Source organism: Balaenoptera physalus (assembly GCF_965194825.1).
Source record: "Balaenoptera physalus genome assembly, chromosome: 1".
Lineage (NCBI taxonomy): Eukaryota > Metazoa > Chordata > Mammalia > Artiodactyla > Balaenopteridae > Balaenoptera > Balaenoptera physalus.
In genome coordinates, this window is record NC_138882.1 from 152,008,394 (window position 1) to 152,850,230 (window position 841,837).

Consider the following 841,837-nt stretch of genomic DNA (forward strand, 5'->3'; position numbering starts at 1 on the left):
GAGCAAGGCCTGAGGCTGAGGGCAGGGCTTGGCCTGAAACCGGACTCACGAAAGGGTAGCCTCAGGAAGAATTTCGGAGTGTTGGAGTTGTTCTGTATCCTATTGGTCGTAGTAGTTAGAAGAGTCACTGCACGCGTAAAACAAATAGGACTGTACACTGGGGGGGAGAGGGGGCGGATTTTATTACATGAATGTCTAAAACGAAAACCAAAGTTCTGTCACTAGCTCTGTGACCTTTTTTAACCTCTCTGAAACTCATTCTCGTGTTGTTTTGTGAGGATTAAACGAGGTGATAGAAACAAAGCCTTTAACACTGAATAGAAGGAATATGTATATATGTAGGTATACTGTGGATACATACAGTGGATGCTTTTTATTGGCTGATTTTGAATTTGCAGATTTTCCTGCTCACAAAAATGTGTTTGTAACCCCCAAATCAATACTAGAAGAACCCTTGAGGTGGCAGAAGATGTGAGTTGCCCCACTTGCCTGTTGGCAGCTGAGGTTAAGCAAGAACCATGCTCTGTTTGTTTCAGCTCATGCTGTAAACCAAGGTGCTTCTCATCTATTTAGTGCCACCTTATTCGCATTTTTGTGTTTTTTGTTGATGATTTCACTGTTTAAAAGTGGTCCCCAAGCATGGTGCCTGAAATGCTATCTAGTATACCTGATACAAGACGGGTGTGAGGTGCACTATGAAGAAAATACATGAACTTAGTTCAAAGATGTTATAGTGCTATTGGCTCTGAGTTCAATGTTAATATATATATGTGAATAATAAGATGTCTTTAAACAGAAACACACATAAAAGAAGGTTATGTATTGATCAGCTGACAAAAAATGCTGTGGGCAGAACCTTGGCAGGAGCCTAACCCTGTATTTCCCCTAGGAGCAATTGTTCAGTATTCACTAATTTGTGTTCACAGCAACTTTCAGAACATAAATTCCACCAAAAACTGAGAACCGACTCTGTGTGTGTGTGTGTGTGTGTGTGTGTGTGTGTGTGTGTAAAACTTCTGAGGCCCCTTCCAGTCCTAAGGGTGTGTGATAAGAGCCCCTCATAGATCTCCATGGCATAAAGCATCAAATGCTGGAAGTTCACTCCCTCAGGAAAACTTCCTATATTTGTTCCTAGCACTGGTAGAATTTAAGGCCAGATGTTCATTTAGAAGAAACTCCACTTGGCTGCTGAGGAGCCATTGGGCAGGAAGCGGAACAAGGAAGCTACACGGAAAGGCCAGGGAAAAACTTGGGGCAAGCAGCGGTGTTCTTAGACTGATCACACTATCTCTATGGGGACTGAGTAACCTGTCTCTGGGGGAAGGGACATGTTCAAATTGAGGCTGACTGGCCTCAGGGTTATTGCAGAAGACAGCCTTACCCCTGGAAGGGAAACTGAACCAAGTGGACCCTCAGTACACAGGCGATTTTTATTATTTCAAAAGGCCTTATAGAAATTTCATTATGTACATACACCATGCCACCCCCAATAAAAATCACCATAGGTTCAAAACATCCATATCCAGAGCCCACTCTCTACTGAATCAGAGCCTCTGGGAGTAAAGCCTAGGCATCAATATTTAGAAAGTTGCTCCCAGTTGATTCTAAGGAGCCTCCACTAGGCTGGGTAAAGAACTCCTGGGCTGAGAATGGGTCAACTTAGTAAAATCTTCAGGTGATCAGAGAAGGGGCAAAGAATCTCCCCTTTTCCTGCCTATCCCTAGAGTCCAGCATAAGGCTGGCACTGAAGAGGCTTTTACTAAGTGTAGAGTTGTTTCTTGAAACTCTGATTGGCTGATAAAGACAGCACTGTGATTGGTGGATAAGACAACCCAATAGAGCAAGAAGTCACAGAGTCCAGTTTAATTATTATGTAACAAATGCTGCCTGTCCCATGGATATTGGTTTCAAAAAAGGAGCCCATAGAGGTGGAGAGGGAGTAATAATAAACATTGCTATTAATGCTGAAAAGATTGGGAAAGGACACTTCCCTTCCCAATGTGGAAGACTAGATAATCCAAAAATTCTCCTGCCACAAAACACCTAGAAATGCTGCATAAAATACAACAAACTTCTTTTAAATGCATACAAGATGGAAGAGGCAAGTTTTTTCTTTTAATTTTATATCCATCTGTACTGTTTGAATGTTTTGATCTTGTGTGTATGTTACTTTTATTTTTGTCTTTACTATGTCATGTATTTATTTTAATTTTTGTCGTGTTTTGTTTTCATTTTAACTATTTATTTTTGAGTAGATAATACGTAAAGCATGAATCAAGATTCAAAAAGTACAAAAGGTCAAACTGTAAAAATTCTCCCTCCTATCCCTATTGCCAAGCTTCCAGTTCCTCTCCCCTATCCTAGAAATATTTTATTTAACTACAACCAAGTGTATATATACCCACCTAAGTAACGCTGTCCCTCTTTATAACACAAATTTTAGCATTCTTTACACACTATTCCACATCTTGATTTTTTTCATACAAAAATAGATTTTGAAGACCATATCAGAGCTTCCTGTGTTTTTTCATAACTGCATAGTATTCAATTTATAGATGTACTATAATTTATTTAACCAATCCCCTGTTGTTGGATATTAACACTGTTTCCAGTCTTTTGCTATTATAAGCAATGCTGCAATGAATAACCTTGTACATATGTCGTTTCACACCTGTGTGGGTATATCTGTAGGTTAAATTCCTAAAATTGGAATTTCATGGTAAAAAAAAAAGAGATGATTTATACTTCTGAACATATATTGCCAGTTGGCCTCAATTAAAGACATTACTATCATCATTGTGAGAGTGCTCTGCATATATCCTTTAATAACTAAAACAATAGTTTGTTAAATTCATATTATAGTCCAGAAGGGATTACTGAAGGATTTTTTGCTTAAAACCAGCAGGATTTAAAAGAAAAAAAATGTTACTACCTATGGCCATATTATTACTACCACTCTCATCCTACCTCCCTTGCTCCTTTGCTAAGCTTCCTTGGAATCCCAGAAATAATCATAATGTAGAGAGGAGGAGGTGCACCTTGTTATTTTAAAAACCAGGAACCAGATTTCCTCTTAGGAAAAGAAGTTCCTTTACTTGGTGTATTAGTTTGCGAGGGTTGCCATAACAAAGTACCACACATTGGGTAGCTTAAACAGCAGAAATTTATTTCTGCACAGTTCTGGGGGGCTAGAAGTCCAGGATGAAGGTATTGACAGGGTTGGTTTTGTCTGAGACCTTGGCCTCTCCTTGGCTTCTAAATGGCCATTTTCTCACTTTGTCTTCCTCTATACCCATCTGTGTTAAAAAATTTCTTCTTATAAGGACATCAGTCATGTTGGATTAGGGCTAACCCTAATGACCTCATTTCAACTTAATTACCTCTTTAAAGACCCTATTGCCAAATACAGTCACATTGTGAAGTACTGAGGGATAGGACTTCAACACATAAATTTGGGCGGGAGACACAATTCAGTCCATAACAGTTAGCATTAACCTCCTTAAGTATGAGATGTGAAGTCCCACAATTGCTCCCCAACCTTCTGTAAAAATCTTTCTCATGCAGCCTCGTGTCTGTGATTCTTTAAAGAGTGGCAGAATTGGAGTTGTGTCCAGTAATATGTAGAAAAGGGACAGGGAGGGATGGCCAGGTGATCCATAACCTGAATTAATTCATTGGAAGCAAGAACAGGTCACAAATGACCAGGAGTGACATAAACCCCAATTAATCTTGAGGGTCACAGAGAGGAACTTAAGAGTTTCCCACTGGACCCAGGAAGGAGGTTAGCTACCAGTTTTGTTTAAACCTTGATGGACATAGTGCTGACCTCAGCAAGCACCAGTGACTTTAAAAACAGAGAGTTTTATTTATAGATCGCCTAACTGTCCAGCCATTGGTTGGAGGCCAGGATTGTTAGTGGCTTTGGGGTCTTCAACAAGTGGAAAGTGAAAGAGGGGAGAGTGTTTGCTGAACACTATTGATCCACCCAGAATGAACTAAACAAGGCCGCTGATGATCTCTGCAAAAGCATTTTGGGTGGACAGTGGGGGCAGATGCTTGGGATTCTCATTCACAAATATTTTTGCAGTCCAGTTATTGAGCGTAAAATTGGGATGAATTGAGATGCAAATGGGAGGTGAGGTGGTGAAGTCCATGAATGTAGACACTATGACCGAATGAATAAGTGAAATAACATTTTTTAAAATGAGATAACATTTATTGAGCATATGTGTAAGCAAGATTCACACATCCCATCCAATCATTATAACACCACCACAAGGTAGTGATAAAGATTCTCTCCATCACCAAGCTCTAGCCAGTGTCCTCTGCCCTCTTCTCTACTAGGCTTCTGCCTCCCCTATAAAGACTTAAAGGAACACTAACATAGTTTCTAACAGCTCAAGGCCACATCCCTAGGATGACTCTAGCCCCACTTAAAGTGCCTCCCTGAGAAAACTCAAGGCTGCTGAAAGAATTTACTGTTTGTTTCAGCCAACACCTGAAGGTAGGGCTCCTGTCTCCCAGTCTCTGTGGGAGCCTAAGCTTGCATAAGCGCCAGTTAGCAAACCTAGAACGGTTTCGTGTGGACTAACCCCCTCCGCGCATTTTGTAAGTTTTACTTCCCCGACTGTACATAGGCCCCGCTCACCCACCTCCCTATTCCTTCATTCTCCCGGTAAAACTCCCAGTCACCTCTGTACAAATAGAAGTTGAGTTCAGTGTCACGCTGGACACTTCCCTTTTGCAATAGTATATTAACGATTAAAATCTGTTCTCACTACCTTAGTGTCCGACTTTCTTTATCTTTGACACTAGTCACTTTTATTATCCGCGCTTTACAGATTGACGCTTAGAGAGGTTGGCAGCCTTGTCCAAAATCACACAGCAGAGCTGGGCTTTCTCCTACCCAGGTCTTCCGGTCTTCAAGAGCCTCAGAGAGCCGCGCCGGGCTCTCGGCCAATAGGCGGCGCGGTTTACGAAGGCCTGGGACTGAGCGGCAAGCTTTCAGCCGGAGAGGAGTGGGTGGTGGAGGGGCCGAGAGGCACCTTCCCAGACTGGTCCGGATGCTGCGTGCCCTGACCAGCGCCCTGCGCCTTCCGAGCCCCTGGAGGCCCCGTGAGGCCCGTGGCTGCGCCGCCAATCCTGCGGCCGCAAACCGCGAGATCCAAGTGTGCGCTCTGGCGGGTCCAGACCAAGGTAAGTGCTCTGTCCTGGGGGGCCCGGGAGGCGGCTGGGGCGAGCTCTGGCCGGCTGTGCGAGGCCGGCCCGGCGCCTGACACTACTGCCGGGGCGGGACCCATGACCAGCGCGCCCACTGCCCCGGAGCAGACTGAAACTGATCTCGGAGACAGCAGTGAGCGGTCCTGAAGAGAGATCTTAGTTCCCTGCCCAGGAATTGGACCTGGGTACCTGGATGAAAACCAGGAATCCTAGCCAGTAGACCACCAGCGAGCGGTTAGAGGCTAGAAGCAAAGTGGCCCTGGCTCTTTCCCCCATTTGAAAGCAAGAATGTTTCAAGGAGGCAAAAACTGTAAAAACATGTACAAAGTTTATTATTAGAGACACAGCACAACATGGGAGCGCACACAGAGAAGCAGTTTATTTAAGTCAGAAGCTAGGCAGAAATACACAGAGAGAACGAGTATGGCCTTCCTCTCTAATGAGGAGGAACGCAGTAAAGAGCTGATTTAAATTACTTATATAGGACAGTCCTTCCAGGTCTTTGTTTACATTTGGCCAATTATCTTGTTTCTTTTCCACACCTGACCTGCCCTAGGGCCCTCCCCAACACGCGTGCGCAACTTTTTGCTAAGATTGATCCCACCAGAGGCCTGTGGGTGTATGTCCACACTTATTATGGGGTGGCGCCTCCTCCCTTTTTGACCCCCACGGAGCCTTCCCGCCCATGTGCAGACAGGGTAGTTTTCCTTGACCTCAGGAGTGGTCATCTTATCTCTTTATTCCAGCAGAGCTCAGCTTCTGCCACTAGCTTTGTCCTTGGATTGTCTGGGTGAGAACAAAGCTTCAGTTTTAGTCCACTTGACAAACACCAGCTGTCCGGCCCAGGGGCCTATCTATATCCTACCTCAAATCCCCCCTGAGAGACGTGAACCCCGAAGAAATCTTTATTGGGAGGATGAAGGGCAATGGTCTGTCTTCTGTAGCTTCTGCAGGCTGGAAAGGGGCTTGTAGACCCTACCTAGTTGGGGTCACGGAGCTCTCGCCCTATCTCACTAAGGGGTCCCAGGGCGACTTCTGTTGTTATTCCGGCAGGATCTGTTCCGAGGAGTGGCTGGAATCTCTGCGTCACCGTCATCTTGATGTGAAACTATTGTAATCTGGAAGAGACAAACTTAACAAGTAGATGAAAAAGGCAGGAGCCACAGTAAAAGAATTATTGTAACCAGAGGCCCAAGCAGGAGTAAGATCCAGGATACATTTGGTAGCATTCCTTTAACTGTGGTCCAGATATAGTCAGCACTTAGGTTACCCTGTCCAAAGGAATGAAGCCATTTAGCATGGTCATATATCTTTTGATGTTCTCTTTTATTAGCCCAGTGTGATTGATGTAGGTGTAACAGACTCAGAAGTAGTTGGAAGAGTGACAACCTGAACATTAATAGACAAAATAGATCTCATTTTTTTTTTTCCGGAGAATAAGCCTGAATTCCAGTCTAGACCTGTCACTTCGAGGAGACTTGTAGCCAGTAGGTTTTAACTTTTGATGTGGTATTAACATATAAATCAAAGCAGTTGTCACCATTAATAATTTTAGTGTTTCTCTAGGTATGAGAAGATGCAAGAATTTGGGCTTATAAAAACCCTTACCTGAAAATATCTAACTATCTGAAGGCCTGTTCTGCCAGTTTTTCCCGGAGCACAGAGTGCCTCATTCCTGATCTCCACCCTGAGCTCCTTTCAGGGGGTGTTGAAGGTCAGCAGCTGCAGCAGCTCCTGATTTAATCTTTGTAGAGGCAGATTTCAAGTGCCAGTTTCCACTTGGCAGGGCCCCTTCATGGCCATAAATTTGACCATGGTTTGGGGGGCATTTCATGTCCATTTTGTCCCACAGTGCTAGGAATGTTTATTTCCTCCGCTGATAGGCCACACAATGCGTTGTTACTGGACTAGGCCTTGTTAGTAGTAGCCAAAAGTCTCTGGACTACCTGAGACTAGTCTAGTCTCTTATGGTCCAGGAAAATATTCCCTCTTGTTGCTTTTTCCCATACCTAGAGTTACACCATTACAATCATTAATCTTATATGGGACTATCATTTTATCAGAGGCTCAGTCACATATTTGGTAATGTACGAAATAACAATTTTGATAAGGCTGCTCAGAACCAAACGGTCTCCAGTTTCTGGAGGGACCAGGAAGAAAGAAAAGAAAAATGTTTTAATTTTACCCACAGGTGTAAATTACCAAATTGTTGTAAACCATAAGTAGCTTGAGAAGAAGAGATTCTTTATATCTGAAAAACAAAGATTAAAAGCTAGCAATATGTCAGACAAAAAGTAATAAAAGAATTATAATCATATTTAGCAGTTCATTTAATCCCATGTAATTTTTGTTCTGAGTCCAGTTTTTCCATTAGTTTTGTTGACCTTGCCTGATGATTGAGGATGATAGTTACAGTGATAGTTTTAAGAAGTTTGTGAAGTTTTTGTTAAGGCTTGTATGATTTATCCAGTGAAGTGGGTGTCTTGATCACTGGAGATTGTAGAAAGTATACCGCAAGTGGAAAACACTTCTTTTTTTTTTTTTTGGCTGCATTGGGTCTTTGTTGCTGCACGTGGGCTTTCTCTAGTTGCGGCGAGCAGGGGCTACTCTTCATTGCAGTGTGTGGGCTTCTCATTGCAGTGGCTTCTCTTGTTGCGGAGCATGGGCTCAAGGCGTGCAGGCTTCAGCAGTTGCAGCACGCAAACTCAGTAGTTGCAGCATGCGGGCTCTAGGGCGTGTGGGCTTCAGTAGTTGTGGTACACAGGCTTAGCTGATCCACGGCATGTGGGATCTTCCCAGACCAGGGATCAAACCCATGTCCCCTGCATTGGCAGGTGGATTCTTAACCACTGTGCCACCAGGGAAGTCCCAGAAAACACATTTTTAATCTTTTATTTTTTTCATTGTGAGGGCATTAACCCTCCAGCCAGGGAAGGCTTTAACCCATCAAATTAAAAAATGAGGTTTGTCAGGGAGCCAGGAAAAGCCAAGTGGCCGTCTTGGATTTCCCATAGCCCTGTTTAATTTACAGTCATTGTTTATCCATTTTATTTATTTATTTTTTAATACATTTATTTTATTTTTGGCTGCGCTGGGTCTTCGTTGCTGGGTGCAGGCTTTCTCTAGTTGCAGCGAGCAGGGGCTACTATTTGTTGCTGAGCGCGGGCTTCTCATTGTGGTGGCTTCTCTTTGTTGTGGAGCAGAGGCTCTAGGCACGCAGGCTTCAGTAGTTGCGGCTCGCAGGCTCTAGAGCACAGGCTCAGTAGTTGTGGCGCACAGGCTTAGTTGCTCTGCGGCATGTGGGATCTTCCTGGACCAGGGCTCGAACCTGTGTCCCCCGCATTGGCAGCCAGATTCTTAACCACTGCACCACCAAGGAAGCCCCTGTTTATCCATTTTAAATTCTCTGACTTAGGAGTAGACCACTGCCATACTACAAGGACATCAGGATGGCAAAAGTCTGACAATGAGGGGTTAATCTTTGTAGAAGCAGAATGAACTTTATCTACATGTGCCATAATCTTCACAGATCATTGTGAAATAATATTTATTTACTTTAACAAAGTAACAAAAGATTTTAAAAACAAATATAAATCACTTAAATGCAAAGAAATTCACACAGTCTATTATCAAAAGCAGCATTCCAAGAAAACTTTGTTCTCTTTTATTTATTTATTTATTTATTTATTTTTGGCTGTGTTGGGTCTTCATTGCTGCGAGCGGGGGCTACTCTTCATTGCAGTGCACAGGCTTCTCATTGTGGTGGCTTCTCTTGTTACGGAGCACAGGCTCTAGGTGCACAGGCTTCAGTAGTTGCAGCACGCGGGCTCAGTAGTTGTGGCTCACTGGCTCTAGAGCGCAGGCTCAGTAGTTGTGGCACACAGGCTTAGTTGCTCCGCGGTATGTAGGATCTTCCTGGACCAGGGCTTGAACTCACGTCCCCTGCATTGGCAGGCAGATTCTTAACCACTGCGCCACCAGGGAAGCCCAAAACTTTGTTCTCTTAACAGAGAGAGAGAACCAAATTTCAGTCTGGTACCAGCTTACTGTTAATCACAAAATTTATTTACCTAATTAAATTTAATCTAGTCTTAATCAATCTTAACAACGTACAAAATTCTATTCTCAAAGTTCCTTTTTCACAAACCTTTTATCACCTTTTGGATCCATATTAACTTGTCCCATTTTTTCCCATCCATAAACAATCAGCTCTAAGACAAAATTACTTTCCTCTTTTATTTTTTTAACAAAAAAAAATCTCCAGTCTTTATATATTTTCTTGCTGACAACAAATATCCTACTTGCTTTACACACTGAAATGCTTCCCTTGTCACTTTAGTAGCTTTGATTACATATTATAATTTTTAACCCTTAAAAAAATCTTAACTTCTAGTGAAAACCAAGAAGAAAGCAATTGTGAACTGCTTGTCATATTGGCATTCTCTGATTAGCAAACTTAAGAGCATATTGATTGAGCATTGTTGGGTTTTGTTTGTTCGGTTGGTTGGTTTTATTTTGTTTTGTTTCTGTTTGGGGGTGGTTTTATTTGCGGGGGTGGTGCTGGGGGGTGGTGGTTGAACTTTGCATTCAGTGGTGTTACTCACACCCCGCAGTCTGCTGCTCGTTACCATCAGGGCAAGGTCCTTCTCTTGTCTTTACTTTATCCCCAGTCCAACCCCTCTAACCTTCCCTGCATTTTATGTAGCATTGTTTGTGTCCGAGTTTTAATTTACACAGAAGGCACTGTTCTAGACATCTCATATTTCTTCCTTTTTCCCACTTGATGCTAAGTTTTAAAGAGCTGCTTTGCCATATAAATCTGTTCCTTGCTCCCTGCTGTTGTATACTGCTCCCTAGTGTGCATCCCCCACTTTTGATGGACATGTAGGGGCTTCCAGTGTCCAACTACATCACTTGGTGAGAATTCTCTGGCCATGTGGGATTGCTGGTGTTAGAGAATACCCCTCACTCTCATGCTTAGTTCACTGCCAAACTGGCAATGGCGCTTGCCTTGAAATAATTATAGTTATTCTCCCAACTTTACAGATTAAGAACCTGAGGAACAGAAAGGTTAAGCAATTTGAACCAGCTCTGATTTCAAAACCTGTGTTCTCAACTATTAGGTCATCACTACCTCTTCTGGTAATTCAGTGACTCAAAACACAGACTTGTACATTAGTTAAAAAATTACCACGGGTCATAGACCTTAGGGCTCACTTGTAAAAAAGGGGAATTTTTTATCTAGAAATAACAAGCATCAGGAGATTAAGCCTCTGCCCCTGCCAGAGGGCATATAGAAGGAATGAGAAAAGGAAATCGAGGAGAAGCAGTGGAGGAGGCATGAGGAGGGGACCCACACACAGGAGAACCACCCCACCACCCCCGTTAGAAGCCACCAGTTCTGCCTTCCACTTGGCATGATGTCACCAGAGCATAGTCACATTGTGCCTGTTGTCCTTGAAAATGGGATTGTTAACCCACTCTTGGTTAACGCTTGTTAACCATTCTTCACTCTTCCTTATGGCTCTACTCCAGCTCCTTAGCTGGATGTTCAAGTTTCTCCACCACAACCTGACATTGTCACCTTATCTCTTCTACTCATGTGTTTGTTCATTTCAAGCTGTCCCACCTCAGTGTTTTGTTCTAACTATGCCCCTGACTTGGGTCCTCTTCTTTCCTCTCTACCTTTGTAAATCCTTCTGGAATTACACACACCCCCCCATTGTCCTTTTACATCCCTTGTGTCTGGACTTGTCTCATCAGTTGTTAGCTCTTTGAGAGTGAGGATTGCTAGCTGGGTCCAGCTATTAACTTTGGCAAATTCTCTTCTTTTCTGGGCCTCAGTTTCCCCTTCTATATAGTAAGGGATTGTTAAACCAATTGGTCTCTATACTACCTTCCAGTAGTTTCTATTGACTCCCACCCACATCACCTTGTGATTCAGACCATCCCATCAGATGTGACTCTAGGTCATCTGCGAAGGAAATCAAATCATCAGCCAGTGGTATGGGGGGATCTGGTAAGAGTAGAGAGGGTGCAGTGCACTACTGGGGCCCAGCAAGGGCAAGGTTCCTAGAATAGGGGCTCAGCTAAGAAGTCAGGGACCATGGCTGATTCCTCTCTATTTCTCTGGGGCCTGGCATGTGGTAGTACAAGTTGCACATTGTCAGGTGAATGAATTAAAGCCAAAGACGCCCTGTCTGGCTCCTCAGGGCTCCCAGCTTAGATTTCTCACCTCATATGGGGCCCTAGACTTTCCCCAGCTTCTGTGCATTTTCCCTGCCCACGGTACCCACAAACTATGTTTAAGCACTTGTGGGCATTATCTCTTTTAATCTTCATTACAACCTTTTTAGTATTTCTATTTACCGATTGGGAAAGTGAAGGTCAGAAGGGTAAAGTAATTTGCCCAAGGCCATGAAGCTGGTATGTGACTGAGCTGTGACTTCAGCCAAGCACCATATTTACATTCTGAAAGAGGGAGATAGAGATGAAATATGGGAGAGAGTCAGCCAGAGAAAAAGGAAAGACAGAACAGGAAAGCAAAAAGATGAGAGGAAAGTTTCTGTCAATCCCAAGACGTCATGACTGTATTAGTTTTCTATTGCCATGTAACAAATTACCACAAACTCTGTGCTTAAAATAACACACATTTATTTTCTCATAGTTTCCGTAGGTCAGAAGTCCAGGCACAATTTAGCTGGGTTCTCTGTTTCAGGGTTTTAGCAGGATGCAATCCATGAGCTGGTGGGGGCTGTGGTCTCATCACAGGCTCAACTGGGGAGAGATCTGCTTCCAAGTTCCTCACGCTGTTGACAGAATTCATCTCCTGTGGTTGTAGTACTGAAGTCCTGTTTTCTCGCTGTTGGCCAGGGGGCCACTCTCAGCTCCTAGAGGCTGACCACAGTACCTTGCCACACAACCCTCTCCACAGGTCCACTAGTTTCTCTAGTGTATGCTAGTAATATAGAGTCTTATATACATCATAACCTAATCACAGAAGTAACATCTCATTACCTTTGCCATATAATTAGACCTAATCTTACAAGTGATATTTTATGACCTTACCTGTATTTTCTTGGTTAGAAGCAATTCACAGGTCCTGTCCACATTCAAGGGAAGGGGATTGTGCAGGATGTGAACATGGGGGCCACTCTAAGGTCTGTCTGCCACAATGACCTTGGACCTAGACTGTTCTCCTCAACCCTTCTGATGTGGTTTCTCTGTATCCACCACAGTTTCCCTTCCCCAAAGTTGCAGCATTTTCTCATCTGGAGAGGATCTTTGGGACATCTGAGTTCCTCAGTGGGACCTCCAGGCCTGCTGGGCTCAAAGAACTCTATGAAGGTTTCTGGGGAGGCTAAAGAAGCCCACCTAGCCTGCATGTTACAGTTCTCTGTCCTGGACCACAGTTCTCTAACTGTGGCTGGAAACCCTGTCCCTTGAGAGCCCTGAAACTTTCATTGGCCCTTCTCCGTGTCTCAGATCAACTCACACTGAGAATGCCATCTTAATAAATCCTGCTTGTTCTTCAAAGCTAAACACCCTGAGAGAAAATAATAAGGGGGCTTTGAAGCCCAAAGGATTGGTAAACACTCCTCTAGTCCATCCTGACATTTTACAGGAGGGGAGATGGCCAAGAAGGCGTAAGAGTATTTGAGCCCCTGCCCAGAGCTGGTCTCTCTTCCCCACACCTGACCCAGATTTGGCAGATGAGTTGAGGCCAGAGTGAGGTGCAAGGGCCAGATTGTAGGGGGTCTTTGGGGTGGTATTAAGGATTTAGACTTAATTTTGATGAAAAGGGAGGGGAAGAATATGGTCAGATTTGGGTAAGAAGGATGAGTCTGACCCAGATGAGGGAACAAAAGTGGAGGGGAAAGGGGAGGCAAGACTGAGGGCAGAGGGCCAGTTGGGGGATCCATGTAATAGAAGAAAGAGCCCACCAGGTTAGTGGCTGCAGGGAGGGATGTGAGCTGATAGGTATGAGATCTAAGAGGTTGAATTGGCCGCTTGGGAGACTGAGTAAACTTCAAGGGTGAGGAAGATGGAGGCAACATGACAGAACTCTGAGTTGATATGTCATTCGCTCACCAAAGGAGCAGGAGAAAGAGTGATCATTTTTTGACATGTTGGTCTAGATGTCAAGTGGGCAGCTGGATATTCAGGCTCGGAGCTCAGAGGAGAGCTGGATGGGTGTGCAGGGCAGTCCTGGGTGTACAGGAGGTAGGCACACGGGAGGCGTGAAGGAGAAGGGGCAGATGAGCAAGTGCAGCCCTCCTGACTCTTCTGCCTTGCCTCACGCTGCTCTCCCTTTGCTCTGAACTCCACCAGTTCTGGAAGACACTAAAAGGTGGCACAATGTGCCCCCCGCCCAAAAAAAAATGCCACATTGGTATAGGGATTTTTTTTTTTTTTTGAGCTAAAGGCACTTGAAAAAAACAGCAGATGCAAGAAGGGCATTCTAATCTCCCCTTTGCTTACTGAAAACTGGAGATAAAAACTCCCATGTGAAAGATGTCCTCCCTGAACCTGGAGAAAAGAAACATTCTTCAACAGGGAGTTGAAGCCAAGAGAATTCTGTACAAACAGACAACTGTGTACAAACAGGCCTTATCTTCCTTTAGCCTCCCACATAGTTAACTCTTCCACAACTGACATTCTTTCTTCAGCCTACTATAAAAGCATGTAGGTTCTACCATTTCTGGGGGTTTTCATTTCCTTCTGAGGGCTCTCATGTTATGTAAAACTTATACAAATTTGTGTGCTTTTCTCCTCTTAATCTGTTTTATGTTGGTTTAATTCTCAGGCCCAGCCAAAAAACATTAAGAGGCCCAGCTCTACAAACCCTATAGTACCCTGCTCTGCTATACTCAGGGCCCTCATCTGTACCACTCCCTCTGTCTGAAATGGGCTTTTCCCCACCAACACACACACACACACACACACACACACACACACACACACACTTTTGCCTGGCTGACTCCTATTCGTTCCTCAGCTCTCAGGTGAAAGGTCACTTCTTCCTCTGGGAAGTCACTGCTCACCTTCTACACTAGGGGCCCCCTCTGCCCACTCTATACCGCTCACCTCCTTGTCCTTTTTCCCCCATGTTCTCAACACAAATAGTAATTACTGGTTGAATGTCTGCCTCCTCTGTTAGACTGTAAGATCTAAGAGGAGAGGGACTGGGTCTGCTCTGGCCTCTGACATCAGTGTCTGGTACAGAGGCCAGCATGTGTTAAATTCGTAATTGTACAAATGACTGAATAAAGAGATCTTGGATTGACCTTTCAGGAACTTCAACATTAAAAAATTGAGTACTCTCACAGAAAACAGACTTGTGGTTGCCAAGGGGGAGGAGGGGGAGGGGGAGGGATGGATTGGGAGTTCGGGGTAAGCAGATGCAAACTATTATATATAGAATGGATAAACAAGGTCCTACTGTATAGCACAGGGAAATATATTCAATATCCTGTGATAAAACATAATGGAAAAGAATAGGAAAAAGAATATATATACACCCACACACATATATATATATCTGAATCACTTTGCTGTACAGTAGAAATTAACACATTGTAAATCAACTATACTTCAATAATTTTTTTTAAAAATTGAGTAGTCTCTTACCTGTAGTATTTTTCCCATCATACCTCACTCTTCAAATGAAAATTTTTACCTATTCTCACCTTGCTCAAATGCTTCCATCTATGAGCTGCCATCTGTAATCCTATAGTACTTCATGTGCTTACTTTACTTATGACCTCATGTTATCATTTACTTGTATTAGGCTGTAAGCACCTTGAAGACAGGGGCTGTTACATAACTTATAACTCCCACAATTTATTATATATCATAGTTGTTCAATAGATACGTAAGGGTTTTCTTTCATAGCCAATACTTGGTTTTTATTTTCAGTCTTTTTAGTTTTAGTCGTTGTACTGGGTGCTATGCTTTTCTTAAACTCTTATTTATTTGATACTAATAAAATTAAACATCTTTTCATGTGCTTATTGGCCATTTGTATGTCTTCTTTTGTGGAGTTACCTTTTTGTAAGAGTTGGGGCTTTTTAATTGAAGTATAATTGACATATAACATATTAGTTTCAGATGTACAACAAAATTCGATATTTGTATACATTGTGAAATAATCACCACAGTAAGTCTAGTTAAGATCCATCACCACACATAGTTACATTTTTTTGTATGTGATGGGAACTGTTTTTTTTTAAGTAATTTTACTTTATTTATTTATTTTATTTTTGGCTGCATTGGGTCTTCGTTGCTGTGCACGGGCTTTCTCTCTAGTTGCGGTGAGCGGGGGCTACTCTTCGTTGCGGTGCGCGGGCTTCTCATTGCGGTGGCTTCTCTTGTTGTGGAGCATGGGCTCTAGGCATGCGGGCTTCAGTAGTTGTGGCACATGGGCTCAGTAGTTGTGGCTCGCGGGCTCTAGAGCGCAGGCTCAGTAATTGTGGCGCACGGACTTAGTTGCTCCACGGCATGTGGGATCTTCCTGGACCAGGGCTCGAACCCATGTCCCCTGCATTGGCAGGCAGATTCTTAACCACTGCGCCACCAGGGAAGTCCTGTGATGGGAACTTTTAAGATGTACTCTCTTAGCAACTTTCAAATATACAATACAGTCTTGTTAACTATAGTCACCACGCTGTACATTACATTACCAGGACTTATTTATTATAGATATATGTGGAATAAATGAATTAAGAATTTTAAAATTGGGTAGAAGAAAACCTAGAAAAGTGCAGAGGCATCATCTGAGAGGTAGGAGGAAGACCAGGAGAACGTGGGGCCACAAGGCAGATATGTTACTACACATCTGTCAAAACCCCCTGGATGTACAACACTAAGAGTGAACCCTAATGTAAACTATGGATGTTGGGTGATAATGATGTATCCATGTAGGTTAATCTTTTGTAACAAATATCCCACTCTGGTGGGGATATTAATAGTGGGGGAGACCATGCATGTGCAGTGGGCAGGGGATTTACGGGAAGTCTCCGCATTTTCCACTCCATTTTCCTGTGAACCTAAACTGCTCTGAAAAAACTAAATCTATTAAAAAAAAAAAAAAAAAAAAAAGCCAAGGCAGAAAATGTTCAAGGAAGAGCATGTGTATTGTCAGCAGAGTTAACTGCTGATGAGCCTGGGACCAGGATGGAAACATGTCGCTTGGTTAGTGATGTGGTTACATTGGTCACTTTGGTGAGAATGGTTTCTGCTGAGTGACGGGGTGGGAACTAGATTGGAGAAGGCTTAAGTGAATGGAGGCAAGAAAGTGATTAACTGAGTACGGAAAACCCTTTCAAGAAGCTTGACTGTTGTGGGTAAAAGAATATCACACGGGTAGGGCAAAGGTTATTCTCTTGCCAAAGAGGACGGAATGTGAGTGTGCTCAAGCCTCTGGATTTAGTTGCTAAATCCCTGTGACAGAGGAACCTGGTCACTTGCCCCATGAGTGTCCAATCAGTGAATTCCATGCTGCAGGACACCTTACAGGTCAAATGCCCCAGGTTCTTTAATAAATAACTTCTGGGTTTTTCCTTATTGTTATTATTATTATTATTATTATTTTTGGCTGCATCGGGTCTTAGCTGTGGCACCCGGGATCTTCATTGCGGCGCGGGCTCTTCGTTGTGGTGCACGGACTTCTCTCTAGTTGTGGCGTGAGGGTTTTCTCTCTAGTTGTGGTGCGAAGGCTCCAGGGCGTGTGGGCTCTGTAGTTTGGGGCACGCAGGCTCTCTGGTTGAGGCTCGCAAGCTCAGTAGTTGTGGCGTGCTGGCTTAGTTGCCCTGTGGCATGTGGGATCTTAGTTCCCCGACCAGGGATCGAACCCATGTCACCTGAATTGGAAGGCGGATTCTTTACCACTGGACCACCAGGGAAGTCCCAACAAACAACTTTTGAGGGAAAGACAGGACTAGAGGCAGAACCTGAGGATTTTAACAAGCTTTTAAAAGACACATCAATATTTTTGAAAATTAGCAAGTCTAAACTGTGAAGTCTAGAGATGCACATTTGTGTGATAAAACTAAAGAAATGCATGGAAGTGATCACCATAAAAGTCAAGAGAGTTGTTACTTTTGGGGGGAAGAGGGAACAATGAACGGGTCAGAGCACACGAGGAGGTTTCTGGGTGGTGATATTATTATAACTCATTCAGCTCAAGAGGAAGAAGTCCGGCTATGGAGAAAAGAATAACGGAGAGATACGTGAAATTGAAGAAGGGGTGTGTGGTATGTGTGTGTCTCACAATGGCAGAAGCAGGCAGGAACCACTGTGGCAGTCATTCTTGTCCCTCTCCCCATGTTGCTCCAAGGTTCACAAGCCCTTCTACTTCTTCTGTGAGGCAGAAAGGGCAAGAGTTATTCTCCCCATTTTATGGTTGGGAAAACTGAGGCCTGGGTGTGTGAGACTTGCCCCAAGTTACACTGCTCATCGAGGGTAGAGGCTGCCCAGATCCCAGGCCCCAGCCCAGGAGTGAGCAGGGCAGCTGGCTCACCCAAGGCTGCCCTGTCCCCTGCAGGAATCACTGAGATTTTGATGAACAGACCAAGCGCCCGCAATGCCCTGGGGAACGTCTTCGTTAGTGAGGTGAGAAAGGGTGGGCACGAGGGTGGGCTGGGGCTGGGTTGGGAGGTATCTGATGGTGTCTCCTCTGCAGCTGCTGGAAGCTCTGGCCCAGCTGCGGGAGGACCGGCAAGTGCGTGTCCTGATCTTCAGAAGTGGAGTGAAGGGTGTATTTTGTGCAGGTGGGTTTCCTTTCCAGCCCCTAGGCCATGGCTCAGCAGGGCTCCCCTCGGCCTGCAGGGCATTTGTGGGGTGTGGGGTCCTTAGGTCAGCTCCAGCACAGGACTCATTATTCCCATTTTAGAGATGTGAACTCAGCGGTAAAATTCCTTGCCTAGGGTTACACAGCTAGTAAGAATTCAGGTTGAACTTGGCCTGTCTGACCCCCAAATCCTTGTTCTTCCTGCTGCACCACGCACTGTCTGACCCTTCACTGAGGAAATGAGGAAGCTGAGTCCAAAGACGTTCACAAGGTCTGTGGCCAAGATGGGACTCTGTGCCCCTTTGCCCACCTACAAGATCTCAGTCCGTCAACAAAACTCTTCAATGTCTCTGCACCACTTGGTCCTCGCCAGGCACTTCATTTCAAAGATGAGAAGTGCCGCATCCCAGGCCCACAACAAGCAGATGAATGACAGCTGAGCTGAGCTAAGAACTGGCTCTGGGGTGGCTGTGGAGAGGGCACTGGGGAGGCGGGAAGAGGCTGTGGAAGGCTAGGGTGGGAGGAGCGTGACGCTTAGGAGTTTTCAAGGAGATTTGGCTCAGTCCCTAGGTCTCAGCTGTCCAGATCACGGTGACCAGCTCGGGGTCTGCCATGGCAGGATAAGTATGCGGACCAGTCTGCCTGACCCCACTGCCCTGGCTGAGGCCCTCCTCCTCCCCTGGCCTCTTCCTCTGGTTCCACCTCTGTCTGACCTCTTCTATCATGGTCACTTCATGCCCCTGTTAGCCCCACTCCTCACTATCCCAGCTAAGGACAGGGAAGTAGGGGGGCTGCAGGAGGTCTGAATCTGCCCCTGACTTGCTCTGGAATCCTGGGCTAGTCCCTGTCACTCTCTGGGCCTCAGTTTCCCCATCTCTCACTGAGGGGCTGGAACTAATCAAAGACTTCCAAGGGCTCTCCCAACTGACTTTCGGATAATCTAAGACTTGCGAAGATTATATTCACCCCTTACTCCCGCCTCAGGCCCCTGCCATCTGGTCTTTGATGATGCCTCCATTGTCACTACTCTCACCAAGGTCCCTGCCCACCTTCATGCCACTGGGCCCTGCACTCACTTCTCAGTTCTCACCTTAACTTGACCTCTCAGCCTCCTCGGACCCCACCAACCCCTTCTGTTAAAAAAAATAATTATACAGTGATGTATGTCAATTATTTCTCAATAAAACTGGAAAAAAATAACTAATTTTTATTTTATTACTATTTAACATATTTTTTGAATTGTCTTAAATATATATTACACAAAAATTTACATTTTAATCATTTTTAAGTGTAAAATTCAGTGGCATTAAGTACATTCACAAGGTTATTCAACAATTACCACTGTCCATTTCCAGAAAATTTTCATCATCCCAAATAAACTCTATACCCATTAAGCAATTCCTCCCCATTTGCCCAGTCCCCGGTAACCTCTGTTCTACTTTCTATCTTTACGAATTTGCCTATTCTAGGTACCTCAGACAAGTGGAATCATATATTCATCCTTTCATGTCTGGCTTATTTCACTTAGCGTAATGTCCTTCATGTTCATCCATGTTGTAGCATATTGCAGAATTTCTATCCTTTTTAAAAACGAATATTCCATTTTCTATATATGTAAATTTTATATATATATTTATTTTCCACATTTATTTTGTTTATCCATCTGTTGATAGACCTGGCTTGTTTATACCTTTAGGCTATTGTGATTAATACTGCTATGAACATTGGTGTGCAAGTATCTGTGTGAGTCCTTGCCTTCAATTCTTTGGGGTATACACTTAGGAATAGAATGGCTGGACCATACAGTAATCCTATGTTTAACTTTTTGAGGAGCCACCAAAATATTTTTCACAACAGCTGCATCATTTTACATTCCCACTAGCAATGCATCAGGGTTCTCCACATCCATGCCAACACTTTTTTTTGTTGTTGTTGTTTATAATCGCCATCCTAATGGGTGTAAAGGGGTATCTCATTGTGGTTTTTATTTGCATTTCCCTAATGACTAACGATGCTGAGCATCTTTTCCTGTGCTTACTGACTTATCGTCTTTGGAGAAATATCTATTCAAGTCCTTTGTCCTTTGTGGGTTTTGTTTTTGGTTTTGTTTTTAGTTGCAGGAAGTCTTTATATATCCTAGATATCAATTCCTCACCAGTTATATGATTTGACAATATTTTCTTCCATTCGTGGGTTGTCTTTGCTCTCCTGATAGTGTCCTTTGATGCACAAAAGTTATTGATTTTGATGAAATCCAGTCTATCTTTTTGTTGTTGTCGCAGCTCTCCTTTTTTTTGACCACCACCGCCCCCCTCCCCTGGCTTCCCTAACCGTGTTTTCCCGGTGTTTCTCTTTCCTCTCTGGCTGCTTCTCTTCAGATTTCCTTTGCTGGATCCTTTGACAGCCTGGGATGCAGTAACTGGTCATTTTCCAAGGGCTGTCACCCTTGCATCCGCAGGTGCAGACCTGAAGGAGCGGGAGCAGATGAGTGAGGCGGAGGTGGGGGTCTTTGTCCAGCGGCTCCGAGGCCTGATGAATGAGATTGGTGAGGGTCCTGGAGTGCGGAGGAGGAGGGCATCCTGGGGTCCTGCTGATCCCAGCCTCACCCCACCCACCACTCTCCTCTAAAGACAGAACAGTTTCTGTTGTGAGCTCTGTGGAGAGACAGATGATTCTGGGGGGTTGGGGGCAGGGAACAAGGAATTCTACAAGGGGGAGGGTGTGACGAGGGTTCAGAGGGCATTTCTCCCAGAGGGAGCCCTGGCTTCTCAGCCTTTGTGCCCTGCTGGTTATGACCCCCAACCCCTGTGCCCTCAGGGTGCAACCTGGCCTTTTCAGAGTCAGGTTTCACCAAGCATGCTTTCAGGCTTTGACAATGGCTGTTCTTTTGCCTGGAATATCCCTCCTTGGCCATCTGAACTTTCTACTCATCCTTTAAGACCACCAGTGCCTCCTCCTCCAGGAAGCTGTCCCTGATCCATCCTCCAAGCTTCCTTTATCAGAGCACTGATTACCTGGGTCATCACTGCCTGTTTACAGGTCTGCCTTCCCCACGTCTGATTCAGTTGTGTTCCCAGCACTCAGTATGGGGCTTGGCACACAGAATGAGAAGGGAGTGCAAAAAGGCTGGTCCCAGGGAGGCCAGCAGGAGATTACCCTGCCCATCTCCCCACTCCCGATAGCCAGCTGATCGCACAACTCTCCCCAGTGGGAAAACCAACTTCTAAGATAACATGGCTGAGGTACCAGGTAAGGTCCCCAAACCTGGGACCAATGAAGCCCTCTGTCCCAACCAGTTAGCTCCTCCCCTCCCTGAAACACTGTCCTGGTCCTGCCAGGGCCTCGCAGGCTGAGCCTTTCTTCATCTCCACAGCAGCCTTCCCTGCGCCCACCATTGCAGCTATGGATGGGTTTACCTTAGGTGGAGGCCTGGAACTGGCCCTGGCCTGTGACCTCCGAGTGGCAGGTACTGGGCACGGGGAGAGGTGGGGTAGGGTGGGGAAGGAAGAGTGAAACAGGCTAATTCTGGGGATTCTGCAGTCAGCCACTGCTCTTGGCTTTCCAAGCAGCCACAGAACTAAAGGCAAGGTGGGGGACAGGGAGTTCAGGCAGCGGCTGGTTCCCCTCCTGGTCTAGCCCGACTGCGGCAGTACCCATCCTTCTCAGAGTCAGCTGCCCTCAGCTCAGGACTGCTCCTACCAACCCCAGAGCAACTGCTAATGTGACAGCAAAAAGAACAGAGAGAGGGAAGGCTGGGGGCAAAGACTAACTGTTCAACCTTCCAGTTCTGTCCAAGCCAGCTTTTTCAATCTCGTTTTGAGCAAAGGTGAGCCGTGGGGGCAGTCTGTCACCTGCCCAGCTAATCACAAACACGCCTGGGCAAGAACACTGCCCTCTGGTTCATTGGCACCCGAAAAGGTTTGCGTTACTAGTTCAGAGAAATTGAGCTTTGAAGAGAGGAGGGAGGGGAGGATGAAGATAATCGATCACTTTTTAACCTTCCTGTCTTGGTGGTTAGGTGCGCCCTTCTTGGAGGCAATCAGAGAAAGTCTGAGTGCCATCACGGTGCTACTCTCTTCCCCTCATTGCTTTCTCCCGCCACCCAGGAAGAACATTTTTTAAAAATGTGTAACCCCAGGCATAGAGGGAGCTTATATCTACAAGATGCGTATTGAAGAGAAGGCATCAAAATACCAGGTCAGGTCACAGCCCCGGCTCTGCTTCTCACCTACCTATGTTTAGGGCAACTAACTTGCAGGGTGTGGTGGATAGGAGGGTGACCGTAAACTCCTCCCTCCCGTACTGCATGCTTCAGCTGGCCTGTGCTGAGGGAATTCAGGAGAAGCCTGTGTGGTGGGACACCTCAAGGAGGGCTTCTCAGAGGAAGCAGAACTGGGGAAAGAGGATGTGGACCGGAATACAGGAAAATTTCAGGCTGACAAAAAGCTGGGAAAAATAACTGGTGGAAGCAGGAGTCAGTGACACTCTAGGCCAAACCTGAGCTAAGCATGCGTGAGACAGAGAAGCCATTAACTTACAAATAGGTATTGTGCACCTTCTAGGAACCGCTTCCTTGTTCCAAGCCCCATTACCTCACTTGATCCTTAGCAGCTCTCTAAAGTAGGCAGAAGAGGGGTATTTGTCTTCTTCCCACCCATGAGGCTCAGAAAGAGACTTGCCTGGTGAGTAGGGGAGGTAGGATGAGTGCCTGGGCCTGCTGACTTCCAGGCTAGGGCTCTTCCAAAGGCAGCATCTGGAGGAGTCTGGCTGTGGCCACACCACGAGGGAAGTGGCTGGCTGGAGGAGTGAGCAGAGCCCACAGGCGGTATCTCTTCTCCTTGGGGATTGGCGCTGGAAGGTAGGGTGGGGGCTTCATTCTGTTTTGTTTAAGCAGCTTCCTCAGCTGTCATGGGGCTGATTGAGACCACCCGAGGACTCCTCCCAGGAGCAGGTAACTTCAACCCACGGCATCCATCCTTCTTTACCTGTTCAACTCCACTCTATCCAGCATAATTCCCTACTTTCCTCTTTTGCCCTATGTTCTGGCCTCTGCCCTGCCAACCTAACTCAGTCTGCTCTTCTGAGAGGTCTTGGCTGACTCCCAGCCTGGGCCTTCTCTGGCCTCCCACTTCCCATGCAGATTCACCACCCCTACTCCATCCTGGCAGGAGGGACTCAGAGGCTGCCTCGATGCCTGGGGGTGGCCCTGGCGAAGGAGCTCATCTTCACAGGCCGAAGATTGAGCGGGGCACAGGCCCAGGCTCTGGGGCTGGTGAACCATGCCGTGACCCAGAATGAGGAGGGCAACGCCGCCTACCACCGGGCACGAGCACTGGCCCAGGAGATCCTGCCCCAGGTTTGGTGATCGCCCAGCACAGGAAGGCCTGTGCCATAGGGGATGCACGTGTGGAGAGGCCAGGGGGCAACGGTGTCTCGTGCAGCCACATAAGATCCATTTACCCACATTTATAAAATTAACCCTCTTTGGAGTTTTAGCATCCATTCAGCCATCCAGTAAATTAAATCAGATATTAAGTTAAAATGAAAATTAAGTTCTGAGGGACTGCAATCAAATAGGCTTGAAAATCCTCAGAACAGCACTGTAGAACAAAACTTCCTGAGATGATATAAACATCCTCTACCTGTGCTGTCCACTAAGGCAGCCACTAGCCACATTTAAATTAAAATTAAAATTTTAGTTTCTCAATTACACTTGCCACATTTCAAATGCCAATAGCCACATGTGGCTATTGGCTACTGTATTGTACAGTACTGCATTAAAATGTCCCAAAATTGAAAAAGCAAGATTCTAAAGCAGATAAAGAACTATAAGCTCAACTTTCCGACCATACTACACGGTGGAAAAGTGCTTGAAATACGTGATGTAGGACATGTTAAGATCCATTAATTTTTTAAAATCCTCAAATAGCCTATGAGCATAGTCTCCCAAAAGGTTTAGAGACCCAGGGAGTAGGTTTAGGCCCTGCCTACATGTAATCTCCAAGTACCTGAGAGGCTCTGCTGGCTTCTCACTCCTCTAAGAGGACCCAGAGGGAGGTCCCAAGTTTCCGCAAAGATATGCAAGAGCTGAAATGGAGCTAGGTTTTGCTAATTTATAATACTGACTTAGCCCATACGGAGCATCTCATCCATCCGACACAATCCTAGGTACTTTAATAGTGTCCCAAAATCAACAATCCAGTTGAGCTGATTATCCCCATTGTATCTATGCTATAACAGACCCAGAAAGGTTAAGTGACCGTTCATCAAGGTCAAAGAAAGTGACTGCAATACCAGAAAGAAAAACAGTAACTGGTATTTTGGCATTAATTTTGCATAATGCAGAATATAATACAAAAACTGGTATTTTATTTTAAAGAGTGAAGAACATGTACGATTTTTTAAAAAAAACAAATAACGCATTTCAAATACAAAAAATTACAGACGTTACAAAACGAAGTTAAAATATAAGCCTATAAAAATGTTAACCATACTCTATCATTTTAATATTACTAACAGAGAAAAGTATTTGAATTAATCATGAAAAGTAAAAAAGAGGTATTTTATTTTGGAAAAAAAATACTGTCTTCCTTAAATAATCCTGCCTCTTTTTATAACTTTGAGGTCTTCTTTGAGGGCAGAGACTATAAAAAACTGATAGCAAATTTGGTTTAAAAGAAAGCATTTGTTTTGTCTTCATTTCTTCTTTTTATTGATAGTTTCATCACATATAAATGGAGAGTCCGATGCTGTTAATTTTAATGCTGTCATGTTTCTGTTATAGCTGGTCAGAAAGTCTCTGAACTAATACAAAACTCTGAATGACTCAGGATAGTAGCTAATTACACTTCCACAGAGGGGGCCTATCCAGCAAGACTTGTAGACTACAGGGCTTACCTTTTTGCATAAACTAAATAACTGGGTCTTTGAGCTTGATCTCAAGATGATTCAGGCTTCAGATTTTTCAATATATTGAAATAATGGTATTCTACTAATATAATTACTAGTATTTCAGTATTTAAAAGCAGCTTTGTATACCAAAACACGAGCATACCAAAAATTAGTACTAAAATCACTAATGCAAATGCTAGGACATTTTGATGCAACCTGAAAAACGAATCTTTAACTTCCAGCTGAGTAACTGGGTGCCAAGGATGAAAGGGTTCTTGGATGGGGTGAGCACAAGGGGGTGGTGTGGTAGATGGCTGCCCTCTAGCGGACAAACTACTAAGACTAGGTAGTCAAGTGGCTGCAGAGATTAGAGCCCAGAAAAAACTGTCAATAAACACAAGGTCCACAACTTAACACTCAGATCTTCCCTTTAAATAATAAACATACCTTATCCTTTGAATATGGATTTGGCTACGTTTTCCACTTGAACAACAAAGGGATGGAACATACTGTGGCCAGTGTGACTGACTGTTCTCATTTCCAAATAATATGAAATGATCATATTTCTAATAATTCATACACACACACAGACACACACACACCCAGTGCACCCTTGAACAACACAGGTTTGAACTGTGCAGGTTCACTTATACGTGGATTTTTTTCAGCTAAATACATACTACAGTACTACATGATCCGAGGTTGGTTGAGATCACGAATGCAGAACTCTTTATAGGGAAGGCTGGCTGTAAAGTTATGTGCAGATTTTCCACTGCATGGATGGTCGGTACCCGTAACCTCTGGGCTGTTCAAGGGTCAACTACCTATATATATGTATATGTATATACACATACACACATACATACATACATACACACTCAGAAACATAAATGTGTGTTTTCAACACAGTACAACGTAGCTATGTAGTTTTTAATTTTCTGTGATGAGAAATCAGTAGCTAAATAACATATTCATGACAAGCAAATCAAATAGAACAGAAGAATAAGAAGGACATAAAGTAAAAATCAAAAGTAGGGTGACCCTGTTTACCTGGGGCTGTCCAGGTTCAACATGGAAGTCCCATGTCCTAATAACCCTTCAGTCACTGGCAAACCGGGACAGGTGGTCACCAAAACATCGCTCAATTCCCCAATCCCTGTCCCCAGAGATGACCACTGTTAACAGTTTGCACACTCTTCCAGAAATATTCATTGTATGTACGATATAAATTATGCATATATACTCACATATCTAAATGACTCTAAATTCTTTTTAGGATGGTTTAGGGGACAAAGAACACACCTTTACAGGCTAATCCAATTCTAACAGACATTTAAAAAACATGAAATTAAAATATGCATAGAAAAGAATTCAAGCAGTATGGAAAAGTATAAAACAAAAAAGTGAAGTTCTCCATTCTCTTGACCCTTCTCCCCAAAGGCACATCATACCAACACCTTTTACACAAATGGAATAATATACACACCAGTATGCACCTTTCTTTTTTACCTACTACGTTGGAGAGTTTCCCATTTCAGCACATACTTATCAACCCCATTCTTTTAAACAGCTGCACACTTTTTCATTCATGGTATGGATGTGCCATCATTTAACCAGTACTCTAATGAGGAACATCATGCTGCTTACACCTTTATGCTCCTGAAAAATAGCTGGAGTGAATAACTTTGTACATCTTAGTGTACTTCTGGAAGTGCATCTGCAGGGTAGATGCCTACATGGAGTTACAACATGAAAGAGCATGTGCATCTAATTTGCCAGTTCTTGTCAAACTGCCTTCCCAAAGCATTGTACCAATTTACTCTCCTACCAATTATGTATGCAAATACCTGTTTCCTAAATCTCAGCTATAATGGGCATTACCAACACTTTACAATTTACCTAGTCTGAGGTGAAAAGGAGCACCTCACGGTTCTGATTTACGTTTCTTTAAAAGTAAAGCTGAGCATACCTTGCGCCTGTATTTCTTTTCTGTGAACTAACTTTTCATACTGTTGTGAATGTTAAAAAAACATTATACCAGCTTTTTGTTAAGGAAATTCTTCTGTCACAGTATCACAAATATATTTTCCCAGTTTTTGATTTTTGTCTTTTATTTGTGGTATTTTTCACAGTCTGAAGTTCTTCATTTTTATGTAGTTGCTTTTTTATTTATGGCTTCTATGCTAACAGACTTTTTAAATCATTCTTTTTCTGATAAAGTCTTACTTACAAAAACTTCAAATAATATGAATAATATAGGAGGCAAAAGCACTCCTTGCCTGGAAGTGGGGCTGGGGATGGAGTGCCAGGCCTGCTGTGGCACAAGCTAACTGGAAGCAAGGCCAGTGAGGCAAAGACGGCCACTTGGATGCTCCTGCAAAATGCCCCCTCAGGATTTCAACCCAGGCCTGTCAGACTCCAAAGCCCAAGTTCCTAATCTTGACCTTTTTTCACCCTACTGGGGGAAAACTTGCTTGCAGTGGAGGCTTGAGATGAGAGGGGTAGAGGAAGGGAGCAGCAGTGGGACAGGTGACTGGGAATCAGATCTAAGTTTCACCACTGACTCACTGGACAAATGTGGCCAAGTGCTTCACCACCCTGAGCCTCAATTAAACATGGCAACATCCTGTAAGGATGGGTAGCACCATTTGACCATTAGAGAAGTCTGTGGGTGGGAAAGTATTTGGAAAATGTCGTACATGTTGGAGGGATGGATTAAATGACAAGAACCCCAGATGGTCAGGATTGGGAGGGTCAGGGATCAGTTAGGCTTCCTCCATTACAGAAAAGGAACATCAGCTGAGAAGTAGCAGGTACTAAAACTAATGAAACTTAACACTGTCAGTAGAACAGCTGGATCTCTATGCAGACCTCTTCCCCCACCGTGGAGCTGTGTGCCCAACTATGAGCACTGATCCCCTCCTCAACCAAGCTTTTTCTTTTCCCTAGGCCCCCATTGCTGTGCGGCTGGGCAAAGTAGCCATTGACCGAGGAACAGAGGTGAGAGGGTTTTGGGTTGGAACTTGGGTCCCACTAAAGTCAGTGGGGTGGCTGGGAGGTGGTGCTTTCATGGCAAACAGATGGACAGCACAGCTGGAAAGAACTCGGGAGCTGGACTCTTCTAACAGACTTTGAGTCTGACCTCTCTCTTTGTGCCTTACTTTTATCTACCTACAAAATGAAGTTTGGCCAGGTGATATTCCAAATGACATTTTATCCTCATCTCTCTCTCTTGGAGAGAGAAGAGAATTGAGGTTCAGAAAGGGTAAGACTTATCCAGGGTCACAGAACAAGCGAGTAACAAGAACCCAGGTCTGCGTGGCTCCGAGTCCACATTCTCGGGTTTGTGTTGGTGTCAGTAACGTGGCCTCGTGGACCGGGCTCAGGTGTGGTGCCTTGGCTGCAGCTAACCCGTCCTAGACATCAACTTATTCGTTCATTCATCACACACTGAACCTAGACCTGAACTGGGACACAGAAATGAGTCAAATATGGTCACTGCCCCCAAGGTGGGGAGGGGGACAGACACAAATCACTAATAAAAGGTCACGGGTACCAAGCAGACACCCTGGAGAGGTTAGAGCTGCACTGGCCATGTGGCTACTGGCTACGGTATTGGACAGTGCTGAGTTGGAGAATGTTTTCTAGAATTGGGGCTTAGGGTGGATGAGAATTCCAAAAAATAGGGAAAAGTGTGAGGAAAAACACAGAGGTGTATAAATAAGCAACTTGACAGAACAGGACGAAGGGATGAATGAGACAACATAGCATGGAGGTTAGGGGCATGGGCTCTGGTGCTGGACCATCTGGGTTCAAAGACCTGCTTTTCCACATACTGTTGTGCCCTTAGACAAATCATTCCACCTTTCTATGCCTCAGATTTTTCAGCTGTATAGTAGGGAAAATAACGCCTGTTGCGAAAGGTACTTCTCTTAGAATAGTGCTTGTAAGTGGTAGTAATAGCAAGTACTGGGCAGTACGGGCTGGGAAGTTGCCAGGGGCCGGGTCATAAAGGCCTTAGTCCTCGGGGCAATGGGAAGCCAGCAAAGTTCACTAATAGGGGTGATAGGAGGCATGGGGAGGCGGCCAGATGGCAAGGAGGGAACACTGGCTGTGCAAGCACAGCTCAGGCACAGCCTCCTCAGCTCTACAGGCTATGTGTAATCCTCCCCACTGTTCTCACAGCCCGCATTCGTCCCAGCACTGCTTCACCACTGTTATGAATGGTATTGCCTCTCCAGGTAGGGGATTCCTTATCATCTCATCTCTCTTCATATGGGCTGGCATACAGTAAGCCTCAATAATTCTTTGCTGGAAGAATCCATAATCAGTAAGAAGTGGTGTAGGAAGTAGGGGCAAGCTGGCGCCCAGTGCTGATGGAGATGGGCAAGGTCAGGCTGATCCAGGCACAACTTCTTTCTTGCAGGTGGACATTGCATCAGGGATGGCCATTGAAGGGATATGCTATGCCCAGGTATGTGTCTGCCACCAGTCCTGCATGCTTGTAGCAGAGGCCGGGCCAGAGTGGGGGGCCTTAAGTACTATATGACCAATTCAGTAGGTTCCTCCCAACCCAGAGAGTCAGTCTTTGTGCCATTCCTTCCTCAGTTAGCCTGGCGTGATCCCAGGGGAGCCACACTGCTCCTCTCTGGGACTGTTTCCTCAGCCATCTAATGGTGGTGTATCCTGCTCTACTTGGGTGCCCAGAGAATCACAGAGGAACTTGAGAGAGAAGAATAGCAGCTTACGCGATCTCTGTACCAGTGGCTACTGTAGAGGCCAGGCTGGAGTGGGACATCAGAGCCTTGGTTTTCACCTGTAGGCTGTGTGTGTTCGATGGTGGGGCAATAAACCTGGGGCTGACCTATTTAGCCCCTCACTCCTGGGTGAGTCAAAAATATTAATCTCCAGGTTAACAAATAACGAAAATACTCCTAAACAGGGGGCCCTGGGACTTGTAGGACGTAGTGTGAACCAACTACACATCAGGATTCAAAGCCAGAGTTCTTACCACAAAGCCTAATCTATCTTCTCTACTGAGTAGCCTCATTTCAGACTGCTGCACGAGACTGTGAGCTCTCTGGAGGCATGCAAGCTGTGTGCAAAGAGAGGCTAATGTGACAGGCCTCGGGTGCTGAAGAGGCAGCCTGCCTTCCCCAGGAGACCAAGGAGCCATCGAGGCCCATACTGTTGCATGGCCCAACACCAGAGTCCAGAGGCAGTGAAAGACTTGGATTCTGTCCTTGTCATGCGTTGAACAAGCTTGAGCGAGTATTGGCCTCTGGTCCTGCTCCCACAGACTAATACCCTGTATGTTGTTTCAGAACATCCCGACCCGGGATCGGCTGGAAGGCATGGCTGCCTTCAGGGAGAAGCGGCCCCCTAGATTTGTTGGCGAGTGACTTCCTTTGAACCTTAAGCATGGGAGATGCACACCTTACAGGGCAGGGTCCAGAAGGAAAATGTGCAGCGTGCCCGCCCTCATCATTTCACCTCTCTAGGCTTCAGTTTCCTCACAAGGACAATGATCGATATAAAATGACTGGCACGGTGCCTGGCACTAAGGTGCTGACTATGCCACCTACTGCTACCTTCGTCATTCCTCACCCAGGCTAGACAATCACTGGCGTCGGGTTGGCTTTGGAGAATACCTGTCTCTCCCTAGTAGAACGGTCAACTAAGGACAAAACAGACCCCTCTGGGCCTTTATATCGCTGGCACTCAAGCCTGACCTCTGCATCTCAGTTATTAGGTGCTCACCAGAGATGACAGGAGGTTGTAAGAACCACCCCCAACTGCCCTGTTTCTTCCTCTGTACAACAGAGATAATAAGGAAACCCTGGTAGTGGTTGAATAGGCCCAGCTCTCTGCCAGTTACTCACTGTGTGCCTCAGCCTCCTCATCTATAATGAAACTGTTGGGAGGACTAAAAAAATAATAAAACACCTGATGTTCAATAAACGTGAGTTATTATTCATGTACAGTGTTCTTTTAAGAACCAGATGAAATCATGGCTGTGAAAACCTTTTGTAAACTGTAGCGTGGCAGGCAAATCTTTGATGGAGCATTAAATAGCTTTCAGGAGTACTGAGAAGGGAACTATTAACTCTGATGGACAACATGGAAGGTCAGGAAATGGGCAGGTAACACTGGAGTTGAAAGCTGAACGATCAATAGGCATTTGAGGCAAAAAAGAGGAAGCCTGAGGGGAACAGCACGAGCAAAAGTGAGCAAGATGATGACACTCAGAAATAAAGGGTGGCTGATATGCACATATGCACACTAGTCTCAGGAGCCCTCCTTCTGTGTACCAAGGCAGGGGAAGAGAGAGCCACGTGGTCATTCTCTAACTGATCTGAGCTTTCTGAGCCTATGCCTGGCCAGACTCAGAAGTCACTAAGCCATGGGCATGGACACATACCAGTAACATTGTTGACTTGCTGCTAAATACAAATGTGCCCCAAAGTTGTGCTCATCTCCTGAAAGGGAGAGTAACACAGAAGAGCCCAAGTCTTAGAATCAGCCGCAACCACATGAGCAGTATCTATCTACCCAGGAAAGTAACCTGAACTTCCTCTTTCTCATCTGTTAAATGGGGAGGATAAAACTCAACTATCGCAGAGGATTGTTGTGAATGAGACAAAACTTGGGAGAGGTGCCCAGTGTAGAACTGGACCTCGACAGGCACTATTTCCCACCCACCCTCCTCACATTAGCCTAAGCTAGTATCTGGTAACAGCATGTTCCAACATACGGAACTCAGGTCAGGAAAGTAAGACAGCCTTTTGAACCATGCAAAAGAGTGAATGAGAGAAAATACTGTGTAGTTGCAGGACTATAGAAGGAAGCAGGTTACAAATTCCTCTGATCGAGTCACCAGTGAGCAATAGTTTGAAATATGGTTTAGAATAAGAATAAGCCTCATCTGATTCCAAACGAAGGTATATAGCATTCCAGTTAAGAGTCTGGCCAGCTAACAGCACAAAAATCTAGTCCTAAAATAAGCTACTAATTCAGAAAGGAATTTATTTCTTTGAAAAATTTAAACAGATGAATGGTAAAACATGTTTTGTTAGTTGTCAATAATAAGGTGAGGAAGGACTTCATACTCTATTCCATAGAGCGGGTTTGCAGAGGACACAAACCAAAGCTTCTGATAGTTTATACTGTCGTTGAGGCTGGTTCTCAGAAAAGCGCACTATTTTTCTCATCTCCATATTAGGTAAGAGCGCCTCTTTACATCTCTGGCACAGCCCTTCCCTTTCCTCTCAGTCTTGGTCACAGTCCTAACTCGAATTAAAAATTTGAGGGATTGAGGAATTGAGATTTATAATCCCCATATAATCTTTCATCTGAACACTCTATTCTCAGTCCTAACTTTGACCATGCCCCACCAGCACACCCAATTACACACAATGTTATGCTTACTCAGTCTAATGTGTAAAGTTGGAGGAAGAAAGGTCAAAGGTAGACTATCCAAAATCATAAAAATATATTTCTCTTCCCTCCATCCAACAAGTGGAAGGTACTCTGGTATCTATTAAAAAAAATTTTTTTTCCTCCCCTCCAATAGAGGTTCTGCCTTCCAAACAATACATTTATACGCGTATGTTTCCTAGAACTTTTTCATGTACTTCTTTTCCAGTGGCTTCATATAACCAGGAATAACAACTTAGGAGATTCTTTCAAACATGAAATTTAACATAAATATCAAAGTTTCCCCATAGGTCTTTCTTTTTCCTTTCCTCTGACAAACACTCAAGAATTAAGAAATTGGCCGGGGCTAGAGAAAAGTAACTGGCATAGCTGTTCCAACACAAGCTCACAGGTCTTCACACAGAGTCCAGGGCTTGATTTTTCAAAACTGGTGAAAGGGTATTCCCAGAATGATTCCAACTTGATTTGGGATCATGGCTACCATACAAACCCAACCTTCTTATAACTTATAGAAAATCAACCAAAAAAAAAAAGGCCAAGAAGGCAGTCAACTCACAAACTCCAATGACAACTTGTTTCAATTCAATTCAACATTCAATTGGTGACAGGGCAGAAGACCTGACACTGAGCAACAGAGCACCTCTGAAGCCCCTGAGGATAAGAAGGGCATTCAGCAGAGAGGGAGTCTCTGATAATTCATGAAATGCATTCTGAAGTCACCTAGAATGGAGGCTGCAACGTGCTGTGCTTGGGGGTCTGCCTCACTGTGCTTCTGGATGTCCCACAAAAGCTGCAGTCCTCCTTCTTCGACTAACATTTTGCAGTATTTGCTGGCTGAAAGAAAATCAAGCAAAGAAACCTGATGGACAAGTTGGCATCTTAAATATTCCCAAATTACCACATTCACCATTCTGAAGAAAGAGTACAAAGTTTTAAGCCCTTTGACACAGGAATTAACAGATAAACTGTGTCAATTCAGAAGAAATATGCCAGTTAATGCTTGGTTTGTGTAATGAGATAATGGATGATTATTTTATTATGTTTACTTCTGGACAACTCTATGCTTCAAATGTCTCTAATCCTAGCTAAAAGGATATGAACATCTTTTATTACAAAAATAGTAAAAATTTCAGGTTCAGGCAATATGTTGAGCTAGACAACCTAAAAACCCCAGAGCTGGATACACTATAATCGAAAAAATTTTTAATTCATAGTTGAGTGTACAAAGTAAAGGAATTGTCCAGGAGTCAGACACAAAGAGCAAAAAGCACCTAAACCTCGTGTAACCTAACCTGTAACTATCGTGGGGCAGAAAGGGACTGTCAGTTTCAGTAATCTAGGAATTTAGATTTTAACTTAGGAAGTCAGAAGCAAAATCAGTGCATAAAGCTGGCCCCTCAAAGGGCTAGACAAGACAACGGATAAGACAATGAAACATCTGCATCTTAGCCTGGGCTCCTGGGGAGAAGTCTTTCCTGAGAATTTATAACCAGTCCCAAGTTGGTCTAGGGTTTGAATATATATTACCCTAAATGTTCTGGGAACCCTTGAGCTGAGAAATTAATATAAGAATTAGTCCAATCCCAGGGAAACCTCTAGAACACTTGACAGAAGCAAATACAAAGCTGTACTGAAGGGCTTCCCTGGTGGCGCTGTGGTTACGAATCTGCCTGCCAATGCAGGGGACACAGTTTTGAGCCCTGGTCTGGGAAGATCCCACGTGCCGCGGAGCAACTAAGCCCGTGAGCCAAAACTACTGAGCCTGCGCGTCTGGAGCCTGTGCTCCGCAACAGGAGAGGCCGCGACAGTGAGAGGCCCGCACACCGCGATGAAGAGTGTCCCCCGCTCGCCGCAACTGGAGAAAGCCCTCGCACAGAAACGAAGACTCAACACAGCCAAAAATAAATAAATAAATAAATAGATTTATTTAAAAAAAAAAAAAAAAAAAAAGCTGTACTGAAGGGACATGTCCACAACTCAGTCTGAAAGGATTCTCTTAATCAGTCCAAGAGTCTATTAGACACAGAAACAATGATCCAAAAACACATCTAAGGCAATTACCAAGAATGCAGTAAAAAGAAACAAAGACATGGAAACTTTTTTTTTTTTAATGGTTACAAAATATGTAGGACAGATTGAGAGAAGGTATAGGATACTTCTGATAGATGTTACAAGAAAGGAATAGAGAGAATAGGTGGAGGGTAATATTTTAAAACAAAATGGCTGAAAATTTTCATCAATTTTGTAAGGTATAATCATGACCTGAAACCCAGAGGCCATATAACAAAATACTGACTTGTAAAAACAATGAATAAAATCAAGACAATAAACTGGGACAGAATATTTGCAAGAGTTCCTTCAAATTAAAAAGAAAAAGACCAAAAAACAGTAAACAAAACAAAAAAAAAACAGTAAACAAAAAATGAGCAATGGAAATCAACAGACAATTCAAATATAAGACAGTTCACCTTACTTAAAATAAACGTCAACTGAGACTCTCTTTCACCTTAGATTGACAAAGATCAAAAAATTCAACTAAACCTTTTTGCAAGAATAAAAGGAAACTGGAAGCTCTCGTATATTGCTGATGGGAATGCAAACTGGTAATCAATTCTCTGGATGACAGTTTAGCAATACCTACCAAAACAAGCATTCATAACACTTTGACTCAGTAATTCTAAAAGTATTCTGCAGATTATGCTTGCAAAGTGATGTCTTTTATTTTAACAAATGGTATGCACTACGCTTGTACTAATACTGTGCTATGTACAAATGCTCGTACTATGAGCCAAGCAATGTTTAAATGCTTTGCAAATGTTACCTCATTTAATTCTCATAACAGCCCTATGAAATAGGTATTTTAATCCCCATTTTACAGATGAGGAAACTGGAGCACAGAGGGGTTCAGTAACTTGCTCAAGCTCCCACAGTTAGTAAATGGGAGCAAAGTACAAATAGTCTGATTCTGGGGTCTGTCCTCTTAATTAGCACACATGTTCATCTTTCCTAAATATATAGTATGTGTGTAAGTGAGGGTGAGAGAGAGAATGTCATTATTCATTGAACCAGTGTTTGTATTGTAATAGAAAAGAGTGGAAACAATGTTAAATAAATTGTTACATCATATAGCAAAGAAACACAGAGCAATCTAATTAATAGCGGTGATCTGGAGTCAGATCACTAGGTTAGAACCCTATCTCTGCTGGTGCAGGCTGTTTTAACTTTGGGCAAGTTACTTTACTTCTCTATGCCTCGTTTTCTCATCTGTAACAGTTATACAATAAAATGCTACCCCTTCTATCTGTTGTGAAGATTAAATAAGTTACACAAAAATAGCTTACAACACTGCTTGGCACATAGTAAATATAAATACTCAATTAAATTCTAGTTGATGTTACAGTTACTACTGTTGTAACTGAATATACTAGAGTCTATTTCAGTGCCATTCAAACTGATTGATCTGCCTCCATCTATTCATATGCCAGTACCATTTAAAGAGAAGTGTTAGAGACTTCTCTGGTGGTCCAGTGGTTAGGACCACACGCTTCCACTGCAAGGGGTGCCAGGGTTTGATCCCTGGTCTGGGAATTAAGATTCTGCACGCCACAGGCACAGCCAAAAATAAATAAATAAATAAAGAGAAGTATTAGGGCAAGCTCCTAAAAACCATTTTTCTCAGTCAGTTCTTTCCTGTTTATCCTGCCACTTTAACTTTAAAATAATTTTCAGATTCCTCAACTCTTACTCATTCACTTGAATTGTATTATATCCGTGAATTGAAAAGAATTGAGTATAGTATGTCTCACAATTATTTCAGGCTTTTAAATTATTTCCTATAGTTTTTTTTGCATATAGGCCTCAATACTTGTTAAAGCCATTTTAAGATAGCTTATGCTTTTGATAGTTAAACCTTTAGTTAATTCTAAAAGTTATCTCTTAGGTTTTTTAGTATAAAATTATAGCCTATATTTCTTTTATAATAAAAGCAAAAGTTTTCATAATAATGCTTAACAAAGAATAAAAGCCAAGGGACTTCCCTGGTGGTGCAGTGGATAAGACTCCACGCTCCCAATGCAGGGGGCCTGGGTTCGATCCCTGGTCAGGGAACTAGAGCCCACATGCATGCCACAACTAAGGAGCTGCTGAGGCACAACTAAGGAGCCCTGGAGCCACAACTAAAGAGCCCACCTGCCGCAACTAAGGATCCCACGTGCTGCAACTAAGGAGCCCACAAGCCACAACTAAGACCTGGTGCAACCAAATAAATAAATAAATATTAAAAAAAAAAAAAGAATAAAAGCCAAGAATTCCCAAGGGGAATTTAAAACAGCAAAACATGGAAAAACATTTAATCTGCCTGGGACCAACTCCTGACATCTGGCCCCCCAGCCTCCCTCAAACCATTACAAAGAGGCAAATCTATGTATTACTATAGGAAGGATAGTATTCATGATAAACTACTGAGTGAAAAACAGCAAGCTATAGGATAGTATGCACAGAATGAGCCCATTTTGTCTAAAAACATTATCCTATTCACATATAGTATATACTAACTATAGCATGTATACAGAAAAGTATCTGGAAGTATAGTTATAGTTATCAACTTATGGACAGTGCTTGCCTATGGGGAATAGGAGTGGGAGCAAACTTTCACCTTCTATATTGCCTGACAACCACCCCCAATTATAATTCTGTAGCATTTTTTATACTAATACAAATGCTTTTCAGTTTCTTTTTTAAAAGTGTTAAAATCAGGACATAGGTGAACAATTTTTCAAAATTCCATCTTGAACTTAATCCTTATACAGAAAAATAGCTGGAAAACTATTCTTTTTAATTACATACGGTTTTTACTGCAGACATGATACATGGCCCATAGTGCCCAGAGCTGAACCTCTGGTTGAGAGACGTTGCCAAGGAGTGGGAAAAATGCCTTGAAGGATCTAAATAAGTACAAAGAAGACGTTTCTTCAGAACTCAAGCTAACATCAGGGATATAATAATAATTTTCAACATCTTCCCCCCAGGGTCAATTCCTCACCAAGACAGATGTACTGCTGAGCATATAATCAGAACTAGCATTTAAGAAATTATACTCTGTGTGAGACATTATACATTCAATATCTGATTCCACCCTCAATCTTGCACACTGCCAGCCTCATTTTACAGAGGACGAAAACTGAGTCTCAGAGATTTTCTAAAAGTGATTTTCCCAATATCACAAAGAAACAGGATTTGAACACAGGCTATTTTATTCTAATATTTTATCACTGTACCATGGCTTCTACATAGTGAGTAGACTGAGGACAAGCTTTAAGAAAAGCACTACACCATCATGAAATTACCTGTAGGTCACCAATGCTGTCATCTTACAACTTGAACTTGGCCAATTCTGGATGGTTGTATACTGTACAAAAAGACAAATCAAGATTCTAGTATTGTTTCATGTCATTTATAATTACATATATATGAAACAACATAAGTTTTCAAAATATGGGGTTGATTACTCAAATTTAGGATACCTAACCTGCCAACTATCAATTAGGTAAAGCATTATATATGTAGAATATAAACAAAGTCATGTGGAAAACAATGCAATAAAAAGGGGCTCCTGTTTAATGATGGAAGATTGAGGATGCACCCACTCCTCCCCTAAATCCTATGAACAGAATGATACAAACGGTTTAAAAGAAGACAAATAGGGCTTCCCTGGTGGTGCAGTGGTTGAGAATCTGCCTGCTAATGCAGGGGACACGGGTTCGAGCCCTGGTCTGGGAAGATCTCACATGCCACAGAGCAACTAAGCCCGTGAGCCACAACTACTGAGCATGCACGTCTGGAGCCTGTGCTCTGCAACAAGAGAGGCCATGATAGTGAGAGGCCCGCGCACCGAGATGAAGAGTGGCCCCTGCTTGCCGCAACTGGAGAAAGCCCTCGCACAGAAACGAAGACCCAACACAGCCAAAAATAAATAAATTAATAATTTAAAAAAAGTGACATTCTTTAGAAAAAAAAAAAAAAAAGAAGACAAATACACATAGAAGAAAGCAGAAGAAAAATGGTAACTAATGTAATAGACCTAGCACTGGGTAAGGTTAAAAAAACAAACCATTTTGAACAGAACACCCAAGAGACTTAAAAATTTGGCAAAAGTATTACTTCAGGAAGTGAGATTAGAGGTTGGGTTGAAAATAGGAGGATTGGTTGAAAGTACCAAAGAATCAAGACTTCAAGATCTCCTCTACCACCCCTTACAAAAATTTCTGGACTGGGCAATCCCATGAACAACTGAGGTTGGGAGTACCATGCTAAAAACAGGGGGCTAAAGTGAAAAATCTAAATACTAAATGCTGAGTCTTCTTTACCCCCAACTCTCTTCCTCTAGTGGGTGTTTAGCCTGTTGGAAGCCGACCTTATAATCTTCAATCAGAAGAATAGAAATTAAGGAAGGGAGGGACGGGACTTCCCTGGTGGTGCAGTGGTTAAGAATCCGCCTGCCAATGCAGGGGACACGGGTTTAAGCCCTGGTCCGGGAAGATCCCACATGCCGCAGAGCAACTAAGCCCATGCACCACAACTACTGAGCCTGCGCTCTAGAGCCCACGAGCCACAACTACTGAGCCCGTGTGCTGCAACTACTGAAGCCCACATGCCTAGAGCCCGTGCTCCACAACAAGAGAAGCCACTGCAATGAGAAATCCGTGCACTGCAACAAAGAGAAGCCCCGGCTCGCTGCAATTTGAGAAAGCCCATGTGCAGCAACAAAGACCCAATGCAGCCAAAAAAAAGGGAAGGGAAGGAAGCAGGGAGAAAAAAGAGGAAAGAAGAAGGAGGGATGGAGGGGCGAGAGGGAGAGAAAGAAATTTCCCAGAATTGAAGGAAATGAGCTTCCAGAGCAGTAAGTAGTCAACAGAACAGATGAAAATGAACCCACATCAAGGCACATCACTGTGATTTCCAAACACTGAGGACAAAGGTCTTAAAGCTTCCAAAGAAAAATGGCACAGGACTTCTCAACAGTGATACAGAGAAATAAAAGACAATGGAGCAATGACTTAGAAATTGTGAAAATATTTCAAAACTTAACTTTTATACCTAGCCATTTGATCAACTAAATGTGAATGTAAAATAAAGGCCTTTTCAAACATAAAAGGTTTCAGATTTTCTTTTTCATACATCTCTTAGGAAGCTACTGGAGGATATGACCCAAGAGAATGAGGGAGTACACCAAAAAATAGGAAGGTACACAATCCAGGAAACAGGGAATCCAACACAAGAGAGCAAAGAGAATCTCCAGAATGACAGTAAATGAATATCCTGGGATGACAGTGGTCTAACAGATATACAAAAAAGCAAATCAGATGGAAAAAAAACAGAAGGCTTGGGAAAGTAGTCTCCAAGAAGCTGAAGTAGACAGAATGTGCTTGAATGTATTGAAAGGAGATGTATACTTGGAGTATAGGAAAGGGTGTGCATTGGGACAAAGAGAAAAAGAATCTTCATTTTCCAAAGTGGGAAAATAAATTGATAATGTCTAAAACTACAAAGTCAAGAAATAACAACATATGTTAGAGATATGGAGGTAAACACCAAAAGAAATAGCTTTAAAAAGAGCTGAGAGTGGGAAAGAGAATTAGAATAAGCCATATAAATGGTTTGCATGTATAACTTTTATAGAAGGAAAGTTATCAGAAGGAATGCAACAAAACGTTAATAGAGATTAGCTTCGGGTGGTAAGGTGTGGGTGATTTATAATGTTTTCTTTATATTTTTCTCTATCTTTCCCATTTTCTACAATGAACACATATTTCAAAAATTCTTATGACCTAGAAAAATAAGTTTTCTGCAAGAAGAGATGACTCTGGATTTTGTAAAGAGCAATGGTTCTCATACCAGATCCTGCAGAAGTGCTCTCCTCTGGAGGTCATGGGATATCCAGGGCTGTTTGTCAGATGTCAGGTGGGCTATGATGCCTGCAGCTAAATAGCTGACTTCCAATTCCTTACTATGCAGCAAGCTGCTGACATGCTTTAACACATCTTCAGTCATCAGCTTGGAAGAGAGTTCTCTGACTTCAGCTATGTTGTTCTATGGGTCAGATGGAGCAGAGAATGTCAGGGACAGGAAAGGAGGGGAGAATCAGGAATTGGTTCCTCTCCCTCTCCGACTGCTCAGCTCATATACATACAAGAACACTTAGCCCCATCCTCCTCCCTCAGATTTAGCCTAACACCTACAATCCCACCCCCTTGATGATGAGGATGATCAGTAATAACAAATCACTGAGTAAGCACTTACTAAGTGCCAGGCACTGAGCTAGAGAGACTGAAATGTCTTTTTATCTGCCTTATCTCATTTAATCTTTAATAGTCCTACAAAGAAATTCGACACTCAGCAAGACTGATTTGTCAGGTTCACACTGCTAATAACTGGTTGGACTAGAATACAAATCCAGGTCTGACTAAAAAACTTAACATTCCTGGGGGCCCACTATACGTTACATTAGCTTTAAGTTTAACAGTAACAATGAAAGGCAGGCAGTATTTTCGTTATTTTATGTACTGTGTTAGTTTTCTATGTGTGTAACAAATTAACACAAACTTGGTGGCTTAAAACAACATACATTTTTCCTCTCCCAGTTTCTGTGGGCCTCGCTTAGCTGGGTCTCACAAGCCTGTAATCAAAGGGCTGGCTGGGCTGCATTCTCATCTGGAGGCTCCAATGGGTGAGGTGTGGGTGGGGAGAATACTTCCAAGCTCACTCAGACCGTTGGCAGAATTCATTCCCCTGTGGCTGCAGGAAGGAGGGTTTCTTGCTGGAGGCCACCCTCAGCTCCCAGAAGCTGCCCATAGTTTTTTTTTGCTATGTGGGCTTCTCCCTTCTCCAACCACTCACTTCTCTAGAGTGTCTGCTAGGAAGAAGGATTTTATACATATTGTAATATAATCACAGGAGTGATATCCTATTATCTTTGCCATATTCTATTAGTTAGAAGCAAGTCACAGGTCCTGCCCAGACTCTAGGGAAGGGGGTTACACAAAGACATGAACACCAAAAAAACTATAATCACTGCGGGTTGGTCACTTAGGGTCTGTCCACTACACAGATGAAAAAACAAAGGTTTAGAGGATAAACACACAGTCAAAGCGACCACAGCGGTCACTGCTCCTTCTAAAGCAGCTTTCAGAAAAGTATACCTTATAGACTTAGTATGTTGAAAAAGGCATAAGGCACTCTGCAGAAAATTGTACTGTTCTGAGACCCACCCTGCCCCCTTTTCCCAAGACTAGCTATACCCCTCTTGTCAACAGCATGATTTCAACAGAAATTGCACTGTTTTTAGACCCCCTGCCCTTCTTCCCTGGGCCAGCTACACAATTCGTCAACAGCATGACTTCAGCATTGAGTCTATCAGATGGCAGCCCCAAACAAGAAGAGACAAGATGATAGATAGGATCCTTAGCAAAACTGAGAGGGACACCTCAGTTGAGTCCCAAGTTCCTCTTGTAATCTTGGCAGAGGCTTTTATATTAGCCTTTTCTTCCCAAGAGTCTATGGAATAAAATACTGAATGGGAGCTACAGGAGAATGTGGGTCTTCCTCATACAGAAAAAGGAAGGAAAAGGAACAACCTCCCTAACCCTCAGTATTCTGAGAGGCTCTCAAAAGGATAAAAAGTAGGATACTTCGCATTGTGTAGATCTATGAGGCTTCAATCCACCCTTCTGGCCTGATTTCCCATTGTTTTTCTTCTTCCCACCTTCTCCCAAAATTCCAGATACTCTATATTACAGTGGCCCTCAAATGATTACATTTTCTCATCCTTTCCTAGCCCAAAATGACCTTTGTTCCTTTCTTCTACTTTTCTGTACCTTCCAGGTTTCCAATACTAATCATGTATTCCTCTCTATGAAGCCTTTCACATCTGCTCTGTCCCAAGTCCTGTATGTGTTAGGGATACAAAGGGAAAGACACAGTCCCTGCTTTCAATGAGTTCATGATCTAGAATCAAAGGCTCCCACTGGACTTTGTGCCTCTTTTCCAGCACTTACCACAGTCAATCATGAATTAGAGAGGTATTTGCATACGTCTCTGACACCACCCCCCAACATTATTAGTACTACCAGCTTGCTATGTTTCATGTATCTGTGTCTTCCAAAGCACCAGCACAGCAAACTGCAGGGGCATACAGTAGTATGTCTTCGTTACTTTTTGTAAATCTTCACCTTTATCTTTAGGAAACAAAGAAATCTCTCAATAACAAATATCCTGATTGGGAGGTAGTATAAAAGTATAAACAAAGATATTTCTAAAAAATTAATTCAATTGTTAAAGAGGAAGTATAGTAAAGTGGCTAATATCAGAGGGTCTGGAGCCAGACTGCCTGAGCTTGAGTTCTGATTCTGCCTCTTACTATCTAGGTAACATAGGGTAAATGGCACTTCTGTGCCTCAGACTGAATATCTATAAAATGTAGACAACGATGTATGGGAGAGTACAGAACATAACGCAATTTCCCTATCCCTGTGTATATGCCCTTTAACAATGTGACTGCTGCTCTTCCCATCAAGGGATGGCCACCTCCTTTAATCTGGGCTTATCCATAGGCATAAGAAATACCTGGTCTTTGTCCCTAGTTCCTGACTCAGAGCTCTCAAATCCCTTGGAATTTCTGGAGTGATTGGAGCATCTTTGTTCTAATGAGGTGACTCTTGGCAGGGACCTAGATAGCTTCTGGATGGGGGCTAGATGCCAGAAAGACCAAACCTTGATTAGAAGCCTGGAACTTTCAACCCCATGCCCCCAACCTCAGCGAGAGAGGAGAGAGGCTAAAGATTGAATTAATAATCAATCATGCCACCCCCACATAAATACCCCTAAATACTGGGGTTTGGAGAATTTCTGGGTTGGTGAACACATCAAGGTGCTGGGAAGGTGGTGTATCCAGAGAGGGCATGGAAGCTCTGCACACATCTCTCCTTCCTTGCCCTACATATCTCTTCTATTTGACTGTTTCTGAGTTGTATCCTATAATAAATTGAAAATAGCAAATAAAGTGCCTTCCCCAGTTCTGTGAGCCATTCTAGCAAATTATCAACCTGAGGAGGGGGTCGTGGAAACCCCCAATTTAAAGTCAGTCAGTCAGAAGTAGGGGTGGCCTGGGCTTAACAGTTGGCAACTAAAGTGGAGGCAGACTTGTGGGACTGAGCTTTTTAACTTGTGGGATCTGATGCTAACTCTGGATAGCTAGTGGCAGAATTGAACTGAATCGAACTGTAGGACACCCAGTTGGTGTCAAACAAGTGGCAAAGTGGTTGTTGGAAAACACCCCAGGTCTCGTAACCTACTTTGACCTGTGAGACATTAGAAAATCTGATATAAGCAGAGGTTTAAGAAGCACTTGTACAGTGCACTTGCTTTCTGTTGCTGCCCAGAAACTGCCAAGTGAAGAAGCTCATGGAGACACAAGGCCCAGCTAACAACCTGCACCAATGGTCAGAGTTCAGAGTCAGGCCATCCTAGAGCATCTAGGCCTAGCTGAGCCACCAGATGACTGCAGCGACATGAGTAACTCCACAGAGACCAGCAGAAGACCTGTACAGCTGAGCTGAGTTCAAACTCTTGACCCACAGATTCATAAGTGAATAAAATGGATGCTGTTTTAAGCTGTAGTTTGTTTACAGCAATAGATGACTCATATATAATGGTATTTACTTTATAGGGATAGTGTGAAGATTAAACGAGTTAATGCATGTAAACTGCTTACAAAAGTGCCTAGCACATAGTAGGTACTACATGAGTGTGAGCTTTCTTATTTTTTTAAGTAATTAGAATTAACTCAAAACAATTCACCTTACCAAAAGACCAAGTACTTTCCTTTGTATTGTTGACTCTGAAAAAGTCTGTGAAAAGAATATACAGGTTACTTTATCATGAAGAAAAGAACTTTACAGGGACTTCCCTGGTGGTCCAGTGGGTGAGACTCCGCACTCCCAGTGCACAGGGCCCAGGTTCAATCCCTGGTCGGGGAACTAGATCCCGCATGCATGTCACAACTAAGAGTCTGCATGCCACAACTAAGAAGCCCTCATGCCGCAACTAAGAGTCTGCATGCTGCAACTAAGAAGTCCGCATGCCACAACTAAGACCAGGAGCAGCCAAAATAAATAAATTAAATAAATAAATAAATATTTTAAAAAAGGACTTTACACATAAACTCAATCCTTTCTTCCCACCTCCAAGACTTGGATGAAGATCGCCAATCCTTGATTTTCAATAAAGTGCTTGCAGGCAGCTGGAGATTCATCTGTAAGATTCCAAAGTGCTTTCAAAGTAAACAAGAAGGTGACATCATCTAAATTCTCAGTAGTCTTTTGTTTTACTATTGCTAGAAGTTCCTAAAAAACAAGAGACAGGGAGTAAGATGCCCTAGTGACTGACTCAATTCCAGTATAAGGAAAGCAATGGTTAAGAAAAGCTTTAGAATCAAACCTCGGTTCTAAACCCAAGTTCTACCACTTAATAGCTTTGTGACCCACTTTCTCTCTATAAAATGACTTACAACTATTTTTTAGGGTTTTTGTGAGGAAAAAATATTAAAGTTTATCAAGCACTTAATCTAGTTCTTGGTGCTTGTTAATAAACCTCATAGTCAAGTACATATCGGCTATTCCATTATTCACATATTGAGAATGTTTAGTCAACACCTTTTGGAAGTCAGGCACATATTCAGATAAGAGTGACAGATTAAAAAAAACAGTATATCTCAACTAAATAAAATAATTTTTAGCTTTGGTAAATGCTCTGAAGGAAACACATAAAAGCCTAAGAATTTTCTTTAGAAAAAGTGGGAGAGGGAAGATTCCATACAAAGGTAATAGGTAAAAGAGACCAAAAGAAAAAAAGGACAAGGCAGCTAAGCAAGGAATGAGGACATAAAATGGGGAGGGGAGCAGATATTCCAGGCAAAAAAAAAAAGTTTGCTGTTCTACACCACTGAGCAGGTCAGTATGGCTACAGGATAACACTAGTTTGTAGTATAATATGTCCTAATAGCTTGAAGAAACCACTGACTTATTTAACAGAGATTCCAATATACCATTTCAAATCAGAATTTTTCTAGACAAAAGTTAAGCTAGTATTCATGCTTTCTTTCAAACATACTGGACTGTCATGTGAAAGGAAAAAGACAGCCATTTCCACTTAACCAGCTAATGAAAAGATACATAAAATATAACAACGCTAAACAAACCAGATTATGTCTGTTTTCAGGAGGAATGAGACCATCTCAAATATTTTACCCAATCAGGAGAGAACATATCAAGAGAATTCACAAAAATAAAGCTGTTAGAGCCAAAAGAAGAATATGAGTGCACACCCACTGGTAGCAATCACCTAGACAGCCAATAGGGTGAGTGGCAGCAAGGGAGGGAGCAGAAAGTGAGGCTGACCTGGAAAGTAATGACAGCTGTGGTCAGGCCCATGGTTAGATGTTTAACATATTTTATCTTAATAATACTCAAAATAACTGCAAAATATTACTCCCATGTCCAATGCCAGTTTTTCAGATAAAGAACCTGAGGCGCAGAGGAGATAAGTAAATTACCTAAGGGCTATGGCTAGTTAGTGGCTGAACCTAGTTTGTTTTAATCTAAAGCCTGAACTTTTTTTTTTTGAATTTTTGAATTTTATTTTATTTATTTTTTTATACAGCAGGTTCTTATTGTCATCCATTTTATACACATCAGTGTATACATGTCAATCCCAATCACCCAATTCATCACACCCCCACCACCACCCCCCACCGCTTTCCCCCCTTGGTGTCCTTACGTTTGTTCTCTACATCTGTGTCTCAATTTCTGCCCTGCAAACCGGTTCATCTGTGCCATTTTTCTAGGTTCCACATATATGCGTTAATATACGATATTTGTTTTTCTCTTCCTGACTTACTTCACTCTGTATGACAGTCTCTAGGTCCATCCACATTAAAGCCTGATCTTTTGGTACCACTACCTAAAATGGTTTCTCCAAGAACTACAGGGCTACACTTCCCTCCGTGTTACTTTAAGTACTTGCTCTCCATATCAATATCTATCTCTCTCTACCTCTATCTATTACTGTTAGCATTCCCAGTAACTTCAGTGTTCTTCCACCACATCATCTTGGCAAAACTCCTACCTTAGTTAAACCCTACTTCATGCCCCACCTCCAAAATCTGAATATTGAAAAAGACTGTGCTCGAGTCTTACTCTTAATATCTGCCCCAAAATTTCAAAAGGGCATTCAACTGTACCTGGCAATCCTACTATATTTCTCAATGAATTCACTCCAAAGACTACTATTTCATAATTCTCACTCCCCAAATTTTAACTGCCATCTTCTTGTTCCTCTCATTTGATCAATTCATCTAAGTTTTCACTGGGAACCATAGCTATTCTTCCTAACAAAATCTAACCACCTGCTTGCCCTTGCATCAGTGTACTCTGCCTTCCTTTTCTGCTCCAATCTAAAGCCAGCATCTGGGACTTTCCTGGTGGTCCAGTGGCTAAAACTCCGCGCTCCCCATGCAGGGGGCCCGGGTTTGATCCCTGGTTAGGGAACTAGATCCTGCGTGCATGTCGCAACTAAGAAGTCCACGTGCCACACAAAGATCCAGCATGCCGCAACTAAGACCCTTTGTAGCCAAAATACATAAATAAATAAATATTTTTTAAAAACCCAATGACAAAAACTTCTCCTTTAAAAAAAAAGAAAAGAATAAATTCAACAATATAAAAATTTTAAAAAAATTATCGTGTACCAAATCATGCCATAAATAAAGTAAAAACAGACTAACAGCCAACTGGGGAAAAATTACATGCATCTTATAAACATAAAGGAATCCTATAAATTAGAAAAAAGCCAGCAACCCTAAAGAAAAACTAAAGGCCATGAACAGACAATTCACAGAAATTATAAATGACTCTTCCAAAAAAAAAGATGGCTCAAGTCTCACCTCAGAATAAGAGAAGTGCAAATAAAACAATGATGTACATTTTTTCATGATCAATGTTAGCACAATCATAATGTAGATACTGATTTATTAAAACTTGTAATATAAATTTATTGAGGGTTGGGAAAGGAGGCAATTTGTAGAGATATGTGTAGGAGAGCCAAATTCTTATTTACCATACCAGCAGAATCACGAGATAACATCTAAAACTGATAAATCTTTTTTCTCTTTTTTTTTAATTGCAGCATAGTTGCTTTACAATGTTGTGTTAGTTTCTGCTGTACAACGAAGTGAATCAGCTATATGTATACATATATCCCCTCCCTCTTGGACCTCCCTCCCACGCCACCCCCCCGCCATCCCACCCATCTAGGTCATCACAGAGCACCAAGCTGACAGCTCCCTGTGCTACACAGCAGGTTCCCACTAGCTATCTATTTTACACATGGTAGTGTATTTATGTCAATCTTAATCTCCCAATTCGTCCCACCATCCCCGTCCCCTCATGTCCACATATCTGTTCTCTATGTCTGCGTCTCTATTCCTGCCCTGGAAATAGGTCCATCTGTACCATTTTTCTAGATTCCACATATATGCTTTAATATACGATATTTGTTTTTCTCCTTCTGACTTACTTCGCTCTGTATGACAGACTGAAACCGCAATTATAAGCATTTTATTTAGAGATATGGAGAAGAAATAGCTATATGAGTACAGAATAGTTTCTTCTGGGTAGCAGGTCTTACAGATTGTTCATTTTATAAGCTTTTTAAAATGATTTAATTTTTTAAACTATGTTCACAAATTACTTTTATTGAAAAAAAAGTTATACAAGTGACAATTAACCTACCTTAACTGCCATGAAGAGCTCTTCTTTAAGTTGTGCAGTTTGCTCAGGTGAGAGCTATAAACAAACAAAAAGCCGAAAGTGAAATGTTAGACCTCCATCAAAGCTCCACCAAGACTAGGGAGAGAGAAATTTTGCACTAGCAATCACATACCTGCAGGGCTAGAATAGAGGTTATGCTCACTGCCATTGTTTGCATCTTGGGGTTTTCACGCTTACAGAGCCATCTCATAACAAATTTGGCAGCATTGAACCTAAAAAACAGTATTTTTCTCACAATAAAGTTTGTGAAACTGTACATGAGAAGTGAAGAAATCAGTTAGCCTCCCCAACAAATCTTGTTTAACAAAAATAGTCTTGGACTTATAAAGCCTCAGCTATGAAAGCAAAGAGCATTTAGCAAAAAGAAGAGAAAATCAGAAGAGGAAAAGGAGAGCATGCAAAAAAGAATGTGAGTGGGAATTCCACAGCAGTCCAGTGGTTAGGACTATGCATTTTCACTGCCAAGGGCCCAGGTTCGATCCCTTGTCAGGAACTAAGATCCCACAAGCCACGAGGCATGGCGAAAAAAGAAGAACGTGAGCAAAATGCACAAGATTCAAAGATGGACAGACCTAAAAAAGACTTATTTTTAGCACTCAGTTTCAACTATGATGGGTCTGAAAAAGGAAATAAATTCCCCAAGAGGTAGTAATTTATAATCTGAATTGCAGACAGTGCTAAAATGCCACAGCATTTAGCAAATCACTTAGCTAGACAGAATTCATGGCCCTTTATTCACGGCTTTTACTCAGCTCCAATAGATGATTGCTATATAGGAATGAAGACTTGTTGAAAAAGAGGTTCCAACTTGTCAAAAGAAAGTGAAAATACAGATTTTTTTTTTTTAATGAGGAAGACCACCTTCCCTACTGTACTTTTAAAAGTCAACTCTCATGTTAAGTACACACTTTAATTAGATTTGAGAATGGCTTAGCCTACAACCTTGCATGCATAAATCATGGGCTTTCTTCATATCAGACTGTGGCTAATTTTCCTGTTGGCAGCAACTATTATTAATGGCAACTATTATTAATGTTTTGGAACTCATGAAACTGAGAGATTACAATGGCCTCAAGAGGAACCCCTCTGGAGTCTACAGTGATGTTTTGTGTTTGTTTTTTTTTAAAAAAAGCATTATCAATAAAATAATAACAAAAAGAATGGTTAATATTTAGAACAGCCTGCACTCTTATGCTAGGCACTGTGATAAGTACCTTACAAACATCATATATCTAATCCTCATAAGAGTCACTATTTTACAAATGAGGAAACTTACGCACAAAGATAATGAAAGGGCTAGAACTTGATTCGATGTTTTACTCTCTGGCGCCCATGTTCTTACTACCCACTTCCCTAAACTGGAATCACACTTTGGGAGACAACATTTGCAAGTATAGTACTTCCGAACACCTCTGTGGAAAAATCTCAACAGAACATTCTCCCCAAACACTTTATCCCAGCCTTAATCAGACCCTTGCTAGGCTAATAACCAAAAGCCAACAGTGCTCAGAGTAACACTGGTCAACATCCCAAAATCAGATAATCCAATTTTATACTTGCCTGTCAAATGGAACATCCACAAGAATCCTGGAATTGGTTAAGGAGAGAAGGCAATTCTTCTGTAACTTAACGGAATAAAGAAAAGTAATTCTGAGCAAATGTATACTCATTCTAAATAAAGGTTCTAATTAAACATTTGGAAGGTGCTACTAATAAGCTTTTCTTATTGAGAGCTCATTGTGTATCTGGTCCTCTCCAAGTTCTTCATTTAATCTTACTATTAAACTCTGTAACATTCATCTTTGCCTAAAGAACAATCCCTTTTTTGGCAAAGAGGCAGTCTCCCTTCTCCCTGAACCCTAGAAGGATCTATGTGGAGAGTTGCCTGCCTGTGTGTCAGTCCAAATCAATTACCAGAAGTCTGGCCCATCTACTGAATGATAAATGTCCTTACCAGATCTCATAACTAATTCTGTGATAGAGCTTCTACTTTCTACCTATGATTGGTAGGGATTGAACTATGCCTTTAAAGATAGGAAAGAAAGAGAAAGGGCCTTCTAGGAAAGCTTTAGGAATAGAAAAATATAACATCTCTTTGAAAGGCCATGAGTAGGCCAGTGACATGCACTGCCATGACAGCAGTGTATGAGGCAGGGATAGCAAACCTAAAATGCCAGCAGGAACTAGGCAGTAACATAAACAAGTGAAGAAAGCAGAGTACGAAACAATAGGGCAGTGGTAGGAATTATGGCAAACTGGAGAATTCATACCCTTCTATAGGGGCAGTTGTTACTCAGCTCCAACTGATGACTGCTGGAATTAAGACTGAATTGAGAAGGATCATCCAACTTTTCAAGAGAAAGTGGAAATACAGATTTTTTTTTGAACAAGGAAAGACCACCTTCCTTGTTGTATTTTTAATAAATCGATTCCCATTTTAAGTACACACTTCAATTAGATTTGACAAATTTATAAAGATGTGTAACTAATACCATCCACCACCACCACAAGAACACAAAAAATATTTCCATCACCCCAAAGAGTTCCACTGTGCCCCCTTCCACTCAATCCCAACCCTGCAAATTCCAGCCCCAGAAAATTATACTGTCATTACAGATTAGCCTTTACTAAGATTTCACATAAGTAAAATCATACGGTATCTACTCTTTTGCGTCTGGCTTATTTTGCTCAGCATATAATGTTTTTGAGATTCATCCATGTTGTATATGTATCAGTACCTTCATTCCTTTGTATCACCAAGTAGTATTTCCTTATATGAATATATCACAATATGTTTATCTACTCACCTGCTGCTGGACATTAAGTTTTCAGTTTGGGGGGGGATTATGAATAAAGATATTATGAGCATTTGTGTATAAGTCATTATATGGGTATATGATTTCATTTCTCTAGGAGTGAAATGACTGTGTAGCATGAAAGAGGACTTTCATTTCTAACTTTCAAAGAAATTACCAGACTGTCGAACTGGTGGTTTTATCATTTTACCTTCTTAACATCAATATATGAGAATTTCAGTTTCTCTACACTCTTGTCAACACTTGGTATTGTCAGTTTTTTTATTTCAATCAATCTAGGGGGTGTGTAGTGGTATCTAGGTGTGCAGTGGTATCCAAATGTGCTTTTAATTTGCATTTCCCTGATGGCTAAAGATACTGAGCATCTTTTCATGTGCTCATTTACCATCTGCCTATCTTCTTTGGTGAAGTATCTGTTCAAATCTTTTGCCTTCTTAAAAAATTGGTTTGTTTGTCTTGTGTTACAAGACAAACAGTTCTTCACGTTCTGGATAAAAGTCCTCTGTCATATACATAAGATGAACATTTTCCCCAGCCCTGGATTACCTTTTCATTTTTTAATGTCTGTGTGTGTTTGAGCAGAAGCTTCTAATTTTGATGAATTCCAATTTATTATTTTTCTTCTATGATGTGTGCTTTTTGTATCCTAAGAAAACTTTGCCTACTCTGACATCACGTTTTCTTCTAGAAGTTTTATGGTTTTAGCTTTTATATTATTTAGACCTATAATTTAGCTTTTATATTTAGATCTATGATTCAATTCAGTTTAATTTCATACATGATGTTAAGCCTATAGGATGTGCTAAACTGTTAATAGTAGATGTTTCTGGGTAACTGGTTTCTGATCAATTTAAAAATTTTAAACCCTATTACTTATTTATATTTCTTATTTTTTCTATAACAAACATGAATTCCTTACCTATTTCTCTCTCTCCCTCCCTTCCTCCCTCCTCTCTCTCTCAGGATGAAAAATCAGAACTAAATAAAAAATATTTTTCATATATTTGTCCTCAAGTAAGAAGCACAGTCAAATATTCAAACCAAATTACCTGCTGGTAATGGGGGAAATTTTTCAGAGCCTTGAAAAGTAGACAGGTAACCTCTGACAACAGACGAACAGGCATCCCCCTGGCCAGGTCCTGGCGTGTTAAGTTGAGGGTACAAGCACTGGCTGTGAACTGCACTGGCAAATCCAATGGATGATTCCTCATTCCTATAGCCACAAGCTGAAGATGAACTTGTTTTTAGTGGCATGTGACAACATTAGCATTCTTTACACAGTCTTATTTTTGTGTTAGTTGTCAAAAATATTTGCTCATTGGGACAAAAAGTAACAGATTTTCCCCTTCCTCGGCATTTATTTTTTAGGACACCAGCAATACCTTTCAATCCAAATGTAGCCATTAACTAGCTGTGTGACTTTAGGTAACTCACTTCCTTTCTCTGGACCTCTGTTTCGTCATCTGTGACTTCACAGTCATTTATTGAGCCTCAATCCACCCAAGACATTATGATAAGCACTACAGGGGACACAACATCAATCACTTATACCCTACTCCTGAGCATAAAGCCTTATGAAAGAAATAAGGTATGTAAACAAATAACATTGTAAGGGAGTTCAAAACATGAAGCTGAAAAAAAGCACCAAAAAAGAGGTGTAAAGTGCTGCCTAAGGTGGTTATGCAGGGAACAATCATTTCTGGTATGGAAGTCAAAGGCTTCATTCAGAAAACGCATTTAGGCAGGGTCTCAGATGGGCTCTGGATAGGAGATGGAGGTAGGGGTGGAATGGAGAGGAATTACTAGGGAAGGGAAATGTGATAAGGAAAAACATAAAGTGGACAAAAAGATGGGATGAATCCACCAAGAGAAGGGGAAGAAATCTGAATTTGAAATAATCTGAAAAGTGGTAAAACCTAATATTAGGGAGTTCCCTGGTGGCCCAGTGGTTAGGATTTGGCGCTTTCACTGCTGTGACCCGGGTTCAATCCCTGGTCGGGGATCTGGGATCCCACAAGCCACACAACGCAGCCACAAACAACAAAAACACCCTAACATTAGAAAGGCAACTAGAAGACAGACTGCGTAAGACCTAGAAACAAAGGTAAAATGAAGGTGTTATACTAAGCTTAGACCACACCTGCTCTTAACATTCAGGGACAATGGTCTGCTTTGTCTATCGAATAGGGATAACCATCCTTACCCACCTCAGAGACCAGTCTGCTGATACACGCATGAACCATGATTTTATGAACTGTTAAGAGAGCAGAGCCCCTTACTTTGACATCTACATGAACTCAGACCTGGGATACACTTCTCCTATGGAAAATGTCTTTTTTCTATATTGCTAAACTGCTCTTAGGATTTCACTGGATTGCCATCATCGGCAATATAAACATGTATGAAGTAAAACAAACATGATTTTCAAAAACAAAAATCACACAGTCTTAGATACAAAAAGCACTTTTCGAACATCTAATTCAACCTCCTCCTTACAGATGGGAAACAAAGATCCACAGTTTTTTCCTTTATACAGTACCATTTTTAAGTTATGAATAAATCTAATCTCCCATGGTACAGAAATAGCCCTAGTTTTATGGAACTACAAAAAATTACAAATGATAAAAACAAGGTGACTTTAAGACTCTTCATTTTTATGTTACATTTAATTTTAAATGGTTGCAGTTTTCCTTCCCAAACCACTTAAAACTTCCAATTACATTTAAAATAAATTCATTCTTCCGTAAACCAAAGCAAAGTTGGCTTGATTGATACTGGTAATTTTACTTTATTCACAAAATAACTTTAAATGGTAGACTTGGTTACCTTCAATTATTGTTATTTTGTTCTGTTCTTATTGGGGATACTGTTGTTGTTCTCTTTCAGAAAACCGTATCTTAGATTTTAAAGAGTAAACAAATAAAACAATGTTTAGGCAAAGTGAATTCATGTTTAAAGATTAAGTCCTGTTTTAGGCAAAATAGTTCAATGCTTCTGGAATCCCCTGCTCAGACCAAATTCAAAAATTTAAATGATTCAAATTGATTCAGATGCTCAAAACAAGAGATGCTCTAGCAGTTTAAGCCTAACACCATTCTCCTCTATCTGTGAGGGCACTTTGACTCACAATAGAATAAGGCATGTAAGTTAACCGTATTCATTGTGTTTGATGAACAACTTTAATTGAACCAAATAATAAGTAGTAATAAAAACTACATTTCTGAGGTGCAGTTACCTTTAAAATAGCAGGCATGGCTACTTGCATTGAAAATGTCTCTGTGAAGAGCCTGTAGAGGGCTTCCTTCATAAAACATGACCTATTCCTGTATCGGCTCAGTGCTTCTGAAATCTGACTCATATTGGCTCCTCCGGCAACCTGGAAAACAAGGATGTTACCAATAGGTTTCACCATTCACCTTCAAGCACAGGCTTTTAGAGCGTGTCAAGTGTTTGAAACAACAGATTTTCACTTAAATGTTTTAAGAGCTTTACAATCTTGATCTCATTCAATCATAATTCTAGTAGGTAAAAGTTCTCCTCAACCTCACCTCTACATGGTGGGTCCAGAGAGGTGATGTACATTGTTAAATGTAACAAACCAGTTAAGTGGTGGGGCCAGATTCAAATACCATCTCCCTACAACTACATTACAGTTGAGACTGCAACTGAATACTAGCTAGCATGTAAATTCTTAAACAACCAATAAATAACCATGAATGTACGTCTTCTAAGTACTCATATAGAATGAATTAGACAATAAAAGACAGGGAAAAGACCACGTAAAATAACTAAGATGAAAAAGGAGTTGACCGGTTATAGAATTAATTAATTAATATTAATATAATTCTTCCTTGCTACCACTGAAGTAATAATTTCAGAAAGTCTATATATAGACTTTGGGTCTGGAGGATAATGGTATCCTCCATATCCAAACCATCAAATCAACAAAGAATGTAGATAAAACTAGATATTATGCAGTTTTCAGCATTCCTGGGTGGTGAAGAAAAAGAAGAAACTAAAGGGGTAAAATTCAGGATCCTACAAAATGAAAAGAAAAACAACCTCTTCTCCACTCCACCATGACCAGTAGTCGCATCACCCATCGAAGAAACATCACATCATTAAACTGACAGAAGAGTGCTTTTGAATTAGGAACCCTGTCAATTAAATGCCAGTAAATAAAAAGATTCAAACCAATTCCATAAAAAGCTACTGTAAGAAATTTTTAAAAAAGCAAATCTACACATTTCAGCTGAGAAAAATTCTTCCCATAAACCAACAACAAATCAGAAGAAAACTGTAACACAGCACTTTAAACTGAGTTAAATCTTCTTAATCAGCATGTTAGGATGTGAAAAAATACCTTCAACAGAAAGATGAAACAAGGAATGATTCAACTCAGGAAAAAGACAAAATCATATCAAACATAAAAATTAAATTACAAAGTACCCAAGGAAGAGTAGAGTTGAATAAATATTTAGTAAGGAGAAGAAATGCAAGAAATAAACAAGAGAAAGAAATTTTAAGAAAGAAGAAGTAAAAAGGAATCTAAGATTGAGTGCTTATATAGAAAAAAATAAAGAAGATCCAACACACATATACTTGAAGTTCCTGGGGAAGAAATGAACTAATATTTAAAACTACTACCAAGAAAAACTTCCCAGAAATAAAAAAAAGACCTAAATCAATACACTGAAATAATCCACCAGCTACCGGGGAAAACTGACCCAGATGAAGTCTGAGACATAGCAAAATATAAGGATTGAATTTAAAGATAAAGAAAAAAATCTTCAGGGCCTTCACATAAAAAGATCAAACAAATTAGAGAATTAGATTGTCATCAGACTTAACAAGCAACACACAAAGCAATGTAACAGTGGACAAGCATTTTCAAGAAATAAGGAAAAAAAAAGGTAAACAAAAGTTTATACCCATGCTTGCAACTTCTAGAGGAAGTCTGGACAGTAAATTGTGGTTCAATTCCATCAATTTCAGCTCTTACCACAATAACAGCTGTCCATGCCCCAACCCACCCCCCAGCCACCAGCACATGCTCCTAGAGCTCCCTGAACTTAGCTTGTGAGAGCCCATGTGGGAAAAAGGACCCTGCCCTCCAAATATCAGTGATCTGTGCTCTGATCACTGCTTGCTGCTTCTGATAACAGGTACAAAGAGGTGGGCAGCCACTGTTGTTGCACCCCCGCCCCACCAATTGTTCAAAGCCCCTCTCCCACCAGCTAAAGTGACTTCCAGGGGATTTAAAGGGCTGCCCCTTCATTGTTTTCTTTTTCTCCTTTTAGGAGACATTAATGACTATGACATTCAAAACAACTGCATATACAGAGAAAATTCCAAAGTGACTGCACATGCCCAGGAAAAGGCTCAAAAAAGACCTAAAAAGACCTTAAAGTTTATACTTCAGACTGATCCTCAACACAGACCCAAAATACAAAAGCAATAACAAAAGCATCAAACCCCAGAAAAGGAAAAAAACCTGATTTCCAGAGTTGCCATATTATTAGTTTCAAATGTCCAGTTTTCAACAACAAAAACAAATCATAAAGCATATTAAAAAATAGGAAAGCATAGTCCATTCAAAAGGAAAAAGAAGAAAAATCAAAAGACACAGTCCCTGGGGCTTCCCTGGTGGCGCAGTGGTTAAGAATCCACCTGCCAATGCAGGGGACACGGGTTCGATCCCTGGTCCGGGAAGATCCCACATGCCGTGGAGCAAATAAGCCCATGTGCCACAACTACTGAGCCTGCGCTCTAGAGCCCACAAGCCACAACTACTGAGCCCACGTGCCACAACTACTGAAGCCCACAAGCCTAGAGCCTGTGCTCCACAACAAGAAGCCACCACAATGAGAAGCACGCACACTGCAACAAAGAATAGCCCCCACTCGCCGCAACTAGAGAAAGCCCGCGCACAGCAACAAAGACCCAACACAGCCAAAAATAAAATAAAATTTAATTAATTAAAAAGAAAAGACACTGTCCCTGTAAAAGAACTGACAGCAGCGCTACTCAAGCAAGACTTCAAAACAACCAACTTAAAGATATTCAAAGAACTAAAGGAAAATGTAGATAAAGTCAAGAAAAAGAATGAAAAAGAAAACTGAACAGAGGTAAAAAACCTACAAGGAATCAAAAGAATTCTGGAGCTGAAAAGTACAATAACTGAAATAAAAATTCCCTAGAGGGATTCAAGGCAGATGAAAGAATCAACAAACTTGCAGATAGGACAATGGAAATTGTGTTAGAGGAACAGAAAGCAAAAAGACTGAAAACAAGGGAACAGAGCCTAAAGAACCTGTGGGATACCATTAAGCAGATCAACATACACACTGCAGGAGTCTTAGAAGAAGAGAGTTAAAGTAGCAGAGAATATTTGGAAAAATATGGCTGCAAACTTCCCAAATTTGATGAAAGACATGAATATAAACATCCAAGAAACTCAAGGAACTCCAAGCAAGATGAACTCAAGAAGACTCACAGTAAGACACATTATAATCAAACTTTCAAAGGCCAAAGACAAAGAATCTTAGAAGCAGCAAGAGAGAAGCAAATCATCACATACGAAGGATCCTCAGTAAGATTTTCTGCAGATTTCTCATCAGAAACTTTGGAAGCCAGAAGACAGTAGGCTGGTATGTTCAAAGTGTTAAAAGAAAAAAAACTGTCAACCAAGAATCCTATACCCAGCAAAACTGTGCTTCAAAAGTGAGGATGAAGCCAAGACATTTCCATATAAAGAAAAGCTGAGGAAATTCATTACCACTAAACTTGCCCAATGAAAAATGCTCAAGGAAGTCCTGCAGGGTGAAATGAAGGAACACCAGACAGTGACAAGAAGCCATATGAAGAAATAAAATCTCAATAAAGGTAAATACATGGGCAATTACAAAAGCTAGAGATATTTCTTAAATGGTCTGTAACTACACTTTTTTGTTTTCTACATGATTTAAGAAACTAATACATCTTTTAAAAAACAATTATTAATCTAAAAGCTAGTGTTATTATAACTTTGGTTTATAACTCCAAATTTTGTTTTCTACATAAGAGATGACTACATTAAAAAGAATTATTATTTTGTGCTTTGGGGCAGACAATGTATAATGATGTAATTTGGGAACATCATCAATTAAAAGGGGTGGGGACAGAGATGTAAAGGAACAGAGTTCTTGTATTTAATTGAAATTAAGCTGGTATAAATTCAAATTAGAGTGTTTTAACTTTAGTATGTTAACTATAACCCCCATGGTAACCACAAAGAAAACAGCTATGGAATATACAAAAAAGGAAATGTCAGAGATGTTTAAACCACCAAAAAAAAGAAAATGAAAAAAAGTCAGTTGAACAAAGAAAACAGTATGTAGGAAATAAGGGACAAAAAAGCTATAAAGCATATAGAAACCAAAGAGCAAAATAACTGAAGTCACTCCTAATCAGTAATTACTTCAAAGGTAAATGGATCAAACAAACTAAACCCAAAGCTGGCAGAAGGCTGGAAATAATAATTATTAAAACAGAGAGCAACGAAACAGAGAATAGAAAAATAGTAAGAAAATTGATGAAACCAAAAGTTGGTTCTTTGAACAGATCAACAAAATTGACAAATGGATGGACTAGGAAAAAAACAGACTAAGAAAAAAAGAAAGGACTCAAAATACTAAACCTGAAATGAAAATGAAGACAGAAAAATTCAATTCAATTCAACAGAAAAAAAAAACAGAATTATAAGAGTATTATGAACAATTACACCCCAATAAACTGAATAATCTAGATGAAATGGGCAAATTTCTAGATACACAAGACCTAACAAGATTAAATCATGAAGCACAGAAAACTTAAATAGGAAATTGGATCAATAATCAAAAATCTCCCAACAAAGAAAAGCCCTAGTCTGATGGGTTCACTAGTAAATTCTACAAAGTACCTAAGGAAGAATAATGCCAATCCTTTTCAAAGTTTAACAACTGGAGGGACTTCCCTGGTGGTCCAGTGGGTAAGGCTCCATGCTCCCAATGCAGGGGGCCCGGGTTCGACCCTGGTCAGGGAACTAGATCCCACATGCATGCTGCAACTAAGAGTTCACATGCCGCAACTAAGAAGTCCTCATGTCACAACTAAGAGTCCGCATGCTGCAACTACACATGCCACAAAGAAGATCCCACGTGCCGTAACTAAGACCCGACACAGCCAAAATAAATAAATAAATATGTATTAAACAAACAAACAACTGGAGAGGGAACACTTCCTAACTCATTCTACGAGGCCAGCATTACCCTGATATCAAAGCCAAAGATGCTACAAGAAAAGGAAACTAGAGATTAATACTCGTTATGAACAGAGATTCAAAAATCCTCAGCAAAATACAGCCAAACTAAATTCAGCAGCATAATAAAAGAATTATAAATCATGACCAAGTGGGATTTATTCCCAGAATGCAAGGATGGTTTAACATACCATGGTATATTAAAAATCAATGTAATATACCACATTAACAGAACGAAGGGGTAAAAACCACGTGATCATCTTATTTAATGCAGAAAAAGCATTTGACAAAATTCAACACCCTTTCATGGCAAAAACACTCAACAAACTGGGAATAGAAGAAAAGGAAGTTACCTCAACTTAATAAAAGCCATATATAAAAAACCTACAGTGAACATCATACTCAATGGTGAGAGACTGAAAGCTTTTAAGACCAGGAACAAGATAAGGATGCCCACTTACACAACTTCTACTGAACATAGTACTGGAAGTTCTAGGCAGAGCAATTAGGCAAAAAAAAAAAAAAGAAATAAAAGGCATCCGAATTGAAAAGGAAGAAGTAAAATAACCTATTTGCAGACTGTATGATCTTATATGTAGAAAACCCTGAAGATTCCAACAAAAAACAAAAAACAAAAACCCTATCTGTTAGAGCTAATAAATGAATCCAGCAAAGTTGCAGGATACACACAAAAATCAGTTGCACTTCTATACAATAGTAATGAACAATCTGAAAAGGAAATTATGAAAACAACTCTATTTACAATAATACAATAAAGTACTTTGGAATTACCAAGGAAATGAAAGACTTGTATAATTGAAAACTACAAAACACTGCTGAGAGAAATTAAAGAGGACATAAATAATGGAAACACATCCCATGATCATGGATTAGAAGACTTAAGATGTACTACCGGGTTTCCCTGGTGGCACAGTGGTTAAGAATCCACCTGCCAATGCAGGGGACATGGGTTTGAGCCCTGGTCCAGGAAGATCCCACATGCCGCGGAGCAACTAAGCCCATGCGCCACAATTACTGAGCCTGCACTCTAGAGCCCATGCTCCGCAACAAGAGAAGCCACTGCAACGAGAAGCCCACTCGCCACAACTGGAGAAAGCCTGCTCGCAGCAATGAAGACCCAACACAGCCAAAAATAAAATAAATTTATATATTAAAAAAAAAGATGTACTACCCAAAGTGATCTACACATTCATGTAATCCCTACCAAACTCCCAACGATCTTTTTTGCAGAAATACAAAAACACCTCCTAAATTTATATTGAATCCCAAGGGAGTCACACATCCTGATTTCAAAACTTACTACAAAGCTACAATAATCAAAACAGTGTGGCACTGGCATAAAGACAGACATAGAGACCAAAAGAATAAAGTAGAAAGCCCTAAAGTAATCCCTTGCATACATGGTCAGATGATTTTTCACAAGGGTGCTAAGACAGTTCAGTGGGGGAAAGGACAGTCTTTTCAAGAAATTGTGCTGAGAAAATTAAATATCCACATGTAAAAGAATGAAGTTGTGAAACCTTACTTAACACCATATTAAAAAAATTAACTCAGGGACTTCCCTGGTGGCCCAGTGGTTAAAAATCTGCCTGCCAATGCAAGGGACATGGGTTCGAGCCCTGGTCCAGGAAGATCCCACGTGTCGTGGAGCAACTAAGCCCATGCGCCACAACTACTGAGCCTGTGCTCTAGAGCCCGCAAGCCACAACTACTGAGCCCACATGCCACAACTATTGAAGCCCGCACACCTACAGCCCGTGCTCCGCAACAAGAGAAGTCACCTCAATGAGAAGCCCATGCACCACAATGAAGAGTAGCCTCCGCTCGCCGCAACTAGAGAAAGCCCACATGCAGCAACAAAGACCCAATGCAGCCAAAAAATTTTTTAAATTTATAATTTTAAAAAAATCTTACAATAAAAAAAATCAACTCAAAATGGATCAAAGACTTAAATTTATGACCTAAAACTATAAAACTCTTACAAGGAAACATGGGGCAAAATCTTCATAATATTAGGCTTGGCAGTGATTTCTTGGATATGACACCAAAGGAACAAGCAACAAAAGAAATGCAGACAAACTGAACTTCATGAAAAAAGACAACCCAGAGAATGGGAGAAAATATTTGAAAATCATATATCATAAGGAATTAATATCCAGACTACACAGAGAACTCCTATAACTCAACAACAACAAAAACCCCAAGCAACCTGATTTAAAAGTTGGCAAAGGACTTCATCAGACGTTTCTTCAAAGACATACCAGTGGTCAATAAGCTCCTTATAAAAGATGCCCAATATCACTGATCAGTATGGAAATGCAAATCAAAACTTCAAGGGATTTCTCTGGCGGCCCAGTGGTTAAGACTCCGTGCTTCCAATGCAAGGAGCGTCGGTTCGATCCCTGGTCAGGGAATTAAAATGCCTCATGCCGCACAGTACAGCCAAAAAAATAAATAAAATAAAAATTAAAAGGGTTATCCCTGTAAAAAGAAAAAAAAACTTCAATGAGATACGACCTCACATCCATTAGTATGGCTACTACTAAAAAATTTTAAATCAGGGATTTCCCTGGTGGCCCAGTGGTTAAGAATCCACCTGCCAATGCAGGGGACATGGGTTTGATCCCTGGTCTCAGAAGATCCCACGAGCCATGGAGCAACTAAGCCCGTGCGCCAAAACTACTGAGCCTGCGCTCTAGAGCCCGCGAGCCACAACTACTGAAGCCTGTGTGCCCTAGAGCCCACACTACTGAGTAGTTGTGCCACAACTACTGAGCCCACACACCACAACTACTGAAGCCCACACACTCTAGGGACCACGTGCCACAACTACTGAGCCCGCGTGCTGCAAATACTGAAGCCCACACGTCTAGAGCCCATGCTCCGCAACAAGAGAAGCCACCGCAATGAGAAGCCTGTGCACCGCAACAAATAGTAGCCCCCCGCTTGCCACAAATAGAGAGAAAGCCCGTGTGCAGCAACAAAGACCCAACCCAGCCAAAAATAAATTTAAAAAAAATTTTTTTAAAGTCTCTGCTGCTACTTACAATAGCCAGGACATGGAAGCAATCTAAGTGTCCATCGACAGATGAATGGATAAAAAAGATGTGGCACATATATACAATGCAATATTACTCAGCCATAAAAAGAAACAAAATTGAGTTATTTGTAGTGAGGTGGATGGACCAAAGTCTGTCATACTGAGTGAGGTAAGTCAGAAAGAGAAAAACAAACACTGTATGCTAACACATATATATGGAATCTAAAAAAAAAAAAAAAAAGGTTCTGGAGAACCTAGGGGCAGGACAGGAATAAAGACACAGATGTAGAGAATGGACTTGAGGACAGGGGGAGGGGGAAGGGTACGCTGGGACGAAGTGAGAGAGTGGCATGGACATATATATACTACCAAATGTAAAATAGATAGCTAGTGGGAAGCAGCCGCATAGCACAGGGAGATCAGCTCGGTGCTTTGTGTCCACCTAGAGGGGTGGGATAGGGAGGGTGGGAGGGAGATGCAAGAGGAAGGGGATATGGGGATATATGTATACATATAGCTGATTCACTTTGTTATACAGCAGAAACTAACACATCATTGTAAAGCAATTATACTCCAATAAAGATGTTTAAAAAAAATTTTTTAATGTCTCTGCTGACCTTTAAAAAATAAAAAATTTAAAATTAAAAAACAGAAAATAATATGTTGGTAAGTATGTGAAGAAAATGGAACATTTGTGCACTGTTAGTGGGAATGTAAAATTGTACAGCTGCTGTAGAAAACAGTATGGCAGTTCCTCAAAAAATTAATAGAATTACCATAAGATCTAGCAATTCCACTTCAGGGTATATACCAAAAGAATTAAAATCAGGGTCTTGGGAGTTCCCTGGTGGCCTAGTGGTTAGGATTCCGGGCTTTCACTGCTGTGGCCCAGGTTCAATCCCTGGAACTGAGATCCCTCAAGCTGTGTGGCACGGCAAAAAAAAAGAAAGGCAGGGTCTCGAAGAGATATTTGTATACCCATGCTTGTAACAACATTATTCACGATTACCAACACAGCCAAAACATGGAAGCAACCCAAGTGTACATCGATGATAAACAGACAAGCAAAATGTGGTATACACATAATGGATGTTATTCAACCTGAAAAAGGCAGTATGCCACAACATGGATGAACCCTGAGGACACTATGCAAAGTGAAACGAGCCAGTCACAAAAAGACAAGTACTGTATGATTCCACTTACATGAAGTAGTTAGAATAGTCAAAATCACAGAGACAAAAAATAGAATGGGAGTTGCCAGGGTCCCGGGAGAAGGGGTAATGGGAGTTAGTGTTTAATGGGTATAGAATTTCATCCTTACAAGATGAAAAGAGCTATGAAGATGAATGGTGGTGACGGTTGAACAAAATTATGAATGTATGTAAAACCACTGAACTATACACTTAAAAAAGATTAAAATGATAAATTTTATGTTATATGTATTTTACCATCCCCTCCCAAAAAATGGGAACATGAACTGACACAGGGTGATTTCCAAGACATACTGCTTAGTAAAAAAAGCAAAGTGCAGAGTACATATACTATGCTACCTATTGTGTAAGAAGAGGAAATTTAAAAACCTAAATATATGTACTTAGTACTTTGACTATACTCTCAGTCAAGAGGGAAAAGAAAGAACTGCAAACGTATCTTCAACTTTTTTTAGTAGGTTTGTGTTTCAAAGTAGTATAGATGTGGGACTTCCCTGGTGGTGCAGTGTTTAAGACTCCGCGCTCCAATGCAGGGGGCCCGGGTTCAATCCCTGGCCAGGGAACTAGATCCCACATGCATGCCGCAACTAAGAGTTCGCATACCACAACTAAGGAGCCGAAGACCCGCAACTAAGGAGCCCTCCTGCTGCAACTAAGACCCGGCACAACCAAATAAATAAATAAATAATGTAAAAGAAAAAAACAAGTAGTATAGGTGTAGCAACTCTGAAACTATTTTATATGTGTTGTAGGATTAAGCAAATGTGCTGACACTTTTGAGAGCCGAAGTTCTCACTGTGGAAAAGAGAGATAAAAATACAGAATGTGGAAGGGCAAAGAACAGTATGAGGATGGTCATTTGGAAATATCACTTTTAAACTTACTTCATCTATTTCTTGGCTCTGTTTGCTGAAAGGGCTTAAAAACACATCTAGTACTCAGATATTGGTTTCCTCCTAAAAGGAACCAGGGCTTCTGGGAGAAATGTCTAATTCCAAGGCCAAAAACAGAGAAGTATAAGAAGCCTAGAACATCTTAGTTTGCCAGAAAGTAAAGAAGTACTCAAAATAATAACAACAACAAAAATGGGGGCATGTAAAAACTGACACGGGAGCTCTCATTGGCCAACCTGTGACAAATTGAGCATCAAAATAATTAAGAAGAGTAATGAATTATAAATCATTGAAAACATCAGGAATCAATGAGTCCACATTGAGGATACGTTAGACTTGCTAAATGTAGAAAGGAGAGCTGGAGTTGGAAAATCACCACTTTGCAACCACTGCAGTGAAGATTGGTTCAGGTAAGAAACATCAATGATGCTATATCTAGATCAGAAAGTTTGATGAGGACCAGGATATTGGCATAGTCTTCTAATATCTTATATATTGCTTATTAGTTTCAAGAGGAAGAGTATTACCTATGTAGTGTAGAAACAATACAACAGTATATAGATAATATTTTATCTGCACCTGGATATTTTACCTAGTACCTGAACAATACTTTGACCAAGTGATGAAAAGTAACTTCACTAATGAGGGGCACTGTATGCTTCACGTTGTAATACACTTGAGAAGGACACAACATCCCTTATGTGGCATTCTGGGCAGAGATGGAAGAACCTGAATATAATTATGAGGAAGCATCAGACTAACCCAAAATGAGGAGTATTCTTCAAAAAAGCCAACAAATCAATGCTGGTCTGTATTCTTCAAAAATATCAATGTAACAAAGGACAGGAAGGACTAAGGAACTCTTCTAGTTTAAATTATAAAGAAATATGACAACTGAATGCAAAAATAATCCTGGACTAAAAGGAAAAATATTTTATAAAGGGCATTACTGGGACAATATATATAGTAGACTATATAAAAGTATTGCATCAATGCTAAATTTCCTGAAATTTGATAGCTGCACTGTGGTCATCCTTGAGACTATCCTTGCTCTCGGAAGAGACCAAGAGACTATCCTAACTCTAGGATATACAAACTAAAGTATGTTAAGGGGCAGAGGGGCATGATGTATGCAACCTACCCTCAAGAAAAAAACTGTGTGTGTGTGTGTGCACATGTGTGTACACGTGCATGTAGAGATAAAATATGAAAAAACAAATTTGGAAAAATGTTTAAAGTTAGTGATCTGCAAAGTTAAAAATTATTTCAAAATAATTTTGCAAGTACTATACATAGATCAACTGCTCAACGACCTATACATTATTAAGAATCTAAACACTGGATATATTCTAAAATGTTTTAAAGTTTTGTGATCATCCAGATGTAAGAACTGAAAGAGAAACAAAGGATAAGCCATAGTAAGGCTAAGCAGAAGACCAGATAGCTGTTGCATCACCCTCTCTCTCCAGGGCTTCTTATAGATGTCATTACAAAACAATCCTCAAGGGTTTCCCTGGTGGTGCAGTGGTTGAGTATCTGCCTGCCAATGCAGGGGACACGGGTTCGAGCCCTGGTCTGGGAAGATCCCACATGCCGCGGAGCAACTAGGCCCGTGAGCCACAATTACTGAGCCTGCGCGTCTGGAGCCTGTGCTCCGCAACAAGAGAGGTCGCGATAGTGAGAGGCCCGCGCAGCGCGATGAAGAGTGGCCCCCGCTTGCCGCAACTGGAGAAAACCCTCGCACAGAAACGAAGACCCAACACAGCCATAAATAAATAAATAAATAAAATTAAAATAAAAAAAAAAGAATAGAGATGAAATCTTAAAAAAAAAAAAAAACAACAATCCTCAAAAGGGATTCTTGCTACGCCCCACCAGTGGATCAACAAGGATTTCTTAGCAAATGAAAATGTTACATGGCTTTTAATACTAATGGCGGGTGCCCTTTCCACCCATTTTAAAGCAATTAAGTACATGTTGCCCACTCTAACATTGGGTGCAGGAAATAACACATACTTCTTCTGTTAGTTTTCACTAACACTTAATTTTATCCATTTTAATTTAAGCAAACTTTTGATTAACCCAAACAACAAAAATACTTAGTATATTTTGCATCTGATTCGAGCAATACATATTTCTCTTAAATATAAGATTTTCTGAAACACACCTTTTAAACTTACCATACCTTACACTCCACGTAAGTCTAGATTAAGATCTTTAGAGTTTCTTAGTACTAGGAAGATTATGGTCTCTCCTCTCCATCCCCACAATATCCAACACTGTATATAATGCATAATTTAAAATTTTCAAAATAAACTAAACTTACATGTATACCAGATAAAGTTTACTGAAAGAAAACTTCTCTCATTTTCTTTTGGTGTACCCACTTTGACAGTATCTTAACTACATGCATAATCTGTCTACAGAATATTCTAGCACTTGTCCAATATTACTGTATATATCAGGAGTTGATGTGTTAAAATCTTTTTTTTTTAATCACTGTGGTCTTTTGATCATTGTGACACTAAATGCCATTAATCTGAAACTGGCCTAAGTGTTCATTCATGGTAAACAATTCTCTACTATACACATTTAATCTGAAAGTTCAAATTATCTCTCTCTTTGTAGCCTAATGATGTAACTGATGGCTTCCACCTTCATTAACAAGCCAGAAAATTAAAAGGACTTTAAAATACAACAATTGCTATTTTCAAATCAAAAGAATAAAATTGTGAAAGCTAATGACTGTAAATCACTTTTCTCTCTCACCCTAGGAAAAATTACATAAGGTATAATAATTTTTTTAAAAGGGTTCTTTTAAAGTGGTGGTTCTGAACCTTGGCTGCACACTAGAATTACGTGCAAGCTTTCAAAATCTTGATGCCCAGAACAAGTCCCAGACCAATTAAATCAGAATCTCTGGGGAATGGGACACAAGCATCAGTGTATTTTAAAGCTTCCAAAGTGTTTACAATGTACAACTGAGGTAGAAAGCCACTGTTTTAAAAGAGAAATATTCTAGGACATAAATATTTAAATATATGCTGCTTTAAAAACAGCACCATGAGAGGCTATAAACATATTCCAGCAGTATTCAATACTTTTTTCTTAAGACTCTTTTAAAAATTGCTTTTTGTCATACCTTCACCAAAAATGGTGTTAGGCATATTGATCACCTGCCTTATTCATTATATTTAGCTGTTACTAGAGGTGAAAACACTAGTTTTAGAGTCACAAAGACCAGGATACAAGTCCCAGCTCTATCATTTAATACTTCTATGACTGTGGACAAGTAGCTTAACCTCCCTGAGCTTCCATTTCCTCATCCGTAAAACGGGAGGGTTAAAGTAGAAAACAATGTGCATGACATCTGGCACATAAGAGGTAATGTATAAATGGCTCTGCTTATCATTATCAAACCAGACTAGAAGACGTGGAGGCTAGGACTGTATCTTGTTTAAGGTTATATTTTCACAACCTACCACACAGTAGCTACGCAATAATTCTTAATTAAGCTCCTTAAGAATTTTTTAATCTGTCTTTGTAACCCTAATGCCTAGCACAGATTCTGATATACAACAAAAACTTTAAAATGTTTTGAACAAATGAAACAAACTTATTTCAGTAAAGAACAAACCCTCAAGTCTTGCGTTGTAGAAAAGAATTCAGAATAACCAGCATCCGTAGCCAACAGTCCCACAAATTGCATCGCAGGCCGCTGCTGTATAAACAGTTCTACAGCTTCATCAGTGATGCAACTGCCCCCAGAAATGTCCAGTGACACAATGTTAGGCAGAATATCCTTCTGCTGTAGCAAATGAAAAGCTAGATCTGACTTGAATTGCCTGTGATCAGAAATATCAAGGTGAAGCAGACATTTAAGTTCTCTAATGACTGCGAGAATCTGTGGTTTGGTCATGGTCAGGCATTTTAGATAGTGCATTGTGAGAGATCTGAGTCGATCCTTACAGGTAAGGAGTGCAGAGATGTTAGTGACCAGAGTATTAGAGATATCCAAGCTTTCCAGTCTGGGTAACTGAGAAACATTAGCCAGGTCTTCACTATGAAAACAAACACTGAAAACACTTAAGATGCGAAGACCAGTGAGCTGACCAAAGAACAACAGTCTTGAATCTTGAGGGATGCTTGTTGAGTCCAACAGGAGACATCGGAGGTTTTGCTGGATCCAGCTATTGCTGCAGAGTCCACTTAGGATGTCTGGAATTGAGAGGTCAGTGTGTACTGCAGTAGCATCCAGTTCAATGAGTTTGTGATGGCAGAAGGCTTTTATGAATGCAGCTGCAGATATTTTAGCTTTCTGAATATTGACCAGCTTCAGTTTCATTTGGTTGCCTCGGAAAATGCTTGCTGTTCTATCAGTCAGCTTGCCTATAAGAGAACCAGAACCAGCTTGTAATAACAACTAAATCTCATGCCTTTTCCAGGAGGTGTTGTGGCCAAAGAACTTTGACAGATGCTAATAATAACAACAATAATGACCTACATTCACTGCTTACTCTGTGCCAAGCACTGTTCTAAACCCTTTACTCAAATTATCTCATTTACTCTTACAATAACACCATAAAGGAACTATGATTATTACCATCTTATAGCCGAGGAAACTCAAGCTTAAAGAGGTTAAGTAACTTGCTCAAGGTCAAAATGTGTGGCAGAATCAATCAAAACCAGTGTGACTCCAGAGCCCACAGTTTCAACCACAGCAACCTTGTGCACAGAAAAAAAGAACAAAATAAAAGAGGTAGGTAAGTATAGGGTATATAATATGAAAATAGCACTAATGATTACTTTTAACCAAATTAGTGCGTGGCCTTTGGTAAGTCACTTACCTATCTAGGCCTCATTTTCCTCATCTGTAAAATGAGTGGGTTATACTAGATTTCATTTAGAAACGATTGACTAAGCATCTTCTATGTGTGAGATCCCATGTTAAGTAATAGGCACACAAGGTAATTAGACACCCGTGACCATAAAGAATTCAGTCTAGGAAGCATGTCAGGCAAATAAATTATTATAATAATGTATTATATCCAATGGTGATTCATACCAGGTATTGAATTAATACAAATGAGATTAACATCGGGGAAGGTTTTTAAGACGGAATATCAGTTTCCCAGGGTGAAGGTGAAGGGTGGAAGAACATGCCAAAGACATGGAGGCACAGAACAACAGATTTTTCAGACTGACCCTAAGTAGATCAGTGCTACTGGCCCATAGCGTACAAGGGGAAGCATGGCTGGAAATGAAAGTGGAGAGGGAGGTAAAAGGCAGATGGGGCCTGTAAACAAAGCTAGGAAACGCAGACATTTACCCTATAAACAATAATGAACAACTCAAAATTTTTAAGCAAAAAAAAAATGAATGGTCATAATTATATTTTTAGAAAGACCAATTATGTGATAATGTAAAAGAATTAGGATGGTATTTGATGGGAGTGAGATGGGGCAAGAGATTATTAATGATTTTAATGATGAGAAATGAAAGTTTAAACTGACAGAACACGGTAGCTGAATGGACTAGGGGAAAGAACTGAGGAAAAAGGTGTATAAGATGATTCACAAGTTCCCAGTTTGAGTTGGGCTATGCTACTAAGATAGGAAAAAGGAAACCCCAATATTCAAGGCTTTGAGAAGGAACTTATTACATTTATTCAACAAATATCAAGTGCTCAAGGTATGCAAAGTGCTATGCTACATGCTGAGAATGGTGAATGAGACAGACATAGCTCCTGCCATCTTGGGGTTTATGTACATCCTAGAAGGAGAACACAGATACAAAAGAATATAAAACAAGCAGAATACTACTAACATTAAAAATGTATTAAGTGTTCTAAAGGAAACAAACAAGAATATAATATAGGGGTGGGGAAAAGGAGGAGGAGGACAAGAATTTTCTGTCTCTTGGTGAGGTATGAGGAGGCAACATTTAAGCTGAGACCAAAAGGATATGAAAAGCAAAGGCAGCTGTCATTCCAGACACGAGGAGCTAAAGACCTGATATGGGAAACAGCTTGGCTTTTTCTGTGAAATGAGAGAAAACCAGTGTGGCTGAAGCACAGCTGGTGAAGGGGATACCAGCATCTGACAGGTCAGAGACAGAGGCAAGAGTCAGACCTTGCAGGCCAGGGTAAATAATTGGCATTTTATCCTAAGTACAAGGAGAAGCCTTTAAAGAGTGGCAGAGGTGTAGACAGATCTGATTAAGGTATGAGAGGACTGCTCTCTGCTGTGTGGCAGAGCTTGGCGAGGGGCAGAACTGGAGGTAAGGAAACCACTTGGGAGACCAGGGGAGAAGTAAGAGAAAGGTGTCAATGACAGGGGCTAGGAGGAAAAGAACGTTTGAGATATGTATTTTGAAGACAGAAAATGTGTCAACAGAATCAAGGGTAGAGGGAGGAGGAATGAAAAATGACTCCTAAGTCACTGAACAACTAGGAAGATTTTGAGATGGGAGGAAATGGCAGTGTAGCAGATGCTGTGATGTGACACCAGATCACATTTAGAGATAAAGGACTTACTACTTGAGCTGCTGGGAAAGCCACCAACTGACAGCCCTCATCTATGGGGACTGCATCAGCTGAAAAGAGCTGCTTCACCCATGGTCATACCACTTTCCCATGGAAACCCATAGCCCAAGACTGTGTTGGGAGGTATAAAGATCCAGCCCTCACGCCCTAATGCAACACAGATCTGAGTAGTTATTCCACCTTCAGGACTTCCCATAAGATCAGCTGAGGTCTTCTCAGTTCTACATATTTTAAATCTAAAAGACTGAAGCATAAACATTTGGAATTAATCAGCATAGAGACAGTATTTAAAACCATGGGAATGGATGACATGAGAATGTAAGAAGAAAAGGAACAAGGATCAAGTACCAAAAAGCATCTATATTTAAGATCAAATAGCAGAATGAGGAATAATAGCCATGATAATAACTAACAGTTTTTGAATGTTCTGAACATTTTAGATATACTAACTCCCTGAATCCTCATAAAACCCAACGAAGTATGTATTATTATTAGTCATACTTTACAGATGAGATGAGGCATAAGGAACTTAAGTAACTGGCCCATAGAAATGGTGGCAAACCCAAATAGTCTGGCACCAAAGCCAGAACTCTTACCCTTTCTGTACTACCCTTCAAGGGAAGCTAGACGAGCAGACAGATAAGCAGCAGCCACTGAGGTGGAAGAAAACTAAAAGAATATGATGATTCAGCAGCCCAGAGAAGAGTTATAAGATATGTTAAGAGGCATCCTGGATATGTGGTCTGGAGCTTAGAATAAAGACCTGCACTGGAAACTCTGGGAAATTCAAGAAGTGGTAGCTAAACCAAACAAAATTACCCAGGTAGTGTACAAAGTGAGAAGGGTACCCAAGACAGAAACTTGAGGAACATAAAACATTTAATGTATATTCAGAGAAACAGAGGCATACAAATGAAATTGTGGAATAGTAATCAAGGATAAAATAAAAAAACAGAAAAACAAAGTACTCTAAACCAGGAAAGTTGAGAGTAATAAACATTAAGTCATACATACAAGAACCCCTGATGATTTAATAAATCTAGGAAGGTAACAATCATCTATGGCCACCAAAAGTGAAAACTAACCAGGCAATCAGACTTTATTAACACCCTTAAGAAGTATAGGGCACTACCAAACATCAAACCTGAATCTGATCAAGCCTCTACCTCTAATTTCCAATTTATAGGAATTACAAGGATCAGAGAAACATGTCAAATCACTGCAGTCAAACAATGGTAAAGTCCAGATTGTAGGACACTTTACAAAACAAATGACCAGTTTCTTTAAGAAAAAAGAAAATAACTGGAAAATCCCAAAACGCATGGAGATTAAACAACACACTTCTAAATAACATGAGTCAAAGAAAAAATCTGAAGAGAAACTGAAAAATATTTTGAATTAAATGAAAATGAAAACACAACTTATCAAAATCTATGGGATGCAGCAAAGGCAGTGCTTAGAGGGAAAGTTATAGCCCTGAATGCATATATTAGAAAAGAAAGATCTAAAATCAATAATCTAAGTTCCCATTTTAGGAAACTAGAAAAAGAAGAACAAATTAAATTCAAAGTAAGCAGAAGAAAAGAAATAAGAATTAGAGCAGAGGGAGTAACATCAGCAACATGGCAGAGTGGAACACTACCATGGTCTCTCCCCTTCAATCTACAACCAATAAAACATCCATCCACAATGCACATATAAACAGCTCATACAACTCAATATCAAAAAAACAAACAACTCAATTTAAAAATGGGCAAAGACCTGAAAAGACATTTCTCCAAAGACATGCATATGCCCAACAGGCACATGAAAAGATGCTCAACATCCCTAATCACCAGGGAAATGCAAATCAAAACCACAATGAGATGTCACTTCATACCTGTCAGAATGGCTATCATCAAAAAGAACACAAATAACAAATGTTGGCGAGAATGTGGAGAAAAGGGAACCCTCATACGTTGTTGGGTGGGAATGTAAATTGGTACAGCTACTGTGGAAAACATCATGGATGTTTCTCAAAAAAACTGAACTACCATATGACCAGCAATTCCACTCCTGGGTATATATCTGAAGAAAAAATGAAAACACTAATCTGAAAAGATACATACATCCCAGTGTTCACAGCAGCATTATTTACAACTATCAAGACACAGAAGCAGGGCTTCCCTGGTGGCGCAGTGGTGAAGAATCCGCCTGCCAATGCAGGGGACAGGGGTTCGAGGTCTGGTCCGGGAAGATCTCACATGCTGTGGAGCAACTAAGCCCGTGCACCACAACGACTGAGCCTGCACTCTAGAGCCCACGAGCCACAACTACTGAAGCCCACATGCCTAGAGCCTGTGCTCCACAACAAGAGAAGCCACCACAATGGGAAGCCCGTGCACTGCAACAAAGAGTAGCTCCTGCTCTATGCAACCAGAGAAAGCCCATGCGCAGCAACGAACACCCAATGCAGCCAAAAATAAATAAATAAAATTAAAAAAAAAAAAAAAAGATATGGAAGCAACCGAAGTGTCCATCAACAGATGAATGGATACCAGCCTTACAACAAATGTTAAAGGAACTTCTCTAGGCGGGAAACAAAAGAGAAAAAGACCTACAAAAACAAACCCAAAATAATTAAGAAAATGGCAACAGGAACATACATAAAGATGAATGGATAAAGAAGGTGTGTATATGTATGTGTGTGTGTGTGTGTGTGTGTATATATATATATAACATTTATATTTATATATTACATTTTTATATATAATTTTTATATTTATATATTTTATATATTTATATTTATATAAAATGGAATACTACTCAGCCATAAAACAGAACAAAATTTGCCCATTTGCAGCAACATGGATGGATTCAGAAAGCATGATGCTAAGTGAAATCAGTCAGACAAAGAAAGACAAATACTGTATGATATCACTTATATGTGGAACCTAAAAAAAATACAACAAACTAGTGAATATAACAGAAAAGAAAAAGACACACAGATATAGAGAACAAACTAGTGATTACCAGTGTGTGTATGTGGGCAATAATAGAGGTAAGGGACTGGGAAGTACAAACTACTGATGTAAAAAAGGCTACAAAGATGTACTGTACAACACAGTAAATATAGCCAATATTCTGTAATAACTGTAAATGGACTATAACCTTTAAAACTTGTATACAAATTTGAAAATTAAAAAAATAAATAAAGAGGATGAATGATGGACCAAAAAAACCCTATTATCAAAATGGCAAGAAATAAGTACTGGCAAGGATGTGGGAACCCTCATACACTGTTAGTGGGAATGTAGATTGGTGCAGTCACTATGGAAAACAGTATGGAGAGTCCCACAAAATTACAAATAGAACTGCTATATAATCTAGTCATCCCACTTCTGGGTAGTTATCCAAAGAATACAAAAACATTAATTCAAAAAGATACATGTACCCCTATGGTCATTGCAGCATTGTTTACAATAACAAAGATATGGAAACAACCTAAGTGCCCATCAACAGATGAATGGATAAAGAAGATGTGGAATATATACAATGGAATACTACTCAGCCATTAAAAACAATATGAAATCTTAGCATTTCTGACAACATGGATGGACCTTGACGGTATTATGCTCAGTGAAATAAGTCAGAGAGAGACAGACAAATACTGTATGATTTCACTCTTATGTGGAATATAAACAAACAAAATATGAAAACTAAACCAAACAGAAAGAAACATGTAGATAGAAAAAACAGAGTAGTGTTTATCAGACAGGAAGAAGTTGTGGGGAGAGGGCAAAACAGGTAAAGGGGATCAACTGTATGGTGACAGAGGAAACTAAATTTTTAGTGGTGGGTACACCGTATTTCTACACAGAAGTAGAAATATATTCTGTACATGTGAAACTGATAATGTTATAAACCAATGTTACCTCAGATCAATAAAGGAAAATCAACAAAACCATAAGCTGGTTCTTTGACAAGACCAATAAAATCAGTAAGACTCGGGCTTCCCTGGTGGCGCAGTGGTTGAGAATCTGCCTGCCAATGCAGGGGACACAGGTTCGAGCCCTGGTCTGGGAGGATCCCACATGCCGCGGAGTAGCTGGGCCTGTGAGCCACAGCTACTGAGCCTGCGCGTCTGGAGCCCGTGCTCCGCAACAGGAGAGGCTGCGATAGTGAGAGGCCCGCGCACCGCGATGAAGAGTGGCCCCCACTTGCCGCAACGGAAGAAAGCCCTCTCACAGAAACGAAGACCCAACACAGCCATAAATAAATTAATTAATTAATTAATTAATTTAAAAAAAATCAGTAAGACTCTAGCCAGACTAAAATAAAGAGACAAATTACTAATATCAGAAATGAGAGAGAGGACATCACTACAGATCTCATGGACATTAAAAGGATATGATGGGCTTCCCTGGTGGTGCAGTGGTTGAGAAGCCGCCTGCAAATGCAGGGGACATGGGTTCGAGCCCTGGTCTGAGAAGATCCCACATGCCGCGGAGCAGCTAAGCCTGTGCACCACAACTACTGAGCCTGCACTCTAGGGCCCGTGTGCCTCAACTACTGGGCCCATGTGCCTCAACTACTGAGCCCGTGTGCCACAACTACTGAGCCTGCACTCTAGAGCCCATGAGCCACAACTACTGAGCCCGCATGCCACAGCTACTGAAGCCCGTGCTCTTGGAGCCCGTGCTCCACAGCAAGAGAAGCCACCACAATGAGAAGCCCATGCACCGCAACGAAGACCCAATGCAGCCAAAAATAAATAAATATATTAATTTTTTAAAAAAAGGATATGAAAGGAATACTATGAACAGCTCTATGCCCACAAGTTTGATAACCTAAATTAAATGGACCAAATCCTTGAAAGGCACAATCTACCAAAACTCACACAAAAGAAATAGACAATGTGAATGGGTCTATATCTATTAAAGAAATTGAATCAATAATTAATAACCTTCCAAAACAAAAAGCACCTGGATGGGTTCACTGGTGAATTCTACCAAACATTTAAGGAAGTAATTGTACCAGTTCTCTACAATTTCTTTCAGAGCATAGTAGCACAGGGGATACCTCCTAACTCATTCTTTGAGGCCAGCATTACCCTAACACCAGAACCACAGAGCACCTGGGACTTTCCTGGTGGAGCAGTGGATAAGACTCCACACTCCCAATGCAGGGGGCTCAGGTTCAATCCCTGGTCAGGGGACTAGATCCCACATGCATGCCGCAACTAAGAGTTTGCAAGCCACAACTAAGGAGCCTGCCTGCCGCAACTAAGACCTGGTGCAACCGAATACATAAAAAAAAATAAAAAATAAAAAACAAACCACAGAGCTACTATGAAAGAAAACTATAGACCAATATCTCTCATGAATACAGATGCAAAAATCCTCAACAACAACAAAAAAACCTCAACAAAATATTAGCATATCAAATCCAACAATGCATTTTTTCTTGGGGTTGGGGGGGCTGCATTGGGTCTTCGTTGCTGTACACGGGCTTTCTCTAGTTGCAGTGACCAGGGGCTGCTCTTCATTGCGGTGTGCAGGCTTCTCATTGCAGTGGCTTCTCTTGTTGTGGAGCACAGGCTCTAGGCACACAGGCTTCAGTAGTTGTGGCATGCGGGCTAAGTAGTTGTGGCATGCGGGCTAAGTAGTTGTGGCTCATGGGCTCTAGAGCACGGGCTCAGTAGTTGTGGCACACAGGCTTAGCTGTTCCGCAGCATGTGGGATCTTCCCAGACCAGGGCTTGAGCCCGTGTCCCCTGCATTGGCAGGCAGATTCTTAACCACCGTGCCACCAGGGAAGTCCCAACAATGTATTTTAAAAGTACATGTTAAAAAAAAAAAAAAAAGTACATGTATATACCATTTAGCATAAATAACAAAAAGGATTAAAAAACTATTTTCTATACAGAAAAACTACAAAAGATTGATGATGAAATAGGAGATTAAAACAATTATAAACCAACTAGATCTAACACAAATCCACAGAACAGCTCACCCATTAATGGCAGAATATATAGTCTTCTCAAATGCACTTGGAACATTCTCCAAAATAGAGCATATATTGGGCCAAAAAACAAATCTCAATAATTTTTTTAAAACTGAAGTAAAACAAAGTATGTTCTCAAAGTACAGTTAAATGAATTTAAAAATCAATAACAAAGAAATCTGAAATTCAGAAGTATTTGGAAATTAAACAATATATTCCTTAAAACCCAGTGGGTCAAAGAAGAAATCAAAAGGGAAAAATTAGAAAATAATTTGAGATGAATGAAAAATAAAGACAACATACAAAAACTTACAGGATGCAGCTAAAGCAGTGCTTGAAGGAAATTTATAGCTCTAATTGCATATATTTAAAAAAGAAGCTCTCAAACCAATAACCTAAATTTCTACCTTAAGACACAGGAAAAAGAAAAGCAAACCAAACACAAAATGAGCAGGAGGAAGGAAATAATAAAAATTATAATGAGAATTAATGAAATGGAGGACAGAAAAGAAAAAAAAGTAAAAAAAAAAAATCAATGAAATCAAAAGATGGCTTTTGAAAAGATCAACAAAATTGACAAAACTTAGCTCAACTGACCAAGAAAAAAAGAGAAGTCAAATTTCTAGAATGAGAACTGAAAGGGACAGAACTACTGACCTTGCAAAAATAAAATGAATTGTAAAAAAATATCATGAACAGACTGTATGCTGATAAATCAGATAATTTAAATTAAATGGGTAAGTTCACAGAATAACACAAACTACCAAAGCTACTGAAGAAGAAACAGACAATATGAATAGACCTATAACAAGTAAATAGATTGAATTCATCATCAAAAAACTATCCACAGAAAGAGGCCAAGAGGGCCTCACTGTTTAATTCTACCAAACATTTAAAGAAGAATACATACCAATTCTTCACAAACTCCTCTAACAAAAAAGAGAGAACACCTCCCAATTCATTGAGGCCAGTTTTATCCTGATGCCAAAAATCCATATAAAGAGATCACAAGAACAGAATATCACAGACCAAAATCCTTTAAAATTATGGATGCAAAAATCTTCATCAAATTACCAGCAAACTGAATCTAGTAATATACAAAAAGATTTATACAATGTGACCAAGTGAGATTTATCCCAGAAAAGCATGGATTGATTAACATCCAAAAGCAAATTAATGTAATATACCACATTAAAAGAATAAAAAACAAAACCCACGTGAACATTTCAACAAATGCAGAAAAAGCTAACACTCTCTTCCTGATGAATACATTCAACAAACTAAAATAGAAGGCAACCTCCTCAGCCTGTTAAGGGCAATTACAAAAAACCCAAAGCTAACATCATTCTTAATGGTAAAAGACTAGATGCTTTCCCCCTAAGATCAGGAAAAGAAAAGGGTGAATGTTTCAGTACTTCAACTTTGTACTGGAGGTTCTAGCTAGGGAAGTTGGACAAGAAAATCAAATAAAAGGCATCCAAATTGGAAAGGAAGAAGTAAAACTATTTCCATTTGCAGATGACATGATCTTGTATACAGAAAATTCTAAAAAATTCTTTAAACAATTAGAATGCATAAATTAATTCAGCAAGTTTCCAGGGTATATGATTAACATAAAAAATTAATTGTAGGGACTTCCCTGGTGGTCCAGAGGTTAAGACTCCATGCTTTCAATGCAGGGGGCACGGGTTTGATCCCTGGCTGGGGAACTAAGATCCTATATGCCGCACAGCACAGCCTAATAAAAATTTTAAAAATAATTTTAAAAAATCAATTGTATTTCTGTACACTAAAAATGAACAATCCAAAAATGAAATTAAGAAAGCAATTGTGTAACTGCATCAAGAATAAAATACTTAGAAATAAATTTAACAAAGATGTAAACTTATACCCATAAATTAGAAAACATTGTTGAAATAAATTAAAGATCTATTTTAAATAAATAGAAAGCTCTCCCATGCTCATGTTTTAAGGATTTCAGATTGTTAAGATGGTAAAACATTGGTGAAAATAACTAAAGATAATCTAAATAAATAGAAAGACATCATATTCATGGATCAAAAGACTTAATGCTGTTAGGATGGCAATAATCCCCAAATTGATTATACATATTTGATGCAATTCCTATTCAAATCCCAGCTGAACTGTTTGTAGAAATTGACAAGTCAATTCTCAAATTCACATGGAAATATCAGAAACCCAGAATAACCAAAACAATCCTGAAAAAGGTGAACAAAGTTGGAAGACTCACACCAATCTCAAAACTCACTACAAAGCAAACAGTAATCAAGCTACTTGGTACTGACATAAGGATAGACACATCGATCAATGGAATAGAATTGAGAGTACAAAAATAAACCCATACATCTATGGTCAACTGATTTTCAACAAGGATGCCAAGACTATTCAACACAAAAAGAACAGTCTTTTTAACAAATAGTGCTGGGACAACTGTATAGCCACATGCAAAATAATGAAGCTGGACCCTTACACCTCATGCCAAAAATTATTTCCAAATGGACCAAAGTACTAAACATAAGAGTGAAAGCAATGAAACTCTTAAAAGAAAAGATAGGTGTAAAATCTTTAGGACTTCGCAATGGCTTTGGCAATGGATTCTTAGATATGATACCAAAAGCATAAGCAACAAAAGATAAATTGGACTTCATCAAAATTAAAAACTTTTGTGAGTAAAAGGACACTATCAACAAAGTGAAAAGACAATCTATAGAAATGGGAGAAAATAACTGAAAACCATGTTTGATGAGGGACATATCTTACAACTCAATAATAAAAGACAAATAACCTAATAAGAAATAGGCAAAAAATCTGAATAGAGCTTTCTCCAAAGAGAATAAACAAATGGCCATCAAGGACATGAAAAAATGCTCAATATGATTAGCCACTAGGGAAATGCAAATCAAAATCACAATAGATGCCATTTCACATCCACCAGGATGGCTATCAGAAAGTCAGATAACAAGTTTTGGTGAGGATGTGGAGAAATTTGAACTCTTGTAACACTGCTGGTGGGAACATAAAATGGTGCAGCCACTTTGGAAAAGAGTTTGGAAGTTTCTCAAAAAGTTAAACACAGAGCTACCATTTAATCCAGCAATTCCACTCCTGGGTATACACCCAAAAGAAATAAAAACATATGCCCACACACAAATGTGTACACTAATGTTTATAGTAGCATTATTTATAATAGCCAAAATGTAAAAACAACCCAATGTTCAACTGAGAAATGAACAAAAAGGGGTATATCAATACAGTGGAATATTATGCAGCCATAAAAATTCAGTAGTGATTGATGTTACAACATGGATGAACCTTGACAATACTATGTTGAGTGAAAGAAGCCAGACACAAGAGGCCACATGTTGAATGATTCCATTTATATTAAATGTTCAGAAAAGGCAAATCCATACAGGTAGAAAGTAGATTATGACTGCTTAAAATTAAGGTGGGATGGATAAGGAGATTTTTTTTTAAGGTGATGAAAATTGACTGTGATGATGGCTGCACGAATCTGTGAATATACTAAAAAAAATAACTGAATTGTATACTTTAAATGGATGAATTATAGAGTGTGTGAATTTTATCTCAATAATGTGTTACCCCCAAAAAATTTTCATTAAGAAAAAACTGTAACATCACAAATTAAACATAGCTCTTTGAAAGCTCCACTACAACAGGAGGTAAAGGAAAAAAATTTAAAGGTTCATATTCACAAAGAAAAGAATGGGAGATGAGACTATAGCAACAGCAGGGCAAGCCTAGATGCAAGACAATTTCCATCAAGGGATCCCAGAAAGATTTGGAGAATCAACCTCCACACAAATAAAATGGGAATAACTTCTATATTTCTCACCAGGTTGTTGTGAGGAGCAAAACAGGAATTATATGTGAAAGTGCTTTGCAAATAGTAAAGTGCTATAAAAGTACACTATAAAGGAGCCTTATCATTACCTTGCCAAGTCATGACCCCAACGAATTGATCAGCTAACTCCTGAGGGAAACTCCAATGCTCCGGAAGACAAAGTGTTCCATCAGATCTTTCAGAACACAATTTCTCCAGGTTAGCAACCAGGACGTTCAGGCAGATGTTGACCAAAGAGTAGGGAGATGCCTCCTCCTAGCAAACAAACCCCCAAACAAATTTGTTAGAACACATCTATAAAAATACAACATAGGAGTGGTCATGCCATATATCAAACTACTTAATGAGGATATCTTAAGATACATTTTCCTCACTCTAATGATTTATATGTAATGAAACTACCTTATTCCAACTATTAACTGAATGGAAGACTTTTATCTGTTGTAGCTTCTGTTGTATCTTTAAAAAAAATTAAGTTCTCTCAACCCTTCACTTATCTCCTGTTCTGTGCCAGCCACTGAAAATACAGGGATGAGTAAGATATAGTTCTAATCCTTTTGGAGCTAACAGTTTAGTGTGGAATACATCCAATAAATCTGACAATTTCATACAACATAAGGGACTAATCAAGCAGAAATCACATGGCCATTCATCCAACAGAATTTACTGAATGATTACTACATGCCAGAGGATAAGAATGCCTGCCTATTCCCACCCTCATTAAGTGTTCACACTGTAAAAGGTTGCTATACCCAGGAGGCTGTAGAAGAATTAGAAATGACAGATGTAAGACATCTTCTCTAAGACACGGGCATTTGTTCATTCTACAAATATTTGAGGGACTTCCTGGTGGTCCAGTGGCTAGGACTCCATGCTCCCAATGCAGGGGCCCTGGGTTCGATCCCTGGTCAGGGAACTAGATCCCACATGCCTCAACTAAGAGTTCGCATGTTGCAACTACAGATCCCACATGCCGCAACTACGACCCAGTGCAGCCAAATAAATAAATAAATAAATAACTTTTAAAAATATATATTTGAAAGGTATGGCACTCAGACATGAAGAGAGAGTGATAAGCCAGAGATTGCATTTTTGTCAAAGGTTTCAACATGCAATACATTCACTGACCTCCACCTCACTTTTAACTGATTAAATTCCCTCCACAGTCCGAAGTATAAATTACTCCTTTACAAATATCCTCAACTCCTTGTTCCCTCTCCTCCATTACACTCTAAGACATTCTCCTGGAAGAACTTTACTATTCACCTTTTTCATGGCAACACTCAGCAGCTCATCATCTATGAAGAGGGGAAGAGGGGACTTCCCTGGTGGTCCAGTGGTAAAGAATACACCTTACAATGCAGGAGACCTGGGTTCGATCCCTGGTCAGGGAACTAAGATCCCACATGCCACGGGGCAATTAAGCCCACGCGCCACAACTACTGAGCTCGCACACCTCAACTAGAGCCCACGTATCCCAAACTACAGAGCTCACGTGCCCCAAACTACAGAGTCCACGCACCCTGGAGCCTGCAGGCCACAACTAGATAGAAGCCCGTGCACCACAATGAAAGATCCCACATGCCTCAGTGAAGACCCTGCGTGCCACAACTAAGACTCGACACAGCCAAAAATAAATAAATAAATATTTTTTTAAAAAAGAAGAGGGGAAGAGTCACACAACATAGTATGTCATGGAAAATTCATAAACATTAACTTCAAATGAGCCCTCAGTAGCTGGAAATCCTTCAAGGTCTCTTTAGACAGGGCACTTTCTCACCATGGGGCAAGAATTATTTCATGCCTTCTACTTGTTCCTCAAACCCATTTCATGCTGGTAACAGAATCTGACTCACTTCAGTGAGAAAAATGAAGACACCTCACCATCAAATTTAGTTTGGAACTGCATGCATCTTTTCCTTGGTCTCCTCTTATATGGAAAACATGTACCTCCTTGCAAAGACCAACACTTCCACGTGTGCTGGCTGGATTTCGTCCCTCCTGCCTTGGCCCCTCCTGTTATTTCTTCATTCATGCACATCTTCAAACTCTCCTTCTCAAATGGATCATTCTTTTTCTTTTTTGGCCAGGCCACACAGCTTGTGGGATCTTAGTTCCCTGAGCAGGGACTGAACCTGAGTCCAGGCAGTGAAAGCACAAAGTCCTAACCTCTGGACCACCAGGAAATTCCCATCAAATGGATCACCCTTTTTTTTTTTTTTTTAAATAAATTTATTTATTTTTGGCTACATTGGGTCTTCATTGCTGTGGTGGGCTTTCTCTAGTTGCGGTGAGCGGGGGTTTCTCTTCATTGTGGTGTGTGGGCTTCTCATTGCGGTGGTTTCTCTTGTTGCGGAGCACGGGCTCTAGGCACACGGGCCTCAGTAGTTGTGGCACGCGGGCTTCAGCAGTTGTGGCACATGGGTTCAGTAGTTGTGGCTCATGGGTTCTAGAGCACAGGCTCAGCAGTTGTGGCGCACGGGCTTAGTTTCTCTGCAGCATGTGGGATCTTCCCAGACCAGGGCTCGAACCCGTGTCCCCGGCATTGGCAGGCGGATTCTTAACCACTGTGCCACCAGGGAAGCCTCTGGATCACTCTTAACATACAATTTATGCTCTATTATTTGCCTTAAAAACAAAAGCCTTCTGTTGACCCCCACATCCTCTTCAACCACATTTCTTCAGTAAGCTTACTCTGCACGCTGTAATCACTATCCTGTTATTCATTTTTGTTTTTCTTTTAACTGCGGTATAACTTACATATAGCAAAAAAATTACTTTTTGGTGTACAGTTAGTTCAACGAGTTTTGACTGATGCATATAGTCGTGTACTACCACCATAATAAAGATATAGAACAGTTCCATGACCCAAAAAATTCTCTAGTGTCCCTTTGCAGACAATCCCTCCCACCAACCCCAAGCAACCACTTATCTTCGTTCTGTCCCCAGTGTTCTGCCTTCTCCAAAATGTCATATAAATAGAATCATTAAGTAATTGGGCCTTTTGAATCTGACATCTTTCATTTTGCATAATGCATTTAACACAGATTCATCTGTGTTGCTGCATGTTTTTGTAATTTGTTCCTTTTTATTGCTGAGAAGTATTCCACTGCAATGAATATACCACAATTTCTTTATTCACCAACTGAAGGGCATTTGGATTACTTGAAGTTTTTGACAATTTTGAATAAAGCTGCTATAACTATTCACAAAGTTTTGTGGGAACATAGTTTTCATTTTTCTTGGGTAGTTACCTAAAAATGGGATTCCTGGGTCCCTAGGATTCAACACTTCCTACGTGTTAACCATGTATTTAACTTTACATAAGAAAGTGCTAACCTGTTCTTACAATGTGGCTGTACTATTTTGCATTCCCAAAAGAACATATGAGAGTTTCAACTGCTCCAAATCCTCGCCATGTCAGAATTCATGTCAGAAAGGAGACAAGGAAGCAAAAAAATTCCCTGAAACAGTCTCAGCAGACTTCTACTTGGGTCTCATACCCAGAATTGGTTCATATGCCCATGTGAAAATGAAAATTATGCTTCGTGTGGGTAATTTCTGTAGATCTATCTTCCAGGTTACTATTTCTTTATTCTGTGGCATTTAGTTCTTTCTTCACTGTCTAATTGTATATTGTTCTTCTTTCATTTTTATTTCATCTTTTATTTCTTTAATAAATTTTATATACACTTATTTTATACTGTTTCAATAATACCATTTTCTGAAGTCTCTGGGAATCTAATTCTGTTAGTTATTGATTCTGTTGATTTTTTTTTTTAAGATTTTTTTTTTTTAATGTGGACCATTTTTAAAGTCTTTATTAAATTTGTTACAATATTGCTTCTGCTTTACGCTTTGGTTTTTTGGCTGTGAGGCATGTGGGATCTTAGCTCCCTGACCAGGGATTGAACCTGCACCCCCTGCATTGGAAGGCGAAGTCTTAACCACTGGACTGCCAGGGAAGTCCCTCTGTTGATTCTCAATCATAGAGGTTCATGTTTTATAATTTAAGATTGTGAGCTAATTTTTTTTTTTTTTTTTTTTTTTTTTAGGCCACGCATCACGGCATACAGGATCTTAGTTCCCCAACCAGGGATCGAACCCGTGCCCCCTGCATTGGGAGCGCAGAGTCTTAACCACTGGACTGCCAGGGAAGTCCATGAGCTAATCTCTAGTGAGAGTTTACTGTAGACTCCTGTGAAGCCTGGGTAGAAGATACGTCACATCAGAGAGATTATGCTAAATGCTACTTACTTAGGGGCATCACCAGGGGCCATTTTGATAATTTCTCAGCTACACATTTCCTGAACCAAGCTAGAAATGTCAGTTAAAACCCTTAGTCTGTATGAGGACAGACCTGTGATAGCAAATTTTTAGGACATATTTTTCTCACTCAAAATCCAAGCCAAAACTGACAAGCTTCCCTGTTTCCCTTTCCCATAAGCAGATTTTTTTAGACCTACCATTTCACTGAAGTATGACCAGCCTTTGTTAACCCATGTTTACATATACATATATATATATGTATATATTACAGTTCACAGTCTCCATTCAAACTTCCCACCAGCTTTTGGCAAAGGTCTAGTCTCTAATCTTTGGTTATTTTAGGGCCTGCTTACAGTGGTGATTTCCAGCTTCTTTGAATTGGGTGGGGATGTTGGGGATTTTCCTTAGTTTGCATTGGAAAGTGTTTGTTACATTTTATCCAGAATATTTCCTTTTAACACTTTATGACATTATTTGCCATATTATTGGACATGGCAGCCTCATTTTTAAAATGCAGTAAAGGGGACTTCCCTGGTGGCGCAGTGGTTAAGACTCCGTGCTCTCAATGCAGGGGGCCCGGGTTCAATCCCTGCCAGGGAACTAGATCCCACATGCATGCTGCAACTAAGAGTTCACATGCCACAACTAAGGAGCCCATGTGGTGCAACGAAAGACCCAGCACAACCAAACAAATATATTTTTTAAATACAGTAAAGATTAAATCCATATAAAAGATGTTTAGAACATATGTAAAATATTTAAATAATATAAAATATAAAACAATATAAATATTTTTAGATATGGGGATATATGTATATGTATAGCTGATCCACTTTGTTATAAAGCAGAAACTAACACACCATTGTAAAGCAATTATACTCCAATAAAGATGTTAAAAATAAATAAATAATAAAAAATAAAAAGAACTTGAACACAGTAAAAAATATATATATATAAATATTTTTAAAACATTCTTGTATTCACCACATAGCTTAAATAGAATATACCAAAGTTTTGAAGTTCCTTATACACCCTTCCCTGATGCTACTTCTCATCCCTTCACCCAGAGGTAATCATTATCCTGAATACTGTTTAGCTCTGCATGTTTTTGAACTTTATATAAATAGAATTATACTACAGTATTCTGTTACTTGTTTTTGTTTTATAAATCAGTAGCATGTTTTAGAGATTGATTTCCCACCAAGACCACTAATGACTAATGACTCTGCCTCTATAATATCTAACTACTGATTACATGATTCTAAATATTATCTATAAATCCAATGAATTCTAGATTACTACCTCCAGGTCAGATCTCTCTTTAAGCCACAGTGTTAGATAACCAGTTGTCTCCTTGACATATCCACTTAACTGTGCCACAAATACTTCAAACTCACCATGTATGAAACTGAACTTCCCCAGTCTTTCCCTACTCAGTGAACAGCATCACATCTATTCAGCTGCTTAATCTTTACTGACATTTCCTTATCCTTAATCAACATCCCACACGAGACAGACATCCAATAAGTTCGCAAATCCTGTTGGTTCTACTTGTGCCAGACATCTTCCATTTGCTACCTACCTCACACCCAGACCCAGTCCTTAATCTTCTCTACCTCTACTCTGAGGTGACTTGTGTGGAATCACTACAGATAATTTCCCCAGCTCTTCCTCTTTTAAAGTACCCTGGGCTGGCTATGTCTCCCTTATCACTCCTCTAAAATCAGTCCTCTCTCCTTGCTACTGACTAAATGTTTGCATTCTTCTGAAGTTCTTTTTTTTTAATATTTATTTATTTATTTGGCTGCAACAGGTCTTACTTATGGCATGCGGGATCTTCATTGCCGCCTGCAAGATCTTCATTACAGCATGCGGGATCTTTAGTTCCGCATGTGAGATCTTCAGTTGAGGCCAGTGGGATCTTCACTTGCGGCATGCAGGCTCTTAGTTGCAGCATGCGGGATCTAGTTCCCTGACCAGGAATTGAACCCAGGCCTCCTGCATTGGGAGCGTGGAGTCTTAACCACTGCACCATCAGGAAAGTCCCCCCAAAATTCTTATGTTGAAATCTAACCTCTAATTTGATGATGTTTGGAGGGAGGAACCTCAGGAAGTCATTAGGTCACAAGGGTGAAGCCCTCACTGAATGGAATTAGTGCCCCTGTAAGAGAGACCCCAGAGAGTTCCCTTGTCCCTTCTGCCATGTGAGAACACAGCAAAAAGATGTATATGAACCAGGAATTGGGCTCTCACCAGACACAAAATCCCCCAGCACCTTGATCTTGGACTTCCTAGCTTCCAGAACAGTGAGAAATAAATTTATGTTGTTTATAAGTCACCCAGTCTACAGTATTTTAGTTATAGCGGCCCAAATGAACTAAGATATTCCTTCTGAGAGGTCCTTTGGGCCTAGGGGTGGCAATAGCTACTGTTACTGGACATTGAGTAGTATATTATTGTGGTTTTCCATACCTGTCCCTTATCTTTGGAAGTAGTCCCTTAATTAAACTCTCATTAAATTACCCCTATTCTGAGTGTGTCATCTATTTCCTGCTGTGAGTATGACTGTTAAACCTCCCAAATAAATTTCTAGTTCATCCCCTTCTTTCTAGCTCCACTACTAATTTCTAATCCAAGTCACTATCATATCTTTCCTAGAATACTAAAAAACTCGAAATTAGTTTCTCTACTTTCACTCTTAATCCTTTTCCAATCCACCTCTACCTAGAGTTTAGACTCATCATTTCTAAAATATAAACAGTACTATATAACTCTCCTAATGAACATGTTTTAATGGGTACAAGGTAAAAAAACAAAACAAACAAAAAGCTGCATTTTATATACAACCAACAATTAATTGGAAAATTAAATTTAAAAAATTTACAATAGCATTTTTGTTTTGTTTTGATTTGATTTTTGGCCACACCATGGGGCATGCGAGATCTTAGTTCCCCGAACACGGATCAAACCCGTGCCCCCTGTGCTTGGGAGCGCAGGGTCTTAACTGCTGGACTGCCAGGGAAGTCCCTACAATAGCACTTTAAAAACCTCAGGGGGGACTTCCCCGGCGATCCAGTGGTAAAGAATCTGCCTTCTAATGCAGGGGACCAGGGTTCGATCCCTGGTCAGGGAACTAGGATCCCACCTGCTGAGGGGCAACTAAGCCCGCATGCCACAACTACTGAGCTCGAGCGTCTCAACAAGAGAGCCCGCGTGCCCCAAACTACAGAGCCCACATGCCCTGGAGTCTTCGTGCCACAACTAGAGAGAGAAAACCTGCATGCCACAACTAGAAAGAAGCCCGTGCACCGCAATGAAAGATCCCGCATGACTCAATGAAGATCGTGTGTGCTGCAACTAAGACCCAATGCAGCCAAAAATAAATAAATAATAAATCTTTAAAAAAATAAATGAACAAAAATTAAAAAACTAAAACCTCAGGGAATTCCCTGGTGGTCCAGTGATTAGGAACATGTACTTCCACTGCTGGGAGCATGAATACAATCCCTGATCAGGGAACTAAGGACCCACATGCCACAAGGCATGGTCCCCCCTAAAAAAAAAAATCTGTTTTAAAAACCTCACATATAGGCCTGACTCAGGAAGACAACAAAAATCTAAACACAATAGTATCCATAAAGTTTAGCTTACAATAAAATATGGTAAGAATCAGGAGAGAAAATAAAATTAGTCAACAGAAACAGACCCAGGGAATTCCCTGGAGGTCCAGTGGTTAGGACTCCATGCTTTCACTTTCACTGCCTAGGGTGCGGGTTCAATCCCTGGTCAGGGAACTGAGATCCCACAAGCTGCGCAATGCCAGGAAGGGAGGGAAGGAGGAAGGAACCCCGAAATAACATAATTAGCAGACAAAAACTTTAAAACAGATATTATAATTCATGGATATAGAGGAGAATATGAATATAATGAGGGAATAAATATGCAATCTCAACAGAGAAGTGCAAGATCTGAAAAAGACCCAAATGGAACTTCCAGAGTTGAAAAATACATTATTTAATGTAAACAACACATTAGATGATATTATCAACAGATTAGATACTACAAAATTAAAGATAAGTGAAGTTGAAGGTAGTGCAATAGAAACTATCTAAACTGAAACAGAAAAAGTCTGGGGGAAAAAAAAGTGGAGAAGCACAGAACCCCAAGGGACAATCTTAAGCAGTTTAATACAAATGTATAATTGAAACTCTAGAAGAGAGGAGTTACTGGGGAAGAAAAAATATTTTAAGAAATAATGGTCAAGGAGGACAATGTCCTATACTTGGAATCTATGAAATTATTTTACAGTTTAATATTTATTGAATTACACAGTTAATTCACCAGGTACAAAGAACAATAAACTTAATAGCTTTCTTTTTTAAAAAGTCAAAAAATATTGACATTAGATACAAAATATAAACCCACTGATCCCAGAAGCAAAAATGGACCCAAAGTGAAATAAACAAAAGATACCACAACATAATAAATGTCTAGAAACCAACAATAAAGAGAAAAACCTTAAGACTTGGGGAGGGGGGGAACCAGAGGTAATGTGGACACAGTTTTTAAAAAAAAAGAAGTATGACCACTGAATTTTCATCAGAAGCAATACTAGCCAGAAGACAATGAAATAACATTTTTAGGGACTTCCCTGGTGGGCCAGCAGTTAAGACTCCAGGCTCCCAATGCAGGGGGTCCAGGTTTGATCCTTGGTCAGGGAACTAGATTCCACATGCTGCAACTAAGAGTTCGAATGCCACAACTAAAGATCTCGCACGCCACAACAAAGATCCTGCATACCACAACTAAGATCCAGTGTAGCCAAATAAATAAATAAATATCAAAAAAAAAGAAAAACTAAGCGCAATGAAAATATCTTTCAGAAATAAAGGTAAAATAAAGATATTTTCAGACTTTTTTTCTTATTTCCTAATTCTTTTAAGAAATAACTGATTGATCAAAGAAAAAGTAAAAACAATATATTGTGCAATTTCTAACATGGAGAAGTAAAATGTATTATTTCAAAAGTGCAAAGTACAGGAAAGAGGGGAGAAAATGAAAATACTGTTGTAAGGTGAAGCGATATATTTAAAAGTAGACTGTGGTAAGTCAAACGTGTATATTTTAAAACCTGGAGCTGTGACTCTCAAACTTAGGACCCCTTTATACTCTTAAAAATTGTATTACATCTATCAACATTTACTGCATTAAAACTAAGAAATCTTTAAAATATGTATTAATTCATTTAGAAATAATGAAAGTTAAAAAAAAATCAAATGTTGACACAAAGAACATTTTTTTTTTTTTGGCCACACCGCGTGGCTTGCAGGATATTAGTTCCCAGACCAGGGATTGAACCCTGGCCTCAGCAGTGAAAGAACCAAGTCCTAACCACTGGACGTCCAGGGAATTCCCAAGAAAGAACATTTTTTTAAAACAGCTATATTTTCAAAAAGAATTTTTAAAAGTTTAGTGACAACGGCAGCACTGTTTTACATTTTTGCAAATTTCATTAATGTGTGGCTTAATGAAAGAGAATGCAGTCTTAGAGACCCCAGAAGTCTTGAGTCCACATTTAAAAAACTGCTATCTGAGTGACCATTAAAGAGAGTGTGGGGGGGTGGGAAAGGAGAGGAACAGAACTAGTAAGTCAACAGAAGAGATAAAATGAAACTTTAAAAATACTCAACTGAGGGAATTCCCTGGCAGTCCAGCGGTTAGGACTCCGTACTTTCATTTCTGAGGGTGCAAATTCAATCCCTGGTCGCAGAACTAAGGTCCCGCAAGCTGCGCAGCACGGCCAAAAAAAATATATGTATATACTCAATTGAAAAGAAGCCAGGCAAAGGAGAAACACAACAACAAACACATAGGACAAATAGAACACAAACAGCAACTTAAACACAACAATTTTGATAATTATATTTACTCTAATTTAAAAGGCACAGATTGTCAAACTGGATTAAAAAAGCAAGCCTGCTGTTTACAAGAGATGGGCTTTAAACAACACAGGGTTGTTTAACAAACAATAATCATAAGGACACTGGAGTAACTATGTTAATTTCAGGAAAAGAATATTATCAGAAATCAAGATGGACATTTCATAATGATAAAAGGATCACTTCATCAAGAAGACATAATTCCTAATGTATATGCACTTACTAACAACTTCAAAATTCATAAAGTAAAAACTGAAAGGATAAAAAGAAAAATCGACAATTACAGTTGGAAATTAACACTTGTCTTCAGCAACTGATAAAAACAAGTAGACGGAAAATGAATAAGAATATAGATTAACACTGGGAAATCCCTGGCAGTCCAGTGGTTAGGACTCTGCGCTTCCACTGCAGGGGGCACAGGTTGGATCCCTGGTAGGGGAACTAAGATCCTGCATGACACACTGCGTGGCCAAAAAAAAAAAAAAAGAATATAGATTAACATTCTCAATCAACTTGACCTGACATTCATAGAATACTATACCCAACTACAGAACACATACTCCTTTTAAGTGCACATGAACATACACCAAGATAGATCATATCTGAGCCATAAAACAAATCTCAGTAAATATAAATGGACTGAAATCATAGAGCATGTTTTCTGACAACAATGTATTTGCATTAAACAAAAAGATATGTGGAATATCCCCAACTATTTGGGAATTAGGCAGTACACTTCTAAATATCCTATGGGTCAAAGAAGGACTCTTAACAGTAATTATAAAATATTTTTAACAATATATCAAAATTTATGAGCATTTCCCCCATGAAGTAGATATAGTTTAAAACCTTCCCTCAGGGGGGAGGGATAAATTGGGAGTTTAGGATTGACATAACACACTACTATATTTAAAATAGATAACCAACAAGGACCTACTGTATAGCACAGGAAACTCTGCTCAATATATTCTGTAATAACCTAAAGGGGAAAAGAATTTGAAAAAGAATAGATACATGTATATGTATAATTGAATCACTTTGCTGTACACCTGAAACTAACACAACATTGTAAATCAACTATAGTCCAATATAAAATAAAAATTAAAAAAAAAAAAATCCCCCAAAGAAATTAAAGTCTCAACGGCTTCACTGGTGAATTCTGTTAAACATCTAAGGAATAAATAATACCAATATCCCACAAACTCAAAAAACTGAATAGGGAACACTTCCCAACTCATATTTTAAGGCCAACATTATCTAGATACTAAACAGATACATTTTTTTTTTTTTTTTTGCCCGTGCCGCGTGGCTTGTGGGATCTTAGTTCCTCGACCAGGGATCAAACCCGGGCCCACAGCAGTGAAAGCACAGAGTCCTAACCACTGGACCACCAGGGAATTCCCAGATAAAATATTTCTAAAGAGCAATTTCCCTCATAAACATGGACATAAATAATATTTCAAAAATATTAGCAACAGAATTCTTCAATATATAAAAATAATACATCATGACCAGGTGGTGTTTATTCCTAGAATGTAAAGTTAAATTCACAATCAATAAAATTCACCACATTAACACAATAAAGAACAAAAACATCTTATTAAATGCTGAAAAAGCATTTAACAAAATTCAACACACATTCATGATTTAAAAAAACAAAAACAAAAAAACTCAGCAAACTAGGAATAGAAGAAAAATTCCTTAATTTGACAAAGGGCATCTAACGGAAAAACCTGTAGCCAGTATCATACTAGGAGGTGAAAGATCTAGAACAATACAAAGATGTCTATTCTCACCACTTCTACATTCTACAAAAGGTCCTAGAAAATGCATTTTAAAAAAAAGAAAAGAAAAAGAACAGACTGGAAGGGAATAAGTAAAGCTGTCTTTATTTGCAGATGACAGATTGTAAAGAAAATCTTAAGAAATCTTAAAAAAACTGGAGAAAATAGGTGGCTTTAGCAAAGTTGTAGGATACAAGATCAATATACCCCCCCCAAATTATAAACTTTTAAAAAATATTTACAGTACTATCAAAAACAGGGATAAATTTAACAAAATACGTAAAAGACCTTTCCACCAAAAACTACAAAACACTGCTAAATAAAATTAAAAACAGCATAGAGAAATATATCTAAAGGAAAAGTATTCATGCACTGTACAACTTTTAAAATTAATTAAGAATAAAATCTTAACCAAAAAAACGAGTGTACATAGTACAGTATGGAACCAGACAGAAAATGGATTAGTCTGATCACTTTTCTAAAGAAAACCTTGTTTTTCAATTCCAGTCAGCGCCAACAAAAAATGTGCTTGACACACTGTGCTAGTACATACATTAAAAACGCAGCTTTTCCATTAGCTACAAACAAATTTACAAATTATTTAGGCAGCTTTTAAAAGTGAGTCCAAAAGGGTCTACAGGAATACAGGCTAGATCTTTGAAGGGCACAAAAGCCAACACGGCGTCAGCGTGTAAAGTACAACCTCAATCAGGATATTTCCTTACCCCCCCATACTAATTGTGGGTTAAGCGTTCGTTAGATTTTGAGTTTTAAGAGCGGTAGCCCTTGGGATGTTGTAGAACATGGAGTCTGACATCAGAACAACTGATGTCAGGTTCCAGATCATGAGCAAGTCAAGGAAGGGTTCTCAATTTCCCTATACACCAGTAAAATGCCTACCAAAAAATCCGAGATTACTCTAGAAATGCAATACCTGACACACAGTAGGCGCCAAATACAAACTCTTTTGGTTTGCATTTTGCTCAATTTAGTCTAACAGGCATTCCGAGGGAAAAGAGGGGGAAACAAACACGTGGAATTTAAGGAAGTTCAGTCTTCGGGGTTCCAGTTCCCCCCGCCGGGCTCAGAAGGTCTTCCTGTTAACGACCCCGGGACCGACAGGTCACAGCCTCTGGGAAGCAACAGGTCCCCAACACACGTGGGGGAACGGTCGAAGTTTGAGGCATTTGGGTGCATCATGACAAAAAGCGCCACCGTCTACTACGAGCCAAGCCTAAAGCCATGCCCAGCACTTACGTCTAAATTTACACCACCCTGCAAAATAGCTGCCGCCCTCGCAGGCACAGGTGAGCATCAGAGACCTGAGCAGGGGACTCGCCCAGGGTCACGCGGGAGGCGGGACTCATCCCGCCGCTCCTCCTCTCAGCCGCGCAGGGTCTGCTCGCTCGGCTCAAACGCTGGGACGCCCTGGGGGGAAAACTCCTCTCCGACATGCACTTCCCATAAAAGACAGAAGCCTGGCAGGGGCTCAGCCTCTTCAGACTTTACCCCCGCGTCGGTCAAACGAGCCAACAAGTGCCTCAGCACAGTCCCCGACGACTCGCCGCGCTCGCCTGGGGCCTGGCGTCCCGCCTAGGCTCGCGTTCCCCCCTCCCCCTCCCCGGTGCTCACCTGCACCACGCCGCAGCCCAGGACGTCCTTCTGAGCGTTCGGAGGGACGATGGTCCGGGGCGAGAGGCCTGGGTGCAAGAAGTGAACCATGGCGACCCCCGCCGGCTACGCGTCGAGAGGAGAGCGGCCGTCGAGCGGGGCCCTGATCCCGCGAGAGGTGGTCTCGACCGGTACCGGAAAGCAGCTGAACAGCGCCCCTCAGCTGCCCCTGCGGAAGGTTTGGGCTTTTGAAACGCTCGGCGTGGCGACGCGCACTCGCCCGCCGCAGACCCCGCCCCCAGGACGGCCTTCCCCACCCACACCGGGGCCGACCACCATTCCATGCCTTGAGGGCCCAACCGCCCTCCTTTCGCCTTCATGACGCCCCAGAGACCTACCTTAGGCCTTACGAACCACTCACCCAACTCCTACACACCGCTCTGAGACCGTCTCCCTCCAACCGACACCATAGGGCTAGGTACCACATTCCTGTCGCCTTTCAAAGGCACGGCCACCGACCAGCTCTGTGGAGTTGGGAAATAGAATATGGTGGGCCCTCCGTGTCCCCAGGGACATTGGTTTCGGGATCCATCATACTCAAATCCTCTGAGGCTTACGTACCTGATATAAAATGGTGTAGCATTTGCATATAACCTAGGCACCTCGTCCCCTATACTTCAAATCACCTCTGGAGTGCTTATACTAACTAATACAATGTAAATGCTGTGCAAATAGCTGCTGGTACTGGCAAATTCAACTTTGCTTTTTGAAATTTTATGGAATTTTTTTTCTGAACATCTTCCATAGAGGTTGAATCCAGGGATGGAGAGCCCGTGGATAAGGAGGGATGACTGTATACATTTTTTTTTTAATTATTTATTTATTTATGGCTGCGTTGGGTCCTCGTTGCTGGGCACGGGCTTTCTCTAGTTGCGGCGAGCGGGGGCTACTCTTCGTTGCAGTGCGCGGGCTTCTCATTGCGGTGGCTCCTCTTGTTGCGGAGCACCGGCTCTAGGCGCATGGGCTTCAGTAGTTGTGGCTCACAGGCTCTAGAGCACAGTCTCAGTAGTTGTGGCGCACGGGCTTAGTTGCTCCGCGGCACGAGGTATCCTCCCAGTCCAGGAATGGAACCTGTGTCCCCTGCGTTGGCAGCGCAGGCAGATTCTTAACCACTGCACCACCAGGGAAGCCCCTACATTTTGAAATATATTTTTTAAAGTCCTTTCTCCTACAAATCTGGCAACAGCACCTCTCTTATATCAGACCTCTGTTTCAACTTCTACTGACATTGGATGAATCAAATGTCAAAACCACTCCTGATCTAGTAAGTATACAAACTGAACTACTCAGCTTTCTTGTGACCTAAAAAGTATGGAGAAGACCCTTCTAACCTGCTCCAAGAAAGAAACCCTGAGAGAGAGCAGTGAGTTAGTACACTTTAGCTAATTTAAGAGAAAATATGTCTTGGAAAAGGATGGTTATTAAGAGTAGGAGGCTTGGATTTGAATCCTGCTTTGGAATGCCTGCTCAGCCACCTACTAACTTGTGAACCTTGGACAAGGTTTTTAATTTCTCTGAAGCTCAACTTCCCCATTGGTAAAATGGGATGAGAATGCCTTATCTCACAGGGTTAATATAAGGATTAAATAAGATAATGTATGTAAGGAGTTCCCTGGTGGTCTAGTGGTTAGGATTCCACGCTTTCACTGCCATGGTCCAGGTTCAATCCCTGGTAGGGGAACTGAGATCCCTCAGCTGCACGGCAAAAAAAAATAAAAATAGAAAAAAAAAGATTATGTAAAACACATGAAAATGAGTAATGGAACAAGTCCTTGATAAGTGGATTCAAATGTTAAAGTTATTTTTCAAGTTCAAATAACTGCAAAATGCTTTCCTTTCACATTTATTCTTTTATTTAATCCTCATACAAACAGAAATCCCAGGCCTTAGGTATCTCCATTTTACCCACAGAGAAACCTGAGGGATTGAACAGACAAGTTAAATTTTACCTACCTGATGAGTGGAAAACCTGGGAATCAAAATTGAGTTTTCTAAATCCAAATCCAATCAATATTCTTTTTTTAATTTAATTTTTATTTTAGTTTGGACTATAGTTGATTTACAATGTTGTGTTAGTTTCAGGTATACTTTTTTAAACTTAATTTTTATTTTATATTAGAGTACATTAAATGGACTGTTTCCTAACTTCTATCCTCAACTCTCCAACACCTCTCCCCCCAACCATACTGTCAGTTTCCTCTTTCACTGAAAAAAGAAAAGAATCAGAACATTCCAAGCTCCCACCATCACATCTACCCACCTACCAGTATAGACTCTCTGTCTTTGCATTCCCTCCTATTACTTTGAACTATTTATACCCTTATCTAAGGCCAACTCTGGACTTGTGCAATAGATCTCATCTCCTCTTGCTTAGTCAAAGACATCATCCAGCAACATCCTTTCTTTCTCCTGAATTATCATTTTTTCCCCCTCCTTCTTGGATCATTGCCACCAGCTGATATTTTTCCCATAATTAAAAAAAAACAAAAAACACTTCTTTTGACCTAATTTCCCTATTCAGGTATTGCCCTCACATCTCTTCCATCCTTTAGAGCAAAACTTATCCAAAATGTGGTCTGCACTTGCTCTCTCCAATTTTTCTCTTACCATTTTCTTTCACCTCTGCCACTCTACTAACCGTTCTTGTCAGCTTCAAAGTTGCTAAATTCAGTTGTCACTCCTCTCTCATCTTATTTGTTCAGCAGCATTTGACCCAAGTGATCATTTCTTCTTCCCCAAAATACTTCCTTCATTTGGCTTCCAGGATGCATCTTCTCCGCCTCCTCCTCCTCCTTGCCTTCTTCCTTCTTCTTTCTTTCTCTTCTCCTCCTACCTCATTGTCTGCTCCTTCTCATCCTCTTGATTTCTCATCACCCAGAGTTCTAAATCTTTGTGTACCCCCAAGACTCAGTACTTATATACCTCTTCTCTATCCATTCTCTCTTACTTGTGGTAATTTCATCTAGTTTCATAACTAAAAGAAATCTATATGCTGATATATCCCTATTTTATATGTCTATCCTGTACCTTGCTTTTGAACTTCAGACTGATACATCCAGCTGTCTATTCAACATATTCATCTGGTTATCAAAATAGCCTTCATGTGTCCAAAAGTAAACTCCTGTTGTCCTCCCCCTAACCTGCTTTTCCTGCCAGTCTTTCCTTTTTCAGTATATGACAACTCCTTCCTTTCAGTTGCTCGTGACAAAAACATTGGAAATAATTTTTAACTCCTCTTTTATTCTTATATCCCATATCCTATCTCTTAGGAAATCCTATTGACTGTGTCTTCAAAATATATCCAGAGACTCTCTATGTCTTATCTCTTCTACTGCTACCCTGGTCCAAGCCCCTGTCATAACCCACTTGGATTCTTACGATATCCTCCTATCTGGTTTCCCAGCTTCCAGCCTTGTTTCATTAAAATCTATTCTCAACATAGCAGCTAGAGTGATCACTTTAAACAATCATGTCACCCTTCTACCCAAAAGCTATCTCCAATAGCTTCCCATCTCAGGCAGAATTTAAAAATTTGTAAGGATGGTGCTCTACGAGGTTCTACATAATCTGTTCTTTCCACGCCCTTCTCTCACCTCATCTTCTGCCACTCTCTCCTTTGTTTATTCTACTCCAGCACTATTGGACTCCCTGTTACCCTCATGGATGTCTCTCTTACTTCCTTCAAGTTTTTGCTCAAATGTTGCCAAGTTTTTGCTCAGGACTTACATTAAACAGCAATCCTCACCACCATCACCACACCCTCCCCATACTTCTTGCCCCTTTTGTTCTGCTTTTATATTTAACGTTGTCATGCTATACATTTATTTTGTTTCTGTTTATCTTCTGCTCCCTCCCACTAGGAAAAAAATATGAGCCACATGAGGGCAAGGACTTTGTTATCCCCAGGCCTAAAACAGTGCCTACCTTATAGAAGGTGGTCAATAATATTTGTTGAAAAAAATACATGAAATGGCTACCTGCAAAAAATGAATTGTAGTTGTAAAAGGAAGTTTGTCTCCAAAATCAGAGGCAAGGTTGCAGTTATTCAGAGAAGGGCAAATTTTTGTGACAAACTTTGCCTCCACCTCTTCTTCCCCTAACTCCTCTATGCCCATCCGCTACTTATTCTCCAGTTTCCCACTTCAATTTAACAGTTTCTGAGGATTTAGTTCATGCTCCTAATTGACCCATTACCAGACTCATCCCTTCCAGTCTTTTACCCACCTAAAATGAGTATTCTACCTAAAACACAAATCTGATCACGTTTCTCCCCAGTTTAAAACACTTCCATGGATCCCCATTTTCCTCAGAATAAAATCCAAACGTCTTAGGATGGTTTTAGATGGTCCTTCATGATCTGGCTCCTGGTAACATCTCTAGTTTAAACCCTCAGTATTCTCATTATAACATTATGTACTGGAACTTGCCTGGTGGTCCAGTGGGTAAGACTCCACACTCCCAATGCAGGGGGCCTGGGTTTGATCCCTGGTTGGGGAACTAGATCCTGCATGCATGCCCAACTAAGAAGTCCACATGCCGCAACTAAAGATTCCGCATGCCGCAACTAAGACCCGGTGCAGCCAAAATAAATAAATAAATAATTAAAAAAAAAATTATGTACTGGGCTTCCCTGGTGGAGCAGTGGTTGAGAATCCGCCTGCCATTGCAGGGGACACGGGTTCAATCCCTGGTCTGGGAAGATCCCACATGCCACGGAGCAACTAAGCCCATGCGCCACAACTACTGAGCCCACGCACCTAGAGCCTGTGCTCTGCACCAAAGAGAAGCCACCGCAATGAGAAGCCCGCACACCACAACAAAGAGTAGCCCCCACTCGCTGCAACTAAGGAAAGCCCGCACACAGCAACAAAGACCAAATGCAGTCAAAAATAAATTAAAAAAAAAAAAAATTAGGTACTGAAATTGTTTCAGTTCTAGAAATGTACCTTTGCACATTCATTGTTGTCCATGCCACCTCCCCCTACTAAGTAATTCCTATTAATCCTTCAGATCTCATTGAGATGTCACTTCCTTTAGAGAGCCTTCACTGACATGCCCCACCCTTTTCCTGAAAACTCTGAAGACTAGGTAGGGGAAGGATAGTGCAGAAACATAGAAATTGGGAAGTTTCAAGAAATTAAACCTCTGAAATGAAATTAGAAAACCATAGTCAAGATTTCTTTAAATCATGGTTGGATTTCTTTAAGGACTTTGTAAAATTTCTTTCGCTTTGTTGGCATGAAGTATAGGGGAAAGATCATGAGCTCTGATGTCAAAAAAGCCTGAATTCAGATTCCATCTCCACCTTACCTTTGGGTAGTTACTTAACCTATGAGCCTCAGTTTCCTCTTCTGGAAAGTGAGGTAAATAAAGAATAATACCAAACTTGCAGAATTTCAAAATCTAAGAGATTTTCTAACACCCCATGTGTTATTTTTGTGTTCTCAAGTAGACAGGATGATTTCTAAGGGTCATTTGAAGCTCTGTGACTTTGAGCAAGTCTTTATCTCTTTCTGGGCATCAGAAACACAAAGACTAGCTACTAAGTCTTTGTCTTATCTATGTCTGCAGCTTTGGTTTATTTCTCCGACTGTAGTGATCAGCAGTAAAACCTGTATTATCATAGAAAGAGACTGCTTAGGAAATAAAGAAACTGGAACCACAGAGGAGTACAAATCAATGGCCCTAAAGAAAAGGTTGCCTCTATTTAGGGAGGGGCAGCCTAGAGTTCAGAGAGCTCCCTCTTGACTAGTCTCCTTCTTTACTAACTTAATTAGTAAAAGGTAACACACTGAAGTAGTGAACTTGAAGAAAGAGAAACCACTCCTGGGGAGCCAGATTAATTTAGGAAATGGTTCCCTAAGGCTGATCCAAAGACTCTTGTTGTCTTTATCACAGGTGGGCAGAAAAATGAGTAAAATAAGGACAAGTGATACATATAAAACTACATGCCTCCATTTAAAGTACTGTCCTTTAGTCTGACATTATGTCTTCCTATTTATTGGTTTTAACGATTTTTTTTTTTTTTTTTTTTTTTTTTTAGTGAACTTACTGTGAACCCTGTTGGGAGGAAAAACTCCTCTACCAACTTAGGTCCGATTGTTGGAAGTGGAAGGAGACCTGTAAATTAACTGACAACAGATAAACCGGAGAAAAATTTATTACACACGGTGGAATATCCTACATAGAGAAAGTAACTCCTCGAACAGCTATGGGGAAAGGTTTACATACTGGCTTAGTAAGACAGGGGAGTTGGTTTAGGGCTTCAAAGGATGGAAAGTTATGAGTGTTGTTTGAACAATTATTTGGAAATGTCCTGATGCCCAAGGTCAGTGCCTCTCTGATTGGAGACCTCCCTAGAAATGGGGTTTGTGGCAGCTGACTCTCCTAAAGCTCTATACTAGTCAGATAAGCCATGTTCAGATGTTTTCACATTGAAATAATCTCTATGTATATCAGTTTCATGGGTTGTTGGTCTCATTAGCCCCATTATTTTGGGGAGGAAATTTTATCCCCAAATTTGTAAAATCTTATGTTTTATTGTAGGAGCCACTACAATAATGACACTGAGGGCCAGTGAGGTTGAAAATCATAAACTTGGAAAGCTGTCAATGGTCTCCATTCTTTGAGACAGGCCAAAAGTGTGCATGGGAATGGCCTTAATGGTTAAATTGGATTTGGGATTGTCCTTAATGGTAAAATTGGTTTTTCCCCTTTATAGCACAGTGATTAAGAGCATAGATTTCAGAGTCTGACAGACCTAAGTCTCATGTGTGACTCTGAAACCTAATAACTTGTGACCTTGACAAAGTTATTTAATACCTCACAATTTCCTTATCCATAAAATGTAATGATTATCTTCTTTACAAGGCTGTTGCAAGGCTTAGTTGAAAAAATATACATTAAAAAAAAATGCTTAGCATAGTGCTTGCCTCGATGTATTTTCTGACTGCATTGGAGTGTACTGAATAACTCATGCTATTTGAAATTATAGACCCCTTACAATAGAATTTGGCTCATAATGGTAATTGACCCCAAATCCTAAACTATAGTTGATCTGTTCCTATAGGTCTTTAAAAGAGAAGACTCTAAATCCATTGCTAGTACCCACAAACAATAATGTGGTTTATTTCATGAACCAGTTTCAGAGGGCTTTTGATTATACATTTGTCTTTTAATTCAAAGACATCACTACTGAGATTGTACAAAGCAGCAAAGATTCTTGAGTGGGGATGCTGGTGTTAAAACAGTATCTAGGTTTAATCTACAAATTCCTCTACTATCTGTGTGATGTGAGGCAAGTCATTTGACCTCACTAGGCTTCCCCTCATTTGTAAAATAGGGGATAATTATCTTCCCTTACAAGATGTTTGAGGGTTAAATACAGCACTTGGCTCATTACTCATAATATATCCAGTTTCGAAGGGCTTTATTTAAGACTGAATTGATGAGACCAAGAATTAGGTAGAAAATGTGTTTGGTAACTCCTTAATCTCCACATTCAAATATGACAATCACACTCTAGGTATGTCATTGAAAATAGTTCCTTTTATAATGTGTTTTGATGTAAAGTAACAGGAGAGCTGAGGGGTTTTTTTTGTTTGTTTTTTTTGTTCTTAGCTCTTACTGCCTCATCACAGTCTAGGAGAGACACTCTTTAGTGACAGTCCTTGACTGAGTCATTGCAAGATGATTTTAAACAGCTGTCATACTGAATGCACAGGAGTAAGCCATTCATCTGCAACATCTGGCCACTGGTGTCATCTTCCCAAACCTGCTGTGAAGTCTGGCTTCTGGAAGCCAAGAGCTCAGTGTCAATACGCCCACCCTATGACTTGCTCTTTTATAGGCTGAATTTTCAGACTGCATTAGAATCTTAAATTACAAAAAGACAAAAATGATTAATGTGAGTACTCATGGTTTCTGCCATTCACCTACTCCTCTCAATTTGAGGAGTTATGCAGTTACTCAGAGCTGTGCACTGGAGTCTTATGATGCAGATTAAGAATGGGGAATAGGAGGTGGAAAGATAATCAGGAGGAAAGGAAGAAATTTAAATTTAGCCAAGAGACTGGGTTGATCTACATAATAAAAACTGTGAGAAAGGGTGGGGGAGGGGAAGAATGGAGGAAGGTTTGATTTTTTCTTTTTGAAGATAGGCTATAGACAACACAGCTCAACAACTTGTTTGGTTAAATATTGGCCAAAGGTATTTATCTTCCTGAGTATGTATGGCCCATAGTAATACCATGTTAGTATTGAGTGAATTATTGGAGACAATAAAAGGTTAAGAAAAGCTAATAATTATTATAAAAATTATAATAAAACTATTAAAAACCCTATCACTCTAACACATCTAATCTCATGTCTGTGTATTAGTGAAGCAGTAGTATTTGTAGTGACCATTCATTAACAATTCTATAGCATCTAAACACTAATGCTGCCCTACACCATCTGTAAGGATGGTCAACCTCCACTTCTGACCATCTGGTGCACATTCTTTTCTGTACCATTCATTTGATGTTTAATCACATACTGCCTAAGAGCTAAGCAATCTCATGCGATTATGCAATAGGGGGAGAGGGGACCCATTGGATTGTAAATTTGGAAATAAGAATTGTAATGCAGAGTCTGTTACTGACTTGCTGTGTGATTTGGGCAAGGTCATTTTACCTAAGACTTAGTTTCTTCAACTATAAAATGACGTTTCTGAAACTAAAGTCACTAAGAATTCTTCCTGGTCATGGGGTTCTTATACTTTGTTTTTTGGTAATCTCCCTCACTAAATGCACTTATACAATATATATTATATCAGTTAATTATCTCAATAGTTGTGTGAATGACACACAACTAGATAAGCTCTCTAGGAAGTGTTCTTGGGCTGTCTGATGGGTGCCCAGTCTGGATTAGGTATAGTCTCTGTGGCTTTATAACAAGTACCGTGGACTGGTCTGTAATACAATGTTATGTAATATTTATCTGTTTATTTGACACTTCCTCTTCTCCACAAAACTCTTAAGTTCTCTGAAGGATTTATAAATTATGCAAGTTCCAACACATAAATAGTACCTAGCATAGGTATTTAATGAAATGAATGAATGGAGTTCCAGGTCCTGCAAAAAAATTAGAAATTTCTGCAGTGAAACCACTGGCCTTTTCCAGAAAGCAACTGTTACAAATGGATGACCAAGGAATCTGAATCTTGCAGCATTAGTTTTAAATTTTAAACCAAATGCCCAGAATAAATGTAGACAAGACACACTTTACATAAAATCTGTAACATTTATTTAGGCAAAAAAAAAAAAAAAATCCCCAAAACAAAAATCTGTATACACAACATTAATACCTAAGTGATGTCCTGATTTAAAACATAGCATGATTCATGTACAGGACACTCCCATTCATCTGGCCACAGTAAGAACAGTGCCTTCAGTCCAGACAATCGACAGCCTTTGAAATGTATACACATTACACTTTCCAATGAATTTTTCATAACCTTTGAAAGGAGTTAAACTCTTCCATCAGAATTCAAGCAAAAGATAGCTTTTTCCATACTCACAAGTCAGTGAGAATTTGACAGTGGGAATTGTACAAAAGTCAGGGATTTAAAAATTTTATTCTTACAGATTATCTGAGTATAAATCTTGACATAACATCCTCCCATTTTTAAATGCTCTCAAGAATTTCCTGCTTTTATGAAAGTATGTCTCAGCTTTCATTAGCAAAGTAGCTTCTTGCTTCTAAGCTGATTAAAGTAAGCTTAAAAGAACCCAATTTGAACAATTTTCCAAATAAGTTCAAAATTAAGCACATATTATTAATGAACTACATTTATGATTTCTCATAATTTGATAAATTTGGATTTTCTAAATATTCTCGATAGCCATTCTGTCTAGCTATGAAGTTAGGTTGTGCTGTCCAAAGGAGCTTTGCTTCATCCAGAGAAATGAGAAATAGCATTGATTTTCCCATAATTTACCAAAAAAAAATTGGGGGAGGGGAGAAACAGGCAGAGAAAGTTCTCTCTTAGGCTATCAATCAGTTAACATAAGAATGTGTTAGGTTAAGATTTGGAAACCGAAGAATGCATAATTAGGAGTGTACATGTCACACAAAATCTATGAAATACTAAAAAAAGATAAAGCAATTACTCATTTAAAGCACACTCAGCAAAATGTCCTATTATACCGCTATTTTCATCACTGGATGAAGTCTGGATTTGCATTATTACTTAAATAAACAGTTCGTGAATTAATACAAAAAATGAAAAATGTGTCAATACAAAGCAAATGGTAAAATTTAAATATCCAATATCCACACAGTCATTTGAAACTGCTACAATGGATTTGAGAGGGAAACCATAAGTTTGCAAACCTCTCTGTAAGCTATCTCGGAACACTACTCTGAAGCCCTAGCCATATAAAGCCCCCAAATAAGTAACATACAGATAAAACGGCCCACGTCAGCCAACAGTATGATACTGCCTTTAACTTACACCTTCAGTTTAATAATACTGTTTATCTCAAGATAAAAGTTGCACAATAACCAAATAATGTAAACATACCATTAGAGGGCAGGAGAGGGGTGGGTTTCAACATATACAACACCGTAAGTTTATTTTCCTGGCTACTCATGACCTCTTTTCAACCTTGGGTACTGCTGCACCTTGTTCTATGGGGGGACAGGGTGGGTGTCAGGCATTTTAAAGCACTAAGCACAAACCACGGTTCATTAATCGATTCTACCCTAATTTAGCACATAATGAACTATAATAAAATATGTTTTCATCAAAATGTGCTCCAAAGGTCTAGATGATGGCCCAATACTATCCTGACCATGGCATAATTTAAAATATAGCCAAATGAAAGTGACTGGGGAGAAAAAGGGCCAACTCAAAAGGTCCCACTAGCAAGATCAACTTCCTAGGCTGGATATACAGCACTGATATTTTAAAACATGAATCCTTGGTTCTTTGGAGGCTTGCAAACAAAAGATATCATGAAATTAAATTCCCATAGTTGCTTTGTGGGATTCATCTCCACCTTGGGTAATTCACTTAAATTGACTAGTGCCACTAAACGGCATTTCTGTCCAAGGGTTAGGAGCAGCAATATTTAAGGTCAATTCCTGGATCTGTGAGTCTGATATGATTTTTTAAATTCTCAACTAAGATCAGTAACAACTGAGTCCTTGGCCAGAGAGTAAATTAACCCCTTATTACTACTTGATTTATGTTTCTTTTCAACTGCAAAAGGAAAAAATGATTTTTTAGAGTATAAAGAGAACAGCAAAACTTGATGGCAAGAATGAGATACCTTAATTATTTTTGCTTTAATTTCAGACTGTTCTTGTTTTACTCAATAATACCTACATGCATCATTATAGTTTAAAAAGTCTAATTCCATTTCCTTTTTCCTTTAGTAGATCTAAACCTTGCTGTTGCTTGTGGACTGATGTAGTGATAATTTGCAATATCTGAGCACACCAAAGATTTGAGCAATGAGTGGTTCAACCCTAGTCTAAATTGTGCTTGAAACAGCACCTCTAAGCCACTGAAGAGGTAACCCTTGAAGGCACCAAGTTCTGTTACATTCTAGTGTACAAATGCAAACGGGAGGCCTAATAGAGTCTTTCTGTAGAGACAGGCCAGTTACACCTCATAATTTCAATTTATATATATATATATATATATATATATATATACACACACACACACACATATGTATATATGTATATATACATACACATATATACCGTACTGTAGCCAGATTCAAGACCTTATAGACAATTCTGTGCCGTAATTAGATACACAATTTTAACAGCCATCCCAAGCACAGAGGCACTAAAATTTTTATGTATTTGGGATGTGCCTAATTATTTTGCTTTTAAGACTCAAAAGTATCTGGCCATTACCAGTGCTCAAAGTAGTAAATTTCAATTTAAATTTAAATATATTTGAGTCTTCATCTATCAACAAGTTATTCTGAGTAATGAAGGGATTTATTGTTTTCCATACATTTTTAGCCATTTTTGAAAACAATTTATAAAGACAAAAACCTAGGATTAGCCTAGAAGGAACATGTACTTTTGTCTTGAATAGGATACAATAGAAACTTGAAGCCAAACTTCTCAAATAGGCTTTTCCTTAACTACACAAGCTAGAAGACCTAGAAATGGTCTACATAGCTAGCGACTCCAAGCTTTTGCAGGCCATCCTATTTTCTACATTTTGCCTTAGATATTTAAAACCCAGAAAAAGGGGGAAATTTTTAAAAGAATTTTCCATTTCCTCTGAAATAGAATTAATCTGTGAAAATTTATCTCACACCTATAAAAATTCCTTAAACCGGTTAAGTCAGGATTAATGTGGTTTATAATGATTCTAAATATCTATTTTCATTTAGTTTAAGCTTTCACTCCTGTGAAGGAGTACCAAATAATTCAAGTATGACTACTGCGATAGTGGTATGAAATGTGTATGTCAAAAATGTTATCAGCATACTAATAAGCCAGCTCCTTTCTAAATAAAAGTGCTTCTGAATAATCATCATGATTTTAAACGTATTATTTAAAATCTCTATTGAAAACATTTTGGCCATCTATGAAAAAAACGCAGTCATCTAAGACTGCAGGTTAACTTTATTCACAAACTAAAATTTAAGATGGATACTCTGGTTTCTCTTCAGATCGTATAAATCTTTCGCCTTTTTTTTTTTTAAATGGAAAATAACTCTCTTGGTGACTTGCTGCCTCCCAACTGCCATTATTGATAACTGATTCTTTACTCTACTGTAACAACTCTCTTAAAGGAAAGGCAACTGTCTAAAAAATAACCCATCTCAAAATATTTCCTTTTATGCACTGCAACTAGAATCATTACATTTAACAATAGTCTAATTCTTCTTGTTTACTTTTGGCAGTGAGATGTGGATATCCTTCCCCAACATGAAAATATTAAGATACATGTAATCTGAAACAAAAGAAAATTAACTTCTGTTGTTAATTGTATTTTAAGTGAGCAGGTAATACCATGGGTAGTCTCTATTCCACTGAACAGAATGACTTTGAAATAGAGGGAAAAAAGGATGGTTTGTTTGAGCAAGAGACGATTTTTGTAAAATTCACATTTTCACAACAATATGACATAAAGAAATTCAGACAGTTAAACTCTAACGCAGAATACTGTAATATTTTATACTGTGGTGCTTGGGGAAATATTTCTAGAGAGTAACCAGCAGTCTGTGTAGGAAGCAGCAGCCCATGCCTCCAGGAATAAATATGAAGAAGAAGCTACTGCGCAATGCCTCAGGAGAGGTGGGCTCCAGAAGATTAGCCAGTCCCAGTTTAAAAACTATATACCACAAGAGCAGACCTTTTCCCAGTTCCTAAACTCTATTTTCCCTTAGTAGTTTTTCTTTTTAATATATTTTCTGCCAGCCATCCGGGCACCAGCCAGTGAGTAGCTTTCACAAGGAGAGGACTCAGATTTCCATTCTTTCACACTAAGAAGGACATCTTATAAAAGATACACAGACAGAGAATAAAGGCATTTTATACAGAAGCAATATAAAATTTACAATCGAAGCAGTGCCAGAAATCAGGTTAACAGCTTATCTGAAGCTGCAAATTGACTGAAAGGACTGTAAGGTCAGAAAAGTCTGGCCTAAGGGTCCGTGCAAACTTCCCCATAAAACTGTAGAATTTTAAGCACAGTTAAGTTCAAACACTGAAGGATGTGGAAATTTTCCTAAAAGGCAATGAAGGAAGAGACTCTTCTCATCTAATAAGTTAAAAATCACAAAACAAATCAGAGACTGTTCACATGGGCAGTACTGTACATTATCAATCCCATACTCACTTTATGACTCTTGTTGTAGAAACCCCCAAAACATCAGAGAGGGTAAGATATTCCAAGTGAACCTATCACAAAAAGAATTTCTGTGATTCAATTATCCAATTACCTATAGCTATCAATTTAGTCTGGCCTGGGGCTGCTTTTTACAGGGAGGTGGTCTTCCATGGCGTACAATGTGTTTCTCTAAGCTGTCCAGAATGGCCACAGCAATCTGTTGGACATGAGGATCAGTCTGTTCATGTTCTTTGATGTTGTATAAATGCTGCAATCCCCCTTCCTCAATCAGCATGCTGCAATACCTTGAGGCTGAAAGAAAACAGGAGAAAGAGCTTTCCTTAAAAAACTTAATTTGTTTTTTTGTGGAATAATTTTTATGTTTTGCTTAAGTTTAAGCTGTTTTGTTATTGCTCACTAACATAAGTTAGAGCCTGAAAAATATCTCTGTAATGATGTTATGCCTACACTACAAGGCCCACACATAGATCATAGATAATACACATACCATTTTATATATATATATATTATATATATAATATATTAAAAAAATCATAACCATAAGACATAGACAATCTTCTTTGACCCCAAATCATGAGTAAGATGCGTACTGTTACACTTTTATGCACTTCCTATGTTAAAAAAAAAATTTAGGGCTTCCCTGGTGGCGCAGTGGTTAAGAATCCGCCGGCCAATGCAGGGGACACGGGTTCAAGCCCTGGTCCAGGAAGATCCCACATGCCGCGAAGCAACTAAGCCTGTGCGCCACAACTACCGAGCCTGCGCTCTAGAGCCCGTGAGCCACACTACTGAGCCCACACGCCTAGAGCCCGTGCTCCACAACAAGAGAAGCCACTGCAACAAGAAGCCCACGCACCGCAACGAAGAGTAGCCCCCACTCGCTGCAACTAGAGAAAGCCTGCATGCAGCAACGAAGACCCAACGCAGCCAAAAATAAATAAATAAATAAAAATTTAATAGCAGTCATATTGTACATGCAGTATTCATTATTTTTAAATATTTCTTCCTTTTGCCTTTTTTTTACACATGCCTTTTAAAGTTTTTTTTTTAGTTTAAGTCATATTTATTAAAGTCTAATTTACACACAGTAAAACACACCTAATTTAATCTATAGTTTTATGAGTTTTGCCAAACGTACACACTTGTGTAACCACCAACACAATCAGGATATGGAATATTTTCAACAACTAAAAAGTTTCCTTGTGCACCTTTGAAGTCAGTCTCCCCTGAACCCCTCATCCCAGGTAACCACTGTTCTAATTTCTGTGATATAGACTTTTGCCTAGAACTTCATATAAATGGACAGTATGTAACCTTTTGTGTCTGTCTACTTTTGCTCAGCATGATGTTTTCGAGATGCTTCCAAGTTGTTACCTGTATGTAATCTTTTTTTGTTGTTTTAATCTGAGAAGTATTCCACTGCATTAAGTACGTCACATGTTTTAATGTTATTGTACTGATGGACATTTGTTGGATGTTCTCTCTCCCTGAGCATTTCATTACAATGACTAAAAATGCTATAATCATTCTTTCACAAGTTTTTTGGGAACTTTTCATTTCCTGGATCTTGAGAAAATACCTAAAATGATGGGCAAATGCTAAATGTATGTTTATTTATTTTTATTTATTTATTTTATTTTCGAATTTTATTTTTTTATACAGCAGGTTCTTATTAGTTGTCCATTTTATACAAATCAGTGTATACATGTCAATCCCAATCTCCCAATTCATTACATGCCTATCCCCACCACCACCACTTTCCCCCCTTGGTGTCCGTATATTTGTTCTCTACATCTGTGTCTCAATTTCTGCCCTGCAAACCGGTTCATCTGTACCATTTTTCTAGGTTCCACATACATGCATTAATATACGATATTTGTTTTTCTCTTTCTGACTTACTTCACTCTGTATGACAGTCTCTAGATCCATCCATAAATGTATGTTTAACTTTATAAGAAATCACCAAATTGTTTTCTGAAATGGTTGTATAATTTTTCATTCCCATCAGCAATGAATGAGAAAGTTGCTTCATGTCCTCATCAACACTTGTCATTATCCATCTTTCTGATTATAGGCAGCCTTCCTAGCAGGTGTAAAGTGGCTTACACCTCATTGTGGCTTTAATTTATATTTTTCTAATGACTAATGATGCTGAACTTTTTTTTTTTGCCATCATGACAGTATCTTTATTTTTTTAATTTTATTTATTTATTTTTTTGGCCACGTCCTGTGGCATGCGGGATCTTAAGTTCCCCGACCAGGGATCAAGCCCCTGCCCCCTGCAGGGGAAGTATGGAGTCTTAACAACTGGACCACCAGGGAAGTCCTGAACTTCTTTTAATGTGCTTATTGGCCGTTTGTATATTTTCTTTGAAGAAATGTCTATTTGGATCCTTTGCCAATTTTTAAACTGGGTTATTTTCCTTTTTACTATTGTGTTTATATATTCTGAAAACAAATCTCTCATCAGGTATATAATCTGCAAATATTTTCAACCATTCTGGGAGTCGTCTTTTCACTTTCTTGATGGTGTCCTTTAAAGCACAAAAGTTTTAAAATTTTTTATTAAATCCAATTAGACTAGTATTCTTTTGTCACATGCTTTTGGTGTCCTATATAAGAAATCATTGCTTAATCCAACATCATAAAGATTCATACCTATGTTTTCTTTTAAAAGTTTTATATACTTATGTATATGTAAATGTAGTTCTTATACTTAGGCCTGTAATCCATTTTTGAGTTAATTTTTGTATATGGTATGAGGTAAGGGTCAAAGTTCTTTCTTTTACATGTGCCTACTCAGTTTTCCCAGCACCATTTGTTTAAAAACCTGTTCTTTCCCCACTGAATTGTCTTGGCACGCTTGTCAAAAATCAATTAACCATAGATGCATGGTTATTTTTGGACTCTTAATTCTATTGCATTGATCTATACATCTATCCTAATGATGTTGAGCATCTTTTCATGTGCTTATTTGCCATCTGTAAATCTTTGGTGAAAAGTCTGTTCAACTCTTTTGTCCATTTTCTTGTATTGTTTTCTTATCATTAAGTTTTGAGAGTACATGGTATATTTTGAACACAAACGCTTTATCAGACATGTGATTTGAAAATTTTGACCCAGTATGTGCACTGACTTTTCATTTTCTTGACAATGTCTTTCAAAAAGCTGAAGTCCTTAAGTTTGATTTGTTCACATCCAATTTAGCAGGTTTTTCTTTTTCTTTTTTCTTTTGGCTGCTCTGTGTGGCTTGCGGGATCTTAGTTCCCCAACCAGGGATCGAACTCGACCCCCTGCAGTGGAAGTGTGGAGTCTTAACCACTGGACTTCCAGGGAAGTCCCTAGATTTTTCTTTTGTAGATCATACTTTTGTGCATATTTAAGAATTTGATCTCAACAGATGCAGAAAAAGCTTTCGACAAAATTCAACACCCATTTATGATAAAAACCCTCCAGAAAGTAGGCATAGAGGGAACTTACCTCAACATAATAAAGGCCATATATGACAAACCCACAGCCAACATCATTCTCCATGATGAAAAACTGAAACCATTTCCACTAAGATCAGGAACAAGACAAGGTTGCCCACTCTCACCACTATTATTCAACATAGTTTTGGAAGTTGTAGCCACAGCAATCAGAGAAGAAAAAGAAATAACAGGAATCCAAATCGGAAAAGAAGAAGTAAAACTGTCACTGTTTGCACATGACATGATACTATACATAGAGAATCCTAAACATGCTACCAGAAAACTACTAGAGCTAATCAATGAATTTGGTAAAGCAGCAGGATACAAAATTAATGCACAGAAATCTCTTGCATTCCTATACACTAATGATGAAAAATCTGAAAGAGAAATTAAGGAAACACTCCCATTTACCATTGCAACAAAAAGAATAAAATACCTAGGAATAAACCTACCTAAGGAGACAAAAGACCTGTATGCAGAAAACAATAAGACACTGATGAAAGAAATTAAAGATGACACAAACAGATGGAGAGATATATCATGTTCTTGGATTGGAAGAATCAACATTGTGAAAATGACTATACTACCCAAAGCATTCTACAGATTCAATGCAATCCCTATCAAACTACCAATGGCATTTTTCACAGAACTAGAACAAAAAATTGCACAATTTGTACGGAAACACAAAAGACCCCGAATAGCCAAAGCTATCTTGAGAAAGAAAAACAGAGCTGGAGGAATCAGGCTCCTGAACTTCAGACTATACTGCAAAGCCACAGTAGTCAAGACAGTATGGTACTGGCACAAAAACAGAAATATAGATCAGTAGAACAGCATAGAAAGCCCAGAGATAAACCCACACACCTATGGTCACCTTATCTTTGATAAAGGAGGCAAGAATATACACTGGAAAGAAGACAGTCTCTTCAATAAGTGGTGCTAGGAAAACTGGACAGCTACATGTAAAAGAATGAAATTAGAACACTCCCTAACACCATACACAAAAATAAACTCAAAATGGATTAAAGACATAAACGTAAGGCCAGACACTATCAAACTCTTAGAGGAAAACATAGGCAGAACGCTCTATGACATAAATCACAGCAAGATCCTTTTTGACCCACCTCCTAGAGAAATGGAAGTAAAAACAAAAATAAACAAATGGGACCTAATGAAACTTAAAAGCTTTTGCACAGCAAAGGAAACCATACACAAGACGAAAAGACAACAGTCATAATGGGAGAAAACATTTACAAACAAAGCACCTGACAAAGGGTTAATCTCCAAAATTTACAAGCAGCTCATGCAGCTCAGTATCAAAAAAACAAACAACCCAATCCAAAAATGGGCAGAAGACCTAAAGAGACATTTCTCCAAAGAAGATATACAGATTGCCAACAAACACATGAAAGAATGCTCAACATCACTAATCGTTAGAGAAATGCAAATCAAAACTACAATTAGGTATCACCTCACACCAGTCAGAATGGCTATCATCAAAAAATCTACAAACAGTAAATGCTGGAGAGGGTGTGGAGTAAAGGGAACCCTCTTGCACTGTTGGTGGCAATGTAAATTGACACAGCCACTATGGAGAACAGTATGGAGGTTCCTTAAAAAACTAAAAATAGAACTACTGTAGGACCCAGCAATCCCACTACTGGGCATATACCCTGAGAAAATCATAATTCAAAAAGAGTCATGTACCACAATGTTCATTGCAGCTCTGTTTACAATAGCCAGGACATGGAAGCAACCTAAGTGTCCATCGACAGATGAATGGATAAAGAAAATGTGGCACATATATACAATGGAATATTACTCAGCCATAAAAAGAAATGAAACTGAGTTATTTGTAGTGAGGTGGATGGACCTAGAGACTGTCATACAGAGTCAAGTAAGTCAGAAAGAAAAACAAATACCATATGCCAAGACATATATATGGAATTAAAAAAAAAAAAAAGTGGTTCTACAGAACCTAGGGGCAGGACAGGAGGATAAAGATGCAGACATAGAGAATGGACTTGAGGACATGGGGAGGAGGATGGGTAAGCTGGGACGAAGTGAGAGAGTGGCACTGACATATATACACTACCAAATGTAAAAAAGATAGCTAGTGGGAAGCAGCCACATAGCACAGGGAGATCAGCTCCATGCTTTGTGTTGTGTCCATCTAGAGGGGTGAGATAGGGAGGGTAGGAGGGAGACACAAGAGGGAGGAGATATAGGAATATATGTATATGTATAGCTGATTCACTTTGTTATAGAGCAGAAACTAACACACCATTGTAAAGCAATTACACTCCAATAAAGATGTTTAAAAAAAAAAATCTGCCTAAGACAAGGTTACAAATATTTTGTCACATTTTCTTCTAGAAACTTTTAATAGTTTTTGGTTTCGTATTTAGACTTATGATCAATTAAGAGTTAAAAATTTTTAATTATTTATTTATTTATTTTGGCTGTGCCAGGTCTTAGGTGCGGCATGCAGGATCTTTGTTGTGGCATGTGGGCTTCTTAGTTGTGGCATGTGGACTCTTAGTTGCAGCATGCATGCAGGATCTATTTCTCCAATCAGGGATCAAACCTGGGCCCCCTGCATTGGGAGCTTGGAGTCTTAGCCAATGGACCACCAGGGAAGTCCCAAGAGTTAATTTTTGTATACAAGGTATGAATCAAAGTTCTTTTTTTTTTTTTGCAGATAGAGATACACTTGATGCAGTACTGTTTGTTGAAAAGACTATTATTTCTCTATTGAATTGCTTTGAACTTACGTCAAAAACCAACCAACCATATGTGTATAGGTCTGTTTCTGTACTCTCTATTCTGGTCCTTTGAACATTCTTTGTCTATGTTTATGCCTGGACTTCCAATTGGTGTCTGAAGTGAGGGCAGTTTTGTGGGACTGAGCCCTTAACTTGTGGAATCTGACACTATCTCCAGGTAAATAGTGTCAGAATTGAACTAAATTTGTAGGACACCCAGTCAGTGTCGGCTGAGAAATGGAGAACTTTTTGGTGGGATGTGGAAAAAACACATATCAGAATTGGTGTCAGAAGTGGGATTTGCTATCCTGGTCCTGGCTTATGGAAACATGTGGTTAGGGAAGAGAAAGGATAAAAAGGTGAGGGACAAGGAACCTTTGGTTCTTGGGTGGCTACTCCATGATGTGGAGTAGCAGCTGTGCTGCAATCCGTTACTAACGGTAAAAGTTACCAATGGAATTTATTTTTGTATTTATTTATGTTTTTAAGAGTTTTGTTATATGTTTGTTTTTTTAAAAAAAATATTTATTTATTTATTTGGCTGCGCTGGGTCTTAGTTGCAGTAGGCAGGCCCTTTAGTTGCGGCATGCAAACTCCCAGTTGCAGCATGCATGTGGGATCTAGTTCCCCAACCAGGGCTCGAACCTGGGCCCCCTGCACTGGGGGCATGGAGTCTCAACCACTGCGCCACCAGGGAAGTCCCAACCAATGGAATTTAGAGATGAATTCAAACCTGACCAGCAATTGCTTTATCTAATCAAGGCAAAGATTGACAAAAGGCCAGGATTCCTTGACTTGACTCCTTACTGGGGACTTAAAGCCTTTTGCACAAGAGTGAGTAACTTAGTCAGGAAGTGGAGAAGTTCCTGGTGAAGTCCTGATGTGGGCTACAATTATAGAGTTAAAAAAAATAATGTAAGGATTGATAGGATTATGAAAGTTGGGAGTGTTTTTTAAAAAATATTTATTTATTTATTTATGTATTTATTTGGCTGCATCGAGTCTTAGTTACGGCCCATGGGCTCTAGAGCCTGCGGGCTTAGTTGCCCCGAGGCATGTGGGATCTTAGTTACCCGACCAGGGACTGAACCCACGTCCCCTGCATTGGTAGGCAGATACTTAACCACTGGATCACCAGGGAAGTCCTGAAAGTTGGAATGTTTAAACAGACTTTATGTAAAGAAGTTGTGTCTCCTTTGCCTCAATATTTTATGGAAATGAGTATTATGTCTGGCTGGGGAACACTCTCCTATCTAGTACTGTAAGATCAAAATCTGTGGATGATTACAGTTAGGAATATAAGGGTTAACAGAACTAAGGTAAAAGTCTGTAGGGGAATTGGTATGGTTGAAGAGACTTTATGTGAAGTGGTTACATTTCTTCTACCTGATGGTATTATGAGGATGAACATTTTATTGACTGGGAAATGTTTCCACTACCTAACATCATAAAACAGAAAGCATGTAAATCCACCTTTCAAGCAATGTTAATTGGACATGCTAAATGGGAACCAGTAAGATTGCCCAAGCCAATGCAATGTAGAATAGAAGCTGGAGTGCTGGCAGGGACAAATTCTCTGTGCCATAGCCCTATGTGAAGGACTGACTGGGGTTTATGGCAAAAGCCTGTGAGTGCCTACCAGAGATGATTACTGGGACTTTGGACTTGAGAATTTCCATTTGAGGGGCATTTACTACCTTGCTATTTGGCATTAATTGAAGCTAGCCTCATGACTGAAGGACAAAAAATGATCTTCAAACCTGAAATACCCAAGACGTTTTGAGTGATGTCAGAGAAACACTCTAATGGGGATGGCAGTGCCCAGAGGAGTTCCATAATAAAACGGAATTGGTTTATATAGGATCGTGCTACCTGGAGAATGCAAGGAGGAGATACTCATGAGCAGGGAGCCTCTTTCTCCCTAGTCAGTCCCTAGGACTGACTTTGGAACTGCACAAGGAGCTGCCAGATTCTATAGTCACTTGGACAGTGCCCTATAAACAGCTCTCCAACAACCAACAAACTGCTGCTTGGTTTGTGGATAGCAGTTCCAAGGTAAACAGACAACATCCTGTTTGGAAGGCCACCACTCTGATTGAAAAAGGTAAAACCAAAACAGCCCTGTGGACTGAACTGCATGCTGTGTTCTCAGCAAGGATGAAAACTTGAATAGTGGTAAAAGCCTCTGTTTGGGTTTTTTCATGGGCAGTGGCCAATGGTCTAGCTGTGTGGGTGGATACAAGGGCAATGGAAACCTGGTCATTAAGGCAGGACATATCTGTGCCCATCAGAAGAATTCTCTTCCATGTTCAGAAGCTGACTGGAACTGACAAGCAGATAGCCCAATGTGCTTGCTTGAGGTGGCCACCTGAGTCCACGAAATGAGTGGATATGGAGGAACTGCAGCAATGCAGAAATGGACTGAATCTAGACATATTCCTCTTGCATTTTGAGGCACAAAGTGCCAGAGTCAAGGAAAACGTTTTCTATCCCTACAGTGTCCAACAATGGGCAGAGAGATATCCTCCTCAGAGTAATAGTTTGATAGAGAATTGGAATGGGCAATTAAAACATTAGTTATCTAAAATCGGAGGTGGGAGGGAGGGGGGAGATATAGGCCTGAAGGGCTAGCTTTCACACCTTCACGAGTATATGTATGCTCACACTCAATATGAGTGGAGCTAAAAGAATGTCCCCACTAGGGACTTCCCTGGTGGAGCAGTGGATAAGACTCTGCACTTCCAATGCAGGGGGCCCGGGTTTGATCCCTGGTCAGGGAACTAGGTCCTACATGCATGCCACAACTAAGGAGCCCACATGCCACAACTAAGAAGCCCTGGAGCTGCAACTAAGGAGCCCACGTGCTGCAACCAAGGAGCTGGTGAGCTGCAATTAAGACCCGGCACAACTAGATAGATAGATAGATAATTTTTTAAAAAAGAATGTCCCCACTAGATATTCTCCTGTTTTTCTGGGGAACCTGGGGAAGAGGGAGTGGGAAAGGATGTTGATATGATTATGTGATTCTTGCTAAGGTAGGATACTGGTATAATGATTATACTTTCTTCTTCTTCTTCCCCATATCACAACGTTTTTTAATTCCCCTACCTGGTGCAGTGGTCACAGAACCAGGGCTGCAACTACAAATGCTGGAAGCAGGGATGATTCTTAAGCAAAACACTGTAACTATGTTGTAAAATCTTTTTGTCAGGATTCCCAAGGGCCTAATGGGTTGGGTTATGCCTTAACTCCATCTGGCAAAATTGGGAATAACACTGAATGCAACTATATTGCCTCGTGGTAAAAACAGCCCACTAGTTCTGCACCTATGTAATCTTACCCTATCTGAATGACAGGGGACTGAGGGGGAGACACTTGCTAGACTAGTATTGCTGTTGGCAATCTAGACCAACACAGTGGCCAAAATTAATGTCCCTTCCAAAGGTGGAAAAGTTTGAGTGTACATGAAGAGAAGGAGGAATAGGAGCTGAGGGTACAGGAATGAATAAATAGGCTATGTAATAAGAGAAATTCAATATGACATTAACACATCAAAAAAGGCTCAGAGCAAGAGATGATATTATCTGTTAGTTTAAGAGCAATATATGGCTTCACCCTAAGACCGCTTCTGCTTTTGGAGCCTTACAAAATCTACTAGAAGCCTGCAAACCTCAGTGGCCTTGCCCTGGGAGACATCCCACTCTGTCACCTCATTACCGTATGTCAAAAGGGGATCCTTATGAATGACAAAAGACACTCCTATCACTCAGGAAATTATAAAGGTTTGAGGAGTTCTGTGCTAGGAACCAGGAACAAAGACCAAATATAGTTCTCATTATATCTTCTGGTCTTTGATGACAGATCCCTTAAAACAAAATGATTGTAACAGTTAACAGATACTAGCATATTACTAGAGTCCCATTCAGTCATTAATCATATAAAAATGTCTCCCAGGGCAAGGGAGCATTCACCATGTTGGTGAATGCACTCACATGCCTGGATGGTGGCACAGCCTAGTTCCATGGGGACAGAAGCTCCTGTGCTCAGAATCCTTCAGAACCCTGCCCTATGTATCTCTTAATCTGGCTGCTCATCTGCATCCTTTATAATAAACTGGTAAATATAATTAAATGTTTTTCTGAGTTCTGTGAGCTGCTCTAGCAAATTAATTGAACCAGAGGAGGGGGGTCGTGGGAACCTCAGATCTACAGCTAGTCAGTCAGAAGCACAGGTACCAACATAAACTTGGGATTGGCATCTGAAGTGGGGACAGCAGTATTGTGGGATTGAGCCCTTAACCTGTGGGATCTGACACTATCTCCAGGTAGACAGTGTCAGAATTGAGTTAAATTTGTTGGACACCCAGTCAGTGTCTGCTGAGAATTAGAGAACTGCTTGATGAGGTATGGAAAAAACACACATTTGGAGCCACAAAACACCTGTCTTGATTACTGTAGCTCTATAGTATGTCTTTAAGTCAGGTAGTATAACTCCTCCAATTTTGTTCTTCGTTTTTCTAAGTTGTTTCAATATTCTAGGTCCTTTGCATTTCTGTATGAATTTTAGAATCAGCCTGTGAATTTCTCTTCTGCTAAGACTGCTAAGATTTTGAATGGGACTATATAAATCTACAATACATTTGGAGAGAATTGCCATTTTAACAACAGTAACTTCTAACTCATAAGTGCTGTCCTTCTATTTGGTTAGCCCTTCTCTAATGTCTCTCAGCAATGCTTTGTTTTTCTCAGTGTACAGGTCTTGCACATCTTTGTCAGATATATCCTTAAGTATTTCATAGTTTTTGGTAAAACTGTACATGTCATTTTTTCATTTACATTGGTTGCAGCTAATATAAAGAAGTGCAACTGATTTGTGTATATTGATCTTGTATCCTGGAACCTTGCTAAACTCACTTATTAGGTCTAGTTGCCCTCTTGTAGATTTCATGGGATTTTTCTACATAGGTATCACGTCACCTGTGAATAAAAACAGTTTTACTTCATTCTTTCCAATCTGGATGCCTTCTGTTTCTTTCCTGATCACACTGGACAGAACCTTCATTACAATGTTCAATAGCAGTGAGGTTGGACATCCTTGCCTTGTTCCTGATCTTAGAGGGGAAACAGTCACATTTAATTTTTCACTATTAATTTTGATGTTAGCTGTAGGATATCCTTAGATGCTCTTTCTGCATCTACTGAGATGATCAGATTGTTTTTCTTTCCTGGTCTGGTAATAGGATGAAACACATTGATTTTCAAATGTTAAACCAACTTTGCATTCCTGGAATAACCTCCTTGGTCCTTTTTATATACTGTTGGGTTCCATTTGTTAAAAAAAGAATTTCCTCATCTATGCTCATGAGAGATATTGTTCAGTAATTTTCTTTTCTTATGTCTTTGCCTGGTATTGATATCAGGATAATTCTGGTGTTCTTGCTTTCTAATTTTTTTTAAACCAGCTTTCTTTCAGTTTGGATATTTTCTGTTGCTGTGTATTCAATTTCACCAACCTCTTCTTATTTGTATCTACTCTTAAGCTCACCCAAATATTTTTCATGTCAAATTTTAATTTTTTTTAAACATTACTTTTCCCCTCTTAATTTCATGTTTTCTTTAAAATCTTGGATCATATCTATAAAAAAAGTTCAAATTTTTTTTCCTGCTAATTCCATCATTACTACCATTTCTGGGTCTGTTTCAATTGTCTAATTTTTCTCCTGGTTATGGGTCATATTTTTCTGCTTCATCTTTCATCTAGCAGCTCTTACCATATAACTAAACATGTTGTTGAGTGTATAGATTTTGTTGTCTGTTTTAAAAGAGTGCTTAGTTTTTCTCTGACAGTTTACTTGCAGAGCAGCTTGACCATTTCAAGACTTGCTTTTAAGCTTCACAGGGTTGCCTTAGAGAAACCTTTAATTTAGGGCTAGTTTAATCTTTTCTGGCATCTGTAGTGAATGTCCTGGGTATCAAGTTCTTTCCACTGTTTGGAATTCGACTATTTTCTAACCTGTGTAAGCTCCATGTGTTGTTCAGTTAGCAGCTCCTTGGTATTTGTTCTTTCTCAGGCCTCAGGAAGTCTCACCCTAGGCATGCACAGCCTAAGACTCAAGAAACTCCTATGAAGATTTCTGAAGTTCTTTCTTAGAACAGTGTAAGTCTCATTCACCACTGTCATTGATTTCTAATATTGCCAAGCTCATTCTGAAAGTATAAACTTAGTTCATAACTTAAGATTCTCTTACACTGTATTTTTAAAAGTCTGTGTCCTTAAAAATCAAACACAATTTAGAAATGGCTTTCCTGTGCAAGGAGAATTTCACTTGAAAAAAAAACACAGTTCTCTTTTCGGTACATACGATTCTTGCTGCAGACATGCTGCATGGCCCAAACTGCCCATAGCTGGACTCCTGGTGTTGTGAAACAGCCAAGTAATGGGAAAAATGGATTAAAGGACCTAAAAGTTCAAAAGAAAAGAATATAAGTTACATCCTATACTTAGTGTCATTTTCTAAAGCAATGCTTCCTGAGCTTTTTGCTCCAGAAATTTCATCCTGCTATTTTTAAACTATATAATATAAATGAGCTTCTATAGAACATCTTTTCTTTGTCTTAGCCATTTGATAAATGAGTATATTCAGACAAAAGTCTTGGTACAGAAGATGGAAGGCAATCAGAACAACATACTTTTTCTCAAAAGCACCTGTTGGTCTTGAAGATACACATTTGAAGACTAGTAGACTTTGGTTTGGAAACTTAGATAAGGAGAAGTTAGTTGATAACTAACCAGAACACCACCATGACGGAGCTCTAGAATTAGTCTTTCTATTTCTACAAGTTTTCTGCCCAAAAATGTATAGAACATAAGTTGGAATCAAAAGTGTTGGCAGCATCAGCATTTATAAAGTAGACAACAAAATAAATTGCAATAATAATATTTATACAGCAATCTGGAATACTTCTGGTATATTAGCAACTTATCTATCAAGTCACCTAACTGTCATAAATAGAGTTAGAATCCAGTACGCCCTTTAATAAATTATTATAAACTGTTTCCCTGAACAAATCAGGTGCTACTTCTAGTTCTCTAAATGTGTTCTCATTTTAGACCTCCTTGCATTAATACTCTTCCTAAAATCTTCTGTATCTACTTAATGATCTCTCAAAACTCAGCTCACAATCTACTTCCTCTGGAAGCTTTTTACCATTTTCCAGTGCACGTTCAGAGCATTCTATGTACATAACTAGCATAGGAGTGAATTATTTCTGATTTACAACTGGTTTCCATCACTAGACTGTAAAGTTCTTGTATGGAGGCACCATATCTTACTCATCTTTGAATTTCAAGAGCATAGAACAAGACCTTGGCACCTGTTTTCAATAAATGTAGAATGAAGGAAAGACTGATGAATGATAGGTAGCAAAATAAATTAAAAATACTTTAAAGCCAGTACGAAGATAGATGCCAAAGGGTAAAATCTACATCTAATAGGAATGATCTCTACACAAGCAAAATGACTAGATTACTGGCTTAATATTAATTATCTTGCTAGTTACCTGTATGCTACCATCTCACACTCTGGAGTTGGCCATTTCAAAATCGCTGAATGCTGAAAGACACAAAGCACACAAGAAAGGGTTACAATATTTATTTAGCATTGCATTATGAGGGTTTGACAGTCTAACCATTATGAATGTTGTTTGCATGCTTCCAAAATACACCAAATTACCCTACCAGATCGTCCAGAAGAGAATTCCTCTGGCTACGACTCAATGTCCAAGCTTGTTCTCCTCTAGATATTAAGTGGGCAATAATCCCAGCTGCAAAGTAACTGACTTCCACTTCAACACTATGTAGAAGGCTACTGATGTGGTCTATAAAATCCTTCCACATTAATTCAGAATGCAATTCTTGTACTTCGGCTATATTGTTCTGGAAAAAAAAGAAGATATAAAAATTAAAATAATATGTATAATAAATGGCTAAATGACACTGCAATGATTTAAATATGTATGGACAAAAGCAAATATTGTTGCTATGTTAGCACAGTGGGATTACAGGTGATTTTATTCCTCTCCTCCCCAAACAATAAAATAATAAAGAAACAGCAGCAAGTTCTGTTTCAGGTAAAATAGTAAACTAGATAACCTAAAAATTTCCTGCTATAAAATATCTAGAAGTGCTGGGTAAAAACTGGCAAACAAACTTTAAATATGTAACTTTTTTGGTGGGACAAAATGTAAACAGGGAATCAAACTAAAGCATAACAGGCTATCACTGGCCTGCATGGGCAAGAGAACTGGGTTTTAATAGACATGCAAGGGCAAAAGTAAGGGCCAGAGATTGGAACTAATACAAGGCAAGAACTTTCAAAGCATTACACCTCAGTAAAAGAGTGGATTGACATAGATACATAAAAAAGAAGTAATCTGGGCTCTGGCCAATTTAGGTTGTGCTTGATCTTCTCCAAAACAATCTAAGATTCAACTTATCTCACTACTCTGAAGATTAATCCTCATTTTTTAAAAAAATTTAATTAATTAATTAATTTATTTTTGGCTGTGTCAGGTTTTAGTTGCAGCACGCAGGATCTTCGTTGAGGCATGTGGGATCTTTCATTGTGGCGTACGGGCTCTTTGTTGCAGCGCCTAGGCATCTCTCTCTAGTTCTGGTGAGTGGGCTCAGCAGTTGCGGTGCACGGGCTCTCTAGTTGCGGCACGCGGGCTCCAGAGCATGTGGGCTCTGTAGCTGTGGGGTGCAGGCTCCAGAGTGCGTGGGCTCTGTAGTTTGCCGCATGCGGGCTCTCTCATTGAGGCGCGCGAGCTCAGTAGTTGTGGCGCATGGGCTTAGTTGTCCCATGGCATGTGGGATCCTAGTTCCCCGACCAGGGATCAAACCTGTATCCCATGTATTGGAAGGCAGATTCTTAACCACTGGACCACCAGGGAAGTCCCTAATCCTCATTCTTAAAACTTCATTTGATCTACTATGAAATCATAATTCTCTTCCTAACACACTGATTCCATTTCTTAGGAACCAAAAACCCTGGCCTTTTCGTTGGTAAGAAACTATTCACTCCCTAGCTTAAGTCATTCTGTAACAAATGAAAATGAAAGTTATCGTGTCCAAACGTATTCTCTGTAACGACTAACAAGTTTTCTTTTCCAATCATGGAAGAGTGAGGATGGAAGGGACAAGTGTAACTTTACTCACTACATGAATGTGTATAATCCTGTACCTTTCCATCAGCATTAGTGATAAATCAATGACTCCTATGCCCCTCTCTAATCTCACATATTCAAACAAGAAAAGGCATTTCACATTCATTTTTCTAAAATTAATTAATTAATTTATTTTTGGCTGCATTGGGTCTTCGTTGCTGCATGCAGGCTTTCTCTAGTTGCGGCGAGCAGGGGCTACTCTTCATTGTGGTGCTTGGGCTTCTCATTGTGGTGGCTTCTCTTGTTGCGGAGCATGGGCTCTAGGCACACGGGCTGCAGTAGTTGTGGCACGCGGGCTTCAGTAGTTGTGGCTCGCGGGGTCTAGAGCACAGGCTCAGTAGTTGTGGCGCACGGGCTTAGTTGCTCCGCGGCATGTGGGATCTTCCCGGACCAGGGATTGAACCTGTGTCCCCTGCATTGGCAGGCAGATTCTTATCCACTGCACCACCAGTGAAGCCCTCACATTCATTTTTTATACTCTTCCCTATTTATGTTTTTTAACACAGCATGTATCACTTTTATAGTGACAAGAAAAGGAAAGATATATATGCCTTTTAAAATAAACAAACTAAAAAATGATAGTCCTCTGTCTCCTTCAAGCTTGGGGAAGCTTGACAGAAAGAAATATAAAGACCCTCTGAGAAGGACACACCTTGTACTCAAAGCCCCACAGATGGTGATAAATTACAATTCACAATGAAAACAATCCATAATGAGTGAAATCATCAAATACAGTAGAAAATTTGACTCTCCCAAGAACCTCATGTAATATAAGATAGTATCTGATTTTAAAAAGTTAAACACACACACACGAAAATGCAAAAGACAGCACCTTTAAAACAAAAAACAACAGATAAGGAAAGATTTGGAATAGAGCATCAAAAGAATTATGGCCATTCTTTCTTGCCATAAACAAGTTACTGGAAAATCAGACAAAATATATGAGAGAACTGTTTTCAGACAGCAGACAACTAGCTATACAGGAATGTGATCCCTGAGAGAAGATATTCAAATGGGGCAGTTTCTAGATTGCTACACATATAAGGGGAACCTAAAGAGTTGGCAGTTTTGCTGAGTTGAGGAGACAGAGATCAGTCTTCAGGGTGGCCAAGGCAGCAAAAATTTGTAGAACAGAGCAATGCAGAGGAAAAAGTTCCAAAGAAAGAAAAAGAGAGAAAGACATCTGCAGAGGGATCCCCTAAAATCTTTGGCTAAGTACTGATACGGAGTGAAACTCCATGAGGCCAGGGAAAGAACCACCAGAAAGCAGTACGTGAACAAATCCCAAAGTCACGCAGGGTTAGGAATAGTTCACATTCTCACCAGCCAGAGTGAAGAGATCTCATAATAAACAAAACATTTGATAGTAGTGGGGTAACTAGGATAAAGTAGTAGGGTAAAGGCTGATCTGAAGCCACTTTAACAAAGCAAATATAGGCATACCTTGGAGATACTGTGGCTTTGATTTCAGACAACCACAATAAAGCAAATACTGCAATCAAGTGAGCCACACAAATTTCTTGGTTTCCAGTGCATAAAAAGTTATGTTTACACTATATTGTAGTCTATTAAGTGTGCAAAAGCATAATGTCTTAAAAAAAACAATGTAAATACCTTAATTAAAAAATATTTATTGCTAAAAAATTCTAACCATTATCTGAGCCCTTCAGCAAGTTACAGTAGTAACGTCAAACATCACTGATCAGAGATCACCATAACAAATATAATCATAATGAAAAATTCTGAAATGTTGCAAGAATTATCAAAATGTGACACAGAAACACAAAGTGAGTTAATGCTGTTGGAAAGATGGTGCCAACAGACTTGTTCGACAGAGTGGCCACAAACCTTCAATTTGTAAAAAAAACACAGTATTTGTGAAGTGCATAAAATGAGGTATGCCTGTAAATAAGCTTTGAATGGAACAACTTGATCTGTGAGTAGCTTAACTGAATGCCAGCACAAAGTCCAAGATTCTTTAAAGGAAAACAACAAAACTACTAATCAACAAAGTAAATTAAATTTCACAATGACTGCAGCCAATTAAAAATTACCAGGCATACAAAGAGTCAGAAAAACATGATCCTTCAACAGGAGAAAAGTCAATCAATAAAAACAGACCCAGAAATGACAGGGATAGTAGAATCAGTAGACAAGGATTTAAAAGTTATTATAGGGACTTCCCTGGTGGCACACTGGTTAAGAATCTGCCTTCCAATGCAGGGGACATGGGTTTGAGCCCTGGTCTGGGAAGATCCCACATGCCACGGAGAAACTAAACCCGTGTGCCACAACTACTGAGCCTGTGCTCTAGAGTCCACAAGCCACAACTACTGAGCCTGCATGCCACAACTACTGAAGCCCACGTGCCTAGAGCCTATGCTCCGCAACAAGAGAAGCCACAGCAATGAGAAGCCCGAGCACTGCAACAAAGAGTAGCCCCCACTCACCGCGACTAGGGAAAGCCCATGCACAGCAACGAAGACCCAACGCAGCCAAAAAAATAAAATAATTAATTAAAAAACACAGCTATTATAAATGTTATAAATATGATACGAATGAAAGAAAAATATAAGCCTGAGGAGAAAAAAAATGAAGATATAAAAAAGATCTAAATGTAACTTCTAGAAATAATATATACATGTACCTGAAATGAAAAATATACTGGATGAGATTAACAGCAGATGATATGCTGCAGGAAAAAAATAATCAGTGAACTAAAAAACAGTAACAGAAAACAGCAAAGTCAAAACACAGAAAGAAAAAAGGAAAAAAACCTGCCAAAAAAGCCAGCAGAGTACTTCTGTGACTTTTGAGACAATTTTAAGCAATCTAACATACTTGTAATTGGAGTCTTAGAAAGAGAGGAGATAAGAGAGGGTACAGAAAAATATATTTGAAGAAATAATGGCCAAAATTTTTTCAAATTTATTAAAATTATAAACCTCAAAACCCAACAGAAAAATATCCACTTGGACTTCAATAGTGAGCAAAAAGTTATCTTTTGAAAATTAAATCAAAATAAGACTTTTTCACATAAACAAAACCTAAATGAAAATTCATTGCCAGCTTACCTACACTAAAAGAAATGTTAAAAAAAAAAGAAAGAGTAGTATGAGAAATACGTGGCTAAGTATAAAAGACAAATTTCTCATTCTTAAATCTATTTAATGAAAGATTGATGAGGACTCTTGCTTCTGGCCAAGATGGACGAAAAGGGGTCAGATTTACTCTCCATTCTAAAACAACTGAAAAAACACAACATGAAACAACAGTTTTCAAGATACTAGACATTAGGTAATAAAGAACAGTGACCTTTAGAGATGGAAAACAAACAAGGTGAGATGCTGCCTTGAGAGAGTTTCCAGGCTGTGGCACAGGGATACAGAACTAAAAGCAGAGCCCAGTGGGCTCATGGAGTTGAAGAGATGGAGCTGAGAGTCCAGGGAGACGAAGGCAATTCATAGGACAGAGTACCAGAGAGAAGACAATGTACATGGAGAGAATCCGGAGAGCTGCAGGGAGTAGCACTCTATTCAGCAGAGTACTGATCAGAGCATGACTGTGAGAAAACTATTTGAGGGAAGAAAAAGAGCCATCAAAAAGATTAGAGAAAAGTTCCCAGCACTCACAAAGGGCCAGGAATAGTGCTTGTTCTCACCAACCGTTCTGGAAAAACTCTTCATTCACAGGGCATTGAGCAGAGTACTCAGGAAGGTCTTGTTTCAGTAGTACAGAATAATCAGCCCTAGCCTCAGCACTACTCTGGATCCTCCTAATATATCATAAAAGCAAGATCAGCTCCACCCTCACAAACTTCTCTGGGCACGGGCCACGGGGTGGTTCACAGGGGAGCAGGCTGAGCTGCCGGAAGGGCACCCTGGGGAAGAGGAGGGCACGAGGCATTGAGGCAGGGGAAAGTGACCAGCTGTCCTTCATTGCCAGCTAGGGATGAGCACGCGGCCGCTGCCCCACCCGGCTGCCCACGATCACTCGTCTGCAGAAATGTCAGCCACTGGCGCCCGGGGCCTGCAGGCCACCTACCACCGGGTACTTGATAAAGTGGAGCTCCTGCTGCCTGAGAAATTGAGGCCATTGTACAACCAACCGGCAGGTCCCAGAACAGTATTTCTCTGGGCTCCAATTATGAAATGGGGGTTGGTGTGTGCTGGATTGGCTGACATGGTCAGACCTACAGAAAAACTCAGCACAGCCCAATCTGCTGTTCTGATGGCTACAAGGTTTATTTGGTCAAGATACTCACTTGTAATTATTCCCAAAAACTGGAGTCTGTTTGCTGTTAATTTCTTTGTTGGGACAGCAGGAGCCTCTCAGCTCTTTCGTATTTGGAGATATAACCAAGGATTAAAAGCTAAAGCAAACAAAGAGTTCTGATCACCCTAACAACCTAGATGTGGACATAACCACTGGGACCTAGTTTGATTTATTATTCGGTTGTCAGTGAGGTGATGGTAACTGTGTTAACGTTTGTAATGCATAAAATCTAACTGTAATTGGGAGGTAGTACTTGATTCAACAGAAAAATAAAGCAAACTTTTAATAATAAAAAAAGAAGCAAGATCAAATAGGATCAAACTGTTTAAAAGTAAGTCAATTAATCCCAGAACAAAATTCAAGAATATTTAATAGGAAAATAAAAATATCCAGCATCCAACAAGGTAAAATTCACAATGTTTGGCATCCAATCAAAAACTACCTGGCATGCAAAGTGGCAGGAAAATGCAACTCTAAAGGAGGGGAATAATCAATCATTTGAAATTTACCCAGAACTAACAAGGACATTAAAATTAGCAGAGAAGGACAGTAAAACAGTTATTACAAATATATTTCATATGTTCAAAAAGTTAAGTAAAAATATGGAAGATATAAAAAAGACCCAAAATGAAGTTCTAGAGGAGAAAATGACAATGTCTAAAGATTAAAAACTACATTAGCTGGGATTAACAGCAGATTAGATACTGCAGAAGAAACAATTACTGAATTAGAAGGCATAGCAATGGAAACAATTCAAACTGAAATGTACATAGAGAATAGAACAAAGAAAAATTTAAAAGCACTAATAAGTTGTGAATTTCAAGCAGCTTAATATATGAGAAATTGAAGTCTCCAAAGGTCTCCAATGGGTTGGGGGGAAGGGGGTGCAAAACTTTTTTTTTGAAGAAATAATGGCCAAAAACTTTTCAAACTTTAAAACTATAAACCAAGAAGTTCAATGAATCCCAAACACAGGACGCATGAAGTAAATTACACTAAAATACATCATAATCAAATTACTCAGGACTGTTGTTGCTAATCCTAAATCTTAAAAGTAGCCAGAGGAAAAAATCATATAGAGGAATAAAGATAACAATGACATCAGATTTCTCACTGGAAAGATGCAAATCAGAAAAAAGGTAACAAACATCTTTAAAGTACTGTCAACCTAGAATTCTACACCTGGCAAAAAAATCTTTCAAAAATGAACGTTAATAAAGATGTTTGCAGACATACAAAAGCTGAAGAATTCATCAGCAGCAGACCCACACTACGAAATACGTTAAAGGATGTTTTTTAGGTAGAAGGAAAATGAGAGCAGTTGGAAATGTGGATCTACACAAAGGAAAGAAGAGCATCAGAAATAGTAACTATTTGGGTGAACATACAAATTTTTAAAAATTATTTAAATCTCCTTAAAAGATAACTGATACTAAAAAAAAGTTTATGTGGTTTATTACATATATAAAATAAAATGCATGACAATGATGACATAAAGGAAAGAAGAGCAGAAATGGACATCTACTATTATAAGGTTCTTATACTCTATATGAAATTATATAAAATCTCTTAAAGGGAGACTGTGATTAAAGATATACACTATAAACCCATAACAACCATTAACACAACAAATTAGAGTAATAGCTAATAAACCAAGAAAGGGGATCAAGCAGAATTATTAAAAAAATACTCAATTAAGCCTTTTTTTTAAGGCAGAAAAAGAGGAAAAAACAAAGAACAGATAGGACAAAGAGAAAACAAATACCAAGTTGATGAATTCAAATCTAACCACACCAATAATTACATTAAATGTAAATAATCCAAACAGTCCAAATAAAAAGGAGAGAGTCTCATATTGGATAAAACAGCAGGGTGCAAAGTGTATGCTGTCTATAAGAAACACACTTTAAATATAAAGACAAATATAGGTTAAAAGTAAAAGGACGGAAAAAGATAAACCATGGTAACATTATTCAAAAGAAAGCTGGAATAGCTATATTAAGGAGACAAAGGAGATTTCAAAGTAAAGAATATACCAGGTCATTTCATAATGATAAACGGGTCAATTAATTAAGAGGGCATAGGGCTTCCCTGGTGGCGCAGTGGTTGAGAATCTAATCTACCTGCCAATGCAGGGGACACGGGCTCGAGTCCTGGTCTGGGAAGACCCCACATGCCGTGGAGCGACTAGGCCCGTGAGCCACAACTACTGAGCCTATGCTTCTGGAGCCTGTGCTCCGCAACAAGAGAGGCCGCTACAGTGAGAGGCCCGCGCACCGCGATGAAGAGTGGCCCCCGCTTGCTGCAACTAGAGAAAGCCTTCACACAGAAACGAAGACCCAACACACCCATAAATAAATAAGTAAATTAATTAGTTAATTAAAAAAAAAAAAAAGAAAATCGATCATTAAAAAAGAAAAAAAAATTAAGAGGGCATAGCAATTCTGTTTATGAACCTAATAAGAGAACTTCAAAATACAGGAAGCAGAAACTGATAGAAGATGATAATTGCTAGAACAAGTAGGCAGAAAATCAGTAAGCCTGTGGTAGGCTTGAATAATATCAACCTACTAGACCCAACTGACATTTATAGAACACTCTAACAATAGCAGAATATACATTCTTATCAAGTGCACAGGGAAGACTTACCAGGATAGACCATATCCTGGGCCACACACAAGTCTCAATAAATTCAAAAGGACTCAAAACAAAGTATGTTCTCTGACCACAAAAAATTAAATTAGAATCTATATCTCAAAATAAATTGTTGAAAAAAATTCAATCACAAAGTAATGGAGAAAGATATGGAAGGAAGCACACCAAGTTGTATTAATATTAATTACCTCACAGAGATGAAAATAAAGAAATGTTGGGGACAAAACCTTAAACTTTTTAAATACATTTTGCACTGTTTCACTAGCTACAATAAGCATGTATTCTTTTCTTATTTTTTTAAAAATATTTATTTATTTGTGGCTGTGTTGGGTCTTTGTTGCTGCGCACGGGCTTTCTCTAGTTGCGGTAAGCGGGGGCTACTCTTCATTGAGGTGCACGAGCTTCTCACTGTGGTGGCTTCTCTTGTTGCAGAGCATGGGCTCTAGGCATGTGGGCTTCAGTAGTTGTGGCGTGCGGACTCTAGAGCGCAGGCCCAGTAGTTGTGGCGCACAGGCTTAGTTGCTCTGCGGCATGTGGGATCTTCCCGGACCAGGGCTCAAACCCGTGTCCCCTGCATTGGCAGGTGGATTTTTAACCAGTGCACCACCAGGGAAGTCCCCAGCATGTATTCTTCATGAAATTTTTTTAAAAAGCATTTTTTAAGCCCTATAAGATCTCTCTGAATATTTAAAATCAATTCCCTTTTTCCTTTTATAATGACTTGAGTCAAATTGTGTATCTAATAATCTACAAACCCAGAATAAAACAATCAAATACTATAATTTACTTAATACTTCTCCATTACTGGGCATTTAGGTAGTTTTACATTTTCTGCTTTATATAACTAAAACTACAGTAAATAGTCTTCCTTAAATGCCAGCCCTCAGTTTTCCCAAAAATCCATCTTTCATACTCCTGCATCTAGAAAACAAACACTAATCTATGCCTCCTGTGATCTAATCCCTCAAGAGCAGAGGTCTGCTTTGAAATGGGCTTTACCATATGGGTACTTTTCCTGTTGCAGTGATTAAAGGTGATAAAATATCTGATCTTCACCTTTGTCTAAAAATCCTAGAGGGCTCACTTTAACATATATCCAGTATATTTATGGAATATCTGATTTGTTAAACAGTTGTTTAAGCGGTAATTATCAATTACCAAACATAGAATCTAAGAACACTTGTAGGTTAGTGACATTTTTCGTGTCACATTTTTCATTTTCATTTTTTTTCTGATTATACAAGTAAAATATGCTCACAGTGAAGCTCTGTACTATACCAAAATATATTTTAAAAAGTATGTAATTTATATCTTTCCTTTTAGTGTGGTGAAAATCTTAATATGTATATATAGTTTTGTAGTCTGCTTTTTTCACTTAATTATATTATATATATTTTCTAATGTCATTAAGTGTTTACAAATAGAGTAGCATCTTTCTATGTATTACCTCATATGGAAAATAATTACAGCTTGAAATTAGCAGGAAATGCTTATATCTTACCAGAAGTCCTAGGACTTTCTGTTGAATGGATGACTCAGTTGGGAATGACTGTAAAAAGAACGAGAAACCTATAACTAAAGAACCAAATATAATAAATAAATGCTCAAATCTATCAATAAATGAATGTCAAAAACTGTAGGCTAAATTCCCATTCTAACCTCTAGAACCCTCATGAAGAGTTCCAACCCTTGATTTTCAATAAAGTGTCTGCAAGTGGTTGGAGATTCATCTGTGAGGTTCCAAAGTGCACTCAAAGTAAACTTCAAAGTAGTGTCCACTGAATTTTGATTGGTTTTCTGCTTCACTATTTGAAGAAGTTGCTGAAAGGAGGAAAATAGAATTAATTTCTAATTACTGGTAATAACAGTGACTAACAAGTCCATGAGGATTAGTTTCATGGCTTCAAACATTTCCTATAAAGGTTCTTAAAAGGACAACAAACAGCCTCTTGGATCAGACTTTTCCTTCAACAAGAAAAAAATAGAGGATTTTCATAAATACTTTTAAAATATTCTGATCATACCTATAATCTAATCGCCTGTAAATGAAATGAAAAGCAAGATGATTAAAGCTTAGGACCAACTATCTTACCCAACGGGTCACAACATATACTCATTTCAGATCCTGGGATAAAAAAGGTGGAGGGGGTGAAGAGGGAATGAATCTAATATTTACTACACATCAGCAAATCATATCCTATATCGTAATATTGTCATCCCCATTTTTCAGGAGAGGAAATTGAGTCCAAGAAATGTTAAGTAATTTGATCAGAGTCAACTTAGTAAGAGAAAGTAAGAACTGGAAGACCTAATTCTCTCTAACTCCAAGTTTTCCTTAAGAAAAAAAGAAAGGACAAACTACATACAATAGTAAGAGAATTAAAGTCTAAATTGGATTTAAACAAGATAATAGCTTTGAAATTCCATTTGTAAATTATTTCTATCATAGCTTTAACCTAAGAAATTTAAGCTTGAAAAAGAAATATTTTAAGACCTACATGGGGCATACATAATTCCATTTTTAGTTTACACTTTTGAGGGTAAAAGGGAGCTCTGCAACAACAGATACAAGTAACATTAACGAACACTATTACTTAAAGTTATGTACAATTCAGGAAAAAATTTTTAAGAAACACAAACATCTAGTTGCAATTATGTAACTTAATAGCATAGTGGCTAAGAGTGTGGCACTAGAATTGGGCTACCTGAGCTTAAATATAATCTCTGCATCTGACTAACTGTGTAACCTTGTTTGCCAATTTAACTCTGTTTCCTCATCTGTAAATTGCGGGTGATAATTAAGGGCTTAAAAAAAAAAGTTAGCTAGCATCATCATTACTACTACTATTAATTCCCGCTAATTCCTACTTAAACTAAACAACTTTCTCCCAAAGCATATGAGTGTACTACTTCCTTAATATCTTTGAGTACACCTCCTGCCAAAATTACTGAAACACACGTACAGCAATAAAAAGCCATTTTTAAAACTAAAATGTCATCCCTGAAAAGAGTAAAAATAAATAAAATCAGCATCCTTTTCTACTCATCTAACATACGTTATCGTATTTTGTGCTAGGCACTTAGCATATTCCTTCAATTAATCTTTTTTTCCTTTTTATTTAATCTTCATAACAACTGTATAAAGCATTTTATCATCCCTAAGAAAATTTAGGTGACTTGTCTTAAATCACACAGCTAGTAAGTGATAGAACTGGGAATAAGCCCAGATATATTGACTACTCCTTCCTTAATACCATCACAGCCTTTACCTCTTTTTACACTGCTTTTTTCACGCATATCACTCTTATTATTATATATTTATTAGACTGCATTACTGTATTACGACCAGGTCTACATAGCTATTTTCTCTACTATACTGTGAATTTCTTATGGGCAGGAATTATAGATATAATTCAGTGTAGATCCCTAACACCTAGTAAGGTGGTAGGTACCTGATGAGTATCCTATACATATTTACCAATGAGTGACTTACTTTCTCATTACATACATAATTTGTAAGTTATAGAAAAAGGGAGTCTCTCATTTGACTTTTCCATCTACTATTATTATTCAAACATCTCACGCCAGGATTGTAACAAGCAGCTCCTAAGTGGACTTTTTCCTTCAGTCCTCCCTAAGGCATGGTTTAAATTTATTCTCTTTAAAGCTTTTAACCTTTCACTGTTCACTACATTAAGTCCTCAACTGAAGCAAGTAAAATCATGTATCAGCTATTTACATTATCTTCTTCCCTAAAGCATCTAGCACAACCTTATGCCTAAAATAGAGACTCTACATTTTCTTCATAAATAACAAAATCACAGAATTTTAGAACTAGATAGGATCTTAAGGTTTATTCAGGCCCCAATGGTCCAGGTAATTTATCTAAATTCACAAAGTGAGTTTACAAGTTAGATCCCAGGTCATCTGACTCCTAGTTCAGGGCTCTTTCCATCTCTGTTAAGGAGTAAAGCTGCCTCAATGAAGAGAAATTAATTCACTCACTTAGAAGTAACAAAAATAATCTTTTAAAATATAAAATGTCAGAAGATACACAACACTGCCTGAAAATAATGCAAATGAAAACTGTTTAGGAGTCTGTACAGACTTACCCTGACAATGAAGAGTTCAGCACCAAGCTGTGCAGTTTGTTCTGTAGAAAGCTGCAAGCAAGCAGAAGACAAAGTAAATGTCCAAGAATTCACCAGTGTGAGTTTAATATCATTCACTGTAACAGACTCCAAAGGTCAGACTAAAATCTCTGATCAACCTGGAATTCCACAATACCGAATACAGCTTGTGTAAGTTACCTGGCTTACCAAAACCTCACTGGCACACAGATTTGGGGAAAAATAGTAACTGTCATGGGAAATAGTTTCCTACAGAAAATTATTCAACAAGAGTTCAGGCACCTTGGCAGCCAGGATGGAAATGATTGCAACTGCCATCCTTTGCATGTTTTGATCCTCATGGTTGCAGAGCCACTGCATGACAAGCTTGGCTGCTTCAAACCTGAAAACACACAGAGTTTCATGAATTAATCCTGGAGGCCCCAGGCATAGTTTCAAAGCTCCAGCTGGGAACTGATGCTACAATTTAGGTAGGTGAGAAGGAAGGGGAAAATTCCTCCTAATTGATAAGAGAATAACAAGTGCACTTAGTGTTGTGGGATGGTGTCATTAATTCTGACAACACTTTGTAAAGGAACAAGAGTTTGGAAAATATGGTCAAAAATATCTGGCATTCATCTTCTAGAATTACAACATATTTCTATTCTGTAGTGATTTCTATACTATAGCAATAATTTAAAGTATTTTCTGGGTTCCTCCCAGTACCTAGCACAATGGGAACATTCATTCATTCACTCCGAAACATTTATTGAGCTCCTGTTTTTTGCTAGATACTGTTCTTGGTGCTGGAGAGAGGGTAATGAACAAAACAGAAAATATCTCTACTCTCATTAGAGCTTACAGATAGTGGGAAGACAGATAATAAATAAATAAGTAAAATATATGGTTTGCTTAGGTACTGACATATGCTATAGAGAAAAAAAGAAAGCAAGAAAAGAGAGGATATGACATGTGGAAACTTTATTAGTCCCCAAACATGCCCATAATTATGAGGTAATATAGCCTGGTAGTTAAGAGCAGATTCCAAAGTTCTTTGAATTTTGGGGTTGGAATTCTAGCTCTATCTAATGTTAATGACAATAATAAAATAAACTATTTTATCATGTGAGGCAATGCAGTCAGGTCATTAAGAACATGATACACTTTGGAATCAGCCTGCATTCAAATATCACCTTCACCATTTACTAACTTTGGGACCCTGGGCAACTTCCTTAATCTCTCTGAACTTCAATTTTCTTGTCTGTAAAATAATATGATCTATTCCATAGGACTGCTGTATACGATATCACACATAAAGCTTAAGACTTAGTACAGAACTTGGCACATTCCAAACTTTTGATAAAGGTTAATTTTTTACTAGTATTGTCTTCCTCTGTGCCTTTATCTGTGTAGTTCCCAAAACACAAAACAATCAACTCAACCAGCTTTCATTTTCAAGGCAATATGGCATGGATATAAAAAGTAGAAGCTCTGGAGTCAGTCTGGATTTAAATCTAAATTCTGCTACTTACTATCTTATCACCTTGAGCAAGTTACTAAACTTCTCTGTGCCTCTGTTTCCTCATCTGTAAAATGAAGATTACAAGAGTAACAATTTCACAGGGCTGCTGTAAGGACTGAATAAGCATATGTAAAACACTTAGCACAGTGCCTGGTAAGTGCTTCATACATTAGTTGTTATCTTTATTATCTTAAATACCATCACTAACATGAAATCTTTAATGATCACCAAGCAGATGGAATCTTTCCCTCTTTGCTTGGGGGCCCAGTACATTCTGTCATCCTCTTCTATGAATGATTGTCTTCTATTATACTCATAATTCATTCATTCATCCATCCATCCATTAAACATCCACTTAAGTACTAAGTACTAGGGGCAAGATGAACCAATCACCGTCTCTTACCACAAAGAAGCTCAATTCTAGCAGAATGCACAGGCTACATCAAGGGCAAATGATAGCCTACCTTGAGTGATCTTAATAGCTGTGGGCCCAGCTGCCTGTTTTCTAAAGTTTTATTGGAACATAGTTATCCCCATTTGTTTATAAAGTGTCTATGGCTGCTTTGGAGGTACAACGGCAGAGTTAAGTAGGTCCAACAGAGACCCAATGGCTCACAAACCTAGAACATTTATTATCTGGCCCTTTAAGAAAAAGTTTGCCAACCCTGGGGTAGTTTATAATTTTCTTTAGGAGATTATGTCTTTTCTACCTATGACTTCATGTGATCAATACAGATGCTCAATATATTTATAAAATAAAATTAGCAATCTACATGAGATATATGTAGTTATATTTTTATCCAAACTATTTATTTCAAATAGTAAATGGAATACTTCATTGCCTCAGCCATGCCAGTTAACAGTGTACTGTTACCCAAATAAAAGTAATTCACAGTAAAATTACTGCTTGAGAAAGACATTTCTCATTAAATCATAAAGTATAAATTTCTTCTTCAAAATACCATCATTAAAAAATTATATTTTAAAATAGTAAAATGAAAAAAAAAAAACCTGTTTAGCTCCCAAATCACATCTTAGAAAACAAGGAAACCCTTTATACTTACTGGAATCCAGCTATATGGTCTCCCTTAACCTCTGCTTAAAAAGTTTCTTCTATAATTAAATATCAAATAACAATAATAATGAGGTATGATACAGAGAAAAGAACACTGGGCCTAGAAGACTTGAGTCTTTCTAGGTTAGCAGTTACTAGTCACAAAACCACGGGCAAGACACTGAATTTCTATATGCCTCAATTTCTTCAGCCCACAATATTGTGCAGATATTCTAAAAACTATAATCAATATAAATTCTTATGCAAAGGGCTATGAAAACAGGGGCCAATCTGTTATCATGAATGTCAAAGCACTAAATTAGAGAAAGTAGATTTAGCATTCTATAAGGCAACGCACAATCCCACCCACTTGACTAACTGTACACCAGGAATATCCTGAATGGTAAGAAATGGCCCAAGACATATTTCTAAAATTCCATTTTGCCCCATTTTAAGTTCTAGTGCTATCACTTGCCTGTTAAATGGAACATCTTGAAGAATTCGGTCACTGCAAAGTGAAAGGAGGCAATTCTTCTGTAACTAAAGAACCAAAGGGAGAAAAAAAATCCTGAATAAAATATTATTTTATTTTTTAAATAGAGGTAGACTCTATAAAAAAAGAAAGATTGATAAAACACCACTTATTTCTTAAAACCTTTATTCTGCCCACCTACTGTTCAAAGACTGACTTCCACTGGGCCCATATAAGTTTACTTGCACATTTTTTTTAATCTTTTCTATTACATGAGAAATAGGGTAATAAATAGGATAACTCCAGCTAATCTCCCTCCCTTCTGGTGGCCTTTGGGTGGGTCTTATTTTGTCTTCTGTTCACCTGGCTTCCAGAGTCCATGAACACCAAAGCCTAAAGTTCATCTAGTTTGGCAATTGCTCTCAATGAGGGAAGCTGGCTTTAATGACCCACTCACCTATCTGGGTTGCCATTTTTACTTGGTTTTGCACCTTTGAGTATTTTTTACTAACTTGCCAACTCACTGTTAAATTTTAAGAGTTAAAAATGTAATTCAAGCAGCATTTTTAGTTTTCATCCTGAGGACAGGACAGGTTTTGTAGTCTACCTATACTGCTAGAAATAGAAAATCCATGTCTTACTCATTTCTCTATCCCAGTACTTAAGTACTGAGTACTTGAGTACTGAACCAGTGCCTGGCTCAGAACAAAAGCTCTACGCCTATGTCTGTTTGCTGAAATTATCACTAACTCAAGGTCTAGGTGCAAGATGTTTTGTATGGCTTGCTTTATTTCCCTCAACATTTGGACTGAAATACTTTTAGGCAAGGAAAGCATTCTCTAGTTTTCTACTTCTCTATTGTCCTGCACTCAGTCACACCATAAATTTATTACTTCACAGCCTCCAAAGGCATTTGAGTTTCCAGGCTTGGTCTACTAAAATGAACTGTATGGAGGTGGGAGATGGGTAAGAGACACTAAAAGGACTAGTTGAATGGGAGTTCCCATATGCTTACCTGCTGGTGATTGGGAAAATGTTCCATGGCTTTGAGCAGCAAATGGGTCACATCAGCCAGGAGTCGCACAGGCATTCCTGCAGCAAGATCCTGCTTCGTTAAGTTAAACACACAGGCGCTTGCAGCAAGTTGCACTGGCAAATTCATAGGGTGGTTTCTCATCCCAGTAACCACAAGCTGGAAAAAAAAAATTAGCTCTTTTGATCCAACTTATAAATATAAGCTCTCTTCATATAGCAACATTACTTTGTTGATCTATAATAATTTCTAAGATGTCTTAAGTATCTTTTTCATCCTCACGTGCAGAGCCTAGGACATAGCAGTTACTCACCAATATTTAGTTCCTGTCCACCTGGTCAAGGTAGGTATCAAGTTGTTCATGTCCAGAGATTTTTCTGTAAGGCTAAAGAATCTTTTCTATTTAGGGAAAACATCTTTGTATTTCCAAGACCTAGTTCAGGGCCTATTATATGCTAAGCACTAAACAAATTCTTACTGACTTGAAGACAGTAAACCAGAAGCAAACTTCACTTTCAAATCCCAACATTCAGTTCCTTAAGAACACTGTTAAAGTTAGAGTACCATAAAATCCATTCACTTCCCTCTGGCTGACGTAACTACTTCTCTCCTTTTCCTCTCTCCTCAAATCCCCAACAAATCCTCCCCATTCCTCACTACTGGCTGAAGACCTTGCTTCCAGTTACCCTGAGAAAACTGAAGCAATCATAAAGAACTTCAGATTCTCACTTCCACATGTACCTCCTTACCAGCATATACATGTGCATATGCTGTCTTCCTGCCTGTTACCATAAATGACCTTTTGGGGCTCCTCTCTAAAGGTAATCCCTCCACTTATATGCTAGATTCTTCCCTTCTTGTCTACTCAAGGACACTGCTTCAGCTGTTCTCCCTTTTCACTCTTGTTATCAGTTTTTTATTCTGTACTGGATCATTAATATCAGCATACAAACAAGCTATTTTTTTCTCCCATCCAAAAAAAGAAAAAAAAAAAACAACACACACTTCTTCAACCAACTACCACCTTTTTCTTTGCTCTCCTTTGCAAGAATCACATTTCTCTCTGCATCATTCTCTGAATGAATGAATGAATGAATGAGTGAATATTTCAGATCAGGACTAGAGGTCTGGTCCTTTGTTACTCAGGTTCACAGTAACCAAAACCAAAAAATGATAATGCATATACCAAGTGCCAACATCCTCTGGTATGTACATAGGAGGTGACAGATGTTGGGGGTAACACCTTAGGACTTAAATGTTTGTTACTGGTTCCTTTCCAAACACCCCATTCTCAAAATCTAAGAAACTGGGAGGTTAACGCATTTCTGGCTCTGACACTAACTTTCTGTTACTTAACCTCACAGACCCTCAGGTACATAATCTGTAAAACAGGAGATAAAACTTATCTCTTGGGATTGTCGTGCCCACTAAATGAGGTATCAAATATAATATAGTCCTATACTCATTGGTTTCTAAACTGAATGTGCATAAGGATTATCTTGGGGGATTATTAAAATGCAGATTCCTGTACCTCATGAATTCCTGAGGTACTCTTAATTTTCCTTATAATTCCTGTACCCAGCCCTATTGAATCTAAATTTCTTGGAGGTTCACAAATATGCTTTTTATTTTTTTTATTTTATTTTTTTAAAGATTTAATTAATTTATTTATTTATGTATCTTTTGGCTGCGTTGGGTCTTCGTTGCTGCGCGCTGGCTTTCTCTAGTTGCAGTGAGCGGGGGCTTCTCTTGTTGCGGAGCACAGGCTCTAGGCATGCAGGCTTCAGTAGTTGTGACTCGCGGGCTCTAGAGCGCAGGCTCAGTAGTTGTGGCACACGGGCTTAGTTGCTCTGTGGCATGTGGGATCTTCCCGGACCAGGGCTCGAACCCTTGTCCCCTGCATTGGCAGGTGGATTCTTAACCACTGCACCACCAGGGAAGCCCCTTTTAAAGATTTTTTTTTTTTTATGTGGACCATTTTCAAAGTCTTTACTGAATTTGTTACAATATTGCTTCTGTTTTATGTTTTGGTTTTTTGGCCACAAGGCACGTGAGATCTTAGCTCCCCAACCAGGGATTGAACCCGCACCCACTGCATTGGAAGGCAAAGTCTCAGCCACTGGACCGCCAGGGAAGCCTCTCACGAATATGCTTCTTAAAATAAGCAGTATCCCAGACTTCTGATGGATAGAGGACCACATTCTGACAAACAATGTCCTAAGTAATCAACAAAATTAAGAATCCTCCTTTCTTGCCTTTCAAAAGCTGTCTTGGTTAAAATATCTTAATTGAGGAATAACGCAGATTAGTTACAAAAGCACAGGAGGTTCATAAATTGCATGGAAAAGTGCCTTATAAAATTCCAATATTGTATTTCTTAAAAAAGCCTATATGGAAGCAATACAGGGGTAATATACAAAGCAGTGTCCTGATTCCAGTCATATATTCCATTTTCTACTACAGCTGGTGAAAACATATCACAGTGATTATTGGTTTTAGACAGTTAAATATGAACTTAAAGGCATTTATATTGCTTAAATGAGACTACTATAAAACTTCAGTAACACTATGCAACTATCTCCTCTCATTCGCATTTATGGCTAATAACTGAAATTATACATTATCAATCCCATTATAAAAAACCAAAGACTAAATGCAAATTTTCACTAATTTTCTTCACAAAACTATCATCTATCTAGGAAGACAATTTCAAATTTCTCATATGCAGTTTCTTATTCTTACCTTTAAAATTTCTGGTTTTGTTTTTTCCATCACATGAGTCAGGCTAAAAAGGTGAAATAGAGCTTCCCGGACAAAGAATGCCCGTTCACTGTACCGCTTCAATGCTTCTGCAATCTGAGTTTCATTGGCTTCTCCAGACACCTTTGAACATAGACAGAAGATGAGTTTTTAGGATTCTTTTCAACCCTCTAACTGTCTCTATCCAAACATCATTTGTGTGGATGGCATCCAGGGTAGCTTTGCAAAGCCTGAAACAAATGGGAATGATCACTTTCCAATCCCTCCAGAAAAGTCATCCTATGGAGGTGTACATATGCTAAAGAGATGTATATTAGATAGGCTCAGACTCTACTATAAGTCTATGGGTAAAATTTTCTGTACTGTACCTAAAATAAATCTCAAGATATGTAACACTATTTATAAGGTCTTACTACCCATGATTAGGCTCCTACTGCCTCTTAAGGTAACCCTCTCCCCCTAACTCACTCACAATGTTGTAACTACAGTGGCCTTTCTTTTATTTTTTTTTATTTTTATAGCAGTGTGTACATGTCAATCCCAAACTCCCAATCTATCCCTCCCCCGCACCCTACAGTGGCCTTTCTTTCTGATTGTTCAATAAGCCAAGCTCTTTCCCAGGAAAAGGCTACTAAATATAATATCCTCTCTGAGTGAAATCTTCCTCTCTTTCTCTACCTAATTTCTATTCATCCTTCCCATTTCAAGTTAAATGACACTTCTCTAGAAAGGCCTTCTCTGACCCACCAATCTAAATCAGGTCTCCCTGAAACACCTCCTTCATAGCCATTATCATAACCCCCCTAGTAGACTGACCTATTCACCACTGTACCTCAACAGGGAGCATTGTGTGTGGCTCATAATAAGCACTCAATAAATACTTATCAAATAAATGTATTAATTAATTTTCCCAGATTTATCAAGCTCCCACTCAGCATCAAGAGGTGCTGTTCAAAAGTAAGTTTATCTAGGAATTTCCCATTTATACAGGTTAATATCCTTAAACTGTGGTTCATATACCATTGGGTAATGAAATGTATATTAACAGGAAGTGGCTTTTTAGAAAAGTAATCCAACTAATGAGTAAAAAAAGAGGGCTTCCCTGGTGGCGCAGTGGTTAAGAATCCACCTGCCAATGCAGGGGACATGGGTTCGAGCCCTGGTCTGGGAAGATCCCAAATGAGGCAGAACAACTAAGCCCGTGCACCACAACTACTGAGCCTGAGCTCTAGATCCCATGAGCCACAACTACTGAGCCTGCATGCCACAACTACTGAAGCCTGCGTGCCTACAGCCCGTGCTCCGCAACAAGAGAAGCCACTGCAATGAGAAGCCTGTGCACTGCAACGAAGAGTAGCCCCCGCTCGCCACAACTAAAGAAACCCATGCAGCCAAAAATAAATAAACAAAACTTAAAAAAAAAAAAAGAAACTTCTAGACTATCACCATGATCCCCAATGAATAACTAGGTGTTGAGTGTCAACAACTGCTAAAAATCACAGAAAGAAAAACAACCAGACATTATGTACTTCCTTAATGAAAGAGCACAACACCTGAGGGTCCTGCCAAAGGGATCAAACATGAGTTTGATTAAGTCACTAAATCCAACTACCAATTTGCAGAAAATACAAAGTCAGTGAAATATGCACTACAAGCACACAATCAAGAAAACCCAGGTTGAGGGAGACTCTACAAATCAAAGGGCTGGATTCGTTAATACACAAATTATAAGGAAAAGAAAGGGATGGAGAGGGAACTTACAAAAGATACTCAAAAGACGTATAATTTTGAAAAATGGGTAAGATTAACTAAGTGCCTAGAGGTAAACAGTTGGATGATAAACTATTTAAAAGAGCAAGGACATGATTATCATTAAAGTCTGGACAGAGATTACTTTTGTGGGGAAGGAGGGAGTTGTGATCAACTTGTAGCTGACAAGTTCTATTTATTAACCTGAGTGATGGTTTCAAGTGTGTTCATCTTATTTTCACTCATTAAGGTATACATTTGTTATTTATGGTCTTTGCCTCTGTCTTATTTTACAAAAAGGTAAAAAAACGCAAAAAACCAAAACAAAACCAAAACCCAAAACCCTGCTGTTCAGAGAGAGATAATCTTCTCATTAAGGTGGAAGACTGTCTTTTTTTGGCAGTACCATTATAAAAGGTGACACAAAAATAAACACTTTTAAAATATATTACTCAGTAACTAGGTTTTATATGAACATAGAGTATTCAGGCGGGAATATGCAGCTTTGAGGAAATGAAGGGCTGCATCATGGCTGACATTTCAAACACTGATAGAATATGCTACAAAGGTCTAATAAGAATTAGACTACAGTACAGATGTGTACCAAGTGACACAAAGGCACGTTTTGAGCATTTGTAAGATTGTAGGAATAACAGTGGAAGTTTCTTTACAAAATGCTTTTTAAACTATTTATGTATAATATACATACATAAACATTGGTCTTGACTATGTATTCACATATATAAGCAGTTATTGAATAATAAAAACTTTCCAAGTATTCAGTTCTTTTGGAATCACCCTGAACTTTTTCTTAGATTTTCTTAGATTTGGAAAGACACTGAATTATTATGTGAGATAAAAAAGATTGTATGACGGAAAACACATTAACGATAATCTTCATCAGATTTCATCAGTCCACATTTGGTTGATTCCAACAGCTTTATATTAACTTACATGAAATGTAACCTCAAGTTACCTTTAAATATAAAATTAAAGAACTTTTGTTACTGGCATGTAAATACTCTAAACCAAATTTCATTGCCTGTATGTTTATTCAGTGATCAACACTTCTCTAGCCAGTGATAAACCCTCAAATCAAGCAATCTGGCTCCTCAAACTATACGCATCTTCAATTCAATCAATTCCATATGCTAGATCAAAAAAAAAAAAAACGAACAAAACAAAACAAACAAGTGGCTGTATGCACTAGTTTCTGCAAACAATTTAAAACAGAGAAAATACCCCTAACCACTAAATTAAGCCTTATTAATATTTAATATATGGATTAAAACTAAAATGTATATTCTAAGGAAAAACTTTCTTATAGCACTCAGTATATAACTCTATTATACCATTTCTTACAATGGATTAAAGCTATTTTTAAATTGGTCTGCCTCCTCTCCACGAGACTAGAATTCCTCAAGGGCAGAGGCCCTAGCTCAGACATCTTTAAAAAGTACTTAGTGTTTTTTAAAATGGATCGACTCCTTTGCTTAAAAAAACTTATATGTACCTTCACTGGATGTTGATTACTGCAGTTTAATATAGGATTCTTAGTTCTCAAGGGAGAAGTCTAGGCTAGAGATATAAATTTAGGAGTCATCAGCATATAGGTTTAGGGCCTGGGAGATTAGGAAGAACCAATAAAGGAAATCCAGGGTGAGTCCAAAAAGTAGGGAAAAAACAAGACAAGTCTGATATCCTAGAAACTAAGTAAAAAAAAGTATTTCAAGAAGGAGGACAAGATCAACTGTGTCAAATGCCACTTTAGATCAAATAAGATGACGACTGAGAATACTGGGTTTAGCACACAACCAGTGATTCTCAGGAACTGGGAACCACAGCTTGGTAAATAACCCCAGAGTCTAGGAATGAGGCAGCCAAAAAAAATAAGAGTCCTAATTGTGGAGAAGTGGAAGGTTCAAGAAACTGATGCTTACAGACGAATAAATTGGGTAGGGAAACAGAGATGACAGAGTTGGTAATTCTGTGGTAAGAAAACCATCTGTGTTGGGACTAGAAACAGAGAGGAAAGGAAAGAACTAAGATTCTCAAATATAGGCAATGAGATGTAGTAGAAAGGACACATACCAGGCTCATCAGCTGGCTGTGACCCGTAAGAAAGCCATTCCCTCCCACTGAGGACAATACCTCCCACACAGAGTCAAGAGATCAAAATAAATAATATACATGAAAGTGGAAAAACCAAAACTTTTGTTCTTATAACCACCCACTAAGAGTACCATATAATGCCTCATAAGGAATACTGGGGAGTCACACTGTATTTCCTGCATCTTTCAATGTGGTCTAAAAAACATGTAAAGCCAAAAATGTCAACCTAAACTAGTTTAAAGCATCACAATACTAAGACAATCATTTCAGACAAGTTTTTCATCAACTTTGCTAACTTGGAAAATTCTAAAAAAGGAGACAGAGCAATCTCAGCTCTCTTCCCTTAACATGACCTATTATTTTTCAGCTCTCAAATTAGTAGTCAAACAAATAATTTAAAAGAAACATCAATTTTTTGGGCAAGAGGTACATGAAAAGATGCTCAACATTACTAATTATTAGAGAAATACAAATCAAAACTACAATGAGGTATTACCTCACACTAGTCAGAATGGGCATCATCAAAAAATCTACAAACAATAAATGCCAGAGAGGGTGTGGAGAAAAGGGAACCCTCTTGCACTGTTGGTAGGAATGTAAATTGATACAGCCACTATGGAGAACAGTATGGAGGTTCCTTAAAAAACTAAAAATAGAATTACCATATGACCCAGCAATCCCATTACTGGGCATATACCCTGAGAAAACCATTAATTCAGAAAGACACATGCACCACAATGTTCACTGCAGCACTATTTACAATAGCCAGGTCATGGAAGCAACCTAAATGCCCATCGACAGACAAATGGATAAAGAAGCTGTGGTACATACATACAATGGAATATTACTCAGCCATAAAAAGGAATGAAATTGGGTCATTTGTAGAGACGTGGATGGACCTAGAGACTGTCATACAGAGTGAAGTAAGTCAGAAAGAGAAAAACAAATATTGTATATTAACGCATATATGTGGAATCTAGAAAAATGGTACAGATGAACCTGTCTGCAAGGCAGAAATAGAGACACAGATGTAGAGAACAAACGTATGGACACCAAGGTGGGAAAGGAGGGGTGAGATGAATTGTGAGATTGGGATTGACATATATACACTAATATATATAAAACAGATAACTAATGAAAAAAAAAGAAACATCAACTTTTGTGTATAGTTGAATAAAGGGCAAAGTTCCAATGATCTCTATTTTTAAAAAATTATTTTAAAACAATGATTCTCCACTTTAGCTGCATATTACAATCACCCAAGGAGCTTTAAAAAATACTGATGCCTGGGTCCCACCTCCCTGTGGTTCTGATTTAATTGCTCAAGTTCCTCAGATGAATTTTTTTAATTAAAAATTTTTTCCAGCTTTATCAAGATATATATTATACATGCATATATCACAAATACATCATGTAAGTTTAATGTGTAAAATATGATGAGTTGATACATGTAAATATTGCAAAATGATTAGCATGATATGGTTAGTTAACACATCCTTCATCTCAAATAATTACACTCCAGGTAATTTTAATTACAGTCAAGGCTGAGAATCACTGTTTCAGTGTTTACAGAGGTGGAAACTAGATGATAGCAAATAAAGTAGGTGTTTCCTAGAGCCAAGATTTCGAAGTAATAACAGTTCCATTTGTGAAATCAAACTTGTTTCACAGAGGCATTGTGGAACACAGATGTCCTACTAGCCTCAACTGAAAAACTTAGGCTAATTCACTCTAGGGTCTGTTGGTGGTAAGAACAATCAGCAAAAATTGTACTGCTCAGGAATCACAACTATTAGAGGATCTTTGCCTTGAGAAGATTATTTAGTGTAGTGTACTAGGGACACATTCCTTTCATCCTGCAGGACACAGGTCAAGCTCACATCTTCTGGGAAATCCTTCCGAAACTCCCAGTACACAGAGATAAGAATTCTTCCCCTTTGATTTTTACAGTTCTTTACTGTCTGACCCACTTCTTAGGGAGTTAAGTAACACTAAAATAGTAATTTACATGTTTATATTTCCGTTACCAACAAGCCCTGTGCTAGAAATCTATCTTGTTCCATAACAAGTTGTATGTAAGTTCCTCAAACTTCTTGCTGCCCTGCACCTGGCTTATGTGACCTGGCGAAATCTGGCCCTGGCACCTACTTCTCCAGCCTCACTTCATCGCTCTGCAACTTCTTACTCTGGAACTCTAGCCACAGTGGCCTTCTTGCAGTTCCTTGGATGTACCATGCTCCTTCCTACCACACATCTTTTGCATATATCATTCTCGCTGCCTGGAATTTCCTCTACCAAGCTACTCATCCATAAGATCTTCACTTATTCATCAAGTCCTCAGAGAAGCCTTAAACTAAGTCGAGTCTCTCTGTTAAACATTCTCAAATGTAGTATTGTATATCTTCTAGATTCTTAGCACTATGCAGTTTAAAGCATATGTATGCATGCATATTATATGTTAATATATGTATATGAGGACTTCCCTGGTGGCTCAGTGGTTAAGAATCCGCCTGCCAATGCAGGGCACACGGGTTCGAGCCCTCGTCCAGGAAGATCCCACATGCCGCGGAGCAACTAAGCCCATGTGCCACAACCACGGAGCCTGCACTCTAGAGCCCGTGAGCCACAACTACTGAAGCCCACGCGCCTAGAGCCCATGCTCCGCAACAACAGAAGCCACCGCAATGAGAAGCCCGTGCACTGCAACGAACAGTAGCCCCCGCTTGCCACAACTAGAGAAAGCCTGCGTGCAGCAACGAAGACCCAATGCAGCCAATAAACAAATAAATGAATAAATAAATAATAAAATATTAAAAAATATGTATATGAAATATAAATATATGTATTTAAAGCATATACCCATGACATATGAAACTTCATTGTTTGACTCCCTCACTAAATTACAAGCTCCATGAGGGCAAGAGCATGCCTGTTTTGCCTCACCATCAAATCCCCACGTCCAGCACAATACAGAGTATGCACTTAATAAAATATTTATTGAATGAATAAAAAAGAATGACTCAAAATAATTTCTTACATTCTATTTTTTAAAGTCTACATTTACAAATAATCTAAGAACTGAAATGTTTTTAAATGTTTATAACTAAACTTTCCTTCTCCTTTTTTGAGATCAATAATGGTTGCACAAAAAAAGGATCCCTACTACACTGTTGGTAGGAATGTAAATTGGTGCAGTCACTATGGACAACAGTATGGAGGTTCCTTAAAATACTAAAAATAGTGTTACCATATGATCCAGCAATCTCACTCCTGGGCATATAACTGGCGAAAACTATAATTCGAAAAGATACATGCACCACAATGCTCACAGCAGCACTATTTTACAATAGCCAAGATATGGAAGCAATCTAAATGTCCATCAACAGAAGAATAGATTAAGAAGATGTAGTATATATACACGATGGAATACTACTCAGTCATAAAAAAGAAAGAAATATTGCCATTTGCAGCAACATGGATGGACCTAGAGATTATTATACTAAGTGAAGTAAGTCAGACAGACAAAGGCAAATACCATATATCACTTATATGTGGAATCTAAAATATGAGACAGGGGCTTCCCTGGTGGTGCAGTGGTTAAGAATCCAACTGTCAATGCGGGGGACACGGGTTCGAGCCCTGGTCCGGGAAGATCCCACATGCTACAGAGCAACTAAGCCCGTGCACCACAACTACTGACCCTGCACTCTAGAGCCTGCGAACCACAACTACTGAGCCCACGTGCCACAACTACTGAAGCCCACGTGCCTAGAGCCCATGCTCCCCAACAAGAGAAGCCACTGCAATGAGAAGCCCGTGCACAGCAATGAAGAGTAGCCCTCGCTTGCTGCAACTAGAGAAAGCCTGCACGCAGCAATGAAGACCCAACGCAGCCAAAAAATAAAATAAATAAAATAAATTTATTAAAAAAAATGAAGTATGAGAAAAATGAACTTATGTATAAAACAGAAACAGACTCACAGACATAGAAAACAAACTTATGGTTTTCAAAGGGGAAAGAGGGAGGGATAAATTAAGAGTTTGGGATTAGCAGATACAAACTACTATATATAAAATAGATAAACAACAAGGTCCTATTATATAACACAGGGAACTATATTCAATATCCTGTAATAAACCATAATGGAAAAGAATATGAAAAAATCACTTTGCTGTACACAAGAAACTAATACAACACTGTAAATCAACTATACTTCTATAAAAAATAAATAAAATAATGGTTGCTCAAAAAAGATACCTTGTCATTTTGGTCACAGTATTCATTTCTAGGCCATCCCTGACTCTGCCCCAGGTAGGATCAAATGATACTTCTGCTTAAGCGGTGTAGGAAGTAGGGCAAAAAAAAATGGGGCTCTGGAATTAGACAGATGTAGATCCAAATGTTGCTTCTAACTAATAGTAATCATATAATTTCTATGACTCTGTTTCTCACCTATAAAATGGAGTTAATACCTATCTATAGATACTGGCATATATAATATAAAGCACCTATAGGATACAATGTATGTTAGAAGAATACTAGTTTTCCTTAACTTGTTATAATTCTATCCTTCAAAGTCTGATTCAGATACCATCTTCCATCAAGTCTAAAATTCTCCAGCTAGAAAAAATTTCTCCTACTTTCTTACAGCAACTACACTGATCCTTGGCTTTACAGTTATAACATCACTACTACTATCGGGCTCCTTGGAGGCAAATCCTATATCTTTTTCATCTTTGAATCCCAAGCTGTACCAAGTCCAACAGATGTTTCCTAAACTGAATTTAAACCATTAGGCATGAGAAACCTTAAGAAAAGCAAAATTCTACCATTTCTACAACAGAGATCTCCTTGCAGAACTTGCTCTCCCATCAGATACTCAATTCAACAAGGAGCATCCCTAGTTTCTTTGAAGTGATCCTTTAGAAATGGTATGTTTAAGTGGTTCAAAATATCTAAACATTATCATCATGTCAACAATCATTTATCCAGGGCCTACTATATGACTTCCACTTTACATATATAATTATTAATCTTCAGAAGAATTTTGCAAGGTACGAATCATATCTATTTTATAAATAAATGTAAATTCAAAAAAGTTACATCATAGCTTGCTCTGGGTTGTGAAGCAAGTAAGCTGGGATTTTAATTAGGACCCTAACTCTAAAGCAAGCCCTGTCCACTATATAATGTCCTGTTTCATGAACATGTTCCATATGTTATTAGACATTCACCTTAATGGAGTCTTATGCAACTAAAACACTGGTCAGCCTGACAAAGGAATATATTTTTAAAGTCTAACCTTCAAATGTCCTTCGCCTGTGAGGAATTCAGAGTAGCCAGCATCAGTGGCCAGCAAACCTACAAACTGCATGCTGGGCCGTTGTTGTATAAAGGCTTCAACAGCTTTATCTGTCACATGCTTCCTCCCAGAGACATCCAGGGAGACGAGGTTGGGCAGGATGTCCTTTTGTTCTAGTAATCGAAGAGCTATGTCTGATGTAAACTGTTTATCATCTGAAATATCAAGATGATTCAGATGTCTTAGTTCCCGAACAACATCCAGTATCTGGGTAGTTGTCATTTTTAAACATTTCAAGTGATGCATGGTTAGAGACTTGAGTCGGTCTTTGCAGGCCAGCAGAGCCGTGATGTCTGTGATCGAGGTGTTAGAAATATCCAGGCTCTCTAATCTTGGCAATGAGGCAACTTCAGCCAGGTCTTCATTATAAAAGAGAACGTTGGTGATGCTTAATGCTCGAAGGCCAGAAAGCCGGCTAAAGCACCGCTCATAAGGATCTTCGAGTGAGAGAGTTAATGAGTTCAGCACTAGGCACTGGAGATTTTGCTGGATCCATTTGTTACTGCCAAGCCCACTGATAATGTCTGTAATTGTGATATCAGCATTCACACCTGTGGCATCAAGTTCCACTAACTTGTGGTGGCAGAAGGCTTTCCGGAACGCAACGGCAGAGATCTTGGCTTTGCGAATGCAAGCTCGTTTTAAGCGCATCTGGTTGCCCCTAAAAATACCTACAGTTGCATCATTCAGGAGACCTAGGAAAAAACAAGCAGCATTTTAAGTTCAAAAAACGGTTAAAGGATAGCTAAAATTGCCAAAGCACTCCCATGTAACAATATTTCATTTAATTGACATAACAATTCAGTGAGGTAAGAATATGATTATCTACAATTTATAGATGAGTAAACTGGGGTTCAAAAAAGTGGCCTTACAAGAGCACAGAAATAGCACATGGCAGAATCAGGACTGTGGTAGACACTATTGATATTTACTAACATCTGGTTCTCCTCCCCTTACTGGACACATGGACAACTACGTTTCCCAACCTACCCTTGGACTTAGATGGGGCTATGTGCCTAGATCTAGCCAATGGTATACCAGAGCCAAGTACAAAGTATCATGAAAGCAAAGAAAAGGAAATAATCCATGATGCCTGGAATCTGAAAAAGATCTTTTCATGGAAAAGGTGATCTTTGAGAAAGTCCTTCAAAGATGAAGGAAAAGTTCAAAGACGGAGAAAGAAGGTGAGGGGAATTAAAGGAAGAATAAACAGCATCAACAAAGCCTTAGAATACCTATGGCAAATCATTATGCTGTACACCTGAAACTAATATAATGTTACGTGTCAATTATATCTCAATTTAAAAAATGGAAAAAAAAAACCAGCCTTAGAGATGTGAAAGCCCAGCACACAGTTAGAAAACAACAAGCAGCTCTACACTGCTTGAACATAAGAAACAGCTACAGCTATAAGGTGTCTCCCTGGTAAAGAGAGGAAAAAGAATATAGGGGAAAACCTAGATATGAGTGAGAACATGGTACATTTCTGGAAATTTAAGTATGGAAGTGGGAAGAGACAAGAAATGAGGCTAGATCACTCTGAAAGGTGAAGAGAAGAAACCAGACCAGCTAGGGGTCTTGGGACACAAAGAACAATACGTTGGATACTGGGTTTTTTCCTTGCACCATACATCCCAGGCTTAAAGTCAAAGAAGTGGGCAATTGGGAAATACCAACAAGCACACACAAAAGTAGCTCCCCCCCAAAATCTGCTCACTCTAGCCAAAGTATCAGGAATGGGGCAGCCTAGCAAGGTGGGCAACTTTTAGACAGTAACTACTTTACTTCAGTCAAACACCAAAGAAAAAACTGTGGCCACACCCTCACCCACACCAGCAAATGCCAAGAGGGGAACCTAGACTTTCAATCTTGCTGTAACTAGTTGCCCCAGTCTCCCCACAGGGAGGTGTTACAGAAGGCTGAGTAGGGAGCCAGGACTTTCATGTCCATCTGGCAGTAATGAGGTGCTCCTCCCCCTCCGTGCTGGAGTGGTGTCAAAGGAAGCCTAGTAGAGAGTCGAGACTTCATCACTGCCCAACAGTAAGTAATGAGGTCACCTCACCCCAACATGCTGTCAGTGGAGGCCAACTGAAGAAGAGAAATGAGGTACCCATACCTCCCTCAGCTAGGGCAGTATCAGTAGAGACCTAGTGGGGAAACAGAACGCCAATCCCCTGCACAGCAATAATGAGGAGCCCCAAGTCTTGGGTGTCAACAGAAGTCAAGTGGGGAACCAGAACATTATCCCAATCTGGCAATAACAAGGCAGTGCCTCCACCTTCCACTGCTAAAGTGGTGTCAGAGACACAGACTAAAACAGTAGTCTCATAACATAATACCCAAAATGTCCCAATTTCAATAAAAATTCACTCATCATACAAAGGACCAGCAAGATCTCAAACTGAAAAAAGACAATCTATAGATATCAACACTGAAATAACACAAATGTTAAAATTATTTTATGAAGATCTTAAAGGAGCCATCAGAAAAATGCTAAAGTGTGCAATTACAAACATGCTTGAAACAAATGGAAAACAAAAAGCCTCAAAAAAGAGATAGAAGATATAAAGAAGAACCAAAGGGAGGGCTTCCCTGGTGGTGCAGTGGTTAAGAATCCGCATGTCAGTGCAGGGGACATGGGTTTGAGCCCTGGTCTGGGAAGATCCCACGTGCAGCGGAGCAACTAAGCCCTTGCGCCACAACTACTGAGCCTGAACTCTAGAGCCCATGAGCCGCAACTACTGAGCCCGCATGCCACAACTACTGAAGCCCGCACGCCCAGAGCCCGTGCTCTGCAACAAAGAGAAGCCACTGCAATGAGAAGCCCACGCACCACAACTAACAGTGGCCCCCACTCACCGCAACTAGAGAAAGCCCACGTGCAGCAACGAAGACCCAATGCAGCCAAAAATAAATAAATAAAATAAACAAAGGAAAATTTTAGAATTGAAAAATACAGTAATGGTTGGGCTAAACAACAGAACAGAAGGAACAGAGGAAAGAATCAGTGAACTAAAAGATAAAAAAATAGAAATTACCCAAACCTAAAGAACAAGAAAAAAAAATAGACTAAAAAAAAAAAAAAATTTGAATAGAGCTATTTGTCCCAGAAAGAAAGGAGAAATAGGGTAAGGTTGAAAAAGTATTTGAAGAAATAATGGCTACATACCTATCAAAATGACTGAAATAAAAAATAGTAGTAACACCAAATGCTGGCAAAATGCAGAGAAACTGGGTCAGTCTTATATTGGTAGGAGTGTAAAATGGCAAAGCCACTTTGGAAACAGTTTGGCAGTTTTTTAAAACCTAAACATGCAACTACCATAGAACCCAACAGTAGCACTCCTGGATATTTATCCCAAAGAAATTAAAATTTATGTTCACATAAGATCTGTACATGGATGATTACAGCATTATAATATTCATAATATTAGATATTATATTCACAATAGCTAATAATATTATATTCATAATAGCTAATAGTTAGATATTATATTCATAATAGCTAAATAGCATTATCATTAGGTGGTAAAATTCTTATTCTGATTCCTAGCTTTTATCCACACATTTCCTGGAAGATTTTTAGCTTTGAGACAACAGACACAATGAACAAAGATTATGACAAGAGAATCACAGAACCAAATAAGTAAAACTCTTTAGTATCAGTCTTATTTTAATAAGGATTGCCACCAATATCATTAATCCTTTGAATCGGGTAAATAAGTAAAAATTTTTTAATGTAAATAAATTATTTTTTAAAATCATTATGCTATTAGAAAAAATATATTATCAATTTTAAAAGCATTCATAGGGAATTCCCTGGCGGTCCAGTGGTTAGGACTCCACACTCTCACTGCAGGGGGCCTGGGTTTGATCCCTGGTCAGGAAACTAGGATCCCACAAGCCACGTAGCACAGCAAAAAAAAGAAAAAAAAAATTCACAGAACTTTTTTCCCATTTTATTATGAAAATTTTCAAACACACAAACATTTATCAAACAACTTTTTAAAATTGTGACAAAAATTTGTTCTTTTGCATATTAGCAGTATCCACTCCTGACTGAAGGTGCATATGATTTTTACAAAGAGATTAAATAATTCAGAACACTTTTTGGTGAAAAAGGCAGGTAATCACATTGGGGAAACACAAATGGGGGCAGCACATTGTTTCTCTGACTCTCACTTTCCTCATCTGAAGGCAGTTTGAAAAAAAGAGGTAGAAAACACATTTTGATCAAGCATATAACCTCCCCAAGACATTACTCTGGAGGACAATTATTTAGTTACATTTACTTAAAAACTACTTTCATTATTTTATCCATATAAAGCATTTGCCACAGTCCCTGGTATATAATAAACATTCAATAAATGTTAGCTGCTATTATTAACCAATAGTAGTCATATTTCAAAAGGAATCTGGCAAAGTTAAAACTTCAGTTAACATTTATTCTTTTGATTGACAAGACTAGTTATATATATAAATATTTAAATTGAGCTTGGTAAGTGTAATCATTAAATTGAGACCACAAAGAAATGTTAGGCACTGGCATGATCTCTTAAACTGTTGTGCAGCTTTGTAAGGGACCTTTAACTTTAACATGGATAATATCTATTGAAATTTACCCTAGTTCCTTTGGCAGGTTGGAAGAATTCAAAGACACTACAGACTTGAGCAGTTTAGTGAAAACCAAGGAATGTAGATGTCTTCTTCTTCCCTAAATTATTCCAAAATACCTCAATTACAGCCTTATTTCTCCCACCTTTCCTTGGAATGCATTATCTGCATTTGTGTTCGCTCTCCTTCTCTCCCTCTCTCTCTCTATCTATCTATCTATCTATCTATCTATATATATATATATATGCGCCAGATAATGGTATACACTTTTGCTGTGACTTTAAGTATACATAATAAATGTATATACTTATATTTAATAAAATATAATATTTATAAATATATTTATGTTACTGGATTGTCCAAAAAGTTCGTTTGGGTTTTTCCATAAGATGTTTTGGCCAACCCAATAGATGTGTATGTGTCTGTGTGTATATACATATTTAAAGTCACAACAAAAGTGTATACCATCATCAGGCATCTAGGAGCAGGAATACCTCTAATGTAGGTGTAGGAAGGTTGTGTGGCAGTGAAAAGAGCATAGATTTAGAATCAAACAGATCTGCGTTTGAACCACGACATTGATTAACACTGTGACTCTTAACAAGTTACATCTCTGAACCTCAGTTTCCTTACCTGTATATAAATTGGATAAAAATAGCTACGTTATAGGTTTTTGAGAAAAGTCAAATTCAAGAAAAGCATATAAAATGCCTGGCATTATTACATGCAAGAGGCAATCAATAAATGATAATTATCATTACTGCCACATTTTCATTCTATTTTATAGTTGTGGGAAAATTGTGTTTCTTACTTGTAAGAGTTTATACACCCTAAATATATAAAGGCATTATATCTCTTTCAACTTAAAACTTATATAGAGGTAACAAAAATTATCAATATACATAACCAGAATTTCACAGATAAATCTTTCATAATTTATTTTCAGAATTTGTTTTTGAAAACAGAAGTAATAAATTAGCTATGATTCCCATTTCAAAGGTCAAAAGCAGAAACTAGTTTTTCCATAGTAGTATTTATTTATTGATTTTCCTGCTGCCAAATGGTAACGTAAGGTGTTTTAGACCAGCAGACTTCTAAACTGCTATTTTGGAAGAGAAGTTATTTTTGCCCTGAGAATGGCTTCTCAAAACAACAAAACAGAAGAAACAAACAAAAAAATGATTTGCCACATTAGAAAAGAAAAATGCTTATCACAAATTATAAAGTAAGTGGCAGGATTGGCAAAAATAAATGAATTCCTTTTCCTAGAATTAGGGTTTTCTGTTATTTCTACGAAAATCATTAAATGGCCACAGTAGCACTTCAAAATCCAATGCCAATTAACAGCGCATAATTTTTGTTTCCTCTATTTATTTCATTTCTTACCATGAAAAGCCATGGTCTGAAGCAGCCGATCAGCCACCTCCTGTGGGAATACTCCAGGTTCCTGCAGACACAGTGTTCCATCTTGCCTTGCTGAGCAGAACTTCTCAAGGTGAGTAGTCAGGAAATTCAAGCAGATATCAAGTAAGGAATAAGGAGATGCCTCCTCCTTGGATCCCAGCAAGAAACAAAGGGAAAACAAAAGCCAACAAGTTAGTTTCCAGAGAAGTGGAGAACAAAATATTCATTTCCTTGTTCAGCAAGTACTTTTATTCAAATATCTATCTTGTGCTAGATACCATGTTAGGCAGTGGGAATACAACATGTGGTCTATGTTCTCAAGAAGCAGGAAAAGAGAAACATTTAAACAAATATTTACAAAAAATCTATTAAATACTAAATATAGAGGATATATTGGGTAGTCACATAAGCACATAGCAGAGTACCCTAATCAGTCATGGATGGTCAGGGAAGACCTTCAGAGGCACAGCAGATTAATCTTCCTAAATTACCAGCCCTAAATTACCCTCTACTGCTCAAAATGTCAATGGACTTCATGGGGCTGAAGACAAAAGACAGAATTCTTAGATTGTTAGAATGACGATGCCTGAGTCCCTCCAAAATCTAGCCCCAATTTACTTTCCAACTTAATCTCCCACAAAATTCCTATCCCAACCTAATAGTTCAAATATGATCAGTTTATTTGGGTAAAAGAATGTGCTATAGGTGTTATCTTCAAAAAAGAAAAAGGTTAACCCAGTTATTCCAATCTGAGGAATAAAGAACTAATCAAATAAGCACAAAGATTAAGTATAAGGGTTTTAATTACAGAAATAAACACTTTAAGTGTCCCCAACAACAATAATATAACTAAAATATAATTATAGTAGCTACCATCCGTTAGGTGCTTTCTATATGACTCTGCTGAGTGTTTAACATGAATTATCCATTATTTCATTTATTCCTCACCCCTACTTTTCAAAGCAGTGAAGGATTATCTTCATTTTTGCATAACTGAAAACTGGCTCAGAAAACTAACATCTTTCTCAGTATTCTACACACAGTTAAGTGACAAAGTGTAGCTTCAAATTAAAACCTGACTCAGGAACACAACTCTTAATCATATTATACTACACATGTGACGTTTTAATGGCTGAATAATATGCAGCCATTAAAAATTATAGTTCAGGGCTTCCCTGGTGGCGCAGTGGTTGAGAGTCTGCCTGCCAATGCAGGGGACATGGGTTCGAGCCCTGGTCTGGGAGGATCCCACATGCCGCAGAGCAACTGGGCCCGTGAGCCACAATTACTGAGCCTGCGCGTCTGGAGCCTGTGCTCCGCAACAAGAGAGGCCGCAATAGTGAGAGGCCCGCGCACAGCGATGAAGAGTGGCCCCCGCTTGCCACAACCAGAGAAAGCCCTCACACAGAAATGAAGACTCAACACAACCATAAAAATAAATAAAAAATTAATTAATTAAAAAAAAATTATAGTTCAAAGATATATTAATCAATAGAAAAATACTTATAATAAAAGGTAAGTTTTGGGCCTTCCCTGGCGGTCCAGTGGGTAAGACTCCGCACTCCCAATGCAGAGGGCCCAGGTTCAATCCCTGGTCAGGGAACTAGATCCCACATGCATGTCGCAACTAAGAGTTCACATGCCACAACTAAGGTGCCCATGAGCCGCAACTAAGAAGCTCGCCTGCTGCAACTGAGGAGCTGGCGAGCCACAACCAAGGAGCCCTGGAGCAGCTACTAAGGAGCCAGCAAGCTGCAACTAAGGAGCCTGTGAGCTGCAACTAAGGAGCCCATGAGCCACAACTAAGACCTGGAGCAACCAAATAAATAAATAAATAAATAAACAAAATTTTTTTTAAAAGGTAAGTTTTAAAAAATACATAGTTTATAGAACTTCCTCAACCTGATAAAGGTCATCCATGAAAAACCCAATTAGTATCATACTTAATGTTGAAAGTCTGAATACTTTCCCCCTAAAATCAGGAATAAGACAAAGAAATCTGCTCTCACCACTTAAATTCAACATTGTACTAAAGGTCCTAGAATTAGGCAAAAAAAAAAAAGAAAACCAAAAAGAAAGAAAAAGAAAAAAAAAGAAATAAAAAGCATACAGATTGGAAAGGAAAAGTAAAACTGTCTCTATTTGCAGGTAACATAATTTTGCAAAAGAAAATCCTAAGGAATTCACACCAAAAAAACTATCAGATCTGAAAAAGAAAAACCAAAAACAAGTTCATCATGGTTATAGGATATAAGATCAATATATAAAAATACCTATATTTCTATTCACTTACAATGAAAAATTTGAAAATGAAATTAAGGAAACAATTCCATTTAAAATAGCACTGGGACTTCCCTGGTGGCGCAGTGGTTAAGAATCCACCTGCCAAGCAGGGGACACGGGCTCGATCCCTGGCCCGGGAAGATCCCACATTCTGCAGAGCAACTAAGTCCGTGAGCCACAACTACTGAGCCTGCGCTCTAGAGCTCGCGTGCCATGACTACTGAGCCCATGTGCCACAATTACTGAAGCCCGCACACCTAGAGCCTATGTTCCCCAACAAGAGAAGCCACTGCAATGAGAAGCCTGCGCACCGCAAGAAAGAGTAGCCCCCGCTCGCCACAACTAGAGAAAGCCCGCGTGCAGCAACGAAGGCCCAATGCAGCCAAAAAATAAATAAATAAAAATTTTAAGTTATTAAAATGGTTACATACTTTACAGTTTACAAAGCGCTTTCACATTGACACATTTGATATTGTAATAACTGAGGAAGATGGACAACAAAGACATTATTTTTTAAGATGAGGAAACAGACTTCACAAAAGTTAAATGGTTGGCCCAATGAAGCAGAGACTGTGAGCTGCCAACCCTAAAACTTGTTCTTCTTTTCTTCCATGTTAATAAAACCTTTTATTTTTACCTGGGCACAGGACCACTTGTAACAAAGACTATATATCTCTGTATCCTCTGCAGCTAGGTGTAGCTAGGACACATAAGAAAAAGTTCACAGGAAGTAATTCTTCAAATTCAACTTCTGCATCACAGAACTTTGCCTATTCTGTCTTATTTCCTGTGTTCTAAGTATGAATTCTTTCTGCTTTTTCTACTCTTCATTGTACCATCTTTCTAAATGTCTAAAATTCATCACCCAGATGAAACAAGATGCCCTTTGACCTCCGTTGGTAAGTTTCAAAATGATCTATTTATTTTACAAAAGAGAAAATAAATGAAAGTTGGGTAACTATCAGAGGGGAGACATCTAAACCTTCTGAGTACATAATTTTTAGAAGTCATTTTAACAGAACAAACCCAGGTAGTAACATATGGACATTTATAATATTTAATTAATCATTCTAAAAAATTTTTTTCCAATTGATAAAATATGTCCACAAACAAAAACAGGTTTTTAGACCCCACAAATTTTTCCTTTTCAAAGAAAAAGTCCCTTTATCTCTATGTTAATTCCTATTAGTAAGCATAAGACTTTTCTAGTCAGCTGCTCTTCTATTGGGAAGTACATGTGCCTAATAGTTAATCCACCTGGGCTTTGGAGCTAGAGTGCAAATCCCAACTTTTCATTTACTAACTGTGTGACATTACACAAGTTACCTATCCTTTCTGCTCCTAAGTTTTCTCATCTTATAATGTAGATAATAATAATACCTACTTCATAAAGTTACTGTGAGGATTCAATGAGATAAAACAGGAACCAAAGAATTTAGAATAATGGCAGTGCGTCTGGAAACACAGAGCTTGTAAGGGTCAGAGGAGGCAGGATTCAAACCCAGGAAATGTAGCTCCAAGAGCTTATGCCCTTATCCACCATAATATACTACCTTTTCAACTTTATATACTAATTCTAAATATGTTATCTCACCTGATACTCAAAGGTCTGTGATGTGAACAAGGATAATCATCTCCATTTAAAGAAGAAAACAGAGACATTATATATCAAGCCAAGGACAGGACTAGAACTGTGCTCAGATTATCTGAGAGCTACTCCAAAAACTATACTGCCATCTGTGACTCTCCAAATTCCAGTACTTTAAGCTAACACAGAAGTATTGAGAGATCAGTATTTCCTATTTTAGTAGTAGTAGTAGTAGAAGGCGTGCTGCAGCTTGCAGGATCTTAGTTCCCTAACTAGCGATTGAACACGGGCCATGGCAGTGAAAGTGGCGAGTCCTAACAACTGGACTGCCAGGGAATTCCCCTTATTTTTAAACACATAGCAGCAGCACAGGAGGACTAACAAAGAAAGGATAAAGCAGAAGCTGGAATTCCGTGTCTAAACAATTCATCTCTTGGAAATTCCTGCTCAGAGAGATTTTTCCCTTCACCAATTAGGCATACCCTAGGCAAAGTAAAAACAAAGTTCCTACTAAAAAAAGCAGAAAGAAGAGAAGGTCAAGTCTGATTTCATTCGGCTCATAAGGAAATCCACACAGTTCAAAGACTAAACAATTTCTAGGAAGAACAAACAGGAAAGTTCTTTCTAATTAATTGAAATGGTTTCTACTCAATCTGGACCAACCCAGCTCTTCACTGCATAGCTTTTATCCTAACACTCCCCTAAAAAAAATTTCAAAGGCTCCATATCATCTAGAAGCACAGTTCTCATGCTGGGAACACATTCAAGGGGTTCCTAGCAGAGGTGTGCCAGGGGACTAAAGCTACAGTATTAAGTTCGCACATTTTAGAATAGCAAACACACTAGAAGCTTATTTGAGGGGATGAGAGTATGGGAGGTTGGGGGAGAGGGAATCAAGTTATGCAACCAGTAAATAACTTAAAATATTTTTGTACTGAAACAAATATATTATGTAAAAGGCAAACACTACATGAATTTTAAGATAAAACACAAGATTACCAAGAAATTCCTGTTTGTAACACTGGTTTCAAGTAATTCCCTTTTCTATCCCACAGCAAATTTAGTTACCTCTGCTGTTAGAAGTTGGAAAAACAGAGACCTAAAGAATAAAGTGTAAACAATTTAGTAAGGTATTCAAAACGTTTTACTAACTGGCTCCAACCTTCCTTTCTAGCCGCATTTTCCACTTTTCCCTTCTCCCTCCAAACATGCTACCTACTAGATACACTAAACTGAGTGTTCCCTAAAGCAACCTACTATTTACCATCACTCCCTAAGCACTGTAACAGGCACTTTCACAACTCTGAGCCTTTTTTTAGATTAGTCCTTCTATGTGGCAAAATCTCACACATCCTTCAACATTCAGTTCTGTGCATATCTTTCCTAATTTCCAGGGCAGAATTAATTTGACCCTCAGCACCTGGGTAATTAATCTGCACCATTAACTATTAGCTATTATGTACTGAATGACAGTTGTGTGGTACCAGGCACCAATCCAGCAACTTTATATATACTTGCAATCTTCCAGACAACCTTGTTTTGAACAAAGTAGGTAAACTAAGGCTCAGAAAGATTAACTTACTATGAAAGATAACACAGCCAGCAGATGGCAGAGCAAGAATAAAAATTACAAGAGTCATCATTCATGAAACACTATGTCTCAGGTCCTGGGTCAGAGCTCTTTAGATACACGAGCTCTTTCAATTTCTAGATTCTATGAATCAAGCACCATTACAATATGCATTTTAATGAGGAAACTGAGGTTTAGGTTAAATATCTTCCCCATATACACATGGCTAGCACGTTGATAAACTGGAACTCCAACTCAAAAATGAGGCCAAAGCTTATATTTTTAAGCTCTTAAGCCACTATACTATAATAATATCATAATCATAATTATTGGGCTCATTATTTGTTAACATATGCTATGTGCTATATGCAATAAACTATGCTAAGTACATTACATATATAATTTCATTTACTTCTCATTAAAATTCTGTAAGTTCTATCAGTATCCCCATTCTATGAAGATGAAGACACTGAGGCTTTAAGGGGTTTATTAATTTGCCCAAGATGATACAGCTAATAAGTGCCAGAGCCAGGATTAGACCCCAGGCAATCTGATTCTAGAGTTAAGTCTGTGCTTTTACCACTACATAAGCTGCCCTTTATATCTGACTCCAAAGCTAGTTTTCTTTTATAATTCTATGTTACACCATAGTTACTTATGACTGTATCTGTCTCCCCCACTAGACCATGATGCTGTTCAAGTTCAAGGAACATATTAACCCTTTCTGTATATCCTTAGCAGCCAAAACACTCCCTGATATTTACCTGTTAAAAGAAAAAAAGAACGAGTTCAAATTAGAATAGTGGTAAAGATACTTGTACAGAGTCACAGTATTTGTAAGAACTGGAGCAAAGATGCAAACCTAGGTCTACTGATTATGAAGTCCATATCTTTTCCACTATACTGTACCATACCTCAGGACAATTATTAGTTTGTCACTGACATAAATGCCAAAAAACAACTTGGAGACCTGTTGGTTGTTGCAGTGACTCACACATGAGGTGATAATGCTATAGATTAGGGTAGAAGCAAAGAAAATGGAAAAAAAATCAAAAGTGAAAAATAATTCGAAGGAAGAATTGACAAAATACAGTAAGTGACCAAACAGGAAATAGATGCTGATTTTTTCTGAATCCCCAGCACTTAGCACAAAGCCTGGCACTGTACTAGATACACGAGTATTCTCTGAAGGACTGACCAGCATTCATACAGCATACTTTTGACATACATTAGCTCATTTAGCCCTCACAACAGTTTTGTGGAGCTGGTATAATAGACACCATTTTGTATATGAGGATACTGGAGATCAGAAAGAACAGTGTACCCAAGTTCATCTAGTTAAAAATGTGGCAGAATTGGGCCTTTGAACCAAAGTATTTAATTCCAAATACCATGTCCTTTTTCCTATCCCATATAGGCCACTCAGATGAAGGAGGGAAAAGGGTAGAAGAAGGAAAAGTCGAGATTTAAAAAAAAACAAAACAAAACCTCCATGATTTAAAGTAGTAGTTAACCAGGGGTAAATACGTGTGTGTGTGTGTGTGTGTGTATGTGTGTGTGTGTGTGTGTGTGTAAAGAGTACAGTTAAGCACACAGGATAAAATGCTAACATTCGGGGAATTTGGGTGAATGTCTACATGAGAATTCTTCGTGTTATTTTTGCAACTTTTTATAAGTCTGAAATTGTCAAAATAAAAAGTTAGAAAATAAAAATAAAAAATGAAATAGTAATTAATACTCCCATGAGGTCACTGACAAGACTGATAAGAAGACAAGGCAAGGAATTATTTCTCCAGGGGAATTTGTTAAGGCCGTGGAGAGTCTGCCTGCTTAGGCAAGTACAGAAAAGGAACTAATAATGCTTCTGTGAGAGAATTCAGCTGAATATACAGATTAAAATATCATCCCCTACTGGTGACAGTGGAGTCATACGACTAGATAAATTCTCAGGGGAAGTGATCAGAAGCGATAACTAAGCCCTGTAATTAACTATCACATGTACAGCAGGCAGAATGACATGGTCCCTGAACAATGGCTGAAAAAATATCCTATGGAAAACAGCAAAAACACCACCAGTCTGAAAGAACAGCACAGCCCTTTATTTAATTTTTTTGGTTAACACAGTGTTTTCTAGAACAGGATATAATCCTGACATTGTGAATCATTCAAATCAAGTGTACCCAGATTAGTCCTCTCAAATACTGCTCGTCAAAGTATAAATTGGCACAATTTTTCTGGATAGAAAAGACTTAATTACAATCTTAAAAACACCCAGTCTCTGAATCCAGTACTTATTCTAAGAATTTACCAAAAAAACCCAAAAAAAACAAGAAAAGGGAAATAATCAGAGATATTAACAAAGGTATTTACACAAAGGGATTAATCAGTTTTTCTGACCCCCTCTAAAATAAACCCACATATAGAAATGTCTAAAACAGGGGGGAAATGGCAAGCAAATTATGGTATATCAACTCCATAGATAATTACATAGCAATATGTATGTTTCTAAATAACTTTTTTTTTTTTTTTTAATTTATTTGTTTATTTATTTTTGGCTGCGTTGGCTCTTCACTGCAGTGCGCAGGCTTCTCATTGCAGTGGCTTCTCTTGTTGCGGAGCGCGGGCTCTAGGCACGGGAGCTTCAGTAGTTGTGGCACGTGGGCTCTGTAGTTGTGGCTCATGGGCTCTAGAGCACAGACTCAGTAGTTGTGGCGCACGGGCTTAGTTGTTCCACAGCATGTGGGATCTTCCTGGACCAGGGATCGAACCCGTGTCCCCTGCATTGGCAGGCGGATTCTCAACCACTGTGCCACCAGGGAAGTCCCTAAATAACTTTTAAAGACAGTAAAATGCTAAGAATAAAGTTAGTCTAAGCAAAATAAAAACTGTACATGCAGCAGGATTTCACTTAAACATCTATACAGGCATAGGAAATGATATTGCCTGAAAAGTTATTTCAGAAGATTATAAAGCTACCTCTAAACTAAAAAATATGTTATGATAAATCTATAGAAAAGAGCAAGGGAAAGATTTAAAATAAAAAAGGATGGTTGACAGGACTTCCCTGGCGGTCCAGTAGTTAGAGTCCGAGCTTCCAATGCAGGGGGCATAGGTTTGGCAAGGCCCAAAAAAAAAAAAAACAAAACGGATAGTGAATACCTTGGATACCTTGGGGGTGGGTGGAAGTGGCATAGAAGAATGGGGCACACAAGGGAAAAAATGGCAGTGGTTATCCTCTATTTCTTAAGTTGGATGCTGGTCTTTAGATATTTGTTTACTATGTTCCATGGCTTACATAAATGTTTCACATAGTTTTCTAAATTATCAAATTATTAAAAATGAAAAAAAGACAAAAGTAAACATTTGTGGAAATGTAAATAAAGCTATATTCATGTTTCTGCTTTTCAAATATTACAAGATAACCAAAAATCAGTGTCAATTGAATCAATGATAGCCATACTTTTCAATAATATATGTATTCAAACTAGTAAAAACAGACATTTTTTATTAGACTCAATAAAACTATCTTAATTTTGAATGAAAACATGCGCTTGTGTATTTATATACACACATATACACACACTTTTATTTTTCCTAAATTGGCCATAATGTAACTTCTTACCACTGCTCCTATACCCTTTCCCAGTCTTACATTCTCCAGAGGTTTTACCATCTAATAATGGTGGACTGGGATGGAAAAGGAGTCTTGGCAGGGTTTTCAGGGGAAAGGCAAGGGACCAGCTATGATGTATAAAGGGAAGTAGATAGGAAATAAAAAGGGAATTTTAAGAAGCATATCTGTGAACTCCATTCTATTTTACAATGTTCAAACATCTGCAAATAAAGACTCTGAGTTACTACAAAATGACTTTTTGGCTGCAGGATTATGTTCCATGGATTATGACACTACTCTGAGACTAAACTACATGGCTCACAGCTTAAATAGTTATGCATAAGCAATTAAAGAATTTCTCCTGCTATTAAAGCTAGGTATATACACATATATCTGCTCTTCTGCTCCTGTCTTTAGATGTCACAAAGCAGAACCTTGAAGTAACAACAAAACCAAACAAAAGAAAAAAACAAATAACATTGAAGAAAAGAACAACTAAGTTGAAAGGAGGTTAGGAGAGGTCTTGAAATGACACCTCCTAGGGGAGACACAGAAGGCTTTCAAATGTTGAAGAAAAGAAAAAAAAAAGTAAGTAATAATGAGAACCTTCATCATTAAACATCTGTCTAGCACTTCAATTTATAAAGCCTTTTCAAAACAATCATTATGATTCTATGAAGTAAGGGGAAAAGAGATTATTTTTGTTGAGGAAGCTGAGGTTCAGAGAAGGAATGTTACCAGTGGTAGTCATACCTCCCCTTCTTTATATATGCTGTCCCCTCTCCTCAGAGTGCCCTTCCCCACCTGTCCTTCTATCAAATTCCTACTCACACTACAAGGGCCAGTATATATGTCCACTCTTCCATGAAGCTGTCCCTCATATCCCAAAACACAGATTTAATCACACTACATTTTGTATATAGTTCTATTACAATTTGCCACTGTATAACTTATTTGTTTAGATGGCCGTCTCCCCCTCAAGACTATGAATTCAAGGAAAGTTAGTAGTTTTCAAATGCTTTTTGTCTATGGCCCATTTAAGTGGGGCAAAAAACCTCACCGCCTACCCATCCCTCTTGGTTCCCAAGTTCCAGTGGAGAACCATATTAACAAAGAAGTATCACTACAAGGGACTTTTATAGACATCTGCTTTAACAATAAAATGAATGTTTCCTATTTGAATAACAATACATTGTCAAAGTCTAAATTTGGAAATTTTTATGTCAAAAGTTCTATTAATGCAAATTTATATCACCACACACTAGATTAATAATAAAGTTAAATCAATGATAATTCACAATTAAGATACAAAACTAGTAACAATAAAAAAAACTACTATCAACTCAAGACAACATTGCTGAGGCACTGATTACAAAGCTCTCTTCCAAGAAATTACTGGAATTCCAACAAGCTACATTTGTATTGTACATATTTAGTAGGAGCTTTGCAACACTTCCAAGTATCAGACAGACTTCTTCATAAGGAGTCTCTGAGGAATCACACATTGATACTCATTAGCTCTTACTAACCTTCTCATGGCTTTCTTTTAATCTTCCTAAATTTTAAATTTTCTTTCTTATACTCTCCTTCCTTGAAGTATTTAGTCGTCTATGCAATACTCAGCTAGAGGCATACTCAGTCACTTCCCTGTGACTTAGTTATATAATTTGTTGGTTGCTTTGTTTTATATATTTAAAAGCTTCATTCTGTGACTATATTGCCAGGGTCATGACAAAGAAGCATTTCAGCATTCTGAGCAGTGGGCTACTTATTTCTAGCAAGTGGGGAGGTGGGGGACACTGAGAACTGACTACATATTGCAATTGTAGTCTACTGTTGGAGGAGACTGGGGCTTCCACTGCTGCTGGTATGATAAAAAATGAAATAGATCCTCATAGATCAGGCATCTTTTATATCTGGGAACTAAAGTCCTCAAAAATGCATCCAATAAATTAATAGTTGAATGAATTAGTAAGTTACTAGATGGTAACTTATCTCAAAATTCATTTTATTTCTCCTCATGAAACTCCTTCAGGAAATATCTGACACAAAAAGTATTAAGATTGCCTTAATTTCTCAAGACAGACCTTGTGGACTTCAAAACTGCTGAATAATGAGGTCTCTCTTTTGCTTAATTAAAAGGAAAAATACACTTTACAGATGATGCCAGTAACAGTAGCTTACAGTGAATAAAGCAAATTCACATCCTTTATTTCATTTGATAACTTTATGAAGTAAAAAAGGAACTTTATTTCATTTGATAACTTTATGAAGTAAAAAAGGAACTTTATGAAGCAAAAGGAAGTAAAAGGAAATATATTACAAATTTCATTTTACAGTTAAGGAAGCTGAGGCACAAAAATGAAGTGATGCTTCCAGAGGCATTGTGCTTAGCAGGAAGAATACTGGACCAAGATTTGAATTCAGTGCTGTTAGACTGCAAATTACCTAGCTCTTCTGATCCTCAGTCCTGTCCTTTGTAGAATGGGGATAATATTAGTACTTATCTCATGATGCTATTGTCAGGATGAAGGGCAAAAATGTGTTTAAAGCCCCCAGCACAATGCCTAACAGAATAATTACTCAGTAAATGTCCCCTTCTCACTTAATAGTCATCATCTTGCACAAGTTATATAAATTCAAGTTTCAGACACACAGGGTAGAAGGTTCATGATTGTAAATTCTCAAGAGAGAATTTTCCCATCCAGAGACCATGTCAAGATAAATAAGTTCCTTTGTTTCCCTACACCATCAGGCAGATATTTTTTAGTCTACATTTTCACCAACGGTGCAGGCATTTTGTTAGGTGTTAGGGTCCTGGCTTTACGTAGTTGTCTCAGTTCTGACTCATATGACAGACTCAAAAATCTCATCTCCTACCTGAAAGGCTCCTAGGACTGACAGATCCTCCAATAGAAGGCAATGGCTCTGACAGTGCTCCTTTTTTTTGTAACCCTGGATGATATTTTCCTAAAGATTGGACCAGAAACCAGGTGACTACAAAGACTACAAACTTGACAATTTCAGTATTAGAAATAAATTTTTTTACTGACATCTCTCTGAAGGACTATGTAACACTGCAGTGAAAATCATGGGCTTGGGAGTCAGACTGCCTGGATTAAAATGCCAGCTCTACCACTTACAAAACAATATAACTTTAGGCATAAGTACTTAATCTCCCCATACCTCAGTTTCCTGATCTGTAAAATACAGACAATAACAGTACCTACATCACAGGATAGTTGTCAGAATTAAATAAATTTTAGGTGAAAGACACTTAGAACAGTGATTGGCGTATATTAAATGCTCAATAAATGTTAACTATTACTATACAATATAAACTCCATAGAACAAACACTATGTTTTTGTTCACTGCTGTATTCCCAGAGCCAACAATAATGCCTACTACATAGTAGGCACTACATGTTTGTTGAATGAATGAACAGTCAAGCACAAATTTATTATCAGGTGTACTTAAAATGCTTATTTGCTCCTAGAGAAAGAGACTATATGTCTAGAGAGAAATATTAAGTCCCAAGTCTAGCCTTGAAATTAAACAATGGGATTGAAAAGCAGACAAATGTCATTTGAGTTCATTTGGATATAAGAAACTTCAGATATTGGAACAATCTTTGATTCCTCATTTTAGTAGTATTCCATGGGAAATCTCTTTTTAGTTTATGGGGTTTTTTTTCCCCCTTGTATTTTTTACTACTGATTCAACCAAGTTAGACTTCCAGGAATAAACACCTAATGTAACCTTAGATTTGATCTAATCCCTTTACCTTCTCTTTCCCCAAATACAATCATTTTACGAGTGAGGAAGAAGAGGTCAAGAAGGTAGTACCAAAGGCACAGATATATTGTGCTCAAGGGTACAGATCTTTTGAATTATTTGGCATGGACTGAGGGGAATTATTTTTCTTTTTAAAAAAAACCACCAACTAGGGAATTCCTTGACGGTCCAGTGGTTAGGACTCTGCACTTCCACTGCAGGGGGCGTGGGTTGGATCCCTGGTCAGGGAAACAAGATTCCACATGCCATGTGGCGCAGCCAGAAAAAACAACAACAACCAAAAAAAACCCACCAACTACTCTTCAGAGATCCCTAGACACCAAATAAAAATGCAGGTAAGGCAAGCTCCTTGCATGTACCACTTCAAGGCTTTGGCAGTGTGGCAAATGGCTGTGTGTTAAAGGGCAAGGAGCTAGATTTCTATCTAAAAAAGATCAAGGCCTGCAAAGGTAAATAAATCCCCTTCCCTTCCATCTTAGCTCATGTAATAAAGCTATTCTAAGAAACAAAACAAAAATTCAGGTCAGTAATCACTGAGCAGATGAGCAGATCATAGGAATCAACAACTCAAAGATACACTTTAGCATTATTTTCCTCTAAACTACTAGCATTAGTTTTGAAATATAATATGGTAAACAGAGAAGCTCAGTTAATAATGAAAAGAGCACTGGGCTTGCAGTCAGTCCTGGCTCTGCTACTTAGTAGCTGTGTGTCCTTAGGCAAATAAATTAACTTCTCAGTTTTCTTATCTGTAAAACCAATGCTAAACCTCTACCTCGACTACCTCACAAAATGGCAGTGAAGAATAAATGGGATGTGTATGAACGTGTCTTTAAAATACTAAAGTACCATGGAAATATTAACATAATTGAATGAAGGGTTTCTGGTGTGAAAAATTGGGTAATATATTAATGGAGTTTACACAAAATTAAAACCTATAAAAGCAGCTTGGGACTTCCCTGGTGGTGCAGTGGTTAAGAATCCGCCTGCCAATGCAGGGGACATGGGTTCGAGCCCTGGGCCGGGAAGATCCCACATGCCCCCGGATCAACTAAGCCCGTGTGCCACAACTACTGAGCCTGCACTCTAGAGCCCGCGAGCCACAACTACTGAGCCCATGTGCCACAACTACTGAAGCCCGTGCACCTAGAGCCTGTGCTCCATAGCAAGAGAAGCCACTGCAATGAAATGCCCGAGCACCGCAACGAAGAGTAGCCCCCGCTCACCACAATTAGAGAAAGCCTGCGCGCAGCAACAAAGACCCAACGCAACGAACACCCAATGCAGCCAAAAATAAAAAAAATAAATTTATAAAGAAGAAAGAAAAAAAAAAGCGGCATGCCCTGATTCCATAGTACTATAGGTAATAGAATATATCTACTTTACTAAAATATTTACCTTTAACATGCTAGAATCTTACTACATTTTTTTAAGAGGTGGAAGGGATCACAGAGAGGATTTAATACAACCTTTTCACTTTAGAGATTTAAAAATGGAGGCACAGAGAGGTAAAACGATTTGCCATAGGTTAAAAGGCCTATGAAAAGAATATAACTGATATTACATAACTAAGAACATTGAAACTTTTTAAAAATGCCCTTAGAAAAGGAGAATATGACATTGAACAGGCATTAAGATGCTTTTGAGAGCTAAGAAAAGTGTTTATACGAGGGAGAACAGGAGATAGGAAAAAAGAAAAAAGATCTTTATACAGAGCTAATAAAATGTTTAAATAATTAACCACCCCTCTACATTTACCAGTCACTGATTCTTTACTATCTGTATTTAAATATTCTGTTCTCCGGAAGGATACCTCCACAAATTATAGACAAATAATTTGCAAATTTTTATACAAAGGGATATTGCTTTGCAATTCATCTTGAAATCACTTGGCTTCTTCCCCAACTCTTTCTGATGAACTCTTCTGGACAGAAATGTTTATCCTAGGTCAAAAGTATCACTTAATGCTAGTAAGAGAAACTAGTCTGATCCAAAATTTCTTACCCATCAAAACTCTTTTTCCCCTCAGGGGACCTGTACAGAGTGTTCACCTTTTTTTCCCCTTTTTCATGATTCACATCTCAGTTAACATCACCTTATGCACTTCTCTACAAAATACACACATTCTTTCATTGAACAAATATTTATTTACTTACTGTGTCTCATGCATGATGCCATGTGCTTAAGACATGAAGCTGAAAAAATACAACTCTGTTCTTACCCTCAGAGACCTCATAATCTGGAGAGAGAGCCAGCCTCCTTAACAAAAATACCACCACCACCACCGGCTAACTGCTGTAACCAAAGCACATACAATGTACAGGGGAGGCAAACAAGAAAGGAGGAACCCAAGGTTGCCTGAGGGTAAATGAAGGCTTCACAAGGAGGTAGAGTTTAAGGGGACACCTGAAGGTTAAATAATCAAGAAGGGCACAGCATTCTAGGATAAAGGAACAGTGTAAGCAAATCTAGAGGCACGATAAACAGCATGTGTGCTCAGTATTACTGAGCAGGAAATGCAACGACTTTTTCTCATAAAATGATTAGCTCATTAAAGAATTAGATCTTAAGAATCCTAGTATACTATGTAAAACTATTTGCTGAGCCCCCACTATGTGTTAGATGCTGCCAAGTACACAGGATACAGATCTTTGTAGACCCATTGCTGGCCGTATGTACAGCTGCCACCTGAGTTGCACAGTACAATCCATGTGGCTGCAGCAGCGCTATAAGACCACTATAAACTAGCGGGGCCTAAACTGTAGGTTCCTTAAGCATAGTGAAGAGTCCACAAATTTACATGCATACCATGTATGCTCTGTCCACAATAATATCTTGAAATGTACACTTTCAGTGCACAGTAGATGCTGTTAGAATTAAGAGTGCAGTATCACTTTAAAATAATACTTAATTTCTACCAGCCTTTTGGTTTTTTCCCCCAATTGATGTATTCTAAAAGCATATTCCCGTCATGTGTCTCAAGCTTTTCAATGTTAAAAAGGTATCTAAATGCTAAACACAGAATGCCACCAACATCTGATACTCTCCAAATGCTTTGTAGAAAGACGATTTGGCAATACGGATCAAGAACCATAAAATTATATACACCCTTTGACATATTCAATAAATATGAATTACTTTTATAATGGAAACAATAGTACAAATATTTTAAATGCCTGAATTCAGTTTAGATTCCTACAGTCTCATAGAGCACAGGGAAGGTGTTTGAAATAGCACAGACTTAGGGGTTGGACAAACCTGTGCTTGAATCCTGTTCTGTCACTTATTAGGTATATGACTATAGGAAAGTTACCTGATTTCTCAAAGCCTCAGTTTTCTTAACTGTTCAATGAGAAAGCATCATCAACCTCATGGAACTGTAAAGATTAATTAGTACATCATCTGATACATTGTGTGCTCACTAAATGTTTGAGATCATGCTCTCTAAAATAAAGGTCCCAGCATTCAAGAATTTTGTTTTGGGCTTCCCCGGTGGCACAGTGGTTAAGAATCTGCCTGCCAACACAGGGGACACGAGTTCGATCCCTGGACCGGGAAGATCCCACACACCGTGGAGCAACTAAGCCCATGCGCCACAACTACTGAGCCTGCGCTCCGGAGCCCGCATGCCACAACTACTGAAGCCCGTGCGCCTAGAGCCTGTGCTCCGCAACAAGAGAAGTCACCACAATGAGAAGGCCGCACACCACAACGAAGAGTAGCCCCCGCTCGCCGCAACTAGAGACAGCTCGTGCACAGCAACGAAGACCTAACATAGCCAAAAATAAAAAAACAAAAACAAAAAAAAGTTCTGTAAAAAGAAAAAGAATTTTGTTTTAACATTATTTTCCCATTTTAATTATTAGCATTAAAAATGTCTTTTATTCTATTGCAGATAATGACTATTTCTGCTACTTATTGGTTATATGTTTTTAAGGGTTAGCTTTAGAATCTATGCAAAAAGTAGTGTTCTAGCCAGCATTTCCTAATTCATGGATGATTCAATCATTAAATTCAACATTGATATCTATTTCATTTTGTATAGTTAAAAATATTTTTTAATTGAAGTATAGCTGATTTACAATGTTGTACCAATCTCTGCTGTACAGCAAAGTAACTCAGTTATACACATGTAAACATCGATTTGTGTATTTCTGACCATCTAATAAAATAATTATTTAAATTTTTCTCCTGTAAAAACAGAATAGTTGAGAGTATCCAAAAATTTATCCACTGAACGTGTGAATTAGTGGAAATGAGAAAACTGACTCATCATATTATAGTCACGCAGTTGTTATAACTTCATCTGAACACAGAACAACACAGTAATTTTAAATTATTTTTATTCTTAGAATGAACTGTTGGTTAAAGACAGGAAACACAAGCTGCACTGATGATGAAATAAGAGTTAATGAGTGCATTTATCTTCTCAGGATTCTTAAATGGTACATCAAGATATCTCAGTATTTTTTTCAAGTATTAAAAAAAGAAATGTGATGATAGTTATATCCAACCTGGATTTTCAATATTAGAAATAAACTATCCATACCACCAATGTTTTATTTGTGGAGACAAGCTTGCAAGCAACAGCCTAGAACCATTCTTTTTGTCATTTAGAAACAAAACAGAAAAATTATAAAAACCTACTGATTTTTATTGATCCACCTCCTAGAGTAATGAAAATAAAAACAAAAATAAACAAATGGGACCTAATTAAACTTAAAAGCTTTTGCACAGCAAAGGAAACCATAAACAAAACAAAAAGACAACCCACAGAATGGGAGAAAATATTTGCAAATGAAGCAACTGACAAGGGATTAATCTCCAAAATATACAAACAGCTCATGCAGCTCAATATCAAAAAAACAAACAACCCAATCAAAAAATGGGCAGAAGATCTAAACAGACATTTCTCCAAACAAGACATACAGACAACCAAAAAGCACATGAAAAGATGCTCAACATGTCTAATTATTAAAGAAATGCAAATCAAAACTACAATGAGGTATCACCTCACACCAGTCAGAATGACCATCATCAAAAAATCTACAAACAATAAATGCTGGAGAGGGTGTGGAGAAAAGGGAACCCTCCTACACTGTTGGTGGGAATGTAAATTGGTGCAGCCACTATGGAGAACAGTATGGAGGTTCCTTAAAAAACTAAAAATAGAGTTGCCATATGATCCAGCAATTCCACTCCTGGGCATATATCCAGAGAAAACCATAATTCAAAAAGATACATGCACCCCAATGTTCATTGCAGCACTATTTACAATAGCCAGAACATGGAAGCAACCTAAATGTCCACTGACGAAGGAATGGATAAAGAAGATGTGGTACATATATAAAATGGAATATTACTTAGCCGTAAAAAAGAATGAAATAATGTCATCTGCAGCAACATGGATGGACCTAGAGATTGTCATACTGAGTGAAGTAAGTCAGACAGAGAAAGACAAATATCGTATAATATCGCTTATAAGTAGAATCTTAAAAAACGGTACAAATGAAATTATTTACAAAAGAGAAATAGAGTCATAGCTGTAGAAAACAAACTTATGGTTACTAAGGGGGAAGCAGGGTAGGGGGTTGGGAGATTGGTGTTGACATATACACACTACTATATATAAAATAGATAACTAATAAGGACCTACTGTATAGCACAGGGAACTCTACTCAATACTCTGTAATGACCTATATGGGAAAAGAATTTTAAAAAGAGTGGATACATGTATGTATAACTGATTCACTTTGTTGTACACCAGAAACTAACACAACATTGTAAGTCAACTATAGTCCAATAAAAATTAATTTTAAAAAAACCCACTGATTTTTAAAGTACAAAAAGAGCAAGAATTCCTAATTTAAGGTTAAAAAGTCATTCTTATCTATTTTGATGCCCTAAGCATAATTAATTTCAATCTACACTGTAATAGATATTCATTTAAAAATATGCTTTATCTTATGTTAATGTGTCATTTGTTGAACAGTAATGGCTGAAATTTGTTTTAAGGTATTTTGTTCAGTATATTATTAAATAACCTATATATATAATTCAAAAATAAAATATATACATTAAATACATAAATATTAAAATTACTCCTTTCTCATATCACACAAAAACTATTTTAAAAAATTAAATAAGGTTGGGAAGTGCTAATTCTCCCTCTATATGACCTAACACATGACCTTTGGGAGACTTAACTGTTTGTAAATTAAGGACTTTGGTATGGTAAATTTACCTTGTTTTCATATTCTCATAAATCCCTAAAGGCAGCATATATGAAAACCGAGGCCCAGAGAGCGAAATTGCAAAGCTGTTAGTGATTCTATAACTCCTTAGTAATGCCTCTGTGGAAAATTCACTTAGACAAAAAGTGGTGTGCCAGATCTTCCTATTTCATTTCCCTATACTCTCCTTCCTCCAATTTAAATCATCACCACCACCACCACAAGGTTAGGGTGAAAGTTCACGCACTTCCTTTTCACCCAGACTAGTGCAACAGCTCTTGCCACTCCAAATCATGTTTCATATTGATTTGGAGTGATCATCCTCAAAATCTCTTATGATAATTCCTTCACATCTTTCAAGGTACCCAAGGTTTTTACAATGAGGCCCAAACTCCTGAGCCTATGATTCAAGGTCCTCCATAATTTGACCCTAGGCTCACCTAGTCTTGCATCCTATCACACCCTTAATGCTAGAATCATACATTTCCCTGCATACATCCTTCAGTTTCAGCTTCTATGCTCAAGCTAGTTCCTTTGCCAAGAATGGCTTTCCTTTCCAAACTCTTACCCAATAAAATCCAGAAGTTAAAACTCCAATTCAAATGTCCCTTCTCAACAAAGCCTCCCTGACTTTTTCTGATCCTCCCCAAAGTCATCCATCCATTCAACAAATATTTATTAAGCACTTATTGTGCACCAGGCACTATGTAGGTGTTAAAGGTACAATATGAGCCAAACAAACACGGTCTCTACCTTCAAAGAGCTAATACTTACCTCATTGGGTTGCTATGAGGATTAAATGAGATAAAATATGTAAAGCACTTAAAACAGGGCCTATACACAGTCATGTTCAATAAATATTAGCTATTAGTGTTGCTCCCTAACCATACTATTTAAAATAGTTGCCATACACAAATAGATGTCACTTTATACCTTACCCTGATTCGTTTCTTCTTAGCATTTATAACTATTCTCATTATACATTTGTTTACTGTCTATCTTCCTTACCCCAAGGGACCATGTCTTTTTTTTTAAACCACTGTAACCACAATGCCTAGAACATTACCTGGCCCTCAGAAGCTAGTCAAAAGCCACTTCTGTATCAATGATTTTTATGGTCTGGGGGTAGAGACAGACATTAACCGAAAAGTCATAGCAAGAAATACAAAATTACAATTGATGTGTACTCTATGAAAGAGAGTTACATAATGGAGGTGTGACTTAGGGTTGTTTGGGAGTTTTTTCTGATGAGTAGGCAGGGCAGTTGGGGTTTCCCTGACTTCCTTGAGCTGAGAACTCCTGGATATGCAGGGTTAACAGGCAAGAGAGAGTACTATCACAGGTCATTCACATGTGCTATTTGTTCTATCTAGTTTTCCACAACACAACTCCTGTAATTTAATCCTTTACGTTTCTTCCTGAAAGTAGGATCCTTTGGGAAGCCATCCCTAACTATTCAAAACACAACATAACAATGAAAATTTTGAAAAATATAAAATACGAAGCTTTATAATAATGTTTGGTTGTATTTATTGAGTGCCTACTACACCTGTTACACAGGGAAATTTTTTAAAGTAGCCTCTACGAATAATTCCTAGCTCATAATAAGCTAATATTTTGCCTTCTCTTCACCTCTCCCATACATATACTTTTACACTGTGTGTATGTGTTTTAACAAGTAAGGAAAAATCCAGTTAGTTGGAGACAAAGTCTAAACCATAACCATGTCTAATGTCTTTCTAGTCTCATTTCCTACTACACATCCTCATTCCCGCATTCTTCATGTCACATAATGGTAATCCTGCCACCTACAATACATCCTAATTACTTTCTACTCACATGCACAACAAAGCATTCTTCCCCTACCCAAAATGATCTATATAAATCCTATTCACCTTTCAGGTCCAGCTCAAACGGCAATTTTGGATCCTAAGTACCCAAAAAGGAGTTCATAACTCCCTCTGTACTCATACATTCATTCTCAGTGGGAAGGCTAACACTTCCAAAAATCTAGCCATTTGGTGTATTTGATGGGACAGCTCTTTATTCTGAAAAGAAGATCATCACATCTTACTAAATTTCCTTTTTGCATCAAAAATAAGATTCTCAAACTCACTCTTTCTGTGTAGTCCACTAGTTGCCTCAGATTTCAGTTCAAGATTATATTTGTCAGATAGGAAAATGAGACCATAAAATGAAATCATTCAAGCACCTACTTGGCCTGGGCACTGGTAACAGCAGGAGTTAAGTAAGGCATAGTCACTGCCTAGAAGAACTCACATTTCAGGGGAAGAAACAGGTTAACATACAATGACAGTGTGATGAGTTGTGAATGTGAAGGGTTGTTGTGGAGGCAGACACGAGAATGACAACCTAAAAATGCAGAGTCAGTGAGTTAGGGAAAGTTCACCGATTAAATAACTTTATAATAAACCACTTTCCAAAAAAGCAGATGGGGAAAAAACAGAAATTAACTAACCTCCTAGGAGAACATAATTATCAGGACTTCGTTTTGACTAGAATGTCTTATTCCTCCCAGAGATCAAAATTTAGATTGCTGCATATAATGGAGCAATGGGTTCATTAAATGAACTGCAAACCATGTGTAACCCAACTCAATGAAAAACCCACTGAAGCTTCAAACAGGCACGAGAAACAGGAAGGAGAGAGAAAATTTGCAAATGTAAGCCTCTCCCAACTAAAAGCAGAGAGGGCAAAACAAATGAAGATAATACAAGGTATTAAAGAGACTGTCACAATCTGACTGCCAAGCTGATTTTCGGTCTCCAGATGCTCTGGTCTCTGCCTCCAAACAAAAACCATTTGTTCTGAGTAATAGTAAAGCTTGTAAATAAATATTTTTAAATTTCCCAAACTGTACCTCCACACTAAAAGATACTCAAAAAAAAACATTCATTTTAAAACATTTTAAGTTATTTCTGTCAAAAGGCTAGATATCTCATAAGGCCATAGTATGCATGCCGGCCCTCACCCCAAGCCTCACTCCATCACTCCAAAACACACTATCACTCAGGTTTTGCACTGACATTAGGTAATAAGGCTTGCAGGCTCTCTCCAACACCTCCAATCTCCCTCTTCCCTCTACAAAAAAGAAAAGGAAGAAGAAAGCCTGCGACCCCCTATCTGCCCGCCCTACAGCTCCAGGGAAGCAATCGTCCTCAAATTGTTCCTGCTTAGACCCTTGAATCCCGTAGAAGGAAATGGGGACAGCTGTGAGAGCGGGGAAGAGAGGACATCCGATAAGGGGGAGAGGAAATGTGGATGGTGGAGGACGAAAAGGAGAAAGGATACAGAGAGGAGAGGGCAGTGGAAATAAAATGGTGAAAGGGGGTAAGAAGCGAGAGCAAAGAGCAGGAGCGAAAAAGAGGGAGGAAAAAGAAGGACGGCGCAGACTTCCCGAGAGAACAAGGCAAAATGGTAGAGGAGAAAAGGAAGGTCGGGTTAAAGGACGAGGAGGAATAGGCAAAGGGGAACGCGAAAGAAGCTGTCACTGGGGGTGATTTAAAAAAAGGATGTCACCGAGTGGAGAGAGATTAAGGGAGAGGAGGGTTGTCACCCCAGTAGGTGGCCGGGGACCAAGGGGAAGAAGGAGTCGGTCACCGAGGGGGAGGTAACAAGGTGGGGAGGTAAAGGCAGGAGCAGACGGGGTATCAGAGCTGGAGAGGGCAGGGCCGCGGGGGCCAGGGTGGCTGGCGGCTGCGGCTCAGGCAGGCCTCGCTCCCTCACCATGGCTGCGCCGGCCTGGTCCTCGGGCATGCAGCCTCTGTCCTGGGTTCCGCGGCGGGCCGGGCCTGAGCCCGCCCCCAGGCTGAACCTGCGCGGGGGCTCCAGGAGGCTCCGACGAACGGTGGCTCCGGGCTTAGCCCAGGCCTCGGCCTCCCTGCTTCACAAGCTGGAAGGACAGCAGCCGCAGCCGCAGCCCGACCCGGAGCGCAGACTCCGCCCCTGAGGCCCCGCCCTCGCCCGCCAGCCGGGGCTTGGCCCCGCCTCCTCTATCTCACTGCGCAGACTCGGCGGAGGAGTCCCAACAATAACCCCCACCAGCTGCCCCGCCCCCGATTTCTGGCTTCTCCCCCTCCCAAGCCCTTAAAGGAGACACACTTACTCAAATAACTAGAGCTTATAAACAAGAGCTTTAAATATACGACGTAAAAAAAATATATATATATATACGACGTAACAGGAGATTAGAGCTGTCACTCCTTTCGGTCACCTATAGACCCCCGTGCTCTGGTTCATTGTCATTCATTCTTATTGTCATAATTCTTGGTGATTTCAGTTGTTTTAGATGATTCCTCCAATGCCCTAACTTCTCAGGTTCCTCTCCTCTAGGGATCACCCTTGCCTCAGCCTCTCATTTCCTTGCTCATACTTTAGGTCTTCACATTTCCAGTAACTGTAACTCCTCTATAATCTCAGTTTTAATCACCCAACTCTCCCACCTCAACCTCCTTCCTTTCTAGCTCACTTCCTCTAATACCCAACTCCAAAAATTCTTCAACTCCACCAAGACTCAGAATCCTACTACCTTTTCACTATTCTTCACACTATCCTATGTCCTCATTTCCTTTCATGAACAGCTTAGCTTCTATGTCCATTATGAAAATCAGTCCTAGGTATTCACCTTCATTTCTCCAGTCCTTCTTTCCTTTCCCTGTACTCACCTGAGGAAACTGTAATCCTGTAGCAAAAGGGGGTAGAGTGGAGAAAAATGCAAAATCATACTCACTGGCCTCCACCTACATTTGATATCATTATCATCAAATAAGCCCTTAATGCTTGACTATCCTACTACATTTCTCCAGTTTCATCACTCCCCTACCCCACTAGATAACTATTTCATATCTCTCTCTTCAAACTTCCAATACTTCTTTTTTTAAAAAATAAATTTATCTATTTTATTTATTTTTGGTTGCGTTGGGTCTTCGTTGCAGTGCGCAGGCTTTTCTCTGCGGTGGCTTCTCTTGTTGCAGAACACGGGCTCTAGGCACGCAGGCTTCAGTAGTCGTGACACGTGGGCTCAGTAGTTGTGGCTTGCGGGCTCTAGAGCACAGGCTCAGTAGTTGCGGTGCACAGGCTTAGTTGCTCCGTGGCATGTGGGATCTTCCCATACCAGCGCTGGAACCCGTGTACTCAGCATTGGCAGGCAGATTCTTAACCACTGCACCACCAGGGAAGCCCCCAATACTTCTCACTTACCTGATGATTTCGCTTCCCGTTTACTGTGAAATGAAGCAAACAAAAGAGAACGTCTATAAGTTCCCACCACCACTACCACCACCACAACTTGCAACCTACCTATAACTCTGCTCTGCTTGTAACTCTGCTCCTATACTCTGCCTTCCTTTCCTTACTACAAACGAACTATTTGCCTTTTAGCTAAGGTCAAACCCTCCTCAATTCTTCTCAAACTATCTGTGCAAAAGGACTTGTTTTCTCCCCGCAATTAGCCATAAACCTATATTTTTGTAAAATGCAATAAAAATTACTAGAAAATTAAATTTAAAAAGACATACAAAATGCAAGCCCAAGTATAGATATAGATATAGATATAGTTTTTTTACCCTCCTAACCATTCTTAAGTGTACAGTTCAGTGGCATTAACTACATTCACATTGTTGTGCTACCATAACCACCATCCAGCTCCAGAGCTCTTGTCATCCTGCAAAACTGAAACTCTGTATCTATTAAACAATAACTCCTCATTCCCTCCTCCCCCCAGATCCTGACAACAACCATTCTATAATACTTTCTGTCTCTATGAATTTGACTACTCCAGTCAGATTTTTTGTTTTTTATTAGATCCAATAGACATAAAATTTTTCTGTCAAATTGCTATAAAAGTTTCTGAATATTTACTCTTGATTTCTGTCACAAACTGGTGACAAACTTTTGTGGACCATCACTAGTATACAGGTCATACTTTGAGTAGCACAGTGCTAGGTTCCTACCATTTCACTTTCTCAAAGACACCTATCCAGCAATTCTCCTCTCTTCTACGTCATGATATTTCAGTTTTTCTTTCCCATTGGCATACCAAAATGAATGTATTTCTTCCATCTTAAAACAAAACAAAACCTCTCTTGACTGAGCTTGACCCTTCAGCCCCCATTTCTCTGCTCTTTTTTTACAGCAAAATGTCTCACAAAGGTGGTCTGTACTGTAGTTGATGTCTTCACTTCCTTTTTCCCATTTCCTGTGGAACCCTGTCCAGTTGAGCTTTCCCCTCACCACTCCACTGAAATGCTCTTGTCAAGGTCAGCAGTGATGTCCATTTACTCACAATGATCAGTAATCAGTGTTACTTGACCTACCAAGAGCACTAGACACAGCTTATCAATTCCTCCTCCTTGCCTACTATGACACTCCACTGCCCTGGTTCTTCTTCTGTCTTACTGGCTGCTCTTGGTCTCTCCACATTTCTCTGACCTCTAAATACTGCAGTGCCAGGAATTCCCTGGTGATCTGGTGGTTAAGACTCTGTGCTTCCACTGCAGGGGGCACGGGTCAGGGGAACTAAGATCTCTCAGTGCAGCCAAAAAAAGAAAAAAACACTAAATACTGCAGTGCCCCAGGGCTCAATACTTTGACCTCTTACCTTTTCCATTTATACTCACTCCTTAATGATTTTATCCTATCACATTACTTTAAATACGATCTATGTAATGACAATTCCCCAAATTACACCTCTACTCCAGACCTCTCTTCTGAATTTCAGACTTATATATCCAACTGCCAACTTGTGAACATCCCCGTTTGTATGTCTAATAGATTTTTATTATTCCTAGTAGCCATTCAATAGAGTTCCCCTCAAGTCTACTGGCCATGAATAAACCAGCAAATAGCAAAGGGGATAAGACCACTAATATTAGCTTAGACCAATAATGATTTACTGTCTGTGTCCGATCTGAGAATCACCTCCGCTGAGGACCTGGTGGTAGTGGAGGAAAATCACCATAAAAAAATCAGGACTCTGCCATCAAGAAAGAATGGAGACACAGTTGACCTGTAATCAATGAAATAGAATAGAAAGGCCAAAAATACATCCAAATATACATGAGAATTTTGTATAATAAAGGTATCAAATCAGTAAAAAATGTGGCATTACATTTGGTGTTAGAATAACTGGATAGCCAGTTATTCTAGAAAAATTTAACGAGGATCTACACATCACACTGTTCACCAAGAGAAATTTCAAATACATCAAAGATTTAAATGTTAAAAAAAAAAAAAAAAACTTCTTGAAGGAACCATGGGAGTTTCTATAATCTCAAAGTGAGGAAGGTCTTTTAAAGTACAAAACAAAACTTAGATGCTATAAAAGACTGATAAATTCAACTATGTGGAAATAAAAAATATCTGTCATGCAAAAGCCACCATAAGAAGAGTCAGATGAAAATGACTATACATATATATATATATATTTGCATTTTGTTTCATAGGAAAATGGGTAATTGTCATATTTATAAACAGAGTTGAAATCTCTAAGAACAAAAATCCACAGGGAAAAAGTGCAAAAGACATGAACTAATAGTTCACAGAAAAAGAAATAGCAATGGCTCTTAAACGCTCACTCTTACCCAAGATAAGAGAAATGCAAATTAGAATTTCTTTGAAATACTATTTTTTACCTGTCAGATTGACAAGGATTTGTAAGACTGATAAGACACTGTGTGGTGGTGGTTTTAACAGGTAGTCTCACATTTTGTTGGTGGGAGTGTAAATTTGAACAACTTTTATGGAGGACAGTTCGGAGGTGGTATTTATCAAATTTTTAAATGTACATTCCCTTTGACCCAGCAATTCTACTTCTAAAAAAAATTGTTTTTTAGAATGTTTAAGTCACAAGGACTTTTTTTTTTATTATTAATTTAAAATTTTTTTTATTTATTTATTTTTCGCAGTGAGGCATATAGGATCTTACTTCCCCTACCAGGGATCCAACCCGTGCCCCCTGCAGTGGAAGTGCAGAGTCCTAACCACTGGACTGCCAGGGAATTCCCTCTACTTCTAAAAATTTAGTCTACACATATGCTGAAGCATATGTACAAGTTTTGTTTGTAATAGCAAAAGAGTGGAAACAACTTAAATGTTTATTCATAAACATTGAGTTTATTAATAAACTGGTTAAATACAGTAATAGTATATTCCTACAAAGCTTACTCTGCAGCCATAAAAAAGAACAAGAAAGTTTTTGATATAGAATGATCTTCAAGATCTATTGTTAAGTGAAAAAGCAAGGTCCTAACCAATGTATATTGCATACTATTTTTCCTGTAAGAAGTGGTGGTAGTAATATGTATTCATGATTGCTTGTATATGCAGAAAATATCCCTGGAAGAATTTAACAGAAACTGACATCCTTGATTGTCTGATTGCTGCTAGGGAGGACAAGTGGACGGCAAGACACAGGTAGAAGAGAGACTCTTCATAGACTAGCCTTTCGTATCTTATGATTTTCTTAATCATGAGAATGTGTTACCTATTCTAAAAGTAAATAAATAAAATTTAAAAGACTTAGAGCTGCTTATTTATTTTACAATTAAAACAATTTTTTTACAATGAGGAATGACTTTATCAATGTTAATTTTAAGAGATTCTGTACAATCTTTTATTATTGTCGAGTTAATCAGAACTAGATCAGTAGTTACTCATCATGTTTGGTGAATATAATCAACCTCCTTTGGCAAACAGAGTTTATAACTAAGTGAACAAACATCATCTTCTACAACAGACGTAGTTTCCTATAACAACTCGTAATCTCAAGATTACAAATCAAGAGTCTTTGGAACTATCAAAATAAACCTTTTGATATTATTGGGAAGGTCTGTTCCTTTTATAAACATAGAAATTCAATTTCATGGGAAAAGATTCAGACTAAGTATAGCTTTAACTTAAATTCAGTGATAAATGGCACATAATTAAACACTATTCTTTCCTCTTATCTATGTAAACAGAAGTTAATAGTTAATTCAGTGAGTGCTTCACCCTCTCAAAAACACTTGTATCCTTTAAAAATTCCTGCTATTGAAGCTTGTGGCCTTTGGTCTCTGACTATAATCAAGGCTGAATCTAAGGTATTCAGGGTTTATGATAATTTGTTTCTCTAGAAAGTCAATTGTTTACAGAATTTGGAAGATTCCTTTATTCTTAAATGATAACTGTAATTATTATTATGAGGAGAATATCAATTTTGCTCTAGAAGGCAAAGGTAGAGGCAAAGAGAGGATGGGAAACTATTGGAAGGTAGATTTTTAGCTCAAAAAAGGGAAGAACATTCTAAGAGCAAGAACTGTCTCACATGGAATGGGCTGTGTACTTGTGAGGCAGTAAACTCTCAGTCACCAGAGGTGTACAAAAAGGGGCTAAGAGACAAAATATTGCGGATATAATAGACGGGAGTTCTATAATGAGTTTTAAAGTGGATTTCATGATTGTTCAGTTTCCTCCTAATTCTGAAAGTCAGTGGTTCAAGAAAGTTAAATGGGAAACGACAAAAGCAAAGAATAGGAATTTCATTACAACTCACTTATTTCCAAGGCAGTATTTCCTGTTATTTTTAATAGTCAGTGCCCTGAATCTTTAAGGGAGGGGACCATTCTAAAGGTCTACTGCCTTTTGTACTACTCCGTTGGATAATGAAAAAGACTCCCAGTTAGAAATAAACAAGTTCCTCCTTAACAATATGGGAGAAAACAAACTTATTGGGTATGATGAAATTTCAGCTGGTTACTCCTGAGCATGAGGTGCTGAGCTCCATTCCAACCACTCATCAGAACCCAAGACTCAGGGCAGAAGTTTCCAATAAGCATTATCTATTAAGAGAAATCCACCCTAGTTGGTGGGCTGGCTATTCTCTGTGTAGAGCTAGGCTGTAGCAAAGGGATTTTTTTCAAACTGAAAGTAGCAATCCAAATATTAACTCTAGCAATCTCTTAAAAAGTCACAGCAGTGTTTTAGAAAGCAGTTTATCAGCCAGCCTCACATTCAAGCCTCACAACAATCCCCTGGGGCTGGTAAAAGCGGTGACTATCTCATTTGATAGGTGAGAAAACACAGGCTCAGAGATAGGAAACCTCACAAGTCAGCCATGTAAGAACTAATTCTGACCCCAGAGCTCATTCCACTACCTCAGAGCCTTGGAAAGAATTGGAATTTCTGGGCTTCTCTGGTGGCGCAGTGGTTGAGAATCTGCCTGCTAATGCAGGGGACACGGGTTCGAGCCCTGGTCTGGGAAGATCCCACATGCCGCGGAGCAACTGGGCCCGTGAGCCACAACTACTGAGCCTGCAATAAGAGAGGCCACGATAGTGAGAGGCCCGCGCACCGCGATGAAGAGTGGCCCCTGCTTGCCGCAACTAGAGAAAGCCCTCACACAGAAACGAAGACCCAACACAGCCAAAAATAAATAAATAAATACATAAAAATTAAAAAAAAAAGAATTGGAATTTCTCTCTAGGACAGGAAGGACCTGGTGAACAGGAGGTCTTTCTAATGTGGAATTAATTTTCTATTAGAATCCATTGTAAACTTTAGTGTCTATTAGAATCAGCTGGAGCACTTGTTAAAGTAGTTTGCTATGTGTCTCCCCCAGAGTTTCTGATCCATTAGGTCTGGGTTGGGGCTCAAGATTTTGCATCACTAGCATGTTCCCAGGAGATGCTGATGATACTGGTCCAGGAAGACACTGGGAAAGTCACTCTCCCACTCTATCCTTCCTTCCTAGTATCTTCTGTCAGATGCCAGAAGGCAAATGAGGGTTATTTGAGGAGAAAAACAGAATGATTTTATAGCTCTCTCTGTGCTGCTGAGACACAAGTGTACGCTCAGGATAAGACTGAGGAACACTATGCCAGAAGTCAGAAGGGTTGATTTCCAGTCCTTGGCTCTGACACCGGGGAGATGGGATTTGATACCTTTATCAAATCCCAGTTTATCATTTCATTTGGAACCCTGAAATGCTGAGGCCTTGGGCAAATCTTTCCTCTCTCTGGGGCTCAATGTGATCATCTGTAAAATGTCCTGAGGGGGTACATGGTCAGGAAGGGTGACCTCCCAGGTCGCTCTACCAGTTCTAACATTCTGGCTCCGAACTTATCCAGCCAGAGTCTTGATTTCCCTAGATACCTATGCCTCCAGGGTGGACAAAGAGTAGGTAGTATTTAATGGGCCACAGGAACTCTGAAAAATTAGAATGTACATGAGAAATCCTCTTCACATGATGCTCCAAGCCCTCATGGGGGAACTGGTGAGCATTTCTGACTGTGGAATCAGAAATTATGTCTCCAGAGAAGAGAAATGTGGGTGAAAAATCAATTAAGTATTTCTTGTCTTGTCTTAATTAAAAAGGAACAATGAACAGAGAAAGGAAAGACTCCTCTTGGATATCCCACTGATATCTCATAGCCTCAGGCTCAAAGATTAATTCCCTATCTTTCCCAAAATCTTATTCCCCTTCTTGTGCTCCCTATATCAGGAGCAGATGCTCACAAATGAGTTTTTAAGAGTGATCTGGGAGTCATCCTGGACACCTTCCTCTCCTTCACCCCTTGCAACCAAGCAATCACCCAAATTCCACCAATTTAGCTCCTACGGGGCCATATGTAAATTATCAATTTATTCTTCAATGAATATTGAGGCTTTGTAAGGCCCTTCCCAGACCAAGAATTCCATGGGTGATTTCTCAAACCTGTTCCCACATCCTTGATATCCCTATCACAAGTGCTATGTGGTTCTCATCCCTGACTTCACTTCAGAATCACCTAGGAGGGTTTCAAAACTATAAGGCCTTTGCTTACCACCTAAATAATCTGATTTAACTGGATTGGGATGGGTCTCCAGAACAGGAGACTTTTTTTTTTTAAGACTTTTTTTGTTTAGGGAAGTTTTAGATTGACAGCAAAATTGAGAGAAAAGTACAGAGATTTCACAAATACCCACTGCCTCTGCATATGCATGGCCTCACCAATGATCAAATCCCACACCAGAGTGGTACATTTGTTATAACTGATGAACCTACATTGACACATCATAATCACTAAAAGTCCATCGTTTATATTAGAATTTCACTCTTGGTGCTGTACATTCTATGGGTTTGGACAATTGTATAATTAGATGTATGGACCCTTATAGTATTATACAGAGTAGTTTCATTGTCCTAAAAGTCCTCTGTGCTCTGTCTGTTTATCCCTCCCTCTCCTCAACCCCTGACAACCACATATCTTTTTACTCTCTCCACAGTTTTGTTGGAGAAACTGTCTCCAGAATGTTGTATAGTTGGAATCATACAGTATATATAGCCTTTTAAGGTTGGCTTCTTTTACTTGATGAAAATGATAAGTATTTACATTTCCTCCATGCCTTTTCATGACTTAATGGCTCATTTCTTTTAATGCTAAGTAATGTTCCATTGCCTGGATACACCACAAAACTGGAGTTTTGAATGTTAAGCACCCCAGGGGATCCTAAGGTAAAGCTAATTCTAGATTTTATCCTTTGGTACTCTCCAGAAGAATTTTGAGAAACTATGGTCCTCCTCACACATTTTTAATTTGACATCTACATTTTTATTATTAGTTTAATTATTGCTTACTGAACACTCTTGCTTTGCTGTCCTGGGACTCTCCATCAGAAGCCCTGTATATTCAAATCATCCTTTCAATGATGCTCCAGACATTTTTACTCCTAGGGCAATACTCTCATAGCAATAGTCAAGATAGTTCAGTGGCATTTCTTTCCTTTGAAGATGAGAGAATAGCTATTGTGAAAGAGGAGAAATAAAAAGCACATTATCAGGCAGATTAGTTTTAGAAAAGAATGTACACATAAAAGTTGGGGATGTAGGAATTATTTATGCTTGTGTGGCCCCTGGAAAGTCTTCATGAATCTCCAGGGGTGTAGATTCCCCTGTTTGAAGTCTGCTGCTTAGGCCATTTCAGTAGCCTCACTGGTCACTCTGCCACCAGTCTTTTTTTTTTTTTCTATAATTCACATGCCATAAAACTTACCCATTTTTTATACAACTCAGTGGCTTTTAGTATATTCAAAAACTTGTACAACCATCACCACTAATTCCAGAGACCTGCACTCAATAGCAGTCATTCCGCATTCCTTCCTACCCCCAACCCCTGGCAACCACTAATCTATATCTCTAGGGACTTGGTTATTCTGGACATTTCATATAAATGGAATCATATGATATGTGGCTCTTTTGTCTGGCTCCTTCCTCTTTTTTTTTTTTTTATTATTTATTTATATTTATTTTTGGCTGTGTTGGGTCTTCGTTTCTGTGCGAGGGCTTTCTCCAGTTGAGGCGAGCGGGGGCCACTCTTCATCGCGGTGCGCGGGCCTCTCACTGTCGCGGCCTCTCCCGTTGCGGAGCACAGGCTCCAGACGCGCAGGCTCAGTAGTTGTGGCTCACGGGCCCAGTCGCTCCGCGGCATGTGGGATCTTCCCAGACCAGGGCTCGAACCCGTGTCCCCTGCATTGGCAGGCAGATTCTTAACCACTGCGCCACCAGGGAAGCCCTGGCTCCTTCCTCTTAACATTATGTTTTCAAGGTTTATCTATGTTGTAGCATGTATCAGAACTTCATTCCCTTTTATGGCTGAATAGTATTCTATTACGTATTCCATATGGGTGTAGCATATTTTGTTTATCTATTCATCAGCTGATGGACATTTGGATTGTTTCCACTTTTTGGCTATTATGAATAATGCTGCTATAAAACTGTATGTAGGGGCTTCCCTGGTGGCGCAGTGGTTAAGAATCCGCCTGCCAATGCAGGGGACACGGGTTCGAGCCCTGGCCTGGGGAAGATCCCACATCCCACATGTCGCAGAGCAACTAAGCCCATGCGCCACAACTACTGAGCCTGTGCTCTAGAGCTCGCGTGCCACAACTACTGAGCCCACATGCCACAACTACTGAAGCCTGTGCGCCTAGAGCCCGTGCTCTGCAACAAGAGAAGCCACTGCAATGAGAAGCCCACGCACTGCAATGAAGAGTAGCCCCCGCTTGCTGCAACCAGAGAAAGCCCACACACAGCAATGAAGACCCAACGCAGCCAAAAATAAAAATAAATAAATAAATAAATAAATTTAAAAGAAAAAAGAAACTGTATGTAAAAGTTTTTATGTGAATGTATGTCTTCATTTCTCGAGTATATAACTAGGAGTAGAATTGCTGAGTCATATGGTAACTCTGTATTTAACTTTTGATGATCTGCCAAACTGTCTTCCAAAGCAGCTGCGCCATTTTACATTCCTACCAGCAATGTGTAAGGGCTGCAAATTCTCCACATCCTTGCCAACACTTGTTGTTGTTCATCTTTTTTCATTACAGGCATCCCAGTGTGTGAAATTGTATCCATTGTGGTTTAATTTGCATTTCTCTGATGACTACTGATATTGAGTATCTTTTCATGTGCTTAAAAGCTGTCTCTAGTCTTAAACCTCTAATTTAACCCCCTTTTGCTACCAAGATTATCTTTTAAACCATATTATACTCTTGTTTAGAACTTGAGTCAGTGGCTCTACATCACCTATAAGATAAGGGTTAAATTCCTTAATTTGTCAAGTGAGGCACTTCCCCATCTGGCTTCTGCCTATGTCTTGGCACTACCATTTCGTGTCTCCTACTCTGTTTTAACCATACTGAACTACTTGTAGTTCTTGGAATATAGAGTGCTATTTCAAGCCCCTATGCATTTGTTCATAGCACTCCCTCTGCCAAGAAACCCCTTCTTGCTTTCTTCAAATATGTTTTCCACTTGCCCTTTGATACTAGATTCATGTGTCTCCTCCTCCTCCGAAAAGCCTTTCCTGATTGCTGTGTCCATAATTAAGTTACATGTCCTTTACGAGCTTCCCCCCACAGCAGTGCTATACTGAGATGGTCTCTTTTGTTTGCCTTCCTAATTTAGTTGTGAGTTCCTTGAGAGCATTGACTGGATTCAATTTGTCTCTGTCTTCAGGGTCTGACTGGAGGAATTAATTTCATGGGATCTTCATGTCCCTCAAATGCCCTCTGGCTGAAGTGCTAAGAACTTGTTCCAGTTCCTCAGGAGAAGGCAAAGCCACCTTACCTTTAGGGCATCTTAAAATAGCCCAGACTGTTCATACAGAAAACCTTCTTCCAATCTCAGGAGTATGTAACAGTTTAAAGATAAGACATTTTTTAAAAGAGTAATAAGGTAATATTGTACCTCAGTATTAATCCGTTTTATGCTATCTCATCAACTACAGGTACTGGATTACTTTGCTTATTGTCATTGTTTCTTATGTACTATTATGGGCCAGACACCTTCACTCTCACACAATTATCTTACTGAAGAGGCAAATAGAGTACAATACTTGTTAAGAGCACAGACTCTGGAGCAAGCCAATATGCCTTGGTTTTACTCCTGGCTCCATACTTACTAGCTGTATGACCTTGGATAAGTTATGTGACATTTCTGTGTCTCAGTTTATTTATTTATAAAGTTTGCATGAAAGTTGTACTTACCTCATAGAGTTCCAGATTCATTGAGTTACTATATATGTGTATATATACATACATATATATAATATGCCGTAATGTATATGTATTAGAATAGGACTTGGCATGATATGTGTTATATAAGTATTAACTATTATTATAAAATCTTCCTGCCAATTCTGCAAGCTAGATATTATTATTCCTATTTTACAGTGAGGAAACTGAAGCTTAGACGAGTGAATTTCCCCAGGTTATAGAACTAACTTGCTTCCCGGGTCTGGTAACTGATCCAGATATCATACTTTAGGTGCACATTTTCTTGTCTTTAACCTTTCTGCCACTCTCTGCCAGGGCAGGGTAGGAGAAAGGAAAAAGTGGCAGCTAGTTTGGAACAGTCACTCCAGTCAGACTGCTGGGGCCTGTCTCCACTGTATCTTTCTGTAGCGGTCATTTGTCCATGTCTTTCTACTCATGCATCTACCATGGACATGGGGGGGTGGGTGGTGGTGGTCAAATTCCACTTCCCCAGGCATCCCTGCCTGTCATTTACTATTCGCTGTCTTAGCCCTTTTCTAGGAGGTCATATGCATGTAAATAATTTATTCTTTAACAAATATTAAATAATGAGACTTTGCAAAGCCCTTCTTAAACCTGGAATTCTGTGGGTGGCAAATCTCCTGACTAATGATAACTCTTTTACTCTCCATTCTGGAGAGTGGATAATGTACCCAGTAAATATCTCTCCTTTGTATCATGTCATATGCTGGACACTGAGGACACAGAAATAAATAAGACCTAGACCCTGTCCTCAAGGTGCTCAAGTCTTTGGGGGGAAAAGGTAAACAACAGCAAAAGACTATGATCAGTACTCATAAAAAGAAGCATGGCACCTACCAGAGCACAGCAGAGGCATCTAGCCCATTTGAGGGGTGAGAGCAGGCTTCCTAGAAGAGGTACAACTTAACCTGGTCTTTGAAAGACAAATAAGAATTACCTAAATTAAGAGGGGGGAAAAAAGTACTCTGGGTATAGAGAAACATGCATGCAAAGGCACTGGAGCATGAAACCAGATGACATGTTTAGGGTCTACAAATCGTTTGGGATGAGGCAAAAAGAGTATGTATGGGAGGCGAAGAGGCAAAGCTGGCAATGCAGGCTGGGCCAGATTACACCAGGGCTTGTGGGCAAAGGTAAGGAACTTATACTTCATCTTTAATGCTATGCGACATTTGGTTATAACTCTCTCCCTGCACATCTGGTTTTTTTTGAGAGCATTTGGTTATGTTTAGAAGTCCAGAACAATTTACCCATTCATTCATTTATTCACTTATCAACATGTACTGAGCACCTACTTGTATCAGTTCGTATGTAGAGACAGGAGGCCTCAGGAATTGACTTTTGGGACACAGCTTGAAATCTTGTGAGCGTGTGTATTTTTTATTGTATTTATTTATTTTTGTAAAGTAAATAATTTTATTCTGTACATTTACTTTTTTATTTTACTTTTCTAATTGAAGTAAGTATAGTTGATTTACAATGTTGTGTTAGTTTCTGGTGTACAGCAAAGTGATTCAGTTATACATATATATACATATTCTTTTTCATATTCTTTTCCATTATGGTTTATTATAGGATATTGAATATAGTTCCCTGTGCTATACAGTAGGACCTTGCTGTTTATCTATTTTTATATATAATAGTTTATGTCTGCAAATCCCAAACTCCCGATTTATCCCTCCCCCACCCCCTTTCCCCTTTGGGCACTGTAAATTTTTCTATGTCTGTGAGTCTGTTTCTGTTTTGAAAATAAGTTCATTTGTGTGATATTTGATTTTTTTTTTAGGCCACGCTGCGAGACATGCAGGATCTTATTTCCCCAACCAGAGATTGAACCTGTGCCCCCTGCATTGGGAGCATGGAGTCTTAACCACTGGACTGCCAGGGAAGTCCCTTGTGTCATATTTTAGATTCCACATATAAGTGATATCATATGGTATTTGTCTTTCTGTTTCTGGCTTACTTCACTTAGTATGATAATCCATGTTGCTGCAAATGGCATTATTTCATTCTTTTTAATGGCTGAGTAATATTTCATTGTGTAAATATACTACATCTTCTTAATCCATTCAGCTGTCAGTGGACATTTAGGTTGCTTCCATGTCTTGGTTATTGTAAATAGCGTTGCAATGAACACTGGGGTGCATGTATCTTTATGAATTATAGTTTTCTCCAGATATATGCCTAGGTGTGGGATTGCTGGATCATATGGCAAATCTATTTTTAGTTTTTTAAGGAACCTCCATTCTGTTTTCCACAGTGGCTGCACCAATTTACATTCCAACCAACAGTGTAGGAGGGTTCCCTTTTCTTGTGAGCATTTAAAAAAAAAATTTATTTACTTTATTTATTTATTTTTGGCTGTGTTGGGTCTTCGTTGCTGTGCACGGGCTTTCTCTAGTTGCAGTGAGCGGGGGCTGCTCTTCATTGCGGTGTGCAGGCTTCTCATTGTGGTGGCTTCTCTTGTTGCGAAGCATGGGCTCTAGGCACTCGGGCTTCAGTAGTTGTGGCACGTGGTCTCAGTAGTTGTGGCTCGTGGGCTCTAGAGTGCAGGCTCAATAGTTGTGGCGCACATGCCCAGTTGCTCCGTGGCATGTGGGATCCTCCCAGGCCAGGGCTCGAACCCGTGTACCCTGCATTGGCAGGCGGATTCTCAACCGCTGTGCCACCAGAGAAGCCCTTGTGAGCATTTTTAGAAGGCACTAAATCTCAGCCCAGAGTTGAAATGATTTACTCTGAAACCTGATCCCTTCCCTTCCCTTGGTGTTGCAACCCGTTGGGTCACTTGGGCTTCCCTGAACATGCTGCAGTGAACCAGGTCGTGGGGCACATCGTGGGAATGACTACTATCGCAACAGCTGAACCAGTCAGCCTGGGTGGTGAATCAGTGCCTGCTGTGCTCACGCACATGGAGCCTCATGAGCGAGATGGAAAAGGAAGAGACTATCAAGTCCCTGCTGTCTGGGTTTTCACAGTCTAAAAATGCAGAAAGTTAGACCTGGAAGACACGTTAGAGATCATTAGTCATATGGGATAAATTGAGCTCTTACAAAGTGCCTGACTCTGTGTTGGGACCTGAAACCTGGTTTCCACCCTTAAGGAGCTCGCAGACTGGTAAAACAAGTAATGTAAAAATAGATAATGGCCACAGTGCTTCAGGAGGTAGAGGAGATCTCAGCTGGCTAACCATGCCCACTGTCAACCAGTGTCCTAAATAAGGACTGGGGGTGTCATAGTCTGAGCTGGTGTCAAGAGGCTGGAGAGAAGTGGGAAGGGCAGCCCACACTGAGAAAATAGCCTGAGGAGTTCAGAGCAGAGGAGCGGGGATCAGAGTGATTGGTTTGTCTAGCATCTGTGGGGAACTATTAAGTGGAGTGGTCAGCAGCAGCCAGATGAGAGGACCTTAATTGCTGAGCTAAGGATGTGGGCAATGTGGAGTCATTGGTTTCCAACGTGGGGGGTGACACAGTTAGATCTGCCTTTTAGAAAAAATCCCTCTCATTGTAGGGCTCCAGTGTACTCATCTGTAAAATGAGGGAGTTGAAGATGATCTTCAAAATCTTTTCAATGCGTATGTCCTATGAGTCTGATTTAGAGCAGTGCTTCTCAAACTTTATTGTGCATTTGAATCACCTGGGGATGTTAAAATGAAGATTCCGGTTCAGTTGGTGTGGCTGGGGCCCAAGAGTCTGCATTTCTACCAAGATCTCAAATGGTGCCAATGCTGCAGATCACACTTTCAGTATCAAGGATTAGGAGACGTTTCCAACCTATAATCTATAAATTGTAGATTATCTGATTTGAAATAGTATCTTATTTAATTTTTACAGTGTTTTAAGGTTTGCAAAGAGATATACATTTACTGCTTTCAGCAATTCTTCTTAAGAGGTACGATAAGGAGACAACACATTCACGGTTGTGTGAGACATCCTTAAAACTTAGGTACCAAAGTTAGTCTGTCTTCTTCCAGCATTGTGCTGGGGTAGGGATTGTAAGCCCCACTTTACAGATGGAGAGACTGGGGATCTGAAAAGAAAATGGATTTAGCTAAGACCAAACACTATAGAAGTGGCAGAACCGGAATTATAATTGAAGCCTCCTGACTCCTATTTCAGTGCTATTCCCAATATAATTCTATGCTTCTTCCGGCATCCACTCATTCACTCTATACAGATTTATCATACAACAACTACATTTCAGACCCATCACAACATGTTAATGTGGAAAGCATTACCTTTCAATAACTGGACCAAGTGAAATATACAAATATAGGGAGAGAGGAAGGTTTATGGAGGGTATGGCTTACTGGTGAGCCGTCAACTCTAAAGGATTATAAAAGAAACCCATTCAGACAAGAGAGATATCATTAATCTCTGACTTTTGTACATACATTTATCAAATATTTACCAAGCCCTACTCAGCACCAGGTCCTATGTTAGATTTAAAAAAAAAATTTTTTTTTAACATCTTTATTGGAGTATAATTGCTTTACAATGGTGTGTTAGTTTCTGAGAAATATGGAACGCTTCGCAAATTTCCGTGTCATCCTTGCACAAGGGCCATGCTAATCTTCTCTGTATCATTCCAATTTTAGTCTATGTGCTACCAAGGCGAGCACAGTATGTTAGATTTTGATGACACAGGCATGAATCAGACAATTCTTAGGAGTTCACAATTTAGTCTAATAGAGCACTTCACCGCTTACAAGCAATTTCTCCATCATTTATAATAGCTGCCATTTGCTGAATGCTTAACATGTGCCCATGTTGTACTAAGCTTTATACATTATTATAATTATTTTAATTAATCCTCAAAGTCTCGTTAGAATGTACATTACATGAGGTCGGAGATTTTTGTCTGTTTTGTTCACTGTTGTATCTCTAGAACCTAGAATGATTGTCACATAATAGGCACTCAAAATAATTTGGTTGAATGAATAAATAAACAACACTGTTATGTAGATAGAACCATTACCTCCATTTCCCAGATGAGTAAACTAAGGAGCATGTAGGTGAAATGCTTTGCTTGAGGACTCCCAAATAGTAACAGGCAGAACAAAGACACTTTTAGAAGAACTCATAACTGCCCGACTCCAAACCCAAGAGTCTTACCCTTTGTATACTGGTGGTTCTCACACTTTAGCATGTATCAGAATCACCTGGAGAGTTTGTTAAAACATAGATTGCTGGGCCCCAAAGTTTCTGATTCAGCAGATCTGGAGTAGGGTTGGAGAATATTCATTTCTAACAAATTTCCAGGTGATTCTGATGCTGATGGTCCAGGGATCATACTTTGAAAACCACTAAGTTACCAAACTGCCTCCCAATTTCTCATTTATTCTTAAGGTAGAGTAGAGATTAACATCCCATGGCAGAGAGGAAAATAAGGCCAGGTAAGTCCAAGGTGTTACAGCAAGTGTGGGATTCCAAGGTTAGCGTGATTCTAAAGTCCTTATCATTCTTGATAAACCTTGCTGCTTCAGATGATGCTTTACAGGCATGAGACACAGAGGAAGCCAGAGGCAGAGAAGAGTGAAGGTATTTGTTAGGAGGAGGTGAAGGTAAAGTTGGAAAGTTTACCATCCAATTTACTGTCCTGAAGGAGGGGTCTGTGGCTCTGTCATTAACTTGCTGTGTACTCTGGGCCAAACCCCTTCCTCTCTCTGGACCTCCCTCCTTCTTTTTCTCTATAAAGCAGGGCCCTCTCCAGCTTGCAGCACAGCCTGGGACCCTCAAAGACAGGCAGGGAAGTAGAGGTTGCATAAAGCCTGTCTCTGATCGCTTGTGCTGGCTCCAGGCAGGTCAAGCGGGGACTTTATGATATGCAACCACTGCTGCTGAAACGGGAGTCTGAGCAGGACTGGCACCTGTCACGGCCTTTTCCTGTGTTCAGTGGGAGAGATGCAGGGAGATCAGCTGCAGGCTAGGCCGGCACGGGCTTGGGGGGTTGACTGGCAACAGCAAGAAGAGCAGGGCGTCTCCACGGCTAGCCCATCCAATGCTGAGGGTCCCCAGGGGACCTATAGAGGACAGAACTAGTGCCCCCGGAACAACCCCAGGAAAGCGTAATCACTCTGAGCCTCCTGCCACCCTCAGTTGCATGGGCTGCTGACTGACGGCTCAGCTTAGACACCAGCGCCAATCCCAGGCCTTCAAAGTGACCTCACAGCAAATGTGATTGGTTCTCTCTCAGCACCGGGCGCGTCCTGTCAGCTCGCTGTCAACTGACCTCTGGGGGAGAACTGGCGGGTTGTGTGACCTTGAAGAAATCACTTTACTTCTCTGAACCTCGTTTATAAAATGGATATATTAATAGCTATCCTGAAATGACTCATAAGACAGTGAACATGTCCAGAAAAGACATCATCTCCATAAAATTTTCTTTTATTGTTTTCTTCTGCTTACAAAAGTAACATTATAAAAATAAAGATAGAATACAAACACTGGAAGTTCCTTGTACACTATTTCCTCCCTTTCTCCCAGCTCAAAGTTAACTATTAACAGTTCAGTGTATTTTCTCTCAGGTTTTTTTTTCTATGAATATAAAAAGATTATTTTTAAACAAAAATTAAGTTATTCTATACAACTTTTTTCTCACTTAATAATATATTTGAACATCTTTCAAGGTTGGTAGAAAAGACCTTTCTCATTTTTTTAAAATGTCTACATTGTAGTCAAAGCCCTTATCCTTGGATATTTGTTGTTTCTATTATAGCGGCAGCAGCAACAACAAAACCTGCAGCAAATTTTATTTATTTATTTGTGTAAGAATTTCTGTAGGATACATTTTTGGAAGTTGAATTTCTGGGTCAAAAGTGTAAGCACATTTTAATGACACAAAAAGCACTGGCAACAAAACCAAAAATAAACACACGGGACTACATTAAACTGAAAAGCATCTGCACAGCAAAGGAAACAGCCAACAGAATGAAAAGGCAACCTATGGAATGGGAGGGAATGTTTGCAAACCAGATATCTGATAAGGGGTTAATCTCCCGGATATGTGGGGAACTCCTACATGTCAATAGCAAAAAACTTATAACATGATTTTAAAATGAGCTAGGGACTTGAGTGGTCCCTAGCTCACAAAGATGTGCAAATGGTCGACAGGTATATGAAAAGATGCCTCAGAAGTCACTAATCATCAGGAAAATGCAAATCAGAACCACAATGAAGTATTGTGAGATATTGCCTCACACCTATTGGGATGGCTGTTATGAAAAATAACAAAAGACAATAAGTGACATCGAGGATATGGAGAAATTGGAACCCTTGAACACTGTTGATGGAAATGCAAAATGGTGCAGCCATTATGAAAAACAGCATGGAGATTCCCCCAAAATTTAAACATAGAATTATCATATGATCCAGCGTTCCCACTTCTGGGCATTTATCCAAAAGAACTGAAATCAGCCTCTTGAAGAAATATTAGCACCTCCCCATGTTCATTGCAGCACTGTTCACAGAGTTTGGTTTTGACTATTCACAGTGTCAAAGATCAAACCCTGCATACTGAATAAAACAAGGCAGAAAGATGAGTTTATTGCAAGGCTTTCAACCTGCAAGTGAGGAAACTCAAGGCTACAAGGAGCAATGAGTTCTGAGTTGCTCACAGATTAAGGAATTTTTATGGTGTAAGTGTGGAAGTTATTTGGTTTTTTTCAGCTGATTGATTGCCTAGTGGTCTTCTTTCTTATTTGCATCAAGGCAGCTGAGTCAGGTGAACAAAGTCTAGAAATAGTGTGAACAGACTTGGTGTTTGAGGATTGGGTGGTATCCTCTGCTGATTTTTGAGAAGAGCTGTAAGTTCCAGTAAGGTTAGATTAAGTTTTCCGTATGTGCTTGCTTTGACCATATCCATTTTGTCCCTGACATAAGTGACTCATTTTAGTTTGGTTCCACAACACTAACCAAGATGTGGAAACAACTTAAATGTCATTGACAGGTGAATGGATAAAGAAAGTGTTTTTTATATACATATATATATATGGGATATTACTCAGCCTTAAGAAGGAAATTCTGCAATATGCTACAACATGGATGAACTTTTTTTTTTTTTTTTAATATTTATTGACTGATTGATTGGCTGTGTCAGGTCTTAGTTGCAGCACGCAGGATCTTTCGCTGCAGCACGCAGGCTTAGTTGCCCTGCAGTATGTGGGATCTTAGTTTCCTGACCAGGAATCGAACCAGCACCCCCTGCATTGCAAGACGGATTCTCAACCAGTGGACCACCAGGGAAGTCCCAACATGGATGAACTTTGAGGACATTATGCTAAGTGAAATGAACTAGTTATAGAAAGACAAATACTGCATGATTTCACTTATATGAGGTACCTAAAATTGTCAAATTCATAGAATCTAGGAAAGGAATGATGGTTGCCAGGGGCTGGACAGAAGAGGAAACTGGGAGTTACTAATCAAGGACATAAAGTTTCAGTTAAGCAAGATTAACAAGCTCTTAGAAATCTGCTGTACAACACTGTACATTGTACACATAGTCAACGATAATATATTTCTATACTTAAAAATTTGTTAAGAGGGTAGATCTCATTTTAAGTGTCCTTAAACAAAGTAAAATTCAAACAAACAAAAATACAAAGTGACTGCAGCATTTTACATTCTGACCAGAAACATATAAGGGTTCCAGGTTTTTTCTGCATCCTCATGAACACTTGCTATTGTTTGTCTTGTTGATTACAGCCATTCTAGTAATTTTATAGTGGTATCTCATTGTGGATTTTTATTTGCATTTCCCCATGCTGGGTTTCTTTTTGCGTGCTCGTTACCTATCTATATGTCTTCTTTGGTGAAATGTCTACTCAAATACATTGCCCATTTTCTTAAATGTTATCTTCTTATTGTTGAGCTGTAGGTGTTCTCTATATGTTCTGGATACAAGTCCATTGTGGTAAAGACAGCTTGCAAATATTTTCTCCCACCCTCCCCAAAATATATAAGCACATTAAAAAAAAATTGTTTTTTTAACATTTTATTTTTATTTTTGGCTGCATTGGGTCTTCATTGCGGTGCGCAGGCTTCTCATTGCAGTGGCTTCTCTTGTTGCAGAACACGGGCTCTAGACACACGGGCTTCAGTAATTGCAGCACACAGGCTCAGTAGTCGCGGCGCACAGGCTCTAGGGAGCTAAGGCTTCAGTAGTTGTGGCTCGCGGGCTCAGTAGTTGTGGTGCACGGGCTTAATTGCTCCACGGCATGTGGGATCTTCCAGGACCGGGGATCAAACCTGTGTCTCCTGCATTGGCAGGCGGATTCTCAACCACTGCACCACCAGGGAAGTCCTATAATCACATTTTAAATGTTAATAAATATTACCAAATTGCTCTCCAAAGAGGAGGCATCAATTTATATTCCCACCAACAGCGTATGGCAATGCTGGTTTCTCAGCACCACCACAAACACAGGATGCCAATCTTTGTTAATCTGAGATGAAAACCATTGCACTGTTTTAACTTTGCCTTCCTTTAATGATTAGGAGGAGCATCTCACCATATATTTGTTGACAAGTGCTTTTGCTCTTCTAAGAATTGCATGTTCTTGTTGAAATCTTGCATTCTTCAATTTTGCATCCCTTAAGACCTAGTCATTATTAAACATCCAGGGAATGTTTGTTGAACGAATGAAGTGTAATGTTGTGAAGAATAAATGAGATAATATATCTAAAGTACTAAACTCATAATTAGTGACCAATTAATATTATTAGTTGAATCTAAGTCTGGAGTCAGGAAGTGAGAACTATAATGCCCTTGAATTCTTTCCTCTAGGATCTGGGATGGTTGCTAGGATTCCAAGAGGCCTGGTTTCTCCTGGTCCTCTCACTGTGTGTTTTAGGGTAAATCACTTAACTTCTCGGACCTTCAGTTTGTCTGCAACAGTCTACAAGCTGTATCATGCTTATCAAAAAGGGTTATTAGGTGAAAGACATAAGATTAATTTACAATAAACATATATTCATGTATCACTTGAATAATTAAAATAAATATTTTAAAAAGTAAATGCAAGCATTTATAATAGAGGGGAATAAAACTACAGAGATAAGGACAGGCCTAAAAAAAGAAGCTAGCTGCCCTTTTGATGACCTTATATTTCATTTAAAAATATGTGACCGACTTGGCCCAGCCTCTCTTCCATCTTTTCTCCAACTCTCTATCGCCCTCTACTGCTTAGGCTGTCTCATTTCAATGCAGTTCAACTCAGCAAATATGATTAAGGAAAAAGTATTACATATTTGTGGCCCAGTCCCTGACTTTAGTTATCTACATCACCCTCAACCAAGTTCTGCTCTATTTTTGGTCCTGTGTCCAGCACACAGATATAGAGCTCACAGTCTGGTTGGGACACAGACTTTCATGACTTTTGGGGCTTGACAAGAAACATTTCTAGAACAGGAATGACTCTGAGCTAGGCACTGTGCTAAGCATACTGCATACATGCAATTTTAGTCCTACTGACAGCCATCCAAGGGATCTTCTTTTTTTTTTTTAATTTATTTAATTTATTTTTGGCTGCGTTGGGTCTTCATTGCTGTGTGTGGGTTTTCTCTAATTTTGGTGAGCAGGGGCTACTCTTCGTTGCAGTGCGCAGGCTTCTCTTTGTGGTGGCTTCTCTTGTTGCGGAGCACGGGCTCTAGGCACGCGGGCTTCAGTAGTTGTGGCATGCGGGCTCAGTAGTTGTGGCACAAGGGCTTAGTTGCTCTGCGGCATGTGGGATCTTCCCCGACCAGGGCTCAAACCCATGACCCCTACATTGGCAGGTGGATTCTTAACCACTGCACCACCAGGGAAGCCCACAAGGGATCTTCATTTACAGAAGAGGAATCAGGCTCACAAATGTGATTGGGTCAAGGTCACAATTTAGTAAACATGGGACATAGACTCTGACTGAGATCTGTCTGCCCTCCAAAGCCAGTCATCCCCTACTACATTATATCAGAATAGACCAAGTGGGGTGGAACACTGAAGTCAGAGGATCTAAATCTACTCTAGGAGTGTATGGTTGTTGCATCTGGGAAGACATTACAGAGGAGAAGTTCTCTGATTTGAGAAGGGTGGTCCACGCATCAAGAGCAATAGTAAACAGGGACACAAACCTGGGACCGATCCAAAGAACAGAAAGTTGGGTGGGATATGGGGGAGGAGAGGCAGGAGATGAGGTTAGAATCAGATTGTACAGGGCTTTGGAGGCCAGCCAAAGGAAGGTGAACTCAAAATCAAAGGTCAGGGCTTCTCTATCTGAGACATGTGTACTGAGGGAATCTCCCAAGGTGATCGGGGGTTTGAGAAACCACTAGTAAATGTGGCATAGCAACTGGAATGTGTTATGCTACGAAGGATGCATTATGGAATTGAATGTAAAAACAAATGAACTTTTAAAATAAAACTGGGATTTCAAAGACACTTCCCACGTACAGTCAGCTGCTCTACAATAAGGACGTGGTTGGAAGTAGTCCACTCTCTGATGCCGTTAGGGATAGGTTAATAATGAAGCCATTTGGGAACCATTGCTATAGGTGATGGGAAACAATGGACTGAGCTCCACTGAGGGCTCTAGAGGAGGAATGGCTGGGACTCAAAGATGAATAGGAACTGACTGTCTTTGGACAGCTTTCAGTCTAGGCTTTATGGAACCAATGATTCTGAGCAGGAGAAAAAGCAAAAACCAGCTGAAGTTCCTCTCCTCCTTCCTATGTCTTTGACATGTTCCTCTTGTACCTCATTCTTTTATTTAAAAAAGATTTACGGCACAACTCTCTCACTTCCTGTGTGACCTTGGACAAGTTAACCTCTCTGTACCTCAGTTTCCTCATTGGGAGAATGGGGATAACAATAATTCCTACCCCATAGGGTCACAATGAGTGCCATGAGAATTAGTATAGTATTAGTATAAAGCTCTGCTTAGGAAAGCAGAGATGAACCAGATTTTTCATTGCACTTGTACAGACTTATGAACACTGGTTTGTCTAGCTACACCTGGCACATAGTAGGTGCTCAAAATACTTGCTGAATGAATAAACAAATGCCTTCCTACTAAACTGCAAGCTCTTTAAAGGCAGGGACCATACTTCCTAGCTGTTGTATTACTAAAACCAAGCATTTGGTGACGCACACAGAGGCGCTTAGGGAACACCGAATTAACGAATGAATGGAATAAATGACTGCAGGCAGAGAAGCATTAAGACCACAAGGCTGGCACAAAGTGCTGCAGGAAGACTGCTACCACTTTCAGGAGTGGGCTGACCAGAGGGAAAGATGGGACAGCCAAAGACTAACAGCATGAGGACAGAGGAGAGCCTAGGCTCCGGGCACGGTGCCTTCCGGACGCCCGGGTGACCGCGGACCTCGGCGGCACGCCCCTCCCAGGCCCCGCCCCTCCGCCGGCTCACGTGACCGTGGGGCGGGCGGCGTGGCCATGAGCAGACTGGCTGGGTGATATTTGGCTCGGCGAGCAAGAGCCATGGCGGGCGTGGTGGACTTCCAGGACGAGGAGCAGGTGAAGTCCTTTCTGGAGAACATGGAGGTGGAGTGCAACTACCAGTGCTACCGCGAGAAGGACCCGGACGGTGAGCGCCGCCTGCACGGCCTTAAGGACACGTGAGGGCTCGGTGCGCAGGGACGGGGGGCTGGAAGGGTCACGCGAGCGACCTCTGAGAGGATCTGGAAGGGGCCGCGGGCCGGAGACGCGGGGTCTGTAGGACGCGGACGGCTCTTTGTGTGTTGGGGAGGGGCGGGATGGGTTCCACGTGACTTGCGGGGCTCGCAGCCGGGGCTTACTCTGCCGGCGGCACCGAGCCTGGAGGCCGGGCTGGAAGGAAGAGAAGCGCGCGGGCGTTTGGAGTAGAGGGACTGGGGCTACATCAGTAAACTGATAAAACGTCCTGTCCTCGTGGAGCTTATGTTCTGGTGGGGGGTATTGGACAATAAACATAAGAAAATAAATGAGATAGTGTGTTAGAAGGTAGTAAGTGAAGTGGGAAAAAGAATTGACTGAGAGGTATCAGGAGTTCAGGAGGGCAATTTTAAATTGAGTGGTCAGGGAGAATCATTGGGAGAGTGGCATTTGAACAGTGTTGAAGAAGGTAAGGGAGAATCATGCCAGGCAGAGGTAACAGCTAGTGAAAAGGCTCTGAGGCGTGAATGTGCCCCGTGTGTTCTGGGAACATTGAGTTGACTTCAGTGTGTGGGTGGATGGTGATGTCCAGAAGGGGCCACGCAGAGCAGTCAGTATCTTTGGGTGGTTTTCTTCTTCTTACTTCATTTTTATAAAGGGGGAAAAAAAAATGGCACTGGCCCTACCTTCAAATAGCTTGCATTCTAGCTTGAAGCTGACCAACTACAGAGTTGCTCTGCAGTGTATGATGGCTTAAAAAGAACCCAGTGTTGTTCTTTGAGGGCTGGTCTATGTCCTGAGTGTAGGGAGATTTCACAGGAGTTGGAATCACTGAAGAGCAGAATGGTTGGGGAAGACTTCTGGAAGAAGTCAGGAGGGATAGGCAAGTAGTGTTGATAAAATGGAGCAGAGGAAGAGAAGAAAATGCTCTTTTGGAAGGTTGAAGTCAGAATGTAGTCAGAAATAAGATTGACGGGGACCCTGGGCCACAGTGTGTCAGACCTTTTTTTTTTTTTAACATCTTTATTGGAGTATAATTGCTTTACAATGGTGTGTTAGTTTCTGCTTTATAACAAAGTGAATCAGCTGTACATATACATATATCCCCATATCTCCTCCCTCTTGCATCTCCCTCCCACCCTCCCTATCCCACCCCTCTAGGTGGTCACAAAGCACCCAGCTGATCTCCCTGTGCTATGCGGCTGCTTCCCACTAGCTATCTATTTTACATTTGGTAATGTATATAAGTCCATGCCAGTCTCTTACTTCGTCCCAGCTCACCCTTCCCCCTCCCCGTGTCCTCAAGTCCATTCTCTACATCTGTGTCTTTATTCCTGTCCTGCCCCTAGATTCTTCAGAACCCATTTTTTTTTTCTTAGATTCCATATATATGTGTTAGTATTCGGTATTTGTTTTTCTCTTTCTGACTTACTTCACTCTGTATGACAGACTCTAGGTCCATCCACCTCACTACAAATAACTCAATTTCATTTCTTTATATGGCTGAGTAATATTCCATTGTATATATGTTCCGCATCTTCTTTATCCATTCATCTGTCCATGGACACTTAGGTTGCTTCCATGTCCTGGCTATTGTAAATAGAGCTGCAATGAACATTGTGGTACATGACTCTTTTTGAATTATGGTTTTCTCAGGGTATATGCCCAGTAGTGGGATTGCTGGGTCCTACAGTAGTTCTATTTTTAGTTTTTTAAGGAACCTCCATACTGTTCTCCATAGTGGCTGTATCAATTTACATTCCCACCAAAGTGCAAGAGGGTTCCCTTTTCTCCACACCCTCTCCAGCATTTATTGTTTGTAGATTTTTTGATGATGGCCATTCTGACTGGTGTGAGGTGATACCTCATTGTGGTTTTAATTTGCATTTCTCTAACAATTAGTGATGTTGAGCATTCTTTCATGTTTTTGTTGGCAATCTGTGTATCTTCTTTGGAGAAATGTCTATTTAGATCTTCTGCCCATTTTTGGATTGGGTTGTTTGTTTTTTTGATATTGAGCTGCATGAGGTGCTTGTAAATTTTGGAGATTAATCCTTTGTCAGTTGCTTCGTTTGCAAATATTTTCTCCCATTCTGAGGGATGTCTTTTCGTCTTGTTTATGGAGTGTGTCAGACCTTGAATGCTACGGAAAGGCATTTAGAATTTATTCTGTAGGCAGTGGAAAGCCATACATGTTTTTGTACTCTGGAGATGTACGGAGCAGTGAAGTAGGGGAGGGTGGGCATATAAGAAGGGCAGGCTGCGGCACTTCAGAAGGAGAGCCCGAGAGGAGGCTGTAGTTACTATAGCTACTTCTATATTAGTCTTCAAGATCATCATTTCTCACCTGGATTACTGAAATAGCCTTCTAACTTGGCTCTCCATTTGCACCGTCACTCCCTTAAAATCTATTCTCTACTCACAGACTGATAATTAAATTTTTATTTTGTTATTTTAAATGTTTATTAGATTTTTAAATGACAAAGTAACACATTTTTGTTACTATCAGTGTTGAAGTGTGTCTCTTCACACTTAACTTCCTCCATATTCATCCAGACACATACAAACATATATATTAGAATGACCTTTTAAAAATGCAAATCGAATCATATTGCTTCCCTTCTTAAAACCCTCCAGTGGTTTGCCATTGACTTGGAGTAAAATCCCAATTTCTTCCTATCTTCTACAAGGCCCTGTGATTGGTCCCTGCCTTCTCCTCACTTCCTGCCTCTTTCTTCCTAGATCCAGCCACATTATACCTTATTTGTGCCAAGCTTATTCCCTCTTTTGGGTCTTTTTATTTACTGTTCCTTGTGCCTGAGACTTTCTGCCTCCTTCCCATTTCATTGTCTTTAAATAGCTAGTTCATTCATGTTATTCACATCTCAGCTTACACATCGAAGTCCCCAATAAGGCCCTCCCTGATCGCCCAGTCTATGTTAACCATTCCCCCAACATGCACAACGAACTATCTTATCCTGTTTTAGTTCAGTCATATTTGTTTATTAAGGTTTGAATGCATCTTGCTAACCTATTTACTTATTTATTGTATTTCCTCCTCTACAATGTAATTTTTAGGCAGGCAAGTGACTGTATTCCCAGCAATTAAAGCAGTGTCTTGTACATTGATGCAGATAGATGCTCAAATATTTGTTGAATGAAAATGAACAAGAGATGGGTGTTATTGTGGATGAAGAAAAAGGGACAGAGGAGAGAGATGTTAAGGAGAGGCTTGCTGGGACTAGAGACTGCCAAGGAGAGGGAGTCTATTTCCAACTCCTTTGGTAGCTGCCATTTCGACTCTTTCTTCTTAATGTACCCAGCCTGGCCAAGGATTAAGGTATAGTCGTCAAAGCATCCCTTTCTTGCAGCTATGAAGACTAGCTCATGGACCTTGTTGGTTCTCAGTGTTTTACTGCTGAACTTCCTGAGAAGTTCCAAAGCTAGCAAACTTTCATTATGGAAGCCAGTGCGTCTTTGGGCCTTGCTGACAGGGAACAGAGGGCTGGTGAGTGGTGGAGGCAGTGCGGGGCCAAGGTCTCCCCAGTCTGTACATTCCTCTGTCCTAGGCTGAGGGCGGACAGTGCCATTTGTAGGAGTGGCTGAACACGACCTGCATTCTTTGTGGCGAGGTCACCTTGCCACACCTCAGGAGGAGAGAGGCTGGTCCTAAATAAAAGGCACATCTGGCCTGCCACACCTGGACCCTCCCCACTGCCCCAGACTTGAACAGCAGCTTTTGCCCTTTCCTCACAGGTTGCTATCGTCTGGTGGACTATTTGGAAGGGATCCAGAAGAATTTTGATGAGGCTGCCAAGGTGTTGAAGTTCAACTGTGAAGAGAACAAACACAGTGATAGCTGCTACAAACTGGGGGCCTATTATGTGACTGGGAAAGGTAAGGAGGGGCCTGCTTTCTTTGGTCCTTATCATTGATGGTGGTGCTGACATCACATCCTGAGGCTCATACTGAGCCCTCTTTACAGAAGGGTCCTCACAGGCATTGGGGAAGCATGTTGTAGGAAAATGTGGAGTCAAGAGTTTAGCAAAGTGATGGAGGGACGAGCACAGCCTTTCAAGTCAGGCAGACCTTAAGGAATGCTGTTTGCAAGTAGTGGGACCTTGAGCCGGTCACGTTACCTCTGTGCATCAGTTATATCACCTGTAAAATGGAGAAAAAAAATAGTACTTGCTTCATAGGGTTGTTGTGAGGATTAAATAAGGTAACGTAGGTAAAGGCATCAGCATGTGCCTGGCACAGAGGAAGGGACCAATAATTAATTCCTTTCCATCTGCTTTTCTCCTCATGACCTAATTGCAGTTGGTATTCAGTAGTGTTTAAGTTATCTATTGCTAAATAACAAATTATTCCAACAAACCTATCATTTCACATAGTTTCTGTGGGTCAGGAATTTGGGAGTGGCTGAGCTGTGTGCCCCAGGGTCTCTCAGTGAGGTTGCAGTCAAGACATTAGCCAGGGAGCCAGGGCTGTAGTCCTTTGAAGGTTAGACTGGAACCAGAGTTTCCAATCCTAAGCTGGCTCACTCACATGGCTGTTGGTGAAAGCTTCTGTTCCTTGCCAGCTGTTGTCAGGAGACCTCAGTTCCTTGTCACATGGATCTCTTCATGGGCTACCTGTATGTCCTGGAGACATGGCATCTGGCTTCCTCCAGAGTGAGTGATCCAAAGAGGGAGCAAGATGGAATCCACAGTGTCTTTTATACTATACCCTTGGAAGTCACACACTTTTCATTTGTACCCCACTCTGTTTATTAGAAATGAGTCACGAAGTTTAGCTTACACTAATTGGAGAAAACTTAAATTCCACCTGTTGAAGGAAGGAATATCAAGAATTTATGGGCTGGGACTTCCCTGGTGGCGCAGTGGTTAAGAATCCTCCTGCCAATGCAGGGGACACGGGTTCGAGCCCTGGTCCAGGAAGATCCCACATGCTGTGGAGCAACTAAGCCTTGCGCCACAACTACTGAGCCTGTGCTCTAGAGCCTGCGAGCTACAACTACTGAACCTGCATGCCACAACTACTGAACCTGCGTGCCACAACTACTGAAGCCCACACGCCTAGATCCCGTGTTCCGCAACAAGAGAAGCCACTGCAGTGAGAGGCCTGCACACCACACCGAAGAGTAGCCCCCGCTCGCTGCCACAACTAGAGAAAGCCCGTGCACAGCAATGAAGACGCAACGCAGCCAAAAATAAATTTATTTAAATAAATGAATTAAATAAATTAAAAAAAAAAGAATTTATGGGCATATTTTAAAACCACCACAAATAGGGAATATGACTTTAGACAGGCAACTCTTTTTTTGCTCACTAGAGCATGAGCTTCTTGAGGATGATCCCTTGTTCCCAGTACCCAGTGAAGCCTGGTTAGAAGGATGTTCAGTGAGAGTTTGATGAAGAGAATGTCTTTTTAAATTTCTGGAGCTGTGTGGGCTATTTCTGCCTTCACATGGGACATGGGGTCTGTGGTAGTCTCAAAGTTGAAGAAAGTTTAGCATTAATAGGAATATCAGGTTCCCTTGCTTAAGCAGAGGAGCATTTCTTTGGCCTAGTAACTCTCCTAGTATCTTTTCCTAAGGAAATAACTGGAAATGCAAATAAAGATTATATGCAAACATTCTCACCCCAGCATTATCTATCTGGCAGAATTTTATTTTCATTAATTTATAATTTATAAGTAATATATAACTGCATTATATTAATTATTTTTTTTTAAAAATCTATGTGCCAACAGTAGCAGTTTAGTTAAATAAATAATGTTACTTCCAGCAGCTGGAATGTTATTTAGTCCATTAAAAAATAATGTTTTGGGACTTCCCTCGTGGCTCAGTGGTTAAGAATCTGCCAATGCAGGAGACACAGGTTTGAGCCCTGGTCTGGGAAGATCTCACATGCCGCGGAGCAACTAAGCCTGTGCACCACAACTACTGAGCCTGTGCTCTAGAGCCTGCGAGCCACAACTACTGAGCCTGCGTGCCACAACTACTGAACCCGCACGCCTAGAGCCTGTGCTCCGCAACAAGGGAAGCCACCGCAGTGAGAAGCCCATGCACCGCAACAAAGAGTAGCCACTGCTCGCCGCAGCTAGAGAAAGCCCGTGCACAGCAATGAAGACCCAACTCAGCCAAGAATAAATAAATAAATAAATTTATTTAATAAAAAAATAATGTTTCTACATAAGCAGAACACTCTACTGACATAAATCACAGCGAGATCCTTTTTGACCCACCTCCTAAAGTAAGGGAAATAAAAGCAAAAATAAACAAATAGGACCTAATGAAAGTTAAAAGCTTTTGCACAGCAAAGGAAACCAGAAACAAGACTAAAAGACAACCCAGAATGGGAGAAAATATTTGCAAACAAAACGACCAACAAAGGATTAATCTCCAAAATACACAAGCAGCTCATGCAGCTCAATATCAAAAAAACAAACAATCCAATCCAAAAATGGGCAGAAGGCCTAAATAGACATTTCTCCAAAGAAGATATACAGATTGCCAACAAATACATGAAAAGATGCTCAACATCACTAATCATTAGAGAAATGCAAATCAAAACCACAGTGAGGTAACACCTCACACCGGTCAAAATGGCCATCATCAAAAAATCTAGAAACAACAAATGCTGGAGAGGGTGTGGAGAAAAGGGAACCGTCTTGCACTGTTGGTGGGAATGTAAATTGATACAGCCACTATGGAGAACAGTATGGAGAGTCCTTAAAAAACTAAAAATAGAACTCCCATACGACCCAGCAATCCCACTACTGGGCATATACCCTGAGAAAATCATAATTCAAAAAGAGACATGTACCATGATGTTCATTGCAGCACTGTTTACAACAGCCAGGACATGGAAGCAACCAAAATGTCCATCAACAGATGAATGGATAAAGAAGATGTGGCACATACATACAATGGAATATTACTCAGCCATAAAAGGAATGAAATTGAGTTATTTGCAGTGAGGTGGATGGACCCAGAATCTGTCATACAGAGTGAAGTAAGTCAGAGCAAAACAAATACCGTATGCTAACACATATATATGGAATCTAAAAAAGTGGTACTGATGAACCTAATGGCAGGACAGGAATAAAGACGCAGACATAGAGAACAGACTTGAGGTGGGGAAGGGGAAGCTGGGATGAAGTGAGAGAGTAGCATTGACATTTGTACACAACCAAATGTAAAATGAATGGCTAGTGGGAAGCTGCTGCATAGCACAAGGAGATCAACTTGATGCTTTGTGATGACCTAGAGGGGTGGGATAGGGAGGGTGGGAGTGAGGCTCAAGAGGGAGGGGATATGGGGATAGATGTATATGAATAGCTGATTCACTTTGTTGTACAGCAGAAACTAACACAACATTGTAAAGCAATTATACTCCAATAAAGATGTGAAAAAAGAAAAAAAAATGTTTTAAAATAATTTTTGTTGACATCAGGAAAGGTTTATGATATAATGTTCAGTGAAGAAAGCTGAAAACAAAATTACATATGATGTGAACTCAGCTATATAATACACTGTGCAAAAATAAAAATGTTCCTAGCTGTTTAGTCTCTGAATTTGTGTCTTGGTAAAGTTTTGGGTTCCTTTTGTCTTTATATCATATTTTACTACATTTTCCACAGGGACTTTGAGTTCCTTATTGAATTAAGGAGAACAAAAGAGGTTGTGGAGGTTGTGAAATTATTTTCCCTTCTCTTTGACAAACTTATATGATTAATGATTGTGCACTGAGACTTTTTTTTTCTTAAGTGCTCCTTTGTTGAGCAAATTTTTAGTATTTACTCTGTACAGTGAAGCAAAGATGGACCAGTGTGGGGGAAGAAATCTTTTTTTTTTTCACCCCCTCCCCAGGGAAGAAGTATTTATACTAATACCTGTTAATCTGGGAGAGCTTGATAAGTATCTTTATAGAGAGACATGTAAAGTACTTTGGGGGTTCAGTTCTGGGAGCATGTCATCATCAGGGGGTGCCGAGAGGAGGAGGCATTGAAAATGGTTCTTAAAGGACAGAGCAGATTTTATTTGCTGGAGGTAGAATAGAGTTATGTCTTCTCTTCAGAACAGAGAGCAGGTAAGCAGGTGAAAGAACACAGAGTGTTTAGAGAATAATACTTAATCCTCTGTTAAGCTGACATTGTTAAATAATTTCCTCGAGGTCACGTGTCGTCACAGGAGATCCCATTAGCTGATCTTTGCTCCTCAGACTCTTTTGGATTGTTGGTTAGGAGACCTTGGGCCCTGCCATGTCTAAAAGCCAATACTGTTGACCCCCCTGCCTAGTTCTGAGCCTAAGAATTTGCCCTCTGTTCTGAAAACACACCCAGTGTCCTTTCTTGACAAAGACTGGTTAATAACTCTCCTTTTATCAAGGATAGCTTGGGGCAGGGGAGAAGAGTGGGAGGTCACTTTTCATCCTGAGCACTAATTGACAGTGTGGTATCAGGCAAGGCATTTTCCTTCCCTGAGCTACAAATACCTCAATGACAAAATTGGAGTAATAAGGTCAGCTCACACCTTATTCATAGGATTTTTCTGAGCATCAAATGAACTCACATGTGACTGCTTTGTTAAATTGTAAAACATTCTGTCAGTGTGAACAGGTCTGGTTTGTGTTGGTTGCTGCAGAAGTTACCTTGGATTGGACACTTAGAGTGACCCAAGGAATATTTTGCCCAGGTGTTTTCATCAGTGAAATCAGCTTTGAACTATTTCTGTGAAGCCATTTAAATGTCTTATGAAAGGAAGTGGAAAGTAACTGATATATCTCTTTGATGAAATATTCTTAATAAAACATATGAAGATGGGTTTCTAATGGGGAGTGAAGAACACATGATTACAACATGTAAAAACAAGACCAAACTACACTGAAAAGGTAGTAGGAGGAAATACACCAAAAATTAATGGTGGTGGTCTCTAGGATGTGGCGATGAATGATAAGTTAGTGATGATAATTGCAAACAAACCTTTATCTCTAGGCAAAACCACTCCAGACTGCATATAGTTGACTGTTTACTGGAAAATTTGACTTGGAGTTCTTACAGGCATCGCAAACTTAACAAATCCAATATAGAATTCTTAATTGTTTTCTTTTTCTCCCAAATATTGCACCCCTGTTGTCTTCCAGTTTAGCAAGTGGTATTTCTCCCTACCTAGTAGCTTGTGGCCAGTTTAGCTCTAAAATATGTTTCAAATCTGTCCTGTCTCTCCCTTTCCTGCTACCATATTTATCCAAGCCACCTTCCTCTCCTGCTTCATTAATGCAGGTATCTAATCTTCTTTCCATAAGGCAACTAAAATGAACTTTTAAGGATATAAACCATGGATTCAATAAAATATATGAAGCAACTATTTTCAGACATTGGAAAATAGGCAGTGCAGTACAGTGATCCCTGAGAAAAGGGAAACACACAGGATGAGCCCCATGAATGATTGCTTTGGCTTTTTGCCTGGAGGTACTTTTCAGACTAGGCACAAAGAGGTGGAAGCCAAGTAGAGTATGATAGTCTTGCTGAACTGATGAGGCAGAGGTCAGAGTTTCTGGCCACTGAGGCTGCCAGAGTTTGCAGGACAGGATACCAGAGAAGAAGAAGCTACACAGAGAGGAGCTCCAGATAGCCACATAGGGGTGTTCTTAAGTCTTTGGCTCAGTGTTAAGCTGCACATGCATAGGAGGAGACTCTGAGAGACCTTGCAGTGAAAAGCTACCGGGGAGGTGTGAACTGAAAAGAGACTCCAGAGGTTTCACAGTGTTGGGAGTTGTTTGAATTCCACCAGCCAGAGTGGAGAGACCTTATTGAATACAGACTGCAGAAAGGTTCCAAAACTTAGAAACAAGCCTCAAAAGGATCAGGCTGATTCACCAGTGAATTAGTTACTTGCGAGAACAAAACTCAACAGTCTTTAGTAAAAGGTGAAAGATTCATGTGATCTGAAGAGAAACCAGAGCATAACAGTCTTTAAATGAATACAACAAAACCAGAGTGAACAAAGTAGCATCTACAATGTCCAGCATAAAGTAAGAAATTGCTAAACAGAAAAAAAGCAGTCAATAGAAACAAACCCAGATGTGACAGGGATGTTGGAATTAGCAGTCAAATATTTTTAAACAAGGAAAATAAATTTTTTAAAGGGTTTAAATAAAAGATGGACACAATGAATGAACAGATGGGAAATCTCATCACAGAAATTGAAACTATTAAAAAGAACCAAATGAAATCCTGCAATTGAAAAATGTAATATTTGAAATGAAAAATTCACTGGACAGGCTTAATAGCAAATTGGACACATCAGAAGGAAATAATCAGTGAATTTGAAAGATCAGTGAACTTGAAGACAGGATTGAAGATGTTATGTAAACTGAAGCACTGAGAGAGAAAAAGCAAAACAACAACAACACAGCCTCAACCTGTGGGGTTCACTATCCCTTAATCTAACATAACGTGTATTGGAGTCCAGAAAGAGAAGAGATTGGGGCAGAAAAAAGTATTTGAAGAAATAACAGTATAAAATTTCCAAATTTGATGAAAAATATCACTCCACAGATCCATGAAGCTTAGTGGATCCAAACAGGGTAACCAATGAAATCATACCTAGACACATTATTACCATTTGCTGAAAGCCAAAGGTAAAGAGAAAATCTTAAAAGCAGTCAGAGAAAAAGACACATTGTGGGGAACATTGGTGAGAATAATCACTGACTTCTCATCAGAAGTAATTAAGCCAGAAGACAAAAGAACAACATCTTTTAAATGGTGAAAGAAAAAAACTGTCAAACTTGAATTCTACTTTATTGAAAATATTTTTTTAAATGAAAATGGGGAATTCCCTGGCGGTCCAAGGGTTAGGACTCCACGCTCTCACTGCCGAGGGCCCAGGTTCAATCCCCGGTCAGGGAGCTAAATCCCACAAGCTGTGTGGCACAGCCAAAAAGATAAATAAATAAATGAAATAAATTCATTTTCAGATAAACAAAAGCTGAGTGAATGAGTCACTGGCAGACCTACACTACAAGAAAAGTTAAAAGTTTGGGTAGAAGGAAAATGATAAGGTGGACACTAGGCTCCATACAAAAGAAGAAAGCACACTGGACTATGCATGTAAATGTAAGAAGTTTTTCCTCATTTCTTAATGTCTTTAAAAAACTGAAGCAAAAATAATAGTTATATGTTATGGGGCTTACACTATATAGAAGTCAAACAAATAAATAATATATTTAGAAGTAAAACATGACAGCAGTAGTACAAAGGATAGAAATGTGGTAAATGAAAGTGTACTATTGTAAGGTTCTTACATTATACGTGAAGTGCTTAATATTAATTCTTGGTAGATTGTGATTAAGTATACATAGTATTTTCACTAGGTAAACCACTGATAAAAGAAGTATTACTAAAAAGCCAATGATGAGAATGAAATGGACTATTAGAAATATACAATTCAAAAGAATTGTAAGAAAGGGAAAAAAGGAACAAAAAGCATTTGGGACAAATGGGAAACAAATAAGGTTGTAGACTTAAACCCAGCTATATCAAAAATTGCATTAAATCTAAGTAAACACTCCAGTAAAAGGCATAGATTTATCAGGCTGGATATAAAAGCAAGACCTAATTATATACTGTTTAAATAGAAAGGTGGCAAGAATGCATTCTCAAAACTGAAAGAACTCAGAGGCTATAGAACTTATATGCTTTTCTAGAAAAAACTATCTGATAACCAGTAAGTAGGTGAATCAAGAGAAATAATTCAGGAATGGAGGAGCTCTGATGAAAAGACTGGTGATGAGCAGAATCCCACTTAGAATGAATGTTGGGCCAATTAGGGTTACTGAATAGAATGTAAATAATATAAACCTTTATGGCATAAAAATGCTACAGCATTTACTGAGCACGTATTATGTACTAGGCTCTTTGTAATAGAGAGGTAGGGAGAAGTGTGAGGTGAGAACATCCTCATGAGTCAATACTGTCTGAAATTTGGTTAAAAAACAAAACAAAATAGTAATGCTAACCTTTTAATAATCTATAACTCTAGGGGCTCATTTAGGAAATTTCTCTGTTGAAATATTCATTTGAAGTTAGTTTCTTCAGCTTCACTTCAGTTTGGTTGTCTTAACGACAAATGCAAGTAAAATCAAAGTTAAATTTTTTATTTACAAGTAGCATGTGTAATCCAGTTTTTCAAATTACACCTGATCCTTGAACAACACGGGTTTGAACTATGCAGGTCCACTTACAGGTAGATTTTTTTTCAATAATTAATACTACAGTAGTACTATACAATCCTCTGTTGGTTGAGTCTGCCGATGTGGAGGAGCCACATTTAGGGAGGGCTGACTCTTAAGTTATTCTTGGATTTTTGGCTGTGTAGAGAGTGGGTGCCCCTAACCCCCATATCATTCAAGGGTCAACTGTACTTCTGTCTAGCTGTCCATTCAGCCAGCCGACATTTAACTCGAACACATGCTATAAAGATGACTGGAATAGTGTCCTCTTAATGATAATGATGGTTATTTCTAGGTGGTATGTTTGGAGTGACTTTAAAAACTGAATGTTGAGTTACTTAAAATGTTTCTCTTTTTGAGAATGGAGATTTGAAATGTTCCATTAAAAAACAAAACAAAACAAAACAAAAAACAAAGAAAAAAGTGAGCCCTGTCACCACCTCTCCTTAAAGTGATCCATTAGCAGTTTCCCATTGCTCCTAGGATTAAGTGCAAGGTCCTTAAGGAGACCCATCAGACACTCCATGATCTGGCCCCTGCCTGCCTCTCCAGCCTCCCTTCCGTAGTGATTTCTGGGTTCTAGCCACATGGGCTCCTTTTCTCTTTGTATCCTATTCCTGCTGCCTGGAACAATTTTCTTTGCCTTTTTCTTTTCTTTTTTTTTTTTTCACTCCATATTTTATTTTCTTTTCCTTCTTTTTTCCATTATATCACAGCTCAAATGTCCCTTCTTTGGGGAAGCTTTCCTTTTTTTAAATTTAATTTAATTTTATTTTTGGCTGCGTTGGGTCTTCGTTGCTCTGCGTGGGCTTTCTCTAACTGCGGTGAGCGGGGGCTACTCTTCGTTGCTGTGTGGGGGCTGCTCCCTGCAGTGGCTTCTCTTGTTGTGGAGCACGGGCTCTAGGTGCTCGGGCTTCAGTAGTTGTGGCTCTCAGGCTCCAGAGTGCAGGCTCAGTAGTTGTGGCGCATGGGCTTAGTTGCTCCGAGGCATGTGGGATCTTCCCAGACCAGGGCTCAAACCCGTGTCCCCTGCATTGGCAGGAGGACTCTTAACCACTGCGCCACCAGGGAAGCCCCTGGGGAAGCTTTCCTTGACCTTGCCTCCTAGTTCAGAGCCCTGATACATTCTCATAGCATTCTGTACTTTTTCTCCATATGCTTGTCACACTTATAATCATACATTTACTTGTGTGCTTGTTTAATGTCTGTCTCATTAGACCACAAGATTCACAAAGGCAGGGACAGTATCTGTTCCTTAGAACCTAGCATATTAATTGGCAAATAATATACATTCAGTATATATTAAAATTAAACGTTTAATGAAGTGGTTATAAGATGCTGTGATCTTGCTGTTACCCTCAGAGGTAGATATTATCATTTCACCCTTTTTACCTGTTTAAGCTTCCTTATAAGATACCATTTGAACAGAAGATTCCATGGCTAAAGAAGCTGGAAAGTCTGTGCAGTAGGCCATCTTCTTTTCATGCTGCCTTAGCTCAAAGTATATAAACTTTATTCAGGAATTGCTCCCTGACTTTGGCCTGAGACATTCAGGTTCTGCCCTGGCTTAGGTTGACTTTTTTTTCCTTCCTCCCAGGTGGACTAACTCAGGATCTGAAAGCTGCCTCCAGCTGCTTTCTGATGGCATGTGAGAAGCCTGGAAAGAAGTCCTTGGAGGCATGCCACAACGTTGGTCTCCTGGCACATGATGGACAGGTCAATGAGGATGGCCAGCCCGATCTGGAGAGGGCCAGAGACTACTACACAAGGGCCTGTGATGGCAGCTATGCATCTAGCTGCTTCAACCTCAGTACCATGTTCCTGCAGGGTGCCCCCGGCTTTCCCAAGGACATGGGCCTGGCATGCAAATACTCAATGAAAGCCTGTGACCTAGGCCATGTCTGGGCCTGTGCCAATGCCAGCCGCATGTACAAGCTGGGGGATGGTGTCGATAAGGACGAAGCTAAGGCTGAAGAGCTAAAAAATCGGGCCCGGCAGCTGCACAAAGAGCAGCAGAAAAATGTCCAGCCTTTAACGTTTGGGTAGTGTGGCCCACCCTCCTAGGCAACAGTCAGCTTGAGGCTGGCACCTCCTATTTCTGATGCAGCCCTTGGAGGTCGACCTGCTGGAGCAGAAAGACTTGGGATTTAATATCAGTAACTCTGATTGTATAGACCCATTGCCCCAGAGTGTCACCTACTGGGATGTAGTCTGAAATGTGTATTTCAATCAGTATTCCTTTATCTGGTGTGATCCACATTTATGGGATCTTGGTTCTCAAACTCTTGCAGCTCTGTGAAACCAGTGAGCCATAGAGATTGGAGGGGTGGGCAGGAGAGACAGAGCAGGGAGTTGGAAAAATTAGCAGCCACAGGGCGTGAAAGAATCAGACATCATCATCATTATCACCATTATTTTAGTTGGGAGGGCTTAAAAAATCAGAAAGTATCTTGATTTACATAATAGCGGGTTTAAGGAGCTAAGAACAGTTAAATAGTCATGACTGCCACCCTCTGACTTAATCATTGGGTGTGGGCTTCCTTTTTGCCTTTAGAGTCAGATCTTTCAACAAATTCATAACTTTTACGTATGACGTAAAAGTTAAAGGCTGTTATGCTTCAGGGTTGCTAAAGAGGATACAACATAAGCCTTCCTTTAGTGGAGACATTCACACGGTAAAAATTAACATCCCCAGGCTACTCATCTGGCACAGCTAATAAGGTAACTTCAGCTAGGGATTTGTATGCAAGGGTTGGTGATAACGTTTTGTCCCTCAGAACTGAACCTTTTTAACTGTCCCTGTGAATAAACTATTTTGATTGATTAGTAGTTTGTGTTATTAGTGTTCGCTCCAGATTCTTGGTAAGGTAGAGATTATGTTCTTTGTGGTGGTTGTGCCTTTTAAGAATGTTTGCTTTTTCTGTTATCTTCCTTACTTGACACTAGGGGGCGAGCTTGTCATTTGCCTGCTGATGACATGATCATTATTTCTGTCATCACTTAATGTTTTCGGGCTTTCGGTTTTGCAACGTGTATTGGAGAGGATGTGGAGAAATTGAAAGCCTTATACGTTGTTGGTAGGAATGTAAAATGGTGCAGCCACTATGGAAAACAATATGGCGATTCCTCAAAAAATTAAACAGAATTACCATATGGTCTAGTAATTCTACTTCTGGGTATATATCCAAAAGAATTGATAGCAGGGTCTCCAAGAAGTATTTATACACCCATGTTCATAGCAGCATTCACAAAAGCCAAAAGGTGGAAACAGGGACTTCCCTGGTGGCGCAGTGGTTAAGAATCCACCTGCCAGTGCAGGGGACACGGGTTCGAGCCCTGGTCCGGGAAGATCCCACATGCCGCAGAGCAACTAAGCCTGCATGCCACAACTACTGAAGCCCGCGCACCTACAGCCCGTGCTCCGTAACAAGAGAAGCCACCACAATGAGAAGCCCGTGCACCACAACGAAGAGTAGCCCCTGCTTGCCGCAACTAGAGAAAGCCCGTGCGCAGCAACAAAGACCCAACGCAGCCAAAAATAAATAAAATAAATACATGTATTTTTTAAAAATGCAAAGAATAATAATATATTATCCAGCAGGGTCCAAGGCCATTTCATATCCAGGTTGCTATGGGAAGGAATAGGTTGATAAGAGCCAGCATGGTTGAGTTTCTCACTTCTGTGCAACCTTTGAGGTAAGGTTTGAAAATGGGTTTTCACATTCTGGTCTCAGCAGACAAGATCATTACTCTGTCTTCTGGCCAGCAGGCGACTATGTCCAACATTTTTCCTCCATCCCAGGCTTGAGCTGGATGGTGTAATGGGGAAGAAGTTTCATAATTGACTAGTGGTTTGTGTTCTCATTAGTGTTCTCACTAAAATCTCAGTGTAGTGCTCAGGACTGTGAGAAAGGGAATCAGGACTCCCAGAGAGAGAGGAGGAGGCTGGGGGGTCTTGAGATTTGGGTTTTGTTATACAGAGTCACTGACGGGTTTTGAGCGGGAGAATGAGATGATGACATTTGGAAATTAGATCACTGTAGTGTGGAAAATGGATTAAAGCGCCTGTGGGAGTAGGAGGAGGGTGGAGTCAAGCATGGGGTTAAAAAAAAACCAGATTTCTAGCCTGGGCACATGGATGGATAGGGGAGCCACCTGTATTGATTTGGAGCCTTTGAGATCGAGGGGAACAAAAAAACTTTTTTGAGCTGTTTGCTAATTTTTTAAAAAAATTTAGAAATACTTTACATTTTAATTTGTCAAAGTTTTATGAAATTGCTTGAAAAATTTTGTGAGAGGGAGCATGGCAGAGGGAAAAGGCCTAGACTTCAGGCCCTACAGATGTGGGCAACTCTGGCTTAGTCAAAGAATTACTAAGTGCAAGTGTTAAAGAATGAGAAAATACAAATTAAAAAATAATTTTATGTATTTAAAAAGTATTAAGTAATCACTTTGGGGGAAAAAAAAAAACTGCCTTGGCTTCCTGACATTCGTTTTGCAGTTTAAATCTCTTATTTTGAACTCTACATTGAGGTTGGTGGCACCAGACTCTTTCCAGTTCCTAGGTCTAAAGGTCTTAACCTGGGTATCAATGTGGGTTTTGCCTTTTATTGGCTGTGCCACCCTGGGCAAGTTACCCAACCTTCTGGGTCTCAATTTTGTCACCTCTCACATGGGGATAACAGTGCCTTCTACTAGGGTTGTTAAGAAGATTAAATAGTAGCTCTTATCACAGAATGATAACTGTTCCTTTAGAAAGATTTTTATGGGACCAGATTTTACAATTAGATAATTGTTTTCTCTCCAAGTGGCAATGTTTGCTTGTGAGGTAGTCTAGCTTCTAAAACAGTCTGCCTTTGCTGCCATTCTTTTCACATCCAGGGAGCTGATGGGCCTCAGCTCTCTAGGGGTGTGCAGGCATCAAACAGCTGCAGGAGGCAGGCCTGATGAGGGGCTGGGGTGGGCCCTGCCTTGCCTCCTCCCTTCTCTTGCTGCCCCAGTGGAGACAGAGTCCCTGAGAAGACTTGCACCTGCTGGGGGCCCAGAGTGGAAACTATTCCCAGCTGGTGCCCCTCCCCAGGCTTGAGGAATGGTGATTGTGTTACAGTTTATAAATCAGGCCTCCCCACTGTCTAAAGGGGAAAGGCCAAAATTCTTTCTCCAACACATGTGTCCCCACCCCCATGATACAGTCCCTCCTCTGTATTTAGCCCCATCTTGTTCCTAACAGGCTTCTGCAACAGGGAACTGCTTGTACTTTCTGCACTGCCCCCCACACCCCCCAGCCAAAAAAACAAGTAATAACAAAAACACCCAGGCTGGTTTTTTACTGCTGTGCTTTTTGTTTTGCTGGTTTCTCTGTCTGGAATGCCCTTCTACCTTTTAAGTAGAATGCCTTTCATCTTTTAAGGTTCTGGAAGCATTCCCTTCATCCCCCAGGCCAGGATAGAGGTTTTCTCTACCCACTAGTGCCCGGAGTTTCCATCTGTCACAGTGCTGATCACACTGTGTTATTTGTGTATTTATGGTCTCCACGTCCAACAAGACTCTGAGTTCCTGGAGAACAGGGACTTCAGCCTGGGTACATGCTAGGCCAACAGTGGCTGCTTGCTGAGATGAACAGCACAGAGTGGCATCTTAGCCTTCCAACCACCCCAAGACAAATCAGGCTCAGGCTCCTCTGTGCACATCCAAGAACCGGTGTAAGCTGCAGGACTGTACTGGTTTTGAAACTAACTGCTTATCAAGAAAAGCTCCTGTCTAAGCCAGAGCTGGCACATGAATGGATCGGTACTCTTTCTTGGATTCTATTCAGGAAGATGTCTTTTAAAAAAAGAATGTTTTGAAACAATGAAGGAAAAGGACCCAACACGGGGCCACCCTGGCACCCTAAAGTACATGCTCAGTAACTTAATGCCAGCAAACCAATATTAATATCCTCATGGCTAAAGAATCACAAGTCCAAGTATGCCACACCTTTCTCTTGGAATAATAAGAATATCTTTCTTGAAATTCTAAGAATTAATGGTCTTTGCTCCTCATTATAATTACTTATTTTCCTGTTTGTCTCCCTGGTTAGTCTATGAGATTCCAAAGATAGGGACCAAGAATTCTGTCCTCTTTGAAATCCTTCAAAGACTTTTTGGCCCTTAGAGCAGCGGTGACCCCCTACCCCTCAATCTCTTGGGGCACCTACTTAAAACAGAGATTCTTGGGTCCACCTAGATGTACTAAAAGAAAATCAGGATTTTTTTTTTGGCTGCACCACGTGGCTTGCGGGATCTTAGTTCCCTGACTAGGGATCAGACCCAGGCCCCCTGCAGTGGAAGTGCAGAGTCCTAACCACTGGACCACCAGGGAATTCCCAAAAATCAGGATTCTAAATAAGCAAATCCCAGGAGATTCTTAGGCACCCGCTCAAGTGGTATATAGTCTGAGCTACTTGGCATCAGGTCCCCCGCGCAGTCTGGGCTCCACAGCTTCAGCTCTTTGCACAGTAGTTCCACCAAAACATCCTGCTTTCTTGCCCTACTTGGGACAAGCCTGGCCAACTCCTAATAGCCTTCAAGACTCAGCCCAGATGTCACATCCTCCAGGAAGCCCTCCTGGATTTCCAAGGTCTGTGATGCTCTGACAGTCCTTGTGCTTCTGACTCTAGTTCTTTCCACAGGGTTTGGAATAGGCTGTAAGTGTGTCAAGCACATGGATTATGTCTGACTCATCTCTATTCCCAGGGCCTAGCTCAGGACCTCACAGATAAGGTACTAAATAAATCTCTATTGAAGGAAAGGGAAGGGAAGGGACTCTGGGAATAAATCTTATTTTCCAGTGGGTCCATTGAGCATTGAAAAGGTAGTGCTTTGGAGAAGGATCTGGATTTGAATCATTTCTCTGCCACATATAAATGTGTTACGTTACCTCTCTGAGCCTCATTTTTCTCACCTCTGAAGTAGGGATAATATTTACTTTTCAGGGCTAATGAGTGGGTTAAAGGGTTAAATGAGATAAAGTAAGTGACGTGCTTAGCTCAATGCCTGGCACATTCTAATTGTGTAATAAGTCGCTGAGGGACTCTCTTCTGGAACTAGAACTAGGCTTACTCCGTACAGCTCCAGAGAGCAAAACTAGGCCCCGTGGATGGAGGCTGCAAGGAGACAGACTTCAGTTCATAGAGGTCTGAATAGAAGGAAGAACTTTTTACTTGACAGAATGGGAAGACATGGGAAGAGGTGAACTTCCCATCATAGGGGTGTGCAAGCCGAGGGTAGATGCTCACCTGTCAGGGCTGATGCAGAGGTGACTGATTCTACATGAGGTTTGGGGTGGGGATGGGTTTGAGTGTGGTGAAAGATGGGATCCCCATGAGGCATTGCCATTTAGTGCCTCTGTAACTCATTATTCATTCAACCAACACTGAGAGTGTCCTCTCGGTTGGGCCCTAGGTTGGGCACTGGAGACATAGCTGAATCTGACAAGTTCCCCATCATTTAGGAGCTCACAGTCTAAATAATGATCATTTACTGAGCATCTACTATGTGCCAGATGCTCTCATCCTCTCAACAACCCTCTAAGGAAGTTTTATTCTCACCATTTTTCAGACAAACTGAAGCCCAGACAGAAAAAGTGGCTTGCAAAGAGACACACAAACCCAGAAAGTAGTGCAGCTGGGGTTAAAATTTAGTCCTGCCTGTCTCCTAATCCCTCTTTCCTCTGTCTAAGCCTGCTTGTCATCCAGATGTTGAAAATTCTTTTCAGTCTCTAGGAGATTCCCCAAACAGCACCCTTTTGGGCACCAAGTAGATGCTAATGAACAGTTAAAAGGCTGAGGTCAGCTTTAGGAGGACATGGTCTCCCTGCAGCACGCTCTGTGCCCCAGGGTTCTCTCCAGCCTGGGCCATGTGGAGGGCCCGGGAGAACATGCTGAGGTTAGAGCTCACTGCTCACATGACCAGCTGAGCCGCCTGGGTCAGGGCTCCTTGAGGGAACTTGAAACCCGGCTGGGTTCCATCAACTCCAAGAATAGCAGCTGACCCTACTCTCCCCAAGCCTGTGGCCTCTGATCAGGTTCCAGGAGGCCCCAGCGGACTCCGGCCATCAGTGGCAGCGAGCTGAAGCTGCTCTGGGGTGGGGTAATAACAGCCACGTTTATTAAGGGCCCACTGTGTGCAGGGCATCTCCTGGAGGAGGGGACATCCTTGGAGGAAGGTCTAGGAAGTATGGAACCCATTTTACAGATGAATATGTTGTGGCTCACAAATGTTGAGAACTTGCCCAAGGTCACAGTGAGTATGTAGCAGAGCAGGATTTGAGCCTGGTGTGCCTTTGCCAGTGACCCTGCTTCTGTGAGAAGAGAAGAGTACTCTCTAGACCCCTGAAGAGTCCTAGGCAGAGGAGACAAATGACATCAGTTTTCAAAGTGATGTTATTCCTGCAAAGTGGGGCCCATGTGCTTAGAAACACAGGATTTGAGAGGCAGCAGAGATCCCCATTCACTTGAGCCTATTTCCTCATCTATAAAATGAGAATCACACCCACATGTCAGGTGAATAAGCATAAGCATAGACTTTGGAGCCAGGCAGGATTAGAGTCCTGTCTCTGGCGTTTCCTAATGATAAGACCTTAGACAAATCACATCGCTGCCTCTCTGAGCCTGTTTCCTCATTCATTTGTTCCACAAATAGCTTTTGAGCACCTACTGTGTGCCAGGCATTGTTCTAGTAGTTGGGGATACATCAATGAAAAAAGCAGACAAAAATCACTACCCCTGTCGAGTTCATATTTTAGAGTTCTGGAAAATACCTCAGGATTGTCATGGGGATTAAATGGAGAAATGTACAGTGGTGTCATATGTCTGGTAATGTAATGGTGTCTGGCAAATAATAAGTAGTTAGTTTAATGATATGATTATTATAATGCGAACTTGCCTGGTCAGTGCTCAGTGAAAAAACATTTCATTTGATACTGAATTTAACCATTTAATTTAATAGGTAAAGAAACTGACACCAGAGAGGGCATGAAATGCCTCCAGTGGTCTAGCAAGGCAATGGTAAGTTCCCAACTCCTAGTCTGGTGTTTGTACCACCATCCACTAAACCCAGAGGGCTGTCTCTGACAAAGGGAGCCAAGGAGGGTGGAGGGAAGACTGAGACTTATAGCCAGTGAGGTTCAAGGTAGGCGTTTAACTAACTGATAGACTCCAGAGCCCAAGTGGGCTTTAACTCTCTTGGTGCCAAATTCTTCCTGTGTTTCTCAGGTGTGCCAGGAGCTTCCCAGTCCCTGCCTCCACATGCGCATATGGTAGGACGGGCTGAGGGTGGGGTGGGGCGATGAAGAGCTGAAGATGCAGGGTGCTTTCCAGGGCCAGCTTCATGGAGGTGCCACCCATGCATTTGCACAGGGCCCCATGCTCAGTTTAATGCTCTGCCGTCACCGTCTTGAAATTCTTAATAATTTTTGAACAAGGGGCCCTGCATTTTCATTTTTATTCCACTGGACCCCACACATTTTGTAGTTTATTTGTGTAGGTGCTGTGCTCTGGGGTGGGAGGCAACCGCCCCCAACCTGCTGTGGTCCTGGGACTTGTCAGAGGCTCATCAAATCCTATGGGCCAATGGCTGAGTCACCAACAGACAGGAAAGAAGCCAGACCAAGTCCCACCGTAATGGGTCTGACCTGTGACTGCAAATCTCTAAGAGGCTGTAACCGGGCAAGGGAAAGACAGGCTCTAAGGAGGCTCTGGGGGTACAACAGGAACCCACAGAGAAGAGGCATGATCTGAGGGGAGTTTCTGCTCAGTGTGAGAAGGGCTTTTCTAATAGTCAAAATATAACCCCAATATATAAAGCATACCTCAATAAAACTGTTAAAAATATAATCATAATACTGGCAGCTAACATTGATTGGGTGCTTACAATGTGCAAGGAGTTGTGCTAAGCACTCCACTGAAAACATAGAGGACAGCAGAGTGGTCGTGAACGCAGGCTCTGGAGCCATACTGCCTTCTTTCAGTCCTGGCTCCACCACTTATTAGCTGTGTGACTTGGAGCAACTTAATTGACCTCTCTGTGCCTCCGTTTCATCATCTGGAAAATGGTGATAAGAATGGTACCAACGTCCTGGCATTATTGTTATTCAATGAGTTTACAGTTTGAATTAAAAAAAAAAAAAATCCCCCCAAAAAACAAAAACAAAAACCAAAAAAAGAAGAACCTGAAAAAAAATAGATTTATATATATACACTCACACACATATATATGTATATATATGTATGTATAACTGAATCACTTTGCTGTACACCTGAAACTAACACAACATTGTAAATCAACTACAATTAACAGTAAAGGGAAAAAAGATTCAGTTTTCTAAAAAAAAAAAGTGAGTTTACATATGGAAAGCAGAACAGTGTTTGACATATACTTGTATCTAAGTGTTTGTTAGTTATTGTTTTATTTAATCTTCAAGACAATCCTGTGGTGTAGCTATTATTTAGCATTATTCCCATTTAATAGATACGTAAACTGAGCCTTAGAAAAGGTCAGTATTTGCTAATCACAGAGTTGGTAAGTGGTAGAGCTGGGATTTGGCCAGCAGTCAAGGAAGTTTCACCTTCCACCTTAGGACTTAGGTCAGACTTCATGACAATTAGCCCACTGTTTAGACCAGAGTAAGCATCTACTCTTTGTTAAATTAATCAGTTAGTCATTATTTCTTTCATCTCTGAGATGCTAAGCCTCTGGGAAATGTGTGCTCGGCTGGAGGAGGATTCAGGAACCCAGCTGTCTTGGGATTTCTTACCAATTGTTGACCTCCACATAATTAAATATCAAGTATGACCCACGCTACGCCTTCTGAATTAATTGCCTAGGTGTTCCCTCCTTTCCTCCCTATGGGCATTGCCCAAGCTCCAATCTCATTATCCCTCTGGACTCTGAACTTAGCACCACTGTATACTAACCCTGGTCTCTCACATCTGCATAGCATTTCACATTGTGCAGGCCTCTGAACAGATCCCAGCCAGCCAGGGCTACCTGCCCTAGGACCAGAGCAGACTGCATGAGAGCAGTGTGCAGTCTGGACCATGGGGGAGCTTGGTGAGTTGCTGCTCTCTGGGTGGTTATTTGGGGATCTTCTAAGGCAAGGAGTGGACTGAAAGGGGCAAGGCCCTCACCAGTGTTCACCGTCACTCACGCTTAAGATCTTGGATTCAGAACCAGTGCTCAGGGAAGATTGTCTGAAGGCAGGCAGCCCTCAGCTCCTCTGGAAGTTTAGACATTATCCCTTCGTGAAGTTCCAACTACAGAGGGCTGGGGCCCTAAAACTGGTCCCTGCCACAGAATATCTTTTTCCCAAATTGCTATCAACTTATATCGAGGATTGCTGTAGGACACACAGTGAAGTGCCACCGTATCTATATTAATAATAAGAGCAAACACTCACTCTGTGTCAGGTACTGTTCTAAGTGCTTTGTAAATATTAACTCTTTTAATTCTCACACAAACCCCATGGGATGGGTACTGTTTTTATTTAACTGACAGAAATTCAACTTTACTTGCTGTGAATAAAAAGAGAGATGGAAAGAGAAAGCCCAATAATATATTAAGTATTTCACCCACTCAGCATATGCCGCAGGATGACCGTGTCATGGGAGAGGTAAATCTGCTGTTCCTTCTGTTGGTATCAGTTCCTACATGCCCCGTACAATCCACGGTGTGTGCACATTTCACCACACTGAGTGCGATTCTAGTATTTCTTGCCCCCAAGCAAGCCAATCTCTTCATCAGAAACCTCCCCAAAGAAACAGCAACCTGTTCCATTGCTAGAGGACAAATTGGCTGTGCTGTTCAGAGATGGTTCTATACTCCTGCTTGATGGGTGATTGAAAGGCTCTCCAAGAATAATCTTGACTACACACAATTCTGTAGAACCTTAGCCCAGGTAAGCTTTGACTGACCTTTAACTCACAAATAAGGTGACCAACCAATCTCAGTGTGCCTGGGACTAAAGGGTTCCTGGGACGCGAGACTTTCAGTGCTAAAACTGAGCAAGTCCCAGGCAAACCTGGATGAGTTGGTCTTTATTGCGTAACACATCTCTGGGGCTGCGTGAGAGCCCTGTCGAGGTCATGGTCCATTCTGTCATTCTTTGTGAGGCTCTCAGGAGAAATTCTTGTCTGATCTTCAGACCAAGAATAGTTGTGTGTCTCCTGAGGAGTAAGTGCTTTGTTTTTATCTCATGTACACAGTGAACTGTGTTAAGTGAACAGCTTTCCCTTTTTGCCTTGGCTGCTGGAAGTCTTAGAGCTAAAAACGTGGGACGCAAATTTAGCTGTGCCTGTCACTATGTTCTGTACGTTTTGCATCATTCCAGGCTCCACTTTGTCCCTATTTTGTTTTTCTCAAACTTATCTTGTCCTGTCGTAAACTTAATGATCTTGTTTTACTTAAATGTCTTTCTGGATTAAGATAGGGTAAAAGTAAACAGTTCTTAATTTAGAGTCTAGACTATCTTGCCCATAGTCATTGAAAATCTGCAATGATCTGCAAAATTTATGTGTACATATATTGTTTTTCTGGGGAGAAGGAGCCATGGATTTTAATGTTTCAAAGGAGTCTGTATTCCCCAAAATATTAAGAGCCATTGGTATAAGTGAACCAAAAAACAAATAAATGCTTTAGGTCAAAGGAAGTTGGAAGGTTGAAAGTTTCAATTGTAGTACATAATGGTCTTTTAAAATGTTGGAGTGATGGTATGGAGGAATGTTGGTAGGGCAGAACATTGGAATGGCAGAGAGAGGAAGGCTGGTGGGGTGGAGTGGCCCCCCATAATGGAATGGCAAGGTGAAGGAATGTGGTGTGCTGGGATATTATTTTGTTAGAATATTAGTATTTCTGGAATGTTGGTGTGACTGGGTTCCTAGAACACCTCCTTCTAGATGTCCTGACATCCTCCTTGCTTAGTTTTACCTTAGGGTTGGGCTTCTATCTGATTCAGCCTCTATATCTTCCACATCTCCTACTCAGTGTCCTATTAAGAGCCCAGCGAAGATTGGTTGCTGGAGCCTTGTGCCAATGGGCACCAGGCTGGCCCATGGGCTTCTGTCAATTTCACACTGAGATGCCTATTCCTTTCTGACTTTGCCTGTTCTTCTTTGAGATATATCTCAAATACCTTGCAGACTCAGGACCCCAGTAGACCACCTTGTCCATTTCTCTGTCTTCAGTGCTTGTCTCAGGGCCTGCCCAGGGGGCATGCCCAGTTTATGGCTACTCTAGGGCATGCCAAGCTGCTGGCCAGTGGGCCACCTGCAGATGGGGCTCTCAGGGCTGGAGTTCAGCTTCTGGGGATGTTAGGCTGAAGGCAACTCAGGATCCTTGGAGTTGATCATGAGAAGGGGAAGCCAGGTCAGAATAAGTTGCGGGGGAGTTGAGGCTTCATTACCAGAGGAACCTGATCTAAAGGCCAAATTCAGGAGTTGGGTTAGGACAGAGACTGCTGCCCTTAAGCCTGGAGTTTAGACTGGAAATGGAGAAGGAGTTGGGGTGAGGGCTGGCTTCTTGGATGTTCTCTCCTCCTTTTCTCCATCCATTCATTCAATTAGCTAACATTTGCTGAGGCCCCTCGGTGGCAGACCATGTCGACTCCATGCCCTGGAGTTGACAGTCTGTAACGGAAGAGACCAGCACGGACACTGACAACCCAGCGTGGTGAGGGCTGCGACGTAGGGAAGTTGTAGGGGCTGTGGAAGTTCAAAAGTGTTCCTAGAGGAATGCTGTCTGAGCTGACTCTGGAATCAGGATGCAGTTGGGGGACACGTGTGTGGTGGGAAGGCAGCCTCAAGGGCCAAAGCACATGGAAATTCCCTGGCATCTAGGTGGGGGCCTCAGATCAAGGTGCTAACGATTGCAGACTGTCCAGTTCTTTGGGCCCACGAGTTTGATCTGTCCAGGTCTAATATAATTGCCTTCAGACCCCTCTCCCCAGCTATTCCAATAACTGACAAATTTAAGTCTCTTGCAATCATTTCCAACCAGGAAAAGATAATTGGCTCTAATGTCTGGAGATATTTCCTGGTTATGAGAGAACAGGATGTTCTGGAGGTGCAAAGCCTCCTACCTCCCGGCCATCCTGCTGCCATGACCTTTCTTCCTGGCCCACACCTTAGCCAGGCCCTCATCCCAACAGCTGCGTGGGCCACATATTCTCCTGCTGTCCATCTCAGTTACAGCAACTTTAAAATGAGCTCCAGAGTGGTGTGGGGAATGCTCACTAAACGGGGAGGCAAGGGAACTGCATTCAAACCCTGGCTCTTGAATGAGGCTTCATAGATGGCACTGTGTGAGGTTGGGGAGGGCACTTCCTCTCTCTAGGCCTCGGCTTTGCCATCAGTGAAAAGAGGGAAAGGATGCAAAGATTGCTAAGACCTCTTCCTGCCCTGACATTCTGTGTCTCTGTTGAATCCTGGATGTCCTGCTTTCAGCCTGCTCCTTTGAAATAAAGGCCGTGTGACAGAGCGGACTCTGGAGACAGGAGACCTAGACACGATTTGGGTTCTGACTTGCTTTGTGAGCTTGGGACAATCACTAAACCTCTCTGAGCCCCAGTTTTCTCGATTGGTAAACTGAGGTAATACCTACTTCACAGGGTTTTGTGAGGCTCCAGTGAGCTAAAAGGACTATGATGATGATGGTGGTGGTAGTGGTGACAATGAGGATGGTGATGATGATCTGTCTGCATAGCAGTCAATCTCTTGGAATAAGTTACAATTGTGCACATAGCCAGAAAGTTAGGGGACAGCTCCAGAGTCATAGGGAATATGAACAAGGTTTTAAAAGCCTTCCCCGGGACTTCCCTGGTGGTCCAGTGGGTAAGACTCTGCGCTCCCAAGGCAGGGGGCCCGGGTTCAATCCCTGGTCCGGGAACTAGATCCCGCATGCGTGCCACAACTATGACCCGGTGCAGCCAAAATAAATAAATAATAAAAAGAAAAAAAAAAATCCTTCCCATGGCTGAGCTACTACTGAGGAGGAAAGGGGGATTAATCTTTGCTAACGACCCATATCCATATTTTTTTCCCATTCCTACGAGGTGGGTGTCAGTACCCACTTAACTAGCTGGGTGACCAGTAGATAAACCCTTCAGAGACTCAGTCTCTTCATGTGTAAAGTGTAATATTACCTGATTCAAGATTGCTGACACCTGTAGTGGACATTGCCTACTTTTGGCTGCTCCGAATCTAAACACTTGGCCTACTTGGAGGAATTCCAAGCTACATGGAAGCTGAAGGGGGCAGCTGCTCTTCACCTGATCCCTGAGGGTCTGGGCTGGGCCAGGTTGGTGCCCCAGCTGGGCCTTGAATCTGGTGGGAGTTAGAGGGGTGAGGACCGTCAGAGATTACTTCAGGAGGAGGCTGCAGTGGGGACCAGGCCCCACATTGCGGTCGTGAGCAGCAAGAGGCTGTGTGGCTTGGGGTGGAGTCTGCCCTAAACAGTTCCTATGGCAGAACTTGGGCTGTGCCCAGCTGCCCCTGATGCATGTCTAGGTCTCCAGTCTCCCCATCATTTCAGTGAGCCATCCAGTAGCCTTCTGATAAAGCTCTTTTTTGCTTAGTTTTGCCAGAGATGGTTTAAATTGTTTGCAACTGAGAACCTTAACTGGTATGGAGTAAATCATGTAACATGCCAGACACAGTGCCTAGCATATAGTAAGCACTCAAAAAAACTACACACACACACACACACACACACACACACACACACACAGAAACTAAGGTTCAGAAAAGTAAAATAAGAAAATTCCCTGGCGGTCCAGTGGTTAGGACTCCACGCTTCCACTGCAGAGGGGCACGGGTTCGATCCCTGGTTGGGGAACTAAGATCCCACAAGCCACATGGCGTGGCCAAAAAAAAAAAAAACAGAAGTAAAGTAACCTGCCCGAGGTCACACAGCAAGGCTGCGGTGCTGGTATGGGACTGACCATGAACATCTTAGTAGTACAGTGTATTTATATATTACTTTCCATCACACATTATTGTTGAACAATTCATTGTTGATACGCTGGTTCAAAAGCCTCAAAACACCCCATGAGGCCCATAGGACCAGAATCCTTTCTTTAGATAGAGAGGAAGGTACTACCTCAAGGTAACCCTGTAAACAGTAGTGGCCTGGAACTTGGGTCTCAAGTGTGCAGCCCAGGACTGGTGCTCTGGTGGTGTCCATGCATGTGGGGTCACATGTACATATGCTGCTGCATCCTGTGAAGCAGACCCATCTGAATACGTGGATCCCTGGTACATTAGAGACCTGGGGTGAGTCAGAAGCTGCCTGAGAGGCCAGCAGGGAGGGAACATCATGTACCAGACCTACAGAAAGGAATGCTCCTTAAGCCACTATGCTGATCTGGGGTGTGAGGGAATAAGGGTGTTTGGGGTACAGGGTGGGGGTGGGGAGGTGGGAGGTGGAGTCATCCTAAACTGGGGCCTCCTCTGCTGGGCCTCCTAATCAAGGGGTTTTGATTCCTGCAGTGTTGGCGAAATGGCTTAATTGGACCTAATGGGAGAAAATGTGTGATGGACATGGATAACACAGGAAATGAGGCCCCAACAAAAGCTGGCTGGAGGAAGGCTGATGAACTGAAGACAGGTCTGATGGGAATTAGGCTAAGGCTCCATGCGTGAACCCAGAAGGTGAACAGCAGGGACAGCTGCCCTGCCCCAGGGGCCTAGGACCATACTGCTCACCTGGGTCTCCATCCTGCCCTGGCCTTCAGACCTTGACTTCACACTTGTATGGAATCAGAACATGTCAGACTCACGGGGTTCTGGGATTAGAATCAGGCTCAGGATTCTAGAATCACAGACTTTAGCATCACATATGTTAGTCATAGAAAATTTTGGAACCTAATCGTTTGACAATTGGAGACCCTTGGGAAAAATTTAGGAGATCCTTCTCCAACCTTCTTTTAATAACAATAAATAACATCTGTTGAACATATCCCAACTTCCAAAGTCCTTTCACATCACTGCATCACACTGGAGTGGGTGGTATTCTACCTTCAGATTAAGTAATGTGCAGAAGATCAAAATGAGCCAGTTGGGACTGGAACCCAGCTTTGCAGAATAAATTCTATTTTTCATATGCCAAAGTTTTGATACCCTTGTCTTCCAGAGTTGTGAAAACACTTTTAACTACTTGGTATAATGTGTCCAAATTTTTGGATGTTTGTTGTGTAAATTCTGCACGGTCATGTACCATTTTTCTTAATGCATTCTGGCATACTGCAGTGCTCTAAAATGTGATTATCCTTGTTGCATCAGCATAATCAGGGCTGGTACATTCTGCGATAGCTTTTTGGCAGCTTTTATCATCCAGCACTATTTTCAGTGAACAAAGGACTTAAACAACATATCCAAGAATAGATTTAAAGTCACTAATGTAAAGACTGAACTTCAAATCACTCTAGGTTTAGTCAGAACACGTTCTGATCTTCTTAGAATAAAAAGTTAAACTACCAAAAATGCAGAAAGAAGAAAAAAGGGAAAACAATCCTCCCTGATTAGGCGCACATACGGCCACACAGAGGGATGGTTGTGGTGAGGAAGGGGTGCCCCTCGTGGAGCAAAGCTGTGTTTATGATTCTGTCAGTAACAGGCTGCTGGTAACCTGCGGCAAATCCCTGCCCTTCTCTGGGTCTCAGTTTTCCTCGATTTCAAATGGGGATGATAATTCCTGTCTTGGGAAAGTTCGGGAGTTTATCAGCCCTGGGGGAGATGTGCAGCCACAGGAGAAACAGCTTAAAGAGAGGGTGAAGGGGGAGGGGCGCGGAACAGCAGGGTGTTGCGCGGGGCTTACGGTCTCCATGGTAACGCACGGCAGCCAGGAGAGGAGGCGGGGCTTGAGAACCCGGAGCAGGAGGTTTTGAAAATGAAGGTTTGACAAAGAAAGCTCCCTCCTCCCTGGAGAAAGGCCTTCTCGGAGACAGAGCTCTGCACTCGAGCAGCCCTCTGTGCCGAGTGCACGTTGCTTCTTTGCTCATGTTACAGACAGGTCCAGAGAGAGGTCGAGTGTCACCAGCAAGTCACTGGCAGGGCGGGCATTCGAACCCAGCTGTGCCGACCTCTGATCCTTGCTCTTCTCTGTACCAGAATGTTGTTTCTCTGAACCTTGGTCTCCCCGTCTATACAATGAGACAGTTGAAAGGGTAGGTTTCCAAGGGCCCTTTGAGCTCTGACAGTGTTTGATCAAACTATTAGTAAACACACCGGAGGTGGTGAATACTAAGAGGAGGATCATGCAGTCTGTGAGGCGTGGGCTGATTTGTCTTTGCGTCCTCCACGCCAATACATGCGGAGGCACAGAGGAGACATCTGGTATTTGTGGAATGAATGTTTATGCAAATGGACACATTCATTCTTTTGTTCCAGAAGGTTTAAAGAGCACCTACTATGTGCCAGGTACTGTGATAGTTCAGAGAAGGGCTCACTCACTGAGGGCTGAAGGCTTGCTGGAGAAGGAAGCCCTGGGTGAGGGAAAGGTGAGGAAAAGGGTGCCCAAGTGGGCGCAGGTGAGGGAGAGGACTCTGGTGCCTCGAGCTGCCCTACAAGATGCCCTGCATTCATGTCCTGGGGCTTCCCAGCCAAGCATGATTTCTCTCCATCTCCAGTCTCCAGAAGGATGATTTCATTCTCAAGGCTCCTGCTGGGCAGCAAGGCAGGCAGCGGGGCCAAGACCTTTTCTTGGAAAAGGTGAAAAAATTCTGTTGAAGAAGAGTGTGGGGCAGGTGGCCCCTGCTGGCTTCTCCCAGGAGGGCCCACTTTGTTTTTGTTTGCTTTCCCAGCTGGCTTATAGGACGGAAGGTGTGTTGAGGTCATGCCTCTTCCTCAGCTGGTATGGCAAAAACAGCACTGAACTGGGAGTCAGAGACCTGGATTCAAATTCTGACTCTACCTCCAGCTCAATGTGTGGCCTTGGGCAGGTTGTTTTTGGTTCCTTGGTCTTACTTTGCTAAAAAAATGTGGGGATAGTGATCTTCATAGTGGTGTAGTGAAAATCAAATGGGAAAATGGTTATGAAATCCTTCCTACCTCCTCACCAAAGTCATATTTATCATTTACTGTGATCCACAGATTTTACAAACATTATCAATACAATCTGAGCAACAATCCTGCAGTGTTGCTATTTGTTATTTAACATATGAGGAAACTGAGGCTCAGAGGAGTGAAGAAATTTGGCCGAGGCTACACAGCTAGGAAGCCACAGAGCCAAGATCCAGACCCAAGTCTTTCTGACCGAAGTATAACTCTAACAGCAGATCCCTTGGAATTTTTATTCCTTCACCAAATAACATTTATTGAGCATATACCATGAGAGAGCTGGCAGCTGGGATAGATTAATTAATACAACACTATCAATCAGGGTGTCAGGAGGAAATAGATGGCATTTCTCAAATTGGGTAATTTGAGAAGAGTTTAATAAAGGGATTATGTAATACAGGGACAAGGAATAGGGCAAGTAATGTTAGGGCACTAGTTACTACCCTTAGGCCTAAAGGAGCAAGGAGGTAGCAATTACAAGAATCTCTCTCAAAGAGAGCTGTGGTAAGGACAGTGTGACAGGAGCTATGTCCTTGGTATAGAGATGCAGCCAGCCCATGATGTAACTTCAGGGAGGAAGCTAGGGGAATTTATACTCTGCTGGGACTTTAGTTGACCAAACCCTAACAGAATCCAAAGGGTACAGTAGTGCCTTAATGTAAATCATGCAAATCATCCTTCTAAGATATGGAGAGTGGGTCTGGAGTGGCAAACAGAAGATGGCACAAAGACGTTTCTTTCCTCTAATGAGGGGCTTATCAAAAAATGGAGAAGACAGGTATATTCACAGTTGTAATGAAATATGAAAAAAGAATTATACCAGTAATCTGTTGCTGTGTAAAAAACTACCCCAAAACATATGGCTTAAAACAGTAACCACTTATTTGCTAATGAGTCTGTGGATTGGCACTTTGGGCTAGGCTTAGCTGGCGGTTCTTCTGCTGATCTCACCTGGGGTCACTCAGTAGTTGCAGTAATCTGGTAGCTCAGCTGGGAGCTGGTTGGCCTGGGGGCCTCAGTGGAGAGCTCATGTATATTCTACATGGTCTCATCTGCCAGCAGGCTAGCCCAGGCTTCCTTACATGGTGACACTGCATTCCAAGAGGGTGAGAGAGGAAGCTGCAAGGTCTTTTGAGGCCTAGACTCAAAATAGCACAGTGTCACTTCTGCCACTTGCTGTTTGTCAAAGCAAGTCACAAAGTCGGCACAGAAACAAAGGATGGAAAAATACATTCCACTACTGGATGGGAGGGGTGGCAAAGTTTCATTGCACTAATGCAACGCCATGTAGGCTTGTATAACCTATCTTAGTGGTAAGCCATCTTTCAACCGATGAATGAAGAAATCATAGCACTTTCCAAACTATTGTAATTGTGTATTAATCTATCAGTCTTTCCCCAGTAGCCTGAGAACTCCCCAAGAGCAGGAGTTATGACTGATTCAGTTCTTTGTTCCTAGAGCTCAGGGCAAGGCACACAAAACTTATTAAGTGTAGTTTATTGAATGACTATGGCTGGGGGTGGGGTGGTACATAGTCTACTCGTCCAAAGCCCTTGGAGCCACAAGTGACCCTCTTTAAATATAAAGTTGACATTATAGAACACTTCCTCTACCTCACTGAGACCCTTCAAATATTGCCATGGTCCATCAAGGTCAAATTCAACCCCCTCTTCCTCCACAAAGGTGTCCAAACTACTTCTTTTCTCCTGTTTTAGAATCTCTGCAACTCTAATGGCCTTTTACCCCACAGCTTGGCATTTGCTTTTGAAATCTTATTACTCTCTAGGGATTTCATGGGTCAAACCTACTTTTCATCCCTAGTGAGTAATCCCCTAAGGGCAGGGCTGCATCCTCTATCCCTTAAGGCTTGTCACAGTGCTGGGTTCACAGTACATCCTCAATCAACACTCCCTGGGACTTCCCTGGTGGTCCAGTGGTTAAGACTCCATGCTTCCAATGCAGGGGGCTCAGGTTCGATCCCTGGTGGGGGAACTAAGATCCTACATGCTGCATGGTGCAGACAAAAAAACACAAAAATAACAACAACAAAAACCACTCCCTGAGTGGAGCACCCACTCTGGATGGCCTTGATCCTGTGAGGTATGTAGAAGGTGTGCAGGGAGCCACTCACACCCTTGTGAGTGTTCCACACATGAAAGCATCCCAGGTCTCTGGGACAGAGCAAGGCATGTTGCTCCCCTGGGCTCTGGCCTGTGCCCTGGGCTTTGGTTGCCTATACTCTGGCCCCTGAGCTAACTGGACACAGACCAGGAGGAGCAGTGTCCCAAATGGCAGTGGCATGGCCTCCTCCTGGCAAGAGGAGAGATGTCCAAGGCTTCAGCCATTTCTTGTGGGCACACGATCCATCACTGTCCATCAGACTTCTGACATTTCAGGAACCACAGGGGCAACTGTTGAACAGGCCCTGAAAGCAGAGCTCCTGGTGGCAAATTTTACTTCAGTGTCATAAAGAACATAAAAAACTATCGCATAAGGTGCCGAGTTCCTTCCAATGCTTTAAACCCTTTCCTATGGCTCCTCCTTGCCAGGAGGATGAAGCCCAAGCCCCTTGATGTGGCAAAGACTTCAGGACTTGGCCCGTATATCCCTCCAGCTTTATATCTCACCATCCCTCACCTTGACTGTAGTGTTCACCAAACTCAACTACTTCTTGTTCCTTGAAATCATCTTATGCTGTCTCTTAGCTCTGGGTCTTTGTGTATCAGTTCCCTCTGCCTTGAATGCTATTCTCCGTCTTGTACCACAAACTCCCGTTCCCCCATCAGTGGATCCTTCAAGCCTTAATTCGGGCATCACTTTCTCCAGGAAGCCTTCCCTGAAGCTTTTGGCTGGGTTAGGGATCTCCCATAGATGCCATAGCCATGAACTCCTTGAGGATGGGGACTGGGATTTCATTTAGCCCAGATCCTGGCAGAGAATCACTGTCAATCAATGTTGAAGGAACAAACAAATGTGCATATTTGAGGAGAGGCTAGAAAACCACCTGACAGGAGTGCCATAAAGGTGAGTGGAAGGTTCTAATATTTCCAAGTTCTAAGATCCAAGAGTTCCCTAATTCTTGGCCGAAGATTGAGACTTGGGCTCCACTCCATCTAGAGCCCTCTCCGCAGTGAGCCACCTCCACCCCCTGCCCTCTGAGTGTTTGTTCTCAGGCAGGCACACGCACATGTTCCGAACATAACCAGGAAAGCAATTTACAAGAAATAATTGCCGGTCAATGTGTGCTTAGGAGCGGCAGTGAGCTCAGACTATTTCTGTCTGTGCGTCAGCCCACCCGGCTTCCTTCCTCCTTGGCTGCCTTGGGGGAGGGGGTTCCTGCACCACTGGTTGGGCAGTTTGTTTCCAACCTAGGACTGAGGCAAGCCAACCCCATTGTGACCCAGCTCTGGGGGCTGATTGAATTCAAATCATAGAAGCTGAACAAGGGCAATGAGGAGGAGCTTTTCTGGAGGGGGGGTGGGGGAAGAGTTTTATGGGGCCTGGGATGTGTAGGTCAGCAGAGGCAGCACAGAAATCTATTTTCCACCTATCCCCACCCCATCCACAGAGGCTCTGGCTGGGGAAAACCAGGCCTTCAGCCCTGCTCAGTGTGAGGTCTCCTCCTAGCCTCCGCAGCTCCAATTCTCTTTATTCTTCCTGGCCGGTGGAGCTCAAAGGGTGGTCCCAGCCCAGCAGCAGCAGCACCTGGAACGAGTTAGAAATGCAAATTCTGAGGACTTACTCCAGACCTACCCAATCAGACACTCTGAGGGCAGGGTTGGGGCAGGGAGCAACAATCTGTGTTTTAAACAAGCCCTCCAGCTGATTCTGATGCAGGCTGAAGTTTGAGAACCACGGGCTTAGGCCACTGATGACCACTTGAGTTTTTAGAATTTACAGATTATCTCCCCCTAGCAGACCATGAACAGCCTAAAAATAAGGTCTTTATAGGATTCTTCCTTGTAACCTGCCAGAAGGCCAGCACAGAAAGTGTTCTGAGAAAAACTGAATTTTCCTAATGGGGGTACCAAGGAGAGAGACAGGATCTGTGCTGTGAAAGGTCACATAGAGCATCAGTGACTAAATCTCCCACCTATCACCCATTCCTGCCACACACACACACAAACACACACACACAGGTACCCTAAGCTCTCTCTACAACAAATAACTTGCAATTCCTGGGCTGTGCTAGGCTCTCTCTCACTGTTTTTGAACAGGCTGTACTCTGGCCATAATTTCTTCTGACTCTGTCTCACCTGGAAACTTTGACTCATCTTTGATGATTCAGCTCAGACATCACTTATTCCTCCCTCCAGCTGCATGAAGGGCCACCAGTGGGCCCACTGCCCTTTTGTGTGCCCACCTCACCCTCCATATGAACCCCTTGAGGGCAGGAGCTGTGGCTGATTCCCTGTTGTTTCTGGTAACCTGCACAGGTCCTGGCACAGGATAGACACCACGGAACATACAATAAGGGGACAAAGGTGCTGGGTTTAGAGTGCTGAGAATAACACACACACACACACACACAAGACCACAAAAAAAGCAAGACCAGAACCAAAATCTCTCGATTTGCAGCCTAGGGCACTTCTGAGGTGACTCACCCTGCCTTGCTGCCCATCATATACCCTTGGCTGGTTCAGGCCCCATGCACAGATATCTAAGAGTGACCATTTCACTGTTGCCAAATCCAGTAGTGAGTCACATCACTGTCAGAAATGTCAAGAACTGCCTTCAGTGGCTACTGAGTCTCCCCATCTTTGCCTCGCGCCCCCAAGGCAAAGCCTAAAGCCATTGCCAAAATTAAAATAAGGAGAGCAGCTGAGAGAGAGGGGAGGCAGTCAGCATCCTGCCCTAAGATTCCTTTGCTATCAGACTAATAATATTTTAAAAACCCAATAATAATAGCTAACACAGTGCTTTCCGTTAGCCAACACTGTTCTAAGTGTGATGCTTTGCATGGACTAAGTAGTTTAATCCTCCCCCAAGCCTTACGAGGTAGATATTGCTGTTATCCCTGCTTGTACAGATGATTAGGCACAAATGTTACTTAGCAAGTAAGGGCAGGGACCAGATTTAAAGCATGCATTTGGCCCCAGAGTCCCTGCTCTTAATTACTAAGTTATATTGAAAAACACTCACCTGTAATTTTTGGAGTTTTTGTAGCACTTTCATGTTTAGGAAGAGAGTTCATATCCATCAACTCATTGAACACTCACCGTGACCCTGCAAGGGAACTGAGGCTCAGCTAGGCTAAGGGACTTTATCCAGGCCACACTGTGGAGCCTATTAACCATTCGTTCCCTCCCTCACGCGATCATTCACTCTTTCATTCACCTGAGGAACTGAATGATATTAAACACGGCTGGGCCCTGTGTATGTACTCTACACTCCCTCTCCTTCTGTTCCTTGGCAAGGGACTCACTCCAGGAGCGACACAGAGCTGCTGGAGGGGCACGAGTCACCTTCCCCAGGGTCCTGGTCATCTTCCCTGGGCTTCCTAAGTACATCTGCTCTGTGGCAGGAAGACCAAGTCCGAATTCTCTGACTCCCCAGGTTAGGCAAGGGGCTCCTCTGAGTCTCCACAGGCCCCAGGCTTCTCCCTGATCACCTGCAGCTGTCACGACCATTTTACCGGGGACCCATGTCTAAACTCCCTTCGGCCCACAGTGGGCCAGGCAGAGCACTGTGGCTGGATCCACAGTAAGACCTGAGTGGGTTTGCTAGGAAAAGCCCTCATTTATGCCTCTAGGTTCCGAAGTCCCTTTGATTATCCCCAGCCCCACCTTTTTACCAAGAAGAGAGACTCCAGAAGAGGATGGTGCAGAGACATTTACTGGGTGTTTATGGAGCTGGTCTAGACTGGGGACAGAGGCCTCCTCTGGGCTGCCCGGAATGTCACTGGCCGTCACTGTAGCCATGAAGCAGTGCTGGAGGAAGCGTTTGGGGTCCACGGCCTGCTCTTCACTGCAGTCCGGCCATGGGTTCAGGAAGGGTGACTCTGCCCGAGAGGGTTCACTCCTGGCACCTCCACTGAATTGCCCATGTTCCCACCTTGGCAGTCAGGCAGTACCTCGTCAGGGTCTGGAAAGCAGCAAGCCAAGGGCGTGGGGCTTCCTCCTGCAGCCCTTCCTTTCCATCAGGATCATACACGCTGAACTTCCCTGAGTGCTTACCTTGGGCAGGACTGTGCTCAGAGTCTTAAATGCATCGTTCATTTAAGAAATATTCATTAACAATATACCACATCATGAACTAGGAGCTGTCAACGTTTCTCATGAGCTTAACGTTTAATGGGGGAGACAGACAATAAACAATTGTTAGGACATATGAAGACTTCACCTTCACCATAAACCTGTGTGGTAGGTACTATTAAAAACTCATTTTATAGGTGAAGATACAGGCTTACTACACAGCTAGCCTGCAGGGAAGTGCTGGAAATTTTAAAAACATATATTATTCTCTGCTTTAAGAATAGATTTCATGAGCCTCTTCACTGGCTGCTTAATCCTCTCCTTCTTTTATACCTGAGCTTGATAGGAAGCTCACTTGGCCTTATTATATCCCACTTCCCATTCATGACTTATTCTGCTGCAGCTTACTTGGCTTCTGCCCTCAACAGAACTTAAAACTTTTTGTCACTAAATCCTATGGTTACTTATAAGTTATTGTCTCCCTTGGCTTATCAGGAGCATTTGACACAATTAAGCATTCCTGCCTTCTTGGATAAAAAGTATATCAAGTGTTCAAGCCAGAAATTTGAGTCAACTCTCACACCTTCTCCCCCTACCCCTTTCCAAAGTCAAGCAGTTCACCAGGTCCTGTTGATTCCACCAAATCACTATCTGCCATATCCACCCAATCTCTCCATCCTCAAGGCCACCACACTAGGTCAGGCTTTCATTTTCTTCTGCCCAGGCAAAACAGCCTTCGATTGGGTCCCCTCCAGTCCACCTTCCAGGCTATAGCCGGAGAGATCTTTTTATTTATTTTATTTTATTTTTTTGGCTGTGTTGGGTCTTTGTTGCTGCGCGTGGGCTTTCTCTAGTTGTGGCGAGCGGGGACTACTCTTTGTTGCAGTGCGTGGGCTTCTCATTGCGGTGGCTTCTCTTGTTGCCGAGCACGGACTCTAGGCACGTGGGCTTCAGTAGTTGTGGCGCACGGGCTCAGTAGTTGTGGCGCACAGGCTTAGCTGCTCCACGGCATGTGAGATCTTCCCGGACCAGGGCTCGAACCCATGTCCCCTGCATTGGCAGGCAGATTCTTAACCACTGCATCACCAGGGAAGTCCAAAGAGATCTTTCTAAGGTGAAGTGAGTCCATGTACTGCTCTTTCTCAAAAGTATTCAATGTCTTCCCATTACCTGTGATCCTTGAGGTGCATTCAAGGTTCTTCATGTACTAGCCCCATCATCCCTTCTGTAGCATTTTTACTACTATTCTTCCCTCAAGAACTCTATGCTTTATTATATCAAAATTTCATTGTTCCCTGAATGGGCCCATTCCTTCACATCTCTGGGTCTCTGCTTTTACTGTTTCTTCTGCCTGGAATGACATTTTATACCTTCTTTGTCTAGAAAACTCCTATGCTTTAAAACCCACTGATGGAAGAGACCGAGGATGAATGGTGCCTCTGAAACCAAGGGAAGAGTGAATTTCAGGAAGGAGGCTGTAGGGCTTCCCTGGTGGCGCAGTGGTTAAGAATCTGCCTGCCAATGCAGGGGACACGGGTTTGAGCCCTGGTCCGGGAAGATCCCACATGCCGCGGAGAAACTAAGCCCATGCGCCACAACTACTGAGCCTGTGCTCTAGAGCCCGTGAGCCACAACTACTGAGCCCGTGTGCCACAACTACTGAAGCCCACACGCCTAGAGCCTGTGCTCTGCAACAAGAGAAGCCACCGCAATGAGAAACCCATGCACCGCAACGAAGAGTAGCCCCCGCTCGCCGAAACTAGAGAAAAGCCCTTGTGCAGCAATGAAGACCCAGCGCATCCAAAAATAAATAAATAAATAAAATTTTAAAAAAAGAAAAAAAAGAAGGAGGCTGTATGGGACATTGGAATTGGCTACACAACATCCATTCCACCTCTTCCCACCCAGTAATAGCAATTATGTTTGGGTAGGATTGGCCCCATCTCAGCTCCAGCAGGGGGACCTGATTGATCTGAGCCCATCAAGTAATCCTGTTCCTTTGCTACAGGGATGAGAAATCAGTGCATAGCATTTCCCTGGGTTCAGTGATTGGTTTAGGGTGGGCACAGGACCTGAGGTAGTCCAATCAGGGTAGAACTCAGGCCTTTTTTTTCCCCTCCTGGTTGAAGGAAGAGATAGCTCCCTCTTTCTCGTCCTGGCTAGATGGGAACAAAAAGCACACAGTCCCAGGGACTGCTGGCAGCCAACTTACTACCATGGGAAAAATCAGTCTGAGGAGAAAGCCAACACAAGATAGAGGGCAGAGCTGAGAGAATCTCAGAGGACAAAGCCACAAGCATGAGGACATTGTGAACTTCTATTGAAACCATTCCTAAAGCTCATCCTACTTTTGGACTTCTCATCTACAGAGCGAAAAAATTCCTTTTTTGTTTTGTTTTGTTTTGAACTTTCTATTTTTAATAATTTAAGGCTCACAAAAAGTTACAAAAATAGTGGAGAGTTCCATTGTACCCTTCACCTAGCCTTCCCCAATGATAACATCTTACATAACCATGGAGTAATTTCAAAACTAGGAGACTGCCATTGACATAGTACAATTGACTAAACTACAGATCCTATTCAATTTTACCCATTTTTATATGGACTTTTTTTTTGGTGTATAGTACTATGAAAGCTTATCACATGTGTAGATTTATATAATCACTACCACAATCAGGATTAAGAACTGTTCCATCACCACAAAGAAACCTTCTCATGCTACCCCTTTATAGTCATACCTTCCTCCTAAACCTAACTCTGGTAACCACTAACCCCTTCTCCACACTATAATTTTGTCATTTAAGAAGTGTTATATAGATGGAATTATGCAGTGTACAACTTTTGAGATTGGCTTTTTTCACTCTGTTTAATACCTTGCAATCCACTCAAGTTGTTATGTGTATTGACAGTTCATTCGTTACGAACATTTGTATATAGGTTTTTGTGCAGACATACATTTTCATTTCTCTAGGACCACTTAGGAGTGTGATTGCTGTTTTGTATGGTATAGTGGATTGAATGGTGACCCCCAAAGATATCAGGTCCCAACCTCTGGAATCTGTGAATGTTACCTTATATGGTTTTTGCAGATGTGATGAAATTAAGGCTTTTGAGATGAGATTATCCTCAGTTATCTGGATGGACCCTAAATGCCACCACAAGTGCCCTTATAAGAGAAAGGCAGGGATTTCCCTGGTGGTGCAGTGGATAAGACTCCACACTCCCAATGCAGGGGGGCCTGGGTTTGATCCCTGGTCAGGGAACTAGATCCCACATGCATGCCGCAACTAAGGAGCCCACGAGCCACAACTAAGGAGCCCGCGAGCTGCATCTAAGACCCGGTGCAACCAAATAAATAAATAAATAAATATTTTTAAAAAAGAGAGAGAAAGGCAGAGGGAGATAGACACTCACAGACAGTGATGTAAAGACAGAGGTAGAGATTGGAGTGATACAGCTACAAGCAAAGGAATGCTGGCAGTCACCAGAAACTGGAAGAGGTAAGGAACAGATTCACCCATGGAGCCTTTGATTTCAGCCCAGCAAAACTGATTTTGAATTTCTGGCCCCCAGAACTGTGAGAGGATACATGTCTATTATGTTAAGCCACCAAGTTTGTGGTAATTTGTTACAGTGGCCATAGGAAACTAATACATATAGTAAGTATGTTTAACTTTATGAAAACACCAAACTGTCTTCTGAAGTGGCTATACCATTGTAATTCCCACTAGAAGTATATAAGAGATCCAGTTGTTCCATATCCTCACTTTGGACTGTCAGTGTTTTTACTTTAGGGTTCTGATAGATGAGAAGTGGTATCTCATTGTGGCTTTAATATGTGTTCTAGCTCCATTTATTTAAGTCTTCTTTGCTTTTCTTCATTAGCATTTTGTATTTTTTATCGTATAGCTCCTGTACATGTTTTGTTAGTTGTATACCAGACTGTTTCATTTTTTTCGGAGTGACTAGAGATGATATTATATTTAAAATTTTGGTCTCCAGTTGTTTGTTGCTGGTGTATATAAATACAATTGATATTTGGGTCTGACTTTACATACTATGACCATGCTGAATGCACTTATTAGGTCTAGGAGGTTGTTTTGTGCATCTCTCTGTGTCTGTTTTGCAGATTCTTTGGGATCCTTTGTTATTTAAGCTTGCATTTTAAGGCATTCCATTTGGTACAGGGATTTAGTTCAATCTTCTATTCAATGCAAAAATCTCTTTCACTGAATCCCACATTTAGCCTTTTCCTGGTTACCTTCCAGGCTTGGGGATGCTCTTTTTTTTTTAAACCAAGAGTTACAATTGATGAACTAAATATGACCCACGGTGATGACGGTGCGCTTTACAAAAGTATTTCAGGTCTTACTCTAAGAAAGACTCAACTTTATTGAATCAACATCTGCCTTTCTATGGCTTCCCCCACCGATCCCAACTCTGTTCTCTGGCTTCTCTCAAAATGTCTCTTCCTCGCGCCCCAGGGTAGCCTTGCAGAGACTGGAGGTCCTAGGCTGTGAACCCTGAGACTCCTTTGCTTGAGGCCAAATGTCCCCAGCTCTTCAGCCAATACTCACATAATCTGGTTCTCAGACCAAGCTGGTCACCTGCCTCTGATCACCTTCTGATTGGTCAAAGTTCCTCTGAAATTGTGGGTCTCTGAGCAGCTGGCAGTCAGGGTTCAGGGGGAATCCTTGGGCTTCTAGGAGCTATAAAACCTTGGCTCAAAAAAAAAAAAACAAAAAACAAAAAAAACACCTTGGCTCAAATCCTCATTCTGATATTAAATCATTGTGCTACCTTGGGCTAACTTCTCCTCTCGATCTCAGTTACTATCCTATAAAATGGGGTAGAAGGTAGGGCTGGTCTTGTTTTTCTCTTTCTTTTCCCTGGAATTCCAAATTGTAAAGGATTCTGTCTGTATAATAGACTGCCTTTATTAGGTACTAGCTCCCCCCCTCCCATTTTCTATTAAAGAGTTCTGATTAGCAGGAAAGAGTCCATGCTAATTACCCTCCTTGGACTAATATAATTCTAGCTCAAAACAAAGAAACTTGGTCCCAGTAAAACCTTTGAAATACTGGAAATTGCTCAAGAATCCTCATTGCTATATTTGGGGACCCTTGGGTGATATATTTGGAACCCAAAGTTGGGAACCTGTGGAGTGGATGCTAAAATGTTACCTCTGAGCTGTGACGGCTGATGCATTCTATTCAACTGGGAGTAAAGAAGGACCATCATTCTCTTGCTTCCAGACTCTATAATTCTGTTAATGTAATCTGAGCTTCCACTCACACTTTTTTGGCAGATACATCACAATGCATGTTCATACTGAACTTATGGACCCAGCATGTCTTTTTTATATGATTATCTTTCCCAGATCCCACGGATTCCCTCACATATGTGAGGGAATCCCAGGGTCTTCAGTTCCACAACACTTCAATTCCCTTCCAGGGAAACCAGCAGAATAGGCAATGGTCCAACTCTTGAGTACACATATATATTTCTGCCTCTTCCTCTGGCTAATATATAATGAAAGTTATTAAAGACCCTTAGTGGTGCCTGAAGCCTGGGGGAGGGAGTTCTATCTTATAAAGGTGCTAGCCAAGAGGCACTTGGAGAGGAGGATGCCTAAAGGCAAATATAAAAAGTTCAATTTTCAAGTTACAATAAGATCCATGTTTGGCTAAAACACGCTGGTACAACAATCTTATCTGATTCTCCTAACAACTCTCTGAGGTGGGTGTTTTTATTCCATGTTATAGATAAATAACTGAGGCCCAGACAGAGAAGGTTAGCACTGACACAGGTATTAAGTATTGGATCCAGGATACACTTTCCATTCTGCTTGATTCCAAAGCTTGGGCTCTTTCCACAGAGCAGGCATACCCTTAGTATAGGTTAGGAATTCTGTTAGGTGCTGGGGATACAAAGGCACTTAAGACATGGTTCCTATATTTGAGATATTAACAGACAGGTTGAGGAGACTAACATGTAAAAATCTAGTGCTTAATCATAATAAAAATGAGGGTTACTCATTGTTAAAAGTCTACCATGTATCGGAGACGAAGTAGCTCCTATGTAAGCATCACCTCTAGGTTTACAGCTTTCTTAGTGGGTATTATTGTACGCATTTTACAGAGTAAACTGAGGCCCAGAGAGAAGTGACTTGCCTAAGGCCACACAATGAGAGTGACAAAGCCAGGATTAGAGCCAGGTTCTCTGACACCCCAGCCCAGGGTTGTGCTTTCCCACCTTTCTCCAGGGACCTTTCGGCCAGTCCCCCCATTACCTGGGGTATTAGCCTGTAGTGACCAGCCAGGAAAGGAGTTCTCAGATTCTCTCCCTGCTTGGAGATGAGTCAAGACTGACCCATCACTGAGGCTTGTTTGGGTCATAGGTACTACCTCCCCAAGTGTGGTTAATTAAAAAGCAGTGGGCTCTGAGGAAGTGGAACCCTTCCTGGAAGGTAAGAGGGCCTGCTACGGGAAAAGATCTTTGGCCCAGGAGGCAAAGGCTTGGCCAGTTGCCTGGCTGACCTTGGGCACATGAATGTCCCTTTCTGGGCCTCAGCAACCCATTGATACAGTGAGAACATCAGACTTGATTTCTAGGAGCCCTATGAGCTAGTGAGAATGGCTGAGGAATGATATCCCCACCAACACTTTTCACAGGAGGATGAGAACTGAACTCTTGTCTTTCTTTTTTTTTCCCCCCACGTTTTGTCTCTTATTAAAGGTACCTAGGTTGGAATATCAATTCCACACTTACCTCACTCACCTCATCTGTAAAATAGGATTGATGATAACCACCTGGTAGAGTAGTTGAATGGGTTAAATGGGATGATATGTTTAAAGTCCTTGGGGCATAGTGCCTAGCACAAACGTAGAAGCTCGGTCAGCCTTCTGATCAAGCTAGTTCCTCACAAAGTACAAGAAGAAAGAAGTTTACGGTCTTTGTTGCATCCCAAGTTTGAGGGATGGGGTAGGGTGGGGGTAATGGGACAGTACAGAACATCTGGGCAGCAGAAGGAGCCTATTTTCAGAAGCTCTGTTCTATTTCCACTCTGCTCTTGCCAATGAACTCCCCATCCCGTCCTTGCCCCCAGACTCAGAGATCAGGACCCCAGGTACCATGTGCAATGAGTGTGGGCTTTAGAGTCGGGAGATCGGGGTTGACATCCCAGCAATACATGCTCACCAGCTGTGTAGACTTGGCCATTCACTTCCCTTGGTTGAGCCTTGATTTCCTCTCCTGTAAAATGGGGCTAATGATCTCTCTACATGTCCTACTAGAGAAGGAGACGGAAAAAGATGAAAGTCTGTGTAAGGGGGCAAGCTCTGATGAGTGTAAGGTGGCGGCCTGTAAACGTCTCAGATGCAGGAGGGACAAGAGGCTCCTGGGCTGATGCTGTGGGTTCAGAGGAAGGAGAGGACAGCACTTAATGAAGAAGAAAGGGAGGAACTAAGAGCTGAGTTTGGGCAAAAGGCAGAGAGAGCCAAAAACTGTCATTTAGTGAACAGTCAGGAAATGCGTTTTCCATCTGAAAAGTTAAGAAGCAAAAAGCAAGAACACAAGCTGTGTCAAACCCTGGTGACTGAATAATTGAATAATCCAGCTGGTGGCTGAGCAGTGAAAAGCAGGAGGGTGGTTTTCATGCACAGGACCGACGGACGGGTGAACTGTGTTCCCCTGAGTTAGAGAGGCTCCAGGGGATAGGGTGGGGGGAGATGAGGGGAGCAGGGCACAGCAGGAGCACCCCACACCCCTGGCCTGGTGAGGCAGAAAGAGTAGGACTTTGGAGGCAGAAAAACACACATATTTGAATTCCAGCTCCACAATTTACAAACTGTGACCCCTTGGGCAAGTCATCTGACCTCTCTGGAACCTGGTTTTCACATCTGTAACATGGGTGATAATAACACCTACCTCACTGGGGTAGTTTGGAAAATTGGACAAGATAGTGCATGTAAAGTTTCAAATGGTATCTGGTATAAAGTAGGGACTTCCCTTTCTCAGCACAGGGATAAGGAGAGGAAGGAAGGTGGAGATGGAGTTGGCCCTGTCACTCACTCACTAGGTGACCGAGGCCTCGGTTTCCTGATCTGTAAAATGGATAGTAATAAGTTCTGTACTCTGCCTGGTTATTGTGAAGAGCAAATGAGATGGTCTATTTAGAGCTAATTCATTCCTTTTAACTGCAGTATCATATTTTATTATTCCTCTACTGATGGACATTTAGTTTGTTTCCAGTGTGACAAGCTGTCATGGAATCCATCTTTACAAGTCCTCTCCTAGTGCAACTATATCTCTAAGGCAGATAATTAGAAAAGTGGAATTACTGAGTTATAGGGTATGTACGTTTTTAGTTTAAATGGACAGTGCCAAATTGCTCTACAAAGTGGTTTTACCAATTTATTCTTATCAGTGGTATATGAGAGTATCCATTCCCCCCATGTAACCTTCTCACTATTAATGTGATCCATTTTTGGATTTTTGCCAATGTAATCGTTTTAAAAAAGGTATGTCATTCTTAAATTGCATTCTCCTGATTATTAGTAAGGTTGAGCATCTTTTCATGTGTGTTGGGCATTTGTATTTTTTAGTGGATTATGTTTTTCTCACTTGTTCAAAGATATGCTTATATATTCTGGATATCAATCCTGTCTCTATTTTAGATACAGTTGATTCTCATTAGTTGTTGTAGTTATGTTCTAAAAAGTCACCACAAACACTGAATTAGCGAATACTGAATTATTGCTCCTTGGGGAAATACAAAGTTAGGTTCCTGTGAGCCTCTGGTCACATTTTTGTCAGTCAATCAATATATAACTTTGTTTTGTGTGTGTTTCTGTTTAAAAGCACCTTATTTAATATGTATTGCTAATTCATTAACATTTAACTCATGGCCAACAGCACTATACCTCCTGTCTGAGCAAAGTGTACTGAACACATGTATTTTTTCCATAAGGCACATGACAGCCTTGTGCTGAGGAATACTAGACAGAACTTCAGCATTAATTTGGGGGTCATTTTCAACAGCGAAACCGCCAACAAAAATCATAAAAATGCAAAAATGTGGCACTAAATATACCACGAAAAGGACACTTGTTTACTGTATAAGAGCAGAAACAAGAAGGCAGAGCATGGCCTTCCTTGTTCAACCTCAGCTGAGAATGTGTGTGATAGGGCAACTCAAATTTTTTGTTGCTCTGTGCACATCCACATCTGCACATGACCTCAAAAACACTGAAAGCATTGATTTTTGAGGTTACAAATTAATTCTAGCAAGTAGGCAAATTCACAAGTATGGAAACTGCAAATAATTAGGATTGACCGTGTGTGTATTTATATCTTTGCAGTCCACTTGTTTTTTAACTTTATGTACGGTATCTTTTGTATTATTTGTATTTGATGTCTATTTGTATTTGATGTAGGCAAATTTGCCAATATTTCCCTTATTTTTAAAATTAAACATTTTATTCATGTTATTATATTCTTTAATTAGTCTGTTTCTGGAGTCTCTTTCTATTCTAGGGTTTCTCAACATCAGCACTATTGACATTCTGGGTCAGATAATTCTTTATTGTAGGGTGCTGTCCTATATATTGTAGGATGTTTAATAACATCTTCCTGTAACAAATAGGATGCTGACTATAATCAAATTATTTTGATTAACAATGAGCACATGGAAGAGTTTGGGATGGAAATGTTCATATCGTGAACCTCCTGAGAAATGTGCTGCTGCTTCAGATACTCCAGAAACACTTATGAGGCAAATGTTCCAAACATCATTTCTAAATATCTCCCCTCTGCAAAGGTGCTAACCTGCTGAATACAAGGAAATCATGTGACCTCTTTCTTACCTGTAGTCTGTAAGCTTAATCCTGGGTCCAACTTTGTGTGGGGTTTTGAGCTGATGAACAGGTAACAAAGCACACAGGCGGTGACAATGAAGGCCAGGAGGACCACTGCTGCTATGGACAGGCCCACAAGAGCACCAATACTGGGGAGAGAAAACCATAAGGGAGCAGAGGGTCAGGAAAGGACTTGGGAAGCAGCATGTTATACGAGAAGTATTGTAGGTGTTATAGGAATCAGCCGACTTTAACTTTTGTTCTGTCTCTCCTTGCCTTAAACAGGCTTTCTGGGCCTAAGCATGGGAAAGAGCATCAAGTATGTGGCAAGTACTCACCACATACATAACTTGACATGGCTCAGTGTCACCATGTAGTTGGGACTCAGTATGTGTTCCCTTTCTTCTCCTCTCCTTTCCTCAACCTGCTCCCACCCCAGGAAGCTAGAGATGATCTTAAAGAGCCCTCCCCACACTGCTGTTTCTTAAAAATCAAGGGACTTCCCTGGTGGCACAGTGGTTAAGAATCCGCCTGCCAATGCAAGGGACACTGGTTCAAACTCTGGTCCAGGAAGATCCCACATGCCACAGAGCACTTAAGCCCGTGCGCTACAACTACTGAGCCTGCGCTCTAGAGCCCGCGAGCCACAACTACTGAGCCCATGTGCCACAACTACTGAAGCCCGCGTGCCTAGAGCCCATGCTCCACAACAAGAGAAGCCACTGCAATGAGAAGCCTGCATACTGCAACTAAGAGTAGCCCCTGCTCGCCGCAACTAGAGAAAGCCTGCACGCAGCAACAAAGACCCAATGCAGCCAAAAATAAATAAATTTATCAAAAATCAAGACACATAGCAGGCCTTAGTTCAATACCCGCTGTCCTTCCAGCCTCAAGGTAATTTCTGACCCAGTCTCTAGTGGGTCATCGCACCAGTGTGGACTCCATGTCTAGAACACCTCCCTGCTGCTGGTCCCTCACCCCGCAACCTCACTGCTTCTGCCCCAAGTCAGGCCTTGGTCACCTGGTCTCCAGACAACTACCTTCTGGCTCATTTTGGGGGGGCCACTGTCTTTCCTGTTTCACATGATCTCTCCCATCATCTCCCCACATCAGAATTTTATCTGTCCTTGAAGGCCCATCTCAAATGTCTCCTCCTCAATGCTTTCCTTGGTCCTCTTTCTCTCTCCTTTCTTCTTCCAGGCCAGGCCCACCCAGCCAGGACACCTACTCTGGACCTTTAGCACTTCCTACTTGGTCAGGCAGCCCAATGTGGTAGGGAAAGAACAAAGAGCTTTGGAACTCTTACAGACCCACCTGGTTTAGGACCCAGGTCTGTACCTAACTCGATGTGAGATCGTGATGAAATTACTTAGTCTTTTGAGCCTCAGCTTCTTTGTCTGAAAAGTGAGAATGGTCAAAACACAGCACCTCACAGGTGGTAGTGAGGATGAATGATATACATAATATTCTTGGTGCATAGAAGTTCAACATATTCCTCATGTGTTCTTTGTAGGGAGACTGAGACCATGTTTAACTGGCTTTGTTCTCTCCTTGTACAAGCTCCAGCACATAGTAGGCACTTAGTAACTATTATTGAGTACCTACTTTGTGTCAAACACTGTGGGATGTTCTCCCAATAGTAAGGGATAGGTAGCACCAGGATTGTTTGTGTGCGCTTTCTGCCTGTGATTCCTGCAGCTTTTCTGCCCACACCCCCACCCCCAGCCCTGACCCCAGCCTCAGATTCCTGCCTTTGCCATTTCTGTTGGATTTCACTCCCAGCTAGCTGATGGCTAACTTCCACTAAACAGAAACACCTTAGAGCTTTGGAGAGTCTGTTTTCCCAAGGCTAAATAAATTATTGGATATCCCTGCAATGGACTAGTATAGAGCCATTAAAAACATGTTTTCAAATAATATTTAAGATCAAGGATAAATTCTGATGAGATAATGTTAAGTGAAAAAAGCAGGACCCACTACTAATTATATAGTGTAGTCCTAACTTAAATAAATAAACATAAACATAACATATACATGCATAACATAACATAGGTAAGGTTGGATGGAAATACACTAAAATGCTAACGGGCTGTCTCTGGGAGTAGCACAGGCTGTGATGTCCTGTCTGTGTCCCATTGGGTCTTACAGTTGTGGAATATTCTGGCCAGGGTTTCAAAAGCCCACAAATGTATCTCTTTGTCTGAGGGCTTTCTTGGGCCCAGAACAGTCTCTGTCTGCACGTTGAACAGGTCAAAAGTCCAGGAAAATTAATGCGTCCCTTCTCCCACCAGCACACAGCCAATGACTGACAGAAATTGGTATGTAAATACCCAGCTTCCTGGCCCTCAGATGGGATGACTCTGAAAGTATGTTCTACACTGGATGGCAGAGTTCAGCAGTTTAAGCTCTGGTGGCCCTTGGTGGTGACTTGCTTGGTAACACACAATCATTAGCTCCTTCCCTTTCCCATCTCACTTCCCCACCCTGTACCAGTATTTTCTAGGATTGCTTGTCATATAAACTACCTGCCCTCAAATCCTTGTCTCCAAGTGTTCTGGGGAGTCCAAGCTAAGACACTGGATCTCTCACGGTTGCTTTCCTTTTTTGTTTCTCCTGTCCTTTCCACGTTTTCCACGTTGAGCATATAGTACTTTTTAGTTCTTTAGTACTAGTTTACTACTTTTTAGTTTAGTATTTAACTAAGTATTATTTCCTTTCTTGAGATATACTCACTGTTTATAAGGCTGTTATCTGGAAGACTCGTGCTCAGGTTGGGACCACACCCTTTACAAGGGACATCCATGGGCACCTAGCTGGAAAAAGCCCTGTAAAAGTAGGATCCTTTGAGGAGTGGGTGAGCAAGCTGGGGGGATATATTCCAGATCAGCGGTCAGTCAGGTAGTGGGCACTGCTCTGATGGTCTGTCTGGGAACGGAGGAACCAGCTCCCAAGGACAGAGCTGGGAACAAGGGAGGGTCCAAGGGGGAAAATCTGTACTCAGTATAAGATGAACTTCAAATGATCAGAGGTGTCCCATGGTGAATGTACTGCCTCAAGAGGTGGTAAGTTTCCTATTGTCGGACAGGTTTGCGCAAGACCTGGATGAATCCACCTTTCAATGAAGTTAGAGATTCCTGCCTATGGTGGGAAATTGGACTGAAGAGCTGCTAGCCTTCTAGGATTTCACAGATCTATGACTCTGAAAGATAGGTAACCCACCGTGACTTCTAGGAAAGAACTGGAGGGATGGTCTAACATTTGTTAGGGTTTTTGAGTCAGGCAGTTCTAAGTGTGAATCCTGGTTCTCTCACATATAAGCTGAGAAATCCTTCACCTTTTGAGCTTCATTTTCTTCATTCATAAAAGTTACTATATCACCAAGTGTCCATAAAGATTAAATGAGATAGTGTATATGCAGTGCCTGACCGCCAGTTCTGCCCTCCAGCAAGGCTGCTGCCTTTGGCTCACATCCTGATAAAAAACAGAACTACTGATAAAGGATGTTTGGAAAGTCAGCCAGACATGTGATAGCACCAGCTGCTTCTCCACAGGGAGTCTTCATTTCCTGAGACATGCTTTTTTTAAAAATAAATTTATTTATTTTATTTATTTATTTTTGGCTGCGTTGGGTCTTCATTGCTGCACGTGGGCTTTCTCTGGTTGCGGTGAGCGAGGGCTACTCTTCGATGCAGTGCGTGGGCTTCTCATTGCAATGGCTTCTCTTGTTGCGGAGCATGGGCTCTAGGGGCGCGGGCTTCAGTTGTTGTGGCATGTGGGCTCAGTAGTTGTGGCTCACGGGTTCTAGAGCACAGGCTCAGTAGTTGTGGCGCACGTGCTTAGTTGCTCCGCAGCAGGTGGGATCTTCCTGGACCAGGGCTCGAACCCGTGTCCCCTGCATTGGCAGGAGGATTCCTAACCACTGTGCCACCAGGGAAGTCCTGAGACATGCTTTTAAAGACAGCAATTCTCCTTGAGCACTATCCAAGGAAACAGTGTTTACCTGCTGATTTTCATGTTTTTAAGGGCCAGCTTTCATGAAAAGGGCCAAATGGAGTCCAGAACAAAACAAGGTCTCCACCCTGCAATGGCAGGGCTCTGACATCCCATGCCAGAAGGGTTGTTACAGGGTTTGGAGTACACTGATCACCTAATGTCCTGAGGACCCCAGTTCCCCTCCTCCACTTTGCAATTGTCTGTGATGTTTATGAACCATATTATAGCCATGCCTAGGAAGAGTCAGCCCTGCAGGCTAGAACCTTTCAGCTGCCCTTGGGGTCATAGAATGGAAGCACACAACATGCAATGTGACCTCAGAGATCACCCCATCCAACCCTCTAGCTCATTGTCTGAGCCACTAAAGCACTCTATGTCTCAGGAGGGTCCAAGGCAAGGAGAGGGACCACAAGGGGTGTATAGGAAAGGGGGTGGTAGTAGTGGGATGGGATCCTGGCTGGGTGCTGAGGGGTTTACTCATCTCTGTGTCTCCAAGTGCTACAACAGTGTCCAGAAGACAGCAGAGGGTCAGTGAGTATCTTTTCAAGTGATCTGAGTAGAGCAGGTTATGAGAGCCAGGCTAGATTTAGACATTTGTGCAGCAGGTCAAGCCTGGGCTTGGGACCAGACAGGCCTGAGTTTTCATCCCAGTTCTGCCAGTTCCTCTCACTGGGGTACTCTAAGATAGTAACTTAACCTCTTTCAAGTTTTCTCATCTGTAAGATGGAGAGAAGATGTGCCAGGGTTGTGAATGTGTGAATGCATCTAGGCCTTGGATGGTGTTAGGTAATGTTCTTTAAATCTCAGTCTACCATGACATTGCTGGAAGATCTCGGACAATTCACTTTCATATTCTGAGCTTCACTTTCCCCACCTATGAACCAGGGAAAGGGAACTCCCTTTTATTGAGCACCTACTATATGCACTAGTCACTTTCACATGCATTATTGTACTTAATCCTCACAACAATTCCATGAGACAGGTATTAGTATTGCCATTTTAAAGATGACAAAAGAGACTCGGAGATAATTTGCCCAAATTCACATAGCTAATAAGGGACAGAGCCAAAGTTTGGACCAGGTTCTAACCAGCCCCAAAGCTCCACACTGCTTCCATACCTCAAAGGGAGGTCAGCGTTGTCATATTTCAATACTCAGCTCAGTACTAAGTACACAGTGGGTCTTCAACAAATACTCCATTGTTATACTATAGATTCACGTCATATCTCTTTAAATGGACTGTGAGCGCTTCAGAGAGGGAATCATTGACTTCTGTGTCTCTAGTGCCTAGCCTAGCACCTGGCACAAAGCAAAGGCTGTAATGAATGAATGAAAATATGGATGAACAGAGAATATATGAATATAATTCCCCAGGTGACAGCAGCCAAATGTGCAGGATCTGAAAACCTGGCCATCTGAAAATCCTTTGGAATTACAGATTGAGCAGTCTAGAAAACCAATAATATCTGTAACTGTTAGTGGCATATGCCAAGTTGATTTTACCTCTTGATCTCATTTGGTCCTTGCCCTAGTCAGAAATCATCCTCCCCATCTGATAGATGAAAAGACAGAGGCTCAGAGAGGTTTTAGAGGCAGACTGTCCTTTCCCACCCAGCAGGCATACAGCCTCTGGTCACATACCTCCAGAGACAGGAAGATCACTGTCTACTGAGGCAGCCCACTCCATTTTTGTTGATGCCTGTTTCCCAGAGCAGGCTCAGGGTCAGGTCCTATTCTCTGGGTGAGGCCTTTGGAGACCCACAGAGATTGAGACCTGTTGCCCTCTCAGTCCCACACTTAGGTTCCAGGAATGTCAGCACTGGCCTAACCACCTGCTTCTCTGAACTAGTGGGGAAACTGAGGTCCTGTGGTGGGGATTCACCCAAATTACACTAATCTGGCTTCTGCTGTGGCATTATGTCATTGTCTCATTATGAACTTGGAGGCAACTCTGAGTCTCTGGTCTTCTGCCTTAGCTCAGAACTCACCACAGAGTCTGGCATTGCTAAGGTCTCAGGAAGGGGTGGCTGAAAGAATGACTCAATATGAGGGGGAACAAAAGAATTGAGGTTGGGCTGGGGCTCGGGTTGAGTTGGGGTGTAGCATCAGGTGAGGTATTAAGGCTTGAGAGTGAGGTGTGAATGTAGGTCTAGGTAATGTTTGGAGTGGGGTGGGGAAGGAGAGCTGAGGTGGGGTTGCAGGGAGGACTGAGGCAGAGGTTAGGGCTGCTGATAGAGTAAGTACTGGGGAGTGGGTAAGGTCAGGGGTGAGGCTGATGATGGCATTAGGGAGGGGACCTTGGTGGGTACTTGGATAAGGGAGGAGTCTGGGTATCCTGTGAAGGCTGCAAGATGGGAGTTTGCTGTTAGGCTGGGGCTTGTTATGTAATTTGAGGTTGGGTTGATGATGACGTCTGGAGTGGGGATGAAGTGAAGGTTTTTCAGGGTGGAGTTGGTGTGAGGTTCAAGGATGGATCTGAATAATGGTTGGGTCAAAATGGGGGAATGGAGCAGAGAAGCGGCCGCAGGGGGAGCTGGGTTGGTGACAGGGCGAGAGCCTGAGGGGGTAAGGACTGGGTGGGTGTCGGTGCTGACGTTGTGGTGGGCACCTGGATGAGGACTGAGGCTTTAGCAGGCGGCTGGGCCGAGGATGGAGCAAGGCGGCTAAGACTGGAGTGGGGTTCTAGGTGGGGTTAGGGCCAGGGCCAGTACCTGAGCCACCACATGGAGCTGTGCTCGCAGGGGAAGAAGCTGTGCGGGTCGTCGCAGCAGTACTTGTGGTCGCGGAAGCCGCAGCAGAAGACGGACGCCGAGAGACGGACGGACGGAGACAGAACTGAGCCCGAGAAAGATACAAGGAGAGAGGCAGAGATAAGCAGAGAGACAGAGATTGACGCAGAGACGAGGAAGACACAGCAAGGGGCGCGGAGACGCAGCGGTTAGAGACCTAGAGTCCCCGAGGACGGAGGGAGGCGACCAGGTACGCCGACAGGGCTCGGCAGGAGGGGAGATGGAGGAGGGAGAGGGAGGGAGGAGGAGGGCGTGGAGAGCGGCGGGAAGGCGAGCGGGAGCCGGGAGGAGGGAGCCGCCCGCGTCTCTGCCAGCGTCCCCCACCGAGCCCACTACGTTCCCAGTTTATGCACTAGGGCGCTGGGTGCTCAGAGAGACAGCCCATGCCGGGGTGGCAGAGCGGAATCGAAGCCACCGGCTCGGACTCCACGCCTGCGCTGAGCACCCGACCTTGTGCTAGGCGCTCTGCGGCGCAGTCCCAGGCTAGTGCAGGCCCCAGACAGGGGACCCGCCATGGACCACACAGCAGGGTCAGTATAGGGGTGATCCATACGCGGCCTCACTTAACCTTCACAACAACCCAGAGGACCAGGGATTTTCATACTCATTTTATAAATGAGAGCTTAGGGTCAAATGAAAGTCATTTTCCGGGGCTCTTAAGCCCATGGGGTTTTAACGTGGGTCTGTCTTGTTCCCAAGCCCTTGCTCTTTCTGGGGTTCTCGCAGCGCCTCTTTTCCAGTGACTTTTATATGTTGTCATCCTCTGGCTTCCTTGCCTACCACTTCCTTTCCCTGAGCAGCTAACTCATGCACTGACATGTTCACGCTCCCCTGTTCATACTCTCTGCCACACTGGCCTAGGACAAGGGGGGCTAGTGGATGTCCAGATGGTAACTCCACCCAGCAGGGAGCAAAGCCAACACACCTCTCCATTCTCACACATCATTTCTAGATCACAAGCTCAGTGTTCTCACTAGGATCAGAGAACCACAGTCTGAAGGAACTGTATGAAACCTTTGGAGACTGCCTGTCTGTCCTCTCAGGGTACACTGGGGAAACCCAGGCTCTGAGAGGTGCACAGTATGGCCCAATTACACTGAACCAGGACTAGGGACTGCTGAACTTTAGTTGTCAATACTTCCCATTCAGCCAGTCACAGGGTGTTGGGGCTGAAAAGGACCTATGGGTCATGTAATCAGTTGCTGAGTTACAGCTGGCATTAAAAAAAAAAAATTTAATGGAATAGAAAATGTGTACTGCAAATAGCAAAGTTAAGTATTCCTTCATAAAATGTTTGTTTCATTTACATGTGTCTCTATGTACTGTGGTCCAGATCACAATGTAAAATGCATTTCTTATTTTGAGTCAGGTCAAAAAGGTTTGAAAGCCACTGAATCTGACACCTCCCATTGTACAGATGGGCAGGGACTCACTCAAGATTACAAAATATTTAGCTCTCCTCATTTCTCACAGCAGTGGGTAGAGTAGGAAATAGCTAATGTGATGCCTTGGGAGTCCCTATTCCTCCATCCCTTGCTTTCAGTGTGTATGGGATAAATCATGGGCATCAGGGGATCTGGGCTCAAGCCCTAGCTCTACCCCTTCTCTGCTTTTTCTCTCTGTGCTTCAGGTTCCTTTTCTTCATCCAGGTCAGCTCCTCAGATACTGATGTGTGCCATGCCTTGACCTGGGCTCTGGGGCCCCTGAGAGAGATCAGATCTGGGTCTGCCCTTGAGAAACACAGTATAGTGGGGGAGTCGGACAGATGATCACAGGACACGGCAGTGAAGGGGGAAATTCAGGGACCATGGCCACAGAGGGATCACCATCTGAAGGAGAAGGGAAGAGTTTTGAGGGGGTAGTGTCTTCAAGGGTCACTGTAAGGTCAAACATGAAAACTGGAAGGAATTGTTATTATCCTCCAGAAAATTCCTCCCCTCAGCTGTGGATCTCTGGAAACTGGGAACTGGATGACTACTCTAATGGAGGTGCACTTTGGCCTCTTTATCAGATGGAGAGCAAAGAGAAAGGGTGGAGTCCTGTGGAAGGATCGAGGTCTCCTGGAGACATGGGATTCAGCTATGAGGTGCAAAGCACTCTGCTCTGGCTTTTGGCAAAATTGGGAAGCTGTCAACAGTTTCCAAAGCCCTTTTCCAGCCAAGAATTAATTTGTTCCTCCAGCAACCCTGTGGAGTGAGCCAAGCAGGGATGATCGTGCCCCTGAGAGAAATAACAAGGCCAATGTCACAAAGCAGCCAGTGGCCCAGGCAGGACTAGTATCCATGTCTGTCTAGCCAAGGGTCCTCTCTGGCAGTCTGATGAAGACTATGGTCCCCTATTCAGAAGAGTATTTTTAACTACAAAAAGTAAATTACTTAGGATTACAAAGGATACCAATTATGTAGAATCATTATCAAAATAGTTATTTTGTGAATTAGTTCTTTTTTAACATTAAATAATGAGATAGAGATTCGTCTATTAACTATTGTAACTTTGAGATGGTGAATGAGTCTAAACAGTATTTCAAGATATTGCTACTGTAATGCAATACAAAAATAACTGATTTCTATTGGTGACAAAGTCACAGGTTCTGCTAATACTGCTGTGATTTGTTGCTTACATGCATGATAGAAGGAAATGCTAAATTTGACTTAGAGGTAGTGAAAACAAGGATGTAATCTTTTTCAGTCCAAGTTCATGGACCTCTCCCATGCTGAACTCTATCAATGGACCCCTTGGGCTCTTTGGAATCTATGCTAAAATCTTCTACCCCTTCTGGTCTAGAACCTACTCTAATGCCTGTTCCTTCGTCATGTGCGTCATGTTTCTTCCTACAGACACTTACTGCAGACCTACTATGTGCCAGGCAGTTTCCCGTCTTGCATGTCATGTAGTCCTTGAAAACTTTCTTTGAGGTAGGTGTTTTTCTTCCCATTCTGCAGGGAAGGTAACTGAGACTCAGAGAGAGAGGTCAAGTGATTTATCCAAAGCCACACAGCTAGTAAATAGACCCCTCCTTCCTCCCAACCTGAGGTCTGGGGGCCAGAGTCTCCAACCAGAGGGGAAGGAAAGTGTAGGAGGGAAGAGTGAGCAGGGAGAACTCACATTTATGGAGAACACACTGTGAACTAGAAATTGTGCTCTGTGCTTTTCATAGTCTCCTTCAGTCCTCACAACTCTGTGCAGTATTACTCTCTTAATAAAAATAAAAATAATTAAATATGTACATATTTATTTTAAAACAACAAATTAGAAAATATAGATAAACCAAAAGCAAAAATATCACCCATTACCTCACCAGGTAGAAATATCTATTAATACTTTGATATGGAGTCTTCCAGATACACACATACACACATAATTTTGCACCCACTCTACCCATAGGAAAACTGGACCCAGAGAGGTTAAGTAACTTGCTTACGGATATACAAGTAATAAGCTACAATCACCTGCGGTGTGACCTTAGGCAGGTCACTTTCCCTCTCTGCATTAGGGCAGTAGTGAAGATGGAAGAGCATGAAGCCTGGCACCCAGCGAGCCACAGTAACTGGAAGCCCCTTCTGCGTGGTTCTCAAAACAATGCGCTCTAGACCTGGCAGCCTTGCTCCGGAGCCCGGTCCTCAGGGGTCCGGAAAGAAACGCCCCTCGCTGTCGTGGGCCGCGCAGCTCGGTGACCGAAGTCCACGGAGGCTGAGAACCCGGGCACAACCCGCGGTGAGGGCTCGGTTCGCTCACTGGGTGGTCTGCCCGGAGTCCTTGGACTCTGGACGCAGCGGAGCACCCCCTCTCCCCTTGCCCTACTGCCTCCAGCTGTAACCGCCCGACGCCCCTCCCCGATGGCTCTCCCCATCCCCGACCCGGCTCGGCTCCGGTGCCCGCTTGCAGGTCACCGCAGCTGGAGAAGCAAAGAAAGGACGCTGACGTGCATTAAGCGCAAGTGCCAGTTCCTCGCACGACCACTCCCCTGATGCCCAAGACTGATTCTTTCCCTTCTTTTCCGGAATGAGGCTCTTGCGTCTCATCCTGAGAGAAGTGGCTTTGCCACATTGGAACATGAAATCCAGGGACAAACCGGACTGAGGCTCAGATCTCCTGATACCAGCTAGGCTCTCCCCCAACTCCAAGTGGTTACTCTTTGGGTTTAGGTTTTCGTTAGTTTGCTGTTTGTTTGTCTTCCTATGAAATCTTTAAAACACACAAACAACATAAAGAATAATACAAGAACCACCCATGTACTACTCAAATTTAAGAAATAAAAAATTTGATCAATCCTGTTTGAAGCCCCACTCCTGCCCTCCATGCTCCTCCTTCCCCACATAAGTATTCTCCTGAATTCAGTGTTTATCATCCCCATGCTCTTATTCATGCATTTATCACATACATATGGATCTTTGAACAATGTATGAAATTGCTTTACATGTGATTACATCTTAAATAAATAGCATCACATTGCATGTATTCTTCTGGAGTCTGCTTTTTTTCACTCAGTCTTATGTTTTTGAGTTTTGTCTATATTGATGTGTATGCTCAATCTGGCTCATTCATTTTTACTGCTAGATAGTTTTCCACTTAGTGAATATATGATAATTTATTATCCATTTTCTTCAAAGTTCAGATTCCTTCCAATTTCTTTTATTATTAGATAATGCTGTTTCTCTTGTGATTTTTTATTTTTAAAATCAATTTTACTGAGGTATATTTTACAAACAGTAAAATAGACCCATTTTAAGTGTACAGCTTGGTGACTTTATACTCATGTAACTACCACCACAGTCAGGATACAGCACATTTCCATCACTTGTCACCATCCATTGTGCCACTTTGCAGTCAGCCCTCCCCCCAACCCCTAGCTTTGCCTTAGACAACCACTGCTCTGCTCTCCCTTCCTATAGATTAGTTCTGCCTGTTCTTGAATTTTTGTCTTAATGGAATCCGATAGTATGTCCTCTTTTGTGCCTGACCTATTTTGCTCACCACAGTGCCTTTGAGATACACAGAAATTGTTGCATGTAGGAGTAGTTCCTTCCTTTTATTGCCGAGTACCTGGAAATATACTCATTATATGAAATACTGCAATTAGTCCATTCAACTGTTCATAGGCATTAGAGTTGTTTCCGGCTGGGTACTATCATGAATAAAGTTGCTATAAAATTTTTTGCGTATATGCTTTTTTTTGGGGGGGGGCTATGTTTTCATTTCCCTTGGGTGAATCCTAGAAGTGGAGTTTTGTGGTAATAGGGTGGATGTATGTTTAACTTTATAAGAAGTTGCCAAACTGTCTTCCAGAGTGTGGTTGGAACTATTTTGCATCCCCACCAGCAATGTATGAGAGAGAGTCAGGGCTCTACATCCTCACCAGAACTTGGTATTGTCAGTATTTTTTTATTTTGGTTATTCTTGTAGACGTGAAGTAGCATCTCATCATGGGTTTAATTTGTTTTTTCCTAATGGCTAATGATGAATAAATTTTCATGTGCTCATTAACCATTCATGTATCTTCTTTGGCAAAATGTATGTTTTGCCTATTTTTTTTTTTTTTTGCCTGTTTTTAAATTGGGTTATCTTCTTATTGAACTGTAACAGTTCTTATATATTCTGGATACAAATCCTTTATCAATATATTATTGTAAATATTCTTTCCCAATCTTTAGCTTGACTTCTCATTAAATTTTTCTTTTATTAAAGTATAGTTGATTTACAATGTTGTGTTCTTTCTCATTTTTCTTTTCTTTTTCTTTTTTTTTTAAATTTCTTTAGTTTTTTATTTTTGGCTGAACCGGGGCTTCGTTGCTGCGCACGGGCTTTCTCTAGTTGTGGCAAGCGGGGGCTACTCTTCGTTGCTGTGTGTGGACTTCTCATTGCAGTGGCTTCTCTTGTTGCGGAGCACGGGCTCTAGGTGCACGGGATTCAGTAGTTGTGGCATGCGGCCCCAGTAGTTGTGGCCCACGGGCTCTAGAGCGCAGGCTCAGTAGTTGTGGCACATGGGCTTAGTTGCTCTGCGGCATGTGGGATCTTCCCGGACCAGGACATGAACCTGTGTCCCCTGCATTGGCAGGCAGATTCTTAACCACTGTGCCACCAGGGAAGCCCTCTCATTTTTCTTAATGGTGTTTTTTGAAAAGCCAAAATTAAGAATTTTGATAGTTCAATTTATCACTTTTTTTTCTATTAAGATTAGTGCTTTCTGTGTTCTATCTAAAAAAGATCTTTGCCAGGACTTCCCTGGTGGTCTAGTGGTTAAGACTCCACACTTCCAATGCAGGGTGTGCAGGTTCAATCCCTGGTCAGAGAACTAAGATCCCACATGACGTGGCGGGGGGGGGGCAAAAAAAAAAGATCTTTGCAGACCCCATGATAACAAAGATTTTCTCCTATGTTTTCTTCCAAAAGTTTTATAGCTTTAGCTTTTACATTTATGCCTCTGAATTTTTTGAGTTAATTTATGTGCCAAATATGAAGTAAAAGTAGTTTCAAAACCATCCTTTGAAAGGACTATCCTTTCTCTATTGAATTAATTTGACACCTTTGACAAAACTCAATTAACCATGTATGTGTGGATTTATTTCTGAATTCTCTATTCTATTTCATTGACCTGATCTGGATCTATCCTTATGCCAATTCCACTCTGTCTTAATTACTGTAGCTTTATAAGTGAGTCTTAAAATCAGGTAGTATAAGTCCTCTAACTTTGTCCTTATTTTTCAAAATTGTTTTCGTGATTCTGGGTCCTTTGCATTTCCATATAAATTTTAGAATCTGCTTGTCAATTTCTGCCCCCAAAAATCATGCTTGAATTTTGTTTAGGATTGCATTGAATCAATAGATCAATTTGGAGAGAATTAACATCTTAATATTGAGTTTCCCAATCCATGAACATGGTATATATCTCTTCATTTATTTAGTTCTTAGTTTCTCTCAGCAATGTTTTATACTATTCCATGTACAGGTCTTGTACACATTTTATAAAATTTTTCCCTTTTTCTTATTTTTGATGCTATTGTAAATGACATTTTTAATGTGATATTCCAATTGTTTGTTGCCAATTTATAGAAATACAACTTATTTTCCTATATTCACCTTGTATTCTGAGATCTTGTTAAATTCAGTTATTAGTTCTAGTAGCTTTTTTATAGACTAAGGATTTTTTTATGTTAACATGAAAAAAATATGATTTCCTCACAGGCAACATATTATGTTGCTTGTGAATAAAGGCAGTTTTACTTTTCCTTTCCAGTTGATGCATTTTATTTTTTTCTTGTTTTGTTACACTGTCTAGGATTTCCAGTACAATGCTGAAGAGAATTCTTTTGACTTTTGAGGCAGAGTTATGTTATTCTTTTTTCTCTGCATTTGATTCTCTCCCATCACACACTTATCAACAGAGAGGTCCTCTGAAGGCTTGACCTGAGCTGTTGAAGTAGCCCCAGTGGTTCTAGTCTGACCTCTAAAATTTGAACTCTCCATACCTCTCCAACTATACCTGTCTCTTCTCTCCTACAGGAAGCCTCTGTTTCAGCCAATCTGACCTGGGAAGGGAGCCCTGTCTCCCAAGTTTTTGCCTATGTAGTTCCCTTCTTTTCTTATCTAAATCCTCTACACTCTCCAAGGTCCATCTTGAAGACTCGCCGCCCCCGAAAGCACCATTCTTTATTGCAGCATCTGCTGTTCTGTCTATGTGTACCATTCATTGAACACTTCCATGTGCCATCATCTCACTTAGGAACCACAGCTTCAGACTATGGGCTCCTCTAGGACAAAAGTTCTACCTGCTCGGTGCTGGTTTCACCACACTTAGTCTAGGGCTGGTTCTCAAGCTGTTGCTTTGTGCCACCTTTGTTCTTTTGTGCGCTTTTGTGCAAATCAGAAAAAAGTGCCCCTTGGGACTTCCTTGGTGGTCCAGTGGGTAAGACTCCAAGCTCCCAATGCAGGGGGCACAGGTTCGATCCCTGGTCAGGGAACTAGATCCCGCATGCATGCCTCAACCATGAGCCTGCATGCTGCAAATAAGAAGCCTGCATGCCACAACTAAGAAGGCTGCATGCCACAGCTATGAGCCTGCATGCTACAACTAAAAGATCCCACATGCTACAACAAACGATCCCACATGTGTCAACAAAGATCCCAAGTGCCTCAACTAAGACCCGGTGCAGCCTAAATAAATAAGTAAATTTTTTTTTTAAAAAGTGTCCCTTCCTCTGGTTTTATATAGCTCTGTGCCAAAGGCAAGGCTGGGTAAGTAGAGTTCAGGCTAGATTTCAACTCCTAATTGTCCTTTCTGCTGGCCACCTTCAAAATCTGCATAGCCATATAGGTTAAGGGAGGAGGAAGAACTAATAAATGAATGAAAGAATGGTTCTCATGAACCTAGGGGCAGGACAGGAATAAAGACACAGACGTAGAGAATGGACTTGAGGACACGGGGAGGGGGAAGGGGAAGCTGGGACGCAGTGAGAGAGTGGCATGGACATATATACACTACCAAATGTAAAATAGATAGCTAGTGGGAAGCAGCCGCATAGCACAGGGAGATCAGCTGGGTGCTTTGTGACCACCTAGAGGGGTGGGATAGGGAGGGTGGGAGGGTGATGCAAGAGGGAGGGGATATGGGGATGTACGTATGCATATAGCTGATTCACTTTGTTATACAGCAGAAATTAACACACCATTGTAAAGCAATTATATGCCAATAAAGATGTTAAAAAGATAAAATAAAATAAATGAACGAAGGATTCTGAATGGGTATTTTATATATAAAGATACTGAGCTTCAAAGAGGTTAAGTTCTCACCCAAGGAAACAGCCAGGAATGGCAGAAACTAGGATTTGTCCTGGGTTTGCCAATCCCCAAAGTTCAAGGAAACAAACACAGCTTTTGTCTACCTCCTTCTTTGGTCTCAACATGAATCCAGCACTTTATTTGTTATTAAGCATTTTTCATATTCACAGTTCTTTTTCAGTCTGAGATCAGCCACTTCTGCAATTTACTCCAAGACTGCTGCACCCTGGAGTGAATGGCCTTCTCCCAGAATCAAAATCTCCAAACCTAAACCCTCCCTGTCCCTGCTGGAGTGTTACCAGAGTCTAGGGAGCAGAGAACAGAGGGAGAGGCAGGGACTTTGGTAGTGGGTCAGCCTGGATATCAATTGCTACTTGGCAATTGACTTGCTGGGAGACTTTAGACTCCTCACTTAGTCATATCTGTAAAATGGAAATCATAATACCTACCTTAAGAGATGAGATATAGGTTATGTGAGCACTCAGTAAAGGTTAGTTCTCCTTTTCCTTCCACTTTGCTGAGAGCAAGGATGGTGTCTCATGTTAGGTCCGCACACAAGAAAACTGCAGCCTTTGTCTACAGAAGATTCTTGGTGACGTTTGTCAACCCCATGACTAGAACTGCTTTTTCTCTTGACCTTGGGCAAGTCTGTTCCCCTCTCTGAGTCTCAATTTCTTATCTTTTAAGAGGGGACAGTAATACTTAAATAACTATAAGAAGAACTATCATTTACTGAATGTTTACTAGGTATCAGGTACTCCAGTGCTTTATGGGTGTATTTTTATTTAATCATCAAAATAGGCCTATGAGGTAAGTGCTATTAATATCCCAGATGTCCCAGAAGAGGACACTGAGGCACAGAGAGGAAAAGTCCATGAGTCACCCAGCTGCTAAGTGGTAGAGCTGGGATATAAATTCTGCTTGGCAGTACTCTAGACCATGATTTCTCAGCCTACTGACATTTTAAGCCAGGTAATTCTTTGCTGTAGGGGACAGTCCTGAGTACTGTAGGATGTGTAGCAGCATCCCTGGCTTCTACCCTCTAGATGCCAGTAGTACCCATTACCCAGTTGTGACAACCAAAATGTCTCCAGACATTGCCAAATGTCCCCTGGTGAGCAAAATCACCCTTAGTTAAGAATCACTGCTCTAGACACTAGAGTCCTAGACAATGTTTTTCCCCTACAATATGACCAAACTAGGGAAACTTCTTTCCCCTGAAGGTTTCAGTAAAGGAAATCAGCTAGAGATAGGTGCTACACTAATGCTAATACTGTTTCACATTTGTTACAGCCCACTTCCACTTACAAAGGGCCTTTTCACACATTAGTTTGTCTGAACATTCCAGCGGAGGCAGCACATAGAAGTGTCTAGCACAGTGCCCAGCATTTATTAGGTAAAATCTTGGTTTCCTTTTATTGGCTAGATGAAGCAATGGAGGTTGAGGTAGATTAAGTGACTGTCCCAAATGTTACACATCTAGTAAGGGGATATTGTCATTTGTTATGTTGATTAGCCTATTAACTATGTTCTCAGCTCTTTGACTTTAATCCTGAGTTTCTGCTTTCATTGGGAGTTACAAGGTGAATCAGAAGAGTTAGAATCTTTGCTTTCTAGAGTTGAAAGGATCCTAGAGGCTATCTAGTTCAACTTCCTACTGCGTGGTATTCAACCCTGGATTAGTGTTGCCAGATAAGATGCAAGACGGCTGGTTAAATTTGAATGTCATATGAAAAACGAGTAACCTTTAAAATATAAGTTTTTCCCATGCAGTCGTCACTAACACCAGGGACGACTGTGGCCCTGGGACCCCCTCTGGAGAATGACCAGCAGGGCATAATTGGTCATGTGCTCAGAGGGGAGCACTAATATTCCAAGAGATTAGAAGAAGGGCCTTCTGACCGGGCTTTCCCATTTTACTGAGACTGGTCACCCCTTCCACGGGAGGATTTGAGCCTTTTAGGGGGAACCGAGCCAATGCAGGGCCTGAGACAGTCTCTAGGACACTTAGAAACAGACATAGATGATGACAATGAGGTAGTCAGTCAATAGATGACTTTTGAACACCTACTATGGGCCAGGCATTTCTTACGTTCAAAGAATACAGCGGAGATAAGGTGCACAGCAGTATCAGGGAAAGGAAAAGAATTTCTACCTGTGCGATGGGAGGAAGAAATGAGAGAGAATATAGCAAGCAGTTTGGTGCTGTAGCAACACCAAAGGTTAGAAATTGAGGTAGATGAGGCACAAGGACTTTGAATGACAGTTTAAAGAACAAAGCCTTTATTCCAAGGATAAGGGTTGGGGGGCACACTGAAGCAGAGAGGTGATATGCTCAGGTCTGCTTTTTGGAACATCATTCAGCTTGTGACATGAAGGATGGATTGAAGGAGGGAATTGGGGCCAAGGATATGAGCCAGAAAGATGATAAATCCTGAGTTAGGATAGTCGTAGCAGGAAAAAGGAGAGGAGAGAGATTTGAAAAATGTTAAGATATAGCGCAGAGATGGCTATTTGTCCCCGACCCCTGCAACATCTGTTCTCCCCTTCTTTTATGTTAATGGAACTCAATTTTCATATGGGCACATGGCCATACAGAATAAAAACTTTATTTCCTAGTGAAAATAAATTATGTCTGGGTCATGCGGCTGATGACAACTTCCTCGGGATGCCAGAGCCATAAGCCCAGGCCCCTGACTAATTCATGGAGCAGGGTAAAGGTCCAATTTTTACATGGTATAGAAAAAACCTACTATTTTTGAGACTGTGTTTACTTTGGGTTCTTGTTGTAGCTGCCAAATCTCTATCTCGACACAAAGTGGTAAAAGTCACAGGTAAGGGCTAAGATGTAGGGACTGAAGGAGATGTGGGGAGGAGAGGAAGCTGCAGAGTTTTTTTTGTTATACCCAAGGCAGTGTTTCTTTCTTGAAATGTAGCCTATTGACCACCTGCAATGTAATCCCTCTGGGGCCCAGGAATCTATGCAAGAAGTTTGGTGATTTGTAGCGATCCAGGCCTCAGCAATTCCCTCCAGTAAACACCAGGCTGGCCCTGCTGGAGCTGGGAGGTTTCAGATCTGCCTGCCTTCCACAGGTGTCTCCATGCTGACCGGTGCTCTGGGTAGCCCCAGAGCCATCTACTTCTCCTATCTGTAGTTCAGTGTCTGCCTCTGTACCAAGGGTTTATTTCTGACCTTCAGGTTTGGGACTGAAGACAGACTCTGTGATGCTAAGTCAAGTCACTAACATTTCTTACCTGGATCCCACAAGACCTTGAATGATCTGGCCCCTGCCTACCTCTCTGACCCTTCTCCCTATCACTTCGCTCCAAGCAGCACTGGCTCCATTCTATTGAGCATCTTCCCTCATTAGGGTCTTTGCTCCAGCCACTGCTTCTGTTTACAAACCCTCCCCTCTACTTCTTTGCCCTAACTGTTATTAAAATTTCAGCTCTCAGCTTAAATGTCATTTCTCAGGGAAGCCTCCACTGAACTCCAGAATATGTCCAATGCCACTTTTATACATGCTCATGGTTCCTTGTACTTCTTCCTGCTGCTTATCATAATTGTAATTGTATAATAATTGGTGTAATTATTTGTTTAATGTTTGGCTTTCCCACTATTCTCTGAGCACCATGACAGCTGGGAACACGGGTGTTTTGCTCACTGATGTATCCCTAGAACCTAATGCAGAACTTGACACACAGGCAATGCTCAAGAAATATTTGTTGATGAATGAAAGTCCCTTCCAACCATAATTTTCCAGAGATTCCCCTCATAGTCACGCTCTCCTCCCTCCACACTCCAGCCCAGTTCAGAGAAATAAATAAGCAATTAGAATGGGTCCACACTCTCTTTGAGGACCTGGGACCAGTTGATAGTGAATGAGAATCATCTGAGGGTGACAAGAGAGCTCAACAAAATGGTGAGTGAGCGAGTGAGTGGTGTGTGGAAGGAAAGGCTTAGGGGGTTTGTGAAGACTGGGGATAAGGGAGAGTGGGTGTGTCAGGGAGAGGTGATGAGTTTAGTTCTGGAGACACTGAATTGAGGTGTCTCTAGTCATGCCCAGTAGGCAAGTGGGTATGAGTCCAGCATAGATACAGGGTAGAGATTTAGGTATCATCAGGGTGTAGAGAAAAAATGAGATGGTTGCAGAAGAGTATACGAAGTGAGAAAAGGGACCCGCCTAGAAGCCTAAGGAACACCAACAGGGAAGGAGTGGGCAGAGGAGGAAGAGTCATGGACAGACACTGAGAAGGAAGGAGCACTCAGAGAGACGGGGGAAAACCAAGAGAAGGCAGGGGCAGGAAAACTAAGAAGGGAAGAGAATGTGTCAGGGAGAAGAGTCGTACAATCAGCAATGTCAGAAGTGACTGACAGGTCAAGTAGGGTGAGGTCAGAGAGATGTCCATTGAGAATGTGGTTCTGAGGTGTTCATCACAAAAATTTCTGTGATAGCTGGATTTCACTGTGTGTGTGTGTGTGTGTGTGTGTGTGTGTGTGTGTGCCTGCGCACACGCGGAAACGACCATGTGCAGAGCCAGAGGTTGGAGGGTGTGTAAGGACAGGCTGGAGGCCACCACAGGGTGGTGTGTGGTCAGCCCACAGAAAGCCTTCATTTACTCTTGCAGCTTCTGGGAAGGATCATTAAGGGAGGCTTTGAGCACAGTTCAACCCTTTCATTGTCCAGTGGGAAAGTGGAAGACAGCAGAGAGGGAACAATTTGCTCAGTCTGTGAGTCAAGGGCACAGCCAAGACTTGAATCTGAGTTTCCTTCTTCTAGAAGAGTGACTTTGGGAGAAGTAGACATGAAATTCTCATTGGCCAATAAATTATCGATCAGTGACTCTGCTCATCACTTCTTTTCTATATTTATATAAGAGTGAAATACGTATTTTTACATACAAAATTCAAACATTACAAAAATACTTAACAAAGAAAGTGAATGACTCCTGTTATCCCGCCCCACACCCTCACGGACAACCACCATTAACAGTTTGGTCTACATCCTTCCCTCCCTCCTTCCCTCCCTCTCTCTCTCACACTTAACATTGTAAATTTTTAATAAAAATATTATTCTTGTTTGTACTGGATGTTTTCTTGTGTGTGCATGTGTTCATTACAACTTGCCATTTTTTCACTTTTGGACAACTTTCTATGGTAGCATAGAAATTAATTCATTCATTTGAATAACTGTATTAGTTATTATTATTTATATATATTTTTTTATTGTTATTTCCCTTTAAAAAATTTATTTATTTTATTTATTTATTTTTGGCTGTGTTGGGTCTTCGTTGCTGTGCACAGGCTTCCTCTAGTTGCGGCGAGCGGGGGCTACTCTTCGTTGTGGTGCGCGCGCTTCTCATTGTGGTGGCTTCTCTTGTTGCGGAGCACAGGCTCTAGGTGCACAGGCTTCGGTAGTTGTGGCACGCGGGCTCAGCAGTTGTGGCTCACGGGCTCTGGACTGCAGGCTTAGTAGTTGTGGCGCACGGGCTTAGTTGCTCCGTGGCATGTGGGATTTTCCCAGACCAGGGCTCGAACCTGTGTCCCCTGCATTGGCAGGCAGATTCTTAACCACTGCGCCACCAGGGAAGCCCTGTATTAGTTATTATTATCATTTGGATTTGTACCATAATTTGTTACCAAACCATACTGATGGACACAAGGATTGCATAGAATTTTCACCATTATGAATAATGTACACACATATTATTGTACACACATATTTGCACAGTTTGGGAGTCTTTTAAAAGGAGAAATGGTGGATCAAAGCATATAAACATTTTGTTTTAAAAGATATTGATGGGGCTTCCCTGGTGGCTCAGTGGTTGAGAATCTGCCTGCTAATGCAGGGGACACGGGTTCGAGCCCTGGTCTGGGAAGATCCCACATGCCACGGAGCAACTGGGCCCGTGAGCCACAACTACTGAGCCTGTGCATCTGGAGCCTGTGCTCCGCAACAAGAGAGGCCACGATAGTGAGAGGCCCGCGCACTGCGATGAAGAGTGGCCCCTGCTTGCTGCAAGTAGAGAAAGCCCTCGCACAGAAACGAAGACCCAACACAGCCAAAAATAAAATAAGTTAATTAATTAATTAATTTAAAAAAAACAAAACAAAAAAACAGCACAGGGAGTTTAAAAAAAAAAAAAAGATATTGACAAGTCATCCTCTAAAAACTTGTGCCAGTTTGTTGTCCCACCAACAGCTTATGCGAATGCCCATTTCCCCACATCCTCACCAATGACAGGTATTATCATTTAACAAAATCTTTCCAACTTGAATGAGGCTGAACATCTTTTCATATCCTCATTATCCATCTCTATTTTTCTGTGAATTATCTGTTCTTATCCTTTGCCTGTTTGCAATTGTAGTGTACTTTTGGTCAGTGAATTCTTATTGGGCAATAATGATAGGCTTGATAAAAAAAAGTCTGGGAAGACTTGGTACCAAACTGCTAACAGTGTTTACCTCCAGGGAGTGACCATATAGGAAATGAGGGGGACAGTTTCATTTTTATTTTGTAACGTCTTATTTTACAATGAATTTGTATTACTTTGGTAATTGAAAAAAATACATAGGAAAACAACAACAACAACAACAACAACAAAAAATGTTTGGCCTGGATTCTCACGGCTGGAAATTCATGTTGGGTTCAAGTTTTTATTGATCACAACTTATTTTTTGGTTCATATGCAAAAAACATTTATTGAACGCCTCCTAGTTAGCTGGCACTGCCCTAGGCACTTTCATAGGCCTTTCATCCTCATCCCCACAACAGCCCTGTGAGGTAGGAATTGGCCTCATTTTACAGAGTTCATAACAGGTAGGAGATTATTGCTTGTACCTCTATTTGCCACATGTTTTCATGGGCTAGAGGTTCTTATTGGTTGGTGAGTCATTGGTCAAGAGCTGTCACTGGTCAGGGGTTCTTACAGGTTGCTCTAAGTTTCAAATAATCAAACTACTAGAATTTTCCCCAGACAGGAGTGATGGGGTAGGTGGGATAAGAGTGGAGGAAGGAGAGTCAGTAGTCTCTCCCTTGTAGCACCATTTGCGTTTGCTTTGGTCACTCGTGAACAGTGAGGGGAGGGGACAGTGGGAGAGCAGGGAAAGTAGTTATAAGTCTTCTCGCTTCTTCAGGATGAGCTTCCTCACAAGCGCTGTAATCTGGGGCCTTATCTCCTCCACCGACACGGTTGGGTCCCAAGCCTCTATCACCTTTCCATCTGGGGCCACTAGGTACTTCCAGAAGTTCCAGGTGGGCTCCTTTCCAGAAGTCTCTAGAGCAAAGGAAGAAGGAGAGCAAAGTGTGCTTCCCTATGTCCCATCTCCTGGAATTCCACTATTGGTGTCCATCTCTCCCTTGCAGTAGTGGTTCTATTAGTTAGAATGAACTGGAAAGCTTTTAAAAATCCTGATGCCCAGTCCATAACCCCATACCACTTAAGTAAGAATATCTGGGGGTGAGACTCAGGCATCAGTATTTTTCAAAAGCTTTCCAGGAGATTGCAATCTGGTGCCCAGGTTGAGAACTACTGCTTTATGATTCTGTGAAGTGCTGGGTAAGGCAATATCAGATCTTCCTTTATTAATGACCTCAAACTACTACACAGTCTATATCCTATTTTCTGATTAAATCTCAATGGTTTCCAAATGTTAGTCCATGGACTCTCTGCATCTGAATCATGGTGGTGGTGGTGGTGGAGGAGGGGGGCTTAATATAAACAGATTCTTGGGCTCTGCTTCAGTAGGTCTCAGGCTAATGCATTTTTAAGAGCTCCCAGGTGCTTCTAAAGCACAGCCAGGTTTGATCTATAACTATGGGAACTGAGAAGGAACTTATAAAAACACACAGGGGAAAAAAACAAATATTAGGATTGACCCACAAAGCAAAATTCAAATTGCCTCAGTAAGGGACCTTTTGTTTGCTACACTGTTGTTTGTTATTTACTCTTCCAGGTGAATGGATTGGCGGGGGGTGGTAGTGAGGGATATGAAGGCAACCAGAAGCATGGAATAGGAGGTGGGAGAAGGCAAAAATGGAGCCCCCAAAGGAAGGGAAAGGCCTGAGAAAGGAAACAGGACTTAATGACAAGCTTGGCTAATGACCCCATTTTGTGGTTCTGAGGCTTCTGCAGAAGGACTCTATTTCTCAAATATTAAGATCTGTTTGGTTTTTTTATGGCTGCGCCACACAGCTTGCTCGGGATCTTAGTTTCCCAACCAGCGATTGAACCCAGGCCGGGTAGTGGAAGTGCCGAGTCCTAACTGCTGCAATGCCAGGGAATTCCCAAGATCTGGTATGTTAGCTCAGAAGGTTTCTCTCCTGTGGCCTACACACTTTGCCTCTGACTCAGGACAGGAGATACGGGCCAGCCTTCTCCAGGCATGTGGCGTCCCCTGCCTGCAGCTAAGTCCATAAGCTCAACTAATTCACACTGACTAAAATCTGAGGGTCCAGTCTCCTTCTAGGAGCCCCTGCAGATGGAAACAGGCACCCAGAGAAGTCTGCAAGAGTGACTCTGAGGGAGAACTGCGAGGTAGCAGGGGCGGAGATATTCTTAGGCAGGAATACTGCTCAGCTCATCCTCAAAGATTAGTGCTAGAACAGACCGTCAACCCACCTGTGCGGGTCTAAGGGGCCCCAGGTCACCCAGCCAGCCAGTAGCTTCTGCTGCCCAGGGAGCCACAGCCTCAGCCAGCTGAGGGAAGGTGAGGGAAAGGCTCAGGACTCACGGATCAGGTACTTGAAGGCAGGGTGGGCACCAGTGCCGGTGACTGTGATCTTGCTAAACATGGGGAAAGAGACACTGTAGGTGCGGCGGGCAAAGCTCTCAATCTCCTTGTTGCTGTTGGGCTCCTGCTGGCCAAACTGGTTGCAGGGAAAGGCAAGCACGTTGAAGTGGTGAGGCCCCAGGTCCCGCTGTAGCTGTTGCAGGGCCCGGTAGTGCTGGTCTGTGAAGCCACACTCGCTAGCCACGTTCACCACCAGGGACACCTGGGTGGCAAAAGCAAAACCCAGACACATACACAAACCAGTGAAGAGGCACACACTTGTACACGGCCTGACATGCCCACGTATGTGATGCCCCCTCAACAACTAATGCTCTCTCTCATAAACATGCAGGGTCTTACAGACATGTGTGAAACACATACATAAACATTCATGAGAATAAGTACACAATACACATGAATGGGTATGCCTGTGCCCCACGACACAAAGATACATTAGCACACATCACACATGCCCACAAACACACAGAACACCCTCACAGAGAGAGGCACACATACTGGTGAACTCACATCAGGAGGTGATACAGGAGAGAGAAAAGGCAGACCTGGGTTCAATTTCTGGCTCAGTCAACTAGCGCTCATCATTCTACACTGTAGTTGCCTATACATGTGTTGGTCTTCCTTCTAGAATGTGAACCCACTGAGGGCAGGAGCTATGTTCACTTCATTACTGGGCCTGACACATGGAAAAGTCTCAGAAAGTATGTGCTGAATGAATAAGTAAGTGTGCACATATATATGATCACCTGAATGGGTACATAGACAGGCATGGTTTTCTTGATAAAAGGATCCCAAGAACCTCAGGGCAATCCCTTTTTGCCCCTCTCCCTCCAGCAAAACAAATACCACTTTCTTCTATCACTAGACTAACCCTTAAATTTATGATTGCCTTATATTTATTTATTGCCGTTCGGTGATAAATATAAATCTGGCTGATGGAACTTGATTATATTACTGCAGTTACAATTTTGGCACCAATGCTATGTTTTTAGCTTCTAGTTATATATTATTAAAGGATTTAAATTCTCACCCTGTGTTTAGGTAGCCAAGCCCTATCTCTCTGGCCACTTTTTATTTTATTATTATTTTTAAAATTTTATTGATTGATTGATTGATTTTTGGCTGCGTTGGGTCTTTGTTGCTGTGCGTGGGCTTTCTCTAGTTGCGGCGAGAGGGGGCTACTCTTTGCTGCAGTGCATAGGCTTCTTATTGCTGTGGCTTCTCTTGTTGCGGAGCACGGGCTCTAGGCGCGCAGGCTTCAGTAGTTGCAGCATGCAGGCTCAGTAGTTGTGGCTCACAGGCTGTAGAGTGGAGGCTCAGTATTTGTGGCACACAGGCTTAGTTACTACACGGCATGTGGGATCTTCCCGGACCAGGGATCGAACCCGTGTCCCCTGCATTGGCAGGCGGATTCTTACCACTGCGCCACCAGGGAAGCCCTGGCCACTTTTTAGAAGAGGCAGGATTATACCAGCTGGCTCCATAAAGAGGGCCACCTTCCAGGGGCAGCCTGGGGCACTGGACATGCTCTGGCACAGACTGCTGAGGCTGGATAGGGTTTCTCAACCTCAGCACTACTGACACTTGGGGCTGGATAATCTTTGTTGTGAGGTGGCTGTCCTGTTCATTGTAGAATGTTTAGCAGCGTCCCTGGCCTCCACCCACTAGATGCCTAGTCTTACCAATCAAAAATGTCTCCAGACATTGCCGAATGTCCCCTGGGAAAAAAGATCGCCACCAGCTGAGAACCACTGAGCTAGGCGATGAGAACCACTGTGCTGTATCTCCCTCACCCATTCCTTGGGGCCACAGGCTGTTAGAACAACCTCCCCCATTTTGTCAGCATATGCCATATTGCGCCTGTGGTGGTGAGAAACCGGGACTCTTAGCTCCCTTCACTAGTTAGAGGTCTTCCTCTTTCTTCTCTACTGGATCCTTGGGCATTGAGAGCATTAAAGGTTGTTTATTTCTAACCTACATCTTGTGTGTCTGCCTATACTTTTGGAAGGAGGGAAATCCTATTTCTATTTCCGTGCCTGAATCCAAAAAGCTTATCTTTAAAGTGAACAAAACACAGACAGATACACCTAAATACACACAGTAAATTTACATATACATATACAAGCACAGATGCAGACTCAGATGAGTACACAGAAGTAAGCAAACAAATAAACCATTCACATACACACTACACTCAGGCCTATACGTACCTAACCTCACAGTGTAGGCAAGGGCATTCCTGAGTGTCACCCATTTATCTACACTCAACACTGGTCTAAATGACTGTCTTCCCAGTTAGCGTGAGGGCACACACCATACAATTTTGCTCATGGCTATGTCTCTAGGGCTGGACCCAGTGGCAGGCATGTAGTGCCTATAAAGAAGCCAGTGTTTTTTGCTTCCAATTTTTAAAAAACCCATGGTAAAATACACATAATGAGCCAGTAGCTATTTGCAGGTGAATGAATGACCATATTGCCCAAGTGGCAAACCAAGCTTGGGTTAACACACAGTTTCATTTATAGGTTCCCTGGACTGACTGACTGTTCCTGGTTTCCCTCTAAAGCTGGAAATAAGCTGGAAATTAAGACATGGGCTCTGGAACTGGACTGCCTGGGTTCAAATTCTAACTCTACCTCGTAGCAGGTGTGTGACTTCGTTTTGTTTTGTTTTTTTCAGTTTCTTTCTGATTGATTTCTAGGCCTCTTGCTCCAATGCTTTTTAGGATTTACCAATGACCTAGAGGATGAAAACACTCAGAATTCTGGGACTACTTTCCAGGTAATTTTTCTCCAGGATTTCTGTTCCTCACATCCTGGCTGCCTTATTACTTCTGAAAACAGATAGCCTTTGTCTGTTTTTGTCTTAGCACCTATTACTATTAGGAATTACATTGTTCATTTCTCCATTCCTTGTTTATTGCCTCTCTCCTCTCCACCTCATATAAGCTCTGTTAAAGGGGAAACGTAGCTGTTTTGTTCACCGTTGTATCCCCAGGGCTGGCACAGTACTTAGTATACAGTAGGTGCTCAATAATAAATAATGAATTAATGAGTAGCAGAGCTTGTCAAGTGCTAAACCTGGGGCTCTCTGGTGAGCTGCACCAGAGGGAAGGGAAGGCCTGAATGGGAATGGGCCCTGCTCTTACTGGCCCTTTGCCCTGAGTCTTGGATGAGGTTCCTGCTGGGGCCCAACAAACAAACACAAGCACAGAGCACTCTACCAAGTGCTTCCACATTGTCACCTCATTTGAAACTCACAATACCTTGGGCGGGGGGCGGGGGGGGCAATCAGGACAAGGACTACTATCCCCAGTACTCCCAGGATAATTGAGAATTCCAAGGCTTAGAGAGTACTTTCTTCACTAAGGATGCCCTTGCTCCTGGGAGAAGAATGCTAACAGCCGTGTGTGTGTGTGTGTGTGTGTGTGTGTGTGTGTGTGTGTGTGTGTGTGGTCCGTCCAAATCTGGATGCTGGGTCTCCCTGTCCATTAGAAACCAACTCCCCACCCTTTCCACACCACAGCCTCAGGTCCACCTTGAGAAGTGAACTTGGAGGGCTCTTCATTACACACAGTGCAACATTTCGGTCTCTGAATGTAGCGTTCAAGGCCCCTCTTGGTCCCTCCCTACCCTCTTCAGCCTCATCTTTCACCCTCATGCTTTATACTCCTTCAAGCACAACTGCTTGAAGACCTCCCCACCCGCATCACCATTCTTGCTGTTTAGTTCTGAGTCTTGGCATTTGACAGTTGTCTTTGCCTGGAATGCTCTTCTTGGTCTTGCTAAAGCTCACTCTTGTTTCAAAGGCTCACCCAAGCACACTTCCCCTCTCAAGTCCTCTCTGAGCTGAGATTCCCTCTCAGTAAGGAGGTAGCAGTTATACTGGATGACACTTAAATGTCAGCCTGAGCTGCCAGCTTAAAAGTTTGCCTAGAGTAGGCCACGGATGGATAAGCGGTTCTCCTCCAGGCTCCGTGCTTTCTAGCGCTTTGTGACCTTCCCTCTCTGGGCCTTGGTGTACTACTCTCTAAAGGATGATCTGTGTAAGGTCCCCGTGCGTCTGAAATGATAACTTCCTCTGCACCGAGCTTTCATTTCCACAATGTTCTCACTGGACTTAATATCACCAGCTCCCTCTGTTCCGGACGTGGAAACTGGGGATGGGAGAGACAAAGGCCGTAGGATGCTAGGGTTACTTTTTAGACCAGTGCGTGAGAGGCTGGGCCCCGCTGCCCAAAATCGCTGGGAGGGAAATCGGCGCCAGCAGCGAGAGTTTCGGGTTTCACCGCGCGCCGGGCCATGCCACGTAGTCGAGGGACAGACCCGGCGCAGGATCCGGGGGCGCCGCGCCCGGGGGGATGCCTGGGTGGGGGTGGGGAGCCAGGGCGGGGTGGCCGGGCGGCCAGAGCCCCTCGGAGCCACACCCGGCAGGGTCCCGGGCCGCCGGGCGCCCCCGTCAGGCCCCGGCTGGGCGGCGCCGAGGCCCGGCGGGCGGACACTCACCGAGCCGCGGTACTTCTCCAGAGACACCAACTTGCCCCGGATGTTGACCGCCTTGAAGTCGTAGAAGTCCTGCTCCCGCTGCGCGCAGGCCGCAGCCGCCAGGAGCAGCCACCCTGCCGCCAGTGCCGCCACCATGACTCGCTCCCGAGCAGGCGGCGTGGCAAGGGCAAAGGCAGGGCTGGGGTCACGGGCGCGGGGGGCGGGAGGAGGCGGCCCCGGCTCCAAGCGGCCAGCCGGGCAGGACGCGCCCCCTTCTCCGCGGGCGGTGGACCGCCGGGCTCTGGACCTCAGTCTCCCCATCTGTACTGCGGTAGCGTTGGACTCCGCGCCCCTTCCCGGACCCTAGAGCCATGGTTTCAGGATTCTGCCCACTGAGACCGGAATTCGTTTCAATGAGGCTCCCTCTTGCTCCAGGATGCAGCGACTAGGTAGGGAAAGGGAGGTGGAAAACTGCATCTGGGAGCTCAGCTAGTTTTTAATTAGTGCAGTGCCCTTAGGCTGGTCGCTGCACCTCTCTGGGCCCCAGTTTCTCCATCTGTTGCCTTCCTGACGCCCTTAGACAGTACAGAATGAGAGTAATAGAAAAATGGATGTGAAACTTTTTGTCAGCTGAATGGTGCCTACGAACTTTCGGTGAATGAATGGACGTCCCCTGAAAGGGATGAGAGAGGAGAAGAGAAGAGAGAGGGCCTATTTCAGTTTGGGTTCCTGGGAAGCAGATTCTGAGATGGAGATTGCAGTGCAGGGTGTTTATGAGGGAGTGCCCTTGGGATCCACACCTGTGGAAGGGAGGGGGAGGGAACAGGAGTGGGCAGGAGTCCAGAGGTCCACGCAGGCCCGAGGACAGTCATGGCTGACCCCACAGGGGCTCTGGAACTAGAATGGCCCATCAGAGTTGTCCCCAGATGAGCTAAGATGACCAGCCCGGGCCTCTGATATCCCTGCCTTCATCTTTTATGGGATGTGGGGCCATCTGGGAAGGGCTATGACAGGAGCCAAGGGGGCCCTGTCCCTGGGGGGCTGACAGTTAAAGGCTCTTCACTGACAGCATTCCCAATAGCTGGTGTTACAAGTCTTCACTGATGGGGGATGTGGGCAGCACTTCACAGTGTCTCCCAAACTTGGAAAACCCTTATGGAGCCCCACTAAGTGCCAAGCACGGTGCTGGGTGCTGACGCTGTACTAGTTCTCCGGGAGCTCACAGGCTGGCTTGAGAAAACTGGAGCTTTCATGTAATGCGGTACAGGCTAAGCACTTACACAGTCATTCAACAAACACTTCTTGAGCAGCCATTCTACACCAGCTTCTGTTCTAGGTGTCCCTCATGCAGTGATGAACAAGACAGCATGGGGGAGACAGTTATCAAATCATTCATAAATAGCTCTAAAATTACTATTGTGGTAAGTGTCACCTAAACTAACCTGAGGAGGGGGCACAAGGAGGGTTTTCCAGAGGAAAGAAGTTTTGAGGTGAGCTCTGAAGAATGAGTAGAAATTAGCCAGGGTAAAGCAAGTGCAAAGGTCCTGAGAGAGAAACATGGTGCATTGAGAAACAAAGACTAGTTTGGCTGGAGCAGAGAGAGCAAAGGGTGAGAAGAGAAAGGTGGAGAGGCAGCGCAGGGGTGAGGTCACACAGACCTGGCAGGCCACAGTGAAGATTATGGTCTTTAAGCCAAGAAATGAAACTTCTTTCCTTTTTTAAGCAGGGGAGAGGCAGTGAGTCCTATGTTGCAGAAAGATTCCTCTGGATGGTAAGGGGCAAGAGCAGATGTGCTCCACATGCTGGGATAGAGGAAGCTCTGGGGTTTTGTGGCCATTGCTAAATTAGCCGTCAGGAAAAGCCTCCTGGGGGTAGTAACACCAGAATCATGTCTTGAAAGAGGAATGGGAATTCTCCAGTTTGGGAAGGGGGAGGGGAAAGATGTCAGCTGAGAGAACAGTGTCTGTGAAGACACAAAGCCCAAGAGAAGTGCTTGGCTGTTGGCTGAGAAGGGGTTTGGGGTAGATGAGGCTGGAGGGATCATCAGGGGCCAGATGGAGAAGGGTCTTGAGAGCCAAGCCAAGGAGCTTGGACTTCACTCTCTAGACCAGCGGTCCTCAACCTTTTTGGCACCAGGGACTAGTTTCGTGGAAGACAATTTTTCCACGGACTGGGGGTGGGGCAGGGGATGGTTTCGGGATGATTCAAGTACATTACATTTATTGTGCACTTTATTTCTATTATTATTACATTGTAATATATAATGAAATAATTATACAACTCACCATAATGCAGAATCAGTGGGAACCCTGAGCTTGTTTTCACTTGCCTCTCACTGATAGGGTTTTGATATGAGTCTGCAAGCAATTGATTTATTATAGTCTCTGTGCAGTCAAACCTCTCTGCTAATGATAATCTGTATTTGCAGCCGCTCGCCAGTGCTGGCATCACTGCCTCAGCTCCACCTCAGATCATCAGGCATTAGATTCTCATAAGGAGCGCACAACCTAGATCCTTCGCATGCTCAGTTCACAATAGGGTTCGAGCTCCTATGGGAATCTAATGCCGCCGCTGATCTGATAGGAGGCGGAGCACGGGCGGTAATGCGAGGGATGGAGAGTGGTTGTAAATACAGATGAAGCTTCACTCACTCGACCGTCGCTTGCTCACCTCCTGCTGTGCGGCCCGGTTCCTGACAGGCCACAGACTGGTACCAGTCCGTGGCCCGGGCCTTGGGGACCCCTGCTCTAGACTGCGGCATGCAAAGATTTTGAAGCTGGGCACAAGATTATACAGTTAATAGGACTCAAACCCGGGACTTCAGATTCAGAACATGAGGTCTTTCTGTACTACCAAGGCAACCTCTCTCTTCAGAAGCAGGTAACATTATACGGAGAGGTGGAGAATAGGAAAAAGGGTACTCTAGGCAAGGGCCAAGGCAGAAATAAAGTACTTCCGCCCTTCATACTCCTTCCTCACACCCTTCTTGTGGGAGTCTTGAGCCTCTGATGGGTCCTGTGGAGTTAAATGGTCCCCTCTTCTCTGCTTTGCCCTTGTGAACATTTTGGTCTCCTTCCCTTGGGTGTCCCAATAACCAGGAGTTCTCAAATTCTGCTCCACACAACTTGGAGTTTTGCAAGCTTGGCCAGGCTATTTCCTGTTAAAGTCCAGATAGGTAGGCATTTCTAGTAAGCAGAGGGGGAAAAAAAATTATAATGAAATGTCTCTCACTTGTAAATTTCTCTCTGGGCTTTTCCCTCCTCCCTAATCATGCTTCAGAACCTAGCTCAGATATCATCCCCCTCTGCTACTACACGTAATCATTCTCTCCTCTCTGTCGCCTTTGTACTTAGGACATTTTCCTGTTAGTGGGTTGATGATAATATTGTATAGTTGTCTGTTTCCATGGCTTACCTTCCTCATCAGACTGTGAGCTCCTTGGGGGCAGGCAGGATTGTACCTAAATCATCTTTGTGCTCCCTGGCACGTGCTAGCTACTCGGTAAATACTCATTTTTCTTAAACCTTCTGGTGACTTTTACTACTTGGCTATGTTGGAATCTAATATGAAATGTTGATTTTAGCCATCAGTGTATATTTTATCATTTTATTTTCAGTCCACTATGAATTTTTGGTGTTCCTGAAAGAGCACAGCTATTTCTACGTGGTCCATCTATACAAACAGGAGACCTACAGGCACAGACAAATGCACACACAGTCTCAGCTGAGCACCTGGAGGAGTAGAGGACTCAATTGTGGATCCCCCCATATTCCTCTTTCCCATAATAAGCTCAAACAAGCTTTTTATGGGTATTCAGAATACCTATTAATGTTTTGTTTGTTCAACAAATTGTTGAGCACCTACTATGTACAAGACACTAATTTAAGGGCCAGGAATATAGTAGTTAATAAAACAGACAAAAAATTCTTGAACTTACATTCTAGTGGGGACAGGAAAGGATAATAACTAAAATTTATAATATGGAACATATAGTACATTAGATGGTGATAAGCAAGAGAGAGGGAAGGGATTGCAACTTTAATTCAAGGGATCAGGGATCCTCACTGGGAAAGTGGCATTTGAGCAAAGATCAAAGAAAGAGAGCAAACAATGGGGAAAACTGGAAGAAAATTAACGTGCCAGGTAGAGGAAACAAGTAAAAGGCCCTGAGACAGGAAGTGATGTGTTTGGAGAACAGCAAGGAGGCTAGTGTAGCTGCAGTGGAGTGAGGGAGGGGAACCGTAGCAGGAGATGAGGTTAGAGAGGTAATGGGATAGGAGTGGGGGCAGAGACTTATAAGGCATTTTAAAGACATAGGCTTGGAATCTGAGTGAGGTGGGAAGCCATTGAAGAGTTTTAAGCAGGGGAATGACATTTCTATTTTAACAGAATCACTCTGACTGCAGTATTGAAATAAGGAGACCAGTCAGAAGGCTATTGCAGTCATCCACGTGGGGGAGCATGGAGGCTTAGATCAAAGTGATGGCAGTGGAAGTTGCGGGATGTAGTCAGATTCTGAATGTATTGTGAAAGTAGAGGCAAAAGGATTTCCTGATAGGTTGGTTGTAGGGTATGAGAGAAACAGAAGAGTCATGGATCATTTCAAAGTTTTTGGTCAGAGCGACTGGAAGGATGAAGTTGCCATTAATTGAGATGAAGACACCATCTTCATTCAGCAGGGACAACTGGTTTGCAATGGGACATCAGGAGTTCAGTTTTGGACATGTTAAGTTTGAGTTGCCTATTAGCAGTGCTTTGCTGGTAAATGTTTAATGACTGGCTCCCTAGGGGAAAAAAGGTGTATGTGTGTGTGTGTGTGTGTGTGTGTGTGCACGCACGCGCGTGCGTGTGTGTACCCATAGAAGTTTATTATAAAGTTTACTCATATAAATGATGCATAGCAAATAATTCACAAATAATAATAAAATATACAATACTCCTTACTGTGAATTCCACATGGCCAATTTATTCTCACAGAATGCTTTAATCAATTTTTGCCAAACTTGTATTGGCAGCCAACTAATGGCTGCAACTGCTGAACAAGGATAGTTCTAGGATGAATGTTTGTTGATATTTTCATTTGCATTAATCGTAAGATGAAAGTGAAACAATAAAGACATGTTGGAACTTCACTAGTCAATGACACAAGTGTCTTCTTTGCTGAATTGGATAGCAGTTTTCCAATACTAGAAGAATATTTCTTCAAATTTTTAATGTTATAGTGTAATAGCTATAGACAGAATACACTGTAAATTTATTCTGCATTATTAATATTTTTCCATCACTTTCTTAAGTCTAAGCAGTCAACAAAACAATAAATCAAGTTCTCACGGGTAGCATTTGCCAATTTCTGTGGTGTAATACTCTCACCATGGTTGATTTCAAGCTGCCAACATGATGTCACTGAACACGGAGTTAGCAAGGGATGCAAGAGTAGCACACTGTTATATAGTATTTCCATAATACAGACAGAATAGATGTAAATAACCCCAAGAGTATAAAAATAATAAAATATAGTAAAATAATTAGAAAGTGATGTTTTTAATATTACTTTTGCTTTTAATATAATTTATTTTATCTTTAAAGTTTACATAATTTAATTTTCAGTAGTGGCTGTGTTTAATACTCTGGTTCCTCTTCAGATCGTATGAGTCTTTCGCCCTTTTCAGTAATACCTGTGTTTAACAAGAGGCTAAAAAATTCCTGAAAATGTAACAGTTGGCTCTAGGAGTCAGCTCCAGACACCACGCTTATCTCTAGTTAGGTTGGATATATGAGTCTGGATTTGGAGGAGAGATCTAGGTCAAAGATAGAAATTTGGGAGTGGACAGCACTGAGTATTTAAAACCATGACACTGGATGATGATGGAGAGTTAGTATAAAGACAGTCCTTGGGACTCCAACGTTCAGCTTCAGGGAGATGAAGACATCAGGAAAATGAGAGGGAACCAGCAGAGGGCACTGAACAAGAGTAGCCAGAGGAAGAACAAGAACCAAAAGAGTGCAATGTCATGGAGGCCAAGTGACAAATTTGTCCCAAGAAGGAGAGAGCGATAAATTGGTTAAATGCTGCTGATAAATCCAGTAAGAATAGGACTGAGAACAGAGCATTGGATTTAGCAATTTGTCCTCCACCAGTAAAGGGAATTAAACAAACAAAAATACAGTATTTTCATGCCTCTTTGCCGTTATTCATGCTGCTCCCTCTGCCTGGGTTTGTTTTTTTTTTTCCTTCCTTATCCTTAGCAAGCTCCCTTACTGCTTCTAGGCTTTATCAGTCAGAGTGTCAGAAGAAAACAGATGACACACTGAGATTGGAATAATTAGACAAAGGTTTATTTACAAGGGGACTAATTTCAAACTTGTGGTTGGGGTGTAGAGGAAGACAAGGGATAGTTCAGGAACCTATCTGGGCTGTTAACACCCCTTGACCTGAATGAGTGGGGAAGGGGGGAGAAATTACAGAATCTGGAAAGAGTCTTGTTCATCAAGCCATCTTGAAAGGGGCAATTACCTTCAGAGGAAGTTCACAGCCAGCCCAAGGCAAACTTACAGGGAGGTAGCCAAGGAATTACTACCTGGCCCTTCCTCCCCTCCCTCTCACCGATCTCCTGCAAGGGTGTGGGCCCATTCCTAAGTGGAAGCCAGGGAGCAAAGGAGCCCATTGACTTACTCTGTTCAGCTTCAGTGTACTGGGAAGACAGTGAGTGGACAGTGGATCTAAAGGACCAAACAGAAGGTATTCAGCACACAAACTCAGCTCAAAAAACAACTTCTCTTTGAGGCTTTTTTCAATACCTTTAGGTAGTTAGATGCCCTTATATTATGCTTCCCTTTAACGTAGCACTTATGCTGTATTGCAGTGATCCTCAGTCCCAAGTGCACCTTAGAGTCACCTGGGGAGCTTTTAAAAAATACCGATATCCAGGCCCCATCCCAGACCAATTGAATCAGAAAGTCGGGGAATAGAGCCTCAACATTAACTAGTGCTTTAAAAAAAAAAATCCTCCGGGTGATTCTAAGATGCAGCCAGAATTGAGAACAACTGCTGTGCTTTCATTCCCTATCTACCTGTGCTTCCTTAAGGAGTCTGTGAGTGCTTTGAGGGCAGGACTATGTCTGATTCAAGCCTGTGTCTTTAACATGCAGCACAGAACCTGATACAGGGCATTAAAGAGTATGATGACTTCACATTTTGTGTAATTTTATTAGGATTGTGGTATATACGTTGCCTAGGGCCTTGTTTTTCAAACTGTGTGCTGCAATCCATTAGTACGTCATAGAATCAATTTAGTGGCTTGGAGCAGCATTGAAAAAAAAAAAAAAAAGAATTGAATAGAAAATACTGAGTGGGTCCTGTATAGCAAGGATTAGTATAATATTGTGAAACAGGTATGTGTGATCCAAACTATAATGTAAACAATGTTTCTACTATGGGTTGCATTCAAAATGCTTGAAATCCACTGACCTAGGACAAGTAATATAACTCCCTTTGCTTCTGTTTTGTTATCTTTAAAATGGGGCTAATAATAGTACCTCCTACCTCATGGGATTGTAATGAAGATGAAATAAGCTAACATATATAAAGTGCTTGGTGTCTAGCGCAGAGTAAATAATCAACAGCAGCTGTTTTATTGTTCAACAACAAAAACATTTTAAAAAAGCAGAATATAAAATTTTGTTTATCCTGTGATTACTGCTGTATAATATTAGGCATACAGATAGATAAGGGCTTCTTGTCTTACTATTTCAGATCAGTTATTGTTAGTAAATGCTATGGCAATAAATAACCTTTTACAAATAGGAAGCTGTGTACCCAAGCTCTTTCCTTTTCTTGAGGCCAGGAACGTTGTGGGGCCTGATTGGGGCAGTGGAGGTACTGCCTTAGATTCTATCTGAGGCTCTGTCCTATTAATATCTCCACCGCAAATGACCAGTGCCCACAGGCTATCTCTGCACCTGCTCTTGGAAAATTAACACAGCTCTGTTTAGAGGCCCCGGGAGGAGGGACTCAGCAGGGCTTATTTATTTAAGTACCCAAAGCACTTAGCAGCATGCCTGGCACTCAATAAATTTGGGCTAAATTGAATTGAACTATTGATAACTTTTGGGTGACCTTGATCAAGTCACTCCCACTCTCTGGCCCGGAGCTTCCTGTGTGTAAAGTAAGGGAGATTGCATGGAAGGTTAGAGGTAGAAGGCACCTCTGATTTTATAAGTGGGGAAGCTAAGACTCAACTAGGAAAAGGGACTTGCCCAAGTTCACACCACAAGTTAGTAGAGAGGCAGGGGCTATAGCTGAAGTCTCTCCACTCCATAGTAAGGCACTTTCTACGGCATTGTATTGTCAATCCAATTCTTTAATTCTAGGAAACAGAGACAACAAACTAAAGATACAAATAGTAGCAGGGATAGATCTTAAAAAATATGTACACAAGGGTACAAAGTAAGTTACAGAATGAGAACCATAATCCGGCACCATTTACATAAATGTAAACTGTGTGTACACAATATGAAAACACATATTTACAAGAACAGTATAAAGTTACACAATAAATACATTAAAGAGTTATCTGTAGGGGTCGGGAGAGGAAAGAGGGTAGAAGGGAATAAATAAGTAGATAAGACGGAAGACCAGAGAAGACAACTGAATAATATGTTTAACTCAACTCTCTGCACTTGAAGTCAAAAAATAAAATAAAATAAAATAACCTCTGCTTTCTCGTGGATTTTATTTCTAGCAGTATGTGTAAAATGCAAAGCACATAGGCTCCGTCATTGATTTCTAAAAATCTCCCTCCTCTCCCTGGCCTCTACCCTCATTTAGGCCTCAGCTTCTCTCACTGGGACTCCTGGAGCAGCTTTCCCCTTGATCTCCCTACCTGCACCCTTGCTCCATCCAATCCAATGCAATTTTCCATAGAGGAGCCAGAATAATCTTTGTCACACAAAAATCTGATCCTGGTTCTCCATGGTTTAAATACCTTCAGTGGCTTTGTAACAAAATGACCTAGGCAGCGTGGAGCAGTGATCGAGCACGCTGGAGTTGTCCGAGTGCGTGTGTAGCCCAGTTCTGCCATGTTCTGTGGGATTTTAAGCAAGTTAATTAACCCTACTGTGCCTCAATTTCCTCATCTATAGAATAGGAATAATAGGCACCTACTCATTTTGTGGTTGGTAGGTTAAATAAATGTAAAGTATTTCAAACAATGCCTGCTACACCACAAACATTTAGATATCATGATTGTTATTCCCAGGCTCTTAACAGTTTGGGTCGCATGTAACCCTTCAGTCTCACGTCCTGCCTCTTCCTTCTCGTTTCTGATGCCTGGAAGGCCTTGCTTCCTCTCCCTTGCCTGGTAGACTCCCACTTGATTAGAAGTCCCTTTCTCCGGGAAGTCATGCTTCAGTTCCCTTGCCTCAGATGGGGTGCAGTTGATGGGGAGTCCTTTCTCTGTGCTCCTCAGACCCCTGTGTATTTATCCCTGTCGTGTTGTAAATTTCTCTTCAAGTGTCTGTTTGCCAAACACGTAGAGCCTGGCACATTGTAGGTATTCAGTAAACTTTTCTTTTTAAAAACTTTTTATTGATGAATAATATATGTACAGCAAAATTAATATATCTTAAGCATACAGACTTAATAAATTTTTGAAAACTGCACACGCCATATAACCTGCACCCACATCTATAAACAGAACATTTCCAGGACTCTGGAAGCCCTCCTCATGCCGCCTTCTAGTCACTACCTCCCAAGTCCCCAGTCCTGACTTTTGCAGCATAGATTACTTCTGCCTGTTTTTGTACTTTATCTAAGTGTAATCATGTAGAATGTACTCTTTTCTATCTAGGTTCTTTCACTCATCTTATGTTTCACTCAGTCTTCAATATTTCATATTTTTGTGTGTAGTTCATTCTCCTACTGTGTGTATACTATTAAGTTGTATGAATATGCTATAACTTTATCCATTCTGCTGTTGATGGGCACTCAATAACTATTTCATGAATAAATGAAGAAATCTGTCCATTCTGCTACATTTTGTATTTCTTGAGGAAAGAGACTGGATTTTATTAATCTTTAAGTCCCCAGGACCTAGCACAGGGCCTGGCACTTGGTGGGAGCCCAATGAGTATTTGAGGAATGAACTGATGCATAATTCCCCTGAGACTTTGTAATTAAACTGGTCACTTCCCCATCCTTGGTGGGGCCCCAGCTTCAGAGCCCTGGGTGATGCAGGTGAGTTGCTAAGCAACAGCATGAGGTTGGCTCCGGGGTCACAGTGGAGAGTATGCTGCGGAGGAGGCTGAGGCCGAGGTAATTGGAAACATTTCTATTCAGCAGCCTCTGAACTGCCTCTGGTTTCTCCCCTCCAGCCCATCCCCCACACAGCTGCAGGAGGGATCTTTCTAAAACAGGCATCGGACACAGCATGCTCTATTCCAAAACCTTTGAGCTCTCAGTTGAGGGAACTAAGGTTCTGAGATTTGAAATAACTTGCCCAATGTCCACAGAACAAGTCAAGTGCAGAGCTAAACCCAGGTTTGTCTGATTTTAAAGCCCAAGCCCTGGACTTCCCTGGTGGCGCAGTGGTTAAGAATCTGCCTGCCAATGCAGGGGACACGGGTTTGAGCCCTGCCCAGGAAGATCCCACGTGCCGTGGACCAACTAAGCCCGTGCGCCACAGTTACTGAGCCTGTACTCTAAAGCCTGCGAGCCGCAACTATTGAAGCCCGTGCGCCTAGAGCCCCTGCTCCGCAACAAGAGAAGCCACCACAATGAGAAGCCCGCGCACCGCAACGAAGAGTAGCCCCCGCTCACCGCAGCTAGAGAAAAGCCCGCGCGCGGCAACGAAGACCCAATGCAGCCAAAAATAAATAAATAAATAAATTAAAAAAACAAACAAACAAAAAAAGAGCTTTAAAGCCCAAGCCCTTTCCAGTATTTTGATTTTGAACAAGTTGGATCTGGGGTGCCCACAGGTCATTAGGTGGAGTGACTCAGGAATTCGTGGGTCACATTGATGCCCTCCCCATCAAAGCCTTCAATGGGGTAGGTACTTAAGCAATAAGCAAGAACGAGAAGGCTGGGAGACCAGTTCTGTGTGGGAGAAGGATGACCTTGATGGTTCCCTACAACTTGGTATCTGGGGTTCCAATTGGTGGGCTTTGATCCAGAGAACAGCAGCATCAGGACACCAGGGCCTCTCTGCCTAACCTCACTGACCCCAGAAAGGCATAACATAGTGGTAAGCACTTGACCCAGACTGGAAGGACAGAGTAGGGCTGCCAGGAAAGGATTCTAGGACAAAGGGATTAATTTTGAACAATGAGTAAGAGATCAGGTAGATACAAGGGGAATGTGATGACGGCAGTTCAAATGTCTAGATGTATGAGTTTAGGAGAGATTTAATAATCTGGTTGAAGCCTACTTTCCTAGGTAAAGTTAAAGTTCTTTCAAGCATTCATTCATTCATCCATTCCACAAATATTTCTTGGTTAGGCCATGTACCCTATGCTTTAGTCATACTGAACTCACTGCTCCTAATACAATAAACAAAAGCTCTATGCCTCTCCAACCTTTGCATATGTACACAGTTCTATGGGAAACCATGGCAGTAAGTCAGTCTAGATGTGGGATAGAGAAAGGGCATGTGAAGGAAGGCTTCCAGGAGGAAGTGTCTTCCAAACTGTTACCAGAAAGATGTGTATTGTTAACCAGGTCAGGAAAAGGGAACAGGGAACTGGTTTAGGTAGAGGAACAACATGTGCAAAGGTTCAAAGGCAAGACAGCATGGACAATCGGAAGAAGCTTCTCACGGCAAATTCTTACACATTCTTCAAGTTTCCACTCAAACATGTCCCTTCTCCTTGTGGAGCTGTTCCCAGTTATTCCAAGGAGACTTGCATCCTCTCCTGTTCCCTGAAGACTTACAATGTCTTTTCTTAGCGGATTCATTACATTATATTGTCATTTATCTGGATTGTAATACTTTGTACTTGTCTTTTCTCCTAAAGACCATACGTTCCCTGGAGGCAGGGAACTATGCCTGATTCTGCTTTGTGACAGCAACTAGTAAACAGTGGTACTATCCCTTTATATCCCCAAATGAAAGGGGATTTTTTCCACTCATCACTGGGAGAAGACTGGAGTGCTGTCCCTCCTACTCAGGGACCCCAGATTCCAATTTACAACCTACTGACTCAGTGTTACATGCTCAGTTTCCCTTAGACCTTCCCATTTTCCCCATCCTTTTGCTCACTGCCTTGTACCATCTGTACCTGTCCATCTCCTCCTCAGGCTGGAAGTCCTTGGAGAGTAAGGATCAGGGTGGATTAATACCTTGGCTCCTCAGTGCCTAGTACAATGCCTGGTACACAGGGAGTGCTTCTCATTAATCACATGTGAAGGAGAAATATAAAGAACAATGAGTTGAATAATACAGTCAGGGTGATTACAGACTCTAATTTAACTCAAAGACATCCCATTTAAAAAATTCTTCTTTCCTGGTAGCAATTTTCTATTTGGGGCCAGTGACTTGGTTTATTGAGAGACCTTAAAGTGCTGTCGATGTGAGCCAAAGAAGGTTCAGAAAGCCTTTTCTTGGCAGGGACTCAGTCCTTTCTATTATGTCAGTTTCTTTAAACAAAAAAGGATTTAAAAAACCTTTTTTAATTGATTCTCTTCTAAACACTCAAAGAAAGAATGTCTGTCCTGTGGCTGGACTGTGATTGACTCTAAAGAATAAAGTGGAGGTCTCTTAATTGTAAGAACGCGGAATGTCTGAACCTCCCCTACTACATATTGAGTGTAATTGGCAATAATTTCCCCTTCCCCCACTCCCTGATTGAGAGACAGCTCACTTCGCATTAGAAGAAAACCAGACCACTAACCTGGGAACCTGAGTCTCGGAAAGAGTTTATTTTACCAGAGCATGCTTCCAGAGGGAGCGGAAAGCAGGAAGCCTGCATTTTCTCTCTGCTTCAGTCCACCTGGTACCTGGACTTATCACCACGCTTATGATTGGCCTCAGCTTTCCCTCCTCCCTCTTGGGACACTTTGCAGCCTTCGAAATATTTGGGCAGATGTTTCCTGTGGAAAATATTCCACAGGGCTGCCCTCTGTTATATGAGTTTCTGGTAGAAGTATCAAAGGTCTGAAGCTGGGCCGCATATAGAGATCCTAGGAGGTATATTGTGCTTGTAAGTGATCTGTTGTAATATTAGAAAATTCCTTCTTAGAAATTTCTTCACATTACCAACAATTTAAAATCTCTTCTTCAGCAGGCAAACTTTGAAATATGTCAGACTCCTGGCCCTACCACTTATTGACTGTATAGTTTTAGACAAGTTGCCTAACCATCTCTGAAACTCAATTTCTTTTGAGGAAATAAATTTTTTTTTGAAATAACAGTTTCCACCTCCAAGGATTGTTATGAGGTAGAGAGAATAGGCATGTGAAAGAACCTGGCACATAGTAATCACTAATAAATTATAACCATTATTAGTGTTATACCTTGGAACCAGAGGCTCAGTTGGTTTCCATATAAACACTTGCACTGGAGCTAGGGAATTCCTCTAGGCTTCCCTTCCTACCTGCTGCTTTGCACCACCTAGTCCACTCTTTCCTGGGGTCCTGCTTGGCTTCGCATCTTGACTCTTCCTTCTCATCTTGCTCTGTCTGCATATAGTAATTTTGTTCCAATGCCTGGTTTGTAACTGACCAGAAAATATTTGATCAATCACTAAATGCAATCAGGGTTTGTATTAGTTTGCTAGGGCTGTCATAACAAAACACCACAGACTGGGTGGCTTCAAGAATAGAAATTTATTTTCTCTCAGTTCTGGAGGCTAGAAGTCTGAGATCAAGGTGTCTTCAGGTTTGGTTTCTCCTGAGGCCTCTCTCCTTGGCTTACATGTGGCCACCTTCTCATTGTATCCTTACATGGTCATCCCTCTGTCCACATATGCCCCCAGTGACTGTGTGTCCAAATTTCCTCCTTTCATAAGGACACTAGTTAGATTGAATTAGGCCCATCCTAATGGCCTCATTTTAACTTAATCACCTCCTTAAAGGCCCCATATCCGAATATAGTCACATTCTGAGGCACTGGGGGTTCGGGCTTCAACGTATGGATTTTGATGGAAGGAGACGCAATTCAGCCCATAACAGGGTTCTAAGTAGTAAGCAACAGAAATTGACTCATTGATTTTAGCAGGAAAAAAAAATATTAAAAGGGCACTGAGGATTTCACAGAATCACAGGGAAGCCTTGGAAAATAGGCAGGAATGAGAGAGGTGAGGCAGTGAGTAACTAGACCACAACTCAAATCACATCACCAAACCAGTCTGGTGAGGGCATTGCTGCTGTGACCAGTGGAACTGCTGTCTCTGGATCCTGCATGCTGCCACTGCCCCACTGGCAACTCAGCATGCCTGCTGCTGCTCCCACTTTGCCACTAGAATGCATTCTCTATGGCCCCTACTCCTCTGGGTCACCAGCTCCTGATTCAAATTTGGGGTGGCTGTATCTGATGAGGACACATGCCCTTGCTTACTTGCAAGGGAGGCTGGAAAAGCAATCATCTTTTGTTTCCTGCTTCTCTATAAGGCTCTGCCTTCCACCAAGACTCAAGAAGTCTCTCAACATAAGAAGATTCAGAGCTGGGGCACTCAGAATTACAAGTGTCCACTACACTTAACAAACATTTATTGAGGGCTTCCCTGGTGGCGCAGTGGTTGAGAGTCTGCCTGCCAATGCAGGGGACACGGGTTCGAGCCCTGGTCTGGGAAGATCCCACATGCCGCGGAGCAGCTGGGCCCGTGAGCCACAATTACGGAGCCTGCGCGTCTGGAGCCTGTGCTCCGCAACAAGAGAGGCCGCGATAGTGAGAGGCCCGCGCACCGCGATGAAGAGTGGCCCCCGCTTGCCGCAACTAGAGAAAGCCCTCACACAGAAACGAAGACCCAACACAGCCAAAAATAAATAAATAAACAAATAAAAAAAAACATTTATTGAACTTTTAATATCATGCCTTGGGAATACAAAGGTGACCAGCATCTGCCTTCAAGAGTTCCAAGTCTAGTATAGTGGGAGACAGAGGAGTAAATGGGCAATTTGAATACACTGTGATAATGGTCATGATGGAGGAAAGCAGGAGGGGGCTGTTGAATTACAGAGAAGAGGAAATGACTCACATCAGGAGAAATCAGGGAAGATATTCTGGGAAAGATGATGGCATCTGAGACCTGAAGGACAAAGGAGTGCTAGCTAGCTAAGAAGTACATCTCCCTCCTACTATTCCAGGTGCCTGTTTTCAAAGCCTCTGATATGAGACACTGCTTGGCATTAGCATCCAATCTAGAGCTGTAGACACTATTGGCCAGGTGCCCCAGCCTCCTGATCTAAGGACAGAGATTGGACACAAGTTTCCACAATACAGAGACATACCCCCATATACACTGAATTCATTCATTCCTTCATTAATATTCTCAATCTCTTTTGGAAGTTTCTAGAACTGTCCAGCCCTGTGCTAGGCAGAGGTAGGAGATGAAAAAAGAGAAGCCATGGTCTGCTAGGCAGAGGTAGGAGATGAAAAAAGAGAAACCATGGCTGTGCAGGAAAACAGGCCTGCAGTGGGACTAAGGATGTGGTCCTGGGGAAGGTCTGCTGGTCACTCGGACTCATTCCCACAGACTGGTACATTACCATGGTCCAGCATCCTGACAGGCTCAGAATTTTGATTTTTGTGGCACATGAAAAGTGGCTGCATCTCTCTGATTAGAGACATATCCTCAGACTCACATTAACAAAGATCACTGTGACTGATGCATAAACCAGAAGTCCATTTATTAATTTGCAAAAAAGAAGCACTATTTGCAAGGCCAGTTTAATTCCCAAAGCAGACCAGAACACACATCAGAAGATCTGTGCATTTTCTCATGGGAAGCCAAGTATCTGGGGGTAGCCTGGTAGGCCTGGAATCAGAGCAAGTGGTGTGAGTCAATCTCAAGAGAGACCTCTCCATCAGTGAACTTAGACACTCTACTCACTTCAGCTGTTTCTCAACCCTGATTGCACATTAGAAGCATCTGGGGAGATTTCTTAAGCGCTCATGCTTGGGCTCTCTCTTCGAGGTTCTGATTTAGTTGGTCACAGCAAAGCCCAAATGGGAATCTTACTTTAAAAGTAGCTGAGACTGGGACTTCCCTGGTGGTCCAGTGATTAAGACTTCATGCTCCCTATGCAGGGGGCCCAGGTTCGAACCCTGGTCGGGGAACTAGATTCCGTATGCTGCAACTAAGAGCCCACATACTACAACTAAAAGATGCTGCATGCCGCAACAGACCCAGCGCAGCCGAATTAATTCATTAATTAATTTTAAAAAAAGTAGCTGAGGCAAGTCTAACATGAAGCAAAGGGCTACTTTCTAGGTCTTGTCAAGGAAATCATGATGTTAATGTTACTTAGCTAAGACTTCTCATCCCAGGGCAGTGTCTGGAGAGATACCTATGACTTTCCCTTTTCAAGTTTCCATGGTTGACCATCCTCCTTTTTCTATTCACACAGATGTTCTCCAAACAGAATATGTTACAATTGATATGGTTTCTACTCATTAAATCACAGTCAGTTTCTAGGTCTGCAGCTTTGAGAGTACTTCCAGATCACCTTGGCCACTTGGTGAGAGTTTTGAGTGTTCCCAAACTTCTCTGACAGTTTTACACAGGGGCTCTTAGCTTCCTACAGATGGTTAATTTCATTTATGGAGAGTGGATTTTATTTCAGGGACAACCTTATTCTCAGTCTTTTTGAGAATGTCCCACTGTTTGCCATCAAGCATCCAGAGATTAATCTGAGGCTGTGGAAATTCAAAGAGAAAGTTTAATTACGAGTTAACTCTGACTATTATGGACATAGTGGTGGCTCAATTGAGCCACCACTATGTCCATAATAGAGAGGTTTTGACCTTTTCGGGGTATGTGACCTTGGGCAAAGGCTTTATTACCCTGAGCTTCATTTGTAACCTGTGGATTATCATGCCTAGGCTTTCTTTTTATATATATATATATATTTTGGCTGCGTTGGGTCTTCGTTGCTGTGTGCGGGCTTTCTCTAGTTGCGGTGAGTGGGGGCTACTCTTCGCTGCGGTGCACGGGCTTCTCACTGCAGTGGCTTCTCTTGCGGTGGAGCGCGGGCTCTAGGCGTGTCGGCTTCAGTAATTGTGGCACGCGGGCTCTAGAGCGCAGGCTCAGTAGTTGTGGTACACAGGCTTAGTTGCTCTGCGGCATGTGGGATCTTCCCGGACCAGAGCTCGAACCTGTGTCCCCTGCATTGGCAGGCGGATTCTTAACCACTGCTCCACCAGGGAAGTCGTAGCATGCCTAGGCTTTAGAGTTGTGGTGAGCAGTAAAGATACCGTATGAAAAATCCTTGGCATGATGTAAGCACTCAATGAAAATAACTTTTAATATTGATATTATTGAAGGAATCTGTTTTTCAAAAGTTAGGGAGTATTTTCTCAGAACCAAACTCCTTCTCTCTTTAGTTTTTTAGAATAGTAATTTTATCATGCTTTAAAAATAGTAATACATGCTCATAAAAAATTCAAGCAGTACAGAAAAACACAAGGAAGAAAGTAACAGATCACTCTTAATTCTAACACTCAAAATAACATCTTTAACATATGGTGAAAATCATTCTGAACATCTCTATATGTATTTATACAGGATAACTGACACAGAGAAGTAATTTTAAAGGGCTCACACTGAGCAAGATGTTTCAAATAAAATATTTAATTAAAAAGCCTTATTGAAGTTAATTTAACAAATAAAAAATGATGAAAGGATTGATGAATGATAAGTTATGAAAAAGATTATGAAAATAATTGGAGTTGTCATTTTTTTTTAAACTACACATTTTAATGTTAGACAATATTGACTATTGTCTATCATAAGGATGATTAATACTCTATACTTCTCCCATCTCCTCTCCTACTGTCTAATTTTTGTTATTATTTTTACTTTGTCAATATTCATAATGTTTACACTAATTCCTCAAGTTGTTTAGGCTAAGTTCTAGATTTAAATAAATGCAATCTTTGGGACTTCCCTGGTGACACAGTGGTTAAGAATCCACCTGCTAAAGAAGGGGACACGGGTTCGAGCCTTGATTGAGGAAGATCCCACATGCCGCGGAGGAACTAAGCCCGTGCGCCACAACTACTGAGCCTGCGCTCTGGAGCCTGCGAGCCACAACTACTGAAGCCCACACGCCTAGAGCCTGTGCTCCGCAACAAGAGAAGCCACCCCAATGAGAAGCCCGCGCACTGCAACGAAGAGCAGCTCCCGCTCGCCACAACTAGAGAAAGCCTGCGAGCAGAAATGAAGACCCAACGCAGCCAAAAATAAATAAATAAATCTATTTTAAAAAGTATTAAAAAAAAATAGGTGCAATCTTCATCACCAGTGCTTCATGATAGTTTCTTTTTTTTATTTACATTCGTGTCTTGATTAGCTAGATTTCAGCATCAAGAAATTTTTTTCAAGAAGGATGCTGGATTCTTTAAATTTTTTAAATTTTAATAATAGTTTTAACAATTTTAAATTGTTAAAGCACCTGTTGCTTTTTAATTTAGCTGACAACATAGTTGGGTAAAATATTCATAGGTTACACTTTCCCTCAGAATGACGTAAACTTTTGCTGTGGAGAAGTCTGATGTGAATCTGATTTTATTCCTTTTTATAGATAACTTGCTTTTTCTGGTTGAAAAAAGAATTCTTTCTTCATCTGTGAAATTCAACAATTTGACCAGGATTAATCTCTCTTTTGATAGTATCACTAGAGAATTTATTATTTGCCTGTAATTTGCTGAGTGACCTTAGGTTAAGACCCTGTCACTCTCTGGGCCTCATTTTCCCCAAATGTACAATGAGGGAGATATTGAGTCCTTTCAGCTTTGTCAGTCTATGCTCCTCTGATTGGATTCGTGAATGAGCAAGCAGGTAGTTTTCCTTTTATGGGTTGTTAGCAAAAAATATGTAAGAACTGAGTTTGAAGAGCTGCTTATGGAGGTTATTGCAGGACTTCAAGTTCTTGTGGGAAAGTGGACTAGAGCAGCCATGTACAAGGTCCTTTTCCATCCCTAGAGTGAATCTTGAATAACGATGCTTTGATATGTTTCTGTGATTGGGGGCCCAGTTGGCTAAAGTCTGATGTTTCATAGAAGTTTAGAATAGGAATGTATCTTTCAGCCCTTCTAACCCAATGTTTATCATTGTACACATTAGCAACTGGATGCTCAGAGAGGGGGTATGGCTTGTACAAGGTCACACAGTGAGTTAGTGGCACAGCAAGGACTGGAATTCAGACTTTATAATTCTCAACCTACACTTTCTCCTCTGCAGTGCAGTATGATGATGAGACTTAGAACAGATCTAGACCCCAGATGAGCCCATTAGCTTGACTCTGCCTTGCCATTGTTAACTGACACCAATGGGTCATCTATCTTTTTAGTGGGAACCTCTGGACATTTCAAGTGGTGGTGAGGAGAAAGGATGAAAGTAGACAGATGCCCTCCTCTTTCATTAATTCCTTTCAAGTCCTACCCATCCTTATAATGGCAGTTTCCATGTCCTCTATGAAGCCTTCTGATGCCAGAGTTTGAGGAGATCTTGCCTACCTCTCCATCCATCCATTCATCCATCCATCCAACCAGTCATCCATTTACTTGACAACTACTCACTGAACATCTTCTTTGTGCAAGGCTATTAGCTGGGGACTCATCAATGAATCAGTCATGTCTACACTTTCATGGAGCTACCAGGGCAGGAATAAAGGCAAATATGATGCAGTGCGATAAACAGGCCCTCAAGACTCCCAAAGCAACCTGGCCAGTTTTTCACTTTGAAGCTTCTCACAGCTACTCTCATCCTCACTTATGGTGATGGATTTTAGTTAGAATTGGGGGTAAATTTTTGAATAAACAGTAAAGTGACAAATCATAAAATGGTTATGAATAGAAAAAATGTTAAACTGTAGCACTTAAATTTCTACAATGTTTACTAGACTTATTGTTTTACCTAAATTATTTCCTGAATAGGTCTAAATTTAGAAAATTCAGAGTGAATTTGAAAAATAGAAAATGGCAAATAAATCTGTAGGGATATTAAGAGATTACAAAATGACCTTAAAAGTAAGTAGCTACAGGGAATTCCCTGGCATTCCGGTGGTTAGGACTCGGCGCTTTCACTGCTGGGGCCCAGGTTCAATCCCTGATCTGGAAACTAAAATCCCACAAGCTGCATGGAGTGGCAAAAAACAAACAAACAAAAACACCCACATAAAGATACATACAGTGGAAATGAAACTATAAAGAAAGTAAGTAACTGCAAAGGACAATTATTATGAAGCAGACTAGAAATTAAGAAACATAAAACTGGAACAAAGAAACTAAAAGAAGACAACTTACCATGTTGATGCAGCTATACAATATGCAGGAATAATTCACAAAGAACTGCTAATAGAGGAATTGAGTGGTTGGCTGTTCAATAATACTCTCCTACAGTTACAGTGTCCCTAAAGTATGAGCTGGGCAACCAACTTTGCTTTTTGTAGGGAAACTGCCTGCAACCTATAAATAACTAGAGTGACTAACAATAATCTTTACAGTTGGCAGCTCTATGACTCGTAGAAAAAAATACAGAGGATTTATCACACAAAAGGCTACTAGTAAGATAACTGTTAAAGTGAACAAACCAGAACTATATGTATCAATATGGTTACATCACAAAAATAAATGCTGAACAAAAAAACTCAAGTTGTAAAAATATATTTACATACAAAACCATTTATATAAAGTTTAAAAAATGCAAGTTATCAGTATCAACTCTTGTTTTGAAAAATCTCTATCAAATACATGTAGAAATAAATATAGATGTGTAAGTATATGTGGGTTAGTATACGTATAAATATTTCCTAGCGCTGTCTGCCTAGAGCACCTAGAAGCAGTAATACCCCAGTAGCAATGATCACATCTAGTACCCAGATCTTGGTTTCTAATTACCTGTTTTCAATAAAAAGAATCAGTGCTCCTTGGAGAAGTGATTGATTCCAGGGCTGGGAAAATACAAGATGAGCCTGGAGCATCTTGTGGTGCTAGGATAGAGACATGTCAAAAAGACACAGAAGCCAACCAAAAGAGTTCCCAATGGCCAAAACTTGAATAATTTGAGCAACAAAATAAATAATCATAGTTTGGATTATAACCCAAAGAATGAAATAAAATCACTAAGTCCTTACTGATATAAATAAATGATTGAATAAATAAACAAATGAGGGAGAAGGAAAAAGTCTCCCTTACAGAAGAATTTCGATAAATAAAAGTAGAAGGAATTAGGGAATTAGAAAATCACATTAGAACATCAAAGTATTAACTGCATCAAGCAAGGTCCACTAATAAATACTGTAATTAGTGGGTTAAAATTTAAGATGAAACAAGGTAACTGCGTAACTTCAAATTATATCTCCCCAAATATTTTTTTAGAAAAGGAAAAATAGTAAGTTTACAATGGAGAAACCTGGCAGCCCCATGTTAACCAAGTGATCAAGATAAATATCACAAGTAATAAGATGTATCAGTATTGTGTATGCCTGATTGGATGCATTGAAAAGGGCACATAGCTTTTGTGATACTCTTCCCCAAAATCCATAGCCTTAATTGAATCATGAGAAAACCTTAGACAAACCCAAATTGAGGGACATTCTACCAAGACAAGTACTCTTCATTATTCTCAGAGTCATGATAGAAGAGGAAAGACTAAGGAACTGTTACAGATTGAAGGAGACTAAGGAGACACGATGATAACTAAATGCCTGTAGGGTCCTAGATTGGATTCTAGAATAGAAAAAGGACATTAGTGGAAAACCTGATAAAGTCTGAATAAAGACTTTAGTTTAATTAATAGTATGGCATTTATGTTAATTTCTTAGTTTTGATAATGATACCATGATTGTGTAGTATGTTAATATTATGGAAATTTGGGTATATTATTTTGTATAATTTTTTGTATATTTGAAATATTTCATTAAAAATGGAATATATAGTTCAATGCCAAAATGAACATTTGTGATAAGGCCTTACCCTCTCCCCTTGCACTGAACAATAGCCAAAACTTGAGCTACCCTTCCCTTGCTCCTGCCTTTGATTTAAGGGCAGAAATGTGAGTTGGGGGCAGATCGTAAAGGACCTTTAATGCTTGCACTTTATCCTGGAGTAAAGAGAAGCTGTTAAAAGGTTTTCAGCAGGAGAGAGATGTGGTCACATGTGTTTTATGAATACAACTCTGATGTGATACACAACATTAACAAATTAAAGAATAAAAACCATATGATCATCTCAATAGATGCTGAAAAAGCTTTTGACAAAATTCAACATCCATTTATGATAAAAACTCTCCAGGAAGTGGGCATAGAGGGAATATACCTCAACATAATAAAGGCCATATATGACAAACCCACAGCTAACATCATACTCAACGCTGAAAACCTGAAATCATTTCCTCTAAGATCAGGAACAAGACAAGGATGCCCACTCATGCCACTTTTATTCAATATCATATTGGAAGTCCTAGCCACCACAATCAGACAATAAAAAGAATCCAAAGTAAAAAAGGAATAAAAGGAATCCAAATTGGAAAGGAAGAATTAAAATTGTCACTGTTTGCAGGTGACATGATACTATACAGAGAAAATCCTAAAGATGCCACCAGAAAACTACTAGAGCTCATCAATGAATTCAGTAAAGTTGCAGGATGCAAAATTAATATACAGAAATCTGTTTCATTTCTATACACTAACAGTCAACTATCAGAAAAAGAAATTAAGGAAACAATCCCATTTACCATTGCATCAAAAAGAATAAAATACCTAGAAATAAACCTACCTAAGGAGGTAAGAGGCATGTACTCAGAAAACTGTAAGACACTGATGAAAGAAATTAAGGTGATATAAACAGATGGAAAGATATACTGTGTTCTTGGATTGGAAAAATGAATATTGTTAAAATGGCCATACTACACAAGGCAATTTACAGATTCAATGCAACCCCTATCAAAATACCAATAGCAGGGACTTCCCTGGTGGTCCAGTGGTAAAGAATATACCTTACAATGCAGGGGACATGGGTTCGATCCCTGGTGAGGGAACTAAGATCCCACATGCCGCAGGGCAACTAAGCCTGTTTGCCACAACTACTGAGCTTGCGCACTTCAACTAGAGCCCACGGGCCACAAACTACAGAGTCCATGTGCCCTGGAGCCTGCGTGCCACAACTAGAGGAGAGAAAAACCCACATGCCACAACTAGAGAGAAGCCCACACACCACAACAAGAGCCTGCATGCCACAATGAAAGATCTCGCATGCCTCAATGAAGATCCTGCATGCCACAACTAAGACCTGATGCAGCCAAAAATAAATTAAATAAATAAATAATAAATCTTAAAAAAAATACCAATAGCATTTTTACAGAACTAGAACAAATAATTAAAAAATTTGTATGGAAACACAAAAGACCCTGAATAGCCAAAAGCAATCTTGAGAAAGAAGAACAGAGCTGGAGGAATTATGGTCCCTAACTTTAGACTATACCACAAAGCTACGGTAATCAAAACAGTATGGTACTGGCACAAGACAGACATATAGATCAATGGAACAGAATAGAGAACCCAGAAATAAACCCACGCACTTATGATCAATTCATCTATGACAAAGGAGGCAAGAATATGCAATGGAGAAAAGAAAGTCTCTTCAATAAGTAGTTCTGGGAAAACTGGACAACTACATGTAAAAGAATGAAGTAAGAACATTCTCTAACACCATACACAAAAATAAACCCAAAATGGAGTAAAGACCTAAATGTAAGACTGGAAACCATAAAAGTTCTAGAGGAAAACATAAGCAGAACACTCTGACACAGATTGTAGCAGTATTTTTTTGGATTGGTCTCCTAAAGCAAAGGAAATACAAGCAAGAATAAACAAATGGGATCTAATTAAACTTAAAACCTTTTGCACAGTAAAGGAAACCATAAACAAAATGAAAAGACAAGCTACTGAAGGAGAGAAAATATTTGCAAATGATATAACCAATAAGGGGTTAATATCCAAAATATATAAACAGCTCATACAACTCAACATCAAAAAAACCCCAACCTGCTTAAAAAATGGGCAGAAGACCTGAACAGACATTTCTCCAAAAAGGACATGCAGATGGCCAATAAGAACATGAAAGGGTGCTCAACATCGCTAATCATCAGGGAAATAGAAAACAAAAAAACAATGAGAGATCACCTCACACCTGTTAGAATGGCCATCATTAAAAAGAACACAAATAACAAATGTTGGAGAGGTTGTGGAGAAAAGGGAACCCTCAAACACTGTTGGTGGGAATGTAAATTGGTGCAGCCACTGTGGAAAACAGTATGGAGATTTCTCCAAAAACTGAAAATAGAACTGCCATATGACCCAGCAATTCCACTCCTGAAAGAAACAAAAACAGTCTGAAAACAATCCAAAAAACCCAGAAACACTAGTTCGAAAGGATACACGCAGGGACTTCCCTGGTGGTCCAGCGGTTAAGACTCCCAATTCAGGGGCCCAGGTTCGATCCCTGGTCAGGGAATTAGATTTCACATGCTGCAACTAAAAGAAAAAAGATCTTGCATGCCGCAAATAAAGATCCCGCACGCGGCAACGAAAATCCCGTGTGCTGCAACTAAGACCTGGCACAACCAGACAAATAAATAAATAAATAAGAGTTAGCTGGATGTATTGCAAAATATATGTGCTATTTTCCTTGTAGTAAAGTTTTCATACTTAAAAAACATATATTATTTTACAGCTCAATTTCAACTTAAGATATATGATTAGTGATTTTTAAATGTACCGAACAGTTAGATAATGTTAATATTAGACTCTATGAATTGATAAATTCAAATGCGAAACCTGTACTCATTTCTACATGAGAAAACATATGCAAATTATTCATTAAATAACTTCTAAAATGGACTTGCTAAAAAAAAAAAAAAGAGCTGGATGATGAGCTGGGGATATGAACAGGAAGAGACAATTGGAATGGCATTGGCACGTGGAAAGGCCCACAGGCTTTAGGAGCCAAATGTTATTCAGGAAACTAAAAAGTGCATATTGACTGGAGCATACAGTATGGGACGTGAGACAAAGCTGAGAGACTGCTGGAGGTCAGCTCATTTAAGACTTTATGGTCATGTTAGAATACTCATAGATCCTCTCGCTGGGACTGGTTTTGTTCTGGGTACCAGGGATATACAGAATTGAACCAGACTTTAAAGTACTTTAACCCCAGGCCTTAAATAGCTCATCAGGTGGGGTAGAACCACTCTGACAATGGCTGTGCAGCACGACAAATATGATGATAGAGGTAAGAAGAGATTTTCACGGGAATTCACAGAAGAGGTACTTAAAGAATAAAATTATTTCATCATATTGCCTTTTGAGTTATTGCATATTGCCTCCAAACTCATATTAGATCAATCAGTTGTTGGATTAAGTTCAGATTAACGTTCTTTTTAGACACACAGAAAAATGGTTTAGCCACTTAGGCAACCAAGCAATTTCTAGTATAGTTCTTGCTTATGACCTTTTTCTTTCCTTTTCATAAACTCTCACTTACCCTTTAAGACTCTGCTGAACTGTCCACTTCCCACATTACTCCAGATAGAGTTAGAAATCTTCCCCTCTGTGTCCCTATTATAGCATTTATAATACACTATTTTTATTTTCTGTATCCCCACAAGACCTTTTTTCCCCCCCAACTAGACTTCTTAAGCATAGAGATTTCATCATGCTCATCCTTCAGTCAAGTCATTCAACAAATATTTATCAAGCACTTACTATGTGATGGTCATCAAGTTAGGTGCTGCAGATTCAGTGATAACCCAGATAAGATTCAGTCCTTGCTCTCACAGAGCTTATAGTCTAGTGCAGAAGGCAAACAAGTAAATGGGCAAGAACAGTAAGTATGACAAATGCTATGATAAGGAAAGTGTAAAGTGCCATGGGGAGCCCAGAGCAGGGGCACATAACTTACTTGAGGGGGATAATGTAAGGCTTGCAGAAAGAAGTAATTTAAGCTGAGAACTGAAGAATAAGCATGAGTTGGCGAGGCAAACCAGCAGTCGAGGTTCCAGAGCTGAGCAAGAGCACAGCACATTAAAGAAACTGAAAGAAGTTCACAGAGCAGTGGAGTTTGGGGGGAGGTAGTAGCGATTGGGTGGAGGGGTGATGGGAGAAAGCGGGGAGCAATTAGAGATCAGTGTTTAACATGGTGGTGTACACGTAGAAAGCACTATGTAAATATTTGTTGGATGAATGGCTCATTTACCTGAGGAAGTGAGACCTTTGGGAAAGCCAAGTTTGTGTGCAGTTGTTTGTTCTCTTGTTCTCTGGAAGGCATTTATATTGGGTTGGTTAAAAGCCTGGTTTCTGATACCAACTACTTAGATTTGAATCCTGGCTTTGACAATTAGTAGCTGAGGTGACCTAGACAAATTACATAAATGCTTTTGTGTCATTTACCTTATCTGTAAGTTAGAGACGATAATAATACTACATAGGATTGTTGTCAAGATTATAGATTAAGTTAATATATGTAAAGCATTAGAACAGAGCCTAGAACTAAGCACTGTATGTTTGCTATTATTATTCCTCCATTCATCAAAACATTTATTGAGGGACAAGTACCGTGACAGCTGTGAAAATAAGATGTGGCTCCAGCCATGGAGGAGGACCATAAAGTCTGGTGAGGGAGAAGATTCATAAATAAGTAATTACAACACTACATGATCAAGCAGGGTGATGATAGCAGTAAGTGCTACAGAATTAAAGAAGAGGGAGTGACTCATTTTCTCTGAAGAAGCCAAGGGAGAATACAGAGGGAAGGATGCATTTAAGCTGGGTGAAGAAGAATGAACAGTTTGCCAGCAAAGAAAGGCAATAGAGCTTATCAGGCCAAGGAAGCACCATGTTGCAAAGGTTTAGTAGCATGCAAGCCTAAGGCATGTTTAGCAAATGACAAGGGACACTAGAAATCTTTTATGTTCCAGGGTCTATGTTAGGCATTTAAAAAAAGTTATTTCTTTTACTTTTCATAAGAACTGTTGCATGTACTTGTGCAGTGCAGTTTACTTGACACTTATATAGTACTTACTGTTGCAGTCACCTTGTATATATTAACTCAATCCTTATGACAACTGTATGAAATAGGTACTATTATTATTCCCATTTTGCAGATGAGGAAAATGAGGCAAAAAAGGTGAAGTACCTTATTCAAAGTCATACAGCTAGGAGGTGGCAGAGCCAAAATTCAAACCTGTAGTTTGACTCCAGAATCTGTGGTCTTAACCACTACTAACTTATTCTTCACCCCCGACTCCCACCCACTAGTTGTTGATTTTGATCTGCTATAGTTATGGAAACTAGATATCCAAACTTGTTGGAACTGCGTGTAAAGTAAGAGTTGAAAGTCACTTCTGGGAGAAAAGTGCATGAACTCTCCAGCATGTGCAGACTGCACAAGACTGTACATAAAAATGCTTGAACATAACTCCTTCCCCTCTCTGACTCTCGCATTTGCTTTAGCCAGCAAATGTGGGTTGGGGGTAGGGTGGATATTTATTGGATTACACAGGATGTCTCAAGCCACACATGTTTCTCTGGGGGTCCATTTTAAACTTGGATCCTCCAACCAGCAAGCTGCTCTCTCTAGAAACAAAAAAAGTTTAAAATACTCCCTTCACTGTAGGGGAGGACAAAAGTGGGCAGAAAATGCAACACAGACAAGACACGCGATAAAAAGTTAGGATTTTATCTAGAGCTAGGCAGAGCCATACTAATTCACAAAGAGTAACATTTCAGGGGACAATCAGGAATAAGAAGAGAGAGTTTTGCAGGCTTATTAGAGGAAGCAAACTTCCACAGAACTGTGATAGATTAAGACTGTACCTAAAGTGAACCTTGAGCAAATACATCCATGGAGATTTAGATTAAGGGCTCCAGGCAGAAGAGAATTTATAGAAATTGCATAGTGCAAAAAGGAAAGTCCAAATTGGACCTGAGGAATTCACATTGGTTAAGAGCTTTCCCTAAGTTTTTTAGAAAGAAAGAACTGAAAGTTTAAACCAGAACCTAATAAACCACCTTTGAAGATCTTTATACAGATTTATGTGTAAGTCAATGGGTGGTAAACTATACATTCTCGTTTCAGAGAGTGGGCTCAGTCTTTCTCAGTGAACCCTTTTGTGACCTTCCTAAAAGCTCCAGTTAAAGAATCACTCTATGTATGACCTATAGATAGCAATCTGGAAAGCTAGACCTAACTCGATATGTAGTCAAAATTCTGTCTTCCAGAGTGGACGAAAAGAGGAGAACGCTTCTTTTTTAGTCTGAGTGTAATATATAGAACACAAACTTCCTGACAACTCTGAAGATGTTCAGAGTTCTTCTTGCGTGTGAAACTGCTTGAGAGCTGGATTCTGGATAGGTGGAATTTATAGCAACATTATGTCCCAGATTTTTGAGGACAGCTCAGATTTCAAACATTGTATCTTGTAACTATAAGTAGGCTTATAAACCTGTGCTCTTGCGTATCCTAATTTGGATAGAGAGGAAAACATGGGCATAATATAAGTGATACTTTCTTGGACTTTATGATAAGGATAAGTACCAGAAGGAAGTCATGTTTGGGTTAGAGGGGTAACAGTGCTCTTCTAAGAGTATTCCTTGGTAACAGGGTGTACAAAAGCTGTCTTATGTGTGAAAAATGCTGGGAGAAACTCCTGCAAAACTGAGGATGTGTGTGCCATTTGGAGAGAATAGAAAAGTCCAGGGGAGAGAAGTCTGGGGACAAAATAGAGAGAGGCGGCTCCTAGTGAAGGTCAGCTGTGTCCCTGTTGAAGAGGAAGAAAGGGCTGAAAGTTTGAGAAAACTGGGAGAGGGAGAGGGAGAGGGAGAAGGAGAAGATAGCATTAAAAGAGAAGCTTAGAGAGAAACTTAAAAGACTCAGGAGAGTGAAAGTGAGGAGAGAGGAGGAAAAGAAGAAAGACTAGGGAGAACAAGAGGAGAAAAGGGAGTGAGAATGTGCAGAGGAGAGCTACAGCAAGTAAGCCTTCATGGGTCAGAGAGACAAAGGGGAACCTTGAGGTTTCTCTCAAGGTTGTAGAAGTCTGGAGGGCCCCCAGAGGAGTGTTGGGAGAGATCTAAGGCAGGGCAAGGATTCTGGAACTGGACCAAGGGCTGTCTAAACAAGAAAAATCAGAGCTGCATATAAGATGAACTGGTGATCCCTCCAAGGGTCCCTTTGACAGCCTACCCTCCAAAGCGGCACGTGATCTTGGGTCATTTTCTCTGGGGAACTTTGGCGACACAGCAAGATTTTCCATTGATGTTGTCTAACCTTAAGGAAATCTCTCTCTAAAATATTGTTGTCTTGCAAGGTGGGGGTACTTAGCTATTTAGAAGGTGTGTTTCTCAGGCTCTCAGAGACAGCAAAGTAAGTGAAGTGTGGCAAGTCTCCCCTCTCCCCAAATCTGGCACTTCTATGTTTCCAGTCAGTATTTTTTTTGAAGGAAAATATATCTGTAGATGCTATAGCTTTTGCTCAGAGATTCTGAGAAGCCTATCATTTTTAAAGCTTGAAAATATTTGGTTGGTTTTCTCTCCCATATAATAGTGGAAGCGGAATTTAGGACAAACCTTTTAAATCAATTTGGCAGGACACATCAGGAACCTTTAAAAATTTCACACTACTTGGTATAGAAATCCCACATCTGAGAATTTTCTCTGAGGAAATAATCTTATAGTGCTTTATACATTTATGCAAAAAGCATTATTTAGAATAGAAAAAAATTAGAAGTAACTTAAATGCCTAACAATATGGGACTGGTTAACAAACTCTGGCACCTTCTCTTATATAATATTTTGCAGTTGCTAAAATTGTATTTACAAAGAATTCTTAATGATGGGGAGAAATACTTATGATAAAATATTAAGTAAAAATATATTATGTGCAAAGTGTGATCTCAACTATGCTAAAATGCATTAAAAAAAAAAGACTGAAAGGAAATATGCCAAAAAGTTGTTTAGATTGATTGTCTTAAGACAGTGGGGTATGGTCTATTGTTATTGTTATTTTCTTCTTTATGTTTTCCTAAATTTTCCAGATTTTCTGCAAGGGGTATGTAATTCTATTATAATCAGAAAAAATAAAAATTTAGTTTTAAAAGTTTAAGAAAACAGGGAACTAAATATTTACAAACATAAGTCATTTAGTCAAAAATAATTTTACAAAAAATTTAGAAGTTGTAAAAAAATGTTAAAGGAAATAAAGCAAAATTGTTAAAAGGAATAAAATGAAACTTTTATTTAAAAATATTAATTTTAAATTTTTTTATTAAAAATAAAACTTAAAATGCAAGTGGTTATGAAAACTATATAACAACATGAGAAATGCATATGATTTAAGGTTAAATGAAAATAAGTCCAACACTGTAAGCAACTACCTTCAGCTCACAATATACAGTAGGCACCCAGTAAAAGGAACTTCTGTATACATACTGCCCTCCTACAGCGGCTAGCACTTGAACCTTTCCACCCTTTGCACTCTTGCCCTTTGCCTCCTCATTTTAGACGCGTATTTCTGACTTGGTTTTCTTTTAGATTCTGCCTTGCTCCTGCCAAAATATGTTCAGAGACTACTTTTAGTTATGCTTCTCCATATCTGACCTAGTCCCTGGTACTCTGCTATCAGCATAGGCCAGCTACCTTATCTTGAAGAGTGAACTGTTTTTTTAAAAAAAGGAGAAAGACTGGTAGGAAGTCCAGTATACCAAAATGCTAATAGTACTGTAGTAGGATTATCCATAGTTTATGCCACTTTTCTTTAGGTTTGAGATTTTTGCAATGTGGTTATGTTAGGTTTATTATTTAAAGTTTGAATTAAAGCCACTTGCCAAGTACTTTCATAGGTAATTATTGAATTCCCCTCCCTTTCGTGATTTCCAAGGATGGATATAAAATTGATAAATCTTTAGCTAAGAAGATACTGGGTCTGAGATCCTAGCTGGGTCAGAGAAACTGTTCTTCACCTTTTTCTCTCCAAAGCAGACTCTGCACAGCCAAAACAGAGATATGGGATTATCTAAAACTTTAGATACTCTCCAACAGCTGTAGGAACAAGTCCAAACTCTTTAATATGGCTCCCCAAACCCTTCACAATCTATTGCCATTCTACTTCTCCAACTTTTATCTCCCAGTAATCTGCTAACCTTTTTCTTTCTTCCTTACCCTATGCTACATCAGACTACTTGCCATTCCTTAAACACATATTAACATTTTTCACTTTTTAAAATTGATATATAAGATTCATATAGCAAGAAGCACAAAACTTAAGTGCACAACTCAATGGTTGTTCGCAGATGTATACATGTGTGACCACCACCCAGATCAAGCTCTAGAAAATTTCTAGTACTCTAAAAGACTCCCCTGTACCACTTTCCAGTCTGTATCTACATCCCCACCCAGAGATTACAACTATTCTGTCTTCCATCAACAAAAATTAATTTTCTGTTCTTGAATTTAAAAAAATGGAAACACACCATATACATTCCTTAAAACACACAGTATATCTTAATGTTTCCTCTGAGAATAGGAATGTTAAATATCTTTCATGTGCTAGTGTTCTCCCATTCAGCATCCATGGCAGACATTACTAATTCATCATTCCTTCTTATTGTGCCTAGATTGAGTTTTAGGCTCCTTTACTAAACTGCATACCAGCAGTCACTACTGGTTGTTCAGAGTTGGCACTAGTGAAACCTCCCTGGATAAGAATAACCTCTTCTACATGAGAACTTTTATCTCTACCATTCACAACACAGTTAATAAGTCATTTAAGTCTCGTTATCCTATCACTGTAACATCTCTCTGATCTGTCCCTTTTTTATATTCCTACTGCTTCTGCTTATTTCAAGCTTTCATAATCCCTCACCTGATTTTCTACAATATCCCCTTACTGTTTTCCCTGCCTTCAGTTTTGGCTCCTCTATTCTTATCTACCCACTGCTAATTAATTTTTTTAACATTGAAATATGACTACATCATTCTCCTGGTTGAAACTCTTTAAGGACTACCTTTCAGGTTAAGACCAGGTGCTTAGCATGGTATTGCAGGCCTCATGATCTGGCCTTGCCCATCTCTCCAGTATCATCTCCTGTACCCTGCCCTCCTGTATGCCAGCTGCTTGCAGATTCCTGAAACATGTCCTGCCCTTTTCCTTCTCTACATCTTGAATGCTCCTCCTCTCCTTTAGATGGCTGTTTCACTCACCCTTCAAGGATATCTCAAGAATATTTATTATCCAAACTTTTGTTGATCATTCTTTCCTAACAAAAGATTATTCTCTCCCAGACAAAATTAGTTATCCCTTATTTGTATTCTCATACATAACCTTATTATGGCAATTATCATGTTCTATCAGTATCTGTTTACATTTCTGAGAGCCCCTTGAGGGAAAAGAGCTTTGAAGCTCCAGAACTCATCAGAGTGCGTGTCATTTTTTTTTTAACAATTTTTTAAAGTTCTGGTAAAATACACATAACATAAAATGTACTATCTTTACCATTTTTAAGTGTACAGTTCAGTAGCATTAAATACATTCATATTGTTGTGCAACCATCACCACCATTCATCTCCAGAACTTTTTTCATCTTGCAAAATTGAAACGCTATACTTATTAAACAGTAATTCCTCATTCTCCCCTCTCCCCAGCCCCTGGCAACCACCATTCTACTTTCTGTCTATGATTTTGTCTATTCTAAGTACGTTATGTAAGTAGAATCACACAGTATTTGTCTTTTTGTGACTGACTTATTTCATTTAGCACAGTGTCATTAAGGTTCATCCATGTTGTAGCATATGTAGAATTTCCTTTTTTTTTTTTTAATTGGAGTATAATTGCTTTACAATATTGTGTTAGTTTCTGCTGTACAATGAAGTGAATCAGCTATATGTATACATATATCCCCTCCCTCTTGGACCTCCTGTCCCCCCTTCCCACCATCCCATCCATCTAGGTCATCACAGAGCACCGAGCTGAACTTCCTGTGCTTTACAGCACATTCCCGCTAGCTATATATTTTACGCATGGTAGTGTATATATGACAATCTTAATCTCCCAATTTGTCCCACCCTTCCCTTCCCCCCCATGTCCACATGTCCGTTCTCTATGTCTATGCCTCTATTCTTGCCCTGCAAGTAGGTTCATCTGTACCATTTTTCTAGATTCCACATATATGCCTTAATATATGATATTTGTTTTTCCTTTCTGGCTTACTTCACTCTGTATGACAGACTCTAGGTCCATCCAAATCTCTACAAATGACCCAATTTCATACCTTTTTATGGCTGAGTAATATTCCATTGTATATATGTATCACATCTTCTTTATCCATTCATCTGTCGATGGACATTTAGGTTGTTTCCATGCCCTGGCTATTGTAAATAGTGCTGCAGTGAACATTGGGGTACATGACTCTTTGAATTATGGTTTTCTCAGGGTATATGCCCAGTAGTGGGATGGCTGGGTCATATGGTAGTTCTATTTTTAGTTTTTTAAGGAACCTCCATACTGTTCTCTACAGTATCAATTTACATTCCCACCAACAGTGTAGGAGGGTTCCCTTTTCTCCACACCCTCTCCAGCATTTATTGTTTGTAGATTTTTTGATGATGGCCATTCTGACCAGTGTGAGGTGATACCTCATTGTAGTTGTGATTTGCATTTCTCTAATAATTAGTGATGTCGAGCATCTTTTCATGTGCCTCTCGGCCATCTGTATGTCTTCTTTGGTGAAATGTCTATTTAGGTCTTCTGCCCATTTTTGGATTGGGTTGTTTTTTTAATATTGAGCTGCGTGAGTGGTTTGTATATTTTGGAGATTAATCCTTTGTCTGTTGCTTCGTTTGCAAATATTTTCTCTCATTCTGAGGGCTGTCTTTTCATCTTGTTTATGGTTTCCTTTGCTGTGCAAAAGCTTTTAAGTTTAATTAGGTCCCACTTGTTTATTTTTGTTTTTATTTTCATTACTCTAGGAGGTGGGCCAAAAAAGATCTTGCTGTGGTTTATGTCAAAGAGTGTTTTTCCTATGTTTTCCTCTAAGAGTTTTATAGTGTCTGGTCTTACATTTAGGTCTTTAATCCATTTTGAGTTTATTTTTGTGTATGGTGTTAGGTAATGTTCTAATTTCATTCTTTTACATGTGGCTATCCAGTTTTCCCAGCACCACTTATTGAAGAGGCAGTCTTTTCTCCATTGTATGTTCTTGCCTCCTTTGTCATAAATTAGGTGATCATATGTGTGTGGGTTTATATCTGAGCTTTCTATCCTGTACCATTAATCTATATTTCTCTTTTTGTGCCAGTACCATACTGTTTTGATTACTGTAGCTTTGTAGTATAGTTTGAAGTCAGGGAGGCTGATTCCTCCAGCTCCGTTTTACTTTCTCAAGATTGCTTTGGCTGTTTGGGGTCGTTTGTGTTTCTATACAAATTGTAAAACTTTTTCTTCTAATTCTGTGAAGAATGCCATTGGTAATTTGATAGGGATTGCATTAAATCTGTAGATTGCTTTGCATAGTATAGTCATTGTCTCAATATTGATTCTTCCAATCCAAGAACATGGTATATTTCTCCATCTGTTTATGTCATCTTTGATTTCTTTCATCAGTGTTGTTTTTTTTTTAATTTATTTATTTAGTTATTTTATTTTTGGCTGTTTTGGGTCTTCGTTTCTGTGTGAGGGCTTTCTCTAGTTGCAGCAAGCAGGGGCCACTCTTCTTCATGGCGTACAGGCCTCTCACTATCGTGGCCTCTCTTGTTGCGGAGCACAGGCTCCAGATGCGCAGGCTCAGTAGTTGTGGCGCATGGGCCCAGTTGCTCCGCAGCATGCGAGATCTTCCCAGACCAGGGCTCAAATCCATGTCCCCTGCATTGGCAGGCAGATTCTCAACCACTGGGCCACCAGGGAAGCCCCTCATCAATGTTTTATAGTTTTCTGAGTATATGTCTTTTCCTCTTTAGGTAGGTTTATTCCTAGGTATGCATTTCCTTTCTTTTTAAGGCTGAATAATATTCCATTACATGTATATACCACATTTGCTTATCCATTCATCTGTCAATGAATACTTGGATTGCTTTCACTTTTTAGCTATTGTGAATAATGCTGCTATGAATATCGGTGTAAAATACCTCTTTGGTACCCAGTTTTCAAGTCTTCGGAGTACATGCCCAGAAGTGTAATTGCTGAATTATATGGTAATTCTTTTTTTTTTTTTTAAAAAAAGAAGGAGCCAGTGTTTGTAGAATTTTTTTTTTTTTTGGTTGTGCTGGTCTTAGTTGCGGAAGGTGGGCTCCTTAGTTGCGGCTTGTCAGCTCCATAGTTGTGGCATGCATGTGGAATCTAGTTCCCTGACCAGGGATTGAACCCAGGCCCCCTGCATTGGGAGCGTGGAGTCTTTTTTTTTTTTAAATTTATTTCTTTATTTTTGGCTGCATTGGGTCCTGTTGCTGCATGTGGGCTTTCTCTAGTTGTGGCGACCGGGGGCTACTCTTTGTTGCGTAGCGCGGGCTTCTCATTGCAGTGGCTTCTCTTGTTGTGGAGCATGGGCTCTAGGCACGCAGGCTTCAGTAGCTGTGGCACACAAGCTCAGTAGTTGTGGCTCGCGGGCTCTAGAGCGCAGCCTCAGTAGTTGTGGCACACGGGCTTAGTTGCTCCATGGCATGTGGGATCTTCCCAGACCAGGGCTTGAACCCGTGTCTCCTGCATTGGCAGGTGGAGTCTTAACCACTGCACTACCAGGGAAGTTCCTATATGGTAATTATATTTTTAATTTTTTGAAGAACCACTATACTGTTTTCCACAGCAGCTGTATCTTTTTACATTCCAACCAACAGTGCACAGGCTTCTCATTTCTCTACATACTCACCAACACTTGTTATTTTCTAGTTTTTTTGTTTTTTGTTTTATGATAGTAGCCATCCTAATGGGTGTGAGATACAATGGTATCTCATTATAGGTTTGATTTGCATTTCCCTAATGATTGACAACGTTGAACATCTTTTCATGTGCATACCGGTCATTTGTATATCTTCTTCAGAGAAATGTATATTCAGGTCCTTTGCCCGTTTTTGAATCGGGTTGTTTGTTTTTTTGTTGCTGAGTTTTAGTTCTCTCTATATTGTAGATAATAATTCCTTATCAGATATATGATTTGCAAATATTTTCTCTCATTCTGTGGTTGCCGTTTTACTCTGTTGATACTGTCTTTTGTGCACAAAAATTTAATTTTCTTGAAGTCCAATTTGTCCATATTTTGCTTGTTGCCTGTGCCTCTGGTGTCATATCCAAGAAGTCATTGCCAAATCCAATGCTGTGAAGTTTTTGCCCTATATTTTTATCTAACAGTTTTATTATTTTACGTCTTACACTTAGGTCTCAGATCCATTTTGAGTTAATTTTTTCATGTGGTATTAGGTAAGGGTCCAACTTCATTCTTTTGCAATGTGACTATCCATGCACCATTTTCCCAGTCAAAAAAACTTTTTCCCATTGAATGGTATCAGCACCATTATCAAAAATCATTTCACCATATATGTGAAGATTTATTTCTGGACAGAATGCATGACATTTTATAGGATACAAAGATGAATCAGAGTGCAGATTGTCCTAACACATTAGAATTGGTCATAAGGAGATTGTTAGAATGGAGTTGGATCTCATTTTTGTTTTGGAGAAAAAGGGGGGAGAAGATTTGATTTAGAGAAAGTAAAATAGCTGACTTAAAGGGAGTTCATGTCAGAATTACAGACCTTTAGACCCTTTTCCTGCCCTAGTTCATCTAGTTCACATGCTTGTTTTTATATATGAAGAAAAAAAGACATGGTGTTACTCTTGAGGTAAGAATTACCAAAAAACAGACATTATAGTAGAAAGATTTCAGCTCAGTAAAGGAAGAACTTCTAACATCTAGCATAGATAAATGTGGGAAGAAATGAGCTATTAAGTACAAATATTCAAACAGAAATTGTGTTACCGAATTAGATTCGAGGCCCCCCTCTTGGGGCCCTAGCTGAACTGAAGATCCCCTGGCTCAATCAAGGAGCTCTTTCTCACTCAGCTTCACACTGCCAATAATGAAACTGAGTTCGGTACAAGCAAGACAGGCTTTTATTCAATGGCCAGAGAATGGAGAAGGGGAGCTCATGCTCTAAAAGCACCCGTCCCCAAAGGGAGAGGAGTAAGGGAATTTTAAGCAAACAGGTCAACAGAGCTCTAGGAAAGGAGCAGAGATTTTCATGGGCAGCCGGGGCATGCACAGTCTTTCATCTTCCTTTTCATGCACCAACTGTCCCTAGCATAGTACAAATCCCCCTTTGGGTGGAGATCTTAGCATCGTAATGAAGCGAAGGTAACTTTCAGATACCTCCAGGTTTCAACTGAGCAGGAACATTCCTGTGATCAAGTCAGAGCTGGTTAGGAGCAGTTGACCACTGTATATCTCTCAAAGCATGTATCTCTTAAAGTACAGCTGCAAAGCATCTCTGCCAATACCAGGAGGTATTTTGAAACAAACACAGAGATAAATCAGGGCAAGTGTATTTCAGCTCTCAGGGGTTGGTATGGAAACACAGAGATAAATCAAGGCAAGGAAAGCAGTGACCTTTAGCCTACTTTGCCTGCCATCTTGGATCTAGCCTTTTCAGTCTGGTTTTATCATGGCCCTTTGTGGCATCCTGTTGATAAAATACAACTAGCTTGTACGGTTAAAAAATAAAAATAAAAATAAAAATAACAAAACAAAAAAACAACAGTTTCTGTGCCTGGGGCCTGGGCTGCATAGCATGTAAATTTTGCTGTAGAAAGCAGGTCTGGTCATCTCTCTGCCTTGCTTGCAAATGTTCTGTGACATTAACTTCAGGAAAAAGGCCACTTTTTAAAATGGCATACATGGCCCTTATAATGTGGTCCTAGGCTACAATTATAGCATCATCTCCTGGCCTGTACCTATGTTCTTGATATATCCAACTATATGAACTCTAATGTCTTTTCTAACTCTCAGATCTTATTCACATTAAAGAAAAAGCCTCCTTGAAAAAAAAAACAGACCGTTTTTAACACTTCAAGGAAGTACACTAAAGGGTATGGCTGTAGTTAAAAATTCCACACAATGAATCCTCAGAACAAATTAAATGGAATCAATGGGTAGCAAGTACTCACATGTGCTAGTGTGAGTCTGTCGGCACATAAAATCCAAACTGGGGCAGCTGAGAAGAAACTTGATTTTAAGGAGAAAGGGAATTAATTTTTGTTGAATGTTTACTACGAAATAGGCATTTAAACATATTTTAGCTTATTTAATTTTAAGAATGTAAAAAGACAAAAAGAAATCGATCCTTTACACTATCTTTGAGGTGAGCCTTAGAGGCTCTGGTATTGCATGCTATTTTTAAGAATCACAATAATTTTAAAGTTTGAACTTATCATCTGCTTTACAGACAACTTAGAGTGTTAACAAGCAATTTCTAGGTACTTTCTGAGCATCAGAATTGTTCTGGGTGCTGGGAATACACAGGTGAAGAAGACATGGTTAGGACCACATCATGGGGCTCTTTTTGACTGGAGCTCATCATCAGCCAGGGTCTGTAAAAGGTTACCAACTGGGCTTCCCTGGTGGCACAGTGGTTAAGAATCTGCCTGCCAATGCAGGGGACACGGGTTCGAGCCCTGGTCTGGGAAGATCCCACATGCCGCGGAGCAACTAGGCCCGTGAGCCACAGCTGCTGAGCCTGCGCGTCTGGAGCCCGTGCTCCACAACAAGAGAGGCCACGACACTGAAAGGCCCGCGCACCGCAATGAAGAGTGGCCCCCACTTGCCACAACTAGAGAAAGCCCTCGCACAGAAACGAAGACCCAACACAGCTAAAAATAAATAAATAAATAAAAAATTAAAAAAAAAATTCAGTGTTGTAATTCTTGAATTTCTAATTAAAAAAAAAAAAAAAAAAAGGTTACCAACCACTGAAGTCTCTCTCCTTGAAGAAATCAGGTATATAGAAAAAAAGGAGCCTCAGAAAAAAAACTTTAGCAGATATGATCATATCTCTCCCTTACTTATGAATGTTCAGTAACTCCCCATTAACTACAGGATAAAACCTGTTTTTTTGAATAACATACATGGCCCTTTATGATTTGTTCCCTTTATGATTTACCAGTAGATCTTGGTTTCAGCAGACTTATCTCTAAGGTACCTTTCTTGTTCTGATTTAATTTACTCACCAAATCACCTTTTCATCCAATATGATGACTTTTGGATTGGGTTTTCCTATCACCAAGGAAGAGAACAGAATATGAATACTGATCCATTGGGCAATTATATTCCTCATTACATATGATGAAATAAGATTTTTGCTGTAAGTAATTTTCACCTGAGTTTGGGTGAAATTGAGCTCCCCGAACTTCTGAACTGGAAGGCTAAATTTGGAGACTTAACCACAATCATGAGGTCTTCCTTGCAAGTATCAGATATAAGTCCTTAGTATATATATATACAGAGCAGTATCAGATACAAGTCCTTAGTGTATTTATACAGAGCTGTCAGATATTTACCATTTAATTTCTCATTAAGCTGTTGGTGATTCAATGGAAAGAACACAGAACTGGTATTCTAGGCCTGCCTGTGACTTACTGTATGACCCTGGCCACTAATTAAGTCTCCTGTACACTAAGTTCCCTTGTTTTTTGCGTAGAAATACTTGCTCTATACGTGTTCTATTGTGATAAGCAAGAGTATAGTTGCCAAAATTTTCCATTCAACGAGTATGTAGGCATTATAAGGAATACAAATGTTAAGTATTTGCACTCAAGTTGATAATTTATTGGAGTCAGACTCATAAAAGTAATGTGTACGGATTCAGAGAATGGAGGAATCACATTCAGTGATGTGTGCGGGGGTGGTGATCAAGATGATTTAATAAAGGAGGTAGTTGAGCTGGATCTTGAGGAATAGGAAAGGTGGTAGAAGAGAGTTAGCTGGAAGGGATAAGAGCAGAGAGGCACTGGGATTCTCAGTCTGGCCCCAGCCTTTGTTTTCAGACTCATTATCTTCTGCACACGCCAGACAAAATGTTCTCCGAATCACAGACGTGTGTCCGGCATATAGTAGGCAAACTTCCAAGGTTCAGCTTCTACCTCTTCCCTTAAACCCTCACCCAAGTGGAATTTATCATGCTCTCCTCTGCAACTAAGATGTTAGTATCATCTTAATGTCTCTACAGGCTTTAAATTTGGGACCTGCTACTTTCCTTACATCCTCTCTGTCAAGTAGGTATTCTGCCGTTGAAAACTTACAGATAAAGAAACTCAGAGAGTGTATTTGGCCAAAGTCAAACAACTGATAAGTGCTGAAGCCAGGTAGAGCGCTTTTGATTTCAAATCCACTACTGTATGCACTACACTGGAGCGCCCTGGCATGAGACAGGTGGAGTAAACTGTACTGATACTTAATTCTCAGAGCTCTAATTTTCTCATTTATAAATGGGAGCAGTAGCACGGACCTCATGGGATTATTATAATTATTTTTTTGGCCGCACCGCTTTTGGGATCCCAGTTCCCTGACTAGGGATGGAACCCGAGCCCCCTGCAGTGGAAGCACGGAGCTCTAACCACTGTACCGGCAGGGAATTCCCTGTTATAAGAATTAAATGGTAAAATATGTGAACTCCCTAGCTCAATGACTAGCACTTAGTGGCCCCTTCTCACCAAGCTTCAGATTCATGTAGGCATAAATAAACAAATAAGAAATATCCAGTTCTGGGGTGCAAAGAAGACGGATTCCGTAGAGACGCCTTCTGTAAACTTTTACAGGTCTCAGCCCCTGAGTCACGTCATGAGAAATTTTATAAGGCAGCATCTTGTAAAGACTTAAGATTTTGCATTTTCCCTCACGTCCAACCTATCATATCCTTTTCCTGCCTTAGGATGTGTCAAATGCAAGGACTGTACTTGTGTGACTTGTCCAGCTTTGAGGTTAGAGGGTGGTTGAATAATCTCCAAGGCTGGGATCTTAAAAAAAATTAACCAAACCATCCTTTCCGATCGGGACTTTTAATTACTACGTGGAGGAACCTACATTAAAAGCAAGAGGGGGAGAAGGCTCATGGATGGTAGTTGATTCCAAACCCACGTGAAACTAAATAAATGATTTCTTAAATCTTTTACCGGGGTGGAGGGTGGGATACTCTTGTGATTTCTCTCGAGCTCCTTAACTCCAGAATTGGCTGCATTTTAAAAGAAAAGGATTCCAGCTTCGGTGGGCTGGTGGCAAAGTGAATAGGCGGGGAATGGTGGGGCGACCCGGGAGGATTCCTCTGTCTACCTACTCGCTGGTGTTCAGAAGCCCGCTCTAGCCAACAAGGGTCCGCGGAGGCGCGGGCCAGGTCATGTCCGTAAGCCAGGCTCTCAGAGATGCACGTTCAAGGCCGGGGCTTCCTTTCCCTGGAGGACGGCTTTCGGGCCCTCTCCCCGCTTGGGGGCTTCCGTAGGGAGGTCCACAGCCCAGGAAGCAGACCTGAGCGGCGCGGCAGTGACCGCGACCCCGGCCTTCTCAAGCACTCCAGCGTCCTCGCGCCGCTCCCCATGGGGGCCCAGCGGGGGAGATGGACTTCGCGACCCCCGCTCAGTGGCCCCGCCCCTCCCCTCCCCGCGAGCCCGTTGTGACTTCTACCTTCCCCCAACGCTAGAGGGCCCCGCCCCCTCCCCGCGGGCTAAAGAGCGTCCTCGCGCGCTCACCCCTTCTCTCAGCGTGAGTGTGAGTGCGCTGTCCTCTCACCTCGGCGTTGTTTCCCTCCTCCCCATTGTTTCCCGTCTCTACCACAAGGCCCCGAACGTAGCCCCTCCCCCATTGGTGTTTACTACCCCCCACCCCGGTTTAACCAGTGCCCAGGGGACCCCAGAACGGAGGGAGGGGGCACCCCCAAACTCTTCCCTCTGCGCCTCTTCTCCGGGGTCTCCTGCGCATCTATTCCCTACCCCCGCCCGGGTCAGGACTCCATTCGGGGCTCCGTCCCTCCCCTCCCCCTCTCCCCCGGCTCCCCTTCTCCCTCGGCCCCCTCCCCTCAGCGGGTCCTCCTCTTTCTCTCCCCCTCTCTCCTCCCCCTCCCCATCCCTTCCCCCCCACAATGCAGTTCGCGGCGCGGCGGACATGGCGGTGGAACCCTGAGCTCGTCGTGTCCTGGCCTCCAGCGGCGGCGGCAGTGACGGCGGCAGCGGGAGGCGGAGGGGGAGCGGGAGCCACTGAGATGAGGAGGCGCCGCGCGCGCCTGTAGCTTGCGGGCCTCGCAGGTACGGAGGTTCCGGCCGCGGCGCAGCACCCGGCGCCCAAGGGGGTGTGCTCGGGGCAGGCCGGGCGGCCCCCTCTTCCCCCTCAGGTGCCGTGGCTCGCAGGTGTCGCGGGCCCGGCCCGAGCGCGTGTCAGCCGCCCTCTTGGGGCCTGACACTTCTTTCTTTGCCGGAATGCGCTTCGGGTGTCCCAGGGGAAGGCAGAGATAAGGGAGGTAGGGGCGGCGGCCTGGGCTTCCTGAGGAGGGCATAGGGGAGCTTTGGGGCCGAACTCCACAGCGAGGCTGGGGCACTCGGCCCCCGAGCTGAAACCTGTAGACACGGGCAGCGGATTTTGAGTTAACGGGATAGGAGTGAACATTTTCTGGGGTCCAGTATGATTCCTTGTCATGTGTGCCTTTTCTTTCACCCCTGCTTAGATATAGACGTACGTATATAACACGTAAATACACAAACACGCATATAATACATAATAAACATTTTTTTCCGGGCTCGCCCTTGTCGGGAGGAGAGAACGTAGAGGTGTCTGTGAGGATATCGCTTCTTGCTCGCCCGCCTTCTCTCTCCCCCGCCCCCCGGTCGAATGGTGGTAATGAACGCTTTTGACGTGGGAAACTGAGATTCGTATTTGTAAACAGACAGCACTCGCCGAGTGTGATGTACGCCTCCGCGAGAGGTTTCAGGTCCTTTTGGTATACGGATTGCAAAAGAATGATATATTTAGACCTGAAAGAAAGATATCATCGGGATTTAAAGTTGTACCTGAATGTGGTGAATTACTGTTATTTTAACAACGTTGATTAAATACTTTCTTTTTAGAAGATTATCAGATTTTTAGTAAGATGAATTTTGTACCTTGCGCGAGATCTTAGTTTCGGTATACCATGTTTCTTCGTTTCGATATATTTTTTATACAAAAGTAGTTCCTTACACATTTGACGTTTTACTCCCTTTTGTGATCTCCTTAGTGTCCAGAAGTGCAATTCGAATTGTGTATTGTTGGCATGCATTTAATAATTAGCTGGAGCGGATCAGGTTACCTTTTGTTTCCAAAGATCGCCCCCCCATCCAGTCTTGTAGTAGCGAAATGTGTAACACTTGGTGAAACGGAACATATCCTTTTTCTGTTTTTAAAATAATGAGAACTATTAGCTAATAAAATTGGATAATCGCAACTGCTTATGATAATTTAGAGAGAATGCCATATCAAGGTGGTGAATTGTAGGATGGTTTTTTTAAAAAGTTTTTTTTTGTTGTTACTATCAGTCAGCGTGTTCTGTATATGAGTAAAATGTACGCTGAAATTTTTTTTAGGCTCAGAACGCTTGTATGTCTCCTTAGAAATTGCTTCACTACATTGCATCCTAGTACTGATTAGTCACAACTTATAAAATTATGAAATATTGATTCATTTAGAAAACTGTGCTTAAGATAATTAATGAATTCACTAGTGTCTAGTGTACTATGATCCTTTTATAAACAGATTTTAAAGAGTGCTTCTTAAAAACCGTATACTTTGGGGAAGATAAGAATTTTAAGTTGCTTTATGCTTTAAAAAGATGATATTTAATACAAACAAAAGAGTTACTTTTTAAAAAAGCTATTTTAGATAAATTTTCCTGCTGGTTGTAATTTTTCATTTGACTTGTGTGGAAAATGAAAAAATAAAGCTTCCTTGAAATAATACAGAAGCGGAAGTGAAAGTTATTGACATTTAATGTTTTAAGTCTAGCAAATATCTAAATACAGAAAGGAAATTAAAGTCTTTTCATTGTCCTAGGTCAAGTTGTTAGTAATACAGGTAAACTAACAAGATGTTATGATGCACATAAGTTTAGTTCAATATTGTAAATCCTAAATCACATCTAGAATTACATTTATTTTTAGTTAATGTAGCTGGAACAGTATAGTGTCTACATTATAATTTCAGACCTTTTAAAATAAAAATTTTTATTTGTAATTATAAATGTCTGATTAATAAAAAGCTGTTTAAAGAGAATTTTTATTAGTTCTCAGAATAGAGTCATTTTAGTAAGAGTAATTGGATAACTTTTTGACCTCAAAGTTAACCTTGACATGCACAATAAGCAGGATTAATTATGTTGTGTTCTTCATATAATGTCAAATCAGGATCTTTGGGTAGACAAAGGTGTATGAATTTTATTTCTGCAGTAAGTTTCTGGTTTCAGAGAAACTATAAGTAAGACTTACCTGTAAATGCTGATGCCAGTAAATTTTGTTTACCCTTAAAAAAAAAAGACCATTTTGATATAACAAATTCAGTGAGATGTGTTACTTCCTAAAGTAAACTACAAATGCTTGAATTCAGTTGATTGTTACTGCAGATAGAAATATGTTCTAAAAAAGAACAGTTCTAGAAAGACAAATAGGCAAGGGGAGTAAAGCAGGATATATAGACTTTTTTCTTCTTAGAGGAATTAAGATTAATTACACTGAACTAAGTAAATTAGAATTTTTTTACACTAAACTAAGTTTTACCTGTTTTGTTTCAGGCATTGTGCTAGCCATGTTTATGTATTTTTATTCACTTGTTCAGTGTAACAACCCTATGAAACCTGTTTTATAAATGAGGAATCTCTGACTCAGAGGTTAATTTGCATAAGATCATAGAGTTAGAAAGATTGAAAGCAGCTCTGTGTGTTCTTCCTATTATATATGTCATGTTGCTTCTCAGATGTATCAAGTGTTCTCCCAGTTTTATAGGAGAAACTGCCTAAGGTTGCTTGTTCATTCATCATTTAATCATTTATTTCTTCAAACATTTGCATTTGTACTTTATGCTAGACATTGCTAGGTTTTAGAGATATAAAATTATTGAAGACAATCTCTTGCTTCAGGGAACTCAGTCATATAATACGTACAGATAAATTGCAACACACTAGATTATGGGAGTTCGGAGGGAAGAAGCTGGCTCTTGAGGGATGAGTAGGAGTTTTCCAGGTGGAGAAGGGGATAGACTGGAGGCCATTCCAAAGTAAAGGAATAATGTGTGTGAAGGTGATAAGTTGTAATAGGGCTTGGTGTTTAGGGGAGAGTGAGAAATTCAGTGTGGTATGAATTGAATTATGGATAGAGTGGTGAGAGAAATGGTTTGAAGTACCTGGCAGATTGTGAAGATTATTGTGTATGTTAAATGAAGACCTTTGGATTTTTATCTTGTAAAGTGAGATCACCAAGTGGGATGGTGGTTGAGCTGTAATTAAAATTATGGTTTTTGATTCCTATTTTAGTATTTCTTTCTCCTTGGCTTCTCCATCAATAGATTTACCCTTGTTTTCTTTGGATAGTCAAGCCATCTTTTGCATGCTGCTCTCTTCTCCTCTCTCTAGTTGCTGTAGTCCAGACTGGTTCTTTGAGGATCCTGTGATCCAAGTCTTATTGTCTAAGAATGTTTAATTTCTTAGAGGAGTCTTTTGAGGTAAAAATACCTCTGGGAGAAATCACCTTGTTATCGTTACACAGGAAGTGTTTTCACTCCTTGGCTTGGGTTAGTTGACTGCTTTCTAGTTTACCATTGGAAAGCAGTAGCATAGGGCATTGGGGAATGTGGTCTGGAAAGCAGAGGCAGGATTCATACAAGCTCGGTGTTCATCAGTAAAGATGAGCAAAGTCCTACTGATCTTTATACAAAGCAATCTGTATTTTCAAAAATTAGGTATTTTGTAAGGCACACAATAATCTGGTCTTTTTAAATGGGTATTTGATTTACAATGATAATAGGTAACTTACTGCATAGTTACTATGTATTAATTTATTGCTAGAGATCTTAGAAGTATTCACCGGTCCTCGCAACAACTTTTATATTATCAGTATTTATAGGTGAGGAAAGTAGCTGCAGAAAGACTAGATACTTTGGCTAAGATCTCAGAGCTAGTTTGCTGCTGAGCTAGGATTTGAACTCAGGATGTCTGAGTCTAGAGTTAGAGCTCTTAACCACTATACTATGTTGCACCTCAAGCTTAGGTTGTCAAAATTTAGTATGCAGAGGATGTTAAATTCAGTATAGTCGCATAGGTTGTCAAAAAATGTTTTGTTAAGAACATAAAGTATGAATTTAGATGATAATGAAATCTGATTGCATTTTGTCAGTCTCAGCTGTACACTGTAGTTTAAATAATTTAATTAACATTAAAATTGATTGGTCATTAACTACAAATAGCTCCAGTCTTGTGCTGAGGGTTAGTTTAGGTCAGCAGTATTCAAACTATGTTTGGGGACCTTTTGGGGGTCTCTGAGTTGTAACTGTTTTCATAGTAATATTAAGAAGATATTTACCTTTTCCCCTTTCATATTCTCATCTGGAATGTACAGTGATAGATACATGTGAAAACATTATTTCTTTGATGGTATTGGAATGTGTAATAGTGTATTCTTTTTTTCTTTTTCTTTGAGATATAATTTACAGTACCATAAAACTCACCTTTTTATTTATTTATTTATTTATTTATGGCTGTGTTGGGTCTTCGTTTCTGTGCGAGGGCTTTCTCTAGTTGCGGCGAGTGGGGGCCACTCTTCATCGCGGTGCGCGGACCTCTCACTATCACGGCCTCTCCTGTTGCGGAGCACAGGCTCCAGACGCGCAGGCTCAGCAACTGTGGCTCACGGGCCTAGTCGCTCCGCGGCATGTGGGATCCTCCCAGACCAGGGCTCAAACCCTTGTCCTCTGCATTGGCAGGCAGACTCTCAACCACTGCGCCACCAGGGAAGGCCAAAACTCACCTTTTTAAAGCATGCAGTTCAGGGACTTCCCTGGCAGTCTGGCGGTTAAGACTCTGTGCTTCCAATGCAGGGGACACGGGTTTGATCCCTGGTTGGGGAACTAAGATCCCATATGCTGCATTGCATGACCAAAAAAAAAAAAAAAAAAAGCATGCAGTTTAGTGTATATTCGTAAGGTTATGTAATCATCACTACTGTTTAATTCCAGAACATTTTCATCTTACCAAAAGAAACCCTGTGCCCATTAGCAATCACCCTGCATCCCCCCCACCTCAAGCTTTTGGCAACCACTAAACTGCTTTCTGTCTCTTTCTGTCTTTGGAATTGCCTATTCTGGATATTTCATGTGAATAGAGTCATATAACATGTGGCTTTTTGTGCCTGGCTTCTTTCACTAAGCATAATGTTTTCAAGGTTCGTCCATAATACATCATGTATTAGCACTTCATTCCTTTTTATGGCTGAATAATACTACATTCTGTGGAATGTATTCTATAGAGATACCACATTTTGTTTATCCATTCATCATTTGATAGACGTTTGGGTTATTTCCACTTTTTGGCTATTACGAATAATGTTTCTTTGAACATTCATGTAAAAGTTTTTGTGAGGATGTATGTTTTCATTTCTCTTGGATATATACCCAGGAGTGGAATTGCTGAGTGTTCTGATACATTTATGTTTAACTTTATGGAGGAACTGCCAAAACTATTTTCCTGAGAGGCTGCACCATCTTATATTTTCGCTAGTAATGTACGAGGGTTCTAATTTCTCCACATCCTCACCAACACTTGTTATTGTCCATCTTTTAAATTATAGCCATCCTAGCTGGTGAAGTGGTATCTCATTGTGATTTTGATTTGCAGTTCCCTAATGACTAATGATGTTAAGCATCTCTTCATGTGTCTGTTGGCTATTTGTATATCTTATTTGGAGAAACGTCTATTTAAATCCTTTGTTCATTAAAAAAAATTGGATTATTTTTATTGTTGAATTATAAGAGTTCTTTATATATTCTGCATACTAGACCCTTATCAGATAAATGATATGCAAAAATGTTCTCCCATTTTGTGGGTTGTCTTTTCATTTTCTTTTTTTAAATTTAAAAATTTTGGCAAAATATATATATAACATAAAATTTACCATGTTAACCATTTTTAAGTGTATATTCACAGTGTTGTGCAACCATCACCACCATCCATGTCCAGAACTTTTTCCTTTTTCCCAAACTAACACTCTGTGCCCTTAAGCAATAACTCCTTATTCCCTCCTCCCCTCAGCCCCTAGCAACCATCATTCTACTTTCTGTCTCTATGAATTTGACTACTGTATGTAATTAGAGTCATATAATATTTGTTCTTTTGTGACTTATTTCATTTAACACAGTGTCTTCAAGGTTCTTCCATGTTTTAGCATGTGTCGGAATTTCCTTCCTTTTTAAGGCTGAATAATGTTTTCTTGTATTTATATACCATATTTTGTTTATCCATTCATCCGTTGATAGACACTTTGGTTGCTTCTGCCTTTTGGCTATTGTGAATACTGCTGCTGTGGATGTGGGTGTACAAATATCTGTTTGAGTCCCTGCTTTCTGTTCTTTGGAAATATACCCAGAAGTGGAATTGCTGGATCATGTGGTAAATCTATGTTTAGTTTTTGAGGAACTGCCATTTAATTCTTTTCATTTTCTTGAGTATGTTTTTTTAAGCACCCAAGTTTTAGATTTTGATAAAGTCCTATTTATCTATTTCTTCTTGCGCTTTGGGAGTCATATCTAAGAAATATAAGCCAAAATTATAAAGATCTACACCTGTGTTTTTTTCTAAGTTTTATAGTTTTAGCTTTTACATTTAGGTCTTTGATCCATTTTTAGTTAATTTTTGAATGTGTTGTGAGGCAGAGGTCCAACTTCATACTTTTGCATGTGGCTATCCAGTTGTCCCAGCACCATTTATCGACAAGACTATTCTTTCCCTTGTTGAATGATCTTGGTGTCATTGTTGAAAATCAATTGACCATAAATGTCTCTGTTTATTTCTGGCTTCTCAATTGATTCTGGATTCTCCATTGATTTGTATGTCTGTCCTTATGCCAGTACCACCCAGTCTTTTTTCTTCTATTTATTTATTTATTTCTTTTTGGCTGCATTGGGTCTCTGTTGCTGTGCGCGGGCTTTCTCTATTTGTGGCGAGTGGGGGCTCCTCTTCCTTGTGGCGCGCGGGCTTCTCGTTGTGGTGGCATCTCTTGTTGTGGAGCACAGGATCTAGGCGCGAGGGCTTCAGTAGTTGTGGCACACAGCTCAGTAGTTGTGGCTTGTGGGCTCTAGAGCGCAGGCTCAGTAGTTGTGGCGCACAGGCTTATTTGCTCCGTGGCATGTGGGATCTTCCTGGACCAGGGCTCGAACCCGTGTCCCCTGCATTGGCAGGAGGATTCTTAACCACTGCACCGCCAGGGAAGTCCCACCACCCATTCTTGATTACTGTAGCTTTGTAGAAGGTTTTGAAATTGGGAAATCGAAGTTGAAGTTGTGAGTTCTCCAACTTAACTTTTCTTTTTCAAGATTGTTTTGGCTGTTCTGAGTCCCTTGCATTTCCGTGTGCATTTTAGGATCCACTTGTCAATTTTTGAAGAAAATCTTGTACTTCTTTTGTTACTACTTTGATGGTATTGGAATGTGTAATAGTGTATTCTTCTTTTTCTTTTTCTTTGAGATATAATTTACAGTACCAATTGTAAATGGAATTGTTTTCTTAACTTCACTTTCAGACTGTTCATTGCTAGTATATAGAAATACAATTGATTTTTGTTTATTGATCTTGGATGGTAATGTTGCAGGACTAATTTATTAGCTCTAACAGTTTTTTTGAGGATTCCTTAGGATTTTTTATATATGGGATCATGTCATCTGCAAATATAGATAGTTTTACTTCTTCCTTTCCAGTCTGGATGCTTTTTATTTCTTTTTCTTGCCTAATTGCCCTGGCTGGTACAGTGTTGAAGAGAAGTGAAGACAACAGGGAATTCCCTGGAGGTCCAGTGGTTAGGACTCGGTGCTTTCACTTCTGCGGCCTGCGTTCAATCCCTGGTCAGGGAACTAAGAACTTGCAAGCCACACGGCCAAAATAAGTAAATAAATAGATAGATAAATGTAAGAAAAAAAGTGAAGACAACATATCCTTGTTTCTGTTCTTAAGGGAGAAAACATTTAGTCTTTCACCATTAAGTATGATGTCACACGTGGGTTTTTTGTCAGATTGAGGAAAGTTTCTTTTGATTCCTAATTTATTGAGTGTTTTTATTGTAAAAGGGCGTTAGATTTTATCAAATGCTTTTTTTGTGTCACTTGAGATGACTGTGTGGTGTTTGTCCTTTATTTTATTAGTATGGTGTATTACATCGATTGATTTTCATATTGAACCAACCTTGCATTCCTGGGATAGAATACACTTGATCCTGGTGTATAACTTTTTTTTTTTTTTTTTTAATTTTAGGGAAGGTTCTTTTATTTATTTATTTATTTTTGGCTGTGTTGGGTCTTCGTTTCTGTGCGAGGGCTTCCTTCAGTTGCGGCAAGTGGGGGCCACTCTTCATCACGGTGCACGGGCCTCTTCACTATCGCGGCCTCTCTTGTTGCGGAGCACAGGCTCCAGACGCGCAGGCTCAGCAGCTGTGGCTCACGGGCCTAGTTGCTCCGCGGCATGTGGGATCCTCCCAGCCCAGGGCTCGAACCCGTGTCCCCTGCATTGGCAGGCAGATTCTCAACCACTGCGCCACCAGGGAAGCCCTGGTGTATAACTTTTTGTTGCTGGATTTGGTTTGCTAGTATTTTGTTGAGGATTTTGCATCTGTATTCATAAGGCACATTGGTGTATAGTTTTCTTGTAACGTCGTTGTCTGGTTTTGGTATTGAGGCAATACTGGCCTCATAGAATGAGTTAATAGTGTATTCTTGTATTTGAAAAATTTCTCAGTTTTAATATCTAATGATGTAAGTGTCAATAGCTATAACTCACAAAAACAAAAGTTCTTGGGATTCTTGTTAATTTTTAAGAGTATAAATGCATCCTGAGGTCAAAAAGTTTGAGAACTGCTGGTTTAGGCTAAGGACATACCTTAGTGCCTAAGCATTGAACCAAAAAATATGTCTCTTCTTTCTTGTCATAAACCAATCCCATTTGTGTCATTTTAGGCAAGTCATACACTCAGTGTACCTCATTAATATATAAAGTGGAAATACTGCAAGACTGTTAACTTTACAGATGTGAAAAGATAAATGAATGGGCATGTTAGGCATATATTAGCTGATACTGTATCTTCAAAACAAGCCTGTTTTTTAAAAATTTTATTTTATTTTTTTATACAGCAGGTTCTTATTAGTTATCTATTCTATGCATATTAGTGTATATAGGTCAATCCCAGTCTCCCAATTCATCACACCACCATCCCCCCCCCGCCACTTTCCCCCCTTGGTGTCCATACATTTGTTCTCTACATCTGTGTCTCTATTTCTGCCCTGCAAACTGGTTCATCTGTACCATTTTTCTAGGTTCCACATATATGCGTTAATATACGATATTTGTTTTTCTTTTTCTGACTTATTTTGTATGACAGTCTCTAGATCCATCCACGTCTCTACGAATGATCCAATTTCGTTCCTTTTTATGGCTGAGTAATATTCCATTGTGTATATGTATCACATTTTCTTTATCCATTCATCTGTCGATGGGCATTTAGGTTGCTTCTGTGACCTGGCTGTTGTAAGTAGTGCTGCAGTGTACATTGGGGTGCATGTGTCTTTTTGAATTACGGTTTTCTCTGGGTATATGCCCAGTAATGGGATTGCTGGGTCATATGGTAATTCTATTTTTAGTTTTTTAAGGAACCTCCATACTGTTCTCCATAGTGGCTGTATCAATTTACATTCCCACCAACAGGGCAAGAGGGTTCCCTTTTCTCCACACCCTCTCCAGCATTTGTTGTTTGTAGATTTTCTGATGCTGCCCATTCTAACTGGTGTGAGGTGATACCTCATTGTAGTTGTGATTTGCTTTTCTCTAATAATTAGTGATGTTGAGCAGCTTTTCATGTGCTTCTTGGCCATCTGTATGTGTTCTTTGGAGGAATGTCTATTTAAACAAATCTTTTTTTTAAACTGAAAAATTTGTAAGGGCTCCAGGACTTTTTGTAGGAACTTATGGTATTGTTATGAGACAGTGTCTTGAATTGTGTCATACAGGTAAAAATTTGTTAGTTTGTGTTTGGAACTTGTATTTAAGCTTTCTGTGATAGTACCAGTTTTAAACCAGTGATTTTCATTATATGAGAGGTACATCTCCTTAGGAAGGTGTTTCATAATCACTTTGGAAGGTCTTTTAAACCACTCACAGCTACCCTCTCCCACACCCCATTCTTGTGTTCCTCTTTATTTCTGTTGGCCGTGTATTCTGTTTCTCAGATGGGTTCGAAAAATGATTGAGAACCATTATTCTGAACCCTCTAAGGGGGTTTGTATCTTGTTCCCTTCACACCTCCTTCCTCAAAGCTAGAAAACCAGACCCATGTTTTTCTATATAGTGTCTGTTTATTCTTCTATTCTCCGCTAAAATTCTTCTTCTTCTAAGACTGGTGCCCTTCTGCCAAGGGGGGAAAGCGACTGCGGGGTTCGGGTGGTGGTGTAATGAATTGGGCGATTGGGATTGACATGTATACATTGATGTGTATAAAACTGATGACTAATAGAACCTGCTGTATAAAAAAATAAATAAAATTCAAAAATTAAAAAAAAAAAAAAAAAAGACTGGTGCCCTACTGGCTGTTTCTTACCTGACTTTGTTATTTCAATCTAGGAACCTCTATGTCACTCGCTTATGTTCACTGATACTTTGGTATAATTCTTGATATCATATCAGGCAGTTGGAAGCATAATACTGAAGGTTACCTAACATCTCAACTTTATTTTTCCTTAATTTCTGTATTCCAGTGGTATTCAGCTCTACTTTCTTTGACACACCTACTCATATGGTTCAGTAATGGTTCTACTTCTGACCAAAATCTCCTTAATATCTACATGTGCATCTTTCTCATTTCTTTAGTTTTCTCATCTATCCCTAATCTCTTTGTATATAACCTCTTTGGGCTTTATCCTTCCCCCTCACCAGTACCATTACTGTTGTGTTCGCTTACTCTATTGAATTATTCATTCTGTCAATCCTCTACCCAGTATGAATTTAAATATCTGTAAATTGTATAAACTAGTAGACTGGTGTGTTATATATGTAGTTAGGTCTTTAACACAGCTGGGCAGTATTTTAATCAGATTTCTTTCCTGTTTCTCACATTTAGTATTGTTTTACCCTGGCCTTAAGCCCTCTACTGCCCTCTGCCTTTCTCAGTCAGTGTTGGCCTTCTGTTTCATAGAACAATGTTATAAAACTTGTGTTCCTCATAGTCCTTTGAGATACTGATAGGTGGTCCTGGCAAAAAATGTTTCTTTAGTCAAATAAATCTGGGAAATGTTGCAAATTAGATCTCACTCTTAGAGATTTACAGTGCTTATTAGGATACTGAAGCATCTTCTGGGAAGAAACCCATTTAACTTTAACACAACTTTTCCCTCTCCACAATCCCACTAAAATTGCTTGTGTTAAGGCCCTAAATAACCTCTTAATACTTTTTACTATTATTGATAACTACTCTTGTTTACTTCAGTGACATCTCCTTTTCCTCTCTTCTCTGTCTTCCTGTTCTGCAGAAGTTAATCTAAAGCAGAAATTGTGCTACTCTTCTGCTTATCATCTATGGCTTCTCTTTGTTAAAGTCTAAACTTGAGTTGGTATGCAAATATGTGTACCAATTTACATTCCCAGTTCATCTCCTGTATTCATCATTATGCATGCTATTTTACATCCTAAAAAACTTGTCAGAGTTTTAGAAATATATTTTGTCTAGTACATACAAATCTTGTCTTACTCCTTCTTACTCCTTCTCTTAAGTGAGAAATTCTTTCTCAGCTCAATATTATCTCCATGTAGAAGGCTTTTTCTTAGGCTCTTTCCTCAGGGTTTCCTTAGCATGTGTCACATAATATTGTCATTATTTGTTTATATGACTATCTCCCCTTTTAGACATGAGCCTATTATTTATCTTTGTATCCCCAGCTTTTAACTGAGCACCTTATCTGTGAATGTTGAAAATTACCTTTGTTAAAACTGATTCCTGATTTATATTTGTTTACCTGAGCAAATAAAAGTGCAGCTACATAATTTGCAGGGCCAGTGCAAAATAAAAATGCAGGGTCTCTAGTTCAAAATGCAGGAAAAAAAGTGCTGTTAAAGTTACTAAAACAAAGTTTTTTTCTTCTTTGATCTTTCTCTCAGCTCGTTGTGTTTATTTTCTTTTTAATGTCATTGTACATAAAGAACAATTGAAATTGTTAATTAAGCATGAATTTTACTGTTCAACTTTGTATTGTGCAATGCCAGTTTTAAATGCAAATATATGATTATTTAACTCTTATGTGGAATTGCTAGTATTTCATAGCTTGTACATATATATTTCATTCTTACCAGAACAGGGAAAACACTGCACAAAACTTACTTGCTGTTTTTATTTCATTTCTTATACTTGCACATTCTACCAACAGTCTTTACCTTTGATTTGGCAGGACTGAAAGGAAAAGGAACTGTGGCTTGCTCTATCTTTCCCTTTCCTTCTGTGTTGTCACTTTTAGCATAAGTGGTTGGTTAATACAGGGAAGTAACATGAGTAAGAAAAGACATGATAGGCTTTTTGATCATTCATGTTTCTTAGAATTCCATTGCCTTTCCTCTGTGTTTGAAGCAAGTTATGGTTCAAACAAAATGTGGCTTCTTGGGCTGTTAGTACCCTTGCTTACTTAGTTGTAGACAACATGCTTACTTAATATTCACACTGAGTCTTGCTGAACTCCCCACACATCATGGATCCACCGATATTCTGTGTTCACAGGGCATCACCAAAGCTATATGAGAATGAGGTGGAAACAAATGGCAAGGTATGCATTTTGCATATATCTCCTGCTCCTGTGCATGTTCCATTGTCCTATTAGACTTCACTACAAAACACAAATTCAAAGATAAAATTATTAAGAATTTCAAGTTGGTGACAGGAGATCTTTAAACCAAGCACAGCGTCTTTCTGAGCATGGAGCCCTGTGTAACTGCACAGATCACATGACCATGAAATTAGCCCTGAACAAAAGGATTGGAGGGAAATAGTAACATGGGTCGAGACAAAGAGACTGCCTTATTTCATCTTGTACTAATGTGATAAGCCTTGTTATTGCTCCTTTATTTTGAGGCATTCTGAGGGTTGTGTTCCTTATTGCCTTGAAGTTAGGTGCAGCCATGTGGCTTTTTTTGGTAAATGAAATGTGAGCAGAGGTGACCAGTGCTATTCCTTTTCCCTCTGTTTTGCTAATATGGGAGGTAACATAAGATTAAAGCAGCTTGGAATGCTGAGCCAATGCATAAAGGACAGCTGCCTTAGAGAGTCACCTTAATTCACAGAGGATTTTGTATGAGTTGTTAAATCAATTTATGTTGTGATAAACATTGAGTTGTAGAGGTTGTTATTGCAGCATAACCTGGCCCATTCCAAGGGATACAGTATATGAAATTTCAAAATGAGTGTGGTGTTAGAAGCACAAGCATTGTAGGACCAGCACAGTTACATATCACAATTTTTGGAACTATGGGACAAACTTTGTCTCCCCAACAAACAAGTAACCCTTAAAAAATGTTAGCTACATTGTTATACATAAATACCAAAGAGCTGCCTGATACTGGAAGAATCAAGAACTTTCTAGTGAATCTTGCATCACAGAACTCTTCATATAGATAGATCTTGTTCTTGATTATTTGTTTATAAGGAAAAAGAGGAAAGTGTAGCTTGGATAATTAGGGGATCCAGATGATCTCCGTATCTCATTAGAAAAAAGCCCAAAAAACAGTTGGCAACCTCAGGCTGTTTTAATCAACAAATTGCTTGTGAAAAGAAGCATGACTTAAACTTCTTTGACCAGTGGCCAAAAAAGCTTTACCAAATGAACACAGAAGGAAAAGGCTTGAGTAATCCAGAAAACCTAGCTAATTGGGCTTTAGGTGAGGATCTAGGTAATTTAGTTTGGAAATCCCATTTATTTACAAAACTGGATTTGAGAGAAGGGAGCACAGTTCTACTTGGCTTTGATCATAAAAACTCTTGCCAGTTTATTTACCCATATAAAAAGTTATGTTTTTTTTAAAACTTTAGCTATTTTAGAGAATGATTGACATTTAAAATTTGAGGTTTGTGATACTTTATATAAGCTTAATACACATTATTTCGATTAAATTTTTTGAGTTAAAAGTTTTTTTATTGTGGTAAAGTATACATCACATTAAATTTATCGTTTTAACCTTTTTAAGTGTACAATTCAATGGCATTAGTACATTCACAATGTTGTGTAACCATCGCCACTATTTATTTCCAAAACTTTTCTATCATCCCAAATAGAAACTCTGTACCCATTAAGCAATGACTTCCCATTCCCCTCTCCCGCTAGCCCCTGATAACTTCTGTTCTACTTTCTATCCCTATGAATTTACCAATTCTCAATATCTTATATAATTGAATCATACAATATCTGCCGTTTTGTGAATGACTTATTTCATTTAGCATGATGTCCTCAAGGTTAATCCATGTTGTAGCATGTGTCAGAGTTTCCTTCCTTTAAATGGCCGAGTAATATTCCATTGTATGTATCCCACATTTTGTTTATCCATTCATCTGTTGATAGATGCTTGGTTGCGTCTACCTTTTGGCCGTTGTGAATAATGCTGCAGTGAACATGGTGTACAAATATCTGTTTGAATCCCTATTTTCAGTCTTTTGGATATATGCCTACGAGTAGAATTGCTGGATCATATGGCAATTCCATGTTTAACTTTTTGAGGAACTTCCAAACTGTTTCCTGCATCAACTGCGTCATTTTATTCCCACCAGCAGTTGCATGAGGATTCTCACTTGGTTTTTTGTTTTTTTGCTTTGGTTGCCTTTGCTTTTGGTATCAAATCCAAAAAAATCATTGTCAAGATGGATGTCAAGGATGAAATTTTAAATTTGATGAAGACCAATTTATCTATTTTTTTCTTTTGTCATCTGTGCTTTTGATGTCATATTTAAGAAACTGTTGCCAAATCCGAGGTCATGAAGATTTATAGTTTTTATGCAGTTATATTTATGTGTGTGTTTGTGTAATTTAGAGTATAAGGTATAGTTTTAGTATAGATATTAAATTTAGGTCTTTGTTCTTTTGTTTTTGTTTTTATCCTTACATTGTTTATTTCTGAAAATATAGGTATATATATTCTCTTCTTTCTTACAAAAAACTAGCTTACTACACATGCCTGTGTATATTACTTTTTTTCACTTAACAGTGTATCTTCACTATCACTCCATAACAGAATAGAGATTTCCTCAGTCTAGTTTACATCTGTATGGTAATATATTTTATTGTTTTATGACAGTTTTTCTATAGTTTTTCAAAAGACTCAAATGGTCATTTGAGTTTTTTTCCTGTCTGCTGCTTTTACAATTAGTGTCTTGTCTTATTTGATCCATTTTGAGTTAATTTTTGCAACTGGTGTAAGGTCAGGGTCCAGCTTCATTCTTTTGAACACGTGTGTTCAGTTTTCCAGCACCATTTATTGAAAAAAACTGTCCTTTCCCCCATTCAGTACTCTTAGCACTGTTGTCAGATCGAATGACCATGTATGTAAGGGTTTATTTATGGGCTCTGTATTCTGTTCCATTGATATATGTCTTTCTTTATGCCATTACCAGACTGTTTTGGTTATGGTAGCTTTGTGTAGTAAGTTTTGAAAGAAGAAAGTGTTACTCTTCCAACTAATTTTTTCCTTTTTTTAGATTGTTTTGCCTATTTAGAGTCCTTTGAAATTCCGTATGACTTTTAGGATGGGTTTTTGTTTCTGCAAAAAATGCCGTTGTGATTTTGATAGTGATTGCATTGAGTCTGTAGATCACTTTGGGTAGTATTGGCATCTTAACAGTATTGTTAACAATATAAGTCATTGACAATGACTTAAGTGAAGGAAACAAATGGGTGAGTGCACAATGGGCTGCAGTTTATGAATTCTGCCCAGTCTCCAGCTTTTGGCAGCACTGGGAAAGCAGACTAAATAGTTTTGGGGACTCTTGATATTGATAACAATAAGCAAGGGGTGGAGTACTTAATTCTTTTAAAGTGAATGATAAACATTGTAAAAGGTGTGTTTTCGAATGTTCTACTCCCTTCGGCTGTAGGTCATATGAACTTAAAATACTTCCTGATTCCTTAGTTACCCATAGGCAGTGACCAAAGTCTGAAAAGGGAAGAGCAAGAAAGAGGTAGGTAGGGAAAGTAGACTGGAAGGAATCTATGAACATGGGATGTCGCTGCATTTACTTAAGTATTTAATTTCTTTCAGTAATGTTTTGTAGTGTAATGTTTTCAGGGTAAAAATTATTTTGCCTCCTTGGTTAAATTTATTCTTAAGTATTTTATTCTTTTTGATTCTATTGTAAGTGGAATCCTTTTTTTAATTTCCTTTATGGATTGTTCATTGCTACTGTAAAGAAATCTGTGTGTTGATTCTGTATCCTGCAACTTGTTGAATTTGTTTATTAGCTCTGTTTTTTTGTGTGTATTCTTAGGATTTTGTTACATTTAAGGTCATGTCATCTGCAAACAGATAATTTTACTTTTTCTTTTCCAGTTTGGATGCCTTTTATTTCTTCTACCTGGCTAATTGCTCTGGCTAGAACTTCTAGTACTGTGTTAAATAGAAGTGGCAAAAGCAGACATCTTCGTCTTATTGCGGATCTTAGGGGAAATTTTTTTAAGTCTTTCACTAATGAGTATGATGTTAGCTGTGTGTTTTTGTTTTCGTTTTGGGTGTTTTTTTTTTTTTTTTTGGTAGATGGCCTTTATCATGTTGAGGAAGTTCCTTTCTATTACTAGTTTATTGAGTGTTTTTATCATGAAAAGGTGCTGGATTTTGCCACATGCTTTCTTCTGCATCAGTTGAGATGATCACGTATTTTTCTTTTCCTTCCGTCTGTTAATGTGGTTTATCACATTGATTGATAATTCATATGTTCAATCACCCTTACATTCTGAAGATAAATCTCATTTGGTCATGGTGTATAACCCTTTTAATATGCTGCTGAATTTGGTTTGCTAGTACTTTGTTGATGATTTTTTGCATATATATTCAGAGTATCAGAGTAATGCTGGCCTCATAGAATGAGTTAGGAAGTGTTCCCTCCTTTTCAATTTTTTGGAAGTGTTTGAGAAGGATTGGTATTAATTCTTTACATGTTGAGTGAGCTTCTCCAGTATAGCCTTTTGATTCTGAGCTTTTTTTGTTGAGGGGTTTTTTTTTTTTTTTTTTTTTTTTTTTAAATATTTATTTTATTTATTTATTTATTTATGGCTGTGCTGGGTCTTCGTTTCTGTGCGAGGGCTTTCTCTAGTTGCGGCAAGTGGGGGCCACTCTTCATCGCGGTGCGCGGGCCTCTCACTATCGCGGCCTCTCTTGTTGCGGAGTGTAGGCTGCAGACGCGCAGGCTCAGTAATTGTGGCTCACAGGCCTAGCCGCTCTGCGGCATGTGGGATCTTCCCAGACCAGGGCTTGAACCCGTGTCCCCTGCATTGGCAGGCAGACTCCCAACCACTGCGCCACCAGGGAAGCCCTGTTGAGGGGTTTTTGATTACTGATTCAATCTACTTATTTGTTGTAGGTGTATTCATATTTTATATTTGTTCTTGACTCAGTTTTGGTAATTTGTGTGTTTGTAGGAATTTGTCTGTTCCATCTAGGTTATCCAATTTGTTGATGTACAGTTGTTCATAGTATTCTTTTATAATCCTTATTTTAAAAAATTATATCAAATATCCTTTTATGTGCATTTACAAAATTGTGTTAAAATAATACATTGCTTAAAAAAATACATTGTTTTCATTTGTCTCAAGGTATTTTCCGATTGCCCTTGTGATTTCTTCTTTGACCCATTGGTTGTTTGCATGCATTGTTTAATTTTCACATATTTGTGAATTTTCCAGTTTTTTTCCTGTTATTGATTTGATTTCCAATTTCCGTCTATTGTGATAAGAAAAGATAATTTGTATGATTTCAGTCTTTTTAAATTTATTAAGACTTGTTTTGTGGCCTAACGTAATAGTCTATCGTTGAGAATGTTCCATGTGTACTTGAGAGGAATATGTATTCTGCTGATGTTGGGTTGAGTCTTCTGGATTTATCTGTTAGGTCTCATTGGTGTATAGTGTTATTCAAGTCCTCTATTTCCTTATTGGTTTTCTGTCTGGTTGCTCTAACCGTTATTGAAAGAAAGGTATTGAAGTCTCCAACTATTTTATTTATTTATTTATTTAATTGAAGTGTAGTTGATTTACAATGTTGTGTTAATTTCTGCCATACAGCAAAGTGACTCAGATACATATATATTTTATATAATGTATATAATATATGTATACATTCTGTTTAATATTCTTTTCCATTGTGGTTTATCGCAGGACTTTGAATACAGTTTTCTGTGCTATACAGTAGGACCTTGTTTTCCATTCATTCTGTATGTAATAGTTTGCATCTACTAACCCCAAACCCCAGTCCATCCCCCCTCCCCACTCCCTCCCCCTTGGCAACCACAAGTCTGTTCTCTATGTCTGTGTGTCTGTTTCTGCTTCATAGATAGGTTCATTGTGTCATACTTTAGATTCCACATATAAGTGATATCATATGGTATTTGTTTTTCTCTTTCTGACTTACTTCACTTAGTATGATAATCTCTAGTTGCGTCCATGTTGCTGCAAATGGCATTATTTCGTTCTTTTTTTTATGGCTGAGTAGTATTCCACTGTATGTATGTACCACATCTTTTTTTGTTTTTTTAAAATTTTTATTGGAGTAGAGTTGATTTACCATGTTGTGTTAGTTTCAGGTGTACAGCAAAGTGAATCAGTTATACATATACATATATCCACTCTTTTTTTTTTTTTAAGATTCTTTTCCCATATAGGCCATTACAGAGTATTGAGTAGAGTTCCCTGTGCTATATAGCAGGTTCTTATTAGTTATCTGTTTTATATATAGTAGTGTGTATATGTCAGTCCCAATCTCCCAACTTATCCCTTCCCCCCTTATCTCCTGGTAACCATAAGTTTGTTTTCTACATTTGTGACTCTACTTCTGTTTTGTAAATAAATTTATTTGTACTCCTTTTTTTTTAGATTCCACATATAAGCGATATCATATGATAGATGTCTTTCTGTGTCTGACTTACTTCACTCAGTATGACAATCTCTGGGTCCATCTATGTTGCTGCAAATGGCATTATGTTCTTTTTTATGGCTGAGTAATATTCCATTGTATGTATGTACCATGTCTTCTTTATCCATTCATCTGTTGATGGTCATTAAGGTTGTTTCCATGTCTTGAGGGGGGGCATTGTGTATAGTGCTGCTATTAACATAGGATTCATGTATCTTTTCGAATTGTAGTTTTGTCCAGATATATGACCCGGAGTGGGATTGCTGGATCTTATGGTAGCTCTGTTTTTAGTTTTCTGAGGAACCTCCATACTGTTCTCTATTGTGGCTGCACCAACTTATATTCCCACCAGCAGTGTAGGAGGGTTCCCTTTTCTCCACACCCACTCCAGCATTTGTTATTTGTAGACTTTCTGATGATGGCCATTTTGACTGGTGTGAAGTGGTACCTCACTGTAGTTTTGATTTACATTTATCTAATAATTAGTGATGTTGAGCATCTTTTCATGTGTCTCTTGGCCATCTGTATGTCTTCTTGGGAGAAATGTCTCTTTAGATCTTCTGCCCATTTTTCGATTGGGTTGTTTTTTTTGTTGAGTTGTTTGAGCTGTTTGTATATTTTGGAAATTAAGCCCTTGTCAGTCTCATGGTTTGCAAATATTTTCTCCCATTCTGTAGGTTGTCTTTTTGTTTTGTTTATGATTTCCTTTGCTGTGCAAAAGCTTGTAAATTTGATTAGGTCCCATTTGTTTATTTTCGTTTTTATTTCTAGTGCCATGGGAGACTGACCTAAGAAAACATTGGTACAGTTTATGTCAGAGAATGTTTTATCTATGTTTTCTTCTAGGAGTTTTATGGTGTGATGTCTAATGTTAAAGTCTTTAAACCATTTTGAGTTTTTTTTGTGTGTATGGTGAGAGAGTGTGTTCTAACTTCATTGATTTACATGTGGCTGTCCAACTTTCCCAACACCAGTTGCTGAAGAGACTGTCTTTTTCTCATTGTATATTCTTGCCTCCTTTGTTGACAATTAATTGACCATAGGTGTATGGGTTTATTTCTGGGTTCTCTATTTTGTTCCATTGATCCAATATGTCTGTTGTTGTGCCAGTGCCATGCTGTTTTGATTACTGTAGCTTTGTAGTATTGCCTGAAGTCTGGGATGGTTATGCCTCCTGCTTTGTTCTTTTTCTTCAGGATTGCTTTGGCAGTTCTGGGTCTTTTATGGTTCCATATGAATTTTAGGATTATTCTAGTTCGGTGAAAAATGTCATGGGTAATTTGATAGGGATCCAGCTATTATTATAGAATTATCTATTTCTCTTTTCAATTTTGTTAATTTTTGTTTCCTATTTTTGGGGCTCTGTTATTAGGTATATATATGTTTATAATTGTTACATATTCTTGTTGGACTAAACTTTTTATCAGTATATAATGCTCTTCTTTGTCTCTTGTAACCGTTTTTGACTTAAAGTATATTTTTTTTCTGACAATTATATAGCCAACTCAGTTCTCTCTTGATATCTTTTTCCAGCCTGTATTTTCAACCTCTTTGCTTCTTTGTATCTAAAGTGAATCTCTTGTAGGTAATACGATAGATGGATCATGTGTTTTTTAATCCAGTTTTCCAATCTCTGCCTTTAATTGGAGAGTCTAATTCATTTTTGAATTGGCCAAAAAATTCGTTCGGTTTTTTCCATAAGATGGCTCTAGTAGTCCTTCGTTGTCTTTAACTTCATTTGAAACAATTTTGTTAGATTGTATTGTGACAGCTGTCATGTTAGTGTGCCTTTAAAAAAACTTATTAAAATTGGTGAATTTTTGTGTAGCCATTTTAATGTTGAAGGTGGAAGAAAAAAGCAACATTTTTGGCATATAATGCTTTGTTATTTCAAGAAAGGTAAAAACACAACTGAAATGCAAAAAAAGATTTGTGCAGTGTATGGAGAAGGTGCTGTGACTGATCAGATGTGTCAAAAATGGTTTGCAAAGTTTTGTGCTGGAGATTTCTCACCGGACAATGCTCCATGGTCTGGTAGACCAGTTGAAGTTGATAGTGATCAAATTGAGACATGAATTGAGAACAATCAACATTATACCACACAGGAGATAGCTGACATACTCAAAATATCCAAATCAAGCATTGAAAATCATTTGCACCAGCTTGGTTATGTTAATCGCTTTGATGTTTGGGTTCCGCATAAGTTAAGTGAAAAAAACCTTCTTGACCATATTTCTGCATGTGATTTTCTACTTAAGTGTAATGAAAACATTTGTTTTTAAAACAATTTGTGATGGGTGATGAAAAGTGGATACTGTACAATGATGTGGACCAGAAGAGATCGTGAGGCAAACGAAGTAAATCACCACCAACCACACCAAAGAAGATGATGTTGTGTATATGGTGGGATTGGAAGGAAGTCCTCTATTATGAGCTCCTCCCAGAAAACCAAACGATTAATTCCAACAAGTACTGCTTGCAGTTAGACCAGCTGAAAGCAGCACTTGATGAAAAGCATCTGGAATTAGTCAACAGAAAATGCATAATCTTCCATCAGGATACCGCAAGAGTGCATGTTTCTTTGATGACCAGGTAGAAACTGTTACAGCTTGGCTGGGAAGTTGTGATTCATCCACCGTATTCACCAGACATTGCACCTTCAGATTTCCATTTATTTCGGTCTTTACAAAATTCTCTTAATGGAAAAAATTTCAATTCCCTGGAAGACTGTAAAAGGCACCTGGAACAATTCTTTGGTCAAAAAGATAAAGAGTTTTGGCAAGATGGAATTATGAAGTTGCCTGAAAAATGGCAGAAGGTAGTGGAACAAAAGGGTGCATACGTTGTTCATAAAGTTCTTGGTGAAAATGAAAAATGTGTCTTTTATTTTTACTTAAAAACCAAAGGAACTTTTTGGCCAACCCAATACATTTAAAGTAGTTATTGATAAGGAAGGACTTACTCGTGCTCTTTAGTTTTTTCTTTTCTGTATGTCTCGTGCTTTTTGTTCCTCAATTTCTCTATATTACTGCCTTTTTATGTATTTAGTTGACTTTTTTATAGTGTGCTATTTTAATTCCCTTTTTTCCTTTTTTGTATTTTTAAACATTATTTTCTTAGGGGTTGCCTTGCAGATAACAGCGCAACTAATATCTTAAATTTATAACAGCCTAGTTTGAGTAATACCAGTTTAGTTTCAATAGTATACACACACTCTGATCCTATATGTCTCTGTTCTCTCTCATTGTTATTGTCACAGATTACATCTTTATACATTGTGTGCCCATAAACATAGGTTTATAATTGTCTTCTTATGTATTTGCCTTTTAAATCATGTAGGAAAAAAGGAAGAGTTACAAACCAGCAGTACAATAATACTGGCTTTTATGTTTACCGGTGCTAAGTTATCTTTACCAGTGTCCTTTATTTCTTATGGCTTTGAGTTACTGCCTAATTTCTTTTCATTTCAGCCTTAAGAACTCCCTTTAGCATTTCTTGTAGGGCTAGACTTCAAGTCCGCTAATGAAATTTCTTAGCTTTTTTTTTTTTTTTTTTTTTTAAATTTATTATTTATGGCTGTGTTGGGTCTTCGTTTCTGTGCAAGGGCTTTCGCTAGTTGTGGCAAGCGGGGGCCACTCTTCATTGCGGTGCGCGGGCCTCTCACTATCGCAGCCTCTCCCGTTGCGGAGCACAGGCTCCAGACGCGCAGGCTCAGTATTTGTGGCTCACGGGCCTAGTTGCTCCGCGGCATGTGGGATCTTCCCAGACCAGGGCTCGAACCCGTGTCCCCTGCATTGGCAGGCAGATTCTCAACCACTGCGCCACCAGGGAAGCCCCCAAATTTCTTAAGTTTTGTTTATCTGGAAGTGTCGTACTTTCTCTGTCATTAGTAAAGGATAGTTTTTCTGCATGGTTAGAGAATATTTGGTTGACAGTGTTTTTCATCCAGGACTTTAAATATGTCATCCCATTGCCTTCTGGCCTCCATGATTTCTGATGGGAAATCAGCTGTTAATTTTATTGTGGATTCTTCATGTATGAGAAGTTGCTTCTCTCTTGTTGCTTTCAAAATTTCTTCTGTCTTTAACAATTTAACAATTATGTGTCTTGGTGTGGATTCCTATGAGTTTATTCAGCTTGGATTTCATTGAGTTTCTTGGATGTGTGTAGTTGTGTCTTTCATCAGATTTGGGAAGTTTTTGGCTATTATTTCTTCAATTTTTTTTTTTTTTTTGGCCATACCGCACGGCTTGTGGGATCTTAGTTCCCCAACCAGGGATTGAACCTGGGCTCACGGCAGTGAAAGCATGGGGAGTCCTAACCACTGGACCACTAGGGAATTCCCTCTTTAAGTATTTTTTCTTTCCCCTTCTCTCTTTTCCTTCTGAGACTCCTGTTATGCATATGCTAGTATGCATGGTAGAGAAGAAGGAAAGCACATGAGGAACTCAGGAACCAGACAATACAGGGAGCAGAAAAAAGTTCCAGAAAAATTGTTAGTGTTTTCAGAAATAAGAGATGAAGATCAGAGTGCTATGAAAAGGAATAATCAGAGAATTAGAGAGTTCTTAGAAGTGAAAATACGAAAGGTTTCCTCCATGCCCCCCCTCCAAATATAGAAGGGTTGGAAGATAAATTTGAGGAAGTCACCCAGGAAGGACAAAAAAGAGATGGGAAATGGAGAGAAAAGATAATTGGAGGATCAGTGTAAGAGGCCTAAAGTTCAATTAATAGGAGCTCTAGAAAAAGAGCAGAGAAGATGAAAGGGAGGAAGTTATGGAAGATATAATATGGAAAAAATTTCCAGAAGTGAAGGACTTGAGTTAGAGATTAAAAGAGACAGCTGAATGCACAGCAAAATGAATAAAGAAATATCATACTAAGACTTATCACTTGTAAATTACAGAACACTGAGGCAAAGAGAGTATCCTAAAAGTTTCCATAAAGAAAAAAAACAGTTCAGTAAAAGAGATGGAGAATAAGAATGGCGTAATTTTCTCAGTAGTAACACTAGAAACTAGAAATTGTTGAAATAATACCTGTAAGATTTTGAGTGAATGATTTTTAACCTAGAATTTCAAACCTAATTAAACAAAATATGAAGAAAGAATAAAGACATTTCAGGCATACAAAGTCTTACAAAACTTACCTCCTATTGGGGCTTAAGGGAGCCCAATAAATAGCACTCTCTTTCCCTTCCTGAATTCTGAACAAATTGGGAGAGATAAAGGAAGCATATGGAGACCAGAATATTATTTTTATTATGGATAAGATTCACATTGGAGAATGGGACTTATATTTTCATGTGGCTTGCTAATACTCAATGCCAGAAATAGACAGATTTAACCACTCAGGCATAGGGAGAGCTGAACAGTGACAGGCCCTGTGTGGGGCTTGCAACTGTAATGTTAGAGTATGAATGAGAGAATGGAATTTTCTTTCCTGAGAACAGCTGAATGCAAAGAGGAAGGAGAGAGGAAGGTGCTAACTTTTGCCCAGATCATTTTTCTAAACTCAATGATGAAATAAGTTACCCCATCTCCTTAGGAAAGGAATGAATGGAGTGGAAAGAAATCAGGAATGTTGTGATAATGGTTGTCCCTCTACATGAAATGAAATGTCAGAAGTAGGGCATAATTACTTTCTTAATGCCTTTCTTGTTTTCTTTCTTAGAAAGCTACTGGAGGATATGCTACACCAAAAAAGAGGGAGTAACTTATGGAAGAGGAAAATAGAAGAGTCAGTCAGCATGAGAGAGTAGATGGGAATTGGTAGGATGATAGCAAAAGGAAAGTCTCAGGGTGACAAGTGTGGTGGAAATCTAGTAGTGATCAGAAAGTGCCAGATGGGATGTCCAAGGAGAGAAAAACGACAATAAAAACAAACACATGGGTTGCTTGATGTATTTGAAGACATTGAGAGAAGATATACAGTTCTGTCAATGAATTATTGACAGATATATAAAAAACTTAAGAGAAGTGAGACAATTCCAGGTAAAACTGAAAAGTATACCAAAAGAGAAATGTGATTTTAGTATATATGTTGCTTAAGTGAAAAGTCTAGGCTCCTGTGATAAAGAGATCCAATAGTACAGTGACCTAAGAAACAGTTTTATTTCTGTCTCATGTAATAGTTGCTAGGTGAGTAGTCACCAGATCCAGATGAATAGTTTATTGTGTGTGGTCATTCAGGAGTACCAAGTTCCACTGATGATTTTTGTCCAGTTAAAAGTATGGCCAAGGGCTAACAGTGTGGACTTAATCTGGGCTTGTTAGACTAAATGCAGAATGTTAGTCCTCACTCCAAACCTACTGAATCGGAATCTGCACTTAGGAACTAGCTGATTCCTGTGCACAAAAGTTTAAGACCTACTGGTCTGGATTGGAATTTAATTGTTGGCTATGTGATTGAAGATGGATGACTGAGAATTTTATCCAGTGAGAAGGGGAGAGCATGGAGGAGGTAAGAACTTGATCTTAAGGACACACCTAACTGCAGAGAAGGTTGGGAAATGTAGTTTAGCTACGTGCCTAGGAAAAAGGAGAAAATGAATTTTGATAGATATCTAGAAAACTCTGTGCAATGGTATATTTGGCTCAGCCATAAATAATATTGGCATATTATATTATAGTCATCCTGGGAGGATGGTGGTAGGATGGGAACATAAGTGTGTGTACAATTCTGTCTGTAGGAAGTCAGTAGATAGTACCTAAATCTAAAACAAAATAGGTAGTATCAGCTTAAGCATGTAATTTAGAAATATGGAGATAAATCTCAGAAGAAACAGCTAAAAGAGTTGACAGTAGTTGCTTCTGAGGAGAGAGATTGGTAGTTGGTAGGAGAATGCTGTTTTGCCTTGCCATTTACTTTTTCAACTGTGTAAGTGTATTTGTTTTATAAGAAGCACATTGGAAAAAAAAATTCCTGTCGTCTAAATAGGAGGTAAACACATGAAATGTGTTAAGTGCTAAGTACTATGAGAAAGGTAAGAACAAAGTCCATAGAAAGAGGCATACTTATCCAGGCCACCCTGGGTGGTAGGAGGCTAGGGGATGGATTGGGAAGCGAGACACTTTCTAGTTACATTGTAGACAATATAAAGTACGAGGCAATTAAATATCTTTTGGATCTATTATATTTTGTTTTTAAAGTGTGAACAATTAAAAATAATTTCAGCTAAGTTTTTATTAATCCATTTAACAAATTTATTGAGTGTCTACTTTGAACTAGGTACTGTAATAGGCGATGAAGATATAATGGTAAGCAAAATGAGAAATGGTTTCTTTCCTCTTGGAGCTTATAATCGTGTGTATAAGATTATACAGAAGAGTTTGGTTTTCCTTCACTTCTACTTTCAGAAACATTCCTTAGAGCATTGATTTTTCAAGTGTAGTTCCCAGTCTAGCCACATGAGAATCACCTGGGAACTTGTGAGAAATGCAAATTCTCAGGCCTCAATCCCAGACCTGTTCAATCAGAAACTCTGGGAATGGGACCTTCCAGGTGATTCTAATGAATGATAAAATTTGAGAACTATTGCCTTAAAGGTAATCAATATTTTAAGCTTGGTTTATTACTGCTAGTATTTCGGTGTTAGAAATAACAAACTGCAAATACCAGATTTTATAATTATTAAGAATTTAGTAATTTTGAAAATGTTTAATTAATTTAGAATTTATTAAGCACATACCATGTATAATAATTCAGTCTCTGGAGTCTAGTTTATGTGGACTCCTTTTGCTTAGCAAGCTTTTTTCCTATAGGAGAGCATTATGTTGGGTTTTTTTTTTCCTCTCTCTTTTTTTAATTGAGGTAATATTGACACAATATTATATTAGTTTCAGGTGTACAACATAATGATTCAATATTTGAATATATTGGGAAATGATCACCACCGTAAGTCTAGTTAGCATCCATACAAATGCTGTGTCTTCATGGGGCTTGAGAGATCCCTGCTAATTTTCTATAATTGTAAAATTATCAGAACCAATATAACATTGGCATCACTGTGTTTCATGATTTGCATTGAATTATAACATCTTAGATGGAGTAGACTCTGGTTCAGCCACTCACTTTATAGTTTAGAAATCTGTGACTCAGAGAGGGTCAGTGTCTCTTGTTTAAAGTCACTCAGTAAGTAGCTAGTGGGCCTCAGGGGTTGGAGGCCTTAGCTGAAATTGGTTGATTATGTAATTTTTTTTTCCAAAGTAGTAGGAGCTTCTGATAACTTTCTATAATTATGCTTTACAGTAGCTTCCTTTGTCTGTCATATGAAGGGTTACTTGAGCAGTAACTCTTTCTGTGACTAGCTTTTCCATTAGTTATGCAACAGTTATTTCAGGTAAACTTTCTCAGCTAGTGTATCCAAACAACTCTTACAAGACTCAGGCCCCGAACCTTGTAGGTCAGTCTGCCAGTTGAATGATGGATAATTACAGAAGGGCATCAAAAACTTCTCTTTGAAACAATTCCAATTTCTGCTAAAGATTTCAGTTTGCAGCAGGTAAAGAGTGGTGTAAAGACATCAGGCTGGAGTAGATGTTCTTTTAATTGCTAGTGATTTTGAGTGTTTACTAAGTACCTAGAATTGTGGTAGACATTGATGGTAAGGATTCAAGGAGGATAGAAGACATGATTAGACCTAGAAGTAGGAAATGGACTGATGTTTAATGATTTACTAAAAATGAAATGGAATACATTCTAAATGCTATTGTTTTCAATATTCAAACACTTTTAAAATAAATTTGTTAAAAATTCTCTGTATTTTCTTGTTAATAATTGGTTATTTAAGGTTAGAATCTCATTTAATACGTATTTTCTGCATTCTGAAAATATAAACAGGAACTAGAAAGTAGGTCTGACATTTTTATTTGATTCAACCAGTTTTGCTGAGTGTGCACTGGGAAGCAGTGAACCTTGTTTTCAAAACACTATCTTCTCAGAGAAAACTTCGTTTCTAGGAACCATACCTTTTTGGGGAAAATTTTATTTTTTAAATTTAAAAAAATTTTTTCTAATTTTAATTAATTAATTTATTTAATTTTGGCTGTGTTGGGTTTTCGTTTCTGTGCAAGGGCTTTCTCTAGTTGCGGCAAGCGGGGCCCACTCTTCATCGTGGTGCGCGGGCCTCTCACTGTCGCGGCCTCTCTTGTTGCGGAGCACAGGCTCCAGACGCGCAGGCTCAGTAGTTGTGCCTCACAGGCCTAGTTGCTCCGCGGCATGTGGGATCTTCCCAGACCAGGGCTCGAACCCGTGTCCCCTGCATTGGCAGGCGGATTCTCAACCACTGCGCCACCAGGGTAGCCCCTGGGGAAAATTTTATACTGTTGATAGCTTAAAAGAAAAAGTTAAAAATAGCAATTTTGCTGTGAAATTACCACACTTTGTTTTGGAAGTAAGAGGACATTTGCTACTCATATAAGAAAAGATGGGGAAGATTAGAAAATAACTATAGGGACTTCCCTGGTGGCACAGTGGTTAAGACTCCATGCTCCCAATGCAGGGGGCCCGGGTTTGATCCCTGCTCAGGGAACTAGATCCCACATGCATGCTGCAACTAAGGAGCCCACCTGCTGCAACTAAGGAGCACACATGCCGCCACTAAGGAGCCCACCTGTTGCAACTAAGACCTGGTGCAACCAAATAAAGAAAATAAATTAACAAAGAAAATAAAAGAAAAAAAGAAAATAACTGTGGTCTGTTTTTTTCATAACACATTATTCCAATTAAAAACTTAAATGTAATTTCAGTTATGTGAAACAAATTACTCAAAGTGAAACCTGGCAACTTTCTGAGTCTAACTCCTCACTAGCATTTATCTGTATTAAATAGATTGATTTTTTTTTTTTTTTTTGAATGGAGGAATAGTATGTCTAAAAAGTTTTATAAACAGAATTGTGGATCAGCATTGCTGTATCAAGTCTTTTTTGTTTAGGCTTTTGTCAGTGAGATGACATCTACAAAATTACTAGTCATTATCGTAGAATAGCATTAGAAAATTTAAAATATTTTGGTTACTGGATAAGTTAAAGTAATCTTTTAGAATAGAACCCATTATTACTTTTAAAATTAGGAACCTGCAGCAGTTTCTACAAGAAGTTAGATGTATTTGACAACTGTTTTGACAGTTATGTAAAAAAAAAAAAAACTTTATCAAGAATAATGAAAGACAAATCTATTAAATACATTTAAATATCCAAAAACCAGGAGCAAAAACATTCTTTTATAGATAAAAGTGCTACAGCTTTTTACTGGAAAATAATATTACTCAAAAAAGAAATGGTGGGGGCTTGCCTGGTATCGCAGTGGTTGAGAATCTGCCTGCCAATGCAGGGGACACGGGTTCGAGCCCTGGTCTGGGAAGATCCCACATACCACGGAGCAACTAGGCCCGTGAGCCGCAACTACTGAACCTGCGCATCTGGAGCCTGTGCTCCGCAATAAGAAAGGCCGCGACAGTGAGAGGCCCGCGCACCGCAATGAAGACTGGCCCCTGCTCGCCACAACTAGAGAAAGCCCTCGCACAGAAACGAAGACCCAACACAGCCAAAAATAAATAAATTAATTTAAAAAAAAAAAGTAGATTTAAATCTAAACATTAAAAAAAAGAAGAAATGGTGAAAATCTAATATGGTTTTGGCTTAACTTTTAATTATCATAATTTCTTTAAATATTATTTTGTAAAATAATTTAGAAGAAGCACCTAGTAAATTTTTTTAATTGAAGTATAGTTAATTTACAATATTATTTTAGTTACAGGTGTACAGCATAGTGATTCAGTGTTTTTAGAGATTATACTCCATTAAAAGTTATTACAAAATAATGGCTATAATTTCCTGTGCTACACAGTATATCCTTGTTGCTTATCTATCTAGTAGGCTTTTTAAAATAAGAGATAATGTTAATCTGGACAGAGATCAAGGCAGAGAATGTAGAGGACTGTACTACAACAGGAATTATAAAAGCTAGGTCCAAGTAGAGTAAGATATTTCAGTGGAGACATAACTATGTAAGTTTAATTTCTTTTTTTCTTTTTTTTGGAAATATGCTTTGGCATAAAATAGATAGGGGTAAATGAATTGTGTTCTGAGCTTTTGAATTTAGATAATATTTTTGTGTTTGTATGATATATAGTTATATGATTTAGAGGTGTTTGACTGCCCAGATTTAACCAAGTAAAATCAAAGATGCTACATGCAGTTTGCTTTTTTGACTCTAATTTTTATTCATGTTATTAATCTTTGTTTAGAGTCATGAATTTAAGTATGAATTTAAGGCATATAGGACAAAGTGAAAAGTAAAAAAAATCCTGATTTCCATAATATGTAGTATACAAGCTATTTCTAGTATAGAAATTATTTAACAAAATGTAGTATTTTCATTTGTTTATAGTTTGTGCTCTGTGGTAAAAGTGTAATAGTTCCTATTATATTTTAGAACAAAACGGATTCTGATTTTTTTTCTTTCTATTATCTTTTTTCTAAACATTATTATTCTTTTAGAGCAGTTTTAGTTTCACAGCAAAGTTGGGCAGAAAGTACAGAGTACCCATGTAACCCCCTTCCCCCACACAGGAATAGCCTCTCTCACTATCAACATCCCTGCACCAGAGTGGTACATTTGTTACAGTCGATGCACCTACGTTAACACGTCATTATCATCCAAAGTCCGTAGTTTACCTTAGGGTTCACTCTTAGGGATATCCATTCTGTGGGTTTTGACAAATGTATAATGACATGTATCATCATACAGAATATTACTATAACTTTTAAACTCTGGGATCCTGTTGGTTTTTTAAAATTTTCTTACCTCAGAAGAATTTATTTAAACTGCTTTGTACTTTGGAGCTGGAGGAAGTCTGTTGACGTTGGTTCCCCATGTTTAGAGCGTCAAGTTAGAAGTAGGTTAGCGGTATAAATAGGTAGTATTTAGTAGGAAAGTCATGTGGGAAAGATCTTACCACTTAGCCTTCTATAAACTGATTCCCTATGTTGCATATTGATTGCAGTTCTTCTGTTATTTTTACCACTTAGTCTTCTATAAGCTGGTTCCCTATGTTGCATATAGATTGGAATTCTTGTGTTATTTTTCTTCCATTTCCTTTTATGTTAATTGTGGTACATCAGTTGCAGGTTTTATTTCCGTTTTAGTTGAAATTCTTATTGAGTAATGTAAAACAGCATTTTACTTCTGAAGTTCCCTTGTTTTGATGTCATAGTGCCAGAATTACGGTAGAACCTCCTTTATGGGGATTTCGCTGTTATTTACTAAGTGGATTTTAACTCCTTCTCATATAGTTTTCAGAGTTTAAAATTTTTTATTTTTTACTCTTCAGCTTTTTACTTTATTTTTATTTATTTTTGGCTGTGTTGGGTCTTCGTTGCTGTGCGGCTTTCTCTAGTTGCGGCGAGCGGGGGCTACTCTTCGTTGTGGTGCGTGGGCTTCTCATTGCGGTGGCTTCTCTTGTGGCAGAGCACGGGCTCTAGGTGCGCAGGCTTCAGTAGTTATGGCGCGTGGGCTCTAGAATGCAGGCTTGGTAGTTGTGGTGCACAGGCTTAGTTGCGCCGCGACATGTGGGATCTTCCCGGACCAGGGCTCGAACCCTTGTTCCCTGCATAGTCAGGCAGATTCTTAACCACTGCGCCACCAGGGAAGCCCCGCTATTCAGTTTTGAGAATGAATTGTAAAAGTTTTTTTTGTGTCTAACCAATTTTTTAGAAATGGGTTTTGCATTTTAAATAACATTTTTTTTTTTTTAATCCAATAGTTTGCTTGCCTAAACTGGATTTGAAGCAATTCAGACTACTGGAGATCTGCCACTTTACAATATCACAATTGGAAGGAAGCAGGTTTTCAAATAATGGAAGAGTCTAAGAACTCTGAAAATGAAAATCATGAACCAAAGAAGAATGCTTGGGCTCTTTCTGAAGAAAGCAAAGCAGTTAAATTTATAACTAATCAAACTTTGAAAGCTAGAAATGATAAATCCATAAAAGAAATTGGGACCAACTCTCCAAATAGGAATAGTAGTAAAAAAAATAAGCAAAATGATATTTGTATAGAAAAAGCAGAAGTTAAATCATGTAAAGTAAATGCTGCCAGTGTTCCATGCCCTAAAGATTTGGGGTTAGTCCTTCGAGATCAAAGTCACTGCAAAGCAAAAAAATCACCGAATTCACCGGTGAAAGCAGAAAAGGTACCTGTTTCACAGGCAAAAGTAGAAAGGGCACCCAGTTTACAGGCAAAAACAGAAAAATCACCAAAGTCACTTAATTCACCAGTGAAAACAGAAAAGGCACCCAGCTCACAGGCAACAGCAGCAGAAAAGACACTTAATTCACAGAGGAGAGCAGAAAAAGCACCTGGTTCTCAGATGAAATCAGAAAAGGTGCCCAGCTTACCAGCAGAAGCTGAGAAGGTACCCAGTTTACTGTTGAAAGAAAATATGAGACAGACAGAATTACAGCAGATTGGAAAAAAAATTCCAAGCTCCTTTACTTCTCTGGACAAAGTGAATATTGATGTTGCAGAGGGAGAAAAATCTGCTCTGGAAAACTCACAACAATCTCAGAAGCAACAAACATGTACAGATAATACTGGTGATTCTGATGATAGTGCTTCAGGAACTGAAGACATATCGGATGATTTGAGTAAGTACAAATTAGATTATTCCACAAGTCACATTTTTGGAGAGATTTTTTAATATTAATGTTCTTTAGATTGTCCTTAGTTTGATTTTAACTACTTTAACTACAAAAAGGACATTAATAATATGGGTCTTAGGTTGAAAACATTTATTATGGGAGATACAAAGCCTGTGCAAATACAAATTTAGTGGCTCCTATAGTTGATGTGTACACACACGCACACACACGCGCGCACACACACGCGCACACACACACACTCTCTCTCTCTCTCACTCTTCTTTTAAATGGTCCTGGTAATACATTGCTCATTCATTCACCAAACATGTATGTATTGAGTTCCCATTATATGTCACACATGTGTTTACAGTGGAAAACCAAAAAAACACAGCCTCAGACCTCAAGGAAGCTTCTAGTTAGGTGAGGGTGATACAGATAAGTAAGGTGGTAATTTAGTTCAGTGCCAAAAACTTAGAATCGAGAAAGTACATGATTTAATCGAGGTATTTAGACTTTGGGTTGAGAAAATGCATGATATAAATGTGAGACTGCAAGTGTGACTGAGATTCAGTATGACTGCAACAGGGACTTGTGGGGGAATGCAGCTGAAAAGGCACACAAGAATTGGAAAGTAAAGGGCCTTTTAGGATATGATAAACAGTGTGGACTTTATTATGAGTGTTTTGAGAAGCCACTGAAGAGTTTTAACCAAGGCAGCACTGTGATCATGTATATATATATATAAATATATATGTTTATCTTTTCAGCAAATTCTTTGACAGGAGCAAAACTGGAAACAGATTCAATAGGACACTGTTGCAATTTACTTGAGAATTATCATTGTAAAATTCATTTTCTTATGAGATCTTGATCTTAGTGTTACTTAATTGTTTATAAATATTGTCCATGTCTTTTGAGTACTTTAATCCTAATTTTGTTTAAATTAATGAATTTTCCTTGGCAGTCTTTTTTCCTGATGTTTCTGTGGCTAAAAGAATAAAACCTTTTCTTGATGTATAAACAGAAAAAGCTATTTCTAAATCATTATTTACCACACTTTGAGAAATACTGACAAAGAGTTCAGAAATAGCTTCTTTTTATTTCTGGTGGTACACAGAAGATGGTTTATTGACAAACCTTTTTTGTAATTTAATAGAGGTACCTTTGTATGTAAGAAAAAATGTTAATAATTTCATAGATATGGTTTAGGACAAGGCCCAAAAAAGTAAGTCAATTTAAAGACAATATCAAATAAATAATAGTACTGCTAGTGTTTAGATATGGCAGATCTAAACATGACAGTATGTGATTGAAGTTGGGAAATACTGGTGCATAAGATCAGCTACAGGGGTCTGGTCACTTGAATTAGTGAAAAATATGATTTAAAGATTATTTTCTTAAAAAGGTGACAAAATAAGGTGACAGAGTGAGGTGGTTAAGATTGTGAGCTCTGGAGTAAAATTTCATAGGTTTTGAATCTTATCTTCCCCACTTAATAACTTTGTAATCTTGGATAAGCTGCTTATCCTTTAAAATATGTCTGAGTTTCCTCATTTTTAAAAATGTGGAGATGCGACTGTCTTTGTTGTAAAGGTTAAGTGAAATAATTCAATCGAGTGTTTCATGTAGTCCCTGACACAGTAGGCAGGCAATGGCAATGAATATCCTTTATTTTTATTATTTCTCCAATTAAATGCAGTTTTGTTATTTGTTAACATGGAGAATAAGTTGAAATAGCTTAAGGAAGCTAGTAGACCAAGTAGAGGTCCTTTCGGGAGACTTGTTTTAACAAACTTATAAGAATGAGGGACTTCCTGGCGGTCCAGTGGTTAGGACTCCATGCTTTCACTTCAGGGGGCATGGGTTCGTTCCCTGGTTGAAGAACTAAGATCCTGCAAGCTGTGTGGCCAAAATAAAACAAACAAAAAAACACTTGTTACCAAATAGGTAAGTATGTTTTAGGACTTCCCTGGCGGTCCAGTGGTTAAAACTCTGGCGCTTTCAGCATGGGGGCTCAGGTTTGATCCCTGGTCGGGGAACTAAGATCCCACATGCCACATGGTGTGGCCCACAAAAAGAAAAACCGAAAAAACCAAAAAATGATTTATATGGGAATTCCCTGGTGGTCCGGTGGTTAGGACTCCAGGCTCTCACTGCTGAGGGCCCAGGTTCAATCCCTGGTCGGGGAACTAAAAGCCCACAAACCGTGTACTGCTGCCAAAAGATTAGTGGATTAATCTCCATTAGGTCCAACTTTAGCTCCCACCTAGTACTTCCACCATTTTTCCTTTTGCCGTTTGTACATTCAGTGAATATTTTGGGTGGTCTCCGCTATGTGCAGGTACTGATCTAGCTGCTAGGAATATAACAATGAACTAAACAGATAACACTATACTTACTTATAGAGTTAATATTCTAGTGGGAGGAGACAGACAACAAACATAGTAAATAACAAAAGTATATAATAAGTTAGATAGTGATAAATCTTATAAGAAAAATAAAACAGGAAAGGTCATAAGGAATGATAACTGCTGTGTCTGGTGGTGGTGTTTCAAATTTAAATTGTCACTGAGAAGGTGACATTAGAGCAAATATTTGAAGGTAAGAGGTGAGAGAGTGAGCCTGGTGAATATTTGAAGGGAGAATATACTAGATCTGGGCTTCTCAAACTTTAGTGTGCATATGAATCAATTGGGAATTGTATTAAAATTCAGATTCTTGGGCTCCATTCTCCGAGATTTTTGATTTAGAAAATCTAGAGTCTGAGATACTGGATTTCTAACAAGCTCCTGAATGAAGCTGATGCTGCTGGTCAGGATCATGCTTTTGAGCAGCAGAACCTAACTCGTCTTCTTACTTTCACTTATACCATCCTTCCTTGTGTTTTCAACATAGCAGCCAGAATGATCCTGTTAAAATTATTCAGATCATGTTACTGCTGTTCATCATGTTTCAATGGTTTCCCATATATCAGAGTAAAAGCTAGTGTCCTTGCTGTGACCTTTGTGATCTTCGGCACTCCCCCCCCCCCAACTCCTCTGCCCTCATTTATCTATTTCTCATCGTTTCTCTCTGTTCCAACCGCATGATATCCTTGCAGTTCCTCAAATGTGAAGGCAAGTGTCCACCTGATGGCTCTGGCATTTACTTTTTCCTTTGCCTGGAACACTCTTCCCCCAGATGTCCATATGGCTAGCTCTCTTACCTCCTTCACCTTCTCAGTGAGCCTTTTGCTGGGTCACTTATCTAAAATTTACAAACCTCACTTCCACCTCTGGCACTCCTTATTCCTTTTACCTTTTTTAATTTTTCTCCATAGTTCTTACTATCATCTGTCATATTTAAATTTTTTATTTACCTTTTTATATTAGTTTTATTGAGATATAATTCACATGCCATAAAATTTGCCATTTAAAAATATACAATTTAGTGGGTTTTAGTATATTTACAAAGTTGTGTAGACATTACCACTGTCTAAATCATGAATATTTTCACCACCCCCAAAATAAACTCCATACCCATTAGCAGTCACTACTCATTACCCTCTCCTCCTAGGCACTGCCAACCACTAATTTAGTTTCTGTCTCTATAGACTTGCCTATTTTATATGAATGAAATCATACAACATGTGGCCTTTTGTGTCTGGCTTTTTTCACTTAGTATGTTTTAAGATTCATCCATGTTGTAGCATGTATCAGTGCATCATTCTTTTTCATTGCTGAATAATATTCCTCTTGTGCTCCTCTTGTGGTAGGAGACACATCACCTCCAGAGAGAGGCACACTATTTTTATTCAGAAAATTAGTGCTATCAAAAGAGAAGTGAATTTCAGGGTTCTTGTAGATGGCATGTAGAGTGGCTTTTTTTTTTAATTTAATAATTAAGGAAGCAGGGTTTTTAATTAATTAATTAATTTATTTATTTATTTATTTATTTATTTATGGCTGTGTTGGGTCTTCGTTTCTGTGCGAGGGCTTTCTCTAGTTGCGGCGAGCGAGGGCCACTCTTCATCGCAGTGCACAGGCCTTTCACTGTCGCGGCCTCTCTTGTTGCGGGGCACAGGCTCCAGACGCGCAGCCTCAGTAGTTGTGGCTCACGGGCCTAGTTGCTCCGCGGTATGTGGGATCTTCCCAGACCAGGGCTCGAACCCGTGTCCCCTGCATTGGCAGGCAGATTCTCAACCACTGCGCCACCAGGGAAGCCCTAGAGTGGCTTTTGGGGGCAGAGAGGAGAGGTTTATTGATTATCTATGAGCATTTACTTTTAGAAGTGCTTTTAAATACATCCAAATCAATTTCTTTATTCAACACACTATTGTCATCTCTGGTCTCGGCATTGTATTAAAATCTGAAGGTACAAAGTTGAATAAGATCTGGTCATTAGCATCAAGGAATTCATTATCTAATTGTAAGAGGTAGATAAATAAATACAAATTACATTGCTGTGAAAATGTGAGATAATAGCGGGTGCTATGAGAATATAAAGAATATCAGACTGTCTTTTTTTAAAATTAATTAATTAATTAATTTCTGGCTGTGTTGGGTCTTCGTTTCTGTGCGAGGGCTTTCTCTAGTTGCGGCGAGCGGGGGCCACTCTTCATTGCGGTGCGCGGGCCTCTCACTGTCACAGCCTCTCTTATTGCGGAGCACAGGCTCCAGACGCGCAGGTTCAGTAGTTGTGGCTCACGGGCCCACTTGCTCCGCGGCATGTGGGATCTTCCCAGACCAGGGCTCGAACCCATGTCCCCTGCATTGGCAGGCAGATTCTCAACCAGTGCACCACCAGGGAAGCCCTGTCTTCTTTTTTTAAAATTAATTTATTTTTGGCTGCGTTGGGTCTTCATTGCTACTCGCAGGCTTTCTCTAGTTGTGGAAAGCGGGGGCTACTCTTTGTTGTGGTGTGTGGGCTTCTCATTGCAGTGGCTTCTCTTGTTGCGGAGCACGGGCTCTAGGCACACGGGCTTCAGTAGTTGTGGCACGTGGGCTCAGTAGTTGTGGCTCGTGGGCTCTAGAGTGCAGGCTCAGTAGTTGTGGCACATGGGCTTAGTTGCTCTGCGGCATGTGGGATCTTCCCAAACCAGGGATCGAACCCTTGTCCCTTGCATTGGCAGGCGGATTCTTAACCACTGCACCACCGGGGAAGTCCCAGACTGTCTTCTGAAACAGTTGATGCTTAAACTGAATTTTGCAGGACAGGTAAACATAACTAGTTGAAGTGGGAAGGGCCTTGATGGTGGAGGGAACAGAACATGTACAGTCATTGATACTTGGAGTAGCAGTGATCCATTCTAGCACATTTGGTATGAATGAAGTGAAAAGTGTTAGGGCAGGATATAAGATTAGAGATATAGACAACTTAGCTCTCTTTTTGTGAGGTCTTGGCTTAAAGTCTCAGAAAAGTCTTCCCTGACCCCCATATCTAAAGTTTGTTTCCCTCTCAGTTACTTGTTTTTTTCCTTTATAGCACTTACTACAACTTGGGATTATTGTATTTAAACTGTTGACTGCCTTGAAGAGGGCAAGCACTGTGTGTTATATGTTAAAGAGTTTAAACTTTCTTCTGAACTCCATGAGAGCCTGTTAAGTATTTTAAGCAAGAGAGTAACATGATTCAATTTGTATTTAAAAAAATCACACTGGTGGTGCAACCTACTGTATTCTACGTATATATTGGTAGGTGCTGGAAATGCAAAGATTGAAAAGAAAGCACATAGTCTGTGCCTTAAAGAGATCACAATCTAGTTAGGAGGCAGAGAAGCAAAGAAAAAATATTGGTGTGGTGGAGATATCCATGAGTTCAGTGAAAGCAAAGAAGGAGCCTCATGTGAGTCTGTGGTCTGGAGTATATATGTTCTTTTAGCTTCTTTTGTATAGTGATAAAGTCACTGAAGTGACTTCAGTTCAGTGAGTCATCTTTGGGACTTAAAGTAGCTTTATATCATATTTACTTCAGAGATTCAACAAAATGGTTATGTTATGTTACCCTTGTATAGTGAGTCTCAGTCATATTTGTCTTTTTTGATATAGATTGGTTGGAAGAAGATAGGCATTTGACCCATGAAGTAGAGTTTTCTTTGTGAATTTTGATATCATATATATCTTTTACTTATATTTTACATAGGTATACCAACATGCACAATGAAGGAAAACATAAAGGAAGAATATTTTTTCTTTATGTGTATAAATTGAATGTCTGTTTTTTATTAAAAAAATTTTAATTTACCAATTCTGACGATAGTAACTAAGTGATTGTTTCCTTTTCTAGGTAAAATGAAGAACGATGAATCTAATAAAGAAAATTCTTCAGAGATGGACTATTTAGAAAATGCCACTGTGATAGATGAATCTACATTGACACCTGAGCAGAGGCTAGGCTTGAAACAAGCAGAAGAACGCTTAGAAAGAGATCACATCTTTCGACTTGAAAAAGTATACTATGTGTTTTAGTTATTTGGGGGAAAATGCATGTTTCATAGCTTTTCTTTCCCAAGTACAGCTCTTTTTATTTTTCTTATTATATTCCTTAGGCAGAGATATCATGCATCTTTCCTTCCTTCCCTATTTCCTTTCCTCTTCTCTCCCTCTCTTCTTTCCCTCCATTTGTTCAGCAAATCCTTACATCTGTGAGTCTGACTTCATTCATTCATCCCAGGCTCGACCAACTGTGGCCTACCACCTTGTTTTTGTTTTTTTAAATTGTGGTAATAAAATACCTTATGTTTTTATAAACAGAGTTTTATTGGAACACAACCATGCCATCCTTATTATCTATAGCTGCTTTCTTGCTACCATGGCAGAGTTGAGTTTTGAGAAGTTGCTATGGAGAGTATGTGGACCACAAAGCATGAAATATCTACTGTTTACCAAAGCATAAAATATTTACTGAAATATAACTTTGTCCCTTTACAAGAAGTTTTCTGACCCCTGATTTACTCATTTATCAAACAGATACTGAGAGCTTGTTATGTTCTAGATACTGTGCTAGGCACTGGGGATATATGTTGGTGAAAATGGCACAGTTTCTGCCGATTAGAAGTTAACGGTCTATTTGGAGTGACAAATAAATTAGCAAATAATACAGGATGTACCAGACTTCCTCCTTTCCCCCTTGGTTTTCTCTTTCCTCTTTTTTTCTCCCATATTTACTGAATATCTCCTATGTATTAGGAACTGTTCTAGCCATAGGTATCTTGTTGCTGAGTACTAATTAATTTCTTAACCTAGAAATACACATTCCCAGCCTTAATGGTAAGAACACTGCTAGATATTGAAGGAAAGAATCATAAATCAGTCTGTTCTTAAATAGGTACTTGGGATATTTGTTAGTATGCATACAGGGAAATAGGTCATCATTTTTTTTTTTAAAGGATTTTTTTTTTTTGAGCTTATTTATTTATTATTTATTTATTTTTGGCTGTGTTGGGTCTTCGTTTCCGTGCGAGGGCTTTCTCCAGTTGTGGCAAGCGGGGGCCACTCTTCATCGCGGTGCACGGGGCTCTCACTATCGCGGCCTCTCTTGTTGTGGAGCACAGGCTCCAGACACGCAGGCTCAGTAGTTGTGGCTCACGGGCCTAGTTGCTCCGCGGCATGTGGGATCATCCCAGACCAGGGCTCGAACCCGTGTCCCCTGCATTGGCAGGCAGATTCTCAACCGCTGCACCACAGGGAAGCCCAGGTCATCATTCTTGATAAATAAGGAAAGAAAGAAATGGTATGATTTTGTATAGCTTAGAAAAACAAGATTATATTTAAATTGAAGAAGGCAATCCTGAGTCATTAATAGAATTTATGACAGAGTAGTCACCTGTGAAAGTAGGAAGGAATATCAAGGAGTAGAGGCCCATAATGTAGGAAAGAGTTTGTATTATATAGTTAGTCTCACAAGATCCTAGTTAGAAGGAAGTCTTTTTTGAAATTTGCTATTTTATATTTTTTTATAAATTTATTTATTTATTTTTGGCTGTGTTGGGTCTTCATTGCTGCACATGGGCTTTCTCTAGTTGCGGCGAGCGGGGGCTACTCTTCATTGAGGTGCAAGGGCTTCTCATTGCAGTGGCTTCTCTTGTTGAGGAGCATGGGCTCTATGCGCATGGGCTCCAGTTGTTGTGGACCGTGGGCTCAGTAGTTGGGGCTCGCAGGCTCTAGAGCACAGCCTCAGTAGTTGTGGCACACAGCACATGGGATCTTCCCGGACCAGGGCTGGAACCTGTGTCCCCTGCATTAGCAGGTGGATTCTTAACCACTGCACCACCAGGGAAGCCTGCAATTTGCTGTTTTACATAGTTCTGTCTTTCCTTTCACTTTCCCTTTCCTAAGTTTGAAATTAGTCTGGATCTGTGCATTATCAAGATAAATATTGAGTACCTTTCATGTGCCATGATCTGGTGATAAAAAGTTGAATTGGGGCATGCGTGGTTTTTTAAAAACCATCATACTGCCTTTCTAGGAGTTTCTTTCAGAGAAAGGCATGTAAGCAAATAATAATAGTAATAACAGTATTGTTTGAAAATAGGATCTTAGACAAAGGAGTAACCAACTTGAGTTGGGGTATAGAGGCATCAGTTTGGGGAATGCTTTATAAGTAGGTGACATTGGAACTGAGTCTGACGGAATGGCTAGGAGTTGGGTTAGGGAATGGTTGGTGTAGGTAAATCGTATGACATGTATAAAGGGAATGTGAAAAATGTATTTTCAGGGAATATAAGCAGGGGACTGGTTGGGAAGATATGTAGTATATGAAGCAGGAAAAGTCAGTTCTTGGGAGAAAGAAGAAGTTGGGGTGGAATGGATATTTGATAGTAGTAGGAAAGAATAGCCTGGGGTGAAAGAAAACTTGGAAGCATGGAAAACATTTTGTTGTTGAATTTAGATAGCAATGATGTAAAATCAGTGTGCCAATACCAGCATAGATGTCTATAATCTCTTTTTCTTCTGACTCCTTTTTGGTTTTCGTGCCATCCAAAACCTCTTGTTTTCAATCCAGTATATTGTTAATTAAAGTTTTTCTTTACCAATTTTAAAATACTCGTTATGAATATTCTTACCAACTTGCTTTTGATTGCATCAAGTATTTGGTTCACAGTTTACTTACAGATTATCTAATTGAGGAGTAAAGATGTAGATTTTTAACCTGTGCTAAAGAAGGAATAAGTCCAAACTGTTAGATCAGAAGAGTAAATTTCCCTATAGCAAGTGTTAAGTATTGACTAGGAAATACTTAGAATCTCCATGCCCAGGAATCTTTTTTTTTTTAAATTTCAAGTTACTACTTTTATTTTTTTCCAGTTTTATTGAAAAATAATTGACATACATGACTGTATAAATTTAAGGTGTATAGCATGATGGTTTGATTTACATATATTGTGAAATGATTACCACAGTAGGTTCAGCTAACATCTTCTCATATAGGTAAAATAAAAAGAAAAGAAAGAAAAAAAGGAATAAATATTCTTGGGATGAGAACTTTTAGGATTTACTCTCTTAACAACTTTCTTATATATCATTCAGCAGTGTTCATACATTCCTAGTACTTACTTATCTTATAACTGGAAGCTGGTACCTTTTGTCCACATTCCTCCAGTTTTCCCCTCCCCTCCCCTCCCCTCCTCTGGTAACCACAAGTCTGATTTCTTTTCCTATGAGGGTTTTTTTTTTTTTTTTTTTAAGATTCCTCATATAAGTGATCGTACAGTATTTGTCATTCTCTGTCTCACTTATTTTACTTAGCATAATGCCTTCAGGGTCCGTCTATGTCATTGCAAATGGTAGGATTTTCTCATTTTTTATGGCTGAATAGTATTCTATGTCATATAAGTTTCAGGTGTGCGATATAGTGATTTATAATTTTTAAAGGTTATACCCCATTTATAGTTATCAAAAAATATTGGTTATATTCCCCGTGTTGTACAGTATGTCCTTGTAGCTTATTATATACATAATAGTTTGTACTTCTCTATCCCCTACCCCTCTATTGCCCCTCCTCCCTTCCCTCTCCTCACTGGTAATCACTGGTTTGTTCTCTATAACTGTGAGTCTGATCTCTAATTCATTTATTTCTGCTCTGATTTTGATTATTTCCTTTCTTCTGCTGACTTTGGGATCAGTTTGTTCTTCTTTTTCTAGTTCCTTATGGTAGAGTTAGGTTGTTTATTTGGGATCTTCCTTGCTTCTTAATGTAGACATTTATTGCTATGAAATTCCCTCTTAGAACTGCTTTTGCTGTATCCCACAAGTTCTGGTATGTTGTTTTTCCATTTTTATTTGTCTCAAGAAACGTTTTTATTTCCCCTTTTATTTTTTCTTTGATCTGTTGGTTGTTCAGGAGACAAATCTTTATTCTAGCTGGTCTACAGAAACTTTAAAGAAGGCTTATCGATATGTTTGTTTCATGGTAGAATAAATATTTTAACTATAATAAAGGAATATTTAAACATTTTTCATGTGTCCCTTCTGTGAAACTAGAAGCTTCATGATACTGAGGACATTTTTGTCTTATTTACTGTTGTGCCTAATACAGTGCCTTGCACATAGTAGTTGGTCAGTAATTAAAGATAACAGTTTGCTTAGTGGTTAAGTGTATGGGCTTTTGGAGTTACTAGGTGTAGCACTGCCACTTACTGGTTAGATGATATTGGATGAGTTATTAACCTCTTTAAACCTCAGTTTCTATCTATCTATCTATCTATCTATCTATCTATTTATTTATTTATTTATGGCTGTGTTGGGTCTTCGTGGCTGTGCACAGGCTTTCTCTAGTTGTGGCGAGTGGGGGCTACTCTTCGTTGCGGTGCACAGGCTTCTCACTGTGTTGGCTTCTCTTGTTGCAGAGCATGGGCTCTAGGCGTGTGGGCTTCAGTAGTTGTGGCACGTGGGCTCAATAGTTGTGGCTCACGGGCTCTAGAGCACAGGCTCAGTAGTTGTGGCACACAGGCTTAATTGCTCCGCGGCATGTGGGATCTTCCTGGACCAGGGATCGAACCCATGTCCCCTGCACTGGAAGGCAGATTCTTAATCACTGTGCCACCAGGGAAGCCCCAAATCTCAGTTTCTTTATCATTTAAATGGAGTCGATAAAAATAACGACACCTCGCTTATTGGGCTATGATGATTAAATAAGATAATACAAGTAAAGTTCTTAACACAGTGCCTTGTATGTGCTAAGCACAAAATAAAGATTAGCTACTTGTAGAATTGAATTATTTTACCAAGTAGGGCAGTTTTTATTATTTCATTTTATGGATATAGAAGCAGGCTCAAGAGTTAGAGATTTATCCGAGATCAATTGAGATGTCATTTCAGGCCTCTGGCTCCCCATTCAGTGTTATACCAAGCTTTTCTTACTAAAAGATTCCAGACGCTTCGTTGTCTGCTCACATTTTACAATTGAAAAAGTTGTCTAATGAGTGCTCTCATGACTGCTGTAGTGACTTCATCAATATGCATGGCTTTAGGAATTCTGTGTTTATGCTTTCAACTCCTGAATCCTACCCTTCTTGCCACTTACACCACTCTTACCTTGAACCAAGCCAACCAACATCATCTGGATTATTGTAATATGCTCATAATGGCATTAGACTCATCTTGTTTCTATTCTTAATATAGAAGGCAAGTGATCCCTTTGAATTTAGATCTTGTAACTCTTTGCTCAGAAGCCTTCAATACCTTCCCCTCACACTTAGAATAAAACTTGGAGTCCTTATGAGGGGTCTTGTAATCTGACCCCCATTACCTCTCTGTTCCAGTCATAGTAGCCTTTTTGCGATTTTGCAAACAAATTAGGCACATTCCTGCCTCAGGGCCTTAGCATTCACATTTATCTCTGCTTGGAATGTCTTCTCATATATCCACACAGCTCAGTCTTTCACTTCAAGTCATTTTATTAATAAGTGATGACTATTTTTAAAAAGGATATAACACCTCCCCCACATTCCTATTTATTTATTTCTTTGTACATTTGTTTATTTATTACCTGTCTTCCTACAGTAGAATGTCAATTCATGAAGACAAGGATTTTCATTTGTTTTGTTTACATTATTATCCTCACCTCCTAGAAAAATGTTTGACACAGTATGAGCTCAGAAAATACTTGGTGAATTAAGAAGTAGCTGTGGTTGGAAACTGAGAGAAAGAAGTCTGTGAGGGCTTAATTCATTCTGCAATAAGGACAGATTTGAAATAGTTTTAAACTAAAGAATTGAAATGACTAGATTGAGCTGAATTTTCTTATTTGCTTGTTGCCTTGGGCAAATTATTTACTTCTAGGGATTTAGTTGCTTTGCTAGTAAAATGGGGAATCCTCATACGGATGTTGTAAGGTTAATAGATACTCTATAAATGAAGGCTGTATTTATTTTTAGTCTGTGGCAGGACTGTTTCTAAATTTGGGGCAAGTTTCCTATTTAAAGGAAATTATGTTATATTCTGAAGTGAGAATCTTTTTGTTAGGAGTTGCAACCTATTGAAAGTCAATCTGAGATAAAAGTTAAGCATTGCTGCAATTTCAGTGTAAGACACTAGAAACAATATTTTAAAATTCAACATGTATTTGTTGTATTTTTTTTAATTTTTGAATTTTATTCATTTTTTTATACAGCAGGTTCTTATTAGTCATCAATTTTATACACATCAGTGTATACATGTCAATCCCAATCGCCCAATTCAGCACACCACCATCCCCGCACCCCTGTGGCTTTCCCCCTTTGGTGTCCATACATTTGTTCTCTACATCTGTGTCTCAACTTCTTCCCTGCAAACTGGTTCATCTGTACCATTTTTCTAGGTTCCATATACATGCGTTAATATACGATATTTGTTTTTCTCTTTCTGACTTACTTCACTCTGTATGACAGTCTCTAGATCCATCCACGTCTCAACGAATGATCCAATTTCGTTCCTTTTTATGGCTGAGTAATATTCCATTGTATACATGTACCACAATTTCTTTATCCATTCGTCTGTCGATGGGCATTTAGGTTGCTTCCATGACCTGGCTATTGTAAATAGTGCTGCAATGAACATTGGGGTGCATGTGTCTTTTTGAATTATGGTTTTCTCTGGGTATATGCCCAGTAGTGGGATTGCTGGATCATATGGTAATTCTATTTTTAGTTTTTTAAGGAACCTCCATACTGTTCTCCATAGGGGCTGTATCAATTTACATTGCCACTAACAGTGCAAGAGGGTTCCCTTTTCTCCACACCCTCTCCAGCATTTGTTGTTTGTAGATTTTCTGATGATGCCCATTCTAACTGGTGTGAGGTGATACCTCATTGTAGTTTTGATTTGCATTTCTCTAATAATTAGTAATGTTGAGCAGCTTTTCATGTGCTTCTTGGCCATCTGTATGTCTTCTTCGGAGAAATGTCTATTTAGGTCTTCTGCCCATTTTGGATTGGGTTGTTTGTTTCTTTAATATTGAGCTGCATGAGCTGTTGATATATTTTGGAGATTAATCCTTTGTTGATTCGTTTGCAAATATTTTCTCCCATTCTGAGGGTTGTCTTTTTGTCTTGTTTATGGTTTCCTTTGCTGTGCAAAAGCTTTGAAGTTTCATTAGGTCCCATTTGTTTATTTTTGTTTTTATTTCCATTACTCTAAGAGGTGGATCAAAAAAGATCTTGCTGTGATTTATGTCAAAGAGTGTTCTTCCTATGTTTTCCTGTAAGAGTTTTATAGTGTCCAGTCTTACATTTAGGTCTCGAATCCATTTTGAGTTTATTTTTGTGTATAGTGTTAGGGAGTATTCTAATTTCATTCTTTTATATGTAGCTGTCCAGTTTTTCCAGCACCACTTACTGAAGAGGCTGTCTTTTCTCCATTGTATATCCTTGCCTCCTTTGTCATAGATTAGTTGACCATAGGTGCGTGGGTTTATCTCTGGGCTTTCTATCTTGTTCCATTGATCTATGTTTCTGTTTTTGTGCCAGTACCATATTGTCTTGATTACTGTAGCTTTGTAGTATAGTCTGAAGTCAGGGAGTCTGATTCCTCCAGCTCCGTTTTTTTCCCTCAAGACTGCTTTGGCTATTCGGGGTCTTTTGTGTCTCCATACAAATTTTAAGATTATTTGTTCTAGTTCTGTAAAAAATGCCATTGGTAATTTGATAGGGATTGCATTGAATCTGTAGATTGCTTTGGGTAGTATAGTCAGTTTCACAATATTGATTCTTCTAATCTCTCCATCTGTTGGTATCATCTTTAATTTCTTTCATCAGTGTTTTATAGTTTTCTGCATACAGGTCTTTTGTCTCCCTGGGTAGGTTTACTCCTAGGTATTTTATTCATTTTGTTGCAGTGGTAAATGGGAGTGTTTCTTTAATTTCTCTTTCAGATTTTTCATCATTAGTGTATAGGAATGCAAGAGATATCTTTTTTTTTTTTTTTTTTTTCACACACACACACACACTGTATTTTATTTTTACAAGAGATAAATAGACTGACATCAAGCATTGTACATGGATGACTACAACAAAAGCAAGAATGGTTGCAATTACCAAACATGAAACACACTCATACTATGTCATAATACTGACATTCAGTCCAGTAATCCTCCACTGTAACAGCTCCTTTACTTTGCAGTGAAAATTGATTTGTATATTCTTTGCCTCTGAGTCCTTGTGGGATTTTTTTTTTTTTAATTCAGACAGATAGTCACAAAAATTATACTCATCCTCATCAGTTCACTCAGTCCCATGTAATTAATTGTTTTTTTTTTAATCTTGATCTTTTGTTAGCACTTTTATGAGTTCATCAGTTTTTCATCAGAGTTCTGAAAATGCTTATTCATTCAGTTCAGCAGTACAGTCAGTTATCAGAAACCTGTACTTGTCAGAGTCTTTTCCATGAATTTCTTGAAGATGAAACCCTTTTATAGGAACATATTTGCAAAATCATCAGAGTACACCCAGAACTGTCTGTAAATGACAAAAGACTTAAAAATGACCACGGTAAAAGATTTGATGAAAGTTCATAATAATGCAGTTGACAAGAAAATTAGTTATTTCTGAGATATACATTTTAAAGTAATAACTAGGATTATTACTTATAACATTATACCAGAACATATAAGATTTTTAGAAATTTCATGTAATGTCTGAAACATTTATATTAACATATTTCCATACATATTTCCATACCAATACAAATATAAGATTTTTAGAAATTTCATGTAATATCTGAAACATTTATATTAACATATTTCCATACAAATAACCCAATGAAAGTTTAGTATTAGTTGTTTTGTTTGCTTTTTTATACTGCAGGTTCTTATTAGGCATCAATTTTATACACATCAGTGTATACATGTCAATCCCAATCGCCCAATTCAGCACACCACCATCCCCACCTCACCGCAGTTTTCCCCCCTTGGTGTCCATATGTCCATTCTCTACATCTGTGTCTCAACTTCTGCCCTGCAAACTGGCTCATCTGTACCATTTTTCTAGGTTCCACATACATGCATTAATATACGATATTTGTTTTTCTCTTTCTGACTTACTTCACTCTGTATGACAGTCTCTAGATCCATCCACGTCTCAACAAATGACTCAATTTCGTTCCTTTTTATGGCTGAGTAATATTCCATTGTATATATGTACCACATCTTCTTTATCCATTCGTCTGTCGATGGGCATTTAGGTTGCTTCCATGACCTGGCTATTGTAAATAGTGCTGCAATGAACATTCGGGTGCATGTGTCTTTTTGAATTACGGTTTTCTCTGGGTATATGCCCAGTAGTGGGATTGCTGGGTCATATGGTAATTCTATTTTTAGTTTTTTAAGGAACCTCCATATTGTTCTCCATAGTGGCTGTATCAATTTACATTCCCACCAACAGTGCAAGAGGGTTCCCTTTTCTCCACACCCTCTCCAGCATTTGTTGTTTGTAGATTTTCTGATGATGCCCATTCTAACAGGAGTGAGGTGATACCTCATTGTAGTTTTGATTTGCATTTCTCTAATAATTAGTGATGTTGAGCATCTTTTCATGTGCTTCGTGGCCGTCTGTATGTCTTCTTTGGAGAAATGTCTATTTAGGTCTTCTGCCCATTTTTGGATTGGGGTGTTTGTTTCTTTGATATTGAGCTGAATGAGCTGTTTATATATTTTGGAGATTAATCCTTTGTCCGTTGATTCATTTGCAAATATTTTCTCCCATTCTGAGGGTTGTCTTTTCGTCTTGTTTATGGTTTCCTTTGCTGTGCAAAAGCTTTGAAGTTTCATTAGGTCCCACTTGTTTATTTTTGTTTTTATTTCCATTACTCTAGGAGGTGGATCAAAAAAGATCTTGCTGTGATTTATGTCAAAGAGTGTTCTTCCTATGTTTTCCTCTAAGAGTTTTATAGTGTCCAGTCTTATATTTAGGTCTCGAATCCATTTTGAGTTTATTTTTGTGTATGGTGTTAGGGAGTATTCTAATTTCATTCTTTTACATGTAGCTGTCCAGTTTTCCCAGCACCACTTATTGAAGAGACTGTCTTTTCTCCATTGTATATCTTTGCCTCCTTTGTCATAGATTAGTTGACCATAGGTGCGTGGGTTAATCTCTGGGCTTTCTATCTTGTTCCATTGATCTATGTTTCTGTTTTTGTGCCAGTACAATATTGTCTTGATTACTGTAGCTTTGTAGTATAGTCTGAAGTCAGGGAGTCTGATTCCTCCAGCTCCATTTTTTTGCCTCAAGACTGCTTTGGCTATTCGGGGTCTTTTGTGTCTCCATACAAATTTTAAGATGATTTGTTCTAGCTCTGTAAAAAATGCCATTGGTAATTTGATAGGGATTGCATTGAATCTGTAGATTGCTTTGGGTAGTATACTCATTTTCACAATGTTGATTCTTCCAATCCAAGAACATGGTATATCTCTCCATCTGTTGGTATCATCTTTAATTTCTTTCATCAGTGTCTTATAGTTTTCTGCATACAGGTCTTTTGTCTCCCTAGGTAGGTTTATTCCTAGGTATTTTATTCTTTTTGTTGCAATGGTAAATGGGAGTGTTTCCATAATTTCTCTTTCAGATTTTTCATCATTAGTGTATAGGAATGCAAGAGATTTCTGTGCATTAATTTTGTATCCTGCAACTTTACCATATTCATTAATTAGCTCTAGCAGTTTTCTGGTGGCAGTTTTAGGATTCTCTATGTATAGTATCATGTCATCCGCAAACAGTGACAGTTTTACTTCCTCTTTTCCAATTTGTATTCCTTTTATTTCTTTTTCTTCTCTGATTGCCGTGGCTAGGACTTCCAGAACTATGTTGAATAATAGTGGTGAGAGTGGACATCCTTGTCTCGTTCCTGATCTTAGAGGAAATGCTTTCAGTTTTTCACCATTGAGAATGATGTTTGCTGTGGGTTTGTCATATATGGCCTTTATTATGTTGAGGTAGGTTCCCTCTATGCCCACTTTCTGGAGAGTTTTTATCATAAATGGGTGTTGAATTTTGTCAAAAGCTTTTTCTGCATCTATTGAGATGATCATATGGTTTTTATTCTTCAATTTGTTAATATGGTGTATCACATTGATTGATTTGCGTATATTGAAGAATCCTTGCATCCCTGGGATAAATCCCACTTGATCGTGGTGTATGATCCTTTTAATGTGTTGTTGGATTCTGTTTGCTAGTATTTTGTTGAGGATTTTTGCATCTATATTCATCAGTGATATTGGTCTGTAATTTTCTTTTTTTGTAGTGTCTTTGTCTGGTTTTGGTATCAGGGTGATGGTGGCCTCATAGAATGAGTTTGGGAGTGTTCCTTCCTCTGCAATTTTTTGGAAGAGTTTGAGAAGGATGGGTGTTAGCTCTTCTCTAAATGTTTGATAGAATTCACCTGTGAAGCCATCTGGTCCTGGACTTTTGTTTGTTGGAAGATTTTTAATCACAGTTTCAATTTCATTACTTGTGATTTGTCTGTTCATATTTTCTGTTTCTTCCTGATTCAGTCTTGGAAGGTTATACCTTTCTAAGAATTTGTCCATTTCTTCCAGGTTGTCCATTTTATTGGAATAAAGTTGCTTATAGTAGTCTCTTAGGATGTTTTGTATTTCTGCGGTGTCTGTTGTAACTTCTCCTTTTTCATTTCTGATTTTATTGATTTGAATCCTCTCCCTCTTTTTCTTGATGAGTCTGGCTAATGGCTTATCAATTTTGTTTATCTTCTCAAAGAACCAACTTTTAGTTTTATTGATCTTTGCTATTGTTTTCTTTGTTTCTATTTCATTTATTTCTGCTCTGATCTTTATGATTTCTTTCCTTCTGCTAACTTTGGGTTTTGTTTGTTCTTCTTTCTCTAGTTTCTTAGGGTGTAAGGTTAGATTGTTTACTTGAGATTTTTCTTGTTTCTTTAGGTAGGCTTGTATAGCTATAAACTTCCCTCTTAGAACCGCTTTTGCTGCATCCCATAGGTTTTGGGTCGTCGTGTTTTCATTGTCATTTGTCTCTAGGTATTTTTTTATTTCCTCTTTGATTTCTTCAGTGATCTCTTGGTTATTTAGTAACGTATTGTTTAGCCTCCATGTGTTTGTCTTTTTTACGTTTTTTTCCCTGTAATTCATTTCTAATCTCATAGCGTTGTGGTCAGAAAAGATGCTTGGTATGATTTCAGTTTTCTTAAATTTACTGAGGCTTGATTTGTGACCCAAGATGTGATCTATCCTGGAGAATGTTCCGTGCGCACTTGAGAAGAACGTGTAATCTGCTGTTTTTGGATGGAATGTCCTATATATATCAATTAAATCTATCTGGTCTATTGTGTCATTTAAAGCTTCTGTTTCCTTATTTATTTTCATTTTGGATGATCTGTCCATTGGTGTAAGTGAAGTGTTAAAGTCCCCCACTATTATTGTGTTACTGTTGATTTCCTCTTTTATAGCTGTTAGCAGTTGCCTTATGTATTGAGGTGCTCCTATGTTGGGTGCATATATATTTATAATTGTTATATCTTCTTCTTGGATTGATCCCTGGATCATTATGTAGTGTCCTTCCTTGTCTCTTGTAACATTCTTTATTTTAAAGTCTATTTTATCTGATATGAGTATTGCTACTCCAACTTTCTTTTGATTTCCATTTGCATGGAATATCTTTTTCCATCCCCTCACTTTCAGTCTGTATGTGTCCCTAGGTCTAAAGTGGGTCTCTTGTAGACAGCATATATATGGGTCTTGTTTTTGTATCCATTCAGCCAGTCTATGTCTTTTGGTTGGGGCATTTAATCCATTCACGTTTAAGGTAATTATCGATATGTATGTTCCTATGACCATTTTCTTAATTGTTTTGGGTTTGTTTTTGTAGGTCCTTTTCTTCTCTTGTGTTTCCCACTTAGAGAAGTTCCTTTAGCATTTGTTGTAGAGCTGGTTTGGTGGTGCTGAATTCTCTTAGCTTTTGCTTGTCTGTAAAGCTTTTGATTTCTCCATCAAATCTAAATGTGATCCTTGCCGGGTAGAGTAATCTTGGTTGTAGGTTCTTCCCTTTCATCACATTAAGTATATCATGCCACTCCCTTCTGGCTTGCAGAGTTTCTGCTGAGAAATCAGCTGTTAACCTTATGGGAGTTCCCTTGTATGTTATTTGTCGTTTTTCCCTTGCTGCTTTCAATAATTTTTCTTTGTCTTTAATTTTTGCCACTTTGATTACTATGTGTCTCGGCGTGTTTCTCCTTGGGTTTATTCTGTATGGGACTCTCTGCGCTTCCTGGACTTGGGTGGCTATTTCCTTTCCCATGTTAGGGAAGTTTTCGCCTATAATCTCTTCAAATATTTTCTCTGGTCCTTTCTCTCTCTCTTCTCCTTCTGGGACCCCTATAATGCGAATGTTGTTGCGTTTAATGTTGTCCCAGAGGTCTCTTAGGCTGTCTTCATTTCTTTTCATTCTTTTTTCTTTAGTCTGTTCTGCAGCAGTGAATTCCACCATTCTGTCTTCCAGGTCACTTATCCGTTCTTCTGCCTCAGTTATTCTGCTATTGATTCCTTCTAGTGTAGTTTTCATTTCAGTTATTGTATTGGTCATCTCTGTTTGTTTGTTCTTTAATTCTTCTAGGTCTTTGTTAATCATTTCTTGCATCTTCTCCATCTTTGCCTCCATTCTTATTCTGAGGTCCTGGATCATCTTCACTATCATTATTCTGAATTCTTTTTCTGGAAGGTTGCCTATCTCCACTTCATTTAGTTGTTTTTCTGGGGTTTTTTCTTGTTCCTTCATCTGGTACATAGCCCTCTGCCTTTTCATCTTGTCTATCTTTCTGTAACTGTGGTTTTTGGTCCACAGGCTGCAGGATTGTAGTTTTTCTTGCTTCTGTTGTCTGCCCTCTGGTGGTTGAGGCTATCTAAGAGGCTTGATGGGAGGCTCTGGTGGTGGGTAGAGCTGACTGTTGCTGTGGCGGTCAGAGCTCAGTAAAACCTTAATCCACTTGACTGTTGATGGGTGGGGCTGGGTTCCCTCCCTGTTGCTGTGGCGTCAGAGCTCAGTAAAACCTTAATCCACTTGACTGTTGATGGGTGGGGCTGGGTTCCCTCCCTGTTGGTTGTTTTGCCTGAGGCAACCCAACACTGGAACCTACCCGTGCTCTTTGGTGGGGTTAATGGCAGACTATGGGAGGGCTCACGCCAAGGAGAACTTCCCAGAACCTCGGCTGCCAGTGTCCTTATCCCCACGGTGAAACAGAGCCACCACTTGCCTCTGCAGGAGACCCCCCAACACCAGCAGGTAGGTCTGGTTCAGTCTCCCCCAGGGTCACTGCTCCTTCCCCTGGGTCCCGATGCACACATTACTTTGTGTGTGCCCTCCAAGAGTGGGGTCTCTGTTTCCCCCAGTCCTGTCAAAGTCCTGCAATCAATTCCCACTAGGCTTCAAAGTCTGATTCTCTAGGAATTCCTCTTCCCGTAGCCGGACCCCCAGGTTGGGAAGCCTGACGTGGGGCTCAGAACCTTCACTCCAGTGGGTGGACTTCTGTGGTATAAGTGTTCGCCAGTCTGTGAGTCACCCACCCAGCAGTTATGGGATTTGATTTTACTCTGATTGCGCCCCTCCTACCGTCTCACTGTGGCTTCTCCTCTGTCCTTGGACGTGGGGTATCCTCCTTGGTGAAGTCCAGGGTCTTCCTGTCAGTGATTGTCCAGCAGCCAGTTTTGATTCTGGTGCTCTCGCAAGAGGGAGTGAGAGCACGTCCTTCTACTCCGCCATCTTGGTTAATCCTCCAATGCAAGAGATTTCTGTGCATTAATTTTGTATCCGGCAACTTTACCAAATTCATTGATTAGCTCTAGTAGTTTTCTGGTGGCATTTTTAGGATTCTCTATGTATAGTATCATGTCATCTGCAAACAGTGACTGTTTTACTTCTTCTTTTCCAATTTGTATTTCTTTTATTTCTTTTTCTTCTCTGATTGCCGTGGCTAGGACTTCCAAAACTATGTTGAATAATAGTGGTGAGAGTGGACATCCTTGTCTTGTTCCTGATCCTAGAGGAAATGCTTTCAGTTTTTCACCATTCATAATGATGTTTGCGGTGGGTTTGTCGTATATGGCCTTTATTATGTTGAGGTAGATTCCCTCTATGCCCACTTTTTGGAGAGTTTTTATCATAAATTGGTGTTGAATTTTGTCAAAAGCTTTTTCTGCATCTATTGAGATGATCATATGGTTTTTATTCTTCAGTTTGTTAATATGGTCTATCACATTGATTGATTTGCGTATATTGAAGAATCCTTGCATCCCTGGGATAAATCCCACTTGATCATGTTGTATGATCCTTTTAATGTGTTGTTGGCTTCTGTTTGCTAGTATTTTGTTGAGGATTTTCGCATCTATATTCCTCAGTGATATTGGTCTGTAATTTTCTTTTTTTGTAGTATCTTTGTCTGGTTTTGGTATCATGGTGATGGTTGCCTCATAGAATGAGTTTGGAAGTGTTTCTTCCTCTGCAATTTTTTGGAAGAGTTTGAGAAGGATGGGTGTTAGCTCTTCTCTAAACGTTTGATAGAATTCACCTGTGAAGCCATCTGGTCCTGGACTTTGTTTGTTGGAAGATTTTTAATCACAGTTTCAATTTCATTACTTTTGATGGGTCTGTTCATATTTTCTGTTTCTTCCTGGTTCAGTCTTGGAAGGTTATACCTCTCTAAGAATTTGTCCATTTCTTCCAGGTTGTCCATTTTGTTGGCATAGAGTTGCTTGTAGTAGTCTTTTAGGATGCTTTGTTTTTCTGTGGTGTCTGTTGCAACTTCTCCTTTTTCATTTCTAATTTTATTGATTTGAATCCTCTCCCTCTTTTTCTTGATGAGTCTGGCTAATGGTTTATCAATTTTGTTTATCTTCTCGAAGAACCAGCTTTTAGTTTTATTGATCTTTGCTATTGTTTTCTTAGTTTCTATTTCATTTATTTCTGCTCTGATCTTTATGATTTCTTTCCTTCTGCTAATTTTGGGTTTTGTTTGTTCTTCTTTCTCTTCCTTTAGGTGTAAGGTTAGATTGTTTATTTGTGATTTTTCTTGTTTCTTGAGGTACGCTTGTATAGCTATAAACTTCCCTCTTAGAACTGCTTTTGCTGCATCCCATAGGTTTTGGGTTGTCGTGTTTTCATTGTCATTTGTCTCTAGGTATTGTTTGATTTCCTCTTTGATTTCTTCAGTGATGTCTTGGTTATTTAGTAGTGTATTGTTTAGCCTCCATGTGTTTGTGTTTTTTACTTTTTTTTCCCTGTAATTCATTTCTAATCTCATAACGTTGTGGTCAGAAAAGATGCTTGGTATGATTTCAATTTTCTTAAATTTACTGAGGCTTGATTTGTGACCCAAGATGTGATCTATCCTGGAGAATGTTCCATGCACACTTGAGAAGAAAGTGTAATCTGTTGTTTTTGGATGGAATGTCCTATAAATATCAATTAAATCTGTCTGGTCTGTTGTGTCATTTAAAGCTTCTGTTTCCTTATTTATTTTCATTTTGGATGATCTGTCCATTGGTGTAAGTGAGGTGTTAAAGTCCCCCACTATTTTTGTGTCACTGTCGATTTCCTCTTTTATAGCTGTTAGCAGTTGCCTTATGTATTGAGGTGCTCCTATGTTGGGTGCATATATATTTATAACTGTTATATCTTCTTCTTGGATTGATCCCTTGATCATTATGTAGTGTCCTTCCTTGTCTCTTGTAACATTCTTTAGTTTAAAGTCTATTTTATCTGATATGAGTATTGCTACTCCAGCTTTCTTTTGATTTCCATTTGCATGGAATATCTTTTTCCATCCCCTCACTTTCAGTCTGTATGTGTCCCTAGGTCTGAAGTGGGTCTCTTGTAGACAACATATATATGGGTCTTGTTTTTGTATCCATTCAGCAATCTTGTGTCTTTTGGTTGGAACATTTAATCCATTCACGTTTAAGGTAATTATCGATATGTATGTTCCTATGACCATTTTCTTAATTGTTTTGGGTTTGTTTTTGTAGGTCCTTTTCTTCTCTTGTGTTTCCCTGTTAGAGACGTTCCTTTAGCATTTGTTGTAGAGCTGGTTTGGTGGTGCTGAATTCTCTTAGCTTTTGCTTGTCCGTAAAGCTTTTGATTTCTCCATCGAATCTGAATGAGATCCTTGCTGGGTAGAGTAATCTTGGTTGTAGGTTCTTCCCTTTCAGCACTTTAAGTATATCATGCCACTCCCTTCTGACTTGTAGAGTTTCTGCTGAGAAATCAGCTGTTAACCTTATGGGAGTTCCCTTGTATGTTATTTGTCGTTTTTCCCTTGCTGCTTTTAATAAGTTTTCTTTGTCTTTAATTTCTGCCAATTTGATTACTATGTGTCTCGGCATGTTTCTCCTTGGGTTTATCCTGTTTGGGACTTGCTGCACTTCCTGGACTTGGGTGGCTATTTCCTTTCCCGTGTTAGGGGAGTTTTTGACTATAATCTCTTCAGATATTTTCTCTGGTCCTTTCTCTCTCTCTTCTCCTTCTGGGACCCCTATAATGCGAATGTTGTTGCGTTTAATGTTGTCCCAGAGGTCTCTTAGGCTGTCTTCATTTCTTTTCATTCTTTTTTCTTTATTCTGTTCCACAACAGTGAATTCCACCATTCTGTCTTCCAGGTCACTTATCCATTCTTCTGCCTCAGTTATTCTGCTATTGATTCCTTCTAGTGTAGTTTTCATTTCACATATTGTATTGGTCATCTCTGTTTGTTTGTTCTTTAATTCTTCTAGGTCTTTGTTAATCATTTCTTGCATCTTCTCAATCTTTGCCTCCATTCTTATTCCAAGGTCCTGGATCATCTTCACTATCATTATTCTGAATTCTTTTTCTGGAAGGTTGCCTATCTCCACTTCATTTAGTTGTTTTTCTGGGGTTTTTTCTTGTTCCTTCATCTGGTACATAGCCTTCTGCCTTTTCATCTTGTCTATCTTTCTGTAAGTATGGTTTTTGTTCCACAGGCTGCAGGATTGTAGTTCTTCTTGCTTCTGCTGTCTGCCCTTTGGTGGATGAGGCTATCTAAGAGGCTTGTGTAAGTTTCCTGATGGGAGGGACTGGTGGTGGGTAGAGCTGACTGTTGCTCTGGTGGGCAGAGCTCAGTAAAACTTTAATCCGCTTGAATGTTGTTGGGTGGGGCTGGGTTCCCTGCCTGTTGGTTGTTTGACCTGAGGCAACCCAACACTGGAGCCTACCTGGGCTCTTTGGTGGGGCTAATGACAGACTCTGGGAAGGCGCACACCAAGGAGTACTTCCCAGAACTTCTGCTGCCAGTGTCCTTGTCCCTACGGTGAGGCACAGCCACCCCCCGCCTCTGCAGCAGACCCTCCAACACTAGCAGGTAGGTCTGGTTCAGTCTCTGTGGGGTCACTGCTCCTTCCCCTGGGTCCCAGTGTGCGCACTACTTTGTGTGTGCCCTCCAAGAGTGGAGTCTCTGTTTCTCCCAGTCCTGTTGAAGTCCTGCAATCAAATCCCACTAGGCTTCAAAGTTTAATTCTCTAGGAATTCCTCCTCCCGTTGCCGGACCCTCAGGTTGGGAAGCCTGACGTGGGGCTCAGAACCTTCATTCCAGTGGGTGGACTTCTGTGGTATAAGTGTTCTCCAGTCTGTGAGTCACCCACCTAGCAGTTATAGGACTTGATTTTACTGTGATTGCGCCCTTCCTACCGTCTCATTGTGGCTTCTCCTTTGTCTTTGGGTGTGGGGTATCTTATTTGGTGAGTTCCAGTGTCTTCCTGTTGATGATTGTCCAGTAGCTAGTTGTGATTCTGGTGTTCTCACAAGAGGGAGTGAGAGCACGTCCTTCTATTCCGCCATCTTGGTTACTCGTATTGTGTTTTTGTAAATTTTTTTTGTATCATCTTATGGGTGGAGTCTTGGCTTTGGATTCAGCTATACATGAAATTAAATTCAGCATCTACCATGTAATATTGTTGTATCCTTGTGAAAGTCGCAAGGTCTACGAGTTTTTTTTTCACATCTATAAAATGAAGATAATGCCAATCTAGTTGGATTATTAGGGGAGTTAAAATGACAAATTATATGTCAAACATCTAGCATAGTGCCTAGCATATAACAGGCCCTTTGGAATTACTAATTTTTTATTATTTCAAGAATACATGTATAAAGTATGATTTAAGTATTGTGACTGATACTTTTCATGTGTCATAATTGTTTTTCCCTTCAGAGTAGTTAACTCAAGAGGTTATCCATTTATTCCCGTGTGATTGTAATTGAGTAGAGTGTTTTCAAAGCTCAGCTTTTGGAATTGTCTTCCATATTTGCAATTCATTCTTTTGAAATTCCCAATTTGAGGGTGAATTTTATTTTTTATGGTAATCAAAAAGACTGAAATTTTGAAACCAGTTTTTGAGACAGTGTTGGAATAAGACTAAATAATAATACTGCCTTTCTTATCTTACATTGGATTCTGAAGACTATATTATATTAGATAAGTATCAAACATATTTAGGATTATCATATCTTTTGAAATTAGTATATTATCTCCTATGATGACTATTTTGAAAAGGACAACTATCTCTTGGGTATATGAGTACTGAATTGTTTATTGAAAAGTACTCGTTCATTGCTTATTTTTGTCTCATATATTTACGTAGTTGTGTCCTTCACGTATATAGTTAAAATTTTACTTTTTTTTTGTTTTCTGAAAAAATGTTTTCAACTTTTTTTTTTAGCGCTCACCAGAATATACCAATTGCCGATATCTGTGCAAACTTTGCTTAATTCACATTGAAAACATCCAGGGAGCTCATAAACATATAAAAGAGAAACGACACAAGAAAAACATTTTGGTAAGTCTTTTTACAAAATATTTTATTTATTTATTGAATGGTAAAACTATATCAAATATTTTTTATTAATGAAAGTAAAACTCAAGTATTTGTCTAGTCATATAGTAGTAACTGAAATGATAGCGTTGAAAGCTGTGATTGCCTTTCTTATCTTAGGTGATCAGGAGGGGAACCTTCTCAGAGACCAGTTTGCTCATCCTAAAGTATGTTGATTCCTAAGCTTAAAGGTACAATCAGTTAGTCCAACCAGTATTTACTGAGTTCTTATGTGTTAGGTCTAGGGAGTGGTGAATAAGATAGTCATGGTTCTTGTCCTCAGAGTTTCTAAAGTATTGGTGAAGGCATACATTGAATAAGGATTTAAGTATGATGAGTTTTATTAAAGGGGCAATTGTGGTGCTAAGGAAGTGTACAAGGATATTTTACTTAATTTAGAGGAGGGATAGTTTCTTTGAGAAAGTGACATTTGTTGAACCTTGAAGGTAGAGGTTGAGTGGCATAGAAGGGTGAGATGAGAGCATTTTACACAAAAAAGCAGTATGAAGGTCTCTAAGTTATGAAAGGACATGGCATATGAAGAGCTGAAAGAGCATGATTGGAGCAAAGAGAACCAGGAGGAAAATGGTATGAGATGAAGCTGGAGAAGCCCAGATCATGCGGGGCCTTTTAAGGTTTAGCCTTTGGGAATTCATAAGTTTTCAGTCATTTTTATTAGAACATTTCATATAGACATAGTATAAGTAGAATGTTTTCTTTTTAAAATTCATTAGTATGTTAGCTATTTAATTTTTTCTTTTCAAAGTTATAATATTAATTCTATATAACTTCTTACTTATCTCTAAGATATCTTCTCTGAGAAATACTCTTTTACTTGACCTTCCCAACAAGTCTGTGTTATAGGTACACTTTCTTGGTGCTCGCATAGTGGCTTGATCAGAAAACCTTATACACTGTGTTATAAATGTCTGCCTTCTCTCTTCTTCTAGGCTTCAGTATCCAAATATTTTCGAGGACAGGTTTAATTTCTTATTTATTTTTGTTTCTGTGTTGCTTAGTACAGTGTCTGACACATAGTAGGTGCTCAGCACATTTTTATTGAAAACAATGAATGCATTGAAAAAATTCAGGAACTTAGAAGGAAAAGAAATCATTCATATTTTATCAGCCTATTATTTTGATTTAATTAGCATTTCAGAAGACTTAATAGAACAGAGCCAAAGTGGTAGTTTAGGAGATAATAACTGAGAAATTTCAAGAAATGTTCAAAGATGCTGATCATTAGTTGCAGGAAGCTCAGGGAATTCCAAACAGACTTAAAAAGAAAGCCATTATACATTATATACATTATAGGGAAATTTTAGAATATTACAAAAAAACAAACTAACCTTAAAAGCAGCTGTACTGGACTTTTGGTGAAGTTGGAATAAAAGGGACTGGATTTACCTTCTCCTCGAAATAACCAACAAAACAAAACAAAACCAAACCAAAAACAAAAACAAAAAAAAGACAAAAATCACTAATAATGTCTTCTTTAGGCAACAAAGGACCAACAGTGAATGGAAAACAAATGAGATGAGCTCAATGATTACTCCAATTTGAGAGAGTTTCTAGATGGTATTATAGGGAGTAGAATGCAGTGGACTCCCAGGGTTGAGGAGATGGACGAGTCCAGGGAGTACAATGTGGCTAGAGTTTGTAGGACAGAATAACAAAAACGAGAAAGCTATACAGAGAGAAACCCAGAGATCTATGGACAGTCCCCTCAGAGTATTCAGCACAATACTGTGGTGCATGCATGTGGGAAAGCTTCCTGAAGCCAGGGAAAGAACCATCTGGGGATTAGAACAGTGCTTGGTGCTCACACAGAGCTGGGAATAGTATTTTCCAACTATCCAGACTGAAAAGCCTCATACTTTGTGGGGTATTGGGTAGAGTACTCAGAAAGGTCTTGTTTTAGTAATGGGGAATATTTAACCCTAAACTAAATGTGGTCTGGTCCCAACTAAAAAGTTTTAAAGGCAAGATCCAAAAGAATAAACTATTTCCAAGTATTTCATGTCATTATAGAACGAAGCTTGAGAATATAGGAATACAAAATATCCATCACTGCCAAAAAGTTCACATTGTCTGCCATTCAGTCAAAGATTATCAGGCATACGTGGAAGCAGGAAAATACAAACCATGAAGAGAAGAAAGATCAGCCAATCAAAACTGACCTTGAACTGACCCAGTAGAATTAGTAGAGAAGGACATTAAGGCAGTCAGTATAACTATATTCCTGATGTTCCCAAAAATAGAGACATGGAAGATATAAAAAAAGATTCAAATTGAACTTATAGGAGTGAAAACTACAATGTCTAACATGAAAAATACCGTGCGTAGGACTAATGGCAGATCAGATATTGCAAAAGAAAAGGTTAGTGAGGGGCTTCCCTGGTGGCACAGTGGTTAAGAATCTGCCTGTTAGTGCAGGGGACACAGGTTCGAGCCCTGGTCTGGGAACATCCCACATGCTGCGGAGCAACTAAGCCCATGTGCCACAACTGCTGAGCCTGCACTCTAGAACGCGCGAGCCACAACTACTAGCCTACGTGCCACAACTACTGAAGCCCACGTGCCTAGAGCCTGTGCTCTGCAACAAGAGAAGCCACCGAAATGAGAAGCCCATGCACTGCAACAAAGAGTAGCTCCCGCTCGCCACAACTAGGGAAAGCCCACGCGCAGCAATGAAGACCCAGTGCAGCCAAAAATAAATAAATAAAATAAATAAATTTATATTAAAAAAAAAGGTTAGTGAACTTGAAGATAAAGCAATGGAAACTATCCAAAATGAAACAGAAAGAAAAAAGAACTTGGGAAAAAGAAAGAAAAGAGGATCATTGAGCTCTGGGATAATTGATATGTATGTACCAGTTCTACACAATGTCTTCCAGAACATTGAAGAGGAAGAATGCTTCCCAACCCAGTCTATGAGGCCCACATTACTCTAATACCAAAACCAGGAAAGGACATTACAATAAAAGAAAACTTCAGACCAATATCCCTCATTAACATAAATGCAGAAATTCTAAACCTTATTTTAGAAAATTGAATCCAACAGTATATTTAAGGAAGAAATACATCATGACCAAATAGGAATTTATTACAGGAGTGCATTGTTGGTTTAACATTAGAAAATGAATCAATGTAATTCATCATACTAACAAACCAAAAAAGAAAACTATATGATCATCTTAGTAAATGCTGAAAAAGCATTTAAAAGTCCTGATTAAAAAATCTCAGCAGACTAGGACTAGAAGGGAGCTTCCTCAACATGATAAAGAACATCTGTGAAGAAGTTACAGCTAACGTTATACTTAATGATGAAAGACTGAACGTTGTCTCCCTAAGATTAGGAAAAAAGACAGGTATGAAAATGGTATAGCTGCTGTGGGAAACTGTGTTGCAGTTCCTCAGAAAGTTAAAAATGGAATTACTGTGTGATCCAGCAATTACACTTTTGAGTATATACTCAGAAGAATTGAAAGCAGGGTCTTGAAGTGATATTTGTACAGCCATGTTCATCGTAGCATTATTCACAATAGCTTAAACACAGAAGCAGCTCAGTTGTCCATCAACAGATGAATGGATAAATAAAATGTCACATATACATACAGTGAAATATTATACTGCCTTAAAAAGCAAGGCAGGGAGGACTTCCCTGCTGGTCCAGTGGGTAAGACTCTGTGCTCCCAATGCAGGGGGCCCAGGTGCGATCCCTGGCCAGGGAACTAGATCCCACATGCATGCCACAAGTAAGAGTTTGCATGCCGCAACTAAGAGTGCATGGTGCAACTAAGAAGTCTGCATGCTGCAACTAAGAGCCTGCATGCCACAACTAAAACAGATCATGCGTGCCGCACCTAAGCATGCCACAACAAAGATCCCGCATGCTGTAACTAAGACCTGGTGCAGCCAAAATAAATAAATATTTAAAAGAAAAAAAAAAAGCAAGGCAGAGACTTCCCTGGTGGTCCAGTGGTTAAGACTTTGCCTTCCAATGCAGGAGATGTGGGTTCGATCCCTGGTCGGGGAGCTAAGATCAGACATGCCTCCTGGCCAAAAAACCAAAACGTAAAACAAAAGCAATATTGTAACAAATTCAATACAGGCTTTGAAAATGGTCCACATAGAAAAACATAATCTTTAAAAAAAAAAAAGGCAAGGCAATTCTGATACATTACAACATGGAAGAACCTTGAGTAAATTAAAGCTAAGTGAAATAAGCCAGTCATAAAAAGACAAATACTGTATGATTCCACTTATATGAGGTACTTAGAGTAGTCAGAATCATAGAGATAGAAAGTAGAGTGGTGGTTGTCAGGGACTGGAGAGATGGAGGAATGGGGAGCTATCCTTAATGGGTGTAGAGTTTCGGTTTTACAAGATGAAAAGAATTCTGCTGAATGATGGTGATAGTTGCACAACAAATGAATATCCTTAATTCCACTGAATTGTACTTGTAAAAATGGTTAAGATAGTAAATTTTATGTTATATATATTTTATCACAATAAAAAAATTGGAAAAAAAGATATGTTCACTCTTACCACTTTTATTCAGCATTTTATTAGAGGTTCTAGACAGTGCAGTCAGGCAAGAGAAAGAAAGGAAAGCTATCCAAATTGGAAAAGAAGAAGTGAAACTATATTTGTAGGTAATATGATTGTTTATACAGAAGTCTAGAAAAGAGTTATTCATTAGAATTAATGAGTGAGTTTAGCAAGGTTGCAGAATACAAGCTCAATATGCAAAAATCAATTATATTTTTATATACTAATGGTAAACAGTATAAAATTGAAATTTAAAAAACTGCTATTTACAATAGCATCAAAAATACGCAAAACTTATGTACAGAAATTACAGAACATTCCTGAGAGAAATTAAAGAAGAGCTAAAGAAATGCAGAAATAAACCTTTTTTATATGTTGGAAGAATTAAATTTCTTTCTAAACTGATCAAAATCCCAAATTGAAAAGCTGATTCTAAAATTCATCTGAAGGGACTTCCCTGGTGGTCCAGTGGTAAAGAATCCTCCTGCAATGCAGGGGATGTGGGTTCGATCCCTGGTTAGGGAACTAGGTTCCCACATGCCACGGGGCAACTAAGCCCATGCGCCACAACTAATGAGCTCATGTGCCTCAACTAGAGAGCCTATGTGCTGCAAAACTACAGAGCCCACATGCCCTGGAGCCTGCGCGCCACAACTAGAGAAGAGAAAACCCGCATGCCACAACTTCGAGAAGCCCGCATGCCTCAACGAAGATGCCACATGCTGCAACTAAGACCCGACGCAGCCAAAAACAAACAAATAAATAATAAATCTTTAAAAAAAAAGCTATAATGGAAAAGAATCTGAAAAAGAATCTGTCTGTATAACTGAATCACTGTTGTACACCTGAAACATTGTAAATCAACTATACTTCAATAAAAAAGATAAAAAAGAAGAGAAAAGCTAAAATTCATCTGTAAATGCAAAGACCCTAGAAAATCTAAAACAACTTTGAAAAAGACCAAAGTTGGAGGACTAACGACACCTGATTTCCAGACTTATAAAGCTACAGTAATCAAGACAGTGTGGTATTGGCATCAAGTAGACAAGTAGATCAGTGGAGCAGAATAGTGATTCTACAAATAAGACTACAGTCCTATGAACAACTGATTTTTTTTTTTTTTAATTAATTTATTTATTTATTTATGGCTGTGCTGGGTCTTCGTTTCTGTGCGAGGGCTTTCTCCAACTGTGGCGAGCGGGGGCCACTCTTCATCGCGGTGCACGGGCCTCTCGCTGTCGCGGCCTCTCTCGTTGCGTAGCACAGGCTCCAGACGCGCAGGCTCGCTCAGTAATTGTGGCTCACGGGCTTAGTTGCTCCGCGGCATGTGGGATCTTCCCAGACCAGGGCTCGAACCCGTGTCCCCTGCATTGGCAGGCAGATTCCTAACCACTGCGCCACCAGGGAAGCCCTGAACAACTGATTTTTGACAGACATTCAAAGGTAATTCAGTGGAGAAATGATATTCTCTTAAACATATGAATAGTTAGATATCCATGTACAAAGAAAGACGTTTGATCCATACCTTGCACTATGTAAAAAAATAACTCAAAACTGGATTACAGACCTAAACGTAAAACCTAAAAGTATAAAATTTCCAGAATAAAAAATGAGATAAAATCTTTATGACCTTGGATTAGGCAAAATTTCTTAGGTATGATACCAGAGGAAATAAATGATTAATGGGACTTCCTCAAAATTATAAACTTCTGCTTTTTGAAAGATATTTTTTAAAGAACAACAATATTAGCTGCAGACTGGGAAAAAATATTTGCAAATCATATCTGGTAAATTATTTGTATATAGAAGATATAAAAAACTTTCAAAACTCAATGATAAGTATAGTAATCCCCCCTTATTCGTGGTTTTGCTTTCTGTGGTTTCAGTTACCCTTGGTCAGCCATGTCTGACAATATCAAATGGGAAATTCCATAAATAAACAACTTACAGTTTTAAGCTACATGCCATTCTGAATAGTGTGGTGAAATCTCATGTTGTTCAGCTTCATCCTGCCTGGGATGTGAAACATCCCTTTGTTTAGCATATCCACGCTGTGTATACTACCTGCCTGTTAATCACTTAGTAGCCATCTTGGTTATCAGATTGGCTGTTGGTGGTATCACAGTGCTTGTGTTTGAGTAATCCTTATTTTATTTAATAATGGCCCCAAAGTGCAAGAGTAGTGATGCAGGCCATTTGGGTAGTCTCTTAATGTGCTTAATTTATAAATAAAACTTTATCATAGGTATGTATGTAGAGAAAGAAAATAGTATTTACAGGGTTTGGTGCTATCTGTGGTTTCAGGCCTCCACTGGAGGCGTTGTAACATATCCTCCAAGGATAAGGGGGGACTATTGTAAACAAACAACCAAATAAAAATATGGGCCAAAGGTTAGAGCCAACACTTTTTTAAAGAAGACATACAGATGTCAAACACACGAAAAGATGCTCAACATTATTCGTCATTAGGGAAATCACTACACTTATTAGAACAGCTAAAATTAAAAAGATTGACTATGCCAAACGTTGTCAAGGATGTGAATGAATGGCAAGTCTAAAACAGGGCTGGTGGAAATGTGAACTATTACATCCACTTTCTTTTTATTTTGTTTATTTTGTTAAACTTTAAAAAGATATTTATTTATTTATGTGGTTGCACTGGGTCTTAATTGTGGCTCACTGGCTCCTTAGTTGCAGCTCGCTGGCTCTTTAGTTGTGGCATGCGTGTGGGATCTAGTTCCCTGACCAGGGATCGAACCTGGGCCCCCAGCATTGGGAGCACGGAATCTTATCCACTGCACCACCAGGGAAGTCCCCTTATTTCTTTTTAAAGATTTTTTTTCTTTTTTAATTAAAATTTTTTTAAAAATTTATTTTGCTGCATTGGGTCTTAGTTGTGGCATGTGGGACCTTCTTTGTGGCATGCACGGTCTTTTCGTTGCGGTGTGTGGGCTTCTCTAGTTGCGGCACACGGGCTCCAGAGCTCATGGGCTCAGTAGCTGAGGCATGCAGGCTCTCTAGTTGTGGCATGTGGGCTCTAGAGCACACGGGCTTAGTAGTTGCGGCCTGTGGGCTTAGTTGCCCTGTGGCACATGGGATCTTAGTTCCCCGACCAGGGATCGAACGCGCGTCCTCTGCATTGGAAGGCGGATTCTTAACCACTGGACCACCAGGGAAGTCCCTAAAGGTTTATTTTAAAATTATTTTTAATTGAGAGTTGGTTGACATATAACATTATATTAGTTTCAGGTGTACAACATAATGATTCAATATATGTATATTTTGTGAAATGATCACCACAGTAAATCTAGTTAATATCCACCACCACACATAACAATTTTTTTTTCTTGAGGTGAGAACTTTTAAGATTTACTCTCAGCAACTTTTCAATATACAATACTGTATTATTACCTATAATGTCAAACAGTATATTATATCTCCAGGACTAATTTATTTTATAACTGAAAGTTTGCACCTTTTGACTACTTTCACCCATTTCGCTCACCCCCAACCACCCACCCCTGCCTCTGGCAACCACCAATCTGTTCTCTGTATGAGTTCAGGTTTTGTTGTTGTTTTTAGATTCCATGTGTGAGATCATACAATATTTGTCTTTCTCTGTCAGACTTATTTCATTTAGCAATATGCCCTTAGGGTCCATCCATGTTGTGGCACATGGCAAGATTTTCTTTATTTTTATGGCTGAAAAATATTCAGTTATATATATGGACCACATTTTCTTTATTCATTCATCCATCAGTGGACACTTAGGTTGTTTCCATGTCTTGGCTATTGAAAATAATGCTGCAGTGAACATGGAGGTGCAGATTTCTTTTCCCGTTAGTGTTTTCATTTCCTTTGGATAAATACCCAGAAGTGGAATTATTGGATCATATGGTAATACATCCACTTTTGAAAACATTTTGGCAGTTTTTAAAAAGTTAAACATATACCTAAATATATGATTCAACCATTCAATCCCTATGGATTTATCCAAGATAAGTGAAAGTATATGTCTCTGCATTTACTTGTATATGAGTATTCATAGCAGTTTTATGTGTAATAGCCAAAGAGGTGAACAGATATACAAATTGTGGTATATCCATACCTTGTTATACTATTTGGTGTAAAAAGGAATGAACAGCACAACATAGATGAATCTCAAAATAAGTATCCTGAGTGTAAAAAGCCAGACAAAAATGACTATATACTGTGTGATTCCATGCATATAAAATTCTAGAAAATGCAGTCTAAGCTATAGTCATAGACAGCAGGTTGGTGGTAGCCTGAGTATGGGTGTGGAAGAGGGAGGGAGTGATTACAAAGGGATATGAGGGAATTTTTGCGAGTGATTGATATGTTTATTATCTTGACTGTGGCGACGGTTTTATTATATACATATGTCAAAAATGAACCAAATTGTAAACCTTAAATATGTGCAATTTGTTGTATATAAGTTATATCTCAGTAAAGTTGCTTTTTGAAAAGCAGCCAGAAAGAAAAGTTAAGGTCATTCATAAAGGTGTGGAAGTTGGAAATGTGGCTGACTTATCAGTAGTAGCAATAGAAGCCAGAAGACAGTTGAATAGTATCTTAAGAGTTTTGGAGAGAGGAAAACCTCCTGTCAACCTTTATTTCTATATTCAGTGAAATTATCTAACAATAATCAATACAGAATATATATATATATATACACACACACACACACACACACACACACACTTATTTATTTTTTATATTTATTTTATTCAAGTATAGTTGATTTACAATGTTATAATTTCTGCTTTATAGTAGTGATTCAGTTATACATATATATACATTCTTTTTAGTATTTTTTTCCATTATGGTTTATCCCAGACATTGAATATAGTTCCCTGTGCTATACAGTAGGACCTTGTTGTTAAGCCATTCTATATATAATAATTTGCATCTGCTAATCCCAAACTCCCAATCCATCCCTCCCCCTCCCCCATCCCCTTTGGCAACCACAAATCTGTTCTCTGTCTGTGAGTCTGTTTCTGTTTCAAAAATAAGTTCATTTGTGTCATATTTTGGATTCCACATATAAGTGATATTATATGGTATTTGTCTTATTCTTCCTGACTTACTTCACTTAGTATGATAATCCTTAGGTTCATCCATGTTGCTGCAAATGGCATTGTTTCATTCTTTTTTATCGCTGAGTAGTATTCCATGGTATATATGTATCATGTCTTCTTTATCCTGTTGATGGACATTTAGGTTGTTTCCATGTCTTGGCTACAGTGACTAGTGCTACTATGAACAGAGGGTGCATGTTAACATCTTTATTGGAGTATAATTGCTTTACAATGGTGTGTTAGTTTCTGCTGTATAACAAAGTGAATCAACTATACATATACATACATCCCCATATCTCCTCCCTCTTGCGTCTCCCTCCCACCCTCCCTGTCTCACCCCTCTAGGGGGACACAAAGCACCTAACTGATCTCCTTGTGCTATATGGCTGCTTCCCACTAGCTATTTATTTTACATTTGGTAGTGTATATATGTCCATGCCACTCTCTCACTTCGTCGCACCTTACCCTTCCCACTCCCCGTGTCCTCAAGTCCATTCTCTATGTCTACGTCTTTATTCCTGTCATGCCCCTAGGTTCTTCAGAACCAGATAAGGATGGCAGTGTCTGATTTATTTGTGAAATAGAATCTTTAACTTAATGGTGAGTCTGACATATTAAAGGGATTGAGTAGGAAAGACAAATGGTTTTCTCCCAAGCAGTCTCCAAACCACCCACTCTCCTTTGTGTGTGTGTGATTTTTTTTTTAATTTGCCAGGTATTTTATTTTATTTTATTTTTTAACATTTTTATTGGGGTATAAGTGCTTTACAATGGTGTGTTAGTTTCTGCTTTATAACAAAATGAATCAGCTATACATATATCCCCATATTCCTCCCTCTTGCGTCTCCCTCCCACCCTCCCTATCCCACCCCTCTAGGTGGTCACAAAGCACCGAACTGATCTCCCTGTGCTATGCAGCTGCTTCCCACTAGCTATCTATTTTACATTTGGTAGTGTATATATGTCAGTGCTACTCTCTCACTTCTCCCCAGCTTACCCTTCCCCCATCCCATGTCCTCAAGTCCATTCGCAACGTCTGTGTCTTTATTCCAGTCCTGCCCCTAGGTTCATCAGAACCAATTTTTTTTAATCTTTAGATTCCATATATATGTGTTAGCATACGATACTTGTTTTCCTCTTTCTGACTTATTTCACTCTGTGTAACAGACTCTAGGTCCATCCACCTCACTACAAATAACTCAATTTCATTTCTTTTTATGGCTGAGTATTATTCCATTGTATATATGTGCCACATCTTCTTCATCTATTCATCTGTTGATGGACACTTAGGTTGCATCCATGTCCTGGCTATTGTAAATAGTGCTGCAGTGAACATTGTGGTACATGACTCTTTTTGAATTATGGTTTTCTTAGGGTATATGCCCAGTAGTGGGATTGCTGGGTCGTAAGGTAGTTCTATTTTTAGTTTTTTAAGGAACCTCCATACTGTTCTCCATAGTGGCTGTATCAATTTACATTGCCACCAACAGTGCAAGAGGGTTCCCTTTTCTCCACACCCTCTCCAGTATTTATTGTTTGTAGATTTTTTGATGATAGCCATTCTGACTGGTGTGAGGGGATACCTCATTGTAGTTTTGATTTGCATTTCTCTAATGATTAGTGATGTTGAGCATCTTTTCATGTGTTTGTTGGCAATCTGTTTATCTTCTTTGGAGAAATGTCTATTTAGGTCTTCTGCCCATTTTTGGATTGGGTTGTTTGTTTTTTGATATTGAGCTGCATGAGCTGCATGTATATTTTGGATATTAATCCTTTGTCAGTTGCTTCATTTTCAAATATTTTCTCCTATTCTGAGGGTTGTCTTTTTGTCTTGTTTATGGTTTCCTTTGCTGTGCAAAAGCTTTTAAGTTTCATTAGGTCCCATTTATTTTTGTTTTTATTTCCATTTCTCTAGGAGGTGGGTCAAAAAGGATCTTGCTATGATTTATGTCATAGAGTGTTCTGCCTATGTTTTCCTCTAAGAGTTTTATAGTGTCTGGTTTTACCTTTTTTGTCTTTAATCCATTTTGAGTTTATTTTTGTGTATGGTGTTAGGGAGTGTTCTCATTTCATTCTTTACATGTAGCTATGTAGCTGTCCAGTTTACCCAGCACCACTTATTGAAGAGGCTGTCTTTTCTCCATTATATATTCTTGCCTCCTTTATCAAAGATAAGGTGACCATATGTGCATGGGTTTATCTCTGGGCTTTCTATCCTGTTCCATTGATCTATATTTCTGTTTTTGTGCCAGTACCATACTGTCTTGATTACTGTAGCTTTGTAGTATAGTCTGAAGTCAGGGAGCCTGGCTCCTCTAAATCCTGAACAAAATACTAGCAAACAGAATCCAACAGCACATTAAAAGGATCATATACTATGATCAAGTGGGATTTATCCAAGGAATGCAGGGATTCATCAATATATGCAAATCGATCAATGTGATAAACCATATTAACAAATTGAAGAAGAAAAACCATATGATCGTCTCAATACATGCAGAAAAAGCTTTTGACAAAATTCAACACCCATTTATGATAAAAGTCCTCCAGAAAGTAGGCATACAGGGAACTTAACATAATAAAGGCCATATATGACAAACCCACAGCCAACATCATTCTCAATGGTGAAAAACTGAAACCATTTCCACTAAGAACAGGAACGAAACAAGGTTGCCCACTCTCACCACTATTATTCAACATAGTTGTGGAAATTTTAGCCACAGCAGTCAGAGAAGTAAAAGAAATAAAAGGAATCCAAATCGGAAAAGAAGAAGTAAAACTGTCACTGTTTGCAGATGACATGATAGTATACATAGAGAATCCTAAAGATGCTACCAGAAAACTACTCAGGCTAATCAATGAATTTGGTAAAGTAGCAGGATACAAAGTTAATGTACAGAAATCTCTTGCATTCCTATACACTAATGATGAAAAATCTGAAAGAGAAATTAAGGAAACACTCCCACTTACCGTTGCAACAAAAAGAATAAAATACCTAGGAATAAACCTACCTGAGGAGACAAAAGACCTGTATACAGAAAACTATAAGACACTGATGAAAGAAATTAAAGATGATACAAACAGATGGAGAGGTATACCATGTTCTTGGATTGGAAGAATCAACATTGTGAAAATGACTATACTACCCAAAGCAATGTACAGATTCAATGCAATCCCTATCAAACTACCAATGGCATTTTTCACAGAACTGGAACCAATAATTTCACAATTTGTATGGAAACACAAAAGCCCCTGAATAGCCAAAGCAACCCTGAGAAAGAAAAACGGAGCTGCATGTATTTTTTTGAATTAGAGTATTCTCTGGATATATACCTAGGAGTGGGATTGCTGGATCATATTCTTTTTGTAGTTCTATTTGTAGTTTTTTAAGGAACCTCCATACTTTTCTCCATAATGGTTGTACCAATTTACATTCCTACCAGCAGTGGGAAGGGTTCCCTTTTCTCCTCAGCCTCTCCAACATTTGTTATTTGTAGACTTTTTAATGATGGCCATTCTGACTGTTGTGAGGTGGTACATTGTAATTTTGGTATGTATTTCTCTAATAAGTAGTGATGTTGAACATCTTTTTGTGTGCCTGTTGGCCATCTGTATGTCTTTGGAGAAATGTCTATTTTGGTCTGCCCATTTTTCGATTGGGTTGTTTTTTGTCATTGTTGAGTTGTATGAGCTCTTTGTTTATTTTGGAATTAAGCCCTTGTTGGTCACATCATGTGCAAATATTTTCTCCCAGTCCGTAGATTATCTTTTTGTTTTGTTTATGGTTTCCTTTGCTGTACAAAAGCTTATAAGTTTGATTAGGTTCCATTTGTTTATTTTTGCTTTTATTTCTATTTCTTTGGGAGACTGACCTGAGAAAACATTGGTATGATTTATGTCAGAGAATGTTTTGCTTATGTTCTCTTCTAAGAGTTTTATGGTGTCATGTCTTATGTTTAAGTCTTTAAGCCATTTTGAGTTTACTTTTGTGTATGGTGTGAGGGTGTATTCTAACTTCATTGATTTACATGCAGCTGTCCAACTTTCCCAGCACCACTGAGAGCAGAATATATTGATGGACAAATGAAATGAGAGAGTTAACCTCCAAAAGACCCTCAGTAAAGGAAATTCTAAAGGATGTATTTTAGATGAAAGGAAAATGATCCTCAGGGAAACATGAGAGATGTGAGAAGGAATGGAGAATTAAAGACATATTGGTTGAATAAAATAACAGTAGCAGCAACAATAACAGCATTCAATTTGTCAGGGGCAAAAATGCAGGTAGAACTCAAGTACTCCACAATAATAGGATGTAAGTTCAGAGAGGGTTATCAGTGTTACAGCTTTTAAAAATATTCTGGTTTGGGAAGAGAATAAAGATACTGGCTTATTTCTAAGATATTTTTAAGTTAAGTATATATGTTGAAATACCTAGGTAAGCAGTAAAAGAGGGGCGGTAGAGTAAAGCTTCCAAACTAGTATAGGAAGAAAGATTAAATAAGATAATGAAAAAGCCTCCATCCTAAAGAATGGGCAGGTGTGTGGGGTAGGGTGGTGGGCTGAGGGTGTCAGCAAAAGCAGATGAAAAAGAAGCTCAATCAAAATTTATCTTATACCTATCCAAAAAGATAAATGAGCTATATTTTTCCAGTGAAAAGACTGGTACAAATTTTTGATTTATAAATAATTTATTGTGTACCTTCAGCTTCTGTCTTCGGCACTGATAGTATAGAGATCTAAAAAAATAAAGCATTATAACATGTGGATGTAGGGAGTTCACAGGTATTGGGAACCGGGCATATAAGCAAAGGGTTGAAAGAGTGTGGTAAGTGTGATAGTAGATGGTTTTTAGAATATGCTGTGACAGCAGATTGGGACTTATGTAATAAAGTGTGTAGTGAGTCAGAGAAGGCTTAATAGAGATGGTGAATAGAGAATCTGATCCTAGTTCTTAAAAATGTTAGCCAGGGGGCTTCCCTGGTGGCACAGTGGTTAATAATCCACCTGCCAATGCAAGGGACATGGGTTCGAGCCCTGGTCCAGGAAGATCCCACATGCCGTGGAGCAGCTAAGCCTGTGTGCTGCAACTACAGAGCCTGTGCTCTAGAGCCTATGGGCCACAGCTGCTGAGCCTGCATACCACAGCTACTAAAGCCTGTGCCTAGAGCCCATGCTCCGCAACAAGAGAAGCCATGACAATGAGAAGCCTGCGCATCACAACTAGAGAAAGCCCATGTGCAGCAATGAAGACCCAAGGCAGCCAAAAAAAAAAAAAAAAAAAATGTTAGCTAGGTAAAGAAGAATACATCTTTACAGAAGAGAAACCAGCATGTGCAGAGTTACTGAAGCAAGAAACGGCAGACTGTGTTCAGGAAAAAACTAGTAGCTTAGCATAACTGAAGAAATCTGGCAAAGGGAGGGATGAAATATATGATGTTGGAGAGTTGGGCAAAAGCCTGATCATGAATGAATATGTATACTATGTTAGAGTGTTTGGATTTTATTTTGAGGTTTATGGAGCTTAATGACACATATTTTTGCAACATTACTCATCCTTGAATAAGTGTGAAAGAAGCCTTTGAAGGGTCTAGGTTGGGGAGACCAGTTAGTCTTTTTTTTTTTTTTTTTTTTTTTTGCCGTGCCTTGTGGCATGTGGGATCTTAGTTCCCCGACCAGGGATCAAGCCCGTGCCCCCTGCATTGGAAGCGCAGTATCTTAACCACTGGACCTCCAGGGACGTCCCACCAGTTAGTCTTTCATGATAATCTAGTCAGGCAATGAGGAACATTTGATATGAAGTAGTAGTTAGTGAGAATGGACTTGAGGTTAGAGTTTTAAGAGCAATGTAGGATATAGAATTGTGGAAGTAGAGGCCTAGGATGTCTAAAATGATCATAAGGTATCTGATTTGAGATGTTATTATAGATTGTGATACCATTAACTTAGAGGAAATACTAAAAGAAAAATGTTTTAGAACATACTCAGTTTGATACACTTGTAGGACATTTCAAGAAGAGATGTTCACCCATCAGTTGAATATAAAGATCTGGAATTTATATTAGGAGCTGGAGAATCATATTTGGTAATCTTCAGCATATCTAAGTCATAGATTTAGGTGAGATCACCCAAGGGAGTGAGAAGGAGAGAAGATCAAACAACACAAACATTTAAGGGACTAATAGTGGAGGAGCAACCAATAGACTGGATAATGATCAGAAAAATAGGAAAAATGGAGAAAGATATCACAGAAGCCAAAAATAAGGAGAGTTTTAAGAGGAGAGTCCAAAGTATTGGATAATATAGATAAAAATAATCTAAGAACATAAAAATGTTTGACTTGGCAATAAGGAGGTTTTGATAATCCTGTAAGAGCAGTTTCTGTTTTAGAGCTAATGATATAGTTTTGAGTGAACAGGTTAAAGGAATGGTGTATGAACTCAACCTTCAGTAAGCTTCGTTGTGAAAAAAGAGGAAGGAAGATTGCTGGAGTGTCACACGTCACACAGGATCTTTTTTTTTTTTTTTTTTTCACATATGGCATAGTGGAACTCTCATCATGGTTCACAGCTTTAATTTTTTATTAATTTCAATAATTGTGTAATTAATCCTTATCTCTCTCTTGACTGTAAATTCCATGAGGGCAGGGATTATATCCATTCTTTTTTCCCCATTGTATCTCCATTGCCTAGCACAGTGCCTGACACTTAGATGCTCCATCATATTTGTTGACTAATTATTACATTGGAAGTGGAAAGTGCACAGACATGGGAGTTAAACCTAAATTTAATTCTCATTTCCACCGTGTGATTCTAGAAAAGATATTTAACATCCCTGAGCCTCAGTTTTCTTATCTATAAAATGATTATTTTTTCTTTTTTCCTTTAACATCTATATTGGAGTATAATTGCTTTACAATGTTGTGTTAGTTTCTGCTGTATAACACAGTGAATCAGCTATATGCATATGTATATCCCCATATCCCCTCCCTCTTGTGTCTCCCTCCCACCCTCCTTATCCCACCCCTCTAGGTGGTCGCAAAGCACTGAGCTGATCTCCCTGTGCTATGCAGCTGCTACCCACTAGCTCTCTATTTTACATTTGGTAGTGTATCTGTGTCAGTGTTACTCTCTCACTTAGTCCCAGCTTACCCTTCCCCTCCCTGTGTCCTCAAGTACATTCTCTACGTCTGTGTCTTTATTCCTGTCCTGTCCCTAGGTTCATCAGAACCTTTTTTTTTTTTTTTAGATTCCATATATATGTGTTAGCATATGGTATTTGTTTTTCTCTTTCTGACTTACTTCACTCTGTATGACCGACTCTAGGTCCATCCACCTCACTACAAATAACTCAATTTCGTTTCTTTTTATGGCTGAGTAATATTCCATTGTATATATGTGCCACATCTTCTTTATCCATTCATCTGTCCATGGACACTTAGGTTGCTTCCATGTCCTGGTTATTGTAAATAGTGCTGAAATGAATATTGTGGTAATGACTCTTTTTGAATTATGGTTTTCTCAGGGTATATGCGTAGTAGTGGGATTGCTGGGTCATCTGGTAGTTCTATTTTTAGTTTTTCAGGAACCTCCATACTGTTCTCCATAGTGGCTGTATCAATTTACATTCCCACCAACAGTGCAAGAGGGTTCCCTTTTCTCCACACCCTCTCCAGTATTTATTGTTTGTAGATTTTTTGATGATGGCCATTTTGACTGGTGTGAGGTGATACCTCATTGTAGTTTTGATTTGCATTTCTCTAATGATTAGTGATGTTGAGCATCTTTTCATGTGTTTGTTGGAGATCTGTTTATCTTCTTTGGAGAAATGTCTATTTAGGTCTTCTGCCCATTTTTGGATTGGGTTGTTTGTTTTTTGATATTGAGCTGCATGAGCTGCTTGTATATTTTGGATATTAATCCTTTGTCAGTTGATTCGTTTGCAAATATTTTCTCCTATTCTGAGGGTTGTCTTTTCATCTTGTTTATGGTTTCCTTTGCTGTGCAAAAGCTTTGAAGTTTCATTAGGTCCCATTTGTTTATTTTTGTTTTTATTTCCATTTCTCTAGGAGGTGGGTCAAAAAGGATCTTGCTATGATTTATGTCATAGAGTGTTCTGCCTATGTTTTCCTCTAAGAGTTTTATAGTGTCTGGTTTTACATTTAGGTCTTTAATCCATTTTGAGTTTATTTTTGTGTATAGTGTTAGGGAGTGTTCTAATTTCATTCTTTTACATGTAGCTGTCCAGTTTTCCCAGCACCACTTATAGAAGAGGCTGTCTTTTCTCCATTGTATATTCTTGCCTCCTTTATCAAAGATAAGGTGACCATATGTGGGTGGGTTTATCTCTGGGCTTTCTATCCTGTTCCAATGATCTATATTTCTCTTTTTGTGCCAGTACCATACTGTCTTGATTACTGTAGCTTTGTGGTATAGTCTGAAGTCTGGGAGCCTGATTCCTCCAGCTCTGTTTTTCTTTTTCAAGATTGCTTTGGCTATTCAGGGTCTTTTGTATTTCCATACAAATTGTACAATTTTTTGTTCTAGTTCTGTGAAAAATGCCATTGGTAGTTTGATAGGGATTGCATTGAATCTGTAGATTGCTTTGGGTAGTATAGTCATTTCACAATGTTGATTCTTCCAATCCAAGAACATGGTATATCTCTACATCTGTTTGTATCATCTTTAATGTCTTTCATCACTGTCTTATAGTTTTCTGTATACAGGTCTTTAGTCTCCTTAGGTAGGTTTATTCCTAGGTATTTTACTCTTTTTGTTACAGTGGTAAATGGGAGTGTTTCCTTAATTTCTCTTTCAGATTTTTCATCATTAGTGTATAGGAATGCAAGAGATTTCTGTACATTAATTTTGTATCCTGCTACTTTACCAAATTCATTGATTAGCCTGAGTAGTTTTCTGGTAGCATCTTTTGGATTCTCTATGTATACTATCATGTCATCTGCAAACAGTGACAGTTTTACTTCTTCTTTTCCGATTTGGATTCCTTTTATTTCTTTTACTTCTCTGATTGCTGTGGCTAAAATTTCCACAACTATGTTGAATAATAGTGGTGAGAGTGGGCAACCTTGTTTCATTCCTGATCTTAGTGGAAATGGTTTCAGTTTTTCACCACTGAGAATGATGTTGGCTGTGGGTTTGTCATATATGGCCTTTATTATGTTAAGTTCCCTGTATGCCTACTTTCTGGAGGACTTTTATCATAAATGGGTGTTGAATTTTGTCGAAAGCTTTTTCTGCATGTATTGAGACGATCATATGGTTTTTCTTCTTCAATTTGTTAATATGGTTTATCACATTGATCGATTTGCATATATTGATGAATCCTTGCATTCCTTGGATAAACCCCACTTGATCATAGTATATGATCCTTTTAACGTGCTGTTGGATTCTGTTTGCTAGTATTTTGTTGAGGATTTTTACATTTATGTTCATCAGTGATATTGGCCTGTAGTTTTCTTTTTTTGTGACATCTTTGTCTGGTTTTCATATCAGGGTGATGGTGGCCTCGTAGAATGAGTTGTGGAGTGTTCCTCCCTCTGCTATATTTTGGAAGAGTTTGAGAAGGATGGGGGTTAGCTCTTCTCTAAATGTTTGATAGAAATCGCCTGTGAATCCATCTGGTCCCGGGCTTTTGTTTGTTGGAAGATTTTTAATCACAATCTCAATTTCAGTGCTTGTGATTGGTCTGTTTATATTTTCTATTTCTTCCTGGTTCAGTCTCGGGAGGTTGTGCTTTTCTAAGAATTTGTCCATTTCTTCCAGGTTGTCCATTTTATTGGCATATGGTTGCTTGTAGTGATCTCTCATGATCCTTTGTATTTCTGCAGTGTTAGTTGTTACTTCTCCCTTTTCATTTCTAATTCTGTTGATTTGAGTCCTCTCCCTTTTTTTCTCTTGATGAGTCTGGCTAATGGTTTATCAATTTTGTTTATCTTCTCAAAGAACCAGCTTTTAGTTTTATTGATATTTGCTATTGTTTCCTTCATTTCTTTTTCATTTATTTCTGATCTGAACTCTATGATTTCTTTCCTTCTGCTAACTTTGGGTTTTTTTTGTTCTTCTTTCTCTAATTGCTTTAGGTGTAAGGTTAGGTTGTTTGTTTGAGATGTTTCTTGTTTCTTGAGGTAGGATTGTATCGCTATAAACTTCCCTCTTAGAGCTGCTTTTGCTGCATCCCATAGGTTTTGGGTTGTTGTGTTTTCACTGTCATTTGTTTCTAGGTATTTTTTGGTTTCCTCTTTTATTTCTTCAGTGATCTCTAGGTTATTTAGTAGTGTACTGTTTAACCTCCATGTGTTTGTATTTTTTACAGTTTTTTTCCTGTAATTGATATCTAGTCTTATAGCATTGTGGTCAGAAAAGATACTTGATATGATTTCAATTTTTTTAAGTTTACCAAGGCTTGATTTGTGATTCAAAATGTGGTTTATCCTGGAGGATGTTCCCTGAGCACTTGAGAAGAAAGTGTACTCTGTTGTTTTTGGATGGAATGTCCTATAAATATCAATTAAGTCCATTTTGTTTAATGTATCATTTAAAGCTTGTGTTTCCTTATTTATTTTCATTTTGGATGATCTGTCCGTTGGTAAAAGTTGGGTGTTAAAGTCCCCTACCATTATTGTGTTACTGTCAATTTCCCCTTTTATGGCTGTTAGCATTTGCCTTATGTATTGAGGTGCTCCTATGTTGGGTGCATAAATATTTACAATTGTTATATCTTCTTCTTGGATTGATCCCTTGATCATTATGTAGTGTCCTTCTTTTTCTCTTATAATAGTCTTTGTTTTAATGTCTATTTTGTCTGATATGAGGATTGCTACTCCAGCTTTCTTTTGAATTCCATTTGCATGGAATATCTTTTTCCATCCCCTCACTTTCAGTCTGTATGTGTCTCTAGGTCTGAAGTGGGTCTCTTGTAGACAGCATATATACGGGTCTTGTTTTTGTATCCATTCAGCCAGTCTATGTCTTTTGGTTGGGGCATTTAATCCATTCACGTTTAAGGTAATTATCGATATGTATGTTCCTATTACCATTTTCTTAATTGTTTTGGGTTTGTTATTGTAAGTCTTTTCCTTCTCTTGTGTTTCCCACTTGCAGAAGTTCCTTTAGCATTTGTTGTAAAGCTGGTTTGGTGGTGTTGAATTCTCTTAACTTTTGCTTATCTGTAAAGGTTTTAATTTCTCCATGAAATCTGAATGAGATCCTTGCTGGGTAGAGTAATCTTGGTTGTAGGTTTTTCCCTTTCATCACTTTAAATATGTCCTGCCACTCCCTTCTGGCTTGCAGAGTTTCTGCTGAAAATCAGCTCTTAATCTTATGGGGATCTCCTTGTATGTTATTTGTTGCTTTTCCCTTGATGCTTTTAATATTTTTCCTTTGTATTTAATTTTTGATAGTTTCATTAACATGTGTCTTGGCATGTTTCTCTTTGGGTTTATCCTGTATGGTACTCTCTGTGCTTCCTGGACTTGATTGACTATTTCCTTTCCCATGTTGAGGAAGTTTTTGACTATAATCTCTTCAAATATTTTCTCAGCCCCTTTCTTTTTCTCTTCTTCTTCTGGGACCCCTATAATTCGAATGTTGGTGCATTCAGTGTTGTACCAGAGGTCTCTGAAATTGTCCTCAATTCTTTTCATTGTTTTTTCTTCATTCTGCTCTCTGGCAGTTATTTCCACCATTTTATCTTCCAGCTCACTTATCCATTCTTCTGCCTCAGTTATTCTGCTATTGATTCCTTCTAGAGTATTTTTAATTTCAGTGATTGTCTTGTTCATCACTGTTTGTTTCCTCTTTACTTCTTCTAGATCCTTGCTAAATGTTTCTTGTATTTCTCCATTCTGTTTCTGAGATTTTGGATCATCTTTACTATCATTACTCTGAATTCTTTTTCAGGTAGGTTGCCTATTTTGTTTTCATTTATTTGGTCTTGTAGGTTTTTACCTTGCTCCTTCATCTGTAACGTATTTTTCTGTCATTAAATTTTTTTTTCCTCTTTTTTATGGGTGGTGCTGTATTCCTGTCTTACTGGTTGTTTGGCCTGAGATGTCCAGCACGGGAGTTTTCAGGCAGTTGGGTAGAGCTGGGCCTTGGTGCTGAGATGAGGACCTACGGGAGGCCTCACTCTGATTAATATTCCCTGAGGTTTGAGGTTCTCTGTTAGTCCAATGGTTTGGTCTCAGAGCTCTCACCACAGGAACTGGGGCCTGACTTCCGGCCTTGGAACCAAGATCTTGCAAGCTTCGTGGTGTGGTAAAAAAAAAAAGAAAAAGAAAAAAAAGGAGCAGTACAATATCAAAGAATAAAAAACAAAATAAAGTTAGAAAGATAAAAAATACATTAGGAAAAAATAAAACTGTAATTGAAACAACTGCAACAAGGTAAAATAAAACCACAACAGAAAAAAGAAAAAAATAAAATAAAGAGGGGGGAACTAGCCAAAAGGGCAGAACAATAACAAAGTATAAAAAATAAAATAAAATTTGAAAAATAAAAGATTTATTAGGAAATATAATAATATAAAAGAATCAAGAACAGTGAATCAACAAGGTAAAACAGAACCCCAATCTACAAGAGGAAAAAAGTAAAAAAAAAAAAAAAAAAAAAGCCTTGGCTATGAAAGCGGAGTTTAGGCGGGGGTGGAACTTAGGCAGGGACCTAGCTGGGGGTGGGGGGGTGGTGATGCTTGAGCGTGGGGCAGGGCCTATGCAGGGCGCTGTTCAGGCATGGCCCAGGACCTCTGCTTAGGATCTGGGCTTTGAAGGGGAGGGGCAGCACCTGGAAAGGAGGGCCTCTGGAGTGTGGAGTTCCGGAGTTTGGAGGTAGGGCCCTGAGTGAGGGTGTGTGGGTGGGGTTTAGGCCCAGCGCATTGGAGGGTGTCTCCGAATGTAGAGGTAGGGCCCTGGATGGGGGTGTAGGGGCAGGGCTTGGGCTCTGAGCGGCAGGAGGGAGGCTCCCAGGGCAGAGGATTAGGCCTGGGGTGCCTAAGTGGACAGGGAGAGTGCTGGCCCGGTTCTCTTCCATTCCTTTGTGCTCCTCCCCACCATCTTCCCCAGGGTCTCCACCGTTGCCGCTGGACCCCTAACCATGGGTGGGTCCCTCTGGGTGTAGGAACTCCTCCCCTCCCCCAGCCACCCCTCAGGGGTGCTTGTCCCTGAGGTCCGGCCTTTACTTTTGCTCCCCCTTCCCTCCCTCCCACTCCCTCAGGACCCTCTCGGCTGGAGGGGGCCTCAGTGGGCAGAGGATCAGGATGAATCTCAGCAGGTTCCTGGGGGCTCAAGTGGGCAGGTGAAACCTGACTGGCCATGTTCCCTTTTGATCCTCTGCCCTCCCAGTGGTTCCCCAATATCCTCCTTCTGTCGTGGGATCGCTTCCCCTCCCCCAGCCACCCCTCAGGGGCACCAGCCCCATCCCGCCTCCACTTCTCCTCCCCCATCACTCCCCCCACACCGCCCCACATCCTACCCGGTCACTGGGGGTTCGCCCTGTTCCCTTAGGTGTCCGTGGTCCCGCACTGGTGCCTGGTAAGTACCCTAGTTGTGAGGAGATGCGAATCCGCGTTCTCCTAGTATGCCATCTTGACTCTGCCCCCTATAAAATGATTTTGATAATAGCTCCCTAAGGAGGTGTATTTTAAGACTTAAGTGACATAATATCTCTAAAACCCCTGGCACAATGCCAAGCCCATAGTGGGTACTCAATAAATGGTGGTTGTTGTTGCTGTTATTATAGAGGTAGAGAGTGCTTACTTGTTGAAAACACAAGCCAGTAGATGAGGCAGTGTTTAAAATGAGGAGAATAAGTTGATTACCTCAGGAGGTAAAGAGTGATGGAATGCATAGCATGTTATTAATCATGAATTAAAGGGAGCATTTCATTATGTTGGAAAGGGAAAGACATTAAGAAGCCTTCACTGAATATTTGACATTTAAGGTACAACTTCAGGGATTAGAGTTTCACCAGATGGATACAAGAAAGAGTGTCATGATGTGAGTAATGATGTGGAGACCCAATATCACATATAGTCTTTGGAAGCTGCTGACTATTTAACTATGGATATCTGTCCCAGATGTTATGGGGAGGGAATGGTTGGAGGAGGACCTAAAAAGGCATGCTGAAACTAAATTGCTGTATATTCCACGTTAAGAAGGTGGTGCATTATCCTACTGGTGCCATTGAAGGTTTAAAACAATTTTTTTATTGTGGTAAAATATATATGACATAATATTTACCATTTTAACCATCTTTAAGTGTATAGTTCAGTGACATTAAGTACATTCACATTGTTGTACAATGATCTGCAATATCCATTTCCTGAACTTTTTCATTAACTTATATTGAAACCCTGTATCCATTAAACAATAACTCCTCATTTCTCTCTCACCCTTGCTCCTGGTAACCACCGCTGTACTTTCTGTCTCTGTATTTGACTATTGTAGGTGCTGCATATAAGTGGAATTATATATTTGTCCTTTTCTGCTTATTTCACTTAGCGTAACGTCTTTAAGCTTCAACCATATTGTAGTACAGTACGTGTCAGAATTTCTTTCTTTTTTAATGTTGAATAATATCCCATTCTATGTAATATATACCATGTTTTGTGTGCCCATTCATCCATGGATGGATATCTGGGTTGTTTCTACTTTTTGCTATTGTGAATAATGTTGGTATGAACATTGGTGTAGAAATACTTGTTTGAATCTTTACTTTCATTTCTTTTGTGTATATACCCAGAAGTGGAATTGCTGAGTCAAATGGTAAATTTATGTTTAATTTTCTGAGGACCTGCCATGCTGTTTTCTGCAGGGGCTGTACCATTTTACATTACCAGTAGTGATACACAAGGGTTCAATTTCTTCATATCCACAAAATCTTGTTGTTGTTTTTTCTGTTGTTGTTGTTGTTTTGATAATAATCATCCTAGTTGTATATCACTGTGCTTTTGATTTGCATTTCCCTAATGATTAGTGATGTTGAGCACCTTTTCATGTGCTTATTGTCCATTCATATATCTTCTTTGGAGAAATGTCTATTCAAGTCCTGTGACCACTTTTGAATTGGGTTATTTTCTTGTAGTTGAGTTTAGGAGTTCTTCATATGTTCTGGATATTAATTCTGTATCATACACATGACTTGCAAATTTTTTATTCCATTATATGAGTTGCCTTTTTACTCTATTAGTAGTGTTGTTTGATACACAAAAGTATTTAATTTTTGTGAAGTCCAATTTGTCTATTTTTTCTTTTGTTTCCTGTGTTTTTGTTTAATATCCAAAAAATCATTTCCAAATCCAATGTCATGAAGCTTTTCTCTTTTGTTTTCTTCTAAGAGTTTTATAATTTTGCTCTTACGTTTAGATCTTTGATCCATTTTGAGTTAATTTTTGTATGTGGTGTAAGACAAGGATCCATATTGCATGTGGATATCCAGCTTTCCTAGCACCATGTTTTGAAAAGGCAGTTCTTTCCCATTGAATGTTCTTAACATTTTTATTAAAAATCATTTGACCTTATATATGAACATCTATTTCTGGGCTCTCTTATTTTATTGGCCTCTGTGTCTATATTTATGCCAGTGCCATACTGTTTTGGTTACTGTGGCTTTGCAGTAAGTTTTGAAGTCAGGAAATGTTAGTATCCTAGCTTTGTTCCTCTTGTTCAAGATTGTTTTGGCTATTTGTGGTCCCTTGAGAGTCCAGGTGAATTTTAGGATCTTTTTTCCTATTTCTGCAAAAAAAAGTCATTGGGATATTGATAGGGATTGCATTGAATATGTAGATTGCTTTGGGTACTGTTGACATCTTAACAATATTAAGTCTGCCAATCCATGAACATGGAATATCTTTCTCTTTATTCATGTCTTCTTTAATTTCTTTGAGCCATGTTTTGTCTTTTTCACTGTACACCTCTTTCGTCTTCTTGGTTAATTCTTAAATCTTTTATTCTTTTTGATGCTATTTTAAGTGGAATTATTTTTTTTCAGGTTGTTCATTGTTAGTGTATAGAAATGCAGCTGATTTTTGTGTGCTGACTTGTATCCTGCTAGTTTGCTGAATTTGTTCATTAGTTTTAACATTTGTTTTTAGACTCTTAAGGGTTTTCTACATATTAGATTATGTTATCTGTGAATAGAGATAATTTTATTTATTCCTTTCCAAGTTGGATGCCTTTTATTTCTTTTTCTTGCCTAATTCCTTTGGCTAGACCTTCCAATAATATGTTGAATAGAAGTGGTGAAATGGGCATTCTTTACTGGTTCCTGATCTTAGAGGAAAGCTTTCAGTCTTTCACTATCAGATATGATGTTAGCTGTAGGCTTTTCATATATGGTCTTCATTATGTAGCAGTAGTTTCATTTTATTCCTAGTTTGTTGAGTGTTTTTACTGCAAGGGGTGTTGAATTTTGTCAAATGGTTTCTCTGCATCAGTTGAGGTTATCTGTCATTTTTCCCTTTTCATGCTTTTAAGGTGGTATATTACATTGATTATTTTATGTTTAACCATTCTTGCATTCTAGGAGTAAATCACATTTGGTCAGCGTGTATAATCCTTTTAATATTCTGTGAATTCGGTTTCCTAGTGTTTTGTTGAAGATGTATTGAAGGTTTTTAAATAGGAGAATAACTGGTAGAAATATGGGGAATGGGATGAAGAGCCGGAGATTAGAAATGGGAGAGTAATTAGGAGGTTTTTGCCTTTTGGGCAAGTTTTCCTAGCCTAAACTAATTCTTTCCAGCATTTACCTCATCTCAGTAGAAGGCACCACCATTTACTGTGTTGCTTAGGATAAGCACATTTGAGTCATCTTTGATTCATCTCTTTCTTTTACACCCCACATTCAAACCATTAGCAAATGCCATAGAATTTACCTTCAAAATATTATGTATTCCAAATTTAGTCATTTGTCACACATCTCTACTTTTTCTGCTGTAGTCTAAGCTACCACCATCTCTCATGTGGACTATTTCCAACTTATCTCACTTCTTGCCCCGCCCCACCCCCCCACCCAGTCTTCTTCATTTAGTAGCCAGAATTGTTCTTTTAAAATATATCATGTTGGGGCTTCCCTGGTGGCGCAGTGGTTGAGAATCTGCCTGCCAATGCAGGGGACATGGGTTCAAGCCCTGGTCTGGGAAGATCCCACATGCCACGGAGCAACTGGGCCCGTGAGCCACAACTACTGAGCCTGCGCGTCTGCAGCCTGTGCTCCGCAACAAGAGAGGCCACGATAGTGAGAGGACCACGCACCGCGATGAAGAGTGGCCCCCGCTCGCCGCAACTAGAGAAAGCCCTCGCACAGAAACGAAGACCGAACATAGCAATCAATCAATCAATCAATAAAAAAAAAAAAAAAAAATTAAAAAAAAAAAATAAATAAAATAAAATATATCATGTTACTTCCTACTTATAGCCCATCAGTAGCTTCACAACTTAAAATTCTAAGCCCTTATCAAGTTTCATGAGGTTATACAATATTTGGCTTCTAGTTAACTTTTCAGTTTCATCATGTTTCACAGTCACCACTTTGTTACTCAGCCTCAGACATATTGCTCTCTTTAAATAAGATTAGGTACTTTTTTGCCTCTGAGTCTTCGCATTTACTGTTTTCTGTGTCTTGAATGTTCTTCCTCCAGAAATTTAAATGTCTCTCTTCTTCACTTTCAGGTCTCTTCACCTGTTTAGAGTGGCTTTCTTTGTCTACTCTATTCTAAAATAATACCATCTTCCCAACAGTCTGTAGCCTCTTACCGTGTTTTATTTTTCTTAATAACACTACCTGACATCATAATATATATTTATTTATATGTTGTCTATTTTCTCTAACTAGAATGTAAGTTATAGAAGGGTAGGGATTTAATTGATCATATTTATGACAGGATATATGAAGATATCAGGTTGACATGAGGATGAGCAATGATATGAGGATATTTGATTGAACAGTATCCTAAAGGAGGTAGAATAGGCTTATTTTTCAAAAAAAACAATTTATTTATTTATTTGGCTGCGCCAGGTCTTCGTTGCGGCAAGCAGGATTGTTGCAGCATGCGGGATCTTTAGTTGCAGCATACAGGCTCTTAATGCAGCATGCGGGATCTTTAGTTGCAGCATACAGGCTCTTATTGCAGCATGCGGGATAGCATAGATAGAAGAGTGTGTTCACTGTCTTTTATCCTCTTATTTTCAATCTAGAAATAAAGATAATTTTGTTGCATGTTAATTTTGTGTCATTTTTTCATTAAGTATATTGCTGTTAATACCTTGGATAAATCCTAAAAAAAAAGTAGTCCAGAAAACTTAGATGCTCATCTAAGATGTAGTTTATAGTTAAGGTTGCAGAAATGATCTCAGAAACTTATAAAAACAAGGTTGTCTTACTTCCTATGTTTGATTATTCTGTACCATAGGTAAACTTGATTTACATTAAGACTGACTATGGTAACAAAGAATAGAATTAGGAATAGACCAAAGTCTTTGTTTTACTATATTGAGTGGGGGAGGGGGAAAGAACAAACTACTTTTGATCATTCTTTTGGGAGCTCCATATCTCAAAAAAAATATGAGATTGTTTGTTGACTGAAATGTGATAATAGAAAATGTTTTTGTTATAATATTAAAGAAATGGTATGGTCTGTTATGTTGAAAAATGTATGGAATAGTAGGATGTGAGCTGGTGGGTGATTTTCTTCTTTTCTTATAATTCATGTAGCTTTTGCAGTTAGCATGTAGTTTTTAAAATGAGAGTAATCAATTAATTTAAAAAATCATTGTGCATATATAATATAGTCCCTCTTCAGCTCCTTGCTTTAAATTGCTTTCAAACTTTTAGCAGAATAGAGGTTTTGTTTTTTTTAACATTTTGCCTAGTTTTGTATAAAATAACAATGAAATCAGTTTTAAATGGGAGGCAGTGTATCAAATACATGGCGATATTGTTTAGGATGTTTTCCTGTGACCATTTAATCTGGTACTGTACATGCCAATCAGAGACATTCAAGACCTTCTGCTATACCTAAGACAGTCTCTCTTGGCTACAACAAAATGATCAGCTAAATGTTGTTACTTATGGAATCTTGGCTTTGATGTAGCATTTCAGAATTTATGCAGACAGTAAAGTAAAACAGGTTTTATTTTTAAAATGTTTAATAGCAACCTCCCCCACAGCACCTCTCATTCTTTCAGTTCTGCTTCACAGAGGCAGGGATCTCTGTCTCTTTTGTTCAGTTCCATATCCTAGGTTTCTTAAATCTGGCAATAGAAGGTGCATATATGTTGATTATGTCCTTCTCTCCTAAATACGAGGACGTTAAAATAGAAATCTTTTTTTATATTGTTGTTGTTAAACGTCACACTAATAGGAAAAACAGGAAGAAAGTGAACTTCGTTCTCTGCCACCTCCTTCCCTTGCCCACTTGGCTGCTTTAAGTGTTGCAGTTATTGAATTAGCAAAAGAACAAGGAATAACAGATGATGACCTCAGAGTTCGTCAGGAAATTGTGGAGGAGATGTCAAAGGTTATAACAGCATTTTTACCAGGTACAGCTTCATTTTATACTTAATTTTTAAAATGACACAACTCTTCCTCTTGCTTCCTCTTGAACTTAGGGTAAATTCTTAATGTTTTTCTTTCTCTTTTTTTCTCCATCTTAAAAGTAGATTAATTTAATTATTTGTAAATGACTTTTGGGGGGAGATATTTCAGAAAAGGAAAATGGAGAATTACGGCACAGCATAATTTTTGTAATAAGAAAAAAAGATTTTTAAAATGTCAGATACAAGATTAATTGCTTAGTGCTTGAATATTATATTTTATATTAAATTTTCAGTATCATTGACTTCTGAATGGACATTTTAGTCATATTTATTTCGGTATATACAGTTGAATAGTTACTGAATAAAATTCCTATTGCTTGATAGTGGGGAAAATTAATTTACTTTAAGGATGTTAGAGGTAAAATTTACACTTTTATTTCTTTTTTTGACTCTTGATCTTTCTTTACAGAAAGCTATTGTTTTGGGTACAAGGGGGAGTTGGGTCAGGTTTATTGTAGACATTATGTATAGATTATTTGCTTAGCCCTCAGCATTTTTTTTCATTAATACTGAATTTAGGTAAATGGATATTAAGTAAGACTTGTTTCTTACCACCAAAGGGACTTTAGACAGTTGATAAATTATAATTTTATATCAAGCTATTGTGAGATTTATAAGAAAGAATATAAAATTGAAATTGAAATTTTAATTTTTCTTTATTATTTCTATAATGTAGTTTTCTATCTAAAACACATTGATACTAATTTAAATTATACATAGGAATAATTTACTTATTATTATAAGAATAGAAGTGAAATATTTATGATTTTAATGACTTGGATGACTTCCAGACATTTTGTGAACTTGAAAAGTAGACTTTTATATATTCAACTGAGTACAAACTTAACACTTCCTAGCATACTAAACATCCCATGATCAGTCCCAATCATGTTATTTTTCAACTTGCCCCTCTGCTGAGATCCTTTAAAAATTTACCTTATTATGATTTTTGAAATAACATATTTGATAGTTTGCAAAAGATGTAGGTAGCATGTTATTATTCCTATTTATTTTGTTCTGTGAACTCTTGAAAGCCAGAGTTTTTTTTGGTTTTAGGTCTGCAGTATCAATTGACTTGGCTTCACTTTGTGTTTTTAAAGAGCATTGGCTGAATGTCTGTGATCCCTTCCCCATTTAAAGAGCTATTTCTGAAGTAAATATAAATATCTAAAGAAATATGTAGTTTGTGACAGTAGCTCTAGCTAGGTTAGTACATTCTTTACTGTTACATATTAAATGTGAAACATACTTCTAGTTATTCCTAAATGAATTACTACTAAAATTTTGTTTAAACACTGAACTTGAATGAGTTATTTCTCTCTTCCTGAACCCTATAACTGAGAAACATTTTTATTATTTTGTAGATCAGTTAGAAAAGGATATATTCTTCTATAATTGCTGTATTAGAATTGGAAGACACAGAATTGAAATATATGCAGTTTTCCTATCACTGTTTTTTAAAGTTCTCATATTTGCATGCTGTTTCATGCTATGATATTTTTCCTTCATTTCCAGAGTGTTCACTTAGGTTGTATGGCTCGTCTCTGACTAAGTTTGCTCTGAAAAGTAGTGATGTTAATATAGATATAAAATTTCCTCCCAAGGTAAGTAATTAGACAAGACCCTTTTCTGTATGGTTCTTAATTAGTACTTGGTATTGTTTATTGATTATCTTTTTAGAGAAGATATAGGGGAATATAAAACACTGGCTTGTAGAATGTTACCATCATGATTTAACAGTGCTTTTGGAAAGTACTTTCTAGGTGTCAGACATAGGTGGAATTAAAGAAAATAAGGGAGAAAAAAAAAAGGAAGAAGAGGAAGGCGGTCAAAAATAAAGGGAAAATGCTTGTATTTGAACATGTTGAACAGTTACTGCTTATGGTAAGCAGTTTAGAAAGAGGAAAGAATTTTGAAATCATACATCTGTAGATGTTCAAATCTTGGCTGCAATGAGCAAGTTACTTGACCTTCTTGAGCCTCAGTTTCTAATTTCCAAAATAGGAATAATAACTTCAATATTAAATAAGGTGATATATACCAAGTATTTTTGTATAGTACCTGGTACATTATAGGTACTTTTAATAAGTAGTGGCTAGGACCATTAGCAAAATACCAATATTGTTTAGCATTGCTAACATTGCTTATTTACTGACATATCAAACATTTAAAATAATCAGTTGATATTTTATGTGTTTTTAATTTTTTGAATAATAAGTTTATGCTCAAGGAGGTTTGATTTGGGTGAAAATTTGATGTTTTAATTTCTAGTCTGATATAGTCATTAACTTACAAGTAAGGTATGATTATTAAATACTTTTTAAATAGCAGCAAAGTACACATTTAAGCTAAATATTTGACATGCTTGTTATTTAAAGTAGTATTTTAATCTAAGCCTTTTGGCCATGCTGCCAGTTGTCAATATCCCTTAAATTTCTTATCTCAACAACTTCTCTTTAGAAATCATTTGGTAAACTGATTTCTTTTTCATTTGTTTTGATATGAAATTACAGAATCTTTTCTCACTCTAAGAACTCACTAATTCTAGTAGTGTTGCTGGAATAATAGCACTATATGATTTATTAGATTCTACTTCCTCCATGAACAAGATTTCTTAACATAAAAGTAGAACACTATTCTGTTTTCATTATTTTAAAATACAGAGCATGATTTTACTTGTATTTAATGAAATTGAATTATCTCTAAAGTTCTGCAACTTGAACTTTGAAGTTAGTGTATTTATTAATTTGAAACTTCTTTTAGATGAATCATCCAGATCTTCTGATACAAGTGCTTGGGATTTTAAAAAAAAGTGGTGAGTTTCTTTTTAAAGTTGTTTTTCTAAAGAAAGTTCTTTAAATATATATGCATTGTGTTGTTTATGTATTCCTAACCAAGTTAAACTAAAACTGCTAGAATATTTGCGTCATTGTATTGCATATGTATTTAATAGGTGTACTAGAACATTTACATGTCGGTTACATCAAAAGTATCATATTTAAAATTGATATATTAAAAATGATTGCCTTTTGGGTAATTTCAAAATGTTGCCTTTGAGTATTATGGATGCTTCTTGTGTAAAATGAGACAGAAAACCTGTAATCATTAGGAGATTGTTGATGAAGGAAGATTTAGGGACAGACTTGGGGGAAAAATGTGTATGCATTGAGTAAATATGTTTCTTCCCCACTTAAAACAATGTTAATCATTTATAGTACATCAACCAAATTATACCTAGTAAGTCTTTCATATGTGGCTCATCTGTCTGGATTGATTTTTATGTAAAAAGGACATTCATTCATTTATGTAACAAGTATTGTTACCTGTAAAAAGGTAACAGTACTTTTTAAATAAAAATTTTAAAAATTACAACTTTCTCAAAGCAGGTCCCAGGTCATGTAGTACAGTCTGGAATATTATTTTCTTGGTTTTATTTACTGCTTTTTTTGTTACATAAAGTAAATGCTTAGGAGCTCAGAATCTGGAGCCAGACTTTCCAGGCACAGATTTTAGTTGTACCACTTACTGGTTGTGTGTCCTTTGACAAATTACTTAAGTGTTAATGCTTCAGTTTTCTCATCTATAAAATGGCAATAATATAGTATCTTTTTGATGAGAGGGTTGTTTATGAGGATGAAATGGGTTAAGCCATAGCTTAGAAAAGTACCTGGTTTACAGTACCTTCTTATTACATTTCTGCTGCTGTGATTGTTATTATTATTACTATTGTCATCTTAAATTTTATGAATCAAAATTACCTGTCAAAAATATTTCCATTTTGGCTTAGAAGAGATAGCTTATTGATTTTAGCCATACCCTCTCATTGGCTCTAGTGTCAGTTCTAAACTTCTTTTCTTCTCTCTGTCTGCCCTATCAGCTCTCCGTTATTTATCAGCTTTTTGGCCATTTTCCTGGGATATTAATATTTAAGGGATGATTTTGGTCTAGTTTAACCTGTAAAGGGAGTTTTCTTATGTAATAAATAGTTGACTCTCATTGCACAAAAACTCTAAAGCATAGCATAGATAAGCGCTTTTACCTCTTTAGACTCACTAGACACTATCAACGTAGCAAAAATATTTTAAAAATATGTTTTCCACTAAAATACATGAATAGATCATCTTAAGTCACATAACATAGGTTTTTAAAATTCAGTCTGAATGTAAAATTGATTATTCCCTCCTTTATGCCCTCTCTTCTCTTTAAAGACCTCTATCCTGTTATCTACAGGATTTATTTGTTTATATATTTGTTTTCCAGATCCCTAATTGAGCTCTTTGTATCTATTCATTGTCATATCCACCATGCATAATGTAACTCCTGACATAAAGCTCTTCAGCACATTTGTTTTGGATAGATTAATAATTCCAACAGGTACTACTAAGAGATTTTTTTTTGAACTTCAAATGAGATAATGTTAATCCATCTATTTTTGTTTAGATTAGATATTTTATGGCATGGGGCCTACCTTGGAGATGTAGAGAAAGACTTCAGAGTGGAAGTGTGCTTCACCTGTTAGTCCTTCCTTAAGAGCTTTGGCAGACTCTTCGTATATTAACAGGAAATAGGGCCAGTAGAGTTAGCCTTTTACTGCCATGGATAATTTAAAAGAACTATATTGTCAAAGCATTGTAGGTTCTCATTTCGTGACTCCTGTGGAAATAGCCTTCAGAAGTAAGTGGTGTCCTCTGTTTGCTGTATCTATGAAGGTTTAACGACTTTGACTAGATTGTATATTTACTTGGAAATATTCAAACTTTTCGGGATGTTAAAACCTTTCTTCTTAAGGTAATTATAATGTTCAGACAGTATTTGGGACTCTGCCTGTCTGTGGTTTGTGATAATACAGCAAATGACACCAAGAGAGGTAAGAGATTCTGTTGGGTTGATGCTCATAATGAGAAGAGTGGATTATCCCACAGAAGCAGTGAGAGTGATTTTTAGAAGGAAACTATTACTTAATGTTTACCATAGAGCAAACATTTGAGAGATGTTGACATTAGCTTACATGTTTTATTTTTTTTCTTTATTAGTATTATATGTAGATGTGGAATCTGATTTTCACGCTAAAGTTCCTGTTGTGGTGTGCAAAGATCGGAAAAGGTTGGTAACAATGAAGAGAAAATAAAGTTTTTAAAAAAAAATTAACAACAACCAAGTATGCAGTGGATATCTGTAAGAGAGAAGAGTTTTGTTTTAGATTTCTCCTTGGATTAATTTGACTAAGCTAATTTCTATTTATTAAAATTAGCAAGCCTGCTAAAAGCATGTGAACAAGAAATGGAGTTATTAGAGAGTTAAAAATAAAACATTCTAATGCAAAACTTTTCATTTGTTTATTCACCCAACAGTATTGAGCATTTACTATATGTTAGGTACTGCTTTGCTTATTTCAAACATAAATAAGAAATAGACTCTCTTCTCAAGGATCTGTCTATTAGAATCTAGTTTTTAGTTCACTGAAATTCAAGGAGTCATTGAAGATTGATCTTTGCTTTCTATTCAGATATTTATAGGACTGAGAGAGCAACATGCCTTTGACAAAGGAAACTAAAATAACTGTATTTGAAACCAATGTGGGAGAGATGGAAACAATACAGAAATAATAATGTATTCTTTTATTGATTATTAATTATTATTTCTTACATTTTAAGATTACTCTGTTTTCTTATTCAAAGCTAGAAGAATCTTTGGAGATCTAGTTCAACTTCCTTATTTTCTAAATTAGAAAATTGAGACCTGGAGTGATTAAGTGATTTGTCCAAATTCAAATTATTCAGGGGAAAATCAGAATTGGAATAGAGGTATTCTGACTTCTAGTATTTTTCCTACCACATTGTGTCAAATTGCCTCTGCGGCAACCTCAGTCACATTCTTTTCCCTGCCACAAAAATGTTTCTTCTACAATTCTGTCACTCTGTTTAAGGTAGCTCCTGTTTTCACTTACATATAAGCATTACTTGTGGATTAATAGATAAATTCTTTCTGATCTCTAATCTGAAAATAGCATATCAATAAAGTCATGAAAGCTTGGATAGGAAAAATTAGAGTCAAGAAGTATAGCTAGTCAGTTCAGTATTTCATTTTTTGTTTTTATCATGTGCAAAGCAAAAAGAATGGACTAGGAAGGTATGTTGTACTATTTGACATTGATGATACCGATGTCTTTCCCCTCACATAAATCAAGTTTTGGTGACTCTTAATGCTGCTTTTGAAATTAATTTTTCATGAACTTAAATATTCAATACTAAGTGAGGTTAAAATTTATTTCTGAAGTATAAATGAAGAGTTAAAACATCTTTAATTTGTATGGAACTCTAGTGATGGAAATGATAATATAGTTTTCTATTAGCTCTAAGTTTATTAAAACATTTGTTTTTATTATGACTTCTTAGGTGTTAATTGTGGTGACTGGAAAGGATAGCCACAGGATTTGAAGTATTCTGGTTTTTAAGGTATAAGTACAGTGAAAATTTGTTTCTTTCTCATTCACAGTGGTTTACTTTGTAGAGTGAGTGCAGGAAATGATATGGCATGCCTCACTACTGATTTACTTGCTGCTCTTGGCAAAATGGAACCTGTCTTTACTCCCTTGGTGTTAGCCTTTCGCTATTGGGCTAAGGTAAGTGGAACAGAGGAAAAAAGTACTTAACATTTAAGATAACTGAGGCTTTTTCTTGCACTAACATGTAACATAAATCATAATAATGTGGGGACAAAATAGTTATCTGTGGACGGAAAGTGGTGTGGCAGGTTCTGATAATGGACATGAAAATAAAGTTTCATAGGCATGTAGAGTTTATTAATATATTTTAGAATGTTTAATTATTATACTTTATTCTCTTTTATGCAGTGTAGAAATATTCTCTTTCACATCTTAGTATTTGAGACTCAAGTTTTCACTCTTATTGTAAGGTTGTAAGGTTGTAAGATATGGTTATGCAAGTTAAGATTCTTTTGTTAGCATATTTTTTCCCAGTCTCTGTCTTAGAACATTATTCTCTTTCCTCTAAATTATTGGTAACCTGCAGCAATTTCTTTCTTTTTTTTTTTAATAATTTATTTACTTATTTTTGGCTGCGTTGGGTCTTTTGTTGCTGCGCACGGGCTTTCTCTAGTTGCGGCGAGTGGGGACTCCTCTTCATTGTGGTGAGCGGGCTTCTCACTGCGGTGGCTTCTCTTGTTGCGGAACGTGGGCTCTAGGCGCATGGGTTCAGTAGTTGTGGCTCATGGGCTATAGAGCTCAGGCTCAGTAGTTGTGGCACACGGGCTTAGTTGCTTCGTGGCATGTGGGATCTTCCTGGACCAGGACTCGAACCCCTGCCCCCTGCATTGGCAGGCGGATTCTTAACCACTGCGCCACCAGGGAAATCCCACCTGCAGCAATTTCTGAATGGCCAACTGCTAAGAATCCGTTATCTAAGTTTCCTAAATTAGAATTAACATATTATTAAAGGCTGTAGTTCCCCCTGTGCTCCAGGTTACCCCTTGGAGGTGGCGAGGAGTTGTAAATATCAGTCCAAATGACTAGAGAGAGAGAGATTTTAGTTTTTTTATATAGTATTCATCAGTGTAGTATTCATTGCTTGTTAGACTAATGATGAGTAAATTCTCTGTCTTACACAAAGAAGATGAATTAAAGGGGTAGTGGTGGAGTGATAACTTGAGAACAAAAACAGCCAGAGGATTCTTTTAGAAATAATTTGTCTCGACTTTTGATTCTTCCCATAGTTGGGACAGAACCAACTGTCTGAGTAAGGAACAGCTTGAAAAGTATGGAACAGTCAGAAAGCCTAAGTTGGGGTGTCTTCATACCTAACACCTTTGTGTTTGCTATTCCCTTCATCTAAAATGTTCTTACCCCACATATCCAGAATGCTTCACTCTTTTACTTTTTTTCAAGTTTCTGCTCAAATTTCATCTTACCAGAGTTTCCTGGACCACCCTGTATAAAATAGCATTGCCTCCATCACTCTCTCTGCCTTTACCCTGCTTTATTTTGTTCATAGCACTTACTGCCACCTGCCATACATATTCATATATTTGTTTGTGATCTGTTTTTGTCCATGAAATTTTAAACCCTGCAAGGATAGGAATTTTAGTCTGTTTTATTTATTCACGGCTGGTCCTAGTGCTTCTTATTTTACTGTGCCAGTGCAGAGTAGGCATTTAATAAATATTTGTTGAATACATGGCCCAGTTCTTCAGAAAGATTGTTAATCCTTGGAAGTGAATCTGGAGAGATTATTTCAAAAGTGGTATGAGATAATGAATGAGAATATACTTTGAATTCTAAAATGCTACACAAATCTTTTTTGTTCAATTGGCAAGTGAGATTATTTAAACAACGATAAGTCAGCAAGGACAGGACTGGTGTGACAACCCTAGTAACTAAAGTTTCTCAGAGTATGGGATGAGACTGGTAGACAAGGACCAGCTATTACTCAGGAAACTAAGTTTATCAACTCCAGGAAGGTTAGTGGCTTCATAAGGAATGAAGGAATAAATAGCTGCCTCTGGGATTGTACTATTTAATTATGCCTTAATTTTTTGGTGGTCATAAATAGTCTTAGTTTTCTCACACACTTCTTTTGTTCTTTTAAGTAAGTAGACTGTGTTAGAAGACTATAAATGGTATTCAGCTTATTTTCATTTGGGGAAAAAAAAGTGGCCTATAAACTTTGTTTCCTAAAGTGGCTCTTTGAAAAGGTTACTCAAATTTATATTGATTCTAAACATACCAATCAGTGAAGGACACTAAAAAATGTGTTACAAAGCTGGTTGCAGAGTGGTTCCTTTCTGTTTCCAACAGAAGGATGTGTCTCATTTTTGGCAGCTGTGTTAGTTGCAAAGAGCTTTTCCCAATGGTTTTCATTTTCTGAGTTTATTGTAAGAAACCTAGAAATGATTCCTCTCAAATAATTCCTCTCAAAGATTTTTTTCCAACAGCTTTATTTATCTTGAAGTTTTAATCCACATTGTACGTTATTTAGTAAAGCACAGATTTTCCACGATTTGAGGGTTCAGAAAAATTGTAGTATATGAATATAATTTATTCTTGTAATTGATATCATGAGATTGCTGTTGATTGTTCTCTGGCTGTCTCCACTCTTAAGTAGCTATATTCTTAGCATTCTACTAATAAGAAATTGTTTTCTGGGAAAGCCTATTAATACTCTGGGCAGCAAAACTCTTAGCCTTATCAGTCCATTATAGTCAAGTTTCCTGACTCAGAGCCACTTTTTGTGGTTAACATAAGAATTAATTTAGCAATATCTGACATCTAAAAGAGATTCCTGGGGTTTTTACTTTATTTTTATTTTTTATTGTATATATTTAAGGTATACAACTTGGTGATTTGATATATGTATACATTGTGAAATAATCAGTCAAGCTAATTAACATATCTGTTACCTCACATAGTTACCATTTTAGTTACCTTTTTTGTGTGTGTAGTGAGAAAACACTTGAGATCTAACTTCTTAACAAATTTCAAGTATATAGTACAGTATGGTTAACTATAGTCACCACGCTATACATTAGATCACCATAACTTATTTATCTTGTGTAACTGAAATTTTATACCCCTTGACCAACATCTTCCCATTTCCCTCTACCCCAGCCTCCAGTAGCCACCAATCTCTTCGCTTCTAATTAGTTTGACTATTTTAGATTCCACATATAAGTGAGATATAACATTTGTCTTTCTGTGCCTGTCTTATTTCACTTAGCATAAATAATGTCCTCTAGGTCTATCTGTATTGTCGCAAATGGCAGAATTTCCTTCTTTTTTTAAGGCTAAATAATGTTTCATTGTGTGTATATAGCACATTTCCTTTATCCATTTATCTGTCTATAGACATTTAGGTTATTTCCATATCTTGGCTATGAGATTTCTGTGTTTTAAGAGCTGTCTGTTAAACTACCTCAGTGTTTGTCCTCTGTGAGATGTCTGATAGTGTTAACAGCTTACATGAGCAGCTCCTTATAGTTGCAAAGAAGTTTCTGGTTAACTTGACTTATTCATTAGGCAGTATACCCTTTGTCCTAATACCCTGGATAAATGAGAATTTATTCTAGTGGAATATTTCGAGCTCTTTTTCAAATTTATTTATTTATTTAAATTTATTTATTATTTATTTATTTATGGCTGTGTTGGGTCTTCGTTGCTGTGCGCGGGCTTTCTCTAGTTGCGGCAAGTGGGGGCTACTCTTCGTTGCGGTGCATGGGCTTCTCACTGTGGTCGCTTCTTTTGCTGCGGAGCACGGGCTCTAGCTGCACAGGCTTCAGTAGTTGTGGCGTGTGGGCTTAGTTGCTCCATGGCATGTGGGATCTTCCCAGACCAGGGATCAAACCCCTGTCCCCTGCATTGGCAGGCGGATTCTTAACCACTGCGCCACCAGGGAAGTCCTAAGCTCTTTTTATAAGTGTTTTTTAATCCTCTTTTATTTCAAATTATATTCTTAAATTTACTAAGCCATGAAGACTTTAGCGATTATGCTACATCTTTATTATGTAAAGAAGAAAATAATAACAGTCCAGTTACAGACTGATCTTACTTAAGTAAATGCAAAAGTCTAAGTAAAATATAAGAAAGTGGGGACTTCCCTGGTGGCGCAATGGTTAAGAATCCGCCTGCTAATGCAGGGGACGCGGGTTCAAGCCCTGGTCTGGGAGGATCCCACATGCCGCGGAGCAGCTGGGCCCGTGAGCCACAACTACTGAGCCTGCGCGTCTGGAGCCTGTGCTCCGCAATGGGAGAGGCCGCGATAGTGAGAGGCCCGCGCACTGCGATGAAGAGTGACCCCCGCTCGCCGCAACTGGAGAGAGCCCTCGCACAGAAACGAAGACCCAACACAACCAAAAATAAATAAATAAATAAATAAATTTATAAAAAAAAAAAAAAGTGAATTGCTCAAGCCATATGTCTTAAAATAAGGAATATTACAGAGATGTTCATCAATTATGTTATACATTGTTTTGGAGATTTAAAAAATGCAACAAGGGGCTTCCCTGGTGGTGCAGTGGTTGAGAATCTGCCTGCTAATGCAGGGGACATGGGTTCAAGTCCTGGTTTGGGAAGATCCCACATGCTGCGGAGCAACTAGGCCCGTGAGCCACAATTACTGAGCCTGCGCATCTGGAGCCTGTGCTCCGCAACAAGAGAGGCCACGATAGTGAGAGGCCCACGCGCCGCGATGAAGAGTGGCCCCTGCTTGCCGCGACTAGAGAGAGCCCTCGCACAGAAACGAAGACCCAACACAGCCAAAAATAAATAAATAAGTAAAAAAAATTGAATATTAAAAAAAAAATGCAACAAGGAAAGAAAATGAAGTAATGCATGTAAATATTAGAAAAACAATAAGATGTTCTCTTTGCTAATGATATGATTGTATATCTAGAAAACCCTAGTTAAAAACTGCTAGAATTTGTGATGACTAAATACACTATAAACATACAAAAATCAGTAGCTTTTCTCTGTCATAAAAATAATCTTATAGAATAGAAGCAGGGAAAAATATTATCTTCATGACATCGACACAAATTATAAAATACTAATGAATAAATTTAATAAGGGTACAGGAAGAAAATTGTATTATTGAATGGTGAAAACAAAATCTGAACAAATTTATTTATTGAGCAGACATTTGTTAAATGCTTCCTATGTGCTAAATACTGTTCTTAGGTGTTGGAAACATCTAACAAGATGTACTGAGTCCCACTGTCATGAAGCTTACATACTTTTGGAAGAATCAGACAGTAAACAAATATATAAATAACACAATATCTGGTAGAATTTAGTGCCATTAAAATGAGGTGATGTGATAAGTGAGTGACATTTCACTGGATGGTCAGGGAAGTCTCTTTGAGGATGTGATATATAAACTCTGACCAGCATAACCAGCCACTTGATCGTCTCAGGGAATAGCATCCAAGCGATAGCTAGTAAAAAGCCTCTAAGGTGAGAATGAGCTCTTAAGGAGCAGAAAAAGGCAAGAGTGACTGGAATGAAGGGAGTGAGAGTGAAAGTTGTAGAGGATGAGGTTAGACAGACACTTCCAGTGGTAAGGAACTTGTATTTTAATTACATTGGGAAAGCACAGGATAAGTTTTAAAAGCAGTATATGACTTGACGTGATTTATGCTTGGAAAAGGTCTTTTGGGGGTAAAGAGTAGAAATAGGGAACCCAGTGAACAGGCTGTTGTGGTAGATCAGCTAGAGAGGATAATGATCTGTGCTAGGTTAGAATGGATATGAAGCCAAGTAGACAGATTTGGGATAAGTTTTGGAAGTAGGACTTGGAGAGGTAATGGATGCAAGAGGTGAGGGAAAGTGAGTAATTGATGACAACTCCTAAATTTTTGGAAAACGCAAATACACCAAGTTATTGGATAGGGAGATGATATCCCTAAAATGTAAAGTCTCCTTAAATTAATTTTCAAATGTACAATAATTTCAATTAGAATTACCAAGAATTGGGGAAAAAAATTATAATGTAATCTTAAAGTTAGTATGGAAGAATAAATGTTTGAGAGAAGCCAAAATAATTCAGAAAAAGAAAACTAGTGAAGGAGGATGTACTTTACCACTATAAAACTGCTTTAGTCAAGTGTATACCATTGCATAGGAATAGACAAGTAGATCTGTGGAACAGAATAGAAAGCCCATAAGTAGGTCCTAGTGTAAATGAGATTTTAATCTATGAAAAGAATAAAAGATTTCAGTGAGAAAACAATGGTTTATTTAATAAATGGTTCTGTCAGAACTGTATCTTTCTTGAAGAAAATAATGTTGGACCCTTAGCACACTAAATGCAAAAATAAATTCCACTCAAATGAAAATTCAAAATTTTAGAAGAAAATGTAGGAGTATGTATATGTAACCTGTGGATTGGAGAAACATCTTTACCATGGTAGGAAACCTAGAAGATATAAGCATATTTAACTATTTATATAAACAATACATTTTATATGATAGAAAGTACCATAAATGATGCCAAAGCAGATTAGGAAAAAATAACATTTTTCAAATGCATATATCAGATATAAAGAGTTATTATTTATAACATAAAGAACACGTACAAATCGATATGTATTGATTAAAATAGAAAAACTGGCAAAAAATTTAATAGTTCAGAAAAGAGCAAATCCAAATGGTTAGTAAATACATGAAAATTTGTATAACCTCTTAGCATCAAGGAAATGCAAATTGAAGTAACTATTAGATGTTATATCTCACCCATCTTGTTGACAATTCTTTTAAAGTGGTAACACTTGTACACCTGAAACTAACACAACTTTGTAAATCAACTATACTTTAATTAAAAAGAAAAAATAAAAAAAATAGGGACTTCCCTGGTGGCGCAGTGGTTAAGACTCTGCGCTCCCAATGCAGGGTGCCTGCGTTCGATCCCTGGTCAGGAAACTAGATTCCACATACATGCTGCAACTAAGGAGCCCTCCGGCCGCAACTAAGGAGCACATGTGCTGCAACTAAGGAGCAGGCGAGCCGCAACGAAGACCCAGCACAACCAAATAAATAAGTAAATAAAATAAATATTTAAAGAAAAAAAAGGTTGTAACACCTAGTACTGGGAAGCATGTGTATACATTTTTGTTACTTATGAAAAGAGAAATTTCTGTACTGATTTTGGAAAACAATCTTATAATATTTGTTAGAATTTAAATATATCACATTTTAAAATCCAGCAAACACATTCCTGGGAATATAGCTCATAGAAATGAGCCACCAGTATTTAGGAAAATGTATAAGGATAAATATTACAGGACTGTTTAAAGTGGCAAAATTGGGAACAAAATGTGAAAGTCCTTGGCTGAGGGAACTATTGAATAACCATCCAGATCATAGGCTATAATTTAACCATTTTAAAAAATGTGTTGACTAAGAGGGACTTTCTTGGTGCATTGTTAAGGGAGAAGAGTAATATACAGAGAGATGTCTATTTTGGTAAAACAGTGACAAAAACTATAAAATCATCCCTGTATTTATATAGAAAATAGGACTGTATGTATATTTGTATATGGTTATTTGAGTGTAGAGAAAGGCATGAAAGAGTACATAGAAGATCGTTAACATCGAGGTGGAAGCAGAGGCAAGATAAGAAAATAAGATTTTAAAAAGATGTCCACAGTAAAAGCACTATGTGTGATATGATTCCATTTAACTAAAATATATATGTATCTTCATATGCAGTAAGGAAATGAATGGAAAGATGGTTACCAGTATATAAATAGTTATTTCAGGGTGGTGTGATTTCAGGTCATTCCTTATATTTGTCATTATTTGAACTTTTAACAATGATTATGGTAGGAAAATAAAAGCTACTTTTATTTTGAGAACAGAAGGAAAGTTAAATGGTGGTACTTTTTTTCCCCTTCATTTTGCAGTTGTGCTATATTGACTCCCAAACTGATGGCGGAATCCCTTCTTACTGTTTTGCTTTAATGGTGATGTTTTTTCTACAACAAAGAAAACCCCCTCTTCTTCCTTGCTTACTTGGAAGTTGGGTAAGCATCAGTTTGTAACATGTATGCACATGTGTATATGTAGTTCATTCTTACAGAGTGCTCTGTTCACACATTTAAAGCTGGAATTCTGGTTTGTCTGTTTGTCCATCTTTTTTTTTTCTTTTAATAATTTTTCCACTACCAATTTGGAATGCCTTTTTATATAGATTGAAGGCTTTGACCCAAAAAGAATGGATGACTTTCAGCTGAAGGGCATAGTAGAAGAGAAGTTTGTGAAGTGGGAATATAATTCAAGTAGTGCAACTGAGAAAAACTCAATTGCTGAGGAAAACAAAGCTAAGGCAGACCAACCAAAAGATGATACCAAGAAGACAGAAACAGACAACCAAAGTAATGCCATGAAGGAAAAACATGGCAAAGTAAGCTCTTTTTGTTTTTGTTTTTGGCTTTTCTATCTGTAGAATTTGTGATGCCTTCAATTGCAGCTATTTTAATAGTAGATTGACTGACTGACCTTGAGTAAGCCTCTTGGCCTCATTTTCCTCATCTGTAAAGTGAGGGGTTGATCTGGTTTAGTTTTTCAGTACCAAGATTCCCTAATAAATACATATCTCATTTTGAAAGGCTTGTATTGTTTGAATCATATCAAGGTAATTCTTTGTATCTTTTTCATTTAGATAAGAAAAATTTCCTTCAGGAGTTGGGCTGTGACCAAAGCTTTAGCATATGGGGATTATGTTGCCAGACTGGTGAAGAAATAAAGGCCTTGTGCTCCTTTAGAGGGTGGCTTGCTTATTTAATCATTCAAACTTCATTTATTAAGGACCAGCTATGTGCCAGGCATTATCTTGAGTGCTCGAGAACCCAAGATGTATATTCATGGATTATGTCCTCCAGAAGCATGTAGTCTTCTGAAGTAGACAGACATTATTACAAAAATGTGAACATTACAGAAATCATTGCTCTAGCTATACTGAAGTATATGTAGTTCCCAGACACATGTTCAGTTCTTCCACTTTCCTAGACTACCTTCTATCCTCTTCTTAAACCATCAATACTCTCAGCTAATGATCTTGCTTATTATTACTTCTCTGAGAAAACTGAAGCAATCTAAAGAGAACTTCCCACTCCCACCACCATCTCCCACTATCTGCACTCACATACTCTGCCTTGCTGCCGGCTTTCATAAAGGAAGTTCCTGTGTTGCTATCTAAAGTCATTATCTTAACTTGTATGTTTAGTCCCATCCCTTCTTGTCTATTCCAGAACATTGCTCTAGCAGTTCTTTTCTTTCCATCCTAGGTTACCAATTTTTCATTTTTTACTGAATCATACATGCTTTTATATCTCCCACTTTAAAGAAAAATCTTGACACCATTTCCCCTCCCAGCTATTTCCTTGCTCCCTTTTGCAGGAAAACTTCTTTGAAAGAATTGTTTATATACAGTATTTCCAATTTCTCTGTTTCCTTTTTTTTTTTTTTTTTTTTAATGAAAGCTTCTTTTTATTTATTTATTTATTTTTATTTTTGGCTGTGTTGGGTCTTCGTTTCTGTGCGAGGGCTTTCTCCAGTTGCGGCGAGCGGGGGCCACTCTTCATCGCGGTGCGCGGGCCTCTCACTGTCGCGGCCTCTCTTGTTGCGGAGCACAAGCTCCAGATGCGCAGGCTCAGTAGTTGTGGCACACGGGCTTAGTTGCTCCGTGTCATGTGGGATCTTCCCAGACCAGGGCTCGAACCCGTGTCCCCTGCATTGGCAGGCAGATTCTCAACCACTGTGCCACCAGGGAAGCCCTCTGTTTCCTTTTAACTCACTCTACTCAGGCTTTGACCCCTATCAATCTGCCAAAACTTGTTTTGCCAGTGTCAGTATCCTCCACATGGCTAAATCCAATAGTCATTTCACAATTTTTATCTTTTTTGACTTATCAGCAACATTTGCAGTTGATTATTTCCTTCTCTAAAAAATTTCTTAACTTGACTTTCAGGAACCACACCCATGCCTGATTATTCCTTCTCAGTCTCTTTGTTGGTTCTTCCTTTCCTCTCCAATCTCTTTAATGTTGGAGTATTCTAGGGTTCAGTCCTTGATCCCTGCCTTTTTTCTGTATCTACACTCCCTTGGTGATCTCATCCAATCCCATGGATTTTAAGTACCATCTATATGATGATGACTCCCAAGTTTAAATGTTAGGCCAAACCTCTCTCCTAAACTGTATAATTGTATTTCCAACCTGCTATTTAATGTTTCTACTAAGATGTCTAATAGATGTCTTAATGTGTCTAAAACTGAACTCTGAGTCTTCCCCTTGCTCCACATGCAGTTTTCCCATCTCAGTTGATGGCACTTCATCCTTTCAGTTGCTCAGTCAGAAACCTTGGAGTCATCCTTTACTTCTCTCTTTCATACCCCATACCAAGTCTGTCAGGAAATCCTGTCATCTCTACTTCAAAATATATCCACAATTTGACCACTTCCCCTGTTACCATCCTGGTCCTAGCCATATCATCTCTGGCCTGGACTACTACCACAGACTCATAATAAGTTTCCCTGCATTTACCCTTGCCCCCTTTATAGTCTCAACACAACAATCAGAATGGCTATTCTAGAACTTAAGTGAGATCATGCCCTTCTCCCTCCCCACACTTGAAATGCTTCAGTGGCTCCTCATTTAATTTAGAATAAAAGCCAGAGTTCTTACTGGTTAGCTCTTTGTTTCCCTCTTTTCCTCTCCTCTCTCTGCCACACTAGTTTTCTTTTTAAAGCTGTTTACACTCCTACTTTAGTGTGTTTGCTCTGTTTTCTATTCTTAGAACCCGTTTTCCTCTTCTTCAGATCATACCTTCTCAACAAGTCCTATCCTGACTATATTTAACACTGAAATCTGCTCCCATATCCCATCCCCTTTACTAAACCTACTCAACTTTTTCTTATTTTCACAGCACTTTTCTTCTTCTAACTTACTGTGTAATTTACTTATTAAGTTCATTGCTTATTGTCTTCTTCCCCTAGAATGTAAGCTCCACTAAAGCAAGGATCTTTGTTTTTTTTTCACGGATATATCCCAAGTGCCTGGCACATAGTAGGCACTCAGTGAATAGTCGTAGAATGGAATGAGTAAATGATTTTTATGCCTTTATATGTCTTAGTGGTCACTTTCAGCAGGCATTCATCTAGCTAATTGCTTTAGAATTCAGGTATTACCTTTTCTGTTAAGACCCCCACCCCCGATTCAGAGACCCATTTTAGCATGTAGCCTTCATTGTAATTGTTAAGTGGTCTCTTCCTCTCCTAATAGTCTGTGAAATAGGACCTCACCTTGTTTGAGTCACAGTATGCTATAATGATTAGCATCACAGACCCAGTAGCCAGGTGGTCCTGAGTCAAATCTTTGCCCTATAGTATCTACTTCATAGCAGTTAGAATTAATAGTTGTATATGTGCAGCACTTAGAAGAGTAGGTGATGCATGGTTTAAGTGGGAGCTCCCATTATTTTTTTATATCCCCAGAACAATGCCAGGGACACAGTGGGTTCTAAAATGTTTGTTGAATGAAGGAATTAGATTTTGAAAGCCCTGGGCATTTATATAGATTTTAAAAGTAATTGCTGCAATGGAGGAGCTATAGTAGTTGTTATACAGTGGTTAGCAACCTTGGCTGCACAGCATGGGACAATCACTTAGGAAGCTTTAAAAATCTCAGTCCATTAATTCACAGTCTTGGGAAAGGTATGGGAGATGGGTGTGGTGTCAAGATCAGGTGTTAGTGAATTGTAGTGCTCTCAATGTGCAGCCAAGGTTGAGCATCACTGGTTTAGTGGAAAGAACACAAAATTCTAGGAGTCAGTAATCTGGGACACTCTGTTCCCAGCTGTGCCACAAATTGCTTTTTGGCAACCTATTCTTTTATGCCTCAGTTTTTGAAAGGGTGATCTCTAAGGTCTTTTTAAATTGAAAGTTAAACGATTCTATAGTTTTGTGAAGCTTAAATGAAAGGTATTTTTTCTTTTCCAGTCTCCTTTAACACTGGGAACACCAAATCAGGTGTCCCTGGGACAGTTATGGTTAGAGCTGCTAAAATTTTACACACTGGATTTTGCTTTGGAGGAATATGTCATATGTGTACGGATACAAGATATTTTAACAAGAGAAAACAAAAACTGGCCTAAAAGGCGAATAGCCATTGAAGGTGAGATGATATGTTATATTTCATTTGGAGAATTTTGTGTGTGCCACTCATAATCTATTTCTAATGTAGTGTTATAAATTTTATCCCTTAGCTTTGTAGCACTATATGCCACTAGGTTGTCACTATATATTTTAGATAAATTCTTTATCAAGTCCACGATAGCTTTATAGAATTAATGCTTACTTAAAAGTTTCCAATCTGTAAATATTATAATGGCTAGGGTAATTAGCTTGTTTACATGCCTTTATTTTTTAATTGTGGAAAATTTCAAAAATACAGAAAAATAGAATAGTTATATGAATACTGTAAGATATTTTTAAATATATTTGTGTCATAAAATTATGTTAAAGTATAATCTTAAAATCCAGTTTTTCATTGTCTTGTGAAGTACCTCATTTATTGAATATGGCTAAGCTAAAGGAAAAAAGAACAATTGATGCTGACAAATAAGGTTTCACATCAAATCCCAAGAACATTAAGATCTTTAGAGATACAGAAATAAATAGTATGGCTTCTAAATTCTTAATAAAAAATTTAAATTCCGCAACATTTTGCTCACTTTTTGTAGATAGGAAATGGAATTTCTGTCCATCATTTTAGTCTGTTTAGACTACGCATTCTTCTCTTCCCTCCGTCCTCTGCAGGGCTTCTCTACTGTGAGTTGGACTTACAAATATTCTCATACACTCAAACCCGTACTCACATCTTGTACTCGCTTACATATGGTAAATAAATGAGCTCTGAAGCCTGCAGCCATCATAATTTCTCTCTGCCTTCTTTTTTTTTTTTTCTTCTTTTTCTTCTAGAAAAGGGAAAGAGGCTAAGTAAAGCTTTTAAAAGCCTATGGATTTAGATAACAGTAAAAAGTAACAGATGCCCCAGTCTTAATCTGAAACCTGGCCTATTAATCCTTTCACTTAATGATCTTCAGTAGCGGAGAAAATGTGTGTTGTCTTTTGGGTGGCACTGTTCTTTTTTCCTGGGGCATATTTGTATTTAAGGCTTATAAAATCCAAAAACCCGAAAACATTTTCAGAACTCTGTTCTATGCTCTTAATAATGAGGATTCAGTTGATGCAAGCCTTTTCAGCATAGCCATTTTAGACCAGATCAGAATTTAAATTTTGGTTTAATTTTTACTTTCTTAGGATTTTTTCTACTTTTCTTTCTATTATTTCTCCTTCTTTCTCTCTTTAATTTTCTGATATTACTGAAGTTAAATCTTAAAATCAGTATAACTTTAAGTCTGGAGAGTTTTAGGCTATATTTTATTTGTTTACATTGCAAGGAATATATAACTGAAGAATATTGTGGCAAGAGATGAAAATTATTACTAGGTCCTGGAGCTTGAAAAATTTCATTCAAAGACAGTATAGGGAAGCATATTGGCACAGCTTTTTCTAGCAATTTCATCATTGAAATTTTGTAATTACTGAGTTGGCCTCAGCCATCCTCTCATTAATTACCTTATTTTATTCTTTTCTCTCTTTTTCTTTTAGTTTTTTATTTTATGACAGAAACAAAGGAAAGATGTTGCTATTTTATTTCCACTACTCAGTTTGCAGGAACTCTCATTGGGAGTTTACCTTAGAAAAATTTTGGGAAAATGTACTCTGCTGACAATGTAGCTGTTCGTATAAGCTTGGAAATGTAGTTTGTTAATAGATACTTAGCTACTGACCTTTTTATTTTTTTACTAGATCCATTTTCAATCAAGAGGAATGTTGCACGGAGCTTAAACAGCCAGCTTGTTTATGAATATGTTGTGGAGAGATTCAGGGCAGCTTATCGGTATTTTGCCTGTCCTCAGAGGAAGGGTGGAAATAAATCTACAGTGGATTCCATTAAAAAAGAGAAGGGAAAAATAAGCAATAAGAAACCAGTGAAGTCTGAAAATATGGCATCCAGTTGTTGCATTCTCCTTGGGGAAAGCACAGAAAAAATAAGTGCAGAAAGAGGTCAGCCTGATAAATATGAAGAAATGGAATGTACATCACAGAGATGTATTACTGAAGATGATAATTTGTTGATAAATGAACTAGATTTGGCTGAACATGGACAGGAATCTTCATCTCTTTCCACCAATGAAAGCAGTGAATTAGAGCCAAAATCAATCAAGAAACAAGATGTTTTAGTACCTTCAGAAACTTGTTTTAAAAAGGAGCTCACCCAGTATAATTGCATTGATTGTAAATCCCCTGAACCAGATGAATCTGCTGGTACAGACTGCAGGTCAAATTTAGAAACAGAAAGTTCACAGCACATTGTATGCACTGACACATCTGCTACCTCTTGCAACTGCAAAGCTACAGAAGATGCTTCTGACCTTAATGATGATGATAACCACCCCACCCAGGAATTATATTTTGTGTTTGATAAATTTATTTTAACCTCTGGCAAGGTAGGATACAGTTCGTAAACAATCTGTAAGGTTTTGTGGTTGTTGTATGACTCTGTATTTATACTTTTTAGATTCAGAAATGTAAAGATAGCTTCTATGATGGTAGACTATTGTTTTGGAATGGTATTTTGGTGTTTATGTTTCTTTTACTTTTTGTATTTTTGCCTGTAGCTGTCTTTTATGAATGTATATGAAACCTGAAGTGTTTCAGCACTCTATTACTAGTTGGTTTGCTTAACTTTCTCATATATGAAAGGATTCATCAGATATCTTATGAAAGTGAGTTTGGTAAAGGCAGCATATGTTTTAAATTTTGCTCATTTTTTTTACATATGATTATATTTACTTCCACAAAGGAGAATACAGTGTCTGTAAACTTTAATAGTATTCTGTTTTAAAGTTTTTTTGGTGGGGGTCAAAGGTTGGTATATAAACTTAACTAAAGATAGTTGAGTTAAAACTAAGATCAGGAACCAAAAAAAAAAATGAATTCAGATCCTGTGTCTGCCACTGAGCTTCTCTTTGGATTTTGGCATATCCCTTATGAGTTATAGGAGTCTTAACTTTTCCACTTTTAAAGTGGGATAGTCTGAACTTTAACTTGATAAATTATAGAAAATAAAAACCTGAGAGAGCAGAAAATAAGCTACTTTGTAACAGAAAATAATTACTTTGTTAATAAAAGTTTTAGGTAAGTTACTTTGCTTCAAGTGTAGTGTACATAATTGAAATAGTATCAGCACCTAGATTGAAAAAATGATTATATAGATAATGTGTAAATCAAGTAGAATACAAAAAAAAAAACCCTGAAAAGTCATCAAGTTTTATTGATTTATCGATAATTGTTTATTGACAAGCTTTAGAATTTTTAACCTAATTACTAAGCTGTGTTTCTTTATCCTTTGTAAGGATACTCTGTCCCATTTTGTTTAGGTTGTAGTATTTAGGGCATATGGACTACTAAAAAAGATGAAATAAATGGCAGATACTTAGAAAAGCCTCTTAGTAATATAACTGCAGTTTACGTTTCTTAATACTTTTTTTTCCTGGAACCTTATCTTAGGGTAACTATTTCTCCAATTTTATTTCTCTCTCTAGTTATCTGTAACACTTTTCTAGAATTTTCTGATAAATATGTCATTTTTTAAAAGCTTTAAAAAGCTGATAAAAATTTCTGTGGTACTGTTAATTAGCCCACAGCACAGCATTCCCACAAAGAGAGGTTTCTGTATATATTTGGCTAGGTAAATGTCCAGGCTAACCCTGGAGGAAGAAGCTAAGTTCCTAGGCATATTACAATAAAGAAAAGAGTAGTGCTCTTCCTTAACCGTATGAGGTTTTTTTTCAAGCAGTTGGGATGAATTTTTACTGTTTTGGCCACCTGTCTGGTAGTCTGTTAGAATACATTTGAAATGGTGTTGCAGAGTTTGAAAGTTAAGTTTGTGGCTATTGCATGAGAGTTGTTCTTTGTATGAAGCTGAGTCACGTTTAGAGTTCAGCCCTTTAGTTTGGTTTCTTGAGTACCATGCTAATGTAATGAAATTGAACCAACTAGTCAAGCAATGGTTTCTATAAATGACTGACTCTGAAGATAGAAAATGTTTCAAGTGAAATGAAAGGTGCCACCTGGAATTTCTTTATAATCTACTTTGTTAAAGACCTTAATAGGTTAAAATGTGATGTATGCAGTTCATTTTGGGAGCTGATCACACTGTTTGAATTAACCTATACCTTTTGTATCTCCTGGTATTTCCTTTATCTTACATCTTCAGGTAAATCTAATTCTTGGTAATATCATTTTAGTGGAGAAGAAAATTAGTGGTTGGCTCAAAATGTGTTTTTTTTACATTTAATACTGAATTTCATTAACATGCTTTTTTTTTTAACCTCTTGAAAGTGCAGGTTATCAGACTGAGTTGCATAAAAGTTTCTTTTTGTACTGCTTTGTAAGTGATAATGAAGTCCCTCAATAGTTTATTTATTAGATTCTTTTTTTAACCTTTGTATAGCCGCCAACAATAGTATGCAGCATCTGCAAAAAGGATGGCCATTCAAAAAATGATTGCCCAGAGGATTTCAGGAAAATTGATCTAAAGCCTCTACCACCAATGACAAATCGATTTCGGGAAATACTTGATTTAGTATGTAAAAGATGTTTTGGTAAGTCTTTTATTACTAGAACTACTTCCTAAGACTAGATTATTTCTTAGATTTTGAATATTTATTTTCTTATTTGAAAATAGTTTGCTTACATTTTGTTTGGGTAGAGGTTTTTAAATAGTTTAGAGACCCAACCACATATATTTATTAAATGCCTACTGTGTGCAAGGCACAGTGGTAAATGCCAAGGGGAATGCAGAGTCCATAGTGTTGCTTTTAAGGAGCTTGGACTCTGGATTTGTGCTGTCTAATATGGTGGTCACTAGATATATGTGTCTATTTAAATTTAAATTAGCTAAAATAAAATAAAAAATTAAGTTACTCAGTTATACTAGTCACACCTCAAGTATTGAATAGCTACATGTAGCTAGTGGCTACTGCATTGGACAGTCTGGATAGAGAACATTACCGTCATTGCAATTTTCTTGCACAGTGTTACTCTAAATGGTTGTATAAGACATGTATGAAACTTGCCATAATTGGAAGCAGAATGTGTTACATTCTATAGCAGTGGTAAACAAAATGCAGTTCAGTCAGACACAATTAATTTTAACTGGAGTGGATCAGAGGAATTGGAATTAATGATGTGGCATTTGAGATGGACTGCATTTTCAGATATAAGAGATTATGCATAAAAGCTTAGGGTGTAGTATTTGTTTGAGAGAATAATTGCCTTAAATTTGGTAGAGTATAAGAAAGGTAATAGAGGGAGATAAGGTTATAAAGATTTGGGTAAAGCCTTACATACCATTTTTCAATAAACATTTATGGTGTACCTGGAATAAACCTTCACTCAGCAAACATTTTTTAACTACTTGCTGTGTCCCGGGTAAGATAAAGTTTCTGATGTCATAACATTAGTTCTCCATTGTAATCCCTTCCTTCTACCCTTCCTTATCTTCACCTCCTGCCAGGCAACTACTTATCTGCTTTTTGTCACTATAGATTAATTTGAATTTTTCTAGAGTTCCAGGTAAATAGAATCACATGGAATGTACTTTTTTTTTTTTTTGATGAGGGGATCTGGCTTCTTTCACTTGGCTTAATTATTTTGAGATTCATCTATGCTGTGATGTATATCAGTGGTTTATTTCTTTTTATTGCCGAGTTGTGTTCTGTTGTGTGGCTATATCACATTTTGTTTACCACTCACTTGTTGATAAATATTGTGTTTGTTTCTAAATTTTGGCTATTATAAATAAATATACTGTGTACATTCATGTATGAGTCTGAGTATGGACATATGTTTTGATTTCTCTTGGGTAAATACCTAGGAGTTGAATGGCTGGACCATGGCACATTCTTCTTTAGCAGCTTTATTAAGATATAATTCACTACATTTGTTTTTATTTATTGAGTCATATATTTATCTCAATATGGACTCATAGATGTATTATACTTTGGGTTAAAATCCGATAGTACTATTTTTGTTGCCCAAATTGTTCCAAATTTGGCTGTTGGGAGTGCTTTCATTTGGTTCCTGTGACCTTTTAATATATTCCCATCAGTGTGTGGAGTTTTTTGGTTTCTTTTTGTTGTTGTTGTTAGTTTGTTCCTTTGTATTTTAGCACTTTCTTACTTTCTGGCCCTGCAAGATACTCCAGGATCATCATGAAAATTTCTGTCTCAGTCCTAGAATTAGACATTTTCCCAAAGAGCCCTGATTCCTTTATTGGAGAATGGTGTTAGAAACCAAGATGTGTTTAGAGTGCTTGGATGTTACTGGGTATAGTTGTTTCTAGGTCCTCTCTGAGCAAGAAAATTTATGTGTGTATACTAATCCATGTATATACACGTACCTATAAATATTTCCATGTGACCATCTTACCTTTATTAAGCTAAGCATGTCTTTGTACTGATGTGTCCAAGTCTAATACATTACCTCATGGCTCTTTCTAGCCTCCTCTTTCTGATTATCTGTAAATGTGCAACTCCAACAGTGAGAAACCTGGCTCCCACCATGTGCCACGCATTTATTTAATTGTTCCATTTAAGTACACATGTATAGCATTATCAGAACTGTTATCCTATACCCTGATGGGAAGCAACTTTATCAATTAGAGTACAGTGCTTATGTGCAGTTCCTTTAACCCTTAGTCTTACAGACTCCACTTATTTTCAAAGTTAGATTAGCACCTTTCCCCCCACCCCCACTCCCTTGAGTGAAGTTTTCTTATACATTTATAATGTAGCTGGATTCTTTGTTATAGACTGCATTCCATCCTGAGATTCCCTGACCTCCTAGATGATTTTTAAAAATTTTCATATCATAAAGTTGACTCTTCATACTGCAGAGTTCTGTTGGTGTTTACAAGTGCATCATGTCATATATTACCATTAGAGTATCACACAGAATAGTTTCTCCAATCCAAAAAAAAATCACCTGTATTTCAGCTATTCAGCTTGCAACCACTAATGATGCATTTGTGTTTCAAAAGCTGAATATTAATTTAATTCCTTACCATATTAACTCTTGGGTATGAGTCTGGAGGAGGAGATAGAAAAAAAAAAGACTATTCTTAAGTAGTGTATGGTCTTATTTGGAAAAATAAGATGACTATAAATGAAATAACTAGAAAACTGAAAGGACAGTATAAACACTGGCAGGTGGTTTGAAGAACTAAGGAAATTCAATTAAGGAGAGGTCATTAAAGGCTGTGATTGGACAAAGAAGCTTATAGGGAAGGTATGAATCTTGACCAGGCATTTGAGGGAACTGTTAGATTTGATTGAGTTGGGTACCTAGTGTAACAGTATGACAGTAGTCTTAACAGGAGGGGAAAAACCAGCATGTATATGGCAGAGAGTGGATTGTCTGAAAAAAAAAAATTAAGTAATTTGTAGAAGAAAGTATATCTTGTAGCTGTTTCACAGGGAAAATGATCATGTGAAATATACATAGATCTGTAAAGTTATTTTTCTGTTCTTTCTCTGCTCCTTCCTTCCCCAGTAACATTTATGATTTTAATGTCAGAGAGTCAACAAATAATGAAGAAAAGTAAAGTTTTTAGGGTAAAAAATTGAAGACATTTTCAGATTTCATTCTCCTTACTTTTCTTTTTCCTTCTCTTTTTTTAACTTAGATGAATTGTCACCACCTTTTTCTGAACAACACAACAGGGAGCAAATTTTAATTGGCTTGGAAAAGTTTATTCAAAAAGAATATGATGGTATGTTGTATGTCAAAATTGATTGCTTTTGTTATTATAGTTACCTGGTCTGAGTTTCATTCATTTGTTTAAAAAGTGTTTATTGCATGTTATATGTTAGGTACTATTGTAGGTGCTGGGGATACAGTGCTAATAAAAGAGGTGAAACCGGCTCTCATGAAGCTTATATTAAGAGGGGTGACAGATAGTCAACTGACAAGTAAATAATATATCAGGAAATAATAAACACTGTTAAAGTACAGGAGTTAGAACGATAGTGATGAGGTGTTATGGTAGTTCTCTCTGGTAAGGTGACATTTGAGCAGAGCCGTGAATAATATAAAGGAGCAAATTATTATGAATATTCAAGGAGAGAACATTCGAGAGAGAAGGAGCAGCAAGTACAGTACCCCATGACTCAATTATGTTTGACATGCTTGAAAGTTAGTGTGGCTTGAGTGGAGTGTGTGAGGTAGACTGTAATAGAAAGGTGGGATCAGAGAGTTAACCTAGAGTTTGGATCATTAGAGTCTTATAGGTGTTGGTAGAAGGACTTTGAATTTTATTTTGAATGTCTAATGAGAAGGCTTCTGGAGGGTTTTAACACATAAGTGACATGATCTGAGAGAATGAGTACAGGTCCATAAGAATAGAAGCAAGCAGAACATTTAAGAAGCTGTTGCATAAGTTCAGATGAGACATAATAGTGATTTGCAAGAGTAGGTGAGAAGTGGTCAGATTGAGGATATATTTTGAATGTAGAGTCAACAGGATTTGCTGATGCATTACATGTTAGATGTGACAAAAAGAAAGGAGTCAAGGATGGTTTCAGGATTTTTCCTTCACTAGTTGGGTGGTGCTGTTTAATTGAGATGGCAAAAAAATAGCAGAAGGGGGCAGGTTTTGGGCATGGGGTAAAGAATCAAGAGTTCTGTGGCCAAATATTTTAGAAAAGGATAAAGAGTTCATTTATGATCAGAATGAACTTACACCTTTAAAATATGATCTGTTTTGTGGTACAGGATTCTATTTTTAATTATATTTGCTAGTGTATAAAGTATTGACCAAATCTAAGTTCTTGTTATATTAAACCCATGCACTTTTTATTTGCTGATGAATGTAGCTTCTTTTATATCTCTCGGTTGTCATTGATTTCAAGTAGGGCATCAGAACTGAATAGGAGGATTAAGTTTGAAAATACAGAATTTGTTATCTAAATATGTAGGCTACAAGAATTAATAGGGAGAATAATCCAATCTTGTTAAGCCACAGCTTATTGAGTGACACTAATAAGTATGAAGGAATAACCCTAATTATATATATATAAATATTATTATATATATAACTATATATATAATAATTGTGTATATAATTTATATCAAATGGATTAATCCCTCACTTTAGAGGAGAATTAATTCTATATACGAAGATGATATTTGTAAAACTATTTGAATTGTGCCCTGAAGAAACTAGTTTATTTCCAAGAGATAAATCTCTAAATATTGATCTTAACTGTTGGTATTGATGTTGAGAATGAATAAAAGTAGATGAATTTATGAGGTCGTTAAGTTGGAAGAAGGTGAAGGACTTGGTAAGTGTTTGGATGTGAAAGTTGAGAGGTGTTAAGAACCACATGTATATTTCTGAATAATAGTTAAGTTTGAGGTGAAGTTGCTAGTTTAGTTTTGACTTGTTGAATTTATGATGTCTGTGGAAAAATGGGAAAAGCAGTTAGATACATGGGTGTGAGATTTTGGGGAGAAGACCTGGGCTTTAGGTGAGTGTTTTGGAATTTCTCAGTGTATCTGCTAATGGTAGATAATTTAAGCCGTGGAATTGGATAAGATTATCCTGTGGTAGGCCATTAGTAGTTAATAGAAGACTCCTCTTTCCTGATAATTATAAAACTTTTGACTTTTGTTTTCCTTTGCTTAGAAAAGGCAAGATTGTGCTTATTTGGCTCTTCTAAGAATGGATTTGGATTTCGTGATAGTGATCTGGATATTTGTATGACCCTTGAAGGCCATGAAAATGCAGAGGTAAGAGTGTTTGGAAAGTGATGTGGAAGTTTATTTTCTTCTAGTGATGAGTCTTTTTTAAATTTTGTATGTAGAATTGATAAAAATGTAAGGTGTCATTCTTTGTATAAATATATTAGCAGTAGCAGTGTTTGAAATGTAAAAGCATTAGCATTATCATTTTAGAAGACATTCAAGTATTTAAGTAAGTAAATTTACTGTTTCAGTGATTTTATAATGCAAAAACCATGTCACAGATAGTTACAAGTGCTTTTTAATGAATTTGTGGAAAAAATATACCATAGAGTTGGAATTTTTTTCATTAGAGCCAATGAAAAACTGTTGCTTCAGTTTGGTAGTGAACATTTATCTCACTTACTCTGTCTTTTCGTATCTCTTACATTAGGTGATGTCTCTGTATCACTAAAGATAGAAAATAAAGGTGGACATTTAATTTATAAATGGATTGCGTTCTACAAGTTGATTATAATTTGGGGGTACTCAAAACACATTTTTTTCCGTAGAAGCATTGTTATAAATTATGTGTTCTAGGCTAGCTTTTAGAAACTCATTTTGTGTGGGGAGGGGAACTAGCATTTGAGCCCCCAGTATACACTTTTACATACATTATCTCATTTCACTCTTACAACCACCTTCGAGGTAGATAATTTCCCCCATTTTACAGATGAGGAAACTGAGGCTTTGAGAGATAAACTGACTTGCTCAAGTTCACACAGCTAGTAAATGTTGGAGCCGGGATTCGTACCCAGGTCTGTCTGACTCCAGAGTTCATGCTCTTTCCATTGTATCCCACTGCTTCTCTGTAATTTAATTAACCCATAATGTAGTTGAAATATAGTACTAATAGTACTGTAGAACCTAACCCCTACTTTCTGAAATTGAAAGCTTTCTGAGTTCCACCGTGAGATGCCAGGAGCAAACCTTCCCCCAGCGCAGTCTCAGCAGTGAGAGTGGGTACTTACTTATGTTTTCCTTTTTTGTGTACCACACCTCAACAGTGGGAATGAGATTGTCCGAGCTCCAGTAAAGAAAGGGACTGAATGGACAGGGAAGAAGTGTCCCAGGCCTTCCTAGCAGCAACTAGAAAAGGAGGGTATCTCAGTAGTTGCTCGTTTCTTTAACAGCATAGCTGTTGGTATTTATGTTTCAAAATCAGGGACTGCTTGCAAGATTGGGGTGAGGCCAAGCTTCTGGCATCTTTAGTGGTGTCAGTATAGCCTCTGTTGTAATATAAAAGAATTCAGCAGAATAGTGTACCTGTGCATTTCTGAAATAGTTTTTTCAAAAGGTGTTTTTTAAATTGTTAGAACCAAAGAAAAGATGGCAGTGATACCTGGTAGATGCTTATTTCTGGTTCCAAGAAATTGCTTCTGGTGTTAATTAATATCTTTTTGTTCTATAAAGGAAATGAAAAGTTACAAATTTTTTAGTTCTCCTTAACCTACTTCTACTCAATGCCATCTCCTTGGAAAGAGGCTTCCCCTTTCCATTCTGGAGGGCAGGAATTGAGGGAATAGGAAGTGGTTTTTACCCAGGAAGGAGGTTAGGGTTTTAGATCCCTTCTTTGTAAAATTTAATAATCAGACGTCTCATCACCAAGGGTTTGTATACTATATATTACCTGTGCCATTCACTCTGGGAAGTTGAAACAATGAAAATGAGTAAATTATTTTCTTCCAGATGAGCCATAATGGAAACTTTTAATTTAGCATAAATTGTATCTTTGTATAATAAAGAGAAAAACAACCTCCTTTATTATGTTAATTCTAAAGATTCCCTTTGAATCCCCAGGTTAAGCTGCAATGACTACTGCTCTCTTGTAGCTAAAAAGAGCATGTTGGGGATATGCAAAAGTGATTTTAGTAGTAGATGTGGGCATTGAGCTTAATCCAGTTAATTTATGCCATTATCTTCCTTGTTCCTTATATTAGGGTTATCGTTACCATATCAACTTTGCTGCCTAGTTTTTAAATAACCAACACATTTAAATTTGCAGAGGTAAGAGGTTTTTTTTGAAGAAATAGGTGCTGGTAATAGTAGGATTTTTCTTCTTTTCCTCATCAACATATGATAATAAATAGCTGACAGACTTAAAGTGCTACTTTGTATGAAGTATGCTGCTGAATGCTTTACATAGGTGTCTCATGTAATCCTTCCAGCTCCTTTATAAAAGAGTAGGAGTTGATGATTATCTTGATTTTATAAGTAGTATGAGGCTCAGAGGGGTTAAGGATCTGGTCAGAGTCACACAGCTAGTCAGTACTTAGTTCAAGATTTGAATCCAGGTTTGTCTAAATTCACAGCCTATGTTCTTAATCACTATACTGTTTTCCCTTCACCAAACCCATCTCTAGTTGTTTATCCATGTATTTGAAAACATTATTCTCCTGTTTTTGTGCTTCTCAAACTTTAATGTGGATGTGAATTACCTGGGAATGTTGTTACTGTGCAGTTTATGATTCAGTAGACCGGAGTGGAGACTGAGATTCTGCATTTCTATCAAGTTTCCAGGTGTTGGTGATACTGCAGGTCTATGGACCATGTTCTTTGACTAGCAAGGTTACATAGACCTTCTGGCTAGAGATTTTAAGTGCTAATATTAAATGTCTAGATTAAAATAGAATTTGCACAAGACCAAGTTGAGTCAGACAAACTTTAATTTATTATTTATTTCTTTTGTTTTTTAGAAATTAAATTGTAAGGAAATAATTGAAAATTTGGCGAAAATTCTTAAGAGACATCCAGGTATGAACTTTAAAACAACAAACTTTTTTTTAGTTTTATGAAAATTATTTAACCTAGTGAAGTTTTTTTTTTTTTTAAATCAGGTTTAAGAAACATTTTGCCTATAACTACTGCCAAAGTGCCTATAGTAAAATTTGAACACAGACGAAGTGGTTTAGAAGGCGATATCAGTTTATATAATACGTTGGTAAGTTTCACTGTCTGTAAAGACCCAGGTATGTTTACCGTTGTCATTTTAAAAGTTTACAGATCACTGACTGTACCTTTATGTTTAAAACTTACGAATGTGGTTAGTATAGGGAAAAAAAAATTTTATCAGTCATCTTAACATTTCCTTCAGATTGACGGTTAATTTTTGCTTGACTCATTTACAGGTATTTTAAGTTTAACATTTATATATATTCTATGTGGAGTTTATCTTTTTAGCTGATCTGTAAGTTTAATTTTAATAAATTTGAAATGCTTTCAAATATGTAATTTATTTTTCAGGCTCAGCATAACACAAGAATGCTAGCTACGTATGCAGCTATTGATCCTAGAGTGCAGTACTTGGGATATACTATGAAAGTGTTTGCTAAGGTATTTATGAAAAAGTTAATGATCTGCTTTGTTATAATACTCATGATATTAAAGTAAAACATGCTGATGTCAGACTTGTGACAAATGTTTTCTCAGTTTTGTTTACCTGAGCTTTTAAGAAGAAACTGTCAATATTAAATGGTTTAAAGTTACACCTTTCAGAGTAGGGTGATTCTTAGTTTTTTTCTGTGTTTGCTCTCCTCTCATAGATAACACTCTAGTAAATTTCTCATAGTATAAATTCTCAGTGCAGTAATGATTTCCAACCCTAGGCATGGGAGTTGGCATACCATCCTAGTTAAAAAGCTCTGGGTTAGGAAATCTGGTGTTTGGGTTTAGTGGTAAATTTTTCTGGCCAAGAAAACAAAGCAATACCAATAAAACCTAATGTTTCCCCTATTATAACACTTAAAATACTGAATTCTGTTTTCTTGGTTGTTTTGCTAAGTGAGTAAACTCCATGAGGTTTGAGGCCTCTGTATCTTTATTTCAGTGTAGTGCCTGCCTTATGGTAGGTGCTCAGTAAATAGTTAATTTTGTGAATGTATTGGTGGAAGGGTTTTAGTAGGGGAGTGACTTGGTTACATTTTCATTTCATAAAGCCGACTCTTCCAAAAGGGAGACATATTTGTTTAGATATTCCTATACATGTCTTTATGGACAGAATCATCTTAGAAAAGGAAGGCATCCAGCCACATACTACAAATCATTTGATACAGCTAGTCTTCTACATTCACCTCACAGAATAACTCCAACATGACAGTTCCTTACTCTCATTGAGTTTGGGTAATGAAATCAAGTGATTCATGTCAGAAAAATTATTCCTCTCCCTTTATATAATATCAGCTAAAGCTTTACTCAAGGGAAGTCTCTGAGGATTCTTTCAGGGTTTTTTTTTTAATTAAAAAAAATTTTTTTGAATAGCCAACGTATTCATGTGTTTCAAAAATTAAAAGGTCTAATGGGATTTATGGCAGAAAATCTTCCTTCCACATCTGTCTCCTAGCCAACCTTTGCCTCTTAGAGGCAAACAGTGTTAAACGTTCCTCTGTATCCTTCCAGAAATATGTTATTCCAGTGCAAGCAAATGCATAAATTTCCTGCCTCTTTTTATTATAGGTATAAACACACTGAAAACACTGTTTTGTACTTTGCTTTTTTAACTGAGCAATAAATATTGGAGATTATTTCCTATTAGTATACTAAGAGTTTCCTTTTTTTTTTAATGGCTACATACTATTCCATTGTGTGGATAGTCATCAGTTTTTTAAACCTGTACTTTACTGATGAGCTTTAAGTTCCTTCTCATATTTTACTATTAAAATAGTGTTACAATAGAAATTTTATTTAGTCATTTCACATGTTTCTTGGCATATTTACAGGATAAATTCTTAGAATAGAGTTGATACATTAAGGGAAATGTGCTTTTATAATTTTTATATTGCCAAATTATTCTTCATGAAATTTATGCTACTGTATACTCTTTAATGTATGAGTACCTGTTTACCCATACCCTCTATAACAGCTTGTTATTGAACTTTTGGGTATTTGACGGTTTGATGGGTTTAAAAAATGGTGTCTTAAGGTAGTCAATACTTCTGCATGGAATAAGATTCTGAAGTTTTATTTTCAATCATTATTTTTTTTAGCGATGTGACATTGGAGATGCTTCCAGGGGAAGTTTATCTTCATATGCTTATATCCTTATGGTGCTGTACTTTCTGCAGCAGAGAAAACCACCTGTTATCCCAGTTCTACAAGAGGTAAATGTTTAAGAAAACTATAAAGGCGTTTCTATGTAGGTGTATACACTCTAAATATAGTAGATCTTGCTCAGTTCATGAGATCATGAAAGATTTTTCCATCATGGATATCCTAAGTTTTCTTCTTTCATTAATGGTTTAATCAAATAATGAACCTTTTTGAAAAGCTTATTATGGGAGAATATAGACTACCAAAAGACTACTACATGAATAGAACTATTGAATATCTTTTGCAACATTTTTATATTTCACAGTCTTAGAATGCTGCCAATGATTATGAAATTTGTAGCCATTCATGAACTTATATATTATAGTCTCTCAGTTGCAAATACATAAGTTTCTTCTTTTCAGAGTATTCTCCCTCCTCCTGCTTGGCAATGAAGTTTGATTTATTCCTGTATATACTTTGGTCAACTTTGTGAATTTTGGTTGAGAAAGAAACACAAGGAAATTCTTCCTTATCTCTGTAAGGTCATGTTAATTGCATTAAGCATAAGAATGTACATCAAAAGAAACAGATTATACTCATATTTACTCGGATTTGGTGACTCATAGAGTCTCTTTTTGTAGTCAATTTATACTCTCTAAAATAGATACAAAGGAGTTCTTAATCATCCATCTGTTCCTCCTCATTCTTGGCACAAAGTGGATTTGCAAGCATTGGGGTGGATCAGGTTCTAATTTCTTAGGTAGGTGGTTATTTTGAGGTAGGTGAGAAGCATCAGAATTGTTTGGAAAATCACATTCTGATTTCACATAAACTTTGATAGTCATGGCAAAGAAGAGTATCACAAAATAGCAAGCCATGTGTGCTTGTCAGATGGCCTTAGTAAGTTTTTAAAAGTTCTAATGAATGCCATGTGGTTTTAACAGCATTTCTTTCCCTCTTTTAAACAAATAGTGGGAGAGAAATAAAAAATTTAAACGTCCTTTCCTAACAGAAAAATTTAAGTTGCTTGAATCTATGTTGAGTGATGTTTGTTTTTTAACAAGGTTGTTCACTATAGGATATTTAAAACTTTGCATGAATTAATTAGGCCTGCCAAGGCCAAGATTATTCTCTGTATTAGTCTAAGTGTTGTTAAGGCTTTAAATTTGGGGATCTTATGCATAATTGCCCCAGTAATATTATAGCAGCCATTTGCTATAATTTGCTGTGACTTTGATAGAATACTGTGATTAACCCAAATGGAACACAAATTTTGTTTTCATTGTGGTTTGTCTCTGTTCTCTCATTATGTTACCCATGGATGAGGAACCATTGAGGCAGCATGATATAATGGAAACAGCGGTCAGAGCATGATTTTGGAGCCAGAGATAACTGGTCTGAATCCTAATTTTGACATGTGGCCTTCAACAAGCTGCCTGACTGCCACTAGTCTGAATTTTTTCATCAGCAAAAATGTAATAATAGCAGTATTATTTCAGTGTTGATATAAGGAACAGAGACATCAAATGCCTTTGAATGTAGTAGATGCTAAAGTAGGAGTTTATAAATGGTGGTTGCTCTTATTATTACTTTTATTATTTTTATTATCATTAGCAGCTTTATTAACATTATTATTGGAAAAATGTAGGTAGGATTGCTGTAGCCAACTTCAAGAACTGTTCCATTATCTGCTTAACAGACAGTGATTGATGAAATGAGAGACAGTCCATGGGATGTTTTCCATCATAATGAGCTCTGATTGTGGGGGGCTTTGTGATACATATGAACTGATGATATATGGATTTTTGCTTCTGGCCTTTTTTGCTTGTCATATGGGACCCCTTGTCCATTGCTCTGGCATCATTTAAGTATTGATCATTGGCATCGATCAACTTTTAAGGGTAAGGATATGTTTAATGAAGCTGATGATCTTTGACTCCTTTTGTAATTGAACCTAAACTTTAAGTGACTGGGTGTAATAAGTGAGGCTCTGCTAAGAGTGTTTTTCATGATCAACAATACAGAGTTCTTTAGGTCAAAAGGAGCTTTCCTAAGAATGATTTTGCTGTATTCCAGCAATCATCATAAGTAAAAGTAAATTTTCACATAAAAATTAATACTAAGAGAGGATTAGGGAGTGTTAGTGTCACTTGATATTATGAACTATGTTTTCTTAGCTTATATCAGCTTAAAAATTGCAACTGAATGGATGAACCTTGAGGACATTATGCTAAGTGAAATAAACCAGTCACAAAAGGACAAATACTATATGATTCCATTTATAGGAGGTACCTAGGGTAGTCAGATTCATAGAGACAGAAAGTAGAATGGTGGTTGCCAGGGGCTGGCGGGAGAGAGGAGTGGGAAATTATTGTTTAATAGGTTCAGAGTTTCATTTGTATAAGATGAGAAGAATTCTGTGGATGGATGGTGGTGATGGTAGCACAACAATGTGAATGCACTTAATGCCACTGAACTGTACTCTAAAATGACTTAAGATGGTAAATTTCATTATGTGTGTTTTACCACAACTAAAAAAATTACAATTTAAATATAGCAGTAGATATATATATGACTTATTTTATATATAAAATACCATAATAAAATAAGAAATATGGAAATGTACAGGGTCACTCCTTGTGCAAACTTGTTTGGTGAGGTTTTAGAGAGAAGGCTTGAGTGCTTGAGTAGAGGATGATTGCTGTTGAGAGAAAGAAAAGAGAGAAACAGAAAGAGAAGGTAAATGTGTTGTGTGTTTGCAAAAGAAAGAGAGGATAGTATTAGTACTTCTAAGGGCTGAAACAGAGTGGAGAGTTAGGCACTATGAAACAAGAGAGTTCATTAAAACAGGTTGCAAATCAGTGATTAAATGCCCTCCAAAGCCCACAGGTCCAGTTTACTGTGTTATTAGCCAACGTAATTGGATTTGGATGTTGGTTGTTTCTCAAAAGTAAGAATTCTGTTAAAGTAACCAAGGTCTAAAGAGGCAGCTTGTATAATAGCATCTTAATCTATGAAGGAGCCATGGGGACCACCTTATCTAGTGGTTTTAAAGTATGTTTTGGTAAGCTCTAGGAGCTCAATAGTGTATGTGTGAGGAGTGGAGGAAGGAAAAGATAAGGTATAGTTTTCTCCACTCAGGCTTTTATCAGAGTACCTCTGTTTTTATCTGTTTTACATGTTGAACTTACAGGAAGGTTCCATTTTAGGAAGGGGTTCTACAGCTTAAAAGAAAAATAAAATTGGAAGAAAACTGACCTAATTAAGCTAATCTCTTATTTTCATTGGGAAAACTGATTTGGAAGGATAATTGTCTTGTCCAGAATCACTACTTGGCAGGACTAAGACTAGAAATGAGGTCTGCTGACTCTGAACTTATTCCAACTTTTTACTTTATTGCATCTCTTTCTTAAAACTCCTATAGAAAATAAGTCTCACAATTGCTTGTAGAGGTCAGTTGTGCCTGTACAGTCATCTTGTGGAATTCTTCTAGTAAAGTAGCATTACCTTCCCCCCTTTCCTTAGGACAGTGAATTACTGTTCATAATTAATCATGAAGATTTCACGATCTTTATCAAAATGTCAAGGAAAGCTGCCTAATTTTCTGTTTTAAAAAATCAATGTCCAGGCCCTTTTCAACCTCATGTGATACAGATAACTGATTAAAGGTACTAGAGCCCTTCCCCACAACAAATAGCTTCTTCGATTTCCTTTAAGGCATACAATCAATAAGTATTATCTCTTATGTATTTCTGCATCTGTGATTCTTTGATGAAAATGCTATTTTCATCTGCTTTTTCTTTAGTTTTACTTCATTAAACTTGGGCTGGATGTGTTTTGATAGCCAAATAGATAATATTAAATGTATCATTTGGAGAGTCTGAGGTTCTTAAGATATCCTTTCCCAGCTTTGGTCTTTCAGATACATTTTATTCATTAATAACTTGACATCAGATTATACCATCTTGACATGTTCCTTTTGGAATAAGTGTTTCACTATGTCTATTATAGGTAAATTCTAAAATGATATGAGGGTATTTAGGCTTTTGGGTTGGATGGCTTGAAATCTAATAGTAAAATTGATTTTTTAATGCAGATCTTTGATGGAAAACAGATTCCACAGAGAATGGTTGATGGATGGAATGCTTTTTTCTTTGATAAAACAGAAGAACTGGTAATTTTTTCATAGTTTTTATGTTATGGAATGCTCATTGATGCATGTTAGGATTTGCATAATTTAATTTAATAATTTTACTTGGACTTGGGGGTCCATATTTTGGATAAGTATAGACATGTCTCTCTCTTTTTTCTCACCTGTAGAAAAAACGTTTACCTTCACTTGGAAAGAACACAGAAACATTAGGAGAGCTTTGGTTGGGACTGCTTCGCTTCTATACTGAAGAATTTGATTTCAAAGAATATGTAATTAGCATTCGGCAGAAAAAGCTGTTGACAACTTTTGAGAAGCAGTGGACGTCCAAATGCATTGCGATTGAAGGTAATCATTCAGCTGATATTAATTCAGGAACAACACGAAACAGAGCAAAACAGAACAAAAAGCCAGTTTTATTTGGCCAGTGAAACTGAGGGGAAAACTGAAACACATTAGAATTTGGAAGATTCTTCCTCTTGGTTTTTATCAGTTTCCATCCTTTAATCTATAATTATAAAAGAATAATTTTCTGACTTTGATGGTCTGAGTTACGTAGTGTTAAACTCTAGTTATGGCTACTAACTATATTTATGTTACAATGAGCATAATTCTTAAATAAAAAATAAAATATTTCTTTTCTAGACCCTTTTGATTTGAATCATAACCTTGGTGCTGGAGTTTCTAGAAAAAGTAAGTTTTAAATATAGAAATCCCCTACTTTTAAAGCTCTTACACATTAAGGTCTGCATCTTTATTGTTTTTCTTCTTTCTTCAATAGTGACCAATTTCATCATGAAAGCATTTATCAATGGAAGGAAACTTTTTGGTACCCCCTTTTATCCACTCATTGGCAGAGAAGCTGTAAGTTTACATAATTTGAATTCTGAATCTTTTCTTTTTCCTTATAGAATTTTTTTTTTTTTGTAATACAGGAAACCTAATCCTGTTCCAAGTTGGTGTTAGGAATAGGGAAAGAGAACTCCATTTTTTCTTTCTTTTTAAAAAATATTTATTTATTTATTTATTTGGCTGTGCCGGGTCTATTTGTTCTTATTGCACTTATCATAGTCTATAGTGAGATATATATTTGCTAAATTTTGTTTATTTATTTAATCTATTTGTTAAATTCTGTATCCCCCACTAGACTATATAGCTCCATGAGGACAGGGTCCATCCATGTCTGTAAGGTTCACCATCGTATTTCCAGTGCCTGTCATAATTTCTGGCACATAGGATGCATCAAATAAGCATTTGTTGAACAAATGAGGGTGGATAGTCAAGACTCAAGATCCTTTAATTTTGAATTTGAGGTTCTGCCTACTGCCTCTCTTCTGTCTCTGGAAATCTTGATGAAAATATAAACAGAGAGGTCAACACTGAAGTAATACTTTATTATTTGCTGAGGCTTCTGCTTTAATCTTGGTGTAGCCCTTGGTAAGCTGAATTAGATAGCATGGAACTAAGAGGATTCTTTTTGCCTGAACTGGGTGGTGTAGTGTCCGCCATTCCTCTTGGTCTTACTCTGGTTTTGGGTTGCTTTCTAATGGGAGGATGTCATAGTTTCACAGTGAAAGAAACTAGAAGAAATCTCAAAAGAGAAACCAGGTCTCTATTTTTGCATAATGAATATCCTTGATCTTGTTCAGTCCAGTTTCATCACTGTTTCTTGGGGTGTGGGGTAAGAAAAGCAGAAAAAGTCTAGAGCTTTTTCCCCGTGGAACATTTTTGATAGTCCTGCCTAATAGGGGATGGGGGTGATAATAATTATAATGGAAATAAAATAACAGGAAATTTGAAACAACACAAAATTCTTGCAGGAACAAAATGTCTAACAAAAGGAAAATACAATGATAATTTTACTAACATATTAATTAAAATAGCAGTAAATGAAAAGCACAGTCAGATCACAACAAATCTGGTGATGCACTGATAAAGCATTTTACCTGAAAACAGTGGGAATTCTATTCGTGTGTGTATGTGCATATGTTTGGTAGGAACCTAGCAGTTTCGGGCAGTCAGACTTTTGAGTAAAATACTAATGTAGAGTCCTCAGTAAATTGGAAATGTGCCAATTTAGTCTGTGAATACAAAATTTTAGTAACTCTTAATTATTCAGTATGTTATAAGTAGTCCTCATAGATATCAAAGTCTTTGGTCTTGAATGTGATTTGGTGTAAGAACCAAACATCAGTTTGGAGCCTATCACAAAGGGCCTGTGGATCTGCCAATCATCTTTTAATCTGCTTTATTCTGTTATAAAGTGAATATGTGGTATTTTATAGCTTGGATATACTAGTTTAACTATTCTCCTTTGATGGACATTTAGGTTGATATCAGTGTTATAACTGATACAGTAGAAAAATAACCTTGTTACATAGTCTTTCATGCTTATATTTTCCATAGTAAAGTTTATTCTTTCAACACATATTTACTGAATTCCTACCATGTACCTATTTCTCTGCTGTGTACTGGGATTATAACAGCATACAAAGTAGATGTGTTTCATCCCCTTAGATTCTAATGAAGATGAAGACAAGTATATTTTCTGTTCTTTCACCTTTCTTGCTCACACGAACATTCCCACTTCAACTATTCTTCTACTCACTAGGTCCTCCGACATATTGACACATTTTTTCCCAATCTATCAGCTATCTACTGTCTTCATTTTTTCCCCCCATTTAAACAGATTCCCTGGTACCTCCAGCATATACCTTATATTCCTTTGTACCATTGTCCTTTTGCACCATTATGTGTTCAACCTTAACATGAACTCAGCCATCCACCGTCTCTCTATGCTTGGGCTAAGCACTGATGGAAAAAAATCTTAAAGCTAGGCAGTTTTATTTATATAGCACAACTATAAATTAATGTTCATCAGCCTCAACTGGACTTTCACTACTACCTGACATTCTTACTACATTTCTTTAGTTACCTGTGTCTCGCGTTCAATAAGAACTATTTCAGATTTTATTTATTTTACTCAAAATTCAGTACCCGTTTCGCTTTGTCCCATCTTTCTTCTCTGCCTTTCTCACGCTACATGTTTTCCCTTTGAGACAAAGATGGTATTAGATAGATAGATACTCCTTCAACTTTCTGCTACCAGATCTATAAATCTGCTTACATCTTCAGATATCTCTTCTTTTTTTAAAATTTTATTTCATTTTGGAGCATAGTTGATTAACAGTGTTCTGTTTCAGGTGTACAGCAAAGTGATTCAGTTATACATATACGTGTATCTATTCTTTTTCAAATTCTTCTCCCATTTAGGTTTTTACAGAATACTGAGCAACGTTCCCGTGCTATCCAGTAGTAGGTCCTTGTACAGATACATACAGTTGGTTATCTATTTTAAATATAGCAAAGTGTACATGTCAATCCCAAACGCCCAATCTGTCCTTCCCACCGACCCTTCCTCCCGGGTAACCATAAGTTCTCTAAGTCTATGAGTCTATTTCTGTTTTGTAAATAAGTTCATTTGTATCATTTTTTAAAGAATCTGCATATAAGCAATATCATATGATGTTTGTCTTCCTCTGTCTGACTTACTTCACTTAGTATGATAATCTCAAGGTCCATCCATGTTGCTGCAGATGGCATTATTTTGTTCTTTTTAATGGCTGAGTAACATTCCATTATATATATGTACCACATCTTCTTTATCCATTCATCTGTTGATGGACATTTAGGTTGCTTCCGTGTCTGGGCTATTGTAAATAGTGCTGCAGTGAACATTGGGGTGCATGTATCTTTTCAAATTATGTTTTTCTCTGGATATATGCCCAGGATTGGGATTGCTGGATGATATGGTAGCTCTATTTTTAGTTTCTTAAGTAACCTCCATTCTGTTCTTCATACTGGCTGTAGCAATTTACATTCCCACCAACAATGTAAGAGGGTTCCCTTTTCTCTACACCTTCTGCAGCATTTATTGTTTGTGGGTTTTTTGATGATAGCCGTTCTGACTGGTGTGAGGTGATACCTCGTTGTAGTTTTGATTTGCATTTCTCTAATAATTAGCAGTGTTGAGCATCTTTTCATGTGCCTCTTGGCCATCTGTATGTCTTCCTTGAAGAAATGTCTATTAAGGTTTTCTGCCCATCTTTTGATTGTTTTTTTTTTTTTTTTTGGCTGCATTGGGTCTTCGTGCTGCACATGGGCTTTCTCTAGTTGCGGTGAGCGGGAGCTACTGTTTGTGGCGGTGCATGGGCTTCTCACTGTGGTGGCTTCTCTTGTCACGGAGCACAGGCTCTAAGTGTATGGGCTTCAGTTGTTGTGGCTCATGGGCTCTAGAGCTCAGGCTTAGTAGTTGCGGCGCACAGGCTTAGTTGCTCCATGGCATGTGGGATCTTTGCAGACCAGGGCTCGAACCTGTGTCCCCTGCATTGGCAGGCGGATTCTTAACCACTGCGCCACCAGGGAAGCCCCTTGGTTGTTTGTTTTTTTGATATTGAGCAGCATGAGCTGTTTGTAAATTTTAGAGATTAATCACTTGTCAGTCACATCATTTGCAAATATTTTCGCCCATTCTGTGGGTTGTCTTTTCATTTTGTTTATGGTTTCCTTTGCTGTGCAAAAGCTTTTGAGTTTCATTAGGTCCCATTTGTTTATTTATTTTTTTATTTCCATTACTCTAGGAGATGGCTTGGGAAAGGTATTTCTGTGATTTATGTCAAAGAGTGTTCTGCCTATGTTTTCCTCTAAGAGTTTTGTAGTATCTGGTCTTACATTTAGATCTTTAATCCATTTTGAGTTTATTTTTGTATATGGTATTAAGGAATGTTCAAATCTCATTTTTTTACATGTAGCTGTCCAGTTTTCCCAGCACCATTTATTGAAGAGACTGTCTTTCCTCCATCGTATAGTGTTGCCTCCTTTGTAATCGATTAATTGACCATAGGTGTGTGGGTTTATTTCTGGGCTTTCTGTCCTGTTTCATGGATCCAAATTTCTGTTTTTGTTCCAGTACCGTACTCTTTTGATGACTGTAGCTTTGTAGTATAGTCCAAAGTCAGGGATCCTGATTGCTCCAGCTCCATTTTTCTTTCTCAAGATTGCTTTGGTCATTAGGTTCTTTTGTGTCTCCATGCAAGTTTAAGATTTTTTTGTTCTAGTTCTGTGAAAAATGCCATTGGTAATTTGATAGGGATCGCATTGAATCTGCAGATTGCCTTGGGTAGTATAGTCATTTTGACAATATTGATTATTCCAATTTAAGAACATGATATATCTCTCCATCTGTTTGTGTCATCTTCAATTTCTTTCATCAGCGTCTTATAGTTTTCATAGGACAGGTCTTTTGTCTCTATAGGTAGGTTTATCCCTAGGTATTTTATTCTTTTTGATGCGATGGTAAGTGGGATTGTTTATTTAATTTCTCTTTCTGATCTTTTGTTGTTAGTGTATAGAAATGCAAGAGATTTCTGTGTATTAATTTTGTATCCTGCAACTTTACCAAATTCATTGATGAGCTCTAGTAGTTTTCTGGTAGCATCTTTAGGATTTTCTATGTGTAGTATCATGTCGTCTGCAAAAGTGACAGTTTTACTTCTTTTCCAATTTGGATTCCTTTTATTTCTTTTCCTTCTCTGATTGTCATGGCTAGGACTTCCAAAACTATGTTGAATACAAGTGGCGAAAGTGGATATCCTTGTCTTGTTCCTGATCTTAGTGGAAATGCTTTCAACTTTTCATGGTTGAGTATGATGTTAGCTGTAGGTTTGTCATATATGGCCTTTATTATGTTGAGGTATGTTCCCTCTTTGCCCACTTTCTATAGAGTTTTTATCATAAATGGGTGTTGAATTTTGTCAAAAGCTTTTTCTGCATCTGATGAGATGGTCATATGGTTTTTATTCTTCAACATCTTGATGTGGTGTATCACACTGATTGATTTGCATATACTGAAAAATCCTTGCATCCTCGGAATAAATCCCACTTGATCATGGTGTGTGATCCTTTTAATGTATTGCTGGATTTGGATTGCTAGTATTTTGTTGAGGATTTTTGTGTCTATGTTCATCAGTGATATTGGCCTGTAATTTTTTTTTTTGTGGTATCTTTGTCTGGTTTTGGTTTTAGGGTGTTGGTGGCCTCATAGCATGAGTTTGAGAGTATTCCTTCCTCTGCAATTTTTTGGAATAGTTTCAGAAGAATAGGTGTTAACTCTTCTCTGTTTGATAGAATTTGCCTGTGAAGCCATCTGGTCCTGGACTTTTGTTTGTTGGGAGTTTTTTATTTTATTATCATTACTTTTTAATATTTATTTATTTATTTTTGGCTGCGTCGGGTCTTAGTTGAGGCACGTGGGATCTTTTGTTGCAGTGTGCCAGCTCTATTGCGGCACATGGGCTTCTCTCTAGTTGTGGCGCATGGGCTCCAGAGCGTGCAGGCTCAGTAGCTGCGGCACACGGGCTCTGTAGTTGTGGAGCGCAGGCTCCAGAGCGTGTGGGTTCTGTAGTTGCAGCATGTGGACTTAGTTGCCCCACGGCATGTAGAATCTTAGTTCCCCAACCAGGGATCGAACTTGCGTCCCCTGCCTTGGAAGGCAGATTCTTTTTTTTTTTTTTTTAATTTATTTATTTATTTATTTATGGCTGTGTTGGGTCGTCGTTTCTGTGCGAGGGCTTTCTCTAGCCGTGGCAAGCGGGGGCCACTCTTCATTGCGGTGTGCGGGCCTCTCACTATCACGGCCTCTCCTGCTGCGGAGCACAGGCTCCAGACATGTGGGCTCAGTAATTGTGGCTCACAGGCCCAGTTGCTCTGTGGCATGTGGGATCTTCCCAGACCAGGGCTCAAACCCGTGTCCCCCGCATTGGCAGGCAGATTCTCAACCACTGTGCCACCAGGGAAGCCCCGGAAGGCAGATTCTTAACCACTGGACCACCAGGGAAGTCCCTGTTGGGAGTTTTTTAATCAGTTTCAATTTCAGTACTTGTGATTGGTCTGTTCATATTTTCTATTTCTTCTTGGTTCAGTCTTGGGAGATTGTACCTTTCTAAGAATTTGTCCATTTCTTCCAGGTTGTCCATTTTATTGGCATATAGTTGCTTGTAGTAGTCTCTTATGATCCTTTCTATTTCTGTGGTGTCTGTTGTAACTTCTCCTTTTTAATTTCTAATTTTACTGATTTGAGCCCTCTTTTTTTTCTTGATAAGTCTGGCTAAAGGTTTATCAGTTTTGTTTATCTTTTCAAAGAAGCAGCTTTTAGTTTCATTGATCTTTTCTGTTGTTTTCTTCTTTTCTATTTCATTTATTTCTGCTCTGATCTTTATTGTTTCTTCCCTTCTACTAACTTTGGGTTTTCTTTGTTTTTCTCTGGTTGCTTTAGATATAAGGTTAGGTTGTTTATTTGTGATTTTTCTTGTTTCCTGAGGTAAGATTGTGTTGCTATAAACTTCCCTCTTAGAACTGCTTTTACCTGTTCCATAGGTTTGGGATCATTGTGCTTTCATTTTCATTTGACTCTAGGTATTTTTTTATTTAGTCTTTGATTTCTTCAGTGATCCATTGATTGTTTAGTAGCATATTGTTTAGCCTCCACAAGTTTGTGTTTTTTACAGTTTTTTTCTTATAGTTGATTCCTAATCTCATAGCCTATGGTCAGAAAAGATGCTTGATATGATTTTTTTTTTAATTAACTACTTTATTTTATTTATCTTTGGCTGCGTTGGGTCTTCGTTGCTGCATGCAGGCTTTCTCTAGTTGTGAGCAGGGGCTACTCTTTGTTGAGGTGCGCGGGCTTCTCATTGTGGTGGCTTCCCTTGTTGCGGAGCCCGGGCTCTAGGCGTGTGGGCTTCAGTAGTTGTGGCATGCGGACCCTAGAGCGCATGGGCTTCAGTAGTTGCAGCACGTGGACTCAGTAGTTGCAGCGCACAGGCTCTAGGGACGCAGGCTTCAGTAGTTGTGGTGCACGGGCTCAGTATTTGTGGCTTGTAGGCTCTAGAACGCAGGCTCAGTAGTTGTGGCGTGCAGGCTCAGTAGTTGTGGCGCACAGGCTTAGTTGCTCTGCGGCATGTGGGATCTTCCCGAACCAGGGGTCAAACCCATGTCTCCTAAACTGGCAGGTGGATTCTTAACCACTGTGCCACCAGGGAAGTCCTACTTGATATGAATTTAATTTTCTTAAGTTTACCGAAGCTCATTTTGTGGCCCAGCTTGTGATCAGTCCTGGGGAATGTTCCACGTGCACTTGAGAAGAATGTATATTCTTCTGCTTTTGGATGGAATACTCTGTAAATATCAACTAAGTCAATCTGGTCTAATGTGTCATTTCAGGCCTGTGTTTCCTTATTGATCTTCTGTCTGGATGATCTGTCCATTGATGAAAGTGGAGTGTTAAAGTCCCCCACTATTGTTGTGTTACTGTTGATTTCTCCTTTTATGGCTGTTAGTATTTGCCCTATATATTGGAGTGCTCCTATATTGGGTGCATATATATTTATAATTGTTATATTTTCTTCTTGGATTGACCCTTTGATCATTATGTAGTGTCCTTCTTTGTCTCTTGTAACAGTCTTTATTTTAAAGTCTTTTTTGTCTGATATGAATATTGCTACTCCAGCTTTCTTTTGATTTACATTTGCATGGAATACCTTTTTCCATCCCCTCACTTTCAGTCTGTATGTGTCCCTAGATCTGAAGTGGGTCTCTTTTGTATCCATTCAGCCAGTCTGTTTCTTTCGGTTGGAGCCTTTAATCCATTTACCTTTAAGGTAATTACCAATATGTATGTTCCTGTTGCCATTTTCTTAGTTGCTTTGGATTTGTTTTTGTAGGTCTTGTTTCTTCCCTTCCTCTTTTGTTCTCTTCTCTTGTGACTGGATGACTAACTTTAGTGTTGTGTTTGGATCCCTTTTGTGTGTGTGTGTGTGTATCTGTTGTAGATTTTCGGTTTGCAGTTACCATGAGATTTCAATTAGCAGTCTACATATAAACAAGATTGTTTTAAGTTGCTGGTCTCTTAATTTCAAATGCATTTCCAGTGTCCTGCATTTGTGCTCTTTTCTTCTCACAATTGCTGGTTTTGACATCATATTTGTGTGCAGATAATTTCCTACCTTTACTTGTTTCTAGTAGTGGCCTTTTCCACTTAGAGAAGCTCCTTTAGCATTCATTGCAAAGCTGGTTTGGTGGTGCTGAATGCTGTTAGCTCTTTCTTGTCTGTAAAGCTTTTGATTTCTTCATTTAATCTGAATGAGAGCCTTGCTGGGTAGAGTATTCTTGGTTGTAGGTTTTTCCCTTTCATCACTTTAAATATATCATGCCACTCCCTTCTGGCCTGCAGAGTTTCTGCTGAGAAATCAGCTGATAACCTTATGGGAGTTCCCTTGTATGTTATTTGTTGCTTTTCCCTTGTTGCTTTTAATATTTTTTCTTTTTCTTTAATTTTTGTCAGTTTGATTACTGTGTGTCTTGGCGTGTTCCTCCTTGGGTTTATCTTGCGTGGGACTCTCTGCCCTTCCTGGACTTGGGTGACTGTTTCCTTTCCCATATTAGGGAATTTTTCAGCTATTATCTCTTCAAATATTTTCTCAAGTCCTTTCTGTCTCTGTTTTCCTCTGGGACCCCATAATGTGAATGTTGGTGCATTTAATGTTGTCCCAGAGGTCTCTTAGATTGTGTTCATTTCTTTTCATTCTTTTTTTTTATTTTTTATTATTATTATTATTATTTTTTATAAATTTATTTATGTATTTATTTTTTGGTGTGTTGGGTCTTCGTTTCTGTGCGAGGGCTTTCTCCAGTTCCGGGGAGCGGGGGCCACTCTTCATCGTGGTTCGCGGGCCTCTCACTGTCGCGGCCTCTCCCATTGTGGAGCACAGGCTCCAGACGCGCAGGCTCAGTAGTCGTGGCTCACGGGCCTAGCCGCTCTGCGGCATGTGGGATCTTCCCAGACCAGGGCTCGAACCCGTGTCCCCTGCATTGGCAGGCAGATTCTTAACCACTGCGCCACCAGGGAAGCCCCACTTTTCGTTCTTTATTCTGTTCCATGGCAGTGATTTCCACTATTTGGTCTCCAAGCTCACTTATCTGTTCTTCTGACTCAGTTACTGTGCTATTGATTCCTATATATTTTACATTTTTCATTTCAATTATTGTATTGTTCATCTCTGTTTGTTTGTTCTTTAGTTCGTCTAGGTCTTTGTTAAATATTTCTTGCATCTTCTCAATCTGTGCCTCCATTCTTTTTTCAAGATCTTGGATCATCTTCACTATTATTACTCTGAATTCTTTTTCTGGTGGATTGCCTATCTCCACTTCACTTAGTTGTTCTTCTGAGGTTTGTCTTGTTCCTTCATCTGGGGCATATTCCTCTGCTGTCTCATTTTGTCTTGACTTTCTGTGATTGCAGTTTCTGTTCTGCAGGCTGCAGGATTGTAGTTCTTCTTGCTTCTGCTGTTTGCCCTCTGGTGGATGAGGCTGTCTGAGAGGCTTGTGCACGTTTCCTGGTGGGAGGGTCTAGTTCCTGCCCCCTTGTGGGTGGGCCTGGGTCTTGTCCCTCTGGTGGGCAGGGCCATGCTCAGGAAGACTTTAAGCACCCTGTCTGCTGATGGGTGGGGCTGTGTTCCCACCTGTTGGTTGTTTGGCCTGAGGCGTCCCAGCACTTGAGCCTACAGGCTGTTTGGTGGGGCTAGGTCTTGGGGAGGAAATGGGGTCTCCAGGAGGGCTCATGCCAATGCGTGCTCACCAGAACTGCTGCTGCCAGTGTCTTTGTCAGCTGCCCCCCCATCTCCTCCGGAGACCCTCCAGTACTAGCAGGTAGGTCTGGCCCAGTCTCTTACGAGGCCACTGCCTTTTTCCCTGGGTCCTGGTCTGCACGGGATCTTGTGTATGCCCTCCAAGAGTGAAGTTTCTGTTTCCCCCAGTCCTGTGGAATTCCTGCAATCAAACCCCACTGGCTTTCAAAGACAGATTCTTGGGGGGCTCCTCCTCCCATTACCAGACCCTCAGGCTAGGAAGCCTGATGTGGGGCTCAGGACTTTAACTCCTGTGGGAGATCTTCTGTGGTATAGTTAATTTCCAGTTTGCGGGTTGCCCACCCAGCAGGTATTGGATTTGATTTTTACTGTGATTGCGCCCCTCCTACCGTCTTGTTGTGGTTTCTTCTTTGTCTTTTTATGTGGGGTATCTTTTTTGGTAGGTTCCAGTGTGTTTTTTATTTTATTTTTTTGTTGATGGTTGTTCAGCAGTTGGTTGTGATTTTGGTATTTTTGTAAGAAGGGGTGCGCTCATGTCATTCTACTCGGCCATCTTGCCGGCCAGTCACCAGGTAGCTCTTCTTTATCAGAGACTAGTCCTTCCATATACACTCTAGATCCATTTGTATTCTCTTTACCTTAAATCTTCAACCTCTTCATCTGTGAAAAACATTTTCAAAGATGAAATACTTAAAATGTAATTGCAGATTAGCATTAACAAATGAACATTTGCCTTCTATTTTAATGATAGGGAACACTAACTTTGAACCCCAGTTAAGCAAAATGTCTCCCCCGGAAAGTATCCTTTTTTTTCTAATTAATAAACTTATATAAAAAAATTATACTCTATTATTGTTAGTATATTTTGAAATTCTTCAATAAAAAATTTGTGAAAATTTGCTTTCTCTCTTGTTATATAAGTACCTACATAATACCTTCAATTTTACCACAACACCTAAAATTTTAACTTTCTGGCTCTTTACAGAAGAAGTTTGCTGTCCCCAGGTCTAGGCCACTTTAACTAGGACGGTGGGCTGAAGAAAAGTGGATTAAAGAGATAGATATTCAGGAGTAGAATGGATACAACCTGGTGATGAGTTAAGGAGAATAAGTTCAGGGTGATTCCTAGGTTTCATCCATAAGCAACTGGGTGAACTGAGAAAGGCCTTCATTTTGTCCTGTCAGAAAATATGATGATGAAGATTTTAATTAATTATATTGGTTTCATCAATAGTAAATGTATAGAATTATATTGCATCCTTTTTTAGAAATAGAACTTTACTGAGAAATAATTCATGTACTGTACAGTTCATCTATATAAAGTGAGCAATTCATTGGTTTTCAGTATATCTGCAGGATTGTGCAACCATCACTACATCTAGTTTTAGAATGTTTCATCCTCTCTCAAGGAAACTCCTGTCCTCATTAGCCGTCAATCCTTATTCCTTTTTCGTCTCACAACTGTAGATTTGCCTACTGTGGACATTTTATGAAAATGGAATCATAGAATATGTAGCCTTTTGTGACTGGTTTCTTTCATTTAGCAGAATGTTTTCAGGGTTCATTCATGTTGTAACGTGTATCAGTACTTCATTCTTTTTTTTTTTTTTTTTTTTAAAGAATTATTTATTTATTTATTTTTGGCGTGTTGGGTCTTCGTTTCTGTGCGAGGGCTTTCTCTAGTTGTGGCAAGCGGGAGCCACTCTTCATCGCGGTGCGCGGGCCTCTCACTGTCGCGGCCTCTCTTGTTGCGGAGCACAGGCTCCAGACGCGCAGGCTCAGTAGTTGTGGCTCACGGGCCCAGTTGCTCCGCGGCATGTGGGATCTTCCCAGACCAGGGCTCGAACCCGTGTCCCCTGCATTGGCAGGCAGATTCTCAACCACTGCGCCACCAGGAAAGCCCCATTCTTTTTTTTATAGTTGAATGATATTCAGTTGTATGGTTATATTATGTTTTATTTATTCATTCCTATCAGTTTGTTGGAAATTTGAATTGTTTCTACTCTTTGGCTATTATGAGTAGTGCTGCTGTGAATATTTGTGTACAAAATCTTGTGTGGATATATGTTTTCATTTCTTTTGGGTGTATACCTAACAGTAGAATTGCTGGGTCATTTTGATAAGTTTATGTTTAACTTTCTGAGGAGCTGCCAAACTGTTTCCTAAAAGAGCTGTGCTATTTTATATTCCCACCAGCAACATATGAGGGTTCCAGTTTCTCCACATCCTCACCAATACTTGTTATTGTCTTCTTTCTTTTTTAATAGCCATCCCAGTCGGTGTGTTTCTTATACTTTTATCCCTGACATTAGACAGATTTAAAGAAGAAATCAAAGAGTGCTAAGTGGACATGTTCTCTTGCCATCCAAAGATATGGGTACTTTCAGGACAAACTAGTCTCTGTGATAGTGCAAAACTGAGGTAAAGCTTAGAAGCATAAGCAAGGTAGTAGGATAAAGCAAAAACAAGCCTGATTCTTCTAAGACTGGGGAAAATGATTTAATTCTTATTGGTTCTCTACAGTCTTTTTAGGTATATTCTACTTTATATAGTAAATGTTATATATTCTTGAAATGTTGAATGCAAATCCAATGATATTTTAAATAAACCAGAGGATTGATTTCTTTACATAGAGCTCTTGTAAAGAGACTGATTCCTTTCCGGAAGTAGCTTGGTGGGGCAGAAAACATGAGCTTTGTAATCAGGCAGACTTAGCTTTAAATCCTTTATCTGCTACTTACCAGCTTTTTTCTGTGAGCAAACGACTTGAACTTTCTGAGCCTCAGTTTCCTCATCTATAAAATGAGCATGGAAATAATATCTACTTTCATTGAGATATTACACAAAGATGCTACAGATGAATGAGAAAATAATGTGGATGTGTAGTGCTTAGTACTGTTAGCAGCTGTGATATTGATGATGATAATTCTCAATCTTGTTTTCATATCATGGTTTTAGTTCAGTGAAATATTTGTTGATATTTATTTCCTTTTTTGAAAAATCACTTTTGCGTCTTGGTCTCCTTTCCATTTGGATTCAAAAGTTTATAGTGATTTTTTTTCTAGTAACGTTGTATTTTCTCCCTAGGAGTACTTCTTTGATTCCAGAGTACTAACAGATGGAGAACTGGCTCCCAATGATCGATGTTGCCGTGTGTGTGGAAAAATAGGCCACTACATGAAAGACTGCCCTAAAAGGAGAAGGTTGGCAAATGATTATGTATCAACATTGCAGGGAAAATAAATGTGAGACAAATTGAAGCTATGACTGTGTTCAGATATGTTTAAGTTGAGAAAGTTCAGGGCTTTCAGTTGAACCTTTAGATCAATATATGTTTGAATGGCATTTTGTGGAAGAGTGGGATTTATTTCTGGTACAGTGATGTCTCATGATGTTTATTTGTTCATTTATTCATTAATTCACTCAGGTTTGTTTTTTTTTTTAACTGAAGAAGCATTTATTAACACCTACTGTGTGCTGGAAACTGTGCTAGAATCCAAGGGGAAGAAAAGACCAAGATACGGGGTTCTTGCTGAGGACCTCACAGTTATGAAAACCAATAATTAAAATATAATTAATTGAATCTTTGAGGTATATGCCGTGAGATATGCTTATATAATATTTACCTTAAGGAATATACATCCTCTGTGCCCCCTGAAAATATATCTATGAAACATACTTTACTACGTTCTATATACTATGTTAATAGGCCAGGATAATCCCTTCTTTAGTCATCGTCTTGCCTAATATAAAGAGCTTAGAACTTTTCAGACAGAGTAAACTCCTAGTTTCCATCACTGCTATTTGTTAAATTTGGAGAAGACACTTACCTTCTCTAAACCTCAAGTGTCTTCCTCTATAAAATGGAGATAGTAAATACCAACCTCTAAGGATTGTTACAAGATTAAAATTTGATACTAAACATTAAAAATTGATATTGTATTATAAAACTACTAGAATACCCAGTTTCTGCCATATGAGTAGGTGTGCTATAAATGTGAGAACGCTTGCCTTCAAAATGATGCATGAAACAATGGGCACATTAGTCCCTTTATTGTGAGACTCTTGTATAGTTTAGTTTGTTCTATAGTTCACTCAGTTTATAAGTCCCTAGCCCCACATTATTGGTATCAGCAGTTTACTGTTTAGACTAAAGAAGAAAGACAGTGAAGAAGAGAAGGAAGGGAATGAAGAGGAGAAAGACTCCCGAGACCTTCTTGACCCCCGAGACCTCCACGACACTCGAGACTTTAGAGACCCCAGAGACCTCAGATGTTTTATCTGTGGAGATGCAGGACATGTGCGAAGGGAGTGCCCAGAGGTCAAGCTGGCCCGTCAGAGGAATAGCAGTGTGGCAGGTAAATAGAAAAGGCCAAAAATAGTTTCTGGTGGAAATAAAGTCATTTGTGTTGGTGTCATTCTAAGGACCCTGATTATTCTCTGTTCTAAACATAGCTGTATGATTTTGGACCTTATAATTTATCAAAGAGAGAGATTTTTTTCTGGGAACATGTAGGAGAAATTATATCTCTTCCCACTGCTTTTATGAGAGAGGGAGATCTGTTCCTGTTATGTATCATAAGGAACTTTATGAAGTAGAAACCCAAATGAGAGTTTATTGAAAGAAAAAAACAAAATATTTTATAAGCGATGATTTCCAGTTATTCAGATTCTTGTTGCAGAAGTTATTTTCTTAAATAAATATATTGTCTCCTTTAGAAAAGCAATATGACACTTGTTCTTGTTTCCAGGACCAGTGTATTTTTTTTTAATGCTCTAAGGATTGAGAAATGGCTTAACAAACAAGAAAAAAAATGAGTTATTAAAAGTTCTTCACTAACATAATCATAGTTTAAAAGTCCAAGTTTATAAAATCTCAGATTTGAGACTGTTGTACCGAAGAAGAGAGTTTATTGATTGTCATTTCTCTGTTATTTTCTTTATCTATTGAATTTCTTTTTGATGTCTTCTCTTAGCAGCCCAGCTGGTCCGCAATCTTGTAAATGCCCAACAGGTGGCTGGTTCAGCCCAACAACAAGGTGATCAGTCCATAAGGACTAGACAGTCCTCAGAATGTGTAAGTACTCTGCCTGCAGATAGGTTGGTTGGTCTTGGCAGGAAGATAGTACTAATTTTGGTAGGTGATAGGATCTTTCAGATTGGTAAATACAATCTTCCAGATTACACAGTGCTTTATAGAGGCATCCTTGCTAGGCACATCAGCTGGAATGAGCATTACTTTTGGAGTAATGTAGATCTGGGTTTATATCTATGGGCAAGCTACTTAACTTCAGTGAACCTATTTCTTATTTGTAAAATAAGGTAACTACCAAATAAGGTTGTTGGTTGGATTAAAATGAGGTGGTAACTTTGATGTTTTAGCTTTTGCATAATGGAAGAATATGAGTACCATTAATTAAAAATAGCCCCCAAAATTGAGATGTATTAAGGGTTTAGTACTGTTAGGGCAATACATGCATGGCACTTCACTTGCTTGAAATTTTGTGTGTCTTCTCATCGCTGATATGGATACCTAGTGAAATATATCCTGTGAAAGACGGACTCTTTAATTAGAGTTCAGATTCACAGGTCTCATATTAACTTTGCTGAGTTGCTCTAACCTTTGTCTAAATCTGTATTCACCTTTCACTTCTTAAATTAATAAATACTAACTGAATGCTTACTCTAAATCTGACACTATGCTTTTAGTGCTTCACACGTATTATCACATTTAATCCTTTGAATGGACATGTGAAGTGGTAGATATTGGTATGATCAAATTTTACAAATTGGGAAGCTGAGAGTAAGAAAAATTAAAAGATTCAAACCCAGGTCTGTGTAGCTTCAAAGCTGTTATCTGTTAAAACATGCTAAATCTGATATGATCTGTATTTTAGAAAAAATTCTTAGAGAATTTGAAGAGCAGCAGTAGGGCTTGTCTTGGAAAAACATTTAGGAGCCACTAACCCTACCTCAAACATTTGAATATGTACTACTATGGGCCTGACAGTTTCATAAAAGTTATATAATAACAATTATATTAACTAATATTTATTGAGTGCTATGTGCTGTATATGCATTCGTTCTTCCTGTTTCTTATTAAAAAATATTTTTAAAATGTTGAAAAATTATAGAAAATAATAAACATCCATGCACTACCACCAGGTTTTAACAATTCTTAATGCTTTGTTGTTTTTGGTTTATTAAAAAATTACCCACAGCTGACAAGCCCTATGCATTCCTCTTGGATGCTGTTCCCATCTTAAAACCTTCCTACCATCCCTTCCTTGCTACTAAAATGTATCTACTATTCTGAATTTGGTGTTTATAATTTTGACATATATTGTTGTAGTTAATCTTCACAAAAACCTCTGATGTAGATTCTATTATTATTTATACCTTACGGGTGAAGAAGCTGAGATTTAAGTTTCTTGCATGAGGTCAACAGACACTTGGAACCAGAACTTGTATCCTTAGGTTCTGGCTCCAAAACCTGTGCTCTAATAATCACTTTCCTGTGGTGCCCCTAACTTTCATCTTCTGCTTCTAGCACTCACTTTTTTCTCACCTGAGATTTGGGTAAGAGTCTGACTAATGAACATTGCTATTCGGAGGTCTCACAAAGCACTGCAGCTTCAACATGTCTAGAATGTAGCTTATATTTCTTTCCAACTCCCCAGGTTTGCCTCTTCCTCCTGTGTTCTCCATCTCATTGAATGATCCCGCTATCTATCTAGTTTCCTGAACTACTACTCCTCCCTCAGCCTCCACATCCAGTCAGTCACAAGGTCCTGTTGTTTCTATCTGTAAAAAATAGCTTACAACCATTTGCTTCCCTAGCCTAGGCAACCATTTCAGATTCCAATTACTTTTTTTTAAAAGGGCATGTGTTTTTGTACCTAAAAACCTTTAACTATGTTGTTCCCTCTAACTGAATCTTCCCTTTTCCTTATCTCTACCCTTTTATCAGACTGTTTTCTATTTATCTTGAGTCTCAGCTTAAAGGTCACTTCCTTCAGGAAGATTTCCATTTTCCTTCATCTTATCTTCCCTCCTTCTCCCAAAGTGGGTTTAGGTGTTCCTGCTCTGGGATTTCATTGTATATTATACAGTGTTTATCATAGTAATTATTATACTGTATTGTGATTGCTTATGTAATCTTTATCTGTTCCTCCTCTTTTCCCCCATTGACTTTAAGCTTTATGAGGGCATACATGTTAGTATTATATTTTTAATACCTAGAACAATTCCCAGTACATAATTTTTTTTAATTCTTTTTTTTTCTTTTTTGTAAAATTACTTATTTTATTTATTTAGTTTTTGGCTGCGTTGGGTCTTCATTGCTGCCAGCAGGCTTTCTCTATTTGCGGCAGGCTGGGGCTACTCTTCGTTGTGGTGCACGGGCTTCTCATTGCGGTGGCTTCTCTTGTTGTGGAGCATGGGCTCTAGGTGCGTGGGCTTCAGTAGTTGTGGCACACGGACTCAGTAGTTGTGGCTCACGGGCTTAGTTGCTCTGCGGCATGTGGGATCTTCCCGGACCAGGGCTCTAACCCGTGTCCCCTGCATTGGCAGGTAGATTCTTAACCACTGCACCACCAGGGAAGTCCCCCCAATACTTAATTGACACTCAGTAAATGCTTGTTGAGGAGCTGAATGAAAGTGACTCTGAGATATTTAGATGTAAATTTCTAGTTAAAATTGGAATTGTGGGTTCTACATGATGGGTATGACGTCTGGGCTGTCTTCTTTGGGCAGTAAAAAGGTTTATGAGATAAAGCCTCTGTGAGAGAGGGTTTGAGAACTTTGGGAAAAACTCTGTCTTCGTATAAAATGAGGTTCTGTTATTATTTGTTACTATGTATATCATAGAGTTCTATTTATAATATTCTAGTAAAATAACTCCATAGTTTTATATTTTGCTAATCTCTGCTTTTATATAATTAAGATGTTTGTAAATTAATTTTAAAATGTCTTTTTTTTTTTTTCTCTGCAGTCTGATTCACCATCTTATTCTCCTCAGCCCCAGCCATTTCCACAGAACTCTTCCCAATCCACTGCCATTACCCAGCCTCCATCTCAGCCAGGATCCCAACCCAAGCTTGGCCCACCTCAGCAGGGGGCCCAGTCCCCCCATCAGGTCCAGATGCCTATGTATAACTTTCCTCAGTCACCACCAGCTCAGTATTCTCCCATGCACAATATGGGATTGTTGCCAATGCACCCCCTCCAGATCCCTGCCCCATCCTGGCCTATTCACGGCCCAGTGATCCATTCTGCACCAGGCAGTGCCCCCAGCAATATTGGCCTGAACGATCCCAGCATCATCTTTGCACAGCCTGCTGCCAGACCTGTGGCAATCCCTAGCTCCTCTCATGATGGACACTGGCCTCGTACTGTGGCTCCAAATTCCCTGGTGAACAATGGTACAGTGGGAAATTCGGGTAACCCTTCCTTTTCTTCTTTTGTATCTGTCTGTCTGTAGAAAGGTTGGATGATTGGTATTATTGGTTGAACCTGGGAAATAAATGTGAGTAAAAAGATGGCAAGCAATATTTGTGGAGGGGCAGTATAACATTAGATAAAGGTAAAGAGTATAGACTGTGGATTCAGACTGCCTGGATATGAATCCTGGCTCTGCCATTTACTATGTGGCATTGGGCAGTTGCGTAATCTATTTGTGCATTGGTTTCATCTGTAAAATAGGTGCATTAATAGCACCTAACTCACAGGGATGTTGTGAATATTAAATGAGGAAATAAACATAAATTTTAGTTATTATTTTGTTATTATTTTACATTTTCGCTGCAGTCTTGCTTGGTGTAGGTATTATTAGCATTCATTTCACAGTTGAGGAAATTGAAGGGTTAAATAACTATCATCCTATCATAATCATAGTAGATCCAAGATTAAAACCAGTTTCTTTCTTTAAAACCTGTAATCTTTGCCCTAGATCCTTACTATCTTTTAGTAAGGAGCAATTTTTAAAAAAGAAAAAGATTAGTAGCACTTTGTAGCTTAAGAAAGAATAGTGTTTTTTTTTTACTGATATCTAAATAATACATATTCTTTGTAGAGCATTTGAAAAAGAAAATGAAAATCATATATAATCTCAATTCCTAGACAGAACTGCTCAGAAATATTTTGGTGTATTACCATCCAGTCATTTTTTTATCTTTGCATATTTAAAAATAGTTGATAAATTCCATTAATCTAGTTTTATATGTAGATTTTTTTCTTACTAGGGAAAATTTGAAATGTACACAAAAGGAGAGATTAAAGTATAATGAACCCCCCCATTACCCAGATTTAACAGTTATCAGTATTTTCTATTTACTCTTTGTGATTCTTCTGTAATTTTTGTCTGTGATTCTTTTCCTTATTAACTGCTTGGCTATCCTGAAATATTGTTTGTATAGGAAATGCAGACTACAAGCTTGATTCTTTCCCTTTATCAATTTTCAAAATAATTTTAGTGATAATTTTAATCAAATATATATTATTCCTTAAAGCGCTCAGACCTCTTTGGAATAATACAGATAATATATTTTGCTGAGCAGAAATTCCAGAATGTGGGAACTCATTTAAATTTCCAGGATCAAAGGATATATGTCATACATGGCCATTCTAATGTGGCCTCTGCTTCTCTCATTCAACAAATATTTATTGTGTGCATGCCACGATATGCATCTTGATAGTCACTGAGTTATATAACCATGAAGACAGACCCAATGCTTTGCCTTTTGATATATCGACTCAGTTTTAACTCCTTCTTCTCCCTACCTCCTTGATCTCTGTTTCAGCCTTAATGAACTAATTAATTAACATCCTACAAACACACCGTACTCTTACCCCTGATTGTTTACCTAAGTTGTTCCCTCTGCCAGGAATATCCTCTCCATTAACTCTCCTGTTCACTCTCACCTCCTTCTGCTTTGCTCCAAAGCTTGGCTAACTTACTCATCCTCTGTTTTAAAATTTAGATCACTTTCTTCAGGAAGTCTTTAATTCTTGTTGATCCTGTCTTCCAGTTGTATTAGGTATCATTTCTCTCCTTCATGTTTCCTTGCTATCCATATTATAACACTTGTTTTCCTGTGTTGAAATCGCCTGTCTACTTGTCTCCATAATGCATTAGACTGAACTTTTAGAGGTTATGAATTGTTTCTTGCCTGTCATTGTCTCCCTGGTGTCCAGTATAGTGCCTGATGTAAGGTAGATACATTATTTGTATAATATATTATTATTATGTAATAAAGTGTTACACAGCAAATATTTATTATTTGTTGGATGGGTGCGCAACTCCTAGTTAATATTACAGCTAAAGTTAACATTATGTTAAAAATGGAGAGACCGGATGGGGATATATTAAAGTGATACTAGTGGTTGTATTAGAGTAGTAGGAGGTTGTATGAGTAGTTTTTACCCCATTTTTCAGATTATCTTTAATGATAATTTTTCAGACTATCTTTAATTGTATTATGAAAATACTTGGTTGCGAAAAATGGCCAAGAGAGATTGAAGTATATTCTAAAAGATACCCTTTTATGTTAAAACATTTCTCAATTGGTCAGGACCTCAGTACTGTATACCCAGTCTTATATTTTGTAAACTCTGAGCTCTGCAGCTTCAGCTCTTAGTTGTAACTTGGCTTTATGAACTTGCAGTGAACCAGCTGCTTTGTTTACCTGGTTACCTCCTGAGAAGACTGAGCTTGGTGGGAGTGTGGCTAGTATGGGTTTTAGTTTTCTTGCTCCCTACTCCTCCCTATCCTGTACCTCCTGACTTCCTGCTAGGAAGTTTAGTGAATAAGGGCAGTGTCTTTTAGATTATTTCTTGCCACATTGTGATCCTGAATGAGAAAAGCCACCAACAATGATCCAGAAGATTCAGGGGTTACTGTGCTTTGAAAGATGTACTTAAAGATAGATCTTAAAGGGAAGTAGATTGGTGGGGGTGGTTTGCCATAGAAAGAATAGGACTCCTATTTTTTGAGTTCCTACTTAATATGACGGAATTTGTGCGGGCCACTTTATTTTTGTTATCTTATTTAATTCTCATAACAACCTGGGGTTCATAATTAAACCTTAGTAATTTTTGAAACTGGTATTTGAACTTAGACCTGTTTGGCTCCAATGCACAAGTTTTCAGCTATTTCACCACAATGCCTCAGCTTCTAATAGGATCTTCTTCCAGGCCAAGATATAATTGATCCTGGTTTAGTTGGCATTGTCTTTAGGATAAAATGTTAAGCTCCTTAGTGACGTACTAAGGTTCTTTGAAATATAGATCCTACCTACCTGTCCAACCTTTTCTCTTACCGCTGCCTTCCTTTACCTCTGTCTCTGTATTGCCAATCGTTTTGCAGCTTCCCAAACTTGCTGTACTTTCCTGCTTCCTGGCTTTTGAACACACTATTCCTTCTGTCTAAAATGTCCTCCTTGTCCCATTTTGCGTAACTTGTTCCTTGTCCTTTAACACTCAATTTAGTCCATCATTTTAGGAAAACCTTCTCTGTCCTTGAACAATTGGGTTAGTCCTCTCTTTAGACACCTTCCACCGCTCTGTTATAGCAATTACCACATATTATTGTGTATGTCTTCTTAAATGTTTCCTTTATGAATAATTTGAGGACAATTACAGTGTTTTTATTCCTTAAAAAATTTTTTTTGGTATCCTCTGCATTTAGCATATTTCTTGGTCAGTGGTAGATACTCAATAAATCTTTGTGGAATGAAGGAATATTTGAATGAACAAAGTGATGTTTTAAAATATGTCTCTCCTTTATTGTTGAAATGCAGAGCCAGGATTTCCAGGACTAAATCCTCCAATTCCTTGGGAACATGCACCACGACCCCATTTCCCTCTTGTCCCAGCTTCGTGGCCTTATGGTTTGCATCAGAACTTCATGCATCAGGGAAATGCCAGATTTCAGCCCAACAAACCTTTCTATACTCAAGGTACCATTGCTTACGTATTTGTCACAGGCTGGGTGGGTTTTGTTCTGGGACAAGGAGCCTTTGTAAAGGCCAGGATCTTGGAGTGAAAATTTATGAATTCAGTAAATATTTATTGAGAGAGCATACTGTGTGTCAGACTGTGTTAGGTGCTTATTGCTCAAGCAAGAATTAAATAAAACCCCTGCACTTAATGCATATTTTATTAGGAAAGCCAGACCTGTAAAATAGAAAAGAATAGCAGCTTAGCGGAATCAGTTAACTTTGCCCTAGCAGAGAGAGCAGAATATGGACACCAGGGATCAAATTGCACAAGATTTTGACATTCAAACTAGATCTTGAAAGAGAGATGGGATTTTTTTCCTAGAGATCATGTAGAGATTAGAGAGGAGGAGTGTTCTTAGCTGAGGCCATAATACATGCAAAGTCACTGAGTTTTGCCTCAGTGAAAAGAATAGGAAAAAAGAGAAAAGAGAAAATAATAGGACTAGATGAGGTAAATGGGAAAATGTATAGGTGATGAGGCTAGAGGAGGTAGGCTGAGGCCATATGATGAAGGAGTTTGGACTTAGTAAGTGGTGGGGATCTAGTAGAAGTTTTTGAGTTGAGTGGTGACAGTCAAATTTGTTTAGTAAAACTAGGACTTGAATGACATTAGAATTGATAATATTCTGTTGGTACTAATGTACCAATAATGGCTTTGATCTAAGTAATGAATAGCATTTTACCTAGCCTAATTGCCTCAGCAGTATCTCAGTTCAAATAGGGAATGTCTGAATCTGGCCTTCAGCCCTTGGTTAACTTAGGAGTTAAGAAAACTAGAGTCAGAGTTAATACAGTTAAACTAGGAGTTCAAGAAAGTAAAGAAAGGCACTCTGGGAATGTTGACTAAATAACTTCTAAGGGGAAGCCCCTGGTATGATTATCAGGCTTGATACACTTAAGCCTTTGTAAACTATCCATTGTACTTGGTGGGGCATTGCTGTATTATAGAATGGCAGAACCTTAACTATGGCTGGTTTATTCTGAGCAAAGAACTAGGGCTGAGGGAAATTACTATTGGTCATACAAGCCCTTTTGGGGGAGGAGGAGAGTCTGAAGTTCTTCCCTGGTGGATTTTTTCCCCTTAATTCCTCCCCTCCATCTCTCTTGTCGCCTCCATTTTCTTTCACATACCCACATTTTCCTTCCCTCCTCCTCCTTCTCCCCCCACTAAATGTTTTGACATGCTTCATCTCCTCTTTACTATATTAATACAAAAAAAAGAGAACTAGCTACAGTTAATTCTAAGAGGTTGTCAGATAAATAGGCACAAGCCTTTCAGTTTCCTGTCTGTGTTGTGTCCAACAGACAGATGTGCCACCCGTCGGTGTAGAGAGCGTTGTCCCCACCCACCAAGAGGAAACGTGTCGGAGTAATGCGAGTCCATTTTCTTTCAGCTGGTCTACCGATGCACAGCAACCAGCCAATCCTGCTGTCTCAAGGGTATCCGTACCTCAATGTCAGTTACATTCAGCAGAAAAAGTGACATTTAATGGAAAGCAAAACAAATCAGGTCCTGATTTAAAATTTTAACACGTTTAGATAGCTTATTTAAATTCTAAGACTGTTTTTAAAGACTGTATTATTTGTATATAAATATGAACTATAGTTTTTACTAGTATCACCAAATTGAGTGATACAAATTTCATCTATTTTATTACCCTATTTTTAAGGGAATTTTATGTTTTGTTTAACCTTGATGAATTGTATAAAGAGAGAATTTTAAAATTACATTCTTTATTTTCTATTAGCTGTATTCATACTTTGGTTGCTTCAGACTTTATATATATTGTTCTTAAGAATTAGGAAAGACTTTCATGTGTTTTAAATTTGTCACTTCTATTCTTTACAGAACCTTGTAGTGCCAAAAACTTTTTAAAAGGTAAAAAAAAAAATAAAATAAAACTTCAACATGAAGATTTAGAATTTTTTTCTTTTACATTCTTGTATATTGAAAATATTCCAACTTGAACAGAAATTTGCTTTTGTCTGTATTTGAAGTAATTCTATTTTAAGTTAATAAATCTTTTTGACAAGAGTCAAATTTTGTTAATTCATCTGGTTGTTTAGATGATAGGAATATAATGTAACAATTCAGAGAGTTGTTTTACTCTCATTGAATAGAGTATTCTAAATCACAGACTTAGTTTTAGAAAAAGATCTAAGAATCTTTTCATGTTATTTTATTGGATCTTCACAACACCCATATGAGGTTGATAGAAGCAGATGCTATCTCATTTTATCATTGGGAAAACTGAGGTGCAAAACAAAATGAATTCTAAAGTTAGCACAGTTATGTGTTGGAAATAGAATTGAATCAGATCTTTTGAAGTAGAGTTTAGTGGAGGGAAGGTAATTCTTATTTACTGAGGAACTAATGTGAGCCAGACTATCCATTCTGAGTCCTGTACTACTGCCTGGAAGGTATACTTGTGAGGATGGTGTTTACCAATAATGCCTTGTGATCAGTGATTATAGTTGGATTTCAAACTTGTGTTGTTGGCGGGAGATTTTGTAGCTATTTTTGGTACTATACATTGAGGTGAGGTCATCTTGTCTAAACAACTCAGAGATTTGCCAGGGATTTTAGACCAAATCATGCTATAGATTTATTTGGAAACCTGCAGAATAAGTAAGTACAAATGTCTTTTAAGAACAGTATGTTATCTTTGTTCTGCTTCCTCAGATATGCATTCCTTAAATATGAGAGCACTTGGGCTTTTGCCATATTTTCCAACATGGAAGGAAGATGCTTGAAATCTATTGCAGGAGGTTGAAGGCTTTCCTGTGGTATTTATAGCCCTGGAAAGGCATTTATTAAATGTTAAGATGAAGTGTGTTTACTGTTAGTTTTTCATATTAAAGCTTCAGCATCCCATGGTGATCATTTTGTAATGTAGAGAAATACTGAATCACTATGCTGTGCACCTGGAACTAACACAGTGTTGTTGATCAATTATACTTCAATTAAAAAAAAAAAGCTTCAATCAGCATCCCGCGGAATCCTACTAAGCGGTGGAGTTCAGCTTATTTGTTTTGTTAATGAGATAACCTGGCCCAACATATACTTTTCTGTTAAACTGTGACTTGGAGAATTCAAGATTTTCTTTTAAAGTCAGTGTTCTAAGTATTTCATCTCCTTTCAGGTCTTAGAGAATAGGGTATTCATTTTACTGTTCTACTTTTGTATGTATTTGAAATATTCATTAAGAAAACAATCTGGGAATTCCCTGGTGGTCCAGTGGTTGGGACTCTGCGCTCTCACTGCCAAGGGCCTGGGTTCGATCCCTGGTCGGGAAACTAAAATCCCACAAGCCATGAGGCGTGGCCAAAAACAAAACAAAACAAAACAATCTGCCCATCTACAGCAAGAGACTGCCCCCAGTTCAGTCTTCCTTCCCAAAGGAAGGCAGTATACCACCTGGCAAAAGGTATTTATGGGGCAATAAACCCCAGTAACCTAGGTTTTACTTGTATAACAGTGTTCTATATAGTAATTTTTAGCATCTCATTTGTTGTTCCTCCTTCAGTAATTGCCAGTGTTCAATAATTGCATAACTGTTCCAAGTTGAAAAATAGAAAACTCTTAGTTTGTATTGATAATTTATGCAGTAGTAGCTGAGTTTCATAAGTTTACAAATTTTTCATATAAATTACAAACTTAAGTTTTTGATTATGAATTCAAATTCATTGTAGATCAATTGAAAAGTGTAAAATTATCAATCTTCTGCAGAGAACACACACACTTAAGGTCACATTGCTTTGAAATGTTTTGTATAATGTTTAATCACTTGGAGAGATTAGTATTTTCCCTTGCCATTAAAGATTATTTAAAAATATGAATATTAATGACATACTATGTAATTTACTCATTCAGTCCCCTACAGATGGACATTTTTGCTATTTCCAGTTCTTCTCTACATAAAAATATATGTAAAATGATGATAGGATAAGGCTGTTTTTGTGTGTATTTGATTATAGTCATCCCTCAGAATCCACAGAGAATTGGTTCCAGGATCTGTGGCAGATACGAAAATCTATGGATGCTCAAATACCATAGTCAGCCCTCCATATCCATGGTTCCACATCTGCAGATTCAGCCAACTTTGGATCATGTAGGACAGTAGTATTTATTGGAAAAAACCCTGCATACAAGTGGACTCATGCAGTTCAAACCCGCGTTATTCAAGGGTCAACTGTATTCTATTATGGTGAATTCTTATAAATGGGATTATTAGATAAAAAGGATAAAAGTTCTAAGGTTCCTGCTACATATCGCCAAATTGCTGTATTGCCAAAAAGTGGTTACCAATTTGCAGTTCCAAGAAACGATATATAAACTGTGTTGGTAAGCTTATAAAAAAAGCTCTACTCCAAACAACTCAATTTTTCCTTGTAAAGGATAATTTAACTGTGTTTATTACAAAAAAAAAGCATTAAGTAAAAGAACAAAGTATAAAAATCACTCGAAAACCCATAAACCAGAAATTAATACTATTAATATCTAGTGAACTTCATTTTTTCAAACCATCTCTTAAAATATATACCTTATATACATATATGTACACATATATACAGATACACACATAGGAAAAGTTTTACAAAAGTGGGCTCATATGCTATATTTAGTACATCTGGTAAAATAATTTTACTTGGATTTAGCAAAAGAAAAAAATGTAAAAGTGAAGAAATGTTCAACTTAAAAATTTTTTCTACAAGAGAATCTAGTTCTAAAAGACTCCTTCAAAATTAAGGACAATTACAGAAAACATTAAAGAGGCTGGAGTAATTTTTTTCTAGCTTCTTGTATGTTTTAGAGATAGTATATGACTCCTGTCATAAAAAATGAAACCAGGACACTTAAAAGAGTTCCCCTACTTCCTGGTTATATTATTCATATATAGACAATGTTCAAATATTTCATTTGTCTTATGATAATTTCCCATTTTTAATTTAAAATTTCTAAAATGTTTACTACCATTTCTTTTACCGCTTCTTTTTTTCCTGAGTCCTTACTTTGATTCATTTCTTGCTGAGTAAATTTCATTATCAGGCAGTTTTTTCCCAAGTGGTTGTATGCTTTTAAGCACTTGCATATTTGAGAATATCTATTCCCTTTATATTTTAAGGACAACTTTGGCTGGGTGTAAAGTTCCTGGCACACTTTGTTTTCCTCAGACCTTTGGAGCCTTTTGCTTCTCTGCCTTAATGAAGACCTGAGATCATCCTGATCTTTTCCCTCACTATACATGACTTGATTTCTCTGCTTGGATGCCCATATAATTCTTTATCTTTTAAATCAAGGTGATTTTTCTTCTATTTGAATTTTTAAAGTTTGATTTGCTCAATTCTCTTTATCAGCAATGTCAATTATACACATGCAGGATTTATTTTCATGTCTTTTCTTGATTATCTCTATACCTTTTTATTATTTTCCATTTTTTACCCCCTCCAGCCTATTTTCTCTATGCCTTGTCTATTTTGTACTTTGGGTTTTCTAATAAGACTTTCAGTTTCCCAATTTTCAAATCTTTGTTTCTTAAATTCTGCCATGCTTAATTCCCATCTCTTATCTTTTAATCTCTTTGAACTTGTATTCTTGCATTTTAAAAAACAGATTATTTTTTTTTGTCTGTGGCAACTTGTTACTTTAACTTTTGGCTGGGAGTGGCCAGCATCTGTGATCATTCTTTTCTGATTAATGCTTATTTAAACTTAGGTCAGTCTACCAAAAATAATGGAAAGGGGCTAGAGGGATGAACTTTAAGTTGGGTTGTTATATTGGAAGCCTCTCACCAAATCCATTATTTCCTTTGCCCCTGAGAACACATATCTCTTCATTCCTTAGTATTAAGAGGTCATTGTGCCCTATGGCAAAGCTTTTAAAGTAGTATAATTCACATTGTGGGAAGTGTAATCAATTTAGTGGTTTGCACCCGATAGTAAAACTGATACTGCATAAGAAATATCAGAATGTATTTTGCACAGGGAATACGAATTTTTTCCTGAAATTCGTTTTAGTGCAGAATATGTATGAGTTCAGAGGTAAGACGTAAAATGTGTCTCTTAATATAGGCTAGTCAGAAGTTGTAAAGCTATATAGTTCCAAGGCCTCACTCATCCAGTAGGCTAGCACATAGTTGACAGAAACGGTCCTTCAGCAAAGTCTGTACTGAATTCATCTCCTCTACAATTCTGTAATTTATCAAAATGATCTCTAGAGAGAGGTTTGACATGTCCCACTCTTAAGTATGCTTTAAGTTTATAGTTTATGCTTGGGGAGGTTTATTTCTGGTATTAAAAATTATTGGGGTTTTGGGGTGGGTTTCTAAATTTTTATAGTTTAAAAATAAAGTATACTTTTAAAATTTTATTTTAACAGTATACTGGATGATGACTTGGTTGGTCCAAAGGTCATTCAGCCAGCATACATTTCTTTCCATTTAGAACACTTTGATAAAGAAATAACTGCTAGGACTCTATAGCAGATACAAATAGAGGTGCTTATATTTAATTTTTAAAGGCAGTCCTATATATAGTTGTATGATGAACCATAATAGCTCTTATGGACAACATTTATTAGCTCAGATATTATCAGGGGAGCAATCAGTGAAGAACATGAAATCTCAAATATGATCCCAAAATGCTTTAATATTGATGCAGAAGTCCTTAAGTTCAACAGCAAGCAATAGGATGTTTATCCTATGACCAGATATGACTTCCCAAGAAACTGGATCCTGTGAGGCAGTTGGTCTTCACAATTCTTGCCAAGGACAGAGCTGCTGGAAATCATTTGATCATTTTTTCCTTTTTAAAGGAGGAAAGGTAAGAACAGGTAGACAGAACTCTTCTAGCAAAGACCCCAACACCCTCTTGATTATCAATACCCGTGGACACTATTCAGTCCTTATTTTACTTCTGTGTCCTTAGCTTCTAAACCCACTCTATTTCCTCTACCTTTCTGAATGATTCATTTCAGTTTTCAATCGGTGTTTGCACTTCTTCCTCAACAGTGTTGGTGTTGCCTATGATTCTGTTACTGGCTTTTCTTACATATACACACATCTCCCTGGGCACTGCATTCAGTTCTACACCTTCCACAATTACCTAAACATTGTCAATTCAGGGTTGGATCACTATGCTCTTATTTACGATGTCTGGGCTTTATCTAGATATACCTTAGCTGTCTCAAATTAAACTTCAAGTTAAACTGAATGCATCATTTTCACTACTACCACAACTCTCACTACCTACCCCTCTAAAACCTGGTCTCTTCCTTGCTGTATTTTATGGTTATGTGAATGGTGCTATTGTCCAGCAACTCAGGTTAAAACCCTGAGTGGCATTAGATACTTTTCTCTCCATCAAATTTTTTCAACCTAGTTGCCCTACTATTACTGCCTAGATTTGATAATGTCAGTGCCCATAGTATAAAGGCGCTGAGCACCTTAATCTGGAATTCAAGGCTGTGGGGAAGAAGAAACAACACTGTGGAAGAATGCTATATAAAAAGTGTTCAGTTTTACTGTTTGTTGAACATTCAGTGCAACTGTTAAATGATCCAGAAGAAGCCTTACAACTGAATTCATTCTTATAAAGCTGCTGCTAACCAGTCAGTTTTCATGTTTATTACCACTTGCTGCTGCTAGAAATAAAACTTGGAGCTAATATATTTTACTGACTTGGTTTTTTAACGGTACAGCAAGCAGCAGCACAAATCTCAGGATTCTCAGAACAGTTCTAATCACAGTGTAAACCAAAACTAAACCACAGAAAAACAGGAAATGGGTGTGTCAAATTTAATAACAAGAGGGTCACCAGGTGGCCACATCCTCCCCTTCATACCTTCTGTTCCAATCCATTCTGCCCTCATAAATTTGAGTGCAAACAAGGTTGGTTGTACAAAGAGGTCAAAAGCAGCCCTTAGGAAGCATTATCTCTCAAACAAACGTGGATTATGTTTCAAAACAAGATACAAAACTCAGCACCTCTTTCATTTAAAAAAGAAAAAGTGAAGAAACTTTTGGTTAAAAAAAAAAAAAAAAATCCAGAATATTCTCATAGCTGCCTGGGGAGTAGATCTTCATTCTTCCACATAGACAGATGCCTTTATCTCCACAGAAGGCCACTTGGACTAAAACCAAACTGAGTCCGTTACTCATTCCCTCTCCGGCTCTTCTTGTGGCTTTTCTTAGATCTGAAATGGCAACACATACAAATCATTAAATTTAACAGCTGTTTGGGAACCTGGGCAAGGACTTTTGAGGAAGACTGGGATATGCTAACACTGATGGGGACAGAGATGATACGCAACATTCATAAATATACTTGGTGTTTTTATGTTTAAGAGTAACACTGAGTTAGGCATTATTCTCCAAAATTTACCATTGAGGAAATGACCTCTGAGAGATTGAGTGCACCTAACAGTGTACAGCATATAGAAGTTTCTAATAAAAGTTTATCAAATGAAAGTGACTTGTCCAATGTCACTCAACTGTTAAGTGTTAAAAGTTGGGACTGAACCCCATGTCTCCTGAGATTAAAGCTCATGCCTTTATCGAAAGCTGCAATCCTACAAAGGAAAAACAAAACACAGTATATATAGTTCTAGTAATTTTCAGGGCAACAGCCCAACTTTGTCCTGTAATTAAGGAGAATTCCTGAGTATCTCCATCAATACAAGAAAATTTCAGGTCCACCTTAGTTGTAATTGGGACTTTAATTTCTGAATAAAGAGTGAAATTCTTAAGTCAAAATAGAGGTTAATCCATACCTTTCAGGAGACTTTGAGTGGCTCCTGTGTCTGTGACTACGGTGATGACCTGGGGAAGAAAAGGCTATTGAATGAGATTCTACCCTCCTATTCCTCCACTGTCATTTCTCCCAATTCCTTTCATTGGCTTAATATTTTTTGGCCTATGGTAGGGACACTGTTGATAGCGGAGAACTGAACTCACTTCATATGTATTCACAAGGCTTTATGGCTAAATTTCAAAAATATCACATTGGGTATTTACCACTAATCTGTTAAGTCTTACTCCTATAATTTCAGATGAAAAAACTGAAGCACATCCTCCTATCAACAAAGCTGGTAAGTGACAGTTAAGATGTGAACTCTAATTTTCAAATTCTATATCCACTTCCTTTTTTTCTAGACAATATAAAGTAAGGTACTACTGTACTGCAGGAGGCTCATTGCTCCTATTACATTTCTTTAAGACAACCAATAGCAAAAGGCCCAAATGCTATACCTGGGGACTTGGAGCGGGATCTATGCCGTCTGTCTCGGGACCTGCTGCGATGACGTCTTGGACTCTTGCTCCGATGCCTTTCTCGGCGAGGGGAGGGGCTGTGGAAATGACTGGTCAGACTCCCATATCTGTCTGACAGTATAAACACAACAACAGCATCCCCCTCCCCAAATCCCTGTCCTTCATCACAAGTCACTAAAGGCCTACCTCCTTCTTTTGGGAGACCGACTCCGCCTATACGGAAAGAAAAAAGAGAAAGAAGAACTTCAGTAGGTGCACTGGATATCGTAAATTGCAAAAATTACCCCAATTCTTCACCCAACTCTGGTATCCATGTCCTTTGTCATGTAACTTTAATACCCTCTGACTCCAAGTCTGGGATTGGCCACGTGACTTGCTTTGGCCAGTGGGATACTTGTACATGTGATGCAAGCAGATACTGGAAAGATACTTGCATAGTTGGGCTTGTTTGCTCTTGTATTCTGCCACTGCCATGGGAACAGGCCTAACCTCGCCTAGAATGTGGCACACACAGAGAAGAGATGAGCTGCCCCAGTCACCCTAGCTAAGGCCATCCTATACTAGCCGAAAGACAACTGACTGCACCAGATGAGGGACACAGCTTGTACTCAGAAAACCTCCTATCTAAGCCCAGCTTAAACCACTGACCACAGACCTGTGAACTAAATAAATGTCTGCCACTGAGGTTTTGTGAGTGGTTGTTTTGTAGCAACTAATACATTGACAAGCAGACATTCTCCATAGGCTGGCATTTTTCCTTCCATGAAGTCCAAACTTCTACGCTACAGTGCTTAATGTCTCCCTGGAAGAGGCCAATGACTAGGGCCTTAACCTTCTGGGAGACCGACTCCTACTCCTCCGATAGCGTAGTGTGGGAGAGCGTCGGGGCTTGTCCAAGTCTCGGTAGCTTCTCCGGCGGTGATCAGGTGACGGCACTCTTTCCAACTGGAAAAAGAGATAGAATGGGTCAGTGATGAGCACAGGCTTATAGACAGCCATCTAGGAACACGGTTTACACTCTCCTCCCCATCCCGTCCCAAATTCCACCTCCAAGTGACTTTAAAACAGTAATTTGAATACATGGATAACCCTAAGGACAAAAAAAGCAAATAAAAGATTTTTTTTAATGTTTCTAATAATCCCATTATTGTTCTAGTGCTGATACCATTATTCTGGGACTATGTAAGAGTAGTGAGAGGTAAGTAAGTATGCTTATCTTCTTAAGAAGATGGATTTCCAATGTGAAAGAAAAGAGATGCAGATGTAAGATCGATAAGATTAAGTACAAACTCATAGTGTACTTGAAGCGTAAAAAAATGTTTCCCCTAGCTTTGTTAACTGTAAAGTCCTAGAAACACCTGTAGAAATGAGCCCAGACTGTGGTCTCTAAATATCATATCCCAATTAATGCAACCAAGGGCTTCTTGGAAAACTGGCTAATTCTAGGTCCAGGCTAGAAGGTAACAAGACATGACTAGAACATATATCAGAAAGCAAGGGGCTGAGACTACTATGATTGTATCAAAAAGTCTCACAAGTCAAGTTGAGGGGCCCCCACTGGCCAAAGATGGGACAATTTGAGCATCAACAAGGACAATAATGGTCCAAAACACACCAAATATGCTTAAATCCATGAACTCACAATGTTACCAAGGGCAAAAGAGCTTTCCTCCTTGGGAGGATACTATCAAATCAACTCATTATTTTAAAAACTGATGAAGGGAAATAATCCAATAATTTATCTTACCTTTCTTATATAAACTGTACCTATGAAAAACTAAATGTTGGTTTGGGAGGTTTCTCTTTATAGCAGTGTTACAGGTAACAAATGATGAAGAAATAATTAGAATATCACCATTTCACAACCCCTAATGGATCTAGGCAAAGATCATCAGTGGCTCCTAATATTACAAAAAGAGAGACCGCCAGACTTTGCTCGTCCTGGGGGCAGTATACACTATTACCTATGAAGTAGTGTTGCTCTACTCCAAAGGGGATAAAAACCCCAAATCCAATTAAAGCCTCTAGACTCAAGAACTAGTTTACAGAAAATACACGGGACAAATGAACATGTTAAGTGACACCACAGGGACACAATCACACAAATTCAGATTGTGAGAATTTGTACAGAATGTTATGACCTGATATATTTAAAATCTGCAAGAGGAAAAATTAACAATGGATGGAATTGACAGACTACAAGATGAACCAGTTACAATTTATGGACCTTGTTTGAATACTAGTTCAGACTATTAAAAATGTAGGATAGCTGGGGAAATGTGAACACTGAATATTTAATGAGATTAAGGCATCATTGTTCATTTGGGGGGTGATGATGGTATATGGTTTTGCTTAAAAAAGGGGCCCTTGTCTTTTCTGAAATATTATGAAATATATGATGGCTGTGATCTGCTTCAAGGTAACTGATAGGGGACAACTGGGTAGAGATGTGGAGGAAACAAAACAGCTGAGTTGATCACTGTTGAAGCCAGGTGATGGGTAGATGGAGGCACATTCTCTCCACTTTGGTATGTGATTAAATTTTCCATTAAAAAAAAAAAAGGGCTTCCCTGGTGGCGCAGTGGTTGAGAATCTGCCTGCCAATGCAGGGGACACGGGTTCGAGCCCTGGTCTGGGAAGATCCCACATGCCGCGGAGCAACTGGGCCCGTGAGCCACAACTACTGAGCCTGCGTGTCTGGAGCCTGTGCTCCGCAACAAGAGAGGCCGCGATAGTGAGAGGCCCGCGCACTGCGATGAAGAGTGGCCCCCGCTTACCGCAACTAGAGAAAGCCCTCGCACAGAAATGAAGACCCAACACAGCCAATCAATCAATCAATCAAGTGAAAAAAAAAAAGGAGTAATTACAATTATAAAAAAAAAAAAAAGAATGCCTACTTTTGGTCCTCTCACCACAGAAAAGCACCTCAGTCTTGCCTGGCTTTCAATTCATGAATGATTGCGCTTCCTTTAGCACTTAACTTAAATGGAGCCTACTAGCTCAGAGCTACACTTCCATCTACACTGTCTCAGTATCCATAGGCCAGAATTTCTTGTATTTCCTCCAGCCTTTTTCTATACATATTCTTATAATTTTAATCACAAATGTTTTAGATCCTTTTTTTTTTTTTTAACTTACCACAAGCATTTCCACATTATCATATACTTTTTTTTCTTTCAGCCACACTACACGTTATGCCAGATCTTAGTTCCCCGACCAGGGATTGAACCCGCGCCCCCTGCAGTGTATGCGTGGAGTCTTAACCACTGGACTGCCAGGGAAGTCCCTATCATATACTTCTCATAATACTTTTAATGGCGGCCTAATAGTCTGTTGAATTGATATAATAGTTTACCTGACTGCTCCCTGACAGCTTGCTTGTTTTCAACTTTTCAGCATTTTAACAAGTAGTGAAAGAACATGACCATGCAGTAGGCGGGTTTTTTCCCCTAAACTAGGATTACTCCTTAGTATGCATTCAATTATGAACAGTATTGTTTTTGTCCCAAGTATTTATTTTAATAGCTACCACTTATTAGGCAATTATGTCCCAAAGCTAATGGCTTTATGTATATCATTTCATTTAATGCTCACAACAGTCCTAAAAGAAAGGTATCATAATCCTTGCTTTACAGAAGAGAAAATGGTGATTATGTAATTTGCACAAGATTATACCGCTAGTAAACAGCAAAGCTGAGATATGGATCAAGGTCTATTTAACTCTAAATTCTATACTCTTAATGATTACATATTGCATTTTTTGGTTGAAGAAAGTTAAAAATTAAAGTTTGAAAACAAAACAAGACCATTCCCATTCCCTGTAACTTTCCCTCCTCCAACCCTTAAGCTCCCAGGTGTCTGACCTTCTCATCCTCTTCTTCCTCCTCTTCGCTGGACTCCACGTCATCCATGTCCTCTTCTAGAGCGCTAACCCGAGGCTCCAGTTGCTCAGCTTCCTCTAGCACATAGCGTTTCTACAGAGAACACAGTGAGAGCTGGCGGGGGGGCTTGCTATCTCCTCTATGTCCTGAAGCTGCAACACTGGGCTTCTGGGAGGGACAGAAAACCTGTGGTGCAGCAGGTGAGGCAATTTCATTTCAAAGACATCCTAGACAGTTCAAGATTTTCCTAAGGAGTTTAGCATACCTGGAATCTATATATTTTTTTAAGTTCCCCTGTAAAGAGATAAATACAAAGTGGAAGAGAGCATCACTTTTCTATTGCCTCTATTCCCTGTGATCTTATATTCTAAGGTCACTAGAATATCAATCAGTATAGGTATAGCCTTGAATAAAAAATATGGGCTTCACACACAAGGGCCAATAGTTTGAGACTGTGTTGGCTGGTAGTTCTGCCAGGAGAGGCTCAGACCAGAATATAACCCAAGAGATCCACTGAGACTCAGCCCAGTTTGGGGGTTTGGGTCCTGCTCTGAAGTAGCACCAACTCTCAACTAGACCCAGAATTTAGGGGAGCTGTCTACAGTCATGCATTTTGAACAAGGCTCAGGATAAAAACAGTCCATCTCCTGGTTCCATTTCTTCTAAGATGTGGCTTAGCAGTCCTTACTGAGTGTCTAAGGACCTGAAAGGCAAAGGTGAGTTTAAAACTGACAAATGGACTGGCTGGGTCATAAGACCCCTTACCATTTTTTGTGCCAAGGACATAAAGATCATTGGATGGCCCTAAAATAAACTAACATTTGTTCTCTATTTTGCTCTCACTCATCACTAACAAAATTCTATAAAGATTAGGAGAAATGAGACAAAGATGCCGTTTAGTGAAGTCAATCCCTTGAAAAAGGGCTCCTTGGAAAGGATCACCACAGTCTGGGATCTAGGACTGCATCAGACAGGGCGTCTAGAATCCCTAATGTTCACCAGACTTGGAAGTGACTGAAGTCAATGTATTAACTTACAGTATCTGTGTTTGACAAAATTAGAATTCATTCCAGAGCAACTCCTTGCCAATGTCAGGGCACATGAGAAGCTAAATTGATGCCCTATGAGTTGCTTAATAGGAACAGAAATCAAAGCAGAAGGTGGTCTTAAGGGTCATTTCATCCAGGACATAGAGAGGCCCACACCAGAACACACCTCTTGGTGATATAACAGGTATCAGTCATATTTCAATTTCTCTCTCCTCAGTGAGGGTTGCTTTGTGGTCTTTCCTTCTAGCCTACAGGCAGACTACCTCATTTGCGTCAATATGCTTGCTTAGAGATGACTGAGCATTGGAACCCTTAGTTACAACTGACTGCACTTCAGAGTATTCCATTTCTTGCAGTATTTCTAAAAACAATAGTAGCAGCTAAGGATAATAAATGTGAGAACTGGGCCCTGAAATCAGGTTTTCAGATTTGAAATGTCATTCTTTTCACTACACAGTCTACAGTAGCCAATATGGAAAAGGAGAAATAATTTTCAGAGTTATTTTCTAGGATTTTCTGTAACTGAGTCACTGTGGAGGAAGAGTCGTTCATTGCATTTAACTGTGAGCACTCATCTACCAACTACCTTTGTCCATCTGGTTTGCTGCCTCGAGCAAATTTACCTGACCCGTTTATTATGTATCTGTAATCCATTCTATTCTCTACTTTGAAGTTTTTCAGATCCCTTTGATCTGTTTTTTATTGAGGTGAAATTCACATAATACACAATTAACAATTTTAAAGTATAAAATTCAATGCTATTCCATCACCACCTCTCACTAGTTTAAAAACTTTCTCATCACACCAGAAAAACACCCCATACCTATTAAGGAATCACTCCTCATTCCCCCTTCCCTGAATCCACTGGTAACCGCGAATCTGCTTTGTCTCTATTTATTTGCCTTGTCTGAATATACCGTATAAAGAGAATCATATACTATGTGACCTTTGATCTTTAAATTATTCCTTATAGTTTATATCTAGCAAGGAAATGAGCACCTCAAAGCAGGTGGGACACAGCAAATTGCTTCAGAATTACTGAGCTGCAGTAGGATCAAAAAAGAGACCTGAAGTTCTGGATCCTCCCAGTTTGGGTTTCTGTGGTTGCTTAAAACTTAAGAATTTGCTCCCATCCCCCATCTTAAACACTGTTTCTGCGACCCTTTCATTAATGCTGCTGATTCTTACATAGACATCAGAATAAGAGAATAGTAGAGCACTAAGAGCAAAAGACCCTTCCTCTACAGGTATTCCAATGACTTTTGCAATACATTTTATAGTTTCATTGAGGTATAATCGATACACAATAAACTACATTTTTAAAGTATACAATTTGATGAGTGTTGAGTTGTACTGTATACAACTGTAAGCCATTACATCAATATAATGGATATATCCACCCCACCCAACAGTTTACTTGTGCTCCTTTGTGATTTCTCATTCCCTTTCCTCCCCACTCCCTTACCCTGCACCTAGGCAACCACTGTTCCTTTTTGTCACTATAGTTTACATTTATTAGAAAGGAATTATACAGTACATACAGTTTTTTGTCTTTTTTCACTCAGCACAATTACTTTGTGATTCATCCACGCTGTTGTGTATCCATAGTTCATTTTTGCTGCTGAGTAGTACCAATGTATGGACACATCACAATCTGTATCCATTCACTTGATGGACATTTGGGCTGTTTCCAGTTTCTGGCCATTACAAATAAAACTGTTATGATTATCTGTGCTTATGTCTTTGTGTGGACATGTGCTTTCATTTCTCGAGTAAATAACTTAGAAGTGGAATAGCTGGATTGTATGGTTAACTTCTTAAGAAACTGGCAAACTTTTCCAAAGAGGTTGTACCATTTTATATTGTCACCAATAGGATATGGAGACTTCCAGTTCCTCCACATCCTCGCCAACACCTGATAGGGTCAGTCTGATTTTACACATTCTACTAGGTATGTAGTGTATATTACTGTGCCTTTAATCTGCATTTCCATAATGATTAACGGTATGGAACAAATTTTTATGTGCTATTGGCCAACTATATATTTTCTTTGGTAAAATGTCTATTAGGATCTTTTGTTCATTTGTCCACCGAGTTGTTATTCAGTTCAAGAGTCCTTTATATAGTATAGATTCAAGAACTTTGGTGGATATATGTTGCGCAAATATATTCTTCCAGTCTGTGGCCTGCCTTTTTAGTTCTGTAATAGTGTCTTTTGAAAGGGAAGTTTTTAATTTTTATAAAGGTCAATTTATTAATTTTTAATAAATCATGGTTTTATGTCTTATTATAGGAATTTGTCAAACCCAAGGTCACTAAGATTTTCACCTACATTTTTCTTCTTTATGTTATACTCTTAGCTTTTATGAGACTATTATCCCCTTCAAGTTTATGAGCTAAGCGTAGAGATTCATTGGTTTCCATATGGCTATTCAACTGTTCTAGCACCATTTGTGGAAAAGATTATCCTTTCTCAACTGTATTGCCCTAACATCTCTGTAGAAAACCAACTGACCATATATATGTACACTTATTTCTGGTCCCTTTACTTTGTTCCATTTATCTACTTGTCTAGCTTTATGCCAACACAACACTGTCTTGGAATCAGGTAGTGTTTGTCCTCCTAATTTGTTCTTTTTCAAAGTTGTTTTGGATATTCTAGGTCCTCTGCATATTCATATAAATTTGAGAATCAGTTTGTCAAGTTATATCAAATTTTATTTGGATTTTGATTGGAACTGAATTGAATCTACAGACTAATTTGGGAGAATTGACAACTTAACAATTCTAAGTCACGGTATAAAATATACCATGGACATGATATATCTCGATTTACTTAAGTCTTCTTTAATTTCCATCAGTAATGCAATGTTTTATAGTTTTAAGTCTTACACATCTTTTGACAAAATTATCCTTAATTATTTTAAATTTTTTGATACTGTTGTAAATGGTATCTTTTTAGCAAAAATTCAAATTCCAGTTGTTTATAGCTAGTGTACAGAAATACAACCGATTTTTGTACATTGACCTTGTATCCTGCAATTCTGCATAAACAGATGAATGGGTAAACAAATTGTGGTATATCCATACAATGGAATACTATTCAGCAACAAATGAAATAAAATCTATTGAAACGTGCAACAACATGGATAAATTTCAACTCTCCACTATAGACCATTCCCTTTCTCTTTAGGCTACCTACTATATCTGTTTTCTCTTTGTATTTTACAATATTATTTTTAAAATCATATGCTGTAAGACTCATTCTTGAAAGATGCTTCACGGACAATCATTTCTCACTAGGAAAGGGAGGTAAGACGATAAAGATGATATTTAAGGTGGGTCAGTCTCCCATTCCTGACCTTCCTTTCATCTGTTTTATATCCTAGATGTTTATATGAAGATCAATTTGAAAAAAAAGCTGCTCACAAAACTTAAAAACCTACTCTACTACAATCTCCTTAATATAACATTTTAAAGAACAAAATTTTCTTGTGTTATTCACTTTTAAAGCCCTACCCTTCAATCACTTTTTCTGTTTTCTTCTCACTCCCAATCTCCTATCTTTCTCATAGACATGAAGACTGCTTATTAGGAGGACCATAAGAAAAAAGCAAACAACCCCATTAAAAAAAAATGGACAGAAGAATTAAATAGATATTTTTCCAAAGGGGACATGCAGATGGCCAACAGGCACATGAAAAGATGTTCAACATCACTAATCATCAGGGAAATGCAAATCAAAAAAGCCACAATGAGATATCACCTCACACTTGTCAGAATGGTTATCATCACAAAAAATGCAAATAACAAATGTTGGCGAGGATGTGGAGAAAAGGGAACCCTCATATAGTATCGGTGGGAATGTAAATTGGTGCGGCCACTGTGGAAAACATTATGGAGATTTCTCAAAAAAAATAAAAACAGAACTACCATATGACTCAGCAATTCCACTCCTGGGTAAATACCCAAAAACACCCAAAACCACTAATTTGAAAAGATATATGCACACCAATGTTCACAGAAGTATTATTTACAATTGCCAAGACATGGAAGCAACCTAAGTGTCCGTCAACAGATGAATGGATAAAGAAGATGTGGTACATATATACAATGGAATATTACTCAGCCATTAAAAAGAACAAAATAATGCCACTTGCAGCAACATGGATGGACCTAGAGATTGTCATACTGAGTGAAGTCAGACAGAGAAAGACAAATATACGATATCACTTATATGTGGAATCTTAAAAAAATGGTAAAAATGAACTGATTTACAAAACAAATAGAGTCACAGATGCAGAAAACAAACTTATGGTTAGCAGAGGGGGAAGAGGGGGGAGAGATAAATTGGGAGATTGGGATTGACATATACACACTATTATATATAAAATAGAAACTAATAAGGACCTACTGTATAGCACAGGGAACTCTAGTCAATACTCTGTAATGACCTATATGGGAAAAGAATCTAAAAAAGAGTGGATATATGTATAACTGATTCACTTTACTGTACACCTGAAACTAATACAACCTTGTAAATCAACTATACTCCAATAAAAATTAAAAAAAAAAACTAAAGTATATTGTCATAATTACATTAATTTTTTATAAAGAAATATAATAATATATGTATATTTGGAACAAAAAAGAAAATGTAGTATATATATACAATGGAATACTACTCAGCCATAAAAAAGAATGAAATTTTGCCATTTGCAGCAACATGGATGGACTTGGGGGATATTATTATTATTTTAAAATTATTTACTGTACAATGCAGGGAATATAGCCAGTATTTTATAATAACTATAAATGGAGTAGAACCCTTAAAAATTGTAAATCACTATACTGTATACCTGTAATGTACATAATACTGTACATCAACTATACTTCAATTAAAAAAAATTCTGAGCTCCATGGTGTTTTATCATGTATGCGTGTAAAGAGATCTTTACACACACTTTATTGTGTACTGTGTATTGTGTGTGTATGACCTTTATCTCTTACCTGTAGCCGGGGCAGAATGATATCACAGACTCTCTCACTGTGCAGTAGTTCATCAATAAATTCATCCACATGCATCAGTTCAAACTCTGAAAGAAAAATCATAAGCTCAAGTAACTTGGAAATAAATTTAAATAGCCAAAAAGTAAAAGAAGTGTAAGACTCTTTATGTAAGATATCTAACAGCGTCCTTGGTATAGAAAGTGTGAATTCTCTGCAGCTTCCCTTTGCCTGCACATTCACTAATAAAGCTATTGCAGTGTGGCAGTTACACTGAAGGGACTACTGTCAAACCTGGGCTCAAACTACAGCCTTTCATATTCTTGTCATCACCACCTATCTTCATTCATTCAACTCCCTTTTATTGAGGCCATTTATGTGCCATGCCTCTTCTAGGAGCTGGGGATAAAGGGATGAATGAAGCTGTCCCAATTAGCAGGACAGACAAACACAAAAACAAGCACAAAGAGTCCTGAATTGTAATGGGGTAATGTTCATGAATAAAACCTATAACTCAAGTGCAATTTCTCATGTGAACCCACTAAGTTCCTGAATATAGAATATGTATCTTTTCCCCTGCATGGGTCAGCAAACTTTTTTTAAACTGACGTATAACTGACTTACAACATTATATTAGTTCCAGGTGTACAACATAGTGATTTGCTATTTTTAAGAATCATGTATCTTATATGGTAAGTGGAGCAATAGCTTTTTAGAATGTCTATGGTAAACATTACATTAGTTCAGTGGTTCTTAGTTCTTAGTTCAGTGGTGTTGCCCCCTGCAACTATGGGGTGCTCTAGTGGGTAGAAGCCAGGAATGCTACTAAACAGCCTATGATGCACTGGACAGCTCCCCACAATGAAGAAATATCTGGCCCAAACTGTCACTAGGTTTAAAACCCTATCTTAGTTTAACATAATATAGTCATAACTAAGTAATTTCATGATGGCCATGACCATGTCCATTTGTTCACCATATTATTTCCAGTACATAGCATAGTACCTGCCATAACATTGACACCTAATATGTGTTTATTCAATGAATAAATAAGTTAATAAAAGTTTAAAGAATAATACCAAATTCTTAACTTCTACTCCTTAGTGTAATATGTAGAGGGTAAAGGCAAATGCTACTAATCCTTTGTTATGATATTAAGTGAGAAAAAGTTCTGACTGCATTCCCTGAATCCCATTTTACCACCAAATGTGTCTCTTTGTAAAAGGTATGGAGCTGCCCCTCCTGGATACACTTATTATTTTTCAGTGGGATTCCTACATAAGTAGGAGTACAGTCTATATAGTGCAAGGTGAAGTATCGTACAAGAGAGGCCAGTAGAAAGAACTGTGAAGGTGTAATGTATGGAAAACTAACCTTGTCTGGGAGGTCTGGAGAAGGATTTTACAGCGAAGGTCATTCAGGAGCTAGATCTTTATGGGATGGAGTACATGATGCAAAGCAAGGATTAACATGAGATGCAGATGGAAAGACAGGCAGACGGGCAGACTGGGTAAGGTCGAAAGGAAGCTAGTAGTCTAATGGAGTACTACTCCCCATGAGAGAGAAGGAGGACCTGACTGAAGACAGTAACAATCTGGATTAAGAGCAACACTCACAGTGTATGTGACAATGTGACACTAGAGATACTGGTGAAATAAAAACTGGCTCAGGGATGAAGGTCTAGACACCTGGCACCATACTCACCTCCATTTCGGTTCTGGCTCTTGATTTTTCTATAGTCGTTGTATAGAGGCTCCAAGTACTTGTAGCAATCAATTGCAGTGCCTGTCAACCTCATGTAAAGTGCTCCCAACATGCGGACATACCTGACAGATAGATGACAGTGAAACAACAGGCCATCCTAAAAAGTTCCTGAGTTTTACAACTGGCTTTTCTCATGACAGTAGTGGATAAACAAGTTCTTTCTTCTCTTTGGCAGATGAGAAAGCTAAATTTTTAGAAGCAGCATGGGGCAGTAGAAAGATAGCTAAAATATGGAGACCTGTGTTCAAGTTCTCATTCTACCACTTACTGGCTGTGGTTACTTAGGATATGCTGCTCAACTTTCAGGGTCTATTATATCATCTGTAAAACTAAGATACAACCTATTTACTTCATGGGATTATTTTAAGAATCAAATGAGATACTAAATTTAACAACCAAAAGTATAAGATTTATTTACTAACAATACAACCAATTTACATAGACATGAATATATAAATTGTTGCTAGGAAGCAGAATGCTGGTTATGGAAAAAAGTCAAAGTCATCTGGGTTCAAATTCTGATTCCATTATTTACTAACTCTGTAACACTGGGCAATTTACTTGCTTTCTCAATCCTTATAAAATGTAGCTGATAGTCCCTAATTTGATGGCTTGGTGTATTAAGTAAAAAATGTATGTAAGGTGCTAAGCATAGCATATAGCACACAGTAAGTGCCTAATAAAAGTTAGCTGTTTTCTAGCCATTAATGTTTGTAAGATTCCTTTCTTTTCCCTTTCTCCTATATCCCAACTACCCACTCAAATCTCCACTTAGATAAAGAGTAGGCATTTGAAACTCAACAGTTTCTGTATATGACAAACAAGATAGAGTGGCAAAGGATATGGACTCTGAAACTAGCTTTGCCACTTACCAGCATTTGACCTTGGGGAAATCAATCTCTCTGTGCCTCAGTTTCCTCCCCTATATAATAGGGATAATAATTTTACAGGGTTTTTGTGAAGTTTAAATAAATTATTATATTAAATTTTTTAGAATAGAAGGTGGCACATAATAATCTATTATTATGTCTGTCTCCTATACTTGTCTGTGAGCTCCTTGAAAATGGATAATAAAATAATAAGAGCAGCTTATATTTTTTGGGCCATATACCCTGCAACAGGCACTGTGTTGGGAGGTTTACTGTTCTGTCTTCCTTAATCCTCACATCTATCCTGAGTTGGTATTACTGTTTCATTTTATAGGTAAATAAAGTAAAATTTAGAAAATTAAGTAACTTCTCCAAGGTCACAGCTAATAAGTAACAGGGTCTGGACATGAACCTACATTTAACACCAAAGTTTCCCTCTTCTTTACCACACTATGTTGTTTTCTTCATCCTTAAGCACTCAGTGCTACCAACATATTAGGCACTCACTTCTGCTTAATATATGCTCAGTGAGTTTGTGAAATACTGTTTTTGGGGGGGAAGCCATCAAGACTGAGATAGTGAAGGAGAAGGTCAATACAGTCAAAACAGACAAAACACAAACTCAAGAGGCTCAAGAGCAAAATTCTAGAGTGGAACGCTGTGGAAATAAGATACACTGTTTTCACTCCTCTTAACTAAAGCCAAATTCTGGACCATGAAATTGAAGTTTTTATATTAGCTAATAAACATTTCACTCACTTGAAATCTTCATTTTTGATAAACTCTACAATGATATCCTTCTCGGGTTGAATCTGAAGCATCTTCAAGGTCAAACACAGAAAGGGAGTTGGCTTTATGTTGCCACCATAGACACCACCCACAAATCTTAACTCCATGGCTTTATCGACGACAAGTTCAGCTAAAAAACAAAAACAGAGTGGCATCTCAGACACATCAGGACTAAGCTTTTCCAGGTTTGAAGTGGAGAGAAGTTAAAGCTAGTTCAACGTTTGGTGCTCCTGAATTAACAGTTTAATACTAGGAGAACAAGAGTGTAATAATAATAATTAATAATAATAATAATAGCAGCAGCCAATATACAATAAAAGATTATTACATAACAGGTACTCTGCTAAGCATTTCATATTATCTCATTTAATCTTCACAACAAGCCATGGAGGTAAGTTCTAGCATTGCCCTTGTTTTCAGCTAGGAAAATGAGGGCTAAGAAAGACTAAGTGATTTGCTCAAGGTCCAAAGCCAGAAAGTGGCAGGGCCTGGGTTTTAATCCAAGCAGTCTAACTTCAGAGTCCGTGCTTGGCATCATGTTAGGAGAAAAAAATTCCAGATTAAGAGTTAGAAGAAACAAAACAATAACAACAAACAACTCCTCAATAACTACACAACCTTGAGCGAACTTCATCTAGACAATGGGAATAATAACCTTCCAATACTGCTGTCAAAATCAAACACTAGGGAAATACAGATCAATGGAACAGAGATAAACCCATGCACCTATGGTCAACTAATCTATGACAAAAGGAGTCAAAAATATACAATGGAGAAAAGACAGTCTCTTCAATAAGTGGTGCTGGGAAACTGGACAGCTACATGTAAAAGAATGAAATTAGAACACTCCCTAACACCATACACAAAAATAAACTCAAAATGGATTAAAGACCTAAATGTAAGACTGGACACTATAGGGCTTCCCTGGTGGCGCAGTGGTTGAGAATCTGCCTGCTAATGCAGGGGACATGGGTTCGAGCCCTGGTCTGGGACGATCCCACATGCCGCGGAGCAACTAGGCCCGTGAGCCACAACTACTGAGCCTGCGCGTCTGGAGCCTGTGCTCCGCAAAAAGAGAGGCCACGATAGTGAGAGGCCCGCGCACCGCGATGAAGAGTGGCCCCCGCTTGCCGCAGCTAGAGGAAGCCCTCACACAAGAAACGAAGTCCCAACACAGCCAAATAAATAAATAAATAATAATTAAAGGTGCTAATAATTAAAAAAAAAAAAAAGACTGGACACTATAAAACTCTTAGAGGAAAACAGAGGAAGAACACTCTTTGACATAAATCACAGCAAGATCTTTTTTGACCCACCTCCTAGAGTAATGGAAATAAAAACAAAAATAAACAAATGGGACCTAATGAAACTTCAAAGCTTTTGCACAGCAAAAGAAACTATAAACAAGATGAAAAGACCACCCTCAGAATGGGAGAAAATATTTGCAAGTGAATCAACTGACAAAGGATTAATCTCCAAAATATATCAACAGCTCATGCAGCTCAATATTAAAAAAACAAACAACCCAATCAAAAAATGGGCAGAAGACCTAAATAGACATTTCTCCAAAGAAGACATAAAAATGGGCAAGAAGCACATGAAAAGATGCTCAACATCACTAATTAATAGAGAAATGAAAATCAAAACTACAATGAGGTATTACCTCATACTGGTTAGAATGGGCATCATTAGAAAATCTACAAACAAATGCTGAAGAGGGTGTGGAGAAAAGGGAACCCTCTTGCACTGTTAGTGGGAATGTAAATTGATACAGCCACTATGGAGAAAAGTATGGAGGTTCCTTAAAAAACTAAAAATAGAATTACCATATGACCCAACAATCCCACTACTGGGCATATACCCAGAGAAAAACCATAATTCAAAAAGACACATGCACCCCAATGTTCATAGCAGCACTATTTACAATACCCAGGTCATGGAAGCAACCTAAATGCCCATCAACAAACAAATGGATAAAGAAGATGTGGTACGTATATACAATGGAGTATTACTCAGCCATAAAAAGGAACAAAATTGGGTCATTTGTAGAGACGTGGATGGACCCAGAGACTGTCATACGGACTGAAGTAAGTCAGAAGGAGAAAAACAAGTATCGTATATTAATGCATATATGTGGAATCTAGAAAAATGGTACAGATGAACTGACTTGCAAGGCAGAAATAGAGACACAGATGTAGAGAACAAACGTATGGACACCAAGGGGGGAAAGCGGCGGGGGGTGGGGTGGGCGTGGTGGTGTGATGAATTGGGAGATTGGGATTGACATACATACACTAATATGTATAAAATAGATAACTAATAAGAACCTGCTGTATAAAAAAATAAGTAAAATTTTTTTAAAAATCAAACACTAGGGACTTCCCTGGTGGTCCAGTGGTTAAGACTCCGCACTCCCAATGCAGGGGGCCCGGGATCGGTCCCTGGTCAGGGAACTAGATCCCACATGCCACAACTAAGACCCAGCTCAGCCAAATAAATAAATATTAAAAAAAAAAAAAATCAAACACTAGCTGTGTGAGCTAGGGCAAGTCATTTCACCTCTCTTTGAGCCTGTCAGTTCAAATTTGAATAATAAAGGTACAAAGTTAAGGGCTATAGTATGAATCAAATGAGATAATGCAAACAAATGCTAATACCTACCTGACACACAGATAATAAATTAATAAATAAATGTTAGGTACTATTAATGGGAAATCACTTTATAAATCAGACTTCTCCAAGTTCCCTTAGGAAAAATTCTATATTAATTCATTCCATATTACAGTTGGCAATTTATATAGGTGCCAAGTACCAGAGATACAGGTAGAGGGATAAAGAAGAGGGACACAATGACTACTCTTATGGAGTTTACAGTCAGGCAAGGCAGAAAGCATTAAAAAAAATATTGAAAGTGTGATCAGTAGTTGAAAGAAGATGCAGAATGCAATGAAAATACATGACAGGGGAACATAACCTAGTGTTGGGGGGAAAAAGGTCATGAGTCCACTTTTGGACATATGGAGTTGGCATGCCTTGGAATCAGAGACTTAGATCTCAGGGAGAGATTTGGGCTGCAGAGATAAATTTAAAGGCATCTATATATATGAGGTAACTGTGGTACGGAGATCATCCAAGAAGAAAACTATGGAATGAGAAAAAGCCCCCAAAGTAAACCTTACATGACTCCAAAATTTAATGGCGACTCAGAGAAACAATATGACTCACCCATGGACACACAGCTAGGGTGGTGGCAGAGCGGTAACAGCACAGGAGTAGTTAACAATGGTAACAGCACCACCACCACCACTGATCACTGAGTGCTTTTTATTAACATATAGCTGTAACTATACCAAACACTTTTTTCATCTTGTTTATGTTTTCCTTTGCTGTGCAAAAGCTTTTAAGTTTCACTAGGTACCATTTGTTTATTTTTGTTTTTATTTCCATTTCTCTAGCAGGTGGGTCAAAAAGGATCTTGCTGTGATTTATGTCATAGAGTGTTCTGCCTATGTTTTCCTCTAAGAGTTTTATAGTGTCTGGCCTTACATTTAGGTCTTTAATCCATTTTGAGTTTATTTTTGTGTATGGTGTTAGGGAGTGTTCTATTCATTCTTTTACATGTAGCTGTCCAGTTTTCCCAGCACCACTTATTGAAGAGGAAGTCTTTTCTCCATTGTATATTCTTGCCTCCTTTATCAAAAATAAGGTGACCATATGTGCGTGGGTTTATCTCTGGGCTTTCTATCCTGTTCCATTGATCTATATTTCTGTTTTTGTGCCAGTACCATACTATCTTGATGACTGTAGCTTTGTAGTAGTCTGAAGTAGGGAGCCTGATTCCTCCAGCTCCATTTTTCTTTCTCAAGATTGCTTTGGCTATTCAGGGTCTTTTGTGTTTCCATACAAATTGTGAAATTTTTTGTTCTAGCTCTGTGAAAAATGCCAGTGGTAGTTTGATAGGGATTGCATTGAATCTATACATTGCTTTGGGTAGTATAGTCATTTTCACAATGTTGATTCTTCCAATCCAAGAACATGGTATATCTCTCCATCTGTTTGTATCATCTTTAATTTCTTTCATCAGTGCCTTATAATTTTCTGCATACAGGTCTTTTGTCTCCTTAGGTAGGTTTATTCCCAGGTATTTTATTCTTTTTGTTGCAATGGTAAATGGGAGTGTTTCCTTAATTTCTCTTTCAGATTTTTCATCATTAGTGTATAGGAATGCAAGAGATTTCTGTGCATTAATTTTGTATCCTGCTACTTTACCAAATTCACTGATTTTCTGGTAGCATCTTTAGGATTCTCTATGTATAGTATCATGTCATCTGCAAACAGTGACACCTTTACTTCTTCTTTTCTGATCTGGATTCCTTTTATTATACCAAACACTTTTTATACATTTCATTTAATCCTTAGAACAACCCTTTGACCTTTGAGTTCGGTATCACTATGCTCATTTTACAGTAAAGAAAGCCATGGTTCACTGGGGTAACACAGCTCCAAAAAGAGGAGCCAGAATTCAACAAAGATCAAAGACTACCTGGAAGATTTCTCTGAAGAGAAATATATATATATATTTATATTAGGACTGGGATGTGGAAATACTGCAAATGGTCCAGATTTGAGGATAGGAAGATCATGAATTGGTTTCAGGCATATTGACATTCCTTTAAGACCTTCAGGGTCCCTGTGCTTAACACTGTTTGGAACCCAGCAAGTTATCATTAAACATGGAATGACTGAAAGAACCGCAACGTGACACCCTTCCGAATGAGGTCCTATCAGATCCATCTGTGTTCCCAAAGCCCAACACAAGACTAGGCACAGAGTAGGCGCTCAGATTTTTCTGAATGACTGTCAGTGATTCCCCTCTAGTCTCATCCCCAGGGGGCCAGTCCTATCGGACTAGTCTGGAGAACTGGGCCACAGGACGACCGGGCTTGGGGCTGGGGGATTGGCGCGCTCTTGCTCACCTGTAAGGCCAAAGCACTCCTCTTTCCAGTATTTGGACTCATAAATGCGCGTCCGAATGATCTTCTCCACCAGATACTGAGGGTTGGTGCCGTGGATGCTGTGCGCATCTTTTACAGTACGGTTCGCCATTTTAGACCGCCTTCCGTTCTATTTCCGTCGGGTCCTTTAGGACGTCACATCCAGGTTAAAAAACCGGAGTGGAATGGAGAAGGACGGAGGAAGTCTCACTAAATAGCTTGGGCGACCATCTTGAACCCGGAAATGTTGTTGAGTCGGGCACTTTCTTGCGCGAACGGCGTAGCGTACCGAATCAATGATGGCCTCTGCCCGTTGACGGATGTACGTCCTGCGTCCCCTCCTTAGATGGGCGGGGCGGAAGGGCGGGCTGCTGACGGAACGTGGAGACAGCCTGGGGGCGGGGCTACGGCGTTGGCGGGAAATTTCTTTTTCTCCACCTTCTTTCCATTCCTAGGGAGGCCCTCGCTTCGGCTCCGGTACGCGGCTGGTAGCTGTAAGAGGAGTGCCCCTGGGGCAGGTAGATTTGCTGCAGCTCCACGAGCTCCTGAAGCGGGGACGGTGGGAAGCGGAGGGCTTGCTCCCAGCTCCAACAAACTGCGGCGCCCGGTGAGTGGAGTCCCACGGGCTGGAGAGGGATCTGAGCCGCGGGACTGAGGAATTTGTTCTCTGTGGACTCATTCAGCCATTATCCATTCAGCAGATAATGTACTAAGTGCCTATTAAGTGCCAGGCACGTTCTAAGCCCGTTAGGAACGTTTTACTTTACACATTGCGATTTCTAACACCTTTTCTCCCGGGGACTGCGACCTTGTAGCAGGGAAACCGAAAGCCCACAACAGAAAAGCGTGAACACTCCTGTCCTCAGCGCCCTGAGACTCTCAGTAATGATCTGAACCACGTGAACCTTCCATCTGCATGGCCCTTGTGAAGCAGTCGCATCTTTTCCTCATTTCAGCGTAGTGTATGTAGCAAGCACCACAGGGAAGGCGGAGCAGCAGAAGTTATTACCCGATTTTACGGATATAGCAGTTGCTCCCAGAGAGAAAGAGACTTGTCTAAGTCCCTTTTTGTGACTAAGCGGCCTGAGCTCCTACCCAGGTCTTTTTTTCCCCAGAAGAGCTGCTCTTAACTGCTGGGCTCTCATCCACCTTCTTTCCAGGAGGAGAGTGTAATGGCACCTCTTTTACTTTCTCTAGTCTAACCCCGGGATAGAAGGGCCTTCTATTTTGACAGTTGGAAAAAGCACTGGACTTAGAGGCATGAGATGCGAGATTCTTAACTTGGACTATCTGCCAAATTGCAATGATCAGATATGGCAGTTTTCGATTTTAGTTATCTCTAAAAGTGGTACCCTCTTCCCTACTGTATTGGGTGGTTGTGAATGCCATTGGAGGTTTCTGGTGTGAGATCATGTTTATAAAGTCCCTCTGCAACAGTTTTTAATGTAACAAAGGGCAATATATGGACTTTAGAAGGTTTATGAATTCCCTGAAATTAAATGCAAAATTTTGTGTGAATTGTATGTGTTTCATAACATTCATCAAATTATTAAAAAAAAAAAAAGAATTACTGTCCCTTACACATAAATGCACTGGGGAAGTGAATTGACCATTTTGCATTTTCTCACTTAATCCTCAGTAATTCTAGAATAGTGCCTGGCACAGAATGGATGATTAATAAATAAATATTGGTTGAATAAAAGAAAGTTTCTATTAGTTTGGCCAAAAAGTTCATTTGGGTTTTCCGTAACATCTTATGGAAGTTCCCGAACGAACTTTTCCACCAATCCAATATCCCCATTTTGTGGGTAAGGAAATTGAGGCCCATTTGACCTTTCAGTCAGTGGCTGGGAAGCCTGCCTTATTGTAATAAGCATACCAGAAGCAAGCTGTCTTAGACATGTATTAACATTATCTACTTTCACACAAGGTGTTCTAAGGTAAGTGCTTAAGAGCACAGTCATTGGAATCCAGCTGCTCGGGGTTTGAATTAAGTCTGTGCTATCCTGTATAACACTGGGACAACTTACCATCTTGAAGTGCTAATAGCATCTGCCTTTTATTCAGCAAATATTTATTACTGAATGCCTACCTTGCACTTAGTATGGACTAGCATTGTTCTAGGATTATTGTGAGGATTAAATGAGATAAACGTATCAAGAGTTTTGGTTCTACCTCTGTCTTATTGGATCAATAAATATCTGCTATCATTATTTTTACTGCAACTCCCTTATCTGTTTTCCTTGGATGTGGCTCCTGGACTGGGTAGTGTGCATGTTCCAGATTTCTGCTATCTGCAACATTAGGAGCATGTAGTGGGTATCTCCTAGAAGCCAAAGCCTTTGCTAGGCCAAGTCTGGCCTGCCTTTCCACTCCATTCATCACCACTGTTGGGGAATCTCTTTGCTTATGGTGGATGAGATGCAGTGCTGGGTCGAGGGTAGGAAAGTGGGGTAACAGTGCAAAGAGGCCTGATATATACTATGATTTCCTTATGCTGCCTCTTTAGAAGGACTCCTGATTAATTTTTTGAACTTTTCATGGAAAAACAACCTGCATATAGAAAATGCACAAGTCATATACAGCTCAATGAGTTTTCTTGAAGAGAACATACCTGTGTAACCAGCATCCAGATCAGGAAACAACATGACCAGCATCCCAGAAGCACTCCACTCCCCCACTGTGCTTCCTTTCAGTCACCGAGGTTTCCTTCTATTCTGACTTCTGACACCATAGGTTACTTTTACCTGTTTTTGACCTTTGTGTAAATGGAATCAATATAGTATGTATTCTTTTGGTGTCTGAGTTCTTTAGCTCATTGTTATTTTGTGAGATTTTCCCCACATGTGTGCAGTTGTGGTTGGTTTCATCTCATTGCTGTATAGTGCTGCTATGAACATTCTGGTTCATGTCTTTTGATGATACGTTTGTTTTTCTGTTGGGTATATTCTGTTGGAATTACTGGGTCATAGGATATGCATATGTTCAGCTTTAGTATATACTGCCAAATTTCCAAAGTGGTTTTACCAGTTTACATGCCCTCCAGCAGTGTAGGAGAGTTTTGGCTGCTCTACATCCTTACCACACTTGGTATTGTCCTAATGATTTTTTACAAACAGTTCATTCGATCCCTGGTTGGGGAACTAAAATCCCACATGCTGCTTGGCACGGCCAAAAAATTAAAAAAACAAAAAACAAAAAAACCCAGTTCATTCATTCATTCATTTGTTCAGCTATTATGTGCGAAGTCCTAACCTAGGCCCTGGGGACACAGTTATGAACAAGACAGACAAGGTCCCAAGATCCCTGCTCTTTTGGAATTTAACATTCTGATGTAGGAAGTACAACAAATAAGAAACTAATATAATGTTTATGGCTTTGATAATAGGTTGGTGCAATAGAACAAGACCCTGGGCAGTATAAAGGGGTGGCGAGTAACTTTCCATTGGGTATCAGTGAAGCCCTATCTGAGGAAGTTTCACTGGAGCTGAGACCTGAGCCATCCCTGCAAAGATATTCAGGAAGAGAGAACAACAACTGTGTAAGTCTGAAGGCACTAACAACCTTGGTCTGTTTGAGGTCTGGAAAAGCAGGCCTGGAGCATAGTGACAGGCTGAGTTGAGGCAGGTTATGTGGTCCAGGCCCAGAGAGCCTTCCGATACCCATGCCTGCTCACCCTTTGGTAAATCATCCACCTTTGCACGCATATATGCTTATACTGGTCTCAGTGAACACAGCTCATGATCTAGAAAAGGAGTGTTAAATTTTATCTTGGCTTAGTTTTTGAAAGAGTGTGCCTGCTTTAGTAACTAAAATACGGTTTCTATTTAAAGGCATTGAAAGCATGGGTTTGATGACCTTAGGTATACAGGAGTACCTTAGGAGTATGGAGATAGTCCTTCTGTATGCCAGCTTTTAGTTTGAAAAAGTGTGATCCTTATGCCAGTGTTATCAAATATCATAGACACTGTGACAAATCAGAGCATTTATCCTGCAGTTAGATTATTTGAGAATTGTAGAAAATGTGTTGGGAGATTCCACTTTGCTACAAAGCACTCTCAGTGATATTCCAATTTTTTTTTAATGATGGAGCTTATTTACTTGCATCTTTTGTCTGTATCTCAGTAGCCTATTTTGCCTGATTTCATTGCGGAAAGGTGAAAATTTACAAGTTTACTGATAGTTCCATGTTACATCTTCCATTAAAAGGAACGTATATTGAAGGTAAGTTAGAGTTAATATATTTCCTTGAACATTTATTGAGATTCAAACACTTTTACTAAATTTTTACCAAAAGATTATGAGATATAATGAGTCCAAATGCATTTTTACTTGAGCACAAGTCTCCTACTTGTTTTAACTCATCAGTCTGCTGTTGGTTCATTTCTACAATGTATTTAATTAAAATTAGATTGATTTTAATAATACTATGTTGTGAATTATACTCTAAATGTTCTTAATAGTAATCATTCAGGCATCATTTGTAAGCTGTGCATTTACTAATGACTCAATATCTTCTTTTTGCTAATTAGTTTCCTCAAATTATATTAAAAAATACCTTTTTTAAAAGCAGAAAATCTTATGGGTCAGAATGTTCCCAAGTAGAATGTAGGAAATAATGCTGCTGATTTTAGGAAACCAGATTATTTAATCAGGATGTCAATATGCTATTCTAATTCTGTTGTTTTCAACATGGACTGAAATTATTGGTCCCTCTATCAGTAATTCAGAGAAATTCTGTCAGACTGGATTAAAAAAAAATTTCTTTTTAACCCCAGTTTTGTCAAACTTTAGCTCTATAAGAAAAACATTGAATTTAGAGGAAAGGATTGTTTTCTTAATAACTTAAACTTAAGATAATGAATTGGCATTATTATTAGGACTAATAGATTGTAGCTTCCAAATTGTAAAGAGGATTGTCAAATATGTTTGGATTTTTCATTCTCATTTCAGAATTGTCAGTAAAAATGTCTTTTTTCCCGTGTACTTTAATACAGTTGTTTCTTTTCAGCTATTCACAATATTAATATCTAAGACCTGTCAGCTGCAAAGAAAAAGACCCCTTCCAACTGCCAGAGCAGTACAGGTTAGTGACCCTGGGGTTTTGTTTTGTTTTGTTTTTAAGGTAAGTGGAATGATACATTTGATAAAATCCATTGCCATTCCCCCAAATGCCCCTTGCATGTTTTTGCCTCCATCCCTTGGAAACCCTCATTTCATCCATCTTAGCAATAACTACACATTATTTAACATTCATTTTAGAAAACCCCTTTAAGAAATCCTTCCTCCCTGAACAGTCACAAGACCTGGTCCTCTACCTTGCAGTAGTCTCTCTGGCTTTCTCTTGGCTCTTTGCACTGTTAGTTGTCCTTTCGTGTGGTTATATTTTATCCCTACCTAGATTATAAATGTTATAAAGATACTTACAACTACTGTATCACTGTCTTTTAGTTTCACATTATTAGATGTTTCACATCTATCATTGTGCCTTGTACCTAGTAAGTACTTCTAAACATCTATAGTTTTTTACACATTGACCTTTCTGTTTCCCTGGATAGGAAGAGATAAGGCATAGTACCAGATGATACTGAATTGCCTATGTTTGGTCTTCATAGAGCTTGACTTTTTCCTCAAAAAAGTTTTTTTTTCCTAAATCTGAAATGTGTGGGAGTGTAGCAGGGACAGAAAAGAAGGCTGAACCCATTGAAGGCAGGGACTGTGCCCTAGAATCCATCAGAACATATCATGTTAACTCAGAGTTAGTGACTTTTACACAGGAGCCATGGCCTACTGTCCTACAAGGCTGAGGACCAGACAAACTTATTCGTGGGTTGACAAGCCATTGGATCGAAAACTGCACTACCAAACCTACAAGTGAGTAATAGAGTCCTTTGGTGTACTGGAACTAATAGCTTCTTCAAGCTGAGCTGTTAATAACTTGTATCCAGGGTGTTCTAGGTACTATAGGTTGAGGATTGAGGGACAGAAAATATGAATTGATTGTAAGGGGGTGTGGGTTTGTTTGATGGAAGAAGATGTTAGCATAAATATAGCGGCTAGTGATACAGGAAGATATTACGTCAGGTTAATAAAATTTGATATGTATGATAATGTCATATCTATTTAAGATAGGTTCTGTATAATTCTGCATGATAACAGGGTAGGATGGATGTTGTTACTACATCCTCTTAGCCCAAGACATCTCTGAACAATCTGATGTTGTTATTGGGCAGCTTTCATGTCTTAGGAAGCCTTTGTTGTTCTTTGTCAATAACTGAGAGAAGTTAGGGTTCATCCTAAGGCCTCTGGATTAATCATCCATGCTAAAACAATTCATTCAATTCATGTTATCTACTCTTGCATGTGACTTTACTGGTAAATTGGTTTCTAGTAGGATTGGTCAGCAGAGAGAAACTATTCAGGGGGTTTTCTAGTTACAGAGCACATTCCTCTGTGCCCAGGGGTCTGAAGAGCTTGGCCCACCCTAAGAGATTTCCTAACATGTTTCTCTGTTATTTCCTAGAGAAATGAGTGTGAAAATAGAAGGTCGTTGGCCTGAGATTGACCTCCAAGTTGGACAGTTTGTGCTGATTGAAGGGGATGATGATGAAAATCCATATGTTGCTAAATTGGTTGAGTTGTTTGAAGACGGTGAGTTTGGGGCTGGAATGAAAAGTATTCCTTGTCACTAATGATTGGGAAGTGCTCCGTGGTGGGAACAGGGGTGGTTACTGATTCTTCTGTTCACAGCGGTATATAGGGTGTGCCTATGGGGTCACTTAAGCACCAGCTGTGCCCTCTTCCACCTAGTGAACGTCTTTACTCAATAGAGCAATACTGGGTAAAAATGGGAATGGAGGGCTCAAGAATTTAGCCTTTGCATCATTTTTAGGAGGGGGTAAGAAAGGCCATGAAGGCAGGATTGTTGGAGTGGAGAGAAAGGATGAATTTCGGAAGAAGGGGGAAGGGAAATAATAGGTGATTTGCACTCTAGTAGAGACGTGTCCTTTAATTTTGGCATGAGGAAGTTAGTAATTTTGCAAATGCAAAGTTACTTTTACTAGGGAGGCAGTAAGTTGGATTGGGTAGGTGTATCAGTTGGTTGACGTTCAGTCAGAAAAACAGAAACACTTTAGGTGTTTTATTTACCCAGAGGGACTTGTGTATAAGTGTTGAAATGGCTGGAGAAGCAAACAGTGGTGTTTCCCAGAGATCAGTAAGTGCAGAAAGCTGCTACTGCCCTTAAGGCTAGAGGAGAAAAAGGGAAGGTAGTGTGAACTGGTGCCTGCAAGGCCACACTCACAGCCGCAGCTGATTTTCTCAGCTGTTAACTCTCTGCAGACCAGAGAAGAGCACAGAAAAGTGGGAATGGAGCAGAACTCCAAAAGGAAGATGAAGAAGGATAGCAATTTAAACTATACAAAACTGCTTCTTCCAAAATCTAGGAGAGGAGTATGTGGAAGTTAGTCCTAGTCCTGTGCCAGTTTGTATGCCTAAAAGAAGGAACTGATAGAGTGGATGAAGGTATTTTACATTATAGAGCTAGGGAGGATATTCAACAAGTATGGAGGAAAACTTCATCAAACTAACATCCCCTAGGGGGAGCACATCAGCAGGATGGGCTTTTGTATTTGAGGTTTGGGCCTTTGTGTATAGATTTTAGAACCATGTATTGTGCTACATTGGATGGCTTCAGCTTTCTCTGAAGAGAGCTAAGGAAGAGAAGAGGCAGTGATGATGGTGGTGCTAATGAGTGTATGTCCTTTCACTTGGAGCTAACACTGGTATGGAGTGATGTTAATGGTATATTATGATGATAAAGCTGAAGACTGCAAGCATGTGTTTGCCAGAAGTCATCTCAGTGGCTGATGCTCTGAGTCTTGCTAGGAGTTTTGTTTTGATTTGCAAAATTTGTTCAGTACCTGTGATTAGAATTGCTCCTCTCAAACGCCTTTTACAATTTATGTGATGACTGATAGCACCATTTGGACGTGGAGCAAAGTGAGAAGAACGTGGGTGCTGGGTGGAGTCAGATTGCCACTGGTTGGTCCTGTGACCTTTGACAAATTATTTAAGGGCCCTGAAATGTGATCACTTCACCGGTAAAAGGGAGACAGCCATAGTACCTACCTTGTAGGATTATTGTGAGGATTAAGGTAATGTTTATTATCTTTAACCTTATTTTTTCCATCTATCCCTCCTAGATTCTGAACCTTATTCCAAGAAACGTGCTCGAGTACAATGGTTTATCCGATTCTGTGAAGTCCCTGTCTGTAAACAGCATTTGCTGGGCCGGAAGCCTGATGCACAAGAGATATTCTGGTATGATTACCCTGCCTGTAACAGCAACATTAATGCCGAGACCATCATTGGCCACGTGCAGGTAGGTGATGCCTTGATCCTCAGTTCTATCTAGAAGCTTATTTCTGGCTGATTCCTAAACTGCATGATCTCCAGGATATTACTGGCTCTCATTTACCCCATGGAAACGCATTTTTCCTGTTTGTCACCTTCTCTGCTTGCCTGCCTACTTCCTTTCAACAACAAATATTTATTGAGAGCACTTACCATGTGTTAGAAGCCTCCTGGAGGAAGTGACATTAGGTTGTGACCTGAGGGATGAGCAGGAATTAGCAGATGTATCTCAGTGGGAAATTATATTTAGCTGTGATTGTGGCAGGCATAAAGCACTTTGAGGCTAAATATGCTTGCTTAAATGAGGCCTTCACCTTGAGTGAATCAGTACAAAGAGTGTCATTGCTCCAGGCAAATGTGTGTTATGAGATTTCATGATAAATCAGGTTCTGAAGAGTTGTAGGCTGAATTGAGACACTGGTTTGGAGACTAGGATATGGGTTATTTCTCAAGCTACTTCAGGCCCCCAAATGGGATTAGATCAGGATGTGAAGTGTGGTCACATGGCGATTAGGTGGTTGGTAGGGCAGGGAGACCATGGCTTGGCATGACTATAGTCAGATTTTTCCACTCTATGGGCCCAGCATATCATGTGCCACAGAATAATTTATCTCTGAGTTAAATGAGTGAAGAAGTGAAAGGCAGATGTAGAAGTTGAAGCAGCAAAATGGGTGGATTTGGAAAGGTGGGAGGGTGTTTAGGCAGGAGCACAGTGGTGGGCATGAGCAGGACTGTGACAAGCCGAGCTCGACTAGTGGTGGAAAGCCATTGTGAAGAGCACTGAGCTCTCAGGAGGTAAAGTGGGGTCAGATTTGAGAAGGCAGTGAAAATCAGTTTAAGTAATCTGATCTTGCAGAGTGGGTAGCCATTGTAGACTATTGAGCAAGGGGGCATGCTTAGAGAAGTTTTTATGGGAAAACTTGGCATGGGTGAATAGAATGGACTAGAAAAGAAAACAACATGAGGCATGGATATCAGCAAGGAGGACTCTGGAAATATGCTGTGCCATGTCCGTGCCTCTTTTGTTTAGAAAAGTAATTGTTCCAGGTAAGAATGCAGACTTGAACGCTCTTTAATCATAGCTCTCACAGAGCCTTCATTGACTCTTTGGGTCCTCATTTCTTTCTGTCATCTATACTTCCTAAATTCAGGTAGTAGCTTTAGCCCCAGATGAAGTGATACCTATGGATCTGAAAAATGAGAAGACGTTCTTTGTTAAACTATCTTGGAATGAGAAAAAATTCAAACCACTACCTCCAGAACTATTTGCACAGTTGGGTAAGCTACAAGAAGGCAACCCTAGATGCCAGAAGTCCGTGGAAGACAAAGCTAAGAGTACAGAAAGCCCTTCTTGGACCACAGCAGAACGTGTGGTCAAAAGGATTGAATCAAGGCACTCCACCTCCAAATCTCGCCAAACTCCTTCCCATCCTGTCACCCCAAGGGCAAGGAAGAGGCTGGAGCTCAGCAGTAAGTGTAAAATGGGTCACAGTGGGCAATACTGAGGCTAAAGGAAAATGATAAAATATTAATTCATGCTACAGTATTGAGTTAGTACAGCAGTGAGCCAAGTACTAATTGGACGTCTCTTGAAATATATATCACATAAGGTTTACCATTTGAATCATTTTTAAGTGTACAGTCTAGTGGCATTAAGTACATTCACATTGTTGTATAACCATCTGCATCATCTTCCAAAACAATCTCTCCAACCATTAAGCAATAACTTCCCATTCCCTCATGCCCCATCCTCTGGCAACCACCATTCTACTTTTTGTCTCTGAATTTGACTTCTCCAGATACCTCATATAAGTGGAATCATACAGTATTTATTCTTTTCTGACTGGTTTATTAAAGTTAGTATAATGTCCTCAAGGTTCATCATGTTGTAGCATGTGTCAAAATTTCCTTTTTTAAAAAATTGAGATATAATTGACATATAGCATTATAACATATTAGTTTCATGTATACAACATAATGATTTGATATTTGTATATATTGTGAGATGATTACCACAGTAAGTTTAACTAACATCCATCACCATACGTGCAGCTACTATGGAAAACATTATGGACGTTCTTTAAAAAACTAAAAATAGAGTTGCCATATGATCCAGCAATCCCACTCCTGGGTATATATCTGGAGAAAACTCTAATTTGAAAAGAAACATGCACTCCAGTGTTCATAGCAGCACTATTTACAATAACCAAGACATGGAAGCAACCTAAATGTCCATTGACAGATGAATGGATAAAGATGCGATATATTTGTATATATATGTATACAAAGGAATACTACTCAGCCATAAAAAAGAATGAAATAATGCCATTTGCAACAACATGGATGGACCTAGAGATCATCATACTAAGTGAAGTAAGTCAGAGAAAGACAACTACTATATAACATCACTTATATGTGGAATCTAAAATATGACACAAATGAAATTATTTACAAAACAGAAACAGATTCACAGACATAGAAAACAAACTTATGGTTACCAATGGGGAAAGGGGGTGGGGGAAGGGTAAATTAGGAGTTTGAGATTAGCAGATACAAAGTACTATATATAAAATAGATAAACAATGAGGTTCTATTGGGCAGCACAGGGAACTATATTCAACATCCTGTGATAAACCGTAATGGAAAAGAATATATATATATATATATAGAATTGAATCACTTTGCTATACACCAGAAACTAACACAACAATGTAAATCAACTATACTTCAATTTAAAAAAAAAGAAACATCTGTCATGATACCTAGTTACAGTTTTTTGTCTTATGATGAGAACTTTTAAGATTTACTCTCTTAACAACTTTCAAACATGCAACACAGTATTAATTGTAGTCACCATGCTGTACATTACATCCCCATGACTTATTTATTTTATAACTAGAAGTTTGTACCTTTTGGCTACCTTAACCCATTTTGCCCACTTCCTCAACCCCTGCCTCTGATGACCACCAATCTGTTCTCTGTATCTATGAGCTTGGTTTTCGTTTTTGTTTTTTAATTTAGATTCCATATATAAGTGAAATCCTATGGTATTTGTCTTTCTCTGTGTGATTTATTTCACTTAGCATAATGCCCTCAAGGTCTATCTGTGTCACAAATAACAGGATTTCCTTCTTTTGTATGGCTGAGTAATATTCCATTGTATATACATACCTCATTTTCTTTTTTTTTTTTAAAGTTTATGTAAGATTGGCTTCATTTATTTCCTTTTTTTTTTTTTTAATATTTATTTATTTATTTGGCTCCATGGGTCTTAGTTGCAACACATGGGATCTTCCTTGCAGCATGTGGGATCTTTAGTTGCAGCATGAGGGATCTTTAGTTGTGGCATGCTAACTCTTAGTTGTGACATAAGAGATCTAGTTCCCTGACCAGGGATTGAACCCAGGCCCCCTGCATTGGGAGCACGGAGTCTTAGCCACTGGACCACCAGGGAAGTCCCACATACCATATTTTCTTTATCCATTCATCCATTGATGCACACTTAGGTTGTTTCCATATCTTGGCTATTGGAAATAATGCTGCAGTGAACATGGGGGTGCATTTGTCTTTTCAAGTTAGTGTTTTTGTTTACTTCAGATAAGTACGCAAAAGTGGAATTGCTGGATCATATGGTAGTTTTTTGTTTGTTTGTTTTAAATAAATTTATTTATTTATTTTTGGCTGAATTGGGTCTTTGTTGCTACGCGCGGGTTTTCTCTAGTTGCGGTGAGTGGGGGTTACTCTTCGTTGTGGTGCACGGGCTTCTCATTGCGGTGGCTTCTCTTGTTGCGGAACACAGGCTGTAGGTGTGCGGGCTTCAGTAGTTGCAGCATACGGGCCCTAGAGCACGTGGGCTTCAGTAGTTGTGGTGCACGGGCTTAGTTGTTCCGCAGCATGTGGGATCTTCCCGGACCAGGGCTCAAACCCGTGTCCCCTGCATTGGCAGGCGGATTCTTAACCACTGTGCCACCAGGGAAGTCCCTCATATGGTAGTTTTATTTTTAGCTTTTTGAGGATCCTCCATACTGTTTTCCATAGTGGCTGCACCAATTTACATTCCCACCAACAGTGCATAAGGGTTCCCTTTTCTCCATATCCTCGCCAACACTTATTTGTTTTCTTTTTGATGATAGCCATTCTGACAGGTGTGAGGTGATACTTCATCTTGATTTGCATTTCTCTGATGATTAGTGACGTTGAGCACCTTTTCATGTACCCATTGGCCATCTGTATAGCTTCACTTGGAATAATGTCTATTCGGGTCCTCTGTCCATTTTTTAATCTCATTGTTTGTTTTCCTGCTATTGTATGAGTTCTTGATATACTTTGGATATTAACCCCTTATCAGATATTTGATTTGCAAATATTTTCTCCCATTCAGTAGGTTGCCTTTTCATTTTGTTGGTGGTTTCCTTGATGTCCAGAAGCTTTTTAGTTTGCTGTAGTCCCACTTGTTTGTTTTTACTTTTGTTGCCTTTGTTTTTGGTGTCAGATCCAAAAAATCATCATCAAGATCCATGTCAAGGAGCTTATTACCACCTATATTTTCATCTAAGAGTTTTATGGTTTCAAGCCTTACATTCAAGTCTTTAATCCATTTTGAATTAATTTTTGTGTATGATGTAAGATAGTAGTCCAGTTTCATTCTTCTGCATGTTTCAATTCTTCTGTCCAATTTTTCCAGCATCATTTAATGAAGAGTCTGTCCTTTCCTTGTTGTATATTCTTAGCTCCTTTGTTGTAAATTAATTGGCCATATATATGTGAGTTTGTTTCTAGGCTTTCTATTTTGTTCCATCGATCTGTGTGTGCACCAAAACCATACTGTTTGGATTACGGTAGCTTTGTAATATAGTTTCAAATCAGAGATTGTGATGCCTCCAGGTTTGTTCTTCTTTCTCAAGATTGCTTTGGCTATTTGGGGTAAAATTTCCTTTCCGTTTAATTTTTTGAGGAACCACCATACTCTTCCATAGCAGCTGCATCATTTTACATTCTCATCAGTAACACACAAGAGTTCCATTTCTGCACATCGTCACCAACTATTTAGATCTTGTTATTATTATGTTGTTTTATATTGTTATTTTCTGTGGTTTTGATTGTAGCTATGCTAATGGGTGTGAGGTAGTATGTCATTGTTACATTTCCCTAATGATTAGTGATGTTAAGCCCTGTAATTCGCTAATTCTTCAAGAGCTTAGCTACTAAGGTGACATTGCTTTTAGATCCTTAGTGGAAGAGCTAAGAAATATATATATATTTGTTATAATATAGTGTTAAAACTCTTAAATTCATGCTCGTACTTCTAATCTATACCATGGGGTTCTTTCCATCCTTCCCACATTCCATAATTCCAAATCAAAATTGATTTGCAGTTCTTTATGCCTTTAGAATATATTCCACTGAGGGAGTAACGTTACTTTGATTAAATTTTTTTCTTCCACTAATGGTTATTTTATTGGTGATATACAGTTAGGTTCTTTCATTTCTGTTTAATTTTAGGGCTTTTCCCATCTTTGATTTTCAAAACATTTAAAACATTAGCATAGTTAAAGAGTCAAAACTATTTAAGACAAGTGTACTCAGATAAGCCCCATTCCTTTCTTTACCCTTGTCCCTGTTTCTACCTCATCTTTTGTAGGTAATCAATTTTATTAGTTTCTGGTTTATTTTTCCTTTGGTTTTTGCAAAAATCAACAGATAAATCGAAACACACACAGACATATATACACACAGTCATACACAAACATGCATATAATTTTTATTTTATTATAGTTTTATTTCCCATTCTTTCTTACCCAGTAGGGTATTATACTGGATGTATTCTTTTCCATCTTAACTTTTTTCACTAATAATATATCTGAAAGCTACTCCATGACTGTTCTGAGAGCTCATCCTCATCCTATTATGTGTCCTTAATTTTTCTGTTTATGTGCCAAGTTCATTGAGTATAAGTTATTTGCATTCTTGGTAGCTCCTTAGTAGGAGCTATCAAGAATACAAATGTTTAGGAGCTGAATATAAACATATAAAACATTTTGGAAATGCAGAAGACTACTAGAGAAATAATTTGTAATACCACCATTTAGAAATAATTGAGTGTTTTTTTCACTGTTGATTTTGTAGGATCTTGAAAGTTAGGGTAAAAAATTTAAACTTGACACAGTTACATAATTAGATGAGGCAGATATGATGAAAATATTTTGGATTGTTTTTGACAGAAAGATGGGGAAATGAGGCATGAGGGAGACCAGGACATTGGGACATTTTTACATTAATCTAGACATGAGCTACCCTCATATTTACCACACAGGTACTAGATGACTTCTTACCTTGTCTGCAGCTATTCCACACAGACCCTGTGCTGTGACTAAAGTGAACTCCTCTGCCCAGTGCTTTTCTGCCTCGTTGCCTTAGCTCACATCAATCTCATTTATTCTCTTCACTTATTCCCCTCCTTCCCCTTTCAACTCTGTTGAAATTTTGCCTTTCTTTCAAGGTCTGTCTCAAAAGCCATGTTTATTAGCACTTAGGTGCTTTAGGACAATTTTTAAACTTCATACTATAGACGTTTATGTGTATCATCTGCCCTGTTAGTTTTGGCTGCATTGGGTCTTCGTTGCTGCACGCGGGCTTTCTCTAGTTGCAGCGAGCGGGGGCTACTCTTCGTTGTGGTGCACGGGCTTCTCATTGCGGTGGCTTCTCTTGTCGCAGAGCATGGGCTCTAGGCACATGGGCTTCAGTAGTTGCAGCACGCAGGCTCAGTAGTTGCGACATGCGGGCCCTAGAGCACGTGGGCTTCAGTAGTTGTGGTGCGCAGGCTCAGTAGTTGTGGCTTGCGAGCTCTAGAGCGCAGGCTCAGTAGTTGTGGCACACGGGCTTAGTTGCTCCACAGCATGTGGGATCTCCCCAGACCAGGGATCGAACCCATGTCCCCTGCATTGGCAGGCAGATTCTTAACCACTGAGCCACCAGGGAAGTCCCACATATCTTTTAATAGCTCAATTGATATCTATGAATGAATGTCCAGGTTCTTGGTGCCTTTGGTCATGGTGAGAGAGGAGCAGATCCAAATGTGGCTCTGTGTATTCTTAGAACCCAGTTGGTTACCCTCACCCCCCAACCTGGGGACCCATCTTCTCTCTGTTGGTAGATATAATCTGGGTTAAGAAAAATCTAGGACTTGGTATTACTCAACAGAGCCATTGGTATAAATTTTTTCAGTTGCTGTTGAATGGGGCCTGAGGATATGCAGTATCACCCTGGTTGAGAACCACTCTTCTGGTAGATTACATCACAGAAAACCTGACCTGAACATTTATCTGTAAAAGCTGATTTAACTGTTGACTTATGGTTCTAGCTAGCAAAATTACTCGTAGAATTTAAGAGAGAGAGTCTAAAAATAATAAGAGCTACCTGGCGCAGGAAAAGAAAGCATAGAATAATTCAAAATATGGATAACTCATGTCTTTGTATCACTCAGTGAATGAATTTATCTATAAAGAGATTAGGGGTGTATATAGTGCTAGTTATAAAATTCACACATTGTCTATGGTGATTTCTCTTGAACTTAGGTTTCCCTAGGATGCATAACACTAGGATTTCCCAGCAGACTTCATGGGCCTCGTTGGAGTCTCCTGCAAGAATGAAACGGAAAGTGGCCTTCTCTGAGATCACCTCGCCTTCAAAGAGGTCTCAGCCTGATGGTCCTCAGAACTCATCTCCAGTTCTGAGAACCCCAGAGAAAGCTGGAGAGATTCAGCAGTGTTGTGCCGAGGATGACAAGAAGCCTTCACCTGATGGTTGCATGATCCTGAGAACTCGAGTCCCAGCTTTGAAAACGACAGAGACTAGTGAAGAAAGAACACTTACTCCTATCAAGGGGGGACAGAAGTCCTCGGTGGTGCCTTCTGTGATTCTGAAACCAGAAAACATCAAAACGAGGTGACTGGGGATGCTCCCCTGCCTCCCACAGAGCAAATCGAGATCCTTCACGTGATGTGAAATGTGTGGGTCACAGCCGATAAACCTGCCTGTGTCACAGAATCACCAGCTTTTCCAAAATACAGATTTCTGAGCCTTTCCCTAGATGTAGGAAATTAACCTCCAAGTGTTGGGCCCAGGAATCTGCATTTTTGAGACGCTCTTTGGATGATTTTGATATACCCAGCTGTCCTTTGGGGATCACTGCTCCAGAAGATAATTTCTCAAACCTGAATTGCTTCACAGTCCTGGATTTCATTACTTGCTGTGGCTCTTTGCCACATTTTAACAGTGATTTTCTTAGTTTTTTTTCTTTTAAACTGGAAGCCATTTTCAAATACATATAGTACAAGAAGATAATGCATCTAGAAAAAACTCTGCAGTTTGACATTGGGCAATGTTTGTAAATAATGGGCTGCACAGGGAATGTGACAAGCCTGAAATTTCAATGTTTCCTCCTCAGAAACTGCAGCACCTGGCTTACCTAGTTTGCTTGATAAATGCTTTGTATTGAAAATATAGCTGCATTTCTGCTACCCTTGAGTGGACAGTAAATTCATTAATATGTCAGAAATTAAAAAAGGATAAGAAACTCTGCCTAGGATTAGTATATTCTGATCTCTAGTTGGGGAGGTGATGAGTCTGATTTAAATGATAAGCTTTTGGCAAACTTTAATCTCTGGGTTTGAGTCAAACTTCAATTACAAACTTTTTAGCAAAGTGTGATTAGCTCCTTCCAAAGTAGCTGCAGAAAGAATAGGAGCCAGTCAGGCCACCTGACTATCTTCTAGTCCTGCTGTTGATCCCTGCTGCCCAAAACTGCTTTCCATAACCTTGCGCTGGTATCTTGCAGGGAGGCCAAAGAACCAGTTCAGGATGAAGCTACCTCTACTCCCCATCGTATCCGCAGAAAGAGCTCTCTCTTGACTTTGAATCGGATGAGGCAGCAGCTTAGGTAAGACTGCTGCTTGGCAGGCATAAAAACATCCTGCCATTTGTGAAATCTGTAATCCTATTTCTTAAATCCTCTTTTTATTTCTTGTTTGTTATTTGCTAATCCATTGAGATTCTCCTTTACCTAGTATGTCTGGAATTATGTTAATTTCACATAAACGGCATAGTTTGAAAGGGGCAAGAAACACTGCCCTGGCCTTAGGTGGCTCCCAGGGCCCCATAATCATCACACCCAGCAAGACTGTTAGTGCGGTGCCTAAGAGCATGGAATTTGATTCTGATAGACTTGGATTTGAACCTGGGCTTTGTCATTTACTATCTGTGTAACCTTGGGAAGGTTACTTAACCTTTCTAAACCTTGGATTCCTCATCTATAAAATGGGAATAATAATAAACAAGTCACAGAGTTTTGCAGGGTTTAATGAGATAATATAAATAAAGCCCTTAATAGAGCTTCCCAGTAGCAAGAGCCCAAGAAGAGGAGCACATCTGATATTGCTCGGTTGCAGGAGAGACTCTGCAATACCTCGAATCCACACTGATATGCTAGGAGCTTCTTATGTAGACTTCAAACATTGAATATCAGAAAATAATGTGTCCTACCGTTCAGGTTTTTAGGTAATAGTAAAAGTGACCAAGAAGAGGAAGAGTTTCTGCCGGTAGCCAAGATTTCAGCCTCTGACAGTGAGGAGGAAGAGGCTTCCACACCCCCTCTTCCAAGGAGAACACGCAGCAATGTGTCCAGGAACCTACACTCTTCCATGAAGTCATCCTTACAGACCCCCTCCAAGACACCAAAGAAAACCGTAAGGTTCTTTTAGGTTTATTTCTCGTAATTTAGAAATTGTGGTGACTGAGGTCACATAACTAATAACAGCTGGGTTTTGAGCATAGGTCTGTCATATTCAAAGCTATGCCACTTGGAGTATTCATGGAGGAAAGGTTCTTTTTCTTTTTTTTTTTTTTTAACATATTTATTGGAGTATAATTGCTTTACAATGGTGTGTTAGTTTCTGCTTTATAACAAAGTGAATAAGTTATACATATACATATGTTCCCGTATCTCTTCCCTCTTGCCTCTCCCTCCCTCCCACCCTCCCTATCCCACCCCTCTAGGTGGTCACAAAGCACCGAGCTGATCTCCCTGTGCTATGCGGCTGCTTCCCACTAGCTATCTATTTTACGTTTGGTAGTGTATATATGTCCATGCCACTCTCACTTTGTCACAGCTTCCCCTTCCCCTTCCCCATATCCTCAAGTCCATTCTCTAGTAGGTCTGCATCTTTATTCCCATCTTGCCCCTAGGTTCTTCATGACCTTTTTTTTTTCTCTTTTTTTTATAATCTAATTTTTATTTTATATTTGGGTATAGTTGATTTACAATGTGTTTCAGGTGTGCAGCAAAGTGGTTCAGTTATATATATATATACATATATCCATTCTTTTTCAGGTTCTTTTTCCATATAGGTTATTACAGAGTATTGAGTAGAGTTCCGTGTGTATTCATGGAGGAAAGGTTCTACGTGAACCCTAGGACTGAAAATGAACCCAGTAGACAGTGATAAAATTTGAGTCCAAGTTCCTTTTAAGATACAGAACCGAATGGCCAAGAGCCAGACTGCCTGAGGGAAGGACAAGAACTGTAAGAACGTGTTTCCCATGAAAGCTGGCAGAGGGCTTTGTGCGCAGTCAGTGCTCAGTGGGTATTGAATCCAGGGCTGCTGAGCCGTGTCACTGGTTTTGTTGTGCCACTCAATGCACTTGAGGAATAGGGAGCACTACTAGGTGTTGGTGATGAATTGTGTAACAGAAACATGGAAGAGGTAAATGGATGTCTCTGCTTTCTGTGGAACTTTAGCAGAGCATTGAAAGCTATTAAGAAAAGAGGGTCTTACTGTGTTCAAACATGTTTGAGAAATGTTTGGATTAAACAAAGTTAAATTGGTTTCATTATCACATGACTTCTCAAGGCCATTAACTTATTAATGTTATTGTGAGGGCATTAGTATATTAGGAAACATTTTTCGTGGAGCATCTTGTTCTTTAGAACAATTTAGAAATGCCTAATTAGGGGCCTTTCTAAAGCTGATCTCCATTTTTCCATATCAAGAAAAATGTGATTGGGCTTGGGTTGAAGTCAAAGAAAAGACCTTTAGGGAAGGAAATCCAATAGATTGCCTTTGGACGAGGCAGTCTTGTAGAGTAGCTCACCCAGATGATCTGGTTTGATTGCATCTCCTGGGTCCCACCCAGAAGAAGGGATTTGTGGGGGGAGCTCTTTAGCATAATAAAAAAGGTCAGAAGTCCACCTTTTTTTAAAAAAAAAAAACCTTCTCAGCAAGGTTTGTTATTATTTTCCTGTTTTCTCCAGAGTTAATAGATGTTAAGCTGTTAACAGGGTCTAAATGCTCTTCTGCGTTTGGGAAGAGGTGTAGAGACTATCGCTTTATAGCTTGGCTACAAGCAGAGGGTGGGTAGGTGAAATGCCCCCACAAAAGGGAGTGCTTTGTGGAAACACCATGAATACTACTGGGTAGCAGGCCTGCTCTAATGAGCCAGCAGCAAGGAAAAAAAGAGAATAGTGAAATCGGTCTGTGGGCCTAAACTGAATGACCCTATGGTTTGAAGTGGAAAAATCTGGGGAGGTTTCTTCAAGTACTGTGTAGTGGATCGTGGAAGTTCTGAGCTAAAGATTGACCATATTTTCAAAGAAGGCTAGAGGAAGATCTTTTTAATTTTAAAAAATTTTTTAAAGATGCTTTTTTATTTTAATCAGTGAATGCAACTCACGGGGGCGGAATAGAGGAGGATCTTATGAATCAAACCCAGTTTATGCCTGCTACTGTACCCTATTTGGGCAGAGTATTTAGGACTTTTTAATAATTTGCCTTTCTTTGAAGATAGTATTTTACTTTGAAAAGTATTTAATCCATACTTTTATTCATTCTTTCCTCAGACTGACATTGTTTTCAAATCCTAATACTATATGTAACTTAGAAATAAGAAATTGTGTTTGGACTATGAACAAAATGTATGTATAATGTGAGGAGAGAAAGGGAGAATCTTGGTAATTTATACAGGAAGGAACTAAGAGGAATTCACTACCTCTATTCTTTTTATCAGCTCATCATGAATCAGATTTGCTGATGCATCCTGGATGGAGTTTTGCTTTGTTTTTTCCTTCTGAAATAGGTTCTGTCTCTCTCTTTTTTTATTTTGGAGTATAGGTGATTTACAGTGTTGTGTTAGTTTCAGGTGTACAGCAAAGTGATTCAGTTATACATATACATATATCCATTCTTTTTCAGATTCTTTTACCATATAGGTTATTACAGAACATTGAGTAGAGTTCCCTTTGCTCTACAGTAGGTCCTTGTTGATTATCTAAATGTTCTCTCTTTCGAATACAGCCCGAGCCCAGAACACCACGTCACGCCACTCCCCGGATCCGCAACCGAAACCTGGCTGCCCAGGAGCCCGCCAATGTGCTGGAGGAGGCCCGGCTGAGGTGACGCCGCTCAGGGGCCCCTGCTTTCGTTCACATGAACTGGGAGTGCTTTGTAGTCATTGGTGTACATAATAAAGGTAGAGAGTAAGATGAACGTGTGTGTTTAGAAAGAAGAAACCTCAAGCAGTGTCTGGGTGAGCTGCTGTGGACAGGCTCGGGGAGGAGTGTGCAGTCCACTGCCACCACTTTCTCAGGGTTGGAAGGTGATGGGTCAGGACACTGCTTCTCAGTTGCAGTACCTACCCTTTAGAACTGCGTGGGGGCTTTTTCAAAATAATAAGCCTAGATCTTGCCAGAAATCAGTTGAATCAGAATCTCATGTGGGATGAGGTCCACCCATGTGATTTGGGGAACCTCCCCAGGTGATATGTACTCTTAGTTAGAACCACTGAGTTGGGTGATTTGTCTGGGTGGAGAAAGGCCAAATGAAGAAGTTTAAGAATGAAGGCATTCCCTTGGATGTGAGATTAAGGTTTCAAATAGAAACTATCGATAAATCTTTTCCATTTATTATTGAGTAGATAGTAAAATGCTTCTAAAGTCCTCCTTTTCCCTCATTTTACCACCAACTTTAGGCTGCATGTTTCTGCTGTACCTGGGTCTCTTCCCTGTCGGGAACAGGAATTCCAAGACATGTACAACTTTGTGGAAAGCAAACTCCTTGACCATACTGGAGGGTGAGTCATGTTGAGGAAGCAGGATGCTCAGGGCAGAAGGCCCTGCTAGTACCACCTCAGGTGCTGTAGTTCACCCAAGCGGTCTTTCCCTGGTGTCAGAAGAGGCAAGGCCATTGCTGAAGCCTAAGCTTCTGAAGCAGTTTTTGTTGTCAAAGTAATTCTATAGAATTCTGTCTTACAGAGAAAATGACACTGGCCTTTTTTGGGTGGGCACTTTGCATACAGCCTTGCTTATAGAATGAATGATTCTATATAAACAGGTCCTGCTCTGATCAGCTTCCAAGGATGGTCCTTACTGCTCCCACCTCCACATTTCAGGGGCCTCTGTCCTTCCTTTAGCACACATTCTCATACTCATAACTGATGATAGTGTAAGGCAGCTGCACAGACCTAGCCCGGGGTCTTCTCTTCTTGCCCCAGGTGCATGTACATCTCCGGGGTCCCTGGGACAGGGAAGACTGCCACTGTACACGAGGTGATACGCTGCCTGCAGCAGGCATCCCAAGCAAATGATGTTCCTCCCTTTCAATACATTGAGGTCAATGGCATGAAGCTGACAGAGCCCCACCAAGTCTATGTGCAAATCTTGCAGGTGAGCAAAGCTGTTTGGGCTTTTTGTTTTGGTTTTTTTGGTTTGTCTTTTGGTTTTGGGGGTTTTTTGGCCACGCGGCTTGCAGGATCCTAGTTCCCCGACCAGGGATCAAACCCAGGCCCTTGGCAGTGAAAGCACGGAGTCCCAGCCACTGGACTGCCAGGGATTCCCCTGTTTGGGCTTTTTGGAAAATACAGTTTCTGGGTGGCACATGAAAAGGGAAAGGTTTACTTAATTTTGTGCATGTTACATGTTTACAACTTGCCAAGCATTGTCCTTTGTGTAGAGGTAGCAAGGGCAAAGAAGGCAGAATTCCTACCCTCAAGGACCTTGAAGTCTAGGAGCTGGATAGGCATTTCTGGAAGCTAGTACTTACCAACATGGTGAAAACCATTTGTACACAGCAGGCATTGTGGCAACTCGGAAAAGGGGTTAGAGGTGGGCCGAAGTTTGCATCTCACTTTTTCATTCGTTAGCCGTTATCTTGGAACCAGTAATGTCCAGTTACAGAGCCATACACTAATGATTTTGGAGGGGCTTCTGGGGCCAGCCTGTGGCTCATTTGCATTTCAAACACTATCTGTTGTCTCTCGTTGCCTTCTCTTCTCCTTCCAGTGGAAGGCAGAGGGTAGGATACTGAAGTCCTCAGGCTGAACAGCTTCTTCTATGTGCAGATTTAACTTTAAGCCAGGGCAGTAAAGTCCTGACAGTTCACCACTCACTCCCCCACCCGCCCCGCCCCGCCCCACTGCAGAGGCTGACGGGTCACAGGGCAACAGCTCACCACGCCGCAGAACTGCTGGCTAAGCGATTCCGCACTCGAGGGTCCTCTCGGGAAACCACTGTGCTGCTTGTGGACGAGGTAAGGAGGCGCCCACGGAAGGACTGGAGAAGAAGTGGCGTGGCACTTGATTGCAGTGTCCCGGGAGCAAATACTGGGCGGGAGAAAAGTCCTGGCTCCCTTCTTCCTTCACTGTGGTGGTGAGAGGCATGTGTCCATTGATGTCCTTGCTGGTGGTGTGACCTGAGAGCACATGAAGCTAAAGCAGTGGTAACAGGCTTCACTCCGGGGCCCCGGCTCCGTCTCTGTGGTTGACCCTGCGTCTCTCCCCATTTCCTGGCAGCTCGACCTTCTGTGGACTCAGAAACAAGACATAATGTACAATCTCTTTGACTGGCCCACGCACAAGGAGGCCCGGCTTGTGGTCCTGACCATCGCCAACACCATGGATCTGCCAGAGCGCCTCATGATGAACCGGGTGTCCAGCCGACTGGTAGGGCCATTCTCAAGCTGTTCTAACAGACCCATAAGCTGGGCCAAGGAGTTCTCCAAAAATGAATACATAGGAATCTAAAATAAACAGGAAAAGTAAGAAATGTGATTTCTGAAATTCTTATAATTACTAAGTTGGAATTAAATATGTCACCATTGCATGGCTTTCTGCAAACGTATCTTCTTGGTGTTCTGCTACCTCTGCACTCTTAAACTGCACAGAGCCCTAAAGGTTTAATTATTTAAAAAAATACTTAAGTGCTTACCCTTGTCAGGCAGTGTGAGATGCATGGAGTATGGCTGTGAACGGGGCAGACACGGTCTCTGCCCTTGTGGACCTTGTGGTTCAGCAGGAGTGAAACCGGGAGCCGAGCCGGTGCATGTTGTAGAGGCGAAGATCGTCCCACCCACTCTAACGAGAGCACCTCTGCTCAGATCTACTTGTAAATGATTCCATAGAATAAAAGATTCTGTTAAGCTAAATGAAAAAACAGTTGAGAGCTACTGCCCAACAGGATCCCACAGGCCATTGTCAGTAACAAAAGGAGCTGGAAGCAGTGGTAGTCCTGGGATGAAATGTGTAAATTGTTACATGGGACTTGGAAATCAGGTTTGGGGACTTGCAGGTGGCTTTCCACCAGGACTATCGGAGTGGGAAATCCATGAACTCGTTCCTCTGTCATCTTGACTCCCCAGGGTCTAACCAGGATGTCCTTCCAGCCCTATACTCACAGCCAACTGCAACAGATCCTGGTGTCCCGACTCAAACATTTAAAGGCCTTTGAGGATGATGCCATCCAGTTGGTAGCCAGGAAGGTAAGTCGCCTTCGGGGAGCTCCTAGTCACACCGACAGTTTTTGCTGAGTATCTGCCCATGTGAGGCCCTATGCTGGGTGCTCTGGAGATGAAGAAAAAATTAGGAAGTCCTGTAAAAACAAATACCAAAACATAGAAACAAAATTCTGAAAAATTCCTTAACCTTATTGTATAACTAATTAGAAGGCTCTGAGTATGGTGGGCTTATATACAAGTGAAGATTAATTGATTCAGGGAGCTTTGTATAATCAAAAGGGCAACATAGTGAGTGAGGTAGACAAACCTGGTTTGAATTCTGGCTCTAATACTTTAATAAGCATGTGGAAGGTTACAGAAAAGTTACTTAAAAACTTCCTGGGCTTCAGTTTTCTTCTCTGAAAAATGGGAATAATAATAGTTACCTCATAGGGTCATTGTGAGAATTAAATGAGACCATGTCTGTAATGTACCTAGCAGGGTGCATGTTCCATGGTAGGTATGAAGTGTGGGATGCCTACCCACTCCAGGCTTACTGGGAGAATGCCAATTGAGATTCCACTAAGACTTCTCCGGGGCTGCTGAGGAACAACTCAGGTTAAATGTCCACCTTGAGCTGAATGAAAGAAACCACACATCCACAGTATTTCAGCACTTAACAGAGTTATAAACGTATTTCTAGTTTCTTACTGGAAACGATGTGAACTCTGAATGCCTATAGCAGCAACACATGTCTGTAACACCTGTTCAAAGCTGGGTACTATATTAAGTATTAGGGTCAGAGGTGAGCGAGATATGGTGTTTATCTCCAAGCTTTGCTTTCTAGGAGAGAGATCCTCAAAGTTACTATCTAACCCTTCTGTTGGTAGAGTTTTTCCACCTCTGCAATCATGCAATCTCTAAAAGTTCTTTTTTTCCCTCTGAATGGTCCTTTTATATACCATCCTACTTACTTGAGGTTGTTTTCTCCCTTTTCCTCTAAGATGCTTTGTCTGTTGGTTTTGATCTCTATCCTGCATTGTTAATCTTTCCTCAGCTGCCTTTGTGGTCCACTGAGGTCTAAGGGTGGAGATTACAGAGCTGATTGGGAGCTCTGAGTATATAAGTGGGGCTTGTTCACTGAGAGCTTCGCTGAGGGGTAATCTGATCGGGCCAATTTCAGTATCTTTAGTTTATTCCCATATTTTCTGGGATAGTCAGATTTCAAAGAGTAGGCTTCCCCTGTCCTGCCTGCAGGGCAGTGTTCTAGGATCAGGCGAGGTGGGCTGGAGTCAGGGAGGGTGGAGGTCTTCAAATTCAGCATGCAAATAGTAACCATCTATATTTAGTAAGGGGCATCCCCTCCTCTGCAACAATACCTAGTGTTACTGGTCCAGAGACTTTTTTGTTTATCCTTGCTAGAATAAATTTCTGGTCTCCTGCCATGGTACATGAGGGATAATCTCCGGGGCAAAGAGTTTTATGGAAACAGTACAAATTACCAAGGCACAAAATTTTCTCACAGAGCCCTAAACCCTCCCTCAGTGGCCCTGATGTTCACCAACAGCATGAAATGGGGGAGAGGTCTAGGGCAAGGGTCAGCAAACTTTTTGTGAAGGGCCAGTAGTAAATGTTTTAGGCTTTCTGGGCCATAATGGTCTGTCACCACTATTCAACTCTGCCTTTGCATTGTGAAAGCAGCCGTGTATTATATAATATGTAAACAAATGCACATAGCTGTGTTACAATAAAACTTTATTTACAGAAACATGCGGCAGGCCATAGTTTGCTGACTCCTGATCTAGGGCATCCGTTTCTTAACTTTCAACCAGTCCTCTTTGTTTTAGCCAAACTTCCCCCTTTACCTCCAGTTCCAGGATCACTAACTCCTGAGCATTTTGAAGATTTTTAGTGTAACTTAGGCTTGTTCTTGGATTCCTCACTGCGGGCTTAGGCATGGGCTTTCTCAGTCTGCTAGGTTAACCAGTACCCTGCCACTTCTTTCCAACTTTCAGAATTATATTGTTTACTGCTCTCCAGTTGCTTCCTTTTCTTATTTAGGGTTCTTGGTCTTTAAGGTTTCAGAAGACTTCAAATTTGGCTGCTGTTTTTACCCAAAACTCTTCCCTGTAATTTCAAACCTCTCTTTTATTTCTTAACATATAAACATACCTATATTGTTTATCTTATGATATCTGAAGTCTTTGTGGGCTTACTTCTGTTGATTGCTGATTCACATGTCTATATGGCCTTGTTTCCTTGTTTTTTGTGTCTTGATTTTCTTTTTTTTTTTTAAACTGTATGCTCATGTTCCTTAAGAGCTTTATCTGAGAGTTGATTGAGGCCTGGGTTGAAGTTGAATTCATTTAGTTTGTTTGTGCTTCTGTCAGTTACTGAGGGGCACTACCAACTGGGACCATTTTTAAACAAAATTCTTTACTTGAGGTTTTTAGGAGACAACATAAATTTGGGCTACAAATCCATGTGAGGGCTTGTGGTTGCAAAGACTCGGTGAGTTTTTGTCACCCTACACCCACCTACCGCCAAGGTCACAACAGGCCATTTTTCTTGCCATCCCTTCTGCATTGTAAGTCTTTCACTCACTGTCATACTGGGGCTGTAGTGGAGGTTGGATCCCAAGTTTATGCAAGGTCTTTTCTTAGATTCCATGTGGGGTGGCCCCAGCTTTTTCTTTTGTCTCCCTCACCCCAGCAGCAGTTAAAAAGAGTGCTTACGGTCGCAGGGTTCACAGGTACCCTCAGAGTGGGAAGTGCTTTGGGTGTTTTCTAGCCTCCCAGGATCACCTGTCCACTTTGATTCTAGGCCTCTGAGCAGCCCTTGAGTCCCTGCTATTAACCACTGTATGGTGCTGCTTCACACAGAGGAAAGGAGGAGTAACAGGGCGGAAACGTCCCCAGGACATCCTCACCAGCTGAATATGGGAGATTAGAAGGAGGGAATAATATACGCTGGTGCTCATGTTTCCGTCTTGGGTTACTGGAAAAGTGATTTTTGTTTTGAATGTCTTATATTTGAATTCTAAATAGACACAAAACATTTAAAAACTCCTATAACCCTGTCTGTCATACTGAGTGAAGTAAGTCAGAAAGAGAAAAGCAAATATTGTATATTAATGCATATATGTGGAACCTAGAAAAATGGTACAGATGAACCTATTTGCAGGGCAGGAATAGAGACACAGATGTACAGAGCGGACATGTGGACACAGGGGAGTGGTGGGGTGGGGAGGATGGGATGAATTGGGAGACTGGGATTTACATACATACACTACCATGTGTAAAACAGATAGCTAGTGGGAACCTGCTGTATAGCGCAGGGAGCTGTCAGCTTGGTGCTCTGTGATGACCTAGATGGGTGGGATGGGGGGGAGGGAGGTCCAAGAGGGAGGGGATATGTGTATACATATAGCTGATTCACTTCATTGTACAGCAGAAACTAACACAACATTGTAAAGCGACTATACCCCAATCGAAAAAAAAGTCAAAAAATAAAAAAATAAAATCTATAATCCCACTTCCCAGAAATGACTCCTTTTAATGTCTTAGTTTTGGTGTGTGTGTGTGCGCATGCATGTATGTGTATGCCTATACAATTTGCTTTTTTAAAATTAATGTTTTTTAAATTTTGGAAGGAAATAGTTATTTTGGGATGCCATCAGGCAGGATGTCATCGCCTGCGATGGTTGTCAGGCCAATGATGGGGTTGCTGGCAAGCACTGGGAATATAGAAACAGAAATCCTTGCAGGCAATGGTGAGTCCAGGAGTTCCCTCAGTTAAATTTAAAATGCAAGAGCCCTCCTATGTCATCTTGGGAGAGAGTATAGGATTCCCCATAAAGGGAGCCCAGGAGCCCCTCAGCCTCTGTGCACATGGAAAGGAAGGCACAAAAGCAGAGCCATTGGCATGGGGGGTTGGTCTAATTCATCTAACTACAGGTTCCTCTGGGTCCTCCAGCTTCATGGCTTCCTTCCCTCTTGATTCTGGTTCATTTAGCCATTGACCAGGTAGTTTCCAAAATTCATCACATGCTGTGAGGGAGGCTCAGGCTGTGGCTTTATCTCCAAAATAGACTCCACCTCAGCCTCTTGGCTTTTTCTCTTCATGCAAGGAACAAGACCCTTGTGTCTCCAGATGGTTCAGTAATGATCTTGGGCCAAAGGGCTCTTCTTTTAGATTTCTTCATTTTTCTAATATTAAATAAAGTTGAGAATTTCTGTCTCTTCCATTCTGGAATTATCTGTAAGGCCAAGACAAAGTTGTGGACTTGGGGAAAAGTCCCAGACACAGTATAATAATTTATATCTGAGCTCCCACCAGGTTCCCAGCCAGGGCTAAGTACTTAATTTCATGCTTAAGTCCATTCCCAGCCCTGCCCTTCCTTTTTAGCTGAACACAGAATCGGTTTTTCTCCTGGGTTGAGACGGCAAGGGGATCTCAAGGAATAAAATGTTCCCTCTTGTAGGTAGCAGCCCTTTCTGGAGATGCACGACGCTGCCTGGACATTTGTAGGCGTGCCACAGAGATTTGTGAGTTCTCCTGCCAGAAGCCCGACTCCCCTGGCCTGGTCACTACAGCCCACTTACTGGAAGCAGTAGAGGAGATGTTTTCATCGTCATACATCACTGCCATCAAGTAAGACGCTTCTGCTTCCTGACCCTGAACCTCCCTTGGAAGACCACTGCAGAGGGCCATGGAAGCATGCTTCCCTTTCAAAGCTTTTACTCATACAACCTGCATTTACTGACAGTGCTGTCCTTTTTCTTAAGGGGCATAGTCTAGTCAAAGAGACAGAAATGTAATCCTAGTATAATAGGAGAATTACCATGTATTGAGTTACACTATAGGTGTTTATGAAGTAAAGTGCTGTGGAAACAAGAAGAAGGAAGTAGCTACTTCTCTCACATTGAATGATATACTCAACCATGAAATGGGGGTGCTGGTACATGCCCAGATATAGTTGCTGTGTTCCCTTACTTCCAAAGTGTTATTTTTCATATCATTTTGAGACTTTGAGGGGAAGGGAAATCCTTGCTAAATCATATAGGAATATAGGAGGAAATAGTCCCAAGTTTTTTCCTCTCTCTTCTCTAAAGACAGAAGTTTTATTTGGCTTTCCTTGGGTTGATGGTACAGCCACTTAGGAGAATTCACATCTCCTCATTTTCTTTAAGAAATTCCTCCGTTCTGGAACAGAGCTTCCTGAGAGCCATCCTTGCAGAGTTCCGTCGATCAGGACTGGAGGAAGCAACATTTCAACAGGTGATTGATCTACTTTTTAAAAAATCCTATTTTGGTCTGGTGCCTTTAAAATATAATATGTGGGAATTTTAACCACTGTGTAATAGTCTGTCTCTATTTTGTGCCAACCTGATTATGCTAAAGAATATCAAACCAGCGCCTATTTTTATGTGATATTTAATTGAGTTGCATGAGAAGAGACCTTTAGCAAATGGTTTCTGCATATTAGATTGAGGCTTTACTATGTGCCAGATACTCTTCTGGGAGTGGGAGATTCAAAGATGAGCAAGACAAAAGTTGCTGCCCTGATACAGCTTATGGTATAGTGTGGGGCAAAGCTTTCAGAACAAGCCTTGTTTAAAAACAAATCACAACCATCACCCTGATACCAAATCCAGACAAAGATGTCACGAAGAAAGAAAACTACAGGCCAATATCACTGATGAACATAGATGTAAAAATCCTCAACAAAATACTAGCAAACAGAATCCAACAGCACATTAAAAGTATCATATACCCTGATCAAGTGGGGTTTATCCCAGGAATGCAAGGATTCTTCAATATATGCAAATCAATCAATGTAATAAACCATATTAACAAATTGAAGGAGAAAAACCACATGATCATCTCAATAGATGCAGAAAAAGCTTTTGACAAAATTCAACACCCATTTATGATAGAAACCCTCCAGAAAGTAGGCATACAGGGAACTTACCTGAACATAATAAAGGCCATATATGACAAACCCACAGCCAACATTGTTCTCAATGGTGAAAAACTGAAACCATTTCCACTAAGATCAGGAGCAAGACAAGGTTGCCCACTCTCACCACTGTTATTCAACATAGTTTTGGAAGTTTTAGCCACAGCAATCAGAGAAGAAAAAGAAATAAAAGGAATCCAAATCAGAAAAGAAGAAGTAAAGCTGTCACTGTTTGCAGATGACATGATACTATACATAGAGAATCCTAAAGATGCTACCAGAAAACTACTAGAGCTAATCAATGAATTTGGTAAAGCAGCAGGATACAAAATTAATGCACAGAAATCTCTTGCATTCCTATACACTAATGATGAAAAATCTGAAAGAAATTAAGGAAACACTCCCATTTACCATTGCAACAAAAAGAATAAAATACATAGGAATAAACCTACCTTAGGAGACAGAAGACCTGTATGCAGAAAACTATAAGACACTGATGAAAGAAATTAAAGATGATACAAACAGATGGAGAGATATACCATGTTCTTGGATTGGAAGAATCAACATTGTGAAAATGACTATACTACCCAAAGCAATGTACAGATTCAATGCAATCCCTATCAAACTACCAATGGCATTTTTCACAGAACTAGGACAAAAAATTTCACAATTTGTATGGAAATACAAAAAACCCCGAATAGCCAAAGCAATCTTGAAAAAGAAAAACAGAGCTGGAGGAATCAGGCTCCCTGACTTCAGACTATACTACAAAGCTACAGTAATCAAGACAGTATGGTACTGGCATAAAAACAGAAATATAGATCAGTGGAACAGGATAGAAAGCCCAGAGATAAACCCACATACATATGGTCACCTTATTTTTGATAAAGGAGGCAAGAATATACGATGGAGAAAAGACAGCCTCTTTAATAAGTGGTGCTGGGAAAACTGGACAGCTACGTGTAGCTGTGTTAGAACACTCCCTAACACCATATACAAAAATAAACTCAAAATGGATTAGAGACCTAAATGTAAGGCCAGACACTGTAAAACTCTTAGAGGAAAACACAGGCAGAACACTCTATGACATAAATCACGGCAAGATCCTTTTTGACCCACCTCCTAGAGAAATGGAAATAAAAACAAAAATAAACAAATAGGACCTAATGAAACTTAAAAGCTTTTGCACAGCAAAGGAAACCATAAACAAGACGAAAAGACAACCCTCAGAATGGGAGAAAATATTTGCATGTGAAGCACCTGACAAAGGATTAATCTCCAAAATTTACAAGCAGCTCATGCAGCTCAATATCAAAAAAACAAACAACCCAATCCAAAAATGGGCAAAAGACCTAAATAGACATTTCTCCAAAGAAGATATACAGATTGCCAACAAACACATGAAAGAATGCTCAACCTCACTAATCGTTATAGAAATGCAAATCAAAACTGCAATGATGTATCGCCTCACACCAGTCAGAATGGCCATCATCAAAAAATCTATAAACAATAAATGTTAGAGAGGGTGTGGAGAAAAGGGAACCCTCTTGCACTGTTGGTGGGAATGTAAATTGATACAGCCACTATGGAGAACAGTATGGAGGTTCCTTAAAAAACTAAAAATAGAACTACCTTACGACCCAGCAATCCCACTACTGGGCATATACCCTAAGAAAACCATAATTCAAAAAGAGTCATGTACCACAATGTTCATTGCAGCTGCATTTACAATATCCAGGACATGGAAGCAACCTAAGTGTCCATTGCCAGATGAATGGATAAAGAAGATGTGGCATGTATATACAATGGAATATTACTCAGTCATAAAAAGAAACTAAATTGAGTTATTTGTAGTGAGGTGGATGGACCTAGAGTCTGTCATACAGAGTGAGGTAAGTCAGAAAGACAAAAACAAATACCGTATGCTAACACATATATATGGAATCTAAAAAAAAAACGGACAGGAATAAAGACGCAGACGTAGAGAATGGACCTGAGGACACGGGGAGGGGAAGGGTAAGCTGGGATGAAGTGAGAGAGTAGCATTGACATATATACACTACCAAATGTAAAATAGATAGCTAGTGGGAAGCAGCTGCATAGCACAGGGAGATCAGCTCGGTGCTTTGTGACCACCTAGAGGGGTGGGATAGGGAAGGTGGGAGGGAGACGCAAGAAGGAGGAGATATGGGGATATACGTATAAGTATAGCTGATTCACTTTGTTATAAAGCAGAAACTAACACACCATTGTAAATCAGTTATACTCCAATAAAGATGTTAAAAAAAAAAATCACAGAGATCAATCCAGACACTCTGAGAATAATTTCAACTATATCAAGTAAAAGGAATCATTAGGGCTTCGGCCTTAGTGGTTTATTAAAGGTGTTTAAGTATATACCTGGGAGTTTGTATATCTGTATGTATGAGTATGTTTTAGACAAATAGAGATGTCAGGAAAACATTTTCCTTCCAGCTGTTTATTTCCTTTCAGCTTTTCTTCTTTAAATTCTTTTTTAAACATTTAGTCGCTAATCATGTTTTGCCCGTTTTTGTTTTTGTAAAGCCTGAAACAGCTCTTCTGCAGAGAGTGACCTGTATTCTCTCTAGGCCTTTGTGCTTTTCCAAGGGACATGCCTTGGCACCTGCTGTTTCTGCCAAGGAAAATGCCCTTATAGCAAAATTTGACTTGAATTATGACAGTCTCAGTAGGAACGCTCGGCCCATGGAGATGAGGACTGTTTGTATAACTGTGACAGTTACTAAGCATATTATATCTATTAACTCATGAGTAATATTGTAGTATATTTAATAGATAAAACTGAAGCTCAAAAAGTGAAATAACTGGCCCGGGTTGCTTATTTAGGTAATTGGCAGAACCAGGGTTCAGACCTGCTGTTGTCTGATTCCGAGGCCAGTACTACATTCTGCCCCTGTGTTTGTGCCCCAGTGGGGCACCCCTTGATGCCTTCTGGGGTACTGAGTATCCTGGAAAAGAAGTGTCTCATTTTCCCAAAAGAAGAAATAATGATTGGATACAGACCCAGGACTACCTTCTGGCAGCTGACCTCAGGTTTGTTTCTTGTTTCTAGGTATACAGTCAACACGTGGCACTGTGCAGGATGGAGGGGCTCCCATACCCCACCATGTCAGAGACCATGGCGGTGTGCTCTCACCTAGGCTCCTGCCGCCTCCTCCTTGTGGAGCCCAGCAGGAATGACCTGCTCCTTCGTGTGCGGCTCAACGTCAGCCAGGATGACGTTCTGTATGCGCTGAAAGAAGAGTGAAGGGCTTCACAAGGAAGAACTGTGATCTGCTGTTTTTAAAGAGCCCTATTTCCATTTCCTAAGCACATGGAATCATTGTAGCAAAGTATACTGAACAGCAATGGCTGTCATGTATTTTGGAATTTTCCATTAAATCATTTGCTTTTTCTGGAGTGTTTGGGAAGTTTTATAGTCATTACAAACATCAAATTATAAAACCAAACCATCCTTCCTACACTAGGCCCTCTCTCTGGGTTTTATTTCTGTTAGTAGCCCTGACATTTATTTACTGGTAACATACCATGTATATAAATACATGCACACAATTACGGTATCTATATAAAATAGTTCCAGGAGAGTAAGTAAGAAATTACTTATATTGGTTGCTTCTGGGAAAGAACTGGATGGTTACCTTCAGGGTTAGAGGAAGACATTCACTGTATGTCATTATGTATCTCTTAACTTTTGAACAATTTGAGTGTAATATACTTAGCACATAAAAAAGAACCGCTGGAAATAATATCAGTAATAAATAACCCCTAGTAACAAATAGCTAGAAAATGGAATTTTTTAAAAGATACCATTTATCATAAAAACAAATCTTTAAATAAAAAATACTTAGATGGCACAGAAAATATAAGGTACCTAGGAATAAATCTAATAAATGTAATTAATCTCTAAATATAAATCAATTCCAATTAAAATCTTGGTAGGGTTCTTTTGTATAACTTTGCAAGTTAATTCTGATAAACCAACAATAGAACAAACTGACATCTAAAACCTCATGTCAGCTACTGAGAAAATACATCATCCATGACATAGTCCTGCCAGAAAGGTTTGACCTGAATCTACTGATGAGAAAAATTATCATGTAAATCAAAATTGAGGGAAAAATATTCACAAAGCAATGGTTCCTCTTCAAAAATATTCATATCACAAAAGAAGAAAAAAATGGAGAAACTATTCTAAACTAAAGGAGACTAGAGAAATGAGAGCTAAATAGCTAAGTAGACTGTAAGAACCTTGATTGGGTCATGGATTTAAGAGATACAAACAGTTATAAGCATTATTATGGACTATATTCATATTAGGTAATAGGATTATGTAAATGTTAAATTTTGTGGGTGTGATAAATTATTGTGGTTGTGTAGGAGAATGTCCTTGTTCTTAGGAGAATCACGATAAGACATGAGTGAAATATAACATCTGCAACTAATTAAATAGTTCAAAAAAATACATAGATACACACATATATTTATAACTGCACGTAATGGACTAAGGATCAGTATCAAAATATTTTAAAGCATTATACAATAAGAAAAAGGAAAATGGGTAAATAAGGCATCCACAAAATAAGAAATATAACCAACAAAATGGAAACATAGTAAAAGAGGCCTGCAAGTCAAAACACTTTCACATCTATTAAAAAAAAAAATCTTTCCATGGTGATATGGAACAATTGGAAACCAAATGCCCCATTGATGTAAGTGTAAACTTGAACAACTGCACTGGAGATAATTTGGAAATATTTAGTCTATAAAATCCTATGAGCCCCCAATTTCACTCCTAGGAATATACCCTAGAGAAACACATGTATACATCAGGAATTATATACAAGAACATTCATAGCACTATAATGGCAAGCCATTGGAAAAGTGAATTATTTTCATACTGTGAGATAACATACAGAAATGAAAAATAAAGTAGTAAGTATCAATGGATGAAGCTAAAAACAAGGTCGAGTAAAAAAAGGAGTTGAAGAATATTTGCAGTGATAACAATGATATAATGTCAAAGCTTGAAAAAAAAATACTATGGTTTGCTTAAGGATGTACACATACATAGTAGAAATGCTCAGGAATAATAAACAGCAAATTCAGGAGATTGAATATCTCTTTGGGAAAGGGTTGTAACATGAGAGGTGGCGAGGTGGCTCCAAGTGTATTGTACTGGTTTTTCTTAAACTTGTGGTAAGTGCCCATGTATTTGTTAATTCACACAAGAAATAGTAACTATTTATTTAGTGCCTAGTGTGTACCATGCACTGCTCTAGACACTGAAGTTAAAGAACAAACAAAAGCTCCTGCCTTTATGGAGTTTGCATTCTAGCAAATGTGAAATATTGTATATTTTTGTATGTCTTAACTTTCATTATAAAACATTTTAAAGTTTAATGAGAAGAAATATGGGAGTAAAACTTCCATTTTATTTCTTTTCAACATTCTTTTTTTTTTTTTGGCTGCTGTACCTTATGGCTTGTAGCCTCTTAGTTCCCAGACCAAGAATTGCAGTCGGGCCCTCAGCAGTGAGAGCACAGAGTGCTAACCTCTGGACCACCAGGGAGTTCCCTGAACCTTCCATTTTAAAATAGTAAAGACGGTCTCTTCTTCAGGAAATCACCAAAAAGCAATAAGGAGGTGGAAAAGCTCTTTGTCCAAGGAAACTGGAAGATAAAAGTTTAGGAAATAGGCAGGAGGAAGTGATTTGCAAGGTTTTAGATGGAAGATTCCTCCCCCCTACCCTCCAATTGCATTGCATTGCCCTGCAGGGTAGGGGGGTAAGAACTTGGTGTTAAAAGACAGTAAGAACTGTCTGAAGTGACTTTATAAAGAGGTGCAATGAACACTGCCTGTCATATCTTAAGTATTCAACCCGCCTTCTGACTGGAAAAGGTACATCTAAGTGCTGAATGATTAAGAAGAATATGGTGAGCCCCATTTCTCTTTCTTAGAGACTCAGTTACACAGGACACTGCGGAAGACGGTGAGCAGCGAAACCGCTACTCTAGGGCGGAGGCTGCACCATCCTCACCCCCACGCCGAGGGGCGGGACGAGGACTTGAAGCTAGATAAGCGAGCTTGCGCCCAAACAGCCTCAGAGTGGGAGTGAGGGAGAAGCTTGGCGGGGAACTTGTATTAATAAATGGGCAAGGACAGGGGGCAAACCTGCTGCATTAGCACAAGCAGCCGGACAACCCTGAACAGCACAACGACCCTCGGCGAAAGCTTCGCGTTACCTGCCCCAAGGCGCCTGCGCGCTGATAACCCCACCCTTGGAGTCACCTGTTGGAGCGCCACGCCCACTTGGCCTTGCGCATGCGTAATAGGCGCCGCACCGGTCGTGGAGTCACGTGTTAGGGCCCGAGGCGCCTCCCGCCGGGGCGCTTCCTGTCGCGGCTTCTTCAGCGGCCCAGGGGCCGCGGGAGGCCTGGGCGGTACCCGGCGGGAGAAGGTCCGGGTCGGTTTCGGATCCGCCGCGAGGTATGCCGCGATCCCGCCTTCTGGCGAGGGAAGAGGAGGGGACGGCGGGGGAGATGGAGGCGGCTGGGCAGGGCAGGGCGGTGCGTCCTGCAGCTCGGGAGTGGGGTCCCCGGCTTCCCCTCCCCTGCGCGCTCCCTGCCCTCCTCTCGCCTGAGCCCGGGCCTGGTCCAGCACCGCTGCCCCCAGCCCGGTGCCCCCGGAGCCGCAGACTTGGCGCGTCTCACTGACCCGCTCACTCTGTGTCACCCGCTCAGTTGACCGCCAGCCGTTCACCCAAGTCACTGAAATCTGACGCCTGGAGTCATCCTGAGCGCCCCCTCCCGTGAGCGCACATGCAGTTAACCTCCGAGCCCTGTTGATTTTACCCCCTATCTCGAGTCGGTCCACTTCTCTCCATCCCCAACGCCGCCCCCACGCTGTCTCAGCTTCTCCCCTTTCGCCGAGACCGTTGCAAGATGCTCGGTGCCGGGACGGCTTCTAGCCTGGGTTCGCCCTCCTACTTCCTTCCTTTCTGCAGCCAGAGGGATGTTTCTGAATCGCCGACCTGATCGCATCACGTCCATTGCCTTCAGAATCATGCCCAAACTCTTTTAGGCTTAAAGGTTTTTCTCTTTTGCCCCTTGCTCACATTTTCAGCTTCGCTTGTACCATTTCTTGTCTCACACTTTATGCCCCACTAATCCCAGTTTAGTTTTCCTGTGCAGGTCAAGCTGTTGTCACCTCAGAACCATTATCAGGTTGTTCCCTATGTTTGGAATCCTATTCCCCTTCCTTCCCCCCAAAATCTTCATAACTCTGCACAGGCACCACCGTCTCCAAGAAGCCTTTTCTCTCTGCTGGGTAAGGGGCCGCCCCTGGGCACCCATGGCCCCTGGCGCAGCCCTGTTTGGGTTTTGTCCAGTGATGAGGGACTCTCCGCCATGTAAATGTTCTTTGAGGACTGACACCATGTCAGATTCATTCTTGCGCTCCCAAAGCCCAGGACACTCTGATACACAGTAGGTCCTATGAATGGTTGTGAGGTCTCTGAGTGAATCAGAATGCTGTGTCAGATTTCTCTAGAGCGGAACTGTCCAATAGAACTTTCTGCAGTGATGAAAATCTTCATTATTTGTGCTGGCTGACGGTAGCCACTAGCTGAGGAACAGGATTTTTAACTTGATTAAATTTAAACATAAATAGCCACATATGGCTACTGTGTTTAACAGCACAGTTTTAGAGCCTTTCTGAATCCTACCCAGCCTTATACCCACCCTGTACCTAGAGTTACTTCCCTGAACCTGCCTTCTTAAGCCACTCACCACTCAACCACTTGGGTTTAATCCAAATTTGTCAGTCAGTTCGGTAACTTTTTATTGTGTCCACACTCCCCCCTTAAACCTATTAACAGGTGGCCACATCCCTTTCATCTTCCATGGTGCTTGCTTCAGTGCTATACTTCCAGGGCTGGTGTTTCAGCCTTGGGTGTTAAGCATTGCCTTCTTTCTCTGAGTTGGGAGTTTACTAACCACATCCATTGGGGGCGGGGCTTGTAGGCTGCTCCAGTCTGAGCCTCTTCCACTCCCCACTAGACAAGTGTCCAGGCTGCCAAGATGCCAGGCCCAAGACCTCGGAAGGGCCCTCCGGCCAGTGGCCAGGGTGTGGCAGCTGCCAAGCAGGTACGGATATACAGCCTCCTTCACCTTCACCTTCACCTCTGGGTCAGTCTAAGCGTGAGGGTCTCTGACAACTCAGGCAAACTGGGTCACCTGTGTGGTTTCCCTGTTCATCTAGAGACTTAGAGCCATGCCTCCTGAAATTGGCAGAACCCTTAGAGACCCTCTGACCCACCCCTGCCACACACATGTGGGAGATGAGGCCTGAACTCTCGTGTGTTTCAACCCAGGCTTCCTCCTGCCATGGCCACCTCCATATGAATGATCTGGAGGGTTCAAGAACTGCCAGAGTTTAGGGTGTTCTGATGGAGTCTCAGTGCTCTCATGGATTCCTCATTTAGGGCCACAACTTTGCTTGCCCACAACTTGGGCTGTGGCCCAAGTCGGGGACTGATGGGGTCTCTAATTTTCTCCCTTTATTTCTTCTGGGTGCAAGTTCTGAGACTTCTTAGCCCATTTTTATTGTCTTAAAAGAGGCAGGTAAGGGAGGTGGTAGGATAAAGGGCATAGACTCAAGACACAAGACCTTATTTTAAATTCTAGCTCTGCCACTTACAAGGCTGTCTCAGTTTCATCTGAAAATGGAGATAAAAATAGGACCTACCTTTACTTAGAGTAGTCAAATTCAGAGACAAAGAGTAGAATAGTGGTTACCAGGGGGTGGGGTGGGGGGGAATGGGGAGTTGTTTAATGGGTACAGAGTTTCAGTTTTGCAAGATAAGAAGTGTTCTTTGGATGGATGGTGGTGATAGCTGCATAACAATGTGGATATACTTAACGCCACTGAACTCTACACTTAAAAATTGTTAAGATGGTAGTTTTCATGCTACATGTGTTTTACCACAATTTAAAAGAAAATAGGACGTATCTCAGGATTATGAGAAGTAACTGAGATAATCACATAGAGTGCTACTACATACCCTGCCTGGCAGCTAGTGCTGTTATTGTTGTTAGTAATCATAATGGTAGTGTTGTCGTACTGGGTTCTTTGTAGAGTCACCAGGGAGATAAGTGTCCCAGGGGGTAATGTTGCAGGCCTCAGTTTCCCTTTCTGCACATTAGGCCCCACAGACAGCGAAGGAGCCGCTGAGCTCCTGGAGGCTGGCTCTGGGGCTGGGCTCCACCCTCTGCCTCATTGTGTGTCTCCTCTCAGCTTGGGCTGTTTGTGGAGTTCAGCCCTGAGGACATGCTGCTGGGGATGGAGGAGACTGAAGATGATGGGGACCTGGAGGCTGAGCTGCTGGCCCTCACTGGGGAAGCAGGGACCACAGGCAAGAAGCCAGCACCCAAGGGGCAGGGTGAGTTTGGAGCACTTGATGCTGGGACCAGGTGGGCTCTGCAGGGGGTGGGGAGGGTCCTCTCCTCACAGCTGTGGGGAGCCGGCCAGATCATCCGGTCCTTCTGGTATCCATGTCCCTTCTGCAGCATTCCCACCAAGAGGCCATCTTGCCCTGCTCACTTGGCTGTGTGATGGGGAGCTCACTCCTTTCTGGACTGCGCCCTCTCCCTTGTGGACAGTCAGCAGTCTGAGTCGCAGGCTGACTCAGGTCCCTATCCTTAGCCCTAGCCAGGGCCTGGTATAGACTAGGGGCTCAGCACAGACTGAATTGGGCACATAATGAGTGCACAGAAATTGTGTCAAATGAATGAATAAGTGGTATCTCCCTCCCCAGCTTGGAAGAGCACAGAGACCTGAAGCCTGGGAGGGTCAGAGGGTCTAAACCAGGAACCCTTAGAACCATCTCCCATCCCATGTGCTCCTGAGCTGAGGACAAGGAGAGGACCCAAGAAGGGGCTCACTGGTCTGGGAGAATGATGGCCATCACTTCTCTCTCAGTCCAAACCTGCTTTGGGTTTGATGAGCCTGGGTTTGAATCTTGGCTCTGCCATTTACCAGGATTGCAGTGTTAGGAAAATTAATAAAGTTCTCAGTTTACTCATACCTAAAATGTGGATAGTATTACCTGTCTTCTTTTTTTTTTTGGCTACACTGCACAGCTTGTGGGATCTTATTTCCCCAACCAGGGATCGAACCCAGGCCCTCGGCAGTGGAAGCGCAGAGTCCTAACCTCTGGACCGCCAGGAATTCCCAGTATTACCTATCTTGCAGAATTACTGTGAAGCTCAAATGAATGTTAAAAATCTTATATATATGTGAAAGGTGTGGTTAGGGGGAATGGATGGATATGTCTGTGAATAACTACCACAGCAAAAGTGCCAAGAAGGGAGCAGCTTGTTGCCTGTTGGAGGGCCTGGAAAGGTTTCCCTGCTGAGGGTCTTCCGCGCTGGGTCATAAAGGAAGAGCAGAGGTGGGACTTTGGCTGTGGGAGGGAAGGAGGATTTCTACCTGGGTGTGTCTGCCAGCTCAGTGGATTGAAGACCCTCCTTTACTCCTTGGGAATCTTTTCTGAGTTGTTGTGACCCTCTTCCCCCAGCCCCCCTGCCTATGGCCCACATCGAGAAGTTGGCGGCGGACTGTATGCGGGATGTGGAGGAGGAGGAGGAGGAGGAAGGGCTGGAGGAGGATGCAGACTTGCTGGTGCGTCTGCCGGGCTGGTGGTAGAGGGCTCTGTGGTCAAGCCTGTGGAGGAGGCCTGGGGTTTTTCCCTCTGTGTGCTCTGATGTTGACTGAGCGCCTTGCCCTTCGTGGGCCCTTTTCCTGACTGTATGCTGTGAGATGTGTCCCCTTTGATGTGTGGTCTGAGCTCTGTACTTGGGGATTCTCAGGTTTGGAGGCTTCACTGATTTCAAGCCTATCCCTGGTCAGATTAAAGGAGTGTTTTGGTAAAGGGGACTTTCAGGCACAGTGAGCGATACTGGGAAATACTGCTGGGGGAGAGTGTCCTTGATTCTCAGGTCCTGTCGTGGGTATGGTCATGAGGCTCCCCAGCTCCTGGGACTTGTGTTTCCCCAGACTGAGCTGCAGGAGGTCCTGGGTGCAGATGAGGAGGCTGGGCCCTTGGTTGGCGACGAGACAGCCAGCCCAGGTGGCTCTGAGGAGAAGGAACAGGAAAACATTGAACCTCCAGTGCAGACAGCTCTCCTAACAGCTTCAGTCCCAGCGGCTCAGGTGGGTTCTGGAGGGGTCCAGTGTGCCTTTGTCCACGTCCTTTGTGCCTGCATGTCCATGTATAACACACACGGAGCACGGCTTGCCTAGGAAGACTGTGGTAACCCTTTCCAGGGCCCTCCTTCAGCAGCTGCCCCAAGCAGAGGCTGAGCCCAAGAAACTCCTTGGTGGTTGCCGGCCTCAAAGGCCTCTCTGTTCTCCCAGACCGCCCCCTGCAGCCATTTCCTGGCCTCCACAGAGTGTCTGGGCCTCTCTGTTTGCCTCTGACATGGCCTCTGGCCTCTCCAGTGAGTCTTTGCCTCCCACCTTGAGGCTTTTAGGTTCTTCCTTCTCCTTGAATCCAAGAGCTTCGTTTTCCGGGGCAGCTTCCTTGCGGGGAGGGAGCAGCAAGGGCCTAGCTGGCCCTGGAGTGGCCAGGCCCTGAACTCAAGTATCTACAGGCTGCAGGGCCTCAGGGGCTGCAGGCTCTGCTGGAGGATCGGATCCACAACTACCGGGAGGCCGTGGCCAGTGCCAAGGAGACAGGTGAAGCAGCCAAAGCCAGGCGCTGTGAGCGCGGCCTGAAGGTGGGTTGGGCTCGGCCAGGGAGCAGGGCTGGTAGTGGGGCTGAGGGCAGTGAGGGCAGAGGGTGAGGCACAGGAGGGGCTTGGGCCAGCAGAGGGGAAGCCTCCCCGCCAGCCTCGCGGATGTGAAGGATCCTTGGCCTGTCTTTGAGCAGGGTCCAGGCCGTGATGGCTGGCTAGGTTTCTGGTTCTTCTCTCCCTCAGACTCTGGAGTCCCAGCTGGCTGCTGTGAGGAAAGGCAGGAAGATCAGTGAGGATGAGATCCCACCTCCAGTGGCCTTGGGCAAGAGGCCCCTGGCCCCTCAGGAAACAACCAACAGGAGCCCTGAAGCAGAACCCCCAGCTACCCCCTCCGTGGAGCCAGGTATCTGGAGAGAGTCAAATCCCATCCTGGTTCCCAAGGTCAGAGCCCAAGGCCTGCCTCCCCATCCTGCCATTGTTCCCTTGCTGTCAGTCACACCTTCCCTAAGAGGTCCTCAGGCCAACCAGACCTGGAGGCACTGGTGAACTTCTTCTTTGACCTTCATGTCCTCTCTGTGGACTTTTTGTTTCTCCATAGACAACCCCTCCCAGCCTGAGACAAGCCTCTTGGGCAGCCCTAGTATTTCTGGCCCCCCAGATTCAGACCCAGACCCACGGGCCTTGCTGTTGGCCCGACAGAGAGAGTACAAAGTGGCTGCCCTGAACGCCAAGCGGGCTGGAGACCTAGATCGTGCCCGAGAGCTCATGAGGATTGGGAAGGTATGGCATCTGGTTCAGAGGTCCTGTGTCCAATCCCTCATTTCACAGATGGGGCGGTGACCTGCTCAAGGTCACACAGCTCGACTGGGCTTCAGTGAGACTGGCCTGAGGGGCAGTTTTTCAGCCCAGATCCTTGGGGTTCCCTAGCTTATGCCCACACCTGCTTTTCTTCCTACTGCAGAGATTTGGGGCCGTCCTGGAGGCCCTGGAGAAGGGGCAGCCTGTGGACCTGAGTGCCATGCCCCCAGCACCTGAGGGTCAGTGTGGGAATGGGCGGGGGGAGCCTGCTCAGGCTGGGGCTGGGGCTGGGGAGGAGTTTCAGGGCTGGGGCTGGCCAGGCACCCCACCCACACCTACATCTCTGCTCTGGGTCCCCCAGACCTGAAGCCCCGCCCACAGGCTTCCAAGGCCTCCACAGCACCCTCAGATGCACACCCAGCAGTGGAGCGAGTGCAGCCAGTGATGGCCCCTGACATCCCGGCCACCCCAGGTAGGACTGGATGATGAGACTATGGAGTGGGGGCCTGGGGGGAGGCAGGCAAAGCTGAGGCCATCTCCTTTCTCCTTTCAAGTGGCCCCTACTGAGCCACAGACAGTGCTAGACGCCCTGCAGCAGAGGCTGAACAAGTACCGTGAGGCAGGCACCCAGGCTCGGGGCAGTGGGGATGAGCGCAAGGCCCGGATGCACGAGCGTATTGCCAAGGTGGGCCTGCAGCCTCCCTCCTGGGCTGGCTGCTGTCTGTCTGCTCCCTGGTCTTTGAGTCTTCATCTATCTGTCTCTCTCTGGAGCTCTTTTTCCTCCTGGGGCTGCTGTCTTTGTCCTCTTCCTGTCTCTCCCTGAGTGGAGCCTGCAGACTGCTGCCCACCATCAGTCCCTCCCTTCCTTCCCTTGCAGCAATATCAAGATGCCATTCGAGCCCACCGAGCAGGACGGAAAGTTGACTTTGCTGAGTTGCCTGTTCCTCCAGGTGAGTGGGGCTTGGCCTGGGGTCTTATGAGGTCCCTGAGCAGGATGGGGGGAAGGGGAAATGATTTCTCACAGATCTGCCTCCGCTCTGGGGGAGCCACCCATCCCAGCCATGCCCAGGAGGACCCACACAGGACTAGCAGCAATCTGGTGCCTCCCCAAGGCTACCCGAACCCTCTCCCAGTTGTCTCTCTTCTACAGGATTCCCCCCTATACCTGGCTGGGAGCCCACTATGGGTACTGAAGAGGATGTGGTGGCAGCTACTTTAGCAGCTGCCCAGAAACTGGCCTCCTCAGAGGATGCAGCCCCCGCAGAGGACGATGAGGACGAGGACAAGGTTTGGCTGAGTGCCCGAGGCTCCAGGGGTTGGTGGGGGGAAACAGCAGGTGAGGGGTGAACCCAAACACTGGTGTCCATACTAACAAGCCCAGCGAGGTAGATATTCTTTCTTCTACTTTACAGAGAAAAAACTTGGGCAAGGGCACTCAGCTAGGAATTAGCAGAGCTGGATTCAGACCAAGGTGTTTCTGACTCCAGAGCCCAGGTTTGATCCCCATTACCTTGCTGTCTCATGTTGGGAGGTTAGCTCAGAGAGCTTTTGAGGCTTCTTCTAGCCCTGAGACTCTCTAGGGCCCACGAGGGAAAGCCATTCATTTCAGGTCACACAGTAAGTTAGTACAGTGTTAGGAAGAGACCCCGAGTCTGGAAACTGCCATGGCCGGGGTGGGGAACAGCCTCCTTTGACAGCCTCCTGGGCACCTGCAGGATGAGCCCCCAGCCCAGGCCCCAGTGGCCAAGAAGCCAGCACAGCCTCTGGTCCCTTCATCCCAGCCCCTGCCTGAGCCCAAAGCCTCGAGTTCTAAGGAGTCACTGAGTCCAGCTGGTGAGTCGGGGAGAAGAGGGATGGAGGAGTGAAAGCTCTAGTGAGAGGCAGGCATGGCTCTAACCAGTGTCCCCTCCCTCCAGTGCGAGAGCAGGTGGCCCTGCTGCAGGCACGGAAACTGCAGTACCAGCGGGCAGCCCTGCAGGCCAAGCGTGGCCAGGACCTGGAGCAGGCCAAAGCCCATCTGCGGGTGGCCAAATCCCTTGAGGCTCAGATCACCCAGGTGCGAGCTGGCCGACCTGTGGACCTCTCCAAGGTGAGTGTCGCCTGGTTCATGAGCAGCAGGACTTCTCAGGCAGAGGTGGGTGGCCGGCTTGATGCGCAGACTGTGAACAAGGCTGCTGCTTGGAGGAGGCGGGACCTGAATAGGATGTGGTGACAGCTGAGAAAGCCTTTTGCTTATGCGTCTCTCTGTCCCATGACCCCAAGAGAGGCCAGGGGAGGCCAGGGGGGGCTGCCTGTGGTGAGAGCTGACCAGGCCGGGCAAGGCCAGTGGAAAGCAGAGCATTGTAGCAGCCTGCGATAGGATGGCAGGCAATGAGTTCCCATCACTGGAGGTTAATAGAAGCTGGAGAAACATTTAGTTTGGATTCCTGTGTCTGTTAGGCTCAGTAGAGGAATAATCTGACTCTTGAGGCCCCTGAGGGGCCTTGTGACCTGGGCAGGTGCCTTCACCCTTAACGGATGAGGAGGGTGACTTCATCCTGATCCACCATGAGGACCTGCGACTCTCTCAGAAGGCTGAGGAGGTGTATGCCCAGCTACAAAAAATGCTTCTGGAGCAACGTGAGGTCAGTAGACTGCTTGTCTGTCCTCCCCTTTCAGTGCCCACAGCCTCCCCTTGGTGAAAGGCAAGATAGGATTCAAACTCTAGCTCTTCTACTTACTTGGCTGTGTGATCTTGGGTAAGGCACTTCCCTTCTCTGAACCACATTTTCCTCATCTATAAAATGGATGATTAGTGCCCCTCTTGCAGGGTGGTTATGAAGTTCAAACAGAGTGGAGGGGGAATTACTTTGAAGATGGGAGGAAGAAGTGTTTGGGGAGACAGATATGTGTGTGTGTGTGTATATATATATATGTAAGATATACATAGATGTATAATTGGGTGTATGTGTATCTGAACGGCTGCCTGCAAGTCTGCTTTCTAAAGTGATGTTTCTATTAGGTTTTTTAAAAAAATTTATTAATTAGTTTATTTTTGGCTGCCTTGGGTCTTTTTTGCTGCATGTGGGCTTTCTCTAGTTGTGGCGAGCAGGGGCTACTCTTCATTGCCGTGCGTGGGCTTCTCATTGCAGTGGCTTCTCGTTGTGGAACATGGGCTCTAGGAGCACAGGCTTCAGTAGTTGTGGCTTGCGGGCTCAGTAGTTGTGGCTCGTGGGCTCTAAGGCGCAGGGTCAGTAGTTGTGGCGCATGGGCTTAGTTGCTCCGTGGCACGTGGGATCTGCCCGGACCAGGGCTCGAACTCATGTCCCCTGCATTGGCAGGCGGATTCTTAACCACTGCGCCACCAGGGAAGTCCCTTTCTATTAGGTTTTAAAGAAGAATGGGTGTTTGCTAAGGGAATTTAGGGGAATGGCTATCCTCAGGAGAGGAAACAGCAAAAACTCAAAGAAGTGCAATGGGACTTGGGAGCAGTGAACTTGAGGTACGTGTTGGAGGAGAGGGGTGAGGCTACAGAAGGTTGGACCTTTCAGAAGTCAGGCCTCGAAGGCCAACCTAGGCGGGTCCCGCTCTGGACTCTGGATTCACTCTGAGCCCCCATTTTCAGAAGTGTGTGCTGTTCTCCAAGCAGTTTATGCACCAGGGCAATGTGGCCGAGACTACCCGGTAAGTGCGGGGCTGGGGCTGGAGCTTGTGGGGTGGGGAGCAGAAAATGAGCCCTGCCGTGCTCATGTGCACACCTGTCCCTGTCAGGTTTGAGAAGCTTGCTCAAGACCGCAAGAAGCAGCTTGAGATCCTGCAGCTGGCCCAGGCCCAGGGCCTTGACCCTCCCAGCCACCACTTTGAGTTGAAGACATTCCAAACTGTGAGGTGCCAAAGCCTAAGGGAGACCGTGGCTCCAGGCAGGGACTGGGCAAGAAGCTGGGAGGCAGGGGTGGAGACTTAGGCCCCTTGAGTGAGGCTTCCCAGGCTTGACTGACCCTGACGTAGGCCCTGGGGCTGGGGAGCAGTAGGACATGGTGCCTGTCTGTGAGGAGGGGCTCAGAGCTGTGTGGTGGCTGGGGAAGGAGCCCTGGACTAGGGGTCACAGACCGAGGTCTGCACGCCAGCTCTGCTGCTTCTACTCAGACAAGCTTTGCTTCCCTGGGCCCACTCTCCTCTTGGCCACCACCCTGCTGGGTAGGCAGCCACTGGAAGAGGGGACCTTTTCCTACTGTTCTCCTTCACTTTGGGCTCTTTCTCCTTGCTTCCTGGCTCTAGGATCTTCGCAGAACTCAACAGCACAGAAATGCATCTGATTGTTGTCCGGGGAATGAACCTCCCAGCCCCTCCAGGTAGCCCTAGGGCCACCCCTACCCTAAGAGGCACTTGTGTAGACTCTCCACTCCTGGCTGCTTAGGGAGGCACCGGCTCTCCCTCTGCGTCAAGTGCTGGACTCCTGGCTTCTCCCTCTGACCCTGACTCCTGCTTCTCCTTCATAGGGGTGACCCCTGATGACTTGGATGCTTTTGTGCGGTTTGAGTTCCACTATCCTAATTCGGTGAGATTCAGGTAGCAATAGGATCCTGTGAACCCCATCTTCCCTTCCAGGGCCCTGTGCTCTATTTCTCCCCATCCCTGGAGTCTGGCTATAGGGAGGGGTTTGAAGACCCTTGGGCCCATTCCCTTTATGGGTCCCTTCCCTCAGCATTGATGTAGCCCAGAGTTCCTGGCCCTATATCTCTGTTTTTTCAAGCTGTCCTGACTCCTCTCTTCTCACTGCTTTAGGACCAGGCTCAAAAAAACAAAACAGCTGTGGTGAAAAACACAAACTCTCCAGGTGAGGACCCACGTGAGGGCTGCTTTCTCCTCCCTCTCACCCTCTGATATATTTGTGCAGCACTTGTGTTTCCAGAGTGCTTTCAGATCTATTATCTTACTTGGTCTTCTCAACTTAGGAGATAAAGGCAGGTATTACTACTTCTCTAAGGTAATTGGGGAAACTGAAGCTCAAGAGAGGTAGAGGGACTTGCTTAGGGCCTCACAGCAAGGAGATGGTGGAAACAGGACCTGAATCCAGGAATCCTGACTCCAAATTCCAAGCCTTTCCCATTTTGGTTTGATCTGTGTCTAACAAGAACTGTCCAAGTGGACTTCAAGGCCAGGACCTCGATGCTCTCTCTACCTCCCTCTGGTGGCAGTGACTCCAAATTGCAGGCAGAAAGATTGAGAGAGGAGGCCAGCCCTGGGCCAGTTTCCACTTTCTCAGGAAATCCCTGGGAGCCAAGTTCCTCTATCTTCTCCTCACTCTTGCAGAATTTGATCAGCTCTTCAAACTAAACATCAACCGAAACCACCGGGGCTTCAGGAGGGTGATTCAAAGCAAAGGAATCAAGTTTGAAATCTTCCACAAAGGGTGAGGGCTCTGGTCAGTCACACTGCCAAGGTGGGCTGGGAGGAAGGATTGGCTTTTGTTGTTGCTGCTGCCCCTGCTACTATTCAGTTTTCTTGTGCTGGGTTTAGCCAGCTCATTTCTGCCTTCCCTGCCCAGTCCAATCCTCTGCTGACTCTTGGCTTTCCAGATCGTTCTTCAGAAGTGACAAGCTGGTTGGCACAGCCCACCTGAAACTGGAGCGTCTGGAGAATGAGTGTGAGATCAGAGAGATTGTGGAGGTAGGGTGGGCAAACCGGAGGGCTTGGCAAGAAAGGAGCCAACGTTCACTGAACATCAGTCCCTGTTGTAGGTTTTTTGTGCCCATTAATTTAAAAATATCCATAAGTGTGCTATAGAGTATGTGCTATGCCCATTTCACAAATGAAGAGATTCAGAGGGCCTGAGAAAATTTCATAGCGTCACCCAGTAGCTACAATCCTTCCAAGACGCTCTGCACTACTCAGGTTCCCAGGGATGGTGGATTAGGGGGCTTTTGAGGGGCCTGATCACGGCTGTCAACTTGGCACACACAAATTCCTGGGTGTCTGGGGGCAGGTTATGGTTGAGGCGATTGTCTGGCAACATGATGAAGTAGAACAAGCTCTGGACATAAAGTTGATAATGTATTTGCAGAGGAGGGACCCACCAGAACACAGCTAGTCCGTGTTTAGGAATCAGCCCCAGACAGCTCCTTAAGCTTCCCTGAACTCACTGAATTTCACAGGGACTCCCAGAGCTTGCCCCTGATGACGAGGCAGCTAAGGTTCCCGGAGGAGAAGGGTGTTCCGCAAGCTCGTACAGAGCGTCTCTGGCACAGCTAGGCCCGACCCTGGCTGATGCCTTCGTAGGCTGGGGCTTTTCCCACTACATTGCCTCTGCCTGTTTGGGGGAGTTCTTAAGTGGGGCCTGCTTTGTATCAGCCCCAGTGAGGCTGGTTAGACTTCACAAGCCTGTAGCACTGCTTTGAACTCCAGCCGCCCCCTCTCCTGCATAGCAGGGAAGCAGCATGGCAGCTGGAAAGACAAGCAAGTCCTGACCTTGCTGCACAGTGGCTGTGTGACGGTATCATTCACTTCTCTCTGGGTCATCTGTGAACTGAAGGTTTGGGCTCGTGGTTTTTCAGGCTGCACCTTGAAGCCAGAGCATTTCTTCCAGGAGTTGCCAAGGGGACTGTGGGGAAAACTGAGTAAGCAGAGCTCTAGGTTCCTCACTTCCACTTCAGAGCATTGGTGCTTATTTGGATTTACATACGACTTTTTTTATAAGACTTACCTAAAACCACCACCACCAAACAGCAGGAGGGTGGGGTTGTCCTGAAATGGAGACTCTTGTGTTGAGATGCAGGATGCTTTTAGCCCCTCTCTCTCCTCACCTGTGAGCATAGGGGAGCTGCCTGCTTCCCACCCCTTTCCCCTCAGTTACCATCTCCCTCTCCGTGGTCCTCACAGGTCCTGGACGGAAGGAAGCCCACTGGGGGCAAGCTGGAGGTGAAGGTGAGGCTGCGGGAGCCTCTGAGTGGCCAGGACGTGCAGATGGTCACCGAGAACTGGCTGGTCCTGGAGCCCAGGGGCCTGTGAGGTGGGCAGCTCTCTGGGCCCTTGGAACCTCTGTCCCCTGCTCACTGCCTGGGCCCCCCAGGGACCCTTCCAGTACTCAACTCATATCTAAGGAGAAAGCCTAGGAATTTCTCATCTGTGAGGAAGACCAAGAGGCAAAACTGTTGGGTAGCGCTCAGGCTCAGTGTCTCATGATCTTCAGTAGAACCGGGGAAGGAAGTTAACTTTCCCAGGTCTGTCTTCAGGAAACGCTTTCTAAAATCTACTTGTACTTTCACTGCAGTTTAGACTTCCTGTGCTTTGTGCCCGTGTGCAACAGAGGGTCAATGCAGGGAGTGGAGTCAGGCCAGCAATTCCTCTCCAGCTTTTCCCACCCCCAGCTCTGCTGGCTACAGAGGTCATTGTACATAACGGAGATGCTGCTACACAAGCACCAAAGACCTGTTAAGTACTTGCATCACTGACCACGGCCCTAGTCTTTCCTGTTGCTGGCCCCTCCCCAGGCCTCCACCCAAACAGGCTGGATTCCAAGGTTCCCCCTACCCCTCCATCTGGGGGAGGGCAAGGACAGCCTCACTGCTCTGCCATGGAGTCTTGTAACTCCTTAACCCCTGGGTAGCAACTGCTTGCAGCTTACCCGAGCCCCCAGTTGCACCATTTCTAGATGTGCCTTTAAAAGATAGAACTGTAAGGGATGGGAAAACTCGAGTGTGATCTGGACACCCCGCCACACCCCCTGCTTAGGGTGGGGGCAGGGTTCCGTGACTCCAGGTGGCCAGTGGCAGCCTATCCCACACAACTCAGTTTACCCCTGCCCTGCCTGTGCCTGTGCCTTGGTTCCTGACAGACAGCTGCTGCACTAGCCTCCCTGCTTCTCAAAGCTCTCAGTGGAAGTTTGTTCAGGACTGTGTGGTGGGAAGTAAGGGTAGGGTTGTCTTGGGTTTGGTCCATGTACCTAAGACTGAAAGAATGTTGTTAACTAGGAAAGAAAAAAAATATATATATATGTGTATATATATTATGTAGCTGATTTTATTTAAGAAACTAGGTCTAATTAATTCATTGTAGGGGATTTACACTCTCCTCACAAAGTAACCATCAAAGTCCTAAACAAAAGCCCTGCTGCTCCCTGTCACTTTTTAAAAGCCAGAGTGGCAGTAACATTTGTTAATTGACAAACTGCTGCTATGGCTTCCTCTTTTGAGACAGGGCAGGGGAAGCCTTGCCTCTTCAGCTAATCACCTAGGGAAATCCCTTAGTTTCTTCCCAAGAAATTCTCCTTTGGCTTTGTTTTTCTGAATGGATGGAGATAATGGAGGGATTTATAGTTGCAATAGATTTAATGTTCAAAACTGCAATATTCTACATCTCTTAGAAATAAACTTTAATACTGCATCTTTCTTCCCCTTTTTTTGAAGCATTAAGTTCAACACAGCATTCCTGAAGATAATTTTTTAAGGCTTTACGTAAAGCAGATACATTCCACTTACTGATCACTATAGTATTGCAAATGCACAGCTCAGGGATTGAGCTTTTGTGTGTGTGTCTTTTTCTGGGATGGAGCTGGACCATGCTTCCCTGCCCTTACGAGAAGAGCTTATAGTGGGTAACAGAGCAGGGACAACAAATCACTTTTCTGAGAGCTTGCTGGCCAGTCTTACCTATCAGAGTGAACTACCAAAAATTCCATAGATGAGAGCCTTAACCCTCAAATGCAGTCATATCTATGTGTCATACAAGCAGCCATCTAGAATGAAAAGGAGGGTTGTTAGCCCTCATAAGGTGGCCTAGAGCGAAGAGGGGTGGCAAAGAGGGTTCCTGACTCAACCTAGTCTTCACCTCGGGGTTTGCACCCAACTCAGCAGTGCTAAGAGGGCTTGAAGGTTCTGCCAGCCCTAGGAATTTCTAAACTCAGGCCTCTGCTAGAAATTTGATAGGAAGTTTTCTGTGGCTCAGAGATTTCCCATCATAACCTGTTCAGTTTCATTCTGCTTAACTGCCCTTTGCTTTTTGGAAAACAGAACTTCCAGGCTGAGAGAGGCAAGACAGAGCCACCCACTGGACTTGGAGACTAAGGTTCTTAAAAGGCCTTTGTTTTAGCCACGGCACGCAGGGGTCACTGGCATGGGAGGAGCCTGCCCAGCTTCATCTTGACCTAAGATTTATCCAAATGCAGCAACTCAGCATCGCAGATTAGTGACTTATGGGCAGTTGGGAACCAGCCACAACCCAAATCATTTTTAAATTTTAAAATTTCAATTTAGTGCAAGGCACACTTTCTTCTGAATTAGTGAACTGAATAAAATATGGAAGAAATTTATCTCAGAATCAGGAAGTCTTGCTCACAATTAAAGGGCAGACTAGTTTGTTTTATTATTTTCCTTTCTTAAAGCACTATTCTGAAACCTGCATTGTTGCTTCCCAATTTTCGAGTGCTTGTTTTCCAAGTATGTGTGGGCAGCTCTTAAAAGATCTTGCCCCTTAAGTGAAGGCAACTGCTTTTAAGATGAAACTGTGGGGCTGAGACTGGTAGAAGGTAGAGGCAGGTAGCTTGCACCTGGTCCAGTTCCATCACAGATAGATTCTTCCCTCCTCTGGGCCTCAGCTTCCCAAACTCTAAAATGGGCATTATCATTCCTATTCTGCTCCTTATCCCTTCTGGCTACATTACAATCCTCCAAATCCCATTACTGTCATTATTATTTTAGCATTATTATTAAAACAGAAACCACCATCACAAACTTGCTCTAGAAACAGTGTTCAGCAGATTGCTTGCTTGTTGTCTGAAATGCATTAAATGCATAAATTATTCCCCAGATGACTAGTTATGACAGAAGTAAATTCGGTTGGAAATTCTGGGCTCACCAGCATTCAGGAAACACTGTGCATGAGGGAAGACACTAGATGGGAATGTATACAGGGCAAAGTTGCATATTTCTGTAGCCCTAGAGTCCGGTAAGTGCTCAGATAAGAGTTGATAAAAAGAAATGGAGAAACTACATTGCCGAGCATTTGGTAAGAATTTAGTTTTTAAAAATTTAATGTTACCAGAATGGCAATTCTGTTCCTCTTTATAAGGATCTCTATATCTCAATCTAAGTTTACATTATAGAAGAATCTGCCTTATTTGGAAATGTGATGTTTCAGTTCTACACAACATACAGTGTATAAAAACAAAAGTGAAACAAGGGAAAACAGTAAACTAGCTTTGGCTATTTTAGGGCCAATTCCACAATATGATTTTACTAAACATAAAGGACATTTTATGCAATTGAGAATGGACCTGACTATGCAGGGCCAGAATAGGGGAATTTAAAAGTTTGCACTGATCCCAGAAGGTATGTATAACTGCAGGATCTACTTAGGTGAGCAGGAAGAAAGGTAACTTCTCTGGGAAGACAGGACCAAGGGAACCAGCTCCTACAGAAGCTCCAATTTATATTTAGAGCAAGCTAGATGTTACACCCAAATACCTACTATTATTATCATTAACCCTGTTATTAATACCCCTGTTATTAACAAGTGCATCCTGTGCCTGTCAGGTTTGGGGGGTGACAGTCCCAGGGCTCGGTGCTTAACAAGCTAGTGTTCGGTGGGCATCCATTCTTTTCTTGCCTTAGAAGCTCCAAATCTACGGAAAAGGTCACAATCCCAGCTCTCTGCAGCCACCATCAGCGAAGGCTATGGAGAGGCAGATGTAGAATGTAGATTTCCCCCACCACGGAAGAGCACTAAACCTAGCTAGACACACTTGAGCCTCAGAAAACAGCTGTTGCCCTGAACGTAGTTCCACAGCCTGTAACTGCCAAGTGCTAAGCCCAGCTCCAGCCGCTGAGGAGCAGCCTTTCACTGTCTCAGAGGCCCACACTAGCTTCCAGGGGCTTCTTGGAGTTGTGCTTTCACTGCAGAGGGACCAACCTCTCGCTTGGCCTGGGTGTTTTAGAAGATGCCAGTGACAAGGAAGTGAGTTGCCCTAGAGCAGTGTTTTTCAAACTGTGGGTTGTGAAATCTATTTGGTCTGTGACCAAAATAAATTCTTAATGTAGGAGAAAATGATCAGAGTGCATCATATATGTTATTTGGTAAACCAAATAATATTATTTGGTAAATAATTTGGTAAACCAAATCTTGGCTTCTAATACCACTTCCTCTAAAAAAAAACAAACAAACAGGCTGATTCCAAGGCTGGGACAGGGTTAGCCCAAGATGGCGCTGGGGCATCTTGTTAGGCCAGAAAAGGAAGTGTTCAGAAAAATGTTAGGAGCATGTCACAAGGATGTGGGAGCTCACCTGAAGGGGTTCTCTCTGGCCAAAGCTGAGACCATTTGAGCGCCAAAATAATGAATTAGAACCATTCAAAAAGTAATTCCAAGTCCATAATGAAAACTAATTACATGAATAAATAAGAAAGAAGAGCTTTTGCTTATAGATAATCAAGTGCAACTGATAAAGGTAGAGGAAGTGCTGGAATTGAGAAATCATTTGTAGCCATCATAGTAAAAGATCAATTCAGACAGGAAACATCAGAGAATGCTAACTCTAAGGGGAAATTTCAATGAGCAAGATATCTGCATGATCTGAAAGTATCTCTACACGTATTGGTTATTTGTTCCAAGGGGGAAAACATACAGTGGACAAACTGGACCACACTTTGACCAGGTGATGAAAATTTACCATCAGTGAGGGGCAGAAGGACATTAAGTGACCCCTGATGTGATGTCCTAAGAAGGACACAACATCACTTAGGGAGGATTGTGGCCAACAATGTGTAATTCACCTAATTATGAGGAAATACCAACTGAATGCAAAATGAGGCATTTTCTATTAAGAAATGAGTTGGAGGAACCTTATTCACCAAAAATATCAATGACATAGAAGATAAAGGTGAGTCACGACAGCAACTTACCACGTCTGTCTTATCATGCTGGAAGCTTCACTGGAGGGGAAAGATGCTGTGAAGGACATTATTGGACAGATGGTAGGTTAAAGTATCACACCGAAGTTGAGAACTGTCCTATGGTTATGTAAGAAAATGTGCTAATTTTTAGGAAACAAACATTAAAGTATTTAGGGATAAAGGGCTATGATGTATGCAACTTACTCTCAAGTGCCTCAATTTTTTATGGAGAGAGAAAAGGAAAGAAAGGAACACTGATAAAGCAAATGAGTTAATCTGTGAACAATAGCTGAATCTGGGTAAAGCATACATAGGTGGTGGTGATGGTGGTGGTTTTTTTAACTTGCCACTTTCCTGGAAGTTTAAATTATTTCTCAATAAAATATTTTTTAAAATACCTATAGTGTAGGGAATTCCCTGGTGGTCCAGTGGCTGGGACTCTGCAGTTTCAGTGCCAGGGCCCAGGTTCGATTCCCTGGTCAGGGAACTAAGATCCTGCAAGCGGCAGGGCATGGCATAAAATAAAATAAAATACCTCTAGTGTATATTATAACTAAAAATGTCTTGGGTATATTCTGTCAGCTTTCACAGAAAGGCCCAATTCAGTGTCTCATCCACGCTGGCAGATCTTGAGAGATCCTGTACTTCGCTGTACTATCCAGGTGACCTCATTTACACTGAGTCGCCCTTCCTTGGATAGAAGAGAGATAATCCTTTGGGTCTTTGATTCACTTCAATAAATAATCTAGTAAAAACAAAAAATCTAAGTGTGACTCCTACTTGAAGTCGCTGTGATGTAACTGGGACAAGATCAGCGTGAAACTGTCCTTTTTATATCCATTCTGTACAAAGAGTTCAAGACTGATGCTTCATTTTTTATTTCCCCTCTGCCCTCCCACCCCACCCTTGGTGATGGCTGTACCCATTTGAGCATTTCTGAGCACAAGACCAAAAGTTAAGTCTTAAAACAGAGGAGCAGAACTCTTGTCTAAACAGTAACAGAAGGGGATTAGCTGCGAGGATAGCGTTAACTGTGGTGCAGTAACAGAAGCTGCCCAGATCTTCTCGGTGGACAATGCATAGAAGACTTAGAATTATGGAACATCTGTCCCCCCAACCACCCTTTCCCACCCCGTCCCCCAAACCCCCACCCCACCCCCTCCCCCATTAATAGTGTTAACAAAATCTTAATTTTCCAGTTCTAAAGTGCAAATGATTTGGGTATGACTGCTGTTGCAACAGGTCTGAACAGAAAAAAATGAAGTCCTCTCTGTCTATGCGATGTTTTCCAGAATATAAAAGATGAGTTCCATGACGATGGGGCCCTCACTGAGCTGGCAGGCCCCTCCATGGATCACCGGCACCAAAGCGCTGTCCAGATCGTTCATGTACTGCGAGGGAAGGGGCTGGCCATTGCTCCCTGCTTGATAGCCAACCTACACCGCAGAAAGAAGGGGATGAGAGGTTACTGGACAGAGAAGATCTCTCCAGAGGGCTGAGGGCCAAGGAGGCTGAGCAGGAAAGGAGATGTCCTTCTTGGCCAGGGGCTAGAACTGGCAGTAGACACAAACTTGTCCTTCTCTTCCCTGAATTGTCACTTACCATCCTATCATTCATCCTGCCTCTACCACATGATAGCTGTGAGACCCTGGGCCAGACACTTACTCTGTTAGGGTCTTAGCTTCCCAGGAAGGGGGGATGGGGCACAGAGAGGTATGGAATGTCAGCAGTAATACATAAACCTTTGGTTGTGAAAATTACAACGAGAAATATACTGGGTAAACTCCCTAACACAACAGGAACTGAACACTTGTTCTTCCATCCATTCTTCCACACACCATCTTCTGAACACCTATAAACACAGGAATTCGAGGATGAATGTAAACAGGGACCCTGCCCTCGAGAGCCCCACATATTTAGCAGAAAAATGCTTGTTCTTAAATTGTTTTATGTGTGGTAATTCTCCAGCCAGATTTTCAGTACCATTTGAGAAAGGACCGTAATACCTCATTTGTATTACCTTGCCATGCTTAGTACAGCATTGGGCAAGACCTTTAGTAGAAAATAACTATCTGTTGACTGATGATGAGTCAGGAAATGGAGCCAAATATATAACCTTTCACATTTTCCCTGATAATGACATAACTGCATCAAAGCAGGAACACGGGCATGTCACATGGATCTAAAATCCAAAAGAAATGTAGGGAGATTAGAGTGCTAGGCCACAGGAGAGAGACACTGGGGAAAGGAAGTGGGGGCAGGGCGCACTAAGACTGGATTGTGACTACAAACGCATACAAAACGGTTACGTCAGACAGGGAGGGGAGCCCGGCCACGGGAGACCTGAACTGACGGGAAAACCAGTGGGGCAACAGGTCAAGTCCTATCCACTAACTAGCTGGGAAATGTTGACAGTAACGAGTGGGAGCTGCAGAGGCCAGTCGGCAGAAGTCTGCTGCAGTTATAAGAAAACGACAGGATATGGGACAGCTTGGGACCTGCTCTCTAAAGGAGGCAGAATGATTCCCAAAGGGCGGTGCTGGGGAGTCTCAAAGGCTGGCCCTGATGTCATTCACACCGGAGGTGGCCGGTCCTCACACACACTTCTCCTTAGCCCACACTAAAAAGAAAAGTCCTTGCAAGAATTCAGGTGAGGAAGCCAGAGTTCAAATGGTTCAGAGAGTCTGACCAAGCAGCACATCCAGCTGTTATTACCAACAGAGGGAAGGCTAAATATTGTATCTGGTCAGGCCCAAGGTCCAGAGACTTATACTCTCTGGGTTGCAGCAGGAAAACTCACATGTCAGAAAATAGACACTGCCCAAGGCCCGCTTCAAAGGCTGAGACTCTTTACCTGATCTGAGTCAAGTGTCACACGTAGTCCCAGTTTAGTCATTCCATCTTCCTTCAGAAGCTTCAGGTGGGGACACAGAGCAAGACAAAAAGCCTTGGCAACATGCTCGGTCAGTCGGCTGTGATCTGCAGGGTCACTCAGGCAACTGTGCTGGTCATCATTTTCTAGGAAGAACACCTGTTCCCCAAACAAAAGAGACTTTTAAACTTGTGCCTAGGAGATGTAGGAAGAAATGAGTACACCAGCTAACGTGTATGAGCAACCTGATTCCCTAAGATGTGCAGGAAGACCTCAGACACCACGAGGTCCTTGGGCCAAGAAAAGTAGGGCACTGACATCTTACATCTAAGAAACAGCCTCTGCCTCTCACAGTCTCTGCACCCATAAAATGGTAGCTGCTATCTGCCTATCTACCTGAAAGCCATGGCCATGGTCATAATGGTATGTTCTACTCAGAACCGGAAAAGGCTTACATTTTGCACTGTATACTTCTAAAAGGAATCCCTAACATGTGGACAACTTTCTAAGAGAACGGACCTTATAGATCATGTCGCCCAACACCTTCATATTACTGATTACTCATAGAAAGGAGGTGACTCGCTCAGGGCCCAGGCCAGAATCTGCCTCTTATCACAGACAGTTTTTCCCACCACATGGCTCTGCCACTGCTGAGGCCAGAGCTGTGTCAGTGTCCTTGAACTGAGCACTGCACTGGGCGCAGGCAGAAGCATAGCAGATTTGGAACTGAGACCTGAGTCCTAGTCACATAGAGGAGGGTCATGAGCAAGTCCTTTGGCTTCTTAATGCCCAGTTTGCCTCTGTAAAATGGGAAGCACCTATTCTCTCTGGTTATTGTAAAAATTAAATGATATAAAAGCAAAACGTAAAAGATACAGATACGTAAATACACAATGCTTCTATATACCACCCCCTAGCTTACTGCTCAAGCAGCGGCTTATACTAAGAATACTGCGAATATACTAAGAATACTTAGAATAAGAATACTGCGAAGGGGCAGCTCTGAAGCCCTATGCCCGATGCACTAGTGAGAATGGCAGCATGAAATGATGGAAAGAGTTCTGGAGTGGGACTCAGGAGACTTCTGGCCCTGGCTCTGCCAGCAACCAGCATTAGGCAAGTCACAAGTCACCTGGCCTCTCTGAGACTGTTTACTCATTATGTAATTTCTCATTTCTCATCTCCCTACCTCAGTGGGTTACTGGGGAGCAAAAAGGAGGAAACACAGGTCAAACTACTTTGTAAGCAATAAAGACATTTACATGTTCCAGACCCTGCGCTACTCAAAATATATCAAAGGGATGATCATTACAAAGCAAGCAGATAAAACCACTCAGCCGCATATGAAAACACCAAGCATGGTATGAAAGATAAATCACTTGGAACAACAGCTCAAGAACTGAAGAACCTGTAGTCTATGTGTTGTCAGGAACCAGCTAGTAAACTTGGGTAAGGCATTTAACCTCCCCTGGCCTCAGTTACCCTGTGTGTAAAATGGAAAAGGTAGAAGTCACAGAACTTCTTAGATTTAAAAAAAAATTAAGATTTTTAAAGCTGCCAGAAATCCTAGAGATCTTATAATTTAATACTTTATTTTATAGACAAGTATAAATGAGGTTCAAAAGAAGTTGAGACATAGGACCTACCTGTTTACTCTCAGAAAATAAACTTTCTGATTTGTCTGACATGTACACATATACAGGGTTCCTGCCCTGCTCCTCTCATTCCCAAGTTAGCCTCTAACACAGCTTTCACGTTAAGGAACAATATAGTGGAAAAGAGCTTAGAAGTTGGCCAGATCTGGGTTTGAATCAGGACTCAGCCATTACTTAGTCGCCATGTAATCTTGGACAAGTTAGTTTCTGAGCTTTAGTTTTCTTATTGGTGAGATAAGTTTATTTTTTAAAGACGGTGTTATCCAAGACAGTTATAACTGAGTGCAGCATAACCAGCCCAGCTTTCTGAAGAATCCAGCAAAGATGGTATGTACCCTTCAGAGATACACCCTTCTTGAGTTCCAATGTGAACAAATCTCTAAAAGCTAGTTCATCGGGAGGAGATGTCAGACTGCTGCAGGCCACACTTTGTGCATTTCTTCCCAGTGAGCTAAGATAGACCAGAGAGAATTGGAGTATAGAAGGTAAACAGAGAGATTTTATTTATTTTTCTTATCCTCCAGAATCAGCCCGGAATGTGTCTCTGGGCCGAGCAAAAAGTTGTCTTCAAAGGAGGTCAAGGATGCCAAGTTTCATTTCCTTACCTCTGTCCATCTGATGACTTTTCCATTTGCTTTATACTCTGATCCATGGAATATCTTCACACTTGTTATAGACTCCATGGACTTCCCATCTATGGGACTTATGACACTAAAACAGAGACAAAGGAAAGAGATGGAAGCAGCTCAAAGTTGGAAGAACCACTTCTCTTATCAAGTCTTGCTACTAATTACACTGGGTGCCTTGCTGACCACATGTGTGCAAAACATCACAAAAGAAGAAGCCACTGCACAAGAATGTACATGGACAGAGCTCTCAGGGAAGGGCCTATGCACTGAAATAATTCAGGGAACACACATATGACAAAGGAGTCCTGATTCCAGGAGCTGGCTATTTAATGTAAAGAAACTGTTTACTCAAGCCTGCTCTCCTCCTCCAGTATTCCTCCCTTCAGTGACTGCACAGCCCCACCCGATCCTGCTCTCCCCTGGCTCTGCCACAGCACTCCGCTCCCGACTGTGACAACACTCATCACATCATACTCTCCAGACGGCTGCGCATTTGCCTCACAAATGAACTTCCGAAAGGGAGGGTATACGATACACTCACCTCTGTGTGCTACATTTCCAGGTCTGACACACTGCTTGGAATGTAGGCAATTAATAAGTGTTTATTGATTAAAGGAATTATTTGACCTAGTACGTTAATTATGACAGTGCTGGTGTGAACTGATGAACGTGTATCTATATTACCTATCACAACAAACTCCCTTCAGTGCTACATTATCACTCCTAGATTCCTGAATAGAAAGGCCACATTTTATGGTCGTGCCCTCTCCAAAATATAGCAAGTATAAACATGTGGAGATACATACTCATTCCAACAAAGATTCCAAATAATTGTCGCAAAGATTCCAAACTTTTCCTAACAATTTTCAAACCTGTTTATGTTTTTGAATCTCTATGTACAAAAGGTCAAATTTAACCTAAATTGGGATTCGCTTCATTTGACTGAATTAAAATTATTTAACCACTGTTACATTTAACTTCTAACTCATCAGACAATGTCAAAAATAGAGCAGCCTCAGTTGATTAACACTCTTTTGAGAAAGGATACCCTGACACTGTGGAACAAGCTGGAAAACATTCAGTCTACAGACTACAAACTAAACTCCTGGGTTCAAGAGTCTTCCCTGACTAGTTCTTGTCCTTTTTTCTAAGATGCTGCCACTGGCACGTGTTGTAGGAAAGGGCAACCTACTTGTTGTTAGCTACCGATACCTTACGGCATCAGATTTTCAGATTGTCAACTTTTTTGTCCTAATAACTATGGAATTTGTTGTGATAGATAATACAGACGCTTGTTCATCAGTTCACACCATCAACCTAATAACCAAATATAATAGAGAATTAAACACAAATTGATTTTGAAATTAAATTTTCCAGGAAGTATGGGAAGATAAAGGGTTATTTGTAAAGCAGGCAAACACACTCATTGATTTAGAAATTGCTTCCTTTTGTTCAATAACAAAAGTTTTAAAACCATTTTTAAAAAAATCTTGTATGCCATGTTGTAAGTGCCCTCTACCTTCCTTTGCTTCTGCAGTCCCTCAGACTGGAATACCCACTCTGCCACAGCTGTGCAGCAAATGTCTACTCATCTTACCAGACTCAGCTCAAGCAGCAGCCATTCCTCTAGGAAGTCGTTCCTGAATACTGCCCGACCACCTCTACCGAGCTCCTCATTTCTTTTTTATCTTCACTGTCTCCTATAGAGTTTTCTATGAGCGTCTTCCGAACTTTGGTGGACTTATTTATAACTATCTTCAAAACCAGACTAAGTCACCTGTCAGCAAGGACCATGTGGACTTCATTTTTGTATTTTCAGAAGCCCACACATAGAGTTATCGCCTGAAGGATGAATGGGAGAAAGCTTAATACAATGAAGTATGACATATTTATTCAATTAATCAGTTTTTTAAAGAACCTACTTGGGGGACTTCCCTGGTGACGCAGTGGTTGGGAATCGCCTGCCAATACAGGTAACACGGGTTCGAGCCCTGGTCTGGGAAGATCCCACATGCCATGGAGCTACTAAGCCTGCGCTCTAGAGCCTGCAATCCACAACTGTTGAGCCCGAGCGCCACAACTACCGAAGCCCGCGCCTAGAGCCCATGCTCCGCAACAAGAGAAGCCACTGCAATGAGAAGCCTGCACATGGCAGCAAAGAGTGGCCCCTGCTCTCCACAACTAGAGAAAGCCTGCACGCAGCAACGAAGACCCAACACAGCCAAAAATAAATAATTAATTTAAAAGGAAAAAGAAAAAAAGAACTGCTTGGTGCTGGACAGTGTTTTAGGTGCTGGCGACACAGAAGTAAATAAATCAGCAAAAATTTCTGCCCTCATGGAGCTTACATCCCAGGGGCAATATAATAAATAAGTAAAAATATATGTTAGAGAGTTATAGGTGCTCTTAAATATAATTCAGGGGAGGGAAGAAATGTGTATGAGAGGCTTATAATGTAGTAGGCTGGCCAGGGAAGGCCTTATTGAGAAAGTGACATTTTAGAAAAAACTTGAAGCAGGGAGGGAGTAACTTGTGGCTATATAGGAACAGGGTATAAGTTGAGAAAACAGAAGGTACAAAGGTCTGAGGGCAGAAGCACAGCTGATGTATTCAAGCAAGAAGCCAGGTGTTGCTTCTGAGAAGTGGGCGGAGGGATTGTGTAAGGCCTTGTATGTCATAAAAGACTTCGGCTTTTACCCTGAATGACACTGGAAGCCAGTGGTGGGTTTTGAGCAAAGAAGTGACAATGCTCTGGCTGCTGTACTGGAAACTGATTAGGCTGGGGGGAAGGAGGAGGCCAAGACTAGAAACAATGAAACCAATTAGGAGGCGACTGCAATAATGCAGACCAAATGATGGCAGCAGGGGTAGTGAGAAGTAGTACGATTCTGGAAATATTTTAAAGTAAAGCTAACAGGATTTACTGTTGGACTAGGTGTAGGGTGTGAGACAAAAGCGTCAAAGATGACTCCAAGGTCTGGGCTTAAACCATCAGAATAGAGTTGCCATGTACTAGAGAAGAGTATAGGATTTGAAGCCCAAGGAGGTGGTTTTCAGTCCTAGCCCTGCCACTTCCTAGCTTTATGGAATCATTTATCCTTTTGGTGTTTATTTACTCATCTGTAATATAGAAATAACAATACTAGTTGTTATATGAAATGAAACAAAATTAGCAAAAGTGTTTTTTGTAAACCAAAAAAGGCTTAGGTTTTACTATTATCTCAAAAACTTTAAAGGGATTGTTTTGTTTCATCAACTCCTTCCTTCCTCCTCCCTTCAAAAATATGCACAGAAACTCCTTCAGAAATTAAGCCAAGAAACCAGAAATTTAAAATTCCATGTTATGATACAAAGCAGTCCTTTCTTCTTAGGCAGGGCTTTCAGTAAAGTTATAAAACACCAGTATAGACAAAACCCAGAGCCTAGCCCATAACGAAATGCCACAGGGGGGAGGTCGCCGCATTTACCCCTTGTTGACATTCTTGTCGTCATCCACCCACTGGATGCGGATGTGCTCCTGGGGATCCTCGGCATCTGCCTTGCCACAGGTGACGGTGAAGTCCTTCATCTCCCGCAGCGCCTGCCTCAAGGCATCCATGTTCTCTGCAGTGATCTGGACCATAACGCCATCTGAGAATCAGCACCAAGACAACACAGATGGAAACGATGCAAAGCCAGGTAGAAGGGCAGGTGAAACCCTGTACCTGGCATCTAGCAAATCCCTCTAGGATTAAATGTAAAACTCTGTACTGTTCTCTGAAGCTGACAGATACAAAGAGGTTTTGTTCTTTGAGCTGAACCTCTTACTCATTGAAAGTGTTATGAGGAGCAAATGCCAAGATGGATTCTGCTTAAAACACTTGCCTGTTGATTTCACTTCAGGCACAACGAAGTTTGTCCTGAGACTGCTCAAAGGGAAAACTTACACATGGTCACGTCCCTCTTTTGGACACACAGAGGATTTTGTTCGTGTTTCCACTGATGCATCTATTGTGCTCTGATCATATTTATTCGTTTGCATCTCTTGCCTTACTATGACTGCATACAGTGAAAGCCAGTAAGTGTTTGTTAAATAAATCACTGAATAAACAACAGCAGTGGGATGGGGAATAAATCCATTTATTGACTAGCAATAAGGCAAACCTACCACATGTGTTTTATATGGGCTACCATGTAGCCAACAGATGATAACTATTTTGGGGCTGCTACCTACCTGAGTCAAAGGCAAATACTGAAATTGAGGGAGAAAGTTGTCACATGCTGAGCAATTACCCTGCTTCGTTGACACAAAACTTTCTTCTCAGCTAAAATAATTTCTAAAGAGCTTCAATAAAAATTTCATAAATAGGCAGCTAATTACTCTACTGACACACACACAGTGAAGTGTAAGGCCTAAGAAATTCCCAACCCAAAGACATAAATATAATTTTTAAATACATTGCTTTGCATTTGTAAGAATCTGTGGCAGTTCAATTTATCATTTTGACAACACTGAATGGGTGCTTTTTAATCACCTTGTAAAGACACAATTTCAAAGGTAGTCAATATTTGATCACATAGGCATTAATTAGTCATTTAAGACCAAAGAACTGCTTGTCTCCTAGATTTAATTTCTTAATAGAGTGTTTCTGCTATGTAGTATAATAGCATACTTTGCTCTTCACTTGCTGTTTTATTAAGTTTACCAATAGAGGAGATCAAAGTCAATCTCTTTTAACACACGTAAGATTATCTATGTATTTCAGTTAACATAATGGAATCTACCCTCAGGAAAAACTGCTCTTAGGGTGCTGGAGTGAGCTACTGTGGAAATGAAAACCTGTCATTGTGTGTGCAGACTATATTTTCCAAAGATGACCACTATATGTCCCGTCTCACATGCTTTTCTACAATGCTACCTTTCCATTTCCCCACCAAGAAATGGAGTCTAACTTCTCTGCCCTTGAGCAGGCTCATGACCACTTCCAACACTAGAGGATGGTGGAAATGACACTGTGTGACTTTCAAGGCTGGGTCATAAAAACCAATGCGGCTGCTGCCTTGTGCTGGAGCAGTTGTGCTTGGGAGTTCTGAGCCACCAAACTATCCCAAGGCTGCATGCTAAGGAGTCCAATGATAAGGACTCTGGTCATTACTCCTAGTCTTTAAATCATCCCAGCACAGGCCCCAGACTTGTGAGTCAAAAAACTTTCAGATAATTCTAGCTCCCGGCCATCAAGTAACCACCAACCTTCAAGTCATCCCAACTGAGGCCCCAGACATCACTGAGCAGGGTCAAGCCAACCCTGCATTGCCCTGTCAAGGGCAGACCCAGAGGAATCAGTGAGCATGATAAAATAGTTGTTTTGAGCCATTAAATTCCGGTTTAATTTGTTATACAACAAGAGTAACTAGATCAAAAAACAGTGACGAATAGTTGACAAAGAAAATAAATATCCTGTGATAAACCATAATGGAAAAGAATATGAAAAAGAATGTGTGTGTGTGGACGTGTGTATATATATCTGAATCACTTTGCTGTACAGCAGAAATTAATACATTATAAATCAACTAAACTTCAATAAAATAAATTACAAAAATCAATTAAAGAAAATAAACAATATGCTCATTAGCCTTTCATTAAATTTCATTTAATTAACTTTTGTCAGGATATGTGTCACGTCAATTATAGCAAACCAGCAGCAAATGAATCCCATTCTGTACACCAAATGGTGATTGCAGCATTCTTGTGGGTAACTGGGGCTGAACTTCATCTACATATTTACAGATTCACACCCAGTGATATATCTGAATTCAGACTATGACCCTTTGGGTACCTTATTCCAGAGCTCTGAAAAGCCATCTCTTAACTTTTATGTCGGTGTCCCATGATATCTCTACCACTTACTCCCTTCTTTGGAGAGTTAGGCAACCTTATGACAGTTTTAATTAGCTGTAGAGTGAGATGCTATTGAATAAATAATAGGAGTCAGAAGTCTATGGCAGGACTTCCCTGGTGGCGCAGTGGTTGGGAGTCTGCCTGCCAATGCAGGGGACATGGGTTAAAGCCCTGGTCCGGGAAGATACCACATGCCACGGAGCAACTAAGCCCTGTGCCACAACTACTGAGCCTGTTCTCTAGAGCCCGCGAGCCACAACTACTGAGCCCGTGTGCCACAACTACTGAAGCCCACGTGCCTAGAGCCTGTGCTCCGCAACAACAGAAGCCACTGCAATGAGAAGCCCGCGCACCGCAAGGAAGAGAAGCCCCTGCCCGCCACAACTAGAGAAAGCCCACATGCAGCAACGAAGACCCAATGCAGCCATAAATAAATAAAGAAAGAAATAAATACACACATACATACATACATTTATTAAAAAAAAAAAGAAAGTATTCAGATTAATTCATTTGTTTAGAACTGACCGGTAGCACAAATGAGACTAGCTGGAATTAGACGTCAATCCAAAAAAAAAAAAGTCTACGGCAAAAGTGTCAAGGCTTCCTTTAATGTCCCTTGTTTTTCAGTTGTACAGTTAGGACTGAACTAATGTACATGCAGTAAATAACTCATTCTTTACCTTCCACAATACTGGACTTGGCAAGATATCCTGAAGAGGATTTCAGAGCGCCACTGAACACAAAGAAACTGGCACCAGTCACTAAAATAGCAATAGAAATAGTTTAGTGAAGAAAGACTCCTAGTTGGAGGGGTTGAAAATAATAATGAAATATTTGGTAGTTGGGAACTCCAACCATCATCATACAGAATACAAAAAACACCAACTCTATACACCACAGTATACAAGTAACCAATAATTCAAAGCTAATTCTCTAAGCTAATGATAGCTTAGAGAATGAGGTTTTAAGATATACTCTCCCATTCTGTTTTGTGCTTCCTTCAATCAAGAAGCAAAAAAATCTTAGCAGTCAAGATTAGGGCTTGGTCTGCAGCTTGTTTTTGTAAACAAAATTTTATTTGAACACAGCCATAGCCATTCATTTACATATTGTCTACGGCAGTTTTTGAATTATGATGCCAGAGTGCTGGCGACAAAGACCACAGGCCTGCAAAGCCTAAAATATTTATCATATTCACAGGAAAAGTTTGCTGACCCCTCATCTAATTCATTGCTTTTTTTAAATCAAATATATTTTGAATATGGAGATATGGTTGCCAACTATTTTATTTACCAAGTGGAGCTATTAAAAAAACAAACATATTTAAAAGACAAACACCTCTTCATGAAAGAAAGGATATTTAATTATATTTAGCTTTATGAAAACTGCACTACACTTTTTATTTCTCCACATCTTAAACTGGACTGAGCTATTCCACCTTCCTACCCATTGGCCCTACAGTGTCTCTAATGGGTAGGTGATCCAGCCTTTGTGAGAGACTCCTAGTGACAGGGAGCCCGCAGAGCGCAAGGCGACCATTTCTATTTCTGGATAGCTCTCAGTGCTACAGCGTGTGCTCTCAAATTGAGCCCAAATCTAGATCCTTGTAGCTTTCACCCACTGGTGCTGGTTTTGGTCTTTTGTAGCTATAGAGGGTAAGGTGAATATTATTTCCACATAATAGAAAACCTTAAAAATAGAGATAGCTCTTTTTCACCCTCTTTCAATCTGTACTTTTCCAGGTTAAACATTTATACTTTTTTCAAGAGGTCTTCCTTTGACCTAGTTTCTAAACTTCTCACAGGCCTTGAATCATCCTCTGAAGACCCTCTAGTTTTATCACCAATTATGTTAATGATATCCAGAACTTATTCAAATATTATAGATATGATTTGACTAATAGGGAGCATAGTGGATTTATCACCAACCTATTTTAGATATTATATTTGAATATACATGTGCTCAGTACCTTTTATGCCTTTACTAAACAACTGATTTAAAAAATAAACAGAAGACAATGACCTATAGTATGTCTACTAGAGAAGTGTTTCATAAAGCATACTAAAGACAGCTAGTTTTAGGAGATATTCTGAGGGAAAAAAAGATTCATGGTCAAATAAATTTGGGAAGGTCTAGGCACTATCCTGCTTTTGTAAAATCACAATACACATCAGTTTGTTAAAGGCTCTGAAAAGTCCTGCAGTAAAGAAATCTGCTTAAACTTGTTTAACATAGGATTTCTCAGTCTAATATAATAAGCGAAACTTTTATTTATGTGAATATTTTAAAAAACCATAGAAGCTGATAAAGACACTTTAGGAAATGGCACATTGAGCAATGCTTCTTAAATTCTAATGTGTTATTTGAATCACACAGCAATTGTGCTAAAACACAAATTCTGACTTAGCAGATCTGGGGTATGAAGTCTTCATCTCTAACAATCTCCTAAGTGATGAGACCACATTCTGAGTACCACCGAATCTAGAAGGCTTCCTTCAGAATCCTGTCAACCTATTAATTTAATTAACATTCTTTGGGTATGGTCATTCAAAAAGCTCTAAATCTACCTAAGCATATTCTCACCATGGGGCCTAGTCTTCTACCTTCAAATATCAATGCTGGCTCTGTCAGTGTCCTGAGGCAGTATTTTCAAGATGCTCCCCTCAGTAACAGAGATCCCATTTGCAGCTCTAAGTCTGGGTAGTCAACATACTCCTAAAGAATAAGCTTGGAAAGGTTAATTTAATCAAACTGTGGTCACCTATTCTGACAGTGAGTGTTATGGGGCTGAGATATCCAACTCTCCAGTTCCCGTACAATCTTCCATTCTTACAACCTCAGTCAGCTCAAACACTCACCCTTTCTGGGTTGATTGTGAATACTGATAGCCTGGGTCTGATAGTTTCCATCATCATTCTGGACACACACGAGATGAGAGTCTGCCTTCTCATTGAAGCAGGCACCTCCTGCCAGGACATGCTCATTGGACTTGTTCATGGCTTTCATCATCTGCAATCAAAGAAGAAGGCTAACTTTCTTGTTCTGCCAAGAATGGGCATTTTTTGGTGTGTCTGACATAGCACAACGCCACAACTTCTCACAGACAAAAGAGAATATTATTATTTAATTAAAGTGACAAAGGAGCTACCAAATAATGAAAACGAAGTGAAAAATCAGTCACTATTAGTAAAAATTCACATACTTGTTGAATTCTCTCTATAGTTTATAGGTGATTTATATTACAACCCAAACACATGACATTTTGCATTCATTTTTTGTCTTTTTATTGCTGCACTAAACTCAAGTAACTAAAATGAGTTTAGCTAATTACAATAGTTTCTCCTATCCACTGGATTCTCTGAAAATATATATACACTGAAATTCTAAGTCAAAATAATGTCCCATATTTAAGTCTATCTTGTCTTCTTTTTCTACATCCATACAAAGGAGTGCTTTCCTCCACAAATATATGAACTCCATTATTTCTTAGTTTTATTAACTTATGTTTGATATCTTCAATGAAATCACTTACTAATATTTTGCTTTGTTCTTATAAAGAGATTTAAGGTGATAATTCTGAACCTAACCTGGAAAAACTCATCGGCCACCACTTTGTATCTAGTAAGTAAATCTGAGCTTATACCATCTTGATGCTAAAATCTGGCTTCTCGTTGAAATAGGCTAATGATAATTTATTCGTTTGTTTTTATTCCCATTTTTTCCTTCATGTCATCATTTGTTAAACTTTCTAATTCAATCTTTTTAAATGGCTTTGATCTTTTGAAAACTCTAGTTTAAAACTTTTATTTTCTTTTACTCCCCTCTACTTCTTACATTATAAACTGCAGTGTGAAAAACAGCAGATGAGTGTTCTGATACCTTTTATATTCTTGTATCACTATATTCAAAAAAATGTATTGAAATGAAATTCATGACATAAAATTAACCATTTTAAAGTGAACAACTCAGTGGCATTTAGTACATTCACAATGTTCTTCAACCACCACTCTTATCTAGTTCCAAAACACTTCCATCATTCATTCGAAAGTAAAATCCCTTACTCATTAACCAGTTTCTTCCCATTCCCCCCTCCAACCACCAATCTGCATTCTGTCTGTATTCTGGATATTTCATATAAATGGAACCATGTAATATGTGACTACTGTGTCTGGCTTCTTTCACTTAGCATAATGTTTTGGGAGCTCATCCATGGTATAGCATATATCAATACTTCATTCCCTTTTATGGCTGAATAATATTTCATTGTGCATATACACCACAATTTGTTTAACCATCCATCCATGAATGTTTGGGCTATGTCGGTCTTTTGGCTATTGTGAATAGTGCTACTATGAAAATGTGTGTACATGTACTTGTTATGAGGAACTGTTTTCAATACTTCAGAATATATACTAGGGGTAGAATTACAGGGTCATATGGTAATTCTATGTTTAACTTTTAGAGTAGCTGCCAAAATGTTTTTCACAGTGGATGAACCATTCAAAATTTCCACCAACAATGTACTAGGTTTCTAATTTCTCTGCAGCCTTGTCAACACTTGTTATTTTCCACTGTTGTTGTTGTTTTTTATAGCCATCCTAGTAGGTATGAAGGAGTACCTCATTGTGGTTTTGATTTGCATTTCCCTAGTGACTGATGACATTAAGCATCTTTTCAAGTGCTTGTTGGCCATTTGTATATCTTCTTTGGAGAAATGTCTCTTTAAGTCCTTTGCTCGTTTTTAAATTGGACTGTTTGTCTTTTGTGTTGAGTTATAAGAGTTCTTTACATATTCTAGATCTAGAGACCAGATCCTTAACAGATATATAGACTGCAAATATTTTCTCCCATTGTATTGGTTGTCTTTTCACTTTCTTGTTAATGTCCTTGGATGCACAAAAGGTTTTAATTTTTATTAAGTCCAATTTATGTATTTTTTTCTTTTTTTGCTTGTGCTTTTGGTGTCATATCTAAAAATCCACTGCCAAATCAAAGGTCATGAAAACTTACCCTCATGTTTTTTTCTAAGAGCTTTATGGATTTAGCTCTTATATTTAGGTCATTGATCCATTTTGAGTTAAACTTTGTTCATGGTTTGAAGTAAGGGTACAACTTAATTCTTTTTACATGTGGAGATTCAGTTGTCCTAGTACCATTTGGTGAAGACTGTTCTTTCACCATTAAATAGTCTTGGCATTCTTTTCAAAATCAACTGGCCATAAATGTGTGAATTTATTTCTGGGACCTTAATTCTATTCCATGCCAATACCACATTATTTTGATTACTGTAGCCTTGCAATAAGTTTTGAAATTGGGAAGTGTGTAGGCTCCAATTTTGTTCTTTCACAAGATTATTTTGGCTTGAGTCCCTTGCAATTCCAAATGAATTTGAATACTGGCTTTCCATTTCTACAAAAAAAAAAAAAAGGCCACTGGAATTCTGATAGGGCTTGCACTGGATCTGTAGATCACTTTGGTAGTATTGACATATTAACAACATTAAGTCTTCCAATACATGAACATGAGATGTCTTCCCATTTATTTAGGTCTTCTTCAAGTTCTTTCAACAAGTTTTATAGTTTTCAGGTTTCAAGTCTTTTACCTCCTTGGTAAATTTACTTCTAGGTACTGTATCGATACAATTCTGAGACATCATCATCTCCTGGTTGGACTTTCTTATGTTTATAACTCTTACAAAGTTAATATTTTAATACATAGCTGTATCGCCAGAGGCATCCAAAGAATAATTAAATATTCCTCTCACAATAACTTTTATCAACCCATTAAAACAAACCAGTTCTATCAGGGTTTTCCAAAGATTACTTTTAAATAAGTTTTTGCAAATAAGATAAGTCAGCTAGAAGATTCCTACTTAGGGAAGTCAATAGATAGACTAATTTAGGTTCTCATTTGCAATTTACACTTGTATCACATGAAGGAAATGGATACAATCATATACAGCAATTCTAAAAAAATATTATATCCATCATTTCTTCCAAATCATTAGGCTAAAGCGGTTTCTAATTTTGTCTACATTGAACAGATTAAAAATATTTTCAGGAATTCCCTGGCGGTCCAGTGGTTAGGACTCAGCGCTCTCACTGCCAAGCCCTGGGTTCAATCCCTGGTCGGGGAACTAAGATCCCGCAAGCTGCACGGCATGGCCAAAAAAATTTTTTTAATAAATAAATATTTTTGATTCAGACATTCTGAATAAATTAGCTAGCCTCTAAGAAAATCATTTCCCTGGATGTCAATTTCAAGCCCAATGAGATTTTAAAAACTTCGTATTTCTTTAGAAATGAATGAACAGATTTTTTTCTCTTAAAACTACGTTCATTTATACCAAAAGGAGAATTTCCCAGATATTCAAAGGATCTTACTGAACATAAAATAAACTTACACTTGTTATATGATGATATAAATACTGGATTTTCCATTTTATTTGTGCCATTTCTCTGCTCTGTCAATTCAAATTCTGTAATTATCTCTTGACCTATCACTATTGTCACTGCAGTTCAAGACCAATTACCTCTTTTCTGGATACAATAACAACTTTATAACTGTTTTATCTATAGTCAGTCTCTAGCAGCACTGACTCATTCCACATGTGAAATAAAATTCATATTTTATGGCAACACAAGAAAAATTTAAACATAAAAAATTCTCTCTGCCTTTTGGCCTCCTCTCTCCCCTCTACTACTGCGCACTGTGAATCAGAATTATGGATCCACCAAACCTCCCCACTGGCAGAAATACCTGCTTAACCATGAATGCAACATTCTCCTAGCTCCAACAGACCACTTAAAAGATAACATTGCTTCTGGATCTTGTAAGGGGGCCATTTTTTGCAGATCTGGATTGTGTAAACTGTCAGTAATATGTCATTTAGTGTAGAGCACTCTGTCTTAAAAAACTTATAACTGTGCTTTGAATTCTAATGAGCATAACATTTCTCAGAGCTTTCTGAGATGCTGTTCTGGGTTATAATCTTCAATTTGGCTCAAATAAAATCTTTCTTTTCTTTCTTAGATTGACTGATTAATTTTTAGTCCACACAGAATGTTCCCACATTTACAAAGCACAGCTCTGATCATATCACATCTTCCCCACCTTGTCCTCCATTCAAATCACAAGCGTCCTATGCTCTAACCCCAAACCAACTTTCTTGTACTATCTCTCTTCCTACTGTATGCTTACAAGCAGGACTACTTCCATTTTCCATCTCTGAGCTTTAGCATATGCAATTTTTTAGTCTCCCTTTTCTTCTCCCATATCCAAGCACCTGAAAAAGCTGACCCCAAATCAAGGCTTAGGAAAAACACCAACTCCTGCATGTAGCCTTCTTTAATTCCCTATCAGACACTAATGTGACCACTCCCTTCTTTGAACTGCCATAGCACATTCTTTGTATTTCTTATATGGCATCATCCACATTCAGCCCTGGATCTGATTAATAGCAAGGATTCAAGCCAGAATGCCTATATTTCAATCCCGGCTTTGCTACTAACTAGCTGAATGTCACTGGGCAAGTTACTTGATTTCTCTGTGTCCCAATTTCTTCCTCTGTAAAATGGGATAATAAAAGTAACTATTTCATGGGACTTCCCTGGTAGCGCAGTGGTTAAGAATCCGCCTGGGGGCTTCCCTGGGGGCGCAATGGTTAAGAATCCGCCTGCCAATGCAGGGGACACGGGTTCGAGCCCTGGTCCGGGAAGATCCCACATGCCACAGAGCAACTAAGCCCATGCGCCACAACTACTGAGCCTGCGCTCTAGAGCCTGCGAGCCACAACTACTGAGCCCACATGCCACAACTACTGAAGCCCGTGCACCTAGGGCCCGTGCTCCGCAACAAGAGAAGCCACTGCAATGAGAAGCCCGCGCACCACAATGAAGAGTAGCCCCCACTCGCTGCAACTAGAGAAAGCCCATGTGCAGCAACAAAGACCCAATGCAGCCAAAACTAAATAAATAAATTAAAAAAAAAAAAAAAAAAAAGAATCTGCCTGTCAATGCAGGGGACACGGGTTCGAGCCCTGGTCTGGGAAGATCCCACATGCCACGGAGCAACTAAGCCCGTGCTCCACAACTACTGAGCCTGTGTTCTAGAGCCTGTGAGCCACAACTACTGAGCCTGAGCGCCTAGAGTCCGTGCTCTGTAACGTGAGAAACCACCACAATGAGAAGCCCGTGCACCGCAACTAAGAGGAGCCCCTGCCCGCCACAACTAGAGAAAGCCTACACGCAGCCACGAAGACCCAAATGCAGCCAAAAATAAATACATAAAAATAAATTTTAAAAAGTAACTATTTCATGTGATGAGCACTAAATAAATATTAATAAAGTGCTTAGACCAGCACCAAGAGCATAATAAGCTCAAGTGTTTGTTAAATAAAATTTGTATGCTCATCTCCTCCACACTGCTTATAAAATTGTAAAGCAACCTTCAAGTCAGCAGCAAATAATTCAACTGAGTACATCTTATGAGATAATGGGATTCAGACCTTCCTAAGAGCTCACAAATTAGTGACAATGACATACTGATAAAAGGCAGGAAGCAACTTCTGTAACAACAGTATGTGCAAAATCGATAACATCTATGAAGTGCCAACCATGAGCCAGGCACTGAACTAAATTCTACTTCGGTCTTATATCAAAAGGACCATTTTAACATACCAAGTGAAGCAGTACATAAGCTTTATTTTCCTGTGTTTCCCACCCCCAGAGTCTAACCATTCACACAATCACAAAAACCAATTAAAAAAATATAGTTCTAGGGGAATTCCCTGGTGGTCTAGTGGTTAGGACTTGACGCTTTCACTGCCGGGGCCCAGGTTCGATCCCTGGTCGAAGAACTAAGATCCTGCAAGCTTCACAGTGGAAAAAAAAAAAAAAGAAAGAAACTTTAAAAAAGAATGTAAAAGATGTACAAATATTAATATATTATACAAACTTAGAGGAAACAGAAATCATTACAGCTTAGAATAATCTGAAAAGGCGGCCCAAAAAAATAAAAGATGGGAACAGAGGAAAGAAGGAGTGATACTGTCTGGAAAATGGAGAATTCTAGGAAGGTTTCCTAAAAGCTTTAACATTTGAATTGGTTTTGAAATCAGGTACAGAGGAAGAACACTTTGGATAAAGAGAAGAGCATGAGTAAAGGAAGAGAAAGAACTGAGAAAGGAACACTGAAATGAATAACAATGGGACAGGTGGAGGAATATCCTTCCCTGGAGATATTTAGGGAAGATATAAACATTTGTCCTTCCAATTAGCTGGGGTTCACTTGTGTCTAGAACCTGGCATCCACCTTCCAGGCCTATGGGTCTACATATCATGAACCATGAACCTTCACTCATTCATGTAGCAAATACTCAATGAGCATCTAATGGGTACCAGCCACTGTGTCAGTACTTGTTTTATTCAGTGTGAACAAACAAATCTTCCCTCATAGAACTTATATTCTTGTGTGTAGAGGAGGAGGAAAAATAAATAAATAAATAAATAAGTAAAATACTTTAAATGTTAGACATTGATAAGTGCTATACAGAAAAATAAAGCATGAGGGAGGACTAGGAGTACTGGCTAGTGAGATTTAATATTGAATACTTAGGAGAGTTCTTACTGAAAAGTGAGGGAAAAGCCATGGGAATATGTAAGGAAGAGCCTTACAGGCATTTAGAATAGCTAGTGCAATGGCTGTGTGGTTGTAGCATGTTAGCAAGCCAGGTAGTTTCAAGGAACATTAATTAAGGACAGTGTGACTGAAAAGGGAGAGGTATAAGAAGTTAGGTTAGACAGGTAATGGGTTAAGAAGTACAAATGGTATAGAAGACTTCAGTGATAGTTCTGACTGGTATGAAAGATCTTTGAAGAATTTTGAGCAGAGGAGTGACATGATTTGACTTAGTTTTAACAGGATCACTTGGGCTGCTGTGTTGAAAATAAACTGATGGGGGAAAGGCTACCAATAAGAAGACCAGTTAGACATGAAAGGATGCTCAACATCATTAATCATTAGAGAAACACAAATCAAAACTACAATGAGGTATCACCTCACACCAGTCAGAATGGGTATCATCAAAAAATCTACAAACAATAAATGCTGGAGAGGGTGTGGATTAAAGGGAACCCTCTTGCACTGTTGGTGGGAATGTAAATTGATACAGCCACTATGTGGAACAGTATGGAGGTTCCTTAAAAAACTAAAAATAGAATTACCATATGACCCAGCAGTCCCACTACTGGGCATATACCCAGAGAAAACCATAATTCAAAAACAGTCATGTACCACAATGTTCATTGCAGCACTATTTACAATAGCCAGGACATGGAAGCAACCTAAGTGTCCATTGACAGATGAATGGATAAAGAAGATGTGGCACATATATACAATGGAATATTACTCAGCCATAAAAGGAAACGAAATTGAGTCATTTGTAGTGAGGTGGATGGACCTAGAGTCTGTCATACAGAGTGAAGTAAGTCAGAAAGAGAAAAACAAATACTGTATGCTAACACATATATATGGAATCTAAAACAAACAAACAAAATGGTTCTGAAGAACCTAGGGGCAGGACAGGAATAAGGATGCAGATGTAGGGAATGGACTTGAGGACACAGGGAGTGGGAAGGGTAAGCTGGGATGAAGTGAGAGAGTGGCATGGACATATATACACTACCAAATGTAAAATAGATAGCTAGTGGGAAGCAGCCACATAGCACAGGGAGATCAGCTCAGTGCTTTGTGACCACCTAGAGGGGTGGGATAGGGAGGGTGGGAGGGAGACGCCAAGAGGGAGGAGATATGGGGATATATGTATATGTATAGCTGATTCACTTTGTTATAAAGGAGAAACTAACACACCATTGTAAAGCAATTATACTCCAATAAAGATGTTAAAAAAAAAAAAAAGGAAAAAAAGACCAGTTAGGAGACCACTACACAAATCCAAGATTAACTTAGACCAAGACTGGCCCAAGGACTGAGAGGTGGTTGGGTTCCAGACATATTTGGAAGGTAGAGCCAGAAGAATTTCCTAACAGACTGGACACAGGATATGAAAGAAGCCTTAAAGATGACTCCAAAATTTTGAGCCTGGTAACTGGAAGGATGGCACTGCCATTAACTTAGGGAAGACTGCAAGAAGAGGAGGTTTTGAGGGAAGATCAGGAGGTCAGAATTGAACTTGCTAAGCTTGAGATGCCTATGTAAGTAGAGATGTCAAGTGGGCAATAAGACACTCAAGTCCGGGAGTTCCCTGGTAGCCTAGTGGTTAGAATTCCAGGCTTCCACTGCCGTGGCCCGGGTTTAATCCCTGGTCAGGGAACTGAGATTCTGCAAGCCATGCGGCATAGCCAACAAAATTAATTAATTAATTAATTAAATTTTTAAAAAATTTTATTTACTTATTTATTTTTGGCTGTGTTGGGTCTTTGTTGCTCCGTGTGGACTTTCTCTAGTTGCGGCACACGGGCAACTCTTCATGTGCCGCAACTAGAGAAAGCTGGGGGCCACTCTTCGTTGTGGTGCGTGGGCTTCTCATTGCGGTGGCTTCTCTTGTTGCGGAGCACGGGCTCTAGGTGCGCAGGCTTCAGTAGTTGTGGCACATGGGCTCAGTAGTTGTGGCTCGTGGGCTCTAGAGCACAGGCTCAGTATTTGTGGCTTGCGCACTTGGTTGCTCCGCGGCATGTGGGATCTTCCCGGACCAGGGCTTGAACCCGTGTCCCCTGCATTGGCAGGCGGATTCTTAACCACTGTGCCACCAGGGAAGTCCTAATTAATTAATTTTTAAAAAAGACACTCAAGTCTAACAAAACAGGGAAGAGAGTCAGGCTGAAGGAAGATATTTGGAAGACATCAGTATAGAGACAGTATTTAAGGCCAGGAGACTGGATAGATCACCAAGGAAATGGATAGAGACAAATAAAACTTACAGGGACTGAGTCCTTGAGTTTTTCAAAATGAGTGAAATATGGGGTCAGAAAGAGGGATGTACGGAGATAGAAATTAAATTGTGGGAGATGAGGGATGCCGAAGGAGTCCAGGGTTTCTTGTGGTGCTTGAACACAATGAGATTAGAGATGGTAGTCTCAAAGCCAAAAGCGGCAGCAAGCTTGTAAGTGCTGGGAGATAGGGAAGGCCAGGGGTTTGGCTAGAAACAGCATTCTGAAGCCACTGTTCACCCCTATCAATGGGCATGCAGTGACATTGGAGGGAGGGGAAGACAATCTTACTCTGAACATGCATTGTTCAGCAGTGACCTCCTGGTGCAGTCACTGGAGGGAGAGCAGCCAGGGCTCCTTCTTGGGGATCCTTATATTTTCATTTAACCTGTAGTTAAATACTGTCTTCCATGTATAACACTGGGAAAAGCTATGCTAATAATCAATGGAACAGCACCTCCTTCCTCTGCACTATTTTCCAGAGCAGTTTTCACCAACTCCTTTCATTCTTTTGAAAAGAAGACTATCAGTTCCTCCTCCCTAAGAGAAAAGAAATGTATTCCTTGAAGGCCAGAAAATAAAACATTCCTTAAGCAGATCTTAGGGCCATCTGTTTTTATTTGTGCTACAATGAACCTTTAAAATTATGCTTTTGTAACTTCACATTTCTCTGAAGAATATGTGTAGCTTTGAACTAAAACCAAAACTCTGATTTTAGAATTGCACAGGGAACAGGATCTCAAGAGGCCATTCAGCCTAAATTATACAAGACGGGGATTACATAGATACACAATGTCACAGATTCCTGCATTATATCACAACCAATATAAATTTCTCTATTTCTCTCTGGTTTTGAGTAAAGAATTAATACAATTTTGTTCCTTTTTGCTTGAAACTTTGACATGAGGTTAACTCTTTGGTTCTATTCCCCCTGTGACATGATGAAAGTTTGAATGTCCACTACATTTCTTGAAAATTTTTGTTATTTTTTAGTTATATTTAAAATAATTGGCAAAATGTACATATTTAGTACATTTTTAAAGTGTACAATCTGATGAATTTTGATATGTGTATATACCCATATAAACAGCACTTAAAATCACTCTACTCTGTTCCACCAATCTAGAAATACATATTATACCAAAACAATACTGTCTTGATTAACCTACCTTTAAAATAAGCCTTAACATCAGGTAGTGTAAGTCTTTGAATTATGTTCTTTTTCAAAGTTGTCTCAGCTATTCTAGATTTTTTGCATCTCCACATATATTTTGGAATCAGTGTCTCAATTTCTATTTTGAAACAGCCTGCTGGTATTTTGATTGGGACTGTGTTGAAGCTATGAATCAATTTCGGGAGAAATGACATCTTAACAATATTGAGTCTTCTGATTCATAAATATAGTCTATCTCTTCACTTATTTGGGTCTTCAATTTCTCTTAGCAATGTTTTGCAGTTTTCAGTGTATGAAAATAGCATTGTTTTTTTAAAAATTTATTTATTTATTTTTGGCTGCGTTGGGTCTTTGTCGCTGCGCATGGGCTTTCTCTAGTTGCGGCGAGCGGGGGCTACTCTTTGTTGCGGTGCGTGGGCTTCTCACTGCGGTGGCTTCTCTTGTTGCGGAGCACGGGCTCTAGGCCCGCGGGGTTCAGTAGTTGTGGCTTGCAGGCTCTAGAGCGCAGGCTCAGTAGTTGTGGCACACGGGCTTAGCTGCTCCACGGCATGTGGGATCTTCCCAGACCAGGGCTCGAACCCATGTCCCCTGCACTAGCAGGCAGATTCTTAACCACTGTGCCACCAGGGAAGTCCTATTGTATTGTTTTTAAATTCCAATTTCTGATTGTTAGTATACAGAAATACACTTGACTTTTACACAATGATTTTGCAACTCTGATAAATTCGTTGACCAGATCTAGTACTATTCTGTAAATTCTTTAGAATTTCTTACATAGACAACCATGTTATCTGTGAATAAAGACAATCTTACTTCTTTTTTTCCATCTGTATTCCTCTAATTTTGTTTTCTTGCCTTATTACATTGGCTAGAAGATCCACTGAAATGTTGAATAGAAATAAGAGTAGACATCATCTCCTTGTTCCCAATCTTAAAGAAGAACCAATCAATCAGTCACTGTTAGATATATTAAGTTTTTCATAAATTCTCTTTATTAGATTGTAAAAGTTCTCTTCTATTTTTAAACTGCTGATACATATATATATATATATATACATATATAGATAGATATCTCTCTCTATATATATACATAGAGAGAGAGGGTGGAGGGGAGAGAGAGAGATTGAATGGAAGTATGGGTTCATCAAATGCTTTTTCTGCAGCAGCTTTTTCTTTTAACATGTTTTTCCTTTCTATCCTGTTAATATGCTGAGTTACAGATTGATTTTTGAATGTTAAACCAACTTAGCGTATTTGGAATAAGCCCCATTTAGTCATGAAGTACCTTATTATTTTGTGTATTACTGAATTGGATATACTAAAAACTTGTTATGTATTTATGCAACCACCTATGAGGGATATAGGTCTGCAGTTTTCATTTCTTCCAATTTTTTTTTCTAGTTTTGATACTAGTGTAATGAAGGCCTCATCAAAAGAGATTCCCTCCTCATCTATTTTCTAAGAGTGTATAGAACTGGTGTTATTTCTTCCTTCATTTTGTAAAAGTCACCAGTGAACATATCTAGACCTGGGCTTTTCTTTGTGAAAAGGTTTATAATAATAAATTCAACTCTTTCAATGGACGCAGGGCTACTCCAGCTACCTATTTTTTCTTGACAGAGGTATGAAAGTTGATGTTCAAAGAATTTGTCCATTTTGTCCAAGTTGGACATGTATTAGCATAAATGTGTTCATAATATGCCCTATTGTCTTCTTACTATTTACAGGACTTGTAATGATATCCCTCTCTCTCACATTTCATAATGTTAATTTGTGTTTTTACTATTTTTTAATTGAAGTATAGGTGATTTACAATATTAGTTTCAGGTGTGCAACACAGTGATTCAATATTTTTATAGATTATACTGCATTTAAAGTTTATAAAATAGTGACTATATTTCCCTGTGCTGTACAATATATCCTTCTAGTCTTATTTATAGACAGTAGTTTGTACCTCCTTACTCCCCTACCCATATCTTGCCACTCCCCACTCCCCTCTCTCCACTGATAACCACTAGTTTATTCTCTATATCTGTGAGTCTGTTTCTGTTTGGTTATATTCATTGGTTTGTTTTATTTTTTAGATTCCACATACAAGTGATAGCATTACAGTATTTGTCTTTCTCTGTCTGACATATTTCACTAGGCATAATACACTCTAGGTCCATCCATGTTGTTGTAAATGGCAGAATTTCATTCTTTTTCATGGCCAAGTAATACTCCATTACATAGATAGACAGATAGATAGATAAAGAGATATATCTATGTATCACATCTTCTTTATCCATTCATCTGTTGATGGACACTTAGGTTGCTTCTATATCTTGGCTACTGTAAATTATGCTGCTATGAACATTGGAGTACATGTATATTTTCAAATTACTGTTTTTGTTTTCTTTGAATATACACCCAGGAGAGGAATTGCTGAATCATATGGCAGTTCTATTTTCAGTTTTTTGAGGAATCTCCATAATATTTTCCATAGTAGCTGTACCAATTTACATTCCCACTAACAGTGTACCAGGATCCCCCTTTCTCCACAGCTTTGCCAACATTTGTTATTTATAGGCTTTCTTAAAAATTATTTTTTATTGGAGTATAGCTGCTTACAGACATTTTGATGATAGCCATACTGACAAGTGTGAGGTGGTATCTCACTGGGGTTTTGATTTGCATTTCTCTGATGATTAGAAATGTTGAGAAACTTTTCATGTGCCTTTGGCCATCTGTATATTTTCTTTGACACAATCTCTATTCATGTCTTCTGACCTTTTTTTTTTTTTTGGCCATGCCGCGTAGCTTGCAGAATCTTAGTTCCCCGACCAAGGATCAAACCTGGGCCCCGGCAGTGAGAGCACTGACTCCTAACCACTGGACTGCCAGGGAATTCCCTTCTGACCATTTTTAAATCAGGCTGGTTATTTTTTTGATATTGAGTTGTGTGAATCATGTATATAGTTTGGATATTAACCCCTTATCGGTCATATCATTTGCAAATATTTTCTCCTATTCAGGAGGTTGTCTTTTCATTTTCTTGATGGTTTCCTTTGCTGTAAAAAAAAAAATTGTTACATTTAATTAGGTCCCACTTATTTATTTTTGCTTTTATTTTTTTTGCCTTAGGAGACAGATCTAAGAAGATCTTCCTACACTTTATGTCAGAGTGTTCAGCCTATGTTTTCTCCCAGGAGTTTTATGGTTTCAGGTCTTACATTTAGGTCTTCAATACATTTTGAGTTTATTTTTGTATATGGTGTGAGAAAATGTTCTAATTTCATTCTTTTACAAGTAGCTGTCCAATTTTTCCAGCACTATTTATTAAAGAGACGCTCTTTTCTCCAGTGTATATCATGCCTCCTTCATCGTAGGTTAATTAAACATAAGTATGTGGGTTTACTTGGGGGCTCTCTATTCTGTTCCATTGATCTGTGTCTGTTTTTGTGCCAGTACCATGCTGTTTTGATGACTAAAGCTTTGTAGTAGTCTGAAGTCAGAGAGTATTATACCTCTAGCTTTGTTCCTTTTTCTCAAGATTGGTTTGGCAATTCAGGGTCTTCTGTGGTTCCATATAAATTTTAGGATTATTTCTTCTAGTTCGGTGAAAAATGTCATGAGTATTTTGATAAGGATTGCATTAAATCTGTAGATTGCTTTCAGTAGTATGTATTTTAACAATATTAATTCTGCTAATCCATGAACCTGGAATATCCTTCCATTCCTTGGTATCATCTTCAACTTCCTTCATCAATGTTTTATGGTTTTTAGAGTACTGGTCTTTTACCTCCTTGGTTAAATTTATTCCTAGGTATTTTATTCTTTTTGATAAAATTTTAATTGGGGTTATTTTCTTGCATTCTCTTTCTGATAGTTCATAATTAGCGTACAGAGAAGCAATAGGTTTCTGTATATTAACCTTATATCCTGCAGCTTTATGGAATTCATTTATTAGTTCTAATAGATTTCTGGTGGCAACTTTAGCATTTTCTATATGCAGTATGATGTCATCTGTAAACAGTGACAGTTTTACTTCTTGCCTTCCAATTCGGATGCCTCTTCCTTCTTTTTCTTGACTGATTGCTGTGGCTAGGACTTCCAATATTATGTTAAATAGAAGTGGTGAGAGTGGGCATCCTTTGTCTTGTTCCTGATTTTAGAGGAAAAGCTTTCAGCTTTCCACCATTGAGTATATTAGCTATGGGTTTGCCATAAATAGTCTTTATTATATTGAGGTATATTTCCTCTATACCAACTTTGATGAGAGTTTTTTTTATCATGAATGGATGTTGAATTTTGTCAAATGCTTTTCTGTGTGTGTCTACTGAGATGATCATGTGACTTTTATCCTTCCTTTTGTTAATGTGGTGTATCACACTGATTGATCTGTGCATGCCTGGAATAAATCCCACTTGTCATGGTGTATGATCCTTTTTATATATTGTTGTATTCAGGTGCTAATATTTTGTTGAGGAGTTTTGCATCTATACTCATCAGAGATGTTGGCCTGCAATTTTCTTTTTTTGTAGTGTCTTTTACTGATTTTGGTATCAAGGTAATGGTAGCAACATAAAATAAATCTGGGAGTGTTTCCTCCTCTTCAGTTTTTTGGAAGAGTTGAGAAGAACAGGTATTGCTCTTCTTTATATGTTTGGTAGAGTTCCCCTGTGAAACCGTCCAATCCTGGAATTTTGTTTGCTGAGAGTTTGTTTGTTTTATTAGAAATCCAATTTTACTACTAGTGATCGTCTGTTTGAATAGCCTATTTCTTCCTGATTCAGTCTTTGAAAGTTCTGTGTTTCTAGAAAGTTGTCCATTTCTTCTAGAATGTCCAATTTGGCATATAACTGTTCATAGTATTCTCTTATGATTTTTTATATCTCTGTGGTGTTGCTTATTTCTCCTCTTTAATTTCTTATTTTGTTCATTTGGGTCTTCTTTTTCTCTTGACGACCTTGGCTAAAGGTTTAACAATTTTGTTTATCTTTTCAAAAGATAAACATTGGTTTCATTGATCTTTTCTATTGTTCTTTTGGTCTCTATTTTATTTACTTCCTCTCTGATCTTTATTATTTACTTTCTTCTGCTAACTTTGGGCTTTGTTCATTCTTCTAATTGCTTCGGATGGTAGGTTAGGTTGTTTATTTGAGATTTTTGTTCTTTCTTGAGGAAGATCTATATCACTATAAACTTCCCTCTTAGAACTGCTTCTGCTGCATTCCATAGATTTTGGAAAGTTGTGTTTCCATTTTCATTTGTCTTGAGGTATTTTCTTATTTCCTCTTGCATTTCTTCATTGACACATTGGTTTTTTTAGTAGCATGTTGTTTGGTCATCACGTTTGTTCTTTTCCCATTCTTCTTTCTGTAATTGATTTCTAGTTTCATAGTGTTGTGGTTGGAAAAAATGCATGACATTAATTTCTATCCCCTTAAAGTTGCTGAGACTTGTTTTATGGCCTAGCATGTGATCAATCCTGGACAACACTCCATGTGCACTTGAAGAGAATGTGTATTCTGGGCTTTTTTTGGATGGAATGTCCTGTAGATATCTATTAAGTCCAACTGGTCTAATGTGACATTTAAGACTATTGTTCCCTTATTGGTTTTCTGTCTGAATGATCTAGTGATGCAAGTGGGGTGTTAAAGTCCCCCACTATTATTGTAATTTGTCCATTTCTCCTTTTAGGTCTGTTAATATTTGCTTTAAATACTTACAAGCTCCTGTATTAAGTGCACATATGTTAATGAGTATTATATCCTCTTCTGGTATTGGTCCCTTTATTATTATATAATGCCCTTCCTTGTTTTCTATTATAGACTTTGTTTCAAATACTGTTTTATCTGATATGGGTATTGCTACCCCTGCTTTTTTGTCATTTGCATTTGTATGAAATACCTTTTTTTTTAAATTGAAGTATAGTTGATTTACAATGTTGTGTTAGTTTCTGGTGTTCAGCAAAGTGATTCAGTTATACTTATACATATTCTTTTTCATATTCTTTTCCGTTGTGATTTACTACAGGATATTGAATATAGTTCCCTGTGCTATATGGTAGGACCTCATTTATCTATTCTATATACAGTAATTTGTATCTGCTAATCCCAAACTCCTAATTTATCCCTCCCCCACCTTTCCCCTTTGGTAACCTAAGTTTGTTTTCTATGTCTGTGAGTCTGTTTCTGTTTTGAAAATAAGTTCATTTGTATCATATTTTAGATTCCACATATAAGTGATATCATATGATATGTGTCTTTCTCTTTCTGACTTACTTCAACTTAGCATGATAATCTCTAGGTCCATCCATGTTGCTGCAAATGGCATTATTACATTCTTCTTTATGACTGAGTAATATTCCATTGTGTGTGTATATGTGTGTGTGTGTGTGTGTGTGTGGCATATCTTCTTTATCCATTCATCTGTCGATGGACATTTAGGTTGCTTCCACATCTTGACTATTGTAAATAGTGCTGCTGTGAACACTGGAGTGCATGTATCTTTTCAGATTAGTTTTCTCTGGATATATGCCCAGGAATGGGACTGCTGGATCATATGGCAACTCTATTTTTAGTTTTTTTAAGGAACTCCATACTGTTTTCCATAGTGGCTGCACCAATTTACATTCCCACCAACAGTGTAGGAGGGTTCCCTTTTCTCTACACCCTCTCCAGCATTTGTTATTTGTAGACTTTTTAATGGTGGCCGTTCTGACCAGTGTGAGGTGATACCTCATTGTAGTTTTGATGTGCATTTCTCTAATGTTGAACATCTTTTTGTATGAAACATCTTCTTCCATTCCCTTACTTTCAGTCTGTGTGTCTTTAGCTCTGACATGAGTCTCTTGTAAGCAGCACATAGAAAGGTCTTGTTTTTTTTTATCCAATCAGCCACTCTATGTCTTTTGATTGGAGCATTTAATCCATTGACATTTAAAGTGATTACTGATAGATATGTACTTATTACCATTTTGTTAATTGTTTTCTGATTGCTTTTGTAGGCCTTCTCAGTTCTTTTCATCTTCTTTTAGTTTCTTCCCTTGTGTTTTAATGGTTTTTCTTTAGTGGTATGCTTGTGTTCCTTTCTCTCTAGTTTTTGTATATCTATTGTAGGTTTTTGACTTGTGATTCCCATAGGGTTCACACGTGTTGATCTTTAACTATGTCTACTTGTTTTAAACAGGTAGTCCTTTAAGTGCAAACACATTCTAAAAAAATCTACATTTTGTGTTTCTGATGTCATATTTTACAGCTTCATGTTAATCCCTTCACTGTTTATTTTATAGTTGTTTTTATAATTTTTTGTCTTTTAATCTTTGTACTTGTATATTTAAGTGGTTGATCCTCAGCCTTTACTATGTATTTGCCTTTAATAGTAGATTTTTCCCTTCCTACAGATTTTTTACTTCTCGTTGTAGCCTTGTCTCTTCCACTTAGAAAAGACCTTTTAACATTTCTTGAAGGTAGGTCTAGTATTGATGGACTCATTGTTTTTGCTTGTCTGAGTTGTTTTTCTGTCTGTCAAGTCTAAATGATAATCTTGCTTGTAGAGTATCCTTGGTTGCAGGTTTTTCCCTTTCAGCACTTTAAATATATAGTACCATTCCCTTCTGGCCTGCAAAGTATCTGCAGAAAAATCAGAATTCTAAAGGCCTTTAGAATCCTCTCTTTAACTTTTGCCATTTTAATTATGATATGTCTTGGTGTGGGTCTGCTTGGGCTCATCTTGTTTGGGACCCTCTGTGCTTCCTGTGCCTGGATATGTTTCCTTCTTCAGGTTCAGTAAGTTTTCAGCCATAATTTTATCAAATACATTTTTGACCCCTTTCTATTCTCCTGGGATCCCTATAATGTGAATGTTGGTAAGCTTGATATTGTCCTAGAGGTCCCAAACTGTTCTCTTTAAAATTTTTTCTTTTACTGTTCTGGTTGGGGGATTTCCATTATTCTATATTCCAAATCACTTATGCATTCTTCTACATCACCTACTCTGCTGTTAATTCCTTCTAGTGTGTTTTTCATTTCAGTTATAGTACTCTTCAGCTCTGACTGGTTCTTTTAAATATTTTCTAGTTCCTTGTTAAAATTCTTACTGTGTTCATCTATTATTTTCCCTAATTCATTTAGCATTCTTATTACTAATGCTTTGAACTCTTGATCTGGTAAATTATTTATTTGTTTCATTAGTTGTTTTTTCAGGAGTTTTCTCTCGTTCTTTCAACTGAAACAAATTCCTCTGTCTTCTCATTTTGCTTAACTTTCTCTGTCTCTATGAAATTAGGTGGCACAGTTATCTATTCTGGTCTTGAAGGGCTGTCCTTGTGTGAGTGTCCTTATACAGTGCACATGCCAAGTGGCTTCGGTGGGAGTGCTGGATCTGACACAAGCACAAACCATCTCTATCCCCCAGGGTGTGCTGGCAGCTATCACGCTGGTACAAAGTGGGGTTGGAGGTGGAGTGGCTAGGAAGAGAGCCAGGTGTGAGCTGGGGCTTCTCCTCTGCTCGGTGGCCATCAACACCCTATTTGGGGTGCAGTGAGGTCCCAGGTTGCTGGAGCAGAATCCCTGAGGGTCAGGTCCAAGCTGTCTCAGTTCCCTCTAAGTGTGTGATCTCCCACTCCCAGCACCAGTTCTCTTGCTCCAGAGGGGAGCAGTACTAGAGCAAGAAGGGCTGGAGTGGGTGCTCAGTATGGGTTGCAATGCGGGCTATGGCAGTCCTGGTCCCAGTCAGAGTCCTAGAGTGCTTCAGATGCACTGCCTCCATAAACACCAGCAATGGCTGTCCCCACCCCATTCAGATGCCTTTCTGGGTCCACGTTGGCTCTGTCCCTCACAACCATGCACTCCCCTTGGCTGCAGCAGCCCTTGCCCTAGTGTGGAACTGTGTCATGGAGCAACTGGGGATGGAAAGGGCACTCAGCTCAGGCCAGGGTGCACACTGCAGTGGTTGTGGGAAACCAGCCAGAGTTCTATGCAGCTTTAATCTCCTTCCTCCACCTTTTTTCAGGAGTAGCAAGTGTGTGCATGCACTTCATAATCAGAGTCTTACAGCCCTCCTGTTAGTCCCACTGGTTTTCAAACCAGCTAAGGTGCTCACCTTCTCAGTGTCAGAACTCAAGGCTAGGGTGCCCAATATGTGGCTTGAACAGCTCTCTCCCCAGGGAGGATCTCTGAGCCTATGTAATCCCCCACCTTTTCTGTGTCTCCTTCTAGGGACACAGGTTGACCTGATCGCTTCTCTTCCCTTCTTACCCGATTTTGTGGATCTGTCTTACAGCCTTGGTTGTACAAGGATCTTTAGGCCAGTTTCCAGTTAGTTTTCAGTGAGAATTGCTCCACATGTTAATGCACTGGTGATGTGTTTGTTGGGGGGGGGATGGGCAGTGAGCTCCATGTCCTCCTACTCTGTCACCTTTCTTGTACCCTGTGTGTTTTCACTATTTAATCAATCTGATTAGAAATTTGATTTTATTGATCTCAAGAACTTTTAGTTTCATTTTTTAAATTGTTTCTCTGCCTTCTATTTTGTGAATTGCTGGTCTTTATTATTTCCTTTCTTCTGTTTGCTTTGTGTTTCATTTGCTCTTCTTTTTCTAATTTCCTAAGGTAGAAGAGTAGGTCAATGATTTGAGATGTCTTTGTTCTCTAATATAGTAGTTTAATGCTATCAATTTCTTTCTAATCACTGCTTTAGCTGCATCCCACAAACTCTGATACGCCATGTTTTCATTTTCAGTCAGCTCAAAATATTTTCTAATTTTTCTTTAGGTTTCTTCTTTGACCCATGGGTTATTGAGAAGTGTGTATTTTATTCAAGTTTTCTATATCCTTGGTGATTTTCTGTCTACTTCTATCAATAGTGATACAGGGGGTTATTGAAATCTCATAATATACTTGTGGATTCATCCTTGTAGTTCTATTTATCTATATTTGTCCTTATAGTTCTAACAGTTCTTGCTTCATGCATTTTGAAGCACTGTTATTAGATGCACAAATGTTTAGGATTGTTATACCCTTTTGATGAATTGATCCCTTTATAGCTATGAAATGTGCCTCCTTATCCCTGGTAATATTGTTTATTCTGAAATACACTTTGATATTACGCTATCCACTCAAGCTTTCTTTTGATTAGTGTTACTGTAGTATATCTTTTCCCATCCATTTACTTTTAAACTATCTGTAGCCTCATATTTCAAGTGGTTTTCTTATTCACAGCATATAGCTTAATCTTTCTTATTTATCAATCTAACAATTTCTCCTTTTTAATTGAGGGTGCTTAGGTCATTTATAATTAATGTGATTATTGATATGGCTGGATTTAAATCTAGCATCTTGCCATTTATTTCCTATTTGTTGTATCTCCTCTTTGTTCTCCTTTTCTTCTTTTTCAGCCTTCTTTATATAATTCCAGTTTATTTTTGTTGGCTTATTAGCTATACCTCTCCATTTAAATTTTTCTAGTGGCTGCTTTTAGATTTTTATTCTACATCTTTACTTATCAATCTACTTTCAAGTAATATTATGCCACATCCCATGGCATATAGAAACTTTCCATCTGTATACTTCTATTTCCCCTTTCCTGGAAATACCCTTTGTTTCTATGTAAGTTATAAACTCCACAAAACATTGTTGTTAGTTTTGCTTTAAACAATTATCTTTTAAAGAGTTTTTATATTTACCTATATATTTAACCATTTCTGCTGCTCTTCATTACTTTGTGTGGTTCCAGATTTCCATTATTTGGTATTCTCCATGAAGGACTTCCTTTAACATTTCTTGTGGAATAGGTGGCTGGTAATACATTCTTTTAGCTCTTATATTTCTGAAAAAGCATTTTGCTTTTCATTTTTGAAACATATTTTTACTGGGTATAAAATATAGGTTAACAGGTTATCTTTTTCAGTATACTTTAAAGATTTTGTACACTGTGTGGCAGATTGAACTGTTTTGATGAGAAGTCTGCTGTCATTCTTATACTCATTCCTCAGTATATAATGTGGATTTTTTTCTCTAGCTGCTTTTAAGATTCTTCTCTTTACCTCTGGTGTTAAGCAATTTGATTTTGATGATTATAATGTTCCTTAATGTAGTTTTCATCCTGTTTCCTGCAACTGGAGTTCATTGAGCTTTTTGAATCTATGTGATTATACTTCTCATTAAATTTATAAAATTTTTTATCACTGATTCTTCAAATATCTTTTCTGTCAACCCACTTCTCTCCTTTGGGGGACTTCAATTACAGAGTTAGGCCATCCAACACTTCCCACATCTCAATCATGTGCCATTCATTTAATTTTTCAGCCTTTTCTCTTTGTGTTTCGTTTTGGATAGTTCTATTGCTGTTTTAAGTTTACTAAATTTTTTCAGCAGTGTCTGATCTGCCATTAATCTCAGTGTATTTTTCATCTCATTGTCATTTTTGTTTCTTGAAGCTTGATTTAGGCCTTTTTTATATTTTGTGTGTCTCTCCTTAACATGTATGTGCCTTGATCTTCTTGAAGCTTTATTTTAAGCTTGTTAGGTAGGATCAGAGCAGCCTAAATTTATGGATAACTTCGATCCTCAGGAATTATTTGTCCCTTTCTTACTCTAGCTCGTAAGAATACAAATTATTCCTGGACCTTTGAGAAATGTTCTCCCTGCTCCTTTCCAGTGTTTTTCTCACATACATGCACTGATTAGTAATCAGCTGAAGACACAATAGGAACCTCCTGCAGATCTCCAGAGTTCTTTTATTTCCATAATCTGTCTTGCAAATTCTAGCCATCATGCCCTCCCTACACTGTCTTCAATGCAGGGAGACCTCTAGGCTCAGTTTAGGTTCCCCCCCTAACTGCACTATGGCCTGGAAACTCCAGACAGTAAAGTAGGGTAATCATAGGGCTCACCTTCTCTGCCCCATTGTCCTTTGTATTTTCCCCCCCACATATTTTGTCTTGATGTTTAGCTATTTACAATGGACTGCTATGTTAGTGTGCTAGTGCTGCTATAAGAAAGTACTGCAAACTGGTGGCTTAAACAATAGAAATTTATTGTCTCACAATTCTGGAGGCTAGAAATCCAAAATTAAGATGTCAGCAGAGCTGGTTCCATTTGAGGGCTGTAAAAGGAAAGATTTGTTCCAGACCTCTCTCCTTGACTTGCAGAGTCAAGGACTTGACTTGACTTCCATCTTTTCCCTATGCCTCTTCATATCACCTTCTCTTTATGCATATCTATGTCCAAATTTCCCCTTCTTATAAGTCATACTAGATTAGGGCTTTACCTCTGTAAAGACCCTATAATCAGCCCTACAATCAGATGTAATCATTAAACTGATGTCTATGAAAATCGGTTTAGTATAGTGTTTAAGAGTAGGGACACTGGAATTAGAGTGTCTGGGTTTGATTCTAGCTCCAACACTTGCTCGCTCTGTGTCTTAATTTCCTCATCTGTAAAAAGGTAATTACCCTACTCATTTCACAGAGATAGTGTGAAGACACATATATGCTTAGAATAGTACCTGATATATAATATACCCTCAATAGATGTTAGTTAACACAATGATCAAAATAATCTCATCATAAGAACATGAGTAGCGTTACCTAGACCAACAGAGATCTTGCATGGCCTTGATGAAGGAGACTAGAAAATTTATATACAACGACTACTTCATTTATTAAAATCACTACTCCAGAAATATTATCTTCTTTTAGCTTTCTAAGCTTAAAGTCTTTCCTTATATGGAAAAAAATGTTGCCTGCCATTTCAGTAAACAAAGAATGTTGCCTGCCATTCTGGTAAACAACAAATGTTGCCTATCATCAAGTCATCAGCCACTGCACCTGCCACCAACAGTGCACCCTTAGGGTAAATCAGGATGGAGAAAAACAGGATACTGGCCCTAGAGAGTTAAGATGCCTGTCTAAGGAATAATTTCAGTGAGCCCTGACTCTTGCATTTTCCCATACATAGAAAAGCACTAAAATCATTAACTTGAGATGTCTGGTTTTTTCATGATTAGCAGTACTCTTTTGATGTTCAACTACATGTTCTGTTTTGTTTTGTTTTTTCCCAGCAAAAACTCCTATAAATCCTGGCTCCTCCCTTACCTCTTTGGAACAGCTCCTCAGAGCTATCTGAGAGGCTGTATCCTGGGCTATAGTCCTCAATAAGGCCACTGTATAAAACATAATTCTCAACTTTTACACTGTGCTTTTCTTTTTTTTTTCAGTTGACACTTAGAGGTCCCCTCTCTCCACATTTTACATATAGCTGCCAAAACTCAGTTTTCTAAAATTCTACTTTGGTTAATTCACTTTTCTGCTTTAGAACCTGTAAAATCTCTATAAATTATCATATTAGAGTCTAGACTCCTTTGTGTGGTTTCTGAAAGCCTCTGAATATCCAGCAGTCTCTTTGTACAACTTCATTTCCCAGTCGCCTTTAGCCTCTTCTTCACTAGGCAGGTTGATATCTCCCATCCTCCCTACAAGACATGCCCATTCCTGGTGCTTTCCTGCCTTTTGTTTAGGCTGGTATCTATCCCTCTTTTCACTTATTTTCCACCCTTTACTTTATAGTGCCTACACATCCTTCACTGTCCATTTCAAATCTTTCCTTCATTTACATCTACATGAATGTTTATAAACATCTACGTGGAATGTGCTGCTCTGGCTGTTAGGGATTCAGGCTCATTTAGAAATAAAGCAAATTCCTGACTGCTTCATTTATCAGAGCTCTCCCTTCTTCGAATCTTTAATAAACTTCCAATAAGTTTCAGCACATATTTCCACATTACTTTATCTTTTAGTTATTTTTATATTATTTATATATCTATATTTTGTTTTATATTTTATATTGTTTATATTTTATTTGTTTCATGTCTTCATTCAATATATATATTTCTTGTGCAATTACTCTATACTAGATAGACTGCTAATGATACAGTGGTAAACAAGACAGACACAGTCCCTCATGGAACTAAAAGTCTAGTAGAGAAAACAGACACTGAATAAGGAATTACAAATGTAGTGAGTATTACACATAGAATGTGTGTTATTAAATGAAAGCCTATTTGAAATAAATATGTGAAAAAATGAAAGCCTATCTGAGAAAATACCATTTAAACTGAAACCTGAAAATTGAGTATGGGTTATGCAAATGAAGAGTAGGGGAAGTATGCAACAATAAGAAAATAGCTTGTGCAAAGGCTATAAACAAAAGAAAACATAGTTCAGGGAGTGATAAGAAAAACTAAAGGTACAAATAAAGAAAAATGAATGAGAGGAAAAGTGGAATATTGTGGTGATTAAATGAAATAATGTATAAGAAATTACTTTTTCAACTATTAGACACAAGACAATTCAACTGTCCAAGATCATGAGAAATAAAATTACACTGAGTTAAAACAAAAATTGAATTAGAAGGGAAGTCAGTCTGCTAAATCAAGTAAGAAAAATAAGTGATATATAATTGGTAAACTTTATTGAAAATTAAATGTAATAAATGACAAGAAATACAGTTACTGTTTTTGAAAAAAGATTTCTGAACCTGCACAACCATAAACCTAGGAGGCAGAATTCAGATAAAGACAGATAATATGAATGGCAGCTGTTGTCATGAATGTCCTCAGTCAAGTACTGAAATAATTATGGGGGCCTCATAGCTTTTACAAATATACTTGTATAAACAGATCTAATTACCAAACACAAAGTACCATCTTGCAAACACCAAGGATAGCAATGTACGTTATCCACTTGGAGTTGACATCTGATCATCTCACTTCTGGACAATAAGCTCCCAGAAGGCAAGCATAATGTCTGATTCATCTTTGTATCATATCACGGAATATATTTAATAGACGTTTGTGAAATAGATAATAACACTTCAAATATGGGAAATAAAACAAGTTTTCAAAGCATAGCCTCCTTTAAAAACTATTTAGGGCATAAATTACATAAAAATAGTTCTCTTTAAAGATTTGACTCTAGTTTAGCATGGTTCCAAGGTAGGACTATCTAATAGCTAATTGTATCCCAGAAAAAATTAAGCACACATTCTAACTACTATTTTCTAGTGTCCTGAAAAAAGCCATCAGACAGAAAGCCACAGGGTAAATGTTTTCTTCAAATAGGTCATTCCCACATAATAATACTGAGCCCTGAGCTTAAAAGTCCAGTAAGACATTTCTGTGATTTTAAGTGTATATCAAGTATAAAATGTTTATTGAATGTACAAATGAGTAAGTGAATAAATGGCTGAATGAGAAAGGAAAAAAGAAAGGAAGAAAAGGAAGAAAGAGAAGGAGGGAAGAAGTTATTTTATACCAAGATATGGTGGAAGAAGTAACTGTGGAGTTATCACCCTGTCTAATAAAACAACAAATTTTAACATTATATCAAACTAAGTTTTAAATTTTCTATTTTAAATCACAATGATTACTATCCAACACTTTAGAACCCATTTTAAGAAATTTTTAAATTCAAGTACTACTTCACATGGCAAATAGGCAAGAACAGTTATTACATAATCCTGTTAATGTATGTGTAGTATGCACAATTTCATTTTAGTTACAAAATACAGCTTAATTCAAGATGCAATCATTTGCTTTCAAAACCTTATTTAAAAATAATTTTGGGACTTATAGGTGAGCTATGATTGAACATTAAGTATAGTTAAAAGTAATACATACTTATAGAAAGAGGGAAAAATAAAAGATCCCACCACTAATAAATATTATAAAGTTAATTTTATACTTCAATCAAAAAGCAAATCTGTCACTGACTGTCGGCATCAAAAGGTCAAAATACAACAAATGACACAAGCAAAGACTAAATAAATCACAAATTTAACATTTTATCTTTCTGTTATGGAATTCCCTATCACTGATCTAACTCATATAATATTATGAACTGATTTCACTGCCGATTAACTAAAAATTTACATGTAATCATGTATTTCTCATCTTCATTTATGATATTCAATTATGAAAAATTCATGGGAAATCTTACCTCATTGTATCTGTTGCTGGGAATTTTGATGCTGGTTTTCCGAACTTCCATATCAACCACCAAACCTTGAACTACTGGCAATGTATACTGGTAATTTCTAAAGTCCTGGGCAAAAGCAGATTGAAGTGGAAGAGAGAATTCATCAACGGCAGGATTTAATTTATAGTAATAAAATTAGCATAAATAAAAAGAATGTCAAAATTAAAAGATCTCATTCATTTAAATAATAAGAAAATGTATAATGAAAGCCCCATTGTGTATATTCTACTCTCTGATTAGCCTGTAAACTCTTACAAAGAAGCAGACTAAAAAGTTTCATATACCCTTTATATACAATATTAAACAAATATTTGAATGTTTATCCCTGCTTTGTCACCACCTAACATTTTCTGTATATATTTAACTATCTCCTCCCTCTAAGGTAAGCTCCAATAGGGTAGGGATGCTCACTTGTTTTGTTCTTGTTATATCCCAAATGCCTGGAACATCCTGGGGACTAAGTGAATACCTGTAGAGTAAAACATGCACGCATATATACATCACATCTAGTATGGTTGAAGCAAACTGAGCAAGAATGGTAGGAGATGAGGTCAAAGTGATAGCACGCAGCTAGATTTCATAGGGTCTGGTAGGTCACCACAAGGACCTTTGCCTAACTTTTAGAAGGCTTTTGACCTACTTTAACGGATCTCTCTGACTTTCTCTGTAAAGAATAGATGGAAAGGGAACAAGAATAGAAGAAAGGATATCAGATAAGCATAATAAAAATAATCCAGGCAAAAGACAGTGATAACTTGAACGAAGATGTTAACAGTTCAAAAGATTGTGAGAAGTTTCAAACTCTAGATATATTTTGAAGGGAAAAAGGACAATATTTGCCCGTAGGTTGGATGTGGAATGTGAAAAAAAAAAAAGATGATTCTGAATTTCATGGCCTGGGCAAGTTGAAGACAGGAACTGCCATTTACTGAGATGTAGAATATGATGGGAAGGGGAAGTCAGAAGACTGCAGGAGAAGAACCAAGAAAGAATGGTGTCCTGGAAGCTAAGAAAAGAAAATATATAGATATTAGTAAGTTGCTGGATGGAACTGTGTGAAAATTATCTTCTGATTGCTTCTATTCACTCAGGAAAATTGGGGCTAAGCCATCAGCTGAAACTGAGGAAAGGAGAGGAGGCACTGGAAATTTGAGAAGAGATCCCATGCAAATAGTCATCTAGAGGAGTAGGAATGTATTATGGACCAGGAAGGACTGCCAGGTAGGTCCAAGAGCTTCCTTAATGGTATTGGTCATGAATCTAAAATGAGACCAGTGAGTATGCTACTCTTTTTGTCTTCACTCATATTTAAGTTTGGATGTAAGTTACGAATGAAGGAAGAATTAGATCCAACCAGGTATAATCAATTGACTTTTGATAAAGGTGCAAAGGCAAGTAAATGACAAATGATACTGAAATGAATGGACATACAAATGGGAAAAAAAAGAACTTCAAACAATGCCTAACAGTCATAAAGATTAACTAAAAATGGATCACTGACCTAAATATAAAACATAAAACTACAAACTTTTTAGAAGAAAACATGGAGGAAAATGTTTGTGATATAAGTTTCAGTCAAAAAGTTCTTAGATATGATATAAAAAGAACACTCCATAAAAAAATTAATAAACTGGACTTCAACAAAATTAAAAACTTTTGTTCTGTTAAAGACACTCTTAAGAGAATGAAAAGATAAATTACAGACTGGGAGAAAATATTTTTAAATGACACAAATCTACCAAAGGACTTACATTCAGAATAGATGAAATACTCTCAAAACTCAACAATAAGAAAACAACAACCATATTTTTAAAATATGAACAGTTGGAAAAATTTGAACATTCACTAAAGATATAAAGAGGACAAAATAAGCAAATGAAAGATGCTCTAAATCATTCATCACAGGAACTATACAAACTAAAATCACAAAAATTAAAACCACTAGACTCCTGTTAGAATGGCAAAAATTAAAAACCAAAAAGGAGAAATAAGTGCTGGCCAAAAAAAAAAGGATCCTTATACCTGATGAATGCAAAATACTGCAGGCATTTTGGAAAACAATTTCAGTTCCTTATAATGTTAAACATACAATATGGCTCAACTATCCCACTCCCAGAGAAATGAAAACTAAATATTCACACAAAATTTAATACATGGATGTTTACAGCAGCTTTATTCCCAGTCGCCAGAAACTAGAAACCCAGATATGCATCAACAGGTGAATGAATAAACTGTAGTTCAAACATACAATACAACACTACTCAGCAATAAAAATGAATGACCTATTGATACTGAAGGGTACCAGAATATACTACTCCTAAATATGCCTCTTGTTAATCAGTCTTTGGCCAGTCTAATTTAGAGGGCCCCAGCTGAAGAACCCGAGATGAGTAGAAGAAAAAGATTTTATTTCCTTCCCAACAATACATACAACACAGATTAATCTCAAATGCATTATGATAAGTAAAGGAAGCCAGATTAAGAAGGCTACATGCTGTATAATTTCCATTATAGGACAGTCTGAAAAAACTAAAACTACAGGGACAAAGGATCAATGGTTACCAGACATTACAGGTGCACCAGCAAATTTTCTGGTGATGGAACTGTTCTGTATCTTGATTGTGACAGTGGTAGTAACATAACTGTATACATTGTCAAAACTCTTAGAATGTACTCCAAAAAAGGTGGATTTTACCATACATAAATTTAAAAAAAAATTTTTAAAGAAAGAGGTAGATTTAATCAGGGTTTACATTTTGCCAGGCTACCACAACACAGGGTAAAAGCGAAAAAAGAACTAGAATTATGTAAAAAAGTGATTTTAATGATGAAACCATGGAATCTTAATGTAGATAAACAGAAAAGCCGGAGGAGTGAGAAACAGTGAAAAGGTGTTGAAATCAATAGGTTGTAAATCCTGGTAAACTAGGGAGAAAGTGATGATGTAGAGTGAGATGCTTCAGTAGATAATCCAATAAATATTTGTAAAAATGAATTAAGATAGGCCATAAAAACCTTGGGCTGCTGTTGCTTGATTACAGGATAAATATCTCCTTTTCATTCCAAAATAGATTACAATCTGAAAGAAAAACTATCTTGTCAAAAATGTGACTAAAAACTAAAGTTACCAAGGAGGGACAAAGGGATGGGGGTTGGAATAGAAGAATAGAGAGAGATATCTTATAGATTAAAATATAATTTAAAAAATTTCACTTCTGGCCAAGATGGAGAAAAGGGGACTGGATTTAGCCTCCTGCCTTAAATGACCGAAATTTGCACAAAACACATGGAACAATGATTTCCAAGACACCAAATTTCAGACAACAAAGGACAGTGGTCCTTGAGAGACAGGAAACAAACAAGATGAGCTCTATGACTGCCCAGGTTATGCTTTAGGAGAGTTTCCAAGCTCAGATGCAGGAAGCGGGAACCCAGGCAGAGGCTGGCAGACTTCTGAGTTGAGGAGACAAAACTGAAAATCGAGAAAAAATTCAAGGTAGTTAGAGTTCACATGACAGAGAGGAGAAAACTGCAGAGAGAGAACTCCAAAGGTTCACAGAGGGTCGCATCAGAACAGCAGTGTTCTGATTAGCAAATGTGTGTGAGGATACTTCTTGAGGCTAGTGAAAGAAATGCCTGAAATGATTACTGGGAGCATTATGTGATACACAGGTCTGGGAATAGTGCCTATTCCCAAAACCCAGATAGAAAAAGCTCATAATTCATGGGCACTGGGTAAAGTATTACTGTATAATAAAGAATTTGGCTGACCTCTGCCCCTGGTTCCTGGGAGGTAACCTCTAAACCCGTGGAATTTCCTGAGTGATATGAGTGCCTTTGTTATTCCTGGCAGACTCTGAGAGTCTATGTCAGTTTGATGACACTGATGCTAAAAGGATAACTCGGGGTGGCAGCTGGCCATTTCAGAAACACCAACCATGTGATGAGAGGCTGGGGCTCTGAGGCACGTGATATCAGCCTGACTTCTGCAGAGTGCCGAAGCGGGGCTGGAGACTGAGTTCAATCACACAGCTGGTGATTCAATCAATCAGGCCTCGTAAGGAAACTCCAATAAAAACTCAGGGCACAGATGCTTAGGAGCTCATGCCGTATGTATTGTTACACATCAATGTATGCGGAAAGTGACATGTTCCTGAAGACACAGAAGCTTCTTGTTTGGAACCCTCCCAGACCTTGCACTATGTGTCTCTTCTATCGGCTGCTCCTGATTTATATTTCCTTTGTTATAATAAAACTGTATCATAAGTACAGTTGACCCCTGAATAACATGGGGGTTGGGGCGTCAACCCCTGCACAGTTGGAAATCCATGTATAACATTACATTCAGCTCTCTGAAGTGCAGTTCTGTATCTGCGGATTCAACTAACCATGGACTGTGTAGTACATATTTATTGAAAAAAATCCACATATAAGTGGATCTGAGCAGTTCAAGCCCATGTTGTTTAAGGGTCAACTGCATAGTACTTTGCTGAGTTCTGTGAATCATTCTAGTGAATTATCAACCCTGACGGGCTAGTGGGATCTCCCACACTTGTATCTAGTTAGTCAGAACTGTGGGAGGTCTGGGGACCCCTGAACTTGCAGCTAGCATCTGAAGTAATGGCAGTCTTGTGAAGGACTGTGCTTAATCTGTGAAGTTTGGCTTAATTCCAGACAACACCAAAAGTCATTACAAATATAGCTGAGCTCTGAACAATGTGGGGGTTAGGGGCACTGACCCCCTCTGTGCAGTCAAAAATCCATGTATAAATTATAGTCGGCCCTCCATATCCGTGGTTCTGCATTGGAGGATTTAACCAAGAATGGCTCATGTAGTACTGTAGTATTTACTGTTGAAAAAAAATCCACGTATAAGTGGACCCTCACGGTTCAAACCAGCGTTGTTCAAGGGTCAGCTGTACTCAGAAGGGTTTTGCCTTAGTAGTGGGAAATAATCAGCCCTATACTAAACAAGACTTTGGTTCCACCTTACAAATCTTAAAAGCAAGACTCAAAAGGATCAACCTATTTTTTAGATAAATTAACTGTGTTATTTGTAACCAAACTCAAGAATTTTTATAGGAACATAAAAATACCTGGCATCCAACAAGGTAAAATCACAATATCTGTCATCCAATAAAAAATTTTAAAAATACCAAGGATGCAAAGAAGCAGGAAAATACAACTCAAAATGCGGGGTGGGGGGGGAATCAATCAATGGCAACTGAGTCAGAACTGAAACACGTGTTAGAATTACCAAACAAGGACGTTATAATACTTATTATAATTATATTCCAGATGTTTAAAAAGTTAAGTACAGGCACAGAAGATATAGAAAAAGACCCAAGTCAAACTTCTAGAGATGAAAATTACAATGGCTGAAATTACAGGAAAAAAGAAAAAGGATGGAATCAATGGCAGTTTAAGCACTGCAAAATAAAAGATTACTACAATGAGGTATCACCTCACACCAGTCAGAATGGCCATCATCAAAAAATCTACAAACAATAAATGTTGGAGAGGGTGTGGAGAAAAGGGAACCCTCTTGCACTGTTGGTGGGAATGTAAATTGATACAGCCACTATGGAGAACAGTATGGAGGTTCCTTAAAAAACTAAAAATAGAATTACCATATGACCCAGCAATCCCACTACCGGGCATATACCCTGAGAAAACCATAATTCAAAAAGAGTCATGTACCACAATGTTCATTGCAGCTCTATTTACAATAGCCAGGACATGGAAGCAAACTAAGTGTCCATCGACAGATGAATGGATAGAGAAGATGTGGCACATATATACAATGGAATATTACTCAGCCATATAAAGAAACAAAATTGAGTTATTTGTAGTGAGGTGGATGGACCTAGAGTCTGTCATACAGAGTGAAGTAAGTCAGAAAGAGAAAAACAAATACTGTATGCTAACACATATATATGGAATCTAAAAAAAAATGGTTCTGAATAACCTAGGGGCAGGACAGGAATAAAGATGCAGACATAGAGAATGGACTTGAGGACACGGGGAGGGGGAAGGGTAAGCTGGGACGAAGTGAGAGTGTCATGGACATATATACACTACCAAATGTAAAACAGATAGCTAGTGGGAAGCACCCACATAGCACAGGGAGACCAGCTCGGTGTTTTGTGACCACCTAGAGGGGTGGGATAGGGAGGGTGGGAGGGAGATGCAAGAGGGAGGAGATATGGGGTTATATATATGTATAGCTGATTCACTTTGTTATAAAACAGAAACTAACACACCACTGTAACACAATTATACTCCAATAAAGATGTTAAAAAAAATTTAAAAGTTCTAACTCAGAAAAAAATAAATAGAAATAAAAGATTAGTGAACTTGAGGACACAGCAATAAAAAAAACCTGTCCAAAATGAACACACAGAGGAAAAAAAAACACTGAAAAAGAAATAAAGAGAGCATTAGTGAGCTGTGAAACAATTTCAAGCAGGCTAATAAGTCTATTAACAATGGAGTCCCTGAAGGAGAGGAGGGGTGGACAGAAAAATTATTTAATGAAAACTATAAACCCACAGATCTAAGAAGCTCAGAAAACCCCAGCGCAAGAAACATGGAAAAAACTATACCAAGGCACGTAATCAAATGGCTCAAAAATAGTGATAAAAAGAAAAATTTCAAAGCAAAGAGAGAAGGATAAAACATTATGTAGATAGGAACAAAGGAGGGAATACATATTTCTCATCTGAAAAAATGCAAACTGGAAGGCAATAGAGCATATCTTTAAAATTCTCAAAGAATTAAACTGTCAGCCTAGAATTCTACATCCAGCAAGAGTATCTTTCAAATACAAAGGACATTGTTAGAAATACAGATGCTAAAAGAATTCACCACCAGCCAATCCACACTATAAGAAACATTACAGGAAATCTTTCAGGTAGAAGGACAATGACACGAGATGGAAATATAGATTTATACAAAGGAATGAAAAGCACTGGAAATGGCAACTACATGGGTAAACCTACAAGAAGCTTTCTTATTGTTTACATCTCTTTTAAAGATAACTGGAACTATAACTACAATCGCATGACAGAGTGAGGAAATAAACAAGTCCCCCAAAAGCAACTAAACAGTTGGGTAGATTTATTAAAAAAACAAAACAAACAAACAAAAAAACCATTTCAGTGCCCTGGAATTAGACCAAAGACATACAATACACTGAGATGTGTTCATTCATAAAAACTACTGAACTTCAAGTAAGAAGAATAGAGTTGAATCTGTGATTTTCTTGCCTGGGGCTGCCTTTAGCCCTGTTCATAGTTCAGCCAGGGCAAGGTAGTTTATGAAAACAATAAGCTTTGCTGCTTGAAGGATCTTGCTTGATTTGGGGTGTCTCAGTTAAAGTGGTAATCTCAGTGGCTAGTGAAAAGGACCAGTGGCTCTGTTAGCCTGAGGTTGCTAGCCTATTTGGAGCAAGTAATGAGCAGGCAGACTAGCCAGAGATTTAAGAAGAAGTTCTGGTAATGAGACAGACATAGGGAACTTCATAAACTCTCCAAATACCCAGGACTGACCTTAGTCTGTGCACATGTGCAGCAGTGACTTTAATGGGCCCAAGCCAACCAACCTTCTTGGTCAACAGGGTTAGAGCCCGTGCATATGCAGAGGAGACATGAGTGAGTCCAGCAGAAAAGAAAAGAATGATGTTTGAATCCCAGTCCATGCAGATCCATCAAGAAAGTATAGATGCCTTACTGGCTAGAGGTATTTGAACACAATCTCTGACCAATCTTTGGCAAAAGAGTAAGCTACACAGACACAGGGGACACCACCAGGATGCCAGGCTTAAAATTAAAACACGACATAATGCTGGGTGCTTTAAGTATAACTACTCCTCACAATAATCCTGCAAGGTCACTTAGTTAGTATATAACCAAGAGCCAGAATCCTGTACTATTTCATTCCAAACCTCCATATACTTTCCAAAGAACATACATGTTCTGTTCTTTTCCTATGGCATAAATCTTCACCTACGTGAAGAAGCAGGGTATTAACAAAATAATAAAATCCTTCTCTTCCTTCTCATGCAAACCCCAGTAAGGAAAAAGAAAATAAAAATTCCCAACTTACTGCAAGAAGATTCATGATGGTATGCCCCGTCTCTCCAAACAATGGCTTCCGAAATCTGACACTGAACAGTGGGCAAGGATAAACTATGGAAATGAGAAATGATCAGACTAAGTTTGGCAGCTTAAAATTTTGGTAAAAGAGACATCATGTTGCATAGAGTTCTCAAAATATAATTGTAATGACTCATTAGAGCATAAAATTTAGGGCTCAGAAAGTATTTACCATAACAGCATCACAGACAAATTTGGAGCCTTCTACAAACCACACCAGTCTTTTGATGCAGCTGTTTCAAAAATGAACTACATGTCTTAAGAAGCACTCTTTCCCAAACTAGATTAATATATTCCAGGAAACAAGTATCTCCTGATTCCTCTGTGCTCAGGAAGTCTAAAAGAGTTCACTCTACACATTTCTGACTCAGGACCCTCCTTAGACAAGCCAAACACTAGGTGATCCTATTAGCTGGCTCACTCCTCGAACTTTGCAGTTTAAACTGCCTGTACAACACAGGAAAATACAAATGTTTTTCCTCTGCACACAATCCTTTCCTTTCCCTACTTCATTTAGCTGATTCATATGCTTCTTTCACAGTTCAGTCCAGAGGTACCTTGGTCCTTCATTCTTGGTGAAGTTAGAGCCCATCTTTGAACTCCCAAAGAACTCTGTTAACTTTGAACATGTGTTTTGACATAATATACTACTATAATTATGATTTCTATGTCTTCCTTACAAAGGTTCCCAAGAGCCTATAACCACGTCTCAGCCATTTCTGAATTCCGGATTTATCACACATGGTAGGCCTTTATTAAATTCTTGTTGAATGAATGAATAAGTGAAAGACTGAAGGTGACCTGCTGAAAACATATAATACTGTTTTATGTTTTATAAAATAATTTTTAATTATCTCATTTGATCCTCTTAATAATACCATGCAATATAAAAGGCAAATATTATTATCTCCAGTTGCAAAGGAAACTGACAATCAGATAACCTGAATGACTTCACCCAAAGTTACAGAGCTAGATAAGTGGCAGAGTTAAGAACTTTATTCAAGTGGTCTGATTCCTAGACCACGGCAATCTTGATTAGGAAAAGATATAAAGTTTAAAATAAAGCTTGCATAGGACTTCCCTGGTGGTCCAGTGGTTAAGAATCTGCCTTCCAATGCAGGGGATGCAGGTTCAATCCCTGGTCAGGGAACTAAGATTCCACATGCTGGGGGGGCAACTAGCCCGCGCGCTGCAAGTACTGAGCCCGTGTGCCTCAACTACAGAGCCCACACGCTCTGGAGCCCATGTGCCACAACTACTGAGCCCGCGCACTCTGGAGCCTGCTCGCCACAACTAGAGAGAAGCCTGTGTGCTGCAAAGAAAGATCCCGCGTGCCGCAACTAAAGACACAACACAGTCAGAAATAAATAAATAAATAAAATAATAATAAAATAAAATAAAGTAAAGCTTGCATTTAGGCCTTAATGTCTTTAAAAACAATCACAGCTTAGTTGCACTGCTACGGCCATGGGCAAGGAGGCTCTTTTGTTGCTTACTTTACCAGCTGAGAGTGATCTCTATACCACTAGCTTCCAGTATCTATTACATTATATAAAATATAATTTGTCATAACTATTTTCCAACCAAGTGACAAAAAATATACTTACCATATATAGATACTATAAAAAATAAAGTTACTTGTTAAGTTGATATTCATTTTTTCTGAAGATGATCATGTATCTACCAATTAACCTATAAAACCAGTAAGTTTACAAGGCAATAATGTTATTTTGAGTTCTTCCCATTATAGCCAAAATAAGTAGAGACACTGGCCAAATTTAGCTTAGCTATTTCAAAAGAATACTTCCGTTTAATTGTATCACCATGGGGCTCTCTGAATATCTCAAGTCTGTTTAGTCATTATGTCTTGGTCAAATGGCTTAGAAGAGGGTATTTTATACTTACGTCGATATTCGGCTCCAAGTCTCAACATTAGTCGGATGGGAAACACTTTAGCCCAAGGAGTTTCCCATTTCTGGATGAGAATCCCAAACAAGTAAGGTGGGGTTGGGAGTACTAGGTCTTGCAGTGACTGGTAAGTAGATGTCACATATAAGAATCCGCCATGTTCTTTACTGCCAAGGAAACTTTGACTGAAGAAGGAATGTCCCAAGTTGCCTACAACATTCCCTAAAACAAAAAAGTACATTAATTACCATCAATAAACCAATCATATTTTTTATAATCATTATTATCAGCACTGGGCCAGACACTACCAAACAATAATTCCCAACCTTTCACTATGAAAGACACATATCATATTTATAAAGTTGTTTTTAAATAAATGGCATTTGTTAAATGAAAATTTGTTTTCCAATTTTATCAGGGCTTCTGGTGAGCATAAAATACCTTGTATTATCACACTCTAGTTTGTCTGGCTAAAAGCCAAAAATATTGATGCCTTCCTTTAGACTAAACTTACTGTATGAATTACTTTAGAGGTCTCAGTATAAAAATTATTGCCTCAAATGTCACAAAAAAAAATGTTAAGATTAGGTACCTGCTCTCACAGAGCTTACAATCCCTTTGAGTAAATAAATTCAATTCATGAACATAACGAATTAAGACATTAAGTACAGCTATATATGAGATATTAAGGGAGGAAAATTTATGGAGAAAGTAGTAACACAGACAGGATTTATTCTATTTTTGGTTGAGACAAATATGAAACATAAACAACTTAGGGTTTATTTAAATTCATATTAGGCAGGTCTTTTGTTTTTTAGTTGCAAACGCTCTTAACTAAGCACTTTCTAATTCAAATATTTTCTGAATGAAACAGCAACAAATCACCCTTCATTAAGGAGACATTTTCCTCAGTTTAGAACTACAAAAGAACTTCATGACAAGAGCTGTTCAATAATGTAACAGCAGATTTGTTCACTAGACATGTGCAAGCTTCCTTTGATACCTCTGAAGGAAATAACAGCAAATACAGAAATCGCCGTCAGAGAAGTTAATGCTTACTTTCCCTGAAAAATAGAGTCTATTTGCAGAACAGTTCAATGACGGAACACACAATCCTTGAGTGAAGTGGAAGCTATGCTGACAGTAGGGACCACAAGTGAAGGGAACACCTCCCCACAAAACCCAGAAACTTTATGACTGAAAGCCATGCTCACCTGCACATCATCATCTGCCAAATACATTTAGGGGTAGTACCCTTGCCCCAGGATTAACAAAATCTGGGGGACCTCCCTGGAGGTCCAGTGGTTAAGACTCCACGTTCCCAATGCAGGGGGCCCGGGTTTGACCCCTGGTTGGGGAACTAGGATCCCGCATGCCACTTGGCACGGCCAAAAAATAAATTAATTAATTTAATTAAATTAAAACATAAAAAATAAGTGAGAACCTAGGGGGAAAAAACCCCCAACTCTGGCTTTATGTTTAAGCTGCTGGGCCAGATCTATAAAAACAAAATAATCCCCATATCAAGGAAGTAGTATGTTATTTTGAAAAAAATCAGATTTTGGAGTCTCAGAGACATGGGTTTGAACACTAGATCCATCATTTACTATTATGAGATTGGGGGCAAGTTACTTGACTTCTGTGAGCCTCAACATCTGTGACAACAGGGGAAGATTATACTAAATTTCAGATCTGATGTGAATAAATGATAGAATATATGTAAAATGCCAAGCAGCACCTTGCACAGTTTGTTCTCAAAAAATGTTAACTATTACTTTTATAATGCAAATATACATATAATGAATGATCAACCAAACATTATACAACTTTCTTTGCTTTATCAAAGATTTTAGAGTAAAGTTTTTATAAATTTTCATCTTTTCACTTGAGTTGGGGTGTGGGGAGAGAATGGGAAACAAAAGAGAAGATTTTTTTCCCTCCACAATGGAGACTACACCACAGGAGTCCTCTAAAGCGCTAATGACAGCATAATGTTTATCTTTCACAAGAATGCCCTAGTGAATACAGCTCAGAGGTGAAAACTGTGTTAAGCTTGGTACTCAAAGCATTCATTCATTATTCCTTTGGGATCTCCCTATAAGAGACTGGAATCTATTACTGGTTATTTTTCCACAGATACTAATAACTTTTCTGCTTCTACCACCTAAAAACCCTCCTCCCTACGCAATCACACGCAGATTCTTATGTCCCTTTACATTATAAAATATATCTTTTATTTTTTAAGCATTTATTTTCTTAAAAATTGATAGATCTCTATCAATTTTAATGAATAATTTAGTTTAGATTGCCATTTATCACCTCATCTAAAAATAAGTAACATTCCTTGGGTATAGATATCAACTAAAATAAAATACAGGGTATGAGAATTTGACCAAAAAAGGCTTTCATTTGAAGACTTAAACTGGGGCTCCAACATTAAAAAGAATTCCAAAAGAAAGCAATGTTGGGAGTGAAAGAGAAGTAATACTCAAAGAGAGAATAACTAAGAATTTTCCAAATTAAAGAAAGAAATGTGTTTTCAGATCAGAAGTACACTTTAAGTACAAAAATTAGCTTAAAAATATTCTAAATACATTGTTGTCTAAGTTAATTCTTAGGCTGAGATAAACTTTCACATTAAAAAAATGAAAGATCAGGGACTTCCCTGGTGGTCCAGTGGGTAAGACTCTGCACTCCCAATGCAGGGGGCCCGGGTTCCATCCCTGGACAGGGAACTAGATCCCACATGCATGCCGCAACTAAGAGTTCGCATGCCGCAATTAAGAAGTCCGCGTGCTGCAACTAAGAGTCCACATGCTGCAGCTAAGAAGTCCACGTGCCAGCAACTAAAAGATCCCGCGTGCCACAACCAAGACCCAGTGCAGCCAAAATAAATAAATAGATAGGTAAATAGATAAATAAATAAATATTTTTTAAAAATGAAAGATCAAACTTCATTGTGTTTGAGGCCTATAATTTTATTAGTATATTACACATTAATAAAAATAAAATTCAAAGAAGTTGAATGTATTTAACACCATACAAATCAGTAATATAGTGCCTTAAAGTTTACATTGCCTTTTGATAAATCTATACAGGATAAGAAAGAAATTTAAACTAATCAAAAGTGCATCTGGGGCTTCCCTGGTGGCTCAGTGGTTGAGAGCGTGCCTGCCGATGCGGGGGACACGGGTTCGAGCCCTGGTCTGGGAAGATACCACATGCCGCGGTGCAGCTGGGCCTGTGAGCCACAACTACTGAGCCTGCGCGTCTGCAGCCTGTGCTCCGCAACAAGAGAGGCCGCGTTAGTGAGAGGCCCGCGCACCGCGATGAAGAGTGGCTCCCGCTCGCCGCAACTGGAGTAAAGCCCTTGCGCAGAGACGGAGACCCAACACAGCCAAAAATAAATAAATAAATAAGTAAATAAAGGAGTTCCTTTAAAAAAAAAAAAAGACTTTAAAAGTGCATCTGGGTTAACCCAGGTGGCTACAATTTAAAGGAAAAAAATAAGGAAGACTACAGAATGAGAGTAGGTGACAAAAAAGAGATAATAAAAAGAAAAAGATCTTTCAAAGATCTGAAATTATAGAAACTTCCCAAGTGACCTGCTTGAGTGACCCATGGTATTTCTTTCTCAGGGACCAGAGACACACTGGGTCTCAGAAACACTCTTAAGCTGATCTAAATAGTATTTTCCCTTGTCCCCAAGTCCCAGTGGGAACAGGAAGTCAAGAATAATAAGCACAGCATTTTTATTAACAGAAGTGTTCTCTCAGGACTCCTTTCCTCCAGGTGATTTTCCGCCAAATGACAAAAAAAGCTTGCTAGTGACATCACACCAACTGATTTACTCCCCAACTCACGGATTTTAAATTAAGCCTCTCCAACGTGCCAGACCATTTGTTCTAAAGGTTGGTATACAGAGTTGACCCAGACAGATAAAACTCTTGCCCTCATAGAGCTTATATCCTAATGAAGGAAGACAAACAAACAATTTCAGTTAGTAAAGTTAGTGATAAATGTTTTGAAGAAAATACAACAAGGAAGGTAATGTGAATGATTGATGGGGGAAGGGGAGAGAATACTTCTTTAGCCATGAGAGTCAGGGAAAATCCTCAGAGAAAGAAACATTTGAGAACAGACCTGAATGAAGAGAAGAAATCAGCCAGTAAAGCTCTGAAAAGAACAGCACTCCAGGTCGGGCAGGAGTAAATTCAAAAGTCATGAATCGGAAATGAGTATGACAGGTTCAAAAGTCACAAAGATGATCAATGTAGCTAAAGCAAACTAAGGAGTATTAAGAGATAAGGTCAAAGAGACCTTTAAGGACTAGATCATATAGGACCTTTATAAAATTGGAGTTTATTCTAATTGCAGTGGGAAGACAATGGAAGGTTTAAGGCAGCTTTAATTGTGCCATCACATTCATCACCATGTTACTAGGCTACACAAATGTGCTCTCAATTCATAAGGATTAGATTTAGGACACCCAAGAAATAGTTGAGAGAAGATAAACAAGTCCGCAAATGTAAAATTGTGAATAATTTAAAGGGAACAAAAAGCTGTTTTCAAATGTAGAAATGATCTAACCTACAAGGTTAATATTTATGTTCTGTGCTTATATTTGTCTTCTTGCTTTGTTCTGAAGTTAAATCTAAAAGTTGAAAATCAGTAACAGTGTAAACCTTATTATACCCTTAATAATTATATAATTATTATAATTGATTATTAAATATTAATCAATTCACATTAACATTTCTCTTAATAATCTTCTTGAAGAGAGAAATATTAAACTGGAAGAATTCACTGAACAATGTACCCAGGATCCAGCACAAAAAAGCAAAGAGAAAAATTATACAAAAGAGTAGTTAAGAGATATTGAAGACTGATTTCAGAGGCCCCAACATCAAAAAAAGGTTTCCAAAAATAGACAACATTGGGAATAAAAGAGTAGTAACACTGAAAGAGATAATAATTAAGAATTTTCCAAAGTAAAGAAAGAAATGTTTTCAGATCAAAAGTACACGTTTAGTACTCAGTAGTAAAAATAAATCCACATATGTGTACACATATAGACCCATGGAATAGAGTCCAGAAAGAAACCCATGCATAGAAGGTAAACTAATATTCAAAAACAGGACCAAGGTAATTCAATGGCAAAAGTATAGTCTTTTTAACAAATGGCCGTGGAACAACTGAATATCTATCTATAAGCAGGAAAAAATCAAAAACAAAATGCACAAAAAAATTCCCAAAACAAAACTTTGAAAACAAAACTTCAAGACTTACCCCATTCCCTGTACAAAAATTAACTCCAAATTAATCATAGATCTATATGTAAAAGCTATGACTATACAACTTCCAGAAAAATACAGGTGAAAATTTTGGTGACCTTGGGTTAAGGCAAAGATTTTTTAGGAAACTGAAGATGAACTATAAAAGAAAAACTGATAAATTGGACTTCTATCAAATATTAAAGCTTCTACTCTTTGAAAGATAGTTAAGAAAATGAAAAACATAAGTCATAGACTGGAACATAATATCTGCAAAACGCACTATATGATAAAAGACTTGTATCCAAAATTTATGTAGTACCAATAACTCATTAAGAAAACAACCCAATTTTTAAATGGGCAAAAAAAGAGCTACAGATGGCAAATAAGCATATGAAAAGATGGTCAATATCATTAGTTATTAAGGAAATGCATATTAAAACCACAAAGAGATACCACTAAACACTCATCAGAAAGGCTTTTTTTTTTTAAAGGAGTATCAAGTGGTGGCAAGGATCCAGAACAATTGGAACTTTTCATACATTGCAGGTGAATGGATAAACAAATTGTGGTACATACATCCATTCAACCATATAGATGAATCTCAAAAGCACTGCGTTAAGTGAAATAAGCCAAACACAACAGTGAGATTCCATTTATATAACCTTCTGGAAAATGCAAAACTAGAGGGACAGAAATCAAATCAATAGTTGCCAGGGACAGACGGTAAGGGGAGGGGATTAAATACAAAGGGACATGAGGCAAGGTTTAGAGATGATGAAAACATTATATATCTTGATATTGGTGGTTGTTACCTGACTGTATCTGTTTGTCTAGACTCACTGAACTGAATACATGTATATTTATATACAGTAATATATGTCTGAAAAGGCACATATTATTGGATATAAATTATACCTCATAAATCTGACTAACAAAAACAGAGAACTTTAATAGTGGACTTACAGATAATCAAGGATAAAGAGAAAATCCTAAAAGCCAAAGAGAAAAGACAAATAACTACCTGTTAAAAAAAGAAAGAAAAAAAACTAGACTGCAGGAGATGCCAGAAGACAACGAAGTAATACCTTCAAAGTACCTGCTAAGGGGAGGTTAAAGGAAGAAATGAACGAATGAGAGAAAGAAGGAAGAGAGGAAGGGAAAAAAATCTGTTAACCTAGAATTTTGTAGCCAACTAATTATTCAAGAGTGATGGCAAAATATTTCAAACATACAAGGACTAATGGAGTTTAACAACCACAGGCCCTCACCAAGAGAACTAATAAAAAGATGTATTTCAACAAGAAAAGCAAGTCCTAATGGAAATATGGGATACCAAAATAGCAGATATACAGAAAATATAGTGGCAAATTTAATAATTTTGATTGAATTGAATATTGATACTGATTTTTGATACTGATATTGAAAATTGAATATAATTGAATTAAGTAAAAACAATTATTTTTTCTTTTACAAAAGGTAAAACCAACCACAATAATAGTAAGAATGGTAAAGATATTAAATGAGTGAAGCATGCTTAGGTCTGTGTCACGTTAGGGAGGATAGAAACGCTCTGAGGCAGAATTCTGTCTGCTCCCTGGTGTACATGCCTTGTTTAATTCCCTCCCCTTGCGTGGGGAAAACACCTATGAATATGATGGGTGTCACTCCCATGATTAGGTTACTAATTAACAAACTTTGAGTTCATCAACAGGGAGATTATCAGAGTGGGCCTGAGAAAAGGTCTTTAAATCTAGGTCTAGAGGTCAGAGAATCAAAGCAGAGACACACTCTTGATGACCTGAAAGAAAGGAAACATCCATGTTGTAAACTATCTACGGAGCCATGAGGCAAGGAACAGCAGGCAGCCTCTAGGAGCCGAGAGTACTCCCCAACCAACAGCTAAAAGAAAGCAGGGATTTGTAAGAAAGTGAATTCTGCCAACAACCTGAGGACCTTGGGCTCCAAATGAGAAGCCCAGCATGGCTGACACCTTGAGGCACCCTGAGCCGAAGATTCAGCTAAGCTGTGCCTGGACTCCTTTCCTATGGAAACTATGAGATAATAAATTTGTGTTGTTTCAAGCCACTAAGTTTGTGGGTTAGAAATATAGTAATAGAAAGCTAATACATACTGAATAACTTAACTCTGTCAGAAAAAGGTCATAGTTGAGTGTTTACGTTGAAAAAATTAAAGGAATCCCAAAGAAAATGCTAACATAATAGAAACATGAGTAAAAGACATAAACAGGGACATATTTGTCACAGAATACAAAATGTACATCGCTAATAAATATATGAACATATGATCAGCCTCATAAATAGTGAAATGCAATTCGAAATGAGACACCGTTTTATATCCACCAGACTGGCAAAAATTAAAACTCTCATAATATCAAATGTTGGCAACTCTTATACACTGAAGATGGGGACAGATAGATATAAACTGGAAAACCTCTCTGGGAAATAATTTAACATCATCTAATAAAGTTGAAGAAATACATACCTTATAAACTTATACTCATAAGTATACATGTACAAAAAAATTTAAAGAACATATCTGAATAACAGTAAACTGGTAAGAAGAACAAACTGTTCATCATAAAGAGAATTAATAAACTGTGGTAAATTTATGTAGTTCGTATAAAACAGTAGCCTGAAAATGAACGAACTAGAGGCATGAATGAATGCCAGAAACATATGGTAGAGTGAAAAAAACAAAGCACAAAAAATGTGTACAGTGTGATAACATTTGTATAAAGTTCACAAACACACGAAGTAATATAATCCTTAGAGATGCAAACATTTGTGATAAAATTACTTTTAAAAAGCAAGAAAAGTATAACACAAGATTAAAGACAATGGTTACCCTAGGGGTTGAGGATGGGAAGTCTGGAAGGAAGATGTAATCAGGAAAGAAAAAGGAGAGTTTCAGTGGATTGGTCATTTTTATTTCCCAAATTGGGTATTTTGTTTGTGGGTGGTTATTTTGTTATTAGGCTTTATAACTTGAACAATTACTAATATACATGCTTATACACTTTTCTACATACCAAATAGTTTTTAAAGATAATTAAAGGCATTCAGAAGAAGAAATTGCTTCTATCTGGGAAGATCATCAGGGGAGAACTCATGGAGAAAGTGGTCATTGATACGACTTAAGAGAACTGATAGGATATAGATAGTTGGGGTTTTGGGAAATAGCATGGTGTGTGGGGGGGGCATCAGGATCACAGGTAAAGAAGTAGGAAATCATCAAAGTATACAACAAACCAAGTAATGTTTAGTTTGGCTTCACTGTAAGTATGGGGAGACTACTGGTGGGAAATGAGACTGGAAATATAGGATCAGATTATGTAGAGCACTGAATATCAGAGTACACAGTTTATTCTAAAGGCAACACAAAGCCAATAAAGGTTTTTGAGTAAGAGAGGGAAATAACCAGAGATTAACTCCAAAAAAATAATCTGGTAGATAACAATTCATTGAAATTCATGTTCTGAATGTCTGTTTGCAAAACATAAGAGTAAAACATGGAGGAGGAGACCTTCAAGATGCAGGAGTAAGATGTGGAGATCACCTTCCTCCCCACAAATACAACAAAAATACATCTACATGTGGAACAACTCCTACAGAACACCTACTGAACACTGGGAGAAGACCTCAGACTTCCCAAAAGGCAACAAAGTCCCCACGTACCTGGATAGGGCAAAAGAAAAAAGAATAAACAGAGACAAAAGGATAGGGACGGGACCTAAACCTCTGGGAGGGAGCTGTGAAGGAGGAAGTTTCCACACACTAGGAAGTCCCTTCACTGGCGGGGACGGGGGGTGGGCAGGGGGGAAGCTTCAGAGCCACAGAGGAGAGCGCAGCAATAGGGGTGCAGAGGGCAAAGCAGAGAGATTCCCGCACAGAGGATCGGTGCCAACCAGCACTCACCAGCCTGAGACGGCTTGTCTGCTCACCCGCCAGAGCAGGTAGAGGCTGGAAGCTGAGGCTTGGGCTTTGGAGATCAGACCCCAGGGAGAGGACTGGTGCTGGCTGCGTGAAGACACCCTGAAGGGGGCTAGTGCGCCACAGCTAGCTGGGAGGGAGGCCGGGAAAGAGTCTTAACCTGCTGGAGAGGCCAAAGACCATTGTTTCGGGGTGTGCAAGGAGAGGGGCTTCCTGCTCCATGTGCCCACAGATGGCAGAGCACCACCTAAGTGAGCTTCAGAGATGGGCATGAGCCATGGCTATCATTTCGGACCCCAGAGACAGGCATGGACCGCTAACACTGCCTCTGCTGCCACCAAGAATCCTGTGTGCAAGTGCAGGTCACTTTCCACACCCACCCCGGGAGCCTGTGCAGCACACCACTGCCACGGTCCTGTGATCCAGGTACAACTTCCCTGGGAGAACACATGGTGCACTTCAGGCTGTTGCAAGGTCATGCCAGCCTCTGCCGCCGCAGGCTTGTCCCACATTCCAATTATGACTACCGTACCCCTCCCTTTCCCCAGCCTGAGTGAGCAAGAGAGCCCTGATCAGCCACTGCTTTAACGCCCTCCTGTCTGGGCGGGGAACAGATGCCTGAGGGTGGCCTATGTGAAGAGACAGGGTCAAAACCAAAGCTGAACCCCAGGAGCTGTGTGAACAAAGAAGAGAAAGGGAAATTTCTCCGTGCAGCCTCAGGACCAGTGGATTAAATCCCTGCAATCAACTTGATAAACCCTGTATCTGTGGAATACCTGAATAGACAATGAATGTTCCCAAAATTGAGGTGGTGGACTTTGGGAGCAACTGCTGACTTGGGGTTTGCTTTCTGCGTCTGACTTGTTTTTGGTTTTATGTTTATCTTAGTTTAGTTTTTAGTGCTTGTTATCATTGGTGGGTTTGTTTATTGGTTTGCTTCCTTTTTTTTTTCCTTTTTTCTTTTTGTGAGTGTGCATGTGTATGTTACTTTCTATGATTTTGTCTGTTTAGTTTTGCTTTTAACATTTGTTTTGGGGTTTTATCTGTTCATATTTTTTCCTTCCTTTTCTTCCAAGCCATGCAGCCGGCAGGGTCTTGGTGCTCTGGCCAGATGTTGGGCCTGAGCCTCCAAGGTGGGAGAGCTGAGTCCAGGACACTGGACCACCAGAGACCTCCCGGCCCAAAGCAATATCAATTGGCAAGAGCTCTCCCAGAGATCTCCATCTTAACACTAAGACACAGCTCCACCCAATGGCCAGAAAGCTCCAGTGCTAGAGGCCCCATGCCAAACAACTAGCAATACAGGAATACAACACCACCCATTAGCAGAGAGGCTGCCTAACGTCATACTAAGTTCACAGACACCCGAAAACACACCACCAGATGCAGCCCTGCCCACCAGAAGGACAAGATCCACCCCACCCACCAGAACACAGGCACCAGTCGCCCTCACCAGGAAGCCTACACAAGCCACTGAACCAACCTCACACACTGGGGGAAGACACCAAAAATAACAGGAACTATGAACCTGCAGCCTGCGAAAAGGAGATCCCAAACACAGTAAGTTAAACATAATGAGAAGACAGAGAAATATGCAGCAGATGAAGGAGCAAGGTAAAAACCCAACAGGCCAAACAAATGAAGAGGAAATAGGGAGTCTACCTGAAAAAGAATTCAGAGTAATGATAGTAAAGGTGATCCAAAATCTAGGAAACAGAATGGAGAAAATACAAGAAATGTTTAACAAGTACCTAGAAGAAATAAAGAGCAAACAAACGATGATAAATAACACAATAAATGAAATTAAAACCACTCTAGAAGGAATCAATAGCAGAATCACTGAGGCAAAAGAACTGGTAAGTGATCTGGAAGATAGAATAATGGAAATAACTGCTGCAGAGCAGAATAAAGAAAACAGAATGAAAAGAATTGAGGACAGTGTCAGACACCTCTGGGACAACATTAAAAGCACCAACATTTGAATTACAGGGGTCCCAGAAAAAGAAGAGAAAAAGAAAGGGTCTGAGAAAGTATTTGAAGAGATTATATTCGAAAACTTCCCTAATATGGGAAAGGAAATAATCAAGTCCAGGAAGCGCAGAGAGTCCCATACAGGATAAATCCAAGGAGAAACACACCAAGACACATATTAATCAAACTATCAAAAATTAAATACAAAGAAAAAATATTAAAAGCAGCAAGGGAAAAGCAACAAATAACACACAAGGGAATCCCCATAAGGTTAACAGCTGCTCTTTCAGCAGAAACTCTGCAAGCCAGAAGGGAGTGTCATGATATACTTAAGGTGATGAAAGGGAAAAACCTACAACCAAGATTACTCTACCCAGCAAGGATCTCATTCAGATTCGATGGAAAAATTAAAACCTTTACAGACAAGCAAAAGCTAACAGAATTCAAAACCACCAAACCAGCTTTACAACAAATGCTAAAGGAATTTCTCTAGGCAGGAAACAGAAGAGAAGGAAAAGACCTACAATAACAAACACAAAACAATTAAGAAAATGGTAAAAGGAACATACATATCGATAATTACCTTAAATGTAAATGGATTAAATGCTCCCACCAAAAGACACAGACTGGCTGAATGGATACAAAAACAAGACCCATATATATGCTGTCTACAAGAGACCCACTTCAGACCTAGGGACACATACAGACTGAAAGTGAGGGGATGGAAAAAGATATTCCATGCAAATGGAAATCAAAAGAAAGCTGGAGTAACAATACTCGTATCAGACAAAATGGACTTTAAAATAAAGACTATTACAAGAGACAAAGAAGGACACTACATAATGATCAAGGGATCAATCCAAGAAGAAGGTATAACAATTGTAAATATTTATGCACCCAACATAGGAGCACCGCAATACATAAGGCAAATGCTAACAGCCATAAAGGGGGAAGGGAAATCGACAGTAACACAATCATAGTAGGGGACTTTAACACCCTACTTTCACCAATGAACAGATCATCCAAAATGAAAATATATAAGGAAACACAAGCTTTAAATGACACATTAGACCAGATGGAATTAATTGATATTTATAGGACATTCCATCCAAAAACAACAGAATACACTTTCTTCTCATGTGCACATAGAACATTCTCCAGGATAGATAATATCTTGGGACACAAATCAAGCCTCAGTAAATTTAAGAAAACTGAAATCGCATCAAGTATCTTTTCCGACCACAACATTATGAGACTAGATATCAATTACAGGAAAAAAACTGTAAAAAATACAAACACATGGAGGCTAAACAATACGCTATTAAATAACCAAGAGATGAGTGAAGAAATAAAAGAGGAAATAAAAAAATACCTAGAAATCAATGACAATGAAAACACGACGACCCAAAACCTATGGGATGCACAAATGACAATTAAAACATGACGACCCAAAACCTATGGGATGCAGCAAAAGCAGTTCTAAGAGGGAAGTTTATAGCAATACAATCCTATCTCAAGAAACAAGGAACATCTCAAATAAACAACCTAACCTTACACCTAAAGCAATTAGAGAAAGAAGAACAAAAACACCCCAAAGTTAGCAGAAGGAAAGACATTATACAGATTAGATTAGAAATAAATGAAGAAGAAATGAAGGAAAGAATAGCAAAGATCAATAAAAATAAAAGCTGGTTCCTTGAGAAGATAAACAAAATTGATAAAACTTTACCTAGTCTCATCAAGAAAAAAAGGGAGGGCTTCCCTGGTGGTGCAGTGGTTGAGAATCTGCCTGCCAATGCAGGGGACACAGGTTCGAGCCCTGGTCTGGGAGGATCCCACATGCCGCGGAGCAACTAGGTCCGTGAGCCACAATTACTGAGCCTGTGCATCTGGAGCCTGTGCTCCGCAACAAGAGAGGCCGAGATAGTGAGAGGCCCGTGCACTGCGATGAACAGTGGCCCCCACTCGCCACAACTAAAGAAAGCCCTCACACAGAAACAAAGACTCAACACAGCCAAAAATAAATAAATAAATAAATAATAAAATTTTTAAAAAAATGGGTTGCACCTTTAAAAAAAAAAAAAAAGAAAAAAAGGGAGAATACTCAAATCAACAGAATTAGAAATGAAAAAGGAGAAGCAACAACTGACACTGCAGAAGTACAAAGGATCATGAGAGATTACTACAAGCAACTATATGCCAATAAAATGGACAACCTGGAAGAAATGGACAGATTCTTAAAAAGGAAAACCTTCCAAGACTGAGCCAGGAAGAAATAGAAAATATGAACAGACCAATCATAAGCACTGAAATTGAAACTGTGATTAAAAATCTTCCAGCAAACAAAAGCCCACGACCAGATGGCTTCACAGGCGAATTCTATCAAACATTTAGAGAAGAGTTAACACCTATCCTTCTCAAACTCTTCCAAAATATAGCAGAGGGAGGAACACTCCCAAACTCATTCTACGAGGCCACCATCACCCTGATATGAAAACCAGACAAAGATGTCACAAAAAAAGAAAACTACAGGCCAACGTCACTGATGAACATAGATGCAAAAATCCTCAACAAAATACTTGCAAACAGAATCCAACAGCACATTAAAAGGATCATACACCATGATCAAGTGGGGTTTATCCCAGGAATCCAAGGATTCTTCAATATATGCAAAGCAATCGACGTGATACACCATATTAACAAATTGAAGGATAAAAACTATACAATAATCTCAATAAGCTTTTGACAAAATTCAATACCCATTTATGATAAAAACTCTCCAGAAAGTGGGCAGGGAGGGAACCTACCTCAACATAATAAAGGCCATATATGACAAACCCACAGCCAACATCATTCTCAATGGTGGAAAACTGAAACCATTTCCTCTAAGATTAGGAACAAGGCAAGGCTGCCCACTCTCACCACTTTTATTGAACATAGTTTTGGAATTTTTAGCCACGGCAATCAGAGAAGAAAAAGAAATAAAAGGAATCCAAATCGGAAAAGAAGATGTAAAACTGTCACTGTTTGCAGATGACATGATACTATACATAGAGAATCCTAAAGATGCTACCAGAAAGCTACTAGAGCTAATCAATGAATTTGGTAAAGAAGCAGGAGACAAAATTAATGTACAGAAATCTTTTGCATTCCTATACACTAATTATGAAATATCTGAAAGAAATTAAGGAAACACTCCCATTTACCACTGCAACAAAAAGAATAAAATACCTAGGAATAAACCTACCTAAGGAGACAAAAGACCTGTATGCAGAAAACCATAAAACAATGATGAAAGAAATTAAAGACGATACAAACAGATGGAGAGATGTACCATGTTCTTGGACGGGAAGAATAAACATTGTGAAAATGACTATACTACCAATGGCATTTTTCACAGAACTAAAACAAAAAGTTTTACAATTTGTATGGAAACACAAAAGACCCTGAATAGCCAAAGCAATCTCGAGAAAGAAAAACAGACCTGGAGGAATCAAGCTCCCTAACTTCAGACTATACTACAAAGCTACAGTAATCAAGACAGTATGGTACTGGCACAAAAACAGAAATATAGATCAATGGAACAGGATAGAAGGCTCAGTGATAAACCCATACACATATGGTCACCTTATCTTTGATAAAGGAGGCAAGAATATACAATGGAGAAAAGACAGCCTCTTCAATAAGTGGTGCTAGGAAAACTGGACAGCTTCATGTAAAAGAATGAAACTAGAACACTTCCTAACACCATACACAAAAATAAACTCAAAATGGATTAAAGACCTAAATGTAAGGCCAGACACTATAAAACTCTTCGAGGAAAACATAAGCAGAACACTCTATGACATAAATCACAGCAAGATCCTTTTTGACCCACCTCCTAGAGAAATGGAAATAAAAACAAAAATAAACAAATTGGACCTAATGAAACTTAAAAGCTTTTGCACAGCAAAGGAAACCATAAAGAAGACGGAAAGATAACCCTCAGAACAGGAGAAAATATTTGCAAACGAAGCACCTGACAAAGGATTAATCTCCAAAATATACAAGTAGCTCACACAGCTCAATATCAAAAAAACAAACAACCCAATCCAAAAATGGGTGTAAAACCTAAATAGACATTTCTCCAAAGAAGATATACAGATTGCCAACAAACACATGAAAAGATGCTCAACATCACTAATCATTAGCGAAATGCAAATCAAAACCACAATGAGGTTTCACCTCACACCAGTCAGAATGGCCATCATCAAAAAAATCTACAAACAATAAATGCTGGAGAGGGTGTGGAGAAAAGGCAAACTTCTTGCACGGTTGGTGGGAATGTAAATTGATACAGCCACTATGGAGAACAGTATGGAGGTTCCTTAAAAAACTAAAAATAGAACTACCATATGACCCAGCAATCCCACTACTGGGCATATACCCCGAGAAAACCATAATTTAAAAAGAGACATGTACCGCAATGTTCATTGCAGCACTATTTACATTAGCCAGGACATGGAAGCAACCTAAGTGTCCATTGACAGAAGAATGGATAAAGAAGATGTGGCACATATATACAATGGAATATTACTCAGCCATAAAAAGAAACGAAATTGAGTTATTTGTAGTGAGGTGGATGGACCTAGAGTCTGTCATTCAGAGTGAAGTTAAGTCAGAAAGAGAAAAACAAATACTGTATGCTAACACATATATATGGAACCTAAAAAAAATGATTCTGATGAACCCAGGGGCAGGACAGGAATAAACATGCAGATGTAGAGAATGGACTTCAGGACACGGGGGATGGCGGGGACAGGGTAAGCTGGGACGAAGAGGGAGAGTGGCATGGACATATATACACTACCAAATGATGTAAAATAGATAGCTAGTGGGAAGCAGCTGCATCGCACAGGGAGATCAGCTCCGTGCTTTGTGATCACCTAGAGGGGTGGGATGGGGAGCGTGTGAGGGAGGCACAAGAGGGAGGGGATATGGGGATATATGTATACATATAGCTGATTCACTTTGTTATACAGCAGAAACTAACAGAACATTGTAAAGCAATTATACTCCAGTAGAGATGTTAAAAAAATAAAAAACACGGAGTAAGGGAGGGAAGATGGGGAGAAATAATATACAATCTAGAATCTCCCATGGCACTACATTATCCAGAAGGCACCCTGAAACTCTCAGAATGTTATTTTTCACAAAATACCATTTTCCCCCTCACTGTGGAAAGCATAAGCAATGACATGTAACCAAAAAATTTTATATATACTAAATGAGAAACATACATAGACATATATATATATATATATATATATATATATACACATATTATTACTAATACATGTAGTTTAGATTAAAAATCTGTAAAAATATTTTAAGAGCGTTCATGCAAGTTCATACAAAAATCACAGTGAAATAATATACTAAGCTTCTACCTTGATTATCTATACATGGGATTCTTAATAAAATAGGCATAGCACATATGTATTATCCATATCTATTTTTTAAAAACTGCTATACTATTAATATACACACATAGGCAACTGACATAATGCTTAGAATACTTTAGTCCTAATTCTGTCACCAACTAGGTCTGTGATTTGGGCAAGCCATTAACACTTCTAGGTCTCATTTTCTTCATCTGAAAAATGAAGCATTATACTAAATAATGTAAGTTCCCTACTAGCTCCAGTATTTTGTAAGCTGTGAAATGATTCCTTTTCAAGGAGAGAGACAGAGAGAGAGCCTTACAGCTCACTTGTTTATGCTTACTTAAAATATTATTTACTTAAATATGTTTGTATATGCCCTCATCTCATAGATAACATTTAACACAGCTTAGATGTATTACAGTCTGACCTTAGTCTTACTTAGTCTTACTATCAGTTCCAAGTGATTTTTGTTGTAGAATTTTTGCATTTTAATATGCTAGTTCAAAATGCACTCTTGATATATAAAGATACTTTTAAAAGAGGAGTAAGCATTTACGGTAAACATATATTTTAGTGACTCATGTAATGATTCACATCCTTTCCTTGTTGGTATTTCTAGGAGCTCCATTCATAGATCTAGTCTCTTCACACTGGCCTATCCCATTCACAGCCATAGTTTAAAACTATCACAAAAATGCTGGTCTTCCACATCTGTATTTTAGCCCAGATCTACCTCCTGAAGTCTCTATTTATGTATTCATCTTTCATTTACATATTACCATCTGTTGCCATTATTTGAAATCCAACACACTGAACAAAGAACTCATCTCCCACTCCTCTGCCAAATCTGCTCTTCTTCCTCTATTCACTGCCTCAGTGAATAAGAACGAAGTCCACTCAGGTGCTCAAGCCAGAAATCTGAAGCCAACTTTGACTTGTCCCCTCTCACTCTTCACATTCAATTAGTTATGAAATCTTATTGAACTGAGGCATCACTCTTTTATATCTCTTCAATACTCTTTATTCCCACTGCCATTATTGGTAATATCCTAATTTCTTGCTGGATCCTGACAATAGCTTTTTTAAAAATCAATTTAAAAATAACAAATGTTGGCAAGGATGAGGAGAAAAGGGAACCCTAGTATACTGTTTGTGGGAATGTAAATTGGTGCAGCCACTATGGAACAGTATGGAGGTTTCTCAAAAAATTAAAAACAGAGCTACCATATGATCCTGCAATTCCACTTCTAGGTATTTATCTGAAGGAAATGAAAACACTAACTAGGAAAGATATCCACACCCCCACGTTCACTGCAGTATTATTTTTAACAGCCAAGACATGGAAGTAACTTAAGTGTTGATGGATGAATGGATAGAGAAAGCATGGTATGTACATTCAATGGAATATTATTGTCATTAAAAAGGAGGAAATCTGTCATTTGCCACAACACGTATATACCTTGAGGGCATCATGCTAAGTGAAATAAGTTAGAGAAAGACAAAATACTGTATGATCTCACTTATATGTAGAATCTAAACAAACAAACAAACATACACTGAACTCATAGATACAGGGAACAGATTGGTGATTACCAGAGGTGAGGGTTGAGGGGTAAGTGAAATGGGTGAAGGTAGTCCAAAGGTACAAACTTCCAGTTATAAGATAAATAAGTACTGAGGATGTAGGTACAGCATGGTGGCTATAGCTAACAATAATGCACTATATATTTGAAAGTTGCTAAGAGAGTAGACCTTAAAAGTTTTCATCACAAAGAAAAAAAAATTTGTAACTATGTGTGATGATGGATGTTAAATAGACTTATTGATCATTTCACAATATATACATATATTGAATCATTATAGTGTACACCTGAAACTAATATAATGTATGTGTCAATTATATCAATAAAAATTTTAAGTCAATTTTATTGAGGTATTATTTACACACAATAAAACCTACATATTTTAATTATACAGTTCAATGAGTTTTGACAAATGTAAACACCCATGTAACCACTATCCCAATCAAGATACAGAACATTTGTATCAACCCAGAGAGTTCCCAGGGCCCGTCTACAATCAATTCTAGTGCTTGCACCCACACCTCACCCCAGACAAACAATGATCTAATTTCCATCACCACAGATTCATTTCACCTGTTCCAGAGAATCACATAAACGTAACCACATAATATGTACTTTTTTGTGCCTGGCTTCTTTTGTTCAGTATTACTGTCTGTGAACTTCATCCATGTTGCATATATCAGCAGTTTGTTTATCTTTCATTGTTATGCAGTATTCTAGTGCTCATCCACTGTAAGTTTGTTTATCCACTGGTAATTGTTTCTTATCTGCTCTACCTGCTACCAGACACACAGACTTTGATCCATTTTCATACTGCTTCTAGAGTCATCTTTCTAAAACGCAAATCTGGTTATGTTATTCATTTCTTTCAATGGCTCCTCACTGCCTGCAGAATAAAGGACAAACTCCTAATCAAGACATTCATGAACCTCCCATGCCCTAGTCCCTGATGCCCTCTCAAAACCCATATAAACATGCAATCTGAATACATTCAAACTGAGGGGAAAAAAAAGAATGTTTCAAGTAATTTCTGGAATGAAATTTAGGCCTAGAGGCTCCAGATGACTTCAAATTAACCCCATACATTTTGGAACTGACACAAATACTGAACAGTAAATACTGAACTGTACTTCACAGGTATCATGTGGTCAGTTTCTAACATAGCACCTTGCCTTCATGTAATATTTCACCTAAAATATCATAGCTATGACATAAAGGCATAATCTTTTATGCATAAGCTATAACCACATTAAAGATGAAATTTTGTATCATGCTTTTGTACTTATTTCAAGAGCATTTTCCATAAAACTACTACTTTTAATAGCTAGAAAATATTCTAAAAAAGATGCATTCATCTAAAAAGTATAACACACTTAAACTTTTTTCCTATAGCTGGGCATTTAGGTTGCCTCTAAATTTTTGTGTTAAATTTAAGTAATACGATAATAAACACTTTCATGTACAAAGTGTATTTTACATTTCAGATAATTTCTTTGGCATAGAATCCCACAAAGGGAATTACCTGCATTCAGAAAGTATGAATAATTTATTACTTTAATATATTTATTAAAACATTATCAAATAATATATGAAAATAATTTTAATACATTGGCTACCCTCACCCCACCCCAGCCTTGTTTCTCAGGGATAATCTCATTTATTATTCACTTGCTTTAGTTCTTATACTACTCTTTCCCTATTTATCAACTACAGATATTATTTTTTGACTTTTTATCATGATAAATGAGAACTTAGCTCAATTACACTACTTCTTACCTCCTCTGTTAAATCTGCTGAAGGTTAACTTTGTAATGTCAAATAATACACTTAAGTATACTTCTTCTCTCTCAGCTTTTAATAGTATGTCTTTATATTAGTATCTTTAGTCTTTTCCAGCTTCTAATAGTTATGCATTTACTTTTACATTGTTACAGGTAACAATATTTACAATTTATTTTGAAACCATAATAAAGTTGTTCATGCTAATGGTTTTTGAAACTTGAAAATTAAATGAATATTTACATTATGATTATATAAATATTGTTAACTGAAGTAGTAAGTTATCATTATGCTTCCTTCTACCGGATACCAATACTATATCCCCTAGGCCACTCAAAGGAAAATATTCTTACATCATGGTCAATGGATTATCTTACAACTCTGATTCTAGCCATTATAAAATAGTAACAACATGTCACGTAAAGTATTAAAATTTATAACTTCCTCAAACCATGCCAAGTTCTAACTTGCCAATACTACCAAAGTCCAATGCCAGGTTTCCAAATTTAAGACTATTATTTTGCATCTGAGTCCAAAATTTTTTATCATCTGTAAAGGGTGCAGACTAAGTCAGAAAGTATCCCCACCTGCCAGAGCATCCCGATAAAGCTGCACAAAATGGTTAAAGATATCCTTCGGCAAGCACTTTTCATCCGGTAGACATTGTAGAAGAATGACTATCTCAGACTGACCCACTGCATGCATTCCCTTAGTTGTGAAACACCAGCACTTCCTGTTCACATCTATAGATGAAATAAAAAGAAATGAAGACATTATTTTCAATCCTTACCCTTAAGAAATGCACAGAAATCTTTGTTATAATACACCAAAGAATAAAATAGATCACATTGAGTCTGTATAATTCAGCTGTGAACTGTCACTGCACTGAGCCAAAGGACTATTGCAGAAAATAAAGCATACCAATGCCTCTTGCTCTAAGCAAACACTTACAAAAACAACTGGAAGGGAAGTAAAGGAAGTAATAGTGAAAGAAAGTGCACTAAAAACTTTTAACTTCTATTATAAAATGGTGTAAGTATTAAAAGAAACAACATTCCATTAACGATAAAATAAATTAAACCAAACTATGCATCCTTAGCTATAATGATTAAAGGATATATTCCCCCACCTATGTGTGTGTGTGTGTGTGTGTGTATAATTAAATCACTTTACTAAGGGAAATAATTAAAACTAGAAACAAGAAAAACAATAAAAGCAATTATTATAGCCTTGGATTCAGGCTATGTCCTAAAGAAAATATATTTTGATGTATACTTATTAAATTTAATCTGTGACTAAAAGAGTCTAGCTATTTAAATTATAGTCTTCCTGGGAGAAAATTCTAGATAATCAGCAACAGGACTTTACTTGACTTCATCCTGTAAAAAGCAGTGAAACAGATGGCTTTTCTGGACTAATTACTTCTACTTCTTCACTTTAAGGCTATGTAGAGTCACAACAGCACAAGCTATACGTAGTTCAAAAATAATGTTCAATCCTTGATATTTTTATTATTTGTATGCCAACACAACAAGATCCCCAATGGAACTGAAAAAGGGTTCAAATAAAATTATGGATATCATGATGTAAATCAACACTAATAAAAGATCCCTTTCTTTCATTCTGTGAATTGTTTCTTTATATACCTAAACAAGAGGTGCCCAATCCAACTATATTAAGATGGTGCACACTTAAGGAACTCTAGGTTAGCTATTTTCTAAGTATAACTTATAAACTAGAAACGGTAAGTTGAAATTTCCTGCAAATTATTTTAGAATTTGATACTAGAAGGAAAGGTGGCAAGCATTAGCAGCTGGCCAAACATACAAGGGTGTGATTAGCAAACAAACCAGAAACCTGCATTTCATTTATACAGAGCCTCTAAAGAATTTAGTATATCGGTGTTTCTGGTTTCCAAGGACACCTTAAAAGAAATACACAGTGGGAACTGGAGGACTGTTCCCCAATGCTTCCTTCCTCTCTCCAAAACTCTGCCTATCAACATTCATCCAGGATAAATGCATTCTCTATTTTCCAATACCATACTGGATTCAAGATTCTAGGTTACTATCCTCTCTCTTATTCTGATACCTAAGAAGCTAGCACCAAGAAGTGAGAAGTTTCTTCTGAATCCTAAATTGTGATGTACTTACTGAAGTTTTACTGTGTGTTAGTTAACACTTCTCCCAAATAAGGTTTTGCACCATGATTAAGGTTTCTGGGATTTAAACCTAGCATGTAAATTGACCCCCCTGGATAATTTATCCACCTCCAGTTATTCTGGTGGTGAGTTGTGACTTAGCATACCCATCTCAGGAAGAACTTAACTCAGATGAGTTCAAGTTTCGTTTGGCTTTCCTCCATGGAGAATTCACCTATCTCACCCCTTTGATTAAAAGCAAGAGTCTCAGTCAGTCCAACAGTTGTCCTTGGGGATATATAATTTTATACAAACCAACTTCTTCCGTACCCAGTTTTCATTAAGATGTGGCTCTACATAAAAATACTTGTGTGTTATCAATTTAATGACTCAGTATCTCATTTTAATTTAAAAAAACAAATCTCCAACTTACAATTTACAATTTTAACCATTGACAACAAATTTGCATTTAAAACAAATACAAGTGGGTCAGGGCCACCATCCTCCAATTGCTGCATTACTGAAATCTGTGATGGTTTCTCTTCCACAGCATAGTCTGTAAGGGGAGAAAACAATGTAAGCCATTGGTTAAAGAGACAAATCAAGACAGAAATCTGATGGAGGAAGGGCCTTATTATTGACAGGAAAGAGATAAGCAATTGATTTATAGATAGGGTGAACACAGGTTTATATCTGCTATCCCAGTGGCATATTAATAGTGCCCCTTTCATTCTTAAAAGTGATCTAGTCCAGTTTGGATGAAAACATGGTTATCCTATGTATAGACTTCTCCACGCAATGGTTTAGGCCACAGTCTAAAAACAACCCTTTGATTTAACAAAAATCCTCCAACTATCATAATAAGAATTTCACATATTACATGTTCTAAGACCAACATTTAAAATAATCCGTGATATACAAGGAAGTGATAATACACTAGTTACCTCTAGAAAGGATGTCTAGGGGTTGAAGCAGAGGGGAATCCTACTTTTTACTCTATATGCTTTTGTACTGTTGAGATTTTTTACCATTAAAAAAAATCAAACTTTAAAAAATGCACCCAGACAATAAAAGTATCATAAGCGACTGGTTTTATGAAACAATTCCTCTAAGTATAAGTCAAGAAAGAGTTCAGTACAAAATAACACCATTTCCCACTGACCAATAGAAACCAAAATGTATTTTGGAAATGTATACACTATCAATGAAAATATTTACTGAAAAGAGAAACACTAAGTGACTTTCAAAAAAATTTTTTAATTAAGTTTTTCCACTGGAATACAAAATAGCAAAATTCTGGTTAAGAGATAGTAATATGATTTAAGAAAGTGAATATACAATAGATAACTAGTTGCTGCTTCTTGGTAGGAGAGGTTTTGACAATTAGATTTAATGGATGTGACTTTTAATGAAAATGGAACCCTGAAGTCTTATTTTAACAGCAGAGTAGGCCAATTTAATTTCTTATTAATTTAAGATTTATTAAAATAACCCAAATTTGAAACCTAAGTAGCAAATTTGCTTACAAAAGAATATTTTTAGAGGGTCCTAGTAAAGGAGCAAAGGCATTATACAATCAAAAGAATGCTTAACTTTATGTGAAAGTTCATTGTTGAACTGAGACACAAGCTGCATTTGATAGTATGATACATTCAGCCAACACTACTGAGAGCCTAATAGGCCCAGCACCATGCTAGGAGCAGAAGACACAAACATGAATTCAGACTGAAGGAATTCATGGTCTATAGAGAATAAGGAATCAGACCTATAAAATATCTAAATTACAATGAAAACTGTGTTAATATAGTAATAGTCTATAAGAATTTCTATTTGAACAGAAATGAGGATGTAAAACACTACTACAAAGACAGCTGAGGTAGGATTCAGAGAAGTTTTCCATTAATATGGATTTTGAAAGGTTGAGGAGTTAATCAAGGAGTCTAGCATATAGAAGGGTATTCTATTCTAGACAGAGGAAAGAAAGATAAAAAAATATTAATTACATGCCTACTTTGTACCAATTTTCTTGCTATGTACTTTCAGGTATGAAATCTGATTTATTATTCATAATGACTCTTAATTAGCTATAGTTATCTAATTTTTTTTTAAAAATCTAGGAAAAAGATTCAGAGAGGATAAATGACTTGCCCACTGGATCATACAGCTGGAATGGACTGTTACCAGATTAAAGCTCAGGCTGGTCCAGGTCTGAAGTCCATTCTCTTCCCACTATTCCACAGCATAAGAAAAAGCATGGAAGTGTGAAATGTGAATATTCAGAAAACAGTAAATAATCTGTAGCATGCCTGTAAAGTACTGGGGTGTTGGCTGGAAATAAAATTAGATAAGTTGAGATAAGGTTACAAGGAACACTGTATGCCAAGGTAAGTAATTTATATGGAAGGCATTGGGAACCCATTGAATTTTGTAAGCAAGAACAACATCCTATGTTTAAAAAGATAACTGGACCTAATCAAACTTATTAGCTTTTGCACTGCAAAGGAAACCATAAACAAAACAAAAAAGAAAACCTACGGACTGGGAGAAAATATTTGCAAATGATGCGACCAACAAGGGCTTAATTTCCAAAATATACAAACAGCTCATAATAGCTCAATATCAAAAAAATAACCCAATCAAAAAATGGGCAGAAGACCTAAGGAGACATTTCTCCAAAGAAGACATACAGATGGCCAACAGGCACATGAAAAGATGCTCAACATCACTAGTTATTAGAGAAATGCAAATCAAAACTACAATGAGGTACCACCTCACACCAGTCAGAATGGCCATCATTAAAAAGTCTACAAATAACAAATGCTGGAGAGGGTGTGGAAAAAAGGGAATCCTCCTACACTGTTGGTGGGAATGTAAACTGGTGAAGCCACTATGAAGAACAGTATGGAGGTTCCTCAAAAAACTAAAAAAAGAGTTGCCATATGATCCAGCAATCCCACTCCTGGGCATATACCCGGGCAAAACTATAATTTGAAAAGATACATGCCCCCCTACGTTCATAGTAGCACTATTTACAATAGCCAAGACATGGAAACAACCTAAATGTCCATCGATAGACAAATGGATAAAGAAGATGTGGGGTGTGTGTGTGTGTGTGTGTGTGTGTGTGTATACACACACACACACACACACACACACACACACAATGGAATATTACTAAGCCATAAAAAGAATGAAATAATGTCATTTGCAGCTACATTGGTGGACCTAAAGATTATCATGCTAAGCCAAGTAAGTCAGAAAGAGAAAGACAAATACCGTATGATATCACTTATATGTGGAATCTAAAATATGACACAAATGAACTTATCTATGAAACAGAAATAGACTCACAGACATAGAAAACAGACTTGTAGTTGCCAGGGGGCAAGGAGGGTGCAGGGGAGGGTTGGACTGGGAGTTTGGGACTAGCAGATGCAAACTATTGATATTATATATAGATTGGATAAACGACAAGGTCCTATTGTATAGCACAGGGAACTATGTTCAATATCCTGTAACAAACCATGATGGAAAATAATATCAAAAAGGATATATATACATGTATAACTGAATCACTTTGCTGTACACCAGAAATTAACACAACATTGTAAATCAACTATACTTCAAAAAAAAAGATAACTGGCACCAATATGTAAGATTAAATAAAGGAGAGAAAGACTGAAGGCAGGGAGACCAGGTAAAAGACTAGGACAAAAATGAGGAGAGATTATTGATAAACCATCTCCTGAAAATGTACTGACTGGATGCTGATCTGGATCTATCAACAAGAAACTTTTGCATAAAGATAACATTCTTGGGCTTCCCTGGTGGCACAGTGGTTGAGAATCCGCCTGCCAATGCAGGGGACACGGGTTCGAGCCCTGGTCTGGGAAGATCCCACATGCCGCGGAGCAACTAGGCCCGTGAGCCACAACTACTGAGCCTGCACGTTTGGAGCCTGTGCTCCACAACAAGAGAGGCCGCGATAGTGAGAGGCCCGCGCACCGCGATGAAGAGTGGCCCCCACTTGCCGCAACTAGAGAAAGCCTTCGCACAGAAACGAAGACCCAACACAGCCAAAAATAAATAAACAAATAAATTAATTAATTAACTTAAAAAAAAAAAGATAAGCATTCTTTTGACTGATTAGTAAGTTTGCGTCTTACCAGGACTCGCTAAAAATATTTTTTAACAGAAAATTGCTACTTAAGTTCAGAGCTCTCCACTTATTATATACACATTTCTGAATGTGTATTGTACTTCAAAACAAGAAGTTAAATTAATGTACTGACTGTATCATGTGGGCCAATCCTAGAACTATAAGCAACTCTTCAGAGTATTATGTGCTTTGGAATATGAAGAAAGAACTGCCAATAAGCTACATTTATACACAGTGGGAATTAAAAATAATATTACATCCTTCCAACATATGAAATGATAATATAAAAACATAAATATCTTCTCTAAAACAATCCGTAACAGCAACAATGCTTTTCATGGCACTGAGTAGTCACCTTTTTTGTTGGAGAAGAGAAAGGTGGTTATCACTTGAATTCTATCTCCTTCCCTTAATTAGAAGGCAACATTTGGCATATATAACTATCCCTGTTTAAACATCTAAGTCGACATACCTCCTTTTACACCAGTGGAGATGAGAATGGGAGGAAGGCCATCTTCAGGAATAAGGTTCATTGCACTGCCAACAGGACTTCCAACCTGAGTTATACTTCCAGAGAATAGAGAAATATCCGTCTAGGACAAGCAAATTAGCAAAGAGAGCATTACACACAGTTGAAGACTTAGGCAGAATAGAGTCCAGACTACAAATGGGAATTTAAGTGAAAATTTCAAATTCATGCTTTTTGAAAGACAGCACAAGATACTCAACCTGTGGTTTCCCAAGGACTGGGCTTATACTATGAAAATGTTTATAATTGTATAGTTTCTCCTTTTGGCATCATCAAATCATAGTAATGAGAGAAAAGGTCTTGGAACCTGGGTTAAAGCTTCCTTTACCAAGGTTTCTTTTGCCATAAAAGAAAAATATTTTTTAAACTTGCAGTGGCAACAGAAACAAACTTTCAACATTATCTCGTAATTTCTGAACCTTGAGAATTGGGGTGATCGTTGTACAACAATGTGAATGTAATTAAAAATGATTAAAATGGTAAATTTTATGTTATGTCTTTTTTACCACAATAAAAAAAAATTAACTTTGATGAAAGAGTTTTCATTTACTTTGTCATGAAATTAAACTTCAAGTTCATTTTTCTTTGCATTAATATGAAGATCACATTAACTACACTTAATAAAGTATAATGTTGCAAAATACATTTTGAGTGGGGTTAAATCCACTTAATTAACAGTTTAATAGAATATGTTCAAAGATCTATTGAAATGATGCTCTATATTCTTCATAACTTAAGCAAGAAATAGAAGTTTTAAGCACTATTTACAATAGCCAAGACATGGAAGCAACCTAAGCATCCAATGACAGATGAAAGGGTAAAGAAGATGTGGTATGTACACACACACACACACACACACACACACACACACACACACACACACACACACACAGGAATAATACTCAGCCATTAAAAAGAAGGAAATAATGCCATGTGTAGCAACATGGATGGACCTAGAGATTATCATACTAAGTGAAGTAAGCCAGAAAGAGAAAGACAAATATCATATATCACTTATATGTGGAATCTAAAAAAATATATGATACAAATGAACTTATTTACAAACTAGAAACAGACTCACAGACTTAGAAAACAAACTTATGGCTACCAAAGGGGAAAGGGGGGTGGGTGGGTGATAAATTAGGAGCTTGGGATTAACAGATACACACCAATTTACATAAAATAGATAAACAACAAGGTCCTACAGTATAGTACATGGAACTATATTCAGTATCCTGTAACAACCTATAAAGGAAAAGAATCTGAAAAAGAATATATATATATATATATATATATATATATATATATATATATATATATATATATAACTGAATCACTTTGCTGTACACCAGAAATTAATACAACATTGTAAATCAATAATACTTCCATTTTTAAAAAAGAAAGCTTTTAAAAAGTTAAAGGAAAAGCATATAAAAACTTTTTAACATGTTTAGGGACTTCCCTGGTGGCACAGTGGTTGGGACTCTGTGCTCCCAATGCGAGGGGCCCAGGTTTGGTCCCTCATTGGGGGCTGGGTGCCGCATGCATGCTGCAGCTGGGAGTTCACATGCTGCAACTAGGGAGCCTCCCAGCCGCAACTGGGGGGCCCACGAGCCGCAGCTGGGGAGCCCGCCTGCCGCAACTGGGACCCGGTACAATCAGATGAATAATAAAATAAGTAAAAAATTTTAAAAATACATAGGATTCTCATTTTAAAAAAAAAACTGTTTAACATGTATAAAAATGTTTATAGCAGCTTTACTCAAATAGCCAAAGTGTGGAAGCAATCCAAATGTCCATTAATAGGAAAATAGATAAATTGTGGTAGAGCCATATGATGGAATATTACTCAGCAATAAAAAATATTTATTTTTGATGCACACAACACAGATAAATCTCATTAAGTATTTTTTTAATAAATTTATTTATTTATTTATTTATTGGCTGCATTGGGTCTTCGTTGCTGCGTGCGGGCTTTCCCTAGTTGCGATGAGCAGGAGCTACTCTTTGTTGCAGTGCGCGGGCTTCTCATTGTGGTGGCTTCCCTTGTTGCGGAGCATGGACTCTAGGCACTCGGGCTTCGGTAGTTGTGGCTCACAGGCTCTAGAGCGCAGGCTCAGTAGTTGTGGCGCTCAGGCTTAGCTGCTCTGCAACATGTGGGATCTTCCTGGATCAGGGCTCAAACCCATGTCCCCTGCATTGGCAGGCAGATTCTTAACCACTGTGCCACCAGGGAAGTACCTCATTAAGTATTAGAGTTTAAGAAGTTAGACACAAAACATTATATATCATATTTTTCCATTTATATGAAATTCAAAAACAGGCAAAACTAATCTATGGTGATACAAGTCCGAATAATGGTTACCTTGGGGGAAAGGAGGCAGGTATTGACAGAAAAAGGGCATGAAGGAAACTTCTATAGTGATAGAAATGTTCTGTGTATCTTTATCTAGGTGGTGGTTACACGGGTGTGTGTGTCTATATGTATATATAGACACACACACATATATGTATGTTCAACATCTGTTTCCTAAAGATTAAGGCTCCTTAAGTACTTTGCTATATATATTTTATACTTGAATAAAGATTAACACTATTAAAAAAAAATGCCTATGTCTTATATTTTTGTCTATACTCTTTATAATTTAGGACTGTAAGTTTTTAGTGGGTTTTTGCTAAAAATTTTGCAGTGTTCTCAGTATATCGTCCTATTAGGAAATTTGGAAAATTTCATTGGCTAACCATTACTGATTTGAAGTAAATCAATAAAGTTAGATTTAGAATAGGAAATAAAGTAACCTATTCTAACTTGCTATTTAGTGATGCATAAAATCTACCTTTTGATATCATAAGAAGTGGTCATCTGGCTTCTACATAAATATCATCTATGAAAAGAAGTTTAATTTACTGAGCACCTTTTAAGTGCCAGGCACTCTATCAGGTCATAAAGATGAGAAAAATATATTCAACTCTGGCCCTAAAGAATTTTTTTTCCCTCATTTTACCAGATAAATATTAAAATAAAGTGTTGAACAATGTGAGAGCACAGAAATAAAATAACTAACTTGTTTTAGTTTCTCTTAAACTGACCTGAACTTTGTTTCCCTATAATAGTCATTCACTAGAGCTTCCTCATTCATTCAAAAAATTTATGCTTTAAGAACCTATCATAGGGGCTTCCCTGGTGGCGCAGTGGTTAAGAATCCGCCTGCCAATGCAGGGGACACGGGTTCGAGCCCTGGTCCAGGAAGATCCCACATGCCGCGGAGCAACTAAGCCCATGCACCACAACAACTGAGCCTGTGCTCCAGAACCCACAAGCCACAACTACTGAGCCCACGCACCAAAACTACTGAAGCCTGTGCTCCTAGAGCCCGTGCTCTGCTACAAGAGAAGCCACTGCAATGAGAAGCCTGCGCACCGCAATGAAGAGCAGCCCCCGCTCGCCGCAACTAGAGAAAGCCCATGCACAGCAATGAAGACCCAACACAGCCCAAAAAGTAAATAAATAAATAAATAAAAATAAATTTAAAAAAAAAGAACCTATCATATAATTTAAGAGATGTAAACAAAGTTTTGTAGAACGAAAAAAGTCATCACTGTATAAACACTATAGTTATAATTGATTCAGGTAAGATTGTCAAAGGACAGTAAAATCAGGGGACTTCTCTGGTGGTCCAGTGGTAAGGAATCTGCCTTACAATGAATGCATGGGACACGGGTTTGATCCCTGGTCAGAGAATTAAGATCCCACATGCCGCAGGGCAACTAAGCCTGCGCACCACAACTACTGATCTCACGCGCCTCAACTAGAGAGCCTGCGTGCCACAAACTACAGAGCCCACATGCCCTGGAGCCCACACGCCACAACTAGAGAGAAGCCCGCACACCACAACGAAGAGCGCAGGCGCTGCAACGAAAGATCCTGCATGCCTCAACGAAGACCCCACGTGTTGCAACTAAGACCCGAAGCAGTCAAAAATAAATAATAAATAAATCTTTAAAAAGTAATGTGTGTGTGTGTGTGTGTGTGTGTATATATATATATATATATATATATATATATATATATATGTAAAGGACAGTAAAATCATTGACTGAAAGATTGTAGGGGAAGAGGACACCCAGAGTTTCAAAGTATCACCCCTCACTTTACTTTTTAATTGCAAAGAGGAAAAGCTACTTTTGCAGTGGAGAAACACAGGAGACATCAATTTAACCAATTATCAAACTGATACTTCTTGATGTGTTCCACCAAGAAATGACCATCACTTATGGTAGTATTATTCTTGCCAAAAATATTTAATCTGTAACTAATCATGAGGAAAAAAACAGAAAAACACAAATTAAGGACTTTATGCCAAACATGGCGTAAATGCTTCAAAAATGTTAATGATGTGAAAGACAAAAAAAAAACTGGGAGAACTGTTCTAAATTAAAGAAAATCAAAGAAACATGAGAACTAAATGCAGTTGTGATCCTTGATGGTATCCTAATTTTTTAAAAAAGCTTTATTCTTTCGTTTATACACGTGTGTGTGTGTGTGTGTGTGTGTGTGTATATATATTTATTTAATAAAAAAATTTATATATATATATACACACACACACACACACACACACACACACACACGTGTATAAACGAAAGAATAAAGAACATCATGGGACAATTGGGGAAATCTGAATATGGACTATATATTTGACAATACATAGAATTATATGTTAAATTTCTTTCTCATATAGTTATATTGTACTTACGTAAGAAAATCACTTGTTCTTAGGAAACATAAGCTGAAGTATTAAGTGATAAAGTGCAACTAATCCTCAAATGGTTCCTCAAAAAACAAAGTGTGTGTGTGTGTGTGTGTGTGTGTGTAGGGGTAAAGTAAATGTGGCAAAATGGCAACAATTGGTGAATATGGGTGAAGAGTATATGGGGGTTCACTGTACTATTCTTGCAACTCTTCTGTGGATTTGAAATTTTTCCACATAAACAATTGGAGAAAAAAAGAAATTTTCTTGACAAAGTCATTGTGTAGATTCAAAGAAGAATAAGTCATATAGTTCTGGCTGCTGTCCTCTGTGGCCACAGAAAAATCCCCCAAAACAGACTTAGACATATTTAAAGACAGTGACATGGTTTAATGTACCTTCACCAAACAGGAAATTTATCTCTGTATGTCAATAAATCTAATCTTAATAACACGCAATTTCAATTATAACCAAATCCACAAATTATGTAAATTTCTAGAAAAATATTACTGAACATAAATGTAAATAAACAGTAACCATGAAAACTTCAAAAGTAAAAACTTTATCCAAACTCTGATCCTCTTATTTTATTAAAAAAAAAAAAGCCAGACACACATACTTAGTTGGAACTGATCACCTTATTATAATCTTGACCACCATATTCAACGGGGCAAACAGCAATAAGAAAGGGACCCACTGTATAAACGATCCTACGTGTATACTTTCCAATTATGGTCCTAGGTGGCTCTATTCTTTCACAGACTCAAAAAAATGTAGCTAGTATTTGACCCTTCTGAAAATCAGCCCCCAAACTGTGACCAGTGTATCCTATAGAGACAAAGTAAATGTGACAGCACAGTATGAGCTACTTTCCTTAGGTAAATTATATGAGTCTTCCATCCATTAAGTCAGTGGTTTATTTTTAAGCTTTAGAATCCTCTTTAAAAGTCTTACTTGGAAACACAATAGGCAGACCAGAAAAAAGTAGAGATGCTCGGGTTGAAGACAAAGGAATAGAAGGATTCCTCAGCCACCTTCATATTTCCTGGCCCTTCCTCACCACGGCAACTCCCTGGCAGCTACCACAGAACCTGGGGAATATGCTTTGAAAACCAAGGTATCAAGGGACCAGGATTCGCTCTAGCACAGCCTCTAGCTACAGTAGTAGACAGAGCTCACCTGAGAACAACCTTTATAAGAATCTTTCTCCTGAAAAAACTTCCAAATATAGAAAAAACAAGAACAACTGGTTTTGCCACATTTATTTTACCCCTAGACACACACACAAGCATGCCCACACACATACACACACATGCACTAAACTGTATCTGAAGTCTATAGGGTTCCACAGAAAGGTCACTCAACTTAGAAAAAGACAAGACAGAGGCAGAACAGTGCTGAGTAAAGTAAGTACTCAATTTTAGTTGCTGTTTTGTTTTCTTACCTCTGCTGATAGGGGACTGGTAGTTACTGGCTTGACTGGGTCATGTGACACAGCCAGGGTTCCTGCAGAGGAAGTTCCATTCATGGTTAATTTGGCTGCATCAGCAACTTCTCCATTAGGCAAGATCCCATCAGCAAACCAAACTCGCCTCTGCTCTCTGGGCTGAGCCACTTGAGGAGCCAGAAAAATAAAACAGGTAACACTGTGACATTGATAGGGTTTCTAACATCAAGAAGAGAAGGTCACCAATCTCAGATGTACAAAGAAATCACTATTTAGCATTTTATACTTCTAAATATAATTGTAACTGTATAAAAGTGGTTATAAATAAAAATACACATTTAAATATACTCCTTACTTCTGTAATTTATATGTAAAGATTTAAAACACTTTGCTTTAAAGTATTAAATATGCCTATGATTATGTCACATACTCTGTCCCATATCACTAAAAGAGAAACTAGGGAAGGTGTTTGAAGTGCCTAGGAAATAAACTAATAGCCCGGAAAAAATATCTAGAAATAGACATCCACAGCTCCTAAAAGTATGAGGTTTCTGTAGGAATAAAAAATCTGGAAAAGTGATACGGTATTTTTAAAAGGCAAAAGATGCCCTGAAGAATGCTGAAGAATTATTAATTAATAAAAGAAGAGTTGGCACAGATATGTAAGAATTGGGAAGCAAACTGACCAGATCTTTGGCTAAAGTGTAACTGAAGAAGAAAAAGACTGATCTGGCAGCGCAGATAGTGAAATGCAGTAGTCTGCATTTTAGTAAAAGGATGGGGAAAAGCTGGAAAACTGAGTCTGACGAAATGATCTCTTTAAATCCAGTTTTGAAAATCAATTCAAACGGCCAAAACAAAGAGAGACCAGGGAAGAACAACAAAAACAACAAATGAAGTAAAGAGAATAAAGATTTTAAGAACGAAAGCCTGAGCTCAGAAGAGTATGATAATGTCAATAGAAGTTTTTGATCTTCAAAAGGGGAGGAGGGCTATTTAACAAGGGGAAGGGAATATTGCTAGACAAAAAGATATAAAATTAATGAAAGAAGACAGAGTTTAATTATCAGGGGAGACTTCTTGACAGATCATTTTAAGGAAATATTTGTTATTTTTACTATTGATAATCCCCTGAATTTACAAAGTGCCTTTCATCTGACAATATCATAATCATAAAGATATAATAAACTAAAATAAGTTGAGCCTATGATTTTCTACCTATCATATGATATAATCAGAATTAAAGTTCTGGATTTTATAAACGTCTGTGTACCTAACACAGTATTTTCATATTTTTACAGGGATAGATTAAAAATGAAAAGAGAAAATGGCAATATATATTCCAAAAGGCAATACTAGAATGGGCTGGTCAGAAAAAAGAATTCTTATTTTCATCACTTACTAAATTCCTGCAAAGAACACTAAGGTAGGCATGAGGCTAGGATTTTGCAGGCTGATTTCAAATTCTGCAACTCTTTTCAAGTAAAAGCAAAGTAATTACTCCATTCTTAAGTTGGAGAGGGTACTGGCATATTTTTAGAGGTGCCGCCAAAATATCAGGCAACACAATATTCTTCTTTACTTGCCCAGAAATAGTCTCAACACGTTTCTCACCTTGTTCTTCCACTTTAATAACCACCCAAAGGGACTTATCTGCAGTGTGTTAAAGACTTGTGATGTAAAATCACATCAGCACCTTTTCAGAGGAACTTGGTGAGGAAAAAGAGAGAGAAGAGCACATGATCCCCTACCTTCTGCTCCAGGGTGCTTTAAAACTCCCACAGGTACCATCACAGTGGGAGGTGGAGAGCTCAGGGCTCCTGAGGCCTGAGCTTGCTGCAAGGGAGGGATAGTAGAACAGTATTCAGCAGGATTGTTAGGGTTAGGGCTCTGGCTTGAGGCACTCATCATGTTCTCCCAGGCTTGAGCTGAAGCAAATACAGACACAATCAATGTGAATGGATTGCAAAATATGGACATCAAGACCTCCACAATACTGGATAAATAATGTAGTTCCTGCTAATTAACACTCATAGTATGTCTCTCTTCCAGCTAGTGAAGGTATTAAGGAGATAGGTGATTTTATTCAATAAAGGAGACCATCCATGTAGTTATTAAGTAAGCTATTTGGAAGTAAAAAATAAGAATTACATGATACTTCTGATATAGACTGATAGCGGATCAGTCTGAGGTTAATGACTAGGTCCCTGGCATCTTTAAAGGGGACCATATATTCCCTGAAGAGGGAGTAAAACAACATTAAACTTATTAAGGACTTGCAACTGGGATAGCATTTAGACATTTCTGGTGGGTAGGGCAGGTTTAATATTCAATGCATTTTATAAAATTCTATCAAAAATCAAAATCAGGGGCTAAAATAGCATAACCCCACTATATGATATCTTTTGTTTCATTTCTAGATTTTTAGGCTCTTAGTTGAGGTAAAATCTCATTTTAAAAATTCTGAAGCCTAAAGCTCAGGAGAACACATCTCAACATTTTCGTGAATTTTGCTTTTGTGCAATCATTACCCTGTGTAAAAGTATCCAGCAAAAACAACCATTTCACATTTTGGTGTGTCTCAAAAGCACAGGACCCATTTGAACATGAAAATGTGCCAATATCATATAAGTGCCATCAATCAATATGAATGATCACAAATGTGTTAAGGTTCTGTATACTCTATAATTTTACTAACTAAATACTGACATATCAACTATTGTTTTTAAAGTAAATAGGATGAAAGATACTACAGAAATGAAAGATATAAATTTTATCTTCTGGGTTCAAGTAATATCACATGCCCAGGAATAGAAACCGCCCAATTTTTGGAGCATCTTTTTAAAAATCTCATTCTACATCAAAGAATGATCCGTAAGATTTTGAATACTTATTGCCTCCAAACTGCAGGACAAAGCTAGAAACAACAGCTATGTTCCTTTGAAAGCACTGGCAGGAAGAGGGAAGGAAGAGAAAAGGAGAAAGGGAAAAAGGGATAGGGAACACTGAAAAGCATCAAATTAAATATTCAGTAAAAGACCAGGCTAAGCCATGCGAGAGGAAAGACGTTGGAAAAACCACAAAAAGTAGATTATTTTAGGATCCCCTGTTAAGGGCATCCTTGGCTTAATAAAAAGTAAGTATTCCATATGAATCCTCTGCCATTTCCTTCATCTTTAGCTATGCCAAGTTAAAAAAAAAAAAAAAAGCCATCAAGTTGGAAGACCTCAACAAATAAAAGAGGTATCAGGTACTGAAATTAAGCAGCATGCTCTTATCTGTGGATAAATATCCAAAAATGAAATCATCACCGAGTGAAATAACCACCATCTGAAAAATGACCCTTAAGAGTAAAGAGAATGAATTCATATTTGATCAAAATTATAAGAATTCAGAAATGGGAGGAAATTGGGTGGACCATAGGAAATTAGAACAGATCAGATTAAATGACATGCAATAGGTTAATAAGGAAGCAACAGGAAAACATCACTATGAGCAATGCAGACACACAGAGCAGGAGGGGCCTTGAGCAGATAAGTTTCAGCCTCCAGGAGACACATTATCCTGGCACAAGCAGCAGTGGTGTGTAAGTTCAACATTTTTATGTCTATTAGTAACTGTTCTGGCAACTGTACAAAGATGCATTCAAAGAGAAAATACTATACAGCCTGATCAATTTTATTGTATCTCTTTACAAGAATACCCTGGGGGGGTTTTGTTTGTTTGGGGAGTTTTGTTTTAACTAAAATGCCCTTGGATTTATTTCCAGTCCCGCAAAAGGTGAACACTGGATAAGCTATATTTACCTTCTCCTGGCCATATTCTTTTACCACATAAGTAAATTAAAAACTATTACTCTTATGACAAATCTAAGTAGTATTAAGATGATAACTGACAGAAAAATTTTCTATTCGATTCTATTCTATTCGATTTCTATCCGATTCGAGATGCTAAAATATTTATTTTTAACAAGATGAGTGAACCACAGTGTCAATAAGAATGTGTTCTAAATTATTAAGATATTCCCTAGAAAGAGAAAGCTTCCCTTGAAAGGAAAACCTCAGCCCAATTTTAATATTTCATCATCTCAGTGGTCAATAGCCCCCTCCCCACTCCCACTCCAGTCATTTCACAGGAACATTAACAGCCACAGAGCACCAGATTTCCACAAGAATTTCCTTTTTTCCTGCAAAACTTACCTGACTTTAGCATTTATTCATTAAATTAGGCACAGGAATTCTGAAATGCTAAGGTATTTTTAAATTTTTCAGGTAAAGTTATGACATTTGAGAAGGTGAGCAACTTGTAGAGCAAGGAAGGAAAAAACAGTAGTCTTTTCATTGGAATTCTCTTGTTCTGTCTCAATAACTGTGAATTCAACCTGTTTTAATACTTACCATTCATTAGCACTGAATGGCAGATTACACATACTCTAGCTTCCTTTCTATCCATGTATAACAGTTTACATTTCAAGCTACAGCAGGAAGCACAGAAAACCTGCAGGAAAAAGAATATACTAAATTTACTTAGGATCACAGTATAAAGGAAGTAAACCAATACTGACCAACACTGAGTGACAGGGAACCGTACTAATACAACACTAAAAACTTCAAAGGAAAATGCAATTGAGGAAGCTGGGTGCAAGACCCAATTCAAAAGCAAGAAAGAGATTAACATGTCTGTCAAAAATAAGGAAAGTGAAATTGCTGGCTGAGAACAAAAATCTTAGCCAAGATTACACACCAAATACATAGCAGGGGAAAAAAATCTAAGCTGCCCTTAGGCAAAATTCCTGTACACAATATCACATAACATGGGCATTTAGAAGAGTAACATCTGCTATTTCTGTTTGAAGAGGCAATACAGCAGGTGAAATAAACAAAGACTGGGAATTCTGGGCTTTAACTTCTGTTTTTTTTACTGTCCTTATGTGCAGAATAATAATCATACCATCTGCTTTCACTGGTTTGTTATGAAGGCCAGGAAAGATCAAAATACACAACTCAATCATAAAAATATGCACAGCCCCAGCTACAGGGAATCAGAGCAGACAACCAAAAATTGGCCATGCCAATTTCCAGCACCTTATTTCCACTTTCCAGGGTCAGTTCCCGACAATCTTACTTTCTTCTCCCTTCCATACCAGGCAACAAGGATCTCCTTAGCTCCCTGTTAAGATCTATTTTCTTGAGAACTCATTAGTCCCTTATCACAGAGACCTTCATACAGGCAAAAAGGTGTTCCCAGTAGTGTAAATTTCACTAATCCAGTTTTTATGGACAGTAAGTATCCTATATCTTACAAAGATGAAACAAGAGATGAGGTCCTATTAAAGAAAAAGTGAGAGCAATCATCTCTTCTTCTACCAGATGTAATTAATATACCTAGCTAACATGACTACCAATTTACATTTTTCAGAGGCTTCACATTTTCAAAGTAACTCTGTGATACAGGGAGAACAGGGGATATATTATCCTTATTTTCTATCAGAGGAAACTAAATTTGGATGGTTAAAAAACTTGCTCAAGTTCACAGCAAACTGTATGAATACTAGGCACTTTACATACATGTATTATCTCATTCAACCTCATAAATTCTATGAAGGCATTCATTTATAATTAACAGAGTTAAATAAACAAATGTGAAGTAAAACTGCTCTGTCATACAGCTAGTAAGTTACATAAAAAGTCTCCAAAGGCTCTGTTCTTAACCACTACGTAATAGTGTCTCATACTATTCATGTATCATTTTGAGACTTTTGACTTTTCCTTCTCCATCGCTATGACCACATCCAGTCAGTCACTAAGTCCTGTTGTTCTCTCTCTTAAATGGTTCTCCCCCAATCCCACCTCTTCCTCTCCATCCTATGCTGCTGCCTTTATTCAAGCCTTTATTATATGAGGCCTAGGAGACCATCAGAATCTATTATCTGTCCTCCTAACCTTCAGATGTGTCCTTCCAATTCGTCTTTCACACAAATACCAAATGATAGAACTTCCTAAAAATTAAATTGAATTGTTAATCTTGAAATCCTTCAGTAACCTTTCTAATCAAGAGGTAAAACCAAGAAGCCTTCATTCACTCATTTATTCCACAAATATTTGAGCTCTGATTATGTACTGGGCACTGGGCTACCCTATTGGGTGTAGCAATGGACAAAACAGATATGGCCCTTGCTTTTGTGGAATTTACAGTCTACAGAGGTTATAATCTAAAATCAAATAATAACACAAGTGAGTGTAAAATTACTTGCTTCAAAAGAAGTACATGGTAAAACAAGATCATGTAATCTAGGTTTTACCTAGATTGGCAGGGTCAGGGAAGATTTTATTTAGGAAATGACAGAGATAAAATCTGAAGCATGGGTAAAAGTTTTCTATGCATAAAATGGTACCAAGGAGAGAGATAAGAATAAGCAGAAGAAATACCATGTGCCTGGGTGCCATTAGGGTTAGAACATGGCTCTATCAAGAAACTAAAAAGGGTTAATGTGGCTAGAGACCCTGAGAGTTAAGGGATGCACGGAATAAGATGAGGCCAGACCAAGCAAAGGTTCTCTAGGTTGTATTAACAGTTTTGGTCTTTTTAACAGAGCAATGGGAAATCACTTAAATGTTTTAATCAAAGAGAAAGACATGATCAGATCTGCATGACTGCAACGTGGGGGAAAAAATAGAGGGGAGCAATAATAAATTTGGGATGGTTCAACATAAAAAATTAATAGAGGGCTTCCCTGGTGGTGCAGTGGTTGGGAATCCACCTGCCAGTGCAGGGGACACAGGTTTGATCCTTGGTCTGGGAAGATCCCACATGCCGAGGAGCAACTAAGCCCGTGTGCCACAAGTACTGAGCCTGCGCTCTAGAGCCCGTGAGCCACAATTACTCAGCCCATGTGCCACAACTACTGAGGTCCACACGCCTAGAGCCTGTGCTCTGCAACAGGAGAGGCCACTGCAATGGGAAGCCTGAGCACCTCAACAGAGAGTGGCCCCTGCTCACCACAGCTGGAGAAAGCCCACACGCAGCAATGAAGACCCAACATAGCCAAAGATAAACAAGTAAAATAAATAAATTTTAAAAAAAGAAAAAAAATCAATATAATACACATTAACAGGATGAAGGGAAAAAAACATGTGATCATATCAATTGATGCAGAAAAAGCATTTGACAAAATTCACTCTTTCATAATAAAAACAATAAAAAAAAACTAGAAGTAGAAGGAAACTACCACATCATAGTAAAAGCCACATATGAAAAACCCACAGCAAACATCATACTCAAAGGTAAAATATTGAAAGCTTTTCCTCTGAGATCAGAAACAAGGCAAGGATGCCTGCCTTCACCTCTTCTATTCAACATGGTACTGGAAATTCTAGTCAGAGTAATTAGGCAAGAAAAAAAAATAATAAAAGGCATTCGAATTGGAAAGGAAGAAGTAAAATTATCTCTGTTTGCAGATTATGCGATCTTATATGTGGAAAACCCTAAAGATTCAACAAAAATATCTGTTAGAACTAATAAATGAATTCAGCAAAGTTGCAGGATACAAAGTCAATAAACAAAATCAGTTGTATTTCTATACATACTAATAATGAACAATCTAAAAAGGAAATTACAAAAATAATTCCATTTACAATAGCATAAAAAAATAAAATATTGCACTGGATAAAATATTTGTGTTACATATAATGGACAAAGGGCTAATATCCATAACATATAAAGAGCTTCAATAAAGTAATAAGAAAAATACAAATACCTCCAAGGAAAAACAGGCAGAGAACTCACAGAGATAACTTCACAGAAAATTAAATAAAATAGCCAATAAATAAAGAGATACTAAGTATCACTAGTGACAAAATAAAAACTAAAGAATGAGATATTCTTATTCTATGGCACAGGCAAAGTATTTTTGGTTTTTTTTAAAACTGACATCGTTCAACGGTGGAGAGGGCTTAGAGAAAAGAGGAACTTTCTCCCATATCCTGCTGATGGTAGCATAAATTGGTAGGTTAATTTAACAATATCTTTAAAATTTTTAAGTGTTCATTTCCTTTGACTCAGTACATGCAATTTAAAAAATTTATCCTACACAAAAACCCACATATGCAAAGAGATGTATACAAGAATTATCTCTATATACTTTGTAATAGCCGAAAGTTGAAAACAACCCGAATGTTCATCAGGAAGAAGAGGAATGGTTAAACTGCAGTATAACCATAAAACGGAATGCAATTCATGCTGTTAAAAAGAATGAGATAGGGGCTTCCCTGGTGGTGCAGTGGTTAAGAATCCGCTTGCAAATGCAGGGGACACGGGTTCGAGCCCTGGTCCGGGAAGATCCCACATGCCGTGGAGCAACTAAGCCTGTGTGCCACAACTACTGAGCCTGCGCTCTAGAGCCCACGAGCCACAACTACTGAAGCCCGTGCGCCTAGAGCCCATGCTCTGCAACAAGAGAAGCCACCGCAATGAGAAGCCTGCACACCGCAACAAAGAGTAGCCCCCGCTCACCACAACTAGAGAAAGTCCGCGCACAGCAATGAAGACCCAACGCAGCCAAAAATAAATTTAAAAAATAAATAAATTTAAAAAATGAGATAGTCTGTATGTACTGACTGACATGGAAAAGTAACAGTCAAGTTGGGGATGAGAGTTGGATGGAAATAGGGCCTTTTTCTTTCTCTCCTTTTACTTTACATAAATGTTTTAGGTGTTAGATTGGGATCTTTTAACTTTGAGTAGAGCTTCTTCTGTATTAAAAAAAAATATAGCCCCTGCTCACCACAACCAGAGAAAGCCCGCGTGCAGCAACTAAGACCCAAAGCAGCCAAAAATAAATAAATAAATTTATGGGCTTCCCTGGTGGCGCAGTGGTTGAGAATCTGCCTGCCGATGCATGGGACACGGGTTCGAGCCCTGGTCTGGGAAGATCCCACATGCCGCAGGCCAACTAGGCCCGTGAGCCACGACTACTGAGCCTGTGCGTCTGGAGCCTGTGCTCCGCAACAAGAGAGGCCGCGATAGTGAGAGGCCTGCGCAGTGCGATGAAGAGTGGCCCCCGCTAGCCGCAACTGGAGAAAGCCCTCGCACAGAAACGAAGACCCAACACAGCCAAAAATAAATAAATAAACAAAAATAATAATTAAAATCTAAAAAAAAAAAGCCCATGGTGTTTGTTTAAAAAAAAAAAATAGAGGAAAAAGGAATATTAATTGGTGCCATGGGTTGAATTGTATCTCCCCCAAATACATAAGAAATCTTAATGCCTGTTACTTCAGAATATGACATCATTTGGAGATAGGGCCTCTACAGAGATATACAAGTTAAAATGAAGTCATTAGGGTGGGATCCTAATCCACGAGGACTGGTGAACTTATAAAAGGGGCAATTTGGACACAGCATGCTTACAGGGAGAATACCATGTGAACATAAAGACAACCATCTATAAACCAAGGAGAGACACAGAACAGATCTTTTCCTCACAGTCCTCAGAAGGAACCAACCCTATCACCACCTCCATCTCAGCCTTCTAGCCTCTGGAATTGTGACACAATAAATTCCCTTTGTTTAAGCCACCCAGTTAGTGGTATTTTGTTGCAGCAGCCCTAGCAAACTAGCACAGTTGTGAACTTTCAGAAGTAGAGGACTCATGCTTTGGGAAAATAACCTCAAAAAAGAATGGAAAAAAACCAAAAAACAAAGATACCTTTTTAAAAGCAGGAGCTAGGGTGCAGCATAATGCAGTTAAACAGAAGGAACCAAGAATACCCATCCTTGCCAATATCCCACGGGCTTATGAACAGTGTTGAGGGAATCCTTTACGTTTCCAATGGGCTTAGAGAAAGACGCAGTAGTTAGAAAAGTGGATAACTTGCCAAGGGGCTACCTGGAATGGCAAAGAAATGGCAGACAGGCAAAGGTATACATTTCTGTGGGATTACCCATGCCACAGAACTACATGAAATTGAGTGTAACATAACAGCACAAAACTACTGGACCGTGCCTATGACTGACATATCAATAGATAGTGTACTACAATATAAAATGAAAGAGAGACCTGGAAACACTGACCCTCATTCTCAAAAAGACAAAGATTATGATGTAATAAGACCCTCAGGTCATTAGAATTAGTACCATGGAAAAGATGGACAGAATCTAAGAGATATGAACAGACTGAGAAAGGGTTAATAATCCTGGATTTTAAATTACTGGATAATATTGAATTTGCCTAGAAGACCAAGATGAAGTTGTCTGCCATGAGCCAGGTCAGTCAGTGTTTCTCAACAAAGGCAGTCTTGACATTTTGGGTGGGCCAATTCTTCACTGGGCAGCATTGTCCTGTTTAACACAGGACATTTAGCAGTCCTCGTCCCAGATTACTAAATGCCATTAGTGACCCTAGTCATTATGACCACCAGAAATAACCCACCACATTCCAAACATCATCTAAGTATCTTCCCTAGTTCTCTGAGCTATAGGCTCAGATGAGTAAAGTCAGTTCTAGAAATAAAGAGAATTTTATATTTGTACATGTGAACTTTTTATATTGCTGAAGTATCATACCATATACCTTCATTACCACAACTAACACAATCTATTGCATTTATTTAACTTATTCTCCATTTTCCCAAACTAGAATGTAAACTCCATGGAACAATGAATGAAAGTATTGTTAATACTGATATCACAGTGCCTGAAATAACATAGGTACTCAATAAATGCTTATTGCTTCCTGGATTAGTAAAATGATTGCACAAACGAATATATGAATGGAGAAACAAACATTAATGTGCACTTATCAAGGAAGGGCTATATCATACATGCTCAAATTCACAACTTCAACAATGACAAACACATTTTAAGCAGTTTATTAATAATAGTGACCTCAAGTTTTTAGGCCAAATGGTTATGAATGACCTTAAATGACAGGATCTGTATGATCCAACTAACTGTAAAGAGGCAAATTATGATGATTTATAATACATATGCTATGTAATGTTCCGGCGAAATATTGGTTAAAATGTTCCGTTTGTGTGTAATTTTCTTTAATGTGGCACTTCTGGGTTCCAATCTCACCTTTATCATTCACTAGCCAAATTTTGTGGGAATAATTTAAAATCTGAGCCTCAGTTTCTCCTCATACGTAAAACTGAAATATTAATATCCTCCATGTAAGGTTTTTACGAAGATTAAATGAGATAACCCATGTAAAATGTAGCACATTATAGGTACTAAATATACGATGGTGCCCTTACATCCCTTTCCTATTAAAATTTCCCACTCATGGCTTTCCACATAACAAACCCTACTGCAAAATTTATGAACAAGCTTCATATTCAGTACCTTTTTTTGTGCCTATTTATACCCCCTTACAGTGTGAATAACACTCCATTGCAATTCTTGAAAATTCAAATCATCAAATGCTCACTTATTTCTTTCCAAATTAGAAAGTAGAAAGAATGATGTCCCAAGTCTTCAAAAAGCCCTGTAATTATGACAAAAATAACTGCCTTGCAAGAACAAAAACCAGGAGAGGAAAGTGCTTGTGACTGACCAATATCCAGCCACTCACAAAGACAAGTGACAGTAATAACTTGTAAAAATTCTTAAGTGCAAAAGAGTACTTTACCCTTGCATATTAACAAATACCAAAAGCAATGTAATAAGAACTAAAGCAGTTCAATCAGATTCGAACCCTGCTTCTGTCTAAACACCTGCTGCAACTTTGCTGTTATTAATTGAAAACAATAATTATCAGAGTCATTTTAAGAGTGTATCTGGCTACAAAGGGTCCCTGACTAAACCTTTAAACTTTATTTCCAAGTGAGGCTATATAAACAGAAAGAGTTGTAAGAAAATAAGATTCAACATAAAACCTTAAACTTGTATGAAGTTATCAGATTCATATCCTTTACTCTGAATTAATTTTTTATATATCCTGTTATTACCTTGTAAATAACACACTTATAATGCATTAAAAGAGTAATATGTGGGTTAAAAGTGCTAATTTGTAAAAAGGCAAGCAATTAAAACATATCCCTATTTTTGTAACCATACTCTGGTCATTCTTGATTTAAAAAAATTTTTATTATAGAAATTTCCAATCATATAAAAGTATACGTAACAGCATAACAAACCTCCAAGTGCCCATTACCCAGGTGAGACCGTTATCAAAGCCAATCCTCACCCACTTCTCCCCCATTTAATCATTTTGAAATACATTTCAGGTATCATTTAATCTTTAACTATTTCAATATATAATCTCTGAAACATAGGGACTATTTTAACATAACAAAACCACACACCTTAAAAATGAACAATTTCTTAATATCAAATATCCAAGCGGTATCAACATTTTAAAAAGTCACATATATATTTTTAATAGACTTTATTTTTTAGAGCAGTTTGGGGTTCACAGCAAAATTAAGCAGAAGGTAGAGAGATTTTCCATATACCCCCTACCCCGGCTACGTGCCTAGCCTCTGCCATTATCAGCATCCCCCACCAGAATGGTACATTTTTTTACAATCAATCAATCTACACTGATACATCATTATCACCTAAAGTCCATAGTTACATGAGGGTTTACTCTCGGTCTTATACATTCTATGGGTTTGGATAAATGTATAATGACATTTATGCACCATTATAGTATCATACAGAGTACTTTCACTCCCCTAAATATCTGTGCTCTGCCTATTTATCCTTCTCTCTCCACTAACCCCTGTAAATCACCAATCTTTTTGTCTCCATAGTTTTGCCTTTTCCAGAATGTAATATAGTTGGAATCATACAGTATATAGCCCTTTCGGATTGGCTTCTTTCACTTAACAATAGGCATTTAAGATTCCTCCATTTCTTTTTAAGGCTTGATAAGCTCATTTCTTTTTAGCACTGAATATTCCTTTGTCTGGATGTACCACAGTTTATCCATTCTCCTCCTGAAGGACATCTTGGTTGCTTTCAAATTTTGGCAATTGTGAATAAAGCTGCTATAAACATTCACGTACAGGTTTTTGTGTGAACATATAAGTTTTCAACTCATTTATATAAATACCTAGGAGCATGATTGCCAGACTGTATGGTAAGCCTATGTTTCTCTTTGTAAGAAACTGCCAAACTGTCTTCCAAAGTGGCTGTACCATTTTGCATTCCCACCAGCAATAAATGAGAGTTCCTGTTGCTCCACATCCTCACCATCACTTGGTGATGTCAGCATTCTGGATTTTGACCATTCTAATAAGTGTGTAGTAGTACCTCATTGTTGTCTTAATTTGCATTACTCTTATGACGTATGATGTGGGCAACTATTCATATGCTTGTTTGCCATCATATATATATCTTCTTTCATGGGGTGTCTGTTAAGGTCTTTGGCCCATTTTTAAATTGAGTTGTTTGTTTTCTTATTGAGTTCTCTGTATATTTTGGATAACATTGCTTTATTGGAAATGTCTTTTGTAAATATTTTTTCCCAGTCTTTGGTTTGTCTTTTCATTCTCTTCACAAGTTATTTCACAGAAGTTTTTAATTTTAATGAAGTCCAGCTTATCAATTCTTATCATGGATTGAGCTTTTGGCATCTAAAAACTCATCACCAAATCCAAGGTCATCCAGATTTTCTCCTACATTATCTTCTAGGAGTCTTATATTTTTGCATTTTACATTTAGGTCTGTGATCTATTTTGAGTAAATTTTTGTGTAAGGTGTAAGATCTGCATCTAGACTCAAATCTGTTGCATGCGGATGCCCAGTTTGCCCATTGTATTGCCTCTGTTCCTTTGTCAACGATAAGTCAACTGTATTTCTGTGGGCCTTTTCCTGGGATCTCTCTTCTGTTCCACTGATCTGTCTGTCTATTCTTTTGCCAATGCCAAACTGTCTTTCTTACTACAGCATTATAGTAAGTCTTGAAGTCTGGTGGTGCCAGTCTTCCAACTTTATTCTTCTTCAATACTGTGTTGCCTATACTGGATTTTTAGTCTCTATATACAAACATTAGATTCAGTTTGTGGATACACACTAAATAACTTGCTGGAATTTTGGTTGGGATTGCGCTGAATCTATAGATCAATCTATAGAACTGACATCTTGACAATATTGCGTATTCCAATCCATGAACATGGAATATCTCTCATGAGAGTTCTGTAGTTTTCCTTACATAAATCTTGTACATACAACATATTTTGTTAGATTTATACCTAAGTATTTAGTCTTGGGGGTGCTAACATCAATGATATCGTGTTTTTAATTTCGATTTCTACTTATTCATTGCTGGTATATAGGAAAGCAATTGACTTCTGCATATTAGCCTTATTATCTGGCACCCTTGCTATAATCACTTATTGGTTCCAGGAGGGGTTTTTTTGTCAATGTTTTCAGATTTTCTACATAAATGATTATGCTATCTGTGAACAAAGACACGGGTTTATTTCTTTCTTCCCAATCTGTATACCTTTTATTTCCTTTTCCTGTCTTATTGCCTGAGCTAGGACTTCCAGTACAAATGTTGAAAAGGAATGGTGAGAGGGCACATCTTGCCCCATTCCTGATCTTAGTGGGAATGCTTCAAGTTTCTCACTATTTAGTATAGCAGCTGTCAATTTTTTGTAGATGTTCTTTATCATGTTGAGGAAGTTCCTCTTTCTTCCTTATCTACTAAGAGTTTTTATAATGAATGGGTGTTACATTCTGTCAATGTTTTTTCCTGCATCTGTTGATGATAACAGGATTTTTCTTCTTTAGCCTATTGATGTGATGGATTAAAATTAATTTCCTAATGTTAAACTAGCCTTGCATAACTAGGATAAATCCCACTTGGTCATGGTATATGATTATTTTTATACACTGTTGGATTCAATTTGCTAATATTTTGTTGAGGATTTTTGCATCTATGTTCATGAAAGATATTGGTCCATAGTTTTCTTGTAATGTCTTTGTCTAGTTTTGTTATTAGAGGAACGCTGGCTTCACAGAATGAGTGTGGAAGTATTCCCTCTGGTTCTATCTTCTAAAAGAGATTATGGAGGAGTGGTATAATTTCTTCCTCGAATGTTTGGATTCAGCAGTGAACCCACCTGGGCTTGGTGCTTTCTGATTTGAAAGGTTATTAATTATTGACCCAATTTCTTTAATAGACATAAGCCTATTCACATTGTCTACTGCTTCTTGTGTGAGTTTTGGCAAATTGTGTCTTTCAAGGGATTGGTCCATTTCTTCTGAGTTACCAACTTTGTGGACATAGAGTTGTGCATAGTATTCCTCTATTACCCTTTTAATGGAATGTGTAATGATGTTCCTTCTTTCATTTCTGATATTACTAACTTGTGTCCACTCTCTTTTTTCTTAATGAGCCTGTCTAGAGGCTTGTCAATTTTATTGCTCTTTTCAAAGACCAGCTTTTGGTTTCACTGATTTTTCTCTACTGACTTCCTGTTTCCAATTTCATTGATTTCTACTCTAATTTTTAATATTTCTTTTCTTCTGATTACTTTGGATTTAATTTGCTCTTCTTTTTCTAGTTTATTAAGGTGGACACTTAGATGATTGACTTTAGATCTTTGTTTTCTAATATATGCATTCAATGCTGTATGAGTCTTATATTTTTAATATAGTGTTTTCATTAAGCTTTTATGAATATATTTAAATTTTTAATTTTATTTAGTTTTTTAATGTTATACTTGAATCAAGAATCAAATAAGGTCCACACTTTATGACTGGTGAATCTGTCTCAAGTCTCTTTTAATATATAGGTTCTCCTTCAAAAATATTTTACTGAAGGGAGTCCTCTGGTGGCCTAGTCGTTAGGATACTGGGTTTTCACTGCTGTGGCCCATGTTCAATCCCTGGTCAGGAAACTGAGATCCCACAAGCCACATGGCCAAAAAAAAAAAAAAAATTAAAAAGATTTTTAAAAATTTTAAAATAGTGTATGATACAGTGGTTTAAAAAAAAAACAAAGATTTTATTGAAGAAATTGAGTCATTTGTCCTGTACTTTCCCATGATCTGGATTTCATTGATTGCCTTCTTGTGGTGTTGTTTAACGTGAGTTTCTCTAACTCTGTATTTCCTAAAATTGATTGCAAAATCTAGACATTTGATCAGATTTGAGTTTGACTTTTTTGGGCAAGGTTATTTTATAGATCCTGACTTGTTTTTAATTGAATCAGTATTAAGAAAGAACCACTCTAAGAATTAAAAACAGAGAGGAAAAGAAAATAATTATTCAAAATTCCACCAAACAAAATGATCCATTTTCAGTTTTACACGGTACTCTTAGATATACTTATTTTTATGCCCAAGAATAATCTTTATAATTATAAACAAAGTATAACTATGAGTTTGCATTTTATTTTACTCATACATCATCATAAGCATTTTCCACACAGCCTTATAAAAATTATTTTTAATAGTGGAATCAAATTATATTATTATATTTAACTTATCACTATCCAATTTTGTACAGAAATTATTTCAAATTTATTTGCTATTTTAAGTAACACTAGGGCTTCCCTGGTGGTGCAGTGGATAAGAATCTGCCTGCCAATGCGCGGGACACAGGTTTGATCCCTGGTCTGGGAAGATTCCACATGCCGCGGAGCAACTAAGCCCGTGTGCCACAACTACTGAGCCTGTGCTCTAGAGCCCGCGAGCCACAACTATGGAAGCCCGCATGCCTTGAGTCCATGCTCCACAACAAGAGAAGCCACCGCAATGAGAAGCCCGCGCACCGCAATGAAGAGTAGCCCCGACTCGTCACAACTAGAGAAAGCCCTTATGCAGCAACGAAGACCCAACACAGCCAAAAAAATTAATTAAATAAAATTTAAAAATTAAAAAAAAAAACTAACACTAAAATGACCATCTTTTTGATTACAAATCTTGTTCTTGGGAATTATTTCCCCCAAAAGGAATTAATAACTCTAAGAGTTGATACATATAGCTTTTTGAATATAACCATGATGGTTTCAACTTAACATCACCTTCATTGTGTATTATCAACATTTTCTGTTTTTTTGCTATTTAGGCATAATTTTAATTTCTACTTCTTCATATAAATTTAAATATTTCTCCACTGTTTACTAACCCACTTAAACATCTCTTTTGCCCATTTATATACTGAAAATGTGATGAATGCATTATATAGCAAAGACACATTGTTAGTTGACATCCTATAACCACCTTCTGATTTGTTTTGTCAAAAGAAACATTGATTTAAGACTCAATATCCTAATCTGGGTTTTTCAATTAATTTTGTTTTGATTTAGAAAAATTGTGACCCACCTAGATGAAATGTACAGATTCTTAGAAACACAAAACCTACCAAGTCTGAATCAGGAAGAAATAGAAAATTTGAATACATCTATAGCAAAGACATTGAATCAGTAATCAAAAACCTCCTAATCAGAGGGCATCGCTGGTAAATTCTACCAAACATTTTTTATTTTTTGGCCACGCTGTGTGGTATATGGGATCTTAGTTCCCGACCAGGGATCAAACCCGTGCTGCCTGCAGTGGAAGTGCAGAGTCTTAACCACTGGACTGACAGGGAAGTCCCTACCAAACATTTAAGAACACCAAATCTTAAACTCTTCCAAAAAACTGAAAGGGAAGGAATATTTCCTAACTCACTCTATGAAGCCAGCATTACTGAAACCAAAGCCAGACAAATACATTACAAGAAAACTATAGACCAATATCCCTTATGACCACTGATGCAAAAAATCCTCAACAAAATACTAGCAAACCAAATTCAGCAACACATTAAAAGGATTATATATTATAACCAAGTGGGATTTTTTTCCTTGAATGCAAGGATGGTTCAACAAAGGAAAATCAGTCAATGTAACACACAACATTAAATGAATTAAAAAAGATCCACATGATCACTGATACAGAAAAAGCACAACAAAATTCAACATGCTTACTTGATAAATACACTAAACAAACTTGGAATAGAAGGAAAGTACCTCAACATAATAAGGGCCACATATAAAAAACCCAAAACTAACATCATATGCAACAGTGAAAGACAGAAAGCTTTTCCTCTCAGACAGGAACAAGACAAGAACATGCACTTTTGCCACTTGTATTCAAACTCAGTTTTGGAAGTTTAGCCAGAGCAAATAGACAAGGAAACCAAATAAAAGGCATTCAAATTGGAAATTAAGAAGTAAAATTATCTCTGTTCACAGATGGCACGTACAAAACCCTAAAGATTGCACGCACACGTACACACACACACACACAAAATGTAAGAACTAATAAGCAAATTCAGCAAGGTTGCAGGATACAAAGTCAACATGCAAAAATCACTTGTATTTCTATACACTAATAATGAACAAGCTGAAAGTAAGATAAGTCAGACAGAAAAAGGCAAATACTGTATCATATTGCGTATATGTGGAGCCTAAAAAATAATACAAATGAGTGTACATGCAAAACATAAACAGATCTAACAGATACAAAAAACAAACTAGTGCTTACCAAAGGGGAAAAGGAGAGGGGGAGGGGAAAATTAGGGGTACAAGATTAAGCGATACAAACTACTATGTATAAATTAGATAAGCAATAAGGATATATTGCATAGCACAGGGAATCATAGCCATTATCTTATAATAACTTTTAATGGAGTATAATCTGTAAAAATACTGATTCATTATGCTATACACCTGAAATTAATGTAATATTGTAAATTAACTATACTTCAATAAAAATATTTTAATAATAATGAACAAGGACTTCCCTGGTGGTCCAGTGGTTAAGACTCCGTGCTTCCACTGCAGGGGGTGTGGGTTCGATCCCTAGTGGGGGAACTAAGATCTCACATGCCATGCGGTGCAGCCAAAAAAAAAAAAAAAAGTTAAAAAAAAAAAAAAATGAACAAGCCAAAAAATGAAAGAAGACAATTCCATTTACAATAGCATCAAGAAGAATAAAATACTTAGGAATTAAATTAACTCAGAAAATGACAGACTTGTAGACTGAAGACAACAGAAGATTGACAAAAAAAAATTTCAAGAAGAAATGCCATGTCCGTGGATCAGAAGACTTAGCATTGTTAAGATGTCAATATTACCCAAAGTGATCTTCAAATCCAGTGCGATCCCTATCAAAGCCCCAAAGACTTTTTTTTTTCAGAAACAGAAAAATCCATCCTTAAATTCATTCATAAGGAATCTCAAGGGATCCCAAACAGCCAAAATAATCTTGACAAAGAACAAAGTTGGAAGATTCATATTTGATGGTTTCAAAATTTACTACAAAGCTACAGTAATCAGAACAGTGTGATTTAGCATAAATAATGATACAAAGAAGAGAATAAAACAGAAAACACAGAAATAAACTCTCACATGTATAAATAGTCAAATGATTTTTGACATGGGTGCCAAGACAATTCAATGGCAAAAAAAGTCTTTTCAACAAATGGTGTTGGGGGTCTTCCCTGGTGGTGCAGTGATTAAGACTCTGCACTCCGAATGTAGGGGGGTCGGGTTCGACCCCTGGTCAGGGAACTAGATCTCACATGCATGTTGCAACTAAGAGTTCGCATGCCACAACTAAGGAGCCCACCTGCTGCAACTAAGACCCAGCGCAACCAAATTAAAAAAAAAAAAATGGTGTTGGGAAAACTAGATATCCACATTCAAAAGAATCAAAGAATGAAACTAGACTCTTACCTTACACCATATACAAAAATTAACTGAAGTGGATCAAACACCTAAATGTAAGTGCTAAAACTATAAAACTCTTAGAAAAAACATAGGGAAAATGCTTCATGACATTTGACCTGCCAATGCTTTCTTAGATGTGACACGAAAAGCACAGACAACAAAAGAAAAAACAGGTAAGTTGAACTTCATCAAGATTTAAAACTTTGGTGCATCAAAGGGCGTTCCTGACAGAGCGAAAAAGCAACTCATGGAATGGGAGAAAGTATTTGCAAATCAAGATATCTGATAGGAATCTGATACCCAGAATATATAATGAACTCTACCACTCAATAACAAAAATCAATACTTTATAAGGAAACACAGTCAACTTTCCATAAAGATATAATTAAAATAATAAGTTACCACTTAGGGATAACACACTATATACAGTGGTAGGTAACATTTATTACTTCTAATACTCATAATTCATTCATTCAACAGATCTTTATTATATGTAATTGTGCAACTTAAGTGTTTTCACCTTTATTTTACAGATGATGAAAGTGCCTTGTGCCCAAGATCATGAAGAAGCTAATAAATGGCTGTGAAGTATTCTGAACCTAGGTTTGTTTAGAAATATTGATCTCTTCTGCTCATTACAATGCTCTTAACACCACAGTTCAACCCACTTTCAGTCTGAGAAATTACTACCTCTCTGCTTCCCAAGGAGTATAGCCAATGGCTATGTTTTAACACCAGAGGACAAAAAAAAACCTTGAGAAAATAGATCTCTGAAGTTATAAGCCAACAGATTATCTTAATGTAATTAAGGGTCTTATAAAGACCTTATAATTCAGGGTCTTATAAAGGTTATTCTGTATTCACCACCAAAATTCCCAAATGCTAAACAAAACTTACTGTAATGCCAGTTATTCAAAAGTAAATTGCAACTAATTTAATATATAACTTTATTTAAAATAACAAACTGCTATCTAATAAAATACAAATCAGATATTTTTCACCCTTCTTTTTGAATTAAGTATAAAATTTGCTTTGAAAACATGGTATAAATACAGATGTTCCTCTCAGAAATGCTAAGAAAATAACATAAAAATCGCCATAAAACCTAACGAGTTTTTAATTTTTATCCTCTCCACTACATCTATGGGGAAAAAGCATGAGTTATACAGCCAAAAAAACCTTGGTTGGTTCATAGTATCTCAGTTTCTTCAACTGTAAAGTAAGGATAATATCACCTTTTACAAAGGTTTACTAGAAAGAGTAAACTAGATAATAAACAAATTACAGAGTATGTACTAAATAAATGTTAGCTCGCTTCTGATTCTCTTTTAGCTGGCTGCCCAGGAACTCTGTGGTCATAGTCCCGGTGTTGCTAGAAAAGTGGCCCTAGTATTACAGACCTCAATTTCATCACTCTCTTATTCTGTTTGTTCCTAAAACCATTGCATATTGTTTTGGAGTGTGGACTCTGGAAGTCAAAGAATCTGAGTTTGATTCCTAACTCTAGTTATTGGCTGTGTGATTTTTGAACAAGTTAATCATTTTAGACCTATTGTCAAATGTGGATTATAACACTACCTACCTCATAAGGAGTTACATATATTAAATAGGATAATATAAGCAGCTTTTAGAAAAGTGTCTAGCATATGATAAACACTCAATAAATATCACCTATCTCATTCTCCTTGCCGCCACTAGCACCACCGTCACCATCTATCTGCTTCCAACTGCAAAGCATCTGCAGCTTTGTAATTGTTTTGTTACTTATTTCATATACTTAAGCTTTGTCATCTATAGAAATGTGAACAGTATGTTTTAATAGAGTGGCCATTTTTCTACCTTTTTTTGCATCTCTTTGGTTAAAACCAGAACACTAAGCAATAAATAATTCTCACTGAATGAATCAATGAGTAAACAAATAAACGGAAATGGATGAACAGATGGCAACACAGATTGGCCCTATAGGACTTTTCCTGTTTCTCCATTCAAAAGTGCTTGTATTGCTAAGATAATGTAACAAGCTCAAAATGTCTCCAAAGAAAAATATTGACCCTATCCCATGAAGTCAGGACTGGACTAGTATAAACTGGCTGAAAGTTTGATACAAAGTCTTACAGGGCTATGAAAATTTCAATTTTCTACTAGGCGTTACTTTCCCACTCCAACATAACTAATTCTCTTTTCTGAAAACTTCATCACCTATCCCTATTTCACCTTCTCTCAATGTTTATATTTCCTATATGAAGTATGAGCCAAGGATATAGAAATTCCTTAATGCTCTCACCACTAAATACAAAAATCTACCTCTATCTTTCCCCACCTTTCTTCCCCTTGTTGAAAACCTAACCCTCAACAGATGAAGAGATCCCATCCCTTTGACCTTCTCAAAAATTTTTCTCTTCCTTTGATCAATCCCCTTTTTCTCCTAAAACAACTTGCCTAGAGGATCATTCATGATTTTATATAAATACAGTAGTATCTCCCATCTTTAAAAATTTCACCCATAATCACCATCTTCATTTAATAATTGCCCCAATTTTTTCTGTTCTCCCTTAGTAAAACTTGAAAAGGACATCTCAATCTCCTCACTTCTTTTTCCATTTTTAACCCATTCTGGCTTCTGTATGCACAGCTCAACCAAGACTGCTTTTATCAATGACCCTGATGTAGTCAAGTCCAATGGTCCCTTTCCTGTCCACATCTTACTGACCCTGATCAGCATTTGGTATAGGTGATAATCCCTATCCTTTGACAAACTACATTCTTCTTTTGACTTCCGAGACAACACATTTTCTTGGTTTTCTGCCTGTCTCTCTGGCCACTCCTTCTCAGTCACTTGTACTGGGTCCTCCTTCTCCACTTGACCTCAGTGGCTCAGCCCTGGGCCCCTTCTCTTTCCTCTGTACACTCTTCCCTAGGTGAGCTCATCCATTCCCATGGCTTCTCTCTGGACTCCTACATGAGCTGCAAAGGCCAACATGATCTATTCCCTGATCTCCTCTCCAAGCTCTTTTTATGTGACTTCTATTACTTGCTATACTTTAACCACACTGTATTCCTTTCAGCTTCTTGAATAGGTGCTTTCCTACCTCAGAGACTGTGTCCATGATGTTTATTCTTCCCGAAGCATTTTTCTCTCTGTTCTTTGCATGGCTGACTCCTCAAATTTCATGTATCACCTGAAATTTTGTCACTTCTCAGAGGACTTTCCAGACCTTCCTCCCCTTCTCCGTTTTTAATATTATCCCTCCTTGTTAATTTCCTTCATATCCCTTATCACAATTTATAATTCTGTTTGTTTGCTTTTGGTTATTTCCACTAATCTTTACATGAGGGTAGGGATCATAATGTCATTAGTATAAACTCAGCATCCAGCACAGTGACAGACAAATAACAAGCACTCAGTGTTTGTTGAATAAATTAATGATCTGGGATTCATATATTTGTTCATTAACAAACATTTATTGAGCACTGTGCTAGATGCTGGGGATACAAAGAGAAATCATAATCACAAGATCTTTGCAGACCAACGGGAGAGAAGGACAAAGACAATACTGTATGATAAGCGTTATGACATGGATGAGACTGATTTTTAGCCAACACAGCCTTTTGAAGGGTGTAAATGGAAAATATTTTCTAGCTTCATTAGAACTCAAGATTAATCCAAAATGTTGATCCTGTTTTACCATGCCAGAATGGTTAAACTCATAATATCAATGATAAGACAGGATAAACAGGTTTTCAGGCAGAGTATGAGGGAAACTGAATTACCATGCAATATTCTATTTAAAGCATCTGTTTCTTATTCTCACATCTATTGTTTCCCATCAATAGGTAAGTAAATAGAAAATTAGGAAAATAAGCTTGTTTTGGTTTGAATCTATCTTTAATAGGAAAAACATATATGACTAACTTAAAATATTTTCCAAAGTCCTTACATCCCCTATATTCTGTATTTGATGCCATCACCCAAAGTCTCAAAGTGTTGTATAAAAAGATGTTCTGCTGCATTAAGAGATAGTATTCATTTCTTTATTTATCCAACTAATATTTAGTAAACATCTATTATGTGCTAAAGCTGTGGATACAGTAGCAATCGAGGCAGAAAAGATCCTTACCCTCTTGGAGCTTTAGACTCAAAATAACAAACATGAAAATACATAAACAGAAAAACTGAAAATTCACTAGATCATTTCTAGAATTGAGAATCAAGAAACAGCTAAATAATTCTACTGAAATACATTATAAGTGTATAGTCTAATACTCATAGATACTTGTGAAAGAATTTAAAGTGGATATGTCTAAGAAAATGAAAGTATCTGCAAAACAAATACCTGATAAAGAACTTGAATCAAAATATAAAAAAGAACTTTTAAAATTCAACAATAAGAAAACAAACAACCCAATTAAAAGATGGGCAAAAGATCTGAATAGACACTTCACCAAAGAAGATACACAGATGGCAAATAAGCATATGAAAAGATGTTCATTATCATATGTCATTAGGGAGTTGTAAATTAAAACAAAAATGAGAGGGGACTTCCCTGGTGGTCCAGTGGCTAAGACTCATGCTCCCAATACAGGGGGCCCAGGTTCAATCCCTGGTCAGGGAACTAGATTCCACATGGCACAACTAAGAGTTCACATGCTGCACCTAAAGATCCTGCATGCCGCAATAAAGATCCTGCATGCCGCAACTAAGACCTGGGGCCGCCAAATAAATAAATAAATAAGTAAACATTTTTTTTTAAATGAGAAACTACACCTATTAAAATGTCTAAAATCTGGGAATTCCCTGGCGGTCCAGTGGTTAGGACTCCTTGCTCTCACTGCTGAGGGCACAGGTTCAATCCCCGGTAGGGGAACTAACATCCCACAAGCCACATGGCATGGCCAATAAATAAATAAAATAAAATGTCTAAAGTCCAAAACTGACAAGACCAAATTCTGGTGAGGATGTAGAACAGCAAGAATTTGCATTCATTGCTGATGGGAATGCAAAAGTGGTACAGCCACTCTGGAAGATAGTTTGGCAGTTTCTTACAAAGAGAAACACAGGCTTACCATACTCTCTGGTAATCACACTCCTACATATTTACACAAACGAAAAACTTACATCCACTCAAAAACCTGCACACGAATATTTATAACAACTTTACTTATAATTGCCAAAAACGGAAATTAACCAAGATGTCTTTCAATAGCTGAATGAATAAACAAACTTGTGGTATACCCATACAATAGGACACAATTCAGCAATTTAAAAAAATGAGGTATCATGTCACAAAAAGACATGGAGGCTCCTTGACACTGGTTTTAGCAATGACCAAAAAAAGCAAAAATAAACAAGTGGGACTACATCAAACTACAAACCTTCTACACAGTAAAGGCCATCAACAAAAAGGCAACATATGGAAAGGGAGAAAATATTTGAAAGTCATATATCTGATAAGGGGTTAATATCCAAAATGTACAAAGAATTTACACAACTCAATAGGAAGAAAACAAACAATCTAATTTAAAAATGGGCAGAAGACATGAATAGACATTTCTCCAAGAAGATATATTAATGTCCAACAGGTATGTGAAAAGGTGCTCAATGTCACTAATCATCAAGGAAATGCAAATCAAAACCACAATGAGGTATCAATTCATACCGGTCAGAGTGGTTATTATCAAAAAGGCAACAAATAACAAATGTTGGCAAGGATGTGAAGAAAAGAGAACCCTTGCACACTGTTGGTGGGAATGAAAATTGATGCAGCCGCTACAGAAAACAGTATAGAGGTTGCTCAAAAAAATTAAAAGTAGAACTACCATATGACCCAGAAATTCCACTTCTAGGTATTTATACAAAGAAAACAAAATTGCTAACTCAAACCTGCACCATCATGTTCACTGCAGCATTATTTACAATAGCCAATATATGGAAACAACCCAGGTGTCCATCAATAGATAAATGGATAAAGAAATTCTGGTATGTATTTATGTATGTATGTAGACACACACACACACACACACACACACACACACACACACACACAATGGACTATTAGCCACAAAAAAGAATAAAATCTTGACATTTGCAACAACATGGATGCAACTTGAGGGCATTACGTTAGTGAAATAAGTCAGACAGAGAAAGACAAATACCAGACAAGCTCACTTATATGTGGAACCTAAAAACTACCAAATCAAAACAAAACAACAAATAATGAGCTCACTGAATCAGAGAACAGATTGGTGGTAGTTGCCAGAGGTGGGGTGAGGATGTATGTGAAACAGACGAAGGTGCTCAAAAGACACAAATTTGCAGTTATAAAATATATAAATCATAGGGTGTAGTGCGTGCCATCCTAACTATAGTTAATAATACTGTATTGCATATTTGAAAGTTGCTAAGAGAGTAAATCTTAAAAGTTCTCATCATAAGAAAATTTTGTAACTATGTATGGTACAGATGATAACTGGACTTAATGGTGATCATTTCCCAGTATATACAATATATACAAATATCAAATCATTATGTCATACACCTGAAACTAATATAATGTTATATGTAAATTATACTCAATTTTTAAAAAAGACAGGGAAGAATCTTAAATGTATATTTCTAAGTCAAAGATGCCAGTTTGAAAGCCAACATAATGTATGATACTAACTATAAGACATTCTGGAAAAGGCAAAACTACAGAGCCAGTGAAAAGATCAGTAATTTCCACGGTTCAGAGAAAGTAAGGGAGAAATACATAAGTGGGGGACCCAAGGGACTTCTAGGGTAGTATAACTATTCTATATGATACTGTAATAGGATAGATAATATGCATTTATCAAACCCACAGAACTGTACAACACAAAGAGTAAACTCTAACAAAAACTATAGCATGTATTTCTTTTATAAGACTTTTGTTAATAACAATGTATCAATATTGGTTCATCAATTTCAATAATGTACCACACTAGTGCAAGATGTTAATAATGGGGTCCACTGGGGGGGGCGGGGGTATATATACTTTCTGCTCAATTTTTCTGCTGTAAAAAATAGTCAATTCAATAAGGAAACAGTAGTCTTAAATGACACATTAGACCACTTGGACTTAATAGATATCTACAGGACATTCCATCTAAAAAAACCAGAATACATATTCTTTTCAAGTGCACATGGAACGTTCTCCAGGATAGATCATATGCTAGGCCACAAAACAAGTCTCAACAAATTTAAGAGATAGAAATTATATCAAGCATTTTTCCAACCATAACGGTATGAAACTAGAAATCAGCTACAGGAAAAAAAATGGGGAAAACACAAACACATGGAGACTAAACAAGATGTTCCTAAAAAAACCAATGGGTCAATGAAGAAATCAAAGAGAAAATCAGAAAATACCTTGAGGCAAATGAAAATGGAAACACAACTTTCCAAAAATCTATGGGATGCAGCAAAAGCAGTTAAAGGAGGCAAGTTTATAGTGATACAGGCCTACCTCAAGAAACAAGAAAACTCTCAAATAAAAACCTAAACTACCAACTAAAGGAATTAGAAAAAGAAGAACAAAGCCCAGAGTCAGTAGAAAACAGAAAATAATAAAGGCCAGAGTGGATTTAAATAAAACAAATTAAAAAGAAAAAACAAAAAACAGGAAAGACCAATGAAACCAAGTGCTGTTTTTTTAAAAAAGATAAACCAAATTGATAAACCAATAGTCCCACTTATCAAGAAAATAAGAGACAGGACCCAAATAAACAAAATAAGAAATGAAAGAGGACAAATAACAACTGATGTCACAGAGATACAAAAAACCGTAAGAGAATATTATGAACAGTCATATGCCAATAAATTGGACAACCTAGAAAAAATGGACAAACTTCCAGAAACATATAACCTTCCAAGAATGAATCAGGAAGAAAGAGACAATCTGAACAGACCAATCACTAGTAGTGAAACTGAATTTTTGATTAAAAAAAAAAAAAAAAAAATCCCAGCAAACAAAAGTCCAGGTCCAGACAGCTTCATAGGAGAATTCTACCAAACATATAAAAAAGAGCTAACTACTTCTCAGACTACTCTAGGGAATCCCCTGGTGGTCCGTCGAACGGGGCACGGGTTCAATTCCTGGTTGGGGAACTAAGATCCCACAAGCCGTGTGGAGTGGCCAAAAAAGAGAAAAAGAAAAAGAAAGACACAAACAAACTATTCTAAAAAAATTGAAGAGCAGGGAACACTTTCAAATTTATTCTACGAAGCCACCATTACCCTGATACCAAAGCCAGACAAAAACACTACAAAAAAAAAGAGAGAAAATTACAGGCCAATATCTCTGATGAATGTAGATGCAAAAATCCTCAACAAAATATGAGCAAACAGAGTTCAACAATATATAAAAAGGATCATACAGCATGATCAAGTGGGATTTATTCCAGGGATGAAAGATGGTTCAACATCCGCAAATCAATCAATGTGATACACCACATTAACAAAAGGATAAAATCACATGATCATCTCAATAGATGGAGAAAAAGCATTTGACAAAATTCAACAGCCATTCATGATAAAAAAAAAAAGAAAAAACTCTCATCAAAGTTGGTATAGAGGGAACATATCTTAACATAATAAAGGCCATTTATGACAAACCCATAGCTAACACCATATTCAATGGTGAAAAGCTGAAAGCTTTTTTTCTAAAATCAGGAACAAGACAAAGGATGCCCACTCTCAATCACTTCTATTTAACACAGTATTGGAAGTCCTAGCCAGAGCAATCATACAAGAATAAGAAATAAAAGGTATCCAAATTGGAAAGGAAGAAGTAAAACTGTCATTATTTGCAGATGACATGACACTACATATAGAAAAACCCTAAAGTCTTCTCTGAAAAACTATTAGAATAAGTGAATTCAGTAAAGTTGCAGTATACAAGGTTAATGTACAGAAATCTGTTGCTTTTCTATAAACTAATAATGAACCACCAGGAAGAGAAAGCAAGAAAATAATCTCGTTTAAAATTGCATCAAAAAGAATAAAATACCTAGGACTAACTTAACCAAGGAGGTGAAAGACTGAAAACCATAGAACACGGATGAAGGAAACTGAAGATGATACAAAGAAATGGAAAGATATCCCATGTTCGTGGATTAGAAGAAGTAATATTGTTAAAATCTGTACTACCCAAAGCAATCTACATATTTAATGCCATCCCTATCAAAATACCTATGACATTTTTCACAAAACTAGAACAAATAATCCTAAAACTAATATGGAACCACAAAAGACCCTGAGTTGCCAAGGCAATCTTGAAACAAAGAAAGCTGGGGTTAGCATGCTCCTTGACCTCAGACTATACTACAAAGCTACAGTCATCAAAATAGCACAGTACTGGCACAAAAAGACATATACAGATCAATGGAAAAAAACAGAGAGCCCAGAAATAAACCCATGCACTTATGGTCAATTAATCTATGACAAAGGAGGCAAGACTATACAATGGAGAAAAGACAGTCTCTTTAATAAGTGATGCTGGGATAACTGGACAGCTACATTTATTTTACAGAATAAAATTAGAACATTTTTTCATACCACCTACAAAAATAAACTTAAAATGGATTAAAGACCTAAATGTTAGACTGGAAACTATAAAACTCCAAGAAAACATAGAGAACATTCTTTGACACAAATCACAGCAATAGTTTTTTGGATCTGTCTTCTAAGCCAAAGGAAACAAAATCAAAAATATACAAATGGCATCTAATTAAACTTAAAAGCTTTTCTACAGCAAAGGAAACCATCAACAAAACAAAAAGACAACCTACAAAATGGGAGAAAACATTTGCAAATGATACGACCAGTAAGGGGTTAATATCCAAAATATATAAAGAGCTCAAACAATTCAATATCAAAAAAAAAACATACAACCCAATTTAAAAATGGGCAGAACACATGAACATTTTTCCAAGGAAGACACGCAGATGGCTAACAGGCACATGAAAAGATGCTCAACATCACTAATCCATCAGGAAAATGCAAAGCAAAACCGTAATGTGATATCATCACCTCACACCTGTCAGAATGGCTGTCATCAAAAAGTCTATAAGTAACAATGTCAGCAAGGATTTGGAGAAAAGGGAGCCCTTGTACACTATTGGTGGGAATGTAAATTGGTGCAGCCACTATGGAAAACAGTATGGAGATTCCTCAAAAAATTAAGAATATAACATATGATCCAGCTATCCCACTTCTGGTTATTTATCCAAAGAATATGAAAACAGTACTTGAAAAAGATATAGACACCTATGTTCATCATGGCATTATTTACAAGAGCCAAGATATGGAAACAACCTAAGTGTCCATCAACAGATGAATGGATAAAGAATATGTAGTGCGCACACACGCGCACACACACACACACACACACACACACACACACACACACACAAAATGGAATATTACTCAGCCATTAAAATGAATGAAATTCTGCCATTTACAACAACATGGATGGACCTAGAGAGTATTATGTTTAGTGAAAAGAGTCATACACAGAAAGACAAAAACTCTATGTTATCACTCATATGTGGAATCTAAAAAATGAAACGAATTAATATGACAAAACAGAAACAGACTCACAGATATAGAGAACAAACTAGTGGTTACCACTGGGGAGAGGGAGGAGGGGAGGGGCAAGACAGGAGTAGAGAATTAAGAAGTACAAATTACAATGCATAAAATAAGTAAGCTATAAGGATGTATTATACAGTACAGGGAAATACAGCCATTATTTATAATGACTTTAAATGGAATATAGGGAATTCCCTGGTGGTCCAGTGGTTGTTAGGACTCTATGCTTTCACTGCCAAGGGCATGGGTTCGATCCCTGGTCAGGGAACTAAGATTCTACAAGCCATGCAGTGCAGCCAAAAAAACCAGAGTATAATCTGTAAAAATATTGAATCACTATGTTGTACATCTGAAACTAACATAATACTGTAAATCAACTGTACTTTAACTTTAAAAAAAGACTATTAATTTCTTAAAGTAGGTACATCCAGGGAGCTGGACTAGGGACTAGGGATATGTAAAAGTAGGTAGAAGACTGCCATCTTTCAAGATATAAATATTACTTTGTTTAAAATAAAAGTAGTACCAGGTCTCTTCATCCCATCTAAAAATGTGTGCTTTATTTTCAATTTCAACAGTTATTTTTAACATGATATTTTAATTCTTTAAAGTATTTTTCACTTAAACTAAAAATATACTATAATGACATAAATATCAAAATATTATTAAATATATAGTTCTTTTATATACCTTTATAGACAAAATTACTCCTGACTACTGTGGAACAGTAATTCAAATTAAAAGCACAGAGTAAAATACTGACTGTAGTTTGCCATTTTATACATAAACATATATAATATTATATAAATTATATAAACCTATAAAATCTTTATGTTATATAAATATAAATTTATATAAAATATAACATTTTATAATTACATTTATAAATGTTCATTATATATTAAATACCTATAATCCCCAGTGTGTAGAGGAAGATGGCTTTCTAGAACTATATTAAAAATTAATCTAGATCAGTTTTCAATATGTCATTTTGACAATATACATGTCATCAAGCTATCTGTTTTAAACTAATGTGATGAAGATCATGTGTGCCTAAAAGGATTAGTACTATTGGAAATGAATCAAAAGGGAAAGAGTAACTGCAAAATAAAACCCCCAGTGTAGCCCACTTAAGTGGTACTGTGATAAATAGCATCCCAGTCGAACTGAGATGACTTCCAGAAAACATACTTTCAGCACAGCACATTTCAAAATGTTTAATGGCATATTCTTCCCACAAAGTGACCTTGGTTAATCAAGTATGTTTAACAATAACTTTACAGAGATAAATCAGTGCTAGCACAAACCTTTCCATTTCCTTTTCTTCCTTATTTAAACAGACGTTCAGAGCTGCAAGGAAACAGAGATAAAGTCTATGCAATCCCCTCCTTCTACAGCAGAGGAAACAGAAGCTGTTTCATACCCATTTCAGTGTTCTTTTCATACTACCTGTCCTACAGTTCTCTTCTCTGTTCTGTCTATTCAAATCACCATCTATTCAAACACAGTAAAAAAACTCATCTATTTTGAATTCTACTTTTAAAGTCAGTTAATGTGGAAAAATAGTAAGTAAACTGGAGTGGTATATATTACTGTCACTAAATCTCTCCTCATTCCAGGACTTGGCACCCATATTGTTCTTTTCCTAATTTGTAGTTCAAGACCTGATAGGTGAAGTAAAACCTAAAATCCTGCTACCTTTGCTAGATTCCCCCATCAAGTGATAGCACCAATCACTCAGCATTTTGTCTTCCTTTCAAATTCCCAATCCTTTACCACTGTCCAAAACTAATGTTCACCCAAAGACCATGACTTATATTTCTAGTAAGCAATCCAAATACAGATAAATTTTGTTGCTATGTCCAGTGTAGTAAAAGTGCAAAGGGCTTTGGAGTCAGACAAATTTGTGTTAAAATCCATGCACTCTCATTTATAAGCTCTGAGAATTTAGGCAAGTTACCTAACCTTTCTGAGGCACATTTATCTCCCCTGTAACTGTATCTCAGAGAATTGTGTTGTTAGACCAGATAAGCCTAGCATAAAGTGGAAGTGTTAAAAAAAATGTTACTCTCATCTTTCACACCATCCTAAACAAAGTTTCTATGTTGTATCAGTTCAAGTACTTTTACTTTAAAGGCTATTCTTATGTCTACTTCAGTAGATAGAAGAGAGTCATTAACCAGCTAGCATCTCAGTAAGTAACAACCTGCCACATAAGTGACAGTAATGGATAAAGTGTGATAAAGCCTTGTGAATGACCAATAAAAGATAAAAAAACTTTTTTTTCCTTTAAAAATTCTTCTCCACTTTCAAAAAACTCTTTCCTGTACTCTTAAACTCAAAAGCTTTTCTTAGGCCTTTGAAGTCAAATAATCAAATAAAAAGAGGTCAAAATATTCAGGGCAAATGGAACTTGACAGAGGATGAATACCCATATCCTGCTAGATTCAGTGATTTCTATAGGAAATTATTATGGATATATAATAACAGTGATCATCTGAACTTAGAGGGCACCTTTCTGGAAAGGAGTTCCCTGTACCTTTCTCTTTTCCTCTGGTCGCGCCACATGGCTTGCGGGATCTTAGTTCCCTGAACAGGAATTGAACCTGGGGCCACGGCAGTGAAAGGGCCGAGTGCTAACCACTGGATCACCAGGGAACTCCCCTCTGTACTCTCTCTATTCTGTAATTTATCACCTATCATACAGCCGAAGTAGAGATTATGCTGCTATATGGAACAATTATCTAAATTAATAATGTGTGAAGTCATAAAATAAAACTCACATTTGCTGAGCATTTTAGAGTATGACATAGTTTTCCAATTAACAATGAAGACAAGAATAGAATCCAGATGTCCATTACAACAATATAGAAATAAACTGCAGTATTTTAACACTTTCATAAATTCAACATAATTATTTTATATTATTCTTAATGACATTATACCAAGATAAATGAATGTTGTAACAAGTATAATATCTACTACTCATCAAGACCTGGATATAGGCCCTATGCTTTGCTAAATAATTTCCCACAATTTTCTATTAACTCCTTCTATATTCAAGTGCATTTTTATCATGGCCCATTCTCCTGTAAGATGATTTCCCTTTCCCTACTGCTAATTCTCCACCTGTACTCTGCTGTGATCCCATTTTCCTCACATACTTTAGAACTTTGATCCATAAATTATATCCACTTTCTTATATCTCCTCCTCCAAACAGCCACTTTTTTTTTTTTTTTTTTTTTGGCTGCACCACACGACATGCAGGATCTTAGTTCCCTGACCAGGGATGGAACCCGCGTCCCCTGCAGTGGAAGTGCAGAGTCTTAACCACTGGACCGCCAGGGAAGTCCCAAATAGTCATTTTTTGTATCATGATTTTCCTGACTCCTCCTGCCATTCTGGGAAATATTAAGCTCTCATTTCTCGACATTCCTAAAGCATTGTGTTCATACTGCTATTATGAATGAGGAGAGATGCTAGGAAAAGCAGTATGTCTGAAGGAAAGAGTCCTAGCTTTAAAGATGGCTCTAGTACTTTCAAGCTGTGTGACCTTGGGCATATTCCTTGACCTCTCTGAGCCTCTAATTCTTGATCTGTCAAATAGTAAAAAATTAACCACCCATTCTACAAGACAGTAATGGGCATTAAATGAGAATGAATATAAAGCACACATAACTGGCTCTTAATACACTGTATTATAAATTGTTGTGGGATGGTCTGTCTACTCAGATCAGTAGTTCACAATGATTTTTTTAGCATTTCTGAAAAACTACAGGAAATCCAGATACCCCTCTCCCCACACACTGAAATCAGTGCCTCTGATTATAAACTCTATGAGGTCATACATTCCAATTTATGTATACTTGAATCTCCAGTACCTAGCCCAGAACCTTTCATATATTAGATGCTTAATATATGCTTGTTACAGTAAAGAGAATTTATTAGCTATAGATATTAAATAAAGAAATTGTTGGAAATAACTGGATAGTAGATATATTAGAATGGAACAAACTAAATTTCTTTTTTCAACAGTAAACATTATTTTACAAAATCACATTACTTGGGGTATTTTTCTAGCTAAATTCCAAGTATAATTTGATTAATTTACTATCTAGAAAAACTATACCTAAGTTTATAAGCCCCTTTCTTCTGAGGAGCTCAAGGATTTTTACAGACATTACCTCAACAATCCTTAGAACATCCCTGAGGAAAATGGGGATGGAAAAAGAAAAAAAGATGGAATATGAATCCATAATCCATATGAAGCCATAAATTTATAAATTCTGCAAATTCCACTCAGCAAAAATTCCATGTAATTTTTCAGCTTATGCAATGGGGCATTTTGCCCCATTTTCTTTCTGAATCCACCTAAGTTACCTATTTAGTCATTACATCTGTATATGCTGGTCTGGAACAAAAGCATTTTTATTATTTACTTAAGCAAAATTTTGGGACTTCCCTGGTGGTCCAGTGATTAAGAATCCGCCTTCCAATGCAGAGGATGCGGGGTCAATCCCTGGTCGGGGAACTAAGATCCCACATGCCGTGGGGCAACTAAGCCCGCGCGCCACAGCTACTGAGCCTGCACACTCTGGAGCCCATGCACCACAATGAGAGAGCCCGCACACCACATCTAGAGAGCCTGTGCACTCTGGAGCCCATGTGCCGCAACTACTGAGCCCGCATGCTCTGGAGCCCACGTGCCACAACGAGAGAGAAGCCCGCATGCCGCAACAAAGAGCCCACCCGCCACAACGAAAGATCCCGTGTGCCGCAACTAAGACCCGACACAGCCTAAATAAATAAATAGGAAGGAAATTTTAAAAAAACAAGCAAAAATTTCAGAAAGTGTTATACACAGTAAGCAAAACATAGAACCACAAAAAAATGATGACTCTAATCCCCTAACAGAAAACTGACTGTTCAGGCTACTGACCATAGGTTTACTTCAGACTGTGAAATATTTAGGAATTAGACACATTATTTTCTCCAAATTTTAATAATCAGAGACTAGCAGCCCAGTTTCAGCTTTAACCACTTTCTGCTCCCCATCATTTGGTTCTTTTGTTCTAGGACCCTATAGTAGCCCTTTTTGAATGCCCACCCAGGAACCATTCTCCACCTTTCCCTTATTAAGAGAATCCCACTTTTGTTGAGGCAACACTGGGCTCAGCCCCAGGGGATGAATCATGATTGATCTTAGCCAATCCTGGCAATCCTGTTCCCTGTTGTCAGTCATTGGTCTAAATTGGACCTGTGGTCTAGAACTGGCCAATAAATTGAAAGAAGTTGCTGGGGATTCTTTTTTCCCTGATGAGAGGGCAGTAAGAGGAATAGGCTCTTTTGCCACCAACCAGTTTCTCTGCACTTGGGAAGTAGTCAGGTTGGACTTGATGCTTAAAACTATGCCACTATCTTGAGACCACGAGGCAAAGGCCAAGAGAACTTCAGTGATCCTGACTCTATACCCAGACATAACAGAGTCTCTATTTTCAGGCCTCTTGTTATATGAAATAAATGTTACTTTTGTCTAAGTAACTGAGGGCCAGATATTCTGTTCCTTGAATTTGAAGGCAACCGAATTAATACAGACAGACCAATAAATCAGGCAAGAAGGGAAGTAGAGGTTAATTACTGAGCACTTACTATTACATGTAATTTCATTTAATCTTCACAACAGCCCGATGAAAATTATCTTTTGATTCGTTTTTTTATGAAAAAATAAAGCTTAATAAAGTTATATAGTTAAAAGTAACAAAGCTGAAGTTCAAATCCAGAACTGACACCAAACTTTACATTCTTTTTAAAAATACAAAATCCCATTTCCTCCTTGTTTACAGTTCTTGTTTAAAAAACAGACTAGTATATTGATGTGGTACTAGCTAACAGAATTTAGGGAGAGCTAAGGAATATCACCTATTCTTATAACCTTGTCACAAGGATCTATAGCCTTCAACTCTTTTTTGTATCAAAGTTATATGGGGGGGGGGGAGACAAAAATATATGTATATGTGTACCAAAAGCTCCAGAATGTCTAGTACAATGGCAAAATCCTATAGCAAAAACTGGGATGGATTCTAAGTATAATATTCAATTACTCAAGAATTAAATATTATAAAGTCAATCACAAACATTTCTTAAATCAAAAGAATAACTTCCTTATTTCAAGCTATTCCGTTAACCAAGTATCAATACAGAAACCAAAGTTACCACTTCCTCATTTCTCATCTATTCATGAAAACTGATTCAGCTTAAATCTTCACAACAAAAAAAAATTATATAAACACTAAGAATCAGCGAGGTCATTTTTCATTTGGAAATTTACTAGAATTGCATGTTCAAAAACTATTTATGATGTCATCTCGAGAAGTATGTTCACCTTATATTACCTTTATTAATTTCTAATTGAGCATTACAAAATGCACATGCCAGATTCCTGAGCTGATACACACAACTTACCTTCCCACATGCTCTGCAATGATGCCTCCTTTTGGTGAATGTAAACCTGGCTTCACATTTCATGCAATTTGGAGCCTGAGAATCTGGTACCCACACTGGAGCCACTTCACCCAGAGTGGTAAATGGCTTTCTAGCAGAAATTCCAAACTGACCAGCTCTGAGATCATTATCTGGGCTTTCTGGAGGTAATGCAACGCACTGTCTACTGGATATCCCAGACTCATAGCTTTCTAAATGTTCCCCATTTGTATCAGCAATAGAGATATTTCCCAAAGAGGCATTGCATACATTGGTTGCTGAGTTTTCCCCTGATTTTGCTTTCCCAAGAACATCATTTTTGTTTTTAATATTATTTCCATTGTTTGCAGGAAGGTCATTTTGTAAATGGTCTGATAATGGCTTTGGAATTTGAAGTTTAAGATTAGAAGGTTGCTTGGGTCTTGCACCACCAAAAGGAACACTGATAGATTGCAGGTTTGCTACTATCTTGGGTGAAGATTGCCCAAGCACTGATGGAACTTGGCTACAGAAATTGTGTAAGTAATTTTTCTTCATTAGGTCACCAGTGCTGTTTAAAAGTAGTCCACTCCCTTCTGTGGCTTCATTTCCTCTCTGTTCATAAATATTTGAGTAGCATTCTGACTTGCTCTCCTCTATTTCCTTTTCTTCTGTTACTGAATCTTCTTTGGAAGGTAAAGTCTTTGGAACAAAACAAACAACTGGGCTCTGCATTCCATAGGAATCACAACAATTAGATAGTGAATTTGCTGCTGGTGTATCCATAACAGTGGAGAAATCGCATCCTTCACTTTCATTCATGCAAGTTTGTTTTAAATCTAGACCTGCTTCTGCCATTCTATCACACTCTCCTCCACTATCATCATAAGTATCTTCAGGCTGATTCATGTGCAGAAACTTCTCATTTTCTTTATTTACTTGGCTGTCATTCATCTTGTTTGGTTTAGTCAATTTCCAATTAGTCATCTCCTGAGATTCAGAGAAATGCGCGGTCATATTAAGAAGTTCTGTAGTGCCAAGAATTTCTTCATGTTTACAACCTTCATTTTCATCAGCTCTAACTTCACCGGGCACAAGGCAATCTGAAAACTGTTCACAGTTATCATCCCTGCCAGACCCATTAGGCATGTCAGCTTTGAGAAGCAAAAGTAAACCAGACTGGATGGATTCTTCAGTTGTTCTTTCCTCTGCTGGCTCTTTTTTCATCAAAATCCCCTCACTCAAGTGGGAAAAGGAGTTTGGACTCCCTAGATCTGTCCTAGGAGAGCTGGTTTTGCCAGTGAGAACCTCATCTGGTGTAGAGTCCTCTTGCTTTACAGCAGGACCTTCATCTGTTCCCTGGGATGAGATTACTGAATCTGGTGTTAAACTTGTAATCACAGACATGGTGGGGTCTCTATCTATATTTTCATCATCCCGTAACTGTGAAGGGGAACAGACACTGGCTAGATTATCAGATGAAGTAGTACATACGTATTTAACAGAATCCCCCTCTGCATTTGGTCTACTCAATGGATCCATCTGTTTCTCTGAGTTCATATCTTTTTCAGTGGACCCATTTACACTTAAACTAAATTGATCAGTTTGTCTGTTTTCATTATCCAGTGAACAGCTAAAAGCATCCATGAGGGATTGACTATTATAATTATTACAATCCTGCAAATCGCTTTGTAATGTCCTTTTGTCACAGTTATGCATGACGGCTACAACAAGAACACTCTTCTCATCTGGCAGACAAGCTAGGTTTCCACATTTCTTCTCTCCCACTTCGACAGTACTGCATTGATCATCTTGATTACAGTTCCTCTTAATTAACTGGTCTTCTGCAACCGCATTTTCATCAATCCACATTGTGTTGATCTCTGGATTCAGACTACAGTCCTGTCCATTAGCACAATGGTCCTCTCCCTCTGTGTTAAGAGGAGCTGAATGAGCCAGGGAGAAGACTTTCAGTTGTGGCTGTGACTCAGAAACTGTAGGTTCATTCACACTGGCCAATGCAGGGCCAAATGACAGTCGGGGAGAAGGGGGATCTAGAATCTTATTCCACCTTGTATCCAATAAAATAGGAGAAACGGTTTCATCTGAAAAAATAAATAATTATAATAAGTTTGCTGGTAACACTGATAAGGCTAGGACTAAGTTAATCAACTATATTTGCAAATATGCCCTGAAATTAAAATATTCCTAGGATATGTGAAAACAGAATATTCCTAGGGTATGAAGTTTCTAATTTTTAGCTAAGGATAAGAAAATACATTTAAGACTGTTCCCTGTATTATATATCACCAAATGGTAATATCTCAGAACATTCCAAACAACAAAAGAATTCTACCTCAATCTAGTTGACATAATTAAAGTGGCCCACAGGCTGTACTTTGGGGCTGGGGAGGGGAGGGCAATAATGGGGAAGGCCTTGGACTGGCCCAGCACAACATGGGGTAGGGGCTAATCTAAGGTAGAAAAAAAATCAGAACAGTGATGAGGATACAGTAATTGAGCGGGAAGGAAAACAAAGGAATTTTCTGTGGAGACGGCATGCTCTATAATCTACATCATGACTGAGACGTGGTTACATGGATATATCTGTTGGTCAAAACTGTACAGTTAAGATCTACACATTTCAATGTATAAATTTTATCTTCAAAAAATTGTAAAAAAATAACAATGAAGCAGGGAGTGAGGAGCAAATGAAGATATATAAATGAAAAATAGCATGTCAAGCACTGCTGAAGTTGGGTAATGGGTACACTAGAGTTTATTACACTATTCTATTTACTTTGTATATATTTGAAATTTGCCCACAATAATAAGTTAAAAAGTTTGTTACAGCATGTGAAATTCTGCTTATAACCATGTCACAATACATTATTATTTAGGTTCATATTTACACTATTATCTGAGGAAATTTGGCAGAAAGTATCATTTGTCATATTAAAACAATCTTCTTATATTCTATCAATAAGCATAATCTCATTTAATGTTTCTGTTTATTTTTTAATAGATCATAACTATGATGGCATTTTCCCAAGTTACTGTGCTATGTGTGTGTCTAATTAGAGAAATAAGAAATTATGCACTTATTGCTTTTCCTGCTTTTTCCTATAGTAAATCTGATAATCACAGCCCTGAAATTATACAGAAATGCTTTCCTCTCATAAATCTTTAAAGCTCCTTTAGCGCCTTGTTCATATCTCTATTAAAGCATTTATTACACTGCATTGCAATGGTTTATTTACCTGACTTTTTCAGGCAGAAACCACTTCTTTCCATCAATGTAAATCCTTGCTTTGCACAGCACCTGATATGTAGTAGGTAGCATATTCATGTAGCATATATTTATTGTAGCACCATAAATATATGCTATGTGAGTATCTACCACTGTAAAAGCATTGGGCGGAATATGAGCTTAAATGATAGCTCCAAGAAGTATATAATCTAGTTGGAAAAATAAGAAATAGATACAATACACATGAATCGCTAACTAGCAGTACAGAATAGCATAAGTATTCAAAAACTATTACGTAGTAGTAGAAAATAAATTGAGAGGACAAAGGTATTTTACAGGCTGAAGCAGCAAGCTTGAATTCATGGAAGCAGGAAGAAATGGGCTGGGCTTCAAAGACAATTTTACAAAAAGTTTGGAAAACAGGGCATTCGTAAGAGGGGAACAAGTAAAAGTACAGCCCCAAACACAACAATCTGAGAGAGCAATTAAGTAAATCAGTTTGGGTTGAAAAAAGAATTAGTGTAAGAAAGTAGTGAAAAGAAGCTAGAAAGGTCAGATTGTAAAGGCCATAAAAAATCAGATTGCGTGGAGAATGGGCTTAATATGCTCTGAGTGTTAAATGTTAAATCCTGAGTTTACCAAATTTGGGCTAGCAGAGACTTGAGATCTGGTAACATGTATTTCCTTTAAAAAAAGAAATCGTATTTCCAAGCTGGTTCACGGAAATAAAAAAGAAACACTGCCTCTTATAAGAATATTTAATAATATTCAAACAGAAATGATCATGTATTAAAAATTTCATTATTCAACCAACTGGGTATAATGTTAATTATCTAATGTCATCACAGTTTGTGTGTGGTACATTTTTCATTTAAAGGAGGAAATTAACATGAAATGAGAAAACACTTTAAAAAAAATATATTTGGAAAGGTACCAGGCTAGAGGTGGTAGTTTTAATGCCAACTGGTACTGAGATGTTTAAAAAATAGTTGAAAACAAATGAAGAGCATAGTTACAAACAAGCTGGCTTCTGAAATTATTCTCCTTCTAAAGGAGTTATTTTGGTAAGCAAATGCTATATTTCAAACTAAAATGACAATTTTTACTGACTCAACAAAAACGTATTGCAAATCAACTATATACAAAATACCCTACTAGAATCTACAGAAGTCACAAAGTGACTGATGTAAAGAACTAATAATTTTATTAATGAGAGTCAATGGTATTCTAGAAGAATAGTATTCACAGGATTAGGTGTAGCATTTGTGTAGATGACAAATAACTGTGATAGGGCCACACCAAAGAAGGGATTGAGAAAATACTTGTATAAATGACTGAAACTAAGAGGACAATACACCTTCCACCTTGGTATGTATAAAGCCCACCTAGATCCCATAAAATCCAAAAAGATTCGGTTTCACATTTACATGAATCAGGAGTTAGGCTAGGGTTACGGGTTAGCTTTGGGTCATCAATGGTAAAATGTAAGAGCAGGCCATTCCAGGTATCTTTCTTCTCCCTTTTTACCCCCATGAGCACATATCTTTTTAATGCTTGCTCTAGCATAGGCCCAAAACAACAAAATCAAAACTAATCTCTCTTCCCATCTGCTATCAAAGAACAACCTGAATCACCAGATATAGTAAAGGTTTGGAGACTACTACTAATATCATGGGCTTTAGATGGAAATATATCACTTTGTAAACTTGTTACATGCCATTTTCTGTTAGAAACCAAGAACACCAGGGAAGGAGGATAAGGTGAAAGACAGATATTTAATTATGGCTTACTCATTCTAGTCATACTGAAAGTTGAATTTAAGGAAAATTCCCTAAATGAAGTGAATCTTTAGCAGACATTTTTAGACTGGGCCTTGAGAATATATCATTTAATTAACCATTTGGTAGATACTTAAAAATGTAAATCTTTTAAAATTAGGTTTAAAATGGATCTTGCTTTATTGGTCAATCAATATGAAAGAAGCTATTTTTCTTAACTTGGGAAATACAACCACACATTCTAAAGCTTTTCCTGACCATAAATTGGATTCTAATCCTGCACTTATGAACAAACTAACTTGGGGAAGATGCTTAACCTTTCTGTGTCTCTATCTTCATCTGTAAAATGGAGGTAAGATTTACTTTCATGGGATTATTTTAAAGATTAAATGATATAATCCATGTGAATGATTTAGCATAGTATCTGGCACACAGTTAGTGCTAACATAAATGTTAGTTCTTCCTCTGAATATTAATATATAATACTATCATTACTGACGCATTGGACCTTCCTTTCTTTTTTTTAAATACTGCATCCTCTTATAATCCCACATTTTCTATATCATAAATACATTCAAACAGAGTCACCAAGTAAATTCTCACCTTCGTTTTGTTCAAATTCATCTAATACCTTGTCCAGGTTGTAAGCTTCTGCTTGGAAGTAATTCTCCATCGGTGAGAAAACACCACTCAAGAGACTTGTTTAAATCTAGAAAATAGATCAAATTTGTATTACACTTTCAATTATTAAAATATAATTTATAGACATTACAACTGGTAAAACAGAAATACAAAGGATCTTAAGACTACGATGAACAATTATATGCTAATAAATTGGACAACCTAGAATAAATGGATAAATTCCTAGACACATACACCCTACCAACAATGAATCACAAAAAAAAAGAAAATCTGAACAGATCAATTACTAATAAGGTGATTGGATCACTAATTAAAAACCATCCCATAATATGCTCTCTGATGCCAAACTATACTGCAAAGCTACAGTAATCAAAATAGTATAGTACTCACACAAAAACAGACATATAGCTCAATGGAACAGAATAGACAGCCCAGAAATAAATCCACACTTGTATGGGCAATTAATCTATGACAAAGGGAATGGGGCAAAGACAGCCTGTTCAATAAATGGTGTTGGGAAAACCGGACAGCTACATACAAAAAAAAAATCAAACCGGACTACTTTCTCACACCATATACAAAAATAAACTCAAAATGGATAAAAAGACTTGAATGTTAAGACCTGAAACCATAAAACTAGAAGAAAACATAGGCAATATGCTCTTTGACATCAGTCTTAGCAGTTTTGGGGGGGATATGTCTCTTCAGGCAAAGAGAAACTAAAGCAAAAATAAACAAATAGAACCACATCAAACTAAAAAGCTTTTGCCCAGCAAAGAAAACTATCAACAAAACAAAAAGGCTGCCTACTGAATGGGAGAAGATATTTGCAAATGATATATCCAACAAGGGATTAGTATCCAAAATATACAAAGAACTCATACAACTCAACATCAAAAAAAAGAAAAAATTAAAAGCGGGCAGAGGATCTGAATAGACATTTTTCCAAAGAAGACATAAGATGGCCAACAGGCACATGAAAAGATGCTCAGCATCACCAATCATTGGGGAAATGTAAATCAAAACCACAAAGATATCATTACACCTGTCAGAATGGCTATCATCAAAAAGAAAACAAATAACACGTGCTGGAGAGAATGCTGAGAAAAGAGAACCCTTGTGCACTACTGGTAAAAATGTAAATTGATTCAGCCACTACAGAAAACAGTATGAAGGTTCCTCAAAAAATTAAAACATAACTACCATATAACCCAGCAATTCCATTTCTAGGTATACAACCAAAGGAAAGAAAATCAATATCTGGAGGAGAGTCTGCACCTCCATGTTCACTGCAGCATTATTTACAACAGCTAAGACATGGAAACAACCGAAATACCCATCAAAAGATGAATGGATACAGAAAATGTGGTGTGTTTGTGCGTGCATGTGTGCGTGCATGAATGTGTATAAGATAGAATATCATTCAGCCATTAAAAGGAAGTCCTGTCATTTTCGACACCATGGATGGACCTTGAGGGCATTATGCTAAGTGAAATAAGTCAGACAGAGAAAGACAAATACCAGATGAACTCACTTATACGTGGATTCCAAAAAAACCAAACTCATAGAAACAGAGAACAGATTCAGGGCTGCCAGAGGCAGGGTATAAGGGATGAAGGAAACAGGTGAAGGTGGTCAAAAGTTACAAACTTCCAATTATAAGATAAATAAGTTCTAGGGATATAATGTACAGCATGGTAGGTATAGTTAACAATACTGCATCATATATCTGAAAATAGCTAAGAGAGGTAATCTTAAAAGCTCTCATCAAAGGAAAAAAATGTATAACTATGTGAGGTGATGGATGTTAAGTAAACTTACTGTGGTAATCATTTCACAATATACACATATATTAAATCATTACATTGTGCAACTTAAACTAATACAATGTTATAAGATTTGACTTACATACATCATGAAATGATTACCACAATGAATTGTGAACATCCATCATCTCGTATAGATACAAAATAAAAGAAAAAAATTTTATCCTTGTGTTGCAAACTCTTAGGATTTACTCACTTAACAACTTTCATATATAACATACAACAGCGTTAATTATATTAATCATGTTGTATATTACATCCCTAGTACTTATTTATCTTATAACTGGAAGTTTCTACCTTTTGACCACCTTCATCTAATTCTCCCTCCTCCCACCCTATGCCTCTGATAACCACAAATTTGGTGCCTTTTTCTGTTTGTTTGTTTGTTGTTTTTGAAGTGTAACTGACCTACAACACTATGTTAGTTCCCAGTGTACAACATAGCAATTTACTATCAATATTTCTATAAATTACAAAATGATCACCATGGTCAACTTCTATTTATTAATTGGCTCCTGTTAGGTAATTTAAGTTTAGTTAGACAAACAGGCTGCATAATCTATGAATGGTTTTTCTTAAATCTGTCTTTTGTGTCTAATGACTTACAGTTCAAAAAACGTTCATATACAGGCCATTTTTTTAAATAAAGACTGCATATTTAGACTGTCCAATGCAAAGAGATGAATAAAATTTCTCACAACACACAATCTAGCACATTTAATATACACCTACAATAGTTAGCATTTCATGGTCATTATATGTAAAATATTAGTAAACAAACAATCAGATCAACATATTTATAGTGCATCTACTGTATGCAGGGTACTGGGATCAACTGAAGTCTCAGATATCATCCCAATATCAAGAATCTTAACATTTACTTAATGGTAAACAATGCTAAATAAGAAAATTTAAATAATAATAAATGATTTTAATAACAACACAGCACAAGAGACACAGGTACTACGTGATTAATCTGTCAGATAAAATGAACAGATAAGTGTACCTGAATAAGTACTGTAAAAGTTCAAGAAATGGGAACTTCCCTGGTGGTCCAGTGGCTAAGACTCCACACTCCCAATGCAGGGGGCCCAGGTTCGATCCTCGGTCAGGGAACTAGATCCCACATGCCACAACTAAGAGATCCCACATGCCACAACTAAAGATCCCTCATGCCACAACTAAAGATCCCTCGTGCCACAACTAAGACCCACGCAGCCAAATAAATAAATAAAATAAATATTTTAAAAGTTCAAGAAATGGACCAGATCACGAGTCTGGATGGTCAAGAAAGGCATTATTTATGGATTTGAGCTGAGTCTGGAAGGACAGATAAAATTTTAACAGATATCCCAGATAGGAAGATGCGGAAGTGAAATTTCAAACAGGGAGAGACATGCAAGGAGTGATCTAGGAATGGGCAATTATTGAGGGATCAGTGAAATTGAAGCAAGGATTTATTTACATGGGTAACAGCAGGACACAGCTGGAAAAGCAGACAGGCATCATATTATGGAAGCCCTGGAATGCCAGTCTGAGAAAGATACTATTTATACTTTAAGCAATGGGAAGAACTGTAGCATAATGGATAAGAACATGAACTCTAGGACTCGACAGTCCAAGTTCTAATCCTAGTTCCTAATTCAGTTACTAACTATATGACTTTGGGGAAGTTAATCTATTTACCTGAGACTTAATTTTCATCTATAAAACTGAGTAATAATAGTATATACCGAAAGATTAAATAAATTGACATAGGTAATACATTTAAAACACTGCCTGGCACAGGACAAGTGCTTCATAAGCAATTATTTAAGTTTTTAAGCCTTGGAGTTGATCATTTTATTATAAAATAAATAACCTAACAACAGTGATTACATAGGCTAGTTTTCAGCCCCATCCTCCCTTCCACTCATATTTATTGAGCACCTGTTACATGCAGACGTTATGCTTGGTGCTGGAACACTACTTGAATATACATTTCTTCAATGTACCATGCCCTTTTCCTCTTCAAGACCTTTTATCTGTCTCCAATACACCCCCTCCTTGCCAAAATAACTCTGCATCTTTTAGCTCTTAGCTCAAATATTACTTTCACAAGAAGTCTTCCCTGAACCCCTAAAAAAGGTGATCTCCCCTTATAATCTCTCACAGCACCTCCACTTTTCCCTTTATAATAATTATCACAATCTATAAACATACATTGGTGTGATTATTTGATTAATGTCAATCTCTCCCACCAGACTGTAGACACCACAAAGACACCCACTAGACTGTGTTCACCATGTGATTGCCACAGAACCTGATGTGGTACCTATTCAATAAACACCTGTGGAATGAATAAATGAACAGTATAAACAGCCACTCAAGAAGTTGTGTTAAACTTCAATTATAATTATTGATTCAGGCAAGCATCAAAAACAGATGCCTTTAGGTAAACAGTTAGTGGGGAAGAAAATATTCACAATGCCTCAAAATATCATTTCACAGATGACTTATTAATTCCAAAGGAGAAAATGTATGTTTACAGTGAAAAGATGCAGTAATCACTACCTTAACCAGATGATCAAGCTTAGCATCACTAAAAGTTTAACAAGCTGACAATATGTATCTCCTGATGTGATGCAATAAGTTTAAAACATCACCTACAGGTATTCTTCTCCAAATTGTTTAATCTGAATTGAATCATGAACAATTAGACAAATCTAGAATGTGAGGCATTCTGTAAGACAGCTGTCCTGGACTCTTCAAAAAATTCGGTGTTATGAAAAACAAGATCATTCTGAATTGAGAGAGACTAAAGAGATTAAACAACCAAATGCTATGCATGAACACTAACTGGATCCTAGATCAAGAAAAATACACAAATAGGGACTCCCTGGCGGCACAGTGGTTAAGAATCCGCCTGCTAGTGCAGGGGCCACGGGTTAGAGCCCTGGTCCAGGAAGACCCCCACATGCCGTGGAGCAACTAAGCCCATGCACCACAACTACTGAGCCTGCGCTCTAGAGCCCGCGAGCCACAACTGCTGAGCCCGCGCACCTAGAGTGCGTGCTCCGCAACAAGAGAAGCCACCACAATGAGAAGCCCGCACACCACAATGAAGAGTTGCCCCTGCTCGCTGCATCTAGAGAAAGCCCGAGCGCCGCAACTAGAGAAAGCCCAAGCGCAGCAACGAAGACCCAGCGCAGCCAAAAATAAACAAATTAATTTAAAAAAAAGAAGACAATAATACACAAATACCCATACACAGCAAAAAAAAAAAGACATTTAAGGGATAATCAGGGGAATTTGAACTATACATTAGTATTACAATGAATTAATAATCATTTTTTTGGATGTGATAATGGTATTTAAAATTTTGTATGCGAATGTCCTTACTCGTAGGAGATGCCTGCTGAACTATTTAGGGAAGAAGTGTTATGTTATCCGTAACTAACTTTCAAATAATTCAGGAAGAAAGTATGTGAGTGTGAGTGAGTGGCGAGGGTAGAGGAGGAGAGGAGAGAGGTGCTCGAGAAAGAGACAAAATGGTAAAAATTGATGAATCTGGTGAAGGATATATGGGTCTTCACTGTACTATTCTTTCAACTTTTCTACAGACTTGAAATTTTTTAAAAGAAAAGGTAAAAAGTGTACTGAGCTTGTGGTGGGAAGCATTCCTTCCCACTTTGAATATAGAAATTCTAGACAAAATAGATTATTTTTAAAGAGTTTATACAGTGAAATTCAAAAACAGGAAAGAGAAATATGCCATTAACCAAGAAGAAATCAAGCCACAGCGATGAGTGAGAACTGAAGTGTGGCAGTTCACAGAGGTTACAGAACTAGACAGCAACCTTCAGACCTGGGATTTGAAAGCTAGCAGGTAGGATGGGAATTATGTGCTATAAACTTCTAGAAGTTTCTGCATTAGAGAGGGCCAGACTGGGCTCTCTGCATAAAGCCAGGAGCTGGAGAAAAAACTGCCCCAAGTGGCCCCAAGACTCAGCAATGGTGCAGGATGGAATAGTGTGCCAATAAAATCAACTTTCAGAAATCAGAAGTCCTAGCCTGTTCCTCCCTCAGGATTGGTAATGAAACTAAGTCTTCCCATTCATGAACATAACATGGTTTATCTCTACACTTGCTCAGCTCTTCTCTTCCTGTGACTTGCAATAATGTTTTTAATTTTAAGAAGTCATTAAATATGGGACAGTGGGGAGAGAAGAGTGCATGTGACTGTAAAGGAGTAGCACAAGGGATATATCCGTGGTGATAGAATCGTGCTGTATCTTAAATTGCAATGGAGGTTACATAAATCTACCTGTGATAAATGGGAGAGAACTACATACACTCATGAATATGCTCACAGCAGCATTATTCATAACAGCTAAAAGGTAGAAACAACCCAAATATCTATCAACTGATGAATGGACAAATAAAATATTAATTTCCTGGGTTTTATATTTTCTCGAGTTATGTAAGATGTAACGAATGAGAAAAACTGTAAATGAAACTTTCTAAAGTATTTTTGCAACTTCCTGTGAGTCTATATTTACTTCAAAATAAAAAGCTGATAAAATTAAAATAAAAGGGAAAAATTATTAAAAATTCAATAAACAGGGAGCAGATGAAGAGGGCATCTGTGTAAGGGGGGAGTCAGAGCCCAAGTGTGGTGAAGCAGATGTCCTTGCGTAGGGGTGGCCCGGCATAATGTGTCAGAGCCCCAGGGGGAAGGAAACTGCCTACACAGGACAGCCCAGTGCGGGGTGTTAGAGCCCAAGAGAGGTGAGGAAGGCATCCACATGAAGGGGATGGTTTGGCAGACAGAGAGCACAAGTGGGTAAGACGGATTCATATGCAGGAGGGGTGAGGAGGAGATATAAGAGGGCAGTCCAGGGTGGCGGGTCAGAGCCTGAGCAGGATTAGAAGGAGCAAGGGGAGAAGAGAGTGATAGGACATAGGTTACATGTAGAAAGATGGATCAAATAAGTGACTACATGAAGGGCAATGGGAGCAAGGTTTCTCACTGTTGGAGAAGGGGTTAAAATGCAGAGAAAGAGAAAAGTGGAAAGAACCCTGCAGTGTTGGTTTGGAATCTGGGGTATCAGTTTGAACTCACGGACTTCAATAAACATACTTATAGCAATAAACATAGTTTTGTGTTCAATGAACATAGCAATAAACATATTATAAATGTAAAAGTGTGTGTGTGTACACATATATTCTCTAGTGCTACACACAAAGAATCTTGGAGCAGCAAATCCTCAGCTCAATTCCATGTAGCAATGAGCATACCTAGCACCAGATTTGATTTATAAATATTGTTATTCACTATAAGGAACAAGGGCTCCATGGAAAAATGGCTGATTCCAAAGCTGAAGTAGAAAAAATACAAGAACTTTGATGAGGATGGAGGGAAACATGAACCATTGCACATTGCTGGGAAGAAAGTAAAATGGTGTGGCAACCTTGGAAAACAGTTTGGCAGTTCCTCAAAAAGTTAAAAAGAGTTACCACATGGCATAGCTATTCCACTCCTAGGCTTATACCCAAGAGAAATGAAAACATATATTCACACAAAAACTTATCCGTGAATGCTCACAGCAGCATTATTCATAACACCAAGAGATGAAAACGACCCAAAGATCTATCAACTGATAAATGCATAAATAAAATGTGGTATTATACATTGACAAAATATAATATTATATGATAATTAAAATGGATAAAGTACTGCTATATGCTACATCATGGATGAATCTTGAAAATATGGTAACTGAAAGAAGCAGACACAAAAAGTTACAGATTACATGATTCCATTTATATGAAATGTCCAAAACAGGCACAGAAACAGAAAGTAAATTAGTGGGTTGCCAGCAGCTGGGAGGAACTGGAGGGAAATGGAGAGTAACTGCTAACAGATTAAAGATTTCTCTTTGGGGTGAAAAAATGTTCTGGAATTAGACAGTGGTGATGATTGCAAGACTCTGTAAATATATAAAAACCATTGAACTATACATTTTAAAAGGGTGAATTTTATGGTATGGTGTGTGAATTACATTTCAATTAAAAAAAAAAAAATAAAGGAAGCATCCAAGAATGATGGGGACATGTCAAAAGGACAAAGAAACCAGCTTGGGGCTTCCCTGGTGGCGCAGTGGTTGAGAATCTGCCTGCCAATGCAGGGGACACGGGTTCGAGCCCTGGTCTGGGAAGATCCCACATGCCGCGGAGCAACTAGGCCCGTGAGCCACAACTACTGAGCCTGCGCGTCTCGAGCCTGTGCTCCGCAACAAGAGAGGCCGCGATAGTGAGAGGCCCACGCACCACGATGAAGTGTGGCCCCCACTTGCCACAACTAGAGAAAGCCCTCGCACAGAAACGAAGACCCAACACAGCCAAAAATTAATTAATTAATTAATTTTTAAAAAGGAAAAAAAAAAAGAAACCAGCTTGAAGGAGCTTCCACAGACCAAATCAGAGACAATTTGAGCATCAAAACAAATAATGGTAGCAACAGATTATAACCCACTGGATAAAACAGAAAGCCATGAGTCTTTACAACATAAATGAATGAATTCCAAGTGTGATGAGGAATGGGATATTTACATAGTTTCAAAGTTCCTCTCCACAAAAATACTTACTAATTACAAAAAAAAAAAAAAAGAGTAACTTCAGAGGCAAATCCTGGCAGATGCCACCTTACACAAGTGATCAAAGTGAACACCATCAGTAATAGGACAAACAAAAATCCATGCTCCCTGACAGATTGCAATGAAAAGGACACAGCAATGTCCATACTAGGGGAGGCTGTGGGAGGACTGGGGGCAGCGGGGACAGGAGGTGTATAGAAACTCCTTGTACTTTTTGCTCAATTTTTTTCTGAACCTAAAACTGCTCTAAAAAAAATAAAGTCTATTGAAGAGAGATCAAGACGGCAGAGTAGGAGAACAGTGGAACTCACCTCCCCGCACAAACACATCAAAAATACATCTACATGTGGAATAATTCTCACTGAAAACTACCTGGAGACTGGCAGAAAGACCCTTATACAACCAAGGCTGTAAGAAAGATCCACGTGGAATCAGGCAGGAAGGGAAGAAAAGTGATCAGGTTGGGACCTGTGCCCCTGGGAGGGGACTCAGAAGAGGAGGGAGATTTCATGGGTGGAGAACCTCCCTGGGGAGTGAGCAGTTTCAGCCACATATTGGGAGCCCCAGCCCTGGGGTCCAACACCAGGAAGACAACTCCCCTTGGCTGGTTGGAGGGCTGATGGGACTAACAGGAGGGCTGTGGGAAGCCCAAGAGGAGCGTACACACCCTTGTTTACTCCCAAAACAGAGTGGGGAGGGTGGATTGAAACTGCATGGAACACTGGCTGGTTTCCCAACTAAATGCAACATGTGATTCTAAACTCGGTGCTCTTGACATAAAGGACATTATTTGTACATCTGGCAAAACTTGAATAAGGTCTGATAATTAGATGGTGGTAATGCATCAATGCTCATTCCCTGATTTGATGGCTGTATTGTGGTTATGTAGGAGAATGTCCTTTTTTGTAGGAAACACAGTTTCAAAGGTGGTAGGGGATGCAGCTAGCAACTTACTCTCAAATGGTTCAGAGAAAAAAGACCTCTGTACTATACTTGCAAACTGTCTATAAACTTGAGATAGTTTTTTAAAAAATACATTAAATGCACAAAAACTATCATATTTTTAATATCCAGGGCACTTTCTTTTTCTGATCCTTTTTATGACATCTTGAGCTTATTTCATGGATATAATTTTTTTCTTACCATTCTAATTACCTATAATTTAGTCTGGTTTTTTTTTTCTTTTTCCCCAAACCTCTTTCTGTTTTCAATATTATTTCCTCCAAGTTCCTGTTCTGTGTTTTGATCTCTGTCTTCACATTGGACGCTTTCCCCAAATGCCTAACATTGAACAAATGAAGTACAAAAAGCCAACTGGAAGCTCTGCATGTGTGGCTTCTCAACTGGGAGGCTTGCACTGCATGGTGATTGGGTGGGAACACAGCTATTTCACTGGGAGACCTCCAAATGTCAGTATATGTAGGTCTTTTCTTTGGACTCCAGAAAAGAGTCTTATAATCTCCTGTAAGGGGGTGTAGAGATGTAACACCAGAGATGTAATCACCGTCTGAAACAAGAGTAGAGGAAGGGGTGAGGGGAAGGATCTCACTTTAATATATAGGATTTCCCCTTATCCTCCTGCTTTTACTTTAGTGCTTTTTACTTTTACTTCATCCCTTGGTATCTGTTATGTCTAATGTCCCCAAGTCTTGATCCTCCTTAGTTTCATTTTCCAAGAAAAACCTGTGGTCTCCCAAGGACATGGGAGAGGAGCAGTCTTCTCACTGTAAAAGTTGGACCTCTCCAAGAATTTTTTTTTTTTAATTTACTTATTTGGTTGCACTGGATCTTAGTTGCAGCAGGTGGGCTCCTTAGTTGCAGCTTGCAGGCTTCTTAGTGGTGGCTCGCCAGCTCCTTAGTTGCAGCACGTGGCTTCCTTAGTTGCGGCATGCGAACTCTTAGTTGCGGCATGCATGCAGGATCTAGTTCCCCAACCAGGGATCGAACCCAGGCCCCCTGCATTGGGAGCGAGCAGTCTTATCCACTGTGCTACCAGGGAAGTTCCCTCTCTGAGGATTTAAATCTTATGTCAGGATTCTTTACCTGCCTTAGAGAAGCATCCATCTCTTATTCAAAATAGAAGTCACTAAATATCATATATGTACAGTTGACCCTTGAACAACATGGGTTTGAACTGCACGGGTCTATATGTATACGGATTTTTTCCATAGTAAATATTACGGTACTACATGATCCACAGTTGGTTGAATCCATGGATGCAGAACCTCGGATATGGAAGAACCACGTATTTGGAGGGCTGATTATAAGTTATATGCAGATTTTCCACTGCACAGAGTAGTCAGTGCCCCTAACCTGCACGTTGTTCAAGGGTCAATGGTACATCTCAAAGAGGAATATAATTACTTAATTCAATACAGTTTCTTCCTGAGAATCTCTTCTTTTTTATTCTACTGACCAGAGTCCTTTTAGACACTGTCTTCAATCTCAGTCTTAAGGGTGTGACTTTTACAGCACTTATCTTATTGTTCCTTGTATATCTCCTTCACTGTTACTTCCTCTTTATACCATATACTACTTACAATGAACATGTGTGCATTCATACATAAAACATTATTGAGCATCTACTATGTACCACGCACTGTCTTAGTCATTACGTTACAATGACAACTAAGACAATGTCTTTGACCTAAAGGTGCCCAATGTTTCATAGAAGATGGATGAGTAAACTTAAAATATGAAACACTGTGGTATGTACTAAATGATATATGCACTGGGTACTACGGAGCCAAAGAAGAAGTAAATCCAAATCAGACTGAGGCAGGAGTATATTATTTGGGGTAGGGTGGGCTACTGTAACAAATACTCCAATAACTTATTATTGCTGACTAATTATTATTTATTATTACTGATAATCTTTGCAGTGGGTTGAAAACTTCCTAAAGAGGAGATGCCTGAAGAATAAGATTTTGCCAGATGAAGGCAGTCAAAGGCATTCCCTCTCACACTCACATGTGAGAAAGCTAGGGGATGAGAAATACCTTGCCAACTGCAAACCCAGAAGTTCTGGTGAGGAAGGTACTACTGCTAAGTGCTTAGGAACTCAGTCTCTTGCCACACACTGTAAGACCCAGGCCTCTATCCTCGAAGCTTACGTGGAAAATCAGAGAACTCAGCAGAGCATGCAACACTCCATGAGTAAATGGCAAAATCAGTTTCTGAAATCAATCTCACTCACACACCCTCCCCTCCCACCACCATTTTCTACCCATTAAATAATCGTAACACTTGAAAGAAAGCAAAGAAGATTCCTAGTCAGGAAAAAGTCAATGATTAAGGAGTCTTGCTCTACAAGAATTAATAAAATACTTCTAATTTTCTGCTGGAGATGATTGCTCATCACAGCTAGTCTAAACATACAAAATAAAATAATATAATTGAATCTGTATTTCTGATTCCTCACTCTAAAATAAGATTTCACTGCTTAGATCTTGCGTGATTGACTAAGAAATATTAATGACATTAATTGGGTAGATATACCACTATTTTCTCCTAACAATATTGCTCAAGTCCATGTTCTTTTTCATGCTGAAATTACCTTTCTAGGCTCAAGGTAGAAGTTGACTCTAAAAGGGAGAAGCCAAGTACTAGTAGAGAAATTAGCATTTTGACGTAATTCAACAGGAATTTTAAAATATCCTTTTTTTCTGGACTTAAGTCAAATCTTTTTTAAAAAAAAACAATATTCCTGATTTAATAAGGAACAATGTTATAAATGAAGCAAGCAGCATATATGTACGTGAGCATTATTTTCTATAGATCTGTTTTCTCAAGTTCAATCTCTCTTAAGAGAAACAAGATCATTGGTTTTCTTACCTTTTCTCCCTTACACACGTGATTAGGAACAGACTTCTCTGTGCTTACTCATGATGCTTGCTGTACCACCAGCCGGTCCTGCTGTTTCAGTATGCTCTGTTTGATGCTAAAGAAAAAACAACATTGCTCATTACATTTCCTAAAGCAATAAGCCCTGATGTTCTTCATATCAACCTATCATAGCCAGACAAATAAAAGCTATGGGACTTAAACAATAAATTACAATTATACCTTCAGATTCAAAGACCTGGCCAGCATGGAATGCAGCAGCAGACACATTATATTGTCTAAGAAGGCCCAAAGTTAAACGTTTCAATGAACAGTTAAGAATTTGTGCACACTTCTTATTTTCAATGAGTAATACAAAGTAAAAGATCAAAGGTAGAGGCACTTTCTATCCAATGACTCTGTTAATTCATAAAAATACTACTTATTTATATTTCAATAGGCCCTCCAAGAATCCAAAGCTAACAAAATTGCTGCTTCACAAGAATGGCCTCTGTTAGTGTGATTTTTTTTTTCTATACATACAGAATTCTTAAATTGAGATTCAAAAGATTCCTGCTGAGACTTTTTATTGCCAAACAACTGTTTTTCCTCCAAATGGAGTCCCTTATGATTTCAGCCCTCCTCCACTGCTTAGAAGCAATGGATTAGCAGTTGAAACTAATCAGAATAAAACTAAGTATCTCATGTTATCTGTGTAAAATATCTAACCTACAATCACAGCATTTTCAAAACAGGAGAGTATCTCAGGCATGATCTAATGAACATCACTTAATTTTTTTTTTAAGATTTGGTTTTTGATGTGGACCATTTTTAAAGTCTTTATTGAATTTGTTACAATATTGTTTCTGCTTAATGTTTCAGGTTTTTTTGGCCTGGGATCTTAGCTCCCCCACCAGGGATTGAACCCACACCCCCTGCATTGGAAGGCAAAGTCCTAACCACTGGACCACCAGGGAAATCCAAACATCACTTAATTTTAAAGATAAACTGAGGCACTAAAAAAAAATGTTTCCTGACATTATTACAAATGTAATTCTACTATCTGATGTGAAAATGATGTGCTTATTAAAATAATAAGCAAGTATTCTAAAAGGCTGGAGATTCAAGTTTTCAGAGAACAATAAAAAATATGGAATGGAAATCACTGATCAAAGATTTTCCTGTCTTGAGAACCTGAAAAAACATGTACATGCTATATACTCTAAATGAGAAGTGCTGTTGATGCTAAGAAACAGACTTAACATCTATCAAATAAAGGACTAAATCATATCAGAAGTATGAAAGGGCTGTATGGGATAGAAGTTCCAAGGTCAAAATGAGAATGAGGTCAAAGTAATACCTCTAATACCTAGCCAATTAAAGAGTTTTTTAAACAAATAAATAAACTCTATAAATTCAAATTCAAATTCTGAGTATGTGTGTCTATTTTAACATGTGAGGCAAGTCCAATAATATTATGTAACTGTCTCAAAAATCATAGGTTTTCCTTCTGGAATTAGATCCGTTTGACCTTCTAGCCTCAGCTGGTAAAGTCTCAAACCTGGTTAAATCCAACTGTCTACCTACTCCATACATTCCCCTAAGCAGCTTAAATGTGGCTAAAGGAGAACCACAAAAGATGGTGACTCCTCTCAACTTCACATTTATGACTTCACACTACATTTTCCTTAGTTAATCTACTTTCAACCCTGTATCTCATCTTCACCTTCTGATATGCCTGGAATCCCTCAATTCAAAGCTTTCATAATTCATTTCTACCAGAAAACAACCCTCTAGTCTCCTGCAGGACAATGAGGAAAGTCACTTGACTACAAAAGATAAGGTAGAATACCTACAAAATTAAACCACTCGTAGCACAGACTTCCAAACAATCTCCGTTTTCAACACCCCACCTCAACTAAGCCTTTAGAGATCCCTAGAGCCTCCACAAGACTCTCTAAGGTTCTGTGGGGGGGTACAGACTTCCTTCTCATCACGTCTCCCTCTGCAGGCAAGCACTTTACAGCTTCTTTGTTCTAAAACCTTTCTTTACTTTCTCCCTTTTTTATAGCTTATTTTTAAATTTTTTTAATTAAAAAAATTGTATACAATTTTTAAAGTTTACTTTCCATTTACAGTTATTACAAACTATCGGCTGTATTCCCTGCGTTGTACAATACATCCTTGAGCCTACCTTACAGCCAACAGTATGTACCTCCCACTCCCTGACCCCTATATTTCCCCTGTCTCTCTCCCCACTGGTAACCACAAGTTTGTTCTCTATATCTGGGAATCTGCTTCTTTTTCATTATATTTGCTAGTCTGCTGTATTTCTGAGATTCCACATATAAGTGATATCATATAATATCTGTATTTCTCTGTCTGACTTATTTCACTTAGCATAACACCCTCCAAGTCCATCCACGCTGCTGTAAATGGCAAAATTTCATTCTTTTTTATGGCTAAGTAGTATTCCATTGTATGTCTATACCACATCTTCTTTATGCATTCATCTATTGTTGGACACTTAGGTTGCTTCCATACCTTGGCAATTATAAATAACACTGCTGTGAACATTGGGGAGCATGTATCTTTTCAAATTAGTGTTTTTGGTTTTTTCAGATATATAACTAGGAGAACTGCTGAGTCATACGGAAGTTTTATTTTTAGTTCTTTGAGAAATCTCCATGCTGTTTTCCACAGTGGCTGCACCAATTTACATTCCCACCAACAGTGTAGGAGGGTTCCTTTTTCTCCACACCCTCTCCAACACATATTATTTGTGTTCTTTTCAATGATAGTCATTCTGACAAGTGTGAGGTGATATCACATTATGGTCTTGATTTGCATTTCCCTGATGATTAGTGATGTTGAGAATCTTTTCATATGCCTGTTGGCCATCTGTATTTCCACTTTGGAAAATGTCTATTCAATTCTTCTGCCCATTTTTTAATCAGGTTGTTTGTTTTTCTGCTGTTGAGTTCTATGAGCTGTTTATATTTCTCCCATTCAGTAGGCTGTCTTTTCGTTTTGTTGGTGGTTTCCCTTGCTGTGCCAAAGCTTTTAAGTTTAATTAGATCCCATTTGCTTACTTTTGTTTCCTTTACTTGAGGAGACATCCAAAAAAAATATTGCTGTGATTTATGTCCAAGAGTGTTCTGCCTATGTTTTCCTCTAGGAGTTATATAGTAACCAGTCTTGCATTTAGGTCTTTAATCCATTTTAAGTTTATTTTTGTATATGGTGTTAGTGAATGTTCTAATTTCATTATTTTACATGTAGCTGTCCAGTATTCCCAGCACCATTTATTGAAGAGACTGTCTTTTCCACTGTACATTCTTGCCTCCTTTGTCATAGATTAACTGACCATAACTGCATGGGTTTATTTCTGGGCTATCCATCTTGTTCCACTGATCTATAGGTCTGTTTTTGTGCCAGTGCCTACTGTTTCGATTACTGTAGCTTTGTAGTATATAGTCTGAAGTCAGGGAGACTGATTCCTCCAGCTTCATTCTTCTTTCTCAAGATTGTTTGACTACTCAGGTTCTTTTGTGTTTCCATACAAATTTTAAAATTATTTGTTCTACTTCTGTGAAAAATGCCGTTGGTATTTTGATAGGGATTGCACTGAACCTGTAGATTGCCTTGGGTGGTATGATGATTGTAACAATACTGATTCTTCCAATCCCAGAACACAATATATCTTTCCATCTGTTTATGATATCTTCAATTTCTTTCATCAGCACTGTAATAGTTTTTGGAGTACAGGTCTTTTGCCTCTCTTAGGGAGGTTTATTCCTAGGTATTTTATTCTCTTTGATGTGATGATAAATGGGATTGTTTCCTTAATTTTTCTTTCTGCTATTTTGCTGTTAGTGTATAGAAATGCAACAGATTTCTGTGTATTAATTTTGCATCCTGCAACTTTACTGAATTCATTCATCACCTCTAGTAGTTTTCTGGTGGTGCTTTTAGGATTTTCTATGTATAGTATCATGTCATCTGAAAACAGTGGCAGTTTTAAGTCTTTCTTTCCATTTTCTATTCCTTTTACTTCTTTTTCTTCTCTGATTGCTGTGGGTAGGACTTCCAAAACTATGTTGAATAAGAGTGGCGAGACTGGGCATCCTCATCTTGTTTCTGATCTTAGAGGAAATGCTTTCAGCTTTTCACCATTCAGTATAATGTTAGCTGTGGGTTTGTCATATATTGACTTTATTATGTTGAGATATGTTCCCTCTGTGCCTGTTTCTGGAGAGTTTTTATCACAAATGAATGTTGAATTTTATCAAAAGCTCTTTCTGTGTCTACTGAAATGATTATATGCTTTTTATTCTTCAATTTGTTAATGTGTTGTATTACACCGATTGATTTTCAGATATTAAAAAATCCTTGCATCACTGGGATAAATCCCACTTGATCATGGTGTATGATCCTTTTAATGTATTGTTGGATTTGGTTTGCCAGAATTTTGTTGAGGATTTTTGCATCTATGTTCATCATAGTGATATTGGCCTGTAATTTTCTTTTTTTCTTATATCTTTGTCTGATTTTGGTATCAGGGTGATGGTGGCCTCATAGAATGAGTTTGCAAGGGTTCCTTCCTCTGCAATTTTTTGGAATAGTTTCAGAAGGAGAGATGTCAATTCTTCTCTAAATGTTTGGTAGAATTCACCTGTGAAGCCATCTGGTTCTGGACTTTCATTTGTTGGGAGTTTTAAAATTACTGATCCAATTTCAGTACTGGCAATTGGTCTGTTCATATTTTCTATTTCTTCCTGGTTCAGTCTTGGGAGATTGTACCTTTCTAAGAATTTTCCCATTTCCTCTAGGTTGTCCACTTTATTGGCATATAGTTGTTCACAGTAGTCTCTTATGATCCTTTGTATTTCTGTGGTGTCGGTTGTAACGTCTCCTTTTTCATTTCTGATTCTACTGATTTGGGCCCTCTCCCCCTTTTTTTTCTTCCTGCGTCTGGCTAAAGGTTTATCAATTCTGTTTATCTTTTCAAAGAACCAGCTTTTAGTTTCATTGATCTTTTCTAGTGTTTTCTTAGTCTCTATTTCATTTATTTCTGTTCTGATCTTGATGATTTCTTTCATTCTACTAACTTCAGGTTCTGTTTATTCTTCTTTCCCTAGTTGCTTTAGGTGTAATGGTATGTCGTTTATTTGAGATTTTTTTCTTGTTTCCTGAGGTAAGCTTGTATAACTATAAACTTCCTTCTCAGAACTGCTTTTGTTGTGTCTCATAGGTTTTGGATCACTGTGTTTTCATCTGTCCCTAGGTATTTTTTGATTTCCTCTTTGATTTCTTCAGTGATCCATTGGTTGTTCAGTAGCATATTGTTTAGCCGCCATGTGTTTGTGTTTTTTATGGTTTTTTTCTTGTAGTTGATTTCTAGTCTCAGAGCATTGTGGTCGGAAGAGGTGCTTGATATGATTTCAATTTTCTTAAATTGACCAAGGTTTGTTTTATGGCCTAGCATGTGATCTATCCTGCAGAATGTTCCGTGTGCACTTGAAAAGAATATATATTCTGCTGCTTTCAGATGGAATCCTCTACACATATCAATTAAGTCCATTTGGTCTAACGTGTCATTTTAAGGCCTGTGTTTCCCTACTGATTTTCTGTCTGGATGATCTGTCCACTGATGTAAGTGGGATGTTAAAGTTCCCCACTATTATTGTGTTACTGTCGATTTCCCCTTTTATGTCTGTTAATATTTGCCTTATATATTGAGGTGCTCCTATGTTGGGTACATATATATTTACTATTGTTATATCTTCTTCTTGGATTGATCCCTTGATCATTAATGAAGTGTTCTTCTTTGTCTCTTGTAATAGTCTTTATTTTAAAGTCTCTTTTGTCTGATATAAGTATTGCTACTCCAGCTTTCTTCTGATTTCCATTGGCATGGAACACCTTTTTCCATCCCCTCACTTTCAGTCTGTATGGGTCTCTTGATCTGAAAGGAGTCTTTTGTAGGCAGCATATATATGAGTCCTGTTTTTGTATCCATTCAGCCAGCCTATGTATTTTGGTTGGAGCATTTAGTCCATTTACATTTAAGGTAATTATCGATATGTATGTTCTTGTTGTCATTTTGTTGTTTTGGATTCGTTTTTGGATTTATTCACTTTCTTCTTCTCTTCTCTTGTGATTTGATAACTATCTTTAGTGTTATGTTTGAATTCCTTTTTCTTTTTTGTGTGTGTATCTATTATAGATTTTTGGTTTACGGTTACCATGAGGTTTTTGTATAGTGGTCTATATATACATGCTTGTTTTAAGTGGCTGATCTCTTAATTTCAAATGCACTGTAAAAACTGTGCATTTGTATTCTCCTCCCTTCACAATTACTGTTTTTGATATCATGGTTTACATCTAATTGATTTGTGTATACCTTAACTGCTTACTGAGGATATACATGATTTTACTACTTTTGTCTTTTAACCTCCCGACTAGCTTTGTGTGTGGATGATATACTACCTTTACCGTATGTTTGCCTTTGCTGGTAAGTTTTTTTCATTTTGTAATTTTCTTGTTTCTAATTATGTCCTTTTCTTTTTTGCCTAGAGAAGTTTCTTTAACATTTGTTGTAAAGCTGGTTTGGTGGTGCTGAACCCTTTTAGCTTTTGCTTGTCTGTAAAGCCTTTGATCTCTCTGGGTAGAGTATTATTGATTTTAAGCTTTTCCCTTTCATCACTTTGAATATATTGTGCCACTCTCCTGTGGCCTACAGAGTTTCTGCTGAAACTGATAGCCTTATTGGGAGTTCCCTCGTATGTTATTTGTTGCTTTTCTCTTGCTGCTTTTAATATTCTCTCTTTATCTTTGTCATTTTAATTACAACGTGTCTTGGTGTGTTCCTCTTTGGGTTCATCCTGTATGGGACCCTGTGCTTCTTGGACTTGGGTGACTGTTTCCTTTCCCAGGTTAGGGAAGTTTTCAGCTACTATGTTTTCAGATATGTTCTCAGGCCCTTTCTCTCTCTCTTCTCCTTCTGGGACCCCTATAATGCAAATATTAGTGCACTGACTTTTGGCATTATGGAATTGCTTTTTTGGAAGGAACAAAAGAAATTCAGTAAATGGATAGATATACAACATAAAATACAGTATAAAATGCCTTAAATACAGTTCAAGATACACAGAAAAAAAAGAACTCCTTCAATATTCTGCTCAATGTCACCTCCCAATGTGAAATTAACAACTAATCACTATGTTCTCTATGTTCTCACAGTACATTTATATCAACAACACTTTTCGCATTACATGGTAGCGTCTCCCTTTATAAATCTGTTGCACGCCGCTAAATAATAAACCACGCAGGGCAGGAAACCCTTTTTATTCATCCCTTTATCCCAATACCTCAGCACAGTGTTTGTCGTATAGTAGGTATTAAAAATATGTGGAATGATTTCATCAAGTATAGCATATAACACACTCCCATGGCAAGGATTCCAAATAAATAGCTTCTAATTTTATCCCCCTCCTTTTATTTCTACTACATCTGCCTTAGTTTAGGCCCTCATTAGTTATCTCCCAGATTGGTTCAATATAGTTTCCAAACTAATGTCCCTGTCTCCTTTGGTCTAGAAAATATATCCTTTCGTAGGCTTACCAAAATAGCTTTCTAAAAGAAAATCAGATCACGTTATTCTTCTGCTTAAAAATCCTTAAATAGCTCCCCATCTCACCTATTTAATGGACATATCTCTGGAGGTCACAATAATGGGTCGTCATTTGCTACTACATATACTACCCAGCTGATTGTGCTTGCCTAGCTAACTAAATGGATCCCCTTCCTCCTTTCCCCCAAGAATGAAGTGCAGTTTTTTAGCATGGCACAGAGATCCCTTCAGAACTTGTTTTCCAACTTGTTCTCCCACTACTTTCCAAAGCTCCAATCATACTAAACTAATAATATTTCTTGTGAGATGCTCTGCCATGCTTCTCTATCATTGCGTGTTCTGTACCTATGTTGAACCACTTTTTATTTGCCTAACTTGCGTTACCAAGGTTCAACTCATTCTCAGCTCAACCTCGAAGCCTTCCTCAATTCTCTACAGACTGTTTTAAAAGAGTCACCTTATGTGCCTGTCATGCATCTCTCTACTAATGGCAGCAGAGACCAAATGAATTTACATTATGGGTAATCCTGTTTGTCTTCCCCATTGGACCATGAGTTCACTGAGATCAGGGCTATGTCTTCATGCCTTTAAGCCAGGGTATAGCACGTAGTGTTCAACAAATGTCTCATGAAGAAGTAAACTGAATGAAACTAATAACGTTCATACTTAAGTAATCAACCTCATGATGAAGATTTCTTCTTCCCTAAGAAATAAATATTTGTGAACGTGTGTGTGTTGTAGGAGAGAAGGACAGTAAGCAAATACAAGAGAGAAACAAAAAACAGAAATTTTCTAGTAGGAGAGAGAAAAAGTGACAAGGATTTAAATAATTGGGAAATGTTATTATTATTCAAACACAGGCCCTTTAACATAATAATTACCCTTCTGGAGATTTATCTTAAGGAAATAATTAGATAAATACAAAAGATGTAAAATAAGTTAACTGTTAGATTGATGTTTAAAACAGTTAATAGTGAGAAAAATCTAAATGTCAAACGGAAGTATCAGTTTACAAAATGGTACAAATGTAAGACTCCATATTTGGGGAAAGACTTAAAAGTCTTTAAAAATATATACACTAAAATATAATAGAGAGTCTCAATAGTGTTTGGGTGGTTTACATTTTAGTCAAGCTTATCTATAGTACTAATTTTTCTTAGGATGAATGTATATTATTTGTTAATAAAAGAAAGGAGTATTGAGCATCCATGAATTTCAATTAATAAAAACCCAAGCTACTTAAATTTTTACTTTCAAATATGAAAACTGAAAAAGGAAGGAAATAGGAAAGACAAGTATTTTAAAAGATTATCTCCCTGGGGTGTACAAAGACGGTTAAAATTTTAATTATAATATGGGGAAAGTGAAAGAAGAATCATCTAAAATTAAGAAACCAAGATATTCTTAAAAAATAAACCTATAAGGAAAAATGACAAGAATAAAGATATTTAAAATATAAAATACAAGCAATTTATAGGAATCTCTGATGTGGGTTTGTTTACAACAGAAGAGATTTATTAAGGTAAAAATTTCCAAAATCCTGGCCACAGGTTTAAAAAAAGAAAAAGAATAAACTAGAAAATATTCTCAGTTAAATAATGTTTCCGGTCTTATCTCTAATTAATACTATTCACCACAGAACAAATTCAGTATCTGCTTAGTAAGCAAACTTCTTAATAGCATTTCCACCAAGAAGTGTGACAAAGAGTTAAACTCAATATATACAAAATTGCTTCAAAATCCCAAAGTCTTCTTTCTTGGTTTTCTATCCTAGTCTGGGCAGGTATCTCAAGGTAGGTGAGGCAGATTATATTTCCAAAGATGAGGAATTCCCTGGTGGTCCAGTGGTTAAGACTCCACGCTTTCACTGCCAAGGGCCTGTGTTCGATCCCTGGTCAGGGAACTAAGATCCCGCAAGCCATGTAGCACAGCCAAACAAACAAACAAAAAACCCCAAAATGTCTGCTGCAGTACCTCCCATCCCACATGATCTTCTTACAAGAGTGGTAAACACTATGTCCCCTTACTCTAAAGCTGGGCAAAACTTCAGGACTACTTCAACTAATAGAGAAAAACAGGAGGGACACAACTTCTAAAACTAGGTCATAAAAGGTAATAGAGTTTCTGCCTGTTTCTCTTGGGACACTCACTCTTTGAATCCAGTTATCATGCCAGAGAGACCACAGGGAAAGGCTACATGTAGGTGATTTGGCCCATGAACCTTCACATATGTGAATGAGCAAACCTCAAGATGACCCTAGCCTCAGCCACTGTGTGCCTACAACTTCATGAAGACCCTAAGAGAGAACCTCTTAGCTAGTCCAGTCAACCTCTAGAACCACAAGACAGAATTAAATTGTTGTTGTAAGCCACTATGTTTTGGTGTAAATTATTACATAACAATAGATACATGCAACAGTAGGTAAGTAATTTGATACTCTTCAACCCGATCTTATATAAATAGTCTAGAAAAAAGGGTAAGAACCAGAAGACGAACAGGCAAAAGAAGAAGACCCCTGATGGCAGCTTCTCCTCTACTGAATTATTTAGCTCCAGTTCCAAATTTACATATCCTACTCAATAAAACAGCCTTTGGGCTTCTTCGAGTACAGTTTAGGAAACATCTCATTATTCAAACAAGAAGCTAGATGAGGGAGGGGGTCTTACCTCCTCTAGAAGCTTACCAAAGTTTTCCCCCCAACATACAGTATTCTACTAATAAGAAAAGAGTTCCGGTAAACGCATTTTTTCATCTCATTAACTTCCCAGTGCCAATTTAGTACTCCTTATGGATTGGCACCCTGGGAATTCATCTATCTAGCCAGTTCCTTAACTAGTCTGTGTATCATAATCCACCTGGCTCACCAATCCTAAAACTTAAGCATCATTCTAGATACTTCCTCTCCTTCTCCCCCACCTCTACATTCACTCTAACACCAAGTATTGCCAATCTTGCCTTTTAAATCTCTCATATCCATCCACTACTCTACATTCCCAGGCCATATGCCACACCACTGACATCTTTCTGTTGCCCAGATTTTTGTAAGAAAACTAACTGGTCTCCCTGCCCCCCATTTTGTGTCCATCTAGCCTATTCTCTACACAACTAAAAAACACAAATCTGATTATATTATTTTCATACTTAACACCATTCAATGGTATCCTATTGCCCTTAGGATAAAGTCCATACTTCTATAACACAGCTTTGTTGATTTGGTTTCTGCTTACCTCTCTAGTATGAAACCTTCTCTTTATTCTCAAATTCTTGCTCTATGCACTGATCACCCTGATCAACTAAACTTTCAATTCTCAATATTGCTCATCTCCATTCCTCAAAACAGCCCTTCATGCTGATAGACACTACAATATGGATGAACCTTGAAAACATTATGCTAAGTGAAAGAAGCCAGTCACAAAAGACCACATATTGTATGGTTCTGTTTATATGAAACATCCAGAATAGGCAAATCCTTAGAGACAGAAAGTAGATTAGTGGTTGCCAAGGGCCAGGGAGAGGAGGGAATAGGGAGTGAGTGCTAATGGATATGGTGTTTCTTTCTGGGGTGATGAAAATGTTCTGGAATTAGGCAGTGGTGATGGTTGCACAACTCTGTGAATATACTTGAATACCACTGAATGTGTACTTTAAAAGAGACAATTTTATGATATGTGAATTATATCTCAATAAAACTACTGGGAAAAAAACAGGCCTTCACACATTATTATTTAGGCCTGGAATATTCTGCCCCCACCACTATTACTCGACTAATTCTTGCTTACCCTCCTTATCCTACCCTATATATCACATCTTCCTTAAAACCCTTCTATTCTAGGTCTAGGACAGGTGCTCCTTCTTTCCATATATCTTTCATTTCCTCTATCACAGCACTTACCAGCTGAATTATGATTTTTTTTTAACTGTTTGTCTCCTCTTTCCAGGCTCATACTGATGTTTTCCAGAAAAGAGACTATTTCTGACTTATTGATCACTATATCCTGTGTGTGTGTGTGTATGGCACAATGCTTGGCACAGAGTAACTGCTCACTAACCACTTGTGATCCAAAGTAAAATCACTAAAAGACTAACTTTCAAAGTACTTCCACCTGCAAAATTTTTCCATAGGAAGGATCCCAAGAGTTGTGTTGAGACTGCTAAGGCTCTAATATACTTACTATTTCAAAGTTTATTAATGCCAACATAAAATTATTAGTTTGCATACTGAAGTTCAAACTTAAACTATGTTTTACCAGGTCTTTCTATCCTAATCACAACTTCAAACAGCTTCTATTAGTTTGATGACTCACCTTTAAAGAAAAAAAAAAGGTGTGATTCAAGGGTATCTGTAAATACAATGGAATATCTAGAAAAACTGGGATTAGACTTTCAAATCAACAATTACCAATATGTAACAGACTTGCTTCTCTGATGTTTAATCCAAATGAACATTTTTACGAGCATCAGTGGAGTTTGGTGAAAGAACACTAGTGCAGGAGTCCGGCAAATCCAAGTTTGAATTCATGCTCTAGCATTTAACAGCTGTTGCTGCTTTGAGGAGTTTAATTAAATAAACCTTTCTGAGTCTCAGTTTCTTTATACTTTGTATGAACACTATACTTCCCAGGATAGTTTTAATAATGAAGAATGTATTTATATAATGTGCCTTCCTTAGGTCTCATATTTAAGTGTTTAATAAGTGGTAGCCATTACTATTCATCATCAAAAAGCAATTTGTGTGAAAGAATTACAAAAGAAAAGCAGAATGTGATTTGAACCATAAAGCCAACCAGGGGACTGGTTTGTTTATACAATTAATAATCCATCAGGGCCACTGGTCTTAAGTAATCAATTCAAGTTTGAACAATGAAATGAAACACAGGAACAAAAAAATAACCTGACTCTTCAACTTTCTGAAGAGGCTAAATATATCTGATCCTATAAAAACATGCTTTGAATACAAACAACCTCACTCACAGTGGCAGAAAAAAGAAATGAGATAATCTTTGAAAAGAGCTTTATTCCTGCAGATCAAGACCAAAGTACATTAAGAAAGCAAGATGTGGGAAGCTGACATTATTGCTACACCACATTCACAGAGGGTTTCAATTTCCAGGATATCAATCTGGCATCTTTCACAAACACTGAATTCTCAGTCAAGAGCTATTAGTACCAGGTAGTTGCTTTCTCCTAGTACACACTGAAGAGAAGCAGAGTTGAACAAATATTAGGAAAAGTGATAACAGATGTATCAAATATATGTATGCACTGAAACCTTTAGAACAGCAACTGATCTGAGATTGGCACTAAAGCAAGTAACATGCGTAATTTTCAAGTCTAGAGTAATAAGACTCAAGACATAAAAACAAATTTGTGTATATATGGAATACTCTTCAGATATACAACATCCCTAAAGTAGCAAATAGATTGTTTGTCCATGACTGGAACCACTAATTAACACTATATTAGCCCAAGTCCTTATCTTTAATTTTTAGGTAGTAGATATCTATTGGATTATCTTTGCCAACAGAATTCTAGGATTGCCTGCCTCTTGCTCCATACACACACATAAATTTTTATTGCAAAATAAAACCATATTCTGGGGAACCAATCAACTTAACCAGTTTATTACCTAGTATCCTTGTAACACTCCCCTTTTCCTTAAGTAAGCTCCAACTGGTTGCTTTAACTTGCAACAATAATCTTAACAAACATATCCCAACAGAACGATATAAATTGAGACTAATGACATCAAAATCAGAGTTTCAACCTTAATCGCATACCTAAAATTTCAAAGATCAGACACTAGCTCAGATATTCTATGATCTACAGTAGATAATAAACAAGAGATAAATTCATTGGGGGGAGGGTCTTATTTTTCAGATCACTTTAGGTAGCAGATTGCTCGGGAGATATAATTTGTACAGCACAAATTGTATGTACCAAAAGTAATAGCAAGAGTTTGTGTAAAGCAGGGTTATGACTCAACATTAATCTAGTCACTACAAGTGATATATTTGTACAAACTACCAACTAATGAAAAACTAGCCAAAAATAAAATTGTGTACCTTAACACCTACAGTAAAAATAGATACTGTGCTTGCTCCTGTCTTGACAACTTGGGGAGGTGGGGGGGGGGGCATTTAGAGCACTGCGTCTTACTTTTAACAATGTCAAGTTTAAGAAGAGCAAAACCTGAATTGTATCAGCCAAAGCTTGGGGTAACTGAGTTGAATGAAACAAGTCCATGCTCAAACTACTTGTACTATGAACACTACAATGTTATTTATTAATAACAATCCAAAGAAAATCTCTAACTATAGGTGCTCTCACAGTTCTATCTTTGGCTCCCTTTTCTTCTAAAGTCTTCAACTACCATCTCCATGTGAATGACTCTCAGATTTCTCTAACCCTCACCTCTCACTCAAATTCCAGGGCCACAGCTTAACCTACCTGATATACAATACTTCTCCATTTGGATATTCCACTATACCTCGAATTTGAGACAGTTAACCCTTCACACTCGAGAGGACTATTTTCTGTTGGTTTTTTTTTTTTTTTGGCCACGCTGTGTGGCATGCAGGATCTTAGTTCCCCGACCAGGGAGCAAACCTGTGTCCCCTGCATTGGGAGCACAGAGTCTTGACCACTGGACCGCCAGGGAATCCCAAGAGGACTATTTTCTCAAAAGAGTTGTCTACTCTCAATGTCTCCCCTTCACCTCCCATGCATGCCCCACTCTTTTCTGGCTTCTTTCCCCATCTTAGCAACATTCAGTTATAGTAGATCACATCCTCCTTCTTTATGAAACTATTCTTCCATGACTTACTTATGTGACACTAAAATTTCTGATTTTCTCCTACTTCTTTGACTTATCCCTCTCACTTTCATCCCTGACTCCTTCGCCCTTACCTGATCTTTTTTTTTTTTTTAATTTATTTTGGCTGCTCTGGATCTTCATTGCGGCTCATGGGCTCTCTAGTTGCGGCGCACAGGCTCTAGAGCTCGAGGGCTCAGTAGTTGCAGCGTGTGGGCTTAGTTGCGGTATGTGGGATCTTAGTTCCCCAACCTGGGATCAAACCCGGGCCCCCTGCATTGGGAGCATGGAGGCTTAACCACTGGACCACCAGGGAAGTCCCTAGCCAATCTTAAATGTTGAAATTCCTCAAAGTTCTGTACTCAGTTCTCTTCTTTCTTGATTTATATTCTTTTCCAAGGGAATTCTATCTACTACCATTGCCTCAAACACTACCTGTTAACAAGTCCTAATTTCCTTTTCTCTACTTCAGACCTCTTTTCTGGGTTCTAAACCTATATATATATACACAAGTGCCTATTTAATGTCTCTGGGTCTCAAAGACATCTCAAATTCAATATGTACATCTACTCTCATAATAATCAATTCCATTTCTTCTCTGTTCCCTATATCATTAACTATCCAGACGCTCATTATATAGTCATTCTCTATCCCTCCCTCTCCATAACGGTCATCATCAACATTCAGTCATGTCCTAAAATTGATAAAAATCCATTTTCTCTGTCTACAACCACGACTTTGGTGCAAGCCACTATTATACCATATCTGGATTACAGAAATAATCTCTTCAATGATCTCCTCATAGTACTTTTGTCATCTCCTCCAGTCCATTTTCACTCAGCAGTTAAAGTAACCTTTAAAAAGAATTAATTAGGGGTCAACAAAGAAATCAAAAGAGAACTTTAAAAATACTTTAAGACAAATGAAAATGGCAATAAAACATATCAAAATTTATGGGATGCAGCAAAAACAGTTCTAAGAGGGAAGCTCATAGCAATAAACGCCTACCTCAAGAAATAAGAAAAATCTCAAATAAACAACCTAACTTTACACCTAAAGGAACTAGAAAACGAAGAACAGACATAGACCATAGTTAGTAAAGGGAAGGAAATAACAAAGATCAGAGTGAAAATAAGTGAAATAGACACTAAAAGACAATAGAAAAGATCAATGAAACTAAAGCCTGGTCTTTGAAAAGATAAACAGAATTGACAAACCTTAAGCCTCACTCACCAAGAAAAAAAGAAGACTCAAATAAATAGAATCAGAAATGAAAGAGGAGACATTACAACATACCACAGAAATAGAAAGGATCAAAAGAGTCTACTATAAACAATTATACACCAACAAATCAGACAACCTAGAAAAAATGGACGAATTCCTAGAAACATACAACCTTACAAGACTAAATCATGAAGAAATAGAAAATCCAAATGGACTGATTACTAGTAAGAAGATTAAATCAGTAATGAAAAACCTCCAAACAAAAGTCCAGTGTCAGCCACATTTAAAGAAGAATTAATACCAATCCTTCTCAAACTCTGAAAAAATAGAAGAGGGAACATTTCCAAATGCATTTTATGAGACCAGCATTACCCTGATACCAAAACCAGACCACACACCAGAAGAAAAGAAAATTATAGACCAACATCCCTGATAAACACAAATGCAAAAATCCTCAACAAAATATTAGCAAACCAAATTCAACAATACATTAAAACGATCATACACTATGATTAAGTTGGATTTATTCCAGGGATGCAAGGATGATTCAACAACTGCAAATCAATGTGATATATACCATGTTAGCAAAACAAAGGATAAAAATCATATGATCATCTCAATAGATGCAGAAAAGTATCTGACAAAATTCAACACCCATTCATAATAAAAATTCTCAGAAAAGTGGGTATAGAGGGAAAGTATCTCAGCATAATAAAGTCCACACATAACAAGTACATAGCTAATATCTTACTCAATGCTGAAAAACTGAAAGCTTTTCCTTTAAGATCAGGAACAAGACGAAGATGTCCACTCTCACCACTTTTATTCAACACAGTATTGGAAAGCCTAGCCAGAGCAATCAGGCAATAAAAAGTAATGAAAGGCATCCAAATTGGAAAGGAAGAAGTAAAACTGTCACTATTTGCAGATGGCATGACATTATATATAGGAAACCCTAAAGACTTCACCAAAAACTGTACTGCATATTTGAAAGTTGTTAAGACAGCAGATCTTAAAAGTCCTTAATCAAAACGAAAAATTTTTTTCTAACTATACATGGTGATGGATGTTAACTAGACTAATGGTGGTGATCATTCGACACTAGTATATACAAATATCAAATAATTATGCTGTATACCTGAAACTAATAGAATGTTATATGTCAATAATACCTCAACTTAAAAAATTTAATCAAGTGATCCTTCAACTTGAAACTCTTCAATTGCTTTGCACTTAAAATAATATCAAAACTCCTTACTCTGACCTTGTAAGGTCCTGCAAAATTTAACCCCTGCCTAACTCTCCAGCTTATTCTTTTGCCACTTTCCCTTCCATTTACTTCTCTCCATCCACAATGACATCTTCCCATTCCTCAAGAGTATCATGTTCTTTCCACCTCTGATTCTTTCTCGATGCTGTCCCCTCTCCTTGCATTGTTGTTTCCCACTCATTTCTTATGACTCTCTCCTCCTGGCTAATACATACTCACTCAACCTTCAGGGGACTGAACTGAATTAAATTGATTAAATCTCAATTCCACAAAGAAGACCTCCTTTGACCTCTCAGACTAGGCTTCCTGCATAGTTCTCTTATAACCCTATAATTATTTTTGTAACATTGTGAAACATCAGCTATATGAGGATAGGTTCCATGACTATTTTGTTCACCAAAGAACTGACAGCATTTAACATAGCACATAGCAGGCTGTAAATAAATATTTGTTCTATGAATATATGCTGCGATTTTGTCAATTGACAAATTAATAAATATAACTACAACATTTAACTTCTCCTCGTAAATGCTGTACAATTATTAGTCAATCCTCCCAGGCTTCATTGATGTTTATGATGACCTTCAATTTACCCATTAATAACTTTCTGATTTTTACTCTCTTGATTTCTCTAGCATTTCCATCAAGACTCCTTAAAAGAACTACTGTAAATTTTGCACTTCAACATCTAGCACACTCAAAATATGGTGGTAGAACACTCACAGGCTGAGAGCTTTTGCAACATGGTGTATGGTAAGGTTCAGTGGCCAACAGTGTGTAGTACTATCCGCCAAGCTAGAGCTCAATGACTGAGAGTGTATGTGAGCATCTAGAATGCAGACAAATACAAGAATATACTGAAATAGATTGTTTCATATATCCTTGAATGTCACTGTATTTGACAAAAACTTCCATAAAATAGTTAATAAATCATACTCTGTATGCCTATTTATTTGGGAGGGGAGAAAAATAGTAATATTATTTATTGTTCACTTACTATGTACCAGACCTCATTCCAAGGGCTTTAGAGATATTAAACCCTTAATTCTCTTAAGAACCCTAAATAGTAGGTATAGAATTAAGTCCTCCAGAATGTACATATACAAGAAGGTAGAGATTTTGTCTTAATCCTCCTTGTTTTATCACTGGCATCCAGAATAGTGTCTGGCATACGGTAAGCACTCAAATATTTGGTGGATGAATAATAAGGAAATGAAGGCAAAAAGAAGGTAAGTAACTTGTACAAAGTCACACACAGTAGCAAAACCAGGATTTGAACCCAGGCATTCTGGTTTCATATCTCAGACTCTTAACCTCTAGGTATGTATATGTTTGGAAACAACATTCCTCCTTCACTTCTACTCTTTGGCATTCAGAAGTACTTGCAGTATAAAAATGCTCCTATGAGCTATAAGTTGTCCTTACTCTTTTTGCTAATAAAAGAAAGAGAAAGAGAAACTCTAGTTTAATAACATCTGAACATTAGACTACAGTATGTCTGAATTTATTAATGCTCCCACTACAGATAACAGTACTGAGAAAAGAGCAGGGGAAGAGATATAGATCAACAGGTTACTATAATGGACTTTTAAAATATACACATGCCTACTGTTATAGTATGTTCATACATATGTTATTTAATGTAGCATTATAATCAATCAGCACTACAAAGCAGTGCTGTGTGAATAGATTTGCCACAGTCGTTTTAAATAGCTGAATAGCATTCCATTATATGGATGTATTATCAACACAATTTAACTCTCATCCCTATCAACAAACATCTAGATTCTCTCCATATTTTTATACCTATACACAATATAATGAATATCCTTATACACATATCTTTACACTTTAATATACAATAAATCCCTAAAAGTGGAATTTAAGACAAAAGTATTATACATTTTAAATTTTAATAAATGTTGCCAAAATTTCAACCAAACATGCTATGCTTATTTCTATTTCCTCCAAGAGTATGTAAAATTTTTTTCTATAAGCTCTTGTCATTACTATTATCAATCTTTGCCAATCTTACAGGTAGTAAACGGGACCTGATAGTCTAATTTGTATTTTTAATTAGGAGTAAAAGCTGAACATCTATTTATCTTTCATATGCCTACTGGCCTTTCTACAAATTGCCTATAAATATCCTTTATATATATATCATGTTTAGAATCTTCATTCCAGTTTAATGTTTGTTCTTTTTTTTTCTACATGGAAGTCATCCATTTTTGTGTAATCAAATTCATCAGTCTCCATTATGGCTTTTACGTTTCATATCATGCTTAGAAAAGCATTCCTCCTTCCAATAGTATAAAAATATTCACCCATGTTTTCTCTGCTATTTTCATGGTTATTTTTGTTTATTTTACTCTTTCATCATCTAGAATCTATTTTGGTAGGAAAAGTTCTGTAACTTGCTTTTCACATTCAATAGTATATCCTAGATACCTTTCCAGATCAAATACTTCATTTATTTTAACTGTGCATATAGAATTCTGAAATATACCTATATCGTAGTTTTATTTAGTCATTTAATAATTATATAAGGCTATACATTAGTTATATTATTAGTTACTTTTAGCACTGATGAACATTTACATTTTCTCTTATTTTTCTACAAGTACCAAGAATGTGGCCATGTACAATAAATACATGCCTCCTTATATACATTTTTTTAAAGATACACATTAAGAAATAGAATTATTGAGTCATTAGTATGTGTTTCTTGATATCGATAAATTACCCTCCAAAAATGATGTACCTAATACATTTTCTTTCTTTTTTAATTAATTAATTAATTTTAATTAATTTATTTATCTTTGGCTGCGTTGGGTCTTAGTTGCGGCACGTGGGATCTTTCGTTGCGGCACATGGGCTTCTCTCTAATTGTGGTGCATGGGCTCAGTAGTTGCAGTGCACAGGCTTAGTTGCCCCACAGCATGTGGGATCTTAGTTCCCCAACCAGGGATCGAACCTGCATCCTCTGCACTGGAAGGCGGATTCTTAACCACTGGACCACCAGGGAAGTCCCCTAAACATTTTCATTTTAAGAATCCATTCAACAAATATTTAAGTGCTTTCTTTGTGGTAGACACTTCTAGAGACTGAGCATTATGATAACCAATCCAGACAAAGGCACCGCTTTGGTGATTAAGAGTGCAGGCTCTAGAGACGGGTTGCCTGAGTTCAAATTTGGGCTCAATAAGTACTAGATGTCTGACCTTGGACAAGTTACGCTATCCTTGTACCTCAAGTACCTTATCAGTAAAACAATAATAATAGTACCTACCCTCACTAGGACTGTTGTAAAGACTGTTTTTGCCTGCCACAGAGAAAGTACTCAATAAAGTTTTCTTATCATTATTACTTAAATGTGCTCTTATCAACTTTTATTTTTGCCAATGAGAGAGGTAAAAACACTATTTCAATATTTAATTACCATTTCTCTCATTACTAGAAAGACTGACATATTTTTTTCCTTTTTTATTTCCTATTCTGTGATCTCCTGTTCAAATACTTTGTCCATTTTTTTCTATTGTGATGTTTTGTACTTTTTTGAATGTGACTGCTAAACGTGATACAAATATTTTCTAGCATGACACCTAAGTTCTGACCCATTAGCTATCAAGTTCTATTTGTGGCCAAGTCACAAGAATACCACTGACTACTATTTTGCTAAGAGAATTTCATATCCTGCTCTCTACTTTAAAAGGTTTCCAATTACTTAGACTTAGGGGAAGGAGGTAAGGAAATACTCTCCAGGTGATGGAAAAGTATAAGCTAAAGGCATAGGGATAGTTTCTATCTCATCCACTCTTGTCTCCTTAACACGTGGCACGGGGTCTGACATAATAAACTCTGGATGAACAAGTATTGTTTGAATGAATGCAAAATCTCCTTACAAGGTTACAAGCTCCTTGTGGGCAAGGATGGTGTCATACCCATGTTGGTATCACTCCCACAATGAGTAACAGTGCTTTTACACAGAGGAAGCACTCAAATGTTTTTACTGAATAGATTGCTATCTCTGTACTTGCACGAAGGTAGCTGAGGTAATCAATGTAAAATAAGCAATCCCTTCCTCATATAAAGATTACACTCTGATTTGTAGCTGCAGATAGCTCTGTATGGAGTCCCGTGTTGTTTGGGTCACTTCGTCTTAAATTCACTGTCTGTTTCAAGCCTTTGTTCTAGAAAAAAAATGTCCCTGGCAGTTATTGTGCCATGAGTCCATGCAGGTGCTGCTGAGACCATGTCTGTGCAATGTTTCTCATGTTTTAGTCTCTCTCCAAAGCATTCTTTCTCAATGTGTTATTTAGGAATAAATCCATTCCAGCACACTAGACACAGCTGTTTAGGCCTCCTGATTCCTCTTCCCACATGCCCTGCCTGGTAGAGCTCTGCTTTGCTAAGTACTGCTAGACTGGTTACTTTCCAGAATATCACTCTTGGTGATACAGGCTTGTAGTTTCATGTGAAATAGTGAAACTATGTGGCATAATGGAAGAAGTGCAGGGTCCTTGGAGCCAGACGACCTGGGTTTGCACACTAACTCAGCCATTTACTAACTATATGACCTAAATATCCCTAAGTCTCAGTTTCCTTGTTTTCAAATGGGAATAACAGCACTACTATCTAACACACCTGGGTCAGAAGGCTGCAATAAGAGTTATAAAATTAGATTAAAATGCAGAAATATTTTATAAAGTATTCTACAAATATATGTTACTACTATATGAAATAGGGCTCAAAGACTCAGTAAAAGGACTCCACCAGATCATTCCCTTCATGAGAGCAAGGATCATGTCTGACTGGGTCATGGCTGCAGCTCCAAAGCCTGGCATATTTGTTGAATGAAAGACTAAAAGAATGACAGAAAATGAAAAGAGCACTCACCAGTGACCTTCGTCAAAATAATAAATCTCTGAGTTTCAATCTGCTCATTGTAAAGTGAGAATAATACCACCCATGTCAAAAGATTGCTATGAGGATTAAAAAGAAATAATATCAATATAATATAATATAATGGATACTTCTCTATTTCCTTCTTCCTCCAAAGCCAGATATAGTTTAGGACTTAGTTGTATAAAAGGTAGATACTGTTAATAGTTTAATAATTGGTACTGACTCAAATTATTCTAGGGACAGTCAAGGAACATTACACTATCATCTGCCCTTTAATCTCAGTAAAAATTAATACTGTCTAGTCAGACAGAGAAAGATAAATATCACATGAAATCACTCATATATGGAATCTAAAAAAAATGATATAAATGAACTTATTTACAAAACAGAAATAGACTCACAGAGGTAGAAAACAAATTTATGGTTACCAAGGGGGTAAGGGGGGAGGGATAAATTAGGAGTTTGGGATTAACAGATACACACTACTATATATAAAACAGATAAACAACAAGGACCTACTGTATAGCACAGGGAACTATATTCAATATCTTATAATAACCCATAATGGATAAGAATCTGAAAATATACATATACACACGTATATATGAAACTGAATCACTTTGCTGCACACCTAAAACTAACATAACGTTGTAAATCAACTATACTTTAAGAAGTTGTTCTGAAAAAAGAAGAAAAAAATCAGTACTGGCAAAGTCATTATTAAATACTTTATCTCTGCCATGTTTAAACTGCTGCAGTTCACTGACTCACATACACATAAACCTTTAAAATGAACCACTGCCCTAGTGAAGTTAAGTCTTCTCAGAGACAAGTGCATCTTTATGTAACCTAGACAAAATAACTTACTACTAGTCAAAATCATTTAAGCATGAAAGCCATATCAAAACAAATTCTATCTATTGGTCACAGCACATAAAATGGAACAACGTTTTATTGAGATATAAATAGTGTTCACATACATAAGCATCCAATCCCTATTATGCATCAGAATTAAATCTAGAGCACCTAACAACAGAGCCCCAAAATATATGAAGCATAAACTGACAGAACTGAAGTGAGAAATAGACAATTCAACAATAATAGCTGTATGCTTCACTACCTAACTTTCAATTATGGATAAAACAACTAGGGAGAAGATTAGCAAGGAAATAGAAAACGTGAACATTGTATGCCATCTAGACCTAACAGACACCTACAGAACACTCCATCCAACAACAGAGGGATATACATTCTTCCCAAGTGCACATGATTTGGAGAGACCTTATGTTAAGCCATAAAACAAGCCTCAATACATTTAAAAGGATTGAAACCATACAAAGCATGTTTTCTTACCACAATGGAATGAAATTAGAAATCAATAACAGAAGGAAATTCAAAAATATGTGGAAATTAAACAACACACTAAATAAACAACATGTCAAATAATAAATCACAAGGAAAATTAGCTAATACTTTGATGAAATGAAAATACTCTAAGAATGCAAACACAACATACCAAAACTTATGGGACTCAGTGAAAGCAATGCTTACAGGAAGACCTAAAGCTATAAACACTTACAGTTTTTTAAAAAAGTAAAATTACATATAATAACTCTCTACCTTCAGAAACTAAAAAAAAAGAGGAGCAAACTAAACCCAAAGCAAGCAGAAGGAAGGAAATATCAATAATAAAGATTATGAAACGAAGCATGACCCTCCCGGGTACAAACCTTTTCTGCGCCCCTCATTTCTTGTTTGTAGGAAATAGGTTTCATTCAGCCTCCTTGACCTTCCCTGAGTTCCAAAGGGCAAATTCAAACAGCTGTGTATCAGGGAAGGGAGGGAACACAGAAGGAGGAGGAGCTGCCAAGAAACAATAGTGCAGCTCTTGGGCAGGATCCTGGTTCCTCCTCAAGGAATATACATAACAAAGTCTTTGAGTTCTTCTGTAGGAACTAAAGCCCCCACCCAGGTAGAGGATGGTAACTTCAAGCTAAGCACAAGGTTCCTGGCACACCACTCTGTTACCTCACCACCAACTGATCAGAAGAAAGTCCGAAAAAAAAAAAAAAAAAAGAAGAAAGTCTGCACACAGTGGAAGATAATAGAGACTCTGACCCCCTCCCCAAATGATTCTCCCTTTAAAAACTTTCATGGTCGAGCAGGATCTTCAGAGTTGGTTTTGGAGTCCGCCTTTTCCCGATTGTCAGCCTCCTGAATAAAGCAGCCATACCTTTTCAAACCAATACCTTCCTCCTGAGTATTAACTTTTAAGCAGCAAGAAGCTGAACCTGAGTTCAGTAACAATTAGAATGGAAATAAAGTAGAAAAAAAATAGAGAAAAATCAATAAAACCAAAAGTTGGTTCTTTCAAAAGATGGCCAAAATTGACAAATCTTTAGCTAGACTGACCAAGAAAAAGAGAGAAGACTAAAGTTACTAAAATCAGAAATGAAAGTGGGGACATGACTACTGACCTTACAGAAATAAAAAGGATTGTAAGAGAATACTATGAACAATGTACACCAACAAATTAGACAATCTAGATGAAATGGACAAATTCGTAGAAACAAACTACCAAAACTGACTCAAAAAGAAACAGAGACTCTGAACAGACCTATAAATTAGTTGATGAGACTGAATTATTAATTTCAAAACTTCCCACAAATCAAATTTTAAAACTTCCTACCCAAGGCCAGGGAGTTTCACCAGTGACTTCTACCAAATATTTTAAAAGCAAATTAATACCAATCTTTCCCCAGAAGAGAACAATTCCCAATTCATTCTATGAGGTCAATATTACCCTAATACCAAATCAAAGACATCCCAAGAAAACTACAGACCAGGGCTTCCCTGGTGGTGCAGTGGTTGAGAATCTGCCTGCCAATGCAGGGGACACGGGTTCAAGCCCTGGTCTGGGAGGATCCCACGTGCTGCGGAGCACCTGGGCCCGTGAGCCACAACTGCTGAGCCTGCGCGTCTGGAGCCTGTGCTCCGCAACGGGAGAGGCCGCAATAGTGAGAGGCCCGCGCACCGCGATGAAGAGGGGCCCCCGCTTGCTGCAACTGGAGAAAGCCCTCGCACAGAAACGAAGGCCCAACACAGCCAAAAAATTAAAAAATAAATAAATAAATAAATAAATAAATAAAGGAGTTCCTTTAGAAAAAGGGATTCTTATACCAAGATAGATAAATAGGCACACATGATTTTCGGAAGAATGCATGAAAAAATGAAGGAGACACAAAGACAGGGTGAGAGGGAAAATTATAAAGAAAAAAAAAAAACAAACTACAGACCAATATCCCTTATGAATATAGTACATGAAAAATCCTCAACCAAATACTAGCAAACCAAATCCAGCAACATATAAAAAGGATTATACACTATGAACAAGTGACATTTATTCCACTCGTTCACATTGGTTTAATATATAAAAATTGATCAATGTAATACACTATATTAATAAAAGGACAAAAATTACATTTTCTTCTCAATACACACATTTGACAAATAGAGTATTTGACAAAATCCAACACCCTTTCCTGATGAAACTGAGCAGGAGCATGTGGGGCTCCTGGGCACAGAAGCCTTTCCATGTCCCCCATTCCTTGTTTGTAGGGAACAGACTCCAGCCTCCTTGACCTTCCCTGAGTTCCAAAGGGCAGATTCAAACAGTTGCTCATCAGGGAAGGGAGGGGATGCAGAGACAAGGGAGGAGCAGCCAAGACACAATAGTGCCGCCTTGGGGCAGGGTCCCGGTGCTGCCTCAAGGGATACACACAACAATATCTTTAAGCTCTTTATAGAACTAAAACCCCTAACAAAAGGAAGATGTCAGGCATTCTTCATTCCAGAGAAGACCACCTGAGGCCAGATTAAAGGAACCAGAGAAACTCATCAAAAGATTACTGAGACCATATTAAAGGAATGTAGCCCTTGCACACACCCTAATCTTATCAGAAACCCCACCTTTGAACTATTGCTATAAAACTCCTCACCAAATCCTCCCAGGTTGGGACACACAGTTTTCGAGGGCAGGAGTCTGCCGTGTCCCACTTTGCCTGGCAAAGCAATAAAGCTATTCTTTTCTACTTCACCCAAAACTCTGTCTCTGAGATTCAATTCGGCACCAGGGCACAGAGGCCAAGTTTTCGGCATCAATGATAAAAACACCCAACAAACTAGGGACATAAGGGAACTTCCGCAACCTGATAAATGCCATCTATGACAAACCCTAAACCTAAATGCAAGAGCTAAAACTCTTAAAAGAAAACATAAAAGCAAATCTTTGTGGCCTTGGATTAAACAATGATTTCTTAAATATGACACCAAAAGAACAAGTAACAAAAGAAAATACTAGATTAAATCTTCAACAAAATTTAAAACTTTTGTGCCTCAAAGAATACCATCATGAAAGTGAAAAGACAGCCACAGAATGGGAGAAAATATTTGTAAATCATATCTGATAAGAGACTTATAGAATATATAAAGATATATAGGATGTGTGTGTGTGTGTGTGTGTGTGTGTGTGTGTGTGTGTATATATCTTTTTTTTTTTTTTTTTTGGCCATGCCACATGGCATGCCCGATATTCCTGACCAGGGATCAAACCCATGCCCTCTGCACTGGGAGAGTGAAATCTTAACCACTGGACCATCAGGGAAGTCCCTACATATAGGATAAATATTTTTTTTAATTCTTACAATCAAAAACAAGAAAGACAAATAACCCAGTTAAAAATAGGCAAAGAATTTGAAAAGACATTTCTCCAAAGTAGATATGCAAATAGACAACAAGCACATGAAAAGATGCTCAAGTCATTAGTCACTAGGGAAATGCAAATCAAAATGACAATGAGATTATCACTTCACAACCCCTAGGATGGCTAGAATCCAAAAGACAAAACAATAGCAAGTGTTAATGAGATGAAGAAATTGGAACCCTGATACACTGGACAGGAAAGTAAAGTGGTGCAGCAGCTTTGTAAACCAGTTTGGCAGTTCCTCAAAAAGGTGAACATAGAGATAACCATATGACCCAACAATTTCACTCCTAGGTAAACACTCAAGAGAATATGCCTACATAAAAATTTATACACAACTGTTCACAGCAGCGCTGTGTACAATAACCAAAAAGTGTTAACAAGCCAAATGTCCATTAACTGATGAATGGATAAATAAAATGTGGTATATGCAATAAAGTATTATTCAGTAATAAAAAGAAATGAAGTATTGATACATGTTACAAACATGGATGAACCTTTAAAATATTTTGCTAAGTGAAAGAAGCCAGATGCCACTTATATGAAATATCCAGAATAGAGAAATCCATAGAGACAAAAAACAGATTAGTGGTTACCAGGGACCGAGGAAGGGTGATGAAAGGAAACAGGGAATGGGTGCTAATCAGAAAGGAGTTTCTATGGGGGTGATGAAATTGCTCTAAAACTAGATAGTGGTGATAGTTGTACAACTCTCACCACTGAATTGTATATTTTAAATAGGTGAATTTTATGGTATGTGCATTATAACTCAATAAAGTTATTTTTAAAATAAAACTAGAAATAATTATTATTTCTAATCTGCCTGATCTTAACATGCATGCTCGGCCATGTCCATCAATCTAGCATATAAAAGCCATTGTAATGAATCTTCAATTATAAAATGGGAAAATTAACAACCAGTACTCTCACAACAAATTCATTTTAAGGGCTACAAAACTATTTTTGTACAAAACTACAAATCTATTATTTTTTTTCTTCAAATCTATTATTTTTAATCAAATCATATTCTTCAAAACATTCATCAAATGCCAACTATGATAAATGCTGAAGAAACTAAGCAATTTTATTTTTAACAAAGGATTTTGAAGTGTTTAGCAAAGCTCTATATTAAAACGTCTAACTCAATAAATAGTATATTTTATTTGTTTGATTTATCAGGGACTAATATGAATTGTCTAACAAAGCTAAGCAAAGGAATTTTAGACATTCCTGAACATTTCCCAGCTTGTAATTTCATGAAAAGTACCTACACTAAGCATTGACAATTTTGTCAAAATAAGGCTCTCCATGTGAATTTACAATCTTTTAGCATAGTGTGACATTATAATAGTTGTTTAACTTCTTTTTACCTGTTTTTTAATTCCTCCTAAATGGGGATAATAAAATTATCTGCCCTAACCCTTTACTTGATTGCTATGAAAATCAAAAGAGAAAGCACTCTGTAAGGTACAATTATTACCTCCTAAATGAAAAGGCTGGACAAGTAGATGATTAAAATATCAAACACTTCTTAAGAAGAGGATAAATCTGGGAATGGGCATGTGGTGCGGTACTAGAGGGACAGACCTAAAAGGTTCTACTCCCCAAAACAAAAAATAGTATATCAATGGATTTACAAAGCTTTTTATCAATTCTTTTATACTGAACATTAGTAACTTTTTAAATCTAAAGGATCATTATCAGTCATAATCCTCCTAGACAGCAAAGAAAGAATTTTGGTTTTGAGCAGGACAAAAATAAATAAATAAATAAAGCTGAAAAAGCTGACTTCAAAATTATTTTCCTTAAAGCTTTGAAAGTAGTTAAGCCACAAAAATGTCATGTTGACCTGTTTAATATTACTTTTAAAATACTACAAAAAAATATTTGAGCAAAAGTAACACTTTCTCCAACACCACCCTAAGCAATCTAAAATAAGAACCCCTAGGGAGGCAGCCACACTTGTCATTAAAGAAACACCAAAAGGACAACCAGAAACATGAAATAATCTAATTTAAAGTTGCCAGCTAGAAAGGTATAGTCCCAAGGATAAAAACTGTATTAAGTTACCTAACAGTTGCATGAGTTTATAAAACTCCATGATGTCCTGTCTACAGCCCCATCCACCCCTACTTTAACTGTCTTTTAAAAATTATTTTTATAAAAGGAAAAGCTCTGACAAGCTTGTATTAAAGACAAAGCTGAAAGAATAACAGAAGAGGGAAAGCACCTAACAATAAAGGAATTCTAAAAGTATGTTCACAATTTTCAAAAACTTAAACACATTTTCTGGCTAATCTTCACAATAAAAGACAACCCATAACTGGTAAGGAAGACACTGGTTTACATCAATTATATCTTTGAAACATCCAGTATTATAAATATGGAGGCTGAGGGCAGACAACTCAACAAATACATGTGATTATGAAGCTTCAAGCAGGTGGCAGGCAGGGAGACTACTACTACTACACCTAAACACTGAAAATAAAGCTCATAAATTCAAAGACTGCTGAAACTTATCCAGAGTGAGAGTGGTACCTCTGCAGGTTTAGGACATTTCCTTGCCTTGGACACTGGCAAATTCATGCATGAACAGAAGGAAAGTCTATCTTTTTGTCCAGTCTATGAATTCATCCAAGCATATATCTACTCAAGAACATATTTAGGAATTCCCTGGCAGTCCAGTGGTTAGGGCTCCGTGCTTTCAGCGCCAAGGCCCCAGTTTGATTCCTGGGCAGAGAACTAAGATTCCACAAGCTGCGTGGCATAGCCCCTGAAAAAAAAGAATATATTTACCGATCACCTACTATATATGCTCAAGAGCTATTCTAAGAGCTCTGAAAATAAGAAATTTCCAGCCCAATGTGGGGAGGGGCTGACAATACAATATAATCCATGACAGATGGGTATACAGAGACACAGCATTTAGTTCAGCCGACAGAAAGTAGGAAAGATCAAAAGAGATATTTGAGGTGAATGTGGAATCTGAGGCATGAGTCTCCTGAATAAGTCATTCTTTTTAAAGTACGCATGTTGACTTGTCTAGGCTGGTCTTTTGTTGTTGTTATTTTTTAAAGTCACGTGTAATTAGAAAATCTTAAAAATTGGAAGTATTTTATCTAAACAAGCATATGTGTAACAAAAGACTGGTCCTGAAAAAGGAAACTCAAGTACACAAGCTTCTTAATTTAATTAATTTTAGATAAAATTAATAACTTAAAAGACTTAAATAACTTAAAAGTACTAACCTAGATCTCAATTCACTCATCTGTCCAATGAAGGAACTAGCCTAGAAAATCTCTAACTACTCTCTGACTTCTAAAATTGACTTTGAGTGTTCTATTTGATGGTGGTTGCTACTCTAATAAATTTTAACAAAAATATATCCTAAACATTCATAATTAGTCTAGCTAACTGTAGATTAATTTATCTCCCAATACACACATCAATTAATTCTGAAACCAGTCTACATCCCAACAAGCACTGAGTGTCTATGCCCTCTGTCTTTTCAACTTCTTCCTCTAATGGTCTATAAATATCTTCAGATATCTTTTAATAACAGGAATCTTTTAATCTTTTAATAGCAAGCATTAAAACCTTTCCTTCAACTCTACATTCCCCTCTAGTTACTGCCTTTTCACCTTCCCTTCACAGTCAAGTGCTTTTTTAAAAAAATTTACTGATCCACTCTCTCTTCAAGCCACTGAAACTGCTCTAAATGCTTTCTAATTGCCAAGCCCAATATACACTTTAAAGTCTCATCTTAGCCTATCCAGAGGAACCAACACAGCTGAACACTCCTTTTTAAAACTCTTCTACTGGCTACTGGGGCTTCCCTGGTGGCGCAGTGGTTAAGAATCCGCCTGCCAATGCAGGGGACACGGGTTCAATCCCTGGTCCGGGAAGATCCCACATGCCACAGAGCAACTAAGCCCGTGCACCACAACTACTGAAGCCCCCTGTGGGCCTAGAGCCCATGCTCCACAACAAGAGAAGCCAACCCAGGGAGAAGCCACCCCAGTGAGAAGCCCGTGCACCGCAACTAGAGAAAGCCCGTGCGCAGCAACGAAGACCCAACGCAGCCAAAAATAAAATTAATTAATTAAAAAAAACACCTCTCTTTCCTTTCTCCTACAAAACTTGATAGTACTTTCTATGGATTTTCCTTCTCTGTCTCCTTCTGTGGGCTTTCCCCCTGTGTGTCTAGTAAGTATGATTTTTATCCAGTTATGTTCTCAGACCTCTTCTGTCTTCACTCTACTTGTTCTCACTGGATGGTTTCATCCACTCTTGTGGCTTTAACTACTCCCTAAAACCTATTATACCTCCTGCATCCAGAAGTAAAGGTTTCACCATACATTCAATAATCCCAGGCCAGACACCTAGGAACCATTCTCCTCATCAACTATGTCCAAACAATCCTAACATTTCTAAGTCTTAAATACCTCCTGCATCCAACCTTTTTTCTTTATCTCAGATGTTATTACCCTAATTCATACTACCATCTCTGGCTTAGATTTCAATAGTTTCCCAAGTGGTATACCTGTATCCATTCTGGTCCTCCTCCAAACCATCTGCTATACTGACACCAAAATAATTGTTCTAAAAGCTCAATGACCAATTGGTCTACCATTTTTAACTCTTCACTGGTTTCCCCATGCCCTACCTAAAATAAAAAAAATCTAACTCTTTTAAATAGTATATGAAGCTTTTCATCATCTGGCTCCATGCCTAGGTCTCTACCTCCACTCCTGTCCTCACTTAAAACTGCCATACCACACTATTTGCAGTTCCCCAAATAAACCGTTGTTTCACATACCTCCACATGTTTGTGCCCAAGGTTTCCTTTGCTTAAACTGTCCCTCTCTTTTTTATCCTCCTGGCAAACGCCTACTAATTTTTCAATATTGAACACAAGCATCACCGTTTCAGTAAAGCCATGGTGGAACTGATCGTCCTCGCTGAACCTGGTGCATTTAATTATTTACATATTTGCCTTCCCAACTAGCCCTTTAATTCTTTGATAGCAAGGATGTCTTATTCCTCTTTCTATCTTCAACACTTAAGCACAGTCTTGCCAGAGTAAATGTGTCAATAACTGTTGTTAAATGAGCAAATAAATGAATGAATGTAAAGTACTTCACTGGGCACTACTAAGAAATATAATTTTCCTTTCTCAAAAAACTTATGAATATGTAGTGGAGAATTGGGAAGACATATACTCATGAAAAGTTAGGTAAAAATGCAAAATACAAGTCAGAAATCAGAAAAATTACATGACAAATGTAAAAGCGGGAATTCCCTGGCGGTCCAGTGGTTAGGACTCTGTGCTTTCACTACTGCGTTCAATCCCTGGTTGGGGAACTAAGATCCTGCAAGCTGCACAGCAAAAAAAAAAAAGGAAAGAAAGAAACTTCAAAAAAGAATGTAAAAGACGTACAAATATTAATATATTATAAAAGCTTAGAGGAAACAGAAATCATTACAGCTTAGAATAATCTGAAAAGTCTTCATGGAAAAGCATTGAACTGAGTATTAAAAGAGACGTGAAATTTGGGAGATTTGGAAAAAAAGAGGAAAGAAGTATTTTTTAAAAAATCTTCTTGGGCTTCCCAGGTGGCGCAGTGGTTGAGCATCTGCCTGCCAATGCAGGGGACACGGGTTTGAGCCCTGGTCTGGGAAGATCCCACATGCCGCGGAGCAACTAGGCCCATGAGCCACAACTACTGAGCCTGCGCGTCTGGAGCCTGTGCTCCGCAACAAGAGAGGCCGCGACAGTGAGAGGCCCGCGCACCCCGATGAAGAGTGGCCCCTGCTCGCCGCAACTAGAGAAAGCCCTCCACAGAAACGAAGACCCAACACAGCCAAAAATAAATAAATAAATAAATAAATTTATTTTAAAAAAAAAATCTTTTTATACAATATACATAGATATAGACACACATATATATAAGAGCTTGCTATAGACTGAGATCAAAATGAGAACAAGAGGAGAGGGAGCTAGGATACAAAGACTTCATAAGAGCAAGATTTTCGGTCAAATCTCATTACAACAAATATAATTACAATCAAAATCTACGTATAATTCATATTTATATGATATAAATATTCATTTAACCAACATTTGGGCACCTGCTATGTTCTTGGCACAAGTCTAAGCACTGGGGATAAAGCTGCAAGTAAATAGGCAAAACCTTGGCCCTTGTGGAGCTTACATTCTAATGGGTGGAAATGGAGAATAAACAATATAAACATGTAAAATACTTATATGGTAAACTAGATGATACATGTTAAGGAGAAAAATTTAAGAAGAAAAGGAAAGATTGGGGGTTACAATTTTATACATAGAGAAAGTCTCACTGAGAAAATGAATTTTTGTCAAGACCTAAATGTCAGGAAGCAACTCTACAAATATCTAGGGGAAAAGAGTTCCAAGAAGAGGGAAGAGGAAGGACAAAGAGAAGATTAAGTGAGTGGAAGAGTAGTAGGTGAGGTTTACGCACGAATCAGATGAAGGCTGACCAACTGCCAATTATTTCCAATAAAAATCAATAAAATAAAATTTCAGTATACTAAAAGAATCCTGATAACCCATCTAGGATTTGCTATTCAGGAATCTAATATGTAACACAAGCTTAATTTGTTTCTATTTTCAAATTCCACTTATGAGAGATTTTAATAGTCCCCTTAAATAAGAACTATACTAAATGGAAGCAGTCCCATCTCACTCTTAAAGCAGCCCCAAATTTCACAGAAACCACTGTATGATATGGTGACAAAATGCAAATACTACAATACAACTAAACTTCTACTTGCTTTCATTTCACGAGTCTGCTAAAAATATTTCACCAATCCTAAATTTATTTACCTTTTCCCAAAGGAGGTAGAGAAACAAGGATTTTTGTTGCTAGAATCTCACAGGATTTAAATGTCAAAAGATCAACTGCTGCACTTTTTTAAGAGATTTGTTCAGAGTTAAGTATGGAGTGCAAACCTTAAAACTATTTTTTTTTTAAATCATCAGGGTAGAGTTAATAGGTATGAGCAAGCAGTAAAGCATTCGGATTAAAAACAAGGAAGGGTGCAGACTAAGCAATATCAAAACATTTTTAATGATTAAGTCAGTTAAACACTCAATAGAGCTTATCTAACCAGGCTGTTATGAAAGTTTAAAAACAAGCTAGGTAATCTTATAAAGTAAAGTTCAGGCTGCTTGAAAGCATCCAAGCACAAAATGGAATGAGTTTAGACTACTCTAAGTGGTTGTTAAAGTGTGGTCCACAGACTCGAGGAGATCCCCAAGATTTTCCAGGAAGTATATGAGGTCAAAACTATTTTCATACATATATTGAGTCATTATGTTGTACACCTGAAACTGTTATATCTGAATTACATCTCAATTAAAAAAACACTTTTTCATAATAACACTAAGATATAACAGCTTAGTATGCCTTTTTCACTGTATTTACATTTGTACTGATGGACATATTTGCACAGTGCAAAAGCAGTGGTGGGTAGAACTGTCTGCACTTTAGCACGAATCAAGGCGGCAACACCAAATTTTATTAGTAGTCATATTCTTCACTGCCATGCACTCTCAGTTTTAAAAAAAATGCCAGTTTCACTTCATCGATGAAGCAATAAAAATTATTAATTTTGTTAAACCTGAACTCTTGAGTAAATGTCTTTTTAATGATCTGTGTGAAAAAATGGGAAGTACAAATAAGGCACTTCTGCTGCATGCCAAAGTGTGACGGTTGTCTTAAGAAGGCATTTGCACAATCATTGGATATGCAAACTCAACTAGCCACTTTTTCCATGGAACGTACTTAAAAGAAAAGAGGGAATTAAAAAGAGCATGAATAGCACAAGAAGATTCAACGAGGATATAGGTTAAATACAAGATATGCTTCCAACCCTCCAATAATTGATAGCATAGCCTAGAAGTCAGCTGGCAGCCTCCAGCTATAGTCTCTTCAGGATCCCTAGCTCTCAAGCTGAGACTACTACTCTCTTCCTGGGCAGCTGATCATATCACGGCACTAAGGCCTGGCCATTTCTGTCAAATACAGGACCCTCTAAATGAAGAATTTTTGCTCTGGAGCCCTCACTGAGTCTGAGACTCTGTCAGATCTGAATCACACTCTGAGGCTCTCCCTGCCAATTCTGTTTCCTCTCCTTTCCTTTCATAGGAATCCTCCCCCTCCCCCTTATACCTCTCGTATTCCTAACTCTGTCTTGACATCGGCTTCCAGAAGAACTCAAATTGGCACAGGGGGTACCAGAAATGGACTGAGAAAGCAGAAAGTAAGAATGGAGTTTGGAAACTAGATCACTTACTGTCCCACCGGCAATAGGATCTCATCCTGGGTGGTATGTGAGGCACAGACAGCCCCGGGCAACAAGATGGTAGCCCAAATGCTAAAACCTTCTTGGGAAAAGTGCTAAAACTTTCTTGGGATAATGCTTCCAAAGAGGAACATGAGGGCTTCCCTGGTGGCGCAGTGGTTAAAAATCCGCCTGCCAATGCAGGGGACACGGGCTTGAGCCCTGGTCCGGGAAGATCCCACATGTCGTGGAGCAACTAAGCCCGTTCGCCACAACTACTGAGCCTGCGCTCTAGAGCTCACAAGCCACAACTACTGAAGCCCGCACGCTTAGAGCCCGTGCTCTGCAACAAGAGAAGCCACAGCAATGAGAAGCCCACGCACCGCAACGAAGAGTAGCCCCCCGCTCGCTGCAACTAGAGAAAGCCCATGCGCAGCAACAAAGACCCAACTCAGCCAATAATTAATTAATTAATTAATTAATTAATTAATTTTAAAAAAAACGAAGCGGAACATGCCGTGTGGTGTAATGACTGTGATGTCTGAAAAGTGTAAGGGGAACAATACAAATAAGAACAATGGAATGGATGGCTGTTAGTTGTACAGACTCCCTAGAAAGGGCAGCTAACAATTGGAAACTAAGTGTGAAAGCCAGAGGGCTCTCTGGTAGCTCACAAACAAGTCCTTATCACTTACAGTGAAAGAGCAGAAAAAGATAGTTAAAGGCAGAAATGCTTCAAAGATGGCTGAATGCTCAGTCAGGGCAGGTTTGTTATACTACGGTCAGGGTCCTGGTTTGGAAAACATGGAAGCCTGATAGATGGGGTAGGGACAACTAAGATGGTTGCCCCCAAAGATTTTGATTCTCCAGACTCCTCTGCACTCCCAGCGTCTGCAGAGATGATGTTGGCACTTCCCACTGTGCAGGAATACACTTCAGAGGTCTCTCACCTGCAAGGCAACAAGAGCTCCCCTCAAGATCTGCCCCCCACCTCCACTCCTGGTTCCATGATAATAATTAATGTTAATCCTGTTAAGGACATCTTGGGCCTGATAAGAGAGAAAAGAGACAACCCCCCAAAGTTGCTGCAAGAATTAGCCAGCATATACCAGCCGGATCAGTGAGGATACCCACAGTGCTGGATTTTGAGAGTACTTAATCAAAGAGGCCAAAACATTACTGAATAAGGTAAAGTTTGGTTGGGAGGTGGAAGGCCACTGTCTCAGAATATGGGGATTACCACTGTGACAAGGACTTAGGGTTTTGTAACTCACTGCTAGGGTGACTTCCAGAAGCCTGGAAAAAACAGCCCACACTGAATGAAGTTGAAATGCCTAAATTACTATGGCAGAGAATGGATAATGGGATTAAAGGCTCAGGAAAGGGGGAATGCTGGAGTGGATATATTATGTGAGGTCAGAAGACCCACCAGACAATTATGTTCCATAAGAGGGCCGATTAGACACACCACACACCAAGGCCATCAGGAATACACTGGTGAGACAGACCTTAGCATCACTAAGAATTTAAGTGGTGGCTCTCCTCTATAGTAGAGGCTGTCACAGAAATTGGTTCACTGATGATGGCAATGATGGGGCTCTGAAGCAACAGCAGCCAGGTGGTAGCACTTAAAACCGGAAGCTAGGGACTTCCCTGGTGGTGCAGTAGTTAAGAATCTGCCTGCCAATGCAGGGGACATGGGTTCAATCCCTGGTCCGGGAAGATCCCACATGCCGCGGAGCAACTAAGCCCGTGCGCCACAACTACTGAGCCTGAGCTCTAGAGCCCACGAGCCACAACTACTAAGCCCGTGTGCCACAACTACTGAAGCCCGCGTGCCTGGAGCCCATGCTCTGCAACAAGAGAAGCCACCGCAATGAGAAGCCCGTGCACTGCAACGAAGAGTAGCCCCCGCTCGCAGCAACTAGAGAAAGACTGCACGCAGCAATGAAGACCCAATGCAGCCAAAAATAAAGTAAATAAGTTTATTACAAAAAAACAAAATAACAGAAGCTAATGGACCACACTAGCATCATGACTTGCAAGGTGGGAGACAGCCAATAAAGCTTGACCCACTGGGAGCCGGGGAGGGAGCTAACAGAACTTGGTGTCATTAGAGCAAAATAGACAGGCAATCAACAACAGTGCTGCTTATTAATATATACACAATCAAAGCAAGGCAAGAACAGATAAGCACAAGACTGAGAGTAGTTGCCTCAATAAAAAGCTACTATCCCTTGCCTAATTCCTGGACCTGAGCCAGTTTTCAGATCCAGACTGATGGACTTAAAGAGATGGATGGGTCCCCAGGAGTAAGGACCCTGCAACAAATTTTTTATATATATATATTTCCCCAAAGGGACGTATGACTATTTACTCAGGTGACTATATAGGTATAGTGGGAAAAGGAAAATACCCAGACATCTGAAGAACTACTGGTCACAGAGGCTGAGTTAATGTTGATATCCAGAAATGTGGAACATAATTATGGCCCAGTTACAGGGGAAGGAATATAGGAACTAAGTAAGAAATAGAGTTCTGGCCAAAGTCTAGCTTATGGTAGGTCCACAGTCCACTGACCTACCCAGCACTTATTTTCCCAGGCCCTGAATACATAAACAGGATTGGCATACTTAGCAATTGAAAGGCCAAATGAGACCTAAAAATGTCTCCCCACTCCTTGGTCAAAACAGTAAATCAAAAAAATATTGTGTCGGGGGTGGAGGTAAGAGGAATGGCAGAGATTAGCGCCACCCTTAAGGATCTCAAAGATGTGGGGGTAGTGGTCCCTTTCATATGTTTGTTTAATCCACTAGTCTGTCCTCTGTAGAAACCAGCTGGATCCTAGAGAATGACTGAAGACTACCACAGTTCAACCAAGTAGCAGCCATGACCATAGCTACCATGCTGGATGTAATATGTTTGCTACAGCAGATATATATAGCCTCAGGTACATGGCATGCAGCCATTGATTTGGCAAATGAGTTCTTTTCTATCCCAATCAGAAATAGTTCCTTTCACATGGAGTAAACAACAGTATACACTCAGTTTTGCCTCAGGGCTATATTAATTGTCCTACTCTGTCATAAGATAGTCTGAAGAGATCTGAACTCAGAATAGCACACTAATCTAGTAAATCAATGACATCATGTTGATCATGCAAGATGATCAAGAGATGGCTAGCACGCTGAAGGATATATGTGCTCCAAAGGATGGGAGAAAAACTATGAATATTCAGGGATCTGCCATTTCAGTGAAGTTTTAGGAATCCAGTGGTTAAGGTTATGCCAACACACTCCCTCCAAAGCAAAAGACAAACTGCTGCATCTTGCATCCTTACTATTATCCTTACTATTAAAAAAAAAAAAAAAAAAAAGGGAAGCACAAGGTCTGCTAGGTTTCTTCAGATTCTAGAGTCAACACATTCTATACACTGCTGTGGCCCATGTACTGAGTAATATGAAAGGCTGCCAGCTTTGAGTGGAGTAAACAACTCTGCAGTAGGTCCAGGTTGTAGTGCAAGCAGTTCCTATGCTATTGGAGGTATAAATGGTGGGGAAAGACACAGTACAGACTTTATAGCAAGCCCAAGTGGGAGAATTACAATGCAGGCAGGCCCCTGGAGTTCTGCAGAAAAGTCATGCTATTAGAAAAACAACTCCTACTGTGCTACTGGGCTCTGGAAGAGACAGAACACTTGACCATTGGGCACCATATGTCCAGAACTGCCCATAATGAGCTGGGCTCAACAGGACTCTCCAAGTCATAAACTCAAGTGAGCTCAGTAACAATCCATTATGAGATGGAAATAGTACATCAAAAATCAAACCCAAGCAGAACCAAAGGGCACAAGTAAGCTACATAAGTAGGCAGTCAAGACTTCCCTGACACCACAGTTGTGCCAGCACCCTTCCTCAGCTCACATCTATAGCTGTTTGGAGGATCCTATACAACCAAGTTAAGGAGGACATAAAAGCCAAAGCTTGGCTTATAAATAGGTCAGCTCAGTATGTGAATGCAAGCTGAAAAAAAACAACAGGTTCATTACAGCCACACTTAGGGGTGACCGTGACAGTGGAAAGGGAAAGTCTCCCTAAGATGGAGCTTCAAGTGATGTACTTTGTGTAGAAAGAAATGTGGCCTGAGATGAAAATATATACAGACTCATGGGCAATGGCAAATGGACTGAGTACCTACCTGGTTACGGGTCTTTAAGGGAAAAGACTGTACAATGGATGCAAGAAGATATGAGTGGAGGCAAATGAATGAACATATAGGAGCGAGCATAAAGTGTGAAAATCTTTTTCACGTGTTAATGCCCATCAGAAAGCATCCAATGCAGAAGAGACAATGAACAACCAAATAGACAAAGTAACTCAGACAGCTGACATTAGCCACCCAGAACTGGCATGATGGGAACATGAACAGAGAAGCCACTGTAACAGAAATGAAGATGGAAGCAGTGAAGGAGGCATGGATGCCCACTTACCAAGGCCCAAACAAGCTACTGTCAACTCTGAACATCCAACCAATGAACGACACTGAGCCCCCAATACAGCACCATGCCTCAAGCTGACCAACTGGCTAGGGGATATGGGGATATACGTATACATATAGCTGCTTTTCTTTGTTATACAGCAGAAACTAACACAACATTGTAAAGCAATTATACTCCAATAAAGATGTTTAAAAAAAAAAAAGTTAAAGGTTCTAGGCACACTTTTGCCAGGAGACATATCAAGGATCATAATGAACTATAAATTACAGCTGCAGCCTGGGAATTTGGGACTCTGTGTATCCCGCGACCAGGAGACAAGAAGTAGAATCACCACAATGAGGCTAATTAAACCTCATCCTCAGGTGAAGTAGGGCTGCTGTTACATAATGGGATCAAGGAGTATATCTGGAATTCAGATGATCCATTTGGGTACCACTTGATACTCCCCTGCCCAATTGTGACTGTGAACAGACAAATGCAACCACTCCAGCCTGAGAAGAGCATGGTTCTCAGACCCCTCAGAAATGAGGGCTGGGGCTTCCCTGGTGGCGCAATGGTTAAGAATCCGCCTGCCAATGCAGGGGACATGGGTTCGAGCCCTGGTCCGGGAAGATCCCACATGCCGTGGAGCAACTAAGCCCGGACACCACAATTACTGAGCCTGTGCTCTAGAGCCCGTCTGACACAACTACTGAAGCCCGCATGCCTAGAGCCCATGCTCCGCAGCAAGAGAAGCCACCACAATGAGAAGCCTGTCACCGCAGCAAAGAGTAGCCCCCCGCTCACGGCAACTAGAGAAAGCCCACATGCAGCAACAAAGACCCAACGGAGCCAAAAATAAAATTTTAAATAAAAAATGAGGGTTGGGTCATACCACTAGACAAACCACCAAGAACTTCAGAAATGATAGCTAATGGCAAGAATTCAGACTGGATAGTGGAGGAGACAAAGAGAACCACTGTGACCTGGAGACCAGCTACAGAGATGGAGGCTGAAGCCTGTCTCACTATCCTACTTTTAACTTTCCCATTAGGAAGAGAGGTCCATGGAAATGGAGGAGCTGCTCTCAGAAAATGTTTAGAGACACAGATCCACACAGCGTAAGAAAGGGACTGTGGCAATCACTTGGATCTCCCTTCAAAAAAGAACCTGCATTCAGGTGCAAGGAATACAGTTAGCTAGTAGCCTCCAGCTGCAGCATATGAGACTTCATCTCAGCTTTCCAGGGGAGTCCACACTCTCCTTGGGCAGCTCCTAGCCAGTGACTAAACACAGTGGATTTTCTAGAACCTGGCTATTTCTTCCTAATGCAGGACTCCTCTAACAGGCAGTTTTTTGCTCTGGAGCTTCTTATTGGGTTGCCCAAGATTTTTTTTCCAGATCTGCATCACAGACTGAGGTTCTCCTTGGTCAGTTCAGCTTCTCCCTTTCCCTTCACAGGCATTCTATTACCTACCCCGCATAAAAATCCCTTGCACTAGTAACTCCAACTCAATGCTTCCCAGGGGGGACTTCCCTGGTGGCACAGTGGTTGAGAATCTGCCTGCCAATGCAAGGGAGCCAGGTTCAGAGCCCTGGTCCGGGAGGATCCCACATGGCGCGGAGCAACTAAGCCCACACGCCACAACTACTGAAGTCCGCGCGGCTAGAGCCCACGCTCCGCAACAAGAGAGGCCACGGCAATGAGAAGCCCGTGCACTGCAACGAGGAGTGGCCCCCACTCGCCGCAAGTAGAGAAAGCCCTCGCGCAGCAACGAAGACCAAACACAGCCAAAAAAAAAATATCAATGCTTCCCAGAGGACCAAACCAACACACTTTGTAATTAACTCTTTATATGGATCATCTCGTTTAGTCCACTGAAGTACTACTGTTATTCCCTTTTTACAGATGAGGAAACTGAGGCACAGAGACATTAATTAACTTGCCCAAGATCACACGGCAAAAGCAGTGAAACTAAAATTTGAACCCAGGCAGTCTAACTCCAAAGTCTGAGCTTTTAATTACTATGCCAGGGAAGACAAGACATTATCTTGTCAGCTTCAGATCTTAAAATGAGAGTATTTATTCTGTATAATTTTAGAGACGAAAACAACAAAAGGATAGATGTTAAAGAAAAGCAGATCTTTGGTTAAATACAAAAGAAATTTTCTAATAATCAATAGTAACTGACAACAGAATGAAGTCCTTCAGGAAGTAATCAGGGCTGATCACCGGAGGGTTCAAATAGCCATGGATATTGTGAGGGTAAGGCTTTATAAAACAGGTAAAAGTTGACCTAGATCAGTAAAAGCTGTACTACTAACTATTATGTGGATAAAAAGGGTTCCACGGCCAATTAGTCTGGGTAATATACTGCTAAATAAAGTGAAACAAATTTCTTTACTTTTACTCCTCAGTTTTTAAAATACTAATGTGCAGTTACAAATCTCTACCTGAGGGATCTAGTATGCTAAAAAAACCCAAATTTATTGTATTTGACTAAAGAACACTTCCTTGCTCCTGGTTGAGGATGATTTCTTTGCCAAGTCAAGATTCACTGATCCAAGGACTGCAGAAAAAGCTAACAAGGAAAAGTATGACAATTTTCTAGCTGGGTAACAATTTTCCAACCAGTCAAAACATCACTTGATTACCTACACGTCAATATTAGCATCTCTAATACCTCCATGGTGGGTAGGCTATATAAAAGTTTTGTCACTAAAATGCATTTTATCCTTTTTGAATGCAAAACATGCCCTCCTTTGCTTTCTCAACAAATTCTCTTAAGATCTACAACAATGGGTCCACATTTTAATTACTGAATTCTCACTTTATGAGCAATATGAAAGCTTTAATTATTTCAAGTGTGCTACTGGTGATCTGGTTATTTTCATATAACACAGCTCTATATGCATTTTTCACAAACATAAAAACACATCACAAGAAAGGGCAGAAGAAAGGGAATAACAGGTAGAGAGGGAAAAGGCCTCAGTCACAAACTATTCATCCAGCTAATTTCCAGAGTTTTTGTGTTTTTATTCAGAAATATATTCTCTTTATTCATTACAGGGAAAACTTTTATGTAAATTGCAATCCCTTGGTCTTGATTCTCCTATCTTCCTCAGCCACTACCCACAGCCCACTGCCCCCCCACGCTGTTACTTCATTAATGACATTTAGTCACCATTGCCTAGAGCTGTCCACATGCCATCTATCTTTTCATTGAGCTCTTCTTTAGAAATATTGAATAGAATATTAAATGTGGAAAGGGCCTTAACATCTAGCCCACCACTCATTTTCAGATCAGAAAAATGAGGTCCAGAGATCAGTTAGTATACTTATCTAATAATCACAAAGCAGGCATTTATCTACTTCAAAACTAGGTATATGAAAGCGGAAATTCCCCAAATACATGCACATACACATCATTTTTTTAATATAAATTGCTACATGCCAATAGCATACTTCAAAGCCAAATCAACTAAAGTTGTGCTCTTCTAATTTGAATACTTCCTAAAGCACTATGGAAAATCTTATAATAAAACAAATACAGAACACATGGGGAAGTTCACATGATGAAAAAGAGTGTGGAGTTTGTTGTCAGAGTTATATGGTTTGAATCATGGATATGGACTTAGGAAAGTCAATAAAACTCTCCAAGCTTCAGTTCCTTCAGCTGTAAAACATCCATGATACCATGGGTATTATAGGATCATTTTAAGAATTATAAATAACAGACATGAAACACCCACCAGAAAGATAGCACACCGTTGACAAAACTTTTACATTACACAAATAAGTAATAAAAGGCAAAAGAAATCAACGAAAATGTTGTAAACCTGGAATCTTGGGAGGACTGGATAATGGGGCATGCAGCTACATTTTACATTTTACTTCCCATTTTAGCCACACACATTTTATAAAACGCCCAGGCAAGCTAGAGGTTTATTATAGGCATAATATGATACAATACTCATTGGCCAATGAATAGTAGACCCCATGGATTAGGTTGGAACCAGACCATGAAGGGCTGTGCCAGAATAAAGAATCTTAATCTTGTTTTTTAACCATTGAGCAGAAATTTCCAAGAGTGACCTCACAACAATCTCAAAAATAATTTACTTTAGCTACTAATTTTTTAAAACAACAAAAACAAAAAACTTTGGCAGCTATTACATCACCAGAATTACAAAAAGGTCTAGATGATGTATTCTGAAGTTTTAAATTTTTTCTCAAACTGGCAGTGTTTTACTTCAATTACTTTTTAGAGGTTGTTTCTCTCATTCAATTGAAAATGAAAAATGGAGATTAAAAATTACATAAACCCTGACAGAATATTTTCACAAAATTTTGATACCACTCATCCTTTATTTTAATAAACAGAATTCTGAGATAGGCTCTGTTGTGTTTTGAAATAATAATAACATATGATTTACTCTTTCTTCATTTTAATAAAACAAATTCTGGTAGATAAACTACCATGAGAGGTTAGAAGAGAACTGTTACAAACAGAAATGCTTACCTCTTCATTAATACCAGCAAAAAGACTCCAGAACTGCTGTTTTTTATAGCTTTATATAGAAATTACGGCATCCAAAGCAACTATAAGATTGTGTAACAAACCAGTTATACAATCTTGTATAACTTTCAGCCCACTCAGTTCAAAATCAGCATTAAAAGATCTAAAAGTGATGATTATCAAATGGGAAAACACTGTGGCTGATCCACTGTATGTAGAATGAAGGCCCCAAATGCACTCTGTTTACTCAAATAATGGTTCCCCGCAGAATTTCCTAACTAGTTTGAAAAAGCTTTAGAAACATTAGCAAGTCATTATTGCTGACTGTGAACTATGTCCTATAAAACCTCATAGAAAAAGCTTTAATACTCTGAATGGAAACAAACAATAGGGGACTATACTACATATAAGAATAAAGAATTCTGGGACTTCCCTGGTGGCGCCATGGTTAAGAATCCGCCTGCCAATGCAGAGGACATGGGTTCAATCCCTGGTACGGCAAGATCCCACATGCCATGGAGCAACTAAGCCCGTGCGCCACAACTACTGAGCCTGAGCCCCAGAGCCCGAGGGCCACAACTACTGAAGCCCACGTGCTGCAACTACCGAAGCCCGCGCACCTAGAGCCCATGCTTTGCAACAAAGAGAAGCCACGGCAATGAGAAGCCCGTGCACTGCAACAAAGAGTAGCTCCCGCTCAAAGCAACTAGAGAAAGCCCGCGCGCAGCAATGAAGACCCAACGTAGCCAAAATAAAAAAGAATAAAGAATTTTTAACAAATTTCCATTTAAGTTCAATTTTTTTAATCTAAGGCATGAATTTACTACTTCTGTATTTTTTAAAATGCAACAGAACTACCATCATTGATATTAAGTCACATATCCTTGAGGATGTATTATCATAAACAACCAAAAAGTTGAAAAGATGATAAATCACTACAGAATTATCAACTAAAGAAACTATTATAGTCAAAAGCTAGGGCCGCAAAAGCATTTTTAAGCTTAAATAAACAAATGTAAGGAATTTAAACTAAAAGATAATTTACAGAAAAAAGTTTAGGATTTTTACAAAGAGCTCTGTAATATAAAATCCTGAACACCTCAACAGCCTCATCAACATGCATTAAGCCTCCCTTGCCCAATATGAATTCAATGCCTTCTTCTTGATTTCAGTGTGTCCAAAGAAATTTCCTCATCTTTACCTTATTTTATTAAAGGCTCTCAAAAAGTACTTCATAAATACAAAACAGTATATACTGTTTTAATTTTTCTAATAGTTCAGTTCTGTGAATGGGCTATTTATAATAATTCAAAAGAAAAATTTTTAACAGGAAATATTTTATAAATAACATTTAAATTATTTTATTAAATAAAACTTATGGAGTATTATAAAGTGGAAGACATTCTACTAACTACACAATTAAAATACTAATACTGATACCTTGGTTTCTCCTTAATTTAGCAATCTTTAATACTTACAAATTGATCATACTGATTTTATATTCTTGGTAGTAAACTCCATAAATAATGACCTTTCAAGCTCTTTCAAACAGAAGTAAGCAAGAAGTATAGTTTCCACTTCAAGGGTAACACTGATTTACCAGGACTCATGGGACTGAATTACAGCTCTGACTTACACATTATATCATTTAATCCTCGCAATAATCCTATAAGATGGGTATTATCAGCTTCGTTTTATAGGAGAATAAATTGAGGCTTAAAGGGGGTAAGAAACTTGTCCAGGGTTATACAGGTTATAAGAAAAGACTGGACCCCATATCTGACAGGTTATAAAAATCTAGTTATAATCTACTGTGGTTATGTAAGGAAAAGTCTATGTTTTGAAGATTCTTCAATTCTTAAATAATGTAAGTTTAATAAATTGATACTGCTTTTTGAAAACTAAGTATATGAACTATTTCTATTTGGTAACTGCAACTATGTATCTTTCACTGATTATTATATACTAAGAATGTTGTTCCAAATAATGCAAGTCAGGTACACACAAGTAAAATCAAAGATCACGTAAAACTGAAAATGAATAATTGAAAAATGAATAAAACTCTGAAAATGTAACAAATATATTTTCACAGAGAATGGCTAATTTATTAGCTAGACACAGGGAAGAGCTAATTTATTCGCTAAAAATGAAATGGAAAATATGTGTAATAGTTAAGATCAAAATTGTTTTCTATCAAAAATTTCAAAAAATTCCAAAAGTAAACTCATTCTCTAAAAAATTAAAGCTACCAAGTTTTAAGTCACACAGAAATTCCAATGCCTGGTTTTTGTTTTTGTTTTCTCCAAAAGGAGGAATGGAATTGAGCATTTATTGAGCACCTTCTATGTGACAGACACTGAGTTAATTGCTTTTGATTACTTTTATCTCATGGAACCTGTTCTACTGCCCTGACTACTGAGGGGTACCATTACTCCAATAGCACATAAGAAGAAACTCAGGATCTAAATGTCACATTGCTATAAGAGTGCAGTAAGACTGCAGTAAGGATTCGTACTCACATCTGACTCCATATTCTGCACCACATCATGCAATTAACAACCACAAAACACACCACACACACCATCCCCTTAGCAACATGAGAATTTAAGTTAAAATCCAAGCAGTTATCTTTTAAAGAAGCTTTGTGCCCTGCAACTAGTCTGCGGCCAGCACATAACAGGTGCCAAATAAAAGTTTACTGAATGGAATGTAACAGGAAGAAATGGGATCATCTCCACTCACACCGTCTTTCTCAAGGAGTTAACATAAAACTATTGCTCACCAGGCAACATACAATTTTCTCCTTAAGGAATAAAACGCTGAATCAGGAATTAGAAGAAAAAGGAATGACCATACATAAAAATTATTAATATTCTTAAAGGGCAAGCTACTGGATTAAACATAGAAGCCTTAAATAGAGATCCAGCATGTTCCACTCAAGTACAACACTTATCTGACTCTACCTTATAACAGTTAATTAGGACTTCCCTAGTGGCGCAGTGGTTAAGAATCTGCCTGCCAATGCAGGGGACACGGGTTCGAGCCCTGGTCCGGGAAGATCCCACATGCCACAGAGCAATTAAGCCCGTGCACCACAACTACTGAGCCTGTGCTCTAGAGCCCGCAAGCCACAACTACTGAGCCTATGTGCCACAACTACTGAAGCCCGTGCGGCTAGAGCCCGTGCTCCACAACAAGAGAAGTCACGACAATGAGAGGCCAGCGCACCACAACGAAGAGTAGCCCCCACTCGCCACAACTAGAGAAAGGCCACGCACAGCAACGAAGACCCAATGCAGCCAAAAATAAATAAATAAAATAAATAAATAAATTTATTTTAAAAAACAGTTAATTAAACATGTCCTGCTTCCACAATTAGCTAGTTGCTAGCACAGACCTTGGTCATTTTTGTGTTTCTCAAAACACCAAAGACAGTACCTGGTACTTAATATTAACAGCTAAAATTTTATAAAGATCTTTCACAGATTACAAAGCTTTTTCAGATGCATTTATCCTAAAAGCCTTGCAAGATAAGTATGATAACTATCTGCATTTTACAGACAATGACATTGAAGTCCAAGATTAAGAGCCAAGGTAAGTGGTCAGGTATCCTTCTGTAACACCACAGCTACCAGAAAAGGCTCTCAATAAATGTTCGTTGGTTGAATCAGCTGTCCCTAGAAATGTTTGTTGGTTGAATCAGCTGTCCCTAGAAATATGATTTTCCTAAGATTACCACCATTATCTGTCGCTATGAGAAATGACTGTATTGCCACTTAAGATTTATAGCTTTGCTAGAAAACAGATACTTTCACTCAGCTTGACAAGGTTAATTAACTTTAAACTTATTACCAGTGATTCTCAAACTTTAGTAGGACTAAGAACTGGGGAGCTTGCTAAAAGTGAAGCTCCTTGGGCCACTACCATTTCTAGAAATTCTGATTCAAGTGGCCAGGAATCTGCATATTTTAATAAGCACTCTTAACTGATTCTAATGTTGGTAGTCTTTAGGGACACACTAAGAACTGAATTAGATTTTTTTAAACCTAAATTCATCTGCCTCCCCCAAATTTTTTAATGGAGCCATTTTTTTACAGTTATAAATATTTAAGCAAAAATCTTACAAAAACAATACAAGGCTATGGCATCGAATAGGACAGGTCCCCAAAAAACGTTTAATACACAAAACCTCCCTAGACCTGGAGCTTCACATGCTGCACAGAAGGTAAATCAGGGGTCTTTTAGGTAGTTACCCATGTTATTCTGTTTTAATTGATGAATTCAACTATGACTGCAATGTAATTTAGTAAAACATTTTTATAGGTCTTATACAAATGACTGGATGTTCAACAGTAAAATGGAACAGTTAACTTTGAACCTAATACAGAGATAATAATTTAATCACCAACAATACAAGCCCATTTTAAACTTTAAATGACCATCAAAATGTTCTGAGATTATGGGTGACTTTTCCCCCGTTATTAAATATTTACTGAGGGTTGGCATAGTACCTCTCTGTACTTTCTGAACTTTCTACAATAAGCATTTTTTTTTCAGGATTATAAAAGTTTTATAAGTATTTATTAATCCTACAACCTTCACATACATAATGGGAAACAAGAATAACCTGAACCACATTTATCATAAACTACAAACACCCAAATATCTGACTTATGGTACCAAACTGTAATCACTAACTTTTTTTTAAATTAATACCAGAACAAATCACTTAACTACTAAAATTTAGAATATGTCCTATTTCTATCAGGTATCTGTTATTAGCATGACTTTTTAAAATCCTCTTGTCATCTATCCTATGGATCTATTTAGGAAGACAATTCTGTAACGAGGACTGAGGCATTAAAATATTTACACTCTCTCATGGCGGGGCGGGGGACCAAACCTTTGGTGTTTTTTTCTTTTTTTTTAAGATATTGTTCTAATTGTATTTATCTAGGAAACTTAACATCGCAAAGCTGGGAGGGGGCTTTCTCCAAGGCAAACCACGCTTAGAAGCAAAATGTAACAGAAGAAGGCAAAGATGAGCTACCGGTAGGTGATGAAATTTCACCTCAAATAAGACGCAAACGGTTGTTTTCAGCCCAGTCAGGTGGGTGCATGACACTCCAGGAGTTCCTAGGGCTTTCAGGGCCCCGCACTTTCTAAGCTCTTTCTCTCTCCCTGCTCTTCCGCCCCTCCCCCCGGGACTCTGCGGGACTCAGCATGGGGCGCGGAAAAGCCCTGGCTGTTCGCAAACAGGCGATCTCTGCCTCCCTCCGGGATGTACGTGCGGGGCCCAGGGTAAGAGGCTGCGCTCGGCCCGGCGCCGGGGCCAAACCGAAGGGTGCCAACGACCCTGCCAGTCCCCCGCTCCACACACCCGGCCGCCCCGGAGCCCAGGCCGGGGCGAGGGCTTCCCGGCGACGCGGGGCCTAGTCGCCCCCCACGCGCCTCCGGCCTCCCGGGGGACGCGAGAAAGAAGGGCTGAGGCCCCCCTAGCCGCGGGGTGGGGGAGGCGGCCGCAGCGGCAGGACGCCCCGTCCGCCCGGCCCGAGGGCTTACCCAGGACCTTCCCGGGCGGCCGAAGGCCAGCGAGCATGGGACCGCGCCGCGCCGCGCCACACTCACCTCGAGCAGCGGCCGCCGCCGCCTCAGCATGGCCGTGGGGGTCGTCCCTGAGCAGACAGCCTCCTCCGGAGGGCACCGGCCCGGCCCCAGGCGCCGCCGCGAAGCCTCCCACTCCTGAAGGAGCTGTGGTTGCCGCTGCTCCTGAGGCCCAGCGCCCGCCGAGCCGCATCGGGCTCCCGGGCCGCCGCAGCCACGCGGATCCCGCAGGAGCGCCGCTGAGCCGGGCCGGGGGCGCAAGGCTGCGGCGGGACAACCGAGGTGCTGCAAGCGGGGATCCTCCGCGAAGCCTCCAGCGTCGCCGTGGCCGCTCCCGCCGCCGGCGCCGCTGGGCCACAGCGCCCCCTGGACCCCACGCCCGGCTACGGCGCGGGGACTGCGGCGGCCGCCCGGGCACGAGCTGCAGGGAACGCGAGGGAGCGCGGCCTGGCGTTGGCGGGGCCCCGTGTTCCTTGCGCAGCCCTCGGGCCCCCGGCCCGCTCCCGACTACGCCTCCCGGGAGCCGGAAGCCCCTTGGTCCCCACCGACGTTGGTGGGTTCCCTCCCCTCTCCCCAGTCCTCAGGCCCTGAGCACCTTTGCACCTTTTCTTTTTCTCCAGAAGGTACGTGAACGTTCCCGTCACTCGGACCTTCACTCGAGAGCAGGAGTGTGAGGGAATCGCCTCGTTTTCATCTCTCATGATTCAAGGGGGATCCCTCCTAATCCTTTCAGGGTGTCTGGATGCAAGAAGAGTGACCCAGAACCAGCCTTCCCCCCCCCCTCCCCCAATCCTCTGCCGAAACAGATGAAGGAATTGTCTTTGACCTTAATTTTTTTTGGATCTTCTGGCAGAGCATTTGAGGAATTTATCCTATGGATGCCAAACCCTTAACCCCCAACCTCCCCCAAAATAGAAAAATAATAATAATAATAACATGCTGAGCAAGAGAAGAGAATAGCCAACGAGTTGTCCTGAAATTCATAAATAACTTAAAGGTAAGAGAAGAACAACCATCTCTTCTAACTAACCCACTCTCCCACCCCCATCTCTACTCTTCCACCCCCAACCCCTGCCGAATCCCAGGTAAGGCTCTGAAGGAAGGAAATTGTTATATAACTGGGGCTGTGGAATCGTTCTGTTTACAGATACCCCATATTCCATCCCACTCAAACTCTAGGCTGCAACATCAGAAGCAAAAACAAAAGGAACAAGACTGTCAGAGGGAAAATAGGGAAAGAGAGAAACTCTTCAAATCCTGTGGTCCCATACTTTTCCAAATATTATACACTATTTTATCACAAAGTGGTATAGTAGAATGAGCAGGGACTTTGGGGGCAGACAGATCCTGATACAACCAATTCCAGCTCTGTGGTGTGTAACTTTATGACCCTGGGCAAGTTATATAATATTTCGGAACCTTGGTTTTATGATGCCTACCTTGCTGGTTGTTGTGAAGATTGGAGATAATCTATGTAAAGGAACTGGCCCATGGAAGGTACTCAATAAATGTTAGTTCCTATTATCGTTGGTTCCAAAACACTCTCTCAGTATTTCTTAGATTCAAGGTTGTTCTCATCTTTTTCTTTCTCTCTCAATCTGTGTGTGTGTGTGTGTGTGTGTGTGTGTGTGTGTGTGTGTGTTCCTATCGAAAGATGGGTGCATCATTTGTCATCATTCTTGGTCTGGGTAAAATCTCCTTAAATTTCACCAATGGATTTATGTAACATCCCTCCACTGAAGAATAATACAGCCTAGTATACTGGATCCTGTGATATTCTGTTGCATGGCAGATATCAGCATAGAACCAGTATAGTTTTCTGTATAAAAAAGAATTATAAGGCAATTTCACCTTACCTTAGGTTATGTCCTAATAATAATAAATCTTAATGAGAAACTTATATAAGGTCTCTGGGAATTTTCAAATAATAATTGAGCAGCCACCTTAGAGAAAATATAACCTAACAGCTCTCTTCCAATCAATGAAAGCTTTCCTGCGTGTACCTTCACCACCTACTTCTGAGTCACATCGCAAAAAAGTCACTATCCCCTTTTTATAACAAGAGAAACTGGGGCTCAGAAGGAAACTGTGATTCATCCTCACAACAGCTCTATGAATTAAGTAGTATACTACCACCATTCTACATGTGAAATGCATCCAACGTAAGGAAAAGCTGGAAGTAGACCCTGAGATTCCTTCAGTCTCCCATCTGATGCCCTAACAGTCCTTGCTTCAATATTTAGAAAATACTATAAGACTAAGTTACTGTTGCTAAAAAAATTTCAGTCTAGAGAAATGGGCCCTTTAGTTGAGATTAGTTTGGCAACCTAACAGCACTGTGCTTTCCAAGCCTAGTTCACTATCACCGCAGGAAATCTGCACTTGTTTATGAATAATCACGCTGCCCAGGGTGTAGCTACTACGTGAAGATGATTCATTTGTTCCCAGGACCAGTTTTCTCTTGCTTCACGCTTTCCCTCCTTCTATTCAAATTATGTTGCTCAAAGAGGCTGCCTTTATCATCACTACCACTTCCCTGATTATAGTAGTCCACTTTAAATCTTTTCATCCACGATTTTATTCCGTTGTTTTGACTCTTCCTACCCAATCTGCTCTCTGCTTCTGAAATGTCTTTCATCTGTTCTCTTCTCCCCTACTGTAAATCTCTTTCATTTTAATCTACCTTGACCTGCTGTCAATTGGTTTGGTTACCCTGCCCTCAGTTTTGCATTGATTTCCACTACTATTCGGTGACTCTAAAATATCTCCTTATTCCCAACCTGGTAAACCTACTTTTGCTTTTATACCATATACATACTAGAAAGCCAGTATTCTAAGAATGGTTTCTTCAAATGATTTTAAAGTGTAGCACCCAAAACAAAAAATTTTCTTTGCTCCTTAAAATTTGTTCTTTAAAATTCAGGCCTTTTATTTGTCAATTATAGCTGGGAGAAAAAATTCAGACCAAAATGATACTCATTTTCTGGCTTGGTGAATGGCATAGGAATCATCCTTAACTCTTGTGTCTCTGTCCTGGACAACTGGTCACTAAACCTGATAAATTCTACTTCTTGCTTTTATTGAATTTCTTTCCTTCTCTCCAACTCCACTTCTGTAGATGCACTGAATGAAAAGAAAGAAGGGAGGGAGGAAGGAGGAACTAATGAATATTATCTTTGTGTACAAGAGTATATACTGTATAAAAGTTGGTTTAAAAGAAAGCACAAGGGCTTCCCTAGTGGCACTGTGGTTGGGAATCCGCCTGCCAATGCAGGGGACACGGGTTCGGGCCCTGGTCCGGGAGGATCCCACATGCCGCGGAGCAGCTGGGCCTGTGCGCCACAACTACTGAGCCTGCTCTCTAGAGCCTGTGAGCCACAACTACTGAAGCCCGCACACCTAGAGGCTGTGCTCTGCAACAGGAGAGGCCACCGCAGTGAGAAGCTCGCGCACCACAGCAAAGAGTAGCCCCCGCTCGCCCCAACTAGAGAGAGCCCACACGCAGCAACAAAGACCCAACATAGACAAAATTATATAAAAAATAAATAAATTAAAAAAAAAAAAAAAAAGAAAGCACAAAACCTCTTCCATGCTCCCAATAATCCTTGTGCTTCCCAATTTATAAGTACTCATTACTACACTGTCAGTATGTGTTTGCTTATATGTCTCCCCTATCAGATTGTAAATGTTTGATTCATCTCTGTGTGCCCACAACCAGTCTCAGCACAGAGTACACCTCAGGGGATGTTAAGCTGAACAAAGCTGTGGCTTAGCGTGATGTGCATCAGGCTAGTGCATCCCACCTGCTCAGTTACTTTTTAGGCCTTACCTGTTAACTTCCAGGGTCCACCAAAGAGTAAGACGACCCTTCAACAGGCGATTGCCCTGCAGCCCAGAATTGACCCCAGCCTGCTGCTGCCAGCTATGGTCTCCCCCACCCCTCTGACCAATCATAGCCAGGAATCAAACCCAAAATTCACAGTTACCTGTTACCAAACAGGAGAGCCCTAGAGCAAGCCAGAAGTCAGTAAAGCAATACAAACTTAAAAAGGAAATTGGGGACGTTTGGGAGTTTGTTAGGTCACTTGAGTCATTTCAAAAGGAACAAAACAATTCCCATTTTAGGAATGGAGCATAAGGAAGTAATCAAATATATGAAGAAAGATATGTGCAAAAAGATGTTTATTATATATTTTTTATATATTTGTTTATTTATATAAACAAATATATATTTATTTATATATGTTATATATATATTTTACTATAGATTATAACGTAAAAATGTAAGGAAAGCCTTAAATTAATTACAGTACCTCCACACAAAGAAATATTGTGCATCTATTAATTGCATTTTTAAAGAATTTTAAAAGACATTGAATACTGCTCATGATTCAATATCAAACTGTGTTAAGTAAAAAAGATCATTGTATGATCCCAATTATGTTTTTATATATTTGTAAAATATATAAATGTATTTATAAGGAAATAGTACAAAGTGTTATGTTTATGGGGTTTTTTAAACTTTTTATTTTGAAATAATTTCATATTTAAAGAAAAGTTGCAAAAATACTACAAAAAAATCCCATATATCTTTCACCCATATCTAACCACATTTGCTTTATTCTGTCTCTTTCTTGTGTGCACACGTGCTCTCATTCTCACTCTTTCTTCTGTCTCTACAGAGAGGTAGATATAAATATAGATATTCAAAGAAACTACTGTAATTATTTTCTGATCCATTTATCCCTAAATATTTTTCAGTATATTTCCTCAAAATAGTACAAATACCGGGACTTCCTTGGCGGTCCAATGGTTAAGACTCCGCGCCCCCAATGCAGGTCGCACAGCCTGATCCCTGGTTGGGGAACTAAGATCTCAAATGCCCCACAGTGGGGCAAAAAAAAAAAAAAGTACAAATATCACAGTACAATTATCAAACTCAGAAACTAATATTGATACAGTACCGTGACTTAATCTATGACCTTATTCAAATTTTGCCAGTTGTCCCACTAGTATTCTTTATAGAAAAAGAAAATCACTTTTTTTTTCTGGCCCAGGATTCAGTGCAGGATCACACATTATAATTAGTGTCAAATCTCTTTAATATTCTTTAATCGGGAACCATTTCTCAGTCTTTGTTTCATATGACCTTGCCATTTTTATGGCATTTATTTTGTAAAATATCCCTCAATTTGAGGTGTCTGATGTCTCTTCTTGATTAGATTCAGGTTATGCATTTTCGGCAGGAGTACTACAGAATTGATGTTGTGTCCTTCTCAATGCATCACATCAGAAGACATGTGACACCTGTATAGGTGATAGCAGTTTTGTTCACTTGATTAATTAAGGTGGTATCTGCCAGGTTTATGCAGTGTCAGTAACCATTTTGCTCGTTGTAATTAATAAATATCTTGTGGAGAGATCACAAGTTTTAACATTCATTGATAATTCTTGCTTGAAACAGTTATTAGTATAGTAGTTGCCAAATTTCTAATTCCATCATTATCATTCCTAATACATTTTTTTATTTGCTTTCCTACTGTATGGGCAAACTTTTTGCTTCTCCCCCGATTTATTCGTTTATCAATTTATTGATTTATATCAAGATAAACTCATAAATTTTTACTTTATTCTGTGAATTTTATAATCATTAACCATTTTTTTGAATTTTTGAATTTTATTTTATTTATTTTTTTATACAGCAGGTTCTTATTAGTTATCCATTTTATACATATTAGTATATATATGTCAATCCTAATCTCCCAATTCATCCCACCACCACCACCCCGCCCCGCCACTTTCTCCCCTTGGTGTCCATACGTTTGTTCTCTACATCTATGTCTCTTATTTCTGCCCTGCAAACCAGTTCATCTGTACCGTTTTTCTAGGTTCCACATATATGCGTTAATATACGATATTTGTTTTTCTCTTTCTGACTTACTTCACTCTGTATGACAGTCTCTAGATCCATCCACATCTCTACAAGTGACCCAATTTCATTCCTTTTTATGGCTGAGCAATATTCCATTGTATATATATACCACATCTTCTTTATCCATTCGTCTGTCGATGGGCATTTAGGTTGCTTCCATGACCTGGCTATTGTAAATAGTGCTGCAATGAACATTGGGCTGCATGTGTGTTTTTGAATTATGGTTTTCTCTGGGTATATGCCCAGTAGTGTGATTGCTGGGTCATATGGTAATTCTATTTTTAGTTTTTTAAGGAACCTCCATACTGTTCTCCATAGTGGCTGTATCAATTTACATTTCCCCTAAAAGCCCTAGTTCCATTTAATGGAGAATGGTATTTAGAAATTAAGATCTAGGTGGTAGATGTGCTCATTACCACTATGGTGCCATTGCTTCTAGGCTCTCTCAGTAAGTAGAGCTAGAAAACACACACACACACACACACACACACACACACACACCACTTTTACTTGAACCTCATTTTTACTTTAAAGAACAGATGGGGGACTTCCCTGGTGGCACAGTGGTTGAGGGTCCGCCTGCCAATGCAGGGGACACGGGTTTGAGCCCTGGTCCGGGAGGATCCCACATGCCGCGGAGCAACTAAGCCCGTGCACCACAAGTACTGAGCCTGTGCTCTGGAGCCCGCGAGCCACAACTACTGAAGCCCACGTGCCACAACTACTGAGCCCGTGTGCCTGGAGCCTGTGCTGCACAACAAGGGAGGCCACCGCAGTGAGAGGCCCACGCACCGCGGCAGGGAGTGGCCCCCACTCTCCGCAACTAGAGAGAGCCCGCGCGCATCAATGAAGACCCAACGCAGCCAAAAATAAATAAATAAATTAATTAATTAATTTAAAAAAGAACAGATGAACTCCAGTATTCAGACTTGGGAATTTGGCAGACATTTTCTAGAAAATGGCTAAAGTGAGCTTGTCACTTCAAGGAAAGCAACAAACAGGATTTGTTGCCAATGATAAAATTCAAGCTTTCAGGTAAATATTAGAATATTGAAAAACTTGTATTCACCAAGATAAACTTGACAGCTTCCCAAACTTTCTGAAGGAATGGGTGGTTATTAACAAATGTTATGGAATGTTGTGTTGTTGTTTTTTTAATTGTGTAATGAAATATGTCAACATTGGGAAGGTCTGCATAACTCAGTGAACTAGTATTTTTTTCAAATGACCAACGCATAATGTTACAAATACGTAATTGGGTAAAATATCCCTTTAAAGTGTAATATAGACCAAAAGATTTTAATGGAACAGAGTGCAAAAAATTAATCAATATGGTTTCAGATTCCACATTGCAGCTAACCATTAAGAAATTACCACTTGTCAAGTTTTGATGTAGTATCAAAGAAAATATCCCTAATTATCTGAAATGTCTATTAAAATTCTCCTCACTTTTCTAACTACATATCTGTTAAGGACAGATTTTCTTCATATATTAATACATCAACCAAAACAACACATCTCAACAGATTGAATGCAGAAGCAGATATGATAATCCATCTGTCTTCTAATAGACTGACTTTAAAGAGATTTACAGGGAATTCCCTGGCAGTCTAGCGGTTAGGACTCCGTGCTTCCACTGCAGGGGTCATGGGTACCCTGGTCAGGAACTAAGATCCCGCAAGCCAGGTGGCACGTCCACAAAAAAAAAAAAAATTTACAAAAATATAAATAATGCCAGTCTTCATACTACGTTTTTGTTGTGGAAAATACAGTTATTTTTCATTAAAATAATTACTTATGTTAACATATAATGAGTTCACTATTATTTTAAATGAATAAATAATGGTTTAAAATATTTTCTCAGCTTTAATTTCTAAGATGATAAATATCAGTAGATGTCCACACAGACAAAAGATCTCTGGAGTCCTCAGTAATTTTTTTTTTTTTAATACTTTTTTTTTTTTAAGTCACCTACTTTATTTATTTATTTATTCATCCTTGCCTGTGTTGGGTCCTCGTTTCTGTGCGAGGGCCTTCTCCAGTTGCGGCGAGCGGGGGCCACTCCTCATCGCGGTGTGCAGGCCTCTCACTGTCGTGGCCTCTCTCATTGCGGAGCACAGGCTCCAGACGCGCAGGCTCAGTAGTTGTGGCTCATGGGCCCAGTTGCTCCGCGGCATGTGGGATCTTCCCAGACCAGGGCTCAAACCCGTGTCCCCTGCATTGGCAGGCAGACTCTCAACCACTGCGCCACCAGGGAAGCCCCTCAGTAATTTATAAAGGGATAAAGGGGGCCTGTTATCAAAATGTTTGAGAACTATTTCTATAGTTTATTATCCCATAGTTTATTCCACACATTCTCCTATATGTGGGTATTTAGGTTGTTTCCAGTATTTTGCATAACAATGTTGCAACAAATAATTTAGTGCATCTATATTTTTATAATGTTGTAGATATATGTTTAGGGTAAATTCTTAGAAGAAGTAAGATTTCTGGGTCAAAAGATAAATGCATATGTATTATTAGATAGCACCAAATTACCCTTCCAAAGGGTTGTACCTCACTGGTACCATTGTCTATCTCCCCTACCAACACGTATATTTTCTGTCAAATCTGATACAATAAGAGATTACATAAGAGATTACAATAAGGGAATAACACTTTTAATACTCTGTAGTAGAAAAAGCTTTGGAATAAGACAGTCCTGGGTTCAAATCCTAAGTAACTACTGGACATGAACAGAGGACCATTTTTCTTCATCAATAAAATGGGGCTAATGTCTGCTGTATATGCAAGGAATTGGTATATAGCAGGTACTCATTAAATGGTAACCGTTGTTATTATCTGAATTTCTGGGCAAGTGTGATTTGGGGTCAGGGTTGACCAGCACAGTTACCCTGGATTCCTTGGACTATCCTAAATGGAACTGCAGAGGATGTTGACAATAAGAGAGAATATTCAGAGTTGAAAGTCTTGGGAGTGACCTGGATGCAAGAAGAGAACAGGTCACCTAAATCAGAAAAGAGGGCCAGAAACAGATGCTAAAATCTAGACTACAGAACCAGGGGTCTAGGCAATGAGCGCACAGAACAGTTCATTAATTCAGTCAGTTGGTCAGATATTTATTGAACACTGCTATGTATGAGACACTATATTCTGTAGTAAGCAAGATACCATCTTTCCCCTTAAGTTTAGACTGTTGGTGGAGGCAGATGAGAAAATAGGCAATTAGAATGTTAGGGGGTAAGCACAGTGTGTTATATAGGAACAAAAATCAGGGCATCTTATCTAAACTTAGGGGGTGGGCAAGATTTTTTAGGGGAAATGTTACCTAAACAAAGACATGAAGAATGGCTAGAACTTAGCTAGGTAAATTGGGTGGAGGGGCAGGAAGGGAGTAGATAGAGAAAGAGTGTGTTCCAGGCAGAAGGAATAGAATGTGCAACAACGTAGGGGCAAGAGAAAATATGATGTGTCTGAAGAACTGAGAGACAGTTTTGGCTGAGGCAGAGAGAACAAGGTTGGGGAGGAATGACAGCCAAGGCAGAGGCCAAATCAGGAAAGGCCTTATAATCCATATCAAGGACTTTGCATTGTACCTTACGGGCGAGGGGAAGCCATTAGAGCTTTTAAGCTGGTCAACAGCATTAATAGGTCTGATTTTAGAATAGATCGCTCTAACCACTGGGTAGAGAATAGATTAGAGGACACAAATTTGGAGACAGGGAAGCCATTTACAAGTGTCTATTGCAATAATCCAGGAAAAGCAATGGTGACCTGAATTACGGTAGAGTAGGGAGAACTATGATTTCACGAGGCGAAATCATCAAACTCATGATTGGACTGGTGTGTGAAAAAGAGGGAGAAGTCAACAGTGACTGGGGTTTCTGGCTTAGGCAACTGGGTAGTCCATGCTATCAGACTGGGAGACAGCAGTGGGGGAAGAGCAGGCTTGAGAGAAAAAATGATGAGTGCTGTTTCAACATGTTGACAGATTAGGAAACTGAGGTTACTTGTTCCAGGTGACTGACTGTAAGTGATAGAGCTAAGATTCCAACCCAGGTCTCTCTGACTACAAGGTTCCTTGCTGCTTCAGCACCACTGCACCTCCTCCCAAACTCACAGTGGGAATGTGCACCAACCACCAGGGAGGGGAAAACGATTTATATTGTGAGTGAAATACCTTCATATAAGTCAAATTTGACTGAATAATAACACCAGAGGGTGTTTCCATAAGCATAATTATTATTATTAACACTCTGTCCATGATGACTCACACTGCCATTCTCTGGTCCTAGAAGGAAAGTATTGAGATACTTTGATACTGCGGAATGTTTGTGATATGTTTTTCATAACAATTACATATGAGGCAGCATGGCAGGTGTGGTGGAATGGAAAGACCCTGGGTTAGAGACTGGACACCTGGGTTCTAATGATGTAAACATGGACTGGACTGAGGAAGAAAATTGTTATTTAGGCATTTGAATCTCTGGGCCTTACCTCAGGGTGTCTAGTTCAATCAGGGCTCCTTCGGCACACCAGCCTATGCCATACTACCGACTGTGTACAGAGATAGCACAATATAGTGGAAAGAGCCTGCATTTTTGGAGTTGGCAGATCCAAGTTTAAATCACAGCCCCACCAATTTCAGGCTGTTTGACTGAAGGTAGTCACTTATTCTCTCTGAGTCTTGTTTTTCTCATTTGTATGGTATGTGGTTGAAAGAGTTATCAAGAAAGTGCCAGGTACATGGTAGGCACTCAAAGTTAATTATCTTCCCTTGCCTTTTGTCATCTTTTGAACCCCAAACACTGTTTCCTGTCTCTATCTCCACAGCTCTGGAAGAGAGTCAACAGCTTCTTTATTCCTATTCTTTCCACTGTACATGTGTCCTCTCATAAACAGAAAACCAAATAAACAAAAAATATTTTGGAGCAGAGGAGACCAACCAAGTGGTTAGCATCCATTATAGCCTCATGACTCAAAGGTTTATTTCATCTGGGCATGCTACACCCCAGTTGTGCATATGAGTGAATAACTTATGTGTGTGTTCTCGTGTGAATTCACCTCAGTCCTACAAACACTGATCTCTAACTATAATCCAGACACTACAGGGATACAGAGTTGAAAAAAAAAAAAAAAGAATATTTTTGCTTAGTTTTAAATGCATTTTTATGTATGTGTTAATATGTGTTTTGGCTGAGGGAAGGAAGGGTTAGATTTGTAGCGTTGAGGAATATATAAGCTGAAAACAGTGATGGGCTGAAGCCAGCTCATATGGCTTAGGAGAGTCAGTTGTTAAATTTTAAGAAATTTGTGAGCCAATTGTTAAATGTGGCTATTTTGAAAAACTATATAAACTCACAATTAATTATATTAAAAACAGAGTTAATAAATACAGGCAGCCCTTGCTTTGCAAAGTTCTGAAATATGCAAATTTTAGTTCCCAGAGTTTAGTTAAATAACATCGGTCCAACAAGACAGTTCAAGTTTCATTTATCACAGTATATTAACTGCAAGTAATTGCACAAAGTATAAACTTTGCTGCTGTTTCTTCAGTCCACAAATCACTATGTAAATAACTGATGTACTTTATGACCTGTGATCAATCACATCACTTCTTTCAAAGTCTGTCAGTAGTTGGTCACTGTAAGTCTGTTGTTATTCAATTCTTGCACAGACAATAAAGTGTGTATTGTGTTGCCTCTTCTACTAGTGATAAAACCCACATGACATTTTACAGAAATGAATAATCAAAAAAGGGAATTTACCCCCCCACCCCAAAAAAAAAAGATCAAATGAAGCAAAGAAACAAAAAGTGGTAAGGCTGGAAGTGGAACTTTCATTGAAAATAAATGGAATTATGGAAGAAATAGTTGAGCATGGGAATACTGATACTCCTTCCATTTGAAAGACACTAGATGCGCAGCCAGAGGGACTTAGTGAAGGCAATCTTATTGATATAAATGAGGAAAGTGGTTGTGACCAAAAGAATGAAGATGTCTTAGAGAAAGTAACCCTGGCAAAAAACTTCACTTTAAAAATTTTAGAGATACTTCATAATGTTGAAAATGCAAAGAATAAAATGATGAAAGCTGATCCAAACTTACAAAGAAATAGGACCATGTTCCACTCATAGAAAAGCTGGTTATTCAGGACTTCCCTCGTGGTGCAGTGGTTAAGAATCCACCTGCCAAAGAAGGGGACGCAGGTTCGAGCCCTGGTCCAGGAAGATCCCACGTGCTGCAGAGCAACTAAGCCTGTGTGCCACAACTACTGAGCCCACATGCCACAACTACTGAAGCCCGCACACCTAAAGCCCATGCTCCGCCAACAAGAGAAGCCACTGCAGTGAGAAGCCTGTGCACCGCAACGAAGAGTAGCCCCTGCTCATCGCAACTAGAGAACCCATGCGCAGCAACGAAGACCCAATGCAGCCAAAAATAAATAAATAAATTTACAAAAAAAAAAAGAAAGAAAAGTTGGTTATTTATATTGTAAGTTATATAACAAGAAGGCAAGCACTGTTTAAATTACTCTTGATAATTTTTTTGCCAGGAAATAAAACACTTTCATTCTCAGTGTTTTGAACGTTATAAATCATAGTGTGCTAGGGACTTCCCTGGTGGTCCAGTGGTTAAGACTCTGCGCTTCCACTGCAGGGGGCGCAGGTTCGATCATTGGTTAGGGAACTAAGATCTCACATGCCACGTGGAGCAGCCAAAAAAAAAAAAAAAAAAATTATAGGGGCTTCCCTGGTGGCACAGTGGTTGAGAATCTGCCTGCTAATGCGGGGGACACGGGTTTGAGCCCCGGGCTGGGAAGATCCCACATGCCGCGGAGCAACTAGGCCCGTGAGCCACAACTACTGAGCCTGCGCGTCTGGAGCCTGTGCTCCACAACAAAAGAGGCCACGATAGTGAGAGGCCCACGCACCACGATGAAGAGTGGCCCCCCTTGCCACAACTAGAGAAAGCCCTCGCACAGAAACGACGACCCAACACAGCCAAAAATTAATATAAAAATAAATAAATTAATAAGAAATTGATTGACATTTTAAAAAAATTATAGTGTGCTATACCACTCAACGGGGAAAGAATAGTCTTTTAACAAATGGTGCTGGGACAACTGGATATCTACATGCAAAAATGAAGTTAGACCCCTACCTCACACCATATACAAAATGAACTCAAAATGGAAAAAAGACCTATATGTAAAACCTAAAACTATAAAACTCTTAGAAGGAAACAGAGATATAAATCTTTGTGACCATGGTGATTTCTTAGTTATGACACCAAAGGTACAAGCAACCAAAAAAAAAAATAGATAAATTGGACTTCATCCAAATTTCAAATTTTCTGAAATTGGTCATGGTGGGACTATTTATACTACAGAAATTGGCAAACGCTACAAATCAGGGCTTGTTTTGTTAATTGTCTAGACTTAAGAAAGTGACAGAGTGAATGTTAATAATGCAGATTAAACTTAAAATTGTGTTGTATCTATAGCTGTTACGTTGTGAAAAACACAACAAAAATTGAGGAAATATTCTTCCAGCATTTGAAAACTATTACCTGATTCAGCAAATAAGTCACTCATATTATTGACAAATGAATGAAGTTCCAATAGATGTCTTTGTTGTTTCACTTTCATCTTACTTGTTAACACAAAAATGTTAACAACATTCATGTTGGAACTGCACTCAGAGAGCTGGTTATTAAACGTGTACCAGCACACCATAGGCTGGAAAGGACATCAATGATCCTATAATCCAGCATCTCTTATCATTTTACATGTTAGGGGCATGAAGCCCAGGACCTGCCCAAGGTCACAAACAAGTGAATGGATGGATGATCAACCTTCGAATCATGTACTATTCTTTTACACTTTAACACCACCTCTCTGGGTATCCAGGAAAATATGTTTTCCATGACATGCCAGAGTGAGGATGGGCAGTGAAGATGTGTGAAACAGTTGTCATCAGTTTAGCTAATAAAAAGTCCTTCTCTCCAGAGTTCTAATGATGCTGTGTATCTCCCATGGGGGAACGAGGAGCCAGAAAAATCAGGACACAAGAAGAGACCTGCCAGGTGCCTCTCCCTATCCTGGAAGACAGCAATAGGGCAGGTAAACAAGCCATGCCTTATTTTTGGACTTTTCTCTCCTTACACCCTGAAGCATTAAAGAGATTGGGGAGATATTCAGGCTTCTCTCTTCAATAAGGGATTAAACAGAGGCCTGGCCCCATGGAAGAGGATCATGTTCAAACTTGGCCTCCAGACCAAAGTTCTCTCCTTGGCCTCAATCACTTGGAACATCACTTCAGTATTATTTACCCAGAGTCTCCTTGGGAGGCAAGCCAAGGATTATTAATAATAATAGAAATTTACTTTTACATATATCCCTTTACAGTTTATAAGGCCTTTGTACATGCACTATCCTGCTTGAGCCCCATCATAGCCCTGTATGGTGAGTAGGGTAGGGGTTAGTAAACCTATTTTATAGATGGGGAAATGAGGCTCAAAGAGACAGGGTGCCCAACTTCGTGGAACAAATTTTAGGACTGGAACCTAGCTATACTGACACAAAATTTAGTTGTCTTCCATGGCACAAAAGTACTACAGCACAGGCCTAGAAGTATTCAGAGAATTATTATTAGTGATAGTCATTAATAATAAAAAGTAGGTTGTTAGGAGAGAGAATAATTGAGCCAGAAAGGTCTTTGAGAAGCAGTTATTCAGGAGGGTCCAGGAAGTTCTTACTAAGGAAGTGACATGTAAGTTGGGACCTAAAGGCCAAGTAGCAGTTAGCCAGGAGACAGCATGTGCAATGGCCTGGGAAACTGACAGTCAGCCAGTATGGCCAGAGTGGCCTGAGCAAGTAGTGAGTAGCAAGAGATGAGACCAGAGAGAGAGAGGCAAAAGTCAGGTCACAAAGGACGTGTAGCCCATGGCAAGCAGTTGGGATTTTATCTCAAAGACAGTGGGAAGCCTTGGAGGGTTTTTAACCAGGGGAAGGATGTGATCCAATTTATGTTTAAAATCTCACTGGCTGCTGAGAGGCAATGGAATTATAGAAACAATATTTGAAACAGGGAACAGGAGGCTCAGAAATCCAAGCAAGATAGTGGCTTGGACTAATCTCAGGTAATAGCAGTGGAGATGGATAACTCTGAGTGGATGAATTTGAAATATATGCCAGATATTGTCAAATAAGTTTTCTTATTTAAGCCTCACAACAACCCAGTGATGTAGGTATTCTACAGGTTTTACAGATTTTTTATTTTATAGATGAGGAAGCTGAGATTCAGAGAGGTTCAACTTCCATATCATGCTTCCCTCTGTATAACAATGATCATCTCATGCCAAGTAAGGAAACTGAAGTTCAGAACCCAGAGTAGGTGTCAGGGTGATTAGCATGATAAAGCTCCTGTCAAAAGGCTTTGTCTTTCTCCAGATGAAAAAAATCAGTCTAAGTTAGGGAACTCCTATGTTTAGAGGAGGTTATATCAACTAGAGAACTGTATGTGACTCAGCACAAGATCAGGTCATCAGGACCCCTAGATTCCAGTAGCGTGGACTATTTGGCAACATGAAAAATTTAAGCCCTAGAAAGGTGTAATTGTAGATTGATAGAATTTGAAAGACTTCTTACAGATAGTTGGGTACAAACGTCCCACTACACTGATGAGAAAACGAAAAACTAGAGTTCAGAGAGGGGAGAGGGGCTTACAAGGGTTGCCTGGAATGATAGTGGCAGAGTTGGGGCTAGAACCGGGTCTTCTGACTCCCAGCCTACAGTTCCCACAGAACTGAGCTCTGCTATTTCTTTGATTGGCCCAACGATCCTTTTACACTGAGATATTCCATATCAAATGAATTCCATGTGGGGAAAGTGTGCTTTTGAGTAGAGGAAGGGGGGCAAATCTCACTTCTGCTCCTAGGAGTTCCCTGCCAGAATCACAAGTCATTATCTTCCCACATAACAACCTCTTAAATCCCCAAATAAAGCCTGCTCCCAGGAAAGCTGGAGAGAGGGCCACATTGTCCCCAGGATTCGAGGCTCCTATTCCTCCCTCTCTATCCCCTTCCTTCTCCAGGTTCTCTCTTTACTCTTAAAAGCATGCTCTGGGGAAAGGATCTTCTATCAGACACTTACTTTGGCATGAATTGAGGAGAAGCAAATCCCAATAAGCCAGGGCCCCTAAATTCTGCCTCTCACTGCTATGTGACTCTTGGGCAAATCACTGCTTCTCTCTGGCCCTGTTCCCTTATCTGTACAATGAGGATACTGGACACAATTTCTGAGGGACCTGCTAGTTCTGATCGTATGGGATCAGAACTTATCAGTTCCCACAACTCCAGATTCCTGCTACAGAGTAGGTTCGCCGGAACTCTTGGTTACCTGGTGAAGGGATGCTCATCAGGTGGAATGTCATCAACGGCTGGGCCCTCCCTGCTTTCCCCTAACATCCTCATCTGGTCCCCCACAGCCGATGACTGGAAGCTCCTAGGATTCAGATTCTTTTTCTTCTCTGCATTCAAGGGAGGAAGGATCCCCAGCCTTCACCCTTGGTCCTTACACTCATACCCTGAGTATAATTTGAGGGAGGCATCTTCCTGCCTTAAAATATCTCCTCCCCCCACCCCACTGGGAGGAAGTGAGATGCTGATGAAATCACGAGAGTTGTGGAGTAAGTAGTCTTGGGTTTGAATCTAGCCTCGCCTTTTTACCAGGTCTGTGACCTTGGGCAGGTTATCCCTTCATCCTCAAATCCCCAAGCTCTGCATGCTCTGAAGATTAGGGTAATGTCTGTGAAATACCTGTTGAAGGAAAGCATATGGTAATCTCCTTTTCACTTAAGGAAAAAATATCACATTAGAAATAGAATATTAAGAGAGCCGTCTCTCTCTTTTCTTCCTACAAGTTTTTAAAAAATGAGGTGATGCCATCTAACTCCTTATTTTCTAAAAACCAAAATGCAATGAAAAGTCTTTTTTTCTTCCAAGTGTCCAATATATAATTCGTGTTCAATACATTTTTATTATCATTATAATTATGATTGTTGATTTTAAGTCCATTGACTCCACTCATAAGGTTCTGAATTCTCTCTTGAACAGAAAGCTATTCAAAACTCTCTCCTGCTTAAAAATCTTCAGTGGCTCCCCATACCCTACACGACATAAAGCCCAAACTTTATACTGTCATTCAGAGTTCTTAACACTCTGGTTGAACCTGCTTTTGCAGACTGGAACTTCTGGTATACTAAAAATAAATGTAAGTTTTGGCATCCCACCTTAGCCGCTTAGCCTTTTTCCTTCTGTGTGGTGCTGGGATAGTAATTTCTACCTTATCCATTAAATAATAGTAGCTTATGATAGCTACTAATTATTGCAGTTATTAAGTGCTAGCTAGTGCACAAAAATTTGACAAATTCATTTAATCCTGACAAGAGCCCAATAAAGTAGGTGCTTTTATTTTCAGATGAGAAAACTGAAACTTAGGTTAAATAATTATCAAATATAACACAGGCTTAAGCCCAGGTCTAGCTGCCATCCCAGTTCATGGTATAAGCCATTGTGCTAGAGTCTCCCTGAGGGCATATGTTTGAAAGGGCTTTGTACACAGTAAGGCTGTGAAAATTGGCTATTTATCACTATCACCATCTTCTTCTTCCTTAGATCCAATGCTCTGATTACACAGAGCAAGTTATCATTCTCAAAGGCACTTTTACAGCTTTGTGCCTTTGCTCATATTGTTCTCTCTGCCTGAAGTACTCTTATTTTCCTCTCAAAAATTCCTTTCATGAGACCCAGGTAGGAGATCACCTACTTTGTGAAGTCTTCCCTAACACGCTGGCATATCCCTTATCCCTTCAGTGGTAGGTATTGAGACTTCTCCATCTTTGTGTCCTTGGCCCTGTCCACTTGGTAAATGTTCAATAGATATTTGTTGAACTCATTAATCTTAAATCATTTATTATAAATTCAGTGAAACCAATCAAGGGAGTTTTTTATCTTAAGGGTCTTCAAGTATGCCGGAGAAAATCTAAAATGATTGCTGAGTGACACTTAGAAGATAGCAGTGTAATTCAAGCTATGTCCAACAGGTGGCACAGTAATCATGGTCAAAGCAGCCAAGGAAATGCTCTTTTGAAAAGGGAGAGGGATAACAACAATAATTAATATTTGCATAATGTTCACAAAGCTCTTTTACATATATTATCTACATGAATTTTTAATCCCCACTTTACAAATGAGGAGGGAAATAAGGGAACTTTTCCAAATCCCAGAATCTTTTCAGAACACAATATCAATCAATTAGGTAAGGTGATTTCAAGGATCCACCAGAGACCCTGTGATTTTCCTTCCAAATTACCTCCCTCCTTTTTTGAAAATGTGTGAAATGTTACTTTAGGAGCATCAACTCTTTGGCTGAGGCTTTAAATTTTAAATATTTAAATGGAGGGTAGGGATAGGGGAATGTATGAAATACTTTAATTCATTTGCACTTTAGTGTAAAAAGTTTAAAATATATTCTTGAGAACCACTTGACCTAAGTGGGTTGGGTGGATGCAATAAGTGTTCATAAGGGCACTGAGGACGTGAAGAAGAGCCACAAAGATGAGATGGCAGGTAGGGGAAGGATGGGGAACTATAGGAAGTGACATTAACTTAATTTTGCCATAGGCTAACCTGTCATTAACTTAATTTTGCCATTGCCAGAGGATTCCATTCATCAGGGGGTTTGTTACCCCAGGAATTGGAGAGTACAGTTCAGGACAGTGTAGAATCAAGTAAGAATGCCTGGGAAATTCTCAAGAAAACTTTCTGGCATCCTCTAGAGAGAAGGTAGAAAATCAAGAGTCAAATCTGGGGTTGTAGGAATGAAATCTGGAGTAAAATAGTAACGTCTGAAATTCCAAGTTTGGCACCTGGAGTTCAGTGTTAGAATCTCAGACTCTGATAGAACTTGGAGGTCAAAAGTAAAATACAAAAGTCACAGATTAGAACTTGTGTTCCATATAGCATCTTGTGTTGCTATTATTGAAATTCCAGAAGTAGAATTACTTTTTTTTTTGGCTGCACTGTGTGGCTTGCGGGATCTTAGTTCCCCAACCAGGGATTAAACCCTGGTTCTAAGTCCTTTATATGTATCATTATTATTATTACATGTAGTGCTCACAGAAAAAACCTGTCAGGTGAGTACTATTATTATCATCCCTATTTTACAAATGAGGAAACCAAGGCATAGAGAGGTTAAATAATTTTCCAAAGGTCATACCTGGGAAGCACAGAGATGGTATCTGACCATAAGCAAGTATGCCTCCGGAGTTCATGCTTTTAAGCACTATGATAAGTACCTCTAGATTCTAGAGTTTAGAAGAACGTTAAATTTCATTAGTAAAACTTGAGGTGTAACAAATAGAACCTTGAGTTACCGTAATAGAAACTATAATGCCAATAGCAGCATCTTGAGTAATCTTTATGTCCAATGGTAGAATGAGGGACTCACACAATAGAAACTGAATAAAACATAAATTATTCAATTCCAAAATTAGAGCCCCAAATGAAGACATTGATTTAATCTCAGTAATTGGAGTCCAAAATTCTACTACCAGAACTTCAGACTCAGCTCTGAACCTTCAGGTCTAATCCCAATAATGGAATCTGTGTTCTGAGAGTAAAGTCTAAGTTTCTATAGTATAATTTTAGTTTCTGAGAGTAGCACCTTGAGGGTTTTTTTGTTTTTGGTTTTTTTTATTGTTTATTTTTGGCTGTGTTGAGTCTTCGTTGCTGTGCACGGGCTTTCTCTAGTTGCGGCGAGCGGGGGCTACTCTTCGTTGCGGTGTGCGGGCTTCTCATTGCAGTGGCTTCTCTTGTTGCGGAGCACAGGCTCTAGGCGCTTGGGCTTCAGTAGTTGCAGCACTCAGGCTCAGTAGTTGTAGTGCACGGGCTTAGTTGCTCTATGGCATGTTGGATCTTCCCAGACCAGGGATTGAACCCCGTGTCCCCTGCATTGGCAGGCGGATTCTCAACCACTGCACCACCAGAGAAGTCCCAGAACCTTGAGTTTTAAAGGTAGAATTTTCTGGGGAGACCTAGGGTTTTAATAGCAGAATCTAGAATTAGTGGATTCTTTAGTTCTGAGATTGGAAATTGGGATTCCAATAAGGAAATCTTAAATTGAAGTAGTAGAATGTAAGGAATATTAAGATCTTGGGTTCAGAGAGTACAATACCACGTTCCAAAAGTAGGATATGTGATTCAAAGAGTAGAACCTGGAGTTGTAATATTAGAATCTTGGGTTTTGACAAGAGAATCTGGGATTATTGGAATATTAGAATCTGGAATTTAGGGAATAGAATCTGGAGTTGCCAAAATAGAAGCTATAATTCCAAAAGCAGCATCTTTGGCTTTAGTAGTGGAATCTGTTTGCCCAGTGGGAAAATATGGGACTCACAGAATACAACCTGGAATTCCAAACATAAATTATTGGGTTCCCAGAGTAGAATCTGTAGTTCAATAGATTAATTTTATGGAATGTTAGTAGAATATAGACTTGTATTAGTAGAATCAGATATGCTCAGAGTAGACCAGGAGGTCCACTATTTGAATCTGGAGTTCACAAAATAGAACTTGGGAGTTTCAGTAGAACAATCTAGAGGTGCAATTGAAGGATTCTGGGACTTAAAGTAGAACTTGGATTTATAATGGTGGACTCGATATAGTTAGTTTTCATCTCAGTTTTCAACCCTTATCCTGTGTTAATAGTAGGATCGTGCCTCAGCAAAAATCACTGTTTCCTGTTTAATGAGGGAAGGTTCTTAGAGAGTAGGATTTCAACTGCCACTTTCAGAAGTGTGTAGAATTGGATGTAACCTCCCAGTGTTACTGAAGGCTATTTGGCTCTAGATGAAAGAAGTCTTCTAATCAATGAGCCAGGTGATTAGGCCTGTGTTATGCGCTCCGAGGCATTCCAAAGGGAAGATTCTATCCTTGTCCTGAGAAGCTAACCATGAATGAGACAATACAAGCCCAATGTAGGGTAGAATGTAATTGGGGCGAAAATGTGTAGGCCGGCATTATTGAAATGGGGGAAAGAGATAAGTGAAGGCTTCAACAGTCAAGGAGGATCCACAGAGGAGGCATTTCAAAGGACAGGTAGAATTTAAATAGGCAAAGAGGAGGCAGGGCATTTCAGGTGGGAAAATACTAATCATTTATGGAAGTAGGGTCTAACATGGTGTGCACTAGCAATTTTTCCACAAAGAAGTATTATGGAGTGTCCACAACTCACTAGGTACAATGTAGGCCCTGGGGAAATAAAAAGAAATCACAAGTAGTTTCCTCTGAGGAAATTATGTGGAAAAAACAATTACAATGACTTAGGCATTAGATATACCTGGGTTTGAAAAGCACGCTCATTAACTTACTAGCTATGTAACTAAGCAAGCCCCTTTGTATCTTTGAGCAAAGAGGATAATGATACCTCCCTCAAGGGTTGTTGTGAGGATTCAGAATATTCATGATGGGGTGTGTGTGTGTGTGTGTGTGTGTGTATAAAGAGGCACATGGGGGATGCTAGTTGATGATGATGTTGATAGTGATGATATGCTGAGTCACATACAAAGTGTTAAGAAAATACAGAGCAGGTGACATTAAAACTGAGTCCTGATGGTAGGATGCATCTGACAATCAGAAAAGGGAAAGGGCATTTCAGGCAGAGGAAGCAAAATTTATAAAAGTACAGAGGCATGAGAGGGAACAGTATTTTGGAAGACCTGGTCATTGATGAGGCTGGATTAAAGGGTTTTTAGTGCCAGGCTAATTGCCTTTAGGTGATGGTGAAGCATTGAAGTGTCATTAGTAGGGGATTCGCTCAACAGAAATATATTGAACAGGCTTAGGGCCTAACTGAATACTAACTAGACCAGTGTAGGAGAGATGGTCTCTGCTTGCATATACCTTACAAAAATTCATCTGGGAAGAAAGATAAATAACAACATGAGCATAGAAAGAAAAGGTTGGGCTTCAGAGTTAGGAATCTCTCCCTATGTTTCACCCATCAGGTTTACTAACATTTACTGACCCCTCCTTCAGGGAGTCTGTGAGCTCCCTGAGAATAGAGACTATGTCTTTTTCCCCAAAACTTCTTTCTGTGGAAAAACTCATACATACAGAAAAGTTTAAATAAATATCCATGAACTCAACTTCCTAGGTTTAATAATCAACATTTTGATTTATTGTATATTTTTTAACTATATGGAAGTTGCGGACACCATGACACTTTACCACTACATAATTCAGCATAAATCTCCTAAGAATTAGGATATTCACCTGCAGAACCACAATATCATTATCACACCTAATAAATTAATTCCCTAAAATCATCTATAATTCAGCCCATGTTCAAATTTTTCCAATTGTCCCTAAATGTCTTTTATAGTTAGTTTTGTTTGAATCAATTTTCAATCAAGATTCAGGCAGCTCATTGGATCATTGTGTACCTTAATATTCTTTTCATCTAAAATAGTCACCCCATTTTTTTCAATTACAATGACTTTTTAGAAAAAGGAGGCCTATTTTCTTAAAGAGTGTCCCACATTCTTGATTGTCTGGATTCTTATAAAGTAGAAGTTAAATCTAAAGGCTTGATTAAATATAGGTTAAACATTTTTGGCAAGACTACTTCATAGGTAATACTGTGAACTTCATGTTGAATTGCTTTGAGAGGTACATAATGTCAAGTTGGCCTACTCTTGGTGATGCTATGATCATTTGGTTAAAGGTGGCCAATCACCACACTCCCCCACCCCCACCTTTGCAATAAACAAGTAATCTATGGTGATATACTTTGGTACCATGTAACAACCTCTCACCTAATAGTTTTAGGATCTATTGAAAGACCTTGCGTGAATTAGTTATTTCACTGATGGTTGAAATGTGATTTTCTAATTCTATCATTCCTTCTATATCTATGGCTGTCATTCTTTTGAAAAGAACTTTTTGCTTCTAACATGGGATGAACTAAAGTTCTTTCTTAAATTGCATGATAAAATGTTTAATTCTTTTCCTTTTTACTACCAATTTTTAGAGTAAGAGTCGGTGAAATAGTCACCACTAATTGTGGCAATGGATTTTTTTCTTTTACTTTTCTTTTAGATAGTATCACTTTGGGTTTGTAGATTTTTACTTATTCAGTATTCTACAAACAATGACAATTGCATTTAGTTTGTCATTATCTATTTTAATGCTTAAATTGTCCCAAATTTGGCCAGTGCAAACTCCTTCAAGCTGCCTCCTGTATAATTTTGATATGGCTCCATCATTCTTTGAGCATTTCCTTACTTTCTGGAACAAAAAGATATCCCATATTCACTTCATACTTTCTCTGCCCTAGACCTGGGATCAGCCATTTTTCTGGAGGGACCCCTGTTTCCTTTTATTGGGGAATGATACCTAGAAGCCCTGATCTAGGCATTAGATGTGCTTATTGCTACTGGGGTGTCACTGATTCTGGGCTTATTCAGTGGACGGAGCTAGAAAACTTATATTTTAAAAAGCATGAGATAATATTGATATTTCCAATTAAAGCTTAAGTTTTTCTTAACCGCTATTATATTTTTCTTAACATGAAAATCATGGTTTCTAATAACATTAACACATTTATTTATTTGTTTTATCCTATAATATACATGAAATAGTTTAGAAATTATAATACCAATGTACTAACAATAAGACTAGAATAAAATTTAAGATTTCTTTGCAGATCTTGTCCTTAGACACTCTCCCACATCCTACTTAGCAGCACGTTCAAAAGAAACTTGAAATAATCTTTTCTGTCTAGTAATTATAGTAATAATTTGATGTACAGTTAGGTCCATATGCTTTAATTTATCTTCAATTTTAGTGTTTATTTTAAAATTTTTTATTTTATTGGAGTATAGTTGATTTACAATGTTGTGTTAGTTTCAGGTGTAGCGCAAAGTCATTCAGTTACACCTATGCATGTATTCATTTTTTTTAAGATTTTTTAAGACTCTTTTCTCGTATAGGGTCATCACAGAATATTGAGTAGAGTTCCCTGTGCTATACAGTAGGTCTTTGTTGGTTATCTATCTTATATACAGTACTATGTGTGTGTTCATCTGAAGCTTCTGATTTATCCCTCCCCCCCCCACAGTGTTTACTTTTAAAATAACATCTTGAATATGTAACATTTTACATGGCCTAAAGTTAAAATATTTTAAATACTATATTTGGAGAAATCTTCATTTCATATTCTCCACCACATTTTTCCCTCTCTTGATAGGCAGAAATTTTTAGTAGCTTCTAAAATACTTCCAGTGTTTGTGTTTATTTCCTCTTTCTTTTAAAAAGTCCTTTACTTCATGGGCATATATCCAGAGAAGACCGTGATTTGAAATGATACATGCACCCCCATGTTTATTGCAGCACTATTTACTATCACCAGGACATGGAAGCAACCTAAATGTCCATCTACAGAGTAATGGATAAAGAAGATGTGGTACATATATGCAATGGAATATTACTCAGCCATAAAAAAGAATGAAATAATGCCATTTGCAGCAACATGGATGGACCTAGATACTGTCGTACTGAGTGAAGTAAGTCAGACAGAGAAAGACAAATATCATATGATATCACTTATATGTGGAATCTAAAAAAAATGGTACAAATGAACTTATTTACTAAATAGAAATAGAGTCGCAGATGTAGAAAACAAACTTATGGTTACTGGGGGAAAGAGGGGTCGAGGGGAAGGATAAATTGAGAGATTGGGATTGACATGTACACACTACTATATATAAAGTAGATAACTAATAAGGACCTACTGTATAGCACAGGGAACTCTTCTCAATACTCTGTAATGACCTATATGGGAAAAGAACCTAAAAAAGAATGAGTATATGTATATGTATAACTGATTTACTTTGTTGTACAGCAGAAGCTAACACAACATTGTAAATCAACTATACTCCAATAAAAATTTTAAAAAGTCTTTTTACTTAAAAAAATTGAAATCTACAGAAAAGATGCAAGAATAGTTTAATGAACTATCCTTCACCTAATTCATCCGTTATTAACATGCCTCCATTTGATTTCTCTCTCTTTCTTCGAAGTATTGATGGTGTTATTTTTATTATTTGCTGAACCATTTTAGAGTAATCTGCAGACATCATGACCCTTTACTCCTAAGAGAAAGGACATTTAAAAATATGTCATAAAAAAAAAATGTCATAATACGATGATCAATTTCAGGAAATTTAACATTCATTCCATATTTTTGTCTAATACATAGTCCATATGCAAATTTCACTCATTGTCCCACTAATGTCCCTTAGGTCAAGAAACAACCTCTCCACAAATACTTTCGCATTTCTGCATGGTTAGGTCTTTCTGAGAAAACAAATTCTGGCAACCTGGGTTAAAGGGTGATTGAACAGCAACCCTAAAGATAAAGACTTCTGGAGACATAAAAAGTCTTCTCCCTCCCCATAGCTATTTTCTCCAGGAAGGTAAAGTAGAGATCTCTCCAACCTCTCCCTAAATAGGATTTGTTGCTTTCCAGAGGAAAGATCTCTCTTCACCTCTAGAGGGAACGATGGGCAGCTGTGAAGGCCGTGCTAGATAGGCTCTGGGATTCATAATTTTGGAGTTTCTCTTATGTAGTACAAACTCCACGGTATGTGCCCTCTTTCTGTCACCCCATGGGAAAATAGGGCATAAAAAACTGGTGCTAAGATTAGGTCAGTAGAAACAGTTCTATCTCTGATCCAGATCCAGAGGTTTCATGTTCCTCTGTGTGTGTGTGTGTGTGTGTGTGTGTGTGTGTGTGTAAAACTGTGGAAGTGAGATAACATCTCAGACCATTTATAGTTCAGGACTTAACACTTTATAGCGTTTTCCTCCCCAGATCCAGGATCCTATTGGGAAATGACATGTTGCATTTAGTTTGTCAAGTCTCTTTAGTGTCTTTTAATATTTACCTTTTAACCTTTTTTGGTCGCTCATCACACTGACATTTTTGAAGAGTTCAGACCATTTGTTTCATAGTTCCCTTCTTTCTTACACATTCGCAGATAGGGAGGGCCAACTGTACTCTTCTGCACCTTGCTTTTTCACTTAACAATATATCCCAGGGAATTCCCTGGCTGTCCAGTGGTTAAGACTCCATGCTTTCACTGCTGTGGGCCCAGGTTCGATCCCTGGTCCGGGAACTAAGATCCCACAAGCCGTGCATCGCAGCCAAAGGGGGGGAAAATATATATATATATATATATATATATATATATATATATATATCTCCCAGAGATTATGCTGTATATTAAGGCTTTCCTTTCTTTTCTATGGATGCATACTCCTTCTTTGTTTGGATATCCTGTTTCCCTAGTGTGTTTCATATACAGTAGGTACTCAGTGAGTGAGTGTTGAGAAAGTAGATGGTTCCAAAAAAAAAAAAAAAAAACGGGTAAATGAATGGGGAACAATTGAGCAGAAGAGCAATATATAGCCTGGACAGAGAATAATTTGGAGTCAGACAGACTAGGGATGCAAATCCAGCTCTGCTGGCATTGGGCAGTTTAGCATAGTGGTTAAGTAAGCAAGCTCTTAAACCAGAGTACCTGGGTTTGACTCCACCACTCACTTAGCTGTGTTCCCTTGGGAAGGCTATTAAACCAACTGTGTTTCAATTCAGTTTCCTCATCTGTGAAATGGAAATAATAAGAGCAACTACTTCATAAGGTTATTGTGAGAGCTCAATAAATATTAGCTATACTTTATAGCTATAATTTTTCTAAACCTCAGTTTCTTCATATGTAAAATAGGGCTAGTAATACCCATTCAGCAGGGAGAGTGTTGAGGACTAAGTGAGCTAATGTCTTAGTATAGTGACTAGCACAGAGAAGTAATCAATAAATTATAGCTATCAAGACTAGGGGATAGAGGATTATCGGTACTGCAGACTCCTGTGAAGGCTGGACTTTATCTTGTTCACTAACGCAGGCCCAAGCACAATACTTTTCACATTGGCTTTGGAGTTAGACAAATCTATTTGTGTTTAAATTCCAGCCAGGACACCTGCAAACTGTGTGATCTTGGAAAAATTACTCAACCTTTCTGATCCATATTATCCTCATTGATAAAACAAGGATAACATTAGTTTCCATCTCAAAGTTATTGTTGGAATTAAATAGAATGATTGGTGTAAAGCTCTCTGATCTCACCTTAGATGATGATTAAAAAAAAAGTAAAGCAGATTGCTGCCCATGTATGTATGCATTACAAAATATATTTTCATGATTATTTCTCTGTGGTAGCCATGAGAATGTGACTTGGGAGACCTCCAACCAGGGAGGGTAATTGACCAAGGCTTCAGCTGCTGAATGGTGAAATCCATCACTGCATTTGTACTGAGGCCATGCCTCCCATGGGCTGGCCCATCAATTACTGAGTGTGGCAGAATACTAAGGCAGACCTGTTTCTGGGAGACATGGGACTTCTCTGATCATTGACTTTGGCTTGGGGATTCCATATGGCTTTGCCAAACCTTCCTCTGACTGCAAGGAAGCCTAGGGTGCTTTCACCCAATCTGTTCTCCCTCTCTCCTTCACTTAGGGTCAGACTTACATGGTAGTCTGACAGCTCTCTCAGCCTGTTCCAGAAATTTCTCATAATAAAACCTTTGCATGATTAATCCCATCTTGGATCCTTTGAGGGCCCAGACTAATAACCCCCTTGGAAAAGGATCACTTAAACATAATGAATATGTGCCTTTTTAAATGCTAGAGTTCATGATGAGTATATTTAAATCCAGATATTAGCCAAATTCTATTTTGGAAGGAACAATGACTCAGAGAGGAAAGGAAACACTGTAAAAGGTCTGACCCTCAGTCACTTACTATTCCTGCTCCTTCTCTCCTTCATCTCCTACAGATGTTACGCCCAATAGATTTATTGCATTTTATCTCTGTCTTGGTGTCTGCTTCCTGGAGGACTCTAACTGACACAGCCATCCAGAGGGGGAGAACTCCTGGCTCTCAAAAAGTGTTTTATACAGAATGAAGGAGAAAAGCTGGAGTCAGGGTGGATGAGGGTGTGTGTGCAGATGGGCTATCAGTGCCACTTCCCATTTTGTCTCCAAAACAGTACCTGGAGATCAGTATATGCAAACTTGAGAGTTGAAATTAGCCAAAATTAAATTCTTCTAACCCACTGAACAAGGTCATCAGTGATATAAAAAGTGATTATGTAGTTTAGTAAATTAGAGGTCATGATTGGATGATGGTCTGGGGAATAGAGCACAATAAAAGCTGTGGAAAACTTCACATTCTTATGCCTTGGATTTTAGTTCTATTTTACTAGGCCCAGGCAATAAGGTTATGGAAATGAGTCTCACAACCAATTGCCAAATGAGTTTCACTGTTCTGCTTTATTGCCCAAAATATACCTCAAGCCTCTGAGGGAAAGAAGAAAAGTCAGATAAAAGGTAAAATAATACCAGTGGCAACGTAAGAATACTCTTGCACACTTTATGGATGTCAGGGCTGGGTAGCCCCTGGTGCAGGAAACCATTGCCTCTGGCAGATAGCACAGAGCCCTATTGAGGAAGCCATGCAACACAGAGCCATCTCTGTGTCCTATTTGCTGTCCCATTTGCTCCAGGAGCTGTGAGTGGGGAAGATATCCCAATACCACTGTAAGAATTAATTAGATAAAATGAGCATTGGGAAATTAATCACTGGCCTAGATTCTGGCTCCCTGGATACAGTCATCGTCAGGATAACCTGAACTTGGTGGTCAATCATTCCACAAGGGATATACAAGATATGAATGTTCTTATACTCATTTTGTGAAGGGAAAAAGTCACACTCTCACAAACATTTTTTGTTATCTGCATAAAGGAACTTTGATTTATTACTTGGTACATATTTTGCAAAAATTAAGAAGACATATATTAAAATCTACCATATGGTATCCAGTCATAATAGAACTCTGGCAGTGAAAATAGAAGCCCAAATGAATGAATAAATGAAGTGGCAAAAACTAGATTTGATTTTATATCTGACTCCCAAACCCATTTTCTTTTCACTTGACCATGATGTACTTATAAGCAGTCATTTCCTAATCCCATGCAAATTATTCTGTGAGAGGAATAAATGCTAGTAAGTAAAATAGAAAACTGCCATTTTGGTGCAAAGCTAAATCACAGATTCTCCATAAATGTTAAATAACAATGGTAGGGGACTTCCCTGGTGGTCCAGTAGTTAAGACTCTGTGCTCCCAATGCAGGGGGCACGGGTTTGATCCCTGGTCGGGGAACTACGATCCTGTATGCCGCCTGGCGCGGCCAAAAAAATAATAAAATAAAATAACAATGGTAGAAATCCATCGGTGGCAGTGTGCTTAGAATTTATAGTATCACACAGAATCCCAGGGGGGAGAAAAGACCATTAAAGTCCTCAAATCTAGGGGTTTTCAAATATGTTCAGGTAGTAGAGTTCCTGGAACTCACAGTGTTCTTTGCAAAACTTCACAGATTACTGACAGCTAGTATTATATAAACTGGAAATGATTTCACTAGCAGATGCCATGATGTAATGGGAAGGAGCAGGCTTTGAAGTCTCACAGATCGGACTTTTCCATTCACTAGCTTGTGACCTTGAGTAGGTTAGTTAACCTTTCTGTGCCTCTGATCCCTCATCTGAAAAATGGGGACGTCTCCATATCAGGATTGTTAATGATTACTTTTGACAGATGTAATGCTAATACCTTGACAAATGGTAGCTACAGGTCCATAATTCCGTATGTAAAATGCTTGGAGCCAGATTTTTTCAGAATTAAGAATTTTTTTTGGATTAAAAAAATGTAATATGGGACATATGTCTTATAAGTAACACCCCAGCTGAGTCTGAGGCAGTACCCTATAATCCAACACTTTTATATTTCTGCAGCATTTGCACCAAGTTTATTAAAAATATAAACTTTTTCTCAAACCATCTTGAATTTAATTGGGGTTTTGGATTTGTGGATAAGGGATTGTAAACAGGTATTAGTATTATTTGAAGATAATATGAGTGCTATATGTATGCAGGTCTCCATTGCTTAAGAAAATATGTATTTTTATGAGGGATGCTGTTGGTATCAACCCAAATCCTTTTTGCCAGTTGATGTACGCATCCTCCAGCTGCTGCCAGTGGTGGCTGATAACAACTCACAGTTGTCCCCTTCCTGGACCTCGCCCTCAACCAAACAGGAGCCACCTCTCTCGGCGGTGACGGAAGTGGGGAGAAGAACTGTCAATGACTGTCTGACATAATCCCTTGCCTCAAAAGACTAATTTGGGGACACAGTTCTTGTTTTAGAGTTTCCCTGTGGGATTAGACCAATGCCGGTCTTCGAAACCACATTCTTCTTTAGTTTTTCTCCCCTCTCCTATGCTGCTTCTATCTCTCCTCTTTTCCTAAGAGCAAATCCCTCAGGCTCTGCTTCTAGGGAACCTAACCTAAGACATTTGGTGCCAAGAGTAGTCCTAGAGAGCAGATTCTAGGAATGGGAGTCTGAAGTTGGATCACGCAAGGACTGGACGGCAATGTGGTAGATGGAGTACGAGATTCCCTGGCATACTGTAAATGTAATTGCAAAGACTTTCACCTATAGCGAATTGGGGTGGAATACGGGCGGAAGGAAGGGGATGCTCAGTCTAACTGGCGCAATGTCTAAGACGTGAAAGATATATGGGAGCCGTCGGGACCCCGGAGACCGGGACGCCCGTCACCGCCCCCTCCCGCCCCCGTCGCCCGTCTGCGCCGCGCGGGGATGCCCCGGGCTCCACCCGGCTGGTCGGCGCCCAGCGGCTGCGGGATCCCGGCTCGGCGCCCCACGCGCCCCTCTCTCTTCTGACCCCGGGGGGGCGAGGGAGGTGCAGCCTTAGGGGTGGTGAGGTAAACCCGAGAACTTCCTGGGGAGAGGGTGCACGGGGGACTTCCACAGTCTTCCCCGCGGCCCCCTCAGTGGGGCGGTGTTGGGAGTGCACTGGAATGTTCCGAGACCGCGGAGGCGGGGGGTGTTAGGGGGCTCCTTTTCCTCCACTTCCCACTACCCCCTTGCACGCCCCGAGGCGTCCCAGGTCCCTTGCTGGCCACACCTCCTCCCCCCGCCGCCTCCTCGGGTTTGAGGTGGGTGGGTGGCTTTGCGAGAGCCGAGGATTTCAGGGTTTGGGGGCTCCCCCATTCTAGGTCTTGCCTCCTGCCCTCTTCCTTGGTCTGCGTTGGCTGAGGTGTTCCCGTAGTGGGCGAAATCGGTACGTTGGCTAGTGGCCTTGGTCCTTAACCCTTTGGGTTTGTTTTAAGATTAATTAAAAAGAAGAATGAACAGTAATCCTTGAAGATAACTGGGCAATTTTTCTTTAGGTTTCGTTTTTAATCGTACAAGTTCAAGTGGAGTCAGAAGCTCTTCTTACTGGTGTGAGGACTTATACAAGCCTTCATTTTGTCCACACAGACCAACAGATCATCATTTTCAGAGAAGATACTTTTTTCCCTCCTTTTTTGGTGTCCTTGGTACCAAATACTAAATTCGGGTGCATAATTCTGACACAAGTAATTGCATAAACTTTTCACATGTTGTGCTTAAAACCAAACCAAACTGTTGCGTTGAACTTGGACATGCTGAATTGAGAGAACTGGTAACTTTATTTTAATACATATATATGAAGAATTTAAGAAAATAAAGGCTTCCTCGGAGGTGTGCCTCTTAAAATTATTTTCTTTGTTATTAGACATAAAATAAGAAATTTTATAGCACTTGCAGTGAAATTATACTAGAGTACAACCAGAACCAAAACAAAGTTGCAAAATCTATTGACTAATTTAGGGAGATGTCTCTTTGGAAATTTAAATTTTCTGTGAGAGTTAAGTTACCATAAGTATTGGTATACATTTCTTCTCTCTCTTCAAATAAGTAACTAAATAACAACGCAAATCTCAGACTTATTTAACACAATAGTTTTTAGCAATGGAAAACCTACAGACAAATTTTTCCTTGGTTCAGGGCTCAAATAAAAAACTGAATGGGATGGGAGATGATGGCAGCCCTCCGGTGAAAAAAATGATGACAGACATTCACGCAAATGGAAAAATGATGATAAACAAGATGCCAACAGTAAAGAAGGAACACTTGGATGACTATGAAGCGCCAATGGAAACTGATGAAGAGCATGTCAAGAGAACCTGTGCCTCTGTGCCTGAACCTTTACATTTAAATCCCAGTTTGAAACACACTTTGGCACAATTCCATTTAAGTAGCCAGAGCTCTCTGGGTGGACCAGCAGCATTTTCCGCTCGGTATTCCCAAGAAAGCATGTCACCTACTGTATTTCTGCCTCTTCCATCTCCTCAGGTTCTTCCTGGTCCACTGCTCATCCCTTCTGATAGCTCCACAGAACTCACCCAGACTGTGTTGGAAGGGGAGTCTATTTCTTGTTTTCAGGTTGGAGAAGAAAAGAGACTGTTTGCCCCAAGTCCTAAATTCTGTTCTCCGAGAATTTTCACTCCAACAAATAAATACAGTATGTGATGAATTGTACATCTATTGTTCAAGGTGTACATCAGACCATCTTCATATCTTAAAGGTCCTGGGAATACTTCCATTCAATGCCCCATCCTGTGGGCTGATCACATTAACTGATGCACAAAGACTGTGTAATGCTTTATTGCGGCCACATACTTTTCCTCAAAATGGTAGTATACTTCCTGCTAAAAACTCATTGGCTCAGTTGAAGGTAACTGGCAGTGCCTTTGAAGTGGAACATGAATGCTTAGGCAAATGTCAGGATTTATTTGCGCCCCAGTTTTATGTTCAGCCAGATGCTCCGTGTATTCAGTGTCTGGAGCGCTGTGGAATGTTTGCACCCCAGACATTTGTGATGCATTCTCACAGATCACCCGACAAAAGGACTTGCCACTGGGGCTTTGAATCAGCCAAATGGCATTGCTATCTTCACGTGAACCAAAAAATACTTAGGGACACCTGAAGAAAAGAAACTGAAGATAATTTTAGAAGAAATGAAGGAGAAATTTAGCATGAGAAATGGGAAGTGGACTCAATCCAAGATAGATACACCACCAGGAGTGGAATTACAGTCACGGCGGTATCCAGTTATAAAGCAAGAAAGTGACCATGTTTCTCAGACACATTCATTTCTACACCCCAGCTACTACTTATACATGTGTGATAAAGTGGTTGCCCCAAATGTGTGGCTTACTTCGGCTGTATCCTAGCCTAAAGAGGTCACAAAGACAGAGGCAAGTAGATCTATACTAAGACATTCGGAGAAGCCTCACAGCAGTGGGAAACATCAAAAAACAGTGTCTTATCCAGATGTCTCACTAGAGGAACAGGAGAAAATGGATCTAAAAACAAGTAGAGAATTATATAGCCACTTAGATCCATCAGTCTCAAATAATTCTACAAGCAAAAAGAAACCTGAGTCTACCACTTGCAACTTAGCCAGAGACACAAGTAAGGCGGGAATTGACCGTGATGCTGCAGCTTCATCTCCACTTATTGTCAAAGATGTCATTTGTGAGGATGATAATGGAAAAATCATGGAAGAAGTAATGAGAACTTATGTAAAACAACAGGAAAAACTGAACTCAATTTTGCAGAAGAAGCAACAACTTCAGATGGAAGTTGAAATGTTGAGTAGCTCAAAAGCTGTGAAGGAACTCCCTGAAGAATAGCAGAATTTACAGAAAGAGCTTGAATCTTTGCAGAATGAACATGCTCAAAGAGTGGAAGAATTTTATGTTGAACAGATTTAGACATAAAATTAGAGCAGGCAATGAAACAAAAATGTACCTGTGACTCAAATTTAGAAAAAGATAAAGAAGCTGAATATGCAGCACAGCTGGCAGAACTGAGACAGAGATTGGACTATGCTAAGGCTGATAGGCAAGAACTCCAAGATGAACTCAGACAGGAACGGGAGGCAAGACAGATGTTAGAGATGATGATAAAAGAGCTAAAGCTGCAAATTTTGAAATCATCAAAAACTGCTAAAGAATAGAAACCTTTAAAGAGATTCATCTGTGTGTTCCCAACAGGGTTTATTTTTGTTTGTTTGTTTGCTTTGGTAATTGAATTCTGAACAATTTATCTGCATGAAAATAACTAGGCATTGTATCCATTTGTAGAGCAGAGAAAGTGAAGAGATTATATATTAGTATATAAATTTTTACATTTTCCAAATGAATGAAAATGTGTGTTTCTTTGTACTTTTTTTCCAACCAGCTCAGTAACAGTACTTTATGGTTTCAACTATTAGATAATCTGCCTATATTTCCAATGCAATTTAGCAGTTGCATACTTTTTTAAAGCTGCATTGTGTGATGGAAAATAGTTTTGATCAATTTTGTTATCCATATTTCAGATTCAACTTTAGATACAATGGTGGCTTCATATTTCATATATAGAGCTACTCAAGGAGTTGAATCTCCATTTTTTTTCATGAACACAATCTCCTTTCTAAGTTAATATAGTATACTCATTATTATAATCAAAATTTGCTTTAATTTTGTTCATAATGTGGAATGAATTTCCACCAGTTCTCTTCTATTTAATGTCTCCTAAGAGACATTTTGTCAATAGAGGAATTTCATTGATGAGGTTATAGCACACCCCATGGGGAAGGATAACATGCTTTCTTATACACAGCTGCTAAACACAAGAAGCAGTTATAATTAATTTTGTTTAAATGTGGTTATATTTAGAAAAAAATTTTTATGTAGCAACTTTAGAAGAGGGAATAAAATGTAATAATTTTTGAACTTTTATGTTGTTAATAGTGGTGTGAAAATATTAATGTACTTGAGAAAAACTGATACCATTGATGTACATCAGTTTCTATACAACCCATAATCCTCCTGTACAGTTTCTGTATGTAGTTGTGGGTCTTACTGATATTTATATAATGGATTTGTTTTCCTTAATGGATTTGTTTTCCTTTAAATTGTAAAACATTAAACACTTTGAAGGTTAAAAAAAGAAAAATATTTGGGAAACAGCAACTATAAGGATTGTGGAAGTGGGTGACTGATGCTGAGTCTGATGAAAGACTGATAAAAGAAAATGACCTAAGATCTATTAATCAACAATTTAAAACAAAGGACCTCACTGTTAGTATTTAAAGAGACCCTCATCTCTTGCAGCCAGTATTCAGAGATAATATCAAACAGAATTTTAAGAATGGGAGAATTTTAGAAAAGGCTGAATTCTCAGTGTAGGAAAGTTTCCTCATAAGAGTTGGGTCCTGATGGGGAAGAAGTAGGACCTTGAGATTTGGGGTGAAGATATCTAGGTAGATTCATTTGAAACACTTGAATCCCAAGACTCCTCTGAATCCTCTGAGCCTATAGAAGTGCCCCTCTGGCCTAGGTGGGAAGATAAAGGCCCATCCCTCCCCACTTTGTTGGTACCTTATAAGACAATGTAAGTCCTCTTCAGGATCTGCTCTGATTTCTCCTCGTGGCCACCAGACTCATAACTAGGATCAAATGGCCCAAGTAGGCAATATTATATCCCCAAATAGCTATAGCACCTGACTTACATGTAATGGCAAGTACCAGGAAAGGATGCCTGAGGGCTGGATAAATGGGAGTGGGAATTTAAAGCTGGATAAGGGAGAGTTCATCAATATCAGGGCTCTCTGCTGTGACACAGGATTTAACACTCAGCAAGGACCCCTAAGAGATGGTTCTATACACTGCTGGAATGGCTCTTTAAAACTTGAAAAAAGTGATAGCCACACATTAAATAAATAGAGATGCCAGAACTGCCATGGTAAAAGGAATCAAAAGGCTTAATGAAGTGGGCCTGCAATAATGGGTTTATTATCTAAGACTGAAAAATCCACCAGTCAATCGTGTTTTTTGGAAAGCTTGGAGGACACTCCATTTACCAAGACAACGAAGAATGCACTAGGTAGGGAAATTACCCGCATATTGAGAATCTTGCAGCAGCTGTGGTCTCTAAGTCAGGACTGATGGTAGGAGATGGGCTCCCTAGTAGCAATGAGGATAAGAACTCAGATTAGCAGAGACCAGGTGGCTGTACTTCACCATCAGAAGAACGGTGGGGCTTAATGTTAGAATAGTAGCCAGGAGGGTCTGGCCAGCAGGGATTTTGGTGATGGCTCAGAGAACATGGTGTTCGGGAATTCCGTGGTGATCCAGTGATTAGGACTCCACACTTCCCGGAGTGCAATCCCCGGGCAGGGAACCAAGACCCTGAAAGCTGGGTGGCGCAAGAAAAAAAAAAAAAAAAAAGAACATGGTGTTCTTAGGGCCAAGATAGATGGACGGCCATTGTATATAACGAAAAGGGAGGGGAAAATGAGGAGTTGTTTAATGGACATAGTTTCAGTTTTGCAAGATGTAAAAGTTCTGGAGATCCGTTGCACAACAATGTGAATACACTGAACACTACTGAACTGTACCCTTAAAAATGGTTAAGATGGTATATTTTATGTTGTGTGCTTTTTACCACAATTTAAAAAATTTTAAATTGTTTACCAAAAAAATGGATGAGAAGGCTGAGATCAGCTGCTCCACTGGAAAGTCACAAATCTTTGCCTGTTGTCAGACCCAGAAGCTATCAATTGTAGGAGACCAGTTTCCCATGAGGAAGCCCCCTATAAAACCACAGCAAGTATACATAGTAGTGATTCCTGCAGTCCTTCCCCAATCTATGGCCATTTATTCAGATAACTCTACAATGGAGTAAGAAAAATACCCAGATCTTTCTAAGGTTGCTGGAGACAGGGTCCAAGTTAACACTGATCCCTGGGGACCTAAAGCATTAGCATGGTCTCCTCATTGGAATAGGAGCATATATGAGTTAGGTAAAATGAAGGCTTGGGCCAGGTTTGTACCACAGTTGTTCCACTAGGTGTATGGACCTACCCAGTTATTTCCCATTCCTGACTGTATAATTGGAATGGGCATACATAGAAACAACAGAACTCTCACATTAGTTTCTTGACCTGTAGAATAAGAGCTACTAAATAGTAATAAGGCCAAGTGGAAGCCCCTGAAACTGTTCCTGGACAATGGTCAAAATAATAAATTAAAAACCTGTCACATTTTAGGGGAATGGCAGAGTTTAGTACCTCCCTCAAAACTTTAAAGAATGAAATAATGATGGTCCCTGTCATATTCCTATTTAATTCACCAGTCTGGCCTCTGCAAAAACTGATGGATCATGGCAGATGACAAACTTAATGCAAACTTAGTCAAGCAGTGGCTCCAACTACACCTGCTATGCCGGATGTGATATCTTTCTAGAGGAGATTAACAGAGCCTCCAGTACATCGTATACAGCCATCGCTGTAGAAAATGTGTTCTTTTCCACACCCATCTGGAAAGAGGATCAAACAGGATGGGCAACTATACATTCATGGTCTTGCCCCAGTGTCATATTCTCTGTCTTATTATAGTCCAAAGGTATCTGAACCGTTTGAAAATTCTAACATGATATTAGTCCAGTAATATCAATACCATCAGATGTGATAGGAAGTAAGTGGCAAGTATTCTGGATACCTTAGTAAGGCATATATACTCCAGAATGTGGGGGAGAAACTATACAAATATTTAGAGGCCTACCACATCAGTGAAGTTTTTACAGGTTGAGTGATCTGGAGCATTCCAGTACATTGCTTCCAACATTAAAAAAAAAACAAAAAACCATTGCACAATGCACCTCTTACCACCAAGAAACACATTTGGTAGGCCTCTTTGGGTTTTGGAGGCAGCATATTCTACACTTGGAAATACTGCTAAGACCCATTTATCAGCAGATACAGGTTTGTTGGTTTGCACTCCACAGGCCTACAAGCCCTGTACTTGCCCAGCTTCAAGACCAAAGAAAGAGCCCAGAGTCAGCAACAGAGATATCAATGGTTTAATGGATAGGGGGACCTCACATGTCTGAAGCAAGGTACCGGAGCAACACCCCACCATGTGTGGCAGGTGGCAGGCAGGACATGGCGGCAGTCTTTGTTCCCAGTGGGAGGGGGAGGTTACCAGTTATAGGGCGAATTGATGTCAGGTTGGCTCTTCAGTTACCAGGAAAAGCAGCAGAGGGGCACACCACCACCTTTCACTACCCCTTTGATAAGCTATCATAGTGGAGATGTTCTGATCTAAAGCAAGAACAATCCTTAGCTGGGGCCTGGGGCAAGTAGGTAGGAAGGTCAGTCATGTGAATAGGGTATTGGTGAAGCAGGCACTGGTTGAGCAGGGCATTACAGAGAACAAGAGAACAGCCATCTTGAGTGGCCTGACCATACAGGTTGGAACCTTTGATTGGGGCCCAGAGGAAGAAAGGACTGAAAGATTAAAACTGAGATATGATCAACACTGCTGCTTGGGCTCTATGACTCGACAGATCCCATGATACTTGAGCTATCTGGGAACAGAGAATGACACTGTATGAAATCTCTGGCCACCACTTGGCTCAAATATTTGGACATTCATGCATTTCTAAGTTTAGTTGATTCATGTTTACTTAATATGTGCTTACCATATGCCAGGCCCTGTCCTGGACACTGAAAACACAAAGATGTAATAAAACCTATTCTCTGTTCCCAAGTAGCTCAGTCTAATTTTACTCTTACTATTTGCCTGCCATTTGACTCATCTATTTCCTCCACCCTGGCATTTGCTAGGATTCAGGTAGTAACAAAGTGGGGCCAAATGGGGAAAAACTTGAGAACAATTCTATTAACTAAAAATCGACCACAAATCGGGCCAAGGCCATCATGATTTGATTTGAACAAGCCACATCAGTCATGCTGTAACAATAAAAACTCAATTACTGAGACCTACTGTGTATATGCCACACACTTCATATACATTTATTTTCCCCCCAAATTCTGCAAGGTGTTATCTCTCTCCACATGAGAAAACTGAGGTTTAGGAAGTTAAGGCATCCAAGACACATGTGAAGTGTCAGAGCTAAGATTTGAATGTAGGGTTACTTCTGGCACCTCAAATTCTCTTTTACCACTATATCATACTACCTTCATGCTACTTCCAGTGATCCGTAAGTCTGAAAATACCTTGGTGTATTCCAATTCCTTCATTAAACATTAAATTCCTATTTGAAGCCCGCCAGTGACAACAAGCTCTTCAAAGTGGTCCTTTGCATCTATGATCAGGAGATTCTTGCAGAGGAAATTCAAATGTCCTCTCTTTAGGATCATTTAGTTGCAAAGAACACTCAAGCTAGGCAGAGGGAGGCGTTTTGTTTTGTTATTTTGGCTGCGTTGGGTCTTCGTTGCTGCGCGCGGACTTTTCTCTAGTTGCGGCGAGCGGGGGCTACTTTGTTGGGGTGCGCGACCTTCTCATTGCAGTGGCTTCTCTTGTTGTGGAGCACGGGCTCTAGGCACGCGGGCTTCAGTAGCTGTGGTGCACGAGCTTAGTTGCTCTGCGACATGTGGGATCTTCCTGGACCAGGGATTGAACCCATGTCCCCTGCATTGGCAGGTGGATTCTTAACCACTGCGCCACCAGGGAAGTCCCGAGGGAGGTGTTTTAAGAACACAAAAATCTCACTGGAAAGTTAGCAACCCAGGAACAGAAAAAGGACAGCCAGGCATCATGGGGACAGGAATTCTGAAGCCATTTTCTGAAGCTGTCATTTCTGCTTCACTCATTTTTCATTCCATATCATTCTTACCAGCTTCCATTGCTTGCTCACGGCCTGGCATTAGTGCTCTAGCCCCATCCTACTTGACCTTTCAGTTCAAGATTCCATTATCATCTGACTCGGTCTTTTTTTTTAGTACAAAATCCTTAGAAATACATAGATTGACCCAGTTTAACCTATGGGTTGGATCTTGGATCATGTTCTAACCTTGGTCTGACCACCTATGACTACGGTGGAGTCACCCCAAAAACATGGCTGTCTGAGTTTAAGTAGGATCTGTGGATGTAAAACAACTTCAGAAGGGGTGTGAACTGGGCTTGACACACTGTGTTAACAACCTTGTACAGAAAAACATAAAGATGAGATGAATATCCTCTTTTTCTGTGACACTTAAACAGAGTCTGTAGCAACCAAGTATGATCTTTTATTTTTTGTTTGCTATTTTCTAACTTAACTAAGTACCAAGGAGGCAGGGATTGGCTCCTATCCATCTCTGACCCCTCAAAGCACATATCCTAGGGCTCTCAACACCGTGCCCTGGAACAACTTGATGCTGAGGTAAACAGTATTTGTGATGGGGTACACTTACCTACTGTTGGCTGATCTCTTAAACATAGGGTACCAAGAGGCATACTGACAGTTTGATTTTGTGTGTGTGTGGTAAAATATACACAACATAAAATTTACCATTTTAGCCACTTTTCAGTGGCATTAAGTACATTCATGTTGTGCAACCACCACGACTATCCATCTCCAGAACTTTTTCATCATCTTGAACTGAAACTCTGTACTCACTAAACAGTAACTCCTTATTTCCCCCTCCTTCATGTGCTTAGTAACCACTGCTCTGTCTTTATGAATTTGACTATTCCAAATTACCTCACGTAAATGGAATCATACAATATTTGTATTTTTGTGTCTGGTTTATTTCATTAAGCATGTTTTCCAGGTTCACCTTTGTTTTAACACATATCAGAATTTCATTCCTTTTTAAGGCTGAATAATATTCTATTTTATATATACTAGGTCCCCTACATATGAACAAGTTCTATTCTGAGAGCTTGTCTGTAAGTCCAGTTTCTTCATAAGTCCAACAAAGTTAGCCTAGGTACCCAACTAACACAATTGGTTACATAGTACTGTATTGTAATGGGTTTATAATACTTTTCACACAAATAATACATAAAAAACAAAAAATGAAGAAAATATTTTTAATCTTACAGTACAGTACCTTGAAAAGTACAGTAGTACAGTACAGCAGCTGGCATCCAGGGGCTGGCATCGAGTGAACAGGCAAGAAGGTTACTCACTGGAGGAGGGAGAGGAGGTGGGAGATGGTAGAACTGAAGGATCGTCAGCAATAGGAGATGGAGGGCAAACTGCAATTTCACTCATGCCTGACGCCGATGGCACAGGTTCTGGTTCCTTGCTGGATTCAATTCTATCTACCCTCTTGAAAAAATGATCCAGTGATGTCTGGGTAGTAGCTCCTTTTTTCTTGTCATAGATGACATGGTAGCACTGGACTGCATTCTGAACGGCTACTGCAACCTTCGTGCACTGTTCTTCGTTTGGGTCCTATGCCTCAAAAACTAACAGTGCCTCCTCAAATAAAGAAAATCCCTTTGCCATTTCCTGCATCATGACTCTCTTTGGTTCTTCAGTTACTTCTTCTTCCTCTTGTCTCTCTTCATCCTTTCTCTGGGCCTCCAATTCCATCAGGTCTTCATTAGTAAGCTCTTTGTGTTGCACAGCAAGGAGTTCAGTGAAGTAGTCTTCTTGCAGATCTAGCTCCAGTTTCTCACTGAGGGTCACTAAGTTGCTGAAGACCTCTTTGGACTCCTCATCCACCTTCCAAATCCATGAAAATCATGAACAAACTGCAGGCAAATGTTCTTCCAAACCCCATTCATGGTGACAGCCGTAACCTCACACCAAGCAAAGTCAATGTTTTTTAAGGCCTTGTAGATGGTAGTCCTTCCAAAATTGTCACAAGGTTGTTCCTGATTTGTCATTCATCTTTACTGCCTGATGAAAAGTGTGATGTAAATATTTCTTGAAAGTCGCTGTAACTCCCTGGTCCATAGGTTGGATGAGCAACATAATATTCGGTGGCAGATGCACTACTTGGATGCTGGGATGAAAGTTGTCCATGAATGGGGGGTGGCCCAGAGCATTGTTGAGCAGCAAAAGAATGTTGAATGGGACATCCTTCTCCAAGCAGTATTTCTCTACCTCAGGGATAAAGTGGTGGAAAAACCAGTCCTGGAAAATGGCCTGTGTAACACAGGCTTTGGGGTTACTCTTCCACACAACAGGATGAGAGCCCTTGGCTATGTTTTTAAGGGCTCTTGGGTTCTCTGAATGATAAACTAAGAGAGGCTTCAGCTTCATATTGCTGGAAGCATTGTCACCAAACAACAGAGTTAGCCTATCCTTTGCTGCTTTATAGCCTGGCATCAACTTTTCCTCCTTACTGATGTACCTTCGGTCTGGCATCCTCTTCCAGTACAGCCCTGTTTCATCCACATTAAAAACCTGCTTGAGTCAATATGTGCCTTCATAAATAATTTCTCAAAGTGTTTCATGAAACTCTCGGGCAGCTACCATATCTGCACTTGCTGCCTCACTGCTTACTTTTACATTGTGAAGGTCAGCTCTAGCCTTGAACCCTTGAAACCAGCCATGGCTGGCATTAAAAGATGCGCCCTCTGATTCTTCACTGTGTTTCTCCTTCAAGTCTTCATAAAGTCTTTTGGCTTTCTCTTGAATCAGCATTAAGCTTAGTGGGACTCAGTGCTGAAGCTGATCCTGCATCCACACACTGAGAAGTTTCGCCATCTCCTCCATCACTTTTACACGCTTCTTTGATATTGTTGTCGACATCATCGGCACAGCCGACTTCACATGTTCCATGATCTTGTCCTTGTTCTTTAGAATCGTGCCAATGGTTGAACAATTCACATTTTAAGAATGAGCAACATCTACCATATTTTTGCCTTGCTCCACTCTCAATTATTTTCTTTTGTTTCCATCGTTATTGCTTGGTGTTTCTTAGCAGTACTGGCTACATCACCGCTGCGTTTATGCTTGCTTCTGGACATCCTGGGCTTGAAATAAAGATACTGTACTACTGTACTCTATAAAGTACAGAAAAGCACAACCACTTGTAGAGGATGCACGCACATGACAATGTATGCCAGACACGTGAACTAACTTATGTGATTGGACATGCAAATGCATGTTCGCATCTTTGAAAGTTCACCACTTGAAGGTTCATATGTAGGGGACTTACTGTATAGACATTCTGTTGATTCCTTCATCTGTTGATAGACATTTGGGTTGTTTCTACTTTTTGGTTACTGTAAATAATGCTGCTATGGGGACTTCCCTGGCGGTCCAGTGGTTAGGACTCTAAACTTCCACTGCAGGGGGCATGGGTTTGATCCCTGGTGAGGGAACTAAGATCCTACATGCTGCACAGAGCAGCCACCAAAAAAAAAAAAAAAATTGCTGCTATGAACATGGGTGGACAAGTATCTGTTTGAGTCTCTGTTTTCAGTATCTCTCTGCTTTGGGGTATATATCTAGAAGTGGAATTGCTGGACAATCTGTGTTTAATGTTTTGAGGAGCCACTATATTGTCTTCCTCAGTGGCCACACCATTTTACATTCTCACCAACAATGCACAAGGGTTCCAATTTCTCCACATCCTTGCCAACATTTGTTTTTTGTTTTGTTTTTAATAGCAATCCTAATAGGTGTGGAGTGGTAGCTTACTGTGGTTTTGATTTGCATTTCCCTAATGATTAGTGATGTTGAACATCTTTTCATAAGCTTATTGTATATCTTCTTTGGAGAAATGTCTATTCTTTTGCTCATTTTTCAATTAGGCTGTTTTTTGTTATCATTGAGTTGTGGTTACTTATATATTGTGTATATTAATCCTTTATCAGATATATGATTTTCAAATATTGTCTCCCAGTCTGTGAGTTGCTTTTTCATTCTCTTAATAGTATCCTTTGATACACAAGTTTTTAATTTCCATACACTCCAATTTACCTAGTTTTTTCTTTTTTGGCTGTGCTTTTGGTGTCACATCAAAGCAACCATTGCCAAATTCAAAGTCATGAAGCTTCCCTCTGTGTCTTCTTCTGAGGATTTTATAGTTTTAGTCTTATGTTTAGGTCTTTGATCCATTTTGAGTTAATTTTTGTCTGTGGTGTAAAGTACAGGTCTAACTTTATTCTTTTTCATGTGGATATCCAGTTTCTTCAACACCATTTGTTGAAAAGACCATCCTTTCCCCATTGAATGGTCTTGGTACACTTGTCAAAAATCATTTGACCATACATATAAAGGTTTATTTCTGGGGTCTCTACTCTATTCCACTGCTCTGTATGTCTGTCTTATGCCAGTACATTGTTTTGCTTGCTGTAAATTTGTAGTAAGTCTTGAAATCAGGAAATGAGTCCTCCAACTTTCTTTTTTTCAACTGTTTTGGATATTTGGGACCCCTTAAGATTCCATATGAATTTCAGAATGAGTTTCTTTTTTCTTTGTTTTCCTTGGCATGAATACTTTATGTTCTTTTTATAACTTTTAAAAAATACTGAAGTATATTTGATTTACAATATTGTGTTAGCTGTATAACATACTTTTTTTTTCAGAGTATATTCTAAGTTATTACAAGATATTGGGTATAATACCCTGTGCTATACAGTAAATCCTTGTTGCTTATCTATTTTATGTATAGTAGTTTGTATCTATTAATCCCATACTCCTAATTTGTCCCTCTCCCAACTCCCCTTTGGTAACCTAAGTTTCTCTTCCATGTCTGAGTCTGTTTCTGTTTTGTATATAGATTCACTTGTATTATTTTTTAGATTCCATATATAAGTGATATCATATAGTATTTATCTTTTTCTGTCTTATTTCACTAGGCATAATATTCTCTAGGTCCATCCATGTTGCTGCAAATGCCAATATTTTATTCTTTTTTATGACTAATATTCCATTGTATATGTATCACATCTTAAGCCAATCATATGTTGATGGGCACTTGGGTTGCTTCCATGTATTGGCTATGGTAAATAGTGCTATGAACATTGGGGTACATGTATCTTTTTGAATTAGTTTTTATTTTTTCTGGATATATACCCAGGCGTGGAATTGCTAGACCATATGGTACTTATAGTTTTAGTTTTTTAAGGAAACTCCATACTGTTTTCCATAGTGGCTGCACCAATTTACATTCCCACCAACAGTTAGAATGGGTTTTTCTATTTCTGCAAAAAACTTTATTAGGGTTTTCATAGGGATTGCATTGACTCACTAGATCTCTCTGGGTAGTATTTACATCTTAACATTGTCTTCCAATCCATGAATATGGGATGTCAGTTCATTTATTTATATCCTAATTTCTTTTAACAATATTTTGTAGTTTTCAATGTACAAGTCTCTTGCTTCCTTGGTAAAGTTTATTTCTAAGTATTTTATTCTTTTTGATGCTATTGTGAATGGAATTATTTTCTTAATCTACTTTTTGGATTGTTCATTGTCAGTGTATAGAAATGCAGCTGCTTTTGTGTGTTGGTTCTGTATCCTGCAGCTTTGCTAAATTCATTTATTAGTTCTACTTTTTTTGTGGGCTAGTTTGATTTAAACACATTAAAAAAAAGTGTGGCTGCAGGATAAATTCATCACCACCTTGTTCAAGTGTGTATTTTTCTTTAACAAGGTAACCCTAAAAGGATGCAAAATTTTGAGAAGAAACACCAGTGCCAAGAAGATCAACATATGTAACCTAAGAATTTCTGCCCATATACCACCATCAAAGATCCCGTCCCAGGTTTGCAAAATACCCAATTATTAAGTTCATAAAACTCAACTCCTGAATATTTACAAAAATTACAAATCCTACTTGTAAAAAAACCCTCAAACTTACTGAGTAATCCTTAAGATTTGACTTTCAGGCTAATATTGAGTGATATTTGATGAGGATATCCATCTAGAAGCCACAAAAACATAATTTTCATTTCAATAAATATTTGTTGAATGGTGTGGGGTGATGTTTAGAATTTAAACTCTGGAATCTGATAGATCTAGATTAGAATTCTGGTTCTCTCACCTGTTAGTTGTGTTGGTACTTCCCTAAACCATTTTTGCTCCACTTTAAAAGTGAGACCATAATATCTGCCCCACTGAACTGAGAGTTAAATGAGATAACTCTATTCTGTAAATGTTAGTTATTATGATTGTAAGTAGACTACATGTTGTCACTATGCTAGACATTGGGAGTAAAAGATGTGTGACACACTATCTGCCATCAAGGTACTCATAATCTAGATGGGAAAACTATAAAGAAAATCAAATAATCTCAGTATTGTACTACAGTAAAAAATATGTGCAAAAGAATGAAAGCTTGAAACAGAGTGGTATGTTGGAGATAAATGTAAGGCTATGACACGCTCAGATATGAAATTTAGGTTGTTTGGCTCCTATGTAAAGGATGGATTGGAGCAAGTGAATCATAAGCAAGCCCAGTAAGGGGGCTATGATAATCTAGGCAAACTCTGTGTGGCAGAACAATACAGGTTGAACAGGAGGGTGGCAGTGTAGAATGGAGCTTTGCTGTGCCTAGAACCATAAGCTCCTTTCTGCCATGGCTTGGGAGATAACACACTTTAATCATCTTTCATCTTCACCTTAATCATTTAGGGAGTTCTAAGGAACCCTGTTTGATTCAGGGACCATTTACAGTGGAGGAAACAGACTCAGATAGCAAGGCCATCACTACACTAATATAGGGGCATTAGTCACATTATACTCTATGAAAATGGCAACCCCTGGGAGACAACAAATATGAATGGTGAACCCCCGAGTTGTGCATTACAGTAGCCCTATTGGAAAGATTATAACATAGTAGGTAATGGAACTGACCTCTATCTAAAAACCTGTGCATTTCCTACTATTCCATACTATGTCTTTTTAATTAAATGAACTAATTTTTGGCTGCATTGGTTCTTCATTGCTGCGTGTGCCCTTTCTCTAGTTGTGGCGAGCAGGGGTTACTCTTTGTTGCAGTGCACAGGCTTCTGGTTGCGGTGGCTTCTCTTGTTGCAGAGCACGGGCTCTAGGCGCATGTGCTTCAGTAGTTGCAGCACATGGGCTTAGTAGTTGCGGCACGCAGGTCCTAGAGCACACGGGTTTCAATAGTTGCGGCACGTGGGCTCTAGGGTGTGAGGGCTTCAGTAGTTGTGGCTCACGGGCTCTAGAGCGCAGGCTCCGTAGTTGTGGCGCATAGGCTTAGTTGCTCCATGGCATGTGGGATCTTCCCAGACCAGGGATCGAACCCATGTCCCCTGCATTGGCAGATGGATTCTTAACCACTGCACCACCAGAGAAGTCCCTATCCCACACTATGTCTTCTCATAATATTGTATTTATGGATATATAACACCCTTAGGGTTAAACACTGAATTAAAACAAAGAAACAAATCAAACACATCCCAATATGGGTTTTCACAAGAACCTGGTAGGCTTATTAAAATTAATTTAATGGAATCCCATAAATACTAGTTACTTAACAACAAATCAAGATGCTTGATGTATTCTTAAACCATTACTTAATGGGAAAAATAAGGGTAAAACAAATATAAGGTCCCAACTACTTACTTTGGGCTTCCCCAAAACAGATAAATGAGGAGCTTTATAAAAACTGAAAGGACTAACCATAAAAATTAAGATTATCAATTAACTTTCTGTAGACATTTCTTGAATTATCCCAAAATTTTAAGGTGAATTTCCCCAGAAAATTCTTCTATAGTTATCTTGGCAATAAATACATAACCTTAGTAAAAAGTAAATATTTAGTAACTACTTCATATATTAAAAAAACTATATAATTCATATTTATGCCAAGAACACTACAATTTATAGAAGTTTCATCCACATTCTTACCTATGCCTACTCACTCTGAAGGCAGGAACATTTCTTTGGGTTGAGTCAGGATCTCGATATGCTTTGTCCAGGAAAAGGGAAGGTATGAAAATATAAAACAAAAAAGAGTATTGGCTCATTGTATACAAGAGAGGCTAGCCATTAAGAGTTATTGTCAACAGGATAAAAGGAAATACTGACCACAGCTCCTCTGGGTGAGCAGTTAAAATATGATCAAAATGTAAAAGAGGAAGAAGTATATACACACAAAGAACTTTTATGAGTATTGGTAAAAAGACATTTCTGAAAAAATGATAAATTACCTCCTTGAGGATTTTCAGAAATGAGATTCACAGAACTACAGGAGCAGAAGAAATGTTGATTTGGAAACATCTCATTTGACTGATGATGAATTTCAAAGTCATTAGGTTAGGTAACCTGCCCAAGGTCATACGGTTAATGCCAGAGTTTGGACTAGGATCCAATTCTCCTGAATTCCACATGAGTGCTTCTTCCCCCCATTTGGTATACTACCTCTTAGCTTTCCCTAACCACTTGAAGTCCCCTTAACTCTCTCCGACCCACAATGTGCCCTTTGGGGACAGTCAGAGGAACAGCATTCTGGACTATGTAGACCATGTAGAGCTACTGATCTAACAATGGATGAAGCATAATTTCAAAAAAAGACTAGGTTGAAATTCATTTGGGGGTGAGGAGGAGAGGGAAAATACAAAAGAAGTAAATTCTGTAGACAACAAAAAGAGAAGCACAAGAGGAAATATTATCCTCTTTTGTTATTTTATTACTGTTATTTTATTTTGTAGTTAACTCCATATATTATATAAAACATAACAGGAAAAATCAACAAATGTATAAAATAAATTGAGGTGTCTGGATGGAAAAAAACACAAGACCTTTGCCTTCGTGTCTACAGATCTCTTGATATGTTGGTCTTGCACTAGAGATATCAAATAAAGATATCTAGCTTGAAACAAAAGTTGATATGCTGCAAGGTTAAGCCATAGTTTGATGATGGGCCATGATAGACTTTCTAAATCTTATCCTTAAATATTGGCTATAACAAATGCTGATATAACAAAGTGCAAGCTTTTATCATCGGACGGCAAGAGGGAAGCGTCAATGAATGAATGCAACTTACCTCCAAGTCCTCTGAAAGGAGGTGAAAAAATAAATACTGTGTTTTACCAGTGTTCCCCCAAAGCATTACTCTAAGCATGCAGGAGGATGCTATGAGCAGCTACAATAGTAATATCCAATCCAGAGGTAGGTTCAAGGCCAAGAGTAGAGGAGTGGTTGAAGAAATCCTCCTGGGGCCAGTACCATTTCATAGAATGCCCATTTGTGCTGGGGAATGAGTCTACGGCCCATTTTTTCTGATTCAAAAGGACATTCCCAATTTCAACCTTGCTGAAAAAGAGGCATTTTTGCACCTGCTATTAAGAACAGCTAGGATACAGGATAAGGCTGGCATAAAATTATTTAGCAAGCACATGCTAGCTATTCCAGTTTGAAATCTACCAAACTGTAAAATCAAAGGAATAAGAAGTTGAAGATGGAGCTGTTGTTCCTCAAGATGTGGGAACAATCTTACAAAAAGAGGGATTAGGCACTCGCTTAACTCTATATGGAGAACATCTTTCTCAGGCTAGATGGAAGATGAGGAAGAGCATTACTAAAGGCTAACCAGGCCATTTAGAGACCAAAAGGGGAGAAAACAAGGCATTTAGGACAAAATCTAGTAGAAGAAATTCCTCTGGGTCTAACTAGGTAAGTGAATCTAAGGCAACTGCACCAAAGATATGCTACCCATTATGCCAGCATGAAGCTGGTGACAAAATATCTCAAGACATTTTAAACCCAAAAAAATGTATGAGAAATATGTTAACGAAGCAAATTAAAACCAAACCTCCAAGGGTAAAGTCTCCTCAGATTTGAAATCCAAGATACTCACTTTTCATTAATTCTGTGCATCATTAGAAAAAATAAAAAGTAACAAATGTAAAGATTTGTTTTATTTCTACTGGGGTAAGGAGGAGGATAAATAAAACTGTTTTCCAATTTGCTCTCCACTGTATACACACATACCCACACGCATACATACACATACACACACTAAAAATACCCCAACAAAAAACAAAACAAAAAACCCAAGAATCAAAACCCAGAACACCCTCAAACTGCACCAACACTTCGTATTTTGACCAAAAGAATAGATCCTGGGAGGAAGTGCAAAATGCAAAATCAAATGATCGAAAAATGCTGAACAAACAGCATTATTAATATACAAAATATTTATATTACTGAACTAGTAACAGCTGATGTTCTCCGTGTCTGTAAAACTTTGGAACCACATAGCTGATTTGTTAAATCTAGTCCATGCCAGCTTCCAAAAACCAGAAAAAATTTTAGTTAGCTTCATTCTTTGATGCCTCATCAAAATTTTCTACGAGATCTGAAAAAAAAAAAGTAAATAAGTTAAAGATACAAAAAAAGACAAAGAGGTAAATGCAATTCCTAACTTCTAGCCTAACAAAAACAAAATTGTTGCTACTAGAATTAGCCTGAAAACATATGAAAACATATAAGAGGCAGAAATGAATTGGTGGCATTTCACTAATAATGCTTCATTTATCTGCTTAAAACAGAAACCCTAAGGAAATGTTAGTCTTCTTTTGCCTATGCAAACTACTAAGGTGAATAGCATTTTCATATGTCAATCATAATTCCTACAGAAATGTTGTAACAATAACTATGCAAATTTATAATCACAATGATTCCAATTTAATAAAGGCAGATTCCAATTTAATAAATGCAGCAGAGCTTTGTGTGACAATTTCTAAGTTCTGAACGGGAGGGCTTTTATCCTGTTTCATTAGATCGTATACACATCGTTGTGAATCCATTTACATTCACAAGCTCACCATTAACAAAAAACTGAAAAATGATCATGCAATGAATTAAATGAGATAAACAGGACGCTAAAAATCTTAAAACTAAAGAAATGTCACCTACCTGGAACATCATCATCCTCCTCATCAATGTCTTCTGGTTTTGGTGTTTTGCTATCCAACACTACAAACAGTTTATTTTAAAATTAGCCATTGAGAACAAAGACCTTTACCAAACACTTGTAATGTTTATCCTTTTTTCCTGTCTACATAGTTCTAGAAACAAATCTTACATAGTTGTTCAGAAAAAGCTAAATACTGCCTAATCTAAATGCCATATTTTTTTTCTTGATACTAAAATTAATAAAAGTTTAACTTCATTAGATATACACTAAATACAGTTGGCAATTTCAATGGGTAGCGAAGGTAAAACTTACATGCAACGTGGAATAATTTAGGTGAGTTTAAATAAAGACATTATAGTTAATTAATTCTCCAAATTCCATATTCTCCAAATAAAAAATCAACATTCAAGATTTTTTCCATCTCTTTTGGTGTAAAACTATCTAGCTTTGTAGTATTAGCACTGAACTAATAGGCTCTGATTTTTTAGGGATGACAAGACACATTTGAAATCAGAACTATCTTGGACACTCAGAACTTATGGTTGCTGCATCTATAGTACAATCAACAATATTAAATGAAAATATAGTTCTGTGATAACACTATCTTCTTGTTGTCATTAGTCAGAAGTGAATACCAAATCAACTGTTTATAAAATGTGGCCTGCAGATCCTGGCACTTTCCTTTTAGGTAATTACCTCCCAACACCCTATATTACTACCAAAATGTATCTGAATATTCTACATGCTACACTGCATAATTATTAAAGGAACAAACTCAAAAATTTATGAAGCATACAAATAATATTATAAAAAGTAAAATTTATGTACAGGCAAATCCTTCTAGCATAAAATGGACACCTTTTAAATCATTAGGTTCTTTAAGTAAGGTGAGGAGGGAAAGAGGTACTAAATTGAAATACCTACCTTGCCGAGGGAACTGTTCAGCTAACTTCCTAAGACTTGTTAAGCTGTCAGCACCAAGCTGACTTAATATTCCAGGAAGCATTTCTGTGATTGGTTTGGCTTCTGCATGTCCAGTAATCGCAAAGGTGTTAGCAGAAAGGGAAGCTTGGACTTTGGGATTGTTGAAATGAATAACTGTCCCATCATCTTTAATCATGTTCACCTGTGTGATCACAGAAAAAAATGTATTTCACATATTTGGTACAACTTTAAAAATGTTTAAAAAAACATTTTATCCAATTACTGTTTTTTACTTGGTAGTTAGTTATGCAATCCCAATGTAGTAATTACGTAAGCCGTGGATTTGGGTGGAAAAAGACCCTAGTGACAAAGTAAAATAATGTACATGGCATAAACTACTAGGATGGTCAAGAAATAGTCATTTTATTATAGAATCTAAATTTATTATTATTATTATTATTATTACTGGCCACACCACACGGCTTGTGGGATCTTAGGTCCCCGACCAGGGATCAAACCTAGGCACGTGGCAGTGAAAGCGCTGAGTCCTAACCACTGGACCAGGGAATTCCCTAGAATCTAGATTTTAAATTCAAAGATTTCTACTGCGAGGAAGAAGTTCATGCCCACATTTTTAAAATATGGAGTTATCAGCCACGAATTGGCTTCATAATGAAATTACCCATTATCTTACTCAATTTATACTGGCAAACTAAATCAATAGATACTATTGTATCTGTACAATAGTCAGCATCTTACTTATGGGACAGGTTGTAAGGGGGTAATAGTGTATGGTAAAAATAACCACTGAAAACCCATAAAGAACACTCAGAAGTTTAATCAATCAGGTGTTTCACTCCTTTGAATACTTAGTAAATTTACAAAAGTTTCAACTTGTTCTCTTCATGTCTTTCTTTGTAGAGGATTTTGTCAGTTTCTCTGATTTTTAAGTGTAGCTTCTCAATAACCTTCAAAAACCCTTGTAAATGACAAGGAAGTTCTCCCACCCAGTTGCCTGGCCATCTGAACATGTATCAATTACTAGACCTTTAAAACCATCCTCACATTCTCTCTAGAGCTTTCACCAATATGAACTGACTGTTTCAGATTTAATTTCATTCATTGCCTGGGACTCACTGAAAAGGAAGGGTGAATGTGCGTGCACTATGTAAAATGTTATTTTTCTCTCTCACTCTTTCTGTGTTTTAGTAGAGTTGTATTTGCATAAAAGTTAAATGTGTAAATAATGTGATTCCACTATGTAGTTGATTTCACTGGGTAAGTTACCTTGGTGGTAACATGCTTATTATATAAAAAAGTTACGAAAGTTAACTCTTGGCTACTTTAGAAGCATTTCATGATCCATCCAAAAACTGCCCTTGTCACAATCAAGCAGAGATGCTGAGTGTTCTCCATGGTCAGGGCAAGTGGGCTTTTCTTCCTCAGAGGTGATCACCACCACTGATAGACAGCACCAGAAAGGAAGGGGAAGAAAGGGGCTTCTAAATTTCAGGCAAGACCTGGAACACAGAGAAAATAAAGGCAAATCCCCTAGAAAATTGTAACTAAACCCCACAAATATTACACAGAGTAAGCATTCAATCTAGTTGTCCTGAACAAAAATCATCACGAGTTAAAAATAATCTATATTAACTTTAGAAAAAGATAAACTATGTACTTCTGAAGATAAATACTGTTTAAGTAGAAAAGTTAAATGGAAAAATGGCTGAAAATATAGGAGAGGAATGGCTTGAGAAGGCATTGGCATAGTAGATATGAAATGGGATGCTGCTCTGGATCTATCCTGGAATCACATAATTTTAATATGGGAAAAGAATAAAGATATGGTAGGACTATATTTTCCAAATCAAGACCAAATCACTTAATTTAATAAAGGATTTCTACAATACTTCCAGGTGTGAAAAGAGCCTCAAACATTGTAATATGAGATATTTTTTATTTACAAACATTGAAGTCACAAGAGATTTGAAATCAATATTGTTCCAAAAAAGTCAGGCCATATATTTGTTGAATTTAGAGGTCTTCTAGTTCAAATCTCTTGTTAAAGAAATAAATACTAAAGACAAGAGCTCTTGGTTAAGCAACATACCCAAGGACAAATAGCTGGTTATGTGCAAACCCAGAACTTGAACCTGGATTTTCCAACTTTGTTTAGTTTCCTTCCTATGATGTCATTCTCATTCTTAAAACACTTATTTGTCTATAAAAATTCAATTCTGTGACACCATAAAAGCTTGTCAGAGAAATATTTATCTCAGAATGTAAGCTAAATAACAGCTGATATATGGATAATATATATCTTACTGGCAGCAAAATAAGAGGCTAACATGGGGCAAAAAACAATAAATAAATTCATGAATTTTCCTTCTGGTTCAACCTTCTTTTCCAAAGGCTAAATGTTAAGTCATATTTTACAGCCTGATGTAGGTCTTTGTAGTTTAAAATTTGTTTGAGTTTAGTGTGAAAAGCAATATGAATGCCATCCCAGACTGTGAAATACAAATAAATTTATTAATGGTTGTTTTAAATGGGGTTATATAAAAGATGTAGCTTCATGAACAGAAAGGTCCAGAAACAGGTGGAGAGTTTAATTTTAGAATAGAGAGAATGAAATACTGGAAGTTAAAAAGGCCAGAATATTTTATTTCTATCTCACATTCCTTCCCCTCTACTGAGCAAATGACATGGTTATATAAGGCTCCTTGATACAGGCTATTAGAACTATCAAAGGATTAATTGTTGGGCTGAGCAAGATAAGTTAGATACTTCCCAACTCTTTTAGAGGCAAAAGGAGGCATAAGGAATTTGTTAAATTCACAAAGCAAACTGTATGCATTTCATATGAAGACTTCACTTCCCCCAGTGATTTTACTGCTGTTTGGTCTACGTAAATCATACAATCTATATACAGTATAATAACAAGGAGCAGACAAATAAACAAAGACTATTAAACTAGCTACTGCAACAGCACTCAGGTCCCTTTTTCAATCGATCAAGCACCCCATTTATGTCAGTGTTTTTTCCACTTAACAGGTAGCTGAGGTAAAGAATGCTACTTGAGTTACGGAGGAAGAGGCATTTAAAAATATTTTAATTTTTTATTTTTGGCTGCGTTGGGTCTTCATTGCCACGCGAGCTTTCTCTAGTTGCGGTGAGCGGGGGCTACTCTTCATTGCAGAGCACGGGCTCTAGGCACATGGGCTTCAGTAGTTGTGGCTCAAGGGCTCTAGACTCAGGCTCAGTAGTTGTGGCACACGGGCTTAGTTGCTCCGCAGCATGTGGGATCTTCCTGGCCCGGGGCTCGAACCAGTATCCCCTGCATTGGCAGTCAGATTCTTAACCACTGCGCCACCAGGGAAGTCCCAAAGAGGCATTTTTTTGACCCCAGTCCAAAACTCCAGATGCCCTTGCTCTTATTTTTTGCTCTAATTAATACTGACATGTCTTGTAGTTACCAGAAAATACTTTGTCCTCTCATGCATAGTGCATTTACATATGCTGTTTTCACTGTTTAGAAGAACCCTTTCCTGCTTCTCCACATTGTAAGTTCCCATTTATCCAAGACTTGGGTCAGATGCTTCTTTCTCTGTGAAACCTTAAGGTGGTTTATTCACCTTCTGCACTTCATGGAAACTGATATTATATAGAATTATCTTGTAGTATAATTGTGTTTGTAATCTTTGACCTTACTAGAAGGTGAACTCCTTGAGATCAGAGACCACTGCCTCACGAGATACAGTATCCCAATTGTCAGCACCTAATAGTCACTCAAATTTGCTGAATGGACACCTCCTATAAAACTTATTCTAAAATCATGGATGCTGTCAGATCTCACTTCCCCAAATGCTAGATGAGGGGTCATATTAAGGTTTAGAAATAGCACCAGTAGTGCCCCCAATGAAGACACCCAGAACCTCCTGGGCTGTATTTTTGGCCTGACTTTTCCTATTGTTCTGCCCTTTCAGAATCAGCCCAACTGCTCTATAGAATTGAGAGCTATTTTAAGTCACTCCGGGCAACTGCTGGGTGGCCCAATTATGCTATCAAAACCTTAACAACCCCTACCCTTGCTGGCCTTTGAGTAGGGCACATATATTAACTATAGCAGCCTTCTAGCTGGTAAATCTGATGCTCGCTTTATTCCTACACAGCAATAAGTTTTCATGGCTATAAGGAGGCTTACAAAGTTATGACTGACTCCACTGGCTCCTGCCAGTAACTAACTGCCCTCTCAGTTCAGAGAGGGGGTTTAAATTCTTATGCTATGTGATTTTTGCTTGTTTGTTTGTTTCCAAGTTCCCACTAGGCCAGTTAGCTGTAGTTCATAATTGACAGTTGTCTTAAAATCAAGTTTTATTGCTACTCCTTCCTGTATGTAGTGGCACTTAAATGTTTATTAGGAAATTAATCTTTTATTGCCTTCCTGCTATATTTTAATGGGGTGAAATAACAGACATTTTAAGAATAAGACACGTAAGTGTCTGGATTGTGTAAGGCTAAGGGATGTCAGATTTTGAGGATTATGGCCTTTGCACACACTCCCATAAGTCAGTATCTTTCACATTCAATCCTTTTAAACTCAGCACCTGCTTATATCTAAAGGCTAGTATGAAGCATAACCTATTACTACTGATATGAGTGAAAGCTAACAGACATCATTAGACTATATGATATGCTGGGATCATTTTCTCTTATGCTCTGGTGGCAGGAGTCTGATGAGATGGATTCTCTGTAGCTATGCTGTAGATAGCATAAAATGGCATATCCTTTCTGAAAATCAATTTGGCAATATGGATGAAGAGTTCTAAAAATGTTCATGATCTTTCAGTCAGCAACTGTATTTCCAAGAATCTGTCTTAAGGAACTCGGAGAGGAAGATAAATATTTATGTATATAAAAGTCCAACATGTGAGTCTTTACTATCAAAGCATTATAATGCATAATAAATAAAGAAATATTAAATTATGGTATGTTCATATATTGGAATACATGTAGACATTTAGACTGACGATTAAGAAGAGTTTTTTAATGACATGAAACAATTTTTATAATATAATACTATTTGGAAAAGGAAGGATCCCAAATTGTACATCTACCTGTAGTCTCAGATATATTAAATATATATGCATATAAAGATAGGAAAGAAATATAAGACTAATAGTAGTTATTTCTGGGTAGTAATGACTGAATGCGAATATCTTTTTCATATTTTCTGCATACCGTTAACTTTCTATGATGACAATGTATTTTTATAGTGGGGGGTGGTGGAAGCTATTTTAAAAACAAAAGATGTTCATCAATAAACAAATGGATAAAATGTGGTATTACCCATAGAATGGAATATTAGTCAGCTATAAAAGGAGTGAAGTTCTGATACATGCTAAACATGGATGAACCTTGAAAACATGCTAAGTGAAGTAAGCCAGACATGAAAGGACAAATATTACATGAGTCCACTTACATGAAATATCTACAACAGGCAAATCCACAGAGACAGAAAGTAGGTTAGAGATTATCAGAGGCTGGGGGAAAGGGGAATGGGGAGTTATTGCTTAATGGGTACAGAGTTTCTATTTGGGATCATGAAAAGTTTGGAAATAGATAATGGTGGTGGTTGCATAACACTGTGAGTGTAATTAATGCCACTGAATTGTACACTTAAAATTGGTTAAAACGGGAATCTAATTCTGGTGCTCTCTGGTGGATCAATGAGTCTGAACTTTTAAAAGCAACCTATATGGTTCTGAAAAAAAGTGGTCCCAAGACCAATTTTGAGAACTATTAATGGAGCAAATAAAGAATGCTAGTGACAAAATTTTGAGAAAATAATAGTTTTAGTGGGATGGAAAACAAAAGGAGACAGCAGAGGAAATAAGGATACAATGAAGTAGGAGAAAGGACAAGAAGCAAAGCATAGAATTTTAAGGAAAGTCTTGGCAAATGCTGCAGAGTATCAGTGAAATGATGATGGAGAGGAAGCAGAATAACAGGTGAAATCATCTCTAAAAGAAAGAAGGGGAGGGACTTCCCTGGTGGTCCAGTGGTAAAGAATCTGCCGTCCAACGCAGGGGACATGGGTTCGATCCCTGGTTGGGGAACTAAGATTCCACATGCCGCGGGCAACTAAGCCCGCATGCCACAACTACGGAGCCTGTGTACCACAAACTACAGAGCCCAGGTGCTCTGGAGCCCATGCGCCACAACTATAGAGTCCACACACCACAATTAGAGAGAGAAAACCCACACACTACAACTAGAGAGAAGCCTGTGAGCCGCAATGAAGATCCCACATGCCGCAACAAAGACCCGATGCAGCCAAAAATAAAAGACAAATAAATAAATATTAAAAAAAAGAGAATTCTAGGGAAAAAAAAAGAAAGAAGGGGAAATCGAGAACTGAGAGAGGCCAAGATGGCGGAGCAGAAAGACCCCTAAGCTCATCTCCTCTCACAAGCAACATCACAACTAACTACAGAACAACCATTGATAAAAAAGACTGGAACCCACCAGAAAAGATCTTCTGTAACTAAAGACATAAAGAAGGAACCACAACAAGACATGTAGGAGGGGCACACTTGAGATATAATCAAATCCTGTACCCCCTGGGTGGGCGACTGGAGAGTAATTATATTACAGAGGTTCTCCTACAGGAGTGAGAGTTCTGAGCCCCACATTGGGCCCCCCAGCCCAGGGGTCCGGTACCAGGAAGAAGAGCCCCCAGACTATTTGGCTTTGAAGGCCAGTGGGGCTTTACTGCAGGAGCTCCACAGGACTGGGGGGAACAGAGACTTCACTCTTAAAAGGTGCACACAAAATCTCATGTGCATCACGACTAAGGGCAAAAGCAGTAATCTGATAGGCGCCTGGGTCAGACCAACCTGCTGGTCTGAGATAGTCTCCTGGGTAGGCGGGGTAGGGGTTGGGGAGCAGCTATGGCTCACCCTGGGGACACAGACACTGGTAGTGGGCATATCAGGGAGCATTCATCTGCATGAGCTCTCCTGGAGGCTGACATCTTGGCATCAAGACCTGGCCCCACCCAACAGCCTGTAGGCTCCAGGGCTGGGAGGCCTCAGGCCAAACAACTAACTAGGCATGAACACAGCCCCGTCCACCAGCAGACACGCTGCCTAAAGACTTCCTAAGCCCACAGCCACCTCTAGACATGTCCCTATCCACCAGAGGGCCAAGACCCCACTCCACGCACAAGTGGGCAGGCACTGGCCCCTCCTGCCAGGAAGCCTGCATAAGCCTCTAGACCAGCCTCGCCCACCTGTGGGCAGACACCAGAAGCAAGAACACTACAATTCTGCAGCCTGCAGACCAAGTCTGCAAACACAGGCCAGATACTACCCTGGGACCAGCTGGCCTCTGGCCCTTGGGTGATGAGAGGAGAGTGCACTGCTGGGACGCACATGACATCTCCTACAGAGGGCCACTTCTCCAAAGTCGAGAAACATAATTAACCTACTACATACATAAAAACACAAATAGCAATTTAGATAAAATGAGACATCAGAGGAATATGTTTCAGACAATGAGAACTGATGTAAAATTCCAGAAGAACTAAGCGATGTAAAATCCCAGAAGAACTAAGTGACGTGGAGATAAGCAATCTACCCAAAAAAAGAGTTCAGAGTAATGGTTGTAAAAATGATCAAAGAACTCAGGAGGAGAAGGGATGCACAAAGCGAGAAATGAGAAGTTTTTAATAAAGAATTAGAAAATATAAAGAACCACCAAACAGAATCAAAGAATACAATAACTGAAATGAAAACCCACTAGAAGAAATCAATAGCAGACTAAATGAGGCAGAAGAATGGATCAGTGAATTGGAAGACAGACTAGTGGAAATCACTGCCATTGAACAGAAAAAAGAATGAGAAGAAATGAAGACAGTTTAAGAGATCTCTGGGACAACATTAAGTACACTAGTAATAAGATTATAGGGGTCCCAGAAGGAGAAGAGAGAAAGAAAGGTCCTGACAAAATATCTGAAGAGATAATAGCTGAAACCTTCCCTAACCTGGGAAAGGAAAGTCACCCGAGTCCAGGAAGTACAGACAGTCCCATACAGGATTAACCAGAGAGGAACAGACTAAGACATATTGTAATCAAAATGACAAAAATTAAAGATGAAGAGAGAGTATTAAAAGCAACAAGAGGGAACTTCCCTGGTGGTGCAGTGGTTAAGAATCCGCCTGCCAATGCAGGGGACACGGGTTTGAGCCCTGTTCTGGGAAGATCCTACATGCCACAGAGCAACAAAGCCTGTGTGCCACAACTACTGAGGCTGCACTCTAGAGCCCATGAGCCACAACTACTGAAGCCTGCGCGCCTAGAGCCTGTGCTCCACAACAAGAGAAGCCACCACACTGAGAAGCCCGCACCACAACGAAGAGTAGCCCCCACTCACTGTGACTAGAGAAAGCCCGCAGGCAGCAACAAAGACCCAACACAGCCAAAAATAAATAAATAAATAAGTATATGTGTGTGTGTGTATATATATATATATATATATATATATATATATAAAAAGCAACAAGAGAATAGCATCAAATAACATACGAGGGAACTCCCATAAGGCTATCAGCTGAATTTTTGGAAGAAACTCTGCATGCCAGAAGGGAGAGATGATATACTCAAAACAATGAAAGGGAAATACCTACAACCAAGAATACTCTACTCGGCAAGGCTCTCGAGGTTCAGATGTGATGGAGAAATCAAAAGCTTTACAAACAAGCAAAAGCTAAAAGAATTCAGCACCACCAAACCAGCTTTAAAACAAATGTTGAAGGAACTTCTCTAGGCAGAGAAGAAAAGGTCACAACTAGAAACAAGAAAATTACAAAATGGAAAAGCTTGCTGGTAAAGGCAAACATACAATAAAGCACGATATCATCCACACACAAAGCCAGTAGGGAGTTCAAAAGACAAAAGTAGTAAAATCATCTGTATATACAATAAGCAGTTAAGGGATACACAAAAAATTAGATATAAAATATAATACCAAAAACAGCAATCATGAGCGTAGGAGAATACAAATGCAGGGCATCTAAAATGCATTTGAAATTAAGAGATGAGCAACTTAAAACAAGCACGCATATACAGACTGTTATACAAAAAGCTCATGGTAACCATAAAACAAAAATCTATAAAAGATATACACACAAAAAAGAAAAAGGAATCCAAGCATAACACTAAAGACAGCCATCAAATCACAAGAGAAGAGAACAAAAGAAGGGGAAGAAAAGACCTGCAAAAACAAATCCAAAACAATTAACAAAATGGCAATAGGAATATGCATATTGATAATTACCTTAAATGTAAACAGACTGAATGCTCCAACCAAAAGACACAGACTGGCTGAATGAATACAAAAATAGGACCCATATATATGCTGCCTACAAGAGACTCCCTTCAGATCAAGAGACCCATACAGACTGAAAGTGAGGTACTCCACACCAATGAAAATCAAAAGAAAGCTGAAGTAGCAATACTTATGTCAGACAAAATAGACTCTAAAATAAAGACTGTTACAAGAGACAAGAAGGACACTACATAACAATCAAAGGATCAATCCAATAAGATATGACAATTGTAAATATATATGTACCCAACATAAGAGCACCTCAATATACAAGGCAAATGTTAACAGACATAAAAGAGAAACCGACAGTAACACAATAATAGTAGGGGACTTTAACAACCCACTTACATCAATGGACAGATCATCCAGACAGAAAGTCAATAAGGAAACACAGGCCTTAAGTGACACATTAGAGCAGATGGACTTAATTGATATTTATAGAGCATTCCATCTGAAAGCAGCAGAACACACATTCTTTTCAAGTGTACATGGAACATTCTCCAGGACAGATCACATGCTGGGCTACAAAGCAAGCCTCGGTAAATTTAAGAAAACTGAAATCATATCAAGCATCTTTTCCAACCACAACAGTACGAGGTTAGAAATCAACTACAAGGAAAAAAACTGCAAAAAACACAAACACATGGCGGCTAAACAATATGCTACTAAACAATCAATGGATCCCTGAAGAAATCAAAGAGGAAATCAAAAAATACCTTGATACATGTGAAAATGAAAACATGACAATCCAAAACCTATGGGATGCAGCAAAAGCAGTTCTAAGAGGGAAGTTCATAGAGATACAAGCTAAGAGGGAAGTTCATAGAGATACAAGTTTACCTCAGGAAACAAGAAAAATCTCAAATAAATGACCTAACATTACCCCTAAAGCAACTAGAGAAAGAAGAACAAACAAAACCCAAAGGCAGCAGAAGGAAAGAAATCATCAGGATCTAAGCAGAAATAAATGAAATAGAGACTAAGAAAACAATAAAAAACATCAATAAAACTAAAAGCTGGTTCTTTGAAAAGGTAAACAAAATTGACAAACCTTTAGCCAGACTCAGCAAGAAAAAAAGGAAGAGGGCTCACATCAATAAAATCAGAAATGAAAAAGGAGAAGTTACAACCAATACCACAGAGATACAAAGGGCCATAAGAGGCAACAAGCAACTATATGCCAATAAAATGGACAACCTAGAAGAAATGGACAAATTCTTAGAAAGGTACAATCTCCCAAGACTGAACCAGGAAGAAATAGACAATATGAAGAGAACAATTACCAGTACTGAAATTGAATCAGTAATTTAAAAACTCCCAGTAAACAGAAGTCCAGGACCAGATGGCTTCACAGGTGAATTCTATCAAACATTTAGAGAAGAGTTAAAACATATCCTTCTGAAACTATTCCAAAAAACTGCATAGGAAGGAAAACTTCTGAACTCATTCTATGAGGTCACCATCACCTTGACACCAAAACCAGACAAAGACACCACAAAAAAAGGAAATTACAGGCCAATATCGCTATGATGAACCCAGATGCAAAAATCGTCAACAAAATACTAGCACCTGAATCCAACAATACATTAAAAGGATCATACACCATGATCAAGTAGGATTTATCCCAGGGATGAAAGGATTTTTCAGTATCCACAAATCAATCAGTGTGATACACCACATTAACAAATTGAAGAGTAAAAAGCATATGATCATCTCAATAGATGCCAAAAAAGCTTCTGATAAAATTCAACATCCATTTATGATGAAAACTCTCCAGAATGTGGGCACAGAGGGGACTTACCACAACATAATAAAGGCCACATATGACAAACCCGCAGCTAACATCATACTCAATGGAGAAAAGCTGAAAGCATTTCCTCTAAGATCAGGAACAAGACAGGGATGCCCACTATCACCATTATTATTCAGCATAGTTTTGGAAGTCCTAGCCACAGCAATCAGAGAAGAAAAAGAAATAAAAAGAATCCAAATTGGAAAAGAAGTAGTAAAACTGTCACCGTTTTCAGATGACATGATACTGTACATAGAAAATCCTAAACATGCCACCAAAAAATTACTAGAGCTCATCAATGAATTTGGTAAAGTTGCAGAATACAAAATTAATGCACAGAAATCTGCTGTATTTCTATACACTAACAACAAAATAGCAGAAAGAGAAATTAAGGAAACAATCCCACTTACCTTTGTATCAAAAAGAATAAAATACCTAGGAATAGAGACCTCCCTAGGGAGGCAAAAGACGTGTACTCTGAAAATTATTAAGACGCTGATGAAAGAAATTGAAGATGACAAAAAACAGATAGAAAGACATACCATGTTCTTGGATTGGAAGAATCATAATTGTTAAAATGACCATACCACCCAAGACAATCTACAGATTCAATGCAATCTCTATCAAATTACCAATAGCATTTTTCATGGAACTGGAACAAAAAATTTTAAAATTCGTGTGGAAACACAAAAGATCCTGAAAAGCCAACACGATCTTGAGAAAGAAGAATGGAGCTGGAGGAATCATGCGCCTTGATTTCAGACTATATTACAAAGCTACAGCAATAAAACAGTAGGATACTGGCATGAAAACAGACACATAGATCAATGGAACAGAACAGAAAGCCCAGAAATAAAGACACGCATTTATGGTCAATTAATCTATGACAAAGGAGGCAAGATACAACGGAGAAAAGACAGTCTCTTCAATACCTGGTGCATGGAAAACTGGACAGCTACATGTAAAAGAATGAAATAAAAACATTCTCTAACACCATATATAAAAATAAACTCAAAATGGATTAAAGACCTAAATGTAAGACCAAATACTATAAAACTCTTAGAGGAAAACAGAGGCAGAACACTCCTTGTATTTTTTTTTTTTTTGGCCATGCCACGCGGCTTGCGGGATCTTAGTTCCCCGACCAGGGATTGAAACTGTGCCCCTGCAGTGGAAGCACAGAGTCCTAACCACTGGACCGCCAGGGAAGTCCCATATATACTTCAATTTTAAAAAATCATTAAAAAAAAAAAAAAGATCTGGGACTTCCCTGGTGGTGCAGTGTTTAAGAATCCACCTGCCAATGCAGGGGACATGGGTCCGATTCCTGGTCTGGGAAGATCCCACAAGCTGCAGAGCAACTAAGCCTGTGCGCCACAACTACTAAGCCTGTGCTCTAGATCCTGCGAGCCATAACTACTGAAGCCCATGCGCCTGGAGCCCGTGCTGTGCAACAAGAGAAGTCACCGTACTGAGAAGTCCACACACCACAATGAAGAAGAGCCCCTGCTCGCTGCAACTAGAGAAAGCCCACGTGCAGCAACGAAGACCCAACACAGCCAAAAATAAAAAAAAGCTCTGCACATAGGGAAAAAAAGGGAAAATTTTATGTTATGTTTATTTTACCACACACACAAAAAACAGGAAAAAAAAACCCCAAAAAAGCAGGATATTTAAAGAATGTAAGACTGCTGTGTAATACTAAGTTGAATGGTACACAGTGTTTCTCTTTTACTCTCCTGTACTCAGAGCTGTACATCCATTGACACCTGAGGCCCTAGCTGGAGGAAGAAGGAACTGCAGTAAGGGTCAACAAATAACTTTAGGTTCTCCTTCTGTATAACTGGTTCAAGAAAAATAAGAGCCAAGAAGAGTAAAATATAAACATAAGTAAAGTAAGTAAGTAAAAAATATAAACATAAGTAAAGTAAGTAAAACTTATGTGTACAATTACAAAATTTCAATTCCCAGCCCTAAGCTTTCTCCTGAGTGCCAGCTCTCTATGGCTAACTTCTTGCAAAACAATTCCACCTAGAATAATCAGTATCGCTTAAACTTAACAGGCCCCAAACAAACTCATCATGGGAGTCAGCATGCTATAGACTATAAATGAAGAATAAACACAGTTCCTACTGTCAAGACTCTTACAATCTACTGCAAACAGACTACTTGGTTAATAAGTAATCATATCCTACAATATGAGGCTGTAATAATAAACACATTATAGCAGAGCAATTTAAGCTAAGGGCAGTGGAAGTACAGATAAAGTGTTGATGAATTATGCCTGGAAAGATAGGGAAGGTTTCATGGAGACAGAATCATACCTTAGTTAAGATAGAAGCTGTCCTCTGAATATAATAGTAAAACTCTGTGAAACAACTAGACCATCTGAACCAGAGAAGCAGATTTTTGGTGACATTTCTTACTAAATACATCTGATGAAATCAATTATCTCTGAGAAATGAAAACAGATCCTACTTTTGATAGATGCATGTTATCATCAGGAGAAGAAAGGTGACAACACGGTCACTATAGTCAACTAGATTACCAAGTAAGAAGCACATCCAAATATCTTCAAATGTCATAGAACATAAAACATTTTCAGAAATTTAGTTCTGGATTATACTCTCAGAGTTCACATAGGAATTTCTTCCTAAAACCTGGTATTTACTTGGCTTTTTTGTATGAAACAGTCTCTGACACTCCCCTGCCCCTTTTTGACAGCTTTGGATTTCTCTGTCTTTGGTAACAGGTAAAAGAAATCTACATATGATTGAATTTATTACCCCAAATTAACAAACTAAGGAATACATACAAGACCAGAGAAGCCTCTCTAAATTCAAACAGTCCTTTAGTTTTCAAGTATTTGAAGAGTACATAAATTAAGCTTTAGGAGGGGAAAAAAATTACTGATACTGGCAGCCTAGAAAGTAAGATTAAAATTTTACTTGGCAAAAGCGCATTCAATAAGTTTTTGAAACCCAACTCTGATCTCTCTGTTCCAACCCACCAAACCAAGTACTTTCTACTGGTTTGATGTTTTGAAGGTCAAAGTACAGAAAACATAGTAATATTATTTTTGCTTTACAACAATGGTAATGGTATCTTCTCTTTTCAAATGTTTTTATCTGCTTTCCTTAAACTGCCAAAAACCAAAAAGATAGTATCTTCCAGAGTTCAGCACTTTGAAAAAAGCTGAAAACATCCGAAGTTAAAAAATAACGAAATTGTAAAATAATTGTTTCTTCTATTCTAAGACGTATATATTTTTTCATATCTTAATGTTTCTGAAAACTGCACACGTTTTCATGTATACATTTAATGTAGTAGTTTCTTTTTTCCTCCAAGAAGCTGTTTTTAAACCAAGTGTGTGTCATAATTTTCTTAAAAAAAAAAAAATGAAAAAAAATCTGCTTTAATTATAGTAACACAAAACATAATGTTTGAGGCAAGCCAGATTATACAGTACACTAGATATGCCTAAACAAAATTATTTTAGATCTGTAAAGTGTTATATAAAGTACAAATATCTTGGTTCTCAAAAAATCAATTTTAGAAAGAGCGAAAGGAAGAAAGCAAACCTTCCCATTTTAGTTTCAAACATTCAGAATGTTACAGCTGTTACCTTACAGTGTTAATTTTCTTTATGCATATTTTCTCTGTATAACTAGTCTGTGAGGGTTGGAAGACATCACACACACACACACACACACACGGGGGTGGGAGTGCAACAAGAGCACGTACATGCCTATTATGTACCATTAATTTTCTGTGTGACGTTTTGGAGATATGTGTCCCCAAACAGAACTGCACTGGCAATACCAACAAAAAAGAATTAATAATATAGTTTAATACATGCTATAATAAAATTAAATACAGGGCATTATGGAGGCACATAGGAAAGGCATCTAACCCTTCTTTGCATAAATGTGTATGTGTGCTACCAGGAAGGCTTCTGGGAGGAAGTAACACCTACATTAATACCTGAAAAAGGAGAAAAAGCAATGTCCTTGGAAATACTGATGGGGATTTCTTTTATCTATAATGTTAAGTAATGAATTGTACATGGCAGGTGCTCAATAATACAGGATATAAGGCAGGTACTGTCCCTTTCTTAGGGGGGAGTTTGGAAGAATAGAGAGGAAGGAGGGGCAGGAGGAGAGGAAAAGGCCAATAGTGGGTATAAGAAAGTATAACTAAAAAGACCAAAGCAGGGTAAATCAATGAATAAAATGAACTCTGGTTTTGACATACTTAGTTCAAACCTGGAATTCAGCACTTACTAGCTATGTGATCTTGGGCAGATACCTGACTCTCTAAGTCTCAGCTTTCTTATCTGTAACCAGTAACAACCAACCATGAGACACTGTGAAGCTGAAATGGATAATACATACTTGTTTATCTGTCTAGCTGTCTAATTAGTTTCCCTACTAGATTTTAAGCTCTAAATGACAGAGACTATGAATAATATCTTATGAATCACTGCCTAGCAAAATGCTTGGCATACAGCAGATGTTCACTACCATTAAAAACTTATTATGATAATTTCGACTACAAATAAACCATGACCTCAGCACACCATTATAACTAGTTTGATTATATTCTGAAGAGATCAAAGACTGATAACCGACTGGTTCTTTATTTCACTATAAAACACTAAAAGTTTTATTAATTATAAGAACCATAAAGTCTTCCAAATTTGAACAAAACCAAACATTTAGACAAGCATGCCCCTGGAAATATTATGCAGTTAAAATCTATACTTCAAGGAGGTGTAAATATAACCTTTTCCTCTCTCTAAAGAAGTGTTTTCAACCAAGGGTGATTTGCCCCCCCAGAGAACATGCAATAACGTCTGGAGACGTTTTTGGTTGTTGTAACTGGGGATCTAGTGGGTAGAGTCCAGGGATGTTGCCAAACATCCTACAATGCACAGGATAGTTCCCACAGTAAAGAATTCTCTGGTTCAAAATGTCAACAGTGTTGAGGTGAGGAGGGGTGGGCATGGAGTCAGAGAGTAGAAAGGTAGGCAAAAATATAAGATTGCCTGAACACTTGTAAGTAGGTTAGGTTTAACATTATCAGAATTCATGTCCATTATTATAACTTATTCTTTTTTTTTAATCAAGCTGTGATTTTTTTTTTAAACATCTTTCTTGGAGTATAATTGCTTTACAGTGTTGTGTTAGTTTCTGCTGTATAACAAAGTGAATCAGCTATACTATACATATATCCCCATATCCCCTCCCTCTTGCATCTCCCTCCCTCCCACCCTCCCTATCCCACCCCTCTAGGTGGTCACAAAGCACCGAGCTGATCTCCCTGTGCTATGCAGCTGTCAAGCTGTGATTTTTAAAGAGAGGCTTAGATTTGCTTTTTTTCAAATATACCCCAGATAGAGAATGATCTCTCTGAAAATTATTTTAGGTCAATGAAAATATATAAAAGCTTTCAATAGCTCAGAAAAAAAAAAAAAAGCATTTTAAATGCTTAATTTCAAGACTTGCAAATGAAGTTCTAATATTTATCAGAGTAAGAATGCACAGCCACATCAAGCTGAATGGAAAAAAGATACATGTGGCTTACATTTCCTACTATTTTATCAGTATATTGACTTTGAAAGTACAAAGCAGATTTAAACGATGTGTTCATTCATTCATATATGCATGGTTGAAGGAATATGTAGCACTTTGCCATTTCACTGCCTTTTTTTTTGGGTACTCTGCTATTTCTTTAATAGTAATCCCCATCACCACATTGTTTCTGATCTATGTTTCGCAGCACATGTCCATTAATAATCTACTAAAAATTGTGAGGTGGTGCCACACAAAGTAATGACATAATGAAATCTAACTGATGACAGTGAAAATTTTAACATTGGTTACTATCAGAAATGGAATCATTAGGTAGAAGTAGGTCTAGATGGTAACAAATCACAAACAGTTGATGTTATTATAATTTTTCTTGAGTATCTTTTGAAATAACATCAATCTTTGGCTTCAGATTTGAGAAAAGTAGTATCATCAAAATATAAAAAAATAATTTAAAAATTTAATGAATAATTTTTGAAAGAGGTCTAATAAGAAATCCAATTCATGTAAAGCTATTGCTAGAGCTTGGCTGAGGTAATGCTTTGGGAGACTATGTATGGGAAAAAAGTCCACCCTACTGGAAGAAATCTTTGGGTTTCTTTATTTCTGTATCATTAGAAAAAAATCTTATTTTACATTAAAATTCAAGAACGGTTCCATAATTTTGACATATATGCAAATACTTTGAGTCTGAAAAGTATAATGAATCCCTTAGCTGTCTACTAAAATCATTTTTTTTGACAATCATCCAATTTACACAATAAGCAAATTCAATAGCTATAGTCCTTCAAAAAGACAATACCAGATTCATCTAAGCTGATATTTTACATTTGAAAGTGTGGATAATTATTTGTGAATGTGCTACTTGTCCACATAACAATTTACAAAGTGATCATACCTCTTCAATACCAGCTATATTATTCACAGCCAGTTTTTTTAGAGAACTCTGAAGTTTTTTGTCATCAGCTGTAGCTGTTCTATGTACCACCTTCTTCTTTCTGCGAGCTGTACCCTGAAAGATAACCAAACAAAAGTGTTAGCATGCCATGCATTTGACAACTGCAATCACTTGTCTTCCTCTACATAATATTCTAACTAATATTCTAACATAATAGTCATAATATTCACTCAAGAAACTGCCAACTTAGACTTAATGGTGAGGTGGTGCCACACACAGTAATGACATAATGAAATCTAATGAATGATTAGATGATTAATAAGACTGCTCAGAGTTGTGACTGTCAGCCTAACCCAGATTTTTGAAGGTCAGTTTCTAGCCAATTTTTCTTATTCTTTCCAATATCCAGTGTTTATCATTTTAACATTGTGTTTCAAGAAAATATGTTTCTAATAAAAAAATTGTTTCTAATAAAAAATAATTTATAATTTCAAGATAATTTAGTGTGCTTTATATCAACTTTCAAACATTATAAGGAATGCTTTTTTTAACAGTGCCTACCACCCCCTGACAATAAAGTCTAAAGATATTCTGCAACTTTGGAGATTATGACATAATTAAGAGTCAAATGCCTATTATGTGAGTGTTCTAGAGTCCTAGAACCCAGGAATGAAAAAGATCAAGTTCTTACTTCAAGGAGCACACATTACAGTGTGAAGGAAAAGTCAATAAATATATAAACAAATTAGATCATTTCAAACAGGACAAGGCTATTAAGAAAAAAAATAACATAGTGACAAGAATATCAGATGGGGGTAAAGCATTACTTTATTACAATGTTCAGGGGAGGCCCCTCTGAAGAGGTGACGTATGAGCTGAGATCCATGGGAAGACCTAGGGGAAGAGTGATCCAAGCAGAATGAAACAAGAGTGAACCTTTTATTTCTAGAGAAAGCAGGCCAGTATGGCTAGAGCAGAGTAAACAATGGGAAAGGAGGAGGAAAATGAAATCAGAAAGATCGGTAAGGGCCAGATCATGTGGCCTAGAATCCCATGGGCAGGAGTTGGACTTTATTCCAATTGCAATAGGAAGCCATTGGAAGGTTTTAAGCATGAAAATGACCAGATCTGATTTATGATTTTAAAGATGACTGAGGTTGCTGTGGAAAATGAACTATAATGAGATCAATCAGGAAGTTACTGTAGCAGTCCTGATGAGAAATGAGGGTTGTGGCAGTGGAGATGGTGAGAGCTCAGACTTTCAGAAGAACCAACAGGACTTGCTGATGGACTGGATATGGGATATGAGGGAAAAAAGGAATCTACAATGATGTTTAGAATTTTGACCTGAGCAAATAGGTTGAAAATTATACTATTTACTGAGATAGGAAAAGTTCATTTCTAAATGGATACTTTGAAACTCCAAATACATTTTTTCCATTGAAAAACTATTTAAAACAATGAATTAAATTCCTGAGCCAATTTAAAAAAATGTAACCTAAAGCAGGACTGAAACACTGCCAAGAGCAGTCTATATCTTGAGGGCTAAATCTTTCTGAGACCTGGCACGAGTAAAGAAAAAGGAAAGGAGGTTTCAATCTCTGGGTAGCTCCTGCAGTATTACTCAGGCAATCAGGCTTATAGAGGGTAGGCAGGAGCCTCAGTCTCAGCAACTCTGGTGGGAGTAGAAGAGAGTCCTGTGGCTAGCAGCAGAGGTTGTAATGAAATCCAGTTAAAGGATGAACTAAGAGTGACTCTTTACATAGATGGCCATTTATTTATGATGTGTTCCTGACTCAGGGAGAGGTCAACTGCTTGCTGCATACAACTCAAATGATCCTCACGCACCTCAAAGTCAACATGCCTAAAAGCTTATCAGTCCACCAAACTACTCTTCTTATATTTCCTAAGTTTTGTAGCTCTAAAACCAGAAATTTGAAGGTCATCCCAGAATCCTCTCACCCCTTCATCCCCCATATTCTATTGGTCATTAAATTGTGTCATATCCAGTTCCTGAATTTGTGTCCCACATACTACAGCAGTAGCTTCTCGTTTGTTCTCCTCTATGCCAAACTTGTTTTATTTTTTTCCACAATGCTGGCAGCTACCTTTTAAAATGACTGTTATTTCCTTCTTAAAATTCTACAGTAGTTTACTGTTGCTCTTGCCTATAGGACAAAATCCTAATCTCCCTAGTATGGCATACAAAACTATGATCTAACCCTAAAGTACCTGGTTGTTTCATTTGCTACCATTCTTTACACATTATTTACTCTAAACTCTAGCTATAACAAACTAAAGCAAGCCGTTCCATTAAGCACCATGCTATCTCAGCATCCTATGGGCCTTTGCATGTGTGAGAATGACAATACCCCCTTCACCCTACCCACTTATCCTTGCACCTGTTCTTGTTTATTCTTCAAATCTCAGCTCAGTGATGACGTCCTTATCTCTCCTAGGCAGGAGCACCTTGTACTTCATTTTAACATTTACTATTCTATAGTGGAATTGTGACTATGTCTCTCTTCCAAGCTGAACTGTGTCAAGAGCAGGAAACCTTGACTTATTTATTTTTTTTTTTTTTATAAATTTATTTATTTATTTATTTATTTTTGGCTGTGTTAGGTCTTCGTTTCTGTGCGAGGGCTTTCTCTAGTTGTGGCAAGCGGGGGCCACTCTTCATCGCGGTGCGCGGGCCTCTCACTGTCGCGGCCTCTCTTGTTGCGGAGCACAGGCTCCAGACGCGCAGGCTCAGTAGTTGTGGCTCACGGGCCTAGTTGCTCCGCAGCATGTGGGATCTTCCCAGACCAGGGCTCGAACCCGTGTGCCCTGCATTGGCAGGCAGATTCTCAACCACTGCGCCACCAGGGAAGCCCAACCTTGACTTATTTATGTACTGTGTGCTTGGCCCAGAGTACATTCTCAATAAACCAGCTGAATGAATGTGCCAACTATCTGGTTTAAAATATATAATAGTGATGTGCTGCATCAAGCTCTTCAGGTATATTCTATGGTTCTTGAATATTCCTAGTTTTTGCATTGGTACATTACACTTGCTGCTACAATGTGACTAGTACTTTGGTTATAGGAATGTGTTAATATGACTCCAGAGTCATATAACTGTATCACTATGAAAGGAGGAGAAAGTACTAGTTGTTTCTCCCCTTCTCCCTCTCCTGTCCCCATCCCCAGAAACTGTGGTTATCATCAAAGTAAATGACACAGTGGGGCTGCTGCATAGTGTCCTACCTTCCCCCTCCCTAGGTCTGAGGTAAGTACTATTCATGCTTTTCCTTTGACAAAGATTGTATTGGGCAGAGATAAAGGTAGAATATTCTCCTTGAGCCTGAGGCTGGAGCTGAAGGGAATCAAAGATTTTCAGTGTTCAGAACTAGATGTTCCTTAGGCTTCAAAGTACATGGAAAAAGAATGCTTATGTTCATATTCACCAACATAGACAAATAGGTAGGAATTTGGGAGGAAAACCTAGCAATGAACAAATGTACCATCAACTTGAGCATCTCCCACTGTAAACCTAACTGAAGCAGTAGGGGCATCCAGTCAAGATAACCTTAATATCTGGGATGCGCTGAGGGTGAGTCTAACATAATAATAGCTGTCATTTATTAAGTGTTTAGTCTGTGCCAGACACCGTTTTAGGTGTTTTAGAAATATTATTCTATCGTTAGAAGCATCTTATATAGGATCACTTTTGTTTTGCAGATGCGAAAATGGAAGCTTAACAAGGTTGGTTAACTTGTTCGTATCATATAACCACCAGATGTTAAGAAGACTCAAAGGTGCCTATTTCAATTGCACCATCAGAGAGAGAGATCTTCTAATTACCTATTTTAGATATAGACAAATTATTTTCAAATTGGAATGTGGTTTAATCTTGATTGCTTAAAAGATTTTAGATTTTCAATGACCACAAATCCAAAATAATGACACTATCTGGTAATAATACATTCTCCTATCAGTTTTTCTTATGCCACACTCACCTTGCCCCCTATCCGGACCTGAGCCTGAAGTTTGGCTAACTTTTCTTGATTCATGCTGTTGGTAAATCTAGGGGGGGAAAAATAAATTTGTTAAAGTCACTGTTTTATTTACCAAAACAAAATAACTGTTTATACAACAGTACCTTCTGGTTCACTGAACCTGTAATATGCATCACCACCACAATCATATTGTCTATATTCTTAAAAATATTAATAACTTGTTCTAGCTTCATAAGCCAGACAGTAAAATATCCAAAATTAAATAATACCAAGAGGGAGCTGAATTTACAAACAGAAAATAGAATGGGATTCAAAGTTACCTATTCGAAGATCCCTCCTTAAAAGCATGATTCAGTACTTTGGCATTCAATAAAACCTAACCCATTATGAAATCTCTGCAAGCCAGTTTTTCCCCCAAAGATTTTTACAGCAGAGAGCTGTTACCAAATTAGCACAACCTTTAAGTAAACATTTTTCTCTCAAATCACATTCTGTATTTCTTTAAACCATAAATAGAAGACCAAAAAAAAGAAAGAAAAAGGAGAAAAGAAAAGAAATCTGGACAAAGAAAAAAATACAATAGGCTGTGTAGCTGTCAAGATGTGAGGTAGTCACGTCCTCTATTCAAGGTCAGGTGGTATGTTAATAATAGGAAAAGAGAACCAGATTTTCAGACATTCAATGCTTCTGCAGCACTTTCCACGGAGGTCATTCTATACCATGCACTAATATAATATAGCATGTCATACTTGTCAAGATATTCTTGCATACAAGGTAAAATGCCTCCTTGCACAATTTGACAAAAACCTATCTCTGCTACATTGATGCTAAATTTTGTGGGGAGGAGGGGAAGAGGAGACTCTTAAAAGTAAACTTTTAAAGGCTAATCTTGATTCTGAAAACTCTAAGACCATTATAAAGTCATGAATCCTACTCTGGTCAGTCCTTTCCTACTAAGGAAAAAAGTTCTTCAGTTTATAATGGGCCATAACATTCCACACTATGTAAACAAATAAAAGCCAATGTTAAAAGTCTTGTTTTACTTGTTCTTGAATCAACAGATCATTACTGAGATATGAGAGAGGGAATAAAGGATAAGGGTGTTGTCAAAACTTTTTGGCCGATTCTCTAAACTCTTTATAATCATCATTCAGATGAAAGAGCTACTGTTTTCTTCATTTCAGAGATGAAAGAGAATCAAAGACTACATAAGTACTAATCATTCTGTACTCTGACACTGTACTTAAGCACTAACCTGTATATCTCTCTGCTTTAAGGCCAAAGTCCAGTTCCTAAATAACATTTAGAATTTATAATTTCTCAGTCTTTACTCAGCACTGTATCACAGTGCTCAAGCAGCTAAAACACTCTTTCATAGGAGCGAGTGTGATTAGAGTACAAAATCAGGAGACTTAGGTGTGTGGCAATCTCAACTGCCATGGACTTAAATCTGCTGATGTAAATCCCAATCTCTACACTCAATATCTACAGAAAAGGACCAATATTCACTACTCTCAAAGGAATGTGGCCACGAAGGTGTAGTGAACTAACAAAGAGCCTAAGGAATTTTTTACAAAAAAAAAGGGGATAAGTGAAAATATTAGAACCAGAGACAGGGTAAACCTTTTGGGACTCTTTGGCATTTTGAAGTAACAATCCCCAAGAGAAGAGATGGAAGCCAAAATAAAGTCCTGACTTGTTTGAAACAACGAAACAAAATTAACTCTTTATATCAATGTGTAGACAAGAAAGAACAGAGTCCATTCCAGATAATCAGTATAACAGAAAACTTGTTCCCAAGGAGTATCTCAGAGAAAAAGCATTTCAGGGAGGTTGGAAGCTCAAGGTTGGTAGGGGAGGAAGAAGAGTGGTCCTTTGTCTACTAGCAGGTTGGGGTGCATGGAATTCAAGTAGGAAATTAGATTGGACTCAGTCTACGAGAGAAGAGATTTCAAGCTCAGAATTTGGAATAGACCTCAAAGATCACCTGCTTTGACTCCCTATTCCTCAATCAACCTTCATTTTATTGTACCCATTATTTGTCTTGTACATGCGGCCATCTCAAATACTTGCAAGCAGCAGCAGGGTATAAATTATAAATAAATAAAAGTTCACCTCCCTCCCAATTTAATAGATTTGGAAATGAGGGCCCAGAAGGGAGAAGTCACTTCCTAGGCCCAAAAAGAAGAAGTAACTTCCTAAGGCCATATGATTAGTGAATTCTTCCTTGGGGATCCTAGGATCTTTTAGCCCTTTCCTCAAGGATTCACAAAAAGATGCAAATAATGAGGTTATGATCAACATTTATTGAGTGCCTAAGTTACAAGCATCATGGTAGGCACTTTCACATACACCATGTTCGCAAAGAGATAAAATAATTTCAATCTTTAATCCTGACTTTTTATTTTGTGGGTTACTCTATCTAATAAGAGAGGCACAGGCTTTGGAATCAGAAGGATCAAGTTTCCACCACTTAGGGCTTCAGAACGGTATTTTACTTCCCTGAATTTCTATCCCTTCCGTATTAGGAAAAGTGTAACACCACATACTTCACAGAGTTGTTTTAAGAGTTAAAGATTAAGGTATCAAGCACAGGGTATGGCTCACAGCAGATACTCAAAAACTGGTAACTACTGTTACCATTCCCTAAGGGACAGATCTGGTAGAGTGAAAGAACGTGGGAACGGAAGTTGAAACCTCATTCACGAGCTGTGTAACACTGCCCGTCGGTCAATCATCAACTTCCTGACAGCCTACTATGCATCAGGCAGTGTGATGGGGCTATAAAGATGGGCAAGGCAATGTCTCAGGGAGCGTGGCAGACTTTAAACAAACATTGCCATTACGAGGTGAAGAGCGCTGCAACGGAATTCGGTCTCCAGAGCTCGAGAGCGGGGGCTGCTAGCCTCAGTTTCCCTATCTGTCTAGTGGGAGGATCAAACGAGATGACAGCAGATAGGCTGTATAAAGCTCACAGCATTACTGTTGTGAATAATGAAGAATAACAGGACAGAGGCGGGGGACCACCTGTCTCCTGGGACTGGATCTGGGCGGCAACAGCGCAGGCCCGCTCGCCCACAGAAAGCGGTGGTGCTGGGGACCTTTCCTCAGGTGCCGACCCCCAGCTGCGCCGCCGGTAACCGACAGGCCAAGCCAGCCGCCTCCGCCCCCACTCGGCGCGCCACAGCGGAAGTGGCAGCCCCAGCAGTTGGCGGGTGTCGGCAGAAAAGGGCGGGGGGAGACCGTGCGCAGCGGCCTAAGGCCGTGGAGTGGCGGGACCGCCGGGGGTCTCACCTGAAGCAAGGAGGGTCCTCCAACACCAGCACGCGGCAAGAGCAAGATGGCTGCCTCAGTCGAGACAGAGAAAGACGAAGGCGGCCGCGGCGGCGGGAGTCGGTCCCACGTGACACATCCGGCCCCGCCTCTCTCTCACCAGAGCAGCCTATCCCGGGAGCCCATATACGAACTACAAAGCCCAGGCTGCTCTGCGCCTCCCAATAGAAAAGCGGCAGGTGCCGCTGCATTCTGGAGCTTGCAGTCTCCCTGGTGTTCCATTGTGTCCGTTCCTGCAGTTTGTAGGGAGCCTAATAAAAGGGCTGTGTGTATTTTTGTTTGGATGTCTACTTTTGCCGGATGTCTTTAACTAGGAATTAAGTACGCACTGTCGAGCTTAACTAGTGCGGACTCACGAGTGTGCATACTCAACTAGTCTCCACTCAGGAGGAGACACGGGAAATTTTGACCTGTTTGTCATGCATCAGAGAGGAAAACTGAGAAATTCTTAACCCACGAATTTTAAAAACAACAGAAACAAATAGATTTAACCAGAAGAAGCTTTACACTTTAACTGCCTGCAGTAACTTATGTCTTGGTGCCCTGAAGAGCTAGGTCAATTTTGCAATGAGAGGTTCCAAGTTTGGTTTTCTCAGAGCTTGCATCAGTTGATTGCATCATCCCTGAGTGGAAGAATTTGGGTTACAAGGAAAAATAAGGTGCAGTGCTTCTTCTCCAGCAGGAAGGGGCATTCTTGCAGGCACGAGACCATGCACCGCAGAACAGACTTGCCAGGTCTCTTCGAGACTCGAGCAGGAACCTAAGAATGAAATGCGGTTGTCTGCCTTTTTTTTATTTGCGAAGGGGGAGGGGTGACCCGAAGCCAATGGGCACCCCGCCCACTGTTGGGTGCTGCTGACTTCACAGATCAATAATTTGCGTAGTGAATATTAAGTGCAGCGGTTTTTGGGGGGAGGGGCTAGCCTGCAGGCGGACGCAAGCAGCAACGGTTCTCCCGAGCCTCCTCCCCATCCCCCCACTATCTCGGCCCATCTTTTCTCTCGGTCCTCGGACTGAAAGTCCGGAACCTGGGGAAGCAACTAGCACTCAAAAGCAGCCCCCACAACCTTCTTCGTGATCTGCACCTTTAAACTCTCACTTCGTCCCAAACCGGACCCCGGAGGCACCACCCACATCCGTCTAACGTCACTTCCTTCAGGGTTAGGAAAAAAAAAAAAAAAAAAAAAAAATCTGGGAACGAGAGCGGATGGGCTGAGCCGCACTTGGGAAACCGCGCGGACTTTCTGCTAAGACTCGGGCCCTACGGCTGCTCAGCCCTGTGGCTCCGCGCACCTACCACCATGGAGCTGCGGCCTCGTCTCGGAGCCACCTGTTTGCTGGGCTTCAGTTTCCTGCTCCTCGTCACCTCTTCTGATGGACATAATGGGCTTGGAAAGGGTCAGACCGCGTTCTTACCTTAATTTTTACTTATCCTGGGCCCCAGCCCAGTACAACCCTCTTCTTGTTCTAACATGATCCCTTTCCCATTTTATCTCTGTGGCCACGGTAGATTTCTTTTTATCCTCTCGAACTGCTCCTGGAATTTGGGGTAAGGAGTAGCGGGTCTGGGGAATGTTGAGATGGGGAAGTTTTACTTGAGGCCTCCCTGAATTCTTGGGTTGGGGTAAGGAATTTCCCTTATATTAGGAAAAGCATGTTTAAGAGACCAGCATAGTGCCTAGCACTTGGTAGGTCCTCAGGCACCGTTACCTTCCCTCCTGGGAGAAATAGGACCTTTGGGGACCTGTATATTTAGACCTTTGCCCTGGGTCTGAAGAGTCCCCTCCTCACCTCTTCTTTGAAGAGCTAGGTTACTGCTTCCTTACCTTGGAGCGAACAGCACCTGTATCCTAGGGAGGGGTGACTGGCACAAAAGGAAGGGCCAGATGAAGGGTCAAAGGTCTGATGTTAGAGGGTCACCAACAGTTGTCCTTGGTTCCTTGGTGTGGTTCAGTAGGTGTGTCTGAAGAAACTGAGTGTTTTTGAAGAGTGAGGGGGCAGTGGTTATGAATGGAGAATAAGAGGTGTGACCCCCTACTCCATCCATCCCATTACCTACGTCTTTATTTGAATTCAGGGTTTTATGCTTTTTTTAAGTGGTTGTGTGGTAGCATGCACTCCCCTCCCTTTCCTTTTTTGTTTTTTTGTTTTTGTACTGACATTGTTGTGTGGAATGTCTCTGCTGCAGTCCTGCTGTTCTTAATTGTGTTTTATCCTCCCTATTTGCACATTTATTGGTGGGTGATGAGATTGGGTGGACATTCAGTGTGCCTGAATGCAGTCAGTCCTTCATTCAGTAAATAATTTTTGATCACCTACCATATTACAGGCATGGTCCTAGGCACTAGGGATATATCAATGAATAGGACAGACAAGGTTCCTGCTCTCACAAAGCTTATATTCAATTCAGAGAGACAGAGAGTAGACACATGAACAAATTAATAGGCAAGATAATTTCTGCTACGGATGAGTTCTGGGAAGAAAATGAAACTGATGGAGTAGAAAGGCTGGGGAAGGATGAGGGAGCTGGCATTACTTGAGCTAGGAAGGTCAAGGGAGACTTCTCTGAGGAGGTGACATGTGGGTTTCCATCTCAATGATGAAACTGCACAGTGAATTCTGTTGAGCCAGAATGTTTTAAGTACTGACAGTCCCATTTTAAAGCAGATTATTGTATATTTAGTGTAAAATTTTACGTAATGAAGGAGACAGAAGAGTGTAGTGTTAGGAGTGTGGGTTTAGATTTGAGTTTTAATTTATTCTGCCACTAACCAGCTGAGAGGCCGAGGGCAAGTTGCTAAACTTCTCAGAACTCAGTTCCTCATCTGCAAAAGGGGCAGAATAATAACTACCTCAGACACGCAACAAATAATTTACCCTGTTCCAGTTCACTGTGTTAGGTGTAGGCAATACCTTGGAGTCACGTATTCAGTATTCCTTGTTAGACATTAAGCTCTGTGTGGTTGTTCCAGTTACCATTGCTGCATAATAAACCACCCCCAAATTCAGTGGTGTAAAGAAATCATTTTATTATGCTCATGATTCTGTGGGCTAGGAATTCAAACAAGGCACAGTGGGGAAGGTATATGTCTTGGTTCCAAGTCTGGGGCCTCAGCTGAGCTGGTTACTTCTACGTGTGGTCTGTCTTCATGGGCTAGTGTGGGCTTCCTCACCATATGACAGCTAGATTCCAAGAGTGAGTGCCCTAAGAGAACAAGATGGAAATGCATGGCATTTTTATCATCTAGCTGTACAAGTCACATAGCATCACTTCTACTGTACTCTGTGGGCATGTTCAAGGGCAAGGGACATTAACCACACCCCCTCCATCCCCCATGGGAGGAATGTTGAGGTCCCATTGTAAAAAGAGCATGTGGAATGGGAGATATTGTTGCAATCATCTTTGGAAAGTACAGACTGCCCCAGTAAGGTAGGACCATTTCTGTCTTATTTGTGCCCAGGAATATTTGTTGAAACAAGAAATGAATGGTACACATGATCGTTGAGATCCCTGTCTTTTTTCAGCTCATGGTCTGAAGACTGTCAGGACAAGTAAGCAGGCAGTTACATGACACTGTGATATGTACTATGAGCAGGGAAATAGCAGGTAACTTAGGAGCATATAGAAGGGCAACCTGGTGTGGGGGGGGCTGTGTTGTGATGATTAAACGAAAAAACAAAAGGTATTTGATATGTGTCACAAACTTAGAAAAGTGTTTATTTAATGTTTATTATTATATCCTCCCAAAGAAGAGTATTGAATTGTTCCTGAAAGGAATTAATAATATTTCAAACTGTTTTTGTTTGTTTGTTTTTGTTTTTTTGTATCTTGTGGGTATGGTTTCTTGGAAAATAGATTACAGCTCACCACCCACATCCCAAAAAAGTGCTACCCGGAGCAGTGATGAGTAAGATTTCTTCCCAGATGTTTAAGTAGTTTTGACTCTTTCCAGAAGATGGCCTGGTGGTTTGGAGAGAGGAGAGATGGAATGACCCTACTGTTTTCATTAAGAAGAGGAAGTACAGTGGTGTGGTGTGAGCACTGGATAGAAATCAGGAGGCCTGAGTTTTAATCCTGGTCAGACTATATAGCCAGCTCTCGTCTTCCCTGGGGATCATTTATTACATGAGAGAGCTGGGACTAGAAATGATTCCTAAGAGTCCTTCCAGCTCTAACATCCTAGAGTTCTAAAATAATTTTGTTGTTTTCCGTGTGCTAAAAATCTGGAATATGTATCACCTGTGGGGAGGAGTGTAATGATTAACATTTACTGTATATTTGATGTATTCCAGGAATTGTTCTGTGCATTTTTCATGTATTGACTGGTTTAATCCTCATAATAACCCTCTAAGAGAGAAAATATATTTTTTTTCCTTGTGAAGTTGACATTTTATTAAATAAATATTTTCATTCATTAAGATATTATTTTTTCAATATTTTATTACAGTAGTTTTCAAACACATAGCAAAGTTGAAAGAATTTCGCAGTGAACAACCCCCTTATGTCTACCTCCCAGGTCTACCATTGATGTCTGACTATCCTTGTCCTATCATGTCTCTCTCCATGTAGTCATCTATCCATGTGTAAATCCATTTTTTTCTTACAGCATAGATAATATTTTTTTATCATTATCCCCATTTCACAGATGAAGAACCTAAAATGGGAAGCAGGAGTCACATAGCTAGTAAGTGGACCAGCTGAGATACGAATTCCAGAGCTTCTGTTCTCAGCAATATACCACTCCTGCTCTGAGTGCAGAAACTCCTTTGAAAACTTTAAAGGAGAAATGAGAAAGTTATCAGTGGGGGCGGTTCATGTGCTCTCCTGCCTGAAACAGAAATGAATGGCTTTGTCCAGTCTCAAATGCAAATTTGGCACTGACACGTATGGAATGTTTACCTTCCATACTGTGACCTATTCACAGTCACAACAGCTCTATGGGACAAATATTTCTGTTAGTCATATTTTGCATACGGGAAAACAGCAAGTGGCTAAAGTAGGTCTGTTTGATGCAGACAGACTTCATTTAGCCACTGTGTTATTCCACCTCTTAGGTACAGTGTTCCCTGTTTCAGAGACTTGGCTGCCAGTTCTGGCACTTAACCTTTTGTTTTGTCAGCTGGGAGAGGGTGGATAATACTTTTCTGATGTCCTTAGCTTACACTCATGAGAACAATTTGAGCATGAAGGGCTTGGGAATTCTGATGTAAATGCTGTGTTTGGAAATTCTCACTTTCCCTTTTTTCCCCCTTTTTAAATTAATGTTTTAGGGCAGGAGCTGCTAACATGGGAGCTTTCAGCTCACTCTGCAGATAACTGGAGTAAATAAAGTGTCTGTGCAGGTGATACTTTAGGAAATTGGACTGTCTTCAGATGTTCCACGTTGGCATGGGTGTGAGTGTGGGTGTTGTTGGGGAGTAGGTAGCAACACGGTAAGCACTGTACCTTTTCAAGTTATTTTTGAATGGAAACATAAGGACCCAGGTTTTCCAGACCTGAAGTCTGTGTTTTCATTCTGCTATGGTGAAGCCACATTCCTTTATTCATTTTTATCTTTGCTAGAGAGTCAGTGAAGTATCGTGAGCAAACTACAGACTCTGGAACACCACCACCTAGGTTCTAATCCCAGCTCTGGCACTTACTAGCACTGTAGCCTTGGGCAAGCTATTTAACTTCACCTTCCATATCTGTAAAATGAAGGCAATTAAGTTTCTTCCTCATAAGTTTATTGTGAGGATTAAATAATTTAATACATGTAAAGGCATGAGCAGCAATGGCTGGCATATAATAAATGCCATAATAGTGTTAGTCATTAATGCTATTATATTATCGTAATTATAACATAGAGTAAGCACTCAAAAAATGATGGTGCTGACTATTACTCATGAAAAATTCCAATGTACATTTTAATATGAATTTTCAAAGAAATTTTATACACGTAGTGAACTGTTTCAAATTATACCTCTAGACTTACTCATAGGGATAATGCAGTAGGGCAGCCAGGGGCACTGGAAAAGCATTTTAATTAGGAATCAGACTAAATTCTGGTTGTGGCTTCCTTTGTGGTCTTGGGTAGCCTCTTCCGTTTTCCAGGCCTTTGTAATATGAGAGGATTAGACTGATCTCTAAGTTTGTGCTGTCCGATAAAGTAGCACTAGGAATATGTCACTCTTAATTTTTAAATTAATTAAAATAAAATAAAATAAATTCAGCACCTCTGTTGCATTAGCCATGTTTCAAGTACTCAACAGCTAATAGCTACCATATTGAACAGTGCAGCTATAGAAATTTCCATCACTGGAGAAAGTTCAATTGAACAGCCCTGCCCTAGGCTCTCTCTTAGCAATAACCTCCTATGACTGTAAGCTTTGTTAGCTAGCTTCTGAGTAGTCCATGTTTATGGAGAAATTTTATTTTGCCTGATAGTAATCTAGCTTCCCTGACTTTCTTTTGGCTGACATCTGCCTGGGATATATTTTTCAATCATTTTACTTTTGACTTTTACAAGTCCTTCTGTCTTAGGTGTTCTTGTAAACATAGAGGCAGGTTTTTTTTTGTTTTTTTTTTTAACCAAAATCTGACAAATTCTGTCTTTTAACTTTAACTGGCAAGTTTAGTTCACTTATGTTTGTGGTGATTATTGACAGAGCTGGTCTTATTTCTCTCATCCAATTTCCATTGCTACTGTTTTTTCTATTCTTTTTTGCTCTTTTTTGCCCTTTCTTTGGGGGTTGAGTATTTGCTGGTTCTTATTTTGCTTTATCTCCTTTATGAGTTTGGAAGTTGGCACTCTAGTTCTTTTCTTTTAGTGGTTACTTTTGAAATTTTACTCGCATATTTAACAAAATCTAACATTAATCTCTTAACCCCCCAATGGTTAGTGGGCCTTAGAATATTTTAACTTCAGTCTCTTCCTCTTTCCTTATAAGCTGTTGTTGTCCAATATTTTAGTTCTCTCTCCTTTTTTAACTCTATAAATTGAGCATTAAAATTTTTTATACAGATAATATTTAGATTTATCTACATGTTTACCAGTTAATTTGCTCACTGTTCCTTGTATTTAGGCTTTCTTCTGGAATCACTTCTTTCCTGAAACATGCCTTTTATCATTTAGTTTCTCTGGTTTTCTCCCAGAGGACTATTTCGTATTTACTTTTGTCTCTTCAAACCTTCAATACTTCCTCCACAATCCTTGCTTTCAGCCAGTCACCACACTTCCTCTTTAACCGAAGGTAGAAGGACTCGGAAGAGACCTTTCAAAAATTGTCACCATGAGATTTACCTACCTTCGAGCACCAGTATCCATGTGTCCTTCCTTTCCTGTCTTTACTGGATGAACTATCAGGGTGCGTAGCAAAGGCTAATCCCTCTACTTGAGTACCAAATCCCATCTCCTTTCATCTACTCAAGATATTTTCGACTCTCCCTTTTAGTCCTGTATCATCAGTTTTCCTACCTTTATTATATCATTTCTATCAGCTTTGAACATCCTATACTTTCCTCCATATTGAATAAAAACCTTTCATGGACTCACAGCTCCCTCTAGCAATTGCCCCTGTACAGCAAAATTCTTTAAGAGAGTTGTGTGTACTTGTTCTCTAATTCTTCCCCTGGGCTGTCTTGATCTTGCTCTAATCATCTTTTCATCCTCGCTCCTCTGTTGAAACTGGTCTTGTCAAGGTCAGCATTATTCTCCACTTGCTAAAGCCAGTGGTCATTTCTGATTTAATAGGAGCATTGGTGTCAGTGGATCATCCTTCCTTCTTGAAACATCTTGGAAACACTTGGCTTCTGGGATTCCATGTGCTGCTGGTTTTCTGCTCATCTCACTGGTAGTTCTTTCTCATGTCTTTGGCTGGTTCTTCTCTATCTCCCTTAACCTGGGAGTGCTCCAGGGCTCCTGGACTCCCTCTTCATCTACACTCACTCCCATGGTGATCTTATTCAGTCTTAAGCTTTAAATAACATCCGTATGCTGATAACTGTCCCTTGAATTCCAGGCTCAGATATTCAGTTGCTTATTCAGCATCTCTACTTAGATGTCTAGTAAGCATCTCAAAATGAACATTTCCAAATCCAAGCTCTTTAATGTTCCTTTCTAAAACTCACTCCACCTACTCTCTTTCCCATCTCTATTAACGACAACTCCATTCTTCTAGTTGCCCAGGCCAAAAACCTTAGAGTCATCCTTAACTTCTCTCACCCCATATCCAGAACAAAATCCTTTTGCCTTTACCTTCAAAATATGTCCAGAATCTGATAGGATCTACTCCCTCTACCACCACAGTTGGTCCAAACCACTGTCATTGTATGCTTGGATTATTGCAATAACCACTTTCCTAGTCTCTTTTGTTTTTGCCTTTCTCTCCTGTATTAGTTTGCTAGGACTGCAATAACAAAGCACCACAAACTGAGTGGCTTAAACAACAGAAACTTACGGTCTCACAGTTCTGGAGACTAGAAGTTCAAAATCAAGGTACTGGCAGTATCGGTTCCTTCTAAAGGCTGAGGGGAGGGTCTGTGCCAGGTCTCTCTCCTTATAGATGGCTGGGTTCTCTCCCTGTGTGCATATCTATGTCCACATTTCCCTTTTTTATATGGACACCATATTGGATTAGGTCTCACCCTGATGACCTCATTTTAACTTGATTACCTCCATAAAGATCCTATTTCCAAATAACGTCACAATCTGAGGTACTGAGGATTAAGACTCCAACATATCATTTTTGGAGGGACACAGTTCAACCCCTAACACTTCCTTTAGTCTGTTTTCAGCACAGAAGCTAGAGCAATCCTGTTAAAACAGAAATCACATCATGTTACTATTGATACTTTGCTCAAAACCCACTAAGAGCTTAGTAAAAGCCAGAATCTTTATAGTGGCCTATCAGGCCCTGCATTGTCTACTCCTTCCCTTGCCTCTTTGTCCTTACCTCCTTCTGCTTTGAAGGACAGCATTGTTTAGTGCTTAAAAGTAAGGAATCTGGACCCTGAGCGCATAGGTTCAGTTTCCAGCTCTGATGCTCATTAGCTGTGTGAACTTGGGAAAGTTACTTAAACTTTGTGCCTTGGTATTCTCATCTGTAAAATGGTATTAATAAGAGTACCTACCTCTAGGGTTGTTATGAAGATGAATATTGGTAAAGTACTTAGAATAGTACCTGGTATATTATATTAATAGCAAATACTTGTAGCAATTCTCCAGTCCCAGACACTGTTCTAAATTCTTTTTTTGTTGTTGTTGTTATATTCATTCATTTCTTTTAGTTTTTAGATTCCACATATAAGTGAAAACATACAGTATTTGTCTTTCTGTGTCTGACTTATTTCACTTAGCATAATACCCTCCAGGTCCATCCATGTTGGCGCAAATGGCAAAATTTAATTCTTTTTTATGGCTGAGTAATATTCCATTTTATATATATATATATATATATATATATATATATATATAATTTTTTTTTCTTTTTAGCCACACTGCACGGCTTGTGGGATCTTAGTTCTCTGACCAGGGATTGAACCTGGGCCACCATAGTGAAGGTGCTGAGTCCTAACGACTGGACTGCCAGGGAATTCCCCTGTATATACCACATCTTCTTCATCCATTCATCTGTTGATGGACACTTAGGTTGCTTTCATATCTTGGCTGTTGGTAAATAACGCTGCTATGAACATTGGGATGCATGTATCTTTTTGAATTCATTTTCGATTTTTTCCAGATATATACTCAGGAGTGGAATTGCTGGATCACATAGTAGTTCTATTTTTCATTTTTAAAGGAACCTCCATACTGTTTTCCACAGTGACTGTGGCAATTTACATTCCCATCAACAGTGTGCAAGGGCTCTCTTTTCTCCATATCTTCTCCAACATCTATTATTTGTTGTCTTTTTCAAGATAGCCATTCTGAAAGCTGTGAGGTGATATCTCATTGTGGTTTTGATTTGCATTTCCCTGATGACTAGTGATGTTGAGTATTTTTCCATGTCTGTATTGGCCATTTCTGTGTCTTCTTTGAAAAAATGTCTATTCAAATCCTCTGCCTATTTTTTAATTGGGTTGTTGGTTTTTTTGATACTGAGCTGTATGAGCTGTTTATATATTTTTGGATATTAACCCCTTATAGGTCATATTATTTGCAAATATTTTTTTCCATTTTGGTAGGTTGTCTTTTTGTTTTGTCAGTGGTTCCCTTTGCCATGCAAAAGCATTTAAGTTTAATAAGGTCCCACTTGTTCCTTTTTGCTTTCATTTCTTTTGCCTTAGGAGACTGATACAAAAAAATATTGCTACGATTTATGTCAAAGAGTGTTCTACCTTATGTTCTCTTCTAGGAGTTTTATGGTTTCAGGTCTTACATTTAGGTCTTTTTTTAAAAAATTAATTAATTTTATTTTTGGTTGTGTTGGGTCTTCGCTGCTGCTTGTGGGCTTTAGTTGCAGTGAGCGGGGGCTACTCTTCCTTGCGGTGTGAGGGCTTCTCATTGCGGTGGCTTCTCTTGTTGCAGAGCACGGGCTCTAGGCATGTGGGCTTCAGTAGTTGTGGCACACGGGCTCAGTAGCTGTGGCTCACGGGCTCTAGGGCGCAGGCTCAGTAGTTGTGGTGCATGGGCTTAATTGCTCCATGGCGTATGGAATCTTCCCGGACCAGGGCTTGAACCCGTGTTGCCTCCATTGGCAGGCGGATTCTTAACTACTGCACCACCAGGGAAGTCCACCATTATTTAATTTAATCTCCTTAAAAACTGAATTAGGCTATATTATCTCCATTTTACAGGTATGAAAACTGAGGCTTGAGGTATAAGACTGTCCATGGTCCCATACACCTAGAAAGCAGTGGATTTGGGACTTGAATACCATGCTTTTGACAAAGGAAAGCCTTTTTTTTATGAGTATCTTGTGAACATGCCACATTTCTTTCTTGGGTCTTTGCCCTTTGTTCATGTGTGAATGTTTATGAGGCTCTTTCCTTCCAGGTTTTGGAGATCACATTCATTGGAGGACACTAGAAGATGGGAAGAAAGAAGCAGCTGCCAGGTACAAGATATGGTTTTAGGTTACTTATGGTGGTAAAACACTTTCCAGCCATCAACTTAGCATTAATTTCAGGTGAAGGATTATGCCAAGGCAGAGCAATGGAGGGCCTGCCTGATAACAACAAAAATAATAATACTAACATTTATTAAGTGCTTACTATGTACCAGACATTGAATTATGTGAATTAACTCATTTAATTCTCACAACAACTCTTTTGAGGTGGGTACTGTTGTTACCTTCATTTTACAGATGAGAAAACTAAGGCACAGATCAGTTAAATAACTTGCCCAAGATCACACAGCTAGTTAAGTGGTGGAGCCAAGATCTGGACCCAGACACTCTGGCTTCAGAGCCTACACTCAACCAGTAAACCATACTGCCTAATAGTCTCAAGCTGAATAGTCTTAAGTTCCAAGTAGGTTTAGTCTATGCACAGAAGACTTATACAAAGGAGGAGGAAAAGGCAGAACAGGGGAGGAAAGGCTAAACATTGATCTGAGTGCTTTATATTCATTAATTTATTTAATTCTCACAAACTATGAGGTTGGTTCAGCCTGTGAAATAAGAACCATTGTTATTATTTTACAGGAGAGGAAATTTAGATACAGAATGGTTACATAACTTGACAATAGTTTACACAGCTAGTAAGTAAGTAGCAGAGCCAAGACTTGAACATTCTCTACTATACTGTACTGGAGAGATATAAAGATACAATGTATGTGCACTTCCTTTATACACACACATCCTTGCACAGAAATACTCACACTTCTGCACCTACCAAACTATAGTGCTTGCTTTTGCTAGAACAGATCCTACAGCTTCATGGCTCTGAGCCTCATACCTTATGCAGGAGTAGGGTTGCCAGATTTAGCAAATAAAAATAAAGGATGCCCAGTTAAATTTGAATTTCAGGTAAACAATAAGTAATTTTAAATATGCCCCAAGTAATATTTGAGACATACTTATTTTAAAAACATTTTTTGTTGATTGTCTGAAATTCAAATTTAACTAGGCATCCTATATTTTATCTGGCATCCTTACCCAGGAGAAAAATTCCTATTAGTTTTTCACTTTCTAAATCAAATGACTATTCCTAGGTAAAGTCTTTGGCAATTTTTGTGGGCAGTTTGTTTTTCTCTTCTGTACTTTTACAACCCAACCTACCTCTGTCCATTAGACTGTATGTTATTCTGCTTGTAGGTGCCTGACTTTTCCCATTCAGACCCTTGCTCTGTGGGGGGGACTGTTTTATGTTCATCTCTGAATTCCCAACCATGAAGATATTGAATGATTGAAATGGTTATTGAATAAACAGTTACTGAATGTTATTGGCTATAAGGAATGAAGGGGAACGAGTATTTGTGAATTGTCTTCCATTTGCTAAACATAGTGCTGATTGTTTTGCAATATTTAATGCTCTTTAAGGCTCCGTTATAAATTGATGGACATAGTCTTTGGCCGCCAGGAGATCACATTCTCCTGAGACGTATAACATTTGACATAAATAACCGATGCCGTTCTAAGCTCCGTCTCCTTTCGGAGAGAGCAGGACGTGGCTCTCGTTGGTCTAGAACTCCTGTTTCCATAGCAACAGAGGTCCTGTACGAGTCAAGGGAGGCAGGAAGTGTAGCTTGCGTTTCCGGTTTGCGTCGGAGCTGCCGGCAACCCGGAAGTTGACGTTGCGCGGTTGCACATGGCCGCGCCCTGGGAGGATGCCGCTGGTGGTGTTTTGCGGGCTGCCGTACAGCGGCAAGAGCCGGCGCGCGGAGGAGCTCCGCGTGGCACTGGCGGCCGAGGGCCGCGCGGTGTACGTGGTGGACGACGCGGAGGTGCTGGGCGGGGAGGACGCGACAGTGTACGGCGATTCGGCCCGTGAGAAGGCCTTGCGTGGGGCCCTGCGAGCGGCCGTGGAGCGGCGTCTGAGTCGCCACGAAGTGGTCATCCTCGACTCGCTTAATTACATCAAGGGCTTCCGCTACGAGCTGTACTGCCTAGCGCGGGCGGCGCGCACTCCGCTCTGCCTGGTCTACTGCGTAAGGCCAGGCGGTCTGAGCGGGGGACCGCGGGTGGCGGGCGCGGATGAGAGTCCGAGCCGCAGTGTCAGTGTGAGTTGGAGGCCGCGAGCTGAGGAGGGAGGGAGACCTCTGGCGGCGGACACCGGTGTCCTCGGGGAACCGCAGGCAGTGGACTCTGTAGGAAATGGGAGAGCCCAGGCAGAAGTACCTAAGGAACTGGAGCGGGAGGAAACCAGGACGCCAGATTCTCCAGCTCTTGTGACTTCGGAATTCGAGAAATCGGCGGAGCATGTGTCAGGTGCCTTTTACCCTCCCGAACTTCTGGAGGCCCTAGCGCTGCGCTTCGAAGCTCCCGACTCTCGGAACCGCTGGGACCGGCCCTTGTTCACCTTGGTGGGCTTAGAGGAGCCGTTGCCTCTGTCAGAGATCAGAGCTGCCTTGTTTGAGAACCGGGCTCCTCCACCCCATCAGTCTACACAGTCCCAGCCACTTGCCTCCGGCACCTTTCTGCACCAGTTGGACCAGGTCACCAGCCAGGTGTTGGCAGGACTGATGGAAGCTCAGAAGAGCGCAGTCCCTGGAGACTTGCTTAAGCTTTCTGGCACCACAGAGCACCTGCGGTTTACCCGGCCTTTGACCATGGCAGAACTGAGTCGCCTCCGTCGCCAGTTTATTTCCTACACCAAAATGCATCCCAACAATGAGAACCTGCCTCAACTGGCCAACATGTTTCTGCAGTATCTGAGCCAGAGCCTGCACTAACCAGAGCTGGTGGGGGAAAGTCCTTGTCTAACCACTGCACTCTCTGTTTCTCTGGGAAGAATAATCTGAAGGTCTGCAGAATATATTGATGCGTGGAAATAGAACTATTGTGACTGATTCACTCGTATGTTTCTGAATGCCTCTGTGCCAGGCCTTGAGTTTACAGCATAAATTGAGACTAGAGAGAATGGAGAACTAGCTTGGAGGAGCTTGGCAAGTTTCTCTAGAGGACAGAGCTCAGGTGGACAGGGTTTGCTTAGATTGGGTTCTACTTGGGATATCACATACCACTGATTTCCCCCATCTGAATTGTGGGAAAGCAGACTGGATGGATGAATTGTTTTAAAATAATTGTGAACAGAACTGAAGATGACACAGTTTTGCATCTGTACTGGCCCTTTTTTCAAACCACAGATTTTTGAGTACTGTGCCTACTTTTTGCTAGTCTCTGTCCTGGGGCCTGGGATCACAGATAGATCCACTGGTTTCTGTCCTTGGGAAGCTTTGATTCTAATGGTGAAAGACAAAACCACTAGATTGTTTCATTTAATAAAATCTTTTAGATGAAGACAGTGTGCTGGCATTTCTTTTGCTTTATGTTCTTCATGTAATTTACTTAATGTAACATTTTAGATACACAGATATCCCTGTTATGCCTTTGATCAAAAGTACTTTCATAGTGCTGGGTGAGAGTCTCAATGCTTTGGTCTTAACCTAGAGTGACTGTTATGGCAACTCCCATAACTGGATGCTTCATTCTGTTTTTCAAGACAAATAGCACTTTAAGCTTGTCTTTCATTTTTTTCATTGATTTCAGTAAACAAATGGTAGATACCTACCTTAACAGTGCCTGTGTTTTTCAAAGATGTATTAGATACATCTTTGCCCTTGAGAAGTTAGTAGTTTAAACAAGTAAACAGGTGATTAGGTCTTTGCCCTTGAGAAGTTAGTAGTTTAGACAAGTAAACAGGTGATTAGAGGGTAAAAAGGACTGGTGGTTAGAATGCTTTGGGATCCCAGAGGAGGAATAAGACTGACTAGCTGTTGAGAGAAGGTGGTTTTGGGAAGGCTTCACAGAGGTGTTTACATTTGGACTGTCACTCTAGAGCAAGGGTCAGTAAAGGGCCAAACAGTAAATATTTTAGGCTGTGAGGACCATAGGGTCTCTGTTGCAGCTTATCAACTGTGCCATGGTAGCACAAAAGCAGCCATAGACAATAAGCATACAAATGAGTGTGAATGTGTTTTAATAAAACTAGTTACACTGAAATGTGAATTATATTTAATTTTAATATATCACAAGGTACTATACTTCAGATTTGTTTCTCAAACATTTTCAAATGTTAAAAAAAAAAACATGTTTGTATATGTTTGTATATCATTGCAGTACAGAAGCAGGCAGTGGGCTGGATTAGGCCTGCAGACTAGTTTGCTTACCTCTGCTCTAGAAGGATGAATAGGAGTTTGCTTGGGAGAAAAGAGAAAGCAAGACATTCTAAACTGCTCTGTAAGTGCACGGTGCTGTTAAAAGGATGGGCTGCCTTGGTTGTTGATTATTTCTTGCTTATCAGGTTATCTGGACCACCTTTTGTTTCTGATATATGAGACTGGATTCCTGCATGAAATGGAGGTTTGGACTAGGCAGCATCTAAGGCCTCTTCCATTTTCATCCTCAAATTCCAAGTTAGTTGATTATCGGTTGATTGGGTTTAAACCCATGGATTCTGGATTGCTGTTCTAAATTGAAGTAGACGATAGTGGTCAGAAAGAATATTGATTCTGGAGTCAGACTTACAAGTTAACTACTAAGTGGCAGAACCTAGAATTTATGTGGCCAAATGTTTAATTTCTTGGAAGTCTCAGTTTTCTCATTTCTATTATGAGACCATTACCTTAGGATTGTTGTGAGGATTTTTTTTTTTTATAAATTTATTTATTTATTTTTGGCTGCGTAGGGTCTTCGTTGCTACGTGCAGGCTTTCTCTAGTTGCGGTGAGCGGGGCCTACTCTTCGTTGCGGTGCACAGGCTTCTCATTGCGGTGGCTTCTCTTATCGTGGAGCACGGGCTCTAGGTGCGCAGGCTTCGGTAGTTGTGGCGTGCAGGCTCAGTAGTTGTGGCTCGCGGGCTCTAGAGTGCAGGCTCAGTAGTTGTGACACATGGGCTTAGTTGCTCCGCAGCGTGTTGGATCTTCCCGGACCAGGGCTCGAACCCATGTCCCTGCATTGGCAGGCAGATTCTTAACCACTGTGCCATCAGGGAAGCCCTGTTCTGAGGATTTAAATGAGATAATGTGTGTAAAGCACATACAACAATGTCATATAATAAATGTTTAGCACATTTGGCTATTATTATTATGGTTACGTAGATCCCACCTCTTACCTAACCTTGTCCTGCTCATTTAGTTTATAAGCTTTTACAAGTATTAGAGGCACCATTCTGTCCCAGATTTGTAGTAGGCCTATGATGAGATAGCTGAATAATTCATTTGACACTTATTAAATTAATTTATATATATTTAGAATAGTACCTGGTACACAGTAAATGCTGTATAAGTTTTTGCTACCAGTAATATTATTCTCTATATTAGGTGTAGGGAGTATAGAGACAGCTAAGAGTTCTTTCCTTAAGAAGCTCTAAGTAAATAAAAAGATGCAGTTCAATGTGGTAAATAAAAGATACACTTCAATGTGGTAAATGCTGTGATAGTATTGTACAGCGTGTGGTGATGTGGTGATATGGGGGTTGGATGATGGAGAAAGCCAACGTCTGATTACATAGGACCCTTCTACAAGTCGGCATTTGAGCCTTGAGAGCGTAAGAGCTTCAGCTGGCCAAGACTGATTCAGGTGGAATATGTTGCTTATTATTTTATGAAAGAAAAAGCTTTTTCCTCCCTGATTATAAAAATTACACTTAATTGGGAATTCCCTGGCGGTGCAGTGGTTAGGACTTGGTGCTTTCACTGTCGGTGCTCGGGTTCAATCCCTGGTTGGGAAACTAAGATCTCACAAGCCGCATGGTGTGGCAAAAAAAAAAAAAAAAAAAATTACACTTAATTGTAGAAAAATTGGAAAATACAGGAAAAGTATAGTAAAATCCACAATCCCATTATCCAGAGATAACCTCTATTATGTTTTGGAACGTTTCCTTTTAAACTCTTTTCTACATATTTGTATAATTAAAACTAAACTATAGATAATAATTTTATATTCTAGCCTTTAACAGTGTACCAATGAAAAATTTTATTAACGTTTCAGTGGTTATATAACCATAACATTTAGAAATGCTGTAATTTGTTGTTTTCTTCTACAGTCTTTTCTCCCTAGCTTTAAAGCCCAAATTTGCAGAATTTACTGGAATGTCAGAACTTAGCAATAATTTTGTTGTAATAGTCCACTATTATTGAATAGATTGTCTTAAAATTTTTCTTATTGAAATTATACTACATGAACATCCTTGTACATTAATCTTTGTCTTCATTGGTTGGTCATTTTATTAGAATATATTTCAAGAAGTGGAATTACTAGATTATAATTTCTTCATTTTGTTTTTAAGTGGATTACCCCTGATGGTGATTATCCATAAGTCCTGGTGTGGAGCTTGCAAAGGTAGGTGCAAATGATCAGACCTCAGATGTGTTCTCAAATATTAATGTTTAAAAAATATTAACACTGACTTTGGCTCAGCACTGCTTATTGCTTGAAGGAATACCAAAGAAATTTATGGTATAGATTCCCTGCCCTCAAGAAGTTTGCAGTTGTATTTGTAAGGGGTTGGAGGGTGAGGCAGTTAAGATATGGTTATGTAGAATATGGGATTAGGTGCTACAATAGTTGTATGGACAGTTGTATGTAACAGAGAGAGACATGAGGAGTGGTCTTACTGGAGGAGGTGGGAACCAAATTAGAGTCCACGATTTCTTACTTTGTAGCCTGTATTCTTTCTGGTATACCAGCCTGCCACTTCCCAGTCAGATTTCTTCTTTTGTTTGGTATGCTACACTTAATAAAATCATGTAGGAAAAAAGAGTATAAAATTAGTGTAAATTGCTGGTTTAATAATACATATACTATAGTGGTAGAGTATTGTTACTCTATTGTCTTTATTACATCTATTCTTAAATAGATGTTATTGAAATACGTAAAAAAACCAAGAGTAATAATTTTTTTGTCAGTATGCTGTTATCTATATTTTATAAATTAGATGAAAGCTTCAGAGAAATAAAGTCAGCCACTTAAGTGTACATAACTATGCAAGTAAATGGCAGAAGCAGGACCAGAATTTAAGTGTCCTGATTTCTGGGTCTTAAGATTAGCAAAAGGGTCAGTTATATGAATCATCTCAGCAAATTAGGGTTTGGGTATGACAATGATGTTTTCTTCTGTTCCAAAATCTTTTCTTCCCCCTAGCTTTAAAGCCCAAATTTGCAGAGTCTACAGAAATTTCAGAACTTTCCCATAATTTTGTTATGGTAAATCTTGAGGTAAGACTTCCGGAGTTTCTCCTTTCTGCTATGATTTTAAGTCTTTACTGTTTTAGAGTTAGCCTCATTGATGGTATAAAATCTTACTCAGCAGAGCTGTCTACTTGTATGTATGTGTTTTTCTCTTGAACTCTAATACTAAGTCTTGCATCAGATATGGTAGAATGCCATCGAGCCCCCACTTGTGGGAGGAAGTAGGAAAAGAAAGATTGGATAAGATGACTAAATTTTAAGGTCCCTTTATTTTTAGCTTATGATTATGACATGTTTTTACATCTTTGTATAACTGAACTAAAGATGTAGTCACATGTGTAGGCTACAATTCCCTGCAAAATATGATTCAGTTGAAACCCTATTCTGTGCTGGGCTTATATGTAGAGCTTCCTTTTATTTCATTAGATATCCTTTATGTACTTCACATTGACAAGAGGTCTTGGAATCCCAAGTCAGAATATCAGATCTTAGAGTTAGAAGGGATCTTTAGGCCATTGATGCTATCCCTGTTTTACAGATTGAGCATCTCAGGCCTGAAGGAGTTAGGTGATTTAGTCAAGGTCATAGAGCCTAATAGGTGATAAGAGTAGGTTCTATGACCTAGCTGTGCTACCTTTTAGGCTGTACTCGTCCAATGTGGGATGCTCGGATGCTCTGTGATGATACTCCTAGCCCTGTTTCTATAAAATGATGTTTATTTAAACATAGGACTGGAAATCTTCTGAACACATTACCAGTTAATGTTGAGGTAGCTAAGGGATTGCTTATAAAGCTAGTGGATAGCCTGAATGCTGACACACCTCACTGAAGGCAAAGTTATATTGACTATTTGATATAACTTCTGAAATGGGAATCACACCATAAACGACAAAATTAACTATTGATTTCTATGCATCTAAACGCCTCACCACTTTCTGTGGTGAGTTAGAATCACCACTCACAGGAAACAGAAATGTGCTCAGTGAGCATTCTCCAACTGGAGAGATTTCTTAAAAAGAAAGCTAACTGTGTGGTCATGTCTCCTGGGAGAACTATAACTTCACAATTGTACTAAAATGTCAGTCTCATCAATTCATGCATTCAAGAAAAACTGTGCAAGTCAGTGATGTAGGTATTGAGAATCAGCAATGAACAAAACAGACAAAATTCTTTGCTGTCATTAAATTACATATGAGGAATTGAATATGGGGAGGCAGACAAATAAGTAAAATATGTCAGATAGTGGTAAATGCTATGGCTAAAAATGAAGAATGGAGGGGATAGTTTGCAATTTTAATTAGGTGGTTAGAAAACAAGGTGACATTTGAGCGAAGATTTGAAGCAGAAAAGGGAGTGAGCCATGTGGATGAAGGGGGAAATGTGTCCAGGCAGAGTGTAAGAGCAAATACAAAAGCCTGAGTGGGGAGCATGCCCAGCTTGTTTAATGACAGCAATAGCAGGCAACTTAGTGTGGTTGGAAAAGACTGAACAAGGGGTAGGGCGTGATGTTAGAGAAGTGCCCAGGTGGCAGGTGAAGTAGGGCCTCTTAGGCCACTGCAAGGACTTAAGGTTTTACTCTGAGTGGGAGGGGAAGCCACTGAAAGGTTTTGAGGAGAGAGGGAACATGATCTGACTTAAGGTTTATACTTAATAGGATGAAGAAGAGCCCAAAGATGAAGATTTCAGCCCTGATGGGGGTTATATTCCACGAATCCTGTTCCTGGGTAAGGTGAAAGGGCTTAATCTGGGGATCCGTGGTACAGAAGGAGAGAGAAATGAATCAAGGCACTGACTCCACCTAGTGAAATTTTATTGGGATGGCTAAAAACAAAAACAAAAACCAGTTTCAAGAAAGAGTGGGGAGTTCTGAATGCCAGAACCTCGGATCTGAAGGAAAACTTTTCCCATTAACTAACTGCTTTTGTAAACAACAAAAAACAAAACGAAACCCCAAAACTAACTGCTTTTGTGAGCAGTGGGAGAGTAGTGATCATTCATTTATCCATTTAGCAATCGTTTGTGCATCAGCCATATGTCAAGCACTGCTGGGCACTACAGGGACTGAGATAAGCCACAGTTCCCACCCTTGACCCTGTAGTGAGGCTGAAGCAATGGGATTCTATAACAAGAAAAATGTCTTTCCAGAAACAATTTTATAAAAGATATTTAATGACTACCTAATCTTTGCTCAGCATTCTGCTAGATTCTATGGGGGATACAAATAAAAATATAGATCCCACCATTATCAGACAGAAAAGAAACATGCCAGCAAGAGGGACCAGCATATACCAAGGCATGGTGGGGAGTGAGGTTGGGGGTGGGTTGTGTTCAGGGAATTACAAGGAATTCATTGTGATTGCAACATAAAAAACAAGGGGTAAGGTGGTGAGACAATGGGCTGCAAAGATGGGCAGGTCTCGTCTTCCAGAAGGCCTAGTGTACCATGTGGTGCTTGAAGTTGTAACTATTGCAATCCCTCTGCTATTTTTGTCTACAATAGATCCCAGTGGCAAGGTGCGTCCTGAAATCATCAATGAGAATGGAAACCCCAGCTACAAGTATTTCTACATCAGTGCTGAGCAAGGTATGGTTATGTTGAGAGAGAAGAGGGAGGGTTGCTGCTAGGTTTCAGTAGGATGAACCACATGCAAGGTCTGTGATGGGGAACTAATTCAACATGTTAGCCGAGCATCTGCTGCATGACTAGCTTTTGGCTAGATGCTGTGTAGAATATAAGAGAAAGATAAGACTGAGCCCCTTCCCTAGCTTTTTATAATCCAGTTGGGAGCTAACTGACCCACAGGAAACTGTGAAGAACTGAGGCTCCCAGAAATAGTCACTTGCCCGTGGGCCCACAGTTAAAAAGTCACAGAGCCAGGATTTCAGTCCAAAACTTAGTTTTTTTCCACTGCACTAATGCTATTCTTGTGAGAATTCAAAGGAAGGGGAATGCTAACTGTTAGCTGATCAAGTCTGAAAGGTTTCATAGATAGTAAACTTTAACTGGATCTAGATGGATACGGATAAGAATTTGTGTCTATGGACACATATGAAGAGGACATATCAAGTTATGGAAGCAAGGGGTATGTGTGTGTAGGGGGGAGTGTAGCCCACCATGGGGAGGGCGTGAGGCATGCTAGAGGGGATGGTGACTGGGTTGAGTCCTGGCCAGCAGAGGAATGCAGAAAGCATTCGAGGCAGAAGGAACAGCGTCAGCACAAACATGTGAGGGAAGATTGAAATCATAAGTCAGTCATGCTTTTTTGTTCTCTAATCCTTGAGCACAATCATTCTAGAGGGAGAGGTTGGAATTCATGCCATGTACTGTCACTGTTTTCCTTCTGAATTTCTCCCTGCCATCTGTAAAAGAGGGTTGTTTGATAAGTTGCCATGTGTCTCCCATTGCCGTGCTGCCAGGTTGTTGATCACTTTATGTTCTGAGTCCTTGGAACTCTTATTTCTCAGGATAGGGAGAGGAAAGAGATCTGCAGAGGTTATCCTCTCCTTTCCATGGGTAAGGAGAATGTCATCTTTCCTACCCAAATGCAGATCACTGGAGGTTGGTGTTACAGGGAAATTTTCCACATGGAGAAGGGTAGCTGAACCTTAGGTTCCCAACTCTTTTTTTTTGGCTGTGAGGCTTGTGGGATCTTAGTTCCCGGACCAGGGATTGAACCCAGGCCCATGGCAGTGAAAGCGCCTACTCCTAACCACTGGACCACCAGGGAATTCCCATAGGTCCCCAACTCTTGACCCTTGAAATTCACTTTCCTTTTAGGATTTCATGAAGTTCCCACTTCCATCTTGACACCAGCATCATCCTTTAACACATTAGTCCAAATGTGGACACAGAACCCTTTGCCTGAATTCTCCATGGCTCAGCTGACATGAAACTGGAATATTCAAACCTGGGTTTACTAAAGGCTTGGGCAAAACAAAAGGGATGTAACAAACTATACTACCTGGTTTGCTTTCTGAGATCCACAGACTCTGGCTCAGCCTAACAACTGGCCTGCCATTGTATGGGGAGCCTGTACCAAAACAGCTGCCCTCCTTGATGCCCAAGATAGATGAGAAGTTTCATCTTCCGTCTGCCCAGGGCCTGCCTTCCAGGTTTCTCCTGTGCCTGAGAACTTGACTTCTTCCATACATAATTGATACTAGATATGACCACCTCTTTCAGTGAAGACCATCCTCCCTCCAAGCACACGCACACACATACCAGTGTAACCTGTAACCTCCACAGGAAATGAAATAAATGCAGCGTTCCTCCAGAAGAGATGATGGGGATGGTAGGAAGATGTTTTCTATTCCCTTAGTGTCAAGTGAATATCTACAGCCTGTGACAGGGGTTCAACTCTAATCCTGGAGGGTAAGCCAAAGTAACTACTAACATTTTTGTAAGACTTCATAGTTTATAAAGCACATTTATTATTCATTCTCTCATTTAATTTTTATAATCTGTGTGAAGTAAGTAGCATCACCTTATGAATAGACGAGGAAACAAATTCAAGAGACTTTCCAGGGCTAAAATCCAGAACTAGATCTTGAATCCAGATCCTGTGCTCCTCTTATATTTCTCCTAAAACATAAAAATCTGTATTGGTTGTCACATGTCAAATATTAAAGACCTGCTTCATACTTTTCCCCTCAACCTTTATTTCACAGTTGTTCAGGGGATGAAGGAAGCTCAGGAAAGGCTGACGGGTGATGCCTTCAGAGAGAAACATCTTGAAGATGAGTTGTAACATGAATGTATCCCTTCTTTCATCAAAGTTACTGTTCTGGAAGGAAGGCAGCAGGGAAGGGAATATTGAGGAATCACTCAGAACAATTAAACCTTGTTCCTGCCTACATGGGAAGGGGCCCTCTCACTGTGGAAGAGTTCTGCTGCCAGAAGCTGGTCTCCATGTTTGTGATCCAGCAGAGTGTGGCAGACCTCCTTCTCCTGTCCCCTCTCACCTAAATGTCTCTTTGTCATTGAAGGTAAAGAATGACACCTTTTGACACAAAACTTGAGCCATTTGGAGGTTTACTCCTCACACTGCAGTAGTTGAATCTTTCCATTTCCTCCTGCTTTACTCACCTTAGCGGTGAAAAGAGACCAGAAGCATCTTTTTTATAATGTTAAAATTGCAGAAATAGCTTATCATTTAAAACAACAAGTCCTAAATGTAAATCCGTAATTGTACCCCACCAAGGAGACCAGCCTGTTTCTTCTCTTTTTCTCCTGGGAATAATCTTGGGCTTCTTCCTGAATCCCTTCAACTTCCTTCCTCTTCTCTGGCTTGGCTTCCCTGTTTGCACGCATGCGTGTGCAGGAATGGCTGTGTGCTTTGGACTCAGCCCAGCTGGAAGCATGCTTTCCCCTGTTACTGTTGGAGAAACTCAAACCTTCAAGCCCTAGATGGAGCCATTTTTGTCAAGTCGTCAACTGTATTTTTGTACTGGGGTTAACCAAAAAATATATATATATATATTAATTGTTCCATTAAACTTTAATAAAACTTTAAAAGGAAATGTGTTGTGATGGCCTTTTTGTTATTGGAGAATGGAGGGAGGGAGATCATTCAGGAAGAAAACTAACCTTGAGGGCCTAATCTAGGAGCTCTATCTAGGACTGCTCGTGCACCTGCACCTCCCACATTCTAATGGGCATCAGAGCTCTTCTCTTCTACTTTTTAAATACCTGAATTCCCTCCTTCCTCACTGTCACTCTTGTATAGGGCAGGCCTTCTCTACTTCCTAGACTATTTATTGTTG

General features: G+C 39.2%; 14 protein-coding genes, 4 long non-coding RNA genes and 2 pseudogenes across 56 annotated transcripts; 10 read left to right on the forward strand and 10 right to left on the reverse strand.

Moving 5' to 3' along the window:
- Window positions 1-4,707: 4,707 nt before the first annotated feature.
- ECHDC2 (enoyl-CoA hydratase domain containing 2) lies at window positions 4,708-30,862 on the forward strand. Of its 6 annotated transcripts, XM_082430533.1 has the most exons (12): window positions 5,090-5,196; window positions 6,656-6,707; window positions 17,765-17,832; window positions 17,903-17,990; window positions 18,581-18,634; window positions 20,469-20,555; window positions 21,384-21,476; window positions 22,902-22,961; window positions 23,179-23,366; window positions 27,851-27,901; window positions 29,328-29,375; window positions 30,226-30,862. In XM_082430533.1, the coding sequence occupies exons 3-12, from the start codon at window positions 17,782-17,784 to the stop codon at window positions 30,301-30,303; spliced, it is 798 nt and encodes a 265-aa protein (XP_082286659.1). In that variant the 5' UTR covers window positions 5,090-5,196; window positions 6,656-6,707; window positions 17,765-17,781; the 3' UTR covers window positions 30,304-30,862. The 6 variants fall into 6 exon arrangements, with proteins under 6 accessions (XP_082286660.1, XP_082286655.1, XP_082286656.1 ...); XM_082430534.1 differs by lacking the exons at window positions 6,656-6,707; window positions 18,581-18,634 and adding an exon at window positions 21,837-22,028 and having other exon boundaries at window positions 4,708-5,196; window positions 22,905-22,961; XM_082430529.1 differs by lacking the exon at window positions 6,656-6,707 and having other exon boundaries at window positions 4,730-5,196.
- Window positions 30,863-30,960: 98 nt separating this feature from the next.
- On the reverse strand, window positions 30,961-94,868 carry ZYG11A (zyg-11 family member A, cell cycle regulator). Its single transcript, XM_082431239.1, has 14 exons — window positions 94,514-94,868; window positions 80,979-81,144; window positions 68,116-68,867; window positions 54,271-54,411; window positions 52,085-52,261; window positions 49,780-49,844; window positions 48,332-48,431; window positions 48,181-48,234; window positions 44,575-44,736; window positions 44,197-44,241; window positions 40,232-40,426; window positions 37,684-37,745; window positions 37,184-37,281; window positions 30,961-33,172 (listed from the first exon to the last, which is right to left on the reverse strand). The coding sequence occupies exons 1-14, from the start codon at window positions 94,601-94,603 to the stop codon at window positions 33,009-33,011; spliced, it is 2,271 nt and encodes a 756-aa protein (XP_082287365.1). The 5' UTR covers window positions 94,604-94,868; the 3' UTR covers window positions 30,961-33,008.
- Window positions 94,869-108,088: 13,220 nt separating this feature from the next.
- ZYG11B (zyg-11 family member B, cell cycle regulator) lies at window positions 108,089-180,055 on the reverse strand. Of its 2 annotated transcripts, XM_082429513.1 has the most exons (14): window positions 179,834-180,055; window positions 156,986-157,151; window positions 150,926-151,680; window positions 141,744-141,884; window positions 138,984-139,160; window positions 137,972-138,036; window positions 135,224-135,323; window positions 134,924-134,974; window positions 132,471-132,632; window positions 132,313-132,360; window positions 122,395-122,592; window positions 122,217-122,269; window positions 121,019-121,116; window positions 108,089-108,713 (listed from the first exon to the last, which is right to left on the reverse strand). In XM_082429513.1, the coding sequence occupies exons 1-14, from the start codon at window positions 179,861-179,863 to the stop codon at window positions 108,523-108,525; spliced, it is 2,235 nt and encodes a 744-aa protein (XP_082285639.1). In that variant the 5' UTR covers window positions 179,864-180,055; the 3' UTR covers window positions 108,089-108,522. The 2 variants fall into 2 exon arrangements, with proteins under 2 accessions (XP_082285639.1, XP_082285640.1); XM_082429514.1 differs by lacking the exon at window positions 132,313-132,360.
- On the forward strand, window positions 122,599-132,306 carry LOC309645717 (mitochondrial pyruvate carrier 2 pseudogene; annotated as a pseudogene). Its single transcript has one exon. The product of its transcript is annotated as a mitochondrial pyruvate carrier 2 pseudogene (transcript).
- A 20,561-nt stretch (window positions 180,056-200,616) lies between the features above and the next one.
- On the reverse strand, window positions 200,617-204,031 carry LOC309645787. Its single transcript, XR_014255063.1, has 2 exons — window positions 203,453-204,031; window positions 200,617-203,414 (listed from the first exon to the last, which is right to left on the reverse strand). It is a non-coding gene; the product is annotated as an uncharacterized lncRNA (long non-coding RNA).
- Window positions 204,032-204,039: 8 nt separating this feature from the next.
- COA7 (cytochrome c oxidase assembly factor 7) lies at window positions 204,040-219,334 on the forward strand. The gene is made up of 3 exons (XM_082430866.1): window positions 204,040-204,219; window positions 208,023-208,163; window positions 218,106-219,334. The coding sequence occupies exons 1-3, from the start codon at window positions 204,114-204,116 to the stop codon at window positions 218,552-218,554; spliced, it is 696 nt and encodes a 231-aa protein (XP_082286992.1). The 5' UTR covers window positions 204,040-204,113; the 3' UTR covers window positions 218,555-219,334.
- A 19,972-nt stretch (window positions 219,335-239,306) lies between these two features.
- Window positions 239,307-258,552, reverse strand: SHISAL2A (shisa like 2A; the record flags this gene model as incomplete). Its single annotated transcript, XM_082431232.1, is given in 4 exon segments — window positions 239,307-241,593; window positions 241,596-241,679; window positions 251,656-251,795; window positions 258,350-258,552. Coding segments are annotated over 4 exon segments (702 nt in total), but the record flags the coding sequence as incomplete, so codon positions are not given.
- A 15,141-nt stretch (window positions 258,553-273,693) lies between these two features.
- GPX7 (glutathione peroxidase 7) lies at window positions 273,694-280,813 on the reverse strand. Its single transcript, XM_082430785.1, has 3 exons — window positions 280,499-280,813; window positions 275,937-276,198; window positions 273,694-274,480 (listed from the first exon to the last, which is right to left on the reverse strand). Exons 1-3 carry the CDS (start codon window positions 280,796-280,798, stop codon window positions 274,317-274,319), a joined length of 726 nt encoding a protein of 241 aa, XP_082286911.1. The 5' UTR covers window positions 280,799-280,813; the 3' UTR covers window positions 273,694-274,316.
- A 41,659-nt stretch (window positions 280,814-322,472) lies between these two features.
- TUT4 (terminal uridylyl transferase 4) lies at window positions 322,473-474,389 on the forward strand. 7 transcript variants are annotated; one of them, XM_082428786.1, is made up of 30 exons: window positions 322,473-322,956; window positions 354,829-355,711; window positions 361,970-362,133; window positions 381,845-381,961; window positions 411,025-411,202; window positions 412,775-412,863; window positions 414,023-414,074; window positions 416,293-416,362; window positions 417,755-417,881; window positions 425,669-425,788; window positions 425,956-426,168; window positions 429,762-429,936; window positions 431,637-432,337; window positions 434,347-434,497; window positions 437,581-437,667; window positions 439,582-439,685; window positions 442,373-442,430; window positions 442,514-442,617; window positions 442,920-443,009; window positions 444,659-444,772; window positions 448,798-448,875; window positions 449,022-449,199; window positions 449,497-449,544; window positions 449,633-449,715; window positions 462,642-462,757; window positions 463,689-463,912; window positions 464,531-464,631; window positions 467,548-467,995; window positions 471,353-471,511; window positions 472,948-474,389. In XM_082428786.1, the coding sequence occupies exons 2-30, from the start codon at window positions 354,922-354,924 to the stop codon at window positions 473,034-473,036; spliced, it is 5,028 nt and encodes a 1,675-aa protein (XP_082284912.1). In that variant the 5' UTR covers window positions 322,473-322,956; window positions 354,829-354,921; the 3' UTR covers window positions 473,037-474,389. The 7 variants fall into 7 exon arrangements, with proteins under 7 accessions (XP_082284912.1, XP_082284915.1, XP_082284913.1 ...); XM_082428789.1 differs by having other exon boundaries at window positions 322,800-322,956; window positions 467,548-467,977; XM_082428787.1 differs by having other exon boundaries at window positions 322,800-322,956; window positions 463,692-463,912.
- LOC309645773 lies at window positions 381,974-409,756 on the reverse strand. Its single transcript, XR_014255044.1, has 3 exons — window positions 409,074-409,756; window positions 387,953-408,735; window positions 381,974-387,638 (listed from the first exon to the last, which is right to left on the reverse strand). It is a non-coding gene; the product is annotated as an uncharacterized lncRNA (long non-coding RNA).
- Window positions 474,390-477,232: 2,843 nt separating the features above from the next.
- On the reverse strand, window positions 477,233-499,432 carry PRPF38A (pre-mRNA processing factor 38A). The gene is made up of 10 exons (XM_082430636.1): window positions 499,158-499,432; window positions 494,152-494,311; window positions 492,464-492,585; window positions 490,763-490,848; window positions 484,686-484,796; window positions 481,655-481,767; window positions 481,009-481,035; window positions 480,802-480,899; window positions 480,324-480,372; window positions 477,233-479,747 (listed from the first exon to the last, which is right to left on the reverse strand). The coding sequence occupies exons 1-10, from the start codon at window positions 499,285-499,287 to the stop codon at window positions 479,705-479,707; spliced, it is 939 nt and encodes a 312-aa protein (XP_082286762.1). The 5' UTR covers window positions 499,288-499,432; the 3' UTR covers window positions 477,233-479,704.
- Window positions 499,433-499,548: 116 nt separating this feature from the next.
- Window positions 499,549-532,748, forward strand: ORC1 (origin recognition complex subunit 1). Its single transcript, XM_082429373.1, has 19 exons — window positions 499,549-499,782; window positions 503,301-503,399; window positions 504,187-504,261; window positions 504,953-505,049; window positions 505,699-505,826; window positions 507,380-507,558; window positions 508,742-509,060; window positions 515,165-515,534; window positions 516,427-516,528; window positions 517,138-517,333; window positions 519,938-520,035; window positions 520,611-520,712; window positions 521,133-521,304; window positions 522,059-522,166; window positions 522,429-522,578; window positions 523,274-523,393; window positions 527,832-528,001; window positions 528,541-528,628; window positions 532,402-532,748. The coding sequence occupies exons 4-19, from the start codon at window positions 504,958-504,960 to the stop codon at window positions 532,594-532,596; spliced, it is 2,589 nt and encodes an 862-aa protein (XP_082285499.1). The 5' UTR covers window positions 499,549-499,782; window positions 503,301-503,399; window positions 504,187-504,261; window positions 504,953-504,957; the 3' UTR covers window positions 532,597-532,748.
- A 131-nt stretch (window positions 532,749-532,879) lies between these two features.
- On the reverse strand, window positions 532,880-536,344 carry LOC309645788. Its single transcript, XR_014255064.1, has 3 exons — window positions 536,064-536,344; window positions 535,638-535,855; window positions 532,880-535,018 (listed from the first exon to the last, which is right to left on the reverse strand). It is a non-coding gene; the product is annotated as an uncharacterized lncRNA (long non-coding RNA).
- On the forward strand, window positions 535,701-555,541 carry CC2D1B (coiled-coil and C2 domain containing 1B; the record flags this gene model as incomplete). 15 transcript variants are annotated; one of them, XM_082429221.1, is made up of 26 exons in its annotated part: window positions 535,727-535,835; window positions 536,353-536,437; window positions 537,407-537,493; window positions 538,644-538,788; window positions 539,926-540,029; window positions 540,405-540,560; window positions 541,001-541,126; window positions 541,328-541,487; window positions 541,683-541,864; window positions 542,046-542,121; window positions 542,244-542,354; window positions 542,437-542,567; window positions 542,760-542,832; window positions 543,033-543,169; window positions 543,598-543,715; window positions 543,799-543,971; window positions 544,381-544,506; window positions 545,487-545,545; window positions 545,633-545,749; window positions 546,140-546,213; window positions 546,361-546,419; window positions 546,647-546,698; window positions 547,175-547,274; window positions 547,441-547,508; window positions 548,741-548,870; window positions 554,328-554,445. In XM_082429221.1, the coding sequence occupies exons 3-26, from the start codon at window positions 537,428-537,430 to the stop codon at window positions 554,443-554,445; spliced, it is 2,661 nt and encodes an 886-aa protein (XP_082285347.1). In that variant the 5' UTR covers window positions 535,727-535,835; window positions 536,353-536,437; window positions 537,407-537,427. The 15 variants fall into 15 exon arrangements, with proteins under 15 accessions (XP_082285340.1, XP_082285342.1, XP_082285346.1 ...); XM_082429214.1 differs by lacking the exons at window positions 536,353-536,437; window positions 554,328-554,445 and adding an exon at window positions 555,038-555,541 and having other exon boundaries at window positions 535,701-535,835; window positions 547,441-547,531; XM_082429216.1 differs by lacking the exons at window positions 536,353-536,437; window positions 554,328-554,445 and adding an exon at window positions 555,038-555,541 and having other exon boundaries at window positions 535,701-535,835.
- On the reverse strand, window positions 551,871-741,571 carry ZFYVE9 (zinc finger FYVE-type containing 9). 6 transcript variants are annotated; one of them, XM_082428844.1, is made up of 19 exons: window positions 741,260-741,398; window positions 691,707-691,812; window positions 679,370-679,475; window positions 673,742-675,843; window positions 641,395-641,494; window positions 638,749-638,925; window positions 636,995-637,164; window positions 630,743-630,863; window positions 626,545-626,667; window positions 624,559-624,714; window positions 603,984-604,208; window positions 602,029-602,111; window positions 593,884-593,988; window positions 567,638-567,788; window positions 565,460-565,540; window positions 562,369-562,531; window positions 558,878-558,983; window positions 556,600-556,776; window positions 551,871-555,181 (listed from the first exon to the last, which is right to left on the reverse strand). In XM_082428844.1, the coding sequence occupies exons 3-19, from the start codon at window positions 679,437-679,439 to the stop codon at window positions 555,020-555,022; spliced, it is 4,272 nt and encodes a 1,423-aa protein (XP_082284970.1). In that variant the 5' UTR covers window positions 679,440-679,475; window positions 691,707-691,812; window positions 741,260-741,398; the 3' UTR covers window positions 551,871-555,019. The 6 variants fall into 6 exon arrangements, with proteins under 6 accessions (XP_082284970.1, XP_082284971.1, XP_082284972.1 ...); XM_082428845.1 differs by lacking the exon at window positions 741,260-741,398 and adding an exon at window positions 715,275-718,061; XM_082428846.1 differs by lacking the exon at window positions 565,460-565,540 and having other exon boundaries at window positions 741,260-741,564.
- Window positions 604,217-620,703, forward strand: LOC309645790. Its single transcript, XR_014255065.1, has 2 exons — window positions 604,217-607,133; window positions 607,469-620,703. It is a non-coding gene; the product is annotated as an uncharacterized lncRNA (long non-coding RNA).
- A 625-nt stretch (window positions 741,572-742,196) lies between the features above and the next one.
- On the forward strand, window positions 742,197-785,222 carry LOC309645034 (ski-like protein pseudogene; annotated as a pseudogene). Its single transcript, XR_014268802.1, has 2 exons — window positions 742,197-742,232; window positions 772,603-785,222. The product of XR_014268802.1 is annotated as a ski-like protein pseudogene (transcript).
- Window positions 785,223-790,854: 5,632 nt separating this feature from the next.
- On the reverse strand, window positions 790,855-818,602 carry BTF3L4 (basic transcription factor 3 like 4). Of its 3 annotated transcripts, XM_082430817.1 has the most exons (6): window positions 817,765-817,903; window positions 814,471-814,537; window positions 810,470-810,583; window positions 792,798-792,999; window positions 791,873-791,932; window positions 790,855-791,312 (listed from the first exon to the last, which is right to left on the reverse strand). In XM_082430817.1, exons 2-6 carry the CDS (start codon window positions 814,522-814,524, stop codon window positions 791,266-791,268), a joined length of 477 nt encoding a protein of 158 aa, XP_082286943.1. In that variant the 5' UTR covers window positions 814,525-814,537; window positions 817,765-817,903; the 3' UTR covers window positions 790,855-791,265. The 3 variants fall into 3 exon arrangements, with proteins under 3 accessions (XP_082286943.1, XP_082286945.1, XP_082286944.1); XM_082430819.1 differs by lacking the exon at window positions 814,471-814,537 and having other exon boundaries at window positions 817,765-817,880; XM_082430818.1 differs by lacking the exons at window positions 790,855-791,312; window positions 791,873-791,932; window positions 792,798-792,999 and adding an exon at window positions 794,088-794,317 and having other exon boundaries at window positions 817,765-818,602.
- A 371-nt stretch (window positions 818,603-818,973) lies between these two features.
- TXNDC12 (thioredoxin domain containing 12) lies at window positions 818,974-841,594 on the forward strand. Of its 4 annotated transcripts, XM_082430935.1 has the most exons (9): window positions 818,974-819,201; window positions 822,450-822,488; window positions 828,780-828,840; window positions 835,174-835,226; window positions 836,028-836,101; window positions 837,729-837,798; window positions 838,575-838,658; window positions 839,540-839,588; window positions 840,321-840,731. In XM_082430935.1, exons 1-8 carry the CDS (start codon window positions 819,105-819,107, stop codon window positions 839,542-839,544), a joined length of 483 nt encoding a protein of 160 aa, XP_082287061.1. In that variant the 5' UTR covers window positions 818,974-819,104; the 3' UTR covers window positions 839,545-839,588; window positions 840,321-840,731. The 4 variants fall into 4 exon arrangements, with proteins under 4 accessions (XP_082287061.1, XP_082287058.1, XP_082287060.1 ...); XM_082430932.1 differs by lacking the exons at window positions 839,540-839,588; window positions 840,321-840,731 and adding an exon at window positions 840,743-841,594; XM_082430934.1 differs by lacking the exon at window positions 839,540-839,588 and having other exon boundaries at window positions 840,321-840,730.
- Window positions 828,868-832,185, forward strand: KTI12 (KTI12 chromatin associated homolog). Its single transcript, XM_082430460.1, has one exon. It carries the CDS (start codon window positions 830,553-830,555, stop codon window positions 831,615-831,617), a length of 1,065 nt encoding a protein of 354 aa, XP_082286586.1. The 5' UTR covers window positions 828,868-830,552; the 3' UTR covers window positions 831,618-832,185.
- Window positions 841,595-841,837: the final 243 nt, after the last annotated feature.

Excerpts from the sequence above, each read along its gene's own strand:
- ECHDC2 (XM_082430534.1), top strand. The coding sequence starts at position 5,064 with ATGCTGCGTGCCCTGACCAGCGCCCTGCGCCTTCCGAGCCCCTGGAGG. Across the intron at positions 17,833-17,902 it reads GGAACGTCTTCGTTAGTGAG|CTGCTGGAAGCTCTGGCCCA; the intron begins GTGAGAAAGGGT and ends TCTCCTCTGCAG. Across the intron at positions 29,376-30,225 it reads AAGGGATATGCTATGCCCAG|AACATCCCGACCCGGGATCG; the intron begins GTATGTGTCTGC and ends ATGTTGTTTCAG.
- COA7 (XM_082430866.1), top strand. The coding sequence starts at position 204,114 with ATGGCGGGCGTGGTGGACTTCCAGGACGAGGAGCAGGTGAAGTCCTTT. Across the intron at positions 204,220-208,022 it reads CCGCGAGAAGGACCCGGACG|GTTGCTATCGTCTGGTGGAC; the intron begins GTGAGCGCCGCC and ends CTTTCCTCACAG. Across the intron at positions 208,164-218,105 it reads CTATTATGTGACTGGGAAAG|GTGGACTAACTCAGGATCTG; the intron begins GTAAGGAGGGGC and ends CCTTCCTCCCAG.
- KTI12 (XM_082430460.1), top strand. The coding sequence starts at position 830,553 with ATGCCGCTGGTGGTGTTTTGCGGGCTGCCGTACAGCGGCAAGAGCCGG.
- TUT4 (XM_082428786.1), top strand. The coding sequence starts at position 354,922 with ATGGAAGAGTCTAAGAACTCTGAAAATGAAAATCATGAACCAAAGAAG. Across the intron at positions 425,789-425,955 it reads CTTGCTTACTTGGAAGTTGG|ATTGAAGGCTTTGACCCAAA; the intron begins GTAAGCATCAGT and ends CTTTTTATATAG. Across the intron at positions 448,876-449,021 it reads TTGATAAAACAGAAGAACTG|AAAAAACGTTTACCTTCACT; the intron begins GTAATTTTTTCA and ends TCTCACCTGTAG.
- PRPF38A (XM_082430636.1), bottom strand. The coding sequence starts at position 499,287 with ATGGCGAACCGTACTGTAAAAGATGCGCACAGCATCCACGGCACCAAC. Across the intron at positions 492,586-494,151 it reads ATCAAAAATGAAGATTTCAA|GTATGTCCGCATGTTGGGAG; the intron begins GTGAGTGAAATG and ends TCTATCTGTCAG. Across the intron at positions 490,849-492,463 it reads GAGCCAGAACCGAAATGGAG|AGTTTGAACTGATGCATGTG; the intron begins GTGAGTATGGTG and ends TTTTTCTTTCAG.
- ZFYVE9 (XM_082428844.1), bottom strand. The coding sequence starts at position 679,439 with ATGGAGAATTACTTCCAAGCAGAAGCTTACAACCTGGACAAGGTATTA. Across the intron at positions 630,864-636,994 it reads CCAGTCCCCTATCAGCAGAG|ACGGATATTTCTCTATTCTC; the intron begins GTAAGAAAACAA and ends TGCTTGTCCTAG. Across the intron at positions 556,777-558,877 it reads AAGTCATCAGATGGACAGAG|GTGTTCTTCCTAGAAAATGA; the intron begins GTAAGGAAATGA and ends TTTGGGGAACAG.
- GPX7 (XM_082430785.1), bottom strand. The coding sequence starts at position 280,798 with ATGGGGAGACTGAGGTCCAGAGCCCGGCGGTCCACCGCCCGCGGAGAA. Across the intron at positions 276,199-280,498 it reads TGGAGAAGTACCGCGGCTCG|GTGTCCCTGGTGGTGAACGT; the intron begins GTGAGTGTCCGC and ends TTTGCCACCCAG. Across the intron at positions 274,481-275,936 it reads TGCCTTCAAGTACCTGATCC|AGACTTCTGGAAAGGAGCCC; the intron begins GTGAGTCCTGAG and ends CCTTTGCTCTAG.
- TXNDC12 (XM_082430932.1), top strand. The coding sequence starts at position 819,105 with ATGGAGCTGCGGCCTCGTCTCGGAGCCACCTGTTTGCTGGGCTTCAGT. Across the intron at positions 822,489-828,779 it reads AAGCAGGAGTCACATAGCTA|GTTTTGGAGATCACATTCAT; the intron begins GTAAGTGGACCA and ends CTTTCCTTCCAG. Across the intron at positions 838,659-840,742 it reads CTACATCAGTGCTGAGCAAG|TTGTTCAGGGGATGAAGGAA; the intron begins GTATGGTTATGT and ends TTTATTTCACAG.
- ZYG11A (XM_082431239.1), bottom strand. The coding sequence starts at position 94,603 with ATGGTTCACTTCTTGCACCCAGGCCTCTCGCCCCGGACCATCGTCCCT. Across the intron at positions 48,235-48,331 it reads CCTCTATTCTAGCCCTGCAG|CTCTCACCTGAGCAAACTGC; the intron begins GTATGTGATTGC and ends GTTTGTTTATAG. Across the intron at positions 33,173-37,183 it reads TCATGTCTGCAGTAAAAACC|CCAGCAAATACTGCAAAATG; the intron begins GTATGTAATTAA and ends ATTTTCTTTCAG.
- ORC1 (XM_082429373.1), top strand. The coding sequence starts at position 504,958 with ATGGCCTACTGTCCTACAAGGCTGAGGACCAGACAAACTTATTCGTGG. Across the intron at positions 515,535-516,426 it reads CCAGAAAACATCAAAACGAG|GGAGGCCAAAGAACCAGTTC; the intron begins GTGACTGGGGAT and ends GGTATCTTGCAG. Across the intron at positions 516,529-517,137 it reads CGGATGAGGCAGCAGCTTAG|GTTTTTAGGTAATAGTAAAA; the intron begins GTAAGACTGCTG and ends CCTACCGTTCAG.
- ZYG11B (XM_082429513.1), bottom strand. The coding sequence starts at position 179,863 with ATGCCCGAGGACCAGGCCGGCGCAGCCATG. Across the intron at positions 141,885-150,925 it reads CAGGCGAAGGACATTTGAAG|GTGTCTGGAGAAGCCAATGA; the intron begins GTTAGACTTTAA and ends CTATGTTCAAAG. Across the intron at positions 132,633-134,923 it reads CTGAACTCTTCATTGTCAGG|CAACTTCTTCAAATAGTGAA; the intron begins GTAAGTCTGTAC and ends TCCTCCTTTCAG.
- BTF3L4 (XM_082430817.1), bottom strand. The coding sequence starts at position 814,524 with ATGAATCAAGAAAAGTTAGCCAAACTTCAGGCTCAGGTCCGGATAGGG. Across the intron at positions 810,584-814,470 it reads AGGTCCGGATAGGGGGCAAG|GGTACAGCTCGCAGAAAGAA; the intron begins GTGAGTGTGGCA and ends GTTATCTTTCAG. Across the intron at positions 791,933-792,797 it reads TGAACAGTTCCCTCGGCAAG|TGTTGGATAGCAAAACACCA; the intron begins GTAGGTATTTCA and ends AACTGTTTGTAG.